The sequence below is a fragment of the Macrosteles quadrilineatus genome, unplaced genomic scaffold (assembly GCF_028750875.1).
Source record: "Macrosteles quadrilineatus isolate MER2022 unplaced genomic scaffold, UCM_ALF_1.0 Scaffold_6__1_contigs__length_79288215, whole genome shotgun sequence".
NCBI classification, from domain to species: domain Eukaryota; kingdom Metazoa; phylum Arthropoda; class Insecta; order Hemiptera; family Cicadellidae; genus Macrosteles; species Macrosteles quadrilineatus.
The window spans coordinates 69,336,917-70,485,495 of record NW_026542599.1 but is presented as its reverse complement, the minus strand read 5'-3'; the positions used below and the strand labels follow the sequence as shown (position 1 = coordinate 70,485,495).

General features: G+C 34.7%; 19 protein-coding genes, 1 long non-coding RNA gene and 1 pseudogene across 23 annotated transcripts; 12 read left to right on the top strand and 9 right to left on the bottom strand.

Moving 5' to 3' along the window:
• The first annotated feature begins 22,929 nt into the window (after positions 1-22,929).
• Positions 22,930-38,196, top strand: LOC128996409 (G1/S-specific cyclin-E1-like). The gene is made up of 12 exons (XM_054421728.1): positions 22,930-23,007; positions 29,177-29,221; positions 29,640-29,691; positions 30,224-30,283; positions 30,795-30,910; positions 31,864-31,992; positions 33,661-33,859; positions 34,196-34,307; positions 34,879-35,009; positions 35,407-35,662; positions 36,629-36,813; positions 37,202-38,196. Coding segments are annotated over exons 1-12 (1,377 nt in total). The 5' UTR covers positions 22,930-23,005; the 3' UTR covers positions 37,292-38,196.
• A 1,741-nt stretch (positions 38,197-39,937) lies between these two features.
• On the bottom strand, positions 39,938-41,739 carry LOC128997618 (uncharacterized). Its single transcript, XM_054423256.1, has 2 exons — positions 40,428-41,739; positions 39,938-39,963 (listed from the first exon to the last, which is right to left on the bottom strand). Exons 1-2 carry the CDS (start codon positions 41,737-41,739, stop codon positions 39,938-39,940), a joined length of 1,338 nt encoding a protein of 445 aa, XP_054279231.1.
• A 1,303-nt stretch (positions 41,740-43,042) lies between these two features.
• On the bottom strand, positions 43,043-124,663 carry LOC128997616 (uncharacterized). The gene is made up of 38 exons (XM_054423255.1): positions 124,546-124,663; positions 89,121-89,146; positions 68,476-68,587; positions 67,580-67,684; positions 64,307-64,486; positions 63,481-63,681; positions 62,799-62,957; positions 61,873-62,036; positions 60,209-60,317; positions 59,430-59,555; positions 58,331-58,594; positions 57,259-57,423; positions 55,833-56,039; positions 55,448-55,548; positions 54,579-54,766; positions 53,086-53,311; positions 52,437-52,561; positions 51,838-51,951; positions 51,689-51,796; positions 51,532-51,647; positions 51,242-51,377; positions 51,093-51,200; positions 50,944-51,051; positions 50,795-50,902; positions 50,646-50,753; positions 50,362-50,463; positions 50,203-50,316; positions 49,919-50,020; positions 49,772-49,873; positions 49,625-49,726; positions 49,466-49,579; positions 49,182-49,283; positions 49,035-49,136; positions 48,888-48,989; positions 48,754-48,842; positions 48,524-48,717; positions 43,898-44,087; positions 43,043-43,390 (listed from the first exon to the last, which is right to left on the bottom strand). Exons 3-38 carry the CDS (start codon positions 68,557-68,559, stop codon positions 43,247-43,249), a joined length of 4,869 nt encoding a protein of 1,622 aa, XP_054279230.1. The 5' UTR covers positions 68,560-68,587; positions 89,121-89,146; positions 124,546-124,663; the 3' UTR covers positions 43,043-43,246.
• A 707-nt stretch (positions 124,664-125,370) lies between these two features.
• On the top strand, positions 125,371-142,556 carry LOC128997615 (trichohyalin-like). Its single transcript, XM_054423254.1, has 15 exons — positions 125,371-125,658; positions 127,930-128,058; positions 128,675-128,803; positions 129,336-129,487; positions 130,813-131,065; positions 131,869-132,016; positions 133,288-133,403; positions 135,923-136,007; positions 136,113-136,174; positions 137,453-137,563; positions 138,295-138,387; positions 140,287-140,318; positions 140,674-140,773; positions 141,397-141,619; positions 142,305-142,556. The coding sequence occupies exons 1-15, from the start codon at positions 125,407-125,409 to the stop codon at positions 142,487-142,489; spliced, it is 2,070 nt and encodes a 689-aa protein (XP_054279229.1). The 5' UTR covers positions 125,371-125,406; the 3' UTR covers positions 142,490-142,556.
• Positions 142,557-143,359: 803 nt separating this feature from the next.
• LOC128997614 (uncharacterized) lies at positions 143,360-156,189 on the top strand. Its single transcript, XM_054423253.1, has 5 exons — positions 143,360-143,436; positions 144,873-145,049; positions 146,444-146,592; positions 147,626-147,744; positions 153,788-156,189. Exons 1-5 carry the CDS (start codon positions 143,425-143,427, stop codon positions 156,187-156,189), a joined length of 2,859 nt encoding a protein of 952 aa, XP_054279228.1. The 5' UTR covers positions 143,360-143,424.
• LOC128996410 (NEDD8-activating enzyme E1 catalytic subunit-like) lies at positions 148,738-150,492 on the bottom strand. Its single transcript, XM_054421729.1, has one exon. It carries the CDS (start codon positions 150,377-150,379, stop codon positions 149,030-149,032), a length of 1,350 nt encoding a protein of 449 aa, XP_054277704.1. The 5' UTR covers positions 150,380-150,492; the 3' UTR covers positions 148,738-149,029.
• Positions 156,190-157,780: 1,591 nt separating the features above from the next.
• LOC128996408 (ATP-dependent RNA helicase vasa-like) lies at positions 157,781-180,218 on the bottom strand. Its single transcript, XM_054421727.1, has 16 exons — positions 180,085-180,218; positions 174,663-174,734; positions 174,050-174,239; positions 173,366-173,446; positions 172,853-172,969; positions 171,657-171,896; positions 171,394-171,513; positions 171,042-171,160; positions 170,654-170,839; positions 169,865-170,086; positions 169,030-169,206; positions 167,996-168,191; positions 166,754-166,948; positions 165,646-165,806; positions 160,024-160,131; positions 157,781-158,875 (listed from the first exon to the last, which is right to left on the bottom strand). Exons 2-16 carry the CDS (start codon positions 174,723-174,725, stop codon positions 158,816-158,818), a joined length of 2,235 nt encoding a protein of 744 aa, XP_054277702.1. The 5' UTR covers positions 174,726-174,734; positions 180,085-180,218; the 3' UTR covers positions 157,781-158,815.
• A 40,195-nt stretch (positions 180,219-220,413) lies between these two features.
• Positions 220,414-239,061, top strand: LOC128997142 (sorting nexin-2-like). Its single transcript, XM_054422726.1, has 11 exons — positions 220,414-220,740; positions 221,386-221,466; positions 222,226-222,330; positions 222,961-223,207; positions 224,780-224,935; positions 226,127-226,248; positions 226,887-227,093; positions 228,637-228,729; positions 229,955-230,095; positions 236,966-237,118; positions 238,422-239,061. The coding sequence occupies exons 1-11, from the start codon at positions 220,618-220,620 to the stop codon at positions 238,470-238,472; spliced, it is 1,479 nt and encodes a 492-aa protein (XP_054278701.1). The 5' UTR covers positions 220,414-220,617; the 3' UTR covers positions 238,473-239,061.
• Positions 239,062-263,030: 23,969 nt separating this feature from the next.
• On the top strand, positions 263,031-583,859 carry LOC128996296 (sodium channel protein 60E-like; annotated as a pseudogene).
• A 1,522-nt stretch (positions 583,860-585,381) lies between these two features.
• LOC128997613 (putative leucine-rich repeat-containing protein DDB_G0290503) lies at positions 585,382-590,023 on the bottom strand. Its single transcript, XM_054423252.1, has 19 exons — positions 590,010-590,023; positions 589,787-589,876; positions 589,650-589,739; positions 589,513-589,602; positions 589,376-589,465; positions 589,239-589,328; positions 589,102-589,191; positions 588,965-589,054; positions 588,828-588,917; positions 588,691-588,780; positions 588,562-588,643; positions 588,417-588,505; positions 588,280-588,369; positions 588,143-588,232; positions 588,006-588,095; positions 587,869-587,958; positions 587,698-587,821; positions 586,484-586,609; positions 585,382-585,620 (listed from the first exon to the last, which is right to left on the bottom strand). The coding sequence occupies exons 1-19, from the start codon at positions 590,021-590,023 to the stop codon at positions 585,480-585,482; spliced, it is 1,746 nt and encodes a 581-aa protein (XP_054279227.1). The 3' UTR covers positions 585,382-585,479.
• Positions 590,024-590,044: 21 nt separating this feature from the next.
• LOC128997612 (myosin-11-like) lies at positions 590,045-605,479 on the bottom strand. Its single transcript, XM_054423251.1, has 25 exons — positions 605,390-605,479; positions 604,119-604,193; positions 603,325-603,364; positions 602,549-602,854; positions 601,844-601,899; positions 601,248-601,409; positions 600,452-600,640; positions 599,496-599,690; positions 598,753-598,826; positions 597,753-597,900; positions 596,827-596,913; positions 595,354-595,476; positions 594,244-594,516; positions 593,275-593,421; positions 592,988-593,089; positions 592,344-592,496; positions 592,012-592,139; positions 591,020-591,109; positions 590,883-590,972; positions 590,746-590,835; positions 590,609-590,698; positions 590,472-590,561; positions 590,335-590,424; positions 590,198-590,287; positions 590,045-590,150 (listed from the first exon to the last, which is right to left on the bottom strand). The coding sequence occupies exons 2-25, from the start codon at positions 604,149-604,151 to the stop codon at positions 590,045-590,047; spliced, it is 2,952 nt and encodes a 983-aa protein (XP_054279226.1). The 5' UTR covers positions 604,152-604,193; positions 605,390-605,479.
• Positions 605,480-606,906: 1,427 nt separating this feature from the next.
• Positions 606,907-837,517, top strand: LOC128996152 (zinc-regulated GTPase metalloprotein activator 1-like). 2 transcript variants are annotated; one of them, XM_054421289.1, is made up of 13 exons: positions 606,907-607,227; positions 608,356-608,452; positions 609,169-609,260; positions 609,653-609,712; positions 610,397-610,434; positions 675,515-675,570; positions 677,648-677,734; positions 678,185-678,229; positions 679,713-679,769; positions 690,105-690,162; positions 690,574-690,708; positions 730,732-730,849; positions 836,653-837,517. In XM_054421289.1, exons 1-13 carry the CDS (start codon positions 607,056-607,058, stop codon positions 836,682-836,684), a joined length of 1,047 nt encoding a protein of 348 aa, XP_054277264.1. In that variant the 5' UTR covers positions 606,907-607,055; the 3' UTR covers positions 836,685-837,517. The 2 variants fall into 2 exon arrangements, with proteins under 2 accessions (XP_054277264.1, XP_054277263.1); XM_054421288.1 differs by lacking the exon at positions 836,653-837,517 and adding an exon at positions 731,384-731,478.
• LOC128996155 (alpha-tocopherol transfer protein-like) lies at positions 612,215-629,526 on the bottom strand. The gene is made up of 8 exons (XM_054421291.1): positions 629,368-629,526; positions 625,249-625,397; positions 623,203-623,371; positions 622,875-622,980; positions 622,356-622,514; positions 620,826-620,936; positions 613,419-613,524; positions 612,215-612,721 (listed from the first exon to the last, which is right to left on the bottom strand). The coding sequence occupies exons 2-8, from the start codon at positions 625,385-625,387 to the stop codon at positions 612,567-612,569; spliced, it is 945 nt and encodes a 314-aa protein (XP_054277266.1). The 5' UTR covers positions 625,388-625,397; positions 629,368-629,526; the 3' UTR covers positions 612,215-612,566.
• LOC128996156 (alpha-tocopherol transfer protein-like) lies at positions 646,177-655,560 on the bottom strand. The gene is made up of 7 exons (XM_054421292.1): positions 655,435-655,560; positions 654,010-654,158; positions 651,140-651,299; positions 650,388-650,640; positions 648,977-649,087; positions 647,903-648,008; positions 646,177-646,506 (listed from the first exon to the last, which is right to left on the bottom strand). Exons 1-7 carry the CDS (start codon positions 655,443-655,445, stop codon positions 646,361-646,363), a joined length of 936 nt encoding a protein of 311 aa, XP_054277267.1. The 5' UTR covers positions 655,446-655,560; the 3' UTR covers positions 646,177-646,360.
• Positions 660,008-669,973, bottom strand: LOC128996157 (alpha-tocopherol transfer protein-like). Its single transcript, XM_054421294.1, has 8 exons — positions 669,947-669,973; positions 668,592-668,707; positions 666,126-666,280; positions 665,150-665,309; positions 663,357-663,618; positions 662,034-662,144; positions 661,737-661,842; positions 660,008-660,260 (listed from the first exon to the last, which is right to left on the bottom strand). Exons 3-8 carry the CDS (start codon positions 666,262-666,264, stop codon positions 660,103-660,105), a joined length of 936 nt encoding a protein of 311 aa, XP_054277269.1. The 5' UTR covers positions 666,265-666,280; positions 668,592-668,707; positions 669,947-669,973; the 3' UTR covers positions 660,008-660,102.
• On the top strand, positions 711,435-713,403 carry LOC128996158 (uncharacterized). 3 transcript variants are annotated; one of them, XM_054421296.1, is made up of 5 exons: positions 711,435-711,760; positions 711,866-711,985; positions 712,071-712,514; positions 712,599-712,790; positions 712,877-713,403. In XM_054421296.1, the coding sequence occupies exons 3-5, from the start codon at positions 712,440-712,442 to the stop codon at positions 713,288-713,290; spliced, it is 681 nt and encodes a 226-aa protein (XP_054277271.1). In that variant the 5' UTR covers positions 711,435-711,760; positions 711,866-711,985; positions 712,071-712,439; the 3' UTR covers positions 713,291-713,403. The 3 variants fall into 3 exon arrangements, with proteins under 3 accessions (XP_054277271.1, XP_054277270.1, XP_054277272.1); XM_054421297.1 differs by having other exon boundaries at positions 711,494-711,542; positions 711,626-711,985; XM_054421295.1 differs by having other exon boundaries at positions 711,435-711,985.
• On the top strand, positions 788,962-790,094 carry LOC128996154 (forkhead box protein D3-like). Its single transcript, XM_054421290.1, has one exon. It carries the CDS (start codon positions 788,969-788,971, stop codon positions 789,923-789,925), a length of 957 nt encoding a protein of 318 aa, XP_054277265.1. The 5' UTR covers positions 788,962-788,968; the 3' UTR covers positions 789,926-790,094.
• Positions 837,518-853,377: 15,860 nt separating the features above from the next.
• On the top strand, positions 853,378-859,762 carry LOC128996577 (uncharacterized). The gene is made up of 4 exons (XR_008491054.1): positions 853,378-853,575; positions 855,650-855,713; positions 856,516-856,595; positions 859,243-859,762. It is a non-coding gene; the product is annotated as an uncharacterized LOC128996577 (long non-coding RNA).
• Positions 859,763-860,209: 447 nt separating this feature from the next.
• LOC128997611 (uncharacterized) lies at positions 860,210-862,044 on the top strand. The gene has a single exon (XM_054423250.1). The coding sequence runs from the start codon at positions 860,305-860,307 to the stop codon at positions 862,042-862,044; it is 1,740 nt and encodes a 579-aa protein (XP_054279225.1). The 5' UTR covers positions 860,210-860,304.
• A 3,084-nt stretch (positions 862,045-865,128) lies between these two features.
• LOC128996576 (nuclear receptor 2C2-associated protein-like) lies at positions 865,129-877,594 on the top strand. The gene is made up of 3 exons (XM_054421971.1): positions 865,129-865,277; positions 867,903-867,993; positions 877,313-877,594. Exons 1-3 carry the CDS (start codon positions 865,246-865,248, stop codon positions 877,586-877,588), a joined length of 399 nt encoding a protein of 132 aa, XP_054277946.1. The 5' UTR covers positions 865,129-865,245; the 3' UTR covers positions 877,589-877,594.
• A 43,527-nt stretch (positions 877,595-921,121) lies between these two features.
• LOC128997610 (ATP-binding cassette sub-family C member 4-like) lies at positions 921,122-953,296 on the top strand. Its single transcript, XM_054423249.1, has 25 exons — positions 921,122-921,238; positions 921,286-921,429; positions 921,462-921,566; positions 921,638-921,742; positions 921,814-921,942; positions 921,990-922,181; positions 922,638-922,795; positions 923,494-923,628; positions 924,100-924,283; positions 933,156-933,365; positions 934,174-934,272; positions 934,488-934,600; positions 937,289-937,401; positions 939,495-939,614; positions 941,571-941,650; positions 942,637-942,787; positions 943,636-943,742; positions 944,698-944,815; positions 945,026-945,247; positions 946,047-946,192; positions 946,838-947,080; positions 947,660-947,832; positions 949,026-949,155; positions 949,724-949,837; positions 952,356-953,296. The coding sequence occupies exons 1-25, from the start codon at positions 921,122-921,124 to the stop codon at positions 952,434-952,436; spliced, it is 3,489 nt and encodes a 1,162-aa protein (XP_054279224.1). The 3' UTR covers positions 952,437-953,296.
• The last annotated feature ends 195,283 nt before the right edge of the window (positions 953,297-1,148,579 follow it).

The window sequence follows — 1,148,579 nt, the reverse complement described above, 5'->3', positions numbered from 1 at the left end:
CTAATTTTTGAAATTCCCATATCATTCTTATGGAGAAAAGGTATTATACGTTTTCAGTTTGCTTTTGTTTAGTGGCATATTTTGATAGAATTTAACACATTTATTTATTTTATAATACACTACTATATTACATTTCATTAGAAAAACACTTATTCCCTGTAGCAGCAAACCTAGGTACTTTTTAAATCTATTGTCATTTATGGGAAATAAAAATATGACTTGGTAATGGAAATGTATTTGTTATTCAATCAGACAAACTAGTGTACATGTTGCTCGAATTCGAGCAATTGCAAAGTATTGCAGGAGTTATTTCAAAACGAATTGCACAGGTCATATTTACAATGAGTTTAAAAGAGTCAACTCAAAGATTACCGGTGTGTAACTCATGGAGAAATTCACGATGTATATAACGGTAATAAACATTTCCTGTAAATATTTGATCATATTTCGTAACCTGGTATTGCTTTTTAATGTTTTCTACAAACATTTCCTGACTTATAGCCAAATAAGGTTGTCCATGTTTATCTTTTTTATTGATAAACCTAAAGCATTCCGGTCGGTTTTCTCCTTCTCAAAATGCCTCGCTGTACAGGCAATACAGGTCATTGATAGAGGGCCAATTGAGAACGAAAATTCGTTTTGGGGTAGTGTTAGGGCGCATTGGTAACCTAATAGTTGAGATTGTCCAGGGTCAGGTGCTGACTGTGATGAGTTACTACGCCTCCTGTCCATGTTTCGTTGTCGTCGCGTCGGAGGAATTTAAAAGAAAGAAACAAATAAACAAATTATAGCTACACAAAACCACGATAAATGCACAAATTTAAGATACAGCCATACTAACACGATCCGTCTTGGGGGATATGTTTACACAAACTCAAATAGTAAATAAATGTACTGCAATAATATTATACAGCTGATCAAAATGTAAACAATTATGTTCTGCATAAGGATAACATGGGAACTTTCGAAGCCACTGGGGCAGAGCCAAGGAACTTTTTCAAAAATGTAAGGCCAGTTTGCAAATCTACGCGACACGCTCTTTCCAATGAGACGTCAATGGATAAAATCGGTTAAGAAATGGCGGAGGAGTTCAACCGACAAAGTTTCATGTCGCGTATTAATTATATAGATTGAAATTCCCTTAGGCAACAGGTTTGCTGTGACGGGGATATACATACATAACATGTTCTTCATTTAGTTTATTATTTGATTTTTTATCATGCTGTCATTTATTGTATTTTACTTTTATTGTATATTTCGATTTTCTCGGCTTTATTTAAATAATAACGAAACACAAAATAGTAATTTGAATGCTATTATTAGCTTATTTTTATAAATAATGTTCCTTTATTTAAGGAGTGCTAACAAGTCTGAACGAGTGATAAAAATTGATGTTTTATGACCACGCGTGTGACATTGGTTAAGAATTTATTATTTTATATCATGCTAGTAATATGTTTTTAGTTACTGTAATTCCTCCTACGCTTTTCAACTACTCCGATTTTGATCATTTTCGTATCCTAGATATATTTTTGCATTGAAATGAAAACACTTTTGTACTTTTTGACTATGCAAGATTTTCTGACATTTATTTTCCAAAACTTTCCCATAATTCACAGACCACAAAGGTCTGTTCCCGCCAATTTGTGAAGGTTGAGGGCAGATTCTATTTCTCCCTCTCTTTCCCGCCCTCTTTCTCTCTAGGTGTCCTTGCCCTTGCCGGGGTAAATCTCTCGCCCCAGTCGCCCCTCCTAAAATCACCAAAGTCGTCATGAGCCTAGACCGGACATCCGGACATCCTAGGTTTTACTCCGTGTCTTGTAATTAGTACCAACCCAACTATGTAATAAGTCCACGTCCTATGTCTATTGCAGCAGAGCTCAATGTAGTGTGTCAGTTTGATTTTACACACATCTCAACGTGTGTATCTGTTTATGATTTTGTCACCTTCCATGGCCAGTTAAACCAAAGGGGTTTTGCCTCGCCAACGACGTTACCCCATTCAATATCCTCTGCTACTTCAGGAGTTTCCACGTTCCACTGAATATAACACATGGCTCTTCCACTCCAGCCTTGTCCTGCTAGCGCATAGCTGTCTCGTAACTTCACGAATCCGCCCACTTCAACTTTGGAGGTACCATCTCACCTGTACCCATCCCAATCTGCTTTTATCAAAGCATGCAGATTATGGTGGTGATACATCTTTCAATTTTCTGTTTTTCTTAATCCTACAACCTCCTTCGTCTTATTTTATTCATACGGTATGTACAATTATTGGTACACATAAATAGAAAAGTAGAACATAAATTTTAATTGACTCATTATTTGAGCAAAATTCAGTAGGGCACAGACATTAAACATCTAAGTCGGGGGTTTGATATCGGTTCATGAAAATACTGATGTGTTTCTACAAAATTTTGTTAAAAAGATTAATTTAGTCTAAATCAAAATAGTTTAGCCTCTTGAGGACGTAAGCAAGTTGAAAGGGCGCCAAAGCCGGATTTCCTACACGAACGGTCGATGTATGTAAATATTGTAACTCGAGTAGTCGCAACCCCACAACGGTTCTGTACCTGGGACTAGGACCGGTGTGAGAAACTTGTCACTAGACAGGCTTGAGTAGTAGTATGATGGCTTCAATCAGCTCATTAGTGGTTTACATGAGTGTTTTTACTACCCAATTCCAAAAGGGATAAATAAGTTGCTGCGTTCACTGTTCAGCGTTCAACAGAAGCTTTTTGGTGGTAAAACTGGACCCAGATTCCCTTGACTATTGGGCTGTTAAAGTGGTCCTATCTGAAGAATCATTTAATCCTGGTAATAAAACTATGTAAGCCATTCCACAATTATCGCTCATTTTCCAAAGTATGCACTCTGGATTTGTCAGCGTGCATGAATCTAATGTTTCTTAATATTTCATAAAGATATGTAGCATAGTTTCGAAAACAAAATAGAATTAATGACAAAATGAAAGCTCACACAACGTTACGTAACAAGAAATTTTGATATAGTCTGTGTGATAGAACCTGTATCCTGACCCTTCGTCTACCTGGGACTGGCCCGAACCTTGAACCATTGGCGTAGACAACAAGTAGACATCTGTAGGAGGTCAGGACAGGTTCCATCATACAGACTTACATCCACTTACAGCTGTTATGTTGTCGAATTACAGTCTTGGAGTGATGGCCGCGTTTTATAGACAAAATTCTGAGTTGGATTGTATTTTTCCCCGAAAATTTTGGCAACTATGTTCGCCAATAAACGACTCGGTCATCTGACTAAGAACCCGCAGGGGGCCCACGCTTGCGTGGGTACGTGGCCTGGGCGACCACGCGGACCCTAGCTCTCCCAGAGGGGAGGTAATTGCCCGGTGCTGGAACCGGCACTTCAGGTAGGCCACAAGCTATGGACGACTGGACAAGCCAGCCTCTTTGGGTTGTACCCAAAGTGAGAGTACCCAGTGACATTCCCTCCATTCAGGGTGGTGGGGTGTTCAGCTCTGCTAGTGTTGATTAAGTTCATAGATCTTTCACCTGCCTGTAGCTTGTGGTTGTGACTGAGTTCTTCGGGCTCGTCCTACCTGTTGTGTTCGACTGACATTTTGTGAGGCATATCCTCGACTTTGGAAGTAGCCTCGTCCTGGGAGGTGAAATACCTAGCCCCCAAAGGGGAGGTAAATGCGGCATGTAAATGTCGGTGTTGGTATCGGCATTTTCAAGTAGGCCACAGACATGGACGACTGGGCATTGGGTCCCAGTGACATTCCTTTATCCAGGATGGAGGGGTGTTTAGCTCTAGGAGAGATGGAAGTGCATCATATTCTCTAACCTACCTGTGTCTGTGGTTCTTTGGGCTTCAACCTGCTTGTTGTGTGCGACCAGCATTCAGTGTGGCAAATCCTCGACTTTGGAAGTAACCTTTCCTGGAGGTGAAAACGGGCAAGTACCCGTAGCTCACGGGGACACTCAAGGGCAACGTAACTTTCCGCAGTGTGAGGGCAACGGTTTGTAGGCACTTATGCAAACCAATCCCTGTCTCTGAGCACGGACGGTATGGTTATCTTGAGTGTGGGGGGTTCTTCCCGGAACCTCAATTGAGTCAAGGGTGTCGCCACCTCTGGTGGATAGGTTCATCCGGGTGGGTCCCACTTCTATACCTACCTCCTTTTGGGAAACCCTGATGGCCTGGCAGTGATGTTGGGTCTGACGGGCAAACGAAGTAGATCGGGTGCTGGGTCCGAGCCCACCAGGGGTATCTGGGGATCTATCGCTCTGGTTATCTCTGGTTTCCCAGCAACTGGGTAAGGCCTCGATCGGGTAGTGGTGTAAATGGGAGGTTGGGGTTCCCCCCATCAGCGTGCTGACGGTCCCCTTCCTTCTGGCTATTGATGGCGGGTTTGCCTGTCAGGGATTAGATAGGTCCCGAGTGTTACTTGCACTAAATGCGTCGGGGCGCTCTACCATGGTCCTCTAGGTCCCGACCTAGTGGAACCCAGGTGGAGTGACGCTTAAACAAGTAGCCGGAAACCCTGGTTAGGATTGAGGGGCAACCCTCTTTCCGAAGGGTCTGCTTCGGCAGCCGGTGAGCCTGATGACAGCTATTCATCCGCCCATGATGTGCAAAAGGTTGATGCGTAAGCTTCGGCCTACATCATGGGGCCCGGGTAAGTCTCACGACAGGTACCGGGTATGTAGTCAGGGGGCTTCGGCTCTCATGACAAATAATGAAATGAAAATGAAATGAAATCTGACTAAGACCAAGATGTACAGTCTGTTTAACCGTGGAAGCATACCATAAAACTATTATAGTCAGTATGATGGGATCTGTCTCATGGCCATGAACCTCCTGCCCCGGGCCAATCCCAGGTATATCTCAGGGCCAGAAGACACTGAAGACAGGCTCGACAGGCTCAATCATACAGACTATACCGTAAGCTCCAGGTCTACCGTCAAAGACTCTATTGGATCTATTTGCAATTCAATTAGTGACAAAGGCACTGGGATGGATCATGCAGCCTTCCTGTTCAAGTTCCGGGGAAACACTTCGCGGGAAGTTCTCACGGCGTTGACGCGGAACAGCAAGAGCATCTCCATATGACGTAGATGGGTGAATACAAACGAGAGCCATATGCTGTACTACTGAAGTATAAAGATAACTAACTAAATTGTTGATGGAGATTAGACATGTTGTTAGGACGAGCAGGGAATTGAATATGTTTTAGCATTTGCTGTATATGAAAATATAGTGTCCATGGAAGGTATTGACAGAGTGCGTGCCGTGCTGCGAGCTGGTTTGTGGTAGAGTGCGGGGCTTTGGTCCTCGAGGTTTCGTGTTCTAATCCTGTCAATCATCAATGTTTTAGCTATGTGATAATTTGTAAAATAGTTTTGGATTAGAGCCTTTCGTCCTAGGATGTGACGGTGGAACTTAAAATTTTTAATTAAAGAGAACGACTCAATTAACTTTAGTGAAAGTGAGTGATTAATAAGTGATCAATGTGAGTGATATGAGTGATAAGTTAATGTCCTGTCTGTGGAAGCAACAACGTTCATTTTATTCTAAAATTGGTAATACATTTGGCACGGAATGCAGAAAATATTACAATACGCAATTTTTTAAATTTTTTTAATAGTTTACGCTGTAGCACAGTTTTCTTATCTCCAAAGGTCAACAACCACAGCTGTCTTCCCTTTAAACAGCAGCTGTTCTCGGTTCCTCCCCTAAATCAGCCTTTTCTTGACTTATTGTTCACCAAGCCATTGTTTGAATCACAATATAAGATACCCTCTTTCCTCAAGTCACCCCAATTTACCCGCCTTTTAACTCGTCTAGGGTTGTTCCCGACAACTCCTGTAAGATTGAGTTCAAAAGCGTGCGCAGCTTTGTGTGGAATTAGAAATGAATAATTTGCTTATTATGGATCATAAAGTTGTATATGCATTTCCATACTAAACAATTGAATTAAAGAAACTAGAGGTGACATCTCGTATACGGATCAGCATTAGGTAATTTTTCTTCCAACTATAAAGTAGTTAAATAAGCCACTCACAGAATGTGCTACTGTTAAAATTATAGCTTTGACTATTATCCAATAGTCAATGATTATAGTCATCTTCAGCTTTTGTTGCTGTGATAGTTTACCCTTTGGTCTTCTTCGAAAGAGAAAATTTTGATTGATTTGGTTTGCCTTTTCAGCTGTTTATGTATTTTTTGGAGTTTGCTTAGTTTATTAGAAACAATGTTGTATGGTTTGTGTTTGTACTAACTTATGACTAGAGATTTTATAACTATACTAAGTTTTATTTATGCAATTTTTACAATGCCAAATCTCATTGTTCTTGTACAAAATCAAATAAATCTTGATTTCATGAAAGATATAGATAGGCTAAAAACTGCCGTGCACATGCTTCAATGTTTTCATGTCGTATCCTTGTCGCGTGCTGTATGTATTATTTATTTGACACAATGGAAATGAAGAAACCACGTAAAAAACGTAAATAGTGACTTAGTTTAGTGTATGATGACGCACCCGACGATGGAATAATCTCCGAAACGGCAAAGTGCCCAGGATTGCGAAGACTGTAAGTAGCATTTATATATTCAAACAGTATGAACAACTATCGATTGAAATCAATTTAAGTTTTCGATATCTAAAGAAAATGAAAAAGAGACGACTTTTCTCCTTAGATGAGTAATTTTCTTTTATAACCCCTCTTCTCTTTGGTGATGTACCGGTACGGTACTTGTGAAGAATCTTCGTTGCAAAAAAATACTGAGAGAATCAAAAGCAAAACTGAAAACCCCCAAAGCACTCCACATTATTTCAGATAAGTGCAAAGAATTTTACTTAGATAAATTGCAATGTTCTGATAGTGTATCAGTGTATGGGCTGATTCAAGCATTCAATTTGGCAGTACAGTGCGCAAAGAGAGCAGTCCGCGTACGCGCATGCGCCGTGACGTCACTTTGTACACATGCGCGGTGGACACAGGAAGCCAGGTGGCCAATGTCCCGGCACGTGCCCCCCGTCTTCGCCCCCACCGTTGCTGTATGTTGACCCTGGGATTAGCGGCCTCACAAAGATTTCCCTTGATACTACAGTATCAGTCTATCACGGATCTTAAACCCCTAGATTGTCATCCTTAGCTGCTATTACCTGAAGTTCAAAATTGAACAGAATTTTTAGGTAAAACTTTGTTCTTCATATTAAAACACACAAGAACAAAAATAAGTCAAATAACACTTGTTACACACTAACTGGTCTTACTAGTGTTATTTGACTATTTTTGTACTTTCAGGTAATTTAATAACACGTACGATGCTGATAAAAAAAAATTGTCAAATAACACTTGTAAACACACTTTGTCTTACAAGCGTTATGACGTATTCTTGTACTTTCAGGTAGGCTAATTTAATAACACGTACGATGCTGATCAAGAAGTTATATTTACAAAACCTAATAACGGCATAGAAAACTAAAGTGTGTGTATGTCCGTTAACACGATAGCTCGAGTCAAAATCATTCGATTTTGATGAAATTTTGTTCAAACGGGTAAACCTAAAATTATACGATCTAGTTCGCGAACCACCATGTTCTGACTATGAGAGGGGGTTTTATGGGGTAATATAAGTTTTTCCCATGTTGAGTCTCAAAACAATTAAATGTTGCAATGTTCCTAAACCATTTTGTAGAGCTTAAAAATGGTTTACTATATTGAAGCGTATTTGTACGACAAATGGTTACGGAAACATTTCCATAAAATTGTAAATTTATAATTCCTATGTTATTCTTATGGAGAATACTTAAGTAGGTAACGTGTTGTAGTTTGCTTATTTATAGTTTATTCTGATAAAATTTGTCGAATTTACTTATTTCATCTTAAAGCTATTAAATTATAACCAAACATGTATTTTATTTTATAATATAACACACCATGAAAAGTGGTTTCTCCCGCTTTTTGTAAAACATCCAATGATCGAATTTGAAAACAATCTGACCCCAACCATAAAATCCCCCTAACGCCCTTGAAAATCTGATAATCTCTGAAGAATCTTTGTGACATCTTAATCAATTAATTGAGCATAATTTATTATCGTTTCGAACATAGAAAATTAACACATTACAAATTTCCAATTCCAAACTATCCGAAAAATTCCCAACAATAAAATAAAAAAATGATTGACAATTGCACAGGTCAAAGACCTTCTAACCAGACTGTACCAGGTCTACAGTGTCACCACCGGAGTGTACTCCAGCACATGCCACATAACAGCACAGCTGTCCCCCCTGTAAGTAACGTACACTTATTACCATGAAGGATGAGGGTAGGGAATTCCCTCCACCTCAGGGCGGCCACATACAGATTGGCCAATGGTTTAAGGGTCGTTTCTAACATACAGATTGACCAAAGGTCCTAATGAGCAGGAGCAAAAAATGGGGGAGGAGCTTACAGCAGCGATGTCCCGTGTGGGGAGGAGCTTGTCTATTCAAGTCAAGTGTTTGTTAACTTTTTTCTAATCTTACCAGTCACAGAGGTGGCCAAACTCAAGAGACGAATTTTACTTTTTAAAACACTGTTTTATGTAAACTGTTAAGTAAACAAATAAGGTTTTTACATTCAACTGTAGCTTAAACAAAACAGTGCGGTATTCTAATACAAATAATAGGCTATAAAGCCTAACTAATTGCTTATAAACTCACTATATCAATTTCTTTTCAAGTACACAAAGTACATTTTTTGGGAGGTCGAGTTGGTTACGAAATTGTTAGTTTGTTTGACCTAGTTATAGCAATAAGGATAATGTTACCATTTAAAAGTCCTCAAGTGCTCTTTCAAGATTCAAAGCATAAGCATTCTCGTTTTTATGTGTATACACATTGTTTGAAAATTGCCTTGAGTATCTGTCTTAGTATTTCGCACACGATGTTCATTTTTAAGTTCACAAAACTGATCTATCAATATTCATTATAGGAGTAGTATTTTAACAAAAGTTAAAAAAAGAAAAAATATATTCCATTGGAAGCGAAATAACCCGAATAAAATGTTCTACCACAGAGTATAAAAATCTACTCACTTATTCAACATTTACGTAAACAAAAAAATAAAATTCTAAACTTCAAATAATTCTTAACATTTTGCCTTGAAATCCTGAAATAAATAATAATTTGTTATTAATATTGAGTCAGCTACATTTTCAGTTGCCGCTAAAAGAAAATAACAACCCCAAATTGGAGGTATTATTCCGTTTGGATGGTATGCCGTGAAAGCATATAACCTCGTCATATTAGCTTTTAAAATTGCATAGTTTGTGCTGAATTCTGTTGTCAATCATCTGAACTTTTTCAAGTTTACAATGAAATTTTGTTTCCATCAAAACATATGTCCATGGTGCAATTTTGTTTACATCCATACGAAAATTGGGTTATCTGTAAGTCGGCGATGTTTAAGTTAAATCAAGAAAATGTTGTATTATTTTGTATACAATGTAAAGAAGAAAATGGTTTACGTTAGATTTTGTGTTTTCATAGTATGTGTCATTAGTAAAATGTTATTTAATCTTTCTAAGTTGCCTTGAAGAGATCGCGCACGCAATGAAAATAATAGAGATGTGATGAGACATCATGTTTTCACCCTTAACAACTACAATATATCGTAGTACTAATATTGTGAAATTTTGTGAGTTTGTTCGTTTGTTTGATATCCAATCACGCATTAACTACTGGTCGGATCGGGTTGAAATTTAGTATGTAGATAGCTTACATTCCCGATTAACATATCTAGACATATTCTTATCCCAAAAATCATTTTGGGCTCTGCCCCAATGGCTCCTTAGTTCCCCATGTTAACCTTATGAGTATTCATATTTAAAATGAATTAAAAAAATTTGTCAGCTTTTTCAACTACACAAGTTGGTTCTACGATATTCAATATCATTAAAGAGACCACCTCTCTATCTGGTAAGATTAGAAAACGTTAACAAACAGTTTACTTGAATAGACTAGCTCCTCCCCCACACACATCACTGATGTAAGCTCCTCCCCTATTTTTTGCCCCTGCTCATTAGGACCTTTGGTCAATCTGTATGTTAGAAACGACCCTTAAACCATTGGCCAATCTGTACGCGCGCCTCAGGGCGAGGCACTGAACGTTTAAATGCCACAGGTAAATCTGTGGTTTATTCACCAGTGAGTAAAATCATTACAGCTGTTCTATTGATATAATAGTAGAAAATGTATAGAGATGAATAGAGGATAAATAACTTGTGAATTACTAACAATAAATATACAGTGTGTAAATTAAGTATGGAAACAAATCTGTATTTTTAAAACCGAAATAGATAGAAATATTCTATTTGTGGCAATAATAGTTAACAAAGATTCCGCAATTTTTCACATGAAAAATATTTTTTTACCCCCCTAACAGGGTAGGTGGTAGGGGGTGACTTATTTTTTTCAAATAGCAACCCCTATTGAGTGACCCCTCATTTTGAAGAGTTTGTCAAAAGAAACACAATGACGCAAATCCGAGGTGAATATCTCACTCCTAGCTAACATGGCGGATATTCCAAAATGGGCTTTTTTGTACAAAAATTAAACTTTTCATTACCCACCATTTAGGCTAGGGGTGAAATATCTACCTCGGGTTTGCGTCATTCTTTTTCTTTTAACAAACCCTTCAAAATGAGGGGTCACTCAATAGGGGTTGTTGTTGAAAAAAATAAGTCACTCCCACCCCCTACCCTGTTAAAGGGGTTGAAAAAATATTGTTGATTAAAAAAATTGCGGAACCTATGTCAACAATCAATTCCACAAACTGAATATTTCTATCTATTTCGGTTTTAAAAATACAGATTTCTTTCCATTATTTGTGAAATTGGTGCTTTTCACGTACAATAAATCAAATTTTGGAATATCCGCCATTTGGGCTAGGAGTGAGATATTCACCTCGGATTTGCGTCATTGTGTTTCTTTTGACAAACTCTTCAAAATGAGGGGTCACTCAATAGGGGTTGCTATTTGAAAAAAATAAGTCACCCCCTACCACCTACCCTGTTAGGGGGGTAAAAAAATATTTTTCATGTGAAAAATTGTGGAATCTTTGTTAACTATTATTGCCACAAATAGAATATTTCTATCTATTTCGGTTTTAAAAATACAGATTTGTTTCCATACTTAATTTACACACTGTATTGTCTTGCCACAAAATAAAAATTACCTATGCCATAAGCCTGATTCATCATTTACTAACTGACATTTGAAAATGACTAATAATCACAATTGATCACAGTACTTACAGAAAACAGGCTTTTAACATTCACTTGCATTTTATCCGAGTTTTTCCATTTTCAATCCTTTTGCCTGTATACATTTACAGTATAAGAGTATGTAACGCAAAGGGTTGGAAAACGTATTTTTATTTTTTATACTTATTTTAGTTATAGAATTTTTCAACTTAGCTACAACCTTAAGCATGGAATGTCTATGGTCAAAGGCACAATCTTCGGTCGGGTCCTGGACCACTTGAGACTTGAGGTGTAGGAAGTCCGCTAGCGTGATCTGTCTGGTCCAAACTGACAATCAAAAAACAAGTTTGGAGAAAAACCGACCTGCCACCTCCGCCAACGTTCCCTTAACTGAACCAACAGTTGAGAAGTTCTTGTAACCTTGATTTTGATCAGATTCATAAATACAATTCTACAAGTAGTGAAATATGCCTAATTTTTCCGTCATATTCTCGGAAAGTAACAGCATTGACAATTGCTTAGCTCGAAGGATATTGTAAATCAATGAACTTTATAGTTCTAACATTTCCAGTACCGCTAAAGCATAGATCGGAGAAGTGCAAAATTGAGTGCTCTATTCTTAAAAGAGGCTAAATTGAAAATTGCAAAACTCGAAGGACATTTTAAGTTCAACTTTTTAAGTACGAAAAATAAATAGTACCTTTGATAGTACCAATGTTTAAGACTGCTACATTGGCTATAGATGGGATGTCAAAATCTTTAACCCAACGAACTGTAGGGAATCTAATGCCTTGATCATTCTTGAATACCTAAAGGGTCAATGATTTTATATTCTTAATGATGAGTAGGCTAAGTACTCAATTTTTTAGTTAACTGCAAAAAATGTAGGACGATTCTAAAATGGTATGTACTTATTTACCTGAAGTTGAGGAGATGAGGTGTGTTGAGAGTGCTTCAAAAGTAAGCACTCATATTTAATGCTATTTAAAAAAAAATACTAATGTAAGAACTATAAATGAGTAATTTAAGTTCATTAAGTACTTCATTAAGTACGTTCATTAAGTTGTGAAATACTTATGAAGAGTAATATAGCTAATTATGGAATTTTTGACGAGATGTTCGACCAGGATCCCAAAGCACTAGAAGTGCCGTGAACTTTAGGTAGCTTCAATGCGTTACTTTCTTTCCAAGAAGGTCCAAAACTTCGGATTAAGGTCGAGATGCCGCCGTCAAATATATCCAATATAATTAACAGTTTAACTAGAAAACAATACGATACAAAGCCTTGAAACACCTGAGCTTAATACACAATACACAATACAATATAGTCCAGTGGTTGAAAACTCGACTAAAAATATCTAATGTACAGATTTCTCTATTTTTACCTAATGCTGTAAATAAAACGTGTGATTGGAATTTTTTTCTATTTCTTTTGATGGGAATCATTTGTACACTTTTTTGATTTCTTACGCAAGTACTGTGGATGCGTTTTGTGTAGTCTGCCAAAACACAGCTCAACGCTCGTGCGAGCGAAATTAATAGTATTTTAATTGAAACATAAATATATTGTCTTATTTCAACAACTATGACTAAACTTTTCAGTATAGACCTAATTACTCGATTTTATAGCGATTCCGCGTTCAAATTCATGACAGCTTAAGGCAATCACAGCTGTATTATTTCAGGCTGACTCTGGTCTTTTAAATCGTACTTTTAAATCCAACCCCAAACTGGTTTACACCAGAGCCAGCCAGCGTCGCTAACTGGGGTTGAAATAGTGAACTGGTTTTAAAACACACCTTGCCTGTCGAAGCAATCGTTGGTCATGTAAATGATTTTCTACACTAAGTTAAATTATTGACATTTTAATTATTAATTGAGTTGGGGATGCCACCTAGGTGTGCACATTTTAACACAAAAGAGTAAAGAATGGGGTTAGATGATCTGTGATGTTTTATGACTGAATAAGATCAGCTGTTTATCTAGCAAAATGAGAAGATCAGCTGTTTCTCTAGCCAAATGAGCAATGCCAGCTGTACAGTTTCAAACTATCCTAAAGGTACTGACTTATCTCTCAGGTTACATGTACACATTTGTATATAGGATTTAGTAAACATGTTTCAAAATATAAGTGCAGTTTTGAAAATATTTTTTTTTAGAGATCTTCCTCCTTTACGTCCCACAACTACAGAATGTCTCGAATTCAAACATTTCACAGTTATTGTGGGGTTTATAATTTTTTAACTGGTTTGGGACGACATAGTTCTCTTACAGCAATGATACAACCAATACCAAACACTGTTTGCAAAAACCAAATTCATTTTAATAAGTACAAACTACGAGATTCTGTTTTTAAAAATTTACAATATGTTACAATTTGAATAATTTCTAGTTCAGAGTTATTCATAACAGCTAACTCATTTGGAACGCAACTTCTAAGACTAAGAAGTAATAAACCTAAGTTAAACTTTTTGAAACATTACTTGGAAAAAGTGGACAATTAAAAAAAATCAGTTTATAAGCCATTATACTATGTTGGAAAATAAATAATTTTACTTAGGGTTAGTTATAATGAAGAAACTGGATTAGAGCCTATTTAAAAACAGTGGAAAATCTTAAAATGTTTAATATCTTCAAACAATGTAAATATTACGGGTTTAAGTTATTAATGCCATTACGTTATTTTACGACTTGAACAGTTTTACTTGGGGTTGATCGTTGATTGTAACTAAGAAACTGGTTTAGAGCTACTGTGAGAGGTGGTAAATAAAAACCTGGTCAACACCTTCAGACAATGAAAAGCTCAGCCTGCTGTTTTAAGTTTTAAAACCCATTAGGTATATTAAATCTTGAATGGCTGCTGATTGAAATCAAACTTGTTTGGAACACCACTTGCTAAAAGGTAAATCGTAAAATAGTTTTAACACCTTTAAACAACGTAATTAAGTTAAGAATTACGACTGTCCCCGAGAATTTACGGGTCCGGACGACTCATATGATTAATTAGCAAGCACAGCAAGTAGGCCTATCACTGCAAGGGTGGCTGTGCATTGGGGTAGTGAGCACCTGGTGAGGGGTGTATGTACCAGCTGTCAGGGCACATGCTCGTACTGAGCATTGAACAACCCTCGAGCATAATCTGTGATACATTGCATAGGTGGGTAATGCTTGATGAAACTGTAGGATATCTGACCGACGAGACAATGTTTACTTTCTAGCCCTATACATATTGCTGTATTAATGGAGAAAGTATTGTTTCCATCGAAATTTTCGAGTTTGAGTTTTGGGTGGGAATAGCCATTTCGCCCCCCTGAGACCAAAAAGTTGTTTTCGAAGTGATGTAGATGTCTTCGTGTGTGGACGTGTACAGCTACAGACTTCACCTGTGGTCCGATATTGATGAAAAATGTGGTCTATAGTATTTCCAGTCACTTTTTCTGTTTTATTTTTTTCATGTGGATTTTCTCATAAAACGCCACAAAATCACGGAATTTCACAAGTATATTTCACAAGAATTTCATATTTCGTATTGATGGCCAAATCCAAACAAAATTGGCTAATCCCCAATGCTGTAAAAATTACTGTTCTTTGGGATTATTCTTACAAAATATCATATTCACTCCCTCCACTTGTCCCTTATAAGGGGTTTTGACTAGCTAATGGAAGAAAGTATGTGTCAGTTTGCTGATACAGTACTGATTATTTCGAGACGTTTTCGTGACTTTTCAGTAGGACGAGCGTACTGGAGCTGTTGTAGGACTTGTCCTCTTCAGTTTGGGGTATTTTCTTCAGTCTTGAGGAGGTTATCATTGCTTCAGATCACCTCAAAAATACAGCGAGAAGGAATCATTAGTGGTGTAAAACTGTTGGTGAAACAAGGCATCTAAACGATGAAAAGAGGTTTCGTTGCTTGAAATCGCACCCCAAGAAGAAATTGGAGTAAGCTATAGCCAGAGATACATTTTAGAGATACGTTTTAATTCCTTAGTAGGCCTGACACTTTGTGAAATAAATTAACTATATCCATCCATACTACTATTTTGAAAACCAAATTCATTGTTAGTTTAATATTCATTATTGGTGATGGTGTGTTAATATTTTTTCCAGTTTTGGGTTTGTGTACTATTGTTTTTTAAACATCCTCACCTGAAGACGGGATCAGATTATATATTTCGAAACGTATTGAACATTTTTTTTACTACTCGTGACGGGGAATATCCCTAGTAGTTTGTTAGATAATTCACAATATATTGTCAAAGGCGTGGCTAGACGCACCCTCATAGCGCAAAACATCAAACAGTCTAGACTTGCCCGTAGTCCAGAGTCCAGACTTGTAACGGATCTGGATGACGAGGAAGCAGACGACGTCTAGACGAGGGCGAAGTCTAGAGAAGAGCGAAGACCTAGAGGGCGAGACCGAGGGGCACGAGTCTTACGTACAATAGACACAGAGGCAAGGGAGACACATCTTACCCCACTATTGTCATGTAAACTTGTCAGAACTGCATCTGAAGCTAACGTAACTCGGCTGTGGTGGCTATACAGTTGATTCTTACTTAGTTTGTGGCCAAGGTGAAAAGGATTTTTCAATAGAATTTCGTGCCATTGTTAAGGATTGAACTGTAATGGCTCCTATAGTAGGATTCTATTTAGTTTGGGGCCTAGGTGAAAAGGATTTGTCAATAGAATTTCGTGTATTTGTTAAGGATCGAAGTGTGGTGGCTCTACAGTTGATTCCTGCTTAGTTTGTGGCCAAGGTGAAAAGGATTTGCTAATAGAATTTCGAGTCTTTGTTAAGGATCGAACTCCGGTGGCTCCTATAGTAGGATTCTAGTTAGTTTGTGGCCTAGGTGAAGAGTATTCTGCCAGTAGAGTTTCGTGATATTGAGGAAAACCGAACTTTGGTGGCTCTAAAGTTGATTCTTACCTATTTCGTGGCCTAGGTGAAAAGGATTTGTCAATAGAATTTCGTGCCATTGTTAGGTATCGAACTGTGATGGCTCCTATAGTAGGATTCTTGTTAGTTTGTGGCCTAGGTGAAAAGGATTTGCCAGTAGAGTTACCTGATTTTGTGAAGCACTGAACTGTGTTGGCTCCTATAGTATGATTCTAATTAGTTTGTGGCCCAAGTTAGAAGTATATGGCAGTAGAGTGTCGTGAAACCACCTAACTGTTGTAAATCTACAGTAGAATTCTACTTAAGTTCTACTAGTGTGTGGCCTAGGTGAGAAGGTTTTACCATATACCTGGAACCCTGGAACTGGCCCGTGCTTTAAACCAATAGTCTGTATGATGGAACCCGTCTCCTGGCCAGCTCTACCGGCTCTACCAGGGACTGACCCAGGCCCCAAACTATCAGATCCCAATACCCAGGAAGAAGGACTGTCAAGAGATAGGTTCCTTCATACAGACTAGAAAAGGAAGGATGTCTCAAATAGGTTTTGTGGAAATATCCGGTTATTGGAACCAGTAAAGTAATTTTCCTCTTTGAGTTTTATGGCGGGGCGCTGATGAAACTACCAACACTGTTTGAACTGGGCGAAATTGATTTTAAATAATTAAATGGAATTAGAAGGCTGTGGTGAGGGCAGCTCTGGACTGTTGGAATTTTCGTCTGTGTCTCCAATAGCAAAATGCCTTTCCATTCCTTCATTATTGCAAATACACTACACTTGTCGGCACAAGCGTGTTGCGGGTGGCCTCAACGCACCAAAGGCGCAATACTACATGTCAATGAAATAGAGAGAACTACTTTGTTGGAAAGGGAAAAATAATAACGTCATAAAGTTATGTGCCTGGTTATGGGTATAAGGTGGACTACACATTTTCAAAAAAAAGTCACTAGGCGAATATTAATTAAATTTTAAACCGTAATTACATTTTCTGTAAGTGAATGGTTGAGCCGGGAAAAATACTTAAGTAAACTATAATTACAGTAATTTTATTTAAATAACTGAAGTGTATTGTACATAAACGCCTTTTGAAGCCTCTCGGGTCTGATGTGATGAGGACTAACTTACTTGATTTGATGGGAAAGAGAATTGAAAAGTTTCATTGAGATGTCTTTCAAAGAAGGTACCGTAGTTAAATATGATGGTATTCTAACTTCTCAGATTGATAGTTATTATTGAAGCAGATATATGAGAAAATGGGAATGAGGGCTTGCAGAATACGAAAAGGAAATTAGCAAAGAGTAATATAATTTCACACAACACATGTTTATTTTATTATTTTGATTTTGTACACACAAACCAATAAAACATAAATTAACAATAATTTTCAATAAAATAAGATACGTGAAACAATTGAAAATATCGTATTGGAATGAGTTTCGGTCGAGCGAAAGTGAAGTCGATCTGAGCATCGGAATGCGCGGTTACTTTCTTCGTCCAGCTGATCTGAAACAATACGATCAGCTGATTGTGGGCGTTCCTGTTGGCGGGAGAGTCGAGGTCGATTACCCGGGAACCTCACCTCGTCGCCTTCTGTTTTTATACTTTCCACCAAGTTCCGCGGAAACAGAAACCGGTCGCTTGACAAAAGACCATCTTTATTTCTTGATCCGTCAGGTAGAGCTGTCTTAAAATTCTGGTGAAATTTTATTATGAACGGTTCGTGATTTCCAGGTTTGTTCAGTAGAAATTTGTATGGGAACATTGAAGGAAATCATTGTTTACAGTATAATTTGTTTTCTAAATTCTGTATGATTTTGGTGGTGCTAATAAAATGATATAAACAAAGGTGGTGCTAGTTGAAACTGTAGCCAACGTGTTATCAAGCATTTAATAAATGTCCCTGAATAAAATATCATCTTGTCTTAAAGCAACAAAAGCTACCTAAATTCTACTCGTTTCCCACTACTTGTCATTTAGGTTGAAACATCCAATTTTGAGTCACCATTAAAATGTATAAATCTCTATTGGAATGTAAACAATCATCATTGGGCTTTCAGGACGTATTTTTGCTATTGTTTTGTAAAAAAAAAACTCATTTCTAATCCAATGCACATTTCCAACATTTTGGGTGTGTAATGAAGGTGTTTTCAATTGTATGTTGCAATTCAATTACAATTTCATCTAAACATGAGTAAAGTCAGGAGGAATTTCGCAATAAACTCAAAATTAACTTATTACATTTATAATATTGTAATAATGTTTTAGTCGGGAATATTTCTCGTCCGGATGTAGGGAGCGGATGTGGCGTCAGGTCCAGGATTGAGCGGGAAAAACATCACTATTGTCTGGAGTTGTTCCTATAGGAATGGAGAAACTGTGGCTTTGCAAAATAAGTTGGAACCGATGGTACAATCAAAACTTCTCTTTGAAAACCCGAATAGAGTTTATTCAACTAAAAATATACGTTTGCGATAAAAACTAGTTTGGATATTAGAACAATAATAAACTGTGTGGCCCATAAAAATAAATTACGTCACTATTCAGAATGTAATCGAAACATCTTGTTTGGACGTGTCTTAACAGATTCATTAGAAAAATAGTTGAAAAATTTGAAAAATGGACAGTATGGGTACAATTCGTCAGTTTAACATCGAAAAAACACAGAGTTGAGCTCTTTAAAAGCGAGAATGTCGAGTCAAACAGTTAATTTGTGAGCAAATCGAGGCATTTTGACAAGGTACAGGAACACGATGTAAAGGTACGTCAACTTACAACATAAAAGATTACTGTACAAACATTTGACGTAAAAATGCTCATCAGTCACGGATACTAAAACAGAAACGGTATATGAATCATAATAAACAAATGACGTCACTGACCCGAAAGTCTATAGGTTTATACAAATCAGTCTCGTAACAGCTGGTTTGGAAGTTTTTTGACAGTTCCATCTAAATGTTAATAAAAACTATTTTCGGTCATTCAGTTAAGTGACGTCATTTGTTTATTTTTATGATCCATACAGTTTCTGTTCTAAATTCGTGTAACCTGCAATTTAGGGTGTTGGACAAATTGTGATATTGTTTGTTAAAACACTTAATTTACAAAGAATTTTATTTATTTACAAAGAACTTGAAACACTCAAAGTTTGTTTCACTTTATAACAGGATACGTGATCACGTGATCCCAGATGTAAGGATAGAACAAAGACCTGTTAAGTGATGTGCATAACACGGAACGTTGCTTTACCACGCTCTGTGACCGCTCCCGCCAAAAGTTGCCGGGTATCTTGTTATTGATTACCCGCGGCGTCCGGGCCTCGGGGTTCGCGCCAAACCGGGAGCGTCCCCACACCCCGCCAAAACTATCGCACTGCTCCTCTATGAGTGCAAACAAAGGGGACAATGTCTAAGCAATATGTGTTGATTAGATTATATAAATAAAATAAAAACAATTAATTCTGGGACTTGTAATCGTTCAGCAGACTCAGCAGAGCAGTGCTATGTTGTATAACTAACATAGCCTATGTGTAATTATTGTTACTATAGCTGTCTAGATGAAAATATTACAAGAAATGTAGTGTAGCTCGATATAATAGCAGAATCAATGGCAAGACCTTAATGAACAGATTACAAAAGCAACCTATATGGTTTGGATGGATGACTCGGGAGAATATAAGAATTTCGTCATCCAGTATTCACTTATCAGATTTCCTTTGAACCAAATTATAAATAAGGATATTTTTAAATAATGTACAGGTGTTTTTTTTTTCGATAAAATACATTTAGGTAACGTACTTTAAACTCGCCAAATTATATTTTTAGAGCTTTTGTTAGTATTTATTTATTTGAATAGAATTTCGCCAATCATGTTAACTTACGTACATTTTGAACGTAAATTGTTATAGTAAGTACAATATAATACACGTAAACCAGTTTTAAAAGCACACCCATATTTCTATATGGAATACACCGAGGGGAAAGTGTACTTTGTTGTGTTTGTTTGCTTACATCTTGTTCAAACGTGTGATTTAACATAGGAAACATAGAAAGGTTCTTAGACATTTTTCATGAAAGGAATTAAAACATGGTGCACTAATTTTCCACAAGCACGCAATTAAATACAAACAGTAATCATACTTACATTAATTTAATGCTGTACTTGTTCACAAACTAAAATTGTAATGTTAAAGATTTATTACCCTAATGTTGAATAATTAAATATTGCAGAAGCAAGAGAATAGAGGGCGCAATACACAAAACTAAGAACCGTGCGAAACTGGTCCTTCATTTAACCCATTTTGCCCAAAATATTACAAAATAACAAAAATCCAATAAATATCCTGCCAATGTTTTTATCGTGGTTTTAAACACCCATTTAAAATTCAATATTGGTATTGAGCAAAGCACACGAATGACCGATGAAGACACAAGACCTACTTTTCATCATTTGCTCGATTGACAAATTCCGTAACAATTGATAAACAGTCAGTGCTCTCTGCCCATACAACCATGTTGTGATATTATCTGCTCTTTGTCATAATTTTATAATACTTTTCGTGCTCTTGATGCGTGGCGTGAAGAAATTTAAGTAAGTTCATTTCGAGTATACAGCTACGATGTCAGGATAATCTAAGTATGTAAGTATAGATCTTGGTAAGAATTAAAAATAATTAGATGATAAATTCAGTGATTGATCGAAGTACGTCCGTTTTTCACTGGTTGTTTGCTAGGAATATTTGTTGTCCTATAAAATCTAAGATTTTAAGCTGTATCTAAAATCTATAGTTTTGGATATAACTTATGCTTACTGAATTCTCCTTAATCTTACGAAAATAATCTGTCAATAATCTAATTCGATCGAAACTTACGTGCACACCGAAAGAGTTATGCGAAGTTTTAAATTCGTAATTCCTTGATCTAAACGTTACTATTTTATTAAACCATCTCGGTAAATTTACTGTGTATCTGATGTTTAACTTGTGATATTTTCCATTGCCACGTATTTTGTCGATGTGTTTACTTTCAAAATATTCGTTGAGCAGCAAAAAGTGAAAGTTGTTGCATATCTGTTTTCTACCTAACCTAATTAAAACGAAATGTAAAACTATGACGATTTTCGGATTTTCCGGGTACGATATATCCAAGTGGATGCTTTTGAATAGTAATTACATAATTTAAACCCTTTAATCCCCTGGAGCCATAACAATCATAAAATGTCTTGTGTCTATTTATAGCTTGCATACGAAACGTCATCAGAGCGGAATTCTCGCGGGCATTACACCTAGAGTTCCCGCCATGGCGGTGGCGGGAACAGCCAACAGCCGGTCAAGCTTCATGACAACTTGCGTATCCTGCCTTGAACTTGATCTTGATCGAAGCATCGCCAAAAAATACCAGTTCCATAACCATACGTATTGTAATGTATCAATTTATGGTTCTGTAGTTATGAATTGCGCAAGGAGTGTTGAAGCTTCAATTCTTCGTTACTAGTCACCCTGGTCTAACAAATGTCAATTTAGTGGAATTAATGTTAAGCGTAATTTATACTATGCAAAATTTCATTTTGTTTTGCCTAGCAGCTTACAATTTGTAATTTAAGGGTAAGCGTGTTGGCTGGGGATGCAATTTGTATTTTAAATATTTTAATATAGTGCAAATATTTCTTAAAAATGTTTTTAAAGCTTCTAATTTTTTAAATTTATTAGGTTTAAACTTGTAGGGTTTAATAGAAATAAAACATTTGGAATTATTAAACAAAATGATTTTTATTAGGCGTATTTGGGATTTAATTGGAATATAGAAGTTATTAAATAAAATAAAACATTTTTGATTAAAAAAAATTTTTAGAATGATCCCACCAACTTAATAAAAAGGTAAAATCTAATCAAAGCTTACTTGCAATATTCTTGACACTGTGCTATGCTCAGTATGATGTCACGAATCAGCTGGTTCCCCAGCTGTTGGGGGCGCTCAGCCAATGAGAGCGCGAGAACCGCAAAACATTCTCCCACCAACTTTCCCTCCAGTTCGGCTCGTTTCTGCCATTATTCCTTCTGATCTCAAGCTCACAGTATCGACTCGGGTTAATTAAGTGAAAGGTGTGATAAATTATTATACGATAAGAATTTCATGAATTAAAGTACCCCTCAAATGTTTTAGTATTTTCGTTTAAGTCAAGTTTAATCGGAGTTTTTGTGTATTTTGTGTTGCATTTCGTGAATCTTGGGAACGAGTATGGATAGATTCACCTCTTTATAGTTACCGGATTACGTCCAGTGTCGATCTCCTGTAAGTATTTTTTTTATTAAATTATATGTAAAGGAAAAAATTATGTCTTATTTTGATAAGTTTAACACCAATTTTAGCCTTAATTATTCTAAAGACGATGCATATTTTTCATACAATTTCTAGTTTCAACACGAATCCCATGCAAAAGAGTTTGTGGATTATCAAACAATTATCAGTAATAATTACATTCATTTCCTTAATCATACAGCAATATCGGTGTATGAATTTTACACTCCATAACATATTTTGGCATTTTGACGCTATAAACCATTACGTGTCATTCTTCAAGGGGGGTTCATCTTCATCATCTCGTCCATTCGCGCGCCATAACGGCGCAGTCACCGAGAGGGTCCGACTTAACCTTTAGGTTTTTGCCTATACCTAAAAACGTGCTTATTTCTTTCTTTCTTATTTAGAAGAAGTTTTATTGTCTAATGTAAGTTACAAAAGGTATATTGTATTTAACTCGAATTTTGATTAGTTTTAAGCCGTCCATTGTTCGCATCACACGTCGACCATTTTCCTACTTCGGCGGGAACGGAGACGTGTGGCACTAAGGAATTATACGTATTTATAGAAATGTAGGAAACTTGAGTGTTTTCTAGTGTAATTATTATAACATTGAAAGTTCCAACTGTTTAAATATGAGTGCTATATTTCCTAGAATAGCGAATTTGTATGTTTATAATGGGGATATAATGTCTTATAGCTATAACCTCAAGATCATGATACGACGATTTTGGGAATTTAGAAGTGCTGTTAAAAATGTTGTAATATGTAACTTTGGACCTTATAATTGTTAAATTATGCTTATTTATCAATTAGCCGGCTTGTTTCGATCTCTAAGAAAAAGGGTTTAGGACTCAATTAGGTTCCTTGTATGTTGTTCATCTGCAGCCTAAGTGATGACTTGGAATAGGCTTTATCCTACTAATTTCCCAAGTGTTGGTATAAGAAATGAATTTTTTTATTTAAAACCTATAGAGCTGTGTAGTGTATTCTGGTCTAACCCAATATGAAGGCCATTAAGGAAATCATCCTTAAAATAGGCCTATTTAAGCAAACATAAGGGACCTAGGTAAGTTAGGCCTATACAGTACCAGGGTTGCCACCCGTCCTTATTATGTTGGGACTGTCCCGATTTTTTTTCACTTGTGTCCGTGTTTATGCCAATTTCAATTCGGAGTAGGAGGGCCTGTCCCGATTTTTCCCCAACCAAAGGGGACAACCCTGGCCTAAACTCGTCAGCATTATTAATTTGTTCAATTTTAAACCATATCTCATTATTACAGGCCGGTTGGAGTCTAGAGAGTGTGATTCTGAATCAATTTATCCTGAAATGCCTTCACTGGCTTAATTTTTGATAGTGTAAGTTCTAGGCTGAGCTAATATTCGAGTCTGTTTCGTAAATAGAAGTTTTGAAGTGACAAATTTCTTATGTCCAGTATTAATTTGGAGACACAACTAGTGCATTTGAGATCAATTTTTTGAGCCCCATGCTTGTTTTTCAAGTACAGGATTACCTAAAAGTCTTTAGGAACTTGAAATATAGGCTAAGTTACTATTAGCTTTTAATGACGCTTGTCTAAAAAATTTAACAAGGTGCCCCTCGCTTCGAGCAGCTTAAACCAAGAAATTTATTTGTCAGCCGTGGTGTTCACAATGTACGAAAAAACCTTTCAAATGCTGTTAGCCTTTTAGGTTCTTGGCTTTATTTGCAACTAGCCTATCATAGACACACATCAAAATCTACTTCAGATGGAAATAGGTAGTGATACTGCCTTCAAATTAAAATGATAAGTAGCCTTTGAAACAAGATGATATTTATTTGTTTTTAATATTTCAATTGAAAGAACTCGTAGGAAACTTAGGTCTAACTGGTAAAGTAAGACAGTCATTGGTACTAGGTTTAGTGGTTCCCAACTGGTTTTTTTTTATCAACATTTTGATCAATAAATTAAATGTTGACTATCGTGTGGTCCAGGTGACTTTGGCAGCTGTCCTTGAACTTCTCTTTGTATAGGTTCTGTACCTAACATCCCTAGCCTTGCTTGGTGTCCTTATATTCAGCCTTATTTTTTCTGTTTTACTATTTTTCAAGCTAGCCTACTTCTAGATGTTGTTAATAAAAAATGTGCATCGGTAGGTCAATCATTTAAATATGCATACCCGAAGGTATTTTAGGAACAACATGGCGATTCTCTCTTAACTAATGTTAAACGACTTTGTATTCTTTTTTTTAACTATTTTCAGAGAGTGGTTTTTAGGTAAAATCATTTTCATCACAAGGTTTAATTTTTTAAAGTAAGTGATCGAATAATATCAATCATTAACTCAGTATTGACGGATATGTGGAATGCTTTTGCGATGATGACTTGTGTACCTGCAGAAGGGTTTTGCACATATTTTTGGCACACCAATATCAAATGCTTAACCCAATCTTATCTCTCTAATTTATTTTGGCCCAGATCTAAATGTTGGTGGTACAAAATTTCCTTCATAAAGGTCCGCACTGTCTGTTTTTCCTACAAGGCAAACTTAAGGTTCTTTTTAAGATAAATGGATTTCGTTTTGTAATGCTCTTGATATTATGCTTAGGAGAAATGATGGCTTGATACTTGATGCTTGATGTCTTCATCTTTGACTGGATTTCAAGATAGATTGGGCCAGGCTTCGTCATAATTTTTACATTTGCATTTTGCCGCCATACTTGACCAGTGAGTAGATAGGTCTATTTGACGTGTCTTCTATGAATTCCTTCCCTCAATTTGGATTTGTCCATTTGCCTAATCTCCTCCAGAAGGCTATTGTAATATCTTGTAGCTGATGCAGGAACGCTATGTAGAATTTTTGAGTCTGCAGGGGGGGATGTCAATGTCTCTCTCTCTCTCTCTCTCCCTCTCTCTCTCCCTCTCTCTCTCTCTCTCTCCTAGAGTATGAGTGAATGTCAAGCCGCTTTGCTTAGCATGAGATGTTATCTTTGTTCTGAAATAGGTATGAAAATCAGAAGACTTGCCATACATCAAAATACCTAGTTGTTGGACAATAGGCCTACTATGGGCAAGATAATCAGCCGACGTAATAATACAAAGGGCTTTCTTTTGTAGAAGGAGGATTTTGGAGCATGCTGGCGAATGTCCCCATAGTACAATACCATAAGAGATATGGCTACGAAAGAGTGTGTGGTAGTCATCAATCAAGTATCTCCAGTAACAACATATTTTAGCTTCCTCAGCATACACATCACTCTTGACAACTTAGTTCAGACCTGCAGGTTAATTTAGAGTCCTGCCAGAGACCTAAAAGCTGCGCAGGGTCATCAAATTCCTCGGGAAGATTTCACTTAAGAGTGCAATGCATAAATCGAGTCTTATTTGCATTTAGTTGGAGTTTGTTTGCTGTGAACCACTCTTTTGCGTCTGCCTATATTATAACTCCTAAGTTATTTGCTCATGCAACCAAAGTGGTATCTTCTGCAAAGAGCAGAGTCTTGCCATCAAGATTTGGGTCATTTATCAGGATTAACAATAACAGAGGCCTGTGGAACACCCTGTAATACATCCCTGCAGCCAGAGATTTCCAACTTCTCTAGAGCGGATCTACTCAAGTCGCATATGGTTAAGGCCAGAATGTCAATATTTTCAAAGGAGTCTGTAATTTCTGTGACTAATGATAATAGGGCAGAATGATAATAGGGACAGCAACCTTTCCTAAATGTTGGATTTTCATTGAGATGATGGTTTGATTCCAAAAAGTTGGTTAGTTGAATTTTTTAGTTTCTAGCACCTTAGAAATAACTAGGGGGACTGAAATGGGGCGATAGCCAAGTTCCCTGTGTCGCCCTTCTTGTGGATAGGGTCGGTTTTTGCCACCTTCAGTGGATCAGGAAACTGTAACAGCAATGGCCTCAAAGTCCTACAGGAAACATCATATGTCCTGGCTGTTTGACAACTTAAATTTTTAACTATTTTAATAACTTCAACAGGACTCACCTCCCTCCATCCATCAAGAGTGGGCCTATGCTCTATAGCCCATCAATAAGCTCAATGGGTCACAAGTCACCGCAGGCAAACCATAGACTATCTGAAGAAGTACAGTGCTATAAAAAAGTTTTAAAACTGATAAGGACAAACAGGTTATTAGGCCTATGTTGCCTTATTATACATTGACTGGGACGGTGGCGTCATCCTTTAATCCTGCTACAAGGTCACGAATTATGGATATTTATTGGCATGCACTGTGGGTGCGGATTTAACGTCCGCACTAGTGAGTACTATGACTATCCGCAATACTATTTTGATAATAATAGGCCTACAACTTTAAAAAGAACCTGCGCAGAACAATGGCTGTCTCGCGAACGTAGGGGTGATGGCGGGGAAGGGCCTGGAACGGTGGTGGGGATAAGTCGTTGCCGTGGGGCGAGGGGTCTTTCTCCACCAGTCTGATTCTCTACCTGCGCGACTCTAACAGATGGGTGCTTTTTTTCTAAGTGGTAGGACTATAGACCAAATCGTTAATAACAAGGAAAAATGTGCTTCGGATTCCACTATACACTGTAGGTCCCTTAGGCCGGGGCCATACTTGTAATTTTTTACCAGCAATATTGGTTTTTCTGTTTTCATGTGCGACGCACGTAGAAGAGTTTGGCCGTGGCCACACTAGTCTTACGAGATAGGTTTTTCGGGCTAACCAGTGAGACTGATAGAGCATGCCAAACTGGCAATAAAAATCTTCCGTGTCCGTGATACGCACTTCCCCCCTCCACGCTCACTACACAGTAAATCAGACAGGTTAAAACTAGAAACGTCCGTGGGAAAAATTCAGCGAGATAAGATGAGCGTGGCCCCGGTGTTAGTTGCCATTGGCTGTATGGGCTATTAATTAACAGCTGTGTCTAAGGAACACGTCGGCATTAGTCACTATGACTACAAAATCACGCCACTCATCCTTCACTCATACTTGGGTTAAAATACTCACATAGTGGTGTGGCGTCCACATCTTAAATAATTGATATTATGTCCCAAGCCGCTTTGCAAATGTTTGGAGGGTTTTCAATAACTTTGACATTAAAGGGTTTTTACTAAAATAGAGGTTCACAACCCCGTTCTGACTATAATATCTCACTTCTGCCCCATTACATACTAAAACCTAAATGTACCAGCTGAACGTGCATTTTAAACTCTGGCATAAATGCAGCTTTTAAGTATTTTGTTTTGTCTATGATCGTAAACAGTACAGTATGTGAAAGGACAGTTAGGTAATGGTAAAGTTAGAGGCTCAAAAATAAACCTCATCACATCAATATTGTGATTGTAAATATATCAATGAGGCATTGGCGTAAAACAGTTTAGCAAAGTAGTACTAAAAAATAATCTCACAAGGCAGTGTAATAGTTTATTTCATTAATAGAATAGAAAGTGGCATTTCTGATGGGGGCTTAAGTTACATTTGTGAGGTGGAATTTCTATACACAACTGGTTTTGACTATTTCAATTTAGCCTACATGTTATTGGGAAGAAAAACGGAATATATTAATAACTTTGGGGAGCCAGCTGGTCTAGTAGTGGAGTAGTATGGGACTTCGGTTCCCATGGTCCAGGGTTCAAATCACGCCAATCACCAATGGATTTTATCTACGTGATAATGTCGTGACCGCATCTAGACCTAGTTTGAAGTAATGTGGTAAACAATTCCGGGCTAAAACCTAGAAGAAAGAAAAAAATATTTTTTTCTGGGTAGGCCTATGTTGTCTACATCTCCAATGGCCAGGATTGTTCTGTTCTCTTTAACTATGATTTTGGATGGCTGTTGGAGTTTAAACACCTTCTTGCAGTTTCCTGGTCTTTTGGGAAATGGAGTAGCTTGTAGTACCACAGTGTTATACCTTGTAAGATTCAGCTTCATTGCTCTTCGAATTCTCTCCTATTTTTTGTAACAGGACCCAAGGTTTTCACTCTTTTTCTCAACAACATCCCTCGTAGCTTCCGGTTTAATAACTTTTAAAAGCTCATTAACCTTTTTAGTTTATTACATGTAAAATGATTTTCGTAATCAAAGTTTACAAGTGTTAGACTTATCCATACAGATCAATGCATTCCTTAGTGAGTGTTGAACGTATACGCAACAATTAAGGTCATACAAATTTTAAGTAATTATTTTGAACTTAAACCATTAGATAGAAGTGGAAAACATCAACAATTCAAAATAGTTTTTTTAACCCCAACCAAATTATTGTTGCATAGTGAGTAGGGCTTTGCTCTGCAGCCGCCCCTTGGGAAGGGTTATGCTCTGATCGGAGCACATTATTCCGTTTTAAATTCCACCAATTATTAGAGGTGGTTCTCATTAAATTATTGACGGGGACTCATCTGTAGGAGTACCTTTCTTTAACTCAGAAAATAATAAATTCTTTAATTACGTCAGAACCGAGGGTTATTTAAGATCCTTCACCACTCTAAGTCGGAAAAATAAAGATTTAAAAAAATGTGCAAGTATTTTGTAGAAGTATCCTTTCTCATTTTTAATTTAAAAATTATCTGTAAAATTTTTCTTTGAAAGTGGTTTTTATGTAAATTTGATCTGTTATTGCATTAGATATGACCTGAACTGTTCTAAGTAACTTTATAAACAAACACTAAAATTTTCAGCCTTGTTGTAAATGGCTGTCCTTAGATATGTAAGAGAACGCATTATATATCCACCCAAATGAACGTAGATGTAACAAAATGTTAATAAAACGTTTGTTTGCAGGGAGTCTGATCCAAACGAATCTAGCGACGACATGCTTTCCTCAAGGTAAGTTTTATACTTTTAACAAACTTAACTTTTGAACAACAATTTTTAAAGCTGAAAGTAAGTCTAGAACAAAGCTTACGTTCAAATTCTCACAACATACATAGCTGTACCTAGTTTGGAGGATTTCCGTATAGGCTATTGGCTAATAGTATTAGCATAGTCTATATGGTAAGGCCTAAAGGGGAGCGAGCTGGTCTAGTGGCAGAGTGCGGGACTCTGCGGTTGAGTTCAAATCCGGCCAAATCACCAATAAAAAGTGATGATGCTGCAACCTTTAGGCCTAGCCTAAAAAATGTGAAAAACAAACGTTTGCTAGAGCCAAGTGTCCTAAGACCTGTACATAGGGACTTCTGTACTTTTTTAAAATAAGGGTTAACTATTTTTAGAGGAGTCGCAACTTAACCTTATCATTTTCCAGTTGCCAGTCTTCAAACTTGAAGAGAAAGAGGCTTTCATCAGAACATAAGTCTGTAAGTATACCATACCATTGGCTACTGTTATTACTTTCTTCACTTTGCCTCAAAAATTCAAAGATTTTCGGCTCACTACTAACACTCTAATAATATGGATCAATAAATTTTATTTGGTGAAATGATGAGTTAGGTGATAGCGCAACGGACTAGGCACCTAGGTAGAGATTTCATGGTTTTGCATCATGGTGCTCGCCAGACATTTTACGAGTAAAAGTTCACTCTTTTACAGTACCGGTTCACCTCATGGCTGCACGTTGTTTTGCTGGATACGTTCCACGTACAGGCCCTGGGCCTATAAGAAAAGCAAATGCAAGCCTGTTGACCTCTTAAAATATTTTCATTGAATACATTTAATTAGAATCGTAGTTGTATAAAAGAAGACTACAATATATATGTCTTTATTTCTACTAGGCCTTCATCAATTTTAAAAGTTTAATTTCTTACATCCCTTTTAAATATGGTTCTTGAAAAAAGAATGCGAAATAACATAGCCTACATTACTTTACAATTTGTGCTTGTGTTTTAACAGGATGAAGACCAAGACATAGAAAATCTGCCAAAAAATGAGGAGAAGAAGTACAAAGATGACGTAAGTTGTGGAGGTGTACGAGTAATTTTTTTTCTGTAGATAAAGGACTCGTAGAATTTTTCTACTTATAATGTCACTGTAATGCTGGCTTAAATTGATCAACTGCATTCATTTTTCCAACTCAATCAAAAGTACAAAAGAAATGTAGGATTTTGAGATCGACTTTACTTTTAACCCATTTGTACCTCTGTCCTTTACCCATAATATTTTCTGTCTTCATTATAATGAATAAATATGTAATATTTCAACATCTTACTGCCAAATACCCTGCGGAGTAGTGAATGTCATGCAAGTCTTTTAGGCACAGACTTCCTTGGCTGCTTAGCGGCTAGGAAAAAGCTTGTACTGTGAAGTGTTGTAGTTTCTGTTGGTGCAAAAAAGCAGCTGTTTTTGGCAGCCAAATTAAGCCAAGAAACCCCTGACTTTACCTTATTGTGATGCCCTAGTCTAAAAATATGTTCGTCTGTCTTCAAGCAACGATTGATGTAAATAATTTTCCTATGTGTTGCAGAGTCGTGTTGAAGCTAGTTGTTCCTTTGAGCGGGAAGGAGAACGCCGACAGCCGTTCTCCGAACTCAAGATCGTAAAAGACTCAAACATCGAATCCCTCGTGTCAGACCAGGAGAGGTAGGTTTATATACAATTTGAGAATGACTTTCTTTAATCTTGTAGGCATACTTTTCTACTTATAAGCTGTGATTACATTGGAGTGAACAACTATGTGTTTACTTTTATTGACATCAGCTGTTCAAGAACGTTTTAAACATTTGATCGTCAACTCTGATGTTTAACTATGTGTTGGCGGCTTAGTGACCTCAAATGTTTACAATACACTATGATATGTTGTCAACCTCTGGTGGAAAACAAAATTCCTCTAGTGAACACTCAAACATTGTTGAAAACATACAAGTATTGTAAAATATTAGCGTTCTTTTGATTATGTCTTAAACACGCGTTTTTAACTCTGGTGTAAATGCGGCTTTTAAGTATTTAGTTTTGTCTGTGATTGTAAACAGTACAGTATGTGAATGAACAGTAGGTAATGGTAAAGTTAGAGGCTCTAAAATAAACTCACATCACTATTTTGATGATAAATATATGAATAAGGCATTGGCATAGTGTAGCCTACACAGTGATTACATTATCTAACTTCTTCCCAAACAAAACTGATACATAATATAGGATATTATTCTTGTTTTTCTCAAGTTAAGAAGCATTTCAAAGACACTTATAACATTAAATACATAAATTTAACTTTGTTGAAAAAGTGAATGTTAGCTATTTCCTGGGCATTTTAGATTAGGCCTGCATTATCTTTATCTACGATCGCTTAGCCACTGATTATCGTGGATAATCGAGAGTTTTAGTGCTAGTTGCTAATAGCAAAGGCAATGTACTGTAGTTATGAATGAAGTTACCAAGTTCTGCAGTAAACACAGTTCTGCAGTAATTACAGGATTGTAATTAACACCAATTCTGGGTTATGGAACTTCAAATTCCTTTTAGGTACACTGAGAAATCCAAACTATTGGGTTTTCAGTTTGCGGTTTGTGTTATTCAACTTTGTATCTTTCCCACAGGCTGTCACTGTCAGACGTAGAGACAAATTCTCCCCTCGGCTCCTGCGATGTCGCCAGGTTGTCAGATCTCAGTCCGTCAGCGTCTCCCTGCCCACTCACTCCCGGTACCTCCAGCGTCCAAGCCCTTAGGTGAGAACTATAGTGTTGACACCAGTGGCATTTTAAGCCATGGTTAAGTGGGGTGAACCTCTCTTTGTGGATAAGTCGGGATCGAACCCGCCGTCCTCACAGTATGAGGCTACCTACCCTTTTATTTTAGGTCACACCCACATCAACACGACCTTGGGTCGTAGCATTTTGTACCAAAACAACTGACAATGTCCCTGTGATTGGGGGACATGTTTACAATTTTGCTGGGATCACAAGTAAATTCTAAAGGGCAGAGGCTGTTTAAATTAATTTGGCCTAGAACCGCAAACGTTTTAAATCCTGCACTATGTCATAAAGATACAACAGGACATATCAAGTTACTACTTTTTATTAGTTTTAAGTTTTATGTTAAAAAAACATCCTTAGTGAAAAGCAAATTAATTGTGAATCTGGGCCTCAACATTGGATCAATTTCTTAGTAAGCATATTGAAATTTAATTTTGAAATCAATTGCTAACTTTTCTTAACAACTTGAAGAATGGGATATCATTGCTACCTCATAATTTTGTATGGTTGTAAATATAGAGATGTTAAACCAACATCAATCTGTAAATAGCTATAACAATTTTAGTAGACATTTACTTACTCAAACTAGCTGTTCAGCTGACTTTTGTTGACCCTTACAAATCTGCTAAATTCCTTTCCCTATGCTGTTAGGCAATTAACGTTACTGTAATGTTATGTAATAAATTATTTTCAGTACTTTCTTTACATTTCAGGTCTTTCAAGGGAATATAAATTGCCTTTGAGGTATTTGTTTGTCATGTATCGTTGTTTTTGTGAAACTAGCATTATTTGTGTAAATTGTTATTGAGTTGTTTAGTATTTTGATGGTATTTTTATGTGTGGATCGTTAGGTTTGAACAATTTGATTAAATCACATTTTTTTGTGTAGCATGTACTCCTTAATTTGATGTTATTTTGGTTTCATGTTTTATGTTGTATTAACAATTAATTGATTACATTTCTATGTTTATAATTAACTAATTGAGTGTTGTGTATGTAACAGAAATGTATTATGAGATATTTGTTTTGCTATCTGTTTTGATAAATCTCTAAGTTAAGACCTAAATTCAGGATTGAAACAAGATATTGAAGTTGTTTATTTGCTTTATAAATGAAGATAAAATCCTTAAGAACCGATTTAAACAAATCAAAACCGGTATAGACTTACCACTGAAATAGTGGTACAGTAGAGCATTGACTTTGGGAATAAATTTTAATCCGAAAGTCCGAAAAAATATGTCTAATGACGTTTGTAATAATACATTTACACTTATACTGTTGACTCACAAGACGGTAAATACACATAAAAGGTGGTATGAGGTGATAGATTACAATCAAAGGTCCAATTGAATATTTCTTAATCAATTTAAAATAAACATTTTAGTGATTAAAGTTGAGGATCTCTGCGTAATAATCAAGCAGAGGCCATGTTTTGTAGCAGTACTTACCAGTTGAAGAAGTACCAACAAACTAAAAACTATTATTGATGTTATTAGAAATTACCCACCAATACTTCTCGGTGATGGTAAAAGAGGGATATTAATGGGTTAGTCCAATATTGTTTTATAATTCTACCAAATTGTTGGTAAACAAAGTAAGGCATCAATTTTTCAATTAAGTAGAGGTTATATTTTGTTGCAGTAACTACCAGTACGAGGACCTAAGGCTGGACAGGCTCAACCCCCTCCCCCCGATGTCCTGGGCCGACCTGCCGACGCTGTGGCAACTCATGTGCGACAAAGACGAAGAGAGCCTCAAGTTACGGGACTCGGAATTGTTCGCACAACATCCAAGTCTACAGTTCCGCATGCGCTCCGTACTGTTAGACTGGATTATGGAGGTAAATGTTGATTTTACACACAAGTAGAAACCGTTGATTTTTGCATACTGAATTAGAGTCATGATTATGGATTAACTGTAGGCTATTTTTATTAAAAGCAATCAAGTTTGAATAGCTTATGTGAAATACAATATGCTTTAGCTTACAACTAGTCGTCCTATCCGTTTGGCTTGATCGATAATGTTAGGGTAACAGAAATCAGTAATCTACATCAGAGCTTCTTGTCTACATATCAATTAATGAGTTCAAAATAGGAACACAGTAACTTTTTATCTCACTCTCTGAGAAGAAAAGATTTCCACCATATTTTTATTTTGTTTTTATTTTTTTCTCCAGGTTTGTGAAGTGTACAAACTGCATAGGGAAACGTATCATCTTACGCTGGACTACATAGACCGATATCTCTCCTCTCAAACTGACATTCCGAAACAACAACTTCAACTGATAGGTGAGTCACCGAAAGTAGTCAACAAGGTGATTAAATATAAGTTTGGGGTGTGCGATTGGCTCAATTTTCAAGCCGACCCTGTCAAAATCGAACGGTCTAAAAATTCACTCTTTTTCCGCGATTGCACATGATGACAATAACATTTCCGTAATCATAGGAGACAATGATGATGTTTCGGTGACCACAGGAGGTTTTCAATATTTTGAGGCGATGGCTGGAGATTAAAATTTTGTCAACATGATTACAAAATGTAATAAATGTAAAAAAAAAAAATAATTACATTGAATTGTTTTTTTTATGAAGAATGTTTGTGACTAGCTTAAAACATCACCACACTTACTATATGATATTAGACCTATATACATGTAACCAAATATTTAAAATAATTGAAAATCTCAGACTGCACACCTCTAGTTTAAGGTTGAACTAAAACAGTAAACAATAAATCAATGACTATTATTTTTATTATTACTTTAAAAGTGGTGATACAACAAAATCAGTCTTTGTCAAGTTTTATATAAGATTACTTTACGTCATGGCATTTCAATAACACGATCATGGAATTTTTCAGGTATCACATGTCTTCAACTAGCCGCCAAAAATGAAGAAATTTACCCACCAAAAATGGTAGATTTTGCTTATGTAACGGATGGGGCATGCAGTGAAGCGGAAATTCTTGCCAAGGAATTAGTAGTCTGCGAGGTAGGTGTTGTATATTGATCCTGTGAAAAGTTAGTAGCTTTTCGATGATTCAAAACTGGACTCAGCTGTCCATGAACACTTTCATTGATGAATTTTTGGGCTTTAAATTGAATGATCCTAGCTGATGAAACAGCTGGACTTGGTCAGTAACAAGCCACACAGATCATCTCACTCCATTTTACACTCATTCTTCTCTTAGGATGAGTGAATATTTGGTTAAATACGTACCTAGGTGGCATCCCCATCTCAATAATTGATAATTAATTTGTCTTTTTGGACTAGGGCACTATCGTCCAAAGTCACATGCTTGAAGTAGTCCATCTCTAAAAAGCTCAGGGGTTACAGCTGCCTGTTTTTCTTTACAACTAATTCCTCTAACCAAGTGTTTGTTTGGTAGGCGTTGGGCTGGCTGCTGAACCCCGTGACACCCCTTTACTGGCTGAAGGTGTTTCTGCAAATCGCATATCAAAACCAGGCTCGCCACGACCTCGGATTCTACTTTCCCCAATTCTCCCCGACGCTGTACACGCGGGTGGCAACGCTGCTGGACTTTTGTACCTTGGACGTTGGATCCCTCAGGTTTTCCTACAGTGTGTTGGCGGCCGCGGCGATCTACCTCGCCTGTAGCACAGAGCTGGCCGTTCAAGTCTCAGGTGAGTCGGAAATGTCTACCTTACGTTCACTTCCAGATATCCCCGATATTCTTATCTTCTGAAAATTTCATGGTTCAGTAGGGTTCAAAACATCCCCAACCTTCCCTAAATTTTTGTAAATGAAAATTCTTTACCAAGGAAGTAGTTGTCTGAACTACAATTTTTTTTTTTAGTTTTTACGTTATGAGTGTCATTGTAAAGTCAGGTTACAGCTTTCACTATCGCCTACACTAGATATTTAATTTCCATACATTGTTGCAACAGAGTGTGCTTATCTAAATTACTGATTTCTGACAAACTATCAATTCCAGGAAATATATGTTATGGACGTGAAAACTTTTGGAATTTTCCAACTGTATATTCCTAGACTCGTCCATCCTGAAAATAAGTGAAAATTTGTTAGAAGTTTTAAAAATTGAAATATTAAATCAAAGAAGGAAAATATATTTTATTTTCTAGTCTCACCAAATAGCTGGAAAGCTATGTGGTTACAGTGCCTTGAGCCTGCCCAATACAAGGTCGCTGGTTCGATCCTGGGAAATTTCAGTGAGTTTTTGATGATTGAAACTTGACCACTTGTCCTTGATCATTTGGTTCTTAATAAATGATCCTCGATACAGAAACAGCTGGTCTTAATTTTAGTTAGAATGCTTCACAGAGCGTTTACTAAATTCTACCCTCATCCCTTAATAATTTTTTGATTAAAATATTCCCAGTTGCATCCTAAATTTGTCGGCAATACCTCATGATTATTATTGGTAGCACAAGAAATAGTTTTTGCATATCGCTACCTCATGCTCTGTGACCTTTTTGATTGTAAAAGGTCATTTAAATCATGTTAATTCAGAGTCAGAGAAACACTAGTACTGAATAAAATGGTGTGTGACATCATGATGAAGCTAACTGTCAATAATTAGTGTAGTAGAATAGTTTTTTTTGTAGGCCTAATTATCGTGTATGTCATAGGTTTGGCAGAGGAAGATATAATGCCATGTGTCGACTGGATGTCCGTATTCTGGAAAACGCTGAAGGATGAGAACACGGAATACTCCAAGAAGTATTCTCGACTTCCCCCTGGGATTACGAAGGCTGCGTTGGTGGACGACTCTTTCAACCTTCAGAAGCATGACCCTGTCAATCTTCCGTTGCTGGTAAGTTATGCGTCACACATCCAAATGTAGTAAACTCGGCCATATAGCTGGAAAACCACAAAAAATACCACTCATAGGAACAAATAATGGACACATTTGCATAAGATGGAAGCTTCAGCAAGACTGAGTAGAAAATTCTACAGTTCCCTGCAATCGTAAATTCACTTTTCTCCCTTTGTTTTTGCTGAGATAGGTAATGTGACATGCTAAAGCTCACAGTAAGTTATCCTATTAGTTAAGTTTGGTTGAAATGTTGGTGTATTCATCAGCTGAACTCAGTTGATGTCAAACTCCATTTTGATTAAAATGCTGGTGACAGCTTCAACACGTGATGGAACGTCTAGTTGTGTAAGTCAAAGATTTGTTTCAAACATATTTTCTTCCCTAGGACTCAGCACTGGAAGAAGCTGCCAAGTCTTGCCTCCTGACTCCGCCGTCCAGCAGCAAGAAGAGCAGCGTACAGACTGACCGAACGTAAAGACTACAACACTGGCGTGAAACTTCGACATCCATACACTTCAAGCAATATAGCGACGTTGGCCAAAGAGTGTATATCATAGCTAATTAATTTCCACCTCTTTTCCAACAATTTTGTACTGAGCGGATTCGTTACTTTTTTCATCAACGTTTTTAGAAAAACTTTTAGGAAGACATCGATTTTAGTTACAATTGTATATAGCGATAGATCAGCGGAAATACATCAGTGGGTATGTGTCTGGTGTCGGACGGATTACCAGTCGTGATTTTTAACATAAAATACGCTTACTATTTTACTATTAGGATGTTAAGTTAGCTCGAGAAAGACAAACCTCTGAAGATTTGTGTATTTGTCTGAAGTTTGTGATTTCAATTGCATCGTGGTTCTGAAAAGCTTGGATCAGCAATATTTAAAACATCTTAGTGATTTCCTAGTTGTATTTGTCTTTTATTGAGGTAATTCGTACCCATAGTAATCTTGCGAGATTTTGATTTTGGGTAGCATTTTGGAAATGTTTACTTATTATTGGTTGTGTTTTGATATTTTTTTGTAAACAGTTCTGTTCCTGACAAATCATCCCGAATGATGCATAAACATTGGAATTTTGATAAAACCAATTGTATTTTATCACGTTTTTTTAAAAATAATTTTTGATTTTTAAAACTGTTTGCAACAGGATTGGCTGTTTTTAGAACTCAAATCTTATGTTTGAACATGTAAGAACTTTCTTTTGTTTAACTTACCATTAGTCGTAGCCTTTTAGTAAATAGGTTAAAGAGACTGTAAAGATAAATAAGAATATATTTAGAGAGTGTTATTAAAAGGTTTATCTAATGAATAGATTGTAAAAATATATAACTTCGGTTTTATTGTAAAATACGAAACAATAAAGTTTATTGCGTTAATTTGTATTGTTTTCTGTCCTGTCTCGATTATTCACCCTCTTGATTCAGTTTGAGATTTGCAACTTACAAAGTACAATATTTGCAATTTGCAAAGTATTTAGAATTGAAAGAGAAATAGTCATTTGTGCAACAAGTAAGCAAATGAGCTCTTCTTTAAACAATAGAAAAATATTGATGCACTTGAATGTCATTAAATACGACAAGAATAATCCTCTCCACAAGGTTGGGACCTAGAATGGTTGTGAGTTAAGTAAGGAAAACCACATTGGTCTTGGATTTGACCTAGCTCCTTTGTGAGCTCCATGGGGACCTTAATTTACAACCCTCAAATTAGGTCTACTTGTTCACAAAAGAACAATAATTAAAAAAAGTATTGCCTTGATAATGAATTATAGTTTCTATACTGGTCATAAGTTTACCAGTTTTGACTGAAAATATAAGCTATAAGCAAAAACTTGTGTTCACATAAATATATGCCGGATTTGAGAAGACCATAGGTTAGGTTCACCTAGGTCAATGCAAGCACCAGAGGTTTTCAATTTGTCAAACTCATCCTCAATGAAAATGAAAAAAATAATAAGTACCAGAACTTGGTTGCAACAGTTACATGCCTAAATCTAACTTGTTAAACGGTTAAGAGGTATTATGGCATTGAGAAAAGGAAGTGTTCCATTTTCTATTAATTTCTCTTTTCAAGAGGGTTCCACCCGGCTGGTTACCACATGGTTCTACAAAAAAGAACCTTGTGGCATTATTTAAGTGTTTATCGAGATGAAATAAACTGTAAAATATCGGATGAAACTTCATAATTGTTTCTTAAAGCTTAAAGTATTTACAAGATCACTTTGAAAATCTGTAAATTAGTCTTTTCATGAGTCATTTTAGCTTCTAAATAATAGTTAAACATTAATAATTTATCCCCATCAATTGCAAGCTCTGATGTGTTAAGAGCACACAATCATTGGAAACAAATTAGTTTTAGAGTGTTGAGAGCTTGTACTGTAGAGGCATGTTTAGCCGCCATCTTGACTTGACCGGATAGAACCCTCTTAGCAAAAGTTAACAACAAAAGCTGAGTTATTGAAAAAACTGCTGTTTAGCAAACTAATTCAAGTGAACAAATGCCTCTTTGTATGAAAATTGTAGACAGATGCTATTTTAATAAAAACATAGGTACAAGATTATGCAACCTGAATTTTCAACAAAAATCATGGTTTTTCTACTTAGTTGTAGTCAATGTCAGTAGAATAAAATATTCTATATTTTAATGAAATACTTGTTAGTGACATTTTAAAATATAAATAAAGCAACTAAAGCAGAAATCAATCACTATTTAAGACCTTTGTGTGCATTTTTTTAGCCACCTAAAAGAGGAAAGTGAAAAATGCAGTGGTTTTAGTGGCTGTGACTAACCTGTGCTTTGATTTTGTATGCACCTATTAGTCTAACTATTAGTCTTAAGAATTTGACCATGAATTTGGAAGTTTTAATTTTCAGTTGTTTTCAATGAATACGGTTATAGAGCACAAGGAAAAATGTTGAACACATTTTGTTTTTGGGTACGTCCGATCCACCAAATATCGTAGTTTTTAAGTGAGAAAATAGTACCGGTAACTGAATCAAATTCTTATGGTAGGTAAAACTTAAAAAAAAAAAAAAACTTGGATATGTAGGCCTACCCCAATCACTACAAAACCTCCAGTGTAAAATACAAAGTTTTTACAAGAATTACAAGAAACAACTAAATGAATTGCATCCAAGCATACACTGCAAGCATATTTAATCTTGTTCAATTAATTCTGAGGCAGATTGTATATTTTGGCTGTTATCCAAGAAACTAATGCTTCTGTATTTAGTTTCTTCTATGGTTGAATTGGACGATTTAAATGTTTGCTCGTTTACCGTTTGATTCCTGTCTTTTGCTATGGTTGTGTGTGTGGTATTAGAATGGGAAGGACGTATTGGACGAAACATAATCGTCGAAGCTCTTCTTGAAGTCATCATTGATATCGACTGCCGTCTAAGGACTCGATCTAAATTTTCTTCTGCTCTCTTCCATTCCACTCTTTCCAAAAGGTTGACATTTGGAGATATTTCAGGTATCAACTCAAGTTTATGCTCAGAGAACGGTATTCTCAAATCTTTCCAATGAAACAAGCTAGATTGTTGCTTAATATTGTTATTGTCAGCTTCGAAAACTAAATTGCAATAGGCTTTCACCATTTGCTGACCCTGTGCGATTCCAACAAGACATTTCGCCTCATCTCTCTCTTTCATATTCGCATTCAAATTCAAATAGGACATGTAAGCTTTGATGGAATGTTCAAGCAGTTCTTGATCTGATCCTGCCAGTAGGCTGTACGAGGCCAACTTGTGATGGGCTAAAGCGACCATCTTTGTTATGTGGTTTTCTGTTGCAATTTTTAAGAGATTTTTCATGTCTTCGATGACATTGGACTTGTTATCAACATAACTGTTGTATCTCGCACTCAGGATGTAACCCTCACACTGGCCTTGGACATTTCCTAGTTCTGTACAAAGCTTCATGTAACACTCCAGCAGCTCTGGGACTGAGTTGAGTAGCTGGGCTGACAGATAAATCTTAATCAACTTGTGCAGCGCATCAGCTTCAGCAGACTTGTCACTGATAACCTTAGCCCAGAGTAAACTGTTTCTACACAATTGTATCGCTTCCTCTATATTCTCACGGATCAATTCTCTCTGAGACATTTCCAGAAATATTTTATGCAGCAGACCACAAGATTCAAGGTAAAGATTTGTCTCTGTTTCACCGACTTTCCAATATTTACCTTCAGACAAGGCCATTGAGCTTTCTATTTGAGCTCTTGCTTCGTTAAAATCTTGCTGTTTGTAAAACAAAAAAGAACCGTATAAATGTTTAGAAATCGCTTGTAACTGAGGGTCAGGCTGTTCAATATTTTTCATCACTTCCATGCATTGTTCGAACATCTCAAGAGCGATCCAAGACCATGAATTTTCGGAGTTGCCAAAGTACGTTGCCAAATCTAGAAATGCTGTTGCCTCTTGGGTTTTTTCTTCGTTCAACCGAGAACTTTCAGCCTTCATCAATCCATTGGCAAGTGGAACCAGTGCAGATTTAGTATATTTCAAAATTTTTCTTTTCTCCGTTTTATCCCTTCCTGGTTCCTTGTGATATGCTTCATCAACAGCAATCAGGTCTTTGACAAACTCATGGGTCAACAAAAACCCATCATCTTTTAAATTGAGAAGTAAACTCTCATGAAACGGTAGTCTGTACTCTCTCACTTCTTTTTTGGTCATCAGGGGAGATCCTGTTCTTATCCTATGTCGTAATTCTCCTAGTTCAACATAAGTATTGGATGTAATTGACCTCACATCATCTTTATCACTCAGCTCTGCTTCTGATGGTAAGGAAGTTTTACCATCAAAGATTGAAGTCTCTCTCTTACAAGGTATTGTGTACTTTGGATCTGACCAATCATTGAAGTTTGTCTTAGTTGAATGGTTGTTGATTCTTAAAGTTTTCAAACTTCCTTTCATTTTGAATCTAGAATCACTCTTAAGAATATCTGAGTTAGTATAAATAAAATTCTATGTCAGAAAACAAATAAGACCAACCAAAACAAACATTGGTGGGATGAAAAATAAACACCATCAGCTGATAAGTAATTCAATTTCAAAATCCATTTCAAATGTAGATTGAAGGTAGCTTTGTTAGTTTGTTTAGTAAAATCCTTTTATGTGTTTTTGTATAGTATAGTATCAGTGTCTAGACTTTTTTCGGTGGCCAAAGTTGGCAACTATGAAGATCACTCCAGTTTTGTTGAACAACTGACAACTTAATTCCTCTTCATCCTTAAAGAAATCTTCAAAAGGACAAAATACCAGTGTTATGTTTTGTGTTATTTTATTGTGTATCTATTAATCTAGTGTGTTGTGTATTGCTCTTGACTCTAATTTTCTCAGGCAAGCTAGCTGAACTGTATTCCTTTTCAAAATTCGTTACTATTAAAAGTTGAGTACTCAATCACTCAATGACCTTTTTTTAATTATAAAAAGTTATTATTTCACTGTCATTGACTGCAATTTCAACCAATGAGTATTTAGTAATGTAGAAGGAAGCCGGGTTTTAAACATGATAGCTTAATTTCCAAACAGAAACGGATAAATAGCTCACTTCTGCGAAAACCATACTCGAGTTGTCTCAAGTACTTCCCTTCAGAACATCCCCAAATTTAGCAAATGCTTAGAAGTTAAGAAGGGTAATACGTGGTAGCTCTCAGGCTGATGTAACTTTTTTCAGGGTTTAAATTCAGTATCAATTTGTTAACCTTTTAAAAATACCAGGGATTTCACAAGTTTCAAAATATGATGTTGACACTGTAAAACGTCACTTTTCATTATACCTGAACTGGAACATTTGATGAATTCTGAAAAATCATCTAAGCCTGTGGCCATACCATTCTACATATTTAGCTACGTCCAGATCTTATGAACACGCATTATAGTTCTCAGAAACTTAAATCTGGTAAAAGAAATAGTGTTGTAAACCTTTCTTGAAATATCAAGTTCAAAAGTAGCTTTGAGACAACTTTTAAGAGGTTTCATTGGCTCTATGCTTTTAGAAGTTTTTATAAACAATTTTTGAAATGAAAATATTTCGCCATATTTAGCCAGCAACTATATAGCAGCAAATTCATTGCAAGTCTGCAATTGTTGTCTAATCTCTAGAGTGAATTTCTAATTCCCATAATCAAAATGGATTATTATATTTCATATTAATAACAATTTTGTAGCTAGGAAAAATATCTGCATAAAGGTAGGTATTTATATAAAACAACAATTTACGTACAGTTGTATATTTCATACAATTAGTAAAGAAACAAGATTTTAAGAGTTAATCGACAATAAAGTAACAGATGTTAAAGAACAACCGAAACCACAGAACTTACAGTTTATTTACATGTTTATACATTATATATAATTCAATTGTACATAATCATAAAATAATTTACATACAATAATACACCGATAAATATATAAATCGTTACATGGCGGTTTGAGCAACTTTGTTGGAAGTCGGATTAAACGAGATTGGTCGAAACGCCTTCGGCTTCGGGGCGAAAGGTTGAGCAAGAGAGCTTAGTCCGAGGCGAGGCACCAGGGTCGACAACATGGGCGGTGGCGGAGGCTGAAACAGAAACAAAATGGTGGAAAAATAAACTTTTGAATCCTCTACAGCATGGACATGCCCAATATCTGACCAATTTTGAATGTGTTGCTAGCCTAGGTTAACGTCTCAGACTTTGGTGCATGAAGGATGGGTTCAATTCCCGGCACATCCCAAAAACACCAATAGGTTTGGACTGCTTTCATTTAAAAGCGTTTGTATTGATTTACTTAGAAACTGAATTATTTTTGTCAATTTGTCTCAAAGGTCAATTTCTTTCCAGTTTATTGGTTGGATTATTTGATCTAAGGAGATTACTGCAGAAAGTTTCATTGTGATTTAAAAAAAACCAAAGTGTTCTCGATGTTTCAGGATCTGTTCGCATTAATCGTTCGATTTTTCTACAACATTTTTCATTTGTTGGTCTAAAGATGATGTTTACATTAAGCCTGAAAATTACATTAATGACACTTAAGCATAGCCTATCGAGCTTTAGTTACTATTTATTGGCTACAGTGCTACTCCCACCTGTGGTATGATTGGAGGAGGGGTCTCTGGTGGCGCCTCCGTGGTGCCGTCCGGCACTGGGTGTACCGTGTCCGGCACAGGGCACGGTACCGGACTGGCCGGCTGTTGCAGGATCTTGAGTTGTTTCAGATGCAACGTGATCTCCATCGGACTTACGACCCGAGGCGACTTGCGACCAGGACTCGCCGACCTGGAAAACACACGGTATTTAACATGTACAAAAATATTACTGCAATAAGCAGCGTTTTCAGACGATTAAACAATCCCCTTTAGTTTAGGTAATGCCATATATTCATTTGCAAAGTCTACTACAAAATAAGTCTTTAGGGCATAACTCACCTAGGGGACACAAAAAAACTTATTTCTCAGTACTAACAATTTGACATTATTGTAGATGGAGTTTACTGTATTTTCTAGTATGTGTGGCCAGAGATGTAGGCGTCATATGGTGAGGTTGAATTTAGTGTTTGTAAGGCTGTCAAATCAACAACTTTCCCACTTATTTCCGGATAACTCTTGTATCTTACTAGGGATGAGCATCCATAGTCTTAGAACCATGGACTTGTTTTTCTATCGATGTTTGATAATTTTACATCAATGGTAGGCTACCGATGTTTTAGTTGGGCTACATCAATGTTTTAGTCAAAAATTGATGTTTTTGGCCAACTACCTATCAAAACATAATTTTTTCATGACTGATATTGAACTTTTTATTTATATTTATTTATTATTCCATTGAAAGGCTGATGAAATGTCGAATTTAAAAAAATATTGCAAACTGGACAAGAGTACAGTAAGATAACCATCTACATTGTTGAGGTTATGAACGTCTAGCTAGTTTCCAACCTAGGGATAATTAAGCTGCGACAGAAAGCAGAAAAAATCTCAAAATACAACATTGATTATCTATGTTTTTGCCCTGAAAACATCGATGTTTTTGCGACAATGTTATCAGTTCATCGATGGTTGAGCTATCGATGCTCATCCCTGTAACTTACCCATCCCTACTTTTAGCCACACAAAATCCAACAGGACCATACAAATACCTATTTCAGCATAAAAGACAGCGATTTTGATCAAAATGATAAGATTTTCAACAGTAAATCTCGCTCTTTAAGCTTCAGTTGTCTACCTAAGCTAGGTTTTTACCTGTTATAAGTTGCCAAGATGAAGGTACTTGCAGTGAAGTTGACTAGATAAATCAATACACCAACCAGCCGAGCTAAAACCTGGTTATTGGCAAAAAACACCAGTTAGTCCAAACCTACGAACCATGCAGCGGCCGTCGAGTGTGGCTTGGCTTTCTTTCATTTAGGAATTTCAAAAAAAGTTTGAAATATGAGAAACAAACAACCATATATGTAAAAAAAAAAAACAAAATGTCACCGAATTTGCGTGCAAAATGAAAAAAACCTTGGTGCGAGAGGGACAGGTTTGATCCCCCGTGATCCACAAAACATTTTGTTTTTGTTTGCATTTTGTTTGGACATGCCACTAGTGTACACACAAACGGGAGTGAGCAGGTCTACTGGTAGAGCGCAGGACTTCAGACTTGAGGTTCCGGGTCCGAGTCCCACCAAAAGCCGGTGAATTTTATCTAAATGATAATGCCTAGCCTGAAGTAATGTGAAAGAGCCTAGCATCCTAGTAAAAGAGAAAATGTAGCCACAAAAAAATGTTTAATGCTAAAAACTGTTTAAACATGTTTTTCAAAGATAAACACCAAAGCCACACTTCCCAGCCTTCTTTAGTCTATACAACGAACCACATATTGTACACATAATACAATACAATTTACAAATACCATTAGTTTCACCTTGGATTAAACGTCCCTTACACATCCGCCATCCAATGGATTACAGTAGACTCCCTCTTATCCGGGACCCTCGGGACCGAGGCCAGTCCGGATAACAGTTTTTCCGGTTAAACCGACGTCTCCAAAAACTCGTTAAAACGGACCGTTTACTGTGATATTCAACTTCAATTTTAGAGAGCATTGTATTTAGTCACGTGATTCCTGGTCTCAATTCTTTCCCACGAGAATAGTCGTTTCAGTACCGCCCACTTCCTGCCGATCTAGTCTGGTTAAACCAATGTGCTGATAAAAATTGTCCGGTTAAAGAGATGTCATTTCCGCCGAATGTAGTCCGGTTAAACAGATGTCCGGTTAAAAGGTGTCCGGATAAGAGGGAGTCCACTGTAATGGAGGACCATTTTAAAAGTGTGTTTCTATTCAGGGATGTAGAGGGTGTTTTTTTGGTTAACTATTTAATTAATTTTACTTAATCAACTGCAAAACTTAATTTTTTTACTCAACGCAACATTCTACTTGTAAACTATTGTTTTTCCTCCTGATATTTTTAAGAGTAAAGCTATACTGTAAGATATGTCCTAAAATAAGAAAAGAGATTTGGTTGACACCATCACACACAAGCTAAAACACACATCAAAATGGACTTAAGATTTTGCAATAGAATGAGGAGTCTACTCTCAGTGTCAAAATTCACCAGTTTCAATTATTGACCATAACTTGGTATCATCAGCTAACATAAAATTTGTATATCCTAAACCATAAAAAATTTAAGATTTCCTTCAACACCCAATGAACCTTAATAATATGCAAAATAACATTTTGAACCTCCAGTTACATAAGTTGAAACTTTATTAAAGCTTTGAAATTTATTTGCTCTATCAAAATATTATACTTGGGATTATGACTATCAGTGACTTTCAATTACTACTGATTATGGATTCAATTGATTAAAGCTCTATTTCAAAATATAATTTATGCAAACGCAAACTGAATAAACATGAAAAGTGCATATGGATTATTATCTAGCAAGACTGTTAGGTATTCTTTTGAACTGGAAGAAAATACGTCTAAATAGCTGTACAAGAGCTGCATGTCACATGCAAGTAAACTGTTAAACATGCAATTAAAAACCCATCCCAGTGTGTTAGTAAAGATAATCATGCAAAAACTTTGGTAACAGTCAAACAATCTGTTGCCAGGTTCAGTCAGTATGTCGTCTTACAGTCAATGGTAACAGCAAGCAGTAGAGTAAATCTAATTACCATGTGTAAATGTCCAGCAGTAGGAGTTCCAGCTAGATAAATATAAAACTAAAATATCTTAATATTATTAAATTTACACAATCAGTTTGAATTAAAATACAAAATTATAAAGCAATAAAAAACTTTTGCCACAGTAAACCTGCAGAATAAGCGAATATCAATTTGTCCAATTGATTTTTTACTAAAATATTTCCATAAATAAACAAGTTACATTTATTCCCATAAAATAACATTAGATTTAACAATTTTGCTACTATGAGACAATAGACAAGAGAAAGCTTTATTGTACATGACACCTGTACAATAATTACAAAAGTAATTCCCAAGCTGGTACATGGTCAATTTATAACTAATTTTTATCTAGGTTCTCTAATTATACCCTAACAAGAGTAAAAACTATAAAAATTTATCTTAAAAAAGTCTGAATTTTCTAATATGCTTTCTGGCTCAAAGTCTCTTTCAGCTTATATGTAAAATTTGATTTTGATAAAGTTCTGTATGAATTAGGTAAATGATTGTAGATTTTTAATCTCATGTAGAGGCCCAGTTTCAAATTTTGTGTGCAAAGGTTTGGGATTTTGAAATTTTTTTATTATTTCTCGTTTGATAGTTATTTTATATTTTTCATAAAAGAAAGGATTTGCATGAACATACTTTGCTATTTCAAATATATAAAGAGATGGTAATGTTAAAATGGAACGTTTTTTGAAAAAAGGTTAACAGTTTTTTTAGACATCTGGTGAAAAATAGTTCTGAGAATTGACTTTTGGCAAGTGAACACTTTCTTGGCCTCTGCAGAGTTACCTCATAGAGTGATGCCATAAGCCAGCAAAGAGTGAACATGATATACTGTCAAGCAGACTTCTAGCGGCGTGACCTTGGATAGTACACTCAGTGAATACCTTGTTGACCATAATTTTTTATTTAGAGGAAGGGAATATTGTTTTTTGATCGTTATATTACAATCAAGATGTCTGTAAATTCTCATTAGTTATAAACTACAATTGTTTCAAGTTTATAGGGTAAACTTTTCAAACCTAATGTTAGTAGCTAAAACTTGTTTTTGTGCATCTAAAACTTTCTAAGATTTGTGCGGTGAGCCTTGAAGAAAACGTGAAAAGAACTTGAAAGCAGTGCAAGTGAAAATGTCTTAAATGAAATTATATCAAGAGTCTTGGTATTCAAGCAAAAAGTAGAAAAAATTTGCTTCAGTGCATATGGAAGAAATATTTACCATTCCTGTTATCTATGTTATACACAAGTTCTGTAAAAAAAATGTGATTTTGTGAGCTAGGAAACTCTTAGAAAAAACCTTTTTGGTAATTATGCTACCAAATTATATATTACTTAAATATTCCATACCATTCATAGTATTGAACATAAATATTTTACTGGAGGTTTCTATTTGTAAAAAAAATATACATAGGGAATTCTTAACTGTTTTAGTAACCGACTATTTTCCTGTTTTTTCATTACTCCATGAATGGTTTGAAAAATAAATTATAACATTTCCTAAACAATTTTCTTTTGGTCACTCATTTTTAGTATTACCTGCTGCGGTGTATGTTGCGAGACGTCGGCCTCGTGTTGGGTTGAGAGATCTCCGAGTCAGAACTGACTAGAGAGTGAGGCACGGCTCCGTGAGCAAAGTCTCTCCGATAGTTGTCTGAACATGATGAGCGAGGTGTGGACATTCCCCCTCCATCACCTACACTGCCTACACCTGACAACAGTTGTGTTAGAAACTGACAATATAACAGTCTCTAGCTAGAGTGAGGCACGGCTCCGTGAGCAAAGTCTCTCCGATAGTTGTCTGAACATGACGAGCGAGGTGTGGACATTCCCCCTCCATCACCTACACTGCCTACACCTGACAACAGTTGTGTTAGAAACTGACAATATAACAGTCTCTAGCTAGAGTGAGGCACGGCTCCGTGAGCAAAGTCTCTCCGATAGTTGTCTGAACATGACGAGCGAGGTGTGGACATTCCCCCTCCATCACCTACACTGCCTACACCTGACAACAGTTGTGTTAGAAACTGACAATATAACAGTCTCTAGCTAGAGTGAGGCACGGCTCCGTGAGCAAAGTCTCTCCGATAGTTGTCTGAACATGACGAGCGAGGTGTGGACATTCCCCCTCCATCACCTACACTGCCTACACCTGACAACAGTTGTGTTAGACACTGACAATATAACAGTCTCTAGCTAGAGTGAGGCACGGCTCCGTGAGCAAAGTCTCTCCGATAGTTGTCTGAACATGATGAGCGAGGTGTGGACATTCCCCCTCCATCACCTACACTGCCTACACCTGACAACAGTTGTGTTAGACACTGACAATATAACAGTCTCTAGCTAGAGTGAGGCACGGCTCCGTGAGCAAAGTCTCTCCGATAGTTGTCTGAACATGATGAGCGAGGTGTGGACATTCCCCCTCCATCACCTACACTGCCTACACCTGACAACAGTTGTGTTAGAAACGGACAATATAACAGTCTCTAGCTAGAGAGTGAGGCACGGTAACATGAGCAAAGTCTCTCCGATAGTTGTCTGAACATGATGAGCGAGGTGTGGACATTCCCCCTCCATCACCTACACTGCCTACACCTGACAACAGTTGTGTTAGAAACTGACAATATAACAGTCTCTAGCTAGAGTGAGGCACGGCTCCGTGAGCAAAGTCTCTCCGATAGTTGTCTGAACATGACGAGCGAGGTGTGGACATTCCCCCTCCATCACCTACACTGCCTACACCTGACAACAGTTGTGTTAGAAACTGACAATATAACAGTCTCTAGCTAGAGTGAGGCACGGCTCCGTGAGCAAAGTCTCTCCGATAGTTGTCTGAACATGACGAGCGAGGTGTGGACATTCCCCCTCCATCACCTACACTGCCTACACCTGACAACAGTTGTGTTAGACACTGACAATATAACAGTCTCTAGCTAGAGTGAGGCACGGCTCCGTGAGCAAAGTCTCTCCGATAGTTGTCTGAACATGATGAGCGAGGTGTGGACATTCCCCCTCCATCACCTACACTGCCTACACCTGACAACAGTTGTGTTAGACACTGACAATATAACAGTCTCTAGCTAGAGTGAGGCACGGCTCCGTGAGCAAAGTCTCTCCGATAGTTGTCTGAACATGATGAGCGAGGTGTGGACATTCCCCCTCCATCACCTACACTGCCTACACCTGACAACAGTTGTGTTAGAAACGGACAATATAACAGTCTCTAGCTAGAGAGTGAGGCACGGTAACATGAGCAAAGTCTCTCCGATAGTTGTCTGAACATGATGAGCGAGGTGTGGACATTCCCCCTCCATCACCTACACTGCCTACACCTGACAACAGTTGTGTTAGAAACTGACAATATAACAGTCTCTAGCTAGAGTGAGGCACGGCTCCGTGAGCAAAGTCTCTCCGATAGTTGTCTGAACATGATGAGCGAGGTGTGGACATTCCCCCTCCATCACCTACACTGCCTACACCTGACAACAGTTGTGTTAGAAACTGACAATATAACAGTCTCTAGCTAGAGTGAGGCACGGCTCCGTGAGCAAAGTCTCTCCGATAGTTGTCTGAACATGACGAGCGAGGTGTGGACATTCCCCCTCCATCACCTACACTGCCTACACCTGACAACAGTTGTGTTAGGAACTGACAATATAACAGTCTCTAGCTAGAGAGTGAGGCACGGCTCCGTGAGCAAAGTCTCTCCGATAGTTGTCTGAACATGACGAGCGAGGTGTGGACATTCCCCCTCCATCACCTACACTGCCTACACCTGACAACAGTTGTGTTAGGAACTGACAATATAACAGTCTCTAGCTAGAGAGTGAGGCACGGCTCCGTGAGCAAAGTCTCTCCGATAGTTGTCTGAACATGACGAGCGAGGTGTGGACATTCCCCCTCCATCACCTACACTGCCTACACCTGACAACAGTTGTGTTAGGAACTGACAATATAACAGTCTCTAGCTAGAGAGTGAGGCACGGCTCCGTGAGCAAAGTCTCTCCGATAGTTGTCTGAACATGATGAGCGAGGTGTGGACATTCCCCCTCCATCACCTACACTGCCTACACCTGACAACAGTTGTGTTAGGAACTGACAATATAACAGTCTCTAGCTAGAGAGTGAGGCACGGCTCCGTGAGCAAAGTCTCTTCTATAGTTGTCTGAACATGACGAGCGAGGTGTGGACATTCCCCCTCCATCACCTACACTGCCTACACCTGACAACAGTTGTGTTAGACACTGACAAGATAACAGTCTCTAGCTAGAGAGTGAGGCACGGCTCCGTGAGCAAAGTCTCTCCGATAGTTGTCTGAACATGATGAGCGAGGTGTGGACATTCCCCCTCCATCACCTACACTGCCTACACCTGACAACAGTTGTGTTAGAATCTGACAATATAAACGTTTCTAGCTAGAGAGTGAGGCACGGCTCCGTGAGCAAAGTCTCTCCGATAGTTGTCTGAACATGATGAGCGAGGTGTGGACATTCCCCCTCCATCACCTACACTGCCTACACCTGTCAACAGTTGTGTTAGAATCTGACAATATAAACGTTTCTAGCTAGAGAGTGAGGCACGGCTCCGTGAGCAAAGTCTCTCCGATAGTTGTCTGAACATGATGAGCGAGGTGTGGACATTCCCCCTCCATCACCTACACTGCCTACACCTGACAACAGTTGTGTTAGACACTGACAATATAACAGTCTCTAGCTAGAGAGTGAGGCACGGCTCCGTGAGCAAAGTCTCTCCGATAGTTGTCTGAACATGACGAGCGAGGTGTGGACATTCCCCCTCCATCACCTACACTGCCTACACCTGACAACAGTTGTGTTAGACACTGACAAGATAACAGTCTCTAGCTAGAGAGTGAGGCACGGCTCCGTGAGCAAAGTCTCTCCGATAGTTGTCTGAACATGATGAGCGAGGTGTGGACATTCCCCCTCCATCACCTACACTGCCTACACCTGACAACAGTTGTGTTAGACACTGACAATATAACAGTCTCTAGCTAGAGGGGTGTGGACAGAGAAGAAAACATATCTCTTAGGAATAACCACAATTACTAGAAAAATACCGGTATGGATCATTAACATAAACAAATGACGTTATTGGCCCGAATCCTATACTAATAGCATTGAACATATGTTTTGACAGTTCCATTTAAGCAATGTTAAATAATGTTTATTTTCGTGCCAAAAACGCCATTTGTTTATTTTTATGATCCATACCGGTATTTTTCTAGTAATCGTGGGAATAACCAAAGAGGAGTAAAAATACTACACCAATAAAACTCATTGTAGTAAATTATGTTTTGAACTCTGCAGGTTTTTATACCTTATAAAAGTATTTCACAACAAAATATTCTTAAATTAACTAACCTTTTAAAATATTTTTGTATGGTAATGTTAACAATGGTTAGGAATAATTATCTTGTAATCCATGGACTAACCTGAACCACTGTTCGAGTGCAGGTGAGGCGCAACATAGACCTGTGTACTCTTTGGCATCTGGTAAACTACTTGCGGATGAACCGTTGACTTCTTAGGAACTTCCAACACTGGTTCTTCTTGATACCTGTAACAATAGGCAACCAAATTTCGAGGTGAGTATACAGGTGTACTATTAAATGAAAGGTCAAAAAGTTAACTTGTAAACTTTGTAACTTGTTTTAGGTGAGTCGGTGGCTGTCGGTAGCATCACAGACTTCAGGCTCAAGGCAGCGATGCCGCAAACATTTTATCAGTACTGTTCTCCTTTGCACTGTACCGGCTTACCCCTTGCTTTGCTTGATACGTTACACGCACGGGCAGATAGTCTATGAGGACGGGCAAATGCAAGCTTAAAAGAGCCTGCCAACCTCTTAAAAAAACTTTACTATACAAAATTTCTCCCCTACTGACATTACTGTGTCAATTAGAGTACCAAGCAGGATGTGCGCACAATCATTGCTTCCCCACCACCGAGTTATTTCATACAGTCATCCCACTTGTTAATTGTCATTGGATTAATGTAAAACCACTAGCGACTTAATAGTGTAACTCTCAGTGTTAGGAGCCTTTCCCCTCATCACATCCACATCTAATTTACATGATCTTCACCTGTGAGGTGTGAAGTCCCTGTAGTCATGTCTAGGTTGTCGGTATTCACTCAACACCTGCGTGGACGGAGGTGGTGGTGCGTCTTTCCCCTCTGGAGCGTCTCGTCCCTGCGTCAGACTGTACAACCTCAGCTGTTGACGGATATCTGCTTTCTCTCTCTCTCGCTTGCGTTGAAACTCCTCTTCGACCCTTCGCATTGCTTCTAGCTCATTGAGTCTCTGTCGCTCTGTAAAATGGCAAACGTTCTGAGCACTGGCACTCAAATGGTTACGTTACTTAGAGACTGAATTAAGCACAAGTACATTATGTTCAGTAATCAAAATAAAAATTTACAGAAACAGCTGAAAACTAAAACAGCAAAATTAATTTTAGACATTTAAATGGCAGTGTGACAATGATGGGTGGCACAAAGTTAAGCGTTAAGGCTGTTGATTGCTAGAAAATGCATACTACAATCAATCACTGAACCTACATTATAAATTATGTCCGCTAAAAGTATAAAGAAATGGACCCTAGTCCATCAGTTCTGTTCAAAGTGGTGGTATCGTTGCAAAATCGTTGTGAAAAAGAAGAAACAAAAAATTGGAACATTTTGCCAAACACAGTAGGATTGCAGTAGTTTGAAAAACATGCTGAATCAAAATAAATGTATAGGACCACAGAAAAGTAAGGTACAGACTCATTCAATAGTACACTTAAGTGGTGTCTAGCACTAGCCGCTGGTGTATAGGGCAAAGCCCAACACCATCCCCTCGCCCTCATGTACAACACTCATGGTGTAGGAAGACCCTTGTGCCCTGTGCGATAGGAATTTTCGCACAGTTCTCACCGCTCACTGTTCGGGCTTTTTCTCATCACAAGTATATTTCCGGTACAACATCCTAGAACTGAAAGCGCACGGTCGCTCCATAAGCAAGATTCCTCTGTACACTTCTCTGTGATTGGACCCATATTAGGCCTTAAAGTTAATTATACCACCTTGGCAAGTACTTTAGTTACATTATTACCTGAACTTTAAACGGTGAAAAGCATTTACAGAAATTTTAGTTATCCTAATGAAATGAAATGTGTTTATTGTCTTGTGAATTTATACAAATTATTGACAATGTCCGAAAAACTGCTAAAACTAGCATAGTCAATATACTAACTAAACTATAAACTAGCATGAATACAATATACAATATTTACAAGAATACTACACACAAGGAGACATGTTACAATACATACTTTAATATTACAACCAAATAATCTTATTGTTCAGAAAAATGCAAGGCATTTAGAATAATGAAAGTTATTAAACCCCATAACCAACTAAATCCAACAGTAATTTGATAAATTTGCTAGCTCCTACTTAAAAATTAATAAAAGGCATTTCAAAAAAATCTTTTAGAGAATAAAAAGGGTTGTTCAAAAGCCATTTGTAGAATTAATGACCTGCCCGCTGTTTATTTTGGTTAACAGAGATTCTAGAGTGTTTGCACCCAGGATTATACCTTTCTGCTCCGCCTCCTTGGACAGTTTCTCCGCCAGCCGCCGCCTCTCGATCTGCCGGATGGTGCTCTGGAAGGTGAACTTCTTGCGCCCCTTGGGCTCCATCGCTCGCAACACCCCTGGCGTTAGCTGACTGAGGTCCTCACAGGACTTGGAGAGCGAGAGAGCTGCCGGCGTCCTCTCTCTGTCCCTGCAACACCAGGAATTTTTATTCCATACTGTGGGGGAGACCTAGTGAATAAAAATACACTCTCTGCAGCAAACCTGCAGATTAGGTTCTATGTGCTTATTTGATTTTCACTAAAATATTTCTTTTGGTTTGCTGCTACAGGGAACCTAATAAAAATAATTTTATATAAAATGTTAATAGTTTAGTATGAAATAAATAAATTTTCCAAATTTGATAAAGTTATAACCATAAACAAGCAAACTACAACATTTTACCCAGCCTCCATTAAAAAACATGAGCATTTTTAACTTACAGTTTTTGGAATTTTTTCTGTGATCATTAAGTGCACAACAAAACTTCAATGTACCAAATTATTTCTTTTCTTGAGCTCTAAAAATGTTTTGGAAACAAATTGCTTACGTTGAGGTTTTAAAGTGCAAAAATGCCAACACATCCCCTTCCTTTTGGAGTGGAGTCTTTATCATATAGGTAAACCTTATATTTGAACACAAATCCTTACATAACAAATTTAAAGTTTTGTTCAAAAGTATAAATCAGCAACAGTCCTTTAAATAAGTTGATAAGATTATACTGTAAGTATCTAGAAATAATCTTGGATAAAGAAAGTAATAAATAATATTGATATTGCTTTTCTGAGTTGTTCACCCAATAAATCTACTCTGTAGGTTTGTGGAAACTAACCTGTGAGACCGGGGGGTAGAGTACTCTGGCAGGTACATGACGTGTCCTCCGGTCGCCAGGTATGAGAACGAAGGCTGCTTTACCACAGACAACTCCTCTTCCTGTACAACAGACAACGGTAAACACCTGGTTAAAGATCTCAGAGGCTTTGTAATGTAAGCCGTAAATGAATGACTGAATGAATGAACCTGACTCCAGCTGATTTGACCAGACTCCAGCTGATTTTAACCGACTCCCAGCTAATTTTACAGGATTCCAGCTGACTTTACAAGACTCCAGCTGATTTTAACCGGCTCCAGCTGATTTTACAGGATTTCAGATGACTTTACAAGACTCCAGCTGATTTAACCGACTCCAGCTGATTTTACAGGACTCCAAAGCCTACCTGGTCAGGAGACGAGGGACTAGAGGAGCTCCACCTCTGCAAGCTAGTGTTGAGAGAGTTAGGAACACTACGGCTCAACACCCAGTTGTTGTCTAGAGGTAGACTACTAGCACCAGTCTCCTTGGTGCCACAGCGACTTAGAGCCAACGCGCCTGACATTGACCTCTTCAGCTTCTTCAGGCTTTGGAAACTGTCTTCTTCTTTTGTCTGTAAAGGATTAAAAGAAATGTGATTATTTTGATGAAAGATAATGGGTGTGCAAAACTAAACAGGAGGATTTTCAGTTTGCCTTGAGTACATCAGCTGTTAATAACCAAGAATGGAAAGAGGTCCAAGTTTTGCCTAGGCTACTTGATAACTGTGATAGACTTGTTTAGCATTTTGTGTGTCAGAGATAGATCAAGCTCATAAGCGTTGTGACTACTCAACGCAAGTTATTGCACCTCTACGTTGTTCTGCATATTGGTAATTAATTACAGTAGAGTCCCGCAAACTCAGCACTAGATAACTCGGCCATCACCTGGATCAGAAAATTAGTGATTTTTTGAGTCCGAGTTAAACATGGACACAAGCCAGCTCAAGTATAATCATTTGCAACTCGTACTAAGGATTTGTTGTACTATATCTTAATACTGACTTAATACTGACTTGTAATATAAATCTAATTAAAAAAGGCGATTAAAAAGCTGAAAAATTGTATTGCTCTTATTTTTAACTTTAGTTCTTGATAACCTGGCATTTCAAAAACTCTGCACCCTTCCAGTCCACATTACGCCGAGTTTTCGGGACTCTACTGTACATTGATTAGCTGCAACAGCTCTGCTTCAAACAAACTCTGGCACTGAAACCATTTTTCATAGGTTGGTAATAGTTATTTAATAAACAAGTCTGTAACACAGTTAATCAAGTATTCAATGCAAAAGATAACCATATAAAAAAATAAACAAGCTCTTTCCATTGTTGGAATCATCAGCTTATTGCACCATTATTTTTTAAACATCCAGTAAAATGAAAATTACTTAAGAAAAATGAATGCAGTAAGATAGTTATGGAAAAGAATAGATCAGGTGCAGAAAATTTAAACAAGCTTAAGATGTGGGGTATAAAATGATGAAGAATATAGCTACAGAGTGCTAGATCAGTGGTCAAAAGAAATGAGAAGTTAGGGGATATCTTATGTATTGAAAATATTGGTAAAATATTGGCAGGTTTGCTGGTAAGTTGGCAATAGTGGTTATAGTGCTCGTCATAAAATCTGAAGGTTACTATGATTTTAAGAGACATCGCTGCTATACCCAGATGCCATTTGTCATTGATCTATCAATTAACGAGGCTATCTAAAAAAAACCTCGACAAGACTAGATTTTGAACTGTTCCCTTACAAAAACCCAATGGTATCGAAACACAAAAAATAAAAAATAAACACCTTGTCTGTCTGTGTGTAGACGGCCAGCCGATCATCCCTCGGGAGGGACAGGGAGAAGCGAGGGGAGAACTTGGCGAGCGGTAAACTCTCAGGGGAGAGGGGGGCGGACTCCAACCCTCCGTCTGAACTGGTCTCCTCCAGATCTTGCTGAGGAGTCCACGCAGCCTGCAAAACATATGAAATGAACAATTATTTATCTAGACAGGTAAAGTAGGGCCACATAGCCCTTTCTAACACTTAACCTGTACGTAAATATAACAAACCAAGCATTGCAAAATTTTGATATTACATACGATTGTATTAACCTTTAAATATAGCATTCAAAATTGTAAACATAACTCCACAGATACAGAAGTCTTGATAATCTGACCTAAGTCGGCGGCAGAAAGACCAAATAACACAGAAAAAATGTTTAAAAACCAATGTAAATATTACAAACCACCGAAACCACAAACAAAGTAATGACACCACTATTAGAGCTTATTACAGCTCGGAAAAATGGTTCCATGGGTCAAAATTCAATTAAAGAGAAAATTCCCTTAATTTGGTTTTGGCTGTTTACTTCTGGCATACCCTGTACAAAGAAGTGTGATTCATGTCCACTCACCCAATCAATGACAAAAACCTGATTCATATTGTACATGGGACATGAATGTGTCAAAATGTCAAATCCGTATTGAAATTGAAAATTCTTTATTGCTCAATGCAGTATACATTAATTGTTGATGTAGTAGTATCAATCAAAATAGTATAGGGACATAATTATGAATACAGTATTTCTTCAAATAAATGACTATATACCTAAACAGAAATTATATTTTTTGACCGTATATACAAAAACAAAGACAAAACATCTAACAGCATAATAATAAAACATATTAATCAGCATGGTTTGATTTACTGACTAGGTGCAAAAATCCTTTGAGTTTTTGGGCTAAGCTCGACTCGGCTCAAAAATTGCACACATGCACTCTTGACTTTAAGGTCAATATCCAGAACAAGTTTTAGAATACTACTAAATTGTTTGATATAGCATTGGTTTATAACTGTAGCCAATTGTTCTCCAAGTTACCCTTATGTGTGGGGAATAGTGTGTAGAGTCCTGATGTTGAGGGCTAGCATCCCCGCTGATGCCACTGTCTCCGCTCTTATCGCCCCGCCGAGGTGTCGGGGGCATGATCAGCTCATCCTCCGCCTCACCCTCACCTCCATCACTAGGCGGGGGCGACTCAAGAGCTGCCAGTAGCCTCCACGCAGCTGTGGGGGAGAAGCGGGGAATCTCCAGCTGTTTGCGGGGCAGGATGGGGCGCAACTGTAGGGAGATCTGCGGACTGCTCTGTAAACAAACATCATCGTCGAAATGTCTCTGATACTTCTTTACAAATGTTAAAAAGGTTTCTGACTTTCAGATAAAATTTACTTATTGAGATTCCAGAGGACTACCATTCTCAAAGAACTTATCAAAGGTTACGAAATTTACAAAATAAAAGCTTTTAAGATAAGATACAAAGTAAAATGTTTGGTTTTAGAAAATCCTATACAGTGTCTGTTAGTACAAACATTTGTAATATGATTGTGTTTTATATTTAAAAGGAATGCCTATCGGCTGGTAAGGAATTTTCTGAAAAAGAATAGAGTACAGCTAGTTAACCTGAGAAAATTAGAGCCCAGGGGCTAATTTCTTGTCTCTTCGACCTACTTTCTGAAGAAGTCTTACATCAGGACGAAAATATCTGTGTTGCATTTTGTGTTCTTTTATTGTGTAGGCCTATCTATTACCCACTGGACTTTCATTTTCTCAGATATGCTAGCTGAACTCTACTCCTAAAAAAATCTGTGCTTATGTTTTAGTTAAATGTGTCAAAAAGCTTGAATATCATTACTCAGCCTAAATTCTATTCCTACCCTAAGTTTAAGGATGTAACATAAACCAAAGTGCCTAGGTTAGCTTTCTCTTTACAGCCACCATTAAAAGACATTTCTCTTCCCAACTCAAAAATTTCTCGGTTGAAAATAACATCAGCTATTATTGACAACGAAATATCCGATTTAATGATTGTTGTATTTCCTGTCCTAGAGAGCACATTTTCGTATTCAGATAAACCTGATATCCTCACATGAATTCCTTTTGCTCTAAGTTACATCCTATAAGTTTGTAGTTAGTTACTCACTTCCTCGCCCACAGGGTCGTTGCTGCTGAGACTGTCGCTGCCTGAGGTGTTGTGAGTGACCAGGGGTGGAGGTTGGGTAGGGTTGGACGGAATCCTACGTTGTATACTGGCGGCGAACCTGTCTACCTGTACAACACAACCATACAATGCAGCTTACCAATAATCATTGTCTTACAAACCCCTGTGTACGATTGCTTGATTTGAACGTTGCAATGGATTCCTTATCATAGTTAGAATGTACAGTAGTCAACCTATCTAGAAGGCGAGGGGAAGACAGAATGAAGAGAAGGTTCTCATGCTCAGGAGTCTATGCCATAACTAGATATGTATCCTTTTCTTAGCAAGACATAAAAGTAAAATACTAAGACAATTCAAGGTTTTCCATGTTTAAAGTTCAAAATTTACCATTTTAAAATGAAACTAAGTTATTAGTATTTACTTGTAAATAAAAATAATTTAAAAAATTATAAAAATAGAGAGAGGAGAGAATGTTTATTTCACAAACTTTTCATACATGCTTCATATGTTTTGGTTTGGGCCATTGTCACTGTTTAAGGCATTCATTACTCATTAGTGATAGTTAGGTACAGGAATTTCTAATCTCCCAAAACGGCAACATCATGATCGACTCTTGCATCACAACTTTCATAGCACAGAGATGTTAAAAGAGAATCTAAGGAAAACTATTGATCAATTAATACTTAGCCTATCAGGGATGGTTTCAAAATTTACTGGAAGTAGAGATAACAATCAGAAAAGATAATCTTATCTTTACTAACCTCAGGATTGTCCTCGGAGCCTGCTCCTGAGCTTGTGTTTTGAAGCTCGTCTTCGTTCATGCCAAAGTAGAAAGTCTTCACAGGAGCAGTCGGCTTGGTTGTTGGAGTGCTGTAATACAAACTAAGCTTAAGGTTGCATTTAGAACTAGGAATCTCATTGACATTCATGCATAGGGTTTTAAATTTTTGGTTGGGGTGTTTACAGACCAATTGATTGGACCACAAGGCGACAATCAGGAATATAAACCTTTTTATTTGTCTGACTTGATCACAGCACTAGTCCCCAAACACTTTAGAATGTGACTTAACTATCTTCAGGGAAAATATCAAAATGAAAGCAGTCTAGATCTAAACTCCTGCCAGGTTGTGCTGATTTAATTTTACCCCAATTCAATTTATCTAGTCATGCGTGTTACGTGTTTATGTTTTAAGTGAGTGAAAAAGATTACATCAAGCTTCCAACGATCAAAGTTATTCATTCTTTTGATTCCTTCCAAGATAGTGTACCAGAGCTAGGTGTCATTGCAATCACATTCAATCAATCAATCAATCAATAAATCTTTATTCAATACATACAACAAGTGTACATGAATGTGTCATCAACCTAAAACTACTTCACATGATTTCACCTACTTCCCTACTTGCTTAGTCATACAGTTTTTTTGTTACAGTGTTCAAAACTTTCCAAACTATAAAATTCGCTATAAATTAAAAACCCCTTAAGTTTATTTTTGAATTTATTTACGCTACTTTTGTTTCTAATACTGCTGGGGAGGGAATGCATGAATTTGATTCCAATATAATTAGGACTCTCCTTAAATTTTTCTTTTTTATGTTTTTTAGTTATGAAGTTTAGTTTGTTTCTAGTGTTATAATTATGTACGTCTTTCTGTCTTTGAAGTTCTTATTCATGATTTTTAACATACATTATCGTCTTATAAATATAGAGACTGAAAACGGTAAAGAACTCTAATTCTTTAAAATGATTTTTACAGGATTCTTTTATATCGAGATTAAGGATACACCTAATGGCTTCTTTTTGTAAATGTAAAATTTTGTTTAAATTTAATTTACTTGTTCCTCCATAAATTTCTATACCGTAAGAAATATGTGAGTGAATAGTAGCAAAGTAAACCTTTCTTAAGATTTCTCTGTTGCATAATGGATATAAGCGTCTAATAGCAAAAATACTTGAGCTGATTTTATTACATAAGTTGTCAACATGTGAGGTCCAATTAAGTGTGCTATTTAAGGTGAGGCCTAAAAATTTAGTTTCATAAACAAAATTGTTAAACAGTTCTTTATTCTACTTCTTACTTCTTATTCTACTGATAACACAGGTGATCCAATATTAAACCATTTGAAAGTTGAATCTTGGTATTTGGGAGAGGACCACATTGTTGAATTGGCGAAAATAATGGCCAAAGTTTTGGATGGTGCCTTGAAGATGGATTAAAGCAATGCCTTTCAAACTTCAACCAATATTTTCACTAATTTAACAACGCCGTCATCTCACATAGACCAAAAGTTTAGATTGGCTGTTGAAGCACTTCTAGGTAATATATTGATCCACCATTGAAAAACCAATTAATTGCAACTATCTGTTGTAGATGAAATCAAGAAAACAACATGTTTTTAAGACAGCAGTGTCTGTTGCTACTTACATCTCCGGCCAGTTCTTGTCGTGGTTGTGTCGTCTGCTAGGAGGAGGTTCAGGCGTAGACTCCTGAGCGGGAGAACCCTCTCCCCTCCCTCTCCTCTCCCCGCCACCGTCTCCTCTTAACCTCTGGATCGGTTGACTCCTTCCTCTGGACAGGAGCTCATCCTGCTGGATCAATGTAGGTCAATAACTTCTGGTATACTCTTCTCGAGAGGTAAAGTAGTTTTACTAGCCAGCAAACTCATGTTTATGATTAGTGAAAACCAATCTTTCGATGTTTTAGGAGATTAAAAATCACTTTTACATAAGATATATGAAATGTGATAGAATTAGTTGATATGTCACAACTTAGATGTCTGTTTTATGGAGAACAATCCCCTTTAGGCACTAAAATCTGCTTAATAAGACAAAAATTATATTTGATTCATTTCAACTAGGCCTACCAACATATCAACTAACATCAGTTTTTTCTATATAGCCTCGATTACACAGGGCTTTTAGCGAGTATGGCATATTTAACTCCTGCTAATGACCAATTCCTCCAACATCATCTGGACTAAGCCTACTTGTTGCATATGCACAAGCAACTGTAAGAACACTTGGGTAGTTTTTTGATCAAGTTTGTTCAAAACCTGGTGAAGGACATCTAAAGCAGATGGTAGACAAAACTTTTTTCTAAATCATTTAAATGGATTTATCTGTTGTTAAGTGAGTAGGTTTCCCTTTATTTATGTACTAATTTATCCCTTAAAGTCATATTTTAGGATGAAATATCAGTGTTATGTTTTGTGATAGTTTATTTGTGTATCTATTAGGTCTGAACAGTGTTTTCTCAGGTCACCTAACTCTCCTGAACGCTACACATTTTCAAAAAATCCTATTTAAACAAAAAGGATTTCAAGGGCTGTAAAACGAATTTCCCTACCGTACCTTGGGTGTTCGTTGTGGGTTGTTTGACTTGTTCTCCTTGTTCGCAGGTTTGTTGTAGCTCTCCCGAGCTCTATGACCAAGGGGTGGACTGTCTGCGGCTTTACCAACCGGAGGTTCTCGAACAGGCCTCAGCTTCTCTGCTGCTTCTAGAAGTTCTGCCTGTGATCATAGATTGAACGTAACTCTAGGAAAATGTTAGCTTAGTGAATGTGTATAATGCTGGCTTCAGAACTAGTGCAACAAGAACAAACACAAAAACTCTCTCGGAATAATGTCAGACGTGATATCTGTCTAAGAAATCTAGACTACCTTGAGCTGTCCTAATTGAGGTAAAAGTGTCTCCAAGGTTCAAGAAGTACTTAGAAACTTGTATAGCCTAATTCCTAAACAGTAAGCTTAAATATTGAATTTTTTTTTCAAAAATAGTTAATATAAGTATTATATAGTTTATATTGATTTTTGAATGTTCCGAACAAATTGCTTATTTTTATATTGAATCCAATAAAAAATGATGGGGTAAATATTTACATTGTGCGAGCTCTCGCGTTGAGGCAATAGACTCTAGGGTTAAATGTTTTATGACAAATTTGTACGATCCATTTCAAACGCAGATTTTTTTCACATGCCTGTACACCTGATATTTCATAAAAAACAATACACTCCAACATCTAACTCGACTCACTGGGCTGATTATCTGGAACTGAGGGGAGGAGAGACTGCGCTGTAGAGGGCCTGGCGGGGGCGGAGGGTGATGGTGTGCCTCCCCCCGCCTTTTGCTACTCTCTGCCTTGGTCTTGAACAGCCTGAGTCGCCTGACGGGGGCAACCACCTCTGCCCCCGTCATCTCCCAGTGTTGATACGAGTCTGGTGATGAACTGTCCATCTGCAGAGCCAACAAAGCAATTCTTTAACAAATTCTATAAAACAAAACGTAAACGGATTGACGGGGAAATATAATAAACCCTCTGTTAACTGAACCCAGAACGTAAATCGGATTAACCGCCTCTGTTCGGCAAGGTTGGTTAATTCGTCCTAAATTTTAAAACTGGTCGTTTGACCTAAGTTTCCTACGAATCTTGGGAATTCTGTTTCCATCCTTTAACACATTAACACAAATAGAATTCTTTCCATGCAGGTCTAGTTTTGTTATGAACCACACAGAGAAACTCAAACAAAATACACCTACCGTTCATGTTCAACTATGTTTACTTAAGAATAAAGATTCTTGAATATGACTATTCTCTGGGTATTTTCATCTGCAAATTTTTCAAGTCCCTCCAAAATCAACTATATGCATTTTTACTCTAAAACTAGCCACAGTTTTTACATGGAAAAGTATAGTTCTATCCATTTGCCAAATCTCCGTGTATTTATTAATTAGGCTAAGGAAGTTACTTAACCGAGGACGGTATAATATACCAATTTTGTCATAAACACTATTTTTATTAATCGTGATGGATATATTTTCCGGTGATTCCCACTACAACTGTTACCATTGAGATACTGACCCCGTTGCTGTGTTGTGGTGCGGGAGGAGCCTTGTATTTCTTGCGGGACCGAGAGATGCGCAGTTTGGCAGGACTGTGGTTCTCGTACTCCCTCCCGGTGAATCGTAGGTCAGGCTCGCTGCCGTACAACACTTTGGTAGGCTCATAGTGGCTGCCTTGACTGGAACTGCGGGGACGCACCTGTGAAAATAAAAGTAAATCAGTCCTGGGTGTTTGAAATTCACATATTTATATCTTTGAGAAGTAACAGTTATTTTATTTGTTTTTACTAAGTCACCCTCTCTCTATATCAAAATTATTATTATTTAGCTTCAATAAAAATTTTTTAAATAGATTCCGGTTCTTTCTTTGATTCATGCTAAGCCCTCTCAAATCTCCCACCAGTCAAGAAAGTCCATTTGTTTGTGTGCTACCCATAACACACCTGGTGGCTTGTAAGCCTCTTTCACGCTTCTGATTGACAGACGAATTGCCAGAACCCTCTAAGAACCATTGTATTTTCAAGTGACGTGGTCGACGTGTAGTCCTATTTGGCATCCACGTGGAGTTAGTCGCAATATTCTTGTTTTGTCCGTTCCTATACACATCAGGCTCTTCTCAGGTAATTAATTGCCCATTTAATAGCTCGTCACCTCAAGTCTAGACCATAGCTTTTTATCTGGCCGTCTTTCCTTACAGTAAATAACCCCCCTTTTGTGTGAATACAAACTAACTTGTGATTCAGTGCTTTCAGCCAAGTGATACGACAACAATTTCAAAACAGTATCTGCACCTCTGTATGTCATTTTCAAGACATTCTGTTTCTTGTATAATGACTTCTACGTTTTAGTGAGCTCATATTTATCCATGATCTTGGATACGTTGCATTTTTTAATGGTTTCGCTTAAAAAAAGAAACAATCGGTCTATGATTGACGACGTTCCTGCCTTCCTCTGAACATACTTACTAATTAGATTCAAGGTAACAATTAAAGTTTTCATATGTGTCTCACTTAATTTGAACTATCATCACTGACCAGTTGCTAGACATTTTATATAACCCTAGGACCACTAAGTGCCCAATAAAATTTCATATCCACATGAATTAATTTATTTATTTAATTCTCTTGAACTGCCAAATTTGTTCTGGTTTGAGTTCATTTACTTAAAATTTCATCTTTTACTGGCCACCGGGTCTATATTTTAACTACAACTTTTGATAACTTAATGACAAAAGTTGTTCTGAAAATACTGATATGAATCAGAAAAACGCTGGGCTATTAAGAACATGTTTATTTATTTATTTAACAGTAGACCTACAGTTATATCATATTCCCTACATGGGAAATTTGCTAATACTTCATGTTAAACTTTTGAAAATTCACATCTGAGAAGGACCTATAATCTAATTTAAATCTAGCAATATCACTGTATACTTCTGTTACTCAGTATTTGTAAAACAATACAAAGGTGCAATAATTTAACCTACTAACTTAGTAAAGTTGAAGACTCCAATCCAAAATGGTATAAAATGGTAACTGGACCTAGTTGTCCTTGATCATTGGTCTTTTATGGTGTTGGCTAAATAAACGGCTGACCGTTGGTAGCAAAGCTAGAAAGGTTATCCAACTTTATTCTACACTGACATTGCATTTGTATTTCAGCTTCAAAAGTACAAAAATAATTGTCACTGTATTGAGAAAGTAATTAAGTTTATTCTTAAACTTTTTTTTATACCTCTCGGTTTTAGTCTGAAGTTTTTTTCAAAATTACTTCATGTTAGGTCCAGAGGGGATGGCGTTATTACTTAGACAAAATCCATTGGTGATTGACAGTATTTGAACCCACGACCTCCGAGACCGAAGTAATATACTCTACCACATGACTAACATCGCTTCCATACGACCTTACTGTGAAGAGTGAAAATAGCGGTTGAACACTCATCTCAAATATCTAAAATCCATCATTATGTATATACATTCAGTAATTCATTATTACCACTTATTTTACAATTTGTTTACTAAACTGTCATTTTCTTACTGTAAGTACTACCATAGGGAAATAATTACTTCTCAGTGTTACCAAAGATATGCCTAACACTATCAAATATCACATGTCAACACTTCTGAACTTCTCGTAACCAAAAATGTAATGAATTCCATTGAGAAATAAAGGAAGTGTGATGGTGTGAACCGTTGATATGTGTTATATAAAGTGGAGTTAATGGTATTCCGAGCACAGGAGTGTTTCAATAATCAGCTGACGTAATGTTAACGAACAGCTGAGAGGTGAAAGTTGGTAGTTGGCTGTGCTCCAGGCATACCAATCTCTGCATCCGACCAGAACATGTGTGCCAACTGCCAACTGCATCTCCTCTGACTACATTCTTGTAACCCACGGAATGTTATGGATATTGATTTCAAATAAACAGTATCTTTGTCCCAGCTTGTCAACAACCCTTCTCATGGGCAATTGGTGGGAGTAACTATGATATTTTATGGGGAAAGTCTCAAAAGTTGCAATAATTTTGGAATCCTAATGTTTATAGAATTGGGGGTTATACTAATTTGTTTAGAATGAAAAGGATCATAACATATTAATTTATGATAAAAATTATTTGAGCTTGTTTTTGTAAAAAAAATTTTATGGGTTTTTTTTTATTATCATTAAAAATAAATTTCCAAAATAAAATAAAACACCTGGAGATACCATGGATAGTACCAACATACCAAATTTAATCAAAATCGAACATGGCTTTCATCCCAAGGATTATTATTCATCATATTACCATTATTATTGTGTACTGGAATCTTTGGAAAAGTTGAACTGGTAGATTTTTTTTTTCCTAGGATGCTAGGCATGAGCCCGGGATTGTTTTTCACATTACTTCAGGCTAGACCCAGGGGTTGTGGTATTATAACTTAAAATCCATTGGTGATTTGGCGGAATTTATACCCGGGACCTCAGGGACCGAAGTCCTGCGCTCTACTACTAGACCAGCTCGCTTCCCCTGACCTGGTGAGTGAAACCATTGTTTTAACAACCAGTTTGGCAGTGGAATGTATATCACGTTTTACAACTACTAGTTGGCATGTTATGTTTTGCCAAGGTAATAGTTAGTTAGGTCAAGTTCGCCAGATGGTTAGCAGGTTCGTCGTATATTGCCAGATTGTTGGCAGATTTAGTTGTATATTACCAGAAATGTTTGGCACATTTGTTTGATTTGGTGGTTGGTATGTCCCATATTAGCTGGTGGTTGATATATTAAGTTTACCAGCTGGTTGTCATGTGTTACCTGATGGTTGACATGTTTACGCCCAGTCAGAGTTCCGCCGCTGTGTAGGATGTTTCCGTTGTGAGTTAGTCTCAACCGCTGCCCTGGCACCCTCTCAGGCAACACCTGTGACAAACATACCTCGGTCAAACAGGCATTTAGAATATTCATTTGAATCCCCATCTACGGCAAACTCAATCAAAATAGTTTTAGCTCACTATTATATAACTAGCTGAGCAGTTATAGTGCTAAGAAACTCAAAAAGTCACTGGTTGATCTTGAGCAAAAGTTTAGAAAAGAAACAGTTTGTGGTGGATAGGACACTTCATTGAGTGTGTGTGTGAGTTGGGTCTCACAGGTAGGACTGAGCTACAACCAAATCTTATATATACTCAGTAACAAAGCTACACAATGCATCTCACTGCATTCTACACTCATCCTTCACTCATCGAGTTAAAATACCGTACACCTTCCCTTCTTAACTGGTAATAATAATTCATGGAGGTAATTAAGTGACTTGGTTGACCTTTGGTTTAAAATGTCTAGCCACATGCACTGTGTGTTTCTCAACCTTCTTTTCTGATTTACCACTCGATGGACAAAAATATTTCACATAATCTAATTTACCTAATCTAAATAACCAATTTTCCAGCTACGAGTTACTACGAGTAAATTGTTTAAAATCCATTAGTGATTGGCGGGATTTGAACCCATGACCTATGAATGGACTACTACATTCGCCAATAGTACTATGCGTAACACAAGTTGAGAAACACTACTGCATGACATTAGTATGTGTAATCAACTTAAATGTAACCATATTAACTATAGTCTGTGTAATGGAACCTGGAACGATGGAGGTTCAGGAGACAGGTTCCATCATATAAACTATAGTGAGCATGTAGCCTATGCTTCACCTTATGGGCAGGGCGAGGATAAGAGTGTGCCCAGCCCCGCCTAGTGTCCCCGCCCGTCCCCGCCTGAGAGCCAGAGTTGCCCATCTGCCCCCGCCAACATCAGTCGACCATCCTGCAACAACACACAAGTCAAGTCACACACACATCATAAACATTCAAGGAAATAGCACTAGAATTGGATTTATAGAAAGAAAGAAGAAATGGACAACACTGACTTGCCCAAGAAAAGAGGTCCAAGCAGTTGACAACAAATAAAAGTTCACACAATTAATTTGATAATCCGTCCCTACTGGAGGGCTTCTTCAGAAAGAAGGAGAATCCTTTCTCATACTTTTACTTTTAAGTACTTTATACAGTACTTTAAATATTTCCTTCTCGTAAAGTTATTTGTGTATAGATTCCTTCTTTCTTAATCATAGACTAATAAACAGGTGTTGAATGTTAACCAATTGACTTTCTGATACTGAAGTATACACCAGCTGTATCCAATTGTTTATCTCAATGGAAGATACAACGATACAACCTAAGATTTTATGTGAAATAAAAGTTGCTATTGTTTACATTAAGCTGTCCCTAAACTAGGTTTGGTAAAAAATGTGCATATTCAAAAGAAATCCGTATTTGATAGCGGTGGATCATTCATTGTATCAAACTAGCAAAATATTTAACATGAAAATATGATGTATACTACCATAGACAAAAACAATTAAATATAGACTGTGAGCCGTGCTGCGGTTACCATGGCTACCATAGGTTCTGGCGCGCACCGCTGGGAGTGCCTTGAGTTATGTAGCACGTACGTAACTACATGGCGCTCCCAGCAGTGTGCGGCAGAACCTATGGTAACCGCAGCACAGCTGACAGTCTATATTTAATTCTTTTTGTCTATGATACAACTATAAGAAGTTAAAAGCAAAACTTCCATTTCAAACAAGACAAAATACGTTATAACAATCCACACTCATCAGGTACTATAGTTTACCACCAAACTGACAGTGAGACTAGTAATGGTATGTAAGAAGGCCACCATTTCCCTTCAATCTGCAAGGTTCATAACATAACGGAAGACGTGTACTTGGGAGATAGTAATACAACCTTCTTATAACCTCAGCAATCTCACATGCCATAGCAGAGGTATTCAGGGCCATCCTTGTGCATAAAAAGGTGTATTGATTGAGGAAGAACAATGGTTCAAATGCTAGGACTAATTAATACATTAATTTGTATTTATGAAATCCGTTAACATTGGTTCTTTATTATCATAAGATACAGTCGCGAGACAATCCCTGGAATGGAATCCACAAGGAAACAGAAGAAGAGGTGGACCAAGAGGCAAGAACCACGTGGAGGCGGACTTTACAGAGTCAGGGCATGGGCTAGGGCAAAGGAGCTGGCCAACCATAGGGACGCTGGAGAGTGTTGTTGGGGCCCTATGCTCCCCCCTAGGAGCGCAAGGAAATATGTCAAGTCTTTAGGGGCTCATCAATAGCACAATGGCATGTGTTGTTAAATATAAATATCTTACAAATAAAAAAATCCATGGATCTTAAGTCTCCAGTCAGCTACACTACAAAGTTTGAAATTGGATTTGTCTTACAAGAAAAACTTTATGAAAATTCAAACATAAGAGCTATAATATTGAAAAAGATAAGATTTTCAATTCCTCCTTACAATACTCCCAAACTCTTTGAAGACATCAATCCATTTTCCTGTTCTTAAATCAACTGAGGAGAATTTCAGAAGTAGGATACATACTAATAACTTGTGAATAGAATACGATATAAAAAAGTGTTTTCCATTTAATGTACATGCTGTTACATTTTTTTAATTCATCAAAATTACTGATTTGGTTTCAGCTATAGAAAAAAAAATAAAAATAAAAAACTAGAAAACAATACAAATTACTGTATTGTCTTCCACTAAATCTTAGACTAAAGATCAAAACTCGTTCAACGTTCACCGATTCATTCGTACATGGCAAACACATGTACACATGGCAAAGTTTACATTCACATCCATGAACCACGAGGGTTTCCATCCAGTTGCCGCCCGGGGCGTCAACAAACGCGGGGGCGGGAGAGAGGGCGCCAAATTCCAGCAAAGGTTACGCCCGAAACTCGACCCGCGTCTTGCCAAATGTAAGTGGATCTAGTCGTTGCACAACACATCCAAGGCCGGGGAGCGGCCGCATAGAGTATAAACCATAGAGTATTGAGTGACAGCGATGTATACTATATGATGTTCAGTCAAGGAACAGAAGCGTGGGGTAGTGTACTAACGACTACATTACGGAGTTACATCAAGACCGATAGGGAAGAGACAAGTAGAGTTATAGATAAACATATGTTTATAGAGTATAAACCATAGAGTAATGAATGACAGCGATTTATACTATATACAGTTCTGCCAAGACCGCAAAGGAAGAAAGACGTGGAGTGATTAAGAACGACAAATCTTTCCAAGTGTTTTGTTTAATCATTCTGTTGAATATGTTTCCTTGCGTCACTTTCAGGTGGATTGATTTTCCAACGGAAGCCATTCAAGACGGGGTTAAGTTTACCGATCACCCTCTTGGGGTTAGTTAAATGTAAATCTCACGAGCTTAAGTCTTTGAAGTGCACTAAGAGTTGGAAGTGACACATAGTTTCCATACCATATTGTCCTTCTTCAGTGGTAAAACTAGTCTTCTTTTTCAACAGCAATCATAAAGGAATGAGCTTGAATCACATACTGGCATGTCGGAAACTAAGTACAGTAGTTGAAAAACTTGACTTTTCAACATCAAAGAAAGGATTCAATGTTGAATTTCACACGAATTGAATACTTCATGACGCATACTTTCAGCGCGATGCAGCAGCTGTTGCACACGCCGTTACTTTTGACGTTTGCAAATTTGGCGCAGAAAACAAGCAATTTACCCGCGGAAATTGACGGAACGTTGTGTGTCTCCGAAACTGTCTAGTAACCATAACCTTGATGCAGCTTAACTAGAGGATAAACGACGACCTAGTTGCGATAGTTAGAGGTTAATAGGGATAGTACATGTCACTATCGGTGATCGAAATCGAGCACGGTGAAACGTCGTAAAAGAACTTGCCACTTAGACGAACTTGTCAACAACTTTCACATAGCTGCCAATTTCTCACGTTAGACTTGTCATAGTTGAAATTATTTAATTTGATATACAGTACCTTAATTCGTAATTAACAAGGATGCAAAGAATGATTTTACAGCTTTGAAAGGCGTGAATTTTTACATGTCTTCCAATCACAACACTATTCTCTATGAGGAAATTGAGTCCAAAATCCATAACACGCCAAGCAACCAATTGTCAAAGATACGTCTTTAACTTCGAAATAAAAACCCTAACTGGGTCAATGTTGTGCGAGGGAAATCCTCAAAACTGATTTGCCATTGTCCAGTGTTTGAGGAAAAGAAACCACTCAATACCCATCTTGAATGGAAATCGCAGCTTGGGCAAAACAATGAGAAAAACTGGAACACTTTCGAGGGGAAAAAAATTATTTTGTTGTTCACCTATTGAAGAGAGTACTATATTAATTACTGGGAATCTATCCATTTCGCTTTATGAAAGGCATCAGAAGGAAATGTTATATTCTTTTCTTTTAGGTTTGTTGAGCTTCTTGTATCAGCTAGAATCTAAAATAACATCAAAATTGCTTGCTACCCAGCCATGTTTTGTACTGAAGTACAATCCATTCTACTTTTAGCCCCATGATCAAGACAACTTATGCTACATACTCGGCAGACTTTCTCTACCATCATATTTCGAAGATTTATTTAATTTGCCCTATGACCACTGATGATCTGACACACCCGGGTAGATGAGGCAAGGTCATACAGGTTTCACCTCGGTCACACAGATGATGAATCGCCCATCACTTTCCCGCAAGGAACGCCAATTCGCATATGCAAATATGCGAAGATATGCAAGATACGACTACAATACCATGAAGCCCTGATAACTTTTGATTTCTTGCTGAGAAGGCATTTCTTTCGCCGGGTTGATCTTACTTTCTCTCCCTACATGTAGTATATGGAGAAAGTATTGTTTTTGTTGACAGACATTTCAAGTGGAAACTCTAGTGCGTGTGCTGAAGGCGTGTACCAATCATGTGTTGAGACGCCGAGAAAATTTGTTGTGGAAATGTAAAAGGATCAATGATGAATGGGATTATAGCCTTGAAAATGGCCAGGATAAGCTGTTTTACATCCACACAGAACTGCTGTATTGGAGATAGCACTGCATAAGAAAATTGCAAAAGGTTTGCCCCCAATTGTACTAGGGAATAAAGTACATTAGGCTTAGTACATTTAAACTAGCGAATTGTGGGATTGCACGGAAGCATAAAGCCATGAGCCAAAGGGCTGAATTTACAGACTTGGTACCAACCTAACTAAAATGAATAGATAAACAAACAAAATTACAGCGTCTCGAATTTTTAGCAATATTGCTGTGCCACATCCACTGCTACATCCAATTTGCAGTGGTTTAAGCCCAACGATATGTTCCTGAGTCCAGTTTCGTCCAACATAATTTTTCATCCTTTCTGTTGACATAACCAACAAAGTTAGAATTATTGAACGGACTAACCACGTCCGACTCGAATAAGACATCACTTGGGCCCTAAGAACCCAAATTCAGGGGTTATACACAGTTTCAAACAGTGCGGAATACATTCCAACAATTCTTCAAAATTACTTCTCATTGCTCACACTATTCCTAACATGGCGTACAAAGCGTCTCTGCTCCCCAACCACATTTTGTAAGTACATTTGCGGTACAACCACTTCGTACCTCCTTCCTACAATCACCACGACACACAAATTCAAATTCACAATTTTCCACCAGTCGACTCTACAAACTGCCAGCAAGTGGATCTGTGGTCAATGAGAAAGTGGCTTCTAACCTTTGACACCCAGTTTGAGTCCAACATTCGGAATGCTGAATCCTAGAGATAGTCTGTGAAGAAAGTAAACTGAGAATTTGTACACCATTTTGTAGTCATACTGAAATTATATCGTTGGTTGTAATAGCTGAAGCATCAGGATGGAGTAGACACTATCTACTCCATCTTGGAAACCCCTGGTGTGTCCTACATTCACGCCTTAGGACACTCTAGCTTAAATCCGTTTTCCCCATTACTTCAAGCGATGCCTAAAGGGTTCGCAGTATATCACCAAGCTATGTGCAATTGGTGATAAGCTGGATTTGAATCCGATACTTTGGAGAAAATCCCCGCGCTACTATATCAACTAGCCCCCCTTCTTCAATACTATTATTCGATGCTATAGACTATATTAGTACAATGGTGGTGGGTTCACAAAGGGTTATGTTACACAGTTAGTCGACAAGCGGTTGTTGACAGGACGCTGGACGCGCCCAAAGGTCTGTTGTATTGTATTGGCGCCCGACGTTGTGGTTATGGTCCACAGCGGAAGACAACAGTAGTTGAGCCACATCCTCCGCACCTTGCAACGGTGTCTCAAACACTAAAATATCTTATAGGAGGGCACAAGAATGACAATACTATCCAAAAATATCGGAAAAACATGCGTGGAAATTAAAACTGTACCCTGCGCTCCCCTAGAATATTCAGTTTATTCCCAAGTTCATGAAAACCTTTGAGCCTTCACAAAATCAAAATCAACACCTATTTATAATCGATATAGGTATACGTTGAAACCTATTCGAACTGACTAAAGCCAAAAAAACCAATTTCTTTTCAAAAGAGAGAGAAAATGCTGAAAACTTTGGCCAAAGACAAATTACTACAAACTTATTTCAACAAGTAAACATTTTGCACTTACTTGATGACAGATATAATTAATTTTATAGCAATATCCACTACACTTTGTACTCGAGTGCAAACACATCCTTCATCACCACTCCTCCAATAAGTCGGAAACGCCCTGCTTGCGCATTCCCCTGGGGGGATAGTGCCTATTTCCATTGCCTATAACCCCTATCCTTAAAAGGAGGGTATAAAGAGAATAGGAAGCCATATATATTTAATTTACACATATTATACTTTCCTGAGAAGCATAATAATACTTCCTGAATATATGATTCTGTCTCCCGAGCGCCGAGTCTCCCGACCGCCGCGTCTCTCCAGCGCCGAACGGGTTACCTGGCATAATCTGACAGTTTTGACAGTCGAATTGGAATTCACAAAAACAACTGACCGCAGTAAAGTTGTGGGCCCAATTTAGCATTGTAGACGGGTAGGCCTAGGTAGCCCAAATAGGTGCTCACAGTCTGAGTTAACAAAAACGTACTACTGTATTATAAATTTAAGTAATATGGTTAAATTTTGTTTCTTAATTAAATTGTGGGTGTGAAACCATTTTAAGGCATTTTCAAAGAACCAACATTGTATTTTCTGCATACTGACCCTGTTGCAAGGCATGGATATAGTGTCTAGTTTTGTATAAATGTCGAAATCAAAATGTAATCAAACGAGTTCGTGAACAAGCATGATCTGACGATGGGGACGGAGAATTATGGTGGTTTTATAGGGTAAATTTGGGTTTCCCTATTTTTGAGCCTCAATACTTAGGATTCCCCTATTTCTCTTTACACAATGTTAGAATGTATTTTTGTACGGTTTAAAGTTACAATTATTCAAATTTTGACATATATTTTCTACGAAAATTTAGTGATTTTTTAAGGGTTCAAATTGGTTTACAAGGCTTTGTAAAATAAAGCGAAATATGTTATATGACATTACCCGATAGTTTAAGATTTTCTGGCCAAGGGATCCCTAGCTGAATCCGCCACGGGATTAAACTATTTTTTCTTATAATCACTAAATTGGTGAAAATGGACCAATTTATATTTTGAAATATAATATATTCTTGCCCGCGAGTCTGTGACATGAGTTAGTTGTGTAGGTACCGATTGTGCTCGAACTTTGAATCGAGAATACATTTTTTCAAAACCCTGTACCGATAACGAATGCGTAAAATTTGTCAATAAGTTAATTGTCCTGGAAGTGATTCCAAAACACGTCACTGATTGTAGGAAGAACACATCTCCCTTAAAAGATAAAAGATAAGAAAGATAAGATAAGATTTAGAAGATGCCTTTAAAGATCGGCATTTGTTTTTAGGCGAAATATTATCTCGTCACATTATTGGTATTTTGGTAAGTGACGTTTACAGTAAAGAATTGATGAAAACGTGTCCAAAATCATACTAATCAGTGTTATGGATCATTTTGTATATAAATATTTCAAAAAGTATAAACTGACGACGAAAGATATTAGGCCTTAATTACCAATTCCACTTTTAAGAAAATTCAGAAAAGAAAAGTTTTATCAACAGCTGAACCTTAGAGTTCCTCTTTTACGATTGCCACGTAAAACCAAAACAATTAGGTTGGAAATTTGCCTCCCCCTCGGCTCACGACCCTTTTTGTCCCCAAGTTTCCGTGTCCCTAAGTTACCTTGTCCCCATCTTTCCAGACACCATTAAAACAACCGTCTCAAACCGTACGACTCTAGACGCGCGGCTAAAAAGTCGCAGGATAGGAATTGGACCTTAAGGTTTTAGCTAGTTCCGTTTCAACTAGTCACTGAACCTGTTAATACAAACTTTCCACTCCAAATGCCAAATTTTATTTTTTTTCGCCGTTTGAGAGGTGAGGGGCCTCCCCAAACGAGTGTTTGAGATCTTTTACCCAACCTCATTCCATGCGCCATTGCACCCCTAGTTTCAATGTGTTTTGTCCTGTATTGTCATTTAAATAATCCATTTACAACCACGCAACAGTTGTGAAGAAGGTATAATATGATGAAAATAGAAATGATTAATATCAAAACTAAGTCCGTGCACTAATGAAACTGTTCTCATACCTAGTGAAATTATTATGATAAATATTGACTGCTTCACAGATTAAACTCATTGTAACCGGCATATTAAAAGAAATCATATTAACCCTCGTCACTTCTGCGTCAATGATCAGACCCTTTGGTAATTTATGGCTTCGGCGCTCGGGATACTCTTTTGCCTTCGGCGCTCGGGAGACTCGGCGCTCGGGAGACGCAACGCTGAAGATTTAATTCCTGAAACCAAATCCACTGAAGCATGGACTGTCAACATCCACTAAAAGACTGACACATTTACAACATATGAAGATAAAACAGCCACATGATGTAATCTAATCTAAACCAATTTTGCCACTTCTGAACACCTAGTCTCTTTGTAAAATACCTAGGTGAGAGTGAGGTGTTGCGAAGAGACACGCCAACAGTTCGCACGGGATCAATTACACCATTTTTTCTCTTATCAACAAAAGAGATCAGAATGGATATCGGCCTGTAATTACCAAGCAGTTCCCCAACGTCGTGGGACGCGGACGGCTTGTCAATGGTGTGAACAGAAAAAAACCGTCTGTCAAGTTACACAACTTCCAGCGTAGTCTGAGTAGAGACGGATGGCAATGTACCTTCGAGAGAAGTGCGACGTTGAAAAATGAAGAGCATTGATTTTTGTTGAATTGCTCAGGCCAAGATCTTACCGAAAGCTTGTCACTAGCAACCGGGTTTTATGATTTCTTAATGTGTCTCACAATGTTTTTTAAACACTGAAAATGAGAAAGCCTACCAAAATTTAATCCGTCAAAGTAGCTATGTCTAGTTAGTCCACAAACCTAGATTTTAAAAAAATAACAGTTTTGAAAGAGAACAACTGACTCCCTCCTTTTCCTCAAGCTAGTTCACGTACCAATAAACAGACTAAAGTGTCTTTGAAATGTCACGAAAATAAGAATACCTACCAAATTTCCAAATAGACTGCTGAGGTGCTTGCACTAATTTAAAGTAATTCTCGGCTGAAGAAGAATAAACTCCCTGGTGAATAAGTATTGAGCACTTGTATTCAAACGTTTTGAAATAGCACAACTGAACCTATGGAATTCCTTAAGCTACTTCACGTTCCCGTAACCACATCTAAATATATAAAAGGCAAAGCCCTCACTGACTGACTGACTGACTGACTGACTCACTCACTCACTCATCACTAATTCTCCCACTTCCCATTTACCTAGGAAGCTGAAATTCGGTACACTGATTCTTTGGGCATTAAATAGGAAAACTAAGTGGTTTTTATTCTGATCGGGCTTTCGGGCTCCGCCCCAGTGGCTCTGGAGTTTCCCATGTTAACCTTATGATTTTTCACATTTAAAAAGGAATTAATGAATCTTAACAGCTGTTTCAATTAAACGAGTTGGTTCTGTTCTATGATGTTCAATAGCATTAAAGTTACAAGGATTACCAACAGGGTGCAGCACTACTATTATTTTTTTTATTTATGACAACAGCTAATTTGCAACCAAAAGGTGAATGAGCGTAGCGAACGAACTTCAACCTGGAGGCAAGTTAGCGTAGCGAACGAGCTAACCTGAAGGCAAGTGAGCGCAGCGAACGAGCTCCAACCTAAAGGTGAGTGAGCGTAGCGAACGAACTTTGATCAGGACGTGATTGAGCCATGCGAATACTTATGAAGTTAAACGGGGCAAAGCCCGCGGGTACAGCTAGTATCGATATATAACTATGCTCTATTTTTGTTTCAGTTACAGTACTTCAAGACATATTCCAGGAGCAGAGATGAGTCACTCACTGTGAAGACCCTCCCACAGATTTGAGTGGAGTTGGCAGGTGCTTTTAGTCTTTGGTGGGTATACCTGGTAGGATGATTGGCGTCCCACACTACCCCCAAGGACTGAGCGTGTGCGTAACCGTATTAAAAAAAAAAACTGCCAAACAAAAAACAAAAACAAAAGAACTGCAGCCTCCCTCAAACGTGGAACGTCGTTGAAATTAGAATGAATAAAACCTTTAACTTTCTTCTTAAACATTTCGAAAAAGAATGCTAAGTTCCTGCAACAAATTGAAATTTACCATCAAATATCGAAGAAAAAACCATTGATTTTTAGTACACAAACCCAAACATGTCCAAGCTTAGCACTTGGCAGTTTTGCAAAAGAGGAATCCACTTACGTTCATCAAGATCAGTTTTATTAAAGCATTCGTGCATTTCTCCGTAACAAAAACCCTCTGGCATTCCTGCAGCTACTTCACGTTCCCATGACCACACTACGTCCCTCTGCTCCAGCTTCGGCGTAACGGGACGGCAGCAACTGTATGCAAAACTGGCGCGGGGGGAACGACACGGGGCGACGACGGGAAGGAACGCGGCGACGAGGAAGCAATTACCTCTGACAGCGCTGCACACGTGCGTGGTGCGGCTGCGCGGGCTCTGCGCATGCGTGTTCGCGCTGCTTCCGGGCATGGTCCTTCGGGCCGGATTTTTGCTTTGCCCAAGTGCGGGATTAAAAGCCTAGCTCAACATGTGGTGTTAAATTTATTTCGTGAAGACGGCCGCAACTATCCAAATATCCCTATGAAAATGAAGGTGCTGTAAACGAAACTATCCTAGTCTGTAAGTATCTGCCCTATGAACGAATTTTACAAGTGGCGGTCCTCTTCTTGAAAAGAACCGAGCACGTTGATAGTGATAATAATCCGTAACAAGTCCTACATATCAATGAGTAATCAACAGCAGCACTGTAAAGTACATGAAACTTCGATCTACATGATTGAAAAAGTACATCATTGGTGAAAGTAGCAAAACCTTCTAGAGGAAATAAGGTATAAACTTCACTGCATCTGCAACCAATGCTAGGATTTGAGAAGGGAAATGGCACAGCTTGTGATGGAATTTTTACCAAAGCAGTGATCACAGTGAGTCAACAATACCAGATTATGTGTGATATTAAATTATGTTTCCATGTTCAGGACTTTCAACGCTGTACGGTGCAAGAAAAAGCTATACTAGACAGTTTGAAATGATTCATTTCAACTGGATGGCATTGAAGAGTAAAAGTTGTTCCCAGTAAAAATCCTACAGCCAGCATATTACGAATGGATAATTTGACCTTCTGCAAGACAAACTAAACATTTTTATTCCAAACCAACTAATTTATCTGAGATAAGCTCATTTCACCTGTTTCTCACCCGACATGGTTCAACGGCCTCCGCTCTCTTATTTAATTAATGCAAGTATCGACAACTCCGGTCCTTAAATTTCACTCACGACCGGTCCAACGACCGCTTCAACATCCAAAGCTCGGTCATCCAGTTTCGCTTTTATCTCCCGCGTAATCGCGCCCCCAGTCGCGGTAAATATGCAGTTTGAAAGTGAAACCGATGTTTGGAGAATCCATTTGGCAACAAGGTGATTTCTGTTACATTTCCTCCTCGTAGTCTAAACAACTTTCATGATATTTAAAAGTTTTCTAAATGGGTGATCAGTTAGATCTTTCGTTTGGAACAGGACATAAAATGAAAGCTTATAGGAACCGAAAGTTAGCAGCAAATATCTAACAAAATGTTAACTTTGACTTTCAAAAAAATACCTCTCACATTTGCAGTTTCTTCCTCTCCATCTCAATAGCGACTTAGAGAACAAAATCTGTTGAAAACCTTTAATTGACGAGGTTTCCTTGTTTACGGACGTATTTGGATGGAATTTGGAACATTATTTGTCACGTCAATGTTAAAACTCAATTCAAATCCACATTTGGCAAGCTTCCTTTATGCAGGGAATTCTAGTACCTTATAAGTTTGTATTTTTACCGGGTAAGTGTTCTCTGTCGAAGACTCAACTCAAGCCGAGGCAGATGTAGTCTACTCGCTGATCTGGAACCCATTCGTCTCGTCTCAATTCATTTCTCATCACTTTGTTTCTAATTTCTCACTGAATTCCTGCATAAAACTTGGATGAAGACGCGAACATCTTAAACCTCTCACAAAGAGAAACGTGGTCTAATGGTGTTTTAAGCACATAGACGTTTGGTCGTCTCAACATGTTTACTTCAGAAAATCGTTTGAAGTTAGGTTATGACTCGATACACTGCAAATACGATTGATACGTTTAATTTGAACCACACAGTAAATCTTTTGCACATAGGCAAATATAGAATTGAGTAAGTAATGCACAAGGTCAATACATGTTTATGTTACACGTCTACGGACTTTCTACTAAATCACATGTTATACCTCCAGAATAGCTTACAGCAAACCTTTCAAACACAAATTCAGGAAAAAGTTACGATTTCTACTCTCGGGCAGATCAAAGAATTCCCTGCGAATTCCCTACGTTTGTAGGCATTAGATGAATGGATAGCCATTATCCATTGCAGAGCTTGACCATTACTGGAACTGTGGAAATGCAGCAGTAATGGGGACAAGTGAGAGAGTGAACCGCTGCGACAATGTACATGCGCAGAGAGAGAGAGAGAGAGAGAGAGAGAGAGAGAGAGAGAGAGAGATGGAGAGAGAGAAACGGAGTGAAATGAATGGCTGCAGTCGCTGATTGATTTGCGAACAAAAGATCGTTCAAAGCTTCATTTTTTGTCGACAATGAATAACAACCTGGCACACAAATTGTTATCTTGTAAGGTATAGATTCCAGATTGCAAAGGAAACCAATCAAAAGGTCGCTAGATCGATTCTGAAAAGGTTCTGTAGCTTTTTGATGGTTCGAAACTGGACCCAGCTGACCTTGATCATGATCCTGGCTAATGAAACAGCTGATCTTAGTTAGTAACTAGGCTACATAGAACATCTCACCATTCTACACTCATTCTTCACTCACATTATGTCGAGAGCAGAACTTCGGCCCTTGAGGTCCTGGGTTTAAATCCCACCAAATCACCAGAGGATTTTATGTAAGTGATAATTCCGCAACCCCTAGGAGCAGCCTGAAGTAATGTTCAAACGTTTCCGGACTTGAGACTAGCGTCTTAGGACAAAAAAGGGGTAAATCCGGATCATAACTTTATGAGATGAATGTTTGGGAAAGCATGACCAAACGCCCAATGAGATCAGATAAATCTCTCAAGAAGATGATCGCGGGGTTAGCAAACGCACCCTTTAGATGGTGCTGTACTATATTTGACCAAGAGTTACAGTATGTATTATATAACTTGTCTCCTAGCCCATGGTCTACCTAGGGACTGGCCAATGCTTTCAGGCCAGTCCCAAATAGATGAAGGGTCAGGAGGCAGGTTCCATCATGCAGACTATAGAGCATAGGCGGCAAATCTCTCACGTTAGTGTTCGAATCAACAATTTAGCAAATCAACAGGTTAGCTGTACAACCGTAAAACATACTATTTATGACCACAGAATAAAGTATGAGTAAAAAGATAATTGAAATTTTCCAAACAAAGCTAAACTCAACATTGCCATTATACTGCGACGTACGATCCTTTCTCACTTGACACACACTTTCCTCCGAGACAAGGAGTGAAATTAGCCGCTTTCGACACATCTATAGTCTGCGCGTGTGTCTGTGACGGTGCGTATGTGTGTCAACTCTGCAAGTGTGTCGTCTTGGTGGCCTTGCGACCAAGGCTGACCTAAGTATATTTTCTGTGCCTATGGGGACTGCAGAAGAGATACAGGCGATCACACGGGACTATAGGTCAACCATTGACGTTCACAATCATCGTACCAATAACATCGGTCGCGAAAATATCGATATTTTGGGACGAAAACATCGATAATCGATTTTTGTCGATAGTCGATATTAAATTAACCTAGCTAAAGAGCTAGACGTATAGATGGTCAGTTTCTCTTGCTCTTTCACATGCAAGAATCGATATGCAGAAGCAGGAGTGCTGTCGCTGAAATTGATTGACTAAATGATTTTTTTGCAGCATTTAGAACAAGCACCTCAACAATGTAGATATTAATCTCACTCTCATTCTACTCTTTCAGCTTAGTTTAGTTCGCGATATTTTTCGATTCGATGTTTCGTCAGCCTTTCAATGGAATGAATACGAAAATGTAATTTCTTTTCCAGACCAACATTAAATTTTCATTCAAACTAAAAACCAAGTTTAATATAATTGTTGCAAGAAAACCATCGATATTTCGTTGGTTGGTAAAAAAATGATCGACAACAAGATCAGCTAGATAGGTTGTCGCTGAGAGGATAGGCGAACACACTACCAACTTTTGTTGAAGACATTTTTTATACGCTAGGTGCAAGTACCTAATACCCGGTTGTCTTTGGAATCTTTACGACAAGATCAGAAAGGATGACCAGAGTTCGCAAGGTGAACAAGCATTCCTATCACAACCGTCTTCTAATTATATGTCGATACACTATAAGATGGGTAATACAATTTGGGCAGGAACGTTCCTTGGCTTTTCAGTAATAGGTTAAAAATGCTATTATTTCCGTCACCTATTACTTTCTCGGTCAACAAGTTCCAGGGGCGCTGTCTATAGGAAGCACGGTCAGCGTTATTTCATTCGCTCGTTTAAACAGTTATAGTTCGAGCGACGTCACAAGAATAATATAATTTTAACTTGTTTTCATAAATGTTAGATGATCTTCGACAATTTCTCATCCTCCGTTTTCTACACTCCATTATGAACAATAACATTCCAAAATCTGGTGACTTTCGCTTTATTTCTGACATCAGCGCACGTGCCTCTCGTAGAGGTTCTTTCCTTTTATAACAGAGAATTTTTAACTACACCAATTCCCCGGTCAAGAGTTTTTTTTATAAACTGTTCTTAGTCACCTATCTGCAATTTAAATGTAGAATTCCGTTCTTGGTCACATATAAACCAGAGAAAACAGCGCAAAGTTTGGGGTAGAGAAGAAAGCCATTATTTTGAACAGCAGGCATGAGCGAGTCTCTGACGCCGGTGTGGCGAGTTGTTGGTGGCAGCATGATACAGTAGTATTATTTGCATCATGTTTCTATTTGATACCGGTACTATGGATTATTTTATTTGCGTTGTACAGGTTAGTTGGTAGACGGAGAGGACTTTCAACTCCTAACTTCGCCTCTCAAATAAAGACATTTTTCATTTAAACCAAGGTAGAAGACACAATTAATATTTATCCTGCGTTAAATAAGGTACATCTCTCTATATACAAACACGCAAGCCGTCCTTGCGATGTTTGTGAGAGGATCAGAATGTTTGGCACAGATCGCAAGGCCAACCACAACCAGTCCTGGGCGTGGTTGCTGGTTGCTGGTTGCCATATTGCATCACATTCCTCTACACCTGATATCAGTACTTTCTACTGGTAAACAATGTTCCCACGATCGGGTCTGGTCATGAAATTGAGCTCATGAAACGTACAAAGGTAAAATTATCGCGTAAAGGTACGATGTATGTCTGAATTGTGATTATAAAACGTACAAAGGTAAAATTATCGTGTAAAGGTACGATGTATGTCAAAATTGTGATCATGAAACATACAAAGGTAAAATTATCGTGTGTACGATGTGTGTATGTCAAGTTTTCGTTGGGTTTCAGATTTCATTGTGATCACATACATTCTTAGCTGTCGTTATCTTAAAGCTCTCGAGTGTACACAAAACATTTTATGAATGTTTTTATAATATAAATTAAAAATCTACTTTTTAACATTGTTCAAATGGATAAAAATGAAGGTATGGCAAAAAAAATAATTTCTCAGCTATTCTTTGTCTAAACTAAGCTTATAATATATTGTTGTAATCTACATAAAATTTACTAGATTTTACATGTCTTGAAAATATTTTGTAAAATTAACGGTTTTCATGGTGTTTCATGGTGTGACATGAAATATTTTTAAAAGCCATTTTTAAACGGTTCAAGAATTGTTATTCATATGTTGCACAAACATAGTGGTCAATAAGATAAAACCTACAGAATTTCAACGCTGCAACTCAAATAGTTGAGGATTATGAATGTTTTGTAAAAATCACATACAGACAGACAGATAGACCGAAAACGAAATGAGATAGGACACGTATTATCCTACATTTTTTGTTTCTTTTGACATGCTAAATAACGTGACAAAGTTTGTTCACATGGTTGCAAAACAACCTGTATATAGATAAGACATTGATTCGTTCGATTATGTTTGTATCCGAATACTGATTGCAATCCAAGCAAATTTTTTGTTATTTCACTTGTTGGAAGATGTGGATTTCTGTGTGTTCTTAGCTCTGATAACTAATGTCTATGTTAAAGGATCCAAATGTCCTATAATTTAAGGTTATCACTAGTCCTTAGAATTTCAAGTATTTAGAAAATATTTCAATTTTGTGATCTATAACGTACAATTATTTACCTATTTCAAAAGATGACAGTAAACTATGTCAGTCAATGTAATGCAAACTACTTTTCCACCACGAAGTACTAATGACTAATTAGGGTCAAGCAATTAGCACAACTGTTTTGCAGGGATAAGCTAATCATATTATCACTTAACTGTACACAGATACAGTGTTAACAATGGACAAAGTAGTACAATTAGCACCAACTCCACATCATACATTACCTACCAACGTAACTCACTTTGAAAAATGAAATCTAATGGTCTCCACTCTTCTCACAAGCATGAGTAAATCTTGTCATTTAGTTTGGAACCTAAGTATAATTGGCGTTTTGAAAACCCAGTAGCCAAGGGCGGCGTTTTTTGGCCCGTGCTGCCCACGACACGCCACCTTAATTATTACCCGAGCCAATTTTGGGGTAATCGACCAGTTTCGAAACTAAGCTGTTCCAGCCCGCTGGCCGACGAAGAAAGTCTTTGCCACAGTCTGCGGAGTACTAACCTCGCAACATTAAACATCTTCGACAAACTTAAATTGCTTGTACGGCGTTTACGTTTTAAAAGACCCATAATATTTCTATTGCTGGTCTAGTGGTAGAGCGTGGGACTTCGGTCCGAGAGGTCACGGGTTCAAATCCCTATGGACTTACGAATTGAAGTGATAATGTCGAAATCTCTAGGTCTAGTCTGAAGCAATGTGAAAAAATATCCCGGTCTGGAGCCCAGCGTCCTAACAAACAACAAAACATGCTCTTGCTTTAAAATTGTCAACGATGTTGTTATTCAAACTGAGAACGTCTTCGAAAGTGGTTCTTATTGGTTGGTATTTTCAAGTAGACTAAGAGTTCACCTGTTGGATTGAAGGTTTAATTGATTACGTGATTTAGTAGTCATAGCTATTTCAAATTTGGAGGTTGCTGATTCGATGCAAAGCAAAGCCGATTATAGTCCTCAGTGCAATTCGTTATGTACTATCAATTAGTTATGTCATCTAACAAAGCGTCCACGTTATGAAAAAGACCAAAATCTTATAAGTTCCCTTACAAAAAATCCAATTGCGTAAAATTACACAATCAAATCCAAGGTCAATTTTATTGCATTTGTATAAGTGTGACGTATTTCATCAAGCGTATTCCCTACAGTCTGTACGATATAGCCTGTCTCCTTACCCTCCGTCCTCCAGGTGACTGCCCAAAGGTTTAAGGCCCGGGTAGGAAGGAGGGCCAGGAGACAGGTTCCACCTTACAGGCTGTACTATAAGTTTTAGCCAAGTGTTCAAGCAAGAACTGCACTTTTAGGAATCTCGTTAACATAGAACACATTATCCTCAGAATAATTAAGACACCGCGGAAATTCCTTTCTACAGTTTTTAGAATTCCCACAGTCAGCGTGAAAGTGTCCACCTGGACTGGTCAGACATCGACACTGTGACGAAGTGCGCGACCGCGGGAAAGTGGAGGTCATTTCGGCGGGAAAGGTCCCCGGCACAATGCAGTAAGTACACACTTGCCACCGCAACAGAAATACCGGCATTGTGTGGAACTGCGGTGAAAGTAGTGGATTTGCCTAAGAAAGCCTTTGTCCTGCGGTTTTGTACGGGTTCAAATTGTTGCAATTTTGAAACTGTTAAGTGATAGTGAAGATTTGTATTGACACTCGTCTTGAGTTATGACTTTCCATAGTCTGATCTTTCTTGCGGATCAATGTCAATCTCTGATAATAGTGTATTTATCGATTGTGTGTCACCACTAATTGTTAGTTCAGTTTATTAAAATGATTTTTGCTCTCCAGGCAAGTAATTTTCAAAATATAAACTTTTTTAACCAACCTAACTGGTGAAACCCACCGTTAAAGTCTCTGATGCGAATCTATGTCAACCTCTTATTGTACCGTATTCATTCAGTGTACGTCAATATAGTGTGTATGATGGAACCGGTCTTCTTACCATTCATCTGGGGACTGGTCAATGGTGACCCGGGCTATTCGCAGGGATATGGAGGGTCAGAAGACAGGTTCCATCGTACACACTATAACAGAGTACACTACAATCTGAATTGTATTACCCTCCCTTAGTCTTTGTTACTGAGACATTATGGGACATAAAATATTGGAATAAGTTTTCCCATCAGATTGACTCTGTTAAAGGTTATAGCATGTATGGTGGAACATGAATCATGACCATCCTTCTACCAGGGACTGGCCCGTACCTAAACTATTGACCAGTCTCCAGGTATACGAAAGGTAGATATACAGGTTCCATCACACAGGCTATAGCGTATTCAACAAAAATCAGTAATTTCCATCAACGCACTCTGTTGGTGAATCAATTCAACTACGTCAATTTAAATCTAAAATCTCGAGACAACCTTTACATGGGGATTAAATACCTCTAACAATACTCAAAGGTCCTCAATGACGGAAGGGGAAGACTCGTCTAGACGCACACCCACCTAACCTTGAGTTGACTGACTCACTTTCCGAAGATGAAAGTAAGGAAAGTCGTTGACCCAGGGGCTCGGGGCAATCCTACTTTCTTCCCCTGCCTTTTGCCCAATTTCGGATCGACTCAGTTCACTTTCTCAGGCATAAAGATTAGAAAACGAACTTGTCCGACCACTTTCGTCGCGGCGGCGATCAAAAAGTTACAGGTTTTGGAGAGGTCGCGCATATTCCCACACCTCTGGCCTTAGATCATGATCGGGATAGCAGCTGACTGCATCGAGGGTGTCGTGCTAATTTAAAGGTTGAGAAAGTGTGAGAAGGTTTCCGTGTGACATTTTTAGGGTAGACCTAAAGGGCCAGACATTAGCACATGGATAAAATCCATTGGGGATTGGCTGGATTTGAACCTAGTACTTCGATGGCCGAAACCTACCGTTCTACCTAGACCAGATCGATCCTCATCGTCATGTGTGTCGTGCTAATTTTAATGGTTGATCAAAGAAAGTGTGAAAAGGTTAAATTTCCGTGTTAAGTTTTTAGGGTAGACCTAGAGGGCCACGGAATCGTCACATGGATAAAATCCATTGGTGATTGGCTGGATTTGATCCTGGTACTTCGATGACCGAAACCTAGCGTTCTACCGTTAGACTAGATCGTTGCAATTCGTTTATGTGCCGTTATGCTAATTTTAAAGGTAGTTTAAAGTAACTCTGAAAAATTAATGAAAAGTGTCACTATATGCATATCTATGTAGGGGAAAATACTATAGTGATATCTTCTACACTAGAGTCTATCAAATCGTGAAGGAATTAGCCGATGTAATATTTACTCATTGAAAAACGTTATTTGAAGAGGAAATATAGTGTAAAATAGTGTGCAGCCGAATAATAATAAATTACCGCATACTAAGGAAAAATTGTTATTTACCCGCATTTAATTCGGGCAGATACCCAGGTATTTTACATCTCTAGATACTATAACAGCATAATGTTCTACACCTGAAACTAGCTCAACCCACAAAACATCGGCCAATACCCGGTATTCTTCATTAGAAAAACTGTGTGAAACAATAGACGTGAAATCGGTCTGCAAAACGGTAGTTTTTCGCACCAGATCCGATATGGTTCATTACAGACGTCGATGATAACTGTATCTTGCCTCTAGAGATACTTAACAAGGAGTATATTGATATAGACTACATGCTATTTAAATGGTTAACAAGAGTAAAGTTAAATACCACCGCAGCAATCAACAGACGCGAATTTACATTGGCCTGATTAGATTTTTAATGTCCTTAAACATTTTAGATCGTTTCAATGACATTACGTTTAACGAGTACTTAGGTTTTCCCATTTTTTGTCTTAAAATTGAAAATTCTGCATTTCCAAACCATTTAGTAAAGTTTAAATAACAAATGTTAAGCGTGCTTCAGTGTGCGAAACATCATTTGTTATTGTATAAACAATTTTTCGGAATTTTCAATTTTAAGACTGAAAGAATGGGGAAAATAAATGTTTACCTCCATAAAACCCCGTACCCAAAGTCGGTTCATTCTGGTTCGCGATCTCGTTCTATTTACACGTTTCTACCAAATTTCATCAAAATCAGATTTTGTTTGGTAATCGTGCCAACGGACACTATCCCCTAATTGGAAAATTCGATATAAGTGTACAGTATTATGCGTAGCAGTTTAGTTAGACCAGGATTAGAGACCCTATTTATTGGTTTTTGAAAGTGCAGAATTGTACCTACAGTTAAATCATACCATCACATCATTGGTGATTGGCGGGATGTGAACCCGGTGTCTCCAGTGACATGAAGCACGCCCACAAGACGCGTCGTGCACATACTTCCACCGTACACTCTCGCCTGCCCAAAGGCTATGACACAATCCCGGCCATTGAAGGAATGAAAGTGCAGTTATGTGGGTGTAGGAATGTTGTGGTAAGGTCAGGCAGTCCCTTCACCATACACGATACACTATAACATTATACACTGTATAATGGTGTATACCAAGGCCTAAAGTGGAAACGTTCCAAACTTACCTCCGCTGAGTGGCTGGGTCCGCTATCTGAAACAACACATCATCATTATTAGTGATAAGTTGAAACACAACATGGTAGGCTGATAACTTAAAGAGAATACATTTTCCATTTCCATTCTATTTCCGTTTCAAAGTTGTATAGTCTGTATGATGGAACTTGTCTCTTGACTCTCCATCTACCTCAGAAGTGGCAATTTTTAAGGCCCTGACCAGTACAGGTAGACCGGTCAGGATACAGGTTCCATCATACAGACTATAGTAATTTTTTAGTTGAATTTCGCCACCGACAAAGTGCCAAAACATTACTGATTTCTGTCCCGCCGCTAGCCGTCTATTGGTCCTACAAAAAGAACCTCCTGGCATTATTACAGTGTTTTTCAAGTTGGAATAAACTATAAAATATTCACAAAGACCCAAACTATGTCTGAACTGAAACTTCGTAATTGTTTCTTTAAGTATTTACAAAATCATTTTGAAAATCCGTAAATTAGTCTTTTTCACATGCAATTTTAACTTCTAAACAATATTTCAAAATTATTTTTGCTCCACCCAATGGCAAGCATTTTTGCTCCACCCAATGGCAAGCTCTGAATCATTGGAAACAAATTAGTTTTAGAATTTTGAGAGCTTGTACCGTAGAGGCATTTTCAGGAACATTAGCATGTTTAGCGGCCATCTTGAATTGACCTGGTACAACCCTGTTTTAAAGGAAAAATACCTCCGCCGCAGCAAACCTGCAGACTAAGCGAATTTCCATTTCCCTGGATTGATATACAATATTTAAATAACATTAGGTTAAACGAGTACCTAAGTTTGCTGCTACAGGGAGGCTAATGGAAACATTTTGTTACAGCTGGTCCATATTGTTTGGATACCTACCCAATTATCAATCCTAAATACTAAAAGCTTTATCTCGAAAGGAGGGGTTTTTCGATGGTTAATTATGTATTTACTTGCACTAACATCTTTGCAATTCTGTATCTTCAAGATCTTTGAATCGGAAAACCCTTTATTTACCTTTTCCCTCCACACTCAAAGTCAACAGTAATTTCGCTTGTCCAGCTATCCAAGAAAGGCAACCCCTGGTTTCTCCCCATTTAGGTTACCAGAGTCGCCTTCCAAGAAAGAGAAAGAAAGTCCTCCACTAGGATGTCACCCCTACACCGACGGCTTTCACTCAGTCGTCAATCTTGTCACTGACCTAGCCACTATAGTCTGTGTGATAGAGCCTGTCTCCTGAGCATCCGTCTACCTGGGGACTGGTCAGTGGTCAAAGGTAGACAGGCCAGGAGACATGTTCCATCATACAGACTATATCCACTAGAAAATGTCGATCAACTTGCATACAATTTGATCATATTTATACGACACTTATTTTTTCAGGTGAGAACGAGAAAAGAAGTGATGAATAAATTAGATGACTTTGGACTGACAATCATCTGGTTCCTATTTGAGCACTATATACATTAATAAAGATCAAGGGAAATCTCGTATCATTGCCACTACCCACTAGCAGATACCACTTAACTTTCCATTCATTCATGTTCTTTTATGTCTATCTGGAATATGTTCTGGAGGAGATGTAGCGTAAGGTTAGGTTAGGTTAGGTTGGTATGGGTTCAGTTAGGTTAGGTATAATTTGTTGGTGAAACAACATGGACCACCATAGCGAATAAATAATGAGTCAATTTTAAATTATGACAACGTTCTAGGAGATAATAAACAACATCCTAAAATAGTGAGATAAAACGGTAAAACTTCAAAAACGAATATGAGCCATAGCTTGAGAATCGTTGAAAGGAATAAATTATGAGTCGAGATGGGCTCTTAAACTATTAAACGATCTAAGACATTAAACAAAAACGCCCTAAAATAGAGAGGCAAAACTTCAAAAACGTAGATACTGCCAAAAGAAAGTTGATCTGTCTCTATCCTTCAATTATTCCCATTTTATAATTTTTACTACGCGTTGAAAAATAATAGAAACCACTGTAAGACTCAAGGTCAAGATGCAAAATCATTTTACATAGGTGTATGACGGCGTGTCATAACAACAAACACTTAAGAAAGTTTCAAGAATTCCGCAAACACACAAAAATGTTAGGTGAAGTTCAGTAAAACTCAATAGCCAATAAAAATAAATTAGAATTTAAAGCTTTTTCACCTAAATTTTGTAACACGTTTAAGATATGTAAAAAATATCAAATTATGGGCGAGTAGAATCTTGTTACTCTAAATTTTAGATCCATCCATTTGTTTCTACTGAAACTCTCTTACCATTATCATAATTTTTTATAATGATGAACAAGAAGTTTTAAGTTCAAGTGTTTAGAAAAGTCGTAAAAAACAGTGCGTTCCTGAGGAATTGTTTAATGGAGAGAAAGAACATAACTACGACAGTTAAATTCAACAGTACAATCCCTTCCTTTGTTTATTAACTCAACCAGTTAATTTAGTTTAATTGGGCTTTACAACTGTTTTATTGTGTATTGTTTCTACCTAAGTGTCAGTAGTTAAACGTTATGTTCTATTTTACTACAACTTTATTCGTTGAACTGAGAAGATCGTAATGCAAATCTTTTTAAAGTGTCTACATCTTTTCAATCTTCAATAACAGACTGATGATCAGTGAATGTGGTGTCAACTAGGATTTTACCAAGAGTGTTTGGATCTTATCAGAGTATGAAACCTTTGACTTGATATAGTTTAACATTCCATATCCATGTTAAAGTTGTCACCAGTTTTCAAATCAAAATGGACGTAGTTGAGGTGAGCCACCGACAGATTGTGCTGATATAAATTACTGATTTCTGTCGAATATTCAGACTTTTTAACCAAGTCAAACTGATGAGACAACTTATTGGATCTTTTATGTCCGTTAACTATCTCAGTCACCAATCCAACTATCTCAGCAACGAATAAGTTAGACAATACATTTAAGATACCAGCTCAATATGTTACTATCTCCTAAACTATGTTCTTTTGAAATAAAAAATTTGCGACAGCTGGTCTATAGATGGGATGTCTACTTCAGTATCCAATAGTCAACGATAAAACTATCTTGGGTCCACCCATAAAGCCGTGGGGAGCGAGCTGGTGTAGTGGTTAGAGCGCGGGACTTCGGTCCCTGTGGTCTCGGGTTCAAATCCCGCCAGATCACCATTGGATTTCATCCAAGTGAAAATACCGCAACCCCTAGGTATAGCCTGAAGTAATGTGAAAAACAATCCCAGGCTCGTGCTTAGCGTCCTAGAAAAAAAACCATAAAGCCGTTATACCCAAAACACCGATTAGGTACCTTAAATTCAAACTTAAACATCCAGAAGATTGACGACCAATTACCCTAGGATATTTTCCTCAAAGTTGGGTTTGCTAAACTGGTTAATTACAGAGGCCTAAGCGTTTGACCTTGGCAAAGTCGTGTGGAAGAATCCTACGCCAAGGTTAGGATACGCCTCTTTACGTCCACCCTACGATGTGGGGAGTTGGAGAGGATCCAACATTTTGTACGCCTTTGGCTTCTTCAACACTCGAAACACGCAAAATTAAACTGTTTGCTTAAAACACTAATGATGCAAGTCATTTTTGGGTAGGCTAAAACCCTTTGAGTTTTGTCCAGATTTATTTTACACTGCGAGTAAAATGAAATCACAAACCTGTTAAAGGACTTATTAGCGTTTTTAAGCGTTCATGAGTTAAACGTATCATCAAAGCTATGTTTACTTGCATGCTGTGGGGAGCAAGATTGTTTTAGTGGTAGAGCGCGGGACCTACCCCGAGACCCCGGGTACAAATCCTGTGATTCATCAATGGATTATACAGTATTATAAGTGATAATGCTGCGACCTCCTCTATACCTAGCCTGAAGTAATGTGGAAAACAATTCCGGGCAGGAATGCATGTTGTAACACATAGCAGCCTGCCTTTTATAGTTGATTTGAAAAGTTGAGTGGTTTAGACATTGGGGTTTCGATTCAACTAGGAACCAAACTTTAAATTTTTTTGATCAAATTATAGGAACCAAAACTCTCACACTAATTTTCTACTCACAAATGTTTCAACACGATGCTAAAATGAAGGAAACTCTTGTAATAGAAAACCCTTTCTTCAGAAAAACAAGGTGCTTTTCATCTGACTATTGATTGGCAGATATTACTTTCGATTTTTAAAAGGGGAAAATACAAATTGTGTACAATGATAAGATAAAGCTAACAATAAATCAAAGTAGTTTAGCCTTGGGAATGCCTCCTGATTTAGATTCCAGTGTTAAATCGCACGCGGGGGCAACATTGGCATTTCATTTAAATTCAAGGTCCGTTCTCAACTTTTGGAATCACCAGAGACAAGACAAAGAGTTTTGAATATGAATACTCGGAATGACGCCATTCACTTCAGCACAAGTTGTTTGAAATTCAAGGACGCAGAATTAGCAACGACTCGTCAACAGGTGACAATTCACTCATGAATTTTGATAGGAGTGATGTGGGAACAGCTGACAATTAACAGCTGATTGCTAATTGTCGAACAGGTGGTCGTCAATTGTTTGCCAATAGAGATGTCCTGGGTTCAAGGGCACACCCCTTCTCTTACAAGGCCTTAAGTTGTCATTCTTATATCCAGAAGCGTCATATAGTCTGTATGATGGAACCTGTCTCCTGGACCTCTCGTCTACACCAGTCCCAGGTAGACAAAGGGTCAGGAGTGTACGAGACAGGTGTGTGAGGTTTTGAATATGGATGTTTTCCTCAGCTGTGGTTGCAGACACCGAAATACCGCGTTCTAGGCTATATAGTCTGTATGATGGAACCTGTCCCCTGGCCCTCCATATACCCTAGTCTTAGGTAGATGGAGGGTAAAGAGACAGGGTCCATCAGACTATAGAGCATAAAACGTTGACCAAATGGAGGTTAAACGACAAATCGACCCTAAGGAACTAAAACATCCACATTCCACCCCGTCCACGCCCCAACTCACCACGAGGGTGAAGATTGCTTTATCTCTGATCGCTGCAGAACTAGGAAGTGTTACAGCTGATCACACAGTGGACATTATAAACATAAACAACCGTTGGCCGTGAGTGAATGGAGTAATCGCCCAGTGTCCACGGTCCATTGGCGCTGTGTTACGACGCTACAGCGGTGCAACGGTACACCACAACTGACGGTCAATGTCTCCTTCGGTCACCTTCGGGAGACGTCGCACGGGCACAAATTGCGCCAAAGAGTTCCTTAATTGCGCCAAGCCCTAAACCTAATCTAACCTAACCTAACCAAGCCCTAAAAGGGTCCCAAATGTTCCCAAGTTGCGCCAAACCAGGTAGGGGTAAGTTTCCGGCAGAAGTGATGTCCTTGTTAACGTGTCATTCTTACCTAACCTAACCTATCCTAACCTAACCTAACCTAACCTATCCTAATATACTCAATTATACAGCCAAAGAGGACCTCCTTGGCTTAGTTAAGGAACGTATCGGGTGGCTCTCTGGAGTAGTTGGCGCAATTCAGGAATACTCGACTACCTGATTTAGGTTAGTTGGCACAAATAATGCTCGCCCATAAATCGACACACATATGACGTAAGAGGTGAAAATGTCACAAAATTGACGTTTGAAAGAACAAAACATCACACATTCTACAGCAACATTACACATTTCAGCATTTCAACATCACACACGTTTGCATTGCCAAAATATCACACGGGCATTACTATTGAGAGGAAACTACCATGAGCGAGTGTTAAAATTGATACGGCCGAAACGACTAAGGACAAATGTCATACAAACGATGCAGACAAAATGGCATAGACATTACGATTGCCGGAAAATGGCACGTGCTTACGACTATTTAGAATGTACGACCAGAGAGAAATACGCAACACAAACAAAATGTAACATTTCGGCAGCAGTTGTCAGGCCCGACCCGCCAAAGTGTATGGTAATGCAAGGACGTGGAATTGTATTCGTCCTCCCCCGACATTCCGGGTCTATTGTTTATGTGACGCAAGCGATGTTGAAGTGATGTTCGCTTGTTGCAACACTATTGTAACATCAGCGGTCTGCGGCCTGCAGAAGGAACAGTCAATGACCGCTGACAACAGAGCACAAGGTGCAATATCAGTTAACAAAAAGTTTTGGGAAAAATATTTACTTGTCTATAAGCAGCTGACGATAAAATACATGCCAATTAGTGCTCTTTTAACATTTGAATGATGGTCCAAATCATTTTAACATTTAAGTTTAGAAGCAACATTTTAGAATGCAAAAGAGAGTTGGAATTAAAAAGCGTAGTAATTTATTTCTAATTCTATGTTATAGGTTTTTTTTTTTATTTTGAGAGACCTTCTCTATCGTTCTGATTGGGGAATAAGACGGATACTAGATATATTTTCCTCAATCGATGAAAACCCCTAATTCGCTAACTATTTGTAACTAATTTATTTTTTAAGTGTCTATGCAGGCCTTGCGTAGAGAAAAATGTACGAACAAGTCTGAACTCTGACGATATAATTGTCGACGCACAACACTGCAACGATACATCAGTTTCAAGATGTAACTGTTTCGAACCTTAAGGTTTCGAACCGTCGATAGTTGATCAAAGAAATAACAATATTACGGTACCGTCAAACCAAGGAATATGAATGTTGTTCCTTGCACATTTGTTTTTCTCGTCCCACCTCCACATCCCACGTTCAAACGAGAAAAGGAGGCTCTAACCCGAGCATCCTTGAGGTTAGAGGATTTCACATTGTCGGGATTTGAGCCCGGAACCTTTAGGGACCAAAGTACCACTCTACCACTAGACCAGCTCGCTCCCCATAGCTGGTGCACCAATGTGTGCATTGGATGTCTGTATGATAGAACCTGGCCCTTCGTCTACCTGGGACTGGTTCGGGCCTTAAACCATTGGGCCACACTCCTCAGGTAGACGGGTCAGAAGACAGGTTCCACCATACAGGGTATAAGATTTGTCCACGTACTTCACTACAACTATAGACGTTCCCACCATCCCCGGAACTACGCGTCCTTTGGACACCCTCCTGCAAGACGTGGACGTGGGGACCGGAAGTGGGACAGAGGATCACTGGGGGGTCCGTCGTGACCGGGAACTACGGATAAACCGAACCCCCGCAGGTCCGGACGATCTGTCTCCATCAAACTACGGGAGTTACGGTGCATGGATCGATTCATCGATAGAGTCAAATAAGTATCGATGTTTCGTAGTTTAATAGTAACAAAAACTGTTACTAATCAACAACAACTCTCCTAGACAAAAAAGGGGATATAACAACTTAAAATCTACAAATTCAGTGGTGATTGTATGGCTATTAGTCCATGTGTAAAAAATCCATAATAGGCTACCCCAAACAGTGAAAAGAGACAACAAATTTTAAGTGGTGATAAAAACGAAAAGTGACAACAAATAATTATCACCAAAGTTAATGATCATTCGTGGAAGCTTAAGTACAGGTAGCTCATTACGTCTAAAATGTATCCTATTCCTAGTAATAACAATAATTTTCTACGGGCCACGGGGGCAATGTTTTTTGGATGAAAATATAAAGTCTTTATACTAAGTACTACTAGGAATCTTAGTAACTTAAATATGTGGCTGTCAGTTTTTTTTGGGTAGCAAGTAAACAGTCGATAGTGTTGTAAAATTTAGCTAGTTAGAAAAAAGTTATGGAAAAAAGGTGAGATCATAGCTTCTTCTAAACAAGCCCGCGACGTTGGTCTGGCAACGTCAAAAATTGCGCAGGCCGGTGGTGCGGCGTTGCCACTTTTCTCGCAACCTCGTTTTAGAGGCTATGATGTAATATATATTTAAACGGTAAATAATTGAAAACATTAAACACCGAGGTGGTTGTCCTCCGCAAACCATGCAGAACAACGACGAAGTTCTGACAAGGTTCACCGGCTGCGATCCGGACGAGAACCCTCCACGGATTAAATACTAGAAAATCCATGGAATAAACCCTCATACCAACTCTAGGGAGAAAAAATATCCCCGCTACAACAAACCTGCAAAATCGAATTCCCATTTGTCTGATTGGGTAGAAAAATAAATTCCCATAAACAATTCAGATTTATTCTCTAATTTTGTTCAACGAGTACTTATGTTTGCTCCAACAAGGGGAAAAGTGTTTTTGATAAAATGTTTATAGTATGAAATAAATAAATTTGCAATCAGAGTAGGCATAATTTTAAAAACAAACATAGCACTAAAAACATCAAAATGTTTTGAAAAAGATCATCGAATGTTCTCGAAAGAAAAATGTCTGTACTTGAAAGATATTCATAAACGAAATACTGTACTCACCCAAAAGATTTCCTCCGCGGACCAAGTAAAACGCTTACGTTAAACAAAATAAACAAAACCCTCACGCACCAGGCTAATGGTGAAGTAAATAGTTTTGTCGTTAAAACAGAGGATTCCATTAGTCTGTTGTCACTGTGTCTAATGGATAAACAATGATGATGTCGTGGAAAACACCACGATGAAGATGTATTGAATACGTGCGTAGCGAGATAGGTGAATACCGGCGTTTGGTGTTATACAATGTGATGTGATATGATGTAGTAAATATGATGAAATGACTGGGACACCGTTGTCCTGTAATCCAGCTACTAGGAAATCACGAATTGTGGATATATAGGCATGTACTATGGATGCGATACTCTCTGGTGTGGATTACCGTACGCACTGGGGAGTACTACGACTATCCGCAGTACTATCCAGATAATTAGACCAAATCGTAATTACAATGAAACAATGTGGATCGGATTCCACTACTGTAGGTCCCTTAGTTGCCATTGGCTGTGGCTATCAATTAACAGCTGTGTCTAAGGAACGTGTCGGCCTTAGTCACTCATCATTCTCTCATATTTGGGTTAAAATACGCAAATAGTGGCGTCTCCATCTTAAATAATTGATAACAATTGTTACATTATTTAGATGGATTAGTTACGACGACCAGATTTGTTTTTGTCCCACCTTCGCATCGTAGGACGATAGGATATGGCCTAAACCCATTTTACTGTACCAACGGTTGAGATAGCATAACGCAGCTAAAATGCACTTATTGTCGAGATTTGAACCCGAGACGTCGGAGACAACGAAGTCGGTCGCTCTTCCCTTCATCCTAGAATACTATGCTTTATCTCAGAAGAGTTTGACATATTATTTCAGGCTGCAGTACTCGAGAGTTGCTGCATTATTACATATAAAAGCCATTAGCGATTAGCTGGGTTTGAACCCAAAACCTCAGCGACCGAAGCCCTAGAGCTATAGAACTAATAACACAATGGATACAATAATTATTTAGTTAATCGACCTGTTTACAATCGTTGCCTATCTGTAGCATTTGACATAATTTTTAATGGAGTAAAGTTTAAATTCTAGCTGTACTTACGCTCACTACTAACACTGCGCAATCAAGATCTTACCTGAAAACAAACAAAAATATTAGCACTCATACAAATTTAGGTCCTTTTATTGGATTCACGATTAAAGGTTTAATAGAATAGACAATATAACTATTTGGACATTCCAAGAATATTCTTGTTCAGCAGGTTAATCATTGGTTGAGTAATGTAATTCCGCCAAATGCGGACAGTCTCTTGTCCTTGATCCCCACGCACGCAAAGTCCAGAGGTCACCGCTGTCCAAAGGTACGGATTAGGGTGTCTGGTAACAGATATATTTAGCAGACTCTAGATCGTGAAAGGAACTGTTCTGAAAGTTACTGGTTCAATCTCAGTCGCCTTTTCAGTTTGGCATGATGGTTCGCAAGATGGATTCTGTCTCCTGTCAATTCGTCTACCTGGGACTAACCCGGTCCTTAAACTATTGGCAAGTCCCCAGGTAGAGGTTAAGGAGACAGGTTCCATCATACAGAGTATATGATTTGTGTACACTTGACTACAACTACAGACGGAATATGAGATGGAAAAGGTAATCTACAGAATCACGCTATTTACCCAATTTACTTAAGGTGTTTAGATCCATAAACTAGTTACATCATTTAAGAAAAGATACAGCTACTTCTGGTGGATTTCAAAAGCTAGAGTAAATTGGCCAAACCACCACCATGTCTAGGTCACCAAGTTGAAGATTTGACCTGCGACCTCCGTGCCCAAGGTCCAGTGATGTGTGTTCAGTCCGAAGATTGCCCTACAGTTTCCCTGACCCAGCATCTTCACTTTCCTTACACCTTGACACCCAGAGATGATTACATATTACTTCAGAGATGAAATCTCTGATTTGTGTAGGGAAAGTGTTAGGTGCAAATCTGCATGTTTTCAGAAATGCGACATGTTACTTTCTAATTCGACTTTGGTTTACTGTTTTATACAGGTGGAGCTGGTGGAGAAGAGCTTGAAGCTTCGGTTCTCGAGGTCTCGGGTTCAAATAAATCCAATCGCCAAAATCTTTAGCTATATTTATAATGCCGTCTCTAGGTCTAGGTCGTTGCTTGAATATTCTTCTAACCATACGAAGGGAGGACATAAAATAATTAGAGTCGAATAAACACTTCAAAACTGTTTAAAAACCTAAAGTATACAATTTCAAATCTAAAACCTTTGTCATTGACACGATGTGCCATAACTAATCAGGGACTAATATTTGGGCACAAAATTACACCTCTAGAAAGGCCTTATGTCTAAGAGACGACAAGGTTCGACACGATCTTGTCATCCACTCTTACTTACATGAAATCAAGAACTCAATGCGCTTTTTTATGTTCGAAAGTTGGGAGTCCTGACTTTTTCATTACCATGCCAATCAACCCAAAGTGGTAAAAAAAAAACCGATGTGATTACGTCGTGTCGTAACACTTCGGCCCAAGTAACACTTCGGCCCAGTAACATTTCGGCCCGAAACCCTCAGATGTGGCCTACGGTCCAACTCTCTACCTGCCCACTAGTAACACTTCGTCCCAACAAAATATTTGACAGGTTAGGTTAGGTTAGGTTAAGTTAGGTTAGGTTAGGTTATTTGACAGGTTAGGTTAGGTTAGGTTAGGTTAGGTTAAGTTAGGTTAGGTTAGGTTAGGTTAGGTAAGATTCCACCGATTCTCCGTCATGTGAGGTCAGAGGATGCAAGGGGTGACGGTTGGGCGACATTCCACCAAAGGGTGGTTGCAAAGTATACAGGTCATGTACCTCTTACTACCTGAACTGCGTTCCTCAACCCTTGTAAATTTTTCGTCGGGCCGAAATGTTACTCCATTAGCTTATTTAATCATCTGTAAAAGCGAGTGGGACGAAGTGATACTGTTTTTCTAAGAAATTTGAGTTTGGCCGAAATGTTACTGGGCCGAAGTGTTACTACATCGATTACGTAACTACAAACTGCTCTTGTACATCGTGTTCAGAGAATGTTACTCACAACTTTTCTTTTTACCAGACAGCCAAAAGATGGATTATTACTAAGGTATTGTGAACTATCTGAAGATATAAGTGACAATATCACAACTAGAACGACATAACATTGTAGCATTGTAACTCCAGCATATGAACTGTGGACCAGTCGGTCGACTCTCGCTCTCAACACCTCAGGCCACTGGGCAGTATTTGGAGTGTCCTTCTACTCAGGTTGTGAACTGTCTGAAGATCTGAAGTGACAATACCACAACTAGAACGACATGGTGACATTGTAGCATTGTAACTCCTGCCTGTGAACTGTGGACCAGTCGGTCTACTCTCGCTCTCAACACCTCAGGCTACTGGAAAGTATTCCTAGGGTCCTACTCAGGTTGCGAACTGTCTGAAGATCTGAAGTGACAATACCACAACTAGAACGACATGATGACATTGTAGCATTGTAACTCCAGCCTGTGAACTGTGGACCAGTCTGTCGACTCTCGCTCTCAACACCTCAGGCCACTGGAAAGTATTCCGAGGGTCCTACTCAGGTAGCGAACTGTCTGAAGATCTGAAGTGACAATACCACATCTAGAACGACATGGTGACATTGTAGCATTGTAACTCCAGCATGTGAACTGTGGACCAGTCGGTCGACTCTCGCTCTCAACACCTCAGGCCACTGGAAAGTATTCCTAGGGTCCTACTCAGGTAGCGAACTGTCTGAAGATCTGAAGTGACAATACCACATCTAGAACGACATGGTGACATTGTAACTCCAGCCTGTGAACCATGGACCAGTCGGTCGACTCTCGCTCTCAACACCTCAGGCCACTGGAAAGTATTCCGAGGGTCCTACTCAGGTTGTGAACTGTCTGAAGATCTGAAGTGACAATATCACAACTAGAACGACATGGTGACATTGTAGCATTGTAACTCCAGCATGTGAACTGTGGACCAGTCGGTCGACTCTCGCTCTCAACACCTCAGGCTACTGGAAAGTATTCCGAGGGTCTTACTCAGATTGTGAACTGTCTGAAGATCTGAAGTGACAATACCACAACTAGAACGACATGGTGACATTGTAGCATTGCAACTCCAGCCTGTGAACTGTGGACCAGTCGGTCGACTCTCGCTCTCAACACCTCAGGCTACTGGAAAGTATTCCGAGGGTCATACTCAGGTTGTGAACTGTCTGAAGATCTGAAGTGACAATACCACAACTAGAACGACATGGTGACATTGTAGCATTGCAACTCCAGCCTGTGAACTGTGGACCAGTCGGTCGACTCTCGCTCTCAACACCTCAGGCCACTGGAAAGTATTCCGAGGGTCCTACTCAGGTTGTGAACTGTCTGTAGATCTGAAGTGACAATACCACAACTAGAACGACATGGTGACATTGTAGCATTGTAATTCCAGCCTGTGAACTGTGGACCAGTCGGTCGACTCTCGCTCTCAACACCTCAGGCCACTGGAAAGTATTCCGAGGGTCCTACTCAGGTTGTGAACTGTCTGAAGATCTGAAGTGACAATAACACAACTAGAACGACATAGTGACATTGTAGCATTGTAACTCCAGCCTTTGAACTGTGGACCAGTCGGTCGACTCTCGCTCTCAACACCTCAGGCCACTGGAAAGTATTCCTAGGGTCCTACTCAGGCTGCGAACTGTCTGAAGATCTGAAGTGACAATAACACAACTAGAACGACATGGTGACATTGTAGCATTGCAACTCCAGCCTGTGAACTGTGGACCAGTCGGTCGACTCTCGCTCTCAACACCTCAGGCCACTGGAAAGTATTCCGAGGGTCATACTCAGGTTGTGAACTGTCTGAAGATCTGAAGTGACAATACCACAACTAGAACGACATGGTGACATTGTAGCATTGTAACTCCAGCCTTTGAACTGTGGACCAGTCGGTCGACTCTCGCTCTCAACACCTCAGGCCACTGGAAAGTATTCCGAGGGTCCTACTCAGGTAGCGAACTGTCTGAAGATCTGAAGTGACAATACCACAACTAGAACGACATGGTGACATTGTAGCATTGTAACTCCAGCCTTTGAACTGTGGACCAGTCGGTCGACTCTCGCTCTCAACACCTCAGGCCACTGGAAAGTATTCCGAGGGTCCTACTCAGGTATTCACTTTCTCGTCATCAGACTGAGGCAACTTCGCGATCACATGACCATGATTCATGATCACGTGATTCATCTCGTTGGATAGAAAATATAATGAGTTCATCATAACGTCAGACAGTTATTGTATACTACATGGATCCTATACGACGAGGAACCAAATATCACTCATGACGACTCTTTTAAACGTTATGGAACAAATCGTCATACGAAATCATCTTTGAAGGGATGAATCTAACCTTTGTATAAGATCAGGGACCAAACTGTCTCACTCATTTACTATGATAGCTCCTGGGGAACTGTAGAGGATATAAGATCTATTACAGAAGCTATCCTCGGAGATATGAGACAAACTATAATTGTAAACATGGATCCTAGTTAAAGGGACAAAAGGGCGTCACTTCTTTATCATTGTGGCTCCAACCAGTATTTGGAACAGCAAATATCGTCGTAGAAAATCAGAGTTGAAACATAACGTAGGTCTTATTTACCAAAGCAAAAAGACTGGTGTTCGAAATCAGACCAAACACAGAAATAGTGTCAAGCTCAAACTGCCTACTTACAACGCGAACTTGTTCAATGTCAACAAGGTATGTAGTCTTTTAGAAGGTCATTGTTTTCATAGTTTATAGCCAAACTTCCTTTCTTTTACCACCGCTAAAAGTTAACAAACAATTAGGGAATCGAAAGCTACACAAAGTAAATTTACAATACACTAAACCCCGAGCATGAAACTTTTACTGAATAACATAAAAGTTATGCTTTCGCCACAAAACAAATGTTTAGAGAAAGTAAATTGTTGCAGTGACTCGAGAAGCATCAAAGTTATTGCAATGCACGTAAATTGCACAGAAGTGAAATCTTAACTATGAGCTTCTGAAACAAGTGAGTGTTGCAGAGTTAGTAAAACAATGTAAATAATAATTTTCCGCACCAACTCAAGGATAAAAAATGTATAAAAATGCCAACCAATGGATGAGTGAACTTTGAGTTCGTAGTGCGAGGGATTATAGTCTGTATGCTGGAACTTGTCTCCTGCCCCTCTGACTACATTGGGACTGGTCAATTGTAGACAGGTTCCATCATACAGACTATACGAATCTATGACAGTGGTGTGAGTTTGTATCTTGGAATCAGCCACTGTGTTTTCGGTTCAGTTAACTCTTGTACTGTACCATCTCACCTCCTATTTTACTGGATACAAACCACGCAGGCACCCAGCAAGAGTTATATGGTCTGTATGCTGGTACCAGACTCCTGACCATTCGCCTACCTAGGACTGGCCTTTGGTTAGTTCCCACGAAACCGGAGGGTTAGGTGGCAGGATCCATCATACAGACTATATCAATGCACCATGACCTTACAAAAGGGAAAACTTTAACTTGTAACCACTGAAACTTGTTAGTGTAAAGAATTTGTTAAATGTGAATGATTATTTTGGTACATTTTCATCTCAAATGCAAGATCGACAGTTTTCCGAAACGTCACTTGATTGTTTGAAGAATATTTTCGATGTAAGGAAATACTGTAATGTTAGAATGATAACTGTTTTCATCAAGAATTTGTTGTTTTATTATAGTCCGGTTTAAAGTACTTCCTAAGTCGGGATGGGACCATTCGATCTGAAAAGTCCTGAAAACTGATTACTTTACAATTCTGATGCATAATGCCTACAAGTACCCCTATAAACAAGTGTTCATGAAAATATCACGAACAATAAAGGCCATTGGGTTCCCGATAATCAATATTTTCCACAAAACTGTTTAGCAATAAGCTACACCACAAGTCTAAGTTCTAAGGTGAAGCGGTGTATACAGCCAGCCACCGCCATCTGGTACAATTACAACGAGAGCAGCCAGCAGTCCAGTGAAAGGACTAGACCCTCACAAGTCCCTGCGCCGCCATTTTGCCATATACGGTCTAGTGAGGGTCTGTATCGGTTTCACAATCGCGTTAACAATAAATCAAAACTGCAGTAGATCCTGCACGTGAGATAACCACTCTCGTGCCGCGGTGAGTGACGCTTGATGTATAGTCTGTATGATGGAACCTGTCTCCTGACTCCTCTACCTGGGACTGGACAGAGCCATCAGGTTGGTGGAATTTACAAGTCAGGTGCTACCATACAGACTATGGGGTGGACGCTGGGATGTCGGACAATCAGATCCACGAACTGGCATAGGGCTATAGCCTGTATTTTGGAACCTGGATCCCGACCCTCCTCTACCTGGGACAGGTTTGAGCCTTTAAACCATTGCTAGTCCCAGATAGACGGATGGTCAAGAGACAGGTTCCGATGATACGGAGTATAGGGTGGAAGCCGAGTTGTCGCACAATCAGACCTACGGACAGGCATAGGACTATAGCCTGTATTATGAGACCTGTCTCATGACTCCTCTACCTGGGACTGGCCTTGGAGTCACCAGGTAGACGGAGGTCAGTAGACAGGTTCTACAACACATGCTATAGCATGGACGCCGGGTTGTCGAACAACCAGCCCACAGACAGTCGTAGGACTATAGCCTGTATTCTCCTCTACCTGGAGACTGGCCAATAGCTTGGGTGGCCCAGGCCAGTCCCAGGTAAACAACGGGTAAGGAGATAGGCTCCACCATACAGACCATAGTCCACCATACAGACCATAGTCGCCTGAGTAGGGAGAGTAGGGTAGGGTTGACAGTTAGTGATATATTAACAGTTGTTAGTTCGTTTCAATCCTTCCTGATGGGGTTCGCTCTTAATATTCCACAAAAGAGTGTTCTTTGAAGGATGAATGGAAACTTCAATATTTAGTTCAACGACTTCATTGTTCCGTGGATTTCCAGCACATAGCCCTATCACGTGACTGAAGGCGTGGATGATTGAGGGTATTTCACGAAGATTGGAGCCACTCTAAATATTAACTAAGCTAATTCCCCGCCACGCTGGCATCTTGGTCACGCGCGCTACAGAACACTTTCTACATTCTGTGATAATCAGCCGTGTAACACGTCAACGTGAATTATTAGCGCGATCCATTTAGAAAACTAATACTGTACAGCTATTATAAACGGGGCTCAACAAACTATACTCAGTATAACGGAACCTGTCTCCTGTCTACCTGGGAAGTGGCCAATAGTGTGAGGCTTGGGCCAGTCCTATGGAGCTTGAATAATCAAAGAAAAAATACTAAGAGAAACGTATTTTAGTTGGTTCCCCATATTTGCGAGAGAAACTCCCAAAATTCCTCTTGCAAATTGACAAACCAGTCATTGTTAATTTCACCACCACACTGTTAATGTGCGCAAAATGTCAGTAAAGTGGCGGATGTTTACTTTCGTGACTTATGAAAGTTGTGAACTTTTAGCTGTTTGACAAAGGCGCGTGCATTGTGTGAAAGCCTTGCAGTTAAGTGCGTGGAGAAGCAAGAAGTTTACCGCATGAAAGCAATTCTGTTCCGCTAACACTTATTGTTCCGAAGTGCTAGATTATTCTACGAGATACAACGCTTTTGTCTATGTCTAAGATGTTCTATGTCAAGTGGATTTTGTAAGTTGAGGATGAAAGTAGAATTTATTATGCGTAACCAACTATATACTCTGTATGATGGAACCTGCCTCCTGATCCTCCGTTTACCTGGGGACTATCCAATAGTTAAGAGCGGATCATTACCAGGTAGACGAAGGGTCAGAAGACAGGTTCCATCACATAGACTATAGGTGTAGATGAACGCAGGATGGGGAAGATTCAGATTCCTAAATGGCCCTGGATAAAAGACAGTAAAAATTAAAGCTCTTAGTCAGTAAAATATACATTGATCATCCATTCTGCAAACATATTCAGCAATGCATACAGAAAGTACTTCGCTTCCTTATTGGATCAAGTGATTAAGATTGTCCGTCTTCCTTACACACACTGCATTTGGCACACAACAAGGATAGTTTATCAAGGACTTTATTTTACTCAGTCTCCGTAAATCCTAAAAATTGTTAATAATCCATGAGAATTTAACAAGTTTTTCTTCATTCTAAAGACCTACTAAGCATCAAAACAGCCAAAAGATTTCCGCTGAACAATAAAACATGGCAAAGCAACCAGTTTCATCCAATTTTCTTCCACATTTCTTACGCGAAAGATTTTGAGTTGATACCCCAGCTTATTGCACAAATCCCTATCCTCTCTTCTATTCACCCCATTATCACTCGTCTTCGCCTTAAGGAACACACCCAGGTGAGTCGGATTACAAATCTGAGTGGTATCTTCAAACTTGAATTGACAAGCCAACACTGCTCTTGTGGTATTTTCAAGTATTTCGCACCCATCTTGCCTCCTTAACCCACTTGTTCGAGTATCTCGATGTAACATTCTCTGGTATAGCAATGTAAACACTTCACCAGCACGGAGAGTGGCGACCAACAGATCGCGGCATTTGCCACCTGAAGGCCTCCATCGGCACGACAACAGGCCAAGGACGGTGAGGAGTATGCGGAACACGGCTGTGGGAACCTCAACTACGCTGAGACAGGTAAATCAGACGATGTAAACAGCAAACCTTGGGATTAACTAGTTGGAAACACGGATACCGGAGCTTTCAGAGCTTGGAAGAAGTTTGGTCTGTTTTCTTCTGACAACCCACGCAAATGAATATGCTAGTTCTTGACAGTAAAAAGGATTAACAAGGCACCTCTTTCTTTCTGGGCTGTTCCACCAATCCAATCTATATAGTGCCATTGACTAGTATTAATAGTCAAAGATACTGGCCAAGTCTATGCCAAGGCAATTGGGTTGAATGCGAATTAACATTGTACTACGGATACAAATCTTTAAAATATTTCTATAAAGGATAGAAAAATAAGAGAGAGTACAATCCTGACCGCAGAACCATTGACTATTGTGATCATTGACAATAAGAGTGACTCATTTAACTAGGTTAGGCTAATTGTTTCGATGAAAACAATGGAAAAGAGCTGGTCCGTAATATGATGGGATTAGAGAAGGCCAGGCTACATCAGTATCATCAGTAGCTAAAAGTCAATTGCAAACCGTAAAAACTAGGCTAGTCAAAAATTGTAATTTACGTCATTGACGCATTTGGGGAGGAGTGTACAAATTCTGTAAAATAAATAAATTGCTAACATTCTGAGGTTTACTATGTTTGAATCCATTGAATATCCGAGGTTTTCCCATGAGAAAGGGGAATTTGATACAGATAGTTGTTGTTGGAGGGGCGTTTTACTATGAAAGCTCCTTCTTTTAGAGTACCTCACGACGGACGGGGAAAGGTTCCTCAACTTGAGACAGTAATATTCGATCACTTGTAACCGTAATGAGTGACTACTGAATTGCTGCACTTTCCTGGAGAGAGTTACTATTGGGAGATTTCGAGCGTAGTGCCGTATCGGGCATATCACACGGTTCAGTAGACGAAATCAAACTTTATCACGGAATTCGGCCAAAATGGTATTATTCTATCATAAAGTTCAGCCAATGTAACCGCACTTATGTGCACATTTCTGACAACGAAATCACAATTTATCCCCTTTCCGGACACAAAATTTCAATTTACCCGCCTAGCGAAACCTACTTCACTCTTCAATTTAGTCAATAGATCCTATAGTTCCCTGACTTTTTAAAGGAATATACTTCACTCATAATAGAAAAAAATCCAAATTGCCCATTCAAATATAATCCAAACTGAATCAAAATCTTTGTGACTAACTGATAAAGTAACCTCAGTAAAGATATTTCGTACAGAATCGAAAACATTCCGAAATCTCATCTACCTCACTGGAGCCTAAATATCTGTTTTATGTTATTATTCTTCAAGGCGACCTTTACGAGAGAAGAAAATCGAATCGAAAGAAACCTAAAGAACTTATTTTACCTAAGTCTCTTGAAACAATCAATCAGAAAGATGGTAACTACAAAAACTATCATTACATGGTGACTTATTCTTCCTCTATTGATCATTGTCAGTTGGACAGAGAGAAGCAAAAAAGTTGGATTTAGTTGTGCACCCGTTTTTACGATCTCACAATATGCACTTCAGACGATCATTAATTTTGTCAGATGTATATTGGTTCCCCAATTGAAATTATATGTTTACCTAAAGCAAGATCCTCCGCAAACCTCATAAATAGTCCCAAAGTGTTCAAATCTTGATGTCCCGTTACCGACATTCCACCAGTCAATTTTCCATTCTTCGCTTCCGCACCCAAATCACAGCTTACCGACGAATTACTACATTACCGACGAATAACCGACTTACCGACAAATTACCGACGGATTCCTCCATTCCCGTAATAACGCTGACAGCTTTGGCGAATGGCCAGAGCAGTGGGACTGGGGTATAGCCAAACCTGTTATGAGGCAATCCACCAGCACTCGCCATCTCTTCGCCACTCACTCGCGCCCGGGGTCGATTGTCGATATTGAGCAACGGCACTTGAGGGATTACCACACGAAAATTCGACGAATGTTCAATTCCAAAACTGTATGATTTGTCCATTGTTTTCACCGTGAAGAAGTTGTAGTGGATTACTAGGAACAGAGTACTGGTGTCAACTAAGATAAGACAAACGTGGATCCAATGAGTAAAAAGTAACTCTGTACAGAAGTTCAAGACAAGCCATTTTAGTGTTGCCTAACTTGTTTTGTGTATACCAGCCAATCCTGCTGGAAATGCTGTAAGACGAATCGTTGAGCTGCTGTTTTCTAGTAAGGGTTTGCGTCACCTTCTTGCAGTAAGCTCAGATATGAAAAAGTTATTCCAACCTCGAAAGAATCCCTTAGCGAAATTAAACCATCTTTGGGTAGAAAATTGGCTTCTCGTCAGATGGGTGATTTATGAAACTTCGACTATTTACGGGAGGAAGATAGCTCAAAGAACACAGATATGAGAAAACATTTCATTTTTAGGGTAAAAAGCAACATCCGTGGTTACCGATACCAAGCATATTGAAGATGGCTGGAAGGTGGCTGTTGAAGATTTGGTACCAAGACTCCGTAGTACCTAATTGTGGTACTCTTGTGCTCACTAACTCTTGTGGTCTGTCAAAACCTTGAGAGCCGATTGACATTGCCCTGTGATTGTGACTTGTGAGTCGACTACCTCATTTGAAGACGAGACGGGGTAAGTCAAATCACATGAGGTACCTCTCTTTTGTCTAGGCCTTCTATTCTAACAATTGCGAGTCGACTAACTTTAGTGATTTCACTCCTTGTGAGACGACTGATTCCTGTGTTTTGACTAACCTTTTGGGTCATCTTGAAAAAGACGATACTCTTCTGATTAGACCAAACATTGTGAGCCGAATAACTCCTGTGATTCGATTCGCCCTTGTGAATCTACTTAGTCTTGCGATTCAACTCCAGCGATTTTACTCATCCTTGTGAGTCAACTCATGAACCACCACTCCTCTCGTCTCTGAAACCAATAGTCGGAGTATGACGTTTCCCTCAGGATGATTACCCGACTAACAGGACACGGTCAGGTGACCACGTGACAGACGACTGAGACTGCAGACTCCAAGGTTGTGAAACGGTCCCAGGAGTTCCCAGCGTCTCAGGGAAGTGTTCCCAACAATTAGCAGCCCCGGACCGCTAATTTGGCCAGCAGATCTTTCAGATATCCATCTGCTAAATGTTGAGGAACCTACGGTCAGTCCGTAATAATACGGTGGAGGTTTACGCTAACTTGTACATTCGTTTAATCCGTGTAAGGTTGTGCGAAGTGTTGGGAAGCAGTAATCAGATCTTTTGCGTAGTGAACTAAACCATGTTATCGTTGATTTGCGAGGATGATTTGTGATCCTGGGACGGGTTTGGAATGAAATAAACGTTTAATCTACTAAAAATACCAAGACATAACAATCGTCCAATGTCGTTGTAAAGGTTATAGTTAAAAATCAGATCTAGGGAAAGTGTCTTCTAAAGGGTTCATTCAATCAAGTTTTTTTTATCTTGATATGAGTAACTGTAAAATTTCCCCGTGTTGCATAAGTTATTTGAGTTCTTAGGCATTTTTACAAGTTTTTGAAGGAATTGACAAGAACATTGCCTTACTATCTAACGTCGAAGTTTTGTTAGATAGCATCATTACAATTAATGAACAATCAAACGACAAATGGCATCTGGATCCAGAACCTAAATAGCTTGGAATCTAACCAGCACCCATCAGATTTGAAAATTAAAGTTAAACACTCCAATCGACTACCCAGAAATTGCTCTTCGTCCTTTGTTGACTGCATTGCATAACTATTTTCCGGGAATCCGAACACAAATACCACAAAATACAGTATTAGCCTAAGACAAACTGTTTTTCAAAATCCCAAGAGTAAACAAATCTTCAAAACTGAACTCTATAACCTACAGAACGGCTTAGATCCACTTCACTCTCGCGCGATGGATTCTGGTACGCATAGTTCACAATCCAGGTTCCTAGTTCCAGATTCCCGGCGTCCTGCAGTTCCACAGTCCCTGGATGACCGCCTGGCACACTTTCCTGCTTTCCCGCGGATAATCCGCGTCCTTCCCGCCATTACAGGTGATAAGTGGCGCCAAACGTCTCCGGGAAATATAACATTAGCTGGCCTGGTACAGTGACGCATTTGATAATGAATAGATTTTGCTGTAGTCTCGTAAACTCTTACGAGAGGCTATCGATGTTTTATTTCCTTCTCTTGTCGACCTTGGCCCATAAAGGCTAGTCTCTAAAAGGAATACGATTCTTTCCCTAATGGAAAATATAAACCATAAAACAGTGACAATTCAAACAATTCAACAATTCAAATGGTATCCTTATTGCGGGAAATGCAGGGATTAGAAGATAAATAATGTAGATAGCACTTTAAAAATGTAATGTGAAGGGGGCAAATCTTGGTATCAAGTATTTTAAGGTGGTACGAAGGTCTTTAGTTAGCGAAACCTGCTAGTCCTAATTTTTCATTACATATTTTAAAAAATTGTCAGATGTGATCATTACTCCCTATACGCAGCTATGCATTTTATACACCGATCCATGGAACGATTGACTTAAACGGTGTATATCTAAAATCGTAAATTTTTAAGCTATGAACATCTCGAACGATACATCTTTCAGAAAATATGGACCTTTGTGACGATGTTTAAAAATCTGACAAAATGTGTCCAAAAATCTGTAAATTATCCGATTTGAAACATCATGAAACCCAAATCTTTTCTCAAGGTGAAAAGCATTCTATTAATCTAGGATTTCAAAAATGTAACAAACTTATTAGTCGTTCTATTGGATGCTCCTTCATACGACACATAAATCACTCTCTGCTCATACATCAGGATGAGATCCATCTCCTCACATATGGAGGTGACTGATGTCCAGGAAAACACTTTCACTGCAGATTGACAGTAAAACAAACGACACATCTTGCCCATCAACCCTGGACTTTCCCCGTTTGTCGGCGAGTAGAGTGGTGAGATGGCTAGTGAGTTGCGTCATGTTGTTTCTTCATCCGCGGGCCGCATCTCCGGTCATGTCCCGGTCATGGATCTTTGCAACCGCGGATCTCTGAACGATAGAATCCTGAAACTATGGTATCTGAAACCATTGATTACTGGATTGGTTGACTTCTGAAGCGGCAGATCTCTGAACGATGGACCAATGAAACTATGAATTTCTGACACTCTCAGAAAAGACTGACTTCGAAAACTATGATCTCTGAAAATATGGATTTTTGGGACTTGTTTGGTAGCAATGAAACTCCTGAAAAAACTATGATCTCTGAAGTAGTGGATCCATATGTGGATTTTATGGAACGATGGGCCTCTACAAATAGTGTCTCGGAAACTAAAGATCCCAGAAATTATTGACTTCTTGTACTGCTTACTGAAATTGTGGTTTAAAAATATGGACACCCGGAAAAACAAACCTTTGATGAACCTCTATGACTAAGGGTTGTTTTATACAAGCGAAAAACAAATTAAAGGCTCCTTGAAACCAGGGCCTTAAATAAATAAAAGAAAAAGAATCTCTGAAAATTATGCTACGCGTGACAGTTGGGATCTTTCTAGAGAAAAAAACTCGTCTTCTGAGTTCTATGCTGAGATCGAATACACATTTTAACAGCTCATTTTGCAATGAAGATGAAAGTTGGGTTTGATAAATTTAGACCTATAAAATATCCACATGACTTTCCGCCAACTAAGGAATCACGTTCACTACAAACCCCCAAGTCACTGGCATCTGACAGACGTCTGACGGTGATGACGGAACATTAATCAGCCTAGACTGTAGACCCGCCGTATCAGACTACAAGGACGGGCTTCCGGCTGCTTTCCCCGCGAACAATCGGAGAAAGCCGCGTTAATTGTGCCTCCCACACTACAACGTGTCCGACGCGGCTCAGTAATTGGATTGGATTTTGGATCATGTCGGGGCAAAGTGGAAGAGAGGGACGTCGGAATGTGGCGCCCAAACAACGCCGGATGAAGAATGAAGGAAACAGTTGAATTAAAAGGTGACTAACAGCTGTTTTCGATCATTTTTAGTCAAAATGGAAGAGAAGTTAGAATGTGGCTCCTAAACAACGCTGGGTGAAGACTAAAGGAAATTGTTGAATTAAAAGGTGACTAGCAGCTGTTTTCGATCATTTTTTGTCAAAGTGGAAGAGAGGGGGCGTCGGAATGTGGCACCCAAACAACGCTAGGTACAGAATAAAGGAAATTGTTGAATTAACAGGTGACATACACATACAGGTGTTTTCGATCATTTTTTGTCAAAGTGGAAGAGAGGGATGTCGGAATGTGGCACCCAAACAACGCCGGTAAAGGAAATTGTTCATTTAACAGGTGATAAACAGCTGTTTTCGATCATTTTTAGTCAAAGTGGAAGAGAGGGATGTCGGAATGTGGCACCCAAACAACGCCGGTAAAGGAAATTGTTCATTTAACAGGTGATAAACAGCTGTTTTCGATCATTTTTAGTCAAAGTGGAAGAGAGGGATGTCGGAATGTGGCACCCAAACAACGCCGGTAAAGGAAATTGTTCAATTAACAGATGATAAACAGCTGTTTTCGATCATTTTTAGTCAAAGTGGAAGAGAAGTTAGAATGTGGCTCCCAAACACTGGGTGAAGAATAAAGGAAATTGTTGAATTAACAGGTGATAAACAGCTGTTTTCAATCATTTCTGGTCAAAGTAGAAGAGAGGGCCGTCGACATAGACTATGTAATTCTTACTTAATTCATGGCCCTACACTACACACCAAGAGGTACATTTTCTGTTTTGTTTTGTGTGCTATACCATTTGCGTTTTAAACTTTTTTAGGAACGGTCCAAACCCTGGTCTTGTAACTGCCTAACGTTTTGTCAGACAGCATAATTAATGGATATCCCGATCATCTGGGTCCAGTAACGAACTTGCTTGGAATCGAACCAGCGACCTTCAGCTTTATAGGCGAGCACTATAACCATTTGGGTGCTCAGACAATTAGTGCAGCCAAAAGATCAAGAATTCCCCAACATTTGAGCATTGTAGCAGGAAATTTGCAAATTCTGGAACTTCTTGAGGTGTGAAGCCGCCAACATTTGGATGGCCAAGTGGATAAAGTACTCAGTCGCTTAATCCAACAGCTGATCCAACCATCGAACAGCTGTCCTTGATCATTTGCATTTTAATACATGACCCTGACTTAAGAATCTTATGTGACTAAACTGTCCTCTAATTCTTACAAAACTCATCCTTCACCTTAAAATACACGCATTGACGTGTATTATTCTATTCTAACTCAGAACTACCTAAAATTTAAGACATTTTGAGTTTCGAAATTGAACTATCGTCAGCATTCAATCTCATCTTTGCTTCTAAAACCTCAAACCAAACACCCAAGCTCCACTATTTTGACACAAACTGCATTTTTGCCTCTCATTACCTGCTATTCATCGCATGTTCCCATTCCCGTGTGATACAGAGATACCAACCTACCGCAGTCTGCATGAGAAGGTGTCGTTAATTAGTTCCACAACCACGTAACTGTTGCCAACGTAACAGCATCAAATTATTGCGCTTCCAGCACGCGCATCCAGAGACACACGAGGCTTCCGTGTCGCGGCCAAATTATGACGGAAAATTATCTTCGGCTTGTGCGCTTAAAGGCAAACGACTCGACATCTGTTCAAACTGTTTACATAACGAGTATTTACACTTTCAGATTTCCAAGTAGGGGATTTCTCCGACGTAATTTAGGAAGGAGCAACTCATTTCCTTCGACCAACCAAGAGTCAAAGAGGCTCACGAGGAATATTTTGTCAACCGGTTTCAGCTTAATAAGTCATACCTCTACAACATGCTAAAATCATTCGTAACTACCGCATTACTCACAAACAAAGTGCCTTGAGAAACAAGTTTTGGGAGTTCATGCTACTATATATAGGCTAGTATACTGTACTTTTTCAAAAGGGTTACGTTTGTAGAATCAGAATGCCCTAGCTATACAGGGTTTCACAACTGTCATCAAGAATTTGATTCGCCTCATAGGCATACTTCCTAATGGAAAATCTGGTATAATAAAAGTCAAGAGCACGTAGATTGGACCTATTTCACAGAATAGTAAACTTAACCACATAGACAATTGTCACTGACCGACAATTAACAATTAAGGTTAATTACTACAGCCCAGTCTGTAGCATGCGCGGTGGTTATGTTGCTAACACACTTTCCTTCCACGCGAGCGAGTGCAAAAACTCAGCATCGTGCGAAATCTTGCACAATGCCGTCAATCAAAGTGGGTCCTATCACACTACCTTGCGGCACTCCCGAGCTTGAACGAGCGTTCGGTAGTTTCAGATGTTGCAGAGGAAAGCAATGGTGTAAAGGTTTAATGCCCTTTTGCAGAATTCAAACGTTTTCTTGGAAAACTTGCATCAAAGTAGGCTCAATCAATCATCCTTGCGGAACACCCGAGATTAAACGAGTTTTTTTTTCGAATCTCAAATAACAGAGATGAAGGATAGGGCCTATGGTGTAAAGGTTTTCAAGTTCTGTGTGAAAATATGAATGTTCAATTACTTTGACCAGTCGAGGTGGAAACGCTACCTAGTTGCGTATTTTAACCTAAATATGAGTTGTAAATTTGCTACTGGCTTAGACCAGCTGTTTTATTAGTCAGAGCCATTTATTAAAGGCCCAATGATCAAGCACAGCTGGGTCCAGTTTCTAACCATCAAAAAGCTACATATGTTTCTGAGGTTCGAACCGGCAACCTTTTGGTTGTAAGGCGAACACTATAACCACTCAGCTACCCAATGAAAATAAAAACTACTCGTATTGTTTAGTGATTGTGTAGGCTTACACATAATCCCATTCGAGATGTTGAGGGCTGTGGGAGATCTCATTGTATTTTTTTTTTACTCATTGGACTAGACCTTTCACTGGGTCCTCTAAACTCAAATTCCCGATCATCCTCACAGGTTTTTAGTTATTCTTAAAATCTCGAACCTTTTCTTCATCACTCGTTACGTTCAAATTAGACCATGGCGGAGAATCTCTACCACATGCTCCTCTGTATTTTAATTTATTACAAGGGCAACAATTTCGACGTTAACAGATTCATGAGTTAAAACACTTCATCACTAACAAGACTTCCGGTTCCTCTCATCAGCGGTCCTTGTGCACGAGAGAGGAAGGAAGCTGCCACCGGAAACAGTATCAACGTCGTCGGTAGAATATCAAACACCATACAGTTGGCAAACGCCCTAACATTGTTCTCACTATGAAGTACAATGATGTGGACAGGCAGACTATTCTCGGCTGTGCTCCGTTCTTTTGCTTTGGAAATTAAAGTCGAGTAAGTATTTTAAACAAGAAGGCCAATTAAACTCAACCTGTAATGGACTTACCATACAAAACGCATAGCAGATGGCCGTTTGTTGTCCTAGGACAATACATACGCTCTAGACTGGGAACGTTTTTTTTACTTCAGGCTAAGTCTAGAGGGGGTCAAGGAATTAACACTTAGATGTGATTGTCGGGATTTGAACCCGTGACTTTAGGGTCCGAAGTCCCACGCTCTACCAGTAGACCAGTTCATTGTCCAGATTTAGGGCCCTTTGGCATGCATGTACACACATTACCAAAGTAAAACTCTCGTCTCAGGCAAGTGCAAGATGCGAAAAGAACTTCGTGAAATCTCCATCACACAAATGCTAGGCCTACAGTTAAGAACCGTATATGAACACACGATGTTATGATAAAACTATAAATCATGGGGATGCAGAAACGTTTGCTAAGAATACGAAACAATTAGGACAAGCCAAACCCAAAACATAAAACCAAATACCAATCCAAATAAACATGATTGTTTTGAAGAGCCCTTGGACTTATCTGACCAGCGCATGATATAAGTTTCACGGCTTTGCTGCAAAAAACGTAACTCTCATAGACATTATTCCGAAATTATTTATGCCTTTTGGAGCAGTGCCTGGATCTCATGATACCTATCATTATCTCGTTATCATCGAGGGGGGCTTAAGATTTTAATCTGAACAGATGTGGACCCTCCTCCATCTGTTGCGCCCGCAAGCCAAACTACTGTATTGCAATAGCCGTTATTGCGCTACAAAAGTAATTGAAACATGATCTCTCCATCGCCACGGAGGTCCAAACAAATATGGGACGAGAAGTAGGCCTACTCCGAACAAGGTAAAATCTGATTACCGCACGATGTGCTACGTTGATTGTAGCGGAATACAAGATGGGATCTGTTTGAGGAATGTTATTTTGGAAACCTTTCACGAACTGATTTTCAACCAGCATGAAGTGAAATGTTTGTGAAATATATTTTCCCAAAAGTGATTTTTCAAATACATTACAGTATTTTGGTTTAGAGAGAACAGTTGGATGTTTATGTAGGCTTCTTCACAGAGAAGTAAGATTCAACTTCTCTGTAATTATAACTAAGGCTCAGGCCAGTACCTGGTACTGGTAGACGAAGAGTCAGGAGACGAGCCCCATCATACAGACTATAGTTTGTGTAGTGTGTGGAGCCTTTACTGGATCCAGTTCCCTGATGAATAATAATTAATAATGGAACACTACTTTACCGAATCGTAAGGCACGGACGGGCATTAATTGCACCAACTGACCTAGTCAGGTAGTCGGATATTCCTGAATTGCGCCAACTACTCCAGGGAGACTCCCGATACGTCCCTTGACTGCGCCAAGTGGCGGCCCTCTTTGTATGTATAATTTAGTAGGTTAGGTTATGTTAGATTAGGATGACACGTAATCTAGGAAACTCCTTCTGCCGGCAACTACCCCTACCCGAATTGGGCTTGGCGCAATTAAGGAACTCTTTGGCGCAATTAATGCACGACCTAAGACACACGTCAACGACATCGTCCAACAAAGAAGACAAACATACCAAGTTAATTAATAATTTTAAAAACAAATTTCAAAGAGTCCTCCAAACCCTTGCAACTTGCTTTTGATATTTCACAACCAGGTTTACAGTATGGTTAGCCATGTAGACCACGAGTTCTGGTCAGTGACTTGATGTTAATTGGTCACACGATGTTATGCGTTCTACTGACCTCCATGTATGCTCACTAACCACTGTATTGTGCTCATCCTTACAGTGTTGTCTTTAATCAGAAAATAATCGATGTCTTAATGTATAATTTTTAGCGTTTTCTGTCTGGACTCCAAAATGTTGTGTGGACTCAATTCTGTATTTGTGTGTGCATGTCTATTGGTAACGCATTAATGTCGTTATTTTTCGTGGAAAAGACAAGAGCACCATTGTTAATGAAAATTTTAACCCGAATAAAGTGTGCAGTTGTGAGGTTGAGGTAGTTTTTTAACAACTTTTAACCAGTAGGAAAAGTAACTTTCAATTACAGGCCTACCTTAGGGCTATGCCTCATAGGTCTATACTGTAAAGCAATTCCTTTCATCGTTAGATATAAAATATGGACTAACACGATCGAGTGACATTTAATTGCGAAGAATTTGTTTTGGCTTTGAAACTGTCAGATATTGTATTTGAGAAGGTTTATATATATTCCTAAACAGTTATCGTTTTGCCATCATATCTGGAAAAAAATTCACACTAAATATGCAAACCAACTCATGTTCTGAATATAAGGTTTTAACTTACTACAAGATTCCCGTACGTAGAACGGGCAAACAGCTAGTAAGGTAAAAAATTGAAAGAATAACAAACTAATAAGTACAGCTGAGGCATTTTTAACATTAGTTATATAGAAAGTTGCCTTTAGAAAGGAATTACGACCTTAAAGGGCAATTTATGAAATAATGGATAGTTTTGCGCAAGGTTTCTCGTCATGACGAACATTTTAATATGTGGTTTATGGGGGTGTGACTTGTAGTTTTCTCAAAAGTTCATGGGTACTTTGGGATTTAAATATGGATCTTAGTGGAGGTATTGTCACATTAGTGTAACTTTACCCATGCATGAACCACAGTAAAATCATTTCTCAGCGGAATATTAATTTTCAGCCACGGGATTCATTGCCCTAGCTAAAAACAAAAACCATATTCCGGGTCAGGAAGGAATTTCCACACCCTGACCGCTACACTGAACTGTTAACAATTGCCGTTTCAAAAACCATTACGGTGGGCGAGGTAGGGATCGCCCAACACTCATCACTATGGGTTAGCGCGTGTACATTGTGTGACTGAATCATTGTTAGGATTTAAACACTTCCCTACCAATACAGTGCAGCTACAGAATAAACAGTACAGTCTACCATTCTGTGGTGGAGCGTTCAAAATTTGGGCATCTAGATTCTGAAGCCATTACGTTCGAAGAGGGAGGGTATTCGGGATCAATTCAACTAAAACCTCCAACAATACGAAACACCTCCCTCAACAACTCAAGTTACAACGAACTACCCCAAACACCATGTAATACCAAAGGACAAAGTAGCTCAAAACAAAAAAACCCTCCAGCACGCTAGAAAATGGGGTTGCTGTAATTTTGTTAGGTTGTTACCAACTATAGGGGAATCAGCTCATTTGGTTTTATTTATGTACAATCCCACTATCACCGAGTTCAAATTTACTAGGCTATGTAAAATGTGCTTTATCCCCTAGTATAAATGACGGCCGTTTCGCAATTCTCATTCAGTGACCCTGTTGTCTAGCTCAGTGATAGAGTCCTAATTCCTAATTCCAAAGACCACAAGCTCCTCCAGAGCTCTAAACGCCTCTGATCACCCAAACTACGCACTGACACCAAAGACCACCAAAGTCGCAGCGCCTCCAGTTTTCAGCGAGAGGTGAACGCACTTTATCATCACCTCAATCACTGTATCACCGGAAGCAGGTTGTGCAACGTGACAGAAGTGCAACAATACTGGCAACTTCCGGTGGTGAGTCAACGTCATTTGTAAAAAAAACTTTTCGCAATCTTATGGTTTGAATCCTGGAATAGTTGGCAAGCAAACGAGGTGTTTTTAAATAGGCCATAATAACATTAACATTCTAATGACAGGACAGCATTCTTCACCTCATTCTTAAACAAAATATGAGTTTTCCTAATGATAGGGAACTATGTCCATTACCTATACGACCGATCACTTAAACAAGGAGCATATTACAGACACAGTACTTACTCACACAAAAACAGACGGCCAAAGAAAGTTAAGAAAGCACGTGTAAAATCCCGCGCCTATTTTCTAAGCGAAGGATTTCACTGGGAGGGTTCGTTGGATTTATGGCGGTGACATTGAGAGTGAAATTAGAAAACAACCTTATGTAAATGAGGGACAAAGGTAAATTTGGTGAGGAATGCGTGTAAGGCCTGGGGGCGAGGGAAAGTGGTGTGCGTGAGTGTGAGGTGGCAACCCTGCTCGTAAAATCAGCTGGAAAGTGACATTATGCTAAACACCTTCAGCCGATCAGCTGATCTAGAATTATGCTTTGGGTCTGTGATACATTCCTATCTGGAACCATACGAAATAGATATGCGTTCCTATAATCTGTAGAATTACTTATTTACTGACAAAGTAGCTCAATAGGTAAAGTAAAATTGACTTTTAGCTACTGAAGCAGGCATCGCATTTGTATGGACCACTGGAGAAAATTGTGTTCAAAAGCATAATTATAAATGACCAGGTTGTGCTACTGTACGAATTCTGTTCTGAATACTTTTCTCCCGTTGTTGTTGTTGTTACCTTGAGATTTGCTGGGAAATAAAAGTTTTAGAAACTTACAGTTTGGCGTATTAAAACTTTTTTGATATACCACTAGAACTTTAAGTTTTAAACTAGTAAGTTACTGACTGATACTGGTTAGACCTTAAACACGGAAAATGTAATATCTAGATCTACCCACAGTCAAAAGCAAAACTCAACGGATTGGGGATGCAAATGTCAAAGCTTTCTCTCCTCTAGAAAGATTATTTTTTATCTTACGTAACATATCAGGTGGAGGAACCCTGGCTTCAACACATAAAATGTTCGATTTTGAAAATAACAAAATTCCTGTTCCCTTATAGTTATGTCACACGCACACCCTAAAAACTACAGTATATAGGTACTTCAGAGTAGGTGGAATTCTTCTCTCCTCTTTTACAGTTCTTAAAAAAAATTATTAATTTCTGTGATTCTTAAAAAGAGTTAGTTAAGTTCTGTCAAATGTCAGTTTGTGTAAACCCTTGTTTTTTCTCAAATTACTGCAATGTGATGAAAATTAGTTGAGATTAGTAAAAGACTTTAAGTAAGCACTATATTGACATAATTAAACAGTATTTAGTATGCAGCCTAGAGATTTGAGTGCCTAATTACTTCAACTTACTTTCTTAAGTACAATCGGAGGGAAAACAACTTTTTGGGTAATCTTTCCCTAACCAGCTCTAAATTAGCTATCGGTAATTTTCAAGTGCCTTTGTATGTTCTTTCCTCCAATTTACACCTAATTGTACAACAATTAAATCTATCTTAATGGCCGATTACATTAAAAAAATAGCCTGATTCAAGTGCAGATTTACACTTACCATTACAAATGAAAAAATTATTCAATTGTTGGGTGAGAATGTGTTTTATAGGTATAATAATTTGTACAGAACAAAAGCAAAATTCTCTACTCGGTTAACCACTAAGGCAAGCACCCAAACATTTGGAAGGGTTTATAGTATGGCTTCTACACTACAGTACTTCCTTCTCCCTCAGTACAACAACTCAAACACAAAGTCAATTATTGCATGGTGTCAATTATTACAAATACAACAGCTACCAAAGCTACCTAGGCCAAGAGAAAGTATTTCTTAAGAGTAACGCTTATTTATTAACAATTGATGTGGGAATGCAACTGGAAAAATTTGGCCCATTGAGTTAAGGAACAAGTGAAGAATGGAAAACCCTTTTGGATTTGTTAAGCCCCGTTCACACGGGGCGAGTTTACAAGCTACACGCCGGCTTTTTTACACGCAGCTAGTAAAATAGCTCAGTGTGAACGACGTACTCGCTCAAAAGCTGCTTGTAAAAAAGCTCTGGAAAAAGTTGACGGTGCCGCTACTTTACACGCCAACTCGCCAGCTTTTGAGCGAGTAGGCGTGTAAAGTAGCCCAGTGTGAACACAGTTGCTTGTGCTTGTGCGCTTGTTACTCAAAGATGTTGGAGGATTTGGTTCAAGCCAGCTACTGAGCGAGTGGAAAAAGCATCGTGTGAACGACTACAAGCGCACACGCCGACTCGCCGGCGTCTTTCTACACGTCTGCGAGTTGGCGAGTGGACAAGCTCCGTGTGAACGAATACAAGCACACTCGCCAACTCGCCGGCTTCTTACACGCCGGCGAGTAGCGTGTAAACTCGCCCCGTGTGAACGAGGCTTTACTGAGCCGGGTTTTCCTAGGCGCGGAGTCGGCCAGCCGAGAGCGGACAACGGAGAGCGGAATTGAAATTAACATGGCATTCCGCTCCGCTGCTAGGAAAACAGTAACATTAAATTACCTAAGACCAGCTGAGTCCGCTCTCCGCTGTCCGCTCTCCGCTGGCCGACTCCGCGCCTAGGAAAACCCAGCTTTAGATCAGCTTTTTTACTAAGCTAGGACCATAATGGGTAGAGTTTCAAACCATCATAAAGGCTGCTGATATTTCTCATGACCGAACTTCCAAGGGAAGCATGTTCATGATGTGAGATTAAGAATGAACTTGTTTTGGTATGAAAAGAATGTAGCTACGCAGTATCCTGAACTACAAAATAGATAGCGCACTAAGACATTTTTAAAAAATGTAGGAGGCTCACGCAGTATTTCTGACTTTTGCATAGAGGTAGGCCTATAGCTTAGGATTTTTGTAAGCCGAGTATAGACTATGCGAGTGATGTGTGTAACCATAGCCACCTCTAATGTATTAGAGGTGGCTGTGGTGTAACACCTTGAGGATCAAATTTAAGAGGCCATCGATTGTTAATGACAGCTGGGTCCAGATTTAAACCAAAAAGCTACAGACTTTTCAGTACATTGGGCAATCAACGTAAAGTAACCATTAAATCCAGAAGTCTTGATTGTAAGATGGCAACTTAAATTTCCTATGGCTGAGTGTATATAGTGCTCGCCTAGTAAACAAATGTTGCCGGTTCAATCCTGAGAAAAGTTAAAGGCTTTTAGATTGGTTGAATCGCCCTAGCTAGATGTTTAAAGCAGATTTTCTACAGTCCTACTTTAAATTTATTGTTTTAATCCAATAACTTTATCTATATTATTAATACGCTACATGAAAATTTGTGAACAGTAGGCTTCTCCGTTTTAAGATTTAACCCTACTTATTATAAACCAAAATTTTTGTCTAGGTGTGTAGATTTACAAACTGACCTTACATTTTTGATAAAGTCGTGAGCTCTGCCCCAGTGGCTTTTAAAGTTCCCATGTTATCCTTATGAAGAACATATTTGTTTACATTATGACCAGCTGGATAATTTAATTGCTGTTAATATTTTTGTTGCAATTTAAGGAAAAGTGTGCTACAAACTGACTTGGTTGAAATGAAATATTTAAAATATATTTACATGTAAATATGATTATATCAAGATTATATGTAAATTGTGAGTATTTCTATAATCTTTGGGACGACTCTTTTAAAGCCATCGGAAATTATGACTGTTATTCGTTTTAAAATAACGCCTTTAGCTGTAATACTTCGCAATTGCTCGAATTCGAGCAACAGGTACACTACTAATATTTAATTCAAGCTAATGATGTAGATGCTTTACTATTGATATATTGTTATTATGTAAGTATTGACTGTTATTAAATTTACAACTTGCTAAGTACAGTAACTTATATCTCTAATCTTTGTGTTGATTTTTTTTTAATTTCCTCCTTAACTTATGTTTGTTTACTGATGTCTTGTATCGTACTATGCTGTTCATATTTGAAACTCCAACTAGTAGGTAACTTAAAATACTTACGGTTATCCCATTGAAATAAAGAAAGAAATTCCGCTTTACAAGATTTAAACCCTAATTGGATAGCCTACCCTACTGATAAAAATGTTGTTGTTTACCAATCACGGGGACTATAAGTTTCCTTCGAAAAATAACTTAAGTTATAACTATTTAAAACTGAAGGCGTAGGCATATTTTTCAATCACAAACATTATTTCAACAGGAACAGGGCAATAATAGGGTGGGTAGTAGGCTAGTAGGTTATTGTTCTTAAGTTCTCCAACTCTCAAGAAGTGTTTCGCGCTTTACATTGTTACAATGTCATTTAAAGCATCTATAAAGTGGCAACTAGTTACGTTCCAACATTGATTGAGTATTAAACTAATAACTTAGAACTGCAAGGAAAATCTGAGACATGCGATAATTAACGGGGCAGCGAAGAAGCGACTGGCGTGCAATATAACGGGCCAACGTAGCCTGCTGTCGGCTGTTTTGGTTTTGCAAACGTAAGTTTGCTCGCTGAATTAACAGAAAACTATTCTATAAAGAAACTTGAAAGACTTACCGTAGTTAATAGATGAAATAGAGAATCCAACAAACACTTCACCTAACACAATAACGCGATCTGTCAAAATAAAATTCACAACACCCGACAGACGACAGACTTAGTAACTCGAACTTTGCGAACTGTGATTTGATTGGAAGACAACATCAACAGGTGGACGAGTCCACTCGCAGATGGAGGGGGGAGTTGCGCGCGCAGCTCTGGCAGGCTTGCCACTTTCTAACCTTAACCTGTTCGAAAGTACGGGACATTTTGTTAATTCCTTATTACTTTCAAAATATTGACAGCCGCTCCCCACTTAATTAAAGCGCTTTCGGTTTTTACCTTTTTCGACCTTGTTAGTGACCATGCCCCAAGCTGGTTTTAGTTTGGCGCTCCGCTCTTACTTTCTTTGAGTTTGGGCCGCGAATTTCTTCAAATAAATACAGTAACTTAGCTCTGCTGCTTTACTATACTAAATAATATTAATTTTGTTGAAATATTTTTTACGCGAGGATTACTTCTGTTTGGTTTGTGTAAGAGAATCTGATGCACCACTTATGTTTATCTTTGTGGTGCTGGACACTAATTAAAAATTAACTATTTTACTCCTCCCTTGGATAAAACTGGTTCAACCTACTTGTCATATATTCTAGTAGGTAAATAAAGGGATCTAAAAATTATCAGTGTTTTACTTGGGGGAGTATGTTTTATCTATGGTTTTATCTTTATGTACACCGATTAGTTACTTATTTATTTGTTAGACAGTACATACACCATCACGAAACATATGACGGACATCAATAAAGTCTTTCGTCTTGTTTACAAACATCTAATAAATACGTTCTAATCGCGTTTTTAAAATTAACGTTTGTGTTTGCAATGTCCGCCAGATCTTCCAAAAAGGCTTCGAGGGAGAAGGCGAAGCAGGCCGTCCTCGAGGAATCCCCCAAATACACATACACGGACATGCTGATGTTGAGGGCTCCGCCCCCCTCGGTGCCACGACCCAGGGGGGCCCGTGTACCCGGGGGGTTACCGCTGTGGGAGACTGCTCCCCTCAATGCCAAGCTACCCTTGATGTCTGGTCCTGAGGGTCCTTTGGTCTTCACCAGAGGAAAGCTGGGAGTAAAGGTAACTCAGTTCAAGTCCAACTGTAGAATTATTGTATAGGTTATGTTAACTGAAAGTTTAGGTCAAAATAGGCCCCTACTTATAGCCTGTGAAGGAATCTTTCTATTGGTTTTTCGTCTACCTGAGACTGTCCCAGGCTTTAAACTAATGGCAGAGGATCAGGATACAGGTTCCACAGACCAAGTATTTAGAAGGCGTTACAAACTGTAAACTGTAGCAGTTATTTTCATGTTTTAGTGACCACACTATACTTGGACGACGAAATAACTTATATAACATATTTTCTTACTTATTGATAGAACATTTGCGTTTGCAAAGCAGGAAAAATCACTGTATTCGAGTTTGGCTGTTTTGGCAACATAGCACAAATTTATAATTTTGGCGGTACCATTGGAATTGATTCTTCTACGTTTTTAATGTGAGGAGACGGTCCGAACCGGGGCCAACGTAAATCCAAACTTTACTAGGCCTATCTATAACGTCGAAATTTTGTTAGATTAATTAATTGATAGCCCGTTGACAAATTGGCATCTAGAACCCAACCCGCTTGGAATCAACTGAACAACCTTCAAATTGGAGGTTAGGTTTTTTTATAGCCCTTCCAGAACATACTTTGAACAATTGAGAACAAAAATCAATTAACAAGAACACTGAAGAATACTTTGAATTTGAAAACTAAATGCTTTAAAACTTTATTAAGAAAAGTATGCCTATGTTGACATGATAATCCCCATGATTTTACAGCCTTTTATCATCAACATCGCAATGTTCTCACAGGCCGATATATGGATAAATAGTGTAGGCCTACACGCTCTCGTTTTCCATTACGTAAGATTTAGATTAACAATCTCGACTAGTTAGCAACAGATCTCAATTATTGGAAGCCTAGTTTCCTTCGTATTAACCACTTTCTATCGTGCCTACAGCTACAGCAATGCTGTGAATAACATCATTAACGTAGGTACTCATAGGTTAGTGTTATATATTTCCTACTTATGTAATGATTATTAACGTGATTCACGATTTAACAAATTGTCTCCAAATGTCAAAGATAAATTGTTAAATTTTACGTTTTAGGGGTAAAAAAAATGTTTAGTCCATGAAACCCGTTCCCATAGCTGGGCTTAGTAACTTTTGTTCAAATAAACGTATTTTTACACCCCAATCAAAATTGGATCATTTTTACTCGGGTTATGGTGTTGACACAGATATAATGTATATAAAAATAACTGTATATGAATTTGGACGAATGGGGTTTTTGGTCTCTGAAGACATAAAAATTAAAAAGTAAATCGATCACTGTTATCTCCGTGCAAACTATGGAAATAGCTTCTTCCTACAGGTAAATTAGCTAAAATAAAAAATATCTCTCAATACGACATTAACTTCTATTGTGTGTGCGCCGTACTAACTTCTACCGCAATTTAGGTACATGTGTGTGCTGCTGGTTGCGTCTTAGCTCCTGCAACCGTTCTCAAGTAGCATAGATTAAAAGAAGTAGACATATATATGTCTATACTCCTTTTATCTATGCTAGTAGTTCTTTTGATTCATTTATAAGACATAAGACATGTTTATTTCCAGTAGACATATTACGAATGTATTGGAAGAATCGAACATTTTTCATGCAGAGCAGTTGTCAAATTGAGAATTAAGTTACAAAGTAGTGTACTTTAAAGTCTAGTAAAAAAAATCGTATTTCCAGTGGTTTCTTACCTTAAAAATATTGGGGATTAACTGAATACAATATATGAATAAAACAAAATAAAACAAATAAAACAATTTTTGTTGACAAAAAGTTAGTTTGTTGATATTATTTTTTTGCAACAAAATAACCTATAAAACAATAGCTTTACTTTTACTATGAATAATTTTTCCCATTGATACTTTTATACCACCATTGTAAATTTTTTAACACATTTTTGAACATGTAATTAAAAACAAATAACGTAAATGTATATATGTAGGTGTAATAAATCTGTATATGTATCTGTATAGGTGTAATCTCCTATCAAAGTGATAAATTCAAGCTATGTCTTGGGTTATAGACAACATTTTCCTCTCTAGAAGAGACGGTACTCGGTACTCATTTACTATGAACTCTAAATTTTGAGACTCTTCTCCATTCTACATCAATGTAAATACTCTTTACCGATATTAACCCTTCCCTAACAGCCTATGATTTGTATAGAGACAGCAAAATTATTTGATTTGGTCTGAAACTAAAAAATATATTTTTATGGGAATTCAATTTGTTAATTTTCTCTACAGTTATGGAAGAGCTCTCCAGGAGTCATGTTCGAACTCTCCGATCCTTACAACAATGAGGTCAAGTTTGACTATGAGTCTGTTCACGACCACCACCTTCGAGCTTGGTTGCGGAACCCGAAGAATCTTCAGGTATTGTCCAACTCTTTTGACTTAGTGTCTCATTTATAGATCGTTAGACTAGACTATTACTCATGGTTTAAATAGTTCTAGCTTAGAACTTTGAAGCTCCACTACATCATAGAGACAAAGTAACGTACGGAGGAAACACGCTTAAGGGACGACTGTGCGCTTACAGCTCTAGTATTGTGTGAGAAATATACTTGTGACGAACAAGGAAGAGCCTGAGTGCTGAGCACTGTGCCGAAGTTCCTATTCCACAGGGCACTGGGTCTTTCTCCACCGTGAGCGGTGTAGTACTCAATGGCGTGGGGGCAGTGTTGGACCCTAGACACCATCGACTAGTGCTAGGCACCATTGAATGTTTCCTCTGTACCTTACTTCTTTATGGTAGTTAGGTAATTAATGTAGTCCGAAGGTACATAGCATACACTACTTATCCAATCAGAATTAATAATCACATGAACACTATCACAATTGAGGTAAAATTTTTGAGTGCCATTTACATGGGAGGATTAAGCTATTCACTTTGCTCACTTTTGAGACTTTGGGTGTATTCATGAACTCACGCAAATAATGATTATTGATGGATTGATTGGCTGTAACCAATGCCGTTGTTTTCCCGCAGGTCCTGAAGAAGCAAGGACTAGTGGTGCCACAATTGAGAGCTACTTGTAGCGTTGACCAATACAATAACTACCGTCACTTTTTGTACAAATTGTACAGTAACAGCTTAAGGAACGATATAGAACAAAAGGTAAAACTAGGTTATTGATGACTGATAACTGTTTAGTACAGACTCGTAGACCTACTGATATTTTTTCCTTTTGCTAGTGGCATTTTGTGCGGAACAATTTAATATTGAAAATTGTGGTTTCAACTTAAAGTTACACTGGATCCCTGTAAACAAAGATCGGAAAAAAATTCCAAGATGCTATCCAGATTAGTAAAGTTTGTGCATGAGTATGCATAAATATTTTGAACTTCATGAAATGTCTCTGAATGAAAATGTGGCTTAGAACCTATAAAACTGATGTTGACGGGGATAAAGAGATATAGAATGGGCTTTGAAAGTTGGCATTTTAACCAAATTTCACTACATATAATTCTTTACAATTTTCCCAAGAAACAGATTAAAAATTTAAATTTTTCTAGTCCACCAGTACAAGTATTAATAGTAAAACTTTGTTAAGAAAACTTTACCGGTACCCAACTTTTAAGCCCAAGATTCCTTAATGATTATTGTCTAACCTACATGCTTCCTAAGCTTAATCTAAAGAATTACTCAGGAAAATCTGGCAAAGGAGAAATTGATGGTTGGAAAAGCTATCGAGAATGCGGAGAAAGAGGCAACGAGACTGAAGAAGCTTGAAGACTCAACAACTGTTAGACGTAAGAACATGAGCAGATTGGAACACCTGGAAATGGAACGGCTTTTGAAGTAAGAGGATGGGTATTGCTTATACAGGGTTAGTAAAAAGTGTGGAGACCCCCTGTTATTTTTTTAACGGCCCATACTAGAAAAACTAAACTTGGCACACCTTTATGATATGTTATGACGTACTTTTTGGGCATAACCGTAACTTGGTGTACGTCCCCAAAATGGGGGATTTTGGGGGAAACTCAGAAATATCAAATACAAAGACCCATCGAGTGACCTCTCATTTTGAAGGTCCTGGTAAAAAAAAACCAACAACGCAAACTAAAGGTCTTTATCTCAATCCAGTAAAAAATGGCAGCCAATTGAAATTCTCAGAAGTTAAATTTAACTTACAGCTTTCCAAGTATGGAGACCCCCTGTAAATTTTGTAGCGGCTCACACTAGGAAAACTAAACTCTACACACCTTTTTGGCATGTTATGAAGTACTTTTTAAGCCTAATAGCCACTTGCTTACCAAACCCAAAATGGGGGATTTTGGGGAAAACTCAAAAGTTTTAAATGATAAGCCCATCGAGTGACCCTTCATTTCGAAGGTCCTGATAAAAGAAAACTAACAACGCAAACTAGAGGTTTCTATCTCAATCCAGTAAAAAATGGAAGCTGATTGAAATCTTTAGAAGTTGGAAATAACTTGCAATTTTATATTCAATTGTCTGCCATATTTTACTGTGTTAAGATAGAGACCTATGGTTAGCGTTGTTAGTTTTCTTTTATTATGACCTTCAAAATGAGGGGCCACTCGATGGGGCTTATCATTAAAATTTTTTGAGTTTCCCCCAAAATCCCCCATTTTGGGTTTGAGAACTTATGAGGATTTCAATTGGCAGCCATTTTTTACTGAACTGAGATAGAGACCTCTAATTTGCGTTGATGGTTTTCTTTTACTAAGACCTTCAAAATGAGGGGTCACTCGATGGGTCTTTGTATTTGAAATTTTTGAGTTTCCCCCAAAATCTCCCATTTTGGGGATGAACACCAAGTGGCGGTTATGCCCAAAAAGTACTTCTTAACATGCCATAATGGTGTGCCGAGTTTAGTTTTTCTAGTATGGGCCGTTAAAAAAATAACAAGGGGTCTCCACACTTTTTACTAACCCTGTATAAATAGAAAGTAAGTGTATAATATTAGTTCTATACAACACCAATGTAAGAGAGTGTATTTTTTAAGGCGAAGAAAAGTAAGGGATGGGTGTTGAGTCTTTGACGAATTTCTTTAATCAAGTGTGTATTTTTTTCAATTAGGTAGCCTACTCTTCAACACTACTTTCCATAATAACCACAGAATATTATGTTTAACTTTTAAACAACCTTCTATTTGTTACCAGATGTAAAAAGCGACTTCAAAGAGTCATTGAAAAAGCAGCTGCTGCTGAGAAGAAAAGAGAAGAAGAACTTGAGCAAAGAAAGGAGAGGATGGATGCATTTGATAGGAAGATACGCAGTAGAATTGAGGCGGCACAGAAAATTGAACGGCAAAACAAGATAAAAGCGATGAAGTTGAGGTACAAACAAGACGTTGAAATGAAGAAACTGTTTGAGAAACGTTCAAAACTTCGCGAGATGGAGATGAAACAGAAGGTACGGCTTTTATTTATTATTTCCAGAGTTGGTGGGAAGGTCCAATCTGGTTAATGGGGCGAAAGCGATAAACAACGAAGGTAGTGATAATTCAATCTAAAACTATACTTATTCGCTAGGTGCTTTATTACTATAAATAGTTGCTTTACAATTGGACAGAGTACAACTCTGACTCAAAAGTTCAAAGATGTGTTGTTGAAATAATTGAACAAGCAGATTGAAAAAATCAGCTGTTTTGCTATATTTTTAATGTGAAGTTGATGAAAGACTAAGGAGGGAGAAGGATCCAAAACATAATTAGAAAAAAGTGTAGGTAATGAATACAAACCCTTTCAAAAGTGAAATGCTTATGGAGACTAGTCAGAATGGAATTATGCCGCAGAAATGAGCTTTGTGGGGCCGCCATAACAATCGCTCGTGACACGGCTGCGCTACTCTATCTCTTACTCTCTCTAAGCTGATTCTTTCTCTCACTCAGTCAGCTGACTTGGCCGCAAACTCGCTAGTCTACCTAGGAGCCGCCTCGGGAACTACCCAAAATTCAAATATTCCCAGACTGAATTTTTTACAAAGGCTCTTCTTATAAGTTTTGTATTCATTGGTGTAGGTCAAAATTTCCAAGAATTATCGGTATTACACTCCATCCTTTTTCGGTAAACCAAATCTGTACAGACTGTAATAATTGTACCCCTCCCCCTCACCGATTTGGACAGGTGGAACTGCTGTTTCCTTAAAACTTAACTACCCTTAATTAACCCTTAATTAGTGAAAATTATAAATGTTCCTTTTGGTAAATGTTTCAGGCAGAGGCTAGATGGAAGAAGAAGGTAGAAGAACAATTGAAACAAATAGAAAAGGAAAAATTCTTGTATGAAAAAAGAAAAACAGCGATGGAACAAGAGAGACAACAATATGTGAAAGCAATGGAGAAGGAGTGGGCAAGGATGGAGGGTAAGTGTGGAGTATGAAAACTTCTTCGCTGGAGATTGGCAAGGCAATCTGAATTAGCTATGGCGAGACCTTGAATTATTTTCTTTACTATTAGTATGGATGTGGCTATACTTATTTACGGAAAGGTTCATGTATGTAATCCAGTTTTTCAAAATAGCAAAAATTATCATTGATGAAGTTAGACTTGGTTCATGTAATGATTATTACAAACACAGGAGGTGCTACCTGTGAAGGTAATAAAATTTTATATAATTTCTGATTAGAATTAAAAAAACAAAATATTCGGTGTTGTAAATATTGGATAACTTTTATCGTTAATTGTAAGTCCTTGGCCATACAAATACTGTAGACTTTTGTTCATCCCATTTGAACAAAAGGGTGCCCATTTGTCGGGTGCTGTGTTCAAGCCTGCTGGGGGTGTTCATGGATCTATCGCCTTGGTCACCTCTGGTTTCCCAGCAACTGGGTAAGGCCTCGATCGGTTAGTGGTGTAAATAGGTGGTTGGGGTTCCCCCCATCAGCTTGCTGGTGGTCCCCTTCTTCCTGGCTTTGATGGCGGGTTCTGCCTGCCAGGGATTGGATAGGTCCCGAGTGTTGCTTGCACAAAATGTGTCAGAGCATTCCACTATGGTCCTTCTGGGTTTCGTACCTGGGGGAACCCAGGTGGAGTGACGCTTAAACAAGTAGCCGGTATCCCTGGTTAGGATTGAGGAGCAACCCTCTCTCCGAAGGGTTGCTTCGGCAGCCGGTGAGCCTGATGACCTGAAGTCATCCTCCCATGGTGTGCCAAAGGTCAGTGCGTATGCTTCGGCCTACATCATGGGGCCCGGGTGTGTTTAATTATAGGTACCGGGTTTGCAGTCAGGGAGCTTCTGGCTCTTATGATAAACGAAAATGGAAATGGAAATGATCCTTTTGTTTCTTAAAACATAATATTCATTATTTGTTCACCGTCCTGCTCATGTTCAGTAACAGGTAGGCCTATACCGTACTTTTATCATTTTATTATCTCGTATTACTGTAACTTACTAATTTTACATCCATTTTCGTAGTCTTACTTCTGGTGGTTTAGACTTTTTAAGTTGGAAAAGGGGCTGTTTTTTGCTGTCCAAGGTAGAGTAATTTTAGTGATCACTTGAAACTAAATGTTTACTAACAGTATAAAATATTTTAGTCAGTTTACATCCATTATGCCTTTGCAATACTGTATTTAGAATTCCCAAACATACTTTACACTCTTACATCATCTAATGCTGAGCGTATGTGTTTAGATGAACTGAGTGAACGGAAGTGTAGAACGACTTTGGAAAAAGTGAGGATGAACAAACGCAAGCAAACGATGAAGCAAATAATGCGATCTGTATCTGAAGCCTACGCATCCAATAAGGTACTGTGTTATACAGGGTGTCCCTGAACGTAGTTGAGTGAGCCAGTGCTCTAGTAAGAATGGGCTAGTGCCTAAAATTCTATTTTCTACCTGATTGTTTGTTGCTGAGATAGTCGATTCGTAGTTCATAACAGTTGCTATCATCAGCTTACAATTTTGTATTAGTTTGACTCTGGTTAAAAATTTGCGTACCGGTATTTAACAGAAATCAGTTACTTTTATCAGCACAATCTGACAGTGGCTCACTTCAACTACGTTCATTTTGATTAAAAAACAGGCGATAAACTTAACATGGCGATGGAATGTCTATTTGTATCAATAGTCGATGATTTTATTGATATTCTTAAGCTTACAGGATTAGGTAACAAGGCCCTTTTCCATCAGGATTAGTAAAAGACAAAGTTTTCACCTCATTTCGAGACCTGGAACAGGTGTAAAAGCATCCCAAATCATGAAAACTTTATTTATTAACTCATTGTGATGGGAAATGTCTGAAAATCCCTCAACATAGTCAAACTAGACAGAATTTGGGATGGATTCAATATTAAAGAGAAAACATGAATTTTAGATTAAATTTAATGAGTTATAAATAGGTGTAATTGAGGTAAGTGAGTTACTTAAAGCACTTGCAGACTCCGTTGTGACATTGGCCACCTGTGTAGCCACTTTTGAGCACCATACAGTGAGTTGTGCATCCACCATGGAGCAAGGACTTGGCACCGAATCCCGCCCAACTACAAATGTGCTTCTCTGAAACATTGATATGATTAAATTCACTCACAATAATTTCACTAAGACAGCGATACGTGCTTTTGTATACATAAGTTGTAAACAAATGAAAAAAGCATAATTATGAGTCATGCTACTGCAAGTGGCCTTACAAAATTCACTACGATCAATTTAGCAAAAAAATAATTATATCTCCATTGTTGGTTTAACAAAAAAGATTGTAAAGTTAACAATAATTTGTTATTTTTAGTTTCCCTTATTGGTCAAAATTCCAAAAAGTAGATTTATTAATCAAAATTCAGTAATTTTTAAATCAGCACATTATCACTATGTCATAGGATCAATTAAAATCCCTTTATTTCTATTCTAAAAATGACAACAACTTTAACATAGGAATCGTTTGACTATAGTTCGGCCGCTTAGAAAGCGACCTCCTCCAGCATTGGTTTAGCATTAGCGCGCAGGTCGTTTTCTAAGCGGCCGAACTATAGTTCTATTTATTCTCAATATAGTGCTTTGTTAATGTGTTACAAAGATCAGCTGTTTATGTTTGGCCAGGACCATTTATATATTGAAAATACAATAAAGAACAGCTGGGTCCAGTTTCAATCCATCAAAAAGTATTGTTACAAGATTCGTAAAAAATTAACAGTAGGAATACTTTACAGATTCTGAAATGATCAGTGTTCAGTATATTTACCTATTTATCTGAATAAATCTTATAATGCTTAGTGCTTTTACTGCTTTTGATCAAAACTGTTTTACAAGGATACATTTGGAACCAGCAAATTTGATATAAAATTCATGTTCACTTACCTTCTCTTCGAGAGTAGTTATCTGTCGGTGCAGAAAAAGCCATAGACAACAATAAACACAGACAAATGGGAAATGACAGGTACATCTTGCTTGGATAAAAACAGCTGATTGGAGATACACACTGTAGATCAGCTGATTATATATTCTCCTTCTCTCTCACTCATAGGGGATCTACAGGACTTTGCACCCAGTGGAAATTACAGCAGTTGCGTACTTTACTGACCTCAATAGCAGCATGTGGTGAATTACAATTGCATTTATCCTTGTTTATCAAATTGAATTTGCATTGAACATAATTTATTGCTCATGGTTCCAAGTGATATGTGTGAAGTGAATTTCATATGCATCCTAGCTGCTGGAAACATTGCACTGTTAATAATATTCTTGAAAACTAAATCAGCTGATCGTAGACAGTTACAGCTTTGATTATTGTTGATTATTATTACAGCTGTGGCCAGTTTTTGAATATTAGTTTAACTGTCCAGTTTACAAAATTGTTGTTTTCCATTGAATTATATAAATGAGTCCGTCCACACCCCTAAAACTGTCGGTCAAACTGTTCCCGTTGTGATAGAAGTGAACTTCCCTGCGCTTATAATATTAGTGATGAGAAAAAATAACTCACAAACATTTTCAAATACAGTAGTAGGCTATAGTATAGTATGGTAGTATAGGATATTTTTAGAGTAACTCTGAAGATGCTACTCCCTGTGGCGAAATGTGCATAAGTAAACTAATTGGACTTGAAAATTCAAGGTAACCAACAAAATAAAAGGTAACTTAATTAAAAACTCCTTGAAACTGGGTAACTTTGAATGTGTTGTAGACCTGAGTTTTCCACCACCATCAAGTTTGGTCTCGTCCAGCGCAGCCATTACATTCCTAAAATATCTATTAGTAGTACCTTTTCTTAGTTATCTCATTGGTATCTTTTAAAAATCAAAACTATACTGTTGTGATTTAAACTGTTGCAGAGCATTGCGTTTTTGTCTCAGGACGAAGAGACTTTAGCAACTCTAAATGAACGAATCCAACAAACCCTGCGAGAGATTAGATATGGTGAGACCCTGGATTATTTGTTCTTTTACTTTTGAAATCATCAAAACAAAATATAAAAAAATTGTTTAAAAATAACTCTAACTTTATTTATTGACAATTTTGCAGATTTGGAACCGTACATTGTGATCGCTCATGCTAAAAGCCGTTTGGAGAAACAAGAAAATGTGGTATGTATTGAAAAATAAACTAATAGAGCTAGAGACTAATAAGTAAACTCGATTTACATTTTTTTATTATTTTTACACTGAAACTGCAGGTCAATCTCAAGCCCTTCTAAGTCTGATTTAAACTGTTAAATTTAGATGGCTTGTGACCGATGAGGTCCTACCTATTACTACCTACCTTTATCTTACCTCCTTGGCCATTGAAACCTAAGAAGGTTTTGGGCCTCGCCAACGATGTCTTTCCACTACACTATATTCTCGGCTGCCATAGGTGTAGTGCCCAACGCAGCCATATCCTTCCAGCAACTGGCTCTTCCACCAGTGGTCTCCCGACTTCTGAGTTGTTCTGGTCAACAGCTTTTATTAATGATGAATTCTCTCTCTTACACACATGTCCAGCCCATCTCAGTCCATACCCTTGGCAAAATGGAGTGCCCCTGAATGCCAGGTAATATACATGTTCAGCGGCACTACCATATTGCCAAGAGAGCTGTGGCAGTCTGGGATTTTTTAGATGTGAAATTTAAATATCCTGAATACCAACCCAGAACACAGTTTAGTAAATTTTAACCATATTTAACTAGGCAAGAGAACATTTAACTAGGTAACTAGGCAAGAGAAACGTGAACTCCGCTAGCCAGTATTATCTTGCAATTTGATTGGGTTTTTGTTGAGTGTCACAAAGTATTCGGCACATCTCTTGCTGCATTGTGTTCGACGATGGTTAGATCCTGGCTTGGAGTGTGAGGGCTGTTGCTGCTGACAAGAAATGTCAGCGTCAGAATTTCGTGCAATGTGTATGTGAGGGAGTCAGGTTATAAAAGACTGGAGCGAGAGGGGTTCAAAATTGGGAGCTTACAGTCAAGACTTACACAATCTTCCCTACAGTTGTCCTCTTAGTAAAGATCTCTTTTTCAAATTCATTTTTGTAACAATGTTCGCAATTCATAATAAGTTGTTGCAAAAATTTTAATCTCTATTTGAATCTTGACTCAGGCTTCCTGTAATCAAAACTTTTCCCTTCACCGTTTTACTTCACATTGCTATCCAAAATTCATAAGTTAATGTAAAATAGTGTGAACCCTATTTTTAATAAAACAAGTTAATTATTGAATCTTTTTACTACCCTTATAAAACTCCAAAGAGCACAAAAAATAACACTTCCGTTGGATTCACTCAAGAGTAGGTTAGGAGAAAATTACAGCGAAGAAAAAAATCTCAGTATTTCCAGCTGATTCATAACTCTTATCGCAAGTGTAAAATTTATTTCACATGTTTAAGCCACTACCGGTGAGCGCTGCCATCAAATATCTTCTGGAGCAAGTGATTGTTGAGTACACAGCCAATCAGTTTCAACCCGTCATGACGCAGATAGCTAAGAAAGTTCTAACTGTAAGTAATCGTTTAACTCATTTCCAATGTCAAAAGACATAAAAGTTGTACTGTAGCTGGTAAAAAAAATTAGATTACTCCCAGTTCCAAGGTAAAGTTGTGTAGTTGTAAGTTTGTGACCAATATGTACAACCGACAGTTTTCTTTCATCTTAAAATGTCATGTCCTTTTAAATAAAAACAAATTTATAAGCAGTTCTTGATAAAAAGAAGTACCACAGTAAAAAAAATCTTAACAGTTATCATAATTGGTCAACCAAATTTGAGAAAAGTCCCTTTCACAAGCCTTAATCTGTAAAACCATGCATTTGCAAATTTTAAATGATTGGCAGTGTATATTTTAAAAGTCAAAATCAAGAAAATGAGACTGGATAAGAAGACTGGACTTTGCAGCAGACACTTGATGCTGTATTTTATGCATCTGTGTGTATTCGTGGTTTTCAAACGTATTTCAAGTATGTTAAATAAGAATAAGATATATTTTAAATTGACAAGACACACTAGCTTCTTCTGGAGACAATCATTCACACAACCATTTCTCTCACTAAATTATTTGTTACTGTCATAAACATATTAGTTAATTGATTTCTTTTCCCATCCCAACATTGTGTAAAAATAACACACACAGCTTGATGGTGTATTGTTTTCATTTTTTAAGGTGTTAGACTTATATACTTTAATATATTCAACCTAGTCTATGATTCAGTTTGTTGAGAGCATACACTTTTCCAGACGATTGATGAACTCAAAACGCAAACGGAAGAAAGGCCGTCAGTCTTCTCAAGAAGGACGAGATCCAGCTCTTCTGAGTTTGTTAAAAGCCAGGTATGCTGGTGTTGTATTTACATATTTTATGGAAAAGAGTGACGGATGAATGTTAAGCCAACAATATGACTGCAACAGCTGTGTTACTAACCAGGATCAGCTGTTTCTTTGGTCAATTTATTAAAAGCCTCAAGGACAGCTGGGTCCAGTTTAAAACAATAGAAACCATATGGCACTTTTAAGATCCAACCAAAAACCTTTAGATCATGAGCTCTTCATCCACTACCTTTTTTTTCATTAATTCCATTTCATTTTTTGTCGAGAGAACCAAAGCTCCCCGACGACTACCCGGTACCTGGATATCCTTAACTACCGGGCCCCATGGCGTTGGCTGGAGCTTGCGCACCAACCCTGAACACACCATGGGGTGGATGACTTAAGGCCATCAAGCTCATCGGCTGCCAACAGTAATGCCCATCGGAAAGAGGGTTGCCCCTCAATCCTAACCAGGGATACCGACTACTTGGTCAAGCGCCCACTCCACCTATTACCACCACTACCCGATGGAGGCCTTACCCAGTTGCTGGGAAACTAGAGGTGACCAGGGCGATAGATCCCTGAACACCCCAGCGGGCTTGAACCCAGCACCCGATCTACTTCGTTTGCCCATCTAGCCCAACATCACTGCCAGGCCATCAGGGTTTCCCAAAAGGAGGCAGGAATAGAAGTGGGTCCCACCCGGATGAACCTATCCACCCCTTAAAGGTGGCGACACCCTTAGCTCAATTGAGGTTCCAGGGAGAACCCCCCACACTCTAGATAACCATACCTTCCGGGCTCAGAGACAGGGATTGAGTGCGCCCAGCCGTTGCCCTCACACTGCGGAAAGTTACGTTCCCCTAGAGTGTCCCCGTGAGCTTACGGGTACTCGTCCGATTTCACCTCCAGGAAAGGCTACTTCCAAAGTCGAGGATTTGCCACACAGAATGTTGATCGCACACAGCAGGCGGGCCGAAACCCATAGAACCAAAGTCACAGGTAGGTGGGAGATATGATGGCGCATCTTCCATCTCTCCGAGAGCTAAACATCCCACCATCCTGGATGGAGGAATGTCACTGGGGACCCCTAAGGGCTGGCAATCCCAGTCGTCCATAGCTGTGGCTTTACCTGAAGTGCCGGTTCCAACACCGAGCAGTTACCTCCCCTTTGGGGGCTAATCTTTCACCTCCCAGGAAGAGGCTACTTCCAGAGCCGAGGATATGCCACACAGAATGTTAGTTGTACACAACAGGCAGGGCAAGCCCCTTGGAACCACAGAGCCACAGGTAGGTGAGAGGTGCTGCACGGAGGAGCCACTCTGAGAGCTAAACACCCCACCATCCTGAATGGAGGAATGTCACTGGGGACTCCCCTAAGGGCTGGCAATCCCAGTCCATAGCTGTGGCCTTACCTGAAGTGCTGGTTCCAACACCGGGCAATTACCTTCCCTCTGGGAGAGCTAGGGTCCGCGTGGTCGCTAGGCCACAAACCCACGCAAGCGTGGGTCCCCTGCAGGGATCATCCACTACCTATATGAAATTATCTACAGCTCATGAGCTCGTAGTTAATTGTTTTTGTAATGAATAATGAACTTTATTGCAAAAATGTTTCTCTTACCAAGGTGTTACTATGATATAGCTTGTTGAAGTAAGCATAAATTGAGCTTTCAATGGTCAGAAATTCTTATTTTGTGCTTGCGCTGTCTTACCAAAATGTTTGGAATGTTTTTTACCGTGTTTGTCACATTTGATCATGAAAAACTCATTTAAATTGCTTCCCCTATTCTGCTTTCATACTAGAATTCATTTACTGTGTTTACTATGAGAATTTGGGGGTTTTAAAAGGCATACACAATCACAATAAATGGTTATTAACTTCTGAAAAATAGTAAACTATGAAGTACAATTTTTTTGTTTCAGTCTTTGGCGCGACAAAAGGTCACCAGAATCAGGTAATCAACCTAATTTTATTTCCAGATTTAGTGTTTATTTTGTTCATATGTACCTACATAATACATATTTATTACCGGCACTTAAAATGCAAATAATTTTAATTATAACTTCCGACAATAAAAAAAGAATTAGATCCCAAACAGAAAAAAACTTACTTTTTCAAACTGTAATTTGAAGATTAAATTTCTATTTAAAAAGTAAATTGATAGGCTACACAATTAAGCGTAAATTAAATAAAAATAATAAAATAAAAGCGAAAATGAATAAATTTATAAATTTTAAACACAATGAGCAAGTTATGATATTTTTAATCTGATTTGTTTTGTTCTACACATAGAGTTGTATGTTTTTCAGCAATGTGGAGTTGGTAATTCCTATACACAAATCAGAAGACGAGTTTACAGTTGACCGCAGTAATCTCCGAAGGACTAGAGATAGACCACCTACGCCAATGGTAATAGCGTAATAGTACATAATAAAGAGTGTGGATACTTTTAGTCAAGAGATACATTTCCAAAAATAAATACAAGCAACAATGCTAACAATATTTTGGAAACTATATTCCCCACAAGCAATCGATGCTTATCTGTGTTCAGGGAACAGTTTGTTAACTTAACAACAGAAAATTAACAAAATTTGGACAGGAGATATCAGCTGTTTGTACGGTATTTCCCTTGTATGCTAATAGACAGCTGCTTGTAATTCCTCTTCTATGGTTATATGTATAAAGGGGTGTCCCACAATGAGGTTTAGACATTTTATTTTAGATTACAAAAAAGTTGGCGTATTTGACAGAAATCAGTAATTTAAATCAGCACAATGTTGGTAGCTCAATTACGCCCATTTTTATCTCAAACCTACATAACGTGGTAATGGAATGTATATTTCTAATTCCAATTTTAGTTTTACTGTTTTGAAATTTAATATAAATTACAACTACCAGCTACTTTTAACTACTTTTAATCATAGTTTGTTGACAGTTTTGTTTCTCACATTAAAATTATGTCTATTGTAACTATTCATAATTTTTGTTTAGTTTATAATTTTTAACTGTCAAATTTAACTTTCTGTTGACAGCCCTCCGTCACAAGGTTCACCGAGGCTATCTTCAGGGACCAGGAGCCGGATGAATTTTACGAGGTTCCAGCAGATGATTTTATCTTCTACGAACAAGCAGCCTTAAACAAAGAAATTCAACAAATCTCGAACAAGATGCTGCAAATGATACCGAGCCGAGTGAAGTCAGTCATCGAGAGTAGAAGTTACGACAGGATTTCAGTGGAGACAGTGAATTCTTTGGGTGATTGCACCTTTTATTGTTCCTAGTACCCTAGGCTCTAGCCTGGGATCATTTTTCACATTTCTTTGGGCTAGAATGAGAATGAGTAGCGACATTATCACTTAGATAAAATTCATTAGTGATTTTGCGGATTTGAACCCGGAACTTAAATCCTGGGGCCTATAACATTGTCCTATAATTCAGCTACTAGGAGGTCACAAATTGTGGTTATTTATAGGCATGCACTGTGGATGCGATGCTCCCTGAGTGTGGATTAACGTCCGCACTAGGGAGTACTACGACTATCCACAGTACTATCCTGATAATTAGACCAATTCGTTAATACCAAGGCAAAAATGTGGTCCGCATTCCACTTAACTGTAGGTCCCTTAGTTGCCATTAGTATCCGGGCTATTAATTAACAGCTGTGTCTAAGGATTATGTTGGCCTTAGTCACTAACACGACCACAAGATCGCACCACTCATCCTACACTCATATTTGGGTTAAAATACGCACATAGTGGCGTCCCCATCTTAAATGATTCATAGCACTATTTTTTTAGTGGCTCATTCAACTCATAAATAAATTTAAGGAATTTTGTACATTCTGTTTGCATAAATTAGATACACCAATCCATATTCAATGTCTACTTCAATATCTAAGAGTTAATTTTGATCCGTTCACTAACTTTCGGTTATATTTCAGAGCTGCCAGACAACAAGCCCGTGGCGAGACTTTGTTCGATGCTGTTGTTTGACGAGGCGCCCATGGATATCGCTCTGACCAGGATCGTTGACAGGATTATCCTCGGGTTCATGCAGGATATTAACATGACGCCGTCCTACCTGCGACTACGCATCAGGCAGATGAAGCATGAGATGAGAGATTGATAATGAGACAACGGAGATGTTTAATGAGAAATCCGCTGTGTATGGGAATAAATAAATTGGAATTTGACTGTGTTTGACTAATTCTTTGAGATTCAATCCCTATATGGAATATAAGAGTAGCATATGGTTATAATCTTGCACATACAAACTATTTAAGTATATTCAATAAGAGCTTAGGGGAAGATATGCTAGCCCTAGCCTAGTGGTCAGCGTATCAGACTTCGGTGTGAGGGGCGGCTTTGATTCATGGATTTAATGGATTGCAATCCCTTAAAAGCACTTGTATTACCTTCCTTCTTTAAAACTCCATAGACCATGGGCTCCGAGAGTCTTTTTTACTGTCAAGAGGTTTTTAGGAAAAAAGGCGAAAAACAGTTTTAAAATAATTGTTTTGCTGTTTACTAAATGGACTCATATTTAACAAATTTTGACAATACATCTGTTTCCCATACAATCGGTCTAAACACTCACAGAAGTTAGTTAATTTTAACATTTTTCTTAAACTGTTTTTTTTTTCACAGGAGGGGCCATACCCCTCGGCGTAGACTCATTAGAATCATAAAATCTTGGGGACGTCTTTTATTGTACCTGTAGTATAATATACAATGCCAATCAAATTGCAATAAATAAGTTTAATGGATAACCTTTCAAAATTTTGAATCACTATTTTTGCTAGTTAGGTACAGTAAAGGTTTTGAGTCCCAGACAGGCAAAAAGGATGAATATTTTGTCTCTGGTTCTTTGAAAAACGCCACAAATCTAAAATCATTATTGTAAGATTATAGATACAACCACACTGGCCCATGGGCTACTAAAACTTCAGTGGAAACATGTGTGTTAAGTTTTATCATCATATGTATCCAAACAAAACATTTCAGAAAACAATAACATTGACAAAATTTGATGTGTTACTTTGACAGATTAATAAAAAGAAAATGCCATTCAAGGTAAGGAAATAGTGAATTTGAAGATTATAGAAATAGTTTTGGTCATGATCTTGTGTAGATTTACAATCAACTGTAGTTTGGGTCTATTTTGCAACCCCCATCCAGTGACAGTGAATTAATTAGGCTATTTTTTAATCACTAAAATTTCCCTTGTATTCATTGAAAATTGAAAATACAACTTGATTGTCAGGAAATTTGTTCGCACTTTGCAAAACCAAAATCCGTGTTAGTTTTATCTAAGATTTCAAGCTTTGGAGCAATTTTGCACAAAAATGTTTCCTTTTTCAATACTAGCCAATGTTATATGCATTGAGTCTGAAGAATTTTCAATCATTGATATATATTGAGGCTTTTTCTACTCGATGTTTTGTAAAGGCCATAACAGAGATTATTAATAGCTACAAATGAGAAAAGTAAATAAAAACAGATACCGGCTTGCAGAAACTTTTCCTCATGGGGGTAAACCAGTAAAAACCACAGTAAACCAGTACTGTATCTGGTTCCAGAGGCGTAAAAGACTCTTCTGCGTACAATTTTGACTTAAAATGCTTAAGAACATATTTTAAGCTGTCTATTTTTAAACTCATCATATTTGCAGTCCTAAAGCCCTAGTAGCACATTAAAATTATAATAGGCGCAAAACATCTGTACCCTAAATAGTTTTACCATAGACTAAACCAACACAAGGATAAACTAACAACCTAAGGGAGTGTGTTTTATCTATGGTTTTACTTAAATTTAAACTGTACTGTCCTAGTGACTTATCCAATGGAAATATAATCAGCACTAACCTCAAACTCAGAAAAGGTGAAATTGTATATTTGCATAGAAAAACAAATAACTACCTCTGAAATTAGGTCTTGACAAAACCTGTCAGCAGTAATAGTAGCTTTTTGTAAAAGTTATTTGTTATTTGACTGTATTCCTATGACAATAGGTACCTAAGGCTAAGGTGATTGCCCGACACCTTTCTAAAATGCAATTACGATAGTTTAACTAGGGTATTAAAACAAAATTATACTTTCATTATTATATCCATGAGGAGCGAGCTGGTCAAGTGGTAGTGCGGAACTTCAGTCCCTGAGGGCCCGGGCTTAAATCCCGCCCAATAACCAATGGATTTTATCCAAGTGATAATGCCACGACCCCCTCTAGTCCTGAGATAATGTGGAAAACAATTCTGGACTACAACCTAGAGGCAATAGGCCTAAAATATATGTAGGCTACGTAAAATGTTACATATATTTGGTTTAGACAATTTCCGTAAAAATTAAAGTCTTAGTTTATACTTTTGGTTTAGTTTTTACTCAGGGGAACCATCGACCCCATCTTTAATGGCCCAAATCCCATAAAGGGAATTATCGGAGCGTGCTCATTCCCCAACTTAAGTGAGGATTTCTGTAAGCCAATTCGAGTTGTACCTGAGTTAGTTACAGGGTCAGACTGTGTCGGTGATTCAGCCATGTTATGACGGACAAGTGTTGCCAATAGCACACCATGTGGTAGCAGAGGGGTTGGCACTACTGTCTATCAAGACTGGACATGACGACTGCAGGTTGGTGCGAGACTCACAGTCCAAACTGGCAACACTGAATTGTGTGCAGGGTATGAAGGTAAGGAGTGATCCGGAAATTAAAATGTGTAAAAACATTCTAATCTAATTTTGTTATATTTTGGAAGCATTTTAGAAATTTCCACATACAAAAAAGTTTTACGAGCAAGAATAAAAGGCTTCTAAATAAGAAAGTTTACCCACTGTTAGTGACAGTAAAATATTCTAATTTTTGTGTATAAGCTAATGTAAAGTTGTTGTTTCTTGTGCTAGGGCGAACTCTTCCCATTAGGTTAATTTGCGAACAAAAATCGGCAAAATCCAAACGCTTTTGCAATGTAACTTAATTGTTTATGAAATATTTTTGGGGGGCAGACTTCCGGAGAGAACCTACGATATATTATCGGACGAAATATTAGCTTGATATTGGTATCGGATATAGATTTTACTTGATTTAAATATTGATTAGGCCTATGTTTTTCAAGCTGCGGCAGTTTATGCTTTGAAGAATGTAACATTTATGAAAAGACAATATTTTGTGCAATTTAAAAATAAACTTACAAAAACATTTTCTTGTACCCTATTTGTATTTTTTATTTCATGAGTTTCATATATTAAACTAACCTAAAAGCCAAACCCCGCAACACACTTAAAAAAAGTGGTTGATTGTACTCTACAAGAAAAGTCCCATGATCAATATTTACATTCAATATTCAAATCGGTTTATATCAAACTAATATTTCATCCCATAATATTCTATAATAGGTTCTCTGCAGAACTGTACCCTTTTTTCGGTTCAAGGATCTTAAAATAAATTCATTATACCAGACCTAAGTATATATTTATGTGCCCAGCCCTACAATGTCTGCGTATGACATCCCTTGGCCTATCGACTGGAGATCAAAGGGAAAAACAGGTTACCATAGTCAAAAGGATCTCATGGTTCACTGACCTGGGATTTGATGGAGAATGAGGACCTGTGAATGAGGGTGCACAATAAGCTGTTCCAGCTGCGATGCAATCCCATGGTCACTTGTAACTAAGCCTGGCCCTCTTTAAAAAAAAAAAACAAAAAAACCTAAGTATATGTGTTCAACATTCTCACAAAGGGAGTTTTGAATGAAAGTATAGAGTATGAAGTATGGAAGTTAGGACAAGTTATGAACAACTGGATGAAAGAGTAGGTCTTAATTTTACAAGATTCTAATACATCCAAAGACATTTTTTGACGACTTGCTTTCCAAAAAATTTTAGTAAAGAGTAATAAATCTCGGATTATTGTGAATTTTGGTCACATACGGTACCGTACCTATATTGTTGTATATTTAAGGGTGATTCAAAAACTAAACAAATACTGAGCAAGTTTGAGTTTTTAAAGCATAGAACCTAATTTCCTTGATAGTTTTGATTTTGAACACGTAAATAATATTATTATTTGTAAATAATTTATTTCAGGCCCGTAATTCCTTTTGGAACCTACACAAACCGGAGTTAAGAAAAATAAAGGGATTTGATGGCATTACAACAAACAATGTGATTGAACTACTGAATAATCATAATGTTGAAAACAGGGGTTTGAAGTCTTACAAGAAAATGGTTGTGAGGTAGTATTTTTTTTATAACAAAATTGTACGAGTAGCTAAATGATGTATGTATTCTTGTGGAAAATGCCTATGCAAACTAAGTTCATCTAGTAATAAATTTTGTATTTTAACATTTTTTTGTTGATTGAAAAACTTATTAACCGATCAGGACTAACTTATTGTAACTTTTTAAGAAGTGCTTACAGTAGGCTAACTTATGGTTTGATTTTCTAAATGAATGAATCTTAAGAACACAGCCTATACAGGAATAATTGATGTTTTAACATGATGAATACTCTAAAAATCAGCCCAGAAGCATCAGCACATACAAGGAAGCATTGTTTGGTCCTAGTAACCTGTACTGCAATATAGCACAGTCTAAACCTGAAGACCACTATACTGTAGTTAGGGTGCGCTCTACCTCAGCTCGGATTTCTCAGTTGTACGATGTTGCAACGCCGATGTTATTGCACTGAACGAACAGCGCCATGAAGAGCGCTTGTAAGCCTTTTGAATCTGGGTGATTACATCGTTAGGCCTATCCTTAAACTTTTTAGTATACTAAGTTTAACTGCAGATTCTTGTTTTTAAGAATCCCGTGTTTTACTTTTTCTCTAAAATTTATTTTTTGGTGTTTTTAAAACCAACCTTTTAGTGTCACATTAAATACCTCAATAAAAATTTTCAAACGCCAGAGACTTGCAATATTATTTAAGAAAATATTACACCAAGATCTTTTAAATCGGTATACAATTGGTGCTACAAACAGTAACCAAAACCCTTGGCCCTTGCATCTGCGCGTGCCAAACAACCAGCACACTTAAGTGTAACAGTAAGATTCAACGTTACAAAAACACTTGATTGAATTAGAGCGGTCAGTTACGGTAGTCCTAAGTTAAACTGCTTAACTCTTCTTAATACCAAGTTTCAATTTTCATTAGGCCTATAAGTATTACATAGGTACCGTACTCATTAATTTGGCGATTAAAATGTTGTCGCTAGCTTGGATAGATTTTCTGGGGTTATGATTCTAAAAGTTACATTTTTGCCATAGCAAGTTAGAATCGATACTATACAAGAAATCAAAACCTCTGGCTCAAACTCAAGTTCTGGTACCGAATGTCTCATGGCCAATCACCGAATGCGTCCTGGCTTCCATCTTTCAAGAAACAGGTCTGTACATACCATCACTTTATGTAGAGTCTTTCAGTAACTTAAACACCTTTTTGTCAAAGTGTAAGTAAATAAAATGTCAACTCCGGTGAAATCTGTCAGCATTAAAATTTTAATCAGCCTATTGAAAATTTCAAATGAGGAATTTAGTCTAAAGTACCACCCTGTAGGCCTAGATGATTAAAACATAAAAAAATACTTTAAATTAAGGCCAAAGCTATATAGTAGAGTTAAAGCTTTTATTCTTTAAATGCTGCTACATTAGATTCTAGAAGAGTATGTTTAACAATTCAAACAATAGCCTTCAGTAGTTTAGTTAAAACAGCTACGTAGGCTACACTAAGATTTACACATGCCGACACACCGAGGTGCATATTTAAAGGCAAAGTTAGCGTAAGTGTTATGGAAATATTATGTATATGTAAATATGTATTAAATATGTAACTATAGGTACCTCGTTTTGTTGCTTGCCGCTGTCATTTTTGTCATCTTGTTGCCGTTTCTCATTTTTGTTTTGTTTAACTGATTCATTGTTTTTCACTCAACATTATTGTATAGGCCTACCTTATACATAACTAGCTTTAAGCAAGTATTGTATACCGGTATTGCACTAAATTGTAGGCCTACCAAATATCAAAACGGAGCTGTCTGTTGGAATGTAAAATAAATAATTAAATAAAATAAATAAGTACCGTAGCCTAAGTGAAGAATGGGTTTTTGATGAATAAAATAGTAGGGTAGCCTCATTGCTAGATCAGCTGTTTTCTTTGCCAGAGAATGCTTATTTGCTTAAAGAACAAATGGGTCCAGTTTCTAGCAATAAAAAAGCTCTTCGCTTTTACTTAGCCTGTAGGCCTACTACAAATAAATGTAAAATCCTATGGAGCACTAGCCGCTCATTTTAAAACACTATTGCCAAAGTTTCTAACTTAATAACTTTAAGTAGACCTATTTTAATTAAAAGGTAAAAAACAAACTCTTTGAATAAACTAATTCAACAAAAATATTATTTTATTATAAAAGTTTTAAATGACAAGTATTAAACTGGGTTTAAATTAAATGATGTCTGAGAACCACGATACAACTTTGAACAAAAGCTACAATAGAATTTTAGAGAAAACTGAGATAAAGTACCGGTAGGCCTATAAGTGAGACTTATTTTAATAAGCCTAATAACTTTTCCTACAACTTACTGTTGTTAAAGATAGGTTACCGAGCTTGAATTTATACTCACAAAGCTTATCAGGACCTAAATCACAGACATTTCAAAATTCAAACAAAACGCTCAACCCAGCACCATTTCAGTATCAGATTTGTTTGAAAACTTTAAATTAAATACTACTGTGTTGGGGCTAGTCACATCAGCTACCATGATTTCAGAGCCATTTTCCAGTCCCAATTCTGCAACTGTCTTCTTCAGGTTATCCCTTGTTTGAGCCTCAATACTTGCAACGTGTGGTAAATATAGAGTTCTGTTCTTCCCGTTGATGTAAGCAGTAATTCCAGGACTCTTCATTTGATAAGTAGGATCATCACAAAGAAGATCTATTAGCTCCTGAAGTTTGATACCTCCATTCTTTATTTCAAGGCACTTGGCAATATTGCTGCACGCCAGGCAATCTTCTTTCTTCTCCGCTGCATATGTGTAGGTGTAAATACCGTCGACATCGTTGAAGACCATGTAGTTGTTGATCGGCATGCAACAACTTGTGGCAATTTTGAATACTTCAGTCACACAGGCACCAGCAATAACAGCGTTTGTAGAAGACACAGCTGGTATGATATTCTTTACTACACCTTGAACTAATCTGTAGGTAACACCACTGATGTTGAATTGACTTGCACGTTCATAAGACTTCTCATATATCCAATTGATGTGGTTAGGGTCATCCCCATCGATGGTCACATCAAAAGGGTTCTCCTTTGGCCACTGTATAACCTTAACGTATTCAATACAATGTTCCGGGAGTCTGGGCGTGTTAGCTATTGTACACAAAGGATATGTAACCTGTGGAGGGTACAGATCCAGGGTGCATTCGATGCAAGCAGTTATTCCAGGAAGTATAACTCTAGCATTACCTTTGAATCCCTCAGTTCCACCATCCACTAGCGGGATCAGTGAGGATTGATCAAGATCTCCATTTTCATCGTAGGACAGGAGAGATATTACCATTCCGTTAATCCATCTACGAGCAACAACTGAATCAAGACCAGAAATTATAATATGGAATTGTCTGTAGAAAGATTCGTCATAGTCTTGAATTTTCTTGAAGTGCGGAACAACATTACAACCGGGAACTCTTTTGTTAATGAATTCGGCAGCAACCTCTGCTTTGGATGATCCAATATCTTTCCTCCTGAATAGGAATTGACGGTTCAAGTTTGACAGGTCTATTGTGTCCATATCAATTACATGTATCTCTCTAAACCCCATTAAAGCTAAATCCTTGAGAAGTTCACAGCCTAATCCGCCGGCGCCGATAACTAACAGTTTGCAAGAGGTACCAATAAAATTTAGATTTTCTGGCGAAGGTTCAAAATCTGGATGACAAAAAGGGCCAGATCTCTCTAGCACTTTCTTGAGATGGCTCCAACGTCTTTGCATATTGTCTGGACTATTTGAAACCACTTCCATTTTCAGTATTAACTTGAACTATTAACAAAATGAATTAATTTACATTTACTTTCATGACAAACATAACCTACACATAAAATTCACAAACTTGATCACACACAGACTCAGACTCAATTCACTTCACAGAGACAGACGACAGCGGACGGACAGAGAGTTGAGTTTTTTAACTGTAATAAATTGCAATATCAATATGGCAATGGCACTGGTAGTAGTGGCAGTGGCAGTGGGCATTGACATTGTCAGGACACTAATGAATGAGTGAGGCAGTGTTGCCGTTATATAGTCTGAGAATCTAATATCATAAAATGTCCCTAATATTACTTCATTTTCCCGTTTATTAGGTAGAATTACCCAAATAAAATTTTCAGTCCAGATAAATTACAAAGTGGGTAATTGTAATTTACCACAATAACAGTGTAGTTAATTCATTTCTGAGTTTTGATCCTCATTATGACATGACTAAGTATTTTCAAATAAATGGATAAATTTTAGAAGTAAGTTACAGTAACTTGGACTTGGAAACTTCTTTTTCTAAAATCAGTTCAGAATTTAGACAAAAATTCAGGACTTTTAAAAATAAAATAGTTTTTCTAGCCATTCTACCTCCTGAGAAGGTGCTGTGGAAGTCGACAATAGAATTTTAATACTTTTGACAACAAGATGTTTAAAGCTCTTTGGCTTTGAAACCAATTATAAAACTAAAAGAATGTCTTTAAATAGAATGTATTCTTTTTCGAACATAATAATGCTGCCGATAATTTATAACGTCTTGTTTTTTAGCCTAATTTGCAGAACTTAATTTAATAAAACAACCTTTTTTGAGACAAAACGGAAAATACCTAAAGCCCCCCACACACTACCAGACCAGACCTCCAGACCAGACCGTCTGGTCTGGCGTCTGGCACTTGTCTTATCGTGTGTGGGGATGTCTGCAGACCGATTTTCTCGGACCAGACTGTCTGCGTGTCTGATGGTTGAACCCTCAGAGACCACAGACGGTCTGAGGTTCCCCCACCACTATTTTTGTCTGGTCTGTGAGTGTGTAGCGCTGTCTGTCAGACGACCGACCATCGTGACAGTATTCACTATTCATTCATCCATTTGTTGGAGTTCTCACCACGGTGTCTCAATTACGAATGTTGGAATGTCTGGTCTGGGAGTGTGTAGAGCCGCCCAAGACGGTCTGGTTGCAGCCAGACGGTCTGGTCTGGTAGTGTGTCAAGACACCATTGCATTGATTGGCGTGTGATGTACTTCACAACTACAAAGTTGTAATTTCTCAATTTCCATTACCTTAAGATTCTGTCTGAAATTCCCCAGTCGGCTTTTAATTACCCATGAAAAAATTCCCGTTATATTAAAATTACCCGCACTACTAAAATACCCGGAAAGAGGGTAATTGCTCGACTTTTTAGCGAATTTCCCATATAGGGAATAAGCTATTACCGTAGTACTCATGGTAAGACCTGGACGCGGGACCGATTTTTTTTTTCGTTTTGAGGTCCCTAGAGGCCAAAAACACCATCCGTTCAAATTCATATATATATATATATATATATATATATATATATATATGTGTGTCCGTCAGCACGATAACTCGAGCAAAAATGATCCGATTTTGATGAAATTTGGTACAAACGTGTAAACCTACGTTTATTCGAACGAGTTCGCGATCCAGCATGATCGGACCATGGGAACAGGTGTTTACGGGGGGTTTTATGGGGTAAAAATAGGTTTTTCCCATTTTTGACCCAAAAAACATAAAGTTTAGCAATTTATTTCCAAACCATTTTGTAGAGCTTAAAAAAACAAATAATTTAGTATATTGAAGCGTTATTATGCGCCTAATGGTTACGGAGAAAATTCAAAAAAATTGTAAATTTAAAATTCCCATGTTATTCTTATGGAGAATGAGTAAACTGTTGTAGTTTGCTTGTTTATGAACATATTTTGATCAAATTTGGAAAATGTTTTTATTTCTTACCAACTATTAACATTTTACAAAAAAAACAGTTTTACCCTCCCTGATGCAGCAAACCTAAGTACTTGTTAAACTAATTCTATTTAAATCGGGAATAAATGCTATATTTTTAAGTAGACATTTCAGTGTAAATCCAATCAGTCAAATGGAAATTCGCTTAGTCTGCAGGTTTGCTGCGGCGGGGGTATTTTTACTACTGCTTGATAACGAGTCAGTGTTGCCAGTTTCTAAAACTATATATCGTACCAACTGCTTAAAGCTGAACTGTCGAATATAACAAAATAATATTTACCCAATAAATTATAAGATGGATTTCCTAAACAACGAAAATTACGCAGTTTCTAATTTTATTTTCCTTTCTTAGTTTCTTAGGACAAGAAGCAGCTTTAGTACTTGAAACTGTCTGATAATAATTCTTACGTTCTTGAAGTGCCGACATATACACTATGCATTATGTTTTTTATTCAAATTTTGGAATTATTTATCTCAAATTATAGTTTTTGCAATGTATATTTTTTAGAAACCTTAGGTGGCGTCCCAATCGGCTGATGCCCAGTTGCACCGATAGTTAAAGGAATTTGCAAGGGTCGACAAAGTATTCCCTCCCAAGAGTGACCCTTGGATGATCCTTCCCCTCCTCGGACGCTTTTATATACCTATCCCCTCTTTTACGTTCCATCGTATATAGTCTGCGCTAAATATTTACCATATATAGGGAACTAGCATATAACCCTTTCTTTGGTACGGGGTAAAGAGTAACAAATAAACATTACAAAGACATAGGCTGATATCAACACACTATCATATAAGTTTGCCAACGTTTATCTTCTTTGTCTTGAAATATACGTGAAATAAGTATTTACTGAATTGTATTTTTTGTAAACCTAACCTAACCGTTTACCGTACCGTACTGACTATGTTTAACAACATTTCAATGGGAGGGGAGGGCGAAAGGGATCTTTGACCGCCGGTGCAACTGGGCATCATCCTAAAATGACCATCGGTGCAACTGGGCAACTACCTTCCAATCTCCATTGATTGATAATTATTATTGATAGATTGTTACTATAATTTCTTGCTTATTATTATTAGCTTAACAACAACATGCATAAATACCCATTGAATAACCAACCATAATTATTATGGTTTTATTGTAACATTTTATTATTTACCAGATCATGTCAAATGTTTATTATCAATTGCATAAGCCATAATACACTGACAGAAACACCATTTCAATCCCAAGTGTTTGATTAATATTTTAATTAAAGTGTGAATAATTTCTACCACGATAAATGATCATGATTCACGTTTAAAATACAGCACAATATTTCAACCATGTACCAATATTTTTCCATGGAAGTTCTTTATTCAAATAAATTCACAGGTACAAACTGTAAACTTAAAATACACTGTTTGTTTTTCAGAGATGGGCAACCCTGAAATTTTGAGGGGGAAAAACATTGAGAAGAAAATACAATCTAATAATGATTTTCAAACCAATGTCTCAATATCAGGTAATGATAGTAAAGAACCCTTGCTTATATCTCTTCATTCATCAAACCTATGCGGAAACCTGTCTGACAATTTTATCCCAGCAAGAGAACTCTTAATCCCATCTGGAGAGGATTGTCCGAGGACAATAAGTTCTTCAAACCCAGTAAATGATTCACATGAAGTTGATTCATCCCAACTAGTTGTGTCTTCTGGCATTCTACTAGAGAGTAAACTATCTCAACATCAAATTTCAATTCCTTCGGAAATTCAATCATGCAAGGTTAATTGTGCTGTTACAACAAATGAAGTTGACATACTGGTAACCAAGAATGACCATGAACTGGACATCTACCAAGTTTTTGATAATGTTGTAAATTGTGACAAAGTTGAAACATCATCGATGGAGGTTCAGTCTTTATTATCAGATCTATGTCAACATATAGAAGATATTAAAGACGTCATTAATTCCTATATGTCTTCGTTCTACACCCAAGAAGAGGAACATGACAACTACCCAAATGTGTACACACCTCAAAAAGAAGTTGCTGCTTATTTTGTTGAATGTTTATCGAAGGAAAACAGTAGTGATCAAATAGTAACTGGTGAATTCTATGAAAAAGAGTTATCTGGAGTTGATCAAACTGATGTCTTGCAGAATGTAGTTGAAAATCATATCATTTACGAGAATGAAGATGAAACCCCCAGTTACTGCTATTGGAATGAAACCAATCTAGAGAATGATCTTGTAGCTAACATAGGCGTAGCCAATTTAAACAACTCAGAAGAAGTCAAAACGAGTGCCATAGTGGCAACAGAATTTGTCGACAAAACATGGACAGAGTTCATAAATAATGTCGAAACACACGCTGTTCTTGAAGATTTAGTAAATCAAAACGAAACAACAAAATCTGCACACGAAATGCCAAACTACATGAATGGTTTCTGGGCTAACATGTACGACCATTGTATCTTCCAGGAAGCTGAACATGTTGTTTATACTCTTGACAGTCTTCTGACGAATGGGATTTTTCCTTTGGATGAAGCCAATAACGCTGCATACATACCTTGCAAGATTGTAGAGCTTGACGATGAAGAGGATTTTACTGTGATTGAAGAAGAAGCATACAAACAAGATGGCTCAGACAGAAGTTTAACAAAGAATAAAGAACATCAAGCGAATCGTCAGGATAATGTAAATTATAATGCTCATGACAATCTCCTGATGAATGAAATTTTTCGTTTGGTTGATGCCAGAAAGACTGCAGACATGTCTTGCAGAATTGTGGAGTTTGATGAAGATAAGCATTTTACTGTGTTAGAAGAAAAGGCACAAAAACAAGACAACAGTTTAGCAAGGAATAACGAACATCAAGCAAATCATCAGGGTGGATCATATGTTTGTACAAACGAAAATCCTCATAATCTTGACAGTCTGTTGATGAATGGAATTTTTCCTTTGGATGAAGCCAAAAAGGCTGCAGACCTCCCTTGCACATTTGTGGAGATTGATGAAGAAAGGCATTTTACTGTGATAGAAGAAAAGGCACAAAAACAAGACAACGGTTTAACAAGGAATAACGAACATCAAGCGAATCATCAGGGTGGATCATATGATTGTACAAACGAAAATCCTCACAATCCTGACAGTCCGTTGATGAATGGAATTTTTCCTTTGAATGAAGCCAAAAATGCTGCAGACATCTTTTGCAGAATTGTGGAGTTTGATGAAGAAAGGTATTTTACTATATTAGAAGAAAAGGTGCAAAATCAAGACAGCAGTTTAATAAGGAATAACAAACATCAAGCAAATCATCAGGATGAAATACAAGGAACTAATGATAAAAATGGAACTATTACGTCAGATGGAACTGAAGCAGAAGAAACTATCTTGGGAAACAAAAACAAAGGGATGCACTCTGAGCCATTTTTCCATCAGGAAAAAGTCAATGTGAATGAAGTAGAATCGTCTAGGGAACCTGACTATAAAGTAGTTCTGGAATCTGTTAACCACCAAGGAAAGGTAGATTTCTTGACACAAACAGTAACGGAGATAAAAGAAAAAGACAAAAACGAAACTTACTATGGTATAGTTCAGAAAGAACAACCGGACCAAGACTGTGCAGATGGGCAAAATATATCAGCATTAGACATAAGTTATGAAAAGGTAAACATACAAAATACAGGTAATCTAGACGAAGAAAATCCTGTTTCGGGATATTCCATGTTCGAGAGGATCAAGGAATTGAACAACTCTGGTATATCAAATTCTTTTCTTTTTTCATCACCTACTACTGAACTCAACTTGACAAATCCCAACATTAGCAGGAAGTAATTTTTTGTTTGTGACTGTATAAAGAATTAAAATATTGACCAGGCATGTATTCTTTGATCATTCAGTGCTTAATTCATAAATGTTCTTACTAAAATTTAAGTCATCTTTTTTTTTTTAGTATAATGGTTTATTTGTACCGAAGTTCCAGCATGCTGTTTGTAGAGTATTTGGTGTTTTGAGGCATATTTGCACCCATCTCGGAAACATCAAATTCTTTGTGGAGAAACTACAAAATCACTTAAGTGATGTTTGAAATAGTAAGGTTAGTTTTTTAAAGGACGCACATCGACCCACCTAATAAAAGAGTTACTGGCAGTTGATGGAGGAAAGTATATACAATAGAGAAAAACTTACATGAGGGAAAATAACCTAAGCGAGGATACCTTGAGACCCAAGTGTCCTCATGAGTCAGCCATCTTGGGAAAGCCAGAAGTCACTTTGCATTAGAGCATTGATGACTTTTTCTAATGATGTTGTTTACATCGATAGTAGGTGACCGATGTTTTCGGCCACATATTCATATTTAGATATCCATGTTTTCCATTACTGGAGAATACAAAAAGCAGACAAAAACTATTAAAAACCATCGATGTTTTAGTCCCAACAACATCGATGTTTTCGGTACATCAGGGGTTGACCTATCGATGCTCATCCCTACTTTGAATGGTGTCTCTCTTGCGGCAAGGGTATGGCAGTAAATTTCAATGGCGGGATTTAATTAGGATGATTAGGTAAGCTAGGATTTAGGTATTGTGAAAATTTTTGATTAGAGAAAGATTTAACAGAGCCAGTTTTGTAACTGATATTTTACCATAGACTAACTCGAAGCTCGTTTTTCGTGTCTAGTTCATGTTCGGCGACACTGGTGGCTAGTTACAACAAAAATTTTGTTTCTATTATTTTAGAGTTAATTTCATGATTTGTGCTTTACTGTTTCGTTATAACTTACAACTAGAGGATGAGTTATTGTTTATGATTATGTAATTTTCTTTGGCCAAACGGGGTTTTAAAAGACTGAAATAGCAAGAAACAAAACACAACAAGTGCACCGGACAGAACTAACAATAAAATTGGCTTCAGCTGTTCCGTAAGGGTGGGAAATGAAATATACTAAGGGAGTATGTTTTATCTACGATTTTACTGATTCCATCAAGTCCCGGAAAGACAAAATATCAAGTTTAAGATTTGTGTACATGTGTTATAACTGCCAGGTACTATTTTCTTGACTTAGTTGTGTATGTGGTTTTACTTCCTTCACGCATTAAAAAGAATATTGTACCACAACAATGGTGAGAAAAGTTTTCATAATTGAACAAACATTGACACCACTCAAGAAATCTACAAATTGAATGTGCTACTTTTGGTGTCCATTCAAAGCTTGAAACTAAACTCCCTGCTGTTTAAAACCCACACATGACATAATGTGCAAATCAATTGACAGTGAAGGCAAATAATTTTCAATTTTTTTGGAGGAAAAGTTTTTCTTATTTTAGCATTTGCATAAAATACGTACAAAATCCAAAACACCAGACACATACTTGCTTATGATGTGTCATAAGTAGGACCAAGGAACAAGTCAAACAAAACAAAACTTTATAAAAACAACTTTACTTGTTCGAAATTATAAAAAACACTTGAGATGTTAAATTACGCAAAAAGTGCAAAGTAGTTATATTCAATTAAGTAGTTTTGAAATTGTACAAAATTGTGTGGCTTAGGCAATTCAAGCTCATACGTACAATTTGTTTATTACCCAATGAAAAATAGTAGGACTCCTATTATCTGAACTCCAACCATACGAAGCGCTTACAAAAAGAATTATACAAAACCTTAAACTACGGTAATACAAAATTTTATTAGGGAGAAGCCAAAATCACAGAAAAACCTGAACATCTTCCACGAACATCATCACTGTCTGCCACAGTTATGGGAACTTCATCCGCTATCACGGTAAAAGATTTTTGAGACATCTTCTGCGACTGTGATGGTAAAAAGCTCAACTCAGCGTATTTTCTATTAATACCCCAAATTTAAGTAAAAAAATCATCCAAAATGTTAATTTTCCGTTGTGTTGGCTTCAATTGATTTGGAAAGTTGGAGTTCTGGTTTAGTACTAAACTTACAACAAGTAACATATTTCAAGTAAAAATTTGTCACTTACTAATATCTCGAATACACATAAACAAGTCATATTTTGAACTACACATAAACATATAACTTTTTTTCATTGCCTCAATCTTACTTTGGCATGAGTAACAATAGCATTGGTCTGAAGCACCGAGAAAAGTGATGGAAGAGTTGTTTCGTAATGGTAAATAAACAGACCTATAACTAGAACGTCTTATCGCGTATAAACTAAAAATCAACTTATAAACGTAACAAAAACAAAAAATCGTTCTTATAGCTATGTGTGTAGGTACAATACAAACTGCTCACATCGCACCGGGGCATGTGATATAAATTGTCCTCAAAACAAGATCTGTTCCACTAACAAAGGCACTAATGTTTTTTTCAGTCTTGCCTCCGCAGGACCCAGGAATGCATGTATCACATGAAAAATCACAGTTCGCCACGTTTTGCTCACGATTAGGAAAATCACCACACACACACACACCAGTTTGAACAATCACCATACTTCTTCGGTTTCTGCGGCCTGTGGTTGAGGCCCACTGTTGAATGAGTCCGCCTGAAACGTAATATAACGTTGTCAGTAGGGATCATATTAATTGTATTTTTCCAAATTAAATCCAATAGTAAAGCACAAACTCCCTAACAGTATTTCTAAAAGGAGATATTTACTTCCCACCTAAGAATTACTACAGCACCTAACAGAAGGAAAAGAGTTTTAAACCCTCTCTCTTCCTTAGTTGAAAATGCTGTCAGTGACAGTGAAATATTCTAATGTTTTGTGTATATAGTGTAAAGTTTTGTGTTTCTTATGTCAGATTGGACTCTTTCCGATACAGGTAAGTCTGCTTTTCTCTCAAAAAACCTAAAAATCTAGGCCCATGTGTTTTATGTTAAACCCTCAATGTCACAGTAATGTATGATGAAATATTAACTTAAGAGTCAATAGTTTTGCATTTTTGTTGACCGTCAGATACCAGCTAAACAACAGTTGTCCTAGCACAGATCAGCAAAAACATGCGTTCACTTGAAGCATATTAATCATGCACTGTAAGCTTGATTACCGAGGAAAAAATTGTATGTGAATTGCTTTTCGGATTTTTAAAACTTTTGCTTTAGAGGTTGAAAAAAATCACAGTTTAATAATTATGTGGATTGACGAAATAATAATTAACATTAAAAAGTAAATCGCAAATTGCGGTTTCAATAGTTTTAAAATGAGATATTTTAAATTTGTTTTACTTTAATAAACAATGCCATAATATGCTTCAACCATTAACATTGCTGTTATGGACAGAAAATCCAAGATGGCAGGCGGTCCTGCCGACTCTTGAGACAACAAGATAACACACTCAAACTCTTTAAAAAAAGCCCCCAAACTGACAGACAGAAAAATATCTCAAGCTTTGGAGAATTAACTATTTCCTTGGTAAAAATTATAAAAATATAAGTAATAAATATTGAGGATTACTATATTCTGAGGGTTTTCGGTGACATTCGGGAACCAACTGAAATACCGGTTATCCGGGACATCAGTAATAGTGAACTGAAGACACCCTACACAACTACTTGGCAAACGTCATTTCACTGGTTTAATTTTTGATATTGGATAAGTTTCAAATGACCCCGTGCATACTATAGCCAAGCAAACACTTGACCATGCAGACCAATTACTTGGCCGACAGTTTTAGACAGTCTCTCTCTCACCTTTCGGTAATCGTGTCCTCCGAATCCTCTGCCCTGGTAGCCGCCGCCGCCTCCGTAAGATCCTGAGTCCAACCATTCAGGCACTTCTTGTCCAGCTTGCTGTAGGATCTGGACAAAACCAACAGAATTAACAACTTTGTCCTGGAAAATGTATTGTCAATTTATACCTAGCAACTCAATATTTGTCATGAGAGCCGAAGCCCCCTGACTACATACCCGGTACCTATCGTGAGACTTACCCGGGCCCCATGATGTAGGCCGAAGCTTACGCATCAACCTTTTGCACATCATGGGCGGATGACTTAAGGTCATCAGGCTCACCGGCTGCCGAAGCAGACCCTTCGGAAAGAGGGTTGCCCCTCAATCCTAACCAGGGTTTCCGGCTACTTGTTTAAGCGTCACTCCACCTGGGTTCCACTAGGTCGGGACCTAGAGGACCATGGTAGAGCGCCCCGACGCATTTAGTGCAAGTAACACTCGGGACCTATCTAATCCCTGACAGGCAAACCCGCCATCAATAGCCAGAAGGAAGGGGACCGTCAGCGAACCCCAACCTCCCATTTACACCACTACCCGATCGAGGCCTTACCCAGTTGCTGGGAAACCAGAGATAACCAGAGCGATAGATCCCCAGATACCCCTGGCGGGCTCGGACCCAGCACCCGATCTACTTCGTTTGCCCGTCAGACCCAACATCACTGCCAGGCCATCAGGGTTTCCCAAAAGGAGGCAGGTATAGAAGTGGGACGCACCCGGATGAACCTATCCACCAGAGGTGGCGACACCCTTGACTCAATTGAGGTTCCGGGAAGAACCCCCCACACTCAAGATAACCATACCGTCCGTGCTCAGAGACAGGGATTGGTTTGCATAAGTGCCTACAAACCGTTACCCTCACACTGCGGAAAGTTACGTTGCCCTTGAGTGTCCCCGTGAGCTACGGGTACTTGCCCGTTTTCACCTCCAGGAAAGGTTACTTCCAAAGTCGAGGATTTGCCACACTGAATGCTGGTCGCACACAACAAACAGGCCGAAGCCCAAAGAACCACAGACACAGGTAGGTTAGAGAATATGATGCACTTCCATCTCTCCTAGAGCTAAACACCCCTCTATCCTGGATAAAGGAATGTCACTGGGACCCAATGCCCAGTCGTCCATGTCTGTGGCCTACTTGAAAATGCCGATACCAACACCGAGCAGTTACCTCCCCTTTGGGGGCTAGGTTTTTCACCTCCCAGGACGAGGCTACTTCCAAAGTCGAGGATATGCCTTACAAAATGTCAGTCGAACACAACAGGTAGGACGAGCCCGAAGAACTCAAGTCACAACCACAAGCTACAGGCAGGTGAAAGATCTATGAACTTAATCAACACTAGCAGAGCTGAACACCCCACCACCCTGAATGGAGGGAATGTCACTGGGTACTCTCACTTTGGGTACAACCCAAAGAGGCTGGCTTGTCCAGTCGTCCATAGCTTGTGGCCTACCTGAAGTGCCGGTTCCAACACCGGGCAATTACCTCCCCTCTGGGAGAGCTAGGGTCCGCGTGGTCGCCAGGCCACGTACCCACGCAAGCGTGGGCCCCCTGCGGGTTTATACCTAGCAACTGCTTTGAAAAGATATCTGATGTTCACAACTATTGTACTAGATCTAAACATAATCTGTCTACACTAAGGCATAAGTATACAGCCACTCAAAATAGTTTTGAGTAGGCCTACCAAGGTGTTAAAATGTACAATTTCTTACCTGCATCCATCAAAAACCTGTGTGTTTCAAAATTTAATCAAGTTTTAAAAACTACTCTAACCTAGGCTTGCCTGTATAAAAATGAAGAGTACTTTAGTTTAGAGTTTTAGTTATTTTGGTTGCCATCTTGATTTTTTTTCTTTTGACGACTGTCATGAACTTTGTTACTTAGTTTTAACGACAATAAAGCATTTCATTTGTTGTGTTTTAAAAAAACTTAGTTTCTGGAAGGAAATAATGTTATGGATTGATTACTAGCCCTAAAATTTAATTGTGTAATTTTTTAGTTAAAACATTCAAAATCGGGAAAAAAGTATTTCCCTAATCCTAAAAAAGTTTCAGATAGCCATAAGTCAAAATTATTTTTTTCTATCGTACATGTAACATAATACAGAATTGTGTCTAATGATGTAAACTCATCTAAATAAAAATACCCTTGCTGCAGCAAACCTGCCGACATCTTGATCCAGCATAACTTTTTTTTTCAAGACTTTGTGCCTGTTTAGATTCAAAAAAGGAACCTTCTAAATTTTGTATTTATTTCATGGTGATCACCCAAAGTACTTGAAGAACTAATATTACTCTTTATCAAGTTAAACAATTAAAAAATATATAAACTATACACGGTTAACCTCTTGAATCCCACGAACGCGCCCGCGCGTCCGGCCGGTAGCCCTGCTACCAGCCCACTGACGCGCCGGCGCGTCCTAGTGTAGTTTGAATTTGCCGCGCTTGGCAAGCAAACCGAAGAAGAAGAAAGGTTGCCTTGTTTAGTACTGCCGTGTTGGCAATAACCTGCTCTTTCGTGTGGTATATTTCGTTTTGCGATATTCCCAACGGCATCACTGCAGCAATCATTCGAAGTCAGCTCTCATTTGTCAGCTGTGTGATCATTCGCTGCTGTTTATTTACTAGCTTGTTGCCGTGCTCTGTTATGAGTTTTCTGTAAACAATGTCGAATCGTGCGGGTAAATCACTTCAAGATGATGAAATATGTGAATATTTAGGGAATGACAACCTTAGTGATGTTTCCGGAATAGATTTCGACGATGAATTGTATGACGAATTGGATGTATTGTGTGACATCGGACCGTCAATGGAGGATGTTTTCGATACTTCACTCTCGAATACGCCAGTGAGTAATATTGATCGTGATATTGATGTACATCCTAATGATATCATTACCAGTGCCAGCACTGAAAGTGTACCATATTTAGACATTAGTGTTGAAAATGATCCAACCATTCCTAGTACCAGTAATAATGATATCCCTGATAGGCCTATTATAAACTTAGATGTTCTCCCCGGTCCCAGTGGTGATGGTTCACATAAACCTAGGCCTAGGCCTACTCAAAAGCGGAATGAACACACCGCTAATTCCTCTAACAGTGCTAGAGATAAGGATACTAGGCCCTCGAAAAAGAGGAAAACTAAAACCCCTAAAAAACCTCCAATTACTTTTCCATGGGTAAATGACAAAAATTTTTCACCTAACCTTTTTGATTTTGACAGCTCCAATACTGGAGTAAACAATGACAGTGGTCTTGACGAAACATCGTCCAATCTCAAGTTTTTTTTGGAGCTATTTACCTTGGATTTAGTGGATCATATTGTTGATCAAACAAACCTTTACTTTACTGAAGTAGTCTCACGCTTACCTAACGTTTCACAAAGTGAAATCTCAAACTGGAAACCTACAAATAGGAATGAAATCTTGAGTTTCCTTGCTTTATGTATACTTATGTCCCACGTACGAAAGAATGAAATTAGAGAGTACTGGTCATCAGATAGCCTTATAGAGACAAAAATATTCAGAGAGGTTATGCCAAGGAATAGGTTCCAGGCTATTTTGCGGATGTTACATTTCAATAACTCCGTTGTTACTAACCAAACATCACTTGGTAGACTACATAAAATCAATCCAATCTTGTGTTCTTTGAACAAACAGTTTGCAGATACGTTTACTCCATTAGAGAAGCTGGCTATAGACGAAACTCTTTTCTTGTACAAAGGAAAGTTGGCCTTCCGGCAATACATTCCCAAAAAAAGGGCCAGGTTTGGAATTAAACTTTTTGTTTTATCTGACTGTAAGACCAGCATGGTTATTCACATTTTGCCTTACGTTGGAGCTGAAACACGTTTGAACTTCCCTGGCATAGAAGGTATAGGGATTACAGGGCAAGTTGTGCTCACCCTCTTGGAGCCTTTTTTTGGCCTCGGTCATAAGGTTTACCTGGACAATTGGTACGTCAGCCCTAGCCTAGCAATGGAACTGTATAAACACAAAATAAACATGTGTGGTACTGTATTGCCAGATAGGCAAGGTTTGCCTAAGAAGTTACCCAATGTTAAAACTGGCCAGGTTGACGTACACCACACGGAGGTGATGATGTACGAAAGATGGCAGGACAAGCGGGAGGTGAGGGTTTTGACCACGATGCATACATATGGACTAGAAGAAACTGGTAAAACCAACTGGGAAACTGGATCTAAAATAACTAAGCCAAAAAGTGTTTTAGATTATAATAAGAACATGGGTGCTGTTGACATTGGGGACATGGAGTTGTCCTTCAATGTCACAGCAAGAAAAACCATCAAATGGTATAAAAAATTATTTTTCCACCTCCTAGACGTTTCCATAAGAAATGCCCACATTTTGAAAAAGATAAAAACAGGCAAGAAACCCCACCTCTCCGACTTCAGGAAGGAGCTTGTTCGAGAAATTCTTCAGGTCTATTGCCCTACAAGAATCAAACCACAAGGTGTTCGACCATCCTCTGGCGAAACACCACTTCGCCTGACGCAAAGGCACTTTTTGGAGCCCATCCCTGCAATTGCTGGAAATCCTCGCCCAAGAAGGAAATGCCATGTTTGTATGCACACCAAGAGGAGGCCCCAAAAACGGCAGGATACCTATTACATGTGTGCTCCATGTAATACCCCTCTGTGTATCCATCCATGCATGCAAGAGTTTCACACGCTTCAGCAGTTCTGACAGGTAAGATAGTTCTACACTAATGTTATTTTCATTGGGATTTATAATCTGTAATTATACTTAGGTACCTAATGAGTAAAGATTTATCAATATTGTTTGTTTATTGTTGGTTTATTGCATACTACATACACTTATTTGTTCATGAACTTATTTGCAAATTTTCTCAAAAGGCTGCAGAAAATCAGTTTTGTGTTGTTTACGGCGTTTTATATTGCAGTTTATAAAAAAGTACCTATATAAAATTCAACATGTACCCTAGATATATTTCTATGTAGGGAATTAAATTCTCTACATAATTGGTATAACTATTAGTCCAAAAAGTGTTTTGCTTATTTTTAATGTGAGCTTACTTTAAAAAAAATTTTTCTTTTATATATATAGATATTGCATGTATAAAAAAATGTTGTAAATGTTTTACCATGTTTTTTTATATTATTTTCAGATTCTACTGTTTATTCTGAACAAAATAAGTATTTAAACATTGTTGTATTTGCTCAATTCTTAGATTTTTTATAATTTTTTTAAACAATGTCTGCGAATTCACTAAATAAACCCGGGTTGGGGCTAAGGCCAGTACTAACAAAAGCCGGGATTCAAGAGGTTAAAACACCAATCTCGGCAAAATTACTTTTAGTTGCATCAGACCATCTATTCGGATAACTTGTTTTTGATTTTTTAAATTGTTACTAGATGTGCAACAGTAGACTCTCAGTAATCCGTCAGATATAGGACCGTGATACTGCTGGATTACTGGAATGTCATCAATAAAAACTCGTAAAATGCACAAAACAAGTATTATATTGTGTGTACCAATACCCGACACGTCTGCAAAGACCGGAATCGGAAACCACTATTGGCAAGATTGTGCATAATCAACATACCTTTACAAGGTCAGGTGCCAAGGGACTGTCTGCGTCAGCATCGTAGAAGGACGTAGCCTTTCCTCGGTTGCCCACTCTCCCAGTACGACCAATGCGGTGGACGTACTCATCAATAGATTTGGGCATGTCATAGTTTATTACATGGCCTACACCCTTGATATCTGAAACAAAGAATAAGCACATTGTTTATTATCAAAAGCCTATCTCATGCAGCCAACAACTAATGTCGGGACCACGTAAGTTTGCGGTTGAGGGAGGAGCCTAATTACCATATGGTTTTGAATGACCCAATGAGAACCGTGCGGTGTTGCCAAATCTAATAAATAATACCAGCTGATTTGAAAATATTGCTTAGTATATTTTAATTAGTATTGCCAACGGGCGATGTGGCAACGTCACACTAGCCTTGTCTTGTGATTGGCTGCCACCAACTGCAAACTTGTACGTCGTCCCGACAATAATTAGGTAATTGACTTTGAAAAGTACAAGTACACTTCACATCCATTTGTTAAGTCTGAAGCCAGGTTTGACTTCTGCAACTTGGTGATGGCAATGGCCATCACCAATTGTTACACCATTTGTTACGTATAATTTTGTTTTTATTCAAGGAAAGGCTATAAAACCAGGATTTTGAATAGTAGAATAACAGGGAATATCATATTTTGTCAGTCTTTGTTATTTAGATGTTTTCATGTTAACACCAAACTCAAACAACAATTTTTTATAGTTTTTACACTAGAAAGAACCACCTTGTGTTGTGTTAAATAGTAAAGTGTGTTGGTTTAGCATAATTTTACTGTTTTTAATTCCCTTTGTACTCTTTAAACATATATTTGACAAGCATTTGACTTCCTAATGTGTTACCATAACTCCTAACCTCAAAATCTAAACAGCCTGCAGTTTTATCTAAAATTCTTGTTAACCAAGGTAGCCTCGGACCCAACAACTTCGGTTAATCAGGAGTGTACTGTAGTGTAAGTTATTACGTGTTTCTTGTGCCGGAGTGCACTCTTTCCCATTAAGATAAGTCTGCTATCCTAAAATCCTAAATCTTTTACAGAGTTTTGGAACAAAATACTATTTTAAACTAAAAGTTTAGTGTACTCACCCAGTCCTCGAGCAGCTACAGCCGTAGCCACCAACACCCTCATCCTGTTGAACTTGAAATCGTTCAAAGCCGTTTCACGTTCTCTTTGTTGTCTGTCTCCGTGAATACTTGTCGTTGGGATCTGTTGTTCTGACAAGTAGACTGCGATGAAATCTGCGTTTCTCTTAGTCTCTACGAAGACTAACACCTTGTCATCTGTAATTAAACACAAGATTCAGAATAGCCGTGTAACAAGCAGGTATTTTACCAAATGATTTCTGTAATATACAGCGAGAAGTTAAAAATACTATCTATAATCTTCTATTATAGAATACAGTAGAACCCTGGTTAACCAAAATAAAGGGGGGAGAGCCGTTTCGGATAGCCAATTTTTTGGTTAACCCATCATAGGCTAAAAATAGCCAATGTATCAACAAAGTGTGTAGGAAAAATGAATTCAAGAGAATGTCTACGTAATTCAGTGTTTTAATTCAGCTACAAAAATGTAACAATGGGATAGGAAATACTTTAAACCAGACAACTAAAGTTATTTAAGCATTTTACAGCCCTTTAAACCGAATTCGGTTAACAGGGATTCTACTGTAGAAAGAAAGAGGATAGCAGCTAGCTTACCTCAGAAGAAGTACAGGCACACAATATTTCAACCCCTGAGGGACTTTGTCAAGTGTAGAGAAAGAGGAATTATTATTTTGGCTTTTTTTCTACACTTGACAAAGTCTCTCATGGGACAAAGTATTGTGTGTCCTATGGCCTACCTGTACCCCTAAAGACAATCTATTGTAAACTGAGAATCATTCAAGTTGAATCAACTTTTATAGTACAGTAGAGTCCCGCAAACTCGGCTCTCGATAACCCGGCCATCACCTGGCTTAGAAAATTAGTGATTTTTTGAGTCCTTGTTAAAAATGGACTCAAGCCAGCTCAAGCAAATCATTCGCAACTCATACCAAGGATTTGTTGTACTATATCTGATGACTTAAATACCGACTTGTATTATAAATATAAATAAAAAAGGCGGTTAAACTTAAAAAATTGTATTTTTCTTATTTTAAACCCTTGTTCCTGATAACCCGGCATTTCACAAACTCGGCATCCTTCCAGTCCACATTACGCCGAGTTTGCGGGACTCTACTGTATTAGAAAAATCAATTAAAAATATAATTTTGACTAGCACAGCTATGTTAAATGAGAAAAAAAAATATTAACAACATCTTGGTCCATGTATATAGGATGAGGACTCACCGTTCTGCATAAGCAGTTCTCTTAGTTTGTTCCGTTTTTCGTTTCGAGCAACCTGATAAAAGACTTGCTCGACGTCAGCACAAGCTCCACCCACAATTCCGACAGCCAAGAACAGATAATCATTGAGGAAGTTGGCTGCCAAATGTTGTATCTCCTCAGGGAATGTTGCGGAGAACATGAGTGTCTGTCTTTCACCCTGCAAACATCAAACTACGGTCAACTAAACATTATGAATATTGTGACACTTTATGAGAAACTGAGGCCCTAGTTTGGCTAACACACTTCGTCGCAGACCATCTCTTGAGGCACTTCGGATTTTGCGGGATTTTATTTTAAATCGGCGATAATCAGAAATTCATTTGATTAGTATTCATGTAGGGGAATAAATTTATTTTCATGTTATATAGTTGGTATGTAGGTTTTATGTGTTTGAAAAATAATATACATGTGTGAATAAAAAAAGTTTTCCCTAGAAAAATATAAACATTTTTTAATTAAATATTTATTGCAATGATAATTTTCCATGAACAACTCTTACTTCATTTGATACAGGTTATTAACTATGCATCAGTATGTTTTAAGATCTTAAATCTTGTAACCGGTAATGGAGAAGTCTAAAAATATCGGCTAATCGTGTAAAGTACTGTCTGTATTATCATTACCTTGCACTGCAATCCATGCCAGACATGAAACATGTTTTTAAGATTACACACAATGGGTAATTTGCTCCTAGTGTAATGGAGGGTAGTCTAGGCAACCTGGGAAGTATGTTGTAGGTGTTTAAATTTAAACAATGAGGGCCTTGCGCTTGGTAGCAGTCAAGTTCAATAAATAGTCCAACTGAGGTAGGGATAGGGGTCAGTCAGGCAGGGCAGGGTGGCCATAGGAGGTTTGATGAGTGTGGGTTTGGAGTGCAGGAAGTTTGTAGGGGGAAGTTGTTTTCAAAGGGATTAAGATTAAATTCCACCAAGAGTTAAACAAATATCGTTCATAACCGACAAGGTACTTGAATAAAATTACCGAACAATACTTACAGTCTTGATCATGGTTGGATGGTCCAACATCTTTTTCATGTCCTCCAGAAAACCCATGTCAAGCATACGGTCAGCTTCGTCAAGAACAAAGAACCTTACGCTCCCGAAGCTCACTTTGCCTCGGTTCACAAAGTCATTCAATCTGCCCGGAGTAGCGACCAGGATGTGGCAACCGTTCTGTTAACAATGTTCGATATATTTATAACATGAGGAATAATTACTGGAGTTTTAAACTACCTGTATTCAGTTGGAAACTAGACATTACATTTAATCAGAATTCAAATATTTTATTTTATGTGATGCAGTTTTCAAAACAGTTGATAAGTAAAGCTATTCCAGTAGAGTACTAAAGGTTGTATTGTAATGAATGCCAAATGGCTGAAGGAGTTGTTTGTAAAGGGACGTTTCAGCTAGCTCACCATAAGGAGCCAGGGCTTAGATACCTAAAAAAAGGTCACCAAATACACTGATATTTCCTACTATAGGCCGTTCACAAAATTTAGGCAGTTTAAGAGCAAGTTCCCCCACACACTTTTTTGCTCAATTTATGTTGCCGCTGATTGATATTTTAGTTTAGTAAATGAGTTATAATAATCACTTCTTCAGAGAATTTGAGAAAAACTAAGTAAAGGTTTCCCTTTAAACTACTCGCTAGCTAAACTCCTTATAAAACAAATACAGAACTTGAAACTCCTTTAAATAAAATCCCTGTACAATTTTTCTTTTAAGTATCGAACATCAATGTAATTACTGCTACAAGTTATCCAAAGTTAATTTCCACATACAACAAGAACTTTATGGACATGAAAGCTGAATAAAGCTGATTTATACTCACGATTAGCTTAGAAACCTGGTAGTTGGTACCAGTTCCTCCGTAGGAGATGCATATTTTCAGAATGGATCCTTTGGCGAACTTCCTCGCCTCGTCGAAAATTTGAATTGTCAATTCTCGTGTCGGTGAAACAATTACCACCTGAGGTTCACAAGTATCGCCGTCAAAGACTAGATCTGATGGTTCGTTCATCAACTTGTGTATCATCGGAATCAAGAATGCGGCCTGTAACAAAAAACATCTCAACATTAATTATACTTCAGTCATTAAATTATTTGAACAATTTTACATTTTGTACAAGACAGCTAAATTTAAACAATTAGTTGAAGATGAACGGAGCAACAAAACCATCTTTAGCTCTGACTTTGCTGCGGATTACCCAGCGCAATGTGTGCTATTTCACATACCTGCTAGGAACTACCACTGGATAAAATGTGGATCACTTTGTATGTACAGTAAATTACTGGAGTGTTTAGTAGCGCTAACTTGACACAGACCTGCATCTGCATTTAAGTATGTTGTCCGTTTTAGAATGAAAATGTTGTAGTTGAAATGATCCTGCTGCTTTCAATGATTAAAAATTTATGATTTCGCTGTAATCACAGAATATCATCGACATGACTGAGGGAGGCAATCACGTTTCCACCTTGTGCAGAACATGTTCTTGATTTAGTCGCGACCATGAAGAAAACACAGAAACACTGAAATTGCAGTCCTGACCATCCCTACAATAACTTATCTAAAATAAATAATAAACATATCTATTAAAAACATCAGTATTGTCATGCTTACCGTCTTTCCAGACCCGGTCTGGGCGCAGGCCATGAGATCTCTCCCTGCCAACACATATGGGAGCGCATGTTTCTGTATGGGAGTTGGCTTCTTGTAGCCGGACTTGCGGATGTTGTCCATCAGCAACGGGCGCAGATTTGCGTCATCAAACTCTCTGAGTGGCTCCAATTTGTTATTTCCAGTCACCTAAAGAATTTTTCATCACATTAATGAAATGTACAAAAAATAAAAGTAGGCCTACTTATAGAATCAATTTCGAAAATTCATAGAAAACAAACTTGAGTGCACCTTTTACCTTTTACAGTTTTCAATGATTTCCAATAACATCTCGACAACATAGCCAACAAAACAGTTACGAGTGAAAGTGAGTAGAAAACAAAAAGCTTACTTTGACTTTGATGTTTTCGTAGGCATCAAAGTTGATACCACTAGAGATTCCACCTCCGTACAAGGATTCATCGTCTTCCTTTGGTTCCGGTGGGATGTACAACTCAGGTCGAGGCTTTTCTGAAAAATCAAAACATTTATTAATACGGTAACAACCCACATGTGTCGATCCAAACTATTAAGGCACCATATCAAGGCATGTTATCCAGACCACACAAAAGCTAGATTGCACAATAATGTCCCGGGCTAATGCCTAGCGTTCTAGGGAAAAATATTTAAGGAATTTGAGGACTTCATATTCAATTCACTGAAAGTGCACTACTTAAGACTATTTAGTTATCACAATAACCCACCGTCTCCACCGCCTGGTTTCTCAGTCTCACACTTTTGACATTTGCTTCTAAATGCGAAATTGCTGTTCCCGCATTCGGTGTCGGGACATATCCAGTCTCCCTCTCTCCCCTCTCTCCTACCTGGAAATTCAAAACCATCAGAATGCAAGGTTACGTGGTAACACAAGTATCATGCAATATGAATGAAAAATCATTGACCAACAGCACATTAATCTTAACAAGGTGAACCTATTATTTCCTTAACGACAATAGTTTTCACTCACCTTCACCGTCTCCGTTCTCAGTTCGACCACCTCGGCCGCCAAAACCTCCTCCTCTACCTCTTCCCCTGCCACCACCAAAGGAACCTCCTTCATCATCCTCGTCGTTCTTGAATCCATAACGTCCGTTACTACTCCTATCATCTCCTCCAAATCCGCCGCCACCTCTGCTTCCAAATCCTCCGCCTCCCCTGCTTCCAAATCCTCCCCCACCTCTGCCTCCGCCTCCGAATCCGCCACCACCTTCAACAGAACACAGATTATGTAATTAAATTAGCCTTGATGATTATTTACAACTTAATATAGGCAAATCATATCTACGTGTGAACAAAAAGCCAGCCACAAATGTAATAAGAATGTAAACTCTTAAACAAACTAATTGTTTAATTAATTGTTGATTAAACAACTCTCAAACGTAATCGGTAAGGTAAACCAAATGACTTGCATCAATTCAAGATATTATTGTAAAAAAATAAATTCTTCAGTATCTGGAATCTGAGCCTGTACTAAGGCGGGGCGGGAGAGAAAACATGAAAAGAATAGGATCCAGACCTAGGTGCATAATTATTGCGAGTAGGCTTCCACTAGTTCGCGAACCAGTATGATCGGACCATAGGAACGGAGGTTTATGGGGTCAAAATTGGATACTCTCATTATTGCTCTTTAAACTTTTGCTATTTTTTTAAACTTATTTTGTAGAACTAAGGTTTGCTTGTTAATGCTTACATATTTTAATCACATTTGGTAATCTATATATTTTCATACTATAGGCCTAAACATTGCACAAAATAATCTACGTTAGCAGCCAACCAAAGTAGTCATCAAATCTAATGTTATTTAAATAGAGCATACCCTACATTTAGATATTTTCAAAGAAAATTTATGTTAATGAAAATTCAATCAGAATGTGAAAATTAGATAGTTCTGAATGTTTGCTGCAGCGTGAGGTTTTGCTTATTCAACTCTCTTTGGCACAAATTCTTTCTCATATTACAATTTTAAAAATCCTAAGAACCGCAATACTACACATTTGATTTAAATAAATTAATATCACTAAATATAACCTCTCACGTCCTTATCTTTTACTTTTAACCTACTGGTATTTGATTTTTAATATTAATTGCAAGCTATTTTAAGTATCGTACGGGGTTAAATCTAGTACGAGTTGGTTCATCTAAGGTCATTGTTTGATTCCTTACCACCACTGTTTCCATCATCCGGTTTGTCAGTCTCACATTTCTGGCATTGTTTGCGCCAGCCAAAATTGCTGTTGTTACACTCAGAATTAGGGCAATTCCAATCCCCCTCTCTTCCACCTAGAAATGGATATTTCAGTTAGTTTATTGTTGGTATAGAGGTTGATAATCTCTGCCGGTATGACTGATACACAAGATGAGGAAATAAGACCATCATGGATAAAAGACAATACTAGTACCTATATCTGAAAATTGGAAAATAGCTGATTAAGTTGATCCTTTATCTAAACATTGGTTCTGTTCCACACCCAACCACAATCCTGTTGACCATTCATTGACTCACCATTTCATTAAGATCACTATAATAGTTTCTTCTCATGCTCAAACTCGGTGCTGAAACAAGATGCTGCTAAGCGATTATCTTAAAGAAGGTAATTACTCAGGTTTGTCAGGTAAAAGTTAGTTGAAGGGTTTGTAGTGAGTGATTTAAAGAAATTCAACTAAGTATTGGCCTACCTCCTCCAAATCCTCCGCCACCTCTGCTTCCGCCTCTACTTCCAAATCCGCCGCCGCCTCTACTTCCAAAACCACCACCACCTGCAACCAAACAGAGGATACGTTATTAAATTAGCCTTTTAACAATTTGGATGGTGAATATTACCTTATTCAAAACAATACAAAACAGAACCCACTCAAATCCAGACCTAAGTGCATTACATATTGAGTGTAAGTTTCCACAAGTTCGCGAACCACCATGATCAGACCACTGGGAACAAAGGTTAGTGGAGTAAAAATTGGATACTCTTCATTTTTTTCTGCTTAAAAAATTACTTTTGCAATTTCATTCCAATTGTAGAATTTTCTACCTATATTTTCATAGGCTACTAAGAAAATTGCACTAAAAGATTAGGCTACCTTTTGTTAGGTTCTCTGTAGCAACCAACCTATGTTCTCATTCGACCTAATATTGTTTAATGAGGGAATAGATTTTTTAAGGAAATATCTAAAAGGAAATTGAATCAGGCAAATCCGTGGAGAAAACCGTAATTTTGAATGTTTGCTGTGGCGGCGAGTTTTGATAATTCAACTCTGAGACAAATTCTTTCTTAAATTATTATTATTTTTACATTTTATTAAAGAATTTGAAGGTTTGTAGAGACAAGTTTAGAGAGATTTAAATATTTATTGGCCTAGGCCTACCTCCTCTGTCGTCATCTCTGCCTCCTCCGAATCCGCCACCACGACCTCCTCCTCTTCCTCCGAACCCTCCTCCTCGGCCACCGCCTCTGCCTCCAAATCCACCGCCTCCTCCGAATCCACCACCTTGATTGCTGTCGTCATCAACGGGGTCGAATCCTCGTCCTTTTCCTACTCTGCTTCCAAAATCAGACTGGAAAGCGACAACTATTTATTAGTATACAAATAATGTAAAATGGACTCTTGTAGCGATATAAACATTACAAACTGAAGTGAACATTCACGGTTTTACTATTCATTGCCTACCCATTCTTCAAAACTGACATTAGGGGACAGTAACGTATCATAAGATCAAAATCTCAAAATCTATACCTATAAAATAAATGTAGTATTTTAGGGCCTAAATTAGCAAACATAATGATTAACTGGATTTAAGACTATTTGTTCCCGATTTGCGACTTCAATCTGAAAACGATTTATAACTTAGGCAATTTGCTTTATTGGGCCTAAATGACATGCCTAAGTTATTCAATTTAGAATCAGTTTTACATGACAAGGTTAACATGAATCAAAAATTAGTATTCCTGAGCATCTATTACCCTATATATAAAGTTACCTGAAAGGAAGATGCGGGGGGAGCAGCAGGAGTTGAAGGACCATCATCCCAGTCATCGTCCATGTTGAGATTCTGCAAGTCAAAAATTCTAGGCTAAGTTAGCTAAAAAAATATCCTAACTTAAGTTAGCTTAGGCCTACTTTAACGCTCTGTGTGGTGTTTAAGAGTTCTTGTAAAAATTTAATCAATTTGAAACTAGGTATACAAAGTTGAGCACTTTAGATGCATAGCCTACGCATAGGCCTACTGATTAAAAATCTTAGGCCTAATTTAACTTAGGGAGTTTCGGTCTAGACCTACTAAGTTAACTTAAGTTAAACATTTCTCAAACAGAACTTTAACCCTAGATCTGGCGGTCATTTTATTCACCAGTGGCGGTAATATTTTGGCCGTTTTGTAGTGGTACCATATATTTAGCAAAGAGCATTTATATGTGAATATAAATAGTACACACCCTATATATTTTCAGTTTCAGCTGATAAATGTAGAATATAGGCCTAATAATATAAAAATATTTTTTCTTAGCAATACGTTTAGGAGTAGGCCTAAGTAGTTTAGCAAAAGGTTTGCAAATTTTTGGATTAGGATATGCAAATTATAAATTTTGAAAGCAACCCACAAAATAATTGTTTTACAAATTTTATCTAAATGTAAAGGTTGTGTAAAATATGATTAACTTAGGCTATCTAAGAAATACATCTTGGCCTATGTTTTTTTAAATTCTCACAAAATAAAGTTAAAAACAAATTCTACATAAGTAGGCTACCTACATATTTTCTTTTTTGAAAAACTACAACGAACTTACCGTATGTATAGGAAATAATAGAATGCATTAAGCCAAACAGAAAATACATAAAATGATTCTGTACAATAGGAAAAAAAAAGATCTCTGAGGCCTGTCTGAAAATATATAGTTATAAGGCCCCGTTTATGCACCAAGAGCGGGAGCGGGGCGATAGTGGGCCCGCTCCCGCTGTGAATGGGGCTGTTTATGTACGAAGAGCGACAGCGGTAGCGGTTGGTTAAAGGAGAATGGAAGGGGGACACAGTCTTGCCAACTCAACCTCTGCCAAATAATTAACACAACTACATAATTTGTCCTAAGTGCACATGCGCGTCAAGTTGGCAACCCTGGCTTCAGCCGCTCCCGCTCCCGCCGTGCATAAACAGTCCCATTTGACTCAATGTAGTTGAAAACCGCTCTATCCCAAGCAACCGCTGCGATTTCTAACTACACAGTGGGCGAATTAGAAACCGCAGCGGGAGGTCAACCGCTACCGCTCTTCGTGCATAAACAGCCCCATTTAACTCAATGGTGTTAGAATTCTAACATTTCTCAGCAATTTACGTTGGAATATATTAAAATTTTGAAGATTTTTTTACGGAAACATAATTTTTATGACATTTTTTAAACCAAATAACTTAAGTTAGCCTAAAATGTTTACAATCAACCCCATAGATTCAGAGGTAAGTTAATTGTAGGGAATTTATTTCAGAATAGGCCTAAGTTATGTACTTAAATACTATTGTAGGTACGGTACAATTAAATTGACAATCACCAAAAACAGCTGTTTTTGTAGTCAGGTGACCAAAACTTTCCACCGCCAAAATCTATTTTGAACTCTCTAGTTTTTCAAACTAAGTTAGTAGGCCTACTAAGTTAAGCTATGTTTCTCTCTTCATAATACTCACTCAATAATGTAATTATGCATGAAAATTGGGTTTTAATACGGTTTTTTATATTTTAATAATAGAAAAAAAACTACCCATGTCGTCTTGGTACCGATAATCGACCAGCGCAACTGAGAACTCGCGTTTTAGTGGTCGAAGATCGACCTGTGCCTGATAGCCTAGAGGGTTAAGTTTTTAAGTTAAGATCTTACAATTCTTTCAGGCATCCCTTAGGAACTTCAGGGTTGTTACTTACTTACTTAAACTTAATTTTGAAAATAAAATTCCCTGACTTTTCCAGACTGATATTATACCTTTTCCAACATACCGTAAGTCGATATCGATAGTCATCACCCTGACACTGTACCGATTTTGTTGTAAAAAGGCAACAAATCAATACAGGGTAACGCGAAGAACAGTCAGCTGGTTTAAACAATAGATCAGTATAGACCAGAATGCACCACGCACTAAAGTAGGAGGGGGAATAAGGTCTAGCCGGATGGTCACTTGCTTCCAGCAGTGCCAGTTCCTATCCAAATCTCATCGTAGCTAGTTCGGTAAAATTGTTTTTCGTTCGTGGAAATTAAATTCATTTCGCGGCGTTTGGTCGGGCAATCTTATTTTTCCTTAAAATCGTACAGCCTATATCCCTAAGGGATATAATTGCCCCGCGATTGGAAATTAGTATCAGTGTCATTGTCAGAAAGTGAAAAAGTTCATTACCGGCCAACGCAGTTCCGCCATTTGAAAATTACACGTTCGTTTCACGAGTTCAATTGATCGCGTCTTGTAGAATACCGGCTAGTTACATTTCCCAATCCCTTCCCCTTTATTTGTGTCATATTTGTGGACGTCCAAACTGTAAGTAATTTGTGTTATTTATTTGTTAATTTAAGATTTCAGTGAGTCGCACCTTTGTAAATTTTTCCTGTCTTGTTTTGTCATTTCATGTAGAGTAAGCACATGTTCACAGGTTCAAATGCAAATCACTGATTTTCACATCCATTCATATTGTAGCAATCCGCTTTATTAATTAGATTGTAACAACCCTATAGTATTAAGAATAAATAGGTAAAAATGTTTTTATAGGGCAATTCAGAGTTATTTAATAAGATTTTTATAGTGTTGGAATCTTACACAGAGTCATTGTTAATTTTCATTGTTGAGCAAATGGTACAATTCTTTTAAAGAGTGTCACAGTCAGTATCTTATGGGGGAAACAAATTATTATCAGAGAAGGGAGCAGGTAGCTGGTTCGATTGATACGGAAGTGTTGTTGGAAGTTGTGCCAGTTTGAACATAGATGAACCACCAAAGTGCCAAATTAGCTATAAAATAATAAAGCAACATTCTGATAAACATTACTACGATTGAATACAATATTGTTCAATCAGTTGGACTGCGAGACGACCTTCGTTTTTAATCGTTGGCCAACGAAAGGATTTGCTTGGTACAGGTCATCTCAACCATTAGATTAAATACCACTCTTCCATTGATACTTTCGAGATCGGTGTGAAACCGCACCATACCTCCCCTTTGATAAATCCATTCAACAGTTTCAATAAAGTTCCAACTGATTGTGTATCTCTAGGTCATTTTTACTTGAAAGAACACAACAACGACTGTAATCTGAAATAAGTGTATTATTAAATTCTGTGCAATAAATTCAAATTGTTACTCACTTTTAGTTCTCAATAACCTTGGTATTCTAGTATATGAAATAGTATTTAATTGATAAACAAAAGGGTAATTCAGTAAATCGGAAGCCACTACAAAAGATCCACCTTTTAAGTGCAACACTAAACACTAGTGTAGTAGTGAGCAAAGTAAATTCAGTGTAGAATTAAGACTGGTAAATTGCTCTCATTGAAGGTATTACTTTTTGGAAGAACTGCAAACAGTGCCGAGGGCGTCCCCTAAGGACCTTTGGGGAATATTCATATTTTTCAGGGTCCACTCATATTTTTCAATAACATCAAGCTTCCACTGCCAAAAAGCTCTGTCTGATATTTTTATTTTCTAGAGTTCTTCCAACCCAGGGGCAACCAACATTTGTAAAGAATTCATTTGAGATCATTGCAAGGAGCAAATATATTTAAATATAATATTTAAATATATGAGAGTCAAAGTCTGAGTTTTTTTCTTTACAACACCCAGACTTAACAAAATTCCCTGACCTTACCAACCCTGAACTTATTCCTTAAAAGCTTAGCCTAGACTTGTTTTACGGTAACTTACTTAACCCTCCAAATGTCCATAGTTTAGGCCTTAATGTCCACCTATTTTTGGCGCATTTGCAAGGTTTTATTAAAACGGATCTGAGAAGCTTAAAACAATGTTAATTCTAATGTTCTATATACCATTTTGTTTGGAAAATCATGGGCTTCAATATTATATATAAAACATAAAGAACATTAAAAAAAAAAAAATTTTAGGTAAAAAAAAATATAATTTCAAAAATTAAAAAAAAAAATAAGTTCGCTCTCAATGAAATTGTATAAATTATAGGCCTATAAATATTTGAAAATAGCCATTTTGTTCTAAATTTTATGAGGATTACAAATATATAATAATATAAGGAAGTAGATTTGCAAATAAATAAGTTATGGGCAAAAAACAGATTTCAGTACATAGCGTTTAGCTAAGAATGCATAGCCTAACCATAGCTAGGAATCTGGCTGATAATTTACATCAATATCACTACCTACTTCTTCAGGATCATAAACCAGCACTTCAAAACCACTTAAATCTTCTTATAATGCAACACGTATATCACTAGGCTACTTTTGATTTTTAACACTAAAACAATGATAAACGTATTAAAACACATCAGTCATCGGTCCGAGGGTAACCTAGCTGTTTACAAATACACGCACGTCAGTTGTCTGCTACAATTACAATCGGCTCAGAGAACGTTCAGCGCTGAGACAGACTTCTGGAGAAAGCTTAGAATATTATGGAAAGAACGATACCTAACTCGATCCAGTTCAATCCGATTCAGTCAGTCATAGAGCCTTCGCCGTAAACGATATCTGCGTGTCGAAAAATCGACAAGTAACACTACACAAAGTGTGCTGCTTGTCGAATTTTCGTCAAGTAACACTGGGAGGGTTAAGTTAGGCCTAGGGCCTTACTGTGCGGATTATGAGCTTTACAACAATAAGTTAACTTAACCTCAGAATACTAAATAAGGCCTACAACTTAAACATCAAAAGATTAAAATTTCAATGAGAAGCGATTGGAAAATGGATCTAAGCTAACCTTGATAACTTAGGCCTAGGTAAAAACAATAAAGTTAACTTAGCCTACGTAGGGTGACAACATTTTCAGGACTCAGTTAGACCTGAGGAGATAGGCAAGACAAATTGATTCCAAATCAAAGAGGGATAAGTTAATTTGGTCTCTTGCAAATAAGTTATCCCAAGCTAGACATAGGGTAGCCTATGGTGCAACTGAGTGATGGCCTCCAGATATTAACTTAACCTAGTTTTAAGCTGGGATAGGCCTACTCTATTTCAGATCTAGGTGTCTGGTGTACACCGATGTAATAACGAAAGCAACATATTCCGAACTATTATAAGTTAGTATTAAGAAACTATATTTTAAGTGAAGTTATTTGGTTATGGGCCTAAGTTTGGCAGGACATGAGTAGACCTGCTTGAGAGGAACCTTCGTTCCGATGAGTAATAATTTGTTATTAACTCATCTGATTGTTGTAGTGAAAATAAATATTAATAGTCGTAATACTCACCTTGAGTTTATGAGCAAAAGAAAAAGCCGGGGCTCAATTAAGTCAACGTGCTCTGTAGGCTGTAACAGAGAGAAGAGGATGAAAAATGGCGATGGCGGTGGACGGTGGTGGGATGGGTTGGTTGGACTTGGACAGTGAACCAGCAACAAGGAAAAAAGAAGATAAAGATTGAGATTGCCGAAATGCCAATGCCGAACGCGAAATTGCGGATTGCCGGGTTCCGGGTTAGTTTCGTTCAGTGTTGCCAGAGTGCGCTTTCATTTCAGGCTAAATTCCCCTTCAAATCCCCACTTTGTAATGATGTAGGAATTACGTAAATTAATAAGAGTAAATATAAGTATCTTACATCCACTTTAGTGAGAGCTAAGAAGTGAGGATTGCCAAAGGCAAAAGAAAATCTTTGAATTTCTGATTAAATTAACCGCAAAATCACTGCACAGCTTTGAAATGTCCAAAACGGGTAAATTTTACTTTTTGGTCAACCCTGGTTAGCAGGTAGTTTTTGGCGCGACCGGACGTTCACTTCAGACCAGGGCAAAATTATTACGAGTTGAGCCATTGATCATAATCACAATGATATCTTTAAATAGCGTTTTATACATAATTCCTTGTTACAATTTTCGTATTACTGCGATTTTCAGTTCTTTAGTGGAGATAAAATTCATAGATAAAAAAAACATACTCTCGTCCCGTATTATATAGGTATTTTTTTAAACATTGATATTTAACCATTACTAATGGCAAACTGAACGAAAAAGACCTCTTATTGGGTGAGGGCTAAAATATGTAAATATGTAGTTACCGGCACTACAGTACATGGTCTAAAAGATTTACAAAACTTTAAGTGATTTCCAGGCATGATTTTACAGACCTGAACTAAGGCCTGATTTCGTCAGAAAAACATATATTTTTGACAATTTTGCTAGTTAGTACAGGAGTAAGTACTCTGGACTAATCTTCCTACTCAGACAAAATAATTGTGGGAACTGTAACATAATTGTCTCCCTACAAGTTGAGTCCAACCCGACTCAAATAAGTGCTTTTCCAGGTCCCTTTTCTTTTAGCAAATTTCCCATATAGGGAATAAGCTATTAATGTAGGTCTCATGGTAAGATCTAGACCCGGGACCGATTTAATTTTTTGATTTGCGCAAAAATGATCCGATTTTGATGAAATTTGGTACAAACGTGTAAACCTACGTTTATACGAACAAGTTCTTGAACTAGCATATTCAGACTATGGGAACGAGGGTTTATGGGAGTTTTACGGAGTAAAAATTGATTTTTCCCCATTTTGACCCTAAAAACACAAAATTTTATAATTTCTCTCAAAACCATTTTGTATAGCTTAGAAAAAGAAATAATTTTGTATATTGAAGCGTTGAAGTGTTTTGTATGCCCAACGGTTACGGAGATAAACAAATTTTAAATTTACCATGTTATTCTTATGGAGAATAAATAAACTGTTGTAGTTTGCTTTATGGATATTATATTTTATTCAAATTTGGCAATTTTGTTTATTTCATACTAAGCTATCATAACATTTCAATAAAAAACACACCTAAATATCTTCCCCGTAGCAGCAAACCTATGTACTCACTAAAATTAATGTAATTTAAATAGGAAATAAATCTGACAATTTTAGAAGAAATCCAGCCAGGTAATTGGAAATTCGCTTATTCTGCAGGTTTGCTGCGGCGGAGGTATTCTTGCTTGTGGCAGTCGTTTTATGTTACCTCCTCAAAATTAACTAAAAAAAAAACACAACTTTATAATTTTTTAAACAGGAAACCACAAAATGACACGGAACTGTGTAAGGAAAATTACATGGTGTCGTGTAGCCTACAACATAAGTTACCTAGTAATTTATCTTACACAGTGATTTTAGTTTCCGTGTCATAAAAATATAACTATAAGGAAAATTACTATAGTTATGTTGTAGGCTACAAACCTTTAGTTAAAACATGCCAAGTAATTTTATTTACACAGTGGTTTTAGTTTCTGTGTCACTAATGTAGTTTTATTTTTGGGGTTTCCTGTTCAACAAATTTTAAAATTTTGTTTTTGTTGAGTTTATTTTGAGGGGGTAATCAAACGAGTGCCACAAGCAAGAAAAGGGGCCTGGATAAAAGCACTTATTGGAGTCGGGTTGGACTGAATACAGCGAAAGAGGTGTCATCAGGAAATACATATATTTACCAATTTTAAACAAGTGATGGGAAGTCATTGTTAAAAAAGAGGAAAAGCACTGGCCTGAGAACCGACCCTTGATGCACTCCACTGATCATTGACTATGGATGATCTGTCAAGTCACAGATATCACTGCTTTCTTTTCCCCTCCATGTATTCTCATTCTGTTTGCATGTAAGAAGTAAGTCAATCTAGTGACAGCTCTTAAGTTGAATGAATAGCTTCTGTTTGGGAAAGGTCATGATCACCGAGTCCTATACTTTGGTTTTGGCTAGGTTACAGAAGCCCAAAGATTTCTCGCCTTTGACAACAGTTGACAGCAGCCGCAGCAGGCGGTCTTGGGTCCTGATATATTGAACCAAGCCGACCATGATATATTGTGGCCATGGTTGACTTTTTAGTGTTAACTAGCTTTGTATGTTTAATCAACAGAAAATACACTAATCTTTTGAGTGCTTAAAAAAGGGTAAATACGACCAATATAGGCCTGAAGTTATCACATGGACAATTATCCCATTTTATAATTATATAGACTTAACATCATCAAAGATTTTCTAAGGACTCAGGAAACTGGCCAGACAGGAATAAGGAGTGGTTCATTACATTTAGAATGAGCCATAAAAACACATTTCTTTTAATGGCCTTAAGAAATACTAAATTTAAACCATTCCTACTACTCTCACACTTACTTTGAAACGAGAGATTTAACCTTGCACCGATTTACAATTATACCAATTTATAACCATCGATTAAGGTAAGTGAAAACACAAGTTTTGTATTAAACACAATTAGTATTTAATGAAGCCAAAACTCTTCACAATAATTACAAAATTACGTACAACAAAACAAATACATTTGGCACTGGCGATACACGGCCAGTCACCGATCCTACGACAGTTGACGATAGATATGATAGGAATTGACATGAAAACATTGATTATTGTCCCTGGACTATTGATACGACGATCTACTAAATCCCAGCTTCTAAATGCCTCACAAAACTACGTAAAATAACATTGGTTACGTATGAGAAAATAGTCCAATGTACACACAGTTTCATCATGTTACATCGACAAATAACATATAAAAGTATAAATAAATGACCCCAAGGCTAAATTCTAAGTTTGTCAACATTTATAAAAAGCTCTTTTCATTGATAGGTTGTCACAAGGTTAAATAACAACGGATGTTTTATGTACACAAATGATAAAATGGTGACTAAAGTAAAATAAAAATTAGTTGCATGTGTTATACAATAACTAAATTAGTAACCGAAAAGGTAAGTATACAATCGATTACAAATTTGTCCATAAAAAATATGTCAAACGACTACAACAGAAAATAACATATCAGAACCACGTACAGTCTTGGAATGTTTGATATGGCTATTTCACTTAACTAGCAAAACTGTTAGAAAGAATTAACAATTGTTAATACGATCTTACTCCAGGGAAGTTGAAACATCCACAAAAAGGCAGTGAACAATGACAAATTTTACATTTTAATCAAATGCAAATCAGTGTGAGACAAATCTATTACTATCATAAATTAACTTGTTAATCAGTTTAAAAACATAGAGCCAGTCATTGATAGTATGTACAAAGTAAATATATTAAGTTTTATTAATAACTTGATACTTTCAAATAGTATAAGAGTTTATTCAACAAGTGGATACATTTAGTACATAAACAGCAAGCACAGAATATAAAATAGATAAAACATTTTGTCCTACCGAGTGAAGCCAACTTCCAATCCAGTTTTCCCGTGAATAAAACAGCTGTTGTAAATAAATAAAAAACTTACCAACTTTATTTGTAACAAAACAAATTTTTACATTACTACGTTAATTTATGATAACTATAATTTACTTTCTCAGTCAGTCTAGAGAACTATTGGCATAGCTCCAAACCAAGTTTGGTAATTGTAGACTCAAGTAAAAAAAAAACAAAAAAAAAAAAAAACCCAATGTCATCGAAAAACATACTTTAAAATTTCTTATGTTTTAAGCTGCATGATTAACTTTTCCCTACACGGCCAGTAATACTATCACATGCGTAAAGACTCATTTTACATTCTGTGTTCGCTGTTTATAAGTAAGAACAATACAGGCCTTTTGACATACACCCAAGAAAACTTACTATAAAATATTTGACTACTTTTGAAACTATAATGTTTTGATTACCTTTGTTCCTATAAGAAAATTAATCAACAAATTGCATTTTGTTAATAATTAAGATGGTGAAAAATTCTAAAAAAATATTAAATCTCCATAAACTATAAATTACCCTGATTTCTTATACCATGCTTAATCTAAAACTAAGTTGAACGATATGTACAACGAGAAGAAAACGAGAGTTTTATTTGGCAACAAACAAGGATAATATTTCCTCAACAGAAATTGCTGACAATGTAAAATTTAAACTGTCTAAAGTTACCAACAATAGTTGCCTTAGCGTATATTTAGATTTTTTACGGCCTTGTGATAGAGTTTAAAGTTAATTGTAACACTTAACATAAAACACTACAGTGAGGAGCACCACTACATAATTAACCTTAAATATGACCTTTTACTACAAAACTATCACATGTACACTATAAAATGATATGGTAATATATAGGTACAAAATTAAAATTGTTCAAACTCAAAAGTAATCACTTTAAGTATAATCATTAGGATTCATTTTTAACTATTTTGAGTGGTTATAGTACTTGCCTAGCAATCAAAAGCTTACCGGATCGATCCTGAGAAAAGTTAGTGGCTTTTTGATAGTTCAAAACTGGACCCAGCTGTTGCTGATCATTGGGCTTTAAATAAATGATCCTGGCTAATGAAACAGCTGATCTTAGCTAGAAACAAAGCTACAAAGATCATCTCACTCCATTCTACACTCATCTTTCACTCATGTTTAGGTTAAAATTCACACCTGGGTGGCGTCTCCATCCCAATTGATAGTGATAATTTAAAATTATTGAGTGAAAACATTGAGTTTTGGATACTGAAGTAGACATCCCATCTATATGGACCAACTGTCGGCATTTTTTCATTAGAAAATAACCAAGTTGAGTGAGCCAGTAAGAGTAAGTGCTATATACCTTTAGCAATATAGGAGTGCCCGTGAAATGCATATGTTCAGGGGGCACTCCGATATTGCTAAGGGTAAGTAGAGTGCCTTAGATTCTATTTTCTACCTTATTTGTTGTCACTGAAATAGTTGACATGATTATATTTGATACTATAGCTTACAATTAGTCGTTGTATCAGTTTTACTTGGTTAAAAATCTGCATATTTGAAAGAAGTTAGTAATTTACATCAGCACAATCTGTCGGTGGCTCATTTGAACGTTAATTTTGATTTAAAAACTGCTGACAACTTTAACATGGGCATAAAATGACATCCTCTATCAATAGTCAAAGGTAAAAATTATTAAAAACATAGTGTAATTGATTAATAATGGTGCTTTACCACAAGACCGTAAAACTTGAGAATCTAAAAGTAGGCATAGAAATAACTAGAAATACAAATTAATTCACAAACATTAACGTTCAAAAAATCATTGAATAAATGGATATAAAAATAAATATAAAAATGGTTAAGACTAGAGTTAGCTGCTCATAAATAATAAAACATACCGTAAATCAAGGAGATTAATAAAACATTGAACGAACACACAGTGGTCACAAAACTCTGGAATTGCTAAGATTTTGTTTTTTGGTTAAAAGAATTAGATTTTTTAAACAAACAATATGGCGGATAATGTTCTTTTAACAACACAGTAGAAATATTTTTATCTTAAAAATAGACGCTTAGTAGAGGTAATAAAATTATTTTATCTACAAACTTTTCATGTAAATAATGTAGATTCCATAACTTATTAAGTTTCTATGTTGAATATTGAAATCAATCTCATTGTTTGTTTATTAACATACCTTTACGTACCAAGGCAAAATAACCTATTCACTAAAAAATAATTACCAATACAAAAATTACTAAATTAATTTGGTAATATAAATGTATAAAAAAACTACGTCCAGAGTTTTTTAACACCCTGTATATACAATACATAAACAAACATTCATAGAAACAATTACAGCAAAGGTAGACTCAGTTCATTTTGCAAGGTTAAACACTAATTTTTTTTACATAAATCGGAAATCGTTGTCCTCATTTTTAATCTAGGGATGTATGAAATATTGTCGCTTTATTCAAAACGAACACAATACACCTTTTTCAGTGTCTGGTTAAATCTTTAGTACAAACATATCTAAGGTTATATGCTAGTTTTAATTTCTTAGAATAATTTGCATTGAACTATGCAGGTTTTATCACCATCAAGTTTTAAAAACATTACTATTTCTATCAGCGGTAAACGACGAATAGTATTAGCCAAGCGTTTGTAAGTACTTTTGCCAAATATGTATTTGAAACGGGAAAATTATCGATTACAAATAATAAACAGATTTAAAATGCTACAAATCTTTTTGTGCTTCAGACTAAAACAATGATAAAATCTTTCCCCGTCGAACAGATAAAAGAATGTAATGCATCACTAGTATAACGTAACAACATTTAGGCCAACAATATATCGAAAGTTCAACACAGAACGAAACAGACCATGGACGTGGTAACATACTAAACTATTTGGAAGCCACATAAAGGAGTATGGAAATTAATGGTAGTTTCACTACGATTATCTAAAATATTACAGTAGGACGTCTTTGGTTAGCTTTCGATTCAGTCTAGCTGAGTCGTTTTAGTAACTCATGAAAAGACTGTTAGAAACCGACAGCAACCGACTACGATACTAATCTTGGATCGCAACTGAACACAAAAGGGAATGCTTAGCTGGTTCAATGAAGCATTGATTGATGAACAGCGGATAGTAGGCCTACTAATGTACAGTTAAATGCCCAGTTACTAAATTAGAGAAACTTAAAATAAACTTTAAAACTTTACAGCCTAATCAAAAGGGTTTGAAGGGAAAATTACTTATGTACATTTAAAGAAAAAATGTGAAAGCTACTAATGAGTAAGAAGTTTATGTCGAGTTGAAACTTCTTAGAATGCAATGATAAATTTGAAAACCACCTAAGCAAGAAGTGGCCAATCCTAGGTTTTGATATGTGCTACGTTTTGCAGGTTTTAATAATCAGTGGAACATATATAGAGTCAGACGTTTTCATGGTACATGAAAATAGATTTTGACGTTTTTCAAGCACATCCACAAATATTGTGTAGCCAGCAGTATACCAACCTTCCCAGAAACATTGAATGTTACAATTATAACAGATTAGGTACCCTAATTCTGCTCCGGCCTAACCACCTAGCCCATTTAGATTCTCCCCTAAATTCCATTATTTCGATTAGTTAAAGTTCTTTAGCAAACAATCTTCTACAAAGGTGAAAATTGGGAGATAACTTACACCAAATTCACCCAGGATCACCTCCCAACGGAATAGACCCAATTCGTTGTGCAAAAACGTCTAATTCTGTAAAGTTTTTTTAATATCGACTGTTAATACTAATCATATAAACCATATACTTAACGTAAGCTACTCTACTCTGGTGGGTTAGAAGGGCGTGTATGGCAGTGAATGCGGAGACAAGTTAAGGAGGTACGTAGGGGGGAGGCTTACGGTAGGTAGGGGTGGGTTTGGGCCTCCCTGAGTCCCTAGAGAGTGGGAAGGGGGGCGGGGGCTGGTACGCCTCCGTGTCCGACAGTAGAGCCGTCCGCTGGTGGTACTCTGGCGGAGGCAGTGGGGGCTTCTCCTCCTTCATGATCACCGGACTTTTATTCGCCGGTTCTGGTCTTTCTTCCAGTTCGTCCTGCGGAAAATAAAAAATTTCTGATGGAGTAATGTTTTTATGTAATTTGTCTTACCCATTCAAGTGTTATTGTAATTAAAATGTAGAGACTACAGAAGAGCTCCGATCCGGAAGAATTGGGAGTGGACCTCATCCGGATAGTCAAAATTCCAGATAATGGGATTTAGAAAAAGTATACAAGACAAAGACTCATCACAAGGTGAACACAATAAATTGGCTGCAAACTGCAAAAAAAACTATGAAAATTAAAAAAAAAAAATTTAAATTAAATAATTTAATTTAAATGAAAATTTAAATTAAATTTATTTTTACACCATGCGATTTTTTACTATCCATATGATTGGCCAATAATTGAAGTTCTACTATATTATCACACTATACTATACACACCTGGAATATGACGGGGATTCCTTTACTACGGAAGCTCTGGCGCTCGTCTTCGCTGCCGACAGACATCTTGCCAGTTCTGTGTCTTCTGTACAACACACAGGCCACCAGACCGGCACACAGCAACATGGCTGCAGACGACAAACGTAGCACATCAGTACAACAAATAACACAACAGCTGATAGTCCAGCAGATAGACAATTATTGACAGGATTACAAGACAGTTCTCTAAGAATAAATTTTGTATTATTAGTCTATTTCCTTACTTTTCCAGGATATTGTTGGTATTCAATATAGCTAATTGATGAAAAATACATTTTAATTTTACAAACAATTTTGACAGCTATAAAGTAAGTTTTTTGACACCCTTCGAAACAGTTGCACAAGTTGTAGTTTTGATTGATCCAGTTATTTTATTGATGGTTGATTTTTGATTATTTTCTATTTTAAATCAATACATACCAACAAGTCAACGACTATTTTAGCCTAGGCAAAACTCAAGATCATAGTCTCTTGCAATCGAATCTTGAACATCACCCACTTTCGCCAAGACATTATAATCCTGCCATAGTGGTGAAATTGAGAGCATCCCTCGTGATCGGTAGACATTATAATCGTTGCCGACATTGCATCTGAATATTGAAGGTCACCCCTATCCCACAACATGGATCGGGGGAAATGCTCTTAATTTTCTGGTAAAACTGAGAATCGACTTTTAAAATCCGAGCCATCCTTACTCAAAATCCTGGGCCACTAGGAAGGTAGTAAAATGTAGTACAAAGCTGAAATTCCAGTGAAAATACTACAACTTACTGACCTGCTATGACAACTGCTGGTACAACGACTGTGATCAAATATTCTTCGTGAGACCTAGACACGGGCCGTACGTCCCCACTGGGGTACACTGGCTCAATGGGGTGAGTCTCTGTCAGGGCTCCCTGGCATCTGTGAAAAAAATGTAGTTAGTTTAGTATGTTATCGAACACTTATATTCAAAATATTAATGTTTCCAACAGATGTTGATCTATTACGATGGCTTGGGAGGATGAGCGAAAGGTTCCCAAAAACACTAGTTCCTAATGGTATTGAAACTAACGAAAGCAATGGAGGCAGAAGAAACGTTCTTCTGCTTAAAACACATGTTAACCGGGTGAAAATTCTTACAAAATATGTTAGCTCCTCCAATTAGAGCTCTTTAGAAATTCAACTGAATTTTCTATTGGATTAGACTTTATATTGTCTGGGCAGCGGCATTTTTAAAGAAGCATACTCAATTTGACTCTCGGTTTTACAGTAGAACTCCAATTATCAGCCTCTACGATCATCCGAATAGCTTACACTATATTGGTATAACATGGTTGGGGCAAAATGCTGTACATATCCTACAGTCACATAGGCATCATCATCGTCTCTCGTAGTCACGGAAATTTCAGAAAATCTTTAATATCTTTTATGGTCTTATAGACATTATCATCCTATGCGCTCGTGGCAAAAACTTGAACAACTACTATGGTCTTGTAGACATCATAATTAACTGTCTCCTGCGGTCACAGCAAAAGCAAAATTTTTTGTTTGCTAAATCTTTACCGATGCTTTCTGCCATCAGAACAGTGAAAGTTCGGCTCCAGCTTGATTTTTTTACTTGGTGCTTGATTACTCAAGCTTTTAGTCTAGACAAAAAAATCAACTTATATAGATCAATCACACTATTTATAGGCTAATTTCACTAAAAATTTCAATTATCTCAACTTTTTGCATCTGAATGCGGTACGGTCCCAATTGATTAGGATAATTGGAGTTAACTGTACAATAAAAAAGAACAAAGTTTAGGGCATTTCATTGAAACAAATGTGTTAGAAATAACTTTTACATGTTAACAATTACTCAACTTTAATACACGGACATTTGATAAAATAAAAGATGAACCTTGATTTATCAGTAAATTCTATAACCTGGGTGGATTGTATGAATGAAGATAAAATAACCTTTTATTTACACACTATAGTAATTCAAAACTACACAATTATGATATTAGTCTCAACCAGTGAAATAAAATACAATCACTTAAATAACATACAAACAACAGCACAAGCAACTTACAAGTACAAAACAGACATACACTCAAACCACATAATGTTGACAAATCATTGACAGCACAACACAGTGTATGTTATCTATGGTGTTCAGGTGTAGACTACATAATGTTGAGCCACAACAGTCATGCAGTTCACCTTGAGCTAATAACTGGCTGTGTGTGATAATGATTATCCGTGTGAAAAACAGTGTGTTTATGGTAATTAGATATTCTTGATATTCTTGAGTGTGGCAGATTGCGTGAAAATATAATAAAATCTAAGTTCTTACCGTCATAACATAACAAAAAAATTAGATACCATACTATTTGTTATGTAATTTGACAAAATATCACTTAAGAAATCACTTAAGTAATGTTATCTGTAAAAATAAACAGCAATTTGACACATGCTTTCACCCATTAGCTTGTCAACAACCCTTGTGGGCAAATTGCGGGAGTAACTATGATAGGGTAAAATCACAACAGTTGTAAAAAATTTTGAAACGTGATTTTTACAGAATTTGGGGTTGTACCATTTTGTTTAGAGTTAAAAGGAATATAACATACTGTGCTTTTTTTCAACAAAATAAATTGAGCTACTTTTTCTAATATTTTACGGAGTATAAAAGGAAAGTTACAGTTAAAAATCAAAATAAAAAAAAACTTGGAGGTACTATAGATTAGTACCAAACTACCTACATACTAAATCTCGGACAACATTATGTAGTCTAGTAGCTTTGTACACATCTAGACACACAGATATTACTTCGAAAACCACTGGTTTGGGTTCAGGAAGACTAAAAATGGATATTTCTATGCAAAACTCCATACTGTACTGTGTACAGGGAGGGAAAGTAAACTCCAAACATAACCGAAACACAATTAGATAAATGAAGCAAAAAGTAAGATAGTGAGGGTTTGGTTAGTGTGTGTTTTATTTGTGATATATATTTTTTAATATAATTATTGTAAAACATGAAAAAAGTATAGTATATGACTAGCGAAAGACTCATTTCAACCATGAGTACAAGTTTCTACTTTTTACTAGCATGAAAATTGAACAAAAAGAATCATAACAATTAATGATACACCAAATTACAGAAAATATAATAAATTTTTGTAATTTGAAAAATACAAAAGATAAGATAAGATAAATAAGAATTTGTCTAGATGTTGTGGCCTGACAGAAGCTGAGTTCAAACAACTTGAAAATGGTCGGAGACGTTATTCCCTTCCTTCGGTAAACATACATTTTCCAGACTATTCTCTGTTCACAAAATTTAGGTTGTTTTAGGGGAAGTTCATAAACCACTTTTTTCTGCTTCATGTATCTGATTGACGTTTTGAAACATCTCAGCTATTATTGAGCTATGTAATGGTAGGATCAAGACGTGGAGGGGATAGATTTCTTCCCCTAAACCGCCTAAATTTTGTGAACGGAGTATAGTAACGTAATATACTTCTGCTTCAGATTTCACCAGACGACATTTTTAAGTTCAACATACCTGGCAGTGGGGATGAGGGAGGCTTTCACCACGGGAAACTCTGGACCTAGCACTGTGTTCACCTGGTTGGACAATCGGCTTTCGTCTACTAGGAGTATCTGCAATGTAACATGTCGATGAATTTGTAATGTAGCTTACTGTGGAGTGTCAGCAACAGACACAAATAAATAGAAAGATTTAACTAAAATTCACCTTTGTCCCTACGAATTATAGTGTTCTGCCAACAAAAATTTGAATTACTGCATGTTCCAAATCTGCCTGCCCTCTGTTTGGATTTTGAAATACCGAGTGTATTACACATGGAAACACTTTGAAATATCAAGGTATTGTCTACGCATTGACCTTTTATCCTGAATTATCGAATATTCTAATTACCAAGAGTAGAGAGTAGACTTACCTGTCTCAGCTGTTGAATCTGTTCGTGAGGACAATACTCGGTAGGCAAGGATCGGTTGTGCCACACTATATGTGTCGGGTTGTCCGTGACTCCGCTAAACACTATAGCACTGGAGTTCTTGTCCCCGAACAACTCCGCTAGTCGTTCCACAAAATGGCGCTTCATCGCGGGGTTGCTAGCGAAGTTGTCGTAGTCGATGTCTATGTCCATGGAGAACTCGACGTTGTACAACACCTTGGCTGGTGGCTGCACTACGACAACCAGTCCGTCGTAGGCTGTCAGTCCGCCACTGTCTTTGCACACCTGTGGACACAGTCGTGTCAGATGCGAGTTTCACCATTGATACTATTTTTATGTCTCATATTCTTACTACTATGGGCCAGAATTGTTGTATACAAGGCTAGATGGTAAATAACAGTTGTTTATGATAATATTTGAGTAGTTCAAATTTAAATGCGTTTATTCTGAAGGTTCCTGTGGTATTTATTGTTAATATGGGTACAAGCTTTATCGCAGTATTGGAACGTCATACTGACCAGCTGGTACTCCTGTTTGCCCACATCCGAGCCAGACATGGGTATGCCGTAGAACTCCTGGTTCTTGGTGTCAAACTGCAGCCAGTGTGTTGGGTTGAGTGGTGATCTGTCCATGTGCAGCACAGACAGCTCCATGTTGCGAGTGCTGCCGTCCTCGGGGTCGTAGAACGTGTCCTGAAACACAGGTCGATTGGACTGATTAATATTGTGGAATGTGGATGTATTGAATATCCATACTAATTAAACAGCATTAATTTTACTGAACCATTCTAACTTTTAAGTATGTAACCTTTACCGAGAAGATTACATTTTCTGAAATTGATAAATACCTGAGTAAAGTTAAACTTGACTGGGACAGTGGCGTTGTCCTGTAATCCAGCTACTATGTACTAGGAGGTCACAAATTGTGGATATTTATAGGCATGCAACACTCCCTGGTGTGGATTAACGTCCGCACAAGTGAGTACAACGACTATCCGCAGTACTATCCTGATAATTAGACCAATTCGTATATAGGTACCAAGGCGAAAATGTGGTTCGGATTCCACTATAAACAGTAGGTCCCTTAGTTGCCATTAACTGTAGGGGCTATTAATTAACAGCTGTCGTCGGCCTTAGTCACTAACAAGACTACAAGATCGCGCAACTCACCCTACACTCATCTTCATTCATACTTGGCTTAAAATTCCTACTTTGTATGGTCGCCATTTGATTGAAAAGTATAAAGTATAAAGTACTTAGCACGAAGCAGAAGAGTTTTAATTTCACTGTGTGCTATTAATTAATGTCATTTGGTAGCTGGTTTGATCCCAAGCAAGATACCCAAAGCGATAAAATAAACTTGTTCTCGTTCTATCATCTAGTTGACTATACACAATTGCTGATGGATAATCTGTCGCACCGGCATAAATAATCCTGACATGTAATTCCCATTCTTAGAAAATACCACCATAGTGGCAATTGCATACTACTAGCGGTTAGGTTAGCATATCACGGGATGGGAAACACTGGCATAGATACACACAACTAAATCCTCAAAAACTAGTGTAGAAATCACACACCTTGGGTACAGTGTACAACAGTTGGCAATGGGACGTGAATTCTGTCGCAACAGTTCAAACAATCTTGACATATAATTTTTGTACCATTTAAAATGTCCCACCATAGATGCACTTGCATACTATTAGTGGGTTAAGAATATATCAATCAAATCCTCAAAAAACCAGTATAAATTATACCTCGGGCACAGTGTAGACCAGCAGCTGTCCCAGAGTGGCGTTGATGATGTCCACCTGGTTGCGGATGGTGGGGGAGAAGTTCTGCGTAGAGGGGGGCAGCTTCTCCGGGGGGGAGGGCGGAGAGTCACACGTACCCTTGCCTGTCCACGACACTCTCACCACCGTGATCTGAGGGGAGAGCAGATGTCTCACAGCGTCCGTCGGCTTGCCATCCTCATTGGCTCTCAGCACCTGCAGGACATTGGTGAGATGTAAGTTTGTGGAAAAATTATTGAAACCTACCTTTACCCTTCTGTGGATCCGAATGTGGATTATAATTATCTATAATCCACTACCTAAATCTTAGGTCCAAAGAAGTGTCAAAAAACAAAGAATGTTTGACACATTGGTACGTATTTCATTGAACATAGTTTTCTTTGTGGTGTTTTTCCTACCTTTACATCCTAATGCTAGGTTCTAGCCTGGATCTGATTTACACATTACTTAGACTAGTCTTAAGGGGTCACAGCATTATGACTTAGAAAAAATACTTTGGTGATTGGCGGGATTTGAACACAAGACCTTAGGGGCTCATTGAACATAGTAGACATGAATTTAGTCCACACCAACCCTTATGGAACTCAGCAAGTCAGTACAATTGAGCTGTATTTTGTACGGAGATATGACCATTTTATAATATGGCCATCCTGAACGCTAAGATAAGCTAGCTGCTATCCGTTTATTCTAAAATCACAATCTTAGCGTTGAGCCTTTGCCAATAGCATACCTTGAGCAAGTTGTCAATCTGTTCCCTAGGACAGTGGTTCCTGGGCAGGGAGTCGTTGGTCCAGGTGAAGGTGATGGGGTCATCCTGAGGTGTGACGCCCAACACTATGATCTTGTCACTGTCAGAATCACCATACAGTGCTGCCAGTCTGTCTACTAGCTGTAGCTGCCACTCCACTGGTGTAGGTGTGCTCTGCAGTGCCAGGTCCAGTGTCAGGGCATGAGTCACCTGTACATATATAGAGTATCAACACTATGATCTTGTCACTGTCAGAATCACCATACAGTGCTGCCAGTCTGTCTACTAGCTGTAGCTGCCACTCCACTGGTGTAGGTGTGCTCTGCAGTGCCAGGTCCAGTGTCAGGGCATGAGCAGGGTGTCCACAAAAAATTTGTCATTAATTTCCATGACTTTCCATGACTATCCATGACCATTTACCATTGATTTCCATGACTCACGAACTTTACACGCAAATTATAATATAACACACACACACAAATAATACTGCCTGGACATGTTATTTTGCAGAAAATACTGAAATATGTAATAACAGATAACAATGGAGTACAATAGGTACAACAATAAACTAAAACAAACCGAAAACTCATAAAATAATACAACTGTAATAAATTGAATTGTCGAACATTTTTGAAAAATCCTGAAAAATGCTACAACAGTCCGAGTCACAGCTGACTAGAGCATTGAATGGTCCCCTCAAATCCATCCATAATTGGAAATTTCCATGACTTTCCATGACTTCTTGCCTATTTCCCTGACTTTCCATGACCAAAATTCTTTTCCATGACTTTCCATGATTATCCCTGACTTTCCAGAATGTGGACACCCTGCATGAGTCACCTGTACATATATTGAGTATCAACACTATGATCTTGTCAGAGTCAGAATCACCATACAGTGCTGCCAGTCTGTCAACTAGCTGTAGCTGCCACTCCACTGGTGTAGGTGTGCTCTGCAGTGCCAGGTCCAGTGTCAGGGCATGAGTCACCTGTACATATATTGAGTATCAACACTATGATCTTGTCAGAGTCAGAATCACCATACAGTGCTGCCAGTCTGTCAACTAGCTGTAGCTGCCACTCCACTGGTGTAGGTGTGCTCTGCAGTGCCAGGTCCAGTGTCAGGGCATGAGTCACCTGTACATATATTGAGTATCAACACTATGATCTTGTCAGAGCTAGAATCACCATACAGTGCTGCCAGTCTGTCTACTAGCTGTAGCTGCCACTCCACTGGTGTAGGTGTGCTCTGCAGTGCCAGGTCCAGTGTCAGGGCATGAGTCACCTGTACATATATTGAGTATCAACACTATGATCTTGTCACTGTCAGAATCACCATACAGTGCTGCCAGTCTGTCAACTAGCTGTAGCTGCCACTCCACTGGTGTAGGTGTGCTCTGCAGTGCCAGGTCCAGTGTCAGGGCATGAGTCACCTGTACATATATTGAGTATCAACACTATGATCTTGTCACTGTCAGAATCACCATACAGTGCTGCCAGTCTGTCTACTAGCTGTAGCTGCCACTCCACTGGTGTAGGTGTGCTCTGCAGTGCCAGGTCCAGTGTCAGGGCATGAGTCACCTGTACATATATTGAGTATCAACACTATGATCTTGTCACTGTCAGAATCACCGTACAGTGCTGCCAGTCTGTCTACTAGCTGTAGCTGCCACTCCACTGGTGTAGGTGTGCTCTGCAGTGCCAGGTCCAGTGTCAGGGCATGAGTCACCTGTACATATATTGAGTATCAACACTATGATCTTGTCACTGTCAGAATCACCATACAGTGCTGCCAGTCTGTCTACTAGCTGTAGCTGCCACTCCACTGGTGTAGGTGTGCTCTGCAGTGCCAGGTCCAGTGTCAGGGCATGAGTCACCTGTACATATATTGAGTATCAACACTATGATCTTGTCACTATCAGAATCACCATACAGTGCTGCCAGTCTGTCTACTAGCTGTAGCTGCCACTCCACTGGTGTAGGTGTGCTCTGCAGTGCCAGGTCCAGTGTCAGGGCATGAGTCACCTGTACATATATTGAGTATCAACACTATGATCTTGTCACTATCAGAATCACCATACAGTGCTGCCAGTCTGTCTACTAGCTGTAGCTGCCACTCCACTGGTGTAGGTGTGCTCTGCAGTGCCAGGTCCAGTGTCAGGGCATGAGTCACCTGTATATATATTGAGTATCAACACTATGATCTTGTCACTATCAGAATCACCATACAGTGCTGCCAGTCTGTCTACTAGCTGTAGCTGCCACTCCACTGGTGTAGGTGTGCTCTGCAGTGCCAGGTCCAGTGTCAGGGCATGAGTCACCTGTACATATATTGAGTATCAACACTATGATCTTGTCACTGTCAGAATCACCATACAGTGCTGCCAGTCTGTCTACTAGCTGTAGCTGCCACTCCACTGGTGTAGGTGTGCTCTGCAGTGCCAGGTCCAGTGTCAGGGCATGAGTCACCTGTACATATATTGAGTATCAACACTATGATCTTGTCACTATCAGAATCACCGTACAGTGCTGCCAGTCTGTCTACTAGCTGCAGCTGCCACTCCACTGGTGTAGGTGTGCTCTGCAGTGCCAGGTCCAGTGTCAGGGCATGAGTCACCTGTACATATATTGAGTATCAACACTATGATCTTGTCACTGTCAGAATCACCATACAGTGCTGCCAGTCTGTCTACTAGCTGTAGCTGCCACTCCACTGGTGTAGGTGTGCTCTGCAGTGCCAGGTCCAGTGTCAGGGCATGAGTCACCTGTACATATATTGAGTATCAACACTATGATCTTGTCAGAGTCAGAATCACCATACAGTGCTGCCAGTCTGTCAACTAGCTGTAGCTGCCACTCCACTGGTGTAGGTGTGCTCTGCAGTGCCAGGTCCAGTGTCAGGGCATGAGTCACCTGTACATATATTGAGTATCAACACTATGATCTTGTCACTGTCAGAATCACCATACAGTGCTGCCAGTCTGTCTACTAGCTGTAGCTGCCACTCCACTGGTGTAGGTGTGCTCTGCAGTGCCAGGTCCAGTGTCAGGGCATGAGTCACCTGTACATATATTGAGTATCAACACTATGATCTTGTCACTATCAGAATCACCGTACAGTGCTGCCAGTCTGTCTACTAGCTGCAGCTGCCACTCCACTGGTGTAGGTGTGCTCTGCAGTGCCAGGTCCAGTGTCAGGGCATGAGTCACCTGTACATATATTGAGTATCAACACTATGATCTTGTCACTATCAGAATCACCGTACAGTGCTGCCAGTCTGTCTACTAGCTGCAGCTGCCACTCCACTGGTGTAGGTGTGCTCTGCAGTGCCAGGTCCAGTGTCAGGGCATGAGTCACCTGTACATATATAGAGTATCAACACTATGATCTTATCACTGTCAGAATCACCGTACAGTGCTGCCAGTCTGTCTACTAGCTGCAGCTGCCACTCCACTGGTGTAGGTGTGCTCTGCAGTGCCAGGTCCAGTGTCAGGGCATGAGTCACCTGTACATATATTGAGTATCAACACTATGATCTTGTCAGAGTCAGAATCACCATACAGTGCTGCCAGTCTGTCTACTAGCTGTAGCTGCCACTCCACTGGTGTAGGTGTGCTCTGCAGTGCCAGGTCCAGTGTCAGGGCATGAGTCACCTGTACATATATTGAGTATCAACACTATGATCTTGTCACTATCAGAATCACCATACAGTGCTGCCAGTCTGTCTACTAGCTGTAGCTGCCACTCCACTGGTGTAGGTGTGCTCTGCAGTGCCAGGTCCAGTGTCAGGGCATGAGTCACCTGTACATATATTCAACACTATGATCTTGTCAGAGTCAGAATCACCATACAGTGCTGCCAGTCTGTCTACTAGCTGTAGCTGCCACTCCACTGGTGTAGGTGTGCTCTGCAGTGCCAGGTCCAGTGTCAGGGCATGAGTCACCTGTATATATATTGAGTATCAACACTATGATCTTGTCACTATCAGAATCACCATACAGTGCTGCCAGCCTGTCTACTAGCTGTAGCTGCCACTCCACTGGTGTAGGTGTGCTCTGCAGTGCCAGGTCCAGTGTCAGGGCATGAGTCACCTGTATATATATTGAGTATCAACACTATGATCTTGTCAGAGTCAGAATCACCGTACAGTGCTGCCAGTCTGTCTACTAGCTGTAGCTGCCACTCCACTGGTGTAGGTGTGCTCTGCAGTGCCAGGTCCAGTGTCAGGGCATGAGTCACCTGTACATATATTCAACACTATGATCTTGTCAGAGTCAGAATCACCATACAGTGCTGCCAGTCTGTCTACTAGCTGTAGCTGCCACTCCACTGGTGTAGGTGTGCTCTGCAGTGCCAGGTCCAGTGTCAGGGCATGAGTCACCTGTATATATATTGAGTATCAACACTATGATCTTGTCACTATCAGAATCACCATACAGTGCTGCCAGTCTGTCTACTAGCTGTAGCTGCCACTCCACTGGTGTAGGTGTGCTCTGCAGTGCCAGGTCCAGTGTCAGGGCATGAGTCACCTGTATATATATTGAGTATCAACACTATGATCTTGTCAGAGTCAGAATCACCATACAGTGCTGCCAGTCTGTCTACTAGCTGTAGCTGCCACTCCACTGGTGTAGGTGTGCTCTGCAGTGCCAGGTCCAGTGTCAGGGCATGAGTCACCTGTACATATATTGAGTATCAACACTATGATCTTGTCACTGTCAGAATCACCGTACAGTGCTGCCAGTCTGTCTACTAGCTGCAGCTGCCACTCCACTGGTGTAGGTGTGCTCTGCAGTGCCAGGTCCAGTGTCAGGGCATGAGTCACCTGTACATATATTGAGTATCAACACTATGATCTTGTCACTATCAGAATCACCGTACAGTGCTGCCAGTCTGTCTACTAGCTGCAGCTGCCACTCCACTGGTGTAGGTGTGCTCTGCAGTGCCAGGTCCAGTGTCAGGGCATGAGTCACCTGTACATATATTGAGTATCAACACTATGATCTTGTCACTATCAGAATCACCGTACAGTGCTGCCAGTCTGTCAACTAGCTGTAGCTGCCACTCCACTGGTGTAGGTGTGCTCTGCAGTGCCAGGTCCAGTGTCAGGGCATGAGTCACCTGTACATATATTGAGTATCAACACTATGATCTTGTCACTATCAGAATCACCGTACAGTGCTGCCAGTCTGTCTACTAGCTGCAGCTGCCACTCCACTGGTGTAGGTGTGCTCTGCAGTGCCAGGTCCAGTGTCAGGGCATGAGTCACCTGTACATATATTGAGTATCAACACTATGATCTTGTCACTATCAGAATCACCATACAGTGCTGCCAGTCTGTCAACTAGCTGTAGCTGCCACTCCACTGGTGTAGGTGTGCTCTGCAGTGCCAGGTCCAGTGTCAGGGCATGAGTCACCTGTACATATATTGAGTATCAACACTATGATCTTGTCAGAGTCAGAATCACCATACAGTGCTGCCAGTCTGTCAACTAGCTGTAGCTGCCACTCCACTGGTGTAGGTGTGCTCTGCAGTGCCAGGTCCAGTGTCAGGGCATGAGTCACCTGTACATATATTGAGTATCAACACTATGATCTTGTCAGAGTCAGAATCACCATACAGTGCTGCCAGTCTGTCTACTAGCTGTAGCTGCCACTCCACTGGTGTAGGTGTGCTCTGCAGTGCCAGGTCCAGTGTCAGGGCATGAGTCACCTGTACATATATTGAGTATCAACACTATGATCTTGTCAGAGTCAGAATCACCATACAGTGCTGCCAGTCTGTCTACTAGCTGCAGCTGCCACTCCACTGGTGTAGGTGTGCTCTGCAGTGCCAGGTCCAGTGTCAGGGCATGAGTCACCTGTACAAAGCAGCGTAGGAGTTATATTACACCTTGACGTCTGAAGTAATCAGAAACGGTGGCGGATTTTCAATTCTACATGAGAAAAAATTATCCTTAACTTAACCTTTTGAGGCGGTTAGACGAATCTATCATAAAAAAAATTACTACAGTTTGACCAGACACTCTTGTCATTACCCAACCCGGTAGGTGGTGGCATCTGACAATGAATCAGTGAACTATTTCCAACTTGGACAGCACATTGTCGAACAGCTGTTATCTTTTACAGCTGTTCCTAATCATAGTAAGTGTGACAGAGATATATTTTCTTTATACATGAAAACCATGAAAAATTGGTACGATGGAAAGTTATGAACTTAGAATCAAGTAGTTATAAATATGGACCTTAAATGCCAAAATTCATTGTTGTAGCCCCGGAACTGTAATATATAAAATATCTGGTTTTTCAATACCTTTATCAGTTCCAAAAGTAACTTTCGTCAACGTGTGTTACATGTTTCGGCGAGCTGCCATTGTCAAACACTTCAATACAGGAAGATGTAGATCCGCTTGAATAGCTTCGTTACAACACATCACACGACATACAACATTTTTACACGACACGTACGACATAAACATAAAAATAAATACTTGTGGTTTGATAGGTGATTTATTTTTATGTTTATGTCGTACGTGTCGTGTAAAAATGTTGTATGTCGTGTGATGTGTTGTAACGAAGCCATTCAAGCGGATCTACATCTTCCTGTATTGAAGTGTTTGACAATGGCAGCTCGCCGAAACATGTAACACACGTTGACGAAAGTTACTTTTGGAACTGATAAAGGTATTGAAAAACCAGATATTCTTAAATGCCAGTTGATACCCTCCTAGGTCTTTTTGATTTCTATTTCGAGGAAATTCTGAATCTAATTATTGTACACCATCACCTATGCCGAAACAAAGGGCATGTCAAGGGATAGTTTGGCACTATTTGGGAACTAAACTACTATAACCAGTACTGACCGTTCTTCTGCCTTTGTGGTGTTGTACAGACAGTTCCAATGTGTCATTCACCACCAGACCCTCGCTATCCCTTGCTTCTAGAGTGAAGCTCCATTTGGACACATGCTCCTCCAGTGGGCTGCGGACAAGTCATATCATTAGAGACTGTATCTTCCTCATTTATAGAATAGTCGCTATTATATGGAGTTGTACAAGTGGTTTGATTGTAGAGCTTAGCCAAACCTAGTCTTACAAATTTACGTTTTTTCCGCAATCTCATGTACGACAATTAACATTTCAGTCATTTCAGGAGACGATGATTATGTCTCCAAGACCGCAGGAGATGACGATGGTCTCTAAGACCGCAGAAGATAATGATGATCTCCGTCTGAATGAGGTGGCTGTCCAGGATTTGGCTGCGATTGAGTAAGACAATGTAGATCTTTGCTTGACTGCAAATTTCGGTTGTGCAAAATTAAGTATTGTGTCAGGAGTGTGTGCTACGGTAAAGTTTTGTACCACCTGTTGTATTTAAAGTTACAACAACATATATTAGAGTTGTGTCCAGTATGCAATCAACCTAATAGTGTCATTTAAGTTCTATTTTCAACTTACAAATGGTAGGCCTAAACATTTTCCCCAACAGGTTTAGCTTGCTTTTCTGATTAGCGGAACTCTGATGTACATTGTATTGTCGTAAATAACACTTACAGTGCGATAACTTCTTGATTCTCCGGGTTGAAGTGGATCCAAGAGTACTTGAGGGGAGAACCCTCCTGGGTCTTGAGTGTAAGGTGAAGTTTCCGAGTGTTGCCATCTTCCAAGTCTGAGAATACAGTGTCCGGGATAACATATCTGCAAAAAGATGCAAATAATTGGTTTGTCAATATAAATTGTTAAAGATGAGGAAATTATGATTATCGTTTAACAGCTGATACCTACCAGTTTTAGTAGTTTTCCTGCCAAGTCGATGGTTATGTAACTATCTAGCCAAGCCAAAGATGAAATAATGCAAAAACAATTTAGCACAAGATTTTTGAAAAATAAACCAATGATCATACGATCAAATCTAAATTTATGGCTTAGAGATTTTTTTTGCAAGATAGTGAGTGAAAAGGGGGCAAATACTACCTTAATCATGAAAACTAACCAAAATAAACATATAAATAAGGAGATTTCTTTTGCAAGGAAAAGAGTTTAGCTGAATTCAGATGCTTACACGACAAATGTTGTGATGCCTTTGGTAGGTCTTCTTTAAGGAATTGAGATTGTCTTTAGAAATATCAGTTATAAAATTAAAATTGTTGCAATCCTGACTCTTACCAACTCTAGTTGTTGCAGGAAACTGGCCAGCCAGTGAGGTATTGTGTATCTATCAGCAACTGAACGATAGGATGTTTCTCATATAATCTACCAAACTCACCAATTAGTAACAGTTTCCCTAAACTCTACTCTTACACAAAACAAACCTCTCTGATCAACTAAATGGCTTTTACTTAAAATCTTGAAACAAATAAACAATCACTGATATTTCCAGCAGAAAGGAAACATATGAGCCATCTTAAAGTTATGAATTTTATTTTAAATATTAACAAAATTGCAAGAGGAAAAAATTTTTTTTTAGAATGTGTCTTAAAACCTAAAAGTTGGCCAATGTCTTGGACTTAGAAATGTCATGTATGTTTACTTATGTACTTTTATCTATATGAGCATTCACCTATCTTTTTTATTTTGTTTGCTTAAGCATACTGTACCTATATTTTATCTGCACATGTATTACCTTTACAGGGTTTCATATTACGGAAAAAGGAATGAATACACAACTACTTTATCAAAAAGAAAAAAAAAATCTAGGTAGTTAAAGCAAAAAAGTTCACATTCAACTTATTTCTTCTGTCCCTTGTAGAATATCAAGTTTTATAATATTGTGAACTTTTCTTGTGTGGTTTTAAGTACTTAGAAATCTTTTCTTAGGTAAGTAATGTAGTTGTATATCCATTCCTTCTTCCTTAGTTAATCCCTTAGCCAAGTACTTTTTCTCTAAAAAACGTTAAAAGGTTTTGTCAGCTTTCCCCTAAAATAAACTGTGAAACACTTGACTGACCTGAATGGTTTCCCCGCCGTGGTGGCCTGACGGGGCAGCTTGCGGTTGATGATGGGTGCCGTGTTCTCTGGCACCAGCTGTGGCGTAGTCGCCCGGGGTGTAGACTCCGTAGGTGGAGGTGAGGTCGTCAACGCCTCGGTGGATGAGTGTTCCGACGAGCTTTCAACAACCAGCGGAACTGTCTCCTGTAGAAGCATAACCAATTATAATAGATTCAATGGTTTTTGTACAAGATATTTTTAGAAAAGTAGCTGAATTGAAATTTTGAAAAAAGGACAAGAGTTCAGCTTAACTCAGCATCTTTCCAACTTTAAATATTTCTAATATTCGTGGGTTTCAAAATCGGCTGGATATAAACACTAGATTAAAAAACACATTGAAAATCCCACAATGAAGGCTGGCTCTAACAGCTAACAATATTTGATTTGAAATTATATTAATTTTAAAATTCCTTTTGGTATTCCCTTCCTACAAAATATGTCTGAAGGCATTCTTTCACGTAGAAAAATTCTAACCTATACCACTGTAATCTTATCCTAACTATAAACCTAAGTTTTCCATTTCTAAAAATTGTGATGTTTAAACATAATGATAGTGATGTTGTGACCTAAACATATATTCTTTTTGTACTTATGACCGTCAATTACAATATTTACGATGTTCAAGGACTGAATGAATTACTATGACAGTGATGTATCCTGAAGGACCGACATTCAGATTTCAGTACCAGTATTTTGGTACCAACAGGACATAGGGCTAACGATGAAACGCAAGGACGAAGCATCTGACATTGACAACTAAGCTAATGTATCACTACTCTACTACCTGAGGGGTGGACATTTCCGGAGTGACAGAAGGCTCCACTAGACTGATGGCGGGTGTAGGAGCCACGGAGAACTCTTCCAGAGCTTGGCTGGGAGTCACTAGCACCGTAGAGAACGCTGTTGGCCTCTCAGGATCCTACCACAGAGATCATACTTAGAAACATGTACTAAAGTTTCAAGGATAGAGAGGATGGCAGACTTACCATGAGAAAGAACAACTGGCACAAGAAACTGAAAGATTTACAATTAAATACGATAAAATGGAATATTTTTCTGACACAGTATTTTCAACCAAGGAAGGTTTGAGTTAGAGATGTCCAATGGTGCTCACATACAAAATTTCATCTAAACCGGACCACAGTTAAGTAAAAATTGGCTAGAGAAAGGTTCATAGGGGCGTCTACTTCAGTATCTGTCAATACTCTACTCACATAGGTAGGTGTAGGCATGATGGTGGCGAAGGGTACAGGACTGGTGAGCAGACTGGTGTACGTAGGTTCCGCACTCTCCACCTCCCCGTGATGGTGTCTGTGGGGGTGAACCTCCGAGGGTACGACGGATGTAGAAGGTTCTGAGAACACAGGGGACGCTGCGATGGGGATGATTCTCGGCTCCGGAGTCGCTTCGTCCAGACTGTTCTTACCCGAGACCTCTGGCAAATTGTCCAGGTTGTCCTCGTCCAGATCTAAATCTTCTGTGTCGTTCTCACTGTCACCCGATCCGAAAATCTGTTGAAGAGATTAGATGGAATACATTATAAAACTGGGATGAGTGTCAAATTAATTTCCCCTGCTTTTGGAATCAGAACCAAGAATTTCATTGAATTGTAACTGGAATCAACAAAAATGAAACATCAATCCCTATGTAGGAATGATGTTTTTTTAACAACGTTCCATTGAGATTATGGTAACTTATATCAAAACATGAAACTTCATTTTATTCATCAAAGAATTATTTACAGCTAGGCCTAAAGGTTTGGTGAAAGATAATTCATATGAAGCACAATAGGCTTCGGTTTACATGCTGGGACTCGAGTACGCCCCTCCTACAATACAAAAGATACTCTTACTTTACTCGATTTGCTATCTTCACTAAAATCCTAATAACCCCTTGTGCTCTATCTTACATCCTTCACCTCAACCAATAAGCAACATAACAGGAAGATTTAACGCTAAAAGAGCCTGTCAAACTTTGATCACCTGGCGTCTGTGCCTGAAGGGAGGCCCGGTGGAACTGACTGATAAGTGCCAACCGACGATGGGGAGTTGCAGCACTTCCGCCAAAGTGCCGTCGTAAGCGTCATGTTTGATTTGCTGAACCTGTGTAGAATACTTGGGCAGCACCTTACCACTGCAGCCAATCTGTAAACAAATACAGAGATAATTACCATAGTAGGTAAAGTAGATAATTAAAGTAAGTAGTTAAGAAGGTAAGTAGTGGCTAAAGTAGGTAATTACTGCTTGAAAAAACATGACAATCGCTAATTCTCTATTCATACTTAAGAGTTGAGTCTATTCTAATTAAAACCGGCCGAGGCAAGGTCGGAAAAGCGAATAGGTGAAATAACACAGGCAATAATATAAAAAACAAACTAACTAAATATTGAGGTTAGGTTCCAACAAAATTGCTTGGTATTAAATTTTGTCAGTAAGCTTTAATTTATTGACAGGAATTAAATAAATCACTTTTCCTATGGTTTACATAAATGTAAACATATAGTGGTAAACATGAATAAACAAGCTATATCAGAATCTATTTTGACCGGACACATCGGTTTTCGTTAGGTAAAATCAGAAACTAAGAGAATCAAAATGTTCACAAGTTTTCCTCACTTTCACTGGAGAAATGGTAAAAAAACCAAACCGCCTCCAATCAGTTCCGGCAGGATCAGAGTTTACTCGTTATATAATTGATCCTAATTTTAACAACAACAAAAATGTAGATAAAATTCTTAGTGTACAATTCTTCCCAAGCATTCACTACATTTCTTTTACACATCTTGAGGATCTTAAATTATTTTTCATTTTCTCCCAACAAGTGGTCATTTCATTTACTAAAAAGTTTTGCATGTCATTCAACAAGATTAAGCTATTCTTCTACAAGGAGACATGGTGTAATCTTTTTCTTGTTAATCAAGAACTTATTTAGTTTACTGAGTATCAACAGTTTCTTCATGAGTCGAAGATCTGAGTATCTTACCTGCCATTGGACGACTGTAGACTGGGTTGACGTTTTCCGCTTGACATTCCCAGGACCAGCCGAGATAGCAGAATCGGTCAACATGTCTTCTACTTTTTGAGGTATTAAGCTCAGTCTATCCTGCAATCCAGATACAAGTGTTAAGTTTAATACAGTTACATTCATGTTACTAGAGATTGACATGTTTGTACTTTTAGTTGGGGCAGGATTTTTTCCCATGCAACAAGGGAAAAACCTTTGTTTTTAAAATCTCTTGTAAACAGAAACATAACAAACACAATCAATTTGCAGTCTTTATTATTTGTGCAGTCTTAAATTTTACCAACAATAAAATACATAGGTAACAAAAACAGTTTGCTAAAAACAAAAATTATTTAGTGCAATTACAAACAATGCTAGCTAATCCTTGTCAGGTGGTTAAGGCAACTATCTCAAGCATTTTTCCACTTTAAAACACGTGTTGATTTTAAATTTCTAACAATGAACTATTTATTATACGAACATCATACATTTCTCAAATAGGTAGTAACTACACAGCAATCTTATCTAGAATCAATTAATTAATTTACTTCAAATATTGGACTATTCAGCATCATCAAAAACCTGGCTAGCCTCAATTTATTATTTGGTTCAGTATAAGCATTGGAAATCATAAAGTGTGTGTGTAGTCTATATTCATCACACTTGACGCCATGACCACTATAATCCATGAAAGCTGCATAGTCTTTAGATACAAAAAATCATAGACATCTCCCGCAATCGTGCAGACATCATCATCATCATAACTCAAGATCGTGGCAAATCACAGACTGTTGGAACAAATCCTATCCCGAGAGAATCCCAAATTAATAAATCCCCACTCCAAAGATCAAGAAGATACATTAGATTCTCTTATTCTGACTTCTTGGAATGAAGGCCAGCCCATATAACGGGTTTTCCAGTTAAACCTACGTCCCCTAAAACTAACGATACATGTGCTGCCACATGAATCACTTGAAAACTAACTAAAATATTTTAAATTATACTTGGGAGAGCATTTTATTTAGACACTTGATCTTCCTTGAGAAGTTGTTTCAGTACCGCCCACTTCCTGCCGATTCAGTCCGATTACACCAATGTGCTGATTAAAATTGTGCTGTTAAAGAGATGTCACTTCTGCCAAGTGTTGCCTGGTAAAACCAATGTCAGGTCCTTGGAGGCTAGCAGCCATTTTGGATAGTTCCAAACAGCTGAGAAAGAGTTATTTATCGTCCCAAATTTTTTTTCTGACGCCAAAGTGGTTATAATTTAAATATCTAGTGTACTGTGAGATTAGAAATGTTCTTTGTGGTTTTGAATTGTTTCTCCAAGGGAGTCCACGGAAGCTAACGGCCATCTTGGATTTGTCCGCTATAAGAGCAATGTTAATTTGGTTAATTTCAAACAGCCGCTGAAAAGTTATTTACCATATCAAAATATTTTTTCAAACACCAGAGTGATTGTAATTTAAACATCTAGTAAACTGTATAAGAAATTTTCTTTATAGTTTTTTAATTGTTTTACGAGTTAGAACCTCTAGGCTCCAATGACTCTTAGAGGGTGTCTGGATAAGGGGGAGGCCACTGTACATTTTTCCTGAAACTCGAGACACCTCATCCCTAATTTACTCATAGTCAACTTACTCGAGGCATTCCCAGATAACCAGCCAGGTTAGTCAGAATGGAGATCTTGCTGTCCGCTGAGAGTGAAGAGTACTCCTTGTCCAGTACTACGGTGATGGTAGACACATCCTCTCCTGGGGGACAACCATCCTACAACAAGAAAAACCTTAATATTAGTTTGCGTTCAAAAGCCTTTTACTCTTGGGGCGCTAGGCTTAACCTCACAATTGATTTTCACATTACTTCAGGATAGAGCAAAAAGTTGCGGCATTATCATTTAGATAAAATCCATTGGTGATTTGGCAAGATTTGAACCCGGGACCTCAGAGACCGAAGTCCTAGGCTCTAACACTAGACCCAATTCTAAACGTAATGGAAAGCCTTTAGGGTTTGACTGAATCTAAATAATTGCAAACACAGTTTTTGGAAAGTTCACTCATTTACATTTCTAAACATAAAATTTGTGGATTAGAAAACTGTGACTAAAATTAAAATCAATTTAATGTTAGTTAAGTAGCAAACAAAAATTAAATAAACAGAATTAGCCGAGCTAAATCATCAGCAGTTTTACAATATGATACTTTTTAGTCACTTTTTTGTTGCTTTTGTGAGCTCAGAGTAGAATTTTGAGTCAACGTAACATTTCTTGAGTTAAAGAAAACCTCAAATGACTGGCTGAAATTTTGTAAATATTCAAACAAAATTTAATTTATTTTTTATGGAGTATTTCTTGCCAATTCTACCCAGGCGATTCAAAACTATTACATATGCTACAATTATTGTTGTCGAAGAATGTATTTTGGAAAACGTGTTTACACTTGAAACACACACAGGGAACCAAATGCATTCCATACAACTCAGGGAACTAAAAAACAAGACTCAGACAGTGAGGAATTTTTATGTAATTTTTGATTAAATAAATCTTTAATTGTAAAACTAATGCTGTAATAATTTCTGTAAAGGAGTTAGCAGTGTTTGCTTAACTAATCCGGTAGCCTTTATCAGGAAATAAGTTAATGAGAGTAAATCGTGCATTTAGATGATGATAATATTACCATATACTGATTCAACAGTCATTTCCGTTGTATGAGTAGGCCTACTGATAAGACTATGAAATGAACAAAAACTCATAATTGGCCAACACATATCTTATCCATTTCCCAGAACTGGACTAGTTACAACATTTCTTCTTAAAAAAAATGTTACTTTATATTTTTATATTTATAATCATCCAAAGGCTGTGAAATTTTGGAGCAAAATTTGAGCCGAGCAATGTTTGGATTAAAAAAAGGAAATACCATTGGTAAAATCTAGTGTTTGTTAAACATTATCTTTCACTAAACTATGTTGAGTAATAGTATTATCTATACACAATAAGCTAATAAAAAGGATAAAGTATATCACTTGACAACGTGATACGGTATTTTTACAATCCCAAATACACTTCATGATAATTTATTAGATCTGAGATACCTTATATTTTGTAGCCTACACATACCAGTCTACAAATTACCCTTTTTCCCCAACTTTGGTTACAATTTCCCTCAAAGACACTAATTTTTTGTTTTAAGGACGCAGTAAGAAATAGCCTAATTTTAAACTTGTTACTCGCCAAGAAAAGGACTCTTGATAAAAATTTGCTCAAGTCTTTATAACATAAACTGCTACACTTTACTATGAGTAAAATTACACAAATGCTTAATGAAGTTCAGATTGCGATGTGGTGACGTTAGGAATACAGACCTTAAGGAGAACTTGATGAGAATATGTGTGCGGCAGAACTTCAATGGCAAAGTAATCCTTGACTGAGTGTTTTTGGTGCTGGCCGACTGCAACCATCGCAATGTAAACCTGCAACAAATACCACATTAAACCTTCAATAAACGTTGTCGTCGGATGATTGCAGAGTCCGATAAGTAATTTGAAGGTTCCTAGCTCAATCTTAAGAAAATATTGAAAAAAAAATGTCGGTTTGAATTCAAACATAAGCTGTACTTGTGGTAATTGGGACATACCTTTTACAGACTAGACTATTTTCATAATATAGTTGTTTTTCTAAACCACGTTAGCTAATGAATAAAAGGTTACATTACCTGCAGACTGCCTTGTGGGTTTTTTGTTAATCCAGTAGGATTACGTACGTTTTGGCAAATATATTGCCATCATCAGATCCAGAACTTGAAGGTTAAAATCTTGATTTTTCGACACACATGGTCACGTCAAAGTTTAAAATAGAACACATACACAAAACGAACATTAAATACATGTAGGCCTACTATTGAAAAACCGAACAGGATATAATATGATGCAAGCATCTCTCTTGCCGAGATCAAGATTTTAACCTTCAAGTTCTGGATCTGATGATGGCAATATATTTGCCGAAACGTAGGTAATCCTACTGGATTAACAAAAAACCCACAAGGCAGTCTGCAGGTAATGTAACCTTTTATTGATTAGACTATTTTTTCCCAATGTGATATTTTACTAGTTACCATTGTAGTTTTTTGATCGGTAATTATATTATTTTCTAAACTTGTTACCTTTCCCCGTTATATTTTAGACTGTTAAATTGCTTATGCAACATGGCAATTGTAGGCTACTGGGTCTTAGCCAATGTCAATGACATCTGTTATACTATGCAAAATTAAAATGTATTACCAATTTGAAGCGAGGTTAGGCCGTGTTTACAAACTGATGTCGTACGGTTTGAGATCAAACTTACCTCTCCGATGTCTTCCTCCCCCGGCACTCCCTCCAGTGTCCCTGTGGAGGAATCTAACCTCAACCAGCTCGGCAGAGACTTTCCTCCGGCACCTGAGGCCTGTCAATCACACAGAAGATCAGAGTCCCAATATCATATAGAAAACATTAAAAAGAAACCTCAAAAATAAAAATCTCACTACAGTCTCTCAACCAAAATATTTTTAACTCAAACAATTTAAGAAATAAAAAAATCTTCCCCAAAATCTTAGACAAATTAAGAGAATATGACTGAAAAAGAGGGTTAAAAAGGGTCCTGGGTAAAGCAGGTGTTTGCTCCACAATGCAAGCTTACACACAACTTGTTTGTACTATGATTTCCATCTTTCTGCTAGAAGTACAGTAGACTCCCTCTAGTTCGGCCACCTCGGGACCGGACCACTGGCCGAACTACAAAACGGCCGGACTAACCGGATGTGCATTTTACATAATCAAAATACAAATACTAGTATTGCGCAATCGTTATTTGTTAAGTCAATAACCTTGGTTCAGTAATAAAAACTGTAATGTTTAAAATCAAGCTTACTCAAGCAAAACAAAAATTACACAACACTGTACGTACAGCAATAAATCACGTAAAGAACAGAACAATAGAAAGTCTAGTACTGCAAGCCACTGCTACCGTAGTCAGCATAGGCTACTACTACATGTTGTTTCAGAACATAAGAATGTCGATAAAACATTAGACAACTCATAAAACAGCATAAAATCATAGTACTGTACTTAGTCTTAAAGATAATAACGACAGTTGTCAAATAGGATAAAGATAACAATGGATGACTTAAAACACCGCTTATTCTTTCTTCTTTGTTCTTCTATTCTTTCTTTGGTTTCACTTCATCCACACATTCAACAAGTTGCCATGGTTACTAATCACCCAATCACAAACTGTTGTGAGATAGCAAATAAGTGCACAGCAGACATCAGTTGTGTAAAGAGCAGATGATTGTCAGTGCAAGCGATAGCTTGACCTTGAAGCTAACGATGGCTATTTATTTGTTTTGCTTTAATTTATTTTTGTCAAATAAAATGTGGTGTTTCAAAAACAATAATAGGGGAATTTACCGCATAAAAATTGGTCCGAAATATTTAATTATACACTGCATTTTAACATATTAGACCGAAGAAAAACTATTTATAAAATGTTCTCGGTATTTTTGAGGTTATGTAACATAGTTTTACATAAGTAATATGCAACAATTCACCCATAGAAGCACCCGTCAACTAAACTGACATGAATAGTTTACTTCTATGGCCGGAAACTAAACATTCAAGTTGAATCCTGTCGAAGTCAATTCCCCTGTGACGATATGACTTGTCCCCCTGAGACCGGGCCGGACCATCCGGCGGCCGATCCAACCGAAGCCGAACTAGAGGGAGTCTACTGTAAAAGGAATCTAAACCGGTCTGTCACAAAATCAAATTGGTGATGTAATTTCAAACAAAATTGGAAGGAAATGCTCCTTTTTTTGTTTGACTAAAATGTTTGGCTAAACAAAAGTAGAGTACCCCTAGAAAATTTCAGTTAAGAGAAGTTTTACTGTAGAGTGTTTAAAAACAGATAGTGTAAAACCCCTCTCATAATGTTAATAATTTGTCGGTAAATGTGTCAAGTGTCAGAAAGAAAATGTACAACTTTGTGTAATTTTTTGTCATTTATACTTACTACATTTTCAAAGTGAATTGAATTTGCTTTTCACATTAGTGATACCTAAAACATTTTAACTTTCAAACTTCTTACATTTTCTATCACTTTAAATTTTCTTCAATAGAATGATAAGGAACAGTTGAACTAGCTATTCATTTCAATAATACTTCAGTAAATAATTCATTTTACTACCATTAATGAAAAGTGTGATTTTCAAAGATTTATTTTTAGCCTACAGTTAAAATGATGAGGTCATCAGAAAAACACAGTCAGTTATAAATTGAAATCAGAAGAAAACTCCTTAGATCAATAAGGAGGACAAAGTCAGATATCATACTTAATTGACAGTGGATAGTGTTCTTATTACATAGAAGAATGAGACAGTTTCTGGAAGACTGACAAAACCAGACAATGAATATCACAGCTATATTTACTCTTTGGACAGGGTCATCATGCTGCAAGCAAATGACTATTGTCCCGTACACTGCTATAATTTACAAAATCAATTCATTTTTATGGAAAACTGGCAAAAAAAATGAGTCGAGTTTGATAATGGACCATTAATGATAGTTTAGTAAATTATAAAATGACATCTATCATCTATCACAAAAGATGCAGATTAATTTAAAACAAAAAAGTATCAGATAAAATATAAATATACTCGCACTGTAGCAAACCTGCACACTAAGCGAATTAGGTTGGAATTTCACTAAAATATTCTTTTAAAATTGTCAAAATTATTTCCTATAAAACATTTATTTTATTGAGTAACTAGGTTTACTGCTAGAGGGAAGGTAATAGTGTGCTATTTATTTTATTTTCAATAGATTTGCAAAATTTGATCAAAATGTCTCCATAAACAAGCAAACTACAACAGTTTACAATATTCTCTAAATATCATGGGAATTTACAATTTATTGATTTTTTCCGTAACCAATAAGCGTAGAAAAACTTTAATGAACTAATTTTTTTAGCTCTACAAAATGGTTTGGAAAGAAACTTAAAAATTTTATATTTTGAGGGTCAAAAATGGGTAAAATCAATTTTCCCCCATAAAACCCTGTCCGATCATGCTCGTTCGAGAACTCATTAAAGTAAATCTAGGTTTACAGGTTTGTACTGAATTTAATAAAAATCATTCTGAGTTATTGTGCTAACGGATACACACAAATTTGGATGGTGTTTTTAGCCTCTGGGGACAAAAAAAGTGAAGTAATCCTGTGACTAGGTCTTACCACGAGACCTACGGTAATAGCTTATTTCCTATGGGAAATTCGCTATTAAAAAATTCAGAAAACATAAAGATAAAAAATGGTAGCAAATCATAACTTCTTACAAATTAATATCAGTGTAGGCCTACAGGTATAAATGGCAGACAGAAATTTGTTCAAAGCATCAATAATAAATTATTACTTTCTTCTTGTAAAACAATACCGACTGATGGAAAAAAATAATGGTTTAGTGTTCAAAGTACATCATAGTTTTACAGGTTTGTCTAATACCACAGATAAACTCTCTAAATACTATTGTAAGCATGTTCTCATTTTGTTAATGTGAGGTTATTTTATTGTTTAACAAAAAATTGTCATTTATGACCTACAACCTAACCTAATTTATGAATACTGTAAAAATACATTTGAACGTATGGATAAGTGGTGGAGTTAAAGAGCTGCTGATTTTAAATTTATACTGTAAAAAATACTTTTTTCATACATCATTTGTTTCAATACCCTAGGGCTCTAATATAGCCTAAAATGTAAGAATGAGAACAACAAACTTCATTGAAGCTATTTTTGCCCAGACAACAAATTACGAATGACTTTTTCATTGACCTTGAAAGTCTGGGGTATTTGAGTTACAAAGCCACCATTGATAAGACTCTGACCTTCATACAGAGCTTGTTTTCATGTTTCTCAAAAAGAGTTCCGACACAAGACTATTCTGATGTCATCATTTATATTGCTAGTGATGCAAATACTTGGAATTAGTCATTATAAGTGGCTATATAGAGTCATACATAGCCCTATCTAAAATCCAAAGTTTAAAAAAGGCATATGGTTACATCGTTTAAGCAAGTGAGAATGTTTATAAAAACACACTTAATAAAATTGTAGTTTCCAAAAATTATATTTTTATTTTCAATAACTTTGAATTTTGATATAGATTTTTACCTGTTTCGTTCATTTTTGGAACACATTCACCTAGTTTGTAATTTATAATTTAGAATGGAAACCTTTTCAATATAGTTTAAAATGTATGAGGACTAACTCCTCTAACTAAAACAGTATCTATCTTTTACAGACCCCACTTTGTATTTTTTTACTAGTCTATGGCCCAGGATGACAAATTTTAAACAGTGTTTTACAATGTGGTTTCAGTATGTTATTAACTCTGAATAGGTAGCGTAGATCTCAAACAAAACTTTTTCTGGGAGAGAGCCTCCAGACGTAGGGCGCTACTCACCCTAACCCCAAGCTTGCTGTTAAATAAGAAAACTATCTAATGAAAAGTTCCTCATTATCAAATAAAATGATATAGGCTACATTAATTCCAAATACAGTGAAATTTTTCTAAACTGATAATGTTAGCAAATAAACTCAACCGACTTACCTCATATTTGCTGACGACACCTTCAAAGGCATCGCCGGGCACAGCTACTTGCACATACTTGCCGACATGGGATTTCGAGTCAGGAATACCCCAAAGTCTTTTGAGCGGAGCGAGAGTCGGGGCGACTGAATTGTCTTGATCAAAGGCAAAGTCTTCTGTTTGACTAGAGATTACTCTTAAATAACTGAAGAGGAACAAAACCAAACTATGCTTCTTCATATTAAATTATGTCCTGAAAAAATCGATTGATTAAAACAATAAGTTATTTTAAATTTTGATACGTGAAAGGAGTTTACAGTCTACCTACTTAACTTGTTCGCTACCCTAATAGTACAAATTTGCGACAAACAACGACAAGAAAAACACGATTGCAGTGTATTACGAAGTTAATGATCACTGTTTAACAGGTTTTCACCCGTGGTCTGTGTGTACTGTTAACCAAGTGACAGCTGTTCTATGTGTGAGATAAGTAGCAAACGAGTTAAGGTACTGTAAATATTTTACCCCAAGGGAGATTGATGGCTTAATTAAAAACATAATTTATTTGACTTACACATACCGGTACTTTACGGATTACTATTAAACATAATTAAAACTGAGGGTGTGTACAGGTGTACTTTAGCCTAGATCTACAAAGTACTTCTTCAGCGAGTGTAGGCTTTGTCTCTGAAATACGCTGAAGTATCTTAAGGACTTTCCTTTTGTCAATGAGTAGGATGAAGTTTGGCAACTTATTGTGTATTGTTTATGGCGCTATTACTGAAGGCCTTCCGGGTCCTTGACAGCCTTAACTCTAAGGAAATGTAGTCAGGTGAAGCGGACTGAAGCCTAGTAAGATGATGATGTGTTGATAAACTCCTTGATATTATCCAACACACGTTTTATGCAGATGAAGAGTGTTTTAACACTGTAAGTATGCTCAGCCTAGCAATGATAGAGTTGCAGTGAGCCAGACCATCGATGAAGGTGATTATTTCCAGAGCAGGACCAATACCTGGTTTGCAGGACCAATATGTCTTTGGTCATGGGTGCGTGTCCCCATAACAGTACACCATAGCTCACATGGCAATGAAACATTGCGTCATACACGCTCAACAGGTATTTCTCCGTAACCAGATGTTTAAGTTTTAGAAGCAGGAAGCATGCACTTGATAGTATTGATACTAGCAGGTTTGCAGATAAGAGTCTGTTTCTTGACTTGATTCAGCTGGAAGCAATTGGCCTCAAACTAGCTTGGAGTTTCTAGTAGATGTTTTTCAGCTCCCACAAGACTCATCAACCTGCGGTCTTTGTCTGAAAAGGGTGGTATTGTCAGCAAACAGCAAGTTAGGCCTACAACATTTCTGGTCTTGTCGATTTTGTTTATCATGGACGGGAAAAAGAAGCGTCCCAATGACAGATCCTTGCAGGACTCCATAAGCTAACCTCTCCCTCTAGGTGCTGAAATTGCCCCCTCAATGACCACCTGATGCCTACCCGAAAGATAGGATTTAATTGTTCTAAGAACTGTGCCAACTAAGCCTACTCCATAACTCTCTAACTTCCTAACCAATAGGGTATGGTTGACGAAATCGAATGTGCGGCTTAGGTCACACAATGTGAGGGTGAGTGTGTAACAAGCCTCAAATGCCTCACCAACCAAACCTGTGAGCCTCATGACCGCTCATCGCCTCTTTTCTGGCCTTTACAGAATTCAAATTGACCTTCCGTCAGAAATTTGTTTGACTTCAGGTGTTCACATAGCTGCTTAGTCATCAGAGCCTCCAAAACCTTAGGATAGAGATGGGCCTATAGCTGCCCAATCCATCTAGACTAAGTTAGTACGGTAAGTTAGATCTTGTAGGTGGGAACAGTTCTGGAGATTTTCATGTAGGGAGGAAAACCCCTCTGTTCAAAATGTTGTTTAAGACTACCTAACGATGTTATAGGTTCTGAACCTCTGACATCACCTCTCTTAGCAAAACGTTAGGCTTAGGCCTACTATTAGGCTAAGGATCTGATGATCGTAGAATCACCAAAATGTACATACACATTAACTTATGACACAGTCGAAGTTCAAACCTTAAGGGGAAATCAGATTAAATTTATATAAATCTTCTCTTTTGTAGAATAGACCGGTCTAGGTCTACACAAATAATTGATGTTAAATAGGTATATAGCACGTTATAGAGGTGGTTATCCACCTCTACGACCAAAGGCTCTATTTGGCCTCTGCGACCAAAGGGTTTAACTTATTAGCTGCATATAATTGGGACACATTTAAGTGTTAGTCTAATATCCATGAGGGGTAGATCGTTAAAGAGATGCAGCAGGTTTTTGGACGCCTTTTGCCTACCTCCACATGCTGATATAGCCTATGTCTTAAATGATTTTTTGAGCTAATTTGCTAACTTGGCCTTTATTGATATTGTTGGACCGTTCAATAGGCTACAATAAATTCACCTATGGCGTTTTCCCTGCAGTCCTACAGTAAGGATTTAAAATAAACTTATTATACCCAAGTTAATTTATTCTTAACTAAGATATGCTAAATTATTCCTCCTAATAAATTGAAATAAGACAATATAGAAACTTATATTGAATTAAACTTACCTTATTTCATAAAAACACATTAGCCTGGATATTATTCACATTACAACGCTCCCAGTTTATGTATTTAACGCCCTGTACCTTTATCTCATTGAAATTTTGCTAATTTGATTTGATATTAAAACTCTCATCAGTCTGCTATGTGCCTGCTACAGACGACAGAAATAAACAACAAACCTAGTCAGCGCAAATCCAACTGCATTAACCACACCCCCGACCACTGCAATTTAAAAATAAATATTTAGATTTTTGTTCTATCTAATCCTAGAAAACACATACAAACACAGTTACGATTCCCCTGAATAGTCTATACAAAGTAGCCCCTCGCCCTCACTCCCATAGACGGCAGACCGAGACAAATGAATCAACGAACCACGCACATCTGCTGATCAGTGACATTCGAGACAGACTCTAGGCGCCAGCAGCAGTTCAGCAGCTGAGGATATTGACCCTGTTGATCAATTTTCCGTATAACACGTTCTTGTTATTTTTAATATGAATACATAAGCAATGAATTTGGGGAAAATCTGCAATCGAATCTTACAAGTAAAGAAGACAGCCCCGATCTGCTATCATATTATTCGTACTATTCTATCTTGCCCACTGTAACAGATGATGTAAATATTTAAGAACATCACTTATACTCTTTTTATACATGTGTAATAAAATTGTGAAAAATGTGTAATTTATTGCTTGTAGATCTAAATTTTTAGTGATGCCCCACATTAAATAAAAAATAATTACCTATTTGATTTTACTGACGCCAAGTCACTTTCATTGCACATTCCTAATTTACTGTGTTTTGTCAGTGTTGTTGTGGTTTATCCCTCAACAGTCAACAACATCGAAGACTGAACCAACCTCCTATTTCAAAGATGTTTGATTTTACAATCTTAAATTTTAAAGCTGTTCCTGAAAGTAATAAACATATTGGAGGCCGACCTTGCTTTTACTTAGTTTCTTGTAAGTATAGTAAGTTATAAGTAAGTTTCTTATTCGCGGAAGTCAATGATCGTGGGAGATGATTTTGCCATGATCGCGATCACGGACGACGACGATGACGTTACTGCGATCCCGGGAGACGATGATGACGTATACATGGCCGCAAGACATGTTAATGATTTTGCCACGATCGTGGACGACGACGAAGACGATGATGACGTCTACATGGCCGCATGTTCATGATTTTTCTGCGATCGCGGACGACGACGAAGACGTTTCCGTAACCGCGGGAGTTCATTATGACATGGCCGCGGAAGATGTTCATGACATTGGCGTGACCGTGAAAAACAGTGATGATGTTTCAGTAATTGAGAAAGATACATTTTGGATTTTGAAGTGATCTCAGAATACGACGATAGGGTCTATTAGGCCTACTTTGAGTTTTCTGGACTGAAAATATTAGGTGGGCACACCTTCTATTTAGTACTTAAATATGGCAGTTATCTGATGTGATAAGAAGGGTTTAAATTTGGAAATTGGATATTTAGAATGTTTCATTGCTGCAAACATTTCTTTACTTGAAAACACCCTTGCTTTACTTAAAAATACTTAATAGAAAGACGTAAAGACAGGGGTTGGTGTAAGTATAACCAATCCATTCAGAAAACTTGGTAAAACTATACAAAAATGGTATTGCTATTGAGAATTGTTTTTTTAGGTATCGGTATCGACAATCGATAGATGTTGGTATCGACCCATCACCAGTTTTATCAAATATTTTTAACACTTCTACTACACTATATTATTTTGATTTGAATGTGTAGTAGTCTATCCTTAAAATTTAAAATAAGGTACCGATGGTTCCGGAACCGAGCACCCAGGATCGATTTTGGTTAGGAACCGCACCGGTACCGACTTTGAAAAAGTGGTACCGACCCATCACTAGTTCAAAGAATTCATAAAATAAAATAACTTATTTGGCCATTAATTCAATACAGAAATAAAACATACACAGATCAAACCACATAATAATAATCAGCTCAACTAAAGAGGGGGTCTTAAGAGATAGATTTGGGAGGGCTTAGGGTAATATTGGGTCTCTCCTGGACGTTGGCAAAACTGACTGGAGCCGACACGACACGACCTGGACCAACTGGACTGGGGACCGACTGGACTGGACCTGTTGTCGGCTACGGGGCTATCAACATCAACTGAACTATCACTCACTGCCACTCAACTGCTGTTGTCTGTGTTTATCGTATGTGTGTGTATTATCGGCATTCGTCATCCAGGACTAAGAATTTGAGGAATAATATTCACTATCAATTATACGTTTTAATAGATTTTGAAGTTTTAAAACGTTCATTTTTTCAACTGCCTCAGTTAATTTATCAGTCAGTTTCCTACTTTAAATTAACAGTTACTAGGTTATTTACCGAAAATGTCTGAAAGCAAGGAACAATCAATCAATCAGTTATCAACTGAACCTCCTCCTCTCTTTGATAATGTAGATATTTTTGATAAAGACGAGGATAATGATGATTTGTTTGCCTCTGCCATGGATGTGAGTTTATAAACCTTCTAGGCCTAAGTTTAAGCCTATTTCGCATCTTATGACCACACAATAAAATTAACAAATTTTCTCATTTCAGCTTAGACTTATTTCTCATACAGGCTAGACCACAGAAAACGTACTACTATAACCCAGAATGCCAACCGCATGTAAGCGGTTTGAGAGAGCTTTGCCTGTCAATCCGTAGGCAGCGCTACCAGCGTTGCTCCGGTTGGCATTCTGGGTTATAGTAGTACGTTTTCTGTGGCTAGACCTAGCCTAGTTTACTAGTTTGTTGAGTATTTAGGAATAGCGAAACATATTAATTAGATATAGGCAATATTCTATATTTTTATCCTGTTTACTTTGGAGGACACTTCCGAACTGCAACTCGGTGCTTATAAGAATATTAACCTACTGGAAACTAACTTGAGATTGACATCATCAACTTAGCCTAAGTTTAAAAAAAGCGCGATAGGTCATCTCTTTCTTCAATCCTGACTATGCCTTAACTTAGCGTGATTTTGAATGAACCTTTAATTCAACTAGGAACCTAGAAAGGTAGTCTTGGGATGATTTAAGTTAACTTAGGTGAGAATGGGTGTGCTATCGCTTGAAGTAATCCTTCAAATTAAGATAATCTGTCTAATTTTACAGGATATTGGAACTCTGAACAACGAGAACAGTCACTCTCCTAAACCTTTATTGACAGAGCTACCCAAACTACAGTTAAACTTTGTAAGTTTTGAATAGTTCACAGAGTAAGTTCTCTTTTTCATTGATAGGCCTATATCCATTGAACTTTGCTACTGTCAACCCTTTGATTACTGTATTCAGTTTTTAAGGTTAGGCCTAATAAGTTATGCATTTAGCTTAATGTGGTGTACCTCCGGAACTAAACAAAACATCTTTGTAAGCGTTAATCTACATTTCTAAAATCTGAATTTTATTGAAAAAATTAGGGACTGCATGGGCTGCACTTAAGAGTATCTGTCCTACACCCATTCGATATATCAAGTTTGGTTAGTTAGGTTAACCTAACCTAACCAGATATATCGATTAATCTATACATCGATATTTTTCATTCGAATGAGTGTAGGACAGATACTAAAGTGCAGCCACTGCATGTGCCTGTAATAAACAGAAAGTAAGCACTAGGCATATGAAATAAATTAAAATTACTAAAGTTAGCCTATATTGTATACAGTACTGTAAAAACAGTGCTCTAGGCCTACATACTGTGTTAACTTATCTATCCTAGTTACGGAATGGCACATTGTATTCACATGCTCCCACTGTTGTTTAGTAGGCTACTTATTAAAATATTTTTTTACATCAATTTGATCCAGGATAGTTGGAGATCCCGGTTCGGATAGTTGGATTCACATAGCCTACTTTGTTTAGGTCTCTATTATATTACAAACTGTACCATACAAATTTTAATTTTAAAATTTAATATTTTTTCCATCCAACGTCTTTTTATTTTCCTATATCAAGGACAAAGGAGAGCAGTCCACGCCAACTCCAGTCGATGAGTTTGATGAAGAGGTTAAGCTACAGAGTCCAGAACCTCCGAAAGCCACTAAAGCTTCGGCCGAAGAGGTAAGTGGCTGGAAATACTGTTTTATTTTAGTAATCAGCCTAATTCAAACAGACAAACCATTTAAAAATATACATAAACAAATACAAAATAAGAGGTAGTCATTAATTAAACATTTTCTGTGATTAGCCTAGGACATACTTATATAGCAAGGTGTTGCTTGATAATGAGAGAATGAGAATGAGAATGAGAATGATTTATTTCCTGAAAGCATACTATGTACAAGGAAACGTCAATACATCAAAATCTTAGCCTAAGCCTGCAACACACCATGCAGAGAATTGAAAAACAAAAACAAAACTTATTTATCATCACACATTGGCACTCATTGGCTAAAAAAACTTACTTACTTGGCCAGGTGAAATTTCAAAATAAGCGTAGCAAGATTACAAGTGTAACAAGAAAACAGTGTGTGTATAAGCTGAAGAAAAGATAGATGGTTATTGAAAAAAATCTTTAAAGATAACCTTCCAGACCCAAACAAAAGTAAAATTGTGTAAATTCCAAGAAATGAGGATGATAGTCACTCTCAATTATATACTGACTTTTAAATAATTAACCCAACCTAGTATGGGCTTATAAATCTTGTTGATTGTTCAGTAATACATTGGATATTGTGAATATGTTAACAGATTGAAAAAGATGGCAACGATCAGTTTATCGAAATCACCATTGGCGAGCCGAGTCGTGTGGGAGAAGGAATGGCTTCCTATGTCGCCTACCGAGTTCATACACATACCAACATTCCATTGTTCAGAAAGAAAACCTTTGCGGTACATCGGCGATTTAGTGACTTCCTCGGACTCCACGACAAACTTGTGGACAAATATTTGCGGGCAGGAAGAATCATTCCTCCGGCTCCCGAGAAAAGCATGATGGGTAAAATAGACTATGAGGCTATAATTTAATTTTACAATGAATAATTTTAATGTGGCAAAATGTAGAAGTGTACTATCTATACTATACGATTACAACACCTTCAATATAAACTTATTCCTCTAACTGTTACTACTACCAAAAATACTCAAACAATAAAAAAAAAATATGATTATTGAAAAAATATGGATAAAACATTATACTTTTGCAATCATTACATATGAACTTTGCACATTTCTTTGCCATCTTATTTCCGAATCTCAACTGATCACATAAATTACATGTTCATCACATTTAACCAAGGTTTCTTCATTTCTTGCTGCCAAGTAAGGTAGTTTTGGCGATTTGCAGTATCTCATAGTTGGTAGAACACACGGGAACATTGTGGGAGTAGGGTTGGTGCTGTAGCCGATGCTGCTTTGTTAGTTGTTTATCCCTGTATGCTGATTGACAAATGCTTCGGACAGAAGTTTGAAGCAATCAAGTGCATCTAGGAAACACTTGGCTGGAGCTCAAAGTCCTATCCTATTCGGTAAATATTTATTCAATTGCTTGACGCAGGTTCTGTGTAAAAGTCACTCTTACTGCTCCGTTGGTTAATTCCCTTTTTTCCCTTTCTCCTTGTGTAGAGGTTAATTTTCCAGTGTTTCCTTAAAAATATGTACCCAAGTACTTTGTTCATCTATGGATGCAGAAAAGTAATTTTTTGTTTTTGTGACGTTTACTGCACAATAGAAGGCACAGATCGTAATCTGTGATTCGCAGAGTTTATCTCCATTGCTAAATTAAACTAAATGTAATAATTCTACTTGATGATAAAGAAACTTGAAGCTAGTTTAATGAGTTTTGGGGCACCATAGTGTTTTGAAAAGACATTCACATGGCCGGCTAAAAGCAAGCGTTCACTTAGTCGAAGAAATCCGACAATTCTACATCAGAAGTCCGAAAAATTTGATTGGCGATTGAAGTGTTCAGCTGAACAAGCCTAAATTGGTCACTTTATGATCTTATCTGTGAAAGAAAGAGTCTTTGTGCCTAAAAAGATTCAGTTAAAACATTAGATAAACCCGGCGATTGCCTTAAGCGTAGACATTGCCAGTTTTATGCTCATATAAGATTGATGCAAATCTGAATTTTACTAAATCATTCTGAATCGTATGAAAGAATGAGGGAAAAACTTTGTTCTTTTCCCTTCAATTTGACGTTTAAATTGTTTATTTATTTTGAATAGTCCCTGAGCAACGACCGTTTCAAATCCCGGCATTCTTTTAAAAACACCCTGTACTTTAAACAAATTTTATTGGACCTACTTCTATTCGAAGGCTTTATTTATTCTACCTAATAATATTTATTAGTTCTATTAAATAAATTTATGTGAAATCACCACCATGTGGTAGGAGTTGAAAAGAGAGTTCAAGGCCTGAAGAAAACTCTTTATAACCTTTCTCAGTTGAAAGTAGGCACTGTCAGTGACAATGAAGTATTTTAATGTTTTGTGTAAGTGTAAAGTTTTGTGTTTCTTGAGCCAGTTTATACTCTGACACAGAAAGTCATTCAGTTTCTTTTCCTGTGTAGGAACGACCAAGGTGAAGATGTCTGGGCAGAACGAGCAAGGCCCCTCGTCAGAGTTCATAGAGCGGAGACGTGCTGCGTTGGAGAGATATCTGCGGCGAACCGCAGAACATCCAACCTTCAGAGTAGACCCGGATTTCAGGGAGTTCCTGGAAGCGGGTAACTATACAACAGCAACTAACACCCTCTCTTGTATATAAATCATCCTTATAGATGTCCTGAAGACGATTTAAAGTTAGTCCATGTGGTTTTTTGTGGAGAATGTTTTGTTGTTAATTTCTATTTTGCTATTTAAATCAATCAATGGTCTTCCACGATTGAAGAAAAAAATTGTTTTTACCTGAAATCAGGGCATTTGATAGAAAATAGGCCAAGCCCAGCATTTACTATTGCGATTGCAGAATGCTCCTACAAAGATTTTGCAGTAAAGAATTCACACTTATGTTGTAATTGCAGAGGATGATGATTTTGTGACTGCAGGTGACTAAGATGATGTCTACACTACTGCGAGAGATATTCCAAATTTTGCCATCACGGCTTTTGCCATTTTTATCAAGGATAGGCCTACTGTAGTTTTAGGTTTTTAAAAATTGTTTCTGTGAGCGATTCTGATAGTTGGAATAACAATACATGCTGTACTACGGTGTATAAAATAAGCTACAGATTTTACAATCAGATGAGAGATCTACTTGCACTGTTCAAAGTCGGTATAGTTTGGAAAGTAGGCTACTGGGGCTGTTAATGGTCAATTGTGAGACTGGGTTTAAAAGCTATCTGTAGTATGTAAATTTCTAGGTATGAATTGAGAACCTGTACATTTTCACTTGAGCTCTTAAAGAGGAATAAGAAAGAATTGTTAAAAGGATTATGTTAGAAAATTAACCCTGTTGTGAATACAAATTAGGCTATCTTGTTTTGTATTAACAACTTTTTTGTCCAACCGTTTTACAAAATCAAAATTTTAGTGAATTGTTTGAGATCGATGAATTAGTTCAATTTTATTTTGTTGTGTGAACTCTAAGATATTTGATTGAGGTTCTTGATTTTTACACCTGAGAAAATATTATGTACTTTATTAGATTACTCACAAAAAAACCTAGTTTACTAAAAACTGATGATTTTATGTAGTTTGTTCAAGTTTAGTTTACCCTTCCTGTACTTTGTGATAAATTTAACTTTATTCACATAAAATTTTGTATGTCCCCTTATTACCTTTTATTCGCCTGACTGTAAAGATAAGCTTTCACTGAAAGTCAGTTAAATGTTCTCGACTCTTGGATAGGTTTAATCTTAAGGTTAGGTTTTAATCCATCCAAACACTAGTTGTTTATGTATTGCTTGTTTGTTTAGATATGGAGCTGCCTAAGGCTACAAATACATCGGCTTTGAGTGGTGCTGGCGTTATGAGGCTGTTCAACAAAGTTGGCGAAACTGTCAATAAAATAACTTACAAGATGGACGAGAATGATCCGGTAATCATTTCAGATTTGTCTTTGTTCAGATGGTACATTGAAAGCGAGGAAAAACAGCTCAGACAGTAACTGCAGCTTAGTTGGAAATTAGAGAAGTTAAAAAACAGCTAGGTCTATCAAAAAAATTAGTAATTCAAATTTAACTGGATCTTACAGAGAAACACAATTTCGTATTCAAGAATCAAAATCTGGGTGATGTGAAAAACTTGTGCATTTTCAACCCAGTGAAAATGCAAAATAGGCATAAGGGTTACATTTGAAGGACTGTTGTTCAGATAGCAGCTAACCTAAATGAGGACAAGTTTATCCATGTAATAAAAACTCACAACTGTTCAACACTACACACACATTAATTAAAATATAATAAATCACTGAATTAATTGAGGAAAGTCTGAGTTAAGAAGCTGGGTTTAGTATAAGACTGGTTAGAACTGGCCTTAATATCCGAGGATTGCCAGTTCAAGTCTGTGTGTAGGATAATTTTTTATCCAATTGTAATTAGTAATTTCTGACAAGAATTAATACTGCCTTTTAACGTTGTAAACTAGTAACATCAAGGTTCAACTTCCTAAGGTAAGGAGTAGGTCGTATTGAAAACTGTTATCACATGAGTTGTAATTAAACTTTTAAATTCACAGTGGTTTGAAGAGAAGGTGCAGCAAGTGGAAAGTCTAGATGCTCAGTTGCGCAAACTATTGTTGAGTGTTGAGACGCTAGTGATGGGCCGCAGAGACCTGGCTCAACTCACATCTGCGTTCGCTAAGTCTGCGGCAATATTGAGCAACTGTGAGGAACACTCTTCGCTGTCTAGAGTTCTGGCTCAACTGACTGATGTGGAGGAAAAGGTACTGTAGATAAATGCGGGGTTTCTAGCTACCAAATTTGGCTGCAGAATTGTAAAGGTCGTGAGAGGTTTCGGTGCCTGCGTTTTTTTCAGGGTACACCCCCTGCCGAATGTAGCTAGGAAAACAGCTTTACCTGACCGTTTTGTGAAGAGTCAGTGCTGAAACAGGCAGCTGTATTTGGCAGCCGAATTCGCCAGCTAAAAAATCTCCCCATCAGCTGTAGAAATGGGTAGAAATTACGAGAACTGTGCAGTAAATAAAAGGCCTCCATTGAGTTTCTGTAACGACCATGTGAGCTCAGATTGCTTTTGCCATGTTCTTTCCTTCATTCACTACAGTTTTTGCTAGTTTCTACCCATGTACAACGATTAGTCTTGTCATAATAGCAAAAAAAAAATCAAATATGTTTAAATTTTGTTTGTGATTTGATTAGGTTTCTGTAGTTCAAGACACTAACGGCTATGGAAGTCCATCGTCACTTGAAGGATGAATGGAACAAAGTGAAAATGTGCGTAGGGGTTCAGAATAATTGGTCGTAAAATTTAGCCAATGAATGTTTAAAATGTTTTGCATAGTGTGAACTGGCTGCGATCATAATCAGTCTCGTTTGAGGCAGTGAGCAAAGGTAGAGAAATTTTGAGTGTGTGGATTATCAAATTAGGGTCTTTATGCAACCATCAAGGATAATGGTAAACTCTGTTATGCAGTCTTAAACACACCGATCAGCTAGCAAATTTGTATTTTCTCTAACCTGTCTAGATGGTAGCTGATTAATGCCCTCTGTCGGAAAATGTGTGCAAATGGGGTAATTATCATTATCATTTGAGATGGGAACCTAGGCGCACATTTTAACCTGAATATCAGTGAAGGTTGAGTGTAGAATGGAGTGAAATGCCTTGTGTAGCTTTGTTACTGACTTAGATCAGCTGTTGATGTGTATAATCTTCTGCAAACTCCCTTAGCCACTTTAGTCATTTAAACACTTTTCTACAAACACATTTTTTCTGTCAACTGAGTATGGGTTTCAATAGGTGTTGACTCCCTATTGAACACAGAATGTGACTCTTACCATAGACAAAAAGAATTTAATATAGACTGTCAGCTGTTCTGCGGTTACTATAGGTTCTGGCACACACCGCTGGGAGCGCCGTAGTTAGGTAGCACATACACCGTGATAACATGGTGCTCCTAGTGGTGTGCGCCAGAATCTATGGTAACCGCAGCACTTTGACGGTCGATATTTAATTATTTTTGTCTATAGTGGAAGACCGATTTTCCCTCACTTCATTTTCAGCTACTTGAGCTACCTAATTGTCACATATATGTAGGAAATAGTTAAAATTGTAGTAAATGTTCTATATAATACTATTTTCTATGAATACTTCACTATTTTAGTATTTGAACTAAAATGCTCAGCTACGATAAGAGCTTGATGCATAATTTACAGACAGCCCCAATTTATCATTGTGTTTATCATTATTATCTGTTCCTCTATCACATTGTATCAGAGTTTTCCAATTTTTTACCAATACTTTGTTTACAGGTTGAAGCGGTACATAACGATCAGTCCAACACCGACTTTGCGATTCTCTATGAGCTGCTCAGAGATTACGTCGCTCTTATCGGATCAGTCAAGGTGAGTTCAATATCAGAATCATTGATTGTCCTTCAGCAATAAACAGCAATGCATTGTTATATATGCAATAGACAGTGTCATTTTTAAACTTGCAAAATAACATACAATAATAGATAGGTTATAACTATAATACTGATTATTAAAACTAACAGAATACACTTCATAAAATTCTTGTAGGCTGTAAAAAGGGGTTTGGTTCAGCCTTTCATTAAACAACAACACTCACAATCTTTCATTAAACACTTTAACCTCCGGAAATTTGTAGCAATGATTTATATTAAATAATTTCAATCTTACTAAAACTATCTTGACATAGAATATGGCAGGTCTAGCTTTAAATAGGCCCTAACTCGAGTCATTTTGGTCCAATTTTGATGAAATTTGGAAAGAAACTTGTAGTGCTGGATCCACTTAAATAAGTTGATGACCAGTCAAGATTGGGTCCTTGGGAAATGGGTGGTTTGAAATGCTTACAAATAAATCCAAACCAAACAAATGTACAAATGTATAGCAAGACACACAATTAAAGTCCTATGTCTGCAGGTAGAGTGGACCCGTACTAATCCTGCTTGTCAAAACAAAGCTATTGTTGGGAGCTCGGCGATGCAGGTGGGCCGGGAATACTGCCCTCCTCTCGCTGTTCCTAGAAATTCCGCGTCCTACTACAATTTGCATAAATTGAACCATAAGACTTGGAGCATCATGCGAAGGCTCATTTTGTTCGTCTGAGAAAGAGGAATAAAAACCATTTTGAGTGAACGCTCTACGATTTCCTGTTACCGAGTTATCAGGTCGAGGAGTTAGTCTCGATGAATAAACCTGCTCTGGCCGGGCGCATTGGGAAAATCCGTTCCTATGAGTCATTGCTTACGGGATACCAGTCAGAAATACCAGTCAGAAAATTGTTTTATTCCTCTTTCTCAGACGAACAAAATGAACCTTTGCATGATGCTCCATGTCTTTTATGCAAACTGTAGTAGGACGCGTAATTTCTAGGAACAGCAAGGGGAGGGCGGTATTCCCGGCCCGCCTGCATCGACGAGCTCCCAACAATAGTGTTGTTTTGACAAGCAGGATTAGGACGGGTCCACTCTACCTGCAGACATGGGACTTTAATTTTGTGTCCTACTATAATTCACTTAGTCTGTAGGTTTGCTGCAGTGGGGGTATTATTGTCTATTTAGCCCCTGCACTCTAGTTCATAATGTTGTAATATTTTTTCTAGGACGTGTTTCATGAACGTGTAAAGGTTTACCAGAATTGGCAACATTCCCAGCTGATGCTCAACAAAAAGAGGGAACAGAAAGCAAAGCTCGACTTGGCAAATAAACCAGACAAGGCTACTGTGGCTCAGGAGATTGTTGAGGTAATGTTGGTATAACTGCTGTAATTCCGTGATACTACTTACTGCTTACTGCCATGGCCACTTGTACCCTAGCTGGTACTTGGCCTCGCCAGCACGCTGTCGCCAATAGTCTCGGTCCCATGCATCTTCCTCTACAAGCCTCATCCTTTCCAAATCTTTTCGTACTTGACCCCACCATCTGGCTTTCGGTCTACCTATTGGTCTTCTTCCCCTCGGATTTCCTCTGAGTGCTATCTTCAGTAGACTCTCCTCCTTTCTCCTTAGGATATGGCCAACCCACCTTAATCTTCTACTCTTAACTTCTCCAATGATATCCGGGTCTTGAAATAATTCTCTTAGCTCTCGGTTGTGGCGGATTCTCCATACTCCATCTTCACATACTGGCCCATATATAGTTCTCAAAACTTTGTTCTCAAAAGTTATTATTTTCTTTTCTGAGTTCTTGCTCAGGATCCAATTTTCCCCCCCATATAAAAGTACAGGTCTTACTATAGTTTTGTAGATTCTAATTTTTGTCTTTCTCGTTAAAAGTTTTGATTTCATTAGTTTACTGCATGCGTACTGTTATAACTTGATAATGTAAATAAACATATATTTAATCCGTAAAACTATGCTTAAGGCAAAAACGGGAAAACTTATAATAAATGTGGGCAGAAACGAACGAACTACGATCGTGCCTCACCTGTGGACTGCTGAAGACTGGTCGCTCTTATCTCAGACGTATTGTATCCTGTCTTGACCTTTGTCCTGCGTAGGTTCGGTCTCTATTGTCTTCTATGTCTTACACATTAACGGATTTTTCCATTCAGGTTATTACAACTAAAGAATGGCTACTTTGCCCAAAATAAAACTCAAACAAATAAATCTTCCTTTATAACAATTCCTCCCCACAAAATAAAGTTTACTTCTATGTCTATATACAACACTGGGGAGGGTTTCAAAATTTGTCTTTATAAGTCTAGTTTACGAGGCATTCGTCGAACCCTCTGCGATCGACGTATGCCCTCGGCACTATCTTCGTGCTGCCTTGTATTGTCTGTGTCTTGGTTAATTATGATAGGAGTCTTAGTCGGGGATATCACTGGTGGTGGTTGTTTAGGAGATGAAACGTCAGTTGATCGTTTTGCTTCTGGACTTTTTTGGAACAGTTCTCTTGGGAAGCGGAGGGACACGTCATCTTCCTCATCAGGTTTTGTCATATTTGTTCGAAGATGGTCGACATGGACAAATCTTGTTCTATTTTCAACCCTTACCAAATAAGTTACAGGGCTTATAACCTTTATTATTTCTCCTGAAAGCCAATTAACATTTTCTTTTCTGACAGATCTTACAAAGACACGATCTCCAACCTCAAATGACCATGCTTTACCTCTGTGAGCGTTTGCGGTTCTCACCATTTTCTCTTGTTTAATATTTATTTCGTTAGCCAAATGTGGCTTCAACAAACTTAGATGGGTACGGGGTTTGAATTTCAAAAGAGTTTCAGATGGTGAGACTCCTGTTGTGGAATGTGGTGTGTTTCTGTATGAAAACAAGAAGGCATCAATACGGTGTTGTAGGGATCGATTAGCCTTATGGGTCGAGTCATGTAACATTTGCTTCAGAAATGCTTCCTTAACAGTTTGTACAGCCCTTTCAGCTAAACCATTTGAAGGTGGGTGGAAAGGAGGTGAAAATATGTGATGAATTCCATTAGATTTCAAAAATTCCTTGAACTCGCTAGAGGTGAATTGGGGACCTCCGTCTGTAACCACTGTGCAAGGTAGACCATATGCCGCAAAACAATGGCGTAATTTTTCAATGGTCTTAGTTGAGGTAGTAGTTGACATTGAAAACACTTCTATCCACTTCGAGAAACTATCAACAATGATGAGAAATTCTTTGTTTTCATAATGAGCAAAATTAAGATGGATTCTTTGCCAGTTATGCTTTGGCCAGGACCAAGGTTGGAGCGGAGCCAGTGTAGCTGATTTTCTAGTCATCTGACAAATTTTGCATTCCTTGACCATTTCTTCTATCTCCTGATCTATCTTCGGCCACCAGACGTAGCTACGGGCTAAAGCTTTCATTTTGGATTCCCCCGGGTGTTCTGAATGAAGTAAGATTAGGATTTCCTTCCTATGTGTAGGTGGAATGATCACCCTGCTCCCCCATAAAAGGCAGTTCTTCTCCGTAGAAAGTTGCATTGTCTTGTCCGTGTAGTTTTTTAAAGCTGCATCATCGACGTGGCTGGGCCACCCGTTGGTGGTGAATTCCATGACTTTAGACAAAATTGGATCGAATTTTGTTGCTAATCCTATTTCTTTGTAGGTGATAGGTAATTGTGTGGTCGAAAAGAAATTTATGTCTCCTTCATCTTCTTCCGTGTTCTTGCAGGGAAGGCGAGATAAGGCGTCTGCATTTGAAATGTCGGATCCTTTTTTGTATCTGATAGTGTAGTCATAAGCAGATAATGTAAGGGCCCATCGTTGAATTCGAGCGGCAGCCAATGTGGGGACTGCTTTGGTCGGTCCGAGTAAAAATATTAACGGGCGATGGTCTGTGACCAAGGTAAATCTCCGCCCATACAAGAAGTTGTGAAACTTTTTTATGGCAAACAGAAGGGCCAATGCCTCCTTTTCGATCTGACTATACTTGGTTTCACACTTAGTCAGTGTTCGACTTGCGAACGCTATTGGGCGTTCAGATCCGTCTCTTAGCTGATGAGCTATGACGCAGCCAACTCCGTAACTCGAACTATCACAAGTGACAACAATTTCTAATTTTGGGTCATAGGGCATTAGTACGTTGTTTTTCAACAAAAGCTTCTTACTAGACTCAAACGCACTCTGACATTGAAAATTCCATTCCCATTCAATGTCGTTCTGCAGAAGTTTGTAGAGCGGATGTAAGAGAGATGATAAATTTGGCAAAAATTTCCCATAGTAATTTAACAACCCTAAATAGGATTTGAGCTGCGACACATTTTCGGGTACAGGAGCATTGACAATCGCTTCTGTAAGTTCTTTACTTTGGTGGATACCATGTTGATCCAAGCAATGGCCTAGAAACGTTAAACGTTCTTTGAAAAATTCACTTTTGTTTGAATTAATTCTAATTCCATAATCATGAAGGCGCCTCAACACCGCTTCGACTCTCTGAGTCATTTCAGTTACTGATTTTGAATAAATCAAAATATCATCCAAATAGGCCTTGGTGTTCTCAAGTCCTTGTAGAATTTGATCCATCGTTGATTGAAATAACGCTCCAGCGCTAGTTATACCAAAAGGGAGTCGGGCATAACGGAACAACCCTTTATGAGTCGTGATGGTCAGCAATTCTTGAGAAGGCCTATTAACCTTGAGTTGGTTATAAGCAGCCGATAAATCTAACTTTGTAAACAGTGTTGCACCAGATATGCTAGAAAAAATATCCTCAGGATTTGGAAGCGGATAGTGATCCGTTCGAATATTCGGGTTCAGTGTGACTTTAAAATCACCACATAGCCTAACCTTATTATTAGGCTTAGGTACTACGACTAAAGGCGTAGCCCATTCAGATTGAGAAACTGGGTAAATGACCCCATTCTTTTGTAGGTTATCTAATTCAACCTCAACAGCAGGTCGCAAAGCGTACGGCACATTTCTGGCCTTGCAGAAAACCGGTTTTACGTTATCTTTTAAAATTATGTCAACGGACATGTTTTTAATTTCTCCTATAGACTCTTCAAAAACATCAGAATATTTCTTCTTTAGATCAGAAATAACATAGGTAGTTGGAACGGACTCACCGTTTCTCAGCTGGTGCACTGATATGTCCTCGCTGCTTGTAGATCTCACGGAACTCCAGTCCAATTTCATCCTTTCTATCCAGTTACGCCCCATAAGCGTAGGCTGTGTAGGTCCTGTGTTCTCCACGACCACCACGGGTAGCTGAACTTCTCCCTCTCGAGTATTTACACTGACCTTAAACTCACCAACAACATTGATTTTTTCGCCAGTGTAAGTCTTTAATTTAACACTAGACGAGGACAAACTCGGTAGATTGTGCTGAAATTTCTCATAAAATACAGAATCTGGCATAACTGTAACAACAGCTCCTGTATCGATAACCATCTCCACAGGGACATCATTTAAAATCATTTTAGTTACAAAACTATTCTTTTTACCCTCATTGCCTGCATAGGCTATAGTAAACAAATCAGTGCATTCTTTGCCCTGTGTGTAAGACACTTCGTCTGAACCATCAGACTCACAATTATTTACTCTACCAGAGTTTTTATACTTAGGCTTGAACCTATTGCTACTCTTTAGTCTGCAAACATTTGCCAAATGCCCTTTTTTATTGCAATTATAACAGGTTGCTTCAGTATAAGGACATGACTTGCCGTTGTGAACTCTACCGCAACGGTAACACTTGATATTGTTAGGCATTTTATTGAAATTGCGCTTAACAAAGTTTAGGCCTACCTCTCCAACTTGAGATTCAGGGTGTAGTGATTTTACATTTTTGTCAGCATTCTCTATAACTAAGGACAGCTCAAGAGCCTTAGAGAAATCTAAAGTTGAACCTTCAGCAAGAAGTTTACTTTGAATATGGGTAGATCTGAGTCCACATAAAAATCTATCCCTCAATGCTTCATCGAGAAAATCCTTAAAGTTGCAAGTGGTAGCTAATTTTTTTAGCCTAACTGAATACTCTGAAATACTCTCCCCCTCTTTTTGGGAAGCCTTGTTGAACATGAAACGTTCATAAGTTGTGTTTACTTTACCAACAAAATGATCCTTCAATGCCCCAATTATGAAAGCATAAGTAGTTTTTTCATCACCAATCTGCACAGGATGAATAAGATCCTTAAGAGTAGTGTATAGGGCAGGGCCCATAACAGAAATGAAAAATGAAATTTTATTTTCATCTTTAATAGAATTAACCTTGAAAAAATGTTCAAGTCGCTCAGAGTAGTTTTGAAAACTTTCTAAGTCCTCATTAAATTCTGCAATCCTTCCTACAATCTGCTTGGAAGTCATATTTACAAATTAAATACTCACAGTAAAATCCTGTTAAAACCTTTTTGCCAACAGAATACATCACTTGCAAACCGGCATTATAATCATTACTTCCGTGCTTAACCTCAAATTGCACCACAACAACAAACAAGTAGAAGTAGAGAGACGATTCATGAATGAATAATTTATTCTAGAAATTCCGTTACTTTAGTCACTATTATTTCGAATATTAGGTTCTGTAAAAATAATAGTTTCAGTTACTAGTGTTTGGTACACAGAATAGTAACAGTTATGTAGTAACAGTTCCTTGTCACAGTTACTAGCTACTTGAAACAAAATCAAAATGGCTTCTTGGTTCTTGACAAACTAAAACACGAATTTTCAGAGTTCATAAATCGAGTAAAAATACACTGTAAAACACACACGGAGTTCTTTAAATACTCTCGTCGCCACTGTTATAACTTGATAATGTAAATAAACATATATTTAATCCGTAAAACTATGCTTAAGGCAAAAACGGGAAAACTTATAATAAATGTGGGCAGAAACGAACGAACTACGATCGTGCCTCACCTGTGGACTGCTGAAGACTGGTCGCTCTTATCTCAGACGTATTGTATCCTGTCTTGACCTTTGTCCTGCGTAGGTTCGGTCTCTATTGTCTTCTATGTCTTACACATTAACGGATTTTTCCATTCAGGTTATTACAACTAAAGAATGGCTACTTTGCCCAAAATAAAACTCAAACAAATAAATCTTCCTTTATAACACGTACCAACTCTTATTTGCTAAATTTATCCTATTCTGAATTTCCATGTCTTCCGTATTTTTGTCAGATAGTAGAACGCCTAGATAGGTGAAATTATTTACTCTTTGGAATTCATGGTTGTTGACTTGAAAAAACTCTTCATTATTTCCAGCTTCTCCTCTTGTTACTATCATGAATTTGGTTTTTGCATCATTTATTTTTAGCCCTACATACTCAGTTTCATTTATTAGTATCTCCGTTAAAACCCTAAGATCTTCTTTTCTTTCAGCCATCAGTACTACGTCATCTGCAAAAGCTAATATATTAATATTCGTTCCTAGTTTTAGTCCCATGTGTGCATTTTTTATTGTTTGTAGGGCTTCCTCTAGAGCAATGTTGAATAGGAGGTAATTCCGTGATACCGGTGAAAATTTACCTGAGCAGATTTAAATTAAGAAAAATATTTTGAAAAAGTTATTTGTGCTATTAGTTTGACTATAGACAAAAGAATTAATTAACTATACAGCAGTGCTGCGGTTAGCATATATTCAGGCTTTCACCACTAGGAGTGCCGTGTAGTTTCGGCGCACTGCTGCAGCATCAAGCGCTAGCGAGCTTTGCCATGACAAGTTGGTAGTTGGAGCCAGGGTTGCCAATTTCTGGAGAATTCCCCGGAATCCGGGGAGTAGGAGTTTGTTCTGTTATATTTTTGTGTTTTAAAAACGTAGGGGATTTAAAACAAAATTTACTGTTTCCTTAAAATTACGGAATTTCAAAATTTTGTTCTTCAACCATATTGAAAAGTGGGTATGATATGTTGGTAGCATTTCGTTTGCAAGGGTGATAGTACTGGTAACAGACGGTGAGTTGACAACGGCAGCGAATCAACGAACACTTGAGTACGCTCTAGCGGCACATCGTGGAACCTTCCTTGTCAGTCTACAAATGTATGTTAAATAATTTTTTTGTCCATGGTTTGACTTCCATAGTCTGCCGTCATAATAAAAAACTAAAGTCATGAGGCACAGTATACTATCAAGTCAAAAAAACTGCAAATTGTGTCACATAACATGCAATGCGTTACTTATTAATAAAAGAATTAAAAGTATTACAGTTTTATCGTTTGCATTTTTTCAGTGGGAAGCAAAGGTTGAAAGATGTCAAGAGGAGTTCACAAGCATTTCCAAAATGATCAAAAAAGAGCTGGAAAGATTCGACGTGTCTCGTGTGAAAGACTTTAAAGCCACCATAATCAAGTACATGGAGGAGCAAATGACGCATCAACAACAGGTAAATATATCTAACTTGTGGCTCAAAGCAGTAAAATATAAAAGAGACGTTGTATTAAACAATTGTGGATATTAGTAATGTGTCAAAACCAAATCTCAAATCTCAAAACCATCAAAACTTGAAATAGTTTCGGTTTTGAGATTCAATAGGCGAGTTTTGGCATTTAAAAGTTTCAAAATTGAAGATATGGTCTAATTTTTGTTCTTGGGTTTACAGAAAACTTGTTTTAGTAAGAATTGCGCTCATAAAATTAGGAACAAAGATGATAGTATAGGTGTAGCCTAGCTAAACCAATTTATTAATCCCGTTTACTCAAAGAATAGCTATATTATTAATACGCTACATGGAACTTTGTAATAAGGCTTTTTTGTTTTAAGATTTAACCCCACATATTATGTACCAAAATGTCTGTCTTGGTGTGTAGATTTGCAAACTGACCTTACATTTTCGAAAAAGTCCCCTGGGCTCTGCCCCAGTGGCTTTTAAAGTTCCCACGTTACCCTTTGAAGAACATAATTGTTTACATTATGATCAGCTGGATAATTTAATTGCTGAAAATTTTAGTTGCAATTTAAGGACACGTGAGCTACAAACATTTACTGACTTGGTTGAAATGAAATATTTACTATTTGAATTTGGGTTGGTGTAGATACAATGGAAAAAAGCGAGACAGCTTGGACAATTCGATATACTAAAAAGAAAACTAAATTTACACTGTGCTGCATTTCTTGAGCAATCATTGAAAGAACCGATTTGCAAACTTTGGAAACATAGGAAATGTTATTGGACAACCTAATGCGGCTATGAATTGGGTAATATTTATAGAAAACACAAAAAACACGATCAGCTTTAGAAAAATCATAAGATATTTTCAAGAAATGTTGATTATATCGATCTGTTAAGTCATCGGAAATTATTACTTTGCAATTATTACTATTACTTTGCAAATTGCTCGAATTCGAGCAACAGGTACACTAGTAGTACTTAATCTGTCTTCTTGTTTTCATCCGTTAATGTTTGTATTTTTAACACAAAATGTATTTAATTATGGCATGCAAGTAAATTCCTGAATAAAGCTGGAACCCCCCCCCCCCCCAAGTTTTGGAGAAGTCACAGATGTTTAGATTTCCAACCCGTTAGAGTCAAAGTTAAAGAGTGACCAAGACAAGTTGTGCTACCTGTGCAAATAAGTTATCAATATCAAGAATTGTTTCTGGTTGATTTTGCTGTCATTTAACAGCTCTTTTGCTGTCATTTAACAGCTCTTTTACTGTCATTTAACAGCTGTATTTACATGTTTCAGCTGATCAAGCACTGGGAAGCATTCCTGCCAGAGGCCAAAGCTATTGCATGAACAGTGTGGCGTGTAAATTCCGCGACCACGTATTACTGAGTTTTGTAGCACTATATTGTGCTGCAAATTGTTTTCAGCGTTGAACGTTGAAGATTTTTCCAAAACATTTATTAATTATACTCAAGATGTCCAAAAACAAAAAATTTCCCCATTCTCGGTGATTTGTTAAAGATGTGTAAGCTATTTTGTAAATTAACATAATCCCAGAAAGGTAGTTAAGTAATTTTGCTTATGCTATGTCTATATCGTAAAACAAAATTGAAGATATGCAGGCTAATGAACGAATCATTCTATGAATTCACCTAACATTAAATGAAATGGCTTGCAACCTCTACAATCATTTCAGGATTTACATGAAATGCTGAGTCCAAATATGTTTATTTGTGGAACGTCTTGAGAATTAAGACTGCTCAAAGCAGTTATTTTGTATATAAGATTTCTATGATTTTGTCTTTTATTTACCCTTATTATAACACAATACTTCTGATAAGAGAATATCGAAACCTTGATTCTATGTTGAATATTGAACCAAAAACTAGAACATATTGTTTTTTTCAAAGATTACTTATTACTTTATTTTTGTGTCTTGTAAAATCACATTACTAATGTTTGTTGTTTATTTTATTTGAGTTTAAGCTACGTTTACATATGCCTTTTGTAAAGTATGATAATTTTTCTGTGCTTATATCTTTGAACTTGATAATCAACTCGAGTTTAACCATAATATTATTCTGTGAATTCAATAAAAGTGCATTATATTTAATAATTTGTATTCCTTACTGTGTTCACATTTTAAGACACAATAGTGTCAACAATATACTTTATTTGTATGTTATTTAAAATAAATGTATATCTTACCACAACACAATTTTTGTTTCTCAACCTGTCCAAATCAAACGCAAACCAACCTCAATGTCGTTGGATGATACTTTTAGTTACATTTGTGCATTTCTTTGCTTTTGAAATTGTGTGCACTTTGTTCTTACAATACAATTGGTACAAAAATCTTGTACAAAACCTTTTGTAGTTCTTTAGGCTACACAGTCCAATATTTTCTAACATGGAGTATATTACAGGCACAAAATCATATGTGTATTTCAGAAAATTACTTGTAAGAGGAAAACACTTAGACACAAAACTTGGAAACAAGAAAGAGTTGAGGGCTGTGGTAAGAGTAGTCGGTTGAGTGGAAAGTTTAGCAAAACCGAATAAACAAAATTGTGAATGTCAGATTCATCTTGGGTGTCAGCAACAACAGGGGAATATTGAGTTGAGACACTTGTCAGAATTAAACTGTGTCTTTTATTTTAAGTTATACAAAGATAAATATCCAGATGCCATTTTTCATTGGAATATTATATCAATTAATGATGCTTTCAACAAAAAATCATTTTATTGCAACAAGACCAGGGTTTGGGTTGTTCCCAGTGTTCCCCATACAAATAAACGGTTTCAGCAATCTGACACATACTTTCTCCCATTAGCAACCTTTATCATGGGTAAGCAAGCACCTCTGATATTTTATAGGGTAAATCACAAAATTCGCGATAACTTTTGAACCATAATTTTTACAGCAATGGTGGGTTGCACTGTGTTGTTTAGAATTATAAGGACCATAAAATACAAACTACAAAACGGGAATTTTTTTAAAATCCGATTTTCTGTTATTTTATGTTACAATAACTTTTGAACCGTACTTTTTAAAGCAATGGGAGTTATACAATTTTGTTCAGAATTTAAAGGGCTATAACATACCAAAATTTGTATCAAAATCGTTCAAACCATTTTTTAGAAAATTTAATATTTCCGTTATTTTATGGGTTTTGATGAGAAAATTACCATTAAAAATCAAAATTTCACAAAAGTGAAAAAATGCCTGAAGATACCATAAATTAGTATCCATACCAAATTTCATCAAAATCGGACAACAGGTGTGGTCTTGGCAATGCCAAATGTCACAATCAAACTGATTAAATGGAATCAGATAAGATGGATTCAGATATCTAACAACAAACAATCTCAACCCAAGATTAAACCAGAACTTACATAAACAGTATATAAGTTCGGTCGGGCTGAACGAGTTCTTTAGTTAATTTGTGCTTCACGAAAGGTATTTATAATTTTTACATTGTTCTTTGTCTGAGGTTTTTTAATGTTTTTTTTATATTTAAAGCATAGCAACATAACTGTACCTTCAACCTTCCCAAAACAAATTATGCTGGTTCCCCTCTTTTGTGTTGCAGGTCTAAATACAATACTGATAAAATAATATTGTCTGCAGCAGATGATAGCTAAATAAAATTTTAGGCTTAAGTATAAAACAAAACGGAAGGCAAGAGTTAACTACTATTTAGTGGAAATAGTTTAGATTTTCGGCTAAAAGGACTTGATAATGGTTTCGCTGTTGGTAAAACACTTTTGGTGTTCAGACGTGTGGCTTTTTGCTGTTTATGATGATGGCTTTTGATGATATATTGATTTAAACATATATAAAACACACTCCCTTTTTTGCTGTAGGCCTGATGATATATTGATTTAAACATAGATAAAACACACTCCCTTAGTAGATTTCTCATCCTTATGGAACAGCTGAAGCCAATTTTATTGGTAGTCCTGTCTGGTTGCACTGTAGAGGTCGTGTTTTGTTTACCATTTGTTTCTTGTTATTTCAGTAATTTAAAACCTCGTTTAACCAAATAAAACGATCTAAGAAAAATAACTCGTCTTCTAGTTATATAACCAAACAGTAAAGCACAAATCATTAGATTTACCTTTAAAATAATACAAACAAATTTTTTTCAACACTAGCGATCAGTGTCACTGTACATGAACTAGACACGAAAACGAGTTTCAAAATTTGCAACGGGATTAAGTCTACTTGTGTTGGTTAGTCTATGACTTTACTCAGTATCTGGAGTACTGTATATTATCCAAGGTTAACATCAACAGCTAATAATCTATAATTTAACTTCTTTAACACAGTTTATTATTCTAGCACATTCTTATCAGCTGATTTGGAACTATAACAATTTTTGATAAAATAGTCACATATTGCTAGTAAACATCATCATAATCAGCTGATATTATTTCGAGCGCTGTGATTGGTCTACTAACACGTTCAACAATTCATTCCTGTTTATCATGACTCTACATGCATACCGTCTGTTTAAATGTATAGTGTTGGATATAACGTCAATGAATTTAAACGCAATTTCGTGAAGGTATAGAAGTGTTTAAGCAATTCCCGTTGTGCGATTTCCCCATGGGTTGAATAAAATCATATTAGTATGTCAACAATTCTATGTAACCAATTTGAATGAGGTAAGCCTAACCTTTTTTAAATAATTTTTGTTCTGTATTATCTTACTTTTACTACAGGCTCTTGAATAGATGGTATGGTATTTTTTCAAATTAATTGAAATTTAGGCAAGTACTAAAAGTGAAAAGTTATCAAAGTTAGTGGTGTAGGCCTATTATAGAAATAGCATGTCTTTATTACGGTACGTTTATTTATTTCATTATTTTGTTGTAAGACTGAGACAATTACTTGGAGCAATGGAAACCTTTTTTAATAATTGTTCTAATTAGTTATTTTAGTTTAACTATTTATATTCACATTTTTTTCAAAGATAGCAAGCCTGAATAAAAATTAATGCAAACATTTAATAAGTCTAGAATTCATTTTGCAGTGTTATATTATTGTTTGATAGGCCTATTAATTTCCAATATACTTACACACTACACTTTCCATACCTAAACCACTATCTTAATAAAATATAGTATACTTAGCACGTTATTAGATTATTGCGGATATTTTTCATGACATTTAAAAAACAACAATGGGATCCGATTTCAAGTCCCTAAACGTGAAAATCCTTTTACGAACCGCGATGGCAAATTTCCACAATAATTCCTTGAATAACATCTTCTATATATATAACTAGCTGTACGCGCGGGCTTTGCCCCGTTTTACTTCATAAGTGAGGTCGTTCGCATGGCTCAATCACGTCCTGGTTGAAGTTCGTTCGCTACGCTCACTCACCTTTAGGTTGGAGCTCGTTCGCTGCGCTCACTTGCCTTCAAGTTAGCTCGTTCGCTACGCTAACTCGCCTCCAGGTTGAAGTTCATTCGCTACGCTCACTCACCTTTTGGTTGCAAATTAGCTGTTGTCATAAATTAAAAAAAAATAATAGTGCTGCACCCCGTTGGTAATCCTTGTAACTTTAATGCTATTGCACATCATAGAACAGAACCATCTTGTTTAATAGAAACAGCTGTTAAGATTCATTAATTCCATTTAATATGAGTACTCATAAGGTTAACATGGGAAACTCCAGAGCCACTGTGGCGGAGCCCGAGAGTCCGATCAGAATAAAAACAACTTAGTTTTCCTATTTAATGCCTAAAGAATCAGTGTACCAAATTTCATCCTCCTAGGTAAATGGGAAGTGGGAGAATTAGTGATGAGTGAGTGAGTCAGTCAGTCAGTCAGTCAGTGAGGGCTTTGCCTTTTATATATATAGATACACTAAGCCGATTTTTGTAAACAGAACTCCTCCCTCATTTTTGGACCGATTTTTATGATTAAAGTGTCAAAAGAATGGCCCTGATCTGTAGTTTTGCAAAGTGTTTTTATTTTTTTGAAATCTTTATCAGTTCGGGCTGGATCTTCCATCAAAGTTGGGTTTTCTCCCATAAGATTAACATGGGGGGATATTGGTCTGTAGACGAGTTATCAAAAGAAAAACGAAGTAAATTCCCTTAGGGCTCTGCCCCAGAAGCCTTTAAAAGATACCGCAACAGATTTGTTTACATTTTCGCCATGTGGATAATACTTTTTAATGAAACAGCTGTTAATTTTTAAATTGTATTTGAAACAACATACATTTATTGAGAGTTACTGGTCCAAAGGAAGTATTTGCAATGTTATTTTCTTGAACTCTTTAGAGAGCCTTTGAATGTTATTAGGCTAACGAAAAAGGGTTGTGCATGTTTATTAGCGCTACTCAGCAACAAAAACAATTTAATTCATCTCTAAAAAATATATTCTTTAAGTGCACTGAGCAGCACCCTAAAAAATACTATGTAACTTCCTCATATAGTTACAAAATGCTCAAACTCGCATTGTGACATTTATGAATCGGCTTATATTTCTCCAACAGTTATTCATATGCAGAGAAGTTCAGTGTGCTCTTATCGTGTCTAATAACATCCAAACACAAAATCCTTGCCTAAAATGGTACCCATGTTGACAAATTATTTGCAGTGGCCTATATTACGGACCGTGGCCCACTGGGTTGGTAACATTATTGAAAGTAACACGATATTTTGGCTGTAAGAGTTAATACTATTTAAGCAGCTACTGTCATGACAGAAAGGTCATATTCCCTTAAAACTAGATCTCATATCCTTCATAAGATACGTTGATTAACAATGCATGTAAACGTCAATATTTGCGTAACAGCCAATTTACAGTATGTTTTTCTCTTTAGAAATGCCACATTGCTATTTCATTTGCATTATTTGTTGTCAATGAAGCAACACGACCATATAAATGAGGAGGCCCCTAACCGTTGATATCGACGGGTTTCGCCTAGTAAACTTATTATTACCCAAAGATTGAACTTCATTTAACGTTACAACTCCCCATGTTAGTCCACTTCAAACTTGACGTCGCCAACTAAAGTCAGACAGTGCAGTAGTGCAGGGTTGATCACGTCGCCAACTAAAGTCAGACAGTGCAGTAGTGCAGGGTTGATCACTACGTCAACTAAAGTCAGACAGTGCAGTAGTGCAGGGTTGATCACTACGTCAACTAAAGTCAGACAGTGCAGTAGTGCAGGGTTGATCACGTCGCCAACTAAAGTCAGAAAGTGCAGTAGTGCAGGGTTGATCACGTCGCCAACTTAAGTCAGACAGTGCAGTAGTGCAGGGTTGATCACGTCGCCAACTAAAGTCAGACAGTGCAGTAGTGCAGGGTTGATCACGTCGCCAACTAAAGTCAGCCAGTGCAGTAGTGCAGGGTTGATCACGTCGCCAACTAAAGTCAGACAGTGCAGTAGTGCAGGGTTGATCACGTCGCCAACTAAAGTCAGCCAGTGCAGTAGTGCAGGGTTGATCACGTCGCCAACTAAAGTCAGACAGTGCAGCAGTGCAGGGTTGATTAGAGGCCAGAGGCTATTTTAATCCCAGCTACGCTATTGTACTCAACTTCTCATTCCGGACTATTTTATCGCTACAATTGTGCCTCTCCTAGTGTGCCACCTGATTCAAACTGCAAACTCTGCACTTGACGCAGATTGAAATGTCAAGATTGCAAGATTCACTTGTATGGTAGACGCAAAAACGCCGCGCAATTTGGTAAAATGTGTTAAAAATTCATTGCGTCGTCTACAAAGTTGCAAAAGATTTTAGGAGCAATGGAAGATGTTTCTGTTTGTGATGTTAATTTTCATGCATGCTAATGCAATGCATGATAATGTTCATTTTGTAAACTATTTATCTGTTTATTTTGTTGAAACTTCAGTTTAATACTTTTCATACTTTCTGTAATACTTTTTTATGTTTTCTTTGAATACAAATTAATAACTTGAAACGCAATAAAGCAAGTCAGTAAGTAAAAATCCTGCCTTGTGTACTGCTTCTAAAACGGCTTTATGTATTAAATATACAGGATAAATTAATTATTGAAGGATTATAAGTTTTTATAAAAAAAATAAAACAGTTAAAAACTTCTAAATTTTGGGTTGGATAAAACTAAAATAATTAAAACTTGAAACTAGTTCACTTTTATCTGATATCCTTAATTCTGTGTTATGTTTTGTTGACTGTTAAAAGTACTCAAATTGTGTTTTATCATCCTTTTATTTATTGTATAGGAAAATTTATTTTTGTACAAAATATTCTTAAATATTCATATCTTGTTTTAAAAGTCATTTCGTAAGATTTTAATTACAAATATTTCAAGACTTCAAATTTCGTATTTTATTCAAATACATACACTTACTCACCAGTGTATTAGCATTGATATTGGTAAGTTACATTTTATTTCATAGATGAATAGAAATATTATTGGAGGTTTGAAAAATGCACGACATGCTAACCTACTGTGAAAATCGAATATAGCCTATATATTCTCACGTTATACAATACCAAACATTACGTCGACAGTTTTGGGATTCAACTTCACAAAGTAGAGCAAGCCGCCTTCAATGCGAAGTTATGTGATATAGGTACAGTAGTCATATCACATCTTTCAGATTGAAGGCGCTCCCATACTTCGCGACCGCGATACGTGCTTACTACAGTATATGAACCACCTCTGCCGTTACAATACAAGGTAATAATTTAACTATTACGACAAACCTGCGTATACAGGGTTTTTTGTAAGTAAATAGCCAACTCAGGTGAATAGCTCTATGCGTAAAAACGAAAGAGAAAATCTATAGTTCTTTGTGTAACTAGTGGGTGAAGTGACATCGTTGGTGGCACTTTGTCGCACGAGCTGATTTAGCTGGTACTGCGGGACCGGTCCAAGAGGTCCCGGGTTCAAATCCTGCCAAATCACCAATGGATTCTATCTAAGTGATAATGCCGCAACCCCTAGGTCTAGCCGTAATGTGAAAAACAATCCCAAGCTCGTGCCTAGCGTCATAGGACAAAACATATGGATGTAAACAAAATTGTATTTTGACCATCTGTTTTGATGTAAATAAAAAACTTGAAATAGTTCAGATGATTGACAACAGAATTCAGCACTAATTTTGAAATGTTAATAGTCTGTAGAACCACAGACAAAAAGAATTGAATACATTTGAACGAAGAGCTTTCACAAGATATAATCCAACCCCGCAAAAGGCACAATCTAGAGGATAATATGTTACCCAATATGCCTTTAAAAATAAATATTATGGGGGCAATTTGCTGCACACAAAAATCCAACAAATTCTTTTAACAATATAGATAAACGGTCACAGCAATCTGACACACACTTATCCCATTAGCTTGTCAACAAACTTTTTATTGGTAGGCGATGAGAGTAACTATGATTTTTAATTGGTAAAATCACAAAAGTTTCATTTTCTTTTGAATCGTAATTTTTACAGGATTGGGGGCCTGTACTATTTTGTTTAGAATTATAAGGACTATGACAGACGAATTGTTACTTGTGTCGTTTCAGCTAAAATTATAAAACTTTATTCAATTTATTAAAAAGTAAAGTTTCTCAGTGCCAAAACCGTAGTGCTGAACCAAGCAATTGAAGTCTTCCTCACTAGTGTTGTTGCAGACAAGCATATTCTCAAGGGAAAGCTGTAGGATAGTAATCATCGACTTGCTATGTGCTCTCTAGTCCAGTCCGTTATAATACAAATACACACTTACAAATATTTCGTGTACAGGGTGAATCAGACCACCCGTGCACAACGGTTTTGGCCCAACTAGCGTTAAAAAACGGCATTTTTTAAAATGGAAATCTGCCGTTAATTTTTTTGTGGGTTACAATTTTAAAATGTCACGTTAGGCACTTTTACTTCAATGATGGGATTATTAAAAGTACAAATATATGTCTGAAAAGTAGATATAATACCAGAATATGACCCCACTTTCGGCGTTTTAGAGGCACTTTTAGGGCACTTTTTATAGGGGAAAAATGAGAAAAAAATGGAAGAGCTTTTTTTGGCCACTTTTTTTAAAGACCCAGCTCTCGACCTATACACCCCTATATAAATTTTCTACTTTTGTTAATACTAAAAATCACGTCTGGAAATGGTGAGCTTTTTATGGCCACTTTTTTAAAGACCTGGATCTCGTCCAATACAAGCCTATATAAATGTTCAAACTCCATTAAAATTTCAAATCCACATCCATTCCCATGTATATTTTCAAAATCATGTGAGGTTTGTGCGCGAACTCGGGCACGCTTATGGCTATGTGTAAACTATGCCTGACTCAAATGAATGACTGTGAGTGTAACCTAATGACCCCAATCAAAACCAATTGTCAACATTCTCTGTCTGTCTGGCGCCAGTCTGTCTGGGGCAGGTTTAGACAATTACCAAATATGTTTGATTGATTGACCTCAATTATTCAATTGTTCAATTTCAGTTTGTTCAATTTCCATTGTTAAGTTCTAAATTAATTTAGACAATTTTGTGGTATATAAGGGGGGCATTCTACGGAATCATCACTAACTCTTCCACCTGGATCTTCTTGTTTTGGTAAGTCTTTGACATCTAAGCTAGACTATTGTAATATGTTGTCGCGTGTCGGGTCATGGGATCAATTGGTGACGTAATTGATGCTTGTACTCATAGGCCTACTCTGTATTTCTTTTAACTTAGGAGTGTAGCTAATTTCCCGAGTCCATTTTTCAAAACTTAGCCGAATTGAGTCACTAAGGAACTTGTAAAAAATGTATATAAGTCTATTTTTAAACACTTAGAGTATTTTGAACAGTCACTAAGGAACTTAAAATGTATATAAGTCTATTTTAAAAAACTTAGCCAAATTCACTCATGACTTTGAGTCAAAAGTTTGCACAAGTTATTATTTAAAAACTTAGCCGAATTATACTCACTATATAATTTTGTCGAGTTCCTTTTAACATAGGTAACATAGTCTTCTCTATAACTAACACTCACTCTGTATATATGTAGACTCAGCATTCTGAATTGCTAAAAAGTATTTTTACTTAAGATTTTGGATTTAGTTTTGATTTAAAAAATTGCAATTGCCAAATTTTATTGTATGAAATTGTTTTGAATATTAAAATTTAAAATTCTGATTTAAATTATTATTTCCCATTAATTGAAATTGTCTAAAATGTAATTTCCATCATATAGAAGATGCTAACTTTGTTTTTTAGTTACATGTCAACTGTGTGCTGCTTCTCTATCCAAAAAAATAACTTATTTTGTTATTACTATTTTTAAGTGAGTCAAAATTGTGCACAAGTTATTATTTAAAAACTTAGCCAAACTTCATGCAACGGGGGACTTTGAGTTAAAAGTGTGTACAAGTTATTATTTAAAAACTTAGCCAAATTCACTCATGGGGGGGGACTTTGAGTCAAAAGTGTGCACAAGTTATTATTTAAAAACTTAGCCAAACTTCATGCACCGGGGGACTTTGAGTTAAAAGTGTGTACAAGTTATTATTTAAAAACTTAGCCAAACTTCATGCACCGGGGGACTTTGAGTCAAAAGTGTGCACAAGTTATTATTTAAAAACTTAGCCGAATTATATTCACTATATAATTTTGTCAAGTCTCCTTTAAAATAGGTAACACTCACTCTGTATATATGTAGACTCAGCAATCTGAATTGCTAAAAAGTATTTTTTATTTAAGTTTTTGGATTTAGTTTTGATTTAGAAAATTACAATTGCTAAATCTTATTGTATAAAATTGTTTTGAATATTAAAATATAAAATTCTAATTCAAATTATTATTTCTCATTAATTGAAATTGTCAAAATGTAATTTCTACTATATAGAAGATTCCAACCTATTTTTTAATTACATATATAAAAATGAAGACTACATGTCAACATTGTTTTGCATCGCTCTCCAAAAAAAGCAACCTGATTCGCCACTACAAGGTAATACATAAAATGAAGGTGAAACTGTGCAAAGTTTGTGATATAATCTGTGATAATAACATGGCTCTAAAATCTCATATATTACAAACTCATAAGACTTGTAATTTCTGTAAAAGAAATGTTGTTGGTCATTTTAAAAGACATGTAAATTCTTGTAACAAATGTCCATATACAATGATTAAATTTGTTGGTGAATCGATTAAAACTGAACTTAAAAGTACTCTTCAGTCTTGTCCTCTACCAATAAAATGGACTTTAGTAAGGAGAATCAAATTTTTAAAATATACAATAGATCAAAATGGAAAATTAGTTAATGAGAAAGAATGTATTGCAGATTTTAGAAGCCTTACTACCTTAACCATTGAGAAGAGAGATTTAAAGCCTCAAATTGAAAATGCCCTTTTAAAGATTGACGCTTCCATACACAAATATCAAGCCGAAGGCAGTGGATGGATTTATGACCATACTAAATATTGGCAGTTGCACGTTTACAAGTATAAGCCCCTAACTCCAAAGTCATACATTCCCACACCAAAAAGTATTAAATTGACAAAAGCAGTTTTAAATATAAAGAATGTTGATAATAAATGCTTCCTTTGGTCAATTTTAGCAGCTTTACATCCAAGGAATGCTAAACATGCTAATAGAGTCTCTAACTATGCACCCTACGTAGGTAAGTTGAACATGACAAATATAAAATATCCCGTAAAAATATCTGACATAGATCAATTTGAAAGAAAGAATAATATAAGTGTTAATGTATTTGGAGTTGAAGACCAAAAATTTATATATCCATTAAGAAGAACCAAACTGAATAGTAACACTCATATAGATCTATTATTATTACAACAAGGTCGTAAATCACATTACTGTTTAATTCGTGATTTTAATAGGTTAATGCTACGGTCAACAAAAGATAACAGTAAAAAGCATTTTTGCAAGTTTTGTTTACAACATTTTTACACCAAAGATAAATTGGAGTGTCATATAACATATTGTAAAAACTTTGATGTCCAACGAGTGGAAATGTCTAAACAAGATACATTACAATTTAAAAATTATAAATATCAACTTAAAGCCCCATTTGTAATTTATGCTGATTTTGAGTGCTTTATAAACTCTAACAACCATACTCCATCTGGATTTGCATTTGTCGTAGTAAAAGATTCTAAGATTATTTCTGAAGAGTTATATAGTGGCGAAAATGTTATGGATGTGTTTTTCGAAAGGTTGTTTGAGACTTATGACTTCATTAAAAATCAAATGGCAATATATATCCCCCTTGTAATGACTCCTGAGCAAGAGGCATCTTTCCAAAACTCAACACATTGTCATATTTGTGAAAAGCCTCTATATTTTGATAGGGTACGGGAACATTGTCATTCAAATGGCCAATACCGTGGAGCTGCCCACAATGATTGCAATTTAAACTATAAAGTAACAAAGAAAATACCAGTATTCTTTCATAACTTAAAAAATTACGATGGACATTTAATTATGCAACACTTGGGAAAGTTTAATCGTAAATTAAATTGCATAGCCAAAGATATGGAAAAGTACATTTCATTCTCTGTTGATGATTTAGTATTTTTAGATTCCTATAACTTTCTGTCCCTTCCATTATACAAATTAGCTTCCAATTTAAATACATTTAGATTCATAGACAATCCACTACTACAACGCAAAGGCGTATTTCCCTATGAATATATGACAGGACCAGATAAGTTTGCAGAGTCTCTACCTCCAATTGAAAAATTTTACAGTACTTTAACTAAAGAACATATCTCTCCCATCGAATATGAACATGCTAAAAATGTCTGGACCCATTTTAATATACATAATTTACAAGAATATCATGATTTATATCTTAAAACAGATGTATTGCTACTGGCTGATGTGTTTGAGACATTTAGAGACCTGTGTTTAAAGGATTACAAACTTGACCCCGTACATATGTATTCACTTCCAGGACTAACATGGGAAGCTTGTCTTAGAATGACTGGTATAAAATTACAATTATTTCAAGATATTGACATGCATTTGTTCATAGAAAGTGCAATCAGAGGAGGAGTCAGTATGATTTCTACACGTTACGCTAAAGCCAATAATAGATATATGGGCAAACATTATGATCCCAATCAAGAAAGTGTGTATTTAATATATTTAGATTGTAACTCGCTATACTCCACAGCTATGTGTGAGACACTACCCGTGGATGGATTTCGTTGGACGAATGAGATAGACTACAAAAACAATCAAAATGATGAGTTTGGATATATCTTAGAAGTTGATTTAAAATACGATAAAAGCTTACATGATTTACATAATGACTATCCATTAGCACCTGAGAAAATGAATGGCAAATTAATATCTAATTTAAATGACAAAACTAAATATATTTTACATTATAAAGCATTACAAAAATATGAGGAATTAGGTTTGGTTGCTACAAAATACTATAGAATTTTAAAATTTAGACAATCAAAATGGCTTGCACCCTATATTAATTTTAATATTGAAAAACGCAAATGTGCTAAAAATGATTTTGAAAAAGACTTTTACAAATTGTTAAATAATAGTCTCTTTGGTCGAACAATTATGAACCAACGCAAGTTTCGTGATATATATCTCAAGGATGAGTCACTATTAACAAAATATGTCACTAATCCAAGGTTTGACTGTAGCAAAAAGTTCGATAACAATTTACATGCTATACATTTAAATAAATTAGTTGTAAAGTTTAATAAGCCGATATATTTGGGAATGACCATTTTGGATATTAGTAAAGTAATAATGTATGATTTCCACTATAATTATATGTCAAAATTTAAGAACAAAAGATTTCTTATGACTGATACAGATTCTTTAATGTATTCTATAGTTACAGAGGACTTTTACAAGGAAATAGAAAGTGACTTGCACTATTTTGATACCTCTGGATATAGTAAAGACCATTTCTTATACTCTGATAAAAATAAAAAAGTCACAGGCAAGTTCAAAGACGAATTAGATGGTCATATTATGTATGAATATTGTGGTTTAAGACCAAAGTTATATTCTTATATTCCTCTAAAATGGTTATATGAAGAAGACAAGCAAGCTTTAGAGGTGAAGAAAGCTAAAGGAGCTGATGGTGCTACAGTTAAACATCTCCTTAGACATCAACATTATTTGAACTGTCTTGCAACTGGGCAAGATTACTATGAGAATGTGACAAGAATTAAATCTACAAATCATCATCTTCAAACCTTAACCATGAACAAGAAAGTACTATCATTTGACGATGACAAGAGGTTTATTCTAGAAGATGGCATCAATACGCTTGCGCTTGGTCACTATAAAATTGATCAAACATAAATCTATATTTGCCATTATTCTTTGACCTTTCTTTGTCTATTACAAAAAAGCCATATTTAGTTTTATCCCAGCATTGGTGGCAGAGATTTCTAAATTGGTTAAATGAAAAGTCATTACCAACATGATTATTATATACATGTTTTAAATTTAAATCATCTTGTTTAAATAATATTAGGAAATTTACATTATCACGTAAATGTTTGTGTACTTTGCTGTAAGATTGACACAAGTAAAAACAGTTAATATTTTTATGTCGACCCATTGAAAAAAATTGTGTAATATTTTGACTATTTATGTCATCAAATACAACAACTGACTGTGATTTTACATCATTTGGTGTGATTTCACAGTCAGTACACGTGTGTAATTTCACTTCGTCACACAAACTAAATATTTCAATTATTTTTTTATATTTTTCTTGTTCTAAAGATTTAGATATTAAATATAAGTTTGTAAATTTTAATCCTTCCTTTCTTACAATTAAATTGTAAATTACAACCGTCTTCCCACTTCCACTTGGACCACAAATAACACATCGAATATTGGTAGGAAATAGACCCAACTTCTTTGGTATATTTTCCTTAGTATGTACTATTTTAAATTTATGTTTTTGTTGAATAAAAGACATTTTTTATATAATAAAAATGGTGAAAAATGATAATAAGAAAACATGTAAAAAAGGCAAAGGTTTATTCTTAAAGCCTTACAGGGGTCGAGGGCTATTGAATACTCTTATAAATAATCTTCCATTTCCACTTCACATACCATCATATCGGTACTGTGGACCTGGAACGAATATACGTCAAAATCTAGCCAAAAATGTACCTCCAAAAAATAAGTTAGACTCTTATTGTAAAGAGCATGACATATTCTACATGAATAATCCCGATACCGCTGCTCGGAACAAAGCAGACATGAGATTAGCAGACTTAGCTTGGACTAGAGTAACGGCGAATGACGCAAATCTTGCTGAAAGAGCTGCAGCTTATGCGGTGACAAATTTGATGAAGGCAAAAGCAAAAATGGGAATGGGATTAAAATTTAATAAAAAAGATGGACAACTACCAGCTGTTAGAGGCCGCAAAAGACGTGCCTCACTTCCGGGGGGTGTACCTAAAAAACGAGCTAAAAAATCTAACACCAAAAGTAAAAGAGTGCGGAATAGTTAATTTAGACAGTTCATCTGGCACACATTGGACAGCATATCGTAAAAATAAAGATATTGTAATTTATTTTGACCCATTTGGAATCCAACCTCCAAAAGAAGTAATTAAATATTTTGAGGGACATAAAATATTCTATACAACCGATCAAATACAAGATTTAAATAGTTCTATTTGTGGAATTTTATGTTTATCATTCATAAAAAATTTTTGTTTATAAAAATGGATTCATTTACAATAACATTTTCGGGTACAGAGCCAGAGCTAAAGTCAGTGTTCTTTCCTCCCATAGAATTAAATGATGATTATGTAATTGGATTAGTTGATTTTCAAAGTTATAATTCTATATTTAATGTGAAAAAACCTCTAAATACTTTAACATATTACAAAGTAGAGAAAAAAACATTACCAAAGGGAGAGATCTTAGTTGATGATTTAAACCAGTTATTAGATGGTAAACTTAAAGTTATAATACATAAAAATGGAGAAGCATTAATTAATACTAAAGTCAAACTTTTATTCAAAGGGCTTATTCCAAAATTAAATAAACTTAAAGGCAACAAATTAACCATTGGAGAAGGTGATGATGTTTTCTATTATGACCACAAAGCTCCAGTTACAATAGAAATTTCTGAAGGAACATATGAGGTGGTTGAGCTTGCAAAGGAAATTCAAAAGCAAATCCCAGACTTTTTCCTTACAGCTAATAATAAAACTATGAAAGCGACATTACTTTCTAGCCACGTGTTTGATTTTACAAAACCATGTTTAGGGTCTGTTTTATTGGGATTTAAAGGTATTTCTACTCCTGGTGTACAGTTTGAATCTACAAATAAAATAAACATTAATAATGTAAATGTGATTAGAGTAAAATGTAATATTGCAAACGGGTCCTATTTAAATGGAAACAAATCACACACCATACATAGCTTTTATCCAGAAGCTCCTCCTGGCTACAAAATTATTGAAGTTCCAAGAAATATTATATATTTTCCTGTAAATAAGAGAAGTTTAGATGTTGTCAGTATTACATTTGCCGATCAGCATGACAAGGCAATTGACTTTAATGGAGAAGAAACTACAATTACTTGTCATATAAAAAAGATATGAGAATTTATAAGAATTTATCTATAAGTATACAAAATGCTAGGTTCCTACGATCAATAGGACTAAAGTTAAAATTTTCTATTAATAAAAATGGAAGATTTTCTAGACGTTACAGGGAAATCCCAATTCGACGATAGTGTGGTTAAAATTACAAATCACTCCTATGTTCCCCATAACACTTTAGCAATAAATAATTCTGATGAAATTCGAATATGTATTAATAATCAAGATTTGCTAACTCTCCCATGTAGGAGTTATCTGTATATTAAGGGAGAAATTGAAAATCATGATAAAGGTCATTTTATAAATAATGCATTTGCATTCTTATTTGATGAAATTAGATATGAAGTCGCAGGTAAAGAAATAGACATTGTAAGAAACCCAGGAATTTCTAGTCTTATGAAAATATTGAGCTCTTACAATAAAACAACTAAATTGTCAAATGTGGCATTTGATTCTGACACGAATTTAAAAGAGTTCCATAAAAGTGGCAAGTTTAGTACTTGTTTGCCATTAGAACTGTTAATGGGTGTATTTGAGGATTTTAATAAGGTATTAGTAAATGTCAAACAAGAATTGGTGTTGAAAAGATCCAAAAATGATTTGAATTGTATATTAACAACCACTAGTGCTCCAGCCAGTGGTACTGCTGATGCAATTCCCAAAATTATACTTAACTCAATTCAATGGGTGATGCCACATGTAATACCATCAGATGGGGAGAAGTTACAATTACAAAAGATGTTATTGCAAAATAAAAATTTGCAAATTGCATTTAGAAGCTTAGAGTTGCATGAACTTCCATCATATCCCAATACTACAAGACATACATGGTCAGTAAAGACATCTTCAAGTTTGGAGAAGCCTAGGTATATTATATTTGGTTTCCAAACAGCTAGGGATAATAGTGCACGAAAAAGAACTGATGAATTTGATCACTGTAAGTTAAAAAATCTCAAAGTATTTCTAAACTCTGAATATTATCCTTATAGTGATTTAAATCTCGACTTTGAAAATGGAGATGTCTCTAAAGCTTATGAGATGTTTATGAGGTTTAGAGAGACTTACTATAATACTATCCCAGATCCTATGATTAGTAGGGCTGAGTTTATGAAGAAATATCCACTAATTGTAATAGACTGTTCTAGACAGAACGAAACAGTGAAGGAAGGAATTGTTGATATTAAATTAGAGGTTGAAACTGCAGAAAATGTACCAGCAAATACATCTGCATATTGTTTAATAATACATGATAAAGTGTTTGAGTACAATCCTTTGTCAAATGAGATAAATAAAATGTAAATAAAAGATGAAAAACATTCAACAAGAATTGGTTGACTCTGCAAATCAAATACGAGAGAAATATAGAGCTTTAAAACGTGGCAAGTTTCTAGAGGCTGAAGAGAGGTTTCAAACATTCCAACCTTTAATAGAGCCATTACAAGAATTAAAAAAAATCGCCAAAACAGAGAGGCCTCGAATGGAGATTCTCCCAATGACTCCATCTAGAATACCAATAATACCAAGATTACAACCATTACAGCAATCCACCCCACAGAAATTAGATTTTGGTCTTTTAGCATCAGACTATTTAGGAAATTACCTCAGTAAAAGTAGTATGACAGACACTACATATGGTATTAGACGAGAAGCAAATAAATTTTTTATTGGAAATAAGGAAGTTGACATTGCCAATGATGATGTTACAATTGCAAATAAAACCTACAAGGGGACAAAAGGTTTGTGGCAATTGTTAACTTTAAAAGAACCTGAGGATTATACTCCGGCTGATTTGCAAAATTATAAAGAAATTTTGGAAGCTACAAATGGACATTTAAAGAGTTACAAAGATGGTGCACCAATTTCAAGTAATAGACATACTAAATATCTTAATATAATTAAACCTCTATTTAAGTCTGTTGGTGAAGGTTTGAGACAAGTGACTGGTAATAAAATAGACTATATTTATTGGGATGATCCTAATGAGCTTGTAGATAGGTTAAGACTTCTTTGGCTAAGTCGCCAAGCCGGTAACTCAGGAGTGGATAATGAAATAGATTCCATTATTGAGGAATTGAGAGAAAGTGGAATTATTTACTAAATAAAAATATGTTTATAGATAAATTTTATCGTTTATATAATCCATATAATAAGCCTGCAGAACCCAGGGCTAGTAGTGAACCTACTTTAAATTTACAAGACGATAGTTGGAATGGTTTAAACCGTAAAATTGGTAACGTTAAAGATGGGGAGTTTGTAGATGATGTATCAACTTTGGGACAGACATTAACTAGAAAAGGTGATGTCTTCTTACAAGGTAGAACTAAATATGAGTTTTTAGAATCTAAGAATAAAAATTGGAATGCTAAAAAACAGAAAATTACTAATGTGGAAAAGGGTGAAAGTTTAGATGATGTGCCCACTTTACAACAGACTTTAATACGAACAGATGGTGGTACATTTGTACAAGACAATAATAATTATGAATTTTTAGAATCAGAGAATGGTATTTGGAATGCTAAGAAACGGAAAATTACTAATGTAGAAAAGGGCGAAAGTTTAGATGATGTGCCCACTTTACAACAGACTTTAATACGAAAAGAAGATGGTAAATTTGTACAAGACGATAATAATTATGAATTTTTAGAATCAGAGAATGGTGTTTGGAATGCAAAGAAACAGAAAATTAGTAATTTGATGGAAGGTACAGATAGTAAAGATGCTGTGAATGTTTCACAAGTTCCAAAAATGGAAGCAGGCTATTGGAGTTTTAATAGTAAAAGGTTAGTACGTGTTAAACCTGCCATTGATGACACTGACTGTGTTATAAAAGAACAGACTATAACTTTTGATAAAAAAGAAAAATGTTGGGATGCCAAAAAACAATTTATAAGAAATCTACCAGAGGGGGAACATTTGGATGATATTTGTCTAATGTCACAATCTATGCATTACGATGGATCAAAATTTGTATATGGAGAAAAAAATTTTAATTTGATGGAATATAATCCTGATTTATTAGTTGCTGACCCCACATCTTTGAGTGGATTTAAGTATATAGATAATAGACCATATATACCAGAAAACTATGTATTTAAAAGAATGGAAGATAATCTATTGATTGGGGCTAATGGTGATGTATTTAGAGTTACAGGAAAGGATGATGTTATAAAAAATGAATGAAATTGCATACGAGCTTCATAAGCCTGCAAGAAAGAATTTCATTAGAAGGTCTTTTAAAGTATTGGGTATAAACGAAACCATACAAATAGATTTAGTTGATATGCAAAACTATGCTAGAGAAAATTCTGGCAATAAATATATTTTAACTTTAATAGATACATTTTCTAAAAAAGCTTATGCTGCTCCACTAAAGAATAAGACAGGGTTAGTGGTTACAGAAGCCATTAAAACCATTCTACCAAAGGGGGTTAAAAACATTCAATCTGACAATGGAAAAGAATTTTTTAATCAATATTTTAGCAAACTAATGAAAAAATTAAATATTAATCACTATCACACATTTTCTACAACTAAGGCTGCAATTGTGGAGAGGTTTCAGAGAACTTTAAAGAATTGGTTATATAGAGAATTTAGTGCTCAGGGGAGTTATAAATGGTTGGATTTACTTCCAAAGTTAATTCGAAAATATAATAATAAAGTGCATAGATCTATAGGAATGAAGCCTAACCAAGTGAATGTTAAGAATAGTAAATATGTGCATGAGAGGTTGACTTCTAAAGTAGTGCAAGTTAAAAAGCCAAGATATAAGGTAGGTGATAGCGTAAGGATTTCCAAGTATAAACATGTTTTTAGTAAAGGTTATACTCCAAATTGGACAGGGGAACTATTTACAATAGAAGAAGTTAAGAATACAAAGCCTGTGACTTATATCTTGAAAGATGAAAATGGCAATATAATCAGGGGAGGCTTCTATACAGAGGAGTTGTTAAAGACCAAGTATAAGGACATGTATTTGGTAGAGAAGGTAATTAGGAGAAAGGGTGATTCGTTGTATGTCAAATGGCTTGGGTTCCCAAGTAGCCAGAACTCATGGATTTCCACTAAGGATGTCCAAGGGAGCACATCATGAGCCGGGAGCATGCCCGAGTTCGCGCACAAACCTCACATGATTTTGAAAATATACATGGGAATGGATGTGGATTTGAAATTTTAATGGAGTTTGAACATTTATATAGGCTTGTATTGGACGAGATCCAGGTCTTTAAAAAAGTGGCCATAAAAAGCTCACCATTTCCAGACGTGATTTTTAGTATTAACAAAAGTAGAAAATTTATATAGGGGTGTATAGGTCGAGAGCTGGGTCTTTAAAAAAAGTGGCCAAAAAAAGCTCTTCCATTTTTTTCTCATTTTTCCCCTATAAAAAGTGCCCTAAAAGTGCCTCTAAAACGCCGAAAGTGGGGTCATATTCTGGTATTATATCTACTCTGAAAAGTTATTTTAAAAAAATACGTGGAAATCCAAGTCATTTTACAAATTGTAGAAGTAGGGCGTTTTTTAAGGTGAAGGAGTGCGATTTTTTTTAACCCCAAGGAGTGTCTTATAGAAAATGTAATTCCTGACTATGAAAATTCTTTCAAATCTTTGCTAGCTCTTTAGCTCTTACCATTTTTGAGCTATAGCCTCAAAACATACATAACTCAGATAACTTTTTTTATCAAATGTCACTTACTAGTACAAAATATGACAAAACTATCAAAAACACATCACTTTCAACGATATTTACGTGAGCCAAATCATTCGAGGTTAAACAAAATCGCTGATTGTACTTTTTAAAAGATCATGTATTGTTCCTGTAATAAAGCAGTAGAGAAAATTTAATTCGCACGATGTTTGTTTTGCGATGACGTAATACGCTGACGATCAGCTGATTTCATTGTTGCGCGTATACAAAACCAGCTGTGATAAGAGGTGTGTAAGTGTTAGCTCATTGCGGGTGTACATAGACTAGACGAGGTACATAGGCGAGGTACATAGTGTCGGTGGGGGGGGGGGGGGGGTAAGGGGGGGAGGGGTCAAGAGACACTTCAACCTTCGAGTAATTGCAGAGGTCCCAAGCGTGCTCTTTGGGGTTTGTTTTAAATTTTAATTACCTGTCACATTTCTAAGGGACTCGAGACATACTAGGACAGAAAGCTAACTGAATTCATAATGAAATGTCTCGCTGGTTTCTTCTCCATTCTTTTCTTACATTTCCCTGCGTCTCGACCATCTTTGAAGTATGGTTAGGGGTTGATGACACCTTAAAAATTATAGTTTGGATATATAGTATTTTTATTAGGGTTGCAACTGTATTTTAAAATTCTTTGTGCTAAATGCTTGTGAGCGTTTAGGTCTACAGATCTGCAGTCTACCTATGATGACCTGATGAAGTATTAATTCAAAATTAATATCGACTAAACTATTTCAATCTATATAATTATTTAATGTAATTATTAATTTTCTATTATGAGATACTTTTAAGTAGAGTACCCCTCACCACTGTTTTACAGTGCACTGCGGCGTTTAGTTTAAGTTAGTTTGGTTTTGGTTTAGTTTATAAAACTCTTGGGAAAGATAATTGGAATACAAATTGACCTATTTGTAAAATGATAGCTTAAAAGTAGTACACACTATATACACTTTTGGTTTTATAATTTTACCTTGTTTCTTATTCTGTAAAATAAGCTAAACTAAGCCAAAAATTAATCTAACCTAACTAACCGCAACGCAGGACAGTATGAAAAAGTCTTAAAAACATACTATCGGCATTTTTATATCGCGTGGAAACTATTATATATATCCGATATGATATATGGAACGCATCTCTGATCATATATCTCATAATATATCATCTGATATATCTTAGGTCCTTTGCGGAACATTATTCGCATTTGGTCAGCTATACATGCAAATCGACTGGATCAGTTCAAACGATTTTGTAATCTTATTCTTATTGATAAATGTTTTATATAATCCATTTGGTGAGTTGGTTGTCCAGTCGCAGTGCAGAATTGTTGTGAGCTAGTCCTGGTATCCACTACTAAATTAGATCAGTACATCTCTCTAATGTACTACACCTCTTGTTTTTCTAGATGTTCCACGTACAGGCTCGACGCTTAGCTAGTAGGGCACAGCTACATAATTTTAAAGACACAAATTTTAGGTTGAATTTATTTCTGTAACCGTTGGCGAATATGTAACTATCTTATACAACAAATTTAAGAACGCATTTTGTTATCTTTCATGTTCTGGTGTCTTAGGGAAATAACACGACAGACCCACCAGGGCTGCGCAACAGGTTCACTAGCTGTAAGATTAATGAAGAGATTCATGACAGCGGCTGTTTCAACCCTGGGGGACTGATTTAATCTGTCTGCTGCCTTTAAACCACCTCTCAATTTAGTAAATGCAGTTAAAAATAATTTGACCCGAGGTGACCAAGTAAAACGGATTAATTTACTCTAATTTACTTTTAGTCTCCTTCGTTATACAGGGCTGGCACGGGCCTGGTTTGGGCCATAGGTCCACTCTTACAAATAAAACAATTAATTAATTGAAATTTTTATAATCACCTAATTAAAGTTTATTCGCATTTGAGCACTAGTAAAACATCATACCCTCTTGATCTTGAGTTTAAGTACAGTTAAGTACAATTTAAATGTTAAGTAGTATGGTTGTGTATTTTGACGTGGTGTGACAATTTAAAAAACGACGATTGGACGATTTCAGCTATCCTGTCGTTTCCAGATACTAACCTTCTCTACAACACATCTGAAGATGATGCATGAAGGTACTGTACAGACATTGAAACAAACACTGAATGATATACGCCGAGTATGTTTTGGATGTTAGTCGAGGAATCACGTGCGAGTTCACAACCATCAAGGGATATAATGAGATATATGCCACTTATAAATGCGACTTCGACTCACCGGGGATCATATTTTAAGGAGAATTTGTGTAAAGGATGACTATGACATCCTAAATACCTCAAGCGAATCTCCATGACTAGTTCAAGTCTATTAAAACCTGCGATTCAAACAAAATCTGGAAGACACGCTTTCACATGCGACTTCAAGTACATAAGTCAAATGTTTAGCAGGGGAGTACGGTGAGGGAACGGTCATACGGGAGGGACGATGGCTAAAGGTGTGGGGATGTCATATCTTTAGTGGTTAACGTCTTCTCTTGAGGCAACACGATTACCGTAACGAGACAATGTAATTCCAGCGGCGTTCGTGGCATAGTTGGTAGTGCATCGGACTAGTAATTAATTAGGAGGTCTCGAGTTCGAAACCCGTCGGGGACATTAACTTATTGTCAAAGATTTTGCTGTAATTAATTTTTATCTTATATCTTTTTTATATTATCAGCAAGTTTGGTTGGTTAGGTTAGGTTATGACAGTTTAATGTTATAATACAAAATTTTAAAATTGATTTTATAATTAAAAATTATAAGTAAACATTCATTTCATTTTTGTCTATATATTTTTTATATTATCAGCAAGTTTGGTTGGTTAGGTTAGGTTATGACAGTTTAATGTTATAATACAAAATTTTAAAATTGATTTTATAATTAAAAATTATAAGTAAACATTCATTTTATTTTTGTCTTATATATTTTTTATATTATCAGCAAGTTTGGTTGGTTAGGTTAGGTTATGACAGTTTAATTTTATAATTAAAAAGTTAATAGTGAATTAGATAACTAAAATTATAAAATTAACTTAATTTAAATTTTTCAACTTAGCGGTTCTAGCGGCGAACGCTGACACTATGTTAGCCATCGTCCCTCCCGTGTGTCCCACCGGCACTGTGAGTGCACCAAAATACTGTTTAAAACCAGCTGGCAATGGTTTGTTTAGAAATTTTTGTTTATTCTTCAACGTTTCCATAGTTACCTAACAGTTAATTCCTGGCTTCAAGAAAATTGTTAATGCTTTTTCATCCCTATTATATTTTCTATCATTTTCTTTAATAATTTGATCCAAAAAGTAACAAACAAAGAACTTCTTTACCCAACGATCAAGGACTACTGGTTATGTTTACCATCAAAAAGATACCCCCTGAAGCTACTGGTGAAGCTAAAATCACAGGATTGAACTAGTGACCTTCTGACCAAGGGGAGGAATACTCAGCTACCCGAGATGGAATATATTTCCACAGTTTTTGATCATATCAGGAATGTTTTGTCAAAAACAGCCGGGAAATCTGGAAGTTCCCCGTCAGCTGGGTCGTGTGGCCGGGTCTACGAGGGGAGGAAGCTGCCCAGTGAGGGTGTGGGGGGGAGGGGTGGCTGTGACGTCATCCCCGCTGCGGATCTCAGTGTAGCCCGTGCCGCGCCGTGTCTCACAGTGTATGTGTACAGAAGTCTTCTGGATTCAAAAATCTATCCAAAATCACATCAGGTGAGTCAAAAACACACTCTGTAACTGTAGGAAATTTTAAAAGTATTTTTACTCTGGGTAAGGCGAAGTCGGTAGGACACCTGCAAAGTTTACGGGTAGAAATAATAGTGTTCCGTTACAAAAATAACTTAAGTAGTAAGGAATAATATTTGAAATAATTTAAGATGTGTATAAGTGATGTAGTTGCGTAACAGGTATATTTACCGGCGAAGTGAGCATGTCAACAAGTGTTTTCCGATCTGAATTCAGCAATATTGACATCGTGAGACAATTTTCCCAAATTTTGAACTGTTTTTGTACGATGTAAATTAAAAATATGTAGGCCTACATTGTTTTTACGAGTAGGGTGGGGAATTTTGTTAGCAAAATTATAGCTTAAAAGATACTTAAAACGAAAAGTTCCAGGAAACTCTAAATCATTTTAATAACTATATATAGCCTATATAGATGTGTACAAATGTTTCCACTGTTTGTGGCAGTAATATTTTATACACTTCATCCTCAACACCACTGCTCCCGTGACAGTTTGAACGTGTACCCTAACTACGTACTCAGTACCTAGAAAGTGGTCGGGTCTGTCTGCAGTCAGTTGTGACGTCATGTATCGACCTCGGCTTCATGACGACCTCTGTGGTCGTGCTGGTGGCAACAAACTATCAATCCAATGTTAACTCCAACTCTATCATTGTTGATCCTAATTTTATCCTTACAAATTTCGGCTGTCATTTAAAAAAATCTTAATTTCTGACATATCAACTGCTGATTATAACATTTAGTACCTATGTTAACCGTATAATTTACCAATATCACGGATTTTGCTTCGTATTTAAAATACAACATTATCTACATTTTTCTTTTGTTTGTTATGTTAAAATTTTTTCCCAAATGTACTGCTTCTAAGGTCACCGCTAAGCAGAACAAACCTTTGAGCGTCGCTACCTCTAGCATAGGATGCAAACTAAGATTCATAAACTTAAAATGGATCATGAAAATTAATTAGGTATCTTTGAATTTTCCCTAAACACTGTATTATCATAATCATATGCGATGAATGGGTGCATGGCTTGGCGTAGGATGTTCTAAATGCATTTTGAACTTTGACCTAAGAAGACTTGGTACCTACAATATTTATTTACCTAACCCGCCATGTTAAACTTCCCTATCCTAAGCGTGATGTATACAACTTCCTTACTTCTCGAGTGATGTAAAGTATCAAAAAACTCACTCGGTGATGTAATGAAACCCATTTAAATAACATTGAGTGGATAACTTAAAAAAATATAACTCTATGGAGCCAACGACGTTTAACGCTAGAAATCAGCTGTGTGCTTGAATTTTATTGTTATTGTTATGTTTTGGAGAATTTTCCTAACCTAGCTTTTGTTTGTAAATGAACCTTACTGTTATAAGATGAGTGAAATGGGTAATGAAAAATATGGTTCGTAACCTCCTGTATATTGTCGGGTCAGGTAAAATCTTGTACGTTACACGTTACGCAAGAGCGTGTTTACATCACTTAGGTAAATTATGCAACTCGCTTCGCTCGTTGCACAACTTTCACCTGCGTGATGTAAAAACGCTCTTACTACACTTGTAATGTAAATAGCTATTACCTAACCCGCCATGTTAAACTTCCCTATCCTAAGCGTGATGTATACAACTTCCTTACTTCTCGAGTGATGTAAAGTATCAAAAAACTCACTCGGTGATGTAATGAAACCCATTTAAATAACATTGAGTGGATAACTTAAAAAAATATAACTCTATGGAGCCAACGACGTTTAACGCTAGAAATCAGCTGTGTGCTTGAATTTTATTGTTATTGTTATGTTTTGGAGAATTTTCCTAACCTAGCTTTTGTTTGTAAATGAACCTTACTGTTATAAGATGAGTGAAATGGGTAATGAAAAATATGGTTCGTAACCTCCTGTATATTGTCGGGTCAGGTAAAATCTTGTACGTTACACGTTACGCAAGAGCGTGTTTACATCACTTAGGTAAATTAATATTCCATCGGGAAACCCATTACATTGATACATTACAAAAAAAATAACAATAATAAATAATAAACAAGGCAAGATGTGATACTACAAATAATCAACAACAACAGCAACAACGTATTAATACTGGGAAAGATCAATCGAATTGGCCAATAACGTTAGGTAAGATCGAGACAGGTTAGTTTGGTTTAGTTTTGAAACTATAAACGTTCCTATGGTATTTCATTTACGATTTTTAAGCGTTGGGCAACAAGTCTCAAGGGGGAAAAGGTAGAGAGACGTGATCTCACCGACGACAATATTTTATCGCGGAAGGTTGATTTGTGGACCCGGGATTATATCCATTCTTTTAATGTCAGCACTTGACTTCTACTATTCTATCTAGAGTAAAGTTTAAAAGATTACCACTTCGATTGGAAGTAATGTAATGCAACAAAAGTGTTAGCCTATTCCACTAATTAATGTAATGAAGTTTTCCTCACTTTCAGGGTTATGAGTTAAAACTTTAATATTTTTTTAACACTGCAATTTGAACAAGTTACTTATCACAATTATATCGATCTGTACCTGAACTTGAAATGATGGTGGATATTTATTTTAATTGCATCAGTAGGTACTTGAACTTGATATGATGGTGGATATTTATTTTATTTGCATCGATAGGTACTTGAACTTGAAATGATGGTGGATATTTATTTTATTTGCATCGGTAGGCACTTGAACTTGAAATGATGGTGGATATTTATTTTACTTGCATCGGTTAGTACTTGAACTTGAAAGTACGGTGGATATTTATTTGATTTGAATCGGTAGGTACTTTAACTTGATATGATGGTGGATATTTATTTTATTTGCATCGGTAGGCACTTGAACTTGATATGATGGTGGATATTTATTTTATTTGCATCGGTAGGCACTTGAACTTGATATGATGGTGAATATTTATTTTATTTGCATCGGTAGGCACTTGAACTTGATATGATGGTGGATATTTATGTTATTTGCATCGGTAGGCACTTGAACTTGATATGATGGTGGATATTTATTTTATTTGCATCGGTAGGCACTTGAACTTGATATGATGGTGAATATTTATGTTATTTGCATCGGTAGGCACTTGAACTTGATATGATGGTGGATATTTATGTTATTTGCATCGGTAGGCACTTGAACTTGATATGATGGTGGATATTTATTTTATTTGCATCGGTAGGCACTTGAACTTGATATGATGGTGGATATTTATTTTATCCGCGGTAGGCACTTGAACTTGATATGATGGTGGATATTTATTTTATTTGCATCGGTAGGCACTTGAACTTGAAATGATGTTGGATATTAATTTCAATTGCATCAATAGGTACTTAGACTTGAAATGTTGAAAATTACTTTTGAATGAAAGTACACAACAAAATGTTAAATGCACATATTTTATGAGTCTCTCTATTGCCACTGTATAATTAGATATCATAGACCTATCTAAGTATCGCTTACTTGGTTATGAGTTAAAATGTTGATATTTTTAATATAGCAATTTGAACAACTTACGTACATCGGGAGATACTTGAACTTGAAATCGTGATGGATATTCATTTCACTTGGATCGGTAGGTAGGTTGCACTTGAAATGATGGCGGAAGTTACTCCCTTTTGCATCGGTGGGTATGGTACTTGAATGATAAAATATGGTGGATATTCATTTGTCTTGCATCGGTGGTAGGTACTTTTCCCGGAACTGATGCTGAATACGGTAGGTACTTGAACTTTAAACGATGGTTGTTATTCATCTCACTTTCAACGGTAGATAGGCTACTTGGATTTAAATGATGGTAGACATTTATCTTACTTGCATCTGTAGGTAGGTAGCCTTTGTCCTGGAAGTGATGCTGCATATTCGTTTTACTTTCATCAGTAGGTACTTTTCCCGGAAGTAATGGTTGATATTTATCTCACTTGCATCAGTAGGTACTTAAACCTGAAATGATGAGAGTCACCGCTGGAAGAAAGTACACAGCAAAATGTTAAATGCACATATTTTATGAGTCTCGCACGTCAATCAGCTTTTTTCAATTTAATTGTCGTAAAAGTTACAATGACAAAAGTACATTTGTTAATAATTTAAACCGTAAGCACAGGGGTTGGGTTTATAAAGAGTTGGTAACATGTGAACACCCAACTGAACATGTCGATAGCTGGAAGGTTCATAAGAAGCCAATACATCTTGCAACTCGATCCTCAAAACAGGTGTTGCTTTGCACGAATTATTTCACCTTTCCAACCATACTGCATTTTTATTTCCAAAATGTACACTATAGGAATAACGTCTGAAGTTAGTTTGTAGAATTGAATTGACCTTTCTTTTGGTTTAGAGATTTTTCGGGAATTTATATTATATTGCCTAATAGTTATGTGAAAACAACAGTACGTACATACCTTTTTCCCATATATTAATGTTTATTTGAATGATATAATTGTATAGTAACATTTACTGATGAATACGACTCGTATGTGTGTGCTTCAGCTCTTCAGTCACTGTGATTGTGTTTGCTATCCCGAGTACAGGTTTTGGAATTATACTCGATAGTTAAGTAAAATCGACAAATTCTCAGTCACCATTGAGGTTTTTTGAATTAATAAGCAATCTATCTTAAAATTTTTTTGCGTATTTCGTACCGTAAATGTGGTATAAGTGATAACTAACCAGATCAATATAGCAGTCGATGCATAGAACGACTACCATACGGTTTTGGGTAGTCAAGGAAATCGAATTATTTGCCAACAAAAGAACAGCTTTTTAGAAAAATCAATTATTTTTTTTATAGTACCCTGTTCCCCCAATTTTAAAAATCACCTTGATTGCTTAGTACCAAGAATACAGTGTTGTGAATAATTGGCGAGGGAACTGTTCCACCACTCAAGTCACTGTGATTTTTCGCCGGAAGTGCAGTGTTGCGTGGAATCGCTAAGTAACCTGTTCCACGACTTAAATCACCATTGCGTACTTAGTACACCGAGTAGAGCGTTGTGTGAAATCTGTGATTAAACTGTTCCACCACTTAAGTAACTGTGATTTTTCGCCGGAACTACAGTATTGCGTGGAATCGCTAAGTAACCTGTTCCATGACGTAAATCACCTTGACTGCATATTTAATACTCCGAGTACAGCATTGTGTGAAATCAGTGATTAAACTGTTCCACCACTTAAATCACTGAGATTTTTCGCCGGAAGTAAAGTGTTGCGTGGAATCGCTAAGTAACCTGTTCCACGACTTAAATCACCATTGCGTACTTAGTACTGTACTCCGAGTAGAGCGTTGTGTGAAATCGGTGATTAAACTGTTCCACCACTTAAGTCACTGTGATTTTTCGCCGGAAGTACAGTGCTGCGTGGAATCGCTAAGTAACCTGTTCCACGACTGCGTACTTGGTATTCCGAGTAGGGCGTTGTGTGAAATTGGTGATTAAAATGTTCCACCATTTAAGTCACTGTGATTTTTCGCCGGAACTACAGCATTGGGTGGATTCGCTAAGTAACAGGTTCCACTTTAAAATCACCTTGGTAGCTTAGCACCAAGATCGCGCTGAGTAACTAAGTGACCTGTTCAACGACTTACAGTCACAGTGATCGAGTTCTATATTTAGTGGTGATTACAGTTGTGTAAAATAAGTTACAATTTCCATGACTTCCAGTCACTGCGATTTGCGTGTCTGCAGCGTTGCGTGGAATCAATAAGTAACCTGTTCCATGGAAGCAACTCAAAGCAATCCGGCAAATTGACTTCTCATTGTGTTAATAGTGTAACAAAACTTGGCATTAGTAACTTAGCTTGTGTAAGCTGTGACTTGTTGAAGCAAACGTGACTTGTTTACCGAATAGAGATGACTTACTTGAGGTAGAAAAATATTGATGTTACTTATATATTCTACTTGAGTACACATTGAAAAACATTATGCTTTATCGTTACTGGTCACATTATAAATTGTTGGATTGAATGGGCATTGCACTGGATTTATTTTGCCTAAAAACGTGTTGGACCCTGTTAAATTGCGGAATTTACGCACAGGTCTCCTTGTATTTTCTTAACTATGTGAAATCAATTCCCTATGAAAATAAAATTAGGTTTACTGATACAGGCTAGAAAACGAGTAGTTTGTAAAATCTTGACCAAATTTGATCAAAATATGTTCATAAACAAGCCAATCTACACTAGTTTACTTTATTCTCCATAAAAATAGCATAACAATTTTAAATGCACAGTTTTTTCCATAAAATTTTATCACTCTTCAATATGCAAAGCTCAGTTTTAGCGAATTTCCCTATAGGGAAGTAGCTATTACCGTAGGTGGCACGGTAAGACCTAGACCCGGGACCGATTTACTTTTTCATTTTGATGTCCCCAGAGGCCAAAAACACCATTCGTTCAAATTTTTATATATGTATATATATATATATATATAGACTTATATATATATATATATATATACGTCCGTGAACGCGATAACTTGAGTAATTTTTGTCCGATTTTGATGAAATTTGGTTTAAAGGTGTAAAGCGGGATAAACTTGAATGAGTTTGCGAACCAGCACGATCGGACCATGGGAACGGGGCTTTACGGGGGGTTTTATGGGGTAAAAATTGGGTTTTCTCACTTTTGACCCTCAAAAAACAAAATTTCCCGATTTCTCTTTAAACCTTTTTAAAGAGCTTAAAAAAACAAATAATTTGGTATATAAAAGTATTTTTGTTCGATTATTAGTAACGGAGAAAATTAAAAAAAATTGTAAATTTAAAATTCCCATGTTATTATTATGGAGAATATTGTCAAATGTTGTAGTTTGCTTGTTTATGGATATATTTTGATCAAACTTGGCAAATTTATTTATTTTGTACTAAGCTATAAATATTTTACTCAAAAACACACTTTATTAGTTTCCTTGTAGCAGCAAACCTAGGTACTCGTTAAACCTAATGTTATTAAAATATATTTAACTGAAAATCAATTCAGACAAATGGAAATTCGCTTAGTCGGCAGGTTTGCTGCGGCGGGGGTATTTAAGCTATACACGATGGTTATAAAGAAATTGGGCCTAAATTGGAAAACATTTAAGAAAACAATAATTATTGAATAATACTGTATTTAAAAACATCCGTCTAATCACAAGATCTTGTTGGTTCGCGAACTCATCAAGGTAATCAAGCTCCACACATTCATACAAAATTCCAAAAAAGTCGGAACAAAATTATTTGAGTTATCGTTTTTGCAGACACACACATACACACATGGCAAAATAAAAACGTAAATTGGTTCCGAGTCTAGGTTATACCACGAGGCCCATGGTAATAACCATAACATATAATATATGATACGGCTATTCCCATATTATAAGAAAACTAATAAAAACATCGGAAATTTTCTCAAACAAATTAAAACATAAAAGTCAGGGTCGCTGTAATGACTTCACTTCGACTGATGATGTAGTCCACACTCGGGATTTTATAGTCTGTGCTCTAACTCCACTTCGCAATATAGGTCAAACGAGACGTGGGTTGGTTATTGAGAAGTTCTTACGATGAAAAATAAGATATTTCTGCAGCATGGTGATAAATATGTTGGTGTTTCCCGCATATCTTACAGTAGCTGTGAGGCTCGACTGCCTGGCACGGTGCCAAGTGGCACTCCGATGAAAATGTATCCCTCAAGTTAGTGGAAAATCCCTCATAACCCCACGGTTTAACTTAAAAGAATTATCTCTAAAGTTAGTAGAAAATCCCTCTTAACCCAACGGTTTAACATAAAAAAATTGTATCCCTCATGTTAGTGGAAAATCCCTCTTAACCCCATGGTTTAACATAAAAAATGTATCCCTCAAGCTAGTGGACAATCCCTCTTAACCCCACGATTTAACATAAAAAATGTATCCCTCAAGCTAGTGGACAATCCCTCTTAACTCCACGGTTTAACATAAAAAATTATCCCTCAAGTTAGTGGGAAATCCCTCATAACCACATGGTTTAACATAGAAAATTTATCCTTCAAGTTAGTGGAAAATCCCTCTTGACCCCATGGTTTAACATAAAAATGTATCCCTCAAGTTAGTGGAAAATACCTCTTAATCCCACGGTTTAACATTAAAAATGTATACCTCAAGTTAGTGGAAAATAAATCTTAACCCCATGGTTTAACATAAAAAAAGTATCCCTCAAGTTAGTGGAAAATCCCTATTGACCCCATGGTTTAACATAAAATACCCCCGCCGCAGCAAACCTGCAGACTTAGCGAATTTCCATTTGCCTGATTGGATTTAAACTAAAATGTCTCCTTAAAAATATCACATTTATTCCCTATTTAAACAGAATTAGTTTAACGAGTACTTAGGTTTGCTGCAACAGGGAGGGTAAAAAAGTATTTTTTATGTAAAATATTAAAAGGTACTGTGGTTTAGTAAGAAATTAATGTATTTTCCAAATTTGATCAAAATATGTTCATAAACAAGCAAACTACAACAGTTGACTTATTCTCCATAAGAATAACATGGGAAATTTAAAATAACAATTTTTTTGAATTTTCTCCGTAACAGTTAGGCGCATAATAACGCTTCAATATACTAAATTATTTGTATTTTTAAGCTCTACAAAATGGTTTAAAAAGAAATTGTAAAATTTTGTGTTTTTAGGGTCAAAAATGGGAAAAACCTATTTTTACCCCATAAAACCCCCCATAAACCCCCGTTCCCATAGTCCGATCGTGCTGGTTCGCGAACTCATTCAAGTTTATCCTACCTTACACCTTCAAACCAAATTTTATCAAAATCGGACAAAAATTACTCAAGTTATCGTGCGGATGGACACACACACACATATATATATATATATATATATATCTATATATATATATCTCTATATATAGATATATAAAAATTTGAACGAATGGTGTTTTTGGCCTCTGGGGACATCAAAATGAAAAAGTAAATCGGTCCCGGGCTTAGGTCTTACCATGAGACCTACGGTAATAGCTACTTCCCTATAGGGAAATTCGCTAAAATGTATCTTACAAGTTAGTGGTAAATCCCTCTTAACCCCACGGTTTAACATAAAAAAAGTATCCATAAAGTTGGTGGAAAATCCCTTTTTGACCCCACGGTTTAACATAAAATAATGTATCCCTCAAGTTAATAGAAAATCTCTCATGACCCCACGGTTTAACATAAAAAAATGTATCCCTTAAGTTAGTGGAAAATCCCTCTAACCCCACGGTTTAACATAAAGAATGTATCCCTCAAGTTAGTGGAAAATCCCTCTTAACCCCACGGCTTAACATAAAATACCTCAAGTTAGTAAAAAATCCCTCCTAACTCCACTATTTAATATAGAAAACGTATCCCTCAATCTAGTTGAAAATCCCTCTTAACCCCACGGTTTAACATAAAAAAATTTATCCCTCAAGCTAGTGGACAATCCCTCATAACCCCACAGTTTAACATAACATTCTTCAAGTTAGTGGAAAATACCTCTTGACCCCAAGGTTTAGCATAAAATCCCTAAATAAATGTATACCTCAAGTTAGTGAAAAATCGCTCTTAATTCCACGGTTTAACATTAAAAATGTATACCTCAAGTTAGTGGAAAAGCCCTCTTAACCCCACGGTTTAACATTAAAAATATATCCCTCAGGTTAGCAGAAAATCCCTCTTAACCCCACGGTTTAACATATAAAATGTATCCCTCAAGCTAGTGGAAAATCCCTCTTGACCCCACGGTTTAACGTAAAATCATTAAAAACAAAACTCGTTGACCTCCATAATAATAATTTATATCATAACTAGTGTACATGTTGCTCGAAATCGAGCAATTGCAAAGAAGTGCAGGAGTTATTTATAAACAAATGACATGTTTAAAAACTAATAATAACAGTCATAATTTCCGATGATTTTAAAAGAGTCGACTAAAAGATTATTAACTAATGGAAATACTCACAATTTACATACCAGTCCTATTCCAGTTTAAAGGGTTATTTTTTAACTATCAAACTGGTCATGGACGGGAAAAGGTACGGTGGGGCACACGGAAGATTTCTCAGGTGCCGTTTGACGTCACTAACTGCTGCGTCTGAAGAAACAGACAATTTTATAATTTCCTATTATTAAATTAAACTGTCATAACCTAACCAAACTAACCAAACGTGCTGATAATGGAAAAATCAAATAAAGGTTTACTAATCTAAAAAATAGTTTTGTTCATAAAATAAAATTATAATTGCCTAAAATTCAATTTTATAATTTTTAAATTATAAAATTAAACTGTCATAACCTAACCAAACCAACCAAACTTGCTGATATGAAAAAATTGTTGATAAAAAGTTAGTGCCGCCGACGGGATTCGAACCCGGAACCTTCGGATTATCAGCTCGCAACGCTATCCACTGCACCACCGAGGCCGATGGCTCAATTCCGTATCGTTGCGGTATTGGTGTTTCCTCAAAGTGACGTCAACAGTTAGTGACGTCAAACGGCACCTGAGAAATCTTCCGTGTGCCGTTTCGGGAAAAGGTAAGCTTACAATTCAAGTCAACATAAAAAAGCTGTCAGCTTTTATAATGTACCGTACCTTAGTTATTTAGCCAATTTGTAGACAATAAGGTGTAGGCTACTTTAAACTCTACAGAACAGAGCTAGGCAAAACCTGGCAGAGCTCTAAAATTGTGTTATTTATCATAGGTATACTCATATGCCAAATTCTTAAAATAAAAATTCCATAATTAATAACTTATATCATTAAACACAAACCATCATCCAAAACTATACACATTTTTAATACAACAATAGTTATTTGTGCAACTAGTGAGAAAAGTGAGCAATTGACTCACTCGAGAGAAATCCTTACTCACGAGCCGTAGGCGAGTGAGGAATGGTTTCTCGAGTGAGGCAATTGTACTTTGAACTCGAGTTGCACATTATAATTTTCCTACAGTTACCATAAAACAAAAACATTTGTGAAGAAACATGAACAAACATAACCTATTTTTACACAGAAGTGAACTTTTAATATAACATTTAATGTGAAGTGACAAATACAACAGTACAATAGCTGACCAGCTGATTTACAGCCAATGCTGCCAACGTATTTCGCGCGCATACGACGTTGCCTGCATGTTACGCGCTCACTATTTCGTGCCTTCACGTTGCAAATCTGGAGTGAGACAAAGTAATTAGAGTGAGACAATGTTAACATTGTCTCACTGGTGAGCGAATTGGCCACTTTGCTTTCTCAAATTAGTGAGAGAACATGTACATTGTTAGGTAACTGTAGGAAAAGATAATTATTTACACATTACTGTTTACAATTAAAATGTTCTTCTTTTCACTTTTAATTTTTGCTTCGCAACGGGAAAAATCGGTTTCATAATCATTGAAATTTATTCGTAATAAATAATCTATCCTCAAGTTTAAGATTAAATAAACCTACCACATAGTTGTTTAATTTTTTTGGATCAGCTGTCTGAAAATGCGAAATAGGCATTTGACAGTTCTTGTTGTTTACTTTTAAATGTCAAAGCAAATGTAAATATTGTGAATTTTCTCATGCTTCCATGGAGACCAATTAATATTTAATTTCTGACAACAGCTGGAGTTTCAAAACAATGTTTTTTCCCATGTTAATCTTATGGAGAAATACGAAACTTTAAAGGGCCCCAGGGCCTCACTCTCTAATTATTTATCTAAAAAGAAAGTTTCCTGCACAACTTTACGTTACGCTCTTTTCAATGACACCAAGAACGTGTCAATCGGTTCAGTAATTTCGGAGGAGTAATTGTCACAAAAATCCTGCTTGCGTATTAAATAAGTAATAGATTAACATTTGTATAAACCTGCCAATAACATTATTAAATACACCAGCAATATTAATTTTATCTAAGATTTTTTTTAAACAAGCCTATTCAATTCAGATCTTAGGATTGAAAAGATTCACTTACAGATTCACTTGAACAGTATTGTTTACTTACTTAACATCATTTTTTTGTTACTTTATAGTACAATTTGGGACAAATTTAATTTTGAAATATGTAATAATTTAGCACATGGATAGGTGATATAAAATAATAAATCGAATGCGATAAAAACTAGTACTTAACTTTCATAAACATTTTTTAATATTTAGTGACGAATGTTAGTTCGCTAAATGTTAAAGAGCGAGAGAAGCTAAAGACGCTGCCATTTGGCGAGTGTCTCCTTACCTGTTGAAGTCAAGTTCTTTGAGTCTTCTGTCAAAGTAATGCTGAACATCTGCTTCGTCCGGGAAATACTGTCCTTTTCAGAATGCTGCTTTGTACCGTTTAACGGTAAAATGTATTAAGTTAATTAATGTGTGCACATTTTAATGATACATAAAAATATATCGTTTTTTTTTGTAATTGCTTACAACATTGGAGTTTTTGTCTCACTAACGGTTTTAAGGGAAATGGTTCTCATGGTAAGACCTGGACCCGGGACCGATCTACCTTTTTGTTTTGATGTCCCAGAGACCCAAGTGTATGTTTTCTACGCCAATGGATGTTTTTACGTTTTGAAAGGGAACCATGGTCTGTTACTATCCAACGACAATCTTTGTTAAAGAGTTATTTTTATAAAACAGTTAAATTTCTTATATGATTACTAGCTGACCCGGCGAACTTCGTATCGCCTAAGTTATAGGTTTCCCCTAAGACAGACCGATGGAAAGAAAGTACCGTTACGTTTAATTTTCAAGATGATCTCGTTCGCATCGCTCAATCACGTCCTGGTTGAAGTTCGTTCGCTACGCTCACTCACCTTTGGGTTGGAGCTCGTTCGCTAAGCTCACTCACCTTTAGGTTGGAGCTCGTTCGCTGCGCTCACTTGCCTTCAGGTTAGCTCGTTCGCTACGCTAACTCGCCTCCAGGTTGAAGTTCGTTCGCTACGCTCACTCACCTTTGGGTTGGAGCTCGTTCGCTACGCTCACTCACCTTTAGGTTTGAGCTCGTTCGCTGCGCTCACTTGCCTTCAAGTTAGCTCGTTCGCTACGCTAACTCGCCTCCAGGTTGAAGTTCGTTCGCTACGCTCACTCACCTTTTGGTTGCAAATTAGCTGTTGTCATAAATGTAAAAGAAATAATAGTGCTGCACCCTGTTGGTAATCCTTGTAACTTTAATGCTATTGAACATCATAGAACAGAACCAACTTGTTTAATTGAAACAGCTGTTAAGATTCATTAATTCCATTTCTCATAAGGTTAACATGGGAAACTCCAGAGCCACTGGGGCGGAGCCCTTTTAAGAATTTCGAAACGGGAAATAGTTTACGTCCGATTCGCATACCTACAGAATTTACACACCAAATTTCATAACGATCGGTGAAGTCGTTCCGGAGGAGTTTGCAGACAAACACTGTGACACGAGAATTTACATATTAGATATTAATTATATATATTACTTATACTTATCATATAGAGATTATGAAACTTCCAATAGCTAGACAAAATTATGACACGCGTATTTTAGAAAAATTTAGTATAAAATCTAAATCTGTACTCCAAATTGTTATTTTATCGCTTCCGAACACTTTACAAATCAAATGAGGAGCAAGTAAAATGTGCCACTTGAACTTATCAGCATGAAAGTTTGACTCGATAAACGTTTTTTATTAATAAAATTCCTCTCATCCAAGGTAAACCCGATAATGATTTGGAAAAAAAAGAATCATAACGAATGTTTTCGTTGAACCAGCAATTAAAAGTATAATGAGTTCTAAAATCAGTTTATCTCTTTCATAAATCATTATTTCACAAACGCAGTAGGGATCTATTAGTTTGGTCAGATAAAATAATTGATTACGCTGAACATTGGGAGTTTCTATCGATCGGATAATGTACGATGCAGCATTGAATATACGTAAGCTGTTTATACGTCCCAGTTTATACGTTGGTGATTAATTACACTACGCTTTCAGTACAAGATTCAATTATGTTTTGACGTATGCGCTATACAGAGTGTTCATTTTAAAACTTTCCATATCTGTTGTGTACAAGGCTTTTAACACTTGTTCGTTCTCTTTCTCCGCTAATTTGGATATGCCAAATCCAATAAAACTATTTTTAATTTTGAGAAATGCCCCAAAAGGGCCTAATCCGAGGGGTAGGGGTGCATTTTGAGAAATTTCCAAATGTAAACATAGGTTGTGTGATACATAAATTTAAAGGTCTAATCACCCCGATCATTTTGGTGCGAAAAATGCAATTATCTTTAACCGTATTTACAGGGTGGGTATAAAAGTAAAAAAAGACTTTGAATTTAAGTACCGTATTTATTACCTGTGAACGGAACAGCACCTAATTCCTTTCCAAGCTTATTCTTGAGCTAGGTGCTGCATCAGTTGGATAAAATCCATTGGTGATTGGCAGAATTTGAACCCGGGAACTATGTAATGCACAATGGTGCACAAAATATGCTTACTTTACAACATATACATACAAAAAAAAAATACCGTAAATTTTGAAATTTTTGGCCCCTCCTAGAGTTAGCACAGGTTGAAAGAAAGTTGAAAGGTTAGAGGTTGAAAACTCAGGGTATACATCCCAGAGTACTCCCAGACAACATGTAAAAATTCCACCAAGTTCGGAATACTTCCCAGATACCCCCACAAAATAAATTAAAAATTTTTGTAGTTCATTTTATCGATCGGACTATTCAACAACTATTACCATTGACTATATACAATGCTATTACTACAACTCTACACAACTGTTAAGGCGCTCAACTAAGAGAAGTACTTCAAAGGACTCAAGTATTGTAACCGTGGCTCGTAGCCAATACACGATTCAGGGACTTGGACGGAGAACGGTCTTTGAATTTATTAACTCTTTATACAGCCTCTTGAGAACAACATCGAGATGAGTGTGAGAGTTTATACATCTAGAATGTTGTTTTATCACTAACAATTCACAATTAATTAACTAAACGTTAGTAATTGTGCTAGTTTTCTAAATTATCTATGTCTTTGTGAATTTGATTTACTTAATATACATATTTTTAAGCTGGTGTGGCTTAAATTTGTGGGTTTCGCTATATTGTAGCATTGACTAATTATACCTATAGCCAATGATTGTAGTGAATTTTTGTTTGAAATATAACACTGAATAAACGGACTGTTATTGTAACTGGAACCGAGATACTAGTAATTTACTTAGGTTATCGTTGGCTTTGAGGTTGTATTATGTTGTGGTCACGGATACAATACTAGTTATTTTTGTACTGTAATTTCAAATCTTTTGTCAAATTTGGCCAGTGACTACAGAGGAATAAAATGTCCATAGGATAGTATCAGCTTTTACACATTATCTCAGACTACATCTAGAGGGTCACGGCATTATATAGCTAATAGGCATTGGTGACTAGTGGGATTCGAACCCGGCACCTGACATAAAGCTCCGCGGTCTACCACTAGACCAGGCTCCATACACTTTAAAAAGTCTGCATCTGCATTTTATCGTATTAAATTGTAATGTATGATAAAAGTATTTATGATATCTTAGTGTTGTGGTTGTATAGATTTGTTTGTGTTTTTTAGCATGTAGATGACATTTCAAAGAGTTTGTGAGGTTAAATTTGTCTCAGTTGTGATGGTCATTAGGTTTTGTAAGAAGTCAAGAAGAGGATATATTTTTAGTCCGTTTCAATCCTTAATTTCTGGAGATAATTTTCTAAAGTGGTTGGGTTTCCCCGAATATATTCGGATATTTGATCTCTTGAGAGGAGCCTAATCTAGGTGGCAATTGTTGACGGAAGGAATTGTTTAGTGGAATTTCTATAGGTTTAGAATCTTGAAGAACCGTCAGTCTTTTACCTTCTGACTTGCCTCTAACAACTGAATTTGAATTAGTTTTATTTCAAATTCTAATAGATGTGATGGCAGATATATTGAATGATTTTGAATAAAATTAAACATACAAATATGTTTACAAATCAGCATGCTAAATATCGTTCAAGTAGTAGTCCCAACCAATGCGAAATAATAGCGTCCGAAAATGTAATATGAAAGAGATTCCCGTTATATTTATTTGCAAGTCATAGTTTTACATCCGTTCACATAATGGAAACGCGCAAAGATGAAAGCAAAACACCCAATGTAAAGTGCCGTTGGCTCACTCTCAAAATCAGTCAAAGGGTGAAAAGCAGGCTTGTATTTCATCCACGTTTTCGTCGTCGAGGCAGCAACACGTTTGACTACAACAGTGTCATGAAGTGTTATACTGTTACCATATTTAAGTTTTTCAGGTTAAAAATTGGAAAACATTAGGTACTATTGATCCACCAACTTAATGCGCTGCGAAATGTCCATTTATTCGTATAAACCTTATTTTTAACCATTACAAACTCAAAAGATAACTTGTAGGTAGACAGCCCATTTTTATCACCATCATACAACAAACTTTTACTTAATAACCAAAATATTATACTTTAATACTTAAATCTGAAATGCTGACCATACATAGGTAAGTATTTTAAGCCAAGTATGAATGGAGATGAGTTTAGGATGAGTGGCACGATCTTGTAGTCTTGTTAGTCACTAAGGCCGACATGTTCCTTAGACACAGCTGTTAATTAATAGCCCATACAGCCAATGGGAAGTAAGGGACCTACGGTTTTTGTGGAGTCCGAACCACATTTTTGCCTTGTAATTAACAAATTGGTCTAATTATCAGGATAGTACTGCGGATAGTAGTAATCAGTAGTGCGGACGTTAATCCACGCCAGTGAGTATCGCATCCACAGTGACTATAATATCCACAATTCGAAACCTCCTAGGAGCTGATTACAGGACGACGCCACTGTCCCAGTCATCAAAATTAAAAGAAAAATTATAAATATAAAAAAGCACTAAGGCGTTCAACTGTGTTCTTTTGAACAAAAAAACTTTCAAGATACTCTACTAAAACGTACTTTACAATCCATAGCTAATTGACACCCATTCATCACCATACATAGTGGTTCCCAGAATTCGATGTATAATTTGGCCGAGTTAATAAGCAAAGAATGAAAAAAAAAAACAATGTCACGCATATGATTGATTTGAAGTATTATGAAGTCCTGACATGTGCTGGAATATCGCCAGCTGTTTAATTGCAGCATAAATCAAACGCCATGTTTGCGCTACAAGTATCGTCTGCGTCGACAATTCCCATAATGTCACGTGACCGTCAGATTAGCATATTTCTACATGTATCTGCATTGTGGTGGATGTAACACTGTTTTGTTTTGTCTGGTGATTATTTTAAACAATAACAAATTTAAAATTAAATTTGGTCACACGATGATTAGTCAGCTCCATCATAGTGCTAAGCAGTAATTCGATAAAAACGACATCAGCAGAATTTGACGAAAAACGGTATCATTAGGCAGACTGACATGATATTTTCATTCGGTTGTTTCATTCGATATATCGTTTGGTTAGTTAGGTTAACCTAACCTAACCAAACGATAAATCGATATATCGATCGATATTTTCATTCGGTTGTTTTTGACAACAGATACGGAAGTCTATCCGAGACATACTTTCTTCCATCGTCAACAACCCTTATAATGGGTAGGTGGGAGTTTCTATTATGTTTATAAATGGCAGAAATTGCAATAACATTTGAACCGTCATTTTATAGCATCGGAGGTTTACCATTTTATACAGAGTTAAAAGGACCATAACATACTAAATAATAACCATTTTACTCTTTGCGTTTAGCATGGTTAAAAAGTTAGTGTAACTCCCTGTCGGGGTCTCAATGGGACTAAGCTTTTAGATTATAAAACTGGCTAAAGCTCTAAATTGGAATTAATGTTTAATTCACAGTCGTGTATTTATAATAGATTGAAATATCAAAACTGCAGAAGTTATTCATAGGTAGCTGACCTCGAAAATTTAAATATAATTATTTTATGTGACACAGTATGTCATCTGATGTAGTTGCGTTTAAAAAAGCCCAAAATTTAGTGGCTTTAAAGATGAGTTTTAATAATGCAATGCAACTGTTAGTGTATAGAATAATTTTTAAGGTTATTAATTTTTATCTTTGCATGTTCTCATTGACTATTGGATAATGAAGTAGACTTCCCATCTACATGGACCAGCTGTAGCCAATTTTTTATTAAAAAAGATTGTAGTTGTGTGAGCCAGTCACTTAATACGCGAGTGTCTAAAATTCTATTTTATACCTTATTTTTTGTTGCTGACCAGGTTGATGGGTCATAACAGTTGCTATAACTCATCATAAGTCTTTCCCTATGTTTGACTTGGTTAAAAAGATTGTGTATTCGGCAGAATTTAGTAATTTAGATCAGCGCAATCTGTAGGTGGCTCACATCAACTACGACGATTTTGATAAAAAAGCTGGCTAAAAATTTAACATGGAGACGGACATGTTATATATTTTAACACTGGAATATTTTACATTAAAATTGATGATTGACACATTGTAAAATGGCTATATACATCCTATTTAATATAGATATTTATCCAGCCTGAGCGAGTATTAAAGCGCGAGACCTCGCTCCCCAAGTTCATGGGTTCAAATCCGCCGAATAACCAATGGATTTTATCCAAGTGATACCACAAGCCCTAATCCTGAAGCAATTTTAAATGCGACCCTAGACTCGAAACTATCGTTTCATGACAAAAAAAGTTGATTTAGTCGGTGATCACTCCAGTCCGCTGGGAGGAACATCCATAAAGTTTTTCCTGGCGAAGTTATCACTTCTACATAAATACCAAACGCGAAACAAATCGTGGTCAATAAACATGTATGTCACATCGGAGACGCATCTATCACTTTTGTCGTATCTATGTTGATAATATCTCACTGTTGGTTACTTTTGTTAGATTGTTTTCTATGTAGTTTGGTTACAACACGGTATAATAGCTATTTACGTTACAAGTGTAGTAAGTGTACAATTTTGTTCATGTCCTCACATTATATACTGGACGGGGTGTAAATACGTTAATCTACAATATATAAACTGGTTTGTTTTTAAGTGAACTGTTTTATTGATTACAATAAAATACAGGATATTTTTACTTGGAAACACAACATTTAAAACACAACATATCCATTTCACTCATCGTCTAACAGTAACGTTATTTTACAAACAAAAACTAGGTTAGGAAAATACTTTAAAGCATAACAATAACATTCAAGCGCACAGCTGATTTCTAGCGTTGAACGTCGCTAGACGCCAAAATGGCTCCATAGAGGTATATTTTATTAAGTTGAGCACTCAATATTATTTGAACGGGTTTCATTACTTCTTCACCGAGTGAGTTTTTGAAACATTACTTCACCGAGTGAAGAAGAACTTTACATCACGCTTGGGATAGGCAAGTTTATCATGGCGGGTTGGGTAAACATTTAAAGAATTCGATTTAAGATGTGTTTGTGGTTTATCTATTAACCATTGAAACCATTAAACATGAACTGATAATTATTGGTTTCATATTAGTTTTACTCATAAGTAGATATACAAGTGATTTATTGACAGTGGTTTTCTAAATTTTGTATTTTAAGTATTGAAAAAAATAAATAATTTTATACAGTAATTTCTCAAAATTATGGATGCAGGTCATTAGCACAATTACTATAATTTTTTTTTATTAGTGCATAAATATTAATAAAAGGTTTTATTTAGAAATGATTAAGTATTCAACTATATTGTGCTTTCGCAAAAGTTCGAATCACCAAAAGTGAGTGAGAAAAAAGAGAACTTTGTTCGTAAAATATTTGTAAAAGTATTTTGTTTGAATGAAATTCCAGGTGCATATATTGAACACACTGGTGTTTTATTAGACATTCAATAACACTTTTAATTACCTAGATGTAGTAAAAAAATACTTGTTTAGTGCATCCCTAGAAATACTGAACGATCCCTATAACTTTGGTTTAATGGATTTAGCAACGTTAGTTTTTTAAATAAAATTCTTAACCTGTACTTCATTCATCCTTGTAGTCAAAACGATCTTTACCCAAAGTAAACGATACTATATAAAAAATATATTGAGTTACGGAAAGTATTGCAGCGGAAAAACGTTTGAGTACAGTGTCCAAGAAACATCGGGTTGCTTTATAACTTCATTTTGTTAAGTTGTTTTTACTTTATCTACCCTAGCAATGTCTCTGGCAGCTCTAGCATCTTATTTACGCTGGCAAACATAAAAACAACAAAATATTAATTAAACATACTTCCTGATAGATTGATCGTAATTATGTATCAGTTCAAGAGAATCGCAAGGAATGTTTATATCCGGCAAAGTTTGAGTACTGATGTATTTTACGTATAGGCAATTTTACTGCATTTAAATTATTACCAAGCAAAGTACTGTAATTTATTTTTAAACTAGTGTTTTCCCGTTTTCACTATAGCCCCAACAGTAAAATCCAACCCAAAATTATTGAGCAACATTTACTAGATATCGATGCACTCAAAATCGTTCTTAAATGAAACACATACCAACAGAAGCAGATCAATCTGCTACAAACTGGTTGAAGTGTCAAAATTTGATCATAACAAAACAGAAAACCAACAATGTGTCTGATTTAATTTGTAAATGAACATTTACCTGTAAAATACAATAAAAAAGTTGTATTTGGACTTTCGAAGAATGCGTGGAAGACGTTTAAGAGCGAAGAAAAGTCTAAGATTCCCATGTAAAGCTTGAGTCTCGTTACTTGCAAGTCGATAACTGTTTTAACCTGGTGGGGGGGGGGGGGTTAAAACAGAGGGGGGCTCTTACCCCCCCCCCCCACCTTCACCTGTCATCCAGCAGCACGGTTACTATTGAGTCTTACGTATCCATTCAATGGGGCTCAACATCATTAGTGTCGCAGGTGTAAATAGAAAATCTCAAAATGCCTTTTTGCGAAATCAACCGTGTTCTTGTCCAATCTCTTCGGCTTGTATGTTTTAGTTGTGGAATTCGTAATCCAGTAAATTTGTATTTAAATTTACTCATAGCGAGGAAGTTTTGGGGTAGTTTTGATTTTTTCCATTTCTTATGTATTTTGGGGTTCTGAATCCGAATCTGAGGTTTGCCAACAAAAATTCTTGACGCAACATTGACAAAAATGAGAAAAATATGGGAAAAATTATATTTTTTGTAATATTTAGCTTATAACTCAAAAACTATCAACTTTTTGTTATTAGTCTATATTATAAAAATTAAAGTACACAACATTTGCTACAAAATGCACCCCTAATGTGGTAATCTCCGATGAACCGTTTAGGCTCCAGAGCTATTTGAAAATTGGAACATTTTGTGTTAGTTTTTAAATTTCTCCAATTATGCTGTCAATGACATATATTCATTGTATATTCTCAGGCAAAGGTCTTATATAAATCCAAAGTGTTAAAATTGATTAATTTTGTGTTACTGAACCGTTGACTTTTTATTTAGTGTACAGAAAAGTTACACGAACTGTTGCCGTTTAAATTATCCTCGCTCAGAGGGTTGTAATGAGGCAGGTTCTGGCAAACGTTTCGATGCATTATTTGTGAGAATTCTAGCTTGTTCATCCGGACAATTAAAAAAAGGTTAAAAGTAAAAAAAAATACACATAATTATAAGTGATACCAAAATCAAAACTATCAAAATTAAATAACACCAATCTATTAATCATGTAATATCTTATGCACCTGATGACGTGATATTTAGATATACGTAAATAATAAAATGTTATGTAGGCATATACTGTTGCTAAGCATTTATATTTTGTGTAGATTTAACAAGTTAATAAATAAAGGAAGGTGCGTTTGGTACTATACTTACTTTCTTACTTACTTAGACTCTAGCATCACAGTCCATTGTACATCCTCAATCGTATTGGCACCCACCCATTATAAAATTTTCTGTGTAAAATTTCAAGACAGATGCATGGCTTAGAGTGATTGGCACTGTTACCATAGGCCAATACTAATTTTTTCACCCCCATTCATTCACCCGAATGTAAATGTAAACTCTAAGCGAGTTATGTCCACAAAGCTGCTTGAGTTGGGGGCAGTGAGGCAACGTTGGATTTAGTTTTCTAGCCAAAATTTGTATTGACTATCTTAAGTCAATTAACCCTTACCACTCTCATGTAGGCCTATGTCCTACACCCTAGGACCTACAATCTATCAAATCTACACACAATGTAAATGCTTAGCAACAGTATATGCCTACATAACATTTTATTATTTACGTATATCTTAATATCACGTCATCAGGTGCATAAGATATTACATGATTAATAGATTGGTGTTATTTAATTTTGATAGTTATGATTTTGGCATCACTTATTATTATGTGTAATTTTTTTTTACTTTTAACCTTTTTTTAATTGCCCAGATGAACAAGCTAGAATGCTCACAAATAATGCATCGAAACGTTTGCCAGAACCTGCCTCATTACAACCCTCTGAGCGAGGATAATTTAAACGGCAACAGTTCGTGTAACTTTTCTGTACACTAAATAAAAAGTCAACGGTTCAGTAACACAAAATTAATCAATTTTAACACTTTGGATTTATATAAGACCTTTGCCTGGGCATATACAATGAATATATGTCATTGACAGAATAATTGGAGAAATTTAAAAACTAACACAAAATGTTCCAATTTTCAAATAGCTCTGGAGCCTAAACGGTTCATCGGAGATTACCACATTAGGGGTGCATTTTGTAGCAAATTTTGTGTTCTTTAATTTGTATAATATAGTCTAATAACAAAAAGTTGATAGTTTTTGAGTTATAAGCTAAATATTACAAAAAATATAATTCTTTCCATATTTTTCTCATTTTTGTCAATGTAGCGTCAAGAATTTTTGTTGGCAAACCTCAGATTCGGATTCAGCACCCCAAAATACATAAGAAATGGAAAAAATCAAAACTACCCCAAAACTTTCCTGGTAAAAACACAAATTAACTGAATTATTCGGCAGTACTTGCTGTGTTGTGTAAGGAGTAAAGTCAATTATTACTCGTTATTTTTTTAGGTAGGCTTTCGTGAATGGGAAAAACTTCTCTATGAGAAAGGGTATTGATTTGTGAAAATTGAAGTACCGGTAACTGTCTTAAAGAACTCTTGAGATTGGTTCTGGATTGAATTAAATTTTAGTAAAGAATTACCAGAAGTACACGTTTTGAGGTAAATCTGTTTAATTCTAAGCACTTATCAAGCTTCACTTCTAAGCACATTAAGTCAATGGTTGCTGGATACTAGGGTGAATTGAGCCTGCATTTCAAACACTTAGACAATTCTTTGTTTGAAGTTCATTGTTGGTAATGGTGAGTTAATGTTTTCAAAGGTTGTGAAAAGGGTTGTTTGTTGTTAAAATGTTGAGGTTTGGATTGATTCATGATTCTTCAGTCTCATTGGTGGAGTCATTGCGAACTGTGCGACTAGTGTTGCAATGTGTGAGCTGTTTACCCTACACCTTTTACAGACTATAATATTTTTTGATTGTTTATTATTTGCATGTTGTATCATGACTTGACTGCTATACAGTGCATATATTTGACTGCTACTCTCTGTAGCGTATTCCAACTTAGGTTCTGCGTTTGTGTATTGTTAGTTGTAATGTGTTAAATTTTTTCACCTGAGGACGGGATCAGATTCCAGATCCCGAAACGTTGTGTATTGTTTTTTTACCTTCGTGATGGAAAATGTCCGCAATAAACCTTTGAACAACTTAGACAATATTTCTTTTATTAAATATTTCAGCAACATATGACAGTTTAATATTATGTTTGCCAAAATTATTTTTGATCTAATGTGGATTTTGCTTTCTTCTATGCAAAGGCACTTAGATAAATGATTATGTATTTGTCATTTGATTTCCCTATTATACCTTAAAGTGAATAACTACTTATGTGGGTTTATACATAAATAAACTTGTTCAATAATTTTGAATGTATTTGAATAAAACGCTATAGTTGAACTATTTTCAGATATAGAACGAGTATTGAATATCATGAAATCCTTCCTAGATTTCTCGAGTGGTTATCGTTTGCAAGCTTTAAAGATCAGGGACGAGAGCCATAAAATCATATTCATAGTAGATATAAGAATTTGGAATTGTGGGTTTAAAAGAAATGTCTCATTGAGTCTGCATTCTCTATTCAACTGCTTATTTTATAAAGTAAATTCATGCTTGGTTAGTAAGAGGGCCCTTGAAGTGAATCTTCCTTACGACTTGGTTTATCTTACCCAATAAAAATCTTACTCATGCAATGGTTTCGACGTACATTAATCGAAGGCAACACTAAACTATATATTTATTTAGTGTTGCCTTGATTCATCAAACGTATGGAATCCCACTAAACAGATGTTTATCATCACTAAAAGGGGAATATGCTCCAAATATGTCCAAATATGTCCGAAGTGTTATGTCCAAATGTTATCATAAATGCCACATAAACCTTTTTTTAATTCAATTTTGTATTAAATATTGATAAATACGTAGATAATGATGTGTATTCAATGATCAAAACTACTTCTTTAAGAATGATTTTAAACCAAAAATAGATTTACGTAAAATGTTAGCGAAAGTTTTGATTTAAAACTGCACTCACCTTAAAGGCCTGAATGTTTTATAGTTGTTGTAAACTTTTTGGTTTATCTATTAGGTAAGATTTCAATAGATTTCCATACATTTAATTTCCTAACTAATACAGTAGGACATAAGTCCTCATAATCGATTATTGCTTGAATGTTGAGTTCTAAATATTTACCTCTAGATCTTAGCCAATCTTGAATTAAAGCCCGATTGAAGATTTCTGATTGGTTTTCCTTAGAGCAATCTCGTTGCACTTCCGGTCATCTTGATATACACAAAAATGGGGGCAGTTCTCAATTTAATTTATAATTTTGTGATTCAATAATCTCAAACAAATTCGGTACATTTGTTGGCACCTTGCGTACAACATCTTAAATCAACGTTAAAATCTTATATGCTGACACGTTCCATCTCAACCCCTGATAAATCGAAATTTATCACATTTTACTTATTGTTCCGTGATGGAAGAACGATCAACATAAATAATAATCACAAAATATCATCAGAACAGAAACGGTATGGATCATAAACATAAACAAATGACATCACTAGCCCGAATGTCTATACTAATAGCCGTAACAGATGGTTTGGACGTTTTCGGACAGGATCGTATGAAGTACCAGATCCCGAAAAGCCGTGAACACTTTTTACAATTGTGATAAAAATTATCTTAAATATTCCTTTAAACGACACAAACTACCAAGAATGAACTTAATAGTATATTACGTTACTAGTCCTGAAAATAAGTGTTTACCGGACGAGTGTGGTCGTTCCAATACGTGGGATTACCAAACGAGTCCGGTAAACACATTTTGGACGAGTGACGTACGATAGTTTACGCTATACTACCATTGACTTTATATCTCTCAACTACTAAATCCGTTCAAACCTTTATATATTACCACTACCAACTAAAGGACTAAGATCACTAGTCATAACCTCTAAGAGAGGTTTTTTATAACCACTCATTGCCACCCAAATACAGTATAATCAGCTGATTGGTGTCCAGTAAAACTCATTACAGTCTAGTAGTACGCAATGAAACCCCATTTGATTAAGCTGGTGGCAAACAGCTGTTTTCTCAACTAAATCCTTGCATGGGAAGTTCGTCAAAATAGTGTAGTGTGGCGTAAATGCCTTTTTTTGTTAAAGTAAATATACAAGGTAATTAAAACGATCATCAATAATTATTACTCTACATACCCCCCTGCGATACAGAGTTCATACAGGCAGTACGTGGACACTGATACCGATAACAGCTGGTTTATGAGGGTTTATTGGAACAGTTCTACCAACTGTTGGAATATTTCATCGCTTTGTATCAGTTGATAATGGTTGGGCGTCGAAACACGTCGATCAATGAACGCTTTTGTTGCTACAGAAAGGCTGCATTGATTGAAACAGTTTTGTAGACAGTGTTGAGCTGTAAACAACCTTTGGTGGATAAAGAACACTTTCTAGCTTTGTGATACAGTACTAGTTAATGCACATTTTAGTCGTTCTTGCCACCTCGACTGAGAGATCGAAGTGTGTGTATTAACCATGTATTATTAAGATTATTTTATTAAGATTATTTTATTAGTATTTTATTAAGATTAGATATGTTATTCCTACTTAAATAATTTCCTCCAGTACTAATTAAGAGTTAAAGCGTACCAGGTATAAAAACGGTTTTTATATACATCAAGATTTGTTTCGATTAGATCTTTAAGCGTTTGTAATTGAAATTCTAAAAGCTGTAAAATGTGTCACATACGGAAAATAAAACAGGGTATCTTTAAGATGATTCCTGATTCCAAATGAGTTCATTCTTTATTCTTGAGCTCCCCAAATATGTATTTTTGTACAATAAAGTTCTGTTCAATACGGGAATTATCTGGGTACTCGAGGTTTTTGTGTGCTCATCTAAAATTTAAAGGACAAAGATGCCATTGGAAATGTTAAAGCACAAAAAAGCCTACCCAGGGCAGTAACAACAAGTACGAGTTTTGGACCTCTACCTCATAAATAAACTTTAAAAGTGAACATAAAATATTTCAAATACGTGAAAATAAAATAGTAATATATCTATATAATAGATTTTATATGCAATAATCTAGGCCGGCAATAATAAAATAGAATTCTGTGTTTCATAACAAAAAAGGCTAACCGCATCCAGAGATATTTATATACATCACAGGAGTTATATTCATAAGATTTATTGGGACAATTTAAAACTTGGAGAAAAAAGTGGTTTATTTGGAAAACAGCTGATCCGTGCTAATCTTTCCATCACATGACATTACGGGAATGTCAACACAGATGTGTAGAGAAACATGACGTTTGATTTATGCAGCAATTAAATAGAAATACGGGCGATATGCCTGAAACATGTTGGCTTTGATTACAATAAAAGAGACCAGGGTGATTCTTTTAATTCTATTATGCTAGATACAATTAAAATACTCCAAATAACTTTGTACAATATGCATAGTGTAGTGTGTATACAAATAATGAATGTTGTGAAAACTATTGTAGATCATACAATCCTGCTTATAGAGCTACGTAACTAACTGTCTTCTAAATAAGACAAAATACTTTACTATTGACTTTTTTTGCTTCATTTTAAGACTTGTCTTCTCTAAATGTGTGATATCTCCTAGTAAAAAACCCCGAAACCAGTACATAATGGATATATTTTTATGCATAAACATACGTAGAAATTTCAACTGTTAACAACTGTACAAAATGTTTACTGTGGAATTCAAACAAATAAAATGACAGTAATAAGGTTGAAAAATTTGTTTGCTGGTGAAATGTGGGATGGGATCTTTGTGATTGACTCGGATCTTTCTCCCCTCTCTAACTCTCTAATCCTGATAATTCCTCGAGCAAACATTTCGGAAGGATCGACTTTACACTGTAAACCGTGTTGATCCTCTTTGCGGCCTTCCAAAGCAACATTTGTTTTTAAGATAGATTAAAGTTTAAAGACTAACCCAACCTAACCTAACCTAACCTGACCTCATCTAACCTAACCTGACCTGACCTAACCTAACCTAACCTGACCTAACCTAACCTAACCTAACCTAACCTGACCTGACCTAACCTGACCTAACCTAACCTAACCTGACCTGACCTAACCTAACCTAACCTGACCTAACCTAACTTAACCTAACCTAACCATAAAGCCATAATGTTGGTTTGCATATTTAGAAACTTGAATAGCTAATTAATCTGGAGGGAAAAGAATATTTTTTTGCTGTTTGCGCTGGTGGAGTTTTTACAGGAGGATTTATTTAAACATTTTCAAGCGAAAGCGGTCCAAACCAATGTGTTTTTTTTATCCTAGGACGCTAGGCACGAGCCTGGGATTGTTTTTCACATTACTTCAGGCTAGACCTAGGGGTTGCGGCATTATCATTTAGATAAAATCCATTGGTGGTATTGCGGGATATGAACCCGGGACCATTTGGACCGAAGCCCCGTGCTCTAACCACTGTTTTATGTATGTGTCGGGAATTGAACCAGTTCCTTCCGCACCACAAGTCCGAGACGATAACTACCAAGCAATCCACCCACAATTGAAATAAGCATTGATTCAAGTTTGCCTTGGTAATAATGTTTTTAAAGCGTGCATGTGTAAAACGCGCACGTGTATAGCGTAGGTATGTGGTGAAATTTTAAATTACTAAAATGCTATTTTTGACCTTTTAAAGAACATTTTGCCCTCTGGCACTAAAACCAAAGAGTTCAGAAAATAAGAGAACAGTTTCCACGTGAAATAAATAAGAGAAGTTTATTCCACGTTAGCACACTTCAACACAACCAGACATGAAAAACGTCAAAGGCTTAAATTTCACGGGACGATAAAGTCTACTTATTATTAGTCAACGAGTAAAAGACCCGCTTGAATTTGTATTACACTCTAGATCGTTTGTTGAATTGAGTCATCTGGCCTTGAAAATAGTTTAACAAACAAACATGTCATTGAACATAAATTTATTAAATATCATGTATATGAACCAGCACATCTTCAAATAAAAAGTGAAAATCTTTATTTACAAACCAATTTTACTCATACTACACCTTAAGGTGAAGTTAAATAAAACATACAGAAAAAAACTGGAAAAATTTTTTTTTCCACTACCCAAGGGTGGGGGGGATTTTTTGTGTATTGCAAGGGTTTGCGAGAACATAAATTTCTCAGGTTTTAAAAGTGATAGAGGGTTGTTTTTTTTTATCTGTTCCTGAGAGTAATACCTACAATCTCTAGCATGGGTTTAAAGAAATTACATAAAATAAAATTACAGTAAATTTTTAAATTATGAAATATTTTTTTCCACAAAATAACTGGTAAAAACTATTTTTTTAAATATTTTAATGACAATATTTTTACAAATCCATGCTAGAGATTGTAGATCTTGTCAAACTGAACAAAATAAAAAAATTTTCATCCTTCTATCTAGTATAGAACTTGAGATATTTATGTTCCCATGCGAAAAAAGTAAACTTTTGAAAAACGACCGAATACCAAAACACGGTGCTTTTAGTGATTGACGGAATGCAACTTCAAAGTATTTTTTTATGAGAAAAAAAATCGTATAAGGTTGGTTTTAACTGTTTTATGTTCAGAATTTAATAAATAATAAAAAAAATAAAAAAATATAAAATTGTAAAAACTCTTTTTTTGGCTATTTTTGGCGTGAACTCCCCCCTTAATACACTGACAGTGTACTTATATTATACTATTGATGTACGACCAGGAGATCGTAATATGATCAAAATTAGGACTTTACACTAAAAGAAAGAGGGAGAAAATTGTTTTAAGGCGTAAAGTGTTCCCTGCTAGTAGTATACGTCGGTGTTGTGTCTCTTATACGAGTCCTTCACTTGTCATAAATTCATAAATCCACGCTCAGTACTTGACTCCCCTGCTACAAACACAGTGCAACTTCTATTATTTCCCAGAATTTATTTTTTACTTTAAAATTGTTATTAGTATAGTAGACTACTAGTATCATTGCCTATGTTACAGAAGTAGCCGGTAAAAGAAAATACCCCCGTCACTACAAACCTACTTACCTTTCAAATTTCCTTTTACAAGGTTGGATGTTAACTAAAATATTCGCTTAAAATTCACAGATTTGTTTCGTATTGAAATAAAGTTAATTTGTGTGGGAAATTAGGTTTGTTGCTACAGGAAAGGTAATAAGGTGTTTTTAAAATCAATTGTTAATATTAAATAAATAAATTTGCCAAATGATATCAAAGGGTTATTTTACTTATCCACCATTAGAACAACGTGAGAAATTAAATTTACAGTATTTTGCAATTAATCCTTAACCGGTAGGCACACAACAACGCTTCAGTATTCTAAATTCAGTTTTCACCAATCGAGTATAATTTAAAAACACACAAAAATTGTTTCATCAAAGTTGTTTGTTTACAAGTTTGTGTGTGTTTCGTACCTTAGTACCAAATGACCAATAACATGATGGCTAGACGACCAATACTAAAATAAAATAGAATAAAATTAACAGCAAATTTAAACAGGTTAACTAACAAGTTAAATATAAAATTCTGTATCTCACATAAACTGAGCTTAAAAAGATTACACACAATGAGGAACTAAGCATCCTATTAAAATTTAAATAATCAACATAAAAACAAGGTAAACTTATCTGGAGATTTTTAGGCTTTTATTTTTGATGAGGTTGAAAGGGCGGTTAGTGATCTACCGACTGGGAAAGCAGTAGGCTTGGATGAAGTTCCCTCTATATTGATGAAGTCCCTGTTTACGAAGAAGGTGTTGGATTTTCTTAACTATTTATAGCCTACTGTTATAAAAAACATTATCAAAATATTCTGTTTGAAAATTCAATTTTAAGCTTTTTAATCAAAAGTAGAATAAACGGTATCAGCAATCTGACACATACTTTTTCCTATTACCTCATTTCTAACTTTACCCATGAGTGGAGTTACTAATATTTTATGGGAAAATTATAAAAAGCTGCAAGAACTGTTGAAACTTGATGTTTATAGCTAGGGAAAATGACAAACTACATTTTAATCGAAATAGTTCGAGCCGTATTGTGAAAATACAATTTCCCGTTATTTCAAGAACTTTTTACAAAAAAGTCATTAACAATTAAAAACTTAAAAAATAAAAATAAAAACGCCTGAAGATGTCACACGTCACACGTAGATAATTTCATAAAAGGTTTTTTCAGTAGAGATGTCACTTTGAAAACCCCTTTTTTGGTTTCGGGGGTGGAAAAAACGGATTTTTCCACACAAAACTCAAACTCAAAAGATTTTGTCCGCAATTATAACTTTCTCCATATATTAAACTGATCCCCATATACTTATCATTATATCTATTCTCCATATACTTATTGAGGTAGGGGGAGGAAGTAAGAAGAAGGTAAATCAGTAAACACATCTGGAGTTTTCAGGCCTTTATTTTTGATGAGGTTGAATCGGTGATCAGTGTTCAACCGACTGGAAAAGCCTTGGAAAAAGTTTTCCCTGAATTGATGAAGAACCGGTCTGCGAAATGCGTTAGAATTTTCTTAGCTATGACCATAGATGACTGTTAACAATATGACGATCTTATTAAAATGAAATATTATGTCTGGAAATGGCAAATTTAATTTTGACGATTATACACGGTGTCCCGGACCTATTTACCAAAATTGTAGAGCATTGTTAATAAGTAAGAAACATATCTAAATGCCATATTTAAATTTTCCGGAAGTCCTTATTTACTCACATATCCGCCATATTGTATTTTTTAACTTGTTAATTATTTTTTTACGAATAGATAAACATACGAAATGGAAACTTTGCTCAAACATTTATATTATGAGAATTAGACAAAGCCACCAAAAAACTTATGACAATTTTTCAAATTCATAAAAAAAATGGCAGCAATTTAAAAATAAGTTTTTTTAATAACTCATAAACCGTTGAGTTTACAATAGATTTGTAATGAAATTGCCTTAAAAAAGTTATTCTTGTAAAACTTTTGAAAAAAAATCAACGGGTTTTGAGTTATTTAAGAAACAAAATGTTAAATGGCCGCCATTTGTTTTATGAATTTGGAAATTTTTTATAATTTTTTTGTATCTTTGTCTAGTTGTCATTAATGTTTGTGCTAAGTTTCCATTTCGTATGTTTGACCATTCTATGAAAAAAAAATGAAGTAAATAAAATGCTGGCTGTTTGAGTAAATAAGGACTTCCGGACAATTTAAACATGGTATTTAGATATGTTTCTTACTCAGGAACAATGCTTTAAAGATTTGGTAGAGTGTTCCGGGAAATAATGTACAAAAGAAGTAAAAAATAATTAAAATCGGAATACTGTACTAACATTTACCCTACACTGCAAATTCACAGTCATCATTCTCTGATGCAGAGAGAAATGTATTGTGTATTGGATAATACAGCGAAAACTACATGACATGGCAGGTTGTGGTCCGTGTTTGCAATAGTTGCGGTGGATGTTATTGTTTAACTTGTCAATATTTTAGTCGCCCGATGACAGCGGTCGTCAACATTCGCGCGCAAACTGCTCCTCTTCCCGCCAAAATCCCTTCCTGTTGAGTTTCGGGCAGTGTAGTGAACGCGGATGGACACAGTGTATATAGAGGTCGTGTATGGTATGAAGGTAAGGTATAAGTGAGACAATGTGATGTGTTAATCGTGGTGAGAGAGAAAACAATTAATTATACTGTATTTTAGAAAAAAGTATTTTTTAGGGAATTTCCCATATAGGGAATAAGCTATTACCAAGACACTCATGGTAAAACCTGGACCTGGGACGGATTTACTTTTTCGTTTTGAGGTCCCTAGAGGCCAAGAACACCATCCGTTCAATATATAATATAAATGTGTCCGTTATCGCGATAACTCGTGCAAAAATGATCTGATTTTGATGAAATTTAGTACAAACGTGTAAACCTACGTTTATTCGAACGAGTTCGCGAACCAGCATGATCGGACAATGGGAACGGGGGTTTATGGGGGGTTTTATGGGGTAAAAATAGGTTTCCCCATTTTTTACCATAAAAATACTAAATTCCACAATTAATTTCCAAACCATTTTGTAGAGCTTAAAAAAACAAATAACTTAGTATATTGAAGCGTTGTTGTATGCCCAATGGTTACGGAGATAATAATAAAAAAATAATTTAAAATAACCATGTTATTCTTATGGAGAATAAATAAACTGTTGTAGTGTTCTTGTTTATGGATATATTTAAACCAATTTTTGAATTTTTTAAAATTTAATACTAAGCTATCAACATTGCAATAAAAAACACATCTCAATATCTTCTCTGCAGAAGCAAACCTAGGTACTCATTAAAATTAATGTTAATTAAATAGGAAATAAATCTGACAATTTAAGGAGGCATATTAGTGTAAATCCAATCAAGCAAATGGAAATTCGCTTAGGATGCAGGTTTGCTGCGGCGGGGGTATTTTGTCTGTGGTTAAAGTTACGGATTTACTGTAACGAAGAGAAAACTCAAAACAACCAAAGCCAAGCCGCGGATGTTATGAATGTATGAATATGTGACAAGAAGGCGTCATTTTGCTTTGCTGTGTATCCTCGTTGAGAAATCTCGTTTAAATCTGTTATTTCATCTGCAATGTTGCGTAGTATTTGGTATCTTCTACGTGTTGTCGAATAGTAATATATTGTTGAGATATTTGCTTGGAATATTTTCACTATGCTGTTCATAGTATTGAGTATTTTGATTAAGTTCTTTTTTCAAATGGAATATATTTAAAAGTTTGTTAAGTAAATATAATTTGACTCGTAGATGACGTTCCGTTAAAATTACCCAGATGAACTTAAATAGATATTTTTTAGATAAACATTTAAATGGCCACCGTTTCAAATTTGTTCAATTTATTTATTTAAAATTACTGGATGGGTAGCTGAGTAGTTTTAGTGCTCGCCTAACAATCAAAAGGCCGCCGGTTCGATCCTGAGGACAATCAGTATAGTAGCTTTTTGATGGTTCGAAACTGGACCCAGCTGTTCCTGATCATTGGGCTTTAAATAAATGATCCTGGCCTATGAAACATCAAATCATCTCACACAATTCTACGCTCATCCCTTACTAATTTTTGGGTTAAAATACGCACCTAGGTGGCGTCCCCATCTATTAATTGATAATTGACAGTTAATTGCAACGGTTGGTTTATATTTGTCACTACGTTTGTACTAAATTTGAAGTCAATCTAAGGGGATTCAAAAGTTATGGATGCAATTCAAACAATCTCAGACTTAGACAGAAACCCAGCCATTTTAGACCCCTTTTTTGATCGTTTTAACTTAAGGAAAAATAAACACAATCTTTTAAGGGAGTTTTCATACACCATGTAGAACGGTGATCTTAGATATATCGACAAAGAAAGACAAAGGAAAAACTTGATAAAATACTCCGGTTTGAATTATGAAGTCACTCGTTATAAACGCCACCTGCAACCATTGAAGGTTGTTTGGGTTAATATAGTTTAGAATGCTTTCCGTTCTCAGTGCCAATATACCTGTTGAACAAGCTAAACATAGAACTTGATGCATCTTTAGCGAGAAATGTCTAGTTTCATGATGGAATAACCTCTGGATCGTCTCAATAACTGAGGTTTAAATTACCTGGTTACTGTCAAAACTTTGTAGACGTGTTGTCATAAAAGAAGCAAGTCTCCAGGCTCGAATGCCTTGCTTAGCAAGGCATTTGAATCTGAAGATGTGCTAAATCTTTAGAGCACAAAACAGCTGTAACGGTAGTTGTTAACTACCAAGGATAGTTTAGACAGTAACTGGGTAAAACATTCATTCCTGAGATTTTTTTCGACGATGGAGTATCAGGAGAGTATGAAAACATGTGCGTTTTAATTTTACATAACTGCCTAGATATCTGGACATCCACGAAGAGTAGCTACAAATGCGTTTACGTTCTTTCTAATTCTATTTTTATTGAAATAACTTTACGTTTCACACCATCCTACAATCCTTTTCCGTCGCACATATTCCATGTATACTTTATACTTTACTTTATACTTTCTTATGAAATGGCGACCATACTATGTAGGTATTTTAAGCCAAGTATGAATGGTATATTGTTCAGATTATGTATTTTTCGATACAAAAAGTTGTTTGGTTGTTTAAATTCTATGTGATTGAACCAAACAAGTAAATAGTATACAAATTGCTAAAGTATATAAAGCTAACAAGGATCTGAACTTTTGAGAATACCATAAGCAGCACACCTGTTAACCGCTAGAATGAAAGGTGACACCTGTAAAACCTTAACATCAAAGTTTTTCGATAAACCCTCTCCTAAGGGTAGAAACTTTATTTTATAAGTACTGTATTTATTTAATCACATTTAAGCTATTAAAGATACATCAGCTGTTGGATTTGTTTTTGTTTTAGTTTGTTTGTTTACTTTTCCTAGGGTTAACCTTTTCCTTTTGATTGTACCATAGATTTCTATATTGCATAAAGTGACGGTGCATAAAGTGACGGTACAATTGTTCTTATAACGTGGGATAGTGTTCAAGTTCAAACCTTTGAATCGTGTTTCAATTGTTTACTTATTAGATCAGTATTATTTATTTTAAAAACACAGCAACTGGTGTTGCAGAAAAATGTTGTGTAATCAAGTGACACAAGAACTATAGAGTGTGGACGGAGCCTTATGTGTTTCAACAGGCGAAAACGCATCCGTAGAGTATTTTTCTTGTGACATGGACATTGATAAAACTAATTTACACCAAGAACAAGCGCTTAATCAACCAGCAGTTTGTATTGGATAAGGCATAGAATAATCGCCATATCTTCTTTGCGTTCTCTTCTCGTGGCGAGGCACATACTGTAACAACTAGTATAAGGTAAAATTTTTGACTATTAATACGTAAAATCATAAACTACATTGACTTATTAGTTAAATTTCGTGTTTCGTTAGATGAGATTGATTGAGTTACTTCGGTTTGGCTTTGGGGTACTGTAAAACATTATTTAAACAGAAGCACATCATGTGTTCCCATGTAGAAGATTCTTAGTATTGTTTTTGTTTCGTCATTTTATAAATTATTAAGCGTCCATCTCGAGATTCGAAGGACAAGATAGATAGAAATCTTCGAAGAATAGAAGACAGATATTAGGTCAAATATTAAGCCAGTTTTAAGACAGTCTAAATATAAATAAACGTTGCAACTTAAACCTAATGATGTCTTAGCCTAAAAGCTCTTGCTCAAGGGGTTTTCACTATCGAGGATTTTTAAACCACCACTTTGAGCGTGGAAAAACATTTGACTGTGTGTAAAAGAGGGATTTGAAAGTTTGTTTCTTACAAAGGTCAGTAAATCCTAAAGCTTTTATCCCCTGCTAGACAAGGTCTGTTTGTATCTAGGGTCTTAATACGACATTCTTTTACAATTAGCTTAATTGTAGGTCCAGGGGAACGAGCTGGTCTAGTGGTAGAGCATGGGACCTGAGGCCCAGGTGAAAATCCCGCAATCAGAAATAAATTGGATCTAAATGATAATGCAAAAACTCTATGCTTAGCCTGAAACAATCTGAACAACAATTCCTGGAGATAGCCTAGCGTAGGAAAAAATAGGCCAAGGAAAATATTTTCGTAATTGTTTTTTCGAAAAGAACATTTTTGGCGGAACAGGCTAAGAGTTAATCCCTGATACGATTTAGGTCATTATTGTTTGGAAACACAAATAGCCTAGAAACGAACACTACAGCAGAAATAAAACGTTAGAAACTACACACCCATTATTATTACAACTAATTGAGACGGTGGTGCCATGTTGGTGCATAATTTAACCCGTGATGTAAGGATGAGTGTATAATACTGTTAATACTGTTCGATGAAATGGCGACCATAAGTGAGGTACCTTGTGTTCCTTCAACTTTTCTCAGGATCGAACCGGTGGCCTTTTGATTACGAGGTGAGCACCATGATACTCAGCTGTATAAAAAATGTATTTTTGTGTAACGTGAGATCATAAAACTATAGGTTAGGTTAGGTTAAGTTAGGTCAGGCCAGATAGCGACCTGCACGAGGATCCGACCTATACCTACCTAGGACAACGTATTTATGAAATGCAAACAATTTAAGATTCAACAGTTATGAGGTGTCATAGCATTGACAGAGGTAATATAAATTATACCATTGACATTGGCGAAACCCATGTTTGCATCAAAATAATTCCGCTATTATCTTGCTGTTCGGAGACCCATATATTATCCATTGTAGAGCTTTGGCCAATCCTGCAATAATTAAACGGAGGACGATATGAATCCGGTGGGAAATACGGAGCACAAAGCGAAGGATTAGGTGATATGATATGGACGATCCGAACGTTTACGGCGCGAACAATTATAAATGAGTTTGGGTACAAAGGGGTGCAGGACCGAGTGAAATTCGTCTAATTATTTTTAATATAATGGATAAGTGAAAAATGTAACAGTTAATGATTTAGAAAAATTTTAATATTCTAAATAATCTTCAGTATGTTAAGAATGAGTTTTTTTACAGTAACTAACTCACTTAAAAATACACAATTAGTTTACGCCTCTTTAGGGTGGTTTATAACCAGTTAAAACTAATACCGGAGTCATTAAAAAAAGATTTAAATATGGGCCGACAGCAGGCAGTGATGCGAATTTCCCTATAGGGAAGTAGCTATTACCATAAATGGCATGGTAAAACCTAGGCCCGGGATGGATTTACTTTTTTCATTTTGATGTCCCCAGATTTTATATTTTTTTATATATAGGCCCTCTATACACCTGTGAACGCGATAACTTGAGTAACTTTTGTCCGATTTTGATGAAATTTTGTTTAATATTAAGTTGAATTAACTCGCGAACCAGCATGATCGAACCATGGGAACGTGATTTTACAGGGGGTTTTATGGGGTAAATAATGGTTTTTCTAATTTTTAACCCTCAAAACATAAAACTTCCCAATTACTCTCTAGACATTTTTAGAATACTTAAAAAACAACTAATTTAGTACCGGTAATCAAAGTGTTTTTGTACGGTTATTGGTAACGGAGGAAATTCAAAAAACTGTAAATTTAAAATTCCATGTTATTTTGATTGGGAATATTGTAAAATGTTGTAGTTTGCTTGTTTTATGGATATATTTTGGTCAAACTTCGTGAAATTTGTTTAAATACTAAACTGATAATGTTTTACAAAAAAATACACTTAATTAGTTTCTTGTAGCAGCAAACCTAGGTACTTGTTAAACCTAATGTTATTTAAATAGATTTGAAAATAAATTCAGACAAATGGAAATTCACGCAGTTGGCTGGTTTGCTGCGGTGGGGGTATTTTCTACAAAAACATTCATAACTCTGACGGTTTAAGCTATGGCGTTGAAGTTCGTATACTAAAACGAAATCTTGACCTCGGCTTGTTACGATTCAAGAGGCTTGCACAACGCAAGCAGAGCTGAGAGTGGAGTGGAATCATGAATTTATGACAAGTGAAATCCTCCGAGACTTCACCGCAATACTCCGGCATTCAGCTGAACTTAAACCTCCACACACACAAACACACACCAGCAGACGCATACACACTGATATACAACATTATATACAGTAAACATGCTTTTTGTCACCCCACCACTTGATGAACACTACAGTTGGTCATTTTGAAATATCATAAAAATGTATTTTGTTCTCTATATTTAATTTGTTTTGCAAATAAAGTGAAATTTTCAACATTTCTCTTTACTCACTACTTTTTCTCACTTCGGATGACAACTGATCAGACAAAATTTAGTTTCTTTATTGAACGGTTAGTTTACAATAGGGACTGTGTAGATTATATTGATACTTACCTGTAAATGTTACAGATAGAATAGAATAGAAAGGGGAGTTAACATCGTTGACCTTCAGAATGACACAGACTTTGCATGGAGTGAACCCTTAAAGCCCTTATGGAGTGAACCCTTAAAGCCGGGTTTTCCTAGGCGCGGAATCGGCGAGCGGAGAGAGGGACGCGGAGAGCGGACTCCTCTTGTCTTAGGTAATATAATGATACTGTTTTCCTAGAAGCGGAGCGGAACACCATATTAATCTCTTTTCCGCTCTCCGCGTTCCTCTCTCCGCTCGCCAATTCCGCGCCTAGGAAAACCCAGCTTTAAGGGTTCACTCCATAAGGGCTTTAAGGGCTTAAGCTGGGTTTTCCTAGGCGCGGAATTGGCGAGCGGAGAGAGGAACCCGGAGAGCGGAATTGAAATTAACATGGCATTCCGCTCCGCTTCTAGGAAAACAGTAACATTACATTGCCTAAGACAAGTGGAGTCCGCTCTCCGCGTTCCTCTCTCCGCTCGCCGACTACGCGCCTAGGAAAACCCGGCTTTAACTACTAAGACAAACAATTTGTATCTTGTTAAATAACTCCAGCATGTAGATGTAGACACCACACAATATGATGGGTGTCAATCAAACCCTTTCTAGGAGAGACAAATTTTACTGCTTAATAAAACGTTTTCATCTAATTTACATTTTGTCGACAATATGTCCTCAGCAGAAAAGTGGTATTTGAACAGAGCAATGGTAAAACAAATAGGAAAGAATATTTTGAGAGTATTTAAATGTAGATTTAGGTTGCATTCCCATCAGAGTGGCGTTGCTAACGGCTTTTTAATCTTCTTCAGCTCTCTTGGTATATAAATACATGTCCATAAATGTTCCTCTTGGTATATAAATACATGTCCATCAATGTTCCTCTTGGTATATAAATTCATGTCCATGTGAATATTTCAAGCTGGCAAATATTTAGGCCTACACAACTTTAACTTATGAAAAATTATTATAAATTATAGTAGGGTTTTTTTAATTTTTATCTAGCCAATGAAAATGTTAATGTTTTAATAGAAGTTAATGCTATTTTCACTCAATGCTAAAGAAAGTTTTAAACGCTATGCAACATATTTACAATAAAAAAAGTATTCTAAACAAGGAATTCATGTAAACTTATGGAATACTTAAAATCCAATAAATATTTAAACACAACTTTTCATTCAACGGAATTTGTTATTCTAAATGGAGAAAAGTTTGGAGAGTTTGAAACAGCACACCCATACAACATAGTTAAAGAGTAGTTTCGGCCACCAAAAATTGTTAAGTTATAATTGTCAGTGGGGCTCTCAGATTCTCATTCATAATCCTAACTAGAAATAAAATACCCCCCCAAAGCAAACGTGCAGACTAAGCGAATTTCTATTAGTCTGAATTGATTTTAATTAAATCTATTTATTTTAATATATTGCTGTTAAACACACATCATCACAACTTATACACTGTAATGATTGCCTAGGTCACATTTTCTTCCCGCTGCAAAGCACGGGTATAGCAGTTAAGCATGTATAAATTCGCGAACTCATTGATAAATTCATGTTAAATTAATAAAATACTTTTAGATTTCAATTTTACACTAATAACCTTGCAAAAGTCCGGAAAATAACAGATAATCGAAAAACCAGTTAACCAATTGATTTAAGTTGACCTAATCTAACTATGAATTGGGTTAGGTTACGTTAGGTTAGGTTAAATTATTAGTTGACCTGATCTAACTATGCGTTGGGTTGAATTGGTTAGGTTAGGTTACGTAAGGTTAGGTCAAATTATTAGTTGACCTGATCTAACTATGCGTTAGGTTGAATTGGTTAGGTCAGGTTACGTTAGGTTATGTCAAATTATCAGTTGACCTGATCTAACTATGCGTTGGGTTGAATTGGTTAGGTTAGATTACGTTAGGTTATGTCAAATTATCAGTTGACCTGATCTAACTATGCGTTGGGTTGAATTGGTTAGGTTAGATTACGTTAGGTTATGTCAAATTATCAGTTGACCTGATCTAACTATGCGTTGGGTTGAATTGGTTAGGTCAGGTTACGTTAGGTTAGGTCAAATTATTAGTTAGAACCTAACTGAAACTAAACTAACCTAACCCATTGTAGTGAAATCTAAAACATAAACAGTGGTAAAACAACAATTTAAATAAAGATCATATATTTATTTTACTAAGAACTATCTTTTCCGTAAAAAAAGGACAAAATTGAAGTTGATAACCTGGACAAGAGCTTTTTTATCTTTGGGGTTAGAAGAGCTACTTCCCACAACGAATGTACTAGAAACACTCGTTTTTGCTGCAGTATGACAAAAATAAATTACACTCTGTTATTCAAACAGGACTTGTTTGGTGTTAGAGATAAACACAGTGTTGTCGTGAGTTAAGTCTCGAGCCGTGGAACTGGCTGAGGGCAAAACAGAGATCAATACACGAGGCGACCTTTGCCCTGTACCAGTGCGTGGCTAAATGAATACAATAAATACACTTGTATTGTGTATTGAACGTGATACAATATATACTATACAATAAATAGAAGTACACAATCAATAAACTACTATAGTTAGCTGAGGAGTTAGTAAGCACTGCAACAACTGTTTAGTTTAAAGGATAGGGCTTTATCTTGAGGCTGATCGTGCCCATTGCCGTAAACACATTTTGATCAGCTGTGATTACCTAATTTATAACATGAAAACCTTAGCTAAACCCTTACCTGAAAATTTATGGCTGCGTTGATATGAATAACTAATAAAGAACTAACTAGAGAATACTGGAATTTTGATTGAGGTTATGTTGTTAGAGAATAAATTACTCGGATTGACAGCAGAGATAAACTGAACAATTAAGTGCCATGTGATTTTTTACAATGTTTAAACAAGTTTGACGTCTTAAAGTCCAAGACTACATCCTAAAGCCCCTGGTTTTCTCCCTTAGGTTAGGTTAGGTTAAATTGATATTTGTATAGGTAGCTACAGTAGACCTGTAGCTCACGTCTGCCAAGTGTATATGGAGGGACAGTAGTGTTTGCGTTGGCGGAGCCGCATAGCACACCAGTATCGATACAGTTAGCAAGATACTCACTGCTATGTGTATAGGTAACGTACAGTAGACCTGTAGCTCACGTCTGCCAAGTGTATATGGAGGGACAGTAGTGTTTGCGTTGGCGGAGCCGCATAGCACACCAGTATCGATACAGTTAGCAAGATACTCACTGCTATGTGTATAGGTAACGTACAGTAGACCAGTAGCTCACGTCTGCCAAGTGTATATGGAGGGACAGTAGTGTTTGCGTTGGCGGAGCCGCATAGCACGCCAGTGTCGATACAGTTAGCAAGATACTCACTGCTATGTGTATAGGTAACGTACAGTAGACCTGTAGCTCACGTCTGCCAAGTGTATATGGAGGGACAGTAGTGTTTGCGTTGGCGGAGCCGCATAGCACACCAGTATCGATACAGTTAGCAAGATACTCACTGCTATGTGTATAGGTAACGTACAGTAGACCAGTAGCTCACGTCTGCCAAGTGTATATGGAGGGACAGTAGTGTTTGCGTTGGCGGAGCCGCATAGCACGCCAGTGTCGATACAGTTAGCAAGATACTCACTGCTATGTGTATAGGTAACGTACAGTAGACTTGTAGCTCACGTCTGCCAAGTGTATATGGAGGGACAGTAGTGTTTGCGTTGGCGGAGCCTCATAGCACGCCAGTGTCGATACAGTTAGCAAGATACTCACTGCTATGTGTATAGGTAACGTACAGTAGACCAGTAGCTCACGTCTGCCAAGTGTATATGGAGGGACAGTAGTGTTTGCGTTGGCGGAGCCTCATAGCACGCCAGTGTCGATACAGTTAGCAAGATACTCACTGCTATGTGTATAGGTAACGTACAGTAGACTTGTAGCTCACGTCTGCCAAGTGTATATGGAGGGACAGTAGTGTTTGCGTTGGCGGAGCCTCATAGCACGCCAGTGTCGATACAGTTAGCAAGATACTCACTGCTATGTGTATAGGTAACGTACAGTAGACCAGTAGCTCACGTCTGCCAAGTGTATATGGAGGGACAGTAGTGTTTGCGTTGGCGGAGCCGCATAGCACGCCAGTGTCGATACAGTTAGCAAGATACTCACTGCTATGTGTATAGGTAACGTACAGTAGACTTGTAGCTCACGTCTGCCAAGTGTATATGGAGGGACAGTAGTGTTTGCGTTGGCGGAGCCGCATAGCACGCCAGTATCGATACAGTTAGCAAGATACTCACTGCTATGTGTATAGGTAACGTACAGTAGACCAGTAGCTCACGTCTGCCAAGTGTATATGGAGGGACAGTAGTGTTTGCGTTGGCGGAGCCTCATAGCACGCTAGTATCGATACAGTTAGCAAGATACTCTACTGCTATGTGTATAGGTAACGTACAGTAGACCTGTAGCTCACATCTGCCAAGTGTATATGGAGGGACAGTGGTGTTTGCGTTGGCGGAGCCGCATAGCACGCCAGTGTCGATACAGTTAGCAAGATACTCTACTGCTATGTGTATAGGTAACGTACATTAGACCTGTAGCTCACGTCTGCCAAGTGTATAAGGAGGGACAGTAGTGTTTGCGTTGGCGGAGCCGCATAGCACGCCAGTGTCGATACAGTTAGCAAGATACTCACTGCTATGTGTATAGGTAACGTACAGTAGACCTGTAGCTCACGTCTGCCAAGTGTATATGGAGGGACAGTAGTGTTTGCGTTGGCGGAGCCGCATAGCACACCAGTATCGATACAGTTAGCAAGATACTCACTGCTATGTGTATAGGTAACGTACAGTAGACCAGTAGCTCACGTCTGCCAAGTGTATATGGAGGGACAGTAGTGTTTGCGTTGGCGGAGCCGCATAGCACGCCAGTGTCGATACAGTTAGCAAGATACTCACTGCTATGTGTATAGGTAACGTACAGTAGACTTGTAGCTCACGTCTGCCAAGTGTATATGGAGGGACAGTAGTGTTTGCGTTGGCGGAGCCTCATAGCACACCAGTATCGATACAGTTAGCAAGATACTCACTGCTATGTGTATAGGTAACGTACAGTAGACCAGTAGCTCACGTCTGCCAAGTGTATATGGAGGGACAGTAGTGTTTGCGTTGGCGGAGCCTCATAGCACGCTAGTATCGATACAGTTAGCAAGATACTCACTGCTATGTGTATAGGTAACGTACAGTAGACCAGTAGCTCACGTCTGCCAAGTGTATATGGAGGGACAGTAGTGTTTGCGTTGGCGGAGCCTCATAGCACGCTAGTATCGATACAGTTAGCAAGATACTCTACTGCTATGTGTATAGGTAACGTACAGTAGACCTGTAGCTCACATCTGCCAAGTGTATATGGAGGGACAGTGGTGTTTGCGTTGGCGGAGCCGCATAGCACGCCAGTGTCGATACAGTTAGCAAGATACTCTACTGCTATGTGTATAGGTAACGTTCATTAGACCTGTAGCTCACGTCTGCCAAGTGTATAAGGAGGGACAGTAGTGTTTGCGTTGGCGGAGCCGCATAGCACGCCAGTATCGATTCACTTCGCGTGATACTTCGCTGCTAACTCATTGCAGGAAATGTGTTTCAATGCACAACAGATTCCAACACTTGTGTTGTAGCCGCACTACGATCAGCTGTTGTGAGTGTCATCATTAAACTCTTCTAGACACATTTTAACACAGGGGCTGGCGTGTATCTAATCCATTGTTGATGCGGGGTTGGAAAATTTACTAGTAGTATGATTTCGTATAGGTTGACACGCTATCAAGTTGGATCTCGTGCTGTGCATCTTATTTGCACCTGTTTTGTGGTTTAGTAAATTTATTTTAACAATGATTTGCAAGTTTTATTTCTTTTGTATTCAAATGACTAGTACAACCTAGGAAAGTGTCAATTTTAATGTTTAAACGAACCATTTCACAAGCTGTTGTCCTATACTTAAGCAGTGAAGTATTTTGCCCAATGATTTAAATCAACTACTTGACGGGTTCTCATGATTCTTCTTTTGAAGGAAACATAGTTTTGAAATGAAGGAAATTTTGAAGCTACAGTTTTTATTCTGGAATTAAGCTATTTTAGAAATGCAACTAGGGGCCCATGACAGCAATTGCTGCCCTTCACCTCCGTTGTAATTTGGCCTTAACCGTTCCCTATGCTGTGCACCATTCTTTAATAGGCCTACTCTCCTTCGTAGTCGCAGTCTTCCCCTAAAGATACATTTCACTGCATCACCATTCTAAGCTAAAAACAAAACAAAAAAATAAATTATTCGTATGCCTTGTTTTTGTTATGTCATAGTTTATAGCTGTTATTGTTGATCGATTGTATTGTTGTTATTGCTGATGAAATGTTGTTTTGTTATAATTTAATATTTTGTATTCATATCATCTTATTCTAATCTTAACTGATTGTATTTTGCAAATGGCATTGCCGTGGAAAATAAAATGAAAATGAAAATGAAAACACTTTAACAAACAAATACGCAATGTTTACATCAGCTGGTATTTAAAACGGCTAATAGAAGTAGCAGTACTTCCATTAGAAAATTACTGGTTCTTTGACGGCCTGTGGAGCAGAGGGTTAATTTTGGACACTTCTGATATTTTTCCCACCGTCCTTGGACCTTATGCATTAAAATGAATCCTCTACAGCCATGCTACCTTATTCGTAGCTCGAGATATTTTGTGGGGACCGATTCGCTTACGGAGTTAAATATATAGATTTTTTAAAGTCTAGCAGCCGACGCTAACATTTTAAATTAGTGTTTGGTACAAAACCATGTGGTTTAATTTCATATCTGCAAAGATTCAGGAATCGTAAAAGAAATCCTACAGAAAAAGTAGGAAATATGAAATATGTAGTGTGAATTTACAGACTGATACTATAAATTCTCCGATGTAACGGCCGATTATTTATATTACCAAGAAAGATTAGCTGTTCTGAATTCATTGTGAAAAATTCTAAGTTAATTATAAGGGTGTAGTGTTTAGTCGACTTTTAATTCAACCACGAGTAGCTTAAACAACACTTTGTAATCGAGATTCTACCCCACGCTACACAGAATCTTTGTAAGTAATGCGAGTTATTGCAGTTATTAGTTAATAAACGTTACCTACGTATACTACAGTGCTTTGTTTTACTTTCTTTTTCGTGATGGCGGTTTTTTGGTGTTTTTAAGGCTTATTGCGGACTTTTCTATTACTATTGGTAAAAAAAACACAGGTGTTAACGTTTCGAGATCGGGTATCTGATCCCGTCATCAGGTGAGAGAATACCTAAATACCCCCGCCTCAGAAAACCTGCAGACTAGGCGAATTTCCATTTACCTGGCTGGATTTCTACTAAAATATTCCCTAGAAATTGTCAGATTTATTTCATAATTAAAAAAACCTTAATTTTAGTAATTTCTTAGGTTTGCTGCTACAGAGAAGATTTTGGGGTTTTTTTTTATTGCAATGTTGATAGGTATGAAATAAACCAAATTTCTAAATAACTTAACTTAAATTATCATTAACAAGCAAACTACAAACAGTTTATTTATTCTCCATAAGACTAACACGGGAATTTTAAATTTACATTTTTTGTAATTATCTCCGTAACTGTTGGGCATACAACAACGCTTCAATATGCAAAATTATTTCTTTTTTAAGGTCTACAAAATGGTTTGGAGAGAAATTATGAAATTTTGTTCATTTTTACCCTATAAACCCCCCGATAACCCCCGTTATCATAGTCCGATCATGCTGGTTCGCGAACTCGTTCAAATAAACTTAGGTTTAGCCTACACGTTTATACCAAATTGCAACAAAATCGGACCATTTTTGCTCGAGTTATCACCCGAACAGACATAAAATTTATGATTTTGAACGGATGGTGTTTTTGACCTCTGGGGACCTCAAAACGAAAAGTAAATCGGCCCCGGGTCTAGGTCTTACGTCCAGACCTACTGTAACAGCTTATATGGGAAATTCGCTAAAACCACACCGTATTAGTAAACAAGCTCAGCTAGAGCTGAAAAATCACATAACAGTTTTCTGTACGGCTTCTCGCTACTCTATGTTAGTTAGCCAATGTGAGGTGATTACAATGCATTAAATGAGAACAACGATGGCTGGCTCCATCAACGTTGTTTCTGAACAGAATATATTGAACATCGCGGTTGATTCAACCCTAATTAACAATTCATGCTGAACATCACAGTTAAACAAACGGATTAGCTTTATAAATTAGCGGTGCGGCCGATTTATAGCTTTGTTCTATATTTTAATCGGATTTATACATTTTGTTTTGCATTTTTTTACCATAGCTTTGCTTCTCAATCAATACAACATAAATATCTTTTTGTACGGAATACAGTTAAACTCGGATGATTTTTGTCAAGCAACTTTGTTGATTTTAAGTTTAAGTTCAGGAAGGGAATGTGCAAAGAAATGTCGTAAAATTGCTAATAAGAGGTGAATCATACAGTAAATTTTTGTTTGGAAGTTTAACCTAAGAAAATACAATAAAAAACAATCAACAAATTACTTTTCTGAAAGTAAAAAAAAAAATATACTCCAAACAACACTTGTAATAATGTATTGACACTTATACTGTTTACTCACAAGACTGTAAATGCATTTAAAAATGGTAAGTGGTGCTCGATTTCGATTGGACACTCCATACTCCAATCATCATCATACCCATGGGGCGAATGGGATTCGCCAATTGGGTCTGATGATGATTGGAGCGTCCAATCAAAATCGTTCACCACTTACTATTTGTTATATGCATTTACAGTCTTGTGAGTAAACATCATAAGTATCAATATTTTATTACAAGTGTTATTTGACGTATTTTTGGTACTTTGAGATATTTTAATAGCACGTACGATGCTGATCAAGAAGTCATTTAAAAAATCACACTACAACTGGTGGTTTAGTGGTCAATAGGTTGTTGACATTTTCCTGTAGATACATCCTTGATCAGCGTTTAGCCAATGCGGGAGCAAACTAAACGGTACGAGGCTTTGTTCCCGGAAGTACCGTGCTCAATTCCAGCCAATGAATGGATTTTAGTTATTTAATAGTTCCACAACCCTCTACGCTTTTCCCAAAGTGTGAAAACAGTTCCTTGCTAGAGACTGGCATCCTAAAATGCGAAGGTGAACATAAAAAATAAATGTCTAGACGTGGTCGAAGTATACAGCAATGTTGGTAGGAGTGTGACGTGCTCAAAGGCTATATAGCACGCCAGCAATGCCGGCCGAATATCGTGCTGCCCGCATGCACTGCAGGCTCATTCCTCGTCAAATATATCCAGCCTAATTTCCTTTTCACACCAATCATTCACTTTTCACATTTGTTTTTACGATACAACAGATCGTGTGTTGTGTTCTTGAGAGTTTGAAGAGACTCGTAATGATTGAATATTGAAATGAAACACTCAATGTCGTGCAATTTTTTTTAAACTTTTGACAATGAGATAGTATTTGTATTAATTCCTTTTAGATCCAGGGTCACCAGGTTCTATCCCAGACCACACACTTTATTCAGGCTTGGCATCGAAATTTGTAGCATTATCACATGAGTAAAATGGTGATTGGGGGGATTCAAACTCGCGACCTCAGGAACTAAAGCATCGTGCTCCTGCCAATAGGTCAGCTCGCTCCTAGTAACCTTCATCTTTTCATTCAAGTGTAAAATATTTGCTACACATAGTGTTAAGCAAGATGTACTTTATTCGCATGCTTATTCACACAGAATGTTGTTATTTGTTGGATTTATTTCCATTGGGGGGGGGGGGGATGTTTGATAGATCTAAACTACATATCTCTGTCGCTCAAGAAGAAAGGCTTCCCAAAATCTGTTTTTTCAACGTTTTTAGACAGTTTTAAACGCTCTGAAATGTTTGAAAATTTACCTTTGGTACCCTACACAATTAAGTAGTTCATTTTGTGTATAAATGTTTACCCTACACATACTTATTTCAGATTTTTGTAACTGTAGATGTTGGGGTATTGGTCCGCGAGGTCTTAGGTTCATATCACCAATGTCTCGAGTAATGTAATAATGATTTAATAATAATAATAATAATTTAATAATTCTGCAAACCTTTAGGCCTTGCATGTAGAAGCAACTAACATCCTAAGGTGTGAAGATGTAATATAAACAAATATAAAAACCCCACATTTAAAATTTGTCTCAAAGTGTTGATGACTGACTACAATACTAACTCTCAAAATATATTGATCAAATGTCTATCTTAAATGTCATCAGATATGGTTTGCACAAGCACTCGAATGATTATAGTTTAACAATGATTCGATCGTATTAAGTCAGCAACTCCAATAACCGTTCAAAGCCGCTTAAAGGCGGATTACTCCAAGTAATCAGTTATGATTAATTCATACCTATTTTGGAGGTGAGCAGAATGCTAAGCGGGGCACAGATCAATCCATTGGGGTATAACACATGTTTAAAGCGTTACTGTTATAAAAAATGAACAGCAAATATATATTAGACACAATTGCTAAAGTTGTATTATTCTCTTTGAGCAATACTTAAACAAAACTTATACAACCTTTCTTTAAAACCAAACATAACCCTCCTCAATCTTCATTTTTCTAGTAAATGAACAAATACCAATTCATCGCACTGACCAGCTGTTTCATGATCTAAATTGAATTATATCATTTTAACTTTGGAAATATGCCAGGGGTAGCCCTTTGGAAATTAGCCTGTGGGGCAGAGCCCTTAGGAAATTCGTCCATATCAATACTTTTCGGCAAATCTACACACTCTAAGCTTCATTTTTATGTGCCATATGCCTAAAGTTTTATTTGGTAAATGACCTTAACCGTTTACATAAAATTTGATTGTATCACTTTAATAATATAATAGATGATCAGCTGATTTATCGCAGAAAAAAAGCTACATTCTACAATGATAGAAAGCGAGTAAGACTAGTGTTTAACTATATTGGCCTTTGGGTGGTAGAAGCGTTTATTCTATGGTAGAAGTCTGGGTCAAGTGATATATGACTATTGTTCTCGCTGTATTTCAACGTTTAACATACCAGAGCTAAATAGAGAATGGGACACATTGTCTGAGTAGTTAAAATACACCCATTAAGCTCTCAAGCACGTTAAAGATAGTAACAAGGGGTGTTAGACGATGACATTTATTATAGTCTGTATTACGGAACCTGTATTATGACCCTTTGTCCATTGACCAGCCCCTAGTTAGACAGAGGACCAGGTGACAGGTTCAATCATGCAGGGTATATGTTTAATGACAAAACCGTTAGCTTATAAATCAAAGAATACACCACTGAAGTTGAACGTTACATATTATACAATTTTAATTACAAGTTTATGAAATGCTGTTGGTGAATGTGAAGTATATGAAATACACCTGTGTATTTCAAACAACGAAGAAAAAAATCAAGGCAATTTTTTAGTGGTCCAAAAGATTTTGAGACTGAATTGATCCATGCTTAATCCTAGGAAAAATTATATTATCATAAAGTTTTATATTTTTATTCTTGTTTATGTCTAAGATCAAATAAGTTTGGTTATAGTTGTTAACCGTATTGACCCAGCGTTTTCAGAAAAGCCCTTATTTCGCCTGCCACCATGGAACATTGGTGGGAAATGCTTAAGTAAAGGATGGAAAAAGGATTTGAATTTGTTAAGTCCTTTATATCCTTGCGAGACACAACTTTGAAGGCGGTATAAGCTAAAGCGTCTATGATGGCCCCTCCGACAACACCAGCGTCCTCAACAAATATTAGTATTACATGACCCATGGAATCTTGGTTTTTACTTTCAGTATCTTTGTGTGCGTGCATGTGTGAGTGTTTTTGACAACTCTTTACAATCCCTGTAGAGAAAAGGCTTATCAGCCTATCATTCTGCTTGACGATGGGCTTTTGATCAAAACCAAACCAAAGCAAAGCTCTACTGACCTACTTATCGTAACTATCCAAACTAACACTCGGCTGATTTGTTACAGGTGCTATCGGCCGGGCCAGACTCAACGGTGACGTCACAATGACGGAGGGAGAGACCAGTGTGACGTAATGTTTCCCGTCAGACTGCCTGGGGCGTTACCGCCTCAAGTGCAGGCGAACCAGCGTGCCGTCCAGGCACAACGGGCGGGGGCCGGGGCCGGGGCTCAGCACGGGGCCCCACCGGGGGCTACGCCGGGCCCCTCGGGCGCCCCCAAGCCCCAAGTGAAAGTGCAAGTGAAGCCGTTCACCCGGGAGAGCCTGGACAAGCATGAGAGTAAGACGATTCAGCTGGTGCGAGACTATGGGTTCCAGCCGCGTCGCAAACTCAGCGTGGAAGACGGGAGTGTACTTCCGGGCAAGTTCGAGCCGTTCCCGACCAGACTGTACGGCCGTCCTCTGGAGGAGATTGACAATTTCATCTATGACGAGGTAAGTGCCTTGAAATGTCTGTAGGTATTACTGATAAGGAGACTAGCCTGTTTTTGAGGTACAAAGGCAACTAGTTGAAAAGAAAGGATGGGAGCCGAAAGTCTGCCAAGCGACTATGCTACTACTGTATATAGTCTGTATGATGGAACCTGGCTCTCGATCCTCCGTCTACCAGTCCCAGGTGGACGGTGGGTTGAGAGCCAGGTTCCAGCATACAGACTCAAACTCGAAATGAACAAAAAGGGGAGGAAATGAAAAGCCGTTGTGAGGGAATTCCCTATACAATCCTAAGACTTTATACACAATGTAGTTTAAAATCGTTCTTCCTGCTGCGCTAGCATCTTATCGATATTCAAGTAATTAAATTACATTACGGAATGAGTAGAAGATGGGTCTTCTCTTTGTTCCTAACTGTAAATACGTTTGCTCTTGCTCTTTGCTATACAATTTTGGACTGAAGATTGGGTTGAGGTGCACATACGATTCAGGGGGATGTCTTGGAAATTTGATTGATTGATTTCATATGTAAATGTATGTCTAATAATATTGAACATTGTTGAACACGGGTCTATTAAGCTATAACTTGTATCGCTTGCTTTGTAGTTGTTTCACTTGATGAGTACTCCACTGGACCAAAACTAATGTGAACAAGCAAATGCATGTCTGAAATTGGCCGCCAACCTCTAAAAATTTTAAAATAAAGATTCTAATCTATTCATAGTACGACCTATGCAAACAATCACATTTGTCACCATGAATACATTTAAATAAATTCTATAAGCTGATAGTATAGTTGGAATAAAAATTTATTTGTTATCGTCTTAAATATACGAGGATAAATTAGAAATTTGGAACACTGTTTTACGTACAGTTATTCTTTTGAGGTAGCTGAAGACTTAATTTCACAATATTAGGAACATTCTGTTGAATAACACATGGCGTACAACAGGTTCCTCAGAAAATGTAATATCAGAGACCATCCATAAAGGCTGACGTCATAGAGAGGGTTATTGGCTCACTGGTGATATTGTGCTTGTATACATGTGGGAACAATGACAGGTTGTTTATTATTGTCTGAAAAAGTAAGAAAGTGCTATAGAATTAACACTCAACAGACATAGGTGGGGTTTTTTGCTGTATTTCCTATAGTAACCTTTTTTACATCGAGGGTTCTAGCCCGAAACAATTTTTAGTATTACTTCAGGCTAGGCCTTAATGGTTGCGGCTTAACAATATAGAGCTATTGGCAATTGGTGTGATTTGAACCAGGGATCTTGGAGACCGAAATTCCGTGTAAACCACTAAATCAGCTTGCCCCCGTAGGTGAGGTGGGAAAATGTATTGAAAGGAAAGGCTATTCTGTATATAAACGCCATTTTGTTTGGGAATGCTGTGGTTATGTACTACGTTCGGATGGTATTACGTACGAACATTAGAACAGAAACATTACTTTTTAAAAGGCATGATATGATAGGAAATGATTTTTCAGAAAACTTACTCACATTGTGATATGTTATAATCACTTTGGCTACACACTGTGTGTAAAAATAAAGTGATTATAACATGGGTGGAGTGAATTTTACACATTTAACATACAGAAATAAAGTTTTTAAATAAACCTTAAAATCTATAAATCTTGTTAGTATTGCACCTTGGATGTTAAAATATATTATCAAAAGCAAGAAATTGAATAGTAAACTTAAATAAAACACACTGGTAGTATTAATGAAGTACTATCTTAAAAAAAGGAACCTTTAAAATTGAAAGCAATTTATTTTACTTGTTGAAAGTATCGTATGCACTACAGTTTTCACTGAAACTCCGTCTAAAGGTTTGGTGTTCTGAAAAATAAAGATATCAGAAAAATATAACAATAATCCTGTTGAGATGAAAGAGAAATCTAGAATCTTGGCTAAGTTCCAACCTTGGGTCCAACAATATACTTACTTCTGTTCTGGCTTGGGTCAGTAAATTCACCGTGTGCTTGATGTATGGAGTTTATCTAGTTTCTTGAAATTCTCTTAAATAAATTGGATTCAGGAGTATTCCCAACTTCGTTGACACTAAAAACAAATGATAGCAGTAGGAAATATTGCAACATGTAAAACCCAAAAACTAAAGTATCCATTTTTCAAATCTTATACAAACGACAAGGTGGAGTAAAAAAATATAGAAATGGTCTAAATGGAAGGTTTAAAATTATTTAGTACACAGTAAATTTAATACTTGATAGTCAATTTTGACGAGGTTGATTGAGATCGGGCAAGATAAATTATGAAAGGGTGATAATGCAAATAAAATGTTTACTTAGTATAACAGTCGACACATACAACCTTATTTATACTGAACTGCATTAAAAGTTTAGGGGAGGAGATATCTTAACATTTAAACCCTAAATCCATCTTTCAGTTAAAATCTATACAATAATCAAATTGGAATAGAAACTAAAGAAATCGGGAAAATAATATAATTTGAATAAAGCGAGTTTGTACACAAAGTTTTTAAACACTAGTAGACTTAATAGGATATTTTTACTGACCTTTAAGACAAGATGATTTATTTATTAAGGGATGTTTATGATCTTACAATGTTAAATTGTTATAGTTGTAGCATTGAACCAATGTTTTACTGAATTGCACTAAATGTTTACGCGTTTTAAGTTAATTTTTTAAACAATACTAACACTCTTTGATAACAATTTGTAGTTTAATTCAAGTTAGTTATACACTGATGACAAGTGTGGAATCAAGCACTGAAAGAAATGTGATCATAAATATTCCAATATATTCCTAACCAAATGTAATTTAATAAAAACTCAACTGCCAATATGAAACACTTGAATTAAATCTTTCCCCGAAAAAATATTCGTTCTCGCTCTAAACGTTAAACGATAAAGCCAGTTTAAATGTTGATACAAGTTAGTTTAATAGAAACCAGTTTATAAATCATTGGCGAAATAGTTTCCAATAAGCAAAAAGCAATAACGTGCTTTTGAAAGCCGACAATATCAGAGTATAACCCAGTCTCCAACGCTCTGATACGCTTCTATACCTCGATCACTTATATAATAAAATGCAACTGGTTTTCTATTTATTTTTTGTTAGTCCCAGTTCTAGCTGAGAACTGTTTTACACTTTAAAACTTACTACTGTATATCAAATAAAAGAAAAACATTTTTTTGTAGGTTCAAAATGGATAGCAATTCAGGGGTTCTACAGTCAATTGTTCAGATTGTTCAGATTAAAAAAATTGTTCAGATTAAAAATTTTCTCTGTAAAATGGGAATTTGCACTTAATTTATTGCTGGTTTCTCTCTTCATAAGTAGTTTGGATAGGACGTCTTTCTCCATACCTGGGTTCAAATCTTGCCAGCCACCATTAGTTTTTAACTAACGTTGCCAATGCCGTAATCCGTTAGGGAAACGAGCTGGTCTAAGGGAGAGAAATTAACTTCGGTACCCTAGGTTCCTGGTTCAAATACCGCCGATCACTAATGAATTTTAATCTTGGTGATAATTCCACGACCCCAAGATCTAGCCTGAAGTACAGTAATATAGAAAACAATTCCGGGTGAATGTAGAGGGAAAAAATACAAATGCAGTGGACATGGTGTCCCTTGCGAACCCGTCTTAATCTGTGAGCCAACCTATCTTAAAAACAGAATAAAGACTCCTCCACCAAAAACACATGATAACCATAATCATTTCCTTTTTAACTCTAAAATAATAATAACATATAAGAAGTTAAGTCCTAGAAACGTTGGGTGCGAGCTCGTCTGGAAGAGCGTTAAGCTTCGGTCCTTGATGTCCTGGGTTAAAATCCGGCCAATCACTATGCAGTTTAACTAGGTGATAACGCAACGACTCTAAAGATCTAGTCTTTATTGTGTAAAACTGTTATGGATTAGAACCTAGCGTCCCAGAAAGTGAAGCACATAAAACAGTAGAACCACGCGTAAAACAAAGTTATATACAACAAGGAAATATAATTGTATATAAGTTATATACAAGAAAATCCAAAAATATATAACATTATTCTGACAAAATCTTATGCTAAAAGTGAAGGAGACAAGAATGATGTTCCGTTTAGAATAATTCGCAGTAAAATTATGAAAGTGAGCGGCAAATGGTCGGAGTATCAGGATCAGTTGAGGATGGTAATTTAAACGAGTCTCAACTTAACAGCAGCAGGTGCTTGTTTACCTTTGAGCGACTTAATTAAATGAAAGTCGAAACTGTGCTAAGGATCTATACTGAGTTATACTGCTTACTTCTACTCTTAATCGTAAACCTTATATACCATACTAGCTACTGTACCCGTGCTTCGCAACGGGTAGAAAAATCAGTTTCATCATTGAAATAGATTTAGAATAAATAAACTATCATAACAGGTCCACAACCTAGGGAGTGGTGAAGGAAGTAGTAAAGGTGAGCAGTGTGGAGTTTGGGAATGGATTTATGTATCTGCAATACTAAGACTGCTTTCAGAGTAAACTAATGATTTTCGCCGAGCAAAGCTCGGTCCCCAGGTACTTATATTTAATTTATTTAAATCAACTGTTTGAAATTGTGAAATGAGCATTTGGTAGTTTGATTGTTTACATTTAAATGTCAACGCAAAGGTAAACCTTGTGAATTTTCTCATGCTTCCATGGAAACCAATAAATATTTACTTTTGAAAACCTCACCTGAAAACGTTGGACATACAAGGGGCGTAGCCCGAGAGGAACTCAGGGAAGTGAATAGGCCTATGACATTCCTAGATATGTGGACCATCTTTATGCTTAGTTTTTTCTGTATCGTATTTTAGTCGTGACAGCTGCCCAGACAGACATACACCACCTCAATTATATGACAGTATAGATAATGTTTATTTCGGGTGATAGACACCAAATATTGAATTAATTGATTCCCAAATTGTTAATTATGATTATTGAGTGCGGAATGAGTCGATTCTATTTCAGGATTAAAAATCTCTAAATTGCGTCTAGAAAAGAACAGGGTTGTTACACATGCAAACGGGGAACTCGCCATATTAAATGTCTATAATTTAAATGTCTTTTGATTGAAATGCAGAACATGATATTAGGATCTCAAATATGATTACTCTGGGTTTTAAAGGTTGTGGATTGTAGTGAAAATCTGGGAGTTTCTATGCATGCAAAGTAAAATTTATGTACGTATATCGGACTCAGAAACCTTCAAACGTCATCAGTTGAATCGAGTGGAAATAGAAGAAAAATCGTGGTTTTTCAGAACATAGTTATCTAATTTATAAGAATTTATGCGAAGTTTTGAGCTACATCCTTATATATAATACGTGAAGCCGTTTTTGTATTTTATATTTTAGAATATATTTATTCTTTTATATTATATGCTCAGAACTATATAACACTGGCTAAGTAAAAATATAAATGTTTCACTCGACATTTTAAGAAAACAGAAATTAAGTACTCTAGCTAAGGAATTAGTAATCAAAGGAGCAGAGATATTTGATTTGAATTAACCTATTTTACTGCAGTTGGTGAAAAATATCGTGTTTGCAAATTTGAGCCACAAAAGAAAGATGGATAAATTGATAAATTCACTCATGCATCTTTTACGGTTGTAATTTTAAACAAACCGATCCGAATGTTCCAATAAAATCGTGACCGTGTTATATCGGGACAAAATTAGTTTTGTACTAACATATTCAAAACATACAACAGACTGTACAAAGTTGGAAGCTCTAACAATGTAGAGAGCAGCCAAAACACAACTTGTAGTGGAAGATCCTCTCAAGTAGCTCTCTAATTAATGTAGCTGCTGTAGCATCGTCTTTGAGCTCGTCAGCGTTCATAATATTATCAAACAAATTTATCTTCATGACTTTACAAAAGGTAATAATAATCTATTTTAGTTACTTATGTTTACAGCTACGAATTGTATTTAACTATAAATACAGGTTTTAGGGGTTTACTATCTATTTGTCAACATCTTATTAAAAGCAAATATTTAGAAATGCGTTTAAGGTTTATGTATTTTAGGCCACTACGTGTAGGTGATAGGTTTATCTTTATAACTGAATATGACAGTGGATGTAACAGAAAATTCACGAACTTTACTAGCTTTGAGTGTGGCCAAACAAGTCTTTACGTTTAGGAAAAATTGAAGCTGAAAAATAACAAGTCTTATGACGAGGAAAAATCAGCAATCCATAATTTTTCTCGGAGACCATGTGTTAAACCGAGATTTTTGTTTAAGTGGATACTTTTAGAAAAGGTTTTCCAAAATGACTTGATATTTAACCTAAGATCAGGGAAATAAGCAACGAACGTGTGTTAAATTAGAATCATCCACCTAATTCATTTTGTATACGTACCATTTTATAAAAATAGCATGCGATTTAGAATACTGCCTATTGGGTACTTACGTATTATACCGACCACACCTAATAATTATATCTTAACCAAAGGGTGGACTATGTTATGGGCCAGGTTATTTTAGGGTAGGAAGATTTTTTAACTAATTAAACTGTTATTTGGAAGTATATTTATCGTTGTTCGGTATAATATGGTGATAAAATTTATAAAAGATAACAAAGATAGACTATGATATTAACAATATGGTAGCTAGCTGAATCGATGTTATAGGACGAGATTTTGTTCTCAATTTACATAATTATAAATTTAATTTATTGTTGATAAATAGCTAGAAAGCCTCCGAATAGTACAGCGCAGCTACATTAGATACGACGGCGCTTACTAGCAATGTAGAGCCATGCGTGTGCTGCGGGTGTTGCGTCAGTAGGATGTCGCGGCGCAACCAGCAAATAATGCTTCATCTACATAGCTCAATGAAAACACTAATTATACTGGAGAGATATCTTTGTGCATGTCATGTCGACCAACAAAAATATCAACGGAGAAAAACATTTGACCTTTTTTTTTACATATGGCATTAGACTTTAATAGTATTAGTTTGTAAATATATCCTGATACAAGTTCAATTTAAATCCATACTTTTTGTTTAATAATTAGTACAATAAAATTTGTTTCTAACCTAAACAAAAACAAAGTTGAAAGACCTCTTTCAGCTACCTATTGGTTATAACATGTTCTATCGATATCATAATTAATCATCGTATTCTACAGAGCATTGGAAAATTTGTTGAATTCCTCTCTATAGCCTGTTAATACTTACTTTTAATTGAAATGGTGACCATACGATGATAGGTATTTTAAGCCAAGTATAAATGGAGATGAGTGTAGGATGAGTGGTGCGATCTTCTAGTCTTGTTAGTGACTAAGGCCGACATGTTCCTAGACACAGCTGTTAATTAATAGTGAATACAAACAATAGCAACTAACGTACACACAGTTAATAGTTTATATTAATCCGAACCACATTTTTGCCTTGTAATTTACGAATTGGTCTAATTATCAGAAAATTACTATCATATATTTTTAAACAAAACGCAACATAGTCTATAACCGTCATCTCATCGTTCTACAAAATCGATTAAAATAGATTGTATAGACTCTTATACTAGCATCTACTCTTTGTTGGACAATTTAATTTATGCATATAAATAACAATATAAATCAAGAAATTCCTGTATAAAATGAAGCGAAATGTTGACAAAACGTAGTATAAATGGCAATCACATGATTGTGTGACATTACCCGGCTCGGACGCTTTGTTTACCTTAGGGACTTGACTTGATTGGATGGAAGTTAAAGCCTTGTTAACAAACTTATAATGCTCAGCTGACTTAGGTCTTTGGCAATGTAATGGTAAACCATCCAGGGATTAGCTTTATTGAGACCATTATAGATACAGATTAAAACTAAACACTTTTTGTGAGAATCTTGTGAGAAACGAAGATTTTACTTGCACATTGAGTATAAATGATGTTTTTATGAACATTAAAAATATACATGGGTGCTTACTAAAGCTCCAAAGCTCACTTTGTCTGCTGGTTAAAGTGAAAGAACTACTGGAAATTGTTTTTAAATTTTACATTGTTATCTTTTCCTTTTACAGGTTTCACTGCATAATAGCCTACCAATTTAGTGACCGATTTTCAAAAATTCCGTTGGTATCCTAGATCTGATTAAGTTTTGAAGAGGAAAATAAAATACATAATTATGTCCAAAATGGTGGCGTTAGTGAAGGCTTCCTCATCCATTAAATACTGATTGCTAATTTTCACATTGAACTACGCCTCTACATAGTTCAAGTCAAGTAAAATATTTAATTAGCAACAATAATTGCCTTTAAAAAAAATTATAAAATATTTATGAAACCCAATTTCGTGGAAAATTTAACATTAGTTTCTGGGTGATTTACAATTTGGCATTGTGTAAACCTGGATATGTTTTGTTTTTGACATAAAACATAGCATTTGGCTTACATAATAATGTATGTTTAGTAAAATGGTTGGTCCATAAAGGTTTATTTGGTGAAACATTAGACCTACACAAGCCAGCAGCTATAACAATGCAGAGTGCTGCCAAAACAGAACTAGTAAAAAGTTAATTAAAGTGTATCCCAAGTTCGACCCTTAAAACATAAAATTTCGCAGTTTCTTTTGAACCATTTTGTAGAGCTTAAAACACTTAGTACATTATATTAAACTAAGTGTCGTTGTACGGTTAATAGTTACGGAATAAAATAACAAACAAGTATAAATTTTTCTTTTCTTTTTTGGTTTTAGGGAAAATAAACTGTTATTCTGTATTGTAGGTACTGTGTACTGTAGGTGCTAATGAATATATATTAGGCAAATTCAGTTTATTAATTTATTTTTTTATCAAGCTATTTACATTTGAATAATAATTACACTTAATGACATTTCTTGTGGCAAAAACCTACGTAGGTACTCATTAAACCTAATGTTATATAAAGGGGAATAAATCTAATCTGTTTAAGGGAATATTGTAGAGGAAATCAGATCAATTAAATGGAAATTCGCTTGGGCAACAGGTTTTCTGTGGTTCGGCTATTTACATTAATCTACAATTCTCTGATTAAAGTGTTTTGGAATCTAGTTATTTTACCAATTAATAGTTACTAGAGGTAGTCCTCTAGTAACTATTAATTGGTAAAATAACTCAACCAAAAAATATCTAATGTACAGACTTCTTTATTTTCACCCCATGCTGTAAATAAAACATAATATGATTGGAATTTCTTCAATTTGTTTTTATTTTTTGTTCATATGTTCTTGTTATTTCGTCATAGCAACCCATAAGGCTCACGTTATGTTTTTCAAATTTCAAATTTTGTGCTTATTTTTTAGCCTATTTTAATTTATAAAGGGATTTCGCACATCTACAAGAAAATATATTTCTAACAGTATGCTTAGATTTTCCCTGCGATGCACACGAGCTGAGAGAAAAGGGTTTAAAGAAACATGCTCGCCTATAATATATAGATTTTCAAAAGGATGAGTTTTCAAGTATCTCCAATGAAAAATTCATAAAAATCCGTCCATTTATATGTTCTATGTTTAACGCAACACAGGTTTGAAAACACTTACTCACAGGCTATCCCCTTCGTAAGAATAATAGGATAAATATTTTTTTGATCGCAAACCCATCTGTAAAACAATTATTGCATCGTATTGTATAACGTACTTTTATAATACACCTCTAAATTGACTATGTCCTATATTATAGCAGTCAACTGTAAAGAAAGGACCATTTCTTTCTTTTTCATTTCTTTTGTGTAAAAAAAATCACTCAATTAAAAACCATCTAAATTTGTTTAATATTACGATCCACATGAGAAAATTTAGGAGAACTAATACAGCCTGAACAATATTTCTGAGTTGTGGCTTAATAAGATTGAAGACATTTGTGGTTTGACAAAAGTTTCAAGTAGACCAGTGTCTGGAGCCTGGCCAAGCCCTCACTGTACTTGGCGTTTCAGAACAAGTAAAGTAGGTTGCACTTGATTATAAATAACTCTATTATGACCAACAAGACAGCACCGTAGGTAATTCAATTGCTGGTATAAATCCAATTTCATATCGATACAACTCAAAATTATTATTCATTTTTTGTTTATAAAACGTCGAAGTTAGATTAAATTCTCTGCATGGTTTGCTTCTAGTCTAGCTAAGTCTAGGAGGTTGGTGTAGTATTAGCATGGGACTTCGTTACCTGAGGTTCTGGGTTCGAATCTTGGAAATCAGCAATGTAAGCTGCATAAAACACTTTAATACTTTTCATCGAAATGGTGACCATACGAAAGTAGGTTAAGCCAAGTATGAATGGAGATGAGTGTAGGATGAGTGACGCGCTCTTGTAGTCTTGTTAGTGACTAAGACCGACTTATTCCTTAGACACAGCTGTTAATTAATAACCCAGATAGCCAATGTTAATTTAAGGGACCTACAGTTTATAGTGGAATCCAAACCACATTATTGCCTTGTAATCAACGAATAGGTCTAATTATCAGGATAGTACTGCGGACAGTCGTAGTACTCACTAGTGCGGATGTTAATCCACAACAGGGAGTATTGTCCACTACTATGTCTAGTGTTCTATTTCTAGCCTGAGGTAATATAATAGACAATAAGAATTAAATATAGCCTGTCAGCCATGCAGTGGTTACCATGGTTACCGTAGGTTCCGGCGCACACCGCTGGGAGCGCCGTGTAGTTACGTAGTGCGTAGGCCGTAACTACATGGCGTTCTCAGCGGTATGCGCCAGAACCTATGGTAACCGCAGCACAGCTTACGGTCTATATTTAATTCTTTTTGTCTATGGTAATATGTAAAGCGGTTCCAGCCTACAGTCTGGCGTCCTAGGATTTGAATGTGGTACAAAAAGATGAGGATGAATTGTGAAAGAGATGTACTAATGTTTATAAAGTTAATTAAGGGAATTCAAAATATAAAGCAATGAAAACATGCACGAAATAAAAAACTTCGTTGGTAAATTTTTGGTCAAGAATGACTATTCAAGTATTAATTTGGTAACAGCTTCATGCTGTATTCGTTTAAATATAGTTTTAATCGATGATTCAACAATAATATTTTACAAGAAATGTTATTTTGTGTATACGGTTACTTAACGGTTGCTATAAGTTATAACTCGTCCGTTGTGCTGCAGATATTATCCAGCGAAGATAAAGTCTAAACGGAAATTAACCTTGAATAAGATACGACAAGTTAAATGGCGATGGTTCTTGCTGCAGTTGCCAACCACCAAAATGTAAAAATATTAATTAAGTTTTAAAAACTGTTTCGATTGGTATAAATTACAAGATTCTAAGTACAACTATGGAAACTATTTACCCTCCAATATGAGGTCAAGCTAAAATAAGATTTTGATACAAAATTAGATAAATATATACCCTTCCAAGACACACGAAATTATTCTTTTAAAGTGTAAAAAGTACTCAGTACTTGTGTTGCAATATTTTAAAATAAAAAAAGTCCTTCCAAAGTGCTTCTCACTCCAGTCTTTCACATTACCTCTGAAATTCTTGCTTTGCCAACACATGTTTCAACTCCGAATCTTCTCACGAAACTCACACAGACTGTATGTACATTTCACTAACTGTTCCAGGCTATTACATGAAGTTCGTACATTTGTATATTACAGTACATTAGAAATGAGGGACAAATTTGTAGACTCAAATATATTTTTTGACATATTTAATTGTCACATAAATATATACAATACAATATTACTTTTACCGAATGAAGTTAGTATGGTCCACATGTAAGTTTAAAATTCCAACGACAAAAACAATGAAATTGGACTTTTGGAAGTTTTAATAAATATTGATCTCTAAAGCTTTAAAATATTGTATCTCATAAGCTGAACAGTGGATTAAGAAAGTGTACATAACGTATTACATTTATTTATATTTTTGAAAAATTATCACATTTAACGTGTGTTTTAAGAAAGTCACAAAGCCTAAACGTATTGCCTGTGTAGAGAAGAAATTTTTCATTTAATTTCAAATAACAATATATACGTAATAAATATTTAAAACAATCGAAGGATAAAGTCAAAATGTATTGAGCAGGATAAATATAATTTAAGCCATTTTGAGGTTATCAATTCAACGATTTCTGAAAATATTCCTCCGATATAAGAGTAAGCTTCAATTCAATTTGCAAACCAAAGCGAGTCAATGAGAGCCTTCGTCTTCTAGAACCGAATCTTATTGCTTCTCTTGAAGAATCTATTGAAAATCGCGTAGTCTTTAAAATAAGAATTTGTATTTTGTCACAATTTCTGCCTTAAGGTTGAAACCTAATTTCACAAAAGAGAAAATGAAGTTTACTTCAAAATCTCTTTTAAGCTCTTCAGAAGAAATTCAACTGTGTGATGTTTATTAAAATTGAAACACTAAGGATACTCTGCGGACAGTGTTCTGAAACTCGCAGTTTTAATTATTAAAAGGAAAAGTTTTGAAGAAGACCAAAGCTTTATTCCTTAGATGGGCAGCTTAGACTTGTGAAACATTGCAAAATATCTTACAGTTTTATTTTTACACCACTTTTTTAATTTATTAAACGCTTAAAATTCCTTTGATATAATAATAATATACTGAAAGAATACAAGCTGCGTCCTATTATAGTAACAGTAATATAATATTACTAGAGAACCCGTGCGGCTCAATGAGCCGCATAGTATGAAACATAACGCCTAGGAAAACTTTATGCTTAAATTCAAGTAATTGTTTAAACACTTGTTGGAGACTAATTTTAAATATGCGTCGTCAAGGTTCACCAGCATTATTTCTGCTCTCAGTTTTAATTGATAACTTCTAATGCTAAACGATCTGCTTCAATTCGAGTTAACATGTTGCAACAAAGTTTATCCAGCTTTGAGAATTGGCGAAAACTGTTGCCTTACTGATAACCTGTGTTTAGTAATTTAAGTTGGGTCAATTTTATTTCTTTGATTTGAGACATCCCCCTAATCAAACAAATTTTCTCCGTGGAGAACCCTGAAAAGTGAGGTGATATCAACAATTTCATGTGCTCCATTTTTTACCCACAAACTCTGGGTTGCCAACTGGACTGCCATAATCTGCTTTGAATAGGCTAAAGCAGCAACACCATTGAAAGTTGGTTAACGTATTTTAACGTGTTGTCTGTCAGTCTCACGTTATTCAGTGGAGTTTCTCTAAATACCTGTCCCAAAGTTTTGATAGTATGGATTCATTTGTCGAAATAGGTTGGATAACTCCTGTAGCTATACGATTTGGATAGCAATTTTCATATTCTCTTTTTGAACAGCGTATATTATTTGCCTCTCCTAAATCATAAAAATAAACTTGACCGTAACAACTTGATCGTTGAATACATAAACACTAATTCCTTCACTTATGTTAGGTCTAATATTGACACTAAAACTTTCAATAGCAAATGAGTTGTTGAACCTTCTTATTTTTGACTTGAAATGTCTGGATTGTGTTGGTAAATTCAGTCAAAAAACCTTGTATAAGTTTTTCCGTGGAACTGACAACATAACCTAGAAGTAAACAATCCATTTGCGTTTTTTTTCTCAATTGAAGTAGAGCAAGTAATACAAAAGTTTACAATAAAAACAAAAGGTCCGCCAGGATTTGGTATAATCTTACCAACAATCTTACTACTTGAACTTATCATAGTCAAGGCATTATTATAGTTTCTACTAAATGTTTTGAAATATCTCGATCTGTCAGTGTCAGAAGTAAACATTCCTTGCATGCATTCATTTGATCTGACATTAGGGGAGTTTACTTTACCACCGTGACAATACTATGCGCTTCGTATATTTTTTCACTTAAGTGAGTTGCATAGCAGAACTGGCAAATATTATTCATCTCACCAAGTGAATGTCTATCTGGATAGATGTCTGTTAGACCAGGCTTCTCTCTATGTCTACTCTCCTCATACGCATAAGATATCTTATTATTAATTGTCTCCTACTCCCGTTTTCTTCTTTTAAATTGAGGCATTTTCTGTTATCCTTACAAAACTGATTAACTGTTTAACTAACTTGGTCTTAACCTACTCAATATTACAAACATTAATATTTACTCCCAAAAAGCTAATGAATTTCTTTTTATAAACAGCTGTTTTTTGTTTTTAAATTTGTTCTATGTATTTCTTATGGGGAAAACCCGACCTTTGAAAGGGTCTCACACCCTTGAGAGTAGGAATTGCAAAATTCTAAAACCTTATTGCAAAACTTCATATTGAGACGAATCTTTTGACACCTTAAACGTTGAAATTGGTCCACAAATAAGGGAGGAGTTGCGTTAACAAAAAACGGCTTCACGTATTATATATATAGATGTTACTAAACTTAGTGTTCATCGAATGTTAAATGGTTGGTAATTGTATATTTTGAAGTGTTATCAGCTGCTCATAAATATTTTACAATTAAACTATATAAGTTTTCACACCGTATATTTAACTATTTACGGGGAAGAACAAAAAAACTTTGAGAAAGAACACTAGCAACTGTTGTGAGCCAATTCCGTATGGTATTATTAAATGTATGTGATATGGACGTTATGGGAGAATATGTAGATTGGAAAGTGGCAACTGTTAAGTTTACAATGGGACCTGAATTGATAATTCTTATGGTTTAAAATCCACATATTGATATTGTTTTCTTTTATACTCATGTTTGAACATGAATCAAAACCACATTTGAGTTAGCCTACTGTATTACACTACACTGGAATACACACAATGATTTTGATTAGTGCCATTATTCTTTGATATAAACACCTACTTCATTATTGAACTGAACCTTTCAACAGTATTGTGAATGTATATACTTTTTAATACAAAGCTATTAAAATGATTCACAATGACTCAGGCCTAATTAAAGTAAGATAGTTGCAAAAATGTTCTGTACCTAAATTATTGTAAAACCAGGGGTTGTGCTTTTAGCGAATTTCCCATACAGGGTATAAGCTATTACTGCAGGTCTCATGGTAACACCTGGACCTGGGACCGATTTACTTTTTCGTTTTGAGGTCCCCAGTGATCAGAACACCTAATTACTCATACAACCTAACGTAATTTAGACATGGAATATATATTATTTGAAAGGAAATACTTAGTGATAATTGAATCAGTCATATGGAACGTCAGTCTGTAGGTTTGCATAGGGGGTATTGATATACATAATCAACATTTCAAACTTGTTTCGCTAAGTACCACGGATAATGTATACTGAATACGTATGTGCTTAAATACCACGGATAAAAATGTCAAGTGAATACGTATGTGTTTATACATGTAAAACACACTAAATACTTTATAGTTACTAAATTTTAACTAAACTTATTAACTTTTTTACTGAAACTTTGAACGTCTTGAGAACTTTGACTCCTTGTGTTGAAAACCTCAAATAAACACTTGGCAATACAATAAACAGGAAGCGAGCTAGTGGATGAGGGAAAGAGAGAGAGGGGGAAATAGAAAGAAGGAGAGAGAACGACTGTTTGAAGGGGGGGGGGAGAGGATGTGGTGGAGAGAATATAAGTTTGGCTACGGTCCACACATTCAACAATGTATCTCCTACACTGCTACAAGAGACTAGTAGAAGTGCTGGCTGTTTATAACTAGAGCCTACAGTGTCTAACATAACTCTTACATCCTAAATCACGTTGTGTTTTATGGTGTGTTGAACATTCTTTATGAATGAAACACACTAAATTTGAAGCCAATTATGTACTTAAATTTTCTAAAAATACAAACAAATATATAGAATTTTTCTATACAATTTTTCAAAACATTTTTATGTGTTTATACGCGAATTTTTACGTTTTGAAAGGGAACGGTCCAAACCCTGGTCTTTTTACTACCCAACGTCCATTGAATTCCATTGAAAAATGTCATCTGGATCTGAAAACAATCTCACTAAGACAAAATAAAAAAAAAATATTTTTATGATAGGTAAGGTTATCCAATTAAATTGCCGATTCAATAACTCTTATATTCACAAACACGATACAGTTTGCAGATAAGCTTGAAAAAATAATTACAATGAATGTAGAAGTGTCAATTGAGAGTCGGGTATGTGTAGAGTTTTGTGGATTTGAACGACTCAGATAGTTGAACTTGAATACAATAATGAAATTGGGTTCGTTATTGTAGAGTATCAGAGAATTCGGAAGGAAGCTTATTTAAATCTAACTCTATATCAAGCCAGGGAGATTATCAGCTGATTGATTTTCTTGGGTTTCAAAGTTACAGTGAAATAAATCTATTATATAGTGATAATAGAGGTATTAACAATTAAGTACGATTTTAAACCAAATTCAAAGCCACTTTACAAATTATTTACATGTAGTCAGCGATGGCGTTTTTGGACCAATAAATAAATAAATTTACAATTTTCTCCGTAACCAATAACCACACAAAAACACATTTATATACTAAATTACATGTCTTTTTAAGCTCTTCAAAATGGTTTGTAGAGAAATTTGGAAATTCTTGTTTTTATAGTCAAAAATGAGAAAACCCAATATTTATACAATAAAACCCCCCCGTTAAACACCATGGTCCGATCCTGGTTCGCGAACACATTCAAGTTTATCCCGCATTACACGTTCAAACCAAATTTCATCAAAATCGAACAAAAAGTACTCAAGTTATCGTGTTCACGGACACTCACACTCTGGTGACATCAAAATGAAAAAGTAAATCGGTCCCGGGCTCAAGTCTTACCATGAGACCTACGGTAATAGCTACTTCGTCGTAGGGTTATTAAAGCAAAAATCTATTGGAGATTGACAAGATTTGAACCCGGGACTTCTGAGTACAAGCTTGTACCCAATCGACAATATTGACTTCATTATTGATATAACAGATCAATGACTGTCAAATAGTGTAAATTTAAGAAGATAAACACAATTGTATGACCTCTTTAACAATGGGAAATTACACCAACGTGGCATTTTGTGCATTGTGTTTTATACAACGTGTATGGATAGTTGAAATACACACATTTTGTTACTAAGACAACTCAGTCTTGTGTTGAGTCGTAACAGGGTCAAGAGGTTGTGTAGTTTTCCTCTTTGCCAAGACAGATGTTGTGTTTTGTGTACAACTCCACACAACTCCGCATGCAGTTTGTTGCTCTTACAATGTTCACAAACTTCATTCTGTGAGTGGCCGCCGGCCATAGCAACGTTAATGAGTTTTACAACAGAATTGAGGTTACGTTCTCATTGTGAGTTTAAATGAGTAGAAACTTTTACGAAAAAATAGTATTAGGTTGTTTCTGTTGTTCATTGCGGACATTTTCTATCAGAATGGTAAAATACAATACACAACGTTTCGGGATCTGGATTCTGATCCCGTTCTCAGGTGATACACTTTAACACATTACAACTAACAATAGACAAAAGCCCAACGTAAGTTGTAATAACCTACCGAAACTGCAATAATCCTAACGTTCACCTAATATTTTATGTCCGCAATAACTACATTAACTGACCAACACTAACGATGAGCTTAAAACAAAGAATAGGTGGTTTAATTTAACACTATACAACTATCAATACTGTACTAGGAGGGAGCTGGTTTACTCTTTTACAACAACTTAACACAACTTTACTCTTGTGATTTTTTACATAAACCTAACCGTTTCAAAGATAATAATGGTTAAAGTTTTGAAATTACGGATTGAGAAAGAGTTTCGAATTTGAAATTTTACAACTTTAACCATTATTATCTTTGAAACGGTTAGGTTTATGAAAAAAACCACGAGAGTAAAATCATCTTAAAACTACATTTTCTACTGGAATACATGATAAAATACAGGGTGTTCCATAAGAAAAATCTAAGTTGGTGGCCATATTGGAAAAATAGCGGCTAAAATATTTTTTCGACTAAAATTTTAAAAATAAAACATCCAAGGCACTTCCATTTAATCTTTTTCTATATCTCTTATAGTTTTCGAGTAAAACAGCTGGCACACTTGTTTCAATCACTTTGTATAGGGCCTATATTGAAATGCAGGTATGTTTAAAAGAGAAAGCCAAAAATAATTCAGCAATAATGTGGAATAGCAAAGTCCATTAAATGTCAGTGCAGTCTAGATTCGGTGCAGAATGAAGCCATTTTACGCTCGCTAACCTGGAACTAAAGCTCTAAACTTTTACCAAAACATATTCTAGACTCGTTTTAAAAGCCGTTACTCTCTTCACGATGTAGAAAAATGGAGGGTGATAGATGGAATTATTATAAATAATACAAGTTAGGAATAAATCGTTGTTATTTTATTTTTTTTATGGTGAACAATCCTATTTATTGTAATTGACTATCTATACACCTAGCTATAATAAGTTCTAAATAAAATATGAAGAGACTTTAAATACTTTGTAGTAAGTTTATATTGTATAAAATAAAATCATCACATTCAAATCCATGCTTATTTATAGTCCTTTATTTACTTTAGATTCTTATTGACATGTAAAAGTATTACTGGTATTACAACTTTTAAAACCATAAAATGAGTGAAAGATCCCACGACCAAAGCACGCCGAATCAGCGAAAGCCTGTTTTTTCAATGCTGTATATTTAATCTACAAAGTTGGCAGATTATTTGGTGGAGAACATTTTCAGACCACATATTTCCTATATCAGTGGAATAATAAAAATTGATGAGCCAGGCCTGATTGTTTATCAGTTGGACGGAAATGTAAAATATCCATTATCCCTCGATATCCTTTTTTCCCCTCGTTTCTCCCGATATTCTACAGAGCTTAACTTTTAGTGACACGATTTATACATTAAAGATTAACTGTCAAACCGTGTATTAGAGAAAGAATTCATGTAACAATCTTGATTAGGTTACTACAATCGTAGGTTTCGTCAATGTCATGGTGAACATCAATTTTAGCGTTGAACTTGAGGTTAGAGAAAGCCGAAGATGAAAAAAGAGCGATAGTCAAATACAAACTTTTAGAGCATCAATGGTCATATTTTTCTCCGTACGCCAGCCTACGAAATTGAAGTTATACCTTTAAATAAAATATATTTAGCATATTTCATGACTAGGGCGTAAAGTGACTCTTTTTTACCTGAGCTTAAGTTTTACGATCGAGGCGAAGGCGAGGCTATTGCGGTGTTTTTCGCTAAACTAGAAATCGAAAACAAATCGATAAATAACACGAGTACTAGAAAAATACCGGTGTGGATCATAAACATAAACAAATGACTTTTTGGCCCGAAAATAAACATTATTTAACATTGCTTAAATGAAACTGTCAAAATATATGTTCAATGATATTAGTATAGGATTCGGGCCAACAAAGTCATTTGTTTACGTTTATGATCCATACCGGTATTTTTCTAGTATTCGTGGCTAGTACCAAATAAATCGATAAATTATTTCGATCCATGCGATTGCTACAATTGAAATTAACAACTATTTACAACAGCTGATGTTTACACCCCAGGACTAAAAAGTCTAGGGAGTAAAAATGCTACTTTAGCATGTGTAAAGGCATGTATAAAAAACGACTTTTTGCTGCAGTATGATGAAAATTTATTTTTATATAATGGCGAAATCTATATACAACAAAGTGTAGCAATTTCATTCTTACAGTAATTATTTGTTTTGAATATTTGACTGCTTATATTGTTAGATCTGGATAGAATTGATTAGTATATAACCAATATTCATTAATTTCACAACCAAGGAAAATAAGGTTTTGTCAGGGAAGAGCTGAAGGGACTGTCTGTGTTTTGTGTCAATTTATCTTTATTAAGAAGACAACAATCTAAAGCTGATCAGTCTTCATTGAGTTTATTATTTCCTTTATAAAGATTGATTAAAATGCTGAAAAAATGACAAATAGCCTAAGACTAACCCTATCTGGTTATTACTCATCACAATATAAAATATTTAGTCGCTAAATTATCTTTTTTAAAAGGGAAACCTCCTTCGGTTTAAATGTAAAAGTATAAATATGTCTTTTAATTTATATTTTAAATTTGAACCACTGAGAAATTGGTAATGTTTTGTTTGAGTGACGTACACACTTAAAATTAAGATTTTAACAGAATATCCATAAAAGGCAATCCTTGCAAATAAAAGAAAATGAAAGTGAAAATCTATATACTATATATCTATATATATATCTATATATCTATATGATTGAAAAAATAAATTCAGAATCTTTTTCAATTTCACTTCTTATGATCAGACAAAGACACCTAAGAACACACTCCAAACTTGTAACACTCCCAGTTTACTGATTATTTCCTCATTTAAAGGTAAATAGGATGCATTTGTAAAACAATACTAAAGCTGTATACTCTTGCTAAAAATAACACTCTGGCCCAAACACCATATAAACGAGCAAACGTATAGTTTAAAAGAGGACATTAACCTTATTAAAAACGTACTTACTTTCTCCCAACCTCGCAAAAATCCACCTCCATTTTCTCTATCTTTTATTATTTCCTCTCTTACTCCCAATCTTCATACATCCTTCAGCACTTGGTCACTCCACTGCAGTCTTGGTCTTCTACCATTGGATCTACCATGATAAGTCCGTTTTATCAAGCTGGAGCTATTCCTAACATGACTGGGACGGTGACGTCGTCCTGTAATTCAGCTACTAGGTCACGAATTGTGGATCCTATATGCGTGCACTGTGGATGCGATACTCCCTGGTGGGGATTAACGTCCGCACTAGTGAGTACTACGACTATCCGCAGTACTATCCTGATAATAAGACCAATTCGTCAATTACAAGGAGAAAATGTGGTTCGGATTCCACTATAAACTGTAGGTAGTTGTCTTTGGCTGTATGGGCTATTAATTATCAGCTTTTAAGACTACAAAATCGCACCACTCATTCTACACTCATCCTTTGATTTAAAAGCCACCAAAGACGTTTACTTATTATTGCATACAAATCTCTCCAAGTTCTCTATTTCATCTAATCTAATCCTTTACACTCCTCCAAATATTTTTCTTATCACATTGTTTTCAAAAGTTCTGAGATTCCTTTCTGAATAGTTTTGTTAATGTCCAAAACAAGTGTTAATAACATGCATTTTTATATTGATAAATAAAAAACTTAATACTGTACAAACACAAACTCCATTTCGTTATGTAATTCCAGTAATTTTGGGTGCTACGGGTGGAGACTGGTCAATCCAATAACACTTTAAGGTTTACGGTTTTAACATTTGAGTGAGAACTGACGTGGGATAAATCCTGAATTCATATTACGAAACCTCTGTTTGAATATAACATTCATAAAAAAATGTCCCCTAGACATTGGCGTGTTTCTGTGAGACTGTTCAGTAGTTTGCGTGTGAAGACTCCTACTTTGCCGGGATATTCTAACATTTTTATTTATTTTTAAACGGTTCACTGCAGTTCTAGTCGTCTTTGTTTTCTTGGCTGAACGCGATTTAATCTGACACTAGCATCTGTTTCGTTATTTTCTTTTTGTTCGAGTAACTTTCTCGGATATTAAATTTGGAAAAGTAATTGTAGTAGTTGGGTAAGCATTAACAAGTTTGAAAAAGTTTTATTTGTATTTTATACAAGTTTAATGAGGGATGAATTAAATAGTGTGAATAGAATTCCATTCTTTAAGGTTTTAGCGTAGATAAAACATACTCCCTTAGTAGACTTTTCATCCTTATGGATTAGCTGAAGACAGTTTTATTGTTAGTTCCGTCCCGTTGCCTTTAGGATCGTGTTCTTTACAATTTGTTTCTTGTTGTTTCAGAACCTTGTTATTCAAAACCTCGATTCACCAAATAAAACGATGTATAAACAATAACTCGTACTACAGTAAAGTACAATCAATTCATGAAATTAACCCTAAAAACTAAGTTACGTCGACAATAGCGCTCAGTGTCACCAGCATGAACCAGACGCAAAAAATAAACTGGGGGTTACAATGGGGTGGGAGGTCGTTTTGTGTTGGTTAGTATATGGTTTTATTCAGCTTCAGTTGTAGCTGAATCTGTCTACCGACAGAGTGTCCCTACAGTTGCCAGCCAATGATTGCAGTCGTATGCAAAGACCACTAATTTAATGGCGGCCTATTGTAAAGTTCAAACATGTGTAAAACTAGGAGGGAAATACAATATTTAGAATAGTACACTCTGTAAGCTGCTTGAGGGAAGGATTTGGTATATTTGGTCCACATAGATGGTAATACTCTCCACTAGTATAATATGAAGTCAATTGTATTGCAACCTTTTGGATTATTCATTAGTTTTCTGGTTGACGTAAAACACCAAAAAGTCTCAAATCATAAATTCCTATCCATCTTTCTATACTATTATAAAATTTAGATGGTGTCTGTCTGTCTGTCTGTGCAGCTGTCACGACTAAAATACTAAACCGATACAGCTAAAATTAAGCACAGAGATGGTCCATATATCTAGGAATGTCATAAGCACATTCACTTCCCTGAGTTCTTTTCGGGCTACGCCCATTGGGTGTCCAAAGTTTAGAGGTGAGGTTTTCAAAAGTAAATATTAATTGGTCTCCATGGAAGCATGAGCAAATTCACAATGTTTACCTTTGCATTGACATCTCAATGTAAACAGTCAGAACTACCAAATGCTTATCCTCAATTTCAGACAGCTGATCCAAACAAATTAAATATAATATTTCACACAACCATATGGTAGGTTTATTTATTCAAAAATTAAGCCATTGATTACGGAAATAAAAAAAGATTATACAACAGGTGTTGTATCAACCCAGGCTCTGATTTCAATTTATTGAAACGTCTAATGTAATTGATATATTTTCATGTAAACAGTAAGACAACTAAAATGTAGGTTATACTTTTTTGCATATATTTGGTGGATTTTTGTTTATAAATTCGAACTATCTACCTAGTGTTTGGATTAGGTGGTATAGTACATCTCTCCTTTGCGAAGCACGGATAACAGCTAGTAGAAGTTAAAATGACCATTAAAAAACCCACACTTTTCAATCGACACTGAAACATCGTTAGCTGTAACCAGTGGATCAGAAAAAATTAACAAGAATTATGTGGGTGTTACTCAAATTAATATCCACAACAGTAACAAGTGAAGGCCAGACAGCCGCAAGTCTAAATGCCACAACCACTTCCCACCTCTGTACATGCGAGATGGTGAGGTGGGATCGATATAAACATACCGTGACTAGGGACTACCCTTGCTGAACCCTCACTGTATAACTTGCAGTCTGACGTCATAGTGGTGATACCCGCTGGTGTTAGTGTTGCAGTTCGCCCGTTCGATGTTACAAAATCGATTATCTTTAAAATCATACTCGCTTAGTAGATTTTTCATCCTAGCCTCGGTCACACTAGGCTATTTAGTGCTAAGAGGGTCGTGGTGTAATAAAAAACCTTTAGTTATGTTGGGTTTGAACCTGGGTCCTTAGGGACCAAACCCTCGCGTTTTACAAGACCAACTCACTCCCTAATGGATTGACTCTGGACCCAACTGACGTTAGATTAACTATTGGTAAGGTTTTGCAAGACTGACCAGTTTGAGTGTATCTACAGTTCCTTTGAACGCGTTTTAAAATACATACAAATTACATGGTTAGGATTTAATTTGAAAGGGTGTAATACCCTGAACAGTATTAATAAAACTTCGTGGTCATGATGGTTTCATCTTACCAATACAGCATCCACTTAACGTAACCATGTTCTAATAAAGTAATATTCAAATGCCTTTAGTTATTTAGAAGTTTTAGTACGTGTTGTTCTTCCAGCACTACTCTCGCCTTCAAAATCTAACAATGAACAAATAAAAATAAAACGAAATAAACAAAAATTACCCATTACCTAAATAATTAGAGAACGATTATGATTTATAACCTGAAAAAAATGTGCCAGCGTAAACTCCAAGACCAATAGGGGAAGTCGTTAGAAATCTTTGGATGAAGTACAAGAAGTTACTTCTTCAAAACTGAGCAAAAAGAAACAGCCCAAACCTGGTCCTTTGGAACTTTACATCTGTCTCTTGTTAAATAACAACTTAAAAAAAAATAACAAATCAACAGAGTGTGGAATCAGTCCTACTTGGAAATTAGCAACCTTCACATTTGAAGTTAAATTGTAGTTGGTTACTTAACAATGAGTTGATTTTAAGGTTATGTTTTACGTCATTGTTAGACCCAAGGTTATGTACGATGGGGCTCGTCATATGGTAATACACCGATGACGTAGTGCCCTGTGACGTCATAAACTGAATATTATCTACGCTAATTAGTCGAATAGCTCAACTAATTATCAAACTACCGTATAATATGTTGATATTAATAGCATTGCAGGTGCAGGGCATATTAACAGCTAGGTATGTGACGATAATGTTGCCAATAATGTAATTAGATATAACTAAGCAATTGCTATATAACAAAAACAAAAACTAATTCACTTTTACTTAGTAAGTTTTAACCGCTTTCTTTTACTTTCTTCCATAAAACATAGCATATTTTTATTAAATATCCATATTAGGCCCCCCTGAACCCAGAGTGGTTTTAAAGGCGATGGCTGAGTGTGAATGGATGAGTACCAAGCTACATAACTGTGGTCTGAGTTCGAAATTTTGTATGTGGGTACAAATTTATGATGCCTCTTGGAGTTTTTTATAACGGAAAAATAGGATTTTCACAAGAACGGCTCAAATGGGGTTGATTCAAATTTAGTATGTTATTTTTTTTTTTATTCTAAACAAAAAGGTACAACCCCCAATGTTGTAAATTATGGTTAAAAAGTGATTAAAGCTCTTGAGATTTTACCTATACAATTATAGTTTATTTCACGATTTATATGATAATTATTTATTGTTGACAAAATAATGGAGAAAGTATTTTTGTGTTCGTATGCTGATACTGTTTTTTCCCTTTTTAAACGTTATTGGAATTAATTAGTATTTTTCATGGAACCAATCAAACCCTTGTTTGTTTTTAAAGTATCTAACTTCGAATTGTAAGATTGCATCATGATTTGAAAACCCAATGGCAAAAAGCATCCAGAAGTATACATTTAGAATCCAGTATTGTTCTCTCGTGGTGTTCAGAATTGAAATTGAGTACTATGCACACTCCGATACGAGATTTTCGATTTTTTTTTTTCATTAGGTGATTGCTATTTCGTGTGTCACATAATCCTTTTGGTAAATAAACAAGAAGCAGACAGTATTGAGCTAAGTAGGCCACACATGTCAACCCCGGATGTGGGGCTTAACACGCACCACTTTACATCCCCTTGATTATACAACTTTCACTGCGACTAATCTAAGAGGGGTAGGTAAACCTGAAGGTCATACTTTAATAATAATTAAAGGCAAGGTTTACAAGCTACAACAGTACAAAAAATATACCTAGAACAGAAAGGTTTTTATATTCAAAATAAAATAATATTTCAAATTAAAATATCGGTACCTCTTAAGTTCAAGGAAAAATTTTGTGTCTTTTTGTATTAACACACAATTATATCATACATAGATATTCTCACATAAAATTTGTTTAGCGAATTCCTCATATAGGGAATAAGCTATTACCGTAGTACTCATGGTGAGACCTGGACCCGGGGCCGATTTACTTTTTCATTTTGAGGTCCATAGAGGTCAAAAACGCCATCCTTTCAAATTCGTATATTTGTATATTTGTCCCTTAGCATAACTAGAGCAAAAATGATCCGATTTTTATGAAATTTGGTAAGGCGTAAACCTACATTTATTCAAACGAGTTCGCGAACCAGCATGATCGGAAAAATTTGAACGGGGGTTTATAGGGTAAAAATGGGGTTTTCCCATTTTTGACCATAAAATCAAAGAATTTTGCAATTTCTTTTCAAATCATGTTGTAGAGCTTAAAAAAACAAATAATTTAGTATGTTGAAGCGTTATTATGCGCCTAATCGTTACAGAGAAAATTCCAAAAAATTGTAAATTTAAAATTCTCATATTATTCTTATAATTTATTCTTATAATAAGTAACCAACCATCAAAATAACCAACGCTACAAAAGGTCAATAACTGCATCGATTTATTTTGAGTCATTTCGATAATGATTAAAATCATACCAAAAGCTTTTGTTTAAGCCGAGGGATCTTTTATACATGAAGTGCCTAGGGAATTGAATAAAAGGTTTCTCTTATATTGGATGAACATCTTGAGTGGTTTTTTACTAAAACTCGTTGAAAAGATTACTCCTGAATTGTAGCGGTTCTCTTTTAAAATAATGTTAGGAGTTTTATTAAAAATTTATGTCATTTTAATTAATTCACACCAAATTTATTTTATATTTAGTATATAATTATCATCATATACGATGATACTTTTAAAGTTGTCAATAGAGAAGCTATTTCCCCTGACCTCTTTATATATATACATTATTTTGTATATATTAAACAATTATATTTCTTCCATAGATATGTTTAATACCTAAAAGGTTCCACCTATAAAGTTTATATTATGTAAACCAATATGACACTGTATAACCATGGCATATAGAACTACTAAAACTTTTATTAGGACATTGGAATCAATAATTAATGTGTACAATATACATATTAATACACCCTGACATACAAACACAATTGATAAAACAATTGTAGCGTTATGAGTCCTGTCTTACCATCACACGTTGATGTCATAACAATGTAAACGAGTATTGAGCATTGCAGCACGAACATGTTCAGGATATCGACGTATTGTTGTTTATTTATTTATTCTTCCAACGGTACATTGTAAAAGAAAAATACAACAATTAACAATTGAAGTATCACAAAAAATAATAATATATGAAGCTGAAGTAACAATAGTCAGACTATATTATGATATAGAAATCAATGACATGGAAATACAAAAAGCAATACATATCATAACTATATAAATAACATCAATAAAATCAGAATGAGCAATTATAATCAACTGAATAAATATCTAAGAACAATAAGTAACAACAACAATAAATGGCTATAATAACATTCAACGTATAACAAGAAAGTGAAGAGGAACAAAGAGCATTTTTTGGAACTACTACTACTGATATAGCTGGTTGAAGCGAGCTTTTAACAGTCGTCAGAGAACCGGAGAAGAAACTGCAGTCCCTCCACTAACCTGCAAAAGTCTAGTCAAGCCGCTGTTGTAGGCATAATCTGTTGCCTCAAACCTCCTACCGAAGATAGTCAATCTGGTACCTCTTGGGATGCGGAAGTCGATCATGCTCAGGAGTTCGGAGCAGTCCAACATGAGACTAGTAAAGAAATAGCAGGTCAAGCATTTTTCTTCTGGTGTTGAGAGATGGAACGTTAAAGTTGGTTTCCAGTTCCTTGATGGGTGTAGAACGCTAATCAAAACCAATTGGAATCAACATGTTTACATTACATGAGGAGCTCTACATGTTGTTGTCGTAACAATGTATATGAGCTGAGCTGTTAACTATCGCGGTAGGAAAAACTTAAAAAATCTCGAAACATTTGGACATCTGCTGTTCTACAGTTCTCTATCGGCAATGACGTACTTTGCGCTCTTAATTCACAAATACCAATAGCTAAGATAAACACGAAATAAAAAAATTACAAAAGAATTAATATAGGGTACAAGAATCGCATTTTTTTACTAAAATTGTTAGTTAAAAACAGAAATTGACGAATTCTATAAGGTTACAATTGTAGAGAATCTATGTATGGCTGCTTAAATTACCGAACCAATCAGGATTTTCCATGAAAACAGTTAGTGCTGTGATTGATTCAAATTGAATGTAAAGTTCCATCAGAACGATTCAATTGACATGTAATTCTATTCCATTGATGGTCGCGTTGAAGAAATTTACTGTCGCTTGTGTTAGTTCGTCAGTACTTAGTTATCTTGCAGATCTCTTCACTATCTCTTTTCTTTAGAGTGATGAATGAAACTATCATTAGCAATACGTTGGGAGCCCATTCATTGTAGGTTGATAAATAAAATAATTAACTTCAAATTTAGGTACGTAAACGAATACACACAATATTACGCATGGCTAAGTGTAAATCATAATTAGACCTAATAATTTTAATCGGTGGGGGCGCGGTCAATATTAAAAGTTGTATTTTGCATGATATTAACAAAAAATCTATTTTTAATATCTAAATTCGCCGAACAAACAATGTATGGAAATAATTAACAATGGTAACTTAAATAACATTTTTAGACCTATTTCATTCTATATTTCAGAACTTTTACGTTAAAAGACAGAATTTTAACTCAGTAAGAATTTAACTTCATTACGTAGTTATCTTGGCACTTGTGTTCTTTCAAAGGTGAAAAAACGAACATTGATTTGGTTTAGTCACAATACTCTTGATAAATAAAGTGGGAGTAAATAGTATCACTATTAAACCGTATGATAATGTTGGAGCGGGCAGTGGAGATAGCAACCGTCATTTGGCTTTATAGCTACGACCAACTGTTTACTTTTACACCCTAACCAACCAACACTGTGGAAATTGGCACAGCTGTCTAGTAACCAAGCAAAAATCTATTATATTATTAAAGGTGATACAATCAAATTTTATGTAAACGGTTAAGGTCATTTACCAAATAAATATATATGCATATGGCACATCAAAATGAAGCTTAGATATGTATGATGTTTAGATATGCGTAGATATGCCGAAAAGTATTGATATGGACGAATTTCCTAAGGGATCTGCCCCACAGGCTAATTTCCAAAGGGCTAGGCCTGGCGTGCTTCCAATGTTTAAATGATTTAATTTAATTTAGTCAACGAAACAGCTGGTCAGTACAATGAACTGGCGTTTGTTTATTTACTCGAATAAGATGTTTGTGACGCTTAATGTAGATTGAGGAGGGTTATGCTTGGTTTTAAAGTGAGGTTGTATTGTTTTGTAAAGTATTGCTTAAAGTTTAATTTTTTTAATTTATATAGTAAGCTACATGTGAAGAGGCTTGACTAAAATTGAAGAAAATGGCAAAACATGTCATTCATGAAGCATCAATATGAAGCAATAATTGATGCTATTGCTACACTTAGGTATGTTGTCATATTCGTAGGGATCTATTAACATCAAAAGTAGGGGTTTGAAAGTAAGTAAGTTACGCTTTGAAATCAGTTTTATTTTTAAAATAAATCATAGAGTTGAGTTATTGTATTTTAAAACACACATCAGCACCAATTTATAATAGCTCCCCAAGTCACATTTTCTTGCCGTTGCAAAGCACGGGTGGATATTTATAGGGATGCACTGTGGATGCGATACTCCCTGGTGTGGATTAACGTTCGCATTAGTGAGTACTACTACTATCCACAGCACTATCCTGATAATTAGACCAATTCGTAAATTACAAGGAAATAATGTGGTTCGGATTCCACTATAAACTGTAGGTCCCTTAGTTTCCATTAGCTGTATGGGCCATTAATTAACATCTGTGTCTAAGGAACATGTCGGTCTTAGTCACTAACAAGACTACAAGATTGCGCCACTCATCCTACACTAATCCTTCACTCATTTGTGGGTTAAAATACGCACATAGTGGCGTCCCCATCTTAAATAATTGATAATTGATAATTGATAATTGGTATAGCAGCTTGTATAAATTTATTTCATATACATTTAAATATTTTAATGGACATTTTGTATGCGATTCATGTACAAACTACGAGAATATTAAAAAGAATTTTCTAATGGATATTATAATGAGGGAGAAAATTGTATTGTTGCAATCTCAACTTTTAACACAAAAACTTTAACTTAAGAATGAGTTAGTATAGCAGTAGAGTGCGAGGCCGCGGGTTCAAATCCCGTCAAACCAAAGGCTTTGAGCTCTGTAATAACTTTGTGACCTACTAGCTCTAGCCCAATAAAATGTGTATCATAAGAGTTACGAAATAGAGCCTTAGGCTGTGAATGTAAAAAATAAAATTGTTATTTTATTTTTAAACCTTTGACTTTGTCGTAAGTCAAAGATACAATTTTGTCATTCTGGAACAAAAACAGCTGTTTCGTTTCAATACGAGCGTTGCAAGTCTCTTAAAGTAGCTCTTTTAAACCGTATGGAGTAAAAGCCTATTTAGTCTCTGAAAGGTAAAAGTCAGCTATTGTTAACTCTCAAACTTCGATTGTAAACAATCGCATGTATCGAAATGGTGTATAGAATGATTTACTCGGTTGTGGGTTATTGTTGCATTCTTGTCAATGGTTCGACATATGGAAAATATAATAAACACAATTGTAATAGACGAAATAAGAAATAGGTGATTCGGTGGCTCAGTTGGTAGCGTCACGAACTTGGGGTCCAAGGCAGCGATGTCGTGGGTTTGGATCCTGGAGCCTTTACTTTTTACCAGCACAGTTCACCCTTGTACTGTACCAGCTCCCCTTTGCATTGCTGGGAACGTTCCACGCACATACCCATAGCCTGTGTGGACGGGCAAATACAATGTTAAAAGAGCTGGCAACCTCTAAAATAAAGATTGAATCACCCACTAAACAGCCGCTCATTTACATTAGCAAAGTAAAAAAAAAGTTGAAAATCGAGTTGAGAGGTTATCTTTAATAAAGTATTTTTGTTTTCTAACTCAGTATTTTAAAGCAATATAACGAAAAATTAAGTTTATCACAAAAACAAAACATTTTCTTTTCAACACGAGTACAAAAGTTCGGAAAATGAAGGAAAGGGGAAAAGAGTAATTTTGCACCCTAGTGATGAAATATACTATTTACACGACTGCATCACGAGATAAACATTAAGCGTTGCGTTTTCGAAATTGAAAAATAATCCAACAAATAGTATATATACCGTGGCTAAGCCGAAAAAGTCACCAGACATATTGATTGGCCACCCGGGCCGTACTAAATTGCAAAATTGCAAAGCAGTCTGATCTCACGCCTAACAGCGTGTTAGCGTGCCTATCTCGTAATCTGACCTACTTAAACTTCCTACTGCCTGCTTCTCGTTTGTATGGGTAAGGGTGGGAAATGTGGTTTGTGTACGAAACACCTCTTAAACGTGAACAACAATATGGTGATAAAGAAAGTGCCCCTTATTACATACAGTTTTTTGTGAAGGTGAGTTTATGGTATTTAAAGGGACTGTTTTGGAAATATTCAATCGAAATGGTAAAAATTGCATTTTCGAGGTATGGAATCTAGTCGTACCCAGAGAGTACATTACATGTCAAACATAATATGATTAGCACACTAACCCAGTCAAAGGTGGAAAATAACGAAAAATAGTCTACGTATACAGTATAGGGGTAACAGTGACATAATACACCCCCATCACAGCAAACCTACTAAGCAAATTTCTATCTACGAAGTTACATTTCCCATTAAAACTTCCTGGTTTATTTTCTATCGAAAGAAAGATCAATTTTATTGAGTACTTAGATTTTGTGTTACAGGGAAGGTTGTACAGTGTTTTTTATAGAAGTGTTAATAGCAATATGTTAATGTTTCTTGTGTGGAAAAAGTTTTGCCAAATTTTATCATACAATAAAAACTAACCAGCCAACTACAACATGTTATTCTTTACAGGAAATAACATAATAATTTTGAATTTGCATTTTTGCAATTAATTGTTCAACAACGCTTCTATATGCTGAATTATTTGTTCATCAGTCTTGGGTCTAGGTCTTACCTTAAACCTACAGTAATAGCTTATTCACTATATGGGAAATTCTCTGAAATGTTTGGTACAAAGCTCGGGCTTGAAATTAGTTCCCAAACAGAAGTTGTATGACCATCTCAGTCTAAATAATAGAGGCTGAGTTTTAAGGTCCAGGGTTATGTCTGGTTTATATCTGAACTTAATGTAGCCACTTTATAGAGGCTCTAGACGTCGTTGAATTATACACATTCTTAGGATTGTTAGATCTATATATTTTTTAGCTTGTTTGTCTTTACTAGTTTCTTTAGCCTAGAACTGTTTTTACTCATTACTTCAGGCTAGACGTAGAGAGTTGCACCATTATCACATAGATAAAATCCATTGGTGATTGGCAGGATTTGAACCAAAGACCTCTGGGACCAAACTCCGTGACCCAAGATCTGTCTATTCCCACTATACGTTATATATGCCGGTGGTGAAATCTATGGACAGTTTAAATTTCTTTCAATTTAAAGTTTGGTAAAAACAAACAGTCTGCTTCCACGTTAAAAATATCTAATATATTCACAGTTATTATTTTTTGTCTTATTCTTTGCACATTCTCCATTCAATTTTCGAAACTTGTTTTTAACGATGATTTTTCGATTTCCTAGTCTATGTTTAATATTCTACTTTCTAAAGAAAACTTTATTTAGAACAACTTAATTCAAAATATTAATTTTGACTAATCGGCTTAGGGCATTTCCTTTAAAGACTTCTACCATCGATTTATCAATGGAATATTTATTTATGTTTTAACAAAGAATGTTTCCACATAAAACTCATAATGTTAGCAATGGATTATATACATATGTCTATAACGATGTTTAAATTACAAACCCTCTTCCTAATACCATGTTAACAATTTTCATCGAAGTTTAAACAGTGTATACTGAAGATTTTACTGTGGTCAATCAAAGTATAGGTACATATCCATCGAAGGAGTGCTATTATTTTATAGAAAGAAATGCCTATCTTATTACAGCTCAGCACTGTTTGAGGTTAAGACGAACGAAGCAATACAAACCACAGCTTGGTTCTGTTTAGTTTCATGAATACATTTGTCGACCTGACGTAAACTTCCCTAGAATCCACACCCACAATCAACCTTGTGTGCTTTTGCCTACTACTTTGTTTTATCGAAATTTGCCACACAATATTGATTTAATATACATACTACTGTAAAAATTGACTCGTGAAATAACGCTAGTTTTGTTGTGCAAATATTACATTCTAATTGTAACTTATTGAAGATATTATATGAATCATTTTAATCAATTATTAAATTTTTTATAGCAACCGATTCTAGTAATAATTAACGTATTTACCTACGACCGTTTTTTAAAGTAGCCGTTTCAGTACAGTTCTTAGAATTGAAAAGTATTACATAACAGCATTGTTTACATTCATAACAGCATAGTTTTACTCATAACAACACGGGTAATGGACCAATGAGGTTCAAGGATTGAGAGAGGAGAAGCAACATTGTAATGATTCGAAATTCAACTAATCAGCTGTTCAGGCCAATTTAATTGTTGATTGGTGCAATTCGTATTTGATACAATGTTTCGTTGCATCAATGCCAGTGGAAATTAGAGGTTATAAACAAAAACATAACCTCTCTTAGAAGTTATGAGTAGTGATTTTTAGTAATTAAATCACCGTCGTAGGTAAAGTAGTGTACGCAACTCGTGTAAATAGTGTTAAGGCTCGTACCTTAAATCTTCTACTCGTGTCGTTAACACTATCTTTACGCAATCGTTGCGTAAACTACTATTATAAAACAGTGAAACAGAACCAGGCTTTGTTGTGGTTTGTATTGCTGTTTTCATCCCCTTAAACCTACGATACAAAACATGTAATGTTGGCAACCCTGTGTTTGCATCATTAAATATGTGTTTCACTGTCAGAAATGTTGGGGCGCCGGAGTAATAAAAATAACAGTTAACGATGCAAAGTCCAGTGTTAAACCGAAATTGGATCATTAAAGGGATGAAACAAGTGGTTCGGGCGTAAAGTTGGCCAGTAAAACAAGTTGTTGAGGGCCAGTCATTTGTACGTCCCGTGCGAGAGATTTGTAAGAAACTTTATCACTTCGGGACTAATCTGTTGCAAAAATGTATTTAGTTTTGACAAATCAAAAGCCCCTAAACGTTTCCTTGTGTAACAACTAGAGTTATCTCATATTACATTTTCATCGAGTGTTTTTTGGTCTTGGAGAATATCCCATTCATGGAATATGATATTACCGTCATGGTAAGATCTGTCCCCGAGATCGATTTAATACTTTTTTGTCAAAAACACAATCCGTTCAGATTCCATATATATTTATATGTCTTGATTAGACAACTCGAGTAAAAATGGTCCGATATTGATGGAATTCGGTCAATACGGTTAAGCCTGTGTTTAATTAAATGAGTTCGCTAATCAGCATGATCGGATTATGGAAACGAGGTTTTATGGTGTATAAATTGGGTTTTCCCATTTTCGACCCTCATAACATTTAGCAATTTCCAACCAATTTTTTAGAGCTTAGAAAATAAATAATTTAGTTAGTTGAATAATTGTTTTACTAGTATGCTTAATAGGTTCGGATGAAAAACAAACTTTGAATCAAAAATCCCCACATTATTCACAGGGAGTCGTTATCCACGTTATTCACGTTATTCTTTATTTCTTTTTGTTTATGGGCTATCATTTAATAATGCTACATTACGAATGTTGACGTTAGATATTAACAACACCAGGGCCTGCTCTGTATCCTTGCAAAACGTTAAAAGATGCAACGGACGTGAAAAAAATAAACATTAACGATAAAAAATACATAAAAGAAAAAAACAAATAATAAACTCAGTAATCTTTAAAAGACAGATGGTATCGAAACTAAAATATGTTTTACCATAAACTAACGTTTCAAGAATATTTTTGAAAGCAAAACAAAATAATAATTAGCCCAGAACGTAACACTTCGTACAGTCAGGTTAATAACGACTGAGTCAGTCGACACGAAACTGTAACTACGACTGAATTAATTACTGTCACAATAGTCCGTTAATTAATTGTCTCTAAAGCTGCAATTCCGTGAAACTCGTCGCCTGACGAAGCTCGACACTTGGAAACAATAATTAGCTTCAGTTCTTCACCTGAACTTCACTATCTTGTTAGGACTTGATGTACTTAAGTTTCGGGTATTTTTTGTGTACCAACGATTATTTGGGTGTATAGTCTTAATGAATGTTAATCTATATTGGAAATAAGAATGTATATTATCCAACGTGTCTGTGGGGTTCGCTGTTTGATTTGAGGAAAACAAAAACTGAAATGTGAATTTTAAATGAAGAAGTAAATTTTGGATTGTATGCAAATGAAACTGTAAGCGTTTCTACAAATCAGCATAAGCCACACGTTTCTAAGTAAAAGTGAATTTCCAATTTTTTAAGCCTTTGAGACATTTTGAGTAGTTATACGTTCATTAAGGTCTTATTAGAGGAGCGGTGGTAGAGCTAAATCCCACTATATCGCCAATGGATTTGATTTAAGTGTCATTGGAGCATAGACATTCTACCTCATAAAACAATTAAAGAACTGCAAAGAACATTTCTAATACTACGGTATACTCGATATTTAAATTATAATCAGTTTGATGTTTGAAAAACTATTTTGGACGATAAATAGCACTTCAGCAGCTGTTTGAAATCATCCAAGATGACCACTAGCCTCTAAGGACACTTAAGTGATAATGCCGTAACCTCTAGGTCTAGCCTGAAGTAATGTGAAAAACGATCCCAGACAAGTGCCTACCAAAAAGGGTCTATTTTTTCCTAGAGCTTGTTGATCTTTTTTTCAAAAAGAAAAGAGTTAATCCTGACGATGTTATTAGAGTAAAGTGTTTTTGGGTTTGTAAAAGTAATTGTATATTGGCCCAGATAACGTACCATTTCAGTACCATAATGGTTGTGGCACACCATAAAGTGTATGTAAAATGATTAATTGGAGCATTTATATTTATCCGTATTACTTTATCGTAATTTTTACACAGATCAGATTTTTATAAAGGCGATACTTTACGCATTAAAAGTTAAACGGTTCACAAAAATATATTTTATTTTATGCATAGTAGATTTAATCAGTCTTACTACCACTCGAGTTCTAGACGCTGTTTAGTACTTTTGTCTTATGGATTAGCAACGTACCTTCAATGTTAACTGGACAGGGATGGTTGGTTTTAGGGTTAAAATAGTCTATTTGGACTTTTAGATCGGTTCAAATCGATGGTTATTATCGGCAAGTTTATTCGAATCCTGCTACAGAACAACTAACATAAAATGAGGTTCAATGTAGTGAAATGTTTTCACATGGTGATAAATGGTTTTATTTGTCAGTGAGTGAAACATTGGTTAACAAATTGTCTATAATCTATTTTGAGGCCAGAAGAAGCTTTGTCTGAGAAGCTTTATACTCTACAAAAACCGCAAGGTCAAACTCATGTTAAGTAAAAAATAGAATAAAATTAGGGTGTTTGTATTAAGATTTAATGTAACTTATATGTTTTGAGTGATATATTAGCAGCATTCAACTTTTTTAACAAATAAATATCTCCACAAGCTACGATTTATTTACCTACAATTACTTTATGAATGAGAAAACAAAAAAAAAACTGAATGTTTCATTGAGTAATACATTACAGATGTGTAATGAACATTTTTTTAGAATCATTTTATAACTTTACAAAATCAACATACGGCCCTCTGTAGCATGTTTTGAAGGCACGCAACCTTAAAATGTAGCATTGTAAGATTGAACATAAACGTTGTTTAAACTTCTATTCATTAAACAGATTTTTCACCCTTAAAGTTAGTTTAAACAAAATAGTTCAAACCTAAAATTATTTTTATGGATAAATAATTATTATATATTTGTTAGTTTTAATCATTTCATATACTGTACATCATTTACATGTTTTTAACGTGTATCGTTTTTTGCAGGTATGTAGCGATAAGTCAATCCCATGTAGTAAGTAAATTTAATTTTTTAATTATAATTTTAGTGTATTAACAAGGGTTTTTTAAATATCATTTTCAGTATTTTTTACTATTAGATTATTTAAATAGGATTTATTAGTAGAACAAGTTTTTCAATACATCTTAAAAGAGTTCTGACAAATCGTTTATTTTTTGTAAAACAGTACAGTTTAGTAAATTGTCAAACTTGGCAACACAAAATAAAGAAATCGATAATTGTCATTAATCGTAAAAAAATTAAATACATCAGTTCAATCATTAATTTTCCCTCTTTGGATACCACAAATGTATTGTCAAACTGTTCTATTGACCTTCGTCGATTACAATGTATTTTTAGACCAAAAGTTATCCAACCAACCTTCTCTCACAAGCAGTTTTCAAAACAAATATTTCATGGATAATATATACAGTCTAGCGAAGGGACAGAGATGATCTATGTGAAGTCAAAAGTTATAAGTCTAAAGATAGATTGGAAGGGTTGTAAATCAAAGTTGTCCCAACACAAGTGACTCAGCTTCACCCTCGATTGTAACTCGGTTCTGTAACTCGGTTTTGTAACTCAGTTCTTTAACTCGGTTCTGTAACTCGGTTCTGTAACTCGGTTCTGTAACTCGGTTCTGTAACTCGGTTCTGTAACTCGGTTCTGTGACTTGGTTCTGTAGCTTGGTTCTGTAACTCGGTTCTGTAACTTGGTTCTGTGACTCGGTTCTGTAACTCGGTTCTTTAACTCGGCTCTATAACTCGGTTCTGTAACTCGGTTCTATAACTAGGTTCTGTAACTTGGTTCTATAACTCGGTTCTGTAACTTGGTTCTATAACTCGGTTCTGTAACTTGGTTCTATAACTCGGTTCTGTAACTTGGTTCTATAACTCGGTCCTGTAACTCGGTCTTGTAACTCGGTTCTATAGCTCGGTACTGTAACTGTACGAGTCTCGGTGTTTATAATTTCAATCGTAAGTGTATTTATTTATAATAATATTCATATTTAGAAGTTCATAAGTGAAATATAGCAATTTAGTTTTGTTTCTAAGGTTCTAAGATCAACACTAATTACTACGCATTAATTGATCAACTACAGGAACCTTTCAGTTTTGCTTGTTTGGCGTGGTTTTAGTGTTTCTACATTTTAACCTACTAAAATATCTCCCAGCAAACCTGTTGACTGAGAGAATTTCACTGAAATACTAGTACTGTATGTCCTCAAACAAGTCACATTAATACCCTATTTGTTAAAACGACGAGTACTTTGGTTTTCTGTTTTGGGGAGGGTTTAAAATATGTTTCTTTTTTGTAAAATGTTAATAGCTTGGTATGTAATAAAAAAATTTGCCCAATTTTATCAAAATGTATCCATAAACAAGCAAATTAACAGGTTACTTACTCTCCCTAAGAAAAACATGGAAATTATATATTTACAGTTCTTTGAAATCTTTTTCGTAACCAGGGATCGTACAAAAAGGCTTACGTGTAGTAAATATTTTTTTTTAAGCTCTGCAAAATGGTTAAACAAATTTCAAACATTTATATTTTGAGGGTGAAAAATGCAAATAAAATACCAGTGATAACTGATTTGGCACAGGAAAGCTTTAGCTCACAGTATTTAATTGGTCATTTTGGCTTGGTAAAACGTTGGCGTATTAAACAGAAATTAGTAATTCAGCGCACCAAATCCAATAACTGAACTACGAATATTTTAATACTAAACTCACTGCAACACTCGGTGGGGAAAGGAATTTCTACTTATATTCTCAGTCAAAGAGTAGTACTGTACTTCAAAGTGCTAAGAAAATTATATATGAGGACATAAACGGAATTAATCCAAAGTTATACTATTTCGGTAGTTGATTCGAGAGTATTCTTTAACTCCAGCTATCACCGAAGGCTACTCAAAACTACTTTGTTTCGATTTACAACCTAGTTATCTTCAAGTTCCGGCAAAGGTAGGCTGCAACAGAAACTGTGGAGGCAGTTTACACGTAGAGAAATCAATAGGCAGTTTGTCGGCGGCGGTTTTAACTGCTTTCCGATACCAACATTAGCCTTCAGCCACCTGTTAACCGGCTTGGAAAACGTGGGTTTGTTAGTGTTTGCAGCCGTACTCACTTTGGTTATAGCCTTTGATATTTTGTTGCATATTCACGTCAAAGGTCAGTAGGATTCAGGCCGGGATCGTTTCACATTACTTAAGACTAGAGGAAATGGATCAAATCAATTGGTGATTGGCGGGATTCGAACCCGAGACTTTAGGGAACGAAGTCCCGCGATATAACCACAAGACCAACTCGCTCCCCATAGCTTTGATTGGGGCTCTATAGTCTGTATGATGGAACCTGTCTCCAAACCCTGCGGTCAGGTGGATGGAGGGCCAGAAGACAGGTTCCATAATACAGACGCTTTTCGAAAAGAAGTAAGTTATAATATTAGCGATTTCATAATGTTTCACTGTTACAAAATTTGTATCACTGCCAAATAACTGACGGAATGTTTAGTAATTTTGTTTATATGGGTTCTACCTGGGAGCCTGAAGTTAAATTTAAATGGCGGATTATGGATTGAAATATAATTCGGGATTGAACATGCCTCTATTGTACAAGCTCTCTAAATTCTAAAACTAATTTATTTCAAGTGTTTTTGTGCTCCTGACATATGAGAGCTTGAAATGGATGGGGGAAATTTATATAAACAATTATTTATCAGTAAAAATCAATTGTGAAAAAGACTAATATATGGGTATTCAAAATGTTTTTGTAAATACTTAAAGGCAAACTACGAAGTTTCCGTTCAGCCATAGTTTGGATCTTTGTGAATATACAGTTTATTTCAACTCGATAAACACTTTAATAATGCCAAGAGGGGTTTTTTTTTTGTTGGCCGCGTTCACGTGGTAACCAGCCGGTGGGGTGGAGCCCTCTTAAAGCACCTTTTGGATTCATAAATGCCATATAAAAGAGCAACAAGTTTTAAATGTATTTTTATATTAAGTTTAACATTATGTTGCTTTATTTTACGAAGGAATATTATAATCGAAGTCGGTTGTTTTCGCTTAATAGACATACTTTATATGATAGACACCACTCGTTGGAGACTCAATTACATAGATAACGGCCATTGGAGGAAAGCCAAGAGGCATAAAAGGTTATTGGTAGATCCATAATCCGGGCTTCATAATCATCGTTTGAGGTTCCCCTACTACCACATTTAAATTTTTTTCTACTGAAATAAATGTTTCCATGAGGTAGACAAGAAAAATAAGAATCCGTAGGCTGTTCAAAAGTTCCCAATGTAGTTTTTTGAATGTACATATCGGTTTAAAAGTCTTGTAGAACTTGCAAATGTATCTTTACACTTTGCGTTATAACAAGGCATGCCATGTATATGTTCATTTATACTGAAATAGCATCACGTCAGTGAAAACTAACATTGCATTATATAGCTATTTAGAAAAATCAGTTCTAATGTGCCCTGAAAAAAGTGAAATTTTTAATTTATACTATTCATACATGGGTACTTTGGTATTATACTGACACCTAACAATTATAACCTAATCTAACCTAACCTAAGGGTGGTTAAGTTAGGTTAGGTTAGGAAGATTTTGTTATTTAAACTAATTAAAATCTTATTTGGAAGTCGATTTATCGATGTGGTCGGTATAATACCAAAGTACCTATACGTTATATGCAATTAGCATGAAAGCGCTAAAGATTTAGATAAACATGGCTTAAAGGCGTGAAAACTTTGTTTTTTACTGATCGTAATGAGAAATATCCCCAATAATCTGCCAGATAATTATTTTTGAACCAAATGAAACGAAACTATTAAAGATAAACAACTCGTTAAAGTAAGGAAATATTTTGTGTTCGGAAAATGAAACAACACAGAAGATTTGTGAACAAAACACAGCTTGTAAGTTTGTAAAAGACATCAGAGGAACGTAAATCAAAGTAGTCCAGCGGAGTCCGACTGCTTGACTTTGGAGTTTGCAAATGAAATAACAAGGAAGAAATACATTCTATAATGTCTCCACTTTTAGAAGTACTTTATGATTTCTTGCTTCAAATTTACTAAATTAATAGTCTATTATTTTATTTAAATATGTTAAGCACAACACAATTATCATATTATACTTCTGTCAACAACTATGTCGCTATGTCGGGTAGGGCACCTATCGTAAACTTACCTCCGATTTGCTCGGACAGCTCGAGTAGTCCAGGGTCTCGCTGACAATCCTCGTCGCTCGCTTACCACTTCTAGATCTTCGTAGATGTTAATGTCGCGCCGATCTGCTAGTACACAAGTACACACTGTGTACCTCGGCACGTCGACGCACCGTACACGAGTTGCTATTAAGGAATACACTAACTATAGTTACTCCTATAACTTGGTGTCAGCACAGCGACGCGCTGACAAGGCCAAGTCTAAGCTAACTACTAGGGCTGATAGCTAAATAGGCGACGATTAGGAAATAAAATAAATAACCAGCTCCTAGGCTTAACGAAAGATCTCACTTCTCGAAATAAAACTAAAAATAATCTTCTCGGAATTAAAAGAAAACGACGCTATCTCGCGATAAGTAAATAATGAAATAAAACAAAACGTAGAAGGCACCTAGGCCAATTCTTCTTGGCTTTAAGGAAAATAAATAAAAACTCCTGATTACAATAAAACAAAACCACTTTGGATGACTAAAAGTCGGCGTATGTGACTGCGACACTACACTCGCAGCGTCGGTCGATAAACTACGTTATTCTATAACAAACTACGATAAACGTCCTAGAATAGCCTAATAAATAACGCAATTTCCCTCGCCAAAGTGGATACGGGGATGAATACAACGTATACGCTAGCTATATACAGTGTACTTACGTAACACGACACTTCCAGATTTGCATCCGGGATACTCTCGCCTTCGTCCGGATACCTTATTATTTGGTTCGCTCGCACGGCCTAAGGAGGGTTGGTTGGTGTGCGCGAACCTAACGCTCGACGCCGACTGTCCTAAGAACTGTCCACTGTCCGCTGGTCTCGGCTTCTCCCCACCACGTCTACGGCAGCGCTTCAAGGTGACAGCGGCCGAGTCTCGAACTAGGAGACATGACCAGCTGCAGTGGACATGTGTGACATTGTTGTCAAGCGCGCTCAAGCCTTCGCGGCCTTTAAATAATTAAAACGAACCCCCCAATAAAATGTGACCATTACAACAGTTTGTTTTAAAATCAAAATAAATAACAGTTATGTAAAAATGTAGTTGGTATGCTTCCATAATCAAAGTAGGTTGGTAATAGCCATAGGAACGGTTGTGTCATTGAACTGAAAAAAACTACATTTCAAAAACATTGAGTCATCCATTTTTACTTCAATTGTCACTCATATTCGATTGTATTAGTTTTATATCAATTGATCGTGTTCATTCTCTGGACTTGTATCGTAAGTGTATTTAGTGTACATCATTTAATGATGTTCCAAGTGTTCAGCGGTCCAAACAGTTTTCCGTCGCAAATGATTGTGTTTGCATTGAATCGTATTTCACTGTTACAAAAATATATTTTGTTTTCTTTTTTGTGGAAGACTATGTTTAATTGGATTTTTTTATAATAAGGACTTACAGTGCATGGTATGGGCTCGAACCAGTGGTTCATGTCATCGTTATATTGTGGCCAACGACAAAAAGGTTCCAAAGGAATCCAAAGTTCCAATTACTGTAGAGTCATTATACACTGGCTCAGTGCGAATTTTCTCACGAATATGAGTGAAGGTTGATTACAGCTGTTGGTGTTCTTAATTCAGGTTTCAATCATAGCAAGTTTTATCATTATTTTCAAAACTCTGCGACTGTTCAAAAGTACAGGTGATTAAATTAGACACCGACGCCAAATTTTTATTAGTCTAATACGATTGATGGTTGAGCGTTGAATTGATATGGCTACCTTGTTACTGTCTCGATCAGCTGGTTCATGAGCAATTCCATTAGTTTTAAGATAAATAATGCAGTACAGCTGTATCCATTTGGAAACTAAAGCATATATTTTTTCTCAGAGGTAAACGGAAGAAGTTCAAATTAGAAAGGAAGCACTTCAATTCAATTCAATTCAATTATTTAAGATGGGGACGCCACTATGTGCGTATTTTAACCCAAATATGAGTGAAGGATGAGTGTAGGATGAGTGGCGCGATCTTGTAGTCTTGTTAGTGACTAAGGCCGACATGTTCCTTAGACACAGCTGTTAATTAATAGCCCATACAGCTAATGGCAACTAAGGGACCTACAGTTTATAGTGGAATCCGAACCACATTTTTCCTTGTAATTTACGAATTGGTCTAATTATCAGGATAATACTGCGGATAGTCGTAGTACTCACTAGTGCGGACGTTAATCCACACCAGGGAGCATCGCATCCACAGTGCATCCCTATAAATATCCACAATTCGTGACCTCCCAGTAGCTGGATTACAGGACGACGCCACCCGATCCACTCAGGCATAGAAATTGTAAATTAGGATAGCAAACGGGATGAGAGTACACGAACTCTTACAACCATATCTCTTATTATTTTGTTCAATAATTTCAAAAATAATTGATTTAATTTTTAACCACTTAGTGAACTATAAGTTGTTGTTTTCCTCATCCCTCTTTCACGCCATAGTTATCGAGACAGCATTTAATTTCCTAAACCAAAATTCAAAATCTTCACGGTTATATCGTACCTATCCAAAAGAAAGAACATACTATTGTGTAACAAATACCAAACACTCGTAAGAAGCTCTTATAAACCCTCAGGTTTAACATTACTACCGGTATATTTGAAACTCGTTAAATTAAGAATGCTTAAGGAGAACGTTTAGTTTCCTATCGTTAACGATATTCACGTAACGATTCAACTCTCGTATCACAGCGGCTTCTGTAAACGTATGTTTAATACATGAACGGACAAAGCGACTAATGTATTCATGAAACAGAAACGGACCATTCTGTGGTCTCTGCTGAGGAGGTTTATCTTTGTTCCCCCGCTCTGCTAGTGCTCATTTCTAACCTACTAACCCATCTGGATTTAATTAAAAACTGAAACGTGTGTGGTGGATTCTATATAAGTCTTAATATCTATATGAGCCATTATTAGCTTTAAAATATAGGCTACTTGTTTAAAAAGTAACTATTTCCAGTAGTTATTCTCCGCAAATTTTTGCAATGAACCAGTCTAACATGTTCACCATCTAACATTTAATCGGCTACTGTTTTTATTCAAGGTGACAGCTGTTTCTCTCTCTCTCCGGAACCGAACCCTGTTCTATTTTTCCCGGTAAAACCATGATGGGTGCAGAATCTACAATCGAAGGTTGATGAGACATTTGAAAGATATGACGCCAGCTCGATAGGGCGATAATCTAAAAGATATTTGGAGTCACCAAGAAGAACGGAGCCAAGCTTCGATTGGGTTTGATCTAATAAAAGCGTCCCTCCTTTCCGTTCGGGATTCAGTTTGCATGTGTTAGCTATAGAATGTCGTAGCTCAGTGAAAAATGGCATCTCAGACCCCAGAATCGATACTTTTTAATACAAAGCAACAGCTTAAGATTTTAAAGTGATCAACATAGCCACCCAGATCCCAGAAAGTTCTTGTTGTGTCAGGGTGTCCACAGAATATTTGTCATTAGTTTCTATGACTTTCCATCACTATCTATGACAATTGATTTCCATGACTCACGAACTTTACTAGACAATTATAATATAACATACACACACGAATAATACTGCTTAGACAAGTCATTTCACAGAAAATACTGAAAGTATTAAATTAACAGATAACAACAGAGTAATACATTTTGGAAAAAAATGTATTCGAAATAAGGAATGAAAATAGAAAACCCTGCGTCTGTAATAAATTGAATCGTCGTACATTCATGAAAAATCCTGAAAAATGCTACAATATACAGGGCTACGGCCGACTACAGCATTGAAAAGTCACCTCAAATCCATCCATCATTGGGGATTTTCACGTATTTCCATAACGTTTTGCCTATTTCCATGACTTTCAATGACCAGAATTTTTTTCCATGACTTTCCAGAATGTGAACACCTTGTGTGTGTTTTCTCAGCTATATACCTCATCTATTTAGCTTTGAATGGACTTGTTTTACTTAAGAAATATCACGTAAAGAACTAAACACAGTTGTTCCATAATAGACTGAATTTCATCGATGAAGTAAACCATTTCAAAAGGTTTTAAAACCAGACTGAATTTCATCGATGAAGTAAACCATTTCAAAAGGTTTTAAAACTACATATGAGAATTTTATTCTCTTTGAAAAATTTCCATGATGAAAAACCGACTAATAAATGTCAACGTTTGTTTTAACTTTTTTTTTACAAATGAAAAACTATTCAAATCTTAAGCTATATGACTATATTTATTAGTGCGTTTAACAACTTGAATGTGTTTTATTTTGCATTGTAAAGAAGATTATTTTATTTCACCATTTTATTGTCAATTAAACGTTGCGAATTTGTAACGGATTTAATTAGTCTCAAGATCTCACAGAACCAATTAACGCCAAACGTCAAAGTTATTGACTAATTGGTTGGAGTTAAAGTAATTACGGAGATAATTTTTCATGGAATGTTGAAAGAGAATCCCTCGAGGTATTTTGAAACAAAATCAGTATTGGCTAAGCGATTAAATAGAATTGCTATTTCCTGCTTTGAAATATTATTGTAGCAGTTTTTATATAGGCATCCTTTATTACATTGAAAATCATAAATACTATCATAAAAATACTGATTAAATAAACTAGGTTAAAGATATGAAACGCTCAACCTGCTTGAATGATACGACGGGAAATTGAAAATAATATTACAAAACCTGTGATTTTATTTGAAAATCCTGTAGCTTGATTGGATTTTGAACGTGTACACAATAGATTTTCCCAATTTGTTTGAACACAGAGATGATTGGGAGGGAGGGGAGGGGGTCGTTGTGGCCCCAAAACTAATAAAAGTGTGCACCACTCCGCGTCGTTGTATGAGTATTACCTGGTATCATATGGGGCGAGCAGACTATGTTGTGGATAAACTGTTGCATTTCTTCAGTCTTAGTTTTAAAATACTTACTTTCACTTTCTTACTTTTATAAAGGAATATAATTTGTTTACAATACAGGGTGTCACAAAAAAGTGTGATAGGCTATACAGGACCTAATTCTACATGCAAAAATAAGTCAAAAATGAATAATAAATTCTTTTGGATATCGGCTTAGTTTAGCCGTAATCCGCCATTTTGTTTTTTGGGGAAAATATTTATTATTTCAAAATTCCTTTGAGATATTTTTACGAAACTTGGCAAAATTGTTTACACTATAGTAAGTAACATTTATAAAAAAATTATTATTTTAACTTTCCAAATTTAAAAATGGCGGCTGTTTGAATTTTGTAATGCCAAATTTCATGAAAACCGGTACCTAAATCAAAATTTTGTTGGATACAAAAGTTTTAGTATTTATTATGACAAATCCAACAAAACAAAAATGAATAAAATCGGTTCATAAATAAAGAAGCTGTGTTTATTTTAGTAAATTAGACTGAAATTCTTAATATTAAAATGTATTAAATGTAATGTAAGAGTAATAATTTATGTAACGTATTAAGTAATTTCAGTCTAAATTACTAAAACAAACACAGCTTCTTTATTTATGAACCGATTTTATTCATTTTTGTTTTGTTGGATTTGTCATAATAAATACTAAAACTATTGTGTCTTACAAAATTTTGATTTAGGTACCGGTTTTCATGAAATTTGGCATTAAAAAATTCAAACGGCCGCCATTTTTAAATTTGGAAAGTTAAAATAATATTTTTTTTTTATAAATGTTACTTACTATAGTGTAAACAATTTTGCCAAGTTTCGTAAAAATATCTAAAAGGGATTTTGAAATAATAAATATTTTCCCCAAAAAACAAAATGGCGGATTACGGCTAAACTAAGACGAAATCCAAAAAAATTTATTATTCATATTTGACTTATTTTTGCATGTAGAATTAGGTCCTGTATAGCCCATCACACTTTTTTGTGACACCCTGTATATATAACTACAATGTATCACATTTTATCAAAAGACACTGGAGATGCTTATAGCTTGTCAATCTACCACTTCATATACAGCAGATATTTTACTTAATCATTTTGGTCTCTTCATTATAGTTATTGTGCAATACTGGCTTTCGTTATTACTCATTTGGAAATTGTCTTTAAAACCAATTAAGAAAAACTTCCTGGCATATAGTATATTTCACTACTAGACAAGCATGGGAAATACTATCGAGCCGCGAAATAGGACTTTCGTGACGAGTATTGAACGATACTTCACAATGAAAAAAACTACTTCATCAAACTTAAAAAATTAAAACATAACTTTGTTGAAGTCAGGCAAAGTATTGTTTGTGTAGCGAAAGTAATGATAAGGTCAGGAAAAGTCAGCTGATCACTATTTGTTTTCGGTGTATGGAAATGGACGATTTTCGAAGATCTCAGCTGTAACTAAGTTGGCTATTTTCGAAGAAAGAGTGATGAAAAAGTGTTTAACTGAGTAGCTCAGTGGTTATAGTGAACAACTACTAGTAGTAATCAGGTGGTATCTGGTTCGATCCTGAGAAAAGTTGGTAGCTTTTCGTTGAATCGAAATTAGACTCAGCTGTCCATGATTTTTAGAACGATAATAAATAACCCTGGCTAAGGAAACAGCTTATCTTAGTCAGTAACCAAGCTACACAGATCATCTCACACCATTTATAATTTTACACTCTTCCTTCGCTAATATTTAGGGTAAAATACACACTTAGGTGATTATAATTGGTGATGTGTTATTTAGCTTTTCAATTTGTAATTAATTAGATAAGTATTACCATTCTGTGTGTTAAAGTTGCCTTATATATTCGTAGCCATTCTTAAAAGATAGTTAAATGCGATATTCCAAAACTTACCTAGTCGAGACATACAATGTTTTATGGTTAACCGAATAAGTCGTCCATTCAGTATTCAACATAAATCTGTAATTTAAATCATCCCATGCAGTTGGTTATAAACTACGATCATTTTAATACACAAAAGATCCACACAAGAATCCGTCAATTCTTATTCGTAATTAAAGGTATTGCACACTTTGTTTCGTTTATAATATATTGTATGTGTGTGTGTGTGATTTATTTTTTACAACAATAAAATTGAACATTTCCTTATTGTGTTTATCTTAACAAGGATCGTAGTAGTGAAGCAAGTGGCCAATCTAACTGTATATAATTACAAGTAAACAGTTAAACAGTGCATCCCATGTTTAATAAACAAGCCACCTACCCTACACACACCAGATCATGTGATAGCCCCCGGGGTGGTTTCCCTTGTATCAGAATTGCTGTATCCCAGAAATTCCTACTTCCACTTTATTTATAATAACTAATATTGGAAAATCTTTGATTTGTAAATCGTTGTCTATGAATTAATTAATTGATGGATGCTATCGAAGTTGAAGTTGAATGATTATCAAGATCAGGGTGTTACCAGGGCTTCCTTAAAACATAAAGATTACTGTTAATAAAATACACCCGCGGCAGCAAACCTGCCGACTAAGCGAATTTCCATTTGTCTGAATTAATTTTTAATTAAATCTGATTAAAAAACATTAGGTTTAAATTGTACCTAGGTTTGCTGCTAAAAGCAAACTAATAAAGTGTATTTTTGGTAAAATATTAATAGCTTAGTTTAAAATAAAGAAATTTGCCAAGTTGGATAAAAATATATCAAACTACAACATTTTACAATATTCTCCGTAAGAATAATATAGAAATTTTTAATTTAAAAGTTTTTGAATCTTCTCCTTTACTAATAACCGCACAAAAACACTTTGATATACTAAATTATTTTTTTTAAGCTCTTTAAAAAGGTCTCGAGATAAATTGGGACATAAACACATCGACTCAATTCGACAACGTCCATATTTAATTCCGAAAACTTGGAAATGAAATGCCTATTTTTGTCAGAACTCAATAGTTACACAAAAATGGGTTTCGTAAGCTAATGTATAGGTTTTGCAGAACATGTTGTCAACGCATCTATCTGGGTATGCGCGATGTAGGTTGCAATGTCAAAGGCTGCCTTTTGCAAGAGGCATATTTTAATTAAATTCCTGCCCAGTGTCCGAGACCGGGCAAATGTTATGAAAATGTAATGAGAGCTCGGCGCTGTGACGTGGAAAATGTCATTGAGCCTCAAAACCACCATTCATTTGATTGGCTAAACATCACCAATGTTGATTTTGTTAATCGCAAAACATTTTAAAACGACTTATTATATATTGGTACAGTTTGCTTTAATGAATAAAAATGAAATGAAAATCTTTTTAAGGTGAACTTAGGCTATCTTGCTGCTCTCTTAAGATTAAATTCTCATAATAACATAAACACTAGAGTAAATCATTTTGATAATACAGTTTAGAATGAATAATCGCCCTGCAAAGTCCAATAAGAGATATCTGTGTAATTATGAGCTTATTCAATGCAGAAATCATTAGCATAAACAATGTAGATCAATCAATCAATCCAATCTCAATTGATGATCAATGCAGATCATCCATTGATTTACATTGCTGTACAGTAACGAGCTAAATATCGCTGGGTAGTATAAAGTTCAAATCTCCAAATATAAAATGATTTTGATGCAATTCAACTAAACTAACCAAACTAAGTGTACTTTACAACCCCTCTGTGAGTAGACAATAAACAATGTAAAAATTAATGTCTGGAAATAACAATTCTCGGTTGAACTATATCGCAAGAATCAGGTGTTAAGACTTGGTTTTTTTTATTTTTTATTTTTATTTTTTTTTAAAGAGGTTGGCGGCCTCTTTTAACCTTGCATTTGCCCGTCCACATAGACTAAGCGCCCGTGCGTGGATCGTTTACAGCAAAGCAAGGAGTGAGCCGGTACAGTACAAAGGTGAACTGTACTGATAAAATGTTATCGGCAGTGACCAGGATCCGAACCCACGACATCGCTGCCTTGGGCACGAGGTCCGTGACACTACCGATTGAGCCACCGACTCACTATTAAAAAGTTAGGACTTGTAAAATGTTAAAGGATTTATATATTTCATTTTCTCATGTCTCAGGTCTTTGCTTTATTGGTGCTGGATGAAAAAGCTGTAATTGTAAGATAATTCAAATCTTGTACGGTATAACTTTAAATCGCGGGTAAACTCATAAATATTAATATTTGCGAAAATATATCCTTCAGCTCATTTAGTTTATATTTCAAAACACTACTATGGAATCATATAAGATTTATTTCAGGTTTATATAGAAAACCAGGCACAAGTTATTCCAATATCCAGCAAGGAGGTTTAGTAGGTTCGTGCCTTTATACATCATCTTCATGTCTGTAATGTGCTGATCGATGCAATATCAACTACTGGCGATTCAGCGTTCAGTTGGCTCCACCTTTAGCTTGGGTAAGGGTGTGATTTCACACCCTGAGAAAGTGCTACGTGCTTTAATGAGCTTTAGTGTGAAAAACGTCTCAGTTTATTTTTAAGCTGTTTACGCTACATTAGATGGTAAATTAAAAACGTAATTATTATTTAGCTAAAAATATCCATTTAAAATAATTTGCCGTTCAAAAAACTGTGTAATAGATCTTAAAGATCTGTTTTACCAAACCTTTTTACAAACGTGTAAAACATCCTAAAACAGCATTGTGTTTTACTGTAAAGAGAATTTGAAAAATTATCTCACTCTCAACCCATTAATCTTGCTATCTCTTTGAGCCATTCAGTTTGATATTGCTATCAATAATTTGAATATATTACTCTACCTTTATTGTTATAGTAATGTATCACATATTACGTTAATAGTCCCAAAAATAGGTGTTTACCGTAAGAGAGTTTATAAAACAGAATAATTTTGTTTAGGTAATGGATTTTGACGCTATTATATAATTTCTGTGCAACGATTAAGTTAACTTGATTTGATTCAATTTGTAAATTTTGTTACGTTGATGATTATTTACTTTTATGAAATATCTGAGGTATTAAATGACTACACATAGGCTAAACTAAATAAGTTAGTGTCCGGATAGATTCAATAACGCTCAGTAATGAAATCCCATTTGAAGCAGACGGGAAACAGCTGTTTCCGGACTAAATTCATGCGTCCTTTAATAGAGTGTTGTGTGGCGAAAATATTCTGTACCTTGTCAGTACTCAAACAACAGGCTAAATATTCTTATTTTATCGATGAAACTTCAACAATAGATTAGTGGGGTTTCACATTCAACCGTACTGGCGCTATTCAACCAAACATTGTAACTGTCATTGATAAAATAGTACATAGCTAACATAGTTTAACATTCATGTCCTTCATCTTCTCTTTTATTGGTTTTACAGTTAATGATTTTACAAATAACCATAGACAAAAAGAATTAAATATAGACTGCCAGACTTGATGTGTTTACCATGGTTACCATAGGTTCTGGCGCACACCGCTGGAAGCGCCGTGTAGTTATGTAGCGAGAACGCCTAACTACATGGCGCTCCCAGCGGTGTGTGCCAGAACCTATGGTAATCGCAGCACAGCTGACGGGCTATATTTAATTCTTATTGTCTATGATATAACACATAATAATAAATCTAAAAATATGTTTTATCCGTTTTAGCGTGAAAGTTTTTCAGAGTACGGCATTACAGCTGGAATATATTACATTTTTATTCCACAACATAACCTAGGAGTGAGAGCTTATTTTCATATCCTGTAAAATCAAGTTAAACAAACGAATGTGTTTCTAAGTAGAATACGTTGCTACCCTAGGGAGGCATAACCACGTGACTTATTAGGGTTTGTTGCATTAACATATCATACATTTTCTCTACTGTTTCAAAATGTGTTTTAAAAGTCATAATATTTGAGCCAGTATGGACCAAGCTCAATTATGTCCAATATTGAATTATGTGTTTAAATCTATCTTAGTTAATTAACTATTCGAAAATAGCAAGACCGTTTTGAATTTTTGTTAAATATTTTTTTATCTAAGAGTAAAATAAATTACATTTAGGTTTGAGCCAGTATCACAGTTAATCTCTGTTAATACATTTTTTTATTCAACTGAAAATATAACCTGGCTATATATTAACGATAAATTTGCACGTGATTTATTGAATAAATGTAGTCCAATCAATACTCCACATACAGTTTTGGTACTAAGTTTTCTTTAACCAATGTCATTTATATTATTTTGTCCTAGGCTAGGCACTTGTCCTGTATTGTTTTTCTTTAATTCAGGCTAATCCTAGAATGATGGTTGTGGATTTATCACTTGGATAAAATCCATTGGTGGGATTTGAACCTGGGACCTCAGGGACCGAAATCCTGTCCTCTATGGCGATCAAGTTCCGGTTGCTTCAGTTTCGACCTATAACAAATTTCTGAATTTTCTTATGATCGTACAATAAAATGTATGAATGTTCATAGAATTATTTGACGGACGAAGATACGTGAATATAAAGTGCTCAAACTAATTTTAAGAAAATAAATCCCTTCGTCCACACTTAGTCGGTGGCTCAGTTGGTAGCGTCGCGGACTTCGGGCCCAAAGCAGCGATGTCGTGGGTTCGGATCCTCGTCACTGCCGTAAAAATACCTTTGTATGTACCAGCTCACCCCTTGCTTTCAGTTAGTCTATGTGGACGGGCAAATGGAAGGTTAAAAGAAGCTACCAATATCTAAAAAAAAATTAAACACAGTAAAAACAGCGCAAAAAATTTGGGAAGATATTTCTTCGTATACTTTGGATATCTAAATTAAGCAGTCAAAGTAGTCTCTTTTACACAAAACGATCATACATTGGAAAAAACGAAAGATTAGATACTCTTCCGTTCGTGCGGTGTTTTAGAATATCTCATCCACAGACATTATTGACAGAGCCTGTCACTTTGTAGCGTTTGTCACTTACACCATCAATCACTTGTGGATTAACAGCTGCGTGGTAATTGACTGTTCATACATTACATCACCAGCATCGTCAGTAAACTGGTGTAAGCATCAACACTTTTTAATGAAATTAGCTATCTATAAGATGATTTTTTTGTCCTAGGACGCTAGGCACGAGCCTGGGATTGTTTTTTACATTACTTCAGGCTCGACCTAGGGGTTGCGGCATTATCACTTGGATAAAATCCATTGGTGACTTGGTGGGGATCGAACCTGGGTTCTCAGGGACTTAAGTCCCGCGCTCTACTACGCCAGCTCGCTCCCCGTCTATAAGATGATTAGCAGTGTACTCCACAAGCGTTTAAGTTAAGAGCACAACTGAGCGGTTTCGAACTGAAAAATTCAATTTTAGCAAATTTTAAATAAAAAGGGAATAAACTATTACATCATGTCTCATGGTAAGACCTGGACCCGGGACTGATTCACTTTTTTCGTTTCAAGGTCCCCATATTGCCAAAAAAACCATCTGTTCAAATTCATTTATGTGTGTCCGTTAGCACGATAACTCGAGCAAAAATAATCCAATTTTAATAAAATTTGATATAAATCTGTAAACTTAAATATTCGAAAGGATTCGTGTACCATTATGATCGGACTGTGGAGAAGAGGGTTTATGGGGTATTTTATCGGGTAAAAGTAGGTTTTCATTGAAGCGTTGTCATGAGCTTAATGTTTAAGAAAAAAAAAACTGTAAATTTAAAATCCACATTGTGCTTTTTGTATTGAGTAAAAGTAAACTGTTGTAGTTTACAAGTTTATAAAAATATTTTGACCAAATTTGGAAATTGTTTCAATTAAGTGAAAATCCAATCAGGTACATGGATATTCGCTTAGTCTGCAGGTCTGCTGTGGCGGGGGTATTGTTACTATCTAACTGGAAACTTTGTGATTACTAAATGACTACTATAACCACTAGGCTGTCTAGCTTGATTTTATAAAATTTTGAACATTTTTACGCCTAAAAATTGGTGATGAGAGTAAAATAAAGCAAGAACTTGTAATGCTATCCAGCCCAGCAGTATTCCAATACATTACCAATACTAAGACTGTGACTTTGCCAACTTTAGAAACTAGGGCGATTGTTCCAAGCGTTTCCAATTATAGTTTAAAAACAATACTTATCTGTTTTGTATACTTTCAAACTACAGACTTGGTCTAGCGTACTTTAGAAAGAGATTGAGTTTAAGTACCAAGCGTAGTGCATAAAAGTGTTACTTCGTATCCATTCAATCATAATGGAAAAGCAAATTTGCATAGGAAGGCATAAGATTTAACTATTTTTATAGCACTTGTGCCTTTATGAGTTATAGTGTTCGATTTATACTAACATCACGGAACTAGTTATTTATTTTACCATTGTAGTTGAGCATTTATTTTATTGATTCACGTCGTAATAAAATATCATGTAAAGTACTGTTATAAACATGTTGCATCAAATATTTCAAACCCTTTTAGATTAGCAAACATATGCAACACTCAATAAATTTCATTTATGTGTGGTTTCATAAGAATATGTTACCACCAATACATAATACAATCTTCAAAATAAAAAACACAAAAGTAAAAACTGAAATTTTTCCGAATAACAGTAAAAAAAAGGAAGATCATTCGGTTCATATTAGCACTATAAACATATTTGCTCGTCTTTATTATTTATTAGGCAACACAAGACGAGTCTACACACCTAGCTACCTAGCTATTCATGAAAAAATGTTTAAACATATGCTATATATATTTGATATATATAGCACATATATAATATATATAGCACATATATGTAATATATATTTTTAATTATATATTTTATGATTATTTGGTGGTCTTAAAAATTTACCCAGAAATAACGTTGCAGTTTTCGGCGGAAACAATCTAACTTCTTATCTACTTTGTGAAAAGGTAAAGAGACCCAAAAAGGTTTTCTTCCAACTTCGGCAACAAACATTCTTTATCAATCGCACGCCTTAACTTTTCTAGATATTTTTTCGAAGGAAAACGAAAAGTAACAACTTCAAAAGCTCTAACTTTAAATTAAATAAATAAAACGAAAATAATGAATATGTTTTAAATAACTCAATAAATGATAACGGAAAAGAAATTAAAAAATCAGCTAGGTTTAAAAAATTTAATTTATATCACATTTTGATTTAAATCATTCATAGTCCCTAGTAACTAAAGTGAAGAGAATTTTTTTAACTTAGGGGTTCAAAAGAATATCGTTCCTAAGAATAGTGTGGAAAAACTTTCATATAGTAGATTTAAAGAAACATTAACTCTTTTTCCACGTCCTCTCCCTGTTGCAAAGCACGGGTACAGTAACAAGTAATTTTATACAAAGGAGTATCCAGTATAATAGCACAAACAATCTTTTACAATGTTCCCGCGAAAAATGTCGCTCCAGCTTCTTGTCCATGTCGTCAGCTGATTTACTGACTACAAAATGTGGTTGCTACCCTGGACGGCCGGGTCAGGTCACGTGACCAAGCCATGGAGCGGGGGAGGGGAGTTATATATCCTGTTTATACCATCAACAGCTGATATTGATTCCATTTTCTATGCACATGAGAACCCTCACTAAGATTAATCCGTTTTATTGGCTTTAAGGTTAATTTATGGAACCTAATATTTGTAGTTCGTTACCTTTTTAGGAAATATTTGTAATTTATATAAAAAGAATAAATACAGTACAGTGAAGCTAAAAACAATTTACAAATGTTAAGTAAATAAATCCTAGGTAAAACGTCCATATCAACTGTTCAGTTACATTAATTGTGTTTAAATTGTTACAAATTTGCTGTTTAAACGGGTTTCATAAGAAGGTTTTTTTCATTACTATCCTACTGTCGTTTCCACATATTTTAAATAATTAGCAGTATTATTTTTTGTATATTAATTTTTTTTCTCACTCTGTGATAATTTTACCCAATTCCAGTTGTAGATTTTGGTTGGGGTATGTTTCAGTTGTCTTACAGTTTCAATATTACGATTATATACTGTAAACTGGGTTGTAGATCATAGGAAAGGCAATCTTATAAGACTGTTTGTTAATGAAGATGTCCTTAAAATTGTGGTGCTATGTCTTTTTACTTTCTCTCTCTAAATGCATAGTAATATTGGAAAATATTGTTTTCGTCAACATTTTAGAGTTTGATTTTTGGGTGGATATAAACCGTTCTGGGTCCCCTGTGTGTGTGTGCTACAGACTTCACATGTGGTTCGATTTTGACGAAATTTGGTATGTATCTATAGTATTACCAGGCTTTTAATTTTTTGAGGACAACACCCATAGAATAATCATTTATTGGAAATACAGAGAAATTCTACAACATACTTTCCATGTCCCTCCTAAATATACTTACTCAAATTAATAAGTAATAGTTATTGTAGTATTGAAATAGACGAATAAAACGCGTAACTTTAGTTTACTGATTACTTGAGCCGGTAAAATGGGAATTGATATCAAAAGGAAAGAAATCTGCACCGTAAAACGTAAAACAAGTGTAAATCTGCTTTACAGAGTAAAAAAGATAAACAGTGAACAGATTGTGAGTTAAGCTTGCCTTAGCCGCAGCAGATATTTGTCCCAAATATCATCAATCATCCCCCCTCTCCTCCCCCCAAACTGGTCCTGATGATTGACTCTATCATATCTCGCTTCAATCTGTAAATCAATAATAATCCATTAGGGTCGTCGGAAAAATATCGGTTGGAAAAGAATGAGGGCTTGTTTTTCTATGGTATGACAATATATCTTAAAATACGCACCCCTTTATTATCCATTTGTTAGATGTCTTCATTGACATTTTGGATGAAACTTTTTCTAGTATTGGGAACTTTGACGATCGCCTTCATCTGATTTAGGCACCATTTTGTCAATTGTAAATCCCTGGTATGATGATAAAAGATACACGATAAATACGATGTATCTATACAATACACAATAGGCCCCGAATGTTAACTGAACACCTACTAGCCTCCTGCCTCTCAAATACGTATTCTCTGGTCGCTACTCTAAATTCACCTCTTGGAGAGTAATGTTACCCCCTCCCCTCACCTCAAAACATTCGCTGAAGGACTTAATGTATGTTTTAGATCAACTGTTCTTGCGAGACTCATGAGAATATAACGATTGCAATTACAACAATGTTGTTTACTTTCAACAGATAAAATTTGCATATTTCCAATTACAAGAAAACATGGATAGTAAAAATGCAATTTAATGTTTGGGGATGATAACTATCGTGAAGTTGAATGATAGTTTGTATTGATATGTGATAGATTTCTTGCAAAAATAACTACTAACAATTTAAATAGTGTATCATAATATGTCTAGCTGTCTATATACACAGCACTTACTCCAACGATGGTTTTTTCTGTAACATACCTATTTCAGCCCTAAATAACCGTTGTTTCGATTAATGAGTCATGTTAAAGCTTATAAACTAGTAGAGGGACGAATAACTAGAAAACAATCTGATTTAATGGAGCATTTTTGTAATGCAAGCTGAACCAAGATTGCAACATATTATGAATACGACCTTTGAAACGAATAATAGAAATTACAGATAGCTTTTGGCTACTGGGTACGTTAAATAACGTCAATAATAATATTGGAAGACCGACGAGGAAGGCTGGGATGGGAACAATCAGAGCAGAGCCATAGGCTGAGATATGGTGTATTGTACGCCGTTCAAATTTGCATACGCCATTACGCCATCATTCTGTGCGACACCAACAAAGATTCTGTTATCTCCAGGCTCCATTGTATTACCTTTTGACTGTCTGGAGTATTACATTTTTGCTATGCAACGTCAAGTATGAGTTTTTAAACTATATTTTATTGTGGCTTAAGAGATGTTGTTTTATAAGTTTTTAGGTTTAATGTGTGCTGGAAATATATATTTTCCTCATAATATTTAACAACCAAAATTATCATACAGAACAAGAAACAAATGATCAAATTTTCACAATCAAACAATAACACAACAGACATAACAGAATGAATTTGGAATATACAAATTAAACTGTAGTTCCTTCTCGAAATTCTATATTGGTCAAACAGGGTGAAATTTTCAAAGTAGATACAAAAAACATATTCAAGCCATTAAATCAAACAACAGAACAAAAACAAAAATCTACATTTGCGGAACACCTACTTTCTACAGACCAAACGTGTGAAAATTATAACGAAAACATTAGCATACTAGACATTATTAACAAAGGAACCAAAATGAACATAAAAGAAAACTTCCACATATGTAAGCACTACAAAGAAGATAGGGACAAATTTTTAAATATAGTAAGGTGGTTTTTATTGCCAGCAACAATAATCGGTTTCTCAGCTGATACTCGTACTAAATATATCAGACTAAAAACCCTGTTCATAAAAAATATACAAAGGTCCTATGTCAGTGTTTTGAAGGATTAATTGTATGTTTCTTTTTCTTCACGTCAAATGCATAGAAAGCTGGGTAGCTCAGTGGTAATAGTGCTAGCATAGTCATCAACAAGGTCGCTGGTTCGATCCTGAGAAAAGTCATTTGCTTTTTTATGGTTCGAAATTGGACCCAGCTGTCCTTGATCATTAGGCTTTAAAATAATTGTCCTTACTAATGAAACAGCTGAGCTTAGTCAGTAACAACGCTACACAGTTCATCTCACTCCATTCTACACTCACCTAGATTCAAATACGCACATAAGTGACGTCCAAAATTTAAATAATGATAATGAAGTGATATATTATTGTAGAAAACACAGACACTGTTTTTAAATGCTTTACACACAAGTGAACATTGAAGTTTGTATTACGACAACCCATCGCAATATTTAAACCCATAAACATTGTGGAATGCTCTACCCCAAATTAAATGTGCCATCTCTACACCTGGTTCCTGATATATCTTTCGCAAGACCTTAAGACACCTGAGATCTTTATATGTATGAGAGATGAAATGTTAAATTTAGAATACAGAACTCTTTTTAAACTTAATTACCATCTTTGCAGTAAGGTGAGTAAATATTACCAGTCAAAATTTAAAACGCTTTATATGGTTGGCATACAATAAAAGATCCGTAAGCAAATTTGTTTAAAATGAAATTCTGAACATCAATGTTATTATTTCAACGTTTTCATAGTGTATTTAGTTAGATTATTTCAAAATTGGCTTGACCTGCCAAAAAACAGTAGAAGCTAATTATAACTCACTGAGTTTACCTGTGAAGATATGTTTTACTGGAAGTTACTCTTTATACTTTTAAAATTAAACTTACTTAACTTGTTAACAACGTGAATTCGTGGTTGAACATAAAGAGTATAAATGGGAAAAATATTTGTAAAATCCTTTTGAATATTCATCTATCTTTGCCAAATCTATCAAAATTACAACATTGTTGGTATTGCCCATATTATTATAATAATAGATTCACTTAATCAAATAATTACCCCAATGTTAATTACCATAAACAATCTCATCAAATAATCAGTAAAAAAGTAGTAGTACCTTTTAAAATAAAATGAACCATTTATTATTTAACGAAAAATGTTTGCATGTTGTCGTCATCATTAACATAGTTTTTCCTTAATTCCCATCCGTAAATATGTAGGCTTTCTTGGTAAGTTTTTTTCAACACTAATTTGTTTATATCGTACACAAAAATAAAAATAGATTCATAAACACAAATTGGATAATTTAAAATATTTTAATAGTATATACAAATACAGGGGAAGTATTAGCCATGTAAAAGTCATGTCAGTGAATAGCTCTTGTTATTTATTGATGAGGCCTGGCCCAGTGGTCTAGGGATTATGTGGGGGAGTGTTGAATGAAACTGTGTATGTTTAATGTTCATTTTCGATGTGTGTTGTGTATTGTGCGTTATATATGTGTGTACGCATAACACTATGAAAAAATGTTCAATATTTATTTACATGTGACTTTAAATTTCCAATCGAATTTTTGCTTTAGTAAAAACTGTAAGTTTTGAATTTTTGTATTTCATGGATATTTTGGTTGAATATTTTGTATATTGTTATTTATCGTAAACAGAGTGATAAAGTTGATATATCAAATTCTGAATTTCGAATTTTTAAAAGTTCTTGGCTTAAAAAGGCATATTTGGCTACTTGATTTTTAGAATCACGTCTGAAAAGAGTTGTTGAGCTAGTTGTGCCTAACCAATCGTCCGGTTGGATTATTTATTTTATGATATGAATCAAAATTTGTAGTACAGGATTATTGTCATTAAATAATTTTCCAAATATATAATTTTTAAACATGATGAATTAAGATTGTTAGGTATGTTTGTTAGTATATTTCTAAAGCAAAGAACAAAATCTCTAAATATTTTCCACTAACTATATTACAAAAAAAAATCAGTTTTTCAGAATATTTTTTAGACTAATATAAATGTTGCCTAGTGAACAAAGTCCCAACCTTTTAACTTATCTTTAAAAAGAAGCATTTTGAATTTCAATAATTGAGACTTTATTCTAAAAACGCATAGAAAATTCACTTTGGAGAAAACAATTTTTTACAATAAATACTTAACTTGTTTGGAGAAATTTAACTTGTACATTGTACTTGTACAACATTTATTCAATTTTATGGTATATAAAAAGTTACTACATTCACAACCATACTACAACAACTTCATGAAGATACAAAAAATATAGAGCAGACATTTGTTTTTATAAGTGAATAAGGCACTCACTAAATCACCAGGGAATAAAAACAATTCGATAATGTATACATAGCCAAAGCCAAGTTCTCAACTTCCATTTAATACAGACACAAACAGTTTTGCTAAGTTTGGGAACAAAACTGACTTTTAGAATTGCTCACCACAACTTCATCTTAGAATATATACTGAAGATGAATAAAAAGCGCTAATTAAATTGTTAAACGTAATAGATATTTTGATATAACACCAATAGCGGACAAGAAAAAACGATAGGCCTATCATACAATGGTATAACCTCTTTCATGGATAGAGTATGGATTATGATAGTAAACTCAAATCGCACTTAGACTACTTTACAAATACATAGTGGGTAAAAGAAATTCACACTCATTTTAAAGTAACGCTATTTAAACCCGTGATTATAAATCGCTAGATAATAACGCTGAAAATAATTAGTTTCGGTATTTTATTTGTTACAAAATGATAGATGTTATAATTAATTTTGTACATTGAAATCGTGTTACAGCTAACGTTAAAATAATGCTAATACACAGCGCGGTCTCTGACAGTTTTCCAATAAAGGGTTTTAATTTTTGGTGTAATTTATCACCAGTGGAACGTATCTCGACGTTACGATCATTATTGATAAAGTTTTATTGATTCGAATAGGTAAATCATTTTTATAATCAGATTAGTTGTTAAATGGTCTGAGTTATTGCTGAAATAACATTTAAAATACAATTTATTTAAAGTTATATTGTTTTGATTTAAATGGTCCAATAAAAATCCCTAACATAAACATAACTGTCTAGATCAAATTATATTTTGCCATAAATGCAAAAAATAATTAATAGGGCTGAACCCTGTTTGGTAAGACTTTTTAACTTGTAAATTTTTTAATGCTATTGAATATCATATAACCAACTTGTCTAGTTGAAACAGCTGTCAAAATTCTTAAATTCCTTTTAAAAATGAATATTCATATGGTTAACATCGGAAACTTTAGAGCCAATGGGGTGGAGCCCGAAAGGACGTTTTAGATAATAGGCTTATATATTAATCGGGAATACTATCATAATGCCAAATTTCAGCCCAATCCGACCAGTAGAAAATGCATGATTGAACTTCAAACAAACAAACACACAAAATTTCACATTTATAATACTAGTATGATAATACGTTTAAATATAGGTATTTTAGTAAATATAGTATGTTTCAATAGAGTTATTGGAAAATATTTTTACTTCCTGTAAGTTTAGAATGTTAAACAGCAAACGAATCTTGTTAAAAATTAATCACCTTAAAAATAATTATCAAACAGTTTACATTATTTTCACAAATATTACCAACATCACATGATATGTTTAAGTAATGCAATCATTCTGTGTCTAGCTTCAATTATTCAACCCGGGTTGACCTTTGAACTTTCCGTTCCTCGCACCGCGGCAATGTGGCCAGCTATGTAGGTCATATCAAATACCAGCAGCAATAAGCAGGCCTGAGTGTGTACATAACATACATTTTCATAGAACATATTTTAAATGTGTAGAGAGAGTGATGGTTGAAAAAGGGAACGTAAAATAAGTAGAATAATTGAATCATGATCCAAGAATATTTACAATTAAAATTTATAGTATTTATGGTTTGGGAAATACCAAATTTCATTGTATAATAATTAAAGGTATGAACTTTGAAAAATTATATTTTAAGTTTTGATCATAATAAAGTACTTGTAAAAAAAACCTTTGAAAACGATGAAATTCAAAATAAGAAGTAGAATGAAGCATTTGTAATTTATTAAACAGTCACAAAGGAAGTATATACAGTTTTTCCCAATAAAAGACTGTATCTAAACAACTACATACATGACAGTAAATATAGCGATAATGATACCAATTATTATAAACAACGAAGTTTTATCCAAATTGTTTATTTTATGGAGTATCATCTTTTGATTTTTAATAGAACTTCAGTACCCAAGTCAATGTTAATTTACAAAACACTTTTCCGGTCAATGCTAACTATGAGTTAAACAATACCAATTGTTTCACGTAAAATTCGATTATTTGCACAAGTATTTAGTAGTAAAATTGTATGAATACACTCATAGTATATTCATGAAACTACAATGCTTTGCTGCTTCAGTTTAGTATGTAAATTGAATTCAGTACAGATTGTATAACTAGTTGACAGGATGTTAATTGCAAATTCTCTTTCATCACTTACTGTTAAATACAACCTGATAACTATGCTTGAAATTTTGCAACATCGTAAACATGATAGCTAGTAATATTGGAACTGTAACTCTATTCTTTAACCCATTGTATACTGCATGTCGTTTGATATAACCAGTCATTCTGGCGATTATGGTGGGATAATAAACTTTTATTGCACCTAAACACAGTTGGTAAACAATAAAGGAGTTGTTGTCACTGTATAAAAAATACAAAGGTCATATGACGGTCATATCAGTAATAGTTTTTTTAAGGAAAAAAAAAACAAAAAAAACTACTAGACTAAATGAAAATTTTAAAAAAACACAAAAATAGACTCAAAACTAAATAGGCAACAAAATTGTGTAGCAATTGTTTTTTTGTTTAACTAATATCAATGGTCTCTTCAAATCTCTTCATAATGGGGAATACAGATAATTTAATTAGTGATTATAACTTAAATCAAACGTGTAGTACGAAATTCATTTCCATGGCATCATTTGTAATAGAAACACCGGAGTTATTGGTAGAAGACTAAAGGAAAGCAATGAACATTTTTACGAGGCATAGCATTTTACAATCTAGTGTAAATCTAAAGAGAAATGAAGGTCTTAAATGTGATTGGTTCCTCGAAACCAAGTATACTGTTGAGGTATTTGTAGTCACACTATAGTTATGATCTGCATTCTTATGATTATCTCTGGCTTTAGGATGTATTGGAAACATTTAAATGAAAACTGACAGTTTTGGGAAAGATTGATTGTAAGCCAGATATATTGTATCAGATTAGTGGTAGTTGGATATGGTACCTGCCGAAAAAAAAAACGATTTAAACAGTTGTTGCTTAATACATAGAAAGCTTAAAATTACTGCTGAGCGAATAGAGTCAAACAAGTCTAAAAACACAATTTTAAATATCCACAATCATACTGTAAATATCTACAATTTTACTTTAAATATCCACAAACATATGTTCAAGATGATAAATATATGTATGTGATTTGCGATACTATCGAAGTTGGCGGAATTTGTTTCTAAACTTTCGTAGACATACATTTTTTTACCATTTTGGCCTGATGATAGTCCATTTAACTTGTAAAAAAAGCGTGTCTTAGTGATGATAAAAAATAATAAAATATTGTAAATGTTTGGTTTAATGTAGATGCAAACGAAAATGTTGTAAGACGTTGACATCAGTACACAAAATGTTATTCAAAAGCTATTGAACAATCGTTAAATAAATAATATACCAGAAACCAATTCGACCATGCTCTAGAATTATAATTGGTGATTATGAATATTTGCATATAACACGTGATGTGACTAAGCCAATAATCATTGTATCGTGTTGACCTGTGACTAGCTTTAGGCGTCGTCAGCAAATGTGAACATCATGTCTACACAGAGAATGAGTTATAGATACAACCTATCGCTATGTGGTCAATGTGTTCACATCGTGGTGAAGCTATATGGATGAAAATACCCCCGCCGCAGCAAACCTGCAGACTAAGTTAATGTCAATTTACCTGGCTGGATTTCTACTAAAATATTCCCTAAAGATTTTCAGATTTATTTCCTATTTAGATATTTAGATAAAATTAATTTTAGTAAGTACTTAGGTTTGCTGCTACAGGGAAGATATTGAGGTGTGTTTTATAATGCAATGTTGATAGCTTAGTATGAAGTAAGCCAAATTTTCAAATTCGGTTAAAATATATCCATAAACAAGCAAACTACAACATTTTATTTCTCCATAAGAATAACCTAGGAAATTTAAGTCAACATTTTTTTTAAATTATCTACGTAACCGTTGGGCAAACAACAACGCTTCAATGTACAAAATTATTTCTTTTTTTAAGCTCTACGAAATGGTTTGGTAAGAAATTGCAAATTTTTTAGGGTCAAAAATGGGGAAAAATCAGTTTTTACTTCATAAAACTTTCCATAAACCCAACGCCAACGATACACGTAGGTTTACACATTTATACCGAATTCCATCAAAATTGGATGATTTTTTCTCGAGTTATCATACTAACGGACACACACACACACACACACACACACACACACACACAAATATATATATATATGAATTTGAACGGATGGTGTTTTTGGCCTCTTTGGACCTCAAAACGAAAAAGTAAATCGGTCCCGGGTCTTGGTCTTACCATGAGACCTACCGTAATAGCTTATTCCCTATAAGGTAAATTCGCTAAAAGGAAATAAATAACTACCTTGAGGGACCTGTGTATAATATTTACTGTTTATACCACAGGTATTTTGATGTTACAGGAATGCAAATGCCTAATGGATTACAAATATAATTATTCCACTGGAAATCGGTTCGCACTGCACTTAGGTACGAATAATAGAGAAAAAAGAAAAACGTTTAACTTAAACTATACTTCAGCGTTGTTAAAACATTTTAATTGACAATGTACGTTGAAATTATAATCAGAGTTCATCTAGGTACACATGTTACACTTTATCTCATGATTCCTGCGGTTTTTTACACTAATTGACTCTTTTATTACAAAAGTAAGCTACATAACTTGTCCAGAGGCTGTTAATGCCTTTTTCAATGCTATAGCTGAATAATACTAGAAAATTAATACGTTCACAAACCTCAATATAATTTTCAAGGCAAAATGTCTACTGCTGTAATAATTGCAATTGTTGTTAGTAACCACTAACCATTTTTTAGGTATCGTAAATTTTTTTTCTTTGATCATATGTCCCGCAACTAAATTATGTCTTACACTTTCACACAGCATTTGTGTTAAAAAAAAATATATACAAAAAGATATATTTCAATACACATATTCCTCTTTCAGAAACATTGAATATTCGTGTACAACGAAATGCAAAACCCACATTGCCAGAACCGTCAGTCAAACAACCAGTCTTGAATGTTTAATATGATGAAGGGATTAACAATGCATTGTCGCTCTTATTGGCCACAATATACCAGAGTTGAGTAAAGATCGTTGCAAATTGTTACACCCATGTGAATATTAGGTTGATCGGTGTGGTATTGAACATTATATGGGGATGAGTTCACATTTTATACGTCAGGCTAAGATGTACTTACAAAACGTGGTACATATTTGATGTGGTATTGGCTCTATTGTTACGGCTTAAGATGAGTGAGCCATTAGGTCTCGAATATAATAATAATTAATAAATGAGTAGGCAAATTTCGAACGTGCTAAAGAACAAATTTCAATATTACTATATTACCAACTTTGAAATACCAAAAAGTCATGCCTTATGGCTAACCTCCTACTATCTCCCTGGATCCAGAACCAAGGAAATACGTACACCATGACCCAACTTCTCACGATTTTCTCAGCTACCTCAACCAGAAATAACTTGGCCAGGCTACCTCTGAAATGTTCAGAGTTCATTCATGAAGCCTCTGAACTATCTTCCTTAAAATCTACTACCTCATCATCATGAAAACCACCGAAGCCCACACCAACCCCAACTAAGAAAGTGGACTAACAACTTTCACAGATGACAAGTAAATCACAACCTTATAATAGACCAACCATAACCATTTAATAACCATAAATCATCAACTATAACCAATGACCTCAAAGACAGTGAACACACAATTACTGAACCATCTATCCCCAAGATACAAACTGATAATACCAAGACAGGTCGCTAATCAGCTGATAAGCAGTCTTCGCTTGATAATATACTTAGCAATATCCAAACCTATATCTTGTTCAAGGCTTAAGAGGAAAAAAGTAGACTCGATGTACTAGTACAACCATAGAACAACTACAGAAACATACATAAATATCACAAACCCTTGAATAGCCTCTTATGCTCTTAAACTTCAAGATTTAGGGCTCTCTGATTGAATAAAAACACAACGCATAATTTATAAACGACCAGATAGAAACAACACAATTTGTAAAAATACTAAGAAATTTATACCTCTGTATTGTTTGGTCTCAACAGTGCAGGTTAATATAGTGTTGGATACAGTCTTTGGTAATTGGAGTTAAATATACAATAGTGATATCTACTATGCTCGGAGGCAAGCGAAATTAATGGTGCATACGTGTGCGAATTTTCAATCCTGCTGTTTAGTTAATAATTTTGTTCTGATAGTTCAACTAATACTTTTTACCTTTCGGAGAAATTTACCGTCGGTAATTGCATACATAAAAGATAATATAGAATATAGTTTATTTGTTTCATGTTTGGCTTATATATACTATTAAAATTGTTTTAAAATATTTTTGCTATAAATAAAAATCTACATTACTGTAGATAGTTTTTCCGTCCTAAGAATATCCACCAACAAATTCAATACATGTAGTCTCCAATGAATAGAACTTCCATGATAGAACACGATGATTCGAAAAGACTATTTGGTTTTATAATGTATAATTTACCCACACTGTTAACGAATGAAGCTTCAAGCCCTGATGTATTTGATAAACAATCTGAGTAACCCAAAGAAGCTCAATGGTACAAAGAGTCAACTAAATTTAACAGATTCCAAACGCATCTAGAATCATTTAAACTGACAAACCCTTTTGAACACTTGACGAAAAATTACTCAAGTTTAAATATTTGTGCAAGCGTAAAATATCAAACGGGACGATTTAGCTTTTTATCTCACTCTTTATCCGTCAAGAGTTTAGTTTGTTTTTGAAAACTTTGCAAAGTTTAGTTTGTCTTTGACATCCTTAATTAAAAATCTTCCAAAGATATCTTAGCTAAGTAAATGTTTACTGTAACTGTAATTGACTTACGAAGGTTTTAATACTTAATCGCATTTTTACTTTAAAATTATTTTTCTCTTGTGGCATGGTGTTATATGCTTGTGATTGATTTTTATCAGGTCAATAAATATTTGAACTCTGTGTTTAAATCAAACAATCACTTAATTTACTTTTTAAATTCAGAAAAAAATTAAAAATTTGTCAACAAAGACAAAAGAAAACGTCAATAGGCAAATACGGTTTACTAAACTGTGAAAGATGCATGATTATCGGATACTATCCGAAGGGTAGAAACGTCACCATTATCGTCATGGAATAAGGGGAGTGAGGGGGTCAAGTATCTTTGGGACTTATGTCACAAGGCTCCGGGTTAAAATCCCACGATTCACCGATTGCCTTGCCTTTGTGATAAAGCCTCAAGACCTAGTCCAAAACGGATCCCGAGTAGAGGCTAGCGTCCTAGGATGTGAAGGGGGGATCGCCAAAGAATACGTATACAAAAAATGAGCATTGATAGAAATCTCCTATGGCTATAAAGGATCATTATCGGTTCCATGATAGAATATTGCCAGTGGTAAATCCAAAATCCAAAGCAGATTGTGAGCATTGTAAATGCTCACGAGAGAGAAATAATGCGAGACACGTGCTCGCTAAAGTACCATTGTAAATTGTAATTCCAACCAGAGTCCACTGTAACCTTATCTGCGTTGCTGGTACATTAGGTGATTGTTTGTGGGTGGAAATAAAAATAATTTAGACCTACTGGTCATCATTTTGCAAATTTTGTTGTTGTTGAAGTACAAAGTAGTGGAGTGTGATGATGATGCATATAAGAGGTTCTAAGTCAAAAAATCAGCTTCCCAAAGAATTATTTTTAAAAAACCATGTTTTTAAACACAATTCATAGATTTCTCACCTGCAAACAGATTTGAGTACATAATGTCAATTTCGTGTTCTACATTAAATTTTGAATAAGAATCCCTAAAAATGTTGGAGGATCAATAATAAAAACTACATTGTAAATAGTTCCGAAGATTAAAATTAAGGTCTTCGATAAGAATAAAAAAACATTTGTCTATTTCATTTTTCTAAAACCTGTATACAAGAAGGCAGCAAAATATGTTGAAAACAGTGCTATTATAAAGATTTCCAACCATATGCTACATTATTGAGGTTTAGATCTGATTAAATTCGCTTTAGTGGTTTGAATACCCAAAACACGGGGTTTTTAACATGTTAAACGTACACAGTAGGCATGTATTCAGAAAAACTTGCATTTTTGTTTCAGTTTGAACTGTAAAAACGGTAAAAAAGGTTCCCTGTGTTTTCTTGTATTCAAACCACAAAAACAAACAAAAGCAGATCTAAACCTCAATAGTGTAACGTATGGTTGGACAGCTTATTAAATGTCGCGGGTTTCAACATATTTTGTTACCTTCTTGTATACAGGGTGTAGAAAAATGAAATAGACAATGTTTTTTTAAAATTTTTATCAAAGACCTTAATTTTATTTTTAAAACTATTTACAATGCAGTTTTTACAATTGATCCTCCATCATTTTCAATCATTCTTACTAAAAATTTAATGTAGAAAACGAAATTGACATTATCAACACAAATCTGTTTGCAGGTAATTGACAAAGTTCTGTATTGTGTTTAAAAACATGGTTTTTAAATTAATTGTGGACATTTATAGGCATGCACTGTGGATGCAATACTCTGGTGTGGATTAACGTCCACACGAGTGAGTACTACGACTATCCGCAGTACTATCCTGATAAGGCAAAATGTGTGGTTCAGATTCCACTATAAAACTGTAGGTCCCTTAGTTGCCATTAGCTGTATGGGCTCTTAATTAACAACTGTGTCTAAGGAATATGTCGGCCTTATTCACTAACAAGACTACAAGATCGCGCCACTCATCCTACACTCATCTCCATTCATACTTGGCTTAAAATACCTACTAAAAACACCTACCTACCATACGGTCGCAATTTCATGAAAAAGTATTAAAGTATATGTATAAAATATTAAAATAATTCTTTGGGAAGCAAGAATTGACCCTCTTATATGCATAAGCACACTTCATTTACTTTGTACTTACACCAAAAATAATTTGTAACACTGATGACCAGCCACCCTGTATACAGGTTCATATAATATTACTGACTATATGTGTCAAGTAGTAACTGGATAGTCTTTGGGGGATGAAGCACCTTTCAGGAGTCCTTGACCTGTTTGGCTCTCGTATTAATTCATTGACATACTCCTCATACTTGTCCCAGATTGTATACAAGAATATAAGGCAGTTAATTAATACACGTTTTGTTTGGTGTAAAATAGTTTTGTTAGGTAAAGGAAAAAGGGTATTTAAAATGTTTAATTTACTTGTAGTGTTTAAAAAATAAATCGCAATTTCTCACACAAAGTGTGATCCATGAGGTCGCTTTAGTTCCACAGTAATTGTTTATTTAATCAAATATAAAAATAAATATTATGACTTTTATGGTAGAAACTTCTACTTTTGAAACATTTGGCAGCGAGCTGGTGTAGTGGTTAGAGCGCGGGACTTCAGTCCTTGAGGTCCCGGGTTCGATCCCCGCCAAATCACCAACGGATTTTATCGAAGTGATAATGCCGCAACCCCTAGGTATATCCTGAAGTAATGTGAAAAACAACCCCAGGCTCGTGCCTAGCGTCCTAGGACAAAAAACCTTTGAAACAAACGGTACTGAAATGCCTTTTAAAATATACTTGATAGTAAAATGTTATAAGGCTAACAACAATATAGTTGTGTAAGTATAAAAGAAACAAATATAATGAACGTTTGTCCATTATGATCATTAATACGTGGTTAAATTTAACTGCACAATCCAGATGACAATAAATAAATGATTTTAGATGTATAAATATTTAGATTATTTAACACAGAAACTGATATTTTAGAAATATTTCTCACAAGGAATGATACTTAGATATGCATATCTTGACTAGCGTACAGTTCATAGATTGCATCTCACTAGTATTATTATTGTTTTAGCAAACTGTTTCTGGAGGGAAGATTTATAAAAACGATTCTCTATCGATAGCACTTGACAACCAATTATTATGTCAAAGCTTATGTTATAATTGAACGTTGGCAAATTTAATTAAGTTTCAATTCGATGTAAATTATGTAGATTACAGTATTCTATTTATTTATGTAAGTAATTTACTAATTCCTGTAGCACGCCGTTTACCAAACCAAACTGGGATAGACACCGTTTTTATAATAAAATCTTTTTAAATAATTGAAGTATTAAAAAGGAAATCGATTTTTTACAATATCTAGCTCTATGAGTGGCTCCATTGACTACATATATTTAAACAAAAAAATTGCTACAACTGGTCCATATGAAAGGGACTTCTACTAGGTATCAGCATTGACTATTGGGTACTGAAGCAGATACCGATATGGACCACTGTTGCCAATATTTTTATTAAATAAGAACAAAGTTGTGTAAGCCAGTCACAGAATGCGCTAGAGTCTAAAATTATATTTTTACATTATATTGTTGCTGACATAGTTGATTGGTCATAAAAGTTGCTATAGCTCACAATAAGTTGTTCCACCTTGACTTGGCAAAAAGGTCTGTGTGTTCTACAGAAATCGGTAATTTAGATCAGCGCAATCTGTCGGTGTCTCACATAAACGCTGATGATTTTGTTAAAAAAACGGTGATAGCTTTGGGGATGGAAATTCGAGTTGTGTCATACTCAAAGGTCAGTGATAAACCTCCTAAACACATTGGCTGGTTGTCTAAGCACTAAGGAAGTAACAAGAGATCAAGAGCGAAGGAAGGGTTAAGAGCCTTGAGGGTTCTCCAGTCTTCTTGACCTAGTGTTAAAGACTTCGATGCGTTAATCCATCGAATATCCTCCACCTTTGTCGATAAAGCTTCTGAAAATAAACAATTAATAACAAAATTACAAGTCATATAGAACAAAATCGTTTAAAAATTTATTATGTTTTGCCCAATGTACTTGACTTTAGAATAACTTCTTTATCCGTGTGGTACGCGTTATAACAAAAAATTAAAACCTATTGAAACACTATGGGGATTTAATTATTTTTATGATGAATTTATCTTAGATATTTAATACCTAAATAATTTCTAGTGATCAATTTTGAATGGAGACTGCAATAAGATATTGAATTAAATTGCTCAATGCAATTCTTGTACTTTGCCTATTGTACCCACGTATGTTTATTGTGTCCAATGAAAATTCATCAAAGTTCATCCTACCTTACATAAAAAGTATAGGCCTAATGTAGGTTATATCAAAAAGTGTAAATGTATATTTCAAACATTATTAGAGGTTTTCGGTTATTATCAGTTATTTACATCGTTATGTAAATAATCCTCAGTGAACTTAAGAAAACCTCTATGATTGTTGTCTTACAGCTGTTTATAGAGGGATGACTGGAATACAATACATAAGTAGATCACATTAAAGTCTTTGGCCTTAGATTTGGCTTAGTAAGGTTTAATTAATCATTATAGCATATCTACCATAGCCATAATGTTCTACCACTGCACCTAAACCATAGAAAAAAGTAAATTTCTCATTGGGTACCAAAGCTTTTTGTTGCTAGCTGGTTCAAATTACCTTTTGTCATAAATGCAAAATTCTTTAATTCCTTTTAAAAATATGAATACTCATAAAGTTAACTTGGGAAACTCCAGAGCTACTGGGGCGGAGCCCGAAAGGAATTTTTAAAATTAAAATATGTCTATATGTTAATCGGGAATATGAGCTAGCATCATACCATTCTCCATCCCTGTCGGTTTAGTATTTTTCGCGTTTACTTGTCACAAACATCTATACATCAAAATTTTCTCACTTATAATATTAGTAGGATTTCTCTATCACTGTAAAAGATGTTTCACCAAAATGGTTTGGTGGCAATTGGAACACAGTACAAGAGATGAAATAGCATCATTTACATTACAATCAATCCACTTTTAGAGGCAACGACTTGCCAGTGATGAGTCATTTTCAGTCTGGTCTGTGATACTGACAAAGATTGTAAAATTAGTGATAATTGGACTACTTTTTAGGCTTTTCGTAACTCCATCCGCAGAATTCCCTTTACACGAGGTTATGACGTTATAAAAACAATCAGTTTTCATGTTCATTCTTTTAGGAAAGTTAAGAAAGTTGGAAAAGAAGTAAAAATATGTGTACTTTTATATTTTTAAATAAATTATGTAAAAAATCACGCGTAAAATCTACTTTCAACTGCAAACTTAGGCGTTAATTCCAACTGTGTTGGGTTGGTTTTGAGTTCACTACATATTTGTTGGTCTTTGTTACGAAAGAAGAACAATTCCAGTCAGTCGACGGTGGCGCGGAGTCAAATTAATAAACAACAAGCCCTTTGTTTGAGCTCAAAGCCCCCCACCCCCCTCAAAATGGGCAAACTCGCTCAAACGAAACTTGCCAACAATGGTGTACATTGTCCGCGCCAACACCTGTGAACATGTAAGGTACGCGGCTTCTGGTTTCCATGGTAACAACAGGTAAAAGTTTTTTGAGGTAAAAAGTACTTTTTATCAGGTAAAAAGTAGCCTTATCTTCAACTGTAAATAGAACTAGACATTTTGTTCCTATAAATATTGTAGGTGGGCTTAAATGTGTATTGTACTATTTTATAGGTAAGTAGAACCTGGTGCTGATAGCTGTTGTATACACTTACTTTTTAAATATGCCAAAATAAAAGATTAAACTACTTTCAAAATATCTTTTCAAGCCATAAGATTTATCAAAGTCAAATTATCAAAATATAAGAAAGATAATAGAGTTTTAACGTAACTCGATTTATTAGTGGTTCAACAACGATATCGGAAAACGAGACTAGGTATTATCGAAGAGTTGTTACAACACTTATTCATTTAATATGAATTAATTACAAAAAAGATTTTTGTTAGGTCTATGTATTTTTTAATATTTATGGCACACGAAAGGAAACGTGTTTGTGTTCAATTATTTGATTTTATTGTTATTATTTTTTATTTTTTATCTATTTACTTTTTTTTATTAATTTACACTCAACCCTGCAACGAGTAATATTTATTTGATGTAGAAAAACACGTACAAATTTTTTTCTTTTGAACCTATGTAATCGAATGGTTAATAATTAGCCCTCTGCATAGTAAACTTTTACATTAAACAAATTGCATAGTTATTAAACTGAACTAAAGTAATATAAACCGAATAAAAATAAACATTTCCACTAGTTTGGTGTTTATATGGTGTGACACTGACTTATTAATATGTAATTTGCGGCCAATTAGTATCAAACGAAATATTTCGTGCCAGACCATTCGTTTCAGCACAAATGCTGTGGAAATAGAGGTAATTATTATTTGAATTATATGTTTGTATAAATTTAACATATTTAACATATTACCATTATATTTTATATCATACTAATATTATAAATGTGAAAGTTTGTGTGTTTGTTTGAAGTTTTTTTTTTTAAGTGTTTGTTTGTTTTGAAGTTCAATCACGCATTAACTACTGGACGGATTGGATTGAAATTTTGTATGGTGATAGCTCACATCCCCGATTAACATATAGACATATTCTTATCTCAAAAACCATTTAGGGTTTTGCCCCTGTGGCTCTGGAGTTCCCCATGTTAACCTTATGAGTTGAATTAATAAAAAAACATTATTTCTATTTTTTCTCCTTGGTGGTGTTCTATGACTTATAACTTATGTCCTATGTTTCCATAGTTTGCCAATTGGCTCTTCAATGATTACTTGGAAATGCAGCACAGTGTTGATTCAGTTTTATTTTTAGTATATCAAACTATCCAGGCTCTCTAGCTTTTTTTCCATTGTAACATTTTTACAATTAACATATGTTCTTCTTCTCATTTTTAATTTCTGACGACAGCTGGAGTTCCATAACAGCGTTTGTTTCTCGTATAATTCTTATGGAGCAATACGAAACTTTAAAGGTCCTCAGGGCCTCACTCTCTAATTATTCCCCAAAAAATAAAGTTTCTGCACAACTTCACGTTACGCTCTTTCCAATGACAACAAAAACATGTCAATCGGTTCAGTAGTTTCGGAAGAGTAATTGTCACAAAAAACCTGCTTGGGTATAGAATAGATGGATAGATATTTTACCCAAAAAGTGACCATATAATGTCAAGAAGTCTTTTTTTTATCTTATTGTGGTTAAAAACTAAAATAATTAGTTACGATTATACTTTTTTGGCTCGTTCTCGTTCCCAATTCATTCCTGTGCGAATTTCAAATAAATAAGCTTTTGCCGTAGGTCACATGGTAATACCTAGACCCGGGACCGATTAACTTTTTCGTTTTGAGGTCCCCAGAGGCCAAAAACACCCTCCATTCAAATTTATATATATTAGCGCGATAACTCGAGCAAAAATGATCAGATTTTTATGAAATTTTGTACAAACGTGTAAACTTACGTTTATTCGAACGATTTCACGAACCAGCATAATCAGACTATGGGAACAGGGTTTTATGGGGGGCTATAGGGAATTGGGTTTTCCCATTTTTGATCCCTTAAACACAAAGTTTAGCAATTTCTTTACAAACCATTTTATAGAGCTTAAAATAAAGAAATAATTTTGTATATTGAAGCTTTGTTGTATGCCTAACAGTTACGGTGAAAAAACAAATTTTAATTCAAAATTCCCATGTTATTGTTATGGAGAATTAATAAACTGCTGTAGTTTTCTTGTTTATGGATATATTTTAATACAATTTGGCAATTTTGTTTATTTCATATTGAGCTTTCAAAATTTCAATAAAAACGCTCTCAATACCTTCCCTGTATCAGCAAACTTAGGTACTCATTAAAATTAATGTTATATGAAATAAATCTGACAATTTGCAGGGAACATTTTAGTAGAAGTCCAGCCAGGTAAATGGAAATTCGCTTGGTCTGCAGGTTTGCTGCGGCAGGGGTATTTTGAGGTATGTCTATGTTACCCCAGAATGTGACCATATTACACTGAAGCGGAATGTTTAGGTTGACCTCTGTTTAGGGTTGCAGCCACAAACACCGCAAACTGCGAGCTGGACGTTCCCCGCATACTGAACACAGCGCTTATCTCGGCTTTGTGCTGAATTGACGTCAATTTGGATGATTAATCGCAGAACGACGGTGATACCTTCTGATCAGTACGAGGCTGATCACTTATCTTGGTATACCAACTTTTGGTGATAGAAACAAAAATTTAATTTTTGAGAATGATGGATATACATTGAATCTATAATTATTTAGTTCACCCCATTTTGATGGTTTGGGGGAAGTTCTCCCCACCACTTTTTTGTATTTAATGTACATTGCTTAATCAGCTGTTGGGCTATTATTTTAAAGGTAAGGGTCAAGCGGGGAGGATAGATTTCTTCACCTATATTCACCTAAATATTGTGAACAAATTATGCAAATAAATACAAGATGAAAAATATCTTATTTTCTGTCAAGTGATCTTGTTTTACAGTTAAGGGATTGCGGATTCGAATCCAACCTAATACAAACATTCTTAAGTGGGATAACAAGTTTTTTGAAAGATCCTATTCATCTTGGAGTTTATAAAAATGTGTCTAAAAACGAACACGAACGGCAAATTCAAAATGGAAAAAATTCAACACATATGTTTTTCCGGATTATAAAACTGATAGCAGTGTTACCGGTAGATTATGAGTCAAGATGTTGATTTTATTATTGTTTATTAATATCAAGTAAAAAAAAAACACCTCAGAGAAAGTAATTTTTTGACTGAGAGATTTTTTAGACAGTTGAAAATCTAACTAAATAAAAATGAATGGTTTAGATTTTTGTTATAATATAATATCAAAAGTAATCATATATTCCATAGCTCAATGACATACTTTAAATTTTCTGTACCTATAATCCGAAGAAAACCCTACAGAGTCGGAAAAATACAAAACACACATTTACCAAATTATAATACTGATAATGGTGTGGATCACAAGCCAAGATACTAAATTAAATCGAGTCCAACAGAAACCTAAAAACCTAATAATTATACATTTGTGAAATAATCTAATATCTTAAGTATTCTAGTCTATTGAAACCTGCGTCGTACTTGGCATCTTCTATTTAATTTGGCTCGTCTATATAATTCTACTCCTAAAATCTTCTTCAACCTACATAAAAACTCTAGAGGTATATAACAAAATAGGTCCCGGAATATTAGGGTTAGTGGGGTTGTATTATGCCACAACATTGTATTAACCACCGACCATTTAAGTAGAGTGTGTTAACTGTGTAATATTGGCCAATATCCCAAGCCTAGTAATTTTGGCTTTTCCCCAACTATGCACGGGAAGTTTTGGTTAATTGTTTTAGAAGCAATTACCATTAAATCGTTGTAGTAAAATCTTAAGATATAATGCCTATAAACATATGATCATAACAATAAATCATATTAACATAAAGAAAGTGAGAAAACTGTACATTTAAATACCAAATGAGTTGTAATAAAGAAATATTTATAAACAAATACCAATTGAGAACTGTACAAGTACGGTTTATCTAAAAGACTTAAGCTTTTTATTATTGAAGGATAACTTTTAACGAGAGCTTTTATCCGCTCTGGCACGTCAGCTCAGATCGTAAATTCAGTTCTGTTCTGTCTGATTAGAATACTGATTGCACCGCATTTTAATCCAGTTTTTCCTCCTTGGTACATTCACTGTTAATATTTGTATACTTAAATTGGTTTATTATCTCTGGTCATATTCGTACATGGTATAACATTGGTAACAATGCTCATTATACTGATATTTTCCTTAGTGATAGATTTTACTATCCCATAGTGTATTCATGAACAACGCTATAAATAGCCAAAACGTCCCTATCAATGGTTTTTGGCCTCGTGTATAGGAAATTGGTGGTCTTTTAACCAATGGATATACCTTTTCTTTTACAGAATTGCGAAGTAAAATTTGGTCGAATTTTGCATACAGTTTTTATTGTTCAAAAAGGTAAGGAAGTAGAATAAGGAAAATATAACTAATTTAAGAACTAAATAACAAGAAATAACTATAATTAATTTCATAAATAATTTGTAAACATCTGTTTCAGGTGAGGCTCGGTCTTTATTATTCTCTGACCATTGGTGAGTTTAAAAAATATAATATTTGTTTTTTTTTATTTTAAGAAGAATATTTTTGTAATTTGGCTCCGTTGGGAAAATACGGAGGAAAGAAGCCTTTCAAAAGCATTATGTAATACTATTTATAGTTTATCACTGGTTGTGTATAGTTTAACTATGTTGAAGTTGAGCTTTAGATATGTAAAATGAGTTAACAAAATAGACTTAAATGAATTATTCCTAATCAAGGAATTCGTCATCATGACATACATTTGTGATGATATCCTGTGATTGGGAACATGTATCTAATGTAGCCTATAGCATTTTTTGCAAATAAATAAAACGTATAAAACACAGTTTCTTAAATATGTAGTAGAAATTTGTCACTTATATCAGCAATTAAATTTTAAACAATTAAATATCTCGTAATGTTTCCGATTAATTTAAACCACTACTTCTCTACATAAATAACCATGATTAATACTAATATGGCCACAAAGATTTTGTTATTAAATAATTTAATGCAAGTTAACATTTTATAATCTAAAGATAAATTTAATCTTGGAGATTAAATGTTGACTTAGACTTCACAGTTTACTTTCCTTTCAACTGAGAACAACAAAGAATTTACACAAAGCCTAAAGCGGAACAATCTTCTCTTGTTCAGCAACAGAAACTAAGAAGTAAAGTTCTTAATTACGCAAGCATTTCTTTTTGAGGCGAAAATTCGTGTAAAAATTAAAACACAGTTACGTGTGTGTTGGTGGTTAATACTACTTGCATTAAAATATCTTATACATAAACAATAATTTTGTATAGCTTATATTGAGTAATTTTATGTTACCAAACTTTCCATCTTCAATAAATGTTGTTCAAAGGTTTATTGCGGACATTTCCATCACGATTGTAAAAAAAGTTTTAATATTTTTGGGGGATTTGTTTTTTACAATCGTGATGGAAAATTTCCGCAATAAACCTTTGAACAACATTAATTCACCATCACCAACAATGAACTTCAAACAAAGAATTCAATAAATGTGTAACATTTCAGACGACTAAAGTGTAACTACTTCATAATTTTATAAAACAAATGTCAAAAATCCTTTTGTTAAATAACTAGAGTTTGGTTAGTAGCTAATTAATTTTATTGTATTTTGATAAGTCTTTCTTTGAAGATACATGTAATATTGTAGGCTACGTTTAATTATGAATTTTGATTTATTTTTTTCTACCAATTTAATAATTGTAAAACAATAAATGATCTAACATTTTTAACTCTACCACATTACTAAAGGGATTGGGTTTTGTATGAAGTCCAATAAATAACAGTAATTGTTTACAAAATTTTACTATCAACCAATAAAGAAGGTCTTTGAACATTAATTATTCAGTTAAATGTTTAAAACCCTTTTACCACCGTCGTAGTGCCCGAATTAAAATATAAAATCTTAATATTAAAAACATAATACAATTATTGCATTGTTGTTTTGACGATACATTAAAATTGATCTTTTAACTACTAATTATGAAATTAAAAGTTAAAACAACCATTATTCCTGTCCGTAGTATCCAATTTCTAATGCTAGTATTAATTAGTAATTATTTTTAATATTTAAAAAGGACCAAATATAATTTCATAAGAAAACCACAGGTAAGTAAGCCACTCAACTACTCTGAAATAGTTAATAAAAAAAGCAAAGTCAACAAATAATAATAGTTTGGTTGGTGGAAGTACTAAACTTCTTAAACATTACAAAAGTGGCTTGAAGTACATTGGCTCCAAAGATGTCAAGTTAAAGCGTTCCACTAACCTATTTGTGCCTTCGTACTAAGCATACGCGTCACATGGACAAATACAGTTAATTATATTGTTAATTGAATTGAATTACAAGTTGAGTCCAATTACTAGTGATCGATTTCCAACTCAGTGATTCGTCAGGACGTTTGTTGGTTTTCACACAGTGTTGGGAACAGTTGAAGCGTCACATTGACTCTGTTCGGCTTGCTGAGCCATACAAATGGACCTTCCAATAGAACAGTTGAAATAGAACGGTTCAACTCTCATTAAATCGCAACAAACGACAAAGCATAACTTACTACAAATATTAAATCTAATCTTCCTTTTGCAAAACGAAACACAATTGTTCATAGTTATCACAATCGGGTTAAGAAACCCCGGAGATGAACTCCAAGCTGGCATAACGTCCTTTCAAATCGACTGTAAAAAGCTATTTGTGTATTAAGAGCGCAAAGTACGCCAATGACTGTTTGTGCTCGTAATACCCAGATTTTTCTTCCACCATAATTAACTTATAATAGCACAAAGATTTACTTTTTAGTTGTATATAAAATTAAATTTAGGTTATGTTTGCTTTTTTTGGTCATGTTATTTACTTTGTTCGGTTCTTAATGTACCTGATCCGCTGCTGATTGGTCTAGAAACGCCAGCAGTAAAATCAGCTGATTGGCAAGCGCGAACGATCCATTCCCGCTCTAGAGCGTAAATGAGCTACTTTGTGCACTGTTTACAGCTGTAGCAATAGAATCACTTTCATGCAGTGGTGGAAAAAATACATATGTTGATGAATTGACACAATGATTAGGGATAGTTTATCTTCTCCTGTAATTTTCTCATTTTTCGATTAGCCAAACTTAAAAAAAACTCGCTGACACATAATCTAAAAAAGTAGTGCTCCAGAGTGGCGAAATAGATAATAATCAATTGATTAGAAACAAAACTCTAAGAAGTTTGTTGAAAAAGCAAATTAGTTCAATGGTGCATGAAACTACGTTAAACAAAGAAGTCGATTTAACTCTTAGTTTACTTTGGTATCTTTGTTTAGTTTACTCAGAACAACTTAAAGTAGTATCTAAAAACCTAATAAATTTAAATAACAATAAATAATTTAATATTCAATAATATATTATGTATTAATGTATGTGCAATATTATGAATATTATTTATTATTATTAAATTATTTATAAAATTATTTTAATACTACAATTTAAATAAATATTTTAAGAAATAAATATAATATTATTTTTTTATATTTTTTATAGGTAAGAGAAGAAAGTGTTGAATAAAATATAGCCTAATTTTTTACGATTGTATTCTCTTAATTTAATAGCAATGAATGTGAATAGTGTTTATTTTACAAGTTGTTGACGAATATTCGTGGTTCTTTGTGTTATACGAGTATAATATTTGTAAAATGTGTGACGTAACATGGTTATTAATAATTGAACAAAATGGAACAACAAAATCCATCGGTATTTTTTTACTTAATATAACAATAATTTTAAATATTCTCCGAGGGTATTGTAGCATACGAAGTAAAGTGTATGATATTTGCGTAGGCCAACAGTCGAGTGAGGCTGGGTCCCATAACACTCTGGCTATGATGTGAACGTGCCACTGAATATATTACAAGGGATACAGAATAACACACGTGTGGACTTTGTGTAGTGGAATATTGAGCACTGAAACTGTGATGGACCAGTAATCTATATATTAATAGGCAAGCATGTTTCTTTAAAAAAAATTCTCAGCTCGTGTGCATCGTAGGGACAATTTACTCATACTGTAGATGTGCAGAATCCCTTTAAAAATCAAAATAGGCTCAAAAGTAAGCACAAAAAATGAATTTTAAATTTAAAAAAAATTAACATGGGCTTTATGGGTTGCCATGCTGGTACCGAAATAACAACGAAATATAAACATAAAATCAAAACAAATGTAAGAAATTCCAGTCACATTTTTTATTTACAGTGTAGGGTGAAAAATAGAGAAGGGTGTACCTTTGACTATCAGTCAATGGCTGTACAGTGCAATTGGATTTTTATTTAGCTAGAAGTGGTTAAGCTGTGGTGGAATATCTTTGAAGATGAACCTTTTTAGTGCTGGTGCTATCATGTGTTCATACGTGTAAAATTTTGAGGTTAAATCAAAACAAACAAACTGGCATAATAGGTATATTCTTTTAATTGACAATAGTTAAATATACTTACTCAAAATTTCATTAAAATGTTGATTAATGATTTTAATATAATAATATGAAGTACTTAAATAAAATCACATGGTCATTCGAGAATATTTACTGTGAAATAGAGACGCGATTCCTAATTACAAATAAAAGAATGAATAAATTGTTATCTAATTAATGTCTTCAAATTAAGTGACTTTTAATTAACTCAAATTAAGTGACTCAAACTAAGTCATAAAATTTCAACTTCTCTCCCTTCTTAAAGAGCTTAAAAACAAATAATTCAGTATATAAAAGTGTTTTTCCTACAGTTACCTAACAATGTACATGTTCTCTCACTGATTTGAGAAAGCAAAGTGGCCAATTCGCTCATCAGTGAGACAATGTTAACATTGTCTCACTCTAATTACTTTGTCTCACTCCAGATTTGCATCGTGAAGGCACGAAATAGTGAGCGCGTAACATGCAGTCAACGTCGTATGCGCGCGAAATACGTTGGCAGCACTGGCTGTAAATCAGCTGGTCAGCTGTTGTACTGTTGTATTTGTCACTTCGCATTAAATGTTATGTTAAAAGTTCACTTCTGTATAAAAATAGGTTATGTTTCTTCACCAATTTATTTGTTTTATGGTAACTGTAGGAAAAGTATAATGTGCAACTCGAGTTCAAAGTACAATTGCCTCACTCGAGAAACCATTCCTCACTCGCCTACGGCTCGTGAGTAAGGATTTCTCTCGAGTGAGTCAATTGCTCACTTTTCTCACTAGTTGCACAAATAACTATTGTACGGTTGGTTACTGATAAAATAAAAATATGTTCATTTTAAATTCCCATGTTATTCTTATTATATGGAGAATATTGTAAAACGTTGGAGTTGGTTTATTAATGGATATATTTTAATCAAACTTGGCAGATTTATTTATTTAATAGTAAGCTATTAGTATTTTAATAAAAAACACACTTTGTTAGTTACCCTGTAGCAGCAAACCTAGGTACTTGTTAAACATAATGTTATTTAAATTTAATTTAAAATCATTGAAGATAAATGGAAATTCGCATAGTCGGCAGGTTTGCTGCGGCGGGGATATTTAAAACGTTATAAATTACTACTTGTTTCATATGAATATGAAACTATTGTACTTAAAATTCAATTGTATCTGCTCGTATACCGTGGTGTGTTTTTGTCCATAGGTTTACAATGCTGTATTTAAATTCTCCGCCGGTAGTTGCCGTATATTTAGACAAATGACTTCCCAACTACGACACTACCACGCTGTGCATATAGATCAGCAACTGCAGTCAAATGTCTAATGTCAAATGTCAAGATTGTAAATATAAAATTACCACGTTTTTCTTATGGAGAGTTTTGTAAAATATTGTAGTTTGCTTGTTTATGGATATATTTTGATTAAACTTGGCAAACTTATTGGATCCATACGAAGCTAATTATTTTACTCAAAAACACACTTTATTAGTTTCCTTGTAGCAGCAAACTTATGTACTCGTTAAACCTAATGTAATTTAAATAGATTAATTGAAAATCATTACAGGCAAATAGAAATTCGCTTAGACGGCAGGTTTGCTGTGGTTGGGGTATTTTTGTTTAGAATATGTAAACATGTACTTATAATTGAAATATGAATTAACACATTTGCTAAGTTTAAATTTATTACAGTGACAGATGTTAATCAACCAAAAATTCGAGCAGTGATGTTCATAGTGTATAGTGTTTTAGGGTGTGTTTGTCAAAGTTTATTTCCGCCCCGACAGCGAAACTCGTCAAAGTTAAGTACTGAACGTAAAGACTTGCTGATAAGAGTCCTGATAACTTCGAACTGGGAATGTTGCAAGTTGTAAATACTACAACGCTATTCAGCGGTCTTTGCTATTTGCAATAGAAATGCAATGACCAAATGTATTTTATTATTAAACATTATAGATAAACAATAACAAATTAACCTACCATGGTTATGTTACTTGTTTTAGTTAAATTATTAAATTCTCAAACAATAGTTTGAGCGATGCGGAACTCTATATTTCGCTGACAGAGTTTTTGAATAATAATGTCAACAAACAAAGATCACTTTGTTTCCCGATGCGGGATATGAATAATTCCAACTCTAATTAACATATCGGATAAACATATTATTGCTTTAGAAGATAACTCGTTGGTATGTTAATCATTTGGTCTGCGTGGTATTCGTTACGTGTGGTTGCAATTTCCAAAAATGTTTTTATGATTTCGTTTTTATAGTTGAACTATTGGACACGTTAATCCAACACTTTGTATTCGCTTTGAATACAAAATAACTCTGTTAAGAAGACATTTAATTCCAATTTTTAAAATTGTAGCTGGCTTAGGCTAAAAAATTTATCCATCTAAACCAATGATAGATTTTTCTGACAGGATTTTATTTTCGACAACGACTGAACGGAAAGTAATCGTAGACTAGCACGTTTTAAGTCCAAAGTGTAGTGCTAAATCTGGAATGGAAATAAATGTAAAATATTATCACCCACTTTTGGAAACTCAATTCAAATTACCTAAACCTTATTATGAAACCATGGATATAAAAACAGGTAACGGAATAGCCGTGAATAGCATGAAAAATGTTTTAATAATTATGATAATTTTTACGATTTTCTTTAAGTAGCTCCTACACGTAAATCATTATCACTATCAAGTAGGTATTTAATTTGTTGGTATTTAGTTTTATGGCTGTGTTAAATTTACCTTATAAAATAGTGTTATATTTTTCACTGTAGATTAAACTAAACAGGTTCAAAAGTCAAAATTGTGCCGTTTTATGGTTAAAACGAGTGAAGTTTAATTTCGCCACCACAAGAGTTTGCTGATGTAAGTTAATGATTAAACAAAAATTAAAGGAAAATTAAAGCCCTTAACGTCACATCAACTATCTTTATTTGATTGACGTCCGCACTAGTGAGTACTACGACCATCCGCAGTACTATCCAGATAATTAGACCAATTCGTTAATTACAAGGCAAAAAATGTGATTCGGATTCCACTATAAAAGTAGGTCCCTTAGTTGTCATGGAATTTTAATTAACAGCTTGGTCTAAGGAACATGTCGGCCTTAGTCACTAACAAGACTACAAGATCGTGCCACTCATCCCACACTCATTTCCATTCATACTTGACTTGAAATACCTACATTCGTTTGGTCACCATTTCAGAATAAAGTATAAAGCATCACAGTTAAAAAAAATATAGGAGGAAAAGTAGAAATTTAGTCTAGAAGCCACTCTGCGAGTAGGTCATTCTATATGAATACGAAATTGGCTACAGCTGGTCCATATTTTTTTTTTTTTTTTTAGGGTGAGGAGGGAAAATGCTTTTACGCACACAGGTAGCCAGCCTGTAGTGTGAGACTCCTGAGTTTATCACAGACTACTCACTAAAAAACCCCCTCTACTCTGTTGGACACAGACCTGGAATTGTTTGTCACATTACTTCAAGTCAGGCCAACATGTGACCTAAGCCCACAGGGCTCGCACCGTTTCTGGCATTATTTATTTTTTGACCTACACCGCATCCCGGTCGAGGTCAAGCTTCTTGGCGCGGAGAACACCCTGGATGTAAAGTGACACACAGGTCCAATTGTCCTCACCCTCCATCATCATCGGTATGACCGTGTCCACCGACAGCAGTCCTACGAACTGTTGAGCCTCTAGGCGGGGCCTTTCCCAATGCTGGCAGTGGAAGAAAGTGTGTTCCACGTCATCGGGAATGCCTGGGCAGTATATGCAATCGGGTGACACGGCTTTGCCCATCCTGAACAAGTACGACCGGAAAAAGCCGTGACCCGTCAGAAATTGGGTGAGGTAGAAGTTCACCTCTCCGCACCGCCGATTAACCCAAGGTTGGACCTGTTGTATCAGTCGCCTGGTCCAGAGCCCCCTTGTCTCCTGTTCCCAGCTCTCCTGCCACAGCTGGAAGGTCCGGGTGCGTTCCTCAATACTTGCCTGGTCCTCCCCACGGCGCTGATAAATTGCCTTCCTCTCCGCCGCCAAAAGTTTGACGGGGATGACTCCAGCAACCACCAGGACGGCGGGTTCGGACACTGTTCGATAGGCAGATGCTACCCTTAGTGCTGCCTGACGCTGCACTCGGGCGAGCCGCATCCTATATACCTCCTTATTGAGAGCGTCTGCCCAGACCTCCGCACCGTACAGGAGCACTGACTGGACCGCAGACATCAACAGCCTTCTGCGGCTGGACCGTGGACCTCCGACATTGGCCATTAACCGACTAAGGGAAGAAACCATTTTAGCGGCCTTGTCCGCCGTACGGGTGATCTGGTCTCGCCAGCTGAGCTTGCTGTCCACCATGACCCCAAGGTACTTTGCGGCACGAGTGGTTTGGACTTCAACGTTCCCCACCATCAAAGGCACGATGGTGTCAATCCTCTTTTTAGTCAGAATGACAATCTCAGTTTTGCTGAGCGAGCGAGCGAGAGACCATGTTCTGCCATCCATGCGTTAATGGTTCGCATGACTCGATTTAGTTTCAGCTGGGCAAGCTCAATGCTACGTGCAGCTATTAAAACCGCAACGTCATCTGCATACCCAACTAGGACAGTTTCCTCAGGCATCTCGGATCTCAAGAGGCTGTCGTAGGCGACGTTCCAGAGGTCCGGGCCCAGTATGGATCCTTGAGCAGCACCAGAAGTTACATCCATCGTCCTGGAGCCTTCTGTAGTGTCGTAAATGATGAGGCGGTACCGGAGGTAGTCCTCTATCATGCGCATGAGGTATGCCGGGACGTGGAAAGTGTTCTCCAGTGCATCAAGCATATCGCACCACCTCGCGGAATTAAATGCGTTTCGCACATCAAGTGTTACAAGCAGCACAACCCGACGAGAATAGTTGTTAAACTCCTCAGCTCTCATTACGGCTCGCTTTACCTCCTCAATAGCGTCAACCGTTGACCGTCCCTTCCTGAAACCGTACTGACGAGGGGATAGATTCCCTGCAGCAACCACGGCTGAATTCAGTCGGGAACGGATCAACTTTTCCAAGACTTTCCCAGCAGTGTCCAACATACAGAGAGGTCTGTAAGAGGAGGGTAGGTCTGGGTTTCCTTTTCCCTTCCCCACGAGCACAAGCCTAGCTGTTTTCCAGCAGAAGGGAAACTTCCCCTCGGCCAGACAGGCATTGTACGTGCTCAAAAGGATTCGTGGGTTTATTGAAAAGACTTTCTTCAGGGCCTCACCAGGTACCCCATCTGGTCCAGGAGCCTTGTTGTTCTTCAGGGACAGAACGGCCGCCTCCAACTCCTCGAGACTGAAAAGCGGTACGTCGTCCACCCTTCCGAACTCCCGCAATGGGCGCAGTGTGTGAGTCGGGAAAAGGGACTTTACGATCCTCTCCATAGAGGCCCCGTCCATAACGGAAGGTGGAGAGCGGGTGCCAAGCTTCTTGGTTACTATCTTGTAACCAAGGCCCCACGGATCGGAATCGACATCGTCCCTTAATTTCTCCCAGCAACTGCGTTTGCTCCGGTTAATGGCCCGGCGAAGAGACTTCCTAGCCACCTTGTAAGCGTCAGACTTAAGACGTCTATCTTCAGGTTCTCTGGCCCTGGTAGCAAGACGTCTGGCTCTCAATGCTGCCCGTCGTAGTTCTGCGATCTCGGTTGTCCACCAGTACACAGGTCGCTTATCGCACCGGGATCTCCTGCGAGGCATTGACTCTTCGCAGGCCGAGACTATCAGCCTCATCAATGATGTAACTGATGTCTCTGCGTGAGCCACGCCAGATGCAGCAGGTACCACTGGCTCTCCCCGTAGTATGACTTCGGTGAATTTGGCCACGTCCAGCTTTTTGGTGTTCCACCGAACGGGCACTTGCCGAGACACGGTAGCTTGTCTCTGATGACTATCCATGACATCAAAAATGATGTACTGGTGGTCACTGGCCGTATAATCCTCTAGGACTCTCCAGGCTCGTATCCTCGGCAAGAGGGACTCAGATGCAAGCGTGATGTCTGGGATCGTTCCCCTCATTCCGGGACGCTGGAAAGTTGGCGTGTTGCCCTCGTTTATGACAACAAGTCCAGCCCTGGCAGCAAAGTCCAGGATGTACTTCCCCCGAGAATTAGTGAGAGTCATTCCCCACTCGACAGCCCTAGCATTGAAATCCCCCGCCACGACAACGTGCCCGGCGGTATCGCGCACGCTCTCTTCCAGGCGGTCTATCTTTCCACGAAAGTCACGCATAGCCTCGTTGGGGGTGAGGTATACACTAAAGTAAGTGACATCCCCGCACCGGACCCAAACGAATCCTCGGCCCTTCGCGTGACTCCTTACCTGCACTTTAGCTGTATTACGAACCCAGAACGCAGCAGTACCAAGTGTATCGGGAAACCAAAGAGATGGGTCCCTGTCCCGGTACTGGTACTGTTCGCTGACCAAGAGCGCGTCAACACCGTGTTCGAGGGCAAGCTGACTGAGAAGCGCGTCAGCCGTCCTGGATCGATCTACATTGCACTGGAGGATCCTTATCTTCGTGGTTGGGCTTTCGCTTGTTGTAGTGCGCCTTTAAATGCACTGCACTGCCCAGACCCAGCTATATGTTTAGCGTTTTTATCATTGAGGCCTTTCTCCTTACAGAGGAAACAGGTCTCAACTTTACAGTCCCTACGAGTGTGACCCACCTCCCCGCATCGAAGGCAGTTCTTGCCTCGGTCGGGCCCTTCGCAGTTTCGGGAGGAATGGCCGAAATCAAGGCATTTAAAACACCTCGTTACTTCCACCCTCCGTCTCAACCTGCAATTAACCCATCCAACCCTCAAATGCTGGAGTGCCAAAACCTTACTGGCGTTTGCGTCTGCCATTTCGGCGACCGCCATCCGCTGTTGACTCCGGTTTGGTTTCGTGAGCCACACCCTCAGACTAGCCGTTTGTCCGGCAAGCTCGGGGACAGCTTTTTTTAGGGCATCAATGACGTCATCCTCCGTTGACACACAATCCATATCCCGAACCTCGACGGACGTCTTGGGTTCGAGAGCACGAACGGTGCCCTGACCTTCCACAGCTGCCTTTAGTTCGGCAGCAAAGGCGGCTTTATCTTTAGACTTACCCAGTTCGAGGAGGACGTCCCCGTCCCGGGTTTGTCTAATCGACCGTACAACCGTGTCGGTTTGCTCTGGCTTAGCCTTGGCCTTGATAACACCCAAGACTTCGGCGAATGATCTTCCCTCCAAAGGCTTGACCAAAATTGCCTCAGTCCTGGGCTTTTTGGGCCGCGACTTTTTAGCGAGTGCCGAGCCAGGCACAGCTTGGGCCACGCCGGTCGACTGCGCCCTCACTGCCACATATGTCTTGGAGCCGACTTCCGCGTGCCTCAATTTCCTCTTCTCCTTTTTCGTAAGGCGCTTTTCCCACACAGTCCCAGATGGTGTTTCTACGACTGACCCCTTTCGGGAGCTGGTCCATATAGATTGGACCTCTATTTTAGTATCCAAAAGTCAATACCTATTTGTTATTTACAAATCTTACTCCAACCCGAAAAAAATGTCTTGCAGCAAATAAACATAATTGGCGAAATGCCACTATTTTATAACACTTGCTATGCTAATAAATGAGTTAGAGCGTTTATTGTATCGATTCAATAATATACAAGATGAAATTGTCCCGCTGCAGCAAACCTGAAGAATAACGAATTTCCATTTGTCCAATTGGATTTTGACTAGAATATTTCCATACAATTTTCAGATTCATTCCATAATTAAACAACATTATGTTTAACTAGTGATTATTTTTTACTAATACACGGAAGGTGATTAAGTGTGTTTTTCATTTTAATGTTTAGAGCTGAATATAAACAAAATCCTATATTTTATTAAAAATGTATTAACAAAATTTAATTTAAACCACAAGAACGCTTCAAAGGTAAATAATGTTTTTAAGCACTAAGAAATGGACAAGAGATAACTTACTAATCCTTTGTTTTAAGGGGAAAAAGGAAGTTTACCCCATAAAATTCTTATAAAACCCGTTCTCATAGTCCAATTGGTCTGGTTGTTAAACACTGTGAGTGTTTTAGCCTCTGGGATCATAAAAACAAATAAAGAAAATCGTTTCCAGGTCTAGGTAATACCAGAAGACTTGTGGTAACAGCCTTACCCTATATGGAAAATCAACCAAACAAATAAATTCTACCAACAAAATTTGTTATGGTGTAAAACTTATTTATGTGCTTAATTTGAACATGTAATTGGCTTTTAATAGTTACTCTAACATGGCAATATAAGTTACTTTGGTAGTTAACGTGAACTTACGAAGTCCCAGCAACGGAAGGCTGGCCTAGGCTACGTGTAGGACTGCATAGCAATGAGCTGACATCCCTGCTTCTGAAAATAACACCTTTATAAACATTTCTCGATAAAATACAAAATATTTTTGTTTTAGGTATTTTGTAAATTAGAAAAGATACTTTGACATGCCTTTTACAGTTTTACAGAAGGACTTTTTACACATCATTATCTTGTATGATTCTGTTTAAAACTATTTAATTTCTATCTTCCTCACAAAATAAACTTGAGGGATGTTGAACAAACATATTTACGAACTTTTTCATTGTATCCCTATTGGTTTTCGAATGCATGTTTATTTAAACACAATTATTATAATACGAACAAAAATATGTGCAGTCCTAAAATGGGACATTTCCTAGTATTCCTATTCTTTCTTGAAATAAATTGACCCATAGTAATTTCAAAGAGCCGTACATAAAAATTTAATCTATAAATAAATAAAATTGGTATGATTCATATAGTGCATTTTATTAAGAATTTCCTGACGATATTCCAAATTTAAAAGCTGTAGGACTAGGTACCGTCTTTTTTAAAACATTATAAATCACTACGGTGTACACGATAGTTCAAGAAATCGACTACAATATAAAAACTATTCCACTTAAAATTCAAGTGTGGCAATCTGCTCGTATACCGTGGTGTATGTTTTTGTCCAAAGGTTTACAATGCTGTATTAAAATTCCCCTCTGGTAGTTGCCGTATATTTAGACAAATGACTTCCCAACTACGACACCACCACCCTGTGCATATAGATCAGCAACTGCAGTAAATGTTCCAGATTATGTTTTCTTCCTTGGTGTAGTGTGAAAAATATTGCACTAACTTGTGTGAGGTTACAATAGTGTGATTGGCCCGCCACTAAAATTGTGGGTGGACTGTGGGAATTTTGTGGTCGGACTTGGGTTCATTCCCTGCAAATCACGAAAGAACTCTATGATAATACTAGAACCGGTTTGTTGGAGCACTCAATAACCTGTATGTATCTCTAAATAAAAAACATAAAATCCCACCGCAGCAAACTTGCAGACTAAACGAATTTCTATTGGCGTCATTGGATTTTTCACAAACATATTTCCTTCAAAATTTCTTTTTTTTATTCCCCATTTAAATTACATTACTTTAACGAGTGCTTTGGTTTTCAGATACAGGGAAGGTAGTACAATGTTTTTTTTAGTGAAACAGATTACTTATTTTTCATAAGAATAACCTAAAAATTATGAATTCAGTGTTTTGATGTTCTTCTTAAACATTAGGCGCATAACAACACTTTAATAAGCTAAGTTATTTGCATTTGTTAGCTTTCAAAATGTTTTTCGAAAGAAATTGCAAAATTTTATGTTTTAAGGGTAAAAAATAGTAAAACCTAAATGTTACCACATAAAACCTCCTAAATACCCCGTTTTCATAGCCCGATCATTCTGGTTCGTGAACTTTATCAAATGAAGTAGGTTTATACGTTTTTACCCAATTTATTTGAAATAGGACCATTTTTGCTCGAGTTATGCGTATCGTTATGGAATAGCTTTTATTCATTATATGGGAAATTCCACATAAAAACATACATTTATTAGTATAAAAGTGTAACTTTACCTTAGACCACCTTCAATAAGGACAAGATTGTTTTAAGACTCCATTCTTAGGACAGTTTAGTAGTAAAAGTTGAGTGTATGCCAAATTATCATAATACAAATCTGGTAAATACCCAAAAATATAAAGATTCAGTTTTCCGCAACTCAGTTTTCTATACATGTTACAAATATGATTATTTTCTAGCACAAAGGAATACATACAAAGGATATACATGGAACGAGTTTGCAAACTGTTGATGGTCCGCATCGTGTATGCAAATAACACTACAATGGTGAAGATAGGAGAACAAACTGTGTTGCTCTTCCACAAACATCGAGCGAGACACGGGTTTGAAAAACTATTTGAGTTAACAGGATGAAATGTTGATATTGATTTTTTGCCATAGGTAGAGTTTTTTACTTTATTATTTTGTGTCTATAAAGGTTGAATAGGAACCGTACAAACCCTGGTATTGTATAAAACGTCAAATACATGTTACCCCAATGAAAGTAGCATTTGGGTCGAGTATTCGAGTTCCTTTGGAATAGAACCAGTGAACTTACAGATTTTAAGGCGAGCTGTGAACTACTTGGATGTAAAGAAATTAAAATTCTATAACTTTTCGGTCCAGTAGTTTAATCTAAATAATAAAAATTAATCCGTTTTTTTATAGTATTCCATGACTTGAGAACGAGTGCACCGAATTGGATGGTTATATTTTTGTTGTGTCCCTTAGTGCCAGGGGAAGGTCTTTATGTAAAGAAGTTTATAATCGATATTTAGTAATTTGATTTTGAAAATTGCCTTTACATTAGCATTGGAGGAAAATGTTTTTATCAAACTGTGGGGTACTTTTATAATTTTCATTGAAATGGCGACCATACAAAGTAGGTATTTTAAGCCAATGAATGGAAATGAGTGTGGGATGAGTGGCGCAATCTTGTATTCTTGTTAGTAACTAATACCGACATTCCTTAGACATAGCTGTTAGTTAATATCCCAAACAGCAGCAACTAAGGGACTTACAGTTTATATTGGAATCCGAACCAAATGTTTGCCTTGTTATTAACAAATTGGTACAATAACAAGTGTTAAAAAACATTTGTTTATTTTCAACCAAAAGGTGAGTGAGCGTATCGAAAGAACTTCAACCAGGACGTGATTGAGCGATGCTAACTGACATATTCAATTATCATCTTGAAAATTGATCGAGCATTTGACATAGAACCACATTAGGACAGAACGACGTCTGTCGGACCAGCTATTAAATTATAATAATGTTAAAATGATTAGTTGTGGCAAAATCGGCTTTTAAAGCTTTATGAATTTGTCCACGGCACTTTTAATCTTCATTGTATAAACACTATCTTCTGAATCGGAACTAGATTAAAACCAAAGTTTATCTTAGGTATGAAAATATTCAATGAATAGTAAAACAATCACAGCTGAAAGAGTTGCATTTAAATTTAGACGTTAAAACTTGAGTGTAAAACGCAAAGTAATTTTAATTTCCAACTCCGCCGGGCAGATGTTTTAATCTTCTCTCTATTCAGAGATATTCACATTAAAATGTTTCTTCTTGCTTTCCTTAATCTATAGTTCGTCATGAATAATATCACTTGAAGTTTAATTTAGTGTTTGATTTAGTAATATCTTGATTATGTAATATTCGTAAAATGTTTTACGTCTTCGATGTGACAGTTTATTAGAATCGGAGGTTATAGATGCACCTACTGCTTTTATAAGGTAACCACTGAGTTTTGGACATATTATACAGGGTGTCTCCGTACTCTCTAATGGATAGGGTATAATTTTGGGACCAAATAAGAACTGAAATATTAGGCTACATTAAAAATGTTCTAAACTCAAAAGTACAGCAACCATTTGAGGTTATTGGGTAGCATAATTTTTAATACTTTTAGTACTTTCTTATTAAATGGCGACCATACAAAGTAGGTATTTTAAGCCAACGAAGGATGAGTGGTGCGATATATCTTATAGTCTTGTTAGTGACTAAGGCCGACTTTCCTTGGACACAGATGTTAATTAATAGCCCATACAGCTAATGGCAACTAAGGGACCTACAGTTTATTGTGGAATCCGAACCACATTTTTCCTTGGTATATACGAATTGGTCTAATTATCAATCGAATGGTGTAATTATTATGTAGTACTGCGGATAGTCGTGGTACTCCACTCGTACGGACGTTAATCCACACCAGGGAGTATCGCATCCACAGTGCATGCTTACAAATATCCACAATTCGCGACCTCCTAGTAGCTGGATTACAGGACGACGCCACCCATACTACTTAGCCAAAACAATAAGATTTTATAATTACTTAATGACCTAAAGTGTTGTTGTACACAGTATGTGTACTGTGGTCCTAACCGTAGAGAGTTCGGGAACACCCTATACTTTATTCGTTCTTAATCGATTAAATTCAATTTTTCAATTCAAGTTTCCAAGAGTGAATCCCATGTTCTCCCTTCCTATGCATTGTTTTAAATCAATTATAAAGTGGCAGAATACTTCTGATTTTGAGCAAAAGAGGGAGGTGATCTGACTTGTGTATATTTTTTGTATGGAGCTCGTTTAACTATTGTAATATTTAATTGGATCTCGGCAAAAGAGTGGAAGGTTTAGTTTGTAGACACCCTTAAGATATAATTAATTGTTTTAATCTTATATAAACATCCACTGGAATAAAACTATAAATTCTGAATGAAAACTATTTTTAAAATAAACAGTTCAATGCGCACTGTCAAAATTGTAGTAGAATTAAGTAAAATTCAAGGAATTCCATAAACACTGATCGACCTTTCATTTATTTTCGCCCACCAGTCTGTGTTAACATGCGATCCAATCATCGGAAAGGATTATCTGGGAACCAATCAGAATCAATTTGTGTATTTATTTACTTCATCGCTTTAATTGCAGTTCAGTTGTCTTTTTGTTTAGTATTTATTACTAGTTTTAGCAAATTTACTCCTAGTGCTACGACATACGAAACTATAAATGTTACATTTCAAAATTCCCACCAAGGATTTTAAGATTAACTAGGTTGTTTGAACAACTATATACAATATACTATTTATGCATAGTCGATTAGAACAAGTATTAAAACACTTATCTACACACTGTAACACACAATGTGCAAATCAAAAACCCAGTTAGATATATATTGGTATTAACTTAAGCGGCCCACACACTGGGGCGCTTGTGCGCGCACATGTGACGCGCGAACAGCTCTACGCACATGCGCCTCAATGTGTGGGTAAATGTGCCCATGCTCGCGACGCGCATGCGAGATGCCTGGTGCCTGCCGCCGGACCTTCGAGCATCGTCACAAGTGCGCGAGCTTGTTATGATGCGCGCCAGTCTGTGGGAAACAAAGGCACATGTTCGCAAGCTAGCAGTACTAACCATAGCTGGATATACTGTAATCGAGAAATACAAGGTCTGCGCCTGAGTGGCACAGTGTAACATTAACTGCCCCACGTGTTGTATTTTATTTGTCCTTGTTTTTAGGTTATAAACTTCTTTGTTGTGCGGTTAAGATGTCCTGTAATGACATAAGAAAGTTTTGGTCTAAGTTTACAGAGCTGTATAGATCACAAACGTGTTATTAGGACGTGAAATGTGTAAACTTTTAGAAACAAAAATGAGAAAAGAAATTAAGAAATTATTAATAACAAAATGCAAGGGGCTGTTTCCTGACAGTGGCGATAAGTTTGTGGAGACTGAAATAAACTCTTTGAGAGCTTCATATCGATGTGAACCAATCAATTAGAACTAATTAAACGAATTAAATCTAAGTCTATAACCCTAATACTCTAAATACGACCCTTATACCCTTATATTAAATAATACAACCCTCATATTCTTTAATATCTTATTTCTCACTCTTTTAGGCCCATAATCTTATTGTAAACACAAAAACCATAATACAGTACATACAACTAATAACTCGCCCTATCAATTGAAGTATAATCACGTCTGATGTATTTTTGAAGGGAAATTTGATTCTTTAGTGACTTTGCTTGCAACTTTAAAAATTTCCTTTGTTAAAAAAACCCCAAAATGAAAAACAAATAGTAGGTAATAATTACAAGGGGGCGATGCAAAGGAGTTTATTAGAATGATTTCAATATAACATATAATATATGTTGAATTTGCTGTTATAGCCCCCTATTTGAATCGTCAAAGACGGTGGTTTGCGCGCATGTGTCTTTAGTGTGTGGTTACCAATTGAATCGCACATGTGCCACGAGCCGCTCGCAGTCACCTCACCACGAGCCACGCAAGGCACATGCGCGCTAGTGTGTGGGCCGCTTTATTCTCTAAAATTAAGCCAGCATAGAAACACCTTATGAAAGTGAATGTAGAAGCCTAGTTATTAAATAGACAAAACATACTCGTTGTTTTGGTTAGTCTATGGTTATTATAAACAAATTCCTACTAAAACAGCTGGTCTTAGTCAGCAACAAAGTTACACTGATCATCTTATTTTGTCTACACTCATCCTTTACTCATATTTGGGTAAAGCACCTAGGTGGCGTCCCAACTCAATTGGTAATAATATAAAAATAATATTTCGACCAAAGGTTTGATCACAGAGACACTACTAATAATGATTTTTTTATCATACCACAATTTTTTTAGCTGTTTTACAAACGTTAACTGGTGGTCGAAAGTTACATATTGCTGTCCATGCCAATTGTCATCGTCATTTAGGGACCGAGCAGGTTTTTACATCCCCAGGGCCGAAAATCAGCTGCCCGCGTACTTTCTTAACACATTAATGCCAATCAGTATCCATAGCATTGCAATAGAAATGTTTTATCGTCACCGCTGCCTAGGCAACTATTTATCATTATTTTTGCTGATTCCTCAAAATATTTCTTCATAAAGTTGTACTTGTGTTGAATATCAGTGTGCATTATTATTGTGGTGAATAGTGGTAATAGGGTATAGTGTGGTGAAAATTGCGTTCGTACCACGGGCCAAAATGGTTTTGTCAGCTCACGATCGTAAAACTATCTGGAGGCGGAAAAACCTCATTTTCGGCCCTAGGTATGATTTATAAACTAAAATATCAAAATACCTTCAATATTTGGTGTAGGTTTCATGTGTCTATAACTTATTCAAAATATTGAAAAACGAGTGTAAACTAAAACAATAATCATTAAATACCAGTTTCTTATATTTTATTGTATTCACTGAAGTATAAAAACATTGTCCTGGCAAGCGGAAAAGTTTTTCAAATGTTTAATACTATGTTTAAGTGATGATAAAATGATTCTCTGGCAAGTTAACTAGACTACCACACAAATGCTAAACGAAAACTAAAAGGTCAATTCAAAAATAGTATCATACCGGTACTAGTGAAACAGGCATTATTTGCTAAGAAAGTAGTAAAGCGTCATATATACGTATATCCATTAAGATTGTCCTTTACGGCTAGTCATTTAAATCACTGAACGTAAAAATAACAAATATTCTTTCTCCAAAGGGAACAAAACAACCGTCAAACTGTAAACAATGCTATTCTGAAGCTGACTGCCCAAGTTGCAAACTTCGGTTGAAGTCACACCGACAAACAACCGTTACAGCGAACCTGTAATAATATCATATTGTTGCCGAATATAGCTTACCTTACAGCCATAACCTTTTGGTAGTAATTTGACCAAATTTTAGTATAGTTGGTGAGATTCGTTGATATTTATCATAGTTTACACTTAAAAACTCTCAACTTTATTCTAGTTTGAATTTATTCCTGTAAGATCATATGGTTTTATTCAAACATTTTCTAGCTGTAAATATGGTTGAATTGAGGGTAACACACCATTAAAATAATTTTTTAACACTGTTAGGAATTGCAAAAATATTTACGAAACGAATTCCATTGAACTTTTAAATACAGTATTACATTCATAAGGGTAACTCAAATAAATTATAACACTTCACAATTCCTCTAGAGTTTCTATTCCAGTATATTTCCGAAATTTCTACCAAGAAAATACACATTATGGAGAATTTTATAGAATCTTAGATGTTTGGAAGTAGTAAACACGAAAGTTTGAGAGTTTACAGGTTTACAAGTTGTTTTATACGCTCTTGCACAAAGCGTGTTTACATTGTTAACATACGAAACTCTCAAACATTACAATGTGTACTTGTATTGCATTTTTACAACACATAAATTCCTATCACCACATTAAAATTAATTCTGAAATGTTTTAAAATTTTACCAAATAGTTGTTAACATTCCAATTGTATGAGATAAAAACAATGTTTAAAATGTTACAGGATGCTTATAAAATCATTTTAAATTTAACCTTGTTTTTCTGCGAGAGGGAAAATTATTGAGGAGTTAGCCATCAAGATTACCCTATCTATGCTTGCAAATATACTGATATGAGTTTGAAAAGATGGTTATTTTAGCCTTTTGGGACATCAAAACGAAAAACTAAACCAGTCCCGGGTCTAGGTCTTTCCATGAGACCTACGGTTATAACTTAATCTCTATATGTGAAGTTCGCTAAAACTATTTATTTGAAGTTTATTTTTCGATACTACATTTTGACATATTTATGAAACAACACCACACAAGGAGCAAAAATTCTTCATATGTACATTTAGGTGATTTAAATAACGTAATGAGTTTCACAATTTCACAGAACTCTTATAATTAATAAAAATATTACATACATAGGTATTTTTGAATCCAGAAAGCTACAGGGATGCAAAAAACCTTTTTACGATTCTATGAACTAATTTGTAGTAGCAAAAACATTTTAATCCGTTCAAGTCATAAAATTGTATTTATTGCAAAAACAAATGACACTAGCTGCGTTTAACAATAAGACTTCATTCAACTTTTACAAGTCTAAAAATACATTTTAACATTTTAAACCTAAAGTTCACAGTAGAAGTAAGGACCTCTCAGTCAGCCGTCACGTATACACCGAGCCTCATCGCTTTAGTATTCCCTCTTTTGTGGACTCTGAACAGTTGTACCCCGCGTGTTGTGAATGTTAAATTCTAGAGAGTTTTTTACATGTTAAACATACATTTTCACGTTCACAGTACGAGTTATACTCTAACAGCTAAGTCCCTATTGCTGATCTAGTGTCATTGTTATAAGTATGTAAAATTGTAAACGGTGTTGTTTTGATATAATTGAAATATACAGAGTGGAATGAAGTTAGTGTTACAAACTTGTATGTGCTCAGATATTAGAGGTATTTAGGTGGAAATTTATTGTTTTTAAAAAGTCTCGTCACAAACATTATGCGAATAACAACGCCAATAGTATACATTAACATACAGTATGTAAAAGTCTTTAAACAAATCTGTATTTTTAAGACAGAAATAGATAGAAATATTCTGTTCGTAACATTGATTCTTAACAAAGATTCCGCTATTTTTTACACCGAAAAACTATATCCCCCCTAACAGGGCAAGTTTTGGAATAGGCCTACCTGCCATTTTGGCTTAGGGTGAGATATTTACCTCGGGTTTGCGTCATTATGTTGCTTTTGAAAAATCCTTCAAAATGAAGGGTCACTCAATAGGGGTTGCTATTTGAAAAAAATAAGTAACCCCCTACCCACTACCCTGTTAGGGGGATTAACAAATATTTTTCATGTAAAAAATTACGGAACCTTTGTTAACGGTCAACAAAGAACACAAACATAATATTTCTGTATATTTCGGTATAGAAAATACAGAGTTGTTTCAAGTCTTAATTTACACTCTTTATATGCTATATTTTGGTTTGTAGGCCCTATAAACTAGTTTATAAAGAAATTGCAACGTTTGATGTTTTAGGGATATAAAAAGGGACAATCTATTCCCCCCCTTATACTTATCCCCTCATAAAATCCCGTTCTAGTCCGATCATGCTGGTTTGTTAACTCCCTTTGAATAAATGTACGTTGACACGTTTGTGCCGAATTCAACCAAAGTCGAATGATTTTTACTCGAATTATTCCGCAAACGTATGCCCGATGGTTTTTTTTTTACTCCGGGGGTCTTATTTAAACGAAACATCAAATCGGTCCCGGGTCTAGGTCTTACATTAGCTTTTTTCCCCGGTTCGATAATCGAATATTCGAATATCAAGCGAATATGGGATACTCGATAAAGTAACATCCACAAATCACAATAATAAAAATATTAATTTCTTCGTTTACCAAATCCGTCTTTTTAGGGTACAAATCTCAACACGGTCAGCATCTATGGTATAATCCTTCACTAAGAAAACTAATCAACATCTTAACACATTGTCAGACAGTGGGTTGTATAACAAATCTCAAGAGATGTAAGCGATTCACTATGCTCTAACATGTAAATTACAGAGTCAAGATCTTACATCTTGTTAAGCCGTCCCTCCTTTACCTTCCAAACCACTAAACCTTAGCTTGCCACAGCATTCACCGTGCTTATAAAGGGAGCTTAATGAATTGATATGCTGTAATGATATTTGTTACGACCTTACTAGATTTTAAAACGTATACACTGCAGAAGTTAACTTGTTATCGTATAAAATTTGTTTATAAGTGGTGATGGCAGTTAGGAATGCAATTGGCTGTGATGAATTTATAGATTTTCTCTTTAAGATCTTTATTGGTCTTGCTCTATTAATTCTTGAAAGTTCCTTCAACAGATTTGACTTTTTATCGAATAAACTTTCTAGCATTTATTTAATTGAAATGTTACAATGGTAGAAAGGAGTTAAACATGTTTTTTTTTTACTTTTACGTTAAAAATGTTATTTATGAACATGCATTGCTTTATATTAGAGGAGTACCTATAATTCTATGAATCGATCACAAACGTTATAAAATGGAAAATCCAATGTAATTATAGTTTATACACGTTTTATTTTTAGGGACGATGTGAAATATAGGACAAATCCAATATATTTGTAATAATTGTGCATAAATATTGCCACCCATGATTGATTTGATTCACCCAACTATTATATGAATGGACACAATTCATTGTAATGACTGTAACTTACGTCTAGTTTTATGAAGCTATTTATGGAAAATTGTTTATTAGTGTATATTTAAATGTTTAAAGTCTAAAATGTTATTTTGGTTGCAGGTCAGTATCCAGTAAGCTTTCTCTGAGTAGGTAGCGTAAGTACTATAAAAAATGTATAACACATCATATTCCATTTTTACATTAGGTAATAGCATATTGTTGCGGTTAAAAACAATCTGTGGCAGTGAAATGCAGTAGATAATTGTACTGAAAATGAAGTATATTAAACGTAACGTATATACAATTTTACTTATGTATCTTTAAGCTCTTTATGTTTGTTGTAGCAATCTAAAACCATTGACTGTTGGATACTGAAGTTGTGTCTATAGTCAAAGTACGCTAAAGAACAAATGCTTACAAAACAACAACAATTGGTGTGCAGTTTTGTGAAATATTTATCGAACAAAATATTGTTTTAATTTTCAATCCGGTGACAGAAACATAAATGGCAAATTAAAAACCCCGTTATGACCATTCAGGGAGTCTCTCGTGCTCACTAATTCGTGCGTGCAAACTAATGAACATAATATAAACAACAGTGCAGCCCGATGATAGTGAAGCTAAATCAATGAGCAGAAGGATACTGTTTCTGTTCTAAACATTTCATCTGTTCTAAACACTGTAAGTGGTTGTCTAGCAGAGTTTTAGCAAGACCAGGCCTACAAAAAATTGCGTTTAACTTATTGATCAAAATTATCAAAATGCAGCCAGTAAACAAATTGTATTTCTACAAGGTATGAACCGAGTTTTAGTTCATTTAAAACATATTCTTGTGTTTGGAAAAAGATTTCTAATACTCAATCTTCCGGTTTGTATTATTGGACGATCTTTTAAGGCACCAATTTGGACCCAGCTAAAATAAATTCAAAAAAGTACTCAATTAATCTTTTTCAGTTTTTTGTCTGAACTTGATAAAATTATACAATTACATGATCCTAAAATACTTTACCTTCCATCCATCAAAGAAAGAATTGTTTCTAAAATATTCCTTTCTCCTGGCAAATATAATAAACCAAAATAACAGAAGTATGACAGAATATTTCTTACATCAGAACATTACATTCCACCGCTAGAGAGGACAATGTCGAGTTATTTATGCAATATTTGCCTAAGCAAAGTTGGTCAATGGTTGGGCAAATAATTCAGGGATATTTTTATAGGATAGAAAAGTAGGGGAACACGTGAACTTTATGTCAACATAAATAGTTGATTGGAAAACTGGATTTGTTTTGCAAATAATATAGCATTGTTACAAGGTCAAATTAATACAAATACCCCCGCCGCAGCAAACCTGCCGACTAAGCGAATTTCCATTTGTCTGAATTGATTTTCAGTTAAATATATTTTAATAACATTAGGTTTAACGATTACCTAGGTTTGCTGCTACAAGGAAACTAATAAAGTGTGTTTTTGAGTAAAATATTGATAGCTTAGTACAAAATAAATAAATTTGCCAAGTTTGATCGAAATATATCCATAAACAAGCAAACTACAACATTTGACAATATTCTCCATAAGAATAACATAGGAATTTTAAATTTACATTTTTTTTTAATTTTCTCCGTCACTAATAATCGAACAAAAATACTTTTATATACTAAATTATTTGTTTTTTCAACCTCTTTAAAAAGGTCTAAAGAGAAATCGGGAAATTTTGTGTTTTGAGGGTCAAAAGTGAGAAAAAACAATTTTTACCCCATAAAACCCCCCGTAAAGCCCCGTTCCCATGGTCCGATCGTGCTGGTTCGCGAACTCATTCAAGTTTATCCCGCTTTACACCTTTAAACCAAATTTCATCAAAATCGGACAAAAAATACTCAAGTTATCGCGTTCACGGACGTATATATATATATACATATATAAAAATTTGAGCGAATGGTGTTTTTGGCCTCTGGGGACATCAAAATGAAAAAGTAAATCGGTGCCGGGTCTAGGTCTTACCGTGCCACCTACGGTAATAGCTACTTCCCTATTGGGAAATTCGCTAATAGAATGATAAATGTGTCGTATATTACCACCGCGCTTGGTAAATTCCGTGTTCATTTTTTTATGTGGTCACTATTAATAATCAACTAGAACCTGTAGGCTACTTACTGTAAACGTAGAGTGAGCTGGTCTTTGGTCCCCGAGGTCACGGGCTTAAATCCCACTCAAAAGTAATGGCTTTAAGCTACGTGTAATGCTATAACCATCTAGATCTAGTCTGAAGTATGTAAAACGCTTCCAAGCTAGACTATAGCGTCTTAAAGTTAAAATTTAAGAAATTAAAAAAGTTAAATTCATTTTTGCACTTCTTTTCACATGTATACATGTGAATTATAATTGGCCTAAAAATCACACAAGGGTCCATAACCAGCTTATAAACGGGTAAATTGGCTCTCGGTCAGAATATGATCACGGCTACTTTATAACCCGCGTGTAAGGACAAAGGCCTTTTGTCAACTCATTATCGTTATTAGCCAACACCCCCCCCCCCTCCCCCCTCCCTACCCACCCTTACACAAGACCTCATACGACCCTTGTATCCCTACCGCAATACATGACCACACATTAATCGTATTTCATCCGCCCTTGTGATCCAGCTCGTTGCGAAATTAGGGGTCGAGTATTGTTGAAATACATTAAATACATTTCGTGTATTTGTAATTTTATTCAGGATGAATATTGTAAACATTTACTTGGTCCCATCTTGAATTGTAACAGTTAAAGTCGCGAGCAAAATGGAAAGATGTTGGTTTATGAATAAAAAGTGTACACCTGGTAATTTTAAGTGTTTTTGGGTGACTTTGAGTAATCATTTAATAACCTATTGATCAGCATCGTACGTGTTATTACCTGAAAGTACAAAAAATACGTCAAATAAAACTTGTAATAACATATTTACACCTATATGGTTTACTCACAAGACGGTAAATACATATTAAAGAAGGTAAGTGGTGATCGATTTCGATTGGATAGTCCAATCGTCATCAGACCCAATAGGCGAATGACAAGAATCTCAATGGCGCCCTTTGATATTCGAGATAAGGGAATCAGGGATTTCGATATTTCGACTTGAGATTTGAGATAAAGTTATTTACATAATCGATCAAGTTAAATTTGGATTGGTTACATTAGTACAAATTTTTACATTTGAAAAGATGTATTGAGGATATTTTTGGAAAGGAGTTATTCCAGTTAAAAATCAAATGCATGGTTGGTCACAAAAGATTTAGGTGAAATTAAAGCGACGGTTGACGTTATTTGTTTCTGGTTAAGTATTAAAAATCCGAACCTTTTACTAAATAATAATAAGTAAAGTTTTATTTATATCCACGAAATATATTTAGAATTCAAATGGGTTTCTCAATAGTTAATTAGTTATTTATTATATTAAGTGACGTTGACCCAGAAAGATTTTACATAACTGGATTTCTACATAATCTGTAATCAATTCATTTGCTTGTTAAAAATAAATCTGTTATCATGATGTGCTACTTGGGGTTTATATAACACTAGTGTCCCTGTTGCTCGAATTCGAGCAATTTCTAAGTATTAGAGGCGTTATTTTAAAAGGATTCATAATTTCTGATGACTTTCTGACCCAAGTCAGTAAATGTTTGTAGCAAACTGTAAAATTAGCAAACTTATTTTCTGTTTAAAATTAACATATGTTCTTCTTCTCACTTTTAATTTCTGACAACAGCTGGAGTTGCATAAAAATTTTTGTTTCCCATGTTAATCTTATGGAGAAATACGAAACTTTAAAGGGCCCCAGGGCCTCACTCTCTGATTATTTCCCTAAAAAGAGAGTTTCCTGCACAACTTCACATTACGCTCTTTCCAATGACACCAAAAACATGTCAATCGGTTCAGTAGTTTCGGAGGAGTAATTGTCACAAAAAACATAATTGCGTATTAAATAAGTATAGATTTACAATTCAAGATTTCGGTTATGTTTCGGTTATAACATAGAATGTACTGTAATAATAACGTTTAATTATGAAAAACATCTTAGTGTAGTCGTAACTGAAAAATCCTACTATTTAAATCCATGCTTATCATAATTAATGGCCTACAGTACGAATCCAATATAAACCGTCAACAAAGAGTGACATAATCCCAATGATATGCAATGTATTTAACCTCCCAGGGACCAACAGGCTTACTAGTCGATATCAACACGAATAGTTAATGACTCACCACCAGCTGTTTTGCAGCGCTGGGAATAAAATACAACTTTATGAATATTCGATTACTCATGTAGCTTTGTCGACGCTATTTCTACCTTGATTTAACTCCAAATATTTTTACTACTCATACATATTCAACGTGTTCCTTATTTATTTTTACAAATTTATTAATCAACAATATATTTTTTTGTAAAATTATAATATTTTATTTTAGAGTTACCTTTAAAAATATAATATTAAATTCCTGAATATTTACGTAGCTAACAGTTTATGTGAATTAATTAACACATTTTGGGGTAATAAAATTATTGGAAATCGAGTTATTTGCATAAGTGAGTTTTGATGTAATACGATTTTAAAATCTGTTAGTTAACAAAAAATACGAGTTTTTTTACAGGCTATTTTGTGTTTTAGAGTTTAATAGTAAAATCATGTCATCTAGTTAGAATTGCCTTAATTGTCTTTAAACGCCAGTTGGCAAATGCTCTACAAAAGGGAAAGGGAAATTAATTACCTTGAGTATTATGTAAAAAAAAAATAATAATAAATAGTAATCTCAAAATTTTTTTCTTTTCTTAACTTATTCTATGCAATTTTAAACAGCGTAAATGCAGTTAAATAAAATCAAGCTATTAAATGTAAATAGAGAATATTTATGTATTTCTAAACTATTTATGAATCCACAATATTACTTTTTTTGTGAAATTATTCGCAGAGTATATGCTTGTACTAAGTAGAAGTAACGCTTGAGAAGATATATAGTTCCATTTAGTTGATAGCCACCCCCACCCCCCCCCCCTTTAGAACCCTTCATCTATCCCACTATCCCAACATTCCTCCCTCTTGAAAACTACCCCTATACTTGCACCATCGTGGTATGGAGGACATAGTTTATGATCTAGTGTAACTAATGTTTGGGTGTAATTCTATCTCGATGAGGATTTATATATTTTTATAACAAATTGTGTGAAGAATTTACTGTTTAAAATATTTGTAAATTATCAGTATTACTTTTATTAATGTCTTTAAGCCTTTGTTTTTTAAAAGCCAATTAAGAAACCGACCTACGATGACATTTAACTTAGCAACACATATAATTAAAACTCATCAAAATAAAAATAAATATTAATACAAATTAATAAATTCTAGAATATATTAAAGTTAATAACAAGCTGCATTCAATAATAAAATTTCCTATCTATATACAAACTACAAAAAAAAAAAAAAACATTAAAACATACTAAACACGATGAAAATTTATAAAATATCCAATATTCATAAACCTCTTTCAGCTGAATTAAAATAAAAACTTGAAATATTATGCATGACATAGAAAAGAAAGTACTCGATTTCATAACCACAATTTCAACTTGATAAGACGTTATTATGTTTAATTAGTACCATTAAATATGATATTCTTTGTAAAGCGGCCCAACAATTTGATGAATATTAAATATTCGTAAAAAAAATTTACAAGGGTACACATCTAGTTATTGTGTCAAAAATAATAAATTCTATATAGAAAAAAAGTTTTGTAAGTCTAAAATAAAAAAGTAAACAAAATTATTGAAAGCTATAAAACGAATGTTTCAAAAGCATTCAGCCCAGCTGATCGTACAAAGTCAATGTCGGTTTCGCAGTCAAACATTACAAGCTTAATGTTTCACCCAGCTGCTTTATATTCTACAAGCTGTAAGTCAAAGACTTACTCAACTCATTATTGTAATTAACACCCACCCTCCACTTCCGTACCTTCTTCAGCCATTCGTCTTTCACGTGGTTGCTAATAATGTTTTCTTTAACACAAGAAAGAACTAAGCCTAAACATTAAATATTGTATATTGGTAATAGGCAAAGTTAACAAGTGATAAGACAAAAATGATATATAGTTTGGTGGTTGTAATTTGATTCTAAGGAGGAATAGTGTAAATTATAATCAGGGCGTAAAGTGACTCTTTTCAACACGGATACAAGCTCAATTTGGAAAATATCGAGGGTCGAAAAGACACTTTTTTCTGTGTGATGAATATCTTTTATGATAATGCGCCAATATTTAAGCAAAGTTATAAAACGAAAAGGCTTTTCCTATACAGATAAGATAACGTAAACACGTTCATCATATTTTCTATTTACCTTCTGTGAACAAGCATCTGTTTAGTAAGGTAATTGCTTGGATGTAATTGTGTTTGTAATTGGGTAATTGTTGTTTAGGTAATAATTGCGTTTATTACTATTGTGTTCGTGTCCATTATACTATCGACAGTTATTGTTGTGTCGAACTATTTATACATCAATGTTCATTTTAGAGTGTTAAGGCTTTCAGTGCAAAAAACGGTTTTCCTTTGTCATTGATATTTTTCCTGGATTCGACATAAACAAATTCAATCCACTCTACAACAATGGACTACAATCCATACAACTTCTTTCAAACCTTCTTTAACTTTCTTTAAAAGCAATTGCTTACAACCAAAGTTAAACAAGTGAGCAAAATGTTCTGCTGACGTCATCGACTCCAAATTATTTTACTCCCCAGGGAGTAAGAGGGATTTTAACTCTGTAAGGAGAAAGAGCTACTTATTATTAAAACACATGTATTGAAAGCAGCTGTTTTTGCTGCAAGAAGTATATCATCTGGTGCATAACATATGATCTTATTGCAATAAAATTAGTAATATTATAATAATTAACAGTAGTACTCATCAGGTAAAATTTACTAAAAAGTTAAACATCAATGTTCTTTGGTTATTTAAAAGTTTTTTTTTTCTTTTTGGAATATTAAATTCACTAAATGTTTTAAATTTTTTTTTAAGAAATTCGTTGCATGTGCCACTCACAAGTGTGCTTCTGTCTAAACCTGATATTTCCCCATCGACGTTACTGATTTAGTTGATGTAATGATTAAAATTACATAATTTAGAATATTTTGTAATGTTGGACAATTTTACAGAAACCAGTGATTTGCATGCTGGTTGCTCAATTCTGCGTTAATTTTTACTCTTAAACAAGATACATTTTCACAAAGAATGGCTAGTCCTATAATTGTTAGTCATTGCGACACAGTCGTAATAGACAATGAGGGTAAGGTAATGTATGTTAGTGTATTAAAAATCCCCCTCACCTACAACTTTGAAGAATCATTCAATGTTATCAAGGTTCGTGTCAGGCGCTGAGTTAGGCTTAAGCCGATTTAGACCTAACTCCATTCAATCCGATTTATATGTGATCAGGGTTTATGTCAACAAAGCGTTTATTCACGATGAGAATTGGCTGAGTAATACGTCGTTTTTGGGAATAATGTTGTAAAAGTAATTAGATTTGTTTTGCTTTCTGTTTTACTGGTTTTATAGATGTTGTCCTTAATGCAAAAAAATAATACTGCTGCACCCTGTTGCACCTCATAACTTTTTAATGCTATTTAATATCATAGAACCAACTTGTTTGTTGAAACAGCTGACAAAATTATTTAATTGCTTTTAAATATGAATACTCATAAGGCTTCCCATGTTAGAGCTACTGATGCGGAGCTCGAAATCGAGAATGTTAGCTATCACACGAAATTTTAGCCCAATCCGAACAGCATTTTTCGCGTTTACTTGTCACAAACATCTATACATCCCAACTTTCTCACTTATAATATTAGTAGGATGTAAGAGCACGGAAGTTAATTGAATAGAATAAACGAACAGCTACTGTAGGCTATAATAAATCCATTAATGTTGAGTAGTCTTTGGCATATTATAATTATTGGCATCCGATGATGAGTTATACAACAAATACCCCCGCCGCAGCATACCTGACGCCTAAGCGAATTTCCATTTGGCTGAATTGATTTTCAATTGATCTATTTAAATAACATTAGGTTTAACGAGTACCTAGGTTTGCTGCTACAAGGAAACTAATAAAGTGTGTGTTTTAATTAAAATAATTATTGCTTAGTATAAAATGAATATATTTGCCAAGTTTGATCAAAAGATATCCATAAACAAGCAAACTACAACATTTTACAATATTCTCCATAAGAATAATATGGGAATTTTAAATTTACCATTTTTTTAGTTTTCTCCGTAACCAATAACCGTACAAAAACACTTTGATATACTGAATTGTTTGTTTTTTTAAGCTCTTTAAGAAGGTTTAGAGAAACATTGGGAAATTTTGTATTTTGAGGGTCAAAAGTGAGAAAAACCAATTTTTACCCCATAAAACCCCAAATAAAACCCTGTTCCCATGGTCCGATCATGCTGGATCGCGAACTCATTCAAGTTTATCCCGCCTTACACCTTCAAACCAAATTTCATCAAAATCGGATAAAAAATACTCAAGTTATCGTGTTCACGGACACACATATATATATATATATATAATGAGTATGATTGTGATTAGGGCTACTACTATATAAATAATTGAAAACATTATAAAAACATTAGTACCCTTTTTAAATTCATTTTTAATTTAAAAAAGGGTACTAATGTTTTTATAATGTTTTCAATTATTTATATATATATATATTAAAATTAAAACATATATAACAAAGTACCCTTTTAGTAATTATTTTATTTTTATAATTAAATTATAATTATAAAAACATATATAAAAATTTGAACGAGTGGTGTTTTTGGCCTCTGGGGACATCAAAATGAAAGAGTAAATCGGTCCCGGGCCTAAGTCTTACCATGAGACCTACGGTAATAGCTACTTCCCTATAGGGAAATTCGCTAAAAGTATTAATTTAATGATAAACAGTATCTGTCTAAAAAAAAAAAACAGAAACTTGATACAAAACCATTTTGAATGTTTTCATAACGACGCGAAGCGATGTTTCGAGGTGAATTCCCCTTTCGCTTGAGTTGACTTTTCCTTTTCATTGAGCAATACGGTTTCTATTTCGCCACGGTTAAGGTTAGAGGTTGTTTATCTCTTTATGTCATTACTTTTGTAAACCTTTTTCTTAGCCTTTGATGGCTTTAGAAATTTACTGTCAGAACAACTAATATAAGAAAAAGCGTTTTTGGTTCTAAAAAAAGACTTTTGGATCAAATTATACTATGTAATCAGTTTTACATTACCGTAACAGTTTGGGCGATTTGAAATGTAAATAGTGACATATGTAGAAGGAGACAAATTAAATTACTTTACGTTGTATATGTTTAAATGTACTATACAAGGTTAAAATGTGAAAGACGTTTTTAATACACTGCATCAGAAATTATACGCTAATTAATTTACCTGTTGCTCGAAATCAAGCAATTGTCAAGTACCGGTATTAAAGTTATTTTAAAACTAATAACAGTTGTAATTTTCTTATGTAGCTAAAAGAAACACTCACGCTGTTAATAACATTTCGATATAATGGATTTTATTTACTATTTTATAACTATTTAGATGCTTTCCAAGGATATATAATTTTAAATGCATTTATAGAAAAATAATGCTGCTAACTAGAGATCTAAGTCCAATTTTTTTAATAACAGCGAAGCAAACAAAATATTAAGTAAAATAGTATGGCAAATATTCATAAATTTATTCTAATACAATAATGATGTTAAAAAAGATAAATAGAATGGCTTCTGCAGTGTATAAAGGTATAAAAACACGTGCCAACTTGACAAAGAGAAATGTCTGAGTGTGTCAGTGACTCTACAGGTGTAAAAACATGTCAGCTGCAAAATGTCACTCTGAACTCAACATTCGTGCTTGTTCATAGATGTAACCAATAAGGTACATCTGTACCTATTGTTGTTGTTCTGAGAATATGATATGAAATCCCTGCTAAATAAATAAATAGAATTAAGTATTAGTACAGGGTGAGGCAGTGAGAGCACCTGGATTTTCTTTCGTTGTCACATTATAAGTAAAGCAACAATAAATATAAAGCTGTGCTTATATTATCACTTAAACTATGCCAATTTTGTTAAACATTGTGCCTGAGGCTTGAAACACTGAGATTTTGGAGTAGGAACCTATTTAAAAATATCGATTTTTGTGCCACCCAGAGGTTGTTTGTACCACATTCCATACTTGGTCAATTTGGCGCTGTTACAGAGTGGAAAACAATAGGGAATTCGGTAAAATTATTGAGGATAACAGCTTAAACCATGAAAATAATTGGTGGGTGCCGCAAAACTCTTTGTGCACCAGCAGATTGAAACAGATTGAACAGATTAAACAGATTGAAAGAATGTGAGTCGCACTAACCCAAAGAGGTTTGCCAGGAAGTTGAAAATTTTACCTTACCTATGAATAGAAAAAAACACTCCATTATGACGATTTATAAAAATTCGTTACCAACCTAACAACAAAATCCAGTTTCATAAAATAATTAATTTCAATTATTATCTACAACATGATAAACTCGCCGATGCGAAATGGCTCCCAATGGAGTTTGAGCATTCCAGTAGTTAAGGCAAAGGCGATTAAATCCAAATCCCGTTCATCCTATTGGTTCCTTGTTACAACTGAGTGGAATAACCATTAATCGAGGATTTAAAACACACTGAATCATAACATTTACACATTTATCTGGATTGGAATAGAGTGTGTATTTAAACGTCCTTTATTTGTGTAAAGTAAAATGTGATGATAATCAATCAGGAAATACGATTTGTTTGTTTTAGCGAATTTCCCTATAGGGAAGTAGCTATTACCGTAGGTGGCACGGTAAGACCTAGACCCGGGACCGATTTACTTTTTCATTTTGATGTCCCCAGAGGCCAAAAACACCATTCGTTCAAATTTTTATATATGTATATATATATAGACTTATATATATATATATATATATATATATATATACATACGTCCGTGAACGCGATAACTTGAGTAATTTTTGTCCGATTTTGATGAAATTTGGTTTAAAAGTGTAAAGCGGGATAAACTTGAATGAGTTCGCGAACCAGCATGATCGTACCATGGGAACGGGGCTTTACGGGGGGTTTTATAGGGTAAAAATTGGTTTTTCTCACTTTTGACCCTCAAAACACAAAATTTCCCAATTTCTCTTTAGACCTTTTTAAAGAGATTAAAAAAAACAATTAATTTAGTATATAAAAGTATTTTTGTTCGGTTAATAGTAACGGAGAAAATTTAAAAAATTGAAAATTTAAAATTCCCATGTTATTCTTATGGAGAATATTGTAAAATATTGTAGTTTGCTTTTTTATTTTGTATTTTGATCAAATTTATTTATTTTGTACTAAGCTATCAATATTTTACAAAAAAACACACTTTATTAGTTTCCTTGTAGCAGCAAACCCCCCCAAAAAAATTGTTCAATTTGAAATATTAGACATTTTGAATCATTGTATTATTTTGTATCTGTCCCATATTATCACCATAACTTGCAGAAACTTTCTATAGTAATTCGCTTCGCTTATAAAAAGTTGTATAATCGTTTTAACAACAATCCAACGAAATAAAATGCGATAAAAATATCAAAAGTAGCCCGATGAATTGAAAGTAATAATGCATATTATGTAGTCTAATATCAGAGAATTATGCTGAACGAGTCAGCCTAAACGACTCATTAATCTGATCCCGTGTCAGACGCAGTCGTGAAGCGTTCACTTGGGTTGATAATCGATTTCGAGTAAAATATGTTCCATTACACATTTTTCTGTGTGATACCTCGAGAAATATTCCATGTAATAAAACATTCCAAACTGATTTTGTACTAAAATTTGATTTTAAGCAATAGCCAAGCAATTTTAGTGCTACTCAATAATTGGTGACGGAATTAAGTTGCTTATGTGGTTCACTAAGAGCTTTATATTTGAATATTATAAATATTAACACCAAAAATAGAATGCATTAGTTTTTCTTATCTTTTAATACTTTGTATAAACTAACATTACATTAAAGAACATTTTAAAACACTTGTAAATTGAAGAATGTTCTTGTTAAAAATCTAAAAATTAGGAATACCTTTTATTTTAAAGGCTTATTTTTTTATTTTGTAACCATAGTAAGGGGTAAAGTAGAGCTGCAAATGCATTTGGGAACATTGAAAATGTTGATAACCCTATAGTGCAAAAAGAGTATGTCAAGTAAAATTATTCAAAAATCTTTTTAATAATTCCAGTAATACCCTAAAGTTCTTTAAAGGTATCTAACTTTAAATTTTTAGAGTGTGTTTACGCAACTGCTTGACATTCTTGCGTGTGTATTGAGGTACAAACTTCGCTCATGGCCTTTGTTGTTGAACTATGATAACCCAATGGATAATATTTCTACATGCGCGATTGAATCAGCTACCTTGAGATTTTAAATAAGCGAGCCCTATACCTAGACAATTACTTGAAAGGTTTTCTTGACAAAATAATAATGTCAGAAAAAGTATTGAGATGGCACAAAACAGAAATACAAGCCATCTCGGGTTAACAATTGGTAGGACTTGTCAGATCCAGACAACGACAAGCGATGATAAGGCTTTCGTCTCCTCGCAACGCTACAATTTATCGCAATTGTCAACATTCTTTTAAAATGTTATAAACTAAACTAATTTGTATCTTTATTGTTATAATTTAAGTTGTAAAACCTTGTCAATACTGAAAGAAAAAGACTTATTTCTATTTCATTTGTGTTTTCAGCTCCATTTATTTTTAAATTAAATTAATTGTAGGTTTTTCGATGTTTGCAGTATCTAAAATCAATGGGGAGTTTAGGGCACAACATTAACTACCCTGCCGGGTCCGAACACATGTGGAGCCATTTTAATAATAAACTAAACTCTTTTAAAACACTGTAGTTCCAACCATGCCATCATTGTTGAAGAATTACTGTTTCTACAAAAATATACCGAAGAAATAATTCGCATGAGTTAAGTTCAAATCTCAAGAAACTAGAGGTTAGGTTGATACAGTAACGGTAATACAATATTTCTTATTTCCTATATCAATGACATATTTCCTAAAAGCGATATTATCATTTAGTTAGCTTAGATCAGCCGTATGTACCTAATTGTAAAAAAAGAATGAATTGGACAGTTATTCTTGTTCTACTTGTTTAAATTGGTATGTCAAAACATTTTGAGTTTCCTAATGGAGACAATATCTGAATTTTGTAGTTTTAATTGTATAAAAATTGAATTGGCTGATTTATTTTTGCATTTACTTAGTAGAAATGGACAGGCAGAAATGCCACAAACACACACACCACATTTTTCTCATAAATTAAAGATAAATATATATTTATAGATGTATAGATTTGTTTCCCACTTAGACATAAAAATAGTTGTTGACTATCAAATTAACTTAAATGTACAGTTTTTTTAAAAACGTACCTAAAACTGCTGTTGGGTCAATTTCAATTATTTGTAGGGACTTCAATACAAACTAAATGGAAATTAAATTTAAACTGATTCTACAGAGAAAGATCTTTACAAAGCCTTAAATATTTACCATCCATGATTTATCTGGCCAATATTTTTCATATGTTAGGAGGTCATATGTTAGAATTAGCATGATTATTGCTACTGATATTGGACCTAGTTAACAATGGATACGTTCAGAATTGCGAGGTATAATCAGGAAGTTTAGTCGCGTTATTTCATCTCACTGGTTGGGCAAACTAGTGGAAAGCTAATTGATTATCTTCTCAGTCCATATCCCGACCCAATGTCCTGGGAAAATGTCCTTTTGAATATGAAGCTATCTCCTCTGTTAACATTGGTCTTAAAGATAGTTTTAAGCATGGCTGTATTACCATAGTTTCATTGGCTTAACCATAATCAAAAAACAGTTTGGAGATTGTTTCAAAGCAAAATATAAAATTAATTCGGAATTTTTTTGACTTGGATATGTTTTCAGAAGTAGTTAAAAATTGTTTTTATAACACTAATAGTTTAAAAAAATTTAACCACTTCGTTACTACTTCGTTTAACCGATAGTTAGATTACTTGGTGTGGGCACCGAAATTGTATTAACCGTAACTAACAAAAAATTTTATTATAACTTTTCTTAAAATTTAATCCATTCCTCAAATTTAGGTTTCAGTAAAACTGCACTTGAAAGGGTTCGATTGTGTTTTTGCGGCTCAATCCATATTCTCTAAACAGCTGTTTAACGATACTGTTAAACATTATACGCCTTAAACAATTTAGTTAAAAACCGTTTGTTAAAAAAAACTACTTTTTCACAGAAGACAAATCAGTAAAATCTTCAATATGCCAACTATTTGATTCTAAAAATGTAAGGAGGATAACATTTTAACATAATATTATCAATATCTGCTTTGTGAATTACTAGCAAAGTACCCGTCCTTCGTACGGGGTTGGCGTATATAAGAATGTATGTATTAAAATGTATGTATATGTGTTTTAATATGTGTATATTAAAATTGGTTGGGGTTAGTATTTTAATAAAATGTTTATTGCAGTTACTTATACTCGTGCTTTGCGTTTGCAATGAGAGAGGACACGGTTTAAGAACATTTATTTCTTTTAATTTACGGTATACTATAGTTTAGCACATCTACCATAACCATAATGTTCTTTCACTGCACCTAAACAATAGAAGAAAGTAAATTTCTCATTGTGTATCACAGCTTTTGGTAAAAAAAAGTTTAGTGCTGCACCCTGTTAGTAAGCCTTGTTAATGCTATAGAATATCATAGAACCAACTTGTATAGTTGTAACAGCTGACAAAGTTCTTTAATTCCTTTTAAATATGAATACTCATAAGTTTTATATGGGAAAATCCAGAGCCACTGGGGCAGAGACCGAAAGGATTTTTGAGAGAAGAGTATGTTTATATGTTAATCGGGAATGTGAGCTATCATCATAGCAAATTTCAACCCAATCCTACCAGTAGGTAATGCGTGATTGAACTTCAAACAAACAAACAAACCTACACACAAACTTTCAAATTATAAATATTAGTATGATGTAAAGTATAAAATCTGTCGGTGCGTAAATGAGTTAGTAATAAATCAAACGCCTAACTTCTTACACACCCTGTACACAATTCAACGCATCACCTGTCACAATTGAGTGTCAAGTCGTGTGTAATAGGTTTGATGAGCTTAGAGTTGGCGAAGCATCGACTGATTAAACGCAAGAGATTGTGTAATAATCAACTGATTGCAGCACAGTCGGCTTTGATTACCTCTTCGTTTATACAAACTCATTTAAGCTATCACTCAGCTTATGTAAGAAAACGTTTGTGTTTTTCCTTATGTTATGACGAGTAATTTTATTTTGAAAACTTTTGTGTTTTACAGTAAGGTTTTATACCTTTAATCTTTGCGTTTTTATAAATGTTTGGTGTGATCAAGTACTTGAACACATTATATTTATGTATATTTACAAAGGGTTTTGTCAATTATAAAACAAAATTTTAACAAATTAATCATGTTTGTGGGATGACGTTAATGGGTGATTGAGAGGAAATCTGTGTTTTGCGTGTCAAAATGCAATATTATAGTGTGCTGTTCTTATATTTTCGCCGGGAGAATTGATTCTTGATGTTTCTAAAAAGCTTTCGGATGCCAGACGAAATACAAAATTAATGTTCTCTGTTTTACTAGATTAAATGTTATTTTTACGACAGCACATCAGATGCAGAGGCTAATGTTTGGATGATTGATTGTTGAAAATAGTTAAATTTCACCTTTGTTACTGACTAAAATGAGCTATTTAAGCCAGGGTAATTATTAATTACCCAATGTCAATGAAGCTTGGACCAGTTTCATTGCATAACAACATACCTTTTCTAACCGACAAACCAGCGTCCTTTCGATTACCTGGTAATTATAATACCCATACCCGGGTACTCAGCCTAGCTAGGTAATTTTAGGTTAATACTTTAACCACTCAATAGGAAATTACTTAATTCGTTTTAGTTTATTACAAAAACATCACATGTGCTTTATGACCATTTTGTGTCACTGGCAAGTGTTAGTTATCTACAAAAACATTTAATCATAGTAACAGCTTCACTCATAAGACAGGTTGTCAAGGATACTAGGTTAGATATTTGCCAGACACTAAGACAAGAGGATGGTCAGTGTTTGGTCAACGTTAGCTTTCATTATTTCAGAGATATTTATTTCGTTTATACAGTTACATGTCCTTCCGCTGCAAGGAAAATTAAACTGGTTTTTAAAATTTGGAGTTTTTCCCTTTAGAGCTCAAATATTCATGTATTAATAATAAGAAAATAAAAGGAGTTTACGATTTTATGAAATTATTGTGGACCATTTTCATGAATATAACGACGTTACCTATTCTGGGGTCTGGAATCTGATTCCATCCTCAAGCACAGGAAACATACTACTAAACCTATATAGTAGTATGCTTTCTGTGACTCAGGTAAGAAAGTATTGGTTAAAAAATAATGCCAAAGTGGAAAATCACATAATACTACTATACAGGATACTGTGTCTTAGTACAAACAAGAAACAAATTATTACTTGAAATTTCGATGTACTGTACACTTTTAAATTTTTAAAAATCTAACGGATAAACATTTTAACCATTTGTAACCATAGACTTACTTAACCGTGCGGTGATCCAAAGACAAGTGAAATTCACTGTTAGTAAATAAGCCTTTCAGTAAAGACATGCTTTTGTAAAAAAAACCGGTTTATGTTTTTTAATTGAAACCCAAATTTTACACAAAAACAAAGATGTTTAGTATGCTACACAAAAGACTGTAATACTGACTCGTGTAATACTGAAGTAAAATACAGCAATGTTTTTAATTTTTAAAATATAAAACACGTATAATTGATTTGATTATTGACTTTTCATCCATTTAGGTCATAGTTTTTCTATTGATATTTGTAAAAATAAAATTTATTAATAACTCCACTAGTTTTGCACCACTTAGGCGTCATTAATTTAAAAGTTTTGAATTTAAAATAGTTTGTCTTGGTTACTTCATTAATTCTAACTGTCTTTCTCAGCTGTTAAAAAGTCTCGTGGTTGATCATTACTCTTTTGTTGAAAAAAACTCTTTCAACTTTCAGAGATCCTTTTTAGAATATTCTTTTATATTATAAACTAGCAAACCCATCGTGGCTTTGCTCACGAAAATTTATATTAAAAAGTTAAATGTTCAACCTGAGTAGGGCCTACATTTCTTGTTTTTTTTGTTAGTAAAACACCTTTTCAAGCAAAATAAAAAAAAATAACATTTTCATTTCATGTAATAAAATACAACCAGCTGTTCCCTTCATTAATAGTGCATATTTAAAAGTATGCATTTGTTCAAATGTAAAAAAATCTTTTCTCCATAAGGATAACGTGGGAACTTTAAAAGCCACTGGGGCAGAGCCCTGGTGGAACTTCTTGAAAACGCTTCTTATTGCACACCTAGAGGTTGATTGGAACCTCCATGCCAATTCCTGGGTTGTTATGACTTATAGCTTTTGAGGTATAGTGATCAGTAACTGAGTTGGTATTTGTCCTTTTATTTTGATAGATGTAAGAAAACAGTTAATTTGTAATATTGTGATTTCGATGTATTTCTTTTGTTATTAAGAGTTGTAAAATTGCGTATTACAACGTTTTGTTGGTGAATCAAAACTTACACTTCAAATAACAATCATGTTGTAATGACCAATCAAATACATAGATCAATATTTTTGGCAGTACGAAATTCCAGTGTTAGTTTTAAGATACAACATTAAAGGTTAGGATTGAGTTAAAAAAATGAAACCATTCAAAGAGAGCGTTTCAGATTCATTCGTACACTTCTATAATGAAAACAATTTATAATAGTTTTTCGTAATTATTATTTCACGAAGAGGATTTAAAATTAATGCATTACCTTTATTATGCAACAGAGTGAGTAACTTAAACTTGTGTGAAGCAGTTGATACAAGTTTCGTCAAGTTTGTTACAGCGTCCTCATTTGTGATGGTAATTTGCTAAGTAATTACACAAGCTCGTTACGACCTTGACTCAGCTGATAACGCTTATCTGAACGACCTTGACTCGTCTAAACAGCTGATAACGTTATCTTGATATATCTGATGATTAACTAAGTAATTACACAAGTTCATTACGACCTTGACTCAGTTGATAAAGCTTATCTGATCGACCTTGACTCGTCTAAACAGCTGATAACGTTGTCTTGATCTATCTGATGATTAAGTAAATAATTACACAAGCTCATTACAACCTTTGACTCAGCTGATAAAGCTTATCTGAACGACCTTGACTCGTCTAAACAGCCGATAACGGTATCTTGATCTGTCTGTGTTACAGTCAAGTAAGATGAGTAATTCAGACGAGGAAAACTACAGTAATTACTGTTACAGCTTAAAGTAATTGGATATAAAACCTCTCTTCTCATTTTACTACCTAGAAATACTGTTTTATCTTTATTTTTAGCCTTTAAGATTAACACTAAAACAATTACGGGAATGACTTTGGTAGTTTTATTTAAAGTTTTATTTCAATGTACAACCACTTTAAGTTATGGTCATAGTTTATTATTTTCCCGCTCCAAATAGGTTTTTTAATTCTGTAAACCCCATTAGAGATCAAAGTGATCCCTCTTCAACTGTATTAGATGTAAACTATTGTAATTTTAATTTTTAGTAATGAATAAGGTAAATTACAGAGTTGTCACAATCTTTAGGAAAGTATTCTGTCTCTATTTATGCCTTTTTATCAATTAAGAAAATTGTGTACAGTATTGATTTCCTAAACATTTGGAAGAAATAACTTTACGTAATGACTTATGAACCAAACAAAAATAATACGATTAAAATAATAAAAGTGGTACAAATCAAATACTTGTTGCGCCAAGTCAAGTACAATATAACCTAAAAGGAACTACGGCTTGATTCCGCCTCACATAATACTGTCATATGTTTATTATTTTCCTTTGTAAACAGCTGTAAAACAAATACTGTAATCAGCTGCTTTGGGTGATTGTCGTGATCACCTGCCTCTTCAACTCCTGCGTGAGGCTGGCCCACTTCCCTGACACCTGGAAGTTGGCGAACGTCATCCTCATCCCCAAGCCCGGCAAGGACCACATCTTCCCCGAGAACCACAGGCCGATCTCCCTCCTGCCTGTGCTCTCCAAGATGCTGGAGCGGATCATCCTGGCGAGATTCCCCGAGGAGTTCTTCTCTTCGATCAGGACTGAGCAGTACGGCTTCAGGCGGGGCCACTCCACCACCCTCCAGCTGCGGCGGGTCCTCAACACCATCGCTGGAGCGATGGAACGGAAGCACCACTCGACCTCAGTCCTGATCGACGTGAGCAAAGCCTTCGACCGGGTCTGGCACGAGGGGCTTCTCTACAAGCTGGCGTCCTCCCCTCTACCCGGCTCGATCTACAGGATCATCAAGAGCTACCTGACCGCTCGCCGCTTCAGGGTCTCCGTTGGACGGGCGACCTCCACACCACGGCCAGTCTCTTCGGGTGTGCCACAGGGGTCGGTTCTCGGGCCGATACTCTACCTGTGGTACACCAATGACATACCCCTGGCGCCAAGAGTGCAGCTATCGCTCTACGCAGATGATGCGCTCTTCACTGCCACCTCCGCCAACCTGAGGATGTCCAGGGTGTATGTCCAGCGACAGCTGGACCTGTTGCTGCCGTGGCTGACGAAGTGGCGAGTCAAAGTCAACGCTGACAAGAGTGAGGCCATCTCCTTCACGAGGTCGAGGAGGCAGGACGATGGTCAACACCTCCACCTAGACGGGGCCGACATCCCATGGAAGCGCCGGGTGAAGTACCTCGGCGTCCTGCTGGATCAGCGACTCACCCTGACTCCCCACGTCGAGAGGGTCTGCGACCTCGCCAGGAAAGGTCTTGGCGCCATCCGCCCGCTGCTCAGGTCACGGAAGTTGTCAACGGCTGCAAGAGTCCGACTCTACACGGCCCTGCTTCGGCCTGTCCTCACGTACGCAGCCCCTGCATGGTACCACCTCACCTGCAGAACCGCTAGACGGAGGCTGCTCGTCGTCCAGAGCAAGGCTCTTCGGCAGGCGACAGATTCACCCTGGTACGTGAGGAACTCCGTCATCAGGGACTCCACAGCAGTGACAACTCTCCGAGACTTCGTCGACGGCCTTCGAGCGAGACTTGAAGAGACGGCGGATGACTCTCCGTGGGAACACATCAGGGACCTGGTCGCTGAGGATGTTCCCCAGCTTCGCCCCCGGATCGACGACTAACTCCCAGAACGACGTTGACGTCTACAGGTAGCTGAGCTACCAGGGCTTGGACCCACAGCAGACCGGAAGTATATGCTCCCAGCGAGCAGGCACTTCCCCAAGACGTGGCGCTAGTCGCCACAATCATATGCACTTGGACTTGGACTTGAAGATATCGTTTTGCATATATTCACAGTAGTAAAGTGCACGACGCAAAGATTTACAAATAATTGTATAGTTATATAATTAGTTGTGTTGTCAGCGTTTAGTTATGTCATGTTCAATAATTGAATTAATTGTGTACCATTGGTACATAGGCTGAGGCATTGTACCACATGTTAATTCTGCTGACGTTTTTGTAACTTATACGTTTATTGTGTAAATAATGCATCTTTACTAAATATTTGTGTGATGTCAGTAGTGGCGAACTAGCAAAGAGACATCACTTTAGGCACGTTTTCCCCATAAGAATAACATGGGGATCATTTTTTGGCCACCAAAACCAAAAATCCTGATCTTTGCCTAAATATCCCTATATAATTGTCAAACCTTATTCCTTACTTATTCCCCATAAATATATTTGATATTAAGCTAAAAAGCTATTTCTTATATTTATTGACCCTTACAAGTGTAAATTTAGAGTAGAGGCAATAGAAGAATATGACGTCACTTGGGGCGTTTTTCACCATAAGAATAACATGGGGATCATTTTTTAGCCACTTTTTTCAAAAATCCTGATCTTTGCCTGTACACCCCTATATAAATGTTCAATGCCATTGTACAACTTCATTACTATTTTAAATCCACATCTATTCACATGTATATTCTCAAAATCGAGCGAGGTTTGTATGCGAACTCGGGCGTGCTCCCGGCTCACGGCGTGGGCATGCTCCCGACTTATGGTCAGGCTTCTCGCTCCTGACCCATGGTCGGTCTTCTCGTCTCTAGTGGCAGCTCTTGATTAAGTCCTGGGTGGGTGACCTCCTGTTGAAGTAATTTCTAGTTAAATTGTTTAACAATTTTTAATTTCTAGTAAAAATATTTTTGAAATTTTAAAAAAATGTGAAATTTTCGAAAAGTCTATAAATAGAAGTGACATTCGGGTGATATTTCATTCTGGACCATGAGGCCCACCTGTCAACACTGCTCCGTGTCGCTCTCCACCAAAAGTAACCTGATTCGCCACTACAATTTGATACATCAAATCAAGGTAAAACTGTGTAAAGTTTGTAATTTAATCTGTGATAGTAACATAGCTCTAAAATCTCATATATTACAAAATCACAAGACTTGTAATTTCTGTAAAACGAATGTTGTTGGACATTTTAAAAGACACGCCAATTCTTGCATAAAATGTCCATACACAATGATTAAATTTGTTGGTGAATCGATTAGAACTGAACTTAAAAATACTCTTCAGTCTTGTCCTCTGCCAATAAAATGGACTTTAGTAAGGAGAATTAAATTTATAAAATATTCAATGGATCAAAATGGACAATTAGTTAATGAAAAAGAATGTATTGCAAATTTTAGAAGCCTTACTACCTTAACTATTGAGAAGAGAGATTTAAAGCCTCAAATTGAAAATGCATTTTTAAAGATTGATGCATCCATACACAAATATCAAGCCCAAGGCAGTGGATGGATTTATGACCATACTAAATATTGGCAGTTACATGTTTACAAGTATAAGCCCCTAACTCCAAAGTCATACATTCCCACACCAAAAACTATTCAATCGAAACATGCAGTGTTAAATATAAAAAAATGCTGATAATAAATGCTTCCTTTGGTCGATATTAGCAGCTTTATATCCAAGGAACTCTAATGAAAATGCTAATAGAGTCTCCAGCTATGTACCCTACATAGGTCAGCTGAATATGACAAACATTAAGTATCCTGTGAAAATATCTGATATAGATAAATTTGAAACACAAAATAATATAAGTGTAAATGTATTTGGAGTTGAAGACCAGAAATGTGTATATCCATTAAGAACAACCAAACTGAATAGTAATACTCACATCGATTTATTATTATTACAAGAAGGTCGTAAATCACATTATTGTTTAATTCGTGATTTTGGTAAGTTAATGCTGCGGTCTACAAAATATGACCATAAGAAGCATTTTTGCAAGTTGTGTTTGCAACATTTTTACACTAATGATATATTAGAACGTCACACAACGTATTGTAAAAACTTTGATGCCCAACGAGTGGAAATGTCTAAACAAGATACATTACAATTTAAAAATTATAAATATCAACTTAAAGCCCCATTTGTTATTTATGCAGATTTTGAGTGCTTTATAAACTCTAATATACATACTCCATCGGGATTTGCATTTGTCGTAGTAAAAGATTCAAAAATTATTTCTGAAGAGTTGTACAGTGGTACAAATGTTATGGATGTGTTTTTTGAAAGACTATTTCAGACTTACGATTATATTAAAAATCAAATGGCAATATATATTCCTCTTCAAATGACTCCAGAGCAAGAGGCGTCTTTCCAAAACTCGACACATTGTTATATTTGTGAAAAGCCCCTATATTTTGATAGGGTGAGAGATCATTGCCATTCATCTGGCCAATACCGTGGAGCTGCCCACAATGATTGCAATTTAAACTATAAAGTAACAAAGAAAATCCCAGTATTCTTCCATAACTTGAAAAATTATGACGGTCATTTAATAATGCAACACTTGGGAAAATATGCAAAGTTAGATCGTAAATTAAATTGCATAGCCAAGGATATGGAAAAGTACATTTCATTCTCTATTGATGATTTAGTATTTTTAGATTCCTATAACTTTTTGTCCCTTCCATTATACAAATTAGCTTCCAATTTAAATACATTTAGATTTATAGACAATCCACTACTACAACGTAAAGGTGTATATCCCTATGAATATATGACGGGACCAGATAAGTTCGCAGAGTCTCTACCCCCAAAAGAAGCATTTTACAGTACTCTAACTAAAGAACATATCTCTCCCAATGAATATGAACATGCTAAAAATGTCTGGACCCATTTTAATATAAATAATTTACAAGAATATCATGATTTATATCTTAAAACAGACGTATTGCTACTGGCTGATGTCTTTGAGACATTTAGAGACCTGTGTTTAAAAGATTATAAACTTGACCCCGTACATATGTATTCACTCCCTGGACTAACATGGGAGGCCTGTCTTAGAATGACCGGTATAAAATTACAATTATTTCAAGATATTGACATGCATTTGTTCATAGAAAGTGCAATCAGAGGAGGAGTCAGTATGATTTCCACACGTTATGCTAAAGCCAATAATAGATATATGGGCGAACACTATGACCCCAATCAAGAAAGTGTGTATTTAATATATTTAGATTGTAACTCGCTATACTCCACAGCAATGTGTGAGCCACTACCTGTGGATGGATTTCGTTGGACTAATGAGATAGACTACAAATACAATCAAAATGATGAGTTTGGATACATTTTAGAAGTTGATTTAAAATATGATAAAAGCTTACATGATTTACATAATGACTACCCATTAGCACCTGAGAAAATGAATGGCAAATTAATGCCGAATTTAAATGACAAAACTAAATATATTTTACATTATAAAGCATTACAAAAATATGAGGAATTGGGTTTGATTGTTACAAAATACCATAGAATTTTAAAATTTAGACAGTCTAAATGGCTTGCGCCCTATATTAATTTTAATATTGAAAAACGCAAATGTGCTAAAACTGATTTCGAAAAAGACTTTTATAAATTGTTAAATAATAGTCTCTTTGGTCGAACAATCATGAATCAACGCAAGTTTCGTGATATATATCTCAAGGATGAGTCACTATTAACAAAATATGTCACTAATCCAAGGTTTGACTGTAGCAAAAAGTTTGATAACAATTTACATGCTATACATTTAAATAAATTAGTTGTAAAGTTTAATAAACCAATATATTTGGGAATGACCATTTTGGATATTAGTAAAATAATAATGTATGATTTCCACTATAATTATATGTCAAAATTTAAGAATAAAAGATTTCTAATGACAGATACAGATTCATTAATGTATGCTATAGTTACAGAGGACTTTTACAAGGAAATAGAATGTGACTTACACTATTTTGACACCTCTGGATATAGTAAAGACCATTTCTTATACTCTGATAAAAATAAAAAAAGTCACTGGAAAGTTTAAAGATGAATTAGGTGGTCATATTATGTATGAATATTGTGGTTTAAGACCAAAGTTATATTCTTACATTCCTCTAAAATGGTTATATGAAGAAGACAAGCAAGCTTTAGAGGTGAAGAAAGCTAAAGGAGCTGATGGTGCCACTGTTAAACATCTCCTCAGACATCAACACTATTTGAACTGTCTTGCAACTGGGCAAGATTACTATGAGAATGTGACAAGAATTAAATCTACAAATCATCATCTTCAAACCTTGACCATGAACAAGAAAGTACTATCCTTTGACGATGACAAGAGGTTTATTCTTGAAGATGGCATTAATACTCTTGCGCTTGGTCATTATAAAATTGATCAAACATGAATTGTATGTATAGATATATAATAATACAAATGTTAAAAAACTCCAGTCTTTTATTTATTTACCCTTACCATCCTCTTGATAGAATTGGTCAAACATAAATCTATATTTACCATTATTCTTTGACCTTTCTTTGTCTATTACGAAAAAGCCATATTTAGTTTTATCCCAACATTGGTGGCAGAGATTTCTAAATTGGTTAAATGAAAAGTCATTACCAACATGATTGTTATATACATGTTTTAAATTTAAATCATCTTGTTTGAATAATATTAGGAAATTTACATTATCACGTAAATGTTTGTGTACTTTGCTGTAAGATTGACACAAGTAAAACAGTTAATATTTTTATGTCGACCCATTGAGAAAAATTGTGTAATATTTTGACTATTTATGTCATCAAATACAACAACTGACTGTGATTTTACATCATTTGGTGTGATTTCACAGTCAGTAAACGTGTGTAATTTCACTTCATCACACAAACTAAATATTTCAATTATTTTTTTATATTTTTCTTGTTCTAATGATTTAGATATTAAATATAAGTTTGTAAATTTTAATCCTTCCTTTCTTACAATTAAGTTATAAATTACAACCGTCTTCCCACTTCCACTTGGACCGCAAATAACACATCGAATATTGGTAGGAAATAGACCCAACTTCTTTGGTATATTTTCCTTAGTATGTACTATTTTAAATTTATGTTTTTGTTGAATAAAAGACATTTTTTATATAATAAAAATGGTAAAAAATGATAATAAGAAAACATGTAAAAAGGGCAAAGGTTTATTCCTAAAGCCTTACAGAGGTCGAGGGTTATTGAATACTCTTATAAATAACCTTCCATTTCCACTTCACATACCATCATATCGGTACTGTGGACCTGGAACGAATATACGTGAGAATCTAGCTAAAAATGTACCTCCAAAAATAAACTAGACTCTTATTGTAAAGAGCATGACATATTCTACATGAATAATCCTGATACCGCTGCTCGGAACAAAGCAGACATGAGATTAGCAGACTTAGCTTGGACTAGAGTAACGGCCAATGATGCAAATCTTGCTGAAAGAGCAGCTGCTTATGCCGTGACAAATTTGATGAAGGCAAAAGCAAAAATGGGAATGGGATTAAAATTTAATAAAAAAGATGGACAACTACCAGCTGTTAGAGGCCGCAAAAGACGTGCCTCACTTCAGGGGGGTGTACCTAAAAAACGAGCTAAAAAATCTAACACCAAGAGTAAAAGAGTGCGGAATAGTTAATTTAGACAGTTCATCTGGCACACATTGGACAGCTTATCGTAAAAATAAGGATATTGTAATTTATTTTGATCCATTTGGAATCCAACCTCCAAAAGAAGTAATTAAATATTTTGAGGGATATAAAATATTCTATACAACCGATCAAATACAAGATTTAAATAGTTCTATTTGTGGAATTTTATGTTTATCATTCATAAAAAATATTTCTTTATAAAAATGGATTCATTTACCATAACATTTTCGGGTACAGAGCCAGAGCTAAAGTCAGTATTCTTTCCTCCCATAGAATTAAATGATGATTATGTAATTGGATTGGTAGATTTTCAAAGTTATAATTCTATATTTAATGTTAAAAAACCACTAAATACTTTAACATATTACAAAGTAGAGAAAATGACATTACCAAAAGGAGAGATCTCTGTCGATGATTTAAACCAGTTATTAAATGGTAAACTTAAAGTTATAATAGATAAAAATGGAGAAGCATTAATTAATACTAAATCTAAACTTTTATTCAAAGGGCTTATTCCAAAATTAAATCAACTTAAAGGCAACAAATTAACCATTAGAGAAGGTGATGATGTTTTCTATTATGACCACAATGCTCCAGTTACAATAGAAATTTCTGAAGGAACATATGAGGTGGTTGAGCTAGCAAAGGAAATTCAAAAGCAAATCCCAGACTTTTTCCTTACAGCTAATAATAAAACTATGAAAGCGACATTACTTTCTAACCACGTGTTTGATTTTACAAAACCATGTTTAGGGTCTGTTTTATTGGGATTTAAAGGTGTTTCTACTCCTGGTGTTCAGTTTGAATCTACAAATAAAATAAACATTAATAATGTAAATGTGATTAGAGTAAAATGTAATATTGCAAACGGGTCCTATTTAAACGGAAACAAATCACACACCATACATAGCTTTTATCCAGAAGCTCCTCCTGGCTACAAAATTATCGAAGTCCCAAGAAATATTATATATTTTCCTGTAAATAAGAGAAGTTTAGATGTTGTCAGTATTACATTTGCCGATCAACACGACAAGGCAATTGACTTTAACGGAGAAGAAACTACAATTACTTGTCATATAAAAAAGATATGAGAATTTATAAGAATTTATCTATAAGTGTACAAAATGCTAGGTTCCTAAAATCAATAGGACTAAAGTTAAAATTTTCTATTAATAAAAATGGAAGATTTTCTAGACGTTACAGGGAAATCCCAATTCGACGATAGTGTGGTTAAAATTACAAATCACTCCTATGTTCCCCACAATACTTTAGCAATAAATAATTCTGATGAAATTCGAATATGTATTAATAATCAAGATTTGCTAACTCTCCCATGTAGGAGTTATCTGTATATTAAGGGAGAAATTGAAAATCATGATAAAGGTCATTTTATAAATAATGCATTTGCGTTCTTATTTGATGAAATTAGATACGAAGTTGCAGGTAAAGAAATAGACATTGTAAGAAACCCAGGAATTTCTAGTCTTATGAAAATATTGAGCTCTTACAATAAAACTACTAAATTGTCAAATGTGGCATTTGATTCTGACACAAATTTAAAAGATTTCCATAAAGGTGGTAAGTTTAGTACATGTTTGCCATTAGAGCTGTTAATGGGTGTATTTGAGGATTTTAATAAGGTATTAGTAAATGTCAAACAAGAATTGGTGTTGAAAAGATCCAAAAATGATTTGAATTGTATATTAACAACTGCTAGTGCTCCAGCCAGTGGCACTGCTGATATGATTCCCAAAATTACACTTAACTCAATTCAATGGGTGATGCCACATGTGACACCATCAGATGGGGAGAAGTTACAATTACAAAAGATGTTATTGCAAAATAAAAATTTGCAAATTGCATTTAGAAGTTTAGAGTTGCATGAACTTCCATCATATCCCAATACTACAAGACATACATGGTCAGTAAAGACATCTTCAAGTTTGGAGAAGCCTAGGTATATTATATTTGGTTTTCAAACAGCAAGGGATAATAGTGCACGAAAAAGAACTGATGAATTTGATCACTGTAAGTTAAAAAATCTCAAAGTATTTCTAAACTCTGAATATTATCCTTATAGTGATTTAAATCTCGATTTTGAAAATGGAGATGTCTCTAAAGCTTATGAGATGTTTATGAGGTTTAGAGAGACTTACTACAATACTATCCCAGATCCTATGATTAGTAGGACTGAGTTTATGAAGAAATATCCACTAATTGTAATAGATTGTTCTAGACAGAACGAAACAGTGAAGGAAGGAATTGTTGATATTCAATTAGAGATTGAAACTGCAGAAAATGTACCAGCAAATACATCTGCATATTGTTTGATAATACATGATAAAGTGTTTGAGTACAATCCTTTGCCAAATGAGATAAATAAAATTTAAATAAAAGATGAAAAACATTCAACAAGAATTGGTTGACTCTGCAAATCAAATACGAGAGAAATATAGAGCTTTAAAACGTGGCAAATTTCTAGAGGCTGAAGAGAGGTTCCAAACATTCCAACCTTTAATAGAGCCATTACAAGAATTAAAAAAAATCGCCAAAACAGAGAGGCCTCGAATGAAGATACTCCCAATGACTCCATCTAGAATATCAATGATACCAAGATTACAACAATCCACCCCACAGAAATTAGATTTTGGTCTTTTAGCATCAGACTATTTAGGAAATTACCTCAGTAAAAGTAGTATGACAGACACTACATATGGTATTAGACGAGAAGCAAATAAATTTTTTATTGGAAATAAGGAAGTTGATATTGCCAATGATGATGTTACAGTTGCAAATAAAACTTACAAGGGGACAAAAGGCTTGTGGCAGTTGTTAACTTTAAAAGAACCTGAGGATTATACTCCGGCTGATTTGCAAAATTATAAAGAAATTTTGGAAGCTACAAATGGGCATTTAAAGAGTTACAAAGATGGTGCACCAATTTCAAGTAATAGACATACTAAATATCTTAATATAATTAAACCTCTATTTAAATCTGTTGGTGAAGGTTTGAGACAAGTGACTGGTAATAAAATAGACTATATTTATTGGGATGATCCTAATGAGCTTGTAGATAGGTTAAGACTTCTTTGGCTAAGTCGCCAAGCCGGTAACTCAGGAGTGGATAATGAAATAGATTCCATTATTGAGGAATTGAGAGAAAGTGGTATTATTTATTAAATAAAAATATGTTTATAGATAAATTTTATCGTTTATATAATCCATATAATAAGCCTGCAGAACCCAGGGCTAGTCATGAACCTACTTTAAATTTACAAGACGATAGTTGGAATGGTTTAAACCGTAAAATTGGTAATGTTAAAGATGGGGAGATTGTAGATGATGTATCAACTTTGGGACAGACATTAACTAGAAAAGGTGATGTCTTTTTACAAGGTAAAACTAAATATGAGTTTTTAGAATCTAAGAATAAAAATTGGAATGCTAAAAAACAGAAAATTACTAATGTGAAAAAAGGTGAAAGTTTAGATGATGTGCCCACTTTACAACAGACTTTAATACGTAAAGACGGTGGTACATTTGTACAAGACAATAATAATTATGAATTTTTAGAATCAGAGAATGGTGTTTGGAATGCTAAGAAACGGAAAATTACTAATGTGGAAAAGGGTGAAAGTTTAAATGATGTGCCCACTTTACAACAGACTTTAATACGAAAAGAAGATGGTAAATTTGTACAAGACGATAATAATTATGAATTTTTAGAATCTGAGAATGGTGTTTGGAATGCTAAGAAACAGAAACTTAGCAATTTGATGGAAGGTACAGATAGTAAAGATGCTGTGAATGTTTCACAAGTTCCAAAAATGGAAGCAGGCTATTGGGATTTTAATAATAAAAGGTTAGTACGTGTAAAACCCGCCGTTGATGACACTGACTGTGTTACAAAAGAACAGACTATAACTTTTGATAAAAAAGAAAAATGTTGGGATGCCAAAAAACAATTTATAAGGAATCTGCCAAAGGGGGAATATTTAGATGACATTTGTTTAATGTCACAAGCTATGTATTATGATGGATCAAAATTTGTATATGCAGGAAGAAAATTTAATTTGATGGAATACAATCCTGATTTATTAGTTGCCGACCCTACATCTTTGAGTGGATTTAAGTATATAGATAATAGACCTTATATACCAGAAAACTATGTATTTAAAAGAATGGAAGATAATCTATTGATTGGGGCTAATGGTAATATATTTACAGTACAAGGAAAGAGTGATGTTATAAAAAATGAATGAAATTGCATACGAACTTCATAAGCCTGCAAGAAAGAATTTCATTAGAAGATCTTTTAAAGTATTAGGTATAAACGAAACCTTACAAATAGATTTAATTGATATGCAAAACTATGCTAGAGAAAATTCTGGCAATAAATATATTTTAACTTTAATAGATACATTTTCTAAAAAAGCTTATGCTGCTCCGCTAAAGAATAAGACAGGGTTGGTGGTTACAGAAGCCATTAAAACCATTCTACCAAAGGGGGTTAAAAACATTCAATCTGACAATGGAAAAGAATTTTTTAATCAATATTTTAGCAAACTAATGAAAAACTTAAATATTAATCACTATCACACATTTTCTACAACTAAGGCTGCAATTGTGGAGAGGTTTCAGAGAACTTTAAAGAATTGGTTATATAGGGAATTTAGTGCTCAGGGGAGTTATAAATGGTTGGATTTACTTCCAAAGTTAATTCGAAAATATAATAATAAGGTGCATAGATCTATAGGAATGAAGCCTAACCAAGTGAATATTAAGAATAGTAAATATGTGCATGAGAGGTTGACTTCTAAAGTAGTGCAAGTTAAGAAGCCAAGATATAAGGTGGGTGATAGCGTGAGAATTTCCAAGTATAAACATGTTTTTAGTAAAGGTTATACCCCAAATTGGACAGGTGAGCTATTTACAATAGCAGAAGTTAAGAATACAAAGCCTGTGACTTATATCTTGAAAGATGAAAATGGCAATATAATCAGGGGAGGCTTCTATACAGAGGAGTTGTTAAAGACCAAATATAAAGACATGTATTTAATAGAAAAGGTAATTAGAAGGAAGGGTGATTTATTGTATGTCAAATGGCTTGGGTTCCCAAGTAGTCAGAATTCATGGATTTCCACTAAGGATGTCCAAGGGAGCGCGCCGTGAGCTGGGAGCACGTGCAAACCTCGCACTGTCAAGTTGATGATTTTGAGAATATACTTGTGAATGCATGTGGATTTGAAATAGTAATGAAGTTATACAATGGTATTGAACATTTATATTGGGGTGTACAGGCGAAGATCAGGATTTTTGGATTTGGTGGCTAAAAAATGATCCCCATGTTATTCTTATGGGGAAAAACGCCCCAAGTGACGTCATATTCTTCTATTGTCACTACTCTAAATTTACACTTGTAAGGGTCAATAAATATAAGAAATAGCTTTTTAGCTTAATATCAAATATATTTATGGGGAATAAGTAAGGAATAAGGTTTGACAATTATATAGGGATATTTAGGCAAAGATCAGGATTTTTGGTGGCCAAAAAATGATCCCCATGTTATTCTTATGGGGAAAACGTGCCTAAAGTGATGTCTCTTTGCTAGTTCGCCACTACTGATGTCATTTATTATGCAACTGGCAACCGATACACGAAGCGGTCTATTATTGGGAGAGCAGACTGTCCAGATGTGCTATCTGAAACTACACGACTGATTGACTATTGTACACTGACATGACTGTACTCTGATCTAAGTTCGCTATTCTGTGATTAGTTTCCATTGTTCTTTCGCAATCGTCCATGTTGTAATATCAACAGCACTAACACTTAATTTTGTTCAGCTATAATCCGTTTTTATATTCTACTAAATTTACAATTATTTTTACAAAGTTATTACATAATTCTTTAAAAAATTGATTGGTATTTTTTATTTTTATTGAAAGCAATAAATTAATGTGTATTGACTGGAAGAATGTAAATAAATCAATGATATAAACTGTTCGATTCTGTTGGAAGTTCTCGTGGCCTAACTAACTACTTGCATTATGTATGAACTAAAAATTTACTGAAAATTATAGAAAGTAAATGGACTTTGAACAAAAAATATCCGTCTCGAAGGACCATGTTTGAAAGACAAATGTTTTTATTGAAATACGTGAAATTAAAATGGAGATTAATGAAACTCTTAGGTTTGTAAGCAAAATATAAGTGCCTGTATATATTAAATTACTTTTTTTTCAACAACTGAACAGTGAAAATTTCCATGTGTTAAAGAAAATTTGTGATACAAATATACAAAAGTAAATATAAATTTAGACCAAAAGGAATAAGAGTAAACTACTTTAACACTAAAAATTCCAGATAGTAATTTGGTATTATACCGACCACACCTAATAATTCTAACCTAACCTAAGGTTATGTTTTAGGCTAGGTTAGGTTAGGAAAACTTTGTTATTTAAACTAATGAAATTATTATCTGGAAGTCGATTTATCTGTGTGGTCGGTATTTACCAAAGTACCTAGTTATTCTTATAAAACATTTACCACTCGTTTTTTGTACAGGATGAATATCGCGTTGAAATTCATGCACAGTCGACAATGGGGGATTATTAGATAATTACGTTACCACAGGTTGAATAAGCGCCTTGGTAAGGGGGGACGGTTCGGCGCTCAAAAGATGATTGAAGATTGACGATATCACCTAATGACGTCAGAACTGAGCGCTTGATATCACAAGTAGTTAGTGGGGGGGGGGGGGTGATTGCAGGGAGGGGGAGCTATTTCAAATACAATAACTTTTATTATAACCTAGCTACTCTATAAGTTTGTTAGTGTGTCAAAAACAACACACAGGAAATGTATTCAACCTTGTTACCATTCATCTTCGGTTTTTTTTTGTATTCCCTACATTTACGCGACCTATGATGGATAGGAAAGTAAGACCGGAACGTTAAAACATTACTTCAGACAGACCTAGATGGTCTTCCCACTATCATACGAGTCATGTTGTTTGCCAGGATTTGAACCTTGAACCTCACGGACTGAAGCCCCGTGCTCTGGTTGACAGGGAACAGAAGTTGTAAGTCAACGTTTCAAAAACGTAAATAGTAGATATAAAAAAAATCCAACTGGTACAGCAAAGTATTGTATGTGTAATGAAAACAGTATGTAAATTCTTACAAAAAGTATTATTTTTCATGTATGTTCCTAGTTATACCTTAGTATGTCAGTTATAGTCTGACTTAAATACCTTAAATTATAAAAAAGTTTCACTTACCCGTTTTAGTTTTTTCTCAGTATTAAAATTATAATTTTAGTTTTGATTTCTTTCTCCTAATTTATTTAACAGTCTAGGTGAATACATCGTTAACATTTTACTGATCAGATAATTATTTACCTAAACAAACTTTTTTTTTAAAGTTCTTCAGTAATTTTGATTTAATTTTTTTTTATTAACTATGAAAAAGGTACTAATTACAATGTGTTAGCATTAACGAAGTTCTTTGTTAAATAAGTACAAATTACGAAATTATTACTCTGCAGAAGCAGAAAGGCTTTATCAGCAGCACTTGGCCTCCTAATGAAGCCAAAGTACAATACCCTTTACATAAATGACAGTGTTATTGCTACTATTACGCCAACGGTTTGTAGTTAGTTTTTTTACTCTAAAGTCAACAGAGAATAGTAAATTCTCAATATAAGTTTGTAAAATTGATGTTATGTACAATTTCATTTCGAGTTTGGGAAATAAATATTTTGATGATTTTTAACAACTGAGAGACTTGTCTTAAATTATTTTTCAAGAAATTTTATTCGTACTTCAATCTAAATTCAATTCAATAATAAAATGAGAAGTACCTCGTGGTCTCTTTACAGTTTTCCTATAAAAATTATAATAACACAACACTAACAAAAACAACATATAGGTTTTGAAAAGTACTCGTGTATAAACATGTAGGGATTTTAACCGCTCTTTTCCAAAAGATTTATACAAAATGCTTATGTCATTGAAAATACAAATAAACGATAAATTTCTTACAATCGTTGTTTAAGCTACACGAGATTTTTCGCACTTTATTTTTGGCTAGCTTCTAGTTCAAAGTTAATGTGTATAAATGTGCTTATTTGGTATCTAGACGATAAATCTTTGTTTTCAATAGATAGTTTCTTTATTTGCAAGTATTTGCTGTCATACATATTTTGCCTTATTGAGATTTACAAATATGGATTCAAAACATATAGTGCATTATTAATTAAGTGTATTCCTATGCGTTGTTGAAACATTTTAACCTAAAGTAATGTAATAACATCTTTTATTAAATTTTTTACAACTATTTATTCACGTTCGGAGGAAGATGCTCCTAGTAAAATTTGATTAAGCATTTTATGATATCAAATATTATAAGCAAAGAAACTCAGTATTCGAGGAAAAGTAAATTCTGGAAGATATTCTTTGTCAGAAATCAATTCATACTGAAATGGATTTCAAAATGAATAAAATATTCAGGTAAAACAATGAGACTGTAGGAAGGATGCCGCTGGGCACTGTGAAGTGGTCGGAGTCGGTGCTTTCGAAACTGTTTTCACTGGAGAATATTTTACCTGTAATCTTTAGTCATAGCTTAGCTAACTTGTGAGGCTTAAAACTGTCCAATACCCCAACTTTTGGATTGTAAATATAAATTTGAAGCACAGAACCTTCGAATATTTTACACTGTTCCAGTTTTGGATTTTTAACTGACAATAAAGTCTCATATAGTTTTAAATCGTCAGTTGGAACTATAAATGTGAAAAATACTAATATTTGAAACATCAGTTACACCTCAGCAATACAAGGCAGTTTTGAGAACATTTTTTTTCATTTAGGAGGTAGGAAGTCTATTTAATTTGGTATAGGCCTCAAATAAATGAGTATGAAGTATACAGCAAACCAAGTGGTGAGCTGGTACAAGAGTGAACTGATAAAATTTACTTGCACACGTCGGGACTCGAACCCACGACATTACTGCAATAAGTCCGTCACTTTACTGCGCCACCGTCTTACTTTTCAACGATTCCAAAAAAAAAAACAAAAAAAAAAACATAATAATAAAACATCCAAATCCAAACACAATTAGTCCATAAAATCGGTCAAATCATGCAGTTCAGTTTCTGGAAGGATTCAATTAATTTCTGAAAATGAATTAATTTCTGCAGTTGTTTACTTGCATCGATTGTACTCTTTTAAGATCACTTGTTTCATAAAATTTTGTTATTTGGAAATAATTGCGGGGAAATTATTTAAATATTATTTGATTATTTAATTATTTAAATATGTCTTAGGATTAAGTAGGTAACATAACTTCTTGTCGTATCTAGTAAAAGCACACAATTATTATACTAAATGATTTTTAAACATGAAGTGTATCTGGTAGGTCTATCAACTATATTTACTGAATGTTAAAAATAACTCGCGGAAGGCTTCCTCCGCTGGTCTGGGCTATTGTTAGTTCCCTATTGTTCTATTGTTCCAAAGCTATTGTCCGAAATTACCCTCTGGCTAATGTATGGGCACAATTTGTTTCTTCTGGGTACGGTTTGACTTTTTTAAATTTGAATCTTATGAAAAATAAATAATCTTTTATCAACTTTCATGTAATAGATGAGTAACTTTTGTCAATCAAATATAATTATTCTATTCATATTTTATAATGTTCTATAATATTTAATGGGTACGTTTTTGGCTTATAAAATTAAATTTTTTTATAAAATAAAAAAAGATCCAATGTTACCCGGGGGAGATGATTTTCAGGTTTACTGACGTTAAACATGTGATTTCTAACCCCTTTTGGTTGGGTTTGCTTTAGTGTAATTTGCTCTTCTTTCACCTAAACTAATTATATAAACTTCTCATTTATTAAAGGCCCTAAGTAAACAAGTGCTATCCTTATATAAAATGTGATTTCTACGAAACACTACTCCGTTAATAATGGACGGATTTTTACAAATGATGTGTCAAAAATTTTTAATGTAGACACGCCTTTTCACCAATTCCTGTAATAAAAGTCCTCGGGCTTTGCCCCACAGTCCATCAAAATCCCAATGTAGTTCTTATGAAGAAAAGATTTCGTTTACTTAAACAAACGAATAATTTGTATTAATTACAGCTGTTCATAGTAAGCACACGATACACACAAGAGCGTTCATTTTCAGTTTCGATAACTGGAGTGGAGTGATTGATTACATTATCTTTGAGTTGACTCTTTTAAGTCATCGGAAATAATTATGACAGTTATTCGTTTTGAATTAACGCCTATACTACTTTGCAATTGCTCGAATTCGAGCAACAGGTGCACTAGTATATAATCAATAGTTTTGTTACTATACCAAAAAATAATTTGGGATTTGTTAATAGTTTTGCTCAATTTTATTGCAGTGTGTTGCCAAAGTTTTCCTTTAAAATCGCAGAGTGACGAGTAAGCTAGCAATGAAAAATATCATAGATATTAGCACAGGAACAGTATATATCATAAACATAAACTATTGACATCACTGACTCGAACCTTATACTAATAACAAGGTTTGGACGTGTTTTGACAGTTCCGTTTAAATCATGACCCAAACATGTTTACATTCGGGCCAGTGACGTAATTTGTTTATGATACACACCATTCTGTTCTAATATACGTGGAATATATTATGTTTCGGTGTAAAACAGCTGATTCTGTAGTCAGCTGATCCTACAGTCAGCTGATATGAAGGTAGCCCGAAGTGTGTTGTAGATATACTGCATTGCCGAGTAGTTTGCATGTAAGAGGGATATCGACTGCACAATAATGATGATTCATCTCGTTATATTCACTGTTTCGTTTCTAGCGTATGTGTTCCCTACATTGGTATAGTTATAGAATCGAACTTCAACAAAGGTGTTGCTAGAAGTGCCTTTTGTAGCGTAAAGTTAATTTTGTTTTTTTTTAGCTAAATAGTTTAAACACAGACACATATTTTGAATTTACTTCCTATTATTGTCCTCCTAAACTTACCTTGTTATAAAACTCACGTTAAAAATTATCCAAATTGTTAGCAACCTAATATCGTTTACACTATTTTGCGTGTGTCATACAAAACTTTGTGTAGGCCTATATCGGTTAAAGTTGTCACATAGGTATCTGGAATAATTTTTCTTATTTGTTACAATGTTTTTCTTTAACATAGTTTAGGCTTTTAAAATCCAAACGAATTGCCATAGATTCATTTTTGTCACAGTTAACCAAATCTATTTCAACAAAAATACAATACAAATACAGGGATAAAAAAATGTAGGTTGACAAACATAGTTTTTTGTGTTGTAATTAAGTAAACATATAAATTGTATGATGATTGAAATTGTGATTGTTTATGATGATACACATAGTTGATTCAAAGTATCTTAATGACTTTTGACTCACTTTACTGCATACAAAAGTTTAATTTACTTGAAAACTAATATTCCAAATTCCGAGGAGACGTTAGTTTTAACTGTTTACAAGCTCTGGGAGGTTGAAGTAAACATCTTAAATCACCTTCGCCAAAACTGTAAAGTCGATGGTAATAAATAAATATCCATTGGTGTTTTCCATTCTTGAGAAACTTCTAACTTTAATCACAGTTTAATTTAAATAACATGAAGTCTGATTTGTCATATCAATCTTCAACTAAAAAAATAATGTCTAACTATCCCTTATATTTTACCATCCATACATAACGTTCTTGGCTATTAAAAGTCATAGTACGCCCTAATGTTGAAAGTAAGTAAGTTGTTAACGTCTAGCAATACAAATCTGTCTTGATCTCACCATTTTGGTATATAGTTTAAATTTGTTGTTACTAAAATGACCAAGGGAAGGTGGGAAATGGAAAATAAGGTAACAAAATACACTCTACACCCTTGTTAAAAGTGTTACGACATATGTTACGACACTGAAAACGATAAATAATTAATTAAGCTAAAAATATATGTATTCTTTAACCTTATAAACGTTCAAAAATGGATTTTTATTAGTTTTATTTATTAGTTTATTAGTTTGTTTTATTAGTCTTTTTTTTTTTTTTTTGTTAAATACCATCGAATTTTAACAAAGTACTGAACTTTGGTCTCTACAACTAAGTAGCTCTCTTACATACATATTATATCATTATTTTATTGTTATTTTTATTGCGTTGACAAAACCGCCCTTAACTAGGTCTGAAGACACAGTTAGGAATATTCTTGAATACAAATAAAGTAATAGTTAATAACCACTTTGCCAACGCAAAAATAGGCTACATTCAATTTTAAATTGATGAAATCGAATGATAACTACGCTACAATTTAAAGTTTAGCAACCAAACCGTGCATTCTTTAGGGAATGAAATTAAAGTAGGAGAATAATTGCAAAATTTACTTTATGAAACATAAATTGAATTTAATAAATAGAAACAATTAAGAACAAACAACAAGAAAAGACTGTTTGGGTTTGAAATTAAATTTCTAAAACACATTTTTTCTAGCATTTTGCCTATTACAGTAATGTTGAAATGAGGATTGTGCACGCTACATTCGTATCTGGAGAAGGAACGCTAGTTCTGACGGGCATTTCTCACTCGCATTGTTCTCCATTGTACTCCTTCCATTGTTCTATTGTTGAGTCTGGCCTCTAACTATTGTGTTGGTCTGTTGTTTTAGTTACAACATTGTGTGTCTGTCCCTTCACTGTCCGTCGACGTTGATATTCAGTTGAATCAAATTAGTTTGTGAATCAATGCAATCGGTGTTGGAAATCTTAGGTTGTAAGTGAGGGGTTTGTACGGGTAGGGTTTGTAATTTGAAAGTAATAATAATAGAAACCGTTTTCAAAATTGTTTGGCTGTTGGACATACCGTTAGTCAGTCCCTTTTTTGTGACGGTGACTGTACTCGCTCAGATTTGTGAGGACATGGAAAGTTTAAGCTGTGAGCAATTGGAATCGTCATTTATTTTAGTTTTTGTTGTCTGAGAATCGTGAGAGTTTGGGAATTATTAAGTATTTAAGTATAGAAGTATTCGTCTGTTGGAATTCAATTTTTTCAAAGGTAACTTAAACACAAAAAAGTTTATAATTATAAGACGATAACGTTTTAATAATTTCATTTAAAATAATGTTTGTCAATTTATAAAGTAATTTGGGTGTTCAATTGGACGAACGAATGTAAAAAAGTATGTTAACTTGATTCTCGCTCGTAAGTTGAGTGAAATACACCTACATTAGTCAAAGGTTGAAACAGAATGGTGCGTGTGAAGTCACCATGCATTAACATGGCAGACATGTCACAGAAAATACCTTTGATTTCCATTCCACAAAGGAGTGTAAAACGAAACTTTTTCATCTTAAATGTGTACAAAAATACAAAGACCTTCCCAGGATCATGTTAACCCTTTGTATTTAACGAGAGACAATTCTTTCACACAAATAATGTCTTTCTCCACATGAGGGTTTGTCGGGTGAAGATCGAGTTACGTTTGCTGATTTTTACAATCCACAACGATATACGTATTTACTTACGGTTTAAGTTTTTGTGGACTGTAAAAGACAGAAAGAATTTTCAAAGTCATTTTGCTGCTATTAAAATTATTAAGAAAACAACCCGTCGCTACATGTGAATATTAAATTAACTGACAAATTAAATATCAAATAAACTTGATTATAACAATTTTCAATGCATGGCAGGTCATTCGAGGTTAAATTCAAAACTTTTACTACCAGTTTATTTTACAACCCGAATCACTTGTTACAACAATAACGTAATGAAAATACAAAATTAGACATAATGCTATTGAAAGCTGATGATCCTCTGGCTGGATCGGGCCTTAAAACTGGTTGTGTCCATTTTGTGGTCAAGGGTAAAATCTTACATTTACCTGTGAACCCAAAAAAATCGTGGGTTGCCTGAAAACTATTTTTCCTGGGATTGGATAGTCCCCATGTATACCTGGTCAGGAGACAGGTTCCATAATACAAACTATAAAATTAGGAAAGTATAATTATAGAAAAACATTATTGAAAACGTAATTAAAGAGTATTTGGACGTTTAATCCGTACTACGCTTTTTACATCATGATAGTTTCACGTATAAATTGGCCTACACTCAATTTTCGTTATTATATTAACAGCATTGGAAAACTGTAAGATGTTATAGAATCAAGAATCAATAGCTGCAAGCAAGTTTATTACCAAGTTTATAAAACATCGCCAGTCTTCAACTTCTCTTGTTAATGGGCTTGGGAGGTAATTAGCTGGGATTAATGTATTTGAAAGGATCTTATCTTGAGCCCCGTAAGCACTGCACTTTGGGATAATGTTTTTACACCAGCAATTCTCAAATTCTTTTACAATATGTATGTATTGTGCTTTCAATGTAATTTGGGTGGTTTGGATTTATATTTTACTTTTGACACATTAGTGACACAGAAGATGTTGGATTCGGTTTGAGCAGAAAAGTCTTGGACATTAAAAATTCTCTATTAAGTTTCTACAAGAGGTTAATACATCTGCTATGATGTCAAATTATATATTTTCCTGTGAGTTATTTGAAATCCTCACTATCCCTGGTGTACTGAAGAGTAATTATAATCACATACACAAACTCAATAACACATGATCGTGAAACCAATTAACACACATTTGCCAAAATAAAACTATTGACGCTAGATTTTGCTAGATGGTGAGTCAAGACCATACAAATTTTCATCCACTAGTTTACTACCTTGAACTTGTAACCCTACAAGTAACTAAATGCTAAACTGTTATACGATTTATAGTCTCAAAACTGTGTCACGAAATGTGCATCAACAGGTTTAGCACCACTGACACGTTCAACTAGAGGTAACCTAATCCTCTTCAGTTTTAGAAGTTCTTAAAGGCTTTCAATGTGAACGAGAACTACGTCCACCAGATTACCATGCTACCTCGTTCATCTATAGGTAGCTGAGGCATATATTTTATTCCAGACGATTTGTGACTACATCTACCGATTCACCATCATAATTCTTACCTCTGTGTGTATTTGAGTGTTGTCTTATTCCAGCCGTTTTGTGGCTACATCAACCAGCTCACTATCTTTAACTTTTTCTTCTGTACATAACTGAGAACTGTTCTGTTTCCAACGTTTTTTGTGTGGTCTCTAAACGGTTCCGCAAGAACTACATCCACAGATTCTTCTTCATTACCGGTAGGCCTAACTGTTCTGTTGTGTGTAACTGAGATTTATTCTGTTTCAGACGTTTTGCGTGGTCTCCAAACGGTTCCGCAAGAACTACATCCACCGCAGTTACCTGATCTTCTATAAGTAACCAAGAACTGTTTTGTTTCAGACGTTTTGCGTGGTTTCCAAACGGTTCCGCAAGAACTACATCCACAGCAGTTACCCGATCTTCTATAAGTAACCAAGAACTGTTTTGTTCCAGACGTTTTGCGTGGTCTCAAAACGGTTCCGCAAGAACTACATCCACAGCAGTTACCTGGACCTATAAGTAACCAAGAACTGTTTTGTTCCAGACGTTTTCCGTCGCCTCCAAACGGTTCCGCAAGAACTACATCCACAGCAGTTACCTGATCTACAAGTAACCAAGAACTGTTTTGTTTCAGACGTTTTGCGTGGTCTCCAAACGGTTCCTCAAGAACTACATCCACAGCAGTTACCTGATCTACAAGTAACCAAGAACTGTTTTGTTCCAGACGTTTTGCGTGGTCTCCAAACGGTTCCGCAAGAACTACATCCACAGCAGTTACCTGATCTATAAGTAACCGAGAACTGTTTTGTTCCAGACGTTTTGCGTGGTCTCGAAACGGTTCCGCAAGAACTACATCCACAGCAGTTACCTGATCTACAAGTAACCAAGAACTGTTTTGTTCCAGACGTTTTGCGTGGTCTCCAAACGGTTCCGCAAGAACTACATCCACAGCAGTTACCTGATCTATAAGTAACCGAGAACTGTTTTGTTCCAGACGTTTTGCGTGGTCTCGAAACGGTTCCGCAAGAACTACATCACAGCAGTTACCTTATCTTCTAAATATAGCTAACCAAGAACTATTTTTGTTTCAGACGTTTTGCGTGGTCTCCAAACGGTTCCGCAAGAACTACATCACAGCAGTTACCTTATCTTCTAAATATAGCTAACCAAGAACTATTTTTGTTTCAGACGTTTTGCGTGGTCTCCAAACGGTTCCGCAAGAACTACATCCACAGCAGTTACCTGATCTTCTATAAGTAACCAAGCAATGTTTTGTTTCAGACGTTTTGCGTGGTCTCCAAACGGTTCCGTAAGAAATACATCCACAGCAGTTACCTGATCTTCTATAAGTAACCAAGAACTGTTTTGTTCCAGACGTTTTGCGTGGTCTCAAAACGGTTCCGCAAGAACTACATCCACCGCAGTTACCTGATCTATAAGTAACCAAGAACTGTTTTGTTCCAGACGTTTTGCGTGGTCTCAAAACGGTTCCGCAAGAACAACGTCCACAGCAGTTACCTGATCTATAAGTAACCAAGAACTGTTTTGTTCCAGACGTTTTGCGTGGTCTCCAAATGGTTCCGCAAGAACTACATCCACAGCAGTTACCTGATCTTCCAGAAGTAACCAAGAACTGTTTTGTTCCAGACTTTTTACGTGGTCTCCAAACGGTTCCGCAAGAACTACATCCATAGCAATTACCTGATCTTCTGTAAGTAACCAAGAACTGTTTTGTTCCAGACGTTTTGCGTGGTCTCCAAATGGTTCCGCAAGAACTACATCCACAGCAGTTACCTGATAAGTAACCAAGAACGGTTTTGTTTCAGACGTTTTGCGTGGTCTCCAAACGGTTCCGCAAGAACTACATCCACAGCAGTCGCCTGATCTATATGTAACCGAGAACTGTTTCGTTTCAGACGTTTTGCGTGGTCTCCAAACGGTTCCGCAAGAACTACATCCACAGCAGTCGCCTGATCTATAAGTAATCAAGAATTGTTTTGTTTCAGACGTTTTGCGTGGTCTCCAAACGGTTCCGCAAGAACTACATCCACAGCAGTCGCCTGATCTATAAGTAACCAAGGACTGTTTTGTTTCAGACGTTTTGCGTGGTCTCCAAACGGTTCCGCAAGAACAACATCCACAGCAGTCGCCTGATCTATAAGTAACCAAGAACTGTTTTGTTCCAGACGTTTTGCGTGGTCTCCAAACGGTTCCGCAAGAACTACATCCACAGCAGTTACCTGATCTTCTACAAGTAACCAAGGACTGTTTTGTTCCAGACGTTTTGCGTGGTCTCCAAACGGTTCCGCAAGAACTACATCCACCGGTTCACCGCCACTAACGCATTCTTCCTGTTCTCTCCCTGGAACACGATCAGAAGGACTTGCATCTTCCTGTCTACGAACCAATACTTCGACTACGTCGTCATGGCGACCATCCTGCTCAACTGCGTCTTCCTTGCCAAGACCGATCCAGTCGAGGAAGCTGAGTAAGTTATACAGTATCTATTAAAACGGTATTTGGTATTATACCGACCACACAATTATAACCTAACCTATTTTTGTCATTTAAACTAATTAAAATCTTATTTGAAAGTCGATTTATCGGTTTGGTCGGTATAATCCCAAAGTAGGCTACCTACTAATATTTACGGTGCAGTGTTTTAATTTGATTTTGATTTTAAGGCTTTGATATGATTAAATGGTAGGAAATGGAAAAGTTTGTATTTTCTGTTCTGCATCAGCAATACAGCTCTACAGCTTGTATAGCTCTACCAAACGATAAGTTTTTTTTTATTCTTCGGAGTTATCCGGAGAATCTTAGTATACAGGAGAAATGACAATGATCTATACTTAGATGTAACATTGTACACTGTAGTCAGTTATGGAATAAGAAGGTAATAGAAGGATACATAGTGATACAGTGTTTATACTGCAATGAATGGAAACAGCTATTGTATACTCCAATCTCTGTAAAAGAAAAGAAATTACAAAATTGTGTTTTTTACCAGACTGGGTTGTGAAAAAGAAAGATTTTCGATAGAACTACAGCTAAACATCAACAGGTAGAAACATTTTTTTAAATAGTGAAGTGTAGTTGTAGTGTCTACTACAATTATAAAAAGTCTTTGAAATATTCTATTATTCGTTATCGAATGCTAATATTCTACTAGGAAAAATCAAACAAGAGAGAACTGACAAATACTTTAAACGGAAATGTTGGTAAACTATAACATTGATATAACCTGATTTGTTGAATCTCTAGCAATTCATTACGGGTTGGTTTAAATATAACTGTTGCCTAAATTTATCGTTTACGTTGAGAACCTTGGTATTTCATTCTCGTTCAATCTTTGCTTACATCAAGTAGGAAAAGTTGGTAAAATCCACAGATAATCTACAGTTATTTATCTACTTAGATTTGCTAACTCATGGTTAGACTTCTGTCTGTTGTCAAAACAACCTAATGAAAATATCGAACCGAATGAATATTTTTATTCGATTGTTTCATTCGATACATCGTTTGGTTAGTTAACACTAACTAACCAAATGGTATTTCGAATGAAACAATCGAATAAAAATATTCATTCGGTTCGATATTTTCATTCGATTGTTTTGACAATAGATACGGAAGTCTACCGTAACTCACTATCCTGTGGCTTTAAAATAGTTATACGTTCAAAGTGGGTAGTTAAATAAATTAAAATGTTCACGATTGCAACCGTTAATGTAAAATGTTGTAATGTGTAAAACCACAGGCTAAAAACGAGCCAGTGCCATATAAATCGCGTTGAATATCAGATGTTATTCATCGCCGTTGCAGCGTTGCAGGTCATTAGGCAACAGCCACTAATGACTTTACCCTCGATACAGCGTGAATGGTTGTTGGTCGCTGTTTTGTTGTTTCTTGTTGAAGTTGTTGAGGTTGTTGCTCAACCCGTTAACATGAATATCGATTAAACTCTCAGCACACATTATCTTTGGACCGTAAATAGGCCTACATTATATTTAAATATAAAATCTTACGTGGTTAAGATGTGAAATGGCATTGGTGGTCCAATATGGGTAGCAATGGGGATGAGCTCGCTTTGTAGCCAGAAGGTAGCTAGTTCGATCCTGTCAGAAGTCAGAAGTGTTTTGATGATTCGAAACTGGACCGAGTTTTTCTGTATCAATCTTTCAACAAGTACTCTGGTTCCTAGTATGTAATGAAATAGGGAGCGAGCTGGTGTAGTGGTTAGAGCGCGGGACTTCGGTGCCTGAGGTCCCGGGTTCAAATCCCACCAAATCACCAATGGACTTTAGCTAAGTGATAATGCTGCAACCCCTAGGTCTAGCCTGAAGTAATGTGAAAAACAATCCCAGGCTCATGCCAAACTTACTAGGAAAAAAGTCTGTTATGAAAGTTTCAGCTCATTAAACACTTATTCTCATTAACTTTTCCACAAAAATACGCATTTTTTGTGTAGGTAACTCCCGTTGTAAAAATCCAACCTAACCCAATGCAATACAAATCTATGTCTTTCATATGTCCAAGTTGAAATTGAAAAAAATATTTTATCAATCATTTTGTAATAGTATTTTTAATGATTATTTATTGTAATCACTTGTGTAATCTACCCTCCCATAAACTTGTTACGCTTGTACTTTATTGGTGGTAAAGGTTAAACTGGCATTGCTACCCTCAGGTCGTCAATTTACTCGGATCCTTAAAAATTACAACACAAATCAAATTGTCTATTTCGATTTTCCACTACGATTGTGTATAATCCCAGATATATTTGGTCACAACTGATACCTTACTTAAATTACATATTTAGTTTTGAACTAAAATGTTTAAAATGCAACACAATTTAGACTGAACACAATCATTATCGAATATGTAATTGAAAAAAGTATACTTTTGTTTTGGAAATCCTTATTATGAGTCACGGTAGGGAGTGAGCTGCTGTAATGGTTAGAGCGTGGGACTTCGGTGCCTGAGGTCCCGGGTTCAAATCCCACCAAATCCCCGATGGATTTTATCTAAGTGATAATACCGCAACCCCTAGGTCTAGCCTGAAGTAATGTGAAAAACAATCCCGGGCTCGTACCAAGCGTTCTAGGACACAAAAGAAATTTTGAGTCACAAAATTGCTCGTATAAAATTGTTGAAACGAACAAAATAGTAAACTTTTTGAAAAATTAATACTTGGAAAATAAATAATACATTACACAATATGCTTAACGAAGAGGTCTCTAATATTATTGATGTAGCTTCTACCAATAACAATCTGTGCCTTAGTGGGACTTAAGAGTCTTTCGTATGACAAAGAGTCAATGATTTCCCTTAAGTACCTATTTTTATCTTTGTTCTTCTTCTCCATTAAGCTTGACGTATGGTCCGACCTGCTGCAGAGGAAAGGAAAACACACCGATTTAACCCTCCTACTTTCACTTTCAGTATTTTGTAAACACACTAAATTATTTTAAAGGAAAACATTGAATGGTGTTTGTATATCTTTCGCTTTGGGATTCTAAATTATCATTGAGATGTTATGATACTCTTGTGGTTGTAATATCTTTCATTTTACACAAATTACCAATTTATTGCTTATGAAACATACTTACATTTATTCTAGGCCATTAAATTTAGACTACTGGTTTATATCTTGCATAATTCCTTTTCCTGTTTCTAATAATTTGACGTTGTTCAATTTTCTTTCTATTTTTATTTAATCAACGTTGATACTAAGTTCTTTGAATCATATCTAATTGTATTCTTTTGTTTTTTCATGGTATTTGCCCCCTTTTTAATCTAACTTTATTTTTCTTTTAAAACCACAATACCACGCTAAATAAATAAAATGTTTTAGAAACCGTAGCAATGTCCTTTTTATAAGTTTAAACTTTTAAATATTATATGTATTTTATGCAATCTATTTTCATAAATAAATATTCATATTGGTCAGATGGCTCAGATGTTAAGATTGACTGTCAAAACGATTCCCTAGAGTACAAAATCTTGGTCACGGATATTACTAAAAAATTCAACTACCTTAGATCCAAGCATGGATGACGATCAAAATGTTAATTAGGTTTAAGATTTTTTACTGATATTTATTTTATAATTATGTGGAAATGACCAAATCTCACAAAAAAGTTGTGAAAGTTTTCCCAAAACCTTTTAAAATTCATATCACAATACAAATGTTATGTAAAGGGTGTTGCATAAACGTTTTGCCACAGGTTCCATTATTGCATAATGCAGCAATAACATCTGTTTTGAAAATTATGAATGATATTGCATTGCATCCAGTATAGCAGCTGCATAGCTGTAATCATAAAACCAGTTTTGGTTCAAGCATTATAAAACTATTAGCCATAAAATTGAATTATTCTTGTTGAACTTTTAGTAGTTCCACCAGAAACTGAAACTTTAGTTTTAGAAAGGTTATAAAGATTTATGTTAGACAGCCATTATTTACGAAGAAGAATATTTAAGTAATAAATCAGTTGTTTATTTATTGCCAACTAATAAGAACAAAAATATGTTACTATATGACAACGTCTTCACTTTTCAACTTTTAGAAAAATCCGTTTTAAATAAATCTTGTAGTTCGTAGCTCGGTTTAAAATAATAATTGAATTTAATTAGCTACGATGTACGATACCTAAAAGTTCGTATTATGAATTTTACTTTAAAAATAGATTAAAGTTTCTCAAGTAATCTCCAGTATTTTAATAGGCATCTAAAGATTGTATGAGTCAGTAGCGCTGAGGACTTTTAGCCCAGGGCAGTGTTGTCGTTGGTTCGGATCCTGTACCTGCCACTACACAGTACAGTTCATCTTTGAACTGTACCGGCTCACTCCTTTAGTGGATACGTTCCATGCACAGATCTTTGTGGACAGGCAAATGCAAAATAATTAACCTCTAAAAATATTGTTTAGTATTCTATGGTTTATTTTATTTCAGTCTGGCTTCAACACATGTTTTGGGGGTTTTCAATTTTACTACATGTGATTATTGTTTTGATAATATTAATATTGTGAAAAATGGTCAAGAAATACATTACAGTTTTTTCCTAATTCATTTGCATTTATTTGTTGGTGATTTTCTCTATAGATTATGTAATTGTATTTTAAAGTTATATAAAGGACTTTCTCATTCTTCGACAATACTAACCTCAAGACTAAATTCAAGATTGGTAAGATATAATTAATTATTCATGGTAATCTCTATTCAGTTCCATTACATCAAGCCTAAAACTATTCTCTCCACTTTAAATTCCCTAATAATTTCATTGGTCCTTCGAGCCTCGGATGAAAGAATCAAGAATATGGATATTCAAAACTACTAATATTGTACATTGTTATTTGTTATTTCATCAAGATATTCAAAATTAAATCTTTAAAATCTACTAATGTTTACATGGACAAATTGGAATGTTTGATTCTGTTGCCTTAGTAACAATATTACTACCCCTTTCTATCTTTGCCTTTACAACCACATTTTTCCAATCAGCTCATTAGAACATTCCTTTAATATACAAAATGATGTATCAAACCTTTGTCAGATTTTCTAACCTAATCAAAGTTCGTCTCAATAATATTCTTTCATTTATTGACACTATATCAGAAAATGATCATGTTGAATTAGTTGATCAACAAAAAGTTAATTCCTATAAAAGTGAAGTCAATGAAAAGCGTTGTGAATTTAATGAACACATTAGAAAATTACTGGACGTGCCGAATCTGCCTGGTGACTATGATGAACAAGATCTAATTGATCGACAGGAGGAAATAAATGAACTTTGTATCAGCATAGAAAGTAAAATAAATTCTTATCTTTTGGAAAGTAAAGGCAATGATGACAATCAATCTATTACCTCTCATCTCAATGAACGGGAACACTCTAACATGTCTGTGGTGCGCTTACCGAAAATAGAATTAAAAAACTTTAATGGTGACTCAAACTTGGTTAGCCTTCATCAACCTCTTTGATGCCACAATTCATTCAAATTCATCTCTCTCGAATGTGGCTAAATTTCAATATCTACTTAGTACTTTATCTGGTGAAGCACTCAATCTGGTCAAATCCCTACCCATCTCTGAAGCAAACTACACCATCGCGTACAACATGTTGCGAGATCGTTACCATTCAGTGCGAAGGCTTTCATCTCTCCACATCAATAAAATCATTGATTTGCCTAGTGTTAGTTTTTCCTCTACTAAGGATCTCAGAAACTTGCTAAACTCTTTTAATGAAAATTCCCAAGCTCTAACAGCATTAGGCTGTGATGTAGTGGAAAACAATCCTCTCTTAGCATCAATGCTATTACGAAAACTAGACTCAAAATTGTTAAATAAATATGAATCTTCAAGAAATGACTCTGAATCTCTACCCTCAGTCAATGAAGTAATAACTTTTCTCTCAAATCATTGTGCACATGCTGAAGATGTTTCCATGCACTCACCCAATAGTAGTAAATGGGTCAAACCTCACTCAAATATCCCACCTTTGTCCAACCTCAACCGCAAAAATGAAATGACTCATCCCAGACCATTTACCCTTGCATCAACACAAAGCTCCACTGATTTCCCTTGCTTCGTTTGCTCTAAACCTGGACACAAAGTATATTCCTGTACTTTATTCAAAGAAAAATCTCCTCAAGAACGGCATGAATTAATCAAATCCAAGCAACGTTGTTTCTCTTGTCTTGGAAATCACAAAGTCAGTATCTGCAAATCGAAAAACTCTTGTTTTAAATGTCATAAAAATCACCACACCCTGTTACATTTAGAACCATCGAAAGACCTCACATCAAGAAATTCTGTATCATGTTCATCTTCATCTCAAAGTCAAAATGAATTTGCTGGAGTATCAACAAATTTTTCTCGACCTCAAAAGAACACCACTGTTTTATTAGCAACTGTATTGGTAAAGTTGGTGTCTAGGCAAGGTGTTACTCATGTCTTCAGAGCTCTAATCGACTCGTGCAGTCAATGTGATTTCATAACAGAAAGAGCAGCCCAACTGTTGGGAATTAAACGTCAAAAGTCAACTCTTCGTGTTAATGGAATCAATCAGTCTCTTACATCCCCAAAGGGAATGGGCTATGTGGACATCGAAACACTAAATGGGAACAAAGTTTCAGAAAATCATCCAATGTTGATTTTAGATAAGATTACCTCGGACATGCCAAGATCTCCTCTTGATCCAAATCTATTGGAACTAGTGAAACCCTATACCCTAGCTGACCCTACTTTCCACCGCCCTGGGCCTGTTGACGTTTTACTAGGTGGTGGTTTATTTCCAATCATTTTCACCGGAGAGAAACGACAACTTGGGCCTAACCTACCATTTGTAATGAACACAGTGTTTGGTTACACTCTCTTGGGACATGCTCCATGTGAGAGTAATTCTAAATATAACAAAGATTCTTCTCGCCTCACAACTATGTTAAATGTCTCTGAATTTGATCTTCATTCCTCTTTACAACGGTATTGGCAGCATGAAGAACCTCCCAGACAGACCGAATATAAAGTTTCAAATAAAAAACATTTTGTAAAAACACATTCTAGAGAACCCTCTGGCAGATACTGTGTTAGACTGCCATTCAAACCTAATCACCATCATCTCGGCAACTCTAGTAACAACACCAAAACAAGATTATTTATACCAGAAGAGAAATTTAAAACTCAACCTTATTTCAAAGAAGCAATCCAGAAACCTCGTCTTGTACCTCCTCATTCAGCAGATCCATCAGACCTATCTACACCAACACCTGAACACCTTCTGCATAGTACATCTCATACGATAAATAAACTCAAAAGATGGCATCGATGGAGACTACCTTCATACTTTACAAGAGCGCAACAAGTGGAACAAACAAACACCAAACTTGAAAGTTGGAGATCTCGTTGTGATTCAAGACATCCTTACACCTCCAATGTGTTGGCCACTGGCTAGAATTGTTGAAACTCACCCTGGTTCAGATGACATTACAAGAGTTGTGACTGTGCGTACGAAGAGTGGCCTTCTCACTAGACCGGCAATCGAGGTTTTCCCACTGCCTATACTTGAAGACTAAATTTTATTACAGTTCCGCCCCTTTTGTTGCTTTAACTTTCTCTGTTTTAATTAGGCCTACTGTTTCTGTACTCACTTGTTAAATTAATTAATTGAACCTGCGGTTCAAGGGGCCCGGCATGTTTAGTATTCTATGGTTTATTTTATTTCAGTCTGGTTATTTTATTTCAGTCTGGCTTCAACACATGTTTTGGGGGTTTTCAATTTTACTACATGTGATTATTGTTTTGATAATATTAATATTGTGAAAAATGGTCAAGAAATACATTACAGTTTTTTCCTAATTCATTTGCATTTATTTGTTGGTGATTTTCTCTATAGATTATGTAATTGTATTTTAAAGTTATATAAAGGACTTTCTCATTCTTCGACAATACTAACCTCAAGACTAAATTCAAGATTGGTAAGATATAATTAATTATTCATGGTAATCTCTATTCAGTTCCATTACATCAAGCCTAAAACTATTCTCTCCACTTTAAATTCCCTAATAATTTCAAATATACTATTGAAATAATTATTTTTCAGTCAAAAACTCCAACGTAAAGTTTTACAATATTGCCAGACAATTATTACCTACAATCTTAAGACAAAAAATTCAAGAATAATGACAATGTATGTTTTAACTATATGTAAATGTAATTATTACTATCGAGTTGTATTCGACTCGCTATCTTCACACTGATAACATGAATATCATGAAGACTGTGTACAAAGCAAGGGCAACGAAGGGACAAACAACCCTAACAATGGAACAGGAGGGTCTTGTGCTACAAGAGATTATCTACAATCAGGGCACATTGAGTCCAAATTGTGTCTTTGGTGAGTCTAATACAGGGTGTGAGAGAAGGCAGTTCACCGTTTGCAAAATCAAATCAAAATATTCTTTAATCACTTGACGGAATTTAAACCTATCAAATTTTTACAAAGGGAACTCTGAGATTTATTTTAATTTTATAAGTACAAATTTGTTGTTGAATGAATGTGTTGTAGTAGTTCTACGCAACGAACCTCATTGGTCCAAACTAGTACTCATAACAAAACAGTGCTAGTAAGTCAGTGGTTATGTAAGTAAACAATACTGTAACGTGAATCATTTTAATTCTAAAAACTGTATTGAAAATGCTAGTTTAAGAACAGTCGCGAGTAAAATTTAAAAAAAATCCTCTGTTGAATATGTATGATTAGTTAAAATGTTTGCAGTTAAATCAAGGTAGAAATAGCGTCAAAGCTACATGGGTAATCGAATATTCATAAAGTTGTATTTTATTCCCTGCGTTGCAAAACAGCTGGTAGTGAGTCATTAACTATTCGTGTTGATATCGACTAACAGTAAGCCTGGTCTCTGGGAGGTTCAATACCTGCATGTCATTGGGATTATCTGACTCTTTGTTGACGGTTTATATTGGATTCGTAGTTAATTAATTATGATAGGTATAAATTATAAATAATATCACCACCACAAACCTGCAGAAACCTCAATCTCCATTTACATGGGTGGATTTTGACTAGAATGTTCTTCTAAAATGTGTAGTTTTAATCAAAATGGCAGCCATTTTCATTATTTAAGATGAGCAATCATGATAAAGTCTAGACACCCCCAGTTAACTTTACAAATTAAATATTTTAATACTGACCAAAAGGTGAATTCTATTTTTTCATAAAGGTATGCTGAGTTTAGTTTTCCTGCTATAACCTGTTAAATAAACGGTATCAGCATTCTGACACATACTTTCTCCCATAAGTTTGTCAAAAACCTTTATCATATGTATGTGGTGAGAGTAAATATACGCAAATGGGATTTGTACAATTTTGTTAAGAATTTAAAGGACTATAACATGCTAAATTTTTATCAAAATCGTTCGGGCCATTTTTGGGAAAATCCGATTTTTCTGTTATTTTATGGGGGTTTTATGGGAAAATGACATAATTTACAATAACCGTAATTTTTACAGAAATGGGATTTGTACCATTTTGTTCAGAATATAAAGGACTATAACATACTAAATGTTTATCAAAATCGTTCGGGCCATTTTTGGGAAAATCATATGTTTCCGATATTTTATGGGGTTTTATGGGAAAATCCCCATTAAAAATAAAAATTTCTAAAAAATAAAAAAAACTATAAAACTATAAGGACTATAACATACTATGTTAAATCAAAACCGGATTTTTTTCTAAAATCCTATTTTTCGTTAATTTATGGGGTTTTTATGGGAAAATAACATATTTGACTATAACTTTTGAACCGTAATTTTTACAGATATGGGATTTGTACCATTTTATTCAGAATTTAAAGGGCTACAACATACTAAATTTTTATCAAAATCGTTCGGGCCATTTTCGAGAAAATCCGATTTTTCCGGTTTTTTATGGGTTTTTATGGGAAAATTCCCATTAAAAATAAAAATTTCAAAAAAATGAAAAAAACGCCTGGAGATACCATGGATTAGAACCTACATACCAAATTTCATCGAAATCGGACTACAGGTGTGGTCTCTAGCTCTGTACACATCCAGACACACAGACACACACACACACACACACACACACACACACACAGACATCACTTCGAAAACCACTTTTTTGGGTCCAGGGGGACCCAAAACGAATATATCCACTCAAAACTCAAACTCGAAAATTTTGACGAAAACAATACTTTCTCCATATACTATGGTATAGGGGGAGAAAGTAAATAAACGGTATCAGCATTCTGACACATACTTTCTCCCATAAGTTTGTCAACAACCTTTATCATGTGTAAGCGGTGAAAGTAAATATATGGAAATGTAATTTGTACGATTTTGTTCAGAATTTAAAGGACTACATACTAATTTTTTTCAAAATCGTTCGGGCCATTTTTGTGAAAATCAGATTTTTCCGTTATTTTATGGGGTTTTTATGGGAAAATAACAAAATTTAAAATAACTTTTAAACCGTAATTTTTACAGAAATGGGATTTGCACAATTTTTTCAGAATATAAAGGACTATAACATACTAAATGTTTTATCAAAATCGTTCGGGCCGTTTTTGGGAAAATTCTATTTTTCCGTTATTTTATGGGAAAATCCCCATTAAAAATCCAAATTTCTAAAAAATTTAAAAAACTATCAAAATTGTAAGGACCATAACATACTATGTTGAATAAAAACAGGTTTTTTTTTTAAATCCTATTTTTCGTTATTTTATGGGGTTTTTATGGGAAAATAACATAATTTACCATAACTTTTGAACCGTAATTTTTAGAGAAATGGGGTTTTCACCAGTTTGTTCAGAATTTAAAGGGCTACAACATACTAAATTTATATCAAAATCGTTCGGGCCATTTTTGAGAAAATTCGATTTTTCCGGTTTTTTATGGGTTTTTATGGGAAAATCCCCATTAAAAATCAAAATTTCAAAAAAATGAAAAAAACGCCTGGAGATACCATAGATTAGAACCTACATACCAAATTTCATCGAAATCGGACCACAGGTGTAGTCTCTAGGTCTGTACACATCCAGACACACAGACACACACACACACACACACACACACACACACACAGACATCACTTCGAAAACCACTTTTTTGGGTCCAGGGGGACCCAAAACGAATATATCCACTCATAACTCAAACTCGAAAATTTTGACGAAAACAATACTTTCTCCATATACTATGGTATAGGGGGAGAAAGTAATTAATAGGGGATATTCCAAAATGACTGCCATTTTGATTAGGGGTGCGATATTGACCTCTAGTTTGTGCCATTTAATTTGTCTTGAGAAACCATTTAAAATGAGGGGTCACATGATAGGTGTTTACTTTTAAAAATTTGGAAATACCCCATTTTGGGGGCCGGGTACAAGTTCTAACTTTAATGAAAAAGTGCATTTTTTTATGTTGTAAACATGTGCCGAGTTTGGTTTTCCCACTGCCACACGTTATAAAGTCCAGACTTTATCATGATTGCTCATGTTAAATTAAAATGACTGCCATTTTGATTAGGCGTGCGATATTGACCTCTGGTTTGCGCCATTCAATTTCTCTTAATAAACCCTTTAAAATGAGGGGTCACATGATAGGTGTTTACATTTGAAAATTTGGGGCTGCCCCCAAAATACCCCATTTTGGGGGCTGGGGCAAAGTTGTAACTTTGATGAAAAAGTGCAATTTCTTATGTTGTAAATATGTGTCGAGTTAGGTTTTCCTATTGCAACGCGTTAAAAAGTTAACTAGGGGTATCCACACATTTGCCCAACCTGTATATATTTTATTTGGGGTTAGTTTAGGAAAAGGTGAAAAATAACGTCCAAAATGTGTTTACCGTACTCGTATGGTAATCCCGCATTCGACTTCGCCCAGTAATGACTACACTCGTCCAGTAAACACCTATTTTCCGGACTAGTAACGTACCATACTATTTTAGTATTATTCATATACTGAACTTACGAAAAATTCAAGAAGGTTTTCATTTGAGTTAATATCTTGTAAAATTTTCGTCCATCAATACTATTTGAACACTTCCATAAGTACATAGAATTGAGTTTCAGTAGTGAGTAGTTGATTATTTATAGAAATAATTTTTATTTTTATTTCTACTATCTTTCCATATACTATATTATGGTATTTAATTTGACAAACAATAGCCTATGTTACTAAAAAATGCATCCAGAATGTCCAGTGAACAAAAAAAGACATTATAACATTAAAGTAGTTTTGAATTGTTCGTAAGCAAAACACAATTCACGATTTACTGAACAAATATATCAGTAGATATTACCAACCGTTTTCAAACATTATTACCAAAGAAACAATAAAGCTATGGAAACACTTTACATAAACAACCCGAACTTTTAATTTCCGACTCCATTCTTTAATCGAGAAGTGCAGCTTGCATTGATTTACCCTACAATAATATTCACTAGGACTTGAAAATCGCTTAAGGAAATTTAGTTGGTAGCTATGAAATCATTCTTTGAACCATTTCCCCCCCAATATGGTTGTTTCATGTGTCTAGACTCATTAAAGATAACCATTTAAGTTTATTACCTTTTTAAATTAAAAGAATATAATTCCTTAAAAATTATTAAAGAATGGTCGTTTGATATTGTTTAAGATGATCTCAAATATTTTTGCAAATTTACTTAAATAAGATACAAAACAATGTTAAATGTTTCAGGAAGCACGTTTTCTATATACTTATGTTATATAAGGGGTTACTGTTGACATATGGCAAAATGTAATGTTTTGGAAGTCAAAAATGGGAAAAGCTATTTGTTATCTCGTAAAACCCCTTTTCACATAGTCCAATCATGCTTTTTCATGAACTCGTTCAAATAAAAATGTAGGTTTACACGTTTGTTTTTGTGCTTATGGACACAAATAGGCCCTATATGTATGAATTTGAACAGATTGTGATTTTGGTCTCGTGGGGACATCACAATAAGAATACCTTATTATCCCTATGTGCTTATTGGTCGCTATATGGGAAATCCGCTAAAAGTAAATAAATCGGTCCTGGGTGTATCCTGGTTGTCGTCTTCCCATGCCACATTCATTATTAGCTAATTCCCTAAAGGGGAATTTGCTCAAATAAACAACAAGAACCTCCAGTAACTATAAGCCATGTATCCAGGATGTTGATCACTCCTAGAGTCTGCAGTCGTTTTATTGAGCCCCAGAGTATTCAATGATACCCTTGGTGGTACTCGGACTCAGACATTCAGCTGACTACAACGTAGACACTGTAGCAACGTAGACACTGTAGCAACGTAGACACCGTAGCAACGTAGACACTAACAACGTAGATTTATACAACGTAGATTTATACAACGTAGACGATGTATAAACGTAGATTCATGGTACACTATCGTCCACAGTTGTGTAGACTGACTTTTATTAGCGGATTTCCCATATTGCTAATAAGCTATAACTGGACCTGGGACCGATATCTGTTTTCATTTTGATGACATCGAAGACCAAAAGTAAAAAAAAAACTATTCGTGTGTATAGATAACTTATATATTTGTGTGTGTGTGTGTGTGTGAGAGAGAGTACGTCACCAAATAACGCTAGTAAAGATCGTCGAATTTTGATTAATTTTAGTAGTGATAACCTACGTTTATTATAACGAGTCCATGAACCAGCATGAGCTTATGGGGTGGAAATTAGTTTTCTATATTTTTTTTACTCCCACAACATAAGATTTTGAAATTTCTTTCAAATCAATTTGTTGCTTAAAATAATTAATAATTTAGCAGGCCTACTGAAGCCTTGTTTGTACATCTAATGGTTACAAAGAAAGTAATTTTTTTTAAATTCCCATTATTTTTTCTTACGAAGAATAGAATAAATATTGTAGTTTGCTCGTTTTATGGATATAGTAAATATGTTAAATTAAAATTTGGAAAATTTGTATATTTCATACTAAGCTATAAATATTTCAATCATTTCAATAAAAACCAATACTTTATTATATTTCCTGTAGCAGCAAACCCAAGCACTCTTTTAATTGATGCTATTAAGATACAAAATTACATGTGACAATTGAGAATATTTTTGTGAAATACCAACCAGCTCACTGGTAATTTGCTTAGTCTGAGGATTTGCCTTGGCGGATGTATAAAAAATAGTAGACTCTGTGCAAGTATGCAGTAGTTAGGTTTTTAGTTTATTTCCAAGAAACGGCTATTTTATTACTATTATACTGTATTACTACTGTATAAAAAATACTATAAAGTAATAAGAATTTGTATAAAGATAAGCTATGATGGAACTGCTGACACGATGTCCTTAAATAAAATCACCCTGTATCAGATAGCTGCTCCGTTTATTTATCTGAATGTGGATCAGTATATTTTGATCTCCAATGTCCCACAACTGTTCCCTTGGGACGTCTTGACCGAGAAGCAAACTTGGAACTTGCAACTTCTCGATTTATCGCTATGTGGTCAATCTTGTATACAAATAAAACCAACAAAACATCCTTCGCAATACAACAAATGCAAATTCAACCAACAAAACATCCTTCGCAATACAACAAATACAAATACAACCAACAAAACATCCTTCGCAATACAACAAATGCAAATTCAACCAACAAAACATCCTTCGCAATACAACAAATACAAAAAGTCAAATAACACTTGTTATATATTTACACTTATACTGTTTACTCACAAGACGGTAAATACATGTAAAAGATGGTATGGGGATCTATTTCGATTGGACACTCCAATCATCATCGGAGTCACATTGTGTCTGATGATCATTGGAGTGTCCAATCGAAATCGATTTCCTCTTCCTCATCATCTTTCATAATTGTGTATAATGTATTTATTGTCTTGTGAGTAAACCGTATAAGTGTAAATATATGATTGGAAGTGTTACCTATTTGACGTATTTTTTTGTGCTTTTAGGTAATTTAATAACACGTACGATGCTGAACAAGAAGTTATTAAATAAATACAAATACAACCAACATCCTTCGCAAACATATCTAGGGTGAATCTGGTTTGATGTCCACTACTTATTATAGACAAACCGTTAGTCTAACAATGATTAAATAAATATTTTCCCCACTCAACCTTAAGGAACCTAAACATGTTTTTTTTTTATACAAAAAGTACCAAAACCAAAGTTTGACTGGCTCAAATGTCACTACTTTCAAATACAAACTAATGTCATACTGTACAACGTTTTAAGATCATAGCCACTGGTTTCTTTCTGTATGTTGGAGCATTTCTCCTAGTCCTTCGTCTACATGGGACCATCGATATATGGGACTAGCCCGGGCCTTAAACCATTGGTGAGTCTCCAGTTAGACAAAGGGTCTCAAGACAGGTTCCATTATACAGACTGTAGCAACAGTTACGTAGGTTCAGTAGCGTGTGAGATCACAGGGTTTATCTGTTGATGTTGTCAATACCTTGAAATTTTCTTCTCAGGATAGTATAGAATGTTCTCTTTGCGAAGATGTGTAACCAATTCTTTTTACCAATTAAACATAATATGTTAAATCTCTCCCTCCCTCCATTATCAAAAACATTTACCAATATCAAATTGAAAAATAAAAAGCTCCACTAGTTTTTATATTTGTTTTTATTTGAGTATTATTTAATATTTTTAACATTAAAACAAAAAGGAAACTGAAACAACTTTTGGATAAGACGTATTTCAAAAGATAATGTGATTCTCGAACAAAAGACATTCCAGCAACACAGAACCACTTAAAGTCAATAGTCTCGTGTAGATCTAATATTTTCCAAGAGGAACGATTCGTATGAAGGATCGACGGAAATCCTCCATCAACCGTTTGACAGGTTACTTCCAAACTTCCTCCCTCATATCAACCTTGTTCCTGTTCTATAAGTTGATCTTCGAAAGTAGTACAATTTATTTTTATAGCACATTTCGTCATTTACTCATCGTTTGATCATAAACTGTGTTGTCAGTTTCGTTGTGGTATATTTTTAAATTTAAGTAAACTAACTAAAAGAGGCTTAAATTTTCAAATCGATGCCAGGGTTCACAACGACTTTAGCGATATCGGGTTAGGTTAGGTTAGAATGTCAACATGGTTTAGATACGCCATGGTTCCATCATAACCTCTTCTAACACAAGGCTGCGGAGGTGTGGCAACGTCGCACTGGGACATATTGCCATAGTAACATAGCGCAGACGCCCCATTATTAGTGCAGCAGCTTCATAGGCCGTGGCTGCGGCGTTGCCACTTCTACCTTGTCGCGGTCTTAGAGGAAGTCATGGCTCCAGCACGAAAACGCTGTAAATGTTAACTACGAGGTAATTTGAACGTCTCTATCTAGTTGTTAATTTAAATGATGCAGAGGTCATTCCATCATAACCTTAAAACACCATTGCTCATTATTTTGGACAGAAACATTAGGCAAATCTCTATTTACATAAAGTGGTCAACGTTTATTCAACGTGAAAGGTATACGCGTTCTCATTTATTGTAAGAATTAAGTAATTGTGCTAGACTGATATATCCATCCCTCAATAACTCTGTCAATCATTTATTTAACCACCACACTGAAGAATCATTTCATTTGATACCCTCCTGTCTGACAGAATCATATCAGGTATTAAGTCATATGTTGACCTAATACTGTGTGGGGTTTGGCAAATAAGAGGGGAGAGGGTCCCATTGATCATAGTTCAGGTTTACCACATCAGAGAGATCTTCATTGCTGCTTGCATACATAGTCTGACTGAGTTCTAATATCTACTATAGAGTGACCTCAGATCGTATATAGGCGCAGAGTTAAATAAGGCCACTAGTAGCATGTTGTTCTACATTTGGAGAAATGTTCAATCTTACATAATTTACCTAATTTTAACCAACTACGAAGTTTTATCTACAACAAAAATTACACTTCTTAATAAGTGATAACGTCATGGTTGGACACAACGAATAAAAATATGTACAGTACTAGTTTGTGTAGGCTTAATGTTTTTATTCGTTGATTGGTCTATTTGGAGGGTACTAATTGACTGTGTATTTTCCAAACTAAGCTAAAATATATTTTTTTTACTAAGATTTTTTTCTGAAAGTAAGTAGAGTTCTAACTAAAGTTTTCTCTAAAACCAGATATTACAGATCTCATGGTAACCACATGACGTGTGGTTTCCAAAGACTTGACGTGTAAGTTAATATTTGATCAAGGCAGCAGTGTGTTCTGTATGTGTATTATTTGACATGTTAAATACAAGGTGGAACGTTTACACTGGATTCGTTAGGTAACCACCTGTTCTCACGTGACTTACTTTGTAAATGATAAAATATAAAAAAATACTTAGGTAAATAATAAGTTTAAATATTGATCAAGATGGCTATGCTTCATTTGTTTGAATTTACCTTGACGCGTAGGAATCGTAGTATGACGTTAGTTTTATAAGGTTGTCTTAGAAAATGTATCTATTTTATGTATGAAAATTGTAAAACAGAGTTAATGGGCAAATCTCAATATAAAAAAAAAAAAACTAGCTAAACTATGTCTGCTGTGGTTACACGTTTTACATTATTTATAAGAGTTATCTTTCAAATTCTACCATCGTAATTGTTTCCAGTCAACCATATACAATGTACAACTAAATTTTGGAAAAACTACATTGCATTTATTAAGATTCATCAATGTGTGAGGTACGTAAAGATGTTAGTAGTTTACTAACATTGTCTGGTGGCGTGAAGAATATTGTCTAATGGTTTAGGAAACATTGTTAGGTGGTTTAGGAAACATTGTTAGGTGGTTTAGGAAACATTGTTAGGTGGTTTAGGAAACATTGTTAGGTGGCTTAGGAAACATTGTTAGGTGGTTTAGGAAACATTGTTAGGTGGTTTAGGAAACATTGTTAGGTGGCTTAGGAAACATTGTTAGGTGGTTTAGGAAACATTGTTAGGTGGTTTAGGAAACATTGTTAGGTGGTTTAGGAAACATTGTTAGGTGGTTTAGGAAACATTGTTAGGTGGCTTAGGAAACATTGTTAGGTGGTTTAGGAAACATTGTTAGGTGGTTTAGGAAACATTGTTTGGTGGTTTAGGAAACATTGTTTGGTGGTGTAGAGAACATTGTCTACAGGTGTAGAGAACATTGTCGGTGATGTAGCAGACATTGTACAGTTTGTTTCGCCACAAAACGCCTCTCTCGGCCTCAGTCAATACGGATAAGTTCGCCAGATCTGGTGCTCGACACAAAGCCCCACTCTAGACCATTGTTTGGACCTAAGTCTCGGCTCACATTTTGTCGTCGTTTACTCGTAATGGAACTTGTGGAGTTCTGAGCTTGTACGTTTGCGGTCTAAACCTGTAATATCGAAGAATATTAAATGTGAGTCGAGCATATATTCATTTAATATTTGGAAAGAAAAACTATTTTCCACTAACTTACTACATTTATCTAATATAATAATTAGAATTTTCTTCGTGCAATAAAAAAGTAAGTGAGCAAGTCGATTTATGGGGTTTGTGAGTATGAAGCAGGTGTTAATTTGGGGTTCTTAGGAGCATGCGTTGGGTTAGCTGATCAAGACTTCTTGGCTGTAAATCAAAACCAAAACAATTAAACAAAAGATCTCAATCTTTAATCAAACTCTTCAACAAATAAAATTCTAAATTGTCAACCATTCTCAACAGAATGCTTGTTCCAGATACATTTTCCTGGCCATCTACACCGCCGAGATGATAATAAAGTCCATCGCCAAGGGGTTCATCCTGAACAAGTACACTTACCTGCGCAACCCCTGGAATTGGCTGGACTTTGTGGTTATCACCTCGGGCTACGCCACCATCGGGATGGACGTCGGCAACCTGGCGGGGTTGAGGACCTTCCGAGTCCTTCGGGCTCTGAAGACCGTCTCCATCATGCCAGGTGGGTGTGCTTTGAGAAAGGAAAGGGGTTTATGGAAGTATTTTGTATGTAGTAGGTGAAAATTGTATTTGTTTACGTAGTTAAGTACGTAGTTATAATTTGATAAGTTAACTATTCATAAAATAAGAATTGTGAAGACTACATCCTTTTATCCCGATCCAAAACAAAATGTGTCCTTTGGAATATAACTAAAGTAAGAACTCTGTATCTTGATAGATTCCATCGTACAAGGTATATTATTAGATGTTATACATATAATCAAAGCTGTTAAGCGCTCTGTTGTGTCGGTTGTAGAACAGTTTGATTGACGCTGAATAATCAATCAGAGTTAAGCCTTTGATCAGAACTGTGGCAGATTAGTTATTACACAAGTACAGTGTTCTGTGATTTAATGTAATTTGTCACATATCAAATGTTTCTCATAGATTCAGATACAATTTTAAGTCTCTGAAAAATATTGAGATTGAGTTTAAATTTGGTTTAATTTTAGTTGAATAAATATTAAATCGATTCATTCAATGTTGATAGCTTGTTGATTGCTTTAGTATTTGATTAAAATTGCCCCTTATTCTCTTGAAGAGTTTTGGGAGAACAAATAAAATAAATATTCTGTCTTATTACTAGTTCTTAAATGTAAAACATTTTATTTTGTAAGATCTGACTCTATTCCTGTACAATTGTACTTAAATGAATAAAGGATATTTTTTTTTATTTGATTTGTGTTAACTCACAAACACATTTTTATCAGACTCTGATAGACTTGCTATTCCAATATCAAACCTGTAACCAGTTTTAGAATACGGACATCGTCAAATTGACCCACCGACAAAGAGTACCAATGTAAATTTCTCCTGAAAGTACACCGACAAAGGACACCGACAAAGTACACCGACAAAGTACACCGACAAAGTACACCGACAAAGTACACCGACAAAGTACACCGACAAAGTACACCGACAAAGTACACCGACAAAGTACACCGACAAAGTGCACCAATGTCAATTTCTCCTGAAATTACGACGACAAAGAGTACCAATGTCAGTTTTCCCCGAAAGTACAACTTACTGGAAACTGCAGCGTATTTTAAAGACCCCTGAACTCTTATAGCAATAATAACAATACTACGGAAGGGATATAGTTTGCACATTAGTACTCTATGATAATGGCTCAATTACGTATCTTATATTAGATTTTTATGGCAGGTTTTTAAAGATTGGGAGCAAGCTACTCTAGTGGTTATCGTGCCTTCGTCCCTTAGGTCAAGGGTTAAAGTCCCAACAAACACCAATGAATTTATCCATCCTTCATTCATTAGCGGTGATGAGGAAAGTTATACGCCTAGTATGAAATGTAAAAATCGGATGAACGTGAATTGTAAGAAAACATAATTTTACAGTGGCGTTTAAATTATGTTATTTGCTCCAATTTTAACTGCTCACAGCACGATTGATTTAGAATACATTTTTGAACGATTGATTTTTTATTTAGAATTTCGACGAATCAACAATGATCATAATAGCGATCATTTAAAGTCGCACGATGTATTGACATTGACGAAGTCAAACGGTAATTGATTGGTGGCTCTGTTGGTGTAGTTAAACCCTCGTGGGAATCATAACCACCTGATCCGTCTAACACGGCCTGGTAATTAATTACTGTAATGGTAATTCATGGAGATATATGGAACCCAGTGTGGCAAAACAATATAACATTTATCTCGGTCATCCTAGGAAAAACCAACAACTTTAGACTCATTAAAACTAAATGTATGTTCAGTTAAGGATATGGTCCGTGAGGAACTAAATGACATTTTGAGTTAAATTAATAATTAAATGAATTAATTATGCTTCATATCGGTTTATATCATACGGAAACATAAAAAATGAATATAAGGCATGGGGTTTTACAAATAAATCACAATCATTGAAAGTCTTGAGTTTAAATTAATTACTACGCTATTTTGAAACTATATTCTTCATCTTATCGTTTTTGTATTATACATTTTCTGTTTATACTTTTATGCCCTTGGAAACCGGAATTTAAGCAATAAAAATCCTAATTACGTTTACGCCAAAATTGTGTTGTGTTTATGAAGGTCTTTTGTTTTTAAGATAATCCTTATAAGTCCACAAATGCATAGCAAATAACGGATGGGTTTATGGTATGGCATCCGTTTTCTTACACGAATAAAGTCTAGGTGATTTATTAGAATGTTTATGGTTTATAGTTTAAGGGTTATGACGTAGTTGAGGGTTTTAACTGGAAAATACCACTTCTTCAAGTAACTACTTGGTGAATGTCGTACTAAAACGGTATTCTCTATCGGAAACTTGGCAGACATTTTATAACCGTAACTAGTTAAGTAAATCATCACTAATATGCAACATAAAAATGTTTACAGGGTGTCCCTTAATTACACTGCTTAACTCCGGGAAGTAGTTATGTGGGTCAAAATAAAGAGAAAATAAGAATTGAAATGTTTTCCTCTTACATACAAATTTTATATTTTGATTTTTCCAATTTATCTTTATAAAACTTGGTATGAAAGTTAAGGTTGAAGATGTCTAATTTAGAAAAAAAAGTTATCTTGTTCCAATCCACGATTTCGAAATGGTATCCATTTACGTTTTTATTATGGTATTAAGAGTATATTAAGTATATTACTAATTTATTATATCTCTGATCAAGGGGGATACAAATATATGCAAATCGAACGTGTTTTCTTCACTGCAACTTCTATGCCGTAAAAATACCAATAGAACTTTGATTTATTGAGCCGTATTAATAAAAAGAAGGATATGCTCAAAAGGAAAAGGTATGAAGCAAAAGCATTTGCTTCTAGTAAAAGGTACAAGTAAAAGCATATCCTTCAAACCGTATTAATAATGATTACCTTTTACTTCCGAGCAAATCCTTCTGCTCGGAAGTAAATTGTTCTTTAGGAACATCACATGTTACACGTCTGATCCTGTCTATTTTTCTCTACTGATACCCCTCGAAGGCTGTGCCAACTCCGTCTAATGGTTTTGCATCCGGCTTTGAATTTAATCATCACAAACTAAATTATAAAATCTAGAGTATGTGGGCCGGAATTTTCCCCGGATTTTACCCCCAGAATCTTAACCCCTTTCTAGACATAGAATTGGGTTGATGATAATAGTTAGTCGTGTACATAAATTTGTTTATAGAAATCATGATATATGCTTTGTAGATAGCATGCAGTACTGTATAACCACCGGAACCCTCGCCGCAGCTGCAGACTAAATAAATTTCCTTTTACCTGCCTGGATTTCTTCTAAAATATTCCCTGAAAATTGTCAGATTTATTTCCTATTTAAATTATATTAATTTTAATGAGTACTTAGGTTTGCTGATTCAAGGAAGGTATTGAGGTGTGTTTTTATTGAAATGTTGATAGCTTAGTAGGAGGTGAACAAATTACTCCCTTCACAGCAAACCTGCAGACTAAGTAAATTTCCATTTGCCTGATTGGATGTACACTAAAATGTCTCCAATATCACATTCATTCCCTATTTAAAAAGCTTTAGTTTAACTGAGTACTTAGGTTTACTGCTACAGGGAGGGTAAAAAGGTGTTTTTTTTTTTTTGTAAAATGTAATAGTTTAGTATGAAATGAATGCAAATTTGATCAAAAAATGCTCATAAACAAGAAAACTACAACAGTTTAAAAATTTCTCCATAAAAATAACATGGAAATTTTAAATTTACAATTTTTTTGAATTTTCTCCGTAGCCATTAGGCGCATAACATCGCTTCGATATACTAAATTAATAGTTTTTTTAAACTCTACGAAATGGCTTGGAAAGAAGTTGCTAAATTCTATGTTTTAGGGTAAAAAATGTTAAAATCCAATCACCTCATAAAACCGCCCATAAACCCCCGTTTCCATATCCTATTATGCTGATTCGCGAATCCCTTAGAATAAACGTAGGTTTACACGTTTGCACCAAATTTAATCAAAATCGGATCACCTTTGCTCGAGTTATCGAGCTAACGGGCACACATATATATGAATTTGAACGGAGGAGGTTTTTGGCCTCTGAGGACCTGAAAACGGAAAAGTAAATGGGTCATGGGTCTAGGTCTTACCATGAGACCTACGGAATAGCTTTTTCCCTATTTAGGAAATTCGCTAAAATTTAGTACCACACTGTAAAACCACCACACACCTTTTACTTAAACGTATAATCTGCTACTGATCAGATGCATCATTTTTGAAGGATTTACTTCAAAGAAAAAGTAAATGGTCAGTTTTATTAATAACCATTTACTTAAGTCATGAGCGAAACCTCAACTTTCTATGGATTACCTTTTCCTTATAAAGTAAAAGGTTTTGCTTGAGTTTTTATTAATACAGATAGAAGGATTTCCTCGAATTTTCGCAAGTAAAAGGTTTACCTCTTCTTTATTAATACGGCTCATTTAAATATTTCAATTGGTCCCCTACAGTAAATTATTGTTCCTCAGGTATTTAATCACATGTGTTGCAGTGATAATGTTTAACCTCACCATCAATCAGCTGTGAATATCAATTACCAGCTGTTTAGTCTCATAAATCTTCTAATTTAGTTCCCATGTCATTTTGTAATTCACGTTTTCTCTAAGCTGTTAATATCCAGGGTATGTATACTCATTGTAATGTCATAGATGAAGTATCGATATTATAAAATTAATTTTGTAGCATTTATGTTATTTTAATTCGTTTAGTATCGTTACCATGTATTTCAAACGCCATTCTCATCTATATCAACCATAGGACCAGATTTATTTTTTCTTTTCAGAAATTCCTTATTAGCACTTTATTTAGTTTGTTGTGCCATAAGAATGGATTTATTAAAAAAAATCTTTTTCTAAGCATCAGTAGTAAAAGTAAAATGTTTCTTGTCAGAATTTAGTTAACACTGCTAAATGTAATTTGATGTCCCAGTGTAAATGCCACTGGGGAAATGAGTGGCCACGTAGCGCGGGAATGGCGACAATAACATTCAAACTGCGCTTAATTTGGCGGGAAAAGGCGCTTAGCTTGATGGATATATACATTAGATTATACGTTATCAGAACATCTTCTAGGGAAGGTGTGTAGAGCCTTGATGCAGATGAAGGTTGAATTTAAATAATTAGTTGCCAAGAACACGAACAGAAACTAATAGCTAAACAAAATTATAAGGTGAAAATTCATTAATAGTTATCAAAAGTACCAACAGAACAAAGACTGATGAATTATTGCCAATCGATACGTCTTCGTCAAGATAGGGTCAAGGTATTTCATTATTGTAATTTTATATCGATTGTCGAATACTAAACATAAAGTTTTGTATTATTAAAAGGTTTATGGTTAGTGGTAGAGGTACTAATGCAGTATTGGTATAAAATATCTACTGGTATGAAATCACTCGAATTAATTAATTATGAAAATGGGTCGATAATCATTAACTAACAGAAATGTATATCCTTTGAAATATATTGATATTTAGATGAGTTGTATATTTGTTGTTAGTTGGGTTTTAATTTCACTGCCTTGATATTACCGTGTTTGAAGTATGATTTAATGGTTTATTGATGTGTAATGATTAATTATTCAACAAATAAAATATTTCCTAACTAATTTTATTTATGAATAATTTTTTTTCTTCAGTTTCTCTGGTAGCCTCAGCCAGAGAGCTGTTAAGCGGACTGGTCTAGTGGTATAGCACGGGGCTTCGACTCCTGAGGTCTAGGGTTCGCATTCCACTAATCACTAATGGCACTTTTCCATAGATAATTCTGTGACTTTCTAAGTTCCAAATGAAGTATTGTGTAAAACAGTTCTTTGTTAGAGCCTAGCGTCCTAGGATATAAAAGTGGGACTTAAAAATAATCATGAAACATAATTGAAAACCATAAAACTATTATAGGTATCGTATAGGTACTCGAGTGTTATTGGACGCAGTTTTATTTCATTTTTGTTTAAGTATGTGTAGTACGAAATTACAACAGTAACACACATTACAAAATAGACTTATCTGGGCCTCACTGAACAATACTTTCCACAGGGGTGAGTGTAATTGGAGGAGAACAAACAATTCTTTCTCTCGTGTCTTTGATCTTTCCAGTCTGTTAGTTGTTTTACCTTCCACAATCCCGGAATTTTGTTCTCTCAAAGCAAAAGGTTTGCGCGTAATACAGCTTAGGTTCCACTGGTCAGTTAATACAACAGAAAATTTAGGAAAGTTTAGGAAAATTTAAGAAAGTTTTAGTAATCGAAACTAAAAACAGTTCACAATTTGCATACTTATTAATTATGAATGATTTTCGTCCTAGGAAGCTAGGCACGAGCCCGGAATTGTTTTTCACATTACTTCAGGTTAGACCTAGGGGTTGCGGCATTATCACTTAGATAAAATCCATTGGTGATTTGGCAGGATTTGAACCCGGGAACTCTGGAACCGAAGTCCCACGCGCTAACCACTAGACCAGCTCGCTCCCCAATTATGAATGATAACGCTATTTTATTTTTAAATTGATATATATTCAAGTTTATATTTTTAGATATTTAATATTCCACGGCACTTTTGAAGTGTTAAGGATTGTAACGTACTTTCCTGCAGTTTTGTGTCTTCTATTCTATTGAGTGTATTGTGGTATACCAACTGTGAGATAGGAGGTGGTCAACTACCACTTGTGCCGCTGGCACAAACCACTGTTGGTGGTACACCATTTAGTTGACTGCAGCAAACTATGTGATTGGATGATCGGATTTCGTTTGCCTAGTAAATAGAAGGAGTGTCGGGAAACGTTTAGATAGTTCGAAACTGGACCCGACTTTATCATTAGAAAACCTGCTAGATTAACAAGTTGATCATAGTAAAAAAGCTTTTATTGTATTCCAACACTCATCTTCCACTCATATCAACTTAACTCTCACTCGACTTAACGTACGCAAAATGATGTGTTGGTTTCGAATAGATCTAATGCTACACGTTGTCAAATTGTAATATATACAGCATGACGTCACTACTAACAAAATATTAAACACTAATAACACTAATAATAAACTATTTAACACTACAAATAAACTATTAAACACTAATAAAACAACTGTATCACCAAATTGAAACATAATTTATTCTATCAGCCCGTCTACAAATATACCATACAACAACATATAAAAAACAGTGGTAGCAACTATGACATTTCTTGGGGAAAGTCTTTAAAATGCCATTAACTTTTGAGCCGCAAGTGTTGAAGCTTGGGTGTTGTATAATTTCGTTTAAGGTTAAAAAACCATTACATACTAAATTTTAATCAAAATAGTATGAGGCGTTTTAGTAAAAACAATATTTCCTTTACTTTATGTGACTTGGAATGACTGTGGAAAATCACCACTACAATCTATAAATTATTAAAAATGTAAAAAGACTTAGAGAAACTTAGATACCTAATTTCACAAAAATTGGACCACAGGGTAGTCTGTAGCTCTGTTCACATCCACACATACACATCCAGACACACACACACACACAGACATCACTTTGAAACCCACACAAAACTCGAAGATTTTAACGAAAAATATACTTTTCCATTTACAAACAACAGTTAATATCATTATCATATTTGAGTCCTGGCCATGTGTCATTTATTTATAAGCTCCTAAATGTCTCACAGAAGGTAATAAGGCATATTCGTACCTATGTAGCTAGATAACACAGCATGTTAGATACCAGCTAAATACCAGTGGTTGATTTATAGTGGCAGGCCCGTCACCGTATTGTCATATTAGCAGAGAGAATATCACATGGAGGCTACATAGTTAGGAATTTTGGACGTTTATGACTTATGATTTATGAATTTATGAAGTTATTATTTTTCTTCTGCTTTAAATTATGTTACTTTATATGCAATTTTTTTTCGTGAGTCGCAAATGGTTTGGTATGCGATATTTCTCCGAATATTTATGAATTTAGTCCTTTATTTCCAGTTGTTAATTTTAGTAAACGTTTAAGTACGTGAAGGTGTATTTTTGACCGGATTAGTCAGGGTAGTTTAAGGTAAAACCATGCTAAAATATATTTACAATTCACTTCACCAAATTACAACTTGTCAATTTATCCTCATTTATGTTCTAAAAAGAAACATTTAAAACGCTCATAAGTGTATGTTTACAAAAAAATTACTAAGATTAATACTCACAATTAAATCAAGTATCAAAATGCATGAACATCTGTGTCAAAAATACTAAATCTATCTATATATTAATAGGCAAGCATGTTTCTTTAAAACCTTTTTTCTCAGCTCGTGTGCATCGCAGGGAAAATCTACGCATACTGTTGGAAAGATATTTTCCTGTAGATGTGCAGAATGCTTTTAAAAATTAAAATAGGCGAACAAATAAGAACAAAAAATGAATTTGAAAACTTCCAAAAATTAACATGGACCATATGGGTTGCCATGATGGTGACGAAATAACAACAAAATGTAAACAGAAATTCAAAACAAATGGAAGAAATTCCAATCACATGTTTTATTTACAGTGTGGGGAGAAAATAGAGAAGTCTGTACATTAATTATTTTTGGTCGAGTTTCGACCACAGGACGACCACTAGTATAAATAAATATTGTGTATAACCAATGTTCATTAACATTTCGGGTTTCTAGTGAGCCAAATTGTATTCTGACGAATTAAATGCAAATGTAAATCCCTTTCTAGGATGTTAACGTCTGGGTTTGAGTTGGATGGTGAGATGAAAGGATTATTTGTGTAATTAAATGTTTTATTCATTTTTAAGAGAAACTGAATTTCAATTTTCTTTATCTATCTATATATTAATAGGCAAGCATGTTTATTTAAAACCTTTTTTCTCAGCTCGTGTGCATCGCAGGAAAAATCTATGCATACTGTTGGAAAGATATTTACCTGTAGATGTGCAGAATCCCTTTATAAATTAAAATAGGCTCAAAAATAAGCACAAAAAATGAATTTAAATTTTGAAAAAATTAACATGGATCAAATGGGTTGCCATGCTGGTTACGAAATAACAACGAAATATAAACAGAAAATCAAAACAAATGGAAGAAACTCCAATCATATGTTTTATTCACAGTGTGGGATGAAAATAAAGAAGACTGTACATTAAATATTTTTGGTCGAGTTTCGACCACTGGACGACCTCTCGTTTGCTTAAATACGTACTATGACTAGGAAATCCTAGGGCATTTTTTAGGTGGCCTTAATTGTTGGTTGTATGATACCTACCAACACTTATTACTGACTAAGATCAGCTAGTTCCTTTGCCAGAACCAAATGACAATATTAGATTAGGGCAGATAGATCCATCATAGAAAAGTTTCTAACTTTTTCCACTGTTTATTTGCATCATTTTGATTTTAGAGGAATTATTGTGGATATTTTCATCAAGGTTAGCCCACCCAATTTTGGTCTAACCTATTATATTGTTTCAGATTTTATTTTATTTTGTGCATTTTCTGACCACCATAGAATAAATAAACACCAACTATACAGTTTTATGTGTAGGATTCCTATGTGATTTTTCAACTTTAGCTGAATTTGATCACTAATTTTGTTATGTTTAGGGTAATTCCTACCTGAGGATGGAATCAGATTCCAGATCTCTAAATGTCTTGAACACTTATTTTTATAATTATTGTAATGCAAGAAGTCCGCAATGAACCCTCAATCTCCATAAACCCAACTTCATCAACGTTATCATTATTTTCATTCAAACGTCTCATATAGCATCTATATCATTGATTTCACCACTAGGATGTATGGTTACAAGTGAGTTTGTAAGGGGTGGTATGGGAGGGGTGGAAGCAGGGGGGGGAGGTTGCGTTGGTGTCTAAGAGCTGGATTATTTGAGCCGCGTCTTTCAAAATGGATGAATACTTTGAACAAAACCACCAGGGAAATCCACGCCACATGAAAACATCTTACGTTACACGTTACAACATGTTGGTTTCTCTACGCATAACATGGGGAAAGTGGATTTATGCTGAAGCACACTAGCGTGTGGCTTTTTTAGTTGACAGTATAGCATTCTTTAATAATATGTGTGACTAGAGTTAGTTGTTAGAAATTTGTTTAGGGAAAATTAATTTGAAGGTGTGTTACATGCTGCTTATGATATTTTGTCGAAATTCGCCAAATGGTTGATATTTAAGAAGACTAGGATCTGGAAGAAAATCCAATACGTGGACGAATAAAGAATTCATTACTCGATTTCGTGATGAAAAAACAGTTTAAACCGAATACTTGATACCCGTGCGTAGGAAGGGCCCAAAGCTAGTAATTTTTAATATGATAAAATAATACTTATAACAAATTGTTATTTCAGGTTTTTGGTTCATTTTGGTAATCTAGTTTGTTTATATATATGTAGCAAAGCGTTTTAATGCATTTAGACTGTATTTCTCAATGTGAAATGTGTAAAAAATAAGGATTAGACGAAGGTGTTTGAAGAGTTTCGGCAAAGGACAAAGTTTGAAAATCTCGAGATTAGTTGTGTCACATCTTGAAAATCAGTCCATTAGTGACTTAACATTATAAGCGTGTATAGAATAAATATACGATAACTGGTACAGTGTGACAAAACGTTATAGTTGTTAAGTCATAATATTAATGAATACATATCTTATATATAAAATGGTGGGCTTCAAAAACAAAATAGAATTAGAGACTAAAGTCGGTTATGCTTATCTCAATCTTTTTAGATGATCATTTAGTGTTGCAATACTAAAGGTGTAGCCTAAGTACTGAACCTGCTATCTGTATAATTTTAATCCATATCTGCAAAATAATTTTCTATGACTAATATGATAGCCCAATAACCTCGTCAAATTGTTGTAAAAGTTTGGATGACAACAATTTGGATTATATAGCGAGGTAAATTGTACCTTCATATTAGTCAATACTTTTTATTGAGGTGAACATTAGGACCACATGGTCCTTTCTTACAATTAACCTCTTATGTACTAAATGTAAACCAAACAATGCATTTTTATAAAACTTTTAAAACTATGAACAAAATAATAAGTAAAAACTAAAGTTATAAATCTTTGTCCCTAATAGCTTGAAAGTATGTGTCAATTTGCTGATACCGTTAATTTTAGCATAGACGAAAAGAAATCTTTTTGTCTATGATTTTAGACTACAATCTTAACATTGGAATAGAATATAGATACTATTCACTGTTCTAGTTTTCGAATGAATGAATCCATTAGGTACCAAAGTGATGTATTGTTTCGGTTCTACAAACTCTGATGATGCATGGGATATACAAGCGACTCTAGCATATTACTGAGGCTGCGTTGTGTTGATGAATTATACTGTTGTGGTGAGGTTTACATTGGTCACGGTCTGTCCTTCCAGTATACATGGTATATAAACTAGTATATGTGCGGTTGTGTGATTAAGTTGGTAATCGTGGGTTTGAAAATCACACTGATTCCTAACATTCTGCATGCAGTAATGGATATGTTGCTGTTGTTTGGATTATCACAATCAAATACGTATTTATTTGTTTACCCCATTGGTTAAAATAGTCATAAGATTATTTTTTCATCACTCTATACAGAAAGTAAATATTTTCGAATACAGCTGATTTGATAGAAATTCATTGTTTCCCAAATTTAGAGCAAGAGCAAAAATTAGCTGATTTCCCCTCACTCTAAATTTACTTTCCCTTCCTGCCAATCATATTAATTGCCCAATGAGCATAACATTCAACTTTACAATATTAAAGTTGTTATGTAGGTTTGCCACAACCTTTTTTCTATCATTTTCATATTAAAATTATGTTAATTAGGAAATATAATGTTTTTTAATTTTATTGTCGTCCCTTATTCTGTATATGAGAATTTTTGGGTCGCGATTAAAAGTATCGCTTATAACTTGTAGGTACAAAAAGAGATTTCCTGACAATTGTTCCAAAATTTGGTGTGAAACTTAAACGCGCACCAAAAAAAACCTCTTTTGGTACTATTAATGAAATTTACTATTGTAGACATGTTGCAGAGTTTGTTTGTGGTTCATTCTACTCTGTTCTTTCTTAATAAAAGTTGTCTTACATCTTGTCTATGAAAATGGGGCATCTCCACCAGTTTCAAAAAGTCAATACACTACCAACCTACCTATTGAAGAAGTTAGTTACTGTTGTAGCATAAATAAACTAATATAATAATATTAGCTTATCTATGGTTATAATCAGGATGAAGGGTCCATCCATTACTACCTCCTCTGTATGATAGCACTGTCTCTCTCTACGCCTCTTATCTACCCATAATCCTCAGCGACGCTAAGCCGAGTGACCGCAGGCAAAGCGGATCCGGAACCGCAGCCACATCCGGTCCCCCCTCCACTTCCGCTTCCCCTTAGTCTCGTTAGTGACGTCTTATTGTTGTCAAAACTCATTGTCAACGAGTTCATTATTTATATGCATAGATGTTCATCAATATTGTCAACATTATTGTCAAAATAAAGTATACCAATGCTTCTGTCATTTGCAACCTCATGGTACAGCTCTTGTAGAACATTTTTTTCGTCTGAAAAAACAAAACTAAAAGTAATTCTGTACAACCATATTTTTTCGTTTTTATATATTCATATACATAACTCTCCATACAAAATGTGTTGTTACAGAAATTTTTGGAATAATATCTTTTAAATTACAGTGGATCTAGATTTACTGTAAGGAATCAATTAAACATCCATGGTAGAGGGCCTGATTTGGTATAAGAATATTTAGGACATTGGATTAGGACGTTGTACCCTAAAATAACATTTACCGGTACTCTGGTGGTTTCTCCTCTTTTTGGAGGTCTGGAAACCATCATCAACCCTCTCATTCTTCCCTTTGGTTCACACCTAAGAATTGTGTGCTCTTTAGGAATATTATCTCCTACTGATAATTTCTTCTAATTTGTTGGAGGTCTGAAGACCATTAAAACCATCTTGTCCCTCCCTTCGGTCCACTACTACGAATTTTGTACTCTGGGAACTTTTCCTCTAGCAGCTTCTCCTCATCTGTTTTAGTGTCTGAAAACTATAATTATTCTTCTTCGGTCCACTCTTAAGTCCAATTTATAACCTATTAGAACATTGCCATGATAGTTCTCCTCATCATCCTTTGGAGGTCTAAAAACCATCATCAACCATTTTATCCCATCCCCCTAAGAATTTTATGCTCTTTAGGAACGTTTCCTCTGACAGTTTCCACTCATATGTTTCATATCTGAAGACTTCAGTTCACTCTCCACCCAAAAATAACACTTCCTCTTATTCCGGGTTTCCCATGGTCTTTTGAGGGTTTTGAAGACCAGCATCAATCCTCTCATCCCTTATTTAGGTCCACTCCTATGAGTTATACTATATGGGGACATTTCCTTTGACAGTTAGGTCCGAAGACTTTCATCAATGTTACAATCTTCCACTTAATCACCCTGATCTGTCATCTGCACCTGATAATTTCTTCTTTGAGGTGTGAAGGCCATCATCAACCATCTTGTCCCTTCCTTTGGTCCACTCCTAGTAGTCTTATGCTCCCAGGGAACTTTTCCTCTAACTGTTTCTCTTTGCCTGTTGCAGGTCTGAAGACCATCATCAACCATCTTGTCCTTTCCTTTGACCGACTCCTAGTAGTCTTATGCTCCCAGGGAACTTTTCCTCTAACTGTTTCTCTTTGCCTGTTGCAGGTCTGAAGACCATCATCAACCATCTTGTCCTTTCCTTTGACCGACTCCTAGCAGTCTTAAGCTCAGGGAACTTTTCCTCTAACTGTTTCTCTTCGCCTTTTGCAGGTCTGAAGACCATCATCAACTATCTTGTCCCTTCCTTTGACCCACTCCTAGCAGTCTTAAGCTCAGGGAACTTTTCCTCTAAATGTTTCTCCTCGCCTGTTGCAGGTCTGAAGACCATCATCAACGCGCTGCTCCACTCGTTCCGTCAGCTCGCTGAGGTCATGACCTTGACCATCTTCTGCCTGATGGTGTTCGCGCTGTTCGCTCTGCAGGTGTACATGGGCGAGCTGCGCAACAAGTGTGTTCTATCACCAGACCGGAACACCACGCATGAGGCATGGAGGGAGTGAGTACATCTTACATTCTAGTCGCTAAAGTATTACAACACCTTCAACATATGTCTACATTGCAGCAGTACTATAGTATGTTTGATGGAACCTGTCTCTCAACCCTATGACTAACTGGAACTGGCCCGGGCTTAAAACTATTGGTCAGTCCCTAGATAGACCTCCGGTAAGTAGAGAGGTTCCACCTTACAGACTATAGTATCATATAATAAATAGGTTGGTGACTTCTTTTGTCCTTGTGTTTCCCGCATAATTTTCGAAACTGTGCAGTACAGTATTAGAATCAATTAACCAGACAAGAGTATACTGATGAAATTTAGTTGTGGCGTTTTCAGTCGTGAGCCTAAAGATAAAGGGAAAATCCAATTTCCATCCGCCTAGTTAGATTTTCACTGAAATATATCCGTACACACACATGCCAAATTTATTCCCTATTTTTAAAACATTAGGCTTAACAAGTACTTAGGTTTGCTGCTACAAGGAAGAAGCAAAATGTCTTTTTTACTAAAATCATAATATATAAGTAAGAAACTATCCTCTTTTTTGGATACATAGAATAGATAACATTTAATCATCTTACTGTAAAAATTAACTTACGGTAATTTACGTGTAAATAATTAACACGTAAGGTAATTTAAATTTAAGGTAATTTATTTAATTTAAGGTAATTTTTAGGGTGTAAGGTTATTTACTGTACTAAAATTTAGAAATGCTCCCAAAGATAGTTAAATTGTTCATGACTTTTACTTCTGGTATTACATTTTCTAGACTAGCAATATGAGAAAAGATCTGTCTGCTCGGTAGTGATGCATTTCCCATTAGTATGGACTGGTGTGACTTCCATTTCCTTCTTTTCAGTGTTGAGTTCGCAAATTTTCGTACTCGCTGATTCTATAACAATCTACAGATTTTCAATTTAAATTTTCACTACGTGCTAAAAGTACGGGTCTTATCATTCTTTACAGTGAAAGTATTTTCAGTGGAAAATTAGTATCATGGTTTTCAATGTGTTTGTAGAAATTAGTATTATTTTTCCACTCTAACATTTCTGCCGAGCTACATAAAAACAATACGACTTTGTGATCAAAATGTTCTTCAAAAACTGTATTCATATTCGTCTGGATATCCATACTTTATTTAATCACGTATAAATTATTAATAAGATTTAATATGTAGTTTAGAGACAATAATTAAAACTATACCGCAGGATTTAAAGTCTTTGGTATTTCAATAAGGTATATTACATATTTTTTGATAGTTTAAAACAAGGTAAAATATCCCCTACCGCAGCAAACCTGCAAACTAAGCAAATTAAATTTACATGGCTGGATTTCAACTAAAATATTCTATTTAAATTTTCAGATTTATTTCCTATTTAAATAACATTAATTTTGATGAATACTTAGATTTGCTGCTACAGGTAAGGTAATGAGTTTTTTTTTATTGAAATGATAAAAGCTGAGTATGAAATAAAAAAATTCCAATTTTGATTAAAATATATCTACAAACGAGCAAACTACAACAGTTTATTTATTCTTAACAAGAATAACACGAGAATCTTAAAATTAACATTTTTTAAATAATCTCAGTAAACGTTAGACATACAACAATGCTGCTAAATAATTAATTATTTATTTTTTAAGCTCTACAAATTGGTTTAGAAAGAAATTGTCAAATGTTTGTGTTTTAAGGGTCAAAATGGGAAAGACCAATTTTACCCCATACGCCCCCGTTCCCAAAGTTCGATCATGCTGGTCGCGAACTCGTTCGCATAAACGTAGGTTTACCCGTTTGTACCAAACCTAATCATAATCGGATCATTTTAGCTCGACTTATCTATACAGTGTGTAAATTAAGTATGGAAACAAATCTGTATTTTTAAAACCGAAATAGATAGAAATATTCTATTTGTGGCAATAATAGTTAACAAAGATTCCGCAATTTTTCACATGAAAAATATTTTTTTACCCCCCTAACAGGGTAGGTGGTAGGGGGTGACTTATTTTTTTCAAATAGCAACCCCTATTGAGTGACCCTTCATTTTGAAGGGTTTGTCAAAAGAAACACAATGACGCAAATCCGAGGTGAATATCTCACTCCTAGCTAACATGGCGGATATTCCAAAATGGGCTTTTTTTTACAAAAATTAAATTTTTCATTACCCACCATTTAGGCTAGGGGTGAAATATCTACCTCGGGTTGGCGTCATGAGGGGTTTCTCAATAGGGGTTGTTGTTGAAAAAAATAAGTCACTCCCACCCCCTACCCTGTTAAAGGGGTTGAAAAAATATTATTGATTAAAAAAATTGCGGAACCTATGTCAACAATCAATTCCACAAACAGAATATTTCTATCTATTTCGGTTTTAAAAATACAGATTTCTTTCCATTATTTGTGAAATTGGTGCTTTTCACGTGCAATAAATCAAATTTTGGAATATCCGCCATTTGGGCTAGGAGTGAGATATTCACCTCGGATTTGCGTCATTGTGTTTCTTTTGACAAACTCTTCAAAATGAGGGGTCACTCAATAGGGGTTGCTATTTGAAAAAAATAAGTCACCCCCTACCACCTACCCTGTTAGGGGGGTAAAAAAATATGTTTCATGTGAAAATTGCGGAATCTTTGTTAACTATTATTGCCACTAATAGAATATTTCTATCTATTTCGGTTTTAAAAATACAGATTTGTTTCCATACTTAATTTACACACTGTATATTAATATATGTGTATACTAGCTGTAACCCGCGGGCTTTGCCCCGTTTAACTTCTTAATTTTCAAGATTATCTCGTTCGCATGGCTCAATCACGTCCTGGTTGAAGTTTGTTCGCTACGCTCACTCAACTTTGGGTTGGAGCTCGTTCGCTACGCTCACTCACCTTTAGGTTGGAGCTCGTTCGCTGCGCTCACTTGCCTTCAGGTTAGCTCGTTCGCTACGCTAACTCGCCTCCAGGTTGAAGTTCGTTCGCTACGCTCACTCACCTTTTGGTTGCAAATTAGCTGTTGTCATAAATGTAAAAGAAATAATAGTGCTGCACCCTGTTGGTAATCCTTGTAACTTTAATGCTATTGAACATCATAGAACAGAACCAACTTGTTTAGTTGAAACAGCTGTTAAGATTCAATAATTCCATTTCTCATAAGGTTAACATGGGAAACTCCAGAGCCACTGGGGCGGAGCCCGAAAGGATTTTTGAAAAAATAATATGAATATATGTTAATCGGGAATGTGAGCTATCATCATGTCAAATTTCAGCCCAATCCGACCAGTATTTTTCGCGTTCACTTGTCACAAACATACATCCATACATCCATACCTCCATACATCCAAACTTTCTCATTTATAATATTAGTAGGATGAATTTGAACGGAGTGTGTATTTGGCCTCTGGGGACTTTGAAACGAAAAAGTAAATCCGTCCCGGGTCTAGTTTTTACCATGAGACCTACGGTAATAGCTCATTCTCTATAAAGGAAATTCGCTAACAATTTTTGGCTTTTTAAAACAACGTAAGAGTCTCTGAAGATTTCTTAATGATTTCGTTTTAAGAATAAGAATATCTTTATTGTCATTAAATACAAACAAAAATTGTTTGTATTTAACTGTTTCTTCTTATGATGTCTATTTTAATTCAAGTTTAACCGATTCAATCACATTTCAAATATCACCCGTGTTATTTACTATCATAAACATGTTCACTTTAGTTAAAATTAAAACGTAGCAATTATTGTACTCAGTGTGAGATTATAGACTTAAAACTCCAATATTACTTTCGCTTTGGTGTTGTCGTAGTTAAAAATTAAAAAAAAAACATAGTCACACGGAACAAGACCTTTGAAAACGTAAATATTCAAATAAACACGCTCTTTGGTTATTTTATCACATACTCTTGATCTAGAGTAAGAGGTTTCAACTGAAGAAAACAATCAGCAAAAAGTGTTGTTGGGGAAAATCTTGTCCCCAGAGATTACCAATTATGACGCTCACTTCTCAGAAGATTGCTTTTTGTAATTACATATTTGTCCAAAACGCAATGCTGGGGTTAAAACTTGACCTACTTTATACACAGAATTTACTTTCTTCACTTTTAAAACTAGGAATTTTTAGCATACTGTTTCGATGTTCTCTGTTCAGTTTGATTGAATTCGTATATATCCGCTTGTATGGTTTGCGGTACTTAATTAAACATTTTATGCGACTGTAAATAGAAAATGTTAATTAACATTTTCTATTTACAGTCGCATAAAATGTTTAATTTAAAAATAGTATTGTGCTTATACACTTTTACCTAAACCTACCCAACATAATCACAGTGAACTTGAAGGTTGTTTGTTTGTCACTTCGTGAATCTGATATTCAAACATTTTCATAATAAAAAAAACTTTTTCAACTAACCAGCTGTTCAGGCCAGTTTAATTTTTTAGTGTTGCAATTAGTGTTTGGTACAATGTTTCGTTGCATCACTGTTAGTGGCAATGAAACCTCTCTTAGAAGTTTTGTGTAGTGATTTTTAGTAATTAAAACACAATCGTAAGTAAAGTAGTGTACGCAACTCGCGTAAATAGTGTTAATGACACTGGTAGAAGTTTTAAGGCACTCGCCAAGGTTCGTATCTTAAATTTTCTACTCGTGTTGTTAGCACTATCTTTACGCAATCGTTGCGTAAACTACTATTATGTAACATAACTAAGCTAGACTAGATGTTTTCGATGTCAATGTACTAAAGTGGTTTTATAAGTTAAACTGGAAAAAATCTAAAAGGTGGTAAGGAAACTCGCAAAATAATGCTAGCATGTTAAAATTATATACAAAATGTATTTACTTCTAATAGTTTGTCTACCAATTAATTTGTGTGTAATAAAAACTCAACTTGCTAAATTGTATGTCTTTCTACTGTATAAGAGCACATTTTTTTTAGTAAATATCAAAAATAACTTTTTAACTTCTCGGAAAAAGTATGGTAGACGTCGGACTACCTATAAAAACTACTTTTCGTAATTGAAATAACATGAGGTTTAAATAATTTGTTTTGTGGAATTATAACCAGAAATAAATCATTACACTGCTAACTCTTATTACATTTTCAGTTTTGGTATTAACTCTGAGATCTGATTCACTTTCAACATCCTTATAAGGGTACTACTGGAACTAAAATTTACTTTGCTTATAAGGGTGTTAATAAAAAATCTAAATCTAGCTTATAGTAAACGTGTGTATTAATTTAATATACGCAATAAGAGTAAAGTTTAAACATGAATTTCTCTACCATTAAATGCATTGACTATAAATGTGATACCCAGAGTCCTCAGATTTTGTTTAACACCTTATACTACTAAGTAACTAGACATATTTTTCTTAAAAAAAATTCAGAATTTAAAATAACAACAACTTTAATAACATTGAAGATTGCTTTTTTAAATATTCAAGCCAAAACTAAAATATTTGTACTGTACTGTAGAAACATTAAATGAATATTTCATTCTACATTGATGTAATATCAAATATAATAGAATCATTACTATACTGTCTTGATACGGATGTCAAATTCAAAGTTTGACTGAGAGCTACCTTGGTTAGAATAGCAATGTGATTTTACCTTATTTTGGTCTTGTTTTTCCTTTTCGCTTTATTTTTGTGTGTTAGTTTTACTGAAAGATGTACTTTAGTTATGTTATAAAATGAAAGGTAACTATAACGGGACATTTCTGATATTAAGTTGTTCCACATTTATTTTTGTATTAGTTCAAATAGCAATGTGTAATCAGTAAAACTAAATAATCTCCTTCCACTCATTTTGACATCATTTATTAAACAATAAATCAGATTTAGTTTTTAATTGTTGTTTAGTATGTAGTCTATATCTCCAAATAAGTGCTTGTTTATTTTTAATACAATCTGGGTACATTTTATGTTGAATGCCGTCGTGTCTAAATCTTGAATGTAAAATCCTTTGGATATGAAATAATTGACAAGTACTGTATTTAATATCTAACTACCACCTAATGCAATATTAATTGTTCTTAAACTATACGTCTGCATGAACCTCTGTTATTATGAATTGTGTATATTGGGTCTAGTGATAGAGCGTGGGACTTCGGTCCCTCAGATCACGGGTTCAAGGTTCAAATCCCGCCAAATCACCAATGGATTGTATCCAAGTGATAATGCCTTAACCCCAAAGTCTAGCCTAAAGTAATGTGAAAAACGATCCCGTGCTCGTGCCTAGCGTATTAGGACAAAAAATGAAAATAAATATTAAGTGCCTACATTTTTCTAACAGGCAATCTCAACTGTGTATCACTATTGACTTCTTAGAAATGAAGGCGTTTTACATTGTAAACTTGAATTTTTTATGCAACTTACTAACGAAGTAAATCGGTTTTGTTCAACAAAATACATACATTATACATTTGTTGAACATTTTACTTCATAATATTTATCTTTACAGTTTTAATTAGATTTTTTTAATTGCAATATAATTAAATTTTTATAACATAATAGTACTTCAGATGTTTTCGATTGAATCTATATAAATAAAATTAGAGTTTTGTCTGTACATTGCTCAGAATCATACATTTTTAGGTTATTTTTACGTTGTATACATTAAAGAAGCCGAAACAAGTCTCATCTAAATTTCTGTCTGTCTGTCTGTCTGTCTGTCTGTCTGTCTGACACACTCAAGATGGCATTTTACGCAATCTTCTCCAGGAAAACGAGAGTACCTATCAAGACCCAAGTCATTTTAATGTATTCACTGGATTGGCGAGAGTGTCTTTAGCCATTAAAATATGGTCTCACTACTTTGTAATTAAAATTACGGCCGTTCAAAAATGCAGTTTTGTGCGATTTTTGTCAAGTTTTCTTCCAATTTGTATCACATAATCATCTATGAAACAACGAACAGCTGTTCGGATCAAGATTATTTTTTCTAGCTGTCACTGAAATGTTTACAAATGTTGTTTACAAACACCACAACCATTTCCGATCACGTTTTGAAGGCAAATCCCATCCAAGTGAGATTAAAAACGTTTTTATTACATAAAGGATTTAATTAATCGCAAGTGGAATAATATAGTGTAACCGTAAATTAAATAACTAGGCATCATCCAGGTCAGGAACCAGAAATATGTGTATAAAATTGTTTTGGAGTTTTGATAACCAGAAAGAAGACATTGAATCAAGATTGAATCAGTGTTGTATACGGCTGGGAAACTTAAATTTACTAATGACCGTCGCCAATAGCTTAGAAACAATGTTCCACTCATTGACGGCGCTTCAATGGCGGTTGTGTAAAGTGTAAAGCAAAAAATTACAACTGCAGTGGGTGATTGTAACAGAGGTTTACGGATGATGCTGAACTCGATTTTCCAATGTGTCACTTTCTGTTCCTACCATTGACTATATAAAGTCAATAGTTCCTACTCACCGTGTGATGCAATCGCTGGACCATACAGCCAATAGGCCCATAGCCCTTCTCTTGGGTACGTGTGGTACGTATGCTTACCCAATTATTTATAACAACCCTTTCGACAACGATCCTTGATACCGGTACTTTTCCATAGAATACACGGCCTACCTAGGTACTTAAGAAATAAAATTATAAACGTCCAAAAACCCAACGTTGTGTAATTTTTGTCACATTTCCTTATAATGTTAATATATATACCAGCAACCATTGTTTAGAGAATACGTAATCTATTAAATAACAGAAAGTTATGTTGTATAAGGTTTTTTTTTTCAAACTGACACCGATAAGTTTACATTAAGAGTTGTGTACAAATAAAGCAATTAATGGGAAATAACTTTGATTGCCGATAACTTTTTACGAGAAAATCCAAAACCAAGAGATCAATAACCTTGATTAACGCATATAATTGGTCGGCTGTACTACAGTTCTTAACTGTAAACGTTGGTTTTTGGTATGGTACTGGTTCTTTTCCTTTTAACCTTTAGTAGCAGCAAGAATCATTTTTACGTACCAACACATTACAGTAATTTACAAATTAGTTATCGTTGGTGTTGCACCTTATTTATTACAGGCGTAGGCCTATTCAATGTAATTGATGTCTTAACTGTATAATTTTTGCTTTTTCTGTCTGGATTCCAAAATGTTATGCTAAGAAAACTATAACGCATTTTAGTAAAACATTTATTCAGCAAACCATCATGAGTTGTTCAAACACTTTGAACGTTGTTTATGTATCAATAGTTCGTGGCCTATTTTGGTAATTTTTATTACAAATTACCAATCTAAATCGTCTATAGTAGGCCTACTGTACTTCATTTCATATAGCAAACCGATTCAGATAGCATTTTGACAGAATTTCGAGTCATCTCCGGTCCAAGCAAATATAAATTGTTATGATCAAATTTTATGGCATTAACAAAGATTTCAAGTACTAATTTTATATGTACCTTTTTATATGTACCTTAAAGCGTAGCAGATTCCCTAATTAAGTTCGGTATTTTTGTGTGTATGTATGATGGTAACGCATTAATGTCCTTGTTTCTCAATGTTTCACGGAAAGGACAAGAGCGCCTTGATAATTAAAATGTCAACCCGAATAAAGTGTTAAATTAAGAGGTTGAGGTAGTACCTTAAATACTTTTAACCATTATGTTATAGTCCTTTAAATTCTGAACAAAATTGTACAAATCCCATTTCCGTATATTTACTCTCACCGCTTACACATGATAAAGGTTGTTGACAAACTTATGGGAGAAAGTATGTGTCAGAATGCTGATACCGTTTATTTAGTTTAATCATTGGATATAACATATGGACCAACAAGATCCGGGTGACATTTAATTGCGAAGCATTAGTTTTGGCTTGAAACTGTCAGATACTGTATCTGCGAAGGAATAGTTTTGTCAGCATATCTGAAAGTGTGCAAACCAACTGCTGTGCTTTATATAAGAAGGTTTTAACTGACTATGATAAGATCCCCGTGCGTAGAACGGGCACACAGCTAGTTGTTAATATTAGTTTCAAACCTCTACAAGGGGAATGATTTGATACGTTTACGATAATTCCAACGAGTTGTTCTGGCGTGCCTCAAAACTGAGTATACAGAAGAGAAAATGTGTTTCTTCAATTTACTTTAAAAACCAATTACACACACTTGCCATGCAAATTATACAGGCAAATCTCAATCGTACTTATTGTTTCAATGTAAATCTCTTGTTTATTTGTATTAAACTGGGTGGCATAATCAAAACTAATAACTTTATCGTATTGTAATCTTAGTCAATCTGTAATAAAAACCAAAGGTTTTACCAAGAAAGAGTAAACAAACTATTACAAATATAAATACCCCCGCCGCAGCAAACCTGCAGACTAAGCGAATTTCAACTCGTCTGATTACATTTTTACTAAAATATTTCCATAAATAAGACATATTATTCCCTATTTAAATAACATTAGATTTAACGAGTGCTTAGGTTTGCTGCTACGGGGAAGGTATAAAGTGTTTTTTGACCATACGTCAATAGTATAGGATGAAATAAATAAATTTGCCAAATTTTATCAATATATACCGATAAACAAGTAAACTACAACAATTTTCATTTTCTCCATAACAATAACATGGGAATTTTTAATTACACTATTTTTGAATTTTCTCCGTGACCATTAGGCATACAACAGCGCTTCAATATACTAAATTATTTCTTTTTTTAAGCCCTACAAAACGGTTTAGAAAGAAATCGCAAAATTTTTTGTTTTTAGGTTCAAAAATGGGAAAAACCCATTTTTACCCCATAAAACCCCCCATAAACCCCCGTTTCCATGGTCCGATTATGCTGGATCGCGAACTCGTTCGAATAAACGTAGGTTTACACGTTTGTACCAAATTTCATCAAAATCGGATCATTTTTGCTCAAGTTATCGCGCTAACGGACACATATATATATAAATATATATATAAATATATATATATATATGAATTTGAACGGATGGTGTTTTTGGCCTCTAGGGACCTCAAAATGAAAAATTAAATCGGTCTCGGGTCCAGGTCTTACCATGAGTACTACGGTAATAGCTTATTCCCTATATGGGAAATTCGCTAAAAGGTAATAGCTCATGGGTGTTTAATATTTTAAATAAAATAAAATACTACACTTCAATTAAAGTTCGTGCTCATAGGAGTTTATTTATTATTAGTTTATAAACCAATATTATTCCGGGAAGTTTCTCTTTAAGGCCTTTCTTTCAAGTGTGCGGCTTACGGTTTTCACAAAAATCCAAGGTTCTTATTTGCTGCATAAATAGATAATGGTTTTTTTAAATGTCTGATTATAGTTCCTATAAACACGTAACGTATCTATTGCAAGTATGCTTTATATTGTGTTAATGCTATTGAAACCCAAGTTTAAAGAAGAAACTAACTGTTTATATAAGGAAAATCACAGATAAAACTCACTTTATTACCATACACATTCTATTGGGAACTGTTTTAAAATAATAAGTTTTAATTAAATGAATTAAATTTAAAATTGAAAATTATTTTATTAGGCATTGTATTTGATTATTATGTATATTTTGACATATTGCACATACATTTTACTCTAATGTGATAATGTTTTCAACAAAATAGATAAACTGATTAACAAAATAAATAAATAATCATTCACGACCCAGAGATAATTAATTGGGTGTTTTTAAAACAATCCCTTTAGGAGGCAACAGGAAATATAATAATGATAAATCGTTATAAAAATACTCTCTCTCGAGACACGTTGAGCCTTCTTTCAGGAAATTAAAACTTTGTCTTTAGAAAAAGAAGGGAAAGCATAACTTGATTTTTTTATTTTATTTTGTATTATTAACTTTAGGATGATAAATTACTAACATTAAGATAATAGTTTGTGTAGTACATCAGTAAGTCTTAAGTTCTAAATGGAACTATATCACAAAAGCATAGTATATCTTTTAAACTTGTTCACATTACAATCACATAAAGCACAATCACATACAATACAATCACGTAATAATTTTTTTACTAATACATTAAACTTATTATTTTTTTAATTTGTTTTTACTTTTTTAATTACTTTTTTGAATTGTATGTATTACATGAATAGATTGACTTTGATGTGAAATAAATTTTTTTAAATGGCTTACATTTCATATTAGTTTTCTGTGAACAAAAATACGAAATGTTTCACATTTATTTAGTTCAATCTATGAACAAATTTATTAATTCATTAATTGTAATATTCATATTTGTATTTTAATAGTTAAATACTTAAAAGATATTAACTGTTTCTCTGAGATGAATTCATTTACGTCTCTTTCTTGACTGTGTTTTAGTAATTTGGATCCATTTCAAATTAATGACTGGATAATATTTAATAAATAAAGTACAGTAACTAAAAAACTATTTTTGTATTAACTGTGTCATTATTGCATAGCATTCCATAACATTGTCTTAGTGTTCTAAACTTTCCAGTTTGTCTTTGTTCTATCATTTTACCCTGTAAATAGCAAGAATCGTATAAATAGTTTTTAAACTATGGAGATGTTTATAATTTCACTTCAATCCTATCCAGTCCTTGGAGGCTAGCGGCCATCTTGGATAGTTTCAAACAGCTGCTGAAGAGTTGATTATCATCCAAAAATAGTTTTTCAATCACCTAAGTGATTGCAATTTAAATATCTAGTAAATGTCTAGTGAGATTAGAAATTTACTTTGTAGTTTTGTATTTGTTTTAGAACGTCTAGGTTCCAAGGACCCTTAACTTACTAACTCCAAATAATATACTGAGATAATTAATGGCTTGTCTGGGTGACAAGTATATGATGTTGTATGGGGATAAGACAAGATTTACACAAACACCCTCACTAAAGAGAAGATTGTCTGAAAGTGGCAGGGTAAGCCGCGTTGTCCAGATAATTCCAGTTGAAGTCGTCGTCGCTTTCTTCTTGATTTTCGCCACTCTCTACAGAGCATTGGAACTGTTTCCTTTTACTTTTCTGGTGAAGTGTAATCTGAGTGGAATTATTGAATTCTTAGGATTTTATTTAGGTAATGATTTTTTTGCAATTGTTTCAAAACAAGTCAACTCAAGTACAACAACAAACAACAAGTAGTTAGTCATTTAGGTTTTATTTGGGGAAATGTCTTTGACTACTCGAAACCTCCTAATGAAAAAATGTATTTCTAAAGCTTTTTAGTAGTTTAATTTAGGGTGTAATAGAGTACATTCCAACCAGGCGATTAAAATTAATTGTTATTTTTATGTGTTGTGATATCTACGTCTTTGGAGTATTTTCGATTTTTGTAAGGAATAGATATGCAAACACTAGTTCTATTACTTGTAAAGTTGACCTTTTTTCAACTTTTTTATGTTTAACATATAATTAACTTAACTGACGTTAAGTTTATCCTATCTCCAAATAATTTACAGTAATTATAAATAAATAAATAATTTACTAAACCGCTTACTAATTTTTAATTTAACATTGATTTTTTCTATACTTACAATATCGATATGTACTTCAATTATAATACTTCAAAGTATAATCCTCCAATTTCCTTTAACCAATCTGTTATCAAATGTCATTAAATTGTCAATTTTTCATTGTTATAAACTTGATTAAAACAAAAAGTATATTTATGTAAAAAATTATTGCACTAAAATTAAATTTACTACAAATTTGGCGAATACTTAGCAGTAAATGTAATAGGGTTAGAGCGTTTCCATTACTTCACTATTGGTTATGGGATAAAATTCCTCCACATTTCTATCTTCAAAAGACGATTAGAGGCAATATTGTCGAGCTGAGGAGTGGAGGATATAATCCTGGCTTTGCCAAGTGATCGTTTGCCTCAATGGGCTCCAGCTTGCCTCTTCATAGTGGCCGGTCTCCGCTGTATAAAGTCAAATAAATTACTTTTTAGTATAAGTTGATTTTTAACGCATACATGTAATCTTATCTTACTAATATTATAAATGTGAAAGTTTGTGTGTTTGTTTGTTTGTGTGTTTGAAGTTCAATCACGCATAAACCACTGGACGGATTGTGAAAGTTTGTGTGTTTGTTTGTTTGTGTGTTTGAAGTTCAATCACGCATAAGCCACTGGACGGATTGGGCTGAAATTTGGCATGCTGATAGCTTACATGCCCGATTAACATATAGGCATATTCTTAACTCAAAAATCCTTTCGGGCTCCACCCCATCGGCTCTGTAATTCCCCATGTTAACCTTATGAGTATTCCTATTTAAATGGAATTAAAGAATTTAGTCAGCTGTTTCAACTAAAAAAAGTTGGTTCTATGATATGGAAAAGCATTAAAAAGTTATAAGATTTACCAACAGGGTGCAGCACTATTTTTTTGCATTTATGAAAACAGCTAATTTGAACTAAGCAGCAACAAAAAACAAAGTCAAAGTAAGATTGTATACAGTTATGTTTATGTTTTTCATTTCATGAATAATTTGTGATATTTTGCAAACTTTTAATAATTTATTTTTCTCTATTGTTTAGGTGAAGTGGTAGAGCATTATGACTATGGTAGATGTGTAATACTATGGTATACCGTAAATTTAAATAAGCAAATTTTATCAAACCGTGTCCTCCCCCATTGAAAATGCAAATGCAAAGCTCGAGTATAACTGCAATAAGCGTTTTATACCTATATGCCAACCCCGTACGCAGGACGGGTACTCTGCTAGTATTATAAACGTGAAAGTTTGTGTGATTGTTTGTTTGTGTGTTTGAAGTTCAATCACGCATAAACCACTGGACGGATTGGGCTGAAATTTGGCTTGATGATAGCTTACATGCCCGATTAACATATAGGCATATTCTTATCTCAAAAATCCTTTCGGGCTCCGCCCCAGTGGCTCTGTAATTCCCCATGTTAACCTTGTGAGTATTCCTATTAAATGGAATTAAAGAATTTAGTCAGCTGTTTCAACTAAAAGTTGGTTCTATGATATGGAAAAGCATTAACAAGTTATAAGATTTACCAACAGCAGCACTATTTTTTTGCATTTATGAAAACAGCTAATTTGAACTAAGCAGCAACAAAAAACTGTGATTCGCAATGAGAACTGTCAAAGTAAGATTGTTTACAGTTATGTTTATGATTTTCATTTCATGCATAATTTGTGATATTTAGCGAATTGTTGATAATTTATTTTTCTCTATTGTTTAGGTGAAGTGGTAGAACATTATGGCTATGGTAGATGTGTAATACTATAGAATACTGTAAATTTAAAAAAGCAAATTTTATCAAACTGTTTCTTTCCTTTATTGCAAACGCAAAGCTTGAGTAGAACTGCAATAAGCATTTTATACTTATATTCCAACCCCGTACGAAGGACGGGTACTCTGCTAAGGAAATATAGCTAGAAATTAATTTAATTATTTTCAATTTTGAAAAATGCCCCAAAAGGGCCCAATTTGGGGGATAGGGGTGCTTTTTGAGAAATTTTCAAATGTAAACATAGGTTGTGTGATACATCAATTTAAAGGTCTAATCACCCCGATCATTTTGGTGCAAAAAAGGTTTAATTATCTTTAACCGTATTTACAGGGTGGGTCAAAACGTTTTAAAAAAGGACTTTGAAGTTAAGTACCGTATTACCCTAACTACTGAACGGAACAGCGCCAAATTTCTTTCCAAGCTTATTCTTGAGCTACTCTTTAAGATAACTTGTAGTAAGGGCATTTTCCATGTTATTTTCTAATTTTAAAAAAATCTCAAATTTTAAGAATAAAAGAAAGCTGAAAACTCAAAATTCTTAAATAGCAAGGTATAATAAATTTCATACCACGTGAAAGGTCCTTTTTTAACAAACATTTTACGTATTTAAGTTTTCTTTCTATCTCTTACCGTTTAAAAATTGCAGTGGAAAAACATAATTTTCTATGGTAAAATTATAACTAGTTTTCTAATAAATCATATTGCACTTTGTTCAACGATGTAGTAGGATTCATAACAAATTGATCGACTACTTTTACGTGTGTCAGAATTCATCTTGGACTCTTCATCCTGTTCTTTTCTCATTGGTAACTGAGCCAGTTTCAGAAAACTTCCTAACTAAATCATTTACAGCCATATGACTCAAGGTTATACCTGGATATCTATTGTTAAACACTTTGCAGTTATCCTGGAACACTTTTGTTATGACCAATAAGTAAAAATAAAGTCTATTTTTTTAAGTTTACACCATATTTGATTATGTACTACAGGATATGGTACTTTTGAAATTAGTACTACCATTGACTAGTCAATGGTACTACAGAAAGCGGCCCACGCTTGGGTTTTTCTCATCAGCTATAAAACTTGTTTTTCACAAAGTAAAACGTAATGACTTGTTTGCCTATCTGCATAAAAATAATTATGAATTGTTTCCTTCAGTTATTGCACTATTTAATGTGTCTAGAGACGAATTTTGGCTGTTTTATTAGAAAACTAGTTACAATTTTACCATAGAAACTTATGTTTTTCTACTGCAATTTTTAAACGGTAAGAGATAGAAAGAAAACTTAAATACGTAAAATGTTTGTTAAAAAAGGACCTTTCACGTGGTATGAAATTTATTATACCTTGCTATTTAAGAATTTTGAGTTTTCAGCTTTCTTTTATTCTTAAAATTTGAGATTTTTTTTAAATTAGAAAATAACATGGAAAATGCCCTTACTACAAGTTATCTTAAAGAGTAGCTCAAGAATAAGCTTGGAAAGAAATTTGGCGCTGTTCCGTTCAGTAGTTAGGGTAATACGGTACTTAACTTCAAAGTCCTTTTTTAAAACGTTTTGACCCACCCTGTAAATACGGTTAAAGATAATTAAACTTTTTTGCACCAAAATGATCGGGGTGATTAGACCTTTAAATTGATGTATCACACAACCCATGTTTACATTTGAAAATTTCTCAAAAAGCACCTCTACCCCCCAAATTGGGCCCTTTTGGGGCATTTTTCAAAATTGAAAATAATTTTATTGGATTTGGCATGTCCAAATTAGGGGGAAATAAGAACAAACAAGTGTTGAAAGCCTTACCTTTGCACACAACAGATATGGAAAGTTTTCAAATGAACACCCTGTATAAAATGTTATTCAGTGTCGAGTGTCGAGCTTGTGTATGAATGTGTTCATCAATGTGTATGACATTGAGCTCAAGACATTTTTATTATTTGATACCACGAAATTGAATGCTAGAACTATACGTGTAAAACACTAAACACTTTATTTTTTCTAGGATTAGGTACATGTACGTGGTTTTAAGTTTCACAATCATATACATTGCATTGAAGTTTATGAATATAATTTGAGCTATAAGTCAGTTTAATCACTGTAAAGGGATAAGTCGGGCCACTGGGGACAAAACTTTGGTGATCAACTCGCTCCGAACTGATGAAATATGGCAAATACAAATCATTAGCATTCATCTGGTGTTAAGTAATGAACAAATATTGCTTAATAGTATTTTCTAGTATTTTTAGTGACAAATCGAATGTTTTGTTTCTGAAATTTAACTGTACAGTTTTATATTTATCTGTTGAAATTTGGTAAGAAAATGGGCAAAATAATGATTTTAATAAGTTATTTGTATCATCGTTCAATAATATTTGCACGTATTTAATTTCAAAAAACGTGATCCAATGCTTAACTGACTCCTTTGCTAAACTATTTTAAAATGTAATTACTCCAAAAAGAAAAAGTACGACCCCGTGTGATAGATGTTGATAATCTAGTTAAAGTCTTTGGGACACGTAGAGAAGAAGAACAACATTGCATACTGATGATGTCTGGGACTGAATCCGACTGAAACTAGCCCAACTCTGTATTTTATCTGCGTTACAATACCCTTCTCACAATTTCTCACTGTTTACTTTGTTATTAACGAGTATAAATTTACGTTTAAGATATTTTTCACTTAAGTGTAAAATGTGTTCGGTTGATTGTCGTATCGTGTTCTTGTTAAAAAATAATTTTCTTTTTGGAACAAAAATATTTGCTGAAGAGGGGCTCAAAATCTCAAAAACCATTGAGTTTGTGTAGTAATCGATTAAATATTTTATGATTTTTTTTAATCTGACTAATTGTAAGGAATTTGTAGACTGATGTGAAATGTTTCTGCAGCTTTGTTACTAAGATCGGGTGTTTCTTTATTCTTTATTCTTCTCTCTTCTTTCTTAATTCTTTCCCAGTCAGCAGATCAGCGGATATATCTTTGACCACTGTTATAACGACACGTTCTATTTCCAAGTCACAGCCAGTTTAAAAGTAATTATAAACTTTGAATGGAGCCATCGCCAAAAGTACTCTGATGTGAATTATTGATTAGTTAAATAAATTGATTAGTAGTTAAATACGCTGACTGTTCAACCAAGGAGCAAACAGAATGGGCAATTGTAAACTAACTTTTTGTCATATCAAATATCACCACAACCTTTGGGAAAATATAGTTCTAATCTGTAACACTGTGAGTGCCTCGCAGAACAATGATTTATTATTATTACTTTCTCCTTCTACACAGTATGTGGAGAAAATATTGTTTTCGTAAAAATTTTCGAGCTTGAGTTTTGAGTGGATATGTCCGTTTTGGGTCGACCTGAACCCAAAAAGGTTGTTCACGTGTGTTTGTGTGACAGGGTAAATAGAATTAACCAGTCTCGCCTTTGTCGTCTGGAGAGGGTGTGTGTGTGTGTGTGTGTGTGGGTGTGTGTGTGTGTGTATGTATCAGTGAACACGATAACTTGGAGTAATTTTGGTCCGATTTTGGTGAAATTTGCCATGCATCTGTAAACCTGTATGAACATGAATAAGTTATATATTACCAAGCCTGTATTTAGTATTTGGTTCCTATGAATATTTTTTTGTTTAATGGTTTAGTTAAAAAAAATCTAATCAGACCAATAGAAATTCGCCTGTTATGGAGGTTTTCTGCGGCGGGGTATTATTGTTTGTTGGTTATGGGAGCGCCCACAATGGCACGGTATACCACCACCGGTGCGGCACAATTTACCCTCGTACCGCAAAAATGCTGCATGTCCTATTTTTGCTGCGCGGTATTTCAGTGGTACGCATATTCTCGGTGTAGAGCAGTTGTCAGTTGAGTTAGCAATGCCTACTTATCGATTTGTAGAAGTACCGCGTACAGCGCACCGCGCCAGTGTGGGCTCCCTACCATGTCGAGGCGGTATAAATACCCATAACGCAGACCGCTTACCGCGGCAGTTTGAGCAGGCCTTAAATCTTAAAACTGTTTAGCTCGTCAAGAAAATTGATGTAATGTGATGAACGTAAAAAAATATATTACCACCAAAATCCAAATCCAACTTGACACTAGTTTTAATTAATAATCTGACACAACTCAAGTGTACATATTTTTGAACCAACACCATGAAAGAATATTAGGCATGGCTATAAACAGGTTTACAATTTTCTAGAATCTTGTTTATTGTATTTTGAATTCGTTGGTTTTACTCAGCTTATTTACAAATTAGCTGACGAAATGCGTATTTTTCACCGCCTAGTTCACGCTCTGTAAAGACTTCTGTACATGTGAGGCGTCCTTTACATCTATCGTAAGCGGTTACTCTTTCCGGCGAATAGATGTGTTCTTTCATAACGCAGTGAATGCAAGGTTGATCTAACCCTCCATGATTTTGTTGGTTACCGTTAGAGGTGTATCCCAATCCACATTTGAAGAAAGCCCCACAGAGTGTACCTGAAACATGACAGTTATATAATACCGTTGTTTACACTTCAAAAACACAATTCTGACATCCGCATCTATAAATAACTAATTGGAAAGTATATAGGCTTAAAGAAATTCTAAATTTTTCCATAACCTAACTCAACAATGTCTAGTAGTTTTGAATTCCGAGTCGAGCTGAACCTATACGCTCGGATGATCGAGGACTAGGTCAGAAAATTTAGCCCGAACTTTTAGCAACAAGACTGCGAAGATTTTGAGATCGAACATTTCCAATGTTATCGAGTTAGAGTAGATAATGATGGTGTCTACTAATAGGTAGCTGGAATTTTACCTCCCTTGAATGCCTATTAAGAAAACCATTGATATGGCAAAATTGATATGGCGTAGCAAACCGAGCGCTGCCAAACGCGGAATGATAACCCTCTTGACACGGGGTCTAAAGAAAAACCCCAAATTGTGGATGTATTAGATTAGCAGTAAAAGCAGGAATTTTACCCTATTCCCCAGGGTGAATAAAAAGTCAAGACCCCCCCCCCCTCTAATATTTTTCCAAGTAAATATACAGAAATATCCTTTTAGTGATCGTGTAATATTAGCAGGAAGTTTCATTATATGATTTTGAAAATTTTGAGTGTCCCCCGAAAAGGGGGGATTTGGTGGGCAACTCAAATATTTATAATGTAAACCCCCTTAAAGTGACACCTCATTTTAAAGTGTTTACAAAAACTTAAGGAATGGTGAAAACTAGAGGTCGCTTTCTCTTCTCTATTCAAAATGGTAGCCCGTCAAATGTTGTGGAAAATCAATGGTAAAGTTGGTTCGTAATGGGAATATTGGCTACCATTTTGGATAGAGAAGAAATAGTGAACTCTGGTTTTCACCATTCTTTAAGTTTTTGTAAACACTTCAAAATGAGTTGTCACTTGATGGGGGTTTAAATTGAAACATTTTTATATGCCCCCCAAATCATTCACCCTGTATAACCAAGGTTTTGGGGACTGTAGATGTACGGCCCGGAATTTCACTATCGAAATTTTTTCCTCCAACCCACGTAAAATCATCCGAGTGCCTAATTCGGAATTTTACGCCTTGACAAGAGAAATCGCGCCTGTAAATTTCGGTGAGAATTACAAATTTTGTACTTTATTGGTTTTCTTTCCATGAGAGACCGTTAAACAGTTAACTAAAGTTTACCGCTGAATATATTAATGTCAAATCCTCACATTATCAGGTTACGGACCTTTAGTGCGTATTATATTGAATTGTAGTTTATAATGAACAGATGTTTTATTTGCTTTTTCGTTCGAGTACAGGATTACCATACGAGTCCAGTAAACACATTTTGGACGAGTGACGTACGACATTTTACGCCATACTACTAAATCCGTACAAATCCTTATATATAATCACCGACTAAAGGACTTACAATCACTAGTCATAACCTCTAAGAGAGGTTATGTTTTTATCTATAAACTAACCACTCTCACTCATTGCTAAATACAGTATAATCAGCTGGTTGGTGTCTGGTAAAACCCATTACAGTACAGTAGTACGTAATGAAACCCCATTTGATTAAGCTGACGGCAAACAGCTATTTTCTGGACTAAATCCTTGAGTTGGAAGTTCGTCAAAATAGTGTAGTGTGGCGTAAACAGCTTTTTTTAATGCAAGCGTTGTGGGTGTAAAGTAGCATTATCGTTTTCAGTCCTAGGGAGTAAAAATTAGCTGATGTAAACAGTTGAAAATTTCGATAGTGGCAATCGAATCGATCGAAATTATTTATCGATTGATTTATTAGGTAAGGTGTTAGCCTAGTTGTCGATTGCTCGACATATCGATGGTATATTGTACTGTGACACAATCTTATAGACGAAATGATCGAATCACTTACTAAACAGCTGCTTATTTGCAACAGTAGAATTGAAAACAAGCTGAAAGTCGTTTTGAGAGGTTATCTTTAAATAAAAATTGTTTCGTTTTCTAGCGTTGTTTCTTAATTAATGATGCAATATGACGAAAAACATAGTTCTCCACACGGACAAAAGTGACTTTTTACCCTCGCTCATTTTAAAGTAAAACTTAACCTCGGGTCAAAAAGAGTCACTTTATGCCCTAGTGATGAAATATTCTATTTTCATAAAAAAAAGAGTAAAGAACAGTGACCAACCAGCCGGGACATTTAATTAGATTTCCACCCCTACGAATTAATAGAATAGTTACACTCTTTGACTTAGTATATGAAGAATACGATGATTAATAATTGTATTAAATGAATAGTGTTGAAAAAGATAACATTAGTGAAAATAGTTGCGCAACGGTCAATTCGTTGTTGAGGAAGTAAGTCAGTATTTTGTGATATTTTTATACTTTTTTGATGTTCAATAAAGAAAGTGGGTGATTTAGTATTGTGTATGGATAAGCAGTTTAGCATTACCTATCATCTAATCTTAATCCTTATTTAAACTACTGGTGCAATCGTAAATTACAAAAAAGATTTTAACACTTACACATTAGAAGCAGGAGAATCAAGTTGATCAAGTACATGTTGCGCCATGTAGAGATACTTTGAAAATATAAAATTATAGTTGCAAGAGTACAACTTCTGGCGAGAGAAAATTGCTCTAATTGGATGGTGAACTAATTTATGTGACAAGTTTATGATGATCGATACATTCTAATCGCCGTTTATCTATTTCTGTTTGCAATTTAACCATGTGCAAGTGGTGCAAATTTATATTTTGTAAGTACTCCTATTATAATTGCTAAAAAAAGTTTATTCACTTTACAAAAAATAATTTACAAGTTCTCTTCGTGAAAATTAGTCACTTTGCTTTACAAATGTTATATTGCTGATAAAGTTTATTTTTGTTATTTTAGTAAAATATTGGATTGATCGATAAAGATGGTACGTATACTTCTGTATCCAACAACCAATGTTAAATTTTAAACAAAATGCTCAAAAACCTTTACCAATTCGTTACAATGGTTTAAAAATTAATTAATGAGTGAGAGTACCTGAGAACAATACATCACACAATATACATCTACAATATTCTACTAATTTCACTTTAGACTACAGAAAGGCCACAGAGTGTAAGTGTTTGGTTAATTAATCAACTCTGTTGGTCTTGCTTCAGCTGAACCATTTGTCTGCAACAAACACTTCTAACCTGAATGACGCAAACGCAATTCAGAGAGATTGAGTTTGTAGTAATTTCCATCAATGTCACTATCATAGAAGATATTTTAAAGTGGAAAATTTAATCACCTTTTGACGTGATTAATGTTAATGTAGTTGTAATGTATGAGTTATTTGTTACGGCTTAAAATTAAGTTTACGCCACACTATATTATTTTGACGAACTTCCCACGCAAGGATTTAGTCCAGAAAACAGCTGTTTGCCACCAGCTTAATCAAATGGGGTTTCATTGCGTACTACTGTACTGCAATGAGTTTTACCGGACACCAATCAGCTGATTATACTTTAGTATTTGCGTGGCAATGAGTGTTTATAAACAAAACCATAACCTCTCTTAAGAGATTACGTCTAGTGATTTGTATTCCTTTAGTTGTTGGTCATATATAAAGATTTGTAAAGATTTAGTAGTATGGCGTAAACTATCGTACGTAACTCGTCCAAAATGTGTTTACCGGACGAGTGTGGTTGTTCCCATACGATTACCATACGAGTAAACACTTATTTTCAGGACTAGTAACGTAATATACTATTTCGCCACACTACTCTATTAAAGGACTTTGCATGCATGGGTTTTATCCCGGTAACAGCTGTTTTCCGCCTGCTTAATTAAACGGGATTCTATTACGTACTACTGAACGGTAATTAATTGTTACCACACTAGACTGTTTTAGACTTTCCACGCGTGAAATTAGTCCGGAAAACAGCTGTTTTCCGCCTACTTGAACAAATAGGATTTCATTACCTACTACTGTACTGTGATGAATGTTGCCGGACACTAGCTGATTATAATTTTGGCAATAAATCAACAAACAAAACCTCTCTTAAACGTTATGAGTAGTGATTGTTAAGTCTTTTAGTTGGTTAGAATAAATAATAATTATATAACGAATCGGTACTGTATGTTTTAGTGTTAGAGGTTGAGAGTTGTAGCCTACTTATGGCTAAAAATATCATACGTCACTCGCCAAAAATTGTGTTTACCGAACTAGTCACGTAGTATAAAATTTCCTATCATTACATGTCAATGTAAAATCATTACAAACCTGGAAGCAGTGTAGGTCTAAGCAAAATAGCTCTTTCCCCTTTATTTCGTACGGGAATTGCCATTCTCGCTCACTAAATCTGCTGTTTCTATAAAACAACAACATCCAGTAAGCAACTTGGCATAACCTTAGAAAAGCAAACATAACCTAAATTACATATACAACTAATACGTCCATCGCAGCAAACCTGACAGACTAAACGATTTTCCATTTGTCTGGCTAGATTTGTATTAAAATAATCCCTTAAAATAGTCAGATTTATTTCTTATTTAAATACAAATACAATACATAATGTAATAGCTTACTCCCTAAATGGGAAATTTTTTCAAACCGAGCCCATGGTTAAAATAAGTAGTGGTCTAGCTCCTAGCTAAGATAAAAGATAATAGCAAAACCATCACACTATTTATTTTACTTTCATCCTTCACATTAAAATACTCACCTTCATAATGTTAGTGTTTTAAAAATCTCCAAAAGTATAATGAAATAGATTTATACTCCTTGAAGTCATACATTGAATAGATGGAATCTGTATTGCTACGTATATTGATGTGACATTGCAACACATAATGTAAATACAGAATCATTGATGCCACGTAATAAATTCTGATATGGCATGTATAGGATTATCATGTATCATGTATACATCATGTATAGTTATTGGCAGTCTAGGTGTAAGAACCTGATGTTACTGAGCTTTTACTGTCACCATTTTTGTGTAATTACTTATCTGTTAGGGTAATACACATTTTTTACCATCACGGTATCTTTTTATTTTCATTTACGTGTTAAACGTTCAAAATCGAACAATTTGTTTTATAATAATACCTTTTTGGTATTGTTTGATTAATACAACAGGTCACTGCCAAAATCGAACACAGCCAATAACTAATAAATGCTAATGAACATTTGATTCAATATTTCTGTTCATATTCTCGTGTTATTAATGAAAAGTCAAACTCAAATGGAAGATTGCCATTATTCAATTCTTTGTTATGCAAATAAAATGTCCCCTTTTATTGATGATACGGGGTTTTTGTTTATTCCTGGGAATAGGTATTTTCCCCCTGAATTATTTAAATCACAATATAATAATTAAGTACCTAAGTATGAATCACTTAGTTGCTTTAAAAGTGTAATACTGTGATAATGTGATTATTAAGTCATTAATGTGATCTGAATCCCTTCTCGATTAGTATGGATGGAAGATTGTTCATTATTGAATGCCGTCGTGTCGCCTGTGGTAGAAATATCTTAAGAGGGTTCCCTACCCCCGCCGAAAAACGTCAGAAAACCGCTTCGCGCGGTATCATATAGCGATTCTAGTTTTAACATTTAAATTGTGAACCAAACACCATTTTGTACATAAAGAGTGGTTCTACTAAGTTTGCTTTTTAAAAAATGTCTATGCTTACGCAATCAAGGGCAACGACTTGTCAAAGTTAGTGAACTTTAACTGTAAAGTTCACTAACTTTGACAAGTCGTTGCCCTTGATTGCGTAAGCATAGACATTTTTTAAAAAGCAAACTTAGTAGAACCACTCTTTATGTACAAAATGGTGTTTGGTTCACAATTTAAATGTTAAAACTAGAATCGCTATATGATACCGCGCGAAGCGGTTTTCTGACGTTTTTCGGCGGGGGTAGGGAACCCTCTTAAGAGTTATTCTTGATAGGATTCCAATTGTTAAAAATAATTTCAAAGATAGTTTAGTCTGTTGTGTATGCATTTTACTTACAAACCTACACTTTTAGTTAGTTAGTGTGTGAGGGACAGGTACGATTCCCGGTGAATCCACAAACATTTTATAGAAATGCCACTGACACAGACACTAACAATAAAATGTTGGATTCATAGTATTAGTTCACACACTTGTGTTGTTGGATGTAGCTTTCAAAATAAACTTATAACTCTATTATTGGTTTATAGCCATTTTACAGATACAGTGGTTAATTAATTTTATAGAAATTAACACAAGTCATCCCTATATACTCTCCATTTACTCAATTTCAAATACCATGTAACACAATATTCCTTTATAATATTTTAACCATTTGTCGCAAGCTTTTGGGAACTAAAATAAGATAACTAACTTGCAACCTCCTCTTAAGTGTTTTTTTTTTTAAGACCCCAAATGAGAAGAAATCTTTAAATAAGACAAATTAATATAATGATTGTTCAAAGGTCAATTTGGTTAAACTGTCATGTTTTTATATCACGAAAAAGGAAGAAAGTTTACTTACCGGTCGATTGTAGCAGATAGGCCCAAATGTTACCCTCTCTTAGTAGAGTCACATTATCTTCACCCTCGGGACCAGTGGGGGTAACTGAAGTTTACCCAGCATGAGGGGAAATGTTGTTTTTATCATGTAGTCTTGTAAAATGACGTTACAAAACCTTCACTTTATTAAACTTGTTTACGAAGGGTTTCTTTGGATATTTACCATGACTCTTGTGGTGACAAAATTTGTGGTGTACTTTAAAAAACTGTTAGATTAATGAAAGAATATACCGGCACTTTTTTATGTGAATCGTGAAGTTTACTTTAACGGATGGAAATATTATACAAAATTCCATATTAATATCATAAACTAATAATTAATATAAAGTAAAATTTGCATTAAACTAAACGAATGTTGGATTTTGTTTTCGGCCATTTTTGAAGAAACGTAAGCAATTATTTATGTAACTTACTTGAATATTAACCAGAGGAATCTGAATATACTATAACGTTAATCATAATACGGACAGTTAATATTTATTTTAGCAATAAATTAAAATATTAAACTTAGAAGATTATTTCAATTAATGATTGTTAACTCGTTCTCCATCATTTCCCATGCACAGTCTTCTCTGATGTGGGGGACCTTTCATTTTCAATTTTTTTACGGTATGAAATTACGAGTAATTATTGTTCTTTTTGCTATAAAATTATTTTGATTTGAACTGATTAAAATGGAGCTTTTTAGCAAATTTCCCTATCTTATATACTAAAAAAAATTTGCAAAACTAATGACAGCTAGCCTGACCATACTACTGGACCGAATTACACGCGGACTGTACCAAATGAAATATATTTTCCTATGTGCAGAATCCCTTTATAAAACCTTTAACCTTTCCGTTTACTCTCTCATATCAACACACGTTTGAATAAATAGTTTTTAAAAATTATTTTGTAAGAAACCATTTTGTAAAATTATATCTGCATTCAATTTTGTCACACAAAACTATAGATAAGATTATTAACAATCAATAAAACACTCTAATAGAAAATAACTCACAAAACAAGTTTATGATAAAACCCCATTTTCTAAAACAAATAATCAAAATCTAAAGTTTTTTTTATAAGTTTGCAGTAAAATAAAAAAAAACTTCAAGGAACAGGTTGGCGATGCATCAATGTGTCGTACAGACGAGAAAAACGTAGTCTTTTCAGTGAAAGAGGATGGAGCTCACATTTCACCGCACTTAATTGAAAATCTTTTCCTTTACTTCAAAGATTTATTTATCGTAAGTTTGAAATCATCAGATCTAGATAGATAAACCTAATTATCTTGTGTCTAAAAATATATGAAGTTAGTGCCTTTTGTACTTGATTTAAACGTGTTAAACATCTTACACTTTGCTTGTATATTGTTTACCTTAATTTTTTACATATCTGTAGGAGAGATAGGGCCTAGTCTATACTATTTTTGGAGTAGTGTTGAAAAATGCTTTAAGCGTAAAATGTACACACAAATAGTTTGAATAAAATCAAATAAAATCTAGAAGCAAAGGTTTAGAGGCTCTGAATTGAATTGAAAATAAACTGTTGATTGCACGGATTGGCCGATTTGAGGGATAATAAAGTATATGATAAAGTGTTGGATTACTCCACCGTAGTAGGTTCTACGTATTTATATACATAAAAATGTTTACCTTATACAATTTCGCAGTTTCTTTCCATATACCATTCTGAGAGCTCAAAGAAATTTAGTTTTTACCTTTGCCGTAGGATTACAGAACAAATACCAAAATACCCCCGCCGCAGCAAACCTGCCGTCTAAGCGAATTTCCATTTGGCCGAATTGATTTTCAATTGATCTATTTAAATAACATTAGGTTTAACGAGTACCTAGGTTTGCTGCTACAAGGAAACTAATAAAGTAGTGTGTTTTTAGTAAAATATTGATAGCTTACTATAAAATAAATAAATTTGCCAAGTTTGATCAAAATATATCCATAAACAAGCAAACTACAACATTTTACAATATTCTCCATAAGAATAACATGGGAATTTTAAATTTATCATTTTTTTAGTTTTCTCCGTAACCAATAACCGTACAAAAACACTTTGATATACTGAATTGTTTGTTTTTTTAAGCTCTTTAAGAAGGTTTAGAGAAAAATTGGGAAATTTTGTGTTTTGAGGGTAAGAAGTGAGAAAAACCAATTTTTACCCCATAAAACCCCCCATTAAACCCTGTTCCCATGGTCCGATCATGCTGGATCGCGAACTCATTCAAGTTTATCCCGCCTTACACCTTCAAACCAAATTTCATCAAAATCGGATAAAAATTACTCAAGTTATCGTGTTCACGGACACATATATATATATATAAATCTATATATATATATACCTATATATATATATATATATACATATATAAAAATTTGAACGAATGGTGTTTTTGGCCTCTGGGGACATTAAAATGAAAAAGTAAATCGGTCCCGGGCCTAAGTCTTACCATGAGACCTACGGTAATAGCTACTTCCCTATAGGGAAATTCGCTAAAAGTAACTACACATCTAAAATTCTCATGTCATTCTCATGGAGAAAATATGTGAAAATATTTTGATCAACTTTGGCGAATTAATTTATTTTATACTATACTATTAAGATTATACCCAAACAAAACAAAACTAGAAAAAAAATTTCTTTCCCGTAGCAGCAAACCTAAGTACTCTCTATAAAGTTATTCAAGTGAATACATTTAACAGGATTGCTACGTTGGAGGTAATTTGTTTACCTTGATGGGCGCTTAAAACTATGTTAACGGTGTTAACTGTAACATAATTAATTACTTACTTCGTTGTATGTATTGTTTCAGGTGGGTTACGGATGAAGAGAACTGGTTGCTAGACGATGAGTTGGGAGAACCGGTTATCTGTGGGAATGTTACAGGAGCAAGGTTGGTACTACTGCATCATACGTTTAAAATGATTGGTTGGCAGCACTGCATGTTTGTTTCAACTTTCATTCAACCACCGAGCTAGAAACTAGAAACACAACAGAAGGTAACGCTGTCACTGTTTGTCTATGCACTGTACAGACACGGCAATTCTGCTAGAAAATTGAGACGCTGTAATTTTGTTAGGTTGGCACCAAACAGCGGAATCAGCTCATGGCTTTAAAGCATTGTTATTTATTTGTGTTCAAGAGAAGGCTATGCTAACTACAATATTATCCCCTAGTAGTAGTACAAAACAAATTACAAATGGCGGCAAACGTCTCGTAATTCTCTCATTCAGTGCTTAACTCCTATATCAGTCACTCCATGTTTGCATGGGTATGAGAATGTTAAGTAGGGCAAACACAAGGCGTTTGGGACAAACATACTTTCTGATCAGCTGTTTCTGTTGTCAAACAACAATTTGTTTTGTTTTGTTGGCTAGCTAACCTCTAAAGCTCGTTTCATGATCTAAAGCTCGGCTTTGTACTTTATAGTGTGTTTGTTTTTCGTGATAATTTGAGTGAAACCATAGACTAACCGTTTTATCTAAGGTGAAACTCAATGGTTTGTTGTTGTTGTTTTGTGTCAATATTGTTTACATCCAACCCCAACCATTGAGGTTATGTATGACTAAAAATAGTGCAATTATTTAGTGTAAAAAGGTCAATTTTCGACTGCAAACCACATAGAAATCATCTCTAGTAAAAACAAGGGTACACTTCCATATCTGTTGGCACAAACAAGGGATAACCTAGCGTAACTAACCAAACGATATATCGAATTAAACAATCAAAACTTAGATTTGTTTGTTGGAGTTGGAAGTTACAAACAAGTTAAAAAACAAAAGCCGCGTTACACCAAATTCTTCCACTAAGTTTTCCACTAGTTGCGGAAACTAAGTTAGTTGCTTTTTCTTAAAAAATACAGCAACTTTTTCTGTTGTCCACTTGTGAAGAGACAAGTTTTCCACTAAATTTTGTTTTCCCGTGGAGAGTCGGTAAAGATCAAAGAAAGTTTACAACAAAAAGTGGAAGATTAGTTGCTACGCGCTTTGTGCAAGCAACTTGTGGAGAACTGTTCCCCTGGCCCCTCCATGCACCCCGGGTGTGTCGTCGGGCGGTAGCCAATTCTTTGGCAACAAAGTTTTCCACTAGTTGCTCTAAAATTTAGAGCAACTATTAACTATAACTATAACTCCTCACTTATTTAATAAGTGAGGAGCAGCTTTTGGTTTTCCACAAAAACTCTTCCATTAGTTTCTCAAATTTGTCCGGAGTAACATCTAGCTGTAAACTTTTAGTTGTAAACTTTTTGTTGTCAACTTTGGTGTAAACGCGGCTTTACACAGTATCTTCACCGGTGTTTAAATAAGTAGGTAACCTCAAATCATGAATAACATATTCATTAAATGTCCCTTAGTTGTACTTTGTACTTCCAAAGAGGATTGGCCAGTCTGTGATTGACATGATTTTGCACTGTGGTTCATATTTAGTGTTGAGAAGGAAATTCTTTAATTTTTTTTCTGACACTGTTTCAATAACTAGTGTATCTTTAGAATTTCAAAGAATTAAACTTTCTCAGGTGGCTTGGTTTAAATAACCTAAACCCATACTAAAATATACTGTGAACACTTACTAGAACCAACCTTTGTTTATCAATAGCTTTGTTACAATCAACAAACACATCTCTTCATATAGAAACGTAAATGAAGAAACTCTGATGAAATATATCCTATATAATTTATATACAAAATATGCAACATGATTACCTGTAACACAAATTGCTATGATATAAGATCAAACAATCCGAGGCTATTTCTAACTGGTAAAAAAAAATGTGTTAAATGCTCAAACGATCTTAGAGATGAATATACCCTCGACTAAACTGTTGCTGTAACATGTCAAATCAATGCCAAAGTAAAACTTTGGACATAAAAATTCCACAGATTTTGAAATCTCCACTGTGTTACTGATTTTTCACAGGGTTTAACTTAGTAAGTTAAAACAATCAACATATACTTCATAAGTGTTGCATTTTTTGTAGACATTGTCCGTTCAACTACACCTGCATACGAGTGGGGGAGAACCCTAACCACGGGTATACCAACTTTGATAACTTCCTGTGGTCCATGCTCACCACTTTCCAGCTGATCACCCTGGATTATTGGGAGAATGTTTACAACATGGTAAGAAACATCTTTTCCTTTGTTACGTTTAATTGTTTCAGTGAACTTAAGTGCATAGACAAAAAGAATGAAATATAGACTGTCAGCCGTGCTGCGGTTACCATAGGTTCTGGCGAACACCGCTGGGAGCGCTATGTAGTTACATAGCGCGTACGCCTTAACTACATTGTGCTCCCAGTGGTGCGCGCCAGAACCTATGGTAACCGCAGCATGGCTGACTGTCTATATTTAATTTTTTTGTCTATAGTGCTAGGTTTCTGAGCTAAATGGTTTTTTTGTATAATTATCAAAACTCTAAGTTGGTGTCTGCGTATGTAATTTTTTTACGATTAGGTGTAAGATAACTGTTTTCCTTGAAGATAAGTATCTGGTTAGACTAGCCTATAGTTTAGGGCAATATAATATTTTTTGTGTTGTAAATGTCCATCCTAAAGCCACATATAGACACAGTAATAGTTTTTATCTTTTAGGGTTTTTAACTGGAAGCAATTTTCATAAAATCATACAATTTATAAAAAATTAAACAAATAATAATGTTTTGTGTACCAATTTATTTTAAAGGTACACTTAAATAGAAATATAAAAAAGTATGAGGGGTCAACATGTACTGTTTGATTGTAACGACATTTGGTAAGATTAATACAAAAATTATATATAAAGGTATAATTTACTTACTTACTTACTTACTTACTCCCAGGGCCATTTATATCGGAGGTGATATTTGGCCGCACCAACAAATCTTCGCCAAGTTAACCGGTCTTTCGCATCATCCTCCGTTGCCCCAATTCTCTCCAAATCTTCTTGCACTTGCTTCCACCACCTCTGCTTAGGTTTTCCCCGGGGTCGTCTTCCTGTAGTGTTTCCCTTTAAAACTCTTCCCAGTCTACAATCTTCATCTCTTCTTAATATATGACCAGCCCATCTGATTCTTCGGCACTTGATTTCTCCAATTACATCTGTGCTATTATACAGTTGCCTTAATTCCCTATTGTGTCTTATTCTCCATTCTCCTAGCTCGAATATTGGTCCAAAAATCTTCCTTAAAATTTTATTTTCGAATACTATTAGTTTCTTTTCATCTCTTTTATTTAATTTCCAGGTTTCTGATCCATATAGGAGAACTGGGCAAATTATTGTTTTGTACAGCCTGATTTTTGTTTTCCGGGACAAAGATTTTGATGAAAGTAATTTATTACAAGCATGAAAACATTTATTTGCTGAATTTATTCGGCTTTGGATTTCTAGTTCATCAGTATTTTGGTTGGATATAATTACTCCTAGGTATTTAAAACTGTTGACTTTTTCAAATGTTTGGCCATCAATTTCTATTGGTTCTTCAGTATTATCCAGGTATCTTGAAAAGTGCATGTACTTAGTTTTTGAATCGTTTGTTTTTAGGCCTACTTTTTCTGTTAGGTATAATTTAGGTACATAATTAGTAAACATGTTGATACACAAGTTACGGATACATTGATGCTCTTTGTTTAGACCTTGAAGACAAATGCCATTAAAATTAGTTAATTAATGTGTCCCTCTATAAATTTATAATAAAGTATTCACTTTCCTTTCACAGAAAAAAATTTTATTAAAAATCTCAAAAACAAGACCTACTCATGGTTCAATTTGAAAATTAGTTAGATAATAATCTTGATGTGGTAAAATTCTGTTGCATAATTGTAAGTGAAGTACAGCATTAAGTTACTAACTTCAGCTTTCAGAGAGGAATTTCACTGTTTCACTAACAAATGCTATAAATCATTCTGTTTCAATAGTGGTTAGCTGGTATGAAATCCATTAAACGGAAACTCTGGAAATCAAGTTGGTGTTTGTGAACTGTACTTTCCCATTAGCCTTTTCATATTCCAGTTAGTTTAAAATCCATGTTGACTAACCAGAGGATAGTATGCTAATGTCCTTCTATTGTTGACCCAGTGTAACTCATATGATTAGACTAAAATTTCAAACAAACATTTTCTAGTTATTTCTTCTGGTTTGTTGCAGGTCCTGGCGTCGTGTGGACCGCTTAGTGTCGTATTTTTCACTGTTGTTGTTTTCTTTGGTTCTTTTTATTTGATAAATTTAATGTTGGCTGTGGTAGCTTTAAGTTACGAAGAGGAAGCAGAAATAACACAAGAGGTATGTAATGGACTAATTTATTTGTAAGTAGAACATATTTTTTTGTCTCTTGATGAAAGGGGTACATGAGATTTAAATGGTTTCAACATTGTGTTGTCTAATTGCATTATAAAACCGGTGAGGAAAAGTGTACCTAAAGGGGTTTAAATTCATGGACACTTTTCACGATTCCTTTAAAATAATTGTAAAAAAACTTCTTTATAAATATTTGTGGGAGATTTAATTCTGAATAGCATTTTGTTGTCATAATATCGGGTGTTTTAAAATGAATGACCCGGTTTACACGCTTTATAAATTTTATACCATTAAACTTACCACTATGAAATACACATCAAACGAAGAAGCAACTCAAAGAGTTTATGCCTTCCAAAGACACATTATTTAACAAAATCGATCCAGCAGAACTATAGATTTAATTGTAAAAAGTTAAAAAGTAATCTCCAACTTTTTTACCACTAGAAATTTGGAGGTTGCTTGACGTTTTTGCAAATAACTTTTAAATGGTGAGGAAATCGACCATAGTGGAAGGTAATATTCCGAAAGAGAATAAAATTTCCTACAATCTTCTACTATGCATTTCTTGAAAATACTCAACAAATGTAGCCTAAATTAAATTTGCCTTAAAATAAAAAAAAGTGTGAAATTTAATGTTTGCTATGTCTATTGCCTACATTGAAGACGGCGATTTTCAATTTTTTTCATTTTGAGGCAATCTTTGGTATTTTTCTTGAGTATTTTCAAGAAATACATAATAGTAGGTTGTAGGAAATTTTATTCTCTTTCGGAATATTACCTTCCACTTTGGTCGATTTCCTCACCATTCAAAAGTTATTCGCAAAAACGTCAAGCAACCTCCAAATTTCTAGTGGTAAAAAAGTTGGAGATTACTTTTTAACTTTTTACAATTAAATCTACAGTTCTGCTGGATTGATTTTGTTAAATAATGTGTCTTTGGAAGGCTAAACTCTTTGAATTGCTTTTTCGTTTGATGTGTATTTTATAGCGGTAAGTTTAATAGTATAAAAGTTATAAAGCGTTAAAACCGGGTTATCTATATTTATTAATATTTATTGTTAATTCATGGTTCTCAAGCGACAAAAGTGTCAAACTAGATTGCCTCATGTACCGATGTAGGGTGGAATTTTCAGGGTGACTTGACTTCCGTACAATTGATGTATCATTCGATTTGATAGTCATCTGTAGGGAAGTCAAGCCACATCCATCACTCTCTATACTACAACTGAATCACATGCTGTAATACTCAGAACTAGGCTTGTATGAGTCCGACCACTTGACAGTAAACCATCAGCTATACACTTCATATGGGGCTACCAAGTTTTCATTGATAACAATTATAGATCTTTTATTGCTTGATTCAAATACAAGTTTCACCGTTGTACTAATTTCAACAGTTAACATTTTTTAACGGCTAATTTTACATAAAATACATTTTGGTTTAGTTTGATGTATATCGAATGTAGCTTACAACCAAATTATTTTTAGATAAAATCTATACCTTAATCTCTGCAGTTTCATGCATATCACAGCTGTGAAAATTAATTGAAAACTTGTGGACAAAGTATAGCGTCTTTCATGTACGTGAACATGGTAAGAGGCAATGAGTAAGATAGCGACCGTTCCCCGTTAAGTGGTTGGACGGAAACTTCTAACAAAGAGTGCACTATCTAGCTGTATATAAAGATCCATGGTCACACACTGAAGATAGGACTTTACATCTAGGACAGAACTTTGGTAAATATAAGCGTTTCATCTATTTTCACACGAGTGTTGCCTAAAGACCATGTATCAACAATATGTGACTGTGGAAGCATATTTATGAAGAAAGCTATTTATTATTTATTAATATTATTATTGTATATCTCTAAGTTTCTACGCCATTGACATTTTTTTAAGTTTTTTTTGTAAGGAAAGGATCCAACCCCAGGTCAACCTTCTTAGTCTAATGTAAATGTGTTTATAGAGCACCTTTGGTTGATAGCTGGTGTTATCTGTGCTTTTAACTTAAAGCATAAGGTGTTCTGATGCTAAATTATCAGTAAATTTATTTTGAATATTCAGGAAAGAAGGAAAGACTTGACGGACCACCGGGACGACTCGACGTTCAGCTTCGACCCGAGCAACATCCCCGTCAAGACTCTGGAGAAGAGCAACAGAAAGCGGATAGACTCTAGAAAGGGGGTGCTACTGTCCTCGTACACTCGAAAGAAGACTCGTAGACGGAAGAGGCGAGGAGCTGTGTCGGGCAACGGAAACGAGCACTCAGCTGCGGGCAGCCGCAGTGTGTCTCCGAGTCCGAGACACAGCTTTGCGGAACCGGTCGCCTCACCTCCGCCCCCGCCACCTCTGCCGCCTCCGGTCGTCCCTAACCCTGACACCCTGCATCCGGGTCCGTACAATAGCTAATTGGATAGCCTATCAAGTAGATAAGAGATCGTCACGGAGCTTAGCATTCTCTTTACTCATTCTAGGATGCTAGGGTCTAGAGGCAATTTACACATATCAGGCTAGGCCTAGAGACACTATCACAGTTTAAACCATTTGCTATTGATAGTATTTTTTAAACCCAACTCAAGCTTGGCTCTACTACTAGCTCAGCTCTTTCATCTCATATCAAAATAAACTTTGACTGCATAGTACAATAAATAAGTAACAAAATAATCTAGTTTAGTATCGACCATTAAATATTTTACATCTATGTCTTTTCCGTGGTTAACAGGGCAGGACACTTTTGTACCTACCGTATTTACAGTATTGAAGTATTTTTAATTCATCCTGACTCCTTTAGATCATTCTTATAGCAGCACAGCAGTTTTTAGTGGGTTTTATGATTTTTAAGAGTAGAATCACAATATAGAGAGTTGTTTATCGTACTGTTTAGAAGTCAGGGAATTTAAAGTCGAAAGAGGGAGTTAAAGTTTTCTAAAAGGCAAGGATAGCTTATTATTATAAGTACCTTCAAAATACAGCCAAGGGCCAAAATTTTAGCTATCACATTATTGCTTGGTGAAGTGACATTTTTGGACAAAAAGATTAGTTTAAGTTATTGAAAAGGCAAAGATATCAAAGACATTAAAGACAATGTAGTTTAGTACTCTACTGGAAGCAAGTTTATCTGACTTGACATAAAATAACCCTTTCCACAATGTTTCCTCTAAAAGGCATAGTTAAAATATTTACCCATTTACTAGTTTGACTCATCTCTGATAGTAAATTGTTGCGTTGTTTGCAGGGCGCATCAACAGAGGACAGCTGAGCAGTCGTCAGGGCAGCAGCAACAACAGCGACGGCAACAACCGAGAGTCTTCCTTGGACGATTCAGGAGTTGTGGACGACCACGAGGAGGCTGACGGAACATCGGAGGACCAGACCAACCTACCTCTCCAGGTCAGCTGTTTGTACAGCTTAATTTTAAGATTTATTCAATTTTTTGTTGTAATTTTTGTTGTTGTAGGTTTTCTTGTGGTTGAATCTTATTCTGCATTTTCTGTTAATGTGTCTTCATCCTCCACGCAAAATAACCACGTAATATACAAGAAACATTTATGTTCATGGAACATTTTAAACACACGTTTGGCTGGCCAATAGTAAAAAATCCAACCTTAGACAATGAGTCAAATGCTTAAAACCACAGTAATTGCAAAAATATAAAAATTGACACCAGTAGGTGACTAAACTTGTTTATTTCATGCTGTACTGTTTATTTGAATTAAAATACTAGTTCAGTGAAATCTTGTATATCTTCAAGTATTGTTCAGTCTAAATATGTTGCAGAAAGTCGAATCACTGAAAAGTCATGGAAGGGAGAAGGAGGTGAAGGTGATCAAATGTAACGGAGTCAGTCCTCTCCATCTGCAAAAACCTCCTGTGTACACGTTGCCTTCAGCAGACTATATGTCTCAAGTTGTAGTATTAGGTAAGTAAGTTTATGTGAAGTTTTCAAATATGTAGTATAAGTTACATAGCTCCAGAAGTAGTGTATTGTACCAATGACTATTAATAGAACTAGTAATTTCATCGTAAAGTTGTCGCTAGTTTTAAAATCAAAATGTACATAATTGAAGTGAAGGACCAATAGATTGTGCTGATGTAAATTACTGATTTCTGTCAAATATTGGCTTGTATTATTTGATCATCCTAATAACCACTGACTTATTCAACCTATACCTGTATTTACATCACATCACAGAACAAAAGTTGGGTTAAAGGCAGTTGTGATCAAAAAAGTCCAGTAGAACCACCAAACTTATCACGGAGTGTTTATTTTCCAGATGACTTAGTAGACCGTAACTGTGATAAGTGTGTGGAGTGCTGCGTGGACTACGAGGGGTGGCTCAGGTTCCAGAACTGTCTGTACAAGGTGGTGCGAGATCCTCTATTTGAGCTGTTGATCACTCTCTGTATCATCTTGAACACCATGTTCTTGGCGACGGAACACCACGGCATGAGTGAGAACATCAGGAACATGCTGGACGTCGGCAACAAGGTATGTAGACATCTGTGGGCTTAATTTTGTTTGAAGAAAACACTCGAATGTGGGGTGAAAGTAAGAACTTTTTCATCCATCTGGGATAATTCAAGTTGTGAAAGAAGTTAAACTAAAAAATTGCCTCAGTTAATTTTTCTAAAGAAAAAGAAGGTCTACTCTTCACAAAGCTAAATCCAAGGATCTTAGCAATCAATGTCATAGTATAGTACAATAATTTGTACTATGAAGACTGAACAACTAATTCTCTATCAAAGGGCAATCACCTACATAGTTCACATTTACACCACAACAAGGCGGCTCATTGCTTATGGGCATAATTTGTAGGGATGGACGGGTCCCGAAATTTCGGGAATTTTTCGGGGAAAAAATATTCCCGATTATCGGGACGGGATTACATTTGACTCGGGAATTTTTCGGGACGGGATTTGGTCCGATCGTCGGCGATTTTTCCGCTTCGCGAGTGCCGATAACGCCGTTATTGCGAGCGATAGGTCCGCGAACGCAGGAGACGAAGTCATACCGACGATCGCGCCGTGACCGCGGAGTCCTACCGACGATCGCGCCGTGACCGCGAGTCATACCGACGATCGCGCCGTGACCGCGAGTCATGACGACGATCGCGCCGTGACCGCGGAGTCATGCTGACGATCGAGCCGTGATCGCGAGTCATACCGACGATCGCGCCGTGACCGCGAGCCATACCGACGATAACCCCGTGACCGCGGAGTCATACCGACGATCGCGCCGTGACCGCGAGTCATACCGACGATAACCCCGTGACCGCGGAGTCATACCGACGATCGCGCCGTGACCGCGAGTCATACCGACGATCGCGCTGTGACCGCGAGTCATACCGACGATCGCGCCGTGACCGCGAGTCATGACGACGATCGCGCCGTGACCGTGGAGTCATGCTGACGATCGAGCCGTGTTCGCGAGTCATACCAACGATCATGCCGTGACCGCGGAGTCATACCGACGATCGCGCCGTGACCGCGGAGTCCTACCGACGATCGCGCCGTGACCGCGAGTCATGACGACGATCGCGTCGTGACCGCGAGTCATACCGACGATCGCGCCGTGATCGCGAGTCATGACGACGATCTCGCCGTGACCCGCGAGTCACAAGTTACTATAGGTACCTGTAAATTGTTACCCATTTTTTGGTTTTTATAGATCAGTGCCACAAATGGTAAAAATTGATTTCGTATGTCTTTTTTGGTAACTGCAATACAGTACTTTCTTTTTATGCACAGAAAAAAATCCCGTCCCGTCCCGTCCCGAAAATCGGGAAAGAAATAAAAATCCCGTCCCGTCCCGTCCCGAACTAAAAATTCAATCCCGTCCATCCCTAATAATTTGTGAACATAATCACGTAATTTTCAGCTCTTTAGCTGATGTGTATGCTTTTCTGTAGCCTATGTCTAGAATTTTTTAACTATTGAATCTCCTGAGCGGAGGTCTTGCAAGATAAGGTCAGTTCCACCCAAAACTCAAACTCAACAGTTTTGACGAAAACAATACTTTCTCCATATATAGGAGGGAAAGTAATAGTATGTGCTAGCGGCGGCAACCTAGTATAATTACTCAGAGCATAGACATGGCTAGGAAGTCTATCACAAAAAAACTCACCACCATTTTTGATTTAGTCACAACAATCCATGATCCAGTGTATTCAAAGTTGAAAGATGATTTATTGTCGCTGTATTTTTGCAGGTGTTCACCTCTATCTTTACCCTGGAGTGTACGCTCAAGCTAATGGCCTTGAGTAAAGAGTTCTTTGCTTGTGGTTGGAATATTTTCGACCTCATCATCGTCACCGCTAGTTTGCTGGATCTCTCTTTCGAACTGGTGGATGGACTCTCGGTGCTGCGAGGACTCAGGCTGGTAAGTGAATATTAACCTGCACATCACCTGAAACTGAATAAACTGTATCAGCAATCTGACACATACTCTCTCCCATTGGCTTGTCAACAACCTTTATTGTGGGTAAGTAGTGGGAGTATCTATAGCCTTATCTTTTGGAGAAAATCATAAAAGCTGCAATAACTTTTAAACCTCAAGGTTGCTACTTCAACGAATATACAAAGATGTATTTTCAATCTTAAGTCAACTATGAAATAACAAAATTTGCCAATTTTTCTGAAGATATATGAAAAACATAAACAAGCAACCATCATTAAATGGTTTGTTCTAGCTCTGGTTCAAATGGGAGTGTATGGTAGTTACTACTTGACTATATCACCTCAATGTCTGTCAACTAAATGGTGTATAGTTGTGTGTAGTTTATATTGTAGTTTATATTTCTAACACAGCTGATGTTCACAGTTAAGGGTGCTGAAGCTTGCACAGTCCTGGACTACTATGAAGGTTTTGTTGAGTATTATCATCTCTACCATCGGAGCCCTGGGAAACCTCACGTTCGTCTTGGTTATTGTTATTTATATTTTTGCCGTGATCGGAATGCAATTATTCTCCAAGGACTACACGGCGGAGAGGTTCGCTCCTGATCCTGTCCCTAGGTGAGTCATTGAGATAAATCTCGTAGAATAGAAACATTGGAAATAGTATATTTTATTTACTTTGTATCAAAAGTGGCATTTTAGTTTCATTTATGAGTCAAATCCAAACATAGGAACACCATATTGACACCAAAACCATGGGTATTTTGGTGAGTCGGTGGCTCAGTTGGTAGTGCACTGACTTCGGGCCCAAGGCAGCGATGTCGCAGGTTCGGATCCTGGTACAAACTGTTATTATAGTTATACAGTAGTGTCAATGTCCACATCATACAAAAACATTAACTCAACTGTCCTGTGTGTTCGCAGATGGAATTTTTCTGACTTCTTTCATTCTTTTATGATGATTTTTCGGATATTGTGTGGAGAATGGATTGAACCACTGTGGGATTGTATGAGGGCTGAGAAAATTGAGGTTAGTGTACATCTATATCTGTTTGTTATGAAATCCTTAGTTTGAGAGGGTAGGTAACTTACTTTTGGTGCAAGTGCTGTTTTTATCGTACTACTAGACTAACACAGTAAATTTATTCAACTTGACAAAATAATCCAAATCTGTTTGATAAAGCGAGGTTGTTTTACTTCATGAGATTATTTAACAAAATAATTTAAAATTCAGTTGTTAAAAGTACAATCCACTCTTGTTAAAGTTAAATAAATAACTATCAAATTAGATTGTCTGATATTTTTTAGTTAACTCTATTATCATTATTCTAAAATTTTGTGAATTTTCTGACAATTATAGTTTTGTAATTAAATTGGAAAAATAACAACAAAAATATCTGAAAACTTGTATACAATTTCAATTTTCAAAACGATGAGAATGAATTATAAGCGATTGCCCCTAATTCTTCAGTGAATGATTACAGGGTCCAGGGACTTGTTTTGCGATATTCCTGCCAGCTCTAGTCATGGGAAACTTCATGGTCCTGAACTTGTTCTTGGCTTTGCTGCTCAACAGTTTTAACTCAGAAGAACTAAAATCTAAGAAGGAGGTAAGTGACAGTATGCTCAATTGTGTCACTATTTATTGCATAATGTTTATACAATTCCAAGCTGAAATCGGTCTTGCCTAGGAATTATGTAGCTTCACTGACTTGATCAGTAAAAAGTATTTACTCTGGATTATAGCAATCATTTCATTAGACAAGGAATGGCTAGTAAATTTGCTCTCATTGCATGGGAATTGTTCCTTTTCTTTCAATAAATCCACATTATACAACATAGTACAGAAACATCGATATAAAACATGTCTCGATCACTTTCATGGTAGAAACAAAAAAGTAATTTTGATTTTGCATTTTCAATATTTAACAAAAGCTTGATGAACAGCCAAAGATCTTTTTTAATTAAGTACCTATAAACATACCGTATTTGTCTTTTGCATTTCCCCAAAAGTGTACATATTATTTTTCTTAAATAAATTACAATATTCCAAACAGCAGACAGATAATGCAGTTTACAGTCATTAATAAAATAGCACCTTACGTTAAACACCTTTTTGAGTTGCTGTATTTACAATTTGAATACACAAAACTTCAAATGACGAATCATGTAATAAATAGGTTACGTATCTTAACCTCATCAATCCAATTTAGTCTCAGTCGATTAGTTTTGGAACATTTATTGTACATTTTCAAGCGTTTTCCTCCCCTTCAAATTAATTGAACTCATTGTCGTTGTTAATACACAAAAACATTGAACACACATAAACACAACGTTTATGGTAATTGGTAATTAATTGTATTAAAAAATTTTTTTTGTATTGTCAACAACAATGAGCTTAATTAATTTAAAGAAGGCTCGAAAATATAACAATAATCTGAAACTCTTTGCCTGACACTAGAATAGGATTGAGATTAAAGTAAGTAACCTATTCATTATGTCATAAATCAATACTAAGCAATGAAAAATTACCTTCCACAACTGAATACAATAACACCCACTGTTGCCCGGAACTTTTTACGCTGCATGAGTTTTGTTTGCATTTTGGAATACGAATGCTTACTGGTAGTGTTTTCCGACTATTTACCTCTGTTGTCGTGGACCAGTTTGGAATGCTCGCGGAGGAAGATGCTGAGGTAGCGGAGATGAAGGCGTTGTGGTCTCACCACGTACAGGTTGCGTCAAAGTTGTGTCGACGTTGCGGCCTCCCCCTCCCTCTCCCTTCTCCGCCCCCCACTCTCAGCAGACCTAGACATTCACAAAGACGAACCTTTAGTTTTCCCGTAGAACACGTCACCTCCTCCAAGACCCGGCGGTCACTTCCCTCTCCCGTAGAACCACTGAAGGTATCGGAGCGATGATCGGTGTGTTCACTGCGCACCCTGTGTGTTTGCACGTGAAACTGTTTCAAATTTTTTGTGGTTTTCAACACGAGTAATTATTTTGCTTTTGAATCATGAAGTGGGTTATGATATTTCAATAGATTAAGATTTTGCTTACGAAAATTCTTAGTCTTTGTTACATAGTGATATTTCTGCAATAAATAAAGAACTAAAATATTAATTTATTACAAAACTTTCACTTGAACTAGAAACAACAAACTAAACCTAGACAGTAACATTATATTCCCACGATCAGCTGATCTTGAAGACAGTAAATTAGGAATTTTACATATACTTCAAATAGGCATAAAAGAATTTGCTTAATTTTAGAAATGAATATTGTTAAAGGATTTACAGTGGCTTTTTATAAGGAAATTTTTAATTTTACTAATCCACATCTGTAAAAGATGCACAACATAAATTGAGGAAATATTCATAATTTATTTCAGTTACCTAGTCTAAAGTGCAACTATTAAAACTATAAAATATATTAACTTTTATTTTGTTAATAGTCTCTAAAAATTTGCCAAAAATATTAAAAAATAAATATAATAGGAGTTTTAATAGTTTGAAACGCTAATAAGCACGAATCATAATCGGTAGTTTTATCAAAGCTGACATTTTAATTGAATATTATGAAAAAAACTAATTTATAAATAAAAATAAAAAATTGTTTGTAAAATGTTATGAAAGTAAACATGAAAATGAAGACCCCAAGTGAATTTGCGTCACAATTTCAGACAAAATCACCGCTTGGTCGGTTGAGGCACTTTGCACCTTATGTTTGTCATACTTAACACTCCAGAGTAGTCAACGAACATGGTAAGTATTGTGTGTTGAGTAGTTCCAACTCATAGATTGTAGTGTGTGTATAACCTGTCCGCTGTTGTATTGTAACTGGCCGTGCAATGAGGGAGCAGTGATAGTGATAACAAGGTTTTCAAACCTAATTTGTTCATCTCAAACACTAAGTTTTTTACAACACAGATACAGACCTGCTTTTCAAAAACTTGTGAACAAAAAGGTGTCACTCTCAATTTTTTCTATTTTCAATGTCCATTTGGCGAGATAATTTGAATAAATTAACACGTTCGCTGCGGTTGCGGGAACAGCTTATGTGCTATGTGGATGAGTGTGTGAAAATGTTTAAATTTAGTTTCATCCATTAGAAGAGCATATTATAGCACGCACTATATTCCAACAATTGTGGACATAGCTTTATAATAAACCGATAGATAGCAGCACTAAACAAAAGTGCTAACAAGCCCTCAGTATTGCCAAATGGGGGGAAAAAGCTAGGGGCAATGTATTCGGATACACCATAAAAGGCATCAAGCACAATTTTGAGGTTAGGTTCCTTCCACAATGCTACACACTGCACACTACAATCGTTATTCTCTACCATGTCACTAAATATAAGTCAAAACCCCACACTACACTGTTCAAAAAGGACTGACACAGTAAAATACAAAAATGGCCGATCCGAAAACGAATTGCACCGAAATGACGTATGAAACGGATACTACACGGGACAAATAGCAATGTTCCCCGCCGAATGCTGGGCTCACAACGAGGCAATTTCAGTAAGGGAGCACAGCGCTACATTTATAATAGACCGTGTGGGGTGCTCAGGTACTACAATTATAGTAGCCTGCAGCGAACGTGTTAAGCGTAGTAAACTATAATTTTTATTTCATGACTTTTCCCCTTCATATGCTGCGATAAAAGCTTGACTAAAACCCATAATGAACTACAATTATGATCCAGACTAACGACTTGCTTTGTGCTAAATGTGACCTGATATAACTTGAATACATGACGTTGTGTACAAAGTTTATGTAACAGTGACTAAAAAGTAGTAAAATGTGATCTTAGTTTATACAAACAAACTTTTGTCAAATTTTTATTAATCTTCTGTCAACAGTTTTAGATCTACATACAATTAATTGAAAACAAAACAAACGGTACTGAAAGACAAAGTAATGAAACCGGATCTGTCAAAATCTTAATACATAATCTTGTGTCATAAGTTGTAATTATGATTGTGTGAGAAAAGTTGAAATCACTATTTCATCCATCAAAGTTGTACACGTGATTTTCTGCTATATTTTGTACATATAGCTTTCTTTCTGCCATAAGCTGCACAAATCATTTTCCAGCACAAGTTGTTCATGTACTGTAAAAGTTGCATTGTAAAAAAATATTTCTCTGAGATAAAATTTTTAAACTCTCCCTCAGTGTTAGTGTCTTGTGTAAACTCTAGATTTGTATTGTATTGTATAGTACCGTATGTTTCATTGTGAAGTAGGTAGTTGGTAATATGTTGGTGTTCTAGAGAATATTCATTTTTTTATTATGGTTTTAGTTCATTTGAGTACCATCATTTTACAGAAAAAACTTAGATCGATACTTACTGTATGTTTATTTGAAAGTAAATTGTTGAACAAAAAGTGATTGGCAGTCAGTTATTGGTGTAAGTTATGTAAAAAAATACTTTCATACATAATAATTGTTGAGTTGGTTTCAAAATTTTTCAAAAATGTTTTAGAGTGACCCTTCTTAAGTGTTAGTGGATCAACAAGTATATAAAAATTCATACCAAGCTGTATTCTCAAAAGGTTGTAAATTAAGTTCATAAATGTAAACTGGTGGTTAAAAATATTGGTTAAAAATATTTTATACTAAAACAGAAATACATTAAAAAAGTTATCCAAACACAAATATAAACATAACAAAGGCTTTTTGCAGACCGGTCTCAAACAGTAAATGATTATTAAAATTCTATATGTAAGAAAAAAATAAAAGTAAATTTTTGTATTAAATCTCCCATTTTTCACCTACTTATGTAACGTAGGATAATTATTATACCTACTCATAAAAAATTTTGAATATTGAATAAAACTGATAGTAGTATACAAAATCATTCGTTTTGATATAAATAACAGGGATAGGGAAATATTGTATCATTACCATTGAAACATGCATTAATGAAGAATGAAGTGTAAAATTGTAACCTTCAGTTCAGGAATTTCAAAAAAAGATTTTTTAACAAGTTTAAAAAATGTTTTCATGTCTTGTAGGAGGTTGGAGAGGATTCCAAAATCGCTCGAAGTTTTGAAAGAATCAAGTCAATAATTGCGAAAAACAAAAGAAAGAGAAAAGAAGCAATAGAAAAGAATGAGAATGAAAAGAACTTCAGATTGGAAGAACTAGTGAGGGAAGTTGTGTCTCAGAAGAAAGAGTGTGGTATTCAAGAGACATCTATCAGCAACTCGCCGAGAGATAGTGTGAGGTAATTTTTAATTTTTTGATGTTCAGAAGTGCTACAACGAATTATTGCTTCTCGCTCATTTATAAAAACATCTTGATAACTTGATAGAAGTGTTATTGGACTGTTGTCCAAGAGGTTCATAAAACCTTCTTTCATTTTTTCCCAGAAATATTTCATTTGAGGATATAGATGATATACCTTGCTTTGCCAAAAAGATCAATTGTTTTACAACAATCAGACCACAGTAGCTTAGTGAGTGTGTCCTGAGCGGGAAAGCCACATTTCTAGGTTGGAGAGAGCGGACTGGCGAAATGCAGTTATCATTGACTTGTCCATCGATAAATTTGTCTATCATCACAAATATCAGCAAGTCCATGGTGACAGCCAGTTAAGCTAACAATAATTTGTTATAATCAATGCATCGTGTGCTCCACCATTTACTATACTTAAGTTTCTCTTACAGGATTCTACCATAGACTAACCAACACATGTAGACTTCTCACCCCATTGTAAATTTTGAGGATCATTTTTTGTGTCTAGTTCATCTCCGGTGCCACTGATCGCTAGTGTCAACAAAATTTTGTTTCTGTTATTTAAGGGTTAAGTTCATGATTTGTGCTTTATTATTTCATTATTTAACTATAGGACAAGTTATTGTTTATGATTATATGGATTTATTTTACCAGACGAGGTTTTAAATTACTGAAATAACAAGAAACATGTTTTAAACAAAACACAACCTCTACAGTGCACCGGACAGAACAATAAAATTGTGTTTAGCTGTTCCTAAGGATGAGAAATCTACTAAGGGAGTATGTTTTATCTATGATTCTAATCTCAGGTCTGGTCCACTCTCAGTATGTCATGGTAAAATGAAAGAAATATCGCCAAAACTACAGAAGTTTTTACCCTAAGTAAATACAGCCTTTTGCAGAAAAGTTACAAATCTCTTTTTGGTCAGGTACATGGATGACCGAGCCTACTGTCGGACTATACAACAGGTGATGGAAGGGAAGACTCAGGTGGATTCACAATGTTACCAACAGAACCCGAGCTCTCACAGCACTCCTCAGCGCCACTCTGGGTATAAATATAAATATTTTTACAGCTTCTTTATTACTGAGGAATACTGTTTACTTAAATCGCATGCAAGGAAAACTAATTTGTGTAATGCAACACTTTATTTCAGTAGTACTATGATGTCGTCGAGTTGGTATGGCTGCTTACATTGAATACTGACTATGTTTTTGACTTAAAGTTTTTATTTTATTCAGCTATTCGCTGAAGTAAGCCATTAAACATCGAAAAATCCTAGGATTCTAGTCCAGGAGTCCCGAAACGGCACACGGAAGATTTCTCAGGTGCCGTTTGACGTCACTAACTGCTGACGTCACTTTGAGGTAACACCAATACCGCAACGATACGGTTTTCAGCCATCGGCCTCGGTGGTGCAATGGATAGCGTTGCGGGCTGATAATCCGGATGATCCGGGTTCGAATCCCGCCGGCGGCATTAACTTTTTATCAACAATTTTTTCATATCAGCAAGTTTGGTTGGTTTGGTTAGGTTGACAGTTTAATTTTATAATTAAAAGATTATAAAATTGGAATTTTAGACAATTATAATTTTATTTTATGAACAAAACTATTTTTTAGATTAGTAAACCTTTATTAGATTTTTCCATTATCAGCATGTTTGGTTAGTTTGGTTAGGTTATGACAGTTTAATTTAATAATAGAAAATTATAAAATTGTCTGTTTCTTCAGACGCAGCAGTTAGTGACGTCAGCAGTTAGTGTCGTCAAACGGCACCTTAGAAATCTTCCGTGTGCCCCACCGCAGGAGTCCAGTCTGTAACGTGTATATAGTCTGTATGATGAAACCTGTCTTTATTTACCTGAGACTGTACTGAGCCTTAAATAATTTTCCATTCCCCAGTTAGACGGAGTCAGAGTAAGGGGATTTGCACTACCTTCATTCTAATTTCACTTAATCAGTGGCATTATACCATCATTCGATAACAAAAATACACTAAAAAAACCATGACATGCTTGTTTATTCATGAGAAATGTTTTGTTAACATGCATTATTTAATGTGGGAATATTCAATTGATTTAATATGGTTTAGTAATACATTATATGTAGTGAAAATTTTGTCTTCAGCACATTTGGTGATCAATAGTTAATATTTTTCAATATGTAGAAATACATTGGTCAACCGATATTTGTTTGCTCACTGAGCGATGTTTTACATTACATAGCTACTACGAAGTTACGTCACCTCCACCAAGACTGCGCGTGGAGACAGTCGCAACTCCTTCCCCGGACAACCCTCTCTGCACTGTTATCCCACTGCACGGAGACGACGTAAGGATACGAATAGACGAGGAGGAGAGGGAGAAGGGTGACATAGACATCAGAGAAGACGAGTTGTACACGAGCATCATGGCGGAGGCGATGAGTGTCGCTCCTACCATATCCGCTCCGGAACTAAACCTGCCGAGGGTGGATGATTCGCCGAGACTTGTGGAGCGAAGACGATCACTGTCGTCACCGGCGCATGGGCTGCACCGACGCTCCTACCAACTGGCCACACGGCGCGAGAGTTCAGAGGGTAAGACGACGACCAGAGAAAACGCAACCTAGGCTAATTTTACTGTAAGATCTGTAGCATGATCATTTTCAAAGTGGCTCACTGTCGAGTGAATATCTCGACACACAACGAGCATGTATCTCGAGTGTCGCTAACACTAACGCTTCCACTGGGTTTCTGGTTTCAACCACATTTGCATTGATGGACATATGTAATGATTTATCGTTAAGGTTTTAAAAATATCAAACAATTTAGACTGATACAGGTTTTTGCTTAGAAGTTATGGATTTGATTTTAACAGTATAGTTATTGGTAATGAAATTAAAAATAATGTTTAATTTGAATGAGTGAAAGCTATATTAATTACATAGATAGAGTAGATTTTTTTCACCTTAACGGTATTTAAATAAAAGATTTTGTTGAATTTACAATCAAGTAGTATAAAGATAACATTTTAAAGCAATTTTCTTTGTTAAATAACTTTTCTATAAATTCAAGCTGCAAAGTAAATACTGTAACTAACTTCAGTAGCACACTAATAATGTTTGACTCATTATACCGTTTTGTAACTTTCCAGTTTCAAGTTGAAAACATTCATAAATAAAAATATATAAACTCCTATAATTGAAATAAAATATATATTTGTAATTTAAAGTAGTCAAATGGTAATCCGCAAATAAAATAACTAATAAAACTTGCGTAGCTTATGTTGAACTAATGTGTTAAACAAATGCCTTAAATAATTAGTGAAAACCTGGCGGACCAACGACTGTAGCCAACAGAAGGAAGTTAAACGAGAGGTAATTACTGGATGACTTCTGGTTGACGCATGCATCTGCCTTGTGGAGTGGTCCTACAGCATTAGTTTGCTTTGCTTTTGGACAAACTTTTGGCATTTCTAGCGTAGAAGTGTGGAATTTTCTGGTTTGAATTTGTATACAATATGACATGGTAGAATTTTTAAACCATGACTCTTAACAGCATTGTGACGTACAGTAAGAATTTATCAAGCACATTTTAGGGTTTTAGGGTTGTAAAAATTGAAGATTCCTTGGAAATTGGTACAAAAATAGAGTTGATTTTATGGGTTAGCTTCTCAAACAAAAGGCAAGTTTGATCGCTGGAATATCCTTGAATATTGCAAAGATCTGAACTTCTTTGCAGCTTCTGCAATAATTTTCGCAATCATCTTTCACTCATATATCACTATAGAACCAAAATGTGTTAAGGCTTAATTGCAAAGACTATCACACTTTTCAATCTCGCCCATCTACTGTGTATCTCTAAACCTAATTGTACCTAGGTAGTATGGGAAGAGTTACCTGCAGATAGGCAGGGTTAAACTCTAATCCTAAAATTCATCACATGAATCCCAAAACATTATTTATGATATTATATTAGATTATAAGGCAGAGAGCACAATCACAAATTAGAGACAAACTTTTAGTCTAGAAATAGTTTTTCACAGTCACAAGCACTTGGATGGTTCGGTTATAACAGTTGTGAACAGTGCTCCATTTGTAAAAAATGAGATGTCAGAACTGCAACCTAATGGGAATTATGACCCCCTCAAAAAGTTTTTGAGAGGTACCAGAACGCTGTTCCCTGCAAATCGAGCATTGGTTGTGAACGATGGTTTAAGGTTTTTACCTGAATTTGAGATGGGGTTTGATTTAAAACTCTCTGAATACTTGGTGACTTCAATGGTCGATTTTGCTTGAGTACAAATTGTAAATACTTGACGGCATGTTATATAGTTAACCTGAGAGGTATGTCTGCTGAGAGGTTACATCTTGTTGAATATTTATATTCAATTGGGATTTAAATATATTATTTGCCCAAATTCTGTTTATTCCATAAAACCTCTTAGACCTAAAAAGGTAAAGGAACAAATCAGAAAAGTAAAACAATTTTAGGAAAAGAGAAAAAATGTCAAAAGAAAATTTTTTTACCACAAAATTAGGATTATTTCATCATCAAGGGTTTTGTTGTTCAAATTTTACTGTATTTGAAAAAGTGAGATAAGCATTTAATACATGTACCATATTTATATCTCTTGAGAAATTTGAATAGTCTTCATTCAAAGTATCTTAGTTGTAATGTAAGTTCAATTCTAAACATGAGAAAAGTAGGGTTTACATTTTTCAGCCTTCGTTTTACCATAACATCGCTGTTCCTCTACCTACCCCTCATAGTTGTATAATTCATCTACAGCTTGCAGTACATGTCAGGATTAACTTTCAACTGTATTTGTTGGATTTATACTTCATAAATGGTTACAAGAGGAAGTTAAGTTACGTTTAGTGTCCGATATATCAAAGGTTGGACCTGAAAGCGTTAATTAAAACACTAAAACCAAATAATGGTTATGTACACTTCGCACTTGTAGATACAAACGATTTTCATTGAAATTTGTTTTCATTTTCTCCTCTACTATATAATGCAACAATATCTTCTAGAAATTAACTTTCTTAATTTTAAGGGTTGTACAGTATTTTGAACTTTTGCTTGTATGCTTGAATACTCGCTAAGCACATAAGACTGGTTCTACAAAACTCGCTACTTGCTTGCTTTTTTGCTGCATTTGCTATGACTTCGCTTGCAGCAAGCGAGTGGATTTTACAAAACTGAAACTACTCTAGCTTGTACATACAGCAGGGATTTGCTGAGTAGACTTTGTAAATTTGGCACTTAGACTTCCGAACGAGAGTGAAGTATTTTTACTTTCATGCACGTTACATTTCATCAACCCAACCCCCTTGCCAACAGCAGATGTCCTTGTCTTACTTACCTATTACGTTGGAGAATTTACATTTCCATCTCGTTGAGTTGTAATCACCAATTAACCCTTTGAGTGTTGCGATTTTATGATCCAAGTTTGAAGTTTAGGATGAAAATTGTAAATTTAATATTCCGCCTTGAAGATAATAACTTTAGTAAGATAATAATTAGAAGATAATAATTTACAGAAATGATTCAAATGGTGAACCTTATACTGTAATTAATCTCTTCCTTAGTGTATCCAACTGCCAATTTTGTAGTCTGTTGTATTGTGATTGTCATAAAGAATTTGTAAACAAATTAATAGTTTCTATCACATTCCATAGACAAATAGAATAAATATAGACTGTTAAAGAAGGTTCCGGCGCCCACCGCTAGGTTTGCCGTGTAGTTACGGTGCACACCGCTGCAGGCGAGGAGTGCAGAAGCCGTATGCGACCAGCAGACGCTGCAGCGGTGTGCGCCGTAACTACACGGCAATCCTAGCGGTGGACGCCGGAACTTATGCTAACCTCAGCACAGCTGACGGTCTATATTTATTCCATTTGTCTATGGAATGTGATAGAAACTATATTAATTTGTTTACAAATTCTTTATGACAATCACAATACATTCTACAAAATTAGCAGTTGAATACATTAACGCAGAAATTAATTACAGTATAAGGTTCATCATTATTGAACCATTTCTGTAATTTTTTAGGGTTCACTCCAATGCGTTCTCATTTTACCAAAGCCATATAAAAAAATTTAAACCATCTCACTAATAGCTGAAGTAGGTACTGAGTTGTAACTAATCTTTTTCAAAACTAATACAACAAGTCTGACCTAGAGTCAATCTTGTACTCTGCCTGAACCGTCTGTATAAAAAAGAGGACATAAGTGAAAAAAAAACGTCTCAGTAACACTCAAAGGGTTTATTCACAAAACTCCATGATTTGACTCGGAGTAATAAAGTCACATATGGACGAGACTCATGCAAGGTTTTATCGTAGAATTTGTTGAGTGTGAGACCTACCCTTGAGTGAAATACTTTTTGAGGTTACTATTTTTACAAATGCTATATTTTTTTCAATTTTTGAATTAATTTTCATAATATTTTGTATTTTTTGATCTGGTAGTAATTAATCTTTTGTTTGTGTTTTGGTATTTTTCATAATTCAAAATACTTTTAATGATTTTTATTTTAAAATAGTGGATTAAATTGAGTAATCACCACTTTATATGATGGTAAATTAAACATCTATTTGCTTTAGGTAGCTTTAAAAATCACTAGCTGAATCATCATTTATTGAAAAACCACCATGAACTTTTATGTGTTTTATGGAAATTGTTTTATTTCAGCTCATGGCTTGTTTATTATACTAAAATAATTTTTACTTATAAACTTTACATTTTTGATTGGGATTGATAGTTTATTTACATTTACAGACTTATTAATTTAGCTGAAAAATGTGTTCAGACTAATACTAACGTGTTATTTTTTTTTATTTCATCTCATTGAAATCACATGCAAAGTTTCTCATTAATGGAAATTGCCTCAACCCTTTAACTTCACGTAACTAACAGTTTTTTTCTCTTTTTTTCAGAAAACGAGCTGAAGAAGAAACTGGAAACTTGTTGCGAAGAGGAGCCAAGTCAAAAGGAAGCGACTCCGCCGAATAAAAAAAAACCCTGGTTAACTCTAGTTTCTTATGTTGATGAACTTACAGTTGGCGGCCGACGAGACTCGCAAGGGAATTACGTCGATGGGATCGGAAGCTTCCCAGGCTTTGGCCAAAATAAGACTGTTAAAGTGCCACAAGACTGTTTTCCACAGCATTGTTATCAGAGGTGAGTTCGACAATCTGCGTTGATCGTGATTCCATTGATAGCATTGATACATGAATATATGATACAATATGGCAGTTAAGGGCAGTACTGTAGTTCCGAGCCTTAGGATGTCTTCACACAGCTTGTGTAGGTTTCAAACCCAAATTTACCGTAAACAAACTTTACTATGCAGCATTGCTACAAAAACTGGAGAAATTTTATAACTGGTTAAGCTTACATTCTGACGTTCCAAAAAAGTAAAAATAAATAACTAAGTATTTTACTAATCAGGGTTCACTTATTAGCGAGGGCTGGATAGCCAATTGGTTGAAGTACTCCTCTATCAATTAAATGAGGAAGGTCAGGATCGAGGAAGCTGGATCGATTCCAGCTTTTTGATGGTTCGAAACTGGACCCAGTTTTGTTTCTGATAATTTTTGAAGTAAAAAATTATCCTGACTGATGAAACAGCTGATCTTAGTCAGTAAAAAAGTTACACAGATCACCTCACAACATTCTACACTCATCCCTTACCTTATATTTGGGTTAAAATATGCACCTAGGTGGCGTTACCATCTCATAATGATAGTGATAATAACCCATTGATAGTTTTTATCTTGTATGTTGTTGCTCAGGTCACATTGCTGTGATGACTGTATGAACACCTGTCTGGGCCAGTGGTGGACCAACATGAGAACCTCTGTACTACAAGTGGTGGACACTCCAGCCTTTGAGTGGGTCATCCTCGTACTCATCTTGTATGTTGTTGCTCAGGTCACACTGCTGTGATGACTGTATGAACACCTGTCTGGGTCAGTGGTGGACCAACATGAGAACCTCTGTACTACAAGTGGTGGACACTCCAGCCTTTGAGTGGGTCTTCCTCTTACTCATCTTGTATGTTGTTGCTCAGGTCACATTGCTGTGATGACTGTATGAACACCTGTCTGGGCCAGTGGTGGACCAACATGAGAACCTCTGTACTACAAGTGGTGGACACTCCAGCCTTTGAGTGGGTCTTCCTCTTACTCATCTTGTATGTTGTTGCTCAGGTCACATTGCTGTGATGACTGTATGAACACCTGTCTGGGCCAGTGGTGGACCAACATGAGAACCTCTGTACTACAAGTGGTGGACACTCCAGCCTTTGAGTGGGCAATCCTCTTACTCATCTTGTATGTTGTTGCTCAGGTCACATTGCTGTGATGACTGTATGAACACCTGTCTGGGCCAGTGGTGGACCAACATGAGAACCTCTGTACTACAAGTGGTGGACACTCCAGCCTTTGAGTGGGTCATCCTCGTACTCATCTTGTATGTTGTTGCTCAGGTCACATTGCTGTGATGACTGTATGAACACCTGTCTGGGCCAGTGGTGGACCAACATGAGAACCTCTGTACTGCAAGTGGTGGACACTCCAGCCTTTGAGTGGGTCATCCTCGTACTCATCTTGTATGTTGTTGCTCAGGTCACATTGCTGTGATGACTGTATGAACACCTGTCTGGGTCAGTGGTGGACCAACATGAGAACCTCTGTACTGCAAGTGGTGGACACTCCAGCCTTTGAGTGGGTCATCCTCGTACTCATCTTTGCGTCGAGTATCACCCTCTGCTTCGAGGACATCTACCTCGACAGAAACGTCTTCCTCAAAACCATTCTTTACTGGACTAATTTCGGGTTCTGTTTGCTGTTTATCGTTGAAATGGTGCTTAAGTGGATCGCATTGGGGTTTTATAGATACTTCACTAGCTTTTGGACAGCTTTAGATTTTATTATTGTTTTTGTAAGTATAACTCAACGATTCTTCTATTATGTGAGATGTGTTGTGTTAATTTAGATTGAGTTTTACAAATAAAGTACAAGCATAGGAAACAGTGCAGGTTTAAGCTATGGTTCCGCAGACTGCGGAAATAACGTTGCGGAAATTCACTTGTGTCCAAACTAGCAACGAGTATGGATAGGAAGATAAAAGCCCTCGTTGCTTTGATGCTGTATGATGATATTGATGATGATGTTGTCGATCTTTTATCTTTATTGGTGTCAAGTCATAGTGATTGAAGTGATATATTTAAGAATCGGGACAGTGAAGGAGCTTACAACATACTTGTTCTTAAACGTTTAGTAGACAACAAAACAAAGTTTAAGCGGTACTTCCTTGTGTCAAAAGACCAATTTTTCTTTTTGGTTGATCTCATCAAAGATCACTTGCCCACCAACGCTACTAATCGAGGCAAACAACCTTTGAATGCCGAGATTAAACTAGTAATAACATTAAGGTATGTACCAACATTTAGCATTTTTGTTATTTATTTAACAAAACCGCACAAGACATAATGAAACTGCACGGTCACAATTATTGATGGCTCTTCTCCGCTGGCAGAATCCACACTGTCACTGCTCTCAGACCAGTATGATTTGTCCGCCATGTGGAAACTCACGTCAGTGGAACCGCACACAGGGGAACTCCATTTAACCAGTGGCGTTGTAATTCCGCAGCGGAAAAAATCGCATTGCATGGCGGAGATTACACACAGTCTGTGGAACCATAGCTTTAAGTGATTCAAATAATGAGCTGGAGAATAAATAAATAGTCACTATCAGAGGGTTGAAAAAATGTATAACAACACACAACTTGGTTTCCTTGTTTGTATTTCTTGGAATTAATTAGAAGTAGTAATAATAATTCATCAATGTGATGAAATCAATGCAAAGATTTATTTTAAACAATTTAACACAAAAAAATAGTGTTTTACCGCATATAGAGAAATCAGAGAAGTGTTGTTTTAGAAAATAAAATATAAGTGCAGTAACAATTTCAACATTGTGTTTTGATAACTGTTATACACACATACGGTTACAAATTTTTAGGTTTAATATCATTACGGATTTTTTTACTTAGTTGTTAAAACCAACAATTGGATTCGGTTTTAATGTATAGAAACATCAATCTATTCTATTGGAGTAAGGTGTTTGTATATAAATAATAAAATGTATATGTCTTTGTTTCCAGGTATCAATATTTAGTTTATTAATAGAAGAAAATGAAAATCTCAAAGTCCTGAGGTCTTTAAGGACGTTAAGAGCTTTAAGGCCGCTCAGAGCAATATCTAGATGGCAGGGAATGAGGGTATGTGGTGTCTGCTTCAATTCCGGATTTTGGTTCTAATTACATAATTTAAATTTGATTTATTTTCCTTTCTTTTATTCTTCACAATAGTTCAGAGTAGAGTTCATGAGTAATTTTATTCGTGGTGAGTAGGTAGCAAAAATGTTTGCATTTTGCACGTTCAGGTAACATATCAATAAAATTCTGTATTGATTTCTTGTTTTCAACTCCTATGATAGGAAATACAATTGAATTGTTTTTTGCCCCCCAACTTTTTTTTGTTTTTTGAAACCCCATAACCAACTTTTTCCCCAGTTGTGTGATTTCCCCACCAAACGATGTAGGCTTATTTCAATTTGTATATAATTAATATACTGAAAATTCAAAATTGGAAAATTTTGCGTATGGGGTTTCTGCAATAAACAATTCAATTACATTCTAAAGATGAAACTGAAACAAAACATGTAGGATCACTGTATTACTTTGATTATAATCAACATAAAAATTTGTAAAAAAAAAATAAATAAAGCGGTTTCAAAATTAATTTTTCATAATGTCCTGTTGGACAATTTAAGAAAATTGAAATGCTTAAAGAATGCTTCTGTTCACAGATAGTTGTGAATGCGTTGATGTACGCCATTCCCTCCATCTTCAACGTCCTGTTAGTGTGTTTGGTGTTTTGGCTCATTTTTTCTATTATGGGTGTACAATTTTTTGGTGGAAAGTTTTTCAAATGTGTTGATGACGACGGAGAGCTTCTTCCAGTATCTGTAAGTCACTTCTAAGACTAAGAGAAAGACGTTATATCCATAATTTTTTTTTCGTTTACATCCTTTCTTGATTCAAACAAATTAGTTTTAATACATTTACATGACGTTTAAATAATCAAATATTACTAGGCATGAAATATGGATTTCATTTGGCATTACCATTGATAAGATTTACTTGACCAAAACTATGATTAGTGGACTATGACATAAGATATTCGGTAAAAATATATTTTCCTTTCATAATCATAAACACCCATACAGTAGCAAAATTACTGAAGAAATTTTAAATACTGGTAAAAATCAAGAAAACGTCATTTTCTATGTATCGGTATATTATGTGTATTTATGGTTAATAACTGTTGTTGTTTCAGGTTGTAAAAAACATTCATGAGTGTAAAGATAATAATTTTACGTGGATAAATTCCAAAATTACTTTTGACAATGTTGGAAACGCTTACTTAGCTTTATTTCAAGTGGTGAGTAGAAACTTGTTTGTTAAAAATACAGGGTGAATCAACCCACCCATACACATTTTGGCCCAACAAGTGTTAAAAAAACCTTTTTCATTGAAAATCCGCCATTTAATTTTTTTCCCGTGGGCTGCAATTTAAAAATGTCACTTTAGGCACTTTTCTGTCAATGTAAGCATCAATAAAAGTAGAAATATATGTCCAAAAAGTAATAAAAAAAAAACGAGTAACAGGATGAAAATTAAAGACATTTTACAAATTTTTGAAGTAGGTCGTTTTTTGAAGGTAAAGGAGTGCGATTTTCGAAAAACGCAAATAAAGGTCTTGCAGAAAATGTAATTCTTGACCTTTAAAATTATTTCAAATCTTTGCTTGCTCTTACTGTTTTCGAACTATAGCCGTTTAAAAATACAAGTTTTTCTCAAAAAAGGGGGATTTAAGGGAATCTTTTTGGGGGGTTGTAGTTTTAAAATGTAACTTTTTTAATTTACTAGGTGGTTTGGGACCAATACGGACCTCCACAAAAAATGTCAGATCCCTCTAGCTATTGTAGAAGTGGGTAAACATTTGTATAACTGATCAGTGAGTCTAGTGAGTTACACAAGCGGCTGTATAAAGAATTAAAGTATCCCGTTAAAGTATGTGCACGGGTGGTCTGATTCACCCTGTATATCGTACATAGCTGTCAATAGACACTCTTAGAACAGTTTACATGTTTTTTAACACAGCAAAAAACTGCATTGCTAAATATCAAGCTTATACTGCTTGATAAATCTCACACTTCAAACATTGTCTCAAATGTGACTGACTTTCTACTCTTGTTATGAAATATACTATTTTAGACTACTTATCTGATACAAGATGGAACGTTTCAGGCCACATTCGAGGGATGGATGGAGGTGATGGCAGATGCTGTGGATGCTAGAGGAGTTGATGAGCAACCCGAGTACGAGGCCAATCTGTACGCCTACATCTACTTTGTTATATTCATCGTATGCGGAAGCTTCTTTACGCTTAATTTGTTCATAGGAGTAATTATAGACAATTTCAATATGCTCAAGAAAAAGGTATGTAAGGGGCGATTTTCTATTTTGTTAGTGAATTGTACATGCATATTGCTGGTTTCAAACTTAAAAAACAAGGGTTGTATTGATTTATACAACAAGCTTAAGTCATGTCCAAGTGAGCTAGTTCTGATCTGACAGCAGTGTGGATGTATAGCATCTAGTTTTCCTGGTCAGGAACCGATGAGAACCTCTTTAGCGAAGGAGTGGGGGGACGTGACATCACTCTTCTCTTGAGGGAACACCATTACCACAACGATACAAGGGAAAGCAATATTTTTTTATTAGTAAACCTTCATTCAATTTTGATCTTGTATCTTTTTTATATTATTAGCAAGTTTGGTTGGCTAGGTTAGGTTATGACAGTTTAATTTTATAATTAATTTTATAATTTTTCTTAAATCAACGTGAGGGGCTCTCCCACAATCCGCCACTCCTTCGCAAAATAGGTTCTCATCGGTTCCTGACCAGGAAACTGAGACGCTAGTCTGTATTCTTTTATTTTGGCCTATTCCACTATTCCAGCTGTTTCTCACCCTATGCAACTATTGTCGTAGTAACTGTAAACAATGCCGAGGAAAATTTAGACTCTGGTCAAGGAAAATTTGATTTGTTCTCTGTGTAAAGAGTATCAATCCTTAAACAAATATTTTGCCAGTTGACGGATGTGCATGCAGAAAAGTGCTTAGACGAAAAAAATTTTCAAGTGGGTTAAAAGTGTGCAGAAGGCTATGCCAATTGGTACGTGCAGCTGGTGTTGATAAGTTACTATCGTGACAGAGATTTCAGTTGGGATTAAACTTGGCTTTACTGCCGTGTTTAAGACCACCAAAGGTTTACTGGGTAGTGTTAGTGGTGTACCTATCAAAAAGGTAATGTGCAGTACAGTAACAAGCTCTAGGTCAAGAACAATAACCTTAATTTACGTACAACCCATGTACAAATATGTAATTACAGTACAGTAGTTACTAAAAAATAGTAGTGATTACATTTTTCATACTGGTACTTTTGGAAGTCTAAAGCGATACAAGTATGTATTTATAGCCTAATAACATATCATCGTTGTATTTATGACAAAGATAATTTAAAATCAATAGTTCATTATATTTCAGATTTTCTCTTTTGTTTCAGTATGAAGGGGGAGTGTTAGAAATGTTCCTCACCGAAAGTCAAAAACATTATTACACAGCGATGAAGAAGCTGGGCAGAAAGAAGCCACAGAAAGTTATTAAGAGACCTTTGAATCAGTTCCTAGCAATGTTTTATGATTTATCAAATTCTAGAAGGTAATGCTATTTATTTGTTCTACTTTTGTTGCTTTGAGCAAATGCGCTTTTGACTATGTTAGCATAACATTCTTCTGAATCTAGCTATTATAGTTGTTGGTTTGAAGCAAAAACATTTCAATAGAACACGGTGCTCCACAGAGGTACGTTTTGGGACTCGTTTTGTTTGTAAGTATAAAGGATCTGCCATGGCCCATTCGCTGCAGTTTTGTGATGATGCTATTTATTCAGACGTGCCTAATAATTTTAGTAAACTTACAAAATCTACAAATGAATACCTGTGTAATCTAGTAGAGATAACAAATACAGTATATTTTGTCATGAACTCTCATTATTTAAATATATACGTGTTCTTAGATGTTGTATGGGTTTAATAATGTAAATTATACATGATACAATATACTGTCAAGATTGAAGTAGCACGTTGTTCAATCTGTTTCAGGTTTGAGATTGCAATATTTGTTTTGATCTTCCTCAACATGTTGACGATGGGTATCGAGCACTATAACCAACACCATGCAATATTCTTTGTGTTGGAAGTTAGCAACGCCTTCTTCACCACTGTTTTCGGCTTAGGTCAGTATGAAAAGTTGAAGTGGTATTAGTGATAAAGCTTACTGGATACAGTAGAGCACTGGTTCTTTTAGTGGAAACAAAATAATACTTGACATTATATGACTTAAAACTTGTGATGTTGAACATAATTAGGTGAGGTCCACAAGTTTTATGAAAATATTTATATGAAACAGATCAGGAAAAATCAGTTAGCTCTCCTCTACCATTCCATTATCCTGTAGGTTATTGACTAGAATTTTGGCCTGTTGATAGACATCCTATTTCCATGTTAAAGTGTTGCTGTTTTAGAGTGAAAATATATGTAATTTTGTTGAGCTGCTACCAGTGTGTAGCTATCAACTAATTGCTGATTTCTTTTGTATAAACAGACTTCTTAACCAATCCAATCTGAAAAGACGATTTACTGGAAGCTATAGCATCCTTAATTAAACTAGTTTCTAAATTTAGTGTTAACACGATATTAAATTGTTTGTAGGCTTAGATGGAAAGTTAAATAGAAAGAAGTTAAAGTAGAATAAGAGAGATAGTACTGATAAAATGTAAAACTGTTTTCAGAGGCGATGGTGAAGATAATCGGACTGAGGTATCACTACTTCACCGTCCCTTGGAACATGTTTGACTTCCTCTTGGTTCTGGCTTCCATCCTCGGGATTCTCATGGAGGATATCATGATTGACTTCCCAGTCTCACCAACACTGCTCAGAGTTGTCAGGGTCTTCCGAATCGGCCGAATATTGCGGCTGATTAAGGTAACGTGTGCCTCATAGAAACACTATTACTTAGAATAACCGAGACAAATTTAATTATTGTGGTCCTGGTACCAAGATAATATTTTTTTTTATATTATGTCCTCGCAAATCATAGTACTTAAAATAGGTATTATGATGTCAACTGAAGCATTCTTGACTTTTCATTTGAATACATTTTAGAACTTATTGTCAAAACTGTTAATGCCACAATTGCAGCAACGTTGTGATCATATTCCACTTTCACAACTTAGTTAACATGGCAGAGGTCCTATGTTGATTTATTTTATTTTGCCTCTTTTCTATAAATACAATTTCAGCTCTGCATCCTACTAAAGTACGTTGTTCGGTCTAAGTGTATGATGTTTGGTCCATGTTTTTTACAGGCTGCCAAGGGTATACGAAAGTTACTGTTTGCTCTCGTAGTTTCTTTGCCAGCCTTGTTCAACATAGGAGCTCTCCTGGCTCTGATAACGTTCATCTACGCGATCATTGGAATGTCCGTGTTTGGCCATGTGAAGCAGCAACGAGCACTCAATGACATGGTCAACTTTGAGACATTTGGACGCAGTATGCAGCTGTTGTTCAGGTAATTCTCAGTTACGTGGAGAACACACCATTGCCATTAGTGGTGATTTTTTATTTTTGATGAGTTAGATTTTTTAGCTCAGGTAAAAAAAGTAGTATCAACTTACAGACAGTTAATTTAAAAAATACCCAACCCCATGAAATGCAGTTTTGCTTCACTATACTAGCAACAGTAGCAACTACTATAAATTCACACCCCAACCCCACCCCCACCCACCAAAGGATGGCAACTGCCACATAAATCTTTCAAAATTTAACATGATGGCTGTCTTAATATTATAAGAATGTGTTAATGTTTTACTCTACTCTTTTAGCGAATTTCCCTATAGGGAAGTAGCTATTACCGTAGGTCTCATGGTAAGACCTAAGCCCGGGACCGATTTACTTTTTCATTTTGATGTCCCCAGAGGCCAAAAACACCATTCGTTCAAATTTTTATATATCTATATATAGATATATATATATATATATATATATATATATATATATATATATATATATATATGTGTCCATCCGCACGATAACTTGAGTAATTTTTGTCCGATTTTGATAAAATTTGGTTTGAAGGTGTAAGGCGGGATAAACTTGAACGAGTTCGCGAACCAGCATGATCGGGCTATGGGAACGGGGGTTTATGGGGGGTTTTATGGGGTAAAAACAGGTTTTTCCCATTTTTGACCCAAAAAACATAAAATTTTGCAAAATCTTTCCAAACCATTTTGTAGAGCTTAAAAAAACAAATAATTTAGTATATTGAAGTGTTACTATGCGCCTAATGGTTACGGAGAAAATTAAAAAAAAATGTAAATTTTTAATTCCCATGTTATTCTTATGGAGAACAAGTAAACTGTTGTAGTTTGCTTGTTTATGAACATATTTTGATCAAATTTGGAAAATGTTTTTATTTCTTACTAACTATTAACATTTTACAAAAAAAGCAGTTTTACCCTCCCTGATGCAGCAAACCTAAGTACCTGTTAAACTAATTCTATTTTAATAGGAAATAAATGTTAAATTTTTAAGTAGACATTTTAGTGTAAATCAAATCAGGCAAATGGAAATTCGCTTAGTCTGCAGGTTTGCTGCGGCGGGGGTATTTAATGATACTATGATTAATTCCTTGTCTTCTAAATCCTTTTGTCCTGTAACCGTTTGACCAGACTGATAGCTTTGGCAGGATTTCACGAGTAATCATTTCCACTTTCCTTCTAAAGACTAATGTCAAATGAGGCAGAGTTCATTATGAATCATCTCCGTTGTCTAAAGCTAATCACCTTTTGTCCAGACTGATGACGTCAGCAGGGTGGAACGACGTGTTGGAATCTCTGATGATCCAGCCGCCTGACTGCGACCCTAACTTCAACGATCAGCCCAACGGAAACTGCGGCCATCCTCTCCTAGCCATCACATACTTCACCTCCTTCATCATCATCAACTACATGATAGTCATCAACATGTACATCGCCATCATCCTGGAGAACTTCAACCAAGCTCATCAGGAGGAGGAGATCGGCATTGTGGAAGACGACTTGGAGATGTTCTACATCCGGTGGTCCAAGTACGTATCTCAGTACATCTCCTTGAACAGGAATGGTTGATTCAATCAATCAATCAATCAATCTTTATTTGCCATAAGGATACATTTACATATCATTGACAAAGTCTATTTGCAGTTTTCAAACCAAGTCTTAAAATAAACATACTATTGAATATTACAATTAACATTCAACTCCATTCACATTCTTAACTGAAATTAAAACCAAACTAAAGGACAATTTCTCCCAGTTTAAAATAATCATCCAGACTATAAAAAGGGTTCTGAAGTAGATAATTATAAAACATAGCCTTAAATTTGTTAATTGAATGAAAATTTAGATTATTTTTTACTGAATTATATACTTTAATTGATAAAATTATGTGGCAATTACTAGTTTTACTAAGACGATGGGATTCTAACAGCGCAGTATTTTTAAAACGAGTGTTGTGACTGTGATTATTAAATTGAAGATATTCAGGGTTTTTTAATATATAAACAATCAGATCATAAATGAACAAATTTACTGCAGTTTGAATTTGCAGATCTATAAAAAGAGGTTTGCAATGATCAGGGTGAGTTATTGTGAGTCATTGTGTCATTGTGTTGTCATTGACCATCATTGTCGTTGTTGTCATGTTGTCATTGAGTCATTGTGAGTTACAAGTCATTGTTACCTTTTAAATCTTTTCTAACGATTTTTTTTTCAATTGTTCTGGGTTTGAGTAACACCTAAGTATGGTAGGGTAGGGGGTCCATTTCCTTCTATCCCTCCAAAATTTCTCTTCCTCTACCATCTACTATCTCATTTCTCACTTTCCACATCTCTCTTGACCTCATCTATCACACGTTTGCTATACAGTATCTGTCATCCTTCCTTATGTTGTTCAAACTTCCTTATATCACAATTATTTCTTAGGATTGCTCTCTCTCTCCTCGCATTCTTCTCCAATGTATGTGAACCTTGGTCTTTCTTCTCGTATCCTACTTCACAAGTTGTGTAAAAATATACGCTGTATTCTAGTTTTAAGACATTCTTTAAAAAAATTCATTCTATATCAGTTATTGTGTATGAAGTGTAAGTCACAGTAAAACCTGAACAATGTTTTGGGGGTTGTGTATAAGAAATAAAAGGTCCTTAGATTTAAGGTTTTATTAACCAGGTTTCACACCGACATTCTAATGAAGATGGGCTCTAGACTCATGAATTTCAGAGAATGAGTCATATAGTCTTTGCGAGCATTACTGAGTGAAAATTTAAAAACGTACGTTTTCATGTCCCTGGCCTTTTACTTCGTAGATACTGGATTTGTAGTTAATTATTATGTGTTTTAATATTTTTTGGGACGGGGGCAACATGTTACACACATTTATTTGGTTTTAAATAGGTTCTAGGTATTTTTTTCGTATTTTTAAAGTCTTGAAATTCACGACCATGACGTGTCCCTAGGGTACATTTTCCAACTTTCACACTGTTTTTAGACTAATTATTCATGCCGAAATATATAAAGCCATATTTTTATGTCATCAATGGTTATTGAACTTACAAAAAAGGAGCATATTATAATTTTATTGTCATTGCAAACTGACTACCATGACAAAATAGGTCTGTCCCTCGATTTGGTGTCACGACCATTTGGGAAAAATTTTCAACTTTGGAGCACGACAGTGGCAAGCCTGGCGTCGATGAAGTCAGTTGGTTTTAGATACTAGTTCGGGGTGAACGTCAGGATTGTAGTGCCGGTCATTTCGAGTTGAAAGGAGGAATTACAAGATTAATAAAGGAAAGATTGTGTTTTTTGTAATTTTGGTGTGTCCATGACCGTACGTAGTCATTCGATGAAGTAGACATGGTGTTAATTTTTGTTTATAAGATATTTCAATTGCTAGATTAACCTAGAAGTCCACTTTGTATCCTCGAACATGAGGTGCAGGGCTACCGCCAGAACAGAGCCAAATAACACGTAATTTCACGACCAAAGTTTCACGACCATCGCGGGTTTTTTCACGACCAATCCAGCCTTATGGATTATAGTGTGTTTGGTCGTGACAATAACTTTAATATAATTGTAAATTGAACAGTTTAGTTCAATTGAAACACACATTTTTATTATAACTAACAGTATAATTGAAGGATTGTTTTGAAAGATTAAGATTATTTCAGAAAATTCACGACCGTACCGCTTGTCCCTGACCATCACGTTTATGATTTCTATCATAAAAATTTCAAAAATTAAAATATCGTCATATTTCAATGTTTTATACACAAAAGAAGCACACCTCTATACAAACATAACGATTTTTCGGGTCTCAGGTAAGTTTTTTCGGAGTTATACAAACTTAAAAAGATTTTATTGGTTTTTTTCAATTTTTTGAGTTTTTTTTATTTTTTTCTAGAAAGACCAAATATACCAAAAGCTCAGTGACCTTTTTATTGTATAATGGTCATAAAAGTAAATTAGTTTATAGCAAAACATAGTTATAAAAATAATATTAACTATTTTTAATATTCATTTAAACGTATGTTATGGTCGTGACAGGATTTTGTGTTTTTCCACTAAAGATGCTCTTTTTTAAAAAAAACTACCAAAGATATTGCGTTACCATGGGCATTTGATGAAACTTCAAATGATAATGAAATAAAAAAAATAATAAGAGTTTTGAAAAAAGGGGAAAAAAATTTGCAAAGTGTTTTTCCTGAAAACGTACGTTTTTAAATTTTCACTCTACTACAAACCTAACAGAATACTTTAGCTCTTGGGTTGACTGGTCTTTACAACCTAGATAAACCATCACTACTTAGTTTGGTTTGCAGTGACATTCCTGAAATTTCTGTATTTTTTTTTTTTATTATATTAAAAATAACTAGTTAACCACCCGTGCTCCGCCACGGGAATATTGTCAACAATAAGAGACATAATAGTATAAACAAATACTGTTTATCTTTGTATTTTTTTAGGGGCTGCTTATTTTTTACACGAAATAGAACTGATAATTGGCCTGTATAAACTATTTATGTTAATCAAACCCATTTATTAGTTTAGCCAAATGTTAGAGGTTATTAACGGTCCAATCCGATGGTAAAAGTAGTCCCAAATCTTAAAATTATATAAAGTACCAAAATGATGTTGATTCATCTAAGTGAGAGTTAGAACTCGCCATTGCAATAAATGTATTATTCAAATATTTGTTGATAAGGAGCTAATTTTACCTTCACATTATGACAACATAAGGAGAATATATTTGTGTCCCTGTTAGTCTGTTCTGATTTGAAATTCATATATTTGCAGTTGTGACAAATCTAATTAAACGATCCCAATACAAAAGAATTGGTGTTTTTATGTAGTGACTTCCAGAGCACATTTAACTGCAATTTACTTCTTTAGTTCGATGGTTCTCCACGTGTTTTTTTCGTTCTGGCTGTCTCTTAACGCAGAGTTAGTGACTTTTTACCTTTTCTTTTTATTTTTGTTGTTTTCACACCCAGGGAATTATGACAAAGTTTTATAACGCTGTAATGACCCGAGTCAACATCTATATATTTAATACGCAGTTGTAACACTGTTTCCTCAGTAATTACTGGACCGATCCACAACTACCCTGTGTACTCGAAAAAAATGTTTGGGTATAGTTCACTGATAAATTGTAGTTCCACGTATCCAGAGTACTCACCATCTTGAAAGGGAAATTTTGGTACTGCTAAACGACTAACTTGAGTAAGATTCATCACCTACGATAAAATGTTTTTACGTTTCCCACTCATTAGCAATTATCTGTACAACTTGCAAGCGGATTTCCCTATGATTGTTTGGTGGCCATAGGGAATAAATTATATTGATCGAAACAATAAGTTTTAATCCCCTACTATGTGTATTATTTTACATTCCATGCTCAAACTTAAACTCGTCAATTATCACTTTCCTTCAGATCACTTTGCAGGATAACTAACACATTATTCGAAAATAAAAAATTCATTCCAAAACATAGGCTACAAATAATGTTCAAATACATTTATAAATAACACATTGTGGTATAAAAAGTTAACAAATAAACTTTTCCTTGTACAAAATCGGGTGTTTTTTACAGGAACACCTATATTAATAACTACTTACTGAAAGTGAGGTTATAAAAATAATAACACATATCTGACAAACATTAAACAGCTGACGAATAATTTTATAAACGGTGTATTTTTCTTCAATAAGAATTGTATTGACTCAACCTTTGAAGGGCTGTAAGTCTTAACCCTTAGAAAAAACGTGAATTCTAATGAGGTTCGGCAAATCTATGCATTATCCCCTTTAATTTGACACATAGAACTTGTGGATCGGTCAAGTAATTACTGAGAAAACAGTGTTACAACTGCGTATTAAATATATAGAATAAAAACAATTAACAGCTGTTTCATTCAAAAGTATTATCCACATGGCCAAAATGTAAACACATCTGTGGAGGGAATTTTAAAGGCTTCTGGGGCAGAGCCCTAAGCGAATTTACTTCGTTTTTCTTTAGATAACTCATCTACAGACAAAGATCTTTCTTTGGACACCTCTACCAAGTTTCTACGCCCAGCCGTTCTCCCAAATTAGTGGAGACAAAGTTTCCAATTAAATATTTAGATTCCCCCATGTTAATCTTATGGGAGAAAACCCAACTTTGATTGAAGATCCTGCCCAAACTAATAAAGATATCAAAAAAACGAAAAACACTTTGCAAAACTACAGATCAGGACATATGTTTTGACACTTTAATCATCAAAATCGGTCCAAAAATGAGGGAGGAGTTCTGTTCACAAAAATCGGCTTAGCGTATTATATATATAGATAGATTGACAGGTTACTTGACCAAAGGTATGATATTTATTTATTTATTTATTTATTTTATTTTCAATGCTACAAAACAGCACATGCCAATTACTTTGTAGCATTAAACAAATAACAGGAATGTTAACATGGTATTACAATTAATAATAAACACAACTAGGGAAAAATGTCCGTCTTCAATGGTGACAGTTTCACTCAAACTATAAATAAAAGAATATAAAATATAAATAAGAATATAAATAAGAATGACAATATAACATTTAAATATACAGTAACAAGAGAATTTATACTAACTAAAATAATACTGATGGCCATGAATCAATAATAATAAATATGCAATAAATATAATATAAATATATAACAAATAAATATGTACTATTTAGAAAAATTATAAATTAAAGTTGATAAGAAAGTTTGAATTTATTTAACAAACAGACATTTAACATTTTTAGTGATAAGTGAAATATATCAAACTGATATGCATTACAAGTGCGAGACATTATATTTAGTGGAGAATTGAATCCAAGATTGGTACGAGAGTAACGAGGGGTAAATACAAGAGTGCTGCGTGAAAATTGATTTGTCCCAGCAAGTCACTATCGTCCAGAACACCGCTCACCAGTTTATGTAGATAAGATAAGGCGGCCAACTTCCTTCTGTCACTGAGACTAGTCATATCAAACATGGTCAAGAGCTGGTGGTATGAAATGTTGAATGTATAGTGACCAAATGTTTTAAAATACATAAATCTTAAAAATCTTTTTTGAATCGCCTCAATCATGTCTACAAGATAATGCTGATGAGGATACCATACAACTGATGCATATTCTAATCGTGAGCGCACCAATGAACAAAATAATAATTTTACTGAGTTTAAATTTCTTAAAAAGCTGCAAGATCTATGAATGAAACCTAATACTGAATAAGCTGCCTTACAAGTGTTCATCACGTGTTCTGCAAATAGAAATTTACTATCGAAAACAACACCAAGATCTTTAAATCCTGACTTTCTACATAAGACAGCACCATCCATTGAATAAGGAAAATTTACAATAGTTTGGGTAGTTTTCCTTGTATAACTCATAACAGCACATTTTTTAACATTAAATAATATATTTTCTTTACTCTAAGCAATTAGTTCATCAATATCAGTTTGTAGCTGTTGAGAATCCAAGATTGTGTTAATATTTTTGAAAATCTTTAAATCGTCAGCGTACATTAAAATTTTACTATGTTTTACACACCTGGTTATATCATTTATAAATACTATGAATAATAAAGGCCCTAAATTTGAACCTTGGGGGACACCTGAGTCCACCAGAAATGTGTTGGAGCATGCACCATTGTATGTTACATACTGTTTACGTTTCTATAAATATGAAGAAAATAATCTTAATGTGTTCTCAGAGAGGCCATAGTAATGCAGCTTAGACAATAACACTAAGTGATTAACTCTATCAAATGCTTTTTCAAAATCGGTGTACACACAATCAACTTGAATGTTCTGATCAATAGAATTTATAACGTACTGTGAAAAATTTATTAAATTCGAATTAATTGATCGGCCCGGAAAAAACCCATGTTGATGAGGAGTGATAAAATTGGATACATGACCGAGCAATCTGTTGTATAATATGCACTCAAAGACCTTAGCTGGAGAAGATACAACTGCAATTGGTCTGTGGTTTTTTATGTCATTTTGAACACCTTTTTTTGGAATTGGTACTACTTTTGCAATCTTCCAAATATCTGGAAAACAGTTATTTTTCAACGAGAGGTTGAAAATGAAGTGAAGTGGTTTGACTAAAACATCAGCACAGCCCTTTAATAAATAAGGTGGAATGTTATCTGCACCTAATGACCTTTTTGATTTTAATTTTTTCAAAGCATTTAAAACTTCTACTTCACCAATCTCAGAAATAATCAATGAATTGACATTCTCCAAAACTGGCGAACAAAGCGCCTGGTTTACAAGGTCGTCAAGGTCAAGGTCGTTGGGTTGGTAAACAGATTGAAAGTAATTAGCCAGTGCCTCAGCTATCTTATCATTTCCCTCAATTTCCTTATCTTCATATTGCATAGTTCATGGACCTTTATCACTTGCTCCTCTCAACTTCTTTATAACACCCCAAAATGATTGTGGGTTATTAGACAAGTTCTTTTCGATATTTGTAATACATGCATCATAATCTGTCTTTATTCTCAATTTTATTTCAGAACGCAATTGTTTGTACTGATCTCGAAGATGGTTCATTTGAAAATTTTTTAAACGTTTGCGAACTTTTTCTTTATTTTTTATCATCAATTCTAATTCGGGCGAGAACCAAGAGGGATGTTTGGGTCGGTATTTGGGGCGTCTTGCTGGAACGTGTGTGTGAAGAATTGTATGTATTTTGCTGTAAAAAATTTCCAAAGTGTTATTTAAATCATCACATTGAAACATTTCAGACCAGTCGCAGTCCCAGATGTCACAGTAAACTCTAAGAAAATCTGCTTTTGTAAAATCGTATGTGTATGTGTGTGTGGTGTCGGCACTGAGGTCTGCATCCCCCCCTCTCACCCTCCGTACCATCTGGAATTCACACAACAGCGCGGGGTGATAACCATCAATATTTACAATAGGATTAGATTCTTCAACAACAGTCAAATTATTTATATCACTTAAAACTAGATCTAAAGTCCTACCAGTTACATTTAATATATTATTTTTTGACACCAAATTATGTAAACTACAATAATACATTTATTGTTTGCAAGTCTCATTTCCCTTAGATAAATCATATCCAGACCCTACAATATGCTGATTAAAATCCCCTATTACTATTATATGCTCTTGTCTACGTACAAATGAATCCAACTTATCAAAAAATGATTTGTAAGAACTAACATGCGAGTTTGGTGGAAAATAAACTACAGCTAATATCACAGAAAAAGTTTTAGTAAATTTTAAACTAGCCCAAATATTATCTCCACCCGTTTCTAATTCAACTAATCTCTGGATATTAATAGATTCATCTACAGCTAACAGAACCCCACCACCCCTACTCTTCCCTGTAAGCATTACATCTCTATCACGTCTCAATACAGTATAATTGTCTGGAAAAAGTTCAGAACTGCTTATTGAATGTGTAAGCCAAGTTTCAGTGAGTGCTACTATTGGATAACAGTTCTCTAATAAATTTAAACAGAAAGTATTTAATTTGGACCTTAAACCTCTAACATTCTGATAATAAATTACAACCTTATTGTTTTCCATTTTTTTTTTATAATACACATGCAGACTAAACAAAAGAAAACATGCAAAATGAATAAATATCATGCTTAAATTTATATTAGATTTAAATACATAAATAGGAACATACTTGAGGTTTATTTTAACAGGTCAAGGTCGGCCTTTTCAGTGATGTGGACCGGTCTCGCACCATCCTTCTGTCGTAGGAACACCTTCCCAACACTGGTTATCCAAGCGTACTTGTAGCCCTTGTCTTCCTTAAACTTGCGCGTCGCCTTCCAGAGGTCCATGGTCTCCTTAGTGAGTGACAGGTTGACGTACACCTGGCTCTCGCTGTTGTAGCCTAGCTCTGCTGCTGAGAAGCCGTTCTTCACTCTGGTCTTGCTCCTCATCATCTCCATGTCGATGCGCCGGCAGAATTTGATTATAATCCCCCTCGGCACCTCAGGGTCATTGAGGTTCGGTGAAAGACGATGAACGGCATCAATCATATGATCTTCTAATTGGAAGTTCAGCGCACGAGCCACTCTCTTCACTATATGCATAATGTTTTCTTTCTCAACGTACGGAACTCCACGTATTTCTAGGCAATTACTTCGTGAATACTGCTCTGCTGCGCGTTCGGCTTTTTTAACAGCGATTAACTCCTTCTTCACAAGTTGGTTCTCGGAAGATAGACGCTCTATTGTATTTTCGTACTGCATCAGCTTTTGTTCTTGTTCATCAATTTTTTTCTTGCAATTATTTATCTCTTCACTGCAAAAGTTGATTGACTCATTTACATCAGTTTTCAAGTCCTTAATATCTTGCTTAATTCCTAAAATATCATCACTAAATTTTCTATTGTCATTCTTTATATCAGCAATATCTGTCAACAATAAATCGAGTTTCTGATCGACAGTCATGTCACTGGAGCTATTGTTGCGTGTAGCTCTGGTTGGTGGTGCCATCACGCGGCGTGATTTGAACTAGTCGGCGTGCGGCGCGTGTCACGTGACCTTGGACTCGACCCGGAACACTGATTATAACCTGTTAACTAGGTTAGGTAATTAACTGATTGTGAGTTTAATTTGGTGGATAGTTATATAGTACTTACTGGAAACGTTCAAGCACTCATACACAAACAAACACAAAATTTAATGTTCGCACAAAATGTTCAGTTAACTCATATATTGCACTGATTTCCCGGAGCCGATGTGACACACGACTAGACAGCTGACATGTTATCCCCTCTCTCTTAAGGATATGATGGATAGATACAATATTATTGTTGAAAACTATGCATTATCTCATGAAGGAGTGACAAAAATCAACTTGTCCGCAGGTTTGATCCGCACGCGACGCAGTTCATCAGGTTCGGTCAGTTGAGTGACTTCATCGCGAGTCTTGACCCTCCACTGGGCATCCCCAAGCCAAACATCGTAGCGCTGGTCAGCTTCAACCTGCCGATCGCGCGAGGCAACAAGATCCACTGCCTGGACATCCTTCATGCACTCGTCAAACACGTTTTGGGACATGTTGAGGAGACTGAGGAGTTCAAGAAGGTAAGTTAGAGTTTTTAATTATGCTACTGTACTTTACACTGTATTTTTTTATAAAATATGTACTACTAGTTTTAAAACTTAAGACAACAATGCACCTTCGGTGTGTATTAAGGTTCTTAACACATTCGCTGCTGAAAACCTTTAAACAGGCGCTCGCCAATTGCGGCGAGGCCCGGGCGGAGCCCCGACGCGCTAACTGAATCAGCGATCGCTATTGGTATTGAAATATCTCAGTAAGACGAATCACAAAAGAGCAGTGGTGATTGTTCTGCGTTACTCCGAAAGTGGACGTAGTTCACTGAAACACCCAAAGGTAGCAGCACTGCCTGGATCAATAACCAGAGTCTTTGTAATACGGCTCGAACTGAGAAAATCCCCGAAAACGGGACAAAAGCATTGCCAGACGGGATTTTACGGGAAATCTTTGTACCAACCTACACCAGAATAAAGCTCGCATTATAAGCTACAGGCTGGTAAAGATTACAACGTTCCCCCGACAATGGCTGAACCACACTGATCCGGCAAACAATGCAATGCGCGCTCCCCCACCGGCAGACCCCCCGCTCCTCAGCTGAGACGCGCGGGGTCCACCGGTGGACCCGCCGCATCGAATGTGTTAATGCAGGGTGAGTTTAGAATGGAGTGGGATGAACTTTTTGGCAAAAACAGTTAAAACTCACACTTATCAGAAATAACTTATCGATTGTTATTTTTCCTGTTGGTTAATTTATTTGTTTGTATTGTTATGGAGGTTTTACCAGTTTTACTGTAACTAGAAACTGCTGCCATTTATCAATTACTGTATCATATAAATCGCAAAAACCTGAGCCACGTTTGATGAGTTGAGATAAACACAGATGTGGTGGTAATAGCAATAAGCCATGGTTTAAGGTGGGTAGGACATGTGTTTGTATATTTGATAACGATAATAAACAGTCTCTTCTTTAAAAATCTGAATGATGTGAGACCACTAAACAAACCAATAATGTGGTAAAAACAAATTACATTAACTTGGTACAACACTTCAAGCAACAAAATACAAAAACCCAATTGAAGAGGCATGGTTATTCAGGCTAAAAATTTAGGTACTGAGTTTTCAAGGCACGATAAGAGGAGGTAGGGTGTATAATCTGTTTTGCAGACGATGCATGTATCGAAAACCTATATTGTTTGTGTTTCCAGTTGCAAGACCAGATGGACATCAAGTTCAAGAAGCAGTTCCCAACGAGAAAGGAGCTGGAGATTGTGTCCTCAACGAGGATGTGGAAGAGACAAGATAAGGCGGCGAGAACAATACAGCGAGCGTTCCGAGACTACAAGAGGTAAATACAGAGAAGTGATGTTTGTACATTTGCATTCAAATCAAATCAAATCAAAATATCCTTTATTCATGTAAGTACAATTGTACAGGAATAGAGTCAGATATTACAAAATAAAATGTTTTACATTTAAGAACTAAAAATAAGACAGAATATTTATTTTATTTGTTCTCCCAAAACTCTTCAAGAGAATAAGGGGAAATTTTAATCAAATACTGTTTCAGACAATTTTTAAACTTTTTTGTATCATTTTCATTTAGAAGTATTTTTGGAAGATGGGACATAAATTTATTTCCTGCGAATTTTGTTTTCTTTTTATAAAATTCTAGATTGTGTCTATCAATGTGAGATTGAGAACGAGTGTTATAATTATGACTAATTTTGTTTGATACCTGAGTTTTTGTAATATTTTTTGCATAAATAATAGTTTCCAAGATATATAGTCCATGAACAGTTAGTATTCCAAGATCGGTAAAAATATGTTTTACCGAATCTTTCCTTTTCAAATTAAACATTGCCCTAATTGCCCTTTTCTGGTACGATAAAATCCGTTTTAAGTTTTTTGATGTAGTTGCTCCATATATACTGATTCCATAAGCTAAATTAGAATGAACTAAGGCATAATATATTGATATTAATGTTTTTAAGCTGCAAACTTTATACATTTGTCTTAAAGCAGATACTCCTGAAGACATTTTTTTGATAACATGATCAACATGTTTGTCCCAGGCAAGATTTTTATCAATTATTAAACCAAGAAATTTTGTATGTTCTACCTGTTGTAATTTATAATCTTCTAAGATTATGTCTGGATTTAATTTGTTTTTGTTTTGTTTTGTAGAAAATGATACAAAATTAGATTTTTCAGGGTTTAAAAGAAGGTTTTTGCTATCTAAGAATTTTTTTATGATGGAGAGACTGGCCAATGATGATGCCTCAATACTTTCTTCTGAATTTCCACAAATGGTAATATTAGTATCATCAGCATACAAACAGGCCGCCCCGCCCACAGGCATCAAGTCCGGCAGACCCCTCAAGTATATTAGGAACAAGAGGGGCCCCAACACCGACCCCTGCGGAACTCCATGGCGGACCATCTGCATCTGTGAATTAAACTTTTGGATGTAATTATATTTACTTGAGAAATCTGATTTATAATGTTCTATCTCAACATATTGTTGCCTAAGAAATAGGTAGGATTTAAACCAATTTAATTCTTTGTCATGAATACCTAATTTTGATAAAGTGTCGATAAGATTTTCATGCGATACACTATCAAATGCCCTTGTTAAATCAAGAAAAATGCCAATTACTTTTTCTCTCTTATCCACTGCATTTATTATACTTTCAATAAATTCAATAACTGCAGTGACTGTCGATTTGCCTGCTTGAAATCCATGTTGTTCTGAATCCATTAAGTTATGTTCATTTAAAAAATCCATCAATTGTATAAAAACAACTTTTTCTAAGATTTTTGAAAAAACTGGAAGAAGTGAAATTGGTCGGTAACAGGAAACATCGTTTGGTTCCCCTTTTTTGAAAACTGGAATAATTTTTGCTATTTTGAGTTTATTAGGAAAAATGCCTGAAATGAGAGAAGAATTTACTATATGTAAAAGAGGTTTTAAAATAGCAGGAAGAACTTTTTTAACAGTAATAATTGAAACATCATCATAGCCAGTAGAATATTTGTTTTCAAAAGATAATATTAATTTTTCAAGATCTTTCTCATCAATTTGCTTGAATTTGAATTTATTAATGGAAATTAAATGCTGAGAATGCACCACACTACCTTTTCCTTGAAGAATTTTAGGAAGAACAGAATTATCAACCACAGACACAAAGAAATCATTGAAACTATTACTGACCTGGAGAGGATCAGTAATAAATATACCATCTCTCAAAATATCAATGTTACATTTTGAAATCTTTTTGTTGTTTACCTCTGAGTTAATTAATTTCCAAGTTTGTTTTGCTTTATTCTTTGCATTATTTACTTTTCTATCAAAAAACATTTTTTTTTCCTTGTCAATGCATTGCTTTAGTTCAGCTTTCAACTTTTTAATGGTTATTTTAAGACTTTCATTCTTACTTAATCTAAATAAAATTTCTAATTCTTTAATCTGTCTTTTTTTGCATATTATTTCTTCAGTAATCCAATTACTTTTTTTGAAACAATTTATCGCTGTTAAAGTTTTAGGGAAAAATACATTAAAATAATGATTAAATATACTATAAAAAACATCATATTTCTTATCTATAGGCGCCTGATAGACTTCTAACCAAGTTTCTGTCAATAACTCTTTCTCAAAAAAATCATAATTATTTGTTGAAAATTTCCTTATTAGTTTTTTTGTTATTTTTTTACTGTTTTTGTTTGAGCATGAAACTTCAAAGAGTTGAGCATCATGGTCCGAAATACAAGTTACAATACCTGTAATTTTACAATCTCTATTCTCTATATTACTTATAATGTTATCAATAGCACTCTGTGAATTTAAATTTACATCTATCCTTGTTGGAAAATTTACCCAGTATGACAAATTATATATCTTTAAGATATTAACAAAATCTTTGTATGTTCTATCTTTATTTAACACATTTATGTTAAAATCCCCTGCTAAAATTATATTTGAAAAACGTTTACTTAAAATACTACACAAACTTTCAAATTTATTCAGAAAATTTTTAATCAAACATTTTTTGGGAGACCTATATATACAAGCTATTACACAATTTAAATCAGCGAAAGAGACCTCAGCAAGACAACACTCAAATTCTTTCTCTTCTAATAGAGATTCAACAGCAGGTATTAGGATTTTTTTACTTTTAATGTTATCTTTTATCATGATCATTACTCCACCTCCCACTTTTATAGATCTAGCAAAATATGAACAAACTTTGTAATCTGGAATACTAAAAACTGATATTTCTGGTTCTGTCATTTTGTGTTCAGATATTGCCAAAACAGTAGGTTGGATTTCTGTGAGATTAATTTTTAAGATGTCTAATCTGGATGATAGGTGCTGTACATTTTGATGAAATAACAGTAGATTTGAAAAACTTTTAGCTATTTTGGGTCTGTCTGATGACTTACTTGAGAGTTTAAAAGGGATTTTTCTAGTAGGTCTGTTATTGTAGTTATCTAATGGTCTAAAAAAACATTACTATTTACAAGCTGTGGGATTTCAACATTAGTATTTACAAGGCTTACATCTGAATCAATACTACTATCACTAGACTCTGTGTTACCAATGATCTGGACTACACTCTCACTATTGCTCTGCTTTTTTTCACACACTTTCACTATTTCACTATAGGCAAGATGACCAGGAACTACAGTGGACTGCAAACATGATTGGTCATCAGATGTGAGGTCAACTACAACTGTTACAGTTGGCTGGTGGTGGGTAGTGCCAGGTGCAGGTTGTGGGTTGGTTGGAGCAGGTCCTGGTTGAGCATTAGGTGTTGTAGGAGACTCCTCAGCAGCTGAAGTCAGGGGCAAGTGTGAAGATGACATTATTAGGTCTCGGAGACACTGTACAAAAACTGGGTGTGTCAGTCCATTACGTAAATTTCCTGTTGAGGTTTCATCAAATGTGACAATTAAGATGGATGCACCAGTTCTGCTGCAGAATTTTTTAAGATTAGCAATAAAGTGATGAGGAGGTATGCGATCCCGCACACATCCCATAGGAGAACAAATTAATTTCTTGAAGTTTTTGTTTTTGAAATCTTGTTCTAACTGTTTGAAGGCTTGGTTGTAGTTATTAAGATAGTTGCTGTAGTTCCCTGAGTTAAGAAAATATTTAGGTTTCGTTACCAATCCATAAATTGCTGCTCCATTTTTAGTTTTCTGAAATGTTAGATCTTTAGCACAGAAATCTTTTTCACATGGTTTTCCAAATTTAGCTTTGAAGACTTTGGCTACTCCTTGACTCATTTGCTTTCCATCACTGAAATCAGCAGATATGCAGTGTGCAAAGGCCACCTGTGGGTCATGACAAAATTTATTAATTACATCGCTCATATGTGCATCGGTTAGTTGAATATCCTTTTTAGTAGTAATTAGTTTGTTTCGGGCCCAGGTTGTTACTTCATCAATGATGATTCCAGCCAATTTTTCCTTTCCTCGACTGCTAAAGTGAAGACCATGTCTTGTAAAGTCGCAACGCTCAAGCTGGGTTAGATTAATCAAATAAACATTATCCATCCTCCGTGTTAGTTCCTCGATGTAATGATTCACGGTGTATAGATCAACATTTATAGGATGCATTAGGGGCTTGTCATATCTAATAGGTATGGTTGTGATGAAGATGGTTCTTTCTTCACTTTTGAGTTTAAGTTTATGTTCTAGGTCTTTATAGATATCGCCAAACTCGCAATTTAGGCTGTCATTTGTTCCACCAATGATAACCACAGGGGTGGAGGCTTCAATGGCTGTAGAGTCAATGACTTGGGCTAACGTGGTGTTGGCTCTTACGTAACCAAAAGCCTTGATTCTCCCATGGCTTAGATCTTCAATTTTATTAGCTACTCCTCTGCCCTGGCTATCCGAGCAGAGGGTTAGCTTTAAGTTTGGGTATAGCTGTTTGGACTTTCTTGTGATTGTTTTTTTATAGTGTGGATTTCTGCGTTGTTTGTTTTGTTTTTGATTTATTTTACTGGTATTGGTCTGGTTTTTTTCTTGAATGTTATCAGGAACTTCACAACTGTCATCTAATTCATCAAGAATGTTAAACCTATTTTCCACTGCAGTTGTAGGCTCTGTAATGTGTTGGTTAGGACCCTTGTAAGAATTACTTTTTTGTTTAATTTTAACCCAGTGGTGTGATTCAGCTGTGCTGCTCTTCTCTTTAGGGATTACCGTGGGCTGAATGATGGACTTCCTATTTTCAGCCCTAGTGACTGAGGATGTGTATTCTTTATCCCTCTTCTTAATCATTGTAGAATACAAAATAGCGTCGCTGAACTGTGAAGGTAACAGGAAATATGCCATCAGTGACCGTCTCTCAATTAGTTCTATATCGCTTAAACTAGCTTCTTGAATAAACTTAATATTTAGCTCATTACTAGTGACCAAATCCTCAACAAGGGATTCAATTACCCAGCATGTGATGATGCCACAATCGTAAGAATTAGGTTGTTGTGGGCAGCTTGCAGAAGTGAATGTTGCAGCTGATGAAGTACCTCCAAGATACAATGTAAGTTTGTCTGCTACCTTCTTTGCTGAAGTCAGATTGTCATTGATTTGAAAATCTTTGCTTTCACCTATCTTCTGCTGAATGCTGAATCATAAAATGGTTATAGGAAAATTTCCATGTTTGTGAATCATAATTCATGTAAAAAGTGTACGTTTTCTGTCTTTGGTTGAATTTACTTCTATTGAATCCCAATATTACAACCACACATTTTGGTGAAAATAGCCGGACTATATTTTAAAAATCTTATACATATACAAATCAAGTTACGAATCAAAGAAGTATAAAATAAGAAGAACAAAAAAAATGAAATACAGGTGGCACTGAAGAAAAGAAGAAACATCATGATTCAGTCAGTTTTATTTTGTCAGTGGCAGTAATAAGACAGTGCTTGTACAGTTTTAATCAGTTTTATCAATTTATATTCCATTTTAACTATTTTATCAACATGGCAATTCATTAGCTATCTTTTCTTGTGATTGTGACAGTTTTCTTAGAAAATCTAATTGACATACCGCAATGTATTAAATACATTGATGATGTGGTTGCATTCAAAATGACCTGATGAAGTTCTAAGGAACGAACTAGCCGTCATACTGTACCAACAACTGTGGTTGGATAAGGTTATTATTTTATTTTATCAAAATGTAAGTGTTAGACGTATATTCCCAAGTAGCAAAAATCGTTGGCAAATCGTTGGCCCAACGTTTCTGTTGATCGTTGGCCAACGGTATGTTTTGGCACTCAGTCTTACGGTTGGCCAACCAACCAATTTTTGCGGAAGGGCCAACCATCCCATTGGGCATAAACATAAAAAACACAAAATAATAAAGATTTTGTATGCAAAGCATAATTATGAGTTGAGTAAATTGATTAAATAGTTGATAAAAACTTATTTTGAAAATAAAACGAAATAAAATTTTCTTGGCCGGGACGGGTCTTGAACCCGGTACCTTCGACGTGTGAGCCTCACGCCTTACCTCTGAGCTAACTGTGCTTGTTGATTAAGAGTGTTTTCAAGTGGTGAAGAGTAGCCAACAGGTGCAATGGTCACAATTAATACTTCAAATATTTTTGATGCTACAGTATAATATGATTCTGTTAATCTGTTTAGACCTCAAGTAGCTGAATTGTTTTTCTGGTAGTTGGAAAGGATACTAGTATTTGAATATAGATGATTTAATTACCATTAGAATAGTAGGCTACTGTTATTTAATTGATTGTTATATAATTAATTAATCTCTATAACTATTAAAAACTTCCTTAAATAAGTTAAAGAATATAAAAAAAAAAATTAATTATAATAATTATTATATGTTAAGCAGGAGTTACCCACTGTATCTAGTGTATCACAACATCATCTGACTACATTCATTATTGATCCAAATTTTTACAATATTTGTCTTATATTCTGCTGCCATAACATGTATGTACTTTTAAATAAATCAATTTGTTCAAATTCGTTTTATAATGTTTTATACTTAAACCCAACGAATACCCAACGAAGGCCCAACAATTCTTTCCTCTGTAGGGCCAACGAATACCAGTTTCCGTTGGGCCAACGTTGGCAAATCGTTAAAATTTCTGCCAACCATTTCCCAACCGTGCCGACCATTTCCCAACGTTGGGCCAACGATGTGTGCTACTTGGTTTAGGATTATTCCAATACCTTTACAACTCACTGTCCTTACCTTTCATGTTCTAACTTGTTTGAGTAACGTACATGTTGAAACTTGCAGAAGAAAGAAGGAGCAGGAACAACAGGATGCTGAAGATGAGAATACTCACAACTCTAGTCCGGGCGGATGGCAAGGTAAGTGAAACAATCACCCAGCCTGCAAGAGCTAATCAAATACAGTACTTTAAAACATTCAAATAAATCTTTAAAACAAAATATAATAGGGATACAATAGTTGGTCAAACGTGCTATAGTGAAACTAATATGCAACAAACTAACAATGAACTGTCAAATCTTCCTCTTTGGATGGCTGCACCAGGATTATCGGCAGATAATTTCCTGAAGACCAAAATTTGGTAGTTTATTTTGACTCTGGAAGTTTATCTTTTAGATTAAATTAAAAGTGAAACTGACTAAGTTTTCAACATTGGAACCACATAAAGAAATTTATATTTATGTTGTTTTTTTTTAAGTTTTGCAAAATAACATATAAAGAGGTAAATGTTTAACCTTTGAAAACATTTTCCAGATCATCCCCTGAATTTTAAACACAAAATTACTATGGAATCTGTTAGGTAACCAAGTACGGATGGGGTAATGGGTAGTAGGTACATATAATTATTTAATTCAATACAAAAAAAAAAAAAAAAATTTACTGCGGTCAACTATTTTGTTTTTAACTTTAAAATGTATGACTAAGTTAGAAATTTAACTATTTTAAAATTCGAAGTCAAATTACTAAATCTTGTCCAAAATCTATTGAGAAATTTTTCTTTTAAAATAGGTAAAAGCAATATAAAACTAGAGAATTATTTTCACAAGCTGTAGGATTAAATTAATTCGTGTTTACTATCCCAAAAGATTGTGTTGCATACCTGTGGTGTCAAAGAGTTAACACAACCACGTTAAAGATTTGAGATCGCATGATTGCAACGAAAACCTTTTCTTAAAATCTATTTTAAATTTTAAAATCTCTCACATTGGATGATCGTCAGATTAAGATCACCTGCACTTATATTTCTTACTGTTTATTTCCATGCCTACAAAGCCCCTGGTAAGAACTTACGTACGTGTCACGTTATCACAGACTTCTGTCCAACTCCTTCACTCCTCATACAAAATCCCAGTATCGTCCTCTAGTATACTTGCGTTCCTTGTAGTGTATTTGCCGAACAGCGAGTAAACAAGTTGTAAACGCTTCAGAACTGACCCTAGAGATTATTCTATTGTAGAAACAACTGCACTGTAGTAGCTTTGATTTTATGTATAGTCAACACTGGCCTAATTGAAAAGCAAAGTTTTGCTCTTTGAATTAATAGTAGTTCAGGACTGCATATATGACTATGTGAAGTCCCAAGGCTGAAAAGCTACCGCCCTCAAATTGCGCACAAATTTACTGCTAATTCTATATCTTAGACCTTCATTGTTTATATTGTAACTAACTGTAAGCAGAATAGATTTGGCTTTAAGAAAGTTTTTTTGTATTATGTACACAAATTGTTAAAAGTTTTGAGACCAACTGTCATTCAGATCACATGATCAGAGTTTATAGTTTGTAAAACCTAAAAAAAAAAAATTTTAATTTATATTTATTTACTCTTAAATTTGGTAAACACCTAATAAACATAAGCCTACTTATTTTAAGTTGACATGTTTTTTTTATATAATTCCAAAAAATCGTCAAATAATTTTTTTAGGCAACAATTTTTAGAATTCGTTATGCAAAATAATCTAGCTTTCATAACCAGAAAAACAACAGCTATCTCTTCAGCTTACAGCTAACTGTAACTGTTTCTCAGCTTAAATATTCATATTAAACTCATATATTCATTTATATATTCATATATATAACTAATATTCATATTAGCGTATTCATAGCTTAAACTCATTGTTGGTTGAGGAAATTTGAACCTGAGCGATCCCTAAACCGGTGGTGCATCAATGTTGGAAAATACAGGGTGGTTCTAATAAATAGATGGAGTTCTATACACATTATGATATCCGTTACATAAGTAATAACATCTATGATAAATAATTAATCCAATGGAATGATAACTGAAAAACGTTTGGAAATATAAAGTGGTTGCATTACTGCTAAAAGTTGGTGGTACACGATTAGATGAATTTTCACCATACCTGACCGTTATTTCTATCTTAGCGGGTTCATGGAAAACCATTTGAATAAAATGGAGTATTCCTTTACTGCTGACTGAGCTCCTTGAGTTGTGACAGGACTGGTGTAACAGTTGTAGCTGTTTTAACAAATTCAAGAAATTTCACTTGGGAGGATTAGTATGTGTAGATACTACATTTACCAAATCCAAAACGTTGCTGTAGGACAAGTTAAACTATACCTAGTAATCAACTAATCATTCATGATATCAATTAAAATACTGGAGGGGGATAGCTTAAATGACACCAGTTTAACTCGAGGAGTAAGGAGTAAGAAACAAAGGATACTCAATCACCAACATTTTGCCTGCGAGTTTAGACTTGGTTTCTGTCCGATGTGACCTCCCTTTTTAGTTTTTGGCCGGTGTACATGTGTTTAATTTTTTTTATTTTTTATTGTGTTGACAACCTTCAAATGAAGACACGACATACTGTACTGAGACTATAGATGACATTGGTTATGTTATAATTGAAATAAATTGCCCTAAAGCTATATTTTGGACAGCATGAACATACACAAGCAAAATGCATTCGCAATGGAATTTGGTGGCCCAATTCAAAATGAAATCTGGGAAGAACTTTCTTATCGGCTACGAAGGATGAAGCTCTCATTGGACACTCTTAGATTTTTAACAAAACTATTTTTTTTACGATTTGTGAGTTTGGAAGTTAAAAACCAATTAAAAAGCTTATCCCTTGTCAATCATTTAGAAACACCCTGTATAATCCTAAATACAAAACTGTTACAATCTAGACTCCCCAATATTTGTAACATTGTACTCCTCTGGTCGACAGGAAAGTTGTCAGCGTTCCTCCACGTTCACCGCGGCTCTCGAGCGAGCAGTCGTAAGTCCTCCAGAGCCAGTGATGCCAGCGACATCTCAGAGCTCGGCACCATGTGGCTCAACCTGCCGTTGCTGCTGCTCACCGGCACACAGGCCAACGGAGAGGAGGAGCCAGACGACGTACCGACGAGGTGAGTCTCAACACGTCCACTCAACCCCACCAGCCCTCACACTGCACAATGAACATAGTCGAGTGAAACTGGAAGAGATCATGTTTAACTTAGCGTATTGACGATGGATAGAATTAGACGTCCCGTGTCACTAAAGCTTGGTCAGCTGTTGATTATAAATAACAAATATTATAAATTCAGACAGTAAACATTAAAGTAGTTGAGTCCCCAATAGAGTACACTGATTTTAGTATTACGTATTGATTTTTGTTGAATACCCCGAGTTTTATGGTAGTTTGACCTCTAGACTCTTAAAATTAGCAAAATTACATTGGCTGCTGTTGAGCGATCCTATGTAATATGAAACTACAGCTGTTTCTTTTGCTATATGACAACATTATAAATGGAATGCTTAACTTTATGTGTCGGGTTTTACCAAATTATGGATGTATTATTTTATTTACTACTAATTGTCTCAGTTACAGTTGTGTTTAAATTGAAGTCCTGCTAAAATTATTGATGATATCAGGTTAATACTTAACATAAGACAATCAAGTTCATCATTTCGACATTGTTAAATCAACGCATCGAGTTTAGAGTCGGCAGGACTCCCGGCCATGTTGGATATTTTGCCCATAACAGCAATGTTAAGGGTTGAAGCATATTAGGACATTGTTTATTAAGATAAAACGTTGCAAAAAATCTCAATAACTCTATTGAAACCGTGGTTGTGATATGCTATCTACTTTTAAATTTTTATTGTTATTATTTTGTCAAACTATATAAATATATTGACTTAAAATGTGATTTTTTTCAACCTCTAAAACAAGTCTTAAAAATCCGTAAAGCAATTTACAAGGAAAATATATCGGCGCTAGGACAACGGCTGTTTAGCCTGGCATCTGACGGTCAACAATGAAAAATGATTGACCACTGCCGACTCTTAAGCATTTCCTGAAGATGTGCTCATCCATTAGAATTAAACAGCTGCAGTTACTGCATAGAATTGCTAAACAGTAACTCAACGTAATTGAACCCTATATTTTCAAAAATTTTTTAGCCAAGCTGAACTGAAATACAACTTATTGTGAAAGCATGTTTCATGTCACACTTTGACTATCACTTTGTATCAGAAAATAGTGGAGAAATTTGAGTTTTGACAGTTTCTGAGAGTGACTTATTCAACTACGTCCAAATTGAATAAAATTTACATTTTGATGGACATGAAAATATAAATGAGAGGAGCGAGCTGGTCTAGTGGTTAGAGTGCGGGACTTGGATCCTTGAGGTCCCAGGTTCAAATCCCGCCTAATCACCAATGTATTTTATCTAAGTAATAATGCTGCTGCACCTAGATCTCCTTAAGTAATGTGAAAAACAATTCCGTGATGTGCCTAGCGTCTTAGGACAACAAAAAATTTATATATAAATGGGATGTCTACTTCATTATCCAAAGGTCAACAACGTAACTGTAGACATAGAGCTTTTTATGGTTTTTATTAGCGGTTTAAACATCTGTTAGCGAATCAATTTTAGTATTACAATCAAACAAAATGCTACTTATTTTGCTGTAAATCTATTTCAGCCATAATTAAGAGATTAGTACGAATATAGATGTGATTAAAATCTCATGTATACATTATTCATTTTACAAATCTTACTCCCATAGAGGATAAATTTACCCCTATTTAATTGGTTTGAAAGTGGTTTGAACACCTTTTACTGCAATGTTTGAAAGCAAAACTTGCTTGAATGTGCATTTCCATGTTCCTTTTTCCAGTAGACCAATTGAATGTGCAAGTCCAGATTTGCTCAACTAAAATAATCCGAACCTTATTTAGATCCCAATTTTTAGCTTTGCGTGGATTTATAGATTTCCTATTTTACCATCCTGCATTTGCCCTCAATTTTTACCTGTTTTGATTTCAGCACATAAAAACGTGGTCTAGGTATTGGTGCTTGGCAATGCTTTGAATACAAAATTTTAACTTGTTGGTAAACCGTTAATTCTTATCAAAAAATTTAAACTAATCATAATTAATAACACTCTTAGTTTTACTTAACCTACTAACTTTACACACTCATATTTATTATACCTTAACATTAAATACTAGCAGCTTAGTATATACAATTTGAAGTTTTAATATAAGTGATTAATAAATTTGAGAATAGTCCCTGTATCGAAGTAATGAATTAGAATATAAAAACAGTATGGTTAAATAGTTAATTCAGAACCTAAAGATAATCTTCATGCACTTCTTTAAACTAGCCTTCGTCAGGGATGGTAACATTTAAGTTTACTAATGAGTGACCAAATAAATTTTACTAATTTTAAAGTGTGTTTATGTAATGAAATTTCTATAAATGAAATTTACTCTATGAAAGGACAAATAAGCTGAGTAGATTTAGTGCTCTCCTTCCAATCAGAAGACTGCAGGCTCAATCCTGAGAATTCAAAAATATTTACAATGGTTCTCTCAGCTGGTCTTTGACAAAAGAGAAAAAACCAGCTGATCATAAGTCAGGGAAAAATTGTCATCTGGTTCATTAAACACTTATCCGGTTTTAAAATACACACCCTGCTTTGTTGGCATTGTAAAAATCTAATGTAATCTAAAATTGGGAAAGCTAAACAAGGAGAATACCTTGTCGTTGTGTAATTGAGCTAAATGTAAAATGTTAAATACTATTCCGATGAAGAAATCTTGTCATTGTGCATGTAGCCAAAGTGAAATCTCAATAGTGACCAAAATTTATCGCTGTCCTTGTACTTGTAGCCAAAACTCGATTCTTTGAAAACACAAAATAGTAATTTAAATGTATTGTTACCATCCCTGTGCTGTATTACTGTATGAGACCGGGCCAACAGAGTGTATTGTTGCCTACAGCCTGTCCGATCACTCACCTTGAAGGTAAGGTTTGCCAAGTATTCAGTAGTCATTGCGTTTGCGTAGTAGCATGAGCTTCTGCAATACGCAATCACTTCTACGCAGTTCTCGCCTCTTCAACTCTATACTCTTCTGAGCTTCCTCTCCAGCTATAGGTCTTTCGACTGGTTTCTGTAGCTCACAGTGATAGTTTGCAAGCTAAATGTGTCATGTAAGACATGTAGTTGACTAGTATTTTTGACAGATTTTTCAATAGTTTGTTTTTTAGTAAAAGGTTAAGCTTAGTTGAGTCTGGTTAAGATTTGTGCGGTTTCGTTTCGATGCACTGTGTATGGCTTAAAATGAGTTACAGGTTTGTTTCAACACAACATGTATATACATAAAACAGCTTGTCGGTTTTAGGCGAAGCATTTAGTTTATTGTAGGTAATACTGACAAGAATACAAATAATATAAACAGATATTTTTGTTACAAACTTATAACAATATTAATATTTTTATTACTTTTAGTAATACCGTAATACTAACAAAACTGGACCAGTTTGTATGTATGTTCTTTATGGATATCATAACTTTACTTTGTTGTAATTTTACAGTTTGTCTATTTTTCTTATTTTCTTTTACTTGAACTAGGAACTGTAAGTAAACAAACCCAAATTGTGTCTAGAACACAAAGATACATTTGATATGGCTATTTATGAAACTTATATAAGTTTATCTTTAATTTCAATGTGGTGTTATATTTTCTTATTTTCTTTCAATATTTTACTGGGTACTTTATTATTCTTTTTATATTCAAATTTCAGTGTTTTTTCTTAAAGCTCAATTATTTGTTTACCTTATAAATAACTGTATTTTTATCATCGGTGTTTATTTGGTGTTTTATTTGTAGTGAATTTATGTAACGATGATGTTTTAAAGATGACAAAAGAACCATTGTTTTGTGTGATTTTTTGTTACAATGTGTATAAGTGGGGATTTACATTTAAACATAGTCCGCATCTATAGAATCGATGTTCATGAATCGTGCCTTGAACTTTAAAAAAATGTTCAGTTATTTCATTTTAGAAGGGGAAAATGCACCATAAAAGTAATTTAAAATAATTTGTCTAAATAAAAATATTTTTTTATTAAGCTTATCAAAGTTTTCCTTGAGCTGTAAATTTGAAGTTTGCGACTAAATTAAGTAAAACTAATACACTTGAAACTGTTCTTATGGAAAAAAACATGTCGTGAATTAGGTTAAATCAAAAAAAGTTAGAAGGGTATGAGATTATGCATACATTACTGTTTAAAATTATTTAAGTAGCCCTCATAGGTGAATTGATTTACGTTTAATTTCCATACATGTAATGTAAATCTCCTTTTGTTTGGTTGGTTCTGTAGTTAACCTAAGGTTTGTAGCCTACTTGAATAGAGATGGATTGCGTAAAAGTAATTTTTAGCTTTTGGAAACATTATTTGCTTTCTCGCTAAATTATTATTATTTTTTTTTGTAAATAGTTCATTTATACACACTAAGCTACATAAATAGTAAACATTTACTTTATCAAGAGTAAGTAGATAGGTATTATGAAATTTCTAATCAATATTGGGAAAAATACAGGGTTAGGTACTAACTTTTCAAATTGAAGTGCCAAACAGGCCTGAAACCAGTGCTTACACGGGTTTAGTTTGCTGCAGCGGCAGGCGCTCAGCCTTAAGACAAAGAAACATTACCAAACAGGTAGAGAGAGAAAACTAAAAAAAAATCCAAATACTTGGAAATCCAACCTCTTGGTGACAGATCATATTGCCTGGTAATCCGATGTAGTCATAATCTGCTTAAATGGCTTTTGCGCATGCGCAGGTTCGCAGTGCATTGAAGGAAATTCTTTTTACTGTTGAAGGAATTGTTGGTACAGTTTATAGATAAAATATGGTTTCAAATGACAAAATCTGTTTACAAATTTGATTTTAAAGTTGAAAACTACTTTTAAAATTAAAATTTATGATTTTGTTCCCTGGACTATTTTTGTCTCATTAGTTTTATACGCTATACTACATTTACCCAAAAGTTAGATTTTAGTAAATTTACAGCGTGTTTACACATATTTTTGCAAAATAGTTAGAAAGCGAGCTCGTCTAGTGATACTTGTGGTAGAGGGCGTGCCTTTTTTTGGCCTCCGAGGTCCGGGGTTAAAATTCCTCCAATCCCAATGGATTTTATCCAAGTGATATACTCTGTATGACGGAACCTGTCTCACCAGATAAAGGATCAGGAGACAGGTTCCATCATATAGACTATAATTCCATTACAATCCAGGCCTTGCCTGAAGTAATATGTAAAACAGTTCCAGGCTGGAGCCTAAGTCCGAGGATGTAAATAAAACATGAAAAAATAAAACACTAGGGTCTTAATATTTAAAATAAAAAACATGTGTTTGAACTGCTCAGCCTTTTAACGGAAGAATATTCTACAAATAATTTACAGAAACCACGACTTCACCGTGAAAGATACTCAGGTAAGCAAATGTTGGCAAATCGTAAATTGACAAAACTAAGTGTGATTCTTTTTCCAGAAACGACGTGTGTATCACGGTGAGTGAACCGTCGCCTGAGTCGCAGCCTCCCAAGACTTGTACTTTGGACCTTCCCTCGGACGCATCTGTGTGTATTACTGTGACAGAACCTTCCCCTGAGAGTCCTGCGCCGACCACTACACACTCTCCGCCCATCCCCCTGCCTCGGCCCAGCTCCCCCCTCCCCGCTCACCTGCGCCGGGCAGCGTTCAGACGTGCCAGCGAGGTACCGACCATCGTCCACGCGGCGCTGGTACACCGCGAGTCAGAGGAGTACGAGTTAGAAAGCTGATCTTCAGTTAACATTTAAGTTTAGGTTGCCTTTTTCCTGACAGGTCAGCTCACGTTGTGACCGTTTCTGGGTTTCATATGTAGAGGCATATCAGTGATTTCCAACCTTTTCCCCTGGTGTACCGCTGTTGACTTTTGGAAACTGAAGTAACTTCTTGATTAGCATTGTACATGTTTTAAATTACCTGAAAAATACAGAAATATATACGTCTAATAACACTTGCAATAATATATTTACACTTATACTGTTGACTTACAAGAACGGTACATGTAAAAGTTGGTAAGTGGTGATCGATTTCGATTGGACACTCCAATCATCATCAGACCCAATAGGCGAATCAGATTCGCTCACCACTTACATGTATTTACCGTCTTGTAAGTCAACAGTATAAGTGTAAATATATTATTGCAAGTGTTATTAGACGTATATATTTCTATATTTTTCAGGAAACTGAAGTATACATCCCTTAAGCAAGGATAGATAGATCCTTTCAGTCTCGCTTGGTTGTCAAGTTGGGGTTTCCGAAAAAAATCAGTAATTTTAGCACACTCCGTTGATAACTCAATCCAACTACTAAAATTACAACTTTAACATTGGAATGTAATGTCTAGTTCTTTCTAACCCAAAGGTGGTGTAGGGCCTATATGAACCCTAAAATGATAGACTGAGATGCGTTTTAAGCTGATGCTGGGGCATACTTTGTGCCACACTTTGGTGATCTGGTTATGCGATTCAACTTCCTGACCAAATCGTTCATGTTGGAAACATTAACTGAACACATTATTTAACCAAGAGGAGACAATTTACCGCAGTTCACAGGCCCTAAGAGCCAGCTTTGATGAGAGTTTGATTAATTAAAGCATTATAACACTGGAATACGTGGATTGTTCAACATATTGAATATTTAGTATATAAGACAACTGGACACAACGTGAACTAAGATTTGGATTAATAATCAACAATAAATGACGGAATGAATGAAATAGTGAATTTGACTAGATGATCTGAAATAACATATTATTAAAATACTATTACTACGACACAATACCTCAAGGGGGCGTCCCCCCGTATCCCAACGAATTCACCCTTCCATTCTTGAAGACAGCAGACACACGACAGAGAGTTAGTTCACTGCTTTTACCCGCCTGCTCCCTGTGCATGCGCGAGCTGCTCTGGGGTTGAGATTAGGCGGGACATTTAAATAGTTGCTGTGCTGTGGAGATTGACTCCACAAGATGGCTCTTTTGTAACTAACGTTTGGATTTAAAGATCAAAATAATTTTCTGACTCAACTTGAATGTTTAGAAATTCTTTTCCTCTCAATGACTTGTCCGGTCCTTTCCTGTATAAGATTACAAAGTAAATGTTGATCTTCTAGAAAACGTTAAGGTTCAGGCAATTTAATGTCATTTAGTGTCAAATTTCCTTTGAAACGGGTGAGATAGAATAGTTTTAAATCCCTTGTTATTTTTGCATTGATATGTGTCTGTGAGAATAAAGTTTAAATGTTACAAGTTGTCAACAAGTTGACAAGAATTTTTATTAAAAGAATGCCAATAGTAGGAACAATTATTCGAGCATATCTAAAGACTCAGAATGAATTTCCAGATTCTGGTTTCTGTGGTTAAAGACAATCAAGTTTCTCAGTAGATGACCTGACCTGTCTAGGACCTAAATCTCTGCCTATCTATGAATTAGTATTTTCATACACTTTTCCTGCCTTTCAAAGCTTTTATAATGTTTTAGATAGTTTAAAACAACAAACTGAGTTGTTATTAGAAATTGTTTTGTATATAAGTATATAGTAGTATAGGATAGCCATGAATAAATAGCTACCGGTAATACAATTCTTGATTTGCATAGTAATGATAACATTTGTTCGTGGCATTTTATTTACTGCCCTTATTCTCAGAAGTCAAATTTTTCGGTGAATTTCAATTTTACTATTTGCTAGCAGCATCTTAAAAATTATTTGTGGTTTAGAGTATAGGATACAGTTTTTCATAAACATTTTTTTCAGTGATAAATTTTTGGAAGGATAACTGTTGGTTAATTTTGAGGACTTTGAAATGCTATAAAAGCAATCGATTGAGTGGCTTGGATAGTACAAGATATTTTTATAAATTGGTTCAAGTTATTTTGAACTTCCAAGCCCTGATTTTGAAAAATATTTTAATCGTAAACATAAATCTATTCAAACATTTCAGTTATAAATAACAAGTCTATCACATTTAGTGTATTTGAAAAAAAGCTAATGGTCTAGTAGTAGATTTTATTTTAAAATCTCAATGCATGAGCTAAAAATGTAAACGCAATAATATTTCTACGCTAAATTTGTATTTACTTTTATTTGAATCAGTATTATAATGAACTAGATGGAAATGAGTGGATGTTTTTATATATTTATAAGTGAAATATTGTTAGTTTTCTGAGCACAGTTACTGTTCTTTTTGAGAATATTTTGTGCATAAAACAGTAAAAGTAACACTTGCTTTAGTAGTGGTGCTTTGATGAATCCCTGAAATGAACAACTCAAATATTATCGTAACAAAATTATTGAAACTCCATAACATTTTTAAAAAAATCAACCCAGCGGCTTTTCCTGTATATTTTGATTTTGATCTATGATTATCAAAATGAAAACAGTGCTAAATTTATTAGTCTCAAATTGTGAGGTTTTTATAGGTTAAAAATATGTAGAGTTCTTAGTTGGCTAATTTAATGGCTTTAATTTGGTATATCAAATTATTAAAGCAAAAAAAAACTTTGTTATTTAATCAATATTGTTCTAGAGCCATCTCAATTTATAAGCTTTACACAATTCAAATAGCTTGATTATAGAGAAATAGATTGAAATAAAATAAAAATTTGTGATTAAATTACGGCTCAAGAACTAACTCACTTACCCACAGACGAATCAAGAACTTCAATGACGAGTTGTGAACTTAAAACATAGTAAACAAACCATCAAGGCACGACTCGATAAACTTTTTTTAAGCTAAACACTTTTTAGAAATTTCTTTGTGGTGTTGATAATTGTGTAATTTTTATATTTTATAAACGTTTTCAAGACATTTATTAGATGCTTAGCAATATTTTTAAGTAGGTTTAGTTGGGCCATGGAGTTACCAATCTCTTTATATGCGGAATAGTTACGATTAGTTATTGTCTGGCGTTACACTGTAAAGATATTGTGTTCACTTATAGTAGACAATATTACTTCTGTGGCCACTGTTAAATTTCATTAGCATAATTTATACACAATAATATAGAGAAATATAGGCCTAATCGCAGAAACCTGTTTGTGTCAACTGTACAAATGTCTCATATGTAAAAAGTTTTCTATCGAGTTTGTTTTCTTCTCCGTAAAGGGTCGAAGGTTATTTTTTGTGATATCGTAAAGTTGTAAATACAAGTGTAGATAGTTTATACAAACGCTTGATTTTATTATATTGTTACATAGATGTAGAGTTCGACACTAATAATGTTATTGCTGATATTTAGTTTAAACGGTCGGTTGTGATATTGATATTGTAAATATATTTATAATATATTTAATAATTTGGTTACCAATAAAACCTTATACTGGATGCTTTTCAACTCATTTCATTACTTTTTCATCTGATTGTTTCCTTTTTTTACCTAGAATATGTTAAAGCCTTGAAAGATTTGTTTCAATCAAACTACTAAATTTAATCATTTTATAAGAGCCCTTATCATCTCAATGAATTATAGTTAGATGTTTTTTTTTAGAATTTAATTAATTAAACTATTTACTGAATCATTTGTTATGTAGAACGTATTAATAGTCAAAGTTAGAACAAACACATGAGTCCTCGTTTTATCCTGCAACTAAAATCTTATAATTAAAAGAAATCCTCAATATATAATATTATATTTATATATTTAGTAATTTAGCATACAAAATATTTTGTTTTAAAAATATTTTCGTAAGCCTATTGATAAATGTGTTAATAAACACAAAAACTAGATAAAAATCCTGATCAAACCCCGTTAAATTTTAAACATTTAGTTTCCCTACCGGTGTAATTTTCATTATTACTGTATATAAAAAAAATAATGTAAGTGAACCATTAAAATAATATTTTCTTTAATCTGTATTGAAATTTATTCAGTGAGCATTGTATTTTTAACAGCTAAACTGCGAAATATAAATAAATGTCCTCATGTTTATTTCAAACGGTGTACACATTTTGTCAAGTTAGGGAATTGAGGATTTTCAAAACGTCCAGTTACTTTTCCAATTCAACAAACAACCACATTCAACACATTATACCGCTTATCCCTCTGCTTGGAAAGCATCCACGTATAGATTGGTGAAGTAAACCGTAGCGTAGCAGTAGTCGAGTTATCGTCAATTACCAAACCAAACTTAATAAATCTTTTAATTAACTAGTCAATTTTTGTAACCAAGCTCGTTCCTTAAGATACACAATCATAACAACGATTCAAAGCCTGTAGCATTTGTGATATTGAGTGCATTAAGCATTCTCATTAATAAAATTATTTCCTTTAATAAATTGTCTCATTGTTAACCTATTTATGCACAAAATGAAATTATGAAAGGGTTTATGTGTTACAAGATAACTGCCATGTTAAGTAGACCTGGGGTATGGGCAATACCATAGAGGTGCGTGTTATTTAATATAATAGGATTAATAATACTATTACTGAAGTGTTACCTATTACCTGGTAATAGACTACTGAGAATTCCCTATTATTTCAGTAACGTCATCCGGACTGCTTAAACAAACGAATGAAATAATATCCCGCTGGTCAAGTATTCCATTAACAGCAAGCGTCACAAAATAGTAGTACCTTGGTTGAGAATACGTGATTGTATTTGTAACAATGACTAAACTGATAGACCGAGCGAATTAACGCCGATTTTTCTTCTATTAATGGCGAGCATCATGAAATATTATGGCACCTTGGTAACGATTACATTTCGTTGTTTGAACTTTTAGAATGAGCAACTAAAATAATGGTGATCCTGTCTTCCTATTAATGGCGGTGATTGGCTGTTATGTTCTTGAGGAAGTAAGTTATTTCACCTATTAATTTCTGGAAAACTAAGGAGCGTTCCAGGCTATTATTGCGAAGTAACGGTATTTCCCATCTCTAATTGACCGTACGCAGTGCTATGAATATCGAATAAGCAAGGACAATCGTACTATTTAAACTATCAAATTTTTTACCCTTGAATAAGGCAGTTTAATTAGTTTCTCTAAAACATAAATAATTTATTTACATTATAATACACTAAAATTTAAAACATACATTTACACGTCTTATACTTTCAAAATTTTGAAATAACTGTTACGACCAGTGATCACTGCACCAGGTCTATCAGCGTAGTTGGATGGGAAGCACTGAGATAGTTGACGTGCTGTTGTAGCTGAATTATTCGATTTTGAGAATCATGGAAGTTTTCAGAAAGCAAACAAATCTCCATTTGCAGTTTGGATCTTATCTGGAACATATTTTTGATTGAGAAGTTTTTGTTCAATGCACTTGTCTAGTCTGGATTTAGCAGCTAGTTATCGCTAAGGAAATAGGTGATCTCTAAGAAGAAACTACACTGGCTATCACAACGAAACCAAGATTAAAAGCTGGTAATCACAAAAAAAAAAATACTTTCTGTTGATTAATAAGAAACTACAACTAAACACTATTTTTACTAAGAAACTACAGTTGGCAGCTAATGATACTGATTAAATACAATTAGCCGCTGGTAATGACCAAAGAACTTTTAATCACAACTAGTCTCCAGAGCTGTTTGATGAATGCAAACCAAATAATCTGCCACAGCTCCAACTCGTCTTTAGTTGTGGGTAACCCAGACTTTCACCATAGTCATACCATCAGGTGCTTCAAATTATCCACCTTTCGATGACATCAAACAATTTTCACGTGTAAAACACAGAAGCAAAAGAAGATAATACATGGCAAAAGAGAACTTGATAGACACAACAAAAACTAGGATGAAAAGATATATTCTAAATAGGGGTCAAATGGGAATAAGTTTGGTGAAAGAGCTGTCGTGTATTGTGTCTCGAGTCTTCAAATGTGTTTTAGTATTTTGTATTCTAAAGTGAAAATCCTAAAGGTGAGTTTAAAACCCTTGACAGATATGATTATGGCTTTACAAGAGCTAAAACAAAGGACATCCACTACAAGATCATAGCAGAGCTGGGATGGCATTTTTGATGTACAAGTAAAAGTTGATAATGACTAAGAACCCCATCTTGTTCGTTAGGGTTTTTGAAAGATTCAGATAATGAAAAGACAATTCTGATGGATAATACTGGTAGCACGGAGATGTGTTTAACATACCTCGTCCCTCTCCCTGTTGGCAAAGGCAGCGGCCGCTCGGCACTGAGCCACCTCTCTCTCCATCTCAGCTATCTGAGCTTGCAGACACTTGCGGATCATCTCACTACGCTCCTTCACTCTCGCCACCTGACCAACACAAGCATTCACCAAACTGTAGTGAGTGCTATAAACTGACTTACAACTAATATGGTCAAATACCCCTCAGGGGGGGGGGTTGTCTGTCAACTATACGGGAGGCCTCTTGTAGGCTGGCAACCCTGAGTAACCATAGCCAACCCCCAGATCCCTACTCTTCTTGGTTCTGGGTTCTATGACCAGCATACTTCTTTTGCTGGATCTTCTTTCTTCTTTGCTTTCCTATTGAAGAACTCTACTTCCCTTTTCCCTTCCTTTCCATTCTTTTTCAGCCAAACCTCGACGGTGTCATGTGACTCGTGAGAAAGTGGTGAATGCCACCAGGCTCCTCAGCAGTTGTTCTTACGGAGCCTCCAGGAGTCTCCAGGAGCCTTACCTGTGAATGTGAGGCTCTGCCTGGCCTCGACTTTCAGCCTCACTTAGCTAAGGTTTCTTAAACATCTAAACCCTACCAGAACCAAACCTCAATGCAGCTTTAGAATCTGCGTCGCTCAAACTTCAGGGTTTAGCTCATTCAAAGCAAGACCCATATCTCAAAGAAGCCCCAAAGACCAGAGGAACGCCAGGCCTAACTGTTGGTCTCGATGTCGAGTCAAAGGTGGCCAAAAGGGTGCAACGGTCCTTGGCAGAAGACCTTTAAAGAAGGGGCCAGAGGTTCAACCCGTAGGTCTTATGAGGGTCAAGACACAGGTGTTTTAGCAAACACCTTCAATCTCTGGGGATCAACAATGACAACCAGGAGTGTCAATTTTGCAACCAGTCCAATGAACCTGCGAAACACACCATTCTGGATTGTGTACGCTTGGTGCTACAACAGCCCAGTTTGGTCAAAAGCAGCCTGGTGATGAACCACACACTAACATTGGGCAAAGCTCCAAACCCAATCAAGGACATGGGAAACGGCTTGCCTAAGCAAGTGGGGCATGCATAATAACCCTGGACCATGACGTATTGGTACCCTAATACAATACAATGTGAAGGAATAGGCAAACAAATACAATCAATATGGGCATTAGCTCAAAAAAAAATATATATATATATATATAGTCAGGATTGCAACCTGACAACATCAGCATTACCTGACGAGCAGACTCTTCTCGGACAGTTTCAAGCTGAGACACCATCTGCAGTAGCTCATGAGACTTGGCCTCCAGCTGATCCTTCTGTACAGCCTGGTTGGCTTCCAGTTGTAACACTACCTCCCTGTAAACATACAAATGTTACATCTGACATCTCATAGGTATATCAACTGAGACACCATCTGCAGTAGCTCATGAGACTTGGCCTCCAGCTGATCCTTCTGTACAGCCTGGTTGGCTTCCAGTTGTAACACCACCTCCCTGTAAACATACAAATGTTACATCTGACATCTCATAGGTATATCAACTGAGACACCATCTGCAGTAGCTCATGAGACTTGGCCTCCAGCTGATCCTTCTGTACAGCCTGGTTGGCTTCCAGTTGTAACACCACCTCCCTGTAAACATACAAATGTTACATCTGACATCTCATAGGTATATCAACTGAGACACCATCTGCAGTAGCTCATGAGACTTGGCCTCCAGCTGATCCTTCTGTACAGCCTGGTTGGCTTCCAGTTGTAACACCACCTCCCTGTAAACATACAAATGTTACATCTGACATCTCATAGGTATATCAACTGAGACACCATCTGCAGTAGCTCATGAGACTTGGCCTCCAGCTGATCCTTCTGTACAGCCTGGTTGGCTTCCAGTTGTAACACCACCTCCCTGTAAACATACAAATGTTACATCTGACATCTCATAGGTATATCAACTGAGACACCATCTGCAGTAGCTCATGAGACTTGGCCTCCAGCTGATCCTTCTGTACAGCCTGGTTGGCTTCCAGTTGTAACACCACCTCCTTGTAAACATACAAATGTTACATCTGACATCTCATAGGTATATCAACTGAGACACCATCTGCAGTAGCTCATGAGACTTGGCCTCCAGCTGATCCTTCTGTACAGCCTGGTTGGCTTCCAGTTGTAACACCACCTCCCTGTAAACATACAAATGTTACATCTGACAACTCATAGGTATATCAACTGAGACACCATCTGCAGTAGCTCATGAGACTTGGCCTCCAGCTGATCCTTCTGTACAGCCTGGTTGGCTTCCAGTTGTAACACTACCTCCCTGTAAACATACAAATGTTACATCTGACATCTCATAGGTATATCAACTGAGACACCATCTGCAGTAGCTCATGAGACTTGGCCTCCAGCTGATCCTTCTGTACAGCCTGGTTGGCTTCCAGTTGTAACACTACCTCCCTGTAAACATACAAATGTTACATCTGACATCTCATAGGTATATCAACTGAGACACCATCTGCAGTAGCTCATGAGACTTGGCCTCCAGCTGATCCTTCTGTACAGCCTGGTTGGCTTCCAGTTGTAACACCACCTCCCTGTAAACATACAAATGTTACATCTGACATCTCATAGGTATATCAACTGAGACACCATCTGCAGTAGCTCATGAGACTTGGCCTCCAGCTGATCCTTCTGTACAGCCTGGTTGGCTTCCAGTTGTAACACTACCTCCCTGTAAACATACAAATGTTACATCTGACATCTCATAGGTATATCAACTGAGACACCATCTGCAGTAGCTCATGAGACTTGGCCTCCAGCTGATCCTTCTGTACAGCCTGGTTGGCCTCCAGTTGTAACACCACCTCCCTGTAAACATACAAATGTTACATCTGACATCTCATAGGTATATCAACTGAGACACCATCTGCAGTAGCTCATGAGACTTGGCCTCCAGCTGATCCTTCTGTACAGCCTGGTTGGCTTCCAGTTGTAACACTACCTCCCTGTAAACATACAAATGTTACATCTGACATCTCATAGGTATATCAACTGAGACACCATCTGCAGTAGCTCATGAGACTTGGCCTCCAGCTGATCCTTCTGTACAGCCTGGTTGGCCTCCAGTTGTAACACCACCTCCCTGTAAACATACAAATGTTACATCTGACATCTCATAGGTATATCAACTGAGACACCATCTGCAGTAGCTCATGAGACTTGGCCTCCAGCTGATCCTTCTGTACAGCCTGGTTGGCTTCCAGTTGTAACACTACCTCCCTGTAAACATACAAATGTTACATCTGACAACTCATAGGTATATCAACTGAGACACCATCTGCAGTAGCTCATGAGACTTGGCCTCCAGCTGATCCTTCTGTACAGCCTGGTTGGCCTCCAGTTGTAACACCACCTCCCTGTAAACATACAAATGTTACATCTGACATCTCATAGGTATATCAACTGAGACACCATCTGCAGTAGCTCATGAGACTTGGCCTCCAGCTGATCCTTCTGTACAGCCTGGTTGGCTTCCAGTTGTAACACTACCTCCCTGTAAACATACAAATGTTACATCTGACAACTCATAGGTATATCAACTGAGACACCATCTGCAGTAGCTCATGAGACTTGGCCTCCAGCTGATCCTTCTGTACAGCCTGGTTGGCTTCCAGTTGTAACACTACCTCCCTGTAAACATACAAATGTTACATCTGACAACTCATAGGTATATCAACTGAGACACCATCTGCAGTAGCTCATGAGACTTGGCCTCCAGCTGATCCTTCTGTACAGCCTGGTTGGCTTCCAGTTGTAACACCACCTCCCTGTAAACATACAAATGTTACATCTGACATCTCATAGGTATATCAACTGAGACACCATCTGCAGTAGCTCATGAGACTTGGCCTCCAGCTGATCCTTCTGTACAGCCTGGTTGGCTTCCAGTTGTAACACCACCTCCCTGTAAACATACAAATGTTACATCTGACATCTCATAGGTATATCAACTGAGACACCATCTGCAGTAGCTCATGAGACTTGGCCTCCAGCTGATCCTTCTGTACAGCCTGGTTGGCTTCCAGTTGTAACACCACCTCCCTGTAAACATACAAATGTTACATCTGACAACTCATAGGTATATCAACTGAGACACCATCTGCAGTAGCTCATGAGACTTGGCCTCCAGCTGATCCTTCTGTACAGCCTGGTTGGCTTCCAGTTGTAACACTACCTCCCTGTAAACATACAAATGTTACATCTGACATCTCATAGGTATATCAACTGAGACACCATCTGCAGTAGCTCATGAGACTTGGCCTCCAGCTGATCCTTCTGTACAGCCTGGTTGGCTTCCAGTTGTAACACCACCTCCCTGTAAACATACAAATGTTACATCTGACATCTCATAGGTATATCAACTGAGACACCATCTGCAGTAGCTCATGAGACTTGGCCTCCAGCTGATCCTTCTGTACAGCCTGGTTGGCTTCCAGTTGTAACACCACCTCCCTGTAAACATACAAATGTTACATCTGACATCTCATAGGTATATCAACTGAGACACCATCTGCAGTAGCTCATGAGACTTGGCCTCCAGCTGATCCTTCTGTACAGCCTGGTTGGCCTCCAGTTGTAACACTACCTCCCTGTAAACATACAAATGTTACATATCATAGGTACATCAAATAAAGACCCCATATTGTTTCTGTAGACTCAAAGTTTTGGTAAGATAAAAATGTCCTCTTTAACTCACATATCAAAGATTAATAATTCTCAAGAACAGAACAGATTCTGAATAGCAATCTGCAAGTTTATAAGGTAAAATGCTCTAGAGATCGAGAATTTAATCACATGAATGAAGTTTTCTCGATAACAAAGAAGAAGTAGGAAGAAAGCAGGCTGGTAGCAGCAAGGAAAATTTTCTTCTCTGTATCAAAATTGCTAAGCTCCAAAAAACTTTCAAGAACAACCAAACTAAGAATGTACCACTCAATAATACTACCAGTTCTCCTTAATGCAAAAGAAAATTTAGTCCTCAGCAAAGATTCTGACAAAAAATTTATAGTTTTTGAAAACGGGAGTTTTAAGGAAAATATATGGCCAAATAAATGGAAATGGTGAATGGAGAATCCGAAGAAATCTATAACTAAGAACTCTGTACAAACATCCGGACAATAACCATCATTAAAAGTAGAAGATTGAGATGGGCAGGCTAATATGTGAGAATACCCGAAAATGCTCTTTTAAAGAAGTATTTGAGGGGAGGCCAGCAGGCACCAGACCACGAGGAAATCCAAGATTTAGATTGAAAAATACCTGAGAAGAATAGGAGTTACCTGGGAGCAAGCCGAGGAACGGGAAGAGTGGAAACACATTGTTGCGGAGCCTGAAAACCTACTTTGGCTTGAATGGCCTTACCGCGGTAAGGTAAGGTAAGGTAACTCATATAATATATATTTTAGCTAAAGTGACTGAATGATATTATCATTCAGTTACTTTAGCTAAAATTAAGATGTTTATCTCCTCCCCAACTACATTTTATACTCACTTGAGACGGGTATTTTCACTTTCCAATTCAGTCATTCTTTTCTCGGCCACTTCAAGACTGTTTTTCAGATTTTCTTGTAACTCCCCATGGCCTTCTATAGCAGTAATTTTATCCTTCATGGATTCCATCTGAAACACTTCTTATTGTAATAGCATGTAATGTAAGCAAAGGTGATTTACCATATTTGTTTATTTTAAAATATACCATAGCTTATATCGTTAGCTGGAATACTGTTGGAAAAATAAAATCACGTCATGAAACCAATCAAAAAACTTGATTGAACCGTGAATGCTTTAGTTTAATGAATGATTGACTGATATTGCATTAAGTACCTGGCCACGAGCATCCTCCAGTTGTTGTGACATGTCTGCTATGGTCTCCAGCGCTATAGTGTGCATCTGCTCCGTCTCTTTAAGCTTCTGCTGGGTCATCTTCAGCAGATCCTTGATGGGTATTAGCTCCTCCAGCTGTTCTTGCATTTCTTGCTGGAACCAGAAATCAACATCACAAACTTTAAGCGGTTGACACAAACTATTCATTTATCACTCATGAGGTTGGAAATGCTCTTTGAATGTCACATAATATTTTGGGCGTATCGTACAACTAGCCTGATTGGGTTTTTGGTATCAATCATCAATCCTGGTACAAGTAATAAGATCTTGTGCCTTTGACTTGAGCTAATTAGTTAGTTTTACCTTGAATACACCCATATTAGTTAGTAACATTCAAACATTCTTGCCACCTAGACTGATTGTATGAATATATGATAGGTTACATACCTTTACTCCTCTTCAGTCTGACTAAATATAAGACTGAAGATGGACAAACGTACACAACCCATCCTTGCGAAATTTAGCGCCAAACTGGTTCGTGCAATTAATGTGTCAAGTATAAATAGAGTTTGATATGCCACTGTGAATTATAATTTACATAATCTAAAATTAAAGATAACTAAGGGAGTGTAATGCATAAATACCTTTACTCGCTGAATTTCCACGGCAATCTGGTCAGCGCATGCCTTTTCTTTGAATTCATTTTCCTTCTTCAATTCTTCCGCAATTTGGAGTGTTCTCATATACTGGAAAAATATTTCAACTTAAATTGTGTTAATCTAAAGATGTGTACTTAGGTTTTTTTTACTAAAAGAAAGTTTTATGTTCAATTTCAAGCTGTATAGTTGTGAGCTGTTATTGTTATCATTTGTGGGTGGTAGCTAAGTTGTGTGCTGTAGTGAGAAGTGGGTTCAACACAATGTCCACTCACCTTATTCCTGTACTCGTCCAGTTGAGTCGCTTGATCCTCGATCAGTGATCTCATCTCCTCCATTTCCTCCTGTGAAGACTTGAACATCTGCTTGGCAATACTGGCTTGCTGCTCCAAATCCACGATTTGGTCTTTGAAAGATTGGATCTAGAGCAAAAGTTCCAAATTATACTTCAGTGGACAATTCGCCGTGTTCAAGATAGAGATGTCATAAATGTTGATAGTAAGTAAAGAGTGCAACGAACTTCTTCCACAGATAATTATGCAATAGGTTAAATGCACATTGAATGTAACGATTGCTGTGAAAACTATTGGTTAAAGTTTGAAACATGGAGCTTAAAATTATTTGTAGCTAATTTCACCAAAATGCTGGAGTCATTAAGCTGGAATCCTGCATGAACATCCCAGTAAAATGGCTTATATTTATAAAACCTTAGGTCTGTTCCCGAGTATTTTATCCATGGATGTAATCCCATACATGAGCAGTGGCTATGCGTATTATGTGAGCTGTCTTTATGATTTGAACTAATGTCCTACGGCTGTGTAATATTTTTGTAGTTTTTACTTACCCCCTCCTACACATACTTAAGTTAAGAAACTGACTTTTTACATTATTTCTAAACTGTTAGTTGCAATGAAAAAACTAAATGGTCTGTAAGTTTTGAAAAAAACAAATATATAAGAAAGATTTGGTGTGCCTCGCTGGACTTTAGTATCGTAGTAACTCAAACACTTTTAAGGGAAAGCAGACCAAACCCCTTAAATTTTGTGGATTTGCCTGGAATGAACACCGTCCAAAATCCAAGACGCTAACCACTAAGCAAGTAGTTACACAACCATTATCGAGCTACTTATGTTCTACATTCTAACTACTAGCGATTTACTTAAGTAAATACCTGTGAGAACTAAATCACAATAATCGTGTTACACTACAACTTTGTCAGATACGCAAGACATGTTGATTCTCACCTGATTCTTCTCCACCATCAGCGTGCTGTTGTCTTCCACCTCCTTCTGATGCATCATCTCCAGCTCCTGATGCAGGATTGTTATCTCGTCCAACTCCTTCCTCGACTTTTCCAACTCCACTCTCAAAGCAGCCACTTCTGCCACTTTGTTTTTGAAATCACTGTGCAGCCTTTGGTATTGCTCTCTTAGGTCTTTGAATTTAACATCTTTGTCTGATTCAAAAACAACGTCCTTCTCTTTGTCTTCATCGGTTTGCGTTCCAACTTGTGGTAGCTATAATGTGAAGATAAATTTTAATAGTTGAATTAGCCTCTATTGAGATTACAATAATGGTATAACTGATCAAAATAACAAGTTTTATCTTGTCCTACTAAAATTTAATTTGCCTATTAATATTTAACATCAAAATTCATTTACGGCTATTAAAAACCTTGGTATAATTTGTGTATAGTTTTCACAAATGATATTATGTACAAAACCAACACTTTAACATTGTGAATCAACAATAAAGTTCATTAAAAACTTGTGTAAGAGATTGAGTTTATGTAAAACTAGACTCCAATGGCTAGTATGTACACAATAAAAGTCCTATTTAACTGATATCCAGAAGCAGTGCTCGATTTGTTAAAATTGAGGTGCAGTAACTGTCACCTATTTAATATGATTAGTACCTATTAATGTACCTATTTATGTCAATATTTTCATCTTTCCGAAAGAGAGGTACCGGAACTCCGTTCCACCGTGTTCCCCCTCAAATCGAGCACTGTACAGAAGTATATACAGAAGTTCTTTATAGAGTGCAGTAGTGAGAAATCATAATTCAATTTCTCATCAATATACATCACTGTTACATTATGAGACTAAGCACCTGGGCTTACATTTTCTCAAGTTAACTCTAACCTGTTCTGAAAAATTCCTCACACCTCTTGGCTTTCCATAAAAATAACAACAGTACTTTACGACCTTTGGATAAATTCCTGACATTATATTGGCATTATTTCTAACCTACAATTTCTATAGCACATCTCTTATAAATCAACTGCAACTTCACTGTCCCTTCAATACCTACTAAATTAAGATTTACAATGCAGGCAAGTTAATAGTCCTCACCATCAATTTGCACGTTTTCCTAGGACTTGTTGGATAGCCCAGGTTCATCTTCTCCCTGTGAATGTTGTCCAGATCGTTGGCAATCGTCACAATGTCCCCACCCATCTTCATCAGCTCTTGTTCCTGCAGAAGAAAATCAAGCTCTAATTGCTATGGCGGTGCAACTAGGCTAACAAGGTTAACATCCAAAGTTAAATAATGGTATGTGGAAAGTCAGTCTTCAATTCAAAATTAATTCAATTCAAAACAATAACAAATTTTAATTAAAGGCAAAAAAATGTTTATAAGAATGTTCGTTTCTAAGAATTTTAAACTTCTAACACATAGTATTTGCCTTTAATTTGTTTTAATTCCTCAAGTTAACCATTGATGCAATGTACAATATCCCGCTAAGTATCATTTCTTTACACAAACCAAGGTCTGATTCTAATCAAAAAGTAACTCCAAGAACTAAGGCAAAAAATGGTAGGTTAAAAATTCTTTAATATGATAATTAACTTGATATTCCTCCATTTAAAGGAACTAAGTTTATCTGTCAAAATGATAAATACATTTTATTCTTTATTTTTACAGAAAAACTTAGTTACCGTACTCTCAATGCCTATTGTAAAAACAATCAATATATTTAGTACGGTTATTCTAGCTAGCTATTAGAGGGGGATTCTCAAAATAGATGCTCCACATTATGTTAAGCTAGGCCTATTTATTTTAAACTTCTCTAAATTGTATAAATATCACCAATAGATTTTCATATTGGCGCAGTATAAATTTATAATGTTTTTTTAGCTTATTAATCTTCCATCTCAAAAATCATTTATGAAACGTAAAGTTAATATATTTTTTAACAGTTACAATATAATAGCACAACTTGAGATTTAAGTTTCCTCCTAACCCCTATTTCTTTAAGTTAAAGTAATTAAGTACTTCCAGACTGAAGTGAGCTTTTTTACTAAATGTAATTGGAAATCAATTTTTTTAAACACACAGCACTAGTAGAACTATCAATTATTGAAACTTTTCAACCAATATGTTTTTGAAAAATTAAAGTAGGCTACAACTGCTAAGACTGGAATACAATTTTTTCCACCTTAGTGATGAAGGATTAAGTATAATCACAGATTTGTTTTCTTTGATAGATGACTGTGTCAAAATAGAGAAACACACTTTATTTTCCAATGTTTTGGCCTATATATGTTGTGCTATATTTGATGTGATTTGACCTCCTTTCACAGTTGATGTATCAAGTTAACAACTGTCCGGAAGTCAAAATCTCCCTGTAGATGACACTCTACAATACAACAGAAGTGTTTTGTCTATTTAGACACAGTCATCGTCTGAAGACCACAAGTCTACAATGTGTCCGTGCAAGTCTAATATCTACCAAATGAAAGATGGTACGTCTTAACAAATCATTTACTGGTGTCAGTGTACAAAGTGTTGTTGGTGTTACCGTCTCCTCTTACATGGACATACCAAGTCCTGCATGTTGGCTTCCGCTGGATGTCCCTTGTACTGCATGTAAAGATCCCTCTTGCACATCTTCACGCCTGGCACACTCGGCTACAACAAAGATACAATCATTATATTCATGTGTAAGTAGGATCGTCACAAAAAAACTGGGAAACTGGTGTTCCACTCTCGTAAAGGTAATGCTGATACATAGTCCTCCCTGACACTTGAAGGGTAGCAATTGCTACATTGGGGGTAAAGAGAGATAGAAAATGCAGGGTGAGAGGGAGGAGTGAAAGAAGTGACGGTAAGATAGGGAGGTGAGAATGAATGCTCTGCCCCGGATGTTCGCCGTTCCTAGAAGGATAGGTATAGCACACTACAACTGTTGGACCTGGAGGACTGGTCATCTGAGCTTGACTAAAAGCATTATCCAATGGAACGCTGACTTACAACACCCAAACAAAAAACAACGATATCAAAAGTAGAGTTAAGCAATTCCAGAGTAGATATTCATCAATTCATGTTGATGAAGGATTTAACAGAACACCTCTAAATCTCTAGAAATGTACCTTTTAATAAAGAGTTTTCTTTAAATGACACTTTTCAAAATCTTGGGTTTGAATCTACTGTAATATTCTTATTCTTGGTCACTCTAATTTATATAAAATAAGATAGCTTACCGTTTAAAAGTATTTTTTTAAAGCAGGATATGAAAGAGTCCCCTCTGGCGTAAGAAACACAAATAATAATTGCACAAACATGTTGTTTTTGTATAAGAATGGCTGCACAGTTTCTGTGTTTTATGTGGCAAAGAGATTCTATCGTAAAATAATCCTCAATCTAAATTTAGTTAATTGAATCCTCCAAGGCCATACTTAGATCTTTAAACACTAAATCAGCCAGTCACAAGCTACTCTGCTGTCAAGATAAAGAGCTAAGTTGTTCACCTGCGGAGGAGGCTGCACTCTGAGCCGTTGCTGCAACTCCTGGTTCTCCGCCGTCACTCTGCGGTTATCCATCTCCAGCACCATCATCCTCTGTCTCATACTGTCCAGAGTCTCCTGCATGTCTAGCAGTTGCTGCTGCTGCTGATGCCTTCAGAGCACAACAAATACAGATTAAAAAACAACCTCCCCATGATGCATATCACAGATATCCTAAGGTGTTTTCAACTGCAACAGCCACATTGTTATTAAGTTTAAGTTTTCAGTTTACAAAGTTTTAGAACTTCACGACCAGAAAAATATGTATACATCTGCTATTGCGGCCGGTGTCAAAGTCTTCGCCTACTGAGACTTTACTTCACAGCAAGCGTGAAACAACTGGCGATGAATTTCATCTGACAATGTTATGAATGCCAAGACCCACATTAGAACATTGAGATGTTTAAAGAGAAACTCTTTGCACCTGTTTTTTTTTTTTTTTTTTTTAGGAAATATTTCAGTTTACTCAGAATTGTTGATTAAGCTGGAATGTCCGATGTTGATGTGTAGCCAATGTGGTTGCAAGGATGCACTTAGCAAAGTACATAAACAGTTGTTATTTTCAGATGGGCCTTAGCTTAAAAAAATAATTCTTTTCTCCTTATTGTTGATATAAATTTGAAAGCTACTTTCAATTTGACAACTATGGTACTCTGCAATTAGAATTTTTGGCTCTAATAAATTGTGAAATATGTCTACTGGATATAAATCATGATTCAAAAATGTTTGAGTTCAGAACAGTTACTTTCAGGGTTCTTAAAGTATCTTATCATTCTCATCATACCAAAGCTGCCTTGTAAATTGTTAATCAATGTGGGATTTATTGTTACCAACAAAAGTTGTCATAATCTCAAGGTTTTTAATCACAGCTTACCATTTTAAAAATTGGATTCAACTCGACTGTGTTTACTAAAATCATAAAGATTTAAAAAACTAAAACCTAGAAAATGGAATTCTAAATAACCTTATTCTCTGAACTTCTGCGTTTTCTGCAGCTAGTCTCTGTTGGTTCATAAAACATTCATTCAGCTTTTCAATCTGAAAAAAAAAAATGAAAAGGATGGAAATATTAAACAAAAATGCATCAAATAGTTATATTATTTGATTATAAAATACACAACCTACAATTTTACTTAATAAAACTGTCAAGATTGCTAACTTTACTGATACCAAAACTTCATATTCTCAGGCTGGGGTTATTTCTTAATGAATTACAGAACCTAAACACTTTGAATTGGACATTTTTCTACTATTTCCTCAAATTTCATGTGTGCATTGAAAAATTGTTTAAAAAAAATGTGTTTATCCTTGTTCTTAGACAAATTCATAAACATTATTACAAAAGGTAAAATAAACATATCTATGGCTCAAAAAGTTAGGCAAACCCATCTAATTTTATTAAAAAAATTGTTCCTTTTTTGACAGGTTTTTTACTTGTTAAAAGTGTAGATATTAAATCATGACATCAGGTTCTTGTAAAGCGTGAATTGCCTTCACCTATGGTGATATTTATTTTCAAAGTGTTCTAGAAGTTTACAGGCATGACGTGTGCATGTGACGCTAAGGGCCGAATAATTGCTCCTTCGTCCCCTCTTCTGCACAAGGGGATTTTTCTCTTCATTGTGCCCCCAAACCTAAATACCTCTTGTGCCACATTTAAAAGAGGCCCTGGAAGTGTACAACGTCCCACAAAAGACTTTCACTCACACATTCGCCAGGTTTAGCCTTATCACTCCAGGGCTCCAGGTCCTTCTTCCGCAGAGGTTCACACACGATGATCCTGGGTACGTTGTCTCCTGTGTCTGCTCCACACACCACTAGCTTGGGCAACTTGTCCTCAATGTCTTTGAAAGGCACCACCTCCCCACTGGCCGGTACCTTGGGCTTCTCGGGCTCAGCCACCTGGCAGGAAAGGAGAAGGTAAGAATATAACAATGCATTATAACAACTATTAATAGAAGTATACTTCCCCTCCCCATCTAAAAGCTGTAGCCATAAAAAAAGGAAAACAGATGTAGCTGACCACCAACAGATTACTGTAAATTTATGTTGATTACTGATTTATGTCATATATTCAAACTTTTTAACCAATCCAATTTAAAATTATGTCTTATTGTAGACTTGTTATGTCCCACCTTCACATCCTAGGACGCTAGGTTCTAGCCCGGAACTGTTTTACTTTTACACATTACTTCAGGCTAGTCCTCAAGGCATTATTACATAGAAAAAATCCATTGGTGATTGGCGGGATTTCAACCCAGGACCTCAGGCTTTGGAGCCCGGACCTTTACCACTAGATCAGCTTGCTCCCCTCCTAATGCTGACTATAGCTTATTTTGTTACTGATTGTTCCATCTACATGAAATATATCTACTCTTCAGTATACGGAGTAATCAATTTACCTTTATTTACTGCATATATTCCCAGCACAAAAAGTTAGTTAGATTATGTATCAAAATACTTCTCAAATTCAAAAGTTTACCTGATATTGGTACATTTCTTGTGGTCCAGAGAGTTGTCTTAAGGGACTCAAACTTTTCCACTACCCTGGTTTTTGACACCAAAAGCTTGTCAACTACTCCTTAACGTTTAATTGTTAATCATTTAAATGTTGCCTTTTACTGATTACATTTTCACAACAAATCTGTCAACATTTACCATACCTTCTCCTTAGGCTTGCTAGGCATTGGAGGCCCAGACATCTTCATGTCCAGTTGAGACGTAGACACGTCAGCCATCCCCATCAGCTTCTCCAGGTTCCGAGTCATCTCTTCAAACTCTCCCAGCTTCTCTAGGAACTGAGCGTGGTAGGTCTTCAAGTTGGCGGTGTCTTCGTCAGTGGGATTTTTTTTCTAACGGCAAATCGATCAATTGATGAGCAAACAAAAAAATGTTCAAATAGTTTGTGCATTAACATTAAACCCAAATTACTGATGAAATAATAAATCTGCATAAAAATCTGAGCTTCACAATAGTCATTTATAAACAATTTTAAGATTGAAAAATTATTAAATGGATACCAATTGGAAAAGAACATAGGCCTACTGTATATTTATTTGATTTTAATAACTAAAACATTTAGTTATAGCGAATGTAACTACAAACTATGTTCCCAGGTAAAAAGTGAAGATTTTAAAAATGAACAAGGTAACATCTAAAAGTTGCCATGAATTAGAGCTCTGGCGTTCTTAAAATTTTCGTTATACATTCTTCAAATAGAAGATAATACCAGTAGTTTTAAAATTGTATAGACACACCTACAAAACACACTAAAATTTTGACACAATTTATGCAGCTATATTACTCTGAATAAGGATAATCTAAGGATAATCCGCTACAGGATAATCTATAGTCCTCGCCACCCTAAGTTGAGGCAGCCAAAGGCCTCACTAGACATACGTTGTGCGGCCTTGGGCTGCCTCAACTTAGGGTGGCGAGGACTATAGTTTTGTCACTCACCTCTTTATAAGCCTTGACTTTAGCCTGCAGATCCCCAATCAGTTTCGCCACTGTTGCTCTCTTCTCCTTGATTTCTCTGATCCTCTCTCGGACAAACGACTGCGTCTCTAACAGACTGCCTTTGCTGTCAAACAGCGGTTTAACTTCAGGCTTGTCGCTCTTCTGCTAATGAAAAATATGATAAAAATATTGTTAGATTGGTTTTAAATAAGGTTATGGATAAGTTATTTAAGTTTTAGAATCTACGAGTGCTTAGATCATTGTAGATAAATTTTGAAGCTTTTGGCAGACTTATCACTAGGCTATATAGGTTCATAATAAATTTTTTCTTTGTTTGAAGTACCGGGTTTTGGTAAAATTCCCAAAAAATCCCAGTCAAGACTTCCAGGTTCCCTCCACCATTGCTATTGTAGCCACTGATGCTTCTGATATCTTATATTGTTTATTCCATTTAAACTTCTATTGGTCATAAGCACAATTTAAAAAATAAGGTAGAGAAAAAAAAACTAAGGTGGGAAACCAACGTAGCACATAAGTAATGAAACTGTGTGCCACTTATTTATGATTCCCTAATATTAACCAAGAAGTTTTATTACCTTTTGTTTCTTTTCAATCTTATCTGCAGTATCATCAGTTTTTGGAGGGGATTTATCTGAAACAATAAGAATGATGTATTTTGCCATACATTCAATGCTCAGGTCAGAGATAAACTGTTTGTGTAAAATACAATGTGGTAGGTATCTAAGTAGCAAAGCAATAGAAAACATTCTTGAATTTTCCTTTACTTTGATCCATAAAACCATTTACTGGCGTTTGGCTGTTTACTTACGGGTCACCCTGTATTGTGCTAGAGGGAAAACTACCTTTTTAGTCCACCGGCCAACACATAATTCTTGGTTTTCTTTTACAACTCTTGCAGTGTACCGGTAATTCTGGGCCTTCTTAGAGATTATAATTTGCATACGTGTGCATTAAGTGTTGTTACGTTATTTTACAAAAGTGTCTGCCTTTGTTGCAACCGATTGGTTACTTTGTAAATACAATCCAGATGACAATACTGTTTTGACAAATACTTAATATGTTACAAAGAAACTATATTAAGTATGGTACAAGTGGTACAACAAGAATACTTTGATTACAGGAAGACAGCAGCTGCGTCCTGTTTTGAATAATCAAAAAGCTACTAACTTCACCCAGCAACCTTTTAGTTGCTATGCAAGTATGAGAGCACCAACCACTCGGCTAAACAGCTGCTTAAGGTGTGATTTTTCATAGTCTCCACCAGCTATTTTCTAATTTACCTTTAACTGAATCCTTTTTGGCTTCAGTCACAATTTCTTTCTTTGGTGGTTGTTTTTCTTCCTTAGGCGGTTGATTTTCTTCCTTAGGTGGTTGTTTTTCTTCCTTAGGTGGTTGTTCTTCCTTAGGTGGTTGTTCTTCCTTAGGTGGTTGTTTTTCTTCCTTTTCATCCTGATTTACTTCTTGTACCGGTGTTTCTTCTGCAGCTTTTTGTCCTTCGTCCTCTTTAGGTGGTTCCTCTTCCTTTACTTTTTGCTCTTCTTCTTTTACACCTTGGTCTTCTTTTACTCCAGCATCCGGTTTTTCTTCTGTAACAACAATGTTGTGTATTTAAGATTTGTAGAAACGAAAATCATAAACTCTATCATTCCTAGGCAGAATCAACATTTTGAAAACATATTGTTACAAATCAAAGTTGTGCAATATATAGTTTGTTGCCTATTAAACATTAAACTGAGATTTTGTCTAGAAAATGATCAACTAGAGCTTGCTGCTATACCAATTTAGTTAAATTAGCTCTCTGAATTTCTTCATCTCTACAGAGATTATTGTGTTGATGAAAAATGACATGCAATGATTTAGTAACTTATATATTGTTTTTTCTGCCAAAAATAGGTAAAAATTTATAAACAAATCAAATAGACAAAAGAGTTACACTTAGCACACAAAAACTGGCAGAACTGAGAAAACCATTATAATCCTGCTTTATAGTAGCATTTATCTATGGTATACTATGTGAATTTCTTATGTATTTATTCAACTAAGTCGCAAAACTCACCAGCTTTTTCAACCGGCTCTATTGGTTCTTCTCCTGGGACCTAGAAACGTTGGAAAAACTGTTAAATTTTTTTTTATCATTACAGCGTTATTTTTTTACATAAAACTCAATAGGTGTGATATCAAACCTGACAGTTTCATTCTATACAATACATGACAAGCCTAATTATTCTCCCTGTAATCTGTGACATTTTTAGGTAATTTTTATAAAAAACTCATGGTTTGGAAATTGTGTATGTTATGACCAATATGAATAATAATAGGGAATAGATTGTTTCATTTAGAGCTGGCAAAAGAGGAAGTGTATTGTGCATAAGAACTTTTCCTCACTTCTGTTGCTTTTGTAACTTGTACAGCAATCTCGATAATTACTTGCCGTTGGACTAATTTAATAATTCTAGATGTGTACGAATCAGTGTTTTGGTAGCTTTTCCCACAATCCCTAACATACATCATCATAATTGATAATAATATTTACCTGTGGGCTACTCAATCTTAAGTACCGGTACAAGTAATAGTTGTTTTCACCCTTAGTATCGTTTTGATTATCTCTAGTTGAGTTTTGATTATAAAATCACATACTGTATCATGGAGATGAACGTACATCACTAACAAATAAGTGAACCCGCTTTTATTTCAATCTATATTATGTAAGATGGAACCTGCCTCTCCTGACACTTCGTCTAACTGGGACTGGCACGGGCCTATAAGACGTTGGCCAGTTCCCAGGTAGTTGGAGGGTCCCATCTACAGGCAGGTTCCATCATACAAAGTAGCCGGTAGCCTTTAAGTTACCTGTAATGGAGCAGGCTCTACTTGGTCTGCCATGGTTACAAGGTTGACAATCGAGGAGCTCAATTTATGTTATGTCTGGAAATTTAAATAGAGTACATTATTAGTTAGACTACATTTTTATAAATAGGTACCCAATTAAATATTGGCAAATTCAGACGCAATTACAATTAACACAATAGCATTTGATGAATAAATGCAAAAAGGTCTGTTTTTGCGTGCAATATAAGCTTACAGTAGTCTACATTACATAAAAGGCTTAACTGTATCTTCTATAAGAGTATGGCCAAGTGAAAGTTTCACCTTCTTCATCCAAGTTAGACATTGTACAAATTTGAAAATAAACACTAGAACTTCTAGGTTTAGGCCTAACTTATTTTCTGGCGAACGGTTTGGATCTACGCGCTTTTAGGCCTGAGAGATACTTGCACCACATTTCAACCCTTCCTTGAGGTGGAACTTTCCACTTACATGCGCTCCAAAAAACCTTAAACCTCTCGAGTTCCATGGCCCAGACCCACACCGGGCCCATTTACTAAAGCGGTCCTGGGTAATAAGTTATACTACTGAAGTTATACTACTAATGTTATATTGCATTTTTTTGCCTTATCTATCAAAATTAGGTTTTTTAGGCTATTAGGCCTACTCGGTCCTATTTATAAGAATGTTGCAGGTTTTGAAGTTTTAGATGCAATTAAATGGGTTGTAGGTTATGAGAAAATGATAGATACAGAATTAAATACTTACAATAGCATATTTTGGTTAGACTGAATAAAATTGTATCCCTAAATACTCTAGGCCTATATAACTTAAATGATATAGCCTAGGCCTATAAGGCAAAATTTGCCTTATAATCCTTGAACTTACCAAAATTATAAATATAAAGAATAAGCTATTTCGTGTAAATAGTTAGGCCTAAGTTGTACTTGTATCTTTGACTGTGAATTGACATCACTTTGATTTGACCATCATTATGGGATAAATTTAGCACACATAAGTTAATTACTTAGCAGAATTGATAAAAAAACAATCTAGAGATAATTTAAGTTAAATTTATGAAACTAGGCCTACGTTTTTGTTCAGATCATGTTTAACTTATTTTACAAACCTAAAACAAAAATTACAAGACCTAGTTGGTTGGCACAAAATGTTCTGAAACAATCAAAATACAAAATTATGGTAGGTACCCACAAAAAGTTGAGGTTGGAAGAAAGAGTTTGATAATAAATAATAATGGTTTAGTATAACATAGATATGCATATAAATTTACATACCTGTAAATTTTAAACTGTGCAGTTAAATTTGTTTGTGTTATTCCTTACCCAAATGCATATCCCCAGGGGAAGGATAATGTTTATTTACACTTCATTCAACTGTGATAGTGATTTTGAATCGGGCTCATCTGACAATCCCATTGTTGAGGTTTTTGCTGTGTCTACATCTGTTGAATAAACTGCAAAGACTTACAAAAATTATTCTAATTTCAAGCACATTTTATCAGCAATGATTTTGATCAATTATAATCAATGGTGCCTGCAAACGATGCTAGAAATCGTGTGTGAATTTCAACTGGTAAAAGAAACGAATAAAATATAACTTAAGTTGGATTTTTTTTAGCTAGAAGCGGTCAAGGTGTGGTGGGATATCTTTGAAGATGAACCTTTTTGGCAGTAGTGCGATCATGTGTTCACACCTGTCAAATCTTGAGGTTAAATCAAAACAACAAACTGGCATATATTCGTGGAATTGAAAAATTAGTTAAAATATACTTTAAACTTGCTCTAGATTACTTTTATAAAAGTACTTTGGCAATTTAGAGAATATTTACTGTTAAAGAGATGAGATTCCTAAGAGACTTTCTATTTTGTTGACCCGGGACCCGGGTCAACAAATTCAATGTACGATACTTATAACGAAGGTATATATATCAACATGTATTCTACACGTATGTAAAGTTAACGATTAAAAAATATCGATCTATTTTACTAACAAAAAACCGCCGTAAATAACTAATTTTGATTTTGTTGACTCTATGGCGGTTTTTGTTAATAAAATAGATAAATATTTTTTAATCATCACCAAATTTTACATACGTGTAGAATACATGTTGACATGCCTTCGTTCCAAGTTTCAAGTAAATATACATTACAAGTGGTTGTTTTGCTAAATGTATTGAATTTGTTGACCCGGGTCAACAAAATTACAGCCACCGTTAAAAGGCGGCTGTGAACAAAATAGGGAGTCCCGATTCCTAATTCCAAATTAACTACCGGTAATGAATAAGCTGTTATTTAATCATTATTGTATCCAAATTTTAATTGTTGTTTGATTTGAAAATAGTTTTATAATTATTAGCAAATAGGTATTAAAATATTGAATTTTCTTGCATTTAATTCCAGTCATTATATTAATAGAATAATGTGGTTGCTGAGACTGGGATACAAAATAGCTGTTGGAACAAACTGTTAATGATGTGTTGCTAAAGCAATGTCTTTAAGACAGCTGTTGTTTTGTTTACTTTTGGTTACTATGGAAATACTTTGGATTGTTAACTGATAACTGAAAGAATACTAGAAAGAAAGTTAAACCCATTATTTAACTTATTTTACTTTATTAACTCAAACTTTGGGAAACTTTTTAAAAGCAGGTAAATCTGTAAACCACAATATATAACTTTAACTAACTGATCCACGGATATTCACAATATGATTTACGTTTAACTTCCCGCTTCCCGCTTCGAGCAAAAAAATCCAACTGTAACCAAAAAAACCAAAATAAACATAACCTTACTTCTTCTAATCTAACCTCAATCAAAGTAGTTTATAAATAAACATTTTTAATAATAAATATGCGTGATCGTTGATAAGTCTGGACCAAATATTTATTGACATTCAAAGTGATTTTTTTCTTTTTGTGAGAGTTTTAAGTTTCAAACGAAAAATGGATTCATCAGATGAAGATATACCTTCTTTGATTCCGGCTGAATTCAAACCTGTTCCAGTTACTATTATTACTGGATATCTAGGAGCGGGGAAAACTACCCTTTTAAATTACATCCTTAAAGAACAACACAACAAAAAAATAGCTGTCATTCTGAATGAATTTGGTGAAGGTAAGTTTTACTAACATAGGCTAGGCCTAGGCCTAGTTTAGAACAATCAAGACTAGGCCTACAATTTTAACGCGTAGGTCACTCATTGACAATTTGCTTAGTTTAAATGTCTTTAGCTTCATTCTTTTTGGAACATCAAATTTAACCTTTGTTACCTTTTCTATTGATGTTCGATGTCTTTTACATTGACGTTCAATGTTTCTACATCGATGTTCGATGTTTTATTGATAGTAGGTTAGGCCTACCGATGTTTTTGTTTAGCCTACATCGATGTTTTTGTAATGTTTTGGTGTGTATTGGGATAGGTATGATGTTTTGCATGAACTTAGTTAATGGAGAGTACAAAAAGCAGACGAAGAACTGAATAAAACACAGATGTTTTAGTCCCAAAATCATGGATGTTTTCGCAACGATGTCATCGGTACATTGATGGTTGGAACGTCGATGTTACCATTGATGGATAACCAATCGATGCTCATCCCTAACCCTTACCTACCTAAATTAGGGCTATTGCAATGAAGTAACCTAATAAGCCTCTTCAAGAAGAGTAACTTTTGCATTATGACCTATGATATTGGATAAGTTACATACAACAGTATGTAAAATAGTTAGGTTGAACCAGTTAACAGTCAATTGTCTGGGTAGGCCTACTGGAGCTTAGAGGTTATAATAGCCAACAGTAGTGCTTGTTTTCAACCTGAAGGTCGCTGGTTTGTTGACTTAATGCTAGATTATGTCCAAACTTTCTATGCAGGCAATGTCAATGGGTTGTCATAGTTAGCCAGGAAAAGGGACTCAACTATCCTCTCGATAGTAACCCTGTCCATGACGGAAGGTGGAGAGCGGGTTCCAAATTTCTTGGTTACAAGTTTGTAGTGAGTTACTTACTAACAATAGACCAAGATTTACACTGTTTCCTTACAAATACGTTGTAAAGCAAATTCCAATAGTGCAGAAACACTAATAAGCCTACCCAGACAGAGATAGATACTTTTATAAAGCTTAAGTTCAAATTTAATCAATTACCTACAGGCCTACCAAGTTTAGAGCAAAGCTGTCTTCACTTTGGCAACTTAATTTGACATCCATTTAATATGAGATTGACTAAATCATTTTGTAAACTTTCAGGAAGCGCTCTTGAAAAAAGCGTGTCCATAACCCAAGAAGGAGAGCTATTTGAAGAATGGCTGGAATTGAGAAACGGTTGTCTTTGCTGTTCAGTCAAGTAGGTTTTAGTTTTTGAATCAACATCTTGTAGTCAATGCCTTAGTACAGTGGTTTGTGATTTGTTTGCTTTAGAAGTTTTTACAAAAATCGATGTACAGTAGAGTCCCGCAAGTCAGTATTAAGCAATCAGTCATAGTACAACAAATCCTTGGTACGACTTGCGAATGATTTGACTTGAGCTGGCTTGAGTCCATGTTGAACCAAAACTCAAAAAATCATTAATTTTCTGAGCCAGGTGATGGCTGAGTTTGCGGGACTCTCCTGTATTATTAAATTTTGAACAAAATAAAGCTGCACTTACATCAGAGTTTGGTAGGCTTTAAAATGTTTGAGCGTTTGTCGGCCTCTGGTTTAGCTTATTCAACGACACAATCACTAACCAAAGATTTGACCATTTCTGTAAATAGTTCAGGTTAGTGTAAGAAAGGACCATGTAGCCTTACTTTGCCAGGTGAAATAAAGAATTTTGTATTTCATTAAATATAACTTTCTGTAAGTTACAGGAGGCTACCTCAAAATGTCACAACCTATCATTAAGTCAAACACCAAAAATTTCCCTCCGAAAATTACCTGGACAACAGCTGTAATTAAATTCCAGCTACATACAGTTTGAAAGCTAAACAAACAATTGATTATCGGTAACTATTTTGTAATAAAATGTACTATGACGTAAACAAAATACCCTCCTAAACGTCAGTTTTATTGTTTTTTCAGGGACAACGGAGTCAAAGCCATTGAAAATCTTATGGCAAAGCGAGGAAAGTTTGACTACATTCTACTAGAAACCACAGGATTGGCTGATCCCGGTAAGTAGGCCTGGTTTTCCATAGCATAAAATATATCATTAGTTACAATATTTCTTAATATAGATGAGTTTTCCAGGAAGTGGTTCTGCTGAAAGACCAAAATGAGAGGAAACATACTAACACATGTGAATTGGTGTCTATTTCTAAACTGTAGCCTAGTTATTGTGCCAGACAGAGGTCCTAACACATTTGTCTTTGAAACCAATTTAGATCACAGAATAACTACCGAGCCCAATCAAGGCACTTACGTCGCTAACACTGTGAAATATTTCCTCTTTTAAATGGCTCCTCTGTTACAGTTTTTAGTTTAAATTAGATGTCTGCAATGGCTGATTGTGTATTTCAACTTATCAAAGTTTTGTAACCATGACTAACTGTGGATGTTCTTCCAGGCCCAATTGCGACCATGTTTTGGCTGGATCAAGACCTTGGAAGTGACCTATACCTTGATGGTAAGTTGTAATTTTTGGGATCTCTTTCCTTTAGGTGAGTCGGTGACTCAGTCGGTAGTGTTAAGGACTTTGAGCCCTGGTCAGTGATTTTGTAGGTTCGGATCCTGGTATCTGCCACTACTTTTTATTAGTAGGCCTACAATTCTCCCTTGTACTTTACCGGCGTACCCCTTGCTTTGCTGAATACGTTCCACGCACAGGTCCGTAGCCTATGTGGACGGGCAAATGCAAGGTGAAGAAGCTGTTAATCTAAAAAAATAAGATTTTTGTAATTTCCTGTAAACACAGTGTTAATAAAACTTTGTGAATGTCATTCCAAAAAAGATATTTTCTTGCACGATAAGCATTTTTCACACTTAATGCTAGCCTCTTTGACAATGTTTATTCAATTTTTCTTGCCTACTGTATAAAAAATGCTTTATCATTGTAAAACAGTTGAAGAGAATTCAAACGTCAAGTAAGTAGTATAAATAAGATTTTTATTGTAAGTAATAGCCTAGATTTTAAAAGTCACACTAGTTACTAGTTACTAGTTACTAGTTTATTGTAGCCTACTTATTAACATTTTAAAAATAAATAAAATCTGATTTTCCTTAGTCTTCAAAATTGAGTGTATTAAATACCATAGACCTATCTCCTCAACTCCTACAACTAAGAGTGCTAACTTTATCTTTTCTATTGTAGGAATCATCACAGTGATCGACTGTAAAAACGGCTTGTCGGTAAGTTTGTTTCTTTTTTTACTAATTTGTTTTTTTGTTTAAAAAAAACGATGTTATACTATTACAATTTACAAATACATAATATATATATGTGTGTTAAGTTAGACTGAAAGTTTTTTTTGCCAGTAGCAAATAAAACTTTTTTTGTCATCAATTGTAGCATCATGTACCACTGTAATGTAATCTATCATCATACAAATCTAAATGATGACATTAATTCCGTGACCAGGACAAAAGCTAAATTACGTTCGGATCAAGTTAAGAAAATCTAACAGAAATGAGAATGATTCCTCATAAATTTCAATTTTTTAATAGCACACATTTTCTCGTATGTGCTGCTGTTCTTTAATGTGCATAACCTATATTTATAACAATGATCAGAAACAAGTCAAACATTGAATATGTTGCCCCAATTGTTGTAGATTGGATAAATAAACTCGAAATTATTTTGAACAGGAGAACCTGGAGGCAAGATGTTCCTTCTTAAAAATTAAATGTTTTGGTTTTGTTGATTTGCTAGCTCACTTTGGTAGCATTACAGACTACGATTCTAAGTTAGTAATGGTATGGTTTGCGTCTTGTTGCTGCCACTGTTAACCAGTTGGCTAAAAGTCCTGTATTTTCCCACCGTTTGCTTTGCTTAATGCGTTCATTGCTCAGGCAAGAAGGCTCATTTGGACAAGCCAATGCAGAGTTAAAAAAGGCAGACAAAAAATTCTTGTAGACATAGTTTCTTTGTCTGAAAATTTGTACCCCAAAGTCTACAGTTTGTATCTCTGAATCTGAATTCAACTCAAAGAAATACACTATTTCAATTTTATATGAAAAAAGTTTGTGTGATGTACATTTTGCTGATACCATACATAGGAACTCTATGTATCAATGTTACCGGACCTCATGCGGATACTCAAAAATCCAAATAATTGGATTTTTAAAGGAAAAAAAAACTGAAACTGGCTTTAGGCAGATGACTCATCGCTAACAAAACGACACTACAATAGACTTGCCCCATGATGGACATAATTGTTACACATTAAACTATATAACAAACTACCGCAAACCCAACTAAAAAACCCCACCCATGAACTATTTTCGAATTTGTAATTTATTTCTTCTTGAGAGGATTTAGATAATTTATCCAGATGATTACAGAGTGTGGTTAGTTTGGTTTGAGTTCTAAGGAATCAGCTGATTGTCACTCTTGTTTGCAATTAAGAAAGTCAATCATTCAATACAGGTGGTTTTACACTCGTTAAGTCGTCAGCCAATAATAGACTTGTCTGTTAAATACAGTGCTTAGTTTTTATGAGACCATAATTAATATTAATCTCATGTTGAAATTTTGCTTCCATCAACCTTAAATTACTCCCAGGAAATCATAGCACTTTACTCACCATTTCCTCACAAGTATGATTGCTATTCCAATTACCATTGTTTTGAATCACCTTTATAGGCAATTCTCACAGTAAATTATCTTTTCGCAAATCACCCTGTTGTGTTTAGTTGTGAAATACACCCAATAAATGTTCTTCTAGCTCATTTGTTATGTGAGAAGGTCACCATTACCTTTAATCATAGTTAAATATTCTGAAATCGAAATAATTGCAGAACATTAATAAACTTGATTTAATTCCACAAATCCTGGTTCTCGGTCTTTGTACACGTGTGTTAGGTAAAAGTATCAGACTTAACAATACCCAAATTGACCGTCTCCTTGTGATTTACATGCATTCTAATAGAAAATTGTGATAAAGTAATACACAAATTAACAATTACAGTGTTTATTTCCTATTACTAAGTATAAATTATATATCAGTTTGATCTTTTGATAATATATACAATTTTTACAATCACCAGTAAAATACTAACACCACAGTTTAATCTCAAAATCATTTTTAATAAATGTTTTATGTGATTGAAAATTTTTGTTTCCTTAGATGATGTTTGTGTTTCATCTCTTAAACTCCATCAAGCACGGTGACACACTCACAACTTATTTTGAATTGTTTGAATATTGTTCTATCGGTGTTAAATTCTTTGTTGCTTATGGATGACTAACCAACGTTCAGCTTGCTGATTGTCTTGTTAATTTGTTTCCATCTTGAATTAGTTGAATATTCTATTGATTTCATTCAATCAATATTGAGTTTGTTGAATGTTCCGTTGATGCCAAACAGCTGCCCATGCACGTTTGTGTTGTCTTTCGGCCTTTTAGCTTCATCTGTTCTTCTCTTATCGTCTTCAATGATAAAATCTCTCATGGACTCGATTGTCTTCTGCCATGCGGCTGAAAATAATTGACCAACGATTATTAAAGGCTCTTAACAAAACAGTTGACTATTACTAACTCTACACCTTAAAAAAGTCCTGGTAGGTGATGGCAGGGTAGGTACTGGCAGGGTTATTACTGGTTATGTTAATACTAAAATCAATAAAATTTAATTTATGATATGCTTTGTTACAAACAAATACTTACTAAGAATTCAAATTATTTAGCTTCAGTGTTATGTTACGAAAGATTAGTGTTTATTGAATACAAATCATGATTAAAATTCTAGAATGGCGGCCAACATCTCGTAATGCTCTCATTGACTGCTGCCTCCAATTTATCTCATGCTCAGTTGTCCTGGTCCTTGGTCATTGGGGTAGTAAATAGTTCTGGCTAATGAAACAGCTGATCTTAGTCAGTAACAAAGCTACACAGATCACTCAATCCATTCTACACGTTCATTCTTATTCAGGTTACACATCTAGGTGGCTTTGTCCACCTCACAAGAAATTATAAATGACTATTATGGGGTTTTTTAGGTTATGTTAGCTTAAAAACAAAACCTGAATTTTAAAATTTTGCTACAAATGAAGCTATACTCTGTTTGATGAAACTTGTCTCCTGACCATCCATCTGCCAAGGGTTTAAGTCCAGTCCCAGAACATATGGTCAGGGGACAGGTTCCATCATACAGACTATAGGTGTGATGAGTTACCTGTTTGTTCCACAATGCTAGGTCCATCTCCACCGTAGTCCTTGGGTAGCATCTTCTGGGGAATGTATTTGTAGAGGCTGGTGTGATCTCCAGATAGGACGTGAATCTAAAAAAAATTCCATAACTAAGTGTTATTTTGTAACGACCCAAAACCCATCAAGGGGTAAAAACCCGATTTTAAAAAGTTTCATCTCAAGTATTATAATTTTCTACGTTCGGGGTAAGCCGCGCCCGCGTTGTCAGCGGCATCGTAGGGGCAAGGGTCCTACGTCATCGTAGAGGGGATGACGCTAGTTACCTACCCCGCCGCCAGGGGCGATGGCGAAGAAGGACCAGAAGAGCGGACCTGATGATGGAGTCGTCCACCCGCTACCGAACCGTCAGTACGCTTGCTGTTTGGAGACAATCCAACAGTCTATAACCTCCTAAATTCTGGTCAATTAAAGATTTCCCCCGTTCCTGGTAGAATCATAAGTCATCAGGTTAGTGTGCTACCGAATTTATTTTGTTTAATCTCATTTTTAAAGAAGTTTTATTATTTTTATTTTACTGTGCCGCAGTCGCGCGCACCCCGCACGCTTTTTCACGTACGAGCACACTACCTTTTGTCTTAAACCAGCTTCGGAAATCAGTTAAGTTGCCGGAACGGTTTACGTACGACTTACCTCGTTACCCCGGACCGTCCTACGTAAATTTGGTTTAAAAACCCCGTATCGACTCTGGTGATCGACCGAGTCTAATTTTCCCGACAAGTTTACTTTGGTGATTACCAAGTATAACGACCGAGTCTCGTTTTATATGAGTTAAGTTTCTAGTTTATTAGGTTATTCGCATTCATCATAGGTTATTCAAAATTCTAAATTTAACTTGACATATTTTTCGAGTGGCTATGATGAGCACTTGCTAAAGGTAAGCTTAACATTGTAAGCATTATTGTTGTAATTAATATTCTGAGCCAATAAACTCGAAACGATAATTAATTAACGAAAACGTTAGAGTCCTGGACTATCTCATAGTAGGCTAAGCTATCTGGACAAATTTAAGGTGTGACAGAATTTCAGGTGAGACGTCAATTACGTACTTTAAAATATAATTTTGTCTCTCAACCCGAAATTTCGTCATATCAAATGGCGATCCGAACAGGGACTATTGAATGTTAAATATATTTTTATGGCGCCCGAAGGCATAGTCGATAATTAATTGTTTTGGCTCAGAATTTAATAAATATTACACATACGAACATTACCATAATCAGTGTTGTGTACGAGACGTTACAGTGGAATATTGGTTGTATACCGTAGAACTGGGTACGATTAAACGTCAGTACTGTTGTTTAACGTACTACGTTTGTGTAATAGAATTACAGGATATTTATTGGAATTTAATTGAATTCGAACATAACCGTTTATACTTCGCACTTATTTATACCCGTGTTTATAGATTTCCTCTGATAATTTATTGTTATTCTTTTAAAATTATTTAAGTAGGAAATAGTTAACACTGCCTTCCGATTTAATTCAGAGTATTCTGTAAGAATTGTTCTGCATCAAGAAGGCTAGTCGACCTGTTAGTTCACTAGTGTTGCGCTTGCCTATTGTTCTCTGTATGAATGGGCAAGAGATAAGAGCGGCCCGATCAGCTGTTTGATAACGGTTTGTTATTGGAGTTTCCCCGTAGTTCTTTCAATTCTAGTGAGCTTATTTCTGCATAATATTTACATCCATTGCATTGCATAATATTTATAACGCAACTGAAACGCGTTAAATATTTGGGATCAGAACTGTTTTATAATAATATTGTTGATTAACATATTGTTATACTTCTGGTTGTCCTAATATTTAACAGCAATTAGAATACCCCGGTTTTATTGTATTGTAATACAATATTGTTACACACAGGGAATAACATTGTTTAATATAATAACACAGGATTATTATATTTTGGATTGAGCCTAATTACGACGGTCTACGTACACGTTAGTGATATAATAATATTGTTGGTTAACATATTATTGTATTGCTCAGTAACAATTAGTTCACAACGATCTTTAGGCTAACGTATTATCGGAACTCTGTTACTTATTGTGATTGTAAACATTGATTGTTGGGGTATTGTATCAATGGTTTAAATATTATACTGAACATTTGCGATTAGCGACGAGCCTTACGACAGTTACACAGTCTTTTACGTATTTTTTTCGACAACAGCTTTTACCGTCGGCTGTTGTATACTTCCTAATAATAATTTAAAAATGACACCTTGGGAATTATTTTTGCGCCTTTGGACTTATCTTTTCCCAATTATGTATGTGCTGACTCCAGATGAATCAGTTAAAAGGCCCTCGCGCAAAAACGATGACCCACCGCCAACCGCTACCGCTCCCGCCGTCACAACCACTCCCGCCGTCACAACCGCTCCCGCCGTCACAACCGCTCCCGCTGTTACTACCTCTCCCGCCGTTATCATCACACCCGCCGTTACCACCGCTCCCACCGTTACCACTACAACTGCCGTCACCACTTCAACGTATGTCGCTACAGCAACCACCGCTGCCACTGCCGTTACCACTCGTGGGTCTACGGAATCGATCGTGCCGCGCACGCCGTTTGACGATCCGCGCGTCGGGTGGATTTATAGACTGAGCAAAGAGGAGCTGCAGAATGAGATGAGTAAATACGGCCTTTCTACAGCAGGTACGGCTGAGGAACTTAGGAAGAGTTTTGTGGATTTTTGGCGATCGCCATTCTCCGCAATTACCCGTACCGAACCCTACCGGACCGTTGAACCTCCACGCACTCTTAATATCCCGCCGGCGAATTACGGGTTGGAATACGCGTCTAAGGACAAGTTAGGCGTACATACCACCCTCGACGAACGTGACAGTGTACGGGAGATACTTGGGTTGTCACCGAATGCGGACTCTACGCTAGTGAGACGGGTCCTAGCCTCAATGGTGAATACCTTGAGGTCAAACGACGCGACTCCCACGGGACACTACGCGACCGACACGGTTCCCGCTCACGCCGCACCCCCTACCACGAATTATGCCGATCTGTGCTACGGTGCGGTACCACGTCCTAACGCCTCGGCAACTCGCGAGTTGCGAGATGCCGATCCATCGAGCCACGCTGGCCCCTCAGGCCGCCAATCGCTAGACGGAGCCTCCATTTACAACGTCGTTCGTAAGTGGAACCTTCGTTTTGACGGTCGCAAAGACCCGGTATCGTTCCTGGAACGCTTGGAGGAGCTAATGGAGGCGTATTCCTTAGCCCCAGACCAGGTCTTCAGGGCTCTGCCGGAACTGTTGACTAGTAACGCCTTGTTATGGTACCGCAATAACCGGGAAGCGTGGGCCGATTTCCAGGATTTTCGTAGCCATTTCGAAATCCAATATCTACCTCTCGGTTATCGCCGTAACTTGGACGAAGAGATTCGTAAGCGGACACAGGGTGACCAGGAGCCGTTCAGAGATTTTGTGGTCGCGTTAAGCACGCTAATTCGAAGGAGAGGATCCATTTCGTCCCACGATAAGATCGACTTGATTTATACGAATATGCGACCCGAATACAAGCTTATGGTTCGACGCCAGGACTGCTTGACTCTGACCGAACTGATTAAGCGTGCCGAGGAGTACGAGTCCTACGTTAGGGATAAGAGCACGTTTTGTCCTCCACCCCCTCCGGCTATCTCTCTCATTCCTGAAACCGCGTATCACGGGCGAAGACGATCTGAACGTCCGGTCGATAACGCCGCAGTCACTGCTGAGTCACCGCGCGAACCGAGCTCCCGGACCTACCCGCAGCACCAGAGGTACGACCGCGCGCGGCAAGGACCGAGTTCGCGATCCAAGGCACAAACCCTATCCGTGCCCAACTCCCACACGAGTGTGAGAGGGGTGGCACTGGAGAGAACCGTCCACGTCAACAACCAGTACGTTTGCTGGAATTGTGACCGTACGGGACACTTGTTCCGTGATTGCCCCAAACCGAGAACCTGGAAGTGCTTTTATTGCAAAATCAAAGGCATCTCGACCGCAAAATGCCATTGCAAGGCGGGAAACGCACACCGGATTCAGCTAAGAAGGGGGCGGCCGAGTCCAAATCCCCGATCCGAAACACAACCCCCCCAACAATGGAGAACATGGCTCCAACGAATAAAGGATTTCCCCGTCTCGACCAACCACAATGTTGTTTCCCTCGACACAAGACCCTTCGTAACCGTAGAAATATTCAGTCAACCGTTTAGGGCCCTCGTGGATACCGGCGCCGTGGTCAGCCTCATTGGTGACCGTCTCGCAACGTTATTAAAATCCCAAAGGGTTCCGCCTATAGACAGCGATGTTGATATAAGAATGGCGAATGGCATGCTGTCTCACATCACGACTGGATACCGAGTTCGCGGATTATTCGGCGGACTCGAATACAAATGGGACGCGTTGCATGTGACGGGATTGGCTTGCGATTTAGTTTTAGGAATAACGCAAGTTAACGACCTCGGCTTGGCACGATTTGAACTCACTGTAGAACGCGGTCCTGGAGAATGTTCCGGACCCGCCAACGACGTATCTGCAGTGAGTAGGCTGTCGAATGACCAGGGCAAGCGACTGGAGACGTGCCTAGCCAACGAACTCGCGCTCCTCGAGAAGGTCACGTCCGACCTGGAAGGCGAGGAGGAAGAAGAGCCACCCCATCGACCCGTGGTTACAACAGTCGCGCTGGTGGAGGTATCCCCAGCCAACCGTCGCAATGCTCCCGCCGATACGCCTCACACCCCAATTGCCACCGCGTCGTCTAACCGGCCAGTGCCACAGGAGGTGCGCGACATCCTGTCCAATTTACCGATGGAAGACACGGGGCGGCGAAGGAAAAACCAGAGGATGAAGGTGTTCAGGGGAGATGGAACGTTTTTCCGGGTCCGGACGAAGAAGCTGCGGACGATGAAGGACATATATTGAGACGATGTGCCCATTTTAAGAAGTTTCAAATTTGTTTTGTTTACGCTCTCAGAGTGAGCTTCGCAGCAGACGCCGACAATACCCTAGGTTTGGGTATTCTTTTTTTCTTTTTTCCCGTTTTTCTTTTTTTCTCTGCGAAGTAAGAAGGGGGTGTAACGACCCAAAACCCATCAAGGGGTAAAAACCCGATTTTAAAAAGTTTCATCTCAAGTATTATAATTTTCTACGTTCGGGGTAAGCCGCGCCCGCGTTGTCAGCGGCATCGTAGGGGCAAGGGTCCTACGTCATCGTAGAGGGGATGACGCTAGTTACCTACCCCGCCGCCAGGGGCGATGGCGAAGAAGGACCAGAAGAGCGGACCTGATGATGGAGTCGTCCACCCGCTACCGAACCGTCAGTACGCTTGCTGTTTGGAGACAATCCAACAGTCTATAACCTCCTAAATTCTGGTCAATTAAAGATTTCCCCCGTTCCTGGTAGAATCATAAGTCATCAGGTTAGTGTGCTACCGAATTTATTTTGTTTAATCTCATTTTTAAAGAAGTTTTATTATTTTTATTTTACTGTGCCGCAGTCGCGCGCACCCCGCACGCTTTTTCACGTACGAGCACACTACCTTTTGTCTTAAACCAGCTTCGGAAATCAGTTAAGTTGCCGGAACGGTTTACGTACGACTTACCTCGTTACCCCGGACCGTCCTACGTAAATTTGGTTTAAAAACCCCGTATCGACTCTGGTGATCGACCGAGTCTAATTTTCCCGACAAGTTTACTTTGGTGATTACCAAGTATAACGACCGAGTCTCGTTTTATATGAGTTAAGTTTCTAGTTTATTAGGTTATTCGCATTCATCATAGGTTATTCAAAATTCTAAATTTAACTTGACATATTTTTCGAGTGGCTATGATGAGCACTTGCTAAAGGTAAGCTTAACATTGTAAGCATTATTGTTGTAATTAATATTCTGAGCCAATAAACTCGAAACGATAATTAATTAACGAAAACGTTAGAGTCCTGGACTATCTCATAGTAGGCTAAGCTATCTGGACAAATTTAAGGTGTGACAGAATTTCAGGTGAGACGTCAATTACGTACTTTAAAATATAATTTTGTCTCTCAACCCGAAATTTCGTCATAATTTTGAATGAAAATTCAACTAGAGTGATAGTTTTGGTGCCTTTATACATAACTTCAAACCACTTTATGATCAGTAAAAAAGTTGAAAAACATTTTTTAACAGCTTAGGCTCACCTTCAAATTATAAAGGTTTTTTTATAACATATCAATGCAGTGGAAGATCGGTTGTTGGTAAAATGTTTTCTTTTATTTATTGTTAATTAAAATTTAACAGAGCTCATTATTTTGTTTGTAAATTAAAAGTTCGCAAAATATTCGTTCATTTAATGGAGCACTATTTTATACAGATTAAACATCACTATAGGTTGTTGACAAGCTGATGAAAAAAAGGATGTGTCAGATTTTGAGTACCGTTTGTTTTTAAAAGCAATTATATAAAACCCAAGATTGTGGAAATAGTGGAAAGTACTAAACTTCAAATATATCAAATTACCCCAGTTATTTTGAAAGAGGAAATTTCTCGGTGGACTATTTTGTCATCCATTTCCTATTTCTTCACACTGAAACTAATTTATTTCAAGGTCAACAAGTTTTTCCTTTGACTGAATAACCAATAATTTTTTACAGACAAACACCTATGAAATATTTATGTGACCAAACCAAAGCTGTAAAAAAACTCATTATCAAAGATTTTCTCCCTCATTTTTTTAGTTCTCTATTATAGCGAGCGATATACAAAAATCATGTATATTATATATGACAGATTTTTTTATAGTCTTCCTAAAATCATTTTCATATGCTACTCTATTAGTATTGATTTCCAAAATGTAGGGTAGAGCTCAAGAAATTGACTATCACATTATTTAATTTCACAAGAAAACACCACAGCTAGATTCATAAAAAAATATCTGTGCAAAATCAGAAACAAGCAAATAATTTTTTTACATCATACTACAGAGAAACAGGTGCTTTTCCATCCGTATTGATAGGCTGGAAAGTTGCCCTTTGCCGTGCCTAAACACGGAAAAGCAACGTACTGCACCGTAAAAGCTTTTTACCGTGCACTTAGTCAGCTGATGAAATAAACAGCTAATTGCAACGGCCTATTTTATTTTCTGAAATATAAAAATATTATATTTTATATAATGTCCTAAATAAATTGTGTTATCAGTTTAAAATTATGTAATGTATCGTACCTTACTCACCCGGTAAGATTTACTGTACTGGCACGAAAATCCCGCATTCGGCTAAGCCTTGTGCGGGAGCTGTTGTGTTTGCACGGTAAAACACCACTTACCAGGCTAGTAATATAATATACTACTACACACCATCTATCCATTACGGTATTCATAGGTTACTGATAAACGTCGTCTTACCCTCTTGCGGACTTTCTCCTTGAAGCAGGGCTTGAGGATGTTCAGAGCCTGTTCCACATAACTCACATTGTTGATCATGTAAACTCCCTTGATTCTGATTGGAAGTCCTTCCTGAAAAACACTCATTGCAGGATAAGAAAATACCAACAATGCCAGTACCTTTACGTAGTCTTTGGACTAAGGATAAAAATACAGCAGTTCAAATAATATTTAGTGAAGGGGTCTAGTTGTAGAGTGTGGGGCTTCAGAGCCAAAGGTCCTGGGTTCAAGTCCCGCAAATCACCAATACATTTTATCTCTATAAAAATTCTGCGACCCTCAAATATCCCGAAGTAATGTTGAGTAACAGTTCCGGGCTAGAACCTAGCGTCCTAAGATGTGAAGGACGTATATACAAATAATTATATTTAGTACAATTTCTTTTAAAATGTTTAGCTTCCATACTGTATCAATGAGATTGATTCTTTGATATTGGATTTTGATAATGATCACTATAATTATTAATCGCTACTGGAAAGTTTGAGGGCTGTTAATAATTTATTACAAAAGTGTTTTTACAGTTATGTTTGCAGAAGTAAATAAATAAAAATAATTTTTTAATCGAGTATCAACATACACAATCAATTAGTAGTACTACGATTTGGGTGATCAAAATCAATAAACATTCTTAATATAGCTATTATTTTGTCTAGCCTGGACAACAGTTTACCACAGTCCCAGGAATTCTTTAGGGGTGAATAATATTTAATGTAGTTTTTATGAGGGATGAGTGGCCAAGAGTCAGCTTGATATTAGCAAATGACTGGCAACATTCAGCCCTGCAGGAAAGGAAGGAAGTAGTAAACTCAAGGTCTCAACACTCTGAGGATCCTTAATGATTTGTTTATGTTTGGAAATCTCTTGGTGGTTCATCTGAGCTATCTGCTCTAACTTGAGCCAACTTTTAGTGTTTTGTTTTTGTATACCAAAAGCTGCAAGTGTTGCGTAGTTGTAGGAATTTATTCACTGAATTACTGCATTGAGAAAGGAATTACATTTTGTGTTTCTATGCATTGGGATTATTATGTTGTTTTTTGTAAAGGAACAGCCAGTAAAGGAAAGCCTGTTTTCAATACTATCTAATGTCCTGGGGAGCGAAGTCAAGAGGTAGAACGCAATCTTTGGTCCTTGAGTTTTCAGGTTCAAATCCCGCCAAATCTCCGATGGATTTTATTTAAGAGATAATGCCCATGTCTATCCTGAAGTAATGTGAAAAACGACCAAGGGCTTGAGCCTAGCGTCCATGAACAATAAAAAACCCAAAGAACAATCTAACGTCCTCCTTTTGTAACATGAGTACATTAATTAATAGCCTAACGTAAAATGGTATATGGTTTCAGAATTGACCTTACTGTGTTGTTAACACTTCCTAAATGGCTTTCCAAGCTGAGCAAATAAAGTCCTCTATATTTGAGTTATTCTGAAAGATTGTCTTTAAACCTTATCCAACCCATCGATGATGTGGCCAGACTAAGTGTGTTAGTTGCTCACCTGAGCTAGGGATGTGAACTTCTGTATGAACAGCCACGGCAGCTCTGTCAGATGGTTGAGGTAGAATCCCCGAGAGTCGGAAATGAGCACTTCTCCGCAGCAAAACTCGTCTTGCATGACTCTCGCAGAGGCCGTAGCCATCATGCGCTTGTAGAATCCCTGCAACCAGTGTCACAACGTGTAGATTTATCAACATTGGTTGGCTTATAATTAACTTATCCATTTATCCGTAAATTCATCCATCAACTTATTCAACCTGTCATTCTTTAATCCTATCCAAGCAGTCATACATTCATCCACTCATCCAGTATTACAACCAGGACTCATCCATTTATTCATAATTCATTGGTCTAACAATTCATTTATAAATCCATTCAGTGTTAGTAATTATAATAATTTTTCCGTGATACTTTTTTATCTGAAATAGTTTCTTGAAAAACTTAATTTATGAACATTTTAATTGTGGTTACTTGACAGTTATATCACAACATTGTAACAGACAAAACATTTCAGCTCTACCTTCAAATCCTTCCCAGTGAATCTTTTCTCCTTATCTTCGTCATTGTAGTTAAGTATGTGTACTCGGTAGCCTTCTGGAGTGAGGTCTGGGAGGCATAAATATCGTCTGAAAAAAAAAATGATTGTCACTAATATCAAATATATTTCTTACATTTTAGAATTGAATTCAAATCACATTAAACATATATTCATTGGCTAAAAACAATTCGCAATTGCTCGGAAACATTTGCCACGTTTCAAAAATGTTCATCGTGTCATCTAATGCTTTGATCATATTACTTTTCGTAAAGTTTTTAGTAAACATAGTAATGTAACACTTTGGTCTTACACTTTGTCAATGCTGTCTATGACATCCTTTTGCAACGGGTCTCTGGTGCAGAAGATCTCAGGAAGTTGATGCCTCATGGAGAAAAATGTGTCGATTTTGTATTTGGTCACTTCTGTGCTGAACTTTGTGCCGATCAGGTATTGCCGGATGAATTTGACTGCATAGTCATCTGAAATAATCATTACAAAGTGGGTTTGATTGAATGGTTTAAATTTCTATTAAAAATTTAATTCCATTTTACCACCCTGACAGACATCACATTACATCCTTGCCCGCGGCATGTGACACGTTATGGGCCCAAGAGATAATTAATGTGCCCTTTTCCCCTTCCTCAAGGGAAAATTTTTCTTTCATCTTTCACCATCAAACCTAAAACCTCCTTCCTTTATATTAGCTCTCTCACATTTTTTGGCAGAGTGAAAATAGAGCTTGCATAGAACTCAAATTTCACCAGTTAAATCCTGAGTTTTTTTTAAGCTTATTGACTGTTCCAAATTGGAAACTACTAAAACCATTTTTAGCAGTTTATTTGTGCCATAAGTATTCTTAATCTGTGACAAATGCCAGCCTAACGTCTAGTTTTACTTCAACTTATCTGAATTCCCAGTAATTACCATATTAAAAAACAAGTGGCAGTTTATATTTTCTTATAAAGTTTATAATTTAATTATATGTTACTTTTAGCAATTAATAAATAATATGCATACAATACTACTTATAAAAACCTAATGTATAAAAGATTAATCAGTACTCTTCCATTATTTAGCATATAAAATGAGTTTATTTTGCAGTTAAATTAATTTTGTTTTCCGTTTTCTCAAGGACTTTCTAGTTCCTTATGAATATTGTTTCCCTTTTTTTGGCTTCTTCAAACCATGGACCACATTCATAATTTGGCTTCATTAAAGTTCCTAATATTTAAGTCAAGTTCCTGGTGAATTGGTTGTAGGCAAGGTCATTTCTGATAAATCTCAATCCCCGGCCTGTAGGCTACACATTCGGCAGCCCTATAATTATTCTCAATTAAATTCCCTCTTGCTGTTGGAAGCAGGTACAAAAAACTCGGTAGTTATTACAGCCAAGGTTGATTTATTAGTTCAAGGTTTGCTTCCTGTTTCCAATTGATCGCGATTTAGTTTCATTCTTGTATTTTTACCTTTCCACCTAATAACAGTTTTAGTTTATATTATTGTAGAAATTATTATTGTTGTGGTCTGTATTTTATTTGTTATGTAACTCCAGCCACAGTTAGCACTTGTGTTTTTAAATCTTCATTACAATTCAGGTTGGCTGTGTTAAGTTTTGTCTTTTAGAGATTTGCAAAAAGCTCCTTAAAAATTTGAATGTCCTCATATTTTACATACCTTAGAGATTAATATTGTAATCAAGATTTGCTGGTAAAAATTAAAACAACCCTTAAATTAATTTTTCTTACGTCTTTACAGCCTGGTTGCTCAGAATTTAACTGGATTATTTGTTTTCAAGCAAAGTTCTTTTCAATATAAGTTTCAACATTTATTAATTGAAATCATACCATTACTGCAAAAGCGACAATCAATTATTTTCTCTTTACGTAAAAGGCTTCCAGGTTTATTTTTACAGAAACTAGATTTTCTGGTTTCCTTTCTTTGGCTGTTCAGTCTTAAATCCCTATCAATATTTTAGTATAAAAGGGGGGGGGGGATGTAGTCCAAAACCTTAGAAAAGGGTTAGGCTACATTTTTCATTTTTGATTGATAAAAAAATATATCTTAATGAAAAATGCATACAATATAAGTCAGTATTCTACTAAGTTGCTTTAAGAATAAAAAAAATGCTATCCAGATAGTTTTAAGATGTCAAAAATGAATACATTTTTACCCACTTAGATTTGGACAAATGTTAACATCTTGCACTGCATGACACATTCTGTTTTATAGTTTTTCCACTTATTAATTGATTAAATTTGAATTCACAATTTTTTTTGCTATATGAAAGAACGTTTTCATATAAAAATAAATAAAATTAAACATGAAAATGATACTATTATTTACAAACTTCAGTTACCTGGCAAAGATGGTAAATGTGGTTGTTTTTTCATCCAATCTTTGATCTGTTCTATTTTCTTTTGCACTTGAACGTCATCGTAACCGAGTTCATCCTCGACAGTTTTCCGCTGTTTTACAGTAATTGGTGCGAGTGCCATCTTGCCTAGGCTGAAAAATCATGTAATTTAATTTACACTTACATTAATTATTACGTAATCTTGTAGATTAATACCATTCAAACAGAGTTTCTTGTCATGCTGTGGTAGTTTGATAGAAAAAATATAAGCAAGCAAAAACATTCTTAACCAAATATTTTTTGTGAAATTATTTAAATGTATTTGTGAGTCATTAGGTCCTTGACATCAATGTAAACGTATTATTTCAGCTATGCATTATCAAATAAACCATACAATTCACAATTTGTGATGAATAATGTTTGTACATACATTGTTTATGCAAATACAAATTGCTTCCTATCAATAAGATAAGGCCTAGTGTAGATCGTTGAGGAACTCCAAAAAGAGAGCATTGACAAGTGCATTTCACAACATCAGGAATGCATTGCGTGAAGTTTCCTCAACCTCACACTTGAGTCAGGTTTACCAAGGCCAATGCTCTGTATGGAAGGTCAGCATGGTAAATCTCTTTGACTGTAAATCTATCAGTTTTAAACTCAATCACAAGCAACTATTGTACTTTCATTTACTGGTGACCATAAACACTAGATTTAAAATCGTTTTACCACGGCATAATCTGGAATTACTATTCAGGGTTAACATTTTTACAACACCTACCGGTTCCTTTAAAGAGAGAAGAAAATATAAATAAATTCAAATACACACTAAAAAACTTTTTAATTCAATTTCCTTACTATTCGATAGCAGAATTTTTAAGCACAAAAATTAGCACGTAATATTAAATTTGAATTCCATAACATAACTAAGGGAACTTTTTTATTTATTTACTTTTTTTATCTTCACGGTGCTTAGGAATACATTATTGTTTTTATTTTATGTAAGCCCTCGACTAAACTGGGACAGGTGGTGTCGTCCTGTAATCCAGCTACTAGGAGGTTGCGAATTGTGGATATTTATAGGCATGCACTGTGGATGTGATACTCCCTGGTGTGGATTAACGTCCGCACGAGTGAGTACTACGACTATCCGCAGTACTATCCTGATAATTAGACCAATTCGTATATACCAAGGCAGAAATGTGGTTTGGATTCCACTATAAACTGTAGGTCCCTTAGTTGCCATTAGCTTTATGGGCTATTAATTAACAGCTGTTTCTGAGGATATGTTGGCCTTAGTCACTAACAAGACTACAAGATCGCGGCACTCATCCTACACGCATCTTCATTCATACTTGGCTTAAAATACCTACTTTGTATGGTCGCCATTTCATTGAAAAGTATTAAAAGTATTAAATGTTTACTTTCTAATGTTATTGACTTGACTCTATTCAACACATGTACTCTGTGTTTTATTGAATAAAGAATGATTTGATTTGATTACAACAAAATTGTCAATCTAAATTAAGTCTCTTTTCAAAAAAGTTGATTAACAGTTAATAGAGAAAATGTATAAGTTTAAACCCATTGAAATCAAATCAAATCAAATATGAAATATGCTTTATTCATAAAGTACAGTTTTGTACATTAAATGGTGTCAACTAAATCTATCTTAAATTAATAATTTACAAATTTGCATATCTTAGACCATTATTTACATTAAAAACCAAGAACCAGTAAATGAAAATAATCAAAGATTTAGTACACTGATCTTATTAAGCCAAGCAATACAACTAACAAATATTTTAAAAGCACTAACAAATTTAAAATATATTTCTTTCCATCAACTAAATCTGGACCTCAAAGGGTTTACTTCAAATTTAATTGTACCTACACAAATTTTAATTTTTTTAACTAAAAATAAACTGAATTGCTATTATTTTGGAGGAAAACTTGTTTTAGTAATTTTTAAATTTATTTATTTATTTTAATGATTGTTTTAACAATAGTTTTTTGTTAGCTGCACACACAATTCTATCTATTCTAAAATATCTTGCAGACTGACCAAGTTTAATTTGTAAATATCTATATACTTAATACATCAATGGGATTCTCTGTTACATCCATTTTCCCTCGGTCCTATTAAACTGATTTTCACGATTGAGTTGTCATTTTCGTGCTTATGATCTAGTGGAGTGACTAATGGTAATTAAAAAGGCAATTTCCTTTAGGGTTTTGCCCCCTTAGTGTTTGATTTTTTTCTTAAGTTCGCTTTCAAACATTCAAATATGCTGGACCAACATTCTTTATAATGTTTTAAATGTAAATCGTTATTTAACAGCTGATCAGTTGAAATTTTAAATACAGCCAGATTGTAAATAAGAGACAACTTGTGAAAATGGATTAAAAATAAGTTATTTTATGATAATTGTAACCTGATTGAGGTAGGTAAAATATTTTTTGGTACTTTCCTGTTAAAGGGAACATTCATTATTATCGATGATTTTTTCGATATATCGATATTTTTGTTTTCCGATCCATTACAAATTGACAACAACTAACTACTGATTTTGTTTAGGCTAAAACAGTCTATTATATGAATTAAGAAATGAAACTGTTCTAAGCTAACCGTTTGATAACAGAAAAGGCAAGTTAAACACAGAATTTTTAAATGTTACAGCAAGTTTGGTTAGTTATGTTAGGTTATTTTTTTAGAACAGTTTCATTTTATTATTGTTTGTTGATGCTGAACAATATTTATCGTAGTTGTCAGCTGATATGTTTCAATTTGTTAATATCGATATATCGAGAAAAAAACCATCGATAACAATGAATGTTCCCTTTTACAGGAAAGTACCTATTTTTTTAATTTCCACTAAAATCGTAATTTAGGTTCAAATTAACATAAATAGTTGGGCAAAACACTTATAAAAAAAATACTTAAGAGACAAAAACCACAAAATCAACCAAAAAATAATATCCTTAGTCCAGCAGAAGTACATGTTGAAAATCACGAAACAGGGAAGTTAACAAAATAAGTTTTTTAATGAATGTAACCAAACAGCTTGGTATGAAAAGTCAAATGTAAAATACAGAGTGTTTCCAAATTGTTTGAACATATATTGTGGACTTGTTCCTTGGGCTAAGACAAATATAAAATTACACATAGGCCTAAGTATGGGTCTAAAATGCCTTGATTACTGTTTGTCGGTTTTGTTCTGATTTTTTAGAATTATTTTATATCTCAAGCAATTTTCATTATAGAAATTTCAAAATTAGTATAAATGTTTATTTTAGTGGGTAAAAAGAGCTTACAAAGTTTCGTTCCAATATCTGAAGCCGTTTCAATATGGGGACCATCTAAAATCTTTAATGCCAAATTTCATGAAAACCGTTAATATTAAGAAAATAGTTTTTCTGATCAAAAAGATAGAGAATTTAAATTCAATTCAAAGGAGACCTTGTTTGTTAAAATCGGATGACAAACAACCGAGTTATCAGTTTTTTTCTACATTCAGTTACGCAAATTAATAGTACTACCATTACTGCTCTGTAAAATAACAAATAATAAACAATAGTGTTTTCATTAAATTTGGCATTAAAGATTTTAAATGGCGCCATATTGAAACGGCTTGAGATATTGGAACGAAACTTTGTAATCTCTTTTTACCTACTAAAATACACATTTATACTAATTTTGAAATTTCGATCTTGAAAAATGCCCAAGAAACAAGTTTGCAAAATATGTCCAGATAATTTGGCCCCTAACAACCAAATTACAACCGTTTATTTTATTCTCTATAAAAATAACATACAACTTTTAAATTTACAGTTTTTTTGAATTTTCTCCTAACCATTAGGTGCACAAAAACGCTTTAATATAAGCTATTAAATTATTTTTGTAAGCTCTAAAAATTATTTTAGAGAAACAATTACAACTTTTATTTTTTATGTGTAAAATTTACGGAAACCCATTTTTTTACCTTATAAAACCCCGTTTCCAAAGTCCAATAATGTAGGATTCCTAGAAAATTCGCTAAAGTTAAATTATTTAATATACCTAAAAATATTAATCATAAATCCATGTAAAAATAACAAAATTTTAAAATTTAAAAAAATACTCACAAAATTATCAGACAATCTGCATTGACCAGGTAATCCAGGGGTGTGAGCCAGTTGATTGAGCCACTGACTTGTGTATGTGTGTGCGTGTGTCAGTGAGCCACCGACTAGATGTGTGTGTGTCAGTGAGTTGAATGATGACTGATACTTAACCAGTGTCTGACTATCAGGTTCACACAGATCATTAGAAGTCCATTTGATGACCTTGCAAAAGAGGGGGGGGGGGGGAGAACTAGCCCAGGATATGTCCAGCAATTATAACCTGGACAGTTGTGGATGTTGGGAAACACTAGGCTGTTGGAGGTTAGTGTTTCAACCAGGTGAAGGGTTGGTGAGAGTTCAAAACTAGTTTTTGAGGAAAAACAGAAATTATACAATACGGTTTTACCTGAAGGTTATGATTATTTAATATTAGGTGAATGAAATTACAAATTACAATAAATATAATTTTTTTAGTAGATTTACACCTTATAATAAAGTGATTTACCTTACTCAGTCAGCTTAATTATCAATAATATTAGCGTAATTAAAATCCATTTTCATAAACTATTTAGACAATAGACAATATATATTTATTCCTTTAAGCATACAGATAATGCAATAGGACAAGTCAAGAATTTTATATGGTAAAATACATAGAGTTGAGACACATAGCTTAAAAACAAGATAAGAGCAGCGACAAAGATATAGATAAAGTGTTTACATCCGATAAACAGGTCATGATGAAGCAGCATGATGTGAGGCGATCGTCCATGTAGTCTGCAACAGAGTAGTAGGATTGGTCTTTTAGAAATAGAGTTACAGTTTTCTTAAATCTATTGAGTGGCAAATTTCTAATAGCTATTGGGAGTTTATTATAAAGAGCGAGTTGATGGTAAACATGACAATGCCGGGTTTTTGCAAGCCTTACATATGGAGTAACAAGGTTATGTCTAAATCTAGTGATGTGATCATGATGAGCATTTTGAGGAGCAAAAGAGTTGATATTTTGTTTGACATATACTAAGGTGTTTAAAATATACACAGATGGCATGGTCAAGATTTTTAACTTCTGAAAACTAGTTTTACATGATTGACAATCTCTTAAGTTGTCAAGGAGTCTTACCGCCTTCTTTTGCCATCGGAAAACCTTTTTTGCATGGCATGAATGACCCCACAGTCGAATACCATAGCTGAAAGTAGCATGAAAGAGTCCATAGTAGACAACTAGCAGTGTATCAGAGCTTACTGATTGCTTAAGCCTTCTTATTAGGTACACAATTCTTGATAGTTTTTTACACAGATTACGGACATGAGGTTTCCAAGTGAGGTGGTTGTCTAAAGTAAAACCCAGAAGTTTGACATCACTTCTTGCATTACAGGTTGTCGGAATTTCTCTAAGAGAGAAATAAATTAAATCAGTTTTTTGCTCATTTATTACTAAATTATTGGATGCAAACCAGTTTTTGGAAGAGATTAAGACATTTGAGAGTAGTTGATTGGCATGTTCAAAACAACTATCTGAGCATATCAAGGTTGTGTCATCAGCGTAAAGTACTGACAAAATAGGGACATTACAATACATATCGTTAACAAAAATCAGGTACAAGAAAGGTCCGAGCACGGAGCCTTGGGGTACACCAGCCTTAACATCAATGAAGTTAGAGCTAACATTATTTACTTTGACCTTTTGTTTACGTCCAGACAAGTAAGATTTCACAAGATTTAGTTCCTTATCTCTAACACCATAGAAATCTAATTTTTTGTACAAAATATCAAAAGATGGCAGTCAAAAGCCTTTGAAAGATCAATCAAATTTGAGGCAATGATATTCTTGTTTTCAAAACCTTTAATGATAAAGTTGACAATAACTTCCATCGCTTGAACTGTATTACATTTTGGACAAAAACCATATTGATGGTTATAGAGCAAGTTGTTGTTGTTGAAATATTGATACATTTGTGCAGTTATACAAGATTCTATTACCTTACCAACTATAGGAACAATCGCTATAGGCCTATAACAATCAGCCTTATTTGGATCCCCTCGCTTAAAGATTGGGGTGATATTAGCAAACTTCAAACATTCAGGAAAAATACCTTGGGTAAGAACTAAGTTTACTAAGTATGTCATGGGTTGGGTGATGATGTTACCAACTGATTTTAATAAATAATTGGACAGACCAAAAACATCCTCACTTTTTGAGTTGCTAAGGTGTGCTAGAATGCTGGCTATTACATCAGAATTCACAGTTTTCAAGGTGAAACCATCTACTGGGATTGGTTTATCATAATTCTTAAGTAAGTCAACATAGCTATCACAACTTACATCTATACCTACACTTGGTTGAACTGAAGTTGACACATTAGCAAAATAATCATTTAAAATATCAGGTGTGATGGGAATGTGAGAATTGGTCTTGTTTGCACCAGATTCTCTTTTTATAACTTTCCAGGCCATTTGACATTTATTCTTTGCATCCTGTATAAGATTATCATTTACTATTTTCTTTGCTTTGACAATTTCTTTGTTATAAAGTTTTTTAGATTTTATGTACATATTCTTGTCAGTTACATTTGCACTGCATTTCCATGTGTCATACAAAATGAGTGTTAGGTTTCGCATAGCTTCAAGCTTTGGTGTGAACCATTTTTCAAAGTTGTGACTCAGTGAAGGACTTCCTTTGACTGTTTTATGTTTTACATGAACTAAAGGACAATGGTGATTAAAAATTGAGCCTATGATGTTTAAAAAGAAAGAAAAGGCAACATTTACATCAATAAGGCTATACATTTCCGACCAGTCAACTATGGATAATCTATTTCGTTTCTTGTTTACTATCTGACTGTGGTTAAAGATTTAACTAAAGGATCAGCTGTTGTATTACAATTCACATTTAAAACACAGCTGGTTTACATGTGTTAGCAGCTCTGAATATTTATACTAAATGATCCTAGGGAGTGAAAATGAAATTAACTTTTGACTTACCATTCTTCCCTTGTTAGTTTTTGTGGTTCTTTCTTAACAAGAAGCACTTTAACTTTTCTGTGAGCAGCATTCTACTCAAGGATGCCTCTTTAATTTCATGAGTTGCTTAATTAAACAATCTTATACCCGATACAACTCTATATTTTGTTTGAAGTCATGCATGTCAGTAATATTTTTTTTTGTCCCCATTAGCAACTGTACAAAATTAAATGTAGATAAATTCATTATGTAGCCCATGAACTGTTTAATAATAAGACAATAGGTGCATATCTTACGTCAACAGTTCAACAAGGGGTGTTCAAACTCACGGCATGTTTCGCCTATTCATTCAGGCATTGACAAGTGATCTTTATAAGAATGATTCACCCAGATGAGGTTTGTCAGTTACGAACAAATAAATGCACATTATACACACACGAGAAAACATTTAAACATTTAGAGTAGACCTACTATTGTGTTTGCGGTACGGAGACAGACTACTAGGTACTGTACTTAGTAACACCACTTGTTGAACTGTTGACGTAAGGTATGTACCTATGTCTAATTACATACTTTCACCAAACTGCATTACATCTGAACAATAATTATTAAATTTTCCTTGAAAGCAAATTTTCTTTTAGTGTTTGATAATTAACACCTGATTTATGACTTGCCAATTAGAAGCTCACATAACCAAATACAGGAAACACAAATCTCAGTTGCTCGGCTTGGATGAGTTACTCCGAGTTGTTATAATTATAATTACACTCATCCAGGAAACTATAACCTTGGTAGGTGTTAGTCCGAGTTTCCTTGGTCGCTACCAATTTATGAGTCTTCCAAATTACTTTAACGCTGTGATTGTTTTTCAGATTTTGGTTGTTTTTTTAATGCCTATAATTTATAAGTAGTTACCCATTATACATTTAGTATATGTATTGAATCACTATGGAAGTTTGTTTTGACGTTTAACTTTTTATGTGAGCGTGGTTTTTATTTTAAGTTTTATTTTAGGTTTGGTTTGTTTTAAGTGGTTTTTAGTATTAAATACCCCTCGCCGCAGAAAACCTGCGACTAAGTGAATTTCCATTTGCCTGATTTGATTTTCACAAATCTATGGTTTAACAAGGGTAATAAAGTCTGTAAAATAATAATAGCTTAGTAAAAAACAAATAAATTTGCCAAATTTGAGAAAAATATATATCCATAAACAAGCAAACTACAATAGTTTACAATTTTCTCCCTAAAAATAACATGGGAATTTTAAATTTACAATTTTTTTTAGTTTTCCCTGTTAGCAATATTTAGGAAACCAAAAAATATGTCAAATAACACTTTTAATAATATATTTACTCTTATACTTTTTCATTCACCTATCAGGTCTGATGATGATTGGAGTATCCAATCAAAATCTATCACCACTTACCATGGTTTTAGCGAATTTCCCATATAGGGAATAAGCTATTACCGTAGGTCTCATGGTAAGACCTGGACTCGGGACCGATTTACTTTTTCATTTTGATGTCCCCAGAGGCCAAAAACACCATCCGTTCAAATTCATATATATATATATATATATTTATATATTTATATATATATATATATATGTGTGTGTCCGTCAGCACGATAACTCGAACAAAAATTATCCGATTTTGATGAAATTTGGTATAAACGTGTAAACATACATTTATTTGAACGAGTTCGCGAACCAGCATGATCAGACCATGGGAACAGGGGTTTATGGGGTAAAAATGGGTTTTTCCCATTTTTGACCCTAAAAACATAAAATTTTGGAATTTTTTTCTCAACCATTTTGTAGAGCTTAAAAAAGTAAATAATTTAGTATATTGAAGCATTGTTGTATGCCTAATGGTTACGGAGAAAATTCAAAAAAGTGCAAATTTAAAATTTCCATGTTATTCTTATGGAGAAAATGAAAACTGTTGTGGTTTACTTGTTTATGGATATATATTGATAAAATTTGGCAAATTTATTTATTTCATTCTATACTATTGACTTATGGTCGAAAATGCTTTTTACCTTCCCTGTAGCAGCAAACCTAAGCACTCGTTAAATCTAAATGTTATTTAAATTGAGAATAAATATGTCTTATATATGGAAATATTTTAGTAAAAATGTAATCAGACAAGTTGAAATTCGCTTAGTCTGCAGGTTTGCTGCGGCGGGGGTATTTATGTATGTCTTAGGTGTAAATAATATACTATTACAAGTGTTACTTTACGTATTTTTGTGCTTTCAGGTAATTTAATAATACGCACGATGCTGATAAAGAAATTATTTAGCAATAATTGTATCGAAACACTTTATTATCTATATAATTAATACGCTACATGAAACTTTGTCGGTTGAACTCCTCCGCCATTTCTTAACCGATTTTATCCATTGACGTCTCATTGAAAAGAGCGGGTTGCGTAGATTTGCAAACTGGCCTTGCATTTTTGAAAAAGTCCCTTGGGCTCTGCCCCAGTGGATTTGAAAGTTCCCATGTTATCCTTATGAAGAACATAATTGTTTACATTTTAATCAGCTGTATAATTTAATTATTGTTATTTATTTTTCGATTCAAAGTCTTTGAAACTCATCGGAAATTATGATGACTTTTATTTGTCTTTAAATAACTACTTTACAGTACTTCTTTGCAATTGCTCGATTTCGAGCAACGTGTTTACTAGTACTAAATTATAAGCTCTACAAAATTGTCCAAGAAAAATTGGATTGTATGTTTTGAGGATCAAAAATGAGTAAAACCTATTTTCATCACTCCGTATCGAAAGTAACTCCTTTCGATAACAGCTGACATCAATGAAAGTAGTCGTTTCCCAAGCTCTAAGTTAGGGCGAGGGAAAATCAATCAGCTGATTTTCCCTCGCTCTAAATTTACTTTCCCTCGCTCTCAATTAGTTCTCTATTTATTCACTACGCGCGCTAGTGTTTTGTTATGGTTTAATTTCATGATTTGAATCAGCTGTATGTATTGTTCAAAGTTGTTTTATTCTTTTATTTTGATATTTAAACAAAATATACGTAGGTTTCCTTTTAGAAAATTTTATTTTATTTTATTTTGATGTTCAATCAAATTAATTGAGAAATAAAATAGTTGTAATATTACTGAGGTCTGCTATTCTGTGTTTGTGTATTATTGTGTCGTGATGAAAAGTATCGTTCATAACTCGTACCCAAAGTTATTATCCGGCACTTGCTCCATTATTCCCATCCTCGGCTTCGCCTCGTACGTGAAAATAGGTCTCACATACTCGGCTTCGCCTCGCACGTGAAATTGATGTTCCCTGTGTGAGGCTTCGCCTCACACAAAAACTTGATCGCGCGACGGAAAATGCCACTTTCGGTCCTAGTAATGAAATATACTATTTTATCCCATAAAACCATCAATAAAACCCCGTTCCCATAGCCTGATCATGCTGGTTTGCGAACTCGTGTGAACAAATGGAGGTTTACATGTTTGTACAAAATTTCCACTCACACACACACACACACATATACAGGGTGAGTTTTAATTGTCCCCCCCCCCCAACTTTTTTCTACATTTTTTCAAATATCAATCCCAGACCACTTCCAAACATTGTTGGGTAGTAAGTACTTCATTTTGACAAGGTGGCCATTTCCGGCCGCCATCTTGGATCCGCCATATTGGATGCAAAATTTTTTTTTCAAATGTAAAGGTGGGGTTGTGACCCATTATTTCGAACTACATTTTTACCCTGATTACAATGCCGCAAACCGTTTAAAAAAATCTTGATTCATTCTAAAGTTATGCGGGCTTTTTAAAACTTTATTTTTAGCCCATTTTAACATTGTGCATTTACAAACTAAGACCATAATCTCAAAATAGTGCTAGATAAAGATAAGTATACACTACCAGTAATTGTCGACCTATTTTCACTTGGTTATGACTGATGTATTTTTTTCGGCCGCCATCTTGGATCCGCCATTTTGAAATGTGATAAATTATATTAAATATGAAGGGGGCGTTGTGACCCATCATTTCGAACTACTTTTTTAAGCTGAACTTAATTCCATGATCCGTTTTTCATTTTCATTTTTTGATTTTGAAATATTGACATTTTTAACAAAAAAATTTCAATATTTCATAAATAAAACTTGATAACAAAAAATGGATTGCGGCATTGTCTTCAGCTTAAAAAAGTAGTTCGAAATGATGGGTCACAACACCCCCTTCATATTTAAAATAATTTATCACATTTCAAAATGGCGGATCCAAGATGGCGGCCGAAAAAAATACATCAGTCATAACCAAGTGAAAATAGGTCGACAATTACTGGTAGTGTATACTTATCTTTATCTAGCACTATTTTGAGATTATGGTCTTAGTTTGTAAATGCACAATGTTAAAATGGGCTAAAAATAAAGTTTTAAAAAGCCCTCATAACTTTAGAATGAATCAAGATTTTTTTAAACGGTTTGCGGCATTGTAATCAGGGTAAAAATGTAGTTCGAAATAATGGGTCACAACCCCACCTTTACATTTGAAAAAAAAATTTTGCATCCAATATGGCGGATCCAAGATGGCGGCCGGAAATGGCCACCTTGTCAAAATGAAGTACTTACTACCCAACAATGTTTGGAAGTGGTCTGGGATTGATATTTGAAAAAATGTAGAAAAAAGTTGGGGGGGGGGACAATTAAAACTCACCCTGTATATACATGCTATATACATATTGCTGTATATATAGAGGCCTAGATATGAATTTGAACGGACTGTGTTTTGGTCACTAGGGATATAAAAATGAAAAGTAAATCAGTCTCGAATCTAGGTCTTACCATAACACCTACGGTAATAACTTACTCACTATATGGGAAATTCACTAACATGTCTTGAATCAAGAGTTTAGCTTGGTTCTCCGTTCTCTTAAAAAAATTCGAAACATTTTGGTAGTTATCATTGACAGTTACATGATTTTTAAGGAAAAAATCAATGGAAAAAATTATCAATTCAAATATCTTTATTCGTTTTTATGTACATTGTACAATAAATAGTGTCAAAATAGTTCAACAGGATAAAAAACAGCAAAACATGAGGAATGGTTATAAAAACAACAAATACATTTTACAAATCAAAGTAAGATAATTTCAACTATCATAGCGACTGAGGGAGGTAAAAAAATCTTCAAAAGAATAAAATGCTTAATTTATTAAAAACTCTTTCAATATTTTTTTAAATTTGTTTGGATCTGTTTCTTTTTTAATATTTTTTTGAATAAATTTAAAAAATCTATTACCTGCATAAGATGGGTTCTTTTCAAACAATTTAGTCCTGTGTGGTTGTACATTTTTGTTCTTATTTCTTAAATTATAAGAATGGGATATTTTTTTTGGTTCCAAATATACTTCTTGTTTTTTTTGCAATTGTTATTGAATCATATATATATACTGCCCGTAAACAGTAAAGATTTTTAGGTCCTTAAAATGTTCTTTAGCTGACTCATCACGCTGCAGCTTAAGCATGATTCTAACCGCTCTTTTTTGCTCCTTTAAAATGCTATCTAGATTACATAATTTTGTTGAGCCGTAGAGTGCTATGCCAAACAAGATATATGTGAATGCACATGTGCAAAATATATATTTTTTACAGTTTTTAAATCACAGTAAAAAGTCATACTTGATAAAGCATGAATTCCGGAATTAATTTTAATTAAAATTTTGTGGACATGTGTATCCCAATTCAAGTGCTGATCTAGTGTTAAACCTAAAAAATTGATACTAATTTCTTCATCAATATTTTATAAGTTATAGCTTATTGTTGTTGGCTCCTTCTGTCTATTTTGTTTTGTCTTAAAATTTATAAATTTAGTTTTTTGTAAATCCATCATCAAGTTATGGTTGCATAACTAAATAATAGTTATTTGCAAATAAAACTATTTAATAAACTTCCAATATATTTTAGAAATTAGGAAAGTATTCATGTGTATAGGTCAAAATTATCAGATTGGCTTACAAGTCGTGCTTTTTATTCAGTTGAGGAGTTTTTGCAGAATGTAGATTTTTCAACGCTTAAATGTGAGGCCAAGCAGTCTTGATGATTCTTTGTTCTTGTTATGGTCTTTTCCCTGTTAATTTCAAAGTTTTTATTATTACTGATGCTTTATCCTTTTAAGATTCTTTTAACTTTATTTTAACATTTTCTGTAGAATATTTAATATTTGATATAACATATGTAACAAAACATGTTGACCTTGTCTATTGTAATGTTTATATTACCAAACGACAATAAAGATTTATTATTATTATTATTATTATTATGGTTAGTAAGAACATTTCTGATACTTTCCAAGGTTAAGTAGAGCAATGCAAGCAAGAAAAGCCAGACAGTAAGTATTATATTTCTACATAGACAAAGTTACATCACAAAAGGTTTTAGCTCATTTTACATACATATATAATATTGACAAAAAATAGCTCAATAAAATAAATTACAAAACTTTAACATCGATAGTTTTTTTTTTTTTTCCACTACAAAGGCTCATGTAGTATGTTTCTGACTGTGTACCACAGACCAAGGGTGAGCCAGTAGGCTATCTGCCACACCAGATCCATGCTGAACCCGTTGAACACACCCAAAATACCCAAACTGTAAGCTACAAACTCTGCAGGGCCAGTAAGCTTGTAGCGTATAACTGATGAAATTACATTTCTTGAATATGAAACTTGGTAGGTTGTAGTTTGTTGGCCACTTGTATCTTCATAACCGAAATTTGGGTTTAATTCAATAGACACACAATCTGTAGGACAATCACACTTACATCTCTTGTCTTTGTACAAATGCCAGTAGAAAAACCCGCTTTTCTGTAAACAACTTCTAGACACATGGTTGCTACAAATGTTAAATGAGCCGTTGAAAATCGCAAGATGGTATGGTACACAACCACATTCTGATAGTGAACAGTTCATTTGGCATTCAAAAATACAGTTGTTGTAAGTATAAAAGGTGAAAAGAGACAACTTCTTCTCGTGTGAAAATACACAGTTTCGTTTCACAGTATCTACTTCAAACAGGTCTTTGCGAGCATTGATAATCGATGGATTTAGGGTTCTGGACAAAGTTGTACCTCTACTGATAAGGTCATGAGTCATAGTTGTAAATGATGGATAGTTAAAGTTGTAATGAATAATTACAATATACTTTTCAGTTTCCCTTTTAGATTTGCTTATGAGAGTAATGTGCGAATTTTCTTCATCTTCGTTAGTACTAACAGAGCTAAGCTCGTTTAAACCTGCATCATCAAATTCTATCTCCAAAAAATTATCAGTGTACAACAGATCAAGATTACAACCCTTTTCCAACGCATTTTCAGGATTACAGAGGGTGTTTTTTCCATGATGATTTTCAAGATCATCATTTACCTTCTTTGTTTTTATCTCCTGAGGACCGTGTCTTATAGCATTAAATGTTTGACATATTCTAATTCTATCTTGAACGTGTCCGCCTCGTGTCATTAAAATCCTTTGGCTACTTGAACTATTAATTGTATTTGTGCGATAATGACCATCAATAAAGTCCGGATTGTATATTTTAAACTGACTCAGGTGTTCTTTCCCCAGTTTCTCAATGTATTTTAGATACTCGCTCGCACTGAACGTCTGGTCAAGATCAACTGGGAGCGTCTTTATTGAGTCATCAAATATTGGATAATATAATCTTGTGAAACTATCCCTATCACTTTTATTCATCGGCAGTAGATCGTATTCTATCGGAGTGATATCAGTTGAAATTCTCAACAGATTTAGCTCGTCCTCACTGCACAGCCAAGCAATGCTATTTTCTATTGACACACATCTTTGTAATATTTCAAATCGATTGTAATCATCTTTCAACCCCAAGGGCTCGCAGATAGTGAGGGCTGGGAATGGTATGTCTTTGGGTCGGGTGTAGGTCAGACTCTGCACTATCAGAGCATTTTGCCAGTTTTGATATGCATCCTGGATGTAGAAGGCACTGATCAGAAGAGCTCCTAAATGGATCAACAAACTTACCATTACATGCATTTTGGGCACACTTTCAAAAATGGCTTTGTGTACACCGGGTAAACTGATGTTACGGATTTCTTCGATATAAGATTTGTGTTGTTTAGGGATTTTTGTCATCATATGTCTTGAGTGGTCCTGAGTAGCTGTGATTTCCTCCACTGCAGCAGTCAAAATCCCCAATTTCTCTGACACTTCACTAACTTTTCTATCTATACTATTTATCCGATGGTTGATAGTGTCCTCAAATGGAATAAACTGATCTTGCCATTCAAGATGAGAATCTGATATCTTAGTGGGTGGAAGTTGGTATTTTTCTTCATTTGATACCTCAATTTGAACATTCATCTTTTACTTTCTTGTCTAAAAACTAATTTAAATTCAGGAAACCTCCTGTTAATCTACAGTAATGCTTTTTATTTACCACTGTATGTTAAACATTACACAATACTGTGGAGTCACTGAAACTCGCATGTTATTTAGGGTGGCAACGTGACCTCACATGTTACTAAATAATTCAACTCACTAATGAAATGGAAATTAATATGCCTACAATTAGGCTAAGTTATTTAATAATTCAAGTCTTTGCTTCTTGCCTTGTAAACTACAAATTGTTGCTAATAAATTGCTCAAAATATTGGGTAATGGTCACATTATTTCCCTATGGAACATATAGTTAGCAAAATTGATAAATTAAGGTTGAATGTGATCCGGTTTTGTACATTAACAAGGCCCAGGTGCCCGAGTAAATATTTTTAGAGTTATGATGTATTTTTTACTTTGGGAACTACATATCAAACTATTTTTGAACACCAAACTAGTGGGTTTGTTTGCTCTTTGCATATGTAGTTTTTTAAATAATAATAAATCTTTATTTTTATCGGATATTATTTTCTCAAGTTATCGTGTTCACGGATAGACATAACTTATATATACAAGGTTTGTTTAAGTAAGTGCCGGTTTCACGTATAAATTCTTAGTTTGCTTGTACGCCGCAACGAAGCTCATTATCATACTGGCATCATTTGCAAACAGAATGACACAAATTCTTGCTCTGTAACTGTCATGTACGCTTTTGCTGTGTGTTAAAAAAATTTTAAACAATCAAATTTCCCGCCACATCTGAGGTAAAGACAGTGATTTGTGTTTTTTTTTTATTTCAAGAAACATGTCCGATGCTGAAATTTATTCATTATAGTAGTGCTATGTAAATTGTTCTGCATCCATAATGTATAAAATCGAAATTTGGAAAAGGTTCTGGATCCAAATAATGAGTAGAAATTTAGAAAAAACTTTGCTTGTCACCAACTATTGTGTCTTTGAATAAGAGTTAATAATTGCACAGATTTGAACACACTCCTTTATGAATAGAAGATTTTGAATCTGTTAATTGAAACGGTAAACATTGAATTGCATTGTTTCATTAATTGATAGATGAGCAATAAGGAATTATAAGAAAAAACGTTGGCTAGCCTTAGACTTAGGCCTTAGTCAAAGTTATTTCTTATAATTCCTTATTGCTCATCTACTTTCAAAACAAGGATTTCCTATATTTCCTGGATACAATTTTAAGTTTATCCCCTTCCTAGTGTCTAAAGGCTCTCGGCTTTAAACATGAAATCGGTGTATATTTGAATTTATAAAAAATTACACTTTTTAATTTTAAGACCAACGTTGATTTAGTAGGCCTATCCTTTGCTTGTGAGATTTAAAAAATCTTACTTATTTATTCAGTAAATAATCAAATCGAACAATCACTTAAATACTACTACATTTCTTCATATAGACAAAACGCTTCTAATTTTCGTTTAAAATGTATCCAACAGCTTGCAAATTGAAAACATTGAGAATATTTGCACAGTTTGACTAGAGCAAAAGCTAAGTTGTTAAAGATAGTTTTGTTTTGTTCAGTATCCTCCTTAAGCATAAACTATTATTAGTGTCTACATTCAGTCAGTGAGGTCATAATAGTGTTTACCTTTCTAGGTAAACGACCTTTGTTACTTTGTTTACATACCTGCAGCTAGTGACTGTATTTGTTATTATTGTGTCTGCCCAGTGTTGTTTTTATAGTTTGTCTTGGGTTTGAAATGATTTGAACCACATTGAACTTATAATTGATTGTTAAAAGTGCTTATAACATGACTCAATAGAGCAGTTGTGCTCTTCTACACAGACTTAGTTTTTTGTCCCAAGACTAGGTTCTAGCACGTAATCATTTTTCACATTACTTCAGGTTAGACCTAGGAGTTGTGGTGTTATCTCTTGTATAAGATCCATTTTTGATTGGGCGGGATTCGAACCCAGGACCTCAGGGAACAAAGTCCTGCACTCTACCATCAGACCATCTGAGTTGGTGGTTTGTCGGTAGCGCCATGCTCAAGGCAGCGATGATGTGGGTTCGAATCCTGTTAGCTGCCACTACTTTCAGTCCAGTTCACCCTTGTACTGTAACAGATTATCCCTTGTTTTGATGGTTAAATTCTGGTCCTATGTGGATAGGCAAATACAAGGTAAAAGAGGCCGCCAACCTTGCTCCAAAAATGCTTGCGCCTTTAAACATTACTACTATTATCACAAAGTATATTTTCAATTACAATAATCTACTACTCCTAAAAGTATTCCAGTGTTAAAATCAACTTTTGATTAATCGTGATATCATGAAATTACTAGGTGGTGTCCACAGACGCGTCCACAAAGTGTAGCGGAGTCATCAGACCATTGATCCTCACCCTTAAGCTTCAAAATTATTTTTACCTACAATTTCAAATAGACAAAAATTTGTGTGGAGATCAAATTTAGGATGATTAATAAAATAGTTAGAAATTATTTCCCAGTGAAGAGAAACAATTTGCCAAAAACACAGAGATGTTATTATATGGCTGCTGGTGATTACAGTCAACCCAAACAGTTTTGGCGTATACCATTTTGGTTACCGATAACTGCATAGCAGTTCAATTTTATGTGATGATAAGTGAATGATTTCACAAAAGATAGAGCATTCTCTTATATCCTCCAGAACTAAAAAAAACCAACCAGCCAATTACATTTTAGATATTCAACCAGCCAATTAGATGGTTGATAATTATTAAATACCGTATTGAATTAAACAATTGAACATGAATTTAATACAATGTGAATTTTATTAATTTCAACAAATGTGACCATTTCAAACTAAAACTAAAAAATCTTTATAACATGTTATTAAACGTTGATATTTGTCTAGTTTCTTTCTCCAGACCGAGGTTTTATTATTGCTCATTAGACGTTCTTTTGGTAATACTGGGTGGAAAAGCAGCCTATGTATCGTTCGGCTAGGCTCAATGCAACATACGTCAACTCAACATTTAATTCTCTTGGTCCAATATCAACAACTGTTTGGTCAGTGTCATGCCTTGGGATTTGTGAATTGTGAGAGAATAGGCAGGTGTCAATGGAAATTGTTTCCGGGTACACTTAATGCCACGTTCTACAAATTTAGTTACAACAGGGAAAATCAGTACCACATTATTGTATATCATCTATAATTACTCAATTCAATCAATACACATAAAGGCTGCATAATGTGATAAGAATTCTTCACATTCGTATACAATATTATGGACAGTGTCAAAAGCACCATTGACTAATCCTGCATCGGTCGATAAGTTGTGGCGTTGCATGACTTTACTTACACCCTTTGGCTAATCTGAGGATGTTTTTGAGAGATTTTCGACCATCATAAATCACGTTTGCGGCTATTGAAGGTTTGTTATGGCAATGACTTGCAGGGCAGTGTGATTGGTTCTGACTTATTCATAAGCTGACAAAGCTAAGATATTTGACACGGGAGAAACTTCCAAATTTTAGGCGTGACGTTTTAATATAGATGGACAAAATATTTATTTGTTAAGCTATTACATTAATACCTCAGGCAAAACATTTACAGTCGTAAATCAGATGTTCAGTCGTTGTAATATAATTTAAGAAAGCTTTAATCAACATTTTTTAAACTTCCAAATGAGAACACATTAGAAGAAATTGTATATTTCATCTTTGAATTGCCCTTGTGATTTCATATTACTTCCACCAACCAGCTTACACAGTTTTTATTGAAATCGGTTTAAGTTTAACAAAAGTTGAACTTTGTTGACAGTAAATATAATGTTAAATGACAGTGCTAACAGCACCATTGACCATTGACTGGTGATATATTTGTCCATAAGTCGAGGTGTAACATGACTCTACATTTGAGGATGCTTTCAAGAGATTGTCATTCATCAGAAATCACTGTTTCGGCTATTGAAAATTTGTTATGGCACAAATGAGTCCCACAGGACTTTGCAGCTTAGCCAATTTGTTTAGGTTGTCAGTAGCCACGTCAGTACTTCTTCTTGCAAAGATGATTATACAAGCAGCCTTGCAAAAATAAATCTGATGACTTTGTTCTTCACCGGATTGACGCATGATAGGTTTTAGTTGAAAAACTTGTTGAATGTGTTTGTATACAAAACGTCCACGTGTATACCACTGATTTGAAATATCAGATGACATGATTAAATCTTGATCTTACCCCGGTACAAATACAATAATACCGCCAAATACTTCATCTTGGTTGTCAGGTTTCGATTGTTGCGTTTCTTTGCAAGTATTGCTGGCCACACAAAGATATTTCAACGTAAGCTACGACACAAACGTTATCGAACAAAATCTGAAGATTTAGATTATTCAATCTTAAAGCTGAGTGAACTGTTTGACCATCAACATTAGAAGCAGCACAACCAGTTAGTGCTAATACGAGAACACTGCCGTCACTGTAGGTTGATTCCGTTGTATTTACAATATTATTTATAACTACTGATTTTGTTCTACAGCCATAACAATTATTACTTTGCAAGATAAAACAAACGGAACACTTATAGAAATACGTGTAATAATTAACTTGTTCTGTAGGTCTTCAGAGTACGGTAGTTATTTAATCATGTTCAAACTTCAAACTGAGACTAAGGATTAATCACGCACTTAAATAATACATAGGCTAACAAAATGATTAACAGCAATAATTTTAGAATAGAAAGGATGTTGATCATAAACAAGACATGTAAATGACACACTAGCTTTAAAGCAAACTTATTTGTATTATTAGTTAAATTAAACTGTCAAAAAACTTCCAAACCATATGTTAATGTTATTGGTGGTTCGAGCTAGTGGCGTCATTTGTTTGTATCCATACAATTTCTGTTCTTATATCTGTGATAAAAGTTACGATAATTACTTTAAGTTAACAGCTGATCTTATGCCTTTGTTTTTGTGTCAAATACTGCTTCCATAAGGAATACATTGAAATTTTGAGGGCCCGTGGGGCGGATTCCTTAGAGAATTTTTTAACACCATACCATTTAGATATTAGCACTCACCGAAATGGTCTTTATTACCATGCAAAATTTTAAAATGAATGCTTCTGCCTTCTAGGAGGAGTTAGCATACCATGAAATGCATAAGAGTGGACGTATAAGAGACGCTTGCTCCGCTCAAATCAATCAAAACAGTGATCCCAGAAAAAATTCTACAATTTCTGCCAATTTAAAATGTTTTACTGCTGTAGTCTGTATGATGGAGCCTGTATCCTGAATCTTCGTCTATCTGGGGACTGGCCAATGGTTTAAGGCCAGGGTTAGTCCCAGGTAGACCTAGGGTAAGGAGACAGGTTCCATCATACAGGCCATAGTTATACAACAGATGTTTGTGGAATACTCATCATAAAAGTCCTATTCTTACTTTTAGTTTAATTAATATCATTGACTGACTATAAACGATAATATAATACATGTTGGATTTTTAAGGTTAGGGAATAAGTCATGAAACTATGTTTTACAAGAATTTTCATTTATAATAAATTTTATAAATATTTTAACAAATTTTATACAAAAAATGAAGGTCTCTTAAATATAGTTAATGTAAATTACATTTCTTCTTTGTACTGTTCTTCATTATTTCTTTTCAAAACAGTTGAACCCTTGCTCTATCACAGACAATCACCTGGATTTCTTCAGTCAATAGCAAGAGCTTTGAAAGATCCCTGCATCTCTTCAAACTCCTTCTTTTTCTCGGTTGGAGCAACTTTTATGTCTGCTTTTAGCTGTCCTTCTTTCAAAAACCAGTCTTTATTATCTCTCAAACACTTCATCCAGGACTCTGTAAAGAAAAGTAATTAGTAGAAATTAGAAATGTGACTAAGTTTCTGATGAAATTTTGAAGCTGTAAGGGCTGTGTTAGTTAAGCAACAATGTTGTAGCGCAGATGTCACGGGATTCAGGGTGCTAAATTTACAGGACGCTACGAAGGCAGCAGGCTACACGCAACGCTAGCGGGTAGTACCTTTGTTTACACAGCCCAGACAGTGTGGTGTCATTGCAACATTCACTATCAACATTGGGCACCATCCCGTTAGATAGCTTAATATTGTTAAAAATTTTGGAAACACTTTTGGTTATGCATTTTTGAAATATATATTGACAAATAACATATTCTCATTCCAAAAACATACCCAGGAGTGTTTAATGAAATGTGATTTTTCTTTATTGAACCCAACCAGAACCCAATCTTAGAGCCAATCCTTACCAACACCGGTTCAAAAATTATAATTTTTTAAATAATCGGTAATGTTTTGTAGTGTGACAATCATATCAGATACACTTCGTCAACGATGTGTAACTATACATCATGGTTGTGGTTGAGCTACGTGGGAGAGGCTTGCGTAAAATATATCGTTAAGAGCTCGGTTGAAAAGGTTGAAAGTTATCAGAATGTAAGGGTTCTGAGTTACAACTCTTATACATCTTACTTATCTTTAAGTGTCCACTGGTATATAGCTTGATTTAGCGAATTTCCCTATGGGGAAGTAGCTATAGCTACGGAAGTAGCTAAGTAGGTGGCACGGTACCAATTTTATTTTCATTTTGATGCCCAAGAGGTCAAAAATAATATTCTTTTAAATTTTTATTTGAGTATACACGTGTGTCCAATAACACAATAACTTGAGTAGTTTTGGTCCGATTTTGATTAAATAATTTAATCAATTATCTTGGCCTGAACAAGTAGGGCTAAATACACTTGAATGAAGTTACGAACCGTCAAGATCGGGTCATAGGAACACAATGTTATGGGGTTTTAATATCTTTCAACAAATGTTTTTTTTCTAACTTTTCAACCCCTTAAACATAAAAATTCCCAATTTTCATTAAAGCCATTTTGTTGAGCTTAAAATAAAATTATTTTGTTTTTTGTAGTGTTTTGTACAGGTCAAATCTTCATGGAGAAAATTCTAGAGTAAAATTCCAATCAGATAAATGGAAGCTCACTTAGTCTGTAGGTTTTCTGCGGCAAAGGTATTTTTAACAACACAGGAACACAGGTCTTAAACTACATAAATCTAACCACAGAGCTCAATTCATAGTTCATGACATTTTACCTTTCACTATTTAAGGCTACAGCAAGACTATATCTGAACTATCTTGCTTATTATTAACTATATCTGACATAACGAGAGTTTGTTAAAGACTTTAGTTTAGAATTAACTTGTGCCACACACCATTCAGTAGGTCACTGTTGTCCTCTTCTCCTCCGTAGTCTTTGGGCAAGAGAGCTATCGGGAAATACTTCTCCAGCACTTCTGGTCCCTTAGTGTGTACATGAATCTAGAACACAATTTATCTTGTCACCCTTTTTAGTGAATTTTTCTTATAGGGCATAACATTCTCCGTCAACTCAATTACACACCAACTAATTTAATCCAATCACCAATTAGTTTAGAGTAAGCAGTCAACTTTTGGTTATTTAAACATTCGATAGTTCAAAATAAAAGCTCAGTCTGTAGAGAATCTCTTAATATTTTGAAGTTTTACTATTCATTTTGATACACTCTGTATTTTTAAGTCGAAGCAGAGGTCAGTCCGATCTGGAACACGCAGTGATTCAAAGTTTCTCGGGAAAACACTCTATAATTGGAAGAGAGGGATTCCTTCCTGTCATAACAGAAAACTATACATCCTGTTTTGTTAGCTCAGTAGTTTGTCAATGTCATTGATGACGCAAGAATATATAGTAAAATGCTAACAAAATTAAAAAAAAGTAACAAAAAATAAGCTGTTGCTTGTTGTAAAGTATCTAAAGTAAGCTGTAATTGTAAGGTTCTGTACCCTCCACAACACAGACTATTAAATATTAAATTTTTGTAATTCGAATAGTTTATTTTCCTCTGAATAAATCGAAACCTCTTGATGATTCAATTTTATTTGCTTGGCCCGCCAATTTCGAATTTTCAAGAGTCTACTGAATTAACATAGGTCTCATGGTAGGACCTAGACCCTGTATCGCTTTTCTTTTTCGCTTTGATATACCCAAAGGCTGAAAACACCATCCTTTCAAATTCATTTATATTTTTTCTGTTATTTGAATAACTCAAGCAAAATATTATGCAATTTTCATGAAATTAGGTACAAACATGTAAACTATGTTTATTCCAACGATTTCGGGAACCAGCATGGGAGTGTATTTTCATTTTACACCTAATCAGTAAATAACATAATAAAGTAAAAAGGGAAACACATCTGATAACAATAATTGTCTAGAGTCAACTTAATATAGTGTGAAACAAATATCTTACCCTCTGGAACAACTTGCTCTTCATGAATGGTCTCAGGAAGCTCAGAATTATCTCTAGGTATGAAGGAGCGTTTATAAATATAATTCCCCTGATGATGACTGGCAGGACATTCTGCAATATAAGTTTTAAACTGTAAATTTTTATCAGTAACATCCTAGTTTAGGGTTTTACATGTCTAGTTTGTTTAAGACAGACTCTACCACCTTGAATAGTTGAATGACTATGTGAGATGTAAGGCCTTGACAGCAGGAAACTCTGCGTTTAAAATGTGAGGAGAATTTGATTTCAGATTTGTTTCTAAAATAAACATTTTGGGATGTATTCAATTAGAATAGAAAGAACCAAATTTCCAATAAATATGTGTAGTTTTTAGCAGTAAAACCACCGTTTTTTCCCCTATATTTATTTTTAAGATGGATTTCTTTAACCTTGACTTTGCTTTGTGTGAGGATGAGTTGGTTACAGACCTTGACTTCCACTCGGGAAAATTACATGACACAATATTTCGGGCAGTGAAAGAAAACAGTCTAATGGGCACTAAATTAAGCTTTTAAGGGAGCCAGCTGGTCTAGTGGTAGAGCGCAGGGCTTTGGAGCCCGAGGTTACGTGTTCAAATCCTACCAATCACCAGTGGATCCCTATGTTGTGATGCCGCGACCTTCTAGGACTAGCCTGAAGAAATGTGTAAAACTGTTCCGGGCTAGAACTAGCGTCCTAGTATCTGAAGGTGGGACATAAAAGGGGAAAAATGGGCTTTAATACAGAACAAAAATATTATTCAAAATTAAATGTAAGCAAAGGAAACATCTGAACAAAAAATATTTGCTTGTATCCTCAAGATATTTTTGGGTTGAAATGTTTGTAATTCTGAATTGCAGTATGTTTCCCAATTGCAGTAGGTATGGGGTAAAATCTAAGGTCTGTTTAAGTTTTTAGGCTCCTTTTTACTTTCTCCCCATATGGAGAAAGTATTGTTTTAGTCAAAATTATTAAGTTTGAGTTTTAGGTGGGTATGTTCGGTTTGGGTTCCCCTTGGCCTGAACCAAAAAAGTCTTATTTTGAAGTAATCTTTGTGTGTGTGGATGAGTACAGAGCTATATAGACCTGTCGTGTGATTTTGTTGCAATTTGCTATGTGGTTACTGAATAGTAAAAATTTTAGTAAATTTAGTATGTTATAGTCCTTTTACTTTTTAGCAAAATTATACAACCCCTAATGCCGTAAATATTACGGTTCAAAAGCTATTGAAACCTTTGTGATTTTCCCCATAAAATATCATAGTTACTCCCACTGCCGGTAATAGTTGTTGACAAGCTAATAAGAAAGTATGTGTCAGGTTACTGATACCATTTATTTGCTAATACCATTTATTATTTTCAGAAGTTCAAAGTGTGTTTTTGGCGATACATACCTGAGCACAGTGTACCAAATTGTAACACATACGGGGAGTCACCTTCATCACATGGCTCATCGACATGAATCTTCCGTCAAACACAAAATAAGCTCCGTTCACAAACGCTTCCTTGTTGATCTTAATGTCTTCGGCCATCAGTGTTCTCTTGGAATAAGCGTTTGTGTCAAACCTCTTTGCCTCTGTGGTTCGGAAGCCAACCATGTTCACTCTACAGCCGTCCGGAGTCAGTTTGGGCAGTGTGTATATGTGTCTGGAATTATATAAGTATAAGTGAGTCGGAAATATGAATACTAAAACATTGGGGAGTCTAAAGTAAAACCAGTGGGGAGCGAGTTGGTCAAGAGGTAGAGTGTGACCCTTTAAATCCGAAGGTTCTAGGTTCAAATCTTGCCAATCACCGATAATGACGAGACCCCCTCTAGAACTAGCCTGAAGTAATGTGTAAACAGTTCCGAACTAGAAACAAGCATCCTAAGATGTGAATCAACCAATCAATTATTTAAGATGGGGACACCACTAGGTGCGTATTTTAATCCAAATATCAGTGAAGGATGAGTGGTGCGATCTTGTAGTCTTGTTAGTGACTAAGGCCAAAATACATTTTTAATTGTTTGTGTACAACCTAACTTGACCCATATTATTTGCCTACATGTCTACATATGATTGCCTCGTGATTACCTATGATCGACCCATATTATTTGCCTACATGTCTACATATGATTGCCTCGTGATTACCTATGATCACCTACATGATTTCTCCGTCAATTGTAATTTTCTGACTGGCCGGATCTCTATCAGAGAATATCTCAGGAAGCTCAGCTCTTGCGACGTAGTAGTTCTCTATTTTGGTTTTGGCTCTATCCATTTTATTCTTGCAGGCTATCAAGTACGCTTTTAACATTGTGTCGCCTGGAAACAGAAAATAAGCCAAATTACGCTTTTTAAATTATTAGGAATCACCTTAAGTTGTAATATTATTAACCCCTCGGTTGATTTATGGGTTATAACATACCACGTACCCAAAAACCAGAAAAATTTAAACCCATTGTAACAAAAGCAACTTTTAAAGTGGAAATATCTATGATAGTGAAGACCATATTATAGTAGGTTAGACATTTGAGCAGTTGTTGGGTAAAAGTCAAATACTGACATACAGCTTAAAATATTGATATAATTTTTTTAGGGCCAACTTGAAAAAAATTTACAAACAGTTTACCAAAAGAAAACACCAACCAAAAATATTGAAAAAGAGACAATGCTGTTGTTAATAGAGTACTGTACTTAAAAATCACATAAAATAATTTTACTTTTGTGCTGTTTTCAGTTTTCATTCTGTATTGAGGTTTAGTACAAATATTTGAGTGTTTTATCTTTCATTTCATATAAAGTGTTCGGTTTCATTAAGAAATATATTTGAGCTAATTTCCCTAAAAGAAAATTTAGCTGCTAAGTTGACATGTTTGGTACCAATGTACTTTTAGGTTTCAATGGCCCCAGAAACCAAAAACACTATTCATTGAAATCATTTTTCTGTGTGTTAATAGCTCTTATAAAACCTCTCTATTTGAACTTAACAAGTAAACCCATACCTGTTTTGACATAAGTTATTACATAAATTCGTGATCTAGCCCAAACTTGCTGATAAAGAGAATTTTTCCAACTTTCAGAAGACCAAAGTTAAAAAACCAGTTTAGATGAAATTTTTAAATTCAATTTTTTTCCCTTTCATTTCTCTGATACTCTCCTCCTCTGTGACTTTAGCCAGTCAGTGTTTGTGTGTTGTTGTGATTGATACCAGCTTCGGTGTTGATCTAACACTGCTTCAGGACGTATCTAATAGCACCATCTTCCTGTTCTATTTCCTGTTTACACTCATCACTCAACGTTTCATTAACCAGTTGTTAGCAGCTTTGCCGTGACTGCGGGCGAATTAATTTTTGCAATCTCACGTCATTATACCTCGAGATCATCTCAGATTCATTAGATTTAATCTCCACACAAGGGAAGACTTAATTGTGTTAACAGCAAATTGATTATTGTAAAATTAATGTTTAATTGGTTTCCGTTTGAATACTAGTTTTTTTTTCTTATTGAATTTTATCCATGGTCACATGTCATGGTCTTTTGGGGAGCGTGGCAAAATCGACAAAACACTCTTCATTGTTTGGGCCTCGATAGAGTGTCATAAAGCGACTTGACTTCCGCACAGTTGATTTTATAAGTCTAGATACATTTACAACTGTGCGGTAGTCAAATCATCCTGATGATGGTACTTTAAATCGAGGCCAAATTGTTGGTGAATGGTGTTCATCAATTTTGATACAGTAGAGTCCCGCAAACTCGGCACTCCATAACCCGACAGTCTGGATAACTCGGCCATCAACTAGCTCAGAAAATTAGTGATATTTTTAGTCCGAGTTAAACATGGACTCAAGCCAGCTCAAGTCAAATCATTCACAACTCATACCAAGGATTTTTCGTACTATATCTGATGACTTAATACTGGCTTGTAATATAAATATTAATAAAAAAGGCAGTTAAAAAAGCTTAAAAATTGTATTGTTCTTATTTTTAACCCTAGTTCCCGAAAACCCAGCATTTCACAAATTCGGCACCCTTCCAATCCACATTACGCCGAGTTCGCCGAGTTCGCGGGACTCTACTGTACAGTCGTCTAACAAATCTACAACATACTTTTGTTTCTTAACTGAAAAATAATTTGACAATGAATTGTTGAATGATGTTTTTGTGTTCTCTTGCCAACATAAATTTTTTTTTTTTTTTTAATAAATAGTATCAGCAATCTACACATACTTTCTCCTATTAGCTTGTCAACAACCCTTATAACCTGTAAATGGAAGAAACTATGATATTTTATGGGTAAAATCACAGAAGTTGCCATAACTTTTGAACCATAATTTTTACAGCGTTGAGGATTGTATAATTTTGTATGGAGCTAAAAGAACCCTAACGTACCAATTTTCATTTAAACTGTTTTAGCTGTTTTTGTGAAAATCTAATTTTTAAATATTTTATACCTTTATCAGAAAATACGGCAACCATTAAAATTCTAAATTTTTACAATATGAAAAAAGCCTAGAATTACCATGGGTTGGTTCTCACATACAAAATTTCATTTTCAGACCACAGATGTGGCTTCTAGCTCTGTACATAGTTACCGTACTGAAAAAGTTTTGACATACAAAATACTATAGCAGCTGTAGTGCTCATGATAAGTTGTTGTATCAGTTTGACCAGGTGAAAAAATGTGTTGACATAAATCAGTAATTTACATTAGCCAGACAGGGGTTCAATTCAACCATGACCATTTTGATTCTAAAACCGGCAACAACTTTAACTTGGGGATGGAATGTCTAGTTGTATCAATAGTCAAAGCATAGACAAAAAAGAATTAAATATACAACAGCAATGCTGCGTTTAGCATATGTTCTTGCGTCCAAAGTGCTGTGTAGTTACAGCGCGCACCGCTGCAGCGTCTGCTGGTAGCATACGACGAGGAGCCGATGACGGCAGCGAATCGAACATCTAGCGGCCCATCGTGCAACCTTCCTTTGACAGTCATTATTCCATTTGTCTTATGGTCAAAGCTAACACTCACTGGCGCACTGAGGTAGATGTGTCTGAGACTTCAGCCATTCTCTGAGTGAAAGAACGTCTTTCTCCAGCTGTTCAAGACTTGTGTTGAAGTTCTTACACACAGACTGCTTAAACTCTTCTGTAGGCTCGGACAGGTTTATACTCTGGAAACTAAAAGCACAGAATTTACCTTGCGTCCATAAATGAGATGTATATAAATGTTTTTTATCTACTGAAATTATTTGGTCCAAAAATGTTTTACAAAAAGCATTCTCAATAAAATAAATGTTAAGAACATTTAAGCAAAATAAGTGTTGTATCTGAATGTATAGGGCCAAGGATAACGCTTATTTTTGGCAAAGTCTCATTAATGAATCAAATTCCCTTTACGGGAGAAATAGTTACCCTTTTAAGTATAATTACTGTGAACGTTAATTGACTTAACACATTAGACTTCGTTTCTGACGATTTTTCCATTTAATGGCAGTCCTTTGCTCATTGTTTATCATACTTTGTAAGAACCAGTGCTCGATTTACGGTGGAACGGCGTTCTGGTACCTCTTTTTCGGAAAGATAAAATTTTACAAATTGAGCCCTAGTAAGAACCATAGTTATTTCGGTAAATTTGACATATTATTATCATTATAATTAACTTTAATATTTTCCCCTATTCTTTAATCAGTGTATTGTGTGTTGTACTATTGTTTTGCAGATACACTAAATTATTCCCGCGTTTACCCGAAGCTAGTCGACGGGTAGGTTACCTGCCTCAGATAACTTGAAATAGAGAGGCCAGCTGTTCAATTCTAATATTTTTGTTAGGCCTATCTTTATTATGGATACAAGGGGAAAAAGAACAAGTCCAGTGTACTAGTTTAAGGTTTATGTGGCTGACTGGAAAAATATATTTTTTTTTACAAAAATGCCAAATGAAATTTTTATTTTTGGTCTACAATTAGATTAACTGACATTATTTGTAAATAAAACATTGTGATAGTGACATGAAGAATAGCAAGAAATTCTCCTTTAACTAAAAAAATACCGTACAAATAATACCAAGTAAATAAATAAGCCTGACAAAATTTTGAAAAGCTAAGATTATTTTTGAGAATTTATTGTCCATTATTACTCATTGATGCTTGTTGTAATTGTTTATCGTCAATCTTTGAAGCGCCCAAAAATGAATGTCAATATAACTTAAACAAACACACTACTTACACATTCAACCATCTACCTAAGTACAAACTAAACTTATTTTTGGTTTTGAATATTAAAAGAGTTCAAATTAGATTTACTAACTTCAGAGACATAATGAGTCCACACTAGAATGACTGCAAAAGCTATAACATTAGATGTAGTATCAAAGATACAGTACTAGAAGTACTGTAGATGTTACTTTTAGCTTTAGATTTAGGTTATTTCATTCTAGTTGCTTGAATGTACTTACTTGAGAGACATGGTTATTCCACACAATGATTTCACACTTTACTGGTGTAAGCTGAAATATTAAACTGTTAATTATCATTGACAGTATAACTAGTATAAGCACAGTGACAGTATGGAACAAGTTAGGTTATGTTGTGTTGTGGAGTGCATGCAGATTGAAGAGCTCTCAAATATTGTCAAGGTCATTGCTGTTAAGCCTTGCTGATTACAGCCCAATCCAGTTATTGCCCCCCCTCGCCCCCCCCCCCCCCCACAATCTCACTAGTCTCTCTTGACCCATATTTATATTATTAACATATTTTTTGCTTGGGCAGATCATTTAAGATACTAAACTTTTTTAGCATAGTCAATGGACAAATGGTGTCTAGATATTCTGACATGGATTTTATTGCTTAAACAAGTATTAATGCAAAGTCAAATTTGGTATTTTACTAAGTTTCCTTATTTTTGTTGTGTTTTTCCTCATAACATCCTTGAATGTCTTGGTCAAATTTTGGATTTGATTTAAATAAAGTTTGTTTACAATACCAAATTTAATAGTTGGATGCCTTACATTTTACCCGGGCTATGGAAACCTTACTTAATTGTTTGGAAAACGCTATTTTATCTGAAATTAATTTTCTGTTTGCTTTTCTTTAACGTGTTATTTCTCACGTGTTAGGTTTTAAGTATTCACCATTTCGATCACGAACGATTTTTATTACAATTTACTATGTAATGGTCCTTTCAACTCTAAGAAAAATGGTATTAATTTTTTTAGCATTTCAATCTATTCTTTGTCAAGTAAAATCAATTTGTGAAAATTGTCAATCAAATAGCTGAAACCGCAGAAATTATTTAGTTCCACTGGAATTGAACCTGTGTCGCCTGAACAAAAGTCGAAGAGAATATCTCTCAACTACACAACTGATAAGGTTCGTTTGATTGAGACATCGCTTACACTTAAACACAGATTAAAGAGATTACAGTCTTGATTTAATCTGTGACTTCATATACAAACAATTCCACTGTGAGTTTAAACTTACTTTGCAAATAAATCTCAACAGCTTGAGTAGTTTTATCTAATCTTACCAGTGTGGATTGCAAATGTCTGATGAATCAGTCATCTATCAGTCTTGTGGTAGATAATGGTCACATATACCAAATCAGTCCAGTAACTAATAAGGAAAGTGCTTATAAGCTTGAAAAGTCAGTTTTTTTTTTATAGGAATAGGTAATTGTTTTGGAAGATGTAGAGAGTTTTTAATGAAATGGAATGACAACAACAAAATTTATGGCCTATAAGTTCATACAAACCTTGACAGAAATAACCCTTTATCAGTTTTCAATCAAGTTTAACAAGTCAATAAATTAAAATAGATTCCATATAGTCTGATCATGCTAGTTCATGAACTCTTTCGGATAAACATAGGTTTACACTTTTTAACCGTATTTAATCAAAATTGGATCATTTTTACTCGAGTTATAGTACTAATGGACACACATATAAATATATGAATTGGAACGGACGGTGTTTTTGGCCTCTTGGGGTCCTCTAAATGAAAAAGGACTTCTTTTAAGCTGGGTTTTCCTAGACGCGGAGTCGGCCAGCGGAGAGAGGAACGCGGAGAGCGGAATTGAAATTAACATGGCATTCCGCTCCGCTGCTAGGAAAACAGTAACATTAAATTACCTAAGACAAGCTGAGTCCGCTCTCCGCGTTCCTCTCTCCGCTGGCCGACTCCGCGCCTAGGAAAACCCGGCTTTACCAAGCCAAACTGATGGAATGACTTATTTATTTATTTATTTATTAAACATCATCACATTACATCAATTCTCTTGACAGGTGATTTGTCACAAAGTCTAATACTAATACTATACTACATTTTAAAATAAAATAGCTTACAAAAGAAATAAAGCATATAATAAGCTACAAACCTATGGGAGAAGCAATATCTTTCAAATATACTCATTTTCCAGATATTCCTCTAACGAGTAAAATGCCCTCTCCAAAAGGAAATTTTTTAAAGATAGTTTAAATTTAGAGAATGAGGCAATGTTTTTAATCCCAGCGGGTAATTTATTGTAAATTTTTGGTCCCATATACTGAGGAGATAAATGAAAGATTTTAAGCCTATGTTGAACTGGTTTTATAATATTTTTGAATCTTGTGTTATTTGGATGAGATTGTTGACAGTCCATGAATGTGTCGAAATCACTTTTAACCGTTAATGCCAATTTGTAAATATAAGAGCTAAAAAAAGTTAAAATTTTAAAATTAATAATAAATCTTTACAATGTGTTCTACGGGAGACTCTGGCCATTAATCTTACAGCTCTTTTTTGGAGAATAAATATTTTTTTGGCCTGGCTTGATGAGCCCCATACAGTAATTCCATAATTCATAATCGATGAAAAATATGCGTGATATACTACTATTTGTGTTTCTAGATTAGTAGTATCCCGAATTATTGTGAGAACAAATGTTGCTGAGCGTAGTCTTTTTGATAGGTTTTTAATGTGTTTTTGCCAATTTAGTTGTGAATCGATTTCTATTCCCAAATAATTTATTGACTGTTGTGAATGAATTGTAGTTAAGTTTGTATTTACAATTATTTCTTGGTTAATATTGGATGCAGAAAACTGAATTAGTTGAGTTTTTGCCACATTCATGGACAGGCCATTTACTGCAAACCAATCCCCAAGGAGTTGAAATTCCTTAGTTATTGAGGCTTGAATGAACTCATTGTTTTGTCCTGTGCATATTAAAGCGGTATCATCTGCGTATTGAAAGGTGGACATCTTAGTAGCATTGCATAGATCATTAACATAAATAATAAATAAACAAGGGCCGAGAATGGAGCCCTGAGGAACTCCATTGGGGTTAATGTTCCACTCTGATTTATAATTTCTCTGCATTTTTTGTAAAATAAGTCTTTGTTTTCGGGTCTTTAAATATGATATGAACCATTTTAATTCAGTATTTTTTATTCCATGCATACTTAACTTTTCTATGAGTATCTCATGATTCACACAGTCAAAAGCCTTGGATAGGTCACATAGCACACCCACAGTCTTCTGCGATCCATCCAAGGCTTCCGCAATGTAGTTAATCATTTTTGTTATGGATTTTTCAGTACCGAGTTCTGGGCGGAAACCAAACTGTGAAGGATTTATTAAATTATTGCTTTCTAAATATTCTGTTAGTTGAATCTTTACAATTTTTTCAAAAATCTTTGAAAAACAAGGCAGAAGGGCGATGGGGCGGTAGTTAGAGGGATCGTTGACATCGCCCTCTTTGAACAGAGGTTTAATCTCAGCCAACTTTAGCTTATCAGGAAAACCCCCCCCCCCTCAAGGGACTGATTCACTATTTGGCATAATGGATGTTCTATAAATTTAAAAACTCTTTTAATGACAAAAAGAGGAATTTCATCCCAACCTGAGGACTTAGTGTTACTGAGAGATGTAACAACTTTTCTTAACTCGTCAATTGAAACACACTTATTGTGAGCTACAGCAACTGTAATTACCAATAAACAGTCAGCAACCTAAAATAAGGTAGAAAATACAATTTTAGAAATTAGCGCATTCTGTGACTGCCGCAGACAACTTTGTCCTTTTTTTTCAGTTGGCGACAGTTGGTCTATATAGACATTGATAAAACATACTCCCTTAGTAGATTTCCCATTCTTATGGATCAGCGGAAGACAATTTTATTGTTAGTTCTGTCCAGTGCACTGTAGTGGTGGCACAATTTTTATTTCAGCTGCAGTTTTTTTAATACGGACAAAATGAGAGTAAAAAAAAAGAAATAAAAAAAAAATAATTATAAAACTAAAAAAATATAAAGTTATTTTTTAATTATAAAATTTAACTGTCATAACCTAACCTAACTAACCAAACTTGCTGATAATGAAAAAATTGAATGAAGGTTTACTAATCGAAACCATAGTTCTGTTCATAAAATAAAATTATAAATGCCTCAAATTCAATTTTTTAATTATAAAATAAAACTGTCATAACCTAACCAAACTAACCAAACTTGCTGATAATGCAAAAATCTTAGACAAAAAGTTAGTGCCACCGATAGGATTCGAACCTGGTTCTTTCAGCTTCTATGCCCAGCACGTTATCCATTAGACCACCGAGGCCGATGACTTCAACCTGTATCGTTGCGGTAATGGTGTTCCCTCAGCCAATAGAATGCTCTCATTTTGAGCGTATTAAAAAAACTGCAGCTGAAATAAAAATTGTGCGTAGTACTGGTCGTGTTTTGTTTACTGTTTGTTTCTGGTTATTTCAAAAATTAAAAATCTCGTTAAATCGATATAATCATAAACAACAACTCGTCCCCTAATTATATAACCAAACAGTAAAGCACAAACCATGAAGTTAACCTGAAAATAATAGAAATAAAATTTGGATGACACTAGCGATCAATATCACCAACATGAACAATGTGTCAGACATGAAAAATGAGCTTCCAAATTTACAATGAGATGTGTTGGTTAGTGTATCAAATAGATTTCCATGTCTACTCCAGTATACAATAGTCAATGCCAGTGGATAAAAGCACAAAACGGTTTATGTAAAACCTATTTAATAACAAAAATGCAACAAAAGACTGTACAATTGTCAAATGTATTTCAACTTTGGTTGAGTACAACTCTCCTTACAGCTAACTTGTGTTAGTCTATCGTTAGAGTCTTGAAGGATCCCTCTACGCCGAACATTTGCTCTTTGGGCTTGTATTTACTTTTTTCTGGCCTTAAGCTCTCGTCGACTTTCCGTTTCATGTCGTTCAAAAACCATTCTCGATAACTCTCCACCTTCAGTTGCCAGGCATCTGGAAATAAAGATTGAATCAAAATTATACTCTTGGATATTTTAATAATTTGGTTCACTCAAAATCCAAGTAGCAAGTTCATCTACCTGAGAGTAAACATTTCCAGAGCTTTTACTAAAAAAGTACTAGTAGTGGATATTGAGCAAGTGCAGTGGGTGCCCTCATATAGTTTACGAGCTAATGTAAAAATACCCCCGCCGCAGCAAACCTGCCGACTAAGCGAATTTCCATTTGTCTGAATTGATTTTCTGTTAAATATATTTTAATAACATTAGGTTTAACGAGTACCTAGGTTTGCTGCTACAAGGAAACTAATAAAGTGTGTTTTTGAGTAAAATATTGATAGCTTAGTACAAAATAAATAAATTTGCCAAGTTTAAGTTTATTCAAAATATATCCATAAACAATCAAACTACAACATTTGACAATATTCTCCATAAGAATAACATGGGAATTTTAAATTTACGATTTTTTTAATTTTCTCCTTTACTAATAATCGAACAAAAATTCTTTTATATACTAAATTATTTGTTTTTTTAAGCTCTTTAAAAAGGTCTAAAGGGAAATCGGGAAATTTTGTGTTTTGAGGGTCAAAAGTGAGAAAAACCAATTTTTACCCCATAAAACCCCCCGTAAAGCCCCGTTCCCATGGTCCGATCGTGCTGGTTCGCGAACTCATTCAAGTTCATCCCGCTTTACACCTTTAAACCAAATTTCATCAAAGTCGGACAAAAATTACTCAAGTTATCGCGTTCACGGACGTATATATATATATATATATATATGTCTATATATATATACATATATAAAAATTTGAACGAATGGTGTTTTTGGCCTCTGGGGACATCAAAATGAAAAAGTAAATCAGTCCCGGGTCTAGGTCTTACCGTGCCACCTACGGTAATGGTAATAGCTACTTCCCTATAGGGAAATTCGCTAAAACGTAAAAAAGCTGTCTTGTAGCTTGGGGGATCAGCCTGTCTAATCGCACCTTTACTGATGAAGATCAGCTGGTTAGTAAGGTTGGTCCAATAATTCAAAGCCCAATGATCAACCACAGCTGGGTCCTGTTTGAACCATATGGTATGCTTAAAGGTACAGAGTAAATGCATTAATTATACTCAAGTTTAAAGAGAACAAAATACAAATCATGTTCAAATGTATCAATACAGAACTAAATTCAAAAGCACTAATCCACTTAAGTTCTGCCTCATTATTTTAAGATACCTTACCTTCCCATACTCCAGGAAAATCTGTAATACAACACTTATTGTCTATATGTACTCTGTAGTTTGAGACTAATTGATGTCCTCAAGACGGAGTTCATCTGTCAATCTCCATTTAAATTAAATTTACAATTTTACACCTAATCCATTGCAGAACCAGTTTACTACAGCTGGCTTAGTAAAGTTAGGTTAATTATTATGAATTTAAATTCTATCAAATAGAAATAGGAACATTCATCGCTATACATACCATTCAGTTCGGTGAGTTTCCCGGCTTTTCCTCCATACTCTTCTGGCAAAATGTCTTGTGGAACGTGATTGTATAGGAACTTGTGATCTTCTGATGTCGCTATTATCTGTAAAGTAAAACAGGTTGTTTATTTGATATTCAAAAACTTGTTGGAAAGAAACAAATCCTATGACTCTATCTGCAAGATACATATAACACTGTAGAGTCCAACACCGTTATTACTCCTTATAATGTTATGGAAAATTTAGTATTTTAGTTGAATAATTTTGCTTATTTCATATACATATAAATACTCACCCTCTGGGCTATTTTTTGCTTCAGCAGAGGTTTTATGGTCTTCAAAATGATTTCAACCACAGGCGACATGTTAATGAAAATTATTTTCTTGAATCTCACCGGTAAAGTGTTCTGGAAAATAACATAGATTTACTTATTGCAATTTCGGTACCTAAACCTTTATAAAAAACAAATATAGGACTTTCATATTTTTGAAGACACAATTGCCTACAAATTCATGATTACAAATTTCTCCAGGCTGTGCAACTATTTGTGTAAAACCTTCAGGAAGGGTATAACAAGTCAATCTTAATAGTAAGTAGTCAGCTAAATTGCAGTTTTACTCTTGGTTGGCATATTATCCTTGAAACAATCTAAAGTATTTTTAATTTCCTTGATAAGAAGTAAGGTACACAGGAAACATTCAATGAATGTGACACACGTTGTGTCTAGCACTAGGGCTGGTGTCTAGGGAAAAATCCTAACCCCCCTTAAGAGTGGACTAAAACACTCTTTGGTGGAGGAACACCCTGTGCGATCAGAATTTCCGCACAGTGCTCCCGTTCAGGCTCTTCCATGCCCGTCACAAGTAAATTTTAAACCTACTAGAGCTGAAAGCTCACAACAGTCAATTAAGCGTGTTTACAATGTATTACTTCTCTGTGACTAAGGTAATATAGTTTATGCAGTACTGTAGAGGTTTCAGAACAGTGATCCAACTCTCCTTTTTCCAAGAAACATATCTATTAATTTAAAAAAAAATAAACTCAACAATGGTTGAATGGATGTAACAAATTTTAGATATCAACTGAATAGTTCTCCTGTGATGGTAGCAAAACCGAGTAAGTACCCGGCAGTTGCGACAAAATCGGGAAAACGTCCCATCGCAGTGTAATCATCATCGTCTCGTGACGTGATGAAACCATGAAAGTATCCTGTGAATGTGCTATCGTGAACGCCTCGTGACGTGATGAAACCGTGAAAGTATCCTGTGAATGTGCTATCGTGAACGCCTCCTTCAGTAAAGTGAAATCGTAAAAATCACTGATCTTAGTTCTCAGACAATATTGAGCGTTACTGTCCCTACTCTGGGGAATTTACGATTACACCGCTAAGTGTAATTTTCACAAAGAGTAAGTTTCATGACAAAACCGAGAAAGTATCCGGTGAATGTGCTATCGTGAACGCCTCCTGCAGTCAAGTGAAACTGTAAAAATCTCTGATCTTAGTTCTCAGGCAATATTGAGCGTTACTGTCTCTATACTGGGGAATATACGATTACACAACTAAGTGTAAGCGCTTACAAAGAGTAAGTTTCATTAGTGACCTGGTGTATGTACTCACAGTGACACAGTGTATGTACTTCTTGAGCACGGGCAACACCATCAATGCAGGCAGCTGGGTGAGAGTGTAGTTTTTACTATCTATAACAATGACATCTCCTGCCCAGAACGGATCCTCGAGGAATCTGACGTCATAGGAACACAGGACTTTGCTGGCGTTGAGACAGAGGTCAATGTCTTTAGCTGGGGTGTCTGGGGACACGAGACTGTATATTGTCACTCTGTAGCCCTCGGTCGTCATCCGCGGCAATGTCAAGTACCTCCTGTAGACATAATGTTTTACGTTAGGTCATTTTTAAAGTCCTGCAACCCCCCTCGCCATCATGTACCTCAATGCTCACGGTAAAGGAAGACCCTGTACCCTGTGCAATCGGAATTTCCGCACAGTGCTTTCTCTCCATTGGGGCTCTTTCTTGCTTGTCCACAAGTATATTTCCGCCTACATTCCGGAGCTGAAAGGGCACGGTTTCCCATAAGTGTGTTTCCTCTCTACCTTTCTTCTCTGTGGAGTGGCTTTGTAAGGAAAATGACGTGCAATAAACCAAAAATATTTTTACAAAATTGTGTTAAGTTTGATTTTCAAGCAGCTTTTATCGGATACACAGTATTCTGTGCACAGTATACTGTATTCATACGGTCCAATTGGTCTAGGGTCTAGCTTTAATACTTTATTTACTTTACTACTTTATTCTGAAATAGTCATCATACGAATGTAGGTATTTTAAGCCAGAGATGAGTGTAGGATGAGTGGTGCGATCTTGTTGTCTTGTTAGTGCCTAAGGCTGACATGTTCCTTCGACACAGCTTTAATACTCTTCAATGAAATGGCGATGATACAAATTAGGTATTTTAAGCCAAGTATGAATGAAGATGAGTGTAGGATGAGTGGCGCGATCTTGTAGTCTTGTTATCGACTAAGACCGACATATTCCTTAAACACAGCTGGTAATTAATAGCCCATACAGCCAATGGCAACTAAGGGACCTACAGTTTATAGTGGAATCTGAACCACATTTTTGCCTTATAATTGACGAATTGGTAGTATCAGGATAATACTGCGGATTGTCATAGTACTCACTAGTGCGGACGTTAATCCACATCCACACCAGGGAGCATCGCATCCACAGTGCACGCCTTGAGGTTGGATGACAAGTAGAGTCCTAGGGCGAGAACAGATGATTTTCTCAATCACCATAATTTTAGAAAGCTTCATTAAAGTGGTAGAATGCATTGGTAATAGAGATCATGTGGAACTATAGAAATTATTTTTCTTGGAAAAAAAAGGTTTTTGTAGCCAATGAGAATTTTCTCTTTGAAAAAATTGATTTCTTATATCTATTTATCCTAGAAAGTACTCTTCTCTATAAGATTTATTCAAGCCTTTCTGATGTGTTCTTTCAACAAGTTTGGACTCCATCATGTAGCTAATTGCGACAAAACAAAAAAATTCAAACTACTCAAATCCCACATTAAGTGTCTATAACAGTCGTTGAACATGGACAAATTTAAATTTATATCACTGCAACTCCTGAGATAGTTGACGTGAGGCGTGAAAAGATGTTATAGCTTATACAATAAGTTGTCCTGTAACTTGGTTCAAAAGTCTGCATATTCGACAGAAATCAGTAATTTAGAACAGCACAATCTTTTGGTGGTTCAGTTCAACTACGTCCATTTTGAGCGTACTGGCGACAACGTTAACTTGAGGATGAGAAATGTCTAGTTCTAGCAATAGTCAAAAGGTTGATTGACCATTTTTAAATTACTTTGCAAGATGTATTTGACTATACTCACACGACCCTAGACATCTTCCTGAAGGCCGGGTCGCACGGGTCTCTGTGTTGGTAGAAGTCTGGACAGGTTGTTCTGTTTGTAAGATAACTGTCCAGGGAAATCTTGGCTCTCTCCAGACTGTTCTTGCAACCAACTAGGAAGCTGCTCAGGAGACTGTCGTCTGCGGAATGTGTTTGACAAGATTAATGATTAAATTAAACCATTGTGCAAAGTCCATGCAAGGAAGAATCAAGTTTGATGTTGATGTTAGCAAGTGGTGCAGTCATAAATTTTCCTGTGAGGGAACTATTGTTATGCAAAATTACCATGCTTATTACCAATATATGGGTTTTTTGGAAAGTTTCCGACATAAAATCACATTTACAATATTTAATAGACGTTTTTGACACCCACCCAATGATACAACTAGATGCACATTTAGAAATCAATTTCAAACACTAAAACTTTAAATAGATCGACACAGGTAATTGAGTAGTCTTTTACCCAAATGAATGATAGAATGAATGAACGATTAAATTATTTAAATCCTATATTTCACCAACATAATACAAAAAATATACAAAACTAGATATGTTCAATTGAAACTCTAAAGACTCTAAAATTTATATATTAAAAATCAATAAGTACCCCTTATTTATAAATGTCTCTTAGGCTTGATCGAATAAGTTTGGAGAAAATAAAACCAATTATACTTTGTATGATAGAACCTGTCACCTGACCTTCTGTTTCCTGGGTGCTGGCAAATAACCACATTCCTAGGTAGACCAAGGTTCTGGAGACATGTTCCATCATACAGACTATATAGATAACATTACCAAGATCGTGAGGGAGGTGAGGTTGTTAGTTCAAGGTTCAGGAGACAGGTTTCATCATACAGACTATATAGATAACTGACCCAGGTTGTGAGGGAGGTGAGGCTGTGAGTTCAAAGTTCAGGAGACAGGTTCCATCATATAGACTATATAGATAACATTACCCAGATCGTGAGGGAGGTGAGGTTGCGAGTTGAGCCATGTTTTGAGGAGCTCTGTGTCTCTTCTGTGCTGTTCTGTGTTGAGGTTGATGCTTTGAAAGATATTCTTCAGTGTTTCCCCAGAAGGTGGAACCAACTCCATGGCAGTGTCTGTACAGCTAACATAAACATACACGTGTAATAGAATGTAAAGGTTTTACACTACTATACGGAAGCAGACATCAGTCAAATAAAGGTCAACACCTTTAAATAAGATTTAACAGTATTGCCATTGAATAAACTCCCTGGTAATACAATCAACTGTTGATATTGATGCTGTAAAAGCAGACATTCCACCGATGTATGGAATTTGGGTATGAAGAGTAAACCTTGTATCCCCGTTTTTAAGTAGATCCCAGTTTTAATAAAAAAATTACATAATTGAATTAAGTCACAGACAGTGTTGACGAAGATTACCGATTTATGCCCTTTAAAAATTCTGTTTAGCCAAACCAAACTCATGTGTGTTAGTTCAGTTCGAGAGGGACGGGTTCAATTCCCGGCACATTAACAACACATGGTTTAGACCGTTTTCCCTAAAAGCGTTTAAGTAGGTACTTCTTACTGCAGTTCCTCATCTAAAAAATACCACTGACAACGTAGACATAAAGAAAAAAATTACAACTTAAATTGAGAAAATTAGGCGATCAAATTGAATTACATACTGCATCATACCATGTGAGTAGCTAATTAAGTTTGGTTTAAAATAAAACAATGGCTACAGCTGATCTATATTGATGGGATATCAACTTCAGTATTCAAAAATCAATGGCAATAGACATCACAGTATGGGAAAGGAGTTTTGAGTTTATTTTTGTTCTGTTCTTTGTGTTTTTATGTTATTAGCATATTTTATGTTTTTTGTTAGAAACCAGTTGTTAGATAGAGTTTCTAGTCAATCGCTCAATATGAAATGAAATTTAATTCATAGAACATGTACCTGGTGAGTTTGTAGGGCACATTTTCTGGTAACTCAGGATTTGGCAACTTTTTGTTTCTAAACAGTCTTAATATTTTCTTCAAAACACTGTCACTTTCACCAACTATGTTTAATTGGTAAAAAACAGAAAGTCAAATGATAAAATATCAGATGTGTCTATGGCTGAGACTCACTAACACTGATGCTGTTTATTAGCATTCATCTAGTCTTGTTCTTGACCTTAGATATGGCTGTCAGTTTTCTACTGAGTTGATGTTTCGCCAGTGCTATCAGTTTTTTGGTTGATGAATGAAAATTAAATTCCTGATCTCTACGAATCGTGTTTAACACTACTTTAAAATTCAACTGAAACCCATGAAACATTGTTACCGTACTGTTCAGTTTAAAATGCACACAATTTGCATTCTTTTTTGGTTAAAATGTGGTAAATACTTCTAAAACAACCAAGCAAGTTTGGTACACAAATTTCAGAACTCAATGCCTATTTTTAGACTGTTAACTTCAAAATGTTGTGCAAATACATATTATTATGTACAGGGGTTTTTGTCCAATATTATAAAATTTTTATGTACCCACATCAGCCCACCAACCAATTTTATGTCAAACATTACTTTTGTATTTTGATTTTCGCTTCGTAAACCGAGAACCCCGAGAACTTGTTCATTATTTTTATAGTAGGCAAATACAGTATAATATTTTAAACACGGTAATATTTAGTAGTTAGAATAATGGTACTGTAATACCAATAATCTTGTGTTCCCAAGTCATTTTAAACATTTTAAAGGAAAATGGTCTTACCCCGGGTTGTGCTACTATCTAATGTAAACCTTGTAGCAATATACAACCTAATTAATCTACAACCCAATGAAAAATTGCAGCCATCTATATATTAATAGGCAAGCATGTTTCTTTAAAACCTTTTTTCTCAGCTTGTGTGCATCACAGGGAAAAACTATGCATATTGTTAGAAAGATATTTTCCTGTAGATGTGCAGAATCCCATTATAAATTAAAATAGGCTAAAAAATAAGCACAAAAAATAATTGAAATTTTTTTTAATTAACATAGGCCTTGGGGTTGCCATGCTGGTGATGAAATAACAACGATAAATAAACATAAAATCAAAACAAATTGAAAACTGCTACACAATCATTACATGTTTCATTGCATTATTTTTGGTCAAGTTTTCGACCACTGGACGTCCTCTACTGTAAACATTAAATAGGTTTCTTTAGATTTGACGGCGACCACTATAAACACTGGCTACTTATTTAATCGTTTTGAAAATCAGAACTAAGGCGTTTCAATCAATAAAAAATAAATATGAACATAACACAGTTATATATAATAAATTTTGACTTGATATTGCTTAACTGAGAAACATCCTTAGGCTTTCCAATGTCTCAAATAGCTATTATATCCCTACAGTTACAATTATTGAACCAGTAAATATATGAATATGTAAACATAAGGAATCAATATTGTACTTACTTCAATTCTGTAACTGTCACTGCCTCACCGGGGTTTATGGTTTTATTTTGGACACAATCCACGGGCCACGCTTCAGCAATTCCCAGGGTCACCCGGTTTTGTGTCCTTAACGCTTCCTAGTCAATCAAATGCACCATTAAACAGTAATTCTGTTTTTCCTCGCATTGCACAATAGAGGTACTAACTATTGTTTGCCATGTAAAAAATACCTTGATTGCAACGTTTTTAGTGATTGTTGTTCAATGTTTGTTACGATGATATTTTTACTGGCTTGTAATGACTTCAGTGACAATGTTTGAAGAATTGCCGCTGAGATATCGTTACACATGTTCTGTAGATTTACATAATCTTGATAGTTAGTCACGGACAAAATGATGTTGCCTTGAGTAAATCGCTGAGTTTTTAGATGTTTAAATCCTAAAAATTACTGTATGGAAGGGTTGAGATCATGGTAGGTGCCAAGGCCAAAGGGGAAAGAGTGGACTTCCCTTCCTACCCAGATAAGATGGATGCATCCATCAAGGCAAGGGGGCCCCTAGCCCCCCTAGGAGACCCTTACAACCAAATTAAAAAATTATGCAAAAAACACAATAAATTGACAATGCATAAAGCAAACTTAGCCACTCAAATTTGGTGAATCACTATTTTTAATATTTTCCGAGGGAGGGCCCCTCCCCTTTTTTACTGGGCCGTTATGCCGTACCCCCAAGTACTCTCAAATCTCAGACCCCTTTAACAGTTAGATGGACTCTCATGGGTTCCTAAGGTTGGGAATCATAAGTTTATAGTTTGCACAATACTCGAAATATTAATTACCATACAAGGGATTTTTGAACGCAAGGATCAAACGTCTTTATTGTAATTTTTACAAGTAAAATGAGATGAATAATTGAAGGTATGTACGCACAGATTTCACATCAACCATCGGCATATATTTACCTATTGTATTACTCGACCAAAAGCATAAATTTGTTTTTTTTTCGGATTCTTACTTAAGACGTGTTTTACCAGTTATAATTATATATATTGCTCTAAGAACCTTCAGTGAAATACCGGCTTTCATTTGAGCTATTTTTTTTATTGAATTAGGACGAGTTTGGCAAACGCAAGGTGAAAAAACTACATAAAAATTATTTTTATAAGGTTTTTGTATGATTAAAAATAAATTACTTTATTTACACTCAATCACTAAATTTTAATTTGAGCTATTGATCGTTTGAGTCAGCTAAGTTCAAGATACTGTAATACTAAAAAAATCATAAATTTGATTATTTCTCGGATATGATATTTATTTCAACGGAGGAGTATGGGTCCTCTAGTCAATATAATAAAATAATAAATCCACACACACTCACCCAGTGTTAATACAGTCAACGTGTCCGCATCAGGTACGCCACCCACACAGACGCAGGTGACAACCACACAACCGGTGGCGTCAGAGGTGTTACACAACATTACGCTAGTTATCTGCAATTACTGCCTATTCCAGTTATACTGGTGTGGTTTTATCTAATGTAAGCAACACAAATCTCACCTTTATCTGAAGTCTTTAGCGAATTACCCAATTAGGGAATAAGCTATTACCGTAAGTTTCATGGTAAGACCTAGACCCGGGACCGATTTACTATTAATTTATTCGTACGACTTCGTGATCCAGGTCGTACTACGGTAAACGAATTATGGAGAGTTTGTGGTAAACAGTTTGTGGTTTTCCCATTCTTAATCCCAAAAACAAAATGTCGCAATTTCTTTCGTAAAACATTTTGTGGAGCTCAAAAGTAATAATTAAGTACATTGAAGTGTTTTGTATGATTAGAAATTACGGAGAAAATAAGGAAAATATTGTAAGTTTAAGTTTTTTAAGTTAGTCTCCAAATTAGCTGTTGTAGTTTTCTTAATTATGGATATATTTAGATCAAAATTGATACATTTATTTACTTAACACCGATTTATTTATTTAACAATTGACAAAAACTATATTGCCTTCCTTATAGCAGCAAACCTAGGAAAGGAAACATAGGAACCTAGGACCTCAAACCTAGGAACTCACCTAACGGTTTTTTTCTATTAATAGGGAATAAATCTAATATTTTAGAGAAAATCCAATAAGGCAAATGGAAATTCGCTTAGCCTGCAGGTTTGCTGTGGCGGGGGTTATTTGAGGGATTATTGCTGACGTTTCCATCACGATAAAAAAAAAAGTAGTTTTCATGAAGATTTCGGATTTGGAATATGAAACCGTTCTCCCGTGAGAAATTTTTGAGCCATATTTGTACTACTTTTTTCGTTCATCTTTTTCTTCTTTTTTTGACTACGTAAGACTTCTCTCTGTGCGCTTTATTTTAAAATGTATCAGCTTTGTGTGGGTTTGTGAACTATTCGTGTCATGTTGCACTTTTACACTTGGAGATCTTATTACTCAAAACGTTGTGTAAGCTTATTTGTTACTCTTCGTAATTGAATATGCCCGCAATAAACCTTCAAATACCAATGATAAGATAGTCGAGTTTGCAATATGTTGCATATCGATTGTTTATGCGAAGTATCGCACGATGATGAAGTATTCATTTGTAGACATCTCTCACATTATTGGGTGGTGACACAATAGAAGTGCATTGTTCAGCGACGCCTGGGGTGCAAAAATGCCAACTCATTGATGCTGGAAGGGTTGGCTTAGCAGGGCAATATATTGGGAATTAGCGGGACAAAGGGACTATCTGTAGGTTGATGTGGGAGATGTCAAGGGTCCAGGAGCAGCCTTCGGGCGCTCCGGGTGGCTGTATCACTTTTGTTCCGCGGTTGAAGGACAATTTCTTCATATCACTTTTGTTCCTGTGGTTGGCAGGTTGATTTCGGGACCGAAACATCGCTTTTGTTCCGCGGACATCTCTCTTGTTCCGCGATGGGGGCTGTACTCTCCCTCCCCCAAATTCTCTCTTTTCCCCTCATCCTAATTCTTTCATGCGGGCTCTAAAACTCGTTAAATTATAATTTTCTCCTTAACAAAAATATCAACAATTTAACCTTCAATAACCTTTCCTAACCTATGACAGAAATAATTAGGAGGAGAATGAAAGAGAGGATTTGGGGGAGGGAGAGTGCAGCCCCTCTCTTGCGGAACAAGGGAGATGTCCGCGGAACGAAAGCGATGTTTCGGCCGGTCCCGAAATCTACCTGTTGACCCCCGGAACAAAAGTGATGTGAAGAAATTAGCCTTCAACCGCGGAACAAAAGCGACACACGCCTTCGGGCGTGAGGAAATGTGGGTAAAATAAGGATAAAATGTAGTGTAAAATATGGAATATTTGAAGTAGTATAAAAAGAGATTTAGGGTCTATTCAAGATTAGGTCCACCAATATTAAAATGTTCCCTATGCAAATTAAGGTGGTGCATATGAACAAGAGGTAGCCTGCTGACGTATAAAAATTACCAAACCTTACCTAACTCAACCTTCCCTTTCTACATCACCTTCATTTGCATTGCGACAACTATAAGTGGTCCACTTAAAAATACCCAGTGACGGTTGATTTGTTAATTTTTTTGAGGTTTGCAGACTCTCTAAAAGTTGGTTTTGTCCGAACATTGCTTCAAGCCGACCCACCAAATGCGTTTAGAAAATAATGTTTGCATTTAAATTTATGGTGCATAAGAGTCTTCTTAAAAATCATCTTGGGTATTATTTTCACGGGAGGGGATTTCTTCTCGCAGTACCTGCTAAGGGAATTTCGTTTACTTTCCAAAGTGAGGCTTGAAATTGAGATTAGTGGAACTTCTCGTATTTCTTCCCTAATTGTGCAATAGAACTCACCTACAATCTCAAGGTCCAAGCAGATGACACATGCAAGTTAACGCTGGAAGAGTTACCTTTCAGGACACCTCGAAACTGTTTCTCATTCTTGTTGTTAGCTCCTACACTTAATTGTTACTGTTCACTATTTGTGTGTATTTTACGTAGTTTTATGTCGAGAGTCGCTTTGCAAAAAATTTTCCTGTACTGGGTACGATGGATGAAAAACGCGAATCGCATTTATTGATTTATTTATCAAAGTTTGAGAACTCTATCTAACCACCAACGTCGGTGAGTGTAAAAGTAGTATGTTTTCTGTGGTGTAAGGCAGAAACTTTATAGCAAGACTCAAGAGGTCGGAGTATAGAAATGCACTACTTGTTGGTGTAATCTAAGGTTCTATCGTAAGGGCGTCAGAGAAACGATTAGTGCGATATTTAAAATGTACGGTGTGGGACTTTTATTACAACCGTAGCTTGTGCTTTTGAAGAAGTTGCAGTCGTTCAATTTTCCGTCTGACCTTCGTCTGCACGTGAAACCACAGGAAAATAGGATATTCCTCTTTTATTTGCAGGAACTTACCAAACAAAGTGGTGGGTGAGCCGAAGAAGAATGAGTCAGTAAAATGAATACACGTTTGCAACATGTTCTAACAGCATCTTTGCACGTTTGAACTACTATTTTGGTAGTAAATACTCTGATTGTTCACTGTGTCCCCACCCAAAGCCGGCTCTGGTTTGAACATTACAAAGGCTTTTTGCAACATTCTGCAAGGGGTACACGAATTTTTACACTCCCAAGCTATTTTGTAAGTCAAGTTTGCACCTAGGCCTAGTAGAGTTTGATCATTGCACTATACCCTTAACTACATTACTTGAATACTTACTTGAATACTGCATCGTTGACCGACAAAGTCGGAATAGATTGCGTCACATTTAATAATACTACTATTTACAAAAAATTTAACTAAGATGGCGGCGGGTTGCCAAAAAGTGGTGTGTCGTCCAGCTCACTTAGTGAGTATAGAGGTCTGCATTGGTGTACCCCTGGACGCCAAATATAACACATATGCGCTCAGGGGCATTTCCATATTGCTATAAGTAAAACAAAGGAATGCAAATATAAAACTAAATAATAATGTCAGCATTCATTCATTTTAAATGTTCTCTTCGTTCTTTACCCAAGCTTTATTTGTCAGCTTTCAGCGTCAACATCGTGATACAGCGATTTTGGAGATGTTGATACAATTTGATGAAAAAACTTACATAGGTACAACAAACTATTTCACTTAAAATATAAATTAACTACCGTCAAATGAATAAATAAAATAACTAAAAACAGCAAAAGACATTTTCTAAGTGAGAGAAATCAATTCCAAACGATCCCGAACGCAATCGCAATGATACTCGCTTTCCAAACAAAACCCCTTTTCGATTTCACAAAACACGTCTTACATTTTCATTACGAGCAAATAACTCGTTGTTTGCCAAACACTCGACAAACAGGAGGAATCGAAACAGTATTAGTATTGATACTACAAGAAGCTCAATAATGAACGATTCTAATCCGTGTGTACGAACGTGTTGACATGTTCAAAGGGCGAACAGAAATTAATTGACTCGGAGGAAAAATGGCGACCAAGACAAAGTGAAGTTTCATTTGGAACGTTGTCGCCCGCGGGGGTATACTCGTGTATCCCCCCCCCCCCTACACCCCGGGCGAGTTGATATGTATTGTATTTGTATGCCCCCTTCGCTTCTGCTATTGGATTGGCTGAGAGAGTGAGTGGTAAGGGGCGGGGGATTGATACGGTTTTGTAATTCTTGGTTTTGTAAGGTTAGATTGCATGTTTTGTAATTGTGAGTTTGAAACTTAGGGGGTGTAAATGGAAAAAACAAATTTGCGGGTGCCATTCTGAAAAAAAGTGTGTAGCTAGGATGGTTCGAAAATCTGATTGTGTTTTAAATGATCCTGACTGATGAAACAGCTGATCTTAGTCAGTAAAGCTACAGAGACCATCTCACAAAATTCTGCCTATACTCATCCTTCACTCATATTTGGGTTAAATACGCACCTAGGTGGCGTCCCCGTCTCCCCGTGACCCCGTGATTGATAATTAATAATTGTCAACTTACTTAATGCTGCCAAGAGTGAGAACAGTACTTTGTTGTGTACACTACTTTACCTATGACAGTGTTTTAATTACTAAAAATTACTTCTCATTATCTTCTAAGAGAGGTTATGTTTTCGTTTATAAATTCTCATTGCCTCCGACAGTGATGAAACGAAACATTGTACCAAACACTAATTACACCACTCAACAATTAAATTGGCCTGAACAGCTGATAAGTTGAAGTTCAAATACAATTTTACTTCTTCTCTCTCAATCCTTGAACCTCTTTGTTCCGTTACCCGTGTTGTTATGAGTAAAACGATGCTGTTTTGAAATTAAACAATTTTTTGAAAAACTTTTAAATTCTAAGAACTGTACTGGAAACGGCTACTTAAAAAACGGTCGTAGGCAATGAATATATCAAAAGGCATGTCTGTTATGTGTTCCGAGTTAAAACGACAACTGTAATGCCAAAAATGAATCAATAGGCTAAATACTATTACGAATACTATTAGGGCTTTAAAGTATAAAAGTGTAAAGGCATGAAGAAATGTACGTTTACCTACGACCGTTTTTAAAAGTAGCCGTCTCAGTTAAGCTTTAGAATTGAAAAGTGTCACATAACCGCATAGTTTTATCCATAACAACACGGGTAACGGACCAATGAGGTTCAAGGATCGAGAGAGAAGACATAAAATTAATTTTAATCATTCTAACTTCAACTAATCGCCTGTTCAGGCCAATTAAATTGTTGAGTAGTGCAATTATTAAATTAGTTTTGTTGCGCATCACTGTCAGTGGCAATGAGAGGTTATAAACGAAAACAAAACCTGTCTTAGATGTTACGAGTAGTGATTTTTAGTAATTAAAATACCGCCGTAGGTAAAGTAGTGTACGCAACTAGCGTAAATAGTGTTAACGACACAAGTAGACAATTTAAGGTAGGGTGCCTTTACTATTTTACTTTAACTGCTTTGAATGATGCCTTATTTGACGTGTTTAACAGAAATATTTTGTTTCAGCAACTGAAGGAAAAGCTGAAAGATGATAGCGACAACAAAATAAATGCTGCTATCAGGTATGTGATTTGGATTTCACGTGAATGTAAATTTAAGAATGAACTTTGAGTACGTTGTTATATGAACAGTTTCTATGTCCAAGTCTTGTTGACTGTGGCTTTTTGTGCCATTTCTTCATTGAATCTGCCAGACTACAGAGAAGTAAGATTTTTTATTTTTCTAACATTTCTTACTTCTTTGTGGCGATACGCAGACGCCACAGCCAAATTGGACTCATACCACTAACGTATTTAAGACAGATTTGTCTAGGTTATAAACGCACAAATCCTTTGTAATCTATTTTGTTGTACAGTTGACTCTAAAACATAAAGGAACATGATTTTAGGTTTAGTTCAATAATTAAATAAACGAACAGTTTTGGCTCTTTGAAATAGAAAACAAATTGTAATACGCGTTTAACGAAGAATAGGTTGTGGAATAATCCGTAGCTATGTCGTTCCACAATACTTAAAAAAATATTTGTTGACACCATCTTAAACCCTGTTAAAATATTTATGACTACCGAAGAAATGTTTTTACTTTTGTCGGAGCAGTGACTATATAAACGGTAATCTGATGGCTTATGGTGATAAAATGCTTACGTAAAAAATTAACACTTTGGTTTAGTACAATTTTGTTAGCTACTGCGCGGAAAAAAACGAACGGTGAACCCTGGAAATATTTCCCTCCGAAAAATGACTACGTCGCACAAAAATATTTTATAGTCTTAGAGTATTTGGTATTCAGAGAGAGACAAGGTGGTCAATATGAAACCCGGAGGCAATACTAAAGTAGCATTTAATATCGCGGAACCAACTTCGTGAATTGCATCGGAATAACATCGCTTGAAAGAGGAAATTATTTTATGACTATGAATAAAATATGCACAACTTGCTTACCGTTGACATTTATCAATTTAACCGCATCTCTTAATGCAAAATAAAAACAGTACTTGCATATCGAATTACAAAGGATGGTAGGGACATATCCTACATTGTAAAATAATTACCTAAAATTTCAGTAGATAATCGTATTGTATATCGCAGTATCAATATCGATTATCGAGGAAGGTGCAATGTACGATCTAGGGTACCTCTGATAGCATTATGTTCCAGTCCCGCACTATGAGACTAAGTCAATCACAACTCACTACAGAAATTATCGCATCACATATCGCAGTATTAATATCGATTATCCTATCGTATCGTGAAGGTACCAAGTACGTACGATGAAGCATTACACTGGGAGACTAATTCAATCACGACAACTAACTACAAGTTATCGCATCGCATATCGCAGTGTCAATATCGATTATCGTATCGAATCGTATCGAGGATGGTACAATGCACGATGAAGGGTACCTCTGATAACATTACTTATCGCACTGGAGAGACAGATTCAATCACGACAACTCACTACAAAAGTTATCGCATCGCATATCGCAGTGTCAATATCGATTATCGTATCGTATCGAGGATGGCACAACGTACGATGAAGGTTGATAACATTACGTCCCGCACTGGGAGACTAACTCAATCACGACAACTTACAAAAGTTATCGCATCACATATCGCAGTGTCAATATCGATGATCGTATCGTATCGAGGAAGGCACAATGTACGATGAAGGTTGATAACATTACGTCCCGCACTGGGAGACTAACTCAATCACGACAACTCACTTACCATATCATTTGTCTCAGCAGATTCTCTTCTCGCAAAACAGTTTACTAACGTCATTTACCCTTCCCCCCTTCCTACTTCAGGGCGGCCATTTTGAACACCACAAAAAATTACATCATCCATACTCTGATGTTTCAGGAGGAACTTTAAGAATTTTAATTTGAGTGTTATGCGAAAGAACGTTTTTACTGTCATTGCCATTTACAACAGGTGACATGAGAAATAATACGTTTACCATGAATCTATAACTATTTATTATTTGGTTTTTGTTTTGTGAAACCTTTTAATCTCGTTTTCCCTAAATTTACCCCGATACCTTTAACCATTCATTCACATCTAGCATAACACCAAATATTCGCTATACAGTAAGGATGAAACATTTTTGGAAATTTATATCACTTTATTTATATTTCAGGCAAGTGGCTCTTGCAGATTTCGTCATTCTAAACAAAACCGATTTGGTAAAAAAAGAACAAAAGAGTGAGCTCATATCCGCAATAAGGTAAGAACATAAGCAGTAGATTGGTTTTGTTGTGTTAAGTGTTTTTTGTAACTTTTTAAGTATTCCTTATTATCCATTGTCTATATGTTTTACCAGTGATGACGATTTCATTGTTTTTTATCTTGTATTGTTTTCCTTACCATGAGGTGTACGGTTATAGCTTCTTCTTTCCTAGGAAAATTTGCTAAAAACTTAACCTCGCGTATAACTAATTAAATTTCGTTTCAACAACGAACTTCAATGCATCTTACGATCCCTGATTCTCCTCTTTGACAATAGAATCCGATCTTGCAGTCCATTATAACATTTATAACCTTTTGAAAACCTTTACAATAAAAGGATATCACTTGTGATTCAGTCGAGCAGTTGGTAATAACAGGAGTCTGTATCGCCTTTGACTATGGATTAATATCGACATTCCTGATCCTTGTTTGATGTCTGATGTTACAGGTCTATCAACGCCAGCAGTCCATTGTTGGAGACTGTCAAATGCACGTGAGTTCGCACATTCTGAACATTTACTCACCTTGTTAGATTGTTCCTTTTGACGATTTTCTTTATTAAAAGTGCTTCTCGTTACAAGGGGTTTTTCATAAGATTTCTGTAAGGTATTGATATTTTGAAAGGAGTTTAAGTGTTTTGGTTGTTTTGTATTGTGAACTTTTTTAAATATAATACAGTAATCCGGAGGCTCAATAATTCTTTGAAACTCAAATTTAATAATACCAATAATAATTTCGCAAAATACATATAGTTGTTAACATCCTCTTCCAAATGAGTCATATAATTTCGTTTGAATAAAATTTTGAAATGATTTTTTCTAAACTATTTTTTTTAACCAAACTATAGGACCCATGCTGCTCCGCAGCGTTGAAATAAATATCATATCCGAGAAATTAAATTTATGATTTTTGATTGAGTAATAACTTGAACTTAAGTGTTTAAAACGACCAAAAGCTCAAATTAAAGCCTATAACTCACTTATTATTTTGTCAAAAACATAAACAATCCTGGAGCTATTGATTTTTTATCATAGAAAAACCTTATACAAACATTTTACTTGTTGGTTGTTCTGCTTGAAACTCGTCCGATTTGAATAACTAACAGCTTAAATGAAAGCCAATATTTCACTGAAGGTCCATAGACCAAAATATAAAGGATTATATAATTATAACTGGTGAAATACGTCTTAAATTGAAGTGAGATTTCGAAAATAAAACATTTTATTTTGTCGAGTTTACAGTAGATAAATATGCCGATACTTTGAAATATGTGTTTGCATACCTTCAATTTGAGACCTCAATCATGAAAATTGGTCGGATAGAAGAGCCAAACAAACTTGGAAAAGAAGACCCACATTTTGTTATTTATAAGATGTTCAATAATAACAGTGGTATTCACCTATATTCACAGAATTATGATACTTAATGCTAACTTTGTTAACTAACTACGTGTTAAATTTAGTAGTATTAACCTTAAGACACTGAAGTAGAATTCCCATTTAAATGGACCAGCTGTAGCCAATATTTCGTTTAAATAGATGATTGTCGAATAAATTATTGTGTTTATAAAAAAGTAATTAACATTAGTGCATTCTATCGGTGGCTTCTGGGGCTTCAACTACGTTCATTTTCATTCTATAACAGGCTTTATCTTTTACATGTTGTTGTATACTTCTAAATACTCAAATAATTTAATTAGCCTTTTGGATGGTAAATTTTAATTTGTTTAGTGACATCCTTCAATATTGTTCACCGTCTACTTCTAACGTTTTAGCGTAGTTGATTAGTTTGCTACATATTACATTAAAGTATAGTCTCGTTCATATTTTTTCACTTATTTTTGGTAAAGCAAACTATATTGTAAAGTCAGTTTTAAGTTGAGCTACAATCACTGCAGCAGAACTATGATGCAGTGATTGTAGCTCAACTTAAAATCTGAGTTTCTTGCTTTGAGAAATATTTTTTTTTAATTTCAGAGTTTCACTGGACGACATTTTGGACCTTAACGCTTACTCCGGAAATAGACAAGACAGGTAAGTTTAGTTACAATAATCTTGCTTTTTACGTGAAAAAATTGTTTTTTAATAGATTAAGGTGTTTGTTGAAAATTTAAGCATTTAAACTCAAAACGGCGATTTAGGAATCGAAAACCTTTAGTTTTCTTTAAAAGGTTATTTGTTTATTTTATTTGTTTATTATTTTTTTGTTTATTTTTTTGTTTTTTGTTTGTTTTTTTGTTCTACGAGTTTTCTGTGTTTTCAAATGCACAACATGTCTTAGAAGCTGTTTGTGAATCTTTTAAAGTTAACGATTTATGTTGTATGCTATTTTGTTATCGTTACCGTATTTACAATTGTATAGCTACAAATAGTTGAGTGGTAATAGAGATCGTTTAAAAGTCAGATGGTTCTCGGTTCGGTTCTGGCAAAGTCAGTGGCTTTTAATGGTGTGAAATTGTACCCAGCTGTCCTTTACTATTAGATTTTATTAGGCACGTATATGATTCTAGCTAAAAAACAGCTGATCCTGCGTATTGATTACTTAGTAATTCCTCGGGCCAAAATATAAAATAGTTTATATGAACACAGATGTCATACTTCATTTCGTTTAGCGTCTGTCCGTCTGTATGTGTTTTTTTATTAAAAACATCCATACAGCGTTACAATTCTGCAAAAATATCATATCATTTGCCACTATCCTTTAGAAAAATCTGAATTTAAACTCCTAAACTGTTTTTATGAAGTCTATATTAAATATTTTATGCTACATTACACGAAAACAGAAAATTAGTTAGAAGATTTCTACGATACAGTATAGGAGATAGGACATTGTTTAAACAGTTTTGCTTATTTTGACCTAAGGAATTTAATTACTACGTAAATTATGTCCCCACCTTGAACACCCTGTATAGATTTACATACCTTGAAGCAAGCGGTGTGCGCCTGCCTAACACTACTTCGGAAATTTGCTTCTGCATATTTCGGAATTACGCCTTTCGGAGCAGCACCTCTTGTGCCACTGTGAGCACGCAAGCCAAGCTACCCCACAAGGACCAGGGGTTGCAGCGAATGGGTGGGATTAGATGTTAATAAAGTGAGCAAATAGCAAGGGCGGGATGTCTAATAGCAGGATCATGTAAATGGTAGCGCTAATGAAATATTGTACACTCCATTGACTAGGCTGCATAGGGAATGTCTGTGGGTATATTGGATGTTGGTGATTAATAGGGTTAAGTAAAGGGTACGGGATTGGAATTATGTCCAAAGGTAAATATTTAAGATGACTTTTTGGGATGGGAGATATCAGGTAATTTTATAGATACAGTCAGATAATGATTAATTTTCTGATCTTAAGTTCTGTTGCATCTTTTAAATGAAATGTCAACTTTGCAAACATTTTTTAATTTATATTCCGCAAATGAGTGCTCTCTACGTTAAAGAAGACTATTTTATTTGTTATTGTCACATACTTACGTAAGTTATAAATAAAGATCTACTTCTTACGTTTTTCAACACCATTACGTCACTTATCTTATTGTTTGCTCAGCTTTTAAAAATGAACTTATTTATATGATTCTACTGTCTTTATTGAGTCTCTAGAAGCCTTGTTCTTTAATATCGATGTATTTGTATGGATACTTGTTTCTTTTGCAAATTCCTAAAAGTATTCTCTCAAGTTAGATACTACCATCTAATTATTTTTTTTAATTTTTATTTTCAAGTTAAATGATATTTTTTACCTTTAAGCCAATCGCAAGCTAACATTTAATTCAATGTTTATTAATATATGATTAGATTTTTATTGAATAACTAACTACAAGCATTATTTTAAACAATTTAAAACCTATAATAACATATCCTTTTGTTTTCTTAAACAAGTCACTACCGATTTAAAAATAACCACAAATATCAGTACTACTCTAGTTTCTAAAAGGTCAATAATGTAACAAAATATTAACAAAATACGTAGGTAGTCCAAACAAACTTATGGAATAACATTATATCCACAAAAAAATACCGTCGAGTGCTTAAAACCAAAATTATTCCAAATAAAATATAATTGATCTGTAAACCAATCTATATATAATGTAAATTATTAAATTAATTTTCCGTCAATAAAAAATCAAAGAAAATAAAACTATTGTTTCACTTCTGAATCCCACATTTAGCTTGCGCCTTCACTTGCTAGCAAGCTTGTGTCCAAGCCGGTGTGTGTGTCTGGTTGTATCACCGAACTGCAGGCGCTAGAATATGTCCGTATGCAATAAACTAATTTTGTTTGTAAAACATTTTTTGTTTGTTGTAAAACATATCTTGGTGAATTTCTTCGTAATTCACATCCAACATAGACCTAAATATATTTATGACAAACCCCTACACTTATTAAATTGTTTTATTTTTATCTCAATGGGGTGGATTGTGACTTTTTCTTTCGTAAAAAAATGGGTTAACAGTAAATCTTTATAATTTGTTTGAAGACGTTAGACATAATTAACATTTGTTGAAAATCCATTTTACCTTATGATAAGAGTTTAAGGTGGATTTTTTCCATTACGGTACTTACATAGCTCAGTGGTAGGGCCTAATTGTGCTTGCCTGTTAATCAAAAGGTCGCCGGTTCGATTCTGAGTAATTGTTTGGTGGTTCGAAACTGGATCCAGCCGTTCTTGATCATTAGGCTTTTAATAAGTGGCCCTTACTAATGAAACAGCTGATCTTTGTCAGTAACAAAGCTACACAAGGCATCACCATCCATTCTACACTCATCCATCACTCATATTTGGGTTAAAATACGCACCTAGTTCGCATCCACATCTCAACTGAATATGCGTATGAATACATTTATCAGTATTAAAATTTTTCATACGCCAATTTTTCTAAAGGGAAACTTTTAGCTTTATTGTCATATGCCAAATTTATCGTCCAGTCAAAATATATTAATTTATGACGAAACATCCGAAACATCTGAAAGTTTAGAAACTTTGCACATATATTTCTAAGCACCTTGGGAAAATTATTCCAAAAGTCCCCATAAATAGATATGAGGCGAACTCTAGTGGCGATTCGCGGAAACAGGACCCATTAATTCGTTTTTGCTAAAATCTCGAGAACCGTTTGTCGGAGCTTAAAGTGACCAATACTAAATAAAAAATCATTAAATTTCCAACAAAAATTATTTTTACACTTTTATTTTTTCCTAATGGTTACCGAGTTATAGGGCGCTAAAATGTGTTTTTTTTTCTTAAATTGTACTTTAGTTTGCACCATTGTTCGCACCCCGACAGTTTGAGAAAAAACTACATGTTTTAAAGCAACTCGGTAACCATTAGGAATGAAATAAGAGTGTAAATGTCATTTTTGTTGAAAATTTAATGATCTTTCATTTGGTATGTAGCCACCGGTGCACTGATTTCGAGCACTCACTGAAGCGGCAGTAATAGGATCGCTAATCCTGTGGTGATTTCGAGCATGGGACCTCCAGGCCTGGAAGGACAATGCATCTAACTGTTCATTGATGAAATACCTTAACATCTATCATTGGTTTTTGATCCTAGGTAGCCTAAATAGGTGTTCACAGTCTGAGTTAACAAAAACGTACTACTATATTATAAATTTAAGTAATATGGTTCAATTTTGTTTTTTAATTAAATTGTGCGTGTGAAACCATTTTAAGGTATTTTCAAAGAACCAACATTTGAACATTATATCTTTTGCATACTGGCCCCGTTGCAAGGCACGGGTATAGTGCCTAGTTGTGAGTATAAATATCTAAATCAAAATTTCTTCGAACGAGTTCGTGAACAAGCATGATCTGACGATGTGGACGGAGAACTATGGTGGTTTTAAAGGGTAAATTTGGGTTCCGTTTCCCTATTACTCTTTACACAATTTTACACAAATTATTCAAATTGAAAATTGATTCAAATAATTTAATTTATACGACAAAAATTCAAAACATCGTAAATCTAAAACTCAACTGTTTTAGTTTGCTTGTTTTTGGAAATATTTGATCACATTTGAAAAATTGGTTTATTTCATCCTAAGCTTTTATTATTTTACTAAAAAAACCCTCTAAATTACCTTTCCCGTGTCAGAAAAGTACTAAGTACGCGTTAAACGTAATGGTATCTAAATAGAGAATACATCTGACATGTTTAAGGTGATATTTAAGTGTGAATGGAATAAATATTTGTTTATTTAACAATGAAAAATGAAATCCAATGTGGATGAAATTTACTTAGTACATACAGCTTAGCTGCGCCGTGGATTTAAAAAACCCTTCTAAATGAAAAATGTGGAATAGCCTACATAATAAATAAAAATAAATATAATAATAACTAATCATAAGATCGCCGGTTCGATCCTGAGAAAAGTCCGTAGCTTTTTGATGGTTTGAAACTGGACCCAGCTGTTCCTGATCATTGGGCTTTAAATAAATGATCCTGACTAATGAAACCGCTGATCTTAGTCGGTAACAAAGCTACACAGGTCATCACACACCATTCTACACTCATCCTTCACTCATATTTGGGTTAAAATACGCACCTAGGTGGCGTCCCCATCTCAATGATTGATAATTAATAACATTTACACACATATTGCAATTTTCTAGTAATGATTCACACAAAGAAGGGTTTCAAAGGTACAGCACGTACGTCGTGAGCTTTGTAGGACGACCAACTCGTGCGAGTTTCCACTTCACGTTTCAACATGGGTTGTGCGTCGTCTCATCCAAACATTTTTGTTTTCATGAAATATTTACAAAGTGCCAAAACCGAAACGTACATACGACTGAACAGTGCGTTGCGCAGAGAAGAAGCAGAGCAAAGGAAGGTCGCCCTAGTACGGCAAAAGTTTATCGATTTGATACTAAAACAACTGAGGGACTCGCACATTAATTTGTTAACTTTTGTCAAGTGTGTAGGCCACAACGTCAGGAGCCATACAATGTGGTAGTTTGATTTGAATTTGTTTCTCATCTTCCCCTTTTTAATCATCCTTAAAGTTCTAGGAAGGCCAAATGCTCGAAATCACCATAGGATTAGGGAACCCATTATTGCCGCTTCAGTGCAATGCTCGATTTCACCGCGTTTTGGATTTTCGTGCTCGAAATCAGTGCGCCCGTAGCCACTTTTAACTCCGACCAATGGTTCTCAGGAATTTTGCCAAAAACACAAAAAGGCCCTGTTTTTGCTAATAGCCGCTAGAGCTCGCCAAATATTTATGGGGACTTTTGGTATAATCGCGTGCAAAGTTTCAAAAGTTTCGGATTTTTTCGGAGGTTAAACCTTTTTTTAACTGGACTATTTCATAGCACGAGATCAACTACTCCTTGATATAAATCTTCATTTTTTTATTTAGACGTTTTACAACTCTGTTATTTGCTTTGTAAGCCCTCCCAAATGATCTCAGAATTTATATGACTATTGTAAATAAGAGTCATCTTAAGTAGTTTTTAATTTGTAGTATTTTTTTTATTGCGTTAAGAATCTATCCTTCTATCTATCTAATCTATCTTTTACTGCAGATAGAACGATGAAACGTTGGATTTTCTAGGATGTGATGCTTGCCAATGCTTGTTATGAGTCAAATGACAAACACATTTTCATTTCGTCAGTGATGTACAACAAAAACGGAAATTGTTGTAAAGGTGCATAATTTCAAGTCTAATGAAACCAGTGATTTTAAAGTGTACCTATGATTGTGCTACTTAATTTTCCAATATTTCGCTTATTTCTACAATTTCTATCTCCACAGGATCGCCACGTGTGGTCGTTTAATAACACGGCCATAACCATAACAGCCTTAATAATCCGCAGTAATGCTACCAATAGCCGTTGATCAATAATCGGATCACTGATTAAACGACCAAACCCCAAGTTAAACACTATTAGATTCCCCCATTGCCTCGTGCCTTATGATCCCTTCCTCTGTTGGATTCTATGCATTACCGTAGATAAATTACACAAAATCCTTGATAACCTATAGGCACCGTGGTACCGGTACCATTTTAACGCGTCGGTACCGATTACCTGTACATTGTAAAATAGTTGAAAAAACCCGACACTTTTACCTAGAACCGATGGTGCTTGGAATCATTTTTTAGGAAACACACATCACTGTAAGTTTGTATCCAGGATGGCCTGTATCGCTTGTGAGTTTATGCAATCTCTTAACGGTTAATATACAAAATGCAAAATAAACGGTTATACCACATATTTACTCTAATTTGTGGTTTTACCTAGTTAGCGAATTTACCTATAGAGAAGTACCATAAGTACCAAAGTGAAAATAAAAGATTTATTTTCAAGCTCTACAAACTGGTTTGGAAAATAAGTTGCGATATTTTTTTATTTGGGACCAAATATGGAAGACTCTATTTTTTCACCATAAAACCTCTTTGCCATAGTCTGAGAATGTTTGAATCTGAACGGATGGTAGTTACTGCTTTGGGGCCATCAAAACGAAAAATTAAATTGGTCCCGGGTCTAGGTCTTGCTATGAAACCTTCGGTAGTTGCATATTTGTACGGGAAGTTTGCTAACAAACTTAATACATGCAATGGAATGTGCAGATCACTTATACTATTTAAAGTAAAAGGTTTTACTGTACATCTAACCAAATCATCAATGCAAATTACTATGTTATCTACAGGGATAGAACGCTTATCCTGCAGATGTATATTATCCACGCCAACTCAGCCTCCCATTTACTCGAAGGACCAACGTTATGGTGGTAGTTGTCAGGGATGGTGAAGGGGAGGGGGTTCCGGGGTTCTGATTAAATTGGCAAGGTACCAGTTACACGGCAGATGCCTCCGTTTTCACGCCCTCTTGATCAATAAGCCGCAGTGGCCGTGAATAAAGCCACAACTGCCTTCCCTCTACTGGCGGCTCGCCGTTTAGTTGGCTCTGGGGAAGGGTTCAGTATTGCCATCTGGGATAGTTCGCGATTTCGTTGAGTGTCAACGTAGACAAAAAGAATTAAATATAGACTGTTATCCCTGCTGTAGTTACCATGGTTACCATAGGTTCTGGCGCACACCGCTGCGAGCGCCGTTTAGTTACGTAGCACGTACGCCGTAACTACATGGCGCACCCAGCGGTGTACGCCAGAACCTATGGTAACCGCAGCACGGCTGACAGTCTTAATTCTTTTTGTCTATGGTGTTTACTTATTGTGAATTAACCTAATGGTGTCTTCCACGTTGGGGTCAGTCCCTTTTTTGATCAGGCTATATTGCAGTCAAATGTAGTTATACGAGACGAGGGCTCCTAGGGGTCGGAGGGTTTTTAGTTTGCAGTCAGGTTACAGATAAAAAATTATATACAAGTTTCCGATAGGTTATGTTGTGTTTAGTGAGGTAGGTTAACAAAACATAACTTTACTTTGTGTCTCAAAGTCAATAAATCAACAAAACTACGAAAAATATCAATAAGTTACCATGGGATGACTCACTTAACCTTTCAATATTTACCAAAACTATAGTCTATGTGATGGAACCTACCTCTTCAACCTCCTTCTAGCTGGGGACTGGCCAATGGTTTTCCGATCCAGCTCCAGGTAGATGGTGGGCGAAGAGTCAGGTTATATCATACAGAGTATAGCTGTAATAGGATTTTATGTATCGTCCAGTTTAGTTTCGTTATGGGCTTTATTTTTGTCTGGATAATTTTTGACACGAATTCTAGCCTTGCCTCTTGACCAAGATACAATAACTTGTGTAAGCAAAATCTTCAATGGTTTATGTAATTGTAGCCTACCTTAAAAAAGAATCTTGCCAAATTTAATCTGTATCGAACTTTTACCAACAGTTTTTGGGTTGCATGGTTACAAAACATGTGTTTAGCAAGTTGAGGATACACAATTTGTCCTTGTGCAATATAGGTGTGGACCATTTTCATTAATAAAGAGAATATATTAATAACTTCTGAGAAAAGTCAAATCAATAAAAAGCGTTATTTTTCTAGTGTGTTGGCTTTAGTGGACACAAGTACAATTGAGTTTGACGTCATCATTAAATTTGAAGTAAATCAGACTAAAATAAATACGGAATGTAAAAAGAAATGTGGACACATAATTTACGTGGTGGTTCCTTGGGTCAAAATAAGCATAAAAGTTCTCAACTCTATAGTTGTACAGTTGGTAGAGTAGTTATGCCAAAAACGTAATCCTACTTAAAATAAACAAATTCCATAAAACAACCGGAATCACTTGATGCACCTTTCAACGCTGATTGTGACTTTCAGTAATCAAAAGTAAATGGGAAATAAGTAAATCAATTATATAAATCCGCAGACAGAGGGTGCATGTGTGGGGTGGCATCGATGTTAATCTGTTGATTTATTGTTGTGGATCTGCCGGGGTCATTTATGGTTAGGGGTTAATATGGAGTTGTCCAAATATTGCGGCTTTGTACGTCTGTTATTGTAAAAGTTTAATATGTATATAGAATACTGTTAAGGAACTACTGGTATATGATTACCAATGCTTGATTTCCTACTGATTACCATTTTGGAGGGTCTTATTTTTAGTTTTGAGGTTTTTCTTTGAAGCCAGATCTGGATGGACGACTTCTTTGGTAATCGGACGCTATGGAGATGACGGTATTTTTCTGGGGCTTGAAAAATGTTATAAATCAGTTTTGATTTTTCAAGCATTTCAGTTAATAAGTTTGACAGTATAAGGTAAACAATATACAAGTTTCTTCAGATTTTGGTGGTCTCCCCTACGCTCTGAATTTGTCCATCCACATGGGGCTCAGGTATGCATGTGAACCATTGACTGTAGGTGTGACCCATCGATATATAACTAGTTATATATCGATGGTGTGACCACCAGGGCCACATCGGTTCTTAATATGGCCCTAACGTTGAAACAATTTATAGTAACTCATCAGAATACCTATTTTCAGAAAGTTTAGAAACTTATCTTTATAATATCAACCTTTTGTCACATGATTGAGAGCAAACTGTGTCTGTGCTCAAATTCCACTTGGATTCAAACCAGCAACCTTCAGCTATGAAGCTAAACACCTGACCAAAGACGTACATCTTAATCTAAGCACTACACAGTGTAACCCCCCGTACTCCCGCCACCACAAATCGTAGCGTCATCTGTTACATATTCAATCGCGGCGCTTAAAGGGCAAAATGGGACAAGTAGGCTGACAAATTGACAAACAGCACTTCACACGACCCCCGTGGAGGGGCGGGGGGGGGGGGGTAAGTATCGGGGCGGGATTACGGAGCTTCCCCTGTCAATAATGAATATGTAATAAAAGAGGGCCGTAATTTGTTTGCGAGAACGACCAGCTGCGTTTAATCCTCGCGACTCATCCAGTCCGTTAATTGAGAGAATTGAGCCGCAGTCCGCGGGGAGTTCGAGGATTTGAGGACAGTTATCATTTCATTATCAATTGAGATGGGGACGCTACCTATGAGAGTATCTTAACCCAAATGAGTGAAGGATGAGTGTAGAGTGAGATGATCTGTGTAGCTTTTTTACTGACCAAGATCAGCTGTTTCATTAGCATTAGCCAGGATCATCCATATAAAGCCCAAAGTACTCATGAACTTTTGAGAAAACTACAAGTCACACCCCCATAAAATATATACTTGAAATGTTCTTCATGACGAGAAACCTTGCTCAAAACTATCCATCATTTCATAAATTGTGTAATTTCTTTCTTAAGGGAACTTTCCATGTACCTAGTGTTAAAAATACCTCAGCTGTACTCATTGGTATGCTATTCTTTCAATTTATTACCTTGTTAAAATCAGGTGTGATTAGTTGTTTGGGTTACTGTATTCTGTTTAGTTTATTTCAGCCCTAACGAATGAATAGTTTTATTAATGCTTATTAAGTCAAACGGGGTGAAGCAAGGGTGAAGCCCGTGGGTAACAGCTAGTTTATTTAAAACCTAATGATCAGGGACAGTTGGGTCCAGTTTCTAATAATCAAAATGATACTACCTTTCTACGTACCTTCTTACAAAATGATAATACTCTTTATAAACTGGCCTAAATTGTTAAAGATACATTATATCGCCTACTGCTGCCTACTAAGGACCTGAAAAATACAGTTGAAGAGTTTGGGAGTCCTTGAGATTAAAAAATACAGTGTCCAATTGAGATAATTGAGCCGCAGTTGCGTCCGATGAAAATTTGAGGACGTTATCTCCTTAGTACGTTGAAACTGTGGAAAATTTGCGGACATCTTTGCAAAACGTGGACACGTTTGGTTCATAATAAAAATATGAAACGTGAACAATATACCGAATTAATATTTTGTCATACATCTAAACTTTACACGTTTTTGTCTTAAAACTTACCTATCTAATTTGAGTTTTTCACTCTATGTCCACAGGATAACTTCCATAGTTGAAGAAGTGAAGAGGAACGAAAACTCATCACATTTAGACCAGGTAAATCTTTCTTATGTTGTAGTTTAGGTTGTTTTGCAGTCCCTGTGAATTCTACTATTATATTTCGGCAGCATGTTGATTTTATTGGTTTTTGTCTGCTTTATACATCTATTTTGATTAATAAGATCCATGGTTCACTTTACAGCTTAATGATATAGGCATAGGCCTACGCTATAAATTGTGTATTAGTAGTGACGGTTAACTGATTCAGATATTTTCCCATTTCAGAACGTTGGAACGATTACTTTACACCTAGATTAGGGACCAATATAATCAGTATCACTGGAACTTAACCTGTTACTTTTCTTAGAGTAGAGACATAGGGTTTGTTCTAGTTTACAGATTCAAATGAACGTGCCTGTTACGTTTACCTGTTACTTATATTTACCTGTTATTCCTCATCCGTTGCAGGATGTTGGAACAGTTACTTTGGAGCTGGAGAAGGGTGTTTCCAGAAAGTGCTTGGAACTGTTCCTCCAGAGATTACTGTGGGAGAAAACCGTTGTTGACAAAAAAGGAAATCCGTCCACGATAATTCGGTTTAAGGTAAATCTAATCAGGTTATTTTATAGAAACATTAAGTAAGAATTAGTGCAATAATTTTCATGTTTTTGTTGTATGTTTGAATACTTTTTCTTGTGTGTCTATTATAAGTGGAACTCCAATTAATGTTTTTGTAGAGCAAAACTAGAGCTTAATTCAGCACACTACTATATTAATTTTGTTTTTGTTTAATCAGAGTTTCAATTATTTTATTTATTCCTTATTTCATGTATTTATCTTTATTTCATTAAGTGTATACATGATAAACAAAATGAACTGCATGTATACACTCTAGTAGGTCTACATTCAGTACCTTCTAAACCTTATATTGTACTTCACACAATTCCACTAAACATCAACAAGCGTCTTACTAATGAATAACTTCTTGATCAGCATCGTGCGTGTTATTAAGTTACGTGAAAGGAAAAAAATGTCAAAAACACTTGTAATAATATATTTACACTTTTTTGCCCACAAGACGGTAAATTGGTAACATATGAAAGATGGTAAGTGGTGATCGATTTCGATTGGACACTCCATTCACTCCAATCATCATCAGATCCAATAGGCGAATGACAAGAATTATAAGGGACGCCATTTGAGATTCTTGTCATTCGTCTATTGGGTCTGATGATGATTGGAGTGTCCAATCGAAATCGATCACCACTTACCATCTTTCGTGTTTTAACCGTCTTGTGAGTAAACAGTATAAGTGTGCATATATTATTACTAGTGTTATTTGACGTTTTTTTGTACTTTTCTAATGGTAAGAGTTATTGACAAATTGGAGAAATAATGTGTCAAATTGCTGATACCTTCCACATGTCACTACAGGTAGCCCAGTTCGTTCCCACCAAAGTGTGCAAACACCCTCCCTTCCCGACATCCGTCCATCTCTCCCATATTAACTGACAGTCTGATCGCAGTAAACAATATTTGTGCTGGATGAATAGCAAATTTGTGTTGAATCCAGAGGGTCGGATGAATGGTGCGGCTCAAAAACAGGATTTGGATTTGCCCTCGTTCCAAAATGGCGTCTCTCCTTGTGTCCACAATTATCATAGCTTGCTAAACAGTAGAATGTCCCCCGATCTAGCAGGGGTAGTTTTGGTGTGTTGCGTGTTGCCTAGGGGTGGATTGAAGGGGTTGATTTAGGGGTGGTTTTAGGGGTGGTTTTTTGGATTAGGGGTGGTTTTTTGGATTAGGGGTGGTTTTAGGGGTGGATTTAGAGTAGGGGGTGGTTTAAGGGGTGGATTTAGTGTTGGGGGTGGTTTAAGGGGTGGATTTAGTGTTGGGGGTGGGTGTTGGAGTTGGGGGGTGGGGTGGGGTTGTTGTTTTTGGAAGGGTTGAAGACTGTGTACTCTTATGTTAATATAAATTTAATAATATTTAATTACTTCTTTGGTGTTCCTCTATGATTTATGAATTATCTTTTATGGTATTGAAATTAACGGAAAAAAATATTTGAATCAGGTGTTTTCTGATTGGTTGAAAATAAGCTCGCTTCTGATTGGTTATAAATAAGTGACTGTGGTATTGAAATTAACGGACAAAAATATTTGAATTAGGCGTTCTCTGATTGATTGAAAATAAGCTCGCTTCTGATTGGTTATAAATAAGTGACAGTTGTATTGAAACTAACAGACAAAAATATTTGAATCAGGTGCTCTGTGAGTGGTTAAAATAAGCTTGTACCTGATAGGTTATAAATAGGTGATCTGTGATTGGTTGAAGGGTATATCTGTGAGAGAATTAAAAATCCTGGTTCACTCTTACTTTGGCGGTGTTTATAGGTGTAGTTCTTTTGCTCTGTGACATTTGCTGAATTGTGTGTAGTGTTCTTCTGTAAAAAGGTTATCGTTGTGAGTAGTAATATTAAGTTTTCTTTTATGGTGTATTAATTATGTTTGTAAATAGTAGTGATATTTAGATTTTCCTTAATATTTGTTGTAATGGCTTCTGCTGTTGAGCCAGTTGAAACTATTAGTGAGGACCAGTCCTATGTTAAGAAATTTAGACTTTATGGGACCAAGACTATATTTAAATTTTCTAATCCTCCTCCTGAAACTAGTGAGTTTGATTGGCTTAGACAGGGATTTGCTTCCATTGTAAAAAAGATGAAAGATCAAGCCCATGATAATGACCAGCTCGGGTTTACCCTTCAAAGCCTTAATCTTAAAGGTAAAGATGGATATGTAGCGTTTCGACCTGCTGGGGAAATTGACGAAGATGTGTTGTGGCAGATTTTTGGGGGTATTGTACAAAGTAATTCCGAATCTATCAAGTCAACGGATACCTTTAAAGTCGAGTGTACGCGAGTGAATCTCCCTGTAGGTTCGGGTACCCGTAAAAGACCTGGATTGTATAATACTTTTGATGAGGAATGTAAGGCTAGGACTGGAATTGTTGTGATAAAAAATAATGATAATTTGTGTCTCCCTCGTGCCTTGGTGGTAGCTGTTGCTCATGCAATTAAAGATCCTCTATATAAAGCGATTCGCCAAGATGATAGGAAAAGGCAGACAGTGATGGCGCAAGAGCTCATCCGGAGGGCTAGGGTAGAAATGCCTGAGAATGGTGCTGGAATTCTTGAACTAGAAAGGTTTCAAGATCTGTTGACCGATTATAAAATCACTGTTTACAATTATGATAGGAAAGGGCGTGATGTGTATTTTGAGGGTCGTCCAGAGAATGCTAAATCTAAAATTAACTTGATTTTCTGTAACGGTCATTTCAATGTCATTACCAGTCTAACTGCTGCTTTTGTTTGTAAATATTATTGTGAAGCCTGCTATGTCCCTTATGATCATAAAACTGAACATAGATGTTCCAATATTTGCTGCTACTGTCTGACCATCTCACCTCCTTGTAAGTTAGAACATGGGGGAGTAACTTGTCCAGAATGTAATATTATTTTAAGAAATCAAAGGTGTTTCATAGCCCACAAAATTGATAAATGTAAAAAAGTGAAAAAGTGTCTTGATTGTGATAAGTTGGTTATGATTAAGGGAAGACCTACACCTCATAAGTGTGGTGAGGTTTATTGTAAACCTTGTGAATCTTTTCAGGATCCTAATCATAAATGTTACATGAAACCCAACGAGGGTAAACCTACATCTAAAGGTTATCTGTATATATTTTTTGATTTGGAAACCCGTCAAGATGAGCCACTCTCCACTGATCCTGACCAGAAAGAACATAAAGTTAACTTGTGTGTTTCACAACAGTATTGTTACCAATGTATTGAGGCTAAATTTTGTATTGCTTGTAAAAACCGTACGAGAGTCTTCAACTCTAACCCGGTTACCCAATTTATGAACTATGTAATGGAAACCCGTAAACAGTTTAAACATGTTTGTGTAATCGCCCATAATGGTCAGGGTTTTGATTTTCAGTTTTTGCTTAAGTATATGCTTGAACGAACAAAATTCACCCCTGAACTGATCATGAGGGGTACAAAAATTATTTTGATGGAAATGGACAACGTGAGGTTTGTGGACTCGCTAAGTTACTTCCCCATGGCCCTCGCTGCACTCCCTAAGGCTTTTGATCTGCCTCCTGAAAGAAAGAAAGGCTACTTCCCCCATTTATTTAACACTCTTGCCAATCAAAACTATGTAGGCCCGATGCCTGACAAACAGTACTATTGTCCAGAGACTATGTTTGAAAAGTCCTACAGGGATTTTGAAAAGTGGTATGATGAACGAGTGGCTGAGAATTATGCTTTTGACTTTAAAAAGGAGATCTTAGAATACTGCATCTCAGATGTGGAAATTCTAGCACAAGCGTGTCTTAAGTTCAGGACAATATTCCTCCAAGAGTGTAATGTTGATCCTTTTTTGGAAGCTGTAACTATTGCTAGTGCATGTAACTTGGCCTTTCGTAGAAACTTTTTGAAACCAAACACGATTGGACTTATTCCTAAGAACGGCTATCGTTTTGTGAATAATCAGTCAGCTATAGCTATCCAATGGTTAAGTTTTGAGGAGGAAATCCGTAAAGTGAGGATAGAACATGCGGGGCGTGGAAAGGAGATTAGTATTTCTGGTTTGAAAGTTGATGGATTTGATGGACAAAGGATCTATGAGTTTCACGGGTGCTATTGGCACGGATGCTCCAAATGTTATCCTTATAACAGAGATGCTCCTCTGAAGGAGGATCCCTCTGACTCGCTTCACTTGAGATATGAGAGGACCAAATCTAAAATTGCTAAGTTTAATGACTATGAAGTAGTTGAGATGTGGGAGTGTGAGTTTCGTAAGTTAAAAAAGGACCGAAATCTAAAACACTTGGAAACACTCCCTATTCTTAATAATCTTCCTTTGGACCCTAGACAGTCTTTCTTTGGAGGCAGAACAGGTAATGCTAAAACTTACCACAAGTGTGGGAAAGGGGAAACCATTGAATATGTTGATGTTTGCTCTCTTTACCCATATGTATGTAAGTATGGTAAGTATCCTATTGGTCATCCTACGATTTATGTGGGAGATAATGAGTGCAGACAGCGAGGCTTACATGTAGATGGTCTGCTTAAGTGTAAAGTGCTACCACCAAGGGATCTTTACCATCCTGTCCTTCCGGCAAAGATAAACAATAAATTGATGTTTGTCCTATGCAACACCTGTGGGAATTCTCAAAATCAGGGTGAATGTGAACATGAAAGTGGAGATAGAGCTTTAATAGGAACTTGGACTATGGATGAAATCAGAAGGGCAGTGGAAAAGGGCTATGTAGTTTTGGATATGTATGAGCTGTGGGAGTATGAGGTAGCCACATATGAAAACGGGGGTTTGTTTACAGATTTTATTAATAAATTTTTAAAGATGAAACAGGAAGCTTCGGGGTACCCTGGCTGGTGTCAGACTGAAGATGACAAAGATAAATATATTGAAGATTATTTTAGGCATGAAGGTATCAGATTGGACAAAAGTAAAATAACAAAGAACGGGGGGTTGAGATCATTAGCCAAACTAATGCTTAATTCATTTTGGGGTAAATTTGGACAGAGGGAAAACCAAACCAAGGCTATAATTATTAGAGATTCAAAAACACTATTTGAAATGCTTACCAAACCGGAAATAGATGTAAATAGAATACAGATTGTTAATGATGATGTTGTGGTTGTGAGTTGGGAGTACTTAGAAGAAGTAGGCGAACCTTTGACTAATGTAAACGTAGTGATAGCTGCATACACCACAGCTCAAGCGAGATTAAAGCTCTATGAGCATCTAGATGCCCTTGGTGGTCAGGTATTGTATTATGATACTGATTCTGTATTATATGTATATAAGGGTGGTTTGTACAGAGTTCCTACAGGGGATTATCTTGGTGAAATGACCGATGAGCTGGCTGAGTACGGACCTGGATCTTTTATAGTAGAATTTGTTTCTGGGGGTCCAAAAACCTACGCGTATCTTGTTTGGTCAACAAATAAGCAGATCTTGGTCCCAGTTTGCAAAATTAAGGGTCTCACACTCAATTTTAAGACTTCCAAAACGCTCAACTTTGAAAAATTAAAAGAAATGGTCCTTAGTGAAACTAGACGACAAATAGAAATTAACGAATCTAGAATTCGCAGAACTAAAGACCGGAACATCGTTACCATAAATGAAACTAAAGTTTTCCAAATTACAGGACCTAAAAGGAAGCATGAGGGTGAGTATGGTACCTTACCCTATGGATATAAAAAACAAAAACTTACCCACCAGTCCTAACAACATACTGTTGTGTTGTATCCATCTTTTTGACTAAGAGAGGTTGGATGATAAGACCTCCCCCCTCCTAATGCCGCGTGACTCTGGGAACTTTCTTAAATATTTAGTCTCTGTTTGGAAGCGAAAGTGTTAACAATGAACCGTTATTGTTGCGAGAACAAATGTTTTGTAACCCCTTCGGTTCATGTTGATGGGATAGCATGTAGAAAATGTGAAAGTTTTGGTTATTGTATGTGTCGTTGTAAAAATTACCAAGCCCCAGTACCTAAATTGGTTGAACTTAAAGTATATAAAACTCGAAGTTGTTTTACTTGCTGTAAGGACAAATGCTTACAGTTTTATTGGGATGATTTGCAAAATATCTGTCTTGAATGTTTCCCTAAACCGCTGTGTGAATGTAAATTAAAAATTTGTAAGAACCGAAGTGACTGGTCTGTTGTATGAATCACGTGACCAAGGGTACCAGACAGTGATACGTTTGTCACCGTCATTCTCTTATTTGATCCCATGCTGATCAGACATACTCTGACATAACCCATTTTTTGTGAAAATGTTTCATCTTACTTCTTATATATTTAACGACCGGCATGTGTCTGTATTATTTGATTCTGATGATAACCCTTGGTTTAAAGGTAAGGAAATTGCTGATATTTTAGGCTATTCTAGATCACGAGATGCACTTAAAGCCCATGTTAAAGATAAATATAAAAAAAATTATGCATTTATAAGGAGCGGTAAAATGCCGCTCCCTTTTAACAATCAACCACATACGGTTTACATTAATGAACCGGGTTTGTATTCTTTAATATTGAAATCAAAACTCCCTATTGCGGAGACTTTCCAGGACTGGGTGTTTGAAAAAGTGTTGCTCTCTGTACGTAAGTATGGAGAATACAAACTTGTAGCTGAAAAAAATACATTATTACAGTTACTTACTCAGTCTAATGAATCCAATCGTCAACTTGCTCAAATAAATACAGACTTTAAAACATCAAATGATTTATTGTCTAAAGAAAATCAATCCTTGAATGCAATTTTAACTGAACAGTCAGGTAAGGTAACTGTGTTTCCTTGTGATAGTAATCTTCAACACGTTCTCTGTGTTTTGATTAGAGAAACTGGAGGGAGTGAGAACGAATACAAGTGTATTCGAACAGAAAAAAGACATTTTAGAACAGCTGTAAAAAAGGCTAAAAGTGATGGGTTTGTGCCGTGTTTTATACGATTTCCTGTCCCTAATGGGATAAACATCTTAAATAAAGCAAAAGAAACCATGTTAAATCTTGGTATATATTTTGAATCACATTTTAATAATGTCATAACGTCTTATAATTTTGTAAATATAGTAAAACTTGTTTTAAATGAATAAAAACCCCATTGAATGTGAGTGTGAATGTGGGAGTTAGTAAGGCTTAACCATGAAACCTCCTGTTTGTGGACAGACACCTACGTAATGGTTGGCTTAAAACACCATAAATCCATACGTAGATGGCAGGTTGGCCTAAAAACCATAGAACAATGAGTTTCCTGCGTTTGCCACAAATTTGTGAATGAAGGTCAATGGCACGGCTGACTAAAAGGCCTGTAAACCTGAGTGTGTGTATGAATGAAGGACATAGTTGAATGACCTTAGGTTGGTATTTCAGTCCGGTGGGAAAAATTTAAAACAAGTAAAATACTGCTCTCTGATTGGTCGTAATAAGCTTGAATCCTATTGGTTGTAAATAAGAGTGCGGGGCTGTGATTGGTCGATGGATATTTAACAATAATTTGAGATTCAAAGTTCAAAGTATCATTCCATCTCTGGTCTCCACCGCATCATGTTGTCTCTGTCTGAGCTTTCAATTAGAACAATTTGCTCAAACGCCATCCTTTTACCTTATGTAAAAGAATGTGTTGATCTTCCATCAACGCTAAGGCAGGATGTTTTGAACTATCACAAGGAAAACTGCGGTTACGTAACCCTAAACTACTATGAGTCTTTACGAGGCTCTAGAAGTTGGTGTACTACCTGTGGAAGAATGGTTGGTCTTCCTTCTCACTTAAGGCGAAGAGGTAGCTTTGCGTATCCGAAGTTTAAAACCCCAAAAGAAACATGCCGCATTTGCATGGCTCCTTTATTCATCTTCCATAAAGCCACTTGTAAATTATGTAAAAACTAAATGTTTTTACTTTTGTTACTTGTTGTTATTTTTTTTAGAAAACATTTAGTTTTCTAAAAAAAGTAACTTGAAATTCTCTTTCTTTTTGTTTGCTAAAAAGGGAGAGGGTGTTACAAGGCGTCTACCAGTTTCGCTGGACTGGCCATGTAATGCTTAACCTGGGTGTAGTATACACGAGTGGTCTCAAACCCCACTCAAGCAAACAATATCCTATTTCAGTCTAAATCCCTAACTAAACACTTCATTACAATTTAGTATGTTGTTGGCAGGTTTTCGTCTGATTAAATCTTTAGCTGACAAACTATTTGTACTTGTTGTTTTTATTGCTAGCTTGATATTTATTTATTTAATGAGAGTCACTGATTTGTGTGAGAACCTTTAAAAACCCGTGCTAAACAGTTGTATACTTCATTTGTGAAATGGTTAGTAAAAGCGCTATAGCTGAGGAGCTACATAGACCTGCTAGGCGAAACTACCCTAGACGTAAAGTGACCCTTAAGGGATTGCATGATTTATATCAAGCTGATTTAGTTGAGATGCAGCCATATTCTAAAATTAATAAAGGCTATAGATATATTATGACAATTATTAATTGCTTTTCTAAGTTTGCATTTGCCATTCCGTTAAAAGACAAATCTGGACCAGAGGTAGCTAAAGCTTTAGATCCTTTTTTAGCTAAAAATAAAATGAAAAACTTTCAAACTGATCAAGGTAAAGAGTATTTTAACAAACATGTCAGCAGTTTAATGCGGAAATATGATATAAATCATTACCATACCTATTCTGAGCTTAAAGCCAGTATCATAGAAAGATTTAATCGTACTTTAAAAACTAAAATGTATAAACTATTTACTGCCAGAGGTAGTTATGAGTGGGTAAGTTTGTTATCAGGACTTGTAAAATCCTATAATAACACTAAACATAGGACTATTGGTATGAAACCGAAGGATGTAAAACAAAAAGATGTTAAAAATATATTAAAGAGAATTTATAGCGGACAAAGTGTTAAGCGGCAAACTAAAGCTAAATTTCAAATCGGTGATAATGTTAGAATTAGTAAAAACAAAAAGACATTTAAAAAAGGTTATCTACCAAATTGGACAAATGAAGTTTTTAAAGTGTATGCAATTAAACCTACTAAACCTGTAACTTATATATTGCAAGACTCTAAAGGTGATATATTAAAAGGTGGATTTTATTCAGAAGAAATTAGTAAATCTAAGACTGGTAATGTATATTTGGTTGAAAAAGTTTTGCGGAAGAAAGGTTCTAAATTATTAGTTCGGTGGAAAGGTTATGATAACAGTCATGACTCTTGGATTGATGCCAAGGACTTGGTGTGATAACTCTGGTGTTTGCGTAAATACTTCTTCCTTGAACTATAGGTTATGATAAGATTTGTTTCTGGGAAGAGATATCACTTGTTAATTAGCACATGGTGTGATGTCTGCTCGGTTCAAAAACTATATATCTCTCTGTTATCAATTCATGGTAATTAGTCAGAATGCGTGTTGTGAAGCAAGACGTTGATTTTTCTGTTTTAAATTTTGATGAATACATTGGATCAGGCATGGTTACACATCGAAAAAAACACGGTACATTATTACCTGACTCTATTCGCTGTATTATATCAGGACCAAGCTCATCAGGCAAGACAAACGTGTTGTTTAATTTACTATTTGACCCAAATGGATTAAGGTTTAAAAACATTTATATTTTTTCAAAGTCTCTATATCAATCGAAATACAGGTTCTTAAAAAATGTTATGCCTAAAGAAATAGGGTATTTTGAGTTTGGAGATAATGATAAAGTAGTACACCCTAACGAGGCTAAACCACATTCAATAATGGTGTTTGATGATATTTCTTGTGAAAAGCATGATAATATTAGAGCTTATTTTACTATGGGTAGGCATAAAAATATAGATACCTTTTACCTAGGACAAACATACAGTGCCATTCCGAAACAGCTAATAAGGGACAATAGTAACTTTATTATATTATTTAAACAAGACGAAATGAATCTAAAACATATATTCAACGATCATGTCACCACAGATATGTCTTTTGACAAATTTAAAGAGATCTGTGCTAAGGCATGGTGTGACAACTTTGGGTTTCTGGTAATAGATAAAACATCTGACCCATATAAGGGAAGGTATAGGGTAGGAATTGACAGTTTCGTGACAGAGCTATAATGGTTCGTATCTATACATATAATGATCTGGGAGGTTTTAATACCCGTCTTCATAATGTTAAATCAAACTTATGCTCATACTATTACAAGAATAAAAATAAGTTTTGTGGGAACTATTGTAGTAAAAAACCTCCCCACGGATATCAGTTTAATAGGAGATGTTGGAGACATAAAAAACCTAAGGGGTCTGCCATGATACCACCTGTAGTTTTACTAATGATTTCTGCTAGCGAAAGAACTTATAACAGGGCGTGCTGGCTAAACTTTATAAATTCCTGTGAAGTAAATAATGTCCCCTTAGAATTTGTAATATATCATGAGGATATGTACAATTGTACTGTAAGAGACCCACAAAATATGATATCTAGATTTAGACCGCTTCCTGAAATATTTGGCAAAGTCCGACCTCTGCGCAACTTACACGGCAGTATAAATTTCACTCAAATATGTAATGAAATGTTGGAATATGGATGTAAGATTCCATATGCAGCACGATGTATATTGCTAACAGAACGAACTATTCCTATAAGGTCTCCATTAACAGTCTATAAAAGGTCTTTAAATTTAAAATGCTATATCGACATTAGCTATAACGTTGCATACTCTAAAGTACCTGATAATGTTCCAATGACTTTTAGAAACAAACCGTACAGTGGTGTTAATAATCTCTGTCAAGGTCTGTATACTACAGAGTTTCTTAAGGAAGCTCTACCTACACTCCCAAATCAGTGTAAAAAGTTTGGTATTACATTAAACGGTGGTATGTATACTGTGACAAATAGAGTTTTATTTGATCAGTGGAGAGCATTTACAGGGTCAAATCCAAGTGAATTTTGGCTTCTTAACTCTTATCTATTGCAAAATATAAATAAACCTAGACCTTTGGAATTACTTAAAAGATTTATGGAGAAAACTGTTGAAAATGATAAATATACAGTAGCAGAAATACCTCAATGGAGGGATGGATGGAAACGAACCTTTGTATTTAAAAGTTTTACCACACAATATGTGATCCCGCGGTTTGATTTTAGGATGCAACAGTACTATAGAGGTATAGACTTTAGCACTGGGGTTTCACTAAGAAGAATAATTAAGTTCTTACGGAGGTATAAGAGGCGTGCACTATTCATTAGGCAGGTTGAATTGCCTTAAATGGGCTGGGATCGGTTGGGGGTTTATTATTCTACACTATGGTGCGGAAGAGTAAACATGTTAAGGCACAATTAATTGAGCTGAGAAATGCTATTAAACGAAAGTATAGAGCTTTTAAGGAAGGCACTGAAGAAAGTGATATTTTATTAGAAAAACAGTATAAGCCGATAATCAGTGAACTTAGGAAAAACACAGCAAATAATCTTGATATAAAAACTGAGCAGGAAAGTGTTAAAATGGAAGAACCTTTGGAAGAACCTATGGAGGAAGAGCCAATAAATTATGATCTAACTGAATCTGAAAGTGATGATGACAAATTCCTTCCATCTGGTACGTCAACACCAAGGGTTAAAGATTTGTCGGAATTGGTATCGTCTCCTGAGAAACTGGCATCCACCACTCAATATATAAATGAATACTTTACAAATCCTATTACAAAGGAATACATGTATATGTTTATTAAAGATTCTACGAATAAAAAGCAAATTGACTATATTTACGGACCCCGCTACGAGAATGACACACTTATGATTGGTGAAAAAGTTATGGATTTTGATGACAAAGGTAATATAAAGATTGGTGCAGTAAACTATGGAAAATCTAATGGATTGTATGAACTTATATTTAAAAGGTTACCTGATAGTACCATGTATAATGATAATGATTTAAGAACTTACAAAAGTATTCTTATTACTACAAACGCTCATAAGGAGGGTTATAGTTTTGATGGAAAAATTAAATCAAACAAAGGTACAAAGTATATGAAGATTATTAGACCTTTAATCTCTCAAGCTAAAGGTAAAGGAATGTTATGGAAGTCCTTAAAGTCACGTGATATCATACATTGGGATGACGTTAATGAGCTAGTTGACCGATTAAGACACATAGCTATGTCAACAGAAGCTGGAAACAGAGTACATGTTAATGAGATACTAAGTATTGTGGAGGAGCTAAGAGAGGCAGGGTACATAAAAGGAGCTGGAAACAGTAGGTATAAAGCATTACTATAATGACTATTGACAAGTTTGGACGTAGTTTGAAAGCTAGTAGTAGCAAGAACCTTAAAGGGCTTAAAGGGGAAGGTTTTAATTTAACACCAGATGGTGATTATGATATGCAAAATAAAAAGCTATGTAACTTGGCTTCTCCATTACAAGCTGCTGATGCAGCTACAAAATCATATGTTGATTATAGAAGTGTACCCTTTTCTGAAGGTAAATATGATATGCAAAATAGGAGAATATGGCAATTGGCTGACCCAAAAGTACCAACTGATGCTGTTAATCTGCGTACCCTAAACAAACTAAGTCTGAAATTAACTAAAAATAATTATAATGCACAGAATAAGCAGATCAATAGTTTAGCTGCTCCAAGTGTTTCTGATGATGCAGCAACAAAATTCTATGTGGATAAAGCTTGTGAAGAAAGTGTGACATTATTAAGAACTGATTTATCCATGCTACAATCAGAAATTGATGGTCTGAAAACTAGGCTAACAAAATGTGAAAGCCTTATAACAGATAACAAAACTGAACATGAGAAAAACCTAAGGAAGTTTGGAACTTATGTTTTTAACTATATCAATAGAAAACAAACTGGAAGGTCAACTGTACAAACAGATGACGATTACATAGATTGGGAAGAACTATTTAAACTATCACCAAAAGATAATTCCTCTCCCACAGAAAATATAGCTATCGCACACCAAAATGATGATACCCAACCACAAACTAAAGATGCATCCCAGCCGAAAAATAATGGTGATGAGGAGGAGGAGGAGGAGGAGGTGGAGGAGACAGTATTGCCTGAATTTCTCGAGGAAAGCATACTTGCACGTGTGCAACCATTTATGTCAAATATAGAAAAAAACGATAACACACCTTAGTTACTTGTCAACCATCAACGATACTGGTCATAATTATAGCTGTCTCTCAAGCATTTGCCATAAATGGCCAAGACCAAGACTAAAAACTTCAGATGTAAACAGGCGATCAAACGGGGTGGTAATATTGTTTCATCCGTTCTTAATAAAGCTATCGACTTACTACCTGTCGAATTGCATTTACCGGGGTATAATTATTGTGGGCCGGGTACAAAATTGTCCAAAAGGTTGGCAAAAGGAGATAAAGGAATAAACGGTTTAGACGAAGCGTGTAAGTCCCACGATATTGCGTATTCGAGGTACAAAGATTCTGAGCGTAGGAGACAAGCGGACAAGGAGCTTGCAGAACGAGCTTGGCAAAGATTTAAAGCTTCAGACTCGTCGGTAGGTGAAAAAGCCTCAGCTTGGGCTGTTACAACCGCAATGAAGGCGAAAACTAAGTTTGGGGGAGGTCGGCGAAAGAAGCGCAGTGTTAAGCGATTAAAAGGAAAAGGATTATACCTCAGACCTTATAGAAAGGAAGGTGCTGGTAAACGTAAAAATAAACGAAAGGGTAATAAAAAAAAAGCATCTCGGTACCATTAAAACCTCTTACTAATTATGATTTATTTAAGTATGTAAAATTGTTAAAAATTCCAAATTTTAGAGGGGTTTTTATGAGGGATAAACTACCAAATTTGCCTAAAAAGCACGAATCAGCCATTGTAAACTTGGATGATAATTTTGGCCAGGGAACACACTGGGTATGCTATAAAAAAGATGATAAAACAGTTTATTACTACGATAGTTTTGGAAATTTAAAACCACCGAGGGAACTAATCAGGTACCTAGAGGATTGTGAAATACACTATAACTACAAAAGAGAGCAAAGTTTCAACTCAGTCATCTGCGGTCACTTGTGTTTAAAGTTTCTCTGCAACGATGTTTAGTCTTACCGGGGTAACCAGTGTGCTTTCACACGAGCTTTCATTTCCTATTGATGTTACTAGTGGGGATTGGGAACTAGGATTAATAGAACTTACTACATATAATTCCATACCAAACATAGAAAATAATGTAAATAACAAGTTTTATTATGGTAAAGATCAAGTTATCACTATACCAGAAGGTTCATACGAAATTGAGGATATTGAAAAATATATAATTTCTAAACTGCCAAAAAAAGTAAAGTTTACATTAAAACCTAATAATAATACTTTAAAAGCAGAGCTATTTTGTTCAGAAGACATTGATTTTGAAAAGGACCACTCCTTGGGAAAACTACTTGGATTTAAAAACCAAATTTATAAAGCTAATAATCAGCATGCCTCGGAGCTACCTGTGGATATAATTAAAGTTAACTCAATACGGGTGGACTGTAACGTTACACGTGGCTCATTTTTGAACGGGATAGAGGACCATGTAATACATGAGTTCTATCCTGCAGATCCACCAGGCTATAAAATAATAGAAATACCGCGGAATGTTATTTATTTGCCAGTGATCAGCCAGAGGATAAACAACTTGACAATCTCCCTAAGAGATCAAGACGGTAAATTAGTTAATTTTCGTGGAGAAAGAATTTCAGTAAGGCTCCATCTAAGACGGAGTAATGGGTCTGCTATTTAGTGATTTACCTACAGTTCGACGATTTAGTAGTAACCAGACATCCAAAGGATTAACTTGTAAAAATATAAATTTTCTTCGCTCTCTCGGCTTCAAAGTAATAAAAAATGGCTCTGTTAGAGATAGGTCAAGCAGCAGCATATGATGATTTAATCACCAGTATGGAATTTCATACTCACCAACCATACGCATCTACTACTTATAATAATAATGATGAAATTAGAATTCCACTTCTACAACAGGACATAATTACAGCTCCATTTTACAGTAGTATTGTCATTCATGGTTCGGTCAGTGCTAAAAAAACTGACGGTTCATCACAGGAAGTATCACTTGTTAACAATGCAATTGCATTTTTATTTGAGGAAATTCGCTACGAGCTTTGCGGAAAAGAAATTGATAGAACAAAAAATGTAGGCATCACTACAACTTTGAAAAATCTCGTTTCCATTAGGGAGGAAGAGAAAAATACTTATAAGAATGCGTGTTGGTTGGGACCCGGTAAAGTTGAAAAAGCTAAGGATTTTGTATATTCAGTACCTTTGAAACTTTTGTTGGGGTTCACAGAGGACTATAAAAAAGTTTTGGTGAATGCTAAACAAGAGCTCATCCTATTGCGTTCATCCAGAGATGAAAATGCTGTATTTACCACTAATGAAGGTATGGTGACATTAAAAATTGATAAGATCTACTGGCGTATACCTCATATAACTGTAAATGATAGCCAGAAATTAAAACTGTATAAGTATATCGAGAAAGATCCAACTATTCATATTCCATTTCGGCAATGGGAGTTAATTGAATACCCAACCCTACCCACAACTGAGTCTATGTCTTGGACTCTTAAAACTTCTAACCAAACAGAAAAACCACGATATATTGTTTTAGCATTTCAAACTGGTAGGAAAAATAGTGTAACCAAAGACATGTCTCAATTTGACATTGCTGATTTACAGGATGTAAAATTGTATTTGAATTCAAACTTTTACCCTTACGATAATATCCGTGGAAACTCTTGTTTGTTTTATGACATGTATACAAGTTTCCAAAGCTCCTACTACGGAAGAGTTGGTTCTCCTATATTAAGCTTTAGTGATTTCACATCAAACTGTCCAATTTACGTAATCGACTGTTCTAAACAGGATGATACTATTAAAACCGGTCCTGTAGATGTTAGACTGGAAATTCAATTTAAAAATGCTATCCCTGCAAATACAAGCGCATACTGTCTCATTATTCATGATACACACTACACATACACACCAATCACTGGGGATGTGAGAAAGATATCTATGTAAGGGGTAGCATTGCGATCAGTTTAGGGTAAACATTCAGGTGGTAAACATGGAATGGCTTAGTGTTGAGTTTTATGACGAGCATAACATATTGCTTGGTATAGAGAAGGTAGACTGTTTTAAAATATATGCAGATATGAAAAAGTTTAATGTTCCCCATGGTACTAGTAAAATCCTTGTTAAAATTAGAGAAGGTCCTTCTATGTCAGATGAGGAGTCTTCAGAAGAGGAGGAGGAGGAGGGGGAGGAGGGGTTATTTTACTTTTCAGATGAACCATGAGTGGGTAGGGTGGGGAGGGTTAAGGGATGTAGGTTAAGGGTATAAGGAAAGTAGTTTAGTTGCAGAGATGACTTCACAGGAGACAGAGGTAAGTGCTAACGCTATAGCTATCCCTAAGGAGAAGGAGCCTATAAATCTTTTAACCGGAGTCTTTCTAAAGTCAGTTTACTTTCTGGACTCCGAGCTTACCAAGTGTGCGATAACAGGAATTGTTAAAAACCGTGATAGCAGTCTTGGGGTAATCATCAAAGGTAAAAGGGGTTGTGTTTATTGGTCATACGATTCATTTTGTCAGCTTTGTGATCGTTTCAACTTAATTACTTTAGCTCTCTTGGAAAAACGATCAGAAAATATTAAGACCGACGAAGGATCAAGTATCAAAGTAAATAACGTATTTGGAAATCAGTACGCGTACATTAGTGACGGTGAGCACTCCTTGTCCCTTAATTTAGTTGAGTGGAATCAGTTAATAAAGAATATCCCTATAATTTGTAGAAACCTCTTGGAATTATTTTACTTGGAAGTATTCATTAAAGATTTTATCGATCAAGTTTTGGCTGACGCTAAAGAACAAACAGACGAGCTACCATCTGACGTTGCTGATCGTCTTAGAAGTGAATTGTCAATATGGAGGCTGTAGTAGAGTTTCAAGCTTTTAAAGATAACAATGATAATTTCATTATAAAAGAACTGGCCATTGTTGGTGGTTCTCTAGAGTGCCAAATATTGTTTAAACCTCCCTACGGCTTTCATCAATTAAACTCTAAAGCCCAAAAAACCAATCGTTGGCTTTCTCGAAATCATCATGGTTTGCGTTGGGAAGAGGGTAGTATACCATTTAATGAGGGTTTAATTTCAGCCTTATGTCTCCCTTTTCAATGTATATATACTAAAGGTAGGGAGAAGGCTGAGTTTTTGAAGAGGTTTCATTCAGATGTTCGTGTAATAGATGGTCCCGCTATTGACGCTATGCCAGGAATAGCATGTTCTATGGGTGACCATAAAAAGTGTGCTGTACGTACTGCATACACACTTCAGTACTACTTAAGCCTTTCACTTTATGAAGCTGGTCAGTATGAGCTTGGAGATGGAAAACGTCTGGTCACTATTGTCACAAGAACCAAAGGAGCCCGAAGGGGTGATGACTGACAGCTTTATAATGAAGTTTGATCGGTTTTTGGACTGGAACATTTTATCCAATAAATATAATTTTTCTATTGATATGCTTAGGATTTATTTTCACAAAGTCAACTGGAGTCTAATTTTGAAGCGTCAAAAATTCTCAGAAGCCTTCCTTCGAGAAATGGCTCTTAATTTTGATGGGTGTTGGGATATTGTTAGTAAATATCAAAAACTATCCGAACCCTTCATTCATGACTATGCTAGTAAAGTAGATTGGGATTATATCTTGTTATATCAAGATGTAAGTAGCAAGTTTGTAGATGATCATTTATCGTATATAGATATTTCTTACTAAAAAAATCTTACAGATCATCTGAGGTGCGGTTTATATGCTCAACAGGCAGGCTTAAAACCCATAAGTCCACAGGGCATAAGGTTGATATAAACCTCAAAGAGGATCGCCACTCACTCATCAGGCTGGCGTAAAACCTGTAAGTCCACGGGGTGAGGAGGCTGGCCTAAAAACCTTAAGACATTGAGTCTCCCTCAGGCATCCTCAAATGTATGTGTAACCCCCTCAGATGATCTGGAAGATACAAAAAAAATATAAAGAAAAAATATCCTTTGTCAGTGGCAAGAGGGTTAATTGAAAGGCTTCACCAAGTAAATAACCCTCTACATTAGTCAAAGGACAAAAAAAATATATAAAAGTAAAATATCCTTTGTCAGTGGTAAAAGGGTTAATTGAAAGGCTTCACCAAGTAAATAACCCTCTACATTAGTCAAAGGACAAAAAAAATAAAAAAAATAAAAAAATAAAAAAAATATTGGGAGGTGGCATATTTGTTATAGAGTGGCCATCACCATAGACTGCGATGGATGGGGCAGTCTATCTCAGAGGGTGTAGACCTCCTGGGGATGCCTCTGAGTTAACAAAAAAAGAATGCGCTGAGACCCCTACCTCATGGGTGGTGTGGAAACGTGGGTCAATATCCAAGCAGATTAAAAGTTACATCACAAGGTGAACTTTGTCCCCCATTTTCCCTATTTAAGCAGGACCAACATCGAGATAGTCAGTATAGCAGCACCACTCTAGAAGTCAACATCATCTGCCATCTTAAACATTTACATCATTGTAAGTATGATTTATTACTTTTTAATATATTTTTTTTTGCTGGTCAATTTAATGTAAAAATTTTAAAATAACGAGTAAAACAGGTAAAATACAGAGTAAAAACAATTCAACTATATGGTCTCTTTGACACATTTAACAGTTTTTTTTTACTAAAGAATACAGCAGGAAAAGATTGTTTATTAATCTCAAATTGGTAATTTCAGATAATGGACAAACAAATGTTGCAAGAACTAGCTGTCCTCGAGGTTTATGACGGTCCTTCTAAGGTCCCTTGTAAGGACCTCACCGCCGCAGAGGGCTACCCCATAAACTCCATGAAGCGCACAGAGACGAAATACGGCCCATCCATCATGGTCGAAATCGTCATGCCAAAGGGAGAGACAGCCATCACTTTCCTCCCTCGAAGATTTGTCGACCAGCTGACAAACCAGCAGATTGACCGCTTCAACAAAGGCGGCTTCAAAATCCAATGTACAGGGATGACAGGGCGAAGCCCCAACGTAAAGTTCTTTATGTAATAAAAAATATAGAAAAATAAATGTACTATTTCTTTATTTCGATTGTTTTTAATATCTTCCCTGCTACAACCAATAATTAGAAGGTAATTTGCAAAATGAAGGGTAAAAGGGTAATGCATTAATTACCGCTCCAAAGAGCATTTAACTATTATATGAAGGGAAATATAAAATTTGCAGCTTAAAAATAATATTTAACTATTATGCGAAGAAAAATACAAAGATAGTTTAAAATTACATACCAACTTGAAAGATAACATTTATTTGACAAATACAAAGTTCTGCTAGCTAAATAGCATTAAGTATCATACAAAGAAAAATACAAAACTAGACTAAGGAAATGCCGAGGACAGAATAAACAACTCTCCATATAAAGTCATCAAGGAAATTGCAAATCATTTGGAGGTTGTTTCCACATAAATTAGCAGAGGAACAAATTTGGCAAGCTGTCAAAGAGATAGCATTGCGATTATTTTGAGGGTCAGGTCACTCTGATTCGAGGTTTTATCTCTGTATATATATCAGAGTCAAAAATTGAAGCCTCATCACTCTCTGTGAATATCTTCACCATGAAGTTTCTTTCGGTAGTGTTTCTGCTAGCCGGCCTTACAGCCATCAACTCCTCAGACGAGGAAAATCCTCCTTCACGTTCGGTAAGTCTTAAATATTAAAATTGCTTTTTTTTAGGTTTGTATACTTTAAAATAGTCAACTTATAATTGTTTTTTCAGGTTATGTATATTTTTAGTGCCCAAGTGTAAATATTTTAAACCACGTATAACAAGGAGCATAGGATGAGTGACGTTATCTTGAGATCTTATAAGCCGCCACATTCTTTGACGCAGCTGGAGCCGTGATTAACGACCTGTCACATTCCTTCACAGCAATCAACAACCCGTACAACCGATGATAATCACAACAGATTATTTTGAAATCAAAACCATAATTTTGTCTTGTGATTAACTAAATGTTATAATTTCAGGATAGTACTATATTGTCGTAATATTTACTTGTGCAAACATCCGGGAACTATATTACATTATTTGTATTTATCTTTTAGGTACCCAGTCCGGACATCTTTCAAGATGATGATTCTGTAAGTTATATTGAAAAAAAAAATACTTTTTATACTTTACATATTTCTTTATCTTTTAAAGACCTGTTTAATAATTCAGTTTTAATTTACAGGAACTATACGTATGTTATGACATAAAATTATTTCTACATTATATTAATTTGACACTGTTTTTCCAGGACGCCACTGTGGAAAACCTCGACCTTAATCAATGGAGACGTGTAAGTTATTATTTATAAGTTTACTCTTATAAACTGTTCAAAATACATACTAATCAAAACTAAATAGTTTCTACTTATAAAAATATGTTTTTATTTTCAGAATGAAATAATACATTTATTGCTTCCATTCAACCACAACAGCACCGGGGAAGTATATTTCACCAACATCAGAGGAGATTTGCTATCATATAGACGGCAATTGAATGATAACACTACCCTCAATTTATTTCCTCTAGAAGGATTTGCTCACATTTCCCAGGTAAGAAAACGGTAATAGAGTACGTTTAAAAAATCCAACATTTGTTAATCATTCATGTTTGTTAATTTGCTGTATTATTAATTCATATGTATTTTCCAGCGCCGTGCCAACGTAGAAATTCATAACATGAGGAGGTACAGTTATCCAACCCCTGAAACTGGGATTTACCCCTATGTCAGAGTTGCAACTGTTAACTCCATTGAGTGGACTCTAACTACACTGATGGTCAGTAGAAATCCTAGATGTATTTACATTAATTAGTTTTACTAGTAGAAGTAACTATTTTTATAACTTACAAACATTTACAGAGAGGTGGTGAACCAATTGACCAAGAACACCTTCAGTTATGGCAAGGAGATGTGACATCCAACCATACCGTAACTGAAACCTCGGAGTATTTAGAGTCCGAAGTGCGGCGAACGCAGATGGAACACATCATTATGGTAATTTATCAGTATAATCATTTACTCACCTTTTAACCATTCCTAATAGCATCCCATCGTAATAAGTAATTAATACAATTACTAATAACTTTTAATTTATTCCAGCTTGAGCCTGCACTTCTGATGAATAATGACTCCCATTTCACAAATACAAGAGGAAATATCCTCATATATTTAGCCAGAACAGCTCCACTGCCTCCAATCGGCTATCATCAGATAACCTATGTAAGTAAATATAACTAGCTATTATACATTTTCACTGTAAGTATATAATAGATTGTTGGTTTATCTTTTTTTTTTCCTTTTACAGTCAGAGGCAGCAGACCGTTTTGTTCAAATATTAAGATCTGTGAGTGGGGGTCATTTAACCATAGAATTCAGCAGCACCTATGAAGATTACTACAGAAGGCCACGTGATCCATTTTGGATACTCATCACACATGAGGTAAGACTAGTATCAATGTTCACTATTAAATAGTACAGTAGTATGATTTAGTACCATGTAAAATATTTATTGCATAATTTACATCATTTTGTTTTTCAGAATAACGGCAGAATTCCTGAAGGAACACGCTGGTTGTATTACAATTCGACCGGCGAAGGGTCCTACATTTCCCATGTATTTAGAGGGACCCCCGGACTTCTTAGTCGGATCGAAGAACAACACAATCAGCACCTGATGGATGCCGTTTCAGGCCTTCGACCAGTACCTTCTGAACCTGTTGCTGGACCATCCAGAAGGATAAATCCCACGGTAAGAATAATATAAGTTTAGAATAAATCTTTAGCATCTATAATATATGTATATTAGAATATTGATATATTTTACATTTTTTAGCCCGTGGATGACTTCGACCCGTCACAGGCACAGGGGAACGAGCTTCTCTCTGACGAAGTACTACCATCTTCACCTCGTAGTCCTTCGCCAGAGACCTCTTCTTCCCATACACTGCTAGAGCCCCATCCTCTCTGCCGGAGCTGCCAACGGGAAGAAAGAATCCTACGTCAAAGAATGGAGTTTTTTCTAAGGGTGGGTTTTCATCGCCTAATTTTATTTCTCTTACCCAACCATAACTAGAGACATCAACAAAAAAATAAAACTTGATTTGTTTTCAGGATATCGATGCCGACAGTGGTGACAGAGCTTCGTGGAGAGCTATCGGCCACCTCAACACCACTAGGACAGAACTAAGGGAGGTGTTGACATTGGCAGATTCCGCAATTGGAATGGCCAGCCGAGCAGAGATGGCAGAAGTTGCTCCAGTCATCTGGAACGAGATCCGGACGTCCTTGGAGCGGATCCTCGTGATGACAGGACAACAGATGGACGATAACATCATTCGAGGTCAAGAAACCCCAACCGAACCTCAACGGACCATCACCTGCCAGATCTGTCAGGATGCTCTCCCAACGATTGTGATTCAGCCTTGTCACCATACCCTTTGCCCGGCATGCGCTATTCGATTATACGTTTGCCCGTTCTGTCGAAAGACAGTAACGGGCAGAAAAAGACTCTATTATGACGGATGAGTTCAATTACTAAAACATAGAGTAAACTTTAAATCAAATTTCATTATCTTTTCTCATACCATATATTCCATTAATCACAATTTTACATTTTTTTAGATTTATAATTTTATGTTTATCAAAATAGATATAGTAAAATAAAAGATATATTGATAAATTTCTACTATTCAATTAACCTACCATTCCCTAGCCTATAAGTAGAGATTTATAACCAATCAGAGACGAGCTTATTTTCAACCAATCAGAGAACGCCTAATTCAAATATTTTTGTCCGTTAATTTCAATACCACAGTCACTTATTTATAACCAATCAGAAGCGAGCTTATTTTCAACCAATCAGAAAACACCTGATTCAAATATTTTTTTCCGTTAATTTCAATACCATAAAAGATAATTCATAAATCATAGAGGAACACCAAAGAAGTAATTAAATATTATTAAATTTATATTAACATAAGAGTACACAGTCTTCAACCCTTCCAAAAACAACAACCCCACCCCACCCCCCAACTCCAACACCCACCCCCAACACTAAATCCACCCCTTAAACCACCCCCAACACTAAATCCACCCCTTAAACCACCCCCTACTCTAAATCCACCCCTAAAACCACCCCTAATCCAAAAAACCACCCCTAATCCAAAAAACCACCCCTAAAACCACCCCTAAATCAACCCCTTCAATCCACCCCTAGGCAACACGCAACACACCAAAACTACCCCTGCTAGATCGGGGGACATTCTACTCTAAACGTTTTGCTGCCCCCCCTCCCCCTCCCCCTGTGCTCGCGGCGCAGCTGAACCCGTCTTGATTTCTTTAAAAGGATTAAATACGACAAAAAGCGGGCTAGCGGCATCTGGTGGATTCCTCGGACAGATTACGATGTTTATTTCCTTTGTCGCCGTCCTGCGCCGTTATCCGCGGTTCTTTTGGCGGGTTTGGCTCGTTTGAGCAAAGTGGCGGTAAAAGTGAACTCATGGTTCATCAACTCGATCGTAGGTTCCTTGAACATTAACACTTGGATTATTTCCTTGAAGAAATTTTGATATGGAACAATTTTAATTTGATGCTTGGTGATATATAATTGTTAGTTAATGTTATTGGAGGAATTATTGTATGTAATTCCCATAATGTTTAGAATATTTCGTCGACATTTCGAAATCTTGGGTCTGCCCTCGTCCTCAGGTGAAAAAGTACCTGAAATTAAACGAACGTTATTACACAAACTCTGCCTAAGCTAAAACATTGGATTTACATAAAATTACCATTCAAATCACTTGCTTTGTTTTCAAATTTTTTTACGTATCAAGGAATCTTCGAATCCCCTTAGGCACATTTTTTATCGCCACAATAAATTTTATAATCTGCTGGAAATTATTAATGAAGCCGCCACCTATAGTTTGGCCATTGACTTTATACCTACACGTAGATATAAAGTGTAGATATACACGTGTAGATATAAAGTCAATGGTTTAGCTCTTTGAAATAATATATTTTCTCGTCGAAGATACATATTTGTTTGAATCATTCACAGTTTTGATACTTGCCACTGTTACACTTTTAAACTTATTTTTTGCATTCGTTATGGCTTCCGAATATGATACCCATACAGTATGAATTAAATTAGTTTTATCTTCCCGTGCACAGTAAAATTCACTGAGGTTACTTCGTGTTAAGCGATAGTCAATATAACTACAGTATCTGTTTTGCATGTCCACTCATTGAAGGCGGATAAAGTTACTCAATTTTAACGCGCAACTATTTAATTTAATTAAAAGCTTTTTATTATTTAGTATTAGTTTTACACGTGTTTCGCAAGAGGGCAAGATCACAATATTGCCCCTCTCCTAACAAAATTTACGTACCTTGATTTAAATCAGCTGTTTGACGGAATAGAGAGCAAATCTTGGAAACCAATCAAAGCCATCATGGACCTTTGAAATCTTTGGGCAAAGTCAAATATCGAAACGAAAGTAGGCCTGCATGTGATACCTTTTGTTGCGTATACTACCTTTTTGTAGAACTTTATACAGTTGGGTAGATACGAATAATAAACGGTATCAGGGGAAAATTTAATTTCCCGCATTTGCATCTGAACAACGCTTATCATAACCTGCGGTGGAGGTTACTATATTTTATTGACAAAACCTTAAAAGTTGCAAACACTTTTGAACAGTAATTTTTAACAGCATTTGGTGTTATACCAATTTGTTTGAAGTTCAAAGCACCATAACATACTAAATTATTTGGTAAAATTTTTGGAATTGTGAAAATCAGAGTTTTCGTTATTTTGGGGGTTTATGTCATATTCACAATTAAAACTCGAAATTTCTTAAACAACAAAAACACCTGGATATACCATGGGTTAGTACTCACATACCAAATTTCATCAAAATCGGACCAGAAGTGTAGCTTGTAAGCTCTGTGCACTTCTACACGCACACACATACACACTTACATGGACATCTCTTCGGAAACCACTTTTTGGGTGATCCAAAACAAATATTTCTACCCAAAACTTGAAACTCGATAGTTTTGACGAAAAAGATACTTTTTCCATACACAATTTCTATACGTAAAGTAAAGTGTGTACGAAATTTTTACGGGGTTCTCAATCCAGTTAACAGTCCACTTAAAGTATACAAGACGATTTATTTACCTGAGTGTGAGGATTATATTACAGTTACTTTAAATAAAGACATTTTAGTTAAGAAAGTAAACTATTGACAGGCAACCATACAGAGACTCTATAATATAACAGTAATCTAATATTTAACAGAAATTTTTGCTTTTATAAAACTGCTTTGTAGGAGTCACCAATTGCTCAGCTGATTTGTACGAATCATCAATTGATCAGCTGATGCAAACGAGCCAATCAAGGGAAAGCTGATGAAACATTTACGTTTGGACTTTTACAAATTAATCACTCCCAATCAGCTTTGTAGTATGAATCAATTAAATGTCGATTTCCCTTTGAAACCGTCGCATCGCTATGCTACGCTTGTTTAACACTGCTCTCCGTTGTCTTTGTACATCGAAATTTTAAAAGAGCTGTATTTAAGCGTTGTACAGTGAAATTGTTGATAGATTCATTGATTTGAAAGGTCAATCGTAAATTTAATTTTGAGTGTACTTATTTGTATTAAATTACTCCAAGAATGGTCGTATTTAAAAATTTACTATATACTAATTCCTTATATTAGGTATAGATTGAATAAATGCATGAGTGAATAAGCCAAAGTTTACAGCATTTTTGTTGTTTATGTCTATCAAAACCAATCTGCTTTACTAATAAATACACGATAAAATAATACTCTTAGAAATGTTTTACAATAAGCACTTATAGTACATTTCCTGCCTAATTGCATGATTGCTACCATTAAGTGTTATTGGAAATCAACTAATTGCTTCAACAACAAGTCACAAAGTTAACATAATTTTTTACTTTAGTTTTAATTTAATTTAAACACCCTGATGAGAGTAAACGATCCTAAATTCCAAGATCTTTAATTCATAGTTTAATGAACTCCGACAATAATCCGGTTTTAACCAAAAAATATTTAGATACAGTTCGGGTTTTTAATCCAAATACTCGTAAATATTGTCACGTCTTTTAGTCTTGACATAAAAACAGTAAGATTCTACTATGGTATAGGTAAATTTACCGCTAAGTGGCTTCGCTCTAAAGATAATTTTCGAAAGGTTACGATAGAGTATGCACGGTCAGGCATATCTTCGAAACATAATTCTCTAAAAGAATACAATTCCGAAAATAATATGGGTCTGAAGAACTACTACAGAAGAACTACTCCAGGAGAATCACTCCAGAAGAAGTACTCCAGGAGAATTACTCAAGAAGAAGTACTCCGGAATAATTACTCCAGAAGTAGTACTCCAGAATAATAACTCCAGAAGAAGTACTCCAGAATAATAACTCCAGAAGATATGCTCCAGAATAATTACTCCAGAATAATTACTGCAGGAGAAGCACTCCTGAATAATTACTCCAGAATAATTACTCCAGGAGAAGCACTCCTGAATAATAACTCCAGAATAATAACTCCAGAATAATTACTCCAGGAGAAGCAATCCTGAATAATTACTCCAGAATATTTACTCCAGGAGAAGCACTCATGAATAATTACTCCAGAATATTTACTCCAGGAGAAGCACTCCTGAATAATTACTCCAGGAAAATTACTCCAGGAAAATTACTCCAGAATAATTTCTTCAGAATAATTACACCAGAATAATTACTCCAGGAAAATTACTCCAGAAGATATACTCCAGAAGATATACTCCAGAATAATTACTCCAGAAGATATACTCCAAAATAAATACTCCAGGAGAAGAACTCCAGAATAATTACTCCAGAATAATTACTCCAGAATAATTGCTTTAGAATAATTACTCCAGAAGATATACTCCAGAATAGTTACACCAGAATAATTACTCCAGAATAAATACTCCAGAATAATTACTCCAGAATAATTACTCCAGAAGATATACTCCAGAATAATTACTCCAAAATAGTTACTCCAGGAGAAGTGCTCCAGAATAATTACTCCAGAATAATTACTCCAGAAGATATATTCCAGAATAAATACTCCATAACATATACTCCAGAATAATTACTCCAGAATAATTACTCCAGAAGATATACTCCAGAATAAATACTCCAGGAGAAGCACTCCAGAATAATTACTCCAGAATAATTACTCCAGAATATATACTCCAGAATAAATACTCCAGAAGATATACTCCAGAATAATTACTCCAGAAGATGTAATCCCGAAAATTTACTCCAGAATAATTACTCCAGAATAATTACTCCAAAATAATTACTCCAGGAGAAGTACTCCAGAATAAATACTCCAAGAGAAGCACTCCAAAAGATATACTCCAGAATAGTTACTCCAGAATAATTACTCCAGAAGATATACTCCAGAATAATAACTCCAGAATAAATACTCCAGGAGAAGCACTCCAGAATAATTACTGCAGAAGAAGTACTCCATAAGATATACTTCAGAATAATTACTCCAGAATAATTCTTTCAGAATATTTACTCCAGAATAATTACTCAAGAAGAAGTACTCTAGAATAATTACTCCAGAATTATTCTTCCAGAAGAATTACTCCAGAAGAAGTACTCCAGAATAATTACTCCAGAAGATATACTCCAGGAGAAGTACTCCAGAATAATTAATCCTTGAGAAGTACTCCAGAATAAATACACCAGAAGATATACTCCAAAAGATATACTCCAGAAGATATACTCTAGAAATATTACTCTAGAATAATTACTCCAAAAGAAGTACTCCAGAAGAAGTACTCCAGAATAATTACTCCAGAAGATATACTCCAGAATAATTACTCCAGGAGAAGTACTCCAGAATTAATAATCCAGGAGAAGCACTCCAGAAGATATACTCTAGAATAATTACTCCAGAATAATTTCCAGAATAATTACTCCAGAATAATTACTCTAGAACAATTACTCCAGGAGAAGTTCTCCAGAATAAATACTCCAGGAGAAGCACTCCAGAAGATATACTCCAGAATAATTACTCAAGAATAATTATTCCAGAAGAAAGATTCCAAAATATTAAATCCAGAATAATTATTCCCGAATAACTACTCCAGGAGAAGTACTGCAGAATAAATACTCCAGGGGAAGCACTCCAGAAGATATACTCCAGAATAATTACTCTAGAATAATTACTCCAGAAGAAGTACTCCAAAATATTTACTCCAGAATAATTATTCCCGAATAATTACTCCAGGAGAAGTACTCCAGAATAAAAACTCCAGGAGAAGCACTCCAGAAGATATACTCCAGAATAATTACTGCAGAATAATTACTCCAGAAGATATACTCCAGAATAATTACTCTAGTATAATTACTCCAGAAGAAGTACTCCAGAATAATTACTCCAGGAGAAGTACTCCAGAATAATTACTCAAGAAAAAGTACTCCAGAATAATTACTCCAAAAGAAGTACTCCAGAAGAAGTACTCCAGAATAATTACTCCAGATGGCTCCAGAATAATTACTCCTGAAGAAGTACTCCAGAATATTGGTACTTTCCTGTTAAAGAGAACATTCATTATTATCGATGATTTATTTTCGATATGTTGATATTTTTGTTTTACTTCACGATTGGTATTCCTTTTATATTAATATCTTCAAACGCATTTAAATTACAAATTAAGAACTAACCTTGTTTGGGCAAAAATAATAGCCTATAATTGATTGGATTAGGACATGAAACTATTCTAAACTACCCTAACATAACTAACCAAACTTGCTGTATAGGCTAAGTTACCGTTTCAAAATTCCATTTGATAACAGAAAAGGCATATGGGGAATAGGCTATAACGGATTTTTGAAATGTTACAGCAAGTTTGGTTGGCTAGGTTAGTTTAGAACAGTTTCATTTCAATATAATATTTTTTTTAAATTGTTTGTTGATATTGAACAATATTTATTTACTGTATCCTATATCGTACTTGTCAGCTGATATGTTTCAATTTGTTACTAAATGACTATCCGATGGAAATTTCAGTCAAATATTCAGTGTAAAGTTCACCAAATGACGTAGCTATACCAGGTAAGATCAAGGACTATGTCGGGTGCCCCTCATTGTGCTCGTGCCCCACAACACTACTGACATGACTGGAACAGACATCAAGCTTCGCCACAATACCCGGGCTAATTTAATTTGTTCTGAAAGCCAGCTGCTTGCTTTTTTACCGGGAGGTCTCTTGTCAAAATAGATGTGTAATTTATTCATTACGGACGAGCCAGTTCAACCGTGGACTGGTTCTTGACGTTTTGCGACGTTGAATGGGTTAAGGGCTGGGTGGGTTTGTTATAGTTATAGTTTTTTGTTTGTTGTTTGAGCAAGGGTTACTTTAATATCGGTGTTAAGAATGTGCAGAAGATGTTTGCGAATAAAAATGTATACTTCATAATTATCCGCTCTCATTGAAATTTGGTACAAACAGGTAAATCTACGTTTTACACGAACGAGTTCGCGAACCAGCCTGGTCAGGGTTCCTAAAGAGGGTTTTACTTGGAGTAGAAAATTAGTTTTTTTTTTATTTCTGGCCCTAAAGAAGAATTTCCTAATTTCTTTCTCGGCCATTTTGTAGAGCTTAAAAAATGAGTATCCTTAAGTGTTTTGTGTGGTTGTTGGTTGCGGAGAAAACTCAAACTAGTAGACTCCCTCTTATCCGGACTCCTAGGGGCCTGAAGCAAGAAGCAAGCAATAATATACTCAATTATTTGTTATTCCAAAATGGTTTGGAAAAATTCCAAAATTTATGTTTCAAGGGATGAAATGGGAAAAACTAATTTTCACTCCATACAACAACCCACTTCACCTCTTTCCCATAGTCCGATCATGCTGGTTCGCGAATTCGTAGGAGGTCTACACGTTTGTATCAAATTTCATCACAATCGGATGGTTTTTGCTTGAGTAATCGTTCTAACGGACACACACATACAGTATACATATTAATAACAACTGTGCACATCGAAATTAAAATATTTATGAATTTAAACGGATGGTGTTTTTAGCTTCTCCCCAGAGGTTTTTGTTGTCCCCATCATTCAAATTATTAAGTAAATCGGTCCAGGGTCTAGACATAATAGATTTATACATAAACATTAAGACCCAGTCTTGCCGTACCGCCTATGGTGGGTGATATTACCTATGGTGGTAGTTTTTTTTTTTTTTTTTTTTTAGCGAATTTCCCATATAGGGAATAAGCTATTACCGTAGTACGTAAGACCAGGACGCGGGACCGATTTTTTTTCGTTTTGAGGTCCCTAGAGGCCAAAAACACCATCCGTTCAAATTCATATATATATATATATATATGTGTCCGTTAGCACGATAACTCGAGCAAAAATGATCCGATTTTGTTGAAATTTGGTACAAACGTGTAAACCTACGTTTATTCGAACGAGTTCGCGATCCAGCATGATCGGACCATGGGAACGGGGGTTTACGGGGGGTTTTATGGGGTAAAAATAGGTTTTTCCCAATTTTGACCCAAAAAACATAAAATTTAGCAATTTCTTTCCAAACCATTTTGTAGAGCTTAAAAAAACAAATAATTTAGTATATTGAAGCGTTGTTATGCGCCTAATGGTTACGGAGAAAATCCCAAAAAATTGTAAATTTTAAATTCCCATGTTATTCTTATGGAGAATAAGTAAACTGTTGTAGTTTGCTTGTTTATGAACATATTTTGATCAAATTTGGAAAATGTTTTTATTTCTTGCTAACTATTAACATTTTACAAAAAAAAAAACAAACAGTTTTACCCTCCCTGATGCAGCAAACCTAAGTACTTGTTAAACTAATTCTATTTAAATCGGGAATAAATGTTATATTTTTAAGTAGACATTTCAGAGTAAATCAAATCAGTCAAATGGAAATTCGCTTAGTCTGCAGGTTTGCTGCGGCGGGGGTATTTTAGTATGGTGGTAACTTCTGTAAGAAAAATCTACAAAATACAGTTTTAACATTCAAATGTCAATACGGACAGACGGCGCTCTCTCACAGATAACCTTTTCCCCCGACCACTTCAGCAGACAATAATGAACAAAGGAATTACAATACTCAAATGTGAATTGTAAATGTAAGCACTGTAGGGCGGTAAGTGGTGGGTATGGTGGGAGGGGTGGGGGGGGGGGGGTAACGAGGCATCATTATACCCTCTAGTTGGGGGGGGGGAGTCCCAGATGTGGCGCTGTGCAAATTGATGTTATTAAAGCTATCGTGAGCGGCTCAATAGCTAAAGCTACCCCATACCGACATGGTCCGAACCATTCGTTTTATTTCTGCGAGTGCAGTGTTTTTTAAGGACTTAATCAAGTTTAAATTTGTAATTACGAGGGGAGCTGTCCGCAGATAAAAATGTCAACCGGAATAAAGTGTTAAATGGTGAGGTTCAGGTAGTACCTTACATACTTTTAACCATTGTGGAAAGTAACTTTCAATTATAGGCCTACCTTAGGGATATGCCTCATAGATCTATAAAATGCATATTTTAGTTTAATCATTGGATTTAACATATGGACCAACACGATCCGGGTGACATTTAATTGAGTTTGTTTTGGCTTGAAACTGTCAGATACTGTATTTGCGAAGGTTTATGTATAAGAGTTTTGCCAACATATCTGAAAATATGCAAACCAACTGCTGTTCTTAATAGAAGAAGGTTTCAACTGAATACTATAAGATCCCCGTGCGCAGAACGGACACACAGCTAGTAAATCATAAAAATGATTTACCTTCGACAATCAGGTTACTTGTAGTAGCCTTGACCATTTAAACCCCATTTTCATAAACAGTTTCGTCTCTTGGTTACCATCTATCTGTGGTTAAACATTCCACTGAAGGGTCAGCTTTTTATAAAATTCTCCTTTCAAACCCGTATAAAGAAAGTTAGTCAGCATCACTGGATCTTTGAAAGTGAACTTTAAACCAAACGCTTAAGGGGGATTTAGCTGTAAATAACATAATTAACTTTTTAGTTACCGTTCGCAATTCTGTTACATTATAAGCTTAATTGTCCCACAAACGTCTTTGGATTTTGATAAAGGCATTTCCGACGGGACTCCGTACCGAAAAAAAACTGCTTTTATTCATTTTCAAATTTCTGCAGGTGTAGAATTTTTTTTTGAAACGGCTTCATTAATTTTAAATTTAAGCAAGCAAAGTTCGTGTTATGCGGCCCTTTTGTACACTAATTGATCATAAAGGAAAAAAACAAAAAAACACGATTGAAATGGGAATTAAATTACATTGTATTACTAGCTGCTGTAGTACCCGTGCTTCGCAACGGGAAGAACATTCAGTTTCGAAGAATGGGCGTGGAAACATTAGCTCTCTTAATTTTGTTAAAATTACAATATTGTCTTTGTTTTGAAAAACATCTATGTACGATACGGCATAATCCAAACCCATTAATCCAAACATTGGAATTGTGCAGTTCGAATTGATAAACAAATACCCCCGCTGCAGCAAACCTGCAAACTAAGCGAATTCCTATTTGCCTGATTTGCTTTTCACAAATTTATGTGTAGCATTAACGCGTATCTATATTTGCTGCCAAAGGGTAGGGTAATAATGTGTTTAGTTGAATATAATTTGAATAAATTAATTTGCTAAGTTTTATCCAAATATATCCATAACCAAACAAACTACAATAATTAACCTATCCCCCCTAAGAATAACATGGGGTTTGTAGTCGTCTAACTACATATGGTGTATTTTCTCATATCTAACTCTTTTATATCTTTTAATTTACTTCTTACAATATAATTGAAAATCTAACACAATTGTTATACCCTTGTATATTAGTTATAGACCGAAACGAAATAATAATAACAACCTCATAAAAAGTAACTTGCGAGGGCAAGGCTATTACGAAATGTCATAAACATTCGGGAAATCCTCCATCGACGATAATGTCGGGGACGATGGTTGTCAGTAGTACCAACGACGGCGATGATGGGACAATATTGAGGCAAGGTTGGCACCACTACAGTTGTCGGCGTGCCTGGGCGAACTCGGCGCTGTTATGGACCAATTCCAGCATTCTTTTGATTTACCGACGTATAACAACGGTTTAGTGGCGGATTATTGCTTTGCCGACGAACAACTGGATTATATTGTGATCTGGAAATGTTTATTAAATTTTCGTGTTTGAATGTTGAACGTGAATGATTATTGATGTGAATGGCTACATAGTGTTAACTATGGGGAATGCCAAGCTCTAGTAACCCTATATACCTAGTTATGGGAGATGTGAATATCTAAAGACCGAATATACCTAATGATGGTGAACGGGTAACTGCTTAAGGACCTAATGATGAGAAGTGCGAATGTCTAAGGACCCAAAATACCTAATAATGGAAAGTGAGAATGTCTAAGGACTCCATATACCTAAAATGATTAGAGGGGTGAATTTCTAAAGACCCCATATATCTAATTATGGAATGTGTGAATATCTATGGACCCCAAATACCAAATGATTGAAAATGTGAATGTATTAGGACCCCTTATGCCTGATGATGGGAGATTTGACTGAGAACCACACATCTGATGGGTAGTGTGCATGTATATCTATCGATGAGAGATATAAATGTCTAAAGACTTCATAGTTCTAAGGATTGAAAATGTGAATGGCTAAGTACCCGTCAGACGCAATGATGGAAATAGTGTGAAGGTCTAAGGACCCCATATACCTAATGATGGGAGATATGTGAATGTCTAGGGACCCCATATTCATAATGATGGGGAATGTGGATGTGTAAGGACCCCATACCTAATGATGGGAAGTGTGAATGTCAAAGGACCCCATACCATGGGGAGGGTGAATGTATATCTAATGATGGGAGATATAAATGTCTAAGGACCCCAAAGTCCTAAGGATTGGAAATGTGAATGGCTAAGTACCCGTCAGACGCAACGATGGGAAGTGTGAAGGCCCAAGACCCCCTGCAGGACCCAGTCGATCGATGTGCATTGTAGCTGGAGGGCGGAATTAAGTTGTTTTGCGGTAAATTTAGCTAAACCCCACGGAGGGTGAAGCTTGATCACGGCCACCTGGACCATAGAAACTGACACAGACTGTATCTACCACAACAGAGTGTTGGAGGACCAGACACGGAATAGGTTCAGTCTTCTATATGAATTATGTATGACAATAATTATATAAATTGTGTGTCATTGAATTTATTGGTCAGTTTCCATGGAAACAAGGAAGAAATTACTATTTTTACAATTGCTGATATGGGGACGAATTCGGGTGTATATTTAACCGCTTATCTAAAAATGATTTATTGAGCGGAGCGAGCGAAGCGAGCGAAGCTCTTATACGTCGACTCTTATGCATTTCGTAATACGCAAACTCCTCCTAGACGGCTGAATCAATCGTTTTCAAATTTTGCATGGTGATAGACCATATCGGTGAGTGCCAACATCTATATGGCGTTAAAAAAGTCTCTAAGGAATCCGCCCCACTGGGTCTCAAAGTTTCAATGTAATTCTTATGGAAGCAATATTTGACACATAAACAAAGACATATGATCAGCTGTTGACTTTTAAATGCAGTAGATAAAGAAATAGCTGATAGCATTAATCCACAGATATTAGAACAAAAACGGTATGGATCATAAATATAATCAAATTACGACACTAGCTTGAGGTCCGTGACGTAGGAAGTGGTGAAGGAAGTAGTAAGGGTGAGCAGTCTGGAGTGCGGAAACTGTTTATGACCATTAGATTTAGGTATCCGCAAACCTAAAACTCTATGGGAAGGGAGGAAAACAGGTCCGCGACGTAGGAAGTAGTGAAGGAAGTAGTCAAGGCGAGCTGTCGGGAGTGTGGGAACTGTTTATGACGATTATATTAAAGTATCTGCAATCCTAAAATGCTATGGGAAGGGACGGAAACAGGTCCGTGACCTAAGAAGTGGTGAAGAAAGCAGTAAAGGCGAGCTGTTCGGGGTATGGGATCTGTTTAAGACAATTAGATTAAGGTATTTGTAATCCTATGACGCTATGGGAAGGGAGAGAAACAGGTCCGTGACGTAGGAATTGGTGAAGGAAGTAGTAAAGGCAAGCAGTCCGGACTGTGGGAACTGTTTGTGACGATTAGGTTAAGGTATCTGCAATCCTCAAATGCTATGGGAAGAGAGGAAAACAGGTCCGTGACGTAGGAAGTGGTGAAGGAAATAGTCAAGGCGAGTAGTCTGGAGTGTGGGAACTGTTTGTGACGATTAGGTTAAGGTATCTGCAATCCTAAAATGCTATGGGAAGAGAGGAAAACAGGTCCGTGACGTAGGAAGTGGTGAAGGAAGTAGTCAAGGCGAGTAGTCCGGAGTGTGGAAACTGTTTATGACGATTAGATTAAAGGTATCTACAATCCTAAAATGCTATGGGAAGGGACGGAAACAGGTCCGTGATCTGGTGGTGAAAAAAAGTGGTGAAGAAAGCAGTAAAGGCGACCTGTTCGGTGTGTGGGATCTGTTTATGACAATTAGAGTGTGTAAACCGTCTTTGACAATTACATTAATGTATCTGCAATCCAAAAATGCTATGGGAAGAGAGTGAAACAGGTCCACGACGTAGGGGGTGGTGAATGAAGTAGTAAAGGTGAGTGCTGAGTGTGGGAATGGATTAATGTATCTGCAATGCTGAAATGCCATGGGAAGAGACTGTAGACTGTAGGTTAAAATGATTACGACGCATAAATTGATACACATTACAATACATGCAATCGTTTACAATCGAAATTTACAACTGAGTTGACAACAGCTGATTTTTACTCCATAGAGGCTAAAAACTATTTTTACCAACTAAAGAGTAAAAATGATACTTTAGACCTGCAGCACATGCATTAAAAACTACTCTTTTTACTGCAGTATGACAAAAACAATATAAAATGGACCCTTGATGACTCCGCTCAATTTTGTGGATGCCTCTGCGAACGCCACCTAGTTTTACTTTCATCCAGCTAATTAAAATATATTATTTGTTAACAACCTAAGGTTGTTTATCTGTTCTTTTGGTGATTGCTAAGGACTAACTTTTTTCAACTTAGCAATAACATCCGCAGTTGGAAAGCACAGGTTCAATAAGGGTGAATAAAAGTCAAGAGTCCCCAATCTCCTACTTTTGTAAGTAAATCTACTACAGATACAGAGATGTTCTTTTGGTGGTCGTGCAATCTTTAGCAGGAAGTTTCATTTTATTATTTTAAAAATTTTGAGTGTCACCCAAAACTTGATGATTTGGGGCGGCAATTACTTCAAAATCATAAAATGAAACTTCTTGCTAAGATTGCAAGACCACCAAAAGGGTGTCTCTGTATATTTACTTAGGAAAATAAGATATTGGGGCTCTTGACATTTTATTCACCCTGTATAGGCAACCGCACCAGTTAAATATAAATATAGGGTAGATGCCGAATGAGTATGTGACGGAGTTTTTTTCAGCCAGATACTAATTGATGTATTTACTGTATCTATAATTTTACCATTTTTAGTTTGGAATTGTTTAGTAATTGAAAATTGTTGACTTTTGAGTAATCTCGAGTCGCCGAATTTCTCAATGTTGAACATAAAGACTCCATTATTTCTGTCTTTGTCACACTGTGTGTGTCAAAACCTTTCATTTCCCAACCCTACAGTTTCCCCTTGTCAAACAACTTTCAATTGGAGCGTTTTCAAACAGCCCTTCACACCAACACCTCACCACAAGACACAATAAGACGAAGGCAAATCTTTGACTAGCGGTAAACAATCGGAGATGAAAGCCAAAGACTTTAATTTGCACAAGCGGCAACAATATAATGTCAGACAGGTGCGGACATGTTGGTTGCCATGGCGACGACGCACGCGCACTCAGCGACGCCGCCATTGGTCGCCCGCTCGCATAACATTACTGTAGTCCTGCAAAGCGGTATTTTATTTTGGTAACCCCATTACCTATTATTGCTGCTAAGTAAATTCCTCTGCCGCATCCCCCCTTTCCGCGTCTCTCTCCCTGTTCTCTTTCGCTTCTAATCCCTTTTCGGCGGTTATTATTGTAGAGACGCCAAAGAGACCGCAGGTTTTACGTTTTACGTAATGACAAAGGGCGATGACAAATTCCCAAACAGTTTGCGATTCCCTTGTTCCTCGCTGGAGCACTTGTACTCGGATCGATTCTGCAATGTGGAGTTTGAGGAATAACGTCCTTAGAGTGGTGGAAATTACATTGGTTCGGTCTTCACGGATAACACAATAGGCATACTTTTGAAACGATTTTTTGCTGTGTCTTTGGCAACGCAATAGAATCTGAACCCCTTCAAGTGCTCTTGAATGTAATTTAATATAGTAACTGTTTCTCTACCAGTTTTTAACAGGTTGAAAAGCTCTTCTAATGGAGGGTTGTTTAAATCCTAGTTTTCCTCATACCATGGGTTTGACCATTTTTGAATACTGAATCACATTTCCCTCCCAGGAACCAGATAAAGCAATGTTTTTATATTTATTATCAAGGAACATAGTTTATGAAGCAACTCACAGTTTTAAACCACTCTCAATTTTTTTTATTTTCCTTCAGTTGATACTTGGATAGGTAATGGGTAATTTACATCAACGTACTCCGTCGGTGGCTCAGTTTAAACGTTCATTATCATTTAAAACTGTATTAAATATTAGAATCTCTAGTGTTACCCATAGTCAACGATTTAACCCTTTACACTTTCAACTCAAACCCCACCCAATATGTATCTAAACATCTTAGGTATCAACACAACTAATCATTATCAAGACTCATCGTCTACTCTGCGCCTCGGCTTGTGATGGTCTGGTCTGACAATATTGATACTGAAGTCCTCTGTTCCATTGATCACCACCAAAAGATCAAAGCCTGGAGACTATTGTGTTTGCCCCCCTTTGCCACCCTGCGCTTCACAGTACACACCTTCGCTTACGAACATTTCTATGAACCACCGTCTAACCGTTGAATCGCACTAGTAATGAGCTGTATGAATTGTTTTGGTATAGTTGGAATAATTTAGGCGTAGCTTGAAAATTTGCGCGGATTCACAAGTTTGAGGTTGAGACGGTGAAAACTTTGTTGTTTTTAATTAATAATGTTTTAGCTTTGAACCAACTTAAACCTTTGTTTTCAACCTCCAAAGCACAAATTCGCCATCCCCATTTCTCCACATATTTGATATGTTTCCCCACATATTTGATATGTTGTCCCAAAATATTTTATATGTTTCCCCACATTTCTTATACGTTTCCCCACATATTTGATATGTCTCCCCACATATTTTTATGTTTCCCCACATATTATATATGTTTCCCCACATGTTTGATATGTTTCCCCACATATTTTATATGTTTCCCCACATATTTGATATGTTGTCCCCAAATATTTTATATGTTTCCCCACATATTTTTATGTTTCCCCACATATTGTATATGTTTCCCCACATATTTTATATGTTCCCCCACATATTTTATATGTTTCCCCACATATTTGATATGTTTCCCGACATATTTGATATGTTTCCCCACATATTTTATATGTTTCCCACATATTTGATATGTTTCCCCACATATTTTCTATGTTTCCCACATATTTTATATGTTTCCCCACATACTTTATATGTTTCCCCACATAGTTTATATGTTCCCCCACATATTTTATATGTTTCCCCACATATTTGATATGTTTCCCGACATATTTGATATGTTTCCCGACATATTTGATATGTTTCCCCACATATTTTATATGTTTCCCACATATTTGATATGTTTCCCCACATATTTGATATGTTGTCCCCAAATATTTTATATGTTTCCCCACATATTTTTATGTTTCCCCACATATTTGATATGTTTCCCGACATATTTGATATGTTTCCCCACATATTTTATATGTTTCCCACATATTTGATATGTTTCCCCACATATTTTCTATGTTTCCCACATATTTGATATGTTTCCCCACATACTTTATATGTTTCCCCACATATTTTATATGTTCCCCCACATATTTTATATGTTTCCCCACATATTTGATATGTTTCCCGACATATTTGATATGTTTCCCGACATATTTGATATGTTTCCCCACATATTTTATATGTTTCCCACATATTTGATATGTTTCCCCACACACTTTATATGTTTCCCCACATGTTTGATATGTTTTCCCTACCAACACTCCAGATCAAAGTCGCAGCTCCACGAGTGTTTGGCCGCCGTTCAGTGTTTACTATGGTGAATTAATTCCCGTTCGGTATTAAACATTCCCCACACTCAGGGCGTCAAGTCGGCCGTGTCGATTTTACACTTGCCAAAACACCAGAACACCCCCGACATTAGTGATATTAAAGTGGCGCGTGCCGCGTGTTTAGTTGTAATCAAGTCATCCAGTTGTACATTGTCATCCCCCTAGCCACGCTCCTGTAACGTGTCTACATCCCGTGGGATATTTTTGTAGTTTGTGGGATATTTTTTATGTTCACAGCATATAGTGACTGTGTGGGTAGAAAGATTAACTCATTTCCTTCTAGGTAGGTAAATGCTGAAATTTGAAAGAGAGGTGATTTTGGAGTTTGTGGGATATTTTTTATGTTTTTTGTTGACATTTACATACAGGTATATTGCTGAAAAAAAAAAACATATTCCCGTCACTCTTAGGTATTGTGTTGACATCCCCTTGCTCATGTAAGGGATATCATTTGTAGTTTGTAGACAATTTTTATTCCGCGTGAAAATTGTATGGTGTTGTGAAGATAAATGGACCAGTCCACGCCCTCGAAATAAATGCATTTTAGCAGTGCCTAGAGAATGTTTTTCCATGGAGTTTGTGAATATTTTATATATTTTTTCAAGTTTCTTATCATTTTCAGGCGCTGTGTAGGTTATCAGATGAGCCCCGCCCCGTGCTAGTCCAGGCAGTGTACGATATGTACGATTGTCAATCAGTGGAGTCTGAGGACCAAGTCGGCTGTCGCTTCATCTTTATAGGTAAGAGATTTTTACGAAAAAAACTTTCTCAATATACATACTATGTATAAGTGGAGAAACATGTGGTGAAAGTATTGCTGTCAAAATTGAGTTCGAGTTTTCGGTGGAAATATCTGTTTTGGGTCCCCCTGGATTCTAAAAAATGGTTTGCGAAGTGATGTCCGTGTGTGTGGATGTGTAGAGTGCTAAGACTACACCTGTGGTCCGATTTTAATGAAATGTTGTATGTGAGTACTAATTCAGGATATCTATAGATTTTCAATTTCGGGGAGGGGGGGTTGGATTTTGATTTGACAAGTAGTGTCAGGTACCAGGACCTGCTCTGGGTCCGAGGTTTGTGACGCTACCGACTCATCGCAGTAACAATAATTATACTCTGTATGATGTAACCTGTCTCCTGATCCTCCTAGATGAGGTTTAGCTCGGTTTAAGGCCCGGGACAATCCCAGGTAGCTGGTCAGAAAACAGGTTATATCATACAGAGTATAATGGTTAACTACTAAACACCAAATAACTTAGATTCTTCTGTTTCAGGTATGCATTTAGATAAAGAAAGCCTGCACAAACTACTCCTGGAATGCATTGAGGACTCGGATATTTAGCTACGCCTGTTCTGGCGTACTTGTAAATACTTGCAAATAAAAAAGACCGTGTTATATTTTACCATTTCTGTTCCCCTCTCCCCATTGGAAAAACATACAAATTCTGAAACAACTTCATCCTGTTTTCGTGGAGGAAAAGTTTTTGAGGTCAGTGTATATGTTTGTTATCCATAGATTTTACGAATAATGTTTGTGGCCTCTGGTGTCATCAAAACGAAAAACAAAATCGGTAAGTATTTTTCACCTACAATATCTCCTCTATAGGGGAGGTCACTAAAACATATTAACAATTTCTAAACAACAATTATTTTTCAAAAATTCCACCGGACAGTCCCCCAATGTCCACGAACACAGGTGTCGCCTATGAGAAGTGGTAGGTGGGTGGGGGGTACAACTGTTCTGTAATTGGTTGATCCATCTGACTATCGATCGCTTCGGCCGAATGCAATATCCGACTAAAACAATTGTTTGTCCGTCCGTCCACTCCATAGGTATTGCATACCGTGATTGTGCTCTCTGTTTGCGTTGCTATGGGATCAATGCTTTCATTGGTGCCGGGTAGCGAAATGTGGATAAACGTAAAATGTACTTTGACAAACGCAATATTAATGTAGAATAGTGGTAGGGTTGTAACATACTGTCTATGTTTGGACAGTTATTCTCGTACAAAGCATTATTGCAGGCTGTAAATATTTTTCATTTCTAAAGTGTGTTGAAATCAATAGAAACTTTATCAACGTATAGAAGTAGAAGTACCTGGGGACCGAGCTTTGCACGGAGAACTTTATTAGTATTCTAACCTCTGAGAGTATTCTTTGGTCAATGTCATCTGACCCAAAAATATTGTTTTGCAGTCTATTTAACTTCTGTTTAAATAAATTGTGGTTGACTGAAGTAATGAGAAGAAAGAGTTTAAAAAAAATTTGTTTGGAGCCCCTAAACTATAGAAAATACCCAGTATTTTTCACGCTGAATTCAAAAAAGGCTATCAGTAGAAAGAAAATCTTCACTCCTTCCTTCTCTTGAAGTATTAGTCACTGAACTTGGGCTCGCTCCCCAAAACCTGTCCTTTACTCTTAATTTTCCTAACATGTGATACCATTTTCCGGAAACTCAGGACATTTTCCAACTGTAAACTATTACATCTTTGGATTTAGTAAGAAGAATTCTGTAAGGGGACACATTATAAAGCAGTTTTTATTAGGGTGGGTTATATTGAACTTTTGCCATAAACAATACATTACACTAAAATGTCGGTTCTTTTGTAGACAAAAGATACTAAAGTATGTACTACAAAATATGGAATTTATAAATATTTTCCTTAATTGTCTGCAAGTCCGTGGTTAAGGAAAGAGCCCTTATCAGCAGGAAAACTGGTTTAGTTTATTATTTCGTTTACCATTTAATTTTTTTCTACCTTCATTTCATTCCTAGGACGTTAAGTTCCAGCCGGGAATTTTCTACACATTACTTCAGACTAGTCCTAGACTCCTAGAGGTCGCGGCTTTATGACATATCCATTGGTATCTGTTAGGATTTGAACCCTGTACCTCTGGGACAGAGGCCCGGCCCGCTACCAATAGCTCGGTTTGCTCACCATTTAGCTTACTATTGATTATGATCTGACACGAGCCTCAAATTTTAAAAATAATACACAAAACCTTTTACAAGGAACTATACGATACGGATAGAAGGATTGCTGAAATTGTTTTTATGTGTTTTAAAATAAAGAACCCCTTAAAACATAGTCCTTGGACATTGAAAAACATACTTTTTGGATAACTCGTTCCCAAGAACGAAAACGAACCCAAACGTTGTCCCAAGAACGTTGTAGGGGAAGAAAGTATATTCAAAACAAAACACCACCCTATCCTCTTTAAATAAATCATCCTCCTTCGACGGATAACAATATATCCTCTTTCAATTTTAAGAAACAACCGTATCTTCGTGGACAGATAGAGAACACCCTTCGTTTTATATTTAGAACACCAAATCTAGAGTAAAATTGACGCCAAACTTGACATTCTGTTGTAAATCCTCCTAAATTAAATTGATATCTAAATAAAAATTAAATTTAATCAACATTTAAAATAGTGTTAAATTACACACAATTGATAAAGAATGTTAATAACACTATATTTACACCCCTCCGTTACAAAAGTGTTGTTGAAAGTTTCAATGTAAAATGACGCAATAGCTGTCTTCCCCACTCAAATAATATTGTTTTCTTTTAATATAAATGTTCTCGCCTGCTTTAGTGTGAATTCAAAACTTGTTTCTCTTCAAATTAAAAGGGAGGGGAAAATACAACTTCGTCGGACTTGACAGCTCCATAGCATGTTTACTAATATTACGATTTTTGAGTCTCTAATTTATTTCGTTGCCTTCTTTTTAATATAGACTTACAAGGAAAGTGGGGGAGTTTACGTAAAAAATAATATTTTTCGTAATGTAGGAATCATCACGGACTTTTCTTTGTGTTGTATCTTGGTTTGGTTTCAAATTAACCAATAACCAATAATAAATCTGAATATGCACTCACAGAAGCCCATTTAATATTTTTAGTTTTTCATTTCGTAACGCTCCTTGTTTGGTTGTTATAGTATACTAGCTGTTACCCACGGGCTGCACCCCGTTTGACTTCATAAAATATATTAATAAAACCAAAACTATTGATTGGTTAAGTTAAGCTGAAATAAACAAAACAGAATACAGTAATACAAACAAATAATCACACCTGATTCTTATAAGGTAATAGATTGAAAGAATAACATACAAATGAGTACAGCTGAGGTATTTTTAACATCAGGTATAATGAAAGTTCCCTTTAGAAAGGAATTACGACCTTAAAGGGCAATTTATGAAATAATGAATAGTTTTGCGCAAGGTTTCTCGTCATGACGAACATTTTAAGTATATGGTTTATGGGGGTGTGACATGTAGTTTTCTCAAAAGTGCATGGGTACTTTGGGATTTATGGATTTCACAACAAGAGTAAAAAGTTAGTCATTACATTTTATTTGAGACCACGTATGAAATATTGAATTTTAAATGGTCGAGAAAATGTATAGACCCACTTTCACTCGTGTTTTGAACGTTACTTTTTGCTACACTACAAAGAATTATTATTTTCTTAATTAAAACAGACTTTAGACATTTCTTTGTTACAGTTTGGAGCATTACAAAACTCACAGAATTGTTTAGGTTATGCTTTCAATTTAAATATTTACTTTGGTTGTACAGTTTTGGTTTTTAATAATTGAAACACTTGACAAAACAATAACAAATCTTTGTTTTTTTACGTCAGCAAAATCTAAAATGAATGACAGTAAACATTTATTTCGCGTAGGAAACATTCTTTTTCCGTAGTAAACAATGTAATGATGAATTTTCGCAGGTGATAAACATGTAACGAAAACAGCTAACTTCACAGTAGTGTAGCGAAAAAGATTTAGTTTTTATTTGACCAGGTGTAATATCCTTAAGATCAAAAAGCATACAGACATTTATTTTTACTGTTATGGAATTTTACAATGCTACAATAAACACAATCCAGTAATAATGTAGTGGTAAGCTTATACTACAAGAATTAGATAATACAAATTCAACACAATACAACACAATATAAATATGCCGGCTGATGAGGTAACAAAAAATAATATTAACTACAAGACTCATTTTTTACCAAAATTAATACTTTCGGTAAAAGGATAGCAACATAAAAATAATTCCATACATTCAAACAACAAGATCTTTTTACTGTTTATTACTATAATAATGACGATGGCATTAGACAAAAATACAATATAATAAATATAAATATATAAATACAATATATAAGCATTTAGATACAGGACGTACTGTTTTTGGAGTACGTTATTTAAAGTGCAACATTATTTAAAAATAAATATCGCAAAGTAAAACGATAATATATGTTACATTGTAATGCTTGAGTATAGCGGTTTTTTGTCGAATTTTAGTTTTATTTGATCAACATCACAGTTTTATTACGTAAGCTTTTTCTTAAACGAATTGTAGAAACAAATTAACGTGTTTTATTTACATACTTTATTTTAGGCGTTTAAATGCCATTTCTCAGTTTATCCCTTCTTCAACAAAGGTATGCCTGAGTATTCAGCAGGCCATATGTTAAGCACTCTGGAAGCAGGATGAGCTAGCATAAGTATGTTGGGTTTGTGGTTCGTGGTATGATTAAACATGGAAAGCATTTCTGGCCAGCATCGTCCTGGCGTGGCTCACATACTTATCACGTACGGGGAAGTTTATTTGTTTAGCGAAAAAGAATTCAAAAGAAACTGTGAATGACTTGACGCTTTAAACACTTAAATTTGCATTTGGAACAAAGTTTGTTTTATGTGTATGACTACTTAAATTGTACCATAGATTAAATATATATGATGGAAATCTTTAATAATGCATTTGTATATCAAAATAGTAGCCCTATTCACTACGGTTTTCATAATATGATGGAAAATATCTCATAGATCTTTCTTATATATCAGATGACAGTTTTAATGTTATACTATGTATAATGAAACCTGTCTTGTGAGTTCTGATTCTCATGTCCTATTTATACGAAGGGTTACAAGACAGGTTCCGTCATACAGACTATAGTTCGGTATGGTAAAGTTTTATTTTTTACTTTTTGATTTTTCACCACTATTGATGTATACCACTTAACTTGATAATAAACTAATAAACCAAATAAAACGTTTGATTTATAATTGGTTAGTTCTGTGCCTTGTGCAGTTATAACCAAAATAGTAAAAGAACATCAAAAAATGTATCTACTATAAAATAAGAGTAAAAAACATACACTTCGCCAATTTTTAAACACATAAATATGTCTTAAGACTTAACATAAAGATTATAAAACTACTTCTACTACCAAAACCACCTATTCAAAACTATTCAAAGCCAACGCACAAAGTTTAATTAAATGTCTGCAAAACAAATCTTAAATCTGATAACTATAAATCAATTGTAGTTTTAAAATAAATTATTTGAATTGCAATAAACTCTACGAGAAACAAATTAAAATGAAACATCATCTGAGAAATTCTAGAAACGCTTTATTGATTTACTTTGGACGATCGAGTTGAAAATAAATCCATTCTAAGATTTATTTATCTAAAAAGTCACATTGAAACGTTTTCCAAGTTTATTCAATAAGATCTCAAGTTGAAAACATAAACAATGAACCGTTCCAGTTCATTAGACAAAGCAATAACAAAGATATAATCAAAGTAGCTTGATTTGATTTGTCAAACTTTGCTTCGATTTCTTGGAATAATATTATGTAGCTTGGTAACATTTTTGTTTAAAATTTAGATTTATTCAGTTTTATAGTGGATTTCCCCATACATGCAATGATAATATGGTAATTTGAAAACACCAAATATTGGTAGCATTATTTGTGTGTTTCACTTTCAAGGATTACAATATAAATTTTTTACTGGACTTTTTTGGTAAAAATAGATGGAAATTATTTTTTTGATTTTAAGTATAAGATATGAATTGAACCCGACGACGTTCAATGCACAATATAGTTTATCTAGTTAGTATTTTTGTTACAAATGCATTTATAAACAAGTCACAGACATCTTTAATAATTTGAAAGTTGAGCTACACACCAGTCAGTCCAAGTATGGCAGGTTAATCCGCCTTCAATACTGGATATGCAAAACAGATACTGTCGCTATATTGCCTATCAGCACTGAACGAGTCAATCTTGTATAAACTATAAAGTACCTTGGCCCAACTTTAATTAATGAAATAATTATTGATAAACTGTTTCCTGTGATCAATGATGACTTAACACGATTATTTATCACCGTAGGCAAATGCCTACAGAACATACGAGCTGTATTTAATTTATTAACAAGTTACTCTACCCGTGCGCAACGGAATGAGAATTAGTAGAATGTAACTCCAGTTTCTTAGCGATACCTTTCATTCAAAGTTGATTTCTAAAATAAAATACTAACATTTGTTATCGTATTATTTTCCTTAAAAGAAAAAAATATTACTTTGCAAATTATTGATACGACAAAATTTACTTCGGAGTCGTTCAGTGTCATCAATTTAAATATTTGTTTAATCGCATCTGGAGGCCACTGGTTCGATTCCAGGCGTGATAAGCTATTTACCAATTTTCATTTATCTACCACTTAATGGTGTTATCTTAGAAAACCTTGTCGTTAAAGTAACTAGACCAGAGATTGGACCGTTCCTTTCAAACAAAAGTAAAAAAAAAACAATGACATAGATAAATGAATTAAAAAATAACGAGTAATATGTTCTGTTGACTGTATGAACTACATGTGTTTTATTCACAGCTGTGTTTTATATACAGCTGTGAGACACTGTATTGTTTATAAGTAAACAAAGAGATACATCAGGCTGGTGTTTATGTGATTTGTCTTGTCAACCAACACAGTTCTGTTGGGAGATTGACTGAAGCCAGAAGAAACAAAGTTGAGTTAAAACTGGAAATTGTTGACGAGATTGACATATTGAAGACTAGCTGTGTATTCAAACTTGGAGACCATCTTAACATAGCTGTTTTTTATCAGTTACAGTATGATTCTGCTTGTAGAAAAGAGAAAATGTATTGACGTTGTATGGTGTAATTGTTTAAAAGAAAATAAATATACTTTTATGATTTTTTGGTTTTGAAAATTTTAATTTTGTAGTGCATACATTTAATATAACTAGAGCTGCGACATTGACGTTGTTAGCGTTGCAAAACCCATCTTGGTTCTGAAATAACATTTAATCTTTTAGTTTTGTCTTATGTTATTTTCAATAAATATTTACGTAAATTCTTCCCGAAAATATTTACATCCTTAATCTAGTAGAAAGACCAGTCCTCGAACCAAATTTGAGAATTGCTTTAGATTTGTTTAGGAATTCTTTGATAGAGTTTTTATTTTTAAATTCATCCCAACAATCCTTTATACTTTCCTTAATCTAGGGGAAACGTTCTTACAAGTGTTAGAGCTGCGTTATAGTTCTCACCTTCAGATCCGAAGTCTACTAGTTCAAATCCGAGCAAGTTGGTTCCTGACTCAAATGCAATACTCATTGAGCTATCATTGGGCATCTAACAAATAAAATGTTAACTTTGATAGTAACAAGAAAATTCTTTGGAAACATCCCCTCCAAAAATATTAATAACACCAATGGTGCGGCGTAGAAAGTTACAATTAATAAACAATATGGAGAGTAGCATTCCCCTTGTGGTTTACAAAATAGTCACGTTTTAATACAGTCTTTTTTATGTTAGTGAATCCTGTTGATTGGTGTGCACTAACCTATTTTATTGCTTCAAATGTATGGTCTATTTAAAAAAAGTGTCTTTTATCATAGACAAAATGTATTAAAGATTTAATTCTTTTTGTCTATGCTTTTACACAACACTGTCACGCTTTCATAACCTTAAATATTTGCTTTAAACACAGTTACATACACATCTTGCAATCCAACAAAGGAAGGTCCAACAAAAATCTAAATTTTACGCTACTCCAGAGAAATTATTACAAACCAGTTAAATTAACCACTAAAATCAGCAACAAAAGAGGAACCACGCCCGACTCCTCCTAACAATAACAGCTTGTTTGTTAAGTTTGTAGGTTTGGTCGGATGTGGACCAACAAATTGAGGCGTTCACAGGTCCGTACCCCGGATGTGCGCAGATTTGAGACATTGTTGTCTAGATTGTTGTAGGCAGGCACGGTAGGTAGCTGACGCTATTGATTTTTTTACAGGTAGTACTGACATTGATCGCGAAAAACCTTTTGATCGCCTATTTGATCGGCTTAAGGAGGTTACAGACGATCGAGCAAGGCCTAATCGTTCGCTACTTGGTTTTTATTAGGTTCGGGATTTAGACCTTTTGGGCTTAAAGAGGCCAGGGTTTGAAAACATTGAATGCAATTTAATTGTGGAGTTTTTGTATGTGTTTTTGTAAGGCTTTTAGGTTGGCATATCACCATTGATAGACTCTAAAAAATAAGAACGTAAAGAACTAACATGATGTTGATAAAAAATGAAAGATTTAAAGATTTTAAGAACATATACCTAAAAGATCACAAAATCAGCAATCCAGCCAAACATTTAATATAGGAATCACACAAATATACATCTATTTATAAGAACATGGAAATAGTTAAAGTATTTTAAGCTTAATGTTAAAGAAGAATTCACCATCAACAAAGCTAAAAAAAACTCGACCCATGAACATTTTAAACTTTTACACTTCTCTCCAGTCAAATAATTATATTTGATACATATATTGGCAAGTAACAAATCAAAGAAGTATAAAATAAGAAGAAAACATACTGAAATACAGGTGGCACTGGTGAGAAGAAGAAACATCATGATCATGATTTTGTCAGTTATATTTGGTCAGTGGCAGTGATAACTCAGTGCTCAGTGTGGTCAGTGCTGGCCAGCAACTATTTTATCAACATGACAAGTTTCAATTATTGTGATTGTGATATTTTTTTAAGAAATTATTGACATACCACAATGTATATGCCAACCCCGTACGAAGGACGGGTACTCTGCTAGTGTATTAAAACATTGATGATGTGGTTGCATACAAAATTACCAGTTGAAGTTCAGGGAATGAAAATGGTCCCCATACCAACAACTGCGGCTGGATAAGGTAATCATTTTATTTTATCAATAGTATATTTCAACCAAGGGTCGCAATGGATAATAATGATGTTTATAGTCAATAGTAATTTAAATATGCGTATACATTGTGCTACTTACATAAAGTTATATTATTAATAATTAACTAATTCGTATGGATCACTGATAATTTTTAAGATTTTCTCGGTTTCCATCATCGGAAGTAAAAATAAATTGAAATAAATGAAGTAATAAGCTAGTCACAGTGGAATAAGGAAGCCATGTGGTAACCTAGTTCAATTCTTCAACATCAGTAACAATTTTTCTTACTATTTATATTGTTACTAAGTATTTAGGTTTGCTGCTTCAGGGAGGGTAAAACGGTTTTTTTTTTTTGTAAAATGTGAATAGTTAGTAAGAAATAAAAACATTTTCCAAATTTGATCAAAATATGTTCACAAACAAGCAAACTACAACAGTTTACTTATTCTCCATAAGAATAACATGGGAATTTTAAATTTACAATTTCTTTGAATTTTCTCCGTAACCATTAGGCGCATAATAACGCTTCAATATACTAAATTATTTGTTTTTTTAAGCTCTACAAAATGGTTTGGAAAGAAATTGCTAAATTTTATGTTTTTTGGGTCAAAAATGGGAAAAACCTATTTTTACCCCATAAAACCCCCCGTAAACCCCCGTTCCCATGGTCCGATCATGCTGGATCGCGAACTCGTTCGAATAAACGTACGTTTACACGTTTGTACCAAATTTCATCAAAATCGGATCATTTTTGCTCGAGTTATCGTGCTGACGGACACATATATATATATATATAAATATATATATATATACATATGAATTTGAACGGATGGTGTTTTTGGCCTCTAGGGACCTCAAAACGAAAAAAAAAATCGGTCCCGCGTCCAGGTCTTACCATGAGTACTACGGTAATAGCTTATTCCCTATATGGGAAATTCGCTAAAAGCGGAAACTGCTGTGGTAGTTTAATTGACACATATAATTCATATAAGGAATCAGCTAGGGAGGAACTAGCGTGGATCCATCCTAAGTTCTGTCACAACAATATAAATACAATTGGATAAATCACTACATTTTTACTTCCAAACTGTTTATAAAAATACTTTTTTCTATGAAGAAAAAAGAAATGTTTTATCTTTGTCAAATCAAAATTAAATAACTCAAAGAAAACATTACGTTTATAAAAAACTAAACACAAAGTATACTAGAAACTATTGTCTGACTTGGATACACTGTTGAGCAGGTTGTATACTGTATAGAGTCGGTGTATAGTGTATACACAACCACTTACAGCCACACAGATGCCGGTGTAAGAGCAGGTTGTATAGTGTATAGAGTCGGTGTATAGTGTATACATAACCACACAGACGCCGGTGTAAGAGCAGTTTGTAGAGTGTATAGAGTCGGTGTATAGTGTATACACAACCACTTACAGCCACTTAGACGCCGGTGTAAGAGCAGGGTGTATAGTGTATAGAGTCGGTGTATAGTGTATACACAACCACTTACAGCAACACAGACGCCGGTGTAAGAGCAGGCTGTAGAGTGTATAGAGTCAGTGTATAGTGTATACACAACCACTTACAGCCACACAGACGCCGGTGTAAGAGCAGGTTGTATAGTGTATAGAGTTGGTGTATAGTGTATACACAACCACTTACAGCCACACAGACGCCGGTGTAAGAGCAGTTTGTATAGTGTATAGAGTCGGTGTATATTGTATACACAACCACTTAGAGCCACACAGACGCCGGTGTAAGAGCAGGTTGTATAGCGTATAGAGTCGGTGTATAGTCTAAACACAACCACTTACAGCCACACTGACGCCGGTGTAAGAACAGGTTGTATAGTGTATAGAGTCGGTGTATAGTCTATACACAACCACTTACAGCCACACAGACGCCGGTGTAAGAGCAGGTTGTATAGTGTATAGAGTTGGTGTATAGTGTATACACAACCACTTACAGCCACACAGACGCCAAGAGCAGGTTGTATAGTGTATAGAGTCGGTGTATAGTGTATACACAACCATTTACAGCCACACAGACGCCGGTGTAAGAGCAGGTTGTATAGTGCATAGAGTCGGTGTATAGTGTATACACAACCACTTACAGCCAGACGCCGGTGTAAGAGCAGTTTTCTTTGACAAGAAGGAATTTGCTGAAGCCAAGTCTCAAGCTTTGTCGACAAAGTCGAATAATGTTTGCCTTTGCTGGCTTAATAATCGTATGCTTGGATAAGCATGGGAGAGAAAAGCAATATTATTGTTCAGCTGGTAATGCACAGCGCCATATTGTACATTCCGTTCTCCTTGGTTGGTCGCTATTGGATTCAAGACGTCCCCCCCTACCCCCCTACCCCCCTACCCCCCCACATCGTCCTTGTCTTGTCTTCGTTTGACGTTCATTTGTAGTCCGTGTTTTCCTTACTTACTCACTTGACTTTGGGTTATTGGAAATTTGGAAAAGTTTATTGTTAACTTGTTGGTTTTTGATAAGATTAACTATTAAAAAATAAAATATTTATGCATAATTTAGTAATTAAATGTCTTTTAAGAATTGATAGTATGTTAAGACCGTGTTGCAGCCTGTGTATTTAAACACAACTATTTTTTAAGTTGGTTTTTTGACATCATATAGAAGTTTTTTTTTTTTTAATTCATTGTTAAGCCCCTGAGCTGTGGATATTATTGTAAGAATATATTACTTACGTCAATCAGCTCATTAAGTCGTGAGTTTCACCTCAGTACATGTTTCGACAGATTGTCATCATCAGCTGAGTTAGTACTTGTGAAGGTTTAATTCACCAGATGGCTTCGTCATGTTGAATAAATTAACACGTAACATGTAACACGAATACGACACGACACATATACAGTACATTTATAACACGTAAAACTTGAAGACATGCAGGCCTGCTCGAACAAAACATACGGTCACGCCGCGGGTCGGGGACAGACTGACTATTTGTTTATCCAGGCTTATCATTATTATCTCGGAGGCAGTGGACAGCTGTTTCTTTGGTAGGAATGATAGAGTTGAATATTGAGTTGGAGCTGAAATTTAGTTTTTCATTTAGAACAACTTCCTTTGCGTCGTTATTTTTATGAGCTCTGTAGATTTCATATTCTTCTAACGTGTCCAATTTTCTGCCTTTTTCACAAATGTGGAGTATTTCTAGACTGTTTTCTATTGTTCCGAATGAGTGGTTGTGGTCGATTATATGTTGGCTGAATGCTGACTTCTGTTTGTTCGTCCTAGGGTTGGGTCTGTGTTCTTTAAACCGTGTGTTAAACCCGCGACCAGTTTGGCCTATATATATGCTCGGGCAGTCAGCACATTTTAGTTTATAGACACCAGTTTTGTTATTAGTATTCGTTTCTACATTTGGCGTTTTGTAATTCAGCAAGTTTTTTGTTTTATTCTTAGTGTTGAATACTAGGCTTAAGTTGTTATCTTTCATAGATTTGTTCAACGTGTGTTGTATGGTGTGACTGTATTCAATACATACATATTTGGCCTTATTTTCACGGTTTGGTTGACAAGTTTCACTTTTATTTTCTCGTTTGTTCTTATGTTTGGTGATAAGTCTGTCCACTAAACTGTCAACATAACCATTTGCCCTAGCGATATGTTTTATTATTGTTACCTCTGATTCAAAATCGGATTTATTTAATGGTATACTTAGTAAACGATGTATCATTGAGTTGTAGGCACCCATTTTTTGTGAATGTGGATGGTATGAGCTGGCATGGATTGTTTGATCAGTTGTGGTCGGTTTTCTGTAAATGCTGAATTCCAGTTTCGTGTCCTTCTTTTTCAGGGTTAAATCGAGAAAGTTGAGTTGGTTATTATTTTCTATTTCGATGGTGAATTTAAGTTTTGGGGCTATTTTGTTGAGGTAGTTGTGGAGGAGATTCAGTTGTCTATTGTTTCCATTGAATAACAGTGTTGTGTCGTCTACATATCTATAGTAGAATAATATTTTGTCCTTATATTTGTTTTTATTTGAAAAGATGTGTTCATTTTCAATATGATCGAGGTAGATATTGGCTAGAAACCCTGATAGTGGTGAGCCCATGGCTAGACCGTCAGTTTGTTGATAAAATCTGTCTTCAAACATAAAATAATTTTGTTTTAATATCTCAGCTAGAAGTTCCATTAACTCATTTATTGCTTGAGGTTCTAGGGTATTTGATGAATTTAAGTGGTTGTTCACAATCGTCAGAGTTTCATCTATAGGTACATTTGTGTATTTTTTTTTTTTTTTTTTTTTTAGGGTGAGGAGGGAAAATGCTTTTACGCACACAGGTAGCCAGCCTGTAGTGTGAGACTCCTGAGTTTATCACAGACTACTCACTAAAAAACCCCCTCTACTCTGTTGGACACAGACCTGGAATTGTTTGTCACATTACTTCAAGTCAGGCCAACATGTGACCTAAGCCCACAGGGCTCGCACCGTTTCTGGCATTATTTATTTTTTGACCTACACCGCATCCCGGTCGAGGTCAAGCTTCTTGGCGCGGAGAACGCCCTGGATGTAAAGTGACACACAGGTCCAATTGTCCTCACCCTCCATCATCATCGGTATGACCGTGTCCACCGACAGCAGTCCTACGAACTGTTGAGCCTCTAGGCGGGGCCTTTCCCAATGCTGGCAGTGGAAGAAAGTGTGTTCCACGTCATCGGGAATGCCTGGGCAGTATATGCAATCGGGTGACACGGCTTTGCCCATCCTGAACAAGTACGACCGGAAAAAGCCGTGACCCGTCAGAAATTGGGTGAGGTAGAAGTTCACCTCTCCGCACCGCCGATTAACCCAAGGTTGGACCTGTTGTATCAGTCGCCTGGTCCAGAGCCCCCTTGTCTCCTGTTCCCAGCTCTCCTGCCACAGCTGGAAGGTCCGGGTGCGTTCCTCAATACTTGCCTGGTCCTCCCCACGGCGCTGATAAATTGCCTTCCTCTCCGCCGCCAAAAGTTTGACGGGGATGACTCCAGCAACCACCAGGACGGCGGGTTCGGACACTGTTCGATAGGCAGATGCTACCCTTAGTGCTGCCTGACGCTGCACTCGGGCGAGCCGCATCCTATATACCTCCTTATTGAGAGCGTCTGCCCAGACCTCCGCACCGTACAGGAGCACTGACTGGACCGCAGACATCAACAGCCTTCTGCGGCTGGACCGTGGACCTCCGACATTGGCCATTAACCGACTAAGGGAAGAAACCATTTTAGCGGCCTTGTCCGCCGTACGGGTGATCTGGTCTCGCCAGCTGAGCTTGCTGTCCACCATGACCCCAAGGTACTTTGCGGCACGAGTGGTTTGGACTTCAACGTTCCCCACCATCAAAGGCACGATGGTGTCAATCCTCTTTTTAGTCAGAATGACAATCTCAGTTTTGCTCAGAGCGAGCGAGAGACCATGTTCTGCCATCCATGCGTTAATGGTTCGCATGACTCGATTTAGTTTCAGCTGGGCAAGCTCAATGCTACGTGCAGCTATTAAAGCCGCAACGTCATCTGCATACCCAACTAGGACGGTTTCCTCAGGCATCTCGGATCTCAAGAGGCTGTCGTAGGCGACGTTCCAGAGGTCCGGGCCCAGTATGGATCCTTGAGCAGCACCAGAAGTTACATCCATCGTCCTGGAGCCTTCTGTAGTGTCGTAAATGATGAGGCGGTACCGGAGGTAGTCCTCTATCATGCGCATGAGGTATGCCGGGACGTGGAAAGTGTTCTCCAGTGCGTCGAGCATATCGCACCACCTCGCGGAATTAAATGCGTTTCGCACATCAAGTGTTACAAGCAGCACAACCCGACGAGAATAGTTGTTAAACTCCTCAGCTCTCATTACGGCTCGCTTTACCTCCTCAATAGCGTCAACCGTTGACCGTCCCTTCCTGAAACCGTACTGACGAGGGGATAGATTCCCTGCAGCAACCACGGCTGAATTCAGTCGGGAACGGATCAACTTTTCCAAGACTTTCCCAGCAGTGTCCAACATACAGAGAGGTCTGTAAGAGGAGGGTAGGTCTGGGTTTCCTTTTCCCTTCCCCACGAGCACAAGCCTAGCTGTTTTCCAGCAGAAGGGAAACTTCCCCTCGGCCAGACAGGCATTGTACGTGCTCAAAAGGATTTGTGGGTTTATTGAAAAGACTTTCTTCAGGGCCTCACCAGGTACCCCATCCGGTCCAGGAGCCTTGTTGTTCTTCAGGGACAGAACGGCCGCCTCCAACTCCTCGAGACTGAAAAGCGGTACGTCGTCCACCCTTCCGAACTCCCGCAATGGACGCAGTGTGTGAGTCGGGAAAAGGGACTTTACGATCCTCTCCATAGAGGCCCCGTCCATAACGGAAGGTGGAGAGCGGGTGCCAAGCTTCTTGGTTACTATCTTGTAACCAAGGCCCCACGGATCGGAATCGACATCGTCCCTTAATTTCTCCCAGCAACTGCGTTTGCTCCGGTTAATGGCCCGGCGAAGAGACTTCCTTGCCACCTTGTAAGCGTCAGACTTAAGACGTCTATCTTCAGGTTCTCTAGCCCTGGTAGCAAGACGTCTGGCTCTCAATGCTGCCCGTCGTAGTTCTGCGATCTCGGTTGTCCACCAGTACACAGGTCGCTTATCGCACCGGGATATCCTGCGAGGCATTGACTCTTCGCAGGCCGAGACTACCAGCCTCATCAATGATGTAACTGATGTATCTGCGTGAGCCACGCCGGATGCAGCAGGTACCACTGGCTCTCCCCGTAGTATGACTTCGGTGAATTTGGCCACGTCCAGCTTTTTGGTGTTCCACCGAACGGGCACCTGCCGAGACACGGTAGCTTGTCTCTGATGACTATCCATGACATCAAAAATGATGTACTGGTGGTCACTGGCCGTATAATCCTCTAGGACTCTCCAGGCTCGTATCCTCGGCAAGAGGGACTCAGATGCAAGCGTGATGTCTGGGATCGTTCCCCTCATTCCGGGACGCTGGAAAGTTGGCGTGTTGCCCTCGTTTATGACAACAAGTCCAGCCCTGGCAGCAAAGTCCAGGATGTACTTCCCCCGGGAATTAGTGAGAGTCATTCCCCACTCGACAGCCCTAGCATTGAAATCCCCCGCCACGACAACGTGCCCGGCGGTATCGCGCACGCTCTCTTCCAGGCGGTCTATCTTTCCACGAAAGTCACGGATAGCCTCGTTGGGGGTGAGGTATACACTAAAGTAAGTGACATCCCCGCACCGGACCCAAACGAATCCTCGGCCCTTCGCGTGACTCCTTACCTGCACTTTAGCTGTATTACGAACCCAGAACGCAGCAGTACCAAGTGTATCGGGAAACCAAAGAGATGGGTCCCTGTCCCGGTACTGGTACTGTTCGCTGACCAAGAGCGCGTCAACACCGTGTTCGAGGGCAAGCTGACTGAGAAGCGCGTCAGCCGTCCTGGATCGATCTACATTGCACTGGAGGATCCTTATCTTCGTGGTTGGGCTTTCGCTTGTTGTAGTGCGCCTTTAAATGCACTGCACTGCCCAGACCCAGCTATATGTTTAGCGTTTTTATCATTGAGGCCTTTCTCCTTACAGAGGAAACAGGTCTCAACTTTACAGTCCCTACGAGTGTGACCCACCTCCCCGCATCGAAGGCAGTTCTTGCCTCGGTCGGGCCCTTCGCAGTTTCGGGAGGAATGGCCGAAATCAAGGCATTTAAAACACCTCGTTACTTCCACCCTCCGTCTCAACCTGCAATTAACCCATCCAACCCTCAAATGCTGGAGTGCCAAAACCTTACTGGCGTTTGCGTCTGCCATTTCGGCGACCGCCATCCGCTGTTGACTCCGGTTTGGTTTCGTGAGCCACACCCTCAGACTAGCCGTTTGTCCGGCAAGCTCGGGGACAGCTTTTTTTAGGGCATCAATGACGTCATCCTCCGTTGACACACAATCCATATCCCGAACCTCGACGGACGTCTTGGGTTCGAGAGCACGAACGGTGCCCTGACCTTCCACAGCTGCCTTTAGTTCGGCAGCAAAGGCGGCTTTATCTTTAGACTTACCCAGTTCGAGGAGGACGTCCCCGTCCCGGGTTTGTCTAATCGACCGTACAACCGTGTCGGTTTGCTCTGGCTTAGCCTTGGCCTTGATAACACCCAAGACTTCGGCGAATGATCTTCCCTCCAAAGGCTTGACCAAAATTGCCTCAGTCCTGGGCTTTTTGGGCCGCGACTTTTTAGCGAGTGCCGAGCCAGGCACAGCTTGGGCCACGCCGGTCGATTGCGCCCTCACTGCCACATATGTCTTGGAGCCGACTTCCGCGTGCCTCAATTTCCTCTTCTCCTTTTTCGTAAGGCGCTTTTCCCACACAGTCCCAGATGGTGTTTCTACGACTGACCCCTTTCGGGAGCTACCCTCAATGGGTGTCGCAGGTTGCTGTGGCTGTTGAGGTTTCGCTGGAGCGGCAACTACGTCAGAGAAGGACCTAGAAGTCTGGGTCGCCTTGACCTTAACTTTAGGCTTTGCTGTCTGAACAACCTCTTCTCTTTTTGGAGGGCTTTCTGATGTAGGCCTCCTGCGTTTCTTGGAAGGTCGCGCATTGTCGTCAGGTAGGGACACCACCTTCTCGGCGATCCTTTCCATGGCCGCCTTGCTCACCAGCCGGCAGGCGAAGACAAAACCAAGGTCGTCCTCGAGCTTAGCCATGCCATTTTTAACCACTTGGTTAACTCCTCTCTGCGTCTTAAAGGTTTCAAGCATTGCCTTTATGGTCTGCTCCATGTTTCGAAGCCGGTTTTCAATGTCATTTTCTGCGTCGAGATATTGCTGACGCAGAAGTACCATTCCCGACACTTCCAAATCTAACGCTGTTGTTAGGGATTCCTCCGGCATCCCTTCACCAGACTTAGAGGGTGGTCCACCGTTTCCTTCTCCACTTGTCAAGGGAGATCCCAAAGTCAAGTCTTTTGTACACCTGAAAGATGCAGGTGGAGGGGACGTCTTCACGCCTTTCAATGTTGGCGATCTCTGGACCTTGGAGCTTCGCCCAAAAGGGTCTCGCTCTACTTCCGACTTCTTTTCTTGCTCATTCGAGCTACTTATTAAAGATGTGTTCAGGGTATTTGTTATAAAAGCCATCTTGTGTTTACCAGCGCATCGTGCGGCAAGGGGCGGCCCGGAATAGTCAGGAACGGGTATACCCTCGGGGACAGCGCCCCTACCCCAGTTCCCCGAGGCCCAACCTCCGTTTTCCCAGCACCGGATACCTGACGTGCCGGGGGTCACCCGTCACAATGTAGAGCCCGACCTCTACATCCATGCCGCACTCCCTGACCAAGGACCGAAGTGGCTGGTTTCTCACGACTCACTGAGAATACCCATCGGCAGTGCAGAGCACACATCAACCCCTGCAAACACAACAGGGGCACTCCCAAGGACTCCCAGTGAGAGCGTCGGTCACCCTTTTAGTCGCCTCTTACGACAAGCCCGGGAAGGCTGCGGTTCTATTCTAACCCCGAAACCGCAGGGGGGACATTTGTGTATAGGTTTACTATATCAAATGAAGTCAATAGTTGATGGGGTTTGATGTTAAAATTCTTGATATTGTCTATGAGTTCATATGTATTTTTCGAGCTGTGATTATTTTCAAGAATAATATGAGTTTTTAGAATACTTTCAAGATGTTTTGCAGCTTTGTAAGTTGGTGCTGAGATGTAATTAACTAAAGGGCGGATTGGGGTGCCTTCTTTGTGGAGTTTAGGCAACCCACGTAGCGTTGGTGCATGAGGGTTCATCTCTTTTAGGCGTTTAATAATGTCAGGAGATAGAAGTGTTTTACTTTTATTTAATACATCTTGATACATGCATCTTAATACATCAAGTTAATACATCTTGAAAGTATTCTAAAAACTCATATTATTCTTGAAAATAATCACAGCTTGAAAAATACATATGAACTCATAGACAATATCAAGAATTTTAACATCAAACCCCATCAACTATTGACTTCATTTGATATAGTAAACCTATACACAAATGTACCTATAGATGAAACTCTGACGATTGTGAACAACCACTTAAATTCATCAAATACCCTAGAACCTCAAGCAATAAATGAGTTAATGGAACTTCTAGCTGAGATATTAAAACAAAATTATTTTATGTTTGAAGACAGATTTTATCAACAAACTGACGGTCTAGCCATGGGCTCACCACTATCAGGGTTTCTAGCCAATATCTACCTCGATCATATTGAAAATGAACACATCTTTTCAAATAAAAACAAATATAAGGACAAAATATTATTCTACTATAGATATGTAGACGACACAACACTGTTATTCAATGGAAACAATAGACAACTGAATCTCCTCCACAACTACCTCAACAAAATAGCCCCAAAACTTAAATTCACCATCGAAATAGAAAATAATAACCAACTCAACTTTCTCGATTTAACCCTGAAAAAGAAGGACACGAAACTGGAATTCAGCATTTACAGAAAACCGACCACAACTGATCAAACAATCCATGCCAGCTCATACCATCCACATTCACAAAAAATGGGTGCCTACAACTCAATGATACATCGTTTACTAAGTATACCATTAAATAAATCCGATTTTGAATCAGAGGTAACAATAATAAAACATATCGCTAGGGCAAATGGTTATGTTGACAGTTTAGTGGACAGACTTATCACCAAACATAAGAACAAACGAGAAAATAAAAGTGAAACTTGTCAACCAAACCGTGAAAATAAGGCCAAATATGTATGTATTGAATACAGTCACACCATACAACACACGTTGAACAAATCTATGAAAGATAACAACTTAAGCCTAGTATTCAACACTAAGAATAAAACAAAAAACTTGCTGAATTACAAAACGCCAAATGTAGAAACGAATACTAATAACAAAACTGGTGTCTATAAACTAAAATGTGCTGACTGCCCGAGCATATATATAGGCCAAACTGGTCGCGGGTTTAACACACGGTTTAAAGAACACAGACCCAACCCTAGGACGAACAAACAGAAGTCAGCATTCAGCCAACATATAATCGACCACAACCACTCATTCGGAACAATAGAAAACAGTCTAGAAATACTCCACATTTGTGAAAAAGGCAGAAAATTGGACACGTTAGAAGAATATGAAATCTACAGAGCTCATAAAAATAACGACGCAAAGGAAGTTGTTCTAAATGAAAAACTAAATTTCAGCTCCAACTCAATATTCAACTCTATCATTCCTACCAAAGAAACAGCTGTCCACTGCCTCCGAGATAACAATGATAAGCCTGGATAAACAAATAGTCAGTCTGCCCCCGACCCGCGGCGTGACCGTATGTTTTGTTCGAGCAGGCCTGCATGTCTTCAAGTTTTACGTGTTATAAATGTACTGTATATGTGTCGTGTCGTATTCGTGTTACATGTTACGTGTTAATTTATTCAACATGACGAAGCCATCTGGTGAATTAAACCTTCACAAGTACTAACTCAGCTGATGATGACAATCTGTCGAAACATGTACTGAGGTGAAACTCACGACTTAATGAGCTGATTGACGTAAGTAATATATTCTTACAATCATATAGAAGATTGTGGTGTAGCTCTTCTATTAAAAAATAACTAATTAAAACTAATTGAATATCGTACAGAAATTGATCAAGTAAGATTGTGGTGCTGTGTAAAATACAAAGAAACTAGAATGTAACTTTTTGAACTGTATTCTCGATTATAAACAATCTTAGTAATAGCATTGACTATTAGAGTCAAATGTAAGTTAATAGGTTTCCAGTAAAAGTTCCAATTCAAGACTCAAGATTATTGATTTATTTTCATTAAATTTACAAATTGAAATACATAAAATAATCTTGACCATTGAACCATTTTTACCAATACTTTTCAAGGCCTCTTTCATCAGACCGGCCCCCAAAGTTGAGAAGAAACTGCAAAAAATGGAAGAAAAACTAAAATAATTTGAAAGTAAAAACCCTAGGACCTTAGATAAACGTAGACTAAAAAAGTGAACAAAGTAAACGAGTCTTCCCTGCTATATCAGTTCCCATCTCGTCACCAATTAGCCGGTGTTAGTTTTGGCGGGAGAGACAGAAGATTCCCGCGCTTTATCCGGTCATCGAGGACAAACACCTGTTAGTCATCCACCCAAAGCAAACATTCTACCGGATTGGGTGTTTTTACTGATAAGAACGTAAATGTTATCTAAGTTCGTGGACTATTTTAACTAGCTGTGAAATCGTACGAGAAATGCACTCCGGGTGAAGTAGCTTTACGCACGAAGTAGGATTGTTATATTGTCAAGACATGGCGTTGTTCGAATTTAACCGTTGATTATTTTTTTAAATTTCTATCAGCTGATAAATGGCGAGACAAATCCTCTTTCCAAGCTTGACAAAAGGTACCATGAATATTAGCACAGAAAAGGTATGGATCGTAAATACAAACAAATGACGTCACTCGCCCAATTTCTATACATAGCCGTAACAGTTGGCTTGACAATTCCATTTAAATACTAATAGAATTTTATGTTTAATTCCAGGCAAGTGACGTCATTTGTTTGTGTTAATGATCCATGCCGTTTCTGTTCTAATACTCGTGAAAGGTACTGAAGAACAGAAAATACTAGTTATTCAACAGTAACTGATCAAAATACAGTATTAGTTACGTTTTGTGTTAGACCAAGCGTTTTGCTACCATGCAAAAAGAAAACAAATTTACTGTATGGGTCACAAATCGTGAATTTATCCTAAAATAAAAGAGAACGTCACCTACTGAAATAAATTTTAAACTCATTGAAAGAATATATTGACATTGAAGAGTACAAGACACAATTATGCTTATCATTCCATTGTAAAATCGAATGTTTCTATGTGTATGCCATGTATGTACACTAGTCTTTACGAAATGTAATTTCTCTGATGGATTTGATGGTTGTATTTACTGTTCCCCTATCAAAACAGTGGACTAATTGTTGTTTTAATTTAAATAATTTTATTCACGTAAAAAAAAATTAAAATAGTTACAAAAAAAAATTTTAAAAACATCTCTACGTAAAGAAGACAGTAACAAGAACAAGAAGCAAAAATTATTCGATGAACAAGATGGCACGTTAAAAAGCTACAGCTGATCTACAAGGATGGCTAAGCTATAAAGGTGCACACCATGTTTAATCTACACAAAAATCGTCATCTTCACTAAACGATCTCTATAGAATATAAACGGAAAGGGAAACGCAGACCCGTGATATAAATATGCAGGGACGCCGGCTGTATGTTTGCTGGTATTATTGTTTTATTAAACAGGGAGACGCATTCCGTGGCCTCCCTAGTGTCAGCTCCATCCTCCCCTCCCTGTATATTGTACTTGGACCTGGTATTAGCATTTCGCTTCACTTTATTAAATAGTTCTTAGTCACCCTTGCGCGTTGAAAGCAGTCAAAAGTGTTGAGGGTTTTAAATAGATTTTAATTCAAGTTTAGGGACATTTGGTTTGTGTCTGCAAGATGTATAAGGTTGTGTCCTAACGTGTCAATGTAAAGCTTGAGGTCTATAATTAAGGTTGAACCACGTGAATGTTTAAATGGAAACGTTTAAAAATGTGTTTGTGTGTCCGTAACAACGATTGCTCGAGTCATTTTTGTCCGATTTTGATTAAATTTGGCATGAACGTGTAGGCTGAATGGGTTCGCGAACCAACAAGATCGGGGTGTAGTGGGGCTTTGAATTTCCCTAAAAATGCTCAATATAAGGCAAAGATTCGTGAACAATGAGCGTTTATTAATTGATTGATGTACTCATAAACCTACCCAGGATCCTCAGCGTTTGTTACTATTATCCAATAGTTGTCATTGATACTGTAAACCTACCCAGAATCCTCAGCGTCTGTTACTTGTATCCAATAGTTGTCATTGATCCTGTAAACCTACCCAGAATGCTCAGCGTCTGTTACTAGTATCCAATAGTTGTCATTGGTCCTGTAAACCTACCCAGAATGCTCAGCGTCTGTTACTAGTATCCAATAGTTTTTATTGATCCTGTAAACCTACCCAGAATCCTCAGCGACTGTTACTAGTATCCAATAGTTAACTTTGATCCTGTAAACCTACCCAGAATCCTCAACGTCTGTTACTAGTATTCAATAGGTAAAAAGAGGCTACCAACCTCTTAAAAAATAAATAGTTGTCATTGATCCCGTAAACCTACCCAGAATTCTCAGAGTCTGTTACTAGAATCCAATAGTTGTCATTGATCCTGTAAACCTACCCAGAATCCTCAGCGTAAACCGACGTCAACAACCCGCCTTTGACACCGAATACGAGTAAACAACCCAAAGCTCTGTGTTTGTAGCGATCTCTGATCGTAAACGTTATTTTACAGTGGAACAAACGAATCGTAAAATAGATCGATCTAAATATTTCCGTTTCGAATTTCACGTTTGGAGTCGATAAATAAAGTAGCATTGGGAACTGATTGTTGATCGTCGGTTTGTTCTACGAGACAAAAGTAATGAGACAAATACCCCAGCCGCAGCAAACCTGCAGACTTAGCTAGTTTCCATTTGACTGATTGTGTTTTTAAGTATTGCCTTAAAAGCGTCAGATTTACTCTTTAATTCACAGGTTTAACGAGTAACTAAACTAGGTTTTCTGCTGGAGGGAATAAAATTCAAAATAGCTTTTTGTAAAATCTTAATAATAGTATAGAATTAAAAACATTTCACTAAAACACAGTTTACTGCCTTTCTTGTAGCAGCAATTTTAACTACTAGTTAAACCTAACTACTTGTTAAACACCTAGCCTAACGTTTGATTAAACAGGAAATAAATTTAAATTTTAGTGAAAATTTAACATTTTTAATGGTTATTCGCTTAGTCTGCAAGTTTGCTCCAGCGGGGGAATTTTCGCATTTCATACCTTCATATGATCAACAATAAATGTCCTGTGTCGTTTGCATGAACTTAACTTTATAATTCTTGACATTTGACAAAGAATGGCCAAAGTTACCTCGTCAGACAATCCTTGACATGTTGTTTTCCACCACAATGTTTTCCAAGTTGAATTGTCAAATTTATCTACAAATCCTTTTTATGTTCAGTTTAGATTAGGTAAGGTTTGGTTAGAACCAAACATAACCTATAGAACTTCAAGTTGGTCATACAACTTATGTAAATTGAATTAAATTGAACCGTATATTGTTAAAAATACCCCCGCCGCAGCAAACCTGCCGACTAAGCGAATTTCCATTTGTCTGAATTGATTTTCAGTTAAATATATTTTAATAACATTAGGTTTAACGAGTACCTAGGTTTGCTGCTACAAGGAAACTGATAAAGTGTGTTTTTGAGTAAAATATTGATAGCTTAGTACAAAATAAATAAATTTGCCAAGTTTGATCAAAATATATCCATAAACAAGCAAACTACAACATTTGACAATATTCTCCATAAGAATAACATGGGAATTTTAAATTTACAATTTTTTTAATTTTCTCCGTTACTAATAATCGAACAAAAATACTTTTATACACTAAATTATTTGTTTTTTAAGCTCTTTAAAAAGGTCTAAAGAGAAATCGGGAAATTTTGTGTTTTGAGGGTCAAAAGTGAGAAAAACCAATTTTTACCCCATAAAACCCCCCGTAAAGCCCCGTTCCCATGGTCCGATCGTGCTGGTTCGCGAACTCATTCAAGTTTATCCCGCTTTACACCTTTAAACCACATTTCATCAAAATCGGACAAAAATTACTCAAGTTATCGCGTTCACGGACGTATATATATATATATATAAGTCTATATATATATATACATATATAAAAATTTGAACGAATGGTGTTTTTGGCCTCTGGGGACATCAAAATGAAAAAGTAAATCGGTCCCGGGTCTAGGTCTTACCGTGCCACCTACTATATAGCTACTTCCCTATATAGTGCAGTAAAAATAAGAGAAAAATTCCATAAACCTAAAAAAAATTAGCACAACCGGGGAATTTGGTACAGATGTTGGGTGTACCTTCCTTTTGAACATACTAAAAGTCCCCTAAAATTGAAGCTGTGCTACGGCCGCCATATTGGAAAATGACGGCATATTTCTGTTTTTTTCGCTATAGTGACTTTATTATTAGAGATACAGGAAAAAGCTAAATATACAAAATGTAGGTCATCTAAAAATACACATTTTTTGTATTTACCATATTTCACTAAACCCAACGGTTTTTGAGTTATTTGTTATTAAGTATATTTAGTTTTTTTCTATTTATCAAAAATAGGTGAAACACATGGAAATTGACCGTTACTTTCAAGGATTATGATAATTTATCCCATTTTTAAATAGTGTGATACTATAAAATCTTAAAAATTAAGCTTGTTTTATGAGTAAAACAACTCTGCCACAGCAAACCTGCAGACTCAGCAAATTTCCATTTGATTTGATGTTTTATTGATTGTATTTAAATAAAATTAGGTTCAACAGGTACCTAGGTTTGCTGCTACGGATAGGTTATTATAGTGTTTGTTTTTTTAGTAAAATATCAATAACTTAGTATAAAATAATTAATTATCCAAGTTTGATCATAATAAATCTATAAACAAACAAACTGCAACAGTTAACTAATTCATAATAATAGCATGGTAGCTTAAGATTTACAATTTACAAATTTGAATATACAAATTTTGGTTGTGTTTACTAGAAATATGGTGATTATTCGTCACGATTCGAATACTAACTGAAGGGGTTTTCAAAAAGAGATGAAGCAAGTAATTTAAGGACTGTAATATTAACTCGTACCAAGTATCGGAAATATTGTATGCAGTGAGGAAATCAACCATATTTTGTAAACTACGCAATAGTCATATTAATATTTTATTCTCATTTTTACCCATTTAATAAATTAACATTTTAATATTTTGATGGCACTACCCCTATCACTCTGATATCAACTAAGTGGGATGAATAATTGTCGTAAACCTTGAAAGTAACCGTCGATTGCGATGGGTTTCACCGATTTTTGATAAATAAAACTAACTATACTATACCATACTTAATTAGTCACCAACATGAACTAGACACGAGAAAAACCCTTTTTCCAAATTTGCAATGGGATGTCAAATATAGTTAGTTAGTGTGGTGGTGCCATCAAATACTAAAATGTTAACTATTAAATGGATAAAAAATGAAGATAAAATATTAATATGACTATTGCGTACTTTACAAAATATGGTTGATTACCTTACTGCATACAATATTTTCGGTGCTTGGTATGAATTAATATTACTTAAATAACAGGCTCCATCTCCTTTTGAAAACCCATTTGGTTAATTTTCTAATCGTGACGAATAATCGCCATCTTTTTAGTTAACACAACCAAAATTTGTATATTCAAATTTGTTTATTGTAAATTTAAAACTCCCATGCTATTCTTATGAATTAGTTAACTGTTGCAGTTTGCTTGTTTATAGATATATTTTGATCAAACTTGGAAAATTAGTTATTTTATAGTAAGGTATTGATATTTTACTTAAAAAACACACTTTAATAACCTTCCTGTAGCAGCAAACCTAGGTACCTGTTGAACCTAATTTTATTTATATACATTTTTTAATAAAACATCCAATCAAATGGAAATTTGCTGAGTCTGCAGGTTTGCTGTGGCGGAGTTGTTTTACTCAAAAAATAAGCTTAAATTTTTAGATTTTATAGTATCACACTATTTAACTAAATAGGATAAATTATCATAATCCTTGAAAGTGACGGTCAATTTCCATGTTTTTCACCTATTTTTTATAAATAGAAAAAACTAAATATACTTAATAACAAATAACTCAAAAACCGTTGGGTTTAGAGAAATATGGTAAATACAAAAAATGTGTATTTTTAGATGACCTACATTTTGTATATTTAGCTTTTTCCTGTATCTCTAATAATAAAGTCACTATAGCGAAAAATACAGAAATATGCCGCCATTTTCCAATATGGCGGCCGTAGCACAGCTTCAATTTTAGGGGACTTTTGGTATGTTCAAAAGGAAGGTACACCCAACATCTGTACCAAATTCCCCGGTTGTGCTAATTTTTTTCGGGTCAAAACATATTTTTACTGTACTAATAGGGAAATTCGCTAAAAATCCATATGAATCCATAACGACTTCCTTATTATTTCACTCAACTTACCACATGTTTATGAATACTTAGACACCAAAGCAGCCAACCCTATCACTGTAAAGGGAACGACAAATGTTCTTCTTCTCCTCCGGCTTGTAATAATAAATTAGCCCAAGTCCTCCCCTCAAAGAGCCGCTTGTTTGTAAACTAGTCGTCGTGTTTGTCTAGACATTTCTTTGTTCGTGTTTGGACTAGTCATATTTAGATGCTTTGAGCAAGTTTTTACACGCCGTAAAAGAAAACGGAGACCGGCCGGCGACCACTAGCGATCAGCTGGTAACAAACTTGTTATCAGCTGGTAGCAAACTTGTATCAGCTGGTAGCAAACTTGTATCAGCTGGTAGCAAACTTGTATCAGCTGGTAGCAAACTTGTATCAGCTGGTAGCAAACTTGTATCAGCTGGTAGCAAACTTGTATCAGCTGGTAGCAAACTTGTATCAGCTGTAAACAATGCTTTTCACTCTTATGGTAGTTTTGTGGGGGGATGTGAACACGGCGGTTTTGGTTGAGATGACTTTGTATTTTGCCGGCTTGTACGATCAAATGAGGTTCAACGGAAAAATATATCATAATTTTCATGGATAATACCGAACTAATACAATTTAATTGTTGTTGGTTTGAATGTCATAGTCACAACATTATTGTTGATAGAGTATAATGTATGTTTGTTGCAATTGTGTTACAACTTTTATTCATAGCGGTGCACGGAGTAAGGGTCTAATTGTAAGATCAAAATTGTCAGTAGAATTTTAATTCAACTATACATAGTATAACATAAGTTTGGCCTCATAAAAAAAAATCAAACGGTTAGGTCAATCGAAAATTTAAGAACGTTATTTGAAAAAATTACACATTCGTACACCCCTAACTTAAATTTTTGGAAGTTACAATTTCTAAGCTACCTTAGTTTCCTGGTTAATTCCTACACGAATTTGTAAAATGAATGGGTTTGGAGATTCCTATTTTGACTAAATAATCCGTTAAATCTTAACGTCTACTAAAAATTTAATTTATTTTAATTTTTGTTATTGGTCAACTGCTTTACGTGAAAAGGATTTACGTCGGCTCCGTTAAGGTACTCCAATCAAAATGTAATTTATACTATTTTTTCTATTTTGTACCACCGATTAAACATTTGTACCCCTGCCATTAACGGATTGTCGTAAAACTAAGAACGGGGACAGGTAGACACGTGCAACTCACATAAATGCTTTTGAAATCTAATTATTACGTATTTTTTACCATCATTTAATCGGTACATTAATCACTGAAGGGACTAAGTTGAAGGATGTGGCAGCTTTGATCAACACCACCTACTTACTGTTAGGATTTTTAACTGCAACCATTACGTCATTACGTTGAGGAATCTGTATCCACTTGTTCTGTTATATAATATAGCAGATAAATACAAGTTGCCTGAACACATAAAAAACACTCATTAACTTATTTTCTGTGTCCCAAGGCAGGGTTTAACTAGTAAAACTGGTTGCATCGTGCAGTCAATATCTACAGAATGTTTTAAAAACCTCCCAACTTTTAAGTAACATGAATGGCCACCCATTGTCCACTTCATAATTCTCCCATATCCTAGGCCCACAACATGTGTACCCCTGTATCAAAACATTTGTCAAGTCTGACCCCCCCCCCCCCCCCCCCCCCGGGGTTGTTAGGGTCTACATAAGCAGGTAATGATGGTTCAAAGCCGGCGGAAGCGGCATCTTTTGGGGCCAGATGTGCCTCAAAACTCAAAACCCGTCGTTGACCACCCGGGCTTCAGGATATCCACGTTTGGCATTGTTAAACGACATCCTAATAAACATCTCGGCTTTCTGCTTCGCTCGCTTCCCTCAATGTTAGTTTTCAGCCGAAACATCACAACAAAGTAATTAACAGAAGAACCTTGCTAACGAAACTCTCATGGGGAATATTAGACTTAATAAGTTATAAGTTTAATTTTTATTGAAGTTTGCAATAATATGTGATTGATAACTTTTAAGTGATTTCATATCGACACTTGTTATCGAGTGTGTTCTTATCGAGGTTCCACTGTAATGTTTAATTTACGGGAAACACAATATATGTGACAGGGGACTTTTTGACATGATGGTTTAAAAACTATCTAAGTATTTACGGAAAACTACTTTACCGACAAGTTGGTAGACACCCTTAATTTAGACTAAATAACATCTCAATTTCTATCTCACATAAGGCAGTGGCTTTTTAAGTATACTAGAGGTGGTCCGGTGGTCGAAAACTCGACCAAAAACATGTAATGTATAGACTTCTCTATTTTCACCCTACGCTGTAAATAAAACATGTGATAGGAATTTCGTCAATTTGTTTCGATTTTCTGTTTATTTGGCGTTTTATTTCTTCACCAGCATGGCAACCCATAAGGTCCATGTTATTTTTTATTATTTTAAATTCATTTTTTATACTTATTTTTTAGCTTGTTTTAATTTATGAAGGTATTCTGCACATCTACAGAAACATATTTCTAACAGTATGCGTAGATTTTCCCTGCGATGCACACGAGCTGAGAAAAAAGGTTTTATAGAATCATGTTTGCCTATTAATATATAGACTAGGGGCCCACAGCAGCAATTGCTGCCCTTCACCTCCGTTGTAATTTGGCCATACCATTCCCTATGTTGTGCACTAATCCCTACCCTATAAATACTCTCCTTCAGTCGCGGTCTTTCCCTACACGATACATTACCATTCTAACCTAAAAACATAACAATGAAATCAATAAACAAACAAATAGGCAATGTTTACATCAGCTGGTATATTTAAAACAAATCAGCTTATAGAAACACTGTAACAGTACTTTCATTAAAAAATGACTGCATCTTTGACGGCCTGCGGGGCAGAGCAGGGGTAATTTTTGGACACTTCTGAAATTTTTCCCACCGTCCTTGGACCTCAAGCATTAAAATGAATCCTCAACAGCCATGCTACCATTTCCTAGCTCGAGATAATTCGTGGGGACCGATTCGCTTACGGCATTAAATATATAGATTGTTCTAAAGAAGAAGAAGAATGTGATCAGCTGATGACGCTGCCACGTAAGACAGTTACAATTTCCTCACCTGTGAATATCACAGTTGTTTTATCAGACTGTACACAACAGACTGATAACAGGAACAGAACAAACACAGGGTACATAGCGAGTAGCGAAGTGTGTTTGCACATCTAATACTTTGCAATTGCTGTGGAAACATTTGCGGCCATTTTATCGCAGAGCAAATACAAACAGTTATTTTTATTGCATCTCATGTTATTCTACTCCGGAATCGTATATTAGCTGAGTTGAGAATGTGGAATTACATTTGTATGAGATATGTGTTTCACAAGATTTTTTTAAATATTAAAACACTTTCTTGGCTTGGAGTGTTGTAATATTGCCTTTGTCAATATTATTTGGGAAATGGATTCGAGTTTGGGAATATTAAGTCGATCGAAAGCCCACCTATGATATAAATTCAACAATGTGTTATAAATACTATACTGTAACATATTATTCTTGTTCCAAACTCAACCTAACATCATGATAGTTTGTGATAATTGTAGGTCTAATATGGTAGGGGTTGCAGCTCATCGGGCATTCATTTTCTTCAAGAGTATTTAAAATCCCTTGGGACGATCAAAACGATGAACTTTGGAGCAGGGGTGCCCAGAGGGGGGGTACCGTGGCGCGTTTGCGCCACAGGAATTTTTGGGGGGGGCTTTTTTTAGGGGGGATATTTTTTTGCTAGCTGTCATAATGAATGTATAATTTTGTATAAGCAGTCCGAAAAAGTTTTTCTAAGTACGTTAGTTCACTATCAACACCAACAACACTTTGCCATTCGTAATTAAGATTGCTTTTAAGAATGGTAAAAACGCACCTTGTTAGACAATCCTTAACGTGTACGGTACGGTAGGGTCAAATTTTTCTTGCTACATATGTTTTGGCGGTTCTTTAACTCCACGATCGTCAGGCTTACAAAAATATCCACTTCTGGAGGTGTCGTCAGAGTACGTTCCCAACTAACATTTAACGCAAAACAATTACAGATAGGCCTCCCGCGTGTACATTGCCGTCGGCTGGAAGTAAACTGGAATCAGGTTAAGGTTACGATGGACCGACGTGGTCTCCGGATTGTCGTCTGCGTTTTCAACAGCTGATATTAGACTATTGTAGTGACTGAGAAGAATGTTGAAAATATAATTGGATTCATAATTAATGTAGTCCATGTATTCATTCAAAATTTGAGTGCTGTTCCTAGTATTATGTATTTAATTAAATATTTCAAACTATAAAGTAATTAATAAATTTCCTTTCCCGCAGTAATGTAGAATTTTGAGACCCACATTATATCCAGCGGTGGGGCACACGGGAGGGACTAAGGCTAACATATCTTGTAGTGTCAGCGTTCGCCGCTAGAACTGCTAAGTTGAAATAATTTAAAATTATTATTTTTTTTTAATTTTTAGTTATAAAATTAACTTTTTAATTATAAAATATTGTTTCAAATTATAAAATAAATTTTTTATTTTTAAAATTAAACTGTCATAACATAACCTAACCAACCAGACTTGCTGATAATATAAAAATCTAATTAATAATTACTTATAATTTTTAATTAATTATAAAATTAATTTTAGAATTTAGTATTATAAAATTTAACTGTCATAACCTAACCTAACCAACCAAACTTGCTGATATGAAAAATTTGTTGACAAAAAGTTAATGCTACTAGCGGGATTCGAACCCGGGACCTCCTGAACACCAATCCGAAACGCTTCCACCTATGCTACGAACGCCGCTGAAATCACATCGTTTCGTTACGGTAATCGTGTCGCCTCAAGAGAAGACATTAGCCACTAGAGATATGACGTCACTACACCTTTAGCCTTAGTCCCTTCCGTGTGCCTATTCCTTATATCCAGCATATAAATTGGTTATTATTGTCAATAATTTTGTTTGAATGGAAAACTCAATTATGAATCCCTTTATATTTTCAACACTCCCTTCAGATTCCGTCACTACACTACAATTAGTCCAATATAAGCTGTAGATAACACAGACGACAATCCAGAGATAGACCACGTCGGTGTGCCATAACCTGATTCAGTTTACTTCTAGTTCTGCCTGCGGCAACGTACACGAGTGAATTGATAGGCTTACCTTTTATTGTTTCGTGTTTTTGTTTAACGTTTGTGACATATTCTGACGACACCTCCAAAAGTGGATCCTTTTGTAAGCCTAACGATGGTGGAGTTAAAGAACCACCAACACACTACCATTATTATTCATAAAACGCAAACCTGGGGCTATCAAAATGAATTATAAGATTACTGTTCTTCGTTACAAAACCTTTTGTGGTGCTGGTGGCAATTAAGGTATTGTGGGTATTTTCCCCGGTGATTATTGTAGAAGACAGCCTGGGAGTGGCGAGCAACCCCTCATAGTCTGCCCTATTTCGTGGCCTAATTTTGAAACAAGATAATTTTTGACAGAGCCAAAATATTATTCGTGCTCTTAAAAGTTATTTTAATTCTTAATCCCTATAAAAATTTACACCACCTAAATATATTGTACAGTTACAGTACTGTGTTGGAGTAGAGTAATTCGCCGAGTATATTTCAGAACGTTTTGAAGACGTTGCCTATTTTAATACTGAGCTTGTGTTGGCTGACAATACAAATTCTAATTGTGAATTTAAAAACTTATAATTCGTCCATTAATTAGATATAACTTTGTATTGTAAAAATGACGTTTCCTATTAAACATTTAATTTTGATTATCAGCAAGTTTGTTTTCCTTTACCTCAAGATTACTAAATACTTGAAATGCTCGTTTTATGTGGTAAAGGGGAAATTGCCAGGTAAATTGGAGGGATGAGGGTAGGTTGAAATAGAGGGCAGCATAAATTGGGGGGGGGGATTGCGCCACTGGGTTTGGGGGGGATGGGCACCTCTGCTTTGGAGCTCCGAATCTACCCTATATATTATTGAAGTGATTTTCATTTCATAAAATGCACAGTGTTTTGTAGCACGCTACACCGTAAATTATAAAGGGCATTACAGTTATTACTTTACAATTTTTCTAGAGTGTTCCGTAACATTTTTTAGATCACGACACCCTATATGTTCATGGTATGAAACCTATATATCTCATAGCCGAACCATTCTATTCTGTTTGCCACCTGATTGCTTTCATATTATATCTATTTTTAAGAACTTTAAAAACAAAACTTAAAAATTTGAATGATAAATCATAGAAATAATATGACTAATCAGCTACTTCACTAACACTCAAAGAAAGCATAAATTTATTTTATAGCAGCTGATGTTAAGGATCGCCTAAGCTTGCATTAAGAAAGAGTCAATTCACTAGCTATTCTTTCATTAAACATACAGATGTGTCTTTTAAAATCAGCGTTTTCTAGGATTTTAATTTTTCTCACCTCTTCTAATGTGTTAACTATATTGGAAACATCTGTCATACTATACTGGCCTAAAGTGCTTCTCCTAAACTTGCTGCAAATATTCCCGTGTAAATGGTGAAACACACATTTGAATTTGCGTTGTCGGATTCTCCACGCAGGAAAATTCCAAATGTTCCTGGTGGAAATCGAGCGTGCAGTGATTTTTTCCTAAAAACAATAAATGAAATTTTATTTGTTTTTGGATAAACACTCAGGTTTTATATTTGCAGGTCTTTGGTCAGTTCTGGATCTGTTCTCGTCAACCTACCTCTATAAGGTAAGATGGTTTCTGTTTAGCCATGTACAATTAACAACTCATAAGATGGATTATTTCAAGGTCCCAAAGAACGATTTGATTATATCCTGATAGAGGCCAAAATTCCAAATCCTCCACTTTGAAGCGTCAAGGCCCTTGTGGAAATGTTGGTATATTCATTACTTTTGACATCGGTTGGTGCTTTTCTTCCATTGAAATCATGGAATTTGAATCTTTCAGTGAGAGAACTATCTGAATCCATATGTGGGGTGAGATTTGCAGAAGTCGCCAACTTGTCTGCTCCAAGGAATGCCCTCAGGACCCAGGTGTCCACCACACATGTCTAGCTGCGGATGTAGGCGTGTCTAGTGTCTACGCCCCAGACTGCTCGACGCCGCGTGTTTGGACAAACGCAGTTTGTGTTTCGCATCAAACAAGTCTTCGGATGGGAGACACATGTCAGCTATTTCTGCCTCTTGACACCGTCGGCCCTGCTTCAAAGTTGTTGGTCGTTCACAACTCTGTAAGTCGCATTCTTTCGGAGCAGTGACGCAATCTTTTTGGGCTGGTGCTTTTCGGAGCTATGCTCTTTCGGAGTAATGTGGCACTCCGCGACTTTCCATGGCAGCAATTTCTGCCACTCGACTCTACAGCGCTCGGTCCATGGTTGTCGCTCTTTTGTAACTCTTATTCTTTCGGAGCAGTGTCTTAGAGGCGCAATCTCTTTAGATCAATGTTTTCGGAGTTATGCTCTTCCGGAGTAATGTGATACACCGCAACTCTCCGGGGGAGCAATTCGTGCCTCTTGACTTTACAGCCCTCGCTCCATGGTTGTCGCTCCGTTGCATCTCTCCTTCTTTCGAAACAGCGCACGCAATATTTTTGGAGCAGTGCTGTGATACTCCGAATGCCTTTCTGAACAACTAGTTGCCGTTCACCCAAATATCAAACTTGAATATTTTGACGAAAGCAATGTTTCCATAGGTTGTGTTTTGGGGGAGAAACTATACTTGATTATTTGATTGTCACTATAACAGGGTTGCTGGATATTGCGCTTACTAATCAGAAAGTCGCTGATTGGGTTTTAAGAAAATACAGTAGTTTTTTATGTTTCACAATATTGAATAATTGCCCAGCTTAATCAGTAAAGCTACACTGCTCATCTCACTCTATTCTACACTCTTGAATTCGTCAGCTTAATAAACGCCTAGCTGTGCGACACTGTCAATGTAATAATGAACTGAACATCAAATTCCGTATCAGTCGTTGATTTCGTAAACCAACAGTAATTCACTATCGCTGTACAAACTGTTGCAGAATCTCGTCTGTACATCTTGGTTTGTGTTAGTCAGAAAACAGAAGCAGTTGTGTATATCAACAGCACGACGTTATCTTCGGTCGTTCCTCTCTTGAACAAACAGTTGATTCAACGATAGAAAACACCGTTCGTATCAAACGCTACTTGCATCGATATGATGCTTTTTATGATGATTTGGTGTGTTTCCCGAATACGTTTTCATTGAGGGATGATAATACTGTCGAATATTAAGGAACAGGCTGAATTTAACACTGATATTAAATGTCAGGGTGATAAATGCTATAGTCTGCAAAAATCGTATTATTTCGAGTTTATGCATACTTTACTACAATAAACACTGGTTAGGTATGTGTAGGGTTTATTTTTCTTTTACCCAGAATCAGTCTGCTATGTTTTGTTTCGCATATCATTTCTACTTGCAATAATGAATATGTTTTACGTAATTAGATTTTTGCAGCAGTTTTAACAACAGTAAACACGTTTTAGGCTAGAAATAAATTATTTACAACATATGAAGGAAATCGTCGAAGCCGTTTACGAGATCTTTGAGCAAGTATACGTACAAGCATTTAAGTATACATACAAGCATTAAAGTATACGCACAAGCAAACATTGCTCATATAAGAGTATAGGATTAATACACAAGTCGTGGTCGTGGCCTGCTTTATTTTCACAGTTTAATAAACATACTACAAAGTAAAACTTGAATTTGTCAATAGCAAATTAAATATTTAGAACAGTTTTCTATCCTTCTCCAAGGGACGTGTTTGTTTACACACTCAGTAACATCAGCTGATTTGTTTTATCAGCTGTTTCACCAGCTGTTTAGAGGGTGTTGATCAGTTCTGCAAACCACCGCTGTTGGCGCTGGCGACGCGTGTCGTGGCGATTGCTCTATGTAAATCACCCTATCAGAAACTAACTACATCACCAAATACAAACAGACCGTGTTTTGATACAGCCGGGAGATGATGGGAAACTTATTTGGAGAGGGATCACTCTGATTTTCTGTCAACTTGCTGGTAGTCAAGACCGTGTGAGCAAAATCAGCTGTTTAGTGACGTAATCGGGAACCTCGCTGAGCTGTTCATCCTACATTCAGTTTATTTATGTGGGAGTGGGAGAAACATCGAAACGTCAACTGAGAAAACACGCCAATTGCTACAACGGAATTATTGTTCCAATGTTGAGTAATTGGGATATATAAACAAACAAAAAACGTATGGTAATAGGTTCCAAGAGGAAAATATAATTGGTAGAAGGAACGGGCCTTAAACAATTGGCCAGTCCCTAGGTATACCAAGGGTCAGGAGACAGGTTCCATCATACAGGCTGTAATAGCCCAATGACAAATTCAGTCTTGTTTAAGAACGAACTTGCAGACTGGAATAAGAGATCTTCAGATTTAAAGGCAAGCAATTGAACCATCCGGACTATGTTAACCTTTGGTTAACTCAGAAATGTTAATAAAAGCAAAATCATCAATAACAGTAATCAACGTAATTATTAACAAAAACTATCGATGAAAGAAAATATTATACATCATTGAACATTGTAATAGCTAAAAAATTACATAATTATTCATCAACAATATTCCATGGTGAAAAATGTCTTAACATTAATTCCATTTTGAGAGAATATCAAACAAAGTTTAATTTCCAACACCCTCGAGAGGTAAGCCCCTTTGGAAAGCCCGAGGTAAGCTTAATACCTGTGATTACATGTCGAGAGGCGTCAAACATTAATAAGCCATGAGCCCCGGGGGGAGGGTGCTACCTCATCATTTTGGCGGGTAATTGATATTCGCGCGGGGCGGTTTGTTGGTACAGCCCTTAGCGCAGCCTCTTGTCGCTTAATCACTGATTATAACGACTTAAACTACCTTACTCGCCACTTTGTCGCCGTGAGGGTGAGTTTGCTGGTCCTCAACCTTGGTAACCCTTAACCACTTTGGTAACGTTTAAACCTCTTGTAGTTACTTGGCAAACCTTTTAAACCACTTTGGTAACCTTTAAACCTCTTGTAGTTAGCTTGTACCTCAACCTTGGTAACTCTCTAAACCACTTTGGTAACATTTAAAGCTCTGTAGGGTGTTTGTACCCCAACCTTGGTAACCCTCTAAACCACTTTGGTAACCTTTAAACCTCTGAAGTTAGTTTGTACCTCAACTTTGGTAGCCCTCTAAACCACTTTGGTAACCTTTAAACCTCTGAAGTTAGTTTGTACCTCAACCTTGGTAGCCCTCTAAAACACTTTGGTAAATGGTAACCTTTAAACCTCTTGTTAGCTTGTTACCAAACTTGGTAAACCTCTAACCATTTTGGTAACCTTTGACAGCCAAACTTCTGTAGTTTTCTTGTATATATTATATATTAAACCTTTGTAGGTTACTTAAACTTAAATCTTGGTATATTTATATACCTTGGCTATTTGCTGGCCGCTGAACTTTGGTACTATATTTATATCTTTGTGGTATGCTTGTGTCTATACCTTGGTATATTTGAACCTTTGCAGTATGTTTGTACCTCAAGAATAGTGTATTTAAATCTTTGCTCAGCTGGAATAATTTTCTCCAACTATACAAATTCACGATATTTAGGTGGTTTTGAGGAGAAAGTTTCCCCACCACTTTTTGTATTTTTATGTCATCTGTAGAGCTATTATTTTAAAGGAACGGGTCAAGTGGAGGGGATATATTTCTTCCCCTAAACCACCTAAATATTGTGAACGAAGTATAACCACTTATATCTTTAAATTTTTAACTCATATGATTATTAAAAAGGAAAAAGTTACACAGTACAACCAAGGGTGTATTGAGAACAGCTCTTGCAAAACCGAAAACAACCAGAAAATATAAGCTTGGCTACAATTCTACTCATTGGCAAACCTAACTTTTCAAATTGTGACTTACACCCAAAACTCAAAGCTGCAAAACAGTGGAAACAAGATTACGACGACTCTGACAAACACAGAAACGTGACGCAGCAGATTCACTAATCGCGAATCCAATCACCACTAATTGTGCGACAAAGAACGTGGCTTTGTGATGAATAATATTTGGAAGAGATCGCAATCAGGGATTATTTGTGCAGATGAACAAATAATAGCGTTAAAGAGCAGCGGGGGTGGAGTGGTGCGGGCGCGAAGGGCCATAGACCAACTGCCGGGGATAGTGCAGTGAGCAGTGCTGTATAGACGCACTTGTGCTGGCCTCTTGACAGGAACAACTGTTACACATGTGTTATCGTGTGTGCAAACCACTGCGTGTAATGCATATGGGTTTATTTTTACTGTCCCACCTTCATAGGACGCTAGGTTCCTGGAACAGTTTTAAACATTGATTCAGGCTAGTCCTTGAACAATACAGCGATAAAACATTCACTAGAAGCTAGATAAAATCCATTGGTGATTGGGGGGATTTGAACCCAGGACCTAGGGCTTCGAAGCCCCGCGCTCTACTACTAGACCATCTCGTTCCCCTCTTAGTTTACTATACTGGTTCCATTCATTCTACCTTTATTATTTTATCGTATTACGGTCACCATTGGTTTGTCAATGTGGCTTATATAATATTCCACTGTCTTTGGTCACCTTTTTTCACCTCATAGGTTAGCATTTCAATGGTAGTCAAAATTATAGAGTTCCAGCGAGGGTGTTTTTTATGGGGTTGAACTGTTGACAAATTTGATCCTGTGTAAAAGCACAGAAAACATACTACTATAACCGTAAAAGGTAGCCTATATTTTGTGTAACTTAGTTATTTCTTCCCCTTAATCATTTTTTACCTCCCCCTTCAGTAGAAAAGGACCTTTTACATTGGTTTACTACCCCTAAGTTGTATGTGACAATACCCAAATTAAGTTTTAGGTTATGCCTCGGTTCTAACCTAACCCAAAATGGCTCATCCTAAAGTGGGTTTAGATAATTATAGCATTGTAAACATTCAACATACGTAGTAGACTAGAGAATTAACGTCAAGATTCCAAAGAAAATTCTAACTGTGTCAGAGCGTGGGGCTTTAGTAATCGAGGTCTTGGGTTCAAATCCTGCCAATCTCCAATGCCTTTAGGTGTGTGGGATTGGCACAGCCTGAAAATGTGTATAACGGGTCAGAAGCATTGCGTCATAGGACGTTACTGCACATACAATCATGTAGGCACTGTTTGTGGTGAAGCAGGACCGAGTAGTGGATCCGAGGTGTAACATGGGTTTACGGAGGGAGATTAGTAGCCCGGTTAGCTCAGTAGTGTTGGGCCCGATAACGTTTATAACACCCTAAAACCATTACAGTTACCCAACAAATAACACTGCTATCGCAGGTTGAGTAACGTCTACTTGAATAACGGATGAATACAACTGTGGTGGCCAAAATAATATAGAGAGGAGGATTATGAAAAAATGAAAAGGTAAATCCTATTACTTGGTTGTCTTTGCCTATGTAGTATCTGGGAAATTCCCTTATGGATATACTAAAATAAACTAAAGATTTTTTTTCAATGTATGACATTGCAGGTTCTTATCTTTTCTTGGAGAGATCGAATCTGTGATATACTTTTTTGTGCGCATCCCGTCAAAAGCTTACAGATGTAAGGAATTATATCACTTACGGACAATGATGATTACTTCAAGCTGTATTGATCGTGTTCTTCAAATATATTTAAGTGACAAACGACTATTGACGGATTCTTCAAGCCGAATTGATAGTTTTCTTAGGTAGCTGTTATAGGAGAATAATTTTGTTCAATAATAATATCCCTCAGACATCTATACTATTACATAAAAATCTAATGGTGTCTGTCTGTATGTGTATTACTAATAGGTGCAAAAACTACTGAACCAACTGGGCTAAAATTTTACAAAAATATAGTTACCATACCAAGGACCATTATAGGAATATTCACATTTCGATACTGACCGTAGGCTTTGCCCCTTTGGCTTTAAAAGTTCTGATGTGAAGATTTTAAAAGTAAATATTGATTGGTCTCCATGGCTGTGATGAGAACACTAACAATGTTTGTTTACATTTGCTTTGACATTTAAATGTAAACAAGAAGAACTGCTAAACTGCATATTTCACAACTTCAGACAGGTGATACAAAGAAATTAAATATAATATTTTCCATAAATATGAGGTAGGTTTATTTTAATCTAACCTTTTATCATGGATTATTTATTCTAAAACTATGTCAATGATTATATAAAAAAGATTCTATAACCGTTGCTGTATCAACTCTTGGTATCAACTCTGGCTCTGCTTTGGATTTTTTTAAAGCGTCTAAGTTATGAAAATAATATTATTTATATGATTTCATGGAAACAGTATGAAAATTACAATGTATAGATGTTTTATATGAATTTGGTGGAGGCTACTTTAAATAAATTCTAACTGCTTAACATGTGTTAGATTAACTTAAAATAACTTGTACCTATAGATATAGTTTATTTAATATTTCAAAAAACTGTATTGTCTTTAATGCTAAATTAATTATTGGTTTAAATTTTTTTTCTTTTATATTTCAAAAAACTGTATTGGTAAGGCACAGCAATATTTTATAAAAAGTTTTTAACAGCTGACTTAGTTTTGGTAATGATTTATTGTGAGTGAAGATACTGAAGATGGAAGGATTTGTGATTTAATATAAAGAAGAGTGAAATTTTAAAAAAATGTTCATTTAAATTTAATAATTAGTAATAACTTCAAAACTGAAATTTAAAATGTCAATAATAAATAAAAAGATATGTAATTAAGGGAGATGAAATGGTGGTACCCACTACTTACCAGATTTAAAGTCATAACTTAAACGTTTCTATTAAGGCCATAAAAGTTGAATTTCGTTTCTAAAAGCGTTGGCGGATGTGTAACTATTATATGCAACAGATGTAAAGATTAAAATGTTTCTATTTTGTGTCCTCTTCCCGTTGCAAAGCACGGGTACAATAGCTAGTTATCAATATAAGCATTTTTCCAACCAAAAGTGATTTTCAAAGACTTTTTGTTTTATTTCTCATATAAGCTTATCTCTGTTATTCTTAGGTTGTCGGTTAACTCATCACTAAAATAAATTAATCACAATTTACTAAAAAATGTCGAGGTATATTTCAAGTTTACATCAAAACTCATCTTCAGCCTCAAGTAACAACATATCAAGTAAATAAATAGTTTTTGATGTAAACTTGAAATATACCTCGAAATTTTTTAGTAAATTGTGATTAATTTATTTTAGTGATGAGTAACCGACAACCTAAGAATAACATTAATAATGCCATCACGAAGGAAAAAACATACCGGAATGAATTAAGCTTATCTCCTCGGCATGTACTGGTTTCGTCCATCTCAAGAAGCCGAAATGTGTCAAGTAAAACTGACCAATACATTTTTAAGGCTTCAAATACCCCCGTTCCAAAATCCCTGTCTGAATTAATATTTATACTTCCTTAAACACCACAGGCACAAATAAAGGGTGCGTTCATCGTAACATTTACTTATGAAACGATTATAGCAGGGGTAAAGTTGTAAACGCGAGCCTCCCATTGGTCCCACGAGGGCATTGTTGGGGTTGTAGCCAGTGGGGCGAAGTCCCCCATCACCTCGCACCTGCCTAGGGCCGACTGGGACTTCTGGGTACTGCAACGGTTGATATAGTTAATTTAATAAACTGAGTAAAATATAGAATGACTTTGAGTGTGAAAGCTAGGAATAGAAATCCATACCATACCTCTAAGTTGTAAAATCAAATTTCACTCTAATATAAGATTGAAAAAACTAAAGCAACTCGTGATAACATAATTAAATGAAAATTTAGCTAACCCTAAGTAAAATCAAACGCAAACCCGTAAAAATTAGTAATTTGATATCGGTTCCTAAACTAGCACGTTACGATGGTTTAAAATGGCAATGAAGACAATTCTACATCATAATTCAATTATTGGGAAAATTTTATACGAGCCGATGATTTTTTAAGGCGTGGTTTTTAAATTTTTTCAAAAGTTGTTTTATTTGGTTTTACCATAGATAAATGAAGTAGACATGGTTTTACAGTTGGGGATGCGGAATACTATCCCCCGGAAAACTACCCCCCCAGGTGAAACGTGACGTCACAAAATCTGCTAACTAACCAATATGGAAGCCGTGTCCGCGACTGGAATACTACCCCCCTAGACAAATCATGCTATGTAATTTTAATTGTAATTCGAGTAATTCCGTTGGATAATAGAAAAGGCATGTGGTGATTATAAAACAGATTTTCGAAATGTTACAGCAAGTTTGGTTGGTTAGGTTAGGTTAGATTAGAACTGTTTGACAACTATATTTGAGTGTCCGTGACTGGAAAACTGCCCCCCGGTCTCTTACGTCAATATGACGTAGGAACCTGCTTGGGGGGGTAGTTTTCCGGGGGGCAGTCATCCGGCGACCCTTACAGTTAAGCGGCGCATATCGGTCGACAAAAACAGTGACCTCTACAAGTGATAGGGGTGCTAATGCCAGATAGGTAAAGAAAATCCTCAGACACGTATTTGGTCACTTGGTCGATCATATATTTGTACCTTCCTTATCAGTTTAGACAAGATGAAACATGGTTGTCGTCTGGGACTTCGGTGCGGGTATAATGGGTTCAATACCGATACCACAATACCCGGCACATCCAAATGGGCCAAAACTGTAATGGGCTTGGGCAGCTTTCCCTTGAAAGCATTTAAATTTACTTCATTATAAAATTACACTGGTGGAGTCATAAGCAAAACAGAAAGTGGAGAAAGTGTTCCAAGTTTGAAGTAAAGTTTACCTTCTACTGCATCACTGCTAGACCTGTGTTTGAAGGCTTACCTTATCCCGCTATCAGTGTATATACTTAGCTTGTTAGCTCGGCAAGTATTGTTTTAATCCTTGCAGCCAACCAACAATCGTAAATCTCGTCATATCTCTCACAAACACTCTGACTCGACTCGTCCAACGGTTCTCAGTCACCGGCTTGTAAATCACACACGAGCTCTACGAGGAGTTTGGTTACCTCAAATACCGCTTTGCTGGTGTGGCTTGTGGCTAAAAGCATAGGGAGTGTTGCAAGACGTCCAAACGGACGTCATGGCACTTGGACGTCGTGCAATGTACCCAAAAATCATATTTTGGACGTCGTGACACTGACTTGTATGATTGGACGTCGTGGCGCTTGGACGTCGTGCGATGCATCCAAAAATTACACTTTGGACGTCGTGACATTGACTTATATAATTGGACGTCGTGGCACTTGGACGTTGCATCCAAAGCATATGCCGACCTTTCCGAAATTGAGTGTGAACTCTCTGGGAACACTTACTTTGGAAAACTGTTAACAACTAAACCTTTACATTGACACCTTAATCGTTCTATGTTAATGGTTGTGATAAACTTGATAAAATGAAAATAGCGTACTTAATTCTTTTGGCTAGGAAAGCCAATAAAATTTTTGTTACAGTGTTCCCCTTTGCTGGTTTCGTTCCAAGAGAGATCACACCCAGATTTCATTTATCATTGGGCTCTCAATTAATGATGATATCGAACGAAACGTCATCGGTAGCAACACCAAGATTTATACCGTTAAAAAAAAATTCTCTGGTAAAAATTTGTATTATCTGTTGTAGTGATTTAGCTTGAATAAAACATTGGGGTACGTTCATTTTCTGTTTTGAGAAACACAGTTTCCTACAAACTTTACAATAACTATCACTAATGCACTAATTTATGAAAATAAATGGATAAAAAAATAATGAATAAAGGTATGGATGGATTCAGTAAAACTTACTATACGATCTTATGAAAATTGCATTACATTTTTAAAATACATTACTACAGCAAATAAGATGTATTGGACAAAAAAAAGTTCCGCCGTAGAAAGAAATATCGGACGACAAACAAATAGACTGCGGACAATCCGTGTGACAAACGTCCAATCGGGACAATGGCCTGTGACAAATCGTGGCAAAGGCGGAACATTTACCTCGAGTGGACAAAGTTGCTGAACACCACAAAAACCCGCCATATTGGACGAGTAATAAGATTGTTTCATCCCCTTGTGTGTCTCTCTCCCTCTCTATTCTCTATCTGTCTCTCTTCCCTCCCCTTATGTAAATGTGATACATTCCAGGACCTGTAGATGACATTCTCGCCAGTGCAGTGAGTCCATCTACATCTCACTATTGGTATTCCTCTGTGAGATAATCCTTGTTGAATTAAACTCCTGAGATAATTTACTGCCTTGGGGTGGGTTTGAATTATATGTTAATGAAAGGGCGAAGTCAATAGGTTAAGATTTATTGACGCAATATTCTGCGGACAGTTTGAATTAGTTCTCTCAACATACAAATTTGTATAGTCTATTAAATGAGTGTGATTGAATGCTAAAACAGGCATGTAAATATTTTAGTATATGTTCACGAACCACTTATGTGTTTTAGTTTATGTTTTGCATGATAAAACTCATGTCATATTGAATTGTAAGGTTTAACAAACAACGCCTGAATAAATATTATTTTAAATGGTTTTTATTATTTATCAATTACCAGTAGCGGTTCCTGATCAATTAAATCTCTTCTCGGTTCTTGTTACCCGTTATCGGTGTAAGACTAAGCAGTAATTTTTTAATAAATATATGTTTAGAACACTGACAATGTTGTCAATTGCACGTTGATATTGAGAATTTTACCTGCATATTTATGTCCAGGATATCTGTGTAGCTTAATACATGTTGTATAGAACCAAGGCAACTAAGAAGTTTTATTAATAGCTGAGCATTGTTTATCGACGCGGTGTCCCTTCGGTTCTCTTTTAATGTCATCGCTTCATGCAAATCGTAATCGCAGAAAATGTTACGGTGATCGCGGAGGATGTTCTGATATTTTCGTGATCACGACAGTTGATCACGATGATCGTCGCGATGGCTTTTTTAATTCGGCGATTTTGAATCTCCGTGTATAGGCCTATACTTATTGCACTTTTAAGTATATACTATATAAGTAAATTGCCGATTTAATTCTGATTTACGGTCGGCACGTCCGTGTCCCCACAATGCCGTTGCAAGTAACTGTAATTGTCAGAATATATCTCCAACCAAAATGACAGTACTGGTAGTTCCATGTCGGTTCTCTGTACCGGTATATTCCCGAACTGGTTGTTCCGCGTAGCTGGTAAAACGGTTCATAGCTAGAGCCTAGAGTAATGTTAGGACAAAGGTATCGGTGGTATCAAGGATTGTTTACATGACAAATCATTATAACCATAGCTTACTCTTATACAAGGGCACGGCGAGACAAAAGTGGCAACGCCGCACTACCGTCCTACCGAAACAGCTGTTAATGAGACTTCCTTGAGCGTTTGCGCAATGTTTATGTTTACACGTTTTTGCTGTTACCAAGACAATATGCTGACCGGTGCGACGTTGCCACATCAACCGCCGCTATACTCACATCTGCAGCACAGTGTCCCCGGAATCATGTTTTGTGCGTGTGCGTGTGTATAGACTCTCTCTACCTCTGTGTGAGTGAGAGTAGCTGAGATCGATGACTACAGCTCTGTTGAAGGTGCGATCTTGTCTCCGGTGATTGACGTAATAAAACTCACCCTTTGTCCCATCATCCCCTGACTGAGCCCCTCACAAGTGGCTCTCCACTCTCCACTCCACCCTTCACACAGTGGTCCGACGCTGCACCAGTGGCGCACTCACTTCACTTCTCCTACTGCGAGTGGCAATAGTGGAGTTTGGTTTGAAAAATGTTAGGAAATAATGTTTTTACTATATTTTTTAAAATTTGTAACATCTTGGGTATTTTCTAGTTTTTCTGTGAGAAAATTGTTTTAATCTATATGTGGTTTAGGTCGAGCATTAATCGCGCCAAAGACTTCCTTAATTGCGCAGAGCCCTAAAGGGTCCCAAAAAATGTGCCTTCGTTGCACCAAGCCCAAGTCAGGTAGGGGTGAGTTGCCGGCAGAAGGAATGTCCTAGTTTACGTGTCCTAACCATGGTCCTAACCTAACCTAAACTAACATAGACTAATATCCTAAATAATACAGTCAACGAGGGCCACCACTTGGCGCAGTCAAGGAGCGTATCCCTGGAGTAGTTGGCGCGATTCAGGAGTACCCGACTCCTGAGTCAAGTCAGTTGATTGACAAGTAGACAAAACATCCGGTATCAAAATGAAACTTCACTCAACATCGAACTAGGTATATTCATATTTGAAAACGACTACTATAACCAAATTGCAATTGTATATAATTAATCAAAAGTAATTTATTTCAAGTGTTCTTTGATTCTATCCCTCACGAGGCGACTACAGTTAACTGAAATGCAATCCAGCAAAACAATACTTAAATTGATATGATAATTTTTAAGCTACTTTAATCAAGACAAATGGTCAAGATAAATTGTACCCAATGTAAGACTAAATTACTTACGTAATTCCCGCCACAGCTCAATAAGCTCAATTATTGAGCTGTGACGGGAATTACGTAAGTAATTTAGTCTTACATTATGTCCAACAGCTCAGGGGCTACACACATGGATTTAAATTGTACCCGCATACATCCGTGGTCACACGTAACAAAGCACATTTTTTCTACTACAATCATCGATGTAGCTGGAATATGTACATCGATGACAACAATCCACTATCTTACTGCATTGCGAACAAGGCATTCTGTATAATACTGTACAGCGTTTTCTGCCTATGGCACGGGGCACGTTTGCTCATCACGAAAATGTCCGATCACAGTTAAAAACAGTGATTGTATGCTAATATTTAAACAGAAAGATTTGTTGTCATAAAATTCCAACGCGTGAAAATAAAAAGTTGAACAAATTTATACGAACGCCTTCAATAAATCTAAAATTCTAAATACATTGTGATATCAATTATTATTATCAATTATTTAAGATGGGGACGCCACTATGTGTGTATTTTAATATCCTTAATTTACCAATTAATTGTGCTTGTAGTAGGTGTTGCAATACTAAAATTGCATACAATCATTACTCACCAGCTAACAAATGCTGAACAATTGATTCATACGTAACATATTCGAGACATGTTGATTGTATGACTTTGTATGAGTTTTCCCCTATAGCAATAAACCCTCTACATAAAATGCACAATCCTTAACAAAATATTAGCCTATACAATGCAATTTTTTTTGTTTTCCCTTAATGAAACTAGATTATTCAGAGGTGCTGTTTTAAATTCTAAACATTTACATAAGACAATTTTAACATTTAGCACGGCATATTAGGTCATACCATTAAAATAGTGCACAATATATTCATTTATACTACAAATTTACATGTAATTTGAAGATCAACTGATGTCCGCAGCATATTGTGTCAATAAATCTTAACCTAGTGGCTTTGCTCTTTCATTATCATATAATTCAAAACCACCCCAAGGCAGTAAATTATCTCTGGAGTTTAATTCAACAAGGATTATCTCACAGAGGAATACCAATAGTGAGATGTAGATGGACTCACTGCACTGGCGAGAATGTCATCTACAGGTCCTGGAATGTATCACATTTACATAAGGGGAGGGCAGAGAGACAGATAGAGAATAGAGAGGGAGAGAGACACACAAGGGGATGAAACAATCTTATTACTCGTCCAATATGGCGGGTTTTTGTGGTGTTCAGCAACTTTGTCCACTCGAGGTAAATGTTCCGCCTTTGCCACGATTTGTCACAGGCCATTGTCCCGATTGGACGTTTGTCACACGGATTGTCCGCAGTCTATTTGTTTGTCGTCCGATATTGGTTCCTGGGGTAAAAAAGTGATTATTTTTAGTAATAAATGTATTTCTTAGTTGATTTTCTTAGTACTGGAGCCTACTGTGTATTGACAATTTTGGAATGAATATGTAATTTTACTTCAATAGGAAGCAATATTAATGACAAACAGTGTAGCACAAAACAAGAAAATAATCATATCATACATACGACTTACATTTTTACTTATATTTTTCCTGGGAAATGCCCTTAGTTACTTATACATTACAATCACAATCAATCCCTTCATGCAATAGTTCAGTAATCACTTTAGGTGCATTACAAATATTCTCATGATTGTTTTCTTTAATATTTTATGGGGGTGACACCGAAATTGACACGACGTCTTATAATCATACTCATAAAATGATTGTATGTACGATGGCCTCATTCTATTTGTTTTTTATACTGTAAAATTGTATATATTCTTTTAAGTGTTTTTCCATACGATAATTAGCAGTAATAATTTATCTTTTTGCATATAATTTGATGAATATTAAAATGTTTAGAGCAAATTTTACTTTTTTCAGCTATAAATGTTATTTTTATTTTTTTAAAGCCATACCTACAGCTTCAACCAAAGGTAATTTTACTTTCCATAAAAAGAACCTGCATTATCCCCTAGAGATACGTAAACTAATTATTGGTTCTCATTTAAGTTTTCTTTCATATTTGGAGCTTTCATAGTATAGTTTATATTTTTTAGGCATTCAAATAGATCAAAAACTTTTTAGGGTACGTTGTTCTTCAATTGATTGTGAGTTCTTATCCCTTTATGTGTATAGCCCCAGTTATATATTCGGGGTGGTGCGTGCTAATTTCCCCATTGCTCCGTGCGCCGCATGCAAATTTCACGAAGGTGGAAGCGTTTTTATCTGAGCCGACTTCCCCGAAGTGAGTCGATCCCATTTATCATTTCGTTCCCAAGTTATCTGTTGTTATATTCTATCTCAGAAAACCTTTTCTTTTTGAATTTTTCACAATGAAATCGATCAATTGCATCACATCAAGTGCAATTTTCACTAGTTTGAGTATGCAAGTTAAAGTAGTATTCTGATCAATATCGTAGGGCAAGCTAAGCCACTCAAGAACCTGCAGGTAGTTGTAGATATTTTTGTAGGTAGCTGAAGCCTGTACATGGCGACAAATTTAGAAGTTGTTGTTGCATAAGAATTTATTAAACCACCCCTAATTTTACTAATGATATTAAGGGCACATACATAATTTCTGGTAAAAACTAATTATCTACTTGTAAACCAACTCACCGTTGCCAAAGTATCACAAAATACTACCAAATAAGCTTTGTACAAATTAAACGGCTTAAAAGATATTTAGGTGAGATCAAATATATTTTTTCTAATCCACAATCATTAGAGGAGATGGGACCAATCTCATTAAAATCCTTTAAAATTAATTCCTTCATAAAAAAATTCTCTACGGTAGACACCATAATATGGGGAAACTCACAAACCCTGACATAAATCATGACAATCATCAGAATCAGAATTAAAATTATCACACTTACATTTGTCACATTAGCAAATACGAAGGTCACATAGATTGCAATTAATCTCTTCAATGTAAATGTTTTTTATTTTGGACTTTGTGTGAGAAGAACCAATCAAATCAATCCCTATCAAATCTACAATCATTAGACGAAATACAACGATTCCAATAAAATGCTTTAAAATTAATTCTTACATAAAAATTTCTCTAGCGTCGACACTAACAAAAAACGGCAACTCACAATCTTCAGAATCAAAATTGAAAGTATTACATTTACAAATATGAACGTCACATGTATTGTAAACGCTTGTAAATGTTCGCCCACAAACCCTTTGTCATCTTGAACCTTTTGATCTCCGATGTTGACAGTCGTCTGTCCCTTCATATCAAGTCTTCCAACTTGGGGTTGTCGACAAATATGTGCTTCTGGGATATTGCTCTGTCTCATCATTGTTCATCAAAGTTGCCATCTGAATATTGGATTATTGGAAAACAAGTTCAATCGCGTCCCTTCATCTCGTAACATGATATTGTTTGATAAATGTTATTGAGGTTTTTAGTTTTTGAAAACTTCTGTTGAGTATGTTTGTACTAAAAGTATTGTTATTTGAAATGTTGAAACTTGTTCTGTTTATTCTTAAAAAAAATTTTACTATTTCAAATAGACGGTTTAATACTAAACAGTTGGTACCAAAAGATAATGTCTTCAACGATGAATTAGTGAAACATTTTTTACAGGATTTCATTGAAGAATACCTAAACTTATGTAGTATTGACAAATCGAGCATACAATCAAAAGAGAGTGCAAAAAACTAATGCTTGTTATTTTCTCTTGTGTTTAACTTAACCTTTTACTACACCACATCATGTTATATGACAGTTTTTGTGGTTGCAGTGACACAACAATTTTACCTTGAATAAAATAAGATTGATGTTCTTAACGACTTAAGCCTTAAAATTTATTATTCGTTATGCTGTTTTGCTGTGACGATTTGAGCTGAATCCATTGGCTCTAATGAAGGTGTATTAATCAAATTTGTGGTGCTAAAACTATATTATCTTACTATTACTGATAACTATTATTGATAAAATTTGAGGTGCTGAATATGTATTCATAAATTTTAATGTGCTTAAGCTGTATTCCATAAAAAATTGTAGGTGCTGAAGCTGAATTGATCAAATTAGATTTGCTGAAGCTTTAGTGATACAATTTGAGGTGCTGAAACTGTATTCATAAAATTTGTGGTGTTGAAACTGTATTCATAAAATTTGATGTGCTGAAACTGAATTGACGAAATCGGGGGTGCTGTATTGATAAAATGTCTGGTGCTGAAATCGTAATTATCAGTTTGGAGGTCACAAATTTCATCTGTATTGATAAAACTGGAGGTGCTAAAACTGTATTTATTTAATTGAAGGTGTTGTAGTTGTATTGATAAAATTTCAGGTGCTGAAACTGTATTGATAAAATTTGAGGTGCTGAATTCACATTGCTCAATTATAGATACTCAAGCTATGTTACTTCTGTCTCAGAGGTGCTAAATATGTATTGTTTCATTCACAACAGAAATTTGATTGTACTTGTTGAAAGCGCTGAAACCACGGTGCTTAACATCTAACCTAAAGTGCTATACTGCCACTATAGGAGTTGCTGAAAACCATAGGAGTTGCCACCATAGATGCTGAACAATTAGAAGTTGAAACTACCGCGGTCGAAGGTGCTCAACGTTTTATTGCTTTAATCCCACTTGGGTCGGTTTCTAAATGTTAATGTAATAAAGCCTCGTAGGGGTGGCTGGTGCCGCTACAGGGGGTATGTTATTATCTCGTGCTCGGCATGATTTGGTTACGGACAAACAAGTCGGTCCTTTGTCTGGCTATCGACGCTTAGAGGGATATTAGTCGAGGGGGGCTTTGTTCTTGGCCATCCAACCTACCGGACATCAGCAGTATGATTTCAACAGCAGACGACTTTGACGTGAGTTTACTCAGTTCCTTCTAAGTAAATATTTCAGCATCCAAGTTTTTAAATTGCTCCCAAGGTACACCGATTATTTTGATGTAATTTGAGAGCTGTAAATATACGTGTAACAAACACTTTATGGTTGCTTATGAAAAAGAAATTATTTGGGGTTGGGAGAAGAATTAAAAAACATTGTTTTGTGTCTTGGATTAAAAAAAACTATTTCTAAATACGAGTACAATTGATTCTCAAAGTTCTGTAACGAGTCCGACACTCTTGGTAATCTGGCTCTGCTGTAGATGATTCATTGGCTGATATGTGTACAATACAATAAAAATAGATGGGATTCGTGTTGAAAAAGTCTTTGGTTTATCAAGTCGGATAAGTTTAATTCTAAGGTACTTGCTGTTTCCTTAGTAATTTCTACATAGAATTTGTACATTACTGTGCATCTATTTGTCAAAATCTACGTGGTCCCAAGCTTATAGCTTAGAATAATTTATCTCTTCTGTCAGTGATCATGTATTCTATGCTCATAGAATATGTTAATTAATTAATGATCTATGAATTATTTTGTTTTGAACTTCCAAGATGGTTTATATGTTAAGGTTCCTAATTTTAATTGCTAAAAATTTCTGTGAAATCTGTTACTTTTGGTATTGACGTATTTACGTTTTTTTTTCTCCTAAAAATTGAGGTATTGACGTATTTACTCTTTTGTTCTCCTAAAAATCGAGGCATTGATGTACCTATTTAATCTTTTGTTCTCCTAAAAATTAAGGTATAGACGTTTTTCCGTTTTTGTTCTAAAATTGAGGAATTGACGTGTTTACGCTTTTGTTCTCCTAAAAATTGAGGTATTGACGTATTTACTCTTTTGTTCTCCTAAAAATTGAGGTATTAACGCATTCACTCTTTTGTTCTCCTAAAAATTTAGTTATTGACGTACTTACTCTTTTGTTCTAAAAATTTTGGTATGTATTTACGGTTTTGTTCTCCTAAATATTGAGGTATTGTCGTATTTAATTTTTTGTTCTCCTAAAAATTGAGGTATTGACGTATTTACGGTTTTGTTCTCCCAACAATTGAGGTATTTACGTATTTACTTCCTAAAAATTGTGGTATTGACGTATTTACGCTTTTGTTCTCCTAAAAATTGAGGTATTGACGTATTTACGGGTTTGTTCTCCTAAAAATTGAGGTATTGACGTATTTACGCTTTTTTCTCCTAAAAATTCTAATTTTGCTCAACATTAACGTTTTATCACAAACTACAAAAGTTACGGATCAAAATCTGGTTTGCTCCGGTGAAATCTAAATCCTCGCGAAAGTTCGACATTTGAGATAAAGAGATTTGTGCAAAGAAATTAACAGTGCCCCGAGCAAGCAGACCACTTAACCAACTTGTACATTTAGAAAATTTGATTGCAAGGGGAGTTGTTTTGTAAAAATGTCTCTTTCAAATAACTTATTAATTGCGAGCCCGTGGGCTGGTAATTATGTACTTGAGGGTTTTAAACGGCTGACACAACTTTTCTGTAGCGGTTAAACACTTAAACGAAATAATCCGGTAAAACCCTCAACCAAAGTGGCCCTGGCGAAATGTCTTTGTTGAAAAGGCTTAAGTAGTCAGGTATTTGAATTTAACTCTTTGTTGTATTGTTTGGTATATAGGTTTGGGCTAGATTATTGTTGGCTTTGATAATATTTATGAATATTAAACATGTACATTAGAATTAACAGTTTTGTTGTTTGTTTTTAAGGTTGTCAATGCACCAAAATTGTTTTTTTTTTATGTTTTTATATTACCATTTTGTATCCTGAAATTTCCCGTTTCCAACAATATCCATCAATAAGTTATTGACCCTAAATATAATAGATCAATTCTTTCCTAGGAATATGTCAGCTGTTTTTCAGCTTGTCCGTGCCTCCCGTTTTTTGTGGTTTTCCGAAAGTTAATTTTTTCAGCACTTATGTTCCTTTTTTTTCAATAACTGCTGAAGATATTGATATTTTTGGGCCTATAAATGTTGCCTGGAATTGGAATTAATAAAAAAACATAGTTACCAACAATAAAACCCTTAGGGCCTATAAACATTTTATATTATTTATCTGAAACATATTTATTATAAAAAATATGTTTTTTGGAAAAATTATAAAAATTAAAACTCAAAAGTTTATAATAGATCTTTCAAATGTAAAAACAGGAGTCGATAGCTTTTGAGAAAAAGAAACATATGTTAACATGGATATTGGACAAGGATAGGGCGATAGGGAGCACTGACCCCCTTAATACTGATTATTATTCATTGTTTCACATTTTAGTAAAACGCTTGCCTTCCACTTTGCAATGAAGAGTTCTGATTCCGATATAATGTTTTGTTACTTTTGTGACTATTTAGGGTTATAGAATAACTGTGTTTTGGGGAGTAGATTTTCTAGTACATTAGCATGATCTCATTATCTGAGGGATTTGCCTTTTTAGAGAAATACCCTTACAGAAGAAGCTATTAACGTAGGAGGCACGGTAAGACCTTGACTCGGCACCGATTTGCTTTTTCATTTTGGTGTCCCAGTGAGAAAAAACCCGCTATTCGTTTGTTATTCTTATATAAAAGTATATATATGTGTCCGAAAACAGGATCACTCTTTCCGATTTTAATGAAATTTGACATGCAAGAGTAATGCCAAAAAGGCATGCATGGCTGAAAACACATGAATTTACGAACCAGCAAAATCGGGCCATGGGAACGTTATGGGGTTTTAAAATATTTCAATTTTAGTTTTTCACATTTTTACTCATCAAACATATAAATTCACAATTTTCATTACAGCTATCGTGTTTGCTTGAAACAAATAGTTTTGTACATTAAATTTTTGTATAATTAAACGTTAGTACCGTGTTATTCTTGAGGAGAAGTAAACTGTTGTAGGTTTTTGTCGTCAAACACGTATTAATAAAAGCGATTCCTTCAAAGAAAAAAAAAATTCGTGGTAAACCATTTCAACAATTAATTTGATTCCAAAAGTTTAATGTTCCCCTGGTTTAAAGTCGAGTTAGAATTTTCGTACGATGTAACTATCATGAAAAGCATTATTTCTTATTTGTACTGTATTTTGATTTCACCCAAATTTCCAATAAAATAGTCCACAACGATTTAATATACACACATCCACGTGTATATGAAACAAAAAAATACGTGAAAGACTTTTTTTACGCAAAGCAAGTCGATTCTGCTAAAGGAAAAACCAGCAAAGCCAGTAAAAGCTCGATATAAAGCTACAAAGTTCATAAGCGATATGCTGCGGCGGTTCGTATTGGATGGTCGAATAATAATTGACATTAACTAATATTAAATACAATACCGTCATGGTTTTAATAACGTTATATTGGTGTTTGCGTCGATCGCAATATGTGATGTTTTGCGTTTGTTTTTGCCGGCGCAAACAGCTGTTTGATATTTGCGGATCGCTTGTTGTAATTATCAGATGTTATATGTGTTTGATATTAGTTTCGCGGATGTAATATTGTGCTGCAAAAACCGACTGAACGTTTAAACAATATTGAAAGCTGTGAGGTTTACATTAAAAGCTTACATGAAATAGGTTTGTGGAAATTTTATTTTACATTGTTTACCGTTATTAATGTTTAATATTACTGTGATACGATGACTAAATTAATATAGATAATTTTGGACCTATTCCGTTAATTCACTACCCCTTGTGGAATGTGGTTAGGTTAGGTTAGGTTAGGTTAGGTAAAGTTAGGTTAGAATAGGTTAGGTTTTTCTAACTCTATACTAAACTCACCAAAGTTTAATTCACGACCACTTCTATTGCTAATAATCCTATTGCTCTACTAGAAACTAGTGGTAGTGAATTAACGGAAAATGTATGAATTTCTTTTATAATTATGTGGAATGTATGGCATATGACTGTAGTAATTTTACCACGATTAATATACTAATGTTATTTGTGATAAACATGATTTAGATTTGCAAACCAAAATATACATTATGTGCGACATGATCTTGTTTGCTGGGAATTTACTTGATCTTTAGTTGAATGAAATGCTCAAAATGTTTTTTGAAATTTGGAGAATTAATGCACCCAAGCTAAAGTGGCTCTTATATTACTTGCCACATTGTAAAAAAAACATTGGCACACGTCAGGATTTGAACCCGAAGGTCATCAGGAGAGTGCGGCACTTGTCCAGTTTTTACTATATTTTACTAAACTCACAAGATGCTAACACCGATTCAAATTCATTTGCACCAATTTTCAACTTCTTTAAGTAAACTATTGTTGTATTAATTTCGGTATTCTCACCTATTTTACTCATAATGTCGATTTAGATACCTAATCGTTAACTAAACCAAAAATATATTAAGTAAAATCTGAGCATTCTTTGTTGTTTGGCTGTATTTTGTTATTTCTTTGGCAAAATGTATCCCACAAAAACTCCCAAGTTTGAAATTTGACAAACATTTTTAATCCTTCAATCATCCGACCCCAAACATTTGCGTTTTTCCCATGCGAATAAAATACGAGAGGAAAAGAATAAAAAAACTAAATTCGTCAGCCCGGATATGTTGTTTGAAAACTGCCCTCATGAAGTTTTGTGGTTTTTAAAGCCTAAAGTACACAGCTTTTACAGGCTTTATAAAACTGCTGCCTGCTTTTTCATTTGTTTTAATTATTTGATGACGTTCGCAGAACGGCCACATTTTTTTCAAAACAAAGTGGAAATAGGGGATTGTCAATGAGGGTGGCACAGTGTATGTATTACATGTAAATGTCAATTTTTTTTTTAACTGTGAAAATTCAGCTTTACGCATTATTTTTTACTTGTCACAACTTTCTGTTAGTCGATTAATAGTTTTACCGCCAAATAGTCTAGTGGTGAGCAAAGTACATATTTTTGGAAAATCCTTATTGGATCGGAACACAAGGTTTGTTAACACCCATAAAATATCCGTACTTTATTTAAAGTTGGTATGCAAAAATGTTTTAATTATTTTACTAGCCTAATTAAGGACTTAAAATTTATTTTTTTGATTTTCAGAAGGTTCTTAAACGGAAATAAAATTTAACGGACACTGCTACACCATATAAAAACATTTTGATTTATTTGTTTACTATTAATACACAATACACAAATTAATTGTTGTATTGGATATTAAATTTTATAGCGGAACCCTAATTAATAGGTTTCTATTTTAGCCCAGTTGTGCATAAGCCACATAAAACATTTTCGTGAAAACATTAATATTTAAGATTAAGGCCCGGCGATATTTTGCTATGAATAATTTTAGCAGATTTTTCTTTCCATAACTAAGATGCCAAAATAATACAATCTAATAATAAACTCCATCAGACGCTGAGACAACGCTTTTGCAATAAACAGCATTAACAAACAATACAATTTTTAACTGTATTTTGCGTTCAGATAAAACTTCGATTAAGGAGACCAAGTTCTCACTCAATCTCGCTTTTCATAAAATAAACAAGAAGAATATTAAATTCGTAAAATTACAGTGCCACTTTTTAATTAGATTAGGAAAATTTTCAATTTCTTATACCTATTATTCGTTAATAAATTAAATCAGTTATTTTTTTTTCAATAAAATGTTGGTGTTATTAGTTGATAAAATAAATTTTAACTGAAAATAATAGCATTTTACATCATATTTTGGTACCAATCAATACATACATGTTAAAAGGTGAGTAAGCCTGGCCCTATTTATATTTCATATTAAAGTTATTTCTGGTGTTATTACGTGATAAATTTGCATGCGCATTGTAGACTTTTGGCCTACAGTATTTAGAAACCAAATTACTCCCACTATTTGTTTAGGGTGTGTAAAGATAAGTTTAGTGAGGTTAATGCTAAGCCGCTAAGCTAACGTATGAGTCTATCGCAACTATACTCGCGAGCTACTAACAAAAGTGTGAAATCTTCGACAGCATCTCCACGTCGAAACGGGAGGAAATTTAATTTAATCGAAATCCCGCGAGACAGAGCAAAGCCACAATAAAACTAAAGCACAAATAATGTTTACTAATAAAGGGGGTCGAAGCTGCGGTATCTCTAGTGGGGGGGAGGGGAGGGTCTAGATAATAGTCGGCTTTATTAAGTACTGCTTACCACTACCACTTACCTGGAGAATCCATAAGACAAAACAGGGCTTGCGGCGCGGGACAGTTAATTTGCTCAGCCATAGCGACCGAGCCCCGCCCCCTGTGTGGACCAATCAGAGAGTAGGAGCGTCCCCCCACCCTCCTACCCGCCCATACACCGTGACACCCGGTACATCTGATCAGTTGCCCGTCGGACCCATGTGTGTAGACATGGACGATACACGCCTGTTCTTGGGCTACCACGTGCCGTCCGCGCAGAACTTCGAGAGTCCTTTGGATCTGAGAGGACACCTGAGCCCACCAGCGCCTCCGTCCCCGGGCCCCAGCACTGCCGAGGAGTCCGACGCCGACATCAACGTGGACTCGGACGACCCTGAGGACCGTTACCGGTACGACTTCCATAGATACCCGCAGGAGACGCGGATAGAAGAAACTCCTACTGAAGACGCCGAGAAGAAACCTTCGTCGAACCTGGTGAAGCCTCCGTACTCCTACATAGCGCTGATCACCATGGCCATCCTACAGTCGCCGCACAAGAAACTAACGTTGAGTGGCATTTGTGAGTTCATCATGGCGAGGTTTCCATACTACAGGGAGAAGTTCCCCGCGTGGCAAAACTCCATAAGACACAACCTCTCGTTGAACGACTGTTTCATCAAGATCCCCAGAGAGCCCGGTAACCCTGGCAAAGGTAATTACTGGACCCTGGACCCTATGGCGGAGGATATGTTCGACAACGGGAGTTTTCTCAGGAGGAGGAAGCGCTACAAGAGACAACCTCCGGAATTATTCCTGCGGGACCACCACATGGCGTCGTTCCTGGGGCAGGACCCGTACCACCCGCTACATCTGCACCCTCCCTACCCGTATCTGTCACCTCTGCCGCCCGCGGTGCCACTACTTCCTCCGGCGGACCTCGCACGGCTGTCTCTTGGACTCAACTTCTTGTCTAGCTCCGGGAGTACACTTCCATGTAAGCCTGTGCCTGTGACAGCCTCCTCGCAGCTGCCTCTGCCTAGGCCGGTGTTCAGTATAGAGTCACTCATCGGCAAGTCGACCCCGAAGATCCCCAAGCCCGCGGCCAAGGTGGCGGAGCCCCTACTGCCTCCTGTGACTCGCTCCATGGACTCCGCGTTCACCCCACTGGCAGCGGCCTGGGCCAGGTGAGCCGCCCTAGGCCAAGGTAATCTTTTCCACGTGTAAGTACCAAATGACGATCTGTAAGTTTTAATTCTTTAGTGCGGATAGTTATATTGCAGATAGCTTTATTGAAATTGTGTTAGAGAATGTTTTGGTTAAAATACAGCAACTGAGGAAATCAGGTATGAAATAGTCGAGTAAATACATAAAATATCAAACATCCAAATTAGTGTTTTTTTCTTTTAATAATTAATTCTAACCAACGAGGAAGTGTGCTATAACTATTGAAACTATGCGAGCGGAAAAATATAATTTGCAACACAAATATCCGATTTAAAATTTTAAAATTTAAAATGCATACCTTATGTTATGTTGTAGCTGTTATGTATGTAGCCTATTAGCAATTTGTTTTATTAAATAGAGTGATTCGTATAGAAATTGAGTGAAACAATCGATTTTCAGTACTGATTTTGCAGTTTTTTTTTAAGCTTAACCAGTATTTTAAACATTCGACGTTTACTAATGCACCATATGCTCGAGAATCCAATGGTATTTGCAATAAAAAATTGTATCAAAGTTTTGAAAACTTGCAAAAAGGTCATATAATTAATATGCCTTGTATACTAAAATTGTTGTTACCCACGAAAAATACAATACATTTCATAGATAAGATCGTCATTTGGCGCTGCGGAAAAGTGAATTAAAATTGTAATCTAGTTTTCACCACGATGTAAATGTGTTCATATTAAATGTAGAGTTTTGTATAGTATTATATGTATATTGCGTGTATATAAGACAATATTTATATAAGTTTTATCCATAAAGACATATCGTCAACGCGCATCTTCGTTTGATCTCAAAATATAGTTGGTGTGATTTGATTTTTAAAGTTATCCACTACACAAATTGTAACTAGAAAAGATTAATAAATAATTATTCATTCTTTAAGTTTATCTTATTAATTGTACTTGGATAGGATAAATTAGATTATTTTTCACGCTGCGTTACAAAAAAACGAGATTACAAACAAAGTTAAAGTTTTAAACTAGATTTTAAAAATGATGCTCTTAAGCGTAACCATTTAAAAAATAGTTTATGTCAAAAACGAGAGTCACTCTATTTTTCAATTATGAAATATTTTGATCGACTAAACAAAATTACGAAACTAAATTGAATAACTAATAATTGTTAAATATTAATACTTAGCCTAGTTAAATGGTAAACTAGTTTTAATGTAAAAGACAGACTGTTTAGCTATTTGTTCGATCAATTGAAATTGTTAATCGTTCTTTTATCTTTCGCCTCTTTTATTAGTTTACTACTGTATTGCCATTAATACATTGAAAACGAATAGAAATTTTAAATTTTATTTTAGAATAAAATATTATTATTATTATTATTTTAAAAAGCTCTTTTCTCACTAAATGCTTTAAAAATGAACAAGAAAAATTTATTTATACCAGTAAATCTAAATCCTATACAGTATTTGAATATTTAAGTAATATTTATTGACTTTAAGTCTATAAATAATTAACTTGAATATTTTGTATAGTTCAATTAACATTTTAATTCAACCATATTTTGTTTAAGATAATTTTAATTTACATAGATTTTTTACTAATAAATTTAAATCAAATCTAATAGCGTATCTCCCAGCTATGTACAGTGTTTATTAATTGTACATTCGCCGCATATTTTTAGTATATACATTTTTCTGATTTTCTGATATTTTAATAACTATGCTATGCAAATCTTTTACTATGTAACGATTGTATTTTGTATTTTACTTAACTAACTTATTAAATTTAACTAGAATTGAAATTCAAACTTAAATAATTGAATGAAGTACACGGTCATAACTGAAATAATTACAAGATTTTCGACCCGTTAAAAATATTTAAACAAGACCACGTCATTATATTTTTATTTAACATTGGGCACTACTTTATTTTTTCATAAAGTGTTCTTATATGTAGTTGAAAAATATTCAAGAAAAAACTAGACAAAATATAAATTTCATAAATTGTTCATAAAATTTGGGCATTAGTTTAGTAAGTAATGCGTTTAGTACGGAATTTTTAATTTTTTATATAAGATTTATGTTACAATTTTAATACATAAGTTCGGCCTAATTAACATCATTTTTTCGTTTCACTTTGTTAGTTTGTTAATTTTGTTTTACAAGCGACGTATATTTCTTAAAGTAACTCAAATGAAGCGTTTTCGTTCAAAGTAATGAAATGTTTTAAATTTACAAGAACAGCATTTACTACATTTTAAACAATATGTTAGAATGCCAGTCCCTAAATTTAGACAGACTACACACTATTTATGTTCCTCTTATTTTTAAGCTTTTGTATATTTCACTATTATTTATTTTTAGTTAAGGCGCATTTTAAAACACAATGACCAATTTGTTTACACAACTGGTCTGTGAGTTACCAAAGGTGTTGTAAATAATGCATAGAGTAAGAAGCGTAACCCCTGCAATGTACATAGAGTACGTTAGCGATTGTAATGTTTATATGTAGTGTTATGAGATTTGTAATTATGTATTGATAGCTCAACTATTACCATGTACAGCATCTATGTGATAATTATATTGACTGAATATATTACAGTGAACCTGAACCTGTGTATTATTTATCTCCTTGTAGGTGGTGAAAATCGTTAGCATTTTGAGCTATATATTGATAAAAAAAACTTTAAAATTGATTAAATTACTAAATTACTAAATTTGTGATTTAATAATTTATTAATTACTAAATTACAAAATGTGGTATTAACTTTGGTATTTTAGCAGTATATAGTGCGATTCTAAAAATTGTGTTTAATTTTTTTAGTAGTTTAAATTTTTATAAAGAAATTAAAGCTTGCTTGTTAAGTTAATTCAATTTTAAAAGTGGTACAACAAGGAGATTTCATGGTTTTAATTATTAAACTGAAATACAGCCACTTATTACATATTTACAACCAATTTAATCAAACATTGTTTTTGTACTTTTCAAAATCATTTACATTATTTTGTACTTTTTTAAAATAATTTAAATTATTTTGCTTATAGACTAGGGTAAAATTTTAATCTCCTGAGAATACACTAAATAATAAACAACAATCTTTTAAATCATCAATCTTATTGCACTTATATTAGTAAATATAGTTTAGATAACTTATGGTAAAGATGATCACGTCTCATATGTGTTAAATATGTTTTTATTTAACAGAATATTGTTGCTAAATTTTAATGACAAAAGATCTTGTGCTAAATTATGTCAATATTTTAAAATTTTATCTGCTGGGTGAATATTAGATAAAATTACACACAAATTATCTACTTTTACTACACATTATAAGAATATAATATGATTTTCTTGCATTACATTCCTTTTTTTAGTACTAAAATTAAGTTTTGTTTAATATCTCAAAATATAAAAACGACTATAAAAATGACATGTTTATTTTTTAATCGTCATTACCCTAATCGAATGTTTTCAGGATATTTAAGATATCTAATGCAGGTATGGATTACTTTTACTTCATTATTAAAAATAATAAAGTGTTGAAAAATATCCTAGGTTTTCTAGATATTGTACCGTTAGTATGAATTTACGTTTTTTTCTTTAAATAAGTTGTTTAAAATACAGTATACAAGATCTGCCAACATTGAAAAAAACAAGACAAAAAATTAAACAGGAACTGATTCTGTGTAAAATATAATTTATACCCATACATGAACAGTTGTGTGTGATACAAAAGAAAAGAACAAAACGATGCTGTTCAGAATTACAAACCTATATAATTGAATTTATTAAAATGACTAATATATTTTAAATATAAAGGAATATGAAGGTATACAGCACCTTAAAAAATCTCAGATATCCAAATATTTTTGTACCATTTTTTTATGAACCACTGACACTATAAAAAGATGACTTCTAACGAAATTCATAGCTAAAAATAAGAATTTACAGCTACAACAGTCACTGGTATAAAATAGTTTTACTTAGTTTGTGATCTTATGCAATCAATATTTCGAAAGAGTAAAGGCTTGAACTTTGCACCAAAATGTAGAAGTCGATAAATTTTCAGTTTTACATTAATAACTTAGTTTACCGAATACGAATCATTTAAGTCATACGGCTATATTATCAAGTAGGTATACATGTTAGGAAAGGTATACAAGGAAAGATATGGTAGGTTAGGTATACAAGTAGAATTGTAATGTTGTCCAAGTATACAGCCGGTCTCCAGGAAACGGATTTATGGGTCAATACAGTATAAAAAGAAAATCAATAACGAATTTATTTCTAAAACATCTACGCTATCCACCATTTTGTATTTTTCACAAAAACATTTTTATTTTTGGATATTTCCAACCAATCTTCATAAAACTAGGTTTGCATGTTAAGGTAGTAAGGACCCATACAAAATTAACTTGGACCAATTTCAAATTTTAAAATGGAATTGAAAATAGGTGAAATTTCACGTTTTCCCCCTTATTTTACAACTAAAAATCGTAATATCTCAGCGATTTTTCATTCGATATTTTTGAGTTTGGTGTTGTATTTGAAGTGTAGGACAACTTGATATTTTCATGAAAATAATCTATTTCTGAGTAGTTTAAATTTTAAAACACTCAAACGGCCGCCATATTTTTACTCTAACATAGGTTTCTTCTACCTTAAAATACTCACCAATTTCCTAAAGATCAGTTGAAACAATTTTAAGATAAAAATATTTGTATAAAAATACAAAATGGTAGATATCTGGTTAAAAAAGCGATAAAAAATGATTCACAATTTTTAAGAAGGTCGTGTATGGAGGCTATGACCACTAACCAATTAAAAACTGTTGCCTATATAAAATCTTTGGATAATTAGTCAACCAATCCAAACAGCTTTTTCATTACCCAACAAAACTATAGTTCACGTATGCCGTTGACTGACAGTTCAGATAATTCCCTAAAATTTCCCCAACAAAAATAATGCAAAGCTATTTCAGCAAAAGATGTTAAACAGTAGATAATGAAGTTGGCTGGTCGCCCAGCTCGTCGAGTGTTGTTATGTTGTTGTTTTAGAGTGTTTTAATTCAACGCTTTGTCGTGGCGTCACTGTAAACACTCTATATATAACATGGTGGGCCAACCAGCTGTTCTGTTCAACATTCACAAAATGACCACAGAGAACAAATAAACATAATCACATCACATATCGTTGTGTAGCTATGGTTAGCGGTTTGGCTCAATTAGTATTGGAATATAATAATTGAATTATTGAATGTAACTCTCTCTTAATTTCGGGGTTTTCATTAACATTTCACAATCATACAGGGTGTCCGTAATAAACGTTTCTGGACTTTGGGATATGGTTCCTCATACTAAAAGGAAGAAAAACATTTAAGTGAAGGTATGTCCGAAAATGCACATTTACCTAGATATCCGCCATTTTGTTTTTTATACATAACTATTTTTTCTTCGAAGTTTTTCAAACGATGATTATGAAACTTGGTAAGCACGTTAACGTACACAAAACCTATTATAGAAAAAAATAAATGTCGTCCGATAAGAAATTTCAAAATGGCGGGCGTTTTAATTTTTATAATTCAGATAACTCGAAAATGGATAATTTTATCAAAATATGTCAAAAACACTTTTTTCATTTTAATTCCTTATCAAACGTCACTAAGATCAAAAAGATTGGACGACAAATAACATATGGAATAAGTAACAATATGGAACAGTGTTGGTGAAAACATAAGTAAAAACTAGCTGAGTGTGACTTTATTTAGCCTTATCTTACAACTAAAAATTTTTATATTTAAGCTATTCTTTTTCATCTTGGTGTCATTTGATAGGGAATTAAAAATACAAAAAAGTGTTCTTAACATATTATTATAAAATTATTCATTTTTGAGTTATTTCAGTTATAACAATTTATAAGTCCCCCATTTTAAAAATTTCTTACCGGACCAACTTAATTTTTTTCTATAATAGGTCTTGTGTACGTTAACACACTTAAAATGTTTCATAATCATCGGTTGACAAACTTCGAAGAAAAAAATGGTTATGTATAAAAAACAAAATGGCGGATATCTAGGTAAATATGAATTTTCGGACAGACCCTCACAGAAACTTTGTTCTTCCTTTTAGTATGAGATTCATCTCCCAAAGACACGAAACCTTTTTTATGGACACCCTGTATAAATTGTCATAATAAATATATTTCCAAAATGGAGTTTTTTTACAGCAAAATTTTTTAAAGTTTTTCAAAGTTTAAAGTTAGAATACTATTTATATAGATTGTATTACATAAATGAACACGTTTGCATAGTAAGTTGTTTAGATATAATAATATCTGAACTTTATGCGTATTATAGATGAAGATAATATAATTCATGATGAGGGAGCAAGCTGGTCTAGTGGTAGAGCGCGGGACTTCGGTCTCGAGGTCCCGGGTTCACATCCTGCCGATCACCAACGGATTTTATCAGTAGTTTGTATGCAACATGAGTTTTGGTACATGGAGGATGCTGTTTTGAGAATTAACCAATTATTAATTAGTATGAGGGATTGTTAGTTTGAAAACAACAACGAAGCGGTTATAAGAAATATTGACACACTTTTTTCAAATTTTAAACGTTTGTTCTGTAGCTATCTTAAAACTTTGATACAACTCTGACTCCTGAGGCAATCGTTCCGCTACAGGGGTGGACAGTTCTGAATAGTAAGTGAAAGTATGAGGCTTACTTGAATGTTTCAAACCCAAGACTATTCTATGAAAATTTTATATTTGTCGAATGCCAAATTAAAACGTTTTAATTTATGCATTCAGTTTGAGTTTATATTTTGTACTAAATTTAGAATATAGCCTACCTAACTTTGTTTGGAGTCTTTGAAAATTCGAGTAGTTGTAACTAGTTAACTTATGTATTCACTGCAAATATTAAATTCAGTGTCTAAGTTTTGTACATAACGTAGTACCATTTGCATTCATTGTTTATATTAAATTTGATGTCTGGATGTATAGTCTTTAAAAATGTAAAAGTAAATGTTTATATTCAATTTTTTTTGCACATATTGCAAATATAATAAATATTTTTATAAATCATTCAAAATGAAAAAAAAACTTCTCGGTGATTTGCATGTTTGGATGTTTGGATCTACTGCAAAAATTAAATTTAATATTTCGATTTTTATAAAGCCTTCCAAAATGTTAAAAGTTAAAAGATTTTATAAATCTTTCAATATTTTGTCAATTTGACATTTAAATGCACAAAAAAATTAAAATTAAAAATTAAAATTTAATTTAATTTAGTTTATTTAATTTCATTAAAATTTAAATGCATGTATATTCTGCATTTTTGCATTTAAATGCTTTCCTGCACTGTCAAAATAAAATTTGCTGTCCGGTTTTGATAAAATCTTCCAAAATTCTAAAAGTAAGAATCAATATTTCAACATGTAAAAATGTTATTGTCAAAATGTAAAACGTTTTATTGTCAGTTTGACATTAAAATATTTTGCCTGCATTGTAAAAAAGTAAATTTAGCGTCTTAATGTTTATAAAATATTTCAAACAATTAAAAATTAAAAGTTTGTAGTATAAATATTTCAAAATGTAAAAACGTCATTGTAGATATGGCATTTAAAAGTGTTTCATGCAATGTAAAAAATAAATTTAACGTCTTAATTTTTATAAAGTCTTTCAAAATGTTAAAAGTGTGCATACATTTTTGAAAATGTAAAAAGAAAACTCTCATCAATTTGGTATTGAAATGTTTTTCTTGCACTGCAAACATAAAATTTTATGACTGATTTTTAAAAAGTTTTTTAAATATGTTAAGAATTAAAAGATTGTAGTATGAGTCGTTTAAAATTAAAAAAAAATGTGTTGTTGATTTGACATTTAAATGCTAAATTGACTGTAAAAATTAAATTTACTGCCTCCACAAAATGTTAATATAAGTATTTCTCAATGTAAAAAAACCTTCTTGTTGATTTGACATTTAAAAATCTTTCTGAACCGTAAAAAATCAATTTAACGTCAAACATTTTATGAAGTCTTTAAAAATGTTAAAAGTTTGTATAAATCTTTCAAAATATAATAAAAATGTTCTTATTGATTTTATATTCAAACATTTTCCTACACTTTAGAAATTAAACTTATGTTTAAAAGTTTGAAGTATATGTAAATCTTTCAAAATGTAATAAGTTCTGGTCGATTTAATATGAAAATGCTGTTCATGCACTGCGAGAAAATAAATTTATTGTTTGAGTTTTTATTAAATCTTCCAAAATGTTAAATGTGTGTATAAATCTTTGAAAACGTAAAAATAAATACCCCCGCCGCAGCAAACCTGCCGTCTAAGCGAATTTCCATTTGGCTGAATTAATTTTCAATCGATCTATTTAAATAACATTAGGTTTAACGAGAACCTAGGTTTGCTGCTACAAGGAAACTAATAAAGTGTGTGTTTTAAGTAAAATAATTATTGCTTAGTAGAAAATGAATATATTTGCCAAGTTTGATCAAAAGATATCCATAAACAAGCAAACTACAACATTTTACAATATTCTCTATAAGAATAACGTGGGAATTTTAAATTTACAATTTTTTTAGTTTTCTCCGTAACCAATAACCGTACAAAAACACTTTGATATACTGAATTGTTTGTTTTTTTAAGCTCTTTAAGAAGGTTTAGAGAAAAATTAAAACCCCCATAAAACCCTGTTCCCATGGTCCGATCATGCTGGATCGCGAACTCATTCAAGTTTATCCCGCCTTACACCTTCAAACCAAATTTCATCAAAATCGGATAAAAATTACTCAAGTTATCGTGTTCACGGACACATATATATATAAATCTATATATATATATATATATATATACATATATAAAAATTTGAACGAATGGTGTTTTTGGCCTCTGGGGACATCAAAATGAAAAAGTAAATCGGTCCCGGGCCTAAGTCTTACCATGAGACCTACGGTAATAGCTACTTCCCTATAGGGAAATTCGCTAAAACTCTCATCGATTTGGTATTATAATGTTTTTCTTGCACTGCAAACATAAAATTTTATGACTGAAGTTTAAAAAGTCATTCAATATGTTAAACACTATAAGTTTATAGTATAAATCTTTCAAAATTTAAACAATGTTATTAATTTAATTTTCAAATAATTTCCTTTACTGCAATAATATTAAATTTCATGTCCGAATTGTTTATAACGTCTTCCAACATGTTCAAAAGTTAAAAGTTTGTACAAATCTTTCCAAATGTAAAACATGTTTTTTATTGATTTTACATTCAAAATTTTTCCTGCACCCTAAAATTTAAACTTAATGTTTAAAAGTTAAAAGTTTGTAGTACATGTAAATCTTTCAAAATATACAAAAAATCTTATTTATTTTTTATGAAAATGATTTTCCTATAAAAATATGAGTTTGCACTGTAAAAATAAATTTAACGTTTGAATTTTTATTAAACCATCTTCCAAAATGTTAAAAGCTATAAATATTTAACACTTTGCAAGTCCAAACATTCCGGAGTCAATACTGATTATTATTATGCTACTGTTGCTATGCTAACACCAAATAACGAGAGATCAGTATGTTCGATATACCAGTGTACGCTCAGTTGTAGACTACACATCTAGTCATGATTGAAAAGGCCTTGATAGATTTAAGCTCTTTTAACAAGAAGTCCAAGAAATCCTAAAATCTCTCGTTTTACAAATCACATGACCACATGTAACAAGCTAATGCAATTACCTTTCTTGTGGAATCTCTGTTACCTTTTCTTTCGTGTCCAAACGACCTCTATTTCTCTACCTTCTCTCCCTCTCCCTTCTTCCATTCCTCTCTGGAGCGAATGACGGAGAGGGCAATCGGTTAGAACAGACTGGCAACTAATTAAACGTCTACGGAGTTATTTGTGGCTCAACACTTGACTAATTTGTCAACTTGTAAGTGCCATCCTCTCTCCCTACCCCTCACTGCTGCACACACACGCACACACAAACAATTTGTTGACGTCTTGTTATCCTGTACTCAATTGGATTTGGAATTGCCAAATTGTCAACTTAAATATTCAAAAGTCAATGATTTCACCACATTAGATTAGACCTTGATTGTTTGAGACAGAACCAATACGACTGAAGTTGTTCTTAAGCCATAAATTCATTCATGTACTATTCTTCGAACATTTCTTCGTATCTACTATTAAATTAGACTCTAGCTTAATACTTCTTGAACATACTTAATACAAAGTTAGGGGTTTTTGATTCTTTGCTGAATGGGAAAAAATCCAACAATATTCAATCAAATCAAATCAAATCAATTCATTTTATTGAGCTAAGTTGACAATACATTGCATTAGCTAAGTCAAACATAAATAATACAGCTTTCCTTCTTCGTTTTAAGCTAATGATAAGATTAAGGTATTTACAACAATATTTAATACTAATTCTATTTACATCTTCTTACTCAACACACCAGGGTTTACAACAGTCCAATTCCTGTGGTTCAAGAACTCCTGGATGCTATAACACGAGATTTTAAGCAAAAATGTTGTTTTATGCATCGTTTGAATTTTGAGTGGTCTGATTCTAATTTTAAAGAAAGGGGGAGGCTGTTATACAAATTAATTCCATTGTAAAGGCAGTGTTTTAAAAAGGATGTAATATGTTTAAGGATTGGTAAATTGTGAGAACTTCGGAGTGAATATGTGTGAATACGGGGGTATTCAATAGTAAGAAACACATAAGGTAATGTTAAAAATCAATGGTGTTTTGGTAGTAGTTTTGCCTCAAACTTGAGGAATGTTTATTTACAAGTTATAATATTCATATAAATTCATAATATAGATCTAGATAGTGCAATTTCAGCGATGATCCTTCTTCCAAAAACATTCTCTGCACAAGTCTAGAGAAAACATTTCTAATTGTATGACTGGAATTAATGATAATAAACGCATTCATTAGACAAGATACAGCCTAATCACATAGAGGTTGGAGCATTGCCAAAAGAAGGGAAAATGTCCCATAATGTCTCCAAACAGGTTCCGGGATTCAAAGACCATTGACCATCGTAAAATTATTCCAGTGTCAAAGTGCTACAAAGTGGCGTCATCGGAAGTTTATTCGCGTCAAAGACCAACAAAGTGGAGGTTTTACGAGTGTGATGATTTACCACCCAGTTCGGCGAACGATCACATTTGTCACAAGCTAACGCGGCCAAGCTAATGTTTAGAGCGCATTACTCTATGTTTAACCTCATCGCGGCATGGCGGGAAATGGAGCGTAACTCCCGGCATCCTCTGCGACGGTGGAGGGAAAACGTTATTCTTACCACCTCGGAATGCCAGACGTTACTCCGGAATTAATTTTCCCTAACGAACCGACTGCCGACATGTTCGGCCATTTTTTATGTGGTTAATGTTTCAAAATGTGAGAAGATATTAGTTTATTGTGTTGCAAATCATTTACTTAGTTGTCACCAACGGGGACGCAACGAGTTATTGTGGCTACAAATTGAAAACCTGTGTGTTTTTGTTTAATTTTAAAAACACAACATATATACATTTTCCTAAATTATTCAACAACAGATTTTAAAACCAAGGTTGTGCGCAAATTTCAATATCTTCCTCTACCAATTTCTTATAGCCTACCTTCAGGTGACCACGGCTTCTGGTAGCTTTTTCTGTCTACGAAACAGCACCCTCTACAAATAACCCCATTGACGATTTTTTATTTTATTTGCGGTGGCACTGAAACTTTTATTTTTTAGTTAATCGTCTTGAAAGACTGTGCTTAAGAGAAATTCTTAATTCGGTTTGTTGTTATGTGTATTATTTTTTCTGGTGGCGTAAGATAATTTTAAAGAATGTTATTTTTAAACGTTCATTCGTAATTTTATTATTTCCTCATATTTTTCAGGTCAAGTTTAAGACTAAGTGTCCCTAACTTTTCTTGCTTGAAAAACGTGTTTTTATTTTTTCGTTGTTTCACTATCCACGAGCAAAGCTCGGTCTCCACTATTTTAGTTCCCGATTCAATATTGTATTTACCACCTCACTAGTTCCAGATGCGGATTAGGCCTACCAGCGTATAACCTAATTCTGACCAACGGACCGTAACAGCGGCAGATCGGTTAATAAACAGGGTTAGGCTAATCTCTTGTTTTGACCTTCATCGGCATCGGCCCCGGATCACACCGGGGGAAAATATTTGTCAAACCGACCCAAACATCCAGGTGCAGCCCTTAATCCCGCAACCCTTTGGATCTACCTTTATAACAATATTTGGGATGGTTTTGTGGGAGTTTCAGCAGTGTAAGGAGCTGAACCTAACTTAAAATCAAATTGGAATCCTCATAATAGGGGTTTAACGAACCCCTATAATATGTAGGGGTTTCTTACGAAGTGAGTCCTGAGAAAGAGTTAATTTTTTGTACACCAAAATATGTTCACCTAATTTTACTATAAGATTAGTATAAAATATAATTAGTAAAATCCCTTTCAACACTGTTTGTTTCATCAAAATTCCCTAGCAATACTGTTTGTTCTATCAAAGTTTCCTAGCAATACTGTTTTTTCCAACAAAGCTCCTTAAAAATAATGTTTGTTCCATCAAAGTTTCCTAGCAATACTGTTTGTTCCAACAAAGCTCCTTAAAAATACTGTTTGTTCCATCAAAGTTTCCTAGCAATACTGTTTGTTCCAACAAAGCTCCTTAAAAATACTGTTTGTTCCAACAAAGCTCCTTAAAAATACTGTTTGTTCCATCAAAGTTCCCTAGCAATACTGTTTTCTTCCATCAAAGTTTCCTAGCAATACTGTTTTCTTCCATCAAAGTTCCCTAGCAATACCGTTTGTTCCATCAAAGTTCCCAAGCAATACTGTTTGTTATATCAAAGTTCCCTAGCAATACTGTTTGTTCCATCAAAGCCCCCTAGCTATACTGTTTGTTCCATCAAAGATCCCTAGCAATACTGTTTATTGTATCAAAGTTCCCTAAAATACTGTTTGTTCTACCAAATTCCCTAACAATACAGTTTACTCTACCTAAGATGTTTTCTAACCTACATGAGGTTATTATACATGAAGTGAATAATACTGAAACAATGTTAGATTATATTTAGAAAATCGGCCACTTTTGAAAACAACTAAACTACAGAAGATCTAACATATATAAAGTATGTGGCAGCAAACAACTTTTTTTGTTGTTGTGTGACTTTGGTCCAAACACTATAATTTTAATATTTGACAATGATTCCACCCATTATAGTCTTAGGGCTTAAAACAGTTGCCGGTACTTGCAGAATCTTTCCTCGCTTATCGAATCCTCGCTTTCTACGATCAATTTTGAACACGTCCAATTTGTAAAAAACTCCATAAATATTATACACTACTATACCTCCTCGCTTAATCTCGCTGCCAAAGACCACATGTAGTTGGACAAGGTAAATATTGGAGTATCGCGGCAACAGCTGTATAAAGTTGGCAGCCAAAAACGACAGCGTCTGCCGCCGACAAAAGTTATAAAAATATCTATAAATCAGGGGTATTAGACTTTGAGGCCGGGGCGGGGCTTAGCCAACTGTCGCGACATCACTCAAGAGAGAGGCTGCAGAGTCCAAACACCTTAGCCAATGTATCATTTAGTATCTACTGTTTGTTCTACTGAAATTTAAATCTTGTGTTTTGTGAAATTTTGTTTTGACTCTGGTTTAAAATAAGGGTTTCGTGAAGAAAACATGTTATATTAATGTTAACCCTACAAGGGTCTATCGTCATAGAATATTATTCAACTATGTTTAAAAACAATTAAAAACTGATGCAACTCCATGTGAATGAGTTGTCTACTTTTGTATCCAATAGTGGCCCGAATATTATACTGATAACATCGACAGATATTGAAGTTTTTGACAGATCGATTTAAATAATAATACAAACATTTTTAACTTTGGGGAAGTTACGTAATTTTTATGTTTATGTTCCAAACAGTTTCAGTTCTTTGTGGGTAAAACACATTAAAAAAATTATAACGATTGAAATAATACAAACAGCTGATCTAATTGTTGCAAAAGATCACCATATGACACACTCCTTCCTACTCAATTCTAAAGCGAAACAGAAAGAGCATGTAAGTAAAGTAAACATTGCTAGTGACAACAGAGATCTACGTGGACCAGAATGCTGGAAATGCCTGACACTCGATTATCCACAAATATCCCCTCGAACTGCCTCCAAATATAAGTCTGTCTACACTTCGAGGGGACCATGTTTCCAATTATGTTGCAGTGATACCAACATTCCAACATATGGCTCGAATAACATTGTGTTAGTTCCCAGGTCTTTGAAGTTGAGTTAAGAGTTTAGGGTCATGAGTGATGTTCTGGTCTTATGTTAAATTATATGATTTGTTGAGGTATTAATGACCAATATATTTTATTTTGTAATTTATAAGAATTTCAATTTGTTTTTATGGTATGGCGACTCATAAGTCCTTATTGTATATATTGTAGGTGGTTTAAAAAAACATACATTTTGACCTTAGGTCTATAATTCCATTTTTAGGTTAGGTGAAATTTCTAATCACTTGTCAATCTTATCGATAAAATTTTATGATTGTTGAATACATTACTTCAAGTTAAGGATTTCAATTTGAAATTAAGAAAATCTAAGTTTTATAAAGTACCTAAAGCACATGCAGTTATCTTTGTATGAATAAACAATATTTAAAAAAAAACCGAACGAATTGGTTCTGGGACACTAAGCCTATATATTTAAGCATAGATACAGGTACTTACACCAGCCATCATAATATTAACTAGACTAAATGAAATCGGTGCGAGAGATAGTTATTGCAACATATTATTATAGATACCATTTAATTTTATAGAAATTTGGCAAAAGAGCATCAAATGTAAATGGAAAATCATACAGTTTTCCTTTTAGTCGAGTCTATTTTTTAATGCAACATAATAATAATAGTTTTTACCATAATTTATTCTAAATAAAAATATACACAATAATATCTACATTGGTAATAAATAGCACTGGTAAAATATACATCAGGATTTTACCTAGCTAAAATAATTTGTTTGAAGAAAACAGATACATTTAACAGTCTTAGAAATTGTTATTATTAATTATTTAACCGGATAAAATACAGCTAGTCATGTTTTTCTTCTTTCTTTCTGATGTTAAAGAAATAATATAATAATTTTTTAAAAAACCAACTTAATTAGCTAAAGTCTTTTCCTACTCATGCTAACGAAAACGTGATTATAATTAGGAAGTCCTACAAAACTTACCCCTTCCAACTTTTTGGACCTACCTAGGACCCTTGTGGACCTCCTATGTCCTAAATATGTCCTCCCATGTCCTAGATGTGTCCTCCTATCTCCTAAATATGTCCTCCCATGTCCTAAATATGTCCTCCTATGTTATAATATGTCATCCTATGTCCTTTGTCCTCCTATGTCCTAAATATGTCATCCTATGTCCTAAATATGTCCTCCTATGTCCTCTTATGTCCTAAATATGTCCTCCTGTATCCTAAATATGTTCTCCCATGTCCTAAATATGAACATTCATTCGCTTCACAAACAGTTTCCTCCAAATTTCCACTTTGACATCAAATCTTCACGAAAATCGCACTCGAAAACCCATTAACATCCTTTATCGAAAGCGGTTCGGTAGAGAGCAAAATATAAACGCAAACAGATTAGCGACTGGGGAGACACTTGCAGAGGTCTATTGTGACGAGGACTGTTTGTACCGAGGATTAGACATTGTCTGCAACAATCAAGGACATCAGAGTACACTTATGATCTCAGGACCCTCTGTGCTTCGGGGCTTACCGACGAGGATTTCATTTGTATTTGCTCTCCACACATGGGGGCTGGGGGCTACAGCTGTGGATGTACCCAGCATTGGGGCACGAGGTGAGTAAATCAAGGTATTTTTGTGTTTTTCAATATACATATTGTGAATCACTGAGGCAATGAAATCGAAGTAAGTTTACGAGAGCGGAATTGTTTTCACCTTTTTTTAATGTACCACCTTTTAAATCTTACAAGACAAAACTATAAAACGGTAAATGTGTTTTAAGTAGCCTTATTAAAGTGGTTTGGTTAATACTACTATTACTGTTAGCATAGTTGGTATTGTTGATATTCTCTGAAATATAAACATCTTCAATATCAACATAGGGAGCGAGCTGGTCTAGTAGTTAGAGCGCTAGACTTCGGTTCCAGAGGTTCCGGGTTCAAATCCCGCGAATCACCAATGGATGTTATCTATGTGATAATGCCGCAAGCCCTATGTCTAGCCTGAAGTACTGTAATGTGAAAAATTATTCCGGGCTCGTGCATAGCATCCTAAGACAAAAATGCCAAAATTTTTAATCCTTTATGCTTCAATTTGAAAATGCATTAAATGGATGATTTTGACCAGTTTATTGCTGCAGAGTTTAAAAAATCTAACATCGATTAGGTAATTCTTAACTTCTCAGTGCAACCTCGAAAAATAAAATGTTCACTTTTCAAAATGTAGGAAATAACGCCCTAATTCTGAAAAGGAAATTTTTCCGCGCAAAATGTCTAAAACCCCAAGAATAATGGAAAAACTACAAAAGCCACATTTTCTCGGAAATAGGTCACGTGAGAGCTCAAATTAACCGAGCGGAACAAGAATATGCAATAAGTTTCGAGATGAGATGGATAATAACGGAGATACGACCGGAAAAGGATCGAAAAACGGAAAACTAACGAAGTCAAGCTACGACCAGAAAAGCGTTGGTTAGGTTAGGTTAGGTTGGGTTAGATTAGGTTAGGTTGATTTTTTAATGTCACATGAGAACTACAAGGTCTTTTACGAAGATTGCTAATGCACCACAATGATTTGTTTGTGTAAAATACATGGCCATACACTATGATTTAGGTAATAACCTACACTCACCGCTGTCCCCCTCCACCACTGGAGGCGGCCATCTTGGATGTTGCATGTTGTATTCGATGTTGCAGGAAGCGATTACTGACGTCACGTCAAGTTTGCGCGGAAGCAACAAAGGTCGCTAAAGACCTATTGTTTCCATTCCCCATTCCTTCCCATTTAACTTTGAATGAGTCAAATTATCATCACTCTTTGTTCCAAGGACTCCAAAACGTTTTGACGCCAGATTTCGCGACTTAATGAGCTGCTTTCTTTACCGTAATGGCGACCCTCAGCTCTCTGCGGCGTTTGAGGATTAACTCGTTCTTTTTCACACCCTGTATGTAAGCTTTCAATGCACTCAAAACACTCGATGGTTTCAAGCGTTTGTTTTCAATGTTGAGAGGTGTGGCGATTGTGATGTGTGAGTATGATTTTTCAATTGTTGTGTAAACGTATGCATTAGTATAGATGTTTGAGTATACTACAAATCGGACGAGATACAAATAGGTAAATATGTTTACTAAGCTATAACGTGAAAGTAAATTGAATTAATTGAATTGTGAAAGAACTTCCTCTTCAGAGCGAAATTCAAGGCGGGAAGATATGAAAGTTTTGAGTGTGTGAGTGTGTTTAGGTATAATTAAGAAATAAATCATTGACGATCTGACTAATAGTTACTGTGTATAGCACTCACATGACCTATAATTTTAATTACCGATGTGAACTTCAAGTTATTCTACCTAACTATTTTTAAAGGCGGTTTTGTAAACTCCTCCGTTTTCGGGGAAGATTCGTTCCATCAAGTATGTATCATTGTTATCCTTGTGGTTTTAATTTAATGTTTTATCTAGCTCAATTTACACGGTAAGCGTTCTAAGAAACATTAACACAAAATAAGTTTAAACCAAGTGGTGCATTTGGTTTTCTTTGTTATTAGACAGTTTTATCCAGAATTGCAGTTCAAATTAAATGGGACTTAAATTAATTTTCTTTTTTTAAAAAGCTTAAAATTGTATTCTTGGTCGAACTACTGCCTTTTCAGATTTATGGTAATTGTTTACCAAGATCTATAATTTGATCTACCCCTAAAATAGAGTTTTAGAGAGGTTTCTTTGGTTATATCACTCCTAAAACCCTTAATTTGTTACGTTAGTGCTCTCTAAAATATATTCTAAATATAAAAAAGTGAACAATAAAATATTTAATGTATTAAAAAATATGTTCAATATTTTTACCATCGTTGACGTGCAATGGAGGTAGGTAAAAGGAGAAAATACAAATTTGGATCATGTAATTTAAAATAGGCTGACATAACTTAAATTCGTTTGGATCTAGTAATAAAGAAAACCGAATATCTGAAAGATTATGTGGCTGAATACCTTATACATAAGGCCTATAATTTTTAATTATTTATATATGAAAACTGCTTGAACGTAATTGAAATATATATTGACAATGGCGTTTTTCACACGATTTTATTTTTACTTTGTGGACAAGACTTAAATGTCTGGAATATCACAAAATTTAATCTTCAATATTTTTTTAAGGCTAAAGATTATCAATCAATTAGTTATTTATGATTCAGTAAATTTAGTTTAATCTATTTTCAGAGGAAATAAATGAAGTGGATTCTATAGAGGGATACGAGTTTCTAAGGGAGTTGCTGCGACTGGTAGTTTGAAAGAAAGAACAATTATTTGCGGTACAAACACCACTATTTTCCTCCTCTTCTTTAGACTCGTTCCGGTCTTTTCCTCGGAAAATTATTCTCCACTCAAAGCCGATAGTCAGCAAACTTTTCCCTCCTTCTACAAACTCTCTTACAAATGTGAATGCTGTAAAGCCGTGCATTCTTAAACTAGCAGATTTTATTAAATAGACAATGTATTGAACCAAAATTCGGTATATGGTTATTGACGTTGTAAAAGTCGAAACTGTCACATTATTTTAACATCGGTTGTGCGTGTTTTTAAAAGTTTCGCTTATACAACTAATTATCAAAGGTTTCTTTTAGTTGTTGATTTCCGTAAATATAACCAATCAATCGTTTTCAAAATCGTCTATCTACAATTCATCTTTTTAATTACCACAATGTCTTAGTTTTACCTTTAACCTTAAAATTATTTTGTATGGATATATGCTGGTTGGGCCGCAAATCAGTTCACCGTCACAATTATTTTCACCATCTAACCAACCCTTCATAATATAATTTTTTCCGAGCTACGATCCAAATAGCATATTTATTGCCTTTTTTGCGTTTATATTTTTTTATGGAATTAACGAAATGGCGTTTTTTTTACGCTATTCCACATTTCTAATGCGAGTTCTGGGTAGTGAATAGCTTTATAGTTTAGTTTGGTACAAATCATTTCATCAATTAATCTACCTGTAGTGACAGAGTTTTAGCCTAAGACAAAATATCGGAATACATCATAATTTTCTATGTTGTCCTAAAAAATTCATCAAAACATAAGAAATCCTCCTAACGAAATATAGATTCTGCACGAAGCTGTCCACCCACCACTTGCATGAGTGTGCCTAAAGTACAGTGACGTGTGTGTGTGTGTGTGTGTGTGTTGAAGGGTAGCAGAAGTGGCTTCGGGCGACACCCGCACCTGTACAGATCCGACCTTGTGATAACTCGCCCTTGTCACAACAAAGCCACTGATAACAACCCTCAGGAGCTCCGAGGACCCAAGCCTCTAGAGCGCCCCTGGCGGAGACCTGCAGAGTGCAGAACCGTGGGAACTCCTCAGGGTATCTTCACCACCCGCGAGACAGAGGATGTGTCAGTAGTGAGGAACTGAGGAACATTTGATAGAGATCTGTTTGGATTGCAGCAGGTTCTGTGATAACAAAACAGAATCAAAGTTTGGACAGGGAGGAATTCCTCTGAAGAGAAAAAGATCCATTGACAAAGCGAATTATGAACTGCTTGTGGAAATTTACTTCGGTTTTATAGTGATGGTGTTTGATGAGTGATGTGTTCCTACTCCCCTCTCCCTATTACTTAAGGGTTACATACGAATACTCTAGTAGAAACAGGTAAAATCGTGGATATTAGAACAGGAATGGTATGTATCATAAACATCAACAAATTACGTCATCGACCCGAATCTTATACTAATAAGTGTATCTGGTTTGGAGTGTTTTTTTACAGTTCCACACAAAACAGGGTTACTTTCTGGCAAGTTTCATCATTGGCTTATGTTCCGTTCTCGTGGGGAAAAGCTTTTATGAGGCTGTCCTAGAATCAACACAATTTCCATGCTAAGATATTTTATCATATACTAGATTTTACCCGAAGGTTTTGCCCGACATACTTTTGAGTTTTATTACGGACCGGCTGAAGTTGTGACCAACAGCTTACTAAAGATAAAGGTTTAGAATAGGAAGTTTGCAATGTTTTTTTATGAAGTTACGGGTTTTATTCCATCTAGCTGCTGTACTCGTGCTTTGCAACGGTTAGAACAAAGTACTGCACTCTGTTGTTAAACCTTGTAACTTTTTAATGCTATTTAGCAGCCTTGAATAGAACCCAACTTATTGATTTGTTATTTGAAACAGCAGTCAAAACTCATAGATTCTTTTTAACATGACTTCACATAAAGGTAAACATGGGAAATCCAGAACCACTGGGGCAGAGCTCCAAGGGTTCCCAAGGGTTCACTGACGGGAATGGAACATAAACCTTCCCGGGAGTGTATAGAACTCCCAAGGTTTCATCTCTATCGAATGGCAGAATTGGAAGTTCTTCCTCTATAAAAGACTTGTTTATTAGCGAGAGTAATTGTAAATTATCAAATTTGTATACTTATTTTGTGTCAATTCACCAAAATACAACATAATAACATAATTTTATTTCATTTTACTTATTGCCTTAGCTATTCCGAACTCAAAATCGTTGATCATTTTTAAAATAGGTAAGGTATTATTCTAACCTTAATACGTTTCTACCAAACGTAGAGGAATTCTGTGAAAGCTGATGGGTTTGGTGAGGGGGTGGATTGACGTAGGGGGGAGGGGGGTTAAAAGGGACGAACGTGTGGTTGCGTAGCCGCGACACAGAAACTCACTCTCGCGAAAGCAAAAAATGTCGTCATACATTATTCGACACGGGAAAACTTTGCACAGCGTCGCCATGTGTGCGAATACACATACCCTGAAACCCCCCCCCCCATACCACCAACCCGACCTGGGTCTGAACAAATAGAAAACATTTCAGCAGTGCAGTTGGCTCACTGTGTTCCATATCGATATACAGTTTTTGTTGACGCCCTTCAAATCTGTTTTGCAACACCGTGCTCTAAAATATTTAGAAAAAGATTATTAAATCCACAAAATTTTTAACTGGCGTTTGATGGTAGTAATATTGGCTGTAATGTCAAAATTGGTTATGTTTTGACCCAATTATAATTTAGTAATTTTTATAATCTAACATGTGTTTTCAAAATAGTATAGGCATACCACAAAGGTGTATGTATAAATGTATAACATACTGGTATAGCTGGTATAGCCTAGAGTCCAAATAAACCTTATATTTTCTTAAAATTCCTACCGTTTCATTTTCCAACTAATTACAATTAAAAGATCTCCTAATTTAATTTAACTCAAATTTTGGGTAGCTGTTCGTTGTCTTCCCATTCGAATGAAATATTTTCTAAACACGCAACTGAATGAAAATTATTCTTTATCACATAATTGTTACTTGAAATACTCGATACTTTAATATTTTTCAATGAAATGGTGACCATACAAAGTAGGTATTTTAAAATCAAGTATGAATGGAGATGAGTGTAGGATGAGTGGCGCGATCTTACTTAATACTTGTATTAATATGGAAAAATGTGTGTACCTTATGTATGTAATATCCAAGAGGTGTACGTATTAAAATACAAAATAAAAATGAGCTAAACAAAGTAATAAATCGTAAAATATATTTTAAACAATTATATTTTGATGGAATAAACTTCTGTTTATATAAGAATGGTTTATTTATTTTAAATATGAATTTCAGTATAATATGTTAAACTATGTTATATCGTTGTGTGTATTGAATACATTTGTTTCTTTTCTTGTGTTACTTGATTGAAACGTACGTTTTTATAAAGTTAAAATTAAAAATACATTTAATTTCAACCAATCGTACCAGTTTAGCAATTACCAAAAACTAAAATAGTTAATTTAATACTACATAATTCAAACAGCTGTCGACGAGTCAAGTTTCAAGGCTACCAACCCGACCCAGTTAAATATTTTAATAAACCCTCAATATCTGAAAGGAGGAATAATATTTTCGCCAAATATCTTTCAACGCTCTACAAATAAAGGTTCTTTCTTTAATAAAGACCGAGCGCATTGTTTGGCCCAAGCAATTAGACCCTTGACGAATCTTACGCCTTAATTAAACCACAAGAATGGCAAAGTTTTCTAATCGAAATACTTTCCGACTTCTTAATCTATACTTGGGATTGTTCTTTGTTTTAAGCTTCACACATAGCGGAAGTTGAGAAGTTTTTACGGAATCATTTCTGTCATGCGGATTTGCTAACACTTTGTATGTAGCCTAACTGTATAATACCATTTGAAGGGTTGATTTAAAAAAAGGTAAGTTTATCATACAAAAGAAAATGCACAGTAAACGTTTTGTGCAAACGATAATTTAAATATAAACCTCGCTAAGTTTTGCAAGCGTGGAAAGTCAGTCAGATGATGAATTTATCAATATCTGTATCAGGATCAATATATTTTAATTACACTTTTACAATTATTGAATACAAAACTGGTTTTACTGTTTTCTAACTGTTCTTTACAATGAAGCTTTTTACACATTATAATACCAGTAGATAAGAGTGTTGCTTGTTTATTTTCAAAAGTTAATAATTAAGTTTTTTGGAATTATAAGAAGATTTTCCTGAAAAGAGACAGGTTAAACCTTTGACCAACCAATTAAAAAATGACTTCTATAAAATAGCAGATTTCAAGTATCACTTCTTAAGCGACAAAAATATTCGTTACACTTTTACAAATATTTACAAAAACTTATTTAGACTTTTTTCTGGCAAATTGCAATGAAATAAATTTATATTCTATCCCTGCAGTATATTTCACGTTTTTTTTTTAATTTCAGAAATTATAAGTTACTTAAAAAAAATTGTAATAAATCCCTTCTGTTTGTCTCCTACCCTTACCCTTTTTCCTCCCCCAAACAAAGGGTTAACAGACCTAATACACTAGACACATGCATAAGAATAATTATCTAAAAAAAGTTATAACACCCACAATTTGCAAAAGTTTGAAGACAATCTCATTCCTCTCTTTTCTTAATGAGACAATATAATCGCACACCTTGACTTAAGGAAATCTAATAAACTGTTTAACTGACAACTAACGTTTGACAGTAGACAGATTGAGGTTTTGATCCTTCAAAGAGAGTAGCTTAGGGGATTAAAGGCTTACATCTCATAATATCAGCTGCTGGTAAACATTGATGTATAACCTTAAACGTACCACACAAAGACGTAAATGTAACTCATCGTCAGATAAAACCGTTATTTCATTTAGAAAAAAGTGTTTGTCACTTAAAACTTCATGGGGGCAAAATTAACAAATTTTTGTTAAATATATCAGAGGTTTACGGGAATATTACTCTATGAGTGTTGTTTGTAGCACTTGAGTTATTTTTATTGTCAAATACAAAGTGTATTGGGGATGACGAAATGATTTTGTGTCACAAAAAAAGTCTCGGAAAATAGATTTCTAAAATCTGAAAGCTCTAATAAATCGGTAAATTTTTAGCAGAATATGTTTACTAGCAGAGCCAATTACAAACTATTTGTTGTGACAACAAAAATATATTGTGTCACGAAAAAGGGTTTAGGGAATAAATTTAAAAAGATCAGAAAGTGGGAACAAATAGGTCAATTTGTAGATGTGTAAGTTTGCTAGTCACAAACGAGGTGAAGCAGGGACGAAGATAACGATAGACGATAACTCACATCTACTTGGCTCTAGCACTAAATAACTGGCGATCATGAGCCGTGCGATGGGCTACGTATATATAGACTTCACCAACAGTTGGAAAAAACTGTGATTTGTAACCGTTATAAATGGAACGTCTACAAACATGTTCCAACACGACATCTAGGAGGGCATTGTGAGTGTTGTGGTTTTATTGTGAGAACAGGATGAAAGGGCATTCAGGTGATTTGGTAAATGATAGAGATCTTCTATGATTTGTTTGTATTCAATTTATTTTATGTACATGATTTTATACACAGTGTGCCCTGAAAAAAAAAAAACACCGGTTCACTAAAATTATAACGAAATATTATCTCCCAGATTAGACTTGACGTTGTATAACACTCACTTCCTATTTCGTCACCTTTGATTTCATGCACATGTGAAAAGCATAAACGTTAGCAAAATTCTCGGACAAATCATGTAAGCAGAAATTTATTTGTTGATTTGCATGTTGTTGTTCATCTACACATTTATTGGATTTGGACGGCCAAAAGTTAACTTAGTCAAAGTATTCGATCAACCAAATTTTAATAATTTAGAAAAGAAACATGTTGTAGGCAATTTAAAGAGTGTTCAATATCTAAACTTTCTGCGTTCAAGAGCCAAGCTCATTTTGTAGGCTTCAGTCTGCCAGTGAGCGCTTTATAAGTATTAGCCCTAACAGCCCACCTAGCCATTAGGGGAAATCCTATGGAGGGAATGTGGGTAATGATGCAGGAAAATGTCATAGAAGTAAATTGCGAATGTTTCCGGTGAAAGGAGGATCAAGAATAGGGAACAAGATACCTAGGGGACAAATGTGGCGAAGAGGGGGATACAAATTTGAAATGAATGTAAGTCTAAAGAGAAAAAAGTGGGATAGTTTAAAAAGAACATCAAGGCGAATGCTAACATAGAATAATTAGAAGCTGACATAGAAGAGGAAAGTGGAGTAAAAAGAACATGGGAAAGGAGGTGAAAAACAGGGACAGAAAATAACAGGGAACTGTTAAAATAGGAAGCCAAATTACCAATTTCAGAGATGGTCATATGCCTGATTAGGTCGGCAGAGTGTCTAAATATTTCAAACTGTATCTTAGACATTTCATCCCCATGTTAATTTTTTTATCCTTTCTTAAAAGATAAAACGAATCCCTCGATTGAAATATCTCTCCAGAAAGTACGTTACTATGTTAAAGGTTAAACAAAAAAGTGTTTTAAAGAAATAAACTCAGCTTAAGGTTCATCTATGGAAACAAACTTACTTATATGGTTAAACTCTATTTGCTAACTAATTTTAATATATGAGCTGCGTGTTATCTTACAGTGTAGAGAGAATAAATTGTTCCCTAAATAAAACAAATGTCTTATTGTTTTTGTTACCTAGAGGAAACTCATCTTGCTAGTATTAGATACACCAATATATTGTATATATTTTATATATACAATATATTGTATATATTGTATATATTGTATATATACAATATATTGTATTGTTGTCAAAATGTTATTGCTTGTTATACTGTTCTGAATTGTTTCTAATTTTGCAGCTGTAATTTTTCTTTAAATTGTATCAATCTAAATCTCCTATGTATTGGCGTCATCTGTTGGTCAATAAATAAATAAATAAATAAATATACGCCCGTAAACCTTTTTTACAATAGTAAATACCACAGCAAGGTATTAACACTAAATAATATTTAACACGATTAAACCCCGATTAAAGATCAAAAGACGGCCTCTGCTTCACTCAACTAAGCAACTTTTCACTCCCCACTTGCAGCAACCCTGGCGATCCATCAGCGTCACAGGAAGCAGCTACTAATTGTTTTATCTCCCAATTAGTCCGACAAGCTTTGACCTGCCGCTGGACATCTGGTAGCACATTAGTTCACACGTCGACCGCAGGTAGCGCGCGCGTCGCTTTGAAACCGGAATCTGGTCCTTCGAGTCGGATCTTGTGTCGCTAATTGACTGATGTTTGGGAAGTTGGCTTCTGTTTGGTAGTTTGTAAATAGTTAGCTTTACTTGATTGTAAAACAAAAACTAGAGACTGTAGGTTATATTTTTAATTTAATGGTAAGCGATTTTGTGTATGCTTCCATAAATCACAGAACTAAATTTGTAATACAGGTTTTTTTTAAATAATACCTTCTCAGTTAACTTAAGGCAACGATGATTGTCAATAGACATGGAATTTGGAAAGTAAGGAACAGGTGTAATATATGACTAAAATAACTAGCTAACACGAGCATCAACGATGATGACATAAAAAGGTTGTATTCACTTACACATTTTCAGCCAAATTGTTTAAAAGTGTACGGTAGTTGAATTCCTGTAGATTTTAATTCTTAATAGTACTCAAGAACGGAGAATAATGAAACCCAAAGGTGATAGAAAATATAGAACAAATGCAATTTAATCCTCATTAAGGAATTATTTAATGATTTAATCAGTGTTTCAGTGACACACATGTAATAGGAAAAATCAATACTGGATTGATGTTACTTTATGTTACCATTCAAGAATAATGATTTGTAGTATAAATTTTAAATTGCTTAATCAATATTTAAAAAGCTTTCCAGGCCCTGAACGTAGCTCCACGCCCTAAATTATTTATTCATAAATGGTAAAATCTCAAACATTATGCTCATCCCGACAAAAGATTTTGTAAAAGGGCAAAAAGTGTTACCGTAAGGGGGACGTGGATAAGGAACTTTTCCAAGCTATTCAAAACCTGACCATTCAAGAGTTCAAACGAATAGTGAACTGGCTCTGATGAGTCCAAAATCATGAAAGCTACGAAACATTGACCTCATCATTCAACAGCTCAACGAAGAGTGTTAAACTGATGGTTCAGATGAGTTCAAAATCATGCAAGCTACGAAACATTGACCTCATCATTCAACAGTTTAACGAAGAGTGTTAAACTGGCTCTGATGAGTCCAAAATCATGCAAGCTACGAAACATTGACCTCATCATTCAACAGCTCAAGGAATGTCAAATTAGCCTGGATGAGTCCAAAACAAATGAGTGTTTTACACACCGTGGCTTGTCCATCTGCCAACACCACCAAGACAATAAGTAGAGGATTAATAGACCCACAACTCCAAGCGACTATTAATTATTGTGCTTTGTCCGAGGTTTTTCTGGGTTTTGGCTCAGTCAGCTGATCAGCGCTGGCAGGATTGAGATACGATTTGTCTGTCTACAATAAGACAATGTTGGGTTTATATCATGGAATTGGATTAGACTTGTTGAGGTCAAGATTCGTTGACAATGCTGAATACACGCCAGTTAAAATACATGTTGGATTAATAGATTAAGATTAGATTTAATAGGTTTTACGTTCCATAGTTGACTTAACGTAGCGCAGATTCTTCTAGAGTGAGCAGTTTATGAATTTTTGTATTTAATTACTAAATTACAGTACTTCTCCTTTCCTGATGCTTCATGACCCCTGAAAAAGGGTTTAGGAGTTTCTCACTTTAGAAATTTGTCTTCTCCAGCATTGGTTTACGAGCTTTGACAGAAACTACGTGTATACATAGTGACCTGTCGTTCCAGGTGACGAAGGTTTGGTTATAGGTTAAGTTAGTTTATCGAGGCTGGTTAGGTTCTTGTGGTTGGTTCGTGTTTTTGTTCTGGGTTTGGTAGATCGGTCAATTTGTGATTATGACGCTTATTGTTAGTGAAGTAGAGCTAAACAAACAGCTGGAACATACAGTATCTGGAGACTCGGTCAAAGTTCTTAAAATGTTGTCTCTGAAGTCTCCGAGTCTGTATGAGCAGCGGGGAGTTAGTATCTGTGTTCCTGGTCGAGAAGGATGAAGAAGAAAAAATCCCAGATCAGACCCAGTGGTCTCATCAACTACTAAAACGCCAAGAGCAAGTCACGTCACGTTATAGCCTCCACTAATACAAGGTTGCGGCGTTGGTGTGGCAACGTCGCACCGGCCTATAACCATGGTAATAACAGTGTAAACATAACATTGAACAGACGCTCCATTAGTGCAACAGCTGTTTAAGAAGGCCGGCGCTGCGGTGTTGCCACGTCTCGCCGCAGCCTTGTATTACAGGAGGCCATAGTCATAGTCCTGGGCACATTACCCCCCCCCCCCTCACCTCTTGACTCCCCTCCCGCGGTGTCAAGGAGGCCCATCCTTGTCGGTCAGGATCATTGCCTCTGAGGAGGGTCCACAAAACACAACCTCCGTATCCAAACTGTTTATTCGAATTAACCCTGACAAAAAGCTTCAGGGTGTTCCACCGCCGACAGACTACCGCCTTACACGCTCTTTGTCTGCTGTTGACGGCTTTGTTAACAGACTCATCGTCTGTCAGGATGGTTTAGAGAGACGCTCCTTGTGTGAGGTCGCCGATCTACGAATCTGCAGGTCCTCGGGCGCCATGGGAAAGGATCAGCAAGAAGATAAGGTAGGGATGCTGGAGGTTCTGCACATTTTTTGTCTTTTGTCATAGGAAGAATTAGCTGTGGAATGAAAAGTACTGATTGAGTTTAACAATGCCCAATTTATAACCAGGTTTAATTTCTACAGCCTTGTACTGTAGTCTTTACAGCCTTTGAGGTTTTTAAAATTTACGAAGTATTTTACAGATTAAAATAATGTTAAGACAATGCTTTCGTTGCGAATACAACATTTATAGAGCCTGCCACTTTAATTGTGCTTCTGACGAGTTGGTCTTAAAAAAGTAGTCCAGTGGCCAGAAAAATGAATTTTGAAACGCTGTCTACTATTATTTGACGTTATCTAGTTGAAGTAAAATTTTGGTAAAATGAATAAATACATGTATACAACCGCAATTGAGGCTATAATTTTAGTTCTTTATGTGAAAATGGCATATATGCAATAAAAATTATCCACATATCTTGACCATCAGGGCCGCTATATACATTGTGATTAAATTATCAGATTTGAAATTTTGTAGTTTGTTGAAGGACTAATTAAAACTTGAACGTCACAGATGAATTAGATTTATTTATTTGTAGAAACCCCTATTTTTTAACCCATGCCATCGCTTTGAAGTTTTTAGCGTTTAATTACAGTTACTCAAACGTTTTTCAGAACAAAAATAAATGATGATTGTTAATTGGACAACAAAGAGATCACGATCGAGGCTCGTTAGGTACAATTGACTCGTCACTCGGTGGAAAAACACTAATTGGAATGTAGGATACATAATTGGTAGACATATTGTACATTCAGATTCACATCGTTAATTGAGGTCGAGGAAGAGGGGGTAAATGTATGAAAAGGGTGGCTGAAATTGAATAGGAATAGTGCTGTTATTTTAATCATTAATGACTAGTGCACCTGTTGCTCGAATTCGAGCAGTTGCAAAGTATTACAGGCGTTATTTCAAAACGAATAACAGTCATAATTTCCGATGACTTAAAAGAGTCGACTCAAAGATAATGTAATAAATCACTCCACTACAGTTATCTAAACTGAAAACGAACTCACTCTGAAAACGAATGCTCTTTTGAGTGTATCATGTGTTTACTATGAACAGCTGTAATTAATACAAATTATTCGTCTGTTTAAGTAAACGAAATCTTTTATTCATAAGAAATACATTGGGATTTTGATGACCTGTGGGGCATTTAGCCAAGGCCGCACTATGAAGTCATCCTTGCCTTGCCATTACATGTTTTGCTCAACTCGACTTGAAATTTGTTGAACTATTGTAAAATATGGTACATAGCTTATAAGGAAGGTTGAATTGTTGTAAAGAAAATACAGACAGACGACGCTAAACGAAACGAGACACGATATACGTTTGTATAAACTTGTTTGCTCATTCTTACCAAGAAATCGCTACTTAAATTATGTCCCCACCATTTTTGAAAAATTTGTATAAATTTCAATTAGTAAATGTGTTATTTATTTTTGCAAAACCAAGAAATCGTTTCTACCACTGCAATGGAGAAACGTTCTAAATTTAACAACAACGCATCAGCTGAAGCAAACAGCCGGGCATATTTCAAGGTGGCCACAAAAAGTTAATATCCTATTAGTGCACGGGAATGCTGTGACAAATGCTCTGTTCCAGATGTTCTATATTAATCAGCTGTTATTAGTGTTGTGGGGATAAATATGTCAACACTGCTCAGTGCTCTGATCACTGGCGGATATAGGATAGGCTTGTAGTGGTAGGTGTTCTGTAATAGTTCTACTGTAGAAAAAGCCATATTGTGATTTAAAATATTACAACCATCCACAAAATAAATTATGCTTTTTTAATGCTAAATTATAATCTACCGTACCCATTTTTTGTTGGAAAAGTTAAGCCATGCGGTTGTATGATGTAACATTTCTCCTGATCATTTTATATTATGTCACTCTATGTTCTATAAATTGCCAAAAAATAATGTCTACTTAGAAAAATTCACACTTGGACGACAACATATTCGTGATAAGAAAAAATAAAATGTAAACATACCAAAAAAACACAAAAAAGTTTATTTTTTGTTTTGTGATAAACAAATACTGTATGAGTTCTTAAAAAATGAAAGCTACATGCTTATAATATGAAAAGTAATGGATTTGATGTATTTTTAATTGCCTAAACTCTTTACAATACTAGTATGATATGTACCATTGTACCTATTTGCTTTAATAATCCTAATCTTTTTAATTTACGAGAACTAAATACATACATTACAAGAAAGATCACAGTTTCTAATTAACTTATGTTTATAATAAAATAAAATTTAAATTCTTTATTTTAAGACTACTTAACCATCTAATTGTTCTAAATATTATTGTAATATATAATGCATTAATTAGTGCATAATCCAACTTAGCCTAGCTCGTTGATAACATTGACAACATATATATATATATATATACATTTGTAATATGTGAGTGGTTATTATTGCTTTGATAAACAATGAGCTCTTTAAATTTACTAGTACCTGTGAATAACGTCATGAACTATAGTCAGTATGATGGAACCTGTCTCCTGATCCTTTGTCTACCTGAAATCTGCCAAGGTCTTAACCAATTGTTCAGTCCCCAGATAGACAGAGGGTCAGGAAACATGTCCCATCATACAGACTATAATGGGCATAAATCTGTTCAATAAATTAAGTCTTGGATACAAATATGTGTTCACTATTCGGTCAAACTTACAACTTCGCTAAACGCTACAACGCCTAGCCTTACAAAGACTTTTTAATGTCCAAGTAATCGACGCAAGATCTTCAATCTTCTGAAATATAGCCTGTATGATCGAGCCTGTCTCCTGACCCTCTATCATCCAGGTGCTGGACCTGTAAACCCCTGTACCAGGTAGACAGAGGGTCAAGAGACAGGTTCCATCATACAGACTATAATGAAGCTAGTGAAGATTTTTCTCTAGATCCATGACATTCTCATGTGAGAAAGATATGGCGGAAAGGCACGCTGGACGCCACGTTTGTGAAGATCAGTTTGAAGACAGTTCCGATGGCGTCTCCAACGGAAGGACCAAGTTCTGCCAACACCTCCTTCCAGTTCTGGTCCAGGAACTGATGCATCGCTTCTCCTGGGGAATCAAAATAAGTAGGTTGGATTGAGGATAAACATATGTTGTGTGTACCTGAACTATTGATGTGGGAAATTGGTGGGCATGTTGATGGGAGGTTCTACAACAACGTCCATGAAATAGTAGATTTGAATTAGTCAAAATTTAGCACGCAAGTAACACTGGAGAAATATAGTTACACAAATAACTATTCTCATACTTTTCAACTATTTCAGATCATGACAGCTATCGATCATGGTCAAAAACTTCTCTTCTCGCTGGACAAGAAGCCATTTGTGACATTATACTCAAATCAACAGTTTACAGTTGCACAATGTGTTTTACCTAGAAGTCTGTCGCCGTTGAACAAGTTCTCCATGCGAATGTACATCCTGGTGGAGTCAAACTTGAGTTTGGCTGTTGTGATTCTTACGTAATCTTCTCCCTTGATGCGGTCCAGCTTGTAGTCGAACTTGTACGTGATGTTCATGTTCACTGAAATCACCGGACAATATTAATTATGAGCGTGAAATTCCATTTACTTCTGCCTAACAATGTAGTACAATATTTAAAGTGTATTTAAGGAATCGTCTTCGACTTTAAAACATTTTTTTTTAAAGTGGAGTCTTTCAACCTTGCATTTGCACGTTTGCATTGGTCTCGATGGTCTGTTAGGAAACGTATCATAACAAGTGTTGAGGAGATACAGTCTACGGATGAGCTTTTATGATAAATTTAAGATATCCGCACAAGGACGCAAACCCAAAACGTTGCTGCCTCGTTCTTAACAGTTCATTGTGCTACCGACTGAGCCTTTGACTCGCCAAAACCAAAGTCATCGGCTTCAAAACGACTTCACAGACTTCCAATTGTCAAAAGCTTAATCAATAACTAAATCAAGTTGAATTTCAACATTCTTTTGCAACTCAAGAACAACATATTTACTGCCTATACTCAAAGTTAAAGGTACGGTACAGATACTTTGTTTCTGAACGACATGCTTTTAGGCGAGGTGTTATTTATTCGCGTAGATTATTGTGGGCTTCACTCACCTTTATTTTTGTCTGTAATGTCCGGGACTCATCAAAACACACATTGTTTTTTTGAGTTCCGCGAAACGTCGGACTTTTGATGCCGTGGACGATTTTGTGTTTTATATATGTGTGTTTTGACGAGTGCCGGACGCACAATTTTTATTTCAGCTGCAGTTATTTTAATAACAATAAAATGAGAGCATTCTATTGGCTGAGGGAACACCATTAGCGCAATGAAACGATACGAAGCAATCGACCTTGATGGTCCAGTGGTTAGCGTGCTGGACTATGAATCTTATGGTACCAGGTTCGAAACTCATCGGGGGCACAAACTTTTTGTCTAAGATTTTTGCATTATCAGCAAGTTTGGTTAGTTTTGTTAGGTTATAACAGTTAAATTTTATAATTAAAACATTATAAAATTGAATTTGAGCTATTTATAGTTTTATTTTATGAACAGAACTATTTTTTCGATTAGTAAACCTTCATTCAATTTTTTCATTATCAGCAAGTTTGGTTAGTTTGGTTAGGTTATGACAGTTTAATTTTATAATTAAAAAATATAAAATTTAATTTGAGGCATTTATAGTTTTATCTTATGAACAGAAATAGGTTTTCTATTAGTAATCCTATCATTCAATTTTGTCATTATCAGCAAGTTTGGTTGGTTAAGTTAGGTTATGACAGTTTAATTAAAAAAATAATTATATATTTTTTTTAGTTTTAGGCCTATAATAATTTTTTTTTAATTTCTAATTTTTAAACTCTCATTTTGTCCGTATTAAAAAACTGCAGCTGAAATAAAAATCGTGCGTCCCGGACATCACAGACAAAAATAAAGGTGAGTGAAGCCCACAATAATCTACGTGAACAGATACTTTGTGTTAGTTTTAATTCAACTTGACTGTACTTCATGAAATCCCCAAAAAAGGAAATTCCCGAAGTAAAGTTAGTCGAGCTAGAACAGTATTTAGACTAGTAGTATTTTATTGAAGGGCACCTTGATAAAATAAAGAAGGCTTACAACTGGTTTAAATACAATATACATACACAGGGTAATGTTGCCTTGGCCGTTGCCAACGATGGGAAGCACTAGAATCTTGCCAGCGGCTTTGTAGCCTCCAACAATCTCAATCCTTGGGACGAAGAAGTCCCACTCCACGTGCTTCTTGGCGAGGTCCATCCTGCAATGTGGAAATTACAGCTATTATATAGGATTAAAATAAAGACGTTATATACAATGCATACATATGGGTGTTGATCAAATAGTATGATACCTCCTACTACAGTTACATGGTAGCGGGGTTTGTGTGTGGCAACGTTGCACCGGTCGGCTTGTTGCCATGGTAATAAGAAACGTGTTTACGATAAGTGTCTTGTCTTGGTAAAAAAAAAAATGCTAACGACAGAACTCAGTAAAGTGCACTCTATTGGCTCAATGACAGGGCAGTTCTCTATGGCTACAGTTTGAAGGGCAGAATGTCTACTTACGAATAGACAACGTTATAGGGTACTATACACTTAGAAACAGCCGAAACCAAAACTCAATGATGTAAAGGATGTTGATGTCACTCACAAATGAAACTTAAGTTATATTGATGGAGTTTTGATTAAAAATAAATATTTATACAGTACCTGGAACCAGTGAACTGGGTAGCCTTCAGTCCGAGGATGTTGGAGTCTCTAAGGGTCAGGTTAAGTCCTACTTGGGACGTGCCTTGGTTGACCGCCAGCTTGGAGATCAGCAGAGGATCAAGTCTGGGGATACGGAACTTTGGATCTCCTGGAACATACGTGACATAGACATCATAATCTCATAGTATCAAACAAATAGTTTCAGATCTTGTGCGTACAATTACGTAAAATAATTTCTTTCAAGTTGAACATCCATTTAGTAAAAATTGGACAATTTCTAACCCAGATAGCCTTATCACAGCCTTACAAGACTATATAATGCAAGAATTGCTTAAAATTTTGAAACAAAAAATTTTCATTGTGGATTAGATTTACAAGGTGACTCACCAAACTACGTTTTTTTAAGGATTTTGAGCCGTCAATAAACTACCAACCTTTAGAACCTTTAGAACCAACCTATAGAACCGGCAACCTTTTGCTAACAAGACAAGAATTATATCCCCGCAGCTATTATTGAAACGTTTTATAACAAAATTGCCGATTTATTTTTGTTAGCCAAATTGTAAGTACTTGAGCGAATGAACCAAAGAATATATAATGTTTAACGACAAATTGCAGTTATTTTTCAACCCATATTACCGTATACTAAGTAGTGGATTGGCCGGTCAACTACGCAATTTAGAGCATGACTTCTGTCCTAGATGTGGAGACAAATGTTCCATTCTCTCCAATCATCAACGACGAATTTTTAAGTGATAAGCGGTGATCTGGTGGTTTAAGGTCCCATATGTGTGCAGTACTATCCTGAAAATTATACCGATTCGTATATACCAAGACAAAATATGGTTCGGATTCCACTTTAAACTGTAGGTTCCTTGCCATTAGCTGTATGGGCTATTGATAACAGCTGTGTCTTAGGAATAGTCGGCCTTAGTCACGAACAAGACTACAAGATAGCGCCACTCATCCTACACTCATCTACATTCATACTTGGCTTAAAATACCTACTTTGTATGGTCGCCATTTCATTGAAAAGTATTAAAGTATGTCTACCTTTCGTATAAAAAATTGATAGGTGTATTAGGCAATGAAAACTTTTTCTGTATTACAGAAGTCCCTTTAAAAAAAGACAAATGATAATTTAGTACAGTATACCTATACAGTATTCTGTAAAATAAAACTTGTCTCCTAACATTCCGTCTAACTGGGACTAGCCCGGGCTCTAAACCATTGGCCAGTCCTCAAGTAGACCTTCAGTCAGGGGACAGGCTCCATCATACAGACTATACTGCAAAATACTCATGACTGAGCTATGTGATTACAATGTTACCCTAAGCGTAGCCTCAAGTAATGTTAAACGGTTCCGGGACAAAGCTTAGCGTTCTAGGATTTGACGATACACAAAACAATACCTAATAGGATGGTAGCAAAAACAACTGGCTACAACTCTTCATTTTGCGTCAACAATTCTGAACATTTTAAACTGATATTTTACACAGTTTTGAGAGAAAGAAGGAGTCATACATTATAAACCTGACTTGTATTACCTATGGTGTAACATTATGTATTCACCCGAGAGTTGTTTTGACTTGCATGACTCGTGGGTGGCTAAGACCCGACCCAGTTCCTCGAGTGTGACCTTGTTTACATAAGTAACCACTTTCCTAGCCTCAGGCTGACATCCCCTTAACTTCCGCTACCCTCAGTGACTGCGTTAAATTAAATTGTGTTATCAATGCTTTCCCACAGTGTCATGCAAGTTATGCTAAATAACGACTTCGGATAAACAACTCTTCTATGTTTGTGATGGGGGTTGATATCTGCACTGGACACTTCATATGTATGGACCAGGTGAAATAATTTCTTAAAAAGGCAGTATTTCATTCTCAGAGTGTGCTTGGGCTCAAATAATGCTTTCTCTCTTAGTTCTGCATATGTTTAATATGGAACAAAATATACTATATCTTACAAAAGCTTGTTTGGTTTTAGTAATTTACACGCATTCTGGAGTCTCAATTCAAGTACTTTTTCATCCTAAAACCAGTTAAAACTTAAACATATAGCTTCTAGTTTAATCCATAGTAACATAATACAACTCGTAGTCTAGTCCATCAGGTGATCCAAGTAATGACAATGTTTTGTCAACAGTCAGTGAGCTCTGAGCTGTCAAACTACACTGTCAACTGTCAACTGTCAATTGTCAATTGTCAACGAGAGAGTTGTCACAGCAGAACAAACACTCATTAGCAGGGCAAATATCCACTCAAGCTCACGTTTACATAAACTTTGCGTTTACATTTTCGGAACCATTTCAGTTAAACAAACATTGTACTTGCGAAACTAAATTGTCCGTTTACTTTGTTTGTATCAGTGTTATTTCTGTGTTTCTTTGTGACTGGGGAATTTTAACTGGGTTAAACAGTTAACTGTTTTACACCTCTAAATTTTTAAAGTAGATTTATTTATTTTGGAAAGGCAGACGGTGTTAAGATATATTACCCCTAATGGTATACTCCGTATGACGGAACCTGTCTCCTCACCCTTCGTCTACCATCTGGGCCTTTACCCAAGTAGACCCAGTCAAGAGACATGTTCCATCATACAGACTATATTAGCAGAAAAAACTGGGGTTCTCTTCTACTCCCACCATTGACCATTGCATAAAACCTCTATGATAAACTTACCTTTTATAATTTTGGGTATGACCTCTCTGCCGTTTCTTAAGGAACATTCATTGAGGGTGTTGTCTGCTTTGCACGGTATTATGTAGTCTGCTACATAACAACAACAGCATTAGCACAACAACAAAGTTAATACAAAAACAACAACAACATAGCAGAAGCAAAACACAATGAAACTGCAAATAATGGCGCTCTTAAGAGTCCTTGGAGCCTAGAGACGTTAACTCATAAAACAATATAAAAACTTAAGAAAAGGTTAATCCCGCAGTTTACAAGATATTTAAATTACAATCGCTCTGGTGTTTGAAAAAATATTTTGAGATGGTAAATAACTCTTCGGTGGCTGTTTGAAATTAACATTGCTTTCGTGGTGGACAAATCCAGGATGGCTGTTAGCTTCCATGGACTCCCTTAGAAAAAAAATAATTTCTAATCCCACAGTTTACTAGATGTTCAAATTACAATCATGTTGGTGTTTGTATTTGAAAAAATATTTTTGAAGATAAATAACTCTATAGCAGTTGTTTGAAATTACCCAAGATGGCCGCTAGCCTCTAAGGACTCTTAAACCACATTATAATATATGCAACAAATCAATTTTTTAGACTAGCCTGATTGTAATATTTAAAACTCTTATTATTGTATCTACAAATTACAATGCTCATAAAATATACTTTCTGTTATCAAAACTATTTTTAAAGTATAATTTAAATCTGATATAGTTTAATTATAGTAACTTGTATAAAAGCAAGAGTAGTTATTTAGCAGATATTATTCAATATCCCTCTAATATAAAAAACATTATAAATCAATAATTTCAATTATAATAAACGTAATGACGTTACATTAACTAATAACAACTAATGTTTGCAAAATTTTATGTTATTCCTTCCACGACATTTTTGTTACATATTGTTTTAAATCTTTTAATAATTATTGTCTCCATTTTTTTATGAGAATCGAATTCAAATTCAAATTGCTTTATAAAAAAATTCAATAAAAAGCTAGAACAGCCATTGGTAAAGAAAACAAATATATACACAAATTTTCGGTTGTATATACCGGCATCTCGTATAATTAAAATGAAATAAAATTAAATATAGCGTTGTCCAGAAATATTCATTCGGCTGTAATAGAAAATCGTCAGAAACCAGAAACTCCCCTACAGAGTAAACCACCCCCTCCACCACGAATTTCGACAGCTGTTTGTTTTTAATTCAGATTTTTTATCATAAAAATACAGTATTGTGGACCTATTTTTCCCCAAACCCGTGAACTTCACAGAAAGCAACCATATTGCTGTTTTCTTTAATAAAAAACATTTTCTCCAGTCATATTAAAACTACTTTCATCATTAAAACATAAGACAATCGTAATATTTACAGTTATGGATACTCATTTTTTACGAAAGCATATAAATAATAGCTTAAGGACAATTTTTATTATAAATCAAAACTAAATGATTGAAACTTACGTAGTTTGCCCGCCATTGCCGGCATGCAGACAGCCAAGAACACAATAACAATCCCTTGCTCCATGACTACTGACTACACACTGGCCAATGAGAAATGGCGAAACTCTCCCTTAGTTTAAATACCTTGTTTACGTACACTGTTTACCGATGTGACCTTGACCAGGTACTGCAAAACATCCACAGACTGTACGTATTGTTGTTGTAACGTCTTTGAAGTGCTTTTGTCTGTAAGTTTGCTAATTTAATTAATTGTACAGTTATAAGTTGAACAAACAAAACGTGGGATTTTAAAGAGGGTAATTATCAGTAGTTAGCGTCACATCGTGATACCAAAATCCGTGATATATCCATATAAATTCCAAAGTACCCATGAAATTTTGAGAAAACTACAAGTCACAGTCCCATAAGCCAGTATACGTGTTCGTCATGACGAGAAACCTTGCGCAAAACTATCCATCATTTCATTAATTGCCCTTTCGTAATTCCTTTCTAAAGGTAACTTTCCATATACGTAATGTTAAAAATACCTCAGCTGTACTTTTTTGTATGTTATTCTTTTAATTCATTACCTTATTAAAATCAGGTGTGATTATTTGTTTGTATTAACGTATTACTGTACTATGTTTTGTTTATTTCAGCTTAACTTATCTAATCAATAGTTTTATTAATACTTATGAAGTCAAACGAGGTGAAGCCCGTGGTTAACAGCTATTTTGAATTAATTTACAATTTTCTATTGCAAATCCTATCAAAACTCAAAATCTAACGTAAGTCATTTTCTTCTTTACGTTTTATACAATATAATATTTCACTTGAATTCCCTAAAACAATACTAACTGTTAACGATAACCCCATTTTCGTAAAGATGTAAAAAAATTGTATCATGACCATCTTTTTTGATGTAACATTGTTTTGTCTATGAAAAAGATATAGACTTAAAAAGTTTAGATGATTGACAACAGAACTCAGCACAAACTCTGAAATTGTTAAAGCCTATTAGACGAAGGGCTTTCACGGGATATCATCCGAACCAGCAAAAGACACATCAAGAGGATAATGAAACCCGTCTTTATAAAATGCCATAATATTGAACACTTTTCAAGGAAAACGTAGACAAAATGGCGATATCTTAACTTGACAGAGCGGGAGACAGGGAACCTACAGATGTATAAGGGACCCGCACTCTCGACATAATATTGACTCTGATAATGTTTCTGTTTCCAGCCCTCGCTTTGCCTGCTTAACTAACTTGGTCCTTTTGTATTTAGTCCGCCCAAAAATTTAGTCATTGATTCGGAATCTTTTTGGGCCTAAGTGTAATTTGTATACAATATACAGTGAATTAAATTAATAGAATGGCCAATGACGTCTTTGGATAGTTATCTGTTCGGATACCTACGCTCTCTAATGCGTACGCTCGAGTTTGTACAAGAAGCAATGTAGGTCTGCCGATGTTCTCTAATGTGTTTGCTCGAGTTTGTACAAGAAGCAATGTAGGTCTGCCGATGTTCTCTAATGTGTTTGCTCGAGTTTGTACAAGAAGCAATGTAGGTCTGCCGATGTTCTCTAATGCGTTTGCTCGAGTTTGTACGAGAAGCAATGTAGGTCTGCTAATGTTCTCTAATGTGTACGCTCGAGTTTGTACGAGAAGCAATGTTGGTCTGCCGATGTTCTCTAATGTGTTTGCTCGAGTTTGTACAAGAAGCAATGTTGGTCTGCCGATGTTCTCTAATGTGTTTGCTCGAGTTTGTACGAGAATCAATGTTGGTCTGCCGATGCTCTCTAATGTGTACGCTCGAGTTTGTACGAGAAGCAATGTTGGTCTGCCGATGCTCTCTAATATGTTTGCTCGAGTTTGTACGAGAAGCAATGTTGGTCTGCCGATGCTCTCTAATGTGTTTGCTCGAGTTTGTACGAGAAGCAATGTTGGTCTGCCGATGTTCTCTAATGTGTTTGCTCGAGTTTGTACGAGAAGCAATGTTGGTCTGCCGATGCTCTCTAATGTGTTTGCTCGAGTTTGTACGAGAAGCAATGTTGGTCTGCCGATGCTCTCTAATGTGTTTGCTCGAGTTTGTACGAGAATCAATGTTGGTCTGCCGATGCTCTCTAATGTGTTTGCTCGAGTTTGTACGAGAATCAATGTTGGTCTGCCGATGCTCTCTAATGTGTTTGCTCGAGTTTGTACGAGAAGCAATGTTGGTCTGCCGATGCTCTCTAATGTGTTTGCTCGAGTTTGTACAAGAAGCAATGTTGGTCTGCCGATGCTCTCTAATGTGTTTGCTCGAGTTTGTACGAGAAGCAATGTTGGTCTGCCGATGTTCTCTAATGTGTTTGCTCGAGTTTGTACGAGAAGCAATGTTGGTCTGCCGATGCTCTCTAATGTGTTTGCTCGAGTTTGTACGAGAATCAATGTTGGTCTGCCGATGCTCTCTAATGTGTTTGCTCGAGTTTGTACAAGAAGCAATGTTGGTCTGCCGATGCTCTCTAATGTGTTTGCTCGAGTTTGTACGAGAATCAATGTTGGTCTGCCGATGTTCTCTAATGTGTTTGCTCGAGTTTGTAAGAGAAGCAATGTTGGTCTGCCGATGCTCTCTAATGTGTTTGCTCGAGTTTGTACGAGAATCAATGTTGGTCTGCCGATGCTCTCTAATGTGTTTGCTCGAGTTTGTACAAGAAGCAATGTTGGTCTGCCGATGTTCTCTAATGTGTTTGCCCGAGTTTGTACGAGAAGCAATGTTGGTCTGCCGATGTTCTCTAATGTGTTTGCTCGAGTTTGTACGAGAATCAATGTTGGTCTGCCGATGTTCTCTAATGTGTTTGCTCGAGTTTGTACAAGAAGCAATGTAGGTCTGCTAATGTTCTCTAATGTATACGCTCAAGTTTGTACGAGAAGCAATGTGGGTCTGCCGATGTTCTCTAATGTGTACGCTCAAGTTTGTACGAGAAGCAATGTGGGTCTGCCGAGGTTTAAGACGTTATCGGATTACCGGAAGCAGTACAGGTGATGTGAAACTGAAGAAAGGCGAAGAAAAGCATCGAGAGCGTTGAACAAACAAGAAGCCTTACACATGTGAGGGAGTGATCGTGTTAGTGAATGAGAGGGAGAGGGTTAGCTCGCGCGATCGACTCTTAGATCGTGTTAGGCATTGGTTGAGTTTCATTATAACTAGGCTACAACTCATGAGTTATTCTTTGCTGCATTTCTTATTTGAAATCCGAGATTTTTCATGATTACCAATTGTGATGAGGGCACAACTGATCGAATTTTAGACCTAATTTGAAAGAATAACTTTTAGAACGGAGTAAGTTGTCTTGTGTGTGTGTTTGTTTGTTTGTTTTTTTTTTTTTTTTTTAATAGACCAGCTGTTTTATTATCAACGATGACTTGTCAATTGTCAAAAGCAAATTAATCAAAAACAGCTGAACAAAGTTTTGAACATCAATGAAATCTAATAAATATTCTCAAAATCGATTTAGCGACCTTTTGGTGACTACGTAATCGGCATCTGTGGTCACTTAGTTACGCTGACATAACAATTTTTAGTTAATCATGTCGTTCTACGTGGTTAGAGGTCAGCTTATTCTTCTATGTTAATCCCCAGATTTAAATTCTTAGGAAAAAGTAATTTTGGAAATTTAACCTAAATAGTAACTGCGGTCGAGCTTTGCTCCGATAAATCAAAATCATATTGTACTCCAAGAGTAGTCTTGGTTTTTCTAGTCGATTTGTAATTTGCACATAACTTATCCAAGCTTTGCTCAGAGAAAATGGTTATTATATTTCAAGAGCAAATTTTTGTTTGATAGTATCAATCCAAAAGGATCCTCAAAAATCTGCAATCTGCATACTACTTGTACATGGGGCATCCTCGAAAAACCTATAATTTCATTCTAAGTCTTTGTACAATATTCATCCAAAGATTCTTCACTCAATTTGTAACCTAAACAACTGTAACATACATCTGAATGCAAAATGCTTGCGCAACCCAACAAACATGAAAAAAGGTGACCCGTGAAAATGTGATCCCTCCAGTGGGTAATCAGTGAAAGGCGCTGTGTTGGAGGGGGAGGGGGAGGGGGTGTTGTATGGGGATATCATCGCCGTGTTGCGCAATTGGCCGTGAAATGCAGACACGGGGGATGTAATTGGAGGGGTGCACCTGGTCCATCCAAGCTCAGCTGTGGCCAATAACAAGCTTGGGGTCAGGGTGTGTTGCGATATGTGAGACATTGCCTCGTCAAACATAGGAAAACTACGAGGTAAAATAGATAGAAACATGGCAGGTATTAGACGTGAATTGTGTCTGAGAGGTTGTAAGAAATTCTGCAAAAGACATTTCATGTCCGGACATCTACTTAAATCTCGACGTAGAAATTACATTATATTGTATTTTCAAAAAGGTACCAGTGTCCAATAATGTATGATTGATAAAAATATCATTTAACATTTTCAATCCTTTATGATTTGAAGGGGATGCGGAATACTATCCCCCGGAAAACCACCCCCCAGGTAAAACGTGACGTCACAAAATCTGCCAACTAACTAATATGGAAGCCGTGTCCGTGACTGGAATACTACCCTCCTAGCAAAATTATGCTTTGTAATTGTAATTTTAATTCAAGTAATTCCGTTGGATAACAGTAAAGACGTGTTGGGATTATCAAACAGAATTTCGAAATGTTACAGCAAGTTTGGTTGGTTAGGTTAGGTTAGTTTAGAACTGTTTGACAACTAAACTTTAGTGTCCGTGACTGGAAAACTGCCCCCCGATCTCTGACGTCAACATGACGTAGGAACCTGCTTGGGGGGTAGTTGTCCCCGGCAGTCTTCCGGCGACCCGATTTGAAAATGAAATACCGGCTTACTCTTGTTAGCTGAATCTAGTTTTCTCTCCGTCTCCATGTTAGCACCACCTGATATGGGTTTGTAGAGCTAGTTAACCCCCCGTGGGCCGTCGTGTTGCAGTGAGAGTACAATGGTACACCTTTTTGGGTACTTTAAAATTAGATGATTGGACATGCTTTAGCAGGTTTAACAGTTTGTTTATCTTGCACGATTTTAGCTACGCTACGTTGTAAGTGGGGCATCTAGATGCTACAACGGATAATTATGTACTGCAATGCAACGACAATAATACCTTTGACCTTTTACTTTACCTTTGTTTGATCTACTTAAAGTATTCTATTAAACTAGTAAATGATGATCAAAATTTTAAATGTCTTATTTGGGTGTCAAAACTTGTAAATGATGATTATTTCTGACAAGTTTAAAAGTTTACCTGTTTAAGACGAGCACAATACCACTATATGTTTGTGACATGTGAGATGAATATATATTTTTGACATCGTAGTGGTTAGAATTGCATAATTATTTATCGTTCCGTATTCAAGGCCACTTAACATGTGAAATGTTATTACTTGAAACAGTTTAGTGAGCCAATAGATGTACATTAAAGACGAAAAAGTTTTGTATTAGGAATTCTATTTCCGGAAACCACCCAAATGGATTACTAATCCACAAATAAATTACAATAACATCATATAATAGATCAAATAGTTTTATTGTAGTTCCAAAGTTTACAAACAGTTACACAAAATATTTGACTAGACAAGATGTCTCCATTGGCAGGTGTGCAGATCTTCATTTATTCACCCCCCCCCCCCCCTATCACTCTGTCACCCCCCACAGGAGGGAGCCATTATTTAAAACCCCTCAGTCAAGGGCCCCGTTTTTTTACCACCTGAGTCCTGAGTCTTTTCCATCTTAGAATGGAGTTATCGTGTCCTTTCATTATTCAAAGCCCAATCTATATGTATATTTTAATGGAATCCGTTCGGAATTATTCTCACCCAAACAGTTTCAACGACGAATATTGGTAAAAAAGAAATTCGCGTTCTTGGGATTTTCTTTTCAGAGCTAGTAGTTGAAGGAAAATTCATTACTGAAGGTAATAATAGTCGGTTTTGAAACAACCAACTATTTTTATTTTTATTATAATGATCGTCATAAACTATTACTTGAGAATCGTGCTTAAGGGCTTTATTAAACGTTATTATGTACCCTACTGTGTATCGTACCTGATATAAGTTCTACAGCTTTATTTTGTTATTAACACAATGATGTATTGTAATAACTATAACTAAGATAAAAGAACTGCAACTGATATCTCGAAACACTTTGAATATTGGTCTGCAATAAAGCTTACTCACCTATTGAGGAAAATCCCAGTTCAGGAACTATGCCAATATTGAACAATATTATATTGAATTTCCTCAATAATGTTTGTGAATAACTTTACTGACGTTGCTAACTAACTGTAATCAGACTTTTTTTTAGATTTTTACAGACCAACAATACTTCTATATTATTTTTACATTTTAAGGACAACGTTTTAAAACACGTAAACCTTTTTTATAAGAAAAAAATATTTGAAAAACTAATTTAATCATTTTTTCTGATTTCAATGTGAAGAATTTATTATAGTTGGCCTATAGGGATAGGTTATTACTTCAGTATGACCATTGTATACAATTTAAACAAACAAGAATACTTCTTGCCTGTTTTTAATCGTGTTTCATGTTGACGACGTTTGAGCGCGTGTTCTCTGATTTTAAGGTAGAAATTTCATGGACGATCTGTTGATTGCTATCGATGGCCATATTGTTAATTTGATTAGAATAGTTTGACACAATAGTTAAAACAATCACTAAAATAACAAACAAAACTCGCACTACAGTAGCTGGATGAAACTAACTTTGAAATAAATCTGACAATTTAAAAGACATAAATAATTTAGTGGAATTCCAGCCAGGTAGATGAAAATTTGCTTGGTCTGCAGGTTTGCTGTGGTGGGGGTATTTTTATTTATTTCTTTTATTATTAATAGATAATATGACCCAGATACATCACGGTACGTAGATAACTGAAGGAGCGTTGAAAGAACGAAACACCAACGATCAAGGAAAGCTGATTCAAAGTTTAACTCCTTCATCCTTAAGTACCTATTTTTCAGTCAACGGATTAACCTTCAAAAAATTACACAGTAAAAAAGCAACCTTTTGATTGGTATGTGATTTTCAATAACTACCCTGATGTGATGACAAAGCGAGCATCACTGATGTAACCTGTGGCCGGAAGTGCGGTGTATTGGTCCAAGACCGAATGTTTACCCTTGCTAGTTCAAAGTGGCCGCCTTCGACCACACACTCCCCATTCATCCCCAGGTCTCCGGTCTCCGCCTATGATCGTCTAATTGACAACCGGACAACAAACAAACCAGCAAACATCGCCGGCTTACGTTTATTAGATTTCACAAATCCCTGAGAAGAAAGAATCTGGTTGTAGCCGCTAGACGTTGTTGAACGGATGATACTTTTATAGTCTGTATGATGGAACCTGTCTCTTGACTACCTGGGGACTGGTCAATGGCCAAAGGCTTGGGCAGACGGTTACAGGTTCCATTATAGATACCATAGAATATGTGTGACTCGTTTTAGCATTGATACTGATTTGGACATCCTATTTATGTGGTTGGGAGTCATTCTTCTTAGAATTTAAATTGTAAATTTTTGAATGTGCCTTTCAGAGAGTGATGCTGTTAAAATGCAATGTTCTTGTTGAACTTATAATATTTTGAGACATAAACGATGTTTCGTACTAAATCAAACAGCCAATGTGCGCTAAAATAAAAAGTAAAAGTAGATACACTACTTAGTTTGCTTAATACTAAGCCAATTTCAGTCTTCGTTCAAATTTGTAATGTTGAATTGCATGGTTGAAATTATTGAAAAATAGAATGTATTACGTTTTATCACTAAAGAAGAGTTTAAGATTACATAAATCTTTTCTAAACCTTGATAAAAGAAGTTTGGTGGGTTTCTTGTAATATTTGCATTAAAAAGCGAGGAAAAGAGTACAATAGCAAAAGTAGTAGATTGAAATCGATCCACCCCAAGAATCGAGCGTTCATTAAATCGTAACTAAAAACTTATTTTCGTATCCATAGAAACTAACACAAACATGTCAAAAGTAATATTTTGCACGACGAACAAATCAAAATTGCTGCCAATTAATTGGAAAAGAAGTACAAATAAGAGAGAAAGAAAAAAAGAGAGGTGTGGATAAGATTGTCAACTAAAGAATCATTCCAAAGCATGCGGACTCACTCCCTCCAACAAAGCAATAGCCACCCTGCTCGGTAAGTTATAGAAATTGTCTGTTAGGTTGTATCATTGTCTGTGAAATTGTTGTGTTAAAATTGTATTTGTAGGCTAATCATTTGTTGACTCTTTGCCGTTCTTGTAGAAAGGAAGAAGAAAGCCTTTTCTACATGTTTGTTCTATCTAGGTCGAAAAGTATTCGAAAAACTAATCCACATTTCTTAATTGAATATTAAACTACAGTTAAATATGGAAGTTCAGATGTAAAATTATTGTAACAATTCTATATTTTTAGGAGGCTTATTGGATACAACTGAAGAGGACTAGAACGATTCCAAGGATAAAACGAAGAGGAACTCTGGACTGGATCAACGCTGAACCCCGTCGTTGGCCTTGAGGATCTCCAAACTCTTCTGGGACTTCACGCCGGGGAGAGCTACAACCAAAAGATAAGTGCATTATGTGTTTCTTTATTTATAAATTACTTTAAAATCTCAACATAATTACACGCAGTCTTCAAAATTGGATAACTGACAGAAATGGACACTCCAGTTGGACACTTAAGTACCGGCGTCGTAGATAAAATGTTAATTCGTCAGTTATCCAGGTAGTTATAATATTTTTCGACTCTGGTCGCTGACAATTTAGACAGCTTCCGAAAAGAAAATGCTGCTACAAATCAGGAAGTTGTGCAATTGTCAGTGGCCAGGTATCCAGCATCGGGACCGTCAAGATAGGGACCTTGATAGTTTCATTTAGGAACACTACAGTACACAGTATATATGCAACATGTCTTATGTTGATTGTAAGTGTACACAGTACTAATAATTGTATGTTTTTTCCAGCCCATGGCGAGGAGATCAACCAATTCCATCGGATAAAGTCTACCAACTCCAAGGGGCTCTGTGAACGAAGACACTGGATCATCGTGAGAAAGCATGGTCTCAAGCAGCAAGCACGTACACGTCAGATGAGTGTCTACAGGCTGTTCCTCTGGACTTGGCAGTATTGCTTGGCTGCGATCTCCGTTCTTCACTACTAAGGCACTGGCTTGAGGAACTAGGACTTCCACTAAAACTAACAACCTGTAAATAAGTCCTTGAAATACGCTACTAAAGAAACTACAGATGCCTACTCACCTACACACAGAGAGGCACAATCTTCATTGTACGAGTTCGCAGACATTGTATCCAATAAATCATTTTAATACAAACCTACTAATTAACTTAGTGCCACGATTGGAATTGTGACCGGGGGCGTAACCGGGATCGATTTAAATAATAAGAATACTTTAGTGAGAGGTAAAAGAATGTTTAATCATTATTCAAATAAAATGGATGGACAATATGATAAAGATAATAATAAAGACAATAATAAAAATGGATGATAAAATAATTACAGGCTCCTTTTATTTAAGTAGGCCTAAGCAAATGAAATTTATATATAAAACTCTAATAATTATAATTCTTTTTGACACGTTATTATATTCAAACAGGAATTTAATAGTAGTTATATTTATTCACACAAATTATAAATGAAATCAATTATTATAAGAATGATTACGATTAACATCAATCAATCACTGATTTAAAAAAGTTAAGTTAGCCTGGACAATCACAAAAATCATAAAGTTGAAATATTAATAAAGTAATCGCCTTACCAAAAACCCGGAGACCGGCGAAGTGTCCCCGATGACAGTCTGGGGCCAAGTGTCTTCCTTTCGGTCAACTCCGACCTCAGTCTCTCCAAAGTACAATTGCTAAGTCTACGGTTTTTGTGGGTCGGTCGATTGAGCAAGCTACGTGTCATCAAGAATTCTGTCTACTAAATGCCAATGTTCTGACACTGGTATATGCATTGTGAAATCCATTTACCAGGTCTTTTACTTTTAAAATATAATCCCAAAATTTAGAAAATAATTTTTGGTGACTACCCGTCACATTAGTGTTAAGTAGTATATTGAAAACGCAGTAGTAGTAGTATATATAACGCTACCAAAACAGACCCATCCCTCATACTAAATGACCAAAGAAACTTTGCCGCTAACATCATGTTCGATTCATTAATTTAAATAAGAAATAAATAATACAATACAATATTATCAAACACCTGTTTGCAAAACATACATAACTCTATGGAGTGATAAGACCATGCTGCTAGAAGCGAAAGTCATCACATCCCAACTTCGGAGGTTAGGTTTGATAAGACGAAGATCATGGCCATGCATCTCTATTTATGTCTTTGTAAATATTTATATGTGATCAATGTGTGTACTACAAATTAATTATACCAAATCGACAATATCTCAAGCAAGAGATGGCAAACAAGAAGTTTAGCTAACCTATGAGATAAAGGACTGACGATAACGTTTCGACGTAGACACCTAGGTCTCCACTATATAATAAATTGGATCGTAAGGTAAGCCTTAGATTTAATCATAAATTTGTAACGTTTGTGATTAATTATAATCCATGGCGAATTGATGAAGGAACTGTAAAGAAGTGTTTTTGACTCCCTGGATAATTTTTAGGTTAAAGCTACAAAGGTACTCGGAGACATAAAAATGACTCCAAAGGAGGGGAAAGATGCTCCGAAGGGGAGGTAAGGTACTCACCCCCCACCACTTGGGTACCATTCGGCGGGTACTTAACCAGGGTGTTTGGCACCGAGAAGTCAGTTGGGCCTTCGGGCCCGACCCCGCCGGATGGGCGTGCTGAGCCACCGGTGTGGGGCCTGATGGGCGTGTTGAGCCCCGGGTACCGCTGGATGGGCGTGTTGAGCCACCAGCACCGTCGGATGGGCGTGTTGAGCCCCCGACACCCCGCATGGGCGTGTTGAGCCCGCGGGACACCTGATGGGCGTGTTGAGCCACGGGTACCGCTGGACGGGCGTGTTGAGCCACCGGCACCCTCGCATGGGCGTGTTGAGCCCGCGAGACACCTGATGGGCGTGTTGAGCCACGGGTACCGCTGGACGGGCGTGTTGAGCCCCCGGCACCCTCGCATGGGCGTGTTGAGCCCGCGAGACACCTGATGGGCGTGTTGAGCCACAGGTACGCTGGACGGGCGTGTTGAGCCACCGGCACCCTCGCATGGGCGTGTTGAGCCCGCGAGACACCTGATGGGCGTGTTGAGCCACGGGTACCGCTGGACGGGCGTGTTGAGCCCCCGGCACCCTCGCATGGGCGTGTTGAGCCCGCGAGACACCTGATGGGCGTGTTGAGCCACGGGTACGCTGGATGGGCGTGTTGAGCCACCAGCACCGTCGGATGGGCGTGTTGAGCCCCCGACACCCCGCATGGGCGTGTTGAGCCCGCGGGACACCTGATGGGCGTGTTGAGCCACGGGTACCGCTGGACGGGCGTGTTGAGCCACCAGCACTGTCGGACGGGCGTGTTGAGCCACCGACACCCTCGCATGGGCGTGTTGAGCCCGCGGGTCCGTAGTCGTAGGTGGAGGGGAGGACTTTGGAGTCCCCCACCACCTTTAAAGCATATACATAGGTATACGCTAAGTGTTGAAGGAGTTTACGTCGGACTGCAGACCGAGTAGACTGCCTAGAGAGTGCTAACTTCTGAGCAAGTGACGCCAGAACCGTCTCCTGTGGAGAGCAGTAGTACATTAAACCGGCCCAGCTTGACTTCTGTGCTTGGAAAGCCAGAACCGTCTCCAGTGGAGAGCAGCAGCTAGGGGACCGAGGATTCCGGGGTGAAGGTGCCAAGGATCTAGACCGCGGACCCACACGGATATCTTTTAGGAGTGTCCTAGACCACCGGGCCAGTAAGGACGCAAGCAAGACTTGATCCAACCTCTGCCCAACCCCTGAATACGAGCCCGGAGACACTGCCTGGTAGGAGGACTACGGACCCAGGATCAAGACTGTATATAATATTGTATATATAAACATATGTGTTAGGATAAGGATATCAGGGAATAAAATGGAAGTTTGAGATACCCAGAGTCTTTCACTTATCGACCCTTACCACCCTTGATAAGGCCTAGTGCTCTGGAGGAAACTTCCTCACAGAACTAGTTATTTGTGTAACTAGTGAGCAAAGGCAGTTTAGACTCGCGTTACACATTACATTTTTCATACGGTTACTATAAATACGGATTACGTACATAATAAAAGCACGCTATTTTGTGTTGTTTGGTTGGAATACTGGTGTGCACCAAAGTAAAAACTGTGTGCCAAAGTACAAACTGTGTGCCTAAGTAAGGCTTTCTGTGCTATGATCTGTGCAAGGAATCCCACTTCCGACTGTAGGAAAAATATTAATAACTTCTTTCTGCTACTCAGGAACGGATGCAATTCTATTAAGAATATTGAATCAGTTCTAAATCTAGAAAACAGCGTCTGTGGGCCTGTTTTCTTATGAGCTATATTGACTATAAATTATTGAACTACGATCGAAACGTAATTCATAAGCGCCGAAAATCTACGAAACTAGTACATTAGTAATGTAGTAGATTTGAAAGGAATTATTATATTCATGTTGTCTTACACGCTACGATAAATCATAACGACTTGTTTGCACCGTCTAATCGTTACATTTTGTCGATGTTGGGTCACGCCGTTTAACGAAGGAAGGTTCATTGAACTGTAAATTAATAGAAATTTATTTTCGTATCCATAGAAACTAACACAAATTTATATTCAGAACTAATATGTTAACAGCGAACAAAGCAAGATTGCAGAATAATTGAAAAATAAATACAAATAGGTGCGAACGACAAAATCAAGAGTGGTTCGGTCAAGATGTTGAAGTAATAGATCATTCCAAACACCGTGGACTCCATTCTGAACAACAAAGCAATACCCCCCTGCTTGGTAAGTTATATAAATTGCCTGTTAGGTTGTATAGCTAATGCTGATAACTATTTGTTTACGCTTTATCGTCCTTGTAGAACCAAGGGGAGACAATACCTTTTTTACCAGACTTTTCTCTAGATTTTAGTATCCTGAAAACGCATCCATGCATCTCAATTGAGTATAGACTACATTATATGGAAGTTCAGATATAAAATTATTGTAAAAATTCTATATTTTTAGGAGGATTATTGGATACAACTGAAGAGGACTAGAACGATTCCAAGGATAAAACGAAGAGGAACTCTGGATCTACTCTGAACCCCGACGTTGGTCTTGAGGATCTCCAAACTCATCTGGAACTTCACGCCGGGGAGAGCTACAACCAAAAGATAAGTACATTATGTGTTTCTTTATTTATAAATTACTTTAAAATCTCAACATAATTTCACGCAGTCTTCAAAATGGATAACTGACAGAAATGGATATATACCACACACACACACACACACACACACACACACAATGGATATGTGGATGGACACACCAATTGGACACTTAAGTACCGGCGTCGTAGAAAAAATGTTAATTCGTCAGTTATCCAGATAGTTATAATATTTTTCGACTCTGGTCGCTGGCAATCTCAACAGCTTCCATCCAAGAGTTTGCTGCTTCAAATCAGGAAGTTGTGCAATTGTCAGTGACCAGGTATCCAGCATCGGGACATTCAAGATAGTGATCTTAATAGTTTAATTTAGGAACACTACAGTACACAGTATATATGCAACATGTCTTATGTTGATTGTAAGTTTACACAGTACTAATCATTGTATGATTTTTCCAGCCAATGGCGAGGAGATCAACCAATTCCATAGGATAAAGTCGACCAACTCCCAGGGACTCTGTGAACGAAGACACTGGATCATCTCGAAGAGTGTGATGAAAGCATGGTCTCAAGCAGCAAGCACGTACACGTCAGATGAGTGTCTGCAGGCTGCTCCTCTGGACTTGGCAGTATTGCTTGGCTTCAATCTTCGTTCTTCACTACTAAGGCACTCGCATGAGGAACTAGGACTTCCACTGAAACTAACAACTTGCAAAGAAGTCCCTGAAATACGCTACAAGAGAAACTACAGATGCCTACTCACCTACACACGGAGAGGCATAATCTTCATTGTACGAGTTCGCAGACATTGTATCCAATAAACAATGTACAACACAACTTGGAGTTACAACTCATTAGCTAGAATACTTATGTACTGAATCTGTACCATGTTTACCTGAGATAAGTAATTAATTAGTAGTACCTTGAAAATTTAAAAGGATGACATGGCTTATTAGGTTACAAATACGGTATATTGGTTGGGCGCTGGCCGTTCCATCGATATATAAACTACAGTAGTTATTTATGGATTCGCGAGCTTGCAAATATAGTCTGTATGATGGAACCTGCCTGTTGACCATCTACTTGGGACTAGAACCATTGGCCAGTTCCCAGGTCGACCGAGGGCCAAGAGACAAGTTTGATCATACCCCAATAACCTCAATGACATAACAGGTTACTCTATGTAAATTATTTTCACTCATTGCAAAATTCATGCAACTTCAAAGACATGATGTTTTCTTAAGTGCACATGTTGGCATTTAAATTCTGCTTACGAATTACCAGAGAAATCCACCGTCTTGATCTCATTTGTTCAACGCCGTAACGGTTTTTGTAAAAACCCACAACATTTGTCACTCGGGTAAGAAGGACAACGAATGATTCAGCCACTTACTTTTCAACTTAAGCATTATCGCGGCAAAAAGCGAGGTCGGCAAAAACCCCGCGAATTGTTTGGCAGGCGTAAAAACTGGTTATGAAAGGAGGGGACAGAACTAGCGCAGTGTATGATCTAATATACTCAAGAGTCTCAATCATAGCTGTCCTACTAGTCTGGGATTTAGGGAGAGGATAAGAATGTTCTTGGGTGCCAGTGGCAATCACAAAACACAAGTACACTTAGATATTGTTAAAAATATCTACGTGTACGTATACTGTATGTTGTTAAATAGTTATTTGTGTAACTAGTGGTCAATGTCAGTTTGCGCTCGTGTTCGTGTTACACATATATGTTTCCTACAGTTACTATAAATCGTATAAATAATTAGTCTTTCAAACACTGTACCTACACCTACAACACGTTTTTAGGTTAAGTTACATCCAAACATTGAACGAAATGGGAATCGCTGCACCAGCTGATCGTAATCGTAATACATGTTATCTTTAAGTGTTGCTAACTTATTTTCAAGCTTACAGGATTACGTGCATATTAAAAGCGCGCTGTTTTGTGTTGTTTGGTTGGAATACTGGTGTGCGCCAAAGTAAAAACTGCGTGTGCCAAAAAGTAAGGCTTTCTATACTATAAAAACTATAACTATAACAATAAACAACTATAAAACAAACAGCCCACTTTGTTTGGTGACAGTTGGATGTAGGAAAAATAATATACGTTATAGAAGTGTTGTAGAAAATTATAAAGTTAAAATTCCTTCCTTGGTTCCGATCCAAGGGGTGACTGCAATACATCCTATCCAAAAGCTGGTTGTAATTAGCAGGATTTGAACCCGGTCCCCAAGGCCCTCAGTCTTGTTCTCTAACACTAAACCTGCTCCAAGTAGGCTTATAACAGTGCAAGACCCTGGTTATACTGATTATCTTAATCAGATTGTCACCCATGAACACATGAAATGTATAATGTTTGTATATGCAGTCGACCGTATCCAATGTTACTGTTTTATTTGTTTCTGTTGTAGTTTACAGAAGAACGTGTGTTGTGGTCTCTGGTAAAATCCCAACTCTGCTACAAAGAGAAAACAGAATGATCTCAACACAAGAAGTTTAGCGGTCGCAGTAAAACAAATGGACTTGAAATATTTTCTATTTGTTAAAACAACAGTTGAAACACTTCTAAAAATGTATTCTTCGCCTGTTTCTGCTTTTTGGACGTATTGTATGCTAGTTATGATTTCACAATGAGTGTAGAATGGATTGAGATGTCCTGGGTAGCTTTAGAATTATTATCAGAGTATTTGCTGGTTCTTTGATTAGGACCATTCATTCAAAACGTGAATTATCAAAGACAGCTGCCTCATGTTTCAAAACATAAAAAGGATGCTCACTTATTTCAGGATCGAACCGGTGTCCTAATGTGGTGAGATTGTTTTTCTATGGGCCAGAAAAGAAAATATCCAGCATACACTTTGATGAATATATGTAAACATGCATCTTGGTAAAAACTAGTTTACCATCAGTATAAACACAATTAGCCCAATATCATATTTTAGTATGCTTTGAAAACGTACTTAAAAGTATGAGGGACAATTCACATGCTAAATTTTCAACCCCAAAAAAGGTTTCCATTACACGTTTACATATATTAAACAGATTGAAACGAATGCCTCTGTATTATCTAAGGTTATGACAAGATATTTTTGGATCGACAGTTATCACGAAGGATTCCCAACAAATGACCACCCCATTTCAACTAAGGACAAGTTACACCACAAGTCTTTTCCACTAAATTACCCATTTTCTTCATGCAAATTTGCTTGCAATCGTCGAATTCCCACGAGTTGTTCCGAAAAGAAATTATGTTCTTCGGCGAAGAGTCCTTGACACAAAGTGGTCCTTGGTGAACCGCAACATGAAAGAGGAGGAAGTCCGGTGAACTGACGGCGCCACCAGGGGGTCGTCAACACCGGGGCGGGCCAGTTATCGATATATTGCAACGACATATCGATATATTGCATTTATAATGTCGATGCAACTCATCGGATACCATTGCTGATTTGGTTCAACAAGAAGACTTGCTCAATTTCAGCAGTATTAAAAAATGTTTTGGATTTTTAAAATATGTGAGAAAAAACTGAGGGGAATGAACGAGTCGGTAAAATTTATCTGATGACTTTGCAATTATAACGATGAACATCTTAAAAGCAGTTGATTCGAGTGAACAGGGAGAACTGAAAGGACAAAAACACAAAGGTACTGTTTAGTCTATTCAAAGGGCAACTTAAGATATCTATGTCGCATCAAAAAAATTAAATATCGAGTGATTAGGTTTTTAACCTTACCGCATTCACATTTCAAACAGAAGTCACTGAAAACAATGTATCTATGGATTATACATACAGAAAACAGTGAATGTGAGCTGATAACTTAAAATTGAAAGCTGAAAAAAAATCAAAATTTGTGTTTAGAAACATAATTTTTAAGTTAAAATTCACCCGATTGTTTTTCCAGAGTTCCTGACATACTTATCAACAACTCCACAGACCTTCCTCGATGTATCGAAAGAAGATATCGATATTTCCTTATCGATTGTTACCATCCCTGAGTCGGCTGCGGCTCTCAGCATAGCAAAGGTTCTAGGTGTAAGCCGATTAGACCCTAATGAGTTGTAGTAGACCACCTGTGCAGTTCGTTGTTTCTTTTGTAAACTATACACTAAAGACATCCTTAGATGGGATAAAGAACTGTTTGTTTTGTTGTGTTCATTTATCATCCAAAAGAGTTAATTGTTTTGTCCAACCAATGTTGAAATGTCTTCACATGATTTCCTTTTTGTGCAAAAGCTTCACTATTGTTCCATTTTCTCCTTAATTTCACCATTATCAATAATGTGTTGTATAAAAATTATTATTTCACATAAGCGCTGTTGAATGTTTCATGAATTCATATACAAAGGGAAAGGACTAATGTACAAAAATCTATCATGAGCAGCTGATAGTATAAGTATGGTAGGGAAATATCTAAATGGAACATTATGTAGTATGAATTAAATACTATACCGGTATGACAATAATAAAGAGTTAAAAGTGTAAAATTTACGTAAGCACAAAAAAGCTTCGCATCGTGAAGAAAATTGCAGAAAAAGCACTTAAACATCTTAAATCACAATTCTCTACTTCTGGGTGATACTTCAAACTTTTTGGCAACCCAAAATCATGTAAAAGCAAGTATAATTTTGTTATTTTGAAACCAGACCACTTAATTTATTCGTTACAACCAAAATCAAATTGGTATATGTTAGAACTAAACTCAATGCATTTTCATGTATGTCAAAGCTGTCCTGGCCACATTACAATTCCAGGTAGATGAATCTACTAGGAATATTCTAAGCTAAAGATAAACTGAGCATTAATGTAGAATCAAGTTAGACGCTTAGTGCAGATATGCTAATGATAAGCCGTAGGCCAATATAGCGATAATAGTGCATGTCGTCATGGCCTCCTCTAATGCAACGCAGCGGGAGAAAAGTGGTAACACCGCACCACCGGCCTATCGAAACAGCTGTTGCTGTTCATGGATCTTCGGCGCGTTTACTGTTACTACCATGGCATCAGGCCGGAGCGACGTTGCCACACCGGCTTATATCGTATGTAAGCATCCGTTGCTGCAAATCTTTTAGGACCACCTCTGAGTGCGGTCCACAAATGTTGTTTCCTTTTGAAATGTATAGTCAACCTCTAATCCTGTCCCTTAAACGATGAATGGGAGGCTAATTTACTCCAGTGGATTAGGCAGACAAAGGGATCTAACGTCGCCGACGTTTCGTCTTCATCGCCGAGCATCTCCTTGTTGTGTAAGAACGTTGGTCATTTCATGACAGTATAACATTATTCCAAATTGAGAGACTAAAATTTTACAGGTCTAACAAAAACTAATCTATAATTAGGTTTTTGTGTAACTATGATATTTGGAAACAATTAATTACCTAAGATAATGTAAATGTTAACGAGTAAGGTTGTCTAATAAAAGTACACATTTTCAAACATTGAGTACAGCAATTTAACTTTAAATTAAACAGTATTTAATTGTAGATCATAAAAATAACCGCTTTTTGTTGAAATACCACAGGACCATTTGGAACAGTGTAACTAAAACCGTAAGAAATATATATTGTAAGAGATTATTTTCATGTTTAATTGTGATTTCTTCACAAAATAATGGAAAATCATATTTTGACAAAACGGACCGAATGATTTTGATTATTATTTGTTACGTTATGACCCTATAAACTCTAAATAAAATGGTACAACCCTCAATGCTGTGAAAATTACGGTCCAAAACGCTTGCAATTTCCTTGATTTTACCCATTATATTATAGTTACTCCTGTCTCTTAAACTTTGTCAGGGGTTTTTGACAAGCTAATAGTTTGCTAATACCTTTCGTTTTATAACATTGGTACAATCGGTACCATTCCTTTTTTAACATTCTCGAGCTGCTATTCCACCCAAAATTGCCAGTTTTTAAACCTGGTATTTTCCATTGCTTAACGATATTCTTTCAATGCCTTAGGAGTGGGAAGGAAGCTAAATAACAATACTCTGAAAGTCTAAAGTGGCTCCTCTTGAATGCTTGAACCTCCAAGTTTCTTCTACACACTAGAGTGTTAGGGTCGGTGTGATTCCTGTCCATGCCATGTGATAGGTGAGGGGTGGGCTAGTCAGTACACTAGACATAAAAGCTAAAGATCTATGGCCTAATTTACAGAACTATAATAAATGAAATCCTGTTATAAAACATACAAACACTTTTATACCAACTGACATACATTTCCTTGGTCAATCCTTTCACACAGTGTGTTAGGTACACTTTTCTTATACAACTGCTTTTTGCATCAACAGAACTGGAAAATCGGACAGACAAAACAGAAAATTATCACTAAAATTAATTTAATTTGATCACACGATCTTGGACAACACTGTCTAAAACATTCTTTTTGTCCTTATTAAGTGCCCTCACAGTATTATTCTATTAACTCTCAGGCGTGCATGTAAGGTGACATATTTGTAACACACGTAATCTATAAAAAAGTTTACAGTTGTAAACGAATTGAGGTTACTTGAAATCTAAATTATAATGCACTTGTTGTTCCCAAAACCAAAAACTGTTAGAATTAGTTTCGAACCCCCTTTGGTACCTTCTAGTTAAGTCTTGGCTTAGTTAAGTTGAGCTTAGCTCTAGATATTTGTGCAATATAAAATATTAGTGTTAAAACTGTGATAGTGATTAAAAAGGGCAAGTAAGTGTGTATTAAAAATAACACTCTTTTATTGGCAAGGTTTGTTCAACCATTTGATTCTCGTACTTGCCCATTTTCAAGCACCCAAAGAATGATTATTGAACGAATAAATTATTGTAAATAGGAAAAGACAACATACATAGATTGCATGTAAATGTACACACCAAGGTGTCACCGCGTGTAAGCAGAAGAAGAAGCACTACAAAACAATAACGACATCTCCATAACGCCCTCAGAATCCTTTGAAAATATTGAAGCCTTACAAGCGACAAGCAAACAAACCTGGGCCACTGTTGACTTTTATACGTATCTTTGATGCTTCGGGTTGAAATTAGTTCGTCTTCTTGTAACTTTTGAACCTGTTGTTGGCGCTATGTTAATTCATGGGGTCTAAAGAATTTTAGTTCGAAATAACTGGGATATGATAATTGGTTACGTTTGTATTATACCAAGCACAGCCAATAATTATAACCTAAGCTAACGTAACCCAACCTAAGGGTGGACTATGTTTTAGGTTAGGTAAATTTGTTTATTTAAACTAATTAAAATCTTATTTGGAAGTCGATTTATCGGTGTGGTCGGTATAATACTAAAGTAAATCTATTATCTTTCCCTGTTGGATTTATTTTGAACCAAAACTCAAAGTGGATGATGAACTGTCGAAAGCTACTTGACGAGTATTCATCTCAAACAGTTTTTAGTATTAATGATCTGTGTTCTTCCCTTACAACCGAGACCAACCATGTTAACCAACGAGACATTGACAGATTAGTTGGTGACAGGTCACTTGTCTTGTTACTATAGAGACACTCTCGTGTCACCTTCTCAACACTCAGAAATAGGTCGAAAGTGGTTTTTACCAGAGATATAAACAAATATTACATACTTAAAGATGTTTTTGAACCGGTACTGATGGTAGTTAAAAACATACTAAAAATACAAAAATATATGTGTGTAATATTGCCGTTTCGTGAATTTCAAGTGCGAAAACCCAGAGAAACCGTAGGTTCTTATATATCTTCTATGTTATTAATAGAAGAAGTTTTCAACAGTACCCTCTCTACAACAGTCCAGTTAAACATAAAAAGAAATTCGTAAACGATATAGAATTAATTTTTGTCGTAAATTACAAATTCTAACTTTCACTGCGGATTCCCAACGACTCTGGACTCTGTAATATTGTTGTGGGAAATAAAAAAAAAATCTGAATATTAGGCTACAATAGATTATACGAAAAACTATTTTATGCAGTTGGCCATTCTATCCAAACATTAACAAATATTTTGAAAAAATCGGATTTTGTCTATTATTCCCTAACTGTGAGGGTATGGAAACCTATTGATGCCACCTGTCACAAAATGCTTCCTAGTAGTTTTAACACATTGTTTTTAACACTAACTTCGTCCCACCCTGTACAATTTCACCTCTCCTGCACAGCTGCTTCTCCCTTACATAATCTGTTATCAGAGAGGGGTACTTATGCAGGGGGAGGGGGTCAGCGCGGTTTACAGATCGGCTCAACGTTCATCAACAATCATTTCATTTTGATATCGGGGCTGCGAGTCTACCGCTCCTTTCAACCCGGATCCCTTTTGTTCTTTGATGGAACAGTTTGTAAATATCCTAGTGAGGATTATCCTTTGTTTCCCGTCCGGCTGTGATCGCTGATCAGCTCTTTATTGCGGCTCCTTGGTGAAAAATATCTTCTCTCGCCACTCCCAGAAAGTCAATAAAGTTTATGGATTCTTGCTTTATATATATTTTAATAATAATAATATTATTTTAATTTATTGGTGCGTTTTTGTAGTACACTGTAGTTAGTTGATCGTGTTGGATTTTACATTTACAATGTGATAGGCTCAGTCGTCTGATGTGTGTTACTTTTGAGTAGAGCTTCTATCACACTTGTATGAAAACCAAGATGGGGCTTAACTATTCAATTACCTAAGTACTTCTTGATGTTATTTAGTGGTTAAGAACAAAAGCCTTTTATACAACTAAAGACTAACTTACATGAATTCTGACTCAAAAATTGTGAGATTTGGAAAATTTACTGCCCACACCTATTGTATTTTTAAATTTAAGGATGAATACTGACTACATTTAGGATTTTCCACAAAAGTACGATAGCGATACATATTTGTTTATTTGTATATTACCATTTCATCCAGGGAAAGTATGAATTAAAAGTGTGTACATTAATTTAGGGCTTCCAAACACAAAACTCAACTATTACCAAATACCGTAGATATACAACAATTAATTTGTGTTGCAGTTTATAATAGAAACCAAAGCCAGAATCGCTCATCGCAATGATAGTTAATAATTGTCACTATCATTCTTTTTTGTTACACTAAATGTTCGTATTTAGGGAGTGACTGTGCGTGTCTTATTTATTATTTATTATCAATTGACGAGATTCATGAAGCAATAAGACATCTTGACTGGCTAGAGGATAGCTCCTAATTTAGCTGAAGACAATAATTTTTACTAATTGACACAGAACACAAGCTGACTTGTACAAATTCCCATTGTTATTGTAAATTTTAAAGCTCGTGTTTCGTGTCTAGTTCATGTCCAGTGACACTGATCGCTAGTGTCGACGAAATTTTGTTTCTATTATTTTAGTGTTATTTTCATGACTTGTGCTTAATGTTTACTTACTTACTTGCATACTTGAAGGTATCCCACTTGTATCATTTCAGCCGTGGTCGTCATTTTGGTTTATATAGAGTAGTAGGCCTATATAATATCTTCATCACTCAGGTATTCATCAATAGAGTAATAGGCCTTTTCCATTAAATAATTCTTCAATTTTTTCTTGAATTCGGTTACTCCTGATTGGATCAAAGTTGTTCTATGGCTTTTAAGGTGCACGTTGTGTTTGCCTCTTGTGTTGTAACTATGAACTTCTTCGTTCCTCTTAAATATTTCAGGAAATTTCAAAACCAGCAAGGAAGATTCCAGAATTACGACAGATGAAAGAGTCAATATTTTTAGATCTTGGAATAAAGGCTTACAATGCTCCAGGTAATGAACCTTGCATATAATTCTTATAATTCTTTTTTGTAACAGAAAAACTCTGTTGGCCTCACTACATCCTCCCCAAAATGCAACTCCATAACTTAAAATGCTATGGAAACACCCATAGTAAATCTTCATCAGAACATCTAATTCGACCACATTTCTCAGTCTACGAGCCAGGCAGCAGACCACGGTCAGTCTCTCTATTACATTGTCAATATGGTCATTCCATCTCAGATTATCGCAAATGTTAATGCCGAGATATTTAAAACTATTTTGAGGTTTGATATTAACTTGGTTCATTTTAATCAAAGGGCTGTAGTCTGGTTTTTTCCTGTTATAAAAATGTAGAAATCCAGTTTTTCCTTGATTTAATACCAACTTATTATTATGGCACCAATTAGCCACGCTATTTACACCGGACTGAGTCTTCTTAATTGATTCATATGTATTTGAGTCGGACACCATATGACAGACGTCATCAGCATAAAGCCATACCTCACCCTCGGCCTCACCCTGCTGCACAACTTCTGGTAGATCATTAACAAATAGTAAGAAAATAACAGGACCCAAGTTAGAACCCTGCGAAACGCCGGTATTCACATCATGTTGTATCTCTGACTTGTATCCTCTTATTACATGATCCTCACCAAGGTGTTTGACTACTACCACTTGTGACCTGTCCCTTAGAAATGACATGATCCAATCTAATGGTTGGTTCTTAATACCAAACTTTGACAATTTATTTTTTAGTAGGCTATGATTAATGCAATCAAATGCTTTAATTTTTGTTTTGTTAATTAGGAGGAGTTATTCTTTGTGATTAGATCGTTTATTTGGTTAAACGAGATTTTAAATTACTAAAATAGCAGGAAACAATTTATAAACAAAACATTACCTCTACAGTGTACCGGACATAACAAACAATAAAACTGTCTTTAACTTATCTATAAGGATGAGAAATCTACTAAGGGAGTATGTTTTAGCTATGATAAAAGTGATCACAAGAATATTTGTTACACATAACATTATATATTGATTTAATAGAAGAGTAGTTGACGGCTACATAGCGGATACTTTTTAGCCTGCTAAAGTGAGTGCCAAAAAGAGCTTTTTTTTACATTACGTTCCTTGGGTGTTATCTTCTCTTCTTCTTTCTTGTGTCGTCGTCGTCGTACCAGTGTTGCCACTTTTAGGGTAATTACCCTTTTTTAGGGTAATTTACTGGTCTTAGGGTAAAGTTTAGGGTAATGTTAGATTTAGGGTAATTTTAGGGTAAAACTAAAAGTTAGCATAACAATGGAAATTTCACTAAAAAATGAAAAAAAAACTTCAAAATTTGGCAAAAACCTTTCATTACATACTATGGCCAAACCATCATATTCTATTCAACCGGTTTAAATCGATTGCTATGATGAATTTTTCATAATAAGTCTAATAAGTAAGCTTATCAATAGTTGGGAATTATCGCTGTTTTAGACTGTATTCGATTCTATAACACGTTATAGGCCTAATAAAATATGAAATACTATTCATTACTGGGTTTGATATTTAATTATGTGACTGAATTGAATTGAACTGGATTATTTTACAAATTGTGTCAAGAAATTACTATGTATAGATTAAAGCTTTGGTGGTACCGTACTGTATTTTAAAGATAATATGATTGTCCAAAAACAGTATTAATGGGTCAATACAGTAAAAAATACGATAGTTCTTGATTCGATATTTTTCGTTATACGATAGTCGATAGAGCTGATCAATATATCAACATTTTGTTCTTCTTTCGGGTGGTTTTTTAGAATCGAGTATAATTTTACATAAATTGATTGATATTGGAACTTAATTTAGTATAATTAACCACCTTATGTAGGATTTATATGATTTTAACAATGTTTTATAGCATTAAACGCAAATATTAACATTTAGGGTAATTTTTAGGGTAACTCAAAGTAGATTTAGGGTAATTTAGGGTAATTTCAGCCCGCCTTTAGGGTAAAATCGCAACAACGTGGTGGCAACACTGCGTCGTACACAAACACAAGTGTCAGAGTGTCAAACTGTGGAGTTGAGTTTGTGTTTTGTTCCTGTTTGTGCTGATTCTGTTAAAAAAAATTACAAAATCACTGAAAGTCTAATGTAATTGATAAAAGTACTCAAGTTGGACAGTATGAATGTTATTAACTGAAGTTGGTTAAGATCGTTGCTTCATAAATTCACCATTGCGTAAAGCTTTCATTGATTATCACAGAAGTTCATTGATTCTTGTTGAAGACTTGGACTAGCAGCACTCTAGCCTAAATTAACGGATTAAGTAAGTTACAGGTCATAATCATAAGGCCTGTGTAAGCTAGGCTACCATGGTTTTGCAAGTTAAGTTAAAATTCAAGGAAATCTCAGCTAATGTCTTGCAAAAATTGGGTGTGTTGTTTGTAGCGATGAGCATCGAAAGGTTGACCATCCCTTGATGTAAGGTTACCTGTGATGGTAACATCGATGTTAAACATCGTTGTGTAAACATCAATGTTTTTGGGGCTATTTTTTAGTTTTTCGTGTCTGCTCTCTGTACCGGTACTGCCTCAGCTAAGATTAGCATAGGGTAGGCGTCCTACTCAACTAGCATTGATTAAACACACTACCTTGTGTTTGTTAGTCTATGCTGCTAGCTATACATTCTAGATTGGCAGTTTGTCTTTCATATGGGGCTGGTTCCCCTTCAGATCAACCACCAGTGGCAGAACTTCAGGCTCCCGTTGTGCAGTGAAGTCCGCCACAACTAAGACGATCTGGAAGGACTGTGAGGAAGCCTGCGCGGCTTGATTTGTAGGCCTTAGCAGAAGCAAGGCGCTGAAAATTTTTTAGTTTATTTTTAAAAAGTTCTATGTGAGGTTTGACGTACTAATAATTAGGTTAAGCCAAGTTATGTAGACTACTGTTGAGTTTTGGCCTGCTAAGTTATTAATTTTAATTTGGTCAAGTGAAGAATCACCAATTTTTAGTTGTGGCGAGTGTGGTAGGCCTATATTTTAAAGTTATACACTAGTAGCAGCCATTCGTTTACAGAGGAAATTCAATGGTACTCTTAAGTGGTGTCTAGCACTAGTCGTTGGTGTACGGTAAAGTCCAACACCGCCCGCCTCATGTAAGTTACTACAACACTCACGGTGGAAAGAGATCCTGTGCCCAGTGTGATGGGATTTTTTCACAGCGCTTGCCGCTCCTCAGGCTCTTCCTTGTTGGTCACAAGTATATTTTTTGTAGAATAAGTTATTTTTTTGCAGATCTTTTTCGACTTTGGAACAGCAGATTCTTGTACTCTTGCGATGTGCCCCTATTACAGACTTTGATCTCTCAGGAGGTTTATTCTTGAGAACAGATCCTCTGGCTTGAAACACTCACCTATAAAATAGTACTCCTACAGGGAACTGCACCATAACGACATACATTGAAATTATTTCTAAGAGAACCGCTGTCAGATGGGTAACAATCACATAGTGGTTTTTAAATATTTTTTACAATAGGCTCCGACACAAAAGGCATGGGTCCAAAGATTCATGGGTAATTCTGAGCAATTACTTGCTCAACCCCAAATTTTTCATATTTTACTACGGTCATATGGATGTTCTCAGAAAACAAGAACCATATAATTGAAGCCTCGCAAGGTTAGGTTATGAATGTTATTAACTTAACCTAACCGAACCTAACCTAACATAACGGTACTGTCACAACTGGCCTTCGGTGAGTCCCCGGCAAGCCACTGTTATCAGACTTTGGGCTTTGAACCTTCTTATCGCTCGGTAACCTGTACGATGGCCTTGCAGGGCTTGAATTATATGTTTCTTGTTTTCTGAGAAAATCCTAATGACTGTAGTAAAATATGAAAAAGTTTGGGGTTGACCAAGTAATTGCTCAGAATTACCGATTCATGATTAATATTTGGCATAATTATGGGTTGTTGTTTATTGCAACAATAAAAGCTGAGCTGTGCTATCCATCAAAACAGCTGCGCAACAGCTGTTTGAAAACGATTAGTTTTTTATGGACCACCAGTTATATATAGGTACATAACATTTTTCATATACGTAAACTTCCCTTTAAAATATAAAGTTGACAATCCTCCATTAAGCCTTGAATAACAATATTGTAGGCCCTACATATATATATTGATAATGCAGTGTTTAAGCTTAGGACCATTCTATTTAGGCTGTCTTGTAAAGAATTGTGAGCGTTTTATATAAAAGGGTAAGAATATACTTAGGTTTTAACTTTCATCTCTGTTTCCATAAAACCTACAATATTTTTTATATGAAACACTCCTATACTTAAGCATTGACCAGACTAATTTTACCATTATTACAACTAAACTAGGCTATACTATTTTGTTGCAGAATTTACCATGGACCTGATCAGTACTCATTGCAACGGCGGTCGTAAGAATACGCAACAACAAGGGTTCACTTAGTGAAAACTTACTATCGATAGTCACACTATCGATAGTTTTCGATAGTTTTTTAAAAACTATCGATACTATCGATAGTACTATCGATAGTCACTCAAATGGAATTTTAATGCATATAATATTGTATATATCCTGCCTGCATGAGTTTAAACAATGGTTTCTACCTAGTCGAAGATAAAGCTGTATCAGATTATTAATTTTAACAATTTATGAGTGACGCCCTGGAGCCCCCTTTATGTTTTTTTTTCCAAAATATTACAACATTTGTATAAAATAACAATAAGTTTTTTTTTAAGGGTTACAACAATAAAAAAAGAAAAATTCTCTTACTATTTTCTTTTTATTATTCACTACAAAAATATTTTTTTACTCACATAGCATAAATAATATATATATATATATATATTTTATGACAATCTAAAACCATAGATCAAAGGAAAATACCGTATACCGGTGTCTACTATGTATGCTAAAACCCACGAGGCAAATGTACCCATAAGTCCGGTAGTGAATTAGCAAATGCCCCCGCTTTCAAATGTTTGAGAAGGTAGCCTACTTGTCTACCGAGCTTTTCTACAATGAATTAAAAAAAAATAGTCTATAATATCAACTATAGGTATGCATTAACAGACAAACAATGAAATGTAAGAGTACCAGATAATGATTTCTTTACTTAATTTAACGTAAAAAAAACTATCGATAGTCTCATCGATAGTATAATACTATCGACCCACTATCGATATTTTCAAACTATCGATACTATCGATAGTACTATCGATAGTAAGTTTTCACTAGGTTCACTACGTATTCTGCTACACATTGAAGCAAAGAAGGCAGCTTTAATGTGCCTCTATGTTTCGATTGCTTCAGAATAGGTTGGTGAACAGGCATATGCCAATTGTAAATAAAGCTAAGTGTTTGCCTGTGCAAACAATTGTGTGAGATTTCAGTCAGAAAAGTCAAAATTTAGCATTGTCTAAACATAGGCTGTGTTGTGGCATTGTCTAAACAGGCTAGCTAGCAGTTTCGTGACTGCTCTCGTACTCAATATTGCAAGCAGGCTATGGAATCGAGCCTAACACTTAACACTTTGACGATGCCTGGTCCGCTGGCTTCATATCAAGGCTGTAAAACAAGGCAAAACTGACTATGTTAGCTATGCTCAACCTCATTTTACGGGAAAAAAATTGTGATATTGTAGTTATTTTTTATTAAATCTTTCTAACGAGGTGTCATGTAAGCGTACAACTTGTTTGCGAGCCGGGTGCGCGGGGGGAGAGCGGTACCAATCTCCCACCACGCAGCCAAAGTTTCTGCAGCATTGGTCAGACTACGCTTTCTAAAAACATTCGACTAGCGCTGTTCGCGTTGTTTTTCTTTTTTGCGTACATTTTTTTAGAATTTAAATTTGAATTTGATAAATACTAAGGGTTCTATATTATTGTTTTGTTACTGTAGTAGAGTATTTTATTTTGATATAACTATTTTTTTACTTATTTACATGTACACCAAACTGTAAAATCATATTAAGCCTATATTCCAATTTAATCGTAAAGTTTGACTTTTTAGGTGTAAATTTTTAACGTTTAAAGGCGATATCTTAAGATATAAATATAGATGTATGTAAAAACACATACCGGTACAGATATATCTATAAACAGAAAACCATAAGGCTTAGTACATAAAATTATGGAAACTTTTGCTTATTTTCATATTAAGTTATGTACAATAAATAACACCTTAAAATATCGGACGGGTTTTCCGAACACCCTTTAAAACGGTTAATGACTTGCAGTTATTTATTTTATATCCCTAAGTTGATAAAACGAAAGTCGGTCTCTTAATGTCGTACGTAAAGTATTTTATGACACTATTTTATGACCGGAAGAGTATTGTATTCTATCATGTTCTATCGACTGTCAGTTTATTGGACTGTGCTGTTTAGATGAGTAGTGCGGTTGAGTAATTATTGAGAGATTGTTAAGCCGTGGGTTAAAAAAGTGTCAGGCTAGGCTAACATAGATTAATATTATGGCAACCACCCGTAAAAAAGGGCAAACCATTCACAGAGAAGCGATGGAAATATTAAAGACCAACAGGTGCCATGTGTTGGTGTTACGCATCCGCTGGGAGTAGAAGCAGTAGGCCTATAGACAACATTTTTAGGGCGACTAGTAGCGGATCGCCAAGAGCCGAGCAGTGGTGGGGGCCCCTCCTGGCTAAGGAGGCGGTGGAGGGGCCACGCGCAAACAAGTCGTGCGCTTACAGTAGATAGTGCACTTTATAGGCTAAATAAAAGTGTTCTTGACATTTTTTCATCAAATCAACCATTTCGAGTAGGCCTAATTTATTTTAAAAATGTAAAATGGCTGCCATTTTGACATTCTGAATTGGATCAATAAATTATTTTTTTTAATTCTGGTTGCTGCAGCATGAGAATGTATGCCTGTTCGGGTGTGTTTTGTTTTGCTTCTTTGAAAATGTCCTACAATTACGGTTTGTTACCGGTGAGTAGAATACGCAGATTATTGATTTGCAATCAATGTCAATCGTGTTGGCATCTGGTGGACCACATGTTCGAGCAGAACATTTTGTGTCTAACTACCAGTTGGAGTTTTTTTGCAGCTTCCTGAAAGGAGTAGCAAAGCAGGGGGGGGGGGATCAACCGCCAGAGTGTCCTCTTAGGACTTTGGTATCTGGTCTCTAACGTGGACATTACTAATGTAGTACTTTCAGATAATGTTGTTAGATATCAGTGCGATTGTTGGTGAATCTTTTTCCAATGCATTTATTCTTGCCGAAGTCCCTTGGGAAGGTATTTATAAATCAAAGTTTTGGTTAATCTAATTCACCCTATAAATGAGCTGATTGAATAACTTGAATCGACGTTTCAAGTTAAACTTAATGATGAAATTAATTAATTTTTGAGTTCTTCAACTCACTAGTGGGTTTTGGCTTCAGAGAAACCTCGATCCTCTGCAACTTCTCGTTATTCAGGGGAGTAGCCATACTAGTGACGAGAGAGAGTGTTGCAGGTATAGTCCAACAAATGTTAAGAGCCGAATGATGAAGTACAAAGTCCTGCATGTAGGAAGCAAGGTAGGAATGGATGGGAGGGGTGAACCTGTTGTATCCGTTAAAGTAAAAGGAAAACCATCCGTCCAACCAACTGCTTGCTAATGCTAATTTATTTCAGAGTACTGGTGAAGGCTGTTAAACAATGATTTTTATCCAGCTTCTCCAATCCGCTTGGCATTGATTTATTTACTGACATTTGCGATGGATGAGCATCGGTTTATTTTTAGTATGTTTTATTTTCAACAAAAAAGTGCTTGTTCCATATGAACGTGTTATTGTACTTTAATATCAGGTAAAATGATGAGCATTGGTTTATTTAGTATGTTTTATTTTCAACAAAAAAGTGCTTGTTACATATGAACGTGTTATTGTACTTTTATATCAGGTAAAATGAATGAGGATTGATTGTTCATTCAGTTATTGTCTGAAACCTTTTTGTTTTAGAAAAAAAGAACCAAAAGTACTGCTAAGGGAATTACTACAAGCCGAAGGGTTTTTGCCTGAAGAGGAGAAGCTCTATGTGACCGAGCAAGAGGTCATTGAAATTTCTTCTTCATCTCCATCGTCTTCGTCAGAGAAATGCAAAAATTAATAATTAATGATAGAAGGATGAATTTATGATCCTGGCCTGGTACTGATCAGATTGGTATTTCTTAATGTAGTTTAAGCTTAGTTTTAAACATTATCAGCAGGATGTAACTACTGTATTTTACTTGCATTACTAATTACTCTTTGAAAGATTTAATTGCAATTATTTTTATCATAGGCCTAATGAATATTGACAAAATTCCTTTCTATGTACATGGTGCTACAAAAAAGTGTTGATATGTTGTTTAAGACTCCCAAACCAATCCGGATAAGGAGAATGAAAAAATGTACAAAGTATTTCTTTGTTAGATGATTATGGTTTAATTAGATAATTATAAAACGTAATGATACCGGAGAGCAATACCGTTAGAAGAATAAACTAAGAATTTTCGTTCAGAAATCTTTGTGTCACTATTTCCTCTACTACCATCTCTCCCCACCTATTTGAACGCTTTGAAAGCGAGACTCGAGATTGAATTTGTGCTTTCTGCTCTGAACACACTATGACCATACTAAAGGAGGAAGACAGTTCAAATGCATCTAAAAAAATTAAATTTCTCATCCGTCCACAATCAGACTTTAATTTTAAGTCCAAGCCATTATATTCTGACAAATAAATGAAACATTGTATGAATAGTAATTTTTTACAACAGGGGGATTGAAAAGGTAGCAAAAACAATGCAATGGATTTAATCTCATGAACAATCTTCACACTGATAAACAGATCATTAATGTTGATTAATCACTATTGTTAAAATGAAGTTAATATTTAGTTTACTTCTTTATAAGTGTTCACTGTTAGTTTACCTGTTGTGTGTTCAGACTGTGGTTACTGGTGCTGTTCAGCCTGCTCAAGTGCATAGAGGAGTATACACCTTTGATGAACTGGTAACAAAAGGGATATTTGTAGACAAAACAATGATGATAAAAGAATTTCTTGAGAGCAAATGCAGAGTGACAATCATAACTAGACCTCGCAAGTGGGGGAAGACCGTCAACATGGATATGATACAAAGGTTTTTTGAAGTAGAAACCAACAATATTGGTGTACAAACAAAAATAATGGATCGGAAATATCATAAGTTATTCCAAGGCGGGGAAGTTACGCTTCCAAAACATTCTACGAAAGTGCTAACGGAAATTACAGAGTTGAAACCATTAAAAATCGCTAATGACTCGAAGACAATGAAACGTCTAGGTATGATTCCTGTGTTAAGGTTTAACTTGTCAAGTATTTTTGGTGCAAATTACCAAAAAATTGAAGATAAGTTGAAACAAGAAATGAAAAATCTGTATGCACAACATCGATACTTGAGAGTTTACTTCACCAATGAAAACCGTATGTTGAATGCTACTGATAAAAAACGCCTTGCAAGGTATTACGAAAACAATCAACTTGATACAACTAGTTTGATCGAAGGGTTGTACTTTCTGAGCAGACTTCTGTTTGAGCATTATAGACGGAAAATTATTGTGTTAGTGGAGGAATTTGACGCCCCTTTTAACCATGCGGAAGAAAGCTTTCTGAAGGAGGAAAAAATTAAAGTAAAATCTTTGCTCGTAGATATGTTTAAGGAGTTGCCTGAGAATTGGTACATGAAAAGGACTTTGATTACAGGGACACTACCATGGGTGGGAAGTGTTTTGTTTCCCAACAGTAGTATGTGTGTTAGATCAATCCATGATGTAGAATATTCTGATTATTTTGGCTTCACTGATTCAGAAGTTGATGATGTTCTCCACAACTTTGATATTCCAACAGATAAAAATTCAACAGGGAAAATGAGGTATTGGTACCGAGAGTTTACATATGGAGGTAAAAAGTTGTATAACCCGTTGGACATTATGGGCTTTGCATCAAATCAAGGCCGAATGTTGGATTACTGGGTGGACAGCGGAAGAATCAAGTCCTTAGAAAAGTTTTTAGTTAGTGATAGAGCTCAAGATGACCTTTTAAAATTATTAGAAGACCAAGGAATTAATAAAACAACATTTGCGTTCAATAGACATAATGAACACAATGACTCAATATTTTACAATCTTTTATTCCATAATGGATACTTAAACTGCTTCAATAACAATATGAACCATTACGTTTTAAAAATACCAAACCAGCCAATCAGAAACTACTTGGTAGACTTTAAAACGCATTGGGTCTGCGAGAAATACGATATTTGGATCAACGACTTATACGATTTTGTTGGATGTTTGATAACCAGCCAGTTAAAACTTCTTAAAGAAAATCTTGACAGTGTGTTTGACAGTTTTAAAAACTCTACCTTACGGAATGAGGAAGAATATCACACGATAATGGGAAATGTCCTAAGCCGCTTACTAAACCATAATTTCATCTTTTCAAACAAAGATTATAAGTTTAACAATTTGTTCCATTTGATTATTCCGAGAAGTGAGTACCAGGGTCACACTGCGTTTGTATTGGAGTATGCAGTGCTCGGAGAGCCCAATCCTAAGATGGAAATGTTCCGTCAACTCCTGGGACTAGCGCAGTACACACTGGAGAGGATAGACAGCAATCTTTACGGACCCGAGATTGTGAAATACAAGTACGTAGACCAGGTTGTGACTATCGCTATTGCATTTTATAAAGCTCAGTTGGAAATATCGTGTAAAGTCTTTAAACAGGAGCCAGAAAACTGATTTTATACGAGCTATTAGATTTATGTGCATTATTGAATAGCATCCACTGTATTGTGATTTTAGGGTAATCTTTGTGATAAATGTTTGTACATATTAATTATATTTATTTGAGTGAAATTAGTCATAGATATTCAGTGGAACCTTCATAACATAAGAGGTCGTCCTTAAAATTTGTGTAATTTTTAAAATTTACTAACATTTATTTTACTTAAATAACAAGTCTCATTTAATAATACCCATGAGAGTCTTAATTGCTATTGAGGTTCTAAAATGTATATCATATTTAGTTTATTCATTCTTTGAATTCAATGAATAATATACCAAATTCTTCCATATAAAAGGAGCTAAAAACTAATTGATTTATGGTTATTGTAATCACATTTACAGTAACCTTGTTCTTGCCTCAGTTATTATGGGTTACAAGTTTGTGTACCCTATGTATTTTGCCACTGTGTGTGGCACCTTCAGCTTACAGTATATGGAAGAAAGACTTCCTAACGTGACTCTGCCTTGAGTGCGTCATTGCATTGTCTGACCGAACCGCAATACTATAGTGACATATGTGTCCCGACTAAAATAGTGAGTCAGAAGAAGACCCTCTGAAGATGTCAAACAAGGTGGCGAAATGCATAGGGTGACACAAACATCTTACCTACAAGAACTCAAGGCAACTAACTAAATCTAATATAATTCAAGTTTTCGATACTGAAATAACCAAAAATATTATAATAACATAACTTTGGAAACAACCCATTAATGGTCAAATTAAATTGGTTTTTGGCTTTAATAATAAACACATATATTGACATATTAACAAATAACATAATAATAAAATTGTCTTATTTTCTATTTATTTTTGCCAAAACTTTTTGTACCACCGTACACAAATCACTGTGAAAAGCAAAGTCATATAGTCATTCCTTGTGTTTGTGTAGAGAATCTTATCCCACTTAATCACAAGAAGTAATTGTGATAAACAAAACAACTTAGAAATATCCAATTCTCTTGAGTGTTGCATTTAATTTCCCTTGTAGTTAGAGCTGTATTGTTCCATGTAGAAGTGTTCATTGAGGCTTATTAGAACATTGCACATACTCGTTTAGCATTGGATGGGAATGGAACTTGACAAGTGCTGTAAAACTTCGCTATTTTGCAAAATGTCACAAGACTCAAGAGGTGAAATTATAGGGGGTTTACCAGTGAGTAGTGTCGCAAAATGTCACAAGACTCAAGAGGTGAAATTATAGGGGGTTTACCAGTGAGTAGTGGGGAGATTTTGGCACAAGTCAATTTTCATGGAGGCTTCAAGTGGGCTGTGTTGGCATAGGTTCAGAGTAGAAGATGTGGGGCAAGGGGTAAGTACGGTCTTTATGCCAACAGAAAGAGATGTGCAAAGACAAGGACCCATCTCATCTCCAAACCAGTTAACCAGTTTAAACTATAAAAACAACAGCAGTCTACATCCATTTACAGTAAAATTATCCCTCATATCAAATTGAAACAATTTATACTACTAAAGTGTATAAAATATTTTAACCAGCCAAGTCTAGATAAAACATAGACCCCCTTATGGACCAGCTGAATAGCTGATGAGGATGAAGCTAATTTACTGTTAGTTCTGTCCGTGCACTGTAGAGGTAGTTTTTTGTTAATTGTCATTCCAGTCATTTAAAAACCTCGTTTGAAGCAAAATCAAATTACATAATCATAAACAATAACTCGTACCCTAGTTGTATAACCAAACAGTAAAGCATAAACCATTAAATTAACCCTAAAATAATATAAATAAAATTTTGTTGACACTAACGCCCAGTGTCACCGGACATGAACTAGGCAAGAAAAACAAGCTTCAAAATTTACAAAGGGATGAGACTCTACTTGTGTTTGGTTAGTCTATGGTCTAACGTCTAACCAACCACGAGGGTGTACTTATCAACACGTTTTTGTTGTAAAATCTGAAGCCTTTTTTATGTCTCTAGTTCATGTTGATGACACTGCGGGCACTATTGCTAGTATCGACGAAGTTCGGTTTTTATTATTTTAGGGTTACTTTACTTTTATGGTTGTGTGCTTTACTGGATGTAGCCTACGTTATAATTAGGGGACGAGGAATTCCTTATGATTAGATGGTTTTATTTGAATAAACGAGGGCTTAAATAAAAAGAAACAAACACAATGTCAGCGGCACCGGACAGAACTAACAAATCGCCACCACGGCCTTCGAAGTGGCAACGTCGCAAGTAGGGTTGTAACAGCTGTTTTGTTAGGAAGGAGCTGTTTTGTTTGTGTATTTACGAAAGCTTGGCTACTAACTGGACTATGAAAATATAGACTCTGCTTTATACATTTTTAATTCAAATTGTTTTGGTTTTCAATTCCGTAAGTTTTATTTTCAATATTTTAATAAATTTATGTTCATAAATTTAAATTTAAATCAACAATTGTGAATTAATTAACTATGTCACCTGTCTGCCATGTTATCTTATAAACCCACTGTCTGACATCAAACAGCCCTACTTGCGACGTGGCCAATTCTACCAGGCCGCGGCCTGAGTTAAAGGCGGTCATGCTTCATATGATCCATAAGGATGTCAAATCTACTAAAGCGAGAAGGTTAATTCATAGGTGTGTTTGGTTAGTATATGATTATTTGATTAATCATAGATTTGCGTTGGTTAGTCTGTGGTATAATCTATGATTCTAGACAAAGTACTTTCAATGTTTTATTTAGTTTAATATTCATTATACTTGAAAAACTACTGACACATATTTTAAACGTCCACGTTATTTTCGGTATTTTGTTTAACTTCCGAATTCTAGTTTAATATTAAAATTAACGTAAATGTTAAAAATTAGCTCCCAAATAAAAATATACTGTAATATATAATAGAACCAACTGTTGATAATAAAACCAATGATTCATTTCTTGTCTTTTCTCTCGCAGTTGCATGGTACATTTATACCAGCCCTAATAATTCACCAGGTAAAACAAAACACACACAAAAAAAACAAGGCTTCAAAACAAAAACAACAACAACAACAGCAACATAACCTCCAAAAATCAAGTCATCTATGTCTAAATGCTTGCATAGTTAATGTTAAATTATCACCGAAAAGTTGTATCTATCATCAACTGTCATAACTTTTATGCAATATTTACGCTGGATATTTTAATTTTTTAAATATAAATCTTCACCTCACATGGATATGAAGACATTTGTTAGTGATTGCAGGTAAGATCCAGTTTCTCAATCATCCAAGGGGTTCGGTTCGGGGTACAGTTTCTTAACTGGGCTATGCTAATATCGATTGAAGCTATCGAATTGAAAATATTGATTAATAATCGATATTTTTTAATATAGCAATTATAAAATCAAACTGTCATAACCTAACCCAGCTAACTAAAGTTGCTGATATTGAAAATATCAAATGAAGGTTTACTACTCAAATCGATAGTAGGCCTAGCCTATCAATCAATTTTAGCATTGCCCAGTTAAGAATCTGTACCCAACTCAGGACAGTACAAACGTGTAAAAGATAAAGGTACTGGTAGCGCTCAACAACTACCCTTGTCAATGGCTAAGCTTACAGTGACCCAGTGTATTTAAGTAGCCTAAGTTTTAATGCGCTTATTGTCTGCACGTGCCACACAGCAGTCCTGGTGTTGCTGACTAAAGTCGGCATAAGTGGTGATCGTGTTAAGCTAGGCTAACTTAAATCAAACTCTTCTAGTATAGGATAGAATTGTCCTTAACCCTCCGAGTGTCCATAGTTTAGGCCTTAATGTCCACCTATTTTTGGCCCCTTTGCAAGGTTTTATTAAAACGGATCTGAGAAGCTTAAAACAATGTTAATTCTAATGTTCTATATACCATTTTGTTTGGAAAATCATGGGCTTCAATATTATATATAAAACATAAGGAACATTTTTTCAAAAAAAAATTTTTAGGTAAAAAAAAATATAATTTCGAAAATTAAAAAAAAAAAAATAAGTTCGCGCTCAATGAAATTGTATAAATTATAGGCCTATAAATATTTGAAAATAGCCACTTTGTTCTAAATTTAATGAGGATTACAAATATATAATCATATAGCGAGGTAAGTTATCAAATAAATAAGTTATGAGCGAAAAACGGATTTCAGTACATAGCGTTTAGCTAAGAATGCATAGCCTAACCATAGCTAGGAATCTGGCTGATAATTTACATCAATATCACTACCTACTTCTTCAGGATCATCAACCAGCACTTCAAAACCACTTAGCCTAAATCTTCTTATAATGCACCACGTATATCACTACTTTTGATTTTTAACACTAAAACAATGATAAACGTAATAAAACACATCAGTCATCGGTCCGGGGGAACCTAGCTGTTTACAAATACACGCACGTCAGCTGTCTGCTACAATATTTTCGGAACTAAAATGAATAGCGCTTAGAGACAGACCTCTGGAGAAAGCTTAGAATATTACGGAAAGAACGATACCTAACTCGATCCAGTTCAATCCGATTCAGTCAGTCATAGAGCCTTCGCCGTAAACGATGTTTGTGCATCTTAAACTCGACGCGTGACCCTACACAAAGTGTGTTGTGCGTCTTAAACTCGACGCGTGACCCTCGGAGGGTTAAGATAAGTAGGCTTTGTACCATGGTAAGTTACTTACCTACGCCTAACTTACACCACTGGGACAGAGCCATTGAACTTACGTATTTTGTCACATAAAAAGAATTAGGCCTAACTTACCAATATTCGAGGCCAGTTTTTAACAAAACAACTGAATTTCAAAATACAATATCATATCAAACATACAGTAAAAACTGCTAGCAATCTACTTCTAAATACAACATCTTTAAATCAGAATATATTCTTGTTTACTAGCGAATTTCCCATATAGGGAATAAGCTATTACCGTAGTACTCACGGTAAGACCTGGACCCGGGACCGATTTTTTTTTTCGTTTTGAGGTCCCTAGAGGTCAAAAACACCATCCGTTCAAATTCATATATATATATATATATATATGTGTCCGTTAGCGCGATAACTTGAGCAAAAATGATCCGATTTTGATGAAATTTGGTACAAACGTGTAAACCTACGTTTATTCAAACGAGTTCGCGAACCAGCATGATCGGACCATGGGAACGGGGGTTTATGGGGGCTTTTATGGGGTAAAAATGGGTTTTTCCCATTTTTGACCCAAAAAACATAAAATTTTGCAATTTCTTTCAAAACTATTTTGTAGAGCTTAAAAAAACATATAATTTAGTATATTGAAGCGTTATAATGCGCCAAATGGTTACGGAGAAAATTCCAAAAAATTGTAAATTTAAAATTCCCATGTTATTCTTATGGAGAATAAGTAAACTGTTGTAGTTTGCTTGTTTATAAACATATTTTGCCCAAATTTGGAAAATGTTCTTATTCCTTACTAACTATTAACAATTTACATAAAAAAACACTTTTACCCTCCCTGTTGCAGCAAACCTAAGTATGTTTTAAACTGATTCTATTTAAATAGGGAATAAATGTGATATTTTTAAGGAGACATTTTAGTGTAAATCCATTCAGAGAAATGGAAATTCGCTTAGTCTGCAGGTTTGCTGCGGCGGGGGTATTTATTAAATATACTCTGCCTCAAAGGCCTTACAGTAAGTGTCATCTTAAAAGTCATGAAGTTTAGGATTTTGAACTCTTTGGGGATATGAGAGCTGTAACTTAAAGAAAAAGTTAATGAAACTTAGCAAGAAAAAGAATGACTTTACAGGCTATAATATTGATATTTTTTATACAATAGCCTGCTATGCAAAATGTAAGTTATTGTTTCAATTTTAATCAACGCAGGTCACTATTTTTCAGAGTGAGCTCAGTGCTAAATAAGGATGCCAAAATGTACGGGAAAAAGTATTTGTTTGATGGAAATGAGGAAACTTGCTGGAGTTCTGATCAGGTAGGTTCTAGTTTTTTTCTCACACACAACACTGTAGATTAACTTACCTGCTTTGAGCCTAATAAGGGACTTTTTTAACACCTTCACTGCGGACCACTCACTGGTGTGGGCTCTAGTTCCTTTCTGCCACCCTGAACGCTCACCCGTGAGTGGCGACATCGCCTACATTCCATTCAATGTCTCGGCAGCAGCACACTGTTAAGAACGGGTATTTTTATGTCTGCGTTAAGCTAAGAATGGGTGATTTATTGTGGTGTGTAGGTTTGTAGTAAATTTCCCTATAAAATCCCCTTCTGGCAAGCTAAGAAATCGACTTGTTGTCCCGTCTTTCTCCGTTCAATTAGAAATACAATGGGACCGGCTAGTTCCAGACAGTGGTGCTTCTGTAAGTGTTTCAGCAAAGTGTGTGTGAGTGTTTGTCGACTCTCATCGTAACGCAGAACATCACTGCACATCATTTGCTATTCGTCAGACCAAAATATTTGAAAGCCAAACGTGTTCGCTTGAGGCTGCGTCGCACTGGGGCTACGCCTGCCATTGGTGGGATGCAGCGAACGTATTAACACAGGGTTGCCACCAGCCATGAAAACCTTGAAAAGCTTGAATTATGCATGAATTCTTGTGACCATGAAAAAAGGCATGGATTATGCATGGATTTCTCCAATGGGCAATGAATTTTCAAAATCAGGAACAATTATTCAACCAGTACCATTACATTTTCCAAATAAAAAAATATTTCATATTTAAAAACAGTTCATAGAAACGAACACCATGAAAATACTGTGTGAAGATGATTATTTAACATGTTCCTCGATCAGAAACAATTGCTTAGTTCATTTCAAGTCATCCCAAAGATGCTGATGTCAGTTGAGACTTCCTGAGGACTATATATAGTTCGAAAAATCATTAGTAGGCGTACCCCCGCGTATGAAAAAGGGGTATGGGGACTTAAATCACAAAAACAGAAGTTTTAGACCATGCAGGGATTTGAAACGGGGTGCGAAATAAAAACCAAATTTCCGACTCTGACGCCTGTTTTTTTTAGCTTGTTGGATAAAACCATCATATCCTAGTAGGTTGTGGAATAAGAGAAACCAGAGTGAACATTTTATGACATTCATGTAGGGGATAAAACAGGAATTTTTTGGCCGGGTGAGTTGGATTTTTGTTTTATTTCGGTGGAAAGACTGAATTAAACCTAGACTTAATATGTTTTACAATTATTCTCCAATATCTCATATAGAATAGCTGGACCTGTTTTGTTTTCAACTTTGTTTTGAATGTTTATAAATCACTCTAAAAAAGTTGTATATTAAGTATGAAAGGTTATTGAAAAGTAACACACAAAGAAACTGCATCTTTAACGTCAGTTTATGAAATCAGCAAAACTCAATTGTGTTGAAACTGTATAAGCGCATCGACCATGAATTCTTTTAAACTACCAATGAAAACCATGAATTCTGCATGAATTTTATCATCCTACTATGGTGGCAACCCTGTAACACTTTCAGTGTAGCATACCTTCAAATAGGCGCTCGCCAATAGCAGCGAGGCCAAGGCAAAGCCCTGGCGCGCAACCAACTCGGCGAACGCAACTCACATTCAAATATTTCAGTCAGACGAATAACAAAAGAGTAGCGGTGATTGTGTTGCATTACCCCGAGAGTGGATGTAGTTCACTGAAACACCCAAAGATAGCAGCACTGCCTGGATCCGTAGCCAGTGTCTTTGTAATGTTTCTTGAAGAGAGAAAATCCCCAAAACTGCGACAAAATCATTGCCAGACGGGTTTTTTACAGGACATTTTAGTACCTACCAACACCAGAATAATGCTCACATTCTACAGGCTGGCAACGATTATAACGTTCCCCGGCAATGGCTGAGCTCATACTGAACTAATGTAGTGGAAGTAGCGCGACTACATCAATTGATGTAGGCCAATAGGAGCGCTCGAGACGCACTACATCAATTGATGTAACCCGCACTGAATGTGTCAAGAGGTTAGTAGACTCTATTAACCAGTTGTTAGTTGATATAGGCTTCAAAGGTGTAACCTTTGACTATTGATGGAATTAGACATTTCACCCCCATGTAAAAAATGTCACCAGTATTAAAGTCAAAATGGACGTAGGTGGAGTGAGCCACCGACACATTGCGCTGATGTAAAGTACTGATTTCTGTGGAATATGGGGGCTTTTACTGGTAGTCAATAGCTTATCGTAAGCTATAGCATCCTTAATATCATGTTTAGAATCTCAGTAGATAACAAAAAAGGTTAGTTTTAACAGTTTTTGTTAGATTTTTTGCAAATGATGCTGCTTAGTATATTTTATTGGTCTTATAAATATGAATTCCAAAAAAGGTCAGGATTTCCAAATTAGAAAAAAGATACTTTACACTTTAATTCCAATTTAAATTTATCATTGATCTAAAAATTTTCTTTTGCAGACCTAACAGAAATATTCTATCAAGATTTGTTTTTGAGATCCCTCCATACACACTAATTTTGTATGACATGGGTCCCCAACCTTTTTTGCTCAAGGGCCACATTGACAATTTTTGGAGGAAAGGCGGGCCCGGACCATCAAAATTTCAGTGTAGAAAGGTAGCCCCCTCCAAATAACCCACAAAGAGGTAGTTTCAAGAGCTCAGTGATGAAGTTTGAACATTATTATATTTAGCTACTTTAAGGGGAGCGAGCTGGCGTAGTGGTTAGAGCGCGGGACTTCAGTCCTTGAGGTCCCGGGTTCGATCCCCACCAAGTCACCAATGGATTTTATCTAAGTGATAATGCCGCAACCCCTAGGTCTCAAATCAAATCAAATCAAAACAAAATATTTTTATTCGTCATCTGTACATGCTTGGTACATTGAACAGTGTCAATGAATAGCCTATATTACATTTAAAATATTTGTAACATAGGCCCTAAAATTAAAAAAGTAATAAAATAAAATTAATAGTAAAAATTCTTAAAATATCGAACAGAACTTAAGTCACAGACAATGGTTTTAAACATCAGCACTAAATGGACTAAATTAAATTAAACTAACTAACCAGCACCTCTATAAAAATTCTCTAGTGAGTAAATAGCCCTTTCAGTCAAGAAACTTTTTAATGCACGTTTGAATGAATTTAAATTGTTGTTATTTTTAATATAACTTGGTATGTATTTTCAAAAATTGGATCCATTAGGGCCGGCGCGCACTATCCCGACCACGACCACGACCACGACTCCGACTGGTCGGATACGACCAGTTTTATAATAGGAATAAATGGAACAGCGCGCACTGGTCGACTGGTCGGACCCTGGTCGGGCCCTGGTCGCACGACCAAAATTTTCCAGTTTGGTCGGGCCCGACCCGCTGGTCGTTGCAGCCAAAAATAGCACACAATGTAATGGGACGACACGCACTACCCCTGACTTGCCGACCCGACCAGTACACCACTCAACCCCCAGTATTCCTAGATCAATCAAACGGTAAGCACTAGTTTTTTGCGCCGGTCTGTGAAGTGACTCATTTGGTAAAATGTCGCAGGATTTTGACACTTTTGAAACCTGTCTTCATATTGACGTAGCTCTTCATAAAATGTTGCTAAATGCCCTTTCAGACCTAACAGTTAACATTGGATGTACCCAGTATAGTTTCTTCGTCCGCTTAACGTACTTACAATACAAATGCACCATAACAACTACTTCTTCAACAATCATCTTGACACTGAAGTTTGTAAAACATTCGTTGCCTTGGTCGGGTCGTGGTCGGGTCGTGCTCTGGTCGCATGGTGAATGACAACCACTGGTCGGGCGTTTGGTCGTGGTCGTGGTCGTGGTCGGGATAGTGCGCGCCCGGCCTTATAGGTTGTTTTCTTTTCAAAAAATTTTAATCGATGTTGATCAGTCTGGATTTCATTCCCACTTCTTGTATTGTAGGAGTGTGTTTGATTGTTTAAAGTAACTTTTTCAGGATTGGATTTTACGTAGATGATTGAATCATAAATGTACTGTCCATAAACTGTTAAAATTTTTAGGCCTTTAAAGTGTTCTACAACAGATTCATCTTTTTGCAATTTAGACATCTTTCTGATAGCTTTTTTTGGCTTCTTAAAATCATATCATCTAAAGAAATTATGTTCGCAGAACCATAGATGCATAAACCGAATGATATGTGTGAATGGATGAATGAAAAATAAATTACCCTTAAAGTTTCAGTATTACAAAGGCCTGACATTTTTGAAAGAGCATGTATCCCTGAATTGATTTTGGAAAGTACTCCTTTTAAGTGATCATCCCAACTCAGGGTTTCATCAATCTTCAATCCAAGAAAATTTGTAGTATTTTTTCTTTCTAAAATTTGACCCTCAAAGACCAACTGTGGGTAATGTTTGAATTTATTTTGAGGTGTTCTAAAATTAGTCTAGTAAAACTATGATTTGACCTGGGCAAAATTGCTTCATAAGCCATTGAAGTGGTATTCGACTCAACAAATGTTACTTTACAACATATCCAAAATCCGACAAAATCCGACCATGGGAAAGTGTCTAAAAATACATTTTAAAATGGCGGCAATTTTTCTTAAGAGCCATTTATTTTAAAACACCAATAGTCAGATAAATATGGGATATTGGACCTTAAAACAATGCAAGAAAACATTGTATGGTTTTATTTGGTATAGTGTTGGGTGTGCAGAGTGACGTACTAAAAGTTGCCAAATATCGGTCTACAGAAAACCCCCTCAAATGACGATTAAAAATGGCGGTTATCCCCAACATTGGACACATTAAAAAATATATCACATGCATTTTTATGCGTATTTTTGAGATATTCACTTGAGATTACCACCTATGTGTGGTTAGTCCTTTATTTTGATAGGGAACGCATTTTGGCCGCCATCTTGGATCTGCCATATTGGATCCGCCATATTGGATCCCGGATCCGGAAGTCAAAGTCCAGTTGCTTTGGAATGCAGTGGGCCTGTGGAAGGGTAGTGACGGCCATTATCAACACCCCAAGCAAGCACTGATGGGTGGGAAGGGGAAATGTTTGTTTGGTGATTGATATATCATCTCAAGTGTCAAAACATTGTCTTTAGTTGATGTTCATTATCTGACAAGTTTTATGTAATTTGTTTATGTTGTAGTAATGTAAAATGTGACAATGTTTGATTACAACACAAGTACCAGGGGACCGATCTTGCTCGAGGTGTTTTATTTGTTCAAGAGGTAAAAAATAGAGCTTATAAGCCTACAAATATTTTCAGTCTTACTACGATTAATTAAGTAGTAAAGTCAATTCGTTTTTGTTAGACATCCACTTATCCTCAATTTAGTCTACAAAACTTATTAATCTGGACGATCAATCTATAAAATGTCCACAATAAGCTTCAATCAATATAAAGCTCATGATACATAACATCTGTTATCTGACAACCGTTATTGCATTAAGTCACTGGGATCGTGGAACGTTGCAACTATAATTACGGGATGGTGTAATAAACCATCAAAGCACTTCCCTACTACGACAAAGTAAAGAATCTTGGCATATCTTTGAACTCTTCACTTACTTGGGACACAGCAGTTACGGACACACGGAAAAAGGTTTTTGCCTCCATACATTCACTTAAAAGGTTGCAGAACTTTTTGCCACAACACACAAAACTTCATTTGATCAAATCACTTGTACTGCCCCACTTCAGTTACTGCAACTCATTGATCAATGACATGACTGTGATTCAGGCGGATATGCTCCAGCGGTCTCAGAATTACGCTTTGAGATTTGTCTATGGTCTGCGGCGTGAGGAGCATATCACGCCATACTACCTTGAGGCAAACATCTTGAAACTAAATTATCAAAGATCCGTCAAAATGTTGTCATTAGTTTTTTTTAATTTTGAAATCAGGATTCCCGAAATATTTCACATCAGATTTTAAATTTGTGTCTCAGGGTAGTTCACGAATTTCTCGTTATTCTTCGATCACATTGCGTATACCTCATCATGTGACCACCGCTTATGACAGGGCTTTTGTTATTACCGCTTGCCGTCTTTGGAACAGCCTACCCCTACACATTAAATCCCTTGATAAACGTTCCCAGTTTGTCGCGGCACTAAAAAATCTCTACTTTGAGCAAATGGTCTCGGCTGGCGTGTCCTAGGGCTTCTGCGTCTTTGCGCGATTGCTGGTGCGTATGCGTGTTTTCTTTTGTATATTCTATTTATAATAATTACTATTTTTTTAAAATTAGTAAATTAGTTAAATAAATTGAATTTTTGCTTAACGTGTTCTTGATGTGTTAAATATGTATATTTATATTAGATTAAGATATTTCATTGTATTTTTATTTACATTTAAGTTTGTCAGGTTAAGTGTAAGGGCCATGTGGCCCTAACTTTGCCTGGTAAAATAAAGAATTTTTCATTTTCATTTCATTTTTTTTTCATTTCATTTCAGTTCGTGCGGTGCATCGTCGAAAAATACAAATCTCCTTGGCCTTTCCTTTAGATTTTTAGTTCAATATCAGTGTATATTGTTTTGCAGTAAAACACTTAATGTTTTTGAACAGTCGTAATTATCCCTTTGGTTAGTAAGACATCATACAATGCAAATGTATTATACAAGCAATTTTCAATAGCATTAAAATTGGAGGAAATCGTAGGAGCCATTTTTTAAATCATATCGTGCGCAATCTTTACTCATATTATAGTATATATTAGTAACCAAGATGTGACATAACAAAATACTTTAAAACAACTGCCCAACGAACAGCTAATTTCTACTAAAACTAACTTTATTTTCTATCAGTTAGTTTTTCAACTAACTAATAACTTCTATCAGTTACTTTTTAAACTAACTAACTTATAACTTCTATCAGTTACTTTTTACGGGACTAACTTATAACTTCTAACTAGTTAGAATTTTTGACTAACTTTCCCAACTATGTGGATCCGCCATATTGGATGTAAATATATTTTTTTTAAACGTAATGATAGTGTTGTGACACATCATTATACATTAAATTTTCACGCTGATTTCAATGCTAAAATCCGTTTTTAAATATATTTTTTCGTTTTGAAGATATATTCAAACGAAAATTCTCCCTCATACATTTCTTATAGACGTTACGTAGTTTGAAATTTTTTAAAGATAATTTTTCTTATATTTTCAGTTTTTACTAACGGTTTCAGTTTGTTCTAGCCTTAAAATATTCGGTGATAAAAGTGTTTTCACTTGAGCTATTGATCATTAAAGTCGGACGTGTTAAAGACGAGCTACAAACCCTAACACAATATTAAATTTAACTTTTTAGAAATAAGTTCTTATTAAAAGATGTATATCTCGGATTGCTAATACGTCACCAAGTTCTTTCTTGTCTCAAATTACTCAGTGGATGTTTGGCTTTAATTTTATGTATCACTTAATAAAATCTGACAAATTTAAAATGAGTCATGAATCTTTATTTAACAGTAAATTATTTGTTTTACAAATTTTGTCTTTAGTTTAGGGCATTTATCCCCAATTCTAATAACTCCCAATAAGTAATCTATAGCTAAAACAAAAGTCAATAATGTTACTATTTATTTAAGACGGTAAAGATTTTTCAGATCTATTTAGAAATGGGGATAAATGTCTAAAGCTAAAGACAAATTTTGAAAAGCAAATAATCTACTGTTAAATAAAGATTCATGACTAAATTAAAATTCATCTGATTTTATTAAATGGTTAATTAAATTAAAGCCAAAGATTCACTGAGCAATTTGAGACCAGAATGAACTTGGTGACATATTAACAACCCAAGATATACTTATTTTAATAAAAACTTATATCTAAAAAAAAAGTTAAATTTAATATTGTGATATGGTTCGTAGCTCGTTTCTAAATCATCCGATTTTAATGATCAATAGCTCAAATGTAAACCCTTTTATCAAAGAATATTTTAAGGATAGAACAAACTGCAAGCGTTAGTAAAAACTGGAGATATAAGAAAAGTTTTCTTAAAAAATTTTCAAACTACGAAACGTCCATAAGAAATGTATGGGGGTACGACTTTTTGTTTTGTTGTCTTTTTGCATTGCCTCTTTTGGCATGTTTACTGTTTCATACTATAGTATTCATGTTTACTGTTTCCTATAATAGTTATTTTTTCACATTTTGTTCAAACGTCTGAGAATAATGTCCTTCTTGGTGAAACACTCGTACTACCGTACAGTATCTGATATACCGCCAACCCTAGAGTGAATATTGAAAATGGTCCATTCTTCTTTTATGACCCATTACGCAACTGTGAGTGTAAACAGAACGGACTATCTTGTTCTGCTTCTTGAGGGGAGTGCCAGATGAATGAATGCAAGAACATTGAAACAAAATGAAAACAGTTATTCAAATGAATAGTTTGTCCAAGAAAACTTATTTAATTTAGGTCTTTTTTTAGTAACTATGGAAACTAAAATGTACATACAAATGCCCTTGTTGTTTTAATAAAGTTTATTCTTGTATTTATTTGATATTTCAACATCCAATCTGATATTTAATTTATGTATATGTGATTTCCGTTATCCCATACCGCAAAAAGTCTTAAAACAAATATTTAAAAAATTTGAAATTTTGCCGCCATTTTGAATTTGATTTTTTAGTAATTTCTCATGGTCGGATTTTGTCGGATTTTGGATATGTTATAAAGCATTATTTTCTGTGTTGAATACCCCTTCAATCGCTTGTGAAGCAATTTTGCCCAGGTTTAAGGGTAATTTGTCGTATTTTGCCTGGACTAAATATACAATATTTGTTTTATTTATGTTCAATTTAAGGTTGAATTGGTTAAAATAATTTTCTATGTTTTCCAATTCAATATTTGAGAGAAGTTCAATTTGTTCCGTGGTTTTCCCAGATATTTTTAAATTTGAGTCATCAGCATATAAACATAGACTACTTTTGATATTAGTTAATGTTGATTCTATATTTTTCAAATAACAAATGAATAAAAGAGGGCCTAATATGGAACCGTGGGGTACTCCATACTTTACTGGCTGAAGATCAGATACAATTTTGTAAACTCTATTCTTTTGTGAAATATGAGTAATTTCCACACATTGAAATCTATTGTTTAGATATGAAGTAAACCATTCCAAAGACTTATTAGACATTCCCAATGATTTTAGTTTTTTAATGAAGGTTGAATATTTAACACTATCAAAGGCCTTTGATAAATCCATAAATATCCCTAAAGTGTGTTCCCCTTTATCTACTGACTCAATTATGGCACTAACAAAATGTCTATCTAACAATAACCATCTGAAATTTGTCATTTTTATGATTCATTTTGTTTCAGGGATCACCACAATGGATCGCTGTCATGTTTAAAGATGAATTCCTGTTGAACAAGTTAGTTATACAGTTCCAAGGTGGGTTTTGTGGCAAAGATTGTCAAATAGAAATCCAGAAATCTGACGGTGAAGAGTGCGTTGTCAAGTTTTATCCGGAAGATGTAAATACAATTCAAGAGTTCCCTTTAGAACCAGTAACTGCAAAAAGAGTGAGAATAGTATTTACAAGTAGTACAGACTTTTTTGGACGAATTGTTATTTATAGTTTGTTGTTTCTATGAAATATATATACAAAACTTAAATCAAATTTGATAGATTTAATTTGCAACCTGAGTAGTGTAATTGCCATAAAATATAGATATTGAATTTTGAAGAGGGAATGTTATGGGTTTTAGAGTTTTTAAAGAATGATGCTGTTGAGTTAAAGTCCTTAAAAAAATCTCTAGTCGGATTGGTGGAAGAATACGTCTGAATCGTTACTCATGACTGTTTAAGATGAAACACTGTCACAGCTTTGGTGGAAGTTAGGATTGTTTGAGTTATTTTAAAGTACTAAAAGAAATACTAGTGCATCTTATAGGTTGATATGAATGGCTTGTCTGTCAATATACTACTTTGCCTCTTACGGTACGTCCAGAGTGCACGCCGATTTAGATTCAGATTTTCGGCAGCAGGAATGGCACTTGCATTCAAATGGAAGTGGCCGTAGTGGCTGCCGGTTTTCGAGCCCGCGCGCAGGCACCTGCTTACCGGAATGAATTCTTCATTCTGGTTTTAGATTCCGATTCCAATTTTCCTTGTACGCTTACTATTTAATTAAATAAATTTAGTTTTTATCGTAAAATATTAAATTTTTTATCCTTACTTTTAGGGCATTTTTTAGGGTTACCACTAAACGCTCTTCAGGAAAATTGGTTTGTTAGTGTAGGATACACAAGTTTCTTACAATTATAATAATAAGTTTTGGTGGTTTCGGGCTCCTCCATTCGACACAATATAGAAATAAGCTCTATCATTTCTAGCTATGGGAAAAGAGATATATGATATCATGAACACCATTTTTCACTGGCTGTAACTTCACAACAGTTTCAGACGTTATCATTTTACACGTTAATTCCTCATCCGACAATTCCATAACAACGACTGACTTTCTTCTTTGCTAACCGAGTCAGTACCGATGGCGTATTTCCTGCTTCCACTGTGACCACCAACAAAATATCTGACTCAGATTAACCACACGCCGAAAAGCTGAATCTGAATCGGCGTGCACTCTGGACGTACCATTATTCTGTCTGTGCCGGAAAAACCAATATAGGTACATGAGTTATCGGTCCACCTGCATGTGGGACAAAAGTTTAGTTTCTACAATTTAAAGGAAGGAGGAATTTTGACGATTTTTAAAATGGAATTTGTATCTAGGATGATTGCTTGTCATCGTACCTGACATTATAAAAATCCTGCTTAAGACAGAATCAAGAATTTATTTGACCATTCAACAAATACATGCTATCAGTCTCATCATAAAAGAATTACAAAATGTTGTAAAAATACATATATTTTGTCTTGGAAAACATTGTCAAAGACACGTCTTCTCCCATGAACAAACACTACAACATTGAAACACTGTTCATAAACTAACCATATGACTCCTAAAATAAACCTGGAATGTAGCTCCGTAAAATGTAATATGAACTGGAAATGGTGAACTTGTGAAATGTAGTTTTACGACAGTTTTACGTCTAGTAGACGTATCATTAAATTTATATTTCTACTGCGGATATACATGTTTTAGCTCAGTTTAAAATCCACCATATGTAAGGTTATGCAAAAACTATGGTTTTGGTGTATTTATTACACTTATTGGTCTTTTATCATAGTTTCTGAGGGCCATAAACAATTGTAGTTTATCGTCATACTTATTGTCAAATTTTATGTTGTTTGCTTTGGTTATGACTTAGAGTGAAGTACATTACAGTTTTTGGGCTTGCAATGGCACACACAAACGCATTATTTACATTTCAAAATAGCCTATAGTGAGGATGTTTGGAGCTTAAATAAAGTAATGTCTCAAAACTTTTGATTATACCAGTACTGAATTTCAGCAAAAAAATTAACTGCGGTAAAATATCTACTAACAAAATATTATAATGACAATAAAAAAAAAGATTATTCAGCTAATATCAGTTTTTCAAACAAGAGTAAATTAAAATGTATTTGCCTTAGGCCTATAAAGATATGCATATTCATAAGATTTTGACAACAAAATCATAAATATGCAAGGGAATTGTCAGACATTGTAGTTTGTTTATAAAACAGAAACAGAAATTACAAACACAATTTTGTTCCTTTCATTTGACTTAGGCAACACAAGAACTTTTTTAATTTGTTTGCCACAATGTATTCACTCTACTTCAGTAATTACTACTCGTAAATTAGTTAGCTGTTGTTCATAATGATTACTTTTAATCATTCAGTAGTATGATAATTTTCATTAAAGAATGCTACAATAATTGAAAAATACTATGCTAGGCTTGAATTAAAAAATATATACTGTACATTACAAGGTAACTTATTTTAACTCCGCCGTCAGATCAAACCTGCAGACAAAGCTAATTTCCTTTTCTAGTTTGTTGGATTTTATTTTAATATTTGCTTAAAATTATCAAATATATTTTCTATTTAAATAACATGAAGTTTTATGCCTTATTAGGTTTGCTGCTAAAGGGAAGGTAATAAAGTGTGTTTTTATTGAAATGTTAGTAGGCCTAGCGTAGTATTGAATAAAAAAACTTGCCAAATTTGATCAAAATATCATCCCTAAACCGGCAAAGTAAAAGTTTATTTATTTTTGATAAGAATAACATTTACATTTTCCCCATAACGATTAGATCTACAACGACGCTTGATTATAGTAATTTTTTTAGCATCTACATAATAGTTTAAAAAGAAATTGTAAATTTTATGTTTAAGGGGTAAAAATGTAGGTTTACATGTTTGTACCAAATTTAATCAAAATCGGATGATTTTTACTGAATTTGAACGGATAGTGTTTTTGGCCTCTGGGAACATCAATACAAAAAAGTAAATCAGTCACGTGGTCTAGGTCTTACCCTGAGACTTACGGTAATGCTTATTCCCTATATGTGAAATTATTTAATTTGGGAAATTCGCTGAAAATGAAATTCCACAGTTGGCTGATTTACCCTTTAGTTTCACTAGTTAATATTCATGATATAATTTCCCTCTTGATTTTGGAAGTAACAGAGAACAAGAAAATAACTGGAATCTTAATTGTTGCCTGAATATGGATGAGAACCAACCACTTTGAATTTCAAATACATAAACTTCTGTGATTGGTTGTAGAATCACTGGAAATAAAAAGTCATTTTCTATGTTTGATTAAAAATTTATATAAACTATGAAAAACTATCAGAAATATGTAATCGTGTAAATCTTAATCTTAGCCTACTGTTTTCCCAAAAATATCCATCACTAAATTAATTTACAAAAGCTTTACGATACTTCAGAACCAGAATCAATAATCTTTATTCTGTCTGTATGTACAGAAATCTTAACATATATAATTAATTCTATTGGTTTCATACAAAAAAAAATATAGATAAGCAAAAAATAAAAAATAAAACTTTCATTTTCATAAATACAAATTTAGAACTTTATACAAATTTAAGCTAGGTGTTGACTAAAACATGACAGAATAAGCTAAAAAGACACTCAGGAATAACAATACCACGTTAAAAATAGTTAGCATTCACAAAATTCTAATATGGAAATAGATACAATATAAATGATATTGTTGTCACATTTAAAATTCCATTCTATCGTCTGGTGATTCAAATAAAAACTTGTGGACAGATCTTAGGTTGATACAGCAACGGTTATAAGGTCCTACATATATTACATTAATTAATATCTACAGTCTTAGAATAAATACACCCACAGGATTGTTTAATTGCTATAATTTATTTTTTTCAGCTGTGTGGGATTGTGAAATAAAATGAAACTAGTGTACATGTTGCTCGAATTCGAGCAATTGTAAAGTATTACAGGATTTGCAAACCAATAACAATCATACTTAGCTATCGACATTTCAACAAAAACACACCTACCTTCCCTGTAGCAGCAAACCTAAGTACTCATATTAAAATTAACTTAATGTTATTTAAATAGGGAAAAAATTACCATTTTCAGGGAATATCTTTGTATTAATTAAGCCAGGTAAATGGAAATTCGCTTAGTCTGAAGGTTTCCTGCGGATACACAATTTTAATAACAGCAAAGATTGAAGAATCTGAATTATTACTTATATCCATGAATTTATCTAACAATTATTTCCTGTAAAATATTATTACAGCAGTTTAAAAATATTGAAACAAACTCGATCAACAAATGATGTAACTGAAAGAATTCCATACTAATGACATTAACATAGTTCGACAGATCAATTTAATCAATGTTAAATGTTTACATTCGGGCATAGACAAAAATGATTCGGGCGAGTGACATATTTTATTAATGTTTATGATCCCTACTGTTCCTGTTCTAATAATCATGCATTATTTAATATGTTTGAACCAGCTGTGAGGAATTATGAAATAAAAATTAGTTTGACAGTTAGTTCTGCTTGTTTACATTTTAAAATTTTGTGGGTTTGTTCTTTGTTACCAAGGATACCATCAATAAATATTTCACTCTTTATTTCTGACAACAGCTGGAGTTCCATAACAAATTTTGTTTCCCATGTTAATCTTATGGATAAATACGAAACTTTAAAGGGCCCCAGGGCCTCACTCTCTAATTATTTCCTTAAAAAGAAAGTTTCCTGCACAACTTCACGTTACGCTCTTTCCAATGACACCAAAAATATGTCAATTGGTTCAGTAGTTTCGGAGGAGTAATTGTCACAAAAAATCTGCTTGCGTATTAAATAAGTACTAGTGATCGTCCTGTGGTCGAAACTCGACCAAAAATATGTAATGTACTCACTTATGTTAATGTTTCACCCCACACTGTAAATAAAACATGTGATTGTAGTTTCTTCCATTTGTTTTGATTTTCTGTTTATATTTCGTTGTTATTTCGTCACCAGCATGGCAACGCATAAGATCCATGTTAATTTTTTCAAATTTTTAAACTCATTTTTTGCGCTTATTTGTTAACCTATTTTAACTTTTAAAGGCATTCTGCACATCTACAGGAAAATATCTTTCCAACAGTATGCGTGGATTTTCCCTGCGATGCACACGAGTTGAGAAAAAAGGTTTTAAAGAAACATGCTTGCCTATTAATATATAGATAGATAGATAAATGTAAACATTGTGAGTTTTTTCATTGCTGCCAAGACCAATCAATATTTACCTACTTTTGAAAAACTCACCTCAGAACTTTGAAAGCCAATGGGGCAGAGACCCGGGTTAGTATTTAAGCAGGTATAGTCCTAAACTGTTCTTTAGTATGTTAATTATTATTTTGTTCAATTTAAGCCCAGTTGGTCAAGTAGTTTTTTTGTTATTGAGTAACACATGCACACAAACAGACTGACACCATCATTGTTATGGAAAATTACACAGAAGATATTACCTGTTTCCACGTCCCTAGAGAATTAGATCATCAGAATCTAAAGTCGATATCACGTGTAAAAATAGAGATAGACAAGCATTATAAACTCAAACTGACATAAACCGTAAACAGCGGACTTGCAAAATTTCAACTGCAAATAAACCCAGTTTTGCGAGAAGTTATTGCAAGACTTTACGTGCTTTTGAATTGCTTAGTTTTACGATTTAGATCTACCTAAAGCCCGCTATGCTTTGCCCGTAACGAGTATATTTTTCAAACAATCACATATAAAAAATTTCTTTTTTTAGTAAGTTTTATAGTAAAAAAAATTTAAATCTTAATTTTTGTACAGATCAATTTGCTAAGTCGCAAGAAAGAAATATACAGGGTGTCTCGTAAGTAAATAGCTAAACACGGGTAAATGTTTCTATGGGTCAAAATAAAGAGAAAATTATATAAAAATTTGTTTCCAAAATAGCTTTTGTAATTATTTTATATCTGCCATTTTGTATTTTGTATTTTTTCATTAACCTTTTATCATCGTACGGTACCAATACCCAATCTTTGTGTATTGTACCCTACCAATCTTATGTATAATAAATTATAAAAACGATATAAGAATTACAACATTTATTTAAATTTATAATTATGTCTGTATGATTTACGGAAAGTAAATAAAGATACGTCTTATAACACTTAAAACATATATTTACGCTTATACTGTTACTCACAAGACGGTAAATATACAAAATGATGATGATGAAATGTATGATTTGTAATAGATTGACCGTACAACATTATAAATAAATGGTTGATGACCTAGAAACTTAATTAATAATTCCAATGCTGGCTAATTTTGTTCAATCATTTTTAAACTACCACAACAACACAGCTTAAATGTTTGTCGTTGAAATTTATTATTTTTTAAATCGACAAGCAAGAAAAACAAAACAAAATGCACTCGCAGTAAAGACAGTTAAAAGGCTTTATAGACCGAACGCTTTAAATCCAGTATTAAACTGATTGTGCGGAAAATAGCATTCAGTGCAGCGGAAACATCCAACTTAATTGTATGGAACCTAATAAAGCCAGGCTGCTTCTATTGGCTTAACGTAAGCCGTTGCATCGTTGCGAAGATTTGATGCTGTCACATTTCAGTGCTAATGTTGCGAGTGGGATGAAATTATCATATCGGGACGATCCTGAATTGATATTGGATCGAGTCTGCATTCTCTAATGAAGTTAATTTTCAACACCAATGATGGGAAATGAGTATTTACGTAGCCAAACGTTAATAAGGTCATGTCAACTTGCTTGATCGTAATGTCACTTTGTGTAATGAGATTTGGTCACTGGAATAGGTAGTAATAAAGGGGGTGACACATACCTTCTCCTATTAACTTGTCAACAACCCTTATTATGGGTAAGTGGTGGGCGTAACTATGAATTTTATGGGGAAAATCACATTTTGTCAGGTTATATAGATTTACATTTTGTTTTGAGTTTAAATGGTCATAATAAATAACATTTTAATCAAAATTGTTCAAGCCGTTTTACGATGATTTGATTTTAACATTATTTTATGGGTTTTCATGGTAAAATAAAAATAAAAAAAAGCATTTGGAGATACCATGGGTTAGTACCACAAACCTACTAAATTTCATCATAATCGGACCACAGGTGTAGTCTATAGCTATGTACATAAACACTCACAAACATTACTTTAATAACCAATTTTTGGGATCAGAGGGACCTAAAATGTATATTTCAAACGAAAACTCAAACATTTTGACAAAGCACTTATAAATAATTTGCAATTTTTATTACTAAAATAAGTAATTGTAACATTTAATTGTCTGGGTAGCCAAGTAGTAATTGTGCTTGCCTTCAAATATGAGGGTGGCTGGTCGATTCTGGACTCAATTCCATTTGTCACTGGGCTTTCAAATAATAATGCTGTTAGATAGTAACAAGACCAGGGTTTGGTGCAACCCATTGAAAAAGTAAAAAATTCCAATGGCGTAATATGTACCCACTCAAAAAAAAAAAAAAAAAAAAAAAAAAAAAAAAACGATTAGTCCAAAACCTGAAATTTCATTAACCATTACTGTTCAAGAGTATTAATTTTACTGAATAACAAATTATAAAATAACATTTTTTTGTTAATCTATTTTTACTTGAGCACCTTACTAATATAAACTATCACAATTAATTGCAATCCTCTTGATTTAACTTAGATATTCGCTGTCTTTTGACCAAGTTCCAAATTGTAAACAAACCTGTTATATTGACCTTGACCTCCGAATGACATTTTTGGCCGAGGATATTTGGCACCAATCAAATGTCTTCAAGTGGATTGGACTTGTGACTGTTTGTGTTCGTGAAACTAAATCTGATTGCTTTACCATTCAGTAGAAATGGTGTTTTAAACCTAAATTTTCTAAATCTCTAAATCTGTGAATTTGCATAAGCTTTTTTTTACATTGAGAGTGGTTTGGTTTCAGTGAGTAGTTTGTCAGTGGTCAGTTTGTGAGTAGTTTTATGTGTTGTGTTTAACTTTTACAGTTAGATGCATCACAATACTCATCAACATAAACATTGCAGTGGAGGAAGCAAAGACCATGTCTTGGTAAGGGATTTGTATCATTTATAATTTAAACAGTTTTTTCTACCTATGTCCTATAGAGTATTTGATAGAGTAGCCTATATTTGATATTTCATAGAGTAGGGTATATTTCCTATATAGAATTTGTTTAGAAATTAGGGTATCAGAACTATAACTTACTTTGTAAGACACAGTTTTTATATTTTTAAGTTTTAGTATGTTTACACAGTTGGATGTTTTGCACTTTTGTAAGGGAAGGTTACAAAGCCTGGTTTATTACCATCTAATACCGACATCACTTACCTTTTGCTATATACCGACATTAATTCATAACCCAATGACAAAATTTTATCTCCAGAATGAAACTCGCTTGGAATGAAATTAAAAACCTCCAAATTTGAAGACAAACATTTTGACCACTCTATTAATAACATTCAATGATGTTTTTATGAATTTGTATCATGTAAATGCTAATTAGATGCTATAGTAGTTAGTAATTAGGTGCTATTTGGTAGTTGTTGTAGGGCATTTTATTGTTTTAAACCATTGTCTATACACATTCTACCTGTCTTTGGTGTTCGTAGGGGTAACTAACTTGCCTTATAAAACCTATACTTTAACAAATATTGGAAAAAACTACATTTTAACGGTATAGAAATCGGACAGAGTGTTACAATACTCAATACAGTTGATAGATTTTCCAGTTTATAGTCGTCAAGCGGGGGCATGTGCCCCCCATCATGACAAAATTGTTAATTTTTGTAGTCCACTGACAATAAAATTCCGATCAAAAATATATTTATTCTACTTTCCAAAGTCGTTACCCAACTCAGAGGCTATTTATACCAAGTGTATTTTATACCCTCCAGGTCCCTTTGTGGTATCTTTGTTGTGCTCCTCAAAATTATGGGTCACGTGATGCCTCTGATCAGAGGGCTTTATTTAGGCGACTACCAAGTATTTTATGTTACCAACACAAAAAATAAAATCGTGGTTTCTTCTGGTAAAACAACCGTAAGCTAATCACAGTCACATGTCAGTCACTAGAAGAAAAAAGAAATTCTCATCAAATCTTTGTTTTTATTGCTGCTGAACATAGCTAACTTGACAAAACTTAGCTAGATTTTCTCTTGTGAGCATCTACAATGCTGATCATAGCAGTGAAGGCTTCTTCCCACTGATCTCCCACCTCAGGTTGGAACTTGACTCCCAGCTGTTCTTCTATGCTGCTGAAAATGTCCTTCTTCATGTAGCTCAACTGATCCTGACTGAAGGACTTGTCAAGGTCCACGGCAGGCGTGTTCACATTCACGACAACAACTTTCTCTCCTTCGTGTTTTATCCCGTTCACCAATTGCTCCACCATCTCAACAACTTGCTCCCTCTGCTTGTGAAGTTCCGGCGAGTCTTTACCTTCCTGCTTCTTCTTCTTCAGTTCTAAAGCAGCAATCGGAATTGAGTTCTTCGTACCTAACTCAATGGGTTTGAATTCAATCACCTCGTCTTTCAGCTCGCTCTTGTACTTGGATAGGTGTTTGAGAACTATGTTTTTTACATTCGTGAAGTTACTTTTCCGCTCGACTTTGGTTTCGCTTTTTGTTTTTGACTCTTTTTGATCGGACTTCGTACTGTCACGGGGCATATTTGAATATTTGTATATTATTAATATTTAATCTACTAGAATTTCAATTCCAGAGCCAATAAGCTGTAGAAACCATAGTAACTAGAAACTTCATTTCGTAATAATTTTTAATACATTTTTGAAATGTACTTGATTTTGAAGAAATTGCTTTAAACAAATGTGTTCACAATTACAAAATTAAACATGTTCCTTATGACTCATGAAGGAGTCAAGGTATGTTCCCAATCAAAAAGCTCTAAATATATAAAGGTTGTAATCACAGTTTGAAATTTGGGTTTAATCTTAAACACAACCAATTCATCTAAAAATATATGATCAATATTCATGGCTCATGGCTCTTACCTGGAAAAGTTCATCAGTAATAACCGTGTTGATTGATTACCAAGGGTTGATTGACTGATTGAATGGATCAGTTCATAAGTGATCGATGTGTTGATTGAATAACAGGGTGTTGATTGGCTGATTGAATGGATCAGTTCATCAGTGATCAATGTGTTAATTGAATAACAGGGTGTTGATTGGCTGATTGAATGTATCAGTTCATCAGTGATCAATGTGTTAATTGAATAACAGGGTGTTGATTGGCTGATTGAATGTATCAGTTCATAAGTGATCGATGTGTTAATTGAATAACAGGGTGTTGATTGGCTGATTGAATGGATCAGTTCATAAGTGATCGATGTGTTAATTGAATAACAGGGTGTTGATTGGCTGATTGAATGGATCAGTTCATCAGTGATCAATGTGTTAATTGAATAACAGGGTGTTGATTGGCTGATTGAATGTATCAGTTCATCAGTGATCAATGTGTTAATTGAATAACAGGGTGTTGATTGGCTGATTGAATGTATCAGTTCATAAGTGATCGATGTGTTGATTGAATACCAAGGTGTTGATTGGCTGATTGAATGGATCAGTTCATCAGTGATCAATGTGTTAATTGAATAACAGGGTGTTGATTGGCTGATTGAATGTATCAGTTCATCAGTGATCAATGTGTTAATTGAATAACAGGGTGTTGATTGGCTGATTGAATGTATCAGTTTATCAGTGATCACCTTGTTGATTGATTACCAGGGTGTTGATTGGCTGATTGAATGGACCAGATCATCAGTGATCAATGTGTTGATTGAATACCAGGGTGTTGACTGGCTGATTGAATGGATCAGTTTATCAGTGATCACTGTGTTGATTGATTACCAGGGTGTTGACTGGCTGATTGAATGGATCAGTTTATCAGTGATCACTGTGTTGATTAAATACCAGGGTGTTGATTGGCTGATTGAATGTATCAGGTCTTTGGGATCGATGTGTTAATTGAATAACAGTGTGTTGATTGGCTGATTAAATGGATCAGATCATCAGTGATAAACTTGTATGATTACCATGGTGCTGATTAACTGATTGAATAGAGCAATTTAACCATGACCGACTTTTTTATTGATTGAGGGTTTTGATTAACTACTGATGTGTTGATTGACTGATTGACTGGAACAGTTTTTCAATTATTAATGTTGCCAATCACAAGTTGATTGAATCCTACTGTCTTGATGGACTACTAAGATGTTCAATTTAAATTTAAGGCAAAGAGAAAATAAATTAGAATATTACCCCATACATCCTTTAGTCAATCAATTCCTTGTTGATTTCCATTAACAGCAAAATTATTTAAAAACTGATGACCTCATCTTTTTAAACACTTAGCTCACTAAACATTCCTAGTTTGATTCATATCATGACATTCCAATGAGGCTGATAACTCAAAACTAATCCTAAGTAAAGAGAAGTATATTACCTGTCAATGAATGCACCAGCAGACACTACTGTTATCTCACATAGTCCCCACACTAACTACGGCCTGTCATCACTAGTAATCTTGACTACGGATAATTACGAGTATTTTGTGCCTCGTACGTAAAGTGGCCCGGCAATCATGGTGTTCAGTTGGAATGACGGTAAAAAACTCCGCATCGGTTTGAGTGAGATCAAGGAGAGAAAAGTAAGTTAGTAGTTGTTATGAGTTAGTATTAGAAATGAATCTTGCATAATTTCTACTCAGAAATAAAAACAGTAATTCTTACAAGTAAACTCTAGTGTTTCTGGTAGGTGACAGAGTTGAATAGTAGGTGATTTGTTGAGTTTTTAAAGCAATTGAAGTATAATCAACAAATTAACTTAATTGGTGAGCTGCTGGCCTAATTGGAAGTGCAATGGACATATTCAAGGCAACAATGTTTGGGTTCTTGTCCTAGTCCTCACCTTTTGATTTGATCAGTATAGTTTATTCTTGTACAGAACCGACAACTCTTTGTTTTTTTCTATACGAACTAAACGTAGCCGAGGCCTGTGTGAACAGACAATACAAGGTTAATAGAGACCACCAACCTCTCTAATTTGAGGAAAAATGTTAATAAAATTTCAAATACTCTTTTTTGTTCTTGATTCTCAAATAAAATTAATCTCTTGGGCCCAAAGCTCATCACATTCAATTAAAACCGTGGCTCTGTACAAATGATTTTAGTATTTTAGCCATCACAATACGAACAATTATTTTAAATTTCATGGTGGTTTATTATTTTAGTTAATTATTTTTCAGTTTTGGTAATTTTTTTCAATTTTTCACGAAGCATTGGAAACAATAGCTAGGTACTTGTATGATCTAGTAACCAAAAGGTCTCGGATTTAGTCTTGGGAATGTCAATATTTTCCTGATGGTTAACAACCAAAAGATCAATCCATCATTCTGTCCTTAAAAATGTATGCATGAAACAAACAGCTGATATTACGTCATGTTGTGTTGTTTATTCTAAATCACGCTGACAAATATTGTAAAAAGATCAAAATACCTGTTTCTGCCTAGTGATTCCTTAAAGTTTTGATCTGATGATGTATCAACATTGAAACGAGTAGTCCAATATAGGAGCAAAGAATCGTACACAATAATGCGGTCTCGGTCTCAATAACGTGACCAAGTTAATTTAAGAAAGTATTAATAACATGTAAAGTAGGAGCATTTATGTTTTTAATAAACCATACATGAAAGGAAATTTTATTACAAAATGTTCGATAAGGTTCGGATTTGAACCCATGCATCTAAAAACATTAATACGTATTAAGTACAAACAAAAACAAATTTTGGGCGTTAAAGCTCCATATAATGTCTCAATCAGTACATTTCTTTTGCAAAAAGTGTACTATTATTGAAAACACATTTAGTAAATAAGAACCAGGACATTATTATTCTTTCACAAAGATTTTATCATATACTTTTTTACTTTTTTGTAGTCAAAATGAAAACATGATGGATAAAAAAACAAATATATGTCAATCTTGATACATACCTATGCAGTGCAACTAAAAACAACAAAACATTACATTTACATTTTTCAAAACATTACATTTTTCTTTAAGTACCGTACAAAGATTAAATACTCTGTACTATAATCCCTCACATGTTAAACGGAGGTAGTGGCCCAAACTAATGTCCATGAGTCCATGCTAATGTCAAGTTCAAGCTAAGATTTTTAAAGTTTCAAAACAGTGAGAAAATTAGAGAAAAGCTGCCTTAAATACCTAAACGTTGAATATTTACATATGTTGAAAATGAAAAATAATCAATTGTTTTTTTTACATGTAATATTTGTTGCATAATTTAGACTTTATCATAGCTCAGACTTGTCAGACTTTTCAAGTCTAATTATAAAATTAGGTCATTATTCTAGTAAAAAGTAATTTAAAAGTTCATTCATCAATCTTGAAATGTAATCCAGTTATCAGTTAATTAATGTCAATAGTCACTTATTGTTATAACATACCTTACTCAAGTGTACGAGTGTATCAGATAAAACCGCTTAAAAATGATCAGCTATAATAAGCTTCGAGTGATTGAACCAGATTTTTCTAATAAGTTATAATTAAATTCATAGGTACAATACAAAGATACATTCAAATACAATTCAAGATACAAAATACAAGATACAATTCAAAGATACATCATCACAATCACATAATGTTAGATTGGAACTAAGACCTAAGATCTAAAATATCTTTGTTCTCAATAAATAGGTATCCTAACAAAAATTTTTATTGAAACACTTCCAAAAAATACTTGTATTTAGTTTTGTGGTGAACACCGTTATCATTCAAGTTATCATTATTGCATTCTAAAGACTGCTGTGACTGGAAACCCCGTATAAACCATGTGCATTGTAAAAAATATTTACAAAAATACTTTCCATAAGTCGTAACTTGGTGATTAACATTGTCATCACTAAAGTTACAGTATCATGCTCTGAGACAATCACCGAAAGCCATGTACAATTTCAGAGAAAAAATAAAAATTTCTTCTGTACCTCATGAACTACATAACAAACATACTTATATCTAAAGTGAAAAAAATACTAAATCTTCGGGCAACAATAAAGAAACATATTTTAACACGACACTTATTAAAACCCTCCTTTAAACTGTGTAAAAGATGATAGAGTAGACATCAAACAAAACAAAAGTTGAGCCATTGAGAAGTCCAGGTATAAAATACGCAGCAGTGGCAGGCCTAGAATATTTTAAACACACAGTGATAATTGGTAAAGCAATGAACGTAGTTTCCGCACCAGCTGGGATGGTTTGATTGTGATTTACCTTAGCTATCAACGGAGATTGTGTTTACACCATGGATTATTATGAATTCACTGAGGTAATGATGTTTCAGTATTAGTGTTAACTATTTCCAGGGCCAAGGTCAAAGATATGCTTGTACGAGGCTTTGTATTGTGTTGGTCTTACTCTAACCAACACTTTGATAGAAGCTTTGTTGTGATTTACTCCAAATAATTTGTGATTTTGTAAATTTAAAACTAAAAATCTTTACCCTGTTCATTAATTTAGGTACAGTACTAAGCGATAATAATCATTGAACACCCTGGACAGTAAGATTTACATGTGTTGTTGCCTGAGTTCTTGTAGGTAATACCAGGCAAAAAAACAAAGATATAATATAAATCAAGAATCAAGTTCTTGAAATTAGGATAGCAAAAAAAATACCTTAACAGTTTTTAAAATTATTTTTCATATTTACCAACAATTATTCAATGTTATAGTTGTTCTGAAGTTCAATTAATTTAAAATTGTTCCAGTTGTTGATCTGAAAGTTTTTTTAGCACCAGTACCTAATTATATTTGAACTGAAAATGAGTATCGAAAAACATTGACATACTGTAATAGCAGTAACATATTGTATAATTGAAACTCATTGCTAATGAATAGACAGACTTAGGGCACATTTGGTCAGACAAAATCAAGGCTATAAGTACGAAGAAACATTTTAAAATAGTCTGTTGTCCTAAAGGAAATTAACTGAACCAAAAGGTGAACCTGGTTCAAATTAAGCTAAACAAATTATTTTCCACTTTAATCTTTATTCACTAAAGCTTAATATTTTAAACTGAAACTATGTCGCAAAATGTCAACCACCTCAAGACAACCATTGTTGTCACTTATTCATATTCCAAAGACCTGTAGAATTACAAAACCTTGCTGCCACACACCCATTCCACAGACAAAAGGTACAATTAACTTTCATTTCAGCTGTTTCTGAGCAGGAAGTGTGTGGTTTTGTGAGTTAGAGCCAATGTACACTGTTTCCCTACAAGACGCAAAATTTTCTTCTCACGTCGTTCACAATTGTTGATTTTTATGTTTCAATCGCGGACAACTTATGTACCACCGGCCAAATGAGAGGATGCGAAAACATCTACGGATCGTTATTGATAAGGTAGTTAATTTGTAACAAATTTTTTATATTTGTAATTTATTTTTACAACATTGTTAAAATTGAGTTGCTTAGGTTTGGTTTGCGATAACAAATTATTATTATGCTCAGGACGAATGCTCTTAAAATACTTTTTACATTTTTACATATTTATAAATATTATTTTATGAATAATTTTTTTAGAAGAAATGTGTAATAGTTATAAATTCTAGTCATCCATAAGAAATATACCTCTAGTCTATAGTTGTGTTTAAAAACATATACCGGTATGTACAAGTTGGCACCAACAAATAAGTTGGAAACTTGTAAACTATTTGTTTAAACTTAAATTTTATAAAAAAAGAACATACACATTTTTGTTTACATAACTAACACAATCTACTTAAACCTTATTACCCATTAGCTAAGAATTAATGTAAAAAACAAAAGGTATTAGCAAAATAATACAATGATTGTATAAAAATTAGTTTTTATCCATAATGTATATGTTGCATTCAAGTAATGACAAGAGACCTCAGATAAGTAAAAGTTCTAATGTTAAAAACATTTCTTCAAACTACTTTATCTTTTAATTTATGCCATAAAAGACGAAAAGGTGTTTGGTGGTTGGTGGTTCAGATTGCCTCAATTAAAATTTTGCTCAGGGCACTTCTAATCTGTTTGCACAAAAAAATTATATTAAGAAACCCAAAAACCGGTTTCACGTTTATTTAATGTACATATACCAAATACATCTTACATGACATGAGCTGGTTTAGTGGTAAAGCTCGGGGTTTCGGATTACGAGGTTCTGGGTTCAAATCCTGCCAATCACCAATGGATTTTATCTATTTGGCCGGGACCCTCTAGGACTAGTCTGAAATAATGTGAAAAACAGTTCTGGGTTAGAACCCAGCGTCCTAGTATGTAAAGGATGAGACATAAAAGAAACTTATATGTATACAACCAATTAAAAAACAACATGAAAGCTCATATTTCACAATATCACACCATTTAGGGTACAAAAGTATGAAAATGACCATGGTTTCGTCACGGACGTCTACGTAAACAATTGAAGGCAATTTTGCACTATTATGGTTTGAGTGATTCCAAACAAAATCTTACTTAACAAACTGCCTAATTGCTCCATTGTCCTTCGCTGTTTGATAGCCCATATCAGCTGTTAGTAGTTGTGACAGTCACCTGTCTAGTGTAGGATATGGGACTGCATAACGTGAGTATGAGTAAAATGTTCAAAACTATCAAAATTTTATTGTAAAACCAATGTAAGGTTTTATTACTGTTATAGCTTGTACACAATTTTTTTAAGTTCTTTACAAAATATAAGGAAGAGCGTATATCACTAATTGACATTAACTTGGATATAATCAATGAACAAAAGGTTTCAACATGAAAACTAAAATACTTCTTGAGACTGCATTTAAAACTTTGTTTATTATTGCAAGATCTATTAATAATGTAACACTACACTAGATATGAGGTTCAAATCCTTTTTATGAGTATACATTTTTTACACTTATTTTGATATTTTTAATTTGTTTCTTCTCTCAAAATATTTTTTGCATACAAAGTGTCACCGGTACTCTTTCCTGGTATTGACCACAGTAAGGTTTTACTATATAGGCCTAAATATATAAGTGAATTTACAATGATATATTTTGAGTAATAAGCAATTTAATAGTTTAACTTTGACTATTATTTATACAGCGATTTTGTGATGTAAAAGTACAGAAGAAAAACGTTTAAAACCTTTTTATTCCCTAAAGGAAAAGATTTTTTGTAAAAATGACTATTTATTGTAAGTAGAGGATCCTTATTTGTGATTGTCTCTTAACTTTTTCTGTATTTAGATAATGACCTAACCTTGAGTTTTCTGGGAAAGACCCAATAGCATTGGTGTGCTGTGGGTGTAGTGGTGAATCAAACTTTAGTACAAGAGTGACAAGTTCAATCTCCTATACATAAAAAAAACGTTGAGTAGTTTAAACTGTTTCCCATAAAAGTGTTTAGGTTTCCCCATATGGCCCTTTTCGGACTTATTGTGGGACAACAGTTTTATTAATATTAGCGTTTAAATTATAGTCATGAACTGTACAGACACAATTTTGATTGTTCACATACTTATTTGCAATAGATGTTTTATTAGTTCAACACAGAACCATAAAGCACTTCCAGACTTCTGTTTTTGTTTTCCAACAGAAATCTCAGCACTCACAAAAACAGAAGAAGAGAGAAAAGACAAACAAGAACCCCCGTGATGGCTCAAACTTGCTCTCTGTATTTTGTTACTGGTAAGTTTTACGTTGTAAGTTGTAAGTTTGCCACTTCGTTGATTTGCATTTCTATGTTTGTACACCTGATCTTAACGAAGCATCATTCAACTTTAAATGCTTTGTTTTCTCTCTTATTCTTAATATAGAAATCAAACCAGTGTGTTAAATTCAATTAAGCTGTTTCAAATGCTACAAGAAGTATGTATATTTCATCAATCAAGCTTTCATGACTATTTTGGACCCAAGCTCAAGTTTAACGGAAAATGAGTGAGGATTTAAAAAGCACTTTTTGCCTGTTTGACGAACTATACTTCTTTAAATATTGCTCTACTTTTTTTAGCAAACTAAGTTACAAAAAAATACTTTTCATGTAAAGATAACCTCTCAAATTACTTCCAAGTTGTTTACAATTTTGCTAATACAAACAAGCAGCTGTTTGATTTAACTATTTCATCTCATTACGATTGTGTTAGTGCATTATACTATCGATATGTCGAACTTGTTTACAGAATGCATTAATATGCTATAGCCAATGAAATCCATTTGATACCTACATATTTTTGATACATGTAATTTACAATGAAAGTTTACTGACTTTTACTCCCCAGGGACTAAAAAAAGCGTTACTCGCTAGGGAATAAAAGGTTATTTCCCTTAGGGACTAAAAAGGCTTTTTATATCCTAGGGAGTAAAAGAGCTACTTTAGACCCGTAACGCTTGTATTAAAAACGGATGTTTTTGATGTAGTATGACAACAAATATTTTTTCGGAATGCCATGTAGAGTGTAGTTTTTATTCAGAATGGTATGGAGTTCAGTTAGCTCATTTGAGAAACACCAGCTGTGTCTAGTTTTTAACAAAATAATTTTTTTTCTTAACAATACCTAATCTCCCAAATTTATGTGCTCAAAACATCTGAAAAGTACTGCCAGCTAACATCTTGCCTGGACTGATATAGGTGGCTGGTGTCGTTGTTCTGGAGAGGAAAGAAGAAAGAGCTTGAACCAGAGGACATCTACGATGTGTTGGACGGACTCGAGAGCGAACAACTCGGAGAAAGATTGGAAAGGTTAGATTTTAAATGTTGACTTACTTCTGTAACATTAGTAGATCCCTTTAGACTGTGGTGATGGTCTGTCTCATTAAACATGGGCCAAGATAAAAAAATGAAAATACTCCTAACCATTTTAAACTAGCCCTAGTCGTTCTCTTACTACGTTATCTCACTCGATCGACATTCATCCTTCACTTTAAAGTACAGTGAAACAAAGATTTTGATTACAAACATCTGGGTACTTTCCTGTTAAAGGGAACATTCATTATTATCGATTATTTTTTCTCGATATATCGATATTTTTATTTTTCTATCCATTACAAATTGACAACAACTAATTGATCTTGTTTAGGCTAAAATAGTCGATTATATGGATTAAGAAATGAAACTGTTCTAAGCTAACCTAACATAACCAACCAAACTTGCTGGACCATTTAAAAATTCCGTTTGGGTTTGATAACAGAAAAGGCAAGTTAAACACGGAATTTTTAAATGTTATAGCAAGTTTGGTTAGTTATTGTTAGCATATGTTTTATTTACATTTTATTTCTAACATGTGTTCAAATTATTATTTTGTTTACTTATTGAATTTATCTCTCGTAACTCTCGTGAAATGCCACTGGCGTAAAAAAAAAAAAAAAAAAAAAAAAAAAAAAAAAAAAATTATGTTTACTTACAGATTGTGATTTAATAAAAACTTACCTTCTATTTTCTTATACAAAATGTGAACTTTTATTACTAAAATTAGTGGAATCAACAATGGCGACGAGTAAAATGGTAAGTAGAAAAGAATTTGACTTATGTCTAAAGAAAAGGAAATTACTAGAACTACGCTTGATCAAACTCAAGGATGATTTACCAACATGTGAACATTCTCAAGATACATGCACTTACTACACAGATAAACTTTTAGCAATATGGGCTGAAATTGAGGTTACACAGTCAAATATTGAGCTTCACACAAATTCAGTAGAAAGTGAATTAGAAATTCGATGGCAGTTAGAAGAAATATATAGAGAGATACGGACATTCCTTGAAGCAGAAAAGAAAAAGTACGATACACATACAGCAATTTCTGCTTCTGCAACATGTCAAAATGTATCTAATATTCCTTTCCAGCCGTATACACCAGAGGAAAGTTTTCAAAACTTCACTCGACGCTTTGAAAACTACACAAAATTACGGGGAAACTTAAGTCCAAGAGTCAAAGTGGATTTATTTTTACAGGCAATCACCCCACAAATACATGAACAGCTATACGATCTTTGCATACCAGATGACCCACATAACAAGCCATATGAGGAATTGATTCACATGTTAATGGCTCAACTAGAACCAAAACCCAGTATTTGGGCACGTCAGCACAAATTTACGACACGTACCCAATTGTGTAATGAATCTGTACAAGCTTACGCTAATGCTCTTAGAAAGCTCAGTGTAGAATGTCAGTTTACTTGTACAAGTTGTAATGAATCTGTATCTGAAATTCTACTTCGAATGCAGTTTGTCAGGGGATTAAAAGACTCTGATATACGTCTTCAACTTCTTCAAGATAAACTATTGCAACCGTTTAAAGAAGTAGTCGAAAAGGCTGCTACATTGGAACTAGCGAAAAGTGAAAGCAGAATAGTAAAGACAAATGAAAATCAAGAGGAAGTACACCAAGTATCAAGCAAGAACAAACAGCCAGATAGGAAACCTTGTAAATCTAACAATATACAACTCTCTGAGTATCAAACTCGTTTGGAGAAACTGAGAAACAAATGCTATAGATGTGGTGATGATTCACATAGAGCACATCAATGCAAGTTCAAAAATGCAGAATGCAACTCTTGTAAACGTTTTGGTCACTTAGCAAGAGTATGTCTAAGAAAACCAAACAAAGAAGTAAAACAATCAGATGAAACCGCAGAAAATACAAGCTATGATGACACTCATGAAATTTACCAACTTCATTCAAAATCAAATGACAAGTTTATGCTCGAGGTAAAAGTGGAAGGACGACTCATGACAATGGAGTTAGATATAGGAGCGGCTCTCAGCATTGTATCATATGATACATTTAAGCTTTTAAACTCTCCAAAAAGGATTTTCAAGACAAATGTTCAACTCAAGACATACACTGGGGAAATAATCAATCCAAGAGGAGTTGTTTTTGTAAATGTTCAGTATAAAGATCAAAGTTTTGTTGGAAAACTGTACATTGTTAACAAGTGTGTAGACTCTATATTCGGAAGAGAATGGATAAGAGAGATTCAACTTGATGCAGCTGACATACATTCATTAAATTCAAGTGAAAACTAAAACATCCAAGAACTAGATGATTTGATGATTCGATACGAAGACATTTTCAAAGAAGGCATTGGGAAAATACCAAAAGAAAAGGGTCATTTTAATGTAAAAGACGAAACCCAGCCAATTTACATCAAACCTAGACACATGCCATATGCATTACGAGAAAAAGTAGAGAAGGAACTTGAAAGACTGGAGACTTTGGGTATAATCACATGTGTCGAATCATCCGATTGGGGCACACCCATTGCCGGTGCCGGTTGTCAAACCCAATGGTTCAGTCAGAATATGTGCTGACTACAAGGTGACTTTGAACAAAGTTATTAAAGACGAACATTACCCTATACCTCGGATTGATGATATCATGTCAAAGATGCATTGTGGAAAGATATTTTGTACTCTTGATATCAGTAACGCATACTTGCACATGGAGATGGACGAAGACAGTGCCATCATGCAAACAATCAGTACTCACAAAGGGCTGTTTAAAGTGAACAGATTAATGTTTGGAGTAAAAGTGGCACCCTTGTTATGGCAAAGATTCATGGACAAAACATTACATAACTTAGAAGGCGTACAATGTTTCTTTGACGACGTAATTGTCCAAGGATCTAACAGGGAACAGCTTCTTCGCCGACTGGAACAGGTGTTTGAACGATTGAAGTTGAATGATTTGAGGTTAAATAGAGAGAAGTGTAAGTTTTTCCAGAACAAAATTGAGTACTTAGGTCATGTGATCGATAGCAAAGGACTACACAAGTCAGATGCTAAAATACAGAGCATTTTAAAATGTAAAAGACCAGAGAACGTAACTGAACTCCGAACTTTCCTAGGCCTTGCAAATTATTACAACAAATTCATAAAGAATTTGGCTACACTGCTACATCCTTTGAATCGGCTGCTACGAAAAGGAAACACTTTTACATGGAGCTCTGCTTGTGAACAGAGTTTTCTGAAGATAAAAGAAACTATTACAAGTGATGACGTGTTGGTACACTTTGATCCTAGCTTGCCACTGGTCTTAGCTACTGATGCTTCGCCGGTAGGTGTAGGAGCCGTTCTTTCACACCGCTATAGGGATGGAACAGACAGGCCAATTGCCTTCACCTCTCGATCTTTATCAAAATCAGAACAAAAATACTCTCAAATCGATAAGGAAGCCTTGGGAATATATTGGGGCCTGAAAAAGTTTTTCCCGTTTTGTTATGGCCGCAAATTTACTTTGATCACTGATCACAAACCGCTGGTGTCAATTTTTAATCCAGCAAAGACCTTACCAACAATCTCGGCAACACATTCAACTATGCTCACTTTCTCTCCGGGTTCGACTATGACATAGAGTACAGGCAAACTGCTCATCATTGCAATGCAGATTATCTCTCTCGATTCCCTATCGAAGTTGTACAAGAACATTCTGTAGATGACCTCTCGAAGTACCACATAAATCAACTGGAAACACTCAATATCAACAGTACCGTGGTGGCTAAGGAAACTCTCAACGATGCTGTTTTGGGTCCAGTCCTACAGGCCTTGAAATCGGGACAATCTGTTGAACAATACGGATTTCACGATAACGAGCTGTCCATTCAAGATGATCATGTACTGAAGGGCTGGAGAGTCATGATACCTCAATCTCTCAGACCTCATGTGCTTCGAGAACTACACGTAGCTCATTTAGGAGGAATAAAAATGAAGGCTTTAGCTTGCAGTTTTTGCTGGTGGAAAAGTATAGACAAGGATATTGAAGATATGGTAACTGAATGTCGACAATGCATTGAAAAATGCAACAACCCGAGGAAAACTATCCATCCATGGGAACAACCTTCTAATCCATGGGAGAGGGTGCACATTGATTTCTTAGGACCAACAGATGGCCAACAGTACCTGATATTAGTGGATGCCTTTAGTAAGTGGGTGGATGTGATACAGACGAAAACAACTACAAGTACATGGACAGTCCAAGAATTACGCAAAATCTTCTCAACTTTTGGGTTTCCTCACATCCTAGTTTCAGATAATGGAAGACAGTTTGTTTCTCAAGAGTTCAAAAACTTCATGAATGAATGTGGGATTATTCACAGAACAACGGCACCATACCATCCAAACTCAAATGGCCAGGCTGAAAGGTACGTGCAGACTGTCAAGAAGGCGTTAAAATCCATGGAGGGAGAAAAGGGTACACTGCAAAATAAAATCCAAAGACTTCTAATGCAGCTCAGGCAATCCCCGAATTCAACAGGTACATCAGCATATCACCTAATGTTTGGAAGGAGTGTACGAACAAACCTAGCAATAATTGTTCCAACATTAGAACCGAACAAATATCAGAAGAAGGGAGTCCAAGTCGGTATAAAAAGGAATTTCAAAGTTGGAGATAAAGTGCAAGCGCGGGAATATATCAATGGTTTGTCCAAGTGGTATTCGGGCTATATAACTCAAAAGCAAGGACATGTAATGTACGTAGTTCAGCTGGAAGATGGACGAATAATAAGAAGACATGTTGACCAGCTGATTCTTCGTAAAGTGCCGCAGCACAGTAAATAGAGGAGGAGGTGTTAGCATATGTTTTATTTACATTTTATTTCTAACATGTGTTCAAATTATTATTTTGTTTACTTATTGAATTGTTATGTTTACTTACAGATTGTGATTTAATAAAAACTTACCTTCTATTTTCTTATACAAAATGTGAACTTTTATTACTAAAATTAGTGGAATCAACAGTTATGTTAGGTTATTTTTTTTAGAACAGTTTCATTTCATTATTGTTTGTTGATACTGAACAATATTTATCGCGTAATTGTCAGCTGATATGTTTCAATTTGTTAATATCGATATATCGAGAAAAAATAATCGATAATAATGAATGTTCCCTTTAACAGGAAAGTACCAACATCTGGTTTCAAATTCTACTAATCACTATATAGGAATGTACTACGTAATACTGATGTACCAGTAATTCAGTAATTTAGAGCTCACTTAATCTGTAGATCCACCTATTAAGTAAAAAAAGGTACTTATAGATGAAGAGGATATGTCTATTAAAAATCTTGCCCAAAAAGAAACTTTTAAAATTAATTACTTTACCTACCGATCAATGTATTTTAAATAAAGTATTCTTTACTCTTTACTAAGATTATTTACAAACCTTAATTGCAATATTCAAAAAGGTTCTACAAATATTTTTTCATCTTCAATCAAAAGTTAGGAATATAACAATAAATAGTTTGATAAATGATCAATAAAAAATAAACAAGTCATTTTTAAAGCACTTACATCAATACATTTAAATAAGTAACTCAGTTTAAGTGTGAAATTTTCATTGATTTTACAGCTGTAAAACATATAACAGTGAATATAAAACTCATTTCATAACATCGGCTGAGTTTTAATCAAAGTTTATATTACCAAAGTCAAGAGTACAACTTCTATTGTACAATACATTGTTCAGTATGTTAAGTCCTAACACAGTTTTGGTTTTCGCAGGGGTTGGACCAATGAGCTGCTGTTTGCGATGGACACCTCACGGGAGCCAAGATTCACCAAAGCGATCTGGTTCGCTTTCGGAGCTTCATTCGTTATTCTCACAGCAAGTCTGCTCTTTGTCGAGGCACTTTAGTGAGTAAAACTCAAGCTGAATAGAAAATGATCAGAGTGACTGTGGTTTTCTTTATGTTGTGTGATAAGAACCATACAAACTTTAAATTATTTTCGGTTGGAAAAATTTATTTTTATTATTTTGTCCCCATACTATGAGGGATAAATTATTGTAATTTTTTTTGTATTTAACTATTTAACAAATTTAGACAGTACGCAATTGCTAATTTTTTAAATGGGTCCCAATCGCTGGTCTTTTTACTATCTAACTTCAACGTTTTGTTGAAAACCACCTGATTGATAGTTAATAAAAATGACATGTGGGTCTGTAATTGAGTCTGCTTAGGATCGAACGTACAACCTTTAGACCTGAGGACAAGTCATCACTAATTAACTAGCTCGACAATTACACAGACAACCAGTTATCATAACTGTTTCACAAAAGTATGTTTCATCAGTAGTATGCCTTACCTATCCTTCCAAGAATGCAAAAATATAAAATGTAAAATAATATAAAAAATATTACAAGTTTAAAAGTAGGCTAAACATTCAACAGAAGAAGGATATTTATTGGTGCAAAATTAAAGAAAGTTTGGGTTTAAGAAAGGAGGACTTTTAACAAAATATATAAGTTTAGTGCACTTCAACAGGATTAAAAAGCAAATAACCCTAAATATAAAAATAAAGGATATTTTTGAATAAGGTGTGCGAACTAGATGGGTAATGTGCACAGGCAGGATTTATTTGTGGTTATAGAAAGTCTAATTGATATTGTTAGTAATTCATAATGGTATTTTTCAATCCAAAAATTGTGTATATTCATGTTAAACAGTAGTTAGTCAGACATCCACAGGTTATGGCTATAGGTTATGGTTAGGTTATGGTTATGGTTATGGTAGTATAATGTATAAGTCTCAAATATGTAGATAGTAGCCTACAGAAGTCTGCTTTTGTCTGAATTGGAAGGAAAGGTAGCAGCTATGTGTTTTAAAATGAAATGGTAAAAAAACAAAAAAAAAAACTGATTCTAAGTAATAAATAAATAAAACGTGATATCTTGGGTTCAATTACATCAAGAACTTATACCTTAACGTTATAAAAAGACTCACAAAATTTAAAAAGTTGAATTGAACGTTTCCTGTGGGAATGTGAGTCTAAAGCGAAATTGATTAGAAAAGTTTGTTGGCAAGTTGAAGGAAATGTGTCATTATTGATAGAACTCGAGGTCACTTCCTGTCAAGTTTCCATTTTACTTCACAACATTTTCTACTGAAGACTTTTTTCTTTTGAAATAAAAACTTGGAAATTACCCACTATTCAATGCAGTGTAATTAGTTTGTGCAAAAAAACTTTGTTGAACTTGATTGAAACAATTATGAAGGAAACTTAATTTTGAAATGTTATTTTAGGGAATATCGTAAATATTTCCATCACAATTAGTGAATAAAAAATGATTTTTGTGTAGTCGTTTAACATTTTTTGAAGTAAAAGGTTTTTTTACTTTAATTTTCACAGATGAATTCTTTATTCCTTTTAAAAGGTGGAAAAACGAGTTTTCATGATGTTTCACAATCTGGAATTCGTTCTTGTCTTCGCACGAGAAATTATACACAACATAACTAGATAAGTACCGGAGCTCAAAAACCCAGTAAAAGCTAGAAAAATACCTAAGAAAACCCACACAGAGATATGTACAGGGGCTCTGACCATGGAGGAATGGCAGAATGAAGAAATGAACAAACAAAACCAACGGACCAATGGGTGAATGAACGATGATTAAAGAAAATATACCATTAAAGTTGTTGTATGTTTGTTGCAGTATCTGCCAAGGCGTGGTGTTGTACTGGTACGTGTTGTCGTCCGTGTCTCAAGAGTATCTCCTCTCTCTGTCAGTGTCGTCTGCGCTCTCCATCATGTTGCACCACGGATGGAACGCCGTCGCAATGACAGTCGGAACACAGCTGCGCATCTCCTGCCACAGCCTCCTGTGTAAAAAAGTATACCAGTTTAGTTTTGGGTACAACATTTCGGAATATTATTTCAATTTTTTTTGAGGAGCTAGTTTTCTGTTTGCCTATTTCTAAAAGTAATTTGAGTATGAGATTCGGTGAGATAGAAATTACAAATTCAATTGAGCAAATGACCAAAGCTGTAGCATGTCCAAGTAGCAGAGCTGAATAAACAGGATAAATTATCAACCTTGAAAAATAAACAACATGGTAGACCTATTTTTCCCTTTTTTGTGACCATTTTAAATTGTAGCTAAAATAACAGAACAGATGGGTCCAGATACAAACTACCGCAAATATATTTACTTTTCCCAGGACTCGAGACCAAACTGGCAACTTTCTAGTCGTTTGGCAAGCTAATGACCATAACAAAACATCTATAACTATTCAGATATCCAACAAATATTACAGTATGCTAACACAGTTACAATTGAAAAAGAACACATTTGTTAGATTTTCCCCTTGTATGATTGTCTTCCCCATTACATTTTAGAGTTATAAATATTCATGCTTTTTACTGTGGATAGTAGTGAATTTTGAGAGGTTTAGAATAATTACCAATGTGAGTCGGTAGTTCATTAGGTAGTCCAGTGGACTATAAAATCAAGGCAGCAATGTAAAGTGTTTGCGACCTGACATAGACATAGACATACTTAATTTTTTGAACTTTTAGTTACTTTATTTATTATTTTTTTTTTTTACTTTATTGATTGAGCACAAAACATTCCATACATGTCATAACATTTAGAATAGGTGCATTGTCAAAATTATATCCATACATAAAATATTTAACATTTAAACTTAACTTAAAATTAAACACTTAAAATTGAAAAATAAAAAAAATGTTTTAAATTGAATCTGCCGCAGACACTTAACATTGATTAGTGAAGTTCAGTTCATTCTTGTGCTGATTTGGCTTACTCTAAGCTTAGCTTGATATATTGCAAACACAGGCCTCACATAAGCAGGTTAATTCAATATTCACTATTCACTATTCAGGCAACTAACCTTCTTTTTAAAAAGATTCTGTCTCACTAGAAACAATAATTCTAATTTTTTATCTATTAAACATTGACTATATAATCACTATAGTTCAGCTAATCTAATTTTTCTCTAACTCTTTCACAGGTACTGAAGCTGGACGTCAATATAAACCGGGTGAAAGACATCAATGAGAAAATGGGTCAGGTGACGGAGGGGCTCGTGTTGGCAGAACTGGCGATGGTCAAGGCTCCGTACATCCTTATTGGTCCTTTCTACGCTCTCTTTGTCCTGACAGTTCTGTGGGTCTACTTTGACAGGACAGCCATCGTCGGAATTGTCATTCTACTGACAGTCCTCATACCGCTACTGGGTCAGTGATTTTGACTTTCGGATAGTGAAGCAAACATCCCTCATGGATTTGGTGTCAATTTTAGTATAAAAGCAAAAAGAACATAATTGATTGAGCTACCCATAGGGGTTGCTTCTGCCCGAAATTCTATTACCTCCTTTTTGTTTGACTTCCGTTAGTTGTCAGAAATCAGTATAAGTGCAGTCTGTCTGTGGTTCAATTGGACTATAGTCATTTTCATTTTAAAACTTTAAATGATTATTGTTATTGAACTGCACATAGCAGGGTGCGGGTTGAAGACAGTTATTAACGATGTGCTGAAAGTATTAGAAAGTTTGATAAAAATGTCTGTACTCAAGATAAGCTAATCCTCCTGGTGTAAGCAATGGGCAATTCTTGACTGTGTTGTATCCGTCGAGTGGCTGCCGGTACAACACGAATGTGGGGGTTCGCTTGGGAATTTAAATGATTAAAATCAACCGAGCTTCTAGTAAAACACGATATATTGATTTAAACTACAATTCAGAAATTCACTCAAAATATGACAAGTCCCAAAAATACAAAATAGTTCTAAGTCTCAAAATTCGACTAAACAGTAGATAGCTGCACTGACGGGCTCTCTGAGAACACCCTCCAGTAGCAGGTCCTGACCGAGAAGTGCCGGCTCTGCTCCAGAGTCCAGCTTAAATACGGATCTCTAAGTGGGGGCGCAGCCCTCCTAGAACCTTCTAGCAATATCAATAAATGTCTAATAAAATAGTTTGAGAACTGTCCATTAACAAAGTTAAGTATCATCTAGGAAGTGTCAAAGTGTAGGGTTAGGCTTTAACATATAGCTTCATAAAATAGATAGGGTTGACAGAGTTAAGGATCAACTAAACAGATAAGTGCTCTCCTTATCTCAAGGAAACAGAGGGCTGAGACCTAAGTTATACAATTTGACATATTTATGTGGGCCTCTATTGATAATTATCACAAGCATTCTAGAAAACCCTACCCTTATTGATGAACAACAGTCTCCACTTGGGGTTCCAGAGATACTAAGTAATTCACATAAAGATCAAAACTGATTACAAACTGTCACTAAACTAAGACACTACAACACCTCCCCCCTTATTTTAAGAAGTGTAAGCTACAAGCTTGCGCTTCTTATCAAAAGGTAAACATAGCAAAAATCAAAAATGAACAAACTCTACAATACAAACTCAATAAAATGCAAAATAAATTGAATACAATATGATTATATGTTTCTCTCTAACTACAATTAATAAAATATTAAAAGCATAAGTGTGAATATATATTATTTACAAACTCCTTCTTAAACTCTTTTGTTTCTGGGTCTCAGATATCTATAAGTGCCCTTTGACACCTCTTTCATGTCTTTTAATTCTACTTCAGTATCCACCTCAGCCTTGCTTCTATGAGCAGTTTCTAGTAAAGGAACAGATGGTTCCGATCTAGTAGACGCTATGTCTTCAATTGAAGCACCATATTGGTACTGTTTTACAACAATAGGTCTTGCATTTAAACTTTGTACTTGCTTCAATGATTCTTCGACCTTGGATTCTATATCCTTACTACAACATTTGAATAATGAAGGCACTAAACACTTAGAAAAACACTTTTTGTACAAATAGTAGCTAATCCATAAAATGCCTACAATACAAATTACATAGGTAAGGACTGAAAAATGAGTCAGTCTGTGTTCATTAATTTCATGGATATTGTCTTTCTCCAAAACATTCTTAATTTCATTCAGCCTATAGCTAGCTGCATTTAAGTCATCAGCGTGACTAACTACTGATTTAAATGTCTTTGGTAAGGTTAACACTGGCAAATCATTTTTGCTTTCTACATCTATCTCACAACAATCATAAGATAAATCAAATGGAGGGATAAATTGACTTGTAGTATTGCTGTCATACTCACTGCTCGGTAGCAACATTATACCTGAGCCATAAGCTTTACATCTACTATGCAAGGTAAAGATACCAACATGATTTAATTGAATAGAGTGAATATTGGATGGTAATCCATAATCTCTACAAGTAACTGTGATAGTCTCATCATTAGGCAATACATAAAGCCATGAGTTTGATTTACTCATCTTTTGCCATAAGGGCTGCATAATCTTAGCAATCCTCTGATCACAATTTTTAGCATTATTATCTCCTTTAAACAATTTTACTTCACACGAGTCATGCAAATGAATGTGATAAATTGGAGTGGTCTGTTGACAAACATAATTTGAATCCTTAACACATTTACATTCCTTAAGCTCATTCTGGTTTAAATTGATGTAGTATTGTTTTATATCATCTACTCCTAAGTAATCTGCTTTAGGTTGCACAAACAAATATTGATTATCTCTTAAGAACTTTGGCAATGGAGATACTTTATACAAATCAAAAGAAATATCATTTACAAGTGGTATGGAAAACACATAAACTAGCTTATTGTCCTGAAAATACGTACAAATATCAAAAATATTAAAGAATAGGTGAATAGATTCATCATCAACAGATAGCGGGAAGGCCAAGCCTGCTGGCAATTTACCTCTAGCCGTTTCTAGCTCTTTCTTAAGTGTCTTAATATTTACAACATTAGTGTTTACCTCACCTTTCCTAGCATCAATTACAGTCTGTACAAGATCTTTAATATCTATCTCTAACTGAAACAATTCAATATAAACTAGCTCTACGTATTGTGCCATAGCGGTTTGAAATGTTAAATTATCCAGTTTGTTATAAACAGCTTCCCTAGTTAAATTTTGAACATTTACAATTTCATCAAAAGCTTTAATAATGGCTTCCTGGTTTGCATTAACATCATTGACAGTTTTATTCATTGTTTTAATTGTAGAAATCATAACTGCTGCTTGTTCCTTCTCCAGTTTGGATAGCTCGTACTGGTTGTAGGTGACTTCTTTAATTTTATCTGTGTAGTACATTGCATCATCATGATCCATTGTTCCAAATAATATTTTAGCAGCTTCTCCAACTGTGTCAAACATTCCTCTTCTTACTCGGATTCTTCTTGTTTCTTTCTTGCCAAGTTGTATCTGTAGTTCCCTGACTCTATCCTTTATGTTGTCCATTGTGCGTTGCATGCTGATTACTACTTTCTGACAATAATCTGAATATTCTCTTGAGCAGAATTTCTTGAGACGGTTGAATCTTAATTTCGAGTATTCCAATCTTGAATTGTACATATTTATATCAATGTAGGTTATCAATCTCCAATTTTCATTGCTAAGCTGTACTGTTCCCACTTTCTCGAAAAACACTCCTGGATTATAATTTACTGCTTGATTCTTGAAATAATCTTCTGTTCCTTCATTCTTGTTTTGAGTTCTTGCAAGTGTGGCAAATAATAGTAGGAATAGCCAGACCATCTGTAACATAAAAGTTACATTTAGTCGTGGTATTTTTTCAATCTGTTTACGTGGACTTTAAAAAGCTTTTTACCTCTTTTTATTATATAATTAACATCTGAGTCTCTTTTTACCACTATGTAAGGTCCTACCCACTGTGGACTTAGTTTCTTCGATCTTCCTCTACGCAGCGTCTCGTCGTGCAGCAACACTTTGTCTCCAACGTTGAATTCTTTCTTTACTGTGGTTTTGTCATAAAATGTTTTACTTTTTTCTTTTTTCATTTTTAAAGTGTCTTTTGCCAATTGAAACGTACTTTGTAGTCTTTTCTTTAATTCTTCTGCGTAATCATCATAATTATACTGAGGTTCTGGTTTTGTCCTAACAATACTTGAGGGTAATTGTGCTTCCCTGCCATGAATTAATGAGAAAGGCGTATGACCTGTAGACGTATGTACTGTTGTGTTGAAAGTAAACATAGCATATGGTAACCATAAGTCCCAATTTAACTGGTCTTCATCAATGTAGTGTCTTAAATACTCTGCTAGAGATCTGTGGCTTCTTTCCAATGATCCATTAGCCTGGGGGTGATAGCTAGTGGTCTGAATTCTTTTGATCTTTAATAACTTGCAAACTGAAGACATAACTTCACCAACAAAATTGGTTCCGTTGTCAGACAATAACCTATCTGGCGTACCGTGACGACAAATGATTTTAGTTGTAAATTCTCTTGCTACTGTGTCTGCTGTTTGATCCTTAATTGGAATTGCTTCTGCGTATTTTGAAAAACAATCTTGGAATGTTAAAATATACTTGTTGCCTTCTGCTGTAACAGGTAAAGGTCCAACAATATCTATGGCACATTGTTCCATTGGTTTTGACAATTCAGTTGATATTTGCATTGGAGCCTTCCTAGTATCCTTCACTAGAGTTTTGTTCTTCTGACAACTGTCACACTTCTTGATGTATTCTTCAATGTCGTTCCTTAAATTTGGCCAATCATATTTCAGCTTCATCCTGTTATAAGTACGAGTGACTCCTTGATGACCTCCTAATGTTGCGTCATGATACTCCCTAATAATCTCCTTTTTGTCTTCTTCACTTAATTCTTCTTTCTTGATAGCTTGTGCTAAATTAATTTCCACCCTGCTGAGTGCATCCGCATTCACATTCTTCTTTCCACTTTTATGCACAATTGTAAAATCGTACTCCATTAGTTTGATGATCCATCGCATTAATCTTGATCCTGGATCCTTGATGTTAAATAACCATTGTAAGGGTTTATGATCAGTCACTAATGTGAATTTTGTTCCATAAATGTAAGGTCTGAAATATTTAACCGCCCAAACAATTGCAGTTAATTCCTTCTCTGTTGTAGAATATGACTTTTCTGCTTTGTTCAAAGTACGGCTTGCATATGCAATGGGTTTGTCTTCACCTATTTTACCTTGCGATAATATCGCTCCTAGTGCAACGTTGCTTGCATCTGTGGTAATAATGAACTCCTTATCAAAATCTGGATATTGCAACAAAGGTGATGTAACTAATTTACTTTTAAGTGTGTTGAAACTCATTTCTTCTTCATTTGTCCATTTAAATTCTACATCCTTCTTTAGCAAATTATTAAGTGGTTGTGCAATCTTGCTAAAATCCTTGATAAATCTTCTGTAGTATCCTACAAGTCCTAAGAAAGATTTAATGTCTTTTGCATTCTTCGGTCTTGGATATTTCTCAATAGCTTCTGTCTTCTTTGGATCAGGAGCCAAACCATCATCAGTTATTTTATGTCCTAAATAACTGACTTCCTTTCGTAGAAATTCGCATTTGTCAGCGTTAAGCTTTAAATTGTGTTGCCTTAACCTGTTAAACACTTCTCTTAATTTGTCCTGATGCTCCTTGAGGTTAGGTGCATATACTACAATATCATCTAAGTAGACAAAACATTTGATTCCTTGAATCCCTGTTAGTACCGTGTTCATTAGTTGCTGAAAACACGCTGGTGCGGATTTTAATCCAAATGGCATTCTCTTGTAGTTATAATGTCCATAAGGGGTACTGAATGCAGTTTTGTCCTTGTCAGCTTCGCTCATTTTAATTTGATGAAATCCACTTGCTAAGTCCAATGTTGTAAAATATTTACTTTTGCCTAGCTGATCTAATATGTCCGTAATGTTGGGTAATGGAAACGAGTTCCCAATTGTTGCCTCATTAAGTTTACGGAAGTCTATGCAAATCCTCCATTTAACTTGTCCTGAAGCATCCATTTTCTTAGGAACCACTAACAAAGGTGCATTCCAAGGACTTTGACTTTTTTCAATTATTCCTTGTTCCAACATCGAGTCAATTTGTTTTTGTACTTCTTTCTTGTGCTGCTCTGGAATCCTATACGGTTTTATATTAATTGGGGCAGTATCTTGTTTAAGGGGAATCGTATGTTCCACAGTTGTTGTACAGGTTAAAGTATCACCTGGCAAATAAAATAGATCATTATAGTTTGTACAAATCTCAATCAAAGATTTTCTTTCTTCTTGGTTAAGATGCTCAGTCCTTAACTGCTTAACTACTTCCTTTTGTCTATCAATATGTACATTGGCTTCATCGCTACTTGCTTTAAACATTTTTACACAATCTTCATTATTTACAATGTCTTCTAAAGTGCACAGTCGTACGCACGGAGTCTCTATCTCTACTGCTTCCTCGGTAGTGTTCGTAATCGAAACAATACACTTGCCTTCCTTGGCTTCTGTAAGGCTGTTACCTAAAAATACTCCCTCTTTTATTTCATAGCCTTCCACTACACCTTCACCTTCATTTTTGGTTTTAACAAACAAAACATTTTCACTTCTTGGCGCTAATTTTATTTTATTTACATAGGGTACTAGCTTCCACTTTGTAGTGCTAATCTGCATTAATTCTCTATCATAATCAATGTTAGCTTTATACTTGCTTAGGAAGTCTCTTCCTAAAACACCTTCACTTTTTAGCGGGAAATTGTCATACACCACTTGAAATGGATGTGTTATTACTTTGTCAATTAATTTTACATCTAAATTTACAGTTCCTATTGTCTTAACTGGGTCATCTGATATTCCTGTGATTAATTTTGAAGTATTATCTAAGATTTGGGCTTCGTCATCCAATTGATTTAATTTGATAATGCTAATGTCAGCTCCTGTGTCCAATAATAGTGAAACAGATTTATTGGTTGTTTCTGAAAGTTCCATTTCTACGCATTCGTGGTTCTTCCCATCATCAACGCGGCCTACTTGAACTGTTTGGCACTCGTTGACGGACCGCTTGTCTCCGAGTGTCGCTGGTTTCCCTGCTGTCTGTCGAACCTTTGAAAGGGCTTCCGTTCCGGATGCGGTTTCTTATTAATATCATTTTGACGCTTAAAGCATTTAGCTATTACGTGTCCCTCTTTACCACAATAGTGACACGTTACAATTGCCTTCACGTGATGCTCAGGCCTATCCTTCTTAACAAAGTTATTCCTATGAAACTTCTCTCTGTTGAACGATGTTTTCTTGAAATAACAGTTCTGGACCTCGTGCCCTACTTTCCCACAATTGGTACATTTAACTCTCGAATCCCTACGTTGGTTGTCTCTCGGCTTGATCCCGAAATATTCTTGACTCTCACGATCATTAAGGATATTTATCTCTTCAAGTACAGCGGCTTCTACAGCATCTTCATATACAGGAACATTTTTAGCTTTCATTAAAAACTTTATCGGCTGTCGCAAACCTTCAATGAACGCATTATGTCTTTGTTGCTCTAACACATCATAAATAGCAGATTTTACTTGGTACGGCTTGTTCTCCGTCATTTGAATCGCTAAACTAGACAGGATCGCATTTAATCGTTCAGAAAATGCGCGGACGTCCTCATCCTTCTGTTGCCTAGCACTACTCATTTCCAATTGCAGATGCGCAATGTTCTTTTTATCCCCATATTTATCCTTCAAGGCTACTTTTAATTGTTCCCACGAATCAATTTCCTTGAATCTAATGATGTTATATGCATCACCAACAAGCTTATTTTTAATGATTTCTAACAGCAATGGCACATACGATTTATCTACATGGGAAATCGCAAAATCACCGCAACTGACAAATTTACACAAGTCATCGCGCCTACCATTAAACTCTGGAACGAATTTAGACGCCTGATCTAGACTCAAATATTTCAAACTGCTTTCTTTACTTTTGGACATGTTTTTAGTTTGCTTATTGCTACTTACAACAATATTACTACCAGATTCATCGCTACTTGATTCACTAGCATTTTCTTGAATAACCTGATCGCAAATCTCATCTAACTCTCTTTCTAAACCTTCACAAGACATGGCTCCCGTTAAATGTTAACATATATGAATCAATTCACTTACGTTTAAAAATTGAAGCGTAGCCGTAGCCTGTAGCCTGTAGCGGTGTGGGCACTGCGACGCTCTGTCTCGGCCTGATGCTCTGCGCTGTGATGCTCCTTAGACTGCTGGACTGCTCAGCAACACGGCGTGGTGACGGTCGTCCGGGCTCCTGAGATGCTCGGAGATGCTCGTCCCTGCCTTGATGTCCTTGGTGCTGGCCTGGAGTCGAACCCTTGACTGCCCTGGAGTCGAGTCAGAAGTCCGAAGTCTGAAGTACTCTGAAGTTGCGCTCCACCAGAAGTCTCGTTGTCCCAAGTAGTAGCCGGTATCGCGAACCGATCACGTAATACGACAATCGAATCGACTGACAATTACCGACAATTACGCATACCCCACACCTGACACCAGAAAATTTATTATGTTGTATCCGTCGAGTGGCTGCCGGTACAACACGAATGTGGGGGTTCGCTTGGGAATTTAAATGATTAAAATCAACCGAGCTTCTAGTAAAACACGATATATTGATTTAAACTACAATTCAGAAATTCACTCAAAATATGACAAGTCCCAAAAATACAAAATAGTTCTAAGTCTCAAAATTCGACTAAACAGTAGATAGCTGCACTGACGGGCTCTCTGAGAACACCCTCCAGTAGCAGGTCCTGACCGAGAAGTGCCGGCTCTGCTCCAGAGTCCAGCTTAAATACGGATCTCTAAGTGGGGGCGCAGCCCTCCTAGAACCTTCTAGCAATATCAATAAATGTCTAATAAAATAGTTTGAGAACTGTCCATTAACAAAGTTAAGTATCATCTAGGAAGTGTCAAAGTGTAGGGTTAGGCTTTAACATATAGCTTCATAAAATAGATAGGGTTGACAGAGTTAAGGATCAACTAAACAGATAAGTGCTCTCCTTATCTCAAGGAAACAGAGGGCTGAGACCTAAGTTATACAATTTGACATATTTATGTGGGCCTCTATTGATAATTATCACAAGCATTCTAGAAAACCCTACCCTTATTGATGAACAACAGTCTCCACTTGGGGTTCCAGAGATACTAAGTAATTCACATAAAGATCAAAACTGATTACAAACTGTCACTAAACTAAGACACTACAACAACTGCAAGCTCACTCTTTATACGTCTTTATTGCGGGTTGCCTCGGCTATTTTGAGGCTGGAATTGGGGAAGAATTTAACAGTAGAACTGATTACTGGACATGGTCGGTTCAGAAGACATTTGCAACGTATGGTTTTGTATGATGGCGAACCTGTAGGAATAGCGGTAGGTCCGAGGAAACAACCGATTGAGAAGAGCTCTCTGAGGTTAGAAGGACAGCTCTTAGTAATTTGACGTTACCTTCCCTTGAATTGGTTGGTAGACTGCAGGCATTTATCAGATGCTTGAATCTTTAAGGTCTATCAATAATAAATTGGGGTGCGCAAAAATTCAACTAATTCAGAAGAAGTGCTTTTTGGCTTCGGCTTGCCCTTGCTAGATAGAAAAGGGTGATTGTTCACAATATGACTCATCATCTCAGAGTTTCAGCCTTCAGTTACATGCCAGCACTTGAATTTCAAGGATTTGAAAATATGGCTAAGTTAATGTAATTCGTACTTTAACGTTTATTTATTTGTAACAGCTTTACCTGTTTTACAGTGATGAGTAGACAAGTAGCCACTAGAATCCTCAACCAATGTCTGCCTACCAAGAGAGAGCGACTGTTCCTGTTGGAGGAGGCAGCCACAGGGATGTTTCAGATTAAACAGAGATCTCTCACAGAGGTGGTACACAGCAAGATAGCCAGCGTTCGCAGGTAGAAAATTCAATAAAGTTATACTGTACTGTATTAGATTCTCCTTCATAGATTTACCTCTTTGTTGTTGCCTGAGTTCTTGTAGTTAAGATGTTTGTGTCACTCTATGTATTTCTCCACCTTGTGTGGCATATTTACGAGTCTTCTTATGTGGTCACTAGTATCGCAGTGGGGTCGATCCCGACAACACGTTGATGGACGTGTGGCGGAGTCTTGGTGGTAGGTCTTTTTTCCTCTATTTAATTTCTTGGACTGGGATTGTTGGTATTTGGGCTGTTAAAGGGTTTAGAGAAATTTGGATTTTTCTGGTTTATGTTTGTGCAAGAGATCAAAACACCAGTGCCTAACCATGAACCAGGAAAGTCCAAACTACCCCGGCGATACTAGTAACCGCATGTGTGTAAATATTTTTGTAAATATAGTGTTAAGAAGGTGAATTCAAGAATATCCCTGAAGACAAGGTGGTAAAGTGATACAAAGATCTAACCTACAAAAACTCTGGCAACAGTAAATCTTATCTCTTATTTTGAAGGCTTGGTTACTATCCAGCCAGTATTATTTAGCCGTGTAGTTTTTACTGGTTTGAAGCCTACCCCAAGCAGTAGATTTATTAAATAATCTTACGTCTGAAAGGAGTGAAGAACATTCTCAATGCTAGAGAACTCCCTCTTTAGGTGTTTAAAGATGGTCTTGAAAGATGATAAATGGCATTGGGCCAAAAGGCCAAAATCGATCCGAATTGTCATCCTGCAACCTTTAGATTTAAAGACAAGCACTAACGATGAAATAATATATACAATTCACGCACACAACTCCAAAGTGAGGATGAAGTATAAGTTTCTTCATAATGAGGAAATGTTATAATCATTCAAATCCGCAGGAAGGAGAGTACTGCAATGGGGTACAACGCTATACTACACACCATGGTGGCCTCAATACAGGCTCACGGCTCCAACCTGATGATCTTACTGTCAGTTACTGTCTACACTCTGGCGCAACAGGCGTTCAGCGAACAAGATGTGAGTACAATAATGTAGCAATGGTTTTATTTGAATGATTGCAATTGTTGCAATGTATTTTTATAGTAGTTTTTGGTTGTAGCGTTGTAGCACAATTGGTTTTAGTGGTTGCAATGGCTGCAATATGATTTAATTGTTGGGAATGGGTGCAATAAACTGCAATATTATGGTTGTAGTAGATGAAATATGTTGTTGCACTGTTTGGAATATGCGAATGAAGTGATTACAATACATGCGACTACAACCAGCTGAAACATTGTTGTAATGGATTCAATTCATCACACTCATTGCAATAATATTTCGATAATATATATGAAATTGTATACACATATGCAATTCTATATGCATTTAGTAAATTTTTGAATATATATATAATATTATTGCAGGGATGAATGAATAATATGTGTTGATTGAATTAAACTTAAGTCTTGCTACTGATTTAGATAAGCTGATTGCATTCAAGAATCTTTTTTAAGCCTAATTATTGAGGACAGCTGCGGTTAGTTTCAAACCATCAAACTTCACAATGAATTGACAGACACTATGTCAAGTATTAAGTGGTATTAGTATGGTAGTATTCAGTTTTTGATATAGTAGCCAATTTTTTCAGCTATTAGACTGCTACAACTATCAACAGCGACGTGATTGTTAAAAAACATATAAACTGTGAAATTATGACCTTATGAATTTTTCTTTATTAAATACATTTCAAAAAGGCATACCTAGTATTTTTATTTTATTTATTTTGGAGAACTTTCTAAATTAGGAGTTTTTTCAACTAAGATTACCCAAGTTATTTTCTTAATTTGTGAGTAAATTCAAAACAAATGTTGATTAACCAACACTATGATAATATGAAACCAATTCAAAAACTTGATTGAAATGTAAACCACATGGGTGACTATGACACTAATTTATGCATTACCTGAATCAATTATGACCGATACTCAACTCATTGGTCAACCTCTGGATATGGTCAAATAATTGACTTCTGGTATGTTGATTGATCTCTGTTTTGGTCAAATAACTGGTCCTAGGGAATCCATTTAGTTATTATTTGGAAAATATATTCGTCTAACGGATTGCTTGAATATGTAGTATTCTAATGTGGTCAACTGACTATTTTTCAGGCTTTCCTGATTTTGTGTTTGGTCCAGACGTTGACAAACCCTCTATGCATAAACCTACCAATGGGTTTCAGTCTTCTGACCAAACTGACTACCACAATACAAGTACTTCAGGTATTTAATATGAATTTTGTTTACCTTTATACTAATATTTAACTTGACGTTGTGTTGGAACAGAAAAATGCCAATTAAGTTATTTCTTGGGTAGTAACTTATTTTGATTGTGAAACCTGTTAGTTAGTGCTAAGGAAAGGTTTTATTCAATTTATGTAAAAAAAATGAAACCTTCCGTTATAGAAACAAGTAGCTAATTTTCCAATGAAAAATCTTCATAGTACAGTGTAAAGTTTCAGTTTAGTAAATTTTTCTCTCTCAGCTAACTTCATATGCTACAATTTAAATGACGTGTTAACAGAAAAGAAAGTGACAAAATATAGGTATAAATCACAATAGATATTTTATGAACACAAATGCACGTGATGTGAAAAGGTTATTTCAATGTCATTGGTTAAATTCTTAAATGGACACTGAGATTATTTCACTTTATCCTGGGTGAACATTTTTCCTTAAACAAAAATAAAAAATACTCATAAAAAGACTAAAACACTCAAAGTTATAAAAGTTCATCTCAATTCACTTTTACCGAGTTTTGTTTCACCCTTGTGAGAGATAAAGCTCGGAATGAATTAATTGTCGAGTAATAAAAGCTGCCACTTTACAACATGATGTAAAAAGAACATCACTTCAAAGAGCATTCCTAGTGAGCGCTGTAAAGTTTGTGCCTTCCTACAGCGTATAACTCGAGTCATGTTTGCCGGGTGGCATTTTATACTTTCAGCAGGATATCAAGATAAACTCTTTATATGAATCATATTCTTTTGGTAAACCTACATGCTTTACCCAATAAAAAAAATTATAGTTGCATTTCTTTTCCTAACTTTTCCTCTTTAAAAAATTACATGATAAAAAATATCGTGTGTAATTTTTTTGTTGACAATGAACACAATTACAGTAAATCACCGCTATTTCATGAATAAATTATAATTCTCATTTGGTACAAATGGCTTTTTTGTTGGGTTTCAATTTAATGGTTTGGTGAGTAAAAAAGAAAAAAACAATAACAACCAATTAAATCAAGATACTACTTTTGGTTTACAATAAAATATTTTTATGCCAAACTACACTGACACTGTTTTAACAAACTTCCCACACAATGATAAACATATACAGGATGAGTTTTAAATGAGTTCCCCCCCCTAATTTTTTCTACATTTCTTAAGATATCAACTCCGGACCACGAAAGATCATTGAAGAGTAGTAAGTACTTCATTTTGACTGGGTATAAATTTTTGGCTGCCATCTTGGATCCGCCATATTGGATACAAAGTTTTTTTTTCAAATGTAAAGGTAGGGTTGTGACCCATCGTTTTAAACTACTTTTTTTATGCTGAATACGATGCTGCAATTCGTTTTTAAAAATCTTGATCCATTCTAAAGTTTTGAGAACTTTTTATAACATTATTTTTAGCCCATTTTAACATTGTGCATTTAGAAACTAAGAACATAATCGCAAAATAGTGCTAGATAAAGATTTATGTATATTATGTGGTGTATACTTATCTTTATCTAGCACTATTTTGTGATTATGTTCTTAGTTTCTAGATGCACAATGTTAAAATGGGCTAAAAATAATGTTATAAAAAGTTCTCAAAACTTTAGAATGAGCAAGATTTTTAAAAACGAATTGCAGCATCGTATTCAGCATAAAAAAGTAGTTTAAAACGATGGGTCATAACCCTACCTTTACATTTGAAAAAAAAACTTTGTATCCAATATGGCGGATCCAAGATGGCGGCCAAAAATTTATACCCAGTCAAAATGAAATACTTACTACTCTTACAATGATCTGACGTTGTCCAGAGTTGATATCTTAAGAAATGTAGAAAAAAGTAGGGGGGGAACTCATTTAAAACTCACCCTGTATAATAGACTAAGCAGCTGTTACATTGGTTGTGCCAGGAGCTGCTAGTGATGGTGGACTGTCCAGAGCAAGGTAGACATGAGGCAGAGTTACCAGCAGAACAGAGGATCTGTGTGTCTGATGTGACAGCTCAGTGCTGCTCTGATAGTCCAATGCTGCTACTTGCTGATTGTGAAGTACTTGTACTAAACAGCTGTTACATTGGTTGTGCCAGGAGCTGCTAGTGATGGTGGACTGTCCAGAGCAAGGTAGACATGAGGCAGAGTTACCAGCAGAACAGAGGATCTGTGTGTCTGAAGCGACAGCTCAATGCTGCTCTGATGGACCAATACTGCTACTTACTGATTGTGAAGTACTTGTACTAAACAGCTGTTACATTGGTTGTGCCAGGAGCTGCTAGTGATGGTGGACTGTCCAGAGCAAGGTAGACATGAGGCAGAGTTACCAGCAGAACAGAGGATCTGTGTGTCTGATGCGACAGCTCAGTGCTGCTCTGTTGGACCAGTGCTGCTACTTACTGATTGTGAAGTACTTGTACTAAACAGCTGTTACATTGGTTGTGCCAGGAGCTGCTAGTGATGGTGGACTGTCCAGAGCAAGGTAGACATGAGGCAGAGTTACCAGCAGAACAGAGGATCTGTGTGTCTGATGTAACAGCCCAGTGCTGCTCTGATGGTCCAATGCTGCTACTTACTGATTGTGAAGTACTTGTACTAAACAGCTGTTACATTGGTTGTGTCAGGAGCTGCTAGTGATGGTGGACTGTCCAGAGCAAGGTAGACATGAGGCAGAGTTACCAGCAGAACAGAGGATCTGTGTGTCTGATGTGACAGCTCAGTGCTGCTCTGATGGACCAATGCTGCTACTTACTGATTGTGATGTACTTGTACTAAACAGCTGTGTCATTGGTTGTGACAGGAGCTGCTAGTGATGGTGGACTGTCCAGAGCAAGGTAGACATGAGGCAGAGTTACCAGCAGAACAGAGGATCTGTGTGTCTGATGTGACAGCTCAATGCTGCTCTGTTGGACCAATACTGCTACTTACTGATTGTGAAGTACTTGTACTAAACAGTTGTTACATTGGTTGTGCCAGGAGCTGCTAGTGATGGTGGACTGTCCAGAGCAAGGTAGACATGAGGCAGAGTTACCAGCAGAACAGAGGATCTGTGTGTCTGATGTGACAGCTCAGTGCTGCTCTGATGGACCAATGCTGCTACTTACTGATTGTGATGTACTTGTACTAAACAGCTGTGTCATTGGTTGTGACAGGAGCTGCTAGTGATGGTGGACTGTCCAGAGCAAGGTAGACATGAGGCAGAGTTACCAGCAGAACAGAGGATCTGTGTGTCTGATGTGACAGCTCAGTGCTGCTCTGATGGACCAATGCTGCTACTTACTGATTGTGATGTACTTGTACTAAACAGCTGTGTCATTGGTTGTGTCAGGAGCTGCTAGTGATGGTGGACTGTCCAGAGCAAGGTAGACATGAGGCAGAGTTACCAGCAGAACAGAGGATCTGTGTGTCTGATGTGACAGCTCAGTGCTGCTCTGATGGACCAATGCTGCTACTTACTGATTGTGATGTACTTGTACTAAACAGCTGTGTCATTGGTTGTGCCAGGAGCTGCTAGTGATGGTGGACTGTCCAGAGCAAGGTAGACATGAGGCAGAGTTACCAGCAGAACAGAGGATCAGTGTGTCTGATGCGACAGCTCAGTGCTGCTCTGATGGACCAATGCTGCTACTTACTGATTGTGATGTACTTGTACTTAACAGCTGTTACATTGGTTATGCCAGGAGCTGCTAGTGATGGTGGACTGTCCAGAGCAAGGTAGACATGAGGCAGAGTTACCAGCAGAACAGAGGATCTGTGTGTCTGATGCGACAGCTCAATGCTGCTCTGATGGTCCAATGCTGCTACTTGATGTACTTGTACTAAACAGCTGTTACATTGGTTATGTCAGGAGCTGCTAGTGATGGTGGACTGTCCAGAGCAAGGTAGACATGAGGCAGAGTTACCAGCAGAACAGAGGATCAGTGTGTCTGATGCGACAGCTCAGTGCTGCTCTGTTGGACCAGTGCTGCTACTTACTGTTTGTGAAGTACTTGTTCTAAACAGCTGTTACATTGGTTGTGCCAGGAGCTGCTAGTGATGGTGGACTGTCCAGAGCAAGGTAGACATGAGGCAGAGTTACCAGCAGAACAGAGGATCTGTGTGTCTGATGCGACAGCTCAATGCTGCTCTGTTGGACCAGTGCTGCTACTTACTGATTGTGAAGTACTTGTACTAAGCAGCTGTTACATTGGTTGTGCCAGGAGCTGCTAGTGATGGTGGACTGTCCAGAGCAAGGTAGACATGAGGCAGAGTTACCAGCAGAACAGAGGATCTGTGTGTCTGATGCGACAGCTCAGTGCTGCTCTGTTGGACCAATGCTGCTACTTACTGATTGTGATGTACTTGTACTAAACAGCTGTTACATTGGTTGTGACAGGAGCTGCTAGTGATGGTGGACTGTCCAGAGCAAGGTAGACACGAGGCAGAATTACCAGCAGAACAGAGGATCTGTGTGTCTGATGCGACAGCTCAGTGCTGCTCTGTTGGACCAATGCTGCTACTTACTGATTGTGAAGTACTTGTACTAAACAGCTGTTACATTGGTTGTGACAGGAGCTGCTAGTGATGGTGGACTGTCCAGAGCAAGGTAGACATGAGGCAGAGTTACCAGCAGAACAGAGGATCTGTGTGTCTGATGCGACAGCTCAGTGCTGCTCTGTTGGACCAGTGCTGCTACTTACTGTTTGTGAAGTACTTGTTCTAAACAGCTGTTACATTGGTTGTGCCAGGAGCTGCTAGTGATGGTGGACTGTCCAGAGCAAGGTAGACATGAGGCAGAGTTACCAGCAGAACAGAGGATCTGTGTGTCTGATGCGACAGCTCAGTGCTGCTCTGTTGGACCAGTGCTGCTCAGCAAGATCAGCTTCTGTGTGAGGGAGGGTCAGATACTAGCAGTGGTGGGACCTTGGAGAGCTGGCAAGGTAAAAATACTGTAGCTGTAATTTCAAATAAGTTTACGTCCATAATTAATGAACAACATTTGATTGGTCTGTGGAAATGGACATAATTAGTGGGAAATTGATTGGGCGGTTGTGTGTTGGAGTGATTCACCATATTCACATCCTTTCCTTTCATAAATATTGTCTTCAATCTGAATGTCATATTCAGAGCTCGGTGGTTCAATTCCAAGCGAGTTTTGTTCCCAACTCAGATGTCATTTGTATTTAGGATACAATTGATGGCATTCTAAGGAAATTTTTACGCTAGATAGTAACAAGGCCAGGATTTGGACCATTCCCTAACAAACAATGTAAAAAAGTTCTAACTATCTAGAAAATCACAATAAATAAAGAAAAATTAATCAGGATTTTTTTTTTAATCATCAACCTAGTTTTTGTCTAAATCAATGTATCGCTTATCAATATTTTGTTGGTCAGACCCCATTGCTGTATCTACTGCAAGGCGAGGTGGACACGTGTTCAGGCAGTGTGGCCATCAAAGGTCGCACAGTCTATTGCCCTCACACACCCTGGCTGCTGCCGGCCGCCTCCGTCAGGGACAATATCGTTTGCGGCAAACACATCAACGAACAGAGGTAACGGTACATACATGTCTTTATACATTGAGACTTTACTAGAAGTAATCAAAAACGCTTTAAGATAGTTTGTCTATGTAGGCTTTCATCATCATGTTGGTTAATGTGTAAACTTTGCCTACTGATATTCCTCAAATCTGGACATGAATTTTGGATACTTACGTACATTTTGGATACATATATGAAGAAGTTTTAGCAGATATTTTTTATTCAAACAGCACAATTTCATTAGCCACTCACAGTGAGCTGCAGTCTAAAATTTTTGTTCACTTTTATCTTTTTTTAGCGGTATAGTTTATGTGACATAACAGCTGATGTACCAATATTTAACAATTTGTCCCTAAAGTTTAGCTTGGTCAAAAGTTGGGAAATTCGGAAGAAATCTGTAAACTACATCAGTCTTAAAAGTTGAGGCAGAAACAATTTCTGAATCTGCACTTAACCTGAAGGCAATTCCTTTGTAAGTGGGAATTTTTATCAAACCAGTTTTGCAACAATAAGAGTTAGAAGCTCTTATAGTAACTCAAGCAAGGTCAGGTCTTGGATAATTTAGGTGACTGTATGGATAGGAAACCGACAATTAGTCCTAGAGTGAGCGATTTCCTTTATAAGTGGTACTACGCTAAATAAATAACTTTGAGTCTTATACACAACTTCAACATGACATACAGTTCCCTTGATTTTGTAAATATTCTCAGACTGAAGCTGGTATTGGAGGTTTGTGGTCTCATCAGAGATGTCCAAGATTTGCCCAAGAAAGAGATGACAATCATCGGAACTGAGGATGGAGTGGCTCTCACACTTCAGCAGATTTCCAAGATCAACTTGGCCAGGTATGTTTTTATCAAAGGGCTGTAAAGTGTTTTATAGACACACATGGGCAATCGATTGGATATCAATATGAAAAGCTCTCAAAACATTACAATATGATATTTTTGTAGCCTGAGTCCATCTATGTATCTCTGTTGTGACTTATCTCCAAAGGGCGACTGTTTTTTTACATCATTAGCCTTTTCATGTAAGTTCCAAGTAAAACAGTGTTAGATTTATTTTGTAAACAATTTTAAACCTTCCTTAAACAGCTGGTTAGCAGAGCGAATAAAGTGCTTGCCTGGTGACCAGAAGGTTGCAAGTTGAATCCTGAGAAAAGTCAGAATGCTTTTAGTTAAACATTTCAAAGCCTATTCATTAACTCATCCTTCACTCATCTTCTCCAAAACGCACGCCTGTACCATCGTTTGTCAGCTTCGTAAAAAATTGAATTGAACCTACGACAAATTGCAGCTCATCATTGTACATTGCAGGACGCTCTACCACGACTGTGACATCTACCTGCTGGATGATCCGTTCAGGTGGCTCGGCAGACAAGTGTCCGACAGGATCTTCACTCGATGCGTCCTGAGGTTGCTGAAGGACAAAACTGTGGTTTTGGTCACTGACAAACATCGACACCTCGTGAAGGCCGACCAAATCATAGCTCTGCGGAACGTGAGTATACATAATATTTACCTATCAAATATAAAACATTCTAGTCTATAACATAGATAAAATAGTGGCACGATAATGAAAGAGATTCTAACGGTTCCTTTGGGACAACGATTTTTATTAGTAAGCTTTCTAATCAAGTTACTATGTTATAATTGATTCATTCACATGTTATACAAACCTCGATAAATAGTCAACCTTGATAACAAGTCTTATATTTAATAATCCCTATGATAAACTTTTTATCGAGGCTCTGCTATATCAGCTATACTTGTTCTTCGGGTAATTCGACATACTACAAATTTAGACACACAATTAGCAGTATATCACGCTTATTTTTCTTCCATCATGAATTACGGTTTAACAGTATGGGGTTCTTCTAGTCATGCCGAACAAATTTTTATCCCCCAGAAAAGAGCAGTTAGAGTCTTAGCCAAAGTGTCTCGAATTACTCACAGTAAAGAGTTTTTCATTCAGTTTAAAATTCTTACTTTGTATAGTTCTTATATTTTTAATGGTTTAATGGTTTAATGGTATCTTTAACTGGTTTTAATGGTTAAAAGTGATTTTGACACATTCATGGAAGATCAACATGAATATCCTCATAACACTAGATTTAAAAACAATATAAAACCAGTTCAACACAGACTTAAAGTATTCCATTTATCTCCTCAGTACATGGGTCCAAAAATATACAACAAATTACCTTCTTCAATTAGGGACAATGATTCATTCCCTAAATTCAAAAAGAAGTTAAAAAACTTTCTTTTGGAGAAGGCCTTCTTCTCATTGGAGGAATAAATGGAAGCTGTGTAGATGTTAAGGCTCAGCATATGAAATTTATTTTAGTAATATTTTTAGTATAGAGACTATAAATTATTGTAACAATGACGAATCACCTGTCTGATTATGATGTTATGTGATTATTGGAAAATAAATAAATAAATAGCGTTGTTTTTCTTGGCAATTTTAAATATTGTACACGAAGTACAGAGCCTACAGAAAATTGATATAATATATCTTTATATAATATAGTTCATAATATAGCTGTGATAAATGCTTGTTCTTTAAAATGTGACTTTAAAAATTGAATGAAATGGGACATTTTATCAAAATTATATCTTCCTCAAAAGCGATTCCACTAAAATGCATTAAACAAAAATTAATTTCTTCATCACACACGGCACAAGTTAGCAACAAGGGAAATCAAAAGAGTAAATTTAAAAACTAATTGCAAAAAAACTCTGGGATTTTAAACAACGTTGAAAGATAAAGTTTCTGGTTAAACTTGACTTGTCATCATCCTTTACAACATCGTTAACTTTTACGTCCTAATATAAGTTGAAAAGAAACCGTGATGTTCCTTTATTACCTGTCTTGTACTGCTTCTCTAGTCAAGTTGGATTGAACTTTATTGTTGATGTAACTAATTTTTATTCCCAGAAGAGTCTACATTCTACAGTTTTGACACAACAAATACAACCTTGTTCAATCATATTGTTTTAGTACATAAAAAAGGGTTTTAGTATAAAATATCTAATAATAGTAATGTTTCCTTGCTTTTTATGAGAATTGATAATTATTTTTATCATTAGGTATTGTATAAACTTCGACAATATTTCTCTATACAATGATTAGAGGTTGTAATATTACATTTCATACTACTGAAACCACTGTTTTTCTAATTATCTGCTATCTCAATTCAACATTATTTTGACAGTAGATCATCTTCGGTTTTTATTTTTGGATTACAGGCAAACCTCGTTTGAGGTAAAATTGTAAAATTCGTAATTTTAAAAATTCTTCAAATTTTTACCTGTGAGGAAATGAAAAATATTCCCTGTACGGGAAATTTGCTAATAATATGCAATATGAAATTGAATAGTCCAGCGACTGCAATAATAAACAACATCAAAATGAAAATATTCTAGGATCATCACTGGATTATGACGATACATAATATTCTGTTTTACCTCGTTAGAACTTGTATTCTAAAAAAAAATACATATCACATAGGTACCTCCCTTAAAATTCTATATTTAAACAATTGGCCGGTTTTATGCGGTACAGTGTTACATGGCCAAATCTGTTGAATACATTTGCCAGTTGTTAGACCAGACTCTATAGTCAATGTATTAGGGCTAAACTTCCACAACAGAGTTATCCTTCTAAGCCCTTGATACAATTGTGTAGTTTAACTACATCAGGTTTAGTCACTGTTCAATGAGAATGATTAAAATAAACAAAACAACAATCATAAAAGTATTTAGGTAAACATGAAATTAATTATTTTAAATCAATAATTAAATTATTGTTTAGTTGTCTTGCTTTATGTATGTAATTTAAGACGATTTTTCTATTGTGAATAAGGTATATAATGTTTGATGTGAGTTATTAGATTTGTCAGAGAGATTGACTAGTATTATACTCTTATTAAATTTTGTACGTATTTAATGTATGTAAAATAAAACAAAAGAATTGAACAATTATGTAGATGCTTTGGAAAACACTGGCAATTCTCTGAACACAAATAAGAACTAAACAAAAGATGTTAACCTAGCATAAATATTATCTGATCGTCCATTTAAAAACAACATAGGCCTACTGTATTTTGAAAAGCTTACAACTCTTTTTTAATTAAATGTCAGACTTTCATGGAGATATTCATTTATCTATTTGTCGTTTCTCATGAAAGTTTTGTTTAAAAAAACCAATAAAGTGCAAAAGTTAAATTGGAATAAGTTAAAACAACTATAATAATTGAGTCAAAATAAGCCACTAATTTATAAAACTTGTATGCAATCTAGAGAAAACCTGTTTTCAAAGACATGGACCATCATGAGGATCAGGAATTTTTAAAACAAAATCTCATATAATAAATTAGACTCACAGACTTAAGCTCATCCCCAATTAACCGACAAATAAATTTTTTACTGGACTAAAAGTTGTTTTAAGTGTTGAAGATAATAACGATGTAAATGGTGATGAGTTGGCCCTTTGCCGTTTCCTACTGTAAAAAACTTCTTAATTCGACTTCCGGAAAACTTCTTCTTTCTTTTTCAACAGAAACTTCTAGGTACCTTATGAATTATTTCTTCCTGCACTCCAAAGGACGGAGATAAAAGTTGGATACAAACAGTTCAAGAATTGAGACAAAAATAAAGTTATTGTAAGCCTAGTATTTTATGAGGTTACAAATGTAAAAAGTTTTTTACTGTTCATGATTGGGTTGATAAAAAATATTTTTTAGTTATAACTTAGTGTTTTTTCACCTTTATCAGAAACAAGATGCAGTGATGACAAAATAATATAGTACTTTAAAGCAACTAAAGAAAAATATTCTTCTACAGTATCATTGATTAACCATAAAAAAATTGGTAATATCATTGACATAGTAAACAGTATTATCTACTGTATAATCACCAGTCAATAAATTAATTGACTTTACCTAAATCACCTTGAGTACAAAATAAGTTCCTATAAACGGCTGATTGATACTTGATAGATAAATGATGTATTTTTTAAAATACCAATTTAGATGAGGACGCCACCTAGGTGCATATTTTAACCCGAATGTTATGAGTGAGGATGAGTGTAGAATGAAGTGTGACGATCCGTGTAGCTTTGTTACTGACTAAAATCAGCTGATTTTTTAGCTTGCAGTAAATTTTTACTGTTCATAATTCTTTTAGAAATCGGTCATACTAATTTTGAAATTGCCGACTTCATAAAAAAATAGTAACTACAGTAAAATTTTTTTGATTGTACTGAGCAGCATGTATTGCCATCTTGGGCGTCGCCCTATACACGCAGACAGATATAAATTGACATACAAATTTTTTTGGCCTTTTAGACTATGAAAAGTAAAAACAACCGAAGACTTCACGATGCTTTTAATTGTCAATGTTCCGACAGAACGGGATTTCATCATCCATCTATATCATAAGATCAGAAAATTAGAAAATATCCAAACTTGATGATGACAAGTATAACTGTTCAAAACCAATACTGTAACCTATAAAATATTTCTTACACATGTTCATAATCTTGCAAACTATTACATGATAAATTTTACTATTTCTAATATCGTTAAAATAAGTTTGCTATTTCATCCATTATTATGTATTAATTTAGAACGATTCAAACTAAAAATAAATCAAATCACCAACATTTCGTATTCTAATACCACAGTCAGGATAAATATGAAACATGATTTGCCACAGTGGCATTAGCTAAGTGAGGGTTTTGTCACTCAACTTTGTTAAACATCATTCAAACTTGCAACACAGGAAACCTCTTCAACATCTCAACACACGACACATGAGAGCTATGATGACATTGTGTATGGCTGCCTCTATAACATCAGAGTAGTAAAGTTTCATCACATTTATCAACAGTTTTTAACTCAATTTTCTTATAAAGACGTAATTTTAGTACAAAATGAATAGTAAAACTGTGTAAGATAAAATTGTAGTTATATTTTCAAATTAAATAATTGAATTTGACTGATCAAAATCAGACGATAATAGTTTTTATAAATGTAATATTCTGTGGGTTAGAACATTTTAATAAATAACTTCTTGATCAGCATCGTACGTGTTATTAAATTTACGAAAAGTAAATAAAGAAACGTCTTATAACACTTAAAACATATATTTACGCTTATACTGTTACTCACAAGACGGTAAATATACAAAAAAGGGTGGTAAACGGTGATCGACTTCGATTGGACACTCCAATAATCATCAGATCCAATAGGCCAATGACATATAATAAACAGTAACAATGTTTCAGTTTTAACAATGTTTCAGTTTTAACAATGTTAACAATGTTTTAACAATGTTAACAATGTTTTAACAATGTTAACAATGTTTTAACAATGTTAACAATGTTTTAACAATGTTTAACAATGTTAACAATGTTTTAACAATGTTAAACAATGTTAACAATGTTTTAACAATGTTAAACAATGTTTTAACAATGTTAAACAATGTTAACAATGTTTTAACAATGTTAAACAATGTTAACAATGTTTTAACAATGTTAAACAATGTTAACAATGTTTTAACAATGTTTAACAATGTTAACAATGTTTTAACAATGTTTAACAATGTTAACAATGTTTTAACAATGTTAAACAATGTTAACAATGTTTTAACAATGTTAAACAATGTTAAACAATGTTAACAATGTTTTAACAATGTTTACAATGTTTACCAATGTTAAACAATGTTGACAATGTTTTAACAATGTTTAACGTACATTGTCTACCACCCGTCACACTCCTGTGATCTTGAGTCACCTGGTAGTGAATGCCTTAATCGGCCGTTCGTTCTCACAAAAAATAAAATACTTTACAATTATTTATTAATAGTAAACAATAGTTTCGTACCGTACATGGGGGTAAATAAGTCCGTATGTTATTTTATGTTGTATGTAGGTAAATAATGTGTAGGCATATAATATTATGGCAATATATAGGCCTTAGTAAATTATATGTAAGTAATAATAATTTTATAGATAAAAATTATTGTTTTTTTTACTATTCTGTATAGGAAACAAGTTATACCAATTTAAGGAGTTTTAACACATCCCATTTTCTTCCCTTTCATACAACCAACTGTTTCATCATATTTGTACACAATCACATGACATCTTCCTCTTCAATATCTTCTTAGAGTTGTAAAAAGAATACATACAAATTTAGAGAAATGAGAATAGAAAGCAAAATAAAAATGCAATTGAAATCACTTAAGATAAGTGCTATTCTGCAAAGTTGACATAAAGTCTAGTTACAATAAGCTTGAAGTACAAATCGCATGGCGAAGTATTCTTGATCTCAAACTTTACACTCACACTTTATCTTTTGTAGCAATGGAATTGAAACAAAATTTGTGTTCGAGGCCACTCAGTTTCAAAAAGGTTTACAAAGTTTTCGTTGTCTCTTTTAAACCAAATAATTAATATTTTATGTATCGATTGCAGCATGATTTTCTTTAGAAACATTTATTATTTATCGCTAAAAGTGAATTGAAACATTGACTTTAAGACTGTAGCCAATTTATTATGAAACTAGAACACAGTTAAACCTCAAAATTTAAGCTTTACTCTGAGATTCTTTTCTCTGATACTATTCACTGAAACTATTTAATCCTCTTAACAAATTCTATGGATTAAAGTACGTTGATTTTTAAGTCTGGCTTGTTCAAAAAATAAGTTTTTTTTAAATCAGTAATTTACATTAGAACACTCTGTCGTTGGCTCGACAGACCAATTTCCAATTTCCAACCATTTTCCAAGCGTACACAAAATACATGTCTAATAAAAGCTTGCTGTTTTTTTTGTTTGGTTGGAATTATAGAGTGCAGCAAAAGTAAGTAAATGCAGCAATTAGCAAATTTCTGTACTAATTTCAGTGCAAGGTAGCCCACTTTGTCGGGTGACTGTAGGAAAATATAGTTTTATCCACAGTTGAATATTACACTTTCAATCTTATTTGTAGACAGCTATAATGTTATTGCCCAGGAATAATGAGATACAATATAGAAATACTTTTTTGTAAACGCAATGAATGGACGGAGACATAATTGACCATAGAGCGCTGAGTGTAGTTTTATAATCAACGATTGTACCTTATGTGGAAAATCTATGCTTCCATATCCTTTAAAGAACTACATTTATAGCTACAATAAAAACTAATGGATTGAATTGAATTTTTAGCAAAGCGAACCAACAACAAACATCAAATAATGAATAATCTAATGTTTTTGAGATTCCATTACATTCAATAATTTAAAACATTATCCCGAAGCACACACGTCATATTGACGTAGGTGTAAACATAACACAAAGGTTTATTTCAAATGACATTTCCACAATATAGATAAACCTGGTAACCAACTGAAGGCTTTGATTATGTAAACACCACTGGCCTCGCTAGATAACTGGATAAACTCACATGACAAACAGACAAAACTGATTAAGTTTTGGTCGGGCTGTGAATGCGTTGGATAAGAGCTTACTCAGCTCTCTGTGAAACCTGGAATTTGTAACTCTGTGTATTTTGTCACATCTGTATTGAAATTTAGTTTTGTTGGATTTTGTATTAAATAATCAATTGTTGAATCAATAGTTTAGAGCGATGATGTGTTGGTTGTTTTACAATTAACAATAACAATACAGTAGGTTGTATTTATTAATTTAAAATTTGTTTGTTATCAATATTATAAACAATAAATTGTTGTGTATGTAATGAATTTCCGATTAGCTTATGACTGAAAAGTACACGGTAAAACAATATCATTAATGTATTTAATTTAATGACCAATATCAGCAAATTGACACATACTTTCTCTTGAAGTGCATCTGTTACGCTCAATGCTCAAACTCCGAATTCGGACAATGTCCGAAATTTTTTACCCACTTCGCGATGATAGAAATACCCACAACCCGATGTGGACAATTACTTCCACACTGCGTTGTGGGTATTTTGGAATTGCTCAATCGCCGAAGAACGTTTAAAGTTCGGCATTTGAGTAAACCAGTTTACCCACAATGTGGTCTGGGCATTTCGCTTCGGCCAATGTCCGAATAAAATGCTCACTCCGCGACGTGGGTATTACACGCCGTCCACATCGCAAAGTGGATAAAAATTCAGGACAGTGCAAAAATGAACCGTAAATTTTTACAGAATTGGGGCTGGTACAATTTGTAAGGTTAAAAGAACAATAACATACACAATTTTAATGTAAATAGTAGTTTGAACCTTTTTTAATGAAAATTAATTTAACGTTATTTTATGGGTTTTTGTGGAAAAATCGCAATTAAACATCAAAATAAAAAAACCCTTTGGAGATACAATTCAATGATACAATACAATAATTATAGAACAAAACTAGTTTTCTTCCAGTATACGGACAAATCATTTACAAGATAATTAACAAAATCATTTTAATATAAAATTGTGTTATAAAATACAATGTACACGATTTTTAACAAATCTCCCAGTTGAACCACGTGATGTAGTTAAACTGACAAACGTATCGAGGGCTTAGTCAGCCGCTGTTGTGGGAGTTAAACTCTTGTTACAGCGACTGTGACTATCTCTCTGTGTTCTCTTTCTACACTGCAGGGCATCAGCTGACAAACACAGCTGATTACACATAAGCTCATTGCAGAATGTGATCCGCGCTTTGTTGCTTGGTGCAATACTCGATGTTTGAACATGTAAAATTACATTAAATACAAAAATGGTTTATGTTAAAATAATATTTAAGGATTGGATTAGAGTGATTGTCGGAATAGTGTCTTGACTCTTGATTTTTGTAACAAGATTTTCTATATCAGACGAATTATAAATTATATGGAATATTATCTTGTTAGTGCGGCACTACTTCAATCCTCAATGAGGGACAAAAAAGCCCTCAACACAAATAGGGATTGAATAATAAAAAAAATAATTGTTCGAGTATGAGATACTCGTGAAATTTCTAATCTCTACTTATTCATTCTTGCACAAATTAATAATTTTTGTCATTTTGAGGCCTTTAAAGGTAGCAGTCCTCCAATCCAGTAAATAATTACAATTAAATTAAATAATGTGGTATCGGAGTTGTTAGGCTGCTTATAAGAATATTGCTGGTCTCATTTTTACAGTTCGAAACCACTCTGGGTTAAAAACAGAATCCAGCAATCTGCAAACATTGGGCAATTAAATTATCTTCGCACATTCAGCTGAACTTTAACAATAACACAAAATCACCTTAACTATTATCACACATCCATAAGTACATTTTTCACTTCCCACACAAGAATCTATCTCATCTACCTTAGGAATCTAATCTCATCTAAATCTAATCCAATAAATATTTTCCAGGGCAAAATGGAAGGGTATGGCACATTTGATCAGCTTGTACCCACCATAGCCAGCCTGGAACAATCAACGGATCTGACCTCTGATGACCTTGACACTGATAGCGAGGACTCAGACATGGACGAGCCTTCCACCACCAGCTCCAACCACAATCTCAACATCGTGGAATGTTCCTACAAGTACTGCCGCAGATACTCCTATTACCCTCAGCCAGTCAGTATTTACTTGAGGGGATCAAAACCAGAAAATTTGGGATTTTTATCATGGGATCTATTATATCAAGATCTTTTCGAAACAGAATTTTTAGAACGTATGCCGATCGCTTTCGACGTATATCGATCGTTATTGATGTCTGCCAATCGCTCTTTACATCTGCCGATCGCTCTCGACGTATATCGATCGTTATTGATGTCTGCCAATCGCTCTTTACATCTGCCGATCGCTCTCGACGTATACCGATCGCTATTGACGACTGCCAATTGCTCTTTATGTCTGCCGATCGCTCTCGATGTCTGCTAATCGTTTCTGACCCTGCAGAAAATGCCTTAAAACATAATTCAATAACATTTTTAGACCAGTGTTGGATTATTGATCATTATGGACAATTGGATTACAGAATAGTTGGCAAACTCATATTGATTGTGTTCATATTTTTTTGAATCCTTTGAAATAAATTATTGGGGTTTATTGGATTATATAACGTCATGTAGTCTTATCTGCAGTCTACTGTTGTTTATAATATAACTTTGAAGTACCCCTATCTGATGACATCCATCTTGATTTCAGTGTTGAAAATGCTATACTTTTGATACATTTATTATAGTGTTTCATCAAACAGATAATTCACTATCAAAAATAAAAATTGACAGGAATAAATCCTGTCCTGATTTGAAATGCAAATTAAGTTCCAAGCATACCTAGTATTGAATTAATCCCGACACAAGTACGTGAACGAAGTACCTAATAAGTATTCAACCGAATATAAAAGATTACCTTAAAATGTACCTGTTTTTGATTGCAGCAAAGCCCTGTTTTGAAAGCTGCCACAGCAACTAAGTCTGGAGGTATGAGGCAGGATGATCCGCAGTCTGTGTTGCTGCAGAGGCCAGCCTGGTCCCAGGTATTATATTCCATAAAATCATACATTTAACACTTACTATATATTTATTTTTACATTCGTTAGAGTTGTCAAAAGGGGTTTACACAAAATTGTAAATATGTATCATAATTTATTTTAGAAAAAGGATCATGTAGAGTATCTAGTATTTTGTAGATATTTTATCACCTCTTTAGAAATAATTAAATGCTGCTTGATATTAAATGATATTGTGCCAGGTTTTGAAGATGGTGGGAGGAGCCCGTAGCAAGGTGGGACTAACCCTGACGTTGCTGGGACTGTTGGCAGCGCAAGGATTGCTGGCTACGTGGGACTACTGCTTCATCGTTGGGTAAATTAGTCTATAAATAACAATAATTAATCTTTATTTCTCCATAATACAAGTTTCAATTTACAATATAAGTACCAAGATCAAAGATGCAAATTTTTTCCAACAATGTAAAACTTATATAACTGTTAAAAAAAAAAAAAAAAAAAAAAAATGGTTTCAATATTCACACCCAAGAGAAGAACAAAACTTCTGTGTGTCGATGGGAGTTTCAAAGAAAACTTTTAACAACAACAACAAAAATTCCATATCTAGGAATTAAAAAACATATATGTATTATCATGAGGAAATTTTTAAAAAGTGGTAGGAAACTACTTTGAGCTTACTAATAATATTAAGAATATTGATAAATGGTATTGTAAAACCAAATATTTTATATATTACAGTTCCGGGGCTACAACAATGAATTTTAAGAATATTACTGTTAAATTTCATCAAATGATTCTGTTAAAAACAAATTTTTTTAAGATTTCTTAAAACACTAATTGACCTACTATATTTTACTAAAACAGGAATGAAATAAATAATTTAAGTGGTAAATAAAACTTACATATAAATAAATACACCCAAGAATATACTCAAGAAAAAGTCAAAACAATTAATTCAGTGAAATAAATGATAATTTTTACTGTTAACAATATGCAATGAATATAAGCTTTGGAAATCGACCTTTGGGGTGGAACCAGGAAATTCGTTCATAACAATACTTTTCAGAAAATCTCTACACTCTGAGCTTCATTTTGATGTGCCATTATGTCATACGGTATTTTTTTTAAATTGAAAATTATTAGGTCAATGACCTTAAGCGATAAAAACAAATTTGACTGTACTGTATCACTAAAATAATATAATATATCGTTATAAAAATTTTAATCATCATTCTTAAAATATATTCCTTCCATCTTTTCTTACTGCCGTGATATACACCTTATCTTTTATATACATAACACTTAAATGTTACATGTACCCATTTGAGATCCTATATATTTACGAGACATCTTTCATTTCCAATCCGTCATACATGTCATGCGTTTGGTTGTTCGGTTTTCCATTTCCCTTCTACATATTGACTGTGCTAACAATATCCGGTTTGTGTATTTATTTTTGTTGTCGCCTGAAAAAATGGAATTGATCACCAAATGAGATAGTTCTCTTAACTCTTCGATAAAATATGAATTAATTTAAAAATATTCTTTGATTTATAACACCCTTTAATATCATCCCATAATTATTCGATAATAATAATCATTCCAAATCTCAAATTGTAAAATTTTAGCTAAAATAATGCTGTCCACATACAACTATAGTGGGATAAAGTAAATAAATAATTTAAAAACTAAGCTCAAATTTTTTAGTAAATATTTAATTGCAAGAAACCTCTCAAATAACTATCTTATTACGATTCAACACCCATTGAAGTACGCTAAAATAAAAATTGGAATAATGTATAAGTTGAAGACAACTTCTTTAGTTTAAGTGGAAGAAGTTTTACCAAGGTAAAAAACCAGGAAATCCTCTTAATGTATAAGGCATTAAAACTTTATGAACTACTTGAATTTCAAGCATTCGCTTCTTCAGTAAGGAACTCCAATGTTTCCAAGAAGTTTTTGGTTGGCCAAATATTATCCTTGGTTTTCAACTTTTACAACAATCACTTCTGTAACACGAGAAAACGGTTCTTCAGCACTTAATAATTTATATACTTAAGTTTTGGTTTAGTCACTGGTTCTTCGTAAAAAAAATATTAGAGGTTATATCCTGCAACAAAATTAATACTATCCTTCTTAATTAATGGTTGACTAACCTGGATTACTTTCAGTAGATCCTGACTATATTTGGATGACTATTGGTTTAATGCATAACAATTAGGTCGTACTGAATTAGGTCATACTAGGTTATTGAACTCTTCTTATCATTTGAAGAGTCGTCATAGTCACACAAACATATTAAATATTTTATGCTCCTGTCTTCTTAGATAAGCAGAAGATACAGTATATTTGAAAATTCCGTTGAAAATGAAGCTTGATCGTCCAAACGAATCCAACTCCTCCAGTTATTTCAACCTTTTAGTACAAAAGTGATCAGAAGACGAACAAACTATATCAGCAATCTGACACATACTTTTGGCACATTTTTTTGGCTTGCCAACAAGCTTCATCATGTTTTTTGTGGTCAGAGTAAATATGGTACCTTATGGATAAAATAACCAAACTTGCAGTAAATGTCGAACTGTAATTTTTACAGCTTTGGAGATACCATTTTGTTTAGAGTTAAAATGACCTTAACATGCTAAAGTTTTATTGAAAAAAATTTTAATATCATTATTAAAAGAATTCTTGCTGTTTTTGTAAAAATCGAATAATTTCTTTATGGGCTTTTATAGGATAGCACAAACAGTAAACACAGACATCACTTCAAAAAAACCTTGTTGGTTCAGGGGAACACAAAACGGCATTTCCATCCATAACTCCATCGAAAACTCAAACTGAAAATTTTGGCAAAAACACAACTTTCTCTATATACTATGTACAGGGGAGAAAGTAAACATGATATTTTACTTAGACATTTCAATGGATCATTATCATTAGTTCTGTTGAAGAATTAAATTTTATATCCTTATAAACTTAAATGTTTTTGAAAGTGCCCTCTTTACTGGATAAAAAGTTGACGTCAGTTGATATACTGTTGCAGTCTCGGTACCAACAGCACGCTGTTGTGGGATGATTGGCTGAAGACTCCATTGAACGAAGAGGACACGCCACTACCAGCGCTGTGGTACCTCTCCACTGGCGCCGTGCTGGCAGGTGAGTGATGGAATCAGAAAATTTGTTTGTGGAATCGGAAAGGGGCTCGAAATCAGAGTAATAAAATGTAATCGGAATTGTAGTCAGGAGTGGAATTTGCATGGGAGTAAGTATGAGAGTAGGAATTAGCATCCGAGTGAAAATCGGAGCTGGAAGTGTTATCTGAGTAATGATTGTATTTGTGGCTTCATTATGGAGTAATCAGAACCAGAATTGAGATTGAAAATATATTTTTAACAAGATTTTAGATCAAAGCTGTAATCAGGATTCTTTCAGTTTCCAATAAAAATTAGGTTAAGAAATTTCATAAAAATGAAATAAATCAAGATTTAGAATTTCAACTAGAATTAGAATTGGAATAAGAAAAGATTGGTTTGCAGCAACCTTATTTCAGAATATATGTTTTGCATACAATAATGTACGCACACCTACCTAACTTTTCAAGAAAATAATTAACACATTTTTATTGATTAATAGCATAGCATATCAATCGGAATTCGAATTTTAATCAGAATCGGTACAAACATTTTAAAGAATAACGATAATTACTATCTACATTCTCAGAGGCGGGTTAACAGAATAAAAATTTAGACAAAAGTAATTACTAAGCTACTTAAAGTTACAAGTACAAAAAATGTTGGCAACAGAAACATTAGCAATGTTGATACAATTAACTGTGAGGTTAAACTATTGTTGTGATTACAATAACTGTTTAATTTGTGGATAAACAACTTTAACAAACATACTATCACACTAATGTTGACTATCTCACATTGTTCCGGGTGTAATTCTAGAGTTTATTTCCACTTGGGTTGTCATCGCAAGTAGTGTGAAGTGGCGTGTTGACGTGTATTACAGCAACTCGTGAAATATTCTGTTTGTTTTTTACCTTTGAATTTTAACTTCAGTACATTGTAACTGTAGGTTTATATGATTATTTGAGCTGATATGAAATGGGCATTAATTGTACTGTTAATCATAATTTTAGATTAAAATTTCATTGTAACATACACTTAATAAAATGTGAAGTGTTTTACTACCCATGCAAGAAAATGCTACAATATTTACTTTTCTTACGATATTAATCTAAGTGCTCTGTGCTGTGTTATTTAAACATTGCTGGATATATTAGTTAACTAAAGTATGTTTCATGTTTAAATGTATACTCCTCCTGTCATGTTTGTACAAATTTGGTTTCTTATGCAAAAGTAAAAATATTTATCATTAAGTTTGAGAAGAAAAGTATAACAAGTGTCGAAAAGACAACAATTGTTCTGCAAATAATAGTTAAAACCTTATATCGATTTTGTATACTGTAAAATATAATGCAGCTTCTGTATAAAGAAAATTTTGTTGGTAACATTCTTAGCGAAAGATTAAATATTTAAACAGGTGTAAAATGTTTTTAACTTGAATCATTGGCTTATTAAAACACGATTAAGTAAGTAAACAAAGTTAAACACTAACTTGACCAACTGCTAACCTGCCGACAAGTAAAGTTTTTAGGAGCTTTAGAACAATACATTATTCTCTGCTCTTGCTTTCGCTTTTAAACTTTAAACTGTTGGATTTATTTTGAATCTGAGATATTTGAAACTTTGTTTACACCCTTTTACATTTTTAATAATGTCTTTAATTGTTGATTTACATTGTATTTTTATTTTAAAATGACGTATATTCCTTTACAGCATACAGCCCACGATTACTAGAAAAAACCCGGTATGGATCATAAACATAAACAAAATGACGTTGTTGGCCCGAATCCTATACTAATAGCATTGAACATATGTTTTAGCAGTTCCATTTAACCAATGTTAAATCATGTTTATTTTCGGGCCAAAAACGTCATTTGTTGATGTTTATGATCCATACCGGGTTTTTTCTAGTAATCGTGATACAGCCTGTATGCAGTAAAAATTTGAATATCCTATCAGTGGTCAACGATAACAGCTGTTGTTTTTGCTATTTTCCTGGGAAACAATGTTATTTCAATGTAATTACTACACCGTTCTGTGAAAACTTGTAGATGAACATGTTTGACAATTGCAGTTGAACTTGAACATTTTTACAGTTATCGTTGAACATGTTTACAGGCATTGCTGTCAACTATAACATATCAGTGATGCTGAACAGAGCTGTCAACTTTATACATGACTCTCTAGTCAAGGCTTTCCTCCACACTCCTATAACATTGTTGGATCAACAGATTCTTAGTAAGTGAAATGTTATGTAAAGTAAATGTATATAATGTAAAATAAATACTTGTAGCCATGCCACGTTCCACACATATTAAAAATTGATTTAATTTTTGTTTAAATTTTTACCAAAAGTTAAAAATGAGATTCAATGTTTTAAAATTTCCCAAAAATTTTAAAATAAAATAATTTTATTCCGAACGCTAGAAAAAAAAACAAAAAAGTTGATAGATATTGTTCGTTAAATATCGAACAGTTAGTTTAAAAACAGTTAAAACACTCATTTACGTTTTAATGAGATACAATTACAACTAGAAAGCTCTTCACCATTAGAACGCTTGTTGCCAGAAAGTTTAGTACGATAAAATTAACCATACAGTACCTGTAATGGTATTTAACAATCTACGCTGTTAAAATATTTGTCGCTAGAGTTAAAGTAACAAAAATTAAACATTTGAGATATTTTTAATTGGTTTGTGGCACCTTTCTTAGATATGAGAGGCTACAATAATGGAATGCAATTTTGCCCCTAGGGGTAGTGGGGGTAAGGGGGTAGCTCAAAACTTTCTACTTGGAAGTATAGTCGACTTTGGTACAATTTTAAAGGCCTTGACAAAACTAACAATTGGCATAAATAAAATTGAAATCGGACCACTAATAACAAAATGGCAGATAAAAATGTTTAAGATGCTGGTTAAGTAGTTTTTTACAAAACCAATTGGATTTCAATCATTTTGTTATTAGTTGTACGACTATTGTTTAATTACGTCTATCGTTTAGTTTTGTCAAAACCTTTAAAATGATGCCAAAGTCGACTATAATTCCCAATTGAAATTTTTTAGCTACCCCGTACTACCACTGAAGGCAAAATGTTTAAAATTGATCATTATTGTAGCCCCTCATATCTAAGGAGGTTGCCGCAAACCGATTTCAAATAACTCAAATTGTGAAAAGTTAAGGTGCAAGTTACTTTTCAGCCACCCTATATAGTGCGTTGTGAAAAAAAAAAAACAACAAAAATACTGGAAGACTTCAGCAAGAATCTTTAACGCATGCATTTTTAACACATCTCTTGTCCCTACTTTGTAATTTCCAGTAAACGAATGTTTGAGTTAGAGTGTGTAACATTTATGAGGCTGCAGTCTCGCGGGGGCTGGGAGCAGAGATTGTTTTTGTAAGTGAAACAAGTCCCGAGCGTTTTGCAAATTAAGTCTTTGTACAGCCTTGTAACTTAAGTTACCAGGCTTACTTTTACAGCGATACCTGAATGTGGCGTGTTTAGGAAATTCACACAATGGTGAAGGAGATTAATTTAACTAAAAACTTTTACAAAATATTGTAAAACAAAGCTAAAATAAAATTTTATGGATTTTATTACAAGACAGATATTTTTGTAAGGTCAAAAAAAATTAAGGAAATAATGAAAGCTAATAAAATAATTTTATTCAATTGAGTTTAGTTTATTATAGAATTAATATTAGCTAAATAAAAATTTACGTTAAAGAGGAAAAAGTTTATGGAAAGATTTGAGGTTCATTAAAAATATTTGTTGTAAAAATCAAACCTATTAATTATTGAAACTAATGGTAGCTTAGTAACGTTTTTAAATGAGTTTAATTTATCTATCCAATCATATATTATCACAATAATGAGTTGTATTGTAGGAATAATTACCAAAATGTATCATTCGTTTTAATAATAAATTTAATATTTATCCTCTAGATAGAGTTAACTACGAGAAACTCAACTGGATTTTTGAGTAATGAAATAGTTTACTTTGAGCTATTCTTAGAGCAATAAGCATCAGATGTCACAGATAAATTAAAATATCGTCTTACAAAAAGACCTTCGTACTAGTCTCGTTCATAGGATACTTCAAATATGTTTTAAAGAACTAATTTGAATTTTCAAACTTTTGTAATTTTTTTAATAAGTCACAGCATATGATATTTTATAACTTGTGTGTTTTCACAGACAAGATATTCAGCTGTCTGTCGCAAGATGTTCGTGTGTTAGACGAGTTTTTGGTTCCTGCCTTTCTTAATTTAATTCAGGTAAAAATCAGTTCTGAATTCCTACTATGTAAAGGGTTTTTATAAATTTACACAAGTGACCATAACTACTACAAGAACTTACTAGAAGTTTTTGTTTGGATAATGCTTAAATCTGTTTGCTTGTATTTTTAAGGTACCACCCTTAAAGTATTTTGTCAGAAGATTACCTATTTAAATTAAGATATTAAGAATTTGATAAACTGTATTAATTTAATAGGTTTTCATTTAGTGCATCTCAATTTTAGTTAAATCAGCGAGAGTTTCATTTTCAAGACAATCATCTTTAGCTAGTAGGTACTCATAGAGTTCCCCTTGCATACATTTAGGTACCGATAGGGTATGATTTTATAATAAGACAAAAGCATGCCTATTTGTGTACGTATGATCTCTCTGCACTGGGAACATAAAACTACTTTGCATGAGAGAAATGTGCTTTATCTATTCAAACTTTCTGAAAATGCTACTGGCTGAAGAGCTACACTTGTATCCAATCATGATGTCTCCTCATTGAAACATGTCACAATTGGACTAAAATGACGATTTAATAAAAATTATTGAAATAATTTCAAAACATTACTACAAAATTGCATTTATGGAAAGACTACGTTTATAATGTAGTCGGACATGATTCTTAACAGCTTGTGCTAAAGTACAAATGTAAATTGTGAATTTCACAGCTAAATCTGCTTTTAACCTTATGACCGTATCGATGGTTCAGTCTAGTGGTTAGGTTAGGTTAGGTTATGTTAGGTTAGATTAGGTTGGGTTATGTTAGTGTGCTAGTATGTAATTTTGTGGAAGAATTAATTTAACAACTACACGTCATAAAATAACCATTACAATAGGTAAGGTTAGGTTACGTTCTATGTTGGGTTATTTTATGTTATGTTAGGTTATATTAGGTAAAGTTAGGTTATTTTAGGTTGGTTTACGTTAGGTAAGGTTGTTTACTGCGGTCAAGTTGTTGATAACAGCATGTTTGGCAGCATAGCTTGTTGCTGGTCGGTTGTCTGGGGCTGGTGGTTGTCGCTTACTACTGGTTCATCATCCCTACACTGGTCTTGGCAGTGTTCACCGTCTATCTCTTCACATTGTGCCTTCCAACAACCAAGGCGTTGGAGACCATAGAGACTAAACGTAAGCCTTTTAGTCAAGAAGGGGAGGTTTGGTTGCTCTGAAAAGTTGTGATGCTATGTTAAGTTGACAAATATCATTTAAATTAAAATAATATTTTTCCAAAAACCAAAGCAGTACACCAAAGTGTATGGGGCCGATTAAAACAATAACAAATCATATAGTTTTATGTTGACGTACAAGTTGATAGTAAGAGGATAGCCCAAAAGAAAACAGACTTAGAAAACAGACTTTTATAAAAAAATTCCCTTGTATATTTGTGTGATGGTTTTCATTCTAAGTGACAAATATAGAAAGTTGGTCCAGGGTGGTTATAAATATTCCCTATATTACACTCCACCCCTCTATTTAACATGATGCTCATTTGGATGGTACATTAACAATTCATACAGTGGAGAGTGGACATATTCATTATGCATACAAGTGACAATGAATTGTGTATAGGCATACGTCGGCGTATGCCACATTGCTGTTGCACACACTGTAATGTATTTTGTAGTATGTAGACAGATGTATCTCGCAGCATACATTTTGATTCTATATGTATTGATTCTGTGCATAGTGGCTTCCTAATTTTTCTCTTGGTTCATAGTTTTTATTTATTTTCTGATTTACTCTGATTAGTTTTTACTATTTTTTATGATTCTGTGTTTTCTGTTCCTATACAATCTTATTCTGTGTTACCCAACTCTATGTAAACTGATTCAGCGTTTTATGATTTAGTTCTTTGTTTGAGACTGTATTGGCTTTCATGTTTGTAATTTTGTATAGGTAACTAATTTATATAATGGATTTATATTTAGAATCATTTACATAACGTGATCAATATTTTTCTGATTCTGATTCCACAGTGTGGCGGCCAGTTGAAGCTTACTTCCAGATGAGTGAGGACGAAATTGTAACAATTCGTTCACTGAAAGCTGCAGAGTTCTACAGACGTCAGTTTGCCGATCATCAGGTACAAATCAATCCTTAATATCAATGTTAAATGTAGTTAAATAAAAAACTATTCAATATCTATTGATTATTTCGTAATTAAAACTATGAAAATGCAATGAATATTAAAAAGTAATATGTTACACTATCTAATTTTAGAATTTAATTACCAACGGATATTACATGTTTACACGATATGAGTTATTAAGCATGTTAATTTATCTGTTAATATTTTAAACGAAGCAATCAACTGGTTAAATATTCTTCAATAAAGAGTTGTTACGGAATTGTTTGTTTAAAAACGTCATCATAATTGCATTCCTGGATATTGCAATCAGTTCGCGATTATAACTACATTTTACAAACATTTGTTGATGGAAATTGAGTTTGCTTTGTTTATCGGTAATTTCAGCAAATTTAAGGGTTGATTTAAATACAAATCGTTTAAATTAAAAACTAATCTTGATTTATTCAGCTATGTTTAGTTTATTGTTTGATAATTTGAATAAATTGAAGGGACATATTTGTTGATGTTATCCTTTAAAAAAAGTGTAAAATAATTATTGATGAGAGCGTTACACATATTTTTTTAAGAGTGAGAGCTAAATATCAATCAATGTTTTACACAGCAAGATAAAGCTATTCTCGTTTTAGATGGTGATAGGGATCCTGTCTGGAAGTACAGTATTATAGTTTGGCCGCTTAGAAAGCGACCTCCTCCAGCATTGGTTTAGCATTAGCGCGCAGGTCGTTTTCTAAGCGGCCGAACTATAGTATATTTTTCAGTTGGAAGCACAGCAATTTTTTCAACTGTTGTAATAAAACATATATGTTTTAGTTTACAATTTCTGATTAGCATAGAAGAATATCCTGCACACCTCACAGCCCTTTGGATGAGTGAATTTATTTAACATGACTGTAATGGGATAAGTAGTTCTTTGTCAACTTGTATAATATATATTATTGTTTCTCTGCAGGACAGACACTCTTCAGCTCTGTTTCTTCTACAGTCCGTCACAGAAGCTCTTAGTTTGTGGCTAAGTCTAGCTTGTGTCGCCTTCACTTCTTGTATCACCCTTGTGTTCTACTTCATTGGTAAGTAGGTTGGATGAGGAAAATAGCCTAAGTCTCTCATAGAATTTTGAAATTAGAAGGATTTTTTTGTAGACAAAATGTGCCTCTCTATTCCTCCTGGATCCTTATTTTCCTAATATATATAATGAAAACTTGAACATGTGCATGCTAAAAGAGTCACGTGAGACACTAATGATAAAACTCACCACTCACGTTGCTGTATTATGACAGAAGTGGAGAGGTCAGTGGTAGCGCTGGGCACCTACTCTTGTCTGGTGGTCACCAACCTCGTACCATTCCTTGTGTCTGACTCAACTCTGACCTCTCGTCTGGTGGAAACTATCAGACACATGGTCCAGGCCTGCCAACTGCCCAGGGAAACAGCTGACGTGTCTGCTACTCAGGCCTACCAACCTAACACTGATGTTGTCAACGGCACTGTTAACCCCGCATGTAAGTAGGAAGAATGTTTCATATTTAAGTTTAAGATTTTTAATACGCTCGAGGCTGCAATGTTAGTAATGTTGATCCTTTTTAGGGATGACAGTGTAAAAGAAAATGATAAAAAAATATATATATATACTGATTCCTCTAAACATATATGAACTTAAATATGTTTCCAGCATGTTAGTATTGACCCAGTCGTATTAATTATACAAGTTTAGGGATCTATAATTAAATTTTTGTTAACTAGGCCCTACCTACTTCTCTTAATCTTTTTCTCTCTTCTTTTCTTTCTTTCTTCTCTATTTGTTTCTTTCTTCTTCTTTCTTTTTTGTTTCCCTTCTTTTCTTCTTTTCTTTCCTCTTCTTCTTCTTTGTGTTTATGGAGTATAAAACGTGAAGAAATTTTTTTCACCTGTACCTAAAAAAAAATAGTATCATGAAAGCAAATAATTATTTCCTTTGTAAGCTATGTTTATATATAAGTTTTTCAGCAGGCTATATTTGGACGAAATAACAATCCAATCTTGTTCAAAGCTTGAAATGTGACAAATTTTATTTTCGTTTGGGGACAGTGGGATGTTGAAAATTTAGTGATTGTATACATTTTTCATTGATCGTTCTTCTGAAGCTCTCAAAATAAAAATCCTACCTACTTACTCAGTTTCTCCTTCGCTGGAAAAATTCTCTTTCCAGTTACAAAATCAGTTTCTCTTTTCCAGTGTTGTGTTCATGCCATGAACCTTCCTTGCATTGAATGAAAAATAGACTTAGTGATATATTAATAAATCAAATTCCTTCTTTCACAGTTGCTGGAGACTCAGACTTCCCTGTGGTGTCTCAAAGGTGGCCTTACTCTGGGGAGATCCAAGCCACAAACCTGACCCTGACCAATAAGCTGGGGACCCACGCCACTCTGGAAAACCTCAACTTCACCATCAAACCCAGGGAAACTGTAAGCTACAGAATTTTAATTTTTGAGAATTAATTTTGTCCTGCAACAATTTTTGTTCAGCACTTTTTGGTAAAAATATTGGCCGTGGCATGATCTTCTTCCCCAAGTGTAAATCAATGAGGTAATAATTTAATATGATGTTTGACTATAGAGAGTAGTAGATACTTCATAGCCATGTTAAAATTGTAGTCAGTTTTTAATGGAAATTAAGGTAGTTGAGTAGATTCGCCAATAGAGTATCGAATCAGTCAATTTCTGATTCCTGTTGTAAATCCTAATTTTGTAACCAATTTAAACTGAAAGAATAATTTTATGTAAGTTTAAAAAATAACATCTTTTACGCCACGTTATTCATAAATTGTTTACACTGAGAGAGAAACGAGTGAGGTACCATACTTGTGAGTGGTTCATTTAACTAATGTTCCATTTCAATAGAAATTTGTGATAGCTGGTACATACATGTGGGAAGTCTAGAGTAGTATCCACCAATCAATAGCAGCAATCGATAACCTTATTTTTTCATGGAACAAGTGTATCTGGATATTGGCCAGTATTTGAAGCTTTATCAAATCCCCATGAAGTGCTCAAACATTCAAAATGTGATCAACGAAAAAACAAAAACCTTTGACGTTTTTTTGTCCTCAGGTTGGTATTGTGGGGAGTGGCAAGTCCTCACTGTTGGCAGCACTGCTGAGGCTTGAGGAGCCTACTGGAGGAGGATGTGTTCTCATTGACAAACTAGACACAAGAGACGTGTCAATCAAACTCCTTCGGTCGAGAATATCTGTTATTCCTCGACATCCAATCTTCTTCGCGGGAATATTGAGGACAAACCTCGACCCTCACGATCAGCTGACAGACTCCCAGCTGTGGGAAGCCATTGATAAAGTGAGTTTAAAATCTACTCTTTTTTTGAAAGAAACTGAATGTTAGGAAATTGTCAATTTACTAATTACTTTTATATCGTTTGGTTCAAAGTTCCTCATTCCTCTAATTAAAGTTAAATTATACAAATTTTTGTGACGTGACATGATCATAAAGATTAGGTGAAATATGAATTGGCTTGTTATTAAACTTCAGTTGGTCTCTCCAGTCTGTATTTTTTTGTACTTTGTCCAGACTACTATTATTTTAACTGTTCCCAGTAATTAGTAATAACCATTTTGTATTTCATCTATGATTCACTAGGTTTTTTACCCTTTGATGTGTAACCAATGCTTTGGTTGTGTTTATATGGTGTATGTAGTATCATTATGATGTAGAATTTCATCGCGATTTCAACATTGGTGGTGCATTTAACTTTGTAATTTTTAACTGTAGTAATTGTCTACACTATTAGCGATTTATCTTCACCATTTAATTGAGTTCTTAGTTTTGTTGGATTGTAGCCTCTGAACGTAAATGGGAGCCTGATTGTATCTTGAAGCTCATTGTGTTTTAATTTCCAACACTGGTGTTTTCATACAGGTAGGGCTCCTTGATGCAGTGACTGAGCTGCCGTTTGGTCTTCTGACAGAATCTCGTCACTGGGACAAGACGTTCACAGTGGCTCAGCGACAGTTGTTGCACCTGGCACTCGCTGTCATTGCTGCCAACCGTATACTCGTTATTGACTTGGCCTCTCGCAACACATCACCTCAGTGAGTAACCCTTGTAATAGTTTCGAAGATTAAGTTTGCGTTTTGTAAAAATTGTGTAACTATGCTTACAAACGAGTTAGTTAAAAGATGAGCAATTTCTGAAGTAACTAATCTCCAGTAATATAGCAGTAATCATGACCCTTACAACGCACAAAATACTTTTGGAGACCTAAATGCTAGATGTAAAAAATACCAAGGTTATGACGATCGTTGGATTGTTGAATTTCGGATACAGAATCATACAATAAAATGGACCAGCTGTAGCTAATTTCAAATTGAAAAAGTGTATTGTACGAGCCACTCGTGAGTATGCTACTGACTCACATTATTCTTTTATCTATAGTTTTTATTTCTTTGATAGTTAATGTGACAAAAAGGTTCAGTTATTTACAATACCTTGTCCTCTTAGTGTGGCTCGGTGAAACAGTTGTTGTTCTGCAGAAATTCTATATACTGTAACTAAGTTTAAATATGCAAATTTGTATTCTAAAATTGGCAACAAGATAACTTAGTACCTGAATAGAAGGTATATTATTTTTATATCTCTAGTCAGAGGTAGTAGCCGTATAAGACACTGTAAACATTTTTTTAAACTAATTCTGTGTTTACTACAGAGGTTGTCTAAAGTAAACAGCCAAACCCCGGTAATGGTTTTATAGACCAAAATGAAGAGAAAATTTCAATTTTGTTTAAATTGCTTTGTAACCAGATATTTGTAATTTAGTATTTTTAAATACAGTAATCACTTTTATCTTTGAATTGTTCAAGCCAATGATTATGAAACTTGGAATATCTTCTAAGGCAGGAGAGACCTTTTTTAGAAAAAAATTAACTTTGTTCAACCTTAAATTTCAAATTAACGTCCATTTTAATTTTAAATAAAAAAAACTGTTTTAATGCCAAATAAAAGTTTTCTTGACATTTCTTCCATAAAAACAGCCATTAGTACTTTATAATATAAAAACTATAATGGTCACCATTTTGAAATTTTGAATTGGACCAAGTACATTTTTTTCTAACAAAGGTCCTCTCATAACATGCTAAATTATGTAAAACTAGAAAATGGTGGACGTCTGATCAACGAAGCGATTTTGACAAGAAAACCATTTTTTATTTTGACTAAGAGAACCATTTTCCTGAGTTTGGCTGATTACTTACGGGACAGCCTGTGTATTCATTGAGTGGTGTTGCAGGAGTGACCATGCCTTAGTAACTCTAGTCAGGCAACTGTTGCCATCTTCTACAGTCATCATCATGACTGAGAGACTAAGACTAGTCATGGCAACAGACCGCGTGTTGGTGTTGGACAATGGGAAGATGGCGGTGAGTTGCTGTTAATTGTAAAAAAAAAGAAAAAAGAAAAAAAAGAAAAAAAGAAAAAAAAGAAAATAAGAAAAAAAAGAAGAAAAAAAAAGAAAAAAAAGAAAAAAAAGAAAAAAAAGAAAAAAAGAAAAAGGAAAAAAAAGAAAAAAAATATTGCTCTTTATTATTTTGTTTTTCTTTTTTGTTTTTATCTTTTAATCAAACTGCGAGTGAGATTAGTGTTTAGCCATTAAGAGTTTCCTTAATCAATAGAACTTAATCAAATCACAAAAGTAACACATAATCGTACTTATAAGTAGTAAGTTTTAAAAATTGTAACTAGATTTTGTAAACAAAAATGAGTAGTTTTTTCGTCTTTATGTGTTAGGAAATGGCGATTACATATTACTTTTGTGTTCAAGCTGTCTATATTTTGTTTCACTACTTTCTAGATTTATTGAAACTAAAATATACTCTTACTTGTAACGGTTAATTTTAAAAGAAATACATTTGTCCCTTGTCATACAAAACTGATATTTTTACAAATCCATGTATTACTACGCTTAATAAGGTTGGATTTGTTTTTCAGGAGTATGGTCACCCGTATTTACTACTGCAGAACAAATACAGCCATTTGAACAAGATGATACAAGAAGCAGGTCCGTCCGAGCTTCACGCAGAACTTGTCAGAATTGCCAGACAAGTAAGTAAACTATTTGACTGTTTTTAAATCTTGTCTTTTCGATTTAATTGAAGAGATACTTCTAGTGAATAACAATAAACAAGAGTATTTTTGTTTGTTTTTATTTAAATTTTGTAAATAAACAGTTTGAATACATACAGTATTGCTAGATAAAGTAATATTTCTCTATTAAAGTACCTAAAACCGCACTTATGGTAAGAATGGTGCTAGCAGTAGGCTACCTATTCCCTGAAAAAAGTAGCATAAAGGATGAAATACCAAATTATTTCGCAAAGTAGTGAGGCTTTCAGTAATCATGTAAAAACATATTTCATGCAAAAAACTTTCAACTGCAAGACATAAAATACGATAGAGGTAGCTCTTAACTTAATTAGGTGAATGGTGAATTATATAAAAAGTTTAAATGCATTATGCGAAATAATGATATTCAGTAAACAAATTAGGTAGTAATATTTTAAGCAATTAATACTACTTAGACAATAGACAATAGACAAAGCTTTACTGTACATGACGCATGATACAATAATTAATTAGAACATTAATTGATCTAAAACATCACAGTCAGTCAACCACTTCAATAAGGAGACTGATTGAATGAATGATTTTTTCCATTATGTTTGCTACAATGTTTATAATTTTTACTACAACTGTTAAGTTTTACATCAAAACATAATGAAGAAAACAGAAAGAAAAAAATAACACAGTTGTGAACTTATTGAATGATATAAAAAAAACTAACTATATCAGACTTTATTAGTAACCAAATAAACTAAGCAAGTTAAATAATATTTTGCAAAAAAATGTAAGTAGCAATAATTAAAATACCTATGTTAAAGTGCAAATATCTTAAATTCAACCATGTGCAGTAAGTAGAATATCTAAACACAGGGCCGGTTTAACCCATACGCGAACTACGCGGCCGCATATGGCGCCATAAAAAAGTGGCGCTGTGGCGCCAACGGAAATTTTTTTTTAATTTTACAAGTAATTTTGTTTATTTTTGCTCAGAGTTAAAGTATTCAAAGCACCACAATAAAGTAATTTATTCTGTTTGTACCAACAGCACTTGAAAAATGCGTATATTTGTACAGCCCTACAACTCTTCGATTTGTAGTGAGCTGACGCTCGGCAGCGTACAGCGCGGCGCCTTTGGGTTTCATTTCATGACTCATGCTCGAGATAAGCAAGCGCGCAGCGCCACTTGTCACAACAAGAAACTTCCCCCTCCCTCCCCTCCCTTCTACTTCTGATAACTCACCCTTGCTAGATCAGAGCATTACATTGTATTGTATTGCACTCTTTTAGTTGTATATGTACACCTGTTCTGAACCAGATTGATACCGACTCAGCAATTAAAGAATTTGCCAAGATCAAAGCTAGGAGAATTAATTTTTAACTGCTAAAAGCTTTTGAACTGTTAAGATTGAAAATTTTGTATTCTTTTTGTCAAGGTAATAAATTTGGTTTTTCATGTTTTCTACATGTTTAATGCGTTCAATTAAAAATTCCTCTCTTGTCATCTACTTACACCTGTTTTCATTGTAATAGGCTTTGTAATAGCTATTTACATTACAAGTGTAGTAAGAGCGTTTTTACATCACGCAGGTGAATGTTGTGCAACGAGCGGAAGCGAGCTGCATAATTCACCTATGTGATGTAAACACGCTCTTGCGTAACGTGTAACGTACAAGATTTTACCTGACCCAACAATATACAGGGGGTTACATACAATATTTTTCATTATCCATTTCACTCAACTTTACATCACTCGTGAAGTCAAGAAGTTGTATACATCACGCTTGGGATTGGGAAGTTTAACATGGCGGGTTAGGTAAAAACTTCTATCGTATCCTGTACTTATATAAGTTATCCTGTAAAAATTGTTTTCACATTTAGAAATAAATTGTTAACTTAGGCCGTGATGCTCGTCAAGCATGACGTCACGATAGAAGACGGCAATGACGTAGGTATTTATTTATTTATTTTCCAAGGAAATATTAAAACAAGCAGCTGATCACAAACAGCAAAAATTACGCCATTGCCGTCTTCTATCGTGACGTCATGCTTGACGAGCATTAGGGACTGTTTTTTTAGTGTGGCCTTGGTTTTGCTTAAGTTTATATGATGAGTAAAAGTGTAAAAATGTTAAATTTCTGGGAATAATAAACAGTCTTTTATTGCAAGTATTCTTCTAACCTAAACTTATAAAAAAGTTCTTCCCACAATCTTTGGGAAAAATTCACAATTAGAGTTAAAAGTAGAATAATGTTCATGGGTTGTGCAGGGAGTGGGTGGGGTGGTAAGGGGGGATTCTAAGTGGCACTGATTCGGGTGTTCGCTTAACTCTGAAAAATTCCTAGAACCGGCCCTGTCTAAACAAACTTAGATCATCCAACAAATGTTTGCAAAAAGCCACAAAGAAATTATAATTTTGAATTTGACGTAAAACTAACATAAAGACTTAGATGTATCAAATTGTAATCTTTGGCATTTCAAGCGTGAATATGATGTGTTTCAGGCCTACATGGCAGACAACAAAACAAATGTGATTATAAGGGAAGAGAGTGTGGATTCAACAGATTCGACTAATTATATTTAAAACTAGATTTTAAAAAGTCATTTTCGTAACTAGTGACCGGCTTGTGCGTAAACATTTCTCTTGTGTGCAGCAAAGGCGGTTTGCACTCGTGTTACACATTATATTTTTCCTACAGTTACTATAAATAATTAGTCTTTCAAACACTGTACAACTCTTTTTATGTTAGGCTAAATCAAAACATTGAACAAAATGGGAAACCCTGTACCAGCTGATCGTCGTAATATTGTAATAAGTGTTGCCAACTTATTTTCAAGCGTATACGGATTATGTGCTTAATAAAACGCACACTGTTTTGTGTTGTTTGGTTGGAATACTGGTGAGAACCAAAGTAAAAACTGTTCGCCAAATTAAGTCTTTCTGTACTATAATCTGTGCAAGGAAGCCCACTTTGTCGGGTGACTGTAGGGAAAAAATAATTTAATGAGGGTGGACAAAGAAACAAAGATACAGTATTACTAAAATATATAGAATGTTTTTTTTTCAAACCCAACTTTTTGCCATATTTGAATTAGGAACAAATGTTCATTCTCCATTACATTTGTTATAAATAAAGTTTGTTAGAATATGAATTACACTTAACATCAAGACTGTAAGCATACTCCCATGTAATTGAAAATAGCAAATTTTTTTATTTTTAAGATGGTAAAGCAACGGTTTACAATATAATGAACTAGTTAAAATTGTTCTAAAAGGATTCTGCCAAGTTTAACTCAAATGATCTATTTAGTTAACATCTTGTTTTGTGTTTGAACTGTAGCTGTATACAATTTGTGATGGCTTTCATAATTAAAAACATATAAACAATTTTTATAATATATTTAAAGCTGAAGTTCAATAAATGTACCTGTTTGTTAATTTGTTACAACTATCAGTTACAAGACATATAAACAAATTTTGTTATAAATACCATATTATTAATGTGATATGTATTTTTTTTTTTTAGAGTTAAAACAAAGTAAGTGCAGTGTAGTTTCAGATTTTAAAAACATGTTGCATGTTAAGATTTACATAGTATTTTTATACAATTCATATAAAGTATAGTAAAAATGTGACTTTTTGTACATGCCTTCATTTTCTTATACCTGACATCATATCTTTCACATGTATCATATTATGTTGAAAAGGAGTTTTAATTTTAATTTAACTTGTACAAAAAAAGTCATTGTGCATTTACTAACTTTATATAACAAGGATATGAATCTTCCTAATATGTTTGTCTCATGATTTCCATTGTTTGATTGAATAGTGATAAACTTCATCGATATACCTGAAATAGAAGGCAATTTTGGTAGTGTTGAATATAAACATCAGTTCCGGGTAACATTTTAGTTTAGATTGAGAAAGTTTTCCATTGTTTGACGCCGTGAACTCCTTAACCTTATTGTGTTACTGACATTGGTAAAATATGAAAAACAATAGTAAGTCTATAAATATTCATATTTCAAGAAGGAAAAGAGTACATTTCTTGAATAAGAAAATTAACTTGTTTTGAACACCAATAACTTTTAATAATTATTTTTGATTTTTAAAAATATTATAAACTACTATTTCAGTTGGAATTTATAAAGAAAAACTAAAAAAAAATTAATAAAAACTTATAAAATTTAACTCCTTTATGCAATATTTATCATTTACTAGTGTGTACACGAATGTAAAAAACACAATAATGAACTTTTAAATAATATTTTTTGATATTTTATAGTTTATGAAATATTTTAGTCAGATAAATTAATACAACAATTGAATGGAATTGATAGTAAAATACATGCTCTTATACAAAGATAAAAGCCAAATAATGATGTTTGATATTACAAATAACCTCTGAAATGACACAGATAACAAACAAGACAATATTACTGAACAAACATGATTATTCACTTACAGCTTTTGTTTGCAGTTTTGTTTTGTACGATAATGTAAAATAAATACAGTTATCAAAATCCTTTTCTCTACAATATTGTTAACGGCGTGATTATTTATGGTTAAGTGTAGATTAAGGTATAAAAAGGAATAATGAGGGAAATTCCAGAAATCTGAAATAGTAAATGATTTGAGTTTTTTGTGTTCATATTTTCCTTTAAAAAAGTCATACTTCCGTTTAATTTTTTAATTTTTTTAAATCTAAATGTTTTCCTGTGTTGTTATGCGTAATGTATTATTTAAAACGGCAAGTGCAGAAAGATATGTTTGACGATTTGACTACTGAAGATTTGAAAATGGCGTTTTAACCCCGAAACTATAGTCATCACGACAAATATAGGGTTGATTGACGACAGGTTAGTAACCTCATTTTATGTCAATTAATCAATCCTGTAGGCAAATATGTAAAAATTAATTATGATCTCAGTAAAAAGGTAATCAAACAAATAATTTTAATTTTTATACCTTTAGAGCCATCTTCAATTAGTTTAGAGTCATTAAAGATACACATTTGAATTCTATCAAATGAAAATGTAAATCCAGATACATTTTAATATTGATTTTTAATTCAAGCCAAATTCTTATATTTATGAAACGTGTTAAAATGCTTAAATAAAATACATTTCACTGATCTAAAAGTAAATAGACAATTTATTTGAATTCCTTGGTAAAATAAAGGTTTCAATTTATTTTATAATACAGAATCTTTGTTAATTTTGATGGTTGGGTTTAAAGAAAAAAAAACAAAAAAAAAAGAAAACTGAACCTCCTAATAAGCTTTGCAACTTGTTTTATAACATTTTTCAACATTGTCAACACTTAAAGTAAAAGTTTTAAACCTTCCGGACATTAAACTCTAACAAGAATAAGCAGCTTACTTAGGTGGAACAAGTCGTCGTTTAAAGTGTTTCTTTGGGAATCACAAAAAATCTCTTCGACTTTTTAGAGGCCAAAAAGTCAACACACAGAAATAAATTAGCATTAAATCTGAAAAATTAAATTGTTCCAATCAGACGATTCAGTAGATATAAGTTATTTCAGTGATTTAAAAAGTTTATACATTTTTTAAGGTTAAAAAGCACCCAAATATTAGTTTGATAATTCAAATTTCTTGGGAGTTATTACAAAGAAAAAAATTCAAAAGGCATATCAAAATATGAAAACACCAGCTTTATGTATGAAAATTACTATCTCTTTCCGGTTTAACGCACAAATTTGCTTGTTTTGGATTAACATTACGTGTGGTTGAAGTCAGGACTAACTATATAACAAAGTTGTGCTATTCAATATTGTTACGTTCAGATGATGTGAAGTTTAACATGAACTTGCAATAAGTTAGTTCCGTGAATTGGGTTAACATTAGTATAATTACTACATCCACTGGTAACTACTTGAAGTCAAACTTTACTGTAGGTGTGGAATTCTTAAGTCAGACATATTGTAGATGAATAGTATAAGAATGTAGTCTTTTATTCATATTATACACACAAATAGTGCATGTATGTAATGTGAAATAAGCATAAATGCAATATAATTTGTCTTTTTGTTAACAAGGTATACCAACTTTCTAATGTAAACAACCTTTCTATAAGGTTTTAGGATAGTATAGAATGGATTTTGTATTTACAGGTGAATATGTAATTTAATAAAATCAAGTAGGTGATCTAGTATGTGATTTGGCTTGGATAAGTGTAGTGTTTAAGACTATGAGTAATAAAAAACATCCCGTTTTAGATAAAATAAGGCCATTATTGTAGGATAATAATAACCATCAAAATTGAAATTGGCATTGTTTTAAGAGACAGTGCATTAACTTAATTAATGATTAAACATAACCAATCATAAGTTAAACTCTTTGTTTTCATATTTTTTAATCAATATTAACTAATTGAACAGCCACATATTGTTAATTAACACCCTTATTTTTGGAAGAAAACTGTTAAAAGTAAAGTGATGCTAATATAAATCTTATAATGTAAATATTTCCAAAATCGCCATTTCAATGGTTAAAACCTCTATATATTGTTTTTTTTTTTACTACAGGTTGTGAAATGAACTATTTAATTTTATGTTTTCTTATATTTTATTCACGACTAAAGCAAGTTTCATGAGAAAGGATAATGGGTGATAATCTACAAACTGTGAGAAGCCATTAACAATGGTATCGATTGTAAAGTTTTCTCATTAAATTGTCGAATGGGTTTCGTTTAACTTTTGATACTCAGGGCGAGAGAATATCAATCTTGTACACAAAAAGCGACCACAGCTTTCCTAATTTTTCATGGAAAATGTATCCATTTATTAAAGAGTAATTTGTTTTTTAATTAATTTATCAATTCTAAACAATTTGTTTCAAATAATCAGTTGAGATTATATTTAGCCTTTGATTCTAATAAATCAGTCTGTTCAACAATAAAGCTGAAATTTACAGGCTTACAAAAGGAATTTATATAGAGAAAATTTACAACTATACAACCCTCTAAAATTTGCTATAAAACAATACATATGCTCTTCTGCTAACAGTTTCATGTTCATTGAAATGTCAAATAATAAAGGAAATCTTCAATTTCGCCTTAAGTAAGTTTTTTAGAAATTTTGTATTTTATCATAGTTAAATTAATCTATAATGTTTAAAACATTTTTCCTCAGAGTTTTTAAGGCTCGTACTCAAACTTCTCAAGGTTCTAAATGATTTGGTACCGATTGTTTTTATATATATAAAAAAAAACAAACAGTGAACATGTCCAAACAACCAAAGTAGCTTTTTAAAATAATTTGTCAGCAGTGAGTTTTAGCCTAATTAAACAATGTTTTTAATTACAGTTTAAGGATAGGTTGAAAAAGAATAATCATTGAAAGAAGAAATTATGATACAACATTCGTGGTAAATTGCTATGATCCCCCTTGTAATGTGTCAACTGTATCTCTATAATAATTATTGTGGAGGAAAAGAGTTTTGACGGTTGAATTATTTTTTCTATTTTTGAACCAGTTTAAGTTTTTTTGTATGGTAATTTATTTAGTATAGTACAATTCAATTGCATCACTATTTTACAAAAAAACTCTGGATAATTATGTTGTGTAAACTATTTACATATTTACCAGCTGTTTCATAATAAATTTAACATTTACCATAATTCAATCATGAAATGATAATTTACAACTTCATTGTGTTTGAATTAAGAATTTCACAAGGGATTTCAAATATGATAAAGATTTACAATATCTTATTAGCATTCCCTTCCCGTCATAAAGTGCTGGAAAGTGTCCAAGATAACAAGATGGTGTTTGGCTCTTGTCCATCTCTACATTCCTGGGGAACATTGTTAGGAACATATCAGCTGTTTGATTAAATTCTATCAGCGTTCTATACTTTGGGAAACAACCCGCTTCCATATAAACGTAAGGAAAGGCATTATTAAAACATGTTAGTTTTTTGTATAATATGTACGCAATGGAACGCAATGGAACCCTGACAATCTAATAGAACTTATATTTTGAAGCACTTTTCTCCTAGATTATAAAGTGTAAATTAGCAACAAAATAGTGCATGTTATCTTATTTTTTTAATAATCACTACTGATGAACCTATATGGTAGGTTTCGGCCTTTTGAAACCCAACATATCTCACCTAAGTTTACTTTTAATATTAACATGGTATTTAACAGAAAACAAAATTCTCAACAATACAATCGTTCAAGAAAAATAGTTTTTATCGCAATAATGTAACTTCCAAATATAATTGTAAGGCGAAGGTAACACACCCACATCACGTAACTCATAACCTGTATTACACCTGCAACTTTATCAGAGGAAATATCTTTAGTTGGTGGCAACGGTAGTTTTGCTTTTATTGTTGAAAAAATTGTATGTGAAACAAGTAATACCAAACATTTGGAGTGTCTTGATAAACTCAAATTTTGAACAGAACTTTTTCAATGGACTCTAAAACAGTTGATCCTAACTGTTTTGAAAATAATGTTTAGAGTAATACGATTTACTAATCTCTCTTCATTTTCATCATTAAATGGGTAGTAATTATAAACTAATTAACTACTTAAATTATACTATATTGTAAATTTTTTTTAAATATGGAATTTGAATCTAATTGAAATAAATATTGGTAACATAAATTAATTACCTTATCTAACCACAGTTGTTGGTATGAAGACTAATTTTGTTCCTTGGAACCTCATCAGATCATTTAGTATGCAACCACATCAATGATGTATTATAATACATTGTGGTATGTCAATAGATTCTTTAAAAGGTTGACACAGTCACAATAACTAAAACTTGTAATGTTAATTAAATAATAAAAATAAAATAAAAATTGATAAAACTGATTAAAACTGTACAGGGCCATTACTGTCTTATCACTGCCACGGACTAAATAAACACTCATTCAGTAAACAACACACTTTAATAGTTTTTCGGCGCCAAACCTTTTGCCAATAACAACTATGAAAAATCAGGTATCTATAGAATTAAGTGTGACGACTCCAATAAACTACTTTGGCCAAACAGGAAGATTTGAAACAAAGATTTGAAGAACCTATACCCAAAAGATCACCACATCAACTATCCATATAAGCCGAACATTTAATATCGTAAACTTACAAATACACAAATAGACCTACTATCGATATGAAAATGGAAATAGTTGAATTATAACCAAAAAGGTTTTTAAGCTTGATGTTAAAGAATAATTCACCATCCAAAAGCTGAAAAAACTCGACCCATGCAACATTTGAAATGATCAGACATATTTCCAGTCAAATATTATATTTGATATACATATTTTGACAAGTTACAATTCTAAGAAGTATAAAATAAGAACAAAACAAATAGAAATGCAGGTGGCACTGGAGAGAAGAAGAAACATTATGATTCAGTAAGTTTTATTTAGTCAGTATCAGTGGTAAGACAGTGCGGGCCAGGCTCTACAGTTTTAACCAGTTTCGTCAATTTTTAATACATTTTAATTATTATATCAACATGACAAGTTTTAATTACTGTGATTGTGACAGTATTTAAAAAGAATCTATTGACATTTCATGATTAAATACATTAATTATGTGGCTTCATGGCTTCATACTAAATGACGTGACAAAGTTCTAAGGAACAAGGAACGAAAGTAGTCGTCATACCAGCAACTGTGGTTGTATAAGGTAATTATTTTATTTTATAAAAAATATATATTCCAACCAAGGGTCCTAATGAATAATAATGAAATAAACATGTTCTGATCCTAACGAAAACTGGTCCTAGATAAAAGTTAAGTCTCAGTAGAGAATAATAATTAATTTAGCTCTTCAACAACCACACTCTGTTTGTAAAGATCAATGACTAGGTTTGAGATGCTCGGTTTTCAACTTTGTGATTGTTGATTGTTGTAATTAATTGTAAAGGGAAAAGCCATGTTGGTCAGTTGCCTGTTGTACAAGAGGATGGTTTGGTCTGCTGCGTTTTATGCTCTGTAGTGCACAACCACAACTTCGTCTTCAAACTCTATCCATTTCTTAGTTATCAATGGGAAAATAATTTTTCCCTTTGATATCATAGTAGTGCTAAATTAAATGTAAAAACCTATAGAACATACGATTTTCATCCCAAATTGTCAAGTACAAGGTTTGGGATGAGAATTACTTTCAAACCCAATAATTACTACAGAGATCGGTGAGCTTTCGGGATATTTATGTTTTCATGTCGTAGATATCTAGGTTACGAGCTATTGGTATACACTTGGACTATGTGTATTTAAAAGGCAAAGACATCAAAACTTGTACAGAAATGGTTCTTGATCAATATATTTGTTATTTAAACTAAGGTAACATATGAAGGACGGATATTTAAGAACTCTTTCATGTTCAAGAAATTAAATAACGACGTATTTACTACAATAACTTTAAAGTGTAATAAATATAGCTTCAGGTATACTCTTCATAATCTGCCAGCAGATAAAATTATCTATAAACTCAATTTATTGCACAATGTATTATCGACGATATATAACACAGTGCTGGAGTGACCAGTGTTAATTTCCTCGATGTTCACCATCAGAAGATAAATCAACTTGATAAAGTGTTACCCGTTGATGTTTCGCATTTGAAACACTGCAAGGCACTGGAACAATCAAATGTCATGTCTTTGGTGATACAATTGGAAAATACATGATCAATCAATATACTTAAGGAGAAGACAGTGAAATCTTTACGAGTATAAAAAAGTATTTTTAGTTTTTTTTTTTTGGGTAGTAACTATTGATTGAATGACATTCACAGGATACCTTATACATTATTAATATTGCAAATAATTCGAAATGTTGTACCACAGTAGCCTGCAGAAAAGGACAATATTACAAAAGCGGAAGTCCCGTCATGGGTAAGTCAATCCCAGATATAACAAAATAACATTTGTTATTGACATCCTCTCGGAGGATTTACATGTCAGATGGTGATTGTTTTATTCTGTTATAAAAACAAAATTACAGATTTATTTGGCAAATGAAATTTCTATCGTTCCGCACATTTATACAATATCAAGAAACTTCAATAAAGCGAACATATTCCAAACAACAATATGAACATTTTTGCAACGCTAAAGTACACAGTTAAAGAATTATCAATTAGCCACACTTCACTTTCAGAACTATATTTGATATTTGCCATAAATATAATAAAAATGCTAGATCTAAAACATCTCATCTTGTATTTTTCGATTTTTCAGGATGGAAATGTTCTTAAATAAATTCGAATGCCTTCAAAGCACATAGATGTTTTTTAATTCTTCATTCACTTGACTCCATCTTTATAATGCCTTCATATTCGTTTGGCGAATATTTGTAAAAAAATATAGATTAGTTATTAATCTGTGAAATGCGTACCGGGTGGTGCAAAAAAAAGGAAACCCCAAAATAAATGATCAATAGTTTACTAAAACAAAGCTTACAATTAGTTAACTAAACTAAAACATGCTCTACGTGTCGTCCTTCGTTAAACATATTTCATTCGGTCCATGATCTTTCTGGCCATCTTAGAGCACTGCTGTGAGTGTAAAAATTTAATTAAGTAATTATAAGATTTTTTAGTAATCTATTAATCATTTTTTGCACCACCCCGTATTTCAAATACATTGTGGTAATCGGAAATACTTTGGTACTTTTTTGTCATAGGACGCTTGGCATAAGCTTGGGATTGTTTTCCACATCACTTCAGGCTAGATCTAGGGGTTGCGGCATTTCCACTTAGAAAAAATCCATTGGTGATTTGGCGGGATTTGAACCCGTGACCTCTTGGACCGAGGTCCTGTGCTCTAAACACTAGTCCAGAGCTACTCTTTTAGTACTAAACGTACCGAGTGTCATAATAGTTTGCTCGGTTGAATACAAAACGACATGCAGCAAAGTCCTTTAGTGTTTGTTGGTTTCAGAGTTGATGATTAACGAAATCATTGTCCACAGCTGACTCAATAATCAACTCTACAGCTGAGAACACAAAACATCACTACAGCTGTTCCATGCATAACAGATGTTTATAGCTGTTCAAACACATATCACCACGACTGTTTTGTACACAAATTCCCCCACAGATACAAACTTAAGAGTATAAGTTTAAATACATTTGTTTAGTATTATTAGACGTATGTTTATTATTTCGTTACTGTCCGTAATTTTAACCATGCACACAACTAATAAATAAAAATATTGGATAAATAGTCGACAAGCAGAGAGAACCCATTAAAAGAGGTATCGATTGAAAAGTTTTCTCATTAAATTCCCGAATGGTTTTCGTTCAACTTTTGATACTGAGGGACGAGATAAAATATCGATCTTATTTCCTACGACACTATTCAGCAATCTTAATATTGTTTGCCTATCAAAAACAGGTATTTTGATTGGAGGTCCCTCAATCTATATACAATTTTGGAATTAACGCTGCCAAATAAAGTTAGATTTTAATTACAATATACCGAATCGCTTTTTTGTATCGCTGTAAAAATTTAATGACTAACAGTTAAATTTTTGACAAGAAGTGATGATATAGACCCAAAAAAATGTAGTGAAATCATATGTAGTGATGATATATCAGTTATGAACAATTTTAGAAAAAAAATATTTTATTTTTTTGCATTTTTAAAAATATGTGGTCAAAATGGTGACTTTATTTAACACTTCAAATATGACTGTTGCGCAGGCAAATCAGGTTTTTGAACTTCCAATAGAGATCATACTCTATGGATGTATTCTCTCACATCGAGGTTTCTGCTCTGATTGGTCAGTCTGATTACCTAGTGTTCAATGACGTGATAGTTATTAATACGTGTCAAATCTGATCAAATCATAAGCTTTGACAACATTGTGACATTTGAATCAAACCATCATTGCTTTCAACAGAAAATATAATTTTCGATCAGCAAACAATTGATTTTAGATTTTTCTTTTTCCTAATATTTTTTATGTTGGGACATCTTTTCCCTTGCGTTTGCATGTCCAAATGGGCCACTGGCATACGTGGAACGTATCCAGCAAAGCAAGAGGTGAGCCGGTACAGTATTGTGATGTGTACTGATAAAATATAATGGGAAGTACCAGGATTTGAACCCACGACATCACTGTCTTCGCTCCAAAATCCGTTGTACTACCAACTAAGCCACCGACTTGCATGAAAAACGCATGAGAAAGACACTAATAAAAACACATTGCTTTAACAGAAATCTATATTTACACTTTAATTTATTCAGGGCGTAGGCCTATATTATACAATAGAGCCACTGCAACCTATGTGCAATATAAGCCATTTAGTTTTAAATAAACTAATCCATGTTTCGACACGTAGAATATTTCAAATTATTGATTATTATTCAAATTATTGAAAAATCTTAACAACATTTTATTCTAAAGATTACCATAAAGCATTTTTACTACAAATAGTCTTACGTTGAGTTCTGTCAAATGTCGTTAGGCTAAGATATTACGATGAAGCTGGTGTTAAGAATGTTTAACCTCCAAGAGCCTCAGATAAGACAAGTCTTGTAGTTATCAACGAACTTCCACACCATTGATCTGGCCCCCTTCATTGCAGGTTACTCTATAGGTTCATATCTTGTGTTTAAGATGACTTTAATATTGGTATTATTTGAATTGAGATCAAACACCGATGTTGAAAATTGAAACCAATGGCGTTTTTTGTTACTAACCACGTTTTAAATTTAGATGACCCAAAACTGGGTGTTTGTAACCATGGGACAGCGACATGTTGTTAAAAAGGGTAGACCGGGATTGCGCCAGTTATGTGAGAGTTAAAATGGGTCAGCCTGGCACGCACCGGGATTGCGCCAACTCAACTCCAGGTAGCCGGGTAATCGGGCGGAAGATGGAATGTAACCTAACTTGATAATGAAGAGAGAAACTAAAACTGAACTGTGGTTTGAACTGTGAAGCGTACACCATTGTTTACACACTGCTGGGGTAGTTTCTCAGAAAAATCTCTGACACAAGAAATGCCACATTGGCGCAATGACGGTGCGTTTTTGGCGGGTAGATTTGGCAGTGGCACTCGGCCGGTGCTACCTTTCCCTAGTGGCGCAATCCCGGTGGACCGTTAAAAACACCAATTAATAGCAACTGATTGTAGAATTTATAGTTTGTTCAGATCAATCAAAACTGGTAACTTTCGTATCTAAAGGTGACCTTTTGGATTAAAACTATCTCACCTGAACAAATTCACGAGAATTTATTCATCCGTTGTATGTAAGAAAAATCACATCGACTCAAAAATAAGTCCATGCTCCATTGTTCATCAAAGAGATCATGAAAACAAATTTCATCACTTTTATTTAACAAAACTTTGAAAGATACATACTTAGCTTAAATAAGTTTGAAGTGTACAAAGACTGACCAACAAATTCCCATCAATGTTAAGCGATCCAAATAATTGACACATGATTGGATAATTATATTGACACAGCTTAACGTTTCGTTTGTTGCAAATTACGAAATTATATTTTGTGTCGATAAGCTTATAAGCCAAGTGCGGTTGTACAGTTTAAAACGTATTTAGCGTTATAAATATCTGTAAATTCGTGTACATAGTGTAAAACGCATTACCGATACTTCAAAATGGCTTACTGGGTTAAACACAATCTTTTTTATAGTCCTTGAGTTAATTTGAAAGAATTTTTGGTGTTATAAAATCGCATGTCATGCTGAAGGTTTTGCACAATATAATAACTACTGATTTGTATTGTATTTACAAATATAAATGCAGTTTATTTTGCTTAAAATTATTTTTTGGCAGCCGAATCGAAGAATTTAAATACCAATATATATTGTGAAACTCATTGAATATTTGGTGCAGGATGATACAATATTTTTGACTTGCATTCACGTTAAATTACGTTTAATTTATTTATTTCAAGTAAAATGTTTGTAAATTTCAAGAAACAAAATTCCCTCCATACATAAAACTGTCGTGTTAAAACTTTTGAAATCTTATATAATTAAGCTTCAAACAAATTACTAGAGTGTTTAAATTTTTAGAATTAAATTTAGAACGGTATAAGGAAAACTAGAATACGGTACTAGTTAAGCTAGGGTTGGTTTATTTCAGCCATACAGAAGTAATCGGTATCCAAATAGAATTGACTATTGCAATCGATGCAGTCAGTTTTGGCATTTCATGAGTTTCAATAGCTCCAACTCGTTTGCTACAAGTATTTATGGTGATTGCATGTCGTTGTCATGGATTGGCATGACAAAATCTATGTGAAACGGGAACATAGTGTCTATATCAAACTGCTGTTGTTTAATTCATAGTTGAAACCCAAAGTCAATCAATGAACTGAATTTATAGGGAGCTGTATATAGGGAGCTCTCTATTTATATATAGCACACAGAGCTCGTGTATATACACATTTTAAATTTTACAATTAGTATGAAAACAAGTGGTATATGCATTGTTTCATCACACGTTAATAAGACTAGCTGTTACCCATGGGCTCCACCCCGTTTGACTTCATAAGCATTAATAAAACACTATTGATTGGTAACAGAATACAGTGATACAAACAAATAATCACACCTGATTTTAATAAGATAATAAATTGAAAGAATAATATACAAATAAGAACAGCTGAGGTATTTTTAACATTAGGTATATGGAAAGTTCCCTTTGGAAAGCAATTACGACCTTAAAAGGCAATTTATGAAATGATGGATAGTTTTGCGCAAGGTCTCTCGTCATGACGAACATTTTAAGTATATGGTTTATGGGGGTGTGACTTGTAGTTTTCTCAAAAGTTCATGGGTACTTTGGGCTTTATACTTTGGGTTTTGGATTATCGACTCAATAGTTGTATTTAAACATTAATTGTATATATTACGATATTTTAATTGGCGTATACAATTAGATTACTTTAAATAATGTGGTTACTGTAAATATTTTTTATTACTATTGGGAAAACATTTTTGGGTAAAACTTCATTAAGAAATATAATTTACGAGGCCGAATTTCAAAAGGCTGCCCTGAAGTCGTCACATCCTTCCCCTGACACCACGATATTGGAAAACGATTTGGCTTTTACTTATAATGTCTTCTTAACTCTGGCTTTTAATGTGGTAGGTTGTGATAATGGACTTCTGGTATTTGAAACGTGGGTTTCCTGAGTTTTTTAATATACAAATACTTCATATCTCACAAAATTACGAACCCTCTAGGTCAATTTTCTCTTTTGCTTTTTTATGTGATAGTATTCATACATGCGTTTTTGTGTGTGCGTTCCTGAACTTTTAGGTTATTATTATGACCTTTACCAAAGAACGAAGTATGGTAAAATAAGTTGAGTGAACTGATATATTTCATCCCGTGACCTTTTCTGCCTTCGCACATACCTAGGCCCTACTGTACTTGTTCGTAATGAGGCAAAGCAATTTCAACAGTTTCCACTACATATATTTTATTTTATTACATCTGTTTATGACGTATTTAGAATATAAGCAGTCTCCTTATTAGCTTCAACATATTGTCTTTATTAATAATTTAATTGTTTTTACCATGGTGATCAGATTATTAACTAAAATATCAGTACACAATTAGTGATGCGTTTTCATAATAGTTGAAGGTAACAACATAAAATAGGCCCTACAAGGCCGCGGGTTAGGGCTGAGGAGCGAGCACTAGTGGCTAGAGCGCGGGACTCCAGTCCCTGAGGTCCCGGGTTCAAATCCCACCACATCACCAATGGATTTATGTGATAATGCTGTAACCCCTAAGTGTAGCCTGAAGTAATGTGAAAAAATCCAGGATCATGCTTAGCGTAAAAAAAACAAGGCTTGGTGTGTGACAACGTCGCACTGTCCTTCCTATTTCAATGGTATTAACTAAACGTGTAAACATAAAAATTGCCAAGAAGCCCCGTTAAGAACTATTGCAACAACTGTTTCGGTAGGCCTGGGCTGCGACGTTGCCACTTTTGTCACGTGCTGCCTTGTATTAGTGAAGGCCATAGTAACACGTATTACCTAAAACGCTACACAATTCAAAATTAATTAATTACATGATCTAGAAGTTACTTAACCTAAAACTGAATTCATGTTGAAGCAGGACTGATGACAGAGCTGTGTTATATCACGTCGCACCATTAACTTTATTTTATTTTATTATCTTGTCTCTACAACATTACACTTGATGCTCTAGTTACGACTGACCTGTATAAGTTCTGTAAATCCCTGATAATTATTTCATTTTCCATCGTTTCTATACAAGTAACGTGACGAGACAAATAATTTTAAAGCAATAAATGTACCAAAAAATCTGAATAAATATTTAAGTGAAATTGTAAATGGAATTTCCAAAGGCAAAAAATAATGAATCATTCAACACTGTCATCTAATTTTGACAATTGTATTAGTTATCAAAGCAAGTTATTTATAACTCGGACATTTGGTTGAAAACTGAAATAGCTTTACTCCTTTTCCGTCACACTATTGGCCCAATTAGGATTTTCTATAGCTCAAGATTGCTAAGGTAGGAAAGACAATTTAGATAAGTTTCGTTGTAGAAATAGTAAGTAAATAGTAATCCAAACTATTCCAGACTTAATGTAAAATCCCCATTTCAGTGGACAGAGCTAATTAATGGATGTGGACTTTTCCAGAAATAATATTTTAGTATCTTATGTTTCATTAGATAATCTATTCAGTAATTGCATTAAATTTAACATATCATCAATGAACAAAATTCAATCAAAATTATCAGCACGTCAGGTAATCAAGATGGATAGATGTCCTCCATTTCATATCTTTTAAGTTAAGTGTGAGTTTTACACTTTAGTAGAAGGAAATAAATAAATATATTTGACAAATTGTAAGTAAAAGATACTGAGAATGTTAAACGATATATACGCTCAATACGTTTACCTTGAACTGAGCCGACCCCTCGCACCGCCCCCAGACGAACAACTAAAGGAAGCATGCCCCCCATAGTGACAGTGCGAGTGGCCGCCCCACATCACTAACTAGTGAAAGGCCGTGGGTGAATATCAAAACAAAACAAATAGTTGTCAACAAAGCCTATAATTAATCTCAAAAATTCAACAAAATAACAATCAACAATCAAACAATGTAACCATCCAAAGAATTTCTCAAATCTCTTAAAAAACTTAATCAAAAATTTTAATGAAAAGGAATTTAGCCTACCCTTCTGAACTTACAAGAACTGGTACCAGTAACAAAATTAGGCCTAACAAATAAATAATTAAAAGTGGTAACTGTAAAAGGATGGTAACTGATCAGTTTTAAACTTTAAATAGATTAACAATAAATAATTAACTTTCAAAATTAATAAATAACGATTAGCTTAAAAATAAATAACAAGTCATGAATAATTTGGGGGCCCCTCTAAATATCAAGTCCTTCAAAAATGTTTATAGGCTAATTCAAACAAACTTGCGGCACTTGGTGGTGGTAGGCGGTGGTGGTTGAAGGCGGATGGTGGCTTAAAAGTCCCCGGAGAAACAGGGCAGTTGGCAGCTCAAGGGGGTGGAAGGTGGAGAGTTCCCCCAGGCGACCCTCTCCGAGGACGACATCAGCAGAACCAAACCTCCCATCCGGGACCTCATCTGACGACTGGCAAAACACTTAAACCATGACTTGAGTCTACGAAGAACGGATGAACAAAATTAACAGTGACATTAAAGGATTAACACTGATATTCATCGAAGATAAACAAGTCTTTACAAATCAACAATCGCCGGCCTTCTGGTGAAAATGTGACAGAAGGCGGACATTGACTCTGGGTTGCAGGTTTGCTGCCCGACCCAAACCGACTGAGTTCCGGCGCAAAGCCAGCACTCGCACTATAAAAAAACTGAGGCGTGACACTGGTGGGACGCTTGGTGGGCATGTCACGGCTCAACCTCCCCCCCCAAAGGAGGACTTCCTCTCCAAAAAAAAAGAAAACAACCTCTCCCAATTCTAGAAGATCTCAACACCACAGATCAACTCAAGTGTCTGAAGTGGGGAACGCCAAAAGTCTTTCAACTGGAGGGACTACTCACCCCCAGGGTTTGCACTGGCCAGTGCTGGAAAATTTACTAGGGAAAAATCTTCAGCAGCGCACAAGGGACAGAAGAGGTGATCAAGCTCTCTGGCCCAGTGCACTTCCCACTCAGACACAAGAGTAATGAAAGATGACCTACGGAATTGTTCCCCGGAAAGGCTTCAGATGAGAAATGTGAGCCCTCCGGAAAACTTCTCCAGTCTGCGGATTTCCAAGCCGCACGGAGACAGGAGTCAAGAACTTCAAGATGCGGTGGGGACCTGACCACCGATGAGACAACTTAGCGGCTCTCTTGTCCACGGCCGAACTGACCGGATGAGCCTTACAGAAAACCAAATCCCCCACCTGGAAAGGATTGTCCAACCGACCTCGATTGTGCTTCCTCCGGACCAATTCCCTAGCTCGGATCAAGTTCCTCCTAGCCGCCTGCCAAGTTGCCTTGACATTGGCAGCACCAGGGGGTGGCAGAAGGTCGCCAATTTTCCACACATTTGCCAAGGGATTATTGGGTGGATAGCCCAACAACAGCTCGAAAGGGACCGCCTTGTGACTCTCATGGTGTGCAGTATTGAAAGCAAATTGAATCCAAGGAAGTTCCTGATCCCAGGTGGTCTGCTTGTCAGCATGAAAAGCTATGAGAGCGGATCGAAGATTTCTGTTGAACCTCTCAGCATGGGAAGGCTGTGGATAGTAAGGAGAAGTGGTCACATGGCGGATACCGTGCCCAAAGCACATTCTTTTGAAAAGGTGAGAAACAAACTGAGTTCCGTTGTCGGAAACAATGGTGGCGGGTATCCCAAAGTGTTGGAACAAATGGGTACGAAGTGCCTGCACGGTGAGCTGTGCAGTGGCGTTCCTCAAAGGAAAAAGCCAACAAAACTTGGAGAAGGCATCCACACAAACAAGCAAGAATTTGTTTCCTGACTTGCTACGTGGGAGTGGCCCCACATAGTCTATGAAAACCTTCTCCAAAGGTCTCTCCGCCACCTCAGATGACAACAACCCATACTTGGTATTCTGAGCAGGCTTGCTTAGCGAGCATGTTTGACAAGAACGCACTCGTGCCGCAATGTCCCTGTCCATACCCTTCCAGATGAACATGTCCCTAACCTTCGCAATGGTCTTGTGAATCCCTAAGTGCCCACCCACAGGGGAAAAGTGAAAGTACGCAAAGACCATGGGTACAAGAAGACTAGGCAGCACAACCTTGGGTTTACCTCGCTGTCGGTCTCGACAACAAAGGGCACCCTGGGACAGAAAATACGGGGGGTGGGCTCCCCCATTTTGAAGCTCACCAATGATCTTAGCCAGCTCGGGATCTTTTAGCTGATGTGGGATGAACTCAGAAAAGGCGAGGGGAAACTCCAGGAGCACGGCACACCCTGTGTGCTCCTCCTGATCAGAAGGTTGGTCGTCAGGTGAATGGTACATCCTGGATAAAGTGTCAGCAATCACATTCTGCGTGCCTCGAACATGTTGCACTTGGAATTTGAGGGAAGATATTTGGACCACCCAACGACCAATTTTCCCAAGCTGGCGAGGATGTGCAAGGAGCCACGAGAGTGCTTGGTTGTCGGTTTCCAGCAAAAACTCTTTGTGTTCCCAAAAAACGTCTGAACTTATTCACTCCAAACACGACAGCCAAACACTCTAACTCATACACAGAAGAGCTTTTCTTTTCGCATGGGTTCAAAGTGCGTGAGGCATACGCAATTGGCTGCCTAACACCATCTACCTCTTGAGACAACACAGCCGCAATGGCAACGGAGGAAGCATCGGTTTGCAAAACAAACTTTTGACTGAAATCTGGCATCGCCAAGACCGGAGGTTGCATGATAGCTTCTTTCAGAAGATCAAAAGACATCTGTTGTGCTTCACCCCAAACAAACTTGGCGCCCTTCTTCCGAAGCTCATTGAGAGGAGCCGCCAACTCAGCCACATTGGGGATGAAACGCCGGTAGAAACCCACCATGCCAATGAAACGGGCAATGCCTTTGACATCTCGGGGAGGAGGAAACTCCCTGATAGCCTGGGTTCTAGCCGGATCGATACAGACACCTCGAGAAGATACTAGATGACCTAGGAAAGAAATCTCAGCCTGAGCAAAACTAACTTTCTCGGGATTTACGGTAAGGCCAGCCCTAAGCAACCTATTCATGACTTCCTCAAGATGAACCAGATGGTCTTCAAAGCTCTCACTGTACACCAAAAGATCGTCAAGATAGTTGAACACAAATTTGAACTTGACGTCATGGAAGATGGAGTCCAGAAGTCTGGTGAGGGTCTGGGCCCCCACAGCTAGGCCCATGGGAACACGTGTGAACTGGTACAAGTTCCACGGAACGCAGAAGGCAGTGAGAGGTCGAGATTCAGGTTTCAAAGGAATCTGATGGTAAGCCTGGTTCAAATCAAAGACGGAAAAATACTTGGCCTTACCGAACCAATCGAACGCAGAGTGCAAATCAGGGAGAGGGACAGAGTCAATTTCAATCTGAGCATACAACTTGCGATAATCTAGAACCATTCGAGACTTGCCATTTGGCTTTGGAACTAGAAAAGCTGGACTTGCGTAACTTGAGCGAGAAGGCTCAATTACCCCATTTTCAAGAAGCTCATTGATGATTCCACGGAGTGTTTCCATCTTGGGTGGAGCAAGTTTGTAAGGATGAGAACGAACTGGACGGGTGTCAGTCAAACGGATTTCGTACTCCAAAAGATTGGTGACTCCAAGCTTTGGCGTCAGCACCTCAGGAAAACGAGAACACAATGTTCTGATAGCTTCAGCCTCACCAGGAGTCAGATGCCCTAATGGATCAACTTTTGGTTTGCTGGGTGTCTCAGGCTCTACCACAGCTGCACCATCCACAATTTCATCCGCGAAAGGAATGAGCACCCGTCTTGCGAAACGAAAGAAGCACTGGCCTCTGCCTAAATCCAAAATCAGGCCACAATGCTTGATGAAATCCGCTCCCAAAATGACAGGAATGCAAAGGTCCTTGGCTACCCAAAAACTCCAAACCCAAGAAAAATGTTCAATCTTGAATTTCAAACGGGCTTCATAGATGATGGGAAGTGGGGATTTCGATGCAGTCCAGCAGATGTGTGTACTTCGCTCAACTTGCTTGATTAGCCCAGAAGATTTTAGGTTTTCAAACAGGGACAGGGAAATGAGACAACGGGCTGACCCAGAATCCACAAGGGCCTTCTGCACCGTTTTACCTAAGAAGATGTTGAGTCGTGGGCAAGTTGAGCGCGCCGCTTTCACTCCCATGCATGCAAGCTCCCTCATTCTCCGCGACAGAGGCTCCCCAAAACCAGCACTCCCAGAAGGGGCAGTACTCACAGAAACCAAATTCTTACTGACTTTCTCCAAAACAGCTTTCTCACAGGGCGGTTTAGGCAAACTTTCCCCTTGTGAGCTACTTGGGTTTTTGGACAAAGTCCCAAGATTAACCCTCTGACGACACTCTCGTCTCAAGTGACCTGTTAGACCACAGCCAAAGCAAACAATAGGACGCCTCTGTCTCTGCGGTGTTTCAGGACCTCGACACACGGATGCTACAGCGGGATGGGGACCAGTCCGGGGAAGATGCCCCGAAACATGCTCCCTCTGACAATCAGCGTCTTGAACGCTCCGTGAAAGGATGACCAACCTATCCAGGTCTGCAAAAGAAGAAGGCTTTGGAGCGAAAATTAGTCTGGACCGCTCCTCAGGCTTCAACCCCTGCAAGACAATGTCCACCAGTTGGTTTTCAGGGATGCCCAGCCGTAGGACACGCCACATGCCACGAATGTCACCCACATACTGACTGAGAGTTTCGTCAAATTTTTGAGGACGAAACACCCTCTCAACTTTCAATCTCTCCATGACCCTGAAGGGGACAAAGAGCTCAAGCACTTCACTGTGAAAAATTTCAAAATTTACTCCCCGTTTCAAACAGTCTAACAATTTGTCACCAAGAGGTCTCAGGCAGAGTGGAACCAGCAGTTCCAACACTACTGAGTCCTCCATGCCTGGGAACTCCTTCAGGTGCAACACCTTTCCCAAAAACTCCAACAAAGTTTCTACCTCTAAACCATCAACCGGGCGAATGTCGCTCAAAACCCCAGCAATGGGATTGGGCAGTGGAGCAAACAAACCCATTTTGCTTTCAGTCAGTCGACCTACCTACAAAACACACAAAAAATTTTTTTTTTTTTTACAACGAACAATTCACAAACTTAACTAACTAAAGGCTCTGGACTGAAATGCCTACAGTCAGATGAGGTCCCAAACAGAAGAACCTGCCCATACACACCGCCTTAGCCACCAAAACAAAAACACGGGCTTACACTCACCACATACACACATACATACATACACTAAACGACAACACCTAACATTTGTGTGATGAGGTAAACACACACACACACAGTTTCAATTTTGGGTTTGGCCATGCTTTTGACACTCTTGCTCCCAAAGGATGCAAGTCATTAACCAGATTCCACCCGGTGACTCGGCCAAGGGCGAGCTCCTAATAAAAAACTACAACAGTGTGCTTACCCCACCACAACAACTTCTCTTCAAAAAATTCCTAAGACTGCCAGACCAGAATCACCCAAAAATCAAATCCAACCACGGCCCTTCGTGGAAAGAGCACAAAAAACCACGCTCTGCTACCATCTGAGCCGACCCCTCGCACCGCCCCCAGACGAACAACTAAAGGAAGCATGCCCCCCATAGTGACAGTGCGAGTGGCCGCCCCACATCACTAACTAGTGAAAGGCCGTGGGTGAATATCAAAACAAAACAAATAGTTGTCAACAAAGCCTATAATTAATCTCAAAAATTCAACAAAATAACAATCAACAATCAAACAATGTAACCATCCAAAGAATTTCTCAAATCTCTTAAAAAACTTAATCAAAAATTTTAATGAAAAGGAATTTAGCCTACCCTTCTGAACTTACAAGAACTGGTACCAGTAACAAAATTAGGCCTAACAAATAAATAATTAAAAGTGGTAACTGTAAAAGGATGGTAACTGATCAGTTTTAAACTTTAAATAGATTAACAATAAATAATTAACTTTCAAAATTAATAAATAACGATTAGCTTAAAAATAAATAACAAGTCATGAATAATTTGGGGGCCCCTCTAAATATCAAGTCCTTCAAAAATGTTTATAGGCTAATTCAAACAAACTTGCGGCACTTGGTGGTGGTAGGCGGTGGTGGTTGAAGGCGGATGGTGGCTTAAAAGTCCCCGGAGAAACAGGGCAGTTGGCAGCTCAAGGGGGTGGAAGGTGGAGAGTTCCCCCAGGCGACCCTCTCCGAGGACGACATCAGCAGAACCAAACCTCCCATCCGGGACCTCATCTGACGACTGGCAAAACACTTAAACCATGACTTGAGTCTACGAAGAACGGATGAACAAAATTAACAGTGACATTAAAGGATTAACACTGATATTCATCGAAGATAAACAAGTCTTTACAAATCAACAATCGCCGGCCTTCTGGTGAAAATGTGACAGAAGGCGGACATTGACTCTGGGTTGCAGGTTTGCTGCCCGACCCAAACCGACTGAGTTCCGGCGCAAAGCCAGCACTCGCACTATAAAAAAACTGAGGCGTGACACTGGTGGGACGCTTGGTGGGCATGTCACGGCTCAGAACATATAGGATTTGTACGAATAATCTCTGGTTATACGATATGTTTCATCAAAAACAAACAACACATACATACATTTAAACCAATAAGGGGTCATTAATTGTTAAACATATCAAAGTATTTGGATATTAGTCAAGCATTTAAAAAATTGTTTCAGTTATTATTATAAAACATCTCACGACTTTTTAAGGAAAAACGTCCATATAACATAAATTCATTTACAAACATCACTATGAAATATAATTAGTGTCGTATTGTGATGTTACAGCATGTCTGTTCAACGATATAAACATATTTACAGATAAAGTATTTGTAATTTTGTTACAATAAGATTATCAGCCTCTGCGGATTTAACATTCATACGCATAAATCTATCTCCAAATCCTCTCTTGACAATCTCTACGATCTCAGTTTCATCAAGCTTCAATTGTTAACAACTGCGTTCCACAGGCAAATTCACAGCACAAAATGTAGTCAGTTTTTCGTACCAGTATAATTGCTATAAAATGTATTTGAGATGAGGCGTTTTTCTGTAGTTAATTCTATATATTATTAGTTCCATCGTTTAAACATACTTAATGGGAGATTTAAATTCATTCCGTTGATTATTTAGCCGTGATAATATATTTTCAAAAGTTTACCAAATAAAAATTCATATTGTGACTGCTTATTTGATAAAACTATCTGACTTAGAATAGTTGGTAGTAATTGTGATCTTAAACGTTATGTACAATACTGTGAGTTTATTTTATGCTGAATTATCGAATCACCATTTTGTTTTAGTTTCCAAAACATTTTCCAAAGCTATTGGAAACAAAACACAAAATGTAAATGGGACGATTTAAACACAATTGCTTTTTAAATAGAAAGAACTTAGACCTTTAATGAAGGCAATTACAAGAGTTTCCAGCAATTTCCATTACTGTTTCGACGGATTTCTAGAAAAGCTTCATTTACATTAACTTACCTGACTTTATCACCATGCTGTCAAAATACTCTCAACTGCATTTGAAACAAAGCAAGGCAATGTTCTATTCGCCATAATTTTATAGATTAAAAACTTTTGGACGTTTGAGATAATGTGTGTATTTTTAATAGTACGATTACATTAATGTACTAATAAAATAAGTAATGCATAAGTCAGTAAAATTTAGTTTCTTGAGTCGGTAAAATTCTAAAATTTACGCCCATGATAGTGGATGAGTTCCTGGGCCACACAAGTTGTAAGTATTGATAAACCACCTGGGTAGTGAGAATTGTACTGCCCAAAATCATTAGAAATCGGAAAAGTGTTATTGTAGTATCGTATAACAACAAAGTCATTGTATGTCAGAAGAATATCAGTAACGTAACTAACGTGTGTGTAATACAATGGAAATTTTACGTTTTGGCAAACGTAAAGATTGGTAATCGACCCGTGATTGAGAAACCCATCTCACTGGTGGTATTCACGAGTAGACTCTAAGGTGTTATTTTTTAACACATTTAAAAAGTTATAAGATGTTTTCCATTTTATTAAAAGCATAATCTGTTTAGCCAGGACGACGCTAAGAAGCTTTTGGGATTTTATAAGCTGCCTTTGAGTGTGAGACTATACTAGTGACTAAAATCCGTATCTTGTAAATTATTGCTCTGAACCGAAAATTTAAATATTTTAACGATACTGATTATTTCTTTGCATATCAATAATATGTATAATTGTTCAGCTGAACTTTTAAGGCTGGTTTATAGCTATAAAATACAGCCAACTCACATTGACTGGAAACTCATAAAATTATTTGTTCATTTTAGTGTCAAAGGTTGCATCAACATCAAAATAAACATTTTGTGATAGATAGCCCACATGATGTGAACATTATAATTAGCATTAACCTGTGCTGCTTTACCAAGGCAACATTTAACACACTTGTTCTAAAATAATTTGTTTTCATTCCATCTTTACTCAAGCATGTATCGCTGCAGGCAACATTATAATCAACGGTAAGGACGTTGTTCCTTAAACGATATTTTCATTTTTATTGATAAAAATGGTCTGCCTTTTAGGAAAAAAAATTGTAGTCTATTATTTAAAAACTTATCTGATATTTTTATAACGTTTTCGTGCTGGGAACTCCTAAATATGACTATTTAGTACTATGTTTATAATACTGTATAACGTAGCCGACATTTATACATACTAGTCGGATTCCTTTAGTATGATTAGTGTAAAGGGTTAGTAGTAGTAAAGGGGGGAGTAGCTATCACTATTTCCAACAAGTATCTCTCTCAAAAATAAAAGTTCTGTACTTTATCTTTCATGTAAGTAAATACATATATATTATTAACGTTTAATTACAACGAGGAAACTAATACTTAGCATCGAAAGTCCAATTAATGTAATTTAAATCACATTAAAGGGTCGTTTTCATATTATATTTTCCTAAGAAAATAACGTGCATTTAAGAGCGATAAGCAATGTGAACCTTAAAGTTTCCTATCTCAGTGGCCTGAAGCTCCCAACGCTGGGAGTTTCAAAGAAAAGCTGCGATATGGAACTCTTCTCGGGGCATTTAAAGTTACGGTACATCGAAGAACTACTTGAAGAAAGACGTCTAGAATTGGTGAGTTAAATTTAATTCAACCCAAGCAAATAAGACATGAATAAAGTAGCATTTTCATAGCTTGCTACTTTGTAAAATGCACTTTTTACACAGCTAATGAACATCGATTAATAATTGTGATGAAATTTTTTTTCATTTTGTATGTAGTAGTTCGATTCATGTATCCTATCCTATCCGTTCATTGTATCCTATTTATCCTATCCATTTATGCATACACAAAAGCTTACGGTAAGTAGATCTGGTGTATTATCCTATAATTTCTTAGTTACCTGATAATAAACGAATGTATAGCTATGATAGTGGTTTAAATACCTTATTCATGCAATCCAATTGTTGTCTCCACAACTAGTTTCAACCTGCTAGGAGGTCATCATCAGGTGAGTACAAGGATGAATTACTTTATATGAAGGTCGTCAGTAACAGTTTTTTTACATTTACACAAACACACGACGAATAATAAACACATAGTGCGCACACATATACGGCCGATAAAAACATTGAACTTGACAAGCGGACCCGTATATGTGTGCGCACTATGTGTTTATTATTCGTCGTGTGTTTGTGTAAATGTAAAAAAAAACTGTTACTGACGACCTTCATATGAAGTAATTCATCCTTGTACTCACCTGATGATGACCTCCTAGCAGGTTGAAACTAGTTGTGGAGACAACAATTGGATTGCATGAATAAGGTATTTAAACCACTATCATAGTTATTATTCGCAATCCGGAGGCTACCCACACCATAATGAATGTATAGCGGTGAAAACCTTTTTGTTTCTGTAGGCCTACTGTTCTTAAATAAAGATTTTATAGGATTAGTCAATTCATATGTTTTAAAATTAATAATATAGTAAGAATAAAAGCATTATTTACACCCCCATGCTAACTACCTTAAATTGATGAATATACAATTTATTTAAATGATATCATTTCGGTTACTTTTGATTTTTACTTTCTATTTATTTTTCAGTTTTTATTTTACCTAAAAAATAGGTAGGTCCGGAGACTAAATCTTGTACGTTCAGCGTTAATTGAGAAATCGGTGAAATATTTCATTGTAAACAAGTTTCATAATCAAAACCATTTGTGAAAAGAACTCAATTGATGTTTGAAAAGATAAACTCTATATATATTTATTTTCGTATCTACAAAACAATGGAAAAGCGTTAACCATCCACATAATGAGGATGTATGGAAGATTGAAAATAAAAATCGTTCTATAATCAATGAACAATTGTTAAAAATATATCAGGATTCACCTAAAATGATAGTAGTTTAAGACTAGTGTACTTTGAATATTGAAAACACACTTTCGTTCATAAGTCACCAATTGCCACTGTGAAATAATAGAAACGTGAATGATTTTCCTTGAAAGTTTGACAAATTGAGTAACTTATAATTGGACAATGATTATTGTTGATCAAAGTACAAGTTCCTCCAATTCTGATTGCCCTTTACTTGGATTGTTTGGAAGTGAAAAATTACTAAATGTATCTTAAATGTAACTTAATTATATTTTATTAATATAACTATGCTTTTATAAACAATATCTTTACTCCATTATGTTATGGGAGAGCGAGCTGGTCTAGTGGTTAGAGCGTGGAACTCCGGTTCCTGGGGTCCCGGGTTTGAATCCCGCCAAATCACCAATGGATTATATCTAAGTGATGATGCCGTAACCCCTATGTCTAGCCTGAAGTAATGTGAAAAACAATTCCGGGCTCATGCCTAGCTTCCTAGGAAAAAAAAACTCCACCATGTTAGATAAATAATTTTTAATCAAGGGAATAATTTATTTCAATAAAAATCCCTAATCATCATTACCGTATATTTATGTTAACAAATTGTTCAAAGACTAAACTGATAGTCCAATGGCTCCTATTGCTATAGCTCCGTTGCACATTCAATATTTCATGGCTCATATAATCCAAATCCATATTTGTCCAGTGACCCTAGGGTGGTTGGGGGATTGTTGAAAATGCCCCCACAACAAATCCGTAATATGTTACGGAGTTTTATAAATAACACTTCAAAAGGTGTTTCAAATTATCCAAGATAGCCGCTAGCCTCCAAGGACTCTTTACGTATAGACTGCAGTTATGTGAAAAACAATACCAGGCACTAGCACACAAAAACAAAGTACGTTATGCTTTCACAATTTTCTAACTAAATTTCCCTGAATCACTCTAGATCGTATTTCAAAACCGATCACCGCTAAAGCCAGTGTCAACATTTACGTGATGGGTATAATCTCACTGCTAGATATTGGAAAACACTTAACTTTATCGCTTTTGGCAATATTTTAACTCAGGCACAAAAACACTTTAATTACGGTAACTTGCATCAAAAACTGTTGCTCAACGAGTTAACCTCATTTTGATGAAATTCTAGTTAAAAGCTATCCAGCACATATTTATTTTGGGTTTATATGGTATAAAACTGTATTTATGTAGATAAAACCATATAAAACACAGTCTTTTAGCTTAAATATTTTTTTAGATAGTTCTGAGGCTAAAGCTATTAGTTGTTAGATTAATGACATTAATTAATAACCCAACCGTAAGGAAGGTATTTTACCATACCATTATTGTAAAAGGTTTTGTCTTACCTTTTATTTTAAATTAATATCCAGAATATAGTTGAATACTTTTTACAGTACATCTATTAAATTCCAAACAATTCTGCTTTAGTACTAACCTGTACTTTCTCAATTTAACTCTTTCTTATTACTAGCTACTATATCTTTAAGAGTAGTAGTGACTTCACATGATATTGTGTATTTTTATAAATAATCTATTAGGCCTACCTAAAATAAATGCAAGTTGGTAAATTAATTTGAGAAATTAAATTAGGACCAAATAATGATGAGAACAATTGTTTTAATCGACATAATTATATTTACGTTCCTAACATTCAGTTGCTATTCAGTGTTACGTGTTCACGTATTTCCATTAAGATTATCTTTGTAATAAATAGAAATTAATAATTTGTCTTAAGCATTACTATTTTTGTACTTAATGTGGGAAAATTAAAAGTAAACAAGGAAGTAAGAGTAAAATTTTGTTTCATGGCCTTCAACTTTCTGTCACTACTTAAACTTGTTTAAAAAAATTGACGAAAACAATTCTTTCTCTATATAAAATGTATAGGGAGACAAAGTAAAAATGATAACTGGTAATAAGCCTATGTATTGAGCTTAGTTATTTTATTCCAGTACGTCAAACAGTATACAAAACGTGCTTTAAACATACTACTATTTTTTTACATAAAGCTATAAACTATACAGTGAAGCTACAGAGACTTTCATGTAAAATGTTGAGCTTAAAACCCCTCAGGTCTGAAGATTCAGGCGTACTTTGCATACATTAAACGGTATTATCTCTTGAAAATGCTTGCATCCAGCCAGGCTTGTACTTGAAACACGTAACATTTAACATACTACATAACCTTATATGAACGACCTAAGGCAGTATACATACAGCGGGGAATCAACAACCAAAGTAAAAACGTTAGGTTTTCCATTCGTCACAATATAAAATAGTACATGGGGAAAAGAATCGTTTCCGTAAACATTTTTGAATTTGAGTTTTAAGTTTAAAGCTAATTAGGATGCATAATCAGGTAATATTATGGTATTCCTTACTATAGCTATAAAGGAATAAGAAATGTAAAAAATACATTTATAGCCTGGAAGGGGGGTATATAAAACAAGTACGAAACTGAAATTTTAACGATGCTATTTGTGTTTGAAATGTCACACCTGTTATTGAAGGCTCCGGTATTTCAATGAGCTTTACTCCCAAATTTGACCAACTTTATTACTTTGGCAATTTCAGTTGAAATGTCTTTATTTTAAAACATCTGTTTCACAAGCAAATGTTTACTAACTAAACAATAAACATACAGGTGTTAAAAGTAAACGATGATTTACATAATATTCGACTTTGATACGATTCCATATAGGAATCCCAAAGTACCTATGAACTTTTGAGAAAAATACAAGTCACACCCCCATAAACCATTATTTAAAATTGTTCGTCATGACGAGAAACCTTGCACAAAACTATCCATAATTTCATAAATTGCCCTTTAAGGTCGTAATTCCTTTCTTAAGCGAACTTTCCATATACCTACTGTTAAAAATACATCAGATGTATTTGTTTGTTATTCTTTCAATTTATTACCTTAATAAAATCAGGTGTGATCATTTGTTTGTGTTCTGTTTTGTTTATTAATCAATAGAATAGTTTTATTAATACTTATGGATTCAAACGGGGTGAAGCCCGTGGGTAACAGCTAGTTAAGTTAATTTATAATGATAATGCTGTTGGATCAGCTCTAGTTTGATTACATAGTGTAATTACTTGCTACCTTTTATTTGATTTTCAAAGTGTCAAGGAAGCATAACTACACTAACTCCTACTTCCGTGACGTCAGACATTGTGTAATAAAACCAACCCGTCAAACATTTACTGTCATACCTACTCTTGTGATAAACCTAGACTGTCTCAGTTCAAATTTTATTATTTTAACAATTTTACTATAAAACCTAATATTAAACTTTATAGTAAATATCTTAAATCCTCCATTAAAGCATATTGATTTATAGTGTTTATAATAATAATCCTATTAGTTTAAAAAAAAACAAAGGTGAAAAAGAAAATTATTCATGTTTTTTTGTTGGGGTTGCAGTTAAAAAGTGTTTTAATATTTTTGTTGGTTTCCAGCTTCAGAATTAAATTTTTAAATATATTCAAACAAATTAAATTGATAAAAAGGAAAAAAGTAGTGCTTTATGATTAATAAATGAGCAGCTGATTGATTATTAAGATTTTTAGAAATGTAGCTTAATTAAGATTTAAAGTCGATATTTTATTTTCATACATCGTTTTCATCACCAGTCTATGTAAAGTATGAAGGACGAAAAAATCTTTACGCCTGCACATATTCAATTACATCAGTTTTATTAGTACAAAAATTAGTAATTTCATACAGCATAAGATGTTCGGTTTTAACACCAAATCAGAGATTGCAGTTCAAGTTTTTCTTGCTTGTTACTCTCCCCAATTATTGTTTTCTCTAATTATTCACCGGCCTAAGACAATGGCACACAGTTAATTATGAACGTTCGATAAATATTCAGATAGACAATTAGTCAACTCTGATGTTAACGACCTCTTTGTGTTGAAACTCTGTCTTATCATCTCACCTGTGATATTACATGCTGCGTTATGATGTAGTTAATAGTTTACTGGTGTACACGATGTAGTTATTTCCACTAGCTCAACATATGTTGCATAAATATCAATAGTTATAATATACCATTAAATATACTACGTGAATCGAGAAATATGTGTCACGTAACCATCAAATGTTTGAGCACCGTTAGTTTTAGCACTGAAAGTTAACCATGTAACCCTTCACCTTGTTGTAAAATCTAAAGCCTGGTATATGGTCAATGTACAGCCAAACTGATGATCGCTGACACCGACTATAGTTTACCACCGTGTAAGCAATTTGTGGATGCAGCAATTTGTATACCGCTTTATTATTTTGCCCTTGAACCAGCAATACTTTAAGTAAATATTTTAGTCAAAGAAGTTTTGCAGGTGGTAAAGTAACAAGAAATACATTTAAATATTATTTATACATCATAATATCGTATTTAGTTTAATTTATTCTCAATTTGTGTGATACATATTTACAGTATTGTTTATGCAGAATTTATCAATAAATAATTAATTGGTGGTTCATAATTTTTCTTGGAGGCAAAAAAGTTGTGCAATACATTTCAAAGCTGGCTTTATAGTTTCGAAAATATCAAAAAAGCATGAAATGAGAATTTATATTATCTAAATGTTTTAGACAAACAGGCCTATTATATAAATGCCACTTCTAGTTTACCATTTTTAATAAGTCTAATACATTTTATGTGATAACTTTAATTGATCTGAAATGCAATCTCACACAGGTAGAAAAAAAACCTTTTCCGTACTATCCTTAGAGCTACACTAGTGGTAATCTCTTTTATTGTATGGCTCCTATAAAATAAGCTGAAAGCCCCTCTAGTTGAATCTAAATCCAGCAGGAGTCATTCCCTTTAACTAGAAACCTACCTAGAGAATATAAATTACATTTATTTTCTGGTATTTGAACCTTTACAATGAGTTAATGTAGGTTAGGGTAGTGTACCAATATTTATTCAGGGTGCTCCAAAATTACGTATAAAGTACATATCTCAAAGTTTATTTTCTTCTTTTGCCTAATTGTCAAACTTTTAGTCCATGAAGACCTTGTATATGTTTTTTTACTACTATAAATTATGGTAAAAAATTAAACAAATATTTTATAACTCACTCATAGACTTATATCTTGACTATTTAAATGCTAGTGTGGTTGCTATAGTATAAATTATGGCTAAAGGGATCTGATGCAAGTTTAAAACACCTTTTAGTCTTTACATCATGCCAACTTTACTCATTAAATTCTAGTATACCCACTTATTCATATATTTCTCAAAGAAACAATTCCACGACGAGAAGTTTGGCGTAAACCTTAGCAAGCAGTGATGATTTCTGGATCTATGCCAGGCATTCCATTTCCAATGTTTTATTTTATTACTCCCTTCACATAAATCTGGCAATATATCGTATTCCTTGCTCCAATTCATTTAAATCCGGGTGACCAGTACATTGTGCTACTCTATACTTTGTAACATCTTTGACCTACTGACACTTCGGAATATTTTATGCAAGTAATAACAATACAATATCAAGTTGATTTGTAGTACCGAAGTTTTTCTTTATAGAGTTTCGGAATTAAAACAGAGAGCTGAGTAAGAAAACATGTTAAAATTAGGTAATCTTTTTTAATACTATATTGGCTTAGTTATTGCAAATCCAAAATTAATAGCATATTTGTACCAGTGTTGTGTCCTATTATAATTTATAAATAAATAATCACAGTAACTAGTTAATCGATGTTAAAATCGCTATTTGGAGTTTTTAATTTGCTTGAATCTTACTTTGTGTTTTTTTAGGATTGCGGGAAAACACTTAAACTGTTAACATATAATGACAAGATTATTATAAAGACCTGTTTTTGTAGCTCAAATTAAGTGGTATTTTTGACATTCAGGTTTCTCTTTAAGAACATTTGATATCACAATGGTAAAATATAGTACACAATGTTTCAGGATCTGAAATCTGATCCTGTCCTCAGTTGAAAAAAAAAACTTAACACATTACAACTAACAATACACAAAACCCCACCGAAGCTTGAATAAACTACTAAGAGTAGCTGTCAAGTCATGATACAACATTTAAAATATAACCAATCACAAAGCACACAAAAAACTATATGTTAGAAAAGATAAAATGTAAATGTTAGGTCTCATTGGTGGCGTCATTGCAAGCTGTGCGATTAATGTTCCATTAATAAGAACTATTTCTACATATCTTATTTTTTCCCAACATATAGATTTTTGTTCGTTTTTTATTAGTTGTGATTTGAATTTTGTATAATGACTTGACTGCCATACAGTGCATAAACTTGACTGCTACTCTTTGTAGCGTTTTCCAACTTAGGCTGGGTTTTTGTGTATTGTTAGCTGTAATGTGTTAGTTATCACCTGAGGATGGGATCTTATTTCAGATCCTTCAACAATGTGTATTGTTTTTGCCATTGTAATGGAAAATGCCCTTAATAAACCTTTGAACAACATTAACTCACCATGACCAACAATGAACTTAAGAGTAGTGTAGTTTAGTGTAATGTAAATGAATATGTTGTTCAAAGGTTTATTGCGGACATTTTCCATCACGAATGTAAAAAACAATACACAACGTTTCGGGATCTGGAATCTGATCCCGTGTTCCGGGGGATAAAACTTAACTAACACATTACAACTAACAATACACAAACGCCCAACCTAAGTTGGAATACACTACAGAGGGTAGCAGTCAAAAAATATGCACTGTATAGCAGTCAAGTCATGATACAACATGCAATTAATAACAAATCACTATAATCTATAAAAAGTTTAACGTAAAAAACTCACACAATGAAACACTAATAGCACCGTACGCAATGAAAAAATAAATATAAATGAATATGTAATGTAAATGAATATGTTTTAAATAAACTGTGCTCTTGAAGATGCCACACATAATGCATCGAGCCGAACATTCAATAACGTTAAGAACCTCGCAACACAACCAAAAGGTAAACTTATATTATTAATTGTTCTTGAAACTGGAAATACTTCAAAATCTAGTAAATATTGTTTGAACTGTACCGTAAACATATTTTGGCAATTTGCAAACGATGATATCACTCCAAAAATTAATAATATTATATTGTAGTAAATATAATGAGTATGCTTGGATTTATAAACAACTCTTTGATCAGACCAGTTTTAACATTTAAATATATTTATGGATATAAAAATAAGAAAAACATACTATTTAATTATTTGAACTAATATGTGTTAGTCCAAGTATTACCACATCCTTGAAAATTTGTTTTTAACATTTTATCAAAATTAAAAAGTAAAGTTTCTCTTGGGTATTCCCTCAAAATCTTTTTGTATCAAAGAGAGGCTGATACACTAATGTTTGTATTCACAAAGATAACACAACTTGATGTCTTACCTCGAGGCAATTCCATGTATCTGGGTCTGGCTTATCACGAAAACATCTACAGAGACCTTCGGTTTTTAAAATATAAAATGGTAATAATTTAAATGGATTTGAACATTTACCCATTTTAGATAGATTAAAAAATTACCCACACCACAGAAAAACTAAAGACTAAAAGAATTTTCGATTTATCTGATCTTTTATTTTTTTATCCCCGTTTAGGCCTTATTTGAAACTAATAAAATATTGTAAATCTTAAAAGAACGTAAGGTGGAGCCCACAAAAAATCGGCCTTTGGTGCAGTGTCCTTTATGGAACTCCTTAACACAAATAATTAATTGTCGGCAAATTCACACACTCTAAGCTCCAACTTGACGTGCCATATGCCTATGTTTTAATTTAGTTAGTTGCCTTAAATGATGAGCACAAATATTACCTTACACTTTAATTATATAATTAATTTGGCTGTTTGCCTTATACGATGAGCACAACTATTACCTTATACTTAAATTATATAATAAATAGTTATATGGTTTTATTGGTGGTTTACTTAATACACATGTAATATTCTTGTCCTGCACTCTAAAAACTAGACCAGAAATGCTCCATTGATTTGAGCAAGAAACTTTTGATTAAATGGGAATCTTTTATAATTTGGTGTGAAAAGAAAGGCTGTAGTGTTTTGGATTGAAGTTGCATTCCAACTTCTTAAAACCCCCCAGTCCTGGAAACCTCCAATAACGAAGGACAAGTTTTAAACGGTTCTTTAGCAATTCCGTTTCAATTGATATGTTTTTTGCTAGTGTCAATGAAATAGGTTTGTGTAATTCTATATCTGTCTAGTTGTAATGGAGTGTAACAAATATTTGATGTAATGTATGGTCTCTGGGTACACTCATATTTTTAACAATGAGCAGTTTTAGCAATGAGGTTGGGCAGCAACAATAGATACGACGGCGTTGTCTAGCAATATAGAACCGCGCTTGTACTGCGGGTATTGCGTTGGGAGAATGTCACGGCGCTGTTTACTATCATGATTATACTATCATTATCTGCATAGTGCGGCACTGCTTCGGAAAGGCATAACTCCTAGAGACTTTGTTTCGGAAATAAGTTTCGGTGCAGTGCATGTAGAGTTATCCCTTTCGAAGCAGTGCCTGAATCTCATTAGCTGTAGTTACGGGGTTTGAACTCTCTGTTCCAGTACTTCACAGCTATATTTCTATAAAAACCCACCAATTCCTGACACAAATTGATTTGAAAATCAAATAGGCAGCATTATTTCCTTGAGAGGCAAGAATTTGTTTAAGTGATTTTATATAAATTTATTGTCAAAAAATATTTAATTCAAAGCTACATTGAACCTCCAGTAGTAATCCACTAGGCGTTGTTTGCCTGGCATCTCTATTTTATACTTTAAAACGGAAATTGAAGGGTTGATTAATATTTAATTAAGTCAATATTTTCTATGATTTGCTTCCAAGGATTTGGAAGCTGATTTTAATTTTGTGATGATTAATCCTAGCGATTGATAAAGATATTGTATCAAAGATATGTATGTTCTAAAAGTACGATTTTTACTATTTTGTATATTTTTAAAATTATTATGATTAATTTTTATGGCCTTAAAACGATTTCGAACACTGGAAATCTTCTAAGAGCAATACAGGATCGAATTGTATAATTAAATTACGTAATTAATCCCTCTTAATTGATAGGACTGATCATCATTTAGTAATTGGTTGCTCATCAATGGGAAAACCACGAAACTGTGAGTGACATTTTATAATGACATTAAATTAAAAGGCCTTGATTTAACGAACTAATTAGGTTTGATTTAAGTTGTGTCACATTTTGATTTTAATTAAATTAGATTGAATATTTAAACTGAAACTATTAATTTATCGCTATTTGTACAAAATGTAATATTTAATTGATAATCTTGAAATACAATGAAATTTTAATGGTTCTAATATAATTTGAATTTAACTTAAAATCGTCATAAAAATAAACCACTACATAAAAAACTGAAAATAGTCTTAATTTTTTAACACAAGTTTATTCCAAAGATTGCATATGCATCACCAACTTAAAAATCGACTATTATTTTGCATGATTCAAAATTATTCACGTGGTGAGAAATACCCTATTAAATTAGTACCTATTGTACCTATTTACATACATTTTCTATGAAAAGAACATGGGAAGAATATTCAGGCAAACTACCCATCAAAGATAAAAGCAACACTATATTGTTTACCTTCTGGGACCGTTATAGGCCACTTCCGTCAACAACCCTTTTAAAAGACTCTAACTGGGTTGTTATGCATACACACACACACACATATACTGAGTATTAATCTACTATGCATGTTTCTATGTCATAACAGTAATATTTGCCACTATTTTGTTGATATATCAACAATTTCTGATGTATTAATCCGTCGCTTGGTAACTCTACTATCTAAGCTAAAAATGTAAGCGGTGAATAATTTACGATTATTAAATGTTTTTAGGTTTCAAAAATATTTTTTACACCAAATGCGTATACATAAGATTGAAGCTCTCTTTAAATTAGTTAGCTCGTATTTGTTGTATTTAAGTGGTCGCGAATATTTTATCACGATAGGCTACATATAAAAAAAAATGGGACATACAAAATATGTGAGATGTGGTTGGGTTTTTAATCCAGAGCTACATTGGTATAAAGTAATTGAATTTTGTAGAGCATGAACTTTGGCATGAATGGTTTCTCTATCCTAGAGTTTTCTTTACACAAGGAATTAAAGTTAACCAAGCAACGTTAAATCTTTCTCATTATTGGGTTTATTGCTGTACGATGCACTTAAACTAAAGTAAGTTCAATTATACATATTAGAGCATAGTTTTGCGTGAAACCAATTCCTTTTTTGACCAGCATCAATGTTTGGGGTATCAAACATTGGATTTTTCATCAAAATCTTTGATTCTGAGTTTATGTTTTGTTGGTAGTTTTTTAATAGCCATCGCACCTAAGTAGTTACTATGTATATATTGGGAAAACCACCTTAAATTATTTTTGTTCAAGTACCTGCCCACCAATAGAGGCACTTTTTCTTTCGGGTTGAACTTTATTATATTAACAATTAAGAGGTCCCAGGTTCAAATCCCACCATATCACCAATGGATGTTATCCAAGTATAATGCCGCTACCCCATAGGTCTAGCCTGAAGTAATGTGAAAAACAATTCCAGGCCCGTGCCTAGCGTGCCAGGACAAAAAACCTACATTATAAATTTTCTTTTGACTTATATAAAAACTGCTATTTTGGCTGTGGAATTATTTAAAGAAAACTTCAGACAAAATTATTAAAACCCAGTTATTAAATTAGTATCTCCTCTAGATTACGTATCACCGATTACGTTTTGTTTCATGATTACGAAAAGGAGATGAAAGAACATTATTGTGTGTCTTAACTGTAACCAGAATTTATTTTGCCAGGAGACAGCCTGTTAAGAAGGTTGACACTTCAATTTCGTACACACCTATATATATTTTTTCAACTTTATATACCATACATAATAATAATACTAGTGTAGGTAAAGCATGTTTTGTATATAATTGTAAATTCTGCCACATTGCATTTATGTTTGTGCCTTCAGTACAAACATTACACACAGTGGTGTAAATTGTATCCATTTTGCTAGTTAATGAATACATTCTGAAACTTAACTTTATTCATAGTATTTCTAGAATTAATAAAAAAAATAACTTTTGTGTTTCTTGTGGTAAGAAACCTATGTACCAATTAAGCTTTTGGTTGAAGGTAAAACTATTATTATCTAACATAGTTTATTACGTAAATGAGACAAGGTTTTATAAAATATCTTGTTAAAAAATCGTAAGCTTAAATTATTATGCTAACGTTCTACTTTAAAATTTAATACATGCTGTGTAGATAAAATCCTCTTGGGGCCAATTAAAATGTTACTTTCAGCGAAAAACGCTTGAGTAAAAATAGGAAATAAACCACTCGAAAACATATTTAAATATAAACATTTGAAATTGACTGAAAACGTTTCCAATTAGGCTTGTCTTTCAGTTTTACTGTTTGTACATCTACAATATTAATCGTTAAATAAACTGGTCAGCAAAAGTATACATTTGTATAACCAATCTTTTTGCATTCGGTAGGTTTAGTCTAAAATCGTAAAGGTCAATTTAACTTTGTAATGTTCCATTTTTAGTTATTGCGACATAAAGTAAAATAAATGGTCTGATGCAAAGTCATAATAAAACGGTACTTAAACGGAAAAAAAGTACATTTTACTACAATTGTGTAGAAAATAACCATCCACTTTGAACACATTTTTATGTAAGACTATAGCCCCTGCTTGAATCTGATCGTTAATTGCAGTTTTAACTAACAAAACAGGCATTCCATAAAAGCTTTAGAAGTTTTAAACGAACACTCTTTAAGGATCAGGATGTAACTGCTTCAATTAAAGTAATTTATTTTTACTGTGGAAATTCAATTGTGCTTAAACTAAACAGCTCGGCTTAGCTAAACTGTACAGCATCTTAACAGGGAAAATATAATCGTACTTTTGGTTATAACTATCAAGACATACTATAGTATTTATTCAAACTTCAACTTAATAATGAATTGTGATTTAATAATTTATTTTCCCAATAAATTTAGTTAACTAACGAAACTTAATTCGATTAAACTTGAGTTGCTTGAATAATCAACTTTTTTGTTGAAAAACGCTTAAAGTAATTACCTTTTTATTTTTTATTATTTAATATTAAGTCAATGTTAAGTTAATGGATATAGAGAATTGGGTTATTTCGTTAAATCTAAAAGAATAAATGTCCTGAGAAATGTTATTAGTAAATCAACAATAATATTGGTTTATACTTTGTAACAGCTATTACATGTCTTACCATAATTTGAGAGGTGTTTTGTGGATAAAATTTGTGTTAATATTATTATTGCCAAATAATCTATTTTTTTGGCATGTCAACCTTATCACACTCTTGGCTTGCTTACTTCCTTTAAAATTCCTTACCGCAATATTTTTCTGAAAAATAAAAAAATATATACGTCTAATAACTTGCAATAATATATTTACACTTATACTGTTGACTTAAAAGACGGTAAATACATGTAAAAGTTGGTAAGTGGTGATTGATTTCGATTGGACACTCCAATCATCATCAGACCCAATAGGCGAATGGACAGGAATATACGAATCAGACCCATTCGCCTATTGGGTCTGATGATGATTGGAGTGTCCAATCGAAATCGATCACCACTTACCAACTTTTACATGTATTTACCGTCTTGTAAGTCAACAGTATAAGTGTAAATATATTATTGCAAGTTATTAGACGAATATATTTTTGTATTTTTCAGGTAATTTAATAACACGTACGAGGCTGATCAAGAAGTTAATATTTTCCTGTATAACGGGTAGGTTTACATTTTTTGCAAGCCACATTCATGTTCAGAACACATGCACGTGCACATGTTAAGAAAACTGTGACTTATAGGAAAATAAATTTTAACTTAGTAACGAGAAGTAATGTACTAAAATGTTCTTAAGAATTTTGTAATTTATAAAAATAACTTTACATGAAACCGACCCCATTGCTATATTGCTGATTAAACCTAAATTATTTCAAACAACTATAGCTTATTGGTGCAAAACAAGTCTATATTACTATAATACATTATTAAACTTATAAACACATTGTCTCTCAAGTTATACAGTTAATTATGGTTTATAACAAGGAACAGAACTCATTGAATATGCAAGCCTCGTTCTGACAAGTCGAACATTTGAATACCAGATTTGACAACGGTGTCTATCTTGGGGGATTATCATTGGTTATTATTTCCTTTTTGTCAATCTTTCTAAAAGGAAAATATGTCTTTCTCTTTACAATACACTTCTCAAAAAAACTAAGTGGTTTGTGCGTATGGAACTTTAATCTAAACGTTTTAGTCCGGTCATACATGTTTCTGAGGTATAAGTTAAATTATCTTTTAACATAGAAAAGTGACGATAGATGTTTGGGGAACAGTTTTATCTTAGGTGTTTACATATGTAATTTATAATGATTTGTTGCATAAATGTTGCATTTAAATTCCTCTACGCTACTTATGTGATATTAAACGACAATAATTAATATATTTATTTTATTTAAATTAATATATGTTAACTAAAATAACCAAATTCTCTGTATAGCTAATCCTTATTTTAATGCATATTTTAACGCCTATTTTATGATTTATAGTAATACATTATTTCCATAGCCTACATCCTAATTTATTAATTATATTTTGATATTATAAAAAATACCAGTATACATTTTTTAGTTATAATTTAATTTAATATACCTCAAGATAGTTAAATATTGAAGGAATGCCAAATACTGCTATACACCACTGTAATATACTCTGTCATTATATAATTGAAATATATAAAACTGAAATAATTGTCTCATTTTTTATTTCCGAGTCATACATTTTTTTATTTTCTTTGTAAACTGTTTTGTAGAACTTAAACCAAACGACATTTAGTACACTGAAGCGTTTTTGTAATGCCTAATGGTTACGAAGAAAATTTATAAAAATATATACCGGTACACTTGGAATTACAATGAATAATAAACAAACTGTTATAGTTTCCTTGTTTATAGGTGTATTTTAATCAGATTCGGCAAATTTATTTATTTCATGATAACTAATTATTTTACTAAAACATACTTTATTACAACCCCTGTGGTAGCAATCCTATGTACTCCTCAAACCATATGTTTTAATAAGGAATAAATATCTCAGTCAAAATCCAATCAGGCTAAATGGAAATTCGCTTAGTCTGCAGGTTTGCTGCGGCGTTGGTATTCATTCAATTCTGTATCGTCCTATCATTAAGTCATTAACACATGTAACAGAATAATATATCACTACTATTAACCATTATACCATAAACAGGCACGTATACACAGTTGTCTATTGATATTTGTTATGCATTGTATGTTGTTGATACTAGAGCTGTACAGCTTTGCTTAGACAATGCATAAACATAATTATTCAACATTATAGCCTGTTTGGTTTATATTCTCACTGAATAATCTGGTTTAGCTGCTCATTTATTTATTAGTTACACGCCATGCTACTGTATATTATTTACCAACACAGTTTCATATGAAACTAATTGTTAATACTATAATTGCATTGAGGTGTAAATTTCACTGTACCCAAAACAATATTACATTTCTCGTTCGCAAAGGTGCGATGTATATGAGTGTCAGGAATTTTTATTCGTTCCCGAGCCTGTTATGGTGAAATATGACAGCAATAACGCAGGCTACGTTTTGTGTCGTAGTGAAATAGTGTCAGCGAAATCGAAAACACGGGATACAAATGTACTCTTGTTTCTCAGACAATGAAAAAAAAACACTATATTTTACTACTTATGCAATTTTAGGTGAAATTAGCTTTACTCATTTTTGGTTTATTAGTAACCGTTTCTTAAAAACTCAAAGGGTCGAAAAATGTACGTCGATATGAGAGAAATGCAAAACTCAACTTTTAAAAGGATTATTTTGCACTCTGGTCTTGTTATTTGATGTCTACCTGGATAAAAACATTAATTGATACTCTAGTGATTTAAAAATAATAAAAACACTATTCACGTTTTAATCAATAGCATAAATATGCTTGTTCATAAAACACCACTGAAACATTACATTAAACTTCATAAAGAAGACAAATAAATATTAAAAGAGAATCACAACCCTAACTTCTATTTATTAGGCAATAATACGATAATATCAACAAAATGGAGTTATTAAATTATTTCACAACTGTGAAAATTTGTGCCTCAAGTGTTAATATTGATTGTCAACGATAAACTATCATAATGGGCAACGTAAATAAATACCTAAAATAACATAAATGTGTTCATAGAATAACACTATGTGTTATTCAAGGCAACCTCCCAGCACACCATGTTAGTTTTGCAGCCCGAAAATGAACATAAACATGTCATAAAACCTACCCGTGGTGCTTCACAAATTTCTTTCCAAGAAGATAAATTTATTGCTTGGTTGATTTTTCATCACATATAATTTTAACTCAAATTTTTTATATATATTTATACTACATTTATTTCGTTTATACATCTACCAAAAAAATCTTGAAAATATAGTTTTTAATACTTTATAGGTTGGCTGTGTTACAAATAAATCACCATTATCAGTTGGAACAACTAAATGTGTTAGAAATGTATGAAAATTACTTCCCAAAATGCAAATAATATGTTAAATATTAAAAAAATATGAGAAATGGTTATTCTAAATCACTTTATATATCCTCTCGAAGTACTATCCTATTTTAGGAGGTTCGAGGTACAACCTGTTCAAAGTTCTAGCACATTCTTAAACTACAAAGCCTTTTACATTGACATATTTTCTTATTTTTACATAAATATTAATAAATAATACACCATAGTACCCTTTTTTTAAATGATTTTTAATGACTGATGCATTTCGACACTAAGGTCATGGTCACAGTCTTTCACAATGTTATTAAATCTAATATGTAAAAAAGAAAAAAAAAGAAAAAAATATATTTTACATAAATATATATATATATGTATATCCTAGACCAATTTATGAAAGTGATTGATAAAATATTTGGAAAACCACTTTTTCTTCAGCTTACCTCCTTTACTCCAAGGTCTAAGAGTTACAATTAATTAATTACGTAGCTTAACTAGGTTTTGCACATACAAAACATAAACCTGGTTTGTTTAGTGCAGCATCTCAGGCTAATTTATATAAACTGTATCGCCAGTCTAAGCTCTATGTATTCCTGTCTAGCGACAACAGCTCCAATACAAAGGGACCTTACCTTGTTATTAGATTTTGAACGCTTTCATTTTAAAGCAATTATCCTGTCCTTCACTACTTTTTGCTCTTTAATGCCCTTAAGCCTTCTTCACAAGGTTCCGTAATACCTTTAATTAAAAGTTAATACTCAAATTAAGAAACATCAAAGGTTAAAAACGTGTCCAACGAAACTTAGTTTGAATTATAATTAATGTCTAATATTTTAATAATCCAAACTTGTGAATAAATGTTTATAGGTATATTTATTTAGGTTTTGAATTAAAATAAGGCTACTTTAAAAATTGTATTGGTTTTATATCTATCAAAACCAACGAGTGACTGCTTTAAAACGAATACCATAAACTTTTCAATATTATAATTTTTTTTCCAATAAAGGAAAAAAATAGATTTGAATAAATTTTGAGGATGCAAAAACTACAGAGTCAAATGTAAATTAATTTTGGTAACGAGAAGCTTTTTACTCGCAGTCACTCTTGATGCTCTACAAACGTTTTTGTGAGTTAAACGTTTCACTTTTCTTCCATCCGTTAAATGGAAGCCATTTAAAATGATATACCACAAGCAGCAACCCCAAGGTCTCAAAAGGTTAATAAATAATAATAAAAGAAAAAAATACACATACAGTAAGTCGTTTGGGTACTATAGAAAGAAAATAAGTTTACATTTTCGATGATGCATTGGTAATGTTCTAAATCCTGCAAATGATGATTCTTAATACGACTTAATTCAATCTACCTCTTAGTTTTATAAGATATCGGATGAGGTTATTGTATAGGGGTGAAAAAGCCTAAACAAATTCAATTATTTATCACTTGCTACAACTTTCAATAAATTTGAATTTTTAGAATTTTTAACTGTGGTCCTAGTTATTTTAAAATATTAAATTCATTAAAATCAATATATATATATATATATATTTTTTTTGGGGGGGGGGGGAATAACTCCATTAAAAGATCTCATTGGATGTAAATTCATGTTTAACCGAAAAGTTATCTGCAAAAATGTTTACAAAGTTGAGGAATAAGTATAAAATAAATCTATTAGTCTTTTAATTTTGATGAACCTTTTATCCGTAAATTTATTTTTATGAAAACAAATTTACTTATTTTAATTACAAAGGTTTTAAATTTTTGTTGAAGTTTGTTTTATTTAATTTAAGGAAAATATACAGTATTGACATTCTAGTAGTAAATTAATTTTTATTACGATCAATGCTATTATAAGTAAAAATATTACAATCTTTGGAATAATGGGTAGCGAGCTGGTCTAGTGGTAGAGACTTTGGTCACTGAGGCTGCGGGTTTAAATCTCACTACATCAGCAATGGATTTGATCGAAGTTAAATTTCCCAAACTCCTAGGTCTAGCCTGAAGTAAGTGAAAAACGATCCCGGGCCGGAGCCTAGTGTCCTGCGATAAAATAAAAAAGCCCATTAAGGGGATCTATTCAACAATTAATAATTTTCATGACATTGTAAACTATCCATATATTGCAAAATGCCTTTAACTAAAAATTGTACAGTAACTCTATTAAAGAACTTTTACACACATTTAATAGAAATAAACTAAGTTGTTTTAAACCTAAATATATAAATAAAATAAATATTTTGGTCATTAACGTACTTACTAAAAAGATCGTTGATAGTTTTTTAACTTATTCCTTTCAAGTGCAATTACCGAATGGTTATCAATTCTTTCAATTAAGAGCACAGTCATTAAGGGGGTTTAATTACATGAAATTTAATTTGAAGCTAGGTGTATGGTGTTTCAGCTGTATTAACTCCTAATGAAAGATTAATTATGTTAATTGGTTATTGTTGTATTGTTCCTTCATTATTTCTCTGTTTCTGTTTTTTGTGTTTTCTTGTTCTGGTCCTGTGTTCTTTGTTTGTCTGTTTTGTTTTTTGTTTTGTTGTTTGTTTGTTCTTTGTCCTTAATTGAAGGGTTATCTAATAGACATCATTCCAGATGGAAATAGATTGTTAAATATCTCTTTAGCTGATTGCGATTCCTGGAATTTCCAAAACAACCTTTCGGAGTTTCTAGTTTCATTCCATAAACCATATGCGAGTTTTATCAAACGCAACTATAAAAAACAATAACACTTCAAGTACATACAGTCAACATTGGTAAAATACTTTGGCACTGGCTAAAATCAGCTGTTTTCATATGTCAGGATTATTTTATTTTAAGACCAATGAACAGCTGGGTCCAATAAAAAGCTACTGACTCCTCTCAGGATTGATCCGGCAACCTTTTGATTGTCACGTGACCACTATAGCCACTCAGCTACCCAACCATATTCTTAATCGATTTTTTATTTAGAAAGACATATAGAGTATCGTCCAAGTCAGTTAATTAAATTCAAACATTTGATTTTGCATAGGCCTACTAATATGATCAAAACTCAATATTAATGCGAGTTTCTTTAAGTAAATCAGTTTACTTTTAACATATAAGAAACATCCTGATAGGTGTAGTTAAACATTTTATATTCTCATTAGCATTTTTTACTCACACAAAATTGGAAAGTGTCCAACATAACAAGATAGTGTTTGGCTCTTGTCCATCTCCTTACTCCGAATCTGGGTAACGTTGTTTGGAAACATCCCGACTGCTTGATTAAATTCTATCAATTTTTTCAAATTAAGCTGAAAGAAAATTCCTAACATAAATGAAAAAATCTACTATGTTTTACTACCGAGCATTATTTTTACCAAAAATTACATTACATTTAATTCACTAAACCAATGTCATGGAAGAGGCTTAACTTTATGTTTCTTTAAGTTAAGCCAAATAACTTCATTTAACTTTAAAAGTCCTTAAAGTTTCTGTGTTCTCAGTAGAAAAAAATAACCAGACTAAGTCCTTAAATCGTATTCATAAACATCTCGTTGTGTATGCCATATTTATCGCGTGTGACATTTAAATGATTTATTTAATGAACTCACTTTATACTGATACAACACATCCCGTTAAATTTGATTTTGTTAATTAAATATTCCTAAGTAATATTAAATGAAAATCAATTCTTTTGAAGAAAAAAAAAACCACAATTCCTGTTAAACCTAAAAATAATGTTTCATCATAATAATGAATAAATAGCGATTAATTGTGTGAATTAGCACTAGTTTAATATAATTTTAGTAAAAGTTAGGTATATTCCTAGTAAACGCACTATTCTAAATTGTAAATCTCCCATAAGGGACAAAACGTACCTAAAGCGTGGTGTTTATATTCTAAATTAAAAGCTTACAGATACAAGTATTATTTAAAATATCATATTAAAAATATTTTAAAAATGGGAGATTGTTTCACCGCACAAAAACTTTATTTCTTCATCGAACAATTTTCTGTATAGTAGTAACATAAATCTAAAAGAATTCCAGATTAATATTTTGGGAATAGCTGGTTAGAGTATCGTATGCGTCTGTATGTGATGCATTTTACGAACTGAATACAAGACTGCCAATTGAAAATACGCCCATGAAAAGGTACAAAATTCAAATATTAGCAACATCAGTTCCGTCAAGGGAAAGTCAATCCCAGAGATTATAACAACATATCGTTTGTTATTGACATCCGCTGAATAGGTTTACATGTCAGATGGTGACTAAATTGATTTATTAGAAGTAGAGGTACATACTTTTCAACAGTTAACCTATATAATTTAGCCAATTAAAATTTGTGTGCCAAAGAAACTTTAAGATTTTACCCAACAGTAACAAGCAGCTTATATTAAATTTACGACTAATTAACCTAGTAAATCCTGTATTTTATCTATCATTGACCAGAAGATTACAAACAAAACAAAACTACCTATTCTATTCTTACGTTTCTATTTGTGGGATCTCAATACTTGAATTCTGTATATTGTGGAATTAACTCGCCATTTCAGGAACGTTGATTAATTAGGTTTTTGATCCTGAAGGCATTTTTGTTCTGATATAGAATTCTAGGAAACTACATGTCGTAATAACACCACCTAATATGTCCACCACCACAGTATGAAGATAATGTGAATGTTTTTGTTGACAAGAGTCTCACATGATTAAAATATAATTAGTAGTGTCATAGGGATTAGTTAAATTGCTCCTAAAGTTTTTATTTATTTCAATAATAAATAAAAGGATTAGATACACACTGACTGGTTCTTCTATATTGTGCTCGTTACCAAAACAATTTAATGTACATGGATAGTATGTAAACATAAGAAAATATAAGATTTTTATTGATTTTTTTATATGTTTTACAGTAATTATTAAAAATGGTTTCGATTTTTTTTCTTTGGGAAGGATAACACTAATGTCAACTGCTAAAAAAGTAGTCATCTATTTTACTTTTGTTAAAGATAGGAATGTGTTTGAGTAAATGTAGAAATCCAAAGATGTTTTTTTCCTCAACCCCAAAATTAGTAGTGTTATGTCGCAAAACTTATCTAATAATAATAGTTATGTTGGTGTTATTAATTGTGAACACTATTTAATATCATGTATCATGAACGTTACGTAACTATTTTAGTAATCATTCGCTATACAATAAATTTAAATGGATAAATACATACATAAATATTGATATTAAAAATGTTCGTTTACATATTTGAAAAGAGAAGTAAAATAAAATAATTGTAATAACTTTTGGAATATTACTGAATAAAAATATATCTCCATGGAAGTAACCGGAACAGAGTGTATGCAAAGGTTATGTCGTAGAAGCCATTTCCGGTACCTCTAGAGCTTTGCTTTGGATGTAAATGCGGATAAGGTTTCTTCCCTGCATCCTTCATGGAATAGTTTATATACATGCTGCATTGAAATTCACCACGGACTGAAATACTGAATATGTACTTTATTAATGGATATTAAGGAAATTAAGGAAATGATACAAATTTGTGTTTAGGTTTCGTGTTCAATCTGTAGTTTACAATCTCAAAAACGAATAATGTTTATACAGAAACTAGTCCTCTAGGTATGAAGGACTGACTCCTAATGTGTATGCTGTCAGTATCGTGTTAGAATTATTGCCACACATTTTTGAAGAAACTTCTCTAGCTTTGGTCCATCAAGATCATTAAAACGATGATTATTGATACTTTGAATCGAATTACATATTTCAATGTCATAAAACGTTAACATGCATTATTTGCCTTTTTTGAGACACTAAAAAGTAATTAACAAACATGTACACATTCAATGTCGAAGAATCGATGTATTAGTTGCAACAAGTTTTTTTTTTTTATGTAACGTAGCGTCATTTTTCAAACATTTGTTTACAAACATTTCCTAAAATATAATTAAATGCTTTTCTAATCCCTGGATTAATTATTTGTCGTGTCAAATAACCACCAAACAATAAATCATTCCCATGTTGAGGTAATTAAATTGTTAATTAGTTGTGTACACTAAATACATGTACGTCAGAATGTAAATTAGCAAAACTAGAAAATCAACAGTAACAAGGCATATGATACATGTTACGGTAATTAATAGAAGAGTGGTAACCATTATAGCACCGGGTATTAATTAATCTATAATAATATAAAATGTAATCCCATACTCTAGAATTAAGTGGTATTTATGTTAATAGAAAAATCAAGGGATTATTTAGTTATCAAATTATTCTAGATTTATCTTGATTCACGTTGATTTGAATTTTATTGTAAAATTTTGTGTCGGTATTTCAATAAAATATATTATAGTAAACATGGAATAGGCCTACCTCGAGGCTCTCAAAGAGGTTCCGCCAAAGAATGAACTGAATAATGTAACGCACAGGTCTGGCTGAATCTTTGATTCCATTCCTTCTCCGCTACGACAAAAGTGTTCACTTTTATTGCTTCTTTCACATGTTAGGCCTTTTGTATTCTTTCTTTAAGACATTGTTTAATACGTCCACCTAAATACTGTATATTGTGAATGTACTTTTTTTCCTATGTTATTCTTATGGAGAATAAGTAAACTGTTGTAGTTCGCTTGTTTATAAAAATATTATGATAAAATTTGGAAAACGATTTTATTTCATACTAAACTATTAACAAAAAAAAAATCATTTCTTACTCTCCCTGTTGCAGCAACCTTAATTACTTTTTAAACTAATGCTATTAAAATAGGGAATAAATGGGATATTTTTAAGGAGATATTTTAGAGTAAATCCAATCAGGCAAATGGAAATTCGCTTAGTCTGCAGGTTTGCTGCGGCGGGGGTATTTTGTTAGTTCTTGTGGTTTGTAATTGTTAGGTCATAGAAAGTAATTCTTTGAGTATTAGCTATTAAGTAATTATTTTGAAAGAGCAAAATCAACCCAAAAATATGCACAAACACAATATTACAATTCTGTAAATAATAAGAAACAAATAATTTAACTCTAGGTGATTCGTGAACTATACCAGGTTAAATAATGTTTAGTAACTACCCCAGTGTATACACACAGTGTTCTTGCTCTGCTCCACTTGTATGTAAGCCTGTACTCACTCAAAACATTGTTTAGAGCGAGATTAAGTATCTGACGTGAAGCAAGGTTTACAAGGGCTTAGGCTGCGCTCTCTGTGATGTGAACTTTGAGTAACACTTGAGCAGAATTACATATTATTACCTCTAAATACACCTTACAACTGCTTATGTTGTTCGTGGTTGTACACTTGTTGATTTTGAATCATCTGGCGATTTAATATTCACTTTGAGCACTGCAATGAAGTGAACATCTTGAAAGCTTCAAGTACTTCAATGGTGTAAAGTCTTGAAAGCAAAAAGTGTTTTAGTTTTGTTTTGATGGTGTTATATTCATTAGAAGACAAATTACCATACAAATTAACTCTTTGTTTAGGATATGAAATAAGTAATTAGTGGATAAGCAGTAAGTAGCAAATATATATAGATATAGATGTATATGTATATGCATACATACACATAATATGCAAATGTATATAGATGTAGTAGTAGATTGTACAATCCACGTAGAAGACTACTAAAATGATTATAGTAATAGATTAATAGTATTGTTGATACGTAGTTGAAGATATGTTTAAGTAAATAAATAAATATCCACACAGCAGCAATCCTGCAGGCTAAGCGAATTTCCATTGGCCTGGTCGGATTTTATACTCTTTGGACATAAAAACGGGTATAGGTCTTATAATGGCCTACGAGTAAAGCTACAAAATAAATAAATCGAAAACGAATAAAGCCGTACATGAGAAACTCACTAAAATGAGTATAAGATATTAAGTTGGTTCGGATAGTGTTAGATCAATTATCCTACTAGGCGATAAGATAAACAAAAAACAATCGGGAGCTGTCCAGTCCAACCCAAAAGAAACGAACTTCCCAACCCCAACTGCCTTCTAGCCGAAATTATTATCTGCAAAATATATTACGTAACTTTCCTTTATACGGATCTCAGTAGAATGTTGTGACGAAGTAAAACATTCAGTACCTCATTTTACGTAAAACAAATTCACTTTACTAGGGGTGGGGTTGTGAATAGAAAGTTGTAATACAACTTAAACCATCACAATTCAGGAGAATTAACTAAATTACATGCTTTGTTGAATTGTTTCGTAAGAAACACATGTTGTTAGCATTAGGGGCATTGGAAGCAATTGTTAAAGGAACTTGTTGAATTAGTATAGCTTTCAGTGCAGTGAAAGCCAGTTGAACATAGCAATCAATTGTCGTGGGTATTTTCAAAGTTTAACTGGGAAAATACATGTTTTTCAAAGACAGTAGCTTTTACCTACAATTTTTTTTAGCCTCTAAACCCCATATTTTCAAACACTCAGCAAAGTTCATTCACTGTTGTTCAAGATGTACACATTAAACTACCAGACATTGCTCGTATTAGAACATACTGGGTATCTATAAAGGATACTGGTGGACCGAGCTTTAATTGAATTTAATTATGGTAAATTGGAAAGGGGCATTCTAGAATAAGTATCTCATATTATTCATCCAAATTACCTTAACTATTTTGTCTTAAGTATTTCAACTCATTTGTGTAAGCAAATGTCATCGGGTTTCTCGTGGCTTTTCGTAACCATCATGGCAATTGAATAGATACGGAACTATCTAATAATCACCAAGTTGTCTCAATGAATTCATTTTATAAACTTATGTTTCCCATATGCTATTCCCTTATGTTTAGCAATGTTTATTTATATTAACATTGTGTACAAGATACCCCCTTTAAGTAACTAAAAGCTCCTAGTTCAATTTCACTTGATTTTAAATCACATAAGTGATTTTAGAGATATATATTATAATTAATAATACTTTTGAAATGGATTACCATTATTCACTGTAAAAAGAAAGTTGCTGTAATATTTCCAGTTGCACCGATATTCATTATATATTCAAACAAATTCTAGTTCTTGTAATTAATGTGTTATTATCACGTTTAATACTGCATATTTCGATTTGTACAAAGTTTTTCCACAACAAAAATATATCAGGTTAGTAAGAATAAACATATTTACATTGCCTTTTTGTGAATGTAATACTTAAATTCCCGATCGATGAAATAATCATCGATAATCAATTCTACAAATACTTCTCTTTAGGTACAATCTGACATTAAGCCCGATGTTTTTCCAATCACATAAACAATGACTATGTTCCTAAGCCAAGCTCTTTGTTCTAGAGTCACTGGCCTAGTAATGCTAATTGAGTATCCAGCCTGTTTGTGTTCATTCTAAGTGAATGCAATTGTTTAACTAGGCGAAGTGGTAATGGTTTCATTGTGTCGTCTACAAATGCATTTATGTGAGAGCGGGTTTTTTGTGCTCACATTTAATTTGCTAAAGGGTGCAGCTTTCAATTTACACTTTGATATTGGATCAAGGCAATGGAACTGCATGTGTGTTTGAACTTTACTAGATGAGCGTCTATTACCATTTTAGGCAAACTAATCTAATTTAGGAAAGAAATTAATTATTTTTAATTCAATGGTTTAGATTTAATCCCTATTAAATTGCGTGATTTGAGCATGGGTCACATCGGTTTACTTCAAGTCCTGCATGATGACTATTTTACTCATTGTAAAAATATTTAATAATAATTAAACAATTTTAAATTGAAGAAATTAATTACGTTGTCATTGTTATAAAGAAAATGGCTTCGGTTGTGGAGAACCGGACCTTAACACCACTAATCAGCAAAGGAATTAATTACTGTTGGCAATATTTAGTGTTTTGGACGTGTAATACTTGATACTTGATACTTGATACTTGATGTTTTCATCTTTGACCGATATTATCGGATATGTACGTTACATATTATTAATGTAACCTAATATAAATAAAGATCAACTGTAGAAATGTATTACTGTAGATAGTTTGGATAAGAAAATCTATATTTTATCACCAGAATGTTAGTTACAACGATAAATTATCCTATTTTGTTGAAATATGGTACAAATATGTAAACATACATTTTTATTTGAACGAGTTTAAATTATGATTTGAACGGGGTTTTATTTTTTAAAAATAGGGGTTTCGTATTTACGACCTTCTAAACGTAATACTTCGTCCCTAAACTATTTTTTATAGCAATAAAACTAACAGTTTAGTATAATTCCAAGTTATTCTTACGGAGTTATTCTTATAAACTGTTGTAGTTTGCTTATTAAGGGATTTACTTCCGCCAAATTATGCTAGTTTGCTTATTTTATTCTAACCTATTAAGATTAAAATGCACCTTATCACCTTCCCGGTAGCAGCAAACCTAAATTACTATTAAAACTAACGTTCTTTAAATAGACAATAAATGTGGCAATTTTAAGGCAATATTTTAGTGAAATCCCAAGCAGGTTTTTCAAATTTGCCTAGTCTGTATGTTTGCTGCTGGGATAGTTATGAAATAAAATAGTTGTGGTAAATTGTCGTTTTAGTTTTATACTTTTTGATTCTCAAATTGTCTTGTGAGAGAACTAGAACTTACATGCTACGTTACTTGACAAAGGCTTTTTTGTCGACGAATATTAAAATAAAACATACCTCTACAGATTACCCAACCTTAAAAAAAATTGTGTGCATGTTTTTCTTTGTAAATGCTTGATTAATTAAAAGATTCTGTGATTTTAACACTTACTCTTGCGATTGGTTAAGATAATTAGTGTTAAGTTTTTTTTATCATCCATTCACTTTATGACAAAAACCTTTTACAATTGTGTCACGTCTGTATAATGTGGTCTGTTCATTTACACAGACGTACGAATAATACAATTAGCAGTCTGTAACGTACAGCTTATGCAGATTACATTCAAGTAGTGCTGTAAACAGATTATCCTATGTGTTGTACACTTGGTTAAACACTGATTGTATTCTGTAGTACTATCTGTCTGGGTATCAAGGTATGTTATAGTATAGTATATTAGGTATATGGTCTTCGGTAGCATGAATCTTCAAATAAAAAACACTTCGTCGTTGAATCGATACCGGATAGGTTAACTTTTTCCCTATTATGTGTATTCCGATTATGTGTACCTGTTATTTAAACTGCTTCCATTATTTTCTTACGTTTTTGATTGGTTAGAGGTCTTTATTTATCATATTTATCTGTTTTGTAACCACTCCAACGTATTATTCCAACTTTTATCTCGCTTTTCGTTACAGCTTTTTCTAACATTATTTATTTGTATACTGTGTTCATTTCTTACATAACACTCAATTTTCACTTACTGAAGACTTAATTATTCTTCAACACTAACTGTTATTCGGGCTAATATTTTCTCACACTAACTCACATCTCCACATGCAATCCAAAGTAACATCTGTATGGGTAGCCCAGTGGTTAAAGTTCTCGCCTTCAAATCAGAAGGTCACTGGTTCGATTCCAAGTAAGGTAATTTCCAAACCCAGTTGACATTAATTTGTCATCTGGCTATGAATTAATTATGCTATTTGACAAAAAGGTCGACGTTTGATAGTAACAAGATCAGGATTTGGACCAGAGTTTCATTATTCAAAACAAAAAAATTCCATTGGCGTAAAAACACATAAAATAGAAAATAATCTTCCTAAATAAACAACATGCATGCAAAATTTAAACTAACCTACCTTCTAGTGCAACAACAATGTGGAATAACATCTATTATTCCCCAGTTGTGTGATATTCTTGTATATTTACTACCCAACAACACGAAGCCACACATTAGCTTGAGAGATTAATTGCTGCATTGTTCCTTTCAATGGTTTATGCGGCGCTAAATCAAGCAGTGCAAAGCTATTAGCAATGCTATCAGTGATAATACATAGCTTTTGAATAAAAAGTGTAAAGTGATTGTTTAATAAGCAAACTTTATAACAAAGAAACAAATTTAAAGCTTGTTCGGCGGTTTTTAGTTAATATTACTGCTTGTTCTATTAATTTATTTATTAAAATCACGATGGATTGAAATTAACCTGAAATAGAATTAGTCTTAACAAGTAGTTAACAACTATAAAATACCTTGTTTGAACTGAATAATAGTGTTTGTCCTATGTAAATTGTATAGTAGTAACGCTATAATCATTTATCGAATCATTATTATTATATTTATTACACTGAATTGCCAATAGGCCACGACTCTTTGCTTTAGCTCAATACAGAATCTGAGAGCTCATTTGAAAGCATAAAACCAATTAAAGCCAAACACATAGATTTCCTCTACATCCTTGTCAGTAACAACTGACGCTATATGTAATTTATTGTTAGTGGAGTTAATTGACAGTTCATAGCAGAACCCAATCGAACATTTGCATGAAATATGATGATACAAGTCATCGCTCTCTAACGTGTGGGAGTCAAATGTCAAATGTTTAGTGTTTGGCAAACTAAGAGCAAACCTTTGGAACAAACTTAAACATTCGTACTGTGTGCTTCAGCAAATTATATATCTTTTTCGAACACCTATTAGACTTAATTATTACATGTCTAAAATTCTTTCAATTATCTTTTGTGGGGTTTTTGTGTCAAATCTACATGACAAAAACCATTGAGTTGTAAGTTAAATTGGTATGTTAAAAAAATGACAAATATAAAAAAATACGTCTTTAGATTCGCCTGTATTTCTTTTACTGAATTTCAAGTGATGAAATACAATTTATAAGAAAGATGCAAAGAGTAATTCCAAAAGGATTCGCATTCTCTTTAGTCTTTTTCAAACGACTTATCCAGTGAAGCGGTCATAATTACGAGTTTATTAGGATAACGAGTTCATCAATCCAAAGCTCCCGAGGACTTGAAAGAATTTCATTATTTGCTTTTATAGAAAAAATGTTTTAAACTCTCTAACACGAATAATTTAATCATAAGGAACTGTCTCCTGTAATGTTTGTTATTGGACCTTTTATTTTTATGTAAGAAAAACATATTTTTATTTACATGTATAATAGAGTGTAAAATTTGTTAATTCCTAAATGTTCAAATTAAAACATAAATGCTCCTTTATTTAAATATATATACTTTTTTACTATGGTAACCGGTAAGGAAACATACTACGTGCGACAATAATGCCAATGCTTGTAAAATAATCGTCTTAACAACATTAGCAGTTTAAAAATGAAATACATTTTAAACTCTTCAATATTACTTAACAAAAATATACAAGACTGTTAAGATTGAAACTTATATCTACTATATTGGAAAAAGTTAAGGCATTCGATTCCAGCAAAGTTTGAAACTCTCCTGAACTTTCTTAATTTTGAGATATTTCTCTTCAACAAGTTTATTACAACCTTTTTAATTTTATGCACTATAATAATCCAAAAATAAAAAAGTTTTTCATTAAAAATAAATATTTGTTTGAATAATAGTTAAATATAATTTCGTTAGGATATTTTTTCGGTCATTTTTGTTCTGTTTAACATACTATAAAATAACTTTGATACTTCAGTATTTTTTTAAATGATATTTTACAACAGCAGGTCATTGATAAGAATATTTACCATCTATTTTAAAATGGAAAGGTCTCAAAAACATTGTTAACCATTTTCTTAGTCATTTTAGCGTAACACCTCAACTATCTTTTAATGTATAGCGTAAAATAGTTTAATCATTGCAAAAGAGTTGTATAGACTAGATACAAGTTGATATTTGGAATTTACAATAATTTTTTCATGTAGTTTTAATATCAAAATAAATTGCTATTCATATCTTTAGATCGCGTAATATGTAACGTAATATCAGTTCTTTAGTAGTTTTTTTTCCAATAACTCAGAAGGCTATATGTACAAATCTTACACATGAAATACTAAAGACACATTGTGACCTACAGCAAAAGAGTGGCCTCTATAACTAAGTGCAAGACAAATTATATTGTCTTTATTATATTATATTGGTAATAACTGAAACAATTATTAGATATATTGGCAATAACTGAAACAATTATCGGATATATTGACTATAACTGAAACAATTATCGGATATATTGGCAATAACTGAAACAATTATTAGATATATTGGCTATAACTGAAACAATTATTGGATATATTGGGAATAACTGAAACAATTATTGGATATATTGGCAATAACTGTAAAATGTTCTATACCCTCTACCTTCCCGCACAGTTTTCTCGGAAAGAACTCTCTCATAAAGTCAAATGTTAAGCGCATCCCGTATTTGCTCTTAAAGAGGGCTTACAGCAAGAGAATGCATTAGCATATCTCTACCAAGTTAAGGGCTGATAAGAATGTAAGAGGCTATATATTTCCAGTTCAACACAACTACTCGGTAAGACATTTTTGCTTTTTTGACTTATATTTCAATATACGTTACTTTACATTTCTATAAACATCGTACACATATTACTGATGGGTTTTTACTATAGATGGAATTTATGATACTGAGTTATAAAACATTTTCTTTTATTTTCTCGCAAAGGAATCCCCCTCAGGATTAATAAAAAAAAAAAAAAAAAAAAAACTCCTTAACATAATGAGCACCAAAAAGTAGGGTTGAAGAACTTACTAAAGTTGGGCAATATTTATCAAAATGCTTCATTTAGCATACGATAAAAAAATAGAAGGATAATACCATTATACTATATCACAAGCCTTATAATTGAACTCAAATTATTATATTTTTTAATATTGCGATATCTATCATTTAAGAATCAACACTAAAACAGTAACATCGTATGGGTTGATTCTCTTAAAGAAAATCAAGAAAAATACACAATCCACCAATTAAATAACACTTTATTTCGCAAAGCGAAAGGAAGGTGCTGTAACTAATATATTAAATTTGGTTTTTTACGAAAATATGTATTGTAAAATCTACAAGTATCGATATACTGTATTTTAACAGACGATTAAAAACAATTTCATCTGTACTTTAAGATTCTTATATATTGCAAGAGTGTAATAAATTGACATGATACTATTTAAATTATTTTCACAATTCTGTAAAAGACATCGATCTCTATTGTAGGCCTATTCTACTGGTAAAATGTTGTTTTGACCTAATAACGTATTTACATATAAAAATATTGCATATATATGATGGTTGATAGTACCTTAACCTAACAGTATAGTATTTATAACCCAGTCTGCTATCTGAATATTATTTCCCTACTGTTAGCGAGTTAAGCTACTACAGCTGGAAAGCTGATTTGCTTCGTTAGAGTAGCGCCATTGCAGCACAAGCATTAACGGAACAAGACATGGTTAAACTGGAATATTTAAATGCATATATCCAATTATTGGTACAATTTACCACCCAAGATTTTAATAAATTATTTGATCGTTTTCATGTTACGATATTTAAGATTGCTGTGACCGAAAATAGGTCATATCTGTCAGTAATAAAGTAAAATATTGTATAGTTATGTCTAAATCTAAGAAAAATATAAATTGTGGTGTAAAAATTTGTCATAACACAGAGTCTATTGCATCCATAAGGTTCAGAATGTGAGAATTCAAAATTTGAAGAATGTTTTTAATACATGTGAAATAAAACAGTTTCGTACATAAAATAAAGAAAAGGTGAGTGTAGTTGAAGGGGTACTAAAACTGAGAAAATTACGCTACCTGAGCCTATTGTATTACGTAGAGTCTTTTAATTTACTGCTATCCACATGATGCAAATCTACCTGGCAAATAACCTATGGTAACACCTTTGTAAATATTTTAAAAATATAAATATTGAATCTGCTTTTGTAAATGTACATCTAAAAAGTTGTGAGTCTATTAAAAATGTTTTAACTTGTTACACCTTTCTATTGGAAATGGACTTTTGCTCCAAGATTTTGGTTACAACTAACCAATTAAATAAATATATACTTTTTGGCATTGCCAATTGTCTATAGTTTCTTTTGATACTATAAACCATATAATCTATTAACGATTTAGTTTTTTTTTTATAATTCTAGAGTATACAGGAGGATGAAAAATACTATTACAAAAAAAAAGATGTAATTAGTAGACGAAGAATAATGAATTATTTTGTCATACATTACAAAAAAAAAATATTTTAAACAAATTTTAATCACGAAGAAATGTTTACAAACCCCTAATATTCCCTTCCTTCTGAAACTCAATATCAACACGATTTCTAAATTCGTTCAACATACTGAGAAAGAGGAGCATAGTTTATTTGATAGTGTTTTAAGGGTAAAAACTTCAACCATAAAAATGTGCTTATATGGGGGAACTGAATTTCTACAGGATACAATTTAGCATACACTAGATTAACCTAAGATGAACGTTTTGCGGTAATATTACAGTAAAAAAAAGGCTTTGTCCTTTTTCCGATGTTTTACTCAACTGGACATTTACTTCACTAACAATATGGGGACCATTATTGACCATTTAGATTATGAAGGAAGCTTTCACTTCGGATACCAAAGGAAGAATTTTTTTGAAGAATTACACAGTATTATACTGTAATTACTACTGCGAATATTTCCCAATACACCATATTCAGCTGTAGTATATTCTAGTCAATTTGCTTTGAACTTTCAGCAGTAACATAAATGTGTTTGTTCCAACAACAGACCACGCCGTGGGGCGAGTCACGTATAGGTGGTCACGAAAGGTCACGTGCTTCGATATTGTTTTACGTGACTATGCTTCCAGCACAGAATCAAAGTCGAATTTCAATTCCGACCTTTCAATCTCACCTGGTATATTGTCAACAATTGTAATATATTACACCGGAGCTGTATAGCTTGGATATTGTACTATGTGTTAAGACCAAAGACTCTGTGAAAATCTAAACGTTTGAAGTTTCAGGTTCAAATCCTGCAGTTCACAGATGAAAATTCCTAATACTGCGCACTGAAACACTTTATTTAGTCAGAATCAAGTTAGAGAATGTGTTTAATTGTAAAGGAAAAACGTAGGGACTTTAAAGTAACGGAAAACAATATTTTTGTTGGAGATAAAAAAATAATCATTTGTTTCAATTGAATGGGTTAGGGGTGTAGATGGGAATATTGCTGGGAATATTAAGGGCTGTAAGGTGGAAACATTTATGAAATTATAAATATAGATAATATAACCTAATAACAATTTTAGGTTAGGTTAGGTTAGGTTTAGGTAATATAAGGTTGGGTTAGGTTAGGTTAGGTTTAGGTTAGGATAGGTTAGGATAGGTAAGGTTGGGTTAGTTTAGGTAAAGTTACACTTCGAAACTCAAAGCATTTTTTTTATAATTATAAACACATTATAAATAAAAAAATATTATTTTGATATGAAAGGCTTACAATACAATGTTCAATCAAATAGCATAAATACACGTTAAAGACAAGTAAATTATCATAATGATTATAGCCATCGGAGTTGAAAGGTCATTAAGACCAAGTGGAGATTACAAACGATGCCAAAACTGAGATTGCGGAGAGTCCTGATTAACTTAATATAGTTCAAAGACTTAAAGCCAAGCTAATCGTCAAACTTTAGTAAACTCTCTGATTTGATATAGATTTCAGCCAATTTACTATAGCTAAATAGTTATAATAGTGAATTATTAATTCATTGACCGTTTTCATCAGTTTTAAAAGTACCCTATGATGAAAATATAAACATGTGTGTCTTGGAACTCGTTTAAAGTGAGCATAACCTTAATTTTAATTTAATTTTTCATTTTGTTGGCTTAATATAACATTTTGCTAGATTATAGAGCATCACTTTAATACGCCCGTATATCTGCAATAATTAATCAATACAGCATATATATCAATCTTTTTAAAGCATCAATTACCTTTAAGCACTGTTCATACATAGCTTGGGAATATTGCAGATATTAAATATTGTAAAATGCTCAAGTGGCTAATTATTACCGTACTCATAAAATAAAAAAAAATCAAGAAAAATTTAGTAAAGAACGATAAAACCCAATGTTTGCGATGATCGTGTAAACAACACAATTCTATATTTAAAATCAAATAACAACAAAATAATAGGGAAGAAGTACAAATTATGATGAGTTTTGTTGTAACCAAAAAAATTGATGACTATAAGCTATTATTATTTTGTTAGTTATAATATTATTTAAACTTTTCAACTACATTTAAACCTTAAGAATATTTATTTTAATCATTCTATCATTATAAGTATAGAAAAGTACTACTTAAATTTGCGTTTAAAGTCTCTATATGCTTCTGCGGTTTTGCAGAAAGTTGATAAGATGCTTGCAATACAAAGCGTTGACTCCAGACAAAGACAGTCAAATCGATCAAAGTTTAATTAACTTATAACAACACCAACAGCCAAGGGTCAGGCATTGATATTCTGGTTGGTCTGATATCTGCTTCACCAACTGGCCCAATGAACTACTTTGAACTTTCATTCTGTGAGTGAATTGTAATTAAAATGTACTATGCTGCACAACGTCTGCCGAAACAAAGAATGTGTATTTGAGAAAATTAAACGCAAAAAAATTCTAAATTAATATATAGACTTTGTTCCCTTTATTTGTCTTTAGTTCATACAGTAGACTACTTTATATCTTAAAAATGTTACACTTTTAATCGAAGGCCGTTACAGGAATCCTAAAAAGATTGTGATTTTTTTATATTTGGCACTGGGTTTAAACAATATTTTTACTAATCGTTGATTGTTACTGATCCGTGTAATTGGTAGTAAGAACGTGTTAATACAATGAAAGTGTTAAAAACAATGTTTAATGTATATTGCTATAAGAAGAATAATTTCTACTTGCGATATAAATGTCCTAAATTGAATAGTTCGCCTGGGAAATGACATGTATAGATAACAGCATTGCAGATACTGTGTCATCACTCTGTCATAGCTCATGTTTATCTCTCTGTGTCATGTCATAAATGACGACGTTTATGTTTCGATAACGTATAATATCTAACAAATGTAAAACGTTAAAACATAGGAAACATGTCGTTAAGAATATCATGAAGATTATTTTCTCATATTTCCAATAAAGTCTTTGCCAATAAAACAAAGATCATACATTACATGAAACTTTCAGAGAATGAGGCTTATTTGTTTTAAAATATACCAAAATGTTTGTCTAGGCGTATAGATTTGCAAACTGACCATAAGATTTTGAAAAAGTCGCTTGGGCTCTGCCCCATTCCCAGTGGCTTTGGAAGTTCCCACGTTATCCTTATGAAGAACATATTTGTTTACGTAGTGATAATCCAAATAATTTAATTGCTGTTAATATTTTAGTTGCAGTTTAAGGAAACATGTGCTACAAACATTTACTAACTTGGTTGAAATGAAATATTTACTATCTAAATTTGGGTTGGCGTAAATATTACAATGGGAAAAAAGCGAGAAAGCCTGGAAAATTTGATATACTAAAAAGAAAACTGAATCAACACTGTGCTGCATTTCTTGAGCAATCATTGAAATAACCGATTTGCAGACTATGGAACCATAGGAAAATCATAGAACACCACCAAGTAGAAGAAATAGAATGAATGTTTTTTTTAGAATTTATAATCGTTTTATATAAAACCTAATGCATCTATGAGTGGGATACATTTGTAGAAAACATAAAAAAATCTGCTTTTGAAAAATGATCAGATATTTACAAGAAATGTTGATTATATCAAACTGTTATGCACATCGTAAATATTTCCATAATATTTTAGTCTACTCTTTTAAAGTAATCGTACATCATGACTAATATTCGTTTTAAAGTAACGCCTGTAATACTTCGCAATTGCTCGAATTAGAGCAACAGATACACTAGTATATAGTTAAAGTTATATTACCTGGGACAAAAGGTCATTAAAAGAATCTAGAATAAGTCACATAATACTATAAACCACTGTATGAATTTCTTTACATCCATATATTATATAACTGCTTACAAATACATAGTTGCGTGGTGGATACGACTAATCGATAAACTAAGTTTGAGAAACAACTTTTTAAAATGTAAAAGGAAATTAACAATATAAATCTGTATCACTGTCATGTAATATATTCGATTATTAATTTCAACAAAAACAAAAAACAACACTGTCAATTTTTCCACTAAAAAAATGCAATAGTGAACGTCAATCACTTTCCAATCAACAACAGAAATTAAAAATTTGATGTCAAATCAAATCAAATCAAATCAAATCAAAATCTGCTTTATTTCCAAAAATTTTTACAATATATACATATACAAAATACGAACAATAGTCCCGCATAGGCCGTAAAAGACCTGTGCGCGGGACGAGCTCTATTACAAATTAGAAATATTCTTAAAAATTAAAACTAAATTAATCAAAATACTATTTACAACTAAGCTATGAGACAGCTACAGGAACAGTTAATGCTAAATAAAAGGTAGTCGAGTGAATGGGGTTGCAGTTACTGATATCTGTACGCTAAATATTGTTTGGTGTACTTGTGTATAATTATTTTAGGTCATGTATACTGAACCGATAAGTGTCTCAGACTGATCGAGCCCAATATCCGACAGCCAACTGCTTACCGAACGTTTATATACTGGAAGAGATACCTGTAGATTTCTAATCTCTGATGGTATATTCCTATACAAAAAATTCGCAATATAAAAAGCATTAGTAAGGTTTGCAGACTTGAAAACTCGGGGTACCTGCATACCTACATTTACAGCTCCTCTGGTGGAATAGTTATGTGTGATTGGCGTCACTATCAAATCTTGATTAGAGTAGGTATATACAAGTAAAGTTTTGATAAAAAGTTGACGCACCGAAAGTAATTGAGTGTTTTTGAATAATACATTTGTAGGGAAACGCCTGTTGAATTGAAAAGCTATTTTAATAATTAGTTTTTGTATGACAAACAGAGGCTTTAAAATATTGCTACTAGCTCCTCCCCATACTATAATTCCATATTGAAGTACTGATTGGACAAATGCATAGTATAACTTTTTTATTTCATTAATGTTAAGAATTTCGCGAACGTTTCTAAAAACATAAATTAATTTCCTAAGTTTTGTCTTTAAATATTCAATATGGGGTTCCCATCTTAACCTACTATCCAATATCACTCCCAAGTACTTGTAATGATCTACTCTCTCTAAATGTAAACAACCACAGGTAGAGACACCTGGATCTCCACAAACATGCATCACAAGTCTGAGGTTGGTGGGAGGCTCACTACTTTGTCTGAGGAAAATTGGCATAAATTTTGTTTTTAAAACATTCATTGATAATACATTTTGGGAGAACCATTTTTGAATAAGGAGCATATCTGTTTGTGCTACATTGAATGTTTGGTCCCAAGTATTACCTTTGAATATAACTGCAGTGTCGTCGGCAAATAAAAAGAGCTTTCCTGTGATTGGAAGTTTGTCTAAATTATTTATGTAAATCAAAAAAAGGGATGGTCCCAGCGTACTGCCCTGGACAACTCCATAGTCTATTTCACGTATATCGCTAAAATTGTTGTTAATAGAAACTAACTGGCTTCGTTTATTCAAATAACTACTAAACCATTTTAGTAGTTATGTCGTACAGTTCGTTATGGTCATCGGAAACAAGGTTAGGTTTCATTGGCTCTTTGTAATTTTGTTGTACTCCATTTAATTTAATTTTTAGCTTTTATGTGTGTAAATAGTTTGTATAGTTGACAAATTTAATGAACAGTACCTTTGTGTATATTCTTAGTTACAATAAATAGATTAAAAATTCAAATTATGTTGATAAAAAGGCATCATAGGAAGTAAACAGTGTTATTCAACACAGTCCTTAACAGAAATTAAAGGATAATGTTTTCACGAAAAAATATAGCCACTGACAAATAATAGATAGAACCAGAGTAAGTTAAAACAACTGGTTTTGTTGCCTATATAAAACCTCTTATTTCACCACAACATAGTAACACAAGTTAACCTTTCATCACTCTTTGTCAGAAAGGTGGAAGAACAGATACAGACACTCCATTACTGTCTTCTCACAATGTTAACTGACAGTTGAGTATGATTTTGTACTGTGTTATGTTCAGCACAATCATTTAAACACAGGTTCTGCTCAAGCGTCTGATAAATGGACAGTTTGTATTGCATAAGATGTAATTTTTGTTGGATAGTTATGTGAAGTTGAATCTTTGTAAACTTTAACATAATAAAACAAAATTAAATCGTACAAGGTGTTCCAAAGATTTAAAAGGCAAGAGGCTTGACATTGGAACTTATATAACTAACAACTTATAACTTGGTGAGAACTTTTCCTTTTCCCTGCTGTGTAGCAAATAGGCTACGTAATTACATTATTTTTACACAATCAAAGACAATATTTGGTAGGATATTGACACAACGTAATATTACAGTTGCACAATAATGTTAAATAGATAAGCTAAAATTGGTAAATAAATATTGTTACAACACATTACCAAAATCAAGAACGTTTATTAAAAGTACATTATTGGTTTACAATAATCTACAACGGTTCAAACGTTAATATAGAAATGAAAGCATAACATTATAAAGTGCTCAGTCACAGGTTGGTGGTATAACGTGAGGTCACGTTTATCAGTCCCTCTGCACGTTCAGGTTGAAGCTACGTGATGTCACGTACAACCAGACAGCTTGTGTGACATAGTTCAACAAGATTAGTAAACTTGCTGTATTTACGTGCAATTACTTTTTGATGTTTAAATTGATAAATATAAAAATCAAACAGTTGCCTAATGTTGTACGAGGAAGAAAATTTAAATTATTACGTATTTTTAGATGTAAAAAATTATTTTTTAGGCCAAACACTTTAATAGTTTATCTGATAAATGACGTGTGTAGATAACGCTGCGTTACTCAGTCATAAATCATGTTGATAATACTGCGTCACTCCATCACAACGAACACATAAACTGTAGATATGCCTAGTGGGATGTGTGGGGTTGTAGTATGGTCATTGTTGAAACATTTAACAAATAAAAAATACCCCCGCCGCAGCAAACCTGCAGACTAAGCAAATTTCCATTTACCTGGCTGGAATTACACTAAATTATTCCCTTAAAATGGTCAGATTTAGTTCCTATTTTAATATAATTTATTTTAATGAGTACCTAGATTTTCTGATACAGGTAAGGTATTGAAGTGTGTTTTTTATGTTGATAGCTCAGTCTATCTGAAAAAATAATATTAATTTACCATTAATTATTTTTAACTGGCTGAATAGATGTAATTCAATTTGTGTTAGTAAAATCTCTTATAACCATCAATCACTGATTTCTTGTATAACCAATTTAATGCACGTGATTTTCTTTAATTGTAGCAAATTCCAAAGAATGTTGAATTGTTGTGGAATACCACACAAGAAAATCTGTATTAGATATACATTTTAGCGAATTTCCCATATAGGGAATAAGCTATTACCGTAGGTCTCATGGTAAGACCTAGACCCGGGACCGATTTACTTTTTCGTTTTGAGGTCCCCAGAGGCCAGAAACACCATCCGTTCAAATTCATATATATATTTATATATGTGTCCGTTAGCGCGATAACTCGAGCAAAATTGATCCGATTTTGATGCAATTTGGTACAAACGTGTAAACCTACATTTATTCGAACGAGTTCGCGAACCAGCATAATCGGACCATGGGATCAGGGGTTTATGGGAGGTTTTATGGGGTAAAATGGGGTTTTCTCATTTTTGACCCTAAAAACTTGAAATTTATAAATTTCTCTCTATGCCAGTTTGAAGAGCTTAAAAAAACAAATAATTTAGTATATTGAAGTGTTTTTGAATGTTCATTGACTACGGAGAAAATTAAAAAAAATTGTAAATTTAAAATTCCCATGTTATTCTTATGGAGAATAAATAAACTGCTCTAGTTTGCTTGTTTATGGATATATTTTAATCACGTTTGGCAATTTGGTTTATTTCATACTAAGCTATCAATATTTCAATTGAAAAAAACACACCTCAACATCTTCCCTGTAGCAGCAAACCTAACTACTCACTAAAATTAATGTTATTTAAATAGGAAATAAATCTGAAAATTTATAGGGAATATTTTAGTAGAAATCAAGCCGGGTAAATGGAAATTCGCCTAGTATGCAGGTTTGCTGCGACGGGGGTATTTTAAATATAAGAATATTTCACTAGGTTCATGAGCAATATAAAAGGGATGGTTGATGGCAAAGTCAATGATATTGTAAACAACAGTTGAAATTAAACATTCGATGTCGTCCAGCTTTTTATTGCTATAAACTATTATCATCGCTAAATGTCAGATTCTTTGAATATGATTGGCTCGTAGAATGTAATGATTTATATACTATGTTATTATAACGCATATACCAGAACATTAAGAAGAGATATTAATAATAATTGAAATTACAATAGTGTTGCCATATGAATGTTACTGTACAACGTTCATTGTTATTTTAATTTCAGGTATCTAAAGTAGAAATAAAATCCAAAACAACACGTTCTTTTTAAAATTTAAATGTGCTGTTGAGTTTGAAAGAAATTATATTGGAGAGTAGCAATTACTAAAAAGCAAAAAACACAGTTCTTTATGATATATTGGAATCCAGAATATGGTTAAGGGAAAACTGGGAAAACACATGGACACACCGATAAAAGACACATATCATATAAACGAAACACAGGGAAACATATATAAACAAAACACATGGTAACACATTCATCCTTGATGATTGCAGGCTGTTTTCTTAACAGGTTTCTTTATTTTAATGATTCATTTGAGTATACTTACCTACTTGTAAATTTTAAGAGTAAATATTTTCCAAGTCATACTACTTTGACGATATAGTTAGTTGTAACATTAATTTGACACAAAAAAATCATCAAAAAAAAATAAAAAATCTTTACCGCTTTAAAACTAATTTACAACTGATCTCCATTCTCGCCAAAGAAAACAAAAACGCATTTGTTGATAATTGCTAAAAAAGAATTACAGTGATGATAAAAAGCTAATTTCTAGAAAGTGAAATTTAATGAATCAAAGTCAAAACAATAACGAAAGATTAAAGTTCATTTACATATTGATGGTTAAATGTATCACTTTGTATACATGTCTATCACTCTACAATGTAAGAGTTTGATTAAATATTGGTTTTAACTGAAATGTGACAATAATGTTCCTACTTTTACACTATTTTGTTTATGAACATTTGATCTTACCAATTTAAATGCAATACACGTTTAGAGTTAGAAATAACAAAACAACGTTAATTGGTAATGGTCTGGATCCAATTCTGATCCAATTTTGCATCTGGTAATTGGAATACAAGCGTCAATTAGAACAGTAAAATACAACGAAATATCTCATCAGTTTTGTTATTTGTTGAAACCAATTAGGAATCCAACGCAAGGGCTGTTCCAGAATATTCCTTTTAATAACATTTAAATGTCAATAGTTTTAAGATTCATATTGCCTACATCTTTATAAACTAAATAGGGATATAATATAATGATTAAATTACAGTTTAAAATGCATGATGTTATGAGGAAATATAAGTTAGCTAAATTACTTACTATATAAAGAAGTATCTTATTTAAGAAAACTATTTATGAGGACTTATTAACAATTTAGTGTAAGTATTCTGTTAGTTACAATATTTAAAAATCTCTATCATACCAATATATAATAATGTATATTTTTTATGAACAAATGTAACATTACTTATAAACTGTGACTATTATAGCTCTAAATTTAACTAAAGATATTTGGTTATATGAAAAACACATAATATGATTTGATTGAAAATCCCTTACATTTCATTGTTTATTATGAGCGGATCTAAAGTTATTTAACGCTATTAAAAATATCGCAAGCATAAAAAATTAACTTATTTTATAAGATAATTCTACAATAATTAATTATTTTTCTTTGAAAAATTGACTGGGTAGCCAAATGGCTATAGTGCTCACCTCAAATCTGAAGGTCGCTAGTTCAATTCAAACAGAGATCGTTACTAAACCCAGATGCTTTTTGACATTGGGCCATCATTTAAATATGCTTTTTAAGAAAAAGGTTGACGTTAGATAGTAATAAAACCCGAGGCTATGTCATTCTATTTCAAGACGTAAAAGCAAAGATAAAACATACTCACTGAGTGGATTTCTCATCCTTATGGAACAGCCGAAGCCAATTTTATTGTTAGTTCCGTCCGGTGTACTCTAAAAAACACCATTTACCCAAATAAAACGATCTAATCATAAACAATAACTCCTCTAGTTATATAACTAAACAGTGAAGCACAAATCATGAAATTAACCGTAAAATAATAGAAAAAAAACTTCGCTGACACTAGCAATCAGTGTCACTGGACATGAACTAGACACTATAAACGAGCTTCATAATTTAAAATTGGATGAGAAGACTACTTGTGTTGGTTAGTCCATTGTAAAAGGTCGGTAGAAAAAATACTATGTCCAAGTATCTGTTTGCATTGATAACAATACCAGAATATATAACGCTTTGATATAATCTGGTGTTTACCTTAGTTTTGCAGAGGTCATTCAGTTTCTGTATGCACTCTTCCTCTTCTATTTTGCATAAAAAATGTTGATATTGGATAATATTTACGATTTCACAAAATAAAAAATAAAAAACATCTCCTGTAGTTTTAAGTGCATTGCCATAGGTGTTGGTTGATGAATCTAGCCTTTACGGCAACTGAACTTAATTTCCAAAATATAAACCAATGGAAAGCGTAATTTACAGAAAAATTCTCTTGGTTAGCATTAAATCTCGTGTTGGACCAGACAACTTAAAACTTTAAGTGAGTTTTAGTAATAATAATTTTAAAAATTCGTTGGCATTAATGACACTTGATATAATTTAGTTGCGTTAATTAACTTCGATCGAAGTTAACTGTTGTTAACCCAATGATACAAACAATTTACTTATTTTTCTTTTACAATATATGTTTCAAAAAGTTAATTCTCAAGCAAACTAAAAAAAAAAAAAAAACATATATACAATTAAGACTAATATATTTTTTCACTTAAACTAACATATCGCGTGATGTTTATAAAGCTAAGTTTAATTCTGTGATTATAAAAGATAAACATAATAATAGAAAAGAACCTTTTAAAGCTCATTCATAACCAAAGAAGTACATCGAGTAAAACCCACATTAAAACTTAAACGATAAAAACTGTGTTTGAAAAGTCAAGCCCGTGACTGATGATGAAAGTATTTTAATTTCAACTTCAACTTTTAATTTCGACCAACATGAGAAATTTTTTCTACGCTTTTATTACCAGGTTTTTGTGCCAAAACATAAATTTTAGTAAGTCTAAGTAGGATTCTTACAGTGAGAACAAAACTCTTGAAACTATTCTTTGTTTAGTTCATAATAAAATGTTAACATTATTTATTTGATTTAATAGTGAACCTAAACCTAAACCTGTATTGTCTGTGATAAACTTAAGGATGTTTACAGGTTGGAAGAAATCTTTTACTGCCTTTTGTATGGATAAATTATTTTACACTGTACCAGAGAATTTACTTAAAATAAAAAGGGTTTATTATAAGTTGACAATGATTAAGAAAACTCATCATAACATATAAAAGAAATTCTTTTCAAGGCTCGAGTCAGAAATGGGTTAAGAAAAATATTCAGGCTAAGGCTAGTGGTTGCGGCATTATCACTTCAATACAATTCATTGGTGATTGGTGGAATTTGAACCCGGGACCTAAGCCCAGCGCTTTTACCACTAGACCAGCTCGTTTCACTTTCTTGGAGTAATTTAGTGTTCACACAAACAACTCTCTGGATTCATGACACTTTAACAAATATATACTGGTGTTATTTATTTAGTATGCTCCGATTGCCATTCGTCCAGTGGTATTAACGTAGCAAAGTGTTTTGTATTACTTCTGTTTTACAGGCATGATAAGCCATTAGGGAAAAATATCTTTATCAACGGTCAAAACTGATAGGACCAAAGAACTATAAGATTGCATGTTGGTAGTTGACAAATATACGGTCTATTTTTATAAAAATATCATTCTCAGTTCAGTTTTTTTCCTTTCCTAATTGTTTCCTGCCTAAGACAATGGCACACAGTTAATTATGAACGTGAGATGAATATTCAGATAGACAATTAGTCAACTCTGATGTATATAACGATCTCTTTGTGTTGAATTTCTGTCTTATCATCTCACCTGTGACATTACACGCTGCCGAATAGTGTAATTATTAAATTAGGTGGCATTTTCGCACAAAACATATGCAAGGTGAATAATACCACCCGTGCACATACTTTAACGGGATATACAGCCGCTTGTGTAACTCACTGACTCAATGACCAGGTCTACATAGAATAGCGAGGGATCTAAAAATTTGTGTGTTGCATCTCGGTCCCACACAACCCAGAAAATCCAAAAAAGATACATTTTCAAATTATAACCCTCCCAAACAAATTCCCTTTAATGCCCCTTTTTAAATGGCTATAGCTCTTAAACGGTAAGAGCAAGCAAAGATTTGAAAGAATTGTCATGGTCAGGAATTACATTTTCTACAAGACATCCTAGGGGTTTTTGAAAGTCACACTAATTCACCTTCAAAAAACGCCCTACTTCAAAAATTTGAAAAAAAGATTTCTACGTGTTTTTAATTTTTAAAATTACTTCTCTGACATAGTACTTTTAATGACCCAAACCTTAAAAGAAAAGTTCCTAAAGTAAAATTTTGAAATCGTAAAAAAATAATGGTGGATTTTCCATAAAAAAAATCGTTTTTTAACGCATTTAAGCTAAACTGTTGGGCATGGGTGGTGTGATTTACCCTGTATAAAATCAATGTATTAGATTACGGCAATTTAATACCTTCAGTAATCCATAAGCTATTTGTTATATTTGAAGACTGCAGTAAAGAATTAAATTAATCCTTTGAAAATTCAAACTGATATTAAAACTAAAATAGTTTGAATATGCGTTTAACAAGAATTGGACCAAATGTCAACATAACAAGAACCATCCTCCAACACGAAGAGAGGTAATCTTTATAATTATTTACTCATACATTTTATGAACCTCTTCGGTAGTTTAGTTATCACTCATGTAGAAGAAACCTCAGTCAGATTTTCCACATCATGTCCAGGACTAGACCAGACTAACTACCAATTAAACTACATTTGTTCAACTGGAACAATTCTGCTGCAGATAAATCTAGAACTTCACTCGCCAATTGTTAAACAATGCGAGATTTAATCACGGGGAAGTGGTTTAAGGTATTTACTATGTACGTACTCGATAAGGGTAACTTAATTCAATAAAACGTTTTCATTTAATAGGGTTACACCCACCAGCTGGTTAGCACGTAAACATGGGCCTGCAAAAAATAACCTCGTGGTATTATTTAAATGTTTATCGAAATGAAATGAACTGTAAAATATTCATAAAGATCCAAAATATTCCCTGTATGAACTAGAAGTTTTTTATTGTTACTTTAAGTATTTACAAAATAATTTTGAACGTCCGTAAATTAGTCTTTTTCACATGTGGTTCTAGCTTCTAAATAATAGTTAAACATTAATTTATCCCCATCAAAACTCTGATACGTTACAAAAAGCATACAATCATTAGAAAAAATAGTTTTTGAGTGTTGCGAGCTTGAACAGTAGAGGCATGTATAGAAACAATAGGATGCTTATCCGCCATCTTGAATTGACCTAACAATTTTGTTAGAGTAGAAAATACTAATTTAGTCCAGTTGTTACTACGTTAATCAGATTTATTTACGTAAATATTATACGTATGACTTATTTTTATTAACTACTATCTATCCATAAATATATAAATATAAATTGTGTAAATATATGTACTACTAGAGTATCATGCACTCTTTAATAGGGTTAATATTAAACCAGACTGGTTTGGTATCACGTTTTAAAGTGATAGTCTAAAAATACATTAAATTTTTTTAAAGTGTAAATATTAAATTCACTGCTTGTTTAATGATAAAAAATAAATTTTTCTGGTTTTTGAGGGTTATTTGGCAAATAAGTGTATTAATTAAGTAATTATATAGGATAATATACGTAAATTGTTATGAGTTTATGTAAATTACATATAATGCTTTGAAATGGAATCTAAGAATTTTTCAGACCAAACAATCATTTAGACATTCTGTATCTGTAATTCATTTTATTACAGGAAGGTCTTTGGTTTTTACATACAAAACAAAAGATTTGTATGTAAATAGAATAACATACGCTTTTCAAGCTTGCGAGCAAACATTCCACACTACATTGGACCTACTGTTGGAATCTATCCAGGGTCAATTGCCTGGAACTATCTTATGTTGGGAAAGTCGATAGGGTAGATACGTACTTAATCCTGTTTTGCACTTTTATTGATGATTGGAGTTAAGAATCGTTTATAAAAAAACTATGTTACCTTTATTTTTTAGTTTATTTTTTCCCAAATTCCAGAAGAAGAAAATACCTAGAAAGGAAAACGCGTGTAATATTGTGAATTGGAAACAAGCGTATGTTTTTTAGTATGATCGAATTATACTGTTAAATATTACAGTGATAACCATATTATTATAAAAAACATACACTCTCAAAAGTAAACGTTACAGGGTAGCCTAGGGGTTAAATTGCTCGCCTTCGAATCTGAAGGTCACTAGTACAATTCCAAGCAATATCATTACTACACCCAAATGTCATTGGTTAGTAGGCTATCAATTAATGTTTGCAACAACAAGTTAGCGTTAGATGGTAACAAACCAGGGTTTGGACAGTTCCTTTTCAAAACGTAAAAACTACACTGGCGAAAAAAACACACAAAATAAAAAAATGAAGGCAATATAATTTTCAACATCTCTATAAAACTGGAGGTTAAACTACTGTCCTGGGATCTAAAACGTAAATATTTGTCGAAGGGTTTCTCTTTGTTTGGATAACAAACCCTTTGCCAATATTCAATATAACAGGGTCTTCTATAACACGATCTCCAATTCACTTAAAATGACACAAAAGTTTAATACCTCATTTTAAAGTAATCATGTAATGTATTATGTGCGTAAATACTTAGAAAAACTTTATATGTTCAACGTTTGAGTAAAATTCAATAGAAAATTTAATACTACCCAGGTGTCATGTGGTATAAATCATATATTTCCCACGAGTACCCTACAGTAGTAGTTACTGGTCTGCATTTTAAACAAACTATTTTTTAAGAAAATCATATATTTGAGTCTCGCAATAAAAGATGAGTCGTCGCTCGGTAAATAAATCTTGTTGAAGCCAATTATAATATTGCTTACAGCAAAGGAAAATTGAGGAAAGTTGGAAAATAATCACTTAAACATTTATTTTACTAAAAGTACCTTTAGTTGTCTATTTGCCGGTTTTTCCTGTTCGTACCTCCATAAAACATTCTTTATCAGATCTCATTTTACTGAGTAAAATTTGTGTGGCTCCTTTTTTAAATTCGCTTATTAATTGATGATTTAAAGTTTTAGAATTATATCATGATTAAGGACCACGGAATGTTTAATACTACATATGTTTATTCACTGATAAAAATTTCTGTTACTAAATTGTAGGCCTTCTAGACTATGGGTTGACCAAAAGAGAGAACTGTTTTCGCTTAAGGTCATATTTAAAAGCCGTAGAAATCAGAAATAAAAGGTGGCCAGTTTGTACTTGAGGTTTCACAGACTAAGGATGCTACCATTGATCCTCCGTGATCTGTTTACAGTTTTCATTTTTTACGAAATATTACAGATTAAATAAACAAGCTAGAAAATATAATTGATTATTAGGAGGCATTTAAAGTGATCGATGATTATTAACTTCACAAATAAGCCATATATTTGTAAGACTCTGAAATATATTTCGTAATTAATTGACAACCTTATTAACATAAAACTGTATGTTTACAGGGGCGCAGGCCGAAAGCCACGAATGTTTATCTCTATAAGCTGGGGGGACGTAAGCCACGACAATTAGCGAGGGGTTGAGAAGTTTTAATCCTGGGAACGAAAGCCACGACGGCGGGCCAGGTAGTTGGGAGGGGCGAGGGAGAAACGGGAATCTTTCACATGAAAATGACAATTATAATATGCAGGGATGTACGCAAATATTTTGCTAAAGCTGTTTGATGATGTCTCGACGGATTTCAAATACAGTCGTAAGAGCTAAAAATAATGAGGGAGCAGTCAAATGAAACCCTATATTCCATGTATATTATGATTGTTAATCACTTAGTTAATTATTTTGCTGTTTTAGTTTCATTTCCTGTAGAATCAATATCAAATATGTAAATAGATAAATTTGTATGTATTGATAAAACTGTTTTCGATCCATTATGAACAATATTCATTCTAAACTTAAGTGTAGGGTTTTTACACGTACTTATGTGTACGAATAATTTACATGATCGGCCATAGGCTGACGAATATTGACGAAAACCCTTATTGTATAACTTCCCACTTGTTTTCAATACTGATGACGTAAATAAGTTGCTGTTTAGGAAGGGATTTAAATAATTTCTTCTATTACGATTGTGTTTACAATACATTGTAACATCGATATGTCCAGCTACTGTCAACAATAAGCTAAAACTTAACCTATTTAGTCAATTTATAAATAATTGTGATTGATGTCACAATCGGAATTTACGACTGTTTACAACAGCTTATTTTTACTCGGAATAAAAATGTTACTTTAGACCCGCAACGCATGTGGTATAAATATCGGTGTTTTTGCTTTAGTATGACGAAAACCCCTTATTGTATTGAGTATTATGGAAGATAATATGCTTATTTAACGATAAAAGTTAAACATAAAACTTAAGTTATACAAGGTTTTACGTCGGGACGGAAGTCCATTACATGTTTAGTTTTACATGTTGTAATGTTGAATGCAGTGATGTGGTGTATCTTCTATCACTCTTTTTTGTTAAACAATAACTGTGACTATTGTCGATATTTAATTTCAAAAATCCAAACAATTACATTTATTCGTATTTATTATAAATAACTTTAAAAACTCCGTCAATATTTTTTTAAGGTTGATTATCACACCCTACACACAACAATTATGTTGCTATATTGCTTACTATGTATCACTATAGCATATTATTATACAAATGTGCACATTGATAATTTATAAATATAAAAGCAGATTTTTAAAATTCTTATCAGAAATCAAGTTAAGTATCGGAAAATTACTCCGTCGATGAAGAATGCAAATTCAGTAAGAGCCGTTCTTATTCATCAGCATACATAACCTGTGACGAATGTGGTTAACATAGTTTGGGTTGAACTATTAATTTATGCATTACTTTTACATTAAAGAACCAGCACTATACACCAGTGAGTGTAATATTTTTACGGGGGTTGGTAACAACATAGTGCAGGGTTGTTGACACCCGATTTCCGGCATGGAGGGAGGTATCTTGGAATTAGTCATTAGAATGCTGCGTCAACCTTACATTTTGGCATATTTAGGATGTCGCATCAGTTTTGTACTTTTTGTAGAGTTCTCCTTGACATCCAGACATTTGTCTATGTCAAGATAAATTCACTAAATGGACCACCAAGGCCTTTGTGTGCCAAATACATGAGAAGCCAAGAGCGTTTGGAGGATGCCAAACGAAAGTTCCTGCTAGGCGAAATGTCTAGGAAGGCTTTCGTTGTTGCTGCTAGCAAAAGATACTTGAAGCAGTAGGCATAAACTGTCCTAAAATGGTGACGATTTTGTTCATTTAAAGTTGTACGTATGTTTGTACAAAGCGGGGGGGAAACTATTAGCCTTAACTACTTTTTTAGCATATTTAATAAACTTGTTTTTAATAAACTTTTGGTTTTAGTACTCGGTATACGTTATCTTATTCTTATAAAGCATTTTAAATCTGATATGGATACTATCAAAGGTCTGAACAGTTATTTTTAATCGTGATACAAAACTTTATTATAATAATTTGCCTCCCCTATGTTTGTGATCCATGATTTTTGTAACTTGTATATATTTATGTATATATTTTTTATGTTAATGTAATAATTTGTATCTTTATGTGTAACCCAGATATGTATGTCTTAAAGTTATTGTTTTTATTCCATTACTAATTCAAATTCAAATTGTAAACTAATGATTGATTTTCTTTAATTATAACATGTCACCAAAATATTATCACCTGTAGTTATTAACATTTCCCAACATGTAACATTTCAAAATTGCATTAATAATAATCTGTATTTCACTTTCTCTGTTGTTCACTTTATCTCTTCCTATATTACAAATTTTTTTTCATTTTAAGTTTGGAGTTTGACTTTTATGATAAAAAAAACTCTATTGGGCCACCTCAAAACCAAACAGTGCAGATAATATGGTTGTTTGGATTTGTTCAAATATAAAGCTCCTATAGCTAATTTTTATATAATTTAGACACAAAGGAAATTTATTCTTAACATTCTTTTTAATAATATGGAAGAAAATTTCTCATTCTTTTTGGGTATGGACATAATGGGTTTGTTAATAAACTTATTTGAGTTAACATAAACCCACACGTTTATTCATATGCATATAATTAGGTAACTATAAAAACCCCGTCGATAATTGTTCCAATGCGATTGTCACGTCCTACAGAAAATAGTGTTGTAGCTATACAGCCTGAGCCTACTATGTATCACTAATGGCCTATTTTAATATTTACTATTTCTATATAATACCAACTTAGATGCGGCGAATATGGTATAATATGGCATAACATTGTTTGGGTTAAAGTCTTATACATTACTGTAGGCTACTTGTTTTAAAGAACCAGCACCATACCGAGCATGTAATATTTTACAGAACATATAGGGCACACACCTGATTTCTGGCTTGGGGTGGAATTAGGAGGTATTTTGGAATTAGTCATTTGAATGCTGCGTAACCCTACTAGTAACATTCCTCATATTTGGGATGTCATGGCAGTTATGAATTTTAGATATTATTTTGAGGCATGGTACCTGCCTTCTCCAATTACTAAGATTATTTATTCAAGAAAATGTCAAGAAGAAGGTACTCAAGAAAAAAGATCAGAATTTGTTTATAAGTGCAATCCCGTTCATTCCTACTTATAGCCTAATAAAAATGCAAATTCTTGGAATTGCTGTTGAATAAGTTGCTGTTTAATAGGAGTTCATGTTTTTGGCGTATTGTGTCAACTATACGCGCTTGAAGGGAATTACAAAATTTGTTTAGGTTTTTGTAGAGAAATGTGTATGCATGACATCAAGTTTTAATAACACCTTTTACTGGTAATTTGAGGAGAACCTGCAACTGTTTAGGGCCTCTGAGGGTTATAAGTACCACAATAAAACATCATACACGGTGTTTATGTAAGTTAAATTTGCATATAACTTTTCAATAAAGTTATTGTGGAACTGACTGTAGCCTTCTATTTAAAAAATATGTCTAAACGTGTAAACCTAAGTTATACATCAGCAATAGTATTCTAGCAACAAACATGATTTTAAGATATTTTCAGAGTGAACAGTCAGAAGATCTTGGCGGTTAATTCTCCCTTAGTTGAACTTCAGTAATCGTCCGTCACACATTAATAACGAATTTCGTTGAGTAAATATGAATAGATTTAATACATATTTGGACTCTGAGGACATTAAATAGAAAAAGTAAAACTGTTTAGTGTTTACCGTGCTGCCTTATCCCTAGATATTATTTGCTTGAAATTAATTATTATATTTGTAAGAGAGAACAAATATGCACTAACGATAACTAGACAGTAGAATAAAATATGTAACAAACACTAGTAGAGCTGAAACAAACACTAGACTGACGACCTTGGTTGATTGAGATACATAAGTAAAACAGGGAGCTTAAATTTCCCGTTCTCCCTGTGAGCTGCCACCCTGACCTGACAGCAGTCGTGGCTTACGTCCCCAGGATTAAAACCTTTTCGACCCTTCACTAATTGTCGTGGCTTTCGTTCCCCAGCTTATAGCCATAAACATTCGTGGCTTTCGGGATGCAGCCGTTTACAGATATACAAAATGAAACACATCGTCTCCTTCAATTTATGCAGTTAATTATGGTATATAACAAGGAACAGAACTCATTGAATATGCAAGCCTCGTTCTGACAAGGCGAACATTTGAATACCAGATTTGACAACGGTGTCTATCTTGGGGGATTATCATTGGTTATTATTTTCCATTTATACCAATTTTTGCCCTCATTGACTTTTTTTTAAATAAACGCGCATATGATATATTCACGTTTTGAACTGCCTAAAATAGTATAAATAAAATGATATAAATAGTAGTAATTCACTTTAAAAAGTTTTTTTTCTGTGTCATACCAAATCCCTTGATCTTTTATTTCTCGATAGATTTTCGAAATATAAGACGATTTTAGCGAATTCCCCATATAGGAAATGAGTTATTCCCGTAAAGTACTTGGTATGACGTGGATCCGGGACTTATTACCTTTCTCGTTTTGATGTCTTCAGAGGCTAAAACACCACATTTTGGATGATTAAAATGTTAGGCATTGTTGTAGGATTTTTGGTACTATTTGGATAAAATTACAAAAACTGGAAATAAAAGGTGCCTATATTATTCTTTTGAAGAACAAGTAATTTTAAACTCAAATTTTATAATTTTTCCAAAAACCACATTTTACTATCTTTCCTGTAGCAGCTACCCGAATTAAATATAAAACCTAATGGTTTTTAACAGGGAATAAATATGATAAGTTTTGTGGAAATATTTGAGTGTAAAAGTAATCACTGGTTAATGAATGTAAATTTTAATCAGCAGGTTTGTTGCTGCAGGACTGTTTTTATAATGTTGTAGTACACGATTTAAAACTGTATACATCCTGCAACGTTTTTGTATCTCAAATTATACTGGCATACTGCCAATCGTTCAAACGACTTTCCTTTCTTGAATATTTTCCAATCATGAGACTTGTTTTTATATTTTTTGAAACAGTTGAATCCAATAATCCAATAAGGACGTATTTTCCCAAGTTCGTCCCTTTCGGCAACCAGCCAAGCAACGTTTGGCTTGTGTCCATCTGAACTGTAAGTGATTAAGTTATAACTAAACAAAAAAGAAAAATGTTTGTTACATCTATGAGAAACATTTTGGGGATAGAAACATATTGCGCCAAAAGTAAAGTGTATGATCTTTTGGAAAAACTCTTTTAGTAGGCATACATTTTTTAAAATTTTATCTAAAGTTAATCTAGGTAATGAAACTGGTCTAGTGGCAGAGCGCTTGTCTTCTGTTTATTCTGTCCCTGGTTCAAATTTTGACAAATCAATGGATTTTATTTAAGTGATAGTGCCACAATCCCTAACTGTAGCCTGTATTAATTTTCAAACAACTTCTTGCTAGAGCCTAAGTCTATTTAGTTAAAAGCACCGTCAACAAGGTTTCTATGGCATAATTTTCTGTAGGATACTATTTTCTCTTTACAATGATTGTAACTTAACGTATACATATATTATAACTAAATTATTCTTCTAACACATGAGGTAAACTGGTTTCATTTCAGGTCATTTTTGTTTATATATAGGAGACACTACAGTACAGCTGTCTTTTATAAACTAAATAATTGATTAAATACTTTCAATTGCTTGTTAAACAATATAAAAACACAAAACAGTATTTTCGTATGTACATTAGGTTTTAAAAAAGTCTTATAAGATTTCCATCTTCGAAGTAATGTTTACAGAGTTATATTGCATTGAAATGTCATCACGAATTATGTTTTGTGTCCAACGTTACTTTACATCGTGAATATATGTGTTTCATAAGTTAATAACTTTAAAATTATTTCAAGTACATTTTGTCCTCGTATGGATAAAATAACAATATATATCTGTTGGTGAGCACTGTGGTACATCAACAGACAAATATTATTAAGAAACGATTGTGAAAACCTTAAGTGTGAGTTGAATGTGAAATGTTCCTGTTATTTCATAGTTTTAAAATTTTTAAGCGTTTTTGTTGTTTCTAGTTATGTCAAGGGAAAGTAATTTAAATGTTACATTTAATAAAGTTAAACTCTTAGTCGTTAGATTCCACATTTTGTTGTCGTAGAATAGATCTTAATTTTACCATAGGTTTTACGGTAATGATAAATCATATTTTTCTCATTATCATTATCATCATTTTAGATGGGGACGTATTTTAACCCAAATTTGAATACAGGACGAGTGTAGAATAGAGTGTGATGCCTTTTATAGCTTTTTCTGGCATTTAATAAATTTTATTAAATGCCCAATGGATTTATTAATAATAGTTATTTATAATCACTAGTTTTAGTTCACATGCAGTACACCAATCAATTCTTACTTGATAAATCGCACAGATTCCAATTATTTGTAATTCAAATGAAGTGACAAGTTGATTTTATTCCAAATTTCCAGTCACGTCCAAACGGTTTGCCATCTCATTTCCCGTTTCGATCAAAAACGTCACAGATGTTATTTATGATTTAAATTAGCTAATAAATTAGGAAAACATTTTCTGTTTTTTCAAAGTTTGAAGTACCGGAATGCATGATATTTATATTTAGACATGTATATACTTGTATTGTATGTTGTTGCTATTTTAGCCAAGGTTCAGCTAACACGATGTTTATACGTCGGTTGATTCGATATGATGATTAAATAATTGTCCCCATCTTAAATAATTGAAAATTGGTAATTAATTCATTGATAAGCTGGGTAGTAATATTTTTACCGTTATTAATTTGGTTTGGAAAACATTTCTGTTGTTGACCAAAAGTTTATAATTTCTTTAATGTTAAATACAATATCATAATTGTAACTAATTTCATTATTTCTTCATGTATGTTTTGCGTAGTTCCAACCTCACTAATGTAAAGTGAACATGTGTTGACTATAATTTAGGTTTTATTATTTGTTTTGTTTTGTTACAATAATATTATTGCTGGCTAAAAATATAAAATACCCGTGATTATTAGTCTTAAACAGTAATTCGAGTGTTTTAATGATTGTCAAAGAGCAATAAAGACATTATTATTATTTATAATTTTTTATGCCTTAGAAAAATATTAGATTAAAAAAATTTTACTACTACATCTCATGTGTATTAAATATAATTAACCTTTTTACATACCAAACTGTCAGAAAGGGTAACAAAGAATTATCTTAGCAATCTTAACTAATCTAGATATCCTCTAGAGTTTAAATGAGCAAGACAAATTAATTGTGGTGGGGAAATTTACAGCTCTTTGCAGTAAAACTCAATTATCTGATAACAGAAAAGGCCCGCGAGTCTGACTGGAGCTCCACGTCTAATATCATTGTAAGGGGTGTTGGTTGTGGAATAGGTTTAAGTCTGTAACCTATTTCTAGAGAATGTGAACAGTTATTTGGCAATTTATAAACGTTAACTATGTAGAAAACTTATGGTAGTTTTTTGGTGGTCAATCGTGGAATGCTACCAGCCGTTTCCCCCACCCTTAGGGCTGGTCAAAGGCATCGTCCGTTCCTAGGCTGAGACTATCCTAGACTAATTTGTAGAATAAGTGTGGACTTTGTATTCTTATTTAACCTGATAGTACAAAATACATAACATAAATCTAGAAATTATATATTTACACCTATACTGTTTACTCACAAGACGGTAAATATAAAAGAGATAAATATAAAATATATCTTAACTCTTGATGAGATCGTCGAAACATTAAACAGAAACATTTAAGTGGTAATCGATTTCGATTGGACACTCCAATCATCAACAGACCTAATAAGCACATTATTCCTAGTTCGGAATAATCGTTTCGGAACGTAATCATGTAGTTAGAAGCAGTAGAGATTTTTTTAATCAAGTTTTATTTAACATTTTTACGAAATATTTAGTTTGTCAATAGCTTTGTTAACCTAAGTATAAAGCTTAATATCATGACAATGATTATTAAAAACGACGACGAAAATCCCACATTATATTAAACACATGTCCAGGTAATAACGGTGTCCGTATGTATTAGTGCCAGGAATTTTTATTCGTTCCCCCAGAGAATTATGACAGCAATAACGCTGGCTACGTTTTGTGTCAGAGTGAAATAGTGTGGTTGAAATCGAAAACACGGGATACAAATGTACTCTTGTTTCTCAGAGTGTAAAACAAACTGCATAATTCTTCTGGATTATGCAAAACTAAATTTCTGTTTTTCTTAGCCACACAACTCCAGAATGTCAAGTAAAACTATAGTTCAAGGAATTGTAAGCCCATATTTTTACACATCCAAAACACTCTAAAAAGGCTTTATTCCTCCAAATTCTAGGTCGGAATTGTTTTCCAAATCATTTCAGGCTCTCTTAGAGAAGGTTGCGGAATTATCTCTTAGAAATACATTGGTGATTGTTGGGATTTGATCCCAGGACCTCGGGGACCAAAGTTCTGCGCTCTACCACTGGATCAACTTGCTTCCCGAAATAATCCAACCCTTAAGATTATTCTATTATGCTTCAAGCTATTAATGTGCACAAAACTATCTTATATTAATGTTACAAGTGAAACTGTATTTACAATAGTGTAAACCCTACTTTGATTACTGTATTTGAAATAGTTTAGCTTGCATTAGGTTTATTTAATTATAAGGTTTATTTTTGAACATGTAATCTGTTTATCGTTATAGATATTTCCATGTCATAAAATCCATCTAAAAAAACAGGCAACACTGATCTTTTGTGATCTTGACTAGCGACAACAACCCTCTAAAGGACCTTGTCTCGTTATTAGACTTGGAACGGTTTAATTTTAAAACAATTATCCTGTTATTTGCTACGCGTTGCTCCTTAATGCTTTTCATCCTTCTTTACATGTTTCCGTAATACCTTTAATTAATAAGTAAATACATTATGGGCGTTTTTGTTTGAACAATTAACCTGTTATTATCTGACAATATTTCAATACATAGCCAAACTTAAAAATGTCATGTAAGACTACTAATTTCATTTTATAAATTTCTATATAATGTGTGTCTATGTGGACTAATATATTTATGACTAATATTTACAATTATGGCTAAAATATTTAACTACTACTGCATCAATTATTCAATAGGTAAAAGCATTTTATATGTCTGTTGACGATTTCAATAAATAAATCTACAAATCTTAATTACTGTGTGTGATTAATTTATAACAGTCAACCCAAAATCTATCTGTCTTGGTGCGAATTATTATTCATATAAAAAAATCAGTTTACACTTCAATGTATTTAACACTTACTTTCATAGATAACAGAAACGATGTAAATTTGGTTGAAAAGGTCAAGGAAGCATCAGGAAATTTAATTGCATCTCACCTTTCTTTTACTTTTACAGGAGTAAAGTTATAGAATTTTCACTACCAATTTCGGCTAGGTATTTGATGTTTACTTAAATTAAATTAATTTAAGATTTTTGACGATTAAATTGGAAGTTAATAGCCAACAATTGAACTGCTATTAAAAAGAAATAAGTAAAAGGTTTATAGTGGAAAGAAGGGAAATTCTTGGTAGAATATAATGTTATTAAATTGAATTATTAATAGCTCTTATCGGTTAAATTACCATTGTGGAAAATGTTAGAATCGTGGTTTAGGTCCAATTAATTTCATGTCTGACAGTTATTTAGATACACTTACCATTTTTAAGTAAATAGTAAATTCTTCGGTACAGCCTCAACAAACTAGCGCATAAAATTTCATAAACTACTTAAAAACTTAAACTTGTATATTTTCCCACAGTTATAAAAAATGTAACGAAAATTTGTTATACATTTAAATTATCTAAAAGTAAAGTATTTTTGTAAAGGGGTTAATAGAAGTAATCCATAAAGTCAAGATAACGAGCTGCAGAGTCTGCATTAGCATATCTGGTGTATCACTCTGTAATACAAAAAGTGACTGAAGGGTAATAAAATATTTCCATCATAAATTGTGTTTGATGTTTATTACGTTGAGCTCTAAACACAAAATTCAGTTGAGAACCAATTCATCTAGATATAATGATTTATTTTGAGACTTTTATTTGTCCAATATCACTTTATTTTCATTTATTTTCAGTGTATAAACTAGCAGCAACCGGGAAACATCAATTTATTCAGAGGCTTTTTGTTTCCTGAGCAATTAATTCGCAAACACGTGAACAATAGATTTAAAAAATAATACAATCTGGGATAGTTTCAGACAGTTAATGCTGAATGTGCTTACTACTGGTTTTTGAGCATAATGTGCTATATTTTAGATAAAATACTACTCAAACATAAAAAATAAATACTCGAAACTATTCTAATTTTGTGTACGAAATGTATGCAATATTTGCTTTTTAATTTATTCATTGATTATAAAAAATTAATAAGTAAACTTAAAACAAAAATAACGAAAGTATAGTGTACACAAACCATATAACGTCAAGGTAAAACATAAAATATTTCGTCAAACATTTATTACAGGTACTTTAAACTAACATCGACCCCTGCTGCTTTTATTAAAGAGTGGGTTTCCTTTTGAAATCAAATTACAGCTCTGGCTAGGGGCGAAGAGATAAAGGAGGGTTCTGGATAAGAAACTACTCATTACTGACAAAAGACGCACATTAAATGCCATCCTCTCAACTAGCCCTAAGATGTGGTTTTACTTATGTCATGCATACCTAGGTATACTTGGAGTAAAGTAACATACTATTAAAATACAGTGCAAAGAATATTTTCATAACAACATCCTATAGGATCTACAAAATACATGTTTTAACGCAGCGAATATATTTATATACTTAACACTATTATTAGTATTTTCTCTGTAAAATCAATTTATCACCCTCTAAACATACATAACTGATTTGTAAGATTGATGTGTTTTTAAAGCATAGGTTCTAGCAAAGGGGTAAATAAAAAGGAAATAAGTATTTTCCTTCAGGACTACGCTTCCTAGGCTTTGATTTTATTTATTTACAGTGCTGCTGGTTAATTTTCTTTTCAAAGGGTTTAAATATGAAAAGTAGGTAGCATATATACGCCTTTACTTTAATGTTTGATCACAGTCAAATTGTAAACAGGCCAAATACTTTATTAAATGTTTTTTCAATAGCTGTTTTATTAAACATTTTAGCCTGACTGGGTCTAGTAGATCACTCTTTATACCCTATTATAGATCTTCAATTAAAATAGTTTAAAATGTTGCAAATTAATCGTTTTATTCATATAAAAATTGTCTTTTTAAAATAGTTTATTTTTTAATAAAATTGATAGTTTTAGCATGGATCCCCTCATTATTATCTTGAAGTTGGTAAGTATTAATATTAATAGCTATCCACTCTAAAAAGGCTGAAATCAAATTAAATCGATAGAACGAAAATATATTCAGCCGCTTTCAGAAAAGGTTGGATTTAATATACGCAAATTGTGCGATAATATGTTTTGTTTAAGGTAAAACTTAAATACTTCCTAAAAGGCTAAAAGAAATGGTGAAATTTATTTTATTGTCTTTAATAAATTACTTTGAAAAAAAATATTAACTTTTTTCGTCCATTATACTCCCATTAATTATCAAATGGCATATTCACCCAAGCTTATAATTATGTATGTTAATGTTGTGTCACAAGGTTATTTATTAGAATGAAGTGTTTGATAATTTCACAGTGTGTCTTGTGCTGTGGCAATGTGTGTTTTTGTGTCAGAATGTTTTATGTGTCAGGCCAGCGGCTACATTGAAATATGGCTGTAATAACCTGAAGTCTTCAGGGCTGTTTGAAGTATCATTTTGCTAGTATACTTTAACTAAAATATTTATTCGGTTAATGTATATTAGGTTAACACAAACATGATGCAACATTTTACTCACATTTGCTAGTATCTTATTAAAATTGATGTAGTACTACAATTTTGTGTTTTATGTAAACATTATGATATTATCTGTACCTAATATCAAGCGTATATAAAAAGGTATTTATTTCTATGCTATGAAATAAATTTTCCCATAATTTACGTTACACACCAAATTAATTTGAAATTTACAATTTAAATATTAGAACTACAATAAATAGTTCAGACAGCCAGTTAAAGTTTTTTCCACATAAAAGGGCTACACAATGATAATAGATTCTTTATTGAAGCTAGTTTGTTGGTACATTTCATGTAGGTTTATAATAATATATTTATGTGACTTTTTATGTTAATTATTTAATATTCAATTGGGAACTAAAATGTATTATTTGTATATACATTTATCTAAAACATATTTAAGCCAATTAATGCATCACAACAAGATAATGTTACTTATTTTGCATAAAAGACCTGCTCCAATGTACCCAATAGGACTAAAATAATCATTCATATAGATAAAGCTGTAACATTGTAAATAGTCCGATAAAAAGGTATTCATACAAATCAGCTCCATAAAAAGAACCTATAAAGTCAAGATAACGTGCTGAAGAAAAGTGTAATAGCATATCTTCCATTGCTCTTTGATATAAAGGATCTCTTTTGATAGTGAACTGTAAAACTTTAAGCAATAGGTGTTTTTTCCCTTCAGCAAAAATTTAAATACCTCAAAAGCTCTCTTGTTTGAGCAAACCCAAAATTAATATGGAATTGAATCATTTTTCTTTTTTACGAATTTAAAAAGTATATTGAGAAAATATGTAATCTGGTCTTTGAATGTTAATTAGTAATAAATTAAAACAATAAATATCGGTACCATCAAACTCTATAAATAAAAAAAGTACTTTATGGTGTAATGAACTTAGCTCAATTAATATAACACATTATGAATTAAAAATATGAGTAACAAGTATGTGTAATATTATGAAATCACCTTAAAGCTCCTGTATCAACAATCTGCTTACTAACTCAAGGATAATATATTCACATCTTATTTCCTCATAGCAATATAAAATATTAGTTTCATGTAAGCATTTAATCTCATCTCAATTTTCATTTAAATAATTCTGGAATGCATTAAAACATTTAATACAATGAATACATTAAATTTTCTGGTTCAATATTTTACCCTTTAAATTATATTACTTGTTTTAAATAGAATAGTAAAAACGTTTTGTATACTATAGAAGTGTTCCACTTTTCAATGATCGGTTTATTTATGCATAAATATATTTAGCTAAAGTATGCAAATGTCTCGTGAACGGATTCCCAAACGCTTATTTACAGCTGTTTTGGTCGAGTTCGCTATAAATTCATTCCAACGCTTATAACTAAGCTTCCATTGGTATTTATGTCTGAAATTCTACTTAGTCAGTGAAATAATTGACATTTGTTACAAGTAAATTGGTTTATTTAATATTTTCTTCAAAACATTTTTACAAAATTATTGTTGTTGTTATTGTTGATCTAAAATCACACATAAAAGTTTTATAAAAAAAAATCATTTGTGTATGTGAAATCAACAGTTTACTATTGGAAACTCCATAGAGTTTTATTGCAGGCGTTTGCTAAAAAGGACTTCGATAATGAGCTATAAGTTTTCATAAACGCTAGGCCAAACTTAAAACGAAAATCTTACAGCATACAAGGTAAACAAAAGAAATGCAATAATTTTCAAATTTGAGATCCATCACTATTAGCCTATACTATACACATATTAATAAAGAGTAATTTTTCTTTTAATATTTCAAATTTAATATTTCAATTTATATTTTATTTTAATTTAATAATATCAAATTTATGTGAGTCGGTGGCTCAGTCGGTAGCGTCACGGACTTCGGGCCCAAGGCAGCGATGTCGTGGGTTCGGATCCTGGTCACTGCCACTAAAATCTATCAGTACAGTTCACCTTTGTACTGTACCGGCTCACTCCTTGCTTTGCTGTAAACGATCCACGCAAATGCAAGGTTAAAAGAGGCTGCACACCTCTTAAAAAAAAAAAAAAAAAAAAAAAAAAAAAACTAGGGTATTTAATGTGAACTTAATTGTATATGGCTATTTTAATTTCTTTTTGTTGTGAAGTCTTAGTTCACTTATAATTCCGATTCTTCCTATTTTCTTACGTCTTTCTGAACTGAAATAAATATGAATTCTTTTCTCAATCCTTAGCCTGTAGTATTTGACGTAAAGATTGATACGCTTGATTCAAATGCAATTTCAAATTGTATTTTAAACTAATACAAGTTTGACATGTGAGTTGAATTTATTTAAATTTTTTATCAACTCATCTAAAATAGATTTACATTAATACAGCCTTTTATATTATAAGAATTTAAATATATTCTTAGGCGAGTGATTATTGGTAATTATTAATATAAGAGCAAATAGATTGAAGCCATGAAGTACACACTAAAGAGGCTTAATTCCATGTAGCCCAAATACAAACAAAGTACTGTTTTTGGAGCCAAATACAGCACAAAGGAAATTTTTTTTGTTAAAATAGGCAAATATAGAATTAAATATTAACATTTATTCAAAGGAAGTTTTTAACGTTAGAGGATTTCGTTATCTAATAATATAATAATGTTTGACATTAACATTGTAAGCTGCCCTGCCCTAGTATTCTTACAAGTTTAATCTTGGAAATAATATTTGTATCTACTCAAGCTGGATCATCCACAATCTGTTTTTATTATTTCTTCTGAGACACAAATTTATGAAAAATCATGATCAACAATTTAAAGTCCAAACTAACAATGTAAACTAAAATAAATTTTGTGATTTCATTGTTAATATAATTTAATAAGTCATTGTTATAATCAACTTCTCACTCGTTTCATAACTACAAAGCATTTCAAAAAGAACGTTAGTTATTAAATTTAATTCAAGACAGGTTATCTTCTAAAATTATATTTAACCCAGTTAAGCTGCATAATTAGATTATTTCATTCTCGTCCTTATCATATGATGTGCGAAGGTGGTTTTGACGTTATAAACATTTAACAACTACTCTATGTAATATTCAACCTAAAATAACCTAAAAAATACACTAAAACCAACAATACTAATTCAAAATGGTAAATAGAAAAACTCTACAAGAAATAAGAAAAATATTGTATTGAGAAAATTATAAGTAGGATTTGTAAAATTCGCATCAGCCACTAGAACGTAAGTGTAATGATGTATTTGAGTATATAAACTACTGTTCACAGCCTATTACTACAATAAGAAGTAGATATTCAGGCTTCATGTACTCATCATGTTACGGAAGGCAAATTATTACTTCTTCTATTATATGTTTTAGGGTTATTTTTATACACTATTCACTATGGTTTTATATTAGGTTATTAACGAGTGGCGTACGATATTTTACGCCAAATTACTCTAAGCTAACTTGACAATAAAAATCTGTACAAATCCTTATATATTCCCTCCGACTAAAAGACTAACAATCACTTATAACCTTTAAGAGAGGTTATGTTTTTGTTTATAACCACTCATTGCTAAATAATCAGCTGGTTGGAGTCTGGTAAAAACTCACTACAGTAAAATAGTACGTGATGAAACCCCATTTGATTAAGCTGATGACAAACAGCTGGTTTTTGAACTAGTTTCTTGCATGGAAAGTTTGTTAACACAGTGTTGTAAACGTAAAATATTATATGTTCATAATCAGTTTTATTCTTTAAAATACCTAAAACAAACTAGGTTAAGTATGACACAAAGCTCAATAGCTTATATACTTTGCTTAATAATACCATAGAATGCCCGTGTGCACTTTAAAGTCAGAAACTAACCTTAACTAACCTAGCCGTAGACAAAACATTTATAATATTATACAATAAATAGTTTTTAAACACATTTCTTTATCGTATTTGCCCGACACCCCTGTATGAATTCATAATGCCAAGGCATTATAGAAAATGTCTAGTAAAAGTGTATGCAATCCTATTGTTATTACTCCATTTCATAGTCCCACCTATACATTGCCTGAATTATACTTTACCGGTAACATACAGTATTACCATATAATTCAACAATGCACTGCAAATACATAGATTATGAACGGTCACGTTCAAACAGGTACGGTAGCATATTGCTATTTGTTGTGTATTGTGTGTTGGTATTGAGCTACAGCTGTAGCTTAGACTATACAAATACATCAGTTGATAATCTCTGTAGCAATATTGTCAGCTGTTTAATCTTTGTCAGATGATTTTGTAGAGTTTATTAATTACTATATGATTTGGATGCTATCAGAAAGTTTATAATTTTTTAAACTTAATCCAAACTAAACAATAATTGTACAATTATTATATTATTTTAGAATTAAATTTTCTTGGTTCTAGCAATTACTTCTCACTTGTTAGACAGCTGTGTTGTGTATAGTTTTAGTATAAAAATGATATTGTAAAGTAAATATATTACATATTTTGTCAACAGTCTTTAACAGTTGTTCAAGATCGTATTCAATATTTGAATGAAGAAAATACTTACTTCAAATAGATTATTGTATTTTTTTTAGCAAATTATTTAAAAATGAATAATTCATTTAGTAGGAACTACTACGTTCCTTGTAATCATTAAAAAAGGGAGAATTAATGTTTGTATAATTTTTTCATATTATGGAAGAATGTCTGAAATATTTACATTTAGTAATCTACCCATTCCATTTGATTTAACCTTCATATCCCCTTAGATATAAATGAGAAAGACAAATTTGGTGGAAGAAATTCACGACACTTTGCAAAAACTATCACTCGATATACATAATTATAGTAACAATCATTATTACAGTAATAGTTTTGATAATAATAAATAGTAATAGTAATAGTTTTGTTAATAATTTTGAGATACTCAATGATAAACGGCTAAAGAAATTTGTTTATGAACTGTCCTCTATAATAACCTTAAAAGTAATAACCTCAAAATTGAATTGTTTATTAAACTATTGGATTGTTTTCATAAGTGAAATTGTTTTTATTTGAATAACTGAGGCATTTTATTGTCAAAGCCTGACTCGGCGCAAATTCTAGACAAAGCCAAATTTCAAGAATGTTTGCCTGAATGGTGACAACACCTCCGACGCAGGAGCTAAGAACCTTGCCATGTTATTAGCCTTTGAATGGTTTAATTTTGAAGCAATTATCCAGTTCTTCGCTACGCGTTCCTCTTTAATGCTTTTGATCCTTCTTTTAAAAGGTTTCGTAATACCTTTAATTGAAAAGTAGAGACACCAATTACATGCTTCCATGTAGTATGGGAAAATAAAATGGCACCGATATTAAATATATTTACATGTTGGTAAAGGTCACAATTTGATTGATTTGGATTTACAAAAAAAAAAAAAATTATCTTATCCTTGATTAACGTCCACATATAAAAAAAAAAAAAAATATCAAATTTTTTCAAATGTTTGAGTCAATTGACTACCATTACTATTTTATTTAACAAAAAATACAAAAAGAAAGTTATTAACAACGTCGCAAAATGTTATTTAAACACATCTCAGAATGTAGGAACCACAGAGTTAAATGCTAATTTTCTTTATCGGTTATGGCTTTTTATTTGGTCTTCACCTCTTTACTCATCAAACAGTTTCTTTCATAACTTGGTTAATATTTTTAAGGTTTTTTATAGCTTGTTGAAAATTGGTATTTTTAGAGTTTAGATAAACACCATTAAAGTTGATCTAAATATCTCGATTAACTATTATAAAACAATACGACCTGTTTCAGGAACTTTTTTCAATTTTTATTAAGATGTAGGTATTTTAATCGTTTTAATAATTACTTAATTACAAATAAGTTTTAAAAGATCGTTATTACACACATTCTGCTATTGTTAGATTCAATAATTGCAAATTGAAACAATCCTAAATGAAAGTCTCAATATATACTGATATCTGTAGCTTATAGTTTAGAGACTTAAATAATAATCCCAAATATCCTTTCTACATTAAATATAGGTTATGTATAAAGAATATTAGAAAATAAAGAAAAACATGTAACCTTTTTCAGTTCTTCATAAATAAAAAACCTGTCAGTTTGCCTGCAAGATTAGAGTTAAAAAAACTTCAAATTAATTATTGAACCATTCTTGATGTCATGTAGAATCAGTTTCTTTAATCTTAATTCAAAAGTGTCACTATTTAACGATTAGTTAAAATTGAAAAACAAATTGTATACGCATACATCAGGGTTTATTACTTGCATGTTAGGATTGTTAAAGTAAAAAAAATATGAAAGTACAAAAAAATGAAGTTTATGTGGTTTATGAATAAAAGTTTATTGTTATGTTAGCCTATTTTGTTTTTAAACTGAAAAGCTATTATGTTTTGTCATTAGCGTTGTCTTTAATACTTTTTAATAGTCATTATAAATAGATAAGATTTAAAACGTTATAATGCAACATAAAGTCAAACATTAGGTTTTATATAATGTTATAATAACTACACAATATATTTGGAACAGATATTTTCCTTACACTGTATGATTGTAAATGAATTAATCTAAGAAATTGTTATAGTTCTTAAGTCTTTTAATACACGATGTCCTTATGTCCTTAGTTTACACATGTCCCTACATGATGTCCCAAGCTGATGTTAAAAATAAATAAATAAAATAAATTAAAAATAAATAAATAAAATAAAGTAGGCAAAGGATACTAGTCAATATTATTATAAACCAGAAACATTTTTTATTTAGAGAAGTAACTTACTCTTAGATAAAGTTATAGTAATTCTATATCAGTGGCGCAACTTGATATGGTTCCAGAGGCTCCAAGATAACAATAAAGTTGTACCCACTGAACCAAGTGTAAGATATCTTCAGGCCATTGACTTTGGAATACATCCAAGAACCAGTGTTACCACAATCCATAGCCCTTTTAGTGGCACTTAAGTTCCTTGATCATTTTAAAAACTAAAAAAATATAAAATAGAAAACAACATGTCTGATTATATTATATTTTAAGTGATTTTAATTATATTAATGTATGTTTCTTGATTATATAATGTGTAATGTTATAATTTGATATCGTTGTATATTGCATTATGGAATAACACTAATGACTCTATTTAAAATTGTTGTCAATAACTAAAATATTTAATTAATGTAGCCTATCCAATTAATTTTTTTAAGTCAACAACAATAGTTATCAATCTATGAATTTTCTTTGTAGATCCATCTTCCTGTTAATTTCATCATGTAAACGTCAGAACCTAACTCGAATTATCACTCACATTGATTAAGATGAAAAAGGATGTAAATTCTCTTAAACAGGTCAAGGAAGCCTTCACAAATTCAATTACTTCTTGCCACTACCTTTTACAAGGGACTGGCTTTAGAATTTTTTATAAGTTTTAATCAGCAGAACTTTTTAAATTGTTAATTAATTCACGTTAATTGATTGCCGATTTTTCGAATCGTTGATCTAAGATACCGGGTAGTTTTAGTACAAACTACAAAAAAAGTAGTTTTTAGTTTTCGAAAACGTATAACATAACTTGGGTATAGTTTATTATGTAATGACTAGTGAATAAACAATAAGTAGAAATATATTCTAATTTGAAACCCCGTGTCCTCAAAGTATTTTTATTTAACAACTACATTTTACATGAATTTATGAATTAAAAATATTATTTTGCAGCGAACTTATTCTATTTTCGGATAGTTGGATTTCCTTGATATAAAACCGTACAGTGTTTTCGTATAGCTATTCTACACAAAAACACTAAGGAAGTGATCAGCTGTTTATTTGAGTCATCTTTTAAGCTGAGTTTTCATATTTAAGGAATTGGAGCTTGGAGACCGCTTTTATTTTATCATAGGTATAAAGGTACCATTTTCCTAGAAGTAGAGCGGACCACCACAGAACGAGTGGAAAATCACTTTTCCGCACTCCACTTTCCACATTCCTTGCTCCGCTTTCGTGCCTAGCAAAATCCAACTCTAGAGCTATAATCTGTCTTGATGTCATGCATACCAACACTTCTCAATTGGTTGATTGATGTTTTCTAAATATGTCACTATTCTTTGCTTATTTTTTTAACATACTTGTTTAGGTAATGTCCACTGTCTTTACTGGGTTTTCAGAAGCCTTATTGTAAATACCATCAACAATTTTACACTGCTATTTTATTGATACTATGCTATAGTATATATTTTTCCGATCTTTCAACATTAGACTTGGGAACAAAAGTCTTACCTTTTTATTGCTCAGTTGAGTTTTTTTGTTTTGGGGTTGCATGATTCACGTCAGTGAAAAAAGGATGACATGGGAATAGCCTAGGCCATAAACCATCATACTGGTGAGTTTCCAGGTAGACGGAGGGTACATGAGATAGGTTCCATCATACAGACTATAATAGCAGGCATTAATAGTATACTTGTACGATTAGCTTACTCATATGATAGTATTTAATGAAATATTGATACCTCAATATCACCATGTGTGGAAGTTGGCTCCAACACATTTTAATGACCTACCAACTGCAGGTGTTCCATTTTATAGTATGTAAACATGACGTAAGATTTATGACCCTATAAACTAAGGTTAAATTCACCTTCTGGTACATAAACATTTACATAAACAATATTTTGCAAAATTAATAGCTTGATATTTATACGAATTTATAAGAGGTTTAACATTACAAACATAGCTTACATCATTAAGTGAAACCGTACGATTGTTTATAAAGTTGGGTTGTACAGATCTTTTACGAGATTCAATATGAAAAAAACATCTGTTAATTGTTCAGGTTTGTGAGAAATTATTTATCTATTAATGATTCCGTTTCTACTAAATGGCTTTCAAACTTAAACAAATGTTATAAAATATATAAAAATACCCTTAAATATGGATTACTGTAATAATATTCTTTCGGTTCCTCAGTGAAAAGTTTTTAAATATTCCTTTCAAGAATTAATATAGAAATTTTGATTTTGTTAATTGATAAAATTTCCACTATTCAACATCATCTGGATGAAGAAACTGTTATTGGTCTTATACAATATCCACACATAACAAACTACCGGTAGGTCAGTTAATTTCAGAAATAACGATAGGTCAACGCCACCCGGCTGATTGGCCTGTGTCCAAGGGAGCATGCAATACAAGGGTAAAATATTTTCACAACTTTTGACAAAATTCACATCCCTGCAAACTTTAAGTTTTTAATACCTAGTCTAAAATTAAAATTGGAACCCGTCTCAGTACCTCATATAATAATGGTGACCTTTAGTGTTGTTACCTCTACAAAACAATTAATACTTGAATACTTTTAGCCTACACCGAACCATAATCAAGGTGAGATTCGTGCATATAAAATACATTATCAAACCACAAACTTATACAAGTACTTTGATCTATGTTGCACTCACTTTGAGATCCGCCACTCATATAGTGCTTTTACCTTTGATGTCAAACTATAACGTTGCATGCGGCCAAGAGATAAGGGGAGGGTCTGAGTAAAAAATACTCATTATAAAATAAGTGCATAAAAAGCTATACACTCAACTAGAAGCAGTTTTCATTATGTCCTCTTGTACCTATGTCATACTTCTATACTTGTAATTATACATTTCTGTTTTTAAGACTAAAGCATAGCTAAGTATCAACAACCTACTGGATATAAGGTAAAACTATGTTTTTTGTCAGATTTCTTTTTAAAGTACTTAATATACCTTCTTAATACTTATATTAGGATCTTACACTATTAATCAGGACTACGAGAGTACGTATTGGCTGGCAAAAATTAGCAAGTATGCTATTCCTTTGATCGGGGCAATTCTTTTGCATCATCAAAGCAACCTCTAATCATGCAGTTAGTAAATGGTCAAGGGAACCTAGAGCTTTTGGAAAATTTATTATTTTGGTCAACACTTTGGCAAGAAGCTGCCCTCAGAACCTAGCATGATCTTTACTTCAATCTTCACCATCGTCACCATAATTCTGTTTCATGCAAATACACCAATTTGATCTACTTACACAAGCATAGGTTTCTATTGCAACGAAAGTCTGAATCTAAATCTGGTATTTATTTTAAAGACAACAACCATGGTCAACTTTTAATCCTTTTACAAATAATTTTTCAAATATCAATTTAAGAAATTCCTCTCAACGTATTTCGTTGTCTTTGGAACTTTCATATACAAAACAATGTATACAAGTGGAGCTAATTATGTATGTTTATAGAATCTCGCAAGGTTGTATATTAACCTAAAGTGTTTGATAATTCCACAGTGTGTCTTGTTCTGTGGCAATGTGTGTGTTTTTTGTCAGAATGTTTTATGTGTCAGGCCAGCGGCTACATTGAAATATGGCTGCAAAAACCTGAAGTGTTCAGGGCTGTTTGAAATAACGCTTTGACCATTATTTTACAACTGAAATATTAATAATTGTAATGCTAACACAGACATGACATGAATTTTACGTCAGAATAATTTATCGAAGTTACCGTTAAAATGTTGTATATCCTTAACAGTTTTTCGCATGATATTCGTAAGTAAGAACATTTATTTGTAAATAAGTAGGTGTTAAACAATGTAAGCTAATTGTTTAATCAATCCTTAAAAAGTCATTATATTTTTCTCTGTACTAACTGTCTGTTAGATGTGATAGTTCTATAACCATTGTCATTGACACAAAAATTATAGATGTTGTTGTTGTTGTGTGCATTGTTGTTTTTTGACACAAAAACACTATTGTGAGTTTCACTTTACTTCAAAGTTCTTTTTGATGGTATTAACTTACAATTGCACACCACAGTAAATATAGTTACATTGTTTTAAATATGAAATAATTTTACTTATGTTTGAAAACTTAAAGTTCCATTCGCCAGGAAAAGTTTAAACGAAGTCTTAACTAAGATAACTTAAACGAAAGTATACACAGTCTTATTTTGTCCTTGAAGATATTTGTGTGTCTTACATAGGTACAGTGGTTTTCGGATTTGCAACACGTGATGACCAAATATATTATTTGATCGAAATTTTAAAATGCGATATAATTCAATATTTTTAACTGAATAAGATAACACCGGACAGCAAAACATTTCGAGAATCCACCCCAACCCTTGATATGAACTGTCTAGTGTAACGGGGCTATCAGATAATAGGATTGGGGAATTGGACCTTGCTATTATAAATCTGGACCTCAGTTTGGGTTTTGTATTGTTTGGAATTTTATTTCTAACAATATCAGCAATGTATTTCAAAATATTCTAGTATCCTCGATTCACTTTATCACTTTGTCTTGGCAAATGTAATTAGGTATTTGTTTCCTCCGGTTTTGATAACTTAGGTATACATTTATTTTATTTGTTTTAAAGTTTAACTTGGCATTCTTCAGTATGATAAAGTAACCAAGATAAAACTTATTTGTACGTGTAAACTGGTATAACACACTTATGAACAAGGAAGTTCAATTTCAACGTTGTAAGTTTGTCATATTTTAGACCTACTCATGATTATGTGTATGCCAATGCGTATTTTTTTACATAAACTTTTTGTATTTTTTCATTAAAACTAAGTTGGATATTTTATGAGTCTAATTTTTGTTGAGCCCCTTTACGATTTACCAATTAAATGTTAAGAAAAATCGTTTGCAGCATTAGTTATGAGGCTTAAACTATTCAAAATCTACTACAACAAATGATTAAAAATTTGAATGATATTTTGGTAAATATCATTGTATTCACTAAGCAATAATTATTATAACAACAAGTTTAATTAATTTTAGTTTGGTAAACATGAGTGGATATATATTGTTTGATATCAATTTTGCATATTTTTTTAATACAGTCAGCGGATTTATTGTTGATATTATAAATTAATCAAATCCTTAATAAGACGCGCTTATTTCCTCATACATGCAATAAACTTGTGAATACAAATACAAGGTGAATTTTCATTAATAATTCTAGTTATGGTATTTAAACTAGTTTTAGAATTAAAAAAAAGGTTCAATGATTCCCTTTCTTTAACACAGGATAGTTTTCAAAAAGTAACAAAAAACTAATAAATTGTGCATTGTTGTTCCTAAATATCCTTTTACATGTTTATTATCATATTTGGGTTGAAAACTAACTAAAATAAATCATTATTTCCTGTTACAGATAATGTTATTGCAATACTTGTTAGATTCATACATAAATCTATTAGACCAAAATATGTCAATGTTTCTCGAACGATTTCCAAATGCTTATTTACAGCTGTTTAGGTCGGGTCGGCCATAAATTCTGACTATTGCTTACTACTAAGCTTCTATTGATATTTATGTATCAAATACTACTGCATCTAATGTATTTAACAATAGTGTGATTGAAAAGTTCCGGAATGGTGATATATATATATATATAAATAATTTAAAGTGAAAAAAACATTGCTCATTCTCCCCTCAAAAATCCTATACATAAAAAATAAAAGAAAGACCAAAATTACAATCAAAAAACGTATCGTTTCCATATCTTAGAGTTTTTTAGTCTTTATAGGACGCGACATGAATTTTTTAAAGAGCTTTTCATTCTACATCAACATCATAGAGTTAGGTCAGGCATAATGTAAATGAACCTTGCATTAAAAGGTCGACGAAACAGTTAAGGACTTTGCTAGAAGCCAAACATGTAATTACCTTCATTAAGGATCTTAGTTCATTCCCTTTAAACAGCGATTGCGTTTAATCTACTATACTTAAACTGTCTGTGTTAGAACGTAAAATTCAGTTTTACAGCGGATAATGGCTAAAACGACAATTCCTTCATCATTTTGTCTAATACGATTGTGTTACAGTACATTATGCCATCGATATGTCGAGCGATCGACAAAATAGGTAACACCTTTGACTATTAATACAACTTCTGTATCCAATAGTCAATGGTGACACCTAACATAATAAATCAATCTATAAATAACTTAGATCGATACGATTGCCACAATCGAAATTTACAACTGTTTACAACAGCTGATTTTTACTCCCTGGAGATTATAAATGCTACTTTAGATACGCAACGCATGCACTAAAAACTTCTGTTTTGCTGCAGTATGACGAAAAATAAACAATGTAGTCGTACCTTTTCCAATTATCTCACTTGCAAATACATTGAATTACATATTCATTAATAAAATACAAGTTTACTTTGCCTTTGACCTCAAATCAATGCCTGTATACTGCATAACACGACAGAATAAATTCTGCGTTTCACGGATTTAACAGTAAATCACACAGATGTTAACAGTTTAAGCCTCCCGATCGTAGAGTTTGTCAAGAGAGGATTTGGATAGATTTATGTGCGTGAATTGAAACCCTAAATGGCTAACTTTATTATTTTAACAAAACTGCTTCTTTTTCTTCAGAAAGTTGCAAAAATTTACTTGAAATAAAAGTTTTGAAAGTTGGTTGGCCAAAAATGAGCTGTTTTAGTAACTTGACTAATAGTAAATATCTAAAGCAAGTGCATAAAAACCCTAGATCATTTGTCTGTATCATTTAACTTGTGTCAATAAGCATGTTCTGGTAAATGATATCTTTGCAGATTGACGATAAATTTTCGAAAGTTAAAAATATTTGATAATAAAAATACTTTTAAACCAATTTACCTGGAATGAAATTAAACTTTATTATTTCCTACATATGAATACTACTCAGCCTAAAGCTACAGGAGCGATACAGAACGTGACTTTAAAAGAACCAATTCGGAACGATAGCTGAAATAACATGTCAATATACTTGTCAAATCCGATTGACATTTTCATTACACATTTGTCTTTAGCATTGCCTTTACAATATCATGTTTGTTTTATATATAATTTAGAAACTAAAACCTTGAAAACATATTACAATTTCTTGGTACTCAATTAAAATTATACATTAAAATTATTAGTAACGTGCATTTACGTAAAGATAGGGCAAGGAAATGTGAAAATCCTCAGTTTTGATTTAAGGAGATAATCTGTAGCTATCCATTTTATTTTGGAATTTTCCTTAATTTTTAAATTGATTCGGTCGAAACATCGCCAACCCTTAAAGATTCAATTTTTCTTCATATAACTAAAAACTACAAGACACTTTAAAACTACGTATCATTTAACACAGAGTTTGAGGTTTACCTTAAAGAAGTAAATATTTATTTGTCTTCAATTCATCAAAAAGAAAATGAGAAACATTAAATTTGCCATATATACATTTTATGGTTCCCTGAAAAAAGATTAAGTACAGCTATTTATTTTACACTGGTGAACGCAGAGTATATTTTTCGTAAACAATAAAAATGTATTCGTAACAATCTCTTTGACCATAACACGTTGCTATGTATCGCGTCAACCTATATTTTGCAAAATGAGCATAAAGTAAGAACAATTCAATAAATTCACAGCAATCCAAGATTAAATTAACAAACTCACAACAACCATCCCAACCCCAACAACCCACCCTACCAACCATGAACCACCCACAACCAACCTTACTCAAATATAACAAAACCAACCAAACTTACCCTAACCAGCAGTTGTAGCAAGGTCTGTGTACTTACACCATTTTGTACCGCGGTAGCTGCAAGCCCCTCTCTGGCTGAAGATGACATAGTCCTAAAAAAAGGCACGGTAGGTTTCAGCACTCTGAATCCTTAGATCACTTTAGGTCACATCGATTGAAGGAATATAAGGACAATTTTATTAACAAAATCATATAATTAAATATTGTTGCTATAACCAACGGTGCAAGTATAGCTTAATAGTGTGCTTTATAGCCATAGTGTGATTAAGCACCTCACCGTTATGTATGAAGTCCCAGATTTACCTTCTACATGTCTGAAATTGATGCCAAAAACGTTTGGTCTGCACTTTAGTATAATCTACACACATTCGAATGAATATATCAATCGATATATCGATTATTTAATTCGATATATCAATTTTGGGTAGTAAGGTTAACCTAACGTAACTAGTCGAATAAAATAATAAATATATCGAATAATCGATATTTTTCATTCGAATAAGTGTAGGACATAAACTAAAGTGCAACCAACGGTTGCCATAAAACTATGTCAAACAGTTTGAGAATGAAATAATTATCGCGGAAAATGTATTAATATAAAATGTAACCTTCATTTATGCGATGCAATGAATCCGTTATAAAAGCAAATTATTTACATGCATTAATGTTGGAAATATAAATATTTTAGTTCGGTTTAAATTAACACATTATCTCCCTCAAGTTATGCAGTTAACTACGGTCTTTAACAAGGAACAGAACTCATTGAATATGCAAGCCTCGTTCTGACAAGTCGAACATTTGAATACCAGATTTGATTACAGTTTATATCTTTTGGGTTTATCATTGGTTGTTTGTTTATATTGAAATTTCAAAGTGTTTTATTTTCTTTTTATAATCTCAGTATGTACTCTGACATTTACGTAATAAGGATGTATATTTCACCGTTTTATAAATTATATTTGGATGTTGATTATAGCTATTTACTTAGTTATACATATTGCGTAACCGTATCAATAAAAATATATCTGAACTAGTATTATCTGTAGGTAAAAAGGATTAAGATTAAGATTAAATATATTACGATTTCAGAATTATGTGAATTTTTTGAACACCATGCATCCTCAATAAATACTTTGTAGGGTAATACTTCTACCGAAACACATTTACTGACATTTTTCAGGACAAATAAAACTTTTCAAGGTCAGATTACTCACCGCTTATTGTCAACATTATCATATGTTTTAAAAACATGTTGAAGATACAACTCTTCCGAAGATTGTTAAGGTAAAAGTTATGCATAAAATATCTTCTATATATCTTCTATCTTCTATAATATCTAGGTTAGAATCATGCGTGGTTTCAATACGTCATATTAATACTTTAAGCTCATTTAGTTGTCTCAAAGAGGGCAGTTTACACTACTATATAGAGACAAAGCTATTAAAAGAATCATTTTAAATTAGATGGCGCAATAGAATACAGCCTACTGATTGCTCGTCCCACCTTATTGCAATTTCAGTTTCGGGTAAATTGCTTGGATATAAAAATCTGCACATTTTATAGACACATGCATATTTTGTGTTTGGGGTCTTTTATGTCATTATATTTATACAAATATAGCAGAAGTTTGGTTCTTCATTTCTATGGACATTCTATGGACATAAGGGGAGTCAAAAAAAATAATTTTTTCAAATTTTATTTTTTTGTCATTTTTGTGAAGTTGGATTTTTTAAACATTTTGATACCAAAATTATATATGTTTGACATGTTTATACATAATTTATTTATGTTTAAAAGTTTATCACCTGCAGACACATTTTTGCAGTTGCCCTTCAAATAACAGGGCTACTGTGATTTCTAACAATAACAGGTTTCTGCGATTTCTGAAAACCGTGTTTTTTCACTTAGGTACGCATATTTCTAAAACCGTTTAAGATATCATTATGGAATTTTTACAACCTCTTGGTCATTACATAATACAGCTTTGAACCTAAAATTATTAAGATAAGGCAAAATTTGTGTTTGAAATAAAAAATAAATAAATAAATCCTAAAGAAAAAAGAAAATGCGGTTTGCAGAATTTTTTTTATTATTGTCTGTACGAGTATTATTATAGTTTTAGCTTTAGCTTTAGTAGTTAAATATACCATAATAAACAAGCATGCAAATTGTCGTTGTGATAAATCAAGTATTCTAAGAGTTAAAGGTACCAAAATTTGTTAATTTAACATGCGTGGTATAGGGATGTTAGACTCCCTATAAGACAGCCTACTCCTCACTTATGTTATAAAAAATTAAAAACTAGCTTTACAAAAACAGAGTAAAACAATAATACAAAAACCCGTTTCGATATAACTTGTAGCCTAACTACAAGAAAACAATAGTTTTACTTCAAGAAGTCGTGTTTCATCCATAAAAAAGACACTTTTAAGTTGTTAAATTTGGTTTTAAGCATTCTATAGCTAAGCCGGATACACAAAATTAGAGGATTTTGATACCGTAATGCGTTTAAAACTGTACAACAACACCTAGGCGTATACGCCACACGAAATATTATTTTGTAATTTGCAACAAACGAAGCGTTAACTTGTGTCAATATAGTAATCCTAACATGAATAAACTGTTTGGATCACTGAACTTTGACCGAGCGTAGTTGGTTAACAACGACCACAACAACGAAATACACTATTGTAGTTATATGATTGTTTAAAACTTTTTAAATATTAAGAACTCTCATAAACAACTAGCTGTAACCCGCGGGCTTTGCCCCGTTTAACTTCTTAATATTCAAGATTATCTCGTTCGCATGGCTCAATCACGTCCTGGTTGAAGTTTGTTCGCTACGCTCACTCACCTTTAGGTTGGAGCTCGTTCGCTGCGCTCACTTGCCTTCAGGTTAGCTCGTTCGCTACGCTAACTCGCCTCCAGGTTGAAGTTCGTTCGCTACGCTCACTCATTTGGTTGCAAATTAGCTGTTGTCATAAATGTAAAAGAAATAATAGTGCTGCACCCTGTTGGTAATCCTTGTAACTTTAATGCTATTGGACATCATAGAACAGAACCAACTTGTTTTATTGAAACAGCTGTTAAGATTCAATAATTCCATTTCTCATAAGGTTAACATGGGAAACTCCAGAGCCACTGGGGCGGAGCCCGAAAGGTTTTTGAAATAAGAATATGCCTATATGTTAATCGGGAATGTGAGCTATCATCATGCCAAATTTCAGCCCAATCCGACCAGTATTTTTCGAGTTTACTTTTCCCATACACACATACACACATACAGCAACCACCTCTTTTTTATAATAGTATAGATATAGAAGATATAATTGAAAATTGACACTTACAATAATAAAATTTTTAATGAAATATGAAATATAGAACTTTATTCTATTGCAATGTTTTGAAAGCGAGTAATTTAATTAAAGTTGTCATATTTGCTTAAAGTTCCAAGTTTGATAAAATTACCCTTTGTACAAACAGATTTATTAACGACCCTTTTAACTTTATGAACACATTAAAAACAATATATTCTACAATATAGGTTACCTTTTATATAATGCCAATAACCTTAAAACCAATAGACAAAAGTAGAACTTCGTTTGAACACTGACAATAAGTAGATTTTTTTATTTTAATTGAATTCGAATTGTTGCCATTTTGTTGTTAAAACCCAAATTCTTTTAAGATGTCGAACCCATTAAGGAAGTGTAAGCATTAATACCCCTTAATACACAAGACATGAACCTATAGAGATAACCTGCAGTGAAGGGGACCAGATCAATGGGGTGGAAGTTCGTTTGATAACTATAAGACTTGTCTTATCTAAGGCTCTTGGATGAGGTTTGACATTTTTAACACCATCGCTTTATCGAAGTATGTAAAATTATTAACATATTTTGACAAAAGGAAATAATTTTAAGATTAATTTCTTGTAAAATATTACAGTATTGAACGTCTATAAACATGAGTCGCTTTGTATTATTTATAGATGAAAAACTAAAATTTCGTGACATCTTTTCAAAGTGTAAATAAAAAATATATGTTTCCTAGTTAATAAAAAATACTAGTGTTTTTTAGGGACATAAGTCCCTAAAAAACTCAAGTCAATTATTATAGCTCAAGTCAAAACAAATTATTGTCATATTTAAACAAACTCAGAATCAGTACAACATACCTTTTGTGTAAAAAACTGTTTGTTGTTTGTCTTTGTTTGCTTCTGTTGACCTTGTTTTTATGTATGAAAACAACCAAAGTTAAATTAATTTGTACTTTTAACCTAGTCGGTCACATCTATCTTAAATAAAAAAATATTAAATAAAATTTACCGAGTTTAACTATGGGAATTCTTAACACGCACTTATTATCAATAACAAATTTCCCCTCTCTCTCTCTCTCTCTCTCTCTCTCTCTCTCTCCCTCCCTCTCTCTCTCTCTCTCTCCCTCTCTCTCTCTCTCTCTCCCTCTCTCCTTCCTGCATAACTGATTGTTCTTATTCTCCTCAACCTAGAAAACGAACAAAGACCAAAGAAGCAGTGCGCACAAGTAACTGTCTTTGAAGAGAATTAAGAAGTCTGAAGCAATCAAACATCCAATCAACTAGAGTCCAATCACTGACGATATTTCCAGTAAACCCTACTTAGAGTTAACATAATTTTACCGTACGAGAAAATAAGATAACTTTTTAACCTTTATTCTTGGTGTACCAAGTAAGTAAAAGCTGCGAATTAGTACATACAAAAAAATTATTCGCTACATCATGGGTTGCTTAATACGGTACCTGACAGCAGTTCTTTATTCAGTGACCCATTGGATCAGGACATTTGAGCCGAAGTCCTCCTTTTCTTCGGGCAACATATATTTAAATTGTTATTTATTTTTCTTTAGGGCATCCTAATGTCCATATGGAAATTACTGACTCACCCAAAGTCTTTGTGAATATAATCTTTGTAATATATTTTTTCCCTTGCAAGATATCCTGAATTTCTTTGTTGGTTTGGATGCCTCTGTATTCCCTGTCAACAAGCCTTATATCGGTCTAGTTAATTTCCTCTCGAATGTTGTAATTTTCTCATAATATTTCTGTCTTTAACAAACACAATTTATTTATTAATTTTTGACTCTACGTCCAACTCTGACTGCCATAAGTTGTTATTGGTTTGATTAGGGTCTGGCATAGGCTACTCTTGACCAACCCATGTCCCTATCATGTCAGGATCTTGGACTTCAATGACATTGGTTTGTTTAAAAAGGTGAAACTGTTTTTAAGTTTCCCTAGTTACAGTATAGCGTCTAGATACTCAGAGCAACGAGTCGGCTCACCGGAGCAAGACAAAATGAGAGCATTCTATTGGCTGAGGGAACACCATTACCGCAACGATACGGTTTGGAGCCATCGGCCTCGGTGGTCAAATGGATAGCGTGCCGGGCTGAGAACCTGATAGTACCAGGTTCGAATACCATCGATGGCACAAGCTTTTTGTCTAAGATTATTGCAGTATCAGCAAGTTTGGTTAGTTTTGTTAGGTTATGACAGTTTAATTTTATAATTAAAACCTTATAAAATTGAATTTGAGCTATTTATAGTTTTATTTTATGAACAGAACTTATTTTTTCGATCAGTAAACATTCATTCAATTTTTTCATTATCAGCAAGTTTGGTTAGTTAGGTTAGGTTATGACAGTTTAATTTTATAATTAAAAAATTAGTTTTATATTTTTTTAGTTTTATAATATCTTTTTATTTCTAATTTTAAACTCTCATTTTGTCCGTATTAAAAAAACTGCAGCTGAAATAAAAATTGTGCAGCCCCGACTGTTGCTCCGGTGAGCCGACTCGTTGCTCTGAGTATCTAGACGCTAGTTAGTTACAGAAGTGCTACCGCATTTATATGACATGGTCAATTATAATATTGGTCATCGCCCCCCAGTCTTGTAAGGCCACGATCTTCTTATTATTCATCCACGTAGAAAAACATAGTAGCTTGCAGTTAAAATTAATAATTTATGAATGGTTAAATATCCACATTAAATATCACCTGGTCATAGTTGGGCTGTTGCTAGTGTATTATCTTCTTGCCTTTTAGCTCGATATACTATTCCTAAATACATAATTAGCAAATTAAATTGAATAAATAGTACACATTTTGTAAAACGAATTGTATAGTAAAACGATCATTGCGAGGATAATTCGATTCTTTATTTTTATGGCATCTAATGCAATTTATTGTTTACTTTGGCTAAATAAAGTGAATTTATTTTATTTTACTTAAATGTCTGTCTGTCTATGTCTGTCTGTCTATGTTTGTCTATGTCTGTCTATGTCTGTCTATGTCTGTCTATGTCTGTCTATGTCTGTCTATGTCTGTCTGTCTTTAATCACTGAAGATCTTTACCGTAATATAAAGAAAACCGTTAGTCAGCTTTATGAGTTATAAAACCCTATGACCTAGATCCTTAGATTATTCCATGCTTACATCCATCATTGCATTGCAATTGTAAAATAATCCCATAATATTGCATTAATTTAATGTAAATTAGGATTTCATGCTATTTTGAAATTTTACTTCTAAAGAATTCATTAACAAATAGTACTTATAAATAGAGAAAACTAAATTAGTTTAAATGAAAAATGGTGTCATTTGTTTTCATTTTGAATCCATTCTAATGGAGATATCCTTAAACATCGTTGTACTAATGTATGCATTATTGTAAACGCATCTAATTATACAGGGTTTTAATTAATATTTGTATTGCCAAATATACCTACTTTATTTGTTATTTGCCTGTTAAAATAGCCAAAGAGTTCTTCTTTCCATTAGTCGAAAGAAATAGTAGATATTAACTTAGCTACTAATCTAATAGACAAAGAGCAATATAAATTTATGTTTCTATGTTAATTTTAAATTTAAAATTTTTTTCGATTTAGAAAAGAATATAGACTCGTAATGTATTTCCTAGTGAATAAGATTTATATTCTCTCCCACAGCTTTAACAGTTGAGCGAGAACCGTTTGACAATTTAATGAGAAAACTTCACTATCGATCGTGGAAAATAGCTTTACGTAAATTGTAAGTTATGTACACTTTTTTTCATAAAACTATTATATTCATGCACAATATTAAAAAGATTAATATATTCAGTACGTTGCCCAGTTGACAATTTGTAAAAATAAAATAAAATAAAATGATAAAAATATAAGTAAAACTAGGTTTTCATCATTAAGATGCATTTTCTAGTCGCATTTTGAGTCAACAATGAAAATAAATAAACCTAACCAAAAGCAACGACATAGTGGTGACTTAGGTTACAATGTGAAGGAGTCTTTTCCTAGAACTCAACATCAGAGTTTAGGCATTTCTCAAACGTCCAATCCAATAAACTAACATTTCACGGATTGCAAGTGCATTCTACGAAATTCATGTTAAATATGAGTCAATCTTGCGAATGGAAACTAAAAAGGACGAGGTCTTTGGACTGCTTGACCCGACCATGGGGGGGTGCCATGGGCTTTACATACTCGTCTGACTGTACCTACTAATTCTATAATTATTATTATAATTATATAACTAGTTAAATTATAACTAGTTGTCTAGCTTATTAGTTAGCCGTTAATTGGCTATTATTGGTTCATGTTATAGACAATTATTAGTTACTATCAGGCTATAGCCAATTAACTAACTACTAGTGTACCCGTTGCTCGAATTTGAGCAATTGCGAAGTATTACAGGCGTTATTTTAAAACGAATAACAGTCGTTATTTCAGATGACTTTAAAAGAGTTGACTCAATGATTATGGAAATCCTCACGATGTACATAACAGTTTAATACATACATTTCTGGTAAATATCTTATAATTTTTCAAAAGCTGATCTTGTGTTTTCTACAAATGTTTCCCACTCATAGCCGCATTAGATTGTCTATAATAACGATTATAAGTCGTAAAAAAACACATTATTTCTATTTATTCTACTTGGTGGTGTTCTATGACTTTCCTATGTTTCCATAGTTTGCAAATTGGTTTTTTTAATGATTGCTCAAAATATTCAGCACAGTGTTAATTCAGTTTTATTCCTTGTATATTTAATTGTCCAGGCTTTCTCGCGTTTTTCCATTGTAATATTTACGCCAACTATTCAAATAGTAAATATTTCATTTAAACCAAGTCAGGTAATGTTTGTAGCTCACGTTTCCTTAAACTGCAATTAAAATATCAACAGCAATTAAATTATCCAGCTGATCCTAATTCTAAAGAAATAGTTCTTTATAAGGATAACATGGGAATTTTAAAAGCCACTGGGGCAGAGCCCAAAGGACTTTTTCAAAAATGTAAGGTAACTTAGCAAATCTACACACCTAGACAAACATTTTGGTATATAATATGTAGGATAAAATCTTAAAACAAAAAAGCCTTATTGTTCCAAAAGTTTCTTATAGCGTATTAAAAATACTAATAGTAGATGGATATACTTATAGATACATATAGGTTTTGAATGAACGCGTTAACATTTAATCTGGAATAGTTGGCAAAAAACTATAACAAATTTAACTATTGTATTATGTAAACCTGTGGTTAACGTCCTTTAAACAACCTTGTAGGATTATGATTGAACGTAATATAAATAAAAGCATTGGCAACAGTGGTATTAACATAAATATCAATTGTAGCATAGTCATAACTAATATTAGCATGAAATTTATGGACGACCCATATTACAGCGCTGTAAATTTACATTTGTAAATTCATTCTCCAGGCATTTAAATAGTTTAACGTGATTTAAGCATAAAGCCATTTAAAGTGAAACCAATAAAAAAATCCATAGAACATATATACTATGATAAAATTGTTAATATCCAAGAATGAAGTGACAAACATTTAAACTGCACCTTTATACAGCGCGTTATCTTGACTTTATAGCTTGCTTAATGTAACTACTTTAAAGGGAATTTATTGCGAATTTCTTAAGTATAATAACCTCAGAAATGTAGATGTTATATTTTGTTGTATATTTTACTCTTGCACATTTATATGAATTTCAGCTTTGGATACCGGTTATGTTTTCTCATTTTATGACTTTTTGTGGTCGTACCTCTCCAATATAAATCCTAGTTATTTTTTCTTAAGACATAACGAGTTTAAAATGTAACTGGGAGATCTACAGTTAAACTAAGCTCCGAACAAGTAGATCAGTACTAAATATATAATAGTGATTGGTAGTATTTGAACCCCTACCGTGAGGGCCGATTTCCTGTGTTATATCTACTTGGAACAGCCATATGTTCCAGCAATAACAGCAATAAAGCTCCATAAGAAAGGGTTTCGGATGACAACTATTTAATATATGTTTGCAACACAATTCTTTTTGTACGCTTTGGTAACAAGGCATAAAGGTTTTTTTGTGTGGCATAAAGGCAAAACAATGTTGTCCTTGTCACATATTTGATTAATTAGTTTAAATAACAGTTAAATAATCACTGAAACTTATTGGCCACTTGACTCTGCAAATTTAATTACATTTAATTAAAACTCCTAATGACTTTACTCTTGATTGAAAGGGCAGATTACCATTTGGTAATTGCCTTATAGTAAAAAACCTGTCAATGACTGTTTGTTAAATCAAATTAAATTCTGATAATAGTAATTAGCTATTTACACAATATAATGCTATAAACAATATATGACCATGATAGGCAAATAATAGATTTTTTTATTTTGCATATTCAGGATAGTTTGACAGGAAGTAGTATATTATAAATTAAAATTACGAGTAATTTATATCTAGTGTAGTTTTAAATCAGTATGTAACTATTTTCAAATTAAATTCTACAGCTTTAATTGATAGGAATATGCATTAGTTTTGGTTTAAACTATTACAAATTGGATAAAGTCATGTTTTTATTATATTAAATTCAACACGTCCACTTAGGTTAAGAGGGTAAGGATATATTGGAGCCAAACAACAACTTCTATAACTCTACATAGTTACAGACTAATTTAAGATACTACTATACAAGTATACACTGCTTAAGGTAATAAAATGGCAGTTGTGGATCTTAGCATTTTAAACCACTGAAACTATTTTTATATACATTTTTTCATTAAGATCAGAAAACAAGATTTATCTTCTTGAAAAAGGTTTTAGGCACTAACAAGGGGTTCAGTATAGTCAAAAGAAACATGATTAAGGTTTATATAGACTTTTTGAAGTATGTAAAGATGTAAGAAGATATGATAAGTTTGAAGGAAGAATTTGGATTTCTATAGAAAATACAATACTAAATCTGGTGCTTGTATTCACTCATCTTTGTAGATTTTTAGATGGATGTTTCACTAAAAACTAATAATTCAACTATAATCATTAAATACTTGTAAATGAAAGACTCAAAGTATCATTTTTGTGTAGTAGGGGAGAAATTGTATATTTTGATGAGCCTATATTTTATAAAATGATCGTCTAATGCCAAATAAGCTTAGTAATAAATTAAATTAAGTCCTTACATTAATCATTTATCATGTATGAGAAATAAAACATGAAAGTCATTAGATTTTAAAATAAATATACTCTATTGTTTTTCCTTCAAAATCCTTAACCTCAATAAAATGTATTATTATACGTGTTATGTCACACAAGTTACAAGTTAGTTCTGTTTTACAGATGTTGTTTATTAAAGTTTTATGGTAAAGGCAATTTAATGATAAAAATATATTTTCAATAAATGCGTTAGCTTGTAACTGTTTTTCCAATTTTTATGTTAGCTTCCAAATGTATCTGGGCACTAGATATATGATCAATGATCTAAAGATTATAATGATACTGGTTCTTGGACGTATTCCAAAGTCAATGGTCTGAAGATATCTAATACTCGGTTCAGTTGATTCTACTTCAATACCATCTTAAAACCTTTGATAACCCATACAACTTCTCTATGAATCAGAAATACTAAAATTCTATTCATAAATCTACTTATAAAACGTGAGGGATGTCTTTTTTATTCGTTTGTTAGTATTTTTTTTTGTTATTTTATGTTAAATTAATAAAATTTTTAAGATTTAAAGTGTTTTGTAAGGCCTTCCAGTTATTATGGGCTATTGAAAAGAAAATACTTGTAATTCCATACAGATAGAAGCAGTAAGCAAAGCATAAACCTTCGGAAAAGGTTTTGGCGAAGTATTAAGTTTCGACATTGTTAACCTTATCTTATCCTATTCTATCTTATCCTATCCCTTAACCTTATCTGTTAACCTATTCTATAATGGTCATAAAAATTGTGAAAAAAATGATTAAGACGGTTTTGATATTCAGGTTTATTTGATACCGATATTTATGAAAATTGATATGTATGTTAGGTTAGAAGAGGCCCATGTTAGAAAAATAAATTTATTTTGATTCAACTTTAAATTTTAAATGGTGGATATTAAATTCCTTAAACTTAAATTACAAAATCATTGCTAATTTTATGAAAAAACGTCAAAGAAAACATTTATTTAGTATTTTTAACTCCCTATCAAATGATATCGAGTGCCAGAATATCGAATAAGAAATAGCTTAAATATTACGATTTTGAGTTGTAAAATGGGGCAAACATAACTATCTTACCCCATTTTTGAACACCCTGTATAATTGTGGTATATTTTGACGAACTATATAATATATTTCACCTAAATTATCCGCAAGTAAAGTGTAAGGAAGTCATTGGAGCTATTTAATTTTTTATTGAAAGTATTACGGAGCCTTGTAAAAGAGGAATAAAAAGCATTATAGAGCAACGCGGAGTGAAGAAAAGGATAATTACTTTGAAATGAAACCGTTACAAGTGTAATAACAGGACAAGGTCCTTAGCTCATGTGCTAGAGCTGTTGGCATTGGTAAGGTATACGATATTAGCTTTGTCTATCGGTATATTCGAATAATAGCTAAAAAAAGTAAAGATAATGCTTTAGAAATAATATTCTATATTAAGTAGGGATTTAATAATTTTTTTGAGTCTCGCAACAAACTATAATTATAATAAAGAAGCGAATTGTACCAACAAGTGAGATTTGTTTGTTAATACATAAACAATGAATGTTGCAACTGTTCTAAAATGCGCAATTGTATTTGGGAGAACAATAAGAATGCTTACAATGTAAAATGCACGATTCGGCCAAATAGATGTTCATAAAAAAAACCTTTTTTACCTAGTGAGATAGTATAATACTTCTAAAAGACATGTTGAATTAGAATGATGCTCTTACCAAATACCATTTCCTATCCTTTTTGTAATTAGTTTATACATTTTATGTGTTTTTTAATTATTATTTATACTTTTAGTGATTTTCCTTCCCATGACTGAGCTGTACCATTATCAAATACTAACAAATGTATTTTTTTATTATGACGGTGTCAACGAAAAAAAGCAAACTTGAGAAAAATTCACTGTATTCTTAAAAATAGCAAATGAGTTAGAGAATAAGTTTTTTAAATGGAATAAAACACTCGATAAAATTTTTTTAAATTTTTTTTAAGACTATATACATAACCCAGGTAGGTTTATACATCCTACTGTATATTTTAGAGCAGGATGCTAACATGGAGTGCAGTGTAGCTGCCTTAAACAACAACACAGTGTTGTTTAATGGACACACTTGTGTTGTTGTAGGTTAGGTGTTGGATCCATGTTGCCCAAGCAATTATAATAGGTTATCGTTGACACTCAATGTTAACACTTAGGGTCAAAATATACATGGTTATTTATCAAATAACATAATTTTGTAAATTTGTGTGAATTTCTCATTCACCTAGCCATTACCTAAAACATGAAAATTTAAGTCTTGAGATTCTCTTATTTTATATACTTCTTTATCCTTCATTGACTTGCAAAATAAACATGTAAAGAGGAAAAATATATACAATTATTAAGTGACTTTTATTTTCATTGCTTTGATCTTAGTAAACGAATTGCATTTTAATCTTTGATTCTCTATGGTATTGACTTGTATTCATAATTAAAATTAAAGTTTTTTAGGTTACGCTATGAATAAAAAATTTTAAAATTAAAACTTTGTTGTATGTAATATCAGATGTCTCTAATTAGTATGAGAATAAATGTTTTTTAAATAATATGTTACGAGAAAAATTTAGTTTCTACTCTGTTGAGTTTTGTGAAATTTAATTTTAGCAAACCGTCAATCTTAGGCCAAAATTGTTTTTAGTGTTTGTTTTATTTAAAAAGTTAAATATGCATACTGAAAATTACTTGTAACCCTGAAATAGGGAAAACACAGTTCACAATATTGTGTATGTAGCGCACTTAATTGTGTATGTAGCACACAATATTGTGTATACAGGGTGATTGATATAAGTGTGCCAGCCGTTTTATTCGAAAACTATAAGAGATATCAAAAAAAGTTAAATGGTAAGTGCCTTGGATTTTTTATTTAAAAAATTGTAGTCAAGTCAAAAAAATTATTTTAGCCGCCATTTTTCCAATATGGCCGCCAACTTTGATTTTTCTTACGGAACACCCTGTATTTTATGATGTATTCTGGTCGAAAAAAGTAATTTTAAGACGATTTTATTCCTGTAATTTTTTTCATAAACCTAACTGTTTCAAAGATAATAATGGTTAAAGTTTTGAAATTTCTGCATGAGAAAGAGTTTCGATAAAGGCCTAAGCAAGCATGCCAGCTGTTTTGTTCGAAAACCATTCAAAATTTCACAACTTAAACCATTATTATCTTTGAAACGGTTAGGTTTATGAAAAAAATCACAAGAATAAAATCGTCTTAAAATTACTTTTTCTACCAGGATACATCATAAAATACAGGCTGTTCCATAAGAAAAATCAAAGTTGGCGGCCATATTGGAAAAATGGTGGCTAAAATAATTTTTTTTGACTTGACTATAATTTTTTAAATAAAAAATCCAAGGCACTTACCATTTAACTTTTTTTGATATCTCTTACAGTTTTCGGATAAAATGGCTGGCACACTTATATCAATCACCCTGTATAGCGCACAATATTGTGCATGTAGCGCACAATATAGTGTATTGTTTTATTCGCTTTATAGTCTGAGAGACAAGAGTACATTTGTATCCCGTGTTTTCGATTTCGCGGACACTATTTCACTACGACACAAAACGTAGCCAGCGTTATTGCTGTCATATTTCACCATAACAGGCTCGGGAACGAATAAAAATTCCTGACACTCATATACAGCACCTTTGCGAACGAGAAATGTTATGTTTATTACATATAAGAATTTACTACTAAATTCGATTATTAAAAGATTTTTCATAAAATTGTATGATTTACATTTATTTTATCCCTGTTATATAATCTGTCACGCTTAACATACCTATTACACAACCAACCGTAAATTACAACTGAAGTAGAATAAAATTTCTCTTACTATTGATTGTTGTTTAATATTGTTATCCACTTATTTTATGTACTATTCAGTGTTTTATTTTAATTTTTATTTGAACTGTTTTCTTTGATCTTTTAATTGTATTGTATTGTGTAGTACTAAAAAATAACATAACTTTTACTAAATTGGTACTAAATTTGAACCTTTTACACATAAAATGATTCGAATAGTCAATAAGTTAACCAATATTTTATGTTCACTTTTTAATATTGAAACAAAAGTAATGCAGACATACGAACAAACAATGATTAACTACCATATATTATGTGTATTTTTATTCATGGAAAACTACAAAATGTATTGTGTCTCAGTAATATACCAGGAAATAATCTAACAATACAAAATAAGCAGCCTAACCAAATTAGCTACAAGCCACTATTGGTATATAGATTATTGCATTACATCAACCAATGTTTATGTATTGTCCATGCTAAGCTGTACAGGTGTAGAATCAACAACATACAATGCATAACAATATCGATAGCTGACAGTCCATACGTGCCTGAGAATAGAACTAGGTATTAGTAACACTGATAGATAATTAGTTTCAGTTATGTGCTGTTTAAGCAATGGTAGACTTATGGATCCAATTTAGCATTGAAGAGTTAAAAAAAGTGTGTGGGAAAATATCTGAGTAAGTTCTCGAACAAAAGGATGCTAATTTAATACATTTAATGATATAACTCATAAAGTTTTTGCCAAGAATAAACTCACTTACAAAGTTGTATCGTATAATGTTTCACATGTTTCGTTATAATATTTTTTTGTAATTTTTGATTTCTTAAATTTAATAAAATTCAAAATTACACATTTTATCCGTCAGGTCTACAGAGAGCGGATGGTTTTACAAGAACATAAGGAAATGAGATATCAAATTAGTCATGGTAACCGATCCATCTATTTGAAACACGTTGTTTTTAGGCAATCGAAAGATTACCTTGTTGTGGAAAACCATTTTAACCTTCTTTTCTGGTTTCAGTTGTGATTTCCTTATCATACAATTGCTATAGTTTTTTTTAACCATTTTTATTTTTGCCAGTCACCTCAAAATTTGGGTAAGTTCTAGTAAATTAAACTCTTGAAATTATTTAAAAAATATATGATAACAGTTTACTTATTTGTCCAGAAGAGAATTAACTGTTATTGGCCTCAAGGCATGTACATTTATTTTTATTTAGCAATTATTTAAATTAATTTAAATTCACCTATTTAATTAGCAAATAGTCTTGATTTGACATTTAAAACTATTAATTTAAAAACACACATAGACAGGTTATACACAATTGATTTAAAACGCTACAACCTAAGCAAAAGAGTGGTGCTTAATATTTCAATAGTGATAGCATACCGTTGCATTGACAATAATGTATTGAACAACGTTTCATCAGAGATGTATATGTACATCCTTCTAACTGAAGTGGTCAGTATTGATATCCTCAATACTGGATCCATCAGAAGTTAATAAGTTCAAGTGATATTTGAAAGTGTAAAGTCAATCATTAGTCTGATCAATAGTGAGTTATTTATTCATCCCAACGGTTTCCTCAATTTAATACAGTTTTCTATGAAACTAAATGAAAAAAAAAACTAACAAAATTACAGAGATTGTAATACTAATCAATACAAGGTAACAATGAAGAACTGGTTAAGACCTATGAACTATAATAAATATCAACAAACTTGCTCTACTTAGTAATAATGGTAACATATGATGGACAAAAGCAAGCAAAAATAACAATTATACACGGAAAATAGACTATGGTAATAAATAATGATAGCAAATTATAAACTAATATAAAAGGTTTAATTTACCTGTTGCGTCAATTGATCCTTAAGTTATGAAATAACTACGGCCGTAGTTATTTCATAACTTAAGGATCAATTGACGCAACAGGTAAATTAAACCTTTTATATTTGCATTACCTTGATCCAGAGGCTAACCCATCATGAAATTATAAACTATGTACAAGCTATAACATCAGCGGCTATAGACTTAAAGTTAAAAAGTAAAATTTAAGTTAGGTTAAGTTAAAGTGAAGTTAACAGTGAGTATAATTTAAAAATGCATACCTTGTGTATGTGTGTCCACAAATTAAAATCGAAAATACATTCAAAATACCAACATAAAGAATAACAGAATTTTTCATTTGATCATCGAGAAATGATGTTACCTAACAAAAAATTTACGTTTAAAATTAACAAAAGCAGACTTTGAAATGTCCACTTTCACAAATCACTAAAAACTAAATAAATTTCAATAGCGCATAAATGTAAATAAAAATGAAACAATGTTGAAACTTTTAAAACGTATTTATCAGTTATTTAACACTAATGCAATTACATACATTTTACATGTTTTAACTACATGTGAAATATTGACACGACAAAAACATTTCAAATGAACGTTTCCGTACACGCAATCAATGTGGTTTGTTTGAACAAATGCGTAATTGAAAGAGGAAACAGGTTTCCAAAACGTTATTTAACAACACTTAACAATCAGCTGTTACTTGACTGTTGATAATGAGGGTCAGACTGTTACAGTGTAATTGGGTTCCAAACAAGCTAATTTTCTACTGAACACAATGCATTGGAATTAGCTATGCTTTATTTAACCAGTTTAAAATGGGGAGCGAGCTGGTCTAGTGGTTAGAACGCGGGACTCCGGTTCCTGGGGTCCCGGGTTCAAACCCCGCCAAATCACCAATGGCTAAGTGATACTGCCGGAACCTCCGTACTTATATCTAGCCTGAAGTAATGTGAAAAACAATTCCGGGCTCATGCCTAGCGTCCTAGGACAAAAACCCCATTTATAAAGAGATTGATAAAAAGGAAATAATAACCAATGATAATCCCCCAAGATATACACCGTTGTCAAATCTGGTATTCAAATTTTCGTCTTGTCAGAACGAGGCTTGCATATTCAATGAGTTCTGTTCCTTGTTACGGTTATTAACTGTATCACTAGTGAGAGACAATGTGCTCATATAAATATAGATACTTGTTTTGCAGAAATAGGTTTATTGGTTCTTATTAAACTCCTCAACTGGAAGTTTAGGTTTATATTGAATTTTTAAGGTTGCAATGCATTTATTTCCATGTTTCAGGCAATAAAGAAGATGTTTATTTTTATTTTTTTAGGTCTGACAGTTTAGCTTACTAATCATAGAAATCAGGCTTATTTAGTTGTTTAGATTATGTCTGTAGAGGCTAAACTAGTTACAAAAACTTTCACCATAATACATTACTTACTCAGTATATCTGATATTTTTCCCGTAATAAAACAGAGAATAACACAATGTTGTAACAAAATGTGATGCAACCGGCAAACATTATCCTGTGAATAATACTACATAAATTTAAGTGCACGGGGGAAAAACAAAAAGAAGAACTTAAAACAGCAAACATTGTCTAACATTTGGTGTGGTTTACATTTAGGTTATTCACTTAAATCATCTCGAGTTCTAACTGTTTCCTTCAATACGTTGTCGTAAGGATTAAATAAAGACTGCTATTAATTAACTTACACTATATCTCAGGACATGTATTCTTTCAGATATAATAACAGCACTGATTTCCTCCATTTTTTTTATAACAGAGCCATTGTTTGTCACACAATCAAAGCAGAGGCTTTTACATAGAGTAGTCGTGAATATCAAAGAGACTGCAAATTGGCACCAAGTTTAATAAAACCTTTTTTATCTTTAAATTTCGCATTATGTTTCTATTCTTTAATAAAACGATATTATTATTGTATATGTCGGTGAGGTAATACAATTTTATGAAATTTACGATTTACATTTGCCAGAAATTAGTGTCTGCCCTAAAAACATATCAATCGCTTGAATGGCTGATTATGGTCTTTTTTAGACGATTACAATATTATGTAAAAATATTGTATTATGTAAGTATTTAAATGACACGATACTGCATAATTGTATAGCTATGATCATATTAATATTCACAGAGAAGTTAGGAATTATTTGATTAATTTGTATAGGTAAAGAAAATATTTTTGTTTATTGTCTGTAAAAAAAAAACAGATCTGCCAATAAAACAATTAATTAATAATTTGGATACAAAACAAATACAACTTGTTCTATTCCTCTAGCATAGAATCGTTTTTCCAATACTTCAGGCTAGGTCATCATCCTTATTTAAAACATTATCTTAAGAACTACTCACTATTTATAATAGACGATAAGATTGGTGAAAAACAATCAAAGTATAAAGATTAAGATCGAAGTTTAAAAGTATAAATATAATATTAACACCAAGTAAACAAATCTGATGTTTAAATGCACGAATGAACTAAGGTGGGTAATCATTACCTTATTACTACTACACTGCACTAAAAAATCAATATTTCTAACTAAATCAGTTGAAAGCTGATTTTAGACTAGTGTTGGTTTTTTGATAACAAACTGTGTTAATGTCAGTCATGTTATGCCTGTTTCGTTGGAAAAAGTAAATAGTGATAACATTAAAACAAGGGATTTAAGAAACTGATGAAGTGAGGGGGAAAATACGGGGGAAACTGTAAAATTTATATTTCAGCTTTAAAACTTTATTTTTATAAACGGAGCTAATACTAGATTATTATAACAGTAAATATAACCTAATAAAATATAAATGCTCATCCCTTAACATCGAAGATTAAAGAAGACTTTTGTGATATAATAAATAGGAGAAAGAAAAAACAGCAGTAATAAAACGTTTTCTTCGCAGACCAGTCTATTTAACGATTTAAGAATGTACAAACAGAAAAATGAATACACAAAACAACTTGGAAAGGTACTTTTCAAACAAGTCAGAATATTTATGTACACTTTTTTCTCAAACGAGTGGTTTTATTCAAACTTTACTCACACTTGTTCCGCTGCAAGCAGCATTTTAATTGGCTTCAAAAGGATTTTATTTACCGACGATGTTTCAACTCTTATAGTGAACCTAAATACTGTATTTTCAGCTTATGATAATTCACCATAAGATGTAGACCTAAAATAGTCTCTGAGAGATTAAATTTACTATACGGTAGACTCAATATTTTAACGGTTGAGTTATAGTCAGAATATATACTTAGATTTATTTATTTATGCTATAACCATTTTACAATAATTTAAATACATATTCATTTGCTCAAGATAATAAATATAAATAAATAATAAAAATAAGCAATACAATTAATAACAAATAATAAGATAATAAATACGACAACAGTTGGTCTTTTAGTTGAATAAATCTATACGGAATGGCAACAACATTACAATTTGGACATATTAAAAAGAAAAGGACCAGTTAAAAGAAGATCAACCCATTGATAAGGACCTGTTATCAATCCCTAGATATCAATTGTCCTGTAGAATATAGGGCTGCCGTGTCAGATAATGAGATTTTAGACCTTATTGTAATAAATATTGACTCCTAAAGGATATATGTGTTAATGTCCATCCTTAGTACTCCGGTTAATTTTTCAGAGCTGGCTTCTTTTCTAATATGTTTTTTTCTGAGCTACAGAGCTTCATTGCAAGACAGCTTTTCATGTCCGACCAAATCTATACGAGACATTGATACCAGTAGAGTCAACATAAATGAAATTTCAATTCCTCAGCTGCTTTGGAGAACTTCAAAAAGCTTAATGTATGATATTTAGGTTTGAGATACTTTAAATTGTATTTAAAAATAGCAATGCGTTTTTCTTTTCATTATTTTTATAAGATTTGTATAAAGTTTTTTTTTTTTAATAAATCGGATCAGATACAAGGAAGTGCCTCGAGGTAAGACTAAAGCTGTGTTATCGTTGTAAAGACAAACATTACCGTTTCATATTTTGCATGATACGCCAAGAAAAAGTAAGGTTTAACAAATAATTTAAGGATAATGTGTATAGGAACATATTATAAGAAGCCTACAATTATTTTAAGATACAATTTTAAAACATTTACCTAGAGTTCAGACGGGCTATATATACCCTTATTTCTTAACTACGCAGTTTTACCATTGACTTTATGGTCAATGGTTTTACTAATAGTAATTCGATTGCATTTAATTTTGTGGTATTTATAAATGGTAGGCCTAACACGGTTATTCTCCTTTTTACTTTGCGTTGTTTTTTTGCAATGTTTTTTTTCAGTAGGGCCTAAATGTCATTTTTTATGTACGTTATGTCTTATTAATCCCAACAAATTATATTTTTCAGTTTGAATTTAGTTTTGAATAGTGTTTATCCTAAAATGAAGTGTATCTTAAACTGACACAGAATTAGGTTTTTTTTTAGAAAGATGTTATAACATATGGTCAGATGTTGTACCATTAAGAAATAAACAAACGCTATAAGCAAACTGATACATAATTCCTCCCATTAGCTTATCCTGTATACTGGTAAGCGTTGGGAGTAACTACTATAGTATTTTATAAGTTAAATCAGAAAGTTGCAATAACCTTTGAGCCTTAATTTCTCAGATTTGGGAGGTTGTACTATTTAATTAAGATTTAAAAGGCTATAACATAATACATTGTAAAAATGTGGTATGTTATTGTAAACATCGTTCATGTCGACATTGTGAAAATTCAACTTTTCATCTTTTTTTTAGTCACAATAGTCTAGATTCCTAAAATAATAATAAAACTCAGATACCAATTATTATCAAAATCGGACGACATGACGTTTGGCCTGTAGTTGTATACAGACACGTAACATTTCGAAACAACCTTTTTGGATATCTCACCAAAAATTCAAGCTTGAAATTTTCATTAAAACATTACTTTCAGTATATTGGGGGGAAAGGAAAAATTAGTTATTTAGATGTTAAATATATCCTAATACAATATAATATTAGTCAATCCATATTTTTTACGTATGGTATAACCACTAAATTAATACTAGGAAGCATGAAATAGTAAGATAAAAATATAACAAACAACAACACTTCGTCCATCTTTACTTTCCCAAACTTGTTTTACAAACACTCCCTCTTTACATAATGTAGGGTCTTGTCGGACCTCAGGAGTTGTGGACATAACAGATTAAATGTTAACGAGGTAAAATGTATGCGGCAAACATTTACAAACAGATTAAAGCAAAACAGTCCAACTTTGTGGAGGCTTCCCACAGTTTACAACTGTACGTTAGTGTCGAGTAAAGTTTACAGATAAATGAAGTGCGCAATTTCACGTTGTGAAAATCATTATTAAAATATTAATTTTAATGTAATATCACTACATACGTTTATTGAGGATACGGCTACTGTACTTAAACAATTTAGCTCTTTAGAAATTGTGCTAAGAATTTATTTTTTAAATAATTTATTTGATGACGCATTTACTGTTGTTATAGTTCACTACAAAAAATATTTGGGAATGTATTCTTAACACTAATTCATTACTTTAGATCTTCTAAACTTTGAATGACTAAGAATCTGGTGATGTTCGTTGTTTTACTACTTTTAAGTGTATAAAATACATTAAAAAATTATATGCAATTTTTCCACTTACATAATTTTTCCATGATGCTCAATAAAGGGAGCTCATTTTTTTACAGACTGTTACAGATTGATACAAAAGCCAATTTACTATCCTATATCGTAAACTTGTTATATTGGGCTCTGGAGAGGTACAGGGTGTCCCGTAAGTAAACAGTAAAATTCGGGTAGAACCGGCAGAATGAGGGTAAGCTAGTCAGGTTGCACCTCATGTCCCCTTATTTTGCAACAAATCAATCTTCATCAAGTTCATGGGTACTTTGGGATTTATATATAAGGATATTGTAAAAACATTTCCAGTATTGATTCCATAAAATATTATAAAATGTATGAGTGTATAGTGAAACTATTTGACCGCTGCAAAAATAAGGTAAACACCAGTTCATTCACCACATTATACACTGGTTGTGTTATCAATGCGAACACTTGTTCTTGGGGAATATTGTTCTTTGTAAAAAAAAAAAAAAAAAAAAAACTGGAAATGGTCATATTATGTTGGCCTATACGCAATAAAATTATTTAATAGTGTTAACTATCTTTTTAATGTGTTAATCAACAGTTTTGTTTTCGATTACAATGATAATACTAATAAACTGAAGTTTCTCAGACCGTGTTTCGATCGGAGTGAAAATACAGAAGTTACTGTCGTTCATAACAGTAGCTAAACTCAATCGTAATTATTATTTTTAAATTTAATACCTCTTTGGCTTATGTAGCATATTTACAACTAAGTGTCAGAGAAATTCAATATACTATAAACTAAAATCTATATTCCAAAAACCAATTTATGAGAAAATATTCAAACAATTACAAATAAATCTAATGAAACGAATGATGAATCTTCAGTATTTAAAATGTGAATCAATATAACAACATGGTTCAAGTTGGTGAGCTTATGCGATGGGGCATCGAACAAATTAATATTTTCCTGGTAAGTTTCTCATTATTACTTTTCATTCAAGTATGCTATTGATAGGAGTGAGGTATACTGATTTCTCATACGTTCTTGTTTCTTATTATATTTGTATAAACTTAGATGAAATTGCTCTGGGGTGATTTAAATAAAATACCTGTATTATTTTCTCAATAGCATGAAATGTAATTAAATAGGTGTAGGATACTTTATACAAACTATCCTGATTATGTAGCGTAACCATGTAGTAAGCTTTGTTAAATGTAAAAACGACTTACATTTATCTCAAACTACCTTTCTTTACTGCAAAATAATTACAATATTGTATTCACCTTATATAAAACAGGTTATATAAACACGGTTCTACGCTATCTAAGCCCAAATATAGCCTAAGATGGTTCACTTTTAATTAGGCTTACATCAAAATGTAGTTATCTAATGGAACATCAATTTGTGACTCAAATTACCATTTGCACGCTTTTTATGTCTCTGGGATGAAAGATGATGCCAAAAGCGACGAAGTTAAACGTTTTTCAATATATGAGCCGTAATATTTTACTGACCACATCAATGCTGACATTGGCTATCAATTAGTGATTGGTTTTTAACTACTTTTTATAGTGATTTGGGTTTAAAATTGCAAACAAATCATATGTGTTTATTTCATGTATTTATTATAGGTTAGGTACATCTTTAACAATCAACTAACCAATTATTTAAGATGGGGACGCCACTATGTGCGTATTTTAACCCAAATATGAGTAAAGGATGAGTGTAGGATGAGTGGCACGATCTTGTTAGTGACTAAGGCTGACATATTCCTTAGACACAGCTGTTAATTAATAGTCCATACAGCCTTAGGTAACTAAGGGACCAGTTTATAGTGGAATCTGAACCACATTTTGCCTTGGTATTAACGAATTGGTCTAATTATCAGAATAGTACTGCGGATAGTCGTAGTAATAACTAGTGCAGACGTTAATCCACACCAGGGAGTACCGCACCCACAGTGCATGCCTATAAATATCCACAATTCGTGACCTCCTAGTAGCTGGATTTAAGTTGAAACATTTGTTTCTTTATATAATAATATTTTTAACAAACCAATGAGAAATCATCAGGTTCTAGATTACAACTCCCTGTAGCAACTAAAACACTAGATAAAAACTAATTGATGATACTTTCATACAAAGAAATCTCGATAACAGTTCATCGATTATTAAGAACCAATGAAATCCAATTTCGTTTTCCGATACCAATAACGAAATGGACGATTTCGAATGTTTAATTTCAACTGTTGAATACAATTTCAACCACTCCCACTTTAACCTAACATTCTTATTTATATTGCTTACAAACTGTTATGAACCAATTTCTTTAAATCAAACAAATATACTTTTGATATTAAATCCAAACATCATAGTTCGCATAGTTTTGTTAGTTTCCTATACTAAGACTAATAGATGCATTGAGGTTAAAAACTTTCGTTGTAAAAAGGTTACGCCAAACGAATAACATTAGACAGTAAAATTAAAAGTATTAATTATGCCTGTTTGTTATTATTAGTGTTGATGACCTATGCGTAAATTTACATTTTTCTATCCTAAAATGCTTGAAAATTCCCTATTTCGCACCTTAAATTTGTATAGCAAAATAAACTGACCCCCACAGAGAAAAGTTTCATACTCCATTACAGCTTTCTACTAACAAAGTTCACAATGTGTGAAGAAAAACATTTTAATTTTCTTTTGGCCGATAAATTATATTGAATCAACATTGTACCTGTAGATAAACATCCAAAACGTTGGATATGCATATTAATATAATTTAGTCATATTTTTCATGGTGGAATGGCCTCTGGATCGTCTGAATTAACTATATAGTGGTTTAACCTACAACTATATAGTGTTGTTGACAGTAACAAGGTAATTTAAACCACTATATAGTTATATTTTTGTTAACGTATTTTAAATTTATACATTTTTGGAAGAATAAATAAGAAATCTTTACTTACTTTAATTTAATTTGCGGTTATTAGAAAATAATCCAAGCACTCAAACGATGAAAAAATTTTAGTTCCTGATACTAACCCAATATTTTATGAGGAAGGCACTTATAATTTTTATTTTTTAATTTTTTTTAAATTAAGATCAAGAGGTGATTCATTGAAGTTCTGCTATTCAATATCGTCATACTCAGGTAATGTGAAGTTGAACGTGAACAAACGATGAGGAAGTTCTGATAATAGGTTGGTGAACATTAATATAATTACTTCATCCACTGTTAACTAACTGAACTCAAACTGTATGCAGCCTTACTGTAAGTTGTTTTAGGTGTCGCAGACATGTTGTTCAGTAATATGTATCTTTATTGGAAATGTTTCCAAACTGTTACAAAAAGCTGGTTTTTAAATAATTTTTCCAAATGCAGTAATTAGCAATTGAGATGGGGACGCCCTCTAGGTGAGTATTTTAACATGAACGTTGAGTTTTGATGAATGAGTTCAGAATGTTGTGAGATGATCTGTGTAGCTTTGATATTTGACTCTAATACAACTAGTCATTCCATCCCCATGTAAAACTTTTCCCTAGTTTTTAATCAAAATCGTCGTGGTTGATGTGAGCCACTGACAGATTGTGCTGATCAAAATTACTTAATTCTGTCGAATATGCAATCTCGTTTACTAATTCAAATTAATGGAATTACTTATTTTGAGCTACATCAATTGTTATGACCCATCAACTTGGCCAGCGTAAAAAAATAAGGTTGAATATAGTTTTAGTCACTAGCTAGTCCATATAGATGGGACGATACTGACTTAGACCAGCTGTTTAATCAGTTAAGGATCATTGATTTAAAACCCAATTATCTGGGACAGCTGGTTCAAAGTATAAATGCTGCCGCTATCCTGTGAGAGACCATTATTTAAAACATGGATTAATTAATTTTTTGTTTATTGTTTAGTTTTCCTGAGCAACCTAGGCTACATGGCTGTTTTATTATATAGGCTGATGACTCCGATTTTTGTTATCTTTGTTAATAAATTAATCTTTTTACCTGATTGAATTATTGTAGTGCACACATCCGCTAGTTCTTGGCTGTGGTACTACATGATCACCTCAGCTAAGATGACGTCATGTGGTCAGATTCTGTGATATCACTTTTGAACCACATGTGGTGACTGGTTGTGTACTGTTATTTGTGATAGTGTATTTAGCATAGCTTAGTTTCGGCAATATGCTATCGGGATTAGTGAATGACAGTTGTGTAAAATTGTGTGCGATACAACAGTGATTGTGTTTCGTGTATGTCACCCGTAGATTCTTTAACTAAACAGGTCAGCTGTTGACAGTACAATAATAAACTAAAAAAAAAACTTTTAGGACATCTTTCCTGCACATCATCTGTTATCTATCTGAGCTTAATTTTTGAAGCTTCTTCAAAACGTTAAAATAAACTAGATTTGTTGTGTTATTTTGAAACAAAATCAACCTTTGATTATTCTGTCAGGACAAAACAATTTGAATACAATCAAAGTCTGACATCCGAGCGGATGTCAATAACAAATGTTATTTTGTTAAAATCTTTGAGATTGACTTTCCCTTGACGGGACGTCCATTGTTTATATTTGGATATTATTCTTTACCGCAGGTCACAATGGTTGTATGATATTTGGCATTTTTGCAATTGTAAGATTTCTGTTACTTGAATGCAAACAAAAAGCCAATCAATTTCAAATGTTTTAGAAAAAATCCATCAAAAAACATTTTGCAGTAAATATAAACACCAAAAATGGTAAACTAAGTTATTTCTGATTATTTATTTAAACTAGATACAAAAACTGTAATAAATTACTGTGATGATACTTGACCACTGAGGTGAATATGTAAAGTAAACCTGTTACCAATGTTTAACTACAAGTGCACGACATAACGGTTTTGATTTGATTTGACGTTAGAACTTTTTACTTTAATATAAAAACAAATGTTTGGAAAACTAATCTCATGATCTAATGTTATGAACATATTTATTTGCTGAATAGTGAGCATCTTTGTTCGATTGCAAATATCATTCAAGTGTATGAACAATTAATTGTGTAAGTGTAAGTCGTCAAGTGAACATAAAAAAATATTGGTCTTTATGATTTTTCAGACTGGCACCATGTTAGTGCATCAATATAAAAATAGCATGCATAAAATATTACGTGTTGAGATACACAAAAAAGTGTTGAAGGAAAACAAATTGACGAAATTGATGAATAACAAAAAACTATTTATAACTAGTTATGATCCGGCTTGAAATTGGACTAAATGTAAAAAGATGAAGAATGAAATAGATGATGATGAGTAATATGATGAATATTATAGTAAACAGAATTTAATAGATGATGAACCTTTGGTTTTGCAATGATAAACAAAGTATCACAATTCTTCGTTTACAATATTTGTAAACATCTTCAGTTCTTTGATTATAATTGCAAATAAAGGTTCATCATCCATTTCATTCTGTTTAATATATTCTACTTTTTACAAAAATGTATATTATAATTTGTTACATTAGTGTTTACCATCTCAGAATTGATTAAGATATTACAAAATGCCCATATTACAAATAGTACTATACCTTCTTCGGAAGTGAAATGTTCCATTTGTATAACGCGAGATTTGGTCCCTAAGATCCCTGGTTAAAACCTCCCCATAAAGAAAATTTGGCAGTGCCACTACCCTCTAGGCCTGGTCTCAAATAATATAATGTTAAACGGGTCCTAACTAGCCTAGAGTTTTAGGATGTAAAATTAGACAACGCATAAAAATAAGCTATGCAAAATGTTATAAATGTTGTTTCAAGTAATTGGTAAGTTTTAAATCAGTTGTAGACTTTGAAGACAAAGTTGTGGTTGTGCCCCGCAGAGCATAAAACGCAGCAGACCAAACCATCCTCTTGTACAACAGGCAACTGACCAACATGGCTATGCACTTTACAATTACAACACAACCTCAAACTGAAAAGATAGTATTGCAAACCTAGCCATTATTTAATTATGTCGAACGGTCGAAGGAAATTTGTGTTATTTAACTATATCATTATTTTAGTTCGATAATCCCTTTCGATTGTGTGTGATACAAAGCTTACCTCCTAAATTTACAATCAGTTTCTAAAAAGTAAAATTTTGTTAAAGTTGTAATATTTCCTGACTAATAGATTTCGAGGTTTTTTCTACTTCGATACGCTCGAAGTTTGTCAGTAATGAGTAGTTTTTTACCCAGAACCCTCCCTTATCTGTTGGCCGCCAGCCAGAACTGTAATTTGACTTCAAAGGGAGAACCACTCTATAATACGAGTAGCAGAGATCAAAGAATGTAACTTTGTTTAAAGTGCCAGTATTAATGGTTTGCCCGTATATTTTATATTGGGACAAACCTATTACTATAAGTTAGGCTCTAGCTTGTTATAGATTTTCACATTATTCAGACTAGTAATAGCGATAGTGTCATTATTATTTAGATTAACTTTGTAAAACTTCGTCTTTCTAAATATGTTAATCGTTACATTTTGTAGGCATCACTTCAAACATTGCCAGTTTGATTTTACTGACTTATCTGTTTGTTCATAAACAAATGGCTGAAAGACATGGTAAAGACATAATTAAAAGCTTATAGAAAAAATAAGGTCTACAATTAATTAATGAGATAGTTTTATGTATTAGTTATGACTATGTCTTATTTATTCTCTCCCATACAATATTAAGTTTAAATTGTAAAAATCTTAAAATTTTTCTAATATTTTATAATGTAAGCCGTATTACTATTACTTAACCCTAAAAACATGTTTATTAAGTAAAAGATGCATTTCATGTGATTCCTTGGAATTCTAGGAAACATAATCACTTATTCCACTAAAGTACATTAAATTCTGATATAATAAATTTAGAAGATTTAGTCTGGACTCTCTGATTGTAAGAAACGTATAACCAAAAAGCATACATTTTAAAATGTTCATAATTATAATCTAAGACACATAAGGTAGGAGTTAATTTATTTCTTGAAAAAGATAAGTTTCTTTGAATAGTGCATATTTTGGTATTTCAATTGTAATAACAGCTCATAAAGATAACCGCTAACATTAGTAGGTCAATAACATTGAACATAGACTCCATTACAGGAAGTTATCTGGTGTCAATTGACTTGAACCATCTCAGATTAAGCTCAAGCAGTCAATAGTCTATATACATACACGTGCTTTCATCATACACTGAACATTAAATAAAACTTAATGTGTTTGAATAGAAGGGATCCACATCATTGAAATAAAATATTCTATGTTTCCGGGGAAAATAAATAAAACGCTTAAATACAAGATCCAAGTGAGAATTAAATCCATAAATTTTAATTTAATTGTGTTAACTACGTAACTATTAAATAATGGGTTGAAGGTTCTTAGACATAGTCCAAGAATTACTAATATTTAGTTTTAGTTCACTTAGTAATACTAATTATATGTTAAAAATAAATGTCTACAGCTCAATCTGTTGTAACTTGAGTTACGGCCGTTTCGGCTTTATAATGCCATCGTCAGACGTTGAACATTCAGCTGAAGTAGCGTCGTCATAGTTGAAACACATAACACGAACACAAATAACAATTTACAATTATTACTAACGAAAACACAACGAACAGGCCTGTCGCACACACGGTACCAGTTGACATTGCCACGATCTGAACTGAATACCGTCTCCTGGAGTCCAGCTTCCGGTTGGTATCCAGTTCAGATCGTGGCAATGTCAACCGGTACCGTGTATGCGACAGGCCTGTTCGTTGTGTTTTCGTTACTTGTAAATTGTTATTCGTGTTCGTGTTATGTGTTTCAACTATGACGACGCTACTTCAGCTGAATGTTCAACGTCTGACGATGGCATTATAATGCCGAAGCGGCCGTAACTCAAGTTACAATAGATTGAGCTGTAGACGAAGGTAAATACCTATTTTTAATAAATATCACAGCTCATGGGCTAAAATGGATTTTAATAATTATATGTATTAAAAGTTAGAATTTTTTTTAAATCACGTTCTTATAATGACAGCTGTATAGTTTTCGTGGATCAGACAGAACAGCTACAATGAAAAATAGTTTAAATTCCCTAACACGAGTGATGTTCAATGAATTTGACTTTGCTAGTTCAACATTCCAGCTATCAAGATAGCAACACCATCAAATAGTGTTAAATAGATTAAATTTAATTACAAAATAAATTTAATTAAATTAAAATTAAATAGTGTTACATAAATGTTATGTAAAACTATACATATTGTTCCTGAGACAGATTTTCATTTCAAGGAAATGCATTACCTACCCAACCATGCAACACCCCACTCCCTTGAAATGTTTTTGTGAAAACACAACAATTTGTAATGAACATTTAACCAAATTAATTTTAAATAAAAAACAAACACTTCTAAATAACTAATTGCTCATTGGTTTTTGTGAAAACACAACAATATGTTATGAACATTTAACCAAATTCATTTGAAATAAAAATAAAATACTTCTAAATAACCTATTGCTCATTGAAGGTGAATATTAAATAGCATTCAACCCCTAACGATTTAACTCTTAATTAAATGGATGGATTACCATTTTGATAATTGCTCCGTAGTTGTTAGTCTTGTGGAAAAATCCTAACTATCAAATCTAAAAGTTTTTATCAAAATAAAATGTAATTTTTTTATTTAACACAATAGAATAATGTAATATCTATTTTTAGTTTTGATAACAAAAATTTTTTTCAAACCAGGCTACCTTCACACAAACAAACGTGGACAGTGTATATATTTTGAATAACTTACATTCCATACATAAAGTAAATAACGAAAACAATTGAAGTATTGAAAATAATTGTTTAATACAAAACTTTTCTACTCGCCTGTGAAACCTATCCTCTACACCGAAGCACAAATTATTTTAAATAAAATAAATAAAATGTATAAAACATTGATGACAATACTGATGATTTTTTACAGTTGCTGAAAAGTAATAGGAAGTCTGCTCTAAAAAGCTGTTGGGCGAAGATTATTTTTACTCCCTAATTCTTCCTTGACCCGTTTAACAAGAGTGAAAATATATTTGATGTTTTTAAAAGTAAGTGATAAGTTTAAATAAATCTTAACAAAATAAGTTTTAAAAGAAAATGTGTAATTATTGGCATTAAATACAAAAGGTACTTTTTTGTTTACAAATGAAAATTAATTGGAAATAGTTATTAATATTATAGCTTCCAAATCAATCTGGAAATAATAAAACAATGGAAAGAGCTATGGATCGTGGGGACACTGGTTCTTGGAAGTATTCCAAAGTAATGGATGATAATATCTTACACGCAGTCCAGAAATTAAATGTGTTCAATTGACATTCCAAAAAATACATTTGATCTAATAAGTAACAATGACATTTTAGAAAAATAATAATACAACGTTTTGCTTTCTGAAGTTTATTGTTAGCATGTTTTTGAAAGAAAACTATATTTAGATATTATTTGATTTTAGCTTTTTTCTTACGTATTTTTATTAGCAAAATTAAAACGTGGGCCAACAATTACTAAATAATAAAGAATGGAACTACTAACTAATTACGCCTATAAACCATTAATTTATAAAAACTCAATTAAGATACTCTTAAAATTTGATTATCAAGATATTTTAGATTAAAGTTTAAGCATGCTTACAGTTCAATAGTTCAGTGTAAAAACGATATCATCATATCAGATTGTGTGTATGACTATGCTTTATAAAATAGTACCTAAATTAAGGATAAATAATAAATACTGAAATTTTAACCATGGTACATAAGTACATATTTAATCGCATGTGTTCCATTAAATTCTTAGTTTCATGACTTATTATTACAAAAGAAAATGCTTTTATATTGTTTTACTAAATACAAAGTAATAAATATTTTAAAAGTGTATTTAATAATTTATAAGATACAAAATAGTTAGTATTTTCCTGTGCAAAAATTTTGTTACCTAAAATAAATGCTTGATAATTAACTACACTTATAGTGCAGTGAAAATATCTTCCTTTTTCGCCTTTTAATGATATTTTGCTGATATTGATAGAGTAACAGTGGTTTTACTGAAATTGTATGGAAACACTACATGATGTTTCAAATTAGATGATAATAATATTTAAACCCGACAAAAACATTGTTCGAATCATCAAGACTGAAGACCGGGTAAAAACTCATTAAGTCAAATTACATTTGCATCAACATCATGGTTCTTTCATCCTTAAATGTATTCAAATTTCATTTTAAGATATATTTACATTTGTTGCTATTCTCCTTGTTCTCTAAAAAAAATTATAAAACTAAAGAAGTTAATATTCATGTTTAAATAAAGTACGGCTCAGTGAAAAACAATTATATATAGTGTATATCTAGACCACTAATACTTATAATCTACTTTGGCCATGTAGATGGATTTGAAAAGTTTTATTTTTATTTTAATTGTTACATTTTGTAATCCAACTAAAGCTTGGGTCATGAAAAAACAGAACTTTAATCAAAAAGAGACAAATGCGTTCCAAATTAAAATGTAGTGCATTTTAAAGGTAACACAAATAACAATAGTTAAACTTTAATTCCTCAAAATCTTTGTACTAACAAGGGCTTTGAAATTACTATGTTTTGACCATAAATTGTGAGATTTCAACTAGTGAACATCTTGTTTTGGTACATAATGCATTAAAAAACATTTGAAAATTTGAAATCATTCCTTGACATTTTTTGTGAAAACCCATTCAATTTCGATCGTTTTCAGACTCAAATGCCATTTGTCGAATCCTGTATAAAAACTGAAGTACTGTATAACTAGTACTCAGTGAATAGGGATTTGTAGGGGACTCTATATTAAATATAAAAATAATGATATAATATATTATCAGCCATCCAAATCTCGTTTAAGTTGTTAACACTTTACAACCAAGTACATTATTTCAAGTTATTATTAAGTTCATTTTAGTGTTATGTTTATTCCAAGTACATTATTCCAAGTTATTATTAAGTTAATTTTAGTGTTATGTTTATTCCAAGTACATTATTTTACCTTCATCATTACGAATATTCTTTCAAAATATCACTGGTTTAACCCCACCAAAATATAAACAAAACTCTTTATATTTTTTAAATATCTTTACGAATCGTGCGATTAATAACTTCAAAAATAATTACTTATCTTATATTAAACGCATTATGACCTTCTAAAAGGGTTCAGAAAAGTTCCAAACAGTAAATCATGGTGGTTTGTTTGAACAAATGCGTAATGGAAAGTGGAAACAGTTTCCAAAACATTGCTGTACAACACTATACAATCAACTGCTACTTGTTTGTTGATAATGAGGGTCAGACTGTTACAGTGTAATTGGGTTCCAAACACGCTGGTTTTTGTAAAACACAATGTTTATTTAAATTGGCCATGGATTGCCTCGGTTTTGTAAATTAAATGTTTCTAAACGTATTTTTAAGCTGCTTACATTGTTTTCAGAGTTTTAAATCGTGAAAACTAATAATGACAAGTATGCAATTGCTGTGTTAAAAAACTGTAATTACTATATTATGAGTTCACAATTTTGTTTATTGCGAATTTTTTTTTATTGGTTAGTTATGGATTTTCTACTACCAAAAACCATCTCATTTAGTGCATCTTTTTGTGAATTTTTTGGTATCATGTGTTTTTATCCTATATACAATTTAGTATTAATATATCATTTAACGTTTTAGGTATCTAATTATATTATTCTTGTCATATGTAGGTTAATGCTATGTGAATTGTTTTGACAAGGCTGATATTTTCTATACCTACATTGTTTAGTGATAACATTATGTAGAATGTAAATAATGTGATTTCCATAACCACTGTGAAAATTCTACCAAAACTGCAACTGTATTATTTTTACTCCATGACTATAGGGACTAAGACCAAAGATAAAAAAAAAGTTGGCTATGCTTGAAAATTATGTTGTACACATATTTCTTAGAATAAAATAAATTAAACAACCTGCACCATATGAATTCTCGCAATCCCCCAAAGGTTAAGAAATGTTAGATAAGATCTCTGATATAATATAGTTGCGTGTTACAAAAGTAATTTAAATTTGACATGGACAAAAGCCAAACGTGTAAAACGTAGCCTGGCTCTGTGCCATGTGACGTGGTTGGAACTTGGGCGAGAATTTACTTTACTAACATGGAATTTCCGATTTTACTGTTTGAAAACATTAGATATATACATTAGGTATACCAAGTCTTGAGTAAAGGAAAGGAAGTGGTTTAAAAAGTTACCAGCATATGAAGCTTATTTAATAATAAAAACCTGTCCAATTTGATTTAGTACTGTATTGTTGATTTTTTGTTGGTAAAAACCATAACTTGATAAGTAATTTTTTTAAACTTTATTTAAAAAAGTACTTCTGTTTTATAGCTTAGTTTTTTAATGTTTTAATTATAAGAAAATGTAGTTCTTAACACGGATGAAATTTCTTTTTTTTCGCTCATTTTCCGACCTTGGTTTCGCCCCAATTTCGAAACTTTAGCTTGGGTCGAAAAGAGTCACTTTACGCCCTAGTGAAGAAATGTATCATGATAAATATTATTTGAGACCTCTAAGGACACAACATTATAATTAGAACTAAAAAAGTAATTTAGTCCCGGGTCTAGGTCTTACCTTACAACTAAATTATATGTAACTATATATGTTTCATATGCGGAAACATTTCTTAAATTAAAATAGTTCCTGTTTACGAAACGGTAAAAATTAAAGATTATTTTTATAATTAAAAGTGGATGTGACCAAAACGGGTTTAAATCCACGGTTTCTTTTAAGGACGCGTACTTGTGGGCTTTACTTGTACGCATTTTGTCCCTTTTAAAGAGGTAGACATACAAGTGTGTAATATCAAACGCTTTATTAAGGAAACTATTTAAAACCAAAAAAATAATGTAGAAGAAATGAAAATAATAACCAATGATATCAGCACCATTTTAAATTTTTGTAAAATCTGGTATTCAAATTAAAAGTCTTGTCATAACAATAATTTCATATTCAATGAGTTCTGCTTCTTCATACAGATCACTATTAACTGTATTACTTGTTTATGTATTTTTGTAATGTACAGGGGAACGTTTAACGAAAGTAAGGATGAAATATTAATCTAATTCTTAATATATTTTATATAGTATTCAAATATTTATTCTTATTATTAAGATTTATTGTCTTGAAGTTTGTTAAACGTACAAATGAAGAAATGCGATTTATTTTCGTGAATTTGTAGAATTCCTAGTATTTACAGTAATTTTCATCCTAAAACGTTAAAATTTATCTAGTATGACAGTTAGGATCTAACGAACTCATGATAAAAAACAAATATTTTTAATTATTCCTATAGTTAAATCCAATTAGGAAACATTTCTATCCAATCAGCTCAAAACCTACCTGACTTTTATATCAGTAAATATAACTATTGTTATACATCAATCACAGATAGATCAATTACAGTTTTAGAGATCACAAGCAAAGCAAGCAATGCAATGTAACCAATGAAAACAATGTAAACGTAAAAAATGTGTGTTATTTTTTTTCCATGTGGTCGGTCTGTTGTTGAAACCGATGTAGTCAAATGTGAAAAATTCACTTGTTTTACAGAAATATGAGTTTGTCCAAAGAGAAAATGTATAGACAATAACATCACTTACAACGCAATCATGTTTCAGAACAAAATTAAAATAATTATTTATTCATCTGCAGCAATTTATTTTATAATTTAGCCATTGCAGGACAAAAGGAACAATACCAAGAAATCTCTACTCAGCCACTTTAAATATCAAAGAGACTGGAATTGGAGATTAAGTATAATGAAACATATTTTGTCATAAATATACACTCTTCAGAGAATATTTTCTTAATTTACGCATTTAATGTTTAGCTATTACACTGGTTCAAAGAATTTTGACATCGTGTAATATTTCATGTCAGAAGTTACCGTCTAAAGTAATTAATAAATATTTATAAACTCGTAATGAGTTTTGTCAAGTGCGTTTGTTCTAATATGAAATTAATCAATCAATTTGAAATTAATTATAAAATTGAATTGTTGGATCAAAGAACTATTATTTTTTAAATAAGTGTGACAAATATTTGTACCATAATCCAAATCTGTCTAATAATTGTAGTTTGCAGTCTTACAACAATATTACCGTCCTAATATAATGTTATGTATACCAAGTTGAGTAAATTAACTAATTAACATAGCTTTTACATCAACAAAATAAAGATAATTATTAAATTAGCAGTGTTCAGAATGCGTGTGCAAACTAAGCAAGGTAATTTTAACTCTAATTGCAGCACTGCATGGATAAGAATACAGATCCTTAATTAAAGCAATTACCCCATTATCCTGGATCAGCGTTCGTTTAACGTTTCTAAACCTTTAACAGTTAACGTAAAATAGTACTACAACATCGAAGAATTCTATCTGTTTGAATAAATACCTTAACTGCTTGGTTATTAAAATAGTCAATATTTACAACTATATTTACCGGAGGAGTCAACGTACTATAGCAGAGAAAACATTAGGAATAACGCATGTCCATGAACGTATGATTTTCGTTGTTACAAATAATGGTGTATGAAAATAACACCAATACAAACAAGAAAGCTCAATGGTAAAGTATTCCTCTATTAGACAAACGTAGGTTCAAGACCAGTCGGATTACTTATATTTTCACTACAGTCAGTGACGGTATTTAACGTGTATTCCTATAAAACCATATTCGTATCTCACTTTTTTTTACCAGACAAGACTGGGACGGTGGCGTCCTTCTGTAATCCAGCTACTAGGAGTTCACGAATTGTGGATATTTATAGGCATGGACTGTGGATGCGATACTCCCTGGTGGGGATTAACGTCCGCACTAGTGAGTACTACAACTATCCGCAGTACTATCCTGATAATTAGACCAATTTATTAATACCAAGGCAAAAATGTGGTTCGGATTCAACTATAAACTGTAGGTCCCTTAGTTGTCAATAGCTGTATGGGCTATCAATTAACAGCTGTGTCTAAGGAATATAGGCCTTAGTCACTAACAAGTTACAAGATCACACCACTCATCTCCATTCCTACTTCGCTTAAAATACCTACTTTGTATGGTCGTTATTTCAATGAAAAGTATTTAAAGTATGGTTGACGTTATAGTAACAAATAGTTAAATACCAATTCCTTGATGCAATGAAATATTATTTACAATTTTAGGTATTCTCTAAGCACATAATACCTACAATTTGTAATATGAACCAGCCTACTTAACCTTTCTATACTACATGCTAATAAATATTTAAAAATCACATATATTAACTTAAAGTTTGTTTATATTTCAATGTTTTTTTCTGCCACAGTAAAAAAAGAAAGGGAAACATTGGTTGTAAAAATATACCCTGTAAAAAACCAGTTGGCAATTATTTGCGGACGTAAAATCAGAAGAAATAATACGCAAACACGGAGAGGAACTTCTCAGTCAAGTCAGAATGTTTTATGTACATGTTTTTATCAAACGAGTGGTTTATTTTCCAACTTTACTCACGCTTGTTCCGCTGCAAGCAACATTTTAATTAGCGTCAAAGAGATTACATTTACCGAGTGATGTTTAATTTTTTTTTAGTTAAATGCATTTAGATTCGAATAACATAAAATTTCTATGAAAAATAATTTGCTACAAAACATACATGGATCTCTATGACGTGTGGAGAACTTTTATAAAAAAATATATACAGGGTGTCTCAGACCAACCGGCCGGCATCTATAGCTCCAATATGAAAGCAAATGGAAACCTAATTGCAACTGGAACCCCTTATATTGACCTCAAGGAATTCAGCTAAATGATATTCAAACCCAAAAAAGCACCCCAAAGGGCAGATTTCGGGGAGTGGGGGTGTTTTTTGGGAAATTTTCTAATGTAAAGGGGGGTCTTGCTATACCTCATTTAAAAGGTCCTTGAGTCCTGAATATTTTAGTGGAAAAAGTTTTAAATAATTTTCATCCCTATTTACCCTGTTCAAAAACTAAAAAAATAGACCTTTGAACTACTTTTCACTGCAAAGAGGCGGAATTTCGTGGGGGGGGGGCTCAAATTTTGATAACACTTTAATTGCTAAATGAACTTAAAAAAAACTCTGGTTTAAACCCTTTTCCTATCTTTTTATTAATGTTACGTATTTTTAAACTTTTTTAATTTTCAAAGGCGGTTATCTCAAACATTTCAAAAGGCAACATGGGTTTCAATACAAACTACATTGTAGCCCGTAAAATTAGCAACAATTTTTGTATTTTTTATGTTTTTTGGTATCTTTATTGGTTAAAGAGCTGTAGCTAAATTAGTTTATTTTAATGTTTTGTTAAATGGTATTCAAAGTGTTTTCTGTTGTAAATGTACACTTCTAGGTCTCAATTAAAACTAATTATGTTAAAAAAATAAAATACTACCCAGATTGTTAATCTCGTAAGATTGATAGAGGAAAGAACACAACTGCAAATATTCTTACTTACAACCACGAACCATGGTTACCATAGTATGGAAACCATAGTGTTGCTAGGGTTTGTTTGACATTTGAAAATTTGGGGCTGCCCCCAAAATACAGAATTTTGGGGGCTGGCGCAAAGTTGTAACATTGATGAAAAAGTGCAAATTCTTATGTTGTAAATATGTGCCGAGTTTGGGTTTCCTACTGCAACGCATTAAAATGTTAACAGCGGGGTTCCAGACTTTTGCGTAGCGCTGTATAAATGAAGAGTATGACGGCAGTTAAAGTTTTTCTAGGATATGCAACAGATATATAAGTATTATATTATTAAATATGAGTAGGACGAACTGTTTCGTAGATTTAATTAAATAAAAGTAATTAAATACTAATAAATTCTTTCTGAAAACAGTTTAATTTATTTATTGATTTACATTCTAAATTACAACGAATGTCAATATTAACAAACCTAGTTTTTATACGGAATTCTTAATAGTGCGTAGAGTGCATTCAAATTATAATCCAATATTAGTTTGACAATAATCCATAACAACTCCATATAAAATTTCATAACTTTTAAAACTCTGACGAATTCCAATGAAGTAAATTCTGTACTAAACAGCCTGCAACAAATGTAGATTTTAAACAAAATAAGTGGGTATATGATAATATCTTTTTTATCTATTACAAAGAGCGTAGTGGTTTTATTACCATGTTTACCTTTATTTATATATCGTAATGAAACTCATAGAACTCATGGCTTACTGTGTTACGCTCTACAAGATTCAATTATTTTGTTTACAATAAGCTCTAGTTAAAACTTAACCGAACACTACAATTTTTTATAACTTCTAGTGAAATTACTATTGTAAACAAAACAAACTCTGACAATCACTTTAAAGTAATAACGTCAATCAGATTTCTAATGATCAGCTTAATCCGATTTATTCTATGAAACGTTCGTGTTTAATAAAATATATTTGTGAGATCGAGCTTTTACATTTTGGTGGTAATCATCATGAAATAAACTTTGATATACTAATGTAAAGACAAACCTTTAATAGTCGTTAATAAATATGATACAAGTTGATACTCCTACTAAATATTAAAGTAATGACAAAGTCAATAGTAAAATATACGTTTAAATTACAAATACACATATTACAACACGTATAGGAAGATATATACTATTACAACACCTTGTTATTAACACTATTTGTATACAGAAGCCCCTGGATAACGGTTATTGGTGAAGGGTAAGTTATCCCAACAAAGATAAAACCCTCAACAAATGTTTACCTTTTCAGTCCCCCAAGGCCAGTAGTTTCAACCTCCGGTTTTATGGAGATATTGAAAAATGCCCGTGTTTTTATAGGAGAACAAATAATTTTACATTTTATATGCACAGTACTTTAGTTCTGCAAGGAAACCTTTGTTTGAAACTGAGTCACTGTTATATGGCTTATCTTTATATATTCCATATGAATTGCTATGCAAACATATTTCTCTTTTCCATAAGTCAAATAGGATTTTATTAATCATATTGCTTGGTATTGGTTTTTTCGTAAAAGTGACTTAGTTGATAAAAGATAAGCGTAAACAACTAATCCTTATTATTTCCTATACGTGTTGGTCTTGGATGTCATTATTTTTAGCTCAAACGGACGTTTAACTTAAATTTTTCCTTCAATCATTTAAAACCCATATCAATAACAATAACAAAAGGGGTCAATTTCTAATTTTGAAAAAAATCTACGTTGTAGAAGGCTTTTAAAAATCTGACATCTTTAATGTAACAAACAAATAAAATTGAAGGCTTAACACAATAACACGACTCTATAATAACAGATAAACATATTAGATTACAGTAAAACAAACTTTTTCAAGCGTAAACTTTCAGCGGGGAGTCAAGTAAACAAAAAGCCGTGACCAAACATACAGTGGCGCTTTAGTCGGCAAACTAACAAAACAGTGGACATGACTTTGCATTTTGCATGCGATTGCGTAAAATAGTTATTTGTGCAACTAGTGAGAAAAGTGAGCAATTGACTCACTCGAGAGAAATCCTTACTCACGAGCCGTAGGCGAGTGAGGAATGGTTTCTCGAGTGAGGCAATTGTACTTTGAACTCGAGTTGAACATTATACTTTTCCTACAGTTACCATAAAACAAATAAATTGGTGAAGAAACATAACCTATTTTTACACAGAAGTGAACTTTTAATAAACATATAACGTGAAGTGACAAATACAACAGTACAACAGCTGACCAGCTGATTTACAGCCAGTGCTGCCAACGTATTTCGCGCGCATTGCCTGCATGTTACGCGCTCACTCTTTCGTGCCTTCACCCTTCACGTTGCAAATCTGGAGTGAGACAATGTAAACATTGTCTCACTGATAAGCGAATTAGCCACTTTGCTTTCTCAAATCAGTGAGAGAACATGTACATTGTTAGGTAACTGTAGGAAAAATTAAATTAACTGTCAATATTTCTAAAGGGACTCATTAAAAAACAGCCTTGTATTTGATATAAGTTGTATATCAATATAAATATCAATAAGATATCAATATGATATGTAATGTATATCAATCAGCCTTGTATAAGTTGATCAATAATGGATCAACCAGATTTTGTATGACGTATCCACAAATAAAAAACATACACAGATGTTTTTATACATATAACTTAACTCCTCAATAATTTTAAACCAAAATTAAATGGTCCAAGCAAATTCCTTGTTGATCCTTACACATAAAAAATTAAAAAATATAACGGATTATAGATCACATTGACGAGAACAAGGTTTGAAAATACAATCTCAAAGAAGTAAGTGCAGGGTTTTAAACTAATTAAATATAATACTTTACTTACCAAAGTTGATACAATTATTGAAACTACAGTAGTAAAATCCTATGGTTACACTTGTAAAAATATTTTTGGGTCATTTGACCAAGAAATTGTTTAACTTTTGCAATAAGTATTACAAAACACGCTAAATGAGAATTTTATTGTTTTACAATCTCCTAACGATTGCCTTCTAATCCCATTATTAGTCCTATGAAGAATGCTTTGAAGAAGAGTTAGTACGGAAGTGGCCTTTAAAGGTCTTAGAAGGTAAACATTATTGTCTTCCTTTTATCTTTGATGGACGCTACAGCTTGATTGTACTGGTGTTTCTTCTAAGACAGGTTGAAGTAAAAGTTTATAATACTACAAAAAGAATTTTAATCGTTTTAATGCAAAAAGGAGATTCACCCTAAATTTGGATTTTATTTATTTTTTGCTTGAAATTATCCATTATTGCTAACCAGTTAACAAAGCATTGTTAATTATACAAGTTCACAAATCTCTGATTTAGAAGTAAAAAGACTGATTTTATGTAAGTCTATGCTCTAGTTTGATTATTACTTTTGGGGAAAACACTTTGGTATACGTTACCTTGTTGTAAGTTTTGTAAACTTATAATTAAATCAACATTATTCGTTTGCTAGTACCTGTCCAGTCTAGAGCAAATGCAACTGTACAAGGAGGGAAGTAAAAAGTTAGGTAACGTAGTTCAAATATTCAATCCTCAACTCATGCTAGGTTAAAGACTACATTATACATGAAAATGTTGATACCCCCGCCGCAGCAAACCTGCAGACTAAGAGAATTTCCATTTCCCTGAATGGATATACAAATGTCTCCTTAAAAATATCACACATATTCCCTATTTAAAAACAATCAGTTTAAAACATACTTAGGTTTGCTGCAACAGGGAGGGTAAAAGTGTTTTTTATGTAAAATGTTATTAGTTGGTAAGAAATAAAAACATTTTCCAAATTTGGGCAAAATATGTTAATAAACAAGCAAACTACAACAGTTTACTTATTCTCCATAAGAATAACATGGAAATTTTAAATTTACAATTTTTTGGAATTTTCTCCGTAACTATTAGGCGCATTATAACGCTTCAGTATACTAAATTATTTGTTTTTTTTAAGCTCTACAAAATAGTTTAGAAAGAAATTGCAAAATTTTATGCTTTTTGGGTCAAAAATGGGAAAAACCCATTTTTACCCCATAAAAGCCCCCATAAACCCCCGTTCCCATAGTCCGATCATGCTGGTTCGCGAACTCGTTCGAATAAACGTAGGTTTACACGTTTGTACCAAATTTCATCAAAATCGGATCATTTTTGCTCGAGTTATCGCGCTAACGGACACACACACACACACACACACACACACACACACACACACACACACATATATATATATATATATATATATATATATATATATATATATATATATATATATATATATATGAATTTGAACGGATGGCCTCTAGGGACCTCAAAACTAAAAAAAAAATCTGTCCCGGGTCCAGGTCTTACCATGAGTACTACGGTAATAGCTTATTCACTACATGGGAAATTCGCTAATAAAATTGAAATTAATACCAAGTCCTATAAAATTAATAATAATAATTGTACATGGGCGAACAAACATACAGGTTTCTTCAAAATACCGTCCCCGTCAATCAAACAATATTATTTAAAACTTGTATTATGTCATTAGAAAAGATTTCTTGTTCATCAATTAAAAAGTATACGGTTGTCATTAGGTTTCCCTTTCTGTTGTTTAACAATTTTAAACAATTATGTGAGACTGGGATTTAATGGCTTGCAATGTTTGGATTATATTTATGTGTTTAAAGTGTTATTAAATATTTAATACTTATTATAATTATTGTAGTTTTTGTTATAAAATAATCGCATATTGCATACGGATTTAACGTATTAATACTACAACAATTTTTATCCATTTCAATGGAAATTTTAAATTTGACAAATGCTATAAATTGAACACAATTATTTCGCTAAAACATGTCCTTGAAAACTAATTAAATTATATTTCACTTCCGGTTTCTTGGTTATCCCAATAATGCAGGACCAATTTATCATATGCAGATGGTTCTCATTAATAAAAAAAATAAATCACGAGTTTTCATTTGGCAGATTCGATTTTTTTATTGAACCACAAGTGGACCAGATGTCATAAAAGAATTTTTAACAAAGAGATAGTGACAAATACTAAACTCAACCGTTATATAATAATGTCTCGTATTTACGCGTTTATATACTGGATTTCGTCATATGAAACGATCTTTTAAGGCATTAATCAATTTTTTTAAATTTATAAATCTGTGTTTTTCTCATCAGAAACTCTAGCCGATTATATTGATTCGGATTAGGTACGTATCAACCATATCGAATTTTCCAACATAAGATAATTCCAGGCAATTGACGCTGGATGGATTCCAACAGTAGGTTCAATGTAGTTTGGAAAATGTGTGTAACCCCGAGTGCTTCTTAGTACATAACATTAAAATGTGTAAAAATACACTTTTACTTACTACGTAATTGTTTTCCTCTATCGATGTTGTGAAATTAATTAACTATAAACAAAAGTTCTTCAAACGTCTGTTAAAAAGATTCACATGAAAGTAACAACTGATAAATGGAATAATTTCCGGTTATTACTGATCGTAAAAATTTACGAATTAAAACTAATTTTTCTGTTATGATAGGTCAAAGGAAACGTAATGTCTTGGATTATAATACAGTATGAAGGTTTTAGAATATTTTATAACCAAACTCAGAAACATGGAAGTGCCTCGAGGCTAGACCTAAAGTAATGTTGTCGTTGTTGATAGAAGCATTAGCATATCTTTGTTTTTGCCCCATGTTAGTGAAAAATAAAGAAAAACCCAAGGATTTGACATTCTTCGTTCTTTATAAACAATATCATTTCATAACTGTAACCAATCCTAAAATACAAAATAGCTCAAATCGTCACTTAAAATCTAGAAATGCTCTAACTCATATTCTTATGCTTAATAAAACACCAAATTGTGAATTGTAATAAGTATGAACAATAAATGGGTTGTGTACCCATTTATTGTTCATACTTATTTTTTATTGCTTGTGAGTCTTAACCACAAATAATTAAATATTGTTGATTACGACTTCAATTTTTTCTGATGTGTTATACTCATTCTTAAACCGTAATAAATCGTAGCAAACTTATTTTAAAACAATTGCAAATGCAAAAGTGAGGATTTTCATTACTAAATAATCGTACTTAAATGTTTCCAGCATACCTATGAATACACGAAATTGTTACAAACGTCCAATATAAAAAAAAACTTAATAATAATTCAACTATAATATCAAATATATAAACGAATAATGGTCAAAATTTTAACCTGAACCTGGCCCAAATTAGCAAAACACTATTAACTATGCTAATATACTGAATAAATAGTAATAAGGAATCACTTTTAGTTGATCTGTCCGAGCATAAAATCCTTATTCGGTACCTTAGTTATTATTTGGGATGTGTTTCATGGCAATAAAAAATTCAATTTAAATAATATTTTTTTACTTGACCTTTGGTCTTTTTGATCATTAATTGTCTTACACCAATATTTTTTTCTATGGAGACACGGAAGCGAGCTGGTCTAGTGGTAAAGCGTTGAACTTTGGTTTGTTAAAGTCCTGGGTTCAAATGCTGGCAAATCACCAATGAGTGTTATCTAAAATGCCGCAACTCCTAGGTATAGCCTGAAATACAGTAATTCGAAAAATTAATTTGGGAGGCCTATGGTCTCAACATAAAACAATAAATGGAGGCAAATAAATCTTTAATAAAGGTTTAATATTACATTAAAACTACAACTAATTATTTGGAACGTGTTTATGTAATGTGTAAGTAGGTCAACAATGCTACAAAGTCCAGAGTGTTACAATGTAACGGCTACCCTGATTTGAATGAACTGGAGCAAGGAATGCAATATATTGCTGGTTTTATGGAAATAGCCATAAAATAAAACATTGAAAACGAAGTAGCTGGCATAGATCCAACGGTCTTCACTGCTTGCTGCGGCTTACACTTCGTGTGAAGTGGGATTGATTATTTTGAAATAAATTAGTTGATTGTTATACTATTGATTAACGTAGGATGAAAATACACAAATAAGTGTTAAATATTATATTCTTTGAAAAAAATTATATTTTTAATTATATATACGTTCAAACGTGTTCTGTTATTGTTTATCTCCAAAAAAAATTAAAACCATACACCCTATCTATCATGGAGTGAGGATCAAATTGAAAAAGGTAAATTTAAAGTTTTTTACACTACTTTGGTAAATATAGTTGCAAAATTATCATCTACAGACGTTTGTAGATTTTAACCACTTTTTTGAATTAATTACACAATTTAAAATCTATGAAACTCTAAAACACAGAACACTTTTTGCTCACTTGAAGCCATGTTCCTCTCAGCTTAAAATAATAGCGGAGATTAATAACTTAGTGGTAAATTATAGAACTAATTGACCCCTAGTGGTATAATTTAACATTATCGACAATTCAACATAGAGTAGGAACTTTTGAGATTTAGAGAGGTGAATGTGCGTAATTAATTTCAAATTGTCGTTGAAATATAAAAATATCTGTAGAGGGTATTTTTGCAGCTATGTTTTCCGAAGTGTTGTCAAACAAAAATTTCGATTCTTCTCTTTCAATTGATTCTCACTCCGTGCTGATAGGTTGTATGGTTTTCCATATAGAGTTTCAAAACTGTAACAATAATTTAGAATCACCCTGTTTTGTCTATTTAATTATGGTGTTTAAACAAGTAATACTTAGAAAGAAGAGGAGATAGAGAAAGAATATTTTACAAACTAAGTAAATCAGTACTAATCACATCAGAGTTATAGGCTAATAATTAGGACACGGAAGATGGGCGAAAACTATTATGTAAAATAAACTATTATGTAAAATAAACTATTATGTAAAATTTTAATAATAGTTGTTTATATGTGTTTTTGATTATATATAAACATATTTGTTGTATTTTGATTACGACCATTAATTTGATTCAAACGTCAATTTTACAAAATGCACATTTGCATCTATATACCCATTGTGGTGATCATACGAATTTAAAAAAACCACACTTTATTATTACTTTAATATAAAAATTGATCAGCCAATTGATGAGAGCCAATAATTATATTTGCTCATTCTAAGGAAAATTCACTGAGAATAAATATTTTTTTTACAATGATTTGAAAAAAAAAACACAAAGAATGGCATGAAAGAATTTGAAACTATAATAATAATTGTTATAAAAGAAATTCAAAGCAATATCAACAATCGTTATTTCATGGTATGGGGATTATGAATATGCATTGTTTTAACATATTTTAGAATGTAGGCTTAAACGTGTATCATTGTTAACCTTCACAAACTTGTTTTACAAACACTCCCTCTTTACATAATGTAAGGTCTTGTCGGACCTGAGGAGTTGTGGACATAACAGATTAAATGTTAACGAGGTAAAATGTATGCGGCAAACATTTACTAACAGATTAAAGCAAAACAGTCCAACTTTGTCGAGGCTTCCCACAGTTTACAACTGCTGTACGTTAGTGTCGAGGATAGTTTACAGATAAACTATTTAAACTTTGTAAAGATTAATATTTCATTTAACAGTATAGTTGTGGCCTGTTTTATGATATGTGTTGTTTCATGATGTTTTGCTAATCAAATAGTTTTGTTTTATGTCTCTTTGGATTTTTTATGTGAGTAGATTTTGGCTAAGTTGATTTCAATCTGTAATGCAAGTCACAGAACTAAACAGTATATGGAATAAATACTGTATGCAGACGTATAATTTTTAAGTGTTAGGATTTAAAATGGAAAACACATATTATGCACCCGTAGCCTACGTAGATTCGATATACTGGACTGTAGGTAAATCTGATGTATCTTTGCAAATTCAGATTCAACGAATAAAAGTTACAGCTGGTTTTATTGGGATGGAACAGTAAAAGAGATTGGAAGTGGAGTAGTTGTAAAAGTGACTGTTCTAGCAAGGTTATTTCCTTCCTTTTTTCTACTAGAATAGATTTGTTATAATATTTTTGGATTTTTTTAAAATAGATTAATGTTACAGGGTCCTATAACATGTTTATGAGTAGTACGTAGTACGCTGATAACGTGATTTACTTGAAGACTCTTACGCGATATTCAAACGAGAACCAAAAATATCTGACTAAAATTTGGTTTTCATAAAGGTTTTCCACGACAGTTTGACCCTCAAGTCCATAACCTCAAGTTGGTTAGTTAGTTTAGGATCACAAATGCTCTGGACACTACAATTAGGACTAAATCAATTAGTAAATTTTTCCTCAATGTTTTAAAACAACTACCCTGAAATCCCGCTCGCTTTTATAAATGTTTATATTACATTCAGAAACAGTTTTGGCTCAAAGTGCTTTTACACCAAAGCTTATGAAAGCTTAATAACATTTTACTAAACATAGATTTGAGCTGAACATTTAAAGATGTGGATTTATAATATTTTTGTTTAAACACTAGTTTTCTAACTTTGACTTGTTTACCCTTTTGTTGTAAATTTATATTTTGGAAGATTAAAAACCAAGATTTGGGCATCTATATTGATAAACGTTGCTGGAACCATGTATGAATATTATTCTTATTTGATTTGAATTGTTGTATTTCTACTCAAACCAATACCCCCTCTAGTTGCTTCACTTAATTAAAATATAAGTTAATGTGTTCTTTAAAGATAATTTGCATATAATTGACAAAATGGTAAGTCTCATTAATAAAACTCCATGTTTAAAAGAACTTGAAATAAAATGCTGTACCTCTTAAATATATTACCTTATATACCGAAATATAGATACTATACAGATTTGTACTGTATAAATCAAATTAATCTTTAAAATCCTAACTATGACAATAATAAATTTTCTTAAATTTAGCACCATTTACTTAAAAAAATAGGAAGTACTACATGGTGAATTACTGTACTCGAAGTATACTTGGAAAAATAATAAATGTTAGTGTATTTGTAAGAAAGTTCTGTGAGACTGTACACATTTAAATCAGGCTCTGCGACTAACTCCCAATTAACCTACTTCTACTAGGCCTTAGGTTTTGCTCCGTTTACTAGGCCTTAGGTTTTGCTCCGTTCCCTAGGCCTTAGATAAATCACAAACTACACTCGAGAATTAATTAAACAAGGTCAGAGTTAATCGTAAAGACACAGTTTTATTCTTGATCGTATAAAAGTCCAACTAATGAAGATAGTACGATTATATAATTTTTTGTTTAGGCTTAGAAATATTTATATTTTAAACTAAATTGAATTTTTGATTGTCTGGGTAGCCGAGTAGTTATAGTGCTCACCTTCAAATCTGAAGGTTGCTGGTTCGAATCCCTGCGAGATCGTTTCCAGACCCAGATGCCTTATTCGTCATTAGGTTATGAATTAATGATGCTATCCAACAAAAAGGTGGACATTAGTCAATAACAAGACCAGTGTTAGGACCGTTTCCTTACAAAACGTAAAAAATTCCACTGGCGTAAAAACACAAAAAACTATTATAATAAAAATTCTTAAGCAATCCTTAATTTTTTTGCCGTAGTATCTAATCATATATTTTTTGGACATTTAGTTTTATAAATTTTTATGTAAGCTAGAAATTTAAAGGACACGATGTGAATTTTAATAATTTGTAAATATTTTCATCTTTCTATATTAATATCGAAATAATTTATGGCTCACTAGATTTTAATAGTTATCATTACATTCGCTTTATGTATTTGGAATAAATGTGTAAACAACAGTGCATTACATACGCCAAGCTGCTAATGAATTAGCCAATACAGTACATGTAATATCACAGGTGAGAGGGTAAGAGAGAATTTCAACACAAAGAGGTTGTTATATACGCCAGAGTTGACTAATTGTGTTTGAATATTCATCTCACGTTTATAATTAACTGAGTGTCATTGTCTCAGGTGTGGAACTACTAAACTTTAGTCAATCATTAGAGAACACAAAAATCGCGAAATAGGTTTTCAAATTTTCCAATTTTTATTCAGTTTGTTTTTTATAATAATAAATTAGACGGAAGAAGGGAAAGAAATTATTAGGAATCTATTTAAACATATTTATGACAAAATGGATAATTTTTAGATAAACCACATTCAAGTTAGTGCTAAAATTTCTTTAAAAACTCACAACAAAAGTTCCCTAAATGATCGTTCTGTATGAATACCAAAGATTGTTTTTAATAAGTTGTTATTATTCTATTTTATATACCAATTAAACTCAAGATAATGTGTACATTTAGAAACTATTGAATGCTTAAAAATATTCATAAGATGACTTTTCATGTTTTATATGAAGAGTTTAAATTGTGTATTACTATACGTTTCTAAACATACAATACATACAACTATTTGAAATATAAGTTCAGAAAGTCATTCGTTTTGAAATACAGACCATTATGGGGGCTATTGCAAACAAACTATCACAAATAAACAGGAAACACATTTTATCACTGATGACATTCTAAGCTATACTTTGTACTCTCGTTGATATACAACAATATTGGCATTGAATGTATTAATTTAATATTTATTAGGAATGGCCAAAAGCTTATTGGCGTCGGTAAAAGTGTTTAAGTTGCCTAAAAATATTGAATACACCTCTAAGATTGATTTTTACAAATCAATCATTGTTTTTAACATTACTGTCATAGTCTTTTTACTAAGGGTTTCCTAATTTGATTATTTTACAATAAATGCTATTTAATATAATTATATTCTGTGGTAAAGCGTATGTATATTATTAATTGTGTATAAGAAGATTTTTGGTAGAATTAAACAAGTAATAAAACTTTCCGGAGACAATCTAGGTTTATAACCACTAGAGTCGGTATCACAGTAAAGGTTTGATGGTTTGGTTTAGTACTGAATATATGACGTCGTGGAGGTAAGTGATGGTAAAATGCTGCTCTTACAAAGAGGCTTTGATTCACACGTTTTACAAATAATCGCAATAAATACCATTTACCTGTTTTCAATGCTAAATCAGAGATGTCTAACTGTTGGGAATGTAAATATCATCTTCACTTTAACCGTATTTTGTAACAATAATTCATCATTAACTAGGCACATAATGACTAAATAACATTATTCTAAATACATAATAAAATCCAAATATTAATCAACAAACTATTTAGATGATTTAGTTGGTTGAAATTTGAGTAGTGTTCATTTACACTTTCTTATTATCAGTAACATACCTGTCTTTAAAAACAAATTTTTTATCATTAGTTTTATGATAGTTTCAAGCATTTTACACCTCATGTTTTTAAAGATTTTCTTGAGGTTGCATTTTATTGTTTCATCAAAGGTATCGTAAATACAAAATGTATCGGAGATATATTTAAGTTATAAAACACTGAAACATTTTTTGTCCTTTCTCGTTTTTGATTAGTTAAACCTAGAGTTAGTTTACGATGTGTTCAATAATCAATTGAACTAAATAGACCAACATTATAATTATTTTCTACTTATAATTCCATAATTAAGTTAATTAGTTCCATAATAAACTGCAGATCGTAAAAAATATGATGTTTAAAAATACTTATAAATGCGCAAGTTTCATAAAAAAGTAGTCTGCAGCGACTGATGCAAAAGTAATCCAGACATAATTACGTGCCACAATTACGTGACATAATTACGTGCCACAATTACACACATAATTACGTGTCACAATTACGTGCCATAATTACACACATCATTACGTGTCACAATTACGTGCCATAATTACACACATAATTACGTGTCACAATTACGTGCCATAATTACACACATAATTACGTGTCACAATTACGTGCCATAATTACACACATAATTACGTGCCACAATTACGTGACATAATTACGTGCTCCCTCAGACATAATTACGTGCCAAAACTTCTTAATTTTTCAATTGCATTGTTGTCATATTACCCTAGAGTGGGGAGCGAGCTCGTGTACTGGTTAGAGCGTGGGACTTCGGTCCCTGAGCCCTCGGGTATAAATACCGCCAATCACCAATGGATTTTATATAAGTGATTTTATATAACGAAACCCCTAGGAAACCCTGAAGTAATGAGAAAAACCATCCCTAGCGTCTTAGAAAAATTATATATTACCATAAAGTAAAACACTCAGCTTATCTAGAGTACAATAGTAAACACAATTCAACTTTGCTTTGAACAAAAAATAAATATTTTAAAAATAATTTCATAATGTAGTTGGTTTCCTAAACCACGTTAGCTGATCAAAAAACACAAACACAAAACACAAAATAAAAAAAACTACTTAATAATATGTCAAAAACAAACATTTCTAACAGGAAAAATTCCGATTATGTCCCAGTCGAATACGGCAGCTCATTTCCTATGTCTCTCAAACATTAAATAAAAAAACATGGTAAAGTATTAGCATTTAGGACAAGCAATAAATCAGGGAAAATGTTAAACACTGGTAAAAATGTTAAGGAATTACAAGAGAAAACTGGAATTTATAAAGTTTCATGTAATGACTGCGATAAAATTTACATAGGTCAAACAGGGCGATCCTTTGGAAAAAGGTTTAAAGAACATCTTCCCAGAGCTACTAAGTCACAAAAGTCAAATTTCGCAGAACATCTTGTGAACGAAAATCATAATTACACTGATTTAGGTAACAATTTAAAAGCGTTACATATCTGCTGTAAAGGAACAACTATGACAACTCTGGAAAATTACGAAATTTATAAGGCCACAAAAACCCGCCCTCAGGACCTACTCAATGATAAAAGTACACTTCAATCAAATTTATTATTTGGAACTTTAATACAACTGGACAGAGACCGACACTTATGATACAGGATGCCTTGGGGTCAGAGTCCAGTTCACAGGACCTGACGACCACCAGTCGAGACTCGGCAAGAGAGATGCGTTTTTTAATAGTAGGCCTACATGTATTTAATGTTCGTTTTGTGTATGTGTTCTATTTTAAACTTTGACGTGACCATGTGTGTCGAAAAATCAAGATTTTAACCTTCAAGTTCTGGATCTGATGATGGCAATATATTTGCCGAAACGTACGTAATCCTACTGGATTAACAAAACCCACAAGGCAGTCTGCAGGTACCTTTTATTGATTTAAAAATAATGTTTTTTAACAACTATCTACAATAGCTTTACCTTTGATAGGCCTAGCAAAATATATCTCCCTCAAATCTTTATGACATATAATACCAAATCTGAACTTCTTTATTTTTAACAGAATTGCATACAAACTCATCCAACTCATCTAGTAACAAGTTTTTACACAAATTACACTTGTTTTTCATGCCACAGGGATGAAAGATATTGCCAAAAGCGAAAAAGTTAAGCGTTTTCCAATATCTGAGGCGTAATATTAGAATGAACCCTTCACTGTTGACATTAGCTTTAGCGGTGATCGGTTTTGACACGCGTTTTATAACAGTTTGGGTTTAAATATGAGAGATATAAATGTATACGTACCATTTATTTTAGTATTATTAAATTCGTTATTAAAAATATTGGATCTCAAAAATCCAATTTAATCTATATTATGGAACTAAAAAATTCCACATGTAGGGAATTGCTTAAATTGAAGTGTACGCTTATGGTTCTTCATTGGTTAATTTTACAAACTTTTGGATCTTTTACCTAAATTAACTCTCAATTAAGTTGTCATTAACTTTTACTTAGGTTTAATTAGGTACAAGCAAACTTAGGGAAATGTCATCATAATTTTTTTATCAGCGGTATTTTTGCGCCCACACACTGTTTAAAGTGCCTAAGTTTCTACCATGTCACCATATTATGAATTTTTGTTTCCTTTTTATTGATAGGAGAATCGAACCTAGTAATACTCCTTAGTACCACTTCATAATAACAATCTGACAAAGGATGTTTCTCTTCGTTATCTTAAAATAATAAAATTATTTGAGCATTGACAGTATACACATATTTATACAGAAACAATTTAAAATAATATAACAGTTTTCTTGAGTTAATCGACACCATTCTAGTTACATTTATAAGTCATCAGGCTGAAAATATATATTTGTTTCAGTTTATCATAAAATAAATTGATAGACGCGCTACATAATGAAAATCCTACATTAAAGGCTACTTTTATTCTTTAAAATGCAATTATACTTTTTTACCCGCTGGATTAGTAAGCTTATACCCATACATTGGAACTCACAAACAAAGAACATGTCATTTCGCGATGAATACTGTTCATCAGTGTGACGGACAAATAAAACCTATTATTGTTTTCCAATAGCAACAATGAACTTGACGACATTCAATGTTTAATTTCAACTGTTGGTTACAAAAGGATTGCCTGGCTAATTAACATTCCAGCCCTCAGAAAATAATCATTATGGGTTATGAAATTTTTTTATTACACTCTCGTATTTCGGCGTTTGAAAAATGTTTCATTTTATTTATTCGGATTTACGATATCGGGATTTAAAAAGTTATTTACTAAAGGATCGATTCAAATCCTGGCCATGTTACTGTTTGATTTACCTACACATTATTACTGATAAAGGAAAATAACTTGTACAGATCCTCATCTTAATTCGTTATCCTGGTCATCCTAAATTTTATAGTTTGATTATTTTAAGTTTGAATACAAGAAAGTAGTGACTGATTGCATACGCTATTTATGACTTCGTAACCTATGAACAGTTCTTAAATGTCTTCCTAAAATTATTATGTTTATGCTGTCAGCTACTCACATTAACATTATCAATACAGGAATACCTTTTCTTGGTATATTTAGTGCCAATGTTTTATTTTATAAAAAATAAAATAACAATTCAAATTCGACTGTACATCCATCAAACTTTTTAATTCATTGCAGTGTATTTAAAGATTTTACTTTTTAACTACGGACTGTGTTTTTAACTACAGTTGTGAGTACTACATCATTTTCCGTACTCTTTTTCTCGAAGAGATAAAGGCATGTAAGATAAGACATAAAGAATTAGGCATGTGTATTAAAATGATTTTATTCTAGAAAAATTGAAACTTCTCCACCTAAATGTATACTTATAAATGACTAAGCCGAGTTATTTTATCCATGCGTCATGGTAGTTAATATTACTTGACTGTAAGAGTCTGCAGGACTCTACCATTCGTTTATACGTGCTGCATACTGATGAACTAACACACGATGGTTTACACGAATTTCACTTGAACATAAGTTTTATGTTGTATAAACTATTGGAAACTTTTTGTATTTGTTCATCCTGATATAAAGAAATGGCCTATCAAGTATACGGGCCGAAAAAATTATATGCGAAGAAATATTAAAAACTGGGTAACTTTATTATATGAACAACATATTGATATTCAAATAATTTTTTTTATGCAGTGGCAAGAACTAGATAACACTTCACTTTCTAGAAAACTAAATAAAAACAGGGGAATGGAGGTGAAGAACACACCACAACTCCCTGAAGATGACACATTTTGTGGTGAAATATATTGAAGTATAATATTGGAATTTCTTCAAGAAAAAAAATTCTACATAAAAAGGTAAATTATCATAAATTTGTCAAAATTAAAGTTTTAATTTCTATCTTCATAAATCAAAACACGTCTAAAATGTGATTTTTACCCTAAAGAATGTGAGATAACTAATTTCAAGCAACTAAAATTGGCCATTCTAAGTCTTTGACACTTGATTTTAGATATTCTTTGGTTAGCTGTTACACAAGTGACTATTTAATAGTCCTACATCATGCTATCTAAACATAAACGTCACAGTGATGAGGTGACACAATGTTACCAACATGAGTTATGACTAAGAGATGGCCTGATATCTACACACAGTTATCTATACATGTCATTTATCTGGTGAAGTATTTTTTCCAAAGTGGTAACCTGTAAATAGAATATTTCGAAACAACCACTTTAATCTAGGCGAATCAAGTAGTTTTAAGCATTTTTTTTAAGTAGGTGAGTTTGTATTTTTTTTTGAATGGTCATAATTTCAGGGATTGTTAAATGATTTAATTTATTTTATGTCAAGTATGTATTTTATTTACTATTGAACATCTACGTCTAGTTGTACGTGATATCACGTAGCAACCTGAACGTGGAGAGTGATTTATAAAACGTGACCTCACGTTATTTGACTAACCTGTCACTAGAATATTATTTTATAATTCCGTTTTTATTCCAGAACATTGCTTATGCACAAACTAGGTTATGCTGTGTATTGGTACATTAGGTAATATTTTTTGGCATCAATCACATGACAAAGGGCATCTTGAATATAACAAAGTGATATTATATTACCAAACCATAATTAGGATGTGGAATTAATTTCACAACCACAAGTAGTTGTGTACCATAGTGCACAAGTCCTCGGCGAAAATATTGTACATGTTGCCATATTTCAAATATTATCGTTTTCGTTAGTTATTAAGTGCCACGTAATAGTTAGCAATACAATGTCAATGCGTAGGATTACCTTAGTTACCTTTCACACTACTTACATTAGGTAATGCAGAAGTTTATACATAACACATTACTTACTGAACATAAAGTGAATCATAAAAAACAGTAATATAAATTAATATCGTAGTATTTTATGACAAAGTTGAAGTGAGATTGAAACTAAAATTTGACGGATGAAAAACTTGTAGAACTGGAGAAGGTAACAGTCAGCGTCAATTGATCTTTCTTCAATCATGATTGCCTTTTGAAGAAGCTTGGCAATAGGATTCATTTATTGGACTTTGGAGGGGTAGCAATATGTATTACAATCTCACTTTTACTAGTTACCATTGAGAATATCACTCTTTACACAGATTTTTTTTATGTTTTTGTTAACGATGCATATACCAAACAAACGATGAATTGACTACTTTGAATAGTTCTCAGACTTGAACAACTAGGTTTATTGCAAATTATTTACAAACGATTTACACTAGATACACTATTACAACCCTTTAAATGAGTAATTATAATCTAAACACACTTTAGTTGTAAACTATTTACACATATTTGACTTCGTCATATTACTAAATTACATATTACAGATTTTAGTTTATCTATGCAAACTATCACTTTAAAAAAATACACTAGCAGCTCAATGTACTTTCAATTGATATTTTACACAATTTAAAGAGTATGAATCTATACTATACTGCAATGTATGGTAATATACTACATGTGTTAATACATGCGATATGTGATATTCGAGCCAACTGATCTTCAGCTACGGATTCTGATAAATTTCAGTGCAGCAATTACAAATGACCAATAAAAACTAACCTTTGTTCCAATGACTAACAAACTGGACGACATAGAATGTTTAATTGCTATTGTTGATTGACGTCAACTGTTACTAGTTCTCGTTGTGTTTGTCGAACGTAAAATGCTTTGTTTTTTTCTTTGACAGTTCAGTATAGTTATGTATTTAGAATAATATACAGGGTGATCACTCAAGGAGGCCACCATTAGGATATGGGAAACAGTAGGAATAAGGGAAAACTTTAAAGGGAGACATTTATTTATTTTTTTAACTGTTCAAAATAAGAATTTTTTTAATATTTGGCCGCGATTTTCCAATATGGTGGCCAACCTTTAAATTTCTAATGTATCACCATATATTTTATCATATTTTTGGACAACATGCAATTTAAAAACGTGTTTATTCCTGGCATGTTTTTGATAAAGCTGCTCGTTTAGATTTTGCAGCCTAAGAAAATATTACTTCCTTTGTACATTTGACAACGTATAGCTTCTAATCAAGTGAGTTTAGAGCGAAAATACGAAGTGTAAATAAGTCTTAAAATTGCCTCTACATAAAATAAATACAATAAATACATAAAAAATATTCAATGATTCTATTTTTATATTATTTCATAAATGGCCGTCATATTTCAAAATAGAGCAATTTTGAAAAGATGAAAACTGTGTATTTTATGTTTTTTTTATTAAGATACAATGATAAGACTTATTTACTCTTTGCTTTTTCGTTCTAAACTTACTCGATTAGGAGGCATGATGTAAAATTTACACAGGAAGTAATTATTTCTTAGGCTGGAACTCCTAAACAAGTTTTTTTCGAAAAAAAAATCGCAAATGAAAAAACATTTTTAAATTCCATGTTTTATCCGACAAATACAGTTCTACAGGAAATTTCAAAGTTGGCCGCCACCTTGGAACACGACAACTGAATATCTAAAAAATAAATTTATATTTTTAGCTGTCACAAAAAATAAACGAATGTTGCCCTGTTAATTTTTTTTCTAGGTCTTACAGTTTCCGATATCACAATGGTGGCCTCCTTGAGTTGATCACTAAATAAAACTATTGCTTAAAACCAAAACCAGTTTAAGAGAACGCACGCAAAGCACCAATGAAATGTAACCAATGAAAACAATGTAAACGTAAAAAATGCGTGTTATTTATTTTGTCCATGTGGTCGGTCTGTTGTTGAAACCTATGTAGTCAAATGTGAAAAAAATCACTTGATTAAAAAAAAATATGAGATTGTCCTGAGAAAATATTGTGTAGACAAGAACATCATTTATAACGCAATCATGTTTTAGAAGAAAATTTTAATCATTATTTTATTCATCTGCAGCAATTTATTTTATAATTTAGTCATTGCAGGACAAACGGAACAATACCAAGAAGCTTTTACTCGCAGTTACTCTAAATATCAAAGAGAAGTGGATATTAAGTCTAAAAAAACATATATTGTCATTATTATACAATCTTCAGAGAATATTTTCTTAATTTACGCATTTAATGTTTAACTATTATACTGGTTCAAAGAGTTTTGACATCATGTAATATTTCATGTCAGAAGTTAACTTCTAAAGTAATTAATAAATATTTATAAACTCGTAATGAGTTTTCTCAATTGCGTTTGTTCTAATATGAAATGCATTAATACATTTTAATTGAATTATAAAATGTTATTATTATATCAAAGAACTATTATCTTATTATCTTGTGAAAAATATTTTTACCAAAATCCAAATCATTCTAATAATTGTAGTTTGCAGTTACAACCATTACCTTCCTAATATAACGTCATGTATACTAAGTTGAATAAATTAACCGATTTACGTAGCTTTTACATAAAATAAATAAAGATAATTATTAAATTAGCAGTGTTCAGAATGCATGTACAAATTAAGCAAGGTAATTTTAACTCTAATTGCAGCACTGCATGGATAAGAATACAGATCCTTAATTAAAGCAATTACCCCATTATCCTGGATCAGCGTTCGTTTAACGTTTCTAAACCTTTAACAGTTAACGTAAAATAGTACTACAACATCGAATAATTCGATCTGTTTAAAAAAATAACTTGACTGTTTGGTGATTAAAATAGTCAATATTTCCTATATATTTAACAGGAGGAGTCATCGTACTATAGCAAAGAAAACAGGAATAACGCATGTCCATGAACGTATGATTTTCGTTGTTACAAATAATGCTATATGAAAATAACACCAATACAAACAAGAAAGTTCAATGGTAAAGTATTCCTCTATTAGATAAACGTAGGATCAAGACCATAGCCGGAATACTTATATTTTCACTACAGTCAGCGACGGTATTTAATGTGTCTTTCTATAAAACCATATTCGTAGTTCATTTTTTTTAAACCAGACAAGACTGGGACGGTCGTCCTGTAGTTCAGCTACTAGGAGGTCATGAATTGTGGATATTTATAGGAATACACTGTGGATGCGATACTCCCTGGTGTGTATGAACGTCCGCACTAGTGAGTACTACGACTATCCGCAGTACTATCCTGACAATTAGACCAATTCGTTACTACTAGGGCAAAAATGTGGTTCTGATTCCTCTATAAACTGTAGGTCCCTTAGTTGCCAGTAGCTGTATGGGCTATTAATTAACAGCTGTGTCTAAGAAATATGTCGGCCTTAGTCTTTAAAAAGACTACAAGATCGCACCACTCATCTCCATTCATACTTCGCTTAAAATACCTACTTTGTATTGTCACCATTTCAATGGAAAGTGTTTAAAGTATGGTCCACGTTATAGTAACAAATAGTTAAATACCAATTCCTTGATGCAATGAAATATTATTTACAATTTTAAGTACTCTCTAAGCATATATTTTAAATAAGGACCAGCCTACTTAACCTTTCTATACTACATGCTAATAAATATGTAAAACCCACATATATTAACTAATATTTCGTTTACATTTCCATGCTTTTTTATGCCACAGTAAAAAAGAAAGGGAAACATTGGTTATAAAAATATACCCTGTAAAAAACCAGTTGGCAATTATTTGCGGATGTAAAATCAGAAAAAATAATACGCAAACACGGAGAGGAACTTCTCAGTCAAGTCAGAATGTTTTATGTACATGTTTTTATTAAACGAGTGGTTTATTTTCCAACTTTACTCTCGCTTGTTCCGCTGCAAGCAACATTTTAATTAGCGTCAAAGAGATTACATTTACCGAGTGATGTTTAAACTTTTTGTAGTTAAATGTAAATGCATTTAGATTCAAAACACATAAAATAACATCTATGAAAAATAATTTGCTACAGGACGTACATTAATCAATATGAGATATTGTATTAGAATGTATATTTTGCTATATAATATATGATACTACTCACTTGTTGCAGCAAACCTACAGACTAAAATTGTTTGAGTGTGTTCATGATAAGTTATTTTTTCACTGTGACACTAATTCACTCTCTGAATAAATATGGTGTAAACCACAAAACACTGGATTTTTATTTATTTTATAGCCTATAATATAATAAAATAAAACCAATATTTTATTAATATACATATATACATGAAGAGTATGACGGTAGTTAAACATTTTTCTAGGATATAAAATGGATAAAAATTGGGGTAACTTCGTTTATCAGTTCAAGCAGCTTGGACCCAAAGGCGCAATATTGAATATGAGTAGGATGAACTGTTTCGTACATTTAATTTAAAAAATAAAATGAATTAAATACTAATATATTCTCTCTGAAAACAGTTTAATTAAATTATTCATTTACACTCTAAATTACCATGAATGTCAATATTAACAAACCAAATTTTTTATACGAGAATCCTAATAGTGCGTAGAGTGCTTTCAAATTATAATCCAATATTAGTTTGACAATAATCCATAACAACTTCATATAAAATTTAATCACTTGTAAAACTTTGACGAATTCCAATGAAGTAATTTTGTGTTAAACAACCTGCAACAAATGTTGATTTTAAACAATATAAACGGGTATATGATAATATCATTTTTATCGATTACAAAGTTCGTTGTGGTTTATTACCATATTTACTTTTATTTCTGAATCGTAATGAAACTCATGGAAGTAAGAATGGCTTAATGTGTTACGCTCTACAAGATTAAATTATTATTTTTACAAGAAGCTCTAGTTGAAACTTGTGAACACCACAATTTTTATAACTTCTAGTGAAATTACTATTGTAAACAAAACAAACTCTGACAATCACTTTACTGTAATTATGTTAATCAGATTTCCTTAATCCGATTTATTCTATGAATGTTCGTGTTTAATACAATATACTTATGAGTTCGAGTTTTTAAATGTTGGTGGTAACCATCATGCAATAGGCTGTGAATAAAGTATATGATATACCAATGTAAATACAAACCTTTAATAGTCGTTAATAAATATGATAAAATTTATACTTCTACTAAATAGTAAAGTAATGACAAAGTAAATAGTAAGATATACGTTTTAATTACTAATACACATACAGTATTACAACACGTATTGGAAGATATATTCTATTACAACACCTTGTTATTAACACTATTTGTATACAGAAGCCCCTGGATAAAGGTTATTGGTGAAGGGTACGTTATCCCAACAAAGATAAAACCCTCGACAAATGTTTACCTTTTTAGACCCCGGAGGCCAGTAGTTTCAACCTCCGGTTTTATGGAGATATTGAAAATTTTGTCGATGCCCGTGTTTTTATAGGGCACAAATAACATTACATTTTATATGCGCAGTACTTTAGTTTTGCAAGGAAACCTTTGTTTGAAACTGAGTCACTGTTATATGGATTATCTTTATATTTTTTAGGTGAATTGAAATGCAGACATATTTTTCTTTTCCGTAAGTCAAAATTTAGATTTATTAATCATATTGCTTAGTATTGGTTTTGTCGTAAAAGTTACTTCGTTGATAAAAGATAAGCGTAAAAAACTATTCTTTATTATTTCCTATACGCGTTGGTCCTAGATGACATTATTCATAGCTCAAAACACGAATAAAAAAAAAAAAACAATTCAATAATTTCAAACCCATACCAATAACAGTAACAGAGGGATCAATTTATAATTTGAAATTATCTACGTTGAAGAAGGTTTTTAAAAGTCTGACATCTTTAATGTAATACACAGGATAAATTAAAAGCTTAACACAACTACACGAGTATTGAACTAGCAGATAAATATATTAGATTACAGTAAAGCAAACTTTTTCTAGCGTACACCTTCAGCGGAGAGTCAAGTAAACAGACAGCCGTGACCACGCATATAGTGGCACTTGGTCGGCAAACTAACAAAACAGTGGACATGACTTTGCATTTTGCATGCGATTGCGTAAAAAATTAAATAAACCGTCAATATTTCTTAAGGGACTCATAAAAAAATTCCTTGTATAAGTTGATCAATGATGGACCAACCAGATTTTTATGACGTATTTAAAAATAAAAAAAAAAAACATACACATGTACATACTTTACATACTTGTTACATACTTGTACATACTTGTTAAAACTTTACTCGTAATGAGGAAATACGATTATAATTCCAATTCTTGAATTATAAACTACAGTTAAACTGTCTAAGAACATTTTTCTTAAATGAAAAAGATCTGTTAAAAAATGTTGACCCTTACAGTACACGGGAAATTACAATATCAAAGAAGTAAGTACAGGGTTTTAACCTAATTAAATATATATTACTTTACTTACTAAAGCCTATACAATTATTGAAACTAGTAAAATTAATGTGGTTACACTTGTAAATATATTTTTAAGTCATTTGACCAAGAAATTGTTTAACATTTGCAATAAGATTATACAAAACATGCTAAATAAGAATTTTAATATTTTACAACAATTTGCTTATAAGTAGCTTTTAGTCCTATTATTAGTCCTATGAAGAACTGAACAGACAATACTTTGAAGAAGAGTTAGTACGGAAGTGGCCTTTAAAGGTCTTAGAAGGTAAACATGATAGTCTTCCTTTTATCTTTGATGGACTCTACAGCTTGATTGTACTCGTGTTTCTTCTTAGACAGGTTGATGTAAAAGTTTTATAATACTACAAAAAGAATTTTAATCGTTATAATGCAAAAAGGAGATACACCCTAAATTTGGATTTTATTTATTTTTGTTCGAAATTATCCATTATTGCTAACCAGTTGGTTAGCACGGACATGATGGTCAAATTGCCTTTTCAATAAAGTTATAAATCAGGAAGCTAAGTATACAAAGCATTGTTAATTATGAAAGTTAACAAATATCTCAATAAAAAGACTGATATTATCTAAGTCTATGCTCTAGTTTGATTATTACTTTTGTAAAAAAAAAAAACACCTTGGTATAAGTTAAGTTTTGTAAACAAATAATTAAATGAAAATTATTCGTTTGCTAGTACCAGTCCAGTCCAGAGCAAATGCAACCTTACAAGGAGGGAAGTAAAAAGTTAGGTAATGTAGTTCAAATATTCAATCCTCAACTCATGCTTGGTTAAAGACTACATGAACATTTTGGTAAAATTAAAATTAATAAATACTAAGGCCTATAAATTTAATAATATAAATAATAATTGTACATATCTTTATTTTATCAATCTTTGTGTTATTATCAGACACCCTAACGGATATATTGATTCGGATTAAGTACGTATCAACGATATTAACTTTCCCAACATAAGATAATTCCAGGCAATTGACCTGGATGGATTCCAACAGTAGGTTCAATGTAGTTTGGAAAATGTGTGTAACCCCGAGTGCTTCTTAGTACATAACATTAAAATGTGTAAAAATACACTTTTACTCACTACGTTATCGTTTTCCACAATCGATGTTGTGAAATTAATTAAAAATAAACAACAGTTTTTCAAACGACTGTTAATAAGACTCACATGAAAGTAACAGCTGATAAATGGAATAATTTCCGGCTTTTACTAACCGTAAAAATTTACGAATTAAAACGAATTGTTCTGTTAAGATAGGTCAAAGGAAACGTAATGTCTTGCACTATAATACAGTTTGATCGTTTCAGAATCCTTTATAAACCCGACTCAGATACATGGAAGTGCCTCGAGGGTAGACCTAAAGTAGTGTTATCGTTGTTGAGAAAAGCATTAGCATATCATTGTTATTGCCCCATGTTAGTAAAAGGTAAGGAAAAACAAAGGATTTGACATTCTTCGTTCTTTATAAACAATACCATTTCATAACTGTAACTAACCCTAAAATAAAAAAAATAGTTCAAATCGTCACTTAAAATCTAGAAATGGCCTAACTCATATTCTTATGCTTAACAAAACACCAAATTGTGAATTGTAATAAGTATGAACAATAAATGGGTCGTGTACCCATTTATTGTCCATACTTATTTTTTATTGATTGTGATTCTTAACCACAAATAATTAAATATTGTTGATTACGATTAAAATTTTTCTGACGTATTATACACATTCTTAAACCGTAATAAATCGTAGCAAACTTATTTTAAAACGATTGCAAATGCAAAAGCGAGGATTATCATTACAAAGTAATCGTACTTAAATGTTTCCAGCATATCTATGAATACACGAAATTGTTACGAACGTCCAATATAAAAAACTTCATAATAATTATACTATAATATCAAATATATAAACGAATAACGGTCAAAATTTTTACCTGAACCTGGCCCAAATTAGCAAAATACTATTAACTATGCTAATTTACTGAATAAATAGTAATAAGGAATCACTTTTAGTTGATCAGTCCGAACATAAAATCCTTATTCGGTACCGTAGTTATTATTTGGAATGTGTCTCATGGCAATAAAAAAAACAATTTTAATAATATTTTTCTTGACCTTTGCTCTTTTCGATCATTAATTGTCTTACACTAATATTTTTTTCTATGGAGACACGGAACGAGCTGGTCAAGTGGTAGAGCGTTGAAGTTTGGTTTCTATAGTCATGGGTTCAAATGCTGCCAAATCATCAATGAGTGTTATCAAAAATGACGCAACTCCTCGGTATAACCTGACATAATTCGAAAAATTTATTCGGGATGTCTATGGTCTCAACATAAAACAATAAATGGAGGCAAATAAATCGTTAACAAGGGTTTGTTAGTACATTTAACTAGAACTAATTATTTGGAACGTGTTTATGTAATGTGTAAGTAGGTCAACAATGCTACAAAGTCTAGAGTGTTGCAATGTAACGGCTACCCTGATTTGAATGAACTGGAGCAAGGAATGCAGTATATTGCTGGTTTTATGGGAATAGCCATAAAATAAAACATTGGAAGCGAAGTAGCTGGCATAGATCCAGCGGTCTATGCGGCTTACACTTCGTGTGAAGTGGAATTGGTTATTTTTAAATAAATTTATTTGATTGTTATACTATTGATTAACGTAGGATCAAAATACACAAATGGGTGTTATTAAATATTATATTCTTTGAAAAAATAATATTTATAATTATGTATACCTTCAAACATGTTCTATTGTTTCTCCTAATACAGGATAATTCTAAATTATCGTTACAGTTTTGAAACTCTATAAATGAGAAACCATACAACCTATCATCACGGAGTGAGTATCAATTGAAAGAGGAGAATCTAAAGGTTTTTTACATCACTTAAACATAGTTGCATAATTATCCTCAACAGACATTTTTAGGTGAGTCGGTGGCTCAGTTGGTAGCGTCACGGACTTCGGGCCCAATTCGGATCCTGGTCACTGCCACAAACATTTTATCAGGACAGATCACCTTTGTACTGTACCGGCTCACTCCTTGCTTTGCTGGATACGTTCCACGCACATATATGTGGACGGACTCATATTTACACGGTTAAAAGATTTTGCAAGGTTAAAAGAGGCCGCCAACCTCTTTTTTATAAAAAGGCTAATCGTTTGGAAATGGGAGATAAGCAAAAACTACAGTGAAACTATTATGTTAAAATTTAATAATAGTTGGTCATATGTTTTTGACTATAGATATAGGCATATTTTTTGTTGTATTTTGATCACGACCATAAATTTGACTCAAACGTCAATTTTGCAAAATACACACTTGCATCTATATGCCCATTTTTGTGATCATACGAAGTTCTTAAAAACTGCACTTAAGTTATTACTTTTAAATTATCAGCCAATTGATAAGAGCCAATAATTATCTTTGCTCATTCAATGGATGTTAAAATTCACTGAAAATAAATTATTTTTTACAATAATTTGAAAAAAATACAAAGAATGGCATGTAAAAACTTGAACCTATAATATTATTTGTTATAAAAGAAATTCAAAGCATTATCAACAATCTATATTTGATGGTATGGGCATTATGAGTATGCATGGTTGTAACATAATTTAGAATGTAGGCTTAAACGTGTACACTATTGTTAACCTTTACAAACTTGTTTTACAAACACTCCCTCTTTACATAATGTAGGGTCTTGTCGGACCTGAGGAGTTGTGGACAAAACAGATTAAATGTTAACGAGGTAAAATGTATGCGGCAAACATTTACTAACAGATTAAAGCAAAACAGTCCAACTTTGTCGAGGCTTCCCACAGTTTACAACTGCTGTACGTTAGTGTCGAGCAAAGTTTGCAGATAAACTATTTAAGCATTGTTAAGGTTAATATTTCATTTAACGGTATAGTTGTGGCCTGTTTTATTAGGATATAGGTTGTTATCATGATGTTTTGCTTATCAAATAGTTTTGTTGTATGTCTCTTCGGATTTTTTATGTGAGTAGCTTCGGCTAAGTTGATTTCTATCTGTAATGCGAGTCACAGAACCAAGTATATGGAATAAATACTGTATGCAGACGTATAATTTTGTAAGGGTTGGGATTGAAATTGTAAACACTTATTATGCACAAGTAGCCTATGTAGATTCGATATACTGGAGTGCAGGTAAATGTGATGTATCTTTGCAAATTCAGATTCGACGAATAAAAGTTACAACTGGTTTTATTGGGATGGAACAGTAAAAGAGATTGGAAGTGGAGTAGTTGTAAAAGTGACTGTTCTAGCAAGGTTACATCCTTCCAGTATTCCGCTAGAATAGATTTATGTTATAATATATTTGACATTTTTTTAAATAAATTAATGTTACAGGGTCCTGTAACATATTTATGAGTAGTAAGCTGATAACGTGATTTACTTGAAGACTCTTACGCAATATTCAAACGAGAACCAAAAATATCTGACTCAAATTTGGTTTTCATAAAGGTTTCCTCCCACAGTTGAAATGACCTGAAGTCCCTAACCTCGAATTGGTTAGATAGTTTAGGATCACAAATGCTTTGGACACTACAATTAGGACTAAATCAATTAGTAAATTTTTCCTCAATGCTTTAAAACAACTACCCTGAAATCCCACTCGCTTTTATAAATGTTTATATTCCATTCAGAAACAGTTTTGGCCTCAAGTGCTTTTACATCAAGCTTATGTCAGCTTAATAACATTTTAATAAACATAGATTTGAGTTGAACATTTAAAGCTTTGGATGTATAAAGTATTTTGTTTAAATGCTTGTCTTATAACTTTGAGTTGTTTACCTTTTAATGTATATATATTGGAACTTTAAAAACCAAGACTTGGGCATCTATATTGATAAACGTTGCTGGGAACATATATGAATATTATTCTGATTTGATTTGAATTGTTGTATTTCTATTTAAACCAATAACTCCTCTAGTTGCTTCATTTAATAAACATTTAAGTAAATGTTCTCTTTAAAGATAATTGGCATATACTTGACAAAATGGGAAAGTCTCATTCATAAAACTCTGTGTTTAAAAGAACTTGAAAAAATGGTGTACCTCTTAAATATATTACCTTATATACCGAAATATAGATACTATACAGATTTGTACTGTATAAATCAAATAAATCTTTAAAATCCTAACTATGAGAATAATAAATCTACCCAAATTTAGCACCATTTACTAAAAAAAAAGAAATACTACATAGTGAATTACTGTACTCGAAGCATACTAGGAAACATGATAAATGTGAGTGTACTTGGAAGAAAGCTCTGTGATATTGTACACATTCAAATCAGTCTCCGCGACTAACTCCCAATTAACCTACTTCTACTAGGCCTCAGGTTTTGCTCCGTTCCCTAGGCCTTAGATAAATCACAAACTACACTCGCGAATTAATTAAACAAGGTCAGAGTTAATCGTAAAGACACAGTTTTATTAACAAAAAAATCCTCCAAGTAATCACGATAGTTCGATTATGTAATTTTTTTGTTTAGGCTTAGAAATATTTATATTTCAAACTAAATTGAATTTTGAATTATCTAGGTAGCCTAGTGGTAATTCACTGTAAGTGCTCGCCTTCAAATCTAAAGGTTGCTGGTTCGAATCCATTCGAGATAGTTTCCAGACTCAGATTCCATATTCATTGGGCTATGAATTAATAATGCTATCTAACACAAACTTGGACATTGGGTAGTAACAAGACCAGTGTTTGGACCGTTTCCATACAAAACGTAAAAAGTGCCACTGGCGTAAAAACACACACAAAAAAAAAAACTATGACAATTAACAATCTTAAGGAATCCTTCATTTTTCAGTCCTAGTATCTAATCATATATTTTTTGGACATTTAGTTTACATTTTTATCTAAGCTTTAAATTTAAAGACCACAATGTGAATTTTAATAATTTGTAAATATGTTCATCTTCCTTTATTTATACCAAAATAATTTAAATTTCACTAGTTTTTTTTAATGGACGTCATTATATTAGCTTTATGTATTTGGAATAAATGTGTAAACAATAGTCCATTATATACGCCAAGCTACTAATGAATTACCCAATACAGTACATGTAATATCACAGGTGAGAGGGTAAGACATAATCTCAACACAAAGAGGTTGTTATATACGCTAGAGTTGACTAATTGTGTTTGAATATTCATCACACGTTTATAATTAACTGAATGTCATTGTCTTAGGTGTGGAATTATTAAACATTAGTCAATCATTAGAGAATACAAAAATCGTGAAATAGGTTTTCCAATTTTTCTAGTTTTATTCAGTTTTTTTAATAATAATAAATTGGACAGAAGAAGACGAAGAAATGCTTGGAAACCTATTTGAACCTGTTTGTGACAAAAAATTAATAATTTTTACATAAACCACATTCAAGTTACTGCTGAAATTTCTTTCAAAAACTCAAAAGTTACCTAAATAATCATTCTGTATGAATACCAAAGATCGTTTGAAAGGATTTGTTACTATTCTATTTTATTTACTATCATACCAAACTGAAAAAAGGTGTACATTTCGTAATTATTATTGAATGCTTAAAAATATTCATAAGATAACTTTTCATGTTTTATATGAAGAGTTTAAATTGTGTATTACTATACGTTTCTAAACATACAACACATACAACTATTTGAAATATAAGCTCAGAAAGTCATTCGTTTTGAAATACAGACCATTATGACGGCCATTGCAAACAAACTATCACAAATAGTCTCTCAGGAAACACATTTTAGCACTGATGATATTCTAAGCTATACTTTGTACTCTCTTTGATATACAACAATAATAATAATAATAAAACGTCTTTTATTTAAAGCGGTTTTCAGTAACAATACTGTTTTTCAAAACTACTCAAGTCAATACATACAAAAGAAATATTACAATAACAATAAATGACTTATTAACTAACAATACCTTAACTGATATTTACAAAAGACATTTTTTGGAGTTCAGTCGAAAAGCTTTATAACCAAGTTTTTTTACATTTTCTGGCAGTTGGTTGTATTTCTGAGGAGCAAAAAAGGAAAATCCCTTTCTACCATATTCTAACTGGACGCGAGGCAAGTGCAGCAGGCCGTCCTGTCTTGTACTCCTCTCTCTCTCACATCTCTCCTAATTTTTAACTTATCTTTCAGATAATTCGGTCTGCTAGTGTTGGTGACCCTATGAACAATAGCCACAGTCTCTAACAAACATTCCGTCTGCACAGGCAACATCCCACTTTTCTTTCTGAAGGAAGATATGTGGTCAAATTTTCTCAAATCATATACAAATCTTAATGCATTGTTTTGTAAACGATTTATCAAATTAGTTTTTTCAATTGACAGACTGAAACCAAAGGCAGGCAAAGCATAATTAATGACAGGCATTACCAAAGACTTCACTATTTGTAGTTTTACATCTTCTGCCAGTATTTTCCTAAATCTATTAAACACCCTGAGCAAAGTCATGACCTTTTGAACGATTGATTTTCACTCTCTGATTTTCGTACTCAATAATGGCATTGAATGTTTTAATTTAATATTTATTAGGAATGGCCAAAAGCTTATTGGCGTCGGTAAAAGTGTTAAAGTTGCCTAAAAATATTGAATACACCTCTAAGATTGATTTTTACACATCAATCATTGTTTTTAACATCACTGTCATAGTCTTTTTACTCAGGTTATCCTAATTTGACTATTTTATGATCAATGCTATTTAATATAATTCTATTCTGTAGTAAAGCGTTTGTATATAGCTAATTACATAGAAACATATTTTCAATATAATTGTACAAGTAATAAAACTTTCCGGAGACAATCTAGGTTTATAACCACTAGAGTCAGTATCACAGTAAAGGTTTGATGGCTTGGTTTAGTACTGAATGTATGACATCGTGGAGGTAAGTGATGGTAAAATGCTGCTCTTACAGCGAGGCTTTGATTCAAATGATATACAAATAAACACAATAAATACCATTTACCTAGTTTTAATGCTAAATCAGGGATATCTAACTGTTGGGAATGTAAACATAATGTTCACTTTAACCGTATTTGTTACAGTTATCCATCATTAATTAGGCACAAAATGACTAAATTACATTATTCTAAATACATAAGAAAATCCAAATATTAATCAACAAATTATTTAGATGATTTAGTTGGTTGAACTTTGAGTAGTGTTTATTTACACTTTCTTATTATCAGTAACAAACCTGTGTTTAAAAACTTACTTTTTATCTTTAATGTTTAAGATATAATCATAAACATGTTTTTAAAGATTTTTTGAGGTTGCATTTTATTATTTCGTCACAGATACAGTAAATACACAATCTATTAGAGCTATATTTAAGTTAATAAAACACTGAGCAACTTTTTTTCATGTCCGTTTTTGACTAGTTAAACCTAGTTAATTTACGATCTGGTCCAAAATGAATTGAACTAAATAGATCAACATTATAATTATTTTATACTCATAATTCCATAATTAAGTTAATTAATTCCATAATAAGCTGCAGATCGTAAAAAATACTATGTTTAAAAATAATATTAAAATGGATAAGTTTCGTAAAAAAATAGAAGTCTACAGTGACTGATGCAAAAGTAATCCAGACATAATTACGTGCCACAATTACACACATAATTACGTCCACAATTACTCACATAATTACGTGCCACAATTACACACATAATTACGTGCCACAATTACACACATAATTATGTGCCACAATTACGTGACATAATTACGTGCCAAAACTTCTTAATTTGTCTATTGCATTGTGGTCATATTACCCTAGAGTGGGGAGCGAGCAGGTGTAGTTTTTACATCGTGAGACTTCAGTCCCTGAGGCCTCGGGTACAAATCCGGCCAAATCACCAATGGATTTTATATAAGTGATAATAACGAAACCCCTAGGAAACCCTGAAGTAATGAGAAAAACGATCCCGGGCTCTTGCCTAGCGTCTTAGAAAAATAATATTTCACCATAAAGTAAAACACTCAGCTTATCTAGAGTACAATTCAACTTTGCTTTTAACAAAAAATAATTAATTTTTAATTAATGTGTTTTTTTGTAACAACTATCTACAATAGCTTAATCTTTAATAGGCCTAGTAAAATATATCTCCCTCAAATCTTTATGATATATTTATCACCAAATTTATGCTTCTTTATTTTTGACGGAATTACATTCAAACTCATCCAACTCATCTAGTAACAATTTTTAACACAAATTACACTTGTTTTTCCTGCCCCAGGGATGAAAGATATTGTCAAAAGCGAAAAAGTTAAGCGTTTTCCAATATCTGAGCCGTAATATTAGAATGATCCCTTCAATGTTGACATTAGCTTTAGCGGTGATCGGTTTTGAAACGCGTTTTATAACAGTTTGGGTTTAAATATGAGAGATATAAATGTATACGTACCATTTATTTTAGTAATATTAAGTTTGTTATTAAAATTATTGGATCTCAAAAATCCAATTTAATCTATACTAGTGTACATGTTGCTCGAAATCGAGCAATTGCAAATAAGTACAGGAGTTATTTATAAACAAATAACTTGTTTAAAAACTAATAACATCAGTCATAATTTACCCCGATGGTTTCAAAAGAGTCAACTAAAAGATTATAAGTAATGGAAATACTCACAATTTAAATAACAGGCCTATTCCAGTTTTAAGAGTTAATTTATAACAATCAAACTGTCCATGGACGGGTAAAGGTAAGCTTACAATTTAAGTCAAAGTAAAAAGGCTGTCAGCTTTTATAAAGTACCGTACCTAAGTTTTTTAGCCAATTTTTAGACAGTAAGGTGTAGGGTACTTTAAACTCTACAGGACAGAGTTAGGCAAAAACTGGCAGAACTCTGAAATGGTGTTATTTATCATAGGCTTATTTGAGAATTAACATATATTCTTCTTCTCCATTTTAATTTTTGCTTCGCAACGGGAAAAATCTGATTCATAATCATTGAAATAGATTTATGATAAATAATAATCTATCATAAAGTTTAAGATTAAATAAACCTACCACATAGTTGTTTTATTTTTTTGGATCAGCTGTCTGAAATTGTGAAATAGGCATTTGACAGTTCTAGTTGTTTACATTTAAACGTCACATCAAATGTAAACATTGTGAATTTTATCATGCTTCCATGGAGACCAATTATTAATATGTAATTTGTGACAACAGCTGGAGTTTCAAAACAATGTTTGTTTGCCATGTTAATCTTATGGAGAAATACGAAACTTTAAAGGGCCCCAGTGCATCACTCTCTAATTATTTACCTAAAAAGAATGTTTCCTGCACAACTTAACGTTACGCTCTTTCCAATGACACCAAAAACATGTCAATCGGTTCAGTAGTTTTGGAGGAGTAATTGTCACAAAAATCCTGTTTGCGTATTAAATAAGTACTATTAATATATAGATAGATTATCTAACAAAAAAATTCCACATGTGGGGAATTGCATAAACTGAAGTCTACGCTCGTGCTTCTTCATTGGTTAGATTTTAACAACTTTGGATCCTTTACCTGAATTAACTCTAAATTAAACTGTCATTAATTTTTACGTTGGTTTAATTAACTTAGAGGAAAGCCAACTCCATTTTGTTATCAGGGGTTATTTTTGCGTCCACATATATAAAGTGTGTGTGTGTGCGTGTGTGTGTGTGTGTGTGTGTGTGTGTTTAAAGTGTCTATTTATCCTACCATGTCACTGTGTTATAAATGTGAGTTTTCCTTTTATTGATTGGTAATCGGATCTAATCCTTAATACCAATTTATTATAACTATCCAACTAAGGATGTTTCTCTTCGTTATCTTAAAATAATAATATTATTTGAGAATTGACAGTAAACACATATTTATACAGAAACAATTTAAAATAATATTACAGTCTTCTTGAGTTAATCGACACCATTCTAGTTACATTTATAAGTAATCAGGCTGAAAATGTATTTGTTTTAAATTTATCATATAATGTATTGATAGACGCTCTATATAATAAAAATCCTACAATAAAGGCTACTTTTACTGTTTAAAATACAATTATACTTTTTTTACCCGCTAGTTTTGTAAACTTATACCTATACATTGGAACTCACACACAAAGAACATGTCATTTTGTGATGAATACAGTTCATCAGTGTGACGGACAAATAAAACCTAGTATTGTTTTCCAATAGCAACAATGAACTGGACGACATCAACAGTTTAATTTCAACCGTTGGCTACAAAAGAATTGCCTGCCTAATTAACATTCCAGCCCCTCAGATAATAATCATTATCGGTTATGATTTTTTTTATTACACTCTCGAATTTTGGCGTTTGAAAAATGTATCATTTTATTTATTTGGATTTACAATATCGGGATTGAAAAACTCATTTACTGGAGGATCGGTTTAAATCCTGGCCATGTTAATTTTCATTATTACCGATAAAGAAAAATAACTTGTACAGATCCCCATCTTAGTTCATTATCCAGGTTATCTTAAATATAATAGTTTGATTATTTGAAGTTTGACTACAAGAAAGTAGTGACTGATTTCATTTGTAATTTTATGACTTTGTAATCTATGACCAGTACTGAAATGCCTTCCTTAAATGGTTATGCTTGGTTAAAACTAAACTTCAACTGTACATACATCAATTTCTTTAATAAATTCTAAAGTTTTTATAATTAACTTTTAACAACAGACTGTCCATAACGCCATTTTGCGTGCACCTTTTCTCGAAGAGCCAAGTATGGGTATTAAAATTTCTTTATTATTGGAAAATTGAAACCTCTCTAAGTAATTGTATACTAGTAAATGTCCAAGAAGAGTTATTTTATCCATGCGTCTTGGTAGTTAATATGACTTAACTGTAAGAGCCTGCAGGACCCTACCATTCGTTTATACGTGCTGCATACTGATGAAATAACGCACGCTGGTTTACACGAATTTCCCTTTAACATAAGTTTTATATTGTATAAACTATTGGAAACTTTTTGTATTTGTTCATCCCGATATAAAGAAATGGCCTATCAAATATACGGGCCGGAAAAATTATATGTGAATAAAGATTAAAAACCGTGTAACTTTATTATATGAACAACGTATTGATGCTCAAATTAAAATATTTATTGTGCAGTGGCAAGAACTAGATATCACTTCACTTTCTAGAAAACTAAATAAAAACAGGGTAATGGAGATGAAGAACACACCACAACACCCTGATGAAGACACATTTTTGGTGAAATATATTGAAGTAAAATATAGGAATTTCTTCAAGATAAAAAAGCTACATAAAAACGTGAACCATCATAAATTTGTCGAAATTAAAGTTTTAATTTCTATCTTCAAAAATCATAACACGCCTAACACGTTCTTTTTGGCCTAAAGAATGTGAGATAACAAATGCAAGCAACTAAAATTGGTCATCCTAAGTCTTTAACACTTTACTTTAGATACTCGTATGTTAGTTACACAAGTGGCCATTTCATAGTCCTACATCACGCTATCTAAACATAAACGTCACAGTGATGAGGTGACACAGTGATACCAACATGAGTTATGACTAAGAGATGACCTGATATCTACACACTGTTATCTATACATGTCATTTATCTGGTGAAGTATATTTTTCAAAGTGTTAACCTGTAAATATAATATTTTGAAACAATCACTTTAATCTAGGTGAATCAAGTAGTTTTAAGTTTTTTTTTTTAAGTAGGTAGATTTGGAGTTTTGTTTAAGAATGGGCATAATTCCAGGGATCGTTAAATGATTTTATTTAGATTATGTCAAATGTATTTTATTTACTATTTAACGTCTAAGTCTGGTTGTACGTGACATCACGTAGCAACCTGAACGTGCAGAGTGATTTATGAAACGTGACGTCACGTTATTTCACCAACCTGTCACTGGAATATGATTTTATTATTCTGTTTTTATTCCAGAACATTTATTATGCCCAACTAGATTATGCTGTGTATACATAAGGTAATATATTTTGTCATAAATATCATGACAAAGGGCATCTTGAATATAAAAAAGTGATATTATATTACCAAACCATAATTAAGATGTGGAATTAATTTCACAACCATAAGTAGTTGTGTACCATAGTGCACGCATCTACGATGAAAAGATTGTACAGATTGTGTCATATTTCAAATTTCATCGTTTTCCTTAGTTATTAAGAGCCACGTAATATATAGAAATACAATGGCAATGCGTAGGATTACCTTAGTTACCTTTCACACTAATTACATTAGGTAATGCAAAAGTGTATGCATAACTCATTACTAACTGAAAATAAAGTGAATCATAAAAAACAAAAATCAATATCGTAGTATTTTATAATAAAATTGAAGTAAGATAGAAACAGAATTTTGACGGATAAAAACCGTAGAACTGGAGAAGGTCACAGTCAGCGTCAATTGATCTTTCTTCAATCATGATTGCCTTTTGAAGAAGCTTGGCAATACGATTCATTTATTGGACTTTGGAGCAGTAGCAATATGTATTATAATCTCACTTTTACTAGTTACCGTTGAGAGTTTCACTCTTAACACAGATTTCTTTATGTTTTTGTTAACGATGCATATACCAAACAAACGATGCATTGACTACTTTGAATATTTCTCAGACTTAAGTCCCTACGTTTAAATATTGCTAAATATTTTAGCACAATAGGTATATTTTACTAACAATACACTATTACAACACTTTAATTGAGTAAATATAATATATGTATATATACAATTTAGTTGTAAGCTATTTACACATATTTGACTTTGTTATATTACAATGACAGCTTTTGGTTTATCTATGAAAAGTATCATTACAAATTATTACTAGATGCTCAATGTACTTTAATTTTGATATTATTCACAGCTTAAAGAGTATGAATCTATACTATACTACAAGGTATGGTAATATACTACATGTGTTAATACATGCGATATGTGATATTCGAGCCAACTGACCTTCAACTACGGATTCTGATAAATTTCAGTGCAGAAATTACAAAGGGCCAATAAAAACTAACCTTTGTTCCAATGACTAACACAACTGGACGACATCGAATGTTTAATTGCTATTGTTGATTGATGTCTACTGTTACCATTTCTCGCTGTATTTGTCGAACATAAAATGCTTCGTGTTTTTTTTTTTGACAGTTCAATATAGTTATTTATTTAGAATAATATACAGGGTGATCTACTCAAGGAGGCCACCATTGGAATATCGGAAACGGTAAGAATTACATAAAACAGACATTCTTTAATTCTTTAGGCTGTTAAAAATATGAATTTAGTTTTTCGGTATTCAGCTACCATTTTTCAATATGGTGGGCAACATTAAAATATCTTATGTATCACCTTATATTTTATCATGTGTTCGGATAGAACATGCAATTTAAAAACATTTATATTGGGCATGTTTTTGATAAAGCTACTCGTTTAAATTTTGAATCCTTAGAAAATATTACTCTTTGTGCATTTGACATAGTGTAGCTTCTAATCGAGTATAAGTTTAGACCGAAAATTCGAAGAGTAAATAAGTCTTAAAATTGCATTTACATTTAACAAATACCATAAAGTACATAACAAATATTTAATTAATACATAACTAAATGGCCGTCATATTTCAAAATAGAGCAAACTTGAAAATATGAAAACTGTGTATTTTATGTTTTTTTATTAAGAACAGTGTTAAGACTTATTTACTCTTTGCTCTTTCGTTCTAAACTTACTCGTTTAGGAGGCATGATGTAAACTTTACACATGAAGTAATTATTAATTAGGCTGGAACTCCTAAACAAGTTTTTTTTTCGAACAAAAATTGCAAATGAAAAAACAAATTTTAAATTGCATGTTTTATATGACAAATACAGTTCTACAGGAAATTTCAAAGTTGGCTGCCACCTTGGAACGCGACAACTGAAAAACTAAATTCATATTTTTAGCTGTCACAAAAAATAAACGAATGTTGCCCTGTTAAAGTTTTTTCTAGGTCTTACAGTTTCCGATATCACAATGGTGGCCTCCTTGAGTTGATTACTAAATAAAACTATTGCACTAAATCAAAACCAGTTTAAGAGAACGCATGCAAAGCATCAATGTAATGTAACCAATAAAAACAATGTAAACTTAAAAAATGCGTGTTATTTATATTTTCCATGTGGTCGGTCTGTTGTTGTACCTATGTAGTCAAATTTCACTTGTTTTACAGAAATATGAGTTTGTCCTGAGAAAATATTCTGTAGACAAGAACATCACTTATAACGCAATCATGTTTTAGAAGAAAATTAAAATCATTATTTTATTCATCTGCAGCCATTTTTTTATAATTAAGTCATTGCAGGACAAAATGAACAATACCAAGAAATTTATACTCAGCCACTTTAAATATCAAAGAGACTGGAAGTGGAGATTAAGTATAATGAAACATATTTTGTCATAATTATACACACTCTAGGGAATATTTTCATAAATTTCACTAAGACTATTTGTTGTTTAATATTACACTGGTTCAAAGAATTTTGACATAATGTAATATTTCATGTCAGAAGTTATACCTTCTGAAGTAACAAATAAATATTGATAAAACCATTTTATGTTTTGTAGAGTGTGTTTGTTCTAATATGAAATGCATTCATGAATTTTAATTAAATTATAAAACTAAATTATTAAATATAATTTGTATGTGACAAATATTTTTACCATAACACAAATCATTCTAATAATTGTAGTTTGCAGTTACGACAATTACCTCCTAATATAACGTCATGTATACTACGTTGAATAAATTAACCAATTATCATAGCTTTTACATCAACTAAATAAAGATAATTATTAAATAAGCAATGTTCAGAATGCGTGCACAAACTAAGCAAGGTAATTTTAACTCTAATTACAGCACTGCGTGGATAAGAATACAGATCCTTAATTAAAGCAATTACCCCATTATCCTGGATCAGCGTTCGTTTAACGTTTCTAAACCTTTAGCAGTTAACGTTAAAATAGTACTACACCATCGAAGAACACGATCTGTTTTAAGAAATAACTTAACTGTGGTTATTAAAATATTCAATATTTCCTATATGTTTAACAGGAGGAGTCATCCTAGTATAGCAGAGAAAGTATTATGAATAACGCATGTCCATGAACGTATGATTTTCGTTGTTACAAATAATGGTGTATGAAAATAACACTAATACAACCAAGAAAGCTCAACGGTAAAGTATTCCTCTATTAGACAAACGTAGGTTCAAAACCAGCCAGCTTACTTATACTTTAACCACAGTCAGTGATGGTATTTAATGTGTCTTTCTATAAAACCATATTCGTAGTTCACTTTATTTAACCAGAAAAGAGTCGGACGGTGGCGGCGTCCTGTAATCCAGCTACTAGGAGATCACGAATTGTGGATATTTATAGGCATGAAGTGTGGATACGATACTCCCTGGTGTGGATTAACGTCCGCACTAGAGAGTACTACGACTATCCGCAGTACTATCCTGATAATTGGACTAATTCGTTACTACCAAGGCAATAATGTCGTTCGGATTCCACTACAAAATGTAGGTCCCTTAGTTGCCAGTAGCTGTATGGGCTATTAATTAACAGCTGTGTCTAAGGAATGTCGGCCTTAGTCACTAAACAAGAATACAAGATCGCACAACTCATCTCCATTCATACTTGGCTTAAAATACATACTTTGTGTTGTCAAAATTTAAATGGAAATTATTTAAAGTATTAAAAGTATGGTCCACGTTATAGTAACAAATAGTTAAATACCAATTCCTTGATGCAATAAAATATTATCTACAATTTTAGGTATTCTCTTAGCACATAATACCTACAATTTTAAATAAGGACCAGCCTACTTAACCTTTCTTTACTACATGCTAATAAATATTTAAAACCCACATATATTAACTAATAGTTGGTTTATATTTCCATGCTTTTTATGCCACAGTAAAAAAGAAAGGGAAACATTAAAAAAATATACCCTGTAAAAAACCAGTTGGCAATTATTTGCGGACGTAAAATCAGAAGAAATAATACGCAAACACGGAGAGGAACTTCTCAGTCAAGTCAGAATGTTTTATGTACATGTTTTTATAAAACGAGTGGTTTATTTTCCAACATTACTCACGCTTGTTCGGCTGCAAGCAACATTTTAATTAGCGTCAAAGAGATTACATTTACTGAGCGATGTTTCATTTTTTTTAGTTAAATGTAAAGCGTTTAGATTCGAATATGACATCAAATAACATCTATGAAAAAATAATTTGCTACAAAACATACATGAATCTCTTTAACGTGTGGAGAACTTGTATTAAAATATATACAGGGTGTCCCGGAGCTCTCTACTAATATTTTAGGGCATTGCTCCTGGGTAAGAAACGTACCTAAATACCATATTTAAACTATCCGGAAGTCCTTAGTTTACTCACACAGCCGCCATTTTGTTTTTTCACTTATTAATTTTTTCCTAAAGAATGGTTAAACATACGAAATGGAAACTTTGCACAAACATTTGTGACAACTAGACAATGCTACCAAAAAATTTTGACTTATACTAAATAGTAAAGTTATAACAAAGTCAATAGTAAACAATTAAATAAAATCAAATAAATCAAATTAGAAATTAAAATTTTAATTAAAGAAACACTTATTACACGGCATATATGAAGATATATTGTATTACAACACCTTGTTATTAACACTATTTGTATACAGAAGCCCCTGGATAACAGTTATTGAAGGGTATGTTATCCCAACAAAGATAAAACCCTCGACAAATGTTTACCTTTTTAGACCCCTGAGGCCAGTAGTTTCAACCTCCGGTTTTATGGAGATATTGAAAATTTTGTCGATGCCCGTGTTTTTATAGGGCACAAATAACATTACATTTTATATGCACAGTACTTTAGTTCTGCAAGGAAACCTTTGTTTGAAACTGAGTCACTTTTATATGGCTTGTCTTTATATTTTCCAGGTGAATTGCTATCCAAAAAATATTTTTCTTTTCCGTAAGTCAGAATGTAATATGATTTAATTAATTCAATTTTTAATCATTGGTTTTGCCGTAAAATCGACTTAATTGATAAAAGATAAGCGTAAACAACTAATCCCTATTATTTACTATACGTGTTGGTCCGTGATAACATTATTCATAGCTCATAACACGAATAAATTAAAAAAAAATCATCCAATAATTTAAAACCTATATCAATAACAGTAACAGATGTGTAAATTTCTCTTTTGGAAAAAAAACAACGTTGTAGAAGGTTTTTAAAAGTCTGATATATTTAATGTAATAAACACGATATATTAAAAGCTTAACACAATAACACGACTCTTAACTAACAGAAAAATATATTAGATTACAGTAAAACAAACTTTTTCAAGCGCAAACTTTCAGCGGAGAGTCAAGTAAACAGTCAGCCGTGACCACGCATACAGTGGCGCTTTAGTCGGTAAACTAACAAAACACTGGACATGACCTGGAATTTTGCATGCGATTGCGTAAAAAAAAAATTAACCGTCAATATTTCTAAAGAGACTCATAAAAACTAGCGTGTATAAGTTGATCAATGATGAACCAACCAGATTTTGTATGACGTATTTACAAAAAGAACATACACATGTACATACATAAAACTTTACTCGTAATGAAGAATTACGATTATAATTACAATTCTTGAATTATAAATTACAATTAAACTGTCCAAGAATATTCTTCTTAAATGAAAAAGCTCTGTTAAAAAATGTTGATCCTTACAGTACACGGGGAAAAAATATAAAAAATAAATAAATGGATTATAGTTTACATTGACGAGATGAAAGTTTGAAATCACAATGTCAAGAAAGTAAGTAAAAAATTTAAAGTTATTAATTAGATTATTGTACTTACTAAAGCCTATACAATTAGTGAAACTAGTAAAATTATGTAGTTACACTTGTAAAAATATTTTTTGTCAATTGACGAGGAAATTATATAATTTTTGCAATTAGTATTACAAAACATGCCAAATAAGAATTTTTTTTATCTTTTATTATAATTTGCCAACGATTGGATTGTAATCCCATTATTAGTCATTATTAGTCAACATACAACACTTGACTGTTCAGTCCTATGAAGAACTGAACAGACAATACTTTGAAGAAGAGTTAGTACGGAAGTGGCCTTTAAAGGTCTTAGAAGGTAAACATGATAGTCTTCCTTTTATCTTTGATGGACTCTACAGCTTGTATGTACTCGTGTTTCTTCTTAGACAGGTCGATGTAAAGTTTTATAATACTACAAACAGAATTTTAATCGTTATAATGCAAAAAGGAAATACACCCTAAATTTGGATTTTATTTATTATAGGTTTAAAATTATCTATTATTGCTAACCAGTAGGACCATCTTCTGACATTATGGTCAAATTGCCTTTTTATTAAAATTATAAATCAGGAAGCTAAGTAAACAAAACAATTTTAATTATAAAAGTTAACGAATCTCTCAATAAAAAGACTGATATTATCTAAGTCTATGCTCTAGTTTGATTATTACTTTAGGGGAAAAACACTTTAGTATACGTTACCTTGTTGTAAGTTTTGTAAACAAATAATTAAATCAAAATTATTCGTTTGCTAGTACCAGTCCAGTCCAGAGCAAATGCAACTTTACAAGGAGGGAAGTAAAAAGTGAGGTAATGTAGTTCAAATCTTAACACCTCAACTCATGCTAAAGGTCAAAGACTACATTATACATGAACATTTTGATAAAAAATTTAAATTAAGAAATACTAAGTCCTATAAAGTTAATAATAATAATAATAGTACATATGTTTATGTTATCAATCTTTGTGTTATTATCAGACACCCTAACGGATATATTGATTCGGATTAAGTACGTATCAACCCTATCGACTTTCCCAACATAAGATAGATCCAGTCAATTGACGCTGGATGGATTCCAACAGTAGGTTCAATGTAGTTTAAAAAATGTTTGTAAGCACGAGTGCTTCTTCGTACATAACATTAAAATGTGTAAAAATACACTTTAATTTACTACTTAAACATTCTCTTAAATCGGTGTAGTGAAATTATTTAACTGTAAGAAAAATTTCTTCAAACGACTGTTAAAAAGATTCACATGAAAGTAACAGCTGATAAATCGTACAATTTCCGGTTTTTGCTGACCGTAAAGATTTACGAATTAAAACGAATCGTTCTGTTAAGATAGGTCAAAGGAAACGCAATATCTTGCATTAAAATACAGTTTGATGGTTTCAGAATCTTTTATAACCGAACTCAGAAACATGGAAGTGCCTCGAGGTAGACCTAAAGTAGTGTTATCGTTGTTGAGAGAAACATTAGCATATCATTGTTATTGCCCCATGTTAGTGAAAGGTAAGGAAAACCCCAAAGAATTTGACATTACTAGATCTTTATAAAAAATTCCTTTTTATACCTGTAACCAATCCTAAAATACAGTACAAAATAGTTCAAATCGTCACTTAAAATCTAGAAATGCCTTAACTCATATTCTTAAGCTTAACAAAACACCAAATTGTGAATTGTAATATGTATGAACAATAAATGGGTTGTGTATCCATTTATTGTTCATACTTAAATTTTATTCATTGTGATTCTTAACCATAAATAATTAAATATTGTTGATTACGACTTTAATTTTTTATGATGTATTATACACATTCTTAAACCGTAATGAAGCGTAGCAAACTTATTTTAAAACAATTACAAATGCTAAAGTGAGGATTATCTTTACAAAATAACCGTAATTAAAATTAACTCAGTAAAAATACAAAATCATAAAACACCCAAAATAATTTTTTTTTTAAATTAAGTCTTATATTATTAACTATATAACATTTAACGGTAAAAATTATTTTCCTGTGACCTGGATAGAATAGCGAAAATATACTAATGTTAATACTAATTTCCTGATTACAGTGTAATAAGGAATCTTTTTATCCATCCGTCAAATCATAATTTAAATATTTGCTACTATAGTTATTTATTATTATTGGGTCTTTCAAAAATAACGTTATAACTTAAATAATATTTGTTCTTGGAGACCTTGCGCTACTCTTTTTTTATCAATGGTACTTTCCTGTTAAAGGGAACATTCATTATTATCGATGATTTTTTCCTCGGTATATCGATATTAACCAATTGAAACATATCAGCTGACAACTACTATAAATATTGTTCAGTACCTATCAACAAACAATAATAAAATGAAACTGTTCTAAAAAAATAACCTAACATAACTAACCAAACTTGCTGTGTGACATTTACAAATTTCGTGTTTAACTTGCCTTTTCTGTAATCAAAAGGAATTTTTAAATAGTACAACAAGTTTGGTTGGTCAATTTAGGTTAGCTTAGAACAGTTGCATTTCTTAATCAACCTAAAAAAGATCAGTTGTCAATTTGTAATGGATCGGAAAACAAAAATATCGATATATCGAAAAAATCATCGATGATAATAATGAATGTTCCCTTTAACAGGAAAATACCTCACTAATTGTCTTACTCCAATATTTTAAGCTATGTAGACCAGGGAAGCAAGCTGGTCAATCGGTAGATTGCCAAAATTCTCATTTTGCGATCCTGGGTTCAAATCCCACCAAATAACAAATGAGTTTTATCTAAGCGTTAATGCCGCAGCTCCCAGATATAACCTGAAATACAGCAATGTAAAAAATGAGCCCTATGCTAGATTCTAGCCTCCCACGACAAAACGATAAATGGAAACAAATCGTCAATAAAGGGTTATAAGTACATTAAACTAGAACTGGTTATGTGTACCGTGTTTATGTAATGTGTAAGTAGGTCAACAATGCTACAAAGTCCAGAGTGGCACAATGTAACGGCTACCCTGATTTGAATGAACTGGAGCAAGGAATGCAATATATTGCTGTTTTATGGGAATAGCCATAAAATAAAATATTGGAAGCGAAGTAGATGGCATAGCTCCAACGGTCTTCACTGCTTGCTGCGGCTTACACTTCGTGAAAAAAGTGGGATTGATTATTTTGAAATAAACTAGTTGATTGTTATACTATTGATTAACGTAGGATAAAAGTACACAAATGGGTGTTATTAAATATTATATACTTTGAAAAAGTTTTATTACAAATTATTTTTACGTTCGAACATGTTCTATTATTGTTTCTCCTAATACAGGGTGGGTAAAAATTATTGTTACAATTTTTTAACTCTATAAATTAAAAACGATAGAACCATTCATCACGGAGGGAAAATCAATTGAAAGAGGAGATTCTAAAGGGGTTTTTACACCACTTTGGTAAAAATAGTTGCAAAATTATCATGTACAGATATTTTTAGATATTAACAACGATTTTAAATTGATTATACAATTAAAAATCTATGAAACAGTTAAACACAGAAAACTGTTTTTATCTTTCGAAGTCATGTTTCTCGCAGCTTACACTAATAGCGGACAGCAATAACTGAACAGTAAATTATTATAATTGACCCCTAGTGGTGTAACTTAACATTATTGACAATTCAACATAGAGTAGGAACTTTTGAGATTCAGAGATGTGAATGTGCGTAATTAATTTCAAATTGTCATTGAAATAAAAAATGTTTGTAGAGGGTAATTTTGCAACTATGTTTACCAAAGTGGTGTCAAACAAAACTTTAGAATCTCTTCAATTGGTTCTCACTCCATGATTATAGTATGTATGGTTTTTTATTTATAGAGTTTGAAAACTGTAACAATAATTTAGAATCGCCCTATATTGTCAATTTAAGTATGGTATTTACACAAGTAATACAAAAAAAGAAGAGGAGATAGAGAAAGAATATTTTACAAACTAAGTAATTCAGTAGCAATCACATCAGAGTTATAGGCTAATAACTTCAGTTTGGAAACGGAAGATGAGCGAAAACTGCAGTTAAACTATTATGTTAAAATTTAATAATAGTTTATTAAATGTGTTTTTGATTATATATAAACATATTTGTTGTATTTTGATTACAACCATTAATTTTATTCAAACGTCAATTTTACAAAATGCACATTTGCATCTATTTACCCATTGCAGCGACCATACGAATGTTAAAAACCACACTATATTATTACTTTATTATAAAAATTGATTAGCCAATTTATAAGAGCCAATGATTATCTTTGCTCATTCTAAGGATGTTAAAATTCACTGAGAATAAATTATTTTTTTACAATGATTTGAAAAAAACACAAAGAATGGTATGTAAGAATTTGAACCTATAATAATAATTGTTCTAAAAGAAATTCAAAGCGTTATCAACAATCTATATTTGATGGTATGGGGATTATGAAGAAGCATGGTTTTAACATACTTTAGAATGTATGCTTAAACGTGTACACCCTTCACATACTTGTTTTACAAACACTACCTCTTTACATTATGTAGGGTCTTGTCGGGCCTGAGGAGTTGTGGACATAACAGATTAAATGTTAACTAGGTAAAATGTATGCGGCAAACATTTACTAACAGATTAAAGCAAAATAGTCCAACTTTGTCGAGGCTTCCCACAGTTTACGTTAGTGTCGAGCAAAGTTTACAGATAAACTATTTAAGCATTGTTAAGGTTAATATTTCATTTAACGGAATAGTTGTGGCCTGTTTTATTAGGATATAGGTTGTTATCATGATGTTTTGCTAATCAAATAGTGTTTTATGTCTCATTGGATTTTTTATGTGAGTAGCTTTGGCTAAGTTGATTTCTATCTGTAATGCGAGTCACAGAACCAAACAGTATATGGAATAAATACTGTATGCAGACGTATAATTTTTAAGGGTTAAATGGATAACACATATTATGCACACGTAGTCTACGTAGATTCGATATACTGGAGTGCAGGTAAATGTGATGTATGTTTGCAAATTCAGATTCAACGAATAAAAGTTACAACTGGTTTTATTGGGATGGAACAGTAAAAGAGATTGGAAGTGGAGTAGTTGTAAAAGTGACTGTTCGAGCAAGGTTACATCCTTCCAGTACTCCGCTAGAATGGATTTATGTTACACTATATTTGGAAATGTTTTAAATGAATTAATGTTACAGGGTCCTATAACATGTTTATGAGTAGTAAGCTGATAACATGATTTACTTGAAGACTCTTACGCGATATTCAAACGAGAACCAAAAATATCTTAATAAAATTTGGTTTCCATAAAGGTTTTCCCTGACGGTTTGAATGCCCTCAAGTTCCTAACCTCAAGTTGGTTAGTTTGTTTAGGATCACAAATGCTTTGGACACTACAATTAGGACTAAATCAATTAGTAAATTTTTCCCCAATGTTTTAAAACAACTACCCTGAAATCCCACTCACTTTTATAAATGTTTAAATTACATTCGCACACAGTTTTGGCCTAAAGTGCTTTTACATCAAGCTTATGTGTGTTTAATAAAATTTTACCAAACATAGATTTGAGCTGAACATTTAAAACTTTGGATTTATAATATTTTTTTAAACACTAGTTTTATAACTTTGATTATTTACCCTTTTATTGTATATATATATATTTTTTAAGATTAAAAACCAAGATCTGGGAATCTATATTGATAAACGTTGCTGGGGACATGTGGATATTATTATGATTTGATTTTAATTGTTATATTTGTACTGAAACCAATATCTAGTTGCTTCAATAATAAAAATATAAAATAATGTATTATTTTAAGGTCATTGGCATATACTAGATAAATGGGAATCTCTAATTCATAAAACTCCGTGTTTAAAAGAACTTGAAAAAAATGCAGTGTCTCGTAAATATATTGGCTTCTATAATATAGATACTATACAGAATTGTACTGTATAAATCAAATTACTCTTTAAAATCCTAACTATGAAAATAATAAATTTACTTAAATTTAGCACCATTTACTAAAAAAAATAGGAAGTACTACATAGTGAATTACTGTACTCGAAGCATACTAGGAAACATAATAAATGTGAGTGTACTTGGAAGAAAGCTCTGTGATATTGTACACATTCAAATCAGGCTCCGCGACTAACTCCCAATTAACCTACTTCTACTAGGCCTTAGGTTTTGCTCCGTTTACTAGGCCTTAGATAAATCACAACCTACACTCGCGAATTAATTAAACAAGGTCAGAGTTTATCGTAAAGACACAGTTTTATTTTTAATCGTATAAAAATCCTCCAAGTAATCATGATAGTACGATTATGTAATTTTTTGTTAAGGCTTAGATATAGTTATATTTTAAACAAAATAGAATTTTGAATTATCTAGATAGCCTAGTTGTAATTCACTGTAAGTGCTCGCCTTCAAATCTGAAGGTTGCTGGTTCGAATCCATTCGAGATAGTTTCCAGACCCAGATGCCATATTTGTCATTGGGCTACGAATTAATGCTGCTATCCGAAAAAAAGTTGGTAGTAACAAGACCAGGGTTTGGACCGTTCCCTTTCAAGACGTAAAAAAATGCTACTAGCGTAAAAACCCAACGCAAAAACGGTGTTAATAATTAACATTCATAAGCAATGCATAATTTTTCAGTCCTGGTATCTAATCATATATTTTTGGACATTTAGTTTAAATTTTTATCTAAGCTAGAAATTTAAATGCCACGATGTGATGTTTAATAGTTTGTAAATATTTTCATCTGTCTCTATTAATATCAAAATAATTTATGACTCACTGTATTTTAATGGCTCTCATTATATTAGCTTTATGTATTTGGAATCAATGTGTAAACAATAGTGCATTATATACGCCAAGCTCCTAATGAATTAGCCAATACAGTACATGTAATATCACAGGCGAGAGGGTAAGACAGAATCTCAACACAAAGAGGTTGTTATATACGCCAGAGTTGACTAATTGTGTTTGAATATTCATTGCACGTTTATAATCAGCTGTGTGTCATTGTCTCAGGTGTGGAACTATTAAACATTAGTCAATCATTAGAGAATACAAAAATCGCGAAATAGATTTTCCAATTTTCAAATATTTATTCAGTTTGTTTTACATAATAATAAATTAGACAGAAGAAGACGAAGAAATTCTTGGGAATATATTTAAACATATATATGACAAAAATTAATTATTTTTAGATAAACCACATTCAAGGTACTGCTGAAATTAATTTCAAAAACTCACAACAAAAGATCCCTAAATGATAATTTTGTTGTGAATACCGAAGATTGTTTGAAAGGAGTTGTTATTATTCTATTTTATATACTTTCATATTAAACTCAAGAAAATGTGTACATTTCATAATTATTGAATGCTTAAAAATATGAATAAAATGACTTTTCATGTTTTATATGAATTATTTCAAATGTTTATTACTATACGTTTCTAAACATACAACACAAACAACTATTTGAAATATAAGTTCAGAAAGTATTTCGTTTTGAAATACAGACTATTATGAAGGCCATTGCAAACAAACTATCACAAATAGTCTCTCAGGAAACACATTTCAGCACTGATGACATTCTAAGCTATACTTTGTACTCTCGTTGATATACAACAATAATGGCATTAAATGTTATAATTCATTATTAAGGAGGAATATAGCTTATTCGCATCAATAAAAGTGTTAAAGTTTACTAATCATAATGGATAAACCTATAAGGATGATTTTTTTCAACCATCCATTACTAGTAACATCGATGTACATCGTTATTTTACTCAGGTTTTCTTATTTGATTATTTTATGATCAATGCTATTTAAAATAATTCTATTCTGTGGCAAAACGTATGTATATTATTAATTATATATAAAAAAATCATCGGTAGAATTGTACAAGTAATAAAACTTTCCGGAGACAATCTAGGTTTATAACCACTAGAGTCGGTATCACAGTAAAGGTTTGATGGCTTGGTTTAGTACTGAATATATGACGTCGTGGAGGTAAGTGATGGCAAAATGCTGCTCTTACAGCGAGGCTTTGATTCACATGATTTACAAATAATCGTAATAAATACCATTTACCTAGTTTCAAAACTAAATCAGGGATGGGTAACTGTTGGCAATGTAAACATCATCTTTACTTTAACCGTATTTTGTTACAGTTATTCATCATTAACTAGGCACATAATGACTAAATAATATTCAAAATTCATGTTTTCGGCCCCTGGACTATATTGTTAAGACAATAATAGGCTTTTTACATACCTCAGTCAAATAGTCCAAAAATGGTATTGCTCAACAGCTTACATGTTTCGTTGCGAAGACAACATTATCAAAGCTTGCAACTCGTCAAAAACACATTTAAAACACGAACACGAACACAGAAGACATTGATACGGTACGAATACACAATTGACATTTAGATAGCGCTATCATAATACTGATTTGGTCCGGCGCGGCGCGGGGCTGGTAGCAGACTGGAGGTCACGTCACGTCGTCTCCTCTACTGTTATCACTGATGTTATCAGATCTTCGATCAGCTGTTCCTGAGTTTAATATTGTATTAAAAATCGAGTGAGACTGGAACTGTAATTTTTCGTTAAGGATGTGGTCCTTACACTGTTCGTCATTATAAATTTTATAAATCTCGAACTCCTCCAAGGTGTCAAGTTTGCTACCTTTCCCACAGACATGTAGAATTTTTAAACCATCGTCAATGCTACTCATTGAGTGATTTGAATCAACCAGGTGTTGTGCGAAGGCTGATTTTTGTTTGACCATTTTTGGAGTAGGCCTATGTTCTCTGTAGTGGGTTTCAAATGCCCGACCCGTCTGGCCTATATATTTGCATGGGCAATCTGGGCAACTGATCTGGTAAACACCGGTGTTATTTAATTTGTTGCTAGACCCTTTATTATGCAAGATGTTCCTAGTGCGGTTGGTGGTTCGGAACGTTAAGTCGATGCCTTGCCTATTTAGTTCTTTTTTAAGGCTGTTTTCTACAGAGTGGCTGTACTCCACGCAAACATATTTTCTCTCACTCTTATCTGGTTTAATATCTTGTTTTCTTTTGTTCTTATATTTGCTAATTAATCTGTCTACCAAATCGTGTTTGTACCCATTGGCTGATGCGATATACTTTATTAATGAGCATTCTTTGTTATAATTATCGGGGCTTAATGGAACAGTTAACATTCTGTGGATCATGGAGTTGTAGGCTGCTATTTTTTGCGAAAACGGATGGTAAGAAGTGGAGTGAATTGTTTGAGCTGAAGTGGTTGGTTTTCTGTAAATACTGTAATCAAGATCCAACCACGTCATTTCAAAAAAAAAATTAAGAAACTCATAAATGGGAGTAAAGTGCTGTTCACCGATAGTGAAATTAAATCATTACGTGCCATAAATCCTTCTGCACCCGCTTTACGTGGACTTCCCAAGGTACACAAAGAAGGCATACCTATCAGACCCCTTGTAGATTACACAAGTGCCCCCGCCTTTAAAGTAGCGAAAAAATTAGAACGCATATTAAAAGACAACATATTTATTGAGAACAACCACAGTTTGAAAAACAGCATGGAATTTATAGAAAAAACCAAAGACTTACAAATAAAAATGCATCAATCCTTAGCTTCGTTTGACATTGTAAATTTATACACCAATGTTCCTGTAGATAAGACATTAGAAATAATTAAAGACAAACTCACTGAAAAATCAAATCTTTTACCAGAGGCGTTGGACGAACTAATGGCCTTGTTAACTGAAGTCTTACACCAAAACTATTTTAAGTTCAACGATAAATATTATGTTCAGAACGAGGGAATGGCAATGGGATCCCCATTATCGGGTATTATGGCTGATATATATTTAAATTACATCGAGAACAACAACATTTTCTGCGATAAAAATGTTTACAAAAATAAAATCAGCATGTACTTCAGATATGTGGATGACACCATTGTTTTATTCGATGGCAACAATAGGCAATTAAACCTCCTACTCAACTATCTGAATAACATCGCACCCAAATTAAAGTTTACTTTAGAAACAGAGTCAAACAATAGAATAAATTTCTTAGACCTCACAGTCACGAAGAATAACAGCAAATTTGATTACAGTATTTACAGAAAACCAACCACTTCAGCTCAAACAATTCACTCCACTTCTTACCATCCGTTTTCGCAAAAAATAGCAGCCTACAACTCCATGATCCACAGAATGTTAACTGTTCCATTAAGCCCCGATAATTATAACAAAGAATGCTCATTAATAAAGTATATCGCATCAGCCAATGGGTACAAACACGATTTGGTAGACAGATTAATTAGCAAATATAAGAACAAAAGAAAACAAGATATTAAACCAGATAAGAGTGAGAGAAAATATGTTTGCGTGGAGTACAGCCACTCTGTAGAAAACAGCCTTAAAAAAGAACTAAATAGGCAAGGCATCGACTTAACGTTCCGAACCACCAACCGCACTAGGAACATCTTGCATAATAAAGGGTCTAGCAACAAATTAAATAACACCGGTGTTTACCAGATCAGTTGCCCAGATTGCCCATGCAAATATATAGGCCAGACGGGTCGGGCATTTGAAACCCACTACAGAGAACATAGGCCTACTCCAAAAATGGTCAAACAAAAATCAGCCTTCGCACAACACCTGGTTGATTCAAATCACTCAATGAGTAGCATTGACGATGGTTTAAAAATTCTACATGTCTGTGGGAAAGGTAGCAAACTTGACACCTTGGAGGAGTTCGAGATTTATAAAATTTATAATGACGAACAGTGTAAGGACCACATCCTTAACGAAAAATTACAGTTCCAGTCTCACTCGATTTTTAATACAATATTAAACTCAGGAACAGCTGATCGAAGATCTGATAACATCAGTGATAACAGTAGAGGAGACGACGTGACGTGACCTCCAGTCTGCTACCAGCCCCGCGCCGCGCCGGACCAAATCAGTATTATGATAGCGCTATCTAAATGTCAATTGTGTATTCGTACCGTATCAATGTCTTCTGTGTTCGTGTTCGTGTTTTAAATGTGTTTTTGACGAGTTGCAAGCTTTGATAATGTTGTCTTCGCAACGAAACATGTAAGCTGTTGAGCAATACCATTTTTGGACTATTTGACTGAGGTATGTAAAAAACCTGTTATTGTCTAAATAATATTGTTCTAGATACATAAACAGGAAGAATATATCAGCAGATGGAAAAGTTTGGGATCCCCAGAAAACTAATAAAACTAGTAGAAATGTCCTTGAATGAATCAAAATGCAAAGTAAAAATAGATGGAGAGTTATCAGAAAGCTTTGAAGTAAGAACAGGCGTAAGGCAAGGTGATGGAATGTCACCTATACTATTTAACATAGCCTTAGAAGAGGCCCTCCAACAAGTAAGACAAACAAATATAGGTTTAGAAATGGGAACAAAAATAAACATCCTAGCTTTTGCGGACGATGTAGTAATTCTGTCAAAAAACAGAAATGACCTAGAGGAGCTAACCAGACTGTTCATAAAAAAATCAGAAAAAATGGGCCTAAAGATTAATGATGAGAAGACCAAATATATACACTTCACGAGACAGCCAAATGAAGTGAGGACAAATGAAATTAGTATAGATGGACATACTTTTGAAGTTGTTGAACAATTTAAATATCTAGGGGTAATTATATCAAGCAGCAATAGTGAAGAAATGGAAATAAATTATAGGATTGCTCAGGCCAATAAATGTATGTATTCTTGTAAGAAATTGTTGACTTCAAAGATTCTCTCTCATAAAACGAAAATAAAAATATATCATAGTATAATTCGACCAGTATTAACATATGGAGCTGAAACTTGGATTTTAAATAAAAAAGAAGAAAACAAAATGATTGTTTTTGAAAACAAAATTTTAAGAATGATATATGGACCAATACAAGAAAATGGAGAATGGAGAAAAAGACATAATAGGGAGATAAGGAATATGTACAATGATTATGATGTAGTAGCACACGTGAAAGCAAGGAGAATAAGGTGGGCAGGACACGCACTATGGAGAGAACGAGGTTCACTACTAAAAGAAGCAAGTATAGGAAAGCCAGAAGGGAAGCGACCATTAGGAAGGCCCAAGAAGAGATGGTGGGATAGTGTTTCCAAGGACGTCAGAGAAGTGGGGGCAGAAGTGGAAGAGGCAGAAGATCGAGAGAGATGGAAAGCAGTTGTTGGTGCGGCCAAATCCCGCCTTGGGCATAAATGGCCATGGGAGTAAGAGAGAGTAAGATACATAAACAAATCCACATGTTAATCAATAAATCATTTAGATAATTTAGTTGGTTGAACTTTGAGTAGTGTTTATTTACACTTTCTTATTATCAGTAACAAGCCTGTCTTTAAAAACAAATTTTTTATCGTTAGTTTGATGATAGTTTCAAGCCTTTTACACCTCATGTTTTTAAAGATTCTTGAGGTTGCATTTTATTATTTCATCAAAGGTATAGTAAATACAAAATGTATAGGAGATATATTTAAGTAATAAAACACTGAGCAACTTTTTTTCATTCCCGTTTTTGATTAGTTAAACCTAGCTAGTTTACGATGTGCTCAAAAATGAATTGAACTAAATAGATCAACTGTATAATTATTTTCTACTTATAATTCCATAATTTATAAGCTGCAGATCTTAAGAAATATGATGTTTGAAAATACTCATAAATGCGTAAGCTTCATAAAAAAGTAGTCTACAGTGACTGATGCAAAAGTAATCCAGACATAATTACGTGCCATAATTAAACACATAATTACGTGTCACAACTACGTGCCATAATTACACACATAATTACGTGCCACAAATACACACATAATTACGTGCCACAATTAAGTGACATAATAACGTGCCACAATCACACACATAACTACGTACCACAATTAAGTGAAATAATTACGTGCCACAATTACATGACATAATTACTTACATGCCACAATTACACACAAAATTACGTGCCAAAATTACACACATAATTACGTGCCAAAATTAAGTTACGTAATTACGTGCCAGAATTATTTGACATAATTACTTGCCACAATTACGTGACATAATTACGTGCCACAATTACACACATAATTACGTGCCAAAATTACACACATAATTACGTGCCGCAATTACGTGACATAATTACGTGCCAAAACTTCTTAATTTTTCAATTGCATTGTGGTCATATTACCCTAGAGTGCAGGTGAAGTGGTTAGAGCGTGAGACTTCGGTCTCTGAGTCCTTGGGAACAAATCCCGCCAAATCACCAATGGATTTTATACAAGTGATAATAACGAAACCCCTAGGAGTAATGAGAAAAACAATCCCGGGCTCTTGCCTAGCGTCTTAGAAAAATAATATATTACCATAAAGTAAAACACTCAGCTTATGTATTACATTACAATAGTAAGAAATTACAATAGTAAACACAATTCAATTTTGCTTTTGACGATAAATCATAATCATAAAAATTATTGTTTTCAATTAAAACTATCTACAATAGCTTAATCTTTAATAGGCCTAGAAAAATATATCTCCCTCAAACCTTTATAACATATATCACCAAATCTATGCTTCTTTTGACGGAATTACATACAAACTCATCCAACTCATCTAGTAACAATTTTTTACACAAATTACACTTGTTTTTCATGCCCCAGGGATAAAAGATATTGCCAAAAGCGAAAAAGTTAAGCGTTTTCCAATATCTGAGCCGTAATATTAGAATGATCCCTTCACTGTTGACATTAGCTTTAGCGGTGATCGGTTTTGAAACGCGTTTTATAACAGTTTGGGTTTAAATATGAGTGATATAAATGTATACGTGCCATTTATTTTCGTATTATTAACTTTGTTATTAAAAGTATTGGATCTCAAAAATCCAATTTAATCTATATTATTTAACCAAAAAATTCCACATGTAGGAAATTGTATAAACTGAAGTGTACGCTTGTGGTTCTTCATTGGTTAGTTTTACCAAATTTTGGATCCTTTACCTACATTAACTCTCAATTAAACCGTCATTAATTTTTACGTTGGTAAAAATATTTAACTTAGGGTAATGCCAACACCATTTTCTTATCAGGGTTATTTTTGCGTCCACATACTGTTTAAAGTGCCTATTTATCCTACCATGTCACTGTGTTATAAATGTGAGTTTTCCTTTTATTTATGAGAGAATCAAACCTAATCCTTAGTACCACTTTATCATAACAATCTGACAAAGGATGTTTCTCTTCGTTATCTTAAAATAATAACATTATTAGAGAATTGACAGTAAGCACATATTTATACAGAAACAATTTAAAATAATATTACAGTCTTCTTGAGTTAATCGACACCATTCTAGTTACATGTATAAGTCATTAGGCTGAAAATATATATTTGTTTCAGTTTATCATATGATAAATTGATAGACGTGCTATAATAAAAATCCTATAATAAAGGCTCATTTTACTGTTTAAAATACGATTATACTATTTTTACCCGCTGGATTTGTAAGCTTATAGGTATACATTGGAACTCACACACAAAGAACATGTCATTTCGTGATGTATACAGTTCATCAGTGCGACGGACAAATACTAGTATTGTTTTCCAATAGCAACAATGAACTGGACGACATCAAATGTTTAATTTCAACCGTTGGCTACAAAAGGATTGCCTGCCTAATTAACATTCCAGCCCTCAGAAAATGTTCATTATCGGTCAAAATTTTGTTTATTACACTCTCGTATTTTGGAGTTGGAAAAATGTATATTTTTTCGGGTTTGCGATATCGGGATTTAATAACTCATTTACTAAAGGAACGGTTCAAATCCTGGCCATGTTACTGTTTCATTATTGCCTATATATTATTAGTGAAAAAGGAAAATAA

Bases quoted from the DNA above. Each gene is read 5' to 3' on its own strand.
- LOC128996409 (XM_054421728.1), top strand. The intron at 30,284-30,794 runs GTAAGTTGTGGA...TATGTGTTGCAG, and splicing joins AGAAGAAGTACAAAGATGAC to AGTCGTGTTGAAGCTAGTTG. The intron at 31,993-33,660 runs GTGAGAACTATA...ATTTTGTTGCAG, and splicing joins TCCAGCGTCCAAGCCCTTAG to TAACTACCAGTACGAGGACC.
- LOC128997618 (XM_054423256.1), bottom strand. From the start codon at position 41,739: ATGAAAGGAAGTTTGAAAACTTTAAGAATCAACAACCATTCAACTAAG. The intron at 39,964-40,427 runs GTCAGCAAATGG...ATATGCTTGCAG, and splicing joins TCTTGTTGGAATCGCACAGG to TGTATGCTTGGATGCAATTC.
- LOC128997616 (XM_054423255.1), bottom strand. From the start codon at position 68,559: ATGGGCAACTCTGGCTCTCAGGCGGGGACGGGCGGGGACACTAGGCGG. The intron at 51,052-51,092 runs GTTATATTGTCA...TGTCAGGTGTAG, and splicing joins TCACTCTCTAGCTAGAGACT to GCAGTGTAGGTGATGGAGGG. The intron at 49,137-49,181 runs GCTAGAGACTGT...AACTGTTGTCAG, and splicing joins CGGAGCCGTGCCTCACTCTA to GTGTAGGCAGTGTAGGTGAT.
- LOC128997615 (XM_054423254.1), top strand. From the start codon at position 125,407: ATGTCCGCCAGATCTTCCAAAAAGGCTTCGAGGGAGAAGGCGAAGCAG. The intron at 129,488-130,812 runs GTAAGAGGATGG...ATTTGTTACCAG, and splicing joins GAAATGGAACGGCTTTTGAA to ATGTAAAAAGCGACTTCAAA. The intron at 138,388-140,286 runs GTATGCTGGTGT...TTTTTGTTTCAG, and splicing joins CTGAGTTTGTTAAAAGCCAG to TCTTTGGCGCGACAAAAGGT.
- LOC128997614 (XM_054423253.1), top strand. The intron at 145,050-146,443 runs GTAAGGAGTGAT...AATTTATTTCAG, and splicing joins ATTGTGTGCAGGGTATGAAG to GCCCGTAATTCCTTTTGGAA. The intron at 147,745-153,787 runs GTCTGTACATAC...TTTGTTTTTCAG, and splicing joins TTCCATCTTTCAAGAAACAG to AGATGGGCAACCCTGAAATT.
- LOC128996410 (XM_054421729.1), bottom strand. From the start codon at position 150,379: ATGGAAGTGGTTTCAAATAGTCCAGACAATATGCAAAGACGTTGGAGC.
- LOC128996408 (XM_054421727.1), bottom strand. From the start codon at position 174,725: ATGGACGATGACTGGGATGATGGTCCTTCAACTCCTGCTGCTCCCCCC. The intron at 172,970-173,365 runs GTAGGCCAATAC...ATCCATTTCTAG, and splicing joins TGGCGGAGGATTTGGAGGAG to GTGGAAGAGAGGGGGATTGG. The intron at 165,807-166,753 runs GTGAGTACACTA...TCTTTGTTTCAG, and splicing joins TGTAGCTGCTCGAGGACTGG to ATATCAAGGGTGTAGGCCAT.
- LOC128997142 (XM_054422726.1), top strand. From the start codon at position 220,618: ATGTCTGAAAGCAAGGAACAATCAATCAATCAGTTATCAACTGAACCT. The intron at 223,208-224,779 runs GTAAAATAGACT...TTTCCTGTGTAG, and splicing joins TCCCGAGAAAAGCATGATGG to GAACGACCAAGGTGAAGATG. The intron at 224,936-226,126 runs GTAACTATACAA...TTGTTTGTTTAG, and splicing joins CAGGGAGTTCCTGGAAGCGG to ATATGGAGCTGCCTAAGGCT.
- LOC128997613 (XM_054423252.1), bottom strand. The intron at 589,603-589,649 runs GTTGATATACCT...GTATGTTTACAG, and splicing joins CTACTGCAGATGGTGTCTCA to GGAGGTGGTGTTACAACTGG. The intron at 587,822-587,868 runs GTTGATATACCT...GTATGTTTACAG, and splicing joins CTACTGCAGATGGTGTCTCA to GGAGGTAGTGTTACAACTGG.
- LOC128997612 (XM_054423251.1), bottom strand. From the start codon at position 604,151: ATGGCAGACCAAGTAGAGCCTGCTCCATTACAG. The intron at 601,900-602,548 runs GTAAATTAGAAA...TTATTGTTTCAG, and splicing joins CAAAAAGGATTCAGTTAAAG to ATAAATCCCCTCCAAAAACT. The intron at 590,836-590,882 runs GTTGATATACCT...GTATGTTTACAG, and splicing joins CTACTGCAGATGGTGTCTCA to GGAGGTGGTGTTACAACTGG.
- LOC128996152 (XM_054421288.1), top strand. From the start codon at position 607,056: ATGGATTCATCAGATGAAGATATACCTTCTTTGATTCCGGCTGAATTC. The intron at 609,261-609,652 runs GTAAGTAGGCCT...ATGTTCTTCCAG, and splicing joins CACAGGATTGGCTGATCCCG to GCCCAATTGCGACCATGTTT. The intron at 675,571-677,647 runs GTATGTGATTTG...TTTATATTTCAG, and splicing joins AAAATAAATGCTGCTATCAG to GCAAGTGGCTCTTGCAGATT.
- LOC128996155 (XM_054421291.1), bottom strand. From the start codon at position 625,387: ATGGCACTCGCACCAATTACTGTAAAACAGCGGAAAACTGTCGAGGAT. The intron at 622,981-623,202 runs GTAAGACCAAAG...TTTTTTTTTCAG, and splicing joins ATAGACAGCATTGACAAAGT to ACGATATTTATGCCTCCCAG. The intron at 613,525-620,825 runs GTAAGACGACGT...AATTTTTTTTAG, and splicing joins AGGAGAAAGTCCGCAAGAGG to ATTCACGTCCTATCTGGAGA.
- LOC128996156 (XM_054421292.1), bottom strand. The intron at 648,009-648,976 runs GTAAGATATTTG...ATTGTGTTCTAG, and splicing joins AGAGCAAGTTGTTCCAGAGG to ATTCATGTACACACTAAGGG. The intron at 646,507-647,902 runs GTGTGTGGCACA...TTTTCTTTACAG, and splicing joins CAACAGTGACCTACTGAATG to AGTCCTGGATGAAGTGTTTG.
- LOC128996157 (XM_054421294.1), bottom strand. From the start codon at position 666,264: ATGGAGTTGGTTCCACCTTCTGGGGAAACACTGAAGAATATCTTTCAA. The intron at 662,145-663,356 runs GTGAGTACATAC...GTTATTTTCCAG, and splicing joins AGTACATACACTGTGTCACT to AACACTTTACCGGTGAGATT. The intron at 661,843-662,033 runs GTGAGTATTTAT...TTTACTTTACAG, and splicing joins AGCAAAAAATAGCCCAGAGG to ATAATAGCGACATCAGAAGA.
- LOC128996158 (XM_054421296.1), top strand. From the start codon at position 712,440: ATGGATGCCGTTTCAGGCCTTCGACCAGTACCTTCTGAACCTGTTGCT. The intron at 712,515-712,598 runs GTAAGAATAATA...TACATTTTTTAG, and splicing joins CCAGAAGGATAAATCCCACG to CCCGTGGATGACTTCGACCC. The intron at 712,791-712,876 runs GTGGGTTTTCAT...ATTTGTTTTCAG, and splicing joins GAATGGAGTTTTTTCTAAGG to GATATCGATGCCGACAGTGG.
- LOC128996154 (XM_054421290.1), top strand. From the start codon at position 788,969: ATGGACGATACACGCCTGTTCTTGGGCTACCACGTGCCGTCCGCGCAG.
- LOC128997611 (XM_054423250.1), top strand. From the start codon at position 860,305: ATGATGATAAAAGAATTTCTTGAGAGCAAATGCAGAGTGACAATCATA.
- LOC128996576 (XM_054421971.1), top strand. From the start codon at position 865,246: ATGGATATGAAGACATTTGTTAGTGATTGCAG. The intron at 865,278-867,902 runs GTAAGATCCAGT...ACTATTTTTCAG, and splicing joins ACATTTGTTAGTGATTGCAG to AGTGAGCTCAGTGCTAAATA. The intron at 867,994-877,312 runs GTAGGTTCTAGT...ATTTTGTTTCAG, and splicing joins CTTGCTGGAGTTCTGATCAG to GGATCACCACAATGGATCGC.
- LOC128997610 (XM_054423249.1), top strand. From the start codon at position 921,122: ATGGTGGACTGTCCAGAGCAAGGTAGACATGAGGCAGAGTTACCAGCA. The intron at 922,182-922,637 runs GTAAAAATACTG...TTTGTTGGTCAG, and splicing joins GACCTTGGAGAGCTGGCAAG to ACCCCATTGCTGTATCTACT. The intron at 949,156-949,723 runs GTGAGTTGCTGT...TTTGTTTTTCAG, and splicing joins TGGACAATGGGAAGATGGCG to GAGTATGGTCACCCGTATTT.